A 1,147,149-nucleotide genomic window follows, 5' to 3' on the forward strand; every position below is an offset into this window, starting at 1 on the left:
TGTTTATCTATATACCATGGGTAAGCAAACTAAGGCCCGGGGCCGGATGCGACCCAATAGCCTTCTTAATCCGGTCCAGTAATCAGCGTGTTTTTACATGAGTAAAATGTGTCCTTTTATTTAAAATGCATCTCTGGGTTATATGTGGGGCCTGCCTGGTCTTTTTACATGAATAGATTGTGTGCTTTTATTTCAAATACATCTCTGGGTTATTTGTGCGGCATAGGAATTCGTTCATTCCCCCCCAAAAAATCTAGTCCGGCCCCCTGCTGAAAAGTTTGCTGACCCCTGCTATATATGCACAGAATACAGTGGTACCTCAGGTTAAGAACTTAATTCATTCTGGAGGTCCATTCTTAACCTGAAACTGTTCTTAATCTGAAGCACCACTTTAGCTAATGGGGCCTTCTGCTGCCGCCCTGCGATTTCTGTTCTTATCCTGAAGCAAAGTTCATAACCCGAGGTACTATTTCTGGGTTAGCGGAGTCTGTAACTTGAAGCGTCTGTAACCTGAAGTGTCTGTAACCCGAGGTACACACATACACACAAACCACAATCCTACCCATGTATCCATTGTCTCCACATGTATGAAGGAAGATTGTGTAAAGTTAAAAGGTAAAGGGACCCCTGACCATTAGGTCCAGTCGTGGACGACTCTGGGGTTGCGGTTTTCATCTCGCTTTACTGGCTGAGGGAGCCGGCATACAGATTCTGGGTCATGTGGCCAGCATGACTAAGCCACTTCTGGTGAACCAGAGCAGCGCACGGAAACGCCATTTACCTTCCCGCCGGAGTGGTACCTATTTATCTACTTGCACTTTGATGTGCTTTTGAACTGCTAGGTTGGCAGGAGCAGGGACCGAGCAACGGGAGCTCACCCCATCGCGGGGATTCAAACCGCCGACCTTCTGATCGGCAAGTCCTAGGCTCTGTGGTTTAACCCACAGCGCCACCCGCGTCGCTATGTCCCTATGTGTAAAGTTGGGGCAGAGCAATTCTATACTCATATTGTACCAAGATTGAATATTGCCACTTCCTGGAGTGAAGCAGGTGAAAGCCATTGAATTGCTCAGGTTTCACAGCTAGGGAGCCGACAAACCTGACGAGATATTTGCCCTTGACTGCTCTCATTCTGGGCTGCAACTCCACCTTGGGTGAGTAAGGGTCAAAGTTGCTCTTAGATCCCCACCTCCCATGTATGACCGGTGGTGATATGTGTGAGAGAGTCAAAAGAGGTGATGTTCACATGGCCTCCAAAGACTTCTCTGTGATCTAAGCTAGTTTGACCTCTCATCACGGCGTACCTAACACCTGTGTTTTCCTTAAAAGTCTTGCCTCAGTGCTCCCAGCTGGTGAGTTCAGTGGTGCAATGTCAGCAGGAACCAGCTGGGTTCTCAGACATTCTTCCAGCCCGGAGGTGAGCGAGGGATTTTCAGAAACTTTTCCTGGTCCAGCCCCGCAATGACCCGGCCTGGACAGCTTTTTAAACGTACAGAGGATGCGTCTGCTCAGGCTCGCTAAAGCCTTTATAACTGTTCTAGTATTTTCCCCTTATTCCCTCATAAAAGATAAGACACGACACAGTCTTCTATAAAAGTATAAAAAGAGTTTACTCACATTCTGTTCACAATCGGATCCCAGAAGGCAGACTTAGCTTAGAAAAGTAACATACACCTGGAAACTATCTCATAAGGAGACAGTCCCTTTGTCCTCTCTTGGCTGGAGCATCTTTGGCTAAGCAGATGTTGCTTCTTCGATGCATGTGGTGAAAAAGAGAGAGCTTTTGTCATTACCTGCACAGGGGAGGCCACACACACCTCTGTTGTTGTTTAGTCGTTTAGTCGTGTCTGACTCTTGGTGACCCCATGGACCAGAGCACGCTAGGCACTCCTGTCTCCCACTGCCTCCTGCAGTTTGGTCAAACTCATGCTGGTAGCTTCGAGAACACTGTCCAACCATCTCGTCCTCTGTCGTCCCCTTCTCCTTGTGCCCTCCATCTTTCCCAACATCAGGGTCTTTTCCAGGGAGTCTTCTCTTCTCATGAGGTGGCCAAAGCCTTGGAGCCTCAGCTTCAGGATCTGTCCTTCCAGTGAGCACTCAGGACTGATTTCCTTAAGAATGGAGAGGTTTGATCTTCTTGCAGTCCATGGGACTCTCAAGAATCTCCTCCAGCACCAGAATTCAAAAGCATCAATTCTTCGACGATCAGCCTTCTTTATGGTCCAGCTTTCACTTCCGTACATCACTACTGGGAAAACCATAGCTTTAACTATACGGACCTTTGTTGGCAAGGTGATGTCTCTGCTTTTTAAGATGATGCCTTGCTGTGGCGAAGGGGCTTGAATAACTCAGAGAAGCTATGAGCTATGCCGTGCAGGGCCACCCAAGATGGACAGGTCATAGTGGAGAGTTTTGACCAAACGTGATCCACCTGGAGCAGGAACCAGCAAGCCACTCCAGTATCCCTGCCAAGAAAAATTCCATGGACAAACCTCGACACCCATCTCTAGTCACATGCAAAGGAAGTCTGTCCCAGCCCAGAAGGAAACAGGAAGTTTACCTGCTGGCTGGACAAACAATCCTCCCCTTGTGTAAACATGTTCACTCTAGGAATGTTGTGCTTGACTGTTCTTGTGTTTCACATCCCACAAAATGTTCATTCCTCAGATCCTAAGAAGAGCCTGCCCGCTGGATCAGGCCAGTGGTTTATCTGGACCAACATCCTGTTCCCACAATGGCTAAGCAGGTGATCGAAGAGGAAACCCATAAGCAGGTGTTTTCATTATTATTACAATCAATCAGTGTATAAATTTTATTAAATAAATAGTTTAGGAATAAGAAAACATCCACAATAAAACAATGTCACATGTCAATGCAATTAAAACAACTTTGAATCCAATAGTGAGGCTGACTGGGGCAAAATCCTCCCTTCTGAAATCTTGTTGAAAGAGAGGTGCTTTGGGTGCCCGCAAACGTTCATCCTGCTCAGAGTAGGTCCATTGAAATCAATGGGCATGACTAACTTAAGTCCATTAATTTCACTGGGTCAACTGTGAGCAAACCTTAGCTGGATCCTTGGTCTCTGTGCTGTGATTTAAGTTTGTTTAAAAAATTTTTTTTTTATTTTATAGAGAGGTCTTTCGAGGGCACAGCTTTGAGTCCAAACTTGGAAGACCCGCCAGATATTTTAAAACGAAAATAGTACAAAATGAAAACACAGAGCGATTGGAGTAAATGTTTGGTCCACTGGGCTTCTCGTTTGAGAAAGGTAGAACACCGTTTCTTTCAAAACTCCAGCTCTTTGTTGCGGTTAGGATGGTAAATCTATTAGCAGAGCTGAGGCACTTAACAAGTTGAGCGGCTGAAGGGAGAGCCCTTCTGGATTTGGGGCCTGTCTGCGAACCTCTCCGAGTGACGAGTTTTTCTGAGAAGGCCCACCACCCACCATGACCATCAGGGATTTTTATTTTTCTTATTTCCTCAAAACTGTAATGATGGATGGCACCAGTGAGCTTAAAATGCAAGGCTTGGCTCCGTCCAGGAACCTTGTTTTCAAAGGCAATGATGCAGCGAAGAGTACCGTATTTTTTGCTCCACAACACTCACTTTTTCCCTCCTAGAAAGTAAGGGAAAATGTCTGTGCGTGTTATGGAGCAAATGCCTACAGATGGCGGGGGGATCTGCTGCAGTCGTGAGCAGAGGATCCATGGTTCCCCTTCTTTCCCTCCTCCGTGGCTCGCTTTGAAACAGCAAAGCGGGAGAAGAGCCACTGAGTGGGGAGAAGTTACAGATAGGTAGCCGTGTTGGTCTGCCATAGTCAAAACAAAAAAAATTCCTTCCAGTAGCACCTTAAAGACCAACTAAGTCAGTTCTTGGTATGAGCTTTCGTGTGCATGCACACTTCTTCAGATACACTGAAACAGAAGTTTCCAGACCCTTCTATATAGTGAGAAGGTGAGGACACTACTATAAAAATACAGGATGGGCACATAGATACCATCTTATACCGTAAACCAACTGACCGACAAACATATCTACATGCCTCTAGCTACCATCCCAAACATACCAAACAGGCCATTGTATATAGCCCGGCACTACGTTACAGCCGCATCTGTTCCAATTCTACAGACAGAGACTCTCACCTAAGAGATCTACAGCAAACCTTTTTAGAACTAAAATACCCAACAGATGAAGTTAGACAACAGATCAACAGAGCCAGACTGATACCCAGAGAGAACTTGCTGCAAGACAGACCCAAAAAAGAAAATAACAGAACACCTCTAGTCATCACATACAGCTCCCAAGTTAAAACAGTACAACGCATCATCAGAGATCTACAACCTCTCCTGGACAATGACAGTTCTCTTTCTCAAGCTCTGGGAGGAAGACCTTTCATTGCCTACAGACAGCCACCCAGTCTTAAACAACTCCTAACCCACAATAATACTACAACCAGACCTAACACGGACACTGGCACCAGAGCCTGCAATAAACCCAGATGCCAACTTTGCTGCCACATACACCCGGACAACACCATTACTGGCCCCAACAACATCACACATACCATCTCGGGACTATTTAATTGCTCATCGTCTAACATTGTGTATCCCATCAAATGCCAACAGTGTCCTTCAGCTCTCTATATTGGACAAACAGGCCAGACCTTACGCCAAAGAATAAACGGACATAAATCGGACATCAGGAATCACAAGACAGAGAAACCAGTAGGAGAACACTTCAATCTCCCAGGACATTCTATACAAGATCTCAAAGTAGCTGTTTTACTACAAAGGAATTTCAGAAATAGACTGGAAAGAGAAGCTGCTGAATTGCAACTTATCACCAAACTTAAAACCATGGAGAGACCTGGTCTGAACAAAGACCTTGGATTATTATCTCATTATACATGACAAAGCCATTTTTCACCTTTTCACCCCTTGCTTTTTCCTGTAAGACCTATTGCAGTCGTTAAGAGTCGTCAACAGGCTCATCACAGCTATCTGCCAATCACCCATTCCCACCACCCTTCTGAGTAATACCCCTCCCCACCTTCTCACTATATAGAAGGGTCTGGAAACTTCTGTTTCAGTCTATCTGAAGAAGTGTGCATGCACACGAAAGCTCATACCAAGAACTGACTTAGTTGGTCTTTAAGGTGCTACTGGAAGGAATTTTTTTTTGTTTTGAGTGGGGAGAAGAGAGGGACAGAGAGCCTGGTTACAAAGCACGGATCCACATGGACCCTCAGGATTTTTGCACTGGGTCACCCCAAATTCACCATCAGATCACATAGCATGTCCATGGCTACAGCTTGCACCAAAAAAATCACGCACCCACTGTTGCCTGGGGCCACAGTGGTGCAAAAACATGGTTACAAAGCATGGATCCACATGGATCCTCAGGATTTTTGCACTGGGCTACCCCAAACTCACCGTCAGATCACATGTCTGTGGCCACAGCATGAACCACAAAAATCATACATCCACTGTTTCGTTTAGAATATTTTTTTTTCTTCTTGTTTTCCTCCTCTAAAAACTATGTGCGTGTTATGGTCGGGTGCGTGTTACAGAGCGAAAAATATGGTAATTTCTATCAGTGCATCTCACTGAAAGGGAATCATTCCTAACAAGGCCCATGAGAAAGGATGCTAATTTGAGTACCTGTTTCCTCCGAGTTATGAACTGTTTTCTGTGTCAGGGCTCAGTCACAGAATGTGTGAGGAAAGGGTGATGGCTGCCATTAGAGCATGTGCAAAGCGCATTTCTGTACCCGACAAGAAATGGCCTTCTTATTTGGGGATAAAGGGTAATATTCAACTAAGTTCTAAGTTCTATTCAAAGTATACCAATTGAAGCTAATGGGCATAAGTAAGTTAGCATTTCAACATTCTCCTTCTCCTTCTTCTTCTTCTTCTTCTTCTTCTTCTTCTTCTTCTTCTTCTTCTTTTAAATAATATTTATTACTTTTCCAACAGTTTAAACACTAAAAAAAAAAAATTAACAATACAAAAACACTACATAACACTAACACATTAAACTAACAAAACAAAACAAAGACAGTTTAAAACACATCAAACAATTTCAATATTTTATCTTTCATTCACTTGTTTCAACGACCTCCTCACACCTCCCTTTTTGTATTCCACTTCTGTTAATTGTTTCAGCAATTCCTTTCCATCTCCCTCTGTTTTCTGTCCTATAATTATCTTAACCTAACCTTATTTTTCCCTTTAATACACTAATAATCTATTTGTACTTAATTCCTTATAACATTTCTACTAAAGCCATATAACTTCATTCCAACATTTTTCTAACATTCATTAATTTTACAGTATTTCTGTAGATAGCCTTTAAACTTTTTCCAGTCTTCTTCCACCGACTCTTCTCCCTGGTCTCGGATTCTGCCAGTCATTTCCGCCAGTTCCATATAGTCCATTATTATTATTATTATTATTATTATTATTATTATTCCTTTTCTTCGTCTTCTTTTTCTTCTTCTTTATCCTCCCTTCATCCTAAGGTCTCAGAGTGGGCTACAACAATTTAAAACTCCGAGAACTCTATCAGTTGCAGGATTTTGAAAGCAGCTCAGCTTAGGAATCTGCTGTGGATTTTATGGCAGCAAGGATTTTGACGCAAAGAACCCTCTCTGGGATCAGAGAAAGCAAAAACTATTTTTAACAACTGTAAATAGTGGTATATTAGTGGCACATGCTGGTGTAGGCCTAGTAGAGACAACTCTGCTAAACGGCTGTTTTTTGTGGTGAGCTTAACCTCTTGGCTGAGCTTCTGCAATGCATATACCCCACAACCCCAACAAATGGGAGGATATTAGCACCCGGGTGGGTTTGTATAGGGAGACATGGTCTCTCCGGTAGCCTGGACCCAAGCTATACAGTGGTACCTCGGGTTAAGTACTTAATTCGTTCTGGAGGTCCGTTCTTAACCTGAAACTGTTCTTAACCTGAAGCACCACTTTAGCTAATGGGGCCTCCCACTGCTGCCACGCCGCCGGGGCACGATTACTGTTCTCATCCTGAAGCAAAGTTCTTAACCCGAGGTACTATTTCCGGGTTGTGGAGTCTGTAACCTGAAGCATATGTAACCCGAGGTACCACTGTATATAAGAAGCCCAGCTGCTAACAATAGAACCATAGAATCACAGAATTGTAGATTTGGAAGGGACCCCAAGGATCATCTAATACGACCCATTTTAAGGTTTTTAAGCAGAGGTTGGATGGCCATCTGTCACAAATGCTTTAGTTGAAATTCCTGCATTGCAGGAGATTTGCACGAGATTTGCAGGAGATTTGACTAGATGACTCTTGGTCATCCAACTCTACAACTCTACAACTCTTCCAACTCTACAACTCTATTGAGAGCCAGTGTGGTGTAGTGGTTAAGAAAGGTGGACTCGCAATCTGGTGAACTGGGTTCGCTTCCCCGCTCCTCCACATGCAGCCGCTGGGTGACCTTGGGCCAGTCACATTTCTCTGAAGTCTCTCAGCCTCACTCACCTCACAGAGTGTTTGTTGTGGGGGAGGAAGGGAAAGGAGAATGTTAACCACTTTGAGACTCCTTAGGATAGTGATAAAGCGGGATATCAAATCCAAAATCTTCTTCTTCTTCTATTTTTCTATGATTCCATGTGACAGCCCTTAAGATATTTGAAGATGGCTAACATATCTGGTGCTGGAGGAGACTCTTGAGATTCCCATGGACTGCAAGAAGATCAAACCCCTCCCTTCTGAAGGAAATCAGCCCTGAGTGCTCCCTGGAAGGACAGATCCTGAAGCTGAGGCTCCAAGACTTTGGCCACCGCATGAGAAGAGAAGATTTCCTGGAAAAGACCCTGATGGAAAGATGGAGGGCACAAGGAGAAGGGGACGACAGAGGATGAGATGGTTGGATAGTGCCTGGCTTGCTCTGGTCCATGGGGTCATGAAGAGTCAGACATGACGAAACGACTCAACAACAACAACAACAACATATCTCCTCTCAGTCTCCTCATTTCCAGTAACAAACCAATAAGAGATGAACCAATAAGAGATTTAAATGCAGTGTCTGCATTCTGATGTAATTGCATGAGGAAAGAAGGGGGTGGAGGAAATGTTTGTTAGAACATTGTAGACAGAGCCCACGCTCCCAGGAGGCAAGGTGAGGTAGCTGCCTCAGGTGGCAGATACTGGAGGGTGGTGAATGGACACAGCTGTTCATGCATACACCTTGTGGCATATCCTGCACCTCTTAGCTGATCTTAGCTCAGGTGCAACCAAGGATCTGAAGTAAGATTCAATTGCCATTCCCTGGGCATCCTTTTCTCCTTTGCCTCAGGCGGCAAAACATCTTGAACCAGCCTTGCACTCTGCCCACCCTGCCCACCCCTAATGAAAATGTGGAACTTGTTTACTTCCCAACAATGAACATCACACTTGTGTGGGTTCCCACCCACCCTTGAAAGCCAAATTGATACTGCCTTCTAATTCTCTACCTCATTTTCTAGGAAAAGGTTCAAGGAGCTTTTTTAAAAAATACCCGAAACAACTGGTAACAAATGATTCATTTCCTCTGGTGCTTTTTAAACATTTATTTTTAGTCTTTATTGACCAAGAAGCTGCTCTGGCCCACACTCCCTCCTTCACCTGCTCATGTGTATTGGGCCAGCAAAACTCGATCTCGCCTCATCTCTCAGGCCAGAGGCCTTCAAACCACAGATCACTGCAGCTTTCTAAACACGCTCAGGGAGCCAAAGCTCTTTCTCCGAGAGCGCCAGACAAAGTGAAATCTACCGTGCACGTTTATATGATGCTTAGCTCCACTTAGTCTTGCATTTTATTCCATATGAAGGATTTGGCTTTTCCTATTCGCAAAAACAATCTCACAGTGGGCTTTGAGCAAGAATTAGCCAGTGAAGAATGTGGACGGAGATGTCGTTCATAAATATCTTTGCCGTTCCTTCGTGCACAGGGGAAGGAACAAAGATCAGCTAATAAGAACAATATTAAGGAAATCAAATAATCGTAGAGTTGGAAGGGACACCATGAGTCATGGGGACGGGGGCGGGCGGGTGTGGAGGACTCCCTGGTCCTGAATGGGACAACTGTGTCCCTGAAGGATCAGGTGTGCAGCCTGGAAGTCATTCTGGACTCACAGCTGTCCATGGAGGTGCAGGTCCATTCTGTGTCCAGGGCAGCTGTCTACCAGCTCCATCTGATACGCAGGATGAGATCCTCCCTGCCCGCAGACTGTCTCACCAGAGTGGTGCATGCTCTGGTTATCTCCCATTTGGACTACTGCAATGCGCTCTACGTGGGGCTACCTTTGAAGGTGACCTGGAAACTACAACTAATCCAGAATGCGGCAGCTAGACTGGTTCCTGGGAACGGCCGCCGAGACCACATAACACCAGTCCTGAAAGACCTACATTGGCTCCCAGTACGTTTCCGAGCACAATTCAAAGTGTTGGTGCTGACCAGCCAGATGGGCGGGGTATAAATAATAAATTATTATTATTATTATTATTATTATTATTATTATTATTATTATTATTATTATTATTTCCAACCCCCTGCTATTCCGGAATCTCAGCTGAAGCATCCCTGACAGATGGCCATCCAACGTCTACTTAAAAACCTCCATGGAAGGAGAGAGGGAGACTTTTCCATCTCTTACTGTCAGAAAGTTCCAGTTACAGATAGGTAGCCGTGTTGGTCTGCCATAGTCAAAACAAAAAAAATTCCTTCCAGTAGCACCTTAAAGACCAACTAAGTTAGTTCTTGGTATGAGCTTTCATGTGCATGCACACTTCTTCAGATACACTGAAACAGAAGTTTCCAGACTTCTAGACTTCAAGAACTAACTTAGTTGGTCTTTAAGGTGCTACTGGAAGGAATTTTTTTTGTTTTGTCAGAAAGTTCTTATTGATGTTTAGTCGGAATCTCCTTTCTCGCAACTTGAAGCCATGGGTTCGAGTCCTACCCTCCAGAGCAGGAGAAAACAAGCTTGCTTTAAAATAATAAGTAAATAAATAAAAGTCACACACCCTTCTCTAGTCGTGATCTTTCATTAGATGACTCTTTGGGTTCCTTCCAATTCTATGATTCTAGCAGTGGCATTCCTTCCCCAGATCAAAAGCCTTCTGTGGACGCAAGCAGCCTTTTTCATTTGCGCAAGGCAAAATCCGGGATCCAGCTCATAGTAAAGAGGAAGAATGTGAACCAACTTCTCTGCCCCAATGTTATGTACTGAGTTGAATAGGATCCAAAATGCAGCAGTCTGATTGGTCCTAGAACAATAGGATCCAGAATGCAGCAGTCTGATTGGTCCTAGAACAATAGGATCCAGAATGCAGCACTCTGATTGGTCCTAGAACAATGCAGCAGTATGATTGGTCTGCAGGAGCCACCCAATCCGGCTCCAGATGGAAGTGAATCCACAACCTGATTGGCCTACAGGAGAATTCCAGAATTAGCCAATCACATGCGGCCCATTGTGTAAATAATGTATATAAAGCAGATACTTTGAGGGGACATTCATTCCGCCTCACCACTATGAGCTGAATAAAGAGCATGAAATCCACTCTCGACTCTGAGTATACTTCACCCCAGGAGCTTACATTGCAAAAAAAAAGGGTAGTAATATTCAGCAGATAACTGGCACAAAGAATCGTAAGATGTGAAATATCTGATGGCTGCTTGGGGGAAAATATTCAAACACCCAGAGCCTGTCTGGAGAATATCCAACATGAAAATTCAGAGGGGATCAAGCACATTTCACTTTGGACCTTGCGAGTTGCAACTGAGCAGGGCTTCACGCTAGCTTCACGAGAGAGCCTGCTAATGACATGATATTTTGCCATAGTCAGAAGGATAATTTGCCTTGTGGCTTCCTGTATTTTGCGTCCAGGCAGCCCTGACCGAGAAGTGCTCAACTTGTCACCTTTGTCCCGCGGTTGATTGGAGGATCTGAAAACTCACTTAAAGGAGCCGGTGATTTTTATTTTCCACGCTCCCTCCGGCGAGCCAAACTTTGCAGCCCAGCTGGGTTTGCTGCTCTACATACGCTTATCTGTTTTGGTTGTCAGAGTGACATATTTTCCCTTGATCTGCCATGGGAAAGTCATTTATACAAAGCAGGAAGGAAGCTGCATTGCAGGCGAGTGATGAAGGACTTGGCATAAGCCGCCTTCCCACTTTTCCAGAGCGCTTTCCGGAATCACACCACCACTGGGAATGGTGAAATCCTTTTGACACTGAGCTCAGAGCTCATTCCCGGCATCCATTTGCATTGCAATGCCATGTCTTAATCAGAGGAGGCTGGTCAGAAGGAAATAGGAAGAGCCTTCTGAATCAGGCCAATGGCTCATCTGGTCCCAAATGTCCTGTGGTCAGTCAGAGGTGTGATGGGAATTTTATGGTCTTAGATATATGGTAATGTTCATAAGCGTACCAACCAAGCACATACATAGATCAGCACAGGAAGACCAACCTGGAACCATTTTGATTCCCAAACTGAGCAAATGATTTCTCTGCAAGGTCAAAGTGGGAAACCTCCCCGTTGTCTCTTTCCTCACAAATCCTGTCTTAAGGGCACATTTAAGATACAGTGGTGCCTCGCAAGATGAAAACAATCCGTTCCGCGAGTCTCTTCGTCTAGCGGTTTTTTCGTCTTGCGAAGCAACCCTATTAGCGGCTTAGCGGATTAGCGCTATTAGCGATTTAGCGGATTAGCGGCTATTAAAGGCTTAGCGGCTTAGCAACTAAAAGGCTATTAGCGGCTTAGCGGCTTAGAAAAAGGGGGGAAATAAAAAAAAATCACAAGACTCGCAAGACATTTTTGTCTTGCGAAGCAAGCCCATAGGGAAATTCGTCTTGCGAAGCGCATCGAAAAACTGAAAACCCTTTTGTCTAGCGGGTTTTTCGTCTTGCGAGGCATTCGTCTTGCGGGGCACCACTGTATGAATAGGGTGTGAGCCTGTGACCTGGCCCAGGAACTAAGTATTTATCATTACAAAAGACTGGCCAGGCTCCCCAGGCAATCCAGTCAAGTAACCTGCCAGACAGGAGATAAACAACGACTGGAGAAAAACAATATTCAAATTTCTGTTTTAGACCGCCTTTTCTGTGATGTAGGTGTGATGTATCTGAGGGGTGGTCTTAGGTTACACCCCTTCTGTGATGTATGTATGATGTTTCTGGGGGGTGGTCTTGATCTACAGGGTGGCAATTTCAAATGTCTTTATAAGGCCTTGCATGCCATTTTTCTGGGTTCCTCCTCCTTTCCTGCGGGTGAGGGGAGCACCCTGTTGCAACAGATCAATAAAGATCAAGCTTACTAGCTGCTTTGCTTCTCAATATTCTCTGGTTGGCCTCTGTTATTTTCTCCTACCAATAGGGAACCTATGTAAGGACTCTATATGGGCTCTTGGATACCCCAAAAGGGAAGAAGGGCAATTTTTGTTTACATCTTCATGGCACAGAAAATTCTGGCAAGAAAAAGGACCTAGGATCTCGCTTTATTTGCCGAGGGAGCCGGCGTACCCCCAAAGCAAAATGAGAGGTGAAGGGTGGAGTAATTGGGGGGGGCAGTGGGAAATTCAGGCCCTGCCTGAGTCTATATATGCCAGAAAACTTTATCAAACCACCATCTTCTCCTCCTCCCTGCATAACCCAGTCATTTTTTTAAAACTGGTTTTTCAACTGGTGTTGACTTGAATTGCAGCCCACTTATTTGAAAAACTTGGACAGCCGATAACGTAACTGCCCACTTGCTGTTATCTCCATGAGGACCAGGAATCTGGCAAGCTGCTCTCTTCTGAAGAGGTTCTGGCAGAAGCAGGGAGTTTGGTTCCCCCTTCACTGCCCTCATCTGCTGAGAGTGGCATGTGAGTCATGGGCGGGGGGGGGGGCTTCCTCCTCTGGAGCTAAGAGAGCAATCTCCTGGGTATTCCTGGGGAGATAAGTCCCTAAAGAGCTGTGGAAACAGAGGCGACTTCTTCTGGAATGTTTCAGAGTCAAAGAGGTAAAGGTAAAGGGACCCCTGACCATTAGGTCCAGTTGTGACCGACTCTGGGGTTGCGGCGCTCATCTCGCTTTATTGGCCGAGGGAGCTGGCGTACAGCTTCTGGGTCATGTGGCCAGCAGGTCTAAGCCGCTTCTGGCGAACCAGAGCAGTGCACGGAAACGCCGTTTACCTTCCCGCCAGAGTGGTACCTATTTATCTACTTGAACTTTGAGGTGCTTTCGAACTGCTAGGTTGGCAGGAGCAGGCACAAAGCAACGGGAGCTCACCCTGTCACAGGGATTCGAACTGCCAACCTTCTGATTGGCAAGTCCTAGGCTCTGTGGTTTAACCCACAGCACCACCCGCGTCCCTTAAGAGAGAGCCAAATAGAAAACAAAAGGTGTGCAAGCCACCTCACTTACGTAGGAAGCTGCTTTATTTTATTTTATATTTTATTTATTTTATTTTATTTTATTTATTTATTTTATTATTTATTTTATTTTATTATTTATTTTATTTTATTTTATTTTATTTTATTTTATTTTATTTTATTTTATTTTATTTTACTATTGCATTGCATTGCATTGCATTGCATTGCATTGCATTGCATTGCATTGCATTGCATTGCATTGCATTTATAGCCCTCTTTTTCTCCAAGGAGCTTAGGGGGGGGTGCATGGTTCTCCCGCCCCCATTTAATTCCCCACAATAACCCTGCGAGGTAGGATAGGCTGAGAGAGGCAGTAACTGGCCAAAGGTCACCCGGTCAGCTTCACGGCCAAGTAGAGAACCCAACCCTGATCTCTCGCAGGTCCCAGTTTGACACTCTAATCACTACATTATTTTTTTAATTATTATTATTATTAAAAATGGACTGTTTATTTATTTAATTTTCAAAGAAAATCTACGCTGCTTTTCTATGCAAAGGCCATCAAAAGCAGCTTAAACCACGAAGATGAAATAGAATGTTTTTTTGAATAAATAAAAATCAGCGTTACAAAAAAAAAACCAGAACATATTTCAAAAAAGCAGACAAACTCCATAGCATAGTATTGTGGCATTCGTCCTGCAAATGTGACAAAGTTTCTCAAGAATGGTTCGTCAAAGGTGTTTAAGGACTTCTGAAAAACTTGGGTCCACCTGTTTCATAGATCACAGAGTTGTAGCGTTGGAAGGGAACCACAAGCATAGCTGCCAATGTTTCCCTTTTTTAAAGGGAAATTCCCTTATTCCGAATAGGATTCCTTGCAAGAAAAGGGAAAAGTTGACAGCTATGACCGCAAGGGTCACCCAGTCCAACCCACTGCAATGCAGGAATCTTTTCCCCAACGTGGGGCTCGAACCCTCAGCCCTGAGATTAAGAGTCTTTTTTTAAAAAAAAATTAATCATTTTTTCAATACAAACAACAACAACAAAAATATACAACAAAAACCACAATAACACAATTTAACAATTCAGATTTGAGTACTGATATACCTGTAACTACACCTTTTTAACAATATTTCCCCACCTCTCCTCCCCCTACTTCCCACCACTGTCCGCCTTATCACTTAAGTATTTGTTAAGTTGTGGACGAACATATCAGACGACACAACAATTCTTCAACAGCTCTTGTTTATTCAGAGGCCAGAATAGAACTGAACTGAAGAGCTCAGTCAGCCTGCTTATATAGAGCTCCAGAACAGCGTAACTGTTGCAACTTTCTAAAACTATCCAATCACTGAACGTCACTTTCGATCCTTCATTTGCATAACTATCTACAGTATCCCCCTGCTGGCCCAGGGTGAGAACTTCAGTACATAACAGTATTCCTTCCAGATTTCTTCGTATTTATCTTAATTTGCGTCAATATGCAATTCGTTCGTAGGTAACTAGTCTGTTCATATTGTCAATCCATGTGCTCAATGGGATCTTTTTGCGGCTCTTCCAATTCATCAAGACAAGTTTTTTTGCTTCCAATATGGCACGATACATCCATATATATTTTTTGGCCCACATTTCTGGTATATAATTTAGAATTAAATTCAAATCCCCTAAATAGCAATTTCTTTTTATTACTCTTGCTAAGATTGAGAGTCTTAGGCTCTGCTGACTGAGCTATCCTCAGCCTCTTGCAGATCTCTTCCATAGCAGTGGGGCCATCACAAAGAAGGTCCTGCCTTCTTCAATATTCTTCAATAGACCCAGCATTCCTTAACCACCAACATACTTCTGGAACTGGCACCGTACGTCTGGAAGGCAGTGCCAGCTTCCAGAAGTACGTTGACTGGAAAGCCGGGGCGGAAGGAGGAAGGAGAGTGGGCAGTGCTTGGGGGCAACCTAAATGGGCACGTCTTTTTGGTCCACTTCTTGGTCCCACACTCTGGTGTGAGCCTACTGACTCGCACCACAGTGCCGGACCAAAAAGTTGCGTCTTTGGGGCCTGCGTTCTGGTGCAGCGGAAGCATGGGAACCGAAAGAGAACATCTGGGATTAGGATCAGATGCCAAGGCGACTTCTGCAAATCTGGGGTGTCAAGCTTAAAACGAGACAGTTGAGCGGTATGGTGGTGTTTGAGGGGACTTGGTCCAGTGGTTGCTGGTGAACAAAAGCGGGTTCCGCAGGCTTATTAAATTACACAGTCTTCTAGAGAGGCCTTCACTGCCCTTGGCTTTCGGCGTGCATCGAAATTAAGCCGTGTTCTCAGTGGAAAAGCATGCCTGCATTATCAGGACGTTCTCAAGGCGAGCTCAAGGCTGAACTTTTCCTGTATTCGTAATACAGGGGTGCTTTGGTACTCAAACGCCTTGGTTCCCAAATGCTGAAAACGCAGGAGTAAGTGTTCCAGTTTTCGAATGTTTTTTGGAAGCTGACATATACTCAGAGTCGAGAGTGGATTTCATGCTCTTTATTCAGCTCATAGTGGCGAGGAGGAATGGGGGTTCCCCCAGAATGTCTGCTTTATATACATTATTTACACAATGGCCCCCATGTGATTGGATAATTCCAGGATTCACCTGTAGGCCAATCAGGTTGCGGATGTCGGAAATTCAAGCCCATATCAGGAGAAACTAGCAGCAATCCCAGGCACCCGGCTTGATTCCCTGTTGACCTCCCTGGCTGCATTCCCCATCAGACGCAGGCAAGGTCTCGATCGGCAATTCTTCTCAAACATGAGAAGAACACACACCCTCTTTCCTGCCCCCCCCCCCGGCAGGGGAAAGAGATAGACAGAAACCTATTTACATGCCTTTATTTCTGTCTTTGCAGCATTACAAAAAACATGACTGCTCTCTTCAAACTCCAGCAGTGTAGTGACAAACACTTCCTGTACTTCCTAGACAGGAACAAACGGAAGAGCTCATATTACACTCTGAGCTAATTCCGGTGCTTCGCACTGTGAATTGACTGTCCCTCTGTTTCCCACGGGCAGTCCCAACATTCCCATCATGTTTACTTCTCAAGCTAGGACTTTGCAGCAGCATTGCTTCAATGTCGTAACAGCGGATTCACTTCCACTTGGAGCTGGATTGGGTGGCTCCTGTGGACCAATCAGACTGCTGCATTTTGGATCCTATGCAACTCAGTACATTACAGAAGCCAAACATCCTATGCGGCTGTTGGCTATTGTTTCCAGGGCGCCTGCAACAATCAGAAGCTGCGCCTTGGTTTTCGAACATTTCGGAAGTCAAACGGACTTCCGGAGCAGATTGAGTTTGGCTCTTTTGTTTTTGCTATTTATTTTGCGTTTTTGTTTCTGAGGCTTTTTCGGTTCATTTGTTTTTGTGACTGTGTGGAACCCAGTCCAGCTACTGATTGATTGATTGATTGATTGATTGATTGTGTGACCATCAGTGCAGGTAAGAAAAAAAACTTAATTTTAATTTTTATCATCTACAATAGTGTCTTATTTATTTTATAGTACAGTATATTGATTATTGCTTTCATTTTATGGATCAGTGGTCTCGTTAGATAGTAAAATTCCTGTTCAATTGCTGTTTTAGGGGTTGTTTTTAAAAATCTGGAACGGATTAATCCATTTTGCATTACTTCCTATGGGAAAGGTTTTGGAACGCTTTGGTTTTGGAATGGACTTCCGGAATGGATTAAGTTTGAGAACCAAGGTACCACCGTATTTTCTGAGTATAATAGCATCCTTCCACACACTCTTTTTTTGCAGTTTTTATACCTCTTCACAGGTAGGCTTTCTATCAAAGCAGGTGCAGTACTATGGTTCCCCAAAACACTTTTTTTTCTGGGGGCAGCTTCCCTCACAGATCTCATGGGTCGAGACTTCATTTTATCTGTCCTGAGTCTTCCAGCACTCACCTTCCTTAGATGCCCATGAATTCTAGTATTACGAGAGAGAAAACTTTTCACGATCCAATTTCTCCCTGCCAGACATCGTTTTATAAACCTCTAGAGAGAGTTTGCCAAAGTGGAAGTAATGAACCTGAAGATTTTACCCCACTGCTTACTGGTGTGCTGAATCAAAAAGGATTTGAAATCTTCTTTTAATTTAAATTTCCAAACTGAGACATCAATTGGGTATCTGATTGACTTTTTACCAGGGGACAAGTCTCTTTGCACTTCTGAAAAAGTGGCCTGTTTTGCCTTTAGAATGGCAATTTTAAGGAGAAAAGTTTGTGGAGATGCTAAGTCAAATTCTTCAGGGAAGCAAACTCTTGCCTGGTTCCAGTAATTACTTTAACTGTGTGGTGTGTTTTGTTTTGTTCTATGTACGGTATCTTGCTTTTTTTGTAATGTCTTCAGCTGCTCAAATGAATAATATTCTGTAATATTCTACATCAGACTTCTCTCATGTTGCCTCCTTCACCTGTTTCATGGCTGCATGAGTGCTTGCAAAGTGTTTCCAAGACAGTGCTGTATAAATATTAACCCTACCCAGAACAGCCCTTGTGTAAGGTGCAAAGAGGCTCTGGCAGGTATAAGCCTAATCTGTGCGGGGGAAATTGTGATAATTATAGTGCTTGATGGGTGCGGACTTTTAAGCCATAACAGAACAGCCAACAGCTGTGGCTCACCCATCCCATTAAAATGTAATTTTTATTTTCATTTTTTAAAGCACCCATTGATTTGACAGCATGAAATGGCTGCGTAAAGAGAGATTTGAACCTCCACGCCCTTGGGAGTCTGCAGATGTCTTTTTTCCAAAGGGGTGGGTTTCAAGGCTTGGCCGACGCTGGAAGCCATGTTCTTTGTTGAAAGATGCGGCATGCGGTCCATGTATCTCTCTCGACTGCAGTTTCCAGGCGGGAAATCTTTCATCCTAATCATCACACCCGAGGAGAGGAAGAACATGTGGCTGCCAGACCCCGTTTTCTGCCCAAGGCCACACACTTTCCACTCATTCTCGTTCGATATCCAAAGCAATAGAGGTAGACAACGTCTTCTTCTTTGGCGATCACTCATAGCTGAGTAAGATTGTCTTCCATAAACACGGTTTTAACAATGAGTCCGTAAGTGACTGTGGAGGCCAATTCTGGATCCACACATCCTTCCACAGTGGGGACATAGGTTTTCGGGCGGGAGTTGATCACGGTGTGGATTTGCTAAGCGTGCCTTCCTCTTAGCATGTTTCTCCCTTGCGTCCTGAGTTCGAGTGTCTTCAAAGCCCATGACACCTTTGGTAAAGGCTGTTCTCCAACTGGAGCACTCGCAGGACAGTGTTTCCCAGTTGTCGGTGTTTATACTACATTTCTTTAGTTTTGCCTTGAGAGTCTTTAAACCTCTTTTGTTGCCCGCCAGCATTACGCGTTCCATTTTAAAGTTTGGAATAGAGTACAGTGGTACCTCGGGTTACAGATGCTTCAGGTTACAGACTCCGCTAACCCAGAAATAGTACCTCAGGTTAAGAACTTTGCTTCAGGATGAGAACAGAAATCGGGCGGCGGCAGCACAGTGGCAGCGGGAGGCCCCATTAGCTAAAGTGGTGCTTCAGGTTAAGAACAGTTTCAAGTTAAGAACGGACCTCCGGAACAAATTAAGTACGTAACCAGAGGTACCACTGTAGTTGCTTTGGAAGACAATTATCAGGCATCCACAGAACATGACCAGTCCAACGAAGTTGATATTAAAGAATCATTGCTTCAACACTGGTGAATGTATACCAACACTGGTATACGTTTAAAGCGCTATGATGCCACTTCAAATGAGGCTTGCCCCCCCCCCCGAATCCTGGGAACTGTAGTTTGTTAAGGGTGCTCAGCATTGGTGGTGGGAGACCCCCGTTTCCCTCACAGAGCCACAATTCCCAGACTTCCTTGCAAGGAGGGATTGGTTGTTAAACAGCTCTGGAAACTGTGGCTCCGTGAAGACAGGGGTCCCCTAAGAACTCTCACCGCTCTTTTAACAAACTACAACTCCCAAGATTCCTTGGTGGAAGTTAAAGTGGCAACACAGTGCTTTAAATGCATCGTGTGGATGTTTCCTGTTTTATTCAGAGCCTTTCGACTCAGTGCTGTCTTTAGCATATGCACCGCCGGGATGCAAAGGTCTGCCCAGCGCCCCCAAATTTAGTTTAGCCCCCAAATTGGCCCCCAAAAGATAACATATTTTGATGTAAGAGTTAATTTCACGTGCACGGCGCCGTTGTGAATAAGCGCTGCCACTGGTGCGGCGCGTCTTTGGTTAATGAGCGCACAGAGTCGAAAGTCCATTCGTGAAACTGTAAGTATACATTTCGGTAATACCTAAGTATATATGTATTTTGTTTTTCTAGCTTGATCAAAATTATTTAACAGGTAGATAGTTAAGAGCTTAGGCGGCTTCAGCGGCGGGCGTCTGCCCCCCCCAAAATTTGACGCCCAGGTGCCCCGCACTCCTTGCACCCTTGTGTAAAGACGGCCCTGGTTTGACTGTTCTAAGGTTGGGGCACTTATATCAGCAGAGAGAGATTTCCTGTGAGGATTTCCAAAGCCACAAAGGATGGAAGGCAGGCATTTGGAAACTTTGCTGCCTCTGATTGTGTAGGGCAGTGTTAAGTTGTGGGTGAACATATCAGACGACACAGTGATTCTTCAAACAGCTATTGTTTATTCACAGGCCAGAACAGAACTGAACTGAAGGGTTCATTCAGCCTGCTTATATAGCGCTCCAGTACAACGTAACTGTAACAATCTTCTAAAACTATCCAATCACTGAATGTCACTTTCGATCACTTATTTGCATTACTATCTACAGTATCCCCCCGCTGGCCCAGGGTGAGAACTTCAATACATAACAGGCAGAGCATTGCCAGCCTGGCTAGTAGCTATTGATAGCCTTTCTTCCATGAATTTGATCGTCCAAAAGAGAATTTAAAACCAGGTCAGTGGCCTTCAGTGTCTCTTTCCGTGCAATCGCAACTTTTGCACCCCCGTTGTGAGAGTTGTGTGGTCTCCTTCCTCCGGCAGTTCGCTTTCCATTCCACGTCATCCTGCATTTGCAGAGGGTTGGACTAGATGACCCCTTGGCCCCTTTCCAACCCGACAATTCTGTGATCCGGTGATCCTGCTACATTTCCCTCATTTAGCACCCGCACGGAAAGCTCCATGGCTGTCTCTTTTGGCAAAGTGCTAGGCGTCTCTCTTTCCTCAGCCATCCCACTGTAGGGGGATTAATTAGGAAGTGGCCCCATAGCTATACAGTGGTACCTCGGGTTACATACACTTCAGGTTACATATGCTTTAGGTTACAGACTCCACTAACCCAGAAAAAGTGCTTCAGGTTAAGAACAGAAATTGTGCTCCAGCGGCGCGGCGGCAGCGGGAGGCCCCATTAGCTAAAGTGGTGCTTCAGGTTAAGAACAATTTCAGGTTAAGAACGGACCTGCGGAACGAATTAAGTACTTAACCCGAGGTACCACTGTATATATGGGACGTGGGTGGCAGAGCCTAGGACTTGCCGATCAGAAGGTCGGTGGTTCAAATCCCCGTGACGGGGTGAGCTCCTGTTGTCCCTGCTCCTGCCAACCTAGCAGTTCGAAAGCACAAAAGTGCAAGTAGATAAATAGGTACCGCTCCGGCGGGAAGGTAAACGGCGTTTCCGTGCGCTGCTCTGGTTCGCCAGAAGCGGCTTAGTCATGCTGGCCACATACCCAGAAGCTGTACGCCGGCTCCCTCGGCCAATAAAGCAAGATGAGCGCCGCAACCCCAGAGTCGGCCACGACTGAACCTAAAGGTCAGGGGTCCCTTTACCCTTTACCACTGTATATATTTTTGGGGGGACGGAACACTCCCCATAATACACCAGCAATAAGAAGAAGAATTAATTTGGTGGAATTTCCCTGGGGAGTTTCCCCTGGGCCTGTCTTCTGTCATTGCAAAAGCAGAGCCAAGCTTCAAGGGACAAGAGGCGTTTCGCTCATTAACGAAGAGGCTTCCTGGGTCTTTTGCCAGGAAAGTGACATAAAGCCGTTTCCCACTTCTTAGAAAGCTGTAAATGGAAGGAGGCCTTTTATCATGGCTGGTTTATTGTTTGCCACTCTCTCCCTGTCCCTGTCTTCTTCTGTTTGCTGTCTGCCGAGTGAAAAGGGGCTGCGCAGTCTATGTGAGCGTGGTTTGAATGACACGGCACCCGGGGGGAAATGGTGGCAAAAGCTTAATTGCAATAACGTTAAACGAAGATCCGTCCCGCTTCCAGCATGAGGCTGCGGAGAATGGAGTCGGGCACCATCTAGCGGGGTGTGCGCACACTCTTTTGGTCAAGGCTTTTCAGTAAAGCTCTCCAGGTGTAGGAGAACTGTTTTGTTCTGGGTCAAGCCATTACTGGTGACTGGGAGCAGCCGCCGAGACCACATAACACTGGTCTTGAAAGACCTACATTGGCTCCCAGTACGTTTCCAAGCACAATTCAAAGTGTTGGTGGTGACCTCTAAAGCCCTAAACGGCCTCGGTCCAGTATACCTGAAGGAGCGTCTCCACCCCCATCGTTCTCCCGGATGCTGAGGTCCAGCGCTGAGGGCCTTCTGGCAGTTCCCTCACTGCGAGAAGCAAAGCTACAGGAAACCAGGCAGAGGGCCTTCTTGGTGGTGGCACCCGCCCTGTGGAACGCCCTCCCATCAGATGTCAAAGAGATAAACAACTACCTGACATTCAGAAGACATCTTAAGGCAGCCCTGTTCAGTTAAGTTTTAAATGTGTGGTATTTTAGTGTATTTTTTGTCTCTGTGGAAGCTGCCCAGAGTGGCTGGGGAAACCCAGCCAGATGGGCGGGGTACAAATATTATTATTATTATTATTATTATTATTATTATTATTATTATTCCAACTAGCTCAGTCAAGGGCTATGAGCCACTATGGCTTTGCTTTGTCTTCACAGCTGGAGACAGCGACACTTCTGAAAATCAGTTGCTGGAAACCACAGGAGGGGTGAGTTACTCTAGTGCAGGGGTCAGCACATTTACCGTGCCTCGGGCCGGTGTCTCCAGCACCGATCGCGCGGTGGGCCGAAGGGCAGGGGAGCGCGTGCCCATACACGTGCGCACACCCTATTTCTGGAGCACTTCCGGGTCGGAGGAGCACCAGAAATAGCTTGTGCGCATGTGCACGGGCCTCCTCCGACCCGGATGTGCAGCAGAAATAACACTTGCGCATGCGCACAAGCGATTTCCGGTGCTCCTCTGACCCAGAAATGGGCAGCCGTGTAGCGCAGCGCCAGTAAGAGCAGGCGGCAGCGGCCGGCAGCGGGGGTCGCCGCGGTCCGGATAAACGAGTCCCTCAGGCCTTATCCGGCCCGCGGACCTTAGTTTGGGGACCCCTGTGCTCAGATCTTGCTTGCTGGTTTCCCACAGGCAACTGCTCAGCTACTGTGAGGACAGGATGCTGAACTAGATAGGCTATCCATCATTCTGCCCGGACACTGAGGTCCAGCTCCAAGGGCCTTCTGGTGGTTCCCTCGCTGCGAGAAGCCAAGTTACAGGGAACCAGGCAGAGGGCCTTCTTGGTGGTGGCACCCGCCCTGTGGAACGCCCTCTAACCAGATGTCAAAGAGAAGAATAACTACCAAACTTTCAGAAGACATCTAAAGGCACCCCCGTTTAGGGAAGCTTTTAATGTTTAATAGGTTATTGTAGTTTAGTGTTTTGTTGGAAGCCGCCCAGAGTGGCTGGGGAGACCCAGCCAGATGGGCAGGGTATAAATAATAAATTATTATTATTATTATTATTATTATTATTATTGGCAGAGGTGGAGCTAGCTGCTCCGGCAACTGGAGCGGCACACATGCTGTGCACCCGGGGGCAGCTAGCCACCACTGGAGCCGGGCTAGCTGCCCGTAGGGGCACCGCCCGTGGCAAGCAGTGATCATCCCAGGGGGTGCCACCCGCAGCGAGCGTCCCAGGGGTGCCAGCTGTGATGAGAGTCCCAGGGGGGTGCTGCCCGTGGCGAGTGGCGAGCGTCCCAGTGGGTGCCGCTTGCGGTGAGCATCCATGGGGGGCAGTGTGGCAATGTCACACACACACACAACCCAGGGATGACACTGGGGCAGACCGCACCCACCGCACCCCCCTTCCTCTGCCAGTGGCTATTAGCAGAAGGCTTGTCTTATGTTTTTAATCTGATGTTTTGCTAAGTCCTCCCCCCCGCCCAGGTTTTATTTGTGGCAGGGGGTGGGGGTTGTATCCTAGTGCTGGTTTTGACCTGTAAAGTCTTAAATGACTCAGGACCAAAAAAAAAGGTAAGAGTATTGGGGGGAAATCCACAATGAATTGAAAAAAAATGTTTTTTTTTATTTTGTTTTTTTAAAACACAGCTATTTTATTATTAAAATAATTCAACATTAATACATATTACAAACATACATTTCATACAATCCTTAAAAATACTCATACATACCCACACTCAATCCCACAGATACTTCCTTTTTCCACCACCATGCCTCACTTTTAAAGTACTTCTCAAAAAAAAAAAAAACCCCACAAAAAACCAGAGTCCTTTTTGTTGGGGATAATGCAGACTGAAATTCCCAGGTGTCACAAAAGGTTATTTATATATGCTACTACTGCGGCCCGTGTTTTGTTAGCCCCAAAATGGAAAACGAGCGAGGTCCCAACTAAAGAAGAATGGCAACTTAAGTTGACAGAATATGTGCAGCCTGCAGACTTGACATATGGAATAAGAGAGCGGGAAGAACATACGTTTAGAGAAGATTGGAAAATGTTTATTGAATATATGGAGGGAAATTGTGCACACCTGATAACATTGGCAGCATTAAGATAAATTCAACAGTGTAAATAAGTTTAGATTGATGTAATAATTGAATACTGAATGGTTTCGTTTTTGTAACATATGCCGGTATTTATGATATGTAAAATGAACCATGGAAAGAAAAGAATGGAAGTCACTGATAACTCTGTGTTCACCATCGGAGACCGTTCTTTGTGTGCCTCCTCCATGAGAGGTCCGGAGGGTGGCAACACAAGAACGGGGCCTTCTCTGCAGTGGCTCCCTGTTCATGGAATGAAGGCTCACCTGGCGCCTTCATTATATATTGTTAGGCACCAGGCAAAAACATTCCTCTTCAACCAAGCCCTGGCCTGATTAATATTTAGATTTAGATTTAGATTTAGATAAAATTATTGTCATTGGCCGTATATACACAGTATACACAACAACGAAAATCAAACACCCGAGACCGGATTCACACCCGGTCTGGGGTGTTTGATTTTCGTTTATTGTGTATACTGTGTATATACGGACAATGACAATAAATTTATCTAAATCTAAATCTAAATATTAATCAGGCCAGGGCTTGGTTGAAGAGGAATGTTTTTGCCTAATATTGTTGTAGACTTAGGATAAGTATAGAAATTAATAAATTCTGGGGCTGTGATTATTTGGGGTGGGAATGGAGAAACATAAGAATATTCTGCAGCCTTTTAAATGCATTTGTGGAAAGGGGGGGTTATTGTTTTGTTGTTTCTGTTTTTAACTATTAACTTGTGTTTTTACCTTGTGTTTTATCCTGCGAACCGCCCTGAGATCTTGTGAGAAAGGGTGGTGTAGAAGTCTAATGAATAATAATTATATTAAACAAATTATAATAATAGCCTAGCACGCTTAGGAAAGAAAGGGAGTATTCTTCAATAGTGCAAATGGAAGCTGTATGATTCCACCAACCCCCCAAAAAAGACAAACAGATTTTGGAACATACGATTTGTATTTGAAAAGAGGTCTAATGTCTCACCTGCTGATGAATGCACAAAGCCAGTGGGGTCCCTGTGAAGGTGGAAGAGCCCTTACTGCAGATGACCTTGCTTGATAAGCATCTCTGGGAATTAATCTGCTTGCAATTGTCTTCTCTGGGGCATCCCCTGCCCTCCCCCCCCCCCCCCCATCTCAGCCCTGGCTCTATATTTCCCTATGGCTCCAGGAAGAAGCAACCTAAGGCAGTAAAAGAGATTAAGATAAGAATGGGTCATGGTGACAGCAGGACTGGCAGAGTCAGCCCGGGGGAATGAAGATGCAGACTTGCCAACAGAAGGATCGGCCATCCTTTGGGATTTGGGGCTTGGGAATCAAAGCTGACCTCAAGAGGCAAGAAGGATGGAGAACAGGATTGTGATTTATGAGCCACAAAGCAGAACCTGCCAGTGTCTTCTCTGAGCTTTCTTTACAACGTGTCTTTTGTGCATTATTTGTGATCTCTCTGATATTTGCGGAGGGTATCATTTTAAAGCCTTTCTGTTTCCAAATACTTCACTCGTCTCTTCTCTGAAAATAACTTTGCACACAATTTTCAGCCCTGGGTTTAAGCACATTATAGCTCAACTTTTTCAAACAGATACTTAAAGCACGTGTCCTTAAAAACACTTCAGATCATCTTATCGTTTTTTTGTTTCTCTTTCGCCTTCCCTCCCTCCCTTGGGTGGCCAGAATGGATGGTTTTTTCACTCCTTTCGGAAAAGTATTGAAAACTGGGGAATCACATCCACAGCTCAAGTCGATTTTATGCTTGCTGACTTGAGATTACAGTATTGTTAACCATTTCGGTAGCCCAGACTATTTCCATTGGCAACACAAGCGCCAAAGACACTTGAAGAGAGAGACCGCATGCAAGTGTTGTTGGGGTTTTTTGTTACTTTGAATTTACTGACATGCTCTGCATTTTGTATATTTGCATTTTCAATGTTCTCTCTTTTAATAACAGATAGGTAGCCATGTTGGTCTGCCATAGTCAAAACAAAAAAAATTCCTTCCAGTAGCACCTTAAAGACCAACTAAGTCAGTTCTTGGTATGAGCTTTCGTGTGCATGCACACTTCTTCAGATACACTGAAACAGAAGTTTCCAGATCCTTCTATATAGTGAGAAGGTGGGGAGGGGTATTACTCAGAAGGCTGGTGGGAATGGGTGATTGGCAGATAGCTGTGATGAGCCTGTTGACGACTCTTAACGACTGCAATAGGTCTTACAGGAAGAAGCAAGGGGTGAAAAGGTGAAAAATGGCTTTGTCATGTATAATGAGATAAGAATCCAAGGTCTTTGTTCAGGCCAGGTTTCTCCATGGTTTTAAGTTTCGTGATAAGTTGTAATTCAGCAGCTTCTCTTTCCAGTCTATTTCTGAAATTCCTTTGTAGTAAAACAGCTACTTTGAGATCTTGTATAGAATGTCCTGGGAGATTGAAGTGTTCTCCTACTGGTTTCTCTGTCTTGTGATTCCTGATGTCCGATTTATGTCCGTTTATTCTTTGGCGTAAGGTCTGGCCTGTTTGTCCAATATAGAGAGCTGAAGGACACTGTTGGCATTTGATGGCATACACAATGTTAGACGATGAGCAATTAAATAGTCCCGAGATGGTATGTGTGATGTTGTTGGGGCCAGTAATGGTGTTGTCTGGGTATATGTGGCAGCAAAGTTGGCATCTGGGTTTATTGCAGGCTCTGGTGCCAGTGTCCGTGTTAGGTCTGGTTGTAGTATTATTGTGGGTTAGGAGTTATTTAAGACTGGGTGGCTGTCTGTAGGCAATGAAAGGTCTTCCTCCCAGAGCTTGAGAAAGAGAACTGTCATTGTCCAGGAGAGGTTGTAGATCTCTGATGATGCGTTGTACTGTTTTAACTTGGGAGCTGTATGTGATGACTAGAGGTGTTCTGTTATTTTCTTTTTTGGGTCTGTCTTGCAGCAAGTTCTCTCTGGCTCTGTTGATCTGTTGTCTAACTTCATCTGTTGGGTATTTTAGTTCTAAAAAGGTTTGCTGTAGATCTCTTAGGTGAGAGTCTCTGTCTGTAGAATTGGAACAGATGCGGCTGTAACGTAGTGCCGGGCTATATACAATGGCCTGTTTGGTATGTTTGGGATGGTAGCTAGAGGCATGTAGATATGTTTGTCGGTCAGTTGATTTACGGTATAAGGTGGTGTCTATGTGCCCATCCTGTATTTTTATAGTAGTGTCCAAAAAATGTATTTCTTGCATAGATTGATTCATAGTTAGGTTGATTGTGGGACCCAGTCTTAAACAACTCCTAACCCACAATAATACTACAACCAGACCTAACACGGACACTGGCACCAGAGCCTGCAATAAACCCAGATGCCAACTTTGCTGCCACATACACCCGGACAACACCATTACTGGCCCCAACAACATCACACATACCATCTCGGGACTATTTAATTGCTCATCGTCTAACATTGTGTATGCCATCAAATGCCAACAGTGTCCTTCAGCTCTCTATATTGGACAAACAGGCCAGACCTTACGCCAAAGAATAAACGGACATAAATCGGACATCAGGAATCACAAGACAGAGAAACCAGTAGGAGAACACTTCAATCTCCCAGGACATTCTATACAAGATCTCAAAGTAGCTGTTTTACTACAAAGGAATTTCAGAAATAGACTGGAAAGAGAAGCTGCTGAATTACAACTTATCACCAAACTTAAAACCATGGAGAAACCTGGCCTGAACAAAGACCTTGGATTCTTATCTCATTATACATGACAAAGCCATTTTTCACCTTTTCACCCCTTGCTTCTTCCTGTAAGACCTATTGCAGTCGTTAAGAGTCGTCAACAGGCTCATCACAGCTATCTGCCAATCACCCATTCCCACCAGCCTTCTGAGTAATACCCCTCCCCACCTTCTCACTATATAGAAGGATCTGGAAACTTCTGTTTCAGTGTATCTGAAGAAGTGTGCATGCACACGAAAGCTCATACCAAGAACTGACTTAGTTGGTCTTTAAGGTGCTACTGGAAGGAATTTTTTTTGTTCTCTCTTTTAATAGTTTGAATGTTTGCAGTAAGCTGCTTTGGACACAACTAGTTCTGGTTATAGCTATGGTTTTCCCAGTAATGATGTACAGAAGTGAGAGCTTGACCATACAGAAGGCTGATCGCTGAAGAATTGATGCTTTTGAATTCTGGTGCTGGATGAGACTCTTGAGAGTCCCATGGACTGCAAGAAGATCAAACATGTCCATTCTTAAGGAAATCAGCCCTGAGTGCTCACTGGAAGGACAGATCCTGAAGCTGAGGCTCCAATATTTTGGCCACCTCATGAGAAGAGAAGACTCCCTGGAAAAGACCCTGATGTTGGGAAAGATGGAGGGCCCAAGGAGAAGGGGACGACAGAGGACAAGATGGTTGGACAGTGTTCTCAAAGCTACAAACATGAGTTTGACCAAACTGTGGGAGGCAGTGGAAGACAGGAGTGCCTGGTGTGCTCTGGTCCAGGGGGTCACGAAGAGTCGGACACGACTGAACGAATAAACAGCAACAACAACAAGTTCTTGAAAAACAGCATATAAGAAAAGCCAATCAATCAATCAATCAATCAATCAATCAATCAATCAATCAAGTGTTTATACACTAATGCTAGAAGCCTCTGAACCACCATTACTGGAGTTCTTGGTTTTAGAAGGTGGCATTGATCTAGTAGGCACAACAGAAACTACAACACCCAGAACTGGACACAGTATTCCAGGTATGGTCTGACCAAGGCAGAATAGAGTGGTACTATTATTTCCCTTGATCTGGACACTAGAGTTCAGTTGATGCAGCCTAGAATAACATTAGCCTTTTTTGCTGCTGCATCACACTGTGCCGCCCTGTTCCATCCACCATGACAGAGAAATTCTCCCTCCATTGGCAGCAATTTTGGGTGAGATTTTGCCGATTCTGTGTGAGCAGAGGAAGACAGTCAAGATCATGGATAAGCAAACTAAGGCCCGGGGGCTGGATCCAGCCCAATCGCCTTCTCAATCCGGCCTGTGGACGGTCCGGGAATCAGCATGGTTTTACATGAATAGAATGTGTGCTTTTATTTAAAATGCATCTCTGGGTTATTTGTGGGGCATAGGAATTTGTTCATTTCCCCCCCCCCCCTTCAAAATATAGTCCGGCCCTCCACTAGATCTGAGGGACAGCTGAAAAAGTTTGCTGACACCTGGTCAAGGGTCTGGAAACCAAGCCCTATGAGGAACAGTTGGGGGACCTGGGTATGTTTAACCTGGGGGGAAAATGACTGAAAGGTGATAGGATAGGCATCTTCAGATATCTCAAGGGCTGTCCCATGGAGGAGGGAACAAGCTTGTTTTCTCCTGATCTGGAAGGTAGGACTCGAACCAATGGCTTCAACTGATTCTACAAGTTTTTTAAAAATAATTGCAACAGTTCTGACTTTGGATATGGGCTAAGGTGGTGTAGGGCTGGTCAATATCTGGCTTTCAACATTGTGCTATATCACCAGCTAAATGTCGTGATATAAACCCTAGGACCCACGTACCTACAGAACCGCCTCTCCTGGTATGCCCCGCAGAGGACCTTAAGGTCCACAAATGACAACATTCTGGAGGTCCCAAGTAGCAAGGAGGTTCGATTGGTCTCAGTTAGGGCCAGGGCCTTTTCAGTACTGGCCCCGACTTGGTGGAACACTCTGTCACAAGAGACCAGGGTCCTGCGGGACTTGACATCTTTCTGCAGGGCCTGCAAGACAGAGCTGTTCTGCCTGGCCTTTGGTTTGGACTCAGTCTGACCCTTATGTTTCCCTCCCCTTTTGGATTTGATTTATGGGCTACTACTAAAATGAAGCTGCTTTTTAGATTGCATTTTAACCTGTATTTTAAATTGGTTTTCTTCCCAATTTTGTTTTTACTGTGATTTTACTGGTGTTCCCCTGCTCTGGACGGGGAGGGCGGGGTATAAATAAGATTTATTATTATTATATTTATTATTCAAGTTGCAAGAAAGGGGACTAAACATACAGAAAAGCTTTCTGACAGGAAAGGCTGTTCGCCAGTCTCCCTCAGGAGGTAGTGGACTCTCCTTCCTTGGAGGTTTTTAAGCAGAGGTTTTTGGATGGCCATCTTTTCTGGATGCTTTAGCTGAGTTTCCTATATTGCAGGGGGTTGGACTAGATGACCGCCGGGGGTCCCTTCAAACTCTAAGATGCTGATTCTAGTAACATTTTTTTAACAAAGGAGGAAACAAACAGGCTCATGTAGGTAGGTATAAAGCATTTCAGTTTTTACACCCTGCTGTTCAAGTACATGATGTGCAAAAGGCTAACCGTCAGTGGTGCTTTATTGATCACATTATTATTTTGCAAGTGCATAATGTGATGCTAACAAACTTAATTTTTACAAAGCAGATTTTTTAAAAAGAGCGTTTTGCATTTATAAAGCAAGGGTGCCCTCTACTGCTGCAGTCGTGTTTTACTAAAACTCCCTTTTTCCCCTCACAGTCCTGTACCCACTTACAAGGGAAAAACTAAGATCATGGCCACTGGTCCCATCACCTCCTGGTAAATAGAAAGGGGAGAAATGGAGGCAGTGAGAGATTTTACTTTCTTGGGCTCCATGATCACTGCAGATGGTGACAGCAGTCACAAAATTAAGAGATGCCTGCTTCTTGGGAGAAAAGCAATAACAAACCTAGACAGCATCTTAAAAAGCAGAGACATCACCTTGCCAACAAAGGCCCCTATAGTAAAAGCTATGGTTTTCCCAGTAGTGATGTATGGAAGTGAGAGCTGGACCATCAAGAAGGCTGATCGCCGAAGAATGGATGCTTTTGAATTCTGGTCTGGAGGAGACTCTTGAGAGTCCCATGGACTGCAAGAAGATCAAACCTCTACATTCTGAAGGAAATCAGCCCTGAGTGCTCACTGGAAGGACAGATCCTGAAGCTGAGGCTCCGATACTTTGGCCACCTCATGAGAAGAGAAGACTCCCTGGAAAAGACCCTGATGTTGGGAAAGATGGAGGGCGCAAGGAGAAGGGGACAACAGAGGACGAGATGGTTGGACAGTGTTCTCGAAGCTACCAGCATGAGTTTGACCAAACTGCGGGAGGCTGTGGAAGACAGAAGTGCCTGGCGTGCTCTGGTCCAGGGGGTCACGAAGAGTCGGACACCACTAAACAACTAAACAACAAGAAGCTCTGTTGAACTCAGCGAGACTTACATCTGAGTAGGCACGTATAGGGCTGTGTTGTCCATTGACAGTAGGAGGGGAGCATTCCAAGGAATACTGTAAATCCCTTATTCATAAAAACATGGAATTAACACATTGCCTTATTTCTATCTTAGATCCTCTGTGCTAGAAAGGGACCTGAAAATCATGTGCATTTCACAATAGCAACTGATTCTGCAACTGAATTATGAGAAATCATAGAAAAATATGACATAATAATGAAATGTATATTTTTAATTTTAATGGAATTTTAATATGATGCTGTGACTACCTTTTAAACAAAAAAAATTCACTGATACTTAATGTGAAAAACCGAAATTATTTCATTGTGGATTTTAATTATGTGCTGTTATCTTTTCGTTTTTGGTTGTTTTATACTTGTAAACCGCTTTGAGTTAAGAGCAGGCGGGGGCGGGTTCTTCAAGGCCCACTGTCCAATAAGAAGCGTCCTTCCAAGAAGCCTTAGCAAGGCGGGAGCTTTGTTTATTCCCCGCCGGCTGATAGGCCGCTGGCAAAGGGGCGGTAGAAAAAAGGGCCAATCCGCATTCTCGGCTCCGGCGCGAGCTCTCTCTTTCGAAACCGTTGGCGGCCGGCGGCGGTTTATTTGTTTTTTTCAGCAGAGAGGATGGCGCGAGTCCGCGCAGCTGAGGTGAGGGGAGGCTGTATCCTAGCAACGCAGGAGAGCGGGAGGGGAACTGCCAATCCTGCGCCGTTTTCTGTATTTTGGGCGGGAAAAAGGGGCTTTGCCCCCACCTCGTTCTTCTGTGACGGACTGAGCGCGGGGCGAATGGGATCCCTTTCTTCTCAGCCTCTCCCCGCCTCCCCGTACCAATCTCGTTTTTCCACGCCGTTCGCTTTAAGGGTGCCTCTGAGCATGTGCAGAGTGAACTTACCTCAGCGTTACCCGGCACATTGGAAATTAAGGGGGATAGGGAGGGAAAGGAGACAGAAGGCAAAAATTATTCAGTGTTAATGCGCCTCTCACAGGCTTGTGGGACCTATATTTATATGTAATAAATAAATAAATAGTGTGTGTGTGTGTAATATTATTATAAATTATATATATATATATATATATATATACATATATATACACACACACACACATATATATAATTTATTTATTTATTACATTTGTCGGTCACTTTATGTTGTCCAAGGTGACCCAGAGTGATTTGCAAGTAAACAGGTAAACAAAAACCCACGTAAGGAACCTAAAAAAAAACCCCAAGTTGGGGATGCATTAAAAGCACTCTACCCAATTTATAAGATTGTAGCTCCCAAGACCCACAAATTATTGGCGCTTCTAGAAAAGCAGAACCTCCAGGAGGATGGTGGCAAAAACACCAAAACAAAAACCCTTTGGTAAAGGGATTTATTTCTGCTATAACCATTTCTGTGGGAACTGCTATTACTGTATTATTAATTGTTATTATTGCAGCATTTTCTATTGTGCTCTTGGGTAGAATTCTCCAGGTTTGTAAAAGAGCAAACCCACAAAAAACAATTAAAGCGTTTAATATTAAAGTCAGGGTTGGGGTAGTTATATGAAATGCATGATACAGTATGCAGGTACTCAGTTTTAATATATCATTAACACAATCCACTCCATTCCTTCAACACAGATTTATGGCTCGTGCAGGAGGAATAATCAGGGGAAATACTCAATCCCTAATAATAATAATAATAATAATAATAATAATAATAAAGCATACAAAGGTGGAAAGTGGGAGACCCAAGAGCTTTATTACTTTCAAGGTGAGGGGAAGTGATCTAGCGAAGGTTGGCAGGATAGCTTATTCCATGGTCTTAACCCCATCATCCATTAATTAGCCTTAAGTGTGAAGCTCAACATCAAAAAAACAAAAGATCATGGCCACTGGCCCCATCACCTCCTGGCAAATAGAAGTGGAAGAAATGGAGGCAGTGAGAGATTTTACTTTCTTCAGCTCCATGATCACTGCAGATGGCGACAGCAGCCACGAAATTAAAAGACGCCTGCTTCTTGGGAGGAAAGCGATGACAAATCTAGACAGCATCTTAAAAAGTAAAGACATCACCTTGCCAACAAAGGCCCGTATAGTAAAAGCTATGGTTTTCCCAGTAGTGATGTATGGAAGTGAGAGCTGGACCATAAAGAAGGCTGATCGCCGAAGAATGGATGCTCTTGAATTATGGTGCCGGAAGAGACCCTTGAGAGTCCCATGGACTGCAAGAAGATCCAACCTCTCCATTTTGAAGGAAATCAGCCCTGAGTGCTCACTGGAAGGACAGATCCTGAAGCTGAGGCTCCAGTACTTTGGCCACCTCAGGAGAAGAGAAGACTCCCTGGAAAAGACCCTGATGTGGGGAAAGATGGAGGGCACAAGGAGAAGGGGACGACAGAGGACGAGATGGTGGGACAGTGTTCTCAAAGCTACCAGCATGAGTCTGACCAAACTGCGGGAGGCAGTGGAAGACAGGAGTGCCTGGCGTGCTCTGGCCCAGGGGGTCACGAAGAGTCGGACACGACTAAACGACTAAACAGCAACAACAAATGTTGGTTATATGAGGCTGGATATATCCCAGCCCTTCGTGGTCTCGTCTCTCCGCTCTTATATCCCCTTGCAGTGTCACCAATTACATTTGGAGGGTGGCCACTTCCGCAATGCCAAATAAAAATAGGACGAGGGCACACGTAACATTTGCACATGGCCATTTAAATGTACAGTTGCAACATCTGAAAGTCGACAGTATAATTAAATGGTCAAAACTGTAACCTTTTATCCTAGTGGGGGCAAACTGGGTGAGTGACCCAAGAAACCTGTTTGTTCTGCTGTCCAGGTGTCTGCAACGTGGCCCTCCAGCTGTTTTGGGACTACAATTCCCATCATCCCTGACCACTGGTCCTATTAGCTAGGGATGATGGGAGCTGTAGTCCCAAAACAGCTGGAGGGGCAAGTTTGGCCATGCCTGCTTTAAACCAAACAGTGCTTCATATATTATTATTAATTAAATTTCTTAATTGCTTTAGCCCAGGGCAACCCAAAGTAACTTACAACCAAGCAGGCAATAAACCCCACATAGATACATTAAAACCGATATAGAGGACAGTTCTCTGTAAAGTAGACCCCATGGCCACCCTAAATCTTTGCTCCATCACCTCTGACGCCAGGAACTGCCTCACCCACCACCCTGTGATGACACTGTGTCCTTATTTTCAGCTTAAATGCTGGAGGAAATGTCACTAGACTAAATGTCACAATAAGGGTAGATATGTAAAAAAAAAACACCCCACAATTCTGCTCGAGGTATTAGGTGGACAGGTTGCAATCCTAATTTTAGCGGATGGCAGCCAGTTATCTGTAGCCTTTCATGATACATTTCCTGGCAGCCAGAATGAACAATAGTCATGAAGCAGCTATACAGGTATCGACAATTTATTAGACGTGAGGGATGGAGAAGTTGATTTGTACCCCGAGGTGTCGTGTGTGCAGTAATAATAATAATAATTTTTTATTTATACCCCGCCCTCCCCAGCCAAGGCCGGGCTCAGAGCGGCTTACAAACAATAAGAAAAACAAGAAGAATGATTACAACTTAAAAACAAAAATAAAATACAACATTAAAATAATGGAACATTAAAATATTAAAATGTAGCCTCGTCGCAGGAGGAGAAGGAAAAGAAAAGAAAAAGAGAGGGAGGGAGGGAGGGAGGGAATCAAATTGGCTCCAAGCCAAAGGCCAGGCGGAACAACTGAGTTGTGGGCTGATGCTGTAAAATCTTGCAATGCAGGCAAACGAGTTCGACTCATCGGACGAAGAACCCTCAGAGGAAGAACAGGTACCCTTTCAAGTATCCTGGTAGGTCCAAATTTCCTCAGGGGACCCCTTCCAGAATTCCTTTGGAGCAGCTCAGTATTCTGGCCACTAGCCACATTTCACAGCTTGCTTAATTTTCTTCATATGGGGTGTTAGGGGAGGGGTAGCTGTGCTCATTCTGGGGCAGTTTGTCCACCTTGGGACCCCTGCACTCGGCTCTCGCCTGTGGCTCCTGGCAGTATGCAACAGCGGCCACACACCAGGAACAGCTTCGACTGGCCAGCTAAACCAGGTGATGGTAGCCTATGAGTCCCAAACCCACATTGAGTTAGGGACTTCCCTTGCATGCGAAGACAGGCTCTGGCGGATTGAGCGGACGCGACCAGGAGTGGGTTTCTGCACATGCTGCAGAGGGAAGTGAGGGGCAGATGGGGTTCATTAATCTGTGAAAGTAGGCCATATAAGATAAGGAAAACACTCATCCTTGTAGGAATGAAAATCACGGGAGACGAGTAGCAGGTGTCATGTGAGAGGCGTCTCCCGGGGAAGCCCCGGGAACTCTCTTTTATTGAATATTACAAACATTGCCACAGGTGTGGTTGTGGCTGATTGGAGTGGAGTCCCCAGGAAACCTTGTACGCCTCCTGCAGCCAAGCTGGTACCAAACATTTTGCTCTATTCTCCTTTGGACCACATCAATGAGTCTGGGATGTGTGTCTTGTCATCTGGGCAGCTCAGGACCTCCATACACACTGCCCAGGCATGCACCTCGGAGAGGACACTTTGGTGCTGCTAATGAATTCACCCCGAGCCACACACCATTGTCTCTTGAGACAGACAGATGCCAACAACAAGTTTGTCCTGTTTGAAACTTCTGAGCTGTCTTCAAGGGCAGTTCCACAACAACACATTGCAGTAATACAATCAGAACATTGTATGAGCGTAGATGGACTGCGACTTGACTATTTTTGTCCAAAAGTAGCCACAGGTGGTGAACTGGCTATAGCTGATAAAAGGCATTCTGTGCTACAGAGGTCACTTCTGCTGTGTGCTGAATCTAGAAGAAACACCTACACTCTGAACCTGCCTTGTCAAGGGGCAGGGATAACCTACCTTGTGATGGGTATAATATGGCCACTTTTCAGCACATTCTGCCAAACAAGTTGCTAAGTCATAGCACAGGTGTCAGCAAACTTTTTCAGCAGGGGGCCAGTCCACTGTCCCTCAGACCTTGTTGGGGGCCGGACTATATTGGGGGGGGGGTGAACGATTTTCGCCCGCCCGCAAAGAGGCCTGAAGATGCTTCGCTTTACTTGTCCCAGTTGTCGCCCCAATAGCTGCAGTTGGGCTTCTCCAGCTAGGCAGGCGCTGTGGCAGGGTAGGAGGCTGTGTTGGCGGAGGAGCCACAGACAGAGGTAGGGGAACTGGAGCATCGCTGGGGCTTTTACCCACCACCTGCTGCTGCTGCTGCTTCCCAAGAGGCACTGCGGAGAAGATAGAGCCGCCCGTCAATCCATGGCCACCGCAGCAATCTGCCTGAACACCATGGGAGGAATAATAATAATAATAAATTTTATTTATACCCCTGCCAAAGCCGGGCTCAGGGCGGCTAACACCAGTAAAATTACAGTAATAACATAATAGGGGAAAAAACCAATTTAAAATACAGGTTAAAATGCAATTTAAAATGCAGCCTCATTTTAAAAGTAGCCCATAGATCAAAACCAAAAGGGGAGGGAAACATAAGGGTCAGACTGAGTCCAAACCAAAGGCCAGGCGGAACAGCTCTGTCTTGCAGGCCCTGCGGAAAGATGTCAAGTCTCGCAGGGCCCTAGTCTCTTGTGACAGAGCGTTCCACCACGTCGGGGCCAGTGCTAAAAAGGCCCTGGCCCTAGTTGAGACCAAACTAACCTTGAGGCTCGGGACCTCCAAAGTGTTGTTTTTTGTGGACCTTAAGGTCCTCTGCGGGGCATACCAGGAGAGGCGGTCCCATAGGTACGTGAAGGAGGGAGGCAGGTAGCAACAAAGAAAGCACATGAGGAAGCGGCGTGGAAAAGGGGCTTGGAGAAGGAAAGAAGGAAGGGCGGACTGGGGGAGCAGGAGGAAAATGCGGCTGGCAGCCGGTGTCATCCGCCCCCTTCACAGCGCCACCCTGCTGAGGCGGGCAAGCCAACTCCCACCATTGACAGCGCCCAGCATGGGACAAGATTGTTCCGTCCCTGAGGAGAAAAGCGCCACTGTGTGAGGGAGAGGGAAGGAGAAAGAATGCATGCACTGGTGATCCGTATGCTGGCGATCCACGTGCTAATTCCCAGACCGTCCACAGGCTGGATAAAGAAGGCAATTGGGCCTGATCCGGTCCGCGAGCCTTAGTTTGCCGACCCATGTCATAGCAGCTTTACCATTTTGCATTGAATGCAGGTACCCTGTGTTTATAACCATCCAAAGCATACTTTACATTTCTCCTTTTGGCTGCAGAGATTATTTGTAACAGAAAAGAAAATCAAGAAAACTGCAGTAGTACACCATCAATGGGTTTAGTGGAAATCCGTTATACCCTTGGATCGTAAGGGGAGCTTCCCCTCTTTTAAGCTATTCAGTAGAATAGGCAGTACCCCAGATGTTACCCACAGTTCACCTGGGTGGCTGCCCAAGGTTCTCTCACTTCCAAAATTATTTCATACTAATTGATCAGCCACAACCTTGTAATTTCCAGATTGTGTTAAACATACCTTCTTATATACCCCTATGTTTTGCAACTTGAATGTCCCTCCACAGGTCAGGATCATAAATCCTTTCATCTGAAGAATCTCTGAGGGCCTTTCCAGACTAGTCTTTTTATATTGTGGGTGTGTTCTGCAACATGTTCTTTGCACAATAATGATGCATGGAGTGGTTGTATTACTCTGCTTTAGCTTGTTCTGTGGTGCTTCCTCAATTTGTTGTTGGCATTCATCTGTCTCAGGAGACAATGGAGGAGTGCGCCTTTGAGGGTGAAGTCAAATGGTTGGAGAGTTACAGCGCCTGCTGTGGCTGTAGAGACTGATGCGGGAGAGACATGTTTTGTTGCAGCTGGGGCAGAGGAAGGCAGCCGGTTCACTGCTGCAGATGCACCATGGCGTTTCTTCTCGCAGCATTCCTCCCCGCGGTCATTCCTCCTCTTGTCAACCTGCCTTCCCCATTCCTTCCACATTATTGCACAACAATACTGGGACAAAGATCAGCTAAAACTTCTGGGATATAAAACATTACAGGTTTTCAGCAGGATGTTGTGTAATAGGCTGGAAATGAAGTAGTGTGACTGTCCCCAGAACTGTTGCAGGCTCAAACAGTGTTGAAAATGGGGTCACATGTAACCACCCCGATAGCATCATGAGCACAAACTATGCATGTGCAATGAAAAGGACACCTAGAGAAGTTGTGAGCTAGATTTTAAACTCTTTTCCTGCTGACGATGTAGCAGACCTGTGGTTGTAAAGAGAGCTTGCTGATTGCAAATTTGCAAATTTAAATGCCATTGTAAAGGTTTTTAACTTTCTTTCTGTAGGTTAGCCCTATCACCAACCTATTCCCAATTTCTGGGAATTTGCTCACTACCAGGTATGCAATAACAGCTTAAAAACTTATTTAAAAGCTCATTCATTTGATGGGGGGGGAATCTTAACTTACCCCACCCCACATTAATCTGCCTATGTCACTACATGTGAAGTAAAATGAAACATAACTGAATAAGGTGGCCTGTTGGTGGAAAATAGACATAGATGCCTTGTATTTAGCAAATACTTGTTGTATTTCTAGCAGTACTTGATATGTTCTTTCATGCATCCACACTGCTTCATTTTAGGTTGCCGATTCAAAAGTATTAGAAGAAGCCTTCAGAAAGATATAGGTAATTATATATCAATGCCCTGGGGATCTTTCAGCCTTCCTTCAATGCCTGGTTGCTCCAAGTTTCCCATTTCTTATGCCTTGCAACTGGCATAGGATTCTGGGATAAGCACTTTTGGTGTTCTTAATTTTCCTTTTCCCCTTCTTTGTGTAACATCTTTCCTGATAAAAGGTTCCAGAAGCGACATTTCCTCTTCCCTTTCACTTGAGAGAATAGCTCTTAAGATGGCATTTGCCACCTGCAGTTTGTATAACGTTATTGCTTTAAGAATGATTTAAGATTTTTATTTTAAATGAATTGCTTTTACATTTTAATTTTTAAAAAATTACAATTAAAAAAATGATTTAAGCATTTTAAGAATTTACTGTCTAATTGGGGGACACCTTTTTACTGATCATTTTTTAAAAAATTAGTTAATCAAAAAATTATTAAATGTTGCTGCTCTCCTTGGAACATTTATTTTCCTTGTATCCTGAGCCGAGCACTAATTCCACCCTGCCATAGTATCAAATTCCAGGGCCGTGCTGCAATTTCAGTTGCTAAAATTAGGCGAGCTTTATTAGGCGAGCAACCGTGGATTGCCTAATAATCAGGTCATGGAACGCACAAATTCCTTGTTGTAAAGTCAGTTTGAATTGTTTTCTGAGTTAGGATTCACAAGGCTTTTATGGTTTCGTGTAGCATTTTAACAAGGCGAACAGCTTCATTCCTTTGCAGATGAACTGAAGAGCTATGGGGTGCAGGATGTCTTTGTCCTCTGTACCAGAGGAGAGCTTTCAAAGTACCGTGTCCCACACCTCCTCGAGGCATATCAGAGCCAAAGGATTGCTGTGCACCATCACCCTATACCTGATGGAGACACTCCAGACATAGCCAAATGCTGCCTGATTCTAAAGGAACTGAGGAGCTGCCTCGAAGGCGACCGGAAAACCTTAATACAGTGAGTTCCAGTGTGCCAGGTCTTTTGTCCTCTCTCCACAAGTAAAGATGGTCACAACCTGTATACACCCACCAAAGTTTCCTGCTAACACCACAGTTCAGAAATTTGCCTTCTAGCTTCTGCCACCCCCTTGAATGCTGCCACCGTTCCCATGTAGGTGGGACAAAATAAAATGCAGGTGTGCCCCATCCTAGAGAATCTTCCTAAATCAAGAAAATCCTAAAACTGAATGCTTTAGGGCATGGGTAGGCAAACTAAGGCCCCGGGGCCGGATCCGGCCCAATCGCCTTCTAAATCCGGCCCGTGGATGGTCCGGGAATCAGCGTGTTTTTACATGAGTAGAATGTGTCCTTTTATTTAAAATGCATCTCTGGGTTAGTTGTGGGGCATAGGAATTCGTTCATTTGCCCCCCCCAAAAAAAAATAGTCTGGCCCCCCACACAATCTGAGGTACAGTGGACTGGCCCCCTGCTGAAAAAGTTTGCTGACCCCTGCTTTAGGGAAAAGTGCAAGAAGAATTCTCAGGGACAATTAACACCCTCGCCAGCACCTCTTTAATCTTCTACCCCCCTCGGGCAGGAGATATAAAAGTATAATCAGTCGTACCAACAGGCTAAAAAACAGTTTCTATCCATGGACTGTTAGGCTGCTGAACAGAAAATAATATAGTGCAACTGACTTTTGGGGTTGGTGTGTTGTGTGTGTTGCGCGACAAGCACACAGAGTGCAATGAGATTGAGTGTACACAGGTTGTACATTGACAATAAAGGTATTATTATTATTATTATTATTATTATTATTATTATTATTATTATTATCATCATCATCAGTGAGCTTGCAAAGTCAGAATGAGAAGGAAGATGTGTGCCATTCCCAAGATTTGATTTTAGACTTTTAGTAATTATATTTTATCCTGCCTTTGCTCTAAGAAGCTTCTTCTTCTTCGTCTTTGATGAAATCCAGCATCGCCTGAGCTCTGCGAGTGCGGCTTTCTCCCGATTGAAGTGCAGAGTGTAAAAAGCTTAAAGGCAGCATTCAAAAGATTTCCAGCACTCTCCCATGCGGCACCCAGATTCGCTTAGCTTTAAAAAATGGTGCCACAGAGAAGCTTCTGTCCTATGCAACAATAAGGGTTCATTATAAGAAAACTGGAGAGCCGTTATACAGTTATCATAGGCTAGGACTGGGCTTTTGAAGGGGAGCTCAAGAAACACAGAGCTACACGGAGCCCTGAATAAGCCTATGTCAGGGCAGCTTTCCCCAACCTGACGCTGATGAAAGTCAAATGCCCAAACACCTGAACTGTACCAGGTTTGGGGTGGCTGTGTTAAGGATACTACCTCTCAATATCAGATTGGAAACCTTTTTCTGGAACAAGACAGAGCTGGTTCATTGTGACTCTTGATACTATCACCATGTACAGTGGTACCTCGGGTTAAGTACTTAATTTGTTCCGGAGGTCCGTTCTTAACCTGAAACTGTTCTTAACCTGAAGCACCACTTTAGCTAATGGGGCCTCCTGCTGCTGCCCCATGATTTCTGTTCTCATCCTGAAGCAAAGTTCTTAACCTGAAGCACTATTTCTGGGTTAGCGGAGCCTGTAACCTGAAGTGTATGTAACCTGAAGCGTATGTAACCCAAGGTACCACTGTACGTGTTCTGTTTTTGAAAAAAAAAATGCCCAATCCTTTTTTCCCCACTTTCAGCTGTTATGGAGGGCTTGGAAGATCCTGTCTCAGTAAGTAAATACTTTTTCTAAAAGCATTAATTAGTTTAATATTGGCATTTTCCTGCATAAATCCATCTGATTGTGAACCTATGTCCTCTAGTATGTTACAGTTGGACTTGCTCCCAGGTAAACGCATATAGGATTTGCAATCTTAAAACATATTAATGTGAAGTTACAGGGAACCAGGCAGAGGGTGCCTGCCCTGTGGAATGCCCTCCCATCAGATGAAAAGGAGATAAACAACTACATGACTATTAGAAGACATCTGAAGGCAGCCCTGTATACGGAAGTTTAAAATGTTTGATGTCTCACTGTGTTTTTATATTTTGGATGCTGCCCAGAGTGGCTTGGGCAACCCAGGCAGATGGGCAAGGTAGAAATTATAACATCATCATCGTTACTATTACTATTATTATTATTCACTCAGGCTTTCAAGCAGGTTCTGCCTCCTCACTAAATACAACTGGTTTCCTTAAGCAGAAAATCTCTTGGATTTTTTTTCCTTTTTCTTACTTTACAGTAGCAGCTTGTCTCCTGCTTCAGATATCTGACACAATAGGCCCACAGCAGGCTATAGACAGCCTGCGAGACTTGAGAGGTTCAGGAGCTATCCAAACCATAAAGGTATGAGGGAAGGCCATGATGGGCTGGCTTGGTAGTGGGAGGACAAGTTAAAGGGCAACAGCTGACTAAAGGCAGTGTTTTGTTTGGCACTGAAAATCTTTCCTGGCTTTCTAAGAGTTAAAGCAGGATATCAGTGCTGCTGGTGACAGTATCCATAATTCACCATTTCTGCTCTTGACCACAAGGCCATACCTTGCAGCTTCCCAGTTGGAACAACCCCCCCCCCTTTCCTATCCTCCTCCATGTGCTGTTCTGTGGGATGTTCACTGGACCCCCTTGAAGCCAATTTCAGGGGGAGAGGGCGGGAAATTCCTGTTGCACAAGTGGAAGTCCTTGCACCAGACTTCTGCTGATGGTGCTGGTTTAGTGAATCCTACCCAGCATCTCCCATTATCCTCTTTTTGAGGGAGCTTGCCATTTAATGAACTGCAAAAAATCAAGGACATGTGAGCAGATTAGGAGGATCCTGGACCTGGTCTCTCTTAGGAAGTTCAGCTGGGAGGGAGGAGAAATTGAAAGAGACTCTAGGAACCTGCACTCCCAACAGACAACACTTTGAAGAACCTGAGAAAGGAAGGGGTCAACCACCTTTCACAACTGTCTTCTACTCATTTTAGCATCTGTGATTAGAGAACAGGTACTGCAGCTTATCCACCCTGCTTTCCCTTGCAGCAATACAACTACCTGCATGATTTTCAAGAGACTCTGGCCATCCATCTAGCAACAGAAGGTGCAACAACAAGATCAGTATCACGATAAAACAGCGGCAGTAGAACTGAGCTGCTTCTTACATGACCATGCTGCAATTGCCTTTGCTTGGTGCATGCAGGTGAAAACGCACCTGTCTCCAACGTCTCATCGGAACTTAATTAGTCAAGTTATCCTGGCACTATCTCCCTGGCAAGCTGTCTGATGCAAAATACAACAAACGTAAGCTGTGAGGGTTCTCTGTGAGCAAGAGCAATACTGTAATGTTTTCACAGCATAAATTCACATTTTAAAGGGTACATTTGTCGATGGATTCCTGAAATGTAACATTCTCAGTATGTGGTTGAATTCACAATAAATATGATTAATTTCAAACCTTCTAGTTACAGATAGGTAGCCGTGTTGGTCTGCCATAGTCAAAACAAAAAAAATTCCTTCCAGTAGCACCTTAAAGACCAACTAAGTCAGTTCTTGGTATGAGCTTTCGTGTGCATGCACACTTCTTCAGATACCTTGGTATGAGCTTTCGTGTGCATGCACACTTCTTCAGATACCTGAAGATTATCTGAAGAAGTGTGCATGCACACGAAAGCTCATACCAAGAACTGACTTAGTTGGTCTTTAAGGTGCTACTGGAAGGAATTTTTTTTGTTCAAACCTTCTGTTCATATTTTTAACTCTCCATCCCACATCTTCTCTGTGCTTTGGTGGGACATGTTTGTTCTCTGTTCTTGCATCTCACTGGTTTGAGGGAAGCCCTACAGAATAAAACAGAATCTGGCATTTTTAAGCTTTAGGGTGCGTTGCAAGGTTTCCTGCTAAGTTATGTCTTAGGACACACCTGCAACAGCTGGCATTCTGGATGATGTCTTTAACATGGGCTGCCTTTCCAAATGTCTCTCTCCCATGAAGTTTGAACAAATATTGCACTAAATACTGCCCCTGCAAGCTTGCACCTTACTTTCCTGTTCACTTCTCTAGAAACCTATGGCTGTTCCCGTAACTGCTAGGAAACAGTGTGTATTAAAGTGATTGTCCTCCAAGCTTGCATGATTGCCTAATCTGACTTGCCCCCCAGTGATCTCCTATCCTGAAACAATTTACTGCTATGGGGGCTTTTTAAAAACCAGCTGGTACCCAAGGGCAATATTGATCTATTTGATTTAGTCAGCCGTATCTAAGGTAAGCTTAGGCAGCAACCCTGGTTGATGTTAGCTTGGATGGGCTGCACCTTTGGAAGCCTCTGTAGAAGTGGAGATGCTTTTTTTTTTTTTGTTTCAGCCTCAGCGATACCTACATATGCAGGTCGTACTGTATATCCATCCACCTGGTCCATTGCTGTCTACTCTGACTGGCAGTCGATCTCGAGGGTCTCAAGAGTTCTTTCCCATAAACTGCTACCTGACCTTCAAAAAAACAAACAAAAAACAAAAGCCAACCCAATTAAAAAAAAAAAACCCCAGGAAATATCAGAGCTGAGGAGCCGTTATCTCTATCCCATGTTTATGGAATAGGTAAAGGTAAAGGGACCCCTGACCATTAGGTCCAGTCATGACCGACTCTGGGGTTGCGACGCTCATCTTGCTTTATTGGCCGAGGGAGCTGGCGTACAGCTTCCGGATCATGTGGCCAGCATGACTAAGCCGCTTCTGGCGAACCGGAAACGCCGTTTACCTTCCTGCTGGAGTTGTACCTATTTATCTACTTGCACTTTGAGGTGCTTTTGAACTGCTAGGTTGGCAGGAGCAGGGACCGAGCAACGGGAGCTCACCCCGTCACGAGGATTCGAACCGCCGACCTTCTGATCAGCAAGCCCTAGGCTCTGTGGTTTAACCCACAGTGCCACCCGCGTCCCTATAGGATACCTGTATATTGTTTATGGGATACCTGTATATTATAAAGAGATTCAAACCTCTCTGCAGTTTCTTCAGTTTCTCCTACACTCACACACTAGTACCTTATGCAGTGGTGCCTTGGGTTACATACGCTTCAGGTTACAGACTCCGCTAACCCAGAAATAGTGCTTCAGGTTAAGAACTTTGCTTCAGGATGAGAACAGAAATCGTGCTCCGGTGGCGCAGCGGCAGCAGGAGGCCCCATTGGCTAAAGTGGTGCTTCAGGTTAAGAACAGTTTCAGGTTAAGAACGGACCTCCAGAACGAATTAAGTACTTAACCAGAGGTACCACTGTATGTTAAAAAGAAGGACCACAAAGCAAGCTTTGAATTAAAGCCGACATCGTATTTTAAGAGAGGCAGAGGCAGTTTGGTGACAGCATCAGTATCTCATACACAAATTTAATGTTTCTCTCCTAGAGGAAGTTGTGGAAAACAAATGCTACGCACACATCATGGGCAAAAACCTCGTTTGCTGTTTTAAAAGCACATATACTAAAAGGAGCTAATATGGCTGCTAGCTGTATAAAGATCATGTAAAATATCAGTCACAACACAGAAAGTAATAGGTAATCTTTTTTACGTGAACATACTGCTATGGACACTGCATGCCATTAAAGCGATGACAGGCACAATTTCAGATCCTTCAGCAAATACTAAAGCGAGAGATGCAGGATCAAGTGAACATAATCTAACCAAGCATGTGACACTCGTCGCCAATAGATAATGATGGTTTTGAATATGCCAAATGAGATGAATACCTATTTTTAAAACTGCACAGCTGTCAGTATAAGAACTTGCAGCTTCTTAGTATCCTGATGCACTGAATTCATTTTAAAATCAAATGTCATAGCTGTACAACACAATCAGAAAATGTTTTACAAGATCTTGAAAACTTGGAATATGAGGTAAGGACTGGCTGAAATTTCTTCATTTCCATTCCTATTTCATCCACCCCTATGGACTTAGGTCGGCAATGCTCATGGCTGTCTTCCTTGGACCTATAATAGCTATCAAACCGACCTGTTTGTGAATAAAAAGCAGCTCCGTTGTGTGCTCTTGAAGTCCTTTGTTCCAAGGAGCATGAACCTCTCAGCAGCTCTTGAGATAGAGTTGACTTCCACCAGCAATGGGCATAAGGTGCTCAACAGAAGGAGCGACCAGTTTCAGTCTGGTGTGATTGACTTCCCCTCTAAAGATCCAAAGTGTTTTGCTTTACAAACCAAGACTCCATACTTGGAATCTCTTATAGAGCGAAAGCCTAGCTTGTCCCTGCTCCTGCCTAAGAACAGACGCAGTATTTTCCAGGATCAGGCCAGAAGTCTGGTTTGCAAGAATCCAATAGAAACTGACCTGCTGCCCCCGAAGGGCATTGGTCTAGCTTCTAATCACCTTTGCTGTTTAGCAAAAGGTGTCCTTTTTCAAGCTATTGCTTTACCTTTAAAACTAGAACGGTATTACCTAGTAGCGGCTGGCTAAAGTCAGCAGTTCCAAAGCACTTTGAAAAAGCCAAAGCAGTAGAAGAAAATAAAGTTTTATCCGTCTTTGAAGTTTTTATTGTATTGCACTAAGGAACAGCAGGGATATTCACCCAAACTCGTTGAACAAGTGTCTCAAATTGTATGCAATTCTACCTGCAAACTCACAAACTATTTTTATTACCACGCTTGACCCAGGTTGTATGGTAATTTGAGACCGCTACACAAGGTATTTTTTTATATATATAGGGTGGTTTTAATATGTACTCTTCACCAGTAATCCCCTCTTCCCCTACCATATCCACTTAGTGTAGAAAATTAAAGCAAGGGACATTCAATGTTTGCCGTAAATATGGGAAGTTTGAGCCATGCACATTATAGGGAGGTAATATCCAAACGGTAAAAAATAGAACTACAATTCTTCCTGCAGTTGTTGTCATGTATTCATCTATAAGACACACAGAGGTTACCTAAGAGATAACATACAGAAAAGCATTCAGTCTTTCAGGAGCACTTGGTACCTACAGGTGACAGCTAGATGGCAGTCCACAACCCAAATGATCCACTACGAAGTCAATTGAACAAAAACAAAATTCTATTATACTAAGGACAGCAATTAATACTATTATAATTGAGGGAATGGGCTGTTCCTTATGGAGTGCAGGGTCAAAACTGTCCAAAGCCAGAGGTAACCGCTTTACATTAATTTATATGTGATTTTCATCACTTTAAACATCCCAGTAAAATTTAGAAAATGAAAACATCTTTCCATGAGTATTAAAGTATGGGCACAATTTAAAGGGGCAGGAGAAGAAGATGTAGGAGTCATCTTTCCCCCCACCAGTTGCAACTGTGATCGTCAGATTCCACTGCTAAATCTTGATACTAGATTCTTCTTTGAAAACAATCCTTTCGTCTTGTGGCTTTTCTGCATGCACTTCGCTGGAACCAAGTCTGCTGGATGCCATCTTTTAAGAGCTCACCAAGACATAAATCATGCTGTTGGAAGAAGGATAAACAGAGTAATATATACATATCTATTAAATTTAGCAGAAATATTTCTGCTTTGTTGCATACTAGGAGTACCTTCTGTGTCCAGCCTTTACCACTGAGCTCATTAGGTAAAGGTAAAGGCACCCCTGCCCGTATGGGCCAGTCTTGACAGACTCTGGGGTTGTGCTCCCATCTCACTCAAGAGGCCAGGGGCCAGCGCTGTCCGGAGACACTTCCGGTCACGTGGCCAGCGTGACATCGCTGCTCTGGCGAGCCAGAGCCGCACACGGAAACGCCGTTTACCTTCCCGCTAGTAAGCGGTCCCTATTTATCTACTTGCACCTTGACGTGCTTTCGAACTGCTAGGTTGGCAGGCGCTGGGACCGAGCAACGGGAGCGCACCCCGCCGCGGGGATTCGAACCGCCGACCTTTCGATCGGCAAGCCCTAGGTGCTGAGGCTTTTACCCACAGCGCCACCCGCGTCCCTACTGAGCTCATTATGTACCACCATAAGCCAGAGCCAGATACTCACTGGTGCAACCACAAGGGAAGTAGGTATCTGCACACAGTTGTTACTGCTGCTGGCACTCACTCTTATTAAAAACGGAGTGCTTGCAGGTTATTTATTGCCTGGTGCCCTCAACACAAAAACATGTGTATCCCCCAGCAAAAGCACCACAGACGTTCACAACTTGGCGCCTCTGGTTGGCAAACTTGTCTCTTTTGTCGAGGTCTAGCACAGTTCTAATAGACAAACTCAAGTGGCAGTAGCAAAAACATACTTTTCTGGCAATTTAAGCAACCGTTGTGCACAATTTTACTTTGCTTACATTTTAAAGCAACAAACGTATCTGAAGAGCATGGCACTTTTTTTAAAGAAAGAAGTTTTGCACAAATTCCACGTCAGATAGCAATTTCAGAAAATGCATCTAAATGGTAGGGATTTGCTTTCTAGTTAAGAGCTGGCTTTGCCTTTTGGGATCTAGTGTCAAGGCCCTGTTCCAGGCCACAGCTTATTAAGAGGCATCTCTCATGTAGACTCTGGGCAAGACCTTCTCAGTCACACTAATCCAATTACGGAACTCCACCCGCCCCCTGCTGAAAAGGAGGCAGGTCATGAGATGAATTCTGGATAACCTTGAGACACGTATGAGATGCCTGGGCTTTTAGTAATTTTTAAAAACCCAACTATTGATACTTAATAAGAAATTCTGTATAATGCTTATCTTACTTTCCTAAATCGTCAAACGCCTTGAGTTGCTGGAAAAGACAGTATGAAAAGTTCTGCAACAAAAAATAATAATGAAATTTGTGACTTACCCATATAGGTAGTAAAAAAAAGATAGAAGGTAGAATGCTAGTTTGCACCATCCTTCCTTCTGGCAATATGCTAAAATATCTGCGTTCATGATGGTTGTAGGATCATAGAGTCCTGGGCCGCTCATTACAGGCCTGCTCATATACCTGGAAAAACGAATTTGCATTTTTAAAAGGTACAAGGAAAGAAATTTTGGTATTCAGACATTCAGCAATGAGAAGAAATAAAAATGCAGCGGTATTCAACGAATTGGAAGATCTCTCTTCACTCCTTCCACCTTTCAAGGTTTCCGACTTATCAAAATGTATTGATTTATTAGACTTGCATTCCACCTTGCCTCCAGTATGGAGCCCAAGGCAGCCTATAAGAAGCCTAAGCCTAAAGGAATTGCACCAGTGCATGACAAAATCCAGCCTAACCAAAACATTCCCTGTGATCCACTGCAATGCTGACATATCTAGATCACACCGAAGGAGGTGGTGCCAGACATTTCAGCTTCAACAACTAGCTACTGACCTGATTCCTCTGATCTTGACTTGTTTTTGTTATTGGTTTCACAGTGAAAAATAAAATGTCTCTTGCAATGATTTCATGAAGCAAGGTGTTTGGGGCCAAAAAAAGCAGGATACTAACAGTATATACAGTGGTACCTCGGGATGCGAACCGGATCCGTTCCGGAGCCCCGTTCGCATCCAGAAGGAAACGTAACTAGCGATGGCACGTCTGCGCATGCATGCGCTGCTTTTCGCCGCTTCTGCGCATGGCGTCATTTTGAGCATCTGCGCATGCGCGAGCAGCGAAACCCGGAAGTAACACGCTCCGTTACTTCCGGGTTGCCACGGAGCGCAACTTGAACGTGCTCAACATGAAGCATATTCAACCCGAGGTATGACTGTACACTGCATTCATCTGCAACAGCTAAGTACAACATACCTATGATTACTAGATAGCAGGGACAAGCAGCAGATGGGTTATCTCCATCCTACTCTGTATCCAACTGCCTACCATTGCAGACAGAGCACTGGACTAGATGAATTCTTGGACAGCTCTTTACACATTTATGAAGGCGAAAGCAGGCTCAAGGCAGAACTACGGAGTTTATCTTCTTAAGTTAAGGCCTTACCCATGTGCTTTAAGTATCAGAAAAAGGAATCTCCCTCTACTTTGCAAACGGAAGTCATGGAAATGGCAGAGAACCATGTAGGACACTGAAGATTTAATTTTGATCCAAGCTTGCCTCCTTTTCTGATTTCCTCTCTCCCAACAATAAGAAGTGGAAACTTGTTTTGCTTTAGATTAAGGCCAAGACTTCCAGAACCCAATCGATGTGCAACATACACACTGAACAGCTTTGGCTGTTGTATTATTCATTCTTCGACAATCGTACGAGAAAAAGGCTTCAGCTGCATCGTTAACCCAATTCCTCCGCAGGCTTAATTTCCACAGGAAGTCTACATCAAACCGTACAGTAAGAAGTGCTTTTCCATGAATAAATTGAGACTGAGCCATGCCCAGCATTACCTCCAAATATGGTAAGCCAACAACGGCATATTGAGACCCAGCGTGAGCCATTCTGTTGCACACAGAAACATAACACAGAAGAAAGCGTGGATGAGGTACTCCGGAAGCACAAGCTGCAAAGGAAGACACACAAGTCAAGGCAGTTCTGCTTCCACATTTAGTGTATCTTACTTGCATTACAGTGACAGGGGGTGTACTGCATCAAAAGGAAAAGTAAGGGGCAATAAGCAAAGCCAACATTAGACAAGAGAAGCCAACATAATAGTTTCAACGTACTGTGTCATGAGTGTGTAAAACGTGCAAACAATACTTAGTACAATTTGCATAAAACTGGTCACTGCTCACATTGAATACCATTTATACAATCTGCGGTATGAGAATAAAAAAAGGCAAGTTTGCATATTTTGGAGAGGGTCATCACTTAAACTGAGGACTCGTATATATCTTCCATTTTACAACTTACATCCCAGGGAAAGTTAGATTTTCCACAGGCAATGCCCACCTGTCTTCATATTAGACTGGCAGACGGCCTTACAGCAACCCTCCAAACGATTTCTGCTTACCTCTAGTGAGCTACATCCAAACCACAATTTACAGGTGGGATTTCAGCTACCTAACCAGTGCCCTCCAACTGTTTGAGATAACTCCCATCAAATTGTCGGGAATGGTGGAAACTGTGCAAGTCTACACATACAGCAAAAGAGGAGGATGTTTGGTATTTCTTTTATATTTTATTTGGAGTGGACACAGAGATCTCAAGTCTTGCCCACTGCATTGTTTAATCAAGTAAGGTAGACACTCACTCAACTAAGTTTTATTTCCTTGAAATCCATCAATGAACTTCTCCCTTCAAAATCAATTTAGCAGATTTAAAAGCAATTCTGAACTCTGTTTGCTTTCTGCACTCTGTGGTTTTAGAAAATTTCACTTTCAGGCTCCCTCAGTTACATCTCCAAATTATGAGGACTAGAAACTTACATAAAATCCTGAGAATTTCTGTATTTAAACCAAGACTCAACAACTGCACAGTTCCTTACTAACCTTCTATTGCTCCATTTCTACAAATTTTGGATGTCCCAAACTATTCAGGTGAAGCTGTGTACTACTGGTTGTCTAAATCCTGGAACTCTAAAATGCTGTGGTTGTTATAAACCAAATGTTTTCTTTAAAAAGCATTTTTTTCCTTTACAAATAATTGTGCAGAGATAGGACCAATACTCTAACATAAACAATGTACACAAATATAAACAGCACAAATCCTGCTGTGCAGAAGGGAACAAACAGTGCCTAGAATCAACTTAATAGGAGCCCATTTCTTACGTTCTACGAAAAGCGATTTACATTTCTAATATATTGACTTCTTAACCATCATGCTTTCCAGTGAAAACCTACGAAGACAGTGTACCCTGTTTATATGGGAGCCTGTTATCATAGACAGCAGTTTGTAGCCAACAAAAACTGGAAACCATCAACCACAGATGGTAACAGATACTGCTGTTGATCTGATATTCCTCACTCTGTCTGAACTTGCAGTCATTGTTGTATTCCAGTATGAAAGGAGGAAGCACTGCAGTTAACACAGACTATTCAAATCTGCATGTCCGCAAATACAGGTTGAGATTCCAGCTGTCTGCCTGCTAAGCAATAGGAGACCTAAACACGAAAGTTATTACAAGCATTCAGCCACAAAGCATTAAAAACTAGACCAGCTTGTGGCTAAAATTATTGTCAACTTGCTGGCCATTTCCTAATCTTGCATGTTATTCCTGCTTTTAAGAGTCCTGCACTTCCTTTAAACCTATTGCATCCCTATTGGGAGGAAAGCATTTATAAGTACGCTCTTTAGTCACAAGAAAGTCTGCAGACTCTCACCTGTATATTTAAAACATAGTTGTCCAACATGCATATGGTAGAATCTTTTTGATTAAAAGTCTGTGATAAGGGAATGCATACATGTAGTGAACATTTTCTCACCCTCCCAAATCAAATGAGAGATGACCGAGCAGGGTAAACTGTTCCATGCGCAACCACTATCCAAGCTTGCGACATTCTCTCAATTCCACGTATCTGCTTTGTGGAAGCAGCTTCTAGCAGTTGTACCCATACAGACCATAACTTGCTTCTAGCTGATCGGTTTACATTCAGCACTGACACCCACTGGCTCAAAGTTAGCAGGGCAATACTGAAAAATCATCTAGCTGGAGGTGTAAACCCCATTGCCCTCCAGGTGCTGCTTGGCTTCAGCTCACATCAGGATCCCTGCCCAATAGCCATTCTGACTGGGGCTGATAGGAGATGGAGCCCAAACACACCTGGAGGACCAGAGATTCTCAATTTCGGCTCTCACTGAATTTTGTTTCCCCCCAACTTTCTCAAGCACCCCTGATTAATGGAGTAGCTGAAGGCAAAAGGGAAACACTTCGAGTGAAGGCAGAGGTTAACACCTGAGAAGTTGTTTCATTTATTTTAGCTCTGCTAAGCAAGTACATGTGCAGTTGAAATGCTACATATATAAAATAAGTGCCTGCCATCTTTTGCTCTCTATTTAAACAGTGCAACCTGTTCCAACAGCTAACAGCAGTGTCAGTAACATCTCCTGAGGCTGTGGCAACAATTTCTCCTAAATCACAAAATGTAGGGATTAAATCCCGCACGAGGAAGGGCCACCTCAAATTAGGAGTCCACAGACTGCAGGTTATCCAGCTCTGGTTTAAACTGGAAATCTTTTAAAGAACATGGACTATGCCTCTCACTAAGGTCTGGTGCAAATATAACAGCAGCTACCTACAAACCCTGGGCTGTACCCGATGCAAGCCCAACTGAGAGGACACCCACTGAGCTTAATGGACATAAATTAGTCTTGTCTTAATTTCAGTGGGTTTACTCTGAGGAGGACTGGCACTGGACACAACCCCATGTATGAAAAAAATATATCAAGGGGCCGGACTTGGAATAGCACGCTCCTGTATTCCAGTCCCCCGACTCCCCAACGTGCATTCCCATAATTATGGTTTTGTGATCTGCACCAACACTAAACAGGGTTCACATCAGAACCAGAGTTTGAAGCCATGTTTTGAACTAGATTTGCAAACTCTGGTTGAGAGGAAACCTGGCATTTTCCTCGTTAAACAACAAGTGTCAAATCTATTGGATTCTTGCCAGCCTGGCTTAGTTATAGAAGAATTTAAGCATGTAACAGTTTTCCCCATCTCTTATTAAGCAAGCCAACTCACAACGCACAAAGTCCATGAAGTTATTACAACCCCTGAATAGACAAAAGACAGGCAAATGAGCAAGCACACCGAACAAAAAGAAGTCAACAGAAATAATACAGATGTTCCTAACAAAATGAAAAGTAGAGAGTGGCATTAAAACATTAAACTAAAAAGCAGTACACACCTTTAATGCAATTTTGACTCTCTTAATCTTTTTAACCTTTTCAACTGTCTTTGTACCGAAAATGTAAAAAGCAGATTGAAAGAATGTTAGTATGACAGCTGACAAGATCACCAGCAGACAAGCAAGTCAGAACTTCAAGCTTAGAGGAAAAGAGAAAGAAATCTGCCAAGAAATCTTAGATCTATTACATATTATCAAGTAACATTTTACTAATGCATCGTAAGTCAATAGTAATTACGAAAAACCTGGCTAAGAATGAATGCAAGGAGATCTCTCTCACGTAAACTTACAGGGTTGAGTGTATTACACTGGTCTATGGGATTCTTGTAGTCGGTCTTCAGCTCATCAAAAGCTATAATCTAAAATAAAATTAGAACAGTTGGACAGTAGGGTGAGAACAGCTCAAATGGAATGTGTAGCCCTGTTCAAAAGCACCACGCCCTGAAGAGACAAAATCCTAGTTTCAAATTTACAGGAAACCCTCCCAAGGGTTAGATCCCAGCCAGCTAGTCTCTTAAAATGTATGGAACAGCTAGGCAGAGTCTGGACACAATGTTAAAGAACTCAAGAGACATTTCCTGTCGCCCACAAAAACACTCCCTGACCTGCGCAAGACAGCTCAGTTCACAGGTTTCTTCATCCGGTTTCTGGGGCTAAAGAGGAGAGCTAAAGCACAAGCTCTCCTTTAACTTGGAAGCAGGCAACACTCCTTGACACAATTAGCTAGTCCAGTGAAATATGATAATGACATCTATTCTATAGGCAAAAGATTGCTAAAAACAGTACGGCTATTTCGTAGCACTCTCATGACCCAGCCACATGGACACATTTTATCCTGATGCTACTTAGTTAACGCTTCCCAGTTCTGCACAGTGTAACCCCAGCCAAACATTTGCTGAAGGGAAGCAGATTTTGCAGTTGTGTCAAGAAGTTGGTAGTAACTGGAAGAAGGGGGGGGGGGTAAGAGGTCTGGGAGGAAAGTGCCCTTTGTTCTATCAGGCTCCAACCTCCTGAGCAAGCTCACTTCTGATGGGCAACAAAAAAAGCCATCTCCCTTTTGCTAATACCTGGGCAAAGTCACGTTAATTCACCCCAGGGCTGGAATATTAGGAGAGAAATAGAACAGCAAATTGCCACAAGATTCTGGTTTGGCAACTCCTGGTTGACCCAAATACCTCGAACCCACCACTTCAGCGCCCCACAACAACTCCTTCCTTTTACCACCTGCAAACAGGTCCTATTCCCCCCCCCCACCAAATATGCATCCATCTCTGGCACTCTCTCCCCACCCAGAACCCCCCTGAAGTCACTTCATAAGTTCATGCAATCACCCACGCACCCCACTTTTCCCTCTCTTATCTCCTCACCCCCAAATACATACCACTTATAAGTCCACTTGCCTTCTCCCTCCCCGGGAGGAGCACCTATCCCCCCCCCCACACACAAACACGTAGCTCTCACCTGCTAAGTCCCACGGATTGCCTATGCAATGCCATGGGTCAACCACTAATGCAAACACCCGGAATGCCCTTCCTCCTTCCCACTTCACCCCCAAACCCAAGCTGCGTCCCCCCCCCCGTCTCCCTCACCCCATGGATCATAGACCCGTTTACTTCCCCCAACACACACCAAGCTCTATCCCGTGAACACCCCACTTTGCTCCTCCTCAACCCCAACACACAGCCGCTCCCTCCCTTCACGAGGAGCCCCCCTAACCCATACACCCCCATGCAACCACCCCCAGCCCCCCATTCCCCATGGCTGCCCCCTAACACAGCCCTCTCCCTCCCCTCATGATTCCCCTCGACCCATGGACCCCCCTCCCATGCAAGCACCCCCAGCTCCCCTTTCCCCCATGGCTGCCCCCTAACACAACCCCTCCCTCTCTCCCCACGGACCCCCCTAACCTTCACAGCCCCGTTTCCCTGCCCGCATGAGGAGTCACCTCATGGACCCCTCATGCAAAAAAACTCCAGCCCCCTTTCCCCCCATGACTGCCCCCTCATGAGGAGCCCCCCTCTCCCCCCACGGACCCCTGCCCAACTTCCCTAACTTCCACAGCCCTATTTCCCTGCCCCCCTCGACCCATAGACCCCCCATGCAACCACCCCAGCCCCCCATTCCCCATGGCTGCCCCCTAACACAGCCCTCTCCCTCCCCTCATGAGCGCCCTCATCCAAACACCCCCAGCTCCCCTTTCCCCCATGGCTGCCCCCTAACACAACCCCTCCCCCTCACTCCATGGACCCCTCGTGCAGAAAAACCCCAGCCCCCTTTCCCCCCAACACAGCCCCCTAATGAGGAGCTCCCCACGGACCCCAGCCCAACTTCCCTAACCTCCACAGCCCCATTTCCCTGCCCCCTCGACCCACAGACCCCCCATGCAAACATCCCCATGGCTGCCCCCTAACACAGCCCCTCTCTCCCCTCATGAGGAGACCCCCCTAACCTTCACAGCCCCATTTCCCTGCCCCCTCGACCCATGGACCCCCTCCCATGCAAACACCCCCAGCTCCCCTTTCCCCCATGGCTGCCCCCTAACACAGCCCCCTCCCTCCCCTCATGAGGAGACCCCCCCTAACCTTCACAGCCCCATTTCCCTGCCCCCTCGACCCATGGACCCCCTCCCATGCAAGCACCCCCAGCTCCCCTTTCCCCCATGGCTGCCCCCTAACACAACCCCTCCCTCTCTCCCCACAGACCCCCCTAACCTTCACAGCCCCATTTCCCTGCCCGCATGAGGAGTCCCCCTCACCCCATGGACCCCTCATGCAAAAAAACTCCAGCCCCCTTTTCCCACATGGCTGCCCCCTCAGCCCCCTCTCCCTCCCCACGGACCCCCCCGCCCCCTCCCCCCCCCCCGTCCACTCACATGCCAGATGGCGAAGAAGATGAGCGCGGCGGTGAGCAGCAGCGCCAGCATGTAGCAGAAGGCGGCGAACGTGAAGGCCATGGCGGCGGCGGCGGCGGCGGAAGACGAGGCCCCGGCCGAGCGGCGCGCGGGGGATGCCGGGCCGGATCATTCAGGGCGGCCGCCAAGAGCCCGGGCAGCGACGGCGAGAGGGGAGCGCCACTGCGCACGCGCGGGCCACGGTGACAGCACCGGGTGCCTCCCCGCCCCGCCCTCGAAGGCGCCACGCAGCGGCCACTGGCGGCCGGCGCCGGAACTGCAGCGCCGCCCGGACACGCTTTTGTTCTGCTGTCCCCGTTTCTCACGACCAGGGCCGGATTGAGGTTCAGTGCGGCCCTAAGCTACTGGAAGTAACGGGGCCCTTTTTATGTCCAGCTGTCCTTTGTCAACAACAGATTGTCGTTGTCTTTTGTGTTGAATATATGCTGTATGGTAACTTATGGACCTAATAGGTATCTCAAGCCATTTGCCCATGTTGCCATGCGACCAGTCCATGCAGAATGTAGGCACCCTATATATAGAAAGGAGCAAACCAGTGATATTTTAGGGAGCAGGCTAGCAGGCGGGGCCCATGACTTACATCATAGGAGCCTACACAACACAAAACACAGTTACTGTATGTAGGTTTCATTTTATTTGTTTTTTATCTTATATTTTGGAAATGTACCGTACATCCAGGGATTTCCCCACCATTGCATGGCAACACGGACAAATGGCTTGAGATACCTATTAGGTTTTACCATATTGCATATATTCAATACAAAAAACAGCAACAATTTGATGTTGTTGTTGACATAGGTGAACATATCAAGGGCCTCATTACCTTCAGTAGCTTAAAAGAAAAAGGGACCCCTGACTGTTAGCTCCAGTCGTGGCCGACTCTGGGGTTGCAGCGCTCATCTCGCTTTCTTGGCCGAGGGAGCCGGCGTACAGCTTCCGGGTCATGTGGCCAGCATGACTAAGCTGCTTCTGGGGAACCAGAGCAGCGCACGGAAACGCCATTTACCTTCCCGCCAGAGCGGTACCTATTTATCTACTTGCACTTTGATGTGCTTTCGAACTGCTAGGTTGGCAGGAGCAGGGACTGAGCAACAGGAGCTCACCCCATCGCGGGATTCGAACCGCTGACCTTCTGCTCGGCAAGCCATAGGCTCTGTGGTTTAACCCACAACGTCAAGCACATTGAGATTTAGCTCAAACCGAAATCCGGCCCTGGGTCCAGCATCCTGTTCTTACAGGAGCTGACCAGATGCTTGCAGGAGCAAGGCAGGAGCACTCCCTGCACTGGCTTTTTCACTCCCCCAGCACACAGGGACGACTTCCCCCTTCCCAGTGTGACTCCGAAGCTTACTTTCCTGGGAAAGTGACAGCCAATTTGGACTTCGCCTAGAATTTCTCTAAAGGACGGGCCTAAAGTCTTGACTGTCGCAGAGGCCACTGTGTCAAATTCAGCCCTGGATCAAAGGACGTGCAAATGCCAGGGGAGAAATCAGATGCCAGCCTGAGTCACAGCAGAGATGGCCTCATCCTGGAATCTCAAAAGTCTAGGTCTTGGTCTTGTAAGTAAGTAAGTAAGTAAATAAATAAATAAAATTTATTTATACCCCGTCCATCTCGCTGGGTTTCCCCAGCCACTCTGGGTGGCTTCCAACAAAAGACTAAAATACAATAACCTATAACAGAATATTAAAATACAATAGTCTATTAAACATTAAAAGCTTCCCTAAACAGGGCTGCCTTCAGATGTCTTCTAAAAGTCTGGTAGTTATTTTTCTCTTTGACATCTGCTGGAAGGGCGTTCCACAGGGCAGGTGCCACTACCAAGAAGGCCCTCTGCCTGGTTCCCTGTAACTTGGCTTCTCACAGGGAGGGAACTGCCAGAAGGCCCTCGGAGCTGGACCTCAGTGTCCAAGCAGAATGATGGGGGTGGAGATGCTCCTTCAGGTATACAGGACCGAGGGCCATTTAGGGCTTTCAAGGTCAGCACCAACACTTTGAATTGTGCCCGGAAACGTACTGGGAGCCCATGTAGGTCTTTCAGGACAGTGTTATGTGGTCTTGGCAGCCGCTCCCAGTCACCAGTCTAGCTTCCACATTCTGGATTAGTTGTAGTTTCCGGGTCACCTTCACGTATCTAGCTGAGATTCCTGCATCTCAGGGGGTTGGACTATGCAGTCTCTTCCCCATACTATACCATCACTCGAGGCCCCAAACCACCTGCTTCTTTCGCAGGTCCAGAAGGTGGTGATTAGAGAATGAGCCACAGGATGCTGCCGTATACAGAGTCAGACCCTCTGCCACAGAGCTATGGCCTCCTCTGCAATAGCCCATTTAAGGAATGTTCTCCCCAAGGAGACCTGATGGGCACCAGCCCTTGCCCTCATTTCAGCACCAATGATATGATATGGTTAAATTTTATTTTTGATAACATTCATGTGTATTTTTATTGACTTTGTTTCATGTTGTAAATCACTTTGGGACTTCTTTTTTTAAAGAGGGGAGCGATGTATAAATTGAATAACCCCTGTGGGAGAGGAACCCTGCCCCTTTTATGTACAAACCCTTAAAAAATATGCTATGCAATATCCTCAGGATATGAACTCAAAAGCCTGCCCTAAACAGACTTTCGGAAACTAGCACAACCGCATTGCAAGTAGCCAGTTTGCACACCACACTTCGTTTGCAACATGCCAGTAGTTCGATGCTGTCTATTGATCTGCATCACATGTGAGAGCCAACTTTAATGTTTCTAGGTCGAAACGTTTTCCGAGCAGGGTGGGAAACAAGGCAAACTGGGGATCAGTGAACGGGAGGCGGAGGAAGCAATGGAAAACAGCAATTTTAAGTAGGATTCCACACATTCAAACCCAGGTTGAGAATTCCACTTAGCCTTAACTAGGCTCTGGAGGGTAGGACTCGAACGAATGGCTTCAAGTTACAAGGAGATTCCAACTAAACATCAGGAAGAACTTTCTGATGGTAAGAGCTGTTTTGACAGTCTGGGGTGGCAGACTCTCCTTCCTTGGAGGTTTTGTAGGCAGAAGTTGGATGGCCATCTGTCATGGATGATCTAATAATAATAATAATTTATTATTTATACCCCACCCATCTGACTGGGCTTCCCCAGCCACTCTGGATGGCTTTCAACAAAATATTAAAATACAGTAATGCATCAAACATTAAAAGCTTCCCTAAACAGGGCCGCCTTCGGATGTCTTCTAAAAGTCTGGTAGTTGTTCTCTTTGACATCTGGTGGGAGGGCGTTCCTCAGGGCGGGTGCCACTACTGAGAAGGCCCTCTGCCTGGTTCCCTGTAACCTCACTTCTTGCAGGGAGAGAACTGCCAGAAGGCCCTCGGAGCTGGACCTCAGTGTCAGGGTTGAACGATGGGGGTGGAGACGCTCCTTCAGGTATACTTCAGGTATACAAGGTCAGCACCAACACTTTGAATTGTGCTCAGAAACGTACTGGGAGCCAATGTAGGTCTTTCAAGACCGGTGTTATATGGTCTCGGCGGCCTCTCCCAGTCACCAGTCTAGCTGCCACATTCTGGATTAGTTGTAGTTTCCAGGTCACCTTCAAAGGTAGCCCCACGTATCTAGTTGAGATTCCTGCATCTCAGGAGGTTGGACTAGATCACTGTTTTTCAACCACTAGTGTGCCGCAAGGTGTTGCCTGGTGTGCCGTGGGAAAAATGGAAAAATTCGAAAGATTTAAAAATAAAGTATTTTATAGATAGATAGATAGATAGATAGATAGATAGATAGATAGATAGATTCTTTATTGTCATTACACAAGTGCAACATTGCACAAGTGCAACGAAATTGGATGCCATCCCTTAAAAACAACAAAAGCAACACAACAACAACAACAACAAATAATTTTTCATATTTCTGTTTACTTACTATTTCATAATAAAGTAATTATAAAATACTTTCTTTGTGTTTATTTGATTCCTATTCAAGAGAATTACTTTATATATAGTCAATATAGGCACAGAGTTAATTTTTTTAACATTTTCTAATGGTGGTGTGCCTCGTGATTTTTTTTTCATGAAACAAGTGTGCCTTTGCCCAAAAAAGGTTGAAAAACACTGGACTAGATGACCCTTGGGGTCCCTTCCAACTCTACAAGTCTATGATTCTATGGTTTATTATCATAGGGGGCGAACCCTCACACCTTTCAAACAATGGTTAAGGTTGCACTGGGAATGGATGGAAAGAAATTAATTTAAGGGAAATAAAAGGTGGGCAGGAGGAGACCTCAATCCTCCACATTACTCCTGATCTTAGAAACGGGGTTAATAATAATAATAATAATAATAATAATTATTATTATTATTATTTATACCCCGCCCTCCCCAGCCAAGACTGGGCTCAGGGCGGCTAACACCAAATATAAAAACAATTGATTGGAATACAGCTTTAAAAACAAAATTAAAATACAACATTAAAACATTAAAATGCAGTCTCATTTCAGTGGAACTCAATCAAAAACTTTTTGGGGAATGAAAATGTCAAGTCTTCACCAAGGCCAACTATCCAGACTGGTCCTACGTGGGCCAGAAAAAAGCCAGGGAAGTCCCCAAATAGGAGTTCCAACACAGAAGGAGAAAGGAAAAAAGAAAGGGGGTGGGAATCAAATTTATTCCAAGCCAAAGGTTAAGATGAAAGTCTACAGCATCCCTCAGTTACTTCCCAAAACAACCCCATTCCACAAAAAATGCAGATCCAAGGAGCTCTCAGCAGCACAACACACACCCCTTGCAAAACTTTCTCAGGCCATTGGAAGGTTATATTTTCATTTCTTTTTACAGACGCTCTTCAGCTTTGAATTACAGAAAACAGCCCAAGGTTTAAGGAAGAACTGGGGTTGTTGCCCCATGAAAAAGTCACTGCAAACTAAACCCAAGATTTGGTACCAGTAACAAGACGTACCATATTTTCTATGTATAACACTCCTCCATGTATAACACGACCTCTATTTTGGGGGGCTCCAAATAAATAAATCCCCCATATGCACTATCCGTGTGTAAGATGACCCCCAATTTTAAACTAAAAAATATATAGTCATACACGGAAAAATATGGTACTTCTTGCTACCTAGCAAAAAAACCAAAGGGGTGTGTGTGGAAGGAATTTGACGAAGGTTATCAGAGAACGGATTCTCCAGTTAAGTAAAGGACAAATGCCCAGCCTTTCTTGCACAGAGGACTCCTGAGAGATGTCCAGTCCAAGGCAGGAAATCTAAATGGTAGATTAAAATGAGCAGTTTGTTGTTCTTTAGTCATTTAGTCGTGTCCGACTCTTCGTGACCCCCTGGACCAGAGCACGCCAGGCACTCCTGTCTTCCACTGCCTCCCGCACTTAGGTCAAACTCATGCTGGTAGCTTCGAGAACACTGTCCAACCATCTCGTCCTCTGTTGTCCCCTTCTCCTTGTGCCCTCCATCTTTCCCAACATCAGGGTCTTTTCCAGCATCAGGGTCTTCTCTTCTCATGAGGTGGCCAAAGTCTTGGAGCCTCAGCTTCAGGATCTGTCCTTCCAGTGAGTACTCAGGGCTGATTTCCTTCAGAATGGATAGGTTGGATCTTCTTGCAGTCCATGGGACTCTCAAGAGTCTCCTCCAGCACCATAATTCAAAAGCATCAATTCTTCGGCGATCAGCCTTCTTTATGGTCCAGCTCTCACTTACATACATCACTACTGGGGAAACCACAGATTTAACTATATGGACCTTTGTTGGCAAGGTGATGTCTCTGCTTTTTAAGATAAATGAGCAGTTAGGACATGGATTGTGGAGACCCAAGACGATCAGAGGCCAGCTGCCTCACAAGGCCAAAAAGCAGAATCCACTTGGAAATGGCCAGTTTAGCTCCAAGTTTCTGGTACTAAATGTGCTTGTGTGAAGCCCCCAACCTCGGTCTGCTGGGGATGCCTCTTTTGCAAATTCCCTCAAGTGGAAGACCCACACCAGGGCCCCACTGACCCACCAATAATTTTGCAGAGGACTTCTGCATTCTGCAAATACAAGCTTATCCATCCTTTGTGTTCGCTTCACATCATCAAATAAAGAAAACCAGCATATCACTCCTTCAGAGCATACAAGATTTATTTCAGGTATTTACAGCCTGCTTTTCAATTTGAGAATGAGAACTTCCACGGCACATTTTGGTTTTTTCCCATGGAAACTTCTCTTTATTATTTATTTGCATTTATACCATGCTCTTCCACCAGGGGAACTCAGGGCAGCTTTAGGCAATGCTTCCTCAATAAATCTTTTCCAAGTTTATAAATCGAAATACTATTAAAAAGTGTAATTTTTGCAGACTCGGTTAATCTCTAGCAAAGAGGAATCCTAAACTACTACCGTATTAAAAAGGGCACGCTGTCAATAGAAAGGTTAATTTATTTACTCCGTTAGAAAAATTATAGTTTTCTTATGGGAATGTCGACTGTTTTCCCCGCCCCGCCCCAATTGTGTGTTTGTGTGTTGGTCTTTCTTAACACGGTTGATAATAGGTATGCAAAAACTAAAAATCCAAGGCTGGAATGAATATTCCAAATTGAACAAAGTTAGACGATTGTCATTTAGTCTAAAAGTGAAAAAAGAAGAAGGAAAGAAAGATGCTCAGCACAACACTTTAGAATAATGCCATTTACGGAAAGGACAATAAGGTCTCCTAAACGTTAAGAGAAAGGAAAATACCAAGCTTTGTTTTTATCACCAGTGTCAACTGCTCTCTTAAGTGTTTTAACAGCCCAGATGTATCATCAGCTGCTGCACAAACTCAAAAACTTGTAGGATTAGGCAGCCCAGAAGGGCCTAAAGCCCAACAACTTAACTGCCTGATTATCTTGCCAAGCTGGGCAAGGTTCCAGGAAGGTGCAAGAGAAGGGCAGCATTCTCCATTCTCCAAGGCAGGGGAGCATGCAGTTTTATGGCCAGTGGGCTAAATCCAAGACTATTGAGTTTCCTGCTGCCCCAGGAAACAGAAGAGATTGCTGCCTGGCAACCCCCAACCCAGATCCATCTACTCGTGACCCTGCCTAGTTAGAAGCAACGCTAGGCAAAAGAGTTTCCTGCCGTCTCAATCCAAAGGTGAAAAAAAGCCAGTTTGCTCCCAGAAGTCAACAAGAGATTTCACATTTTTGTGTCACCAAGAGAGATCTAGAGATGCCCTTTGCCATGCAGGAGAACGTTGCTCCAGAAATGATGCGAAGCGCTTGCAGGGGAGTGGCACCGAGTGGAACAGAGATGGCAAACCTGTGGCCCTGAAGGTTTTGCCGGGACTCGGCCCCAGCCAATGTGGCCAATGGGGAGGGGATAATGGGAATTGTAGTCAAGAGGTGGAGAACCTCCAGCCGGCAGGGTGACACTGGCTGATGAGCTCATTTTCCCCAAACAGCCCCCAATTTACCCATCCGATGACATAGCTAGTGATGTCAGCTGATGGGCAGGGCCTTCTCCTTCAAGCGAGCAAGAGTAAAAAAGCTTAAAGGAACCTGTACAATGTAGATTCTTTCCCTCCTACCCACCCATTGCTTGCTGCAAAGGGAAGCACTTTAAGCTAGTCCCCAAGCGCAGACAGCCTTAAAGCAAGCGCTGATTTGCATTCAGCAACACCTGCCCCCAGGTATAGAAGCTGGATCAGCTGGGAGGGAGCTGAGCCCATGCAGCAAAGTATACTAAGATACCTCCAGTCAGTGGCCTAAGGATGGTTGCTCATCCCAGAGCTTAAGAAGAGCAGGTCAAGGCCGTACAGCACAGACAGGGAAAACGCCCTGGCAGGCCAGGCCTGTGTTCTCTGTTGCCAATCCCTCCCGCAGGCAGGGCAATTAAAAGTTCAAGCACCGAGTCCTGCACCCAGGCAATTCAAGTTGTGCACCAAGAAAGGTGGGCTGCTGTGACTTGCACACAATTGACTCAACCCTAGGAGGAAAGGAAGGAAATGTGCAGGGGACCAATACCCTCCCTCTCCCTCGCTGTTTTCGAAGAGGCAAGCCAGCACTGCCCCACATGCTTCCGACATGCTCGCCTTTGCAGCTGCAAGGAGCAAGGGGCATTCCTTCCCCAACGTGGTGCCCACCAAGTGCTGTTAGGACTGCCACTCCAATCATCCCTGACCGCTGAGATAGCCGGTTTTAGGCTTAAGGGGAGCAATAGGCTGAAACATTTGGAGAGCACCAAGGTGGGAGTGAGACTAGCTTGAAAGAGGAACAGGTCAGGAATTCTGCAAGCGGAATTCTGAATGTGTGCTACCTGCAGAATCGCAGCATGTACACAGTCCTGTCCGTGGGTCACGGAGCCCAGAGCAGAGATGTGCTGGACATTCAAATACTAAGGAGCAGGGTTTGTTTTCGTGGATCTTTTTGGGTTTTCACCAGGCAAAGCACCCCGCTTTAAATCGTGGCAATAGCAGCCACAGAATCTGCCCCTGCAGATGAAATTGATCAGACACCGCATGGCCTCTTCTTTTAGCCAGAGACGGCCGGTGTGTATCAAGTCTAGTGTTTAAAAACTGGCAGCATAAGATTCTCTTACAATCAATGGAGAGATAAAGAAATGTAAAAAAAGAAAAGGCACACAGAGAAGTGCTTGTATAAAAAAGACAAGAGAACAGTTAATAAAAACTGTGTATAAAGACTTAAGGAATGGATGTTCACTAGAGTGTTACTGAGCCCTTATGGATTTTTTGATTATTATTTTTAAGAAATCTACTTCCCTTTGGACTAGTAAAAGAAAAAAAGAGGGACTATCTACTACACACAGAGAGAAGAAAAATAGACGGGTCAAACCTTTGACCCGAAATGGAATTACGTTGACGCAAGATCAACTGAGAATATCGTTGGAATTTTAAAGAGGAAAGGGAAGCGGTCCATTCTGAAAAACTGAAGAAGCGAGGGTGTGATTAATACTTCAGAAAAATTGCATTTGAGATTGGTTCTAAACCCTTTTATGTCTAGAAGATTCAAGTCACTTAAGAAAATGCTGTTTTCACATACAAGCCATTAAGTGTCCAGTTTCTGTCCAACAAGGATGCCTCTGCAGCTCGGGCAAAGGGGGAAGAAAAGGCTACGCATTTGACTGGGAAGATCCTGCAAACAGAGCCCACGGACACAAGCAAGAGCGATACAGAGGGTCCCATTCATCTTAAGCGGGGCTTGCGCAAGAAGCGTTTCTGGGAGGAAGACTGTGCCACATTACCTGTCACAGTTACGAGTTCCAGATTAAGCCATATAGAAATATTAGTCACAAGAGGGAGGGGAGGTGGAATTGCCCCTGCAGGAGAGCTGTTCCCTTTTAAAACTGTTAATAAAGAGAGGGAAGGGAAAACGACCCCTTGGGCAAAGTTTGGTTACGCAGGAACTGCCGCATCTCCCCACGCTTGTATAAACTTTGCACGCACAAAAATATATATGTACATACATACACACACTGCAGGAAACGACTATAAATACAGTGCATCCTTTGTGGGTCTAAAAAGGAGGAGGAGGAGGAGGAGGAGTCGCCGTGTCTGGTTCCAGTTCACACCAGGCTGGAATGCTTAAAGAGTCTTTCAATGGAAGAAGCCAAGCTTCTCATGTAGCCATTCCTCAGTGAGGTCTTCTGTATTCCTGATTTCAAATACCTTTAAGTATAAAGGGGGGGGGGGAGAGAAAAAGAAAAAGTATTGTGTTAGCAACTATGATCTTGGCCAATACAACGTAAGAGAATATTAGAGGTTACCGCCCACACAATTCTGCTGCGCTTTTCTGCTTGTTTGGTGGCACCTCGCTAAAACCACTTCTTACTGTTTGTAGCAGAGTTTTCCCCGGAGGCAGAGGACAAGAACAGGAGTCATACTCAAATTCACAGTCAAGAGCTTCTTTATTGCTTGACTGGTTGCACAAGCATTTCTGTTACTATCATATACAGGCTATTTACCAGTACATACCCTCTTTCTTTCTCCAGCACGGTATAATCTCAGTCCAATAATTAACAATCCCGACACAGCAAAACTCACAGTATCAGCAGCACACATTGTCTTACTTCCAACCTTGTTGTCAGCGTGTGTGCTGACAGTGTGTGTGTGCACGCACGCACGCACGCTTTCCTTGTGCGGAAATTGCAGCCTGCAACTTCCTCCCTTTATTTGCACCTCCAGCTGACACCAATCAAACCTAGAGTGGCGCTCCTACACACTAAAGAAAAAAATCTGGAACCCTCTTTAAAGCTTCTAGGAACTTTTATCTGTGTCTTAAATAACGTTTTCCTAACAGTGAAACCTTTGCACAGGCAGAACGCATTGGTAAGCTGTCAGCATGTGACGACACACCCCAGGAACAGATTTGATTGGCCTGCTAAACTGGGTGAGGGAAGCCGATGGGTCTCAAAGCCTCGGTGACTTGGGACTTCCCCTGCATGCGAAGACAGGATTGAGCGGACGAGACCAAGAGTTGGTCCAACACTCAAGAAGGCAATTCCTCCACATGCTGCAGAGGGAGGTGAGGGGCAGGTGGGTTTCATTAACCTGGGAAAGCAGCCCATATAAGAGAAGGAAAACACTGATCCTAAACCTGGCTTCCCTTCAGGAGAATAAAAAGGCTCAGGAGTAAATCTGGAGTAGAGTGCCTCCTCCTGGCAACTCCTGCAGCCAAGCTGGTGCCAAATGTCTTGCTCTGCTTTCCTTTGGAACCCATCAGTGAGAGCCAGTGCGGTGTAGTGGTTAAGAGCGGTAGTCTCGTAATCTGGGGAACCGGGTTCGCTTCCCTGCTCCTCCACATGCAGCTGCTGGGTGACCTTGGGCCAGTCACACTTCTCTGAAGTCTCTCAGCCCCACTCACCTCATAGAGTGTTTGTTGTGGGGGAGGAAGGGAAAGGAGAATGTTAGCTGCTTTGAGACTCCTTCGGGTAGTGATAAAGTGGGATATCAAATCCAAACTTCTTCTTCTTCATCATCTTCTTCATCTTTGTGTCTTGTTTATGTAGTGACCGCTCCCCACATTAAATGGGGGGCACCCTTTGCGTGGTCGTGTGCAGCCCCCGGGACCCTATGCAGCACCATTAGCACAGGCTTGGCTTCGCCTCCCCCCAGGTGGGATACCTGGAGGTCTCCGCCTACCTCAGCCAGTTACCCAATCCTGCCTGGGGAGGCGTTGTCAAGGTAATCAGGCCAGGTAGGGGGAGGGACTACCTGCCCACACAATAGGGAGAGGATCTTACCTGGGAACCGTCAGTTGGCTCCAGAGCTTCTCCCACCCTACCCACCCTCAGTTAAAACTTCTTTTGCAGGTTAACCTTTTCTCCACAGGTACGCTGACGCTGCTACGTCAAGGTCGCTGTTGAAGGGCCAGAAAGGAATTCCCCTGCGTTGGCAGGTTTGCTTTTCCCGCAGCAAAACGTCACAACTTTGGCGGTATCAGGCCTTGGGCGGAATCCTTTAGTCTATCTTCCCCAAACTCCTTAAGGTAGTGATAAAGCGGGATATCAAATCCAAACTCTTCTTCTCCTCTTTATCTGGTCAGCCCAGGACCTCCTTACACCCTGCCCAGGCTTGTGTCCCAGGGACGTCACTTCGGTGCTGCTAACACAGAGGTTCGACTTTCACCCTCGGAGGCACACTCCATTGCCTCTCGAGACAGAGGGAGGCCAATGACAAACACTGAGCACATCCCTGATACTTAATCCAGAGACGTCTGCTGTTGGGCCGTGTGATTTGGAAGATACAGCCTCCCAGGCCAACTTGGACCCTGTGGGTGGGTCAGGACTGGCCCGCTGGCCTAAGAGTCACCCACCCCTGATCTGCACCTGGAGTACTGTGTCCAGTTCTGGGCACCACAGTTCAAGAAGGACACTGACAAACTGGAACGTGTCCAGAGGAGGGCAACCAGAATGGTCAAAGGCCTGGAAATGATGCCTTATGAGGAACGGCTAAGGGAGCTGGGCATGTTTAGCCTGGAGAAGAGGAGGTTAAGGGGTGATATGATAGCCATGTTCAAATATATAAAAGGATGTCACATAGAGCAGGGAGAAAGGTTGTTTTCTGCTGCTCCAGAGAAGCGGACACGGAGCAATGGATCCAAACTACAAGAAAGAAGATTCCACCTAAACATTAGGAAGAACTTCCTGACAGTAAGAGCTGTTCGACAGTGGAATTTGCTGCCAAGGAGTGTGGTGGAGTCTCCTTCTTTGGAGGTCTTTAAGCAGAGGCTTGACAACCATATGTCAGGAGTGCTCTGATGGTGTTTTCTGCTTGGCAGGGGGTTGGACTCGATGGCCCTGGTGGTCTCTTCCAACTCTATGATTCTATGCAGGATCTCTCAGAGGGGGAGAAAAAGAAGAGCTGCAGCTGCTGCCCTGCCCTAGGAATTGCCTGAGGAACAGGGGAGCAGAAGAGGGGTGCATTAGTGACTGCGGTGTTATTTAATGCTTCCTCTGAATGTAGGCAGAGATGTCAGCTCAGACCGCTATTGATTCATTCATTGATGTAAAACGGAAAGATGGGGGGGAGCGAAGCTCCATCACACAGTACAGATTAGTTACTGCACTCAAAACCACAGTAGGACGATTATGGAAAACATGGTGGGGTGGAAGGAAGAGTCTCCTCAGGGGAGCGATGGAAGGACCAGGCAGGAGAACACAACCCTGCCTGAGACAGGCCAGCTCAGAGGATTAAGGGCACAGTAGGAAGCTGAAGGGTATAATAAGCTGGAACTCTAGTTCGCCCTGCCCTAGATGCCGGGGGCAGAGGGGAGCTGTGGTCCAAACCATGTGGATGACACCAGGTTAGAGAAGGTTGATCGAATTCTTGTCTCCCCTCTAAGCTGAAGCACAGCTAGAATTCCCGTTCCCCACACCAGATTTGCTCTGCAAGACTGTAAGCCAGACAGCTTGCGCTGGTCCCTGTCTGCCCTGAATAGGCGTGAAGGCAGGCGAGAGCAGGCGCCCCTCTCTTGCCCGCCTTCCCAACCCATCTGAAACTTACAAGGATTATCCAGAGGTGAAAGGATGCCATCGGCCAGGGCTGCCCGTGTACATGCCTGGGTGTCCCCATCCCTCAAACCACAAAGCACACAGCATCCCGACACACCTGTGCATTCATGCGCATGTTAGCTCAGTGACCAGCCCTTATGAAACTGGAAATGGAAACCCAACTTCTTAACTTTTTTCTCTCTTTCTTCTCCTTCCACTTTGTCTTTTAATTCATTTTCTATTCCTCCCTCCCTCCTTCTCTCTTTCTTTCTCTCTAGTTCCCCCACCCCTCTTCTCCATCTCTTTTTTGCCGGGGGATCCATGGTTTAGTTTGGACAAAAAAAAGGGAGATATTTGACAATAATATTTGTATTTTTCTTTATAAACTCCAATAACATTAAAAAAAGGAAATGGAAGCCCAGTGAAGTCTGAAGCTAGCCACAGTATGCCTCTCCCTCCACATGCCCGAGGATCTCTTGCACAAAAAGAGACAAGGACTCAGTGCCAGTTCTCTGCCTCTCTGCACAACTAGCAGAGTAATTTTGTCTAATTTATAGGGGCAGATCTGTATACTGCGCACAGGCTACAAAGTTCAGTTTTCCCCTTAGCACAGAATTTTATGGGCACCACATTACACACAAACACACACACATGCCCTGATAATAGAAGCACCGTATTTTTTGCTCCATAAGACACACTTTTTTCCTCTTAAGGGGTAATGTCTGTGTGTCTTATGGAGCGAGTGTGTGGTCCCTGGGGCTAGGGGGGGGACGACCTGAGCTTCCCCCGCTAGCCCCACAAGCTCGGGGAGCAGCGGGAAGGCTATGCGCAGCCTTTCCGCTGCTCCCCGACCTGCTCTTTGGGGCTGGCAGTGGGGGAAAGCCGGGCTTCCCCCAATGCCAGCCCCAAAGAGCAGGTCGAAAGAACCCGAAGCCTCCAGAGCGCAGTGGGAACTCCCGCTGCGCTCTGGAGGCTTCGGGTTGCCTTCACTGAAGGCGAATGAACGCACCTTGTTTTAGAGGGGGAGAACAAACAAGAAAATTCTCCCCCTCTCTGCACAATGCCCCTTCAGCGAAGTGGCAGGAGAAATGGAAGGGTCTCTGTTTCTCCTGCTGAAGGGGCATTGCGCAGAGAGGGGGAGAATTTTTCTTGTTCTCCCCCTCTAAAACAAGGTGCGTCCTATGGTCGGGTGCGTCCTATATCGCGAAAAATATGGTATTTAAAACTGACAGAAGAGTTTTAATGGGGAAAGCATCAAGTTAGCATAGGGAGCTGCCTTATAGTGAATCAGACCATCAATCTCAGTGCTGGCTACACCAACTGGCAGCAGCTCTCCAGAGTCAGGAATTGAACCAAGGACCCCTCTGCACGCAAGGCAGATGCTCGTCAACACATACATACATAATTTCATTTGTACGCCATCTTTCCACAGTTCAAACCATGCTCAAGGCAGCTTACAACATGGGGGGAAAAACATGTCACTGCAACGTAACAAAAGTAGCCGTGAACAGTAAATCATTTAAAGTATGCAACCAAAAGGAGCAATTTGTGTATATATATCACAACACGATTGAAAATGATACAAAACAACAACAGCACCCGCACCCAAGAAAGAATCCAAAACAACACCCCAGCTCAAGATTCTGCTCAGCAACCTCAGCTTTTGCAGCTGGAGTCAGTCAAGATCCTGCCCTCCAGGCCAGGTGGGAAAAGGCCTGCAAGCAGGAAGCAGATCTTCCAGGACTAACAGCCAAGATGGTCTTCGGCAGCCTCAGCTTTTGCAGCTGGAGTCAGTCAGCAGCCTCCCCTCCCCCTTCCATTAAGCCACAACCCTTCCCCACAATGCCAGAAGTTCGTACCCAGCAAATTCTGGGCGCCTTCCACTCTTACCTTTGTAAGTTCTGCCGTCTGTACGAGCTTATTTTTGCTGCCGGCGTACATCATCTGTTGCTCAGGCTTGCACCCTGCAATTATCGGGAGGGAATCGGGATCAGGAGCAAAGCAAGACCAGCATTAAGGCAGTCTGTTCAGGAGGAACGGGGCAGGGATACAGATGGAATAGGCCAGCCATTTTACTGCCTGCCTGCTTTTCAATCCCCACTCGCTACCAGCTCCTTGCTCTGCTAAACCTGTCACCCGTCAGATGCTCTGGACCGCAACTCCCATTGGGCTGATGGGAATTGTAGTTCTGGAGGGCACCTGGTTGGCAAAAGCTGCTCCGCCAGAGTCTCGTCCCTTACAAGTTGCCCCTTTCCATTCATTAATTGATTGCATTTATATCCCACCATTTCCTCTAAGGAGCTCAAGGTGGTGTACGCCATTTCCGCCCCCCCAATTTAATCCCCACGACGACACTGTGAGGCACTTGTGTGGTCAGTTCTCAGCAAGTCCAAAGAAATGAGAGATTTCATGCAGTATATATATATCCTCCAGGCACCCTCTCCCCCCTTCCCCAGGAATCCAGTCACATCAGCTTGTACACGCAGGTTGACATCACAGATGTTCCTGCTCCGGTACTCTTAACCAAAAAAAGGGTTTTCCTTCCTGTACTCCTGACTATAAAAGGGTATTCCTGTTCCTATGCTCTTATCTTGGAGCAAGAGATCACCAACTCCAAGAACACACTCTGGCACTGTTCCCAGACTAGGTCTGTGCGTCAGAGTATGGTAAGATAAGACCCAGACATGTCATCCCTTCTCCACTGGAACAGCCAAGGTCATCCTTTGCCGTGACGGATAAAGGAGAGAGCTTTGTTTATACAGCTGTGTTCTTGTTATGCATTTGCTCAACAGCTCAAGTTAATGCATTTTAGAAATGGAAAAAGAAGAGGAGAGGATTTTTGGGTCCTGTTTCAAACTGACTACACAGAAACCCATTCCTTCAGGCTGGGCTGAGAGAAGGCAATGACTGGCCTAAGGCCACACCCAATGAGCTTCGTGGCCCAGTGGGGATTTGAACCAGGTGCTAGCATGACACTCTTAAGCGTTGCACCTCATGGGCTCCAAAATCTAAGCCAGGCTTTGTTGGCCTGGCATCCTCCAGAGGGTGTTGGACTACAACTCCCATCACACCCTGCCAGTGCACGATGGGAGTTGTAGTCCAACAACAATTTCCGGAGGGCGCCGGGACAACGAAGGTGAGTGTAAACACTTAAAATTGAGAGCCTGGGGGTCCTGAAAAGGGCAATTCACAAGCTTCACCAACACCATCTCGCCCCCATGTGGTGTTCTTAGAGCTATCCTAAGACATGTTTGTGTCCCGTCCGATCAAAACATGGCTCCCAGCGAAACTTGCTGTTCCTTATGGCAATCAGCCGTTTCCATCTTGAAGCCCAGCAGGCAGCTGCGTTTTGCTTCGCAGAACTGTAGAGAGCTGGAAGGGCCCTCAAAAGGTAATCCAGTCCAGGAAATGTAAGGAAACTGAAGGAACGTTCTTTCACCTCTGGTGGACTTGCCCTAGAGTTAAGGCTTTCTGGGAAATGATATATAATGAGTTGAAAAAGGTATTTAAGTATACCTTCCCTAAGAAACCAGAGGCCTTTCTTCTGGGCATCGTCGGCCAGAGGGTGTTAAAGAAGGACCAAACATTCTTTATGTATGCAACAACAGCAGCAAGGATACTTGTAGCCAAACATTGGAAAACCCAAGACTTGCCCACACTGGAAGAATGGCAGATGCAACTGATAGACTATATGGAACTTGCAGAAATGACTGGCAGAATCCGAGACCTGGGAGAGGAAGCAGTGGAAGAGGACTGGAAGAAATTTAAGGACTATTTACAAAAACATTGCAAATTGTATGAGTGTTAAGAAAGATGCAAGATTGTAAATAACATGGCACCACTAAGCTAGTTGAAAAGATTATGAACATAAGTGAAATCTAAGAAAAGATAAGTTTTGGATAAATATTATGTTTAAATTAAGTATTTAAGGTATGGATAAAAGTATCTAAAGCTAGGGACACAATATTGGAAAATTATAAAATAAGAATTGAAATAAGGTGATAATTTGCTGGTTAAAGTTTTATAAACCAGGAACGCAGGAACAAGAGATGTGAGGAAGTCCAAAAAGCGAAGAAAATATGTTTATTGTCTAATTGATTCGGTTGTGGTATGCTTTTTGTATAAGATGTAAGTGTTTTTCCTTTTTTTTCTTTTTTGTTGCTCTTTTTTTTTTCTTTATTGTACTAAGAAAATCTTTAATAATTTTTTTTTTTTTAAGGTAATCCAGTCCAACCCCCTGCAGAGCAGGAATTTGTACGGGAGAAACTGCCCCCATCATCCAGCCGGAGCTTGACTTACCGACTGGGCTGGAGAAGATGAAGCAGAGCGGGTAAGAGACTCTCCCGTCGTCGTGCTGGTACTTGTAGCTGTAGACGATGAACGTTTTCTCAGAGTTAAGGAAAATGGGAGGAGGAGGGCTGGGTAATAGGATCTTGAAACCTGCCCGTTGCAATGTGCTCAGTGTAGCTGAGTTTTTAAGCAGAGTTTACAGGTGAGGGGGGCAGTTTATACCTGGGGCTGCTATGTTCGGATCAATGAAATGCTAAAATGGGCTAAAGGCGGCCATGATAGTATCAGACAGTTGAAAGCACTTCCTAGGGACCTTTGTTTGGTCTGAGCAGCGCCTCCCCGCCCGCCCCCCCCTACTTTCCATCCCGAGGTCCCATTCGCACTATGCGTTTAAAGCAGAATCATCCCACTTTAAAACAGTCACATCTTCTCCCTAAGGAACGCTGGGAAATGCAGTTTTGCTTGTTATATTCTTTATGGAAAAATAAGAAGTACAAAATTTTAAGTGCACCAGTTAAATGAAAATGTGAAAATAAAACAAAATAACACCCGTGTAAAAAACAAAAAAAACTATAAACATTACATGATTGTTACCGTAGTTAACCTAAAACTTAACCTAATAAAGGTAAAGGTAAAGGGACCCCTGACCATTAGGTCCAGTCGTGGCCGACTCTGGGGTTGCGCCGCTCATCTCGATTTATTTCTCCGAGGGAGCCGGCGTACAGCTTCCGGGTCATGTGGCCAGCATGACGAAGCCGCTTCTGGCGAACCAGAGCAGCGCACGGAAACGCTGTTTACCTTCCCACTGGAGCGGTACCTATTTATCTACTTGCACTGGTGTGCTTTCGAACTGCTAGGTTGGCAGGAGCAGGGACCGAGCAACGGGAGCTCACCCCGTTGCGGGGATTCGAACCGCCAACCTTCTGATCGGCAAGTCCTAGGCTCTGTGGTTTAACCCACAGTGCCACCCAAATTCCAAATATCGTTAAATTTGTCCATGGCGAGTCCACATTTGTACACAGCTTGTTCATGTGTTGCAGGTTTGTACATATATTCTATCCACTCATTGAAGAGAGCTGCATTTAAATCTTTCCAGTTCATCAATACCTATCTTTTTGCCTTGGTAAGGGCATGGACAGTCCATTCAGTTCCATGTATTGGGTATATAAGTCAAGAGAATATTTTCCTCTGCAAATTTAAGATTTGTTAAGTTTAAAGGTGCTGAGATCTGTTAGGAGGCCTCCTATTACCCTCCATAGAGCTACAATTCCCAGAGTTCCCTTGGAAGAGAGATGCATTGTTAAGCCACTCTGGGAACTGTAGCGCTTAACAATGCTCAGCATACTTAACAAACTACACTTCCCAAGATTCTTGGGGTGAGGCTGCGGTTGTTTAAAACCGCATTAGGTAAAGGTAAAGGGACCCCTGACCATTAGGTCCAGTCATGACTGACTCTGGGGTTGAGGCGCTTATCTCACTTTACTGGTCGAGGGAGCCGGCGTACAGCTTCCGGGTCATGTGGCCAGCATGACTAAGCCGCTTCTGGAGAACCAGAGCAGCGCACGGAAACGCCGTTTACCTTCCCGCTAGAGTGGTACCTATTAATCTACTTGCACTGGCATGCTTTTGAACTGCTAGGTTGGCAGAAGCTGGGACCAAGCAATGGGAGCTCACCCCATCATGGGGATTCAAACTGCCGACCTTCTGATCGGCAAGTCCTAGGCTCCTGACTGGTTTCTCTGTCAGGAGAACACTTCAATCTCCCAGGACATTCTATACAAGATCTCAAAGTAGCTGTTTTACTACAAAGGAATTTCAGAAATAGACTGGAAAGAGAAGCTGCTGAATTACAACTTATCACCAAACTTAAAACCATGGAGAAACCTGGCCTGAACAAAGACCTTGGATTCTTATCTCATTATACATGACAAAGCCATTTTTCACCTTTTCACCCCTTGCTTCTTCCTGTAAGACCTATTGCAGTCGTTAAGAGTCGTCAACAGGCTCATCACAGCTATCTGCCAATCACCCATTCCCACCAGCCTTCTGAGTAATACCCCTCCCCACCTTCTCACTATATAGAAGGGTCTGGAAACTTCTGTTTCAGTGTAACTGAAGAAGTGTGCATGCACACGAAAGCTCATACCAAGAACTGACTTAGTTGGTCTTTAAGGTGCTACTGGAAGGAATTTTTTTTGTTTGTACTCACACCACAGACCACTTGAAAATGGCCGAGGTTCTTGGCAGACCACTAAACTGCTTTTCTGCCTAGTGCAGCAATTGTAATACACCATAGGGACACGGGGGGCGCTGTGGTCTAAACCACTGAGCCCCTTGGGTTTGCCGATCAGAAGGTTGGTAGTTCGAATCCCCACAATGGGGTGAGCTCCCATTGCTCTGTCCCAGCTCCTGCCAGCCTAGCAGTCCGAAAGCACACTAGTGCATGTAGATAAATAGGTACTGCTGCAGCGGGAAGGTAAATGGTGTTTCTGTGCACTCTGGTTTCTGTCATTGTGTCCCGTTGTGCCAGAAGCGATTTAGTCCTGCTGGCCACATGACCTGGAAAGCTGTCTGTGGATAAATGCTGGTTCCCTCGGCCTGAAAGTGATATGAGCATCACAACCCCATAGACGCCTTTGACTGGACTTAACCATCCAGGGTAAAGGGTTACCTTTACCTAATGCGCCATGCTAGACGCTGTAGGGTTTTTAATTGCACTTTTACAGACATGCTGCAGACCACTCTCCAAGGTTTCAGGCAGGGGCTGTCCCCATGTGGGGATTGAACCTGGAATCAAATCAATCGCCATTGATTTGTATACCTGTTTCATGGCCAAACCCACGTGCCTAGACAGAGCCGGGTGTGCTAGCTTGAGGCTTTTGCAAGCACCAATATGCAGACCGGAAATGGGTTCTTCTAAAGCAAAATATTGCCGCCGCCAAAAAAAGGATATCGAGGTTGCCTCTCTGGCAGCTCGTCTTTTAGCTCATCTGGAGAAATGCCCTAGTAGAATTAAAAATAGAACAAGAGACAGGGTTGTGCACACAGGAATCCACAGATATATCCAACAGCTGTATAAAATGCTATACATAACAGTAACTAAGTTAACTAAACTACACTGGCTCCCAGTACGTTTCCAGGCAGAATTCAAAGTGTTGGTGCTGACCTTTAAAGTCCTAAATGGCCTCGGTCCAGATAACCTGAAGGAGCGTCTCCACCCCCATCGTTCTGCCTGGACACTGAGGTCCAGCACCGAGGGCCCTCTGGCGGTTCCCTCATTGCGAGAAGCAAAGCTACAGGGAACCAGGCAGAGGGCCTTCTCGGTGGTGGCACCCGCCCTGTGGAACACCCTCCCTTCAGATGCGAAGGAAATAAGCAGCTATCCTATCTTTAAAAGACATCTGAAGGCAGCCCTGTTTAGGGAAGCTTTTAATGTTTAATAGACTATTGTATTTTTGTGTTTTGTTGGAAGCCGCCCAGAGTGGCTGGGGAAACCCAGCCAGATGGGTGGGGTATAAATAATAAATTTTATTTTATTTTATTTTATTTTATTTTATTTATTTGCTGTGTTTTATTCTGTGAACTGCCCTGGGATCTTATGATGAAGGGTGGTATACAAATTTTATTTAATAATAACAGAACACACCACTGTAGACTGGGCCCATTTTTAAGATTCTGGATGCCAGGTTTAGAGATCATTACAATACTGTTAATGATTCCTAAGTTTAGTATTAGACTGTTGTCTTCCTATACAGGCTTTTAAATTCTATTCTATAATGTTGTATACTGCATAGAGCAGCTTTTGAGAGCCTGATGCCCACCAGATGTTTTTGGACTACAACTCCCATCATTCCCTCCATTTGCCTCCCCTTACTCTATTTGATGCTGGTTCTGCCACTTTCTAGATTTAAGCCTGCTGGGGCAAAGACCTGAAGTCTCTCCATCCTTTGAGAAGCCACATATAAAGCACTAGCAGCCTCGAAACCAGGGTTGCTCAGTAACTCTAAGCAATTCAGCCAAAGAAATCTGCGCAGTTTTGAAACCAGTGGTTAAAATCAGTGCAGCTTTGAAAGGTTCAGCCTGCCCCCCTGATCCACCTGTTACCAAACAGAAGAGGAAAACCTGCTCCTTCTGCTCCAGAACAGCCATGCAGACTATTCCCAGTGGGGAGAACCTACCTACAAGCTTTCTGTTCCCACCACTCAACATAGGTTGAGACCACATAACACCTGTCTTGGAAGACTTACATTGGCTCCCGGTACGTTTCCGAGCACAATTCAAAGTGTTGGTGTTGACCTTTAAAGCCCTAAACGGCCTCGGTCCAGTATATCTGAAGGAGCGTCTCCACCCTCATCATTTAACCCGGACACTGAGGTCCAGTTCCGAGGGCCTTCTGGCGGTTCCCTCACTGCGATAAGCCAAGTTACAGGGAACCAGGCAGAGGGCCTTCTTGGTGGTGGCACCTGCCCTGTGGAACGCCCTCCCACCAGATGTCAAAGAGAACAACAACTACCAAACTTTTAGAAGACATCTAGGGAAGCTTTTAATGTTTGATGTATTACTGTATTTTAATACAGTGGTGCCCCGCAAGACGAACGCCTCGCAAGACGGAAAACCCGCTAGACGAAAGGGTTTTCTGTTTTGGAGGCGCTTTGCAAAACAAATTTCCCTATGGGCTTGCTTCACAAGACGAAAATGTCTTGCGAGTTCCTGCGGGTTTTTTCCCCTCCCCCTCCTTTTTCTAAGCCGCTAAGCCGCTTATCAGCTGATCCGCTAAGCCGATAAGCGCCGCTAAAAGCCACTAATAGCTCTAATCCTCTAAGCCGTCAATGGGCTTGCTTCGCAAGACGAAAAAACCGCTAGACGAAGAGAATCGCGAAACGGATTCTTTTCGTCTTGCGAGGCACCACTGTATTTGGTTGGAAACCACCCAAAGTGGCTGGGGAAGCCCAGCCAGATGGGCGGGGTATGAATATTTTTTATTATTATTATTATTATTATTATTATTATTATTATTATTATTATTATTTGAAGCCTGTTCCCTTAAAGAGCCTTTGCCCATTTAATTCTGTGAACCACCCTGATATCTTATGATGAAGGCTGGTATATAAATCTAATAAATCATCATCACCACCACCAGGTGCTGTTCAGATATTTCGGACTACAACTCCCATCAGCTCCACCCAGCAGGGACGACTCATACTGTGGCTGATGGGAGTTGTAGTCCAAAATATCTGGACAGCACCAGCTTGGCAAAAGCTAGGAAATAAAGCCCACTAAACTCAGTGGGGTTTGTTTCTGAACAGACATGCCAAGCGCAACGTTGCTACTTCTGCCAAGACCACCCAGGCGTGGTTTCAGAGCACCCTGCAGGAACCAGCGCTGCAAAGGGCAGAGGTGGCGTGGCGTGGAAAACAGACAAAGAAACGATTTTCCAAATGGCGCAGCGGTTCACTTTTGGAATCCAGCAATAAGAAAATCTTTGCTGTGAGAAGTTGCAGCCCCAGCTTTGAAGCAGTTTGTAGCTGGAGGCGAAGAAACAAAATCCACACCATATAAATAGACCATCCACAAACCTCATGTTCTTCATCCAGAACAACCAGCTGCTTATCCTTGTCAATCTTCACTATAATAAAAGGGAGAAAGAAACTGAAATGAACCCACTGAAATTAATGAAGACGACTCAGCTGGGACCACTGATGTCAATGGTTCTACTGCTTTCTTTTTTTACAGGGCTGCTCGCCCCGCCTTACTCTCTGGCTGTAGCCAATTAACAGTAAAAATCTCCAAATGGGTCCAAACTCCAATGTTTAAAATCTCTAGTAGAGGACAAAGATCCAGAGATCACATTAAAAGTGGCCATATTCTGTGCGATTGCCATAAAACTTAGGGAACAAGCTGTGATACCATCACGATTAAGGTTTTAAATGACAACTTCAGGTTATATTTTAGTGAGTAAGATCTAATTTATATATTTTAATTGCTGCTATATCTGTACTGTCCCTGTTATACCGAACTGCAAATTTAAATGCATCCCTGTTGTGTATCGTGACTTCCCTGATTTTGTATGTGAGCTGGAACTGGTCTGTGACCGAAATAATACATTCATTCAATTAACAGTAGCACAATTAACAGGCCAGTGTTCGGAGCATCTCTCAGCTGACCCACCAGGAGGATTCTGGACACTGTTCCAAGGGCTGAATGCTAGATGTTGGCAGGGCCAGAGGCAAAAGGAGGAGGAGCAACAGGTGCGTATGTTTTCCTTTGTACAAGAGGCTATTTACCACACCCATTTGGAAACCCTTCTCTGTCCTCCATGCAGACAAGCAAGGGAAATTGTCAAAGTTCAAGGGCAAATCCCAGCCAGGCAAAAACACTCAAGGAGGGTGCAAAGCAAGGCTGACGAGGGATGAGGCCCAGGGAAGAGTTCCAAGGGCCAGAGAGAGAGGTCTAGAGCAGTGTTTCCCAAACTTGGGCCTCCAGCTGTTTTTGGACTACAACTCCCATCATCCCTAGCTAGCAAGACCAGTGGTCAGGGATGATGGGAATTGTAGGCCAAAAACATCTGGAGGCCCAAGGTTGGGAAACACTGCTCTAGAGGGCTGAATGTGGCCCCTGGGTCTGAGGTTTCCTATCCCTGCTGTTGAGCATCACCCTCTGCCACAAATACACTCAAAAAAAGGAGTGTCTTTATGGCAGAGGGTGATTACCAGGTAACACTGACTCCTCACTGGCGACCCACCTGCACTCACTGTGTGCTATTAGCAACATGCTTCTAAAAACATAAAAATAAAAGCTTTTATTAAGACTTTGCTCTGTTGTTTTACCACAAGGGAAGGTTTCTCACCATCCTTGAAAAAAAGGTGGCAAGTGGGGTGCCACAGGGTTCTGTCCTGGGCCCGGTGTGGTTCAACGTCTTTATAAATGACTTGTGATGAAGTAAAAGTGGGGATGGTCATAAAATTTGCAAATGACACCAAACTGGGAGGGGGAGCTAATGCCGCAGAAGATAGAATCAGGATTCAATACATAGCTGTCAACGTTTCCTTTTTTTTAAGGGAAATTCCCTTATTCTGAATAGAATTCCTCACAAGGAAAGTGAAAAGTTGACAGCTATGATTCAATATGACCTTAACAGATTGGAGAACTAGGCTCAAGGTTACAAAATGAATTTCATTACAGCTGAAACATTACAGCTGTATGTTTTCAGCTGTAATGTTTTAAGAGAATATGGAAAAAAGGTTTAGAAGCAGGTTAAAACTTATTGATAAGGATTTGCTGAACTAACAATTGAATTGGAATACAAAAAAAGGAGGTACGAGGAGGTCTGGGAAATAAGTTAATGAAAAATAAGTTATTGAAACTTTGTGTGTTTTTTAAGTATTTTCTGCTTTTGTATTTTTGTTATATTTTTCTTTTGATTGTTATATTTTTCTTTTTGATTTTCTTTTTATTGTATTAATATTGAAAACTTTAATAAATATCTTATTAAAAAAATACAAAATGAATTTCAGTAGGGACAAATGTAAGGTTCTGCACTTAGGCAGGAAGAACCAGGGGCATAAATTTAAGATGGGGGACACTTCTGCAGGGACAGGGCCTTCTCGGCCACAGCACCCCCAAGTTACAGAACTTGCTTTTTTTCAGGAAGATATTCTTGCTGTTTGGAACCAGATGAAAACGGTGTTTTAGATGTGTTTTTGCCTGGTGGCTATTGAGCAATTTTATCCCCTTTTCTTTTTTGCTAGCGAGCTTGTAACTTGTGTTTTATTATGGTGGGATATAAATAGTTCATCCACATGCACACACACACAAATACTGCCCAACGTCACCAAACCACCCATAGCAAATGCCACGATGGCAGTTTCTTGTAGTTAAGAGACGTTTGCCCAACCAGGGCAGGGAAGGAGAATCAGGAGAAAGAAGAAACATTTGGAAAAGAACGTAAGCCGTGATAAATCCACTTATCTTTGTAACCATGAGGGCAGTAATCTCTTTCGATTTCTTCTTTTTAAAGGGATCCTCAGGATGATAAAAGAGGCTCCACGGAGGAGCCACTGAAGCCAACAAGGTCAGCTCTGGACAGACAGACCCGAAGCTTAATTACGGTGTTGACATAATTTGGGACAACTTGGAGAAACTGCCTCCAAGACTCTGTTGGCCGTTTAATACCCTACTGCTTTGCTACAGCAGAAGTGGGGAACCCCAGGGCCAGAGGGAACCCTCAGGCCTCCCTCTAAGCCACACCCCCTCTCCTCAAGCCCCTCCCCCTGTCCCCAAACCTATTTGGCTGGCTTGTGTCCTCCAACCAAGAATACCTATTGCTTGCATGGAATGAGGCTTATATACAGTCATACCTCGGGTTAAATATGCTTCAGGTTGAGCACTTCCAGGTTGTGTGCCGTGGTGACCCGGAAGTAATGGAACGGGTTACTTCCGGGTTTTGCCGCTCACGCATGCGCAGACGCTCAAAATGACGTCACGTGCATGCGCAGACGCATCTTACGTTCTGTTCAGGATGCGAACGGGGCTCCGGAACGGATCCTATTCGCATCCAGAGGTACCACTGTAGACACAATGTGTGTTTGTGTGCAGACCAAATGTGAGAGAGCCCCCTTATCTTTGAACGGCTGGAATCTGGCCGACTGAAGAAAGGCAATTGCTCCGCCCACTACTGGCTTGTGCCTTCCCCTTTCCACCTCAGTACAGTGTGGTGTAGTGGTTAAGAGCGGTAGTCTCGTAATCTGGGGAACCGGGTTCGCGTCTCCGCTCCTCCACCTGCAGCTGCTGGGTGACCTTGGGCCAGTCACACTTCTCTGAAGTCTCTCAGCCCCACTCAACTCACAGAGTGTTTGTTGTGGGGCAGGAAGGGAAAGGAGATGGTTTGCCACTTTGAGACTCCTTAAAGGGAGTGAAAGGCGGGATATCAAATCCAAACTCTCTTCTTCTTCTCACTGCCAGCATTCGAAATTAGGCAGGCGCCGGGCACATTTTGCACCTGGCTATCGGCCACTTGCGACCAAGTGAAGATGACCGGGCGCCAATATAGCGCCTGATCTCTCCACCACCTGAAAGCACCTGCCTGGGGATCCTTGAATCTTGGCTGTTTTCACACACTAAAATTCCTGTAGAATTTTGTATTTTATCTGCACAACCAGAATGAATTTCAGGGACCAATTTCGAGACGCCTGGCCCCAACATGGCATCTAAGCATTCCGCTTTGGCAATCGAAACCTTGGTTTAAGGAGCCATTTGCAGCCTAGCTTACATATTTGAGTTTCTAACACTGATCACTACCTTCCAACAACATTTCTCCCGCTATACAAAGTTGGGACTGAGTGCCTGCATCGTGCCTCCGGCCACTCAGCAGACTCACAAATCCACAAGGAGAGCTCTGCTGGATCAGGGCAATGGTCCCCTCTAGTCCATCACCCTGTTCTCACAGTGGCCTGCGGGAAACTAGCAAGCAGGATTCGAGCACAAGAGTTCTCTCCCATCCGGCGGTTTCAAGCAACTGGTAACCTGCGGCAGACACAAAGGTTGCCACTCAACCAGCTCCCCAAATTGCCTAGGACAGGGGGGGTTTTTGTTCGTTTTTTTGCTGACACCCAAATGCAAAAGTTCTTTCAACTCTGCTCTCAGAAAGCAAAGTGCAAGGTGCCTCGGGCCAAATGCAGAGTCCGCAATGCCCTCTGCTCTTACTCAGCAGATCCTTCTCCGCCCCAACCCACCACAAGGCCTTGAAACCCTGGTGCGCAGACATCTTACTGATAATCGCAGCATTGTTCGTCTCTTTGCGGAAACGGAATTTTCTCAGCTTCTCCACAAGGTCTTCGGCCACGTCACAAACCACGAGGGATTCACTCTGCGGGGGGGGGGGGGGCAGGGAAGGAGAGAGGAGGAGGGAGATGAATAAGACATTCTTATTAAGAGATTTAAGTCAGCCGAAGCTCTCTGATCCACAGCTGTTGGAAGGTCTGGAGCAGGCGCAAAGCCCCAGAAACTAATAAGGGGAAACAAGTAACTACGGTGGTACCTCGGGTTACAGACGCTTCAGGTTACAGACTCCGCTAACCCAGAAATTGTACCTCGGGTTAAGAACTTTGCTTAGGATGAGAACAGAAATCACGCGGCGGTGGCATGGTGGCAGCAGGAGGCCCCATTAGCTAAAGTGGTGCTTCAGGTTAAGAACAGTTTCAGGTTAAGAACGGACCTCCAGAACGAATTAAGTTCTTAACCCGAGGTACCACTGTATTCTGAAATGCTTTGTGGGGACATAGCTCTGTGATCCTGCAGTGGGAACAGAGGAAGCAGCCTTGCACTAAGTCCAAACATTGGTCTGTCTGCTCAGTACAGTCATACCTCATGTTACGTTTGCTTCAGGTTGAGTGTTTTCAGGTTGCGTCCCGCGGCAACCCGGAAGTAACGGAACAGGTTACTTCCGGGTTTCGCAGCTTGTGCACGCGCAGATGCGCAAAATGACGCCACGTGCATGCGCAGAAGCGGCGATCCGCAGACGCGGGTTGCTTTCTTTTCAGGTTGCGAATGAAACCTCCAGAATGCATCCCGTTTGCAACCAGAGGTACCACTGTATTGCCAACACCAGCCTTCCCCAACGTGGGACCCCGCGGGGGCTGATGGGAGTTGTAGCCCCAGTATGAGGTTACTGTAGACCAGAAATAGGGAACCTGTGCCCTCTCTAGATATTGCCAGGCTTGCTGCAGCTCCCTTTTCCCTTAACCATTGGTCATGCTGGCTGGCGGGAGTCGGGAGTCCAGGCACGCTTCCCTATTCCTGCTGCAAGCAGAGAACTTGAGGAAAAGGACTTTTCTGCTCATGCCACTGGGAAAGTCCAGAAATAGAGGTGATCTGGTTGACCACTGATGCTGGATGAGATAGGAGAGACATCACCTTGCCGACAAAGGTCCATATAGTTAAAGCTATGGTTTTCCCAGTAGTGATGTGTGGAAGTGAGAGCTGGACCATAAAGAAGGCTGATCGCCGAAGAATTGATGCTTTTGAATTATGGTGCTGGAAGAGACTCTTGAGAGTCCCATGGACTGCAAGAAGATCAAACCTCTCCATTCTGAAGGAAATCAGCCCTGAGTGCTCACTGGAAGGACAGATCCTGAAGCTGAGGCTCCAATACTTTGGCCACCTCATGAGAAGAGAAGACTCCCTGGAAAAGAACCTGATGCTGGAAAAGATGGAGGGCACAAGGAGAAGGGGACGACAGAGGACGAGATGGTGGGATAGTGTTCTTGAAGCTACCAGCATGAGTTTGACCAAACTGCGGGAGGCAGTGGAAGACAGGAGTGCCTGGCGTGCTCTGGTTATTCTAAAGCAGCAATGCTGCAGCAAGCAAAGGCTCTAGCAGCTCAGTCTGCTGCTTGTGGCTGGAAAGCCAAACAGGAAGTATGTGACTGTTGCCATGAAAACGAAGGGGCAGTCCATTCTCCTTATTGAGCACAGGATGTGAGCTCAGTGTGTGTCATATGACCTGTACAGGATGTACGTGGGTGGAGTTTGGAGTTTCTCTCTGTTTGTTGAAGAGAGCAGACATCTTTTACTGTATGGCTGCTAAAGACAGGAATAAAAGCATGTAGTTACATTTCTGTCTGTGTCTGATTCCCCTCCCTGGGGATATGCAGGGAGCAGGGAGGAGGAGAAGCAGTTGGTGTGTTTTTCTCACAGCCTGAGGAAAATCGCCGGAACGGACCTCGTATGTTTTTCCTGCCGGGAGTCGCCGGAGGGAGGTCTAAGGAATTCAGCCGGTGCCTGAACAGATAGGCACATACCTCTGACCGGGCTAGAATTCCAACAGGGGTCACGAAGAGTCGGACACAACTAAACGACTAAACAACAACAACCACAACAAAGGTGTTGCTGAATTGCAACTCACAGGGTTTCTAAAAGGACAAAGTGAGAAGGGGAGAATCGTGTATGCCTCCATGGATGAAAGTTGGGATATAAAAATAAGCAAATAAAGGGATAATATGAAGTCGTCGTCTCCGCCAGGACTTAGACCACACCAGAGAGTTTCTAGATATACATCACTGCCTCAATGTTCATCTTACACTAAACAGCTAAGACAAAACCACTCATCCTGCAAATTCCTTTGCTCTCTGCAGTGAAATGCATCTCAGATAGTCATTTCCAGCATGGAAAGGCCAAGCTGATGGAAGTGGAAGGACCGCAAAGAGCAGAAACAGGAGAGAAGAGGCAAATCGTTGCCACAAAAGAAGTCCTTCGTTATTCCAGCCTGAGCTTCTCTGCTCCTACAAGTAGCTTTGTGAAAATGTACTCCTGGCGGTTACACTCACAAATAAATGCAGCTCAGCGATTGTGTCAGGCGGAGGCACAGCCCAGTTCCCTGAATAGGCTGCCTCCAGGTACTTGCACCACCCAGAAATCATTTGCTCATCATAGGAGGCCCTGAGCCAGCAAGGCACCCGTAAGCACCAGAACAGCTTACTGCAGCCCTGTTGCCAAGGAAAAGAGAAGGAAAGGCATTTGCGAGTCTAGCTTACATCTCCCTGCCGTGTGGGGATTTGGAATGACTTCTGTGCAATGCTTTAAACCTGTTTAAATGCCAGAGGGTTTTTTGGGGTGGGGAGCAGAGGGACTCCACTTCTGCCACTGCTATTTCAATTGTAAGCTGCTTGGGGCAGGGACCATCTCATTGTTTCTTTTGCTGGAACTAAAAATAATTTTTATTCAGAGGAGTGAGGAATCTAGTAGAGGAGCTCCAGCTCCTGTGCAAACCCACAAAGCACCTAATTCCTGGGGTGGGGAGGAGGCAGAAATCTTGACAGTAAAACTGGATTAGGTTTTGCAAGACAGACATGCCCTACTTTTCTCTTTTTTTTTCTTTTTCTTTTTACTCACAGCCAGACTTAAGGCTAAGAGCTCTCACAAACAAAACAGCTCAAGGCCTCTAAAGTCTAACTGAAGCCTGTTGAAAGAGGCTTTCAGCACACAAGCCAATTTCCTTGAGAACTAGCCTTTTGAGCATCGCAAGGAGTTAAGAATTTAAGAGAGGTTGGGCAGGGCATGGGGGATGTGGCCATGGCTCAGCTGGCAGAACATCTGCTTTGCACACAGAAAGGTCCAGGTTTAATCCCCGGCACATGCAGGTGTAGCTGGGAGAGACCCCTGCCTGAAACCTTGGAGAGCTGCTGCCAGTCAGTGTAGGCAGTGTTGAGCTGGATGGACCAATGGCCTGACACAGGAGAAAGCAAATTCCTTTGCTTCCAAAGAGCCAAGACCAAGACCCAAGGCCATCTAACTGAACTGCCCTCCCTGCACAAGCACCAGCCCCCTCCCACCAGCTTACACTGATTGCTTCCAAATAATGGTCATTAATTATTATTATTATTATTATTATTAGTATTATTAATGTGCATACTGCCCTTCTTCGTCCATAGATCTCAGGGCAGTTCACGCCATAAAAATACAGTGGTACCTCAGGTTACATACACTTCAGGTTACATACGCTTCAGGTTACACACTCCACTAAGCCAGAAATAGTGCTTCAGGTTAAGAACTTTGCTTCCGGATAAGAAGAGAAATCACGCTCCGGCAGCACGGCGGCAGCAGGAGGCCCCATTAGCTAAAGTGGTGTTTCAGGTTAAGAACAGTTTCAGGTTAAGTATGGTCCTCCGGAACAAATTAAGTACTTAACCCGAAGTACCACTGTACAATATAAAAACACAAAATTCATAATAAGAACAGTAACAAAGACGTGATGATGGTTGGAGGGTGAACAGAGAGTTAAACATAAGCAGCAGTGGTGGGTGCGCAGAAAAGGAACAAGAGGGTGTTTATACTGGTGTGAACTTGCCCAAGAGGCTAGAGGCAGATAGCAGATTCAGCCCTTTCTGGGCTCCATGAGAGGGTTTTGGGGAAGAGGGGAAAGAAGGCAGTTGTGGATGGGGTGGGCACCCTTACCTCAATGATTTCCCAAAGTGAAGGCATCCCATTTTGGAAAAGTGCAACTGTTCTATTTTAGCTTTCTCCAAGAGATCAATTAGATGGACAGAAGGAGCCAAAAGGGAACTTAAGATGTATGCATACACACCACCACCTTTTACACCAGATTAGCCAAACACAACAGCCAGCCAGGTTCCAAATTTACTATTAACGGAAGCAGATTAGAATTACTAGGCAAGGGTGTGCCTTGGAAGAGATACCAAGTAAAAATTCCATCCTCTCACAGCTCTTTATGTTATTATTTTCCAGGGGGGCTAAAGTGCATAATGACACACAGGCCAAAATAACAATTGGTGTTGATCCAGATTGAACTTAAAATGAAGGAGACCCATTGATGGCAAGAGAACTAGCTTCCAAGTATGCATAATAATAATAACTATAATAATTCATTATTTATACCCCACCCATCTGGCTGGGTTTCCCCAGCCACTCTGGGTGGCTTCCGGAAGAATATTAAAATACAATGATTTAGGGCTTTATAGGTCAGCACTAACACTTTGAATTGTGCCCGGAAACGTACTGGGAGCCAATGAAGGTCTTTCAAGACCAGTGTTATGTGGTCTCGGCGGCCGCTCCCAGTCACCAGTCTAGCTGTCGCATTCTGGATTAGTTGTAGTTTCCGGGTCACCTTCAAAGGTAGCCCCACGTAGAGCGCATTGCAGTAGTCCAAGTGGGAGATAACCAGAGCATGCACCACTCTGGCAAGGCAGTTCACGGGCAGAGAGAGTCTCATCCTGCGTACCAGATAGAGCTGGTAGACAGCTGCCCTGGAGACAGAATTGACCTGCACCTCAATGGACAGCTATGAGTCCATTAGTGGGAACTGGGTTGAAGTATTCTGGGACAATGCAGATTACATTCTCCACTTTAGGAATAAACATGTACAGTGGTACCTCAGGTTAAGTACTTAATTCATTCCGGAGGTCCATTCTTAACCTGAAACTGTTCTTAACCTGAAGCACCACTTTAGCTAATGGGGCCTCCCGCTGCTGTCGTGCCGCCGGAGCACGATTTCTGTTCTCATCCTGAAGCAAAATTCTTAACCCGAGGTAATATTTCTGGGTTAGCGGAGTCTGTAACCTGAAGCATATGTAACCCGAGATACCACTGTATTAAGGGGGAAGAGTCCTACCATCAACCCCTCCCATCACAAGAACAAGGACTCAGGCTGCAATCCTGGACAGACCTATGTGGGAGTGAGTTCAGTAGGGCTTACTTCCAAGTAGGCACACACAGGGCTGCACTTTCCACATCGCAGAATGTGGATTTATCACCAGTGAAGCATTTTTCGGCCACTCATCTCCACACCCTCTCCATTCATGCTTGCAGTGAGTGATGAGGGGAAATTTAATCCACATTCCTGGTGTGAGTACAGACATTAAGTATCCTCGTCCTGGATTAGGGACTACAGGAAAACACACTTGGGCATGGCACTTAAGTGTGGCAAAGAGAAACAAATCCAGATCAGTCTTTGGAATGCACCCCCAATCCTGCCATTTCCAGAGGGCGAGTGGATCAGGGTGGGGCAGTTAAAATAAGACAAAAAAGAGGCTGCGGGGCAGGGAGGCCTCGCCAGCGCCTTTTCCAAGCACAGTCCCACGAAATGCAAAGTGGGTAAAATAATAATAATAATAATAATAATAATAATAATAATAATAATAATAATATTTATACCCCGCCCTCCCCATTCAAGGCCAGGCTCAGGGGGGCTAACAAACAAGAATAAAAACAAGTTGAAGGAGTGCAACTTAAAAACAAGATTAAAATACAACATCAAAACATTAAAATCAACGAAGCATCACAGTTTTGTTTTTTCCTTTGAGGGACAGGAGTCTTTTCTAGCCTTCCCAGAAGTCTGGGAAAATGTATTGTTTTAAGCTTTAACTTTCTGTGCTTGTTTTATTTATTAAATTTGCACACCGCCCTTCCTCCAAAGATCTCAGGGCAGTTCGCCGTATTAAAAAAACAACAACAGAAAATAAAGATAATGAGAACAAAAACAAAACAAACCTGTAACAACAACACCCCCCCCCCCAAGATACGAACAGGAACATGGTTTAAACAAATACCAAACCATCCCTGCTGCGGGAGGCCATCGCCACATCTATATTTTTTGGTCAAAAGTCACATTTATTGCTCAAAATGCCATGTCTTCCTCTCCCTCCCGCCCCCTCGCACGACGGAGACCCCCAGCAGGGACATGGGAGGGGTTTTTAGACACCCCACCTCGGACTCTGAGGGCACAAAGCTTCCCGGGAATGTGGAAGCGGCGAAGGAGCCAGCCGGGGCCTCCCCTCGCCGCCCCAGCGATCCCCCCTTACTCACCATCTTGCTCCCGCAACAGCCTTTCCCTCAAGTCCCTTCAGCAGCGCGGCCCCTTTAAGAGCTCCCGGGTGCCCTCCCCGGCTCCCTTTCAATCCGGCCTCAGACCCGCTCAGCGCGCATGTCCATACCGGCCCCCGAGCCAATCAGAGGAGCAGCTGGGCAGGGTTCGGAGACGTCGCCTGAGCTACGGCGAGCGGAAAGTGCCAGTCCTTGTTAACGTTTTCTTATTCTCTACCCCCCCCCACCTCTCTCATGTGATTATCCTGCTCCAAGGCAGGCATCCGTCCAGCCGCCCACGCCTAGAGAGGCCCGAGACTAAAGGCGCCCCCGCGGCGTCCCCGGCCTCTCTCGATAGCCCGAGGGCGGGGGCGGGCGGGGATTCTACTTCCTGCCCCCTCCCGCCTTGCCCGGCAGGAAGCGGCGTTGCCATGGCAACCAGAGGGGGGGCTGAGAAAGAGACGTTGATAAATTTAAAACGCGCAAGTGGCTGACAAATAATAAAAGACATGAGAAAGTGAAAAGCGACAGCCGCGTGTTTATTGGCAAAAGGTTTGCTGCAATCGAACAAACAAACAAATTATATTTTATTTATACGTATTCATACATACTGTACATACATTTGTTGTTTAGTGGTGTCCAACTCTTCGTGACCCCATGGACCAGAGCACGCCAGGTCCTCCTGTCTTCCACTGCCTCCCGCAGTTTGGTCAAACTCATGCTGGTCTCTTCGAGAACACTGTCCCACCATCTCGTCCTCTGTCGTCCCCTTCTCCCTGTGCCCTCCATCTTTCCCAACATCAGGGTCTTTTCCAGGGAGTCTTCTCTTCTCATGAGGTGGCCAAAGTACTGGAGCCTCAGCTTCAGGATCTGTCCTTCCAGTGAGCACTCAGGGCTGATTTCCTTCAGAATGGAGAGGTTGGATCTTCTTGCAGTCCATGGGACTCTCCAGAGTCTTCTCCAGCACCAGAATTCAAAAGCATCCATTCTTCGGCGATCAGCCTTCTTTATGGTCCAGCTCTCACTTCCATACAGTGGTGCCCCGCAAGGCGAATGCCTCGCAAGACGAAAAACGCGCAAGACGAAAGGGTTTTTCGTTTCTTGAGTCGTTCCGCAAGACGAATTTCCCTATGGGCTTGCTTCGCAAGACGAAACGTCTTGCGGGTTCTTGCGAGTTTGTTTCCTTTTTCTTAAAGCCGCTAAGCCATTAATAGCCGCTAATAGCCACTAAGCTGCTAAGCCACTAATAGCCGTGCTTCGCAAGACGAAAAAAATTCGTCTTGCGAGGTACCACTGTACATCACTACTCTCCCCTTTCTAACAGCTGTCAACACCCAGATGGCTGCATCAAATAGCACTACAGCTCCCCAGGGTGCTTTCCCCTTCAGCCTAGCTCTCAGGGTCTCTCCAAGTCCCCAGATGCAGACTCCCTGCAAACTCCCCCCCCCCCCCCGCTCCCACTAGCTTTGAGGGGGGTCACATTCCAAAGGCGGAGGGAGAGAAATTCCAAGCCATTAAGGGATGTTCTTTGCTCCAGCCATGGGGACCTCCCCCCTTTTGCCCCTCCCACTAGCTTTCCAGCTTTCGCTTCCATACATCACTACTGGGAAAACCAGAGCTTTAACTATATGGACCTTTGTTGGCAAGGTGATGTCTCTGCTTTTTAAGATGCTGTCTAGGTTTGTCATGGCCTTTCTGCCAAAAAGCAGGCGTCTTTTAATTTCGTGGCTGCTGTCACCATCTGCAGTGATCATGGAGCCCAAGAAAGTAAAATATCTCACTGTCTCCATTTCTTCCCCTTATATTTGCCAGTGGGTGATGGGACCAGTGGCTATGATTTTCGTTTTTTTGATGTTGAGCTTCAGACCATATTTTGCACTTTTTATTTTATTTTATTTATATATACTTTCATACATACTATACATACATACATACCGCCCTTCACCCATAAATCTCAGGGCGGTTTGCAGCATAAAAATGCAAGCTGGAAACCTGAAACACATAATAAAAACAATAATAAAATAAACCTATAACACACCTCCCCAAGGTGAAAGGTCAAAGAACCCCTGGAAGGTGAAGTTCAGTCAAAGGAGAGACTATGGGGTGTGGCGCTCATCTCCCACAAGCACACGTGTTAATTTTATACATCACTTGGGAAAACAGGTGAACTAATGCCAGTGTACTTGAAGAAGCAAAGATCACCAGTACATAACAGTCGCCCATCTTGAAGCAATGATTCTTCAACATCAACTTCGTTGGACTGGTCATGTTGTGCAGATGCCAGATGATCATCTTTCAAAGCAACTACTCTATTCCGAACTTAAAAATAGAAAGCGTAATGCTGGTGGTCAACAAAAGAGGTTCAAAGACGATTGTTGTAAATAAAAATATGCCCTTTTCCCTTATGGGGTATCCAAGAGCCCATATAGAGTCCTTACATAGGTTCCCTATTGGTAGGAGAAAATAACAGAGGCCAACCAGAGAATATTGAGAAGCAAAGCAGCTAGTAAGCTTGATCTTTATTGATCTGTTGCAACAGGGTGCTCCCCTCACAGGCAGGAGAGGAAGAGGACCCAGAACAATGGCCTGCAAGGCCTTATAAAGACTATTGAAATTGCCACCATGTAGATCAAGACCAACCCCAGAAACATTATGCATACATCACAGAAGGGGTGTAACCTAAGACCACCCCTCAGATACATCCCACCTACATCACAGAAATTTAAATGTTGTTTTTCTCTTGTCACAGTTTATCTCCTGTCTGGCAGGTTACTTGATTGGATTTCCTGGGGAGCCTGGCCATTCTTTTGTAGTGGTAAAATACTTATTTCCTGGGCCAGGTCACAGGCTCACACCTTGTATCTTAAATGTGTCCTTAAGACAGGATTTGTGAGGAAAGAGACAATGGGGAGACTTTTCCATTTTGACCATGCAGAGAAACATTTGCTCAGTTTAGGAATCAAAATGGTTCCAGGTTGGCTTTCCTGTGCTGATCTATGTACGTGTAGTTATGAACGTTGCCATATATCTAAGACCATAAAATTCCTATCACACGATCTCAAGGCAAATCTAAAAAAATGTAGTATAAACACCGATAACTGGGAAACACTGGCCTGCGGGGTCTTCAGTTGGAGAACAGCCTTGATCAAAGGTGTCATGGGCTTTGAAGACACTCAAACTCAGGATGCAAGGGAGAAATGTGATAAGAGGAAGGCACGCCTGGCAAACCCTACACAGAAACCTATGTCCTCACTGTGGAAGGACATTTGGATCCAGAATTGGCCTCCACAGTCACTTACAGACTCACATTTAAAACCGTGTTTTTGGAAGACAATCTTACTCGGCTACAAGTGATCGCCCAAAAAGAAGAAGAAGCTAATAACAATAATTACCATTATATTTACATCACTCCTGTTCCCCCGACACACACACATATGCATACACCCCCCCACCATAAAATGTCAGTTGATAATACTGATTAGGTTAGAGGCTGGTGCTGGTAATTCCAAGGTTGCAGGTTCAATGCCCACATGGGACAGCTGCATATTCCTGAATGGCAGAGGGTTGAACTGGATGACGCTCAGTTCTCCTGAATAATGCCATGGCCTATGGCTAGTGCAATAAAAAGTTTAATTGGTCTAATTGGATGGTGCTCAGGGTCCCTTTGAACTATACAATTCTACGATTCTATGCCCTCAAGGAAATCAGCCCTGAGTGCTCACTGGAAGGACAGATCCTGAAGCTGAGGCTCCAATACTTTGGCCACCTCATGAGAAGAGAAGACTCCCTGGAAAAGACCCTGATGTGGGGAAAGATGGAGGGCACAAGGAGAAGGGGATGACGGAGGACGAGATGGTGGGACAGTGTTCTCGAAGCTACCAGCATGAGTTTGACCAAACTGCGGGAGGCAGTGGAAGACAGGAGTGCCTGGCGTGCTCTGGTCCAGGGGGGCATGAAGAGTCGGGCACGACTAAACGACTAAACAACAACATGCTTCTCTTCTCTTTCTTTCTTTCTTTCTTTCTCTCTTTCTCTCATACACAGGACTCAGCTCGACTGCTAAAGAAAAAGCGATTTACGTATATGCCTTGTATATGCAATATAACATTGTGCCAACAACTATCTGACTTTTAGAAGACATCTGAAGGCAGCCCTGTTTAGGGAAGCTTTTAATGTTTAATAGACTATTGTATTTTAATTTTTTGTTGAAAGCCGCCCAGAGTGGCTGGGGAAACCCAGCCAGATGGGTGGGGTATAAATAAATAAATAATAATAACAACAACAACAACAACAACAACAACAATAATAATTTATTATTTATACCCCGCCCATCTGGCTGAGTTTCCCCAACCACTCTGGGCGGCTCCCAATTGAGTGTTTAAAACAATACATCATTAAATACTAAAATTAATTATTATTATTATTATCATCATTATTATTATTGCCACCAGATGGCGACGTGGAGTCCCGGGTTTTTCTCTACCTCTTTTCCCTGTTCAAATTTACAGCGCCTTAAAGTGAAACGCTTCTTTGATGTGTTCAGACCTGGCCACACACATTCCACTTGCGCTATGCATTTCAGGCGCTATATGATGCCCCGGCTTCCCCCCTCGGAATTCTGGGAGCTGTAGTTTGTGAAGGGGCTGAGGCTCCGCCCCCTCCCCACCTCGAGGCTCCGCCCCTCACGTACCGCGCCGCGTTTGACGGGCGAGCGGAGAACGAAGGGCAAAGAGGAAGGGAAGAAAGGGCAGCTGCGGAGGCTTCGTTGGACCCTGGCGGGCATGCGCGGGATCCGTTTGCGCAGGCGCTGTGGGCCAACAACAAAGAGGTGCTGAGGCGGCGGCGGCGGCGCCTCTTTCTCCCCGATGGCTGCCGCGTTCCTGGTCGCGCTGTACGAGTACTCGCCCCTCTTCTACATCTCCGTCGTCTTCATCTGCTTCCTGGTCACCAGCGGGCTGGTCATGGGCTGGTCAGTGGGGGGGGGTCAGAGGTCACGGGGGGAGGGGGAGGAGGGGGGTCCAGGGAGGGGAGGGGGCTTGGCTGGGGGGGGGAGAGAAATTTATTCCAGTGAATGGAGGGGGGTAAGTAGAAGATGGGGAGCTGTGGAGGGAGGGAGGCATATTATTATTACTACAGTATTATTATTATTATTATTATTATTATTGTTATTATTAATTTCTCTCCTCCCAGACAGAGACTCAAGACTTTCACAAATTGAAAGCAAACACAAATAAAACGGGGAAAGCCATAAAACGTATAGAAAGATAGTCGTTAGAGACATAATAAAGCTCTAAGGAAAGTGGCTGGGGGGAGGATGCTGCTATAATAATAATAATAATAATAATAATAATACAACAACAATATTTATTCTTTATACCCTGCCCATCTGGCTGGGTTTCCCCAGACTTCCCCAGACTGGGTGGCTTCCAACAAAAGATTAAAAATACACTGAACCATCAGTCATTAAAAACTTCACTATACAGTGGTACCTCGGGTTACGGACTCTTCAGGTTTCCAGACGCTTCAGGTTACAGACTCCGCTAACCCAGAAATAGTACCTCGGGTTAAGAACTTTGCTTCAGGATGAGAACAGAAATTGTGTGGCGGCCGTGGGAGGCCCCATTAGCTAAAGTGGTGTCTCGGGTTAAAAACAGTTTCAGGTTAAGAACGGACCTCCAGAACGAATTAAGTTCTTCACCCAAGGTACCACTGTACAGGGCTGCCTCTAAACGTCAGATAGTTGTTTATTTCCTTGGCATCTGATGGAAAGGCGTTCCACAAGGCGGGCACCACCACTGAGAAGGCCCTTTGCCTGGTTCCTTGTAGCTTTGCTTCTCGCAGGGAGGGAAAAGCCAGAAGGCCCTTGGAGCTGGACCTCAGTGTCCGGGCTGAACCTCAGTGTCCGGGCTGAACGATGGGGGTGGAGATGCTCCTTCAGGTATACTATACCTGAGGGAGGGAGGCTTATTATTATTATTATTATTATTATTATTATTATTTCTCTCCTCCCAGACAGAGACTCAAGGCAGCTTTCACAAATTGAAAACAAACACAGATAAAATGGGAAAAGCCATAAAACATGTAGAAAGATTGTTGTTGGAAACGTAATAAAGCTCTAAGGGGTGAGGGGCTGCTACATCTGGGAAAGTGGGGAGAGGATTCTAGATTGTGGTAGCAGAGATGATGATGATGATGATTATTATTATTATTATTATTATTATTATTTATTGTTCTGATACCTCCCTTTAGCTGAGGATCACAGGATGGTTTACAATATAAAAACACAAAAATACATATTTATACCCTGCCTTTCCCCATGACAGGGACTTTCCCCATGCCAGGCAGCTTAGAAGTAAAAGTAAGAACAACTGAAAACATGAGAGGGGAAACAATAATTTAAAAGCAATTTTAAAACGATGCAATATATCTACACACTGACACAAATATATATAAATCTATGAAAGCCATACATTTAGTGCAGATGGAGGGACATACTATAACATTTAACATGAGCCCCACCTGAAGTGTCCAGGGACCTTGACCCTAGCCCACAATATGCTATGCCAGTCAAACTTAACAACAATCTTGTGAGCAGGATAATTTTGAGACCCACATAGCTGTCTGCAGGGTTGGGTGAGGAAGAGCCCTCTAAATGGGTCTTAGGGGAGTAGAGTTTAGGAGGGATAGGAGCTGCTCAAAGCAAGGAGGCTGGGGGTACTGGTAAGTGGAAGGGATGTGCGCAGAACATGGAGGTGCACAATTATTTTTTCATTGCTGGGGGTGAGTGGATTGCATTTTTAGCAGGAGGGAGCAAGTGGCAGCCCAGCCTTGTGGTAAAATCCACATGCAGAGGGTCCATTTCATCGAGGAGCAAATACAACAGGGGTTGAAGATTGAGTTATTTTGTTTTAAGACAGTTGTTGCCTTTTGGCTGTACCAGATTTGACTGTTGTTAATATTGACAAAAAGTTAGGGTTCCAGGTGGAGAAATCGAAATTGGAAACAGAACTGTTAGAACCTAAGACTAAGGTACTTTCAAGAATGTATAACTTGCTGTTAAAATGGAATACACAAGATGAAATGGTTAAATCGGCTATGATAAAGTGGGCACAGGACATTGGGCATAATATCATGTTTGAGGACTGGGAAAGGTTGTGGACCAATGGGCTGAACTTCACAGCATGTAACGCTTTGAAGGAAAATGTAATGAAAATGATATATAGATGGTACATGACCCCAGTTAAACTTGCCAAAATATACCATTTGTCTGATAACAAATGTTGGAAATGTAAAGAAAATGATGGAACATTCTTTCACCTCTGGTGGACCTGCCCTAGAGTGAAGGCCTTCTGGGAAATGATATATAATGAGCTGAAAAAGGTATTTAAGTATACCTTTACTAAGAAACCAGAGGCCTTCCTTTTGGGTATTGTCGGCCAGAAGGTGTTAAAGAAGGACCGAACATTTTTTATGTATGCAACAACGGCAGCAAGGATACTCATCGCTAAGCACTGGAAAACTCAAGATCTACCCACACTGGAAGAGTGGCAGATGCAACTGATAGACTATATGGAACTAGCCGAGATGACCGGCAGAATCCGAGACCTGGGAGAAGAGAAGGTTGAAGAAGATTGGAAGAAATTTAAGATTTATTTAAAAAAGCACTGTAATTTGGTTGAATGTTAAGATGGAGGCTAGATCATAAATAATTGAGCACCACTAAATTAGATGTAATTAGGATGATAAGTGAGATTGAGGAAAAATCATCAACCTTTGGGAGAATTATTAGATTATATTCTAAATGAATGGGACACAAGAAAGTAAACAAGATGATAAATTGCGGGCAAGAATTGACAACGATGCAAGTGGGAGCGGGAGACGTGAGGGAGTCCAAAGAAGTTAAGAAATTATGTTATGATATATGCTACATTGTTCATTATTTTTGCATTTATGTTTACAAATCTTAATAAATATATATATATTTTTAAAAAATGACTGTTGTTAATATTAAGCGTTTCTGTTGATTCCATTTCGTGCTGCTTAGGTTTGGGTGGGACGTTCCCGTGATTCTGAGAAATTCAGACGAAGCTGAATCGACTGTGAAAGTGTCCCAGAAACAGATGCGGCAAGTGAAAAACCCATTCAGCTTGGAAATAAAAAACCTGGAAGCGGCTTCAGTTGCAAGTCAGTAGATTGTGTGTTTTGGTTGCTGTTCAGATTTTCTCCCCCCTCCCCCTCCCCTGCTATGCCAAGCGCTGGCTATCGATTTACCCGTAGAAACTATCCCTGTTAGACCCTTTTAACAGAAATGAGCTGACCCAGTTTAAGCTGGCCCCTGCAAAGAGATTATTGCTTCCTTGATCTGCTTGACTATATTTATTTCTTCTAGCATATGGTCATGCAGAGGACATACACCGTGTACTGTAAACTGGCATCCTTGCTAATGCAGGTTTTACACTGTCAGTACGAACGTGGCAGCATGAAAACACCACTAATCTCATGGATACCTGTGCTCTGTGCCAGAGGGATGACAGGCTGCAAACACATTAACAGGGAACCATAGGAGCAGCCCTGCTGGATCAGAACAAAGGCCCATTTACTCCAGCATCCTATTCTCACAGTGACCAGCCAGGATCTGAGTGTCACAGCTGTGCAAAGGAGCTTCCCTAGTGAATTGTTAGATAGCTGCCACCAAGTGACTATAGCAACGCATTTGGGGCTTGATCGTTCTTCTCCAGGAGACAAACAATCTAAATGTGCTTCGAACTTCATCTCGCTCAAAGAAGTTGCACGTTTTCTGAAGTTAAAAAGGTAAAGGTACCCCTGACCATTAGGTCCAGTCGCGAACGACTCTGGGGTTGCGCGCTTATCTCGCTTTACTGGAGCTGGCGTACAGCTTCCGGGTCATGTGGCCAGCATGACTAAGCCGCTTCTGGCGAACCAGAGCAGTGCATGGAAATGCTGTTTACCTTCCCACCGGAGCGGTACCTATTTATCTACTTGCACTTTGACGTGCTTTCGAACTGCTAGGTTGGCAGGAGCAGGGACCGAGCAACGGGAGCTCACCCTGTCGCGGGGATTCGAACTGCCGACCTTCTGATCGGCAAGTCCTAGGCTCTGTTGTTTAGATCACAGCACCACCCGCATCCCCCTTTATGAAGTTCGTTTCTATGAAATAAGATTTTGGGTGCTCCTCACACATGCAAGTTTTCTGTGGTGGTCTCACCAAGTCGCTGGCATCCAAATGGCAGACTGTTTATTTCCCCCATCTAATCTGGATTTACTGTTTATAGGGGAAATCCAGTAAAAAAATATATTTCTATATATATATATATATATATATATATATCCATTGGCGATGACTTGTGTGTTACATTTCCAAAGCCTGATGGCAAATTCATCCCTGGTCTGGAAAAGCCCTTTCATCGCCTGAAGAAGAGCTGTCAAGCATGAAAGATTTAGGGACTTGGTGATTTTCATCAAAAACGATGCTTTCCCTGCTACATAGTTACAGTATTTGGAATTGACATACAATGGTGCCTCGCAGGACGAAATTAATCCGTTCCGCGAGTCTCTTCGTCTTGCGCTTTTTTCGTCTTGCGAAGCACAGCTATTAGCGGCTTTAAGAAAAAGGAAAAAAAACTCGCAAGACGTTTCATCTTGCGAAGCAAGCCCATAGGGAAATTCGCCTAGCGAAGCGACACAAAAACCGAAAAACCCTTTCGTCTTGCGCGTTTTTCGTTTTGCGAGGCATTCGTCTTGCGGGGCACCACCGTAATGGGTTTCCCCCCAACCTTTGGACCTTTCAGTTTTCAAACTCCTGTTTGTGACTCCATGTTCTTTTCTTTTCCCTCTCTTCATAAGATGGCATAACGCTGGTGCCTGATTGCCTGGAAGACTGCCTCCTTACGTGCTACTGGGGCTGCAGCGTGCAGAAGATCCACGAAGCTCTGCAGAAACATGCTTACTGCTTTCGAATAAAAACTCCACAGGCCTTTGAGAATGCAGTGTATGACAAGTACCTCTACCGCCAGCAGTATTGGTATCCTTTGATCAGAGTTGCGTATCTTTGGCTTTGTAGAGTTGCAGGATCTTGGAACAGCTCTGCTTCTAAGCAAATCATCTAAAGCAAGTTTCTAGTCCCAATGGATTTAGCAAAAAGTTGAGAAAGTCAGGAGAGGAGATTCCAGAGAATGGGTGTCTAGTGCCCTTACTGCCCATCAGTCTTCCTTTTACTTAGTCTATTTAAAATCAACAGCCTCATTATTTAGAATGTAAACCTCATTATTGAAAGGTTTTGAGGTTTGTTTCTCCTTTCACCTCTTTACGGGGTGAGGACAAGAGTGGGCTGCAGTTTGGAAGTCTTCCTTTTTGCTGCACATAGAAATGAATGTGTAAATTGGAGAATTAACTTGAACGCAGAATACCTTTTGGCTCTAGGTACTTAATTCTTTGGAAGCTGTCTGCCGTAGCTCTCTTTCTTCTTAACTCACTGCTTGGCTGCCACTAAACAGCTGATCAGCAGAAGATAAAACAGCCTCTTTGGCCATTTGCTCTGCTCCTACACGCACTGCTTCACTATCATGGAAAGCCAGTGGGCATGCTTAACCATTGCATCCTCTTGGTTTGCTTTGGGGAAGATACATAGCTCAGTGGTAGAGGGTCTGCTTTGCCTGCAGAAAGTCCCAGGTTCAATCCATGCCATATCCAGCTGCCAATCATTGTCAACAGTATAGGACTAGATGGACCAATGGTTTGGTTCGATGTAAGACAGCTTCCTTTGTAGCAGTTGCACAATCAAAGGAGCAGGAAATCGATAACTCCTCGGTCTTTTGTCAGCCCTTGGATGCTGATGGTTGTCTGCCATAACAAATGTGGTCTAAACCACTGAGCCTCTTGGGCTTGCCGATCAGAAGGTTGGCAGTTCGAATCCCCGCGATGGAGTGAGCTCCCGTTGCTCTTTCCCAGCTCCTGCCAACCTAGCAGTTCGAAAGCATGCCAGTGCAAGTAGATCAATAGGTACTGCTGCAGCGGGAAGGTAAACGACGTTTCCGTGTGCTCTGGTTTCCGTCATGGTGTCCCGTTGTGCCAGAAGCGGTTTAGTCCTGCTGGCCACATGACCTGGAAAGCTGTCTGTGGACAAACGCTGGCTCCCTCGACCTGAAAGCGAGATGAGCGCCACAACCCTGTAGTCGCCTTTGACTGGACTTAACCGTCCTGGGGCTCTTTACCTTTACCTTTGCCATAACAAATATAAATTCTAGTCCATAGTAACTTAGATCTTGCACTAAGAAAAGGCAAATTGTGATTGGGCCAAATTTTGTAAATAAAGCAGATTTGCCTGCATTTGCTAATCTTCCATAATTCGTTCTTGGTTTTTGCATAATTTATTCTCTCCATGCTAGCCACAGGGAGTGGCAGTCATGCAGAGCACTGAGGCCACCTCCCCGTGGCTACTGGAAATCTTAAAAAGTGTGGTGGGGAGACCCAAACCCTTGAGATTAATCAGCTATAATCTGATCCCTACTCTCCATGCAGCAAGTTTCTCTGAAGTCAGTGAGACTTTAAAATACGCATGTGTAGGGGAACTGGCGGAAATGACTGGCAGAATCCGAGACCAGGGAGAAGAGTTGGTGGAAGAAGATTGGAAGAAATTTAAAGACTATTTAGATAAATACTGCAAAATTAAGGAATGTTAGAATGATGTCGGAATGAAGTTAAGTGGTTTTGGCAGTAATGTTATAAAGGAGTATGTAAAAATGGATTGTTATTAGGTGAGAATGTAAAGTTATAATACATTAAGGTAAAGGATTAAGATAAAAACAAGGAGGGAAAGGATTTGCTGAATTAACTAATTGAACTGGAATACAAAAAAGGGAGGTGTGAGGAGGTCAGGGAAACAAGCAAATGAAATATAAGACATGAAAAGATTGATTTGTTTTTAACTGTTTTCTATTTTTTGTATTTTGTATCTTTTCTTTGTATTTTTTTATTTTTTATTTTCTTCTCGTTCTACTTTGTAACCTTTTTTTTTGTAACCTTTTTCGAAACTTTAATAAATATCTTTTAAAAAATAAAAATAAAATATGCATGTGTAGGATTGCCCTGACAGAGGCCGAACTTTGTAATGAATGCTAAATTCCGTGCTTGTAACAGATGGAACGCAACACAGTTCGTCTGTGCCGGGCAAAGCCAAGTTTGATGCTAGATACATGAGTGCATCTTGAGCCTCAGCCTGTGCGCCACGTCCAAGAACATCTGTGGCACAAACATTGCATTTTTCTTTATTTGCGGTTCTGTTCCTTGACACAAACAAAGCATCAAGACATCTGACAAAGCAGTGAAGCACTGCCAGGTACCCAAAGAGACACAAATCATTGACTTTGGCCCCGTGCCCAGATCTCGGTACCCGCTAGTTGCACTGCTGACGCTGGAGGATGAAGGCAACAGAGAAATATATGACATTGTAGGTAACCTCTTTCTTGAGAAAAGGAACTGGGACAGGAGTTTGCTTTGAATTGTCTGTGAAAAATTGCCGTTGAACAGAGTTGGCAGGGGACTTGCTTTTGGTTTTTGTCATAGCTATTGGTGTGTGCTAAGATTATTCCTTCTTCAGAATGACATCTCATCCTGGATCCTTGGATTAGATAAGGGGGAAAATAGTTATTAGAGAGCTTGCCACATCCCACAGATTGAGAAGCCAGGTCTGTTTTAGTCTGCTGGAAATAGTCACAGAGTTCATTACCCATCACTTCACATGCATAAGTTTTACCCAGGTGGACCTGAAATTTGGGTAGGCGATTAATGAAGTTGAACTGGTTTACTTAATTGGCCTTAGTATAAGGCAGAATTACTACCATCAGGGATTTCACTAGACTCAGAGTAGGAAACCTGATGACTCCAATGATTTCTATATGAAGAAATAAAATGAAGGTTGCATAGTTCACTTTTAAAAGCATCCCCTCTGAGGTGCTTTAAAAACAAAACAAACCTTTAGATACAGTTGTATTCTATTTGGAACGCTTTTATAGTCGTAATGATTTTATTCATTTCTGTAACTATCGTATATCATTGTAACCATTTCTGGGACTTTATGTTAAAATCTTACTAGTGGTTAATAAATCTTTTGAGATTTATCACTAGCCCATAAAAACAGGCAACCTAAACAAAGACCTGTAGCAGCAAAAAAAATCAATAATTAAGACCAGCCATTAAAATTGAGGAAGGAGTTTTGCCCCTCCGCTTAAAATGATGTAATATGACAGACTGCGTATAAATTTCAATGCTCTGTTTCGGTGTAATATATTAGTAAAAATCGGTGGCTGTGTGGCAGGATGAATATTGGAATCTGATCCCAAAGTGATCAAGGCAATTCTAAACAAGATATGGGTATTAGCTCCTTGGAAATGACGATTAAGGACTGTTCGATTATTTCATCGTCTACAATGCCTTGTTTTTAAGTGCTTCGCAGTCGGGTTGGATGTTGTTTGAACAATAAGCAGCATAGAATTCAAATGTTTTCTTTTCTTTTCATAGGTTTCTATGGTATCTATAATTCACGTTACTGATGACAGTTATAGGCTTTCCTGTCGAATCCTGTATCAGTATCTCCTCATGGCCCAGGGTCAATTTCATGATCTAAAGGTAAGCTTTGAGATTTGTGGTTTGTTTTACATCTCAAAAATGGCTGGAAATAACTGCCTCGGTTTGCATCAGGCCAGTTGCCCATCCTGTCCAATATTAACACTATTGAGTAGCGGCATCTCTCCAGAGACTTAGGAAGATCATTTCCTAGGACCGCTAACACCTTTTAACTTGGAGATGCTTGGGCTTGGGTGTAGAGCAGGGTGCCCCTGGATCACTGATCTCTGCATTTTCCTCTAGTTTACTTCTGCAACCCAGAAAAGCCAATTCCACTTTTCTGTGATCAGAATACAAAACGAGATGAGATAATGGACTGTAGGTCCATTTTTGAATTCTCCCCCTTTGTAAAACACTACCTGCAAGTAAAAAATATAAAATAATCCTAATAATTTTATTATTTATACCCCGCCCATCTGGCTGGGTTTCCTCAGCCACTCTGGGAAGCTTCCAGTAAAACAGAAAATCACAATAAAACCTCGAACGTTAAAAACTTCCCGATACAGGACTTGCCTTCAGATGTCTTCTGAAAGTTGTGTAGTTCTCTGTCTCCTTGACATCTGATGGGAGGCTGTTTTTTTATTAATAAAATAAAATTATAATCTCATTAGGAAGATTTTAACCTTGGTCTCCCTTGCTCCCTGTTTGTAGTTTTCCACTTGCACGATCCTTTCTGCATAGGGGAACACTTAAAAAATAGTATTGCCTACATAGAATCTGAAGTGGTGCAGGCTGTTTCTATTACCTAATCCTACTGTGCATGGAGGCCAAGTTACATTTCTCTTGCTAGAAACCCGGGAAAATTTGGGAAATGTTATACACATGCATGATGCAGTTTTTTAAAGCACACTTTTGTAAGCAGTGTGAACTAAATCCTCTTCTGGGACCTCTCTAGGTTACGGGCCCTGAAGTTTTATTAGTTTCATAGCAGAGTCTCCCCATGGCATATTTTGAAAATGCCCATGGACTGCAAAACATGGAAGACCTGGTGTCAGGCATGGAGAGTCCTCCCCTCCCTTTGGTAACTTCACAGTTAAGAATTAACGAGCAGTTGGTAGATTTATAGTCCTTTTATTACAGCGTCATGCTGCAAGCGCAAGCACACAGCTCTCCACAAGGAGGGCAGTTGGCTAGTCTAATCTTCCTTCCAACTTCTGCAGAATTTTAGGCGCTAATGGGAAGTTCCTCCCTCCCTCTGACTGCTTTGCTCTCTGATATGTTCCGACCTCTGAGTCCGGGGGTGGGGGGGCTCCCACACTCAAGGGACGTCTCAACTAGCTGCCCCCTCCCTTCTGGTTCTGTTGTCATTATCTCATAACTAGGTAACTCCTTCCTAAGCCATTCACCTTCTGTCTCTCTCTCTGCTTGTGATCATGCTGTGGACGGGGGGGGGGGGGGCGACTATTCCCCTTCCAGCTCTCCATCAGAGAGAAGCTGGTCTGCCATAGAATACATTCCCCAGTCCTTGTCTTCAGACCACTCCCTGACACCTGGGCACTGAAACACACTCTCTGTGCGCATGTGTGTGTGCTTTCAGTACTCTTAACATATTGTGCCATGGGTAGGCAAACGAAGGTTCAGGGGCCGGATTCAGCCCAATCGCCTTCTCAATCCAGCCCGCGGACGGTCTGGGGATCTGCGTGTTTTTACATGAGCAGAATGTGTGCTTTTATTTAAAATGCATCTCTGGGTTATTTGTGGGGCACAGGAGTTTGTTCATTTCCCCGCCCCCCTTCCCAAACAGTCTGGCCCCCCACAAGGTCTGAGGGACAGTGGACCGGCCCTCTGCTGAAAACGTTTGCTGACCCCTGTACAGTGGTACCTTGGGTGAAGAACTTAATTCGTTCCGGAGGTCCGTTCTTAACCTGAAACTGTTCTTAACCTGAAGCACCACTTTAGCTAATGGGGCCTCCCGCTGCCGCACGATTTCTGTTCTCATCCTGAAGCAAAGTTCTTAACCCGAGGTAATATTTCTGAGTTAGTGGAGTCAGTAACCTGAAGCGTCTGTAACCTGAAGCATCTGTAACCCGAAGTACCACTGTCTTATGCCTAAACGTTTATCTCTTTTCTCCCTGCCTCTTCCCATTCCCTAGCAACTTTTCATGTCTGCCAACAGCAACGCCTCATCTCTAAGCAGTCCTCCCTCAGGTGACAGGACAGAGGACCGCGTCCTCCTGGAGAAAGCCGGACTGGCTGAGGACGAGGCGGACCTGCCAGATGAAAACAGCAAGGACTGCATCGTCTGCCAGAACAGGGCTGTGAACTGGGTGCTCCTCCCTTGCCGGCACACCTGCCTGTGCGACGAATGCGTGAAATATTTCAAGCAGTGCCCAATGTGCCGGCAGTTTGTTGGGGAGTCCTTTCCCCTGTGCGGCCGAAAAGAGTGAAGAACTGGGGGGGCGGAAGGACAGAGCGGTGTGTACTTTTTTTTTTTTATAAATATTTATTAAAGATTTTCTTAGAACAATAGAAAGAACAAACAAAATAACATATAATTTTTCCAATATCCACATTTTCATCACTTCTTTGGACTTCCTCGCATCTCTCGTTCCTGCGTTCCAAATTTTCGAACTTTACCCAGCAATTTATCACCTTGTTTCAATTCTTATATTATAATTTTCTGATATTGTATCCCTAATTTTAGATAATTTAACCAAAACCTTAAAAGCTTAATTTTAACATAATATTTATCCAAAATTTATCTTTTCTTATATTTTCATTTATCTTCATATTCCTTTTAACTAACTTATTGGTGCCATATTGTTGATAATCTTACATCTTTCTTAACATTCATACAATTTACAATATTTTTGTAAATAGTCCTTGAATTTCTTCCAGTCCTCCTCCACAACTTCTTCTCCCAGGTCTCGGATTCTGCCAGTCATTTCTGCAAGCTCCATATAGTCTATCAGTTGCATCTGCCATTCTTCCAGTGTGGGCAAATCTTGGGTTTTCCAGTATTTAGCGACAAGTATCCTTGTGCTGTTGTTGCATACATAAAAAATGTTCGGTCCTTCTTTAACACCTTCTGGCCGACGATGCCCAGAAGAAAGGCCTCTGGTTTCTTAGGGAAGGTATACTTAAATACCTTTTTCAACTCATTATATATCATTTCCCAGAAAGCCTTAACTCTAGGGCAGGTCCACCAGAGGTGAAAGAACGTTCCTTCAGTTTCTTTACATTTCCAACATTTATTATCAGACAAATGGTATATTTTTGCAAGCTTGACTGGGGTCATGTACCACCTATATATCATTTTCATAATATTCAGAGCGGTGTGTACTTTTATCCAGGCAGGGAGAGAGGAGAAATTCGTGTAAAGAGTTGACACGATGAGTTTGGACCTTCTGGAATAGTACGGAAGACCTTCCCTTCCACTTGAACTTTGGTGGCTGGTTGTCTGGCCAGCTCTAAAGCAAGGCTGGCACCTTCCCTTCGCAGTGGATTTGATTTGGAAGCAACAGCAGTCTAAGGCTTGGGTTGCACTGCTGCCAATGGTGCAAAAGTGAGCGTATTACAGGCAGAAACAGTGCTTTGAACTCTGTATAAAGGATATCTCTTTGTATGTGCACATAAATTTATTGGGTATTTTCATGGCACTTTTCACCGAGAAGTTTCTCTCGACGGACTGATGTGAGAAAGAGGAAATATCGCCTGAGAACACTTAATTTGTATTTATATTCTTGTGTATGTGTTTTAAATTGCTGTCAGCCTGGTTTTCTACTTGATAGTAATGCTGCTCTTTTCAGTTGCAGCAAGTGGGGGGGGGACGGGACAGAAGCAAAGAAATAAAATATAGAAAGAGTTTTCCTTGCAACTCTTCAGTAGGTCCACATATATTTTGTGTACCGTATCTCCATGCGTCTGGCGTAAGCTGGGCAGTCAAGACTCGGGAGTCACTGGCAAGAATTGCAAAATGCTTGGGAGCACGCAAGACTTCATGCGCAGAGATTTGTTAATTCATGCGTAGTGCCAAATGTGAACTAAAGTCTCCAAAGGGCAGTAATGACACAAAGATGACATTGGTTGAAGATAGGATCCCGTTTTTGATTGTTTTTGAGCACGGAACATTAGGATGCCTGCCAACTGCAGATCACTTCTGCTTTAAAGATTAAAGATCTTATGGAGTTCCTGTCCAATATGATTATTGTTTCTCAAGTCACAGTCCCTGCATAGGTCTTTAAAGCAGGTGTGGAAGACTTCTTTCCCAAAAGGGCTGTGTTTCCTCGTTGGCCATATTCTTGGTACCACATACTGGGGGTGGGGGCAGTGGCACAATGCCAGTATGTGCAGAACCCCATGGATGTGACTCCAGCCTTTGTATATAGTGGGTTACGGTCTAACCATGAAGAAGTGGGCAGTTTCCACCATGTGTCCCCTTTCCATCTTCCTTGCAAGCATCATTTTTGCAGTTTGGCTGCCCACCATTTTTTATGTTGCATTTCAAAATGCTGTAAGCTGCCCTGGGACCTTAGTCCCAAAGGCTAAATAGGGGCGCATTTACTCCCCATGCTTGCAGTTCTTCACCTCTGTTTTCAAGTAATAAAATCAGTACCCTATAAAACATCCTTTAACCGTACTGCCAGATCCCTTAGGACTTAAAACGATGTGCTTCCGGGGGCTTTTTGTAACCTTCAGTCCAGGGCTCCTTGCTCTACACTTTACCCAAGACTTCTATTTCTACTTTAAGCCATGCTGTTGTGGGCATCCGTCTGCCCATACACTGAGAGCCAGTGTGGTGTAGTGGTTAAAAGCAGTGGACTTGTAATCTGGTGAACTGGGTTCGCGTCTCCGCTCCTCCACATGTAGCTGCTGGGTGACCTTGGGCCAGTCACACTTCTCTGAAGTCTCTCAGCCCCACTCACCTCATTTGTTGTGGGGGAGGAAGGGAAAGGAGAATGTTAGCCGCTTTGAGACTCCTTAAAGGGAGTGAAAGGCGGGATATCAAATCCAAACTCCTCTTCTTCTGCCTCAAGAGACGGTGGAATGTATCTCTGGGAGTGAAGTCAAACAGCTGTGGTAGCACTGAAGTGACCTCCTTGGGGCACAAGCCTGGGCAGTGGGTTTGGAAGTCCTGGGGTGCCCAGACAACGAGATCCCCCTCCTGGCCTTGCTGAGGTGGTCCAAAGGAAAGCAGAGCAAGATGTTTGGCACCAGCTTGGCATCAGGAGTTGGCCTTCTGGCGGTTCCCTCACTGTGAGATGTGAGGTTACAGGGAACCAGGCAGAGGGCCTTCTCGGTGGTGGCACCCACCCTGTGGAACGCCCTCCCATCAGATGTTAAGGAGATAAACAACTATCTTACTTCTAAAAGGCATCTGAAGGCAGCCCTGTTCAGGGAAGTTTTTAATGTTTAATGCTGTATTGTGTTTTTAACATTTGGTTGGGAGCCGCCCAGAGTGGCTGGGGAAACCCAGCCAGATGGGCAGGGTATAAATAATAAAATTTTATTTTTATTTATTTGCATTGTGCCACTGCCCACCTCCCCAGTATGTGGTAGCTGGAAGATTGCCCATGAGGAAATCTGGCAGAAAAGGCTCTCCACACCTGCTTTAAAGACAAAAGCAGAGACTGAATTGGGAGACAATCACATAGAATCATAGAGTTGGAAGAGACCCCAAGGGCCATTGAGTCCAACCCCCTGCCAAGCAGGAAACACCATCAGAGCACTCCTGACATATGGTTGCCAAGCCTCTGCTTAAAGACCTCCAAAGAAGGAGACTCCACCACACTCCTTGGCAGCAAATTCCACTGTCGAACAGCTCTTACTGTCAGGAAGTTCTTCCTAATGTTTAGGTGGAATCTTCTTTCTTGTAGTTTGGATCCATTGCTCCGTGTCCGCTTCTCTGGAGCAGCAGAAAACAACCTTTCTCCCTCCTCTATGTGACATCCTTTTATATATTTGAACATGGCTATCATATCACCCCTTAACCTCCTCTTCTCCAGGCTAAATCTTCACCATATTGGACAGGAACTGCGTAAGACTGCAAGGCGTGCAAAACTGCTATTATGATTCCTCAGTGAGGCAGAAATCATCATCATCATCATCAATGTGTGTGTGTGTGTGCGTGCGTGTGTGTGTGTGTGTTTGGCTTGTAGTTCCTTGCCCCTGGTAGCATTCCCACATGTCGGGTGTCACCAGCTGCTGATACAGCCCTATCCGTCTGCTGTTTCAACAGCCTCTTGGGGCTGCACCTGAGCTGTCGATGTCTAGGCTCAGGAAACGGCTCCTTGCTTGCAACATGGCATGAGAAAATGAGCTGCAGCTCCTCCAACAGATGGCTCCCGTCATGTTGGCAAGGCAAGATTTCATGTTTGCGTAATTAGTCGCATGTCATATTGAAAGGGAAGGCCTGTTTGCATGCGAGAGACCTTCACATGGTTCTTGGAGTTAAGAGGCAAACTTGTTTGGGGGAGATGCGGCTTCTTTCCAGTTCCTCTTGAAACAAATGTCGACAGGGCTAAGAATAATAATAATAATAATAATTTATTTATTCATTCATTCCCCGCCCATCTGGCTGGGTTTCCCCAGCCACTCTGGGCGGCTTCCAACAAAAGATTAAAAATACATTAAAACATCAGACATTAAAAACTTCCCTAAACATAGCTGCCTTCAGAAAATAAGGTAGTAAGAAGTTGTCAGTCGTGCTCCCATCATGGAGGTTTATATGATAAGCTTCCAATAATAATAATAATAATAATAATAATAATAATAATAATAATAATAATTTTTCTTTATATCCCGCACTCCCCAGCCAAAGCAGGGCTCAGGGCAGCTAACAACAATAAAATAGTACAAAATTCTAAAATCAGTTCATTATAAAATTAATTCAACTCAAATTGATGGCAACCATTAGGCTAAAGTTCTGTGAAGATTGCCGAGGGAGGGAGTCAGGCTGTGCCCTGGCCAAAGGCCTGGTGGAACAGCTCTGTCTTGCAGGCCCTGCGGAAAGATGTCAAGTCCCACAGGGCCCTAGTCTCTTGTGACAGAGTGTTCCACCAGATTGGGGCCACAGCTGAAAAAGCCCTGGCTCTAGTTGAGGCCAGCCTAACCTCCCTGTGGCCTGGGACCTTCAGGATGTTCCAGTGACACCTTTCCGTCCCCTCGGAATAAGACAGCGCTTGGGGACATGGCTCAGTAGCATAGCACATGCTTTCCAGGTGCAGTATACTGTCGCATCTCCAGTTAAAAGGGTGAAGCAGAAGACTTCTGCAAGAATGCCTAGATAGCTACTGCCAGCACCTCTCAGGTGGGCGCCATTGCCATTCTAAGAGAGGGAGGCATTCACAGGGGAGTTCTTTTTCTGGGACATGCCACCAAAGCTCGCTTCTTGTGGTTTAGTCATGTCTGACTCTTCATGACTCCCTGACCAGAGCACGCCAGGCACTCCTGTCTTCCACTGCCTCCCGCAGTTTGGTCAAACTCATGCTGGTAGCTTCGAGAACACTGTCCAACCATCTCATCCTCTGTCGTCCCCTTCTCCTTGTGCTCTCCATCTCTCCCAACACCAGGGTCTTTTCCAGGGAGTCTTCTCTTCTCATGAGGTGGCCAAAGTATTGGAGCCTCAGCTGCAGGATCTGTCCTTCCAGTTAGCACTCAGGGCTGATTTCCTTCAGAATGGATAGATTTGATCTTGCAGGCCATGGGACTCTCCAGAGTCTCCTCCAGCACCATAATTCAAAAGCATTAATTCTTCGGCGATCAGCCTTCTTGATGGTCCAGCTCTCACTTCCATACATCACTACTGGGAAAACCATGGCTTTAACTATACAGACCTTTGTCAGCAAGGTAATGTCTCTGCTTTTTAAGATACTGTCTAGGTTTGTCATTGCTTTTCTCCCAAGAAACCTGTCTTCCCAAGTGATATGTAACATTTTTCTGAGGCACCATGGATGGAATCTTTCAAGGAGTTGGAGATGGCATTCATAAGTGGTCCATGTTTCACAAGCATACAGTGGTAGTACAATAGCTTTGTAAACAAGCATTTTTGTTTCCCTGCAAATCTCATGGGCCTCAAACACTCAGCACTTCAATCGGGAGAAAGCTGCACTCACAGAGCTCAGGCAATGCTGGATTTCGGCATCAATGTCGCCCATTGTGGCAAGATAAATGCCCAGGTAGGAGAAGTGATCAACACTTTCCAATGCTACTCCATTGAGTTGAATTTTTGTAAGCTTCTGCAAAGATATTTAGGATGGTTTGGACTACGTTGTCATCAGCATATTGAAGCTCTATGATAGAATTTACAGTAACCTTACTCTTTGCTTTCAACCTACACTGATTAAAGAGCTTTCCATTTGTTCGATATATGATTTCTACTCTGGTGGGGGGAGCTTCCTATCGACAAAGTGTAGGATCATGGCGATGAAAATAATAGAGTTGGGGTGATAACACGTCCCTGTTTAACACCTGATCCCGGTGTGAATGGTTCACTTTGAGAGCCATTGTTTTCTGCGATTGTTGCTGTCATATTATCATGGAGGAGCCGAAGGATGTTCACAAATGGATCTGGGCAGCCGATTTTCAGAAGGACAGTCCACAGGGCAGTGGGATTTACAGTGTCAAAGGCCTTAGTCAGGTCAGCAACTGGTAATGGGGACAGGACCGTGAAATTGGTCCACTTACCTCATTACTGTCTACACTCTCCAGGATTTGAGACTAGGGACACCCCAGCCCTATCAGGAGATATCGCAGATGGAACCATGTGCGCTACCACTGAGCCAGTTGCCATCTCAACTGCCAAGGACCAAGAGTGCCAGACAAGGACAAGAGTGATCCAAGTCCAAGAAACAAGAAACCTTCCTACTGGGTATTGCAGGTAGAGAAATACATAAGCAAGTTAAAACATTGTTTTTGTATACAACAACTGCAGCAAGAATATTATTGGCCCAATAATGGAAACAGGAAGAGATCCCAACAAAAGAAGAGTGGCGGGTGAAGTTAATGGATTATGCCAAGTTGGCGAAACTAACCGGGAAAATTTGGAACCAGCGGGACCAGACCTTTTTGAAAGACGAATAAATTTACGTTGCATTTGAGAGACAACTGTAAACAATTGACATGGTTAGTAGGGCTACAAGAAGTTTTTTAAGGTTAGAAATATCAATTATTATCAATATGATGTTTAAATGTTGTATTTAAGATTTGGATTTAAGGGTAATAATAATAATAACAACAACAAAATGCTATATCAGAGCATAATTAGGAAAACCATTAGTTGAGGAGGAGGGAAGTCTCAGGCCAATATGTCTTTGTATATTATATGTAAGATTGATGTTTTGTCAAATTTTTTTTTATAAAATTAGAGACAGAGAGTGACCGAGGTTCAGGTCCCAACTTGGCCATAGAATTTGGCAGCCTAAGGTATCCTGCAGGAATTCTCAAATATGGCACTGTGATTCTGATAGTTGCCCACTAGATGGCACTTTCCTCTTAGGAGAGCAGCCATAGTTTCAAATATGCACTTTTTCCCCCAAACAGTGCTCATCTACTGCTGCACTTGACATCTGCAACCAAAAGGGCACAAAGTTTCAAAAGAGCTCGATTTGTCTGCTTCGCCTTGTGAGGTTCCTCTAGGCTTTTCCCCGCCTTGCAGCCACCTACCAATTTAAGACAACCCCATTTAGTTGCTGGCATCCGGCTGTCTTGGGAGACGATGGAGGGTGAAGCCTTTAGGGGTGAAGTTGAACTGTTGGAGAGTTACAGCGCCTGCTGTGGCTGTAGAAACCAGTGTGGGAGAGACATGCTTTGTTGCAGCCGGGCAGATGAAGGCGTCCTGTTGTTAGCCGCTCTGAGCCTGACTTTGGCCGGGGAGGGCGGGATACAAATAAAAAAAACATTATTATTGTTGTTGTTGTTGGTATGCGAGTGGGCCTGGTGCTTGGGAATCCTGCCATCTTCCATTCTGTGGACACAACCAATCCAGATATCGCTGAGACAGAAGTGCGAACTCACTGGGAATGTGGGCTTCGAAGAGCACATCTTTTGAGACTCTCCCGCCATGTGATACCCCAAATCGTTCTGATGCAGAACATATGGAAGGCCTTGAGGCATCTCTCCTGGCAGCTGTGAGTAGGCCACGACTCACTTCCATTAAAAAAATCCTTCCAGTAGCACTTTAGATACCAACTAAGTTAGTTATGGGACACGGGTGGCAATGGGACACGGGTGGCGCTGTGGGTTAAACCACAGAGCCTAGAACTTGCTGATCAGAAGGTCAGCGGTTCGAATCCCCGCAACGGGGTGAGCTCCCATTGCTCGGTCCCAGCTCCTGCCCACCTAGCATGTCAAAGTGCAAGTAGATAAATAGGTACTGCTCTGACAGGAAGGTAAACAGCATTTCCGTGCGCGGCTCTGGTTCGCCAGAAGCGGCTTAGTCCTGCTGGCCACATGACCCGGAAGCTGTATGCCGGCTCCCTCGGCCAATAAAGCGAGATGAGCGCTGCAACCTCAGAGTCGGCCACAGCTGGACCTAATGGGCAGGGGTCCCTTTACCTTTACTAAGTTAGTTATTGGTACGAGCTTTCGTGTGCATGGTATCTGGAGAAGTGTGCATGCACACGAAAGCTCATGCCAGTAACAAACTTAGTTGGTCTCTAAGGTGCTAGTGGAAGGAATTTTTATTTTGTTTCGACTATGACAGACCAACACGGCTACCTACCTGTCACTTCCATAAAGTAGCGTTCTCAATGTGTAAGCCTGGTAGACCTTCATCTTGGTATTGGACATTGGAACTGAGCATGCAGGATGCCTGCTTTTGAAGAATCAGCTTTGCTGCAACTGCTACAATCGGGTCACACTTAACAGCAGCTCTCATTCAAGGAAATGAAGGCTGCATAGGGATGCAAACCATTAGTCCATCTGGCTCAACGCTGTCTGCACTGACTGGCAGCAGCTCTCCAGGGTTTCTGGCAAAGGGAGACATTCCCAGCTCTCCCTGGAAATTCTGTGAATTGAACCTGGGGCCTTCAGCATGCAAAGCAAGGAGGATAAGGTTAGCTAGCCTACTGGTCTGGACCTTTTAAAGTGAAAATATAATCCACTGATTACGAGTTAGATGAATCCAACTCTACAGTTCTGGGAACCGAGAAAAACAAAATGTCCACCTAATCAATGGAGTCATGGAATCACAGAATAGAGTCGGAAGGGACCCAGGGGTCATCTAGTCCAACCCCCTGCAATGCAGGAAACTCAGCTCAAGCATCCATGGCAGGTGGCCATCCAACCTCTGCTTAAAAACCTCCAAGAATGGAGAGTCCATAACCTCCTGGGGGAGACCATTCCACTGTCAAACAGGTCTTGCTGTCAGAAAGTTCTTCCTGGTGTTTAGTTGGAGTCTTCTTTCTTGTAACTTGAGGCCATTGTTTTGGGTCTGACCCTCCAGAGCAGGAGAAAACAAGCTTTCTCCGTCTTCCATGTGAGAGCCCTTGAGATGTTTGAAGATGGCTATCATCTCTCCTCTCAGTCTCCTCTTTTCCAGGCTAAACATACCCAGCTCCTTCAAGCACTCCTCATAAGGCTTGGTTTTCAGACCCTTGATCATCTTGGTCCAGTATACCTGAAGGAGCATCTCCACCCCATCTTTCCACCAGGACACTGAGGTCCAGCGCCAAGGGCCTTCTGGCGGTTCCCTCACTGCGAGAAGCCAAGTTACAGGGAACCAGGCAGAGGGCCTTCTCGGTAATGGCGCCCGCCCTGTGGAACGCCCTCTAACCAGATGTCAAAGAGAACAACATCTACCAAACTTTTAGAAGACATCTGAAGGCAGCCCTGTTTAGGGAAGCTTTTAATGTTTAATAGGTTATTGTATTTTACTGTTTTGTTGGAAGCCACCCAGTGGCTGGGGGGACCCAGCCAGATGGGCGGGGTATAAATAATAAATTATTATTATTATTATTATTATTATTATTGGTCGCCCTCGTCTGCCCACCTTCCAGCTTATCAACATCCTCCTTAAATTGTGGTGCCCAGAACTGGACACAGTATTCCAGGTGTGGTCTGACCAAGGCAGAATAGAGTGGGACTGTTACTACTGCTTTGGTTCGGTTATATAAAACAATGGGCACCGTAAAGGAAATAAGTGGGGAGTGGGAAATAATAGAAGATCAAATACTGGGTTAAATAGAAGTTTCTTAATCCTACTTGTAGAATAGATTGTGTTTTAAAGAAAGGCATTCTGAATTCATGGGGGAGGGGGTAATTGATGTATATATTTAAATTGTAATCCATATCACTTTTGTAATACGGTTTGGAATGAAAGATAAAAATTAGAAAACCAAAGGCTACTTGTTAACAATGGCTCAGTCGGTAGAGCATGAGACTCTTAATCTCAGGGCTGTGGGTTTGAGCCCCACGTTGGGCAAAAAGATCCCTGCATTGCAGGGGGTTGGACTAGATGACCGTCAGCTCCCTTCCAACTCTACTATTCTCGCAATGTAGGAATCACAGATAAATAATCCCTGGTAAACGGGCATAGAAGCTCTGCTTAGAAATCTCCAAGGAAGGAGAGTCCATCAGCTTCCAAGGGAATCCGTTCCTCTGTGGGTTTTTTTGTTTTGTTTTAATTGAATTCTGATTGTATAGTTTTTCTTCTTATTATTAAAGATTTTCTTGTTTTATAGAAGTATGTGTAATGTCTCTCGTATTTTTTCCATGTAACATTTTTACAAATCATTTGTTGAGACGTTGGGGGGGTCGGGGGGGGAGTTGGGGGGGGTCGGGTGGCGATGTTTCTATTTTGCTTAATGTATGTGGGGTTTGGCATCAGCGTCACTAGTGCCGGTTCTCTGCTGTTCACTTGTGTTCCTTTGGTGGTGAGAGAGGTTGGGGTTGGCCTAAGGTGTGGCTGTTCATTTGTGGTTGGCTGTGGTGGTCTTTGTTTTCGTGTGTGAGTGGGGTGGGTGGGTGTTTTGGATCAGGTTAGCCATATTGATCCGTATGCTGTTGGTGGATTATTGTCCTTGTCTTGTTGGGCTGTGTATGTGATAAAAGGGAGCCATAGCAGGGCGAAGGCGTCTTCTTCTATTTGTCCCCGTGTCAGTTTCAGTTTATTGGTTAATTTTTCTAGTAGGGATGTTTACCATACTATTTGGTACCATTGGTCCATGCTTACTCCTGACAGGTCTCTCCAGTGTCTGGTTATGGTGTTTCTGGCTGCTGAGAGTAGGTGGGTTGTGAGTTCTTTGTGGTGTAAATGGGCCTTGTTGTCTTGGAAGAAGTCCATTCCACTGCTGAATAATAATAATAATTATTATTATTATTTATATCCCGCCCTCCCCAGCCGAAGCCGGGCTCAGGGCGGCTAACAACAATAAAACAGATGTCAAGTCCCGCAGGGCCCTAGTCTCTAGTGACAGAGCGTTCCACCAGATCGGAACCACAGCCGAAAAAGCCCTGGCTCTAGTTGAGGCCAGCCTAACTTCTCTGTGGCCTGGGACCTTCAAGATGTTTTTATTTGAAGACCGTAAGTTTCTCTGTGGGGCATACCAGGAGAGGCGGTCCCGTAGGTACGAGGGTCCTAGGCCGTATAGGGCTTTAAAGGTTAAAACCAGCACCTTAAACCTGATCCTGTACTCCACCGGGAGCCAGTGCAGCTGGTATAGCACCGGGTGAATGTGGTCTCGCAGCGAGGACCCCGTAAGGAGTCTCGCTGCAGCATTCTGCACCCGCTGGAGTTTCTGGGTCAGTCTCAAGGGCAGCCCCACGTAGAGCGAGTTACAATAATCCAGTCTGGAGGTGACCGTCGCATGGATCACAGTGGCTAGGTCAGGGCGAGAGAGGTAAAGAGCCAACTGCTTAGCTTGGCGGAGATGAAAAAATGCCGCCTTTGTTATAGCTGTAATCTGCGCCTCCATGGAGAGGGAGGTGTTGAAGATTACACCCAAACTCTTAACGGACAGCGCTGGCACTAATTGCACCCCCGCAAGAGATGGGAGTTGCCCCCCCAATCCCATATCGTCCCGTCCCAGCCACAGGACCTCTGTCTTCGAAGGATTTAGCTTCAACCGGCTCTTACTGTCAGAAAGGTCTTCCTGGTGTTTGGTCAGAATCTCATTTCTTGTCATTTGAATCCATTGCAAATACGGATTTAGAGGGGCATGAGCTGTTTGGTCGCACTGGGCACAGAGCCTCAGGGGCACTATGATGCAGAATGGAAGGCGAGAGGCGGGTGGCACCAAATTTTGGCATCGCATAAACAACAGCTGCCAGGGTAGTGACTGCCACTAAATGGAAATCTCAGGACACACCAACAGAGGAAGAGTGGATTTGTAAATTAAGTGAGTGTATGGAATTGGCAAAATTAACTTCAATTATAAGATATAAATCAAATCAAAAGTTAAGAATGGAGTGGAAGTATTTCGAAGATTATATGTCAAAATTTTGTTCTAAAAATGACAAGCTAATAGGCTTAGAATAAAAAAAATGTAAGCAATAGCAAAACCAGTAAAGAAAGAAGGAAAACTCAGAATTTAACAAAAATAATTTATTATAGAATGGGAGGGGGAAAAGGTAGAAAGAAATATAAAGAAGTCGAATTGCTGTGGAAGGAAGTAGAGGGTGACTGGTGGGTTTTATAATTAAGTGTATAATTATGCAGCTGTTGTAATTTAGATATTATATTTTATGTGAGGGAATCATTGGGAATTTTGGTTCTTATGTATATATATGTTAAGTTTCAATAAAGATCTTTGGGGAGGAGGAAACAAACAAATTTTGGCGTTGCATAGGTCCGCCATTGTCCATTCGTTCAGGTCCTGCTCTCTGGAGAGGCAGAAAACAAGCTTGCTCCATCTTCCATGGGCAGCCCTTCAGATATTTGAAGGCATCTATCAGAGGAGGTGAAGAACCCTGTGGCCCTCCAGATGTTGGTGGATTCCAACCCCCACCGTCCCTCACCACTGGCTAGGCTGGCTGGCGCTGATGGTTGCCATCCAACCACATCTGGAGGTCCCCCATGGCTGGAGCAAAGAACATCCCTTAATGGCCTGGAATCTCTCTCTATGCCTTTGGAATGCAACCCCCATCAAAGCTAGAGGGAGGGGCAAAAAGGGAAAGGTTTGCAGGGAGTCTGCATCTGGGGACTTGGAAAGACCCTGAGAGCTAGGCTGAAGGGGAAAGCACCCTGGGGTGCTGTAGTGCCATACGATGCAGCCATCTGGGTGTTGACAGCTGTTAGAAAGGGGAGGGTAGTGATGTATGGAAGTGAGAGCTGGACCATAAAGAAGGCTGATCGCCGAAGAATTGATGCTTTTGAATTATGGTGCTGGAGGAGACTCCTGAGAGTCCCATGGACTGCAAGAAGATCCAACCTCTCCATTCTGAAGGAAATCAGCCCTGAGTGCTCACTGGAAGGACAGATCCTGAAGCTGAGGCTCCAAGACTTTGGCCACCTCATGAGAAGAGAAGACTCCCTGGAAAAGACCCTGGTGTTGGGAGAGATGGAGGGCACAAGGAGAAGGGGACGACAGAGGACGAGATGGTTGGACAGTGTTCTCGAAGCTACCAGCATGAGTTTGACCAAACTGCGGGAGGCAGTGGAAGACAGGAGGGCCTGGCATGCTCTGGTCCAGGGGTCACGAAGAGTCGGACACGACTAAACAACAGAAAGGGGAGGCGTTCCCTCCCCTCCTACCGCTGCTCGCGAAGTTCCCCTTGCTCGGAGAAGTGGGGAACGACCCTCCGCAGGAGACTCTCCGCGGCAGGCATTTCCCTGGCGCGCCGTGCCAAAAACCTGGACGGCGTTTGCTCTCCGGGGCGCGTAGGTTGGGGGCCCTCGGTTGCAACGCCATTCTCCCCACCTACCCGCCGCCGCCGAGAAGCCTCGATCTGCAATGCAGCAGCGTTAAACGGGCGGCGGGGAGTGTGTGCGCGCGTGCAAGGCTCCTCCAGCGCCTTTCCGCGGACGCGCAGCAAACTCCGGCCGCCAGGTCGCGCCTGCTTGCAAGGCCAGGTCGGTTGCCAAAAAATAAGGAACACCCCACCCGTTCCCAGCTCAGAGACACCCCCCAACCTGTAGGCAGGGCGGAGATGCCTTTGGAGACGTTGCAAAGGTGCCGCCTGGCTGGCTTATTTTATTGTATTTTTGCAAAAGCCCCCCCCCCAAAAAAAACACCCCATTGCATGCATGCAAGCAAGCAGGCATCTTTGCAGCGCGCCCCGTGCGCCGTGCGCCTCGCCCGCGGCTGAGTCAGCGGCGGAGGAATGCGAGGGGGAGGGCGAGCAGGAGGCGTCGCCCCCCCCCCCGGCCGCTCCTCGGGGGAGGGGGCGTTGCGCCTCTCGGCGGCCATGACGTCATGGCCTATGCAAATAACCCTCCGGTGGGGAGCGGGGGCTCCGCGGGGCGCGCGGCTCAGTCGCGCCGAGGAGGCGAAGCGGGCGCCACGAGAGGACGCAGCGCAGCAGCCGCAGCCGGAGCCAGGGAGGGTGGGCTGGGGGGCGCTGCCGGGGGCGCTGCGCGGGCTGCACGCCATGGCCCAGCCCGGGCACCGCCAGGCGCCGCCGACGCCACCAGCAGCGGCGCCCCCTCCCGTCCAGCGGGAGCCAAGAGCGGACGGCAGCCAGGTGGGCATCCCGGGCAGGGCTGGGACGGGGCGCGAGGGGCGCGGGCGCTTCCGACGGGCGGGCGGGCGGGCGGGCGGTGTCGGGGGGTGTCCTGAGAGGGTAGCCCGACGGCTTCCCTGGAGTCCCTTTGGAGAGGGTCTCTTGAAGTGGGGAGACTTTTTTTGGGGGGGGGGATCCAAGCCCTGACTCGGGTCCCTTCCGAGGGCGCGGGGGTTGTGGGGACTAGTGGAGGGGGACTCCACTTCTTGTGGGATTCAAGGGTGCCAACTCGAATTTTTTTTTTGGGGGGGGGGACATCATTTCAGTGCCATTTCCCATCAACTTGGGGGCCCTCAGATGTTTTATTGGGGCCCCCAAAAGGCCCTCAGCCCCCTAGAAGCTCGTATGCTGGGGTCCCTATCTCAGGTCCCCAGGCGCCCCCCACCCAAGCAACCGCCCGACCGCAGAGGGGCGGGTGGGCGCAGCCCGTCGCGCCGCTGCGGTTTCTCCGGCGGGGTTGGGGGGTCGGGAGCCCAACCCCGGACAGAAAACCCTTCTCCCCCTCCCTTTGCCCCCTTTCTAATCCCGAGTTCAGTTCAGGAATCCCACCTGTCTTTGGGAAACTTTTTCTCCCCTTTCCCAGCACCCACAAACGGTGCTTGGATAATTAAAGGCTTCTCGCCCCCCCCCCCAGTCTAAAATAAAAGTGGGCTGTTTCGTTTCTTGTGAACGCTTCCGCGAGAGAGAGAGAGAGCTTGGGCAGGCGGACCCCCCCGAATATTCGCGTGCGCGCCTTAGTTTGTGCGAAGTGAGAGTTGCGCTTGTGCGCGCACACGCAGGGTGGCCCCCTGTGGGCTCGAACAGCTGATCGGAGAAGGAAGGGGGGCGGCGCGGCGACTGGAGCCTGCTTTTTTTCGAATTTTATTTTAGCAACCTGGAATGGGATCCAGGCAGAGCGCCGCCTCCTCTGTTGAACTGTGTGCGCCTGTGGTCTTGGGAAAGGGGAGGGGGGCGCACACTGACTGGTAGAGTTTATTTTTGTCTCCTGCCTGCCTGCTGGAGCTGCCAGTGGGGCCTAAATCCAGGAGTGGGGAGGGTCTGGCTGGCTAGCCGGCTGCTTAGGAGATGCTCGGATCCTGTCGAGAGAGCTGCAGTGGTTCTTCCACTGTTTCCTGCTCCAGGAGAGAGGAGAACAGAGGACCAGGGCTTGGGGCTGGTTTGCACCAGCTCTCTGTAGCCGCAGTGTTAAAGTGTGTGTGCTTTCCTCCTTCCCCCCCACTTCCACTTCCCCCTCTTCTGTCCTCCCTGCCGTGAGTGATGGGATTGCAGTCCCTTGCTCCTCTTGCCCCTCTGGCCCAATCCAGGTAACATTCCTACCTTGGGAGAATCTGCTCATGGGCTATAGAAGCAACAGGGGGAGCTCCCTACTTTCTCCTCCTCCTCCGCACTGTGTGGGAGGGAGGTTCCTTCTAAACCTCTGGAGGATGCAAAACCCACACCTGCCGCTGTGTGTGGGCTGCATATTTAGTGTCTGGCTGTCTCTCCCCTTCTCCCCGCACCCTCCCCGCCTGACCTGTTATTTTTTGGGGGAGGGGAAGGGTTTTTTAAAAACCTTGCAAAACATCACACTGCCGCTTCCCCTCGTAAAACGAAGAAGGAGCGAGCTCCCCCTCCCTCCTGGTTATCGCAGATCCCAAATTTTCCCTCTGTCATATTAGGAAGTGAGCCGAGGGTTCTGTCATGCTGAATCATAGCGCTGCCTTGCAAAGTGTGTCATCGTTACCATCACAGCAAAATTCTTCTTTCTCTCCCTCCCTCCCTCCCTCTCTCTCCAACAGTTGTGAATGCTTTTTCTCCTGCTCCTCCTCCTCTTTCTTTTTTCTTTTTTTACCCCTCCTCGGCAAGGAATGCTGCGGCTGTGGATGGTCCAGAAAGCTTTCCCGTGGAAAGAGCCAGGAGCCAGCGACGACTGGGCTAAAATAACCAGACTGGGAAAGGGAGAGTGACGGGTGGCGGCCGCACGACGCAGGGACCTGCATGATCTCCACACATTGCTGTGCCGTGTTGAGAAGTAGAGCTATAGAAGTCCCCTTGGCTTTCTGCGCTGCATGTCGTCGTCTTGGGAAGAATTAAGAGGCAGCCACCGGCATCTCGGCCTGGAAAGAGAGCGAGCGAGAGAAAGAGGGAGCCTGGGAGCACCAGGAAAGCAATTGCACGTCAAGATCCGTCTGCAAACATCTGTCTTATTTCTGCAATAACAACACCATCGTAAAGTAGACTTCGGTGGGGGTGGGGGGCGGAGAAGAAGAAGAAGAGACTCCTAAGGAGGGTTTTCTTCCTGCAGTTTTTCCGTCCCTGTATATGCACACATTTCCCCCTTCCTCTTAGCATTGCACGCACACGAGCGCATTCACACACACACACACAAACACGCCAACCATGATGTTTCGAGACCAGGTCGGAGTGTTGGCAGGCTGGTTCAAGGGCTGGAACGAGTGCGAGCAAACTGTTGCGTTGCTCTCCTTGCTGAAGAGGGTGAGCCGGAGTCAAGCCCGTTTCCTGCAACTCTGCCTTGAGCATTCCCTGGCGGACTGCACCGAACTCCACATCCTTGAGAACGAGGCCAACAATCGTGGTAAGATCCTTCTCTCTCTCTCTCTCTCTCTGTCCCTCCCTCCCTCTCCGCCCTCCCCTTCGCCGCTCGGTGCATCCAATCCATCTTGAATGCCACATTGTTCTCTTGAGTGACGGCTATAACGGGCTGGTGCACAACGCTTGGAGGGAGTTGTGGGGGGGGGCACCCCACAGAAATCCCCCTGGTTCCACACAAGGCGTGGCAGCAAAAACTTAAGCGCAGCTGGGATTTTCTCAACCCCCCCCCCCTTTTCCTCTCCTGTCTTTTGCTGCAAGCAGAAAAAAGCTTTGGTGTAACTCCGGTAGCATGAATGATTGATACTCCTCCTCCCTCCCTCGCACAGAACTTCCTGTCACATAAGTAACTCAGGTCACGTAGAGTCTGGATTTCCTAAGCTCCTTTTGGGCAATGTTGCTGCTTCGCTCTGCCTCTTCAGCAGCATGAAGAAGCAGAAGCAGCCGAGGGGGGCCTTGCGCAGGTTGCTAGATAATTCTCCCACCCACTTCCAATTTGGGAGGATCCGGGAGCCAGTGAGAGAAATCTTAATTCCGTGTGTGTGTGTGTGTGTTAATGGCCATTGCTGTTTTCATATATGCAGTATTCCTAATATAGGTCAATTTTAGCAGTTTGTGCCGCTTCGCAAGATATCTTTACTGGAAACGTTTCAGCGAGGAAATCTGTCATTTCGTTGGAAAGTGCTGTGTTTTGCCTCATAAAATTAGATGCATGGTTAAATGGGCAGGCTTGGTTTTAATTTTGGGACAGTGGTACTTCGGGTTAAGAACTTAATTTGTTCCGGAGGTCCATTCTTAACCTGAAACTGTTCTTAACCCGAGGTACCACTTTAGCTAATGGGGCCTCCCTCTGCTGCACGATTTCTGTTCTCATCCTGAAGCAAAGTTCTTAACCCGAGGTACTATTTCTGGGTTAGCGGAGTCTGTAACCTGAAGTGTATGTAACCTGAAGCATCTGTAACCTGAAGCGTCTGTAACCCAAGGTACCACTGTATTCTCCCTTGTGTGCTGCATAGTAGCAACTCTTTCGGTGTCGGTGGTAAACTGGCAGTGGCATGAAGGAAATGAGTGCAAAGATTTGCTCATTGCTTGGGTTAGAGCAAGATAAATTCCAGACACCTGGTCTGCCAAGTGCCAGAGAGTTTGCTGCTGGCAGATAGAGACTTTTTTGCATGTTTGTTTCTCGTTGCATGGGGCTGATCTTTAAAGATCAACATGCTTCTGGTGGAAAAAAAAGATAGTTAAGAAATGCTCAGTGTTCGTTACAATTTTGGATGTTGCGAGGCTAGCTTTTGAGAGGGCATCAGATTGCACTGTAGAAACAAAATTGTTGTAGTTTAGTCATTTAGTCGTGTCCGACTCTTCGTGACCCCCTGGACCAGAGCACGCCAGGCACTCCTGTCTTCCACTGTCTCCCACAGTTTGGTCAAACTCATGCTGGTAGCTTCAAGAACACTGTCCGACCATCTCGTCCTCTGTCGTCCCCTTCTCCTTGTGCCCTCCATCTTTCCCAGTATCAGGGTCTTTTCCAGGGAGTCTTCTCTTCTCATGAGGTGGCCAAAGTCTTGCAGCCTCAGCTTCAGGATCTGTCCTTCCAGTGAGCACTCGGGGCTGATTTCCTTCAGAATGGAGTGGTTTGATCTTCTTGCAGTCCATGGGACTCTCCAGAGTCTCCTCCAGGACCAGAATTCAAATGCATCCATTCTTTGGCGATCAGCCTTCTTTATGGTCCAGCTCTCACTTCCATACATCACTACTGGGAAAACCGTAGCTTTAACTATGCAGACCTTTGTTGGCAAGGTGATGTCTCTGCTTTTTAAGATGCTGTCTAGGTTTGTCATTGCTTTTCTCCCAAGAAGCAGGTGTCTTTTAATTTTGTGACTGCTGTCACCATCTGCAGTGTTCATGGAACACAAGAAAATAAAGATGGTGATGATGATTTATTCATTTTATATACCGCCCTTTATCAAAAGATCTCAGGGCGGTGTACAACGTTAGAAACACATTACAAAACATCAGTAATAAAAACATAGTAGAAAGCATTCTGACAGACAGCTGAATACAGTGGTACCTTGGTTCTCAAACTTAATCTGTCCCGGAAGTCCATTCCCAAACCAAAGCGTTCCAAAACCAAGCCGTGCTTTCCCATAGAAAGTAATGCAAAACGGATTAATCCGTTCCAGACTTTTAAAAACAACCCCTAAAACAGCAATTTAACATGAATTTTACATGTTAAAGAGACCATTGATCCATAAAATGAAAGAAACAAACAATGTACTGCAGTCACACAATCAATCAGTAGCTGAACTGGGTTCCACACAGTCACAAAAACAAAACAAAAAGAGCCGCAAAAACAGAAACGCAAAATAAATAGCAAATACAGACAGACCTCAGCATAACACTCAAAACAGAAGTGTGGCACTCAAAATGGAGCACGTTTGGCTTCTGAAAAAAGTTGGCAAACTGGAACACTTACTTCCAGGTTTGCAGTGTTTGGCTTGCATGTTGTTTGAGTACCAAGGCATTTGAGAACCAAGGTACCACTGTAGTAAAATAATCATCCTAATAACAGTGTGCTTCAAATGCTGAATCTGCCATGAACTCATCAGATGCCCTTAGACAAGCCAGTCTCGGCCTAGTGGCCTACCTTACTGGGTTGTTGTAATGTATGGAGATAGCGTATGCAAGGTGCTTTGAACACTGGAAAGTATTCTATATAAATGCTCAGAGGTATTAGCCACCAGAAAAGGGCACGTCTTTAGACCAGCAGCTGCTGGTTTTAAGAATGTCTCATAGTAGCCCTTTAAAAAAAAACGCAGCCGAACATGGTGCGTAACAGCTGCTCATGAGTAGTCACGTCACAGGAATGCAAAAGGCAAAGGAGTCTCTTGAGTGGGGAGAAGAGCTTGTGGTCTTGTGCTCTCTGCTTTGACGCTGCGCTGGTTTTGCAAATGCAAGCCCAGGTCCACTTGCTGTTCTGTTTGCTTGTTTGTTTGTTTATAGGCATTTATAACCCGCCCTTCACATTGCCATCTCAGGACAGGTTGCATATAGCTCCATCCAGTTAAGCCATGGGTTTTTTTTTTTTTTAAATAATATTTATTAACAGTTTAAAGATTACAAAAAGAAGAAGAATTAAACAAGACAAAACAATACATTACAAAAACAAAAACACTACAAAAAACATTAAATTAACAAAACAAAACAATTAAAAACACATCCAGTAATTTCGATATTTTATCTTTCATCACTTGTTTCAGCGACCTCCGCACACCTCCCTTTTTGTATTCCACTTCAATTAACTGTTTCAGCAATTCCTTTCCATCTTCCTCTATTTTCTGTCCTGTATTTATCTTAACATATTCTAACCTTATTTTTCCCTTTAATGCATTAACAATCTGTTTGTACTTAATTCCTTATAACATTTCTGCTAAAGCCATATAACTTCATTCCAACATTTTTCTAACATTCTTTGATTTTACAGTATTTCTGTAAATAATCTTTAAAAAAAATTCCAGTCTTCTTCCACCAACCAGTTAAGCCATGGGTAGGCAAACTAAGGCTCGGGGGCCGGATGCGACCCAATTGCCTTCTCAATCCGGCCCACGGGTAGTCCGGGAATCAGCATGTTTTTACATGAGTAGAATGAGTGCTTTTATTTAAAATGCATCTCTGGGTTATTTGTGGGGCATAGGAATTTGTTCATTGCCCCCCCCCCAAATATAGTCCAGCCCCCCACATGGTCTGAGGGACAGTGGACCGACCCGCAGCTGAAAAAGGCTGCTGACGCCTGAGTTAAGCTATGCAAGATCTCCTACCCTCAAAGGTCTATGCAAAAAGATGTGTTTTGAATTGATGTCAAAATAAGGCTGGGTCCACCTCGGAGGGGACTGCATCCCACCTTGTGGGGGCGCCCCTTCCAATATTCGTTCTGGCTTCTCTAGGGACCCCTTGTTGTGCAGGCTTGATCTTGGTTTTGGAGCCGAATCACTGAATTGTAGAGTTGGAAAAGACGCTGAGGACTCTCTAAGTCCAACCCCTGCAATATGTAGGTGTCCCATACAGGGATCAAACCCGCAACCTTGGTGTTATCAGCCCCGTCCTCTTGGCCAACTGAGCTATCCACACAGCTGATTTAACTCCTCTCCCAGATCTAAGGAGTCATGGCTAGCAGTCAGTTGGAAGCAAATGGTGAAAATGAGTGACAAGCTGTCTTGTTGGAGATGCTTTTGTACATGTCACTTGCTACGTTTTCATTCTAATATTAGAAGCGTGTAGCTGTTGGGGAAAGGCGCTCTCTGCTTCTGCTCAGAGGCTCTTTGTTCATTGATCTGTACTTAGGTTGAACTCTATCCAGCTTTGGAGTTTGTGTGTGTGTTTGTGTGTGTTCATCTTCAGATTCTTGTGTTGCAAATAAAATGTGTCTTGAGGGGTAGGGGAAGAAATGCTTTGATTTTAGTTGCCGTGAACATAGATCATAAAACTGACCAATATAGAAGCGATTTTCTATTCCTTTTTTAAATTCTGCAGTTACAGTCAGAAGCTGTTGTGTGTTTCATTTTTTAAAAAGGGGAAAAAACATTCGCAATGTAAGAGCCAGATGATTAAAAACGACCGAACTTTGTGTATTTGATCCTTGCTTTCAAATTCCTGACCTGCGAGGTAAGGACATTCTATGTATGCTCAGAGGTTAGTGCAGAAGTAAGAGCCGCTGCGCTACATTAAACTGGGAAGTGCCCAGTTTGCAAAACATCTGCACCACGAACTTGCTAGGTCGGCTCTCAGTGGCATGCAGCTCACATCTTGACATGGTCTTGCACTGCAACATGGAGGAGGTGATACTGCCTTACTGTACATGGTGATATCTGAAGCTGCTTGCAGAAGTGGAAAACAGCTCAAAGGAGGACTGAGCATGCTCAGAGACTGCAGAATGCCGAATATTTGTTTAGCGGAGTGCGGGGGATGGAAAACCAGGGGAGGATTGGAGTGGTGGTGGAATAGAGTGTCCCAGAGGAAGGGCTGGCTGGCTGGCAAGACCACTGAATAGAAGCACTGTATACAGTACAACATGGGACGCAGGTGGCGCTGTGGGTTAAACCACAGAGCCTAGGACTTGCCGATCAGAAGATCGGCGGTTCGAATCCCTGTGATGAGGTGAGCTCCCATTGCGCAGTCCCTGCTCCTGCCAACCTAGCAGTTCGAAAGCACATCAAAGTGCAAGTAGATAAATAGGTACCACTCCAGTGGGAAGGTAAACGGCGTTTCCGTGCGCTGCTCTGATTCGACAGAAGCGGCTTAGCCATGCTGGCCACATGACCCGAAAGCTGTACGGCCAATAAAGCGAGATGAGCGCCGCAACCCCAGAGTCAGCCACGACTGTACCTAATGATCAGGGGTCCCTTTACCTATATACAGTACAACAACATTTTACTGCAGGGCCCACCTGGGCAGGGAAGTGTCAGGATTTGAGCCTGGCTGGCAGCTCTCCTCCCTGACATAATCCTAAGTGTGTGGCTGTTTATTTGCGCTGGAGGCAAGGGCTCTCTGCATATACTCAGAGGCACTCTTCATCCTATCGCAGGATTCTGCCTGCCTTTTCAGGCCCAGCCCTGATACAAACGGATGCTCCGTCAAAGACCATTGCAGTTTCTATCAGCTCTGGGAGTTGCTGCGTGAGGCTGATGGGAGTTGTAGTCCAAAACATCTGGAGGACGCCTGGTTGGCGGTTGCACCCGCTGCCTGTTCCTGTTTGGAGATTTCTTGCAGGTATTGAGGGGAGCAAACTTAGCTCTGCTTCTAGGTTCCCTCCTGACTGCTGCGAGGTGAGGGGCGCAATCTAATCTCGTTCCCGCCCTTGTTCAAACAGGTGACGCTCTTGGGATGTTTATTTATTTATTAAAGCCGTCATCAATGCTGTGGCATTCTTAGAATATTTTAATGCGGTCAAATAATAGGCAAACAGCTGACCAGCATGCCAACCCTGGCGTATGAATGAGATGTGCTTTGTGTTTCTGCTTAAAAACTCTCTGGAAGGAGGGTCTCTCCCCCCCCCCACCTGGGACAATTCCTTGTCAATGGGAGGTTGCACGCTGTTTCGGCATTTTTTGCAGCATGGAGGGGAAGCCTCTCTTCCCAGCTCTTTTCCTACCTTTGCTGTTTGTTGAAGGAGAAGGAGCCAGACTGATGCTGGCTGAGGATGAAATATTTGCACCCTGCGGTTTGCACGTGGCTTTTCGGGGGGGGGCTGGGGGGTGGAAATGCATGGGCCGGTCCCCGTTTTGCGGGAGGCCTCTGTCTTTCTGTCCTCCTTTCACAGGAGGCCCAGCTGCAACAGGATCCCAAACAGAGCCCCCAGTGTTTACTCAGAGGGAAGAACTCGGCGTGTCCTTCCAGTTCGCGTTGGAACACGGAGCTTGCGAAGTTCCTTTGGCAGCTGTTCCCTCCTGCCCTCCGAGAGCAGCTTTCAGCCGGTTGGCTGCTCAGAGGCTGTGCTGAAGTCTGTGTCTCCGAAACCTATCTGGTGGGCCACCCCAGAGAAGCAGTTGGGGGGGGGAGACTGGGTACATTTCCTTTGGGGGCGGGCGGGCATCTGTCTGTCTTGAGCAGGGGTCAGCAAACTTTTTCCGCAGGTGGCCAGTCCACTGTCCTGATCTTGTGGGGGGCAGAACTACCGTATTTTTTGCTCTATAAGACACGCTTTTTCCCTCCTAAAAAGTAAGGGGAAATGTGTGTGCATCTTATGGAGCGAATGCAGGCTGCGCAGCTATCCCAGAAGCCAGAACAGCAAGAGGGATTGCTGCTTTCACTGCGCAGCAATCTCTCTTGCTGTTCTGGCTTCTGAGATTCAGAATATTTTTTTTTATTGTTTTCCTCCTCCAAAAACAAAGTGCGTCTTGTGGTCTGGTGCATCTTACAGAGCGAAAAATACGGTATTTTTTTGGGGGGTGAAATCCCCCCCACAGACTCTCCCTTCACTTCTCCACAGCACCAAACAAGCCCTGGTGGCTGCTTACCTGTGCCTTGCGAGTGGCGGTGGAGGAACGATGAGCGGCACGAAAGGGCTGGCTCCAGAGAGGGGCTGCTTAAAATGGCACTCAGCCAGCTCAATCCAGTCCCCTTCCTCCCGTAGGCAGGGCAGGGAGAAGCCAGGAGGAGGGAGGGAGGAGGTGCCGCCATGGTGTGTGTGGGGGGGTGGGGAATGGCGCAGCCCAAATGATCAGAATCCCCACGCCGATCCACGTGGCGATTCCCGGACTGTCCGCAGGGGAGATCCAGAAGGCAGTTGGGCCGGATCCGGCCCCTGGGCCTTAGTTTGTCAACCCATGGTCTTGAGAGACAAACCACTGCATCAAAGTGACCTCCTCGGGGCGCAAGCCTGGGCAGTGTGTCTGGAGGTCCTGGGCTGCCCAGACTACAAGACCCCCCCCCCAGTCTCGCTGACAGGGTCGAAAGGAAAGCAGAGCAAGACGTTTGGCACCAGTTTGGCTGCAGGAGTTGCAGGAAGGAGGTGTAGAAGGCGCCACCGAACCGCCTTAGGGACTTCGCTCCAGATCTGTGTAGTCTTTACTTCTCGGAAAGCAGTGGAGATTTAGGATTAGAGTTTTCCTTCTCCAAGATGGGCTCCCTTCCCAGGTTGTCAAGCATCAGGCAAGCCTCCTCCTGCCATGCCATGAATAATAATAATAATAATAATAATAATAATAATAATAATAATATCCTGCCCTCTCCAGCCAAAGCCAGGCTCAGAGCGGCTAATAATCCTGTGAAGCACACTGGATGCACATTTAAAGCACATGGTCCCTCCCTTCCCTCGCGTCGCCGCCAAATAATCCTGAGAACTGTAGTTTAAGGATGCTGGGAATTGTAGCTCTCTGGGAGTAAACTACAGTTCCCAGGATTCCCTGGGAGAAGCCATGTGCATTCAGTATGTGTTTGAATGAATAGGGTGGGTGTGGCCATAGCTGTTTGACAAAAAAAGCTGGCAGCTGTCTTTAACCACAGGTAAGAGTTTTGGCACATAGGACTGTTGGGACGCAGGTGGCGCTGTGGGTTAAAGCCTCAGCGCCTAGGACTTGCCGATCGAAAGGTCGGCGGTTCGAATCCCTGCGGCGGGGTGCGCTCCCGCTGCTCGGTCCCAGCGCCTGCCAACCTAGCAGTTCGAAAGCACCTCCGGGTGCAAGTAGATAAATAGGGACCGCTTACCGGCGGGAAGGTAAACGGCGTTTCCGTGTGCGGCTCTGGCTCGCCAGAGCAGCGATGTCACGCTGGCCACGTGACCCGGAAGTGTCTCCGGACAGCGCTGGCCCCTGGCCTCTTAAGTGAGATGGGTGCACAACCCCAGAGTCTGTCAAGACTGGCCCGTACGGGCAGGGGTACCTTTACCTTTTACCTAAGAGTTTTGGCACATAGGACTGTTGGCTGTCTTCTCCCCATTTGGCTGAAGAATACCCACCCTGGTAACCCTGAGATCGCTGGATGAAATAATGCTTTTAATGGTAACTGTTTTCAAAATGCTTTTTTTCTTAAAAAGAAAACAAAAGAGATTGTGTGCCATCTTTGCCGCCCTGGGCTCCTTCGCTCCAAAGGGTGGAATATATATCCTGTCAATCAGTTGAACATCTGGCATGCCCTGGATGGTAGAGTCCCGGCTGAGGCTGCGACCCAGTTTGCACCTGCCTGAGAGTGAGTCCTATTTTGCTGAGGGAGACTTGCAGGTACAGTCATACCTCTAAGTCAAACAGAATCCGTTCCGGAAGTCCGTTGGAATTCCAAAACATTCGACTTCCAAAGCTTCTGCAGCCAATCAGAAGCCCCATCGGACATTTGGCTCCCAAATGAACATTCGAAAACTGGAACACTCACTTCCGGTTTTTGGTTGTTTGGGAGCCGGAACGTTCGACACCCAAGGTGTTCAGGAGCCGAGGTACGACTGTACAGTGGTACCTCTGGTTACGAACTTAATCCATTCCGGAGGTCTGTTCTTAACCTGAAACTGTTCTTAACCTGAGGTAATTTAGCTAATGGGGCCTCCCGCTGCCGCCGCACGATTTCTGTTCTCATCCTGAAGCAAAGTTCTTAACCCGAGGGACTACTTCTGGGTTAGCGGAGTCTGTAACCTGAAGCGTCTGTAACCCGAGGTAGCACTGTATAGCATTGCACTGCATAGAAGACTGAACCAGTAATGAAGTTGGGTTTCCTAAGAAGATTTGAGACACAGAGACTTGGGCTTGCAAAAAGGCTGGCTTGCTCTGCGGGGGAAAGTATTCTTCTTTAGTCTTTGTGTAGGTGCACAATCTTCTTTTTATTTGTCCATTCTGTTGCAGATTAGGGATGGATTGCGCACTCTGGGCTTGGCTCCCGTGGCATTTTCTCAGACCATGTCTGTGCCGTACGCCAATGCAAGGGTGGATAACCTTTCCAGGCCTCTTGATGATTGTTGGACTACATCATCACCACTGGCCCTGCTTGCTGGGGCTGATGCGAGTTGTAGTTCAGCAGCATCTGGAGGACCAAAGATTCCTCACCTGCGGTGCAATGGTTTGCATCATTAACTCTTGCCTTGCTGAGCCTCGCTATGTCTGTCTGTGCATCCCCGTGCATGTGTATCATGAATATCAGTCATCCCCAAACTCGGCCCTCCAGATGTTTTGGGACTACAGTTCCCATCATCCCTGACCACCGGGCCTGTTAGCTAGGGATGATGGGAGTTGTAGTCCCAAAAAATCTGGAGGGCCAAGTTTGGGGATGCCTGGTGAATATATATCTTTAAAAATCCACCAACACATTCATTTTGGGCTTTGGATCACCAGAGCTTCCACTACAATTAATTGCTTGTCTTTTGAAGTGTGAGGCTATGTGGCAGTTTTCCTTGGTGAAGTTTCCTCTTCCTTGGTTTTGCTCTGAGCTACACCCTCTGGGAGCTGACATGTCCTTCAGAAGAAAGCTGCCATCTAGCCAGGGTCCCTGGAGTGATGTATTCTGTCCCAGCTTGAACCTGCTGTTGGAAAATTCAGGACGCATGGAAGGAAGAACTTCTTTATGCAGTGCACAGATGGCAGTGATGACCAGCAAGCTAGCATGCTTGCCTTATTATTATATTCATTCATATCCTGGCCTTTCCGCCAGACAGACAGCTTACAGATAGAATAGGAACAGCTAAAAACATAGCAAATAAAAACCTCAATAATTAAAAAGGAGTTACCATATTTTTTGCCCGATAGGACGCACTTTTCCCCCTCCAAAAATGAAGGGGAAATGTGTGTGTGTCCTATGGGGCGAATGCAGGCTTTCGCTGGAGAGCGAGAGGGGTCGGTGCGCACCGACCCCTCTCGCTCTCCAGACTTCGTGCAGCTCTCCACAAGGCGCGGGAGCCCGGCACTGGGCTCCCACGGCTTGCGGAGAGTTGCCTGTTCTGGGGGCTGGGGTCCTGCGCCTGGGGGGGAAATAATTCCCCCTCCCTTTATTTCCCCCCCAAAAAACTAGGTGTGCCTTATGGGACAGTGCGTCCTATAGGGCGAAAAATACGGTAAACACGGGTTGGAGCCTAGCTATGGGATGACTTTAAAAGCCATCAGTGGCAACTAGCTGTGTTCGAAATTAGCCAGGTGCCGGGCGCATTTTGCACCTGGCTGTTTGCCACTTGCAACCAAGTGGAGATGCCTGATTCTTGGCGCCTGGTGTCTCCACCATCTGGAGTTGCATGCCTGGGGATCCTTGGATCTTGACAGTTTTTTTTGTACGACTAATAATAAATTTCATTTATACCCTGCCCTCCCTGGCCAGAGCTGGGTTCAGGGCGGCTAACACCAATAAAATTACAGTAAAAACATAATACGGGGAAAAGAGAGGGGGGAACCAATTTAAAATACACGTTAAAATGCAATTTAAAATGCAGCCTCATTTTAAAGTAGCCGATAAATCAAGACCATAAGGGGAGGGAAGCATAAGGGTCAGACTGAGTCCAAACCAAAGGCCAGGTGGAACAGGGCCCTGGTCTCTTGTGACAGAGCGTTGCACCACGTTGGGGCCAGTACTGAAAAGGCCCTGGCCCTAGTTGAGACCAATCTAAGCACCTTGCGACTTGGGACCTCCAACATGTCATTTGTGCACCTTAAGGTCTTCCGCGGGGCATACCAGGAGAGGCGGTCCCGTAGGTACGTGGGTCCTAGCGACATGCCATGTGGAATTCTGCCTGCGATGTTTTATCTGTGCAATTGGAGTGAATTTCAGGAACCGAAAGGTCACATTAAAAAAAAGATGACTTCTGGGCCGCCTGGCCCAAAGATGGCAAGCAGATGTTCTGTTTTGGCCACTGTAACCCTGGTTTGAGGAGCCATTGGCGGCTGGCTTATATATTTGAGTTTCTAACCCTGGCTACAAGCCCCAATGGCTATGCTATGCCTTCAGAGCTGGAAGCAGCAATGCTCAGGTTCTGCTTGTGGGTTGCTGGACCAGATCTGCTGTTTTGGACTAGCTGGACCTCTGGCTTGGACTTCTACTGCGTTTCCTGCCTCCCGGTTACAAACTCTGCCTTAATCCCACCCCCATATTTATTGCCGCCTTCCACTACCTCCCTCCCCGCTATCTTTCGTGGTCCTCCAAGGTGAATTTGACATTTGCTTCCTGCCAGGAATTGCATTGCGTCTTGCAATCAGCCTGAGTAACTGAAATAATAATTAGTCTGAATGCTTTGCTCTATTTTTAGGCCACGTTAGTCAGCGCTTTTGCTTCTCCCGAATTGCTCTTGCCAGCTGAAACGCTTCTGTTCCGAAGGGGTGGCATTTATCACCCTGCACGGCAATCGGAGCAGCCCCCAATTCACGTCTCACCTGGGCCACAATCTCACCTTGTAGCCTTTACCTGTTTTGATTCAGACACTGTAGTTCCTTAAGAACCGGCCCTGGGCGGCTGCTCCAGTCGTCGGTTGCGGTTGTTTTACGGATGCATCAGGTTTTGTGACCCGAGGATGCGGGCAAGATCTCTGCAGAGGTGAGATCCTTCCCAGCATTTGCGTCTTGGCCCGTCCAGCTCCTTGAATCGGGGCAAAGGGATTAGGGTCTTGCAGAATACAACTGCTGCATTAAGGAAAGATGATTCAGCTCACAAAGGAGGCTGCCATGAGATCGCTCTTTGGGAAGAGGGTGTTTAGTGAGTTGCATAAATGTTACATTTTAGGAGGCAAGGTGTTTAGACTGCTTGTTGACAAGCTGACTCCAGATCACGTTGGATGCATTTATTTTATTTATATACTTTGCAAAATTTGTACACCTCTTGAACGTAAGCTGTTTACGAGAACCCCCGGATGAAAGTGATTGCGTAGATCAGCGGTTCTGAAATCCATGCATCACTGGTGGTTTGCCATTTCTGCTTTCATGTGGCTCACAGGTTGTCTGTGGATTTCAAGATGGAAAGATTTGGCACTTCCATCGCATTGAATATCCGTGTTGTTGTTGTTTAGTCATTTAGTTGTGTCCTACACTTCGTGACCCCCTGGACCAGAGCACGCCAGGCACTCCTGTCTTCCACTGCCTCCCGCAGTTTGGTCAAACTCATGCTGGTAGCTTCAAGAACACTGTCCAACCATCTCATCCTCTGTCGTCCCCTTCTCCTTGTGCCCTCCATCTTTCCCCACATCAGGGTCTTTTCCAGGGAGTCTTCTCTTCTCATGTGGTGGCCAAAGTCTTGGAGCCTCAGCTTCAGGATCTGTCCTTCCAGTGAGCACTCAGGGCTGATTTCCTTCAGAATGGGGAGGTTGGATCTTCTTGCAGTCCATGGGACTCTCAAGAGTCTGTACTGGTTTTTAATTGTGTTTTTACTGCTGCTTTTATTCCTCATGCTGCGTTTGAATTCTGTGGAATTGCAGTTGCTGCAACAGGCAAAGAAAACCGTAGAGTTGGAAGGGGCCACGAGCATCATGTATTCCAACCCCTTGCAATGCAAGAATCTTTTGCCCAACGTGGGAATCGAACGCACGACTCTGGAGATTAAGAGACTCATGGTCTGACAATAGAATCATCCACTGATGGTCCAAGGCATGGGGGAAACTAATGGTATAGATGCCTTCAAGGCTCGCATCTGAACTGAGTTTGGGACCAAGATTTTCTTGGTTGTGCTGGCAGATGACCTACATGATTCTCCTGCGCTTCTGAGCACCTTTCAGCTGTCTAGCTGGGAAGGTATCCTGGTTCACGCCCATCACCAAGGGAATGTGATGGCCTGTGCTGGTCCCGGGGGGAAGGTTACCGTTGGCGTAGTCAAAGTCTGGTCCTGGGTCACTAGCCTGGAAACAGTTCACAAGGAGCGGGGCGAGGTCCGAAGCAGGAAGCCGGGCGGGGACAGGAACACTGGAGGGTCAGGTCTGGGTCCGGGCAGGAACAGGTACTCAACAACGACGTTGCTCCCGCGACCTGGGACCGGGCTGACTGGCCTTTATCTTCTCTGAGGCCAGGGGCGGTCCCGGCCCCCAGGAGACCCGCCTCTCTTGGCCTTAAGGCGAGCACTCCTCCTGGGAGAAACCAGTTCCCTCCGCCTCTCTGCCCTAAGCCTCTGCAGTTCAGGAGAGGCCGAAGGGTTACTGGGCTCAGGGGGAGACTCACCTTCCTCTGGCAGGGCCGGGAGAGGCGCACCTGTAGGCACTGTGTCCTTAATCACCTCTGGAGCTAGAGTGGAATCACCTGGTGCCTGCTCCTGAGGATCTGACACAGGTGCAGGCTCCTCAGAATCTAGGCCTTGCCCCAGTTCAGCTGGCCCTGGAGGCGGGGACTCCTGTGCAGGCTGGGATTCCTCTGGTTCAGCCTCTGAATCGGATTCCCAGGCCATCACATGGCCCCAAGCAAGGATATCAGCAAGCCCAGGGTTATTAAAGTGGGATGGAGGTAAGGCAAGGAGAGGTCAGGATATTGACCAGATGGAACATGGGCAGAGGAGGGAGACCAAGATGATGAAGGGTCTGGAGACCAAGCCTGATGAGGAATGGTTGAAGGGGCTGGGGATGTTTAGCCTGGGAAAGAGGAGACTGAGAGGAGATAGGAGAGCTGTCTTCAAATATCTCAAGGGCTGTCATATGGAAGAGGGAACAAGCTTGTGGCCATTATTCTCACCTTTACAGCAGCTCTTGCCCTAGAGATTGAGGTTGATTGTGGCTGAAACCTGACAAGACAGAAGTACTGTTTATGGGGGACAGGGGGCGGGCAGGTGTGAGGGACTCCCTGATCCTGAATGGGGTAACTGTGTCCCTGAAGGACCAGTGCACAGCCTGGGAGTCATTTTGGACTTACAGCTGTCCATGGAGGCACAGGTTAATTCTGTGTCCAGGGCAGCTGTCTACCAGCTCCATCTGGTACGCAGGCTGAGACCCTCCCTGTCCACAGACTGTCTCGCCAGAGTGGTGCATGCTCTGGTTATCTGCCCCTTGAATTACTGCAATGTGCTCTATGTGGGGCTACCTTTGAAGGTGACCCGGAAACTACAACTAATCCAGAACGCGGCAGCTAGACTGGTTCCTGGGAGGAGCCGCCGAGACCACATAACACTGGTCCTGAAAGACCTACATTGGCTCCCAGTACGTTTCTGAGCACAATTCAAAGTGTTGGTGCTGACCTTTAAAGCCCTAAACGGCCTCAGCCCAGTATACCTGAAGGAGCATCTCCACCCCCATCGTTCAGCCCGGACACTGAGGTTCAGAGCCAAGGGCCTTCTGGCAGTTCCCTCACTGTGAGAAGTGAGGTTACAGGGAACCAGGCAGAGGGCCTTCTCAGTGGTGGCGCCCGCCCTGTGGAATGCCCTCCCTTCGGATGTGAAGGAAATAAGCAGCTATCTTCTCTTTAAAAGACATCTGAAGGCAGCCCTGTTTAGGGAAGTTTTTAATATTTAATGCTGTATTGTTTTTAACACTTGATTGGGAGCCGCCCAGAGTGGCTGGGGAAACTCAGCCAGATGAGCGGGGTATAAATAATAAATTGTTGTTGTTATAGGCCAGAGAACACTGAATGCAGGCCATAGTATAAATCTTTGGTTCCCAAAGTGGATGGTAACACACCTGGGGATGGTGGAGTTACTTAAGCAGGGGGCGGGATAATAATAATAATAATAATAATAATAATAATAATAATAATAATAATAATGTTTTATTTGTACTCCACCCTCCCTGGCCAGAGCCGGATTCAGGGCGGCTAACACATGAAACTAAGACAGTATACAAAGAATATAAGAACTACAAGGCAACGGGGCGGCAGGGATGTAAGTGGCTCTCAGACTTCGAAAAGTTGGTATCCCTGGATCACATTCACAAGCTTTGTTGCACTAATTAAACTGAATAGTTTAAATTGGAATTTGAATAAGTGAGCAATTAATTGTTGCTGTTTTGAATTTTATTGTTCCGTCATCTTCCTTAGTGGACCGTGAAAAGTGCTGTTCTGAACGATGCTTTCTACAGAACAGGATAGGATAGGGGTAAAGGTAAAGATAAAGGTAAAGGGACCCCTGACTGTTAGGTCCAGTCGTGACCGACTCTGGGGTTGTAGCGTTCGCCTCGCTTTATTAGCCGAGGGAGCCAGCATACAGCTTCCGGGTCATGTGGCCAGCATGACTAAGCCGCTTCTGGCAAACCAGAGCAGTGCACAGAAACGCCATTTACCTTCCCGCCAGAGCGGTACCTATTTATCTACTTGCACTTTGACGTCCTTTCGAACTGCTAGGTTGGCAGGAGCAGGGACCGAGCAACGGGAGCTCATGGGGATGCTTTCTACAGAACAGGATAGGATAGGGATAGGGGGCACTAAAGGGGAGGAGTTTATGGACCCGAGAGGGAGGTTGCCTGAAAAAAATTGGGAGCTACTGATATAAACTAAGCTTAATAACAACCATCGTCTCAGTGCCTCTGTCCTCCCATCTGCAACAGTGCTTTGAAAAAGTAGGGAATAGTTCTCTCTCTTCCTCTCTTTCTGAAAAAGCAGCAAAATATTAGAACTGTCACCAGACTGATTTGATTAATCAACTTAGATTTTAATAACGTTAAATCTCTGCATGAATTTGCATAGGAGTGAAAAAACTGAAGTTAAAAATAGCAATCTCTTTTTATTTTTAGGAAGAGCAGGCGTTACGGAAGAGGCATTTGTGTGAGTGGTGTGAGTGGCAGGAGATTGCTTCGACGGTGCCTGACATCCGCAGTTTTTAATAAGTAATTCTGTTAACGTACTTTTTTTTTTTTTTTTAAAAAAAGTGTTGCTTGATTCCCAGGAGATGCCTTTGGAGGAAAAAAAAAACCCCACTCATGTAGATTTGCTGTCCTACTAAACACAATTCATTTATTAGGTCCTTTGACTTCGTTTTCTCTGACCCTTCCTGCCCCCACTCCCAACAGAACGGCAATTTCCAAGCCTCATCCTGTCAGAGTACCTAGAAAAGCATCTTCTGATTCACGGGGAGTAAGAATCTGCAGTTGCCTCAGCTTCCTTTTTATGTAATAATTGATTAGATCACTGAATATCCCCGATGCCAAATTCCAGAGCTCTGACATGGCGAGCTCTTAAGAGAGAAGGCATTTGGTGGACACTTATATAAACTGTTGTGGTTGTGAGCCCAAATGTTTCAGAGCTGATGTCTTTTGTCTTTTTAATTTCTTCCACGATTCTTTTAATTAGAACTGGGCCCATGATGTGGCAGTAGGTGAGGGCTCAAGTGGGCAGAACGTTACAAGTTCCCAAATTTACCAGCCTGGGTTGACTTTTGGCTACACATGTGAATGCGCTAATCAGGGGTTTTTCCTATATTTTTGAAGTGAGTTTGCAAAGCGTGATTGAGGCAGTCAAGCCAGTGAGATGGTCCAGTCATGCTGGAAGTTGGACAGTTGGCCTTTGATAACAGGGAACCTGTAGAAAGCTCTAGGAAGGTGCTACAAAGACACAACCTTCCTATCCCACCTATATTGTTGTTGGCACATCTGTCTGTCTTTGGAGACAATGGAGGAGGGAAGTTAAGCTCAAACCGTTGGAGAATTACGGCGCCTGCTGTGGCTGTAGAGACTGATATAGGAGAGACATGTTTTGTTGCAGCCAGGGCAAAGGAAGGCATCCTTCTGTCTGCTCAAGGAGCTGAGTCTCTTAGGGCTGGACGAACCACAGGTCACGGAGATCCAGAAAGTTCATGAATTTGACTCTCCAGGTGCAATTTTTTGCATCTAGAAGCCTCTGGGTAGAGCTCAGGAGACAAGCTTGCTCCACCAACCAGAAATTGTATAGAAATGTACACAAGCTCCTGTTCTTGGCATCCATCTGTCTCGGGAGACAATGGAGGAGTGCGCCTTCAGGGGTAAAGTTTAAATCGCTGGAGAATTACAGCGCCTGCTGTGGCTGTAGAGACCGATACGGGAGAGACATGTTTTGTTGCAGCTGGGGCAGAAGAAGGCGTCCTGTTGGGCTGCTGCAGATGCACCATGGCGTTTTGTCTCTCTGCTCTCCTCCCAGTGCTCATTCCTCCTCTGGTCATTGCTATAGATGCACAACCTGATTGTCTGTCTCCAGGTACTGCGGTCCCCTGCAAGGGATTCCCACATGGCGGGGTTGCTGCCTGCAGAGCACGTCCTTGGGGATCCAGCCATCTTCCACTCTGGGGACATGGCCAAGTCACGGACACCTATATATCTCCAGACTTCTATGCGCACAAAAATTCCATGGATAAGAGAGGTCGGTTAGTGTTATCCACACGGATCAATCAGACGATTCACCTTTGTTGACACCATTAAGATTCGTATGTTGAGCACTGAGGAATAACCCTAGTGGGCTGAAATGAGTTCTCAGTATATTATTGCAGGTCACAAGAGCTTGGCTTCTCAGAATTGCTGTGTGTTATATGAGCTTGAGGATTGCACTTCAAGATCATATGACCAGCAGGCTGGATCCGGCCATTGGCTCATCTAGTCCAGCACCCTGGTTCTCATCCTCTGATGCTCTGCCTCTTTATTTGAAAGTAAGATACCTTAGGAGTCTTGCGCTTTCCTGTTGTTGTTGTTGATGATGATGATGATGATGTTGAAATCTGTACACCGCCCTGTACCTGCAGGTCTCAGGGCAGTTATAACATAAAACTGCAATATAAAACCACAAAATACATAATGAAAATATAAACAAAAACAACCCAATAGAAAGGGACGCAGATGGCGCTGTGCGTTAAACCACAGAGCCTAGGACTTGCCGATCAGAAGGTCAGCGGTTCGAATCCCGCGATGGGGTGAACTCCCATTGCTCGATCCCAGCTCCTGCCAACCTAGCAGTTCAAAAGCACGTCAAAGTGCAAGTGGATAAATAGGTACCGCTCCAATGGGAAGGTAAACAGCGTTTCCATGCGCTGCTCTGGTTCGCCAGAAGCAGCTTAGTCCTGCTGGCCACATGACCCGGAAACTGTACGCCGGCTCCCTCAGCCAATAAAGCGACATGAGCGCCGCAACCTCAGAGTCAGCCATGACTGGACCTAATGCTCAGGGGTCCCTTTAGCTTTACCTTTAACCCAATAAACCTTCAGGAAGCCGAACGCAGATTAGTGGATTTCCCTGGAATTGCATCCTGTGTTTTCACTTGTGCATGTGTTAAAAACAAAAAAACCTTAATATAACCAGAACTAAAAGTACTTGTAAAAAAATAATCATGCACTTTAACACCACATCCAAGCATGGAAACAATTCTCCATCCCCACACAAAAATCTGCTGCTGGTTCCCTGGTCCGAGTGCGCCGTGCAGCTGTCGCATTTTAAAAGACCGCCCTTTGTTGCCTCCTCATTCCGCGAGAGGGTGGTGAAGGATCCGTCCCTCGGCCAGGGAGGCTTAACCTAGTTCGCCAGTTGTAGGTTGCGCAAAGGACGGGCGCAGGGCAGCTTAAAGGGCTGCTCTGTCCGGGAGCTTCTCAAAGTCCGCTCTGTGCCCCAGGAACAGGTGGCCAGTGGGGAAGAGGCAGGCCGCTGTTCCCCGGAAAGCTTCAACGCAGCATTTGGAGGCGAGGAATCGGAAAGAAAACAATGCCTGATCCTGGTGTTTTAAAAGGCAGCTTTCTTCCCTTCCCCTGTCTCTTCCAACCGGGTTATCCCCGGTTTCCCCGAGGAGTGACGAGCACACGGGAGGACCGTGTTGTGTGTGGTGAGGGGCAACAGAGATCCCTAATGGTCTCCCGGGAGGCTAGTGCACAGCAGCTGAAGGAACCGGCTTTCTCGGTGGAATTTTATCACAGAGGGGCCATTGTTCCGCTCTGCTGTGTGCTTGGTTTGAGAACTGGATTAACCTTTCCTCTGCTGCATCTGAAATCAAACATAGAGAAGGGAGAAGTGAATGAAATCTTCCCCATAAATGTAGAGGGGCAACACACCTTCCTGTTAATTACTGACTCTTTTGTAAATATTGCACATTTATGAAGAAGTAAAATGTTCTGGATATAATTACAGTACAGGATGTAGTCTGGTGGAAGCTCCTCCCTGCTCTCCTTGCTTTCTTTCCCCAGGCTTAACCATGGTTTACCAAGCCGTGGTGCTTAGCCATGGCCATAACCGTGGTTACAGTGGCCCGGTTCACATGATATTGTTAACATTTCATATAACCGCCCCAATAGCATCTCGAACACAAATCGTGCTGAATGCACAACCCAAAAGGATGTCTGGAAAACGGACCTCATGTTGCTGCTCCTCTGTATTCCTAAACCCAATCCCCTCAATGGGGATTGCTTCAGAGTAGACCTGTGTCTACTCTGCGTTGTAAGAAACTGATGTTCCAGTTCCTTGCATGGATGTCAAATGCAAGAATTAAAACCCGTCCCCAGCAGGGAGGATTTAAGGGGATTGGTCTGCTGGATACAAAAACCCCAGACCTGTAGTTCCTTTCTGTGGGGAAGCAGCACGGCTACTTCCCACTTCCTAAATGACCACATTAAACTCAGCAGGCAGTGAACAGCATGTGCAAATTGGGCATGAATGAGCATCCTAATATACAGAATTTCAAAACTGATGATTCAGGGTTCCTGGCAGTGGTTTGCAAGGGCTGTGTGCCTGTTTTACTGCATTATTATTATTATTATTATTATTATTATAGCATCCAACAAGTTATTTTTTGCTTTCCAATGCTGCAGTGCTTGATAAACCTCAAGTTTCACCATGGAAAAATTAATTGCTACTTAAGCTGCATGGTGCTTCCTCCATTTTTCTTGATAGGCCCCCAGCTGCTGAAAAGAATATTTATAAACTTCTTAAAAGCGCTAAATGGCAAAAGCCACTCCAGAAGTCCTCAGGACTTGAAAAGCAACCTTGTTCCATTGTTGCCAGTGGTGGGAAGCTCTAGGGGGCGAAGCTTGCAGCTCCTTTGACCCAGGGATTCGCGGCGTCTTTTCTTGCGCCTGCCTCGCCAAATGTTCAAGCAGAGCATAGCGGAGGCCAATGCGCTCCCGCAAGCAGAGAGCCAAACTACCGGACCCTGCGTCGGTTCCCCAAAGCAAGCAACTGCATCCCGCAGGAAATGTCAGCCGCCTCGCAGCTGCGTCTCTGCCACCCTCCTCAAAATCCCAACAGCTGTTTCTCTCGTCCTCCTCTTGGCTGAAGGCGCTTCTCCTCCAAGCACAGGTGGGTATCACATTCCAAAAGTTGGAGAGAGGCGCCCAGCTATCAGGAGAAGAAGAACCTGTCACTTGCTCTCCTTGATGCAACATCAGCTTGATGAAGAATGCACTGCTAGCATCCTGGCGACACTGTTTTTCTTGTATCGATAAGGGTTTGTTATTTTTGTAGATGTCTGTTAGGCGATATAAGCCTTTGGTTTGCCAGTTTTTTATCTGGAGGTTTTGAGCTGAAGGAAAAATGGGTGATGTGCCAGGGGAATTAGTGGGGATGGAGTCAGGGGCAGTTTGCCTATTTCTGCTTTCCATGCTTTAAGCATGGTCTGTGTGTACCTGTTTAGTATTGTGGGAATTTTCCTTAGTTTGCTTGGGCGGAATGGGTATGCTGTGGTGCAGTAATTTCAATTGTGTCCCTCTTCAGGTGTACCCATTGTTTTGTCTCATCTTCTGCTATATATAGGGTCGTGGGTGGCGGTGTGGTCTAAACCACAGAGCCTAGGGCTTGCCATTTGGGAGGTTGGCAGTTCGAATCCCCGCAACGGGGTAAGCTCCCGTTGCTCAATCCCAGCTCCTGCCATCCTAGCAGTTCGAAAGCACGTCAAAGTGCAAGTAGATAAATAGGTACCGCTCCGGCGGAAAGGGAAATGGTGTTTCCATGTGCTGCACTGGTTCGCCAGAAGCGGCTTAGTCGTGCTGGCCACATGACCCGGAAGCTGTCTGTGGACAAACACCGGCTCCCTCGGCCTATAGAGCAAGATGAGCGCACAACCCCAGAGTTGTCTGCGACTGGACCTAATGGTCAGGGGTACCTTTACCTTTGCTTTCTATATATGGGATTATGTGGTGTACTTGGTTGGCGATGTAATATTCTTCTATGTTGGGGATTCCCCATCCTCCCTCTGAGGAGGGGAGGTGCAGATATTTGGGGCTTATTCTTGGTTTTTTTCATGTGAGAAGATAAATAAGTGTAGTTTTTTTCTGCCATTTGCGGAGTTGGGCTAGGGGAATCCAGATGGGGAGGGTTTGGAATAGGTTTCGGGAGAGTGATCATTTTGATCATGGCTATTTTGTCCGAGAGTGAAGTTTGGTGTTGTTCCATCTCTTTAGGTCTTTGTTAATTTATCTCCACAAGGGGTTGTAGTTGTGGAGGTATAATTTGTTGAGGTTTCTGGTTCTTTGTACCCCTAGGTATCTGACTTTGGTGCGGCAAAGTTTTATCTTCGTGACGTTAGCGAATTCCTGGGGGGGGGGGACGTGTTGAAGCACATAGCTTCCGACTTTGCAAAATTTACCTGTAGGCCCGACACCATTGCAGATGTGTTGAGATGTTGCTGTGTTTTGGCGTCTGGTGTTGTGACCATTAGGTCATCTGCAAAGAACCCTAACTTATAGGTTCTGTTTATAAGAAGGCAATGAAATCCTAACCGCAGCAGTATGGTGACTTGCATACAAATCTACCTTTGAGTTACCGTATTTTTTGCTCTATAAGATGCACCAGACCACAAGACACACCTAGTTTTTGGAGAAGGAAAACAAGAAAAAAAATATTCTGAATCCCAGAAGCCAGAACAGCAAGAGGGATCGCTGTGCAGCGAAAGCAGCGATCCCTCTTGCTGTTCTGGCTTCTGGGATAGCTGCGCAGCCTACATTCGCTCCATAAGACGCACACACATTTCCCCTTACTTTTTAGGAGGGAAAAGGTGAGTCTTATAGAGCAAAACATACTGTACTTACATGGGGGGGGGTTGAGTTACTGATATGATGGTAACCCTTCATCCCTATGCCAAAATAAACCACCAAGGCTTATTATATGGCCCCAGCTGGCAACAGGAAGGGATTTGTTGTGGCAATAGGAGAAACCGACAAGAGCGTACAGCCCCTCAGTTATAACCTGCCAAGGTTTCTCATTGGATCAGATCTCAGCAATTCTGCATCAGTTTGAGAATTTCCCTTAAAAACAAAATTATTATTATTATTATTATTATTAATTATTTATTGAATTTACTGTATTTTTCCGGGTATAACACGCTCCCTCTGTATAAGACGGCCCCTGTTTTGGGGGACTGCAAATTAAGAAAATGGGGGGGAGATTGCCCAGAGTTGTTAAGCTTTTTTTTGGGGGGGGGGTTCCCAAAATCGCCTACGCGCCAGTCCAATGTTGGCAATTACACGTGTCGCTGAATCCACCAATTGCCTGCCCAATGGCCGCAGTGGCAGCCATTCGACAGCAGTCCTTGCCGCAGCCACCAATCGCCGCTGACAATCTGCTCGTGCCTGCAACCAATCGCCCGTCCCCCTCTGCACAAACCCAGTATAAGTCAACCCACATTTTTAAACATTATTTTATAATTAAAAAAACATCATCTTCTACACGGAAAACTACAGTATATACTGCACTATACCCAGAAGTCTCAGGGCGGTTCAAAGAAAAGATTGCAATATAAAATCAAAATAAAAAAATTAACCCAATAACACACACACCCCAAAATGGAAAAATAAAATAAAATTGAAAACTAAGCATTTTGATGCAAACCCACCCCTCACCCCCAATGTACATAGTTCGTTTTCTTATACACAAGCCCCACATTCCCCTTTTCTGTAAAATCCCAGAGCACATTGCAACAATGATGTATACAATGACAAAAAGAATCTGTAACAACTGAAAAAGAAAAGGGCAAAAACAATGGAAAACCATTCCAAATACAGACCAACCAAAATAGTTCCCGATATAAAAGCAAAAACAAAACATTTGAAAACAATTCCACACATAGAAATAGTTAGAAATAGTTCCAGCCCAGATTGCGGACTGTGACACCATTCCAACATAGATGTATGCAGTCTAATATATGCCTCTTTTTGCAAATAGCTTTCCGTAATACAATACATTACAGTGGTGCCTCGCAAGACGAAATTAATTCGTTCCGCAAGTCTTTTCGTCTTTCGAGTTTTTCGTCTTGCGAAGCACGGTTTCCCATAGGAATGCATTAAAAATCAATTAATGCGTTCCTATGGAAACCGCCTTCAGACCAGGTCCGGGGACAGTCTGTCCCCCAACCTCTTCTGAAGGCCGGTGGGGGGCGAAAGTCTTTGCTCCCCCCCCCGCCTGCCTTCCCGGGACAGCGGAGACTTCGCTGCCGTCCCCCAGCATTTTAAAAGCCCCCGGGACAGCGGAGACTTCCCGGGGCGATTTTAAAATGCTGGCGGGCAGCAGCGCTGCCGCCCGCCAGCATTTTAAGATCACCCCAGACAGCGGAGAAGTTTCTCCGCTCTCTCGGGAAGGCAGGCAGGGGGGAGCAAAGACTTTCACCCCCCGCCCGCCTTCAGAAGAGGTCCTGGACCTTCTTTGCTCCCCCCGCCTGCCTTCAAAAGCCGTCCAGGATAGCGGGAAGCGCTTCCCTGCTATCCCGGACTGCTTTTAAAATGCTGGCGGTGGGGAGCAAAGCCTTTCGGCCCCCGCCGGCCTTCCTGGACCTCTTCTGAAGGCCGGAGGGGGGGGGAAGGCTTTGCTCCCCACCGCTAGCATTTAAAAGAGGTCCCCGGAGATTTCCCTATGGGCTTTCTTCTTGCGAAGCAAGCCCATAGGGAAATTTGTTTTGCGAAGCGCCTCCAAAACGGAAAACCCTTTCGTCTAGCGGGTTTTTCGTCTTGCGAGGCCTTCGTCTTGCAGGGCACCACTGTATTCGTATGTTGTGCTTATGAATACTTCCATTTTATCCACATTTTAATGCTTCTTTTGTACGCGTGAACTTGGCTGCAGAACCGCTCATCCATCTTCCCCACTTGCCCCCAAAACCAGGGGTCTGAGTGGTTTTCCACTTGTCCCATCGTCTTGCTTTTAGGTCAAGGGAGCTGGAGTTTGTCCGGTTCATGTAGCCAGCAGGACTAAAATTCTTCTGGCGCAACAGGACACTGTGTGACGGAAACCAGAGTGCACGGAAACGCTGTATACCTTCCCGCCGCAGTGGTACCTATTTATCTACTTGCACTGGCGTGCTTTCGAACTGCTAGGTTGGCAGGAGCTGGGACAGTGCAACGGGAGCTCACTCCGTCGCAGGGATTCGAACTACCGACCTTCTGATCGGCAAACCCAAGAGGCTCAGTGGTTTAGACCACAGCGCCACCTGCATCCCTGCTTTTTTAAATATGGCAGCCCTAGTGGGTGGCGCTGTGGGTTAAACCACAGAGCCTAGTACTTGCCGATCAGATGGTCGGCGGTTTGAATCCCCGCGACGGGGTGAGCTCCCGTTGCTCGGTCCCTGCTCCTGCCAACCTAGCAGTTCGAAAGCACATCAAAGTGCAAGTAGATAAATAGGTACCACTCTGGCGGGAAGGTGAACGGCATTTCCATGCACTGCTCTGGTTCGCCAGAAGCGGCTTAGTCATGCTGGGCACATGACCCGGAAGCTGTACGCCAGCTCCCTCGGCCAATAAAGCGAGATTAGCGCCGCAACCCCAGAGTCAGCCATGACTGGACCTAATAGTCAGGAGTCCCTTTGCCTTTACCTTACTGGTGGTTCAGGTTTCTTGCCCCTTCCCTTCTCAGAGATGGCAATGGCTGTGCCACCCTAGGTTTGTCCGGTGGTTAGTTTTGAACAGGCAAAGTTTTCCTTTTCCCGGCCGAGGAGGAACTGGGGGGTTCCTTCCCTCGGTTACACAGAAAGATTCTGGCATGTACCGCAACAGATCTATTTATGTCCATGAACAATAGGGCCAGACGTTGGAGGGGAAAATTCCTTTTCCAGCGGCTAGTCGAGGCCTCTCCAAAAGAATGTGTGCATTCCTTCGCTTTCCTCTCTTGGCAGTAGGTAGGGCTGGGAGGACGGCAAAGCGAGGAGGGAGCAGAGCCACAAAACAAGGAAAACCTCCATGACAAACTTTCTCCTCGCGAAGGAAAGGAAGAGAGAGGTGGATGTGCATGGCTGTGGTTGTCTGGAAAATTCCTCCCCCTCGGGGCTTTCAATTGATTGATACCTGAATCTCCAAAGGGTCTCTCCTCCTCCCTTGGCACACAACAAAAGCCAAAAATACCGTATTTTTCGCTCTATAAGATGCATCAGACCATAAGATGCACTTAGTTTTTGGAGGAGGAAAATAAGAAAAAAAATATATTCTGAATCTCAGAAGCCAGAACAGCAAGAGGGATCGCTGCGCAGTGAAAGCAGCGATCCCTCTTCCTGTTCTGGCTTCTGGGATAGCTGCGCAGCCTGCATTCGTTCCATAAGATGCACACACATTTCCCCTTACTTTTTAGGAGGGAAAAAGTGAGTTATAGAGCAAAACAATACGGTATTTAGAGTCACAGAATCGTAGAGTTGGAAGGGACCGCGAGGGTCATCTAGTCCAACCCTCTTGCGATGCAGAAATATTTTGCCCAATGTGGGACTCGAACCCACAACCATGAGATTAAGAGTCTCCTGCTCTACGGACTGAGCTATAAACACACAGAAACATTGAGTATGGGGAGGAAGGGTTGATAAAGCAAACATCTAGAGCAGGCACCCCCAACCTTTGGCCCTCCAGATGTTTTGGACTACAATTCCCATCATCCCTGACCACTGGTCCTGTTAGCTAGGGATCATGGGAGTTGTAGGCCAAAACATCTGGAGGGCCGCAGGTTGGGGATGCCTGATCTATAGAGTACAAACAGGCCTAAAGCTGTGCTTGGAAAATATTCCTGGTTGTAAACTTTGCTGAGCCATGATGGTTCTGCGGCTCTTGTACTATGCAAGCTTGCAAGGCTACACTTGATTCCTTCTCAAGCTGTGGCGCTTACCCTTTCTGACCTTAAGGTGACATATGCACATTCTACTGAAGGGTCTTTGCATTTGTTTATAGCTGTTTGTGCCTATGCTCCTACAGTGGTGCCCCACAAGACGAACGCCTCGCAAGACGGAAAACCCGCTAGACGAAAGGGTTTTCCGTTTTGAAGGCGCTTCGCAAAACAAATTTCCCTATGGGCTTGCTTTGCAAGACGAAAATGTCTTGTGAGTTCCTGCGGGTTTTTTCCCCTCCCCCCCTTTTTCTAAGCAGCTAAGCCGCTTATCAGCTGATCCGCTAAGCTGATAAGCCGCTAAAAGCCGCTAAACCGCTAATAGCGCTAATCCGCTAAGCTGTCAATGGGCTTGCTTCGCAAGACGAAAAAACCTCTATACGAAGAGCCTCACGGAACGGATTAATTTCGTCTTGCGAGGCGCCACTGTATATACTCCCCCCCCCCAATGCTTTTTATTGAGATTTAAGAATACCAACACCAACCAACAAAAACATCAAATACATATATCCTACTTTATGCTCCATCATAGAGCCATTGACTTCCGTCTTTCCCTTCTGCAAGTTTTCTTATTCCAATCTATAATTCACACTTTCATTGGTTAAGAATTACACCATGACATAAGATTTAATTCAATCCTGCCAACGTTTTCATATTTCTACAGTTCTCACTTATATAAACCATAAATTTACTCCATTCTTTTTGGTACTTCGTCTCCTCCTGATTGCGAATTCTGCGTGTCAATTTTGCCATTTCAGCGTATTCAACCAGCTTTATCTGCCATTCTCCTGTAACTTCCACTTTTGGGCTATTAAAACTCTAGCTGCTGTTGTTGCATACAGGTATAATCTTTGGTCTGTCTTCCTAATATCTTCTCCCACCAAACCCATGCTCCTATATACTAATATATTTCAGGGTAACCCAGATTTTGCACCGAGATTTTGCACCGAGAAGGGGAGAGCTCTCTTGTGTTCAAACCCTGCTTGCCAAGATAAGTTGAAACCTGAGAGCGATTGACCAAGTGTATCTCCAAAGAGAATGCCCCAAACCTACCACCAAAGGGGAACCCTCCTTTATTTTATTTTATTTTGAATTTGCATTTTATTTATTTGTTAACATTCTTATATTACATCGGTAAACATTGTCATATTACATCACAGGACTTACTATAATATAATTTCCAACATGTAAACAAAAATTATATACAAATTTTATATACCTAGAAAGAAAATGAAACAAAAAAAAAAGAGAAAAAACAAAAAAAAATTCCCCCCGCAAAAAATCATATACATACCAACACACTAGACTGCCTGTCTTTCCCATTGTATATTCCTTTTTAACAAATGAATGTACTCTTATTATTGCATATTTCTTTACATATTATCCAATACATTCTTATATCAATATGTGCTCTTTGTCTTATTTCTCAACTCAGTCTCACTCCAACGTCAATCAAATGCTAGCATAGATAGTGAACCTTGACTGTATTTTTGAACGTATGTTTTATATCTATCCCACTTTTCCATAAATTTTTGAACCCTCCTTTACAGTGGTACCTCAGGTTACATACGCTTCAGGTTACATACGCTTCAGGTTACAGACTCCGCTAACCCAGAAATAGTGCTTCAGGTTAAGAACTTTGCTTCAGGATGAGAACAGAAATCGTGCTCCGGCGGTGCAGCAGCAGCAGGAGGCCCCATTAGCTTAAGTGGTGCTTCAGGTTAAGAACAGTTTCAGGTTAAGAACAGACCTCCGGAACGAATTATGTACTTAACCCGAGGTACCACTGTATTTCAGTGGGGGCTCCTCCCTTTGGAGCAAGGCATGCAGGCCCCATGGAAACACTTGCCCCTGTTTGCTGGGTGACGTCTGGCTTCAGAGGCAAACCAACAAAACGCGGAGACTTGAAAACGGGAAGATTACCTCTGCCTGCTCCAGCAGCTGCAACTCTGCAGGCACACTTGTTGCTTAAGCATCAAGCTGCCTTTAAAAGCGTGCAGTTCCTTTGTGTTCAGATGGTGCACAAACTGCAGCTGAAAGCCGCTGCTCCGCCTTTAGCCTTCTGTAATTGGCTGGCAAACTGCGGAGGTTTCCTCCCTCCGCCTCTGATCCTGCTTCTCTGCCTCCCAGCTGGGGTTTCCCTGCCTTCCCTCCCGCCCTTCGCCCTTCGCAGAAAGGTCACGACAGTGGGAAGCTGGCGGGGGAAAGCAGGCAATGGGTACCGGGAGAGCTGTCCCAGCACAGTCCTTTCTGTCCTGCCGTGACCATGAGAAGAGACTCTGCTGGGTCAGGGCAGCGGCTCACCATCCTCTTCTCCCAGGGCCCGGTCGGATGCCTGGGGGAAACCTGGAAGCAGGATCCGACCACAGGGACCCTCTCCCCTCCTGTGGTTTGCAGCAACTGCGACTCAGAAGCCACAACAGGGAAGGCAGAGCAAAGACATTCTAAAATTTACCTTCATGTCCAGGTGTCTAGAGGTTCTAGCGTTAGGAAAAAGGGATGTACAGTGGTACCTCGGGTTACAGACACTTCATAGAATCATAGAATCATAGAGTTGGAAGAGACCCCAAGGGCCATCGAGTCCAACCCCCTGCCAAGCAGGAAACACCATCAGAGCACTCTTGACATATGGTTGTCAAGCCTCTGCTTAAAGACCTCCAAAGAAGGAGACTCCACCACACTCCTTGGCAGCAAATTCCACTGTCAAACAGCTCTTACTGTCAGGAAGTTCTTCCTAATGTTTAGGTGGAATCTTCTTTCTTGTAGTTTGGATCCATTGCTCCGTGTCCGCTTCTCTGGAGCAGTAGAAAACAACCTTTCTCCCTCCTCTATGTGACATCCTTTTATATATTTGAACATGGCTATCATATCACCCCTTAACCTCCTCTTCTCCAGGCTAAACATGCCCAGCTCCCTTAGCCGTTCCTCACAAGGCATCGTTTCCAGGCCTTTGACCATTTTGGTTGCCCTCCTCTGGACACGTTCCAGTTTGTCAGTGTCTTTCTTGAACTGTTGTGCCCAGAACTGGACACAGTACTCCAGGTGAGGTCTGACCAGAGCAGAATACAGTGGCACTATTACTTCAGGTTACAGATGCTTCAGGTACGGACTACGCTAACCCAGAAATAGTACCTTCGGTTAAGAACTTTGCTTCTCGATGAGAACAGAAATCGTGCTCTGACTGCAATGGGAGGCCCCATTAGCTAAAGTGGTGCTTCCGGTTAAGAACAATTTCAAGTTAAGTACAGACCTCCAGAACAAATTAAGTTCTTAACCCGAGGTAGTTAAAGGTAAAGGGACCCCTGACCATTAGGTCCAGTCACGGACTACTCTGGGCTTGCGGCGCTCATCTCGCTTTATTGGCCGAGGGAGCCGGCGTACAGCTTCCGGGTCATGCAGCCAGCATGACTAAGCCGCTTCTGGCGAACCAGAGCAGCGCACGCAAACGCCGTTTACCTTCCCGCCGGAATGGTACCTATTTATCTACTTGCATTTTGACGTGCTTTCGAATTGCCAGGTTGGCAGGAGCAGGGACTGAGCAACGGGAGCTCACTATCGTGGGGATTTGAAATGCCAACCTTCTGATTGGCAACTCATAGGCTCTGTGGTTTAACCCACAGCGCCACCCGAGGTACCACTGCATAATTTTATACACCTTTATCGTTTCTCCTCTTACTCTCCTTTTCTAGGCCAAACCCTCCCCAATGGCTTCAACCTTGGGTTGCCCTTTTCTGAACCAGGTATCATTTAAATAGGGTATCATTTAAATAGGTTGCTCCACCCACTTTTGCCTTTGGCCACGCCACCGAAAGTGGCCCTCAAAAGGCTACCTTTGAAGAAAATGTGCATCCCTTATCTAGACTGGTGTTGCCTACACTGACTGGCAGTGGCGCTCCCAAGGTTTCAGGCAGAGAAGAGTGGTTCCCGTCTGTTAACGGAAAAATCCGAGGGCTCCCTTGGACAAAAACAAAGACACCAACCAGGATAACTTGGAGCAAAACAGCAGCCTGTAGGCTTGGCCTTTCTTGATCTGTTGCAACGGGGTGCTCCCCTCACCCTCAGGAGAGAGGAGGGAGCCAGAAAAATGGTGTGCAAGGCCTTATAAAGACATTTGAAGTTGCCACCCTGTAGATCAAGACCACCCCCAGAAACATCATACATACATCACAGAAGGGGTGTAACCTAAGACCACCGCTCAGATACATCACACCTACATCACAGAAAAGGCGGTCTAAAACAGAAATTTGAATATTGTTCCAGTTACAGATAGGTAGCCATGTTGGTCTGCCATAGTCAAAACAAAAAGAATTCCTTCCAGTAGCACCTTAAAGACCAACTAAGTTAGTTCTTGGTATGAGCTTTCGTGTGCATGCATCTGAAGAAGTGTGCATGCACACGAAAGTTCATACCAAGAACTAACTTAGTTGGTCTTTAAGGTGCTACTGGAAGGAATTCTTTTTGTTTTGAATATTGTTTTTCTCCTGTTGTTGTTTATCTCCTGTCTGGCAGGTTACTTGACTGGATTGCCTGGGGAGCCTGGCCATTCTTTTGTAATGATAAATACTTCGTTCCTGGGCCAGGTCACAGGCTCACACCCTATTCAAACACAGACATACCCTTAAGACAGGATTTGTGAAGGAAAAGACAATGGGGAGGCTTTTCCAGTTTGACCTTGCAGAGAAAACATTTGCTCAGTTTAGGAATCAAAATGGCTCCAGGTTGGCCTTCCTGTGCTGATCTATGTATGTGCTTGGTTGGTACACTTATGAACATGACCATATATCTAAGACCATAAAAATCCTATCACACCGTCGCCTTTTCTTAAGGTGCAGGTGCCAAGGATTCGAACTCAGGACCACCTGTGTGGAAGGCAAGCGATGGGCCAGCAACCTCATTTCCATCTTACTTTGCTGCCATTGGATAGTGCCTCACGACCACTTTCTAAGCAGTTATTTAGCAATAATGCTCTCTTAACGTCTGAGTGTCCTTCCCTGTACTGCGATAATAAGGTGCCGTAGGTGGAAGCGTGACAGGCCATGTGGATTCCATTATGCTCAGCCAACCAGGTGCCCTCCAGATGTTTTGGACTACAATTCCCATCAGCCCCGCCCAACACAGTCGGAAGCGCTTGGCCTGATGGGAGTTGTAGTCCCAATGTCGCTCTGCATCTATATTCCCTGCGCCCCGCTGCGAAAAGAAACAAGAGAAAGAGTTTCGATTCAGCCACTCCTTCCACCGGCATTTGTTTAAAGTTGAGATTGCTGGCTTCTGCTTCAAAGATTCTGTGTCTCAGCTGTTTTGAATTCAGCAGGCAGCTCACTCCGTTGTCTCTTATCTGGCCTTGCTCTGGAACAGAATCGGCATGTCCATCTTTTGACCTTCGCAATTACCTTGCCTCTAGTTAGGGCTGAGCTCTATCGGCAACCGCCTCCCAGATTTCCATCACAGGCGCAAGTAAATGCTTACGTCCTTCTGCCTGCTCAAGGAACCGAGTCTCTTAAAGCTGGGCGAACCAAAGGTCATGGAGATCCAGAAAGTTCATGACTTTGACTCTCCAGGTGCAATTTTTTTTTGCATCTAGAAACCCCAAGGTAGAGCTCAGGAGACAAGCTTGCTCCACCAACCAGAAATTCTATAGAAATGTACCGTATTTTTCGCACCATAGGGTGCACCGGACCATAGGGCGCACCCAGTTTTTAGGGGGGGAAATCAAGAAAAAAATTTTTTTCCCCAGCCCCAAAGAGCAGCGTACAGGCTGCACACAACCTCTCCCTGCCGGAGGGGTTGCGCGCGGCTATGGCACAAGCCAAGGCAGCGAGCAGGATGGATCCCGCTCGCTGTTTTGGCTTCCCCTTTAGCCCCGTGCAGCCTCTCCTTGCCGGGAGAGGCTGCGTGGGGCTAAAGACTCCATAGCCCCGTGCAGCCTCTCCTTGCCGGAGGGGTTGCGCGCAGCTTTGGAGCTTTGGATGGATCCCTTCTGGCAAACCAGAGCAGCGCACGGAAACGCCGTTTACCTTCCTGCCGGAGCGATACCTATTTATCTACTTGCACTAGTGTGCTTTCGAACTGCTAGGTGGGCAGGAGCAGGGACCAAGCAACGGGAGCTCACCGCATCGCGGGGATTTGAACCGCCGACCTTCTGATCAACACGTCCAAGAGGCTCAGTGGTTTAGACCACAGCGCCACCCACGTCCTTACAACAATATAATGTGCATTAAAAATACACAGGTAACAGTGTCACAATTATCAACTACGTAAAACCATTCCAAATGGATCAGGACAGTAAAAATTCTGGAAGCTTTACCAAAAACAACTATGGCAAGTGGCTTGAATCATACTGTCTTGGGAACAGATGCTGTTGTTCTATCTCTCTTGCATCTGTCTTCAGGAGAAGAAAAGTTAAGGAGTAAACCAGGGGTAGACAAACTAAGGCCCAGGGGCCAGATCCGGCCCAATCGCCTTCTAAATCTGGCCTGTGGACGGTCCGGGAATCAGCATGTTTTTATATGAGTAGAATGTGTCCTTTTATTGAATATGCTTCTCTGGGTTATTTGTGGGGCATAGGAATTCGTCCACCCCCCCCCCAAATATAGTCTGGCCCACCACATGGTCTGAGGGACAGTGGACCGGCCCACAGCTGAAAAAGCTTGCTAACCCCTGGAGTAAACCTCCAGACACACTGCCCAGGCTTGCACCCTGGAGAGGTCACTTCTGTGCTGCAAACACAGCGTTGACCGCTGGGAGGAGCGCAGAGAAAATAAACGCCATGGTGCATCTGCAGCAGCACAACCGGCTGCCATCCTCTGCCCCAGCTGCAACAAAACATGTCTCTCCCATATCGGTCTCTACAACCACAGCAGGCGCTGTAACTCTCCAGCGATTTAACTTCAGTCCCGAAGGCGCACTCCTCCATTGTCTCCTGAGACAGATGAATGCCAAGAACAGGAGCTTGTGTACCGTATTTTTCGCACCATGGGACGCACTTTTCCCCTCCTAAAAAGCAAGGGAAAATGTGTGTGCGTCCTATGGAGCGAATGCAGGGGGGAGGCAGGCGGGAAAAGCCCCCAAGAGCTGCACACAAGCTCCGTGCGCTCTTGGGGGCTTTTCCACAGGAGGGAGAAGGGACTGACTGGCCACATCAGTCCCGTCTCCCACCTACCAGAAAAGCCAGGAGAAGCCGCGATCTCTTTAAAGGAGTTGCTCGGCTTCTGCCGGTTTTGCGGGAGGTGGGTGAATCCCCCCACCTCCCAGGAAAGCCAGGAAAGCCCTGCGCAGCGTCTCCTGGCAAGGAGAGGCTGCACGGGGCTATGGAGTCTTTAGCCCCACGCATCCTCTCCCGGCAAGGAGAGGCTGCACGGGGCTAAAGGGGAAGCCAAAACAGTGAGTGGGATCCATCCCGCTCGCTGTTTTGGCTTCCCCTTTAGCCCCGTGCAGCCTCTCCTTGCCGGGAGAGGCTGCGTGGGGCTAAAGACTCCATAGCCCCGTGCAGCCTCTCCTTGCCGGAGGGGTTGCGCGCAGCTTTGGAGCAAGCCAAAGCAGCGAGCGGGATGGATCCCACTCACTGTTTTGGCTTCCCCTTTAGCCCCGTGCAGCCTCTCCTTGCCGGGAGAGGATGCGTGGGGCTAAAGACTCCATAGCCCCGTGCAGCCTCTCCTTGCCAGGAGACGCTGCGCAGGGCTTTCCTGGCTTTCCTGGGAGGTGGGGGGATTCACCCACCTCCCGCAAAACCGGCAGAAGCCGAGCAACTCCTTTAAAGAGATCGCGGCTTCTCCTGGCTTTTCTGGTAGGTGGGAGACGGGACTGATGTGGCCAGTCAGTCCCTTCTCCCTCCTGTGGAAAAGCCCCCAAGAGCGCACGGAGCTTGTGTGCAGCTCTTGGGGGCTTTTCCCGCCTGCCTCCCCCCTGCATTTGCTCCATAGGACGCACACACATTTTCCCTTGCTTTTTAGGAGGGGAAAAGTGCGTCCCATGGTGCGAAAAATACGGTACACAAGCTCCTGTTCTTGGCATTCATCTGTCTCAGGAGACAATGGAGGAGTGCGCCTTCGGGACTGAAGTTAAATCGCTGGAGAGTTACAGCGCCTGCTGTGGTTGTAGAGACCGATATGGGAGAGACATGTTTTGTTGCAGCTGGGGCAGAGGATGGCAGCCGGTTGTGCTGCTGCAGATGCACCATGGCGTTTATTTTCTCTGCGCTCCTCCCAGCGGTCAACGCTGTGTTTGCAGCACAGAAGTGACCTCTCCAGGGTGCAAGCCTGGGCAGTGTGTCTGGAGGTTTACTCCAGGGGTTAGCAAGCTTTTTCAGCTGTGGGCCGGTCCACTGTCCCTCAGACCATGTGGTGGGCCAGACTATATTTGGGGGGGGGGGGGTGGACGAATTCCTATGCCCCACAAATAACCCAGAGAAGCATATTCAATAAAAGGACACATTCTACTCATATAAAAACATGCTGATTCCCGGACCGTCCACAGGCCAGATTTAGAAGGCGATTGGGCCGGATCTGGCCCCTGGGCCTTAGTTTGTCTACCCCTGGTTTACTCCTTAACTTTTCTTCTCCTGAAGACAGATGCAAGAGAGATAGAACAACAGCATCTGTTCCCAAGACAGTATGATTCAAGCCACTTGCCATAGTTGTTTTTGGTAAAGCTTCCAGAATTTTTACTGTCCTGATCCATTTGGAATGGTTTTACGTAGTTGATAATTGTGACACTGTTACCTGTGTATTTTTAATGCACATTATATTGTTGTAAGGACGTGGGTGGCGCTGTGGTCTAAACCACTGAGCCTCTTGGACGTGTTGATCAGAAGGTCGGCGGTTCAAATCCCCGCGATGCGGTGAGCTCCCGTTGCTTGGTCCCTGCTCCTGCCCACCTAGCAGTTCGAAAGCACACTAGTGCAAGTAGATAAATAGGTATCGCTCCGGCAGGAAGGTAAACGGCGTTTCCGTGCGCTGCTCTGGTTTGCCAGAAGCGGCTTAGTCATGCTAGCCACATGACCCGGAAAAATTGTCCGTGGACAAACGGCGGCTCCCTTGGCCAGTAAAGCGAGTTGAGCGCCGCAACCCCAGAGTTGTTTGTAACTGGACTTAACTGTCAAGGGTTTCTGTACCGTTGTTGTTGTTTAGTCGTTTAGTCGTGTCCGATTCTTCGTGACCCCATGGACCAAAGCATGCCAGGCACTCCTGTCTTCCACTGCCTCCCGCAGTTTGGTCAAACTCATGTTGGCAGCTTCGAGAACACTGTCCCACCATCTCGTCCTCTGTCGTCCCCTTCTCCTTGTGCCCTCCATCTTTCCCAACATCAGGGTCTTTTCCAGGGAGTCTTCTCTTCTCATGAGGTGGCCAAAGTATTGGAGCCTCAGCTTCAGGATCTGTCCTTCCAGTGAGCACTCAGGGCTGATTTCCTTCAGAATGGAGAGGTTTGATCTTCTTGCAGTCCATGGGACTCTCCAGAGTCTCCTCCAACACCATAATTCAAAAGCATCCATTCCTTGGCGATCAGCCTTCTTTATGGTCCAGCTCTCACTTCCATGCGTCGCTACTGGGAAAACCATGGCTTTTACTATACGGACCTTTGTCGGCCAGGTGATGTCTCTGCTTTTTAAGATGCTGTCTAGGTTTGTCATTGCTTTTCTCCCAAGAAGCAGGTGTCTTTTAATTTCGTGGCTGCTGTTACCTTTTTATATTGTTGTAGCAGTATTCTGCTATGGAAATATACATCAGTATACAAACCAGTTAACAGCTGATAGGTCCTAATGTCTGCACACCCTCCCAGGCCAGCCATTGGGGGCAACCAGGCCAGATGGGCAGCCTATTATTATTATTATTATTATTATTATTATTATTGACTGCAGATTCCACCGTTCCCTCCTCTCTCCCTGTTTCTGCCAATGCTTGGTGAGCATTCTGCTTTGGTTTGACTCTAGTCACCAGATTGCAAAAGGGGAATGGGAGGGAGTCTTTTGAGTCCAGAGAATATTTGACAGTTGAGACTTATTTTGAAGGCGCTGCGACCTCCAGGCAAAGAAGTCCAGTGCTTTCCATCCCTTAGATTTCCTGTTTGGATTTTTAAATAGCAACACTTGAGCTAGATAATCGCAGGGTGGACATCTCTGCGCTGGCTTCTGAGAGCCAATAATAAATCCAGCCCAGCCTCTTTGAATTTCTAAAAAAGCCCCATGCAGAGTTTCAAGTGCTGTTTTCTGTTTCAATTTCTCTGTTTGGAGGCCCAAAGAAAAAGCACCCCTTGCCTTGGCAGGTGTGAAGCGCCTCTTATTTCTCGCTCGCTTCTCTCCCCGTCCAAAGATAATAACGGATCTGGGCGTTCAGGGGTCTCTGTACTTTTTCGCTTTGTGTGTTTTGGGCAGGGACAAAACCGTCCCTTTCAAAAGCGAGGGCTCACGGTTCCGAAGGAATGTTCCCTCCTCTGATTCCCTGGTGGAGAATCAAACCCTTTTTAATGTTGAGGGGAGTCAGAAGAGGGACTTGCCTTCACTGCTGTCATTGGTGCAAGGAGCATCTTTTTAAAAACCAAGCTGTGTTTCAGAGTAATAACGGGAACACACTTCTTCTCCTTGGAAAAGGCAACTGGAATGAGGCAGTTCCAACAAAAGAATGAAGCAGCTTGTCGGACATTGTTGGAAAAAACGATGATGTCGGTGTGAGGGGGTGTTCGCTCGCTTGATGCTTGGAGCCAATTTGAATGTTGTAATCTTCCCCTCTATTCCTTCCAGTGGTCCAGCTGGCAAGGGACAAAGTAGTTGGCCCAGTGTGGCTGATGCATTCTTAAAAAAACATTTAAGGACTCAAGACGAGCCCGGCAGGATCAGGCCAAAGCCAAGAAGCTGCTGCTTCTTCTTCTTTGGGAATCCCTCCTAGCCGAGTAAGATTGTCTTCCATAAACACGGTTTTAACAATGAGTCCGTAAGTGACTGTGGAGGCCAATTCTGGATCCACATGCCCTTCCACAGTGGGGACATTGGTTTCCGGGCGGGAGTTGATCATGGTGTGGATTTGCCAAGCGTGCCTTCCTCCTAGCACGTTTCTCCCTTGCGTCCTGAGTTTGAGTGTCTTCAAAGCCCATGACACCTTTGGTAAAGGCTGTTCTCCAATTGGAGCACCCCCAGGCCAGTGTTTCCCAGTTGTCAGTGTCTATACTACATTTTTAAAGATTTGCCTTGAGACAGTCTTTAAACCTCTTTTGCTGACCACCAGCATTACGCTTTCCATTTTTAAGTTGGGAATAGAGAAGTTGCTTTGGAAGACGATCATCAGGCACCCGCACAACATGACCAGTCCAATGAAGTTGATGTTGAAAAATCATTGCTTCCACACTGGTGATCTTTGCTTTCACCAGTACACTGATATTAATTCGCCTGTCTTCCCAAGTGATGTGTAAAATTTTTCGGAGACACCGTTGATGGAATCTTTCGAGGAGTTGGAGATGGCGTTCATAAGTGGTCCGTGTTTCACAAGCATACAGTAAGGTTGGCAGTGCAATAGCTTTGTAAACAAGCATTTTGGTTTCCCGGCGAATGTCCCAGCCCTCAAACACTCTGCACTTCAATCGGGAGAAAGCCCATGAGCACAGCAGAACTCTCCCCTCCAAATCATACTGCCTCTTACCCTGGCATCAGGGTACCCTGCTTTGTACCCCACTCTCTTCTGCCTTGGTCAGACCACACCTGGAGTCCTGTGTCCAGTTCTGGGTGCCACAATTAAAGAAGGCTGTTGACCAGCTTGAACATGTGGGCAACCAAGATGATAATAATAATAATAATAATAATAATAATAATAATAATAATAATAATAAAATTTATTATTTGTACCCCGCCCATCTGGCTGGGTTTCCCCAGCCACTCTGGGCGGCTTCCATAGAAACCAAAAATACACTAAAATATCACAGATTAAAAACTTCCCTGAACAGGGCTGCCTTAAGATGTCTTCCGAATGTCAGGTAGTTATTTATCGCTTTGACATCTGGTGGGAGGGCGTTCCACAGGGCAGGGGCTGCTACCGAGAAGGCCCTCTGCCTGGTTCCCTGTAGCTTTGCTTCTCGCAATGAGGGAACCGCCAGAAGGCCCTCGGCGCTGGACCTCAGCGTCCGGGCAGAACGATGGGGGTGGAGATGCTCCTTCAGGTATACTGGACCGAGGCCGTTTAGGGCTTTAAAGGTCAACACCAGCACTTTGAACTGTGCTCGGAAACGTACTGGGAGCCAATGTAGGTCTTTCAAGACCGGTGTTATGTGGTCTCGGCGGCCGCCCCCAGTCACCAGTCTAGCTGCCGCATTCTGGATTAGTTGTAGTTTCCGAGTCACCTTCAAAGGTAGCCCCACGTAGAGCGCATTGCAGTAGTCCAAGCGGGAGATAACTAGAGCATGCAGCACTCTGGCGAGACAGTCAGTGGGCAGGTAGGGTCTCAGCCTGCGTACGAGGTGGAGTTGACAGAATTGACCTGCACCTCCATGGACAGCTGTGAGTCCAAAATGACTCCCAGGCTGCGCACCTGGTCCTTCAGGGGCACAGTTGCCCCATTCAGGACCATGGAGTCCTCCACACCCGCCCGCCCCCATGATCAAGGCTCTGGAAACCAAGCCTATTGAGCAACGGTTGGAGGAGCTGGGTAGGTTTAGCAGCTCCTTTATGGTTTCCCCTGCTGTTTTCTGAACCTTTTCCAGCTCTGCGATATTTTACCAGAACTGTACACAATATTCCAGAAGTTTGGGCATTTGCCTTCAGCATTCAAGGCCTGAAATGTGTGGGTCCCCCTCCCTCTCTGAGCTTCCTTGTGTTGAGCAGGGTGTGTGTGTGGGGGGGGGTGTCTTCTACCCGTGTTCACTTCAATGCAAGTAGAGCCCTCCAACTGATCGGTAACCCTGACAAACACCCTCAGTTACAGGAGGCATTTTGTGGCTCTGTATATGTATTGTCGTTAATATTATTTATTAAGTTTCACTTGAGGATCACAGGGCAGTTTGCAATCTAATAACAGATTGCTATACCTTTAAAGCACGATTGCTATACCTTTAAAGCACATTGGTTTTTTAAGATATCATTTTCAAATGTTCAGATGTGATTGATGGAAATAAAAAAAATTATATAAGATATAAAAGTTTAAACAAACTTTTATATCTTATATAATTTTTTTTATTTCCATCAATCACATCTGAACATTTTCCAATCTTTTCCACTTAATTTACATTTCTTACTTTCACTGTTACATAAATATCGTAACTAATATCTCTCTTTTTTCTCTTCTTTGCAATGTTTCATATATTCCTCCTTACAAAATTTCTTGTGGTCCTACTAGCATAATTTGTTAATTACAGTTGCTCTTCAAATAATTTGTAAATTTCCTCCCATCTTCTGTGAGTCTCCCGCAGGTTTCGAATCCTTCCTGTCATTTTATCCAATTCTGCATAGTCCATTAATTTCGTCCGCCATTCTTCTTTTGTTGGTATTTCTTCTTGCTTCCATTTCTGGGCCAGCTTTAGAGCGCATTCTTTCCCTCAAAGAATTCTGGGTAGCGTAGTTTGCCTTTTTTTAAAAATAAATTTTATTAAGGGTGCTCCAACGCTCCGTCAAGTGCTTAGGGGCCCTGTGGGAAGTGATAAGATGGCGGGTGACTTCTCAGCCACTGGCATCCAGGTGAGCTGTTGTGCAGGTGAGTTGAACAGGCATTGGGGTCCCAGGGCATGGGGGTGCCTTAAGAGTCTGCCCTGCCCTGGGTGCATGTTTCAGGTTTAGGTGAATCTTAGCTGTTTGGAGACACAAACATGTGGCTCATCTCTGGATGATGCGCAGCTGAACGTGTGAATGGATCTCCACGGGAAAGTTCTGTGTTCAAAGTGGAATGCAGGAGTCCCATTCATAGAACTGCCTACGAGATCCACATTTGCCACATGCCAGTCATGCACCACTGAGGGACAGCTGTGCACGGGTGACCCCAGCCTATGTGTGCAATTCTTGTGGTCATGCTTTTTAATATCTATATGAAGCAGCTGGGAAAGTTCATCAGTATGCAGATGATACCCAGCTCTACCTCTCTTTTAAATCAGAACCAGTGAAGGCGGTGAAGGTCCTGTGTGAGTGCCTGGAGGCGGCTGGAGGATGGATGGTGGCTAACAGATTGAGGTTGAATCCTGACAAGACAGAAGTACTGTTTTTGGGGGACAGGGGGTGGGCAGGTGTGGGGGACTCCCTGGTCCTGAATGGGGTAACTGTGCCCCTGAAGGACCAGGTGCGCAGCCTGGGAGTCATTTTGGACTCACAGCAGTCCATGGAGGCACAGGTTAATTCTGTGTCCAGGGCAGCTGTTTACCAGCTCCATCTGGTACACAGGATAAGACCCTACCTGTCTGCAGACTGTCTCGCCAGAGTGGTGCATGCTCTACATGCTCTCACTTGGACTACTGCAATGCGCTCTACATGGGGCTACCTTTGAAGGTTACCCGGAAACTACAACTAATCCAGAATGCGGCAGCTAGACTGGTGACTGGGAGTGGCCACCAAGACCACATCACACCAGTCTTGAAAGACCTACACTGGCTCCCAGTACGTTTCCGAGCACAATACAAAGTGTTGGTGCTGACCTTTGAAGCCCTAAACGGCCTTGGTCCAGTATACCTGAAGGAGCATCTCCACCTCCATCATTCAGCCTGGACACTCATATCCAGCACCGAGGGCCTTCTGGCAGTTCCCTCAGTGAGGTTACAGGGAACCAGACTGAGGGCCTTATTGGTAGTGGCGTCCACCCTGTTGAATGCTCTCCCTTCAGATGTGAAGGAAATAAGCAGCTATCTTCTCTTTAAAAGACATCTGAAGGCAGCCCTGTTTAGGGAAGTTGTTAATATTTAATGCTGTATTGTTTTTAACACTTGATTGGAAGCCACCCAGAGTGCCTGGGGAAACTCAGCCAGATGGGCGGAGTATAAATAAGAAATTATTATTATTATTATTATTATTATTATTATTATTATTATTATGGCACCGCGCCGTCCAATCCAGCTTTCCCCCAACCTGGTGCCCTCCAGGACTTCTGGACTACAACTCCCATAAGCCTTAGCAAGTGCAGGGATAGTGGCAGCTGAGGCTGATGGGAATTGTAGTCCAAAGACCCTGGAGGGCATCGACTTGGCAAAGGTGGACGGGGTTGAATGTCGTGGTGGCAACAATCTCTCCAGCTGCATCTTAGCTCCGCTTACTGTTTTCCACGCTTAAATCACCCCCCACTATTTAAATAATGGAAACTCACTTTGCCTGCCAAGGTTTTTGGGTTTTGCTGCTGCTTCTGTTGCTCTGAGAGCAAATTCTCTTCCTGAATCCCCCTGCCCGCCCCTCTCAAAGGCCTCAAAACACCACACACAGCCACTGTTTATACGGCAGGACGGAAAAGTTCATGTTTTATGCTGCCTCTGATTCATATTTTCCAGATACAACCGTTTCAGCCTCAGGTTGTTAGCCTTCACAATTCTCCAGTAGTTAACGTGCAGTGATATATATTTTAAAGCCTTTTAAGGGATTCCTGCTTTTTGTGTGTGGAATCATAGAATTGGGAGGGTCTTCTAATCCGAGGGAGGAGGGAATTACAGTATTTTCCCACCTCTGGCCAGCTTTCAGTAGGGTGATTCAAGGACAAAGTCTCTTTGAAGGAGCTCTTCTGAGGAAGGAGAGAAGGAGAGAGATCTTCCATACACACATCTAAGGCTCTCCTGCCAGTCAGAGTAGACCAGCTTTTCCCAGGCTGGTATCCTCCGGAGGTTTTCATAAAATCGTAGAGTTTTAAGGGATCCCTAAGGGATTACCTAGGGGGGCACTAAGAAGCAAGGGGTGGCAGTGAGGGGCACTGGAGGTGTAAATTACTATCAGAAACCGAAAAGCTGGCATCACTGAATCAAGTTCATCAGTTTTGTTGTTGCATTTACTAAACTAAACAGTTGGACGGCAAGCCCGCAGTTTGCGCACATTTAACTTGTATGCCTTCAGCTTTACACTCTTGGCAGAAAAATGTAAAAGAATTAAATAGGGGGCGAAAAGTTTCTGTCTGGGGAAAAAGACTGGCCATCCCACCCGCCATTGAACCCAAAGTGTTTTGACTATACGGTATTTTGGCTTTAGGTGCAATCTCCGAACACAGCAACAACAACAAGATTCCTGCTGGGTGAATTGGGTTCTGCAGCAGAAGTCATGTCTTTTGCTATCACGCAGAACACCTGATTCAGACGGCAGCACAGCAGCAGCAAAAGAAAAACAAAAACAAAAACAAAATGTCTGTGATGGCCTGGGATTCAGACTCGGAGGCTGAACCTGAGGAATCCCAGCCTGCACAGGAGTCCCTGCCTCCAGAAACAGCTGAGCCAGGGCTGGGGCTTGAGCCTGAAGGGTCCTCACCTGTGCTGGATCCTCAGGTGCAGGCGTCAGCTGAGTCTGCTCTGGCTCCTGAGGTGATGGAGGACCCATTGCCTGCAGGTGCTCCACTCTCAGCCCCGTCAGGGGAAGAGGAGGTTGCCTCTGGGTCCGGTAACCCTCCAGCCTCTCCTGAGCTGCAGAGGGCAGAGAGGCGGAGGGAACTAAGTTCCTGCAGGAGGAGTGCTCGCCTCCAGGCCAGGAGAGGCGAGTCACCAGAGGATCGGGGCCGCCCTATGCCTCGGGGCAGATAAAAGCCGCCCAGCCCCAGTCCCAAGTTGGGGGAGCAACATTGTTGGTAGCTTGTTCCTCCCTGAACCCTGTCCTGCTCTCCTGCTGGAGCTCCTGACCTCACCCGACTCCCTGCCTTGGACCCAACTTCAGCTTTGACGGACAGCCTCCATACTGCACCCTCGACCTCAGACTGGACTCGGACCTTGACGCACAGTTAACCCCCGGGACCAGCACAATGTCTTTTGCTGCTGCGCTGCCAGGCAAATCAGTTGTTTTGCGGGGCAGCGGGGCAGCAAAAGACTCACACCTTTTACTGTCGCGGCGCCCGGCAGGCCAGCTGACTGCAGCCAGGCAGGTGGAGATGTTAGGCATCAAGGAAGACACCTGGACATCTCTATCCAGCCGCAAAAGGCCGGTTGCCAGTTGCATTTTGGTGCCTGACTAATTCCGAACGCTGAGCAGTGACCCACAAAGGTTTGGGACAAGACCGACCTTTTGGTGTGATTGAGCAAGGCGATTCCCATTTTTCCTGATGATGGGGATCATTCTCCACCAACCAACTGCATTGGTGTGTCGTGAGGTTTGTGGCAGTGGCGAATTGCACCCATTAAATTTGTTGTTGTTTAGTTGTTTAGTCGTGTCCGACTCTTTGTGACCCCATGGACCAGAGCACGCCAGGCACTCCTGTCTTCCACTGCCTCCCGCAGTTTGGTCAAACTCATGCTGGTAGCTTCAAGAACACTGTCCCACCATCCGTCCTCTGTCGTCCCCTTCTCCTTGCGCACTCCATCTTTCCCAGCATCAGGGTCTTTTCCAGGGAGTCTTCTCTTCTCCTGAGGTGGCCAAAGTCTTGGAGCCTCGGCTTCAGGATCTGTCCTTCCAGTGAGCACTCAGGGCTGATTTCCTTCAGAATGGAGAGGTTTGATCTTCTTGCAGTCCATGGGACTCTCAAGAGTCTCCTCCAGCACCAGAATTCAAAAGCATCAATTCTTCGGTGATCAGTCTTCTTGATGGTCCAGCTCTCACTTCCATACATCACTACTGGGAAAACCATAGCTTTAACTATAGGGGCCTTGGATAATTCCACCTCCCAGCACCTGGACTGGCTGTAGAAATAGCACCCTCTCTTGGGAGGGGAGGGAATGCTTCACAATCCCCCCCCCCCCCACTTAGACTTTGTGGCCGAGGCTTCCAGAAAAGGCATCTACGATTGCCATGGGCTTTCTTCTCCAACGAGTTGTTTGGAATGGGGCTGGTTGAGACGTCACTGTTTTGGTTTCAGCTGCCAGAGCAGAAAATGGTAACATCTGCACGCAGAGATGATAAAAGGAAGGAAGTCCTTTCTAATTCCCCACTCTGTGGTTCCATTGTGGGCTCCTTCCAAAAAACATCCGTGGAGCATCCTAGCTGTGTGTTCCTTTAGAATGACGGGTGCAGCTCAATTTCGTTCTTAAAAAAAAATAAATGGTTTGAGATCTTTCTTTCCTCCCTTTTTTTCATTCCTTAGCACAGAACACACTGAAAATGTTCTTCTCTTAAAAGCATTTAATCAGACTTGGGCCCAGTTTATATGTTTGCTGTCGACATGCTTCTGTTGCAAATCGGCATAAAGGAAGGAGAGAGAGAGAGACTGGTGAGCCATTTAAGAGTCAACACTCCTTCTTAATTCTATTTATTCATTTTTATTTCAAAAAAATTGTGCATGACTGTAAAAACAAAAACAGCCTCAAAGCGGTTTACAAAAAAAAAAGATTTTAAAAAACATTAAAACTCTCATCAACTCTCTAAGTATATGGGTAGACTTACTTAAGCAAGAATGGTTTTAGCAGGCGTCAAAAAGAGTAGAGCTATATCTACCGTATTTTTCGCTCCATAGGGCGCACCGGACTATAGGGCGCACCTAGTTTTTAGGGAGGGAAATAAAGGGGGGGGAAATTTACACCCCCCCAGCCCCAAAGAGCAAAGAAGCCAAGACAGCGAGCGGGATCCATCCCGCTGGCTGTCTTGGCTTTCTCTTTAGCCGTGCGCAACCTCTCCAGAACCTCTTTGGCAGAAGCCGAGACAGCAAGTGGGATGGATCCCGCTCGCTGTCTTGGCTTCGTTTTTAGCCGCGGGGCTAGGGCGGGGGAAGCCCGGGCTTCCCCTGACCCCAGCCCCCAGAACGGGTCTGGGAGTGGCGACAAGGTTGCGCGCAATCTCACCTTTGCTCCCGGAGCTTGCGGGGCTGGGGGCGCGCTCCAAAGGCTTGCGGATAGCTGCCTGAAGCCTGGAGAGGGAAAGCAACGTGAAGCCTCCGGAGCACAGCAGGAGTTCCCCCCGCGCTCCGAAGGCTTCCCATTGCTCTCGCTGAAGCCAAGGAGCCTGCATTCTCTCCATAGGACACACACACATTTCCCCTTCATTTTTGGATCCTACAGAGCGAAAAATACAGTATATGCTGCCTTTCCTCCAAGGAGCTCAAGAGGGCATACATGGTTCTCTTTTTCTCTGTTTTTATCCTTACAACAACCCTGCGAGGTAGGTAAGGCCGAGAGGCTCTGACTGGCCTAACGTCTCCCAGTGAGCTTCATGGCTGAGTGAGGATTTGAACCCTGGTCTCCTCCAGGTCCTAGTCCAGTACTCTAACCACTACACCACCTTGCTGAGTTTTGTAATCCCACGTAAGCAAATGTTTGGGGTGACTGTATAAACCAGCTTTCCCCAACTTGGTGCCCTCCAGTTGTTTGAGCTACCTGTCAGCCCCAACTCCAGAACAAGGCTGGTTTGCACAGTCCAGGCCCACACAACCTTGTTTCCACCACCTGTGTTTTATTATTCTTTATTGTATTGCATTGTATTTTAGCATTTCTTCTACGGGACCGCCTCTCCTGGTCTGCCCCGCAGAGGACCTTAAGGTCCATGAATAAGCATAGTTTAGAGGTCCCGGGCCCTAAGGAAATCAGATTATCCTCCACCAGGGCCTTCTCAGTGTTGGCTCCGACCTGGTGGAATGCTCTGTCCCACAAGACCAGGGCCCTTCAGGATTTAACCTCCTTCTGTCGGGCCCGTAAGACAGAGCTATTCCACCTGGCCTTTAATTTGAATTCAGCCTGATCTTTTATTTCCCTTTTATTCCCTCCCCCTCCCCCTTTTATGAAGATTACCCACTCTGAGACCCCACAGCTAATTCTCCCCTGGCCTCCTCGCTGGCCCAAGTAGAACCAATTCAGCCAGCTAGCCCTGGGGATTATCTAATGCTTATTTCCCCTAAATTGATTTTTGATTTTTGATTTTTATTCTTATTCATGTTTTTATTCTGTATTTTATAATTAAGTCTTTTAAAGTGTTTTAAATTTGTTGTTAGCCGCCCTGAGCCCGGTTTTTGAACTGGGAAGGGCGGGGTATAAATAAAAATTTATTATTATTATCAGTGTCTGATGGGGAGGATAATATGCCCTACACTTTCATAGAATGTAGAGTTAGAAGGAACCCCAAGGATCATCTAGTCCAACCCCCTGCAATGCAGGAATCTCAACTAAAGCATCCTTGACAGCTGGCCATCCAGCCTCTGCTTAAAAACCTCCAAGGAAGGAGAGTCCACCACTTCCCTAGGGAGACTGTTCTACTGTCAAACAGCTCCTACTGCCGGAAAGTTTGAAGCCATTTGCTCGAGTCCTACCCTCCAGAAAACAAGCTTGTTCCCTCTTCCATGGGGCAGCCCTTGAGATATTTGAAGACAGCTCTCATATCTCCTGTCAGTCTTCTCTTTTCAAGGCTAAGCATACCCAGCTCCTTCAACCGTTCCTCATCAGGCTTGGTCTCCAGACCCTTGATCATCTTGGTCTCCCTCCTCTGCGCACCTTCCTGCCCAGCTGCACCTCTTCTTTCTTTCCTTTTCTCTTCTTCTTCTTCTTCTTCTTCTTCTTCTTCTTCCTCTTCTTTTTCTTCTTCTTCTTCTTCCTCCTCCTCTTCTTCCTCTTCCTCCTCCTCTTCCTCCTCCTCTTCTTCCTCTTCTTCTTCCTCCTCCTCTTCTTCCTCTTCTTCTTCCTCCTCCTCTTCTTCCTCTTCTTCTTCCTCCTCCTCTTCTTCCTCTTCTTTTTCTTCCTCTTCTTCTTTTTCCTCTTCTTCCTCCTCCTCCTCTTCTTCCTCTTCTTCCTCTTCCTCTTCTTCCTCTTCTTCCTCTTCTTCTTCTTCCTCTTCTTCCTCCTCTTCTTCTTCCTCTTCTTTTTCTTCTTCTTCTTCCTCCTCTTCTTCTTCCTCCTCCTCCTCTTCTTCCTCTTCTTCTTCCTCCTCCTCTTCTTCCTCTTCTTCTTCCTCCTCCTCTTCTTCCTCTTCTTCCTCCTCCTCTTCTTCCTCTTCTTCTTCCTCCTCCTCTTCTTCCTTTTCTTCTTCCTCCTCCTCTTCTTCTTCTTCTTCTTGCCGTGTGGCTTTTCAAGGCACGGAGATGTTGAGATCCTTCTGCCTCCGCTCCCTCCTCCTCCATCCCTTGTTTCCACTGTCGTGCTTTTCTAAATGGGGATCAGTGATCTCGGGGCAAAAGAATGCAGCTAACTGCTGTCATTTGGGATCTTCTGAAGCTCTGCGCTACGGAAACACCACATTCTTCGAGCTCACTTGTGGTGTGCCAGCACATTCCACTCCTGTGAGGTGGAAGGGAATAAGTGGCCGATGGGATCTGGACACGCTGGGGCGGAGGGAGGGAATGTGATTCTTTCTTTTTTAAGTTAAAAAGAAAAAGAAAACTCTCTAAATTCTCTTCTTTCTCTGCAAGAGAGTTTCAGAACCATTTTTAGCTCCTTACGAAGGCGGAGATTCTCCTGTTTTAATTTTTAGATGAGAACGTTATCTTGCTGACCTCTTTCTCCCCCCTCCCTCTTCAAAACCTTGCTCCCGGGACACTCTTTATTTTTAGACTTTATAAGGAAGAAAAAGAGCAGCAGCAAGCTCTCTTCTCCTCTCCTGGTGGGGTTTAGGTTCCCCACTCATCCCCTCAGAATCGATTCCCTGTCCGCTGCTCTCCTTAGAACCCTAGAATTTTAGCGCTGGGAGGGGATCCTAAAGGTCATCGAGTTGATAACTCCTTGCAATGCAGGAATCACAGCTTAAAGGATCCCTGGCAGCCATCTAGCCCAGGGGCCGGATGCGGCCCAATCCCCTTCTAAATCCGGCCCACGGACTGTCTGGGAATCAGCGTATTTTTACATGAGTAGAATTTTATTTAAAATGCATCTCTGGGTTATTTGTGGGGCATAGGAATTCATTCATTTCCCCCCCCCCAAAAATATAGTCCGGCCCCCCACAAGGTCTGAAAAAGGTTGCTACAATTCATTGATTCTTTAATAGCCTTTTCTGTTTGCAACTCTCACCCCCACTGCCTGTTTTTGTTTTTTGTTATTTGCACAGTTTTAGGAACTACTCTAGGTGTTTTTTAACCTTCATTATGACCTCTATATTACTTGTAACCCGTATTCCTAAATTCTTTTCTCTATGCTATTTCTGTTAATCTGCACAATATCTTTTTTCATTTTGTCTGTGTCGTTAACACCAAGCCGTTCTGATTGATCGTAATTTGTTTTTGTCGCTCAATAATTTGCTGTAACCAGATAACAATCCTATAACTAATTTATAAGATTTCTCAGGATGCGATACGGACAGTACTGCATCATCTGCCTATAAAGCATTATCTTAGTCCCTAAGGAACTGCACTGGGCACCATGAATGCTTGAATTTTCTCTTCCTCACTTCCTCACTAGATTTTTAACCTGCACACTGCACCAATAACTTTATAAACCTCCAAATAACCCCCCCCCCAAAAGCTCAAACTAATGTTATTATCACCTGCATTCCAGCAAATGTAGCCCTACCAGGAACTCTCAGATCTTCAGTTCATATCTCATGCATAGCTGTCAACCGTCCCTTATTTGGCGGGACACTCCCTTATCCCAGCGCCGTGTCCCGCTGCTGTACTGGATTGATGGCAGTTCAGAGAGAGGAGGAGGAGGCGGAGGCACAGGCAGGTGTTCCAAGGGCTACAAGGGAAGGACCGCAAGCGCTTCTTCCATAGATTTGTAGTGGTAGACTAGCATAGATGGTCTGATCTGTGGGTTTACTTCAGGTGCTATTTCCCCCCCCTCTTCCTCCCGCCCCACCTGATGGAACTGAGAGCTGCAGATGGAGCACGAGAGAAAAGATACAGAACTGCTGCAGCATCTTCATAGCTTGGACTTCGTTTTGCGCAAAAAGTGGTTGCTGCTTGTAGTTATTTAATTGCAGCGTTTCATCGGCTGGTGTCTTGAGCAGCAACCTCTGGAAACGAAGGGCTAAAAACCGTCACTGCTCTCCAAAATTATCTGGTCCCTTTTGACTTTGTATTTCAGCTGGTTGACTGAAATCCCTTATTTTGGCTGCTGATCCCTTATTTTCGAGGCTGCTGGTCCCTTATTTCCAAATCTCTAAGTTGACAGCTATGATCTTGTGCAAAGACCTCAAATGCCCTATGCAAATGCCCAGTGGTTCATTTCTGTTTCCTGGTTCCAGCTCATTTAGTCTTCGGTGGCAGGTATCTAATATCAAGACTGTAGAAGGCTTCCTTTAACAGAACTTTTGGATGGCCCTTGCCAAATTATTTATATTATTTAATTCTGTTAGCTTTCAGTAAACGTGGAAGACTCCATCAGAGACTCGTGTTTGACAGGAAGCAGGTTCCCAGCTACCTGCCTGAACACCTGGAGAGCCAACTGCCAGTCAGAGTAGACAGTACTGAGCTACATGGATCATTGGTCTTACTCTGTATTAGGCAGTTTCACTTATTAGATACGTGACAGATAGGAACCTGCGTGTATTTTCTCCAAGGAATCGTTTACTTTTAAGCCTTGTAAAGTTCTGCTTTCTGAGAGCCAGCCTTCTACAACCTGATCCTATCTAGATATGGACCATAACTCCCATCAATTCCTGCTAGGACAGTTTTGTCAGCCACTAATAATAAATAATAATAATAAATTTTATTTATATCCCGCCCTCCCCAGCCGAAGCCGGGCTCAGGGCGGCCAACAACAATAAAATAATACAACATTCAAAAATCATTCATTATAAAATTAATTCAAATAAAATTGATGGCAACCATTGAGCTAGAGTTCTGTGAAGATTGCCAAAGGAGGGGGTCAGACTGTGCCTTGGCCAAAGGCCTGGTGGAACAGCTCTGTCTTGCAGGCCCTGCGGAAAGATGTCAAGTCCCGCAGGGCCCTAGTGTCTTGTGACAGAGCGTTCCACCAGATCGGGGCACAGCCAAAAAAGCCCTGGCTCTGATTGAGGCCAGCCTAACCTCTCTGTGGCCTGGGACCTTCAGGATGTTTTTGTTTGAAGACCGTAAGTTCCTCTGTGGGACATACCAGGAGAGGCGCTACTGAGTTGTAGTCCAATAGGAGAACACCAGGTTGACAACTGGTTCATATGCCTCCAGCAAAAATTAAAACAAAATACGGTGCCTTCCTCCTTCAGGTTCCCCAAAACAAAGGTTTTGAGTTGTGTTCCGCAAAGGCTTCACCCCCTGCCAAACTGACAATTTCCCTGCCTCTCCCAGAATCTGGCCTGCAAACATTCTGACAGCTGCGCTTCCCAGGGTGGGACGTTTGTGAATGTTCTGTGCCATCCTCCCAGTTTGGGCTGTTGTTTTTTCCAGGGGCTCCACTGCCACAAGTAGTGCAGTTGCTGTAAGCTTTCTTTCTGAGAATCAGAAGCACTAGTGAAATATTAAATGGCAGAAACAGAGCAGCCCTGTTACAAAGGAGTCGGTGTGCCCCGGTTTATTCCTGGCTCTTGGTGAGACCGCAAGTGTATTTTTAGAAACGCAGTCATATGTTTGCTATATCTGGCGTGTCTGTACTTTTTCTCCCCATCTACTCCAGAGGGTTGTGGCCTCCTTTACTAGATAGCCGTTCTTACGGATCGTTTTGCTAATGTATTTAAAACGTCAGTTCTTGGAGGCCGCCCCATAAAGGGATATGACATCCCTGTTTTCTTCAATGAGCCAATTAAAAAAGATGAACCGTCCAACTGCTAAAAACAGCAACGGCCGCATCACTTTCGGTTAATATTTAACACAGTGCTGCCACGATTATGATTTGAATTTCTATCCCATCCTTCTTCCCAAACGTTCCCAGGGAACCAAAGGCTGAAACACCAGGGCAATGCCATTAAAAATAAACTTTAAGAAAGCAAGTGCAATGATTTGAAAACATTTAAAATCATTAAGAACATTAAAAACCTGTTATATAACCTTGCTGCTAATAATTTCAAGGTTGCCTGGACCAGTATCTTTCAGCCATCAATAGCTGCATTTAAATTCCTTCTGAAAAGTAATAATAAGAAAGAAAGGTAAATCTCATTATTGGGAGGGCCGCCCACAAACACAGAACCACCACCACCCAGAGGCCAGAATTGTATGTTCATTAGGTGCAAAGTCCTCATCCTCATGGGAGGGGTGGCTAACACCCCAGAGGACAGAATCACACTTCAAAATGACCTTGACAGATTAGAGAACTGGGCCAAAACAAACAAGATGAATTTTAACAGGGAGAAATGTAAAGTATTGCACTTGGGCAAAAAAATGAGAGGCACAAATACAAGATGGGTGACACCTGGCTTGAGATCAGTACATGTGAAAAGGATCTAGGAGTCTTGGTTGACCACAAAGTTGACATGAGCCAACAGTGTGACGCGGCAGCTAAAAAAGCCAATGCAATTCTGGGCTGCATCATTAGGAGTATAGTATCTAGATCAAGGGAAGTAATAGTGCCACTGTATTCTGCTCTGGTCAGACCTCACCTGGAGTACTGTGTCCAGTTCTGGGCACCACAGTTCAAGAAGGACACTGACAAACTGGAACGTGTCCAGAGGAGGGCAACCAAAATGGTCAAAGGCCTGGAAACGATGCCTATGAGGAACGGCTAAGGGAGCGGGGCATGTTTAGCCTGGAGAAGAGGAGGTTAAGGGGTGATATGATAGCCATGTTCAAATATATAAAAGGATGTCACATAGAGGAGGGAGAAAGGTTGTTTTCTGCTGCTCCAGAGAAGTGGACACGGAGCAATGGTTCCAAACTACAAGAAAAAAGATTCTACCTAAACATTAGGAAGAACTTCCTGACAGTAAGAGCTGTTTGACAGTGGAATTTGCTGCCAAGGCGTGTGGTGGAGTCTCCTTCTTTGGAGGTCTTTAAGCAGAGGCTTGACAACCATATGTCAGGAGTGCTCTGATGGTGTTTCCTGCTTGGCAGAGGGTTGGACTCGATGGCCCTTGTGGTCTCTTCCAACTCTATGATTCTATGATCCTTTGACCAAAGGTGCCGTCTATGGGAATTTCCTTCTGGTCACAATGTACTGAAATGTCTTGTAAAGCTGGAGAAGATGTTGTTTTCCTTCCGGTTGTTCGTAAACTGTTCTGCAACCGCTACAGGTTACAGAATCCATTTGGAGTCCCCAAGCCTAGGATGTTCTATTGATGCCTTGAGTTTCAGACATTGGGTTGTATCCCACGCTGCTCTTCAGCTCTTGTAAAAGTCTTCTGCGTGCTCAGTGAAACTTCCCCCTCCTCTTTCCTGGAGCCCCCTTCACATTCTTGATCAAGAGGGGCTGGGGAACACTTCAGAGCAGATTTGCGGGGTGGAAGCCTTGTTGCATGAGTGGAACTGTCCTCGTACATTGCTGAACAGAGTCCTTTGATATTTGTCAGAACCCTGGGCGCAGAATGCGGCACTGAATTATGGCATTGCAAAGAGTTGGGGAGGGTCTTGGAGGCATCTAGATGATCCTGGTGTGGATTTGCCAAGCGTGCCTTCCTCTTTACACGTTTCTCCTTTGTGTCCTGAGTTCAAGCATCTTCAAAGCCCATGACACCTTTGATCAAGGCTGTTCTCCAACTGGAGAGCTCGCAGGCCAGTGTTTCCCAGTTGTCGGTGTTTATACTACATTTTTTTAGATTTGCCTTGAGAGAGTCTTTCAACAGCTTTTTTTTGACCACCAGCACTATGCTTTCCATTTTTAAGTTCGGAATAGAGTACAGTCATACCTCGGGATAAATATGCTTCGGGTTGCGCTCCATGGCAACCCGGAAGTAACAGAGCGCATTACTTCCAGGTTTCACTGCTCGCGCATGCGCAGACTGTCAAAATGACGTCACACCCATGCGCAGAAGCGGCGAAACACGACCTGTGCACGCGCAGACGCACTATCGCGTCTTTCGTTCCATTCGGGATGCAAACAGGGCTCCGGAATGGATCCCGTTCGCATCCTGAGGTACCACTGTAGTTGCTTTGGAAGACAATAATCAGGTATCCGAACAACATGACCTCTTGCGCAATGAAAGGTCACCAGCCTCCAGTTAATCACCATCACCATCATTGTTTTATTATTTATGCCCCGCCCATCTAGCTGGGTTTCCCCAGCCACCCAGCTAAGAACCTCCAGTATAGAAGTGCCTTTTCCACTATTTAACCCAGGGATAGTGAATCTCAGGTCCACCTCCCTGTCTCCTCCCAAGCCACACCCCTCCCAGCGTTGAAGGACGTTTGGATCCAGAACTGGCCTCCACAGTCACTTCCGGACTCACTGTTAAAACCGTGTTCATGGAAGACAACCTTACTTGGCTACAAGTGATCACCAAAGAAGAAGAAGAAGCTTTGTGCATGCGTACAAACACACACCCCTCGAGTGTTTTTTCCTGGCTACAATGGATGCTCGTATGGATGGAAAAGAGGGAGGGGCATTAGCTGTGTTAGAAACTCAGATATATAAGCTATAATCGCCAAATGGCACCTTAAACCAAGGTTACGGTCGCCCAGGGCCGTCTTTAGCATATGAGCCACTGGGGTGGAAAGATCTGTCCAGCTCCCCCCAATTTAGTTTAGCTGCCCCAAAATTTTATGGGGGGGGGGCGAACTCAAAATTAATGAGCTTTTTTTGGAAGGGGGGAAGCCAAAGTTGTTGGGAAGGAAAATTGCTCACCTGTAACAACGATGCAGGGGAAATAACTGCTTTTGTTTCCTGACTCGTCGGGAATATTTGGTGCTACGGAGTAACAGAGCGGGGGGGGGGGACTTTCGCTCCACTGCTTTTCACTGCCGCCGATCGAGAGGGACTGGTATATGGTAGGTACACATTTGGCGCCCACCAGAATACATTGGGCGCCCACCAGAATTCGGCGCCCGGGTGCCCTGCACCCCTTGCACCCCCAGGTAAAGACGGCCCTGCGGTCGCCACAATGGAACATCTAGACACCATTTCCCCCCGGTGTGATTTTTTTGCTGCTGCTGCATTCATTTAATTTCTACGCTGCTTTATATAGTCGTACCTCGAGATAAATATGTGTGATGGTTGTAGGGGTTGCTCGTGCGTAAACCGGTGCCACACCTGGCTGGGTTGCCTGAGTGAACCTTTTCTGTCCGGACAGCCACTCGCCCGTGGCTGTCTCAATTGCTAGCAGAATCCATCAGTGGGCGTTTCTTGACCTTCTTCCAGCAAAGAAGCTCTTTGACGCCGAGTCTCCTCCTACTCTCCCTGCACGGAAGCCTTCTGCGCAAGGAGGGTTTGGGCAGCGGAGGACCCATGCTCTCCCCGCTGGTCCCCGGTGAGGAGTCATGGGACTGCCTCGCCGATTCCCCCATCTGCCCCCCTTCTCCACTGGTGCTACGCTGATTCTCTTCCCCAGAAGATGGGCTGCTTCTCCCCATCCCGGGACGCTCTCCGGAATCCCTCTGGAGCCCTCTCTCTCCCTCTGGCTCCAATGGCAGTTCCCTGAAAATATGCTTCAGGTTGACCCAGAAGTAATGGAGCACATTACTTCCAGGTTTCACCGCTCACGCATGCACAGATGGTCAAAATGACGTCACGCACATGCATGGAAGTGGCAAAACGCGGCACGCGCAGATGCGCTGTCACCTCTTATGTTCTGTTCGGGATGCGAACGGGGCTCTGGAACCACTGTATTTTAAGGGGAGGGGGAGAGAATCTCAAAGCGGTTTAAAATGCATGAAAACATCAAATAAAACAGACCAGAAGAAAACAGATTCAAGCTTCAAGGGAAATAGATCCTTTTCTAAGTGACAGTTTGCTTTCCCATATTTATTCACCTACTTAATTTATAGGGCTGCCGCATAGCAGAAGCCAGTGGGGTGTAGTGGTTAGAGGGCCGGACTAGTGACTGGGAGTCAGGGTTCAAATTCCTACTCTGTCGTGAAGCTCTTAGGTGACCTTGGAGTCAGTCACAACCTCTTAGAACACCTCACAGGGTCGTTGTAGGGATTAACTGAGGAGGTGGGTGAACCATGTACTCCTTGAAGGAAAAGGTGGGAGATAATACATAGGCTCTTCTGCTTAAGAAAGCTGGAGGGGCCAGCTGTAAGGAGATGTCCGTCATCAACCTGGCCTCCATAATCTCCAAGTGGTCACAATTGGACCTGCACCAAACACAAAATGTGCCTGGCAAATTTCTGACACTTGGTGTGAGTGTGTGCCTACTGTTGTTGTTTAGTTGTTTAGTTGTTTAGTCGTGTCCAACTCTTCGTGACCCCCTGGACCAGATCACGCCAGGCACTCCTGTCTTCCACTGCCTCCCCCAGTTTGGTCAAACTCATGCTGGTAGCTTTGAGAACACTGTCCAACCATCTCGTCCTCTGCCGTCCCCTTCTCCTTGTGCCCTCCATGTTTCCCAACATCTGGGTCTTTTCCAGGGAGTCTTCTCTTCTCATGAGGTGGCCAAAGTATTGGAGCCTCAGCTTCAGGATCTGTCCTTCCAGTGAGCACTAAGGGCTGATTTCCTTCAGAATGGAGAGGTTTCATCTTCTTGCAGTCCATGGGACTCTCAAGAGTCTCCCCCAGCACCATAATCCAAAAGCATCAATTCTTTGGTGACAACCCTTCTTTATGGTCCAGCTCTTACTTCCATACATCACTACTGGGAAAACCATAGCTTTAACTATACGGACCTTTGTTGGCAAGGTGATGTCTCTGCTTTTTAAGATGCTTTCTAGGTTTGTCATTGCTTTTCTCTCAAGGAGCAGGCGTCTTTTAATTTCGTTGACTGCTTTCACCATCTGCCATGATCATGGAGCCCAAGAAAATAAATCTCTCACTGCCTCCATTTCTTCCCCTTCGATTTGCCAAGAGGTGATGGGACCAGTGGCCATGACCTTCGTTTTTTTGATGTTGAGCTTCAGACCATATTTCGCGCTCTCCTCTTTCACCCTCATTAAAAGGTTCTTTAATTCCTCTTCACTTTCTGCCATCGAGGTTGTGTCATCTGCATATCTGAGGTTGTTGATATTTCTTCTGGCAATCTTAATTCTGGCTAGGGATAGTACAAAAGGTCAAATTCGCATTCACTGCTTTGTCCACTTTGCCTCTGGCCCTGCCTGTCAGGGCCATGTGGCCCCTGGAATGTTACACAGAAGAGAATCTGGCCCTTGCCATTTCCGCTCCTATTGCATCTTGCCTTGCTGTCTGTCTTGCGCCGTCTCCCTCCGGGTGCAGAATTCCCAGCTCCCCTCCATGCCGTGTTTCCGTGGGTGGAAAACAAAGCAAAAAAAGCTTAACAGAACAATATTAACTGTTGAGAGAGAGAGAGAGAGAGAGAGAGAGAGGGGAGTTTTAATAATAATAATAATAATAATAATAATAATAATAATAATAATAATAATATCTTTATTGTCATTGCCCCCTCTCCTCCTCTTAAGTGGTAAAACACACACACATACAAATCTCGCAAGAGAGAGGTTGGTAACCATTTAAAAACCCAGAGGCTGCTGCATTCCCTTCAGAGAACAGAGCCTTTGCAGAAAAGCAGTCGGCTCTTGCAAAGCAGAACATGTCAATAAGTGCAGCCATAAAACAGATTGCAGCTGCACACCCACTGACGGAAAATCGTTCATTAATCACCTGAGAATAACTCATATTCCAAAAACAGCTGCCTTACGCAGGAGTCTCTAGATGCCCTCGTCAGATAGATGGCTCTGTAACGTTTGCTCGGGAATAAGGCGCAGAATAAAATAAAAGTCTTGCTACATCTTCTTAAGAGCAGTCTTTCTAAATTATTATTATTATTATTATTATTATTATTATTATTATTATTATTAATACCCCGCCCATCTGGCTGGGCTTCCCCAGCCACTCTGGGCGGCTTCCAAAAAAATATTAAAATACTGCAATACATCAAACACTAAAAGTTTCCCTAAATGCAAAGTATTTAATACTGTATTTCTACCGGCTGCTTTTAAGTCGGGTCGGGGGAGAGGCATCTATTTCTTTGGAATATCATGCTGGAGCTGAGGCAGCAAAAGGCATGTTTTTTTCTTTTAGCAGCCCCATGAACTGTGTCCCGCTGATTAACTCCAAAATTTGTCCAGCTAGCTAGCCATTATTCCTTCAGAAACCAGGGTTTTCCAGACCTATGTCTATTGCTCTATTGCACAAGCAAATAACCATTCCCCTGAATAAGTGTTTCCTAAACTTGGGTCTCCAGCTGTTTTTGGACTACAACTCCCATCATCCCTAGCTAGCAGGACCGGTGGTCAGGGATGATGGGAACTGTAGTCCCAAAACACCTGGAGACCCCGGTTTGGGAAACCCTGGTTTAAAGAATGTGGCCTTCTTGCATTGCTTCTAGGTTTCGTGAAGGCATCTGATTGGCTGCTACACAATGATGGACAGCTGGACCTTTGGTCTGGTCCAACCAGGCTCCCTCATGTGACTGCAGGATTGTTGTGAATAATGAACTTTTTTATTTTTCAAATAATATTTATTATTTTCAGTAGATAAACATAGTAAAAAGAGAAAATATTAACAATAATAAAGACAAACAAAGAATAGGAGAAAAAGAGAAAAAAGAAAAAAGATACATACAACGTATTACCACTTACCGTATTTTGCGCCCTATACGACACAGTTTCCCCCCTCCAAAAATGAAGGGGAAATGTGTGTGCGTCCTATGGGGTGAATGCAGGCTTTCGCTGAAGCCTGGAGAGCGAGAGGGGTCAGTGCGCAACGACCCCTCTCGCTCTCCAGGCTTCAGGACGCTATCTCCCCCAGCCCTGCAAGCTCCGGAAGCGATGACGAGGTTGCGCACAGCTTCGGGATCGCTCTGGGACCCGTTCTGGGGGCTGGGGGAAGCTCGGATTTCCCCGGCCCCGTGCCTGGGGGGGGAAAATAATTTTTTCCCCCTTTATTTCCCCCCACCAATCTAAGTGCGTCCTATGGGCCGGTGCGTCCTATAGGGCGAAAAATACGGTAATTAATTAAAATTAAGTACTATCCATCTTCATAAACATAGTATTTCACTTCCTCAAATCTCTTCCATCCGAATTTCTTAGTAATTATATGTAGCAGTTTCCAATATCAAAGTTTCAAAAAACCATATCACAGGCCTGATCATATTACATAACTTTCCTTATCGTACATTTTCTTATTTATAAATTTAATTCCATTTTAATCCTAGGCCTAATTGTTTCTTTCAAGTGGTTACATATCTTTAATATTGCAATATTTATTCAAATAGTCTTTAAATTTCTTCCAGTCTTCTTGGTGCTCCTCTTCTTTCTGGTTGCGGATTCTCCCGGATTGTTGTGAATAATGGGGCAAACCTCCCCCCCCCCCCCGTAAACTGCCCCGATCTCCTTAGAGGAAACAGGGTGGATACCCTGTGGGAAAAAAGCAAATATACAGCCAACCATCCCTCGGCACCTCCTTTGAACTTGCCTATCCCACCCTCAACTTAAATGCAAAGTATCAACTCAGAGGGGCAACTGTCTTAGCCTGGGAATTGCAAAGGACTCCTGGACGTTCCATGATGTGATTGGCAGCTTAGAGCTTCTGCATGCATCATGCGGCTATTTTTATATTCAACTCCTAACGCCTCGGGTTCAAAGAGTCACTGCCGGGTTTAGCCCGTCTGTTGCGCCGTTTTAGACGTCGTGCCAGGTGGCTCCGCCGTGAAACGAAAAGCGACCGTTTGGTGGCGGAGGCCGTGCTGAGTCTCTTCTGAAATGGCAAATGGTGTGAAAAGGAAGGCTGTTAAAACTGCCAGAAGCAGGAGCTGCAGCTTCGAAAGCCAACTCAGACGGGGAGCTAAGATTTCACCTCCAATATGTATACCGTCCGTCAACCTGCCATGTGCCCACAGAGGCATAGATGCACACCTAGCGGTGTTTAAGCGATGTATTTGCATATGGTATCAGATGCATTAGCAGTAGGTGGGGCGGCACTCTTAGTATGTTTGGGGAAGATCTGAGCTAGGAACGGGCGAATCTGCCAAGTTCAGTTTTTCTCACTTTCTTGTTTTCCCAAAATAACGGGTGCCACATAATACAGTGGTACCTCTGGATGCGAACGGGATCCGTTCCGGAGCATAGCTGTCAACTTACAGATTTGAAAATAAGGGACCAGCAGCCTCAAAAAAAGGGATCAGCAGCCAAAATAAGGGATTTTGAGGGCACAGGTATGTGCAACTTCTGAGCCCCTCCAAGCCAAAGGCAGAAAGCCCAGCCAGCAGCCAAACGAAGCCTCAAGCAGTGGTTCCTACAGCGCAGCAACCCGGCAAAGGGGGTGCAGCAAGGAAAACCACTGTCACCTCTCCGCTGGGAAGCGCTGAGCAGAGGCGAGTCCCCAGGCAACGCGGCCGATTTGATTGACACAAGGCATGCAAGCTCCACCCCCCGTCGTTCTTAGACTCCTTATTGGGTGAGGTATGCAGCCAAGCAACACAGTTGGAGCCTCCCTCCTCCCTGCCCGGCAGGGAGGGAGGGAGAGGAGCTGCTTCCTTTGAAACCCGGGAAATTTAAGGGACATCATCAATAAGGGACAGCAGCGGGAGACAGCGCTGGGAAAAGGACTTTCCTACCAAATAAGGGACAGTTGACAGCTATGTTACGGAGCCCTGTTCGCATCCTGAGTAGAAAGCAACCTGCGACTGTGTGTCTGCACGTGCGCAGATCACAATTCACCATTTCTGGTCATGCGCGTGACGTCATTTTGAGCTTCTGCGCGAGCGACGAAACCCGGAAATAACATGTTCCGTTACTTCCAGGTCGCCGCGGAGCGTAACCTGAAAACGCTCAGCCTGAAGCATATTTAACCCGAGGTATGACTGTACACATATCTATTCCACACGTGCCTGGCTAGCTCAGCTGGTTAGAGCCTGGTGCTGATAACACCAAGGTTGCAGGTTCGATCCCCGTATGGGACAGCTGCGTATTCCTGGGGTAGGACTAGATCAGGGGTCAGCAACCTTTTTCATATTGAAAGTGATGCATTTTCAATAAAAGGACACATTCTACTCCTGTAAAAACAACAGGCAAGCCCCACAAATAACCCAGAGATGCATTTTAAATAAAAGGACACATTCTACTCATGTAAAAACACGCTGATTCCCAGATCTTCCATGGGCTGGATTGAGAAGGCGATGGGGCCGCATCTGGCCCATGGGTCTTAGGTTGCCTACCCCTGGACTAGATGATCTCCCTTCCAACTCTACAATTCTCTGATTCTATAAGAAAACATATTAATGGCCAAGGGCTGCTAGAATTCATTTTGCCCAGAGTTTACTCCAGAAGAGTACTCCTGCGGGATGCACTTACTCAGTTTGGGCGATTGCTATGCGAGTAACATTTATAGCTCAGGCAGTGTGCCTTGTGTAGGTCACCTGCGCTTTTCCACCCAGAGTTTTGAAAAGTTCTTTCCATAAATCCAGGCCAGGTGACCTACGGTAAATGCAGCTCAGATACTAGCCTTCACTCATCTTCTTTGCCTGTAAACTGTAGCTGCATTGTTGTTGTTTAGTCGTCTCCGACTCTTCCTCACCCCCTGGACCAGAGCACGCCAGTTTGGTCAAACTCATGTTTGTAGCTTCAAGAACACTGTCCAACCATCTTGTCCTCTGTCGTCCCCTTCTCCTTGGGCCCTCCATCTTTCCCAACATCAGGGTCTTTTCCAGGGAGTCTTCTCTTCTCATGAGATGGCCGAAGTCTTGGAGCCTCAGCTTCAGGACCTGTCCTTCCAGTGAGCACTCAGGGCTGATTTCCTTCAGAATGGAGAGGTTGGATCTTCTTGCAGTCCATGGGACTCTCAAGAGTCTCCTCCAGCACCAGAATTCAGAAGCATCAATTCTTCGGCGATCAGCCTTCTTGATGGTCCAGCTCTCACTTCCATAAATCACTACTGGGAAAGCCATAGCTTTAACTATATGGAACTATAGATACATTAGAGCAGTTGTTCTCAACCTGTGCGTCCCCAGATGTTGTTGGACTACAACTCCCATCATCCCTGAGCTCTGGCCTTGCTAGCTAGGGGTGATGGGAGTTGTAGTTCAACAACATCTGGGGACCCGCAGGTTGAGAAAGGCTGCATTAGAGGCTCGAAACCTACACTTGCCTTTGGATTGGTGACTTTGCCAAGTTGCAGCATTGGCTTCACTCTGCTTTTTAAAACAGCCAGACCTCTGTTGTTTCTTGGAACTTGTCCTGCAATGCAGAGGGACCCTTGCCATCGCTTGGGCATGAGAGCGTTGTCCCTTCCCCTGCAGGTCCGGTAGTCTGAACACCCACTTTTTTAAATAAAAAAATGCACCGGATATAAACATTTGCATTCTCTGCTCATGCTTTGCCTTCTTAAAAAAGGAGTGTGAACGCAATTTTAGGTCTTGCACATCTGCTCGAAGGATTGGAGAGGGAGGAGTCTCTTGACGGCATTCCAGGCACTAGCCAATTGGTCTCATCCACAGATGGCTTTTCCTTCAGAGCTGCAGACCTGTTTTTGTCAGAGCTCATTCTAGAGGTGAAAAAGTACATTGGGATCAAATGTCACGAGGGACGCTCCACTCACACCCCGTCCGTCTCCACCCTACGGGGAGAACATTTATTCTGGCTTTTGAAAGCATCTCTTTCTGCTGGTGTGAATCAGCTACAGTAATGTGAAAGAGAGAATTTGCGTCCAGTGCCAGCTGAAGATTGGGGCTATTGTCACAAGCAGAGCCTTGAGACATTGTCAGGGCCAGATTTAGGTTGGATGAGGCCCTAAGCTACTGAAGGTAATGGGGCCCTTTATATGTCCAGCTGTCCTTTGTCAACAACACATTGTCGCTGTTTTTTGTGTTGAATATATGCTATATGGTCATTTATGGACCTAATAGGTATCTAAAGCCATTTGCCCATGTTGCCATGCAATCAGTCCATGCAGAATGTAAGGAAAAGGTAAAGGTAAAGGGACTCCTGACCATTAGGTCCAGTCGTGGCCGACTCTGGGGTTGCGGCGCTCATCTCGCTTTATTGGCCGAGGGAGCCAGCGTACAGCTCTGGGTCATGTGGCCAGCATGACTAAGCCGCTTATGGCGAACCAGAGCAGCGCACAGAAACGCCGTTTACCTTCCCACCTATTTATCTACTTGCACTTTTGACGTGCTTTCGAACTGCTAGGTTGGCAGGAGCAGGGACTGAGCAACGGGAGCTCACCCCATCACAGGGATTCGAACCGCCGACCTTCTGATCGGCAAGTCCTAAGCTCTGTGGCTTAACCCACACGCCACACACGTCCCTATGCAGAACGTAGGCACCCTATATATAGAAAGGAGCAAACCAGTGATATTTTAGGGAGCAGGCTAGCAGGCCTTACATCATAGGAGCCTACACAACACAAAACACTTGCTGTATGTAGGTTTTATTTTATTTGCTTTTTATCTTATATTTTGGAAATGTACTTCCAGGGTTTATTCCTTTAAATTTTTTTGGTGCCCCCAATAGAGTGGGGACCTAAGCTGTAGCTTGTTTTGCTTATACGTAAATACTGCTAACCACTATGACACCAAGGGCTCTCCACCAGAGCTGCCAGGTCAAGGCCCAAACCTTAGACCTTGGGGCAGCCCCTAGTGATGTTACAAGGCTGGGCCTTGGAGACGGAGGTTAATTGGGGAAGGGGAGGATGCAGCGCAGGAGGGCAGGGAACGCACACTCCAGCACAATAGAGTGGGACCCTAATCTATAGCTTGTTTAGTTTATACGTAAATCCGGCACTGGACATTGTCATGATATTTGCCTACAGTAATTAAGATGCAAGTGTTGCAATGGCCTATTGAATTGTTTGTTTTCTACTCTTAATAAACAGGGCTTTTGGTGGGCAAAATCTGCCTCTCTCTCTCTCTCTCTCTCTCTCTCTCTCTCCCCCCCCTCTCTCTCTTGACTGCAGGGAAAGAATAAGCCCAGTCATTCAGTTCTCTTCCTCTGGAGCTGCAAATCTTGTTTGCAGCAGAACCAGTGGGGCAGCAGGGAAGGCATGGGGAGTTAATGCACTTGCTGTTCTAGCATGTGCTACTGATTCGTGGCTGTTTTTTGACGAGTGCAAACATTGCAGTGAGCAACACATTTCCACTTCCCATGGCACATGGCAGCCAAAGATTGACTTGGCATCTCCCACCCCCTTGCGATCACACTAGGAATCCATTCTCTGTTCGGCAACCCCCTTCTGGCATTCGTTCACTTAGAAACCACCACAGCAGATTCCACTACTTCATTATTATTTTTTGCCACTGGAAACCCTAAAATACCGTTGTTCATATCAGCTGTGCTGCATTCTTCTTCTTCTTCTTCTTCTTCTTCTTCTTCTTCTTCTTCTTCTTCTTCTTGTCGTTTAGTCGTGTCCGACTCTTCGTGACCCCCTGGACCAGAGCACGCCAGGCACTCCTGTCTTCCATTGCCTCCCACAATTTGGTCAAACTCATGCTGGTAGCTTCAAGAACACTGTCCGACCATCTCGTCCTCTGTCGTCCCCTTCTCCTTGGGCCCTCCATCTTTACCAACATCAGGGTCTTTTCCAGGGAGTCTTCTCTTCTCATGAGGTGGCTGTTATGTAGTGAAGTTTCACCCTGGGCCAGCAGGGGGATACTGTATATAGTTTTCACTCAGGTCTGTAGATAGTTTTCACTCAGGTCCACGTCAGTTATTTTAGGCGGGAACTCTGGGCTGTTGTTGCTACAATGTTGACAGCCGGCTGCCTATAAAAGCAGGCCGGCTGAGCTGTTTGCAGTCAGTTCTATTCCAGCTTACAAAATAAAGAGCTACTTGGAGAAGTCGCTGTGTCGTCTACTATGTCAACCCACAACTTAACACTGGCGACGAAGGTGGGATCGATGGACATCAGAGCACAGCCAGATGCGGCCAGCCTCTGAACTGAGCTGAATCACAGAGCGAAATCACTGAGCGAAATCACTGGACAGAACCAATTCAGAGCTGACTGTTCTGGCTAAGAGCACTGTGTTCCATCCATCGCCCTTCACGCCGGCATCGGAATCATGGCTTCACTTGTGCCTCTACCGCCGTTTGTGCCAGCCTCTGAATCATGGGACTCCTACCTCGCTCGGTTCGACTGCTACCTCCAAGCCAACGAGCTGACAGCAGTATCAAGGGATCGGAAGCGGGGCCTATTCCTCAGCCTCTGTGGGCCTGAGGTGTTTGAGACGGCCCGAGCATTGGTTGCACCTGAAGCAGTCCAGGCAACACCATGGGACACGATCCAAGAGAAGCTCTTCAACCACTACGCACCAAAGACGTCCAAGATTGCTGCCCGCCATGCGTTCTACCACCGGAACCAGGCAGAGGGGGAGTCAATCAACAACTACACCACCGCCCTGCGACAGGCTGCAATGCACTGTGAGTTCCGAGACTTAGACGATGCCCTGATGGATCGAATCATCTGCGGGGTCCGGGACATCCATCTGCAACGGCGTCTCCTTGCCAAGCCAGACCTCACGCTGCAGAAAGCCATTGAGGAGGCTGTGGCCTCAGAAGCTGCTGAACGCTCCGCCCAGGAGATCCGCAAGTCCAGCAGCCCGCGTCTTGCTAGGGAGCCAGTTCCGGTGCATCATGAAGAGGCCAGCAGTGATGAGGCATCCTCCAGTGAAGACAGTGACGTGCACCAGACAAAGCGGGAGCGCAGGAAGTTCCAACAGAAGTCCAAGGGCCAACCGGAATGTGCCAGCTGTGGAGGCAACCATTCCTGTGCCAAGTGTCGATTCAGAGACGCCATCTGTAGGAAGTGTTCCAGAAGGGGCCACATCGAGTGGCCAAAGTCTTGGAGCCTCAGCTTCAGGATCTGTCCTTCCAGTGAGCACTCAGGGCTGATTTCCTTCAGAATGGAGAGGTTGGATCTTCTTGCAGTCCATGGGACTCTCCAGAGTCTCCTCCAGCACCAGAATTCAAAAGCATCAATGGGATGCTTAGCTCCTCTAACCACAACTCCCCACTGGCTCCCCACCTCAGTATGGGAACAAGCAACCTGGAAACGCCAGCATTGATCTCCGGCATGCCACAAGCCCTTCATCCTTCTGCCGAGGAAGACTTCTGGCTCTTCAAAATGGGGCAGAGAGAGATGCAGCCCAGGGGAGAAGCAAAGAGGAAATTCGGATGTCCTAAGCCTTGCTTCCGTGTTCCCTTCCAAGAGTCTCTCTCTCTCTTCTTCCTTTCCTTTTTAAATTTCCAGTTGGCCATGGCGATCGCAGCCGATGGCGTTCCATTTGGCTGGCTGCCTTTCCAGTCTGGCTCTTGCGCTGCGATGATTTCACCCTCTTCTCCCACCACCCCACCCCTTCCTTAAATGTGGAAGTCATCGTCGCTTTGCGTCATATGGCAGGGGATCCAGGCTCATTTTTATTGGCCTGCATGAGTCATTGTTGCTTGTCCAGCTTCCCTGTCACTCGCTTGGAATTTGTGTTTGATCGTTTCCCCCTCTGCTCTGTTCTGGCTTTATTCTCTCTCCCCCCCTTTTTTTTTGTGTGTGTGTGTGTGTCAATGATGCTTCTTTGCTTTGCCCGTTTATCTCTTAGTGTGGTTTCCTGTCCTTCTCTTCTTCTGGTCCCGAGAAAAAAATCGAGACCAAAGGCAAAATCCAGGTTAGGGTTAGGGATGGGGAGAATCAAACTGTTTCCGGTCTGAGCCAGTTCCTTATGTGTTCATTCATAAATCTGTTGCCATGGGTGCAGGGGAGTTGTAGTTCAAAACATCTGCAGGGAGCCAGCCATGGCTGTATAAGAGTTATAGTTCCAAACTTCTGGAGGATTCCAGGTTGCCGAAGGTTTGTATGTTTTGTCCCATTCCCACAAGTCGTTGTGAGTTATTTAATTATTTTACAAATAGAAATTCGCTTTATATTTTTCACAGTTAAAAACCATTTCATGTATTTTACATACATACATACATATATACCGTATTTTTTGCTCTATAAGACTCACTTTTTCCCTCCTAAAAAGTAAGGGGAAATGTGTGTGCGCATCTTATGGAGCGAATGCAGGCTGCACATCTATCCCAGAAGCCAGAACAGCAAGGGGGATCGCTGCTTTCGCTGCGCAGTGATCCCTCTTGCTGTTCTGGCTTCTGGGATTCAGAATATTTTTTTTCTTGTTTTCCTCCTCCAAAAACTAGGTGCGTCTTATGGTCTGGGGCGTCTTATGGAGCGAAAAACACAGTGTATATATATGTGCACTTTTTGGGTTTGAAAACTCTTTGGCGAAATTCAGCGTGAAGCAGAAGGTTCGCTGCGACCTGTGCATTAGCCCAAGAAAAGGGTAAATCCAGCCAGTTTGCTGAAAAAATTGGATAGAACGAAATCCTCAGATATTCCTAATTAGGATTAAAGGTTTCACACACACACACACACACACACAATTACATTTCCACCCTTTTAATTGGAGAGGCACTTTTATTGTTGGACCACCTTCACACAAACCCATATTTGAGGTGTGTTTGTGTTGGGGAGGGTATCCAGGAAGCTTTGACAGTCTCCCCGCCCCCAGGTGACGCATTCAGGTGACAATGCTTTCATTCAGATACAGGTGCAGCCCCTCTGCCCAGGTTTTTGGGGAGGGGTGAAATCTTTGGTGACACCTTATTTTAGCTTCTATGGCCTGTTTTATTTGTGATGGTTACTAATCTTGTAAGATGCTGTTCGGTTTATTTTGTTTTAAGTTTTTATCGGTGTTAATTGCGTGCCACTCTGGAAACCTCCGACGGACGAATGAATGACTTATTAACTCCCCACAAATCAGGATGAATGCTGGACAATGTACATTGTTGTGCAACCACCCTGTGGAACTCACTCCCATCAGAGATAAATAACTATATAAGTTTTAGAAGACATCTGAAGGCAGCCCTGTTTAGGGAAGCTTTTTAATTATTGGTGGTTTATTACGTTTTTATATCTGTTGCAAGCTGCCCAGAGTGGGGCAACGCAGTCAGATGGGAGGGTGCAAATAATAAAATTAGCACCACCATTAAATAGATCAGAATAAATGCTAAATATAAAGACCTGATGCAGCCTAACCTCCGCATTCACTTTCTGCAAGAAAATCAGGGTGAATGCTCAGTAAACAGAGAAGCCCGAGGGTTAAAACACCCAATTCTGCCTGGAATCGGAACTACACCAAATAAATAGATCTGCGAAGCGAATTCTGTCAGGACAGCTTTACTCCCCCTAATTTGTTGGATGGACCTGAAATAACATAATATATCTCCAGTCATTGCTAAACCATAAGAACATGAGAAAAGTCTGCTGGATCAAGCCATTGGCCCATCTAGCATCCTGTTCTCACAGTGGTCACCCAGATGATTCTATGGAAAACTCTGAAAGCTGACCACAGTGGTACCTTGATTCTCAAACGCCTTGGTACTCAAACAACTTGGAACCCAAACACTGCAAACCTGGAAGTAAGTGTTCCGGTTTGCGAACTTTTTTCGGAAGCCGAACGTGCTCCGTTTTGAGTGTTACGCTGAGGTCTGTCTGTTTTTGCTATTTATTTTGTATTTTTCTGGCTCTTTTTTTGTTTCTGGAACCCAGTTCAGCTGTTGATTGATTGATTGTGTGACTGCAGTACATTGTTTATTGCTTTCATTTTATGGATCAATGGTCTCGTTAGATAGTAAAATTCCTGTTAAATTGCTGTTTTAGGGCAGGCATGTCCAAATCCGGCCTGCTGGTTTATTTCCTGGGGTAAAATCTTAAGAAAATCTAAAAAACCTCAATCCTCAAAGAAGCTCAACTCCAACCCTTGAAAAAGCTCAACAGCTCAACAACTTCAATCCTTAAAAAGGTCATCAAATCTGGCCCTCTTTGAAAAAAGTTTGGACACCACTGGTATTAGGGGTTGTGTTTAAAAGTCTGGAATCGATTAATCCGTTGTACATTACTTTCTGTGGGAAAGTGCGCCTTGGTTTTGGAACGCTTCGGTTTTGGAACGGACTTCCGGAACGGATTAAGTTTGAGAACCAAGGTACCACTGCATTAGGAAGCCATTGCTCCAGAGCACCACCTGCAGCATGGACAAGCATGGGACAGAAAACTCCTCTCGTTCCGCTTGGCAGGGACCTAGTGAAACCGTGTGCGCTCTAATTTTAGACCGGTGTTATTACAGGTCACAAGAGAGCCAGCTTGGAGCTCAAGCCAAGTGGCCGGTCACACGCGGAAGCTGCAAAAATAAAATTGGGGGAAGGGGGGGGGGAGAGAGAGAAGACTGGCAGTCACATGACAGCGTCACATGAAGAGGAGGCTTGCACAAGGAACGATCCGTTTTGTTTTCAGTTTGGTCGAGAGCACTAAAATAGTTTGGGCGCCCCGCTTTGACAAAAAAGCGAAACCAATGCGTTGCCTTAGCGTTTCCTTCCTTGCGGCACCTCCCCCCCCTCCCCCCGTGGCATCTGCCAGCTCCCCAGGCAGATATATTGGACAGCACCATACGGGATCTGGTGGCATTATTTTTACACTAAGAGGAATCTCATCAGTGATTGAGCAGGTTAAATTGCAATCTGCATGTTCACAGTTCAGTCAGTTCATGCAAGGAGTCTACCACCTCCAGCTCTTACTGTCAGAAAGTTCTTCCTGATGTTGAGTCGGAATCTCCTTTCTTGTAACTTGAAGCCATGGGTTCGAGTCCTGCCCTCCAGAGCAGGAGAAAACCAGCTTTCTTGTGCCCACTTTGGAAACCACTGATCTCTTGCTTTGACATGCTCACACAAACACTACTCCGTCCACGATTACATGCTATGTGAGCATTATTTATGAAACATTCATTAAATGTACAGTGGTACCTCACTTCCTATGTGGCTTGCTTCCTATGCCAGCCTTCAATCCTGCCCCTTCTCATGTGCATCGTGTGGTCCACCTATCTCTCACCACCTTTTTAAGTGGCAACACATTCATCCTTCACCTTAATCCTGCCCTGCTCCAAATGCACAAGTATTTTCAAAAAGAGCTGCAGAATCTGTGGGAAATTGAAGTCAAACGTAACTAGGCATGAGTGCTAGTTAGCTCATGAAGGGGTTAAGATGATAGAGCTGTGTTCCTAGACTCAGGTCACCTCCATTCTATTTGATGAGGGAAGAAGTGAAGCCTTCTCTTCCTGTTCTCTCTGTCCACATGCCATGCAACTGACCAAGGAAGGCGGGTCTAATCTTTGCTCCAAGTTTAGAGTACATGTTTGAAGCTATCTCTCTGCATTTTCTACCCAAGAGTATTCTGCCTGTGTTCTCCTTGCTGCTGCTTCAATCAATGCATGAACCCGAGCTTTGGAATGTTTTGTAAGTAAAACATTTCAAACTTACTTAACAGTGTGTGATCTGTTCGTTGCAAGAGAGGTAGAAAGAGAGAAGCACTGTTTGCAAGTGGATTGAACGGGATAAAAGAGTTTAACAACCTATATTCCTAATGTTGTCGTTGTTTAGTCGTTTAGTCGTATCCGACTCTTCGTGACTCCATGGACCAGAGCACGCCAGGCCCTCTTGTCTTCCACTGCCTCCCGCAGTTTGGTCAAACATGCTGGTAGCTTCGAGAACACTGTCCAACCATCTCGTCCTCTGTCGTCCCCTTCTCCTTGTGCCCTCCATCTTTCCCAACATCAGGGTCTTTTCCAGGGAGTCTTCTCTTCTCATGAGGTGGCCAAAGTATAGGAGCCTCAACTTCAGGATCTGTCCTTCCAGGGAGCACTCAGGGCTGATTTCCTTCAGAATGGAGAAGTTTGATCTTCTTGCAGTCCATGGGAGTCTCCTCCAGCACCAGAATTCAAAAGCATCAATTCTTCGGTGATCAGCCTTCTTTATGGTCCAGCTCTCACTTCCATACATGACTCCTGGGAAAACGATAGCTTTTACTATACGGACCTTTGTTGGCAAGGTGATGTCTCTGCTTTTTAAGATGCTGTCTAGGTTTGTCATTGCTTTTCTCCCAAGAATTCCTAATGCTATACTGCTGTTTTGGGAGCTTTCTCCTGCTGTAAAGTGTGCAAAGCCCCGCATTTTGAATCCAGGCAACCAGCCAATTCCTTCGTTATTTACCCCACACACATGGGTCACAGGGATTCCTATTTTCCTCCCACAAAATCTGCTCATCATGGCTAGTAGCTGCCGATCGCCCTTTCCTCCCTGACTGTGTGATGGTGATTACGGGCAAGTCTACAAGATTTTTCTTAGCTTCAGTATAAAAACTTCTCTGTGTGCCCTGGGAAGCAAGGGTGGTCCCTTCGCATCCCCTCCACTAGCCCTGAGATGTTGCATAATTTACCCTCAGGTTAAGACAGCTAAAAAAGGCATGCTGGAGCGATGCTGCCGATTTATTTCTAGACAGACCATCGGTCTGACTCCCTCTTCATTCTTGTTGACTTCTCTTAACAGGATTTGAAGATGAGCAACCGAGATGGTTTAGTTTGCTGGGGTTATGTTTTCCAGAAAGTGTATGTGTGTTATTTTTCCCCTTTCTCCCTTAAACTGCCTCTTCTTAGACTACCATCGCCTTCCAGCCTTCCCCAAGAGCGTGCCCTTCCAGATGTGTTGAGACCACACCTCTGAAACTGAAAACAAGAGCATAATAAAGCAGCAATTTTAAGGCCTGTCTGCGAACAAGCAGAGCTCTTAAATGCGCCTCGGTAACGATGTGTAGGAATAAGACCTCATTTGCCTCTGCTGTGTTATTCTTGGATTCCTAGCACTGTGTTTTCCTTCTTCTTTTTTACCAAAATAATCCTCGTGGTCTTTAATTATACTCCTGGCTCCTTGTTATAAATTGCTGTCTTGTTTACAAATGGTAAAAAAAGAAGAAGAAATCACTGGGGGGGATTTCTGTGTGCGCGCTCATTGATTCTCCCACCTTCCACATTTCTTTGAGTTGCTCATTCACATTTTTATGAAAGCTAAAAGTCTATTGAGGGCAGACTCCTTCCTGTGAAACATCCAACTCTCAAAGCAGCGGTGGCGGCGTTTTGGTTATTTTGGAGCACCTGACTTGCAAGAGATCGTGCCACCGGTGTGGGGTGTCTTTTGATCAGTGTTCCCCAAATGTTCCGTACCTGGAGCACATCCGCTTTCCTGGATTTTGGTTCTGCATTCAAAGAGAGAGGGAGCCTGATGATATTGCTAAGCCACTATGCAGAATTGGATAAATTAACTGGAAGGATTCGAAACATGCAGGATCAGAGATTCTTAGAAGACTGGAGTAAATATACGAACTATTTGAAAAGGAATAGAAATGAACAGATTTACGCTAGTAGGACCGCAAGAAGTTTTGTAAGGAGAATTATATGAAACATTACAAGAAAGACTATGAGGAGAATTATTAGTTGATGACAATTAAGAGTGGTAGATGTATTAAGAAATGCAGAATAAGTGATAAAAGACGGAAAATCATCAGAGGTGTTGACGGAAGTCTAAAACAATGTATAAGATAAGAAGTTATGTTATGTGATTGTTGGAAATGATATGTTAAAAAAACTAAAAAACTAATAAATTAAATAATAATAATAATTTATATAGAGAAAGAGAGATATAGATATAGATAGATAATATTGCTAAGCCACTCTTTCACACAGTGGTTCAACAGTCAGTCCCAGTTCACCGGGAACTCTGAGAGTTGCAGCTCTGTGACGGGAAACGGGGTGTCCTAACACCTCTCTGCACCCTTACCAAACTACAGCTCCCAGAATACCTTGGGGGAAGAAGCCATGACTGTTTAAAGTGGTTGCATGTGTGGTATGAATGCAGCCTTAGTCAGGGAGCAAGCTGATGTTGTGACTTTATACTGTGGTTCCCTTGGTCAGAGGGGCTTCAGCTTGTGTCTTGCACCTGAGTGCCATAGTGTCTGGTTGTGAACACACTCCAACCATGCTTACAGAAAACAACGCTCAGCTTCTGCCATAACCTGCACCCAACCTGCCTATATGTGATTTGTGTAGATCACTTAAGTGCTGGAATTTTGCTGACCATGTTGAGATGCAGACGTTAAAGCCAAAGGTGTCGATTATATACAGCTGACAGGAACTGCCTTTATATTGAGAGGAAATTTCTGCTGGGCTTCTACCAAAACTGTATGTGAAGTCTGCCGAAAGCACAATGAGCAACCTGCTGCCGTTCAGGTTTTATCACCTGCACCAGGCAAGGTCAAAGGTTAGGTGAGATAGGAGTCGGACTCCATCAGCACCTGGTGGGCACCTGGTTGGGAAAGTACAATGAATGGTAAAGTTCAAGTTTGTATCAATGGACTTTTGAGGCTTCTGAGGTGCAGCTGATTGGTGGAGAGGAATTTCAGAAGTGCTGCCATTGGCCTGAAAGCCAAGATCCATCCCTCAGCCTTGACTTAACTGGACAAAATGAGAGAAAGGAGCTGTTGGGAAATGAGTGAATATATTATTGTAACAGGGGCTTGGTGTGGATGATGCCTTTGGGTGATATCCAAGCCTGTCATTTTATATCTATACATTGGGAGACAGCAGTTGAAGGAACTTCTGGAGTGGTCAACGCAATTTCTTTAATGCCCCTAGACCATGGGTAGGCAAACTAAGGCTCGGGGACCAGATTTGGCCCAATCGCCTTCTCAATCCTGCCCGCGGACGGTCCGGGAATCAGCATGTTTTTACATGAGTAGAATGTGTGCTTTTATTTAAAATGCATCTCTGGGTTATTTGTGGGGCATAGGAATTCGTTCATTCCCCCCCCCCCAAAAAAATATAGTCTGGCCCCCCACAAATTCTGAGGGATGTTGGACCGCCCCCCTGCTGAAAAAGTTTGCTGACCCCTGCCCTAGACAAACCTGTTAACAACTCAATAATACAGTGGTACCTCGGGTTAAGTACTTAATTCGTTCCGGAAACTGTTCTTAACCTGAAGCACCACTTTAGCTAATGGGGCCTCCTGCTGCCGCCGCGCTGCCGGAGCGTGATTTTTGTTCTTATCCTGAAGCAAAATTCTTAACCTGAAGCACTATTTCTGGGTTAGTGGAGTGTGTAACCTGAAGTGTATGTAACATGAGGTACCACTGTACTCGCCTTCAGAAGGAGGTGGAAAGCCTCATTCTCCCATAGCTGGCTGGATGCCACTCATCCTAGGGCAGTGATGGCGAACCTTTTAGAGGCCGAGTGCCCAAACTGCAACCCAAAACCCACTTATTTATTGCAGAGTGCCAACGCAGCAATTTAACCTGAATACTGAGGTTTTAGCTTAGAAAAAACAACTCGTCCATTAAGATCTTCTGCCTTAAAAGAAAAACACAATAACAGAGCTTTCAACGATGCAAACAACTTTTTATTGAAAGGCAAAAGCTTGCATTTGGCATGCTTTTGAACAATTCATGTGATTTTTGCTGTTGTGCGGACGCTGATAATTTGTCTAGCCTTGCTGAACTCAAGGCGGCTTACTCCCGAGTAGGAACAACAGACTGGCGGGAGGCTCTGGCGCATCAAAAGTCCACGCCTGCTCAGCCAGGGTTAGGTAAAGGTAAAGGGATCCCTGACCATTAGGTCCAGTCATGGCCGACTCTGGGGTTGCGGTGCTCATCTCGCTTTATTGGCCGAGGGAGCCAGTGTACAGCTTCTGGGTCATGTGGCCAGCACGACTAAGCCGTTTCTGGCAAACCAGAGCAGCACATAGAAATGCTGTTTACCTTCCCACTGGAGTGGTACCTATTTATCTACTTGCACTTTGACGTGCTTTCGAACTGCCAGGTTGACAGGAGCTGGGACCCAGCAACGGGAGCTCACCCCGTCGTGGGGATTTGAACCGCCGACCTTCTGATCGGCAAGCCCTAGGCTCTGTGGTTTAGACCACAGCGCCACCCGCGTCTAAATGCGCCCAAGAGCAGAGCAGGAAGGCGGGTTGGGCACAAACGAGCTTGACGGCGGGGAGGTGGAGCCAGCCCAGAGGCAGCCGTCAGGTTTGGTTGAAGTGGCAGAAGGGCTTGATCAGTGACTTGAGTAGTGGTGGTGCAGGCTTTGGACGGAGCGGCAGTTTCCTGGTGTAAGCCCTGCTCTCCTCCTCCCCCCACCCCCTAAATGGCCTTGGTCCAGTATACCTGAAGGAGCATCTCCACCCCAATCGTTCTGCCCAGACACTGAGGTCCAGCTCCAAGGGCCTTCTGGCGATTCCCTCACTGCAAGAAGCCAGGTTACAGGGAACCAGACAAAGGGCCTTCTCGGTGTTGGCGCCCGCCCTGTGGAACTCCCTCCCATCAGATATCAAAGAGAAAAATAACTACCAAACTTTTAGAAAACATCTAAAGGCAGCCCCATTTAGGGAAGCTTTTAATGTTTAATAGGTTATTGCATTTTAGTGTTTTGTTGGAAGCCGCCCAGAGTGGCTGGGGGTATAAATAATAAATTATTATTATTGTTGTTGTTATAGAAAATGGTGCCCTAGCAGTGCTGGGACTATGCTGCAAGCGGCCAGGAGCCTCCTGGAGCACCAGTTTCACCCCCTAGCTATGGCCCTGCTGGGGTGACAGCGCGTGTGTCCACAGAGATGGCTCTGATTGCCCCCTCTGGCATGCATGCCATAGGTTCACCACCGCTGTCCTAGGGATAGCACTGGGTTTCTCAAACTTGGGTCACCAGCTGTTCTTGGACTACAGTTCCCATCATCTCTGGCAACTGGTCCTGCTAGCTAGGGATGATGGGAGTTGTAGTCCAACAATAGCTGGAGACCTAAGTTTTGGAAACTGGGGGATAGCAGAAGCATAGGCCAGAGGGCAGTCTGGACTAGTCTCACCCGGAGCTTGACTTGCTGTCTGCACTGAGTCCCAAGTTATGACACAAAGAGGCTTTCCTGGAATCCAAATGAGGAAGCAGGATCTGATGGACTGTCGATGCTGTGAGTCCCTACATCTCATGCTCAGCTTGTATGTATATATAAAGGTAAAGGGAGCCCTGACCATTAGGTCCAATCGTTACCGACTCTGCGGTTGCGATGCTCATCTCGCTTTACTGGCTGAGGGAGCCGGCGTACAGCTTCCGGGTCATGTGGCCAGCATGACTAAGCCGCTTCTGGCGAACCAGAGCAGTGCACGGGAACGCCGTTTACCTTCCTGCCCGAGTGGTACCTATTTATCTACTTGCACTTTGACGTGCTTTCAAACTGCTAGGTTGACAGGAGCAGGGACCGAGCAATGGGAGCTCACCCTGTCATGGGGATTTGAACCACTGACCTTCTGATCGGCAAGTCCTAGGCTCTGTGGTTTAACCCACAGCGCCACCTGCATCTCCTTGTATGTATAAATGTAAATACAACTGTATATCATAAAGGCAGCAGAGCCTCCAGTGATCTCACCCTGTACTGAGACCAAGGTAGGCGCTGGCACTCCCGAAGTCTCTCGCAGCTGCTTCGAGATGAGGATGCAGGAAACATTGCATTTTGAAGTGTGCCTCCAGTTTCAATCTAGAAAGCACTGTGCTCAGGTATAAAAAATCTAGGAAGTCCTAAAGCAGTGTTTCTCAAAGTGACCAGTACCACCCCCTGGGGGCAGTGGGATCACCTGGGGGGTGCTAAGAGGCAAGGAGGCTCCAGGACTATTTGACCTTGAATAGCTGGTATCACTGGATCATCAAGTTCATCAGTTTTGTTGAATTAATTAAACTACATAGTCTTACCGTATTTTTCGCTCCATAAGACACACCTATTTTTTTAGAGGGGGAATGCAAGAAAATAAACATTCTTTAAAGGGAGCGCTGAGCAGAGCCTGTATGCATCCCAGGCTCTGCTCAGCGCTCCAGTCACTGACGGGCTGCCCTTCTCCCTCCTCGGGGAAAAGCCCCCAAGCACCGCACACATGCTCCGCGCCGCTCGTGAAAGGGAACGCGGCTCTTGGGGGCTTTTGCGGGAGTAAGGGACAGAAGCCAGAAGCTGCGCAGCGATCCCTCTTGCTGTTCTGGCTTCTGGGATAGCTGCGCAGCCTGCATTCGCTCCATAAGACACACACACATTTCCCTTTACTTTTTAGGAGGGGGAAAGTGCGTCTTATAAAGAGAAAAATACAGTAATTGGATTTTGAATAAAAGCACCGTTGCTGTTAATTGTGCTAATATCTTCCTGGGTGGGCCGTGCAAACAGCTGTTTAGGAATAATGCTTTTTGTAGGGTGGGGGGGCACTGGCGTGAGTTTATGGAACCAAGAGAGCGGTGCCCCAAAAGAAATTCAGGAACCAGTGTCTGAAAGACTTCTTGAAGGCTGTGTGTGTGTTTTAGATCTGATTAGAAGCTACCCTGATATGGCTAGTTGGATTTTCAGCGGCGTTTTGTGCCGGGGGTTGGGGGGACAGCATTGTCGGCCATGAAACAGGAAGAGAGAACTCTGTGTATTTGGGGCATGCGTGTGATGTCGGAGGCGGTTGCATGACCGCCATAGGACTGTGTGGGTTTGGGAGATTTAAGGACAAATGTGCCTCTGGACCAAGATGCTTGCCATTCTTTTTCTCCTACACAGCTTTCCGCTTCCTTCCTTCCTTCTGCAGCAGCTCCTTGCCTTTCTGCCCCCACTTTTATCTGTGAACCTGCCATAACCCCCATGCAGAGACATTTGGCTCTGTGTCAGCTTTCCAAGTGGAATTTGCACAATGTTAGGACAAGGGCAACGATGGTGGGTGTAAACCTGGACAACCCAGAATGGCAATGAGAATTATGAATGGTTCTGGGGACACGGGTGGCACTATGGGTTAAACCACAGAGCCTAGGACTTGCTGATCAGAAGGTTGGCGGTTCGAATCCCCACGACGGGGTGAGCTCCCGTTGCTCGGTACCTGCTCCGTCAACCTAGCAGTTGTTAATTCTGAATTTGTTATATCCACCATAAAAAACCCCAAATATAAAATAATCAGGGTGTGTAACAGGTAAGTAATTATTTTCTTCCCCTGGCCCACAAATGATCAGTACAGGTCTGTGTGGGTCAGTGACCCTCGTATATCTTTTCTGACTGTATCTTGTGCCAGGGGCAACAGTGCAGCTGACACAGGTGTGATTTCTTTATTTTATTCGTTATTTTTATTTTACTTATTTTGTATACTGTCCTATGCCCGTCGGCCTCAGGGCGGTTCGCAACACAAAACTGCAATATAAAAAAGCAGAAAAAACCAAAAACAATCCAATACAGTGGACGCTCGGGTTGCAAATGTGATCCGTGCGGGAAGTGTGTTCGCAACCTGCAGTATCCGCAACCCGCAGCGCTGCGTCTGCGCACATGCGGGTCACGATTCGGCGCTTCTGCACATGTGCAAAGCACGATTTAGCACTTCTGTGCATGCGCGAGCGCCAAAACCCAGAAGTAACCTGTTTCGGTACTTCTGGGTTCGGCACGGTGTGCATCCCGAAATCACACAACACAAAGTGTCTGTAACCCGAGGTATGACTGTAATCCCCCCTCCCCCAACCTATTATTCTATTTATTAAAATGTTATGTCATCTATTAAATTTCTTTAATCTTCCTGATTGCAATAACAGGCTGAGAAAACCAGCGCATGGCGTTCTGTGTGACTCAGAAGTCTGCACGCTCCCAGCAGAGAGATCAAGTCACCTCTTTGGTTTGGTTTTGCACTCCCTTTTCTTCTTCCGCTTTGTGGGAGGAGGGAAAAAGAACTAGACTGCGTCGCTGCTTGTTCTGCGGGGATCGGCCTCGCAAAGCCGCCTCGGTGCGTCTGAATCTCCTTATTTTCTCACTCGGGCGGTTTGCTGATTTCACAACTCTCTTTCTCCTGCCCCTTTACTCCCCCCCCCCCCTTCCCTGGCGCAACAGGAATCATTAACCAGTGGCAGCAGGAATCAAAGGACAAGGTGATTTCGCTCCTGCTGACCCACCTGCCTCTGCTGAAGCCGGGGAACATCGAGGCGAAAGTTGAGTACATGAAGCTCCTTCCTAAAATCCTGGCTCACTCCATCGAACACAACCAGCACATAGAGGAGAGCAGGCAGCTCCTGTCTTATGCCCTGATCCACCCCGCCACGTCCCTGGAGGACAGGAGTGCCCTGGCCATGTGGCTGAACCACCTGGAGGACCGCACATCGCTGGGCACCTACGGGAGCCAGGGCAGGGGCCGGTCCGACTCGGTCGATTACGGGCCGTCGCACTACTATCACCAAAGACAGAACTCGGACGATAAGCTCAACGGGTGGCAGAGTTCGCGGGACTCCGGCATCTGCATCAACGCCTCGAGCTGGCAGGATAAGAACCTGGGCTGCGAGAACGGCCACCTCCCTCTCTATTCCTCCTCTTCCGTCCCCGCGACAATCAACACGATCGGAACGGGCACGGGCACAAGTAAGTCCCGGCTGGCGGTCTTGGGGGGGGGGGCCTGCGGGAGGGCTCTTTCCATTTCCCCCAGTAGCACCGCACTGAGCAAACTTGGACAAAACAGCGCATAATTCGAGGGGAAAGAAGCCATGCCTAAATTAGGGTCTGGGCTGGTGGAGAACAGGGTCAGCTTCAGTTAGGCAGCTAGAGGAATGTCACAGCTACGCAGCCAATCAATCAGAGCACGTGTTGCCTCTGTCAAGCATCCCTGGTTGCTAAGCAACCCCTCCACCACCATCCCTTGGCTAAGTGGGCTTACCTAGCATTGTATTAACCCTTTAAGTTACAAGCCGAATGATCCCTGCTGTGGCCATTCTGGCAGGTTTGCATGTCCCGTCCCACTTCCTATTCCTAAACAAATATTGTTATTCAAAGGTTTTCAGAACGTGGCAACAGCCATGGTAACAAACATCCATTAGGGTTCCAAGCAAGGAAGGAGGGAGTGGAATTGTGTAGGTCTCCTGTGTTGCACCAAGTTGCTGCAAAGATCTAAATGCAGCAGCAACTTCTCCTGGAGAAGCCTAGTGAGAGTTCATAGAATCATAGAGTTGGAAGAGACCACAAGGGCCATCGAGTCCAACCCCCTGCCAAGCAGGAAACACCATCAGAGCACTCCTGACATATGGTTGTCAAGCCTCTGCTTAAAGACCTCCAAAGAAGGAGACTCCACCACACTCCTTGGCAGCAAATTCCACTGTCAAACAGCTCTTACTGTCAGGAAGTTCTTCCTAATGTTTAGGTGGAATCTTCTTTCTTGTAGTTTGGAACCATTGCTCCGTGTCCGCTTCTCTGGAGCAGCAGAAAACAACCTTTCTCCCCCCTCTGTGTGACATCCTTTTATATATTTGAACATGGCTATCCTATCACCCCTTAACCTCCTCTTCTCCAGGCTAAACATGCCCAGCTCCCTTAGCCGTTCCTCACAAGGCATCGTTTCCAGGCCTTTGACCATTTTGGTTGCCCTCCTCTGGACCCGTTCCAGTTTGTCAGTGTCCTTCTTGAACTGTGGTGCCCAGAACTGGACACAGTACTCCAGGTGAGGTCTGACCAGAGCAGAATACAGTGGCACTATTACTTCCCTTGATCTAGATGCTATACTCCTATTGATGCAGCCCAGAATTGCATTGGCTTTTTTAGCTGCCGCGTCACACTGTTGGCTCATGTCAAGTTTGTGGTCAACCAAGACTCCTAGATCCTTTTCACATGTACTGCTCTCAAGCCAGGTGTCACCCATCTTGTATTTGTGCCTCTCATTTTTTTTTGCCCAAGTGCAATACTTTACATTTCTCCCTGTTAAAATTCATCTTGTTTGTTTTGGCCCAGTTCTCTAAGTTGTCTGAGGACTCCAGGGTATTCGTTCATTTCAGTGGGGACGTGGGTGGCGCTGTGGTCTAAACCACTGAGCCTCTGGGGCTTGCCGATCAGAAGGTCGGCAGTTCAAATCCCCGTTGCTCTGGCCCAGCTCTTGTCAACCTAGCAGTTCGAAAGCACGCCAGTGCAAGTAGATAAATAGGTACTGCTGCGGCAGGAAGGTAAATGGCGTTTCCATGCATTCTAGCACTCATCACAGTGTCCCGTTGCGCCAGAAGCGGTTTAGTCCTGCTGGCCACATGACCCAGAAAGCTATCTGTGGACAAACGCCAGCTCCATTGGCCTGAAAGCGAGATGAGCGCCACACCCCATAGTCACCTTTAACTGGACCTAATGGTCAGGGTTCCCTTTACCTTTACCTATGACACTTTAGAGTGTTCAGAGTGCTTCTTGCCATAGCTGTCAACATTTCCCTTTTTTTAAAGGGAAATTCCCTTATTCCGAATAGGATTCTTCGCAAGAAAAGGGAAAAGTTGACAGCTTTGCTTCTTGCCTATCAGAAGGTCGGCAGTTCGGATCTCCATGATGGAATGAGCTCCCGTTGCCCTGTCCCAGCTCCTGCCAACGTAGCAGTTCGAAAGCACACCAGCGCAAGTAGATAAATAGGTACCACTGCGGTGGGAAGGTAAACGGCCTTTCCATGCGTTCTGGGTTCTGTCACTGTGTTCTGTTGCACCAGAAGCAGTTTAGTCCTGCTGGCCACATGACCCGGAAAGCTGTCTGCGGACAAATGCCGGCTCTCTCGGCCTGAAAAGCGAGATGAGCGCCGCAACCCCAGAGTCGCCTTTGACTGGACTTAACCCTCCTGGGCTCTTTTACCTACCCAATGGTTAGGCATGGGAGCTGGTATTGGACAACAATCAGAGACCCACAGCTGCCCCACTCCTGATTTAAATTGGCACTGTTTGTGCTGCTTCCAGAGGAGTCGCCATGTCTGGTGACTGCAACAAAAACAAAGGAATATTGTAGCTTCACCAGTTCATTGCAGTGTATATTTCCAATCCAGTGGCTTTTTGTTTTGTTGTTTGCATGGCATAATCATAGAATCGTAGAGTTGGAAGGGACCCTGAGGGTCATCTAGTCCAACCCCCTGCAATGCAGGAATCTCAGCCAAAGCATCCATGACAGATGTCCATCAAACCTCTTCTTAAAAACCCCCAAGGAAGGAGAGTCCACAACTTCCCAACCTTTCCCCTGTCAAGCAACTCTGACCATCAGAAAGTTCTTCCTGCTGTTTAGTTTGAACCTCCTTTCTTGCAACTTTACAATGAATGAATAAATTTCATAGAATCGTAGGGTTTCTCCCCCCCCCCCAAATAATCAATATTAGTTTTTCAATTAGGTACTCCACATACACATATTGTATTACATTTTACATTTATACTTCAATTCTTGTTGTCTCTCTGTATTCATTTACAACCACTGTTAGTTATATTACCTTCCTTATACATTTTGCTTCTTATTATTTTCATTATCCATCACTTTTCTTAATCTTTCCCGTTACAAGGTTTATTTCCAATTCTACTGGTTTCACTATTTCATCTTATCTTTCCTATATACGACATAAATTTTCCCCATTCTTTCTGAAATGTTTCCTTGCCCTGTTGTTGAATTTGAATCACAAACTGACATGGAGAGGGGGCCAACTAAACTGAACTTTGGAAAAATGAGAAACCGAGGAACCGAAATGGATAAATGGATAGATTCAGCCATCCTTAAATAGAACTCTCATCAGCCCAAGATCGTCATTGTCAAATGATGGTCCACAGTGTCTGGCTGAGATTCTCTGGGGACTCAGGAAGGAGGCATTCTCTATCTCTACCTGGAGACGCCAAGTTAAGATCTACCTGTGAAGGAGGACTTTATATATTCCCTGCCCCCTTTTCTCTTGGTTCTTTGTTTTTGTTTAGATTAGTTCGCTCTTTTATTGCAATGTATTATGAAAAATCTTTTTTTTTTTTAAAAAAAAAGGAGTCATTCCCATTGAATTAAATGGAGCTTACTCCTAGGTAATTGGGGTTAGGATCCCATCCTTTGCAAAAGAAAAAAAAAAAGAGAGAGTCTCGTGGCACACCTTAAAGACGAGTTAATTCATAACGACAGACGCTTGCGAGAACTACTACTCGCTTCATGACAATAATTAACAGTAGTGATAATTAATATTGATGGCAATTAAACTGCTTTGGGTCGAGGTGACCTAAAAATAACCGAAGCTATTTTCCAATCTGGACTTTCTCTCCCCCCCCCCCCAAAAAAAAACATCCTGTCTCCATATCTGGCCTGGGGTAGTGATCGAGGTTTTATCTTTTTAAAGGGGCTCTTTAAGAGTACCTTTGAAGCAGAAATGGGTTCGAAGTGCTCATGTTGTAGTGCATTGACCCAAATTCCCAAGTCGGACCAGGGTTCGAATCCCCTTCTGGGTTTTTATTTTGAATTAAAATCCTAGGGCACCACACCCAAGTTGCTTCACAAATGACTGAAATTTTAAAGGGCACATGAATGAGGGGGAAAAAAACCCTGTTCTTAGCTTGGCCGACTTCAGGAGAAGTGCAGCAGAGGCGCTTGGAAAATCAGGCGTGTTTTCTGCCAGGTGGATCTGTCAGGGCGAAGGGAGGCATTGCGGGAACCCTAGGTTGCCATCTGCACCCCTCATGCAGCTATAGTTCCCGGAGTTCCCTGGGAAGAGGAACTACCTGTCGGGAATGCGTCTCTAACAACTCTTATACCTCTGAAGATGGTTTGGAAACTTCAGCTGGTGCAGAATTCAGCGGCCAGGCTGCTCACCAGAGCAAGACGGTTTGTTCATATTACACCGATCCTGGTCCAACTGCACTGGCTGCCAATTAGTTTCCGGGCCCAATTCAAAGTGCTGGTTTTGACCTATAAAGCCATAAATGGCTCAGCACCCCAATCCCTCAAGGACCGCCTCTTTCCATATAAACCCACTCGGACCCTGAGATCATCTTCTGAGGCCCTTCTTCGTGTGCCCCCTCCTCGAGAGGTCCGGAGGGTGGCAACATGAGAACGGGGCCTTCTCTGCAGTGGCTCCCTGTCTGTGGGATGCTCTCTCCAGGGAAGTCCACCTGGTGCCTTCATTAAACACCTTTAGGCACCAGGCAAAAACATTCCTTTTTAACCAGGCCTTTGGTTGATCTGATGGATATCCTATGGCCTTTTAAAATATGGCTCCTTTTGGGGGGAGCGTTATTGTTATTGTTTTTATTTTATATATTGTGATCTTTTCTGTGAACCACCCTGAGACTTCTGGGTATAGGGTGATATATAAATTCAATATAATAATAATAATAATAATAATAATAATAATAATAATAATAATATCAACAACTGTTTTTGTTTCAAACTGGCCTATCCACTTTTTTGCAATTGTTTTTATTGATTTTCATATTATATATTTATACATTCTTACAATATTAGCAACCTAAAACTCTCAGGAGTTTTGCAACTCTTAGTACCCTTTGCAAACTGGATTCTCTGGGGGAAGCCATGGCTGTTTAAAGATGTTCTGGGCAGTTTTTTCGTTCTGAAATTCAAACGTTCACAGTCCGCCCTGGGACCTGCTGGCAAAGGGCAGGTCATAAAGTTCGTCATTGTCATCCGGGTTCCTTTCGGCTGCCCCCTGCCCCATCTGAGCCTGCCTCCCGCCCGCCCCCCTCTGCACAAACGTCCTTCTGTTTCGCCTCTCCCCTGGCACGGGGCAGCCTTTCCCACCGAAGGAGCCTGCTGTGTGAGTTGTCTTTCCTCTTTCACTCCGCGTTCTCTCCAGGCTGCCTCCCCTGCACAAACAGCCCTTATCCCAGCCCCAAGGCACTTCCTGGCTCCGTACAATGAGGGCGTTCTGCTCCTGGCCCGGTTCACTCGGGCCAGCACGCAGCTCTCGGTTCCACTGAGGGGTTTGCAGAGTCTCCCCCTTTCAGAGCAAGGTTTTGTGGCACGAAGCGTGCGCTTAAGGAAGCCACTCTGGAAAAGGGAGTTTTTCTGCACGCTCGGCTTGTGGGGAGGGCCTGCACCAAGGCAAGGCTCCTTCACTGGTTCTTACTGAGCTTTTGTTTACTTCCATATATATATATATATATACACACACATATATATATATGGATGCAGGTGGCGCTGTGGGTTAAACCACAGAGCCTAGGACTTGCTGATCAGAAGGTTGGCTTTTTGAATCCCTGTGACAGGGTGAGCTCCTGTTGCTCGCTCCCTGCTCCTGCCAACCTAGCAGTTCGAAAGCACGTCAAAGTGCAAGTAGATAAATAGGTACCACTCTGGCGGGAAGGTAAACGGCGTTTCCGTGCGCTGCTCTGGTTCGCCAGAAGCGGCTTAGTCATGCTGGCCACATGACCCGGAAGCTGTGCGCTGGCTTCTTCAGCCAGTAAAGCGAGATGAGCACCGCAACCCCAGAGTCGGTCACGACTGGACCTAATGGTCAGGGGTCCCTTTACCCTTTACCTTTATTACTTTGTTAAAAAAAAGAAAAGAAAAAGATAAAAGGAGGAAAGGGAAGCTGCGGAAAGAATGCAGTTGATTTTAACATATAAATTAAAAAATGTACCGCAAAACTTATCACTTATACAATCTTTTTAGACTTCCATCAGCACCTCTGATGATCCACCGTTTTAACCACTTTTTATGCATTTCTTAACTTTATATTGCCTTTACATCTCTTAACAAATCCTCCCATTCTCGAATTTTGCAATACTTCCAATAATACTCCTCACAAAACTTCTTGCAAACCTACAAACGTTGTCTGATCTTCACAAATACTTTTTAAATTTACTCCAGTCTTCCGTGAATTTCTGGTCCCGCCGGTTTCAAATCCTTCCTGTTAGTTTATCTAGTTCTGCATAGTCCATTAACTTCATCCTCCATTCTTCAATCGTCGGTAGTTCTTCTTACTTCCATTTTTGGGCCAGTAATATTCTTGCTGCTGTTATTGCATATAAAAAGAGCTTATATTCCTTTCTGTTTATATCACTCCCAACAATGCCCAGTAAAAATGCTTCTGGTTTCTTTATAAATGTATATTTCAACATTTTTTTCATTTCATTATATATCATCTCCCAGAAGCATTTCACCTTTTTACATTCCCACCACATGTGATAGAATGTTCCCTCTTTTTCTTTACATTTCCAACATTTATTACTGACTTTATACATTTTCACTAACTTGACAGGTGTAATATACCATCTATACATCATTTTCATCACATTTTCTTTTAGGGCATTGCATGCAGTAAATTTTAAACCTTCTTTCCATAATTTTACCCAATCACTCAGCTGTATATTATACCCAAAATCTTTGGCCCAGTGGATCATAACCGACTTAACCTCCTCATCCTTCAAATGCCATTCAAGCAGCAATTTATACATTTTAGACAAAATTTTAGAATCATGAGCTTTTGTTTACTTCCAAGTGATGGAAACGTGCAAGCAGCGCCGAGGGGAGCGCCAGAAGAGCTCTGCCGGATCGGACCCAAAGACCCAACTAGTCCAGCGCTCTGTTCTCGCAGAGGCCAAGCAGACACCCATGGGGTCTGTTTCAAGCAGGAACTGAGGGGAGCAGCGCTCACCCCATTTGCCTGCGATTCCCTCAAGGATGTTCAGAAGCATACAAGCAACTCCCGGTTTTCACGGGGGCTGTGTTGTTCCAGGTCCTGCTGCCCTTGCTTGAAATTGTGTGAAATTGGACACCCATCAAAAAAGCATGCAAACACCCCGTTCTGCCCTTTAAGTGACCTTTCAGTGACATCTTTATGACATTTCCGAGTCATTTCTGGGTTCGGTGCTGCATACCTGTGTGCGATCGCACCTGAAACAGGAGTTGCCTATATTAGTATTAGTACAGTGGTACCTCGGGTTAAGAACTTAATTTGTTCTGGAGGTCCGTTCTTAACCTGAAACTGTTCTTAACCTGAAGCACCACTTTAGCTAATGGGGCCTCCCGCTACTGCCGCGCCACCAGAGCATGATTTCTCTTCTCATCCAGAAGCAAAGTTCTTAACCCGAGGTACTATTTCTGGGTTAGCAGAGTCTGTAACCTGAAGTGTATGTAACCTGAAGCGTATGTAACCCGAGGTACCACTGTATTAGTATTAGTAAACCACCGAGCCTCTTGGGCTTGCCGATCGGAAGATCGGCGATTCGAATCCCCACGACGGGGTGAGCTCCTGTTGCTCTGTCCCAGCTCCTGACAACCCAGCAGTTCGAAAGCACACCAGCGCAAGTAGATAAATAGGCACTGCTGTGGCGGGAAGGTAAACTGCATCTCCGTGCGCTCTGGCTTCCGTCATGGTGTCCTCCTGCACCAGAAGCGGTTTAGTCCTGCTGGCCACATGACCCGGAAAGCTGTCTGCAGACAAACACCAGCTCCCTTGGCCTGAAAGCGAGATGAGCGCCGCAACCCCATAGTTGCCTTTGACTGGACTCAACTGTCCAGGGGTCCTTTACCTTTACCTTACCTTTGCCCATTAGTACAGTGGTACCTCGTGTGAAGAACTTAATTTGTTCTGGAGGTCTGTTCTTAACCTGAAACCGTTCTTAGCCTGAGGTACCACTTTAGCTAATGGGGCCTCCCACTGCCGCCGCCACGCAATTTCTGTTCTCATCCTGAAGCAAAGTTCTTAACCCGAGGTACTATTTCTGGGTTAGTGGAGTCTGTAACCTGAAGCATCTGTAACTCGAGGTACAACTGTATTACTATTATTATCTTGCAAGGAGGTGAGAAAGGGAAGCTCCCAGCTGTGCCGTGGTTTGAAATACCCACGTCCACATACCCCGTGGGCATAGATTCGCCAGGCAGGGGTGATGCAGCCAGTGTTGGCGGGGAGGGGCATCAATCCCCTGCCCCCGAGCCGGTTCACTACAAGGACCCAGATGCCCGGCCGCACCATCACCCACCGCGAAAGGTGAGCAGTATATTATTAATAGTATTATTAATTAAATTTGTATACCGCCCTAGATCCAAAGATCACAGGGCAGTTCACAACATAAAAATACAAAATGAGAACAAAAAAGACACAATAAAAGCACACGCACATGCAAACACATTTTAAAGGTATAGAATGTTTAATCGGCCAAAGGACTGGTTATAACGGAACATTTACAGAGAGACTGTCTCCAACAAGGAAAGGGAGAAGATAGTCAGCATAGCTAGTAGACATTGATAGCCATCTCCTCTATGGACGTGTCTCGTTCTCCTTTGAAGCCACCTAGGTTGGTGGCCGGGGATGCGGGTGGCGCTGTGGTCGAAACCACTGAGCCTCTTGGGCTTGCCGATCAGAAGGTCGGCGGTTCGAATCCCCACGATGGGGTGAGCTCCCATTGTTCAGTCCCAGCTCCAGCCCACCTAGCAGTTCGAAAGCACACCAGTGCAAGTAGATAAATAGGTACCGCTCTGGCGGGAAGGTAAACAGCGTTTCCACGTGCTGCTCTGGTGTCGATGTTCTGTTGCGCCAGATGCAGCTTAGCCATGCTGGCCACATGACCCGGAAGCTGTCTGTGGACTAATGCCGTCTCCCTCAGCCTGTAAAGCGAGATGAGCGCCGCAGCCCCAGAGTCATCTGCGACTGGACTTAACTGTCAGGGATCCTTTACCTTTACCTTAGGTTGGTGCATATGTACTTTTATATGTTTATATCTGGCCTGAATCTCCAACATTCAGCTTCACTGGGTTCCCCTGACTTCTAGTGTTAACATAGTGGTGGAAACCTGGTGGCAAAACGCAGGATTTGCCAACTTGTCCCCAGAGCAGCACACAGAAAAGCCTTTCACAGGAAGCATCCATTACGTGCTCCAACTTAGAACCAGACATATTTAGTATGTTTTGACTGTAGCTTCCTACTTCCACAAAGGCCACCTCTTCTCTCTCCCTGCCTGCAGGAACACAGTTTCTTTCGAAGCTATTAATACATCATTTCAGTATTTCGCCCAGCACGAGGCAGTGGGATGAGAGAGAGAGAGAGAGTATTTTTGAAACTGAATTGCAATAAAGCCAGCATAAATCTTTGCCTCTTCCTGTTGTGATCTGCCGCACAGCAGGGGAGAGAAGGACACAAAACATTTCAGACCACCAGTTTATTATATATTCATATTCTCTCTCTCTTTCAGTCTTCTCCGTTCCATATATAAATGGTTCTCTTTGAAAAATATCTTGTTGTTCCTGGGATCATTACTACATCTTCATTTGTCAAGTGAAGATTAGTAACGATCAGCTCCTCGCTGGAAGGTGTGGTTCTTCTCCAGGGATCTTGTAAAATCAGAACTGGCATCTTGTCAAAATGCTCAACTTAAAACGAATCCCCCAGGAATCTCAGGCCAGACTGAGACTTCTGAGTGTGCCCCTCTCTCAGCGAAGGTTCCCATCCGCCTGCCAAGCCCAGCTGCCCGCTCCTGGCCACTCAGAGTAGGCATTAATAAAAAGGAAACTTAAAGAGGTCAGGCAAGCAAAAAGGTTGTTTCCTTATTGTACATCTCACTGGATTGAGCTTGGCTGAAAGGCAGAGTTGGTTATGAAAGGCCTATTTAAAAGGAATAGCAAACAGCAGGGAACCTCTCCATTAAGCATGTTTGCACTGGAGCAAAAATGTAACTTTGGATTCCTTGATTTTCATAAATACGTCTCTCGCATTAGGTAAGTTCTTGCAGGATAAGGCTACAAGCCACAATATAGTGGACACTCGGGTTGCGAACGTGATCCGTGCGGGATGCATGTTCGCAACCCGCGTGGGTTGCGATTCGGCACTTCTGTGCATGCGCAAAGCGCAATTTAGCACTTCTGTTGTTGTTGTTGTTTAGTCGTTTCCGACTCTTCGTGACCCCCTGGACCAGAGCACGCCAGGCACTCCTGTCTTCCACTGCCTCCCGCAGTTTGGTCAAACTCAGGCTGGTAGCTTCGCAAACACTGTCCCACCATCTCATCCTCCATCGTCCCCTTCTCCTTGTGCCCTCCATCTTTCCCAACATCAGGGTCTTTTCCAGGGAGTCTTCTCTTCTCATGAGGTGGCCAAAGTATTGGAGCCTCAGCTTCAGGATCTGTCCTTCTAGTGAGCACTCAGGGCTGATTAGCACTTCCGCGCATGCACAACTGCCGAAACCTGGAAGTAACCCATTCCGGTACTTCCAGGTTTCGGTGGTCCGTAACCTGAAAAAACGCAACCTAAGCGTCTGTGACCCAAGGTATGACTGTAGCTGTTTTCTACCTCTTTACTGTTGGAGGCAGTAAATGCTGGAGCTGGGAATCACAAATAGGAAGAGGCGCAATGATGCTCAGCTCCTGCGTGTTTTTGCTGAGAACCTAAAGATATGTAACAGTGGTGCCAGGCGAGCCACACCGGGGAGCGCATTCCACAAGTGGGGAGCCACTGTGGAAAAGGCCTGTTCTCGTGTTGCCACCTCCCAGAGCTGGATTAATGTTCACAGACAGGGTCTGGGCCGGTTCATATGGGGAGAGACAGTCCCTGAGATGCTGTATAATGTAGCACTTGGAAAATAGAACAAGTAAAGAATGGCGTAAGAGCAGCATTATAATTTTAAGAATGGCAGAAGAGCAGCCTTGGAAATTGTCAATTTAGAACCATTTGTGAACCACTTAATCAACGAGCTCTCGGAGCTGTGTACATAATAATTGCATTGACAAAGCAATCAGAGTAATTAAAACGAGACTCATCAGCTTGCTGTTTCCTACCCTAGCTGAAGATTCGGCTCCCTCCTGCCGACCTCCAGCCCACCTGGCTTTCAAAAGGAATTTCTTGGGTTTCCTAGCATTTTGCCCTTTCCATTTAAGATTTTACCAGTCCCACAGGAAGCCTCCTTGCCAACCCGATTCTGATATCCATTTATCTCCTGTGGAGTGCGATAAGCAGATTGCCATGAAAGCAGCCTTTTTCCTCACATGCTGTAAGCTGCTGTTCTCAAATCGCGTCCAAAGGAGAGAGAGAGAGAGCTGTTGGGTACGCATATGGAGCAGTAACTGAGCATTCAGAAATTGGCAGCGGCGATGCCGTTAAGATCCCAGCGAAGGGAGCATTTGGGGTGGGTTAGGGGGCTGCTGTTGTTTCTCCTTTGCCTAGTTCTGTCAGATGCTTCAGTCGCTCGTTCGCAAGCAAACACAACGGCTAGCCAGCAGTTGGAGAGCGTTTTGCGGAAACGTCATTCTCTTGTTTTGTGCCACCGAGAGGTTTGGTGATGAAACTAAGGCCACATTCGCACCGTGCGTTTAAAGTACTATCGCGTCATTTTGACAGTCAGGGCTTCCCCCCGAAGGATTCTGGGAACTGTAGTTTGTTACAGGCGCTGAGGATTGTGAGGAGATCTTCCAGTCCCCTCCCAGAGATAGAGTTCCCAGATTCGATTAACAGCTAATCCCTCTTCCCTGGGAATTCTGGGAATTGTAGTTCTCTGGGGGCAATCTCCTAACAACTCCCAGCAATCTTAACAGACTCCTGTTCCCCTCATGGAGCTACAGTTCCCAGAGTGGGTTAACAAACTGATCCTTCTTCCCAGGGAACTCTGGGAATTTTAGCTCTGTGAGGGGCAAGGGGTGCCGGCTGGCTGGTGCTCATGGGAGTTGTAGTCCAAAACATCTAAAAGGCAGCTCTAGCATGCAATATTCTTACCGCCTTCTCAAAACTACAACTCTCTTGTTTTGCAGGAGTAAGCCATGGAAGTAAGAACATTTCCAAATTGGTTAAACTTCATCACTAGGTTCTGCTGTGATCTTTAAGACCTGCGGGTATAGGGCGGTATATAAAATCTAACAAGAACCACCCAGAATTATTTCTTGCAACACTAATATGCACACCAAGTTCCTGTTGAGAGAGAAACATTTTTTTAGGCTACCCCACAATTGGGAAACCCATTATAGGTGGGAATGCTGGAGGTTTGACAAAGGCTGAGCTATTATTTAAAAAAATAAAATAAAAATTGCAGATGACCTGGGATTTCTGGCAAATGGTCCAAATTTCCCCACAGAAACCTCAGCTTTCTGCACCCAAAGCAACAGTACTATACGACTTCTGAAAGTGGTCTGGTTCTCACAACAGCTCCTGCTACAGTAAGCCAATTACTCCTGAAGAGTTAGCTATATTTTCTGCAATACACTACTAACCAATTTCCCTTTGGGGAATGATGTGATGGTTAGGGGAGATAAGTCTTGGTAGGCAATGGGTGGTAGTCATATATGCAGGGATGGCACGCATTGCTTCGCCACAGGGTCCGGTGAGATTTCACAAGATTTCGGCAAGATTTCAGCAAGATCTCTCCAGAAATTAGCGCTGATTTCAGCGTGCCTTCTCCACCTGCGAGGGTGGCTTCAGATAACAGGGGAATGAATGGCAAGGCCAGAAGCCCCACCCCAAAATACTGCAGCCTTTTGAAGATTTTTTTCAGATACCTAGACAGCATCAAGGACCAGAATCAGGCCACAGGTACTCAGCAATCCAAATCTGGAAGCGGATTCTCACTGCCTGGTTTGCACATATCGACAAACCATGGTTTATTAAAGCATGGCTTAGTGTTATGTGTGAACCTACGGTATGTTGCTTGCTTACAAACCTTGGGGTTTTTTTTGTTGTAAACAAAAATCTGCCCTTTTCCCTTATGGGGTATCCAAGAGCCCATATAGAGTCCTTACATAGGTTCCCTATTGGTAGGAGAAGATAACAGAGGCCAACCAGAGAATATTGAGAAGCAAAGCAGCTAGTAAGTTTGATCTTTATTGATCTGTTGCAACAGGGTGCTCCCCTCACCCGCAGGAGAGGAGGAGGTCCCAGAAAAATGGCATGCAAGGCCTTATAAAGGCTTTTGAAATTGCTACCCTGTAGATGAAGACCACCCCCAGAAACATCATACATACATCACAGAAGGGATGTAACCTAAGACCACCCACAGATACATCACACCTACATCACAGAAAAGGCGGTCTAAAACAGAAATTTGAATATTGTTTTCCTCCTGTTGTTGTTTATCTCCTGTCTGGCAGGTTATTTAATTGGATTGCCGGGGGAGCCCGGCCATTCTTTTGTAGTGATAAATACTTAGTTCCTGGGCCAGGTCACAGGCTCATACCCTATTCATATCTTAAATGCGTCCTTAAGACAAAAACATTTGGTCAGTTTAGGAATCAAAATGGTTCCTGGTTGGTCTTCCTGTGCTGATCTATGTACGTGCTTGGTTGGTACACTTATGAACATTACCATATATCTAAGACCATAAAATTCCTATCACAGTTTCAACTATGGCTTGGCGTTCTGTGGGAACCTAGCTGCCTTCCTTAAAACTATGGTTTGTTTGGCCACCCCAACCCAGATGCTCGCCAGGCTACAAAGGCAAGAGCAGCTGGAAAACACAAGTCACAGTTTGTGGGACAACCTGTGTTTTGTGAAACCACTGCTGTACCTCCACTGTAACTGGCGGCATCACAGCAAATCCATGCATGAAACCCATTGTGTATTAAAACGTCAGTTTCTAAAATTGCCTGCTGTGTTTTCTTGGCAACCGGCATTTCCTCCCCAATTACTCAGTTCAAAAGCAATATTGTCCTTTTGGTTTTATTTGTTTTTCCTTTTTAGAGTACACAGCTGCAGAATGATAATTTTAACTGAGGAACCGCTCCCCCCACCCCACCCCCCAGATACACACACATCCATACATTTCCTACTGTTGGCGTGTATATTTCGGAGAGGTTGGAATTTGCATATTTGATTCCGCTGGAATAATGTATCAGCCAAAACAGGGGTTTAAAGAGCAGGCCGGGAAGAGACAAGAGGTGGGCTGGGGTTTGTCAGCCTGGTCGTATCAAGGTTGCCAGCAGGGAGGGACAGGCGAGCCCCACATTGCATGTGTGCGGGGGGCAGGGGGGCTTGTTCAGAGGGGCTGCCATAGAGCCAGGAAGTGTTGTGCACACTGACACACCCCAGTTTCCCAGTTTCGCGGGGTGGTGAATGCTTCTCTCTGTGAGGGAGCCTTCCCAGACCTGCTGAAAGAGGCGGCTATCAAACTGCTTCTTAAAAAAACATCTTTAGATGCTGCCAATATGGCCAACTATCGCCCAGTCTCAAAACTTCCATTCTTGGGCAAGGTGATTGAGCGAGTGGTTGCTGAACAACTCCAGGCACGCCTGGAAGAAGCGGACCATTTGGATCCCTTCCATCATCGCACTGGTTGATGATCTCTGGTGGCCTAGGGACAAAGTTGAGAGCTGTTTCCTAGTTCTGCTGGATCTCTCAGCGGCCTTTGATACCATCAACCATAACATCCTTCTGGACCGTCTAGAGGGGCTGGGAGGTGGGGGCACTGTCATACAGAACCAGTGAAGGCGGTGAAGGTCCTGTGTGAGTGTCTGGAGGTGGTTGGAGGGTGAATGGCGGCTAACAGATTGAGGTTGAATCCTGGCAAGACAGAAGTACTGTTTCTGGGGGACAGGAAGCTGGCGGGTGTGGAGGACTCCCTGGTCCTGAATGGGGTAACTGCACCCCTGAAGAACCAGGTGTGCAGCCTGGGAGTCATTTTGGACTCACAGCTGTCCATGGAGGCACAGGTCAATTCTTTTCCAGGGCAGCTGTTTATCAGCTCCATCTGGTACGCAGGATGAGACCCTACCTGCCCACAGACTGTCTCGCCAGAGTGGTGCATGCTCTAGTTATCTCTTGCTTGGACTACTGCAATGCGCTCTACGTGGGGCTACCTTTGAAGGTGACCCAGAAACTACAACTAATCCAAAATGTGGCAGCTAGACTGGTGACTGGGAGCGGCCGCCGAGACCATATAACATCGGTCTTGAAAGACCTACACTGGCTCCCAGCACATTTCCGAGCACAATTCAAAGTGTTGGTGCTGACCATTAAAGCCCACTGAGGTCCAGTTCCGAGGGCCTTCTGGTGGTTCCCTCGCTGCGAGAAGCCAAGTTACAGGGAACCAGGCAGAGGGCCTTCTCGGTGGTGGTGCCCTCCCTGTGGAACGCCCTCCCACCAGATGTCAAAGAGAAAAACAACTACCAAACTTTTAGAAGACATCTGAAGGCAGCCCTGTTTAGGAGAAGAAGAAGAAGAAGAAGAAGAAGAAGAAGAAGAAGAAGAAGAAGAAGAAGAAGAAGAAGAAGAAGAAGAGTTTGGATTTGATATCCCGGCTTTCACTCCCTTTAAGGAGTCTCAAAGCGGCTGACATTCTCCTTTCCCTTCCTCCCCCACAACAAACACTCTGTGAGGTGAGTGGGGCTGAGAGACTTCAAAGAAGTGTGACTGGCCCAAGGTCACCCAGCAGCTGCATGTGGAGAAGCGGGGAAGCGAACCCGGTTCACCAGATTACGAGTCCACCGCTCTTAACCACTACACCACACTGGCTCTGGGAAGCTTTTAATGTTTAATAGGTTATTGTATTTTAGTGTTTTGTTGGAAGCCGCCCAGAGTGGCTGGGGAAACCCAGCCAGATGGGCCGGGTATAAATAAATTATTATTATTATTATTATTATTATTATTATTATTATTATTAATTCTACTCATGTAAAAACATCCGAGGGCCATCCGAGGGCCAGATTGAGAAGGCAATTGGGCCAGATCCAGCCCCCGGGCCTTAGTTTGCCTACCCATGGTCTACAATTAAAGCACAGACTGGTGTCTTCATGTGACTTCCAAAACAGGGTTGATACAGCGGTTCTCAACCTGTGGGTCCCCAGGTGTTGTTGGACTACAACTCCCATCACCCCTAGCTAGCAAGGCCAGAGCTCAGGGATGATGGGAGTGGTAGTCCAGCAACATCTGGGGACCCACAGGTTGAGAACTGCTGGATTAATAGTTTCTCTCTTTGGGAATGGCATTGCTGGCATCTCCGCAAGAATGTTGAACCTATTTTTCCTAAAAATAAAATAATGATAAATGATCAGACCCGGGAAATCCTATCAGCAGCCCTGAGAAATAAGTCAAACCACTTACCTTAAAGCTACTTCACTGGAGTAAACGGCTGGTGGGTTTCTTTATTAAGTTTCATTCCTTACAGCAGTGCCTGCAGTATGCACTAGATCGGGCGTGTACCTCACTTCTGGTTTCAGCAGCCTTTTCATTTATTTATCCCATTTATTTTATTTCATAAAATTTATATTTGCGCCACTTAATGGGGCTTACTTCAAAGTCAGTAGACCAAGCACTGCATTCTCTTTGGGGGGGGGCACATGCAAGCCATGCAAAAGCCACAGGCAAATGTGGGTGTAATCCTTTTATGTTTTGCTTTGTTTTTTAAAATGATTTATTAAAAAATTGGACCTTCGGTACATAATAACTTTGCCCTTTCCCAACTTCCCACCACATTTCCCGTGGCATTTTAATCATCCCCCCCCCCCCCCCGATGAACAATACCTTCTCTTTTTTATATATAAATTTATTTATTTGGTTTTCAAATTAAGGTTTTACAAACACATATCCAACATACAACATAAAAATAAGTTTCCAAAGAATCTCCTGGATTTCCCTCCTCCCCTTTGTGGGTCTTACGCCTTCACCCTTGTTATGTACTGAGTTGAATAGGATCCAAAATGCAGCAGTCTGATTGGTCCTAGAACAATAGGATTCAGAATGCAGCAGTCTGATTGGTCCTAGAACAATAGGATTTAGAATGCAGCAGTCTGATTGGTCCTAGAACAATGCAGCAGTATGATTGGTCCACAGGAGCCACCCAATCCAGCTCCAGGTGGAAGTGAATCCACAACCTGATTGGCCTACAGGAGAATTCAGGAATTAGCCAATCATGTACAGCCCATTGTGTAAATAAAGTATATAAAGCAGATACTTTGGGGGAACTTTCATTCCTCCTCACCACCATGAGCTGAATAAAAAGCATGAAATCCACTCTCAACTCCGAGTATATTTCAGCGCTCTTATGCCATCACATCAAGACTGTATTCTCTCATTCCTTCTGTTGCTCATATTTCAAATCCTGCTTGCGACTTCACCATACTATAACATTCCCTTAAATAGCCCGAGAGGGGCTTCCATGCTTCCCCCAAGATAATCCTGACTTTTGCAGGCGGTGTTCCAGCCATACGCGAGAGGCATTCTCGCAACCCAAAGACACGTTCCAGGCAGGGAAAAGCACTTGAGGAAGGTGTGGATCGGGGCCAGGCAGAGTTGGGTGGCCAGGACAGGGGCATGGTGTGGGCAGAGACCCCAGGGCCATAGAGAGAGGCTTTGAGGGCCCCATTGGGTCCCTGAGCCAGAGGGTCCCTGTCCCTACCCTCAGTACGCAAGAATCGTACTTCTAGGCCTTGTTGATTTCAGTTGCAGGGGAAACTTAGCAAGTGGCAGATTTTTGCACCCGCATGATCGCTCTTTTCTGTTATTCCCCGTCATTTTATTTTAGCAACTACTGTGGCACCGGCCATCTGTCTGTACTCTGGGAGCTTTACGTCTTCCGTGGAAAGAGTTGCATTGCTGGAACAACTCTTACCGCCCGAAAGTTCTTCCTGATGTTGAGTCGGAATCTCCTTCTTTGTAATTTGAATCCATCGTTTCAGGTCCTGGCCTCCAGAGCAGTTTGCTCCATCTTCCAGCCCTTTAGATCAGGCATAGGCAAACTCGGTCCTCCAGATGTTTTGGGACTACAACTCCCATGATCCCTAGCTAACAGGAGCAGTGGTCAAGGATGATGGGAATTGTAGTCTCAAAACATCTGGAGGGCTGAGTTGGGGGTGCCTGTTTTAGATACTTGAAGATGACTCTCATGTCTTCTCTTTCGTCGTCTCCTTCAACCGTTCCTCATAAGGATTGGGCGAGGATCTTACAGACAGGGATGGGCTGAAGCAAGATGGGGTCGGGGGCTGAGGCGTAGACCCCAAGAAAGCAGGTGGTGGAGGAAACCAGGGACAAGGGCAAGGGAAGTGGAGCTCAGTCACCGGCTCATCTGCAGGTTATATTTCCATCTCCTCTTCAAAGTGCCTATCAGTGCCACAAGCTTTTGAGTTTAACAGAACTCCTCCTCAAACAAAATGAGTATTTGGAGCACCAAGAGGAATTGAGTAAGCCAATTCTAGGGCCCGTTTTTCCTTTCCGTCCAGAGACAAATTCCACACCAGACACCGAAAGCCCTATTAATTTGGTTTTCAAAGGCAATGGCTCTTCTCCAACCCGCGCAAGAATCCTGGGAACTGTGGTTTTCTGAAGGTGCCGAGACTCGTTAGGAGAAAGCTACAATTCCCATAGTTCCCTGGGAAGAGGGGTTGCTTGTTAGAGCACTTTGGGAATCGTACGTCTGCGAGGGCAAAGGAATAGTAGTCCCTTAAGGTTGCAGAGAGTTGCTAGGAGACCTCTGTTCCCCTCAGAGAGCTGCAGTTCCCTCGGAAGAGGCGCTGGTTGTTAAACCGCTCTGGGATAAGATAAAACTTTATTCGCATTAGTCAATGGCCATAGCAACAGTAAAACATTACAGTATACAGTGGTACCTCAGGTTACATACGCTTCAGGTTACAGACTCTGCTAACCCAGAAATAGTACCTCAGGTTAAGAACTTTGCTTCAGGATGAGAACAGAAATTGCGCTCCAGCGGCGCAGCAGGAGGCCCCATTAGCTAAAGTGGTCTTCAGGTTAAGCGTATTTATTAAGGTTTACAATAATAATACAATGAAAAGAAAAAAAAGGAAGAAAATAAAAAGTAAAAAATAACAGAAATACAAAAATACAAAAATGAAAATATATAAAAAAAACACATAAGGTTTACAATGCTTATTTTCCTTAACTTATTTCCCAGACCTCCTCATACCTCCCTTTTTTGTATTCCAGTTCAGATTGTTAGTTCAGCAAATCTTTATCAATATATTTTAACCCGTTTCTAAACCATTTTTTTCCATATTCTTTTAAAGCATTACAGCTGGAAACCACTTAATTTCTATCCAACATCATTCTAACATTCATTAATTTTGCAATATTTCTTTAAATAGTCTTTAAATTTCTTCCAATCTTCTTCCGCCGACTCTTCTCCCTGGTCTCGGATTCTGCCAGTCATTTCTGCCAGTCCCATATAATCAATCATCTTCATCTGCCATTCTTCCACAGGTTAAGCATAGTTTCGTCCTCCGGAACGAATTAAGTACTTAACCCGAGGTACCACTATACGCAGAAAAGGAAATTTGAGATTAGAGCACAATTTAAAGTCCTGAGTCAGCCATCAGTTAGTGGCCCTTATTCTCTGGGAATTGTAGCTCCAGCGGGCGTCTCCTAACACCTCAAACTACACTTCCCAGAATTCACTGGGCAAGGCCGCGGCAGTCCACCAGTTGCTCCATCTTGTGCCTCTGGGTCTGGCAGAGCGACCGAAGCATTTGGGTGGGAGGGGGTGGCGGTGGTGAGCAAATAGCTTGTTTTAATTTTCTGTTCCCTGCTTTTTGTTTGTTTCAGTTCTCTCGAGCCAGACCCACCACAGCCCTTTGAAACGGTCTGTGTCCCTTACCCCGCCCATGACCGTCCCCAACCAGCCCCTAGGACACGGGTGGCTGTCACATGAGGACTTGCGAGCTAGAGGACCGCAAGGCATCCCTTCCGATCACGCCCCCCTGTCTCCTCAAAGCAGTGTAGCCTCTTCGGGGAGCGGTGGGAGCGAACACTTAGAAGATCAGAATTCTGCGCGTAACACATTCCAGGAAGAAGGGAGTGGTATGAAAGGTGAGTGGCGAGAAAACCAGGATCCCCCGTCCTCCTCCTCTTTGCGTAATATTCAGACACTTATTATTGAGGGGAAGTGCGTGGAACAGGTCTCGGCGTTTCGATTTCTGGGAATGGAGTTGAGAGACGACCTAACCTGGGGGAAAAACAGCAAAGACCTGATGAAGAGAGCACAGCAGAGGTTATATTTTCTGAGAATCCTCCGGAAAAACAATCTCTCAAAGGACCTGTTGATGGCATTTTACCGTTGCACTGTGGAGAGCATGTTAACTTATGGTCTGTGTGTGTGGTTTGGGAGCTGCACGGTCAGGGAAAAAACAATGCTATCCAGGGTTGTAAAGACTGCAGAGAGAATAATTGGGTGCACTCTTCCCACCTTGGATCAAATCTACGTTTCCAGGTGCCATAAGAAAGCGGCAGAGATAGCGCAGGATAGTGTGCATCTCTTTCAGCTTCTGCCTTTTGGAAGAAGGTATAGGGATGTAAAGGCCAGGACTAGCCGCCTGAGAAACAGTTTCTACGCAAATGCAATTTTGGTTCTAAACGCAGCATAAGGGGTCTCTATTGTATAGTGTATTTTAAAATGGGGTTTCAGAGTTTTTAGGGGTTTTTGAATGTTTTATGTAGATTTTCAGTTTCATTGTTCTGCATGGGACAATGACAATAAAGATACAGTGGTGCCCCGCAAGACGAAATTAATTCGTTCCGCAAGTCTTTTCGTCTTGCGAGTTTTTCGTCTTGCGAAGCACGGTTTCCCATAGGAATGCATTGAAAATCATTCAATGCGTTCCTATGGAAACCGCCTTCAGACCAGGTCCGGGGACAGTCTGTCCCCCGACCTCTTCTGAAGGCCGGCGGGGGGCGAAAGTCTTTGCTCCCCCCCGTCTGCCTTCAAAAGCCGTCCGGGATAGCGGGAAGCGCTTCCCTGCTATCCCGGACCGCTTTTAAAATGCTGGCGGTGGGGAGCAAAGCCTTTCGGCCCCCGCCGGCCTTCCTGGACCTCTTCTGAAGGCCGGGGGGGGGGGAAAGGCTTTCCTCCCCACCGCCAGCGAAGCAAGCCCATAGGGAAAATCGTCTAGCGAAGCGACACAAAAACCGAAAAACCCTTTCGTCTTGCGGGTTTTCCGTCTTGCGAGGCATTCGTCTTGCGGGGCACCACTGTATGATATATCGTATAACAACATAAAGCAGAACGTCCCGGATCAGGCCTGTGGAGCGCGGCGCCCGCAAGCAGGACCCCAGCGCTCTCTCACTCTCCCCTCCAGTGGTTTCCAGAAACTGGTTTCAGAACTCAGCCAGGTGGGCGGGGTATAACTAATAAAAATTATGACAATCATTTGCTTCCACCAACGGTGGAAGACAAAACTTCGAAGACAAAACTTCGTTAAAGTGTAATCACCAAAAAAGAAAGTCAGCAGGAGAGCTGAGAGTTTTACCACTCCAATTTCACTTCGTTTCGCTTTTAATTTGTATGCTGCTTTCCTGTAGAAGAGGTGGTTGGCAAGTTAATCTTTCTTTATGTTAGGGTTGCCTAACAGCCGGATGATGGGTATTGTAGTCCAAAAACAGCTGGAGAGCCCAGTCTGAGAAATCCCAGTATGGAGAATGTTAATAATAATACAGTGGTACCTCAGGTTAAGTACTTAATTCGTTCCAGAGGTCTGTACTTAACCTGAAACTGTTCTAAGCTGAAGCACCACTTTAGCTAATGGGGCCTCCTGCTGCTGCTGCGCCGCCGGAGCACAATTTCTGTTCTTATCCTGAAGCAAAGTTCTTAACCTGAAGCACTATTTCTGGGTTAGCGGAGTCTGTAACCTGAAGCAGTATGTAACCTGAAGCGTATGCAACCTGAGGTACCACTGCAATAATAATAATTTATTTATACATGCATACATACATACATAAATACATACCCTGCCCATCTGGTTGGGTTTCCCCAGTCACTCTGGGTAGCTTCCAATAGAATATTAAAAACACAATAAAGCATCAACCATCAAAAACTTCCCTGAACAGGGCTGTCTTCTAATCGTCAGATAGTTGTTTATTTCCTTGACATCTGATGGGATGGTGCCACCACCGAGAAGGCCCTCTGTCTGGTTCCCTGTAACCTCACTTCTCGCAGGGAGGGAACCGCCAGTGTCCGGGCTGAACGATGAGGGTGGAGACACTCCTTCAGGTATACTGGGCCGAGGCCATTTAGGGCTTTGAAGATCAGCACCAACACGTTGAATTGTGCTCGGAAACGTACCGGGTGCCAATGTAGGTCTTTCAGGACCGGTGTTGCCTCCTTCTCCTGCTTCTGATTGGCCGCGACAGGATGATGAACATCTGGGCCTTTGGTCTGGTCCAGCAAGCCTCCCTCATGTGATTTGTCTGCATAACTTGCAAGGGTGCCGATTTTTTTTCCCCCTTGGCATATGCATATGAATAGGCCTCCCTCTGTTAGAAATACTTACAGGCTTTCTTAACGGCCTTCCATGTGTTCATCAATCTGTGCTGCCTCAATGGCATGTTCTGTGGAGGTTTTAACCACTCCCATCTGCTGCCTCTTGTCACCAGCTTAGCTTGAAACGGACACTCTCCCTTCTAGTCTGTTGTTTTGTGTTTTCACGAGAGAAGCAGCAGCCTTTTTTGGACTTGAGCTTTTTTCCTCGTGGCGCCGTTTAAAAGTGGATTAAATTAATTCCCCTAGGAAGCGAGCTGCGTGTGGCAGTTCTCTTTTTAATTTCGACTAAGCAATGCCAGCGTGGACCAGAGATTCTTTTCAAGAAAGGCACCAGAAAGGGGATGTTCAGTACCGAGGACGACACAGCAGGCCTCATAAACCAATCAGTGGACAGCTGCTCATTTGCATGTTATAATTAGCAAAGTTGATGCCACCGAGTGAGTGTTTGTGGACTGTATCCCAGGATGCCTTGTGCCCATGTTGGTCCCTACAGCGACTAAGATGGAGCAGAGCCAACTGTTATTAACTAGTTAAATTGTTTTATTTATTCATTCGTTTATTTTATTTTATTTACCCCACCCTTTAATATTCCTGGGAACCATATGGGGGAGTTAGGCTGCTGCGAGAGTGACTGGCTCTGGGGCATGTAGTTAGCATTGTGGCTGAGCTGGAATTCATCTCACCCACAGTGTGTCCTCAAATTCTCACAAATTCAAGCAGTGGTTCTGACAGCACAAAGCAGACATCTTTAGCTTCTCTCGAACCTCTCTGCCTTCTTCTGTCTGTCAGTCAGTCACACTGCTACCTTTACATTTTAATTACCGTATTTTTTGCTCTATAAGACTCACTTTTTCCCTCCTAAAAGTAAGGGGAAATGTGTGTGCGTCTTATGGAGCGAATGCAGGCTCCGCCAGCTATTCCAGAAGCCAGAACAGCAAGAGGGATTGCTGCTTTCACTGCGCAGTGATCCCCCTTGCTGTTCTGGCTTCTGAGATTCATAATATTTTTGTTTCTTGTTTTCATCCTCCAAAAACTAGGTGTGTCTTGTGGTCTGGTGCGCCTTATACAGCAAAAAATACGGTATCCATGTTTTGAGAGTAGCTCAAAGAGTCTGGTTGCCAATGGTGGTTATGGCAATGCTCAGCTGCCCTCCCAACATCTGGGTCGCTGTTGTTTACCAGCAAGGAGAGACCGGAGGCAGCAGGAAGGTCAGCACAGTACAAATGCTCTTCTGGAGCCCTTTGGTACAGCGGTTCTCAACCTGTGGGTCCCTAGATGTTGTTGGACTACAACTCCCATCATCCCTGAGCTCTGGCCTTGCTAGCTAGGGGTGATGGGAGTTGTAGTTCAACAACATCTGGGGACCCACAGGTTGAGAAAGGCTGCTCCATAGCATCTCCTGTTGTTTCTGGGAGCTGTCCCAGGTCCTGCAGTGCCAGGATCTCACCAGATGCAATGAAGCTCTCTTGGTGGATCAGGGGGATGCAGTGGACATAGTGTATCTTGATTTCAATAAGGCTTTTGACAAAGTCCCCCGTGATATTCTTGCGAAGAAGCTGGTAAGATCTGGGTTGGACAAGGTAACCGTTAGTTGGGTGTGCAGCTGGTTGACTGACAGAACCCAAAGACTAATTAACGGTTGTGGGTTAAACCACAGAGCCTAGGACTTGCCGATCAGAAGGTCGGTGGTTCGAATCCCCGCAACGGGGTGAGCTCCCATTGCTCGGTCCCTGCTCCTGCCAACCTAGTAGTTCGTAAGCATGTCAAAGTGCAAGTAGATAAATAGGTACCGCTCCGGCAGGAAGGTAAACAGCGTTTCCGTGCACTGCTCTGGTTCGCCAGAAGCGGCTTAGTCCTGTTGGCCACATGACCTGGAAGCTGTACGCCGGCTCCCTCAGCCAGTAAAGTGAGATGAGCGCCCCAACCCCAGAGTCTGTCCCGACTGGACCTAATGGTCAGGGGTCCCTTTACCTTTACAGCATCCTGGAAAAAAGTGACAAGTGGGGTGCCCCACTGGTTCTGGGCCCATGGTTGTTCATCATCTTTATAAACGACTTGGATGGAGGAATTGAGGGGATGCTCATCAGATTTGCAGACGACACCAAACTGGGAGGGGGACTAACAAAATGAATTTCAATAGGGACAAATGTAAGGTTCTGCACTTAGGCAGGAAGAACCAGCTGCACCCATATAAGATGGGGGACACCTGGCTTATATGGGGAAAGGATCTAGGGGTCTTGGGGGAATGCAATCTGAACATGAGGCCACAGTGTGACGCAGCAGCAAAAAAATCAAATGCTATTCTAGGCTGCATCAAGAGAAGTATAGTGTCCAGATGGGACATGTAAAAGTTCCATTCTATTCTGCTTTGGTGTGAGAACCCCACATGGAGTTCTGCGTCCAGATCTGGGCACCACAATTAAGAAGGACGATGACAAGCTGGAAGGTGGGCAGTGGAGGGTGACCAGGAAGATGAAGGGTCTAGAAACCAAGCCTTATGAGGAACGCTTGAGGGAGCTGACAATGTTTAGCCTGGAAAAGAGGAGACTGAGAATGAGAATGAGAGCCATCTTCAGATATCTCAAGTGCTGTCACATGGAAGAAGGAACAAGCTTGTTTTCTCCTGCTCTGGGCGGGTAGGACTCGAACCCATGACTTCAAGGAGATTCTGACTAAACACCAGGAAGAACTTTCTGACAGCAAGAGATGTTCAACAGTGGAACGGTCTCTCTCAGGAGGTTGCAGCCTGGAGGTTTTTAAGCAGTGGTTGTATGCCCATCTGATACGGAGGCTTTAGTTGAGATTCCTGCATTGCAGGGGGTCAGACTAGATGACCCCTAGGTTACCTTCCAACTCTACAGATCTATTATTCTTTCCCCCCCTGGGCTCTTCTTCCTTGCTGTCCCCTGGTGGCTGACCTCTGCACTATACAGTCGTACCTTGGTTGCATGGCGAGTTCCCACCCCCTCCCAAGTGGAAACCATGACACAATTATTAAGGTTAATGGGCTAAATAAGGCCACAGCTTTATTGGTTACAGGTGATGAGTGGTATTGGCTTAGGCATTGGTCCTAACCCACTATATCCGACTTCAGCCCATCTGCTTGAAGTCCGGCAAGGGTTAACCACCAGTAGGGGGAGTCCTGCTGATGACATCAACTAGGAACACCCTGGGGTCACCGATTGGGGGCGTGCCTTAGGCCCTCACCTCCCTAGGCTTCGGACAGGGCCACGCCCCCCGGAATCCTTTATCAGACTACCCTTCAAAATGCGGGGCAGGTGCTGGCGTTATCTCCCCTCTTCCAACTACAGAAATATACCAATGCCTAACCGCCAACACCCAGAAAGTTGTGACGATTTGCTATGAGGTAGGCGAAAACCGGGACGTGGGTGGTGCTGCGGGTTAAACCACAGAGCCTAGGACTGGCCGATCAGAAGGTCAGCGGTTCGAATCCCCGTGACAGGGTGAGCTCCCGTTGCTCGGTCCCTGCTCCTGTCAACCTAGCAGTTTGAAAGCATGTCAAAGTGGAAGTAGATAAATAGGTACCGCTCTGGCGGGAAGGTAAACGACGTTTCCGTGCGCTGCTCTGGTTCTCCAGAAGCGGCTTAGTCATGCTGGCCACATGACCTGGAAGCTGGGAATCCCCCCAATCGTGCGGGGCCTGGGCTCCAGTCCCCGCACGTGTGGTGGGGCCATGAAACCCACAACCCCACCTCCAAACGCCTTTGTACTTGGAGATTTTGGCTCCTAAACGCCGCAAACCCGGAAGTGAGTGTTCCGGTTTGCGAACGTTCTTTGGAAGCCGAACATCTGACGGGGCTTCCACAGCTTCCGATTGGCTACAGGAGCTTCCTGCAGCCAATCAGAAGCTGCCCTTTGGTTTCTGAATGTTTTGGAAGTCGAACGGACTTCCAAAATGGATTCCGTTTCACTTCCAAGGAAAAACTGTTTTTGGGTTTTGATTGGATGAGGACAGAAAGCCTCTACCTACACACTGGGTGTTCAACAAGCAATGCCTAAGTAGCAGGAATAGGAACAGTATTAAATTTATTATCCACCCACCCTCCACCAGCTGATCCCAGGATGGATTGCAACAATCCAAAATCCAGAACTTAAATCATCTAAAACCTTCTATTTATTCATTTGTTTCATTTGTTTCCTATTTACTCATTTATTCATTTGTTTCCTCACAGTCATATTTATTCGTTTCCATAATATTTGTATTTCTTTCTTTATTTTATAAACTTTGAGCACCACTGAATTGTAGAAAAGAAAACCCTCTGAGCTGTTTACAGGGGGGGGGGGGGAATTACCGCTGAAAAATTCGCAACCCTAACTTAAAACGTGCAGAAAGTTAAAACCGCAACAGAATAGACCAAAGCTAATTAAAACTCATACAAACTTCTAAACATCTGCGTAAAAGGAAAAGGTAAAGGTACCCCTGCCCGTACGGGCCAGTCTTGCCAGACTCTGGGGTTGTGCGCCCATCTCGCTGTCCGAAGACACTTTCGGGTCACGTGGCCAGCGTGACCTCGCTGCTCTGGCGAGCCAGAGCTGCACACGGAAACGCCGTTTACCTTCCCACTAGAAAGCGGTCCCTATTTATCTACTTGCACCCGGGGGTGCTTTCGAACTGCTAGGTTGGCAGGCGCTGGGACCGAGCAACGGGAGCGCACCCCGCCGCGGGGATTCGAACCGCCGACCTTTCGATCGGCAAGCCCTAGGCGCTGAGGCTTTTACCCACGGCGCCACCCGCGTCCAAACATCTGGGTAGACTTGTCTAAATAAGAATGTCTTCAGTAGACGCCGAAAAGAGTTGCAGTGAAGGCGCCTGTCTGGTATCAATAAGCGGGGAGTTCCAAAGTGTTACCACCACTAAGTAATCGAGTTCTTGCAGAATACACTGCTTGATTTTTTTTGAAAAAAAACACCCTCAAAGTGGTTTATGGAAAAAAAATAAAACAACGAAATTATCATTGAAAGCAACTATCTGAAACAGTCAAAAGTTTAAAATCAGCGATAAATTGAAAACAGAAAGCACATCAACATTCTACATGTCTGAATTTTGTCTGAAAAACAACACCAAAAATGCTTTTGTCAGACACCGAAAAGCGTGCAGTGAAGTGCCGTCCATCGGCAGGGAGTCCCAAAGATTACTAAAAAGACCGGTTTCGTACAACCGCAGAACGTGTATTATGATTTGGCACTCGTAGCAGTGCTAGTTCGGCAGATCAGTGCAGTAGACAAGGGCATACAGTCTTGCAAGGAGACTAGTCCCGCAGAATAATAATAATTTATTTATACCCCGCCCCACCCAACTGGCTGGGTTTCCCCAGATTAAAGTTGTTAAGGGCTTTATACAGTGGTGCCTCACAAGACGAAAATAATCTGTTCCGCGAGTCTCTTCGTCTTGCGTTTTTTTCGTCTTGCGAAGCAACCCTATTAGCGGATTAGCGCTATTAGCGGCTTAGAAAAAAGGGGGGGGACTCGCAAGACTCGCAAGACGTTTTCGTCTTGCAAAGCAAGCCCATAGGGAAATTCGTCTTGCGAAGCGCCTCGAAAAACGGAAAACCCTTTCGTCTAGCGGGTTTTTCGTCTTGCGAGGCATTCGTCTTGCGGGGCACCACTGTATAGTAAAAGTAACATCTCAAACATGTAGTCCTCTGTACCGTAGCTTTCCGTGCTCTGTTGTTCAACCCCATAAGATCTAACTTGTGCATTCCTCTCCGTCTCCAACTTGCAGATGTTCCTGCCTGGCTGAAGGGTCTCCGCCTCCACAAGTACGCTGCCCTTTTCTCCCAGATGACGTATGACGACATGATGTCACTGACCGAGTGTCAGCTGGAGGCACAAGTATGTGAGGTCACCCAGCAAATTCATGAAAACTGTTTTACTGTGGTACCTTGGTTTACGAACTTAATCCGTTCAGGAAGTCCGTTCATAAACCAAAGCGATCTTAAAACAAGGCGTGCTTTCCCATAGCAGCGGGGGACTCAATTTACAAATGGAACACACTCAACAGGAAGCGGAACATGTTCTTATTCCAAGGCAAAGTTCACAAACTAAAACACCTGCAGCATCCTTAATCCAAGTTGTTCATAAACGAAGCTGTTCTTCAACCAAGGTACCACTGTATGTATGTAATTACATACATACATACATACATTGGCTGCTCGAGTTGCGAACGTGATCCATGCGGGATGCATGCACGTGCTGGTTGCAATTCGGCGCTTCTGTACATGTGCAAAGCGCGATTTAGCACTTCTGCGCATGTGCGACTGCCGAAACCTGGAAGTAACCCGTTCCAGTACTTCCGGTTTTCGGCGGTCCGTAACCCAAAAAACGCAACATGAAGCGTCTGCAAGCCAATGTATGCCTGTACATACATACCCCACCCATCTGGCTGGGTTTCCCCAGCCACTCTGGGCTGCTCCCAACAGAATACTATTATTAATAATAATGATGATGATGATGATGATGAGCTAAAACATCAAACACTGAAAACTTCCCTAAACAGGACCGCCTTCAGGTGTCTTCTAAAATCAAATAGTTGTTAATTCCCTTGACATCTGATGGGAGGGCGTTCCACAGGGCAGGCACTACTACCGAGAAGACCCTCTGCCTGGTTCCCTGTAACCTCACTTCCCGCAGTTAGGGAACCGCCAGAAGGCCCTCAGCGCTGGACCTCAGCGTCCGGGCTGAACGATGGGGGTGGAGATGCTCCTTCAGGTATACTGGACCGAGGCCGTTTAGGGCCTTAAAGGTTAGCACCAACACTTTGAACTGTGTTCGGAAACGTACAATTAAAATTAAATAGTTTCAATTGTATTATGAAGACAATCAATAGTTACTGTATCGGATTTTATTGAGTTTTTATATCTTCCTTACTGGGTTGTGCAAACTAATATTTTGAACAATGCTTTTTTATGGGTAGGAGGCTACTGGGGGTGAGTTTTATTGAACCGAGGGGATGGTATCCCCCAAAACTTGGGGAAACCACTGGTCTGATAAATGGACTGAAGGTTTCAAGTTCTCTTGGGGTCTTCTACTTGTTGCTGAGCACCACCCTGAATTATATCTTGTAGTCCCATGTCTGCTTTGAAGTTGGTGGCCCACATGTGTGTGCATATACTAACACAGAGATCTACATTGTTCTTTTTAGAACGTTACCAAAGGTGCAAGGCACAAAATTGTGATCAGCATCCAAAAGCTAAAAGAGAGGCAGAACCTTCTCAAGTCCCTGGAAAGGGTGAGTTGACTCAGCTTATCCCTCAAAACTGTTGAGGTTTCGGCTGTTAATGTCAATTAAGTGTGTTAGTAATGAAGGTTCTCAATCTTCTTGTTTTTTGCTCCTACATATGTCTCCTCTCTGTCCTGTGTGACAATGATTTCCTGTATGAGCTGCCTTGAAACATTTTTGCTTCCTCCCCACCCACCTGCGTTGCAATTGGCTAAGCTGCTCTGATGTCACAGTATGTTCTAATTCCTCAGGGAAGAAGGGGACATACTGAGAGATGGGCCAGAAGTCAAGTAGAAAATGAAGAGTTGAGAACTGAGGGGTTAGGCAAGGAAGGAAAGAGGAAGAGGTCTGATGCTGTGGGCTTTGCCAATTTGGGAGTCTGCCAATTTGGGACTCCCAGCAGCCTCAGGCCACATGATGGGACTCGTAGTCCAAAGGTTGTGGAGGGCACCAGGCTAGCAAAAGATGCTGTACAGAACAGTGTCTGTAAACAAGGACTAGAAGGGAGAGTGGTTCTCATGAGTAAAGGAAGAAGGAGAAAACGAGAATGAATATTGGAGAGATTATTGCAATGCAAGTCTTTCTAAGAAGTCTTATTAAGCATCCCATCCCATTATATATTTTGTAAACCTTTCAGCTTGCCTGTTTACTATGCATTCAGACACCTCTTAAGATGTTGTTGCTTAGTCATTTCCGACTCTTCATGACCCTCTGGACCAGAGCACGCCAGGCACTCCTGTCTTCCACTGCTTCCCGCAGTTTGGTCAAACTCATGCTGGTAGCTTTGAGAACACTGTCCAACCATCTCGTCCTCTGTCGTCCCCTTCTCCTTGTGCCCTCCATCTTTCCCAACATCAGGGTCTTTTCCAGGGAGTCTTCTCATGAGGTGGCCAAAGTATTGGAGCCTCAGCTTCAGGATCTGTCCTTCCAATGAGCACTCAGGGCTGATTTCCTTCAGAATGGATAGGTTTGATCTTCTTGCAGTCCATGGGACTCTCAAGAGTCTCCTCCAGCACCAGAATTCAAAAGCATCAATTCTTCGGCGATCAGCCTTCTTGATGGTCCAGCTCTCACTTCCATACATCACTACTGGGAAAACCATAGCTTTAACTATATGGACCTTTGTTGGCAAGGTGATGTCTCTGCTTTTTAAGATGCTGTCTAGGTTTCTCATCACTTTTCTCCCAAGAAGCAGGCATCTTTTAATTTTGTGACTGCTGTCACCATCTGCAGTGATCATGGAGCCCAAGAAAGTAAAGTCTCTCACTGCCTCCATTTCTTCCCCTTCTATTTGCCAGGAGGTGATGGGCCCAGTGGCCATGATCTTCGTTTTTTTGGTGTTGAGCTTCAGACCATATTTTGCGCTCTCCTCTTTCACCCTTGTTAAAAGGTTCTTTCATTCCTCCTCACTTTCTGCCATCAAGGTTGTGTCATTTGAGATTAAGATTGCCGGAAGAAATATCAACAACCTCTTAAGATACCGTAACCTAATTTTTGCTTGATCAAGGCTTTTGTCTGTTTTGATACAGTTGGGTGCCATTTTGAATCAAGATGGCGGACCGAATCTTTCAAAACTGCTTTGATTAGAACCACTGGTTTCAAAACTGCACTAATAGTTTGGTTTCTCAGAATTCCTGAGGAGTGCCGGGCGCAAGACTGCTAGTAAATAATATTGAGGAGTATGATAGGTCTTTGCCAAGAAAGGTCCGTATAGTTAAAGCCATGGTTTTCCCAGTAGTGATATATGGAAGTGAGAGCTGGACCATAAAGAAGGCTGATCGCCGAAGAATGGATGCTTTTGAATTATGGTGCTGGAGGAGACTCTTGAGAGTCCCATGGACTGCAAGAAGATCAAGCCATGTTCAAATATATAAAAGGATGTCACATAGAGGAGGGAGAAAGGTTGTTTTCTGCTGCTCCAGAGAAGCGGACACGGAGCAATGGATCCAAACTACAAGAAAGAAGATTCCACCTAAACATTAGGAAGAACTTCCTGACAGTAAGAGCTGTTTGACAGTGGAATTTGCTGCCAAGGAGTATGGTGGAGGTCTTTAAGCAGAGGCTTGACAACCATATGTCAGGAGTGCTCTGATGGTGTTTCCTGCTTGGCAGGGGGTTGGACTCGATGGCCCTTGTGGTCTCTTCCAACTCTATGATTCTATGATTCTATGAAATGCATCCATTCTTAAGGAAATCAGCCCTGAGTGCTCACTGGAAGGACAGATCCTGAAGCTGAGGCTCTAATACTTTGGCCACCTCATGAGAAGAGCAGACTCCCTGGAAAAGACCCTGATACTGGGAAAGATGGAGGGCACAAGGAGAAGGGGGCAGCAGAGGACAAGATGGTTGGACAGTGTTCTCGAAGCTACCAGCATGAGTTGGACCTAACTGCAGGAGGCAGTGGAAGACAGGAGGGCCTGGCATGCTCTGGTCCAGGGGGTCACGAAGAGTCAGACACAACTAAACAACAATGATAGGTCTATGGTTAGCTCACTACCCACCTCTGTTTGGGCCTTTTCAGTAGCTCGGCAGGGTGTCTGTCTGCGTTGGGTTAGCTCACGCCTCTGCTCCCCTCGTTTATAGTACACAACTTATTTAGGAATCCTGCACAAGATAATGAAGCCGTAATAGATTCCTCTCCCAGTTAATACAGGCTCTTAAAGGCCAAAAAGAGGGAGGAAAAGCATGCATGATTCATGTGTGATTTCTGAGCAGTTTCATGGTCTCTTCCCCCCGCTGCTTCCCTGCCCCTGTTGCTTCTGAAATATTGATATATTGATTTGGCTGTCATGAATACGCAAACGCAACCACAGTCTTGCTGCTACGTTCTCTGTAAAACAGAAGGCGATGAATCAAAGCTTAGTTGTTGGCGTTTTTCCACTGAGGCTGCAATCCTGAAATGTATTTACTAGTGGGCAAGCTCCAAGGAACATAATGAGAGTCATAAGTAAACAAGCATTGGGTCGATCCTGCAATTGTAAGGGCGTTGTTGCTCTTTTGAGTGGGTTTCAATCATATGCCACATGGGAAATTTAGGACTTTTTGGTGATAAGGAAAGCAACAGGAAAATCATCTGGAAAGTTGAAGTTAACACTCCCTTGATGCAGTATCATCTAACTAACCACTACCCGCGAAAAAAAGGAAGAAACAGGGTCGTCTGGAAGCGGCATGAGCAAGCAGACTTTCAGAGTAGGATGGGAATAGCCCGTTAACAAGTTACTTTTACAGTAGTACCTTGGTTCTCAAACTTAATCCGTTCTGGATGTCCGTTCCAAAACCAAAGCGTTCCAAAACCAAGGCATGCTTTCCCATAGAAAGTGTTGCAAAATGGATTAATCCGTTCCAGACTTTTAAAAACAACCCCTAAAACAGCAATTTGACATGAATTTTACTATCTAACGAGACCATTGATCCATAAAACGAAAGCAATAATCAATGTACTGTACTATAAAATAAATAAGATGGTATTGTATTTTTTAAAAAATAATATTTATTAAGAGTTTAGAAATTAGAAAAAGAAAAAAAAAGAATTAAACATGACAATATAATAAAATACAAAAACAAAAACACTACATGAAACATTGAATTAACAAAACAAAACAAAAACAATTAAAAACACTTCCAATATTTTCAATCTTAACTTTCATTCACTTGTTTCATTGACTTCCTCACGCCTCCCTTTTTGTATTCCACTTCAATTAACTGTTTCAGCAATTCCTTTCCATCTTCCTCTGTTTTCTGTCCTGTAATTAATCTTAACATATTCTAATCTTGTTTTTTCCCTTTAATACATTGACAATCTATCTGTACCTAATTCCTTATAACATTTCTGCCAAAGCCATATAACTTCATTCCACCACTTTTCTAAAGCTCATTAATTTTACAATTTTTCTGTAAATAATCTTTAAATTTTTTCCAATCTTCTTCTTCTACAATAAAATGGTATTGTAGTTGATAAAAATTAAAATTGCTTTTTTTCTTTCTTACCTGCACTGATGATAGTCATTGTTTAGATGGGGGGCTTTTATCCATTTGTGCAGTCACACAATCAAGCAGTAGCTGAACTGGGTTCCACACAGCCAAAAAAAACAAATTAACCGAAAAAGCCTTAAAAACAAATAGCAGAAACCAAAGCGCCAAGTTTAGTCCATTCCGGAAGTCCGTTTGACTTCCAAAATGTTCCAAAACCAAGGTGCAGCTTCTGATTAGTGCAGGAGCTCTGGAAACAATAGCCGACAGCCCATCGGGCGTTCGGCTTCTGAAAATTGTTCGAAAACAGGAACACTTAACTTCTGGGTTTTCGGTGTTTGAGAACAAAGAGAAAGCCAGTTTTAGGGCACACACCAAGGCTATTGGTAGAGAAATCTGCCATGAAATTAATTCGCAGAATGTGTCATTTGCTGTGGGGAAAGCCGATTTCTCTTTCATCCAGAAACCAGATAAGAATCAGCAGCTACAAAATGCTACAGCCTTTGAAGCCTCCTGACTGCAGAGAGTTCTGGCCTTGGCGTATCCAGATGAGCGTTCTCGTTCTTCCGTTTTCTTCGCCCCCCCTTGGTCACGGTCAGGGGTCCCTTTACCTTTACCAAACTTAAAACCATGGAGAGACCTGGTCTGAATAGAGACATTGGATTCTTGCTTTTCCCTGTAAGACCAATTGCAGTCGTCAACAGGTTTACCACACCTATCAGCCAATCACCCATTCCCACCGCCCTTCTGAGTAATACCCCTCCCCACCCTCTCACTATAATTTTTTTTTTAAAAAAAATAATATTTATTACTTTTCCAACAGTTTGAACACTACCAAAAAATTAAACAAGACAATACAATACAAAAACAAAAACACTACATAACACTAACACATTAAACTAACAAAACAGAAACAATTTTAGACACATCAAACAATTTCAATATCTTATCTTTCATTCACTTGTTTCAACGACTTCCTCACACTTCCCTTTTTGTATTCCACTTCTGTTAATTGTTTCAGCAGTTCCTTTCCATCTTCCTCTGTTTTCTGTCCTATAATTATCTTAACATATTCTAACCTTATTTTTTTCCTTTAATACACTAATAATCTATTTGTTCTGAGTTCCTTGTAACATTTCTACTAAAGCCATATAACTTCATTCCAACATTTTTCTAACATTCATTAATTTTATAGTATTTCTGTAAATAGTCTTTAAACTTTTTCCAGTCTTCTTCCACCGACTCTTCTCCCTGGTCTCGGATTCTGCCAGTCATTTCCGCCAGTTCCATATAGTCCATCAACTTCATCTGCCATTCTTCCCGGGTGGGCCCACCCTCTCACTATATATAAGGGTCTGGTGACTTCTGAAGAAGTGTGCATGCACATGAAAGCTCATACCAAGAACTAACTTAGTTGGTCTCTAAGGTGCTACTGGAAGGAATTTTTAAAATTTTGTTCCCATCATAGGAAGTCATAGTGCCACTCTATTCTGCCTTGGTCAGACCACACCTGGAATACTGTGTCCAATTCTAGGCACCACAATTTAGGACAGAGTTTGACAAGCTGGAACGTGTGCAGAGAAGGGCGACCAAATTGATCAGGGGTCTGGAAACTGAGCCTTATGAGGAATGGTTGAAGGAGCTGGGTATGTTTAGCATGGAAAAGAGGAGAGTGAGAGGAGATAGAATAGCCATCTTCAGATATCTCAAGGGCTGTCACATGGAAGATGGAGAAAGCTTCTTCTCTGCTGCTCTGGGGGTGGGGTGGGGGGTAGGTCTCGAACTCATGGCTTCAAGTTGCAAGAAAGTAGATTGCGACTGAGCCTTAGGAAGAACTTTCTGAAGTGAAGAGCCATTTGACCGTGGAACAGACTCCCACGGGAAGTGGTGAACTCTCTTTCCTTGCAGGTTTTTAAGCAGCGGTTTTAGACGGCCATCTCTCAGGGATGCTTTAGTTGAGATTCCTGCATTTTTTATTTTGTGGTCCCTTCCAATTCTGCGATTCTGTCTGGCTAAACCAAAGCAGTAGGTTAAGCACAGGTGCTTAGGTGAGGCTAAGAAGCCAAGGCATTAATGGCCAGGGGATAATTGTTTTCCACAGGACATCCTAGAAGGGGGCAATCTGCGGGTGCCCCTGCAGGAGCTTCACCAAATGATCCTCACCCCCATCAAAGCTTACTCTTCTCGGAACCTGACGGCGGACGACCGCGGCCGGGATCCAGAGCCCCATCGCACGGCTTCCCTGATTGGCTCCGACGGCCAGGGGCCCGACTGCAAGGACTCCGCCGCGGGGGGGATACCCCACCACCACCTTCCAGGCTGCGAGGGAGAATCTGGAGGGGCTCCTTTGCCCGAAGGGGACATCCCAGGGCAGTTTACTAAGGTGATGGGCAAAGGTAAGGAGCCGTGATTGGGGAAGGTCTTTCTCCCAAGGGAGAGACGGGAACAGGTGGTGGCCCTGGTGGGGTGGGGCGGGAGCTCACCTGGCTCCCAGGTAAGGGCTGGGATGCTGGGGCCCCTGTGACTGCACAGAAGCAGTGGGACGGATGTGGTTTGTCCATTGTGCAATTTTACGTGGCTCTCATTCATTGATTGGAGGGACGCAGATGGCGCTGTGGGTTAAACCACAGAGCCTAGGACTTGCTGATCAGAAGGTCAGCGGTTCAAATCCCCGCGACGGGGTGAGCTCCCATTGCTCAGTCCCTGCTCCTGCCAACCTAGCAGTTCGAAAGCACGTCAAAGTGCAAGTAGATAAATAGGTACCTCTCCGGCGGGAAGGTAAACAGCATTTCCGTGCGCTGCTCTGGTTCACCAGAAGCGGCTTAGTCATGCTGGCCACATGACCCGGAAGCTGTACGCCGGCTCCCTCGGCCAGTAAAGCGAGATGAGACCCGCAACCCCAGAGTCGGTCATGACTGGACCTAATTATCAGGGGTCCCTTTACCTTTACATTCATTGATTGCACTTGTATCGTGCTTTCGCTTTTGTATTAATGTTCTGCTCGCCTCTTTGGCTCCAAAAGTGGCATAGAAAACAATCCATAGCAGACAAAACTGTTAGTATTCCTTTCTCATCGCTCTCCAGCCTCGTATGGTCTTGTAAAAGTGCCTCGGTGGTGGTGGTGTTGTTGTCGTTATTACTGTGTGTCAGTCAGTCTAATCTGGACAAAGAGCGATCCATTAGCTCAGGCATAGGCAAACTCCGGCCCTCCAGATGTTTGGGACTACAGTTCCCATCATCCCTGACCACTGATCCTGTTAGCTAGGGATGATGGGAACTGTAGTCCCAAACATCTGGAGGGCCAGAGTTTGCCTATGCTTACGTTAGCGTTTGTCCGGAGGACAAATGGGTGGCGAGAATAAAATAGAATTAGGCTCCAGGGCTTTTCACATGCAGAAAGCACCTTCCACTGCAATCTGAAATGTGGGACCCTTTTAAAAAATTAGTTTTTATTAGAGATTTTCTTGTCTTTATGAAACAAACAGATAAACGTGGGGGGGGGGAGTACATCTTTTGTCTCTACTTTCAAGAAAAAGGTATTGTGTGTAACGTTCAGGCATATTCCATGTGCCCGTGTCTATGTGTCTTTTTCGATCTGTGCTTTGCTGTTTCTCTTCCTCCTCAAATCTCTCTGACCATGTTTTTTAATTAAATATTAATTTAATAATATAATAAAATAATAACAGCAATTTCATGTTATATATTGAAAAGCAGGGAAACAACAAACTGAACATCCCTCTACCTGCCTTTACCTATCCTGAAGGCAGAGTTCAGAATTATTATTATTATTATTATTATTATTGAAACGTGTGAAAGTTTAGCGCTCAATTCTGTGCTAATTGTTTCCAGAAAGCATCCTATTTGTGCAGCCTCTTTGACTCGGAAATGAGAGTTTTGCGTTGCCCTTTCAGGTGACAAGATTTGGGGAGGTATCTGGTTCTTTTCTGCTGTTTGAAATTTAGCACAGCAGTATATCGGCCCTTAAAAAGTAGAGGCATCACCTTGCCAACAAAGGTCCATATAGTTAAAGCTATGGTTTTCCCAGTAGTGATGTATGGAAGTGAGAGCTGGACCATCAAGAAGGCTGATCGCCAAAGAATTGATGCTTTTGAATTCTGGTGCTGGAGGAGACTCTTGAGAGTCCCATGGACTGCAAGAAGATCAAACGCATCCATTCTGAAGGAAATCAGCCCTGAGTGCTCACTGGAAGGATAGATCGTGAAGCTGAGGCTCCAATACTTTGGCCACCTCATGAGAAGAGAAGACTCCCTGGAAAAGACCCTGATGTTGGGAAAGATGGAGGGCACAAGGAGAAGGGGACGAGAGAGGACGAGATGGTTGGATAGTGTCTTCGAAGCTACAAACATGAGTCTTATCAAACTGCGGGAGGCAGTGGAAGACAGAAGTGCCTGGCGTGCTCTGGTCCAGGTGGTCATGAAGAGTCAAACGACTAAACAACAACAAATATTGGCCCAAAAGCCATGCACCAGGTGCTGCAGTTGGAAAGGAGCGTTAGAAATCAGAACGGAAGCACTAATATTATAACCGGCAGAATTAACAACAAACCCCGACATCTGGACACAGCCAGCGTCTAACCGCTGCACAAGCTTTGTGCAAGCAAATCGGGGGGATTGCTCAGTAAACACAAACTGTCTAGAGGGGACCTGGGAGTGCAGAGCTGCGAAAGCGACTCAGAAACGTCCACCTGCATCGCCGAATGTCTGTTTGTGCCCCCTTGTGGCTAGTGAGAGCCTTTCCTCCTCTTAGGCTCTGCGTCTGACCTGTCCATTCCGGCAGAGGACCCCAGCTGCTTCTCCCTTTTTATAAATAGACTTAAATGGAGTAATTGCAGATGGACGCCATAGTAACGAGGAGCAAAATAAGGAGCTAAAGGGAGAAAGGCATTAATGGAATCCGGCTTGTGTGTGTGTGAACATTCTTCGTGGAGGGCTCTTCGCTCTTCCGCACAGGTCGCTGCAACAAGGCTGGTTCGAATCCTTCCTTAACGTGAAAACAAGTCTAAAGCAGGTGCAAACTTCCCCAAGCGAAGGATAGACTTCTTTCTGCTTCTCTCTCTCCCTTCCACCAGGGCCAGGGCCTTCTCAGTGATGGCTCCGACCTGGCAGAATGCTCTGTCCCATGAGACCAGGGCCCTGCAGGATTTAACTTCCTTCCGCAGGGCCTGTAAGACAGAGCTATTCCGCCTGGCTTTCAATCTGAACTTAGCCTGATCTTTTATTCCCATACCTTCCCTCCCCCTCCCCATTTTTATTAAGATTCCCCGCTCTGGGATCCCACAGCTAATTCTCCCCTGGTCTCCTTGCTGGCCCAGATAGGACTAATTTAGCCAGCTAGCCCTGGTGATCATCTAATGTTTATTGGATGGATTTCCCCCCTTAATTGATTTTTGAATTCTGAATTTATTGTTATTCACGTTTGATACTGTATTTTATGCTGTTTTTTGTTGTTGCGTCAATTAAGTGTTTTAAATTTGTTGTTAGCCGCCCTGAGCCCAGTTTCCTGAACCAGAAAGGGCAGGGTATAAATAAAAATGTATTATTATTATTAATATATATACATATATTTATCGCTTTGCAGTATGCACCCAGCTCCTTGTCTCCAGGCCGGATGAGGAGAATATCAGCTCCTATCTCCAGCTGATTGACAAATGCCTCATTCACGAGGTGAGTGGGTCTCTGCTTAGCTTTCATTCTTTTCTAGGGACGCAGAAAAAACTGGTATTCAGCTGAATACCAGCTCAGGCATCTTAGACTACAACTCCCTGGGGCTTCTGGGAGTTGTAGGCCAGAACGCCTGGTATTGCAGAGGTGAGGAATCGTTTTCTTCCCGAGGGGATTCCGCTGTCCTACAGGGAATCTTCCAGGGCCTAACGCTGTTCATGGCAGGAGCAGAAGCATAGCTGTCAAGCGTCCCTTATTTGGTGGGACAGTCCCTTATCCCAGCGCCATGTCCCGCTGCTGTCCCTTATTGATGATGTCCCTTAAATAAGCTACTGAAGGTCATGGGGCCCTTGATATGTCCAGCTGTCCTTTGTCAACAACAAATTGTTGCTGTTTTTTTGTGTTGAATATATGCTATATGGTAATTTATGGACCTAATAGGTATCTCAAGCCATTTGCACGCAACAAAATATGTATTTTATCAAAGTAAATGTTGATCCCTTATTTTGGCTGCTGATCCCTTATTTTTGAGGCTGCTGGTCCCTTATTTTCAATCTGTAAGTTGACAGCTATGAGCAGAAGCCAGTCAAATGGGTGCCAACTAGAATAAAATAAGGGAGGGGCGTATACAGTCATACCTTGGGTTGAAGTAGCTTCGGATGAATATTTTCAGGTTGCGCTCTGCAGTGACCCGGAAGTAACGGAGCGCGTTACTTCCGGGTTTCGCCGCTCACGCATGCGCAGACGCTCAAAATGATGTCATGCGCATGCCCGGAAGCGGCAAAACAGGACCCACACAGGCGCAGACGCATCTTACATTCGCTTCAGGATGCGAACAGGGCTCCGGAATGGATCCCTTTTCGCATCCAGAGGTACCATTGTAATCAATCACATGGCTCGATGCATGCACACCATTTGAATGACAGTGTCCATCAACTTTGAGGAGCACCCTGTCCCTCAAATATTTTAGAGGGGGGAAGACTGAAGGGACGTCGGCCCCTAGAAGTTGACTCCTTTGAGTGGCTGTCCAGTACAGTGGTAGCTTGCTTCTCAAACTTAATCCGTTCCAGAAGTCCGTTCCAAAACCAAGGCGCACTTTCCCATAGAAAGGAGCGCAAAACGGATTCATCGTTCCAGACTTTTAAAAACAACCCCCAAAACAGCAATCTAACACAAATTTTGCTATCTGAGACCATTGATCCGTAAAATGAAAGTGATAATCAATGTACTGTACTATAAAATAAATAAGACAGTATTGTAGATGATAAAAATGAAAATCAAACCATTTTCTTACCTGTACTGATGATAGTCATTGTTTGGATGGGGGGCTTTTATCCATTTGTGCAGTCACACAATCAAGCAGTAGGTGAACTGGGTTCCACACAGTCAGAAAAACAAATTAACCGAAAAAGCCTCAAAAGCAAAAATGCAAAATAAATAGCAAAAACCAAAGCACCATTTTTCCTATAAGATATTTATTAAAATTTTTAGAGGTACAAAAAGAGAAAACAAAAAACATCATTTTAAACAAAAAAGGATAAAAAAGAAAAAAGAAAAAACAGAGAATTAAAATCCATTAAGCAAAAAGAAAAAACAAGGAAAAATACAACAAATCTTCCCATTACTTATCTTTCATTAGCTTATTTCCCTGACCTCCTCACACCTCCCTTTTTTGTATTCTAGGTCAATTATCCATTCCAGCAAATCCTTTCCCTCTTTTTGAATTTTTGTCCTGTAATTTATCTTGATATTTATATAGCTTTACCTTCCCTCCTTTCACCAATTAATAGTCTGTTTTTTCCTAAATCTTTGTAACATTTCTGCTAAGATCACATAAATTCATTCCAACGTCATTCTAACATTCCTTAATTTTACAATGTTTCTGTAAATAAGCTTTAAATTTCTTCCAATCTTCTTCCGCCGACTCTTCTCCCTGGTCTCGGATTCTGCCAGTCATTTCCGCCAGTTCCATGTAGTCCATCACCTTCATCTGCCATTCTTCCCGGGTGGGTAGATCTTGTGTCTTCCAATACTTTGCAATAAGTATTCTTGCTGCTGTTGTAGCATGCATAAAGAAAGTTCTATCCTTCTTTGGCACCAATTGGCCGACCAAAGCACCAAATTTAATCCGTTTCGGAAGTCTGTTTGACTTCCGAAATGTTCGAAAACCAAGGCACAGCTTCTGATTGGTGCAGGTGCTCTGGAAACAATAGCCGACAGCCGCATCGGATGTTCGGCTTCCGAAAAACATTCAAAAACTGGAACACTTCTGGGTTTTCAGTGTTTGAGAACCAAGGCATTTGAGAGCCAAGGCGTTTGAGAACCAAGGCACCACTGTATAGGAATCAGGACCTAGAAACTGGTGTCTGATTTATCTCTTCTGTCCTTGGCCCTTAGTGTTGTATTTTTATTCATTTGTCCGTTTCTTCATTAGAATGTAAGCCCGTGTGTAGGGAATGCCTTCTTTTTTGATTTCATGTAAGCCTTTCCAGCCGTGGGGTGGGGGGTGTACAAATACTCTAAATAAACAAAATACAGATTTCACACGGTTCCTGATTGTGGAGATTATTCTTCCCACGTTCAAATGGACATGGTTGGAGCCCCTCATCAGACTTCCCCACTGAACTGGGCACTGTCCTCCCATGTCAAACCCACACATAGAATCATAGAATCATAGAGTTGGAAGAGACCACAAGGGCCATCGAGTCCAACCCCCTGCCAAGCAGGAAACACCATCAGAGCACTCCTGACATATGGTTGTCAAGCCTCTGCTTAAAGACCTCCAAAGAAGGAGACTCCACCACACTCCTTGGCAGCAAATTCCACTGTCAAACAGCTCTTACTGTCAGGAAGTTCTTCCTAATGTTTAGGTGGAATCTTCTTTCTTGTAGTTTGGATCCATTGCTCCGTGTCCGCTTCTCTGGAGCAGCAGAAAACAACCTTTCTCCCTCCTCTATGTGACATCCTTTTATATAGTTGAACATGGCTATCATATCACCCCTTAACCTCCTCTTCTCCAGGCTAAACATGCCCAGCTCCCTTAGCCGTTCCTCATAAGGCATCGTTTCCAGGCCTTTGACCATTTTGGTTGCCCTCCTCTGGACACGTTCCAGTTTGTCAGTACAAAAAAATTCCTTCCAGTAGCACCTTAAAGACCAACTAAGTTAGTTCTTGGTATGAGTTTTCGTGTGCATGCACACTTCTTCAGATACAAGAAGTGTGCATGCACACGAAAGCTCATACCAAGAACTAACTTAGTTGGTCTTTAAGGTGCTACTGGAAGGAATTTTTTTGTTTTGACTCTGGCAGACCAACACGGCTACCTATCTGCAACCAGTTTGTCAGTGTCCTTCTTGAACTGTGGTGCCCAGAACTGGACACAGTACTCCAGCTGAGGTCTGACCAGAGCAGAATACAGCGGCACTATTACTTCCCTTGATCTAGATGCTATACTCCTATTGATGCAGCCCAGAATTGCATTGGCTTTTTTAGCTGCCGCGTCACACTGTTGGCTCATGTCAAGTTTGTGGTCAACCAAGACTCCTAGATCCTTTTCACATGTACTGCTCTCAAGCCAGGTGTCACCCATCTTGTATTTGTGCCTCTCATTTTTTTTTTTTGCCCAAGTGCAATACATTTCTCCCTGTTAAAATTCATCTTGTTTGTTTTGGCCCAGTTCTCTAATCATTGGAAGAACATTGGACGTTGACGAGTTTCACCACTCGCCATGAAATTTGCGTTCTTCTCCGCAAGAGGAGCAGGGAAGACTACTCCTGCCTAGCCAGTTGCATGGTGAAGGAGCAGTCATTGGTTCAGGATCTCTGGGAGGGCTGCTTCCACCCAACACCCCCCAAGAGAGTGTCATCAGGGCCACAATATCCAAATAATAATAATAATAATAATAATAATAATAATAATAATAATAATAATTTATTTATATCCCGCCCTCCCTGGCCAGAGCTCAGGGTGGCTAACACCAGCAAAATTACAGTGAAATCATAAAACCAATTTAAAATACAGGTTAAAATGCAATTTAAAAAGCAGCCTTATTTTAGTAGTAGCCCATAAATCAAAACAAAAAGGGGAGGGAAACATAAGGGTCAGACTGAGTCCAAACCAAAAACCAGGTGGAACAGCTCTGTCTTGCAGGCCCTGCGGAAAGATGTCAAGTCCCGCAGGACCCTGGTCTCTTGTGAAAGAGCGTTCCACCAAGTTGGAGCCAGTGCTGAAAAGGCCCCGGCCCTAACTGAGACCAATCGAATCTCCTTGCAACTTGGGACCTCCAAAATGTTGTCATTTGTGGACCATAAGATCCTCTGTAGGGCATACCAGGAGAAACGGTCCCGTAGGTACCTAGGTAATAATAATAATAATAATAATAATAATAATAATAATAATAATAATAATTATTATTATTATTATTATTATTATTATTATTATTATTATTTATTTATACCCCGTCCATCTGGCTGGGTTTCCCCAGCCACTCTGGGCGGCTTCCAACAGAATATTAAAATACAATAGTCTATTAAACATTAAAAGCTTCCCTAAACAGGGCTGCCTTCAGATGTCTTCTAAAAGTCTGGTAGTTGTTTTTCTCTTTGACATCTGGTGGGAGGGCATTCCACAGGGTGGGCGCCACTACCGAGAAGGCCCTCTGCCTGGTTCCCTGTAACTTGGCTTCTTTCAGCGAGGGAACTGCCAGAAGGCCCTCAGCGCTGGACCTCAGTGTCCCGGCAGAATGATGGAGGTGGAGACACTCAGAGTGGATATTGTTCAAAAACCTTGCTCTGTGTTGTCCCCTCCAAACAACTCACATGCAGCAAAGCGCCCAGGGCTCAAACCCTCTTTCTCCAAAGGTTGCGTCAAGCCTATTAGGCATTGAAATTGTAAAGATCCCCCTTCATTACTATATATTTTTATTACCGGCCCTTCCCCAACAGGTCCCAGGCAAAGGTTCTCCCATTTTAGAATTCCGTATTTGCGAAGATGTTTTTTTATTAACAACTCGGGTGCATCCTATTATTATTATTATTAGTATTATTAGTATTATTATTATTATTATTTCTGATGTTGCCTCCTCTTCCCCCCCCTTTCTTTTGGGCAGGCGTTCACAGAGACGCAGAAGAAAAGGTTGTTGTCATGGAAACAGCAGGTGCAAAAACTCTTCAGGGCTTTCCCTCGGAAATCCATCCTCGATCTCTCGGGGTACCGGCAGCAGAGAACGTAGGTTTGGGGCCTTTTCTCTTCTGAATATGGGGCCTGGGAGAGTGGCTGGGGTTCTTGGCAGTGTCCCTTCTCTGGCGCAGGGAGCCACACTGATGTTTCGATACCGCTGCGTGTGGGTGGGAGGCCGGAGGTCAAGGCTTGAGTGTCACCCTGCAAAAAGTCCAGACCAGCCTAATCTAGAAGTCTTTAGGGGGCCACTAGGTTCGGGGGGAGCCAATGAGCAGAGTCACCCTGGAGGAGGCAGGAAATACAGCAGCAATTAAAAATATCAGGCAAATAATAATAATAATTTATTATTTATACCCCTCCCATCTGGCAGTGCACCCATAGGGGTAGGGGGCGCGGTGCTCATAGGGACACGGCGTCCCAGGTGCCTGAGGCTTTCTCCATCACTGACCACAATAAAGAATTACCAACCTATAATCAATAAAAGTAACAGCAAATCACAGTGCACTGTTGTTGTTTAGTCATTTAGTCATGTCCGCCTCTTCGTGACCCCCTGGACCAGAGCACGCCAGGCACTCCTGTCTTCCACTGCCTCCCGCAGTTTGGTCAAACTCATGCTGGTAGTTACAGATAGGTAGCCGTGTTGGTCTGCCATAGTCAAAACAAAAAAAATTCCTTCCAGTAGCACCTTAAAGACCAACTAAGTCAGTTCTTGGTATGAGCTTTCGTGTGCATGCACACTTCTTCAGATACACTGAAACAGAAGTTTCCAGACCCTTCTATAACTTCTATATTCCAGACCCTTCTATAAGGGTCTGGAAACTTCTGTTTCAGTGTATCTGAAGAAGTGTGCATGCACACGAAAGAATGGAGAGGTTTGGTCTTCTTGCAGTCCATGGGACTCTCCAGAGTTCCCTCCAGCACCATTATTCAAAAGCATCCATTCTTTGGCGATCAGCCTTCTTTTATGGTCCAGCTCTCACTTCCATGCATCACTACTGGGAAAACCATAAATACCACAAAACATACAAATCATAGTCTGGGGAAGGCAAGGTGGGGGCAAGGCAGGTGGAAACACTACTGTCTGATGAGGAACAGAAAGCGCAAAAGTAAAGCCATTAAAGCCATTAAACCAAAAAACCACCGCGATTTATATTTGGAATTAAGCCTGCATGATCCTTCGTTTTAAGCAGCGGCACTGGGCAGCTGAATCTTTGGTTCCAAATAACGCCCCTGGGGTAGCAGAGGTAAGCCAGTGTGTTTGTTCTTTTCCAGCCGAGGTTTCGGCCAGTCAAACTCCCTGCCAACAGCTGGATCTGTAGGTGCAGGAATGGGCCGCCGGAACCCGCGCCAGTTCCAGATCCCCTCCCGGAACCTGCCTACCACGCGACTGGGCCTCCTGGGCTCCAGCGGCCTTCTGGGAGCCAGCCAGCGCAGCACGGCCGCCAACCCCACCATCCTGAAGCAAGGGAGACAGGTAGGTACCAGCTCCTTAAGAACTTAAGGGGACCCCTCTTGGATCAGGCCCAGGTCCCTTCTAGATAACTAACGGCATTGCCCAGATGCCAAGGACGGCCACCAGTTTCGTTGTCTTCGGAAGAGAAAGGTGCAAACAGGACGAGGCCCAGAAACCTGTCCGTGGCTTGTTAGCTGAGTGGAGCCTCCACGCCTAAGGGCAGTCTATCTCGTGAGCTCTGCAAGCAAACAACAGGGAATAACCCTCAATTTCAGAATTTTTTTTTTCTTGTTTTCCTCCTCCAAAAACTGGGTGAGTCTTGTGGTCTGGTGCGACTAATAGAGCGGAAAAAAATACGGTGTTTTTTTATTTATTTATTTATTTATTTATTAATACCCCACCCATCTGGCGTCATCCAACCACCCCAGAGACCCCACTCCAGATTTGGGTTTACTCCTCAGCCCTTTCTTCTCCCGAAGCTCTCCTGCAAGGCAGCAAAGATTTAGGATCAGAGTTTTCTTTCTCCCGGGTGGATGAGCCCAAGATACAATACAGTGGTTCCTCGCAAGACGAAAAGAATCCGTTCCGCGAGTCGCTTCGTCTTGCGGTTTTTTCATCTTGCGAAGCAAGCCCATTAGCAGATTAGCGCTATTAGCGGCTTAGTGGGCTTAGCGGATCAGCTGATAAGCGGCTTAGCGGCTTGGGAAAAGGGGGGGAGGGGAAAAAACCCGCAGGAACTCGCAAGACATTTTCGTCTTGCGAAGCAAGCCCATAGGAAATTCGTTTTACGAAGCACCTCCAAAACGGAAAACCCTTTCGTCTAGCGAGGCATTCGTCTTGCGGGGCACCACTGTACTGAAACACTATCTGAGATAGCTGTTATAAATAAATAAATAAATAAATAAGGAAGGAAGGAAGGAACCATTTTAATTTTTTTTTTTATTATCATGATCGTCTTTGACGGATGAGTTGCCTCCTAAACCACTGTCGCAAGGCGATTTATACCAAAGATAATTAAAAGCAGTTAAGAACCCGGAAATGACAAATGCATTTAAAGAAGACCGATACCCTAATGAGTGCACGCTCTTTGGTAAAGACCGTCTTTTGCCAGCTGAGAAAAATCTCTAGGAATGAAACCGTCTTCAGCTGTTTCCAGAAAGTGCAGGTAGCAGGCACCTGTCGCATCTCGACAGGGATGCTATTCCACAGGGCAGAAGCCGCCACACTGAGGTACTGCAGAGCAGAGAAATTTGATATTTGCAGGAGAAGCTCTCCCGCAGACAGCAGAAATGGCCTCCCAGGAGCATCCTGCTGGCTGTTGCTGAAAAACCAGATGGGTCTTGATCTGAACCAGGGGTCAGCAAGCTTTTTCAGCAGGGGGCCGGTCCACTGTCCCTCAGACCTTGTGGGGGGCCGGACTATATTTTGGGGGGAATGAACGAATTCCTATGCCCCACAAATAACCCAGAGATGCATTTTAAATAAAAGCACACATTCTACTCATGTAAAAACATGCTGATTCCCGGACCCTCTGTGGGCCGGATTTAGAAGGTGATTGGGCCAGATCTGGCCCCCGGGCCTTAGTTTGCCTACCCATGAGTTCGCCTACCAACAAGGCGATCTGTACAAATGAATTTTTAACAAGTCCATGGGGAGAAAGTGGGGCTGTTGCGAACGAATATTTAAACTGGAATTGGAGGGGTGAGGTGAGGTGGGGAGGGTGTCTCCCCTTCCTCGCAAGCACACAAAAAGCCAGTTGTGGCATTCTTGTCCCGGAAATATATCTTCTCCGAGCCCAATAGCCCAATCCCCAAACCAGGAGTAGAAGTCAAGTTGTTCAGTTGCCAGAGGTTGCTTTGTCACCAGTTTCCTTCGTTGGACTGAAACTAGGTCCTTAGAATCATAGAATCATCGAGTTGGAAGAGACCACAAGGGCCATCGAGTCCAACCCCCTGCCAAGCAGGAAACACCATCAGAGCACTCCTGACATATGGTTGTCAAGCCTCTGCTTAAAGACCTCCAAAGAAGGAGACTCCACCACACTCCTTGGCAGCAAATTCCACTGTCGAACAGCTCTTACTGTCAGGAAGTTCTTCCTAATGTTTAGGTGGAATCTTCTTTCTTGTAGTTTGGATCCATTGCTCCGTGTCCGCTTCTCTGGAGCAGCAGAAAACAACCTTTCTCCCTCCTCTATGTGACATCCTTTTATATATTTGAACATGGCTATCATATCACCCCTTAACCTCCTCTTCTCCAGGCTAAACATGCCCAGCTCCCTTAGCCGTTCCTCATAAGGCATCGTTTCCTTCTTGGGCTTTGATTGAAAAGAAAGGGAGCCAGAATGATCTTTAGGCATTTCCTGTTTTCACTCTCTTCCTTGCTGCAAAAAGAGGTCCTGTAAAGGGGAGGAAGAGGAGATCAGGCGGGTGGGGGGGGGAGGGAGGGAATGCTTTGAGGAAAGGACTGGGGGGGTGGAGTTGCATATTCAGGCGCATCTATACGCCTTCTTCTTAAAATAAAAACAAGTGTGGCATTTAGAAAGTTAAAACCTTGCACAAGATGTAAGCAGCGATGTGAGGGGGAATTGTGAGCCGGGTCTGGAGTCGTTTAGGTTAGAGAAGAGGAGGGGGGGGCAACATGATAGAAATTTATGCAATTGAGCATGGCAAGAGAAAAGTTCTTCTCCCTCTCTTGTAACCCCAGAACTCCTGCAGATCCAGTGACGCTGAATGCTGGGAGAGTCAGCATAGAGGGGAGGGGAAAGGTATTTTCTTCCCGCAGTGTGTAGTTAAACCGCGGAACTCACTGCCACATGAGGCAGGGATGGGCGGCTTTGAAAGAGCATTGGACAAATGCTTCTGGAATACCAGTTGCTGGAAACCGCAGGACCGAGGAGAGGGCTCGTGCTTGGATCCTGTGTGCTGGTTTCCCATAGGGCTGGCCTCTGTGAGAACAGGGTGCTGGGCTGGATGGGCCATGGGCCTGATCCAGCCGGCTATTCTTACGTTCTTAATCCGCTCCTACACCAGTTGATCAAGACCATGTGAGTCAGCTACAGAAAGAATCTGACGGGAAGCTCTGCACGATGAGGCCAGCCTGAGAGAGACTGGCCATTTAACAAAACTCAAGGGCTCGGGAGTTGGATTTGCTGCTTGGGTTAAACCACAGAGCCTAGGGCTTGCCGATAAGGTCAGCGGTTCGAATCCCCGTGACGCGGTGAGCTCCCGTTGCTCAGTCCCTGCTCCTGCCAACCTAGCAGTTCGAAAGCACGTCAAAGTGCAAGTAGATAAATAGGTACCGCTCTGGCGGGAAGGTAAACGGTGTTTCCGTGCGCTGCTCTGGTTCTCCAGAAGTGGCTTAGTCCTGCTGGCCACATGACCCGGAAGCTGGACTCCGGCTCCCTCGGCCAATAAAGTGAGATGAGTGCCTCAATCCCAGAGTCGGTCACAACTGGACCTAATGGTCAGGGGTCCCTTTACCTTTACCTAATGTATGCAACACATCCAAAATCTTCCCAGCGTTGCCCAGTGTGCCATGCCGTGGTGATCATTTCCCTTGTGCCTTCCTGCTTCTACAGCACAATAGGTCCTAGAGTGTAAATCAGGGGTCAGCAAACTTTTTCAGCAGGAGGCCGCTCCACTGTCCCTCAGACCTTGTGGGGGGCCGGACTATATTTTTTGGGGGGGAGGGAAATGAACGCATTCCTGTGCCCCATAAATAACCCAGAGATGCATTTTCAATAAAAGGACACATTCTACTCTTGTAAAAACACGCTGATTCCCAGACCATCCGTGGGCCGGATTTAGAAGGTGATTGGGCCAGATCCAGCCCTCGGGCCTTAGTTTGCCTACCCATGATATAAGGTAAAAGGTAAAGGACTCCTGGATGGTTAAGTCCAGTCAAAGGTGACTATGGTGTTGCGGCGCTCATCTCGTTTTGTGGCTGAGGGAGCCGGCGTTTGTCCGCAGACAGCTTTCTGGGTCATGTGGCCAGCAGGACTAAACCGCTTCTGGCACAACGGGACACCGTGACGGAAGCCAGAGCGCACGGAAATGCCGTTTACCTTCCCGCCAGAGCGGTACCTATTTATCTACTTGCACTGGCGTGCTTTCGAACTGCTAGGTTGGTAGGAGTTGGGACAGAGCAACGGAAGATTACTCCGTTGCGGGGATCCGAACTGCCAACCTTCTGATCGGCAAGCCCAAGAGGCTCAGTGGTTTAGACCACAGCACCACCTGCGTCCCTATAGGTCCTAGAGTGTACACAGCCAGCCTGGCGTAGCGCATCTTGTACCTTCATCCCCTGCTGCTCTCTGCATTTTGCAGCTTGACAGTGCATGTTCTTCTCCCTTACAGAACCTTTGGTTTGCAAACCCTGGAGGGAGCAACAGCATGCCCAGCCGAACTCACAGCTCTGTGCAGAGGACACGCTCACTGCCGGTGCACACCTCTCCGCAAACGATGCTTATGTTTCAGCAGCCAGGTAGGCCAAAGACATCTTGCTCCTTTGCCAGTCCTCACCCTCTTCTTATCTCTGTTTAGAATATTCCGTTCCACCTTAAAACAGATGTGTGGATAGTTGTGTGACACATGTCTGTTTACACTCCAGCACGGCTTGCTGGGAACTTCCGTTTGTGTGCATAGCTTTTGCTGCTTGCTCTTCGACACGAAAGGGAGAAGACACGTTTTTCCTTTGTCCTGATGTATGATGAATAAACTACCTGTAAATATGCTCTCACAGCCGTCTCCTCCCACTTCTGTTGCGTGTTATTAACTCTGCTGATTAGAGCGTGCTCCAGCTTCTGAAGTTGCGGGTTGCTGTTTCATGCTGAGCCAAGGCCAGGAGATTGCCCGGCTACCGGCCAGTGGGCTGGGGCCAGCTGGGGCCTGCCAAATTGCCCCCATTTCCTTGGAAGCATCCCAACAGCTCGCCTAAGCGATACAGTGGACATTTGGCAAGCTTGCAATCTCCCTCCACCAGTGCCACCACACTCCAAAGTCTTTAAAAAAAATTTTTAAAGTAAGATTTATTAGAGGTTTAAGGATTACAGAAAGAAAAAAAGAAAAAACAAAGTTAAACAAAACAAAACAATACATTACAATAAAGAAAAAAACAGAAAACACTACTTATCTTAACAAAACAAAAACAATTAAAAACACATTGAATATTCCCATAACTTATCTTTCATTTACTTGTTTCATTGACCTCCTCACACCTCCCTTTTTTGTATTCTAGTTCAGTTAGCTATTTCAGCAAATCCTTTCCATCTTTCTCAGTTTTTGTCCTATAATTTGTCTTGACACAATCTAACCTTACTTTTCCCCCTTTTCCCCATTAACAATCTATTTTTACTTAATTCTTTATAGCATTTCTGCTAAAGCCATATAACTTCATTCCAACATCCTTCTAACATTCATTAATTTTACAATGTTTCTGTAAATAATCTTTAAATTTCTTCCAATCTTCTTCCACCGTCTCTTCTCCCTGGTCTCGGATTCCAAAGTCTTTTAAGACTATTTTTAGGTGGTGCTTTTAAACCGTCAGGTTAGGAGGGAAATGTGGGGGATTAAATATATGGATCCCTGTGGACCCAGGTGTGTGGGTGAGTAGCGAAAGAAAACGACTGGGTGCCTGGATTCAAAACGTCATGTTCTTGTAGGAAGAGCGCCCCAGTAGCAGAGATTAAACTCGCAAAAGTTAAGCAACAGTAAAGCGTTAAGAATATAGGTTCTTAAACCTTTATATCCCATTCAGCTGCACACAGCAGGTGACCTCTTTCTACCGCTCTTGAAATGAGCAGACCACACAGTGTTAAGTAAGTTTAAAATGCTTTACTTACAGATTCAAGGTCTCAGTCATGCATTGCTGAGTGCAATACAGAATGTAGTTCCAAATATGTGCTGCAAGCTCAGGAGCAAGCTTACACATGTCCTCCTTGGTTGCAGAGAGAGAGAGAAAGGAAGCTTCACTTCCTTTGCAGAATAGACTATGGCGTAGCCTGGCTGAGACTATCTAGCAATACAACTCTGTGGCTCTTGACCCCTTTGTGCACTAACTAGTTGTATTTGACTGCAATCTCCCAGATGAAAAGAGGTGGTCAAGTTCCCTACTCAGCCCATAATAATAATAATAATAATAATAATAATAATAATAATAATAAATTCTCCAGAAGGAAAAACTTTTGCCTTAACTAGATTTGCAGCCTGGATTTCCTTCCACATGCAGGAAGTGTCTCCAGCTACGCTGCAGATATTTCCTATTCTCGTGGAAACACACTTTCTGTTTTTTCTGCAGAGTTCCAGGTACCAGTGACAGAACCTGACATCAATAATAGGCTGGAGTCGTTGTGCCTCAGTATGACAGAACATGCACTTGGAGGTAAGCGCTTCTCTTGTTTCCAACCTCTTATCTATGTCAGAAATGTCCTGAGATCCCATCCACACATGACACACAGGAAGACGGTAGAATTCCAGACTGAGTCATGTCAAGCTGCAGTTTAAGGGATTGAGGATTGGGGGGGGGGGGAGAGAAAAGCACACAGAGAGAGACAGAAGCCCTTTGGGGAAGGGTCAGAGCTTGGGATACAAGGAGAAAGCAATTTCTGTCCTGTCCTGCTTTTATTGCAATGCACAGCGTTTCCATTCAGCTACAGTTCGGTTTCTGCTAAAACCATTTTGCTACCTACTGAAGTTACCATAATGAATTGTGTAGGGAAAGTCCACCAAACCTTATGAGGAACTGTTGAAGGAGTTGGATATGCTTAGCCTGGACAAGAGAAGGCTGGGAAGCGATAGAATAGCCATCTTCAAATATCTAAAGTTTGTATGATTCTAGGAACTCTTGTAAGATAAATGTGTTGTCTTGCTAAATTTCATCTCTGTTGTCTCCTTCTTGGCCGTTCCTACTTCTTGGTCCAGGGGGAATTATTACGAGTCAGTTTGGTTTGTTAGGATGGACCAAGAGTAGCCAACAATCTAGGGCCCTTTAGATGCTGTTAAACTACATCTTCCATCACTCCCTGACCTTTGGCCTTGCTGGAGTTGGGCACCAAGAACACCTGGGGCCCACCATGCTGGCTACCCCAGCTATGAGCTGTAGATAAAGTAAAGGGTAAAGGGACCCCTGACCATTAGGTCCAGTCGTGACCGACTCTGGGGTTGCGGCGCTCATCTCGCTTTATTGGCTGAGGGAGCCAGCGTACAGCTTCTGGGTCATGTGGCCAGCATGCAGGGGCGCCGACTTATAAAAAATATTGGGGGGGCCCATACCGGGGTCCTGCCCCGGGAAGTTTTCTAAGAGCCGCTCCCGGCCCGTTGCTGCTGCTGCCGCCCGCCTCGTGGCCCCCTCGCCAGCTGAGGGAGGGAGAGAGACCGAGAAGGAGAGAGATGCGTGGTGGGCAAGGCAAGTGCCTCCCACCGCCCCTCGTGCCGGCCGCCCCCTCCCCTCCCTTCCCCTCCCTTCCCCGCACGCGCGTGCGCGCGTGCTCACTCGCTCGCCCTCCTCACCCCAGCTCTTGGCCGTTCGCCCCAGGAACTCGCCGCTGTTGGGGTTGTAGATGAACCTCCGCCACTCGGCCATAGACTGGCTGATGGGCTTCTTCTCCTCCTTGGCCATAGCGAGAGAGAGAGAGAGAGAGAGGCTGGAAAGAGAGAGGGAGCTCGGCGGTTCGCGGGCGGCGGTTTTTCCCCTGCCGAAACAACAGCGGCTCCTCAGAACCGCTAAGTAACTCTCCCTCAGGCGCCCGGCGGGAGAGCAGAAGAGAGGAAAAGGAAAGAGGGGCTGAGCCAGTCGCACGCACCGAGCAAAACTACTCGCGCCGCCTCTTTTACTATCGTAATAATTATTTGTTTTAACTCATTACTGAATGTATTTTAAAAGGTAACTATCGTCAAACAAGGAAAATAAAAAATACCAACATAATTTTGTGATTTTACAAAGCATAATATAACTAATAATTACTAATTACTAATAATAACTAACGAATTTTTGAGGGGGCTCGGGCCCCCTCAGGCCCCATGGAGTCGGCGCCTATGCCAGCATGACTAAGCCGATTCTGGCGAACCAGAGCAGCGCACGGAAACGCTGTTTACCTTCCCGCCGGAGTGGTACCTATTTATCTACTTGCACTGGCATGCTTTCGAACTGCTAGGTTGGCAGGAGCAGGGACCGAGCAACGGGAGCTCACCCCGTCGCGGGTATTTGAACTGCCGACCTTCTGATCAGCAAGTCCTAGGCTCTGTGGTTTAACCCACAGTGCCACCCGCGTCCCATGAGCTGTAGATGCTCAGCTGCAAAATCAGAATAACACAATTCTAGTGTTAATTAACAGCTCTGGAGTTCCCAAGCTGTAGCCCGTGGACCACCGCCGATTCACAAACTTCATCCACATGGTCTGTAGTGTATCTGTGGGTTTGTGGCTGGAGATGAGAGACGTCACAAGTATTCTCATTATTATTATTATTATTATTATTATTATTATTATTATTTATTTGTACCCTTCTGGGTACCTGTACCTGGCTGGGTTTCGGCCCCCGAAGTTCCCAACCCCTGCCACAAACCAATTGCACTGTTAGTCGTTGAATGCAGTGGCCGCTAAAATCATTAAAAACTGGCTTGCTTGACTACAGTCCTATACCCACAGGTCTCGGGATAAAATAAAAATTCTGGCTGAGAGGGGAAAGAGGAAGGGGAAAGGCCATGTTTTCCACTTCCATTACTCACCAATAAGCCTGAGATCTTCCTGGCTACTGAAAGTGGATCAGCTACATTAGTAAGGGACAGGGGCAGGCGGCGGGGGGGGGGGAGGAATTCCTATTTTTTCCTGCAGCTGCTTTGAAAGGAATCTTGCCGAGACATTCCAAGGATCTTGTTCCTCGCTGCTTGTTTTCATTCAGCAATGCTAGACCAAGGAGGGCTCGCCGAGCAGCGCTATAAATAACGTTTTAAAGAAAGGGGTCGTTGAGTTTTGAGCTCAGGGGTTTTGCTGTTTGTTCGCTTTTCTGAAAGGAGACCTGAGCAAGCTCCCTTCTTTCATCTTTTTTCTTTCTCTCCCCCCCCCCCATAAGTCTGAAAAGCCCCCAGGGGGATGAATCTGAGCATTGGAGCACTTTCCACAATTATTTAGCGGGAGAGCTGTAATAGTTGGCTGTAGACCATAGGCTGAGTTGCCGCTGAACAAAACATGGCAGTGTTTGTATATCTCTCCCTCCTTTCCCCCATCTGTGCCGCAGCCCCCGTCCCCAGAAACATTTTCTCCGTCTGGCTCATGTGCTAAATGGAGAGCATCTTTGGGGGCTGAAGTTTGAAAGGGCAGACTCGTTCGCCCTTCCTCCCACCCCATCTCCCTGTGCCCTCCTCCTGGTTTGCCTCGTTCGCAGAGGGAGACTGCAGAGCTGCGAAAGGTTCGCAAAAGGGCGACCCAAGCAGCCAAAGGGCTCCTGTGCGAGACGTCTTAGCTTAGAAAACATCAAGTAAGAGGAGATGCGGCAGAAGTGTATAACCAGGCAGAGGGCCTTCTCGGTGGTGGCGCCTGCCCTGTGGCAGGCCCCCCCATCAGATGCCATCAGATGCCAAACCTTTAGAAGACACCCAAAGACACACCTGCATATTATTATTATTATTATTATTATTATTATTATTATTATTATTATTATTATTACTATTATTACTGTTACTATTATTACTATTTCCCCAGCCACTCTGGGCGGCTCCCAGCAGAATTTTAATAATAACGAAAAAGCGATAAAACATCAAACATTAAAAACTGAGCATGTCGTGTAAGTAATAATAATTAAGTAATAATAAAAATATTATAAAAAGTAATAAAAATAAGTAATAATAATTTATTTTGAGCCACTCTGGGCTGCTCCCAACAGAATATTAAAAGCACAATAAAACATCAAACATTAAAAACTTCCCTAAACAGGGCCGCCTTCAAATGTCTTCTAAAAGTTGCTTACAGTGGTGCCTCGCAAGACGAAATTAATTCGTTCCGCAAGTCTTTTCGTCTTGCGAGTTTTTCGTCTTGCGAAGCACGGTTTCCCATAGGAATGCATTGAAAATCAATCAATGCGTTCCTATGGAAACCGCCTTCAGACCAGGTTTGGGGACAGTCTGTCCCCCGACCTCTTCTGAAGGCCGACGGGGGGGGGGCGAAAGTCTTTGCTTTCCCCCCCCCCTTCCCGGGACAGCGGAGACTTCTCCGCTGTCCTGGGGTGATTTTAAAATGCTGGCGGGCGGCAGCGAAGCCTTCGCTGCTGCCGCCCGCCAGCATTTTAAAAACCCCGGGACAGCGGAGGACTTCTCCGCTGTCCGGGGCGATCTTAAAATGCTGGTGGGCGGCAGCGCTGCTGCCCGCCAGCATTTTAAAATCCCCCGGGAAGGCAGGCAGGGGGGACAAAGACTTTTGCCCCCCACCCGCCTTCAGAAGAGGTCCAGAGGGCTCTCCAAGCTGCGGATAGCAGCCTGCTGCCCCGCGCGAGGGGCGCTCTTAAGCAGAGCGCCCCTCGCGCGGCGCAGACATTCGCAGCTTGGGGAACCCTGCAGGACTTCCCCGCAGGGCTCTCCAAGCGGCGAATGTCGGCCCCGCGCGAGGGGCGCTCTGCTTAAGAGCGCCCCTCGCGCGGGGCAGCAGGCTGCGCACCTTCCCCTCTGTTCCCGGACCTGTCCTGAAGGCTTGCGGTGGGAGGAGGGCTTTCCTCCCCACCGCCAACATTCAGAATGCTGTTCTGAATGTTGGCAGTGGGGAGGAAAAACCCTCCTCCCACCGCAAGCCCCGGGAACAGAGGAGAAGCCCTTCGCGCCTTGTCCTCTGTTCCCGGACCTCCCACCGCAAGCCTTAGGACTGCGCTTCCCCACTGTCCCCGGAGATTTCCCTATGGGCTTTCATCTTGCGAAGCAAGCCCATAGGGAAATTCGTCTTGCGAAGCCGCTAAAAAATCGGAAAACCCTTTCGTCTTGCGGGTTTTTCGTTTAGCGAGGCATTCGTCTTGCGGGGCACCACTGTATTTCCTTGACATCTGGTGGGAGGGCGTTCCACAGGGCGGGCGCCACCACCAAGAAGGCCCTCTGCCTGGTTCCCTGTAACCTCACTTCTTGGAATGAGGGAACCACCAGAAGGCCTTCGGAGCTGGACCTCTGTGTCCGGGCTGAACATTGGGGGTGGAGACGCTCCTTCAGGTATACAGGACCGAGGCCGCTTAGGGCTTTAAAGGTCAGCGCCAACACTTTGAATTGTGCTCGGAAACGTACTGTATAGGGGAGTTTTTATTGTTTGCTGTATTGTTATGTTTTTGTATATTTTGCAAGCTGCCCAGAGTGGCTGGGGCAACCCAGTCAGATGGACGGGGTACTATTATTATTATTATTATTATTATTATTATTATATGCATGCCACATGATGTCTGTGCTCTGGCAACCGCAGGTGGTCAGGGTCTGGCTAGACGAGGAGGAATGGTGGGGAATCCCCCCAGGGCAGCATCAGAGGGGGAAAGCCCCGAGCCAGGAGAATGATGGTGGGATGCAGGAGGCAGACCAGAGGAAGAAGGCGTTGCAGGCAGGTTGGAGGCTGAGCAAGCAGCAGGTTTAGGCGAGACGGAAGTAGAGGAGGAGGAGGAGCAGTCTGAGACTGCAACAGATCCCCAGCCACTTGCCAGCTCCCCTGTTTCCTTCTCTTGTCCTCCTCTGTCCCCAAGGAGGGCATTACGTATACATAGAGCAGTGTTTCCCAACCTTGTGCCTCCAGCTGTTTTTGAACTACAACTCCCATCATCCCAGTGGCAAGGGATGATGGGAATTGTAGTCCAAAAACAGCTGGAGGCACAAGGTTGGGAAACACTGACATAGAGAGCCCCACAGAGGAGGAGTTTGTGACCGTTGGGAAGGCAGCCAGCTGAGGAGAAGCCTTAGGAGGAAGTGGAGTGCTCAGATCCTCAGTTCTCACCAGGGCTAGTCCTGCCCGTGTATTTCTATTTTGTCTCTACGAGTACAAAAAATCAAACTTACTGCTCATTTCTGAGTTTCTGTGCTGAACTGCTGCTGGACCAGCCCTGGCAGAGGAGGGGAAAGGACTGTTGTGCTCTTAAATTGCTCAGTTTCCTTGGGGCGGGAGAGGAGAGGAGTCGTTTGCCTTCACTCGCCTGCCTCTGAAATTCCTCCTGAATAGGATGCAGAATTGGATAAAATGACAGGAAGGATTTGAAACCTGCGGGACCAGAGATTTACAGAAGACTGGAAGAAGTATATGAACTATATGAAAAGCAATTGTAACCAACAAATTACGCTAGTAGGACTGCAAGAAGTTTTGTAAGGAGAAATATATGAAGTGTTAAAAGGTAAAGGGACCCCTGCCCATTAGGTCCAGTCATGGCCGACTCTGGGGTTGCGGCACTCATCTCGCTTTACTGGCCGAGGGAGCCGGCGTACAGCTTCCGGGTCATGTGGCCAGCATGACTAAGCCGCTTCTGGTGAACCAGAGCAGCGCATGGAAACACCATTTACCTTCCCGCCAGAGTGGTACCTATTTATCTACTTGCACTGGCATGCTTTCGAACTGCTAGGTTGGCAGGGGCAGGGACCGAGCAACGGGAGCTCACCCCGTCGTGGGGATTCGAACCGCCAACCTTCAGCAAGTCCTAGGCTCCGTGGTTTAACCCACAGCACCACCCACATCCCACATGAAGTGTTACAAAGTAGATAAAGAATAGAGATATTGGTTATGAGTTTTAAATGTAATAGGAATTTTCAGGCAGGACTGATGGAAGTCAAAAAACTGAATAAGATGTTAAAGTATGTTTAATTACTGTTGAAAATGGTATGTTAACAGACACACACACACACACACACACGTGTGTGTATGTGTGTGTGTGTGTGTGTGTGGTGTGTGTGTGTAAAAGAAATTCCTCCTGTATAGAAAAACCTTTCCATCTCGGCCAGCCTGCAGCCCTTGGTCTGGCAGCCTCTTAACGGTGAACCTCACCCTTTCAGATGGTGTCGACAGAACCTCGACGATCTAGAAGACGGAGGTGTCTGCAGTGAGAACGCTGGCCGTCGGCAAATTGGGCTGCTGGACCAGCGGCGAAGTTGGCAGCGAGTCCCCGGACATGTCAAGGATCCCTGGAGATAATTTGCAACCTTTCCGTTGCCGTTTTCTTCTCTCTCTGTCTCTCTGTCTGTCTTGTCTCTTGTCTCCTCCTCTCTCCATCTCTGTTTACATTTTGTAAAAGGGTCACACTTATATTGCTGTTACGCATCGTCAAGAAACAGGACTGGGATCCGCCAGGTTTATGATTATGCACAAAACAGAGAAATAACATTGGGTGGGGAGCGAAAGATGTCGGAAGGCTTCCTCACAGGAGCAGGCCTCCCCAACCGTGGCTAAGGGCAAGCCTCTTAGCAGCCAAATAATATGCTCGGAGCACCCGTTGGGAACGGGCAGCGGGGGTGGCAGACAGAACCGCTCCTGGCGAAGAAAGAGACTTTCTGAAATAACGTCACCGAAGCATGAAGACGACGACGCAGAGAGCGACGCGTCGGCCATCTGTAAATAGGAGCTGTGTTTCACTGACATTCACCGTTTTGAGCTGCAGTTGTTGTCGGGGGGGGCGGCAGCAGCGGCGGAAAGGAAATTAAAAAGGCCAAACTAATTTCCCTCCGTTGGCGTCCAGAGGAGCGGCTTTGGGTTCCGCGCATTGTTTACACGAAGAGCGCGGCAGGTGTGCCGAGTGCGCCCCCACAAACGCCTCTTCCTCCTCCTCTCGCAGTGTTAAGTTGATGAACCGACGGGGTGGGCCAGTCCCAGCCCCCTGGCCTGCCACTTGGGGGGGGGGCGTCTAGCGTGGCCCAGACTCCCTTGCCAGCACCCCGATCTTGCCTGCCACGTTCTCTCCAGGATCCAGGGAGCTTTCACCAGGCAGAACAGGGAAACCGCAGGCACAGCGAGAGAGGGGAGCGGAACAAGGCCCTTTGGTCTTGCCAGAATAATTTTGCCGCCGCCTGCAAGGACTCGTCTCGCTGACGTAGAGGATCTTTTGCATGGCATTTGTGTGTGTGTGTGTGTTTGTGTGTGTGTGTTTGTGTGTCTTATAGCAGCAGGTTTGCCTTTGAAAATAACTGCCAAGCTATTGCTTCTATAGAGGGGGCCGTGGGAGGCACTTGCGTGACTTTTTTCTTGACTTTCCGAGCCGGGGGCGGAGCAGGGCGCCGAAGGAAGGAATGAGACTTGTGGCAGGGAAGGCAGGAGGAGCTGCGTCTGGAGGTGCCGCAGAGAAGCCTCCGCTCCTTAGATTGCGTCTGTGTGCATATATTTGTATGTATGTGTCAGAGAGAAAATAGAAAAGATGTTGCATATGGACTCGTGAGCTCACGACCGAGGAGGAAAAGAACATCTCAGAGATGCTTCTCTGGGAGAATAGGAGAGCCACGTCCACTCAGAGACTCACCTTGCTTTTGGCTTGGTACCTGAAGTGTAGGGTGGCAATGTGACTTGGCTCATTGAGCAACACAGGCATGACCGTCTTGTGTCAGACTGAAAGCTGCTGGTTGGGTGGCAGCAGCCATGAGAGCAGGGAGTCCATTTGGACCACCCTATTTCTAGGGCCCAAGCCCTGTCTGCTTGGCATTGCTTGCCACTCAAGTGGACGGGTCCAGTTGGGAACCAGAAGTGTTGGTGTGGGAAAGGGTCAGGTCGCCTAAACCAGGCATCCCCAACCTGCGGCCCTCCAGATGTTTTGGCCTACAACTCCCACGATCCCTAGCTAACAGCACCAGTGGTCAGGGATGATGGGAAATGTAGTCCAAAACATCTGGAGGGCCGAAGGTTGGGGGTACCATGCATGAGATCGGTAGTACATCAGATTTCTCCACAGGGAAGCCATATAACAAGCTGCGAGACCTACCAAGACCTGGGTCAAATCCTGCATTGCAGCTTTAGCGACCAGTGCCCGTTGGGAATGACAGGGTGGGCATCATGGAGCCCAACAGCAGGTGGCGCCAGAGCCAGTGAGAGATTGAGATGTCCCCATCTACTCCCTGCAGAGTTCTCCACGGGCAACACTGAGGCTCAAGGGGGGAGTTGGCAGCCAATGCCACCCCCTGGAGAGGTTGTACGGAAGAAGGCAGGCGGGTGGTGGCTGACTGAGGCCATGCCCCCTTCTCACCAAATGGACTAGCCTCCATTGGTGGCAGGGAGCAGTTGGGGTAGCCCTTTGCCACCCTGGTGCCACCCAGATGTTTTCGCCGGCAGTTCCTGTCAGCCCCCGCCAGCACTGCTCTGTTGGCAGGAGTTGGGGCCCCAAAACATCTGGGGAACCCCAGATTGTCAAAGGATGGCATACGCAGCCTCACACGTGGCGTCAGAGTTCCTACCTGCCCCTGACATAGCTTTAGAAGGTAGCCCTGACTTCCAAGTAAGCCTACTTCCAATCTGGAAGACCCTTGGTAATACCAGCAGGGCCTGACGTCCACACCGACGTGTCTGGGGACCAGAGTGCTGCTCATTCAATCCCACTTTCTTTTCCCGGCCTGTGAGGTAATCGGAGGAGAGGGTGCCGAGGCGTCTTCTCAGGAGGGGAAGAACGTGCCTTTCCTGTGCCGAAGATCTGCGCAGGAGGGAAGGGTAAACAGAGCGGCTGGAGGCAGCAGTCTCCCCGTCTAAATGGGGCGTCTGTTCCCTGGCGTGTTTGTGCTGGAAAGCAGACACTGAAGCCTTTCTCCGGGCCTGGCGAACGGGGATCCGTGCGCCAGGCCAGGAGGGGAAAGAAGCAGGGCAAGGCCTGTCTCCCCTCATGAGGTCAGTGCATGGAGGGGTCGAGGGGGAAACAAGGCTTCAAAAGAAAACAGCTCTGGCCGAGCGCGGCTTCCCAAACAAGTAGGCTCATGCGCCTACTTTTTCCACTGACGCGCCCATCTCAGACCTGGCCAGATTTAATCCAAGCAGGTCTAGGAAGCCTTCGTAGGCAGCCTCTGTGCAAACCTGCGAGAGATGTGAGGTCACCTTAGAAAACTTGGTTTGTGTGGCATCGGTACGGTTTGCTCTGTCTAAACAAGAGCCGCACCGTCCGCAAGTGTGATTTACCCGTTTCTTGTGGCCCAGAAAAAGAGCAGCGCAGAATTCCTCCGCATGCCATCCTCCTACGCCACCTCCCCCCCAGAAAACTTGGCTGCTGGAGAAGGAGTGTGACTTGCAGACTCCCAAACGCCCAATCCTTGCTCTCTTTGCAGTGGCGTGCTGTTGCCACCTGCAGGAAGATATAGCTTTAAAAATAAAGAAATAAGTGTTCGCAGCTGAAATACATGTCACTTTTTGGTGCATCACATCATACCAGCATATTGTGTAATACCTGATTCTAAGGGCTCACCAAGTCGGGGCTTGCTTTGGGGGGTCTGTGCACCATGCAGATTGGTGCATCATTTCAGCATTTCTGGACGCAGCAGGGCAGGAGCGCAGCCCGTTCAGCCACGCTGGCACTAGCCGACCCCTCAGGGCTGGCAGCAGCGGAGATAGGAGTGCCGTTTCTGCACCTCCTCATTCCTGTTCCTCCCACGCTGGCTTCAGTAGCAGGGAAAGGAAACACCTCTGCCTCTTCTCCCCCTGGGACGCTTCTTCCGTTCTCAGATGTGTGCCACAGTGCCAAGCAATGGGCATCTTCACTCTGCGAATCATAAATTGATTTGAAACCAGTTTCATCGCCGTGGCTCCCCTTGGAAAAACCTCCATAGAATCCCGGAACTGCAGAATGGAAAGGGAACCCAGGTGGTCATCCATTCCAACCCCCTGAAATGCAGGGAATCCCCTTGGGAAATGTGGTTTTGAGAGGGTGCTCTCAAGAATCATTGCGATGGAGTATATCCTGCAGATTTATATGGGCTTGAGACCAGTTTTAAGTGGATGCGGCCCCCTTAAACCCCCTTACTGGACTTGTGTGGAGATCCTGGGCGTCCTCTGCTGCGTATCCCCAGCTCCATCACAGAAGTGCAGCTGGCCGGGCCCCCAGGTGAAAGCCATCCTCATTTAAGCCAGGTGTGCGCTTCCTTTGGCCCTCCAGATGTTGCTGAACTTAAATCTCTCGTTATCCCTGCAATTGCTTTCTGCAGCTGATGGAGGTGGAAGTTCAGCAACATCTGGCAGGCCAGAGTTTCCCTACTCCTGGTTTACACCAATATGTAACAGGTTGGCATGTTACAGGTAGGGAGCCGTGTTGGTCTGCCATAGTCGAAACAAAAAAATTCCTTCCAGTGGCACCTTAGGTAAAAGTAAAGGGACCCCTGACCATTAGGTCCAGTCGTGAACGACTATGGGGCTGTGGTGCTCATCTCACTTTATTGGCCGAAGGAGCCGGCGTTTGTCCACAGACAGCTTCCGGGCCTGCATGACTAAGCTGCTTCTGGCGAACCAGAGCAGCGCACGGAAACACCGTTTACCTTCCCGCCGGAGCGGTACCTATTTATCTACTTGCACTTTGACGTGCTTTCGAACTGCTAGGTTGGCAGGAGCAGGAACCGAGCAACGGGAGCTCACCCCATCACGGGGATTCGAACCGCCAACCTTCTGATCGGCAAGTCCTAGGCTCTGTGGTTTAACCCACAGCACCACCCGCGTCCCTCTTCTTCAGATACCTGTGCATGCACACGAAAGCTCATACCAATAACAAACTTAGTTGGTCTCTAAGGTGCTGCTAGAAGGAATTTTTTTTATTTTGTTTCAAGGTTGACATGTGGTTGAGCCCAAGAAGTGCTACAGGAAGACCCTGTCCTGACACATCTATCCCGTGTGAGTCAATTACCTTTCCCCCAGAGAGTCTCTCATGGCCCAATTTTATTCGGGAAGAACGGTTTTCTTTCTCCACCTGATCGAGGTTTAACTCAGTGCCAAACACTTGCTGCGACTTTCTTTTCCAGTCAGCGGAGGGGAGAGGAAGGGGCAGAGCTGTCCCTCAGCATCTATCTCCAGCCTCCGGGCAGAGAGATCTATGTAAATGCATTCGATATGCCATATTTTGAAGGCGTGCGTTGTTGTTTTTCGTTTTCCTCCTCCTCAAAACAAAAGGTGCCAAAATACAGTTTTCGTTTCTGTGTTTCTAGCGGGAACGCGTGATGTTAAAGGGCAGTGTGGGTGTGTTTTGATCGTAGCAAAGAAGGAACGCAGTCCTGGAGGGGAAGGTTTTAGAAAGTGGTTTGTTTCAAGGCACCCAGGAAGAGGGGGCACAACCTGCCCTGGGTCCACTCCCTCGCGGGGGGCGGGTTTCTCTGGAGGGCGGCCTGACCAATTTTGCTCAGGTTATCAATTGTGAGGGGCGAGGGAGAAGCAGGGGGCACAGAAGAGAGTGGAGGATGCAGATTGGACACCGAAGGGGGACAGAATGACTGTTCTGAGTGATGGAGAGAGGGGTTTTTTTGGGGGGGTGTCCTACAAAACTTGAGTGGCGTTGCTTGTGCAGGGAAATGGGGGGTTGGGTAGAAAAGGAAGAAGTTCCTGAAAAGTATTTAGAAATCGGGGGGGGGGGACCCTTTTATTTATTCATTTGCTGAATATAGGAAAACAGAGGTTATCTGATTATTAAGAGATATTATTTTGGATAAATATATGAATTATAACTCGCTATGGCTGGTAACCATGATAGAAATTCTGAGAATAACCATATGCTTGCTCTTTCTTTCTTTCTTTCTTTCTTTCTTTCTTTCTTTCTTTCGCTTGGAATAAGAGAGCTTCTTTTCCATTCGCAGTGTGTTGAGACATTGTCTTAGGTTTTGTGTGTGTGTGTGTTTGTGTGTTTCTTGTTTAATCAAAAGAGGCTTTAGATACGTTTCAAAAAGCCCCCCCCCCCCCAGGTTCCCTCTTAGTTCCTGTATTGACTGCAGGAAAAAGGGGGTGGGATGGGGGACACACCCCATAAGTATCTAAACTAAAAATTAAATCTATTTATAAAAAAAGTGGAGAAGTTGCATGCAAAAGGCTATGGAAGTCAGATGTTTAGTATTTTAAAACAAAACAAAAAAAAGTGGCAGTGCCTTTCATTTTTCTATTTACTCATTTATCACCAAATGCAACCGTTTTATAATAAGCAATTATAGGATAGCGTCAGAAATTGCGAAATATTTCACTATGTAGAAATGTGTGGAGTTCTGTTATTGTTATTATTATTATTTTGTCCTCCCCCTTCTCCTTGCTCTCATTACAAGAGTGTATTAAGCTGGTTATGTCGGCTGCCAGAGACAACTTATTACTATGCGATTTTATCACCTATGAAATTTATATTGCTGCTTTTCCTTTTAGCGGTTTGCGGCTTAATTGTTGACGGGGAAATGCAAGGGAGATTTCACGTATCCAGATTGCGGCAGTGGGGGATTCTGGGAAGGGGCTTCTGGTGTCCCCCCCCCACCTGCCGCAGAATTCATTTGGTGGGCAGTAGCTGGCAGGGGTTGGAGCCGAGAAGAACGAAGCACCGGGGGCGTTTTTTTGGGAGGGGAGCGCCGTCGCTTTTACTTCCTGCACTGTGATACCGTCTATACTGCAACGTGAAGCAACCCTAGTATACCTCCAAGTGCCCTTGGCTGTGTTGCGCACTGCGGAAACAAACTGTGCAGGCCGCAGGGTGATGCAGGTCTCTGCCCCATTCCGTAGGCCCATCAGCTGGATGGGAAACAGCCCGGCTGCGAGGGGACGCAAGGCTTGCAGCGGTTCGAGGCGCCTCTGTGACCTTGCGCGACAAGGTCCCCGTTCGTTCCCAGGAGACTTGCAAAAGGGGAGTCTCCCAGCAGACCTTACGCCATGTTCCTCAGTCAAGGATGGGCACCAAACAAGGTGGTCTTTGCTGCGTGAAGAACAAACCCACCTACCTGGATTTGGGGCCTGGATTCGGCGAGGTTTGGGGCAGCGCTCTGTGCCTGGCAAAGCAGGGCCCCAAAATACATCTTCCCCCCTGCCCCCTGGCAAGCTTGCCTGTTGAATACAAGTCTTGCAATCGCTTGTAACTCCACCTGGATGTCCGAAATGACCACCTGCACAGCTGTTGTCAAGCAGTTTGCTTTTACCGCAGTGAGAGACACACACGCCGCAGCCTCCTTAGACTCCCCAAATTCTGGGCCACGGCAGTGCCTTTTTTCCTCTCCCCCCCCCCTTTATTTTTCCCGGGTGGGGCAGGACGAATGACGCTGAGGAAACCCAGCCTTTCTTTTGAGGCGTCACTCAATGCTCCCTTTTCGTTCAGCTTCCTCCGACGCAGTCTAAGCATCTTTCCCCTTGCTGTCCTGAGATCACAGAGGGGAGAGGGGGGTTTCACAGCCCTGCTCCCCGAACCAGCACTTATGAAGATAGATGTAGAGACCTGCAGGCAGTTCAGATTGCTGCAGAATTGGCACTCTGCATATGGGGCCAGCCACCCACGTTTAAAGGCAGAACTTGGCTATTTCGTCTCATCAGCATCCTCTCTCTCTCTCTCTCTCTCTCTCTCTCTCTCTCTGGGTTTATAAGGGATGATCTGGATGTTACCTTCTCCCTCCTCTTTCTGCACTGAAGGCGAGCAGTGTGTGGCATGTGGTATTTCCCCCGGATCAGTCTCTGCCAACCTGGCCCTCCCCACTTGGTTTTGGACTTCAGCTTCCATCAGCGCCAGCTGGCACAGCTGCCCAGAAAGCAACAGATTGGCAAAGACTGGCAGAGACCTTCGCGGGAAGAGGGGGGGCGAAGATATGCCCAGAACAGCTGCAACTCCATGTCCCATAACATCTGGCGAAGCCTGTCCGCAGAGCCCTCTTGTCGTCCCCCGTTTTGCCCTTCCCGCCCCTAAACTCCCTGGTCTTTCAAAGTTTTCCTGGACGTGCCTGATTTGAAGCAGGAAGGAAAGAGTAGACCTTGTAGAAAGTATAATTTGCACACAGCTATGATAACACTAAAGTTGATTTTATACAAGTCATCAAGAGTTTGCAAAGTGAGTTTTATTTTTTGTATTCCTTTAATCTTTACTTAAAAAAATAAAAATAAACGGTGAATGTGTATTCCTCTGGGAGGAACTGCAAGAAAATGGGAATGTTAATAAATGTTGATGAAGAAGAAGAAAAAAAAGCAAAATACTTCCTCCCTTATTAATATATATCTCTTATGTATTTATGCCTCCTGTAAGCAAATGAAAACGAAAACAAAAAAAGCTTGGGTTTCTGTTCTGCTGCATGCCTGCTTTTGGCACTGAAACACACCTTCTGTTGTTTTGCATGCATTTTAGTCTTGACCTCTTCTTTTCATTTTATTTGGTGGGGGGAAGGGTGTATTTCCCCTGTATAAAATTAGTGCACAAAGAAATATTTTTGCCTAGTTAATGTTGCCAAGCAATGCATATTTTTTAAGAAAGGAAATTTGTCATATATGGAAATAGCATGTTTGCAGGTTTTGGTGTCCTCGGGTGTCTTCCCGTGTAAAAGTTGGGGTGTCTAGGCGACGTTTCGACGAGGTCTCACTCGTCATGTTTGTTTACACGTTTCAGCTTCCTGATTATACAGAAGAAGAAAAAGAAGAGGGGGGGCGGAAACAAAACACACTATAAACGTTTGGGGATGCTGTAATTTCTTTGCAAGTGTACAGTTTTCAATTCGTTGTTATTACTGGTGAAACACCCTCGTGGTTTCAACTTGCTACAATATATATTTATTATTCGTCCTCCTCCCATGTAACTAGGAATCATGCCTATGTTTCATATCAACGTTATATTGGAAGTGAAGGGAGATGATTAATACAAGATTTTGTAACACTGGTGAGTGTCGGCTGTTTATGTGGGTGCTTAGTTTTGCTGTGATTTAGAGTGGGGAGGGAAATTATCCTTTCTCGTCGTTATCTGCTGGTACATTTCCCCTGCACAAACCCTCTGGAAGTGAGCAGAATAATCTAACTGAAAGTATTTGGCAATGGTTTTTAATTCCCGTATTTTTCGTTCCATAAGACGCACCCGACCATAAGATGCACCTCGTTTTTAGAGGGAGGATACAAGGAAAAAAATATTCTTTAAAGGGAGCGCTGATCAGAGCCTCCCACCTGCATTCGCTCCATAAGACGCACACACATTTCCCCTTACTTTTTAGGAGGGGAAAAGTGTGTCTTATGGAGCGAAAAATATGGTATTCCTACGCAATCTTCACACTTTACCTACCAAGCCAAACAGAATTATATCAATTGAACAAAAAATAGCTTTTGAATTCCTAAGTCATGCAACAACTTTTTAGCACCCCTCATTTGGGGATTTGAAAGTGTTGGACTTTCCTTTCGCTTCCAGGCATATCCGCAACTGAGCGTCCTTCCGGCTTTGGCCCAGCCGCTTCATCAGCTCTGGATCTACTTGTACTTGTCCTCCGCTCTTCCTCAGTAGCATGTTGGACGTCTTCCGACCTGAGGGGCTCATCTTCCAGCGTCATAACTTTTATATGCCTGTTGTCTTTGTCCATGGAGTTTTCTTGGCAGGGATACTGGAGTGGCTTGCCGGTTCCTCCTCCAGGTGGATCACATTTGGTCCAAACTCTCCACTATGACCTGTCCATCTTGGGTAGCCCTGCACGGCATAGTTCATAGCTTCTCTGAGTTATTCAAGCCCCTTTGCCACAGCAAGGCAGTGATCCATGAAGGGGTAGCATACATAAATAATGTCCGATTTTCTTTCGGCAGGTTCCCCACACATCCTTCCATGTACAAAAGCTGGCAGGACTGGGCAGCTGAATCTCGTTTCCACACCCATGTTCAAATAGCTGCCTCCATCATACCTGAGCATGGCCAGCCATCTTAAAGGATGCTGGGCAGGCCGTGTGGCACCTGCCCGCTCACCCACCCACTGCATCAGCCGCCTGAGCTGGGCGTCTCCATTCTGCCTAACAGTAGAGCCGGCCCTGCTCTCCCCTTCCCTTTGGGGCCTTATTCGTGGCCAACTGCAACCCGTTCCCCCCGCCCGCCATCAAATCACAGCTCAACATGACACACAATAGCCGAGCTTCTCCCGGACTGAGCGAAATCTTTATTAAAATCTCCTCTGTCTCTCCCGGAAGAGGCCTTATCAGCCTTCGAGGGCGGGCAAGCATGTCTGCCACAAAAGGGAGCCTTGATGCACACTGGGTGGGATGGAGGGAGGCGGGAACAGAACAAGAACCCCCTGCATCACGATAACGAATATTGCAAACATAGCTGCCCCCTGGGACTGCCTTGCTTTCCCCATATCAGACCGCTGAGGCAAGACAGGAGGCCCTATTGTCTGATGCTCTTAGAGAGACGGACCTGATCTCCCTCCTTTGTAGAGAACCGTGCACACTAATGGCCTGGTTCAGAATGCATATAATAAATCATTAGCCACAACCCAGAGGGTTGTCAGAAGGTGGTGTGGCCTCGCAGGAGACTTTGGGGCTTTTGTCGCTGGAAAAATAACGCCTCCCTTTGCGGAGGATAGTGCTTCCGCCTGCAGATGGCGATGCAGACTCATTTATGACAGCTCAGCCGAAGGACGACAGCACTTGCTGCTCCTGCTGTGTCCAGCAACTGTTATTCAGAGGCGTTTACTGTATGGTTACCAGATTATTTTCAATGAATCCGGGGACACTTTTTTTTTGGAAGCTGAGTAGCAACAGGGAGTCAGTAGTGGGGATGGTGAGGCAAAAGACCCTGGGCCCAAGCACTCAGGCATATTGTATAAAGGTGCAAAGCCCTTCTTTTGCACCCTGCGAAACATAAATGCGCAGACGTTTTTAACAAACTGGGCAACGCCCGCCCGCCCGCGACTCCCCCAATCAGTCAAAGGGAAGGGGGCAGGAGATCGCACAAGACACATCATATGGGGACTTCTGGAGAGGAAAAATGGTGGGCGCCACGGCAGCAAGCAGCTCCTGAAGCCAGCCAGAGCCAACTGCGCTACCAGGCTAGCTCTGGGCTGCTGAGGCTGCCGCTGCCATGTTTCCTGGGAACATATTTGCAAATCCGGGGACTGTCCCCGGGAACCAGGGACGTCTGGTAACCCTAATTTACTGGCTCCAACACTGGAGGGAAATTATAGCCATTGTGGCTAGCAAACATTGATAGCCTTTTCATCCATGAATTTGTCTAACCCCTTTTTTTAACAAAGCCAACAAAGTTGGTGGCCAACACAGGCTTCTGTGGCAGGGAGTTCCAAAATGATTAAGTCCTTTCCTTTGTCGGTCCTGAATCTTCCAACATCCAGCTTCATTAGATGCCCATGGCGTCCAGGGTTAGGGGTTTTATGTTGCAAGTGGGTCATTCAGATCTGATTGTAGGGCGTGGAACTGAAATAATAATATAATAATAATTTATTATTTATACCCCGCCCATCTGGCTGGGTTCCCCAGCCACTCTGGGTGGCTTCCAACAAAATATTAAAATACTGTAATACATCAAACATTAAAAGCTTCCCTAAACAGGGCTGCCTTCATATGTCTTCTAAAAGTCTGGTAGTTGTTGTTCTCTTTGACATCTGGTGGGAGGGCGTTCCACAGGGCGGGTGCCACCACCGAGAAGGCCCTCTCCCTGGTTCCCTGTAACTTGGCTTCTCACAATGAGGGAACCACCAGAAGGCCCTCAGCGCTGGACCTCAGTGTCCGAGCAGAACGATGGGGGTGGAGATGCTCCTTCAGCTCTACTGGACCTTTGAGGCTGTTTAGGGCTTTAAAGGTCAGCACCAACACTTTGAATTGTGCTCGGAAATGTACTGGGAGCCAATGCAGATCTCTCAGGATTGGTGTTATGTGGTCCCGGCCACTGCTCCCAGTCACCAGTCTAGCTGCTGCATTAACCAAGGGACTGCCATATGTCTGGGAATCGGGCTGTCAAAACAGCTACCGGGTTGATTTTCACTGAATCGGCAAAATGTCCAGGAAAACCCAGACGTAGGGCAAGTAGGGCGATTTTAAAAAAAATGCTTTACAAATCCAAAAAAAAGCCCCAATAATTTTGTCCAGACTTTCACTTTTGGGAATATGACAACCCTAATTAACCTGTTTAACTTGATTACACGCATGGCGAAGGAAGAAGGGTAGCAAATTGTGCAACAGCCTAACCAAATTGCTTTGGGACCTCTTTCTTGTGAGACGTGATTAATAAATTTAATAAGGTAATTGCACTATGTTACCCAGGTCTTCCCAGGCAAACCACTGCATGCTAACAACTGCATCATCCTTTTGCTTTGTACTAGGTGGAAACTTACAAGCAGTTTTAACTGGTGAGGGCAGAAAGTTTCTAGAGTTTGAATAAGGGCACAAAGCTTTCGAAATAGCTCCTTGCTATGTCCTCACAACGTCAAAAGCTTTCGCAAACGGGCAAATGGATGGGGGGGCGGGAGACGCACAGCCCAGTGGCAGATATGCAGAGCAAGGGGCTGAATGAATGACAGAGCCAGTAACAAAACTGACCCTCTTTCTGCCTCCTGTACTGCCGGCCGAAAGTACATCTTTCCAGAGTTACATCATTGTCCAGAAGAGCAACAGCTCATCAATAGCTTTACTGATAATAATTAACTGCTTCGTACCGGGGCATCACTGGGAAGCGGGTGCCGCTGTGGGTTAAACCAAAGAGCCTAGGACTTGCCGATCAGAAGGTCGGTGGTTCGAATCCCCGCGACGGGGTGAGCTCCCATTCCTCGGTCCCTGCTGCTGTCAACCTAGCAGTTCAAAAGCATGTCAAAGTGCAAGTAGATAAATAGGTACCACTCCGGCGGTAAGGTAAACGGCGTTTCCGTGCGCTGCTCTGGTTCGCTAGAAGCGGCTTAGTCATGCTGGCCACATGACCCAGAAGCTGTATGCCGGCTCCCCCAGCCAATAAAGCGAGATGAGCGCTGCAACCCCCGAGTCGGCCACGACTGGACCTAATGGTCAGGGGTCCCTTTACCGTTACCTTTAACCTGAAAAAAGGATGCGGGTGGCGCTGTGGGTTAAACCACAGAGCCTAGGACTTGCTGATCAGAAGGTTGGCGGTTCGAATCCCCGCGACGGAGTGGGCTCCCATTGCTTGGTCCCTGCTCCTGCCAACCTAGCAGTTCGAAAGCACGTCAAGTGCAAGTAGATAAATAGGTACTGATCTGGCGGGAAGGTAAACAGCGTTTCCATGTGCTGCTCTGGTTCGCCAGAAGCGGCTTAGTCATGCTGGCCACATGACCCGGAAACTGTCTGCGGACAAACGCAGGCACCCTCAGCCAATAAAGCAAAATGAGCGCCGCAACCCCAGAGTCAGTCACGACTGGACCTAATGGTCAGGGGTCCCTTTACCTTTACCTTGTTTTTCTTAATCGTTTCTGCTCTGCAGGTTCAGCACCAGGGAAAGCTGGATTCGACAACCAGCATAAATCCTGCAAGTTAAACAAACCAGCCATACTGGGTTTGAGAGCCCTTCTGCACAGTTAGAATCATAGAATTGTAGAGCTGGAATGGGACCCCCTGGGGTCATCCAGTCCAACCCCGTGCAATGCAGGAATCTCAGCTAAAGCATCCATGACAGATGGCCATCCAAGCTCTGCTTAAAAACCTCCAAGGAAGGAGAGTCTGCCAGCTCCTGAGGGAGAGCGTTCCACTGTCAAACAGCTCTTCACTGTCAGAAAGTTCTTCCTGATGTGGAGTCAGAATCTCCTTGTAACTTGAAGCCATGGGTTCGAATCCTACCCTCCAAGGTAGGTCCCTTCTGTCTTGAAGTCCTGCCCTGATGGGGCCACTGGCCTAGTTACCCCAGGTGTAAGAGGCTGCTGGAGGAACGGTCTCTCATGTCTGATGCTAATAACGGCACTGAAAACATGTCATTTCCTGCACGTCTCCCAGCAGTCAATAAATTGCTAAACAATCTACATCAGCTTGATTCCTGGCCAGTGTCAGTGATGTTGTGACATGACTGAGCTTCAGGGCCAGAGTTTAAATCTCGCTCCAGCCATTTACTCACTGGGTGGCCTTTGGGAAGCTGCTATTCCTCTCCCGTTCCCCAAATCTGTAATATGTGGATAAAAAATTACTGCTTTCCCTTGCAGTGGGGTTGCTTTGAGGGTTAATGGGTGATAGCCAATAAGATCATAAGAAGAGCTTCGTGGATCAGGCCCATAGCCCATCTAGTCCAGCCGGGGGTATAGGAATAGAATAGAATAGAATTTATTATTTATACCACGGCCATCTGGCTGGGTTTCGCCAGCCACTCTGGGCAGCATCCAGCAAAGTATTAAAATACAGTAGTCTGTTAAACATTAAAAGCTTCCCTAAAGAGGGCTGCCTTCAGATGTCTGGTAGTTGTTGTTCTCTTTGACATCTGGTGGGAGGGTGTTCCACAGGGTGGGTGCCACCACCGAGAAGGTCCTCTGCCTGGTAGGAAGGGGGGTACAGGAAGCGGGGTGCGTGTGTCATCCTGAAGTGGGGTGACATTCAGCGCCCGGCCCCCGGGGAGGACCGTGCAGCCATGCAGAATGGCCCCTTGGGCAGATCATCCCCACCTTCAGGTGCACATGTCTGGCACTCCGGGTGCCGGAACACCCAGCTACGCCACTGAGTCCAGCATCCTGTTCTTTCAGTGGCCGACCAGGTGTCTGCGGGAAAAACCCACAAGCAGGATTCGAACACAAGAGTTTCTCTCCCCTCCTGTGTTTTCCACGACTGGGATTCAGAAGTCCTGCTGCGTCTAATTGTGGAGGCAGTGTATAGCAGTCATTTACCTGGCAGCCATCTGCATCCCTGGCCGCCATTAATTTTCCTGGTCCTCTTTTAAACGGAAGGGCATCACTACCTCTTCTGATAGCAAACTGTACAGTGGTACCTCAGGTTACAGACGCTTCAGGTTACAGACTCCACTAACCCAGATATAGTACCTCAGGTTAAGAACTTTGCTTCAGGGTGAGAACAGAAATTGCGCGGCTGTGGCAGCGGGAGGCCCCATTAGCTAAAGTGGTACCTCAGGTTAAGAACGGTTTCAGGTTAAGAGCGGACCTCCAGAATGAATTAAGTTCTTAACCCAAGGTACCACTGTACTTCCTTTCTTCACTCCTGCAATCTCCCAGCATTCAGATGAATTGGATAGTCCTCCGTTCACTGAATGGCCTTGGGCTGTGGCTGAAATGATCCATAAATCATTTGACATGCTAAGTTTGGACCAGAGAGACACCTGGGGTCAGAACCCAGCCAGTAGGTAAAATTGGGTCCATCGCTCTTCCATCGTATCCAAGGGATGGGGATCCTGTAGATGGTGTTGAAGTACAGCTCCAATCTGCCCTGGGACTGCTGTTGTGGGTGCTTTAGTTGAGATTCTGGCAATGCAGAGGTTTGGGGGGTTCCTTCCAACTCTTTGATTCTATGACATTGGGGAACCAGAGTCTCGCCACATCTGGAGCACCAAATGTTCCTCCTCCTAGCCTTCCTTGCACGGTTGGTGTGAAGGTAAAGGTAAAGGGACCCCTGACCATTAGGTCCAGTCGTGGCCGACTCTGGGGCTGCAACGCTCATCTCACTTTATTGACCAAGGGAGCCGGCGTACAGCTTCCGGGTCATGTGGCCAGCAGGACTAAGCTGCTTCTGGTGAACCAGAGCAGCGCACGGAAACGCTGTTTACCTTCCCACCCGAGTGGTACCTATTTATCTACTTGCACAGGTGTGCTTTCGAACTGCTAGGTTGGCAGGAGCTGGGACCGAGCAACGGGAGCTCATCCCGTCACGGGGATTCGAACCGCCGACCTTCTGATCAGCAAGTCCTAGGCTCTGTGGTTAACCCACAGCGCCACCCACGGCAAATATGGGCAAATTGTCGACTGAAAGGCAAGATGCATGTGTGTGTGTCAAGGGAAGGGAGTGTAAATTTTTGCTTTTCCTTCACTCACGAGAAACACCTGCTACAAAATCCAGGCTCTTCAGGGAATTAAAGGTCAGCATTTCAGTTAGTTTGTGGATTCAAGAAATCTGAACAAAGAACAAAAGCAAGGAGGTAGAGGGTAAACTCAAGAGTATTAGATGCCTCGGCTAGGCCAAACAGAGGTGTTTGAGTAACCTAATGTTGACACTTCTTTTTTATGTTTTTAAACCTCTGTTACTTTGCGGCTTTCTGAAGCAGTTGTGTCCGTTCTTCCTGGATGAACAAAATGAGCCATTTCCTGCCTCTCGGGGTGCTTCTTCGCTTCAAATTAAATTAAAAAGATAGCGGTCTGGTTTTGGGGAAAGATTCAAACAGAGAGAAAATAACCCAATGAACTGGAAGAAGTGTAGGCATAGTATTGGGGGGGGGGGGGAAACAATGTGCATCTTCCAGGCCTTTTGTGTGAAAAGATCCAAATGCTACAACCTTTGAGTTGCTCCATCTCCTTTTGTGAACCTTCTCCAAGTCCATATTGAGATGGCGAACCCATTTCATCTCACACCTGGAGGCTGCTGCACGACTTTCTACCCCAAAGACCAAAGCTTTCCTGACTTTTCGTGCTGGTGACGCACTTTTCAGACCTGTATCATTTTGCAACACAGTCATTCAGTTTCACTAGCAAACCAGAGGTTAAACCGACCCCATTCCAGCTCCGGGAGCATTCGCACAACACACCGACACTCTGCAACCGACACACTAACATACCACAACACAGAGTTTGGAAAGCTCTGCCACAGATACACATGGTAGCGGCAGCACCCTGGCCCATGTCTCCCAAAAGCACAGGTACAGACTGCAGGTATGCATGCGATTCTCAGGCAGTTTAAACCCTGGGTTGCAATCTGCGAAGTTGCAGGATGCCAGTGCTGAACTCACAAATCACACAGCGGAGAGTCTCCCAAAAATGACCAAGGCTGTATTTATCTTTTAATATTTTTAAATAGAACAGAGCTTGACAGAAGGGGGAAACACAACGACGGACTGTGCATGGCTTACGTTTATTTATGTACAGACTGGGCACGGAAAACGTTGGCTAAGGGTCACTTTTTCCCCACAAAAGAAGAGGCATAAGCAAGCCTTCCTCTTTGCCCTGCCATCATCCAGCTGTTTGGGGACGACTCCCATCCGCCCCGAACATCTGGATGAGGCCAAGGGGAGCAAAGCTTCCCATAAATAACAAATTTGCCAAGCTGTAAGTTCAACAAATTCTAAGGCCACAAAGGGTGCGAGCCGCTTGGAACTTCCTTTTGCTTGTGGTACGGGGGGAGAAGGAATAAATCGCTCCCTTGCACCAGTTCTCCTTTATGGAGACAGGCGAGAAGTTTTCCAAAAGTCCAATTAAGAGGTATGTTGGAAGGACTCTGTGGCGAAACAAAAAAGCAGAGTTTGGACAGGGACAACACCGGCTCTGTCCCTACGGGAAAAGTGAGGCCGCTGTGCTCCTGCCTCTCCGCTCGTTGCACGAGGCTGAGGGTCACCAGTTTCCTCATCCCAGGGCTTCCCAGATTAAGGTTACCAGACGTCCCTGTTTCCTGGGGACAGTCTCCGGATTTAGAAATCAGTCCCCATACAGAATCCATTGAAGTTGAAAAGTGTCCCCAGATTCATTGAAAAAATTCTGGCAACCTTATCTCAGAACTGCCAAAGCCCATCGCCCCTGACCACTGGGTGTACTGGCTGGCGCTGATGGGATTTCCAAGGCCAACAACAGGTTGGAAAAGGCCAAATTGCCATTTTGACTTCGCACACTTCCTAGAAAGGGAGCGTCTGTGGAAAATCCAGACAGGCTTTCTGCTCTCTCCCCTCTCCTCCAACAGTCATGTGCAAAGAAAAGCCACCAAGGCGAGCAGCCACCCACAGCCTTCTCCTCCACAAATTTGTCTAATCCTTTTTCGAACGCTGCCTCTTGTGGCAATGAGTTCCATAGTTAACTTCCGCCTCACTCGCTTTTTCAGTTTAATCCCAAAGTGTGTTCTCCCTAAATGAGAGCATGTGTTGCGGTGGGGTCCGCTGAGTCACCCCTCTGTTGCCAGGTAGGGTCATAAATATTACCCTGGCATTTAATTGGATGGCTGTGTTGCTGGGGGAATTTACTTGTTGCAAATTTGGTGAGAGGGACCGAACTGTTTAAATTCAGAGCACGCAGCTTGAGGCTTTCTCTTTCGCTGCGTGAGCCAAATCACCCGCCCCCCCCCCACCCTCCCTATATTTAGGGTTTGTTCGTGCTGACTTTGCTATGCCTGTCAAGGGGGTCATCTGCCGTTGGGGCAGGGGCCTGGTAGGAATTTTGTCCATCTGGCTGATTGGCTGTGCCATTTGGTTTTTGCCTACTGCGTAGCAAATCGTCACAACTTGTAAGGTTGCAGTTAGGCATTGGTTTAAATTGGTTGGAGGAGGGGTAAGGATTGGCTGGGGCTGCCCCTCCAGTGCTGCTGCTGCAAGGGTATTCCGTTAAAGGAACCCGGGGACTTGCCACGATTTCATCCGAATCCCTGGAGAGGGGCTAGGGCCGGCAAACCCTGGGAAGCATGCGGGTGAGTGCTGAGGGCCTGCGACTCAGCTCCATTGCTCCCCAATATTGTTTTCCCTTCACTGGCATCCGATGGAGTTCGGATGTCAATTCTGTCCCCAGGCGGGAGGGCGGACAGATAGTCTTAACCAATGCCTAAGCTCATAACCACCCAAACAAAAATTACGTGTGAGTTGTGAGTTATTTGAGGGGGTGGCTTGGGAACCTCGACACGCAACCTTTCCTTGGATGGGAGTTGCTTCTGGCTATTGCCCTTTCCTGACAGCTTTCATCCCTGGGACCATTGGCCAAGCTGGCTGGGATGGGTGGGAGTTGGAGCCCAATGACTTCTAGAGGCCCAGGGGTCACCGGTACTGACTTACCGATCCAAGCTCTGGCAAATGATAGATTTGACTAAGTGAATCAGACAGGCTTAGGGAGGGGGAGGCTTAGAGTCTGCTCAACACTTGCTTCCAGTTACTGCACCATCTTTCCTTAATTAAAAGAGGTTTACAAAACATCCCTTCCCTAAATTTTCCGTGTAGACTGCAGCAAGCCACTTCTGACGATGGTGGCATTTTGGTTACCTAAGAGGAAGGGGACGGGACTCTTCTGACGTGCACGGAAAAACGTTCCCATGAAAGGACAGTGGCTGGCCATGTGTTGGAAACCAGGAAGGAGTTCTCAGTCTGGGGAGAAGGGCTTCATAGGACCACAGAATTATTGCAAGGGACCCCAGGGCTCATCTAGTCCAACCCCCGGCAATGCAGGGATCACAGCTCGCATGTGGACACTTGGACGGCTGGCCTGTGAAGGATTGTGGCCCTTGGGTTGCCTGCCTCTGCTCCACCCCTTGAAGGAAGGATGCATTTTTTGAGTTATTTGGAAAGAAGGGGTTTCGCTTTCCCTCCTTCTGAAGGAGCATTTCCTGAAAAGCGCTTTAAACAAACTTAAGAAGCAGAATAAATTTTGTAAAATCCCACTTGGACCACCCACCAAAATCAAGGGACAGCGCTGTGAGAGGGCCTGCCCAGAACATCAGCTGAGAAAACATTTTTCAAGACAATTTGGAACCTCCCAGATGGGGGTCACAATGGACTTGCCATAAAGAACCTTTTACAGAACCAATAATAAGTGAAAACAAGGCAATTGAAATGGACAGTTACTTTAACGAAAGAGTGAGAGAGGAGAAACAAAGCAGCAAAATAACCAACAGCAGACAAGACAGTCCGGAGGAAGATGACACAGTTTTAGCTGCGGATGAGCGTCAAAAACTCTTCCCGGGTCTTTGGGTCTTCCCGGAATACTCCGAGCATCGTGCTGGTCACAGTCTTGCTGTTCATTTTCTGAACCCCTCGCATCACCATGCACATGTGCCTGCGGGGAAAAGGAAGAGGGAGGAGATGCCATTAGGCAAGAAGCAGCTCGGCGAAATGGTTAGAGTGCTGGACTAGGACCTGGGGGAGCAGGGTTCGAATCCTCGCGCGGACACGAAGCTCGCTGGGAGACCTTGGAGACAGTCACATCCCCAGCATAAAAAAAAAACCTACCGTATTTTTTTGCTCTATAGGACGCACCAGACCACAAGACGCGCCTAGTTTTTGGAGGAGGAAAGCAAGGAAAAATATATTCTGAATCTCAGAAGCCAGAACAGCAAGAGGGATCTCTGCGCAGTGAAAGCAGCAATCCCTCTTGCTGTTCTGGCTTCTGAGATAGCTGCGCAGCCTGCATTCGCTCCATAAGACGCACACACATTTCCCCTTACTTTTTAGGAGGGGAAAAGTGAGTCTTATAGAGCAAAAAATACGGTAATTAAATGTTTCAGAGATAAGAGCATGAGAAGAGCTTGCAGGATCAGGCCAACAACCCATCTTGGTCCAGCAGCCTGTTCTCACAGCGGCTAATCAGATATCTGCCTGTAGGGAAACCCCTTTAAGGCCGTCTTACCCATAGGTCATAGGGGTGCGGGGCACCCGGGCGCCAGGCCAAGAATCCAGGGCCTGAGATTTGAGTCCGGGGAAGAGCCCATCCATCGGTCAGAGTGCCGTGGTGGGCTCTTCTACTGCGGGCGGCTCTGTGCCGCGAGTTCGGGGGCGACTGAGCCAGCGAGACACTGAGGTGGCCGGCCAGTTCTGCCCTCCTGCGCACCTAGGACTAGGCAACCTGGGCGGCACCGGCACGCCGGGGGGATCTTTGCACCACCGCCCCACATATGCTTAAGACAGCCCTGACCCCTGTGCAGGATCCGAGCAGGAGAGCAACTCTCCCCTTATGTGGTTTCCAGCCACTGGTATCTAGAAGCATAGATATTGTGCTGAGTAGCCATTGATAGGCCTCTCCTCCATAACAGTTGCTAATCCTCGTCTAAAGCCATCATATAGTTTTCCCACCTTTTTGAGTCCGCAGCTCCCTTGACCAACTGCATTCTTTCTGCAGCTTCCCTTTCCTCCTTTTTTCTTTTTCTTTTCTTTTTTTAACAAAGTAATAAAGGTAAAGGGACCCCTGACCGTTAGGTCCAGTCGCGGACGACTCTGGGGTTGCGGCGCTCATCTTGCTTTATTGGCCGAGGGAGCCGGCGTACAGCTTCCGGGTCATGTGGCCAGCACGACTAAGCCGTTTCTGGTGAACCAGAGCAGCGCATGGAAACGCCGTTTACCTTCCTACCAGAGTGGTACCTATTTATCTACTTGCACTTTGATGTGCTTTCGAACTGCTAGGTTGGCAGGAGCTGGGACCGAGCAACGGGAGCTCACCCCGTCGCAGGGATTCGAACCGCCAACCTTCTGATCGGCAAGTCCTAGGCTCTGTGGTTTAACCCACAGCGCCACCCGCGTCCCTAACAAAGTAATAATCATGCATAAATAAGAACAAAAATGTGCACCCCACCACCGAGACCATTCCATTGTAATTATCCAACCTCCCAAAATATCAATATCTCTTGCAATAGTTTGACCCGTTTTCATTTTAACAGTGCAGTGGTACCTCTGGTTGTGAACGGGATCCGTTCCGGAGCCCCGTTCGCAACATGAGCAGAACGCAACCCGCGTCTGTGCATATGCGCGTGAATGGGTCATGATTTGCTGCTTCTGTGCATGTGCATGATGTCATTTTGAGCATCTGCGCATGCGCGATGTTTTTGGGATTGAAGCTGGAACCTTCTGCATGCAAATCAGATGCTAAACCACTGAGCGATGCCCCTCCCACCCACAACATTTAACCCCTGGCCGCCCAGGAGAGAGAGGGAGCCCTTTCCCCTCTTGGGTAACTCAGCAGAGGTAACTGCGCATGCTTACGTCGCTTCAACCACCACCCCAACACCCGCAGGCTGCAAGGCTTCCGTGATGGCGATGGCAATCTGTTTCGTAAGGCGCTCCTGAACTGCAGCAAGGAAAGAAAACGGGGTGGGGGGGGAGGGAGAGAGAGAGATCTGTAACTCTTATGGGACGTCTCTGCAAGTCACATCCATTAGGAAAGGGTTGTTTGGGAGGGGCAGCAATGCTTCAAAGCATTACCATATTTTTCGCTCCATAAGGCGCACCGGACCATAGGGCACACCTAGTTGTTAGAGGGGGAAATCAATTAAAAAATCTTATTCCCCCCCCCCCGCCCCAAAGAGCAGCGTACAGGCTGCGCACAACATCTCTCTGCCGGAGTGGATCCCACTCGCTGTTTGGGCTTCCTCTTTAGCCCCATGCAGCTGCGCGTGGCTATCCCTGAAGCCTTCCGAGCGCAGCACAAGTTCCCGCTGCGCTCCTCAGGCTTCGGGTTCCTTTGGCTGAAGCCGGGAGAGCAAGACTCTCCTGGCTTCAGCGAAAGGAACCTGAAGCCTCCGAACGCACCGGGAACTTGCTGTTGCTGTGCTCGGAAGGCTTCAGGTGGCTATCCCTGAAGTCTGGAGAGCGAGAGGGGTCGGTGCGCACCAACGCCTCTCGCTCTCCAGGCTTCAGCAAAAGCAACGCGAAGCCTCCAGAGCGCTGAGGGAGCGCTCCCTCTGTGCTTCGGAGGCTTCGCGTTGCTATCGCTGAAGCCAAGGAGCCTGCATTCGCTCCATAGGGGACGCACACACATTTCCCCTCAATTTTTGGAGGGGGAAAAGTGTGTCCTCTAGAGCGAAAAATACAGTACATTTCAAAATATTCATTTAAACAACCGAAAATCAATGACTTCCCTTCTTCTCTTTCCGTGGTTCATTTTGCATACCATACACCCCTGCATCTTTTACATGAACTAATCCATTCAGTAATCCATTGTTACAGAACTTACTTTCAGTGGTGAATTTATCTCAATGCTACCAGTGTTTTTCAAGGAACACAATTTTCTGTAAACATTTCCCAAGTCTTCTTTAAATGTGCATTCTTTTTCTTTTCTTATTCTATATGTTAAATCTGCAAGCTGCGCATACTCCATCAGATTAAGTTGCAATGCTTCTTTGGTTGGGACCTCGCTCGTTTTCCATTTGGGGGCTAACAAAACACGGGCCACAGTAGTAGTGTACATAAATAGTCGTTTTTGACACCTGGGAATCTCCCTCTGAATTATCCCCAACAAAAAGGACTAGTTTTTTTTGGGAAGGTACTTTTAAACGTTCCCTCCCCCCCCTTTATATATCATTTCCCAATACCCTTTTACAAGTCCACCACATATAATAAACGGTACCCTCAACCTCATTACATCTCCAGCACTTATCTGATGGATTTAGGTTTGATGAGGCCCTAAGCTCCTGAAGGTCATGGGGCCCTTTATATGTCCAGCTGTCCTTTGTCAACAACAAATTGCCGCTGTTTTTTGTGTTGAATATATGCTATATGGTAATTTATGAACCTAACAGGTATCTCAAGCCATTAGCACGTAAGAAAATTATGTATTTTATCAAAGTAATTGTTGAACTGAAATACAATTAAGAAGTAGTATATTAATAGTAATTTTATAATGGGATCAAAATAAATAAATTATGTATTACATGAAATCGATCAGAAGACTCATACCCTTAGTCTATGCTGATCATCAGTCTGCAAGCACTCTTTAATATTAGATAGCAGGTGCAACAGCTTGACCTGAATGGAACTGTGCTGTACTGAAGTCTGCAGCTGCATGCCACATGTTTCCATGCAACCAGTGCATGCAGAATGTAGGCACTCTATATATAGAAATGAGCAACCCAGTGATATTTTAGGGAGCAGGCTAGCAGGCGGGGCCCATGACTTACATCATAAGCACCTAAACAACAGTGTTGCTGTATGTAGGTTTTATTTTATATTTATTTTATATTTTGGAAATGTACATCCAGGTTTTTTTTCCTTTACATTTTTTTGGGGGGGCCCAAGAGAGTGGGGCCCTAAGCTACAGCTTGTTTAGCTTATACGTAAATCCGGCACTGGTTTGCTCCCTTACCCCACCCTGACTTCATGCAATTCCAGGGTGGCGATGAGGCATTACCAATCCTCCAATGGCTAGTCTGTGTGATGACACTGTTCCATTTTTATTATAGAGAGAGATATCATTAGGTAGAGCACAAGGGATTACTCACCTTGTAATCTTCTGCTGTAGATTTCAACAATCCTTTATTTAAAAAGGGGAGAAAAAGAAAAGGCAGTGTTCTGTTACAACAGCACTTTCAAACTGTAGATTTGAAAGCAGACGTCAAACTTATGAACACAAAAAAAGCAAGCTTTGGGCATTGACGGAATGTAAATTAATTGATAAGCAATAAAAACAAACGGGACTCCCTCCCCAAAACACACTTTATCCCCGGTTTTTTCTATCCCTCCCCCATCATAAATCACACAAATTTCCTGTTATGGTCCCACCTGTAAACCATCTCAAGAAATCAAGATAAATTCCAGGTAAATTCCCAGGATTGGGACACACCCTCCCATGCGAATCTCTTTCAAGGCACCTTAATTTTAATAGGAGAATTATGGGTACACTTTCATCACTCCCATGAAAATGGGCAGGACTTCAAACATTCTTAGCTTGGGTTCAGTAGAAACAGACCCACCAACCTGGATCACGCAAAGGGATTTGCAAAAACTTTATTCGCCTTAGCCAATGGCCATAGCAACAGTAAAACATTACAGTATACGCAGAAAAGGAAATTTGATATAAGAGCACAATTTAAAGTCCTGAATCAGCCGTCAGTTAGTGGTCCTTATTCTGATTGCCCCTGCTATGAACCTAGCAACCTTTGGTGTTATCTGCTCATTTTGATCTGATAGAAGAAAGGACATTGTGGCAGTGGTTAAGCGCCCTGGGATGGTTAGTACGAATGGAGTGATGATCTCGTTCCTCAGGTCTTTGTAGAGAGTACAGACAGAAGGACGTGTGCCGCTGTTTTGGTGCTACCATCTCCACAGGGGCAAAGACGTTTCTCAGGCGGGATCTTTTGGAATCGGCCCTCAAGTACCACTGATGGCAAAACATCCAGTCTCGCAAGTGTAAAAGCACGTCTGTATTTTGGGATAACAAGTCTGTGCAGATATGGGGCCAGAGAATCAAAATGCAGAGGTGGAAAATGAACATACCAAGGGCAGAATTTCCTTATAGTGGCCAGGTTGTTCTGATGCTCAATATCTTTTAGACGTTGACCAACTAGACTGTTTGCTTTAGTAGGGCCCATAGTGAGTAGGTGTTGTGGGGATAGGCCACAAGAGTGAAGTTTTTGATAGACTTAAGCCAGGCACTTTTATGGGAGTCTTGAAGTACTAGGGATAGTAAACCAGGGGGATTTGAGTTTAGGCGGAACCAGAAGTTAAGAGTTCTTTGGAGGGATTTGCAAAGTGTCTGGAGCTCAGAGATGGGCTGGGGCAGAGCATTGTTGTTGTTGTTGTTTAGTCGTTTAGTCGTGTCCGACTCTTCGTGACCCCATGGACCAGAGAACGCCAGGCACCTCTGTCCTCCACTGCCTCCCGCAGTTTGCTCAAACTCATGCTGGTAACCTCGAAAACACTATCCAACCATCTCGTCCTCTGCCGTCCCCTTCTCCTTGTGCCCTCCATCTTTCCCAACATCAGGGTCTTCTCCAGGGAGTCTTCTCTTCTCATGAGGTGGCCAAAGTACTGGAGCCTCAGCTTCACAATCTGTCCTTCCAGTGAGCACTCAGGGTTGATTTCCTTCAGTATGGAGAGGTTTGATCTTCTTGCAGTCCATGGGACTCTCAAGAGTCTCCTCCAGCACCATAATTCAAAAGCATCAATTCTTCGGCGATCAGCCTTCTTTATGGTCCAGCTCTCACTTCCATACATCACTACTGGGAAAACCATAGCTTTAACTATACCAACATACCAACTGGCAAGGTCAAAAAGTTACTGGAGCAATCTCTTCTAGCCTGCTAGTCAATCCAGATGTACGTGTTTCCAGAGACACCTTTTAGCTTCCAGTTCTGACAACAGCGTATTTAGACGGGGATCCCACCTGACCAATCAGTTTTGGAGGGGGGGTTGCAGAAGGTGCTGCTTTCAGCTCCAAGCTGAATCCTCCTTGTACCACCTGGGTGCAACCAGGGTCTAGTTGCTCAGTGGTGAGAAACAGCACACACAGAGAGAGATAGATCACACCAAAGCAGTTTTCCCTGCCAGAAAAATCTGTCCCAGGCCCTTCAATGAGAATGCCAGGCAAAGCATTTAGGAAACTGTGCAATGATCCAATTATAGCTCCAATATTTAATCCGCACGAAAATGCAAAGTAAAAAAAAAAAAAAGGTGTTTGTTTACTGTTCCAGGATCACGCCACCAAGTATACTAACCCGACACATTAGTCCAAGAAATCCTATTACGAGAGATTATTCTTCTCCTGTTGACAAACCTGATTTGGAGCCCCAAGCGGCTTTAAATAAAATAGGACAAAGAGAAGATGTGGGTTTTTTTGTGCAAAGTTATCTGGGCTTCCTTGCCAGCAAGGTGGCAAGGAAGCGAAATCCAGCTTTGGATAATCAGCTGCAGCACTTACAAATGAAGTAGCAAAACGAAAGCACGGACTTCTCAAATTTGCTGTCTCCCCCAAATCAGCTCCCAAAGCTCCAAGGTCAATGGAGGCTGCAGTCTTGGAAACCGCCATAGCTACTGACTGCAAGAATACCAGCTTCATGGTATTGTTACAGGTTTGGGGGAGGTCGTTCTGGGTGAAAACCAGGTTCACACCTGTGATCCTGTTTCTGTGAGGCTAGAGGGAAGGCCATCTGCCATGGGTGCCTTAGCTGAGATTCCTGCATGCAAGGAGTTGGACTAGATGACCATCGGATCCCTCTCCAACTCTACAATTCTATGAACGCTGCCAAACCTTAAGCAGAGGGCCTTAAGGTTCATGAATATTCATAGTTTAGAGGTCCTGGGCCCTGAGGAAGTCAGACTATTCTCCACCAGGGCCAGGGCCTTCTCAGTGATGGCTCCGACCTGGTGGAATGCTCTGTCCCAGGAGACCAGGGCCCTGTGGAATTTAACCTCCTTCCGCATGGCCTGTAAGACAAAGCTATTCTGTCTGGCTTTCAATTTGAACTTAACCTCATCTGTTATTCCCCTTCCTTCCCTCCCCCTCCCCTTTTTATGAAGATCACCCGCTCTGGGATCCCACAGCTAATTCTGCCCTGGTCTCCTCGCTGGCCCAAATAGGACTAATTTAGCCAGCTAGCCCTGGTGATCATCTAATGTTTATTGTATGGATTTTCCCCCTAAATTGATTTTTTAATTCTGAATTTATTGTTATTCACGTTTTATGCTGTATTTTATGCTGTTTTTTGTTGCATCAATTAAGTGTTTTAAATTTGTTGTTAGCCGCCCTGAGCCTGGTTTTCTGAACCGGGAAGGGCGGGGTATAAATAAAAAATTATTATTTATTTATTATGAACTGGCCCAACCAGTTCCTTTGTTAAGGTGATGGCCTTAGCTGGCCAGTTAAGGACTTCCATTCACATGTCCAAAGAGCAGTGGCGTAGCGTGGGTTGTCAGCAAGGCAAGTAATTTGCGCCCCCTAACCTGTGGATTTGCGCCCCCTAACCCTAACCCCCAGATGTTGCGCCCGGTGCGGCCGGCCCCCCCTGCACCCCCCACGCTACGCCACTGCCAAAGAGGTTGCTTTGTTGCCATGGAGACAAATGGGTGAGACTTTTCCCACCTCATGTGGCAAAGATTAAGAAAAATATGCAGAAGGGGACAGCTGGGGGGGGAGAAATGGGGAGGGAGGAGGGTTATGGCTAATGCTGGAAGCTGGAGTAACAGAGACATGTCTTGATCTGTGCTGAACCCAAACTGTGCCTTGAGGCTCCCCTGGAAACCTAATGGGGAGGCAAGATGTTCTCTCCTGTTCTGGATGGTAGGATTCGAATCAATGGCTTCAAGTTACAAGAAAGAAAATTCCAACTAAAGTGTGCTGGTCCAGGGGGGAGGTTTCCGTGGGGCGAGGTCCAGGACCTGAGCTGAGGGTCGGCAGACAGTCCTCCTCGGGCGAAGTGGGGTCCATAGCGAGAAGCCGGGCAAGGACAGGAACTCTGGGGGAAACAGGACTGGATGCTGGCCAAAACAGCTCATTAACGACGTTGCTCCCGCAACCTGGGACCGGGCTGACTGGCCTTTATCTTCTCTGAGGCCAGGGGCGGTCCCGGCCCCCAGGAGACCCGCCTCTCCTGGCCTTAAGGCGAGCACTCCTCCTGGGAGAAACCAGTTCCCTTCGCCTCTCTGCCCTGAGCCTCTGCAGCTCAGGAGAGGCTGAAGGGTTACTGGGCCCCGGGGGAGACTCACCTGTAGGCACTGAGTCCTCAAGCACCTCCGGAGCCAGAGTGGATTCACCTGGTGCCTGCTCCTGAGGATCCGGCACAGGTGCAGGCGCTTCAGAATCAAGGCCCTGCCCCAGTTCAGCCGGCCCTGGAGGCGGGGACTCCTGTGCAGGCTGGGATTCCTCCGGTTCAGCCTCTGAATCGGATTCCCAGGCCATCACATAAAGATTCGGAAATACTTTCTGACAGTAAGAGCTGTTCAGCAGTGGAACAGACTCCCACTGAAGGTGGTGGACTCTCCTTCCTTGGAGACTTTTAAACAGAGATCGGACAGCCATCTGTCATGGATGCTTTAGCTGAGATTCCTGCATTGCAGGGGGTTGGACTAGATGAGCTTTGGGTCCCTTCCAACTCAAATATTCTATGATTCCAAGATACTTTGGCATGTTATGCCATGTACCTTTCCACCCTATGCTTAGGTTACATAGATGTTTAAATGAAACCATATATCCTAAAGACACTTCAGTCTCCATTGACCTTCATTCCAAGGAAAGCAAAAGATGGATAAGTGCAGGAACCCCAAGTCTCCTGCCAGAGATTGGGGTTCACACAACGCTATGTCAAAACAAAGCGTTCCTACTTCCACTCCAGAGGCACCAGGCAATATTCCAGCCTTTGCCAAGTTGGCGCCCTGCAGAACTACAACTCCTGTCAGCTTGAGCATCATACGGCCCTGCTGGCTGGGGCTAATGGGAGTTGTAGCGCAGAGCAGCAGGTTGGTGAAGAAGTTGTTGTTGTTGTTTAGTCGTTTAGTCGTGTCCAACTCTTGGTGACCCCACGGACCAGAGCACGCCAGGCACTCCTGTCTTCCACTGCCTCCCGCAGTTTGGTCAAACTCATGCTGGTAGCTTCGAGAACACTGTCCCACCATCGCGTCCTCTGTCATCCCCTTCTCCTTGTGCCCTCCATCTTTCCCAACATCAGAGTCTTTTCCAGGGAGTCTTCTCTTCTCATGAGGTGGCCAAAGTCTTGGAGCCTCAGCTTCAGGATCTGTCCTTCCAGTGAGCACTCAGGGCTGATTTCCTTCAGAATGGAGAGGTTTGATCTTCTTGCAGTCCATGGGACTCTCCAGAGTCTCCTCCAGCACCAGAATTCAAAAGCATTGATTCTTCAGCGATCAGCCTTCCTTATGGTCCAACTCTCACTTCCATACATCACTACTGGGAAAACCATAGCTTTAACTATACGGACCTTTGTTGGCAAGGTGATGTCTCTGCTTTTTAAGATGCTATCTAGGTTTGTCATTGCTTTTCTCCCAAGATTGCTCAGTTTTTTGTTTTTGTTTTTTTAATGACACTAGGCCAGGAATCAGACGGAGTTGCCGGCAGAGCATAAGGAAAGAAGCAGCTCTCAATAGCGAGACCGAGTTGTGTGTTGCATGTGTACGAAGGGAATGGCGGTGTGTGCGAGGGTGGGGCCATGGCGCATGAGGCCTTTCGATCCAAAGCAGCACATCCGTGAATTAATGCAGTTCAGTTTCCAAGGAAAAGGAGAAAGCCCCAGAGGACAGCTGTCGGCACAAACGTCCAGCCATATCGCAGAGCCTGGCATCTGCCATTCACGTGCCCACTGAGGAATAGATAATATCAGTGCTCTGCGTGAATGAGCAAAAAAGCAAAGTAAGAGGCCTACTGGATCAGATCAAGAGGCAAGCTGCACCCATCAACGCCTGTCCAGCAGGATCCCACCGGAAGGCAATAAACCCCTCTTTCGGCTCCAGTTCCCAGCAAGCGAGATTCAGAGGCCTGGTCTGTATGTGATGCTTCTGTGCACAGCAGGGGCAGGCAGGCCTCCGACAGGGATGGGGAAATCTCTGAATTTCTAGGGAGTAGCTGCCAGTCAGTGTAGGCAGCACTGAGACAGGTGACTCGGTATAAGGCAGCATCCTGCGTCCCCAGAAGACTCCTAAGTCCTCTGTGCCAGCATAGCGGATGGAGAGGGTGTCCGAGTTAAAATAACCAGCTCACAGACTGGTTAGCGAAAATGATTAAATATTTACATACAGTGGGCCCTCCGGATACAAACTTAATTCGTTCCAGGGGTCCGTTCGCACCCTGAAAATAACGTAAATAGAGGCACGCTTTTGCACACACACACAGCGCGATTGAGCGCTTCTGCGCATGCACGCACGGCGAAACCCAGAAGTATCCCAAAGATTCTGTATCCAGAGGGATATGTAAGTAGACTGTACTGCAAAGTTAACAGGGAGAGTAAGAGGAAACACTATACAAAAAGTTAATAAGGAATGGGTGGTTTTCGAAGACTATCTTAAAAATTATATGAATAAGGTGGATCTCCTGACAGACATAGAATGAATCTAGAAAATAGAGGAAATGTATAGAAAAACTCATCTAGAAAAAGAACTGGGAAAACAGAATAATAAAAATGAAATGCATACAGATTGCTAAATTGTAAAATAGCACAATGAGAAGAGTTGGAAGTCAAATACTGATGGTGTCTCTGCACTGGGTTTGTATATAGGTAACGTATGTTTTGCAGGTATGCATGTATGGTATTGTATTGTACTGTTTAAGTTTATGTATAATAAAGATTTTTTAAAAAAATAAAAATTATAATAAAATAAAATAGGGACACCTGGGTTCAAGTCCCTGCCAAGCCACAAAGCACTGAGAGTATTCAGGCCAGTTTCTCTGAGCCAGTGTTTCCCAAACATTTTTTTTCTGGGCCGCACTTTGAGAATAAAAAATTGTTTGCACTACACCAATTTTAAAATAGAAATATATTGGAAAATGCAACTAGGATTGCCCTCGGTATCGCTTGATGCTCTTGCTTTTGTTTTGAAAAGAGATTTATCCATAGTCTGCAAATAAATATGCTTGAACGGTCCCACCATTTTCTCCTGCTATACCAGTGTGACATGCCACACGCTTTGAAAACCACTGCTCTAAGCTTTGACATACCTCACAGGGCTGTTGTGTGTGTGGGTTGTTTCCTCCACATATTACAGATTTGGGGAACAGCATAGCTGTTTCCCGAAGGCCACCGAGTGAGTAAATGGCTGGAGAGAGATTTAAACTCTAGCCCTGAAGCTCAGTCATTCATGGCATCACTGACACCAGCCAGGAATCAAGCCTGTGAACATTGTTTAGCAATTTATTGACTGCTGGGAGACGTGCAGGAAATGACATGTTTTCAGTGCCATTATTAGCATCAGACGCGAGAGACCGTTCTCGCCCAAAAGTCCTTTCTGTGATTGTGCAATTTGGGGATAATTGTGGAGTGATGCAAAGCCATCGATCGGCCTGTAGCAGAGGACCAATAAATGCATCTGAAGCGAATCCCTCCCTACGCTTGAGGATGAAGACAAGCGCCACAAGGCAGGCAAGACGCTGGAGGGTAATTTCAGCATTTGCTCACCCGGAGACGGACAAAAGCGAGCAATTATGCAGGCTGCCCTCCAAAGTTCCCACACCTGGAAAGCCAAAAGCTGAAACGGAAGTGAATCACCAAATGCCACAAGGCCAGAAAGTCCACACTGATGTCAGTAGCAAGCTAAGAAAATAAAGAAATTGAGGCGAAGAAGAAGAAGAAGAAGAAGAAGAAGAAGAAGAAGAAGAGGAGGAGGAGGAGGAGGAGGAGGAGGAGGAGGAGGAGGAGGAGGAGGAGGAGGAGGAGGAGTGGTTTGGATCTGATATCCCACTTTTGTTGTTTAGTCAGATAGCTTTAACTATATGGACCAAGGTGATATCTCTGCTTTTTAAGATGCTGTCTAGGTTTGCCATTGCTTTTCTCCCAAGAAGCAGGCGTCTTTTTTAATTTCGTGGCTGCTGTCACCATCTGCAGTGATCATGGAACCCAAGAAAGTAAAAACTCTCACTGCTTCCATTTCTTCCCCTTCTCTTTGCCAGGAAGTGAAGATAGCTCATAGCTTCTCTGAGTTATTCAAGCCCCTACGCCACGGCAAGGCAGTGATCCATGAAGGAGTATCACCACCCTGAGAAGTCTCAAAGCAGCTAACATTCTCCTTTCCCTTCCTCTCCCACCACAAACACTCTGTGAGGTGAGTGAGGCTGAGAGACTTCAGAGAAGTGTGACTAGCCCAAGGTCACCCAGCAGCTGCATGTGGAGGAGCGGGGAAGCGAACCCGGTTCCCCAGATTACGAGTCTACCGCTCTTACCCACTACACCACAAGAGGCAAGAGGCTGCCACAAGGTTTGAGGAACCAAAGAGCAGCACTGCATCCTGTTTCATGGAGGTACCAAGGGCTCTGCTCTCCCTCCTTGGCCAGAGGCAGCAATGCTTCTGAACACCAGTTGCTTGAAACCACAGGAGGGGAGGGGGCTCTTGTGGTCGGATCCTGCTTCTGGGTTTCCCCACAGGCATCTGGCTAGCTCTTGTGAGAGCAGGATGCTGGACTAGATGGGCTACTGACCTGATCCAGCAGGTCACTTGTGATGCTCCAACATGGCCAATCAGGTATATCGGGCGTAAAGATAAAGGACCCCTGGGCGGTTAAGTCCAGTCAAAGGAGACTATGGGGTTGCAGCGCTCATCTCGCTTCAGGCCAAGGGAGCCGGCATTTGTCTGCAGACAGCTTTCCAGGTCATGTGGCCAGCAGGACTAAGCCAGAAACCAGAGCATACGGAAATGCCGTTTACCTTCCTGCCACCGCGGTACCTATTTATCTACTTGCACTGGTGTGCTTTCGAACTGCTAGGTTGGCAGGAACTGGGACAGAGAAACGGGAGCTCACCCCATGGCAGAGATTCAAACCGCCGCCTTCTGAACAGCAAGCCCAAGAGGCTGAGTGGTTGCTGCTTCAGTTTTTTTTGTACACTGCTTAGAGACATTTCAAATATATTGGGTGGTATAGAAATCAAATCAAACGAGCAAACAGTGGCTGTAAAGAAATGTGATTGCTGATTAAAGCAGAAGAATCAACATAAGCAGTACAGCCCACGAGTGGATCTACACACAAGGGGGGAAACACTATAAACAAGTCAAAATTTAATCGTTATAACAAAAAGAAAAAAACACTATGTAAAAATCACACCAAATTTGTTTTGCTCTCTGGCGCCATCTGGTGTTCCATGTTTATAACAAATTTGAAATGTCAGGGGTTTTTTTGCTAATGTAGCTGAGTCCCATACCAGTCCAAATTGTGAACGGAGGGTTTACTGTTTCAGGAAGTTAGCATGTGGCTTGCTATTTTTAATCATTTTTTATAATTGAATTTGTATCAGAAAATCCCAGGACAATTCACAAAAATGAAACTATCCACACAGCTTAGGGATATGGAATGACCAACAGCAAAAAGATGGAAGGCAAAGAAAGGACATTAAACTAAGGAGCCTTGAAAGCAGTTTCAACTAAAACACAGTGCCTGGGAAGACAAGCTTTTAACCAAGTGGCAAGAAAGGCTGTAATGTTCAGATCAATGAATTGTATAAGCTTGACAAGAAAAATGGTTTTGCATTGGAAACGAAGTTGTTAGATACTAATGTCAAAAACCTATCTAAAATGTATAATTTATTGTTGGAGTGGCATACAAAGGATGAACAAGTTAAATCTGTGATGATGGATTGGGCAAGAGATGTTGGACACAATATAATGTTTGAAGATTGGGAAAGATTGTGGAAGAAAGGGGTTAGGTTTACTGCATGCACTGTACCAAAAGAGAATATTATGAAAATGATGTATAGATGGTACTTAACCCCAGTAAAACTAGCAAAGATCTACCGTACAAATGATAATTCATGTTGGAAGTGTAGAGAAAAAGAAGGCACCTTTTACCATATGTGGTGGACATGTCCCAAGGTGAAAGATTTCTGGGAAAAGATTTATAATGAATTGAAAAAAATGTTAAAATAGACATTTATTAAGAAACCAGAAGCCTTTCTACTTGAAATAAGAGGACTGGAATTGCCCAAAAAAGATGTTAGATTGTTTTTGTATGCCACAACTGCAGCAAGAATTTTGTTAGCCAAAAATTGGAAATCACAAGAAATACCAACAGTGGAAGAATGGCAGATGAAGATGTTGAACTTTTTGGAGCTGGCCGACCTGACTGGAAAAATCTGCGATCAGAAAGAAGAGGAACGTCAAGAAGAGTGGAAGAAATTTAAGGACTATTTAGCTAGATATTTGAATATAACATAAGTAGAATCACTTGTAAGTACCAAATTGGCCGAGGATTAAAATATGTCAAATTTTATAACATTATGGACTGAAAATATTATGAAAAGGAAGGAAGACAGAAATTTGAATAAGTAAATTTTATTGGAAAATAGATATTGGAAAACTTTCACAATGAGATTTACTGAAAGTCAGGAGGGATTTGAGGAAGTCATTTAACAATGTAAACTAAATTGGACCTTTAACAGTTAGGTGTTTATATGTTTGTATTTCTAATACTGTATTGTTTTTTCTTTTTGTGTGTTTGTCTTAAATTTGGAAAATTAATTTAAAAAATTGAAAAAAAGAAGGCTGTAATATTGGCCAACATACACCTATCAAAAATCAATGACAACCCTAGGCAGCATCTTAAAAAGTAGAGACATCACCTTGCCAACAAAGGTCCATATAGTTAAAGCCATGGTTTTCCCATTAGTGATGTATGAAAGTGAGAGCTGGACTATAAAGAAGGCTGATTGCTGAAGAATCGATGCTTTTGAATTCTGGTGCTGGAGGAGACTCTTGAGAGTCCCATGGACTGCAAGAAGATCAAGCCTATCCATTCTGAAGGAAATCAGCCCTGAGTGCTCACTGGAAGGACAGATCCTGAAGCTGAGGCTCCAAGACTTTGGCCACCTCATGAGAAGAGAAGACTCCCTGGAAAAGACCCTGCTGTTGGGAAAGATGGAGGGCACAAGGAGAAGGGGACGACAGAGGACGAGATGGTGGGACAGTGTTCTCGAAGCTACCAGCATGAGAGTGAAAAATACGGTAACCCATTCCGGTACTTCCGGGTTTTGGTGGTCCCACTGCGGTAGGCAGTGGAAGACAGAAGTGCCTGGCGTGCTCTGGTCCAGGGGGTCAAGAAGAGTCAGACACGACTAAACGACTAAACAACAACAACACACCTATCAAAATTACACAGGGAGGAATTCAGCGTAGCACTAACACAATCGGTCTGTCAGGGCATCCGTCCGTCATGAACTGATGTGTTCTGCACAGAGACTCACAGCTGCAAGCATCCTTTTCGCAGGTGAGTCTTGTCCCAGACTAGGAGGCTAACACACAACAGCACAGCTTCCTGGCTCTTAGAAAAGGGTCAGATTATGCAGCTAAACACACTCCGCTCAAGGCAATCCAATTTAGCAAACAGCATTACTTTAATTACCTGGAAGTTCTTACCTTGCCAGCTTGCTGAGTCCCAGGACCTGTTTGTTAGGGAGGTAGCCTATGTGCACCTAAGAGAGGGAAGAAGGAAGGATGGGGGGAAGTCATGAAAAAGATCACACAGGTGCGCGGCTGTTGGGCAAGACCTGGGGGGTTCGTGCATGTGCATCCATGCCAGATCAAACATGAACCAGGAGTGCGCTTTTTAGCCTGTGCAAGGAAGAGCAAATAATGGCCATGCGAGTTGCGTTAGGAGGCCGAGAAAGAACAGAAAAGTCAACATGCTCGGTGAACTCACTTCCCGTTTGTCTCTCATTCCTGTAAAGAAGGGAAGGGGCAACCAAAAACCATTCAAATTGGGCTTCCAAAAAAGCCGAGAAGATTTCAGTCATACCTCGGGTTACAAACGCTTCAGGTTTTTTTGGGTTCCGGACCACCAAAACCCGGAAGTATCGGAATGGGTTACCGTATTTTTCACTCTATAAAATGCACCAGACTTTAAGACGCACCTAGTTCTTGGAGGAGGAAAACAAGAAAAATATATATTCTGAATCCCAGAAGCGAGAACAGCAAGAGGGATCGCTGCGCAGCTGTTCTGGCTCCTGGGATAGCCGCGCAAAGCCTCTTCAGGGCAGCGGGATGAAGGCTCTCCCTGCCCGGAAGAGGCTTTGCACGGCTAAGCCAGAAGCTAGAACAGCGAGAGGGAGCACTGCGCAGCGATCCCTCTTGCTGTTCTGGCTTCTGGGATAATAATGATAATAATAATAATTTATTATTTGTACCCCGCCCATCTGGCTGGGTTTCCCCAGCCACTCTGGGCGGCTTCCATAGAAACCAAAAATACAGTAAAATATCACAGATTAAAAACTTCCCTGAACAAGGCTGCCTTAAGATGTCTTCTGAATGTCAGGTAGTTATTTATCGCTTTGACATCTGATGGGAGGGCGTTCCACAGGGTGGGCGCCACTACCGAGAAGGCCCTCTGCCTGGTTCCCCGTAGCTTTGCTTCTCGCAAGGAGGGAACCGCCAGAAGGCCCTCGGCGCTGGACCTCAGCGTCCGGGCAGAACGATGGGGGTGGAGACGCTCCTTCAGGTATACTGGGCCGAGGCCGTTTAGGGCTTTAAAGGTCAACACCAGCACTTTGAATTGTGCTCGGAAACGTACTGGGAGCCAATGTAGGTCTTTCAAGACTGGTGTTATGTGGCCTCGGCGGCCGCCCCCAATCACCAGTCTAGCTGCCGCATTCTGGATTAGTTGTAGTTTCCAAGTCACCTTCAAAGGTAGCCCCACGTAGAGCGCATTGCAGTAGTCCAGCCTGCATTCGCTCCATAAGATGCACACACATTTCCCCTTACTTTTTAGGAGGGGGAAAGTGCATCTTATAGAGCGAAAAATACGGTACTTTTGGGTTTCGGCGGTCGCGCATGTGCAGAAGCACTGAATTGCGCTTTGCACATGCGCAGAAGTGCTGAATCGCAACTCACGTGTGCGCAGACGCGCCGCTGCGGGTTGCGGACGTGCTTCATGCACGGATCACGTTCGCAACCTGAGCATCCACTGTACTTGGAGGTCTAAGAATGGCGACACAAATCCGTTTGACACGCTGGTGCACGGAGCTGATTTTTTAAAAGCTGAGGACTTCAATGGGTCATAAGAACATAAAAGACTGCTGGGTCAGACCAGGAGTCTACCTGGTCCAGCATCCTATTCTCACAGTGGTCAACCAGATGCCCGTGGGACAGCCACAACCAGGATTCGAACACAAGAGCGTCTCTCTCCTCCTGCGATTTGCAGAAACTGGTCTTCAGAATCATTGCTGCCTCCAGTTCTGGATGGCATCAGGACTCAGAGCCATTGATAGTCCCAGCCTCCAGAACTTTTGCATTCTTTGGAAAAAGCTTCTCTTTAAAAAAGGGGGGCAGGAAAAAGGCAGAAGGTTCTGTGCCTTTCTGTGCTTAAGCTGAAAAGTCAGAGCTTACCGCAAAGGATTGCAAGAACCTTCTTCACAAAGGTGTGCAGATTCTCTGTAAATGTTATGCAAGAAAAACTTTAATAAAAAACTATTTTTAAAAAAAAAAATCTCTGCAAATCTCATTCCTACACAGAACTACATAAATTCTTTCTTTCTTTCTTTCTTTCTTTCTTTCTTTCTTTCTTTCTTTCTTTCTTTCTGTTTTTTATTTATATTTTTCAACTCTATACATTTCATTAGCTTTACTAAACATTTCCAAATTTTGGCTTCCTTCTCCCTCTTCCTGTCGTTCCTTAAATTAATTTGTTTATGTCTTCTGCATACTCAAGTTCATTTAACTCACTCACTTATATATCTACTGCAAATATATGCTCTTATAAAACGGCAGGTTATTTCATTAATCCTGCTAATGTTTTTATCTGTTCACAATTTATCTGTAAATATTCAACAAACCATTTCCATTCTTTTATAAAAAGTTTGTTATCTTGATTTCTGATGCTTCTGGTAAGTTTCGCAATTACGTAAATTGTTTCCCCTATGTTTCCTGGAGAGAGAGAAGAGCTATTAAATTAGATTATTATTATTAATGTTATTTTATTTCCCAATGTAAAGGCCAAGGCTTCTTCATGACTCTAAGAAGAGTTGGGCTGCTGGATCAGACCCAAAGGCCGTCTCATTCAGGCTTCTCACAGTGGCCAGTCAGATGCCCTGACGAGGAGCTCACAAGCAGGACCCGAGTTCAAAAGACGGTCCCCTCTACTTGCGATGGCTCCCAGTAACTGGTACCCAGAGGGGGGGCATAGCTGTCAACTTACAGATTTGAAAATAAGGGACCAGCAGCCTCGAAAACAAGGGATCAGCAGCCAAAATAAGGGATTTTCTGGGCACTGATATGTTCGACTTCTGAGCCCCTCCGATACAAAGGCAGAAAGCCCAGCCAGCAGCCAAACGAAGCTTCAAGTGGTGGTTCCCACAGCGCAGCAACCCGGCAAAGGGGATGCAGCAAGGGAAACCACCGTCACCTCTCCGCTGGGAAGCGCTGAGCAAAGGCGAGTCCCCAGGCAACGCGGCCGATTTGATCGGCACAAGGCATGCAAGCTCCACCCGCCAGTCGTTCTTAGACTCCTTATTGGGTGAGCAACGCAGCCAAGCAGCACAGTTGGAGCCTCCCTCCTCCCTGGCCGGCAAGGAGGGAGGGAGAGGAGCTGCTTCCTTTGAAACCCGGGAAATTTAAGGGACATCATCAATAAGGGACAGCAGCGGGACACGGCGCTGGGATAAGGGACTTTCCCGCCAAATAAGGGACGGTTGACAGCTATGGGGAGGGCACAGGCAGTGGTTGTGTCTGCGTGATCAAAGCATCGGGAAGAGCCCCAGTGAACATGGAGCTGCCAGAAAAGACAAATTGTCCCCTGCCAAATTAGCTGGAACTGCTTAGAAAGAAAAAAATAATAATAACAATTAGGAAAGCCACAGAATGTACTTTCTCTGGAGAAGAGAATAATCTTACGGGCGCCGCAGTGCCATCATTTTACAAGGGAGGAAAAGAACAAGCGTCAGAGCCCAAGTTTGGGGGCTTTTCTGGCTGGAGAGCAGAAAGTAAATACCCCCCCAAAAAAACTCTTCTTTTTCAGAGCAGAAGTCAGCTGCCACCAGGCCCCAGACAGAAATCCACAATCCTGGTTGCCATTGAGGACTTCCTGGCTGTAGCCTGAGCAATGCAAGAAGCTGTCTTAGACAGAGTCAGACCACTGGCCCATGTTCCTCAATATTGTCTGCACTGACTGGAGTTTCAGACTTTGGGGGAAGCCACGACTGTTTAAAGTGGTACTAAACTGCTTCTAATGTGGGGTGCAGATGGGGCCAGATACAGCCCCTACCCTTGTTTCTCATGCCTGACGATAACTAAGCCTATGCACAAAAGCAAAAAAAAAGTCACTTTGCATGTTGATTCCCTGTTTATCTCTGCCTTGTTTCCAGAGTGTTTCATTTTGCAAATAGTTTTTTATTGTTTTCAACATGTAATTCTTTTCCCAACAATCCTTTTTGTCACATTATAATCCCTCTGACTCTGCCGAATCCTGACTTCCCTCCCTCACAACCGCTGGTATATAATTTTTGCAAATAATTTTTTATTGTTTTCAACATGTAATTCTTTCCCCAACAATCCTTTTTGCCACATTATATTCCCTCTGACTCTGCCGAATCCTGACGTCCCTCCCTCCCGACCGCTGGTATATACATTACATATTTTTGCGTATATTATTGTCATAACTCTACTGTTTTACATTGGAGGTGTTAATCTAGTCCTGCTAGTGTCTTAATATTTTTGTTGTTCTCCTTTATATATCCAATAAATGTATTCCAATTGTTCTTGTATCTCTGGTCCTCTTGGTCCCGGTCCCAGAGTGTTTCATTTTGGATTGTTAAGTTCATTGAGGCATGGACCTGCCCCGCTTATTGGCTACAATGCACACTGAGCATGTCGTGTAAGTAATAATAATAATAATAATAATAATAATAATAATAATAATTTACTTTGAGCCACTCTGGGCAGCTCCCAACAGAATATTAAAAGCACGATCAAACATCAAAAATTAAAAACTTCTGCCTTCAGATATCTTCTGAATGTCAGGTAGTTTTTTATTTCCTTGACATCTAATGGGAGGGTGTTCCATAGGGGGGGGTGCCACCACCAAGAAGGCCCTCTGCCTGGTTCCCTGTAACTTGGCTTCTCGCATTGAGGGAACCGCCAGAAGGCCCTCCTCAGTGTCCGGGTAGAACGATGGGGGTGGAGATGCTCCTTCAGGTATACTGGGTCAAGACTGTTTAGGGCTCTAAAGGTCAGCACCAACACTTTGAATTGTGCTCGGAAACGTACTGGGAGCCAATGTAGGTATTTCAGGACCGGTGTTATATGGTCTTGGCAGCCGCTCCCAGTCACCAGTCTAGCTGCCGCATTCTGGATTAGTTGTAGTTTCCGGGTCACCTTCAAAGGTAGCCCCACATAGAGCACATTGCAGTAGTCCAAGCGGGAGATAACCAGAGCATGCACCACTCTGGCGACACAGTCCGCAGGCAGATAGGGTCTCAGCCTACATACCAGGTGGAGCTGGTATACACTAATTAAACCATAATCATGCTAGAAGGCGCAAGGATTTGGGACACTATCCTGCTTCCTCTCTACCTGTCTTTCCTCTCACAGAGATGGGGGAAGAGTCCTTTTGCTCCCCCAACTCTTTCCTTATTGTGTAGTAGTAGTAGTAGTAGTAGTAGTACTAATAAATAATAATAATAATAAATCTGAGCACAGATTAGATTCTGAACTTCCAGCATCCATATTTTGAATCTTTTGGGAAAAGCTTCTCTTTTTAAAAAATATAAAAAACAGAGGGGGGGGGAATAAAGTAGAGGTTTATTGCTCCCAGCAGGTTCTGTGCTCCTGCGATGCTGCCTTTTTAACTGACGGTTCGTGTGACCTGGAAGAGATGAGAGCTTATGTCCAGGGCAATCAGGTTTAATGCACAGACGTCTGCCCTCGAGGAAGCCTGCTGGTACGAAGGGCTTTGAAATGAAATGTCAGAAGCTATGATGAAGGAGGCGAGACCGGTGCAAAGAGAGTGGGGGCAACCTCTGCAGAGGGAAGTCAGCAAAGACTTTGGCAAGGAAAGGTCTCCAGAAACAGCACTGGGAGGATTTGCAGGGAGACATCAGAGAGACGCTCTCTCTTTCTCTCCACACACACACCACCCGTTCTCTAAAAACCTGGATCTTGAATGTGCAACAAGCAAGATACGCTTTCCCGTCCTGGAAAAGGCTCGTCCGAGCCCTCCTCTGTTTACCACCCCCCCCTTCCTTGCAAAACTCGCTTTGAAGCAAAGCAAATTGTACTAAATGAGCGAAGAGACGCAATTTCAACTCGTGCCATTTATCCTCTTTTACGCAGTTCGGGTTTCCTTGGCTCCTGAGTCTGGGTTTCTGAATCCAGCTGTCTGCCAACACTGAGCCCCACCCACCCAGACCATAGCTGTCAACTTTCCCACTTTCTTGCGAGGAATCCTATTCAGAATAAGGGAATTTCCCTTTAAAAAAGGGAAATGTTGACAGCTATGACCCAGTTGCCGGCTAGATCAGTGCTGAGCTCTGCACCAGAATTCGCTCGGTTCCAGGTGGCAATTCTGGGCAGCAAATTCGGCAGCGGTGACTTAAAATTTGCAGAAAATTCAGCCGCAGGTGAAACAGGACCCCTGACCATTAGGTCCAGTCGTGGCCAACTCTGAGGTTGTGGCGCTCATCTTGCTTTATTGGCCGGCTTCCGGGTCATGTGGCCAGCATGACTAAGCCGCTTCTGGCGAACCAGAGCAGTGCACGGAAACGCCGTTTACCTTCCCGCTGGAGTGGTACCTATTCATCTACTTGCACTTTGATGTGCTTTTGAACTGCTAGGTTGGCAGGAGCAGGGACCGAGCAACGGGAGCTCACCCCGTCGCGGGGATTCAAACCGCCAACCTTCTGATCGGCAAGCCCCGCAGGTGAAACAGAGCCACAGGCAAAACTAACAGGCAATGAAGCCCTTGGCTTGCCCCCATGTGGCTAAGGTCAACACTGGCTTCTTGCATAATACCAAACACTATCCATGAGGAGTAGAAAGACAGCCCTGTGTTGTAGTGGTTAGAGCAGGGTTACCCAAGCTGTTTCTCCAGGTTTTTTTGGACTACAACCCCCATCAACCCTGACCACTGGTCCCGCTAGCTAGGGATGATGGGAGTTGTAGTCCAAACCAGCAGAAGACTCAAGTTTGGGAAACACTGAGTGAAGAGTTTCGGACTCCAACCTGGGAGAGACCAGGGTTCAAATCCCCCCACGGCCATGAAGCTCACTAGGTGTGACTTTGGGCCTGGTCACGGCCTCCTCTCAGCCTAGCCTACCTCACAGGGTTGTTGTATGGATTGAATGGGGAGAGGGAGAACCATGTATCAGTGGCGTAGCGTGGTGTGGGTTGTCAGCACCCGGGGCAAGGCAAGTAATTTGCACCCCCTAACCCGTGGATTTGCGCCCCCTAACCCGTGGATTTGCGCCCCCTAACCCGTGGATTTGCGCCCCCTAACCCTAACCCCCAGATGTTGCGCCCGGTGCGGCCAGCCCCCCCCTGCACCCCCCACACTACGCCACTGCCATGTATGTCTCCTTGAGCTCCTGGGAGGGAAAAGGTGGGATTTACATGCAAATCAATCAATCAATTAGTGCCAACGCCTTCTGTCAAGAGCTTGGGTGTAACCTTCGACACTTCCCTTTCCACAGAGGTGCAGGTTGCAGCCCCAGCAAAGGTGGCATCTTTCCATCTCTGCCATATCAAGCAGTTGGTCCCTTACCTCTCTCACCCTGATTTGGCCACAGTGATCCATGTGACGGTCACCTCCAGCCTTGATTATTGTAACTCGCTCTACGCGGGGCTGCCCTTGAAGCTGACCCAGATACTCCAGCGGGTGCAGAATGCCGCTGTGAGGCTCCTTACGGGGTCCTCACTGCAGGATCACATTCATCCAGTGCTTTACCAACTGCACTGGCTCCCGGTGGAGTACAGGGTCAGGTTCAAGGTGCTGGTTTTGACCTTTAAAGCCCTATGCGGCCTAGGACCCACATACCTACGGGACTGCCTCTCCAGGTATGCCCCGTGGAGGACCTTCAGGTCCACAAATAACAACACTTTGGAGGTCCCGAGCCTCAAGGAGGTTAGATTGGTCTCAACTAGGGCCAGGGCCTTTTCAGTACTGGCCCTGACTTGGTGGAACGCTCTGTCACAAGAGACCAGGGCCCTGCGGGACTTGACATCTTTGTGCAGGGCCTGCAAGACAGAGCTGTTCCACCTGGCCTTGGTTTGGACTCAGTCTCACCCTTATGTTTCCCTCCTCTTATGGTTTTGACTTTTAAAATGAGACTGCATTTTAAATGGCATTTTAACCTGTATTTTAAATTGGTTTCCCCCCTATTATGTTTTTACTGGTGTTAGCCGCCCTGAGCCTGGCTTTGGCCGGGGAGGGCGGGGTATAAAGAAAATTTATTATTATTATTAATTATTATTATTATTATTACTACTACTACTACTACTACTACTATTAAAGATCAATGAGACAATGACAATAATCCTCACACAGCTAATCCCACAACAAACGTGCATCAAACAGGCGTCCACTTAAAACATTTTTGTTCAGACAAGTCTACCCAGAAACGTAGACGTTGCCTATGTTACTTTTCCTTTTTTCCACTTCTTTTCATCCATCTGATACGGCTGCTTTAGCTGAGATCCCTTCATGACAGGGGAGAGATGGAAGTGATGACCCCTGCGGGTAAATTTTGGCTCTTCAATTCTACGATTCTGCGATAACTTGCTGATGGAATCCCTAAAGGCTTTGGTGAACCAAACATTCCGATTCCTATCCCTGCTCATTCTCTCTGTGTGGTTGGTTTTTTAAAAAAGCAAAAAGTGAGAAAGGGGGATGGAAGTCAAAAATTACCTTTCCCACAAATGGAACCAGGTGGTGCTCGCACATCGAGAACATGTCTATATCCTTCACAATCACCATTTCGTCATGATCTTCATCAAATATGGCATCGTTTAGTACATCTGAAATTAAACAAAGCACATTAAGAGGGAGAAGGAGGAGGAGGAGGAGTTTGGATTTGATATCCCGCTTTATCACTACCCCAGGTACCGCTCCGGCAGGAAGGTAAACGGCATTTCCATGCACTGCTCTGGTTCGCCAGAAGCGGCTTAGTCATGCTGGCCACATGACCCGGAAGCTGTACGCCGGCTCCCTCGGCCAGTAAAACGAGATGAGCGCCACAACCCCAGAGTTGGCCACAACTGGACCTAATGGTCAGGGGTCCCTTTACCTTTAAGGAGTCTCAAAGCGGCTAACAATCTCCTTTCCCTTCCTCCCCCACAACAAACACTCTGTGGGGTGAGTGAGGCTGAGAGACTTCAGAGAAGTGTGACTGGCCCAAGGTCACCCAGCAGCTGCAGGTGGAGGAGCGGAGACATGAACCTGGTTCCCCAGATTAGGAGACTGCCGCTCTTAACCACTACACCACACTGGCTCTCTAATTAATTAATTAATTAATTAATTAAAATTAAATTAAAATATTAAAAATTAATTAAAATATGGCTTAAAATTCATCTTAAATAATAACAGTCCTCCCCCCCCCACCACCCCCATTTAACAGGCCATAGATTATTTAATGGCCAAAGGCCTGGGTAAAGAGGAATGTTTCCACCTAAAGACATGTAATGATAGCACTGTGAGCCTCTCTGGGGACAGCATTCCACAAAAAGGGGGCCACCACAGAAAAGGCTCTTTCTTGTGTTGCAAACCTCTGGACTTCTCAAGGAGGAGGCACACAAAGAAGGGCCTCAGACGATAATTGCAGGGTCTGGATCTATTCCTATGGAGAGAGGTGGTCCTTGAGGAATTGAGGTCCTGAGGCTTTATAGGTCATGACCAGCACTTTGAATTGGGCCTGGAAACTAATTGGCAACCAGAATCGGTGATAAATTCTCACTCCATCTTGCACCGTTGAACAACCTGGCTGCCAAATTCTGCACCAGGCAAAATTTCCAAGCAGTCTTCAGGGGCAGCCCTACGTTTAATGCATTGCAGTAATCTAGCCTTGAGTTTAGATGGTGACAGCAGTCACGAAATTAAAAGACGCCTGCTTCTTGGGAGAAAGGTGATGGCAAACCTAGACAGCATCTTAAAAAGCAGAGACATCACCTTGCCAACAAAGGTCTGTATAGTAAAAGCTATGGTTTTCCCAGTAGTGATGTATGGAAGTGAGAGCTGGACCATAAAGAAGGCTGATCGCCGAAGAATTGATGCTTTTGAATTCTGGTGCTAGAGGAGACTCTGGAGAGTCCCGTGGACTGCAAGAAGAACAAACCTATCTATTCTGAAGGAAATCAGCCCTGAGTGCTCACTGGAAGGACAGATCCTGAAGCTGAGGCTCCAAGACTTTGGCCACCTCATGAGAAGAGAAGACTCCCTGGAAAAGACCCTGATGTGGGGAAAGATGGAGGGCACAAGGAGAAGGGGACGACAGAGGACGAGATGGTGGGACAGTGTTCTTGAAGCTACCAGCACGAGTTTGACCAAACTGCGGGAGGCAGTGGAAGACAGGAGTGCCTGGCGTGCTCTGGTCCAGGGGGTCACGAAGAGTCGGACACGACTAAACGACTAAACAACAACAACCACAACCTTGAGGTTACCAGAGCACAGACAAGAGTAGTTAGGCTATCGCTGTCCAGATAGGGGTGTAGCTGGGCCACCAGTTAAAGCTGATAGAAGGCACTCAGGGCCACCAAGAATACCTGAGCCTCGAGCGACAGCAAAGGATCCAGGAGCCCCGTTAGCCTTGGATCTGTGAGATTTTAGTTTGTGTCTCAGCTTAGGAGCATAGGATGCTACCTTATACAGAGTCAGCCCACAGACCCACCTAGGTCAGTCTTATCGACCCTGACTGGCAGCAACCCTGCCCACTATACCTGAAGGAGCATCTCCACCCCCATCGTTCTGCCTGGACACTGAGGTCCAGCGCTGAGGGCCTTCTGGCGGTTCCCTCCCTGCGGGAAGTGATGTTACAGGGAACCAGGCAGAGGGCATTCTCGGTGGTGGCGCCTGCCCTGTGGAACGCCCTCCCATCAGATGTCAAGGAAATAACTGTGCTCACTTTGGCAGCACATATACTAAAATTGGAACGATACAGACGTCAAGGAAATAAACACCTATCTGACTTTTAGAAGACACCTGAAGGCAGCCCTGTTTAGGAAAGCTATTAATATTTGATGAATTGTTTTATTTTAATATTTTGCTGGAAGCCGCCCAGAGTGGCTGGGGAAACCCAGCCAGATGGGTGGGGTATAAATTAATATTAATAATAATAATAATAATAATAATAATAATAATAATAATAATTTATTATTTCAGACAGGGCTCTCTCCTAAGTCCTTCCTGGGAAATGGCAGCGATTGAACCTGGGACCTGGCATACAAAGGTTGTTGTTGTTTAGTCGTTGAGTCGTGTCCGCCTCTTCGTGACCCCATGGACCACAGCACGCCAGGCACTCCTGTCTTCCACTGCCTCCCGCAGTTTGGTCAAACTCATGCTGGTAGCTTCGAGAACACTGTCCCACCATCTCATCCTCTGTCGTCCCCTTCTCCTTGTGCCCTCCATCTTTCCCAACATCAGGGTCTTTTCCAGGGAGTCTTCTCTTCTCATGAGGTGGCCAAAGTACTGGAGTCTCAGCTTCAGGATCTGTCCTTCCAGTGAGCACTCAGGGCTGATTTCCTTCAGAATGGAGAGGTTTGATCTTCTTGCAGTCCATGGGACTCTCAAGAGTCTCCTCCAGCACCATAATTCAAAAGGCATACAAAGGTAGATGCTCTAAAAAGCATCCCTTTTGCAATGAGGCTGCCATGACCTCACCAAGCAACAACTTTGTTTCAGTTCTCCATCTGTAAAATGGGTACAGCAGCTGCCTCCCTTCCACGACTATTGTGAAAGCAAACAAACAAACAAACAAACCGTAAAGCAGATGGGGAAAGTTGAAAGAGAGGGCACCAGAATCGCACATTTTCTGCCGTCTGGAATTTCCCCCCTCTGGGTTACCTGCCCTCAGGAAGGAGGGAAGGAAAGGAAGTCTGTGCATAAAGGCGTAGCTGGACTTCATCTTGTACTTTTTACACAGTTCCTGTGCAAGAGCCAATCTGAATAAGAACAAAAGGGCTTTCGGGCAGCGGTCCCCACCCTCGAAGCCCATCGAAAGCTCCCTGCCCCGTCTCCCAGTGACTCAAAAGCTAATATAAAAAAACCTACAGCTGTGCTAGACGCCTTTTCTTTTACAGCTTCCTGTGACACAAACACAGACGCACAGACACCCCTCGCAAACACGGCCACCGATGCTTGGAGCTGCCATTTAGGGCTGATAGTGATATGCTATCGCGGGTGGTTTTAATTTCCTGTGTGCAGCCAGATGGAGGCAGGTAACCCTGGCGACCAGGGATGGAGCTGCTCTCGGCTCCTCTGTCATGTCCATCACCAGGAAGTGTCTGGAGAAGGCGGGGGGGGAGGGCAGGGAGGGCAGATTACGTTTGCCTCTGGCCAACTCTCTTACCGCAAGACAACCTTTGCCAACCTGGTGCCCTCCAAACGTTGTGCATCACAACTCCCGTCCATCAGATCCGGCTGCGTGACTGATGGGGACTTCAAAGGTCTCCAGAGTGAGTGGGTGGAGAAAAGTTTCGCTCCTAAGACCAGGGCTCGTGGGCAGCAAATGAAGCAGAATGTTGGAATAATAATAATAATAATTTATTATTTATACCCCGCCCATCTGGCTGAGTCTCCCCAGCCACTCTGGGCAGCTCCCAATCAAATGTTAAAAACAATACAGCATTAGATATTAAAAGCTTCCCTAAACAGGGCTGCCTTCAGATGTCTTTTAAAGATAGGATAACTTCTTATTTCCTTCACATCTGAAGGGAGGGTGTTCCACAGGGTGGGCGCCACTACCGAGAAGGCCCTCTGCCTGATTCCCTGTAACTTGGCTTCTCGCAATGAGGGAACCGCCAGAAGGCCCTCGGCACTGGACCTCAGTGTCCGGGCTGAACAATGTGGGTGGAGATGCTCCTTCAGATATACTGGACCGAGGCCGTTTAGGGCTTTAAAGGTCAGCACCAACACTTTGAATTGTGCTCGGAAACGTACTGGGAGCCAATGCAGATCTCTCAGGACCAGTGTTATGTGGTCTCGGTGGCCACTCCCAGTCACCAGTCTAGCAGCCGCATTCTGGATTAATTGCAGTTTCTGGGTCACCTTCAAAGGTAGCCCCACATAGAGCGCATTGCAATAGTCCAAGCAGGAGATAACTAGAGCATGCACCACTCTGGTGAGACAGTCTGCAGGCAGGTAGGGTCTCCGCCTGTGCACCAGGTGGAGCTGGTAGACAGCCGCCCTGGACACAGAATTAACCTGCGCCTCCATGGACGGTTGTGAGTCCAGAATGACTCCCAGGCTGCGCACCTGGTCCTTCAGGGGCACAGTTACCCCATTCAGGACCAGGGAATCCCCCACACCCGCCCGCCCCCTGTCCCCCCAAAACAGTACTTCTGTCTTGTCAGGATTTAACCTCAATCTGTTAGCCGCCATCCATCCTCCAACAGCCTCTAGGCACTCAAACAGGACCTTCGCCGTTGGAAGATTCGGGACAGATAAATAAAAGGTGTCTTCATGCAGTTGTGCAGAGTTAATCTGTGGAACTCTCTGCCACAGGAGGCAATGATGGTGGGTACTAGCCGTTTTGACTATGCTCTGCTTCCACAGTTGGAAGCAACAACAACGGGCACAGAGCCTTCTCGGCAGTGGTGCCCTCCCTGCAGAATGCCCTCCCATCAGATGCCAAGGAGATTTAGAACCACAGTCATACCTCTTGATATGTTCGGTTCAGGTTATGTCTTTTCAGGTTGCGTCCCGCGGCGACCCGGAAGTACTGGAAAGGGTTACTTCTGGGTTTCTCCACTTGCACATGCGCAGACACTCAAAATGATGTCACATGCATGTGCAGAAGCGGCGAATCGTGACCCGCAGACGCAGGTCAATTATTATTCAATTATTATTATTCTTGAAGATCATTTTTGTATTATGTTTTTACTGTAATTTTACTGGTGTTAGCCACCCTGAGCCCGGCTCTGGCCGGCGAGGGTGGGGTATAAATAAAATTTATTATTCTATTATTATTATTATCAAGTCCAACAGGACTTACTCCCAGGTAAAAGCACAACAAGGCCCCACTGAACTCAATAGAATTTAACTTCTGTGTGATGTTTTGGGAGGGACTCCAAAGGTCATCCAGTCCAACCCCCTGAAATGCATTTGCCTGCAACAAATATAAAAGCATGTGCCGCTAAGGCATTCAGAGCACGTGTGGAGTGCAAACTCCCCATCGGGAGACGTGACGTTGGATGAAAGAGAGGATCGCAACAGTTGGGAGAAGATAACATCTGAATAGGAAGGGAAGAGAATCGCCCATGATTTGGAGCCTTTGCGTCCGAGGTAAAAGAGCCTGTTGCTATAGGAACTATTTGCATGGCTTTAATGTCGCTCGGGAGGCGAGCGAAAAGGAAAAGATGAAGAGGCTGCCTTTACAGCCTTTAGGGCAGGTTAACGGAAGACACAAAACGGCTAGGATGGCTGGCTCTCTGGTGCATTTGCAGTCTCCAGCCACAGCCGGAGTAATCAAAACCACGAGGATTTTACGAAGTTGCTTCAAAGGCCAGAGCCGGAACATGAGCCAGCAATGCTTACAGGGGCTCAGACTGGGTGCATGTGCGCCTAGGCAAACCCATGTGCCGCCAAAGGGCTCTCCTCAAAACCCCTGACTCTTGCCTTCTCACCTCCCATCATCTCTGCCCTCTGTGGATGGGACTCTTTAAGTTTCCCTGACTTGGAAAAAGGCCCACTTCAGAAGTACAATGAATGGGTGGGTGGAACATTCACATAACTGGCAAGAGTCATTAACCTTTCAATGCCCGTGGGAGCATTGGATTTTCTTTTTTCTTTTTTTGTATAATTTTAATTAAAGATTTAAACAAAACATATTATCCAAAAAACATGTCATCCTTAATTCCCCCCCCCCTGTTTCCTCCCTCCCCCCACGCTCCCACACAAAACCCACCCACCCCCACCCCCCTGACTTCCATCAGTTCCAGTCTTTGGTTTCTCTGTGAATGCTGTTACAAAGTTGTATAAATCCTTAAATTATTTAACTCTTTATTGTCGATAAAAAGTTTGTGAATGTTTATTCAAAACCTGCCAAGGAGTCCAATTTGCTTTGTTGCCTCTTCAAATACTTTGTAAAGGGTTCCCATTCATCTTTAAAGTCACAGTTATCCTTGTCTCGTAGCTTATGTGTCAATTTTGCCAGTTCTGCATAGTCCATCAATTTTTCTTGCCATGATTCTTTAGTTGGGGTTTCTTCAGTCTTCCATCCTTGCGCTATTAGGACTCTCGCAGCCGTTGTCGCATACATGAAGATGTTTTTCAGCTTTTTTGGCAGATCTTTCCCTAGAATCCCTAACAAAAATGCTTCATGTTTTTAAACAAATGTTAGCTGGAACATTTTCTCCAACGGAGCATTGGATTTTCAAGCAAGTGCAACAGGCACTGCACTCTTTGGTGTCTTAAGAACATAATAAAAGAGGCAGTTGGTCCATCTTGCCCGTGTTTAGCTGTGGGCACTGTTGGTGCATAGGTACACGGAACTGGACCTCACTGGGCTTCTTGCACCAACTGGAGAATGCCAGGCAACTACGTTCTCCCCCACAAACGACCCTCGGGATGATTCATCACTCATGGGCTTCTGTGACACATATCCAAAGATATGTGAACACAGTACAATAGCAGAGTCCAAGCAGTAGCTAGGCATTGGCGGTGTGGATTTCTAAGCTACTTTATTACATACCAAACAGAACAAAAGAAATCATGGCTCCTCTCTCCTCCTTCATCTCCGAGAGAGAACAGAAAAGCAATAGTACAACAGAACAGTGTAACTGAACTTCCGTTCTCATGACTCCAACAGTATGGGATGTCAACACAGGCATGTGATGAAAACAATCACACATCCTGCAACGGGAGGAATGAAATCCCAACAGGCACAGCAGTTTAAGAAGGGTGATAATATACATCCACCCTGGAGAAAAGACGACCGAGGGGTGATTTGATATCTGTGTGACAGGTGACCACCGAACCTCTGTTTTAAAAGTTCCAAGGAAGGGGAGTCCATCATCTTTAGTGGGAGTTCAACATCACCAGCTGTCAGAACGTTCTTCTGGATGTTCAGTTGGAATCGCCTTTCATGTAAGTTGAATCTATCGGGTTAGGTCCTTCCATCTTCCATGTGACAGCCCCAGGGGCGGAGGAAGGGGGGTGCGGTAGGGGCGGGCTGCCCCGGGTGTCACCTCTGAGGGGGGTGACAAAATCCTGGGCGGCACTCACTGTGGGGGCCTGCAGCGTGTCCGAACCACGCGTCTCTCCTGGGAGTGACACAGCATCTTGAGTGCCCAAACGATCCGCCCACTGCCTCCCCCTCAGCTGTAGGACAGCAGAGTGGGAGGAAGCAGGCAGGAGGCCCGGCAGAGTATCCTGCCCCAGCTGGCCACGTCCCGTGTGTGGCTGGCCCCGCCCCCACAGGTGGCTGGCACGTGCACTGCCCCAGGCGCCCGATTGGCTTGCTCCACCGCTGGACAGCCCTTCAGATATTTGAAGATAGCTATCCTGTCTCCTGTCCATCTCCTCTTTTCCAGGCTAAATATACACAACTCCTTCAAGTGCTCCTCATAAAACTTGGTTTCCAGACCCTTGTTCATCTTGGTCTCCCTCCTCTGCACATATTCCAGCCTGTCAACATCCTTCTTAAACTGTGGCGCCCAGAACGGGATACAGTATTCCAGGTGGGGTCTGACCACAGTAGAATAGGGTGGTACAGTGGTGCCTCGCAAGACAAAAATAATCCGTTCCGCGAGTCTCTTCGTCTAGCGGTTTTTTCGTCTTGCGAAGCATCCCTATTAGCGGATTAGCGCTATTAGCGGCTAAGCGGCTATTAGCAGCTTGGAAAAAGGGGGGAAAGGGAAAAAACTCGCAAGACTCACAAGACGTTTTCGTCTTGCGAAGCAAGCCCATAAGGAAATTCGTCTTCCGAAGTGCCTCGAAAAACGGAAAACCCTTTCGTCTAGCAGGTTTTTCGTCTTGCGAGGCATTAGTCTTGCGGGGCACCACTGTACTATGACTATTCGCATCAAAGTAACTTCCCATCGAAGGGGGGGGCACCCTGCGTTTTCCCCATTCTCTGCTTCATCAACAGCGCTTGCAAGGAAGTCTTATAGCTATAAACATAAACACTACAGAACGAAACTTGCCTTCAAAAGAAAATATTATTGGTTACAACTTTTTACTCCTTTCTTGTTCCCCCTCATATTTTTTTCACAGCTTAGCTGTGAAAAAGAAAACAGAAAATTGTGCCAACGTTTTTTAAAAAAAAAATCTGAAAAATAAAAAAAGAGCTTTGGCAAGTTTACTTTTCATGAGAGTCAAATTAAGGCACTTTCCCCCAATGTATTGACAGTTTGAACAAGCTGAAGACACGGCAGATCATTCAGAGGCAATAAAAGGCTTTAAGAGACACCTGGTTGAAATTGCAGCCTTTCTTCACTCCGCTTTCCTGCCAAAACGGTATTTACAAGAAGAGTGACGTACAAGAGACAACAAGGTTTGCTTCTGCCATCAGAGTCTCTAATGAGGTCTGGAATCATGCACCGAGCCCCAAATGGAATCAATTGTTCGGAAAGCATCTGTTAGTTCCTCCATCAACATTGGCAGCGGAGAAAAAAGGTCTAATTTAATTCACATTTGTGATTGCACACAGTGCAAGTGGAAACAAGGGGGGCAGAGTCAGGCTTTATTCCGCCACTTTCAAGGCAGACGAACACACTTGTCTCTTTTGCACAAACCCTTTGGCACAAAACTATCCACTGTGGAAATTATTCAGTTAGGTTTTAATGTTTTCTATATTGCTTACGTGATGGCAGAAGGTGAGGAGGAATTAAAGAACCTTTTAATGAGGGTGAAAGAGGACAGTGCAAAATATGGTCTGAAGCTCAACATCAAAAAAACGAAGATCATGGCCACTGGGCCCATCACCTCCTGGCAAATAGAAGGGGAAGAAATGGAGACAGTGAGAGATTTTACTTTCTTCAGCTCCATGATCACTGCAGATGGTGACAGCAGCCACGAAATTAAAAGACGCCTGCTCCTTGGGAGAAAGGCGATGGCAAACCTAGACAACATCTTAAAAAGCAGATACATCACTTTGCCAACAAAGGTCCGTATAGTTAAAACTATGGTTTTCCCAGTCGTGATGTAGGGAAGTGAGAGCTGGACCATAAAGAAGGCTGATCGCCGAAGAATCAATGCTTTTGAATTATGGTGCTGGAGGAGACTCTTGAGAGTCCCATGGACTGCAAGAAGATTAAACCTATCCATTCTGAAGGAAATCAGCCCTGAGTGCTCACTGGAAGGACAGATCCTGAAGCTGAGGCTCCAATACTTTGGCTACCTCATGAGAAGAGAAGACTCCCTGGAAAAGACCCTGATACTGGGAAAGATGGAGGGCACAAGGAGAAGGGGATGACAGAGGGCAAGATGGTTGGATAGTGTCCTCAAAGCTACAAACACGAGTCTGACCAAACTGCGGGAGGCTGTGGAAGACAGGAGTGCCTGGCATGCTCTGGTCCAGGGAGTCATGAAGAGTCAGACATGACTACACAACTAAACAACAACAAATATTGCTTATGAGTAGTTTTGTTATGTTTGCAGTTATGTGTATTTTCATGTTGGAAGCAGTCCTGTCCTGAGCATGTTTTTGAACTTTGGAAAGGCAACAAACAAATGATTTACAGAGTATATTTTAGCCAAACTTGTAATATTGTGGCTTTCCATAACCACAAGCATTCTGGAGAGATTTAACCACTTTTGACTCCGCTTTTCAACTTCCTCTTTTACCAGTGCCCCAAATTTCTTGGGGATGTTTCTTCCTTTGAAGTAAAATGTAAATATGCTGGACTTTCTTGGCAATTGCCTGTTTATATATATATTGAATTCGATAGCACTATGGTCACTATCTGCATTTGGTTCAACAACATTTACATCTGGCACCAGATCCTGAGAGTCCCTTAAGATCACTTCACCTGTGTACAGATCCATGATCAACTGTTCTCAAGTATCAAATCTAGAAAAGGCAAAGTGGTACACCAAGTGAGCTGCACCACTGATTAAAAATCGCAAGTGATTCTCAAAACAGTGATCTGCAATGCACTTTCAGGTGGTTCACCAGTCAGTAAGGAGAAGCCGTCACCATCGTCGCTTTATTGGTTTGGGCTGGTTGCTCAGCAGCTAAGTGCGCACGGCTAGACCTTACGACACAAAAAGGCAAACAAACTGACAAGTGGCAGGCAGCTGCAGCGCTAACTCCAAAGCCTGTGGTTTAACGCAGAGCAAGAATTTTGAAGCCTTTGCCTCGCTACGCCTTCGTCAAAAGCGGTTCTGAATTTGCCCTGGTGTGGCTACTGTCCAGGACGCACAAAAATGCAAGCAAGGCTAAAGTGATTGGACAAAATACCCAACTCACTTTACATGTAAAAAAAGGAAAAAAAGGCAAAGGATCCCTGGATGGTTAAGTCCAGTCAAAGGCGACTGTGGGGTTGCAGCGCTCATCTCGCTTCAGGCCTAGGGAGCCGGCGTTTGTCCGCAGACAGCTTTCTGGGCCATGCAGCCAGCAGTACTAAGCTGCTTCTGGCACAACAGAACACCGTGACGGAAACCAGAGCGCACGGAACTGCCATTTACCTATCCGGTGCAGTGGTACCTATTTATCTACTTGTGCTGGTATGCTTTCGAACTGCTAGGTTGGCAGGAGCTGGGACAGAGAAACAGGAGCGCACTCCGTCACAGGGATTTGAATGGCTGACCTTCTGATCAGCAAGCCAAGAGGCTGAGTGGTTTAGACGACAGCGCCACTCGCGTCCCAACTTTGCATGTATGCTCATGTGGTCAGTACTGGTGGTGACTGACCATGAAAAAGAGGTATTATGGGAGTGGGTAGCCTGATGAACAATGGGATTACAGCACTCACCTGACCTTATCCGCACCGCTAACCTGACAGGGCAGCGACAAGTTTGGTGTGGTGCAAGCAGGGGCATACGAAGTGGGAGACAGAGGGGGTGGGCCGCCCCGTGTGCCACTCGGGGGGGGGGGCGTGACAAGAGGGCGCCTGCCTCCCCCCAGCTGTAGAGCAACCGAGGGCACATGGCGTCCATATGGGCTGCCTCTCGCAGGGCGGCGGCACGGGCTGCCGCGCATGCGCACTCCGTAAGGGATGCCGTGCATGCGCAGTCCGTACAGACGTCGCATGTGCACCACCGGGCAGTTCGTCCTGCCCCGGGGTCCTCCGTCACTGGGTGCAAGCATCCTGGCAGCAGTGTTAGAAACCCAGATGTATAAGCTAGGTGCCAAATTGCACCTTAAACCTGGGTTATGGTCTCCACAATGGAATGTCCAGTCGCCAGGGGGTTGGGTTTGATGACCCCTTTCAACGTGACAATGCTACGATTCTATTATCTCAACTACAATCTGCTGGGATAGCTCACTTGGTAGACTCTTAACTTGAGGGTCATGGGTGTGATAGGAATTTGGAGGTCTTAGGTATATGTTAAATGTTCATAAGTGTACCAACCAAGCACGTACATAGATCAACACAGGAAGACTGACCTGAAACCATTTTGATTCCCAAGCTGAGCAAATGATTTCTCTGCAAGGTCAAAATGGGAAACCTCCCCATTGTCTCTTTCCTCACAAATCCTGTCTTAAGGGCACATTTAAGATATGAATAGGACCTGGCTCAGGAACTAAGTATTTATCATTACAAAAGACTGGCCAGGCACCCAAGGCAATCCAATCAAGTGACCATTAAACAGGTAAACAAAGCACTCAGATTTCCTATAGACCGCACTTTCTATGATGTACGTATGTGGGAGGTGGTCTTGGGTTACACCCCTTCTGTGATGTATGTATGATGTATGGAGGGACGGTCTTGAGCTCCAGGGCAGGGAATTTAAAATGTTTATATAAGGCCTTGTTCTGGGTTCTTCTTCTTTTCCTGCATTTGAGGGGAGCACCCTGTTGCAACAGATCAATAAAGATCAGGCTTACTAGCTGCTTTGCTTCTCAATATTCTCTGGTTGGCCTCTGTTATTTTCTCCTACAATAGGGAACCTATGTAAGCACTCTATATGGGCTCTTGGATACCCCATAAGGGGAAAAGGGCAGGTTTTGTTTACAACATGGGTTTTAGCCCCACATGGGGCAAAACATTCCTGCATTGCAGGGGTTTTGAGTAGATGACTCTCGTGGTCCCTTCCAGCTCTACAATTCTACGAGTCCATTGCTTGACTGCAGCTTGCTCTCACAACAATTCACTCGTACCAGTATGCAAAGAGGAGGAACGCACGCAGTAGAAGAAGAAGAGTTTGGATTTGATATCCCGCCTTTCACTCCCTTTAAGGAGTCTCAAAGGGGCAAACCATCTCCTTTCCCTTCCTCTCCCACAACAAACACTCTGTGAGGTGAGTGGGGCTGAGAGACTTCAGAGAAGTGTGACTGGCCCAAGGTCACCCAGCAGCTGCATGTGGAGGAGCGGGGAAGCGAACCTGGTTCACCAGATTACGAGTCCACCGCTCTTAACCACTACACCACACTGGCTAGAAATGGAAACGGAATTAACTATGGACTAAGGTGGAGGTTTTTAAGCTGTGGTTGCCAACTGTGGTCTCCACGTAGTCGCTATTGGACCTCTGTCAGTAGCAAAATGTGCCTGGTGCCCGGCTAATTTCTGCTCTGATCTCCCCTCCACCTCACCCCTCCCAGAGACGCAGCTGGAGGGAGGGGATGGGGGCAGCACAGCCCCGAGAGGACACCACCCATGAAGATTCTGACCCAGCTGTGAAAAAGGAGAATTCCATGCTAGGGGTCGTTGGGGAAAAGATCCAGAATAAAACTACCAACATCACAATAGAATTGCATAAACCCACGGGGCAAGTGCACTTGCTATAATGGCATGTAGCTCCAAGCCACGGGGTGTCCCAAGGTTTTTCAAAGAGGGCCAGATTTGATGAAGTGAACATGCGTGAGGGCCGACCAAAGTTGTTGACCTTTTTTTAGGATTAAGTTGTTTTTAGAGTAGAATAGAATTTATTATTTATACCCCGCCCATCTGGCTGGCTTTCCCCAGCCACTCTGGGCAGCTTCCAACAAAGCATTAAAGTACAGTAGTTAAACATTAAAAGCTTCCCTAAACAGGGCTGCCTTCAGATGTCTTCTAAAAATTTAGTAGTTTTTTATTGCCTTGACATCTGCTTGGAGGGTGTTCCACAGGGCAGGTGCCACTACCGAGAAGGCCCTCTGCCTTGTTCCCTGTAACTTGGCTTCTCGCAGTGAGGGAACCACCAGAAGGCCCTCAGCGCTGGACCTCAGTGTCTGGGCAGAATGATGGGGGTGGAGACGCTCCTTCTTTTTATGATTCTACCGCAAAGTTGTTGGGCTTTTTAAAAGATTTTACTCCAGGAAATAAACTACCACAGGGGCCGGATTAATCCGACAGGCCCCCGAAACGGACTTTGGACCTGCTTGCTCTAAGCCATCATTTCTTTTTAGGGAATGGGTCAAGGGTCAGGGATTAACTTTGCATGCAGAAAATTTCAGAGATTCAATCCTCACAGCTGAAAGAGACGCCATCCTAAAACCCTGCTAGTTGGTTTACTTTCCCAAACTTGGGTCTCCACCTGTTTTTGGACTACAACTCCCATCATCCCTAGCTAGCAAGACCAGCTGTCAGGGTTGATGTGGTGAGAGCCAGTGTGGTGTAGTGGTTAAGAGCGGTAGTCTCATAATCTGGTGAACTGGGTTCGCGTCTCCGCTCCTCCACATGCAGCTGCTGGGTGACCTTGGGCTAGTCACACTTCTTTGAAGTCTCTCAGCCCCACTCACCTCACAGAGTGTTTGTTGTGGGGGAGGAAGGGAAAGGAGAATGTTAGCCGCTTTGAGACTCCTTAAAGGGAGTGAAAGGCGGGATATCAAATCCAAACTCTTCTCTTCTTCTTCTGAATTGCAGTCCGAAAACAGCTGGAGATTCAAGTTTGGGAAACCCTGGCGTACATAGTACTAATAACAATGATAATAATAATTTTATTATTTATATATTGGCCAAACACAACAGCCCTGTTTGAAATCCTGGAGAGCCACTAGTCAGAGGGAGAGGAGAGGGGAAGAGAGAGGGAGGGAGGGAAGACTTCTCTGAGACCAGACCGCAGATGGAGTTCAGGGAAGAGATAAGATTCAGACCCAGGAGTTTCTAATTCACAACCAAAGGTGTGTTCACACCAGGGGACATTATTGGGGATGGGGATGTCTTTACCCTATGCAAAGGAGTCCACACCTTGTCTAGAGATTAAGAGTGGTTTTAGCCTTAGGGACTCAGATCTGTGTTAAACTGGTTGGAGAAGCTATGCCCCAGATAGTATTATTTCACAACAAAGTACAGGATATGCCTTCATTCTGGATGATGTCCTGTGAGCAGGGATTAAAAACCCAACACAGCTACTAAACAGGAGTGTGAACAAGGCCTTGGTTTCCTTAGCTGATTTGCTATGCCGGCGCCATACAAAGTGACGCAGCAGTTTAAAGTTGTTTCATTCATTAAAATTGAAGTTTAGTATTAACTTTTAAAGTCATCTTAAAATGGGAGAAGCCTACAGAAGGCATCTGGTCCAATCCTTGGAAGCATCTTTAAAGCCCTAAACGGCCTCGTCCCAGTATACCTGACAGAGCGCAACCACCCCCATTGTTCTGCCCGGACACTGAGGTCCAGCTCTGAAGGTCTTCTGGCGGTTCCCTCATTGTGAGAAGCAAAGCTACAGGGAACCAGGCAGAGGGCCTTCTCGGTGGTGGCACCTGCCCTGTGGAATGCCCTCCCATCAAATGTCAAGGAGATAAAGAACTATCTGACTTTTAGAAGACATCTGAATGCAGCCCTGTTTAGGGAAGTTTTTAATGTTGGATGTTTTATTGCTTTATTGTTGTTATTATTATTATTCTGTTGGGAGCCACGCAGAGTGGCTGGGGAAACCCAGCCAGATGGGCGGGGTATAAATAATAAATTATTGGATGATGATGATGATCTCCAATTATAGCTGGGAAACGCTCCTTGTCTGAAATCCTGAGGAGCTGCTGCTGCCAGTCAGTGTGGGCATACTGAGCTAGACGGCTTGACTCTGTAGAAGCCAGCTTCTTAAATTCCAATGCATTTCCAAAGTAACAATGATTTCATTGGAAAGTCACTTCCCAACTTTTGTAATCTCCTGCAGGCAAGTCTCTTCCACAACCATTCTCCATTCCGGTGCCCTCTGGTTGCTTCGGACTAAAACAAGGCCACCAGCCCTGGGCAGCACTGCCTAGTGGGCACTGCAGTCCAAATCAGCTGGAAGGCACAGAGTCTGCTATAATCTACCCCATGGGAACAGTGAGGGTGCCTGAAAGGACCATTAAGCACATTCATTTATTGGAACCAGGACACAACAGCCAGCTCAAATTGCCCCTAATTTGAGAAGAGCAGCCTGCCTACCTCACACGGCTGTTGGGAATCTATTCTCCAGGTGCACACCCTCGTGCACCGGAGCCCTGCTCACCTGTGATGGTCTCTTGGTAGCCTTTGGTGAAGAACTGCATGGCGGTGGCCGCCCTCCAGGGGGTCTTGAGGAGCCCCTGGCGCTCGGGGTCCTCGCCCAGGGCGCGCAGGATGGTGCTGTAGGCGGCGGCCAAGCCGGGCAGATTCATCTCGTTGTCTTCCTCGCTGCGGGTGCGCTCCTCTCTCCAGCTCTCGAAAGAGCTGGCCGCAGCCTTGGGGCAGCGCGGCGCGTCCGCGGAGGAGCGGCCGGGCAGCGCCTGCGGCGGCTTCTCCGCCAGCGCGTAGCCGTTGTAGCTGGCGGCTCGCAGAGGCTGCTCCAGCAGCGCCCGCGCCTTCACCTTCTCCATCGCTCCGGAACCGGGAGACCTGTCCGTGTGGCTGGGGAAAACCCTGGAGATGTGGGCTGGATCTGGCGACTTTGCGCGCAAAAGGACGCGCGCCCTGGAGGGACGAACACCCGAGGGACCGTGCCCGGTCTCAGACGGAGGGGGCGAGTCTTTCTACCCACGAGGAGCGCAGGGATCCTCAGCGCAGCGTTGTCTCCAGCGCTGGAGACGGTGCGCCAAAGCGGTGACCCGTGCGCCTTGGCGATGGAGAGGTTGGGAAGTTCCTGGCGCAGCGTGTTCCGGCAGGGAAAAGCGTGGCGCGCCTCGACGGAGGAGGGAAAAGAACACCGATGTCAGGATCCTGCCCTGGCTTTCCCTCGGCTCCACCCTCGGACTTTCCCCCAGCCGGCTCGCCCCACTTTATAGCGCGCCAGGCTTCGGCGCAGCTCCTATTGGGCTCCCCTGCCCGTGCGTCACCCGCCCTGGCAGCCTGTAAGAGGATCAGGCGGCCGGCGAGCTCCACGGGCGGAAGCGGGGGTAGCGGCGGGCGGCCGGGGGAGCCCAGGCTGGGCCAAGCGGGGACGCGGAAGGGTCCCTGTCGAAGTGGGAGAGGCTGGGTCGCCGTGGGGAGCGCAGGAGAAGCCCGGGTCGTCGCAGGAGGCTGCCTGATGGCTTTTATTTGGTTCATAAGGATCATTGCGCACCGCCAACTCTTAAAAAAATAATATCCTGGCCGACGGGTACGATAAAATCATGAAAACATCAAAACAATGTGAAATCGCAAAAACCCAAATGACCAGCGTGGAATCCAATTCTCTTTCGTTCTTGTTTTGTTTTGGGTTTTTTGGAAAGTCACTGTAATGTTCTTGGAATTACAGCTTAAGCATCCACGACAGATGACCATCCAACCTCTGCTTGTTGTTGTTGTTTAGTCGTGTCCGACTCTTTGTGACCCCATGGACCAGAGCACGCCAGGCCCTCCTGTCTTCCACTGCCTCCCGCAGTTTGGTCAAACTCATGCTGGTAGCTTTGAGAACACTGTCCAACCATCTCGTCCTGTCGTCCCCTTCTCCTTGTGCCCTCCCAACATCAGCGTCTTTTCCAGAGAGTCTTCTCTTCTCATGAGGTGGCCAAAGTATTGGAGCCTCAGCTTCACAATCTGTCCTTCCAGTGGATCACTGCCTTGTCATGGCGAAGGGGACTGAATAACTCAGAGCAGCTATGAGCTATGCCGTGCAGGGCCACCCAAGATGGACAGGTCATAGTGGAGAGTTTTGACCAAACGTGATCTACCTGGAGCAGGAACCTGCAAGCCACTCCAGCATCCCTGCCCAGAAAACTCCATGGACAAAGACAACCTCTGCTTAGAAACCTCTAAAGAAGGAGTCTTACAACATTAGTTGTTACACATTAATTCATTGCAAAATAGCCAATGTCCATCAATAAATAATGTACCAATATTATTTTTTGTTGTTGTTGTTTAGTCGTTTAGTCGTGTCCGACTCTTCATGCCCCCCTGGACCAGAGCACGCCAGGCACTCCTGTCTTCCACTGCCTCCCGCAGTTTGGTCAAACTCATGCTGGTACCAATATTACCCAGTGTTAAATCGAGTCAGATATGAAAACATTTTCCAGTGCAATCAGCTATTAATAATCTTTATTCTTGGCTGTACTCAATTCCTCAAAAGTTCCCATTGTGGGGGGAATGTAAGTAGCGTCCTCCTTCCAGAGGAACCCAGACTGAGTGAGTCTTGTGTCCCAGGAGCCTTTTCCCTGCTCAGAGAAGTGAGGGTGAGTATAACAGCCAGAGAGCAGGGGAAAGAGAGACGTTGAATAATAATAATGGCCTGCCTTGCAGGATGGTTGTGTGGGTTAGTGAATAATGCATATGAAGTTCCTTGCAGGTGGTTCCAGGAAGGCTTAGTGCACAGAGGAGAAAAGGGTTCAAACTCCTATTCATGAGCCCCAGGTTTTTGCAACGGCAAAGTGAGATAAGCTCCTTTGCACACTACCCAGGCATAGAAGAAGAAAAACAGCATATAAAACAAATAGAAAATAGATTAAGATACCCCAGAGAATGAACCTGTGGGCAGGGAGTGTCTCAGCTTTTAATATATGTACAATGCATATTATTAAATTCATGCATGCATAATATTGGCTACTGAGTCCTCTACCCTCTGGCTGGAGGAAGCTCTCAGGAAGTCGTTTATTTCTGCACATGCTAAATGTTTCCTGAAAACTTGTAAGGAGATACCAGTGGGAGTGAACCACAGGCTCACTTAAGCCATGTCTGTTTCAGCTGGGGTAATATCGGGCACTAGAGACGCCACTTCCTTGTAAGCGATTGCATTTATATCACCATCAAACCATTTGGGTTTTCCTCCCTGTGAAGAAAGGCATGCACTGGTCATGTAATAATAAACGTAGCAAGTGCAAAATGGCCTGGAGTCTTCTTGGAGGAAAGGAGACCTGGAAAGATAGGAATGAATCAGGGTAGGAACAGATTTTCACATTTGTATCCTGCCTTTTCTCCGTGGCAGCCCAGCCCTACAATTCTCTGATTCTCCAAGAGGCAGTGGCTGGCTCTAAGTTACCCAATGAGCTTCTTGGCTGAGTGGGGATTCGAACCCTGGTCTCCCAGATCCTAGTCCAAAACTCTAACCACTACACAACACTGTGTACATCATGTGGCCTGTCCCACACCTGGCTGTTGCTCAGTGGTATGAACAAACTTCCTAGGAGTTTATCTCAGTGAAGACCATTACTTGGAAAATCAATACAACCCAGGTGGTTAAGAAAGCCCAACAGAGGCTCCATCTGCGTGGTACAATGGTTTGACATCAACTGATAGGAAGTGCCTACAGAGGGTGGTCAATACAGCACAAGATATTACGGGCTGTCCCGCGAATCCACTGGATGACATTGTGGAAGAACGTTGCCTCAGGAGAGTGAGGAAAATTCTCAGGTATAATAATAAATTTTATTTATATCCCGCCCTCCCCAGCCGAAGCTGGGCTCAGGGCGGCTAACAACAATCAAAATAGTCCAACATTCTAAAAACATTCATTATAAATTTAATTAAAATCAAATTAAAATCAAATTAATGGCAACCATCAAGCAAAATTCTGTGCAGATTGCCAGAGGAGGGGGTCAGGCTGCGCCCTGACCAAAGGCCTGGTGGAACAGCTCTGTCTTGCAGGCCCTGCGGAAAGATGTCAGGTCCCGCAGGGCCCTAGTCTCTTGTGACAGAGCGTTCCACCAGATTGGAGCCGCGGCTGAGAAAGCCCTGGCTCTAGTTGAGGCCAGCCTAACCTCTCTGTGGCCTGGGATCTTTAGGATGTTTTTATTTGCAGACCGTAAATTTCTCTGTGGGGCATACCAGGAGAGGCGGTCCCATAGGTACGAGGGCCCTAGGCCGTATAGGGCTTTGAAGGTTAAAACCAGCACCTTAAACCTGATCCTGTACTCCACCGGGAGCCAGTGCAGCTGGTATAGCACCGGGTGAATGTGATCCCGCAGCGAGGACCCCATAAGGAGTCTCGCCACGGCATTCTGCACCCGCTGGAGTTTCTGGGTCAGTCTCAAGGGCAGCCCCACGTAGAGCGAGTTACAATAATCCAGTCTGAAGGTGACCGTCGCGTGGATCACAGTGGCTAGGTCAGGGCGAGAGAGGTAAGGAGCCAACTGCTTAGCTTGGCGGAGATGAAAAAATGCCGCCTTTGTTATAGCTGTAATCTGCGCCTCCATAGAGAGGGAGGTATCGAAGATTGCACCCAAACTCTTAACGGACGATGCTGGCACTAATTGCACCCCCGCAAGAGATGGGAGTTGCCCCCTCAATCCCATATCGCTCCGTCCCAGCCAGAGGACCTCTGTCTTCGAAGGATTTAACTTCAACCGGCTCCCATGTAACCATCCAGCCACAGCTTCCAGACATCTGGTCAGTGTATCTGGGGCCGAGTCAGGATGGCTGTCCATCAACAGATAGAGTTGGGTGTCATCGGCATACTGATGGCAACCCAGCCCAAAACTCCGGACAAGCTGGGCGAGGGGGCGCATAAAGATGTTAAAAAGCATCGGGGAGAGAATTGCACCTTGAGGCACTCCACACACCAAGGAGTGGCGCGATGACAATTCCCCCCCAAGCGCCACCCTCTGTCCCCGACCAGAGAGAAACGAGCACAGCCATTGAAGGGATGATTATTCACCCCCCTGGCCGGCACTTTATTGCTCTCCTGCCCTCAGGCAGAAGATATAGAAGCAGGATTAGTCACACCAACAGGGTAAAGAACAGCTTCTATCCATGGGCTGTTAGGCTGCTGAATGAAAAGATAACAACAGGGCAACTGACTTTTGGGTTTGGTGGGTCTGTGTCAGTAAATGAGGGGAATTAAGACTAAGAGATCTGAGTGGGGCGTGCTCATGTAATCTTACTGTATACAAGTTGTATAAGTGACAATAAAGTATTTCAAAGTTTTTATCGGTGGTTGCAAGAACCAATTATCTCTACCTTTAAGTCTGAACAAGATGCTTGTTTAACCTGGAGGTAGGCTGTCTGAATTGTGCATTGCTTTGGGTCTCTGGACCATAATAAAGATTGAGTGATTGATTGAATAAAGTATTGCAATTTCAATTCAATCTGCTTTCTCTGCAAAAGGTTCCAGGCTCAATCTCAGCATCTCCAGGAAAGGCTGAGGAATACATGCCTGTCTGAAAAATTGGGGAGCTGCTGCCATACTGAGCTATTGCTAGTCCATTGCTAGTCTAGTCAGCTACTTTGTGTGTAACTGGGCATGTGTGTGTGTGTGTGTTTGTGTGCGCCATCTTGTCATTCAGCGCAGGCAGCAAAATGTTTTGAGCTGGCCTTGGGCACAGGCAACCTTTTTGACCCTGAAAACCTGCCATTTCCTCATTGCCAACCCTCCCGAGAGCTCCATGCCAGTGATTGGCAAGGCCACACAGTGCAGATATAGATGCAGTCACACTTTCTCTCCCATGGAGACAGGCACACAGTGTCCCTCCTCAGCCATATCTAGGTTGGTAGCTGTCACTGGGAGTGAGGTTTAACCCTCTCAACCTATTCCAGCACTGTAATAGGAAGGGAGATTGCACCAGATAGAGCCACTATTTTTGAAGACTTTGATCTTGTCTGTGTGCTTTGTTTTTTGTTTTGCTTTTTCCGCTGCTTTTTTTTTTTTTGCCTCTTCCCTGCAGAGCTCTGTTAGCTCAGTGGTCAGTATTCCTGCTGCCAAATGAAATGGAGGAAATTGTTAGTTGTCGAGGAGATAAGGGCCTGGGTAAGGAAAATATGTCATAAATACGCTTTGGTGACTCATTTCCTCTTTGTCCCTTTTGGGCACCTGGTATCATTCAAAACCTCGCTCGCTGAATCATCACCTTGTCGTGGTGAATGGGCTTGCACGTTCCTATGATACTTGTGAGCGAAGCCAGTGTACTGGAAGAAGCAAAGATCACCAGTGTCAAAGCAATGATTCCTCAACATCAACTTTGTTGGACTGGTCATGTTGTGCAGATGCCTGATTATCGTCTTCCGAAGCAACTACTCTATTCCGAACATGGAAAGCGTAATCCTGGTGGTCAACAAAAGAGGTTTAAAGACTCTCTCAATGCAAATCTTTAAAAATGTAGTATAAGGACCCCTGACCATTAGGTCCAGTCGTGGCCGACTCTGGGGTTGCGGTGCTCATCTTGCTTTATTGGCCGAGGGAGCTGGCAAACAGCTTCCAGGACATGTGGCCAGCATGACTAAGCCGCTTCTGGCGAACCAGAGCAGCGCACGGAAACGCCGTTTACCTTCCCGCTGGAGCGGTACCTATTTATCTACTTGCACTTTAATGTGCTTTCGAACTGCTTGGTTGGCAGGAGCAGGGACCGAGCAACGGGAGCTCACCCCGTCGCGGGGATTTGAACTGCCGACCTTCTGATCGGCAAGTCCTAGGCTCTGTGGTTTAACCCACAACGCCACCCGCGTCCCTCCAAAAATGTAGTATAAACACCAACAACTGGGAAACACTGGCCTGCAAGTGCTCCAATTGGAGAACAGCCTTTACCAAAGGTGTCATGGACTTTGAAGACGCTCGAACTCAGGACAAAAGGGAGAAACGTAGTAAGAGGAAGGCAGACTTAGCAAACCCTCTCCGTAATGAACTCCTGCCCGGAAACCTATGTCCCCACTGTGGAAGGATGTGTGGGTCCAGAACTGGCCTCCACAGTCACTTATAGACTCACTGTTAGGACCGTGTTCATGGAAGACAATCTTGCTTGGCTATGAGTGATCGCCAAAGAAGATCATTCAAAACGAGAAAAAGAGAAAACAAAATGGGCAGCTCAGTGCTCAGGGGTGGTGTTTGCAGAATCCCTGACAGAGAGAACAAAGATCCAATGGGGAGGGGGGTAGCAGCATCACCATCAGGGCTGTAACAGCAAAATGACACATGCAACTTTCAACACAAGATGAAGCCCATTTCCTTAGCCTGAGGAATCTTTGTTTCCTTGTTAATTATAAACTATTATGAAGTCTTATTTTAATCATCATCACCATGGTGAAAAGAGTTCTACTCCAGAGGATGGTTGCAAAGAACATTTTGAAAATATTGTAGATTTCTTTTAAGTCTACAGAAGCCAGAGAAGGAAAACAACATAAATATTGCAACATTTCAACTACTTTAAATGCATTTTTACTCAAAACAAGAGATCTGTATGAAGTGTATGTGGTGCAAAGGATGTACTGATGACATGTGCAAGTAATTCAGTGAGGTTTGTAGCCTCTCTCCATCATCATTTCCCCCCAAACTAAAGTCTCAATTTTTATAAGCCTATTGTTCTCCCGAGGACTCTCCTTTCTCCCCAATAATTTCAGGGGAGTCCCTTTTGTGTACCACATCCAGCTCTGCATACATGGTCACCGGTCCAACTCTCCTAGCCTCACAGTGAGCCAAAGATAATTTTGTGTAGCAAAGTTGTTGCAGAAATTATGGGTGCCACCCTCAGCCATAACTATGGGGTAGGAATGTATCTCAGTGGCAGAACATCTGCTTTGGAATAGATGCGCCAATGGTGTGACTCAGGAACATGACAGTTATAATATTTTAGGTGTCCTAATGAGTGCTGTTTTGAAAGGTTCGGTCTGCCATCTTGGTTCAAAATGGCACCCATAGACCGAATCCTGCTCCGCAATCTCCAAATTTGGCTATAGTACCTTAAGAGGTGTCTGAATACAGCGTGGAGACAGAGAGCTTTCCAAAATATAGAAACCGTTGAGTGCTTTGTAACTGTTCGTTGGCATCCGTCTGTCTCAGGAGACAGTGGAGGAGTGCACCTTTGGGGGAGAAGTCAAATCATTGAAGAGTTACAGCGCCTGCTGTGGCTGTAGAGACCGATATGGGAAAGACATGTTTTGTTGCAGCTGGGGCAGATGAAGGTGTCCGGTTGGGCTGATGCAGATGAACCACGGCACTTCTGCCTGTGCTCCTCCCAAATAAAAAGGCCTGGGTCAATGTTCTCCAGGGCTGAGAAGACCATAGAGAAGACACCAGGTGAGTCTTTCTTGGGAGGCTATTTCATAGATGCGGTGCTACCACCAGTAAGGACCTTTCCGTAGAAGATACCCAGAACACTGTGCATCACCTGTTTGCTAAGATTGCTAAGGGAAAGGAGATTGTTAGCCGCTTTGAGACTTCCTTAGAGTAGTGATAAAGCAGGATATCAAATCCAAACTCTTCTTCTGTATGTTATGCTGCTTGACACGAGTCTCCACATTCATTACTTCTTTTTTTTCAGTGCGCGTAATCAATTTCTCCAGCTTTGTGATCCACGGCAAGGATGGTATGTTGTAACAGATAAACTATTGAGCCTAGGGTCAGGGCAAAGGCTGCCCTAAGGCCAGGTATTACATCTTGTTTAATCAATAAATAGAAGGCCGTGTCCCCAGATTTCAACACATCTGCAAAGCCAAACAGTGAGCTTCAGATAATGCAAAGTCCTCTCCCTGCCCTCCATGAAAAAGCTTAGGTTTATTTGCATGCTGGAATCCTCTAGCGTCCAGGGAAGAATGTGGTAAGGGAGCTTCCTTAAGAGAAAATGCAATTTAAAAGTGACAGGATAAACATCCTTCAGATATCTGAAGGGGTGTCAGCTAGACAATGCAGCAAACTTGGAAAGAACTGGACTCTCCTTCCAGACTGGGATTCCACCTTTCAGGAATGCTGTAGCAGAGGCCTCTCTGCTTCGGCTGGATGACCTTTTGAGATCCCGTCAACTCCAATATTCTATGCAGGGGTATTGCTTATCAGCAATTAGATGGAAGCTGAATTAAAACAGGACTTCCACACAGCACTAAATGCAATACATTTTTATGTTCTTCGCCACGGCCAAGATCCTTCCATAATAGTTGTTCACAATTATGTAAACTGCATACAGCTAAGTTCCTCGCTAGAATTAATTATAATCTTGTTTGCAGGTTAAGTCTGTTTCAATGCTGCCTGTTGATTTGTCTGGGGTGGGGGGCTTTAATTGAGAAGTCATTAAAGGCTCCCTCTTGGAAACAGAAATGAACACTGGGGTAATTAAAAGAGGCTAATTATAGGGAAACTCTTCACTTATCCCCCAGATGTAACTCACAATGAGGTGGTGAAAGCAGTCAATTAGCCAAGTTGCACATATCTGTCAGTCCTGCTTTTAGTGTTTCATCATAGGCACAGATTAAGGACGTGAGTGGCGCTGTGGGTTAAACCACAGAGCCCAGGACTTGTTGATCAGAAGGTCGGTGGTTCGAATCCCCGCAACGGGGTGAGCTCCCGTTTCTGTGTCCCAGCTCCTGCCCACCTAGCAGTTCGAAAGCATGTCAAAGTGCAAGTAGATAAATAGGTACCGCTTTGGTGGGAAGGTAAACAGCATTTCTGTGCGCTGCATTGGTTCGCCAGAAGCGGCTTAGTCATGCTGGCCACATGACCTGGAAGCTGTACGCCAGCTCCCTTGGCCAATAAAGCGAGATGAGCACCGCAACCCCAGAGTCGGTCACGACTGGACCTAATGGTCAGGGGTCCCTTTACCTTTACCTAGGCACAGATAGAGAAGAACTAAATCTCACTGCTTACAGAAAAGCATCAGCATTCAATCACAGGTCCAGATAAGGAATGCAAACCCCAGAGTGGAGCAGACTAACAGCATCGTCTGGATGTTTCATAAAAAACAAGTGAACAAATGACGGCAGATTCCAAAAAAAAGAAGTTAACATGGAAGCAACCCCAGTGGTTTAAAAACTCAAAGTGCAGCTATCGGGAGGGTGTGGGTCAGAGAATCTGCACCCCTAAAACCTGGGTGAATGCTGAATTTCCGCATGGTGCTTGGCTTCATGGATAAGATGGCTAATATCCAAGAATAGACCCAAACAATATACAGAACTTTCATACTCAGAAGAAGCATATCTTGGGTTATCAGATGCTGAAGGCAATGACCTCCTCTGGTCACTGGATTCACAACCAGACTTTATCATGTATGAAGCACCTTAAGAGCTTTTCTACATAACCTGCCTCCGTAATCTTTAAGGTAGCTCTGCAAGGCAGTTCAGCATATTTTTAAATTCCAAAATGAAAGGGCTACAGATGCAGAGATTGGCAACCTTAGGCAAGCCATTTGCTGAATGCCTGAGCTCCGAACGAGACATCCCTGGCTCACAGTCCATTTTTATCCAGTCCATTAAGACTAGCAAACCGTCCCCTTGCTTTCTTAAAATTGCAGCCCTCTCCAAATGCCTCTGAATGAAAGTGGGATGGGGAAGGACAGTCTTTTGATTTGCAATTCAGGACAGCCGTGCTCCTGCATCTCTTTGCTCATTTACCTCAGGGCACTGTTATCCTTGGATCGATTATACAATTTAATACTTAGATCACAGTATCCTTCCGATGAATTAGTGAATTTATTCCGTCCAACAAGAGTTTACTATAACAATGGCTGTGATAACTGCTTCTTTGGCTATCACCAACTTGGCTGTAGCAAGGTTAAAAGTGGTTATGCCCTATTTCACAGGGATGGGAAGGCCATGTCCCTGACATATGAGGGGAGGGGAGGGGAGAAGGATTTCTTCTCTCATCAGTTAAATTGGAATGGACAAAACAGACCTACCCAAATATAAAACTAGCATCTGAGATAAGTGAAAACAAAGTATTCATCAACTAAGATATACAAGACAGCATCTTAAAAAGCAGAGACATCACCTTGCCAACAAAGGTCCGTATAGTTAAAGCTATGGTTTTCCCAGTAGTGATGTATGGAAGTGAGAGCTGGACCATAAAGAAGGCTGATGGGCAAAGAATTGATGCTTTTGAATTCTGGTGCTGGAGGAGACTCTTGAGAGTCCCATGGACTGCAAGAAGATCAAACCTATCCATTCTGAAGGAAATCAGCCCTGAGTGCTCACTGGAAGGACAGATCCTGAAGCTGAGGCTCCAAGACTTTGGCCACCTCATGAGAAGAGAAGACTCCCTGGAAAAGACCCTGATGTTGAGAAAGATGGAGGGCACAAGGAGAAGGGGACGATAGAGGACGAGATGGTTGGACAGTGTTCTCGAAGCTACCAGCATGTGTTTGACCAAACTGTGAGAGGCAGTGGAAGACAGGAGTACCTGGCGTGCTCTGGTCCATGGAGTCACGCAGTGTCAGACACGACTAAACGACAAAACAACAACAAGAAGAAGATATACAAATGTCACCACTTTATTTAGTAGAACCATTACATAAAAATACAAAAATTCCAGCATTTGGAAGAAAAACATTTGCTATGCAGAACTCAGATATACCCAATGATGCCCACATGCCTAAGGCAGGAGTATTTAATGTTATGCCCTCCAAAAGTTGTTGGACTACAACACCCATCATCCACGATCACTGGCTAGGCTGGGTGGGGCCAATAGGGAGTCCAGCAACATTTTGAGGGCACTGCGCTAGCTACACCGGCCTAAGTGACAAGTCTCTCCTACATTCCTTTCCTACGTAGATCAGGGGGGAAATTACACAAACCAGATGGGTGTGGGGTGAATGATTCTTCTTCAACATGGCTGGGTGGGAAATGGGTTGAATGGCTCCACTGTTCTCTGCTCACCTATCAGCACACGGTGAGTTAAGTCAAAAGCTCACAAGGCGGTTGCTGCAAGACAGGCAAACCCCCAAATGCCAGAGCCTAACAAAGGCTTTCACACATTCTGTAACTTAAAAAGAAAAAGCAACAAAGAAGTAGTGGGAAACAGAAGGTCAGAAGAACAATGTCAAGCAGGAACGGTGGACATCTATGGAACGGACTCTTTGCCTTTTCTCCTTGGCCATAGCCGCTTTCTACTGCCATGGTGCAGTCCCAAAGGAAACACGGTGCACTATTGAAATAACAGGTCTCATGCCAGGAATATTTGGATTTGGCTTACTGAAGCAGGCTAACTGGGACCAACTAAATGTGTGGCATGACATAAAAAGGGCAACACCTGTTTGGAGGCTGGTTCAAACAACAGGTTAAAGTTAACCCACAAGGTACCCTTAGAAAAGCACAGGTTGGTTTATCTCTGCTTGAAGGCAAATGCTGATAGCTTTGCGATGGCAGACTCCTGAATGGAACTGGGTTTCGTGACCGAGCTTGTGTCCTCCTTTGATTTTTTCCCTTGGCTTTCTTGCCCATCACTGTTAACCACTTCCAAGCGCTTCCGCTTTTTCCCTTCCGATGAATCGCCAGCTTCTTTTCCTTTGGCTTTCTCAGTCCAGACCTAGGGCAGGGGAGGAAACCAATTAACAAATGTAGCAGGGATTTGCCATTATTCAGCTATTCAGAGGTAAAGTGCAAGAGTGAGACAGTGTGACTAAATTCTGTGGAATGGGATACTTCTTCACCAGCACTGAATCCTAACATAATAAGATCAGAAGAGCCTGGCTGCTGCATTCACCCTATAGCCCAGCATCCTGGCTTCTCTCAAGGCATCACCCCTAGACCAGATTTCCATGTAGTTGTAGTTCAGCAACATCTGGAGGGCCTGAGCTTCTACACACCTGGCGTGGCACAACATAGGCCATATTGTGCCAAACGTGGCGATTAATGCTTCACGCAGCTACCTCCAAGTTCATTCATTCTGGGGCATGGTAACAATGCTGGAGCAGGCAATGGAAAAGCAGCAGAACGAGGAAAGGAAACAGGAAAAAAATAAAGGATTTCTATAGAAGAAGCAAATGAACATTCCATGGGGGAACTCCATTACCATCCTTTCTTCAGCAGATAGATTTCTGAATCGACTCATGCCTTCTTTTATTATCTCAGTTTCTTCAAAATGAGGATTATCTGCCCCAATGCAGCTTCTGTTCTCGTCTAGCCACATCTGGAACCCAGTCTTTGGCCTTGAAAAAAGGAAGAAGAAGAAGAAGAAGAAGAAGAAGAAGAAGAAGAAGAAGAAGAAGAAGAAGAAGAAGAAGAAGAAGAAGAAGAAGAAAGGGATTCTGAAATATTCTGCAGCGGAACTTTTGGAATGCCCAGGGAGCTTTCTGGATTAGCCACCCCACAATGGCAATGGGAAAGACTGGGGCTGCCCCCCTGGGAAACTGACCTTTTATTGTCACTGCTCTCAGTCGGAGTTTGAGGTGGTTCAGGTGGGGGTGCTTCAGTTCCTCTCTCGTCTATGTTCTTCTTTTCAGTACTAGGTGTTCGGGGTTGGAAAAATGCCGCTGCTGCAGCCTGTACAATTAGATACAGATTCCTAAAATTCACAGTGAACATGTATTATTTATGCATTTCAGACCATAAAATACCTGGGCGCCCATCTCTTGATGTTAAAACATTTCCCTTGAAAGGGTGTCTTTATAGGTATTTTTTTTTTCTCCCAGTCAACAGTTTTCAATGCATTATTAACTACAACAGAAGAAGTTAGTGAGATAGCATTTCTTTTGCTTTGTGTGTGTGTGCATTTATTGTTTGTATGTATGCATTTTATCTTCACCTACTTACTGTTTCTTTGTATTGAAAAACAAAACAATAGGCATGCCAGGATCTTTGCTTTTTTGACCACGCAACATCGTTTTTTACCCACTTTAAAAAAAAAAATGCTGTCAAACAACCAACAAAAAATTGTATACATCTTGAGATAAAGTAACTCTTGACTGTTCCGTGTTCACTTTTCTATCATGTGCATATTGTTATTTATGAATGGTGCACCACAACAATAAACCTAACCGTCAACAAATGACTGGAAAGCAGTTTTTTGAGATGAGCCCAACAAATTTCAGGTATGAAAATCTTCTTCAGTGCCAACAAGCAACACCTAACAACAACTCAGAAGCAAAACAGGTAAAATTTGTGCCCTTAAGAGAAAATGCAATAATCTAGTCTTTGTGCATCACCCAGTATTCCCAATAAATTCACTAGTATGCTACTAGTATGATGAAAAAAAGTATTAAAGATCTTAAAGGTAAAGGGACCCCTGACCATTAGGTCCAGTCGTGGCCGACTCTGGGGTTGCGGCGCTCATCTCGCTTTATTGGCTGAGGGAGCCGGCGTACAGCTCATGTGGCCAGCATGACTAAGCCGTTTCTGGCAAACCAGAGCTGCGCACGGAAATGTTGTTTACCTTCCCGCTATTTATCTACTTGCACTTTGACATGCTTTCGAACTGCTAGGTTGGCAGGAGCAGGGACCCAACAATCAGAGCTCACCCCGTTGCGGGGATTCGAACCGCTGACCTTCTGATCGGCAAGCCCTAGGCTCTGTGGTCTTACAAGCCTGATAAAGGAAACAAAAGAAGAGGGGGGATGGCCCTGTTTTGTGGCCCTTCAGTGGTGCTCACTCTGTGTTTCCCTCACTTCTTCATCTCACAAACTGACCTTCATGCTTGATCTTACAGCCCTCACTTAGGGTACAACATTTCTTGCTGTTGTCAGCTCATATCAAGCGCAAGAAATGCAACATTTCTTGCATTTCTTGCACTTGATATGAGCTGACAACAATGAATTAGCTGAGCTCCACCCCAATACAATTGTACCTTGGATCCCAAACGCCTTGGTACTCGGACATTTTGGCTCCCGAACGCCGCAAACCCAAAGTGAGTGTTCCGGTTTGTGAACCTTCTTTGAAACCTGAACATACAATGGGGCTTCTGCAACTTCTGATTGGCTGCAGGAGCTCCCTGCAGCCAATCAGAAGCTCCCTGCAGCCAATCAGAAGCTGTGCTTTGGTTTCCGGTTGTTTTGGAAGTTTCCGGTTGTTTTGGAAGTTGAACAGATGTCTGGAACGGATTCCATTCCACTTCCAAGGTACGACTGTAAGTCAACATGAAGCTCACCTGCTTTGACTTCGGCTTAGGAACCAGCGGTTTTATAACTGGACTCTTCTTGTTTGGAGCAGTTCGGCTGTTTGGCATGGAATTTTTCTTGCCTTGTTTGGTCATGTTGTCTATGATATTAGCCAGCTGAACCAATTGATCCTTTTGACTACTGGATACCTAGTGGAGCAAAACATTAAAAAAAAAAACCTTACTTTCCATCGCTCAGGATTTCTGACAATCTTCACACATTTTACTTAAAATTTGAAGTGACCTAAAATCACCAAATTCTCACCTTGAAGGGATTGACTCGCTTTTGACTGCTGGACACAACTGCAGCTTTTGTTACTGGAGAGAGAAGAGATACGGGAGAAGAACACCAATGAAAACCTTTAGAAAACATTGTGTGTGCTAATTTTTTTCATTTACAATAGTTAAGTGGGCCTGCGTATACAGAAGTGCTTTATTAATTAATGTTATGCGTTCTTTATTTTTAGGGTTGTATTCAATGCTGTACACATGGGATTCCATTTATAAGCATAAGGTAAAGGTAAAGGGACCCCTGACCATTAGGTCCAGTCGTGACCGACTCTGGGGTTGCACGCTCATCTCACTCTATAGGCTGAGGGAGCCGGCGTTTGTCTGCAGACAGCTTCCGGGTCATGTGGCCAGCATGACTAAGCCACTTCTGGTGAACCAGAGCAGCGCACGGAAACGCCATTTACCTTCCCGCCGGAGCGGTACGTATTTATCTACTTGCACTTTGACGTGCTTTCGAACTGCTAGGTTGGCAGGAGCAGGGACCGAACAATGGGAGATCACCCCGTCGCGGGGATTCGAACCGCCGGCCTTCTGATCGGCAAGTCCTAGGCTCTGTGGTTTAACCCACAGCGCCACCTGCGTTCCTCATTATAAGCATACCTCAGAGATATTGCAGGTTCGGTTCCAGACCATCACAATAAAAAAAACCCCAGCTCCAGCCATAGTCTACTCCCATGGCCGGAAGAGGGGCAGCAGTGGGGAGCTTCCTTCCCCTGGCTGGGCTGCCTGAAGTGGCACCCATGCCCTGGTAAGGAGCAATATCCACAAACCACAAAAAAAGCAAAACACAATAAAACGAGGTTTGCCTGAAGCCACCTCTCCCCATGCCCCACACAATCCCCCAACTCCTCATAGCTGATTTGGGGTGCACAGTGGGAGCTGGAGAGGAAGTGTTCCAATTTATTACATCAGAATTAAGGGATGCAAGCATGCTGTTTGACAAAAGGAGAGGAACTGCATTTGGGCAGCTGACACCAAAAGTTGTGCAAACAGGCACAACCATGAATATTTTTTCCTTGCCTAGAAAATAATAATAATTTTATGAAGGTGATAAGACTATATGGGACTGGCAGAAATGACTGGCAGAATCCGAGACCAGGGAAGAGAGACAGTGGAAGAAGATTGGAAGAAATTTAAGGACTATCTTAGGAAACATTGCAAAATTAATGAATGTTAGAATGACGTTGGTTTAGAAATTATGTGGTTAACAGCTGTAATGGTTAAGTAAAAATAAAAGAAAGGCTAAAAATTAAATGAAAAATAAGGGAGAGGATTTGCTGAATTAATAATTAGAAGTTGGAATACAGAAAGGGGAGGTATGAGGAAGTCGGGGAAGTAAGTTACAAGAAAATAAGGGATTGAAACTATACTTGTTTTTATTTTTGTTTGTTTGTATTGTTGTTTTGTTTTGTTTTTATATAATCTTTGAAACTTTAATAAATATCTTTTTTTTTTAAAAAAGAAAATAATAATAATTTTGACTCACCAGATTTGGGAGTAGACGCCTTTTCAGAGATTGGCGGAGGTCCTTCAGAAAGATATGACAAATGGTGTATATGTAAGTGCAAACATGAGAAGAGGAGTGAAATTTGAGGCATCTTCCAGGTTAACCCTGAATAAGTGCTGTGTTATAGTCCTAGTTCAGAACACCAGCTAAGCAAAATAGATTGTAAGTGAGCTACAAAATGCTAAAAGCTAGAAAACACAGAAGACAGACCCTACTTGCTACAATGATTACTGAGGGAAAGGAGAAGCAAGCTTTTCCTTCCTTGAAAAGGAAAATGAATCAAGAGAAATAAAGCCCAGAAAATAGTTCTTCTTTGTGGAGCCGGTCATGTCTGCATCAACAACCCGTCCTCAGGATTTGGGAAATATGACAACTATACAGCCTTCTGCCCTGAATACTTGTGTACATTTGTCAGTCTTACTAGGTTTCGTCACTTCGGATGTGCCTTCCTCCTCCTCCTCCTCCTCCTCTTCCTCGTAGGTCTCCATACTTTGCTGACGTTGAAGGTTTCTGATCCGGGCCTGACCTGATTCTGTGGGGGTGCTACTGTAACTGAAAGCGGATAAATGAACTCAGCAGTCTACTCATTTAGCTAGATGTTTAGATAAACAGATAGATAAGAGGCAGCTGCCACACATGTAATACACTGGGCCATTAGTAAGATTAAAACAACAACTGATTTAGGTCACATGCTAGAAAATATCTTAAAACTGCATACCTAGGTAAAAAGAAGACGATAACTACACACCCTGCCACCAAAATAAAGGGCTAGGAATAGACAGTGCTGTACCACTGATGAAACTAAGTGTGTGTGGTTGGAAGAAGATATCAATCACTCTGAGGTTTCTAAAAGGAGGGAGAGGATACAGGGAAAATATAAAGAACAGTAACATATTTTGCACAGTACCTTAATGGACTGTCCTAGAGCTAACATCAAGTCTCTGGTTAAAAGCACACTCTAGTGAAGGTCACTGCCAACACACAACCCTTATCTACAATTAAGGACAGTAGTGAATAGTGAAGAAAATTCATGTGAGAAAGGAGGAAAGAGTGCAGACAATGGATTAAGAGTTACTGTATTTTTTGCTCTATAAGGCTCACTTTTTCCCTCCTAAAAAGGGGAAATGTGTGTGCGTCTTATGGAGTGAATGCAGGCTGCGCAGCTGTCCCAGAAACCAGAACAGCAAGAGGGATTGCTGCTTTCACTGCACAGCAATCCCTCTTGCTGTTCTGTCTTCTGAGATTCAGATTTTTTCCCCTTGTTTTCCTCCTCCAAAAACTAGGTGCGTCTTGTGGTCTGGTGTGTCTTATAGAGAGAAAAATACGGTATATTCACACAGTCCCTTGGTAAATGTGTGTGTGTGTGTGTGTGTGTGTGTGTGTGTGTGTGTGTGTCTTCCGTCTTCAAACCTGTACACTTAAAATGCTATTCTGTCCAAGGAGAGAAAGATAAGCTTAACTCTTGCTTCCAGAACATCCCCAGTCTGTGAAACATCCCAGTCTCCGCAAGAATCAACTTCAAGCCATAAAAAGATGGCCGTATCTCACTTTTTATAGAAAATTTGTTCCTCATAGAATAAGAGGAGGAAGAGGAGGAGGAGGAGGAGGAGGAGGAGGAGGAGTTTGGATTTGATATCCTCCTTTCTCACTACCCTAAGGAGTCTCAAAGTGGCTAACATTCTCCTTTCCCTTCCTCCCCCACAACAAACACTCTGTGAGGTGAGTGAGGCTGAGAGACTTCAGAGAAGTGTGACTAGCCCAAGGTCACCCAGCAGCTGCATGTGGAGGGAATCGAACCTGGTTCCCCAGATTACGAGTCCACTGCTCTTAACCAATACACCACGCTGGCTCTCAGATGGTGCCTGTTCCCTTTTTAAGCAGTGTTTCAGTCCAGGGGTTGAGCACCAGTATAAAGACTTCCCCTTATCCACGATACTGACAGGGAAGGAACACCACCAAACCTCAGGCACTGGCAGATAGAATATGGGACTGCAAGCCACACAAATGCCCACATTCACTATCTGTCACTAGTAGACGCCTGCGTGATGAATGAGGTCCCTGCAACTCCTTCACTGCAAAAGTCTCCCAACTGTAGTTCACTCTGGAATTTCTTTTTACCCAGCGTTCAGATGGTTTCGGAAATCCTCTTCCTCCTCCTCTTCCTCTTGCATGCCGTTCTCTTCAGCAGCTGCCAACTCAGCTGCTCTCTCTGCTGCCAGTTCACTGAGCCGCTGGGCGAGATTCAGCCTCCGAGAGCGTGAGGCGTACTTGATAGCTAAGCTCCTGGCATTCTGAGTCATAAGCTCAGCAAGCTCCATGCAGCGAAACTCGCGTTCCAGGGTGCAGGAAAGCTATTCGTACGAAAGGGGGAAAGAGAAACAAAGTCCCATGGTTTAGCAAGGGAAGGTTCTCATGTAAAATCAAGAGAACAAAAGCTATACAGTAGTACCTCCGGTTAAGTAACCCTCTGGTTACGTAAACTTCGGGATGCGAAAACAGCAAACCCGGAAGCATTTTACCTGGTTTTGCTGCGCGCGTGCGCAGAAGCGGTCCTCAGGTTGCGGAAACCTCAGGATCCGACCAGACCTCCGGAATGGATCCCGTCCGCAACCGGAGATATCACTGTACTCCTAACCCCCTCCCTGTCACTGGGAAAGCCACCTGCCTGTGGTCATTCTTTTAAAAAGCAGGTAACTTTGGTGGGAACCAGCCTGCTACTGGAGTTACACTGCCTTTGAAAACTGTTAATTTAGGAAGTAGACCTCAACATTTTAAAACTGTACAGGAGACAAGACAGTAACGGGCAGTGCAAAGTTCTGGGGCTATGACACGGCAGACCAAGGAACTATGGCGTATTAGGGTTAGTTTACTGAGGCTTCGCCAGCAAAGGGTGGGGGGCAGTTGTCACATCACTTTCTTCTCTTGGCATAGCTTTCTCTTGGCTTAGCAAGGCTCCTCTCCTAAGAGCCTCCTGCTCTTAGGCATTAGCTACTCACACATTAAGCCCCCAGGTACATTCCTCCTCTCTGATCCAGCCCCTCCTCACCCTTCTCCATTCTCCTCCCATTCCACATAGTTTGCGCTGTGCCTTGCCTCCATCCCTGACACCTCTGGCTCCACCCACTGCAGCAACTCTGGCTACAGTCACAGCTAGCCCACCTGGGATTTCACAGCAGCCTGGGAATAGCAGAGGTGTTGGCACTGCCCAGCCACAAGATCTGTGTGTTGATTAAGCAGATCTATCTATCTGCGTTACCTATCCACGCTCAGACCACACAATGTGTGTTGGCAAGCTAGATCTTGCAATAGTGCGTGCTCAAGCCTAAACGCCCTTTGTATGTTTCAGGGGTTAATAAAGGGTCACAACCAAATTCCCAAGCTGCGAAGAAATAATGCTGTTTTGCTAAGCAGCGTGACATCAAAATGCTTCAAGAGCTGTAGTTGCTTTTTGAATTGAGAACCTCCCTCACTTACTGCAAACATTTTCATCAAGAGATTCTGCTGTTCTTGGGTTGCCTGGCTTTTCACACTTTCATCGTGTTCATATCCATTTTGAGATAAGTAGTCCAGGTAGCGGTGAAACAAGACAGAGCGCCAAAATTGCTCCTGAAGCATGCAGGAAAAAGAAAGGGGGAAAAACATAGTTCAACACGTTGCTGTTTCATCAGGACCATTTGCAGGAATTTAACAAGGTCCTGAGATTGCTCTAGTACTTACAATAAACAAGCACACAATTGCATGCCCTCCACATGCGATGCAAGTAAACAGCTTTGACGGTTTTTACAACACAGTGGTGTATTAAATGAACGAATGAATGCAAACACACATATACAACTACGGGCAGAGCTTCTGTACATTTTCTGTTCAATACATGTAATTTAAACATGAATTCAACAAATGTTTCTGACCAGCCCCACAGATAAGAACAGGAGGTTCTGCAGTGCTTTTCTTCACAACAGAGATAATGTGCATCAGAGGTGTTTTATATTAAATGACGTGTCAGATAAACTACTCAAGGAACTCACGTGCTCCACTTCCATGCAATACAGACAAAGCAAAAACCATACAAAATGGGTCTGAGAAAAGGAAGCAAACTGCAATCCCTTATTTAGGTCTTCAGTCTTCCGGCTCCAAATATATTGTTTTCCCTTCAGTTTTTGGTGCTTGGTATTATTTTGAGTCCAGCATTTGCTATGTGTCACTGCTGCAAGGAATTTGTCTATGACTGCAATCGGTTTTTATGTTAATATTTATCATGTGACGTGTGTTTTATGTGGTTATTATTTTTCACCTGGGATCCAAACGTATGAAGGGCAAAAAGTGCAATAAATAACAACCATAAAGTTGCTTTCATTAATAACACTGTTGTCATTAACAAACACCCTTTTCCAATATGGATCTACGGACCAAATCCCAAGTTCTGACTACATACACGCTGCAAGGTCTGCTTTAATAATCTGGACACACGTGTCAAGAGGGCAGCGATGCAAGACAGCCAGCAAACCAAACCAATGTTGACTTTCCCTACCTCCATCTGGCCCTTATCTGTTGCTGTCTGACAAAAAGGAAGCTTGAATGGCAGCACTGCTACTGCAGGACGGGGAAGGGTAGCAGGGAAACGGGCTCCTTTACAAGGGATGCACCTGCAAGGAGGGAAGCACAGAATTAAGATGCACACCTAAAAGCAGTGTCTCTCTCCCCCTCCCCCCCCCCCAAGTAGGCTCTGTCTAAAGGAGCAATGCATGCATTCACAGCACAATAAATAAAAGGTACAGCTTTTCTTGCATTTTACCACTTCAGTCTACAGGTCACAGAGGAGCAGTTTCCGTACTCTCCCACATCAGAGGGGAGAAAAATGGCATGCATTAGTTTTTATTTTTAAAAAGTAACACATTACAAAGAGTAGAACAAAACTCCAAAAAAGCATTTGCTGAATCTAAATTTTAGCCCCATTCAATTACACTAGTACAATCAAATCCTTCATACACCCATTCTCATGGGTGATATATTTTAAAAATATAAATATAAAGAGAAACCCTGTATTTAAATAACACACTTTCTGTCTTTTTCTTTCTTGGAAGAGGAAGGAAAACCACAATGACTGTGACTTGCATTCATCAACCCAGACGTATCCTGGGGCTTTTCATTAGTTTCCCTAGAAATGAATGACTCGATGGGGGAAGCAGAAGAACATGCCGTTTCTGTACAATTGGCCTAGTCCACAGATAACAGCAAGATGCCTCCCTGAGTGGCTGCAGTGAGCTCAAGCTTAGCTTTATCAGGGGGAAATAACGCAACCATTGGAAGAAAAAGATAAAAGTAAAGCAACCATGTACGGCTGTGCTCTATATCTGCAGGGTGTCTGCAGTAAAGGAGGAGATTCTGGTAATTGTGACAATACCATCACTGAAGGCAAGAGCAGCCTGGTGCAGTAAGACCTGCTTCTCCAGCAGCTGGAGCTTGTTTATTAACTGTATTTCCACTTTGAAGGTACATAAGTCTGGATTATTTCTTCTGTAATATTGAATTTATTCTGCCTACCAAACTGCTGTGGTTTTTGTTTTACTTAAATTTATTAACATGCTTTGTTAGCTAGCTGCTGTTAGAAGCTGCTCTGGCGACAGCTCACTTTGGAAAGGTAGCAAAAAATAAACAAAGCAAGTCAATTAAGGGCAGCCTTAGTTGCACAGCTGGCCGTTTAAAGGGGAAGAGACGCTTTCATTGCTAGCAGCTCCACACAGACCTCTTCCCACCCAAGAAATTTAAGCTGGAGGGGCCTGGACTAAACAGGCAGCAGTGGAGAAGTTGTAGACAGACAGCAGCAGAGGATAAACAGGCAGGTGGCTTTGGACAAAACCACCTACATATTCACATGCTTTTCTGTTGTATAACCATGCAAACTCTAACTTCCTACCTGAGCTGCTGCGGGTTTTCATGAATGCCCACAATCCAGTAGTGATCTGACTTCCCTTTACAGTGCTCCCTTGTGTCACAGACCGGGGTCCAGGTATTACCAAGTCCTCGGTTCAGCATGCGCACCACGCCCTCTGAATCCGCGTAACAAGGGGTACCTACAAAATCAGGAACATACACACACACACAGTGTTGTTTTGAGGGTTCTCTCTGAAGTAGACGCATGAGCTACAGGTAGGCACATTTTGAAGAGAATCAGGGGCTGTTAACTTTGGAAATGGCGCCACCTTCTGGTAGTCTGTAGTAACTAAGTTGTTGAAATTCAATTTTAACAGCCATGTCCCCTTGCAATCTTCAAGAGCAAGCAAATGCACAAGTATCAGTGACCCTTTAAAGCTGGTAGACAGTGAAAATGATGTTATTCTTGCAGGATAGCCACTTATCATTCACAAAGGAGCAGTGCTTGGTCCCCTTCCCCACCCTGGTATCTTCCTTAAGTTTAGAGATGCTAAGTTTTGCTCCTGAAAAGCTCCTTGCCCGGATCCATCTCCACAGATCTGGGTGTTCACTAATAATGCTGAACTTCCCCGCTTAGGACATTGCAGGCATCTCCACCTCTTAGGACAGGCATAGGCCAACTCGGCCCTCCAGATGTTTTGGGACTACAACTCCCATCATCCCTGACCACTGGTCCTGTTAGCTAGGGATGATGGGAGTTGTAGTCCCAAAACATCTGGTAGGCCGAGTTTGCCTATGCCTGTCTTAGGAGGCTGTGGGCATCTTCAACACCACCAGTGACCAATTTAGCTTGTAAACCAGCCCTTAGGGATAATGGCTTGCACCCTAACTTCCCTTCCACTCATCAGTATCGTTATTTTATTCAGATTTTTGCCTGCCCTTCACCATCAGGTCCAAGGGCTGCAGTCATTCAAAACTCAATATTAAAAACTGCTATAACAAATTACAGTTGCAGAAATAGGGTCTGAACATTAAGGAGTTCACATTCATGGACCAGGGCTTTGGGCTTTCCCTCCCGCCCCCCCTTCCCACTTGTCCTGGGGGCTGGGGAGCCTTTGGGAATGATTTGGAATATACTGCAGATGGCTGCAGGGGAGGTGGTGGAAACTGGCTCCTCTCACTTTCATGAAGAGAAACTCAGGATCCAAACCGGTGAGCAATACAGTGCTACCTCGGGTTACATACGCTTCAGGTTACAGACTCCACTAACCCAGAAATAGTACCTCGGGTTAAGAACTTTGCTTCAGGATGAGAACAGAAATCGCATGGCAGGAGGCCCCATTAGCTAAAGTGTTGCTTCAGGTTAAGAACAGTTTCAGGTTAAGAACGGACCTCCGGAACAAATTAAGTACGTAACCAGAGGTACCACTGTATCCAGTTATGTCTATCCACTAACAGAACAAACTTTCACTTGTGCAGTGGGACTTCCTCTTCTGCTTGCAAACTCCCTTATACCCACCCACCCCCTCAATATAAAGGATCATAGGAACTTCTAGAATAGAATTGATGGGGTGTGAGAGGGCTGCGGGGGAGAGTAGAGGAATGGGGAGTCTGTCGTACAATGCTGCACATTTCCTCCCCAGGAAAATGATATTGACATATCTCAGAATAAAGGAGAGAGGCGAACCATCTTACCTTCTGCTGAAAATCCTAGCCATGTGAGATAGGATTTCCTGGAAAGAGGAAGTGGGTCACCGTGCAAAAGCTGCCTCTTCTTCCTTCCCAGCTCTAGCAGCTGCACCCCAAGACACTGATCCCCATCAAAACCAGTACCTATAAAAGCAAGAGGGGTGGGGCAATTAATTCTAGACCGAAGGAAGTTGCAGAAAAGGAGCTGCTGCTGGTGGGTGAAGATAGCTGGAAGTTGCTCTGTCCGTGTGCCATTTTCTGGGCACCTGAAGGACCTGGCTGAATTTCTATCCCCTGGATAATTTTAAAGCATTCACAGAAATATCTAAGTTCTTAAGTCTCGGTTATTCCTTTTATAATACTGAATTTATTCTGTCTGCTAAATTGTTGGTGTCAGGGAACTGCCATCGGCTCAGAGGAGAGAAATAGAAGGGCAGCTGTGTTACAGAAAGTCTCCAAAAATCTTGCGACGCAGTTCCTCTTCTGGGGAAGAGGAAAGCCCCACCTCCAGTGGGAAAGAGGTGCAAGGACCAGAGGTTGCTGGTGAGAGCCTAAACACCGCTTCTGGGCAGGCCGGACAGGAGGGAAACACGCCCTTGCCATCGCCCATCCTGCGCAGTAGTCTGAGGTGCAGAGAGGGGAGGAGACGTTGGGGGGTAATGAAATTCTTATGTTGGGGGAAGATCCAAAAAGAGACCACTCCCGGATTCTGCTAGCGATTCAGCCAGACATGAGCTTTGCGGCTTTTCACTGTAAATAGTTTGCACCAAAATAAAGCCTGTAAAACACAGGTCGGAGTCCTGCCTGGTTACTCTTGAGCAACCGCAACAGCCACCTGACATCTGGTTGGTACTAAAGGGTTAAGAGGTAACAAGTCGCTCTAATCACTGAGCAGCTGGAAGTCATTAAGCATCCAGGAATGTGAGTTAGTTTGTATAAAGAGTCAGTTCACCCATGTTTCTCTCTCTTCTTCCCCCCTTGACCTGACTCGCAGACTCAGTTTGTGGCCATGGGCGTGTTTGCTGATATGAGTTAAGTTTAGAGTAAAGTTTTCTTTATGCCGGAGATAAAAGCATGTGTGCTTTATCGCCAGGGTTTTTCTTTTGTGAATAAAGTTTTTCCCTGAGTTCCAAAGTCCTTGCTCCAGGATTCTTCATTGAAAGGTACTGACTCTCCTGCCTTCTTCAGCCGCTGCACGAAATTCTCTGCTGAGATAAGTCTTATGGTGTTGGAAGCGCACTGGACATTTGATGTTGTTGTTGTTGTTTAGTCGTTTAGTCGTGTCCGACTCTTCGTGACCCCATGGACCAGAGAACGCCAGGCACCTCTGTCCTCCACTGCCTCCCGCAGTTTGGTCAAACTCATGCTGGTAACCTCGACATTTACTTAACATTAAACTAATTAAAATTTAATGGACACATCTGGTTTTTGTCTTACTTGAATTAAATGATATATTTTGTTAAGTGGCTGTTTGTGGCAGGACTTCTCCTTCCTCTCTCCTCCTCCCCCCAACACCACAGCCTTCCATCCTCCCACCCCATCCTCCCTCAAGTCTGTTAAGGAGGGTTCCCCAACCTGAAGGGTGGGGTCTGTACGGGAGAAGAGAATCCATCCTGTCAACCGTGTCTGTTCAGCTAGCAGATGGATACTGTCAGCTTTGACCCTCATTATCCCCAAACATACGTATAGGTCTGTATAGTTAAAGCTATGGTTTTCCCAGTAGTGGTGTATGGAAGTGAGAGCTGGACCATAAAGAAGGCTGGTCGCCGAAGAATTGATGCTTTTGAATTATGGTGCTGGAGGAGACTCTTGAGAGTCCCATGGACTGCAAGAAGATCAAACCTCTCCATTCTGAAGGAAATCAGCCCTGAGTGCTCACTGGAAGGACAGATCCTGAAGCTGAGGCTCCAATACTTTGGCCACCTCATGAGAAGAGAAGACTCCCTGGAAAAGACCCTGATGTTGGGAAAGATGGAGGGCACAAGGAGAAGGGGACGACAGAGGACGAGATGGTGGGACAGTGTTCTTGAAGCTACGAACGTGAGTTTGACCAAGCTGCGTGAGGCAGTGGAAGACAGGAGTACCTGGCATGCTCTGGTCCATGGGGTCACGAAGAGTCAGACACGACTAAATAACTAAACAACAACAACAATCCTAAAACAATTCCAATGAAGTCTAAGCTTCATTGTGGCAAGACGGGGTGTCAGAGAGACAGGTGGTATAAAGCCAGTAGTACAATTACAATGAAATGGAAGTCGTTGGGCATGTGATGACGGCTCACTTTAGAAATGCAACTAAATTAACATACCATATTTTTCGCACCATAGGGCGCACCGGACCATAGGGCGCACATAGTTTAGGGAGACGGAAAACAAGGAAAAATTATTCTGAACCCCAGAAGCCAGAACAGCAAGAGGGATCTGGCTTCCGGGATACCGTGTGGCTGTTCTGGCTTCTGGGGTAACCGCGCCAAGCCTCTTCAGGGCAGCGGGATGAAGGCTCCCCCTGCCTGGAAGAGGCTGCGCAGGGCTAAAGCAGAAGCCAGGACAGACGCGTTGCTCAAGGGGCGCTGCGCCTTCTCTCTCTCTCTGCGCAGCACCTCTCCTTCACAGGAGAGGTGCTGCGCAGAGAGGGAGAAGGGGTAGTGCCCTTCAGGGAAGCTGGAGAAGGAACAGAAGGAGACCCTTCTGTTCCTCCTCGGGCTTTGCTGGACAGGCGCGCCGCTGCGAAGCGGGAGGAGGAACAGAAGGAGACCCTTTTGTTCCTCCTCCGGCTTCTAGGACAGGCGCGTCGCTCAAGGGGCGCTGCGCCTTCTCTCTCTCTCTGCGCAGCGCCTCTCCTTCACAGTAGAGGCGCTGCGCAGAGAGGGAGAAGGGGCAGCGCCCTTCAGCGAAGCTGGAGAAGGAACAGAAGGAGACCCTTCTGTTCCTCCTCCGCTTCCAGGACAGGCGCGTCGGGGCGAAGCCAAGGAGCCTGCATTCGCTCCATAGGACGCACACACATTTCCCCTTCATTTTTGGAGGGGGAAAAAGTGCGTCCTATTGAGCGACAAATACGGTACTCAACATTTCCCCATTCAAAATCAAAGCATGATGCTTCTATGGCATTTTTTGAAACAGAAGTTGCAGCAAAAAAGGAGGTGGGGGGGGACATAACTAACCCCGAAACATATTTAAACAGGAAAAAGAAGCCTGCCAGGGAAATCACCTTTGTGAAAAGCCACCAACAGCTGCTCTCCATGTCCCGCCATGGACACCACAGGGCCAGGGAGGCTGAAGATGTCTTTCTGAACTCCCCCATTCGTGAAGAGGCGGAGGAGAAGGGTGCTTGTGGCACACGCAGCCCAGCCCTGGCCCAAACAAACCGCTTCAATCTCTTCATTCTGCAACATGTCAACTGTCCACTCCTTGTTGGAATCCCAGGAATTAAAATGTATGCAGTGAAGCTTGCTGAAAATGGGAAAAAGTGAGGGGGGAATGGGGAATAAAAAACAAGAAGTGATTAGGGATGTTCAGACTAGAGTCTTTCTGCTGAACGTGTTTTTGGGGTGGGGGGTGGGGTCTTCACCCAATAGTAGCAGTTTTGTTGGAGACTAAATTAAACCAGAATGCTGGTTTGTACTGTTACAAGTTGAAAACATGCTAGGAAAACTGATAACCAATTTATTAATTAGTAAGTCTTCTTTCATTTATCAGCTCCACCTTTTCTTTATTCCTCAGCTGTTCCCTTGAGGTTTTGCACTAAACGAACAGTAACAGTATCTCCAATAGATGTTGCACTAACAACAGCTCTGAGATCCATTCATCCTGATCATGACCACTACAGGTAAACCCCTGGCATGCCAAAAATAGGTTTGGTAGTGGGGTTTTTTAAGAAGTTGTGTTCTTCACAGAAACATTAAAATAAGTGTTACCTCGCTAGCTCCTCAGTGCTCTCGCAGGCTAGCAAAATAGCTTCACTGGAAAGGGCTGCCATTGTGTGATTCAAAGAATTTGGCAAGTGCATAGCGTGATGGATGGCCGTGTCATGGAATTCCACATCAATGGCGTTGTCCTGCTCATCATTATAGCAGCGAATAATACCAATAGAGTTCCACACCTATGGGAGGAACGTCAACAGTAACACTACTTTCAGAAAAGCAACATATAGCCTTCAACATATAGCCTGCTTTCTACTCTGAATGTGTACCAGGTCACCTGGTCTAACTCTAGCAGAGGCTACTACTCTATTCCTAATGCTGGTGGTCAACAAAAGAGGTTTAAAGACTCTCTCAAGGCAAATCTTTAAAAATGTAGTATAAACACCCACAACTGGGAAACACTGGCCTGTGAGTGCTCCAGTTGGAAAACAGCCTTTACCAAAGGTGTCATGGGCTTGAAGACACTCGAACTCAGGACGCAAGGGAGAAACGTGCTAAGAGGAAGGCAAGCTTGGCAAATCCACACCGTGATCAACTCCTGCCCTGGAACCAATGTCCCCACTGTGGAAGGATTTGTGGATCCAGAATTGGCCTCCACAGTCACTTATGGACTCATTGTTAAAACCGTATTTATGGAAGACAATCTTACTCGGCTATGAGTGATCGCCGAAGAAGAATGTTCACACAAATATCAGACAGGCAGGGTATAAATAACAAAATATTTCTGTTACTAAACATTATTACTGGATTTTTGGAAACCACTTTGCAATCCTTTTCTTGAAAAGCAACATACAAAAACGTAAATAAAAATTATACTCTCTCCATTTCCCCCTTAATTAGATGGGGACAACTGGCTGATTATTTTGACATGTTTGGTTTAAAGGGCTGAGGGCAGAAGAAATTTCAAAAAGCAAAGGGGGATGACAATATCACATGCCCAAGAGAGGACTGCAATGTCTGCTGTGAAATGATCTGATAAATGCTGGCCAATATTATACCACAGAGAAGAGTTTAGGCTGCAGTGCAGACATATATTCTACTGTGGTTTATTACTCCAAACAGCAAAAGACAGGGGCAATGTCTGGGAGACCAGGCAAGTTGCTTGCTCCTGTGACATTTCTCTTTTCATTTCTCTCCTTGTAAAGATGGCACCTTATTGATTGAAATTTATTGACCTTCCCTCACTCCTCTGTGGAATTAACACCCCATCACCTTGTTTCTTGGAAGAGGCGGGGAAGAGTCATTCCTACTCACAAAGAAATCTTTTCCACCCCCATTCAGGCAATGAGGTGAGTACATAAACCCTTTCTGGAAGGTTTTTCTGTGCAACAGCAGCCTATGTAGATATGCACTGCTTTAAAAAAGAAAAGAAAAAAGAACTCAGCCCACTCCCCCCCCCAAAGGAGACAACAATTGATGAAGGGACCAATTTATCTGGGAACTGGTACTGTTTTGGGTGACATCACACTCCCTTGAAGGATCAGTTGCATAGCCTGGGGGTACTTCTCGGATCAGTATCACTCTTGGATCTTGAGGTGGGACCACGGCCAAGAGTGCCTTTTCCCAACTTTTTTATTATTATTATTTTAATTCAGCCAAGGAAAAGAAACTCACCATGAAGCGGTGAGTGAGGTGAACCGGAGTGGAGCCAGGCTGGAAGGGCTTTTGCTGAGGAGTTGGCAATGGCCCATCGTAGAAAGGCCTCTGGGTTGATGACAGTGGCAGCAGCGGGGCAAGGCTTTCCTGGTCGTCCTCTTCTTCCTCTTTGTCAAGGCCAGAGTTAGCTTTCAGCAATCCAGTATCTATGCAAGGCAGATAGCTTTGTATCAGTGGCTTAGGAAAGCAAGGGCTTTTTAAAAAAATCTTGCAACACCCACCCCCCAACCAAAGGATATTGTGAGCCAAGCTGGCAGCATCCACGATGTGTCTGCAGTTCCTGCAGTGTTGTCCCCCCCTGCCCCCCATTCCACACACCCATGCTTTGGGAAATTCAAACCTAGGGAGTTCTCATCATCCTCTATTATTGCCCCTCGGTTTCTGGGACGGCCTGATGCCATCATGGGGTCGTCATCATCATCTTCATCGTTCCTCGCAGCTTTGGAACCCCAGTCGTCCCCAACCGAGTCTCTGTTCAGGAAATCCTCGGCGTCGTCCTCATCAAAAAGTTCGTCGTAATCTTTGACACCAGGAGCAGATGCCTAAAGCCATGGTTTAAAAGTTACTGTCAGAAAATCCACATAGTGCTATCAAGAAAACATCACGTTTTATCCTGAAGCCTGCCAAACTCCAGATTTACATGAGTGGATAAGGGTTACCATGCATGATGGGAAAAGATACCGAAAAAGCCAAGAAAGCTTCCAGTTCGTATTACCTTGCAGTTTGATTTCTTTCCATCTACATCACAGACATTCTCAAGTAGTCCCAGATTGCCTTCCATGTCTGTATAAGCAACCTGCCCGCCTTTTGGGTGCCAAGCCAAACCACAGATGGTGTAACTTTTGTCATGCTTCACCCTAAAAAATAATGAAAAACCAGTGTTCTGTGCAGGTTTAAAATCACAATCTGTTAAACCCTCGCTACAGAAAAAAATTGTTTGGCTCACAGGACTTGGACAAATCATTCTTGGCTTAGCAAAGATCACTACAGCAGAACACAAGAACCCTGTGGGAAAACCCTGTGCCATGTATGAGTCCTAATACTGTAATTGTAATCAATTAAGTGAGAAACATACACACTAGACCTCCTGAGCTCATCAAACCTTCTCAATGTGCTACGTCCTTCTGAATCATATGTAGTTAAGAACAATTCTAATTGGTTCTTACTAAGGCAGATGAATCACATGCGGCCTGTGCAACCCAAATCGCTATGCTCAGGCAGGCCCAACACCCAACTAAAAATTAATGTGGCCCGTTTGCAGTTTGCACGGCTGATATACACAGAGGAATGTCTTAGGTCCATGGGCCTGAAATTCCACATTCCTGCTCTAGGGCATCGGGATTTTTCACCCAATCCAAGTTGCCCCAATTTACTTAGGATTTTTTCTCCCAAAAACAATCCCAGTTCAAAATTTTCCAGAAAATCCACACCCCTGAGCACTGCAGTACAAAGAGGCTAACAGTTATGATTGCAGGGAATGGAGATGGCACAATGAAAACAAGGCAGGCATCTGTCCTGTCATAAGCTGCTTCACCTCTAGATTAAACCAACGGTAAGCAAAAGCTAATAATAATAATAATAATAATAATAATAATAATAATAATAATAATAATAATAATAAAAAATTTATTTATATCCCGCCCTCCCCAGCTAAAGCTGGGCTCAGAGCGGCTAACAGTAAAGTAGTACAGCATTCTAAAGAGGGCCAAATGAGGGCCAAATGTTCATTTCATAGGCCTGTGGCTTCCAATTGCTCTCTTAATAATTGTTCTACTTTGTGTAAGATCATCTTTACAAGACACATTATGAAAACTACAGGCACCTCTCTAAGCACTCCTGGCTGTCCACATTCCAAATGACTATCCAGCCACCAACACTTCCTGCTGCCAGATACTGTCCACACGGAGACCAGGCTACAACATTGAAGGGCTGGTAGACAAAGGGAAAAATAAAGATGTGTCATTAACTGCAGAACACGTTGAACAATCTCACTTTCATTTTGGGCACCAAGCAACTGTACTGATTATTAATTCTTTGTGAGAAAAGAAAGCATCTATATTGGGATTTTCTAAGCAAACCGAAAGGCAAAACAGATGTATGAAGATACTGGGCACTCGTTTCAACTTTTAATTTATCATCCTTGCAAGGGATGAGGAGCCTTGTATTTAAGGGGGGGAAACACCCTGTATCTTATATAAATATGAAAGTTGAGAAACTATTTCCAGTTGCCACAGCCACTGCCCAGTCCTATGAAATGTCAGGTTCTATTTTACAATTCTAACATTTGGAAAGAAAATTAATATCCCACAGTAATAATAATAATAATAATAATTTATTATTTATACCCTGCCCATCTGGCTGGGTTTCCCCAGTCACTCTGGGCGGCTTCCAACAAAACACTAAAATACAATAACCTATTAAACATTAAAAGCTTCCCTAAACAGGGCTGCCTTTAGATGTCTTCTAAAAGTTTGGTAGTTATTTTTCTCTTTGACATCTGGTGGGAGGGCGTTCCACAGGGGGGGTGCCACTACCGAGAACGCCCTCTGCCTGGTTCCCTGTAACTTGGCTTCTTGCAGCGAGGGAACCGCCAGAAGGCCCTCGGCGCTGGACCTCAGTGTCCGGGCAGAACGATGGAGGTGGAGACGCTCCATCAGTTATACTGAACCGAGGCCGTTTAGGGCTTTAAAGGTCAGCACCAACGCATTCCATTGTTCTGCTATGCACTCTGTGCTTACCTGAGCAATGATGCATGTATCTATAGGAAGGACTATTAGGCCTAGTTTCCTTTGGTTAAGAGTGAAAGACTGAGTGCACTTGAAACTGAACAGTACCTTTGCAATGAATTGTTTATATATATGCACAGGATACTGAGAGCAAGTAGACTCTTTTCAGCAAGTGGTACAACCACTAATACTGTATCAGGTTTCCAAAGGGAAACTGCTATATCCCAAGGATGTTTGCAGCACAATACTATACAGGTCTGCGCAGAGGTAAATTTCACTGAATTCAAAGAGACTTACGCTCCCAGGTCAGGAGATACAGGATTCCCTGCAGGTAGACTGCTCATTTAGAAAAGCATATCATAGCCATCCGGGAGCGATCAGTTTAACAATGGATAGCCAGCACTTCTTTCATGTGTCAGGAAAGCCCTCTTCTTACAATACGTACAGATTGAATAGCAAGCACCTGGAGGATACCAACCTGTGTGACGGACTTATCCAACAGATCTACTTGATGATCCCAGGTTTCTCGTCTGTATAATTTAACCACTTTCTCTACTGGAACAGCAAGCAACTATTCAGAGGGGGAAATGTTTTGTTTTTAATAATAATAGTTTTATTATTTATACCCCACTCATCTGACTAGGTTTCCCTGCAAATCTCAATTACAAAATGAGTTCCAGTTTTGTGGCTTTAGTTATAAAAGTATTTTTAAGCCACAGTGTCGTAAAATATCAAGGCAGAGTAAAACAATAAAAGAACACGGTTAAAAACAATATGATGTTTGATAAGGAAGCACTGATGCTTCATTCATTTTGGAAGGAACTCACTAGACACAGAGCATTGTACACAGAATGCATTGTATGGGTTCTGTCCTGTTCCAACAAAGCCGAGAGGCCAGCCTGTGGCAACAATCTGAGTCAGAAAAAGCAGGACAGCTCTCATGGCTAAGACTGCAAACCCTCAGGAGCAATGGAGATTGATCCAATGAATGTCTGAAATCAGCCAAGCACATGCATACTACAGCAGCTATACCGAGTACCAGTCTTCCACAATGCTGCTTGCCATGAGAAGCATGGCACTGCCCTCTGGCAAACATGACAAGTAGCCACCCTTCCTCCCAAATTTGAAGCTACAGAGGTGGCCAAAGATTTTTCTGAGCAAAAGATTAGCAAGAGTTATAAGTTACTTTTGGTTGCCCTTTTTGCTTTGTGAAAAGAGCAACCAATAAATGTAATTAATCGTGATCATCTATTGTATGGGAAGAGGCTCCTGTGCCATTTCATATGTTGCCCACTCTCTGCATCTGCATTACTTAGAAGACACAGCATTTATGATTACGACAGCAGCACCTTCACCAACACTCGCCATCCTTAATCCTGAGCAGGGCTCTGCCACTGTTCCACATGTTGGATTTCTAAACACTCAGCTGCTACATCTCCACTGCACAGTGGCATCAGGGCAGGTTGATTTTCAGAGGAACAACAATTTGAAAAGAAGAGATTCTAACACATTTCCCTACCCATTGCTTTTCCAAATTTGCACACACACGGATTAAAACACATAAAGACAACTTGTTACCTTTCCTGTTTTGGGTTGCCACGCATGTCTACATATTGTTTTTGCATTCACCACATCATTACACTTCTGCAGCAATGGCCAGTTTGTCTCACAACTCTGGAAGCAAAATAAGTTAATAATGGTTATCCATCTTGAGATGAACTCTTTCTAAATATGAGATTCAGGTAGATAGCTGTGTTGGTGTGACGCAGTCAAAATAAATAAATAAATAAATTAAATAAAATGTCCAATAGCACCTTAATAATAATAATAATAATTTTTTATTTATACCCCGCCCTCCCCAGCCAAGGCCGGGCTCAGGGAGGCTAACAAGCAATAATAAAACAAGTTGAATGAATACAACTTAAAAACAAGATTAAAATACAACATTAAAATATTGAAACATTAAAATATTAAAATGCAGCCTCATCACAGGAGGAGAAAGGAAAAAGGAAAAAAGAACTAAGTTTATTCTTCGTATAAACTTTCATGTGCACGCACACTTCTTCAGATACTTAGCTGGTCTCTAAGGTGCTACTGGACATTTATTTTATTTTTTATTTAAATGTGATGAGTTTTAGATGAAGCGGGGTGCAATATAAGTTCCCACCCAGGAAGGACAAATAGCCACAGTGGATCCACAGCCTGGGAGAATCGAAAAAAAGGTCTTCAACTATGCCAGTTAAGTATCTCTACATAGTGCTACTCAAACTTTGAGATCATTAGGAACTTCGAGAAGTGAAATGGAGACACTTCCATCCCTTAACTGGAATGTTTCTTTAAAATGTCTGAACACGGTTGGTGTGGGTAATGACATGTAGGACAAGCCATAAATTTGAATGATTTGGTAAATATGTACTCTATGAACCTGCTGTCTTCACAGTATATGTTCCTGGTTGCCTGAGTAGCCTGTGACCATTTTTCCTGTAAAGAAACACTCTCTTCCAGAAGGCGTGGGCCCTCTTGCACTAAACACAGAAGGGGGCAGTTTTTCTAAGAGCACGAAAACGTTAATATCTGAACACAGACAATGGGAGTTGGTATGAGGTCAATGCAGACATGAGAGAAATAAAATTTAAAAACCTACTTAAGCATCTCTTGTGGTAAAATTCCAGGTTTAACTCCAAGAAGTGGCATTTTACCTGCTCTGAAATTTTCCATACTCTGACCGACCCGTCACAGCTTGCCGATGCCTGTGCAAGGAAACATTTTTAGAGAGTCATTAGCCTCTGACCAACCAGCAAAGTACTACTGCATTAAGGTTTACATTTAAAACAGCAGCAAACAGTATCCTAAACATATTATGCAATCAAACGTTCGTGGACATACTGGTCTTCAAATGCATTAGCCTTTAAGGTGCGCTTGATGTTTTCCTATCAAGTGTTGGAATAAATAGTTGAAAAAATCAAGTCTGAATTTGATTTTCATATTATCTTTTCTACTTTTTAGCATAGTTACAGTTTCATGAAGTCACTTCGCCAGTGCCACATCATTCATTCATATATATATATATATATATATGCAGGTTTTGGTGTCCTCGGGTGTCTTCCCGTGTAAAAGTTGGGGTGTCTAGGCGACGTTTCGACGAGGTCTCACTCGTCATCTTCAGGCTGGTGCTTTCGGCTTCTTGTTACTGGAACAGAGCGGGATCTCAATGTTTGAGTTCCTATAAATACTGTAGAGGGGGTGTGGTGTCTAGCCTCCAATGTTCTGGGCAGAGAGGAAGTTCCCAGGCTAGTGTGCCTTTTCTTCTTTTGTTCCTTAATTACTTGAGAGATACCTTGAGTGATTTCTTGAGTGATATCCTGAGTACCACTTAGGTGGGTCATTAGGTGTGGATTAGTTGCTAAAGTCTTTGTGTCTTGACCTCTTGAACTTTGTGAAGAGTTTTCCTGAGAAGATGGCTGTATTGCACTTAGTTGTGCTTTGGCTTGGCTTCGTGTATAGGGGCGAGCTGTGGTTTTGTGGCTTGTGTCAGCCAGATCTGTGTAGGGATTGCAGGGGGGTGCAGCATCCGGAGGTGCCACCATGGATTGGCTACTGGATTCCTGTACCCGTGAAAATCTACGAAAGCATATATATATATATATATATATATGCAGGTTTTGGTGTCCTCGGGTGTCTTCCCGTGTAAAAGTTGGGGTGTCTAGGCGACGTTTCGACGAGGTCTCACTCGTCATCTTCAGGCTGGTGCTTTCGGCTTCTTGTTACTGGAACAGAGCGGGATCTCAATGTTTGAGTTCCTATAAATACTGTAGAGGGGGTGTGGTGTCTAGCCTCCAATGTTCTGGGCAGAGAGGAAGTTCCCAGGCTAGTGTGCCTTTTCTTCTTTTGTTCCTTAATTACTTGAGAGATACCTTGAGTGATTTCTTGAGTGATATCCTGAGTACCACTTAGGTGGGTCATTAGGTGTGGATTAGTTGCTAAAGTCTTTGTGTCTTGACCTCTTGAACTTTGTGAAGAGTTTTCCTGAGAAGATGGCTGTATTGCACTTAGTTGTGCTTTGGCTTGGCTTCGTGTATAGGGGCGAGCTGTGGTTTTGTGGCTTGTGTCAGCCAGATCTGTGTAGGGATTGCAGGGGGGTGCAGCATCCGGAGGTGCCACCATGGATTGGCTACTGGATGGTGTCAGTAATTCATCTGTGGAGAGGGTCTGGGTTTGGGTCTGGTGTGGTTGAATCATGGAAGCCATCGAGATAGAGAAACACCCTCACAACATGAACAAGCGTGACGACACATCCCGCTTGCCAGACATCTGGAAATTAGCCCTCCCCACAAAAACTGACACCAGATCCAGAGGCACACAGAACGCCAACACCAATCAACCACACCAGACCCAAACCCAGACCCTCTCCACAGATGAATTACTGACACCATCCAGTAGCCAATCCATGGTGGCACCTCCGGATGCTGCACCCCCCTGCAATCCCTACACAGATCTGGCTGACACAAGCCACAAAACCACAGCTCGCCCCTATACACGAAGCCAAGCCAAAGCACAACTAAGTGCAATACAGCCATCTTCTCAGGAAAACTCTTCACAAAGTTCAAGAGGTCAAGACACAAAGACTTTAGCAACTAATCCACACCTAATGACCCACCTAAGTGGTACTCAGGATATCACTCAAGAAATCACTCAAGGTATCTCTCAAGTAATTAAGGAACAAAAGAAGAAAAGGCACACTAGCCTGGGAACTTCCTCTCTGCCCAGAACATTGGAGGCTAGACACCACACCCCCTCTACAGTATTTATAGGAACTCAAACATTGAGATCCCGCTCTGTTCCAGTAACAAGAAGCCGAAAGCACCAGCCTGAAGATGACGAGTGAGACCTCGTCGAAACGTCGCCTAGACACCCCAACTTTTACACGGGAAGACACCCGAGGACACCAAAACCTGCATTCCTGTACCCGTGAAAATCTACGAAAGCATATATATATATATATACACACACACACACACACACACACGAGAGAAAAATTTTGTTTGAAGGCACTCTTAAAAGAAATGGTTGAGTATTTCCAAAGCCATGACAAAATCTCATTTTTAAAAAGTGATAATGAACACTATAAACTTTTATTAACATCTGACTGTCGTGTCTCTCCCCAAAGAATGCTGAAAGTCATAGTTATATAGGTTATTCTGTGCTCTATATATGTCACAAAGTAATTTTAGTTTTGAATTTTTAAATTATTAATTTATTCCATTAAGGAGGTTTTACAAAAACCACCTTAATTAAAATGTGTGATCCACTTTTAAGAGACACGAGGAGAAAAAGTCCACTGGAAAAGTTGTTACCAGAAAAGTGTTCTTTGGATCGAATGACACACTTAGAACAGGTGCGTCATGTCCTCGAAATGTCCTTTGCTGGCTGCTGTCAGTTACTTCCACAATCTTCACCAGGAAGTCACTAGGGATAAGCATAATACTACTATTAGGAGCTGTGCTATATAATGAAAACTTGAAGATCTAACTTTTATTGGAATAAATGAAGCTGTATTTTTTCCATTTAGAAATGACTCAATTACAATTACAGTGCAGATGTACCCTATTTTTCGTCCTATAGGGCGCACCGGCCCATAGGACACACCTCGGGTTTTTGGGGAGGAAATGAATAAAAAAAAATTCCCCCCCAGCCGTGGCTGCCGCCCCAAGCCTTGCACACGCCTGCCCGAAGCACGGGGCACCCTCCGAGTGCTTCGGGCTGCAGGCTGCCGCCCCAAGCCTCGCGCGCCCGGCGGGACCTTCCACCGGGCGTGCAAGGCTTGCGGACACTCGCCTGAAGCACGGGGCTGCAGGCTGCTGCCCGCAAGCCTTGTGAGCCTGCGGGAACTCCTGCCGGGCTTGCAAGGCTTGCGGATAGCTTCCTGAAGCCTGGAGAGCGAGAGGGGTCGGTGTGCACCGATGCCTCTCGCTCTCCAGGCTTCAGCGAAAGCCTGCATTCGCCCCATAGGACGCACACACATTTCCCCTTCATTTTTGGAGGGGAAAAAGTGCGTCCTATGGGGCGAAAAATACGGTACTTTTTAAAAGGCACTGCATGTTTCTACGCAAGTGTGGGCACACAATTACTCTACCACAGAAAAAATTAACCTCTGTTCAATCTCTGCAATTCAGAGATTCATTTGTGTTATCAAACATTATAGACATAAAAACCATTTTCATAATGCATATTAAAACTGTTGATTATGATGAACTACTAACTCTGACAAATTGTCTTCCTGCCATGAGCCCCTCAAGGCAATTACAACAAATTGATCTAATTTAAAATGACAATTAAGGACTCTTGAGAACCACCTCCACAAATATCACCTGCAAATGCTTATAACAAGAGCAAGAGGTAGAAAAATGGCAGTAAAAGTCGGCTGGAGTGCTTTAAGCTAACCTTCAGAAACTCAGTAAAGTGATAACTTATATCGTACACACTCTTCTGCAGCCTGCATTAAATTAGGTACAGCCAGACTCACTTCTCCACCAGATCAGTGCAAGAATGTAGACAGCTTCCTATGAGCAAAGCTGATGTGTTTTTCTCAAGGGAATGCCAATTACAGTGGTGCCCCGGAAGACGAATGCCTCGCAAAACGAAAAACGCGCAAGACAAAAGGGTTTTTTCGGTTTTTGCGTCGCTTCGCTAGACGATTTTCCCTATGGGCTAAGCCGTTAACCGCAAGATGAAGAGACTTGCGGAACGGATTAATTTCGTCTTGCGAGGCACCACTGTATATGTAGAGAGAATATACAATGTTCTTGCAACAATCCCAACCTTAAATACAATCAGCAGAGCATGCAAACTTTTTTCCTATCATACATGAACAGAATATTAAAACAATGTCTTCTATCCAAGGTTGCTGGTATTCAAAAGTCATAGGGAAAGCCGTTTGTGTGTCTTTTCCTTCTACTTCAGAGTCAAATTACCTGGATCCAGCAGCTACTTTGCTCCCATCAGCACTGAAAACTACATGGTTTGCATTCATTGTGAAGCGTGTCAGGATACCATCTGGAGCACCCTCTGGGAATGTATGGATCTGGACAGTATTGTTAGAGACTGCCGTAATCAATCTTCCATTCTACAAATAAAGCAATGGGAGGGTCAGGTGAACATCTACTGACTCCAGGAGCAGTTCATTCCACTTCAACCGGCTCCCACGTAACCATCCAGCCACAGCTTCCAAACATCTGATCAGTGTGTCTGGGGCCGAGTCAGGATGGCCATCCATCAACAGACAGAGTTGGGTGTCATCAGCATACTCATGGCAGTCCAACCCAAAACTCCGGACAAGCTGGGCTAGGGGGCACATTAAGATGTTGAAAAGCACCGGGGAGAGTATCACACCCTGCAGCACTCCACACACCAAGGAGTGGCACGACAACAGCTCCCCCCCACAAACGCCACCCTCTGCCCCCAACCAGAGAGGAACAAGTGCAGCCATTGAAGGACTGTGCCCTGGATCCCCACATCGGTGAGGCAGTGGTCCAGGAGTTCGTGATCAACCATGACGAAGGCTGCTGACAGGTCTAAAAGAATCAGCAGCCCCGACCCGCCTCGATCCAGCTGCCTACGGAGATCATCTGTTAGGGCGACCAGAGCTGTTTCAGTCGCATGACCAGAGCGGAAGCCAGATTGGAATGGATCCAGAGCTGATGTTTCATCCAGAAACCCACCAAGCTGTTCAGCAACCGCTCTCTCAATCGCCTTACCCAGGAACGGAAGATTTGAAACCGGGTGGTAATTGGATAGATCTAAAGGATCTAATGATGTTTTTTTTAAGAGCAGACTCACCACTGCCTCCTTCAATTCCCCTGGGAATGTCCCAGTGCCAAGGGACAAATTGATGGTATCCCCTTTTCAGTACTAATAAAGTTGTCAATACATTTCAGGGTGAATATACTTATTACTCAGCTGGGCTCAAAGACTGGCCATGGTGGAGAATGGGGAGAGGCCATTCCTACCCCCCCCCCATTTATGTTCCCTTGGCAGATATGGGCTTGGGAATGTCCTTACATGGATTACAAATTACAGTTAAATCTATTTCTAGGGAAATCCATATATATATGCACAATTGTAAAATTAACAACCATTGTAAAATTACCTCTTCAAAATACTTTCCATGTAAGAATAGCAAGCATCAGTCTAGACCAGGCATAGGCAAACTTGGCCCTCCAGATGTTTTGGGACTACAACTCCCATCATCCCTAGCTAACAGGACCAGTGGTCAGGGATGATGGGAACTGTAGTCCCAAAACATCTGGAGGGCCAAGTTTGCCTATGCCTGGTCTAGTTACGTACTATAATTGGATGCTGTATCAGATTAGCCACTAAAGCACAAATTCAGTAACGACATGAGGTTGGGAGCAGCAAACACGAGTCCCAGGGCCAAATTGGTAAGAGGGAAATAGTAAAATGGTCACCGTAAACACACAACAGCACAATAACTTTAATGCTGACGGTGTTACAAGTAGCCAGGTAAATTTGCAAGCGCAGTATAACCAGCCTTTAATAAAAGATAAAGATTTGAAAAATTTAGGGGGTGATTTTCTTATAATAGTAGTCTCATTTGAGGCTAATAATAATAATAATAATAATAATCTCAATTATAAGTATCAATTGAGTTGCTTTAACTTGCTGTAGTCACAAGAGGGCAGACTTGGGCAAGGTTTCACAAATAAAATACTTATTAAAAACTGCAGTCTATCAAATTTAACAAAATGATAATATTGCAATGAAGAAAGTCTTGTTAAACTTTGAAACAAGAGCCCAACTTAAATTAACAAAATAAAATGTAGTGCAAATATTGTTTCAGAAAGGAGTTGCTGATGCCGAACATGTGGATTTGTATTGCTAATGTTTTACTCATCTTTTCCTATTTTTCCATTAAAACAGGAAACATAAAATAATTATTTTGTTTAAAGAAACGTTCCACCCAACTCTAAATGCATCTACTGTCTGCTGGTGTTAAAACAGAAGACCAGAGGTCAGCAAACTTTTTCAGCAGGGGGCCGGTCCACTGTCCCTCAGATCTTGTGGGGGCCCGGACTATATATTGGGGGGGGTGAACAAATTCCTATGCCCCACAAATAACCCAGAGATGCATTTTAAATAAAAGCATACATTCTACTCATGTAAAAATCCGTGGGCCAGATTGAGAAGGTGATTGGGCCGAATTTGGCCTCTGGGCCTTAGTTTTCCTACCCATGCAGAAGACGATACAAATGATGTGATACCTATTTCAATCAAGAAAGCAGTTTTGAACACCCTGCACAACACTGAAAAGAAAGTTGCTACAGCAGAAGTTTTTACTTGTCTAACAAGTTCACACAAACAATTTACAGCACAGACAGCCTAGGTGAATGAAGAGAACCAGCTGTTCTAATTTACAAAAGCTTTTGTGCCTAGTCATAATTCTCATGTCACAGGTAATCAAGTCAGTGGCTATATTCAATCCTGACATAATAGACTGCATAGCAGAAGCAACAGGTTGCTCAAATGTTGCTGACTTCCTATCAGTATAAAGCAGAGCTGTGAAAATGACCTCATTGTAGGTATTGCCTAATGCACAAGGCCTATTTGATGACACTACTTTTACAAAGGAGCCCTACACACATACTGGATGAACCAGAATATCTCTAATTTCCCACTGAATAGTTCATAACTGCAGTACCTTGAGAGCAAACGAGTAGGCCTTTTCTCCCACGTTAATTGACTTGGGGTCATTGTCATCCAGGCTTTCCCAAATCCTGACATCTCCATCACTGCCGCATGTTACAATACAGCTATTCAAAGAAACAAGATCAATCTTACACAAACATGTACGAAACTGTATCAAAATTCTTCACAGTTTTCACTAAAGTAAAACAGTGGTGGAAGTTTCTCTGCAAACGCTTTCATTCCTCAGAAACAATATACAGTGGTACCTCGGAAGTTGAATGGAATCCGTTCTGGAAGTCCGTTCGACTTCCACAACATTTGGAATCTAAGGCGCGGCTTCCGATTGGGTGCAGGAAGCTCCTGCAGCCAATCAGAAGCTGAGGAAGTCGCGTCAGGACATTTGGGTTCCAAAGAACGCTCGCAAACCAGAGCACTCACTTCCAGGTTTGTGGCGTTTGGGAGCCAAAACATTCAACTCGCAAGGCGTTCGGGATCCAAAGTACGACTGTAAATTGATCACAAGAAGAAGGTGCTAGCTTTGGTGTGTCAACAGTCACTATGGATGACACTGTAAAAAGATGAGGTGTCCTACTAAATTTCAGGTGACTACTTCACATCTCAACCTTATAGATTATGGTGATAAAACAAGGCATAAGGAAAGAGGCAATCTCTTGAATATATGCAAAAACCCCAACCTTGGCCATACAATTAAACCACATGACTTTCCCCAAAGAATCCTGGGAAACCCTCACAGAACTACAATTCCCAACAAACTGCAGTCCCCGGGATTCTTTAGCTGAAGTCATGTGGTTTAAATGAATGGTGCATAGTAGGCAAATTGCTTTCTCCCTCATGAATTTAACTATCAGTGGTTACTTACCACAATGGGTATATAACACCGGTCTTGAAAGACCTACATTGGCTCCCAGTACGTTTCCGAGCACAATTCAAAGTGTTGGTGCTGACCTTTAAAGCCCTAAACGGCCTCGGTCCAGTATATCTGAAGGAGCGTCTCCTCCCCCATTGTTCTGCCCGGACACTGAGGTCCAGCTCCGAGGGCCTTCTGGCGGTTCCCTCAATGCGAGAGGCCAAGTTACAGGGAACCAGGCAGAGGGCCTTCTCGGTAGTGGCACCCGCCCTGTGGAACGCCCTCCCATCAGATGTCAAAGCGATAAACATCTACCTAACATTCAGAAGACATCTGAAGGCAGCCCTGTTCAGGGAAGTTTTTAATATGTGACATTTTAGTGTATCTTTCATCTTTGTTGGAAGCCGCCCGGAGTGGCTGGGGAGACCCAGCCAGATGGGCGGGGTACAAATAATAAATTATTATTATTATTATTATTATTATTATTATTATTATTATTATATATGTGCTGCCTCCATAGTCTGAGGCAGTATGCTTCTAAATAACAGCTGCTGGAAACTACAAAGGGGAAACTGATGTTCTGCTCGGGTCCTGCTTACGGATTTCCTACAGTCATCTGGTCAGTCACTCTGAGAACAGGATGATGAACTAAACGAGCCATGAGCCTGATGCAGGAGGGCAGTTCTTATAAATTTGGCACCAATTAAATCCATTTTTGCAGAGTTCAAACTACATCACTCTAAAAAAGGACAGCACCCTGGCTAAGTGCATCTGTTTTGGCCACCGGGCCATGACAGTGTGTCCTCATTCCTCTGTTGCTTTTCACTGCCCTGCCACCTGGCAGAAAAAGATGAATGTAGAATCTGCTTGCACTGAGATCATGCAAATCCATCTGTGCATGACTGTACTATTCCTAGTTGTCAATGGAGTATTCAGTTCCACACAATGCTGGAGTTCCCTTGTAATTCGGCAGCAATCATTCAGATGGGATAGGCAATAAAGGCACAACATCACTTTGACCCATAGCATAAACAAAAATCTTTGGGTCTTAAGAATTATGAAGTCATTTATTTGTTCCTCACATGAAACTAACACTGTGGGAAGCCAATAACAATCACTTCCTGCCATCTATGCCAGGAATGGGGGACCTATGATCCTTCACATGTTGCAGGACTCCAAACCCCACCAGTCTTAGCCAGCATTGCCAATGGCTAGTGATGTTCTAGATTCAGGTAGGTAGCCATGTTGGTCTGATGCAGTAGAAATATATATAAAAATTAAAAAAAATGTCTAGTAGCACCTTCTTGTTGTTTAGTCGTGTCCAACTCTTCATGACCCCATGGACCAGAGCACGCCAGGCACTCCTGTCTTCCATTGCCTCCCGCAGCTTGGTCAAACTCATGCTGGTAGCTTGGAGAACACTGTCCCACCATCTCGTCCTCCGTCATCCCCTTCTCCTTGGGCCCTCCATCTTTCCCAACATCAGAGTCTTTTCCAGGGAGTCTTCTCTTCTCATGAGGTGGCCAAAGTACTGGCACCTCAGCTTCAGGATCTGTCCTTCCAGTGAGCACTCAGGGCTGATTTCCTTAAGAATGGATAGGTTTGATCTTCTTGCAGTTCATGGGACTGACACGAAAGCTCATACCAAGAACAAATTTAGTTGGTCTCTAAGGTGCTACTAGACAATTTTTATATTTTTTTATATATGGCTAGTGATGTTGTGAGTCATCTGGAGGGCTACAGGTTACCCATCCCCAACATATACATACATTGTGTGTGTGTACATTAATCACATGCAACTGGGCCCTCAGTCACTTACCTCCCAATGTCATCAAAGCAAACATCTGTGTGACCTTCTGTGTGGCCGTATCTCATTGGCTTTTGTGACAAAGGCATATTCTTTATCTAGATTACAAAGTTAAAAAGGGCTTCAAGCAAAACAATTACAAGTGATTAACAGGTTTTTGAGTTCAAAAATCACCAAACCTACAATTACGTTCAAACTATTTTTATTTTTTAATATAACGTCATTAACCTGCATGAAATTTTACAGTGTAACACAGCCAAAAGATTACCTGTAGAAGCTTACTACCTAATTTTAGGCTGGGGGTGTGTGAATGGGGAAGTGGAGAGGCAATAGTAATAGGTAAAGGAAAGGTAAAGGGACCCCTGACCATTAGGCCCAGTCGCAGACGACTCTAGGGTTGCGGCGCTCATCTTGGTAACATATACAGTAATGCCTACAGACTGCAATGTCATTATAAAGAATCTCAGTTACTATACTATGGACAACTGTATTAGTCCTTTTTCATCATTTTGCCACAGACAGAATTCTTTAGGATAGGAAAAAGTCAATAACTTATTCCGTATGTTATGAAGGCTTGGCTATTATTAGACTCCTTTCCTTTCTTTGTCTTGTTATGCTTACATTTTCTTCCGTCAGCAGCCCCTCGACGAAATCTCCAAATGGGCGGTTTTCTAATCGGTGCCAGTGGTTTGAGGTAGAGGTAAAAGCAGTGCAATTCTAGATTCAGTGACCTGCAGTGAAAGCGTATAGTCCTGTAAATTCAAAAACCACAGTGGGACATACATGCAAGGCAATAAATCATAACCATCATCACCATCATCACAACATTAGGAGGGTTTCTTTCACAAAGAAGACAAGAAGCAATGACATGGGTAGTGCAAATACTTTGGATTACACTGTTTAGAAGCACACCTGTTGTAAAGGTATCAGCCATACAGGTGACTCTTCACTCAAGGAGTTGCCAGGCTCCTGCTTAATCTCTTAGGAGGGCACCAAATTCCCAGGATCCCAGCTTGGCTGCCACTTAATCCGAAACAACTTGCACCCAATGCTGTTTTGTTTGAAAGGGGGAGGGTTCCCCGCAAAGTTTGCTACTTGGGAGAGGTGAAGAATGGAGAGAGAGAGAAAGGAAGTCAGAGAGAGAGCAATCATCTCTTCTCCCAACCCCTTTTTCTGCTGGAGCACAAAAAAAGGGAAAAGGAGCAGCGAGGAGACATCAAGAAATAGGAGTGGGGTGGCAGCCCACTTCTAGGCAGGCAAGAAAAACAACAGATATGTCAATGGCAGGAGTTCAGAAATAGAGGGGGAAGAGGGGCAAGTGGGGGTAGCTGCTCTTCTCTTTATCTGCAAGCCTCCTTGAGTCCCTGTCTGGGGAAAAGGTGGGGTAACAAAATAAATAATAATAATAATAATAATAGCAGGTCCTTGTTTTTTAGGGGGGTTGCTTGCCCCTCACCATAATAATAATAGCAGGGCCTTGCTGGGGGGGTCGCTTGCCCCTCTCTGCAAAATAAATAATAATAATATAAATATAAATAATATTAGGTCCTTGTTCAGGGGGTCGCTTGCCCCTCTCCACAAATAAAAATAAAAAATCAGGTCCTTGTTCAGGGGGTCGCTTGCCCCTCTCCACAAATAATAATAATAATAATAATAATAATAATAATAATAATAATAATAACAATAATAATAATAGGTCCTTGTTCAGGGGGTTGCTTGCCCCTCTCCACAAATAATAATAATAATAATAATAATAATAATAATAATAATAAAGTCCTTGTTCAGGGGGTTGCTTGCCCCTCTCCACAAATAAAAATAAAAAATCGGGTCCTAGTTTAGTGGGGTCGCTTGCCCCGCTCCACAAATAATAATAATAATAATAGGTCCTTGTTCAGGGGGTCGCTTGCCCCTCTCCACAAATAATAATAATAATAGTAATAGTAGTAGGTCCTTGTTTGTGGGGGGGGGATCGCTTGCCCCTCACCCCCCGACCCCCTCGTGGCGCCGCCGATGGGGGCAGCCTGAGGTAACAAATCCCCCCCCCCTTTTGCGAAGGGGCGCTTCTTCCTCCCCTTTTTCTTCCTCCTCCTCCGCTTCTCTTTTGGGGGGATTGAGGAGAGAAACAGCCCCCCCCCCAAACACAGCCCGGCCCCCAACAGCGCCCCCCCCCCCCGCTCCTCACCGCGACACGGAGGCCCCGGCCTCTCCTTCTTCCCGCGCTCTGGGCCTGAGGCGGAGCCGGCGTGAGGCGTCAGAGTCCCGGCCTCCCTCTCCTCTCCGCCTCCCGCTCCTCCTCCTTCCCGGGCCGGCCGGATCCTCCGAGACCCTGATGGGGGGCGGAGGAGGCGCCTGAGGTGACCGGGCCGCCTGGCACCGAGCGAGGGAGGAGAAGGAGGAGAAGAGGCGGCGGCGCGGGAGGAGGAGGAGAAGCGCCTCTGCGCGGCCGGGAGACGGACGAGGAGGGCGGGCAGCAGCTGGCCGGGCCTCTCGGCTGCTCCTCTTCCCTTCTCCCTTCTTCTCTCCACCCTGTGGTGTTAAAAGGACATCTCTGTGTGGAGCTTTATGGGATATATACACTTTCCTCTTTTTCAGCACTTTCTGCCTCACGGCTCCCTCCCTCCCCATTAATCTCTTTATTTCGGAGTTCCCACCTCCCTCCCTCTCTCTCCTATTTATTTTTTTTAATTCCCCCCCCCCCGAGTTTATTTCTCATTTCTTCTCGCCTTTCCTTCCTCAAATAGCCCCCTTCCCCATTGGCATTTTGGTCAAAGAACCCCCTTCCGTATTGGGGAGGGGGGCTTCTTCCTTCTTTTCTTCCTAGGGGAGTAAGTTTTAGGACGGCACCCCCCCCCAAAAAAAACGTGCCTCCCTATTTACTTCCCGTGTATAAGACTTACTATATTCCCCCCCCCTAATTTTTTAAAGTTTAAAAACTGGGGGTCGTCGTCTACACGGTTGCAATTCATTATTTCTTAATTTGGGGGCTCCAATTCATCATTTCTTAATTTGGGGCTCCAAAAATAGGGGTCTTCTTATACATGGGGGGCGTCTTATACATGGAAAAATACAGGAATTAAAATTCCCCTGCGCTCAGTTCTGCCCACCTCCCCTTTCCCTCTGCCTCCATCCTTCCCCCCTTCCCCATTCCCTTTTCCTTCCTCCTTTTTCCCTTTAAACTCTCCTTCCTTGCCCCCCCCCACTTTCTTTCCTTCCTCCCTCCCCATCTCCAGCCTCCTCAGCCCAGCCCACCTCCCCCCCCCCCCAGTTCCAGCTGTGCAGTTAATCCAGTCTGGCTTTGTGTCTGATGGGGAGCGGATGTGCCTGTCCTTACTGGGGTGAAGCCCCTCTTGGACCCCTTCTTTTGGGTGCGAGACCTCCGGGCCCCCCCCCCCCACCAACATGTCTCTTCTGGTAAGCAGCAGGTAAGCATGCTCAATGGGGGTGGGGCAGCATCCCCTTCATTATGGAAATTGCTTTATTGTTATTATTATTAACTGCTAAAGGCTTTCCGATTGCCATCAGTTCACATCTTCGAGGCATGTTTCTTAACATTCTGGGAAATTTAGTGAATCGTAATATTCTTCCTTAACATCAGTGCTTTTTTTCTGGGGGGACGCAGGGGTGCGCATACCCCTAAACATTTTGTGAATCTAAGTTTGGCCTCATCGATGAGCAGCATTTCAATATGAGTAGGAAAATGAGAGTGCCCCTAAACATATTTTTTTTAAGGGAAAAAAGCACTGCTTAACATTATGGGGGAAAGTGTATCTGGGGGGTTATTGAAACTGGAGTTGGTGGTCTGTTATTTGCATTGGCTGGGTATCTTTTTAGTGGGAAGAGGAGTAGGCTGAATTCTGACAAAATCTGGCTCGCTGATGATTTCATAACTGCCGACACATAAATGTAACTTCTTTTTTAGAAAACAGCTGAAGGCAAAACTTTTTAATGAGTCTGTGCCTTTAAGGTTGGAATTGGTGCTCGGTAATGAATTTTGATTCAAGAAGTTCCCAGTTTTAACCCGCTCTAGGGATGTGTATTAAAAAATGGATAGGCAATAAATGTTTAGGATCCTTGACTGCATTGCTGAAGGTTTTTCTGGACAGCATCTACTAGTGAGTAACCAAGCATTTGACTGTGTTACAGGTCACTTCAGTATCTTATATCCACCCACGGCATAAAGTGATACTCGGCTGACAGGCCACCCTTATTTCAAAGGATTACCCTTTATTCTGGAATATTCCCATCTCAAAACCAAGCACTGACTTATTTAAAAAAAAACTTTGATATGCCCACCACACTTTTCAAAAGTTAAAAAGCGAGGCTTTCTTCTCTTTCAAATGAAATTTCCAAGTGTAGCTTCTTCTAGCTCTACTTCATACATGGCACGCATTTTACATCTCATGTCTTGAAACATGCATGGAAATGCCACTTAAGAATGACTAAAATTCAGGTCTGATTCACTGCCACCTTCTATTCTGGAAATATTCCGGAAGCGATTCATTCAAAGCTAAACCTAGGTCTTCAGATGTGTGTCCTTTATTATAATGATAATAATAGATAATGATGATTATAATACTATAGCAGCAACACGTTGTGTGTGTCTTATGGAGAAACCACAAGGAACTAAAATGCTTGTTCTTGCCTTTTAGTGGTAGCTTGGTAGCTATTGAGATCTAGGCTGACAAAATATATGAAATAGCTCTGGATTGTTTGTTTGGCCCTGCTTACAATACATGTGTGAATATTTCTGGTCTCATATTGACACATGTGCGAGTACTATTATTATTGTTGTTACTATTATTAATCTATATGCTACCCATCTGACAGGGTTCCAACAGATTAAAACACAATACCACATCAAACATTAAAAACTTCCTCAAACAGGACTGCCTTCAGATGTCTTCTAAAAATCAGATAGTTGTTTATTTCCTTGACATCTGATGGGAGGGTGTGACTACCGAGAAGGCCCTCTGCCTCAATAGATGTTTCAGGATATGGCAATATACTTTGTACACAAATAGGTGCCTTCTTCTATTTCTAGAAATACAACTATTAGACTGTCCTTAGCTAGAATATAATTTTTACAAGATGACATTTAAAAATAAGCAACTAAATATCCACTTTGTTGTATTTAAGGAAACATTTTAAATAGAATTGGTGTTTTTATTTTACTCTTTTATTTTTGGAGTGTTAACAGGACTTCTTTTTAAAAATGGAATTATGATAAATACCTATTGAGGATTTCAATTCTGTTGAATTGCAGATCCATAATTAAGCTAAATATATTTCTGTGTAGGGGGAGAAACAAATTGTGGGTGTTTAAATGGGAGCTGCACAAGAGTAATGTTTTTCTTCAGTTTCCATTCATTTGAATGAGCCGTGCAAAGGAGAACCCAAGGCATTCTGTCCCCATTCATGACAATGGATTGAATAAACTGAGGCTTAACCCAGATATGATAGAGAGGCAGATAGTAGATGGTTTGTCTGCCAAGTTGAGTGGGTGGTTTTTGTTTTTATTTTTATTATGTATTTTGTGGTTTTATCTTGTGGTTTTATCTTGTGAACCACCCTGAGATCTGTGGGTATAGGGCAGTATACAAAATTAATAATAATAATAATAATAATAATAATAATAATAATAATAATAATAATAAATAATAATAATAATTTTAAAAACCTATTCTGGATGGGGTTGCACTCTCGCTAAATCATGGGTAGGCAAATTAAGGCCTGGGGGCCAGATCTGGCCCAGTTGCCCTCTAAACCCGGTCCACAGACAATCCAGGAATCAGCGTGTTTTTACATGAGTAGAATGTGTGCTTTTATTTAAAATGCATCTCTGGGTTATTTGTGGGGCATAGGAATTTGTTCATTCCCCCCCCCAAAAAAAATATAGTCTGCCCCCCCAAGGTCTGAGGGACAGTGGACCAGCCCCCTGCTGAAAAAGTTTGCTGACTCCTGCCCTAAGTAATCCAATTTGCAGTTTGGAGGTAGAGTAGTACCTCAGTTTAAGAGCTTAATTCGTTCTGGAGGTCTGTTCTTAACCTGAAAGTGTTCTTAACCTGAAGCACCTCTTTAGCTAATGAGGCCTCTCACTGCCGCCGCACCACTGCTGCGCGATTTCTGTTTTCATCCTGAAGCAAAGTTCTTAACCCGAGGTACTATTTCTGGGTTAGCGGAGTCTGTAACCTGAAGCGTCTGTAACCCAAGGTGCCACTGTACTCAGCATCCAATATTGTCACTACAGGTGTCCTCAGGGGCTGAAAATGTCCTGCCTTTTATCGACTTCTGGTGAGAAATTGGCTACAATCTTACTTGGACAGAGATAGCTTGGCCACGGTATGGTCATCCATGCTCTGATAACCTCCCCTTAGATTATTGTGTTATGTATGTAGCTGCCTTTGAAAACAATTACCTTGTTAGTCCAAAATGGGGCAGTGAGGTTGTTGACCAGGACTAGGCAACTGAAACATATTATGCTAGTACATTATCAGCTGTTCTGGCTTCTTGTTCATTTCCAGGCAGTTTTCCCACATATACCCAGACCTTGAGTCCATGATCTCTGAGTACTACCACCAGGTGTGATCCAACTAGTAGTGTGATAAGGCCTTCTCAGTAATATCACCCTGGTTGTGGAATGCCCTCCACAGAGAGCCTCACCTGACCCCTGTTATGTATTTTTTTTTCTGGTGCCAGATGAATACATTTTTATCCTTCCAGGCTTCTGAGGGAGGTTTTGGCTTTTAAGGTACCAATTTTATTGATTTTTCTCTGGCATTATGTGTTTTATAAGGGATTTTTACCAAGAAAGAAAAGAAAAGAAAAGAAGAGATTTGTACTTTGTATTGCTGAATTTTAGTAGTATTTATGTATTACACCTGAAAGTGAGGTTCTTCAGTTCACCACCCAGAGAAATGCCATAAATAAATAAGTAATATTGATTAACGTATGGAAGGATGCAGTTTGAATTTTCTGCCTCTGGCACCAAAACAAAGGTCTAGCACAGTTTAGTACACTTCACACTTCTTATACCTTACGTGCTGATGACTGAGATTCATTTGCCCAAAACAGCAACTGATAAAACAAAGTTTTTGCATGAAGTAATTTCCCCATCCCATGGCATTATCTCACTATCACAGTGTGATGCAGCAGCAAAAAAAGCTAATGTTATTCTCGGCTGCATCAGTAGAAGTATAGAGTCCAGATCAAGGGAAGTAAGAGTCCCACTCTGTTCTGCCTTAGTCATAAGACACTTGGAATACTGTGTCCAATTCTGGGCACCACAATTTTAAGAAGGATGTTGACAAGCAGGAAGGTGTGCAGAGGAGGGTGACCAAGATGATCAGAGGTCTGGAAACGAAGCCTTATGAGGAGCTCTTGAAGGAGCTGGGTATGTTTAGCTTGGAAAAGAGGAGACTGAGAGGAGATAGGAGAGCCATCTTCAGATATCTTAAGGGCTGCCCCATGGAAGAGGGAGCATGCTTGTTTTCTCCTGCTCTGGAGGATAGGACCCAATCCAGTGGCTTCATGTTGCAAGAAAGGAGATTCCGACTAAACATTCGGAAAAACTTTCTGACAGTAAGAGCTGTTCAGCAGTCGAACAGACTCCCACTGGAGGTGGTGGACTCTCCTTCCTTGGAGATTCCTAAGCATCTGTCATGGATGCTTTAGCTCAGATTCTTGCATTGCAGGGCATTGGACTAGATGACCCTTGAGGTCCCTTCTAACTCTTAAGATTCTATGATTCTCACAACTCATGTGACCAGGCACACAAATAATGGTTCCTAATGCCTCTTTACTGAAACAATGGGTTGGATTTTGCTGGTCTTGCATACTGGGAGTACAGTGGTACCTCAGGTTACATACGCTTCAGGTTACATACACTTCAGGTTACAGACTCCGCTAACCCAGAAATAGTGCTTCCAGTAGCACCTTAAAGACCAACTAAGTTAGTTCTTGGTATGAGCTTTCGTGTGCATGCACACTTCTTCAGATACACTGAAACAGAAGTTACCAGACCCTTCTATATAGTGAGAAGGTGGGGAGGGGTATTACTCAGAAGGGTGGTGGGAATGGGTGATTGGCAGATAGCTGTGATGAGCCTGTTGACGACTCTTAACGACTGCAATAGGTCTTACAGGAAAAAGCAAGGGGAGAGAAGGTGAAAAATGGCTTTGTCATGTATAATGAGATAAGAATCCAATGTCCTTGTTCAGACCAGGTCTCTCCATGGTTTTAAGTTTGGTAATAAGTTGCAATTCAGCAGCTTCTCTTTCCAGTCTATTTCTGAAATTCCAGAAATAGTTCTTCAGGTTAAGAACTTTGCTTCAGGATGAGAACAGAAATCGTGCTCCGGCGGCAGCAGGAGGCCCCATTAGCTAAAGTGGTGCTTCAGGTTAAGAACAGTTTCAGGTTAAGAACAGACCTCCGGAACGAATTAAGTACTTAACCCAAGGTACCACTTTACTCAAATAGGGCTTGCTTTAACTAGACATATATAGGATTGCACTGAGTCTCCAAATGACAAAAAATACAACACCGCACAGTTCTCTCTTAAGTCTGCTGAAGAGCTGACAGCCTGTTTTCTCAGCACTTTGTAGTTCAAGCCCAATATACCGTATTTACTACATTTTGAGTTCATGTTAACACCTGCAGAATTGGGACTACTGTAAGTACAATTGTAGTTAGTTGTGCTTCAATGAGTACCTGCATTAAAATACAACCAATCTTTGAAACAATATTTTATACATAGTTTTTAAAGAGAAAATGTATTTGGCACACAGGTTACAAAATACCTGAACTGAAAAGGGAATTTCCTCTTACCATTTCTACAGCTGAAGCTAGCTTTTAATTTCACTACTAGGCCAACAACAGTAATCACTCCCGGGCAGAAATCTTTTTAAAAACAAAACAAACTTGCAAGCAGTTTTCACAACATATTTGCTTATAGCGTATGGTAACTTTCATAGAATGTGTGTCCTTGATATGCTTTATAGTCTAAATGGTGCTCCGGTAGGTTTTATTCTGATGCCTATTTTGAGTTAAGCTGAGAGATCCATCTCTTGAGTGGTAGGAGGGCGGAATAAATTGCCCTTAAGAACAGAAGAGTGCTGATGGGCTGCAGCTTTTGGTATCTGTCTGGTTTCTTACCAACAGCACAACCTTAACCATGTCTACTCAAATGTAAATCCTGTTGAAGTGTAGGGACGCAGTGGCGCTGTGGTCTAAACCATGGGTAGGCAAACTAAGGCCCGGGGGCCGGATCCGGCTCAATCGCCTTCTAAATCCAGCCCGCAGACAGTCCGGAAATCAGCGTGTTTTTACATGAGTAGAATGTGTGCTTTTATTTAAAATGCATCTCTGATTTATTTGTGGGGCGTAGGAATTCATCCATTTCCCCCCCCCAATATAGTCCGCCCCCCCACAAGGTCTGAGGGACAGTGGACCGGCCCCTGCTGAAAAAGTTTGCTGACCCCTGACTGAGCCTCTTGGGTTTGCCAACCATTGCTGTGTCCTAGCTTCTGCCAACCTCGCAGTTGAATTCAAACCTGAGCAAATGGAACTAAGATTGCAGTTTAAATTACACTGGGATAGCAAATACTATTTGCTTGCAGCCTGCATGTATGCGTTTATAACATATTCATTCCTCCTATGGATTTATTACTGGAGATAGAATTTCTCTCTTTAGGGAAATGCAGGCATATGGATTCCCTGGTCTTTATCAGTCACTTGGAGGTTATCCATACTTCCACTTTCCCAGTGCCTAGAAAGCATGGGTCCGGGCAGTTTTCCACATGTCCCATACTTTCTAGGCAAGGATTATAAAATCATAGAATTGTAGAGTTGGAAGGGACTCCAAGGATCATCTAGTCCAACCCCCTGCTGTGCAGGAATCTCAGTGGTTTTGCCCTTGCCCTTCCACTTTCCCATGGAAAACCCGCTCTTTGGCAATAAATCAGAGCAAACATCAACCTGGAGAAAACCCAATTGACATTTGCTTTGATTCAGCAGTAAATATTGGATTTTCCCAGGGGAAAGCAATGGTGCAAGGGCAAGTCTGGATATGATTTTAGTCTCAGAAGAAGAATGTTATTCTGGGCCTCTTATATCTGTCCACACATGATGCAGGGTCCAAAATGACTGGTTTCAGACTTCTCCAATCTTCTGCTGTCCTCCCTGTTGTTGTGAAGATCTGTCAGATTTCTCCAAGGTGCTCCTGTAGGAGAAAATCTAGTCCAGAGGTGTCCAAATTTTTTTCAGAGGGCCAGATTTGATGAAGTGAACATGCATGACCTTTTTTTTAGGATTTTACCCCAAAGTTTAGAACCACGGAGAGGAACTGTCTATGAGGGCCAGATTGAACCGACAATCAGGTCAGATTAGGCCCCCAAAATGGACTTTGGATATGCCTGATATAGTCACTAGCTGTATGAGAGACGTGAAAAGAAACAACATTGGCTTCCGTGCTCTCCCTGAGATAAGAGTCCATTGCGATTGCAACCAACAAAAGAGACAGTCCTGTGTCAAAGAACAACGAATCAAACTCCTCCGCAGTGTTTTTCATGCTCTGATTACTTCTCTGTGGCAGAATCATATGGTCCAAAAGGAAGCCTTTATTTTATTGTCTCTGTGTGGGAGCTAGCTGCGTGCTTAAGTGTTTTGTCAAAGGCAGAATGCTTTTAAAAGGCTTTCAGTGTGTGCCCACTAACAAGTAAATTGTACATGGAAGATGTGAGCATCCTTTCTGCTGAGACCTATGTCACATCCGCTCTGTTTCTTAGTGAAAATAAAGCCTGCAAAGAAGATGCTCATAATGTGGTTTATCAAATGGCCCATTCCATCAGTGTTGCCCTCTGGGTGAAAATATACTTAATATCTCTGTGGTCTTTTGTTCTTATCTGTGTTGCTGGCATTAGTGAACATAAAGCTATATGCATTTATTTGGTTCAAATATCCTTGGGTTATGAAGATGTCGTTAAAGCCTGATTTGTGGGGGGTTGGGATGGAGACTTAGGGGAAGGAGAACAAGTTAAAGCATGAAATTAAGCAAGTCTGTACAGCTGGCACGAATCCCAATTTATATATGAGTGTTCCTCGTCTAAACCAAGGATGATTGGGAATTTTCTGGGTCTTGCTGTGTTGTTAAAATGGAAATGTCCTTACATTAAGTGACTGAGGTTATACTGGCGATCTTGTACATTTAGAATTTTGTATTTGCATAAGACCTTGTTCTGGTTTTGAACCTGCTTTTTGTGTTAATGTACTATTAGGTTCCTCTAGCCTTCAAAATGGTGCTGGCTAAGCATAACATTAATAAATAGCCCCTTTCTCTTGCTCATTTGAAGAGGAGGAGACAATGTCTGAGAAATCAGTGGCATCTACCCTCGGGGAATAGGACACAGACACTGGGTGCCTCTCAGTAGCAATATTGTGAGGGTAAATATAATGAAGGAAATAGATTAATTAAATGGAGAGAAGACCCGAGAGCTGTTTTTTTCAGTCATCTCAGTCCATTTAATAAGAAGAGGTGGAGAGCTGAGCTGGGAGAAATCAAAATGTAAGTGTGATGTAAAATGGTTGCTCCAAAAGTCTGATGGAAAGCCCTGTTTCTGTGTGTACAGATGAGCTCCTTCCTCTTTATCTTCAGCTGGGCAGGGGAAATATGCTTTGAGTTATAAACATGGAGAAGAATGTGTGTGTGTGTGCGCGCTTAGATTTCTCCAAAGGTTATGACATGTGTAAGATAATATTTCTCTGCAAAAGAATGTTTATTGTTAAGAAAGAGGGTTTATTGCTTTTGATTTATAGTCCAACATATCCCAACCGCGCAAGGTGATAAACATTATGTTTGTTTAAATAAATCTTTATCAGCAGTGGAAGGGACACTGTTTTTCATACCATTTACAGATGAGGCACTAGATTTGTGTCTTGGGCTGCAGTGTGAACACTAGGGAGTAAGCCCCACTGAGCACAGTGGGACTTACCTCAGAGTAAGCCTACATAGGATTGCTTAGTCCAGGCATCTCCAACCTTCAGCCCTCCAGATGTTTTAGACTACAATTCCCATCATCCCTGACCACTGGTCCTGTTAGCTAGGGATCATGGGAGTTGTAGGCCAAAACATCTGGAGGGCCGCAGGTTAGGGATGTCTGGTTAGTCTATCATCAGAGATCAACAAGGAAAACATTTCTCTGTTGAGGTTTTTCTACCCTTGACCTCTCAGTGGCTTTTGATATGACATAAAAGAAAAGATTAACGGGTTGTTGTTTTTTATGTGCCCTGATTTTCTTCCAAAAATGGCATTCAAGTCTTGAAATAACCATAAGCATCATAACATAAAATACTGTATTACAATTAACAGCAGATTCAAGCAGTTTAAAACCAAGAAATCAAAGTCTCAAAGACATAACCTCAAACAGTTAACAAACAAAAGCACTCAAGCTAGCAGAAAAAGCCCACTGGTCACCACTAGAACAGTGTTACCGGTCACCAAAGGCTCACATAAACAAAGACAGGCTTTGCCTGATGCCTAAAAGATAATAAGGACAGCTCCAGGTGAACATCCATCTAGAGGGAAATTCTATAATCAAAGCTTTCTATCTCCATTGGTGGCATTTCCATTTCTGGGAGCCAGCTGCTTAACTTCAGACTAGGGGGTTGCCTGAAGAAGGCCTCCAGTCACTATCTCATCCGTCCAGGAGAAGAAAGCCCTTAAAAGTACCTTGTTCCCAGGCCATGTAAATTCATGGCTACGTATTAGCAAAACTAGACCTTTGGCAACACTTGAAATAGGAGAGGACAGCTTTTGAGTAAACATGCATAGAAATCACTTGAAATTTCTGAAGACATTTCAGAAGAAGCTTGGTGTAGAACACATTGTGTTAATTGTGACTTCTTTTGGACCTCCTGCTGGAGTCAATAGGAATAAGCAGGGCAGCTTTATGCTGGTTCTAATGCTCTCCAGGCAGTTGAGGGTTTACTCCTTTGTGGACACTTGTGACCTGTTCTGTAAAGTTTCATAGCCCTCTTTCTGTCTGTATAATATCTGTATAAAATCACCGAGTGAAATCATTTGGTGTGCGGATGATGCCTGACTCCATTTTCCCTTTAGAACAGACCCAAAAGCAGCAGCTTCAGCTGCAAACAAGCTCTATTGGATGCACCGGACCATAGGAGGGGGAGAACGGAGGGGGGGTTCTTGTTCTCCCCCTCTAAGTCAAGGTGCGTTCAAGGTGCGTTCACCCGAAGCCTCCGGAGCCCAGCGGGAGTTCCCGTTGGGCTCCGGAGGCTTTGGGTTCCTTTCAACCTGCTCTTTGGGGCTGGCGGGGGGGGGAGCGCTGCTTTCCCCACCGCCAGCCTCCAAACCAGGTCGGGTTTGGAGGCTGCTATCCGCAGGCCTTGGGAGCCCGGCGAGCACTCCCGCCGAGCTCCCAAGGCTTGCGGATAGCTTCCTGGAGCCTGGAGAGCGAGAGGGGTCAGTGTGCACCGACCCCTCTCTCTCCCCAGGCTTCAGCGAAAGCCTCCATTCGCTCCATAGGACGCACACACATTTCCCCTTCATTTTTGGAGGGGGAAAAGTGCATCCTATAGAGCGAAAAATACGGTAGATGGGTTTACAAAATGCTGCCAATGCCAGCTAGTAGTCCCTTTTCTCCAGGGGTCAGTTTCCACTTGATGAATAATAGTCTTTCTCTTTTGGTGAACCAGGTTCACAGTTTTGCTGTGCTCCAGCATCTACTGCAGGTGTGGAGGAAACTTTGGGGCCTGTAGATGTTGTTGAACTACAACTCCCATCATCTCTGGCCATTGGCCAGGTTTGCTAGTGCTGATGTGAACTGTAGTTCAGCAACAGCTGGGGGGCCAAAGGTTCCCCACTTCTGGTCTGCCATCGGAAGCAGAGCTGAAACAGAGCGGTGGCTAAGGGAAGGTTCCACCAGCTGGTCATTTGGCCGGCAGTCTCACTGTATTTCTCATTCATTCTTCTTCACTAACTTCCAGGCTATACTCTTTGATGCACTCTTGAGAGGCGCAGAGAAGCCCCACCACCACCACCCCAAAAAAGTATTTGGAAACATTAGTTGGTGTGCAATGCAGGGGCCTGGCTTTTTGTGAAGGCTAGTCACCAAAATCGTGTGACATTGCACCTGTTCTAAACTGCACTGGCTTTTTGTTGGTTTCTAGACCTCACACAAAGTGTGGAAGAGGCTGTCCTCTTAATTTCTAACACAGGGCTGTGGCCTTTTCAATTGTAGGCCCTCTAGGGAATCTAAGCGTTGTAAAAAGGTAGAAGGTAAAGGACCCCTGGATAGATAAGTCCAGTCAAAGGCAACTATGGGGCTGCGGTGCTCATCCGCTTTTCAGGCCGAAGGAGCCGGCGTTTGTCCACAGAGAGCTTTCCAGGTCATGTGGCCAGCAGGACTGAACTGCTTCTGGCACAATGGGATGCTGTGACGAGTGCCAGAGTGCACAGAAATGCTGTTTATCTTCCCACCACAGCGGTACCTATTTATCTACTTGCACCGGTGTGCTTTCGAACTGCTAGGTTGGCAGAAGCTGGGACAGAGCAACGTGAGCTCACACCATCACACCGATTCGAACCATCGACTTTCCAATCGGCAAACCCAAGAGGCTCAGTGGTTTAGACCACAGAGCCACCCACTCCCCTAAGCATAGTGCTACCATCTTTTAAGATAGGTTAAATCGTATTGTAGTTTTGATACAGTACTTTGTTTTATTTGTTTGTAAATCACATTGAGTTAAAATATTTGCCTTAAAGGTAGTTTGTATGTGGCTTAATAATAAATAATATTAAAATACTCATTTAAAAAATGCCTTAAAGGTTCAAGTGCCCTTGCTCCACATTATAAATGTATTATGTTCCATTTGCATGTTTCTTATTCCCTGGGGCCAGCAATGTGTTTAGATAAACATTAAACAAAGGGGGAGGCAAACAAAGGCATGTGTTGTGCATGAGTTGAATCTTGAAGAAGGCTTAATTTTGGTAGTGTCATCCCCCCCCCTTGCAATCCCTTAAAAAAAAAGCCATCCATCATGGTCTTTCAAAATTGCTTTCATGAAAGGAACTGGATTTTATATAATCCTCTTCAATATGTAAAGCCCTAGATACTTCAAGTGCCTTGGGGGTGTCCTTTAAAAAGAAAAAGAGAAAACCCTTCATCTTGAAAAGCAAGTGACAAGAGTACCAAGAGATTCCCAGTATGTAACTTATGTATTTTTAATTAATTTCTGTCTTGAGTGTGACCTGAAAGTGTCAGTATAGAATAACATCTCTTAACATCACACTTATGTGAACTAATATTGAACAAGCATAACGTGAATCTTTTGAGCATGTAATATTTCTTGGCCTACTTTGCCTCTCTTCTGGGGTTTTTGCTCTTGAATGACTCACTGGCATGAATATATATAGCATTTGTGTAAAAAGGACAGGCAAAGCAAAACCCTCTCCAACAGCTCTCAGCTACCTGCTGCCCTCCAGATGTTTTTGACCACAATTCCCTTTACCACCAGCCACTATGAAGGGGGCAGACATCTGGGGGGAGAGCGTTTGGCAACCCCACCCACCATTGAACCCAATGTGTTTTGACTTTATGTGATTTTGGCCCATGTAAGTTGCAGGTTTACTGTACAGCACTTGTCCCAACGGCGTGGTGGTGGTCCTGGAAGTGTGCCCACTTCCAGCGATGACATTAAGCCCTCTCTGCAGTTTATCTCTCATAATATGACCATGGAGGAAGTCCTTGAGAGCTAATTAAGTTAGAATTGTGCTTCAGGTGATACAGATGTCCATCAGCCACAGTTCCATTTGTCTGGAAGCACTGGAAGTCACACCTATTTACCATGGCCTTTTGCACTTGAGTTGTTCATTTTTAGGACCCTTTCTTACTCTATTATATGTAGTTGTTTCCCCAGCTGTTGTTAGACTACAACTCCCATCATCCCTAGCTAGTAGGACCAGCGATCAGGGATGATGAGAGTTGTAGTCCAGCAACAGCTGGGGACCCAAGTTTGAGAAACACAGATTTAAAATGATAAAGAATTTGGAACTCTGGTAGTCTGTTCTTTTTTTAATAATAAAAAAACAACAACATTAAGCAAGTCACTATGGGTATTCCAGTGTGTAGCTGGCACAAATGCTAATATTTATAGCTCCACAGGTAAAAAGGATCTTCCATGAATATGGTGTCCATGTGAGCTAATCGCCTTGATCTGAATATCAGTGGAATAAGCTAGCAAGATATAACCTGGAGTTTAGCTTCGATTTGCATTTCCACCCACAAACGTTTCAAAATATCGAATAAAATACGATTGTCCTCATTCTGTGGCAGATATAGATTATCTGATTCAACCTCTCCCTCCAATTAATTAGTAACGCTTTCCTAAGTGGATATCTGCCAGCCAAGGCTTGATTCTTGGAAACAGGTTAACCCCTTAATTCCCAAACCACACCACATGCAGGATTTTTACAGCAGTGGAACGTCTCCACGCAATGTCTGCCACATTGAGCTCCTGAAGGAAGTATGGGATAACAAAAGAGGAAGAATATACGGCATTTAGTTACAGATAGGTAGCCGTGTTGGTCTGCCATAGTCAAAACAAAAAAAATTCCTTCCAGTAGCACCTTAAAGACCAACTAAGTTAGTTCTTGGTATGAGCTTTCATGTGCATGCACACTTCTTCAGATACACTGAAACAGAAGTTTCCAGACCCTTGCCAACAGTGTCCTTCAGCTCTCTATATTGGACAAACAGGCCAGACCTTACGCCAAAGAATAAACGGACATAAATCGGACATCAGGAATCACAAGACAGAGAAACCAGTAGGAGAACACTTCAATCTCCCAGGACATTCTATACAAGATCTCAAAGTAGCTGTTTTACCAGAAAGGAATTTCAGAAATAGACTGGAAAGAGAAGCTGCTGAATTGCAACTTATCACCAAACTTAAAACCATGGAGAGACCTGGTCTGAACAAAGACCTTGGATTCTTATCTCATTATACATGACAAAGCCATTTTTCACCTTCTCACCCCTTGCTTTTTCCTGTAAGACCTATTGCAGTCGTTAAGAGTCGTCAACAGGCTCATCACAGCTATCTGCCAATCACCCATTCCCACCACCCTTCTGAGTAATACCCCTCCCCACCTTCTCACTATATAGAAGGGTCTGGAAACTTCTGTTTCAGTGTATCTGAAGAAGTGTGCATGCACACGAAAGCTCATACCAAGAACTAACTTAGTCGGCATTTAGTGCTTGTCTCAGTATGAACTTAACGGATTAAGTGGAATTCTAATCACCCCACAGAAACCAGTATAGTCCTTTCCTTTCCAATAGAGCTTCTGTTGTGCTGCTGGGCACACGAGCACTGTGGCTCGGCCCTTTATGTCAAGATGCTCTTCAAAACCTCCCCTAGGAACATGGAGCATCGTGCACTATCCTTGCTCCTTGTTTGCAGCTCTACTGCTTTTCCTGGAAGTAGTTCAAAGCCTGGGGAAGGACAAGCCACCAGATATTCCTAGGGAGGGTGCAGAAAGGCTGTGAACAGCTTGGCTCTGATGCTTCATGCCTGGGTGAAGGAAGGCTGAGTACAGTGGTACCGCAGGTTAAGTACTTAATTCATTCCAGAGGTCCGTACTTAACCTGAAACTGTTCTTAACCTGAAGCACCACTTTAGCTAATGGAACCTCCTGCTGCCGCTGTGCCGCCAGAGCCCGATTTCTGTTCTCACCCTGAAGCAAAGTTCTTAACCTGAAGCACTATTGCTGGGTTAGCGGAGTCTGTAACCTGAAGCGTATGTAACCTGAAGCGTATGTAACCCGAGGTACCACTGTATATGCTTGGGGTTATTACACATGTACTCATAACATAAGCTGAGGACTGTCTTTTTTCTTTCCGTAGGTACATTCGAAAAGCACCTGATGGAAGCTTTCTGAGATAGAAACTGGTTCCGGAGGATTTGGCAACGGTAGCCTTGGAACTTTCGTGAATCCGGTTGCATTTGTGGGGAAATGGCAGAAAATAAAGAAAGGAGCCCTAAAAATCCAGATGTGAGACCTAAAACCAGCCGGAGTAGAAGCGCAGACAGAAAGGACGGCTATGTGTGGAGCGGAAAGAAGCTTTCCTGGTCAAAAAGGAGCGAAGGCAGTTCTGACGCTGAAACGGCCAGCACCTCAGGGAAATCCATGTTTAGTTTAAGGAACCAGGAGAGGAAACACAGCTGTTCCTCTACTGAGCTGGACTTGGAGCGTTCCTGCGGCCACAGACTCCTAGGCCGCTCCCTTAAGCAGAAACTGCAGGATGCTATGGGCCAGTGCTTTCCCATAAAGAACTGCAGCAGTCGACATTCTTCGGTGCTTCCATCCAAGAGAAAGATCCATATCAGCGAGCTCATGCTGGACAAGTGTCCTTTCCCGCCACGATCCGAACTAGCCTTCCGGTGGCATTTAATCAAACGGCACACTGCTCCCGTAAGACAGGCGTCCGAAAGTTGGTTAAGTATGGAGCCGTCACAAGGTGAAGGGAGGAACGGGGAACTCAGGGGCGTTGAGAGTGCCGAAGAAGGAGAGTCAGCGGTTTTGCAGGCATGCAGCATTCCTGACGTTGCAGCCTGCAGGTGCGACCCTCAAGGTGACACTGCCGCAGGCAAGCAGCTAAGGAACAGCAGAGAGGAAAGTGACATGGACTCCGATGATGAGGTGGTGATGCTATGCACTAGCTCTAGGAAGAGAAACAAGCCACGGTGGGAAACAGATGACGAGCTGCTGCAGCTGGAAACCCCTCCTAAATATCACACCCAGATAGATTATGTCCATTGTCTTGTCCCTGACCTCCTTCAGATCAATAATAATCCCTGCTACTGGGGAGTGATGGATAAATACGCGGCAGAAGCACTTTTAGATGGGAAGCCAGAAGGGACGTTTTTGCTGCGAGACTCTGCCCAGGAAGATTACTTGTTCTCGGTCAGTTTTAGGCGTTACAGCCGGTCCCTTCATGCCAGGATCGAGCAGTGGAATCACAACTTCAGCTTCGATGCCCACGACCCATGCGTCTTCCATTCTCCCGACATCACTGGACTCCTGGAACATTACAAAGATCCAAGCTCTTGCATGTTCTTTGAGCCGCTTCTCTCGACTCCCTTAAACAGGACTTTCCCCTTTTCCCTTCAACATATATGCAGGACAGTTATTTGCAACAACACGACTTACGATGGCATAGACGCCCTTCCCGTTCCGCCCTCTGTGAAGTTGTATCTGAAAGAATATCACTATAAGTCCAAAGTTAGAGTCCTCAGGATTGATGTACCAGACCAGCAACTCTAGAAGACTTTCTGAGAGACCTTTAGCAGTCTCTGTCCTTTCCCCTCTAAATAATTGTTTTCCCCTGAAAAGAATTATTTATAGTCTCATCAACTGAATTCTGCCTGAGCCTTATGGTCCAAATAGATTTTTATTCTGCAGCTCCAACAGGCAGATTTTTTTGGGTGAAGACACAAAATCTGTGCTTTTATTGGTAATAATATTCTATAGGGTTTTATGGAATTTCAAGTAGATTTTTTTTAAGTTTTCACTCAAGCCTAACCTTTTAGATTGAAGCTAAGTCAAAATGAATTTTGACTTGTCTTTTATATACTGTGATTTATATGCAGTACAGGCATGTTTGAAACACTGTATGCAATGTCTACTCAAGAGTGACTAATTTGTATTTTATACCTTTCTTTGAAAATTAGTACTTGGTCCTCTCTATAAAAAGTAAAATTAATGTCTATTTATGCTGCTGCTGCTACTGTGTGGCTTCTTAATTTTCGTCATAACATAAATACATTATCTGTCTTTTGAGTGCATGTGACCATAATCTGGTGTATGGCACAACATAATTTGGTTCTTCTGATCATTTTTTATGTGTTTTAAAACTATGTACTGAGCTTAGATTGCCTCGTTTGGAAATATCTACCAAGAACCCAGAACGATAATGCACCATATTAAGCGATCCCAGTGTAAAAAGTTAGTAAATGTTTTACAAGGAATTAAATCATGGGCAGGGCATCCGATTGGGGGCAGACCTCACAAGCTATTAACTATATGTGCTAAAACAAATGTGAATTCCCAAATAAGACAACACTGGGATAGCTCAGTAGGTAGAACATGAGATGCTTAACCTCAGGGTTGCAGGTTTGAGCCCCACGTTGGGCAAAAGATCCAGGCATTGCAGGGGGCTGGACTAGATGACCCTCGTGGTTCCTTCTAACTCTTCAGTTCTAAGAACGAGAGATGTGGACCTCCTGCCTCTCACACACACAACTCAGTCTTGCATAGCGTTGCCATGTTTTAAAAAGTGAAAATCCGGACACAAAAGTTGCCGAGCTTTTCTGGGCACAGCTGTTGAGCTTTTTTCTTGGTTTTTGAGCAATTTTTAAGGATATTTGCCAAAAAAAATCAACACTTCCAACATGGGTTGCCATACTTCTGGGTTTCCCTGGACATTTTCGGAAATTTGACCCAGACGCAATTCACGGATATGTCTGGGGAAACCGGGGCATATGGAGGCCCTAGTCTTGCTTAGATTAGCACTCTCTTGTCATTTTCCCACCCCCAAAACTGCCCAGCTCTAACCATTGTAGTTTTACATGGTTAAAACTACAGTAACCTTTCTCCAAAAGCGTGGACAGTACCTGGTTGGACAGATGTATTATTTCTGCATTCTTCAGGCCCGTTGCATAGTTAATACAGGAGAGTATTTTCACTGCAGACATCGGGGGTTCTCTGTGAGCAGAGACAAGCAGGTAGCCTGAAGACCGAAGTTTATAGGAAAACATCATCCTCTTTCAGGCATGCGTCTCTCAAACAAAGTATAAATTGAACTAGATATGCGCTTTGTCCTCCCATCTCAAGGACAGCACTGTGTCCCCTCAGGACTAAGAAGTAGATTATTAGGCTTTTTCCTCACTTGCTATTTTAAAATAGCTTTCGAACTCCAGAGGTCTCCCTGGAGAGTCAAGAGGGCATTGGTCCTCGTACAGCAAGCGCCAGACACTCACTTAGAAATTTATGAATAGGTCTTGGTGAATTACCTATTCTCCAGGCACACTTTTTAGCATTGCTTCTCTGTCGATTAGTTCCTTCTATTTCAGTCATAAAACTACCTAGTTTTCAGCTTTAATAATATCAATGGGAAGGGTCTTTTTAAAAAAAAAATCAAACCCCAGGCAGTGGTGTAGCTTTCTCTTCTTCCTCCCACCCTGAATGTACCTTTCCCCCACGGGATTAATATTTTTGAATTAATCTTGTTTCATTTAAAAAGAAGGAATCCCAATTTTCACTTTTAAAAGTTCTCAAGACGACCTCTATCTGTCCCTGTAGTTGCTCCTTTTAGCTTTTATTTCATCTGCATTCTGATACTATTCCTCCTCTCCTAATTGCTTTGTATTTACATTTCCTTCTCCCTTGTAGCACTGTGAGTAAAGGTAAAGGGACCCCTGACCATTAGGTCCAGTCGTGACCAACTCTGGGGTTGCGGCACTCATCTCACTTTACTGGCCGAGGGAACCGGTGTACAGCTTCTGTGTCATGTGGCCAGTGTGACTAAGCCGCTTCTGAAGAACCAGAGCAGCGCACAGAAACGCCATTTACCTTCCCGCCAGAGCAGTACCTATTTATCTACTTGCACTTTGACATGCTTTTGAACTGCTAGGTTGGCAGGAGCAGGGACCGAGCAATGGGAGCTCACCCCGTCGCGCGGATTTGAACCACCGACCTTCTGAAACACTCTGTTTCACAAGGCTTTTAAGTGTGGAATCCAATAAAGCTAGCATTTTCCTAGAGGCAATGCAAGGACCACGTCTCAGACTATGTGCAGGGGTCAGCAAACTTTTTCAGCAGAAGGCAGGTTCCCTCAGACCTTGTGGGGGGCCTGATTATATTTGGGGGGGGGGAGAGAATGAATTCCTATGCCGCACAAATAGCCCAGAGATGCATTTTAAATAAAAGCACACATTCTACTCATATAAAAACACCAGGCAGGCCCCACAAATAACCCAGATATGCATTTTAAATACAGTGTTATCTCGGGTTACAGGCGTTTCAGGTTACAGACTCCCAGAAATAGTACCTCGGGTTAAGAACTTTGCTTCAGGATGAGGACAGAAATTGTGCAGTGGCGGTGCGGCAGCAGCGGAAGGCCCCATTAGCTAAAGTGGTGTCTGAGGTTAAGAACAGTTTCAGGTTAAGAACGGATCTCCGGAACGAATGAAGTTCTTAACCCGAGGTACCAATGTAAAAGCACACATTCTACTCATGTAAAAACATGCTGATTCCCGGACCATCCACGGGCTGGATTTAGAAGGCGACTGGGCCGGATCCAGCCTCCGGGCCTTAGCTTGCCTACCCATGGACTATGAAAGTGCTGCTATTAGCACAATAACATTTGACAGGGCAACAGAACTTCCTCTCCCTCTTCTCTCCCTGCGCACCCCCTAAATCCTTTCTGAGTTTTCCTAGGATAATACATTTTTATATTTTAAACTACAATGAAAGCAACTTATTTTAAAAAAATGTTTAAGGAAAATCACTTTGCATGTGTGCAAAGTTAGAACCTGCACGTCCGGCAGGGGTGTGTGTGCGGGAAATAATAGTAAGAGGGTTTCGGTTTCTGGAGCATGGCAGCTGCACTTACTAATGTTCATCGCTTGTTACTGTGTGTTGAGGGAGTATAGAAAACCTTTTGTCGGAGCCAGAACAAAGGAATGTTATTCCCACCTGCCTTCTCTCTGTCTCTCTCGCTCTCGCTGTGACCAGAGAGAGCCACGGAGCTCCTCTCACCATCTTTTATGAGTCTCTGCAGGAATGTGCTTTAGGTATACCCTGACGCATGAGCAAGCTCGAGAAAGCACCTTTCATGTTGAGGGAACCAGCTGGCAAGAGAGCCGACAGTCTCTGCTGTACGTCTGCAGATTTCCCCAGAGAAGCCCTAATTCCCATTTTCATTTTTCTCAGAAAAGAAGCCTAGTCCGTGCACAGCCTGACACAAGAGGGGAAATGCAGATTCCGTTCATTGGTTTTGTCAGAAACTAGCCTGCTCCTGCCTTTCTGCATTTCTTGGCCAATGAACAAGGTCATAATAACGACTGACATTAATGAAAGCACATCTAGTCAAAGCGAAGGCTGAAGTCGCGACACCCAGTGAAGGAGTTTCTGAGTTCATTTTCAAGCCTTCTGCTGGGCGTATTCGCAGCATTTTCAGTCTACACTGGGGCTGGCCGGCACTGCAATTCCATTCAGAAAAACGGCTGAATAGCTAGCTCCTGAGAAAGTCTCAGGAGGACAAAACCCAGAAAACAGTTGGCTTACAATGCTGCAACAGCAGCAACATCTTCCTTACTAACATGAATGAAAAATGACCCTGGCTGGGGAAAATGGCTAGCATGGAAGCCACCGTCGTTCTGAGCCAGAGAAAACCAGGATCGTTTAGTGAAAAGCAGAAGGTCAAGGGATAATCTTACAACTTGCTGCAATATTTATGTTTTCATCTTAGATGTAGCATTCCTTCCTGTGGTGTCTTGTTTCCACAACAGAAGCCGTTTTTCTCCCCCGAACTTTACTATCTCGGCAGGCAAAACAGCTCATCCCATTGGCCACTGTGTGAGCAAAAATAGGAACTGTCCACTCCTTCTGCCCTGCTAGTGACCGCAGCTCTTTTTAGTTGCAGCATGTAGCATTAGGGCCCTCAAGGGTGGAGAGATTCCACATTAGCCAACCAAATGCCAAGCCAGAAAAAAGGTGAGTTTTTGGGGTTATCTTATAAAAACGGCACCCTTCTGTAAAGAAGAGACTTTACAGTTAAATTATGTATGTGTCATCAACCAGGAAAGATAGGCTACTCAAAGCTTATCACAATAAAAGCATCCAGTAGGAAAATAGTCAGTAGTGATGTATGGAAGTGAGAGCTGGACCATAAAGAAGGCAGATCGCCGAAGAATTTATGCTTTTGAATTATGGTGTTGGAGGAGACTCTTGAGAGTCCCATGGACTGCAAGAAGAACAAACCGATCCATTCTTAAGGAAATCAGCCCTGAGTGCTCACTGGAAGGACAGACCCTGAAGCTGAGGCTCCAAGACTTTGGCCACCTCATGAGAAGAGAAGACTCCCTGGAAAAGACCCTGATGTTGGGAAAGATGGAGGGCACAAGGAGAAGGGGGCGACAGAGGACGAGATGGTGGGACAGTGTTCTTGAAGCTACCAGCATGAGTTTGACCAAACTGCGGGAGGCAGTGGAAGACAGGAGTGCCTGGCGTGCTCTGGTCCAGGGGGTCACGAAGAGTCGGACACGACTAAACCACTCCCTGGAAAAGACCCTGATGTTGGGAAAGATGGAGGGCACAAGGAGAAGGGGAAGACAGAGGACAAGATGGTTGGACAGTGTTCTCGAAGCTACGAACATGAGTCTGACCAAACTGCGGGAGACAGTGGAAGACAGAAGTGCCTGGCGTGCTCTGGTCCAGGGGGTCACGAAGAGTCAGACACGACTAAACGAGTAAACAACAACAACAAGGAAAATAGTGCCCAAAAGTAGCTGGGAATGGGAGAAAGTGAAGTTATAACAATGACGACTTTTATTGTTGTATCCAGCTGTTATGTATATTTCACCAGCACAGTGGTCAGGGATGGTAGGTGTTGTCTGAAACCTCCCCAACCTGGTGCCCTCCAGATGTTTAGGATACAAGACCCATCAGCCCCAGCTGCATGGCCGATGGCCAGGGGCAGTGAGAAGTGTAGTCCCAAACAGTTTGGGGGAGGCTGATTTATAGAATCGAATCACTGTGTGTGTTTATGTATCTGTGGTGAGTTGCCTGGGTTTTGAATCTGCCGCTGTGGTTCCCTTAGTTCCCAGCACAGTACAGTCATACCTCGGGTTGAATACGCTTCAGATTAAGCACTTTCAGGTTACTTCCATGTTTCATCGCTTGCACATGCGCAGATGCTCAAAATGACATCATGCGCAGAAGCGGCAAATTGCCGCACGTGCAGACGCGGGTTGTGTTCGCTTCAGGATGCGAACGGGGCTCTGGAACGGATCCCATTTACATCCAGAGGTACCACTGTACCCTGTTTGGGTTGGGGGTGTAATCCTGCAAGTATTAACCCTTGCAGAAGAAGAGGTCTAGCAATCCACTTAAGCCTCCAAAATAGACTCCGGTTCTCCAGCTTTTTATAGTAGGGCAGATAATAATAATAATAATAATAATAATAATAATAATAATAAATTTTATTTATACCCTGCCCTCCCCGGCCAGAGCCAGGCTCAGGGCGGCTAACACCAGCAAAATTACAGTAAAAACATAATAGGGGGGGAAACCAATTTAAAATACAGCTTAAAATGCAATTTAAAATGCAGCCTCATTTTAAAAGTAGCCATAGATCAAAACCATAAGGGGAGGGAAAGGGTCAGACTGAGTCCAAACCAAAGGCCAGGCAGAACAGCTCTGTCTTGCAGGCCCCGCGGAAAGATGTCAAGTCCCGCAGGGCCCTGGTCTCTTGTGACAGAGTGTTCCACCAAGTCGGGGTCAGTACTGAAAATGCCCTGGCCCTAGTTGAGACCAATCTACTTTTAAAATGGGCTACTTTTAAAATGAGGCTGCATTTTAAATTGCATTTCATTTATGATTCTACTGTAATTTTACTGGTGTTAGCCGCCCTGCGCCTGGGTCTGGCTGGGGAGGGCGGGGTATAAATAAAAATTGTCATCATAGAATCATAGAGTTGGAAGAGACCACAAGGGCCACAGAGTCCAACCCCCTGCCAAGCAGGAAACACCATCAGAGCACTCCTGACATATGGTTGTCAAGCCTCTGCTTAAAGACCTCCAAAAAGGAGACTCCACCACACTCCTTGGCAGCAAATTCCACTGTCAAACAGCTCTTACGGTCAGGAAGTTCTTCCTAATGTTTAGACGGAATCTTCTTTCTTGTAGTTTGGAACCATTGCTCCGTGTCCGCTTCTCTGGAGCAGCAGAAAACAACCTTTCTCCCTCCTCTATGTGGCATCCTATTATTATTATTATTATTATTATTATTATTATTACCCTATGGTTGGAGGCAGCAATGCTTCTGCACTCCCGTTGTTGGAAAGAGAGGAGGAGAGGGGTCTCTTGCGCCTGGGCCCCTCTTATGTGTTGGGGCACCTAGTTGACCATTGTGAGAGCAGCATGCTGGACTAGCTGGGCCCTGGCCTGATCCAGCAGCCTCTTATCACGTTCTCATGTTCCTTAGTCCACCAGAAGACAGGCAGGTGGTCATCTGTAGCAGCCAAAGCTTCTGAACTATCTTTAAGGGCGTTCCACATTTGCCAGTCACTGTGATGGCAAAACGACTGGATGCCTGTGGCAAGCTCCTTTGTCTTCCAGGAAAGGGTGCGGGCAGCAAATCAGATTCAGCTGATAAAATGCACTCTAGGCCTGTTGCCTGATATGCAAGGCTTGCGCTAAGGTGGCTTTCCTACGCATGGCCCAAAAATGAGGGCACAGATGTGCGTAGAATCTGCCGATCCGAATTTATATTTATAGCTGCAGAATTTAGAACTAATGGGAGGAGTTCAACGTTGGGCTCCTCTGATCGTTCCGCCATCTCCTCTCTCTTGCTTTTGGGGGGGGGGTTCTCCTGGCCCCCCAGGGCAAAATTTGGGCATGCAGAGAGTGTGCATTGTGCTTCTGCTAGCATGCCAGCTTAGCTGAATCCCGCCCAATTTCCATAGCCAACATCAACAGTGTAAATTAAATAGAAATGCAAAACATCTCACTGTAGCGGAAAACACACCTGTATGGCAAGTGACCTGTGCACAGTTCTGCTGCTCAGGGGCTCACTGTTGATGGGCAACCTCAAGACCCCTGTGGGTCTCCTTTCTGAGGGAAAGAGCACCTCAGAAGAACAGTAAAAAAAGAGGGGACAGCCCTGGGGCTCAACAAGGCAAAATTCATTATTACAGCTCAGGGCCAGCACAAACATAAGGCAAGGTGAGGCGACTACCTCAGGTGGCAGGATCCACAGAGGCAGCAGAGCCTGGTGGAGATCTTTATTCAGCCCTTCTTCCTGATATCGATCTTCACTCACCCCTTCTTCCCTGGCAGGGAGGGTGGCATTTTGTGGTTTGCCTCAGGTGTCAAAATCTTTTGCGCCAGCCCTCTTACAGACTTTCTCTCCACCACCCTATTTTCTCTCGTTCTTTAGAACAGTCTAGGACACGGGGCAGCAAACTTTTTCAGCAGGGGGCCGGTCCGATGTCCCTCAGACCTTGTGGGGGGCCGGACTCTATTTTGGAAAAAAAAATGAACGAACTCCTATGCCTTACAAATAACCCAGAGATGTATTTTCAATAAAAGGACACATTCTACTCATGTGAAAACACGCTGGTTCCCAGACCGTCTGCAGGCCAGATTGAGAAGACGATTGGGCCGGATCTGGCCCCCGGGCCTTCGGTTGCCTGCCCATGGTCTGGGACTAGACTGCCCCTCAGACAGAAGGCAGCTTCAAGCAGGAATGTCCACTGTAAAGAAGAACCACTTTGGTAGTAACAAGCAGCTCAAGACATTTTGCTGCCTGAGGCAAATGACAAGAAGGTGTCTTTCCCCAAACCAACTGGACTGGTAGTTGAAATTTACTCCAATATTGGGGGCATCCTGCACTGCACTCGAGGGCAGCAGGCTAGCATAGCAGAGGGCACTCACAGCTGTCCACTCTGCCACTTGCATATAATAGTAACTGGTTTTTCCCCTTCTCTACTCTCCCACTTGGAAATCTGTAAGTGCTATGTGGGACAGTCATGACTCATAATGACCATGAGGCATCACTAACCTGTTTCCCAGCTCTGCATGCTAATTAAAATGGAAACAGTGTCACTAGATGATGATGATGATGATGATGATGATGATGATGATGATGATGAGCCTCGGATGCAACAAACCACTTGATTTTCTGCATGTTTGTAGCAAGACAGAGCTGTTCCGCCTGGCCTTGGTATGGACTCAGTCTGACCCTTCTGTTTCCCTCCCCTTAAGGTTTTGATCTATGGGCTACTTTTAAAATGAGGCTGCTTTTTAAATTGTATTTTAACCTGTACAGTGGTACCTCGGGTTACATACACTTCAGTTTACTTACGCTTCAGGTTACACACTCCGCTAACCCAGAAATAGCACCTCGGGTTAAGAACTTTGCTTCAGGATGAGAACAGAAATCATGCGGTGGCAGCAGGAGGCCCCATTAGCTAAAGTGGTCTTCAGGTTAAGAACAGTTTCAGGTTAAGAACGGACCTCCGGAACGAATTAAGTACTTAACCTGAGGTACCACTGTATTTTAAATTGGATCCCCCCCCCCGCATTATATTTTTATTATAATTTCACTGGTGTTAGCTGTCCTGAGCCTGGCCAGGGAGGGTGGGGTATAAATTATTATTATTATTATTATTATTATTATTATTATTATTATCCCTCCGCCAGTGGTCGGAATTTCTTTTTTTGCCATTTGGATCCACTGATTCAGGCCCTACCCTCCAGAGCAGGAGAAAACAAGCTTTCTCCATATTCCATGTGACAGCCCTTCAGATGTTTGTGGGACGCGGGTGGCGCTGTGGTCTAAACCACAGAGCCTAGGGCTTGCCGATCAGAAGGTTGACAGTTCGAATCCCCACGAAGGGGTGAGCTCCCATTGCTCGGTCCCTGCTCCTGCCAACCTAGCAGTTTGAAAGCACACCTGTGCAAGTAGATAAATAGGTACCGCTCCGGCGGGAAGGTCAACGGCGTTTCCGTGCGCTGCTCTGATTTCGCCAGAAGCGGCTTAGTCATGCTGGCCACATGTCCTGGAAAAACTGTCTGCGGACAAACGCCAGCTCCCTCAGCCAGTAAAGCGAGATGAGCGCCACAACCCCAGAGTCGTTCGCTACTGGACTTAACTGTCAGGGGTCCTTTACCTTTTTATTCTGTCTCTTCTCAGTCTCCTCCTCCAAGCTAAGCATACTCAGCTCCCTCAACCATTCCTCATAAGGCTTGGTTTCCAGACCCTTAATCATCTTGGTCACCCTCCTCTGCACATGATCCAGCTTGTCAATACCCTTCTTAAACTGTGGTACCCAGACTCCAGGAAGGGCCTGACCAAGGCAGAATAGAGGTACAGTCATACCTCGGGTTACAGATGCTTCAAGTTGTGCGTTTTTGGGTTATGGACATGCCAGAACCTGGAAGTACCCAAATGGGTTACTTCCAGGTTTCGGTGCTCGCACATGCGCAGAAGCGCCAAATCACAACTCGTGCGTGCGCAAACACAGTGCTGCGGGTTGTGGATGCTGTGGGTTGTGAACGTGCCTCCTGCACGGATCATGTTCGCAACCCGAGCGTCCACTGTACTCTTACAGAGAGCCAGTCTGGTGTAGTGGTTAGAGCAATAGATTCGTAATCTGGGGAACGGGTTTGCGTCTCCGCTCCTCCACATGCGCTCCATTACTTCCGGGTCGCCGCAGCACGCAACCCGAAAATACTTATCCCAAAGCTACTTCAACCCGAGGTATGAATGTACAGTGGTACCTCAGGTTACATATGCTTTGGGTTACATACACTTCAGGTTACAGACTCCACTAACCCAGAAATAGTGCTTCAGGTTAAGAACTTTGCTTCAGGGTGAGAACAGAAATCGTGCTCCGGTGGCGCAGTGGCAGCAGGAGGCCCCATTAGCTAAAGTGGTGCTTCAGGTTAAGAACATTTTCAGGTTAAGAACAGACCTCCGGAATGAATTAAGTACTTAACCAGAGGTACCACTGTAATGGGATAGCCTCTCAAGAGTGGTTAGCCTGTCCCTTGCCCATGCCTCCTTTTAACTGGATTCTTAAAACTGCTTTGTTCCAGCAAACATATTTTAGTTACCGTATTTTTCACTCTATAACACGCACCTGACCATAACACGCACATTGTTTTTAGAGGAGGAAAACAAGGGAAAAAACATTCTGAATGAAACAGTGGATGTATCATTTTTGGGCTTCATGCTGTGGCCACAGACATGTGATCTGATGGTGAATTTGGGGTGACCCAATGCCAAAATCCTGAGAATTCCTGTGGATCCATGCTTTGTAACCACGTTTTTGCACCATTGCAGCCCCAGGCAACAGTGGGTACGTGATTTTTTTGGTGCAGGCTGTAGCCATGGACATGCTATGTGATCTGATGGTGAATTTGGGGTGACCCAATGCAAAGATCCTGAGAATCCCTGTGGATCCATGCTTTTTAACCATGTTTTTGCACCATTGCAGCCCCAGGCAACAGTGGGTGCGTTATTTTTTTGGTGCAGGCTGTAGCCATGGAAATGCTATGTGATCTGATGGTGAATTTGGGGTGACCCAATGCAAGGATCCTGAGAATCCCTGTGGATCCATGCTTTTTAACCACATTTTTGCACCATTGCAGCCCCAGGCAACAGTGGGTGCGTGATTTTTTTGGTGCAGGCTGTAGCCATGGACATGCTATGTTATCTGATGGTGAATTTGGGGTGACCCAATGCAAAGATCCTGAGGATCCATGTGGATCCATGCTTTTTAACCACGTTTTTGCACCATTGCAGCCCCAGGCAACAGTGGGTGCGTGATTTTGGGGGGGCAGGCTGTAGCCATGGACATGCTATGTGATCTGATGGTGAATTTGGGGTGACCCAATGCAAAGATCCTGAGGATCTATGTGGATCTATGCTTTGTAACCACATTTTAAGTGGGGAACGAAGGAAAAACAAAGAAGGGATATTAGAGGGGTGTGCAGAGAAGCAGCTGGCTAAGAATGCAGGAGAGGGATTTAACGGGTTGGAGAAAAGAAAGGCAAAAGTTTTCCCCCACCCAAGCCAGCCAGCCAGCCATCTCTCTCTCTCTCTCTCTCTCTCTCTCTCTCTCTCTCTCTCTCTCCCTCCCTCCCTCTCTCTCTCCCTCCCCCCTCTCTCTCTCCCTTCCCCCCTCTCTCTCCCTCTCCCCCAGCAGCAACGGAGCTTGCCTGGAGGGGAGGGGCTTTCCCTGCTCTTTGTTCCGTTTCAGCAAACACAGCAACGAAACAGAGAAGGGTGGGCAGTAAGACCCTGAGGCAGAATGCAGGAAAGCAGCCGCTTCCTCTTTTCAGTTTTCCCTTCTCAGTGAAGCACCGCAATTTGATTTTTCCCTGGCGATTTGATATTTGCCTGGTTTTTCGGCTCCAGGGACCACACATTCGCTCTATAACACGCACAGACATTTCCCCTTCCTTTTTAGGAGAAAAAATCTGCGTGTTATAGAGGGGAAAATACGGTAAATCCTGTTGACTATCCTTTTTTATCAGTTGCTCACACAGGTTTTTTATGGCTGTGTTTTGGCTACTTTTGGTTTTATTGTGAGGTTTCTTGGGGCTGCTTTTCATTTTCTTGTACTTTTTAGATTTGTAAGTCACCTTGACTTTTATAGAAAGGCTGGGTGTTGATGGCAAAAATAAATAACCAATCATTTTAGACACATGGGAAGTGTGAGGTATAAATAAATAAAAGCACATCACTGTTTGATCAATGGTTTAATGTGTTTAGATACCACGTTCCTGCCAAGACATCTGTCTGCACAGGGCACTATGGGTCTTTGTGCGGCGGGGGGCAGTGTTTGGTATTTATATAACTTTGCCTGTGGCAATGTGGTATTTAGATAACTTTGCATGTGGCAATTTATATGTGTAGATACAGGTTTTTTGTTACTACAAACTTTATTGAAGAATAAAACTTATACAAACTCACAATACGATTTATGCAACAATACAATAATTTATACAAGAAAAACCACCCTTTTAAAAAATAAATAAATGAAGTAATATTCATACGTACACTCAGACACACACCTTTCCCCTGTTTTCACCAAAATTGGTTGTGCTTTCTTTTTCAAAGGAGTAAAGGAAGTAATTATTAAGGCAAAGAATCTGGTAATATTTTTATTAACCTCTGCTCTTTGCAGTGCTGTTCAAATAGAGAAAACTTTAGCTGATATCAGTTTTATGAACCAGTGGAGCAATGCGTGGAATTTAGTCCTTCGAGAAACACTTACCGGGCACGTCAGATTTTTGAATAGGAAAGCGAAGTCAGACCCGTTTATTGTAGTCTGGTGGGAATTTACTGAATATATCAACGAGGAAAAGCTACATCTTCCTCTCTCCACCAGTTTCACAAGACATTCGGGACAAATGAATCTCTCCATGAATAATCCATCACCTTCTGTTTATTACAAGTTATACTTTACATCTCCTAATGTGCATTGCATTCTCAACTAGTGTGCAACTGTGCTGTAATGCTTCTCTTAAAAAAATATATATATTTCTTACTTTTAAAGATTACAAAAAAGGAAAAAGGAAAGGAAAAAACGAAAAAACAATACAATACAATGTATAAACAATACACAATACGACACTAACACAATAAACTAAACAAAACAAAGCAAAAACAATTTAAAACACACATCATACCATTTCTATATCATATCTTACATTCACTTGTTTCAACGACCTCCTCACACCTCCCTTTTTGTATTCCACTTCTATTAATTGTTTCAGCAATTCCTTTCCATCTTCCTCTATTTTCTGTCATATACTTGTCTTAACATATTTTAACCTTATTTTCCCTTTAATACTCCAATAGTCTACTTGTACTTAATTCCTTCTAACATTTCTACTAAAGCCGCATAGCTTCATTCCAACATTTTTCTAACACTCATTAATTTTACAATATTTCCATAAATAGTCTTTAAACTTTTTCCAGTCTTCTTCCACCGTCTCTTCTCCCTGGTGTCGGATTCTGCCAGTCACTTCCGCCAATTCCATATAGGTAGTCGATCAACCTGGTAATCTTCTTTCCTTTTTTTTTTAATGAATATTTATTAGCATTTTCAATAACAAACATAACAAAAATAGACAAAAAAGTAACAAAAATACAAAAAAACTTAAAAAATTTTTAAAAACATATGCAATTTCAGTTGCTTATTTTTATATAACTTCTTTCTCAGACCTCCTCACACCTCCCCTTGTATTCCAATTCAATTGTTATTCCAGCAAATTCTTATTACTTATTTCTCAACCTTCGCTTAATAATTTTTACATATTATAATTTTACCTTTCCTCTTTCTTCCATTTCCTTAAATTATTTTTACAATTCTTATTTTCATTTTAATTTGGCCATTCTAAAAACCAATTTTAACTTATCTAAACTTAAACATCAATACTTATACATCATTTCTTATTCTTAAGCATATTTCTTAAAGTCGGCCAATTTTTCCCTTCCACGGCTTTCCCAACTTCCATGCAAATAATCAACACATTAAAACAAAGTAATTTATAGTTATATACCCTTTGGATTACCACACTCCACCCCCCCCCTTTCCCGGTTTTGGTCCCCAACAATTGTTCATCATATACTGTTTAGCCTGGAGATCTCACATCCAAGGCTCTCAAGTCACCCTCAGTTCCTCTCTGTCGGCCTCTTTGACAGTCCTTGATGTTAAGCCCCAAGGCTCGGAGGGGCTCCAACCCCACAGGATCCATGTTTTTTCCAACTAACCCTCCATATTTAAAATTAACGCTTATGGGGTGCTCCAAACCTAGTTTCATCTTCCTCTCAAGTCCAAAAGTTCCCCAAGCTCCAACTTCCACCTTGATCAGATTTGTGATCCTTAGGTCTTCATTTTCCATCTCAAGCCAGACTTTCCACCTCCAATTTTTATTCTCCTTTGTTACCTTCCTGTCAGGCCTCGAATTATAGGTCTCCTTTAACATCTGCAAGGTTAGAACTCCTCCTTCCTTTTCTTCCAAAACAACATGTGTCTCTTTCTCCATATTCTCATGGCTCTCAGATTTCTCTGATTGTTCAATTGTGTAGATTTCTTGCTTCCACTCCTTATCAGTCTCAGCAATGTTATTTACTGCCAAGACCAAAGTGTTCACACTTGTAGTCAAAACATCGGTCTGATCTTGTAACGTTCCCAGGAGAACAAGTATTCTATTGAGTTCAGTCTGATTTTTATTTCCTTCAGCCATTCTTGTAATGTCCCTACCCCCCACAAGGGGGATTTTGGTACTTTACTGTCTTTCGATTTAAACCCAGTAAACAAGTTAGTTTGTATCAGCTCTCCCTTATTTTCGAAAAATTGCAACAAATATAGCCAGCAGAAGCGACAAAGACAAAGTTCCCTTTTTCCTTTCCTTTGACAGCTAGTTTGACAGCTGTCAAACTCTTCAGTACTTCATCAACAGGCTCTCTCGCGGGACGCCCCCGGGTTCGGGGGGGGGGTGAAACTTTAACTCCCAAAGTTACTTTTATCCTCCGGTAAAATTCTTGTAGTGTCAAACCGTGAAGTTTAAAAGCTTTTAAAAGAAAAAAAAGAAGATTCTCTCGACCTTAGATAGCAAGCTCTTTGCTTTAAAATATCTACAAAGAGGGGGGGGCGGACTTCCTTTTTAACCCTTCCCCGCTCGTTCCTAATTCAGCAAAAATTTCTTTAAATTCCGAATTTCATATTTACTCACGGGTTCTTATTTTTAGGTCCAAATGTTCCAAGGAAAAAGTCAGGGCTTCTCCGACAATGGCATGCGGCTTCGCTCCGCAGAAGTAGCAGTCTACTCACAGCACCGCGCCGTACCCCGTCCCCGTTCCGTAGCCTTTAAAAAGGCTCCTTCGCAGTTTGGGGTGGCGCAAATGGTGCCCGCCGAGTCACCATGCTCACAGGCATCTGCACCTGTGATTTTTGAGGGTCCCCGCATCGCCGCCGCGGACAAGACCCGATCCTGCGGAGCCGATTCCCTCCGGAGCTCGGCGCTAACCCGGTCGATGGCGCTAACCCGGAAGTCCCTGGTAATCTTCTTTCCGAGGCTCTTAAGTCTTTTCCAAGTCCCTTCTGCAAGTCTTCTTCGTATTTATACATGCACTTTACTTTGTCTTCTACTGATCTTATTTTTATTTTCCTTCCTTTGAGACTGAAGAGTAGATCTCGGGGAAACTCCACCTAGAGATGATTTTATTCCTTCTCGACAGGGCAACCAAATCTCCGTAGTTAAAACTAAGATCCAAAAGATATTTCGGGACGTCTTCAAAATTTCTCCAAGTCTGAAGGCCCTCACAATTTTATTTTATTTTTTTCTCATTCTTTTTTATTAGTTATTTCCAAAAAGAACACAAGGTAACACACAAATACAAAGAAAATACACAGAAAAGAAAAATTAAAAATAATAAACAGCAATTATCATTTCCATATCATCCATAACATAGTTGTCTCTTACGGGGCTTCCTTCAGCCTGTCGGTAAATCATTCGAGGCAATAAATAAAATTACACGTTTCATTACTTATATTGTCATTATACCGATTCCTAATTCCTGTTTGCTTTGCACAATAACTCTTAGTCTTTCACAGTGCGTCTCTAAATCCCTTTAGCGTTATTTGCCCTTCACTAATACATTCCAGATAATCTACATACTTTTCCCAATCTTTGGTGAACACTTGGTCTCTTATGTATCTAACTTTTCCTGTTAATCTATCCAACTCTGCGTAATCCGACAACTTAGATCTCCACTCCTCCACTGTTGGGGTTTCCCGTAGTTTCCACTTCTGGGCTAATACTACCCTTGCTGCCGTAACCGCATAGTATACCAATCTGCGATCTTCCTTTTTTATCTCTTGTCCTAATATCCCTAGAAGAAAGATTTCTGGTTTCTTTATGAACGTGTACTTTAATATCTTCTTCAATTCAGTGTGTACTTTCTCCCAAAATTGTTTCACCCTTCTGCACTCCCACCACATATGGTAGAAGGAGTCCTCTATGTCTTTACATCTCCAGCACTTCTTATCCACCTTATACATTTTTGATAATTTCATGGGTGTCAAGTACCACCTATAAAACATCTTCATGATGTTTTCCCTTATCGAAGTACACGCCGTAAAGTTTACCCCCTCCTTCCAAAGTTTCTCCCAATCCTCAAACTGTATACTATGACCTATATCCCTTGACCAATGGATCATCACTGATTTGACTTCCTCATCGCCTAAATTCCAGTCCAACAACATCCTATATATCTTAGATATAATTTTCACTTTATTATTTATTATTTCTGTCTGGAATTTTGAGTCTTTATCTGCATAACCTCTTTCTTTGATATCTTTACTAAACATCTGATTCACCTGATGGTGATGTAGCCAATCGTAAACATGTTCCTTTGTTTGCTCATACGGTTTTAGCTTCCATTTCCCTTCAACCTTAGTTAGTAGCTGATCATAAGTTGCCCAATTGCTTCTCATATTAATGGTTTTTGTACTCATTACTTTGAGAGGTGAAAGCCAATGTGGTGTTTTCGGCCCTCACAATTTTAATCTCTTCTTGACCCAAGTCCAGGTCCCAAAAATCAGCAAATTCCTGTGTGAGGGGATCTATCACACTTTCCTTCTCCAGTTCAGGTAGAGCTCTGATCCTCGAAATCTGATTTTCTTTAAATTAAATCATAGAAGGCATCAACCTATGGTCATCAACTTGCATCTGTAAGGCTGGGACTCACTCTCTCTCCAGTTGTGTTACTTTAGGTTCAACGACAACAACTTTCTCCCTAGCCTTCTCCGCAGTTTGCCATGTCAAAGTAGATTCCTGTATCAATTTCTGAATAGTTTCTGTATTGATGTTCACTTTTTGTCCCAAATTATCGATTTTGGTAGTTACCACATCCACCTTCTTGTAAAGCTGTTCCGGTGAGTCATTTATCTTACTTAATGCAACCACTAAGGCCTCTTCTGTCGACATTCTTAACCGATTCAAGGTCAGTCCCAGAATCTCACAGCTTTTTATCTTGCAGCTGGAAATTCCCCCAGCTCAGCTCTTGTAACAGTTTCAAAGGCTTCCTCTAGAGGGAAACAGGTTCTATTTGTATTGGTCCTTTTAGACACAGTTCAAACAATAAAGTTAGTTTCAATTTTCAGTTACTTTTACTCCTTTTTAAACGCAGATGGAGACAATGGAAACAATGTATTTCTGTTATTTAACTAGCTGTCAGTGAACGTTCTAATCACGGTCAATGAGCATTCTAAAGCACGTCAGTCCTGCTGGCAGCCCGTTTCCAGGATCGGAGCGGTGGTATTTTAACTCTGTTCGCTCTCTCCTGCAGGTATATTCAGTCCAAAACTTTTCCCCCTCTTCTCCTGCCACCAAGGGGGGGGGGGTTAGTATTTTTTACCGATGGAAATTTAGTCCTTTACAATAGACTTTCCGCAACTTCAGCTTGCATCCTCCTTGCTTCAATCTATTTACAAAAGGGGAAGGTGGACTTCCTGTTTTGGACTCCCCGTTTCGACACCAAATTAAGACGTTTAAAAATCCAATTCTCGGCTCTACTCACGGGTAGTTGCTTTAAGGTCAAATTGTCCACAGGAAAAAGTCAGCGCTCTCCGGCAACAGCTATGCGGCTTCGCTCCATGGAAGAAGCAATCAATTTGAAGCACCGCGCCGCTCACCCCACGTCGCTCCGGATCCCCGAAACCGGGTTTCCCCGCGAGTAGGGGAGGCGTAAAAGGTGCCAGCCGAATCCCACGTTCACAGGCTTCACCCGCCTGTGATTTTTAGTGGGCCTCCGCCTTCGCCGCGGCGGCCAGACCCGAATTTCCACGAGGCAAATTCCTCCCGATCAGAGGAATTCTGCCATTACCGGAGGCGCCAACCCAGAAGTCGCGTGTGCTGTAATGCTTCTCTCTCATGCTTGATGTTTTGCTTCACCTTAGTCACCATCAGAAGTCCATCGAAGTACCTCCGGTTTTGATTTTATATTTGTTGTATCATTGAAAACCCATAAAGAATATTTTTTTAATTAGAAAACCCACAAACACCTTTCCCCATCCCTCATCTTTTCCATTCACGGCTATGTTTTCTGAAACTTATTAATTTACTTATAACACAAAGAACAGTCCTACCTCATGTTACGTTGGCTTCAGGTTGAGCGTTTTCAGGTTGCGTCCTTCGGCAACCAGGAAATACTGAAACTGGTTACTTCCGGGTTTCACCACTCACGCATGCGCAGATGTTGTGTATCCTGCCTTTTCCTCTAAGGACCCTGAGGTGGTGTACATGGCTCTACCCTTCCTCACAACGACCCTGCAAAGTATGCTAGGCTGAGAGCTACTGCCCGTCCCACTAAGCTTCCTGGCCAAGTGGGGATTTGAACCCTGGTCCAAACCCTCCAAGTCTCCCTATTTTCCAGGGACAGTGCCGGGTTTACAGAAGCCATCTCAGTTTTCTGATTTAATCCTGGAATGTCCCACTTTTCCTTAGGACATCCCTATTTTCATCAGGGAAATGTTGGAGAGTATGGAGTTATGTGACCCCCGAGCCAAGGAGATAAGTAACTACACAACCTTTAGAAGACATCTGAAGGCAGCCCTGGATAGAGAAGGGTTTTTTTTAATGTTTAATATTTCATTACTAGGACGTTTCCGAGCACAATTCAAAGTGTTGGTGCTGAACTTTAAAGCCCTAAACGGCCTCGGTCCAGTATATCTGGAGGAGCGTCTCCACCCCCATCGTTCTACCCAGACACTGAGGTCCAACATTGAGGGCCTTCTGGCAGTTCCCTCACTGCGAGAAGCCAAGGTACAGGGTACCAGGCAGAGGGCCTTCTTGGTAGTGGCACCTGCCCTGTGGAACACCCTCCCACCAGATGTCAAAGAGAAAAACAACTACCAGACTTTTAGAAGTCATCTGAAGGCAGCCCTGTTTAGGGAAGCTTTTAATGTTTGATGCATTACTGTATTTTAATATTTTATTGGAAGCCGCCCAGAGTGCGGGGGAAGCCCAGCCAGATGGGCAGGGTATAAATAAATTATTGTTGTTGTTGTTGTTGTTGTTGTTGTTGTTGTTGTTGTTGTTGTTATTTATGTTGGAAGCTGCCCAGAGTGGCTGGGGCAACCCAGTCAGATGGTCAGGGTACAAATAATAAAGTTGTTGTAATTGAATAGGACTTCCCTATTTTCATCAGAAAAATGTTGGAGGGTATGCTGGTCTCCCAGATTCTAGTCCTACGCTCTAACCACTATGCCACACTGTCAAACCTAGAAACAATGGCTATGTCTTAAATAGAAAAATAGTGCCTCTTGCACTAGTAGGGAAGAGAGGAACTGTGTCCTTCTGAGTCTGCAGTTTCAAAGTCCCATATGCTCTCCTCCATGGTTTTGTTTTTAAAAATCTTTAAACCAGAAAGCCCTCGAAGCAGAGGACACCTTCAAAGAGAGCTGCCCTCCATAAAATGGGAGACTCTGTGTGCACCTCCCTCCCCAAATAAATTTGCCTGGCTTCCTCGAGTTTATTCAGGAGGGCGACAAAGGCTTATTCTCTCCTGCCCTGCCTTTAATCTGATTTAACCTCCTGCTGTGGTGATGCATTTTTAAACAGGCTCTGTTGCTTTATGCGCTTCTCATGCTGCCGTTTTAATTATTTAATTGATATATTGCATTTGCTGTCATTTTCATTTTCATTGGGTTCTGTATTTCCCCCCCTAATCGGATGCCGTGTACTTGCTATACCAACCATATGCCTCTGGGAAGCCTGCGAGCGGGAGCTGAACACCAAGGTGCTTTCCCCAGCTTGTGTTTCTGGACAAGTGGTATTCTGAACTTACAGATCTGAAAATAAGGGACCAGCAGCCTCAAAAATAAGGGATCAGCAGCCAAAATAAGGGATTTTCCAAGCACAGGTATGTTCGACTTCTGAGCCCCTCTAAGCCAAAGGCAGAAAGCCCAGCCAGCAGCCAAACGAAGCCTCAAGCGGTGGTTCCCACAGCACAGCAACCCGGCAAAGGGGATGCAGCAAGAAAAACCACCGTCACTTCTCCGCTGGGAAGCGCTGAGCAAAGGCGAGTCCCCAGGCAACGCGGCCAAATTGATCGGCACAAGGCATGCAAGCTCCACCCCCCAGTCGTTCTTAGACTCCTTATTGGGTGAGCAACGCAGCCAAGCAACACAGTTGGAGCCTCCCTCCTCCCTGGCCGGCAGGGAGGGAGGGAGAGGAGCTGCTTCCTTTGAAACCTGGGAAATTTAAGGGACAGCAGCGGGACACGGCGCTGGGATAAGGGACTTTCCCGCCAAATAAGGGACGGTTGACAGCTATGATTCTGAAGCATCACTGGCGTGGAAGTAGACCATTGCCAGCAGGGCCAGCAGCTACCAGTAGCCTTATCCTCCACGAATCAGTCTGATCCTCTTTCAAAGCTATCCAAGTTGGTTACCCTCGTCGCCTCCAGTGGGAGGTAGTTCCACAGTCTAAAACTGCGCTGCATTCAGAATTTGCTTTCTTCTGCCTGTTCTGAATCAGACTTTCAGCTTCGTTGGATGTTCCCAAGTTCCCTATCCACTTTCTCCTCTATGTATGACACACACATACACAGAGCACACATTTATTATATAATATTGAGAGTCTTTTTTAAAAATAATTTTTATTGATTTTCCAATAAAAAAAATCCAATTAAATATCCAATCATAATACTTCAATTAAAAACTAAAAAAAAACTAAAATAAAAAAGATCAAATTATAGTCCAAATTGTGTTTATTAATTCCTTGCGGCTCCCCGCAGACTGGATCTCTGGAGCATATCTCTGCAACTTAGTCCTGCTTCTCCATGTTGTTTCCCTATTTTCCACATCTCGATATTAACGCTTCATAATTTTTTGTCCCTGGGTCTGGGATTCTCCTTCATGTCAAACATCATATCCTTTCATCCGCTGAATACAGCTTTGTTAATATATATTTTTCCAACTGCCTTTTGATCAGCTCAGCTTCGTCTGATTCCGTTCCAATTCCGGGATGTTGTCCAAATCTTTTATCTTTGATGCCGCAGCAACACATTAATTGTCAAAACCTTCCTTTTGAACTTCATTAAACCAGTATCTTCCAAAATAATTTATTAGGCAAATGAGTTTGCAATATTGAACTGTGTTCCACAATATCAGTCATTTCGCGATCGGCCTTTGGAGACCACACTCTCCCCCTTCTGGGCCCTAGAGGGGGGGCTGCTAGACATCCCTTAGCCTTCTCTTTCGCTCATAATGAATATAAAAAGCTTCTGCAAACAGCTGAACTGTATATTGTTCCAAATTATTGTCTCGGTTCATCACAAAGTCAATCAGTGTGTGCTAATATTGAGAGTCAATGTGGTGTCAGGCTTGCACCTGGGAGACCAGGGTTCAGATCCTCACGTGCCCATGAAACTCACTCAGTGACCTGATGCCACGCATTCAAGTCTCAGCCGAAACTACCTCACAGGGTTGTTGCAGACCCCCTCAGTGTCCCTATTTTCCAGGGACGGTCCTGGATTTACAGAAGCCATTATGATTTCTGATTCGATCCCACAACGTCATCCCTACTTGCATCGGAGAAATGTGGGAGGGTGTGGAATTATGCGACCACCGCTCCGCCCCCCCCAAGCCAAGGAGATAAGTAACTATACAGCTTTTAGAAGACATCTGAAGACAGCCCCGGATAGGGAAGTTTTTCAATGTTTGATGTTTTATTATGTTTTTATATATGTTGGAAGCCGCCCAGAGTGGCTGGAGCAACCCAACCAGATGGGCAGTGTAAAAATAATAAAATTATTATTAGTATTGTTATTATGGAATAGGAGGTCCCTATTTTCATCAGAGAAGTGTTGGGGGGTATGTTGTTGTTAAGTTGTGGGTGAACATATCAGACGACCCAACGATTCTTCAAACAGCTCTTCTTTATTCAGATGCCAGAACAGAACTGAACTGAAGGCCTCAGTCAGCCTGCTTTTATAGAGCTCCAGTACCTTGTTACTGTTGCAACTTTCTAAAACTATCCGATCACTGAACGTCACTTTCGATCCTTCATTTGCATACTAACTATCCAATCACTGAACGTCACTTTCGATCCTTCATTTGCATAACTATCTACAGTATCCCCCTGCTGGCCCAGGGTGAGAACTTCAGTACATAACAGTTGTTGTGAGGATGGAATGGAGAGTGGGAGAACCATGTATGCCAGTTTCATCTCCTTGGAGGAAAAGTTGAGATGATGATGAAGAAGAAGAAGAAGAAGAGGAGGAGGAGGAGGAGGAGGAGGAGGAGTTTGGATTTGATATCCCGCTTTATCACTACCCTAAGGAGTCTCAAAGCGGATAACATTCTCCTTTCCCTTCCTCCCCCCCAACAAACACTCTGTGAGGTGAGTGGGGCTGAGAGACTTCAGAGAAGTGTGACTGGCCCAAGGTCACCCAGCAGCTGCAGGTGGAGGAGCGGGGAAGCGAACCCGGTTCCCCAGATTACGAGTCTACTGCTCTTAACCAGTACACTACACAACAAATAAATGCATGCAAACACTCATGCACAAAAACCCTGATGCATAAATGTTCTGTTTCTTTAAAAAGGTAAAGGTACCCCTGACCGTTAGGTCCAGTCACGGACGACTCTGGGGTTGCGGTACTTTATTGGCTGAGGGAACGGGCGTACAACTTCCGTGTCATGTGGCCAGCATGACGAAGCCGCTTCTGGCGAACTAGAGCAGCGCACGGAAATGCTGTTTACCTTCCCGTCGGAGCGGTACCTATTTGTCTACTTGTACTTTGATGTGCTTTCGAACTGCTAGGGTGGTAGGAGCAGGGACTGAGCAACGGGAGCTCACTCATCGCGGGGATTCGAACCGCCAACCTTCTGATCACCAAGCCCTAGGCTCTGTGGTTTAGACCACAGCGCCACCCACTGTTTCTTTACAGTGATATAAATTCTGCCTCAGTTCCTTTAAAATCTAACAGCCATCTGTCCTGGGTGCTTTAGCTGAGATTCCTGCATTGCAGGGGGTTGGACTAAATGACCCTCAGGGTCCCTTCCAACTCTACCATTCTATGATTCTGTCTGTAGATACTGAATCACAGGGATAAAAAAAATTAAGATGTTACACAGACTTGTTATGTGTTATAATGACTTTTGCATTTTTAAAGCATTTTAAGTGATCCCGGGAGAATTAAGGCTGAACGGCATCCTGTAAATGCTAAAATAAATAAACGAGAACTCCCATTCTATCCTCACAACAACCCTGCAAGGGAGATTCTGTGAACCCTTCTCTTCCCTCCCTCTCCCCATTTATGACGATCACCTGCTCTGAGACCCCACAGCTAATTCTCCCCTGGCCTCCTCACTGGCCCAAGTAGGACCAATTCAACCAGCTAGCCCTGGAGATTATCTAATTGATTTTTGAATTTTATTGTTATTCATGTTTTTATACTGTATTTTATGCTGCTTTTATAATTAAGTGTTTTAAAGTGTTTTAAAAGTGTTTTGAATTGGTTGTTAGCTGCCTTGAGAACTGGGAAGGGCGGGGTATAAATAAATTATTATTATTATTATTATTATTATTATTATTATTATTATTACTGAGAGACAGCGACTGATCCAAAGTAATCACATCAGCTATGTTCAGTGGTACCTCAGGTTAAGTACTTAATTCATTCTGGAGGTCCGTACTTAACCTGAAACTGTTCTTAACCTGAAGCACCACTTTAGCTAATGGGGCCTCCAGCTGCTGCCGTGCCACCGGAGCCCGGTTTCTGTTCTCATCCTGAAGCAAAGTTCTTAACCTGAAGCACTTTTTCTGGGTTAGCAGAGTCTGTAACCTGAAGCATATGTAACCTGAAGCGTATGTAACCAGAGGTACCACTGTATTAGCGTGAATTGTGTGTGTGTGTGTGTGTGTGTGTGAGTGAGAGAGAGAGTTAAGGTGGCTGTTTATAATTTAGTGAAAATCAACAGGAACCTATTGACAATTCTCGGCCAAATTTTGCCCATCTCCATCACATCACAACACGTTAAATCAGAACGCGATAGCCTGCACTCACTGGCGTGTGCTGCAAACCTGAGGACATACGTGTCTATTTTTGGACATTCCCGAAATCAATCATGTGAGCATCATACTTCGGCGTCCCAGCAGACAGGCAAATATATGTAGGCATCCGTATATTTGGGTGCTTCTGTTTCGAAAACCAAACCTGCGGTGAGTTTCTTTAAATAAACCGCCCCCCAGGTTCCAGTGCAAAGAAGTCACCCTTATATGATCCATTCATATATGACCTTACTGTAAAACAGACACATGCTCTTAAATAATTAAAAATATGGGGGGGGGCAGTTAACTCAGTTTTTTTGTGGGGGGTGGGACGTGCCCTGGGGTGGAGGTAGGGGGTTAAGAAGGAGGCTCAAGGAAGCTTTTAGCCAGATCTTCGGCCAGGTTTATTGATGACCCGGTGATCAATTTCATGTTCTTTCCTGGATGTTAAAGCTAATGGGAAGTGAATGGCTTTTAGTTAAACGTATGTTTTTTTCCCCAGGACTCGGGGAAATAAGACCGAGACCACGATCTGCGAAATGATGAGAAATAAGCAATTCCCTTAACCTTTTTTAAACAGGGCAGACGTGGCCCCCGATGTCATCCTGCCTGCCACTCATTAGAGAAATGTCTCTCGCTTTCGCCCCTTTTTATTTTACGAGAGATAACATAACCCGCCCTATTATTTATTCATGAATCGTAGCCATTAAGACGATAAATCAAATTATCAGCTTCCTGTCTCGCTCTGGGTTTAATCATTTTTTATGGCTGGCGTAATACAAAGACAGCTTCCTTCCTATGAAACAGGAGACCTCTGACGACCTATTTATTAGGACCCTGCATTTCCTCCCAATTTTTAAGTCTATCCCGGTCATTTTCTCTGTCAATCGCAGCTGTAATAAAAATCCAATAAGGAACTTGAACATTCATTCAATGGAGCAAAATTACCCATGAAACCAGGGGGCTTTTTAACCTTTCTCGAACATACAGTACTAATAAGTGACTTCTAGTATAATCAAGCTTTTCTCAAAATTACTGTATTTTTTGCTCTATAAGACTCACTTTTTCCCTCCTAAAAAGTAAGGGGAAATGTGTGCCCGTCTTATGGAGCGAATGCAGGCTGCGCAGCTATCCCAGAAGCCAGAACAGGAAGAGGGATTGCTGCTTTCACTGTGCAGCGATCCCTCTTGCTGTTCTGGCTTCTGAGATTCAGAATATTTTTTTCTTGTTTTCCTCCTCCAAAAACTAGGTGCGTCTTATGGTCTGGTGTGTTTTATAGAGCGAAAAATACGGTAGTATGTAAGGGATAGGAAATATCAGCCAGTGGAGGTGTGTTCACATCTGAAGCAAAAACGTTATATATGTATGTGTGTTTTTTCAGATTGCTTCCTCTGTGAAACATCTTTAAGCGACTTAACAATGAAAACAGCAGCAATAAACACAGAGGCCAACTGCAAACATAAACCCAGTTTCAAATATGATGCAGCCTGAGGTAAAGCTGTCCGCTTAAAAGGTTTGTTGGGAAATCAACCCAGAGATGGTGACTGTCTGACATGTAAGAGGAAGGTGTTTCAAAGTTAGGGGCCAGCACATCGAAGGCCCTGCATCCTTACATCTTACAAAATGGGACTTCCAGCTGAGCCTCTCATCAGGTATCAGCAGGATGCCTTCTCCTGCACAGCGCAGGAATAATGAGAAGAGCCAGCCAGCAGTAGATCGCACCGAGCAAGTTGGAGTTAACTTTTTATTAGCCAAAACAGGAGGGTCAGGCCTAATGAGCGCAGCATATCATCTCCGGCAGGTCTGGCCTCCGTGAAGCCGTTGCTGAGGCTGAAGGTTGGTTCTCTCCAAGCTATCTGAGACTGCGCCTGAATGAAGCAAGCTTCTCCTATGCCTTTTTCATGCCTCTTCTGGTTCTGGGAGACAAGGGGGAGGGGAGCTTCTTGCAGCAGGAGGGGGAGATATCCTTGCCTTCTCACCAGCCTGATTCATCTCTGCCTCTTGGCCTCCCTCTTCTCCTGCTTCAGCTTCTGCCTCTGATTCTGGACTGCTCTCTGCCACAGACTCTCCCCGCTCACAAAGCCTTGTTGCCTCTTCAGCTTCCAATGCCTCCTCTCCCCAGTCTCCTCCCTCTGACCACTTCTTGTTGTCCCACCACCAATCCCTGGACTTTGAGCCTTCTTCCCTTTGTGGTTCCCCAGCTGGTTCCCCCCCCCCATTCATTCCTCTGTGTCCAACTAAAGGTAAAGGACCCCTGGATGGTTAAGTCCAGTCAAAGGCGACTATGGGGTTGCGGCGCTCATCTTGCTTTCAGGCCGAAGGAGCCGGCGTTTGTCCACAGACAGCTTTCCGGGTCATGTGGCCAGCAGGACTAAAACTCTTCTGGCGCAACGGGACACCGTGACGGAAACCAGAGTGCAGGGAAACGCCGTTTACCTTTCCACCGCAGTGGTACCTATTTATCTACTTGCACTGGTGTGCTTTTGAACTGCTAGGCTGGCAGGAGCTGGGACAGAGCAACGGGAGCTCACCCCATTACGGGGATTCGAACCGCTAACCTTTTGATCAACAAGCCCAGGAGGCTCAGTGGTTTACCTGTGTCCGACTAGTCCATAACAAATAACATAAATGCTGATACGGAAACAGGGATGGGGTGGGTTCAGCCTTATGCCTTCTATTTCCCCCTCCAATTTTTATTTATTTACTATACAGCGGTACCTCGGGTTACAAACACCTCAGGTTACAAAAACTTTGGGTTACAGCCTCCGCTAACCTGGAAGTAGTACCTCGGGTTAAGAACTTTGTCTCAGGATGAGAGCAGAAATCGCACACCGGTGGCACGGTGGCAGCGGGAGGCCCCATTAGCTATAGTGGTACCTCAGGTTAAGAACAGTTTCAGGTTAAGAACGGACCTCCAGAACGAATTAAGTTTGTAACCAGAGGTAATCCCTGGGTTCTTGAATTCACAAAGCTCAAGTGGAAACTCGGGATTTCTTCGGAGCAGAGCTGGGGGGGCCTGATGCCCTCCAGATGTTGTTGAACCCCCACCTCTCATCAGCCCCGGACAACATGGATCCAACTGTCAGGAGCAATAAGAGCTGCTTTATAATTTACCTGACAATAAATGTTGGAAATGTAATGAGATTGAAGGTACATTCTTTCACCTTTGGTGGACGTGCCCAAGGATTAAGACATTCTGGGAGATGATTTATAACGAAATGAAAAAGGTATTTAAATATACCTTCCTGAAGAAACCAGAGGCCTTCCTCCTGGGCATGGTCGGCCAATTGGTTCCAAAGAAGGATAGAACTTTTTTTATGTATGCAACAACAGCAGCAAGAATACTCATCGCAAAGTACTGGAAGACACAAGATTTACCCACCCGGGAAGAATGGCAGATGAAGTTGATGGACTATATGGAACTGGCGGAAATGACTGGCAGAATCTGAGACCAGGGAGAAGAGTCGGTGGAAGAAGATTGGAAAAAATTTAAAGATTATTTACAGAAATACTGTAAAATCAATGAATGTTAGAAAAATGCTGGAATGACGTTATATGGCTTTAGCAGAAATGTTACAAAGAACTAAGTACAAATAGATTGTTAATGGATTAAAGGGAAAAATAAGGTTAGAATATGTTAAGATAAATTACAGGACAGAAAACTGAGGAAGATGGAAAGGATTTGCTGAAACAGTTAACTGAAGTGGAATACAAAAAAGTGAGGTGCGAGGAGGTCGCTGAAACAAGTGTATGAAAGATAAGATATTGAAATTATTGGATGTGTTTTTAATTGCCTTTGTTTTGTTTTGCTAAGGTTAGTGTTTATGTAGTGTTTTTGTTTCTGTATTGTATTGTATTGTATTGTTTAATTCTTTTTCTCTTTTTTGTAATCTTTAAACTGTTAATAAATATTATTTTTTTTAAAAAAAGAGCTGCAGTCCCTGAAAAGCAGCCTCTGCACAAAACCTTGATAAGGCAGCTGCGGTCAAAAAGCCTCTTTTTTTGTTTTTGTTATGTATTTATAAAAGATGTAGGTCAACAGAGCGACAACTCAAAGCATCACATCACCTGACTGACAATAAAAACCTTCTCAGGTTTTTCCTCCTCCAGGCTTGTGAGGAAAACAAGGTTGTGCAGAAAGGGAAACAGCAGGGAAGTATTTTCACATTGGGAAATAAGCAAGCAGTCCAGTCTCCTGCCGAAATGCCATGTGATAGGACAAACAGGGTTTGTGTTATCATGTAGGACCACATAGACCTGAGAGGGGAGGTTACAGATAGGTAGCCGTGTTGGTCTGCCATAGTCAAAACAAAAAAAATTCCTTCCAGTAGCACCTTAAAGACCAACTAAGTCAGTTCTTGGTATGAGCTTTCGTGTGCATGCACACTTCTGAATATCTGAAGAAGTGTGCATGCACACGAAAGCTCATACCAAGAACTGACTTAGTTGGTCTTTAAGGTGCTACTGGAAGGAATTTTTTTTGTTCTGAGAGGGGAGGGTTTGTTATGTACTGAGCTGAATCCTAGAATAGGATCCAGAATGCAGCAGTCTGATTGGTCCGCAGGAGCCACCCAATCCAGCTCCAGGTAGAGGTGAATCAGCGACCTGATTGGCCTGCAAGAGCAGCCAATCAGGCTCCTGGATGAAGTCAATCAGCAACCTGATTGGCCTGCAGGAGCAGCCAATCAGGTTTCTGGAGGAGGCGATTCCACAACCTGATTGGCCTACAGGAGCAGACCGGAATTAGCCAATCACGCGGGGCCCATTGTATAAATAATGTATATATAGCTAGACTTTTTGGGGAAAGTTTCATTCGTTGCTACTATGCGCTGAATAAAGGGCATGAAATTCACACTCAACTCAAGAGTATATTTCAGGGTTCAAATCCCCACTCAGTCGCAACAAAGCTTACATTGGGGCTAGTCACAGTCTCTCACCCTGAGCTACCTCACAGGGTTGTTGTAAGGATACAGTCAAAGGCGGTGCGTTCTGCCACCGGAACCAGGCAGAGGGGGAGTCAATCAACAACCTCACTGCCACCCTCCGACAGGCTGCAATGCACTGCGAGTTCCGAGACTTAGACGATGCCCTGATGGATCGAATCGTCTGCGGGGTCCGGGACATCCATCTGCAACGGCGTCTCCTCGCCAAACCAGACCTCACGCTACAGAAAGCCATTAAGGAGGCCGTGGCCTCGGAAGCTGCTGAACTCTCTGCCCAGGAAATCCGCAAGGCCACCCGGACTCTGGTACTGGCCCTCGGTGATCCAGCAGGGTTTCCAAGCACCCAGCATATTTAAAAGATTATGTTCACTGAAAAAATTGCACATGTATGGTGAATAGTGTCGATTAATATGCTTATGTGCCTTACTGACACCAATAAGGGTATGTATGTAATGAAACCACTATGATTGTAACTAATGCCTTATCTCGGTGGGGAGGGGTGTTATATATTGAAGTTCTCACCCTGGCCACCAGGAGTATCGTGTATATAGTTTTCACTCAGGTCCACGTCAGTTACTTTAGGCGGGGAAACCCTGGGTTGTTGTTGCTACAGTGTTGACAGCCGGCTACCTATAAAAGAAGGCCTGCTGAGCTGTTTGCTGTTCAGTTCTGTTCCAGCTTACAAATAAAGAGCTGCTTTGGAGAAATCACTGCGTTGTCTGATATGCTCACCCACAACTTAACAGTTTTGTTTTGTCTTGTTTTTTGTTTTGTTTTGTTTTGATGGGGTGGGCAGGGCTCACTGGATGCAACCCAGAGACACCCAAACCAACCCTGTGTCTTACGAGAGGTGGGCAAGCGGCAAGTCCTCATGAATGAGCCAATTTGTCAGGCGTACAGGAACGTGGTTCTTTGGCAACAGACTTCCGCCGCCACTGCCGCCATCGCCTGTGGAGCCCAATTGATTCCCCCACCCAGCTGCAGCTTGTTGCATCAATTTGTCAGGGTTTAAATATCAATTAAAAGGACGGCTCTCTCCTCGGCCCGCCTCTCCCCTGCTCATGTTTGCTCCTTTCGTTCACCTCCCCTCCCTCGCAAAACACTAATGAACTGTTTAATGCCCAAGAGGCAATTTCAAATTATCTAGCGTAATGAGGGGGCTGCAGCAGAAGATTTATTACCCTTGTTTGATCTTCTGCTAATGCATTATTATTATTCTGATCCAGAAAACAACCTGGGGTGGCTAGAAGTCCTTTTGCGCCTCTCTGTGGGGTCTTTTTCTTTGGTGGGGGGTGGTAGTTGTTAGCAATGGACCACACATGGCACAAAGCATCTCAGCCCACCAGCTAATTCAATTCTTGTCTGCCGCTAGGGACCAAATTGGATTAGGCCATTTCCTGGTTCCACTGCAACTATCACATATGAAACTATACTGTACAGGCAAACACACAACCCTTTTAACTTTAGAGAAAAGGTGAGGAAGAAGGGACCTGATGGATGTGTATAAAATTATTCCAGGGACGATCCGAGATTTACAGAAGCCGTCCCAGCTTCTGATTTGATCCTGGAATATTCCACTTTCCCTAAGGGCATTCATCGGAGAAATGTTGGAGGGTACGGTGTTATGCAATCCCCAAACCAAGGAGATAAGTAACTACGCAATCTTTAGAAGACATCTGGAAGGCACCCCTGTACAGGGAAGTTTTTTAATGTTCAATGTTTTATTATGTTTTTATATACATCGTAAGCCACCCAGAGTGGCTGGGGCAACCCAGTCAGATGTGCGGGGTATAAAGAATAAAAGTATTATTATTATTATTATTATTATTATTATTATTATTATTAAATTAATTAAATAGGACACCCCTATTTTCTGTAAAAAGTAGAGACATCACCTTGCCAACAAAGGTCGATATAGTAAAAGCTATGGTTTTCCCAGTAGTGATGTATGGAAGTAAAAGCTGGACCATAAAGAAGGCTGATCGCCGAAGAATGGATGCTTTTGAATTCTGGTGCTGGAGGAGACTCTTGAGAGTCCCATGGACTGCAAGAAGATCAAACCTCTCCATTCTGAAGGAAATCAGCCCTGAGTGCTCACTGGAAGGACAGATCGTGAAGCTGAGGCTCCAATACTTTGGCCACCTCCTGAGAAGAGAAGACTCCCTGGAAAAGACCCTGATGTTGGGAAAGATGGAGGGCACAAGGAGAAGGGGGCGACAGAGGACGCGATGGTTGGACAGTGTTCTCAAAGCTACCAGCACGAGTTTGACCAAACTGCGGGAGGCAGTGGAAGACAGTGTCACCGGAAATCACCCCCCCCCCTTCATCTACACGTGTACCACACAAGCACCACACACACATACACGCTTCTCCCCTCCCTGACCCGAGAGATGTCCCTTTAGAGGGTCATCTCCTAAAAGCCTTCCGTAAATAAGGAAGCGCTAGACTGACAACCGTTCGCCATAAGCGCTCCGCTTATGGCCCCATTTTACTGTGAGTAGACCGGGTGCCTGAACTCTAGGTCAAACAGCAGCCGCCTCAGCCAATCATCGTTGCCGAACAGCGCCCCTGGTGGCGGCCGCGCTGGTACTGCAGCCGGCATTCGCTGCGTCCCTGTTTGACAGCCCACTAATACAACGTTTCCGAGTTCAGTCAACCATGACTGATCCAATCAAGACCTTGTTACATTGTTTCCTGAACTTGGAACTGAGTTGAACTTCAAAGTCTTTCGCCATTTTATATTCACCAAAAATCAGCCGTATGTCGGATTTTCATCGGACCACTTTTATTCCACTGCACGTTACAAGGACTATCAAAGGGGGGTGACTTGGGACGGAGCGGCCATAATCCCTTGACCGAGCAGTCACGTACTTTCCCTGCTGACAGGATAACCTTGATAGCCCTCGCGATGAACTCAGACACCGGGCCATCAGGGATACAATAACTTGCATATCTTAGTGTATTCCACGCGGACTCTCACAAAGGACACTGACCGAATTCCCCTCAGGGGGCAGGAAACTTCGCCCTTCTCCTTTGTTTTTCAGAGTGACTCATGTGGGGAGGGGAGAGGAAGCTCTGGCCAGGTGTCAGGACACTCGGATTACCTGTGAAGCCCCTCCTCGACTCCTCCTAATTCTAATGTAATCATGATGTAAATATGATGTAATTCTGGGGGTGTAGTTTGGGGGATTAGCAACTAATAAAAGTTAGGGTCATCTTTTGTTCGGGGCTTCCATCTTGCTTCACCTCGTGGACGGTGGGAGCCCTGTCGCGACAGTCTTTTCCTTAAATAAAGACCGAGCCTACTGGCTGCTGTTTTGCTCTGAATTGCCCTGGTCGGTGTCTTCATTTGTCCAAGAGAGCCCTCGGATTCTCCCGTAACAACAGGAGTGCCTGGCGTGCTCTGGTCCAGGGGGTCACGAAGAGGCGGACACGACTAAATGACTAAACCACAACAAATTTCATCGGAGAAATGCTAGAGGCTAGGCTTCAACAGGCAGGGATATTTTCCTCCAGGCATGGATGGAGCGCTTTTTCCTTGGGTTTTCAGGAGAGGCTCAAAAAGTGGGGTTTTGAGGACGGCACGTCTAAGCAGGTTTCCAGAAAGATTTATTTTCCATTTTATTAAGCGTGCAGATGCGAGGAAGGAAGAGAGAGGGACGTGAAGCGGTGTCACGGCACAGCGGTGCTGCCATCCATCACGAAACGGGCAACGCAGCGGATACCGGATCATCCTGGAAATGGGTTTGGCGAGCAGCGATGGAAATGAACTTAGAAGCACAGTCAGCTCCCTTACAGAGCTGAAGGAGAGATTGATTGCTTCAATTATACAGTCTGACTTCCCCTCAAATGACGCCCAAGGCTGCTGGAGTATTCCCACTACTGTATCCTTGCAAACCTCCTCATCGGAGGGCAGCAAGTCTGAGACCAATGCCTTGGACAGGCAGGCCAGAGGCTACTGGGGGGGGAACCTTGGTATTGCAATTTATGAAAGCTCAGAGGCAGCAGGACCACCCACTCCCCTGCCCCACTTTCCCATCAAACAGCCCCTTGAGCAGGCCCATTCGGAACAAATCGCTTCAGAGTGCTCTGCGCCCGCCCACCCCCCCCCCCCGCCTTGCAGCAAGTTTGCAGCAAGTCTAATTTATCACCGAAATGTCTATAAAACTCCCCGAGGGAGACCGGTTGCAGTTCCCCAAATGCCCCTCTGCAGCCTAATCTCTTCCTTTGTTCATAAATGGGGAAAAAAGGAACCGGTGGGTATTACATTAATAGCCCTGAGAGTCGGAAGAATTAGGCGATTTACATGGAATTTGCTACTGCCGTCATAAATATCCCCAAGGGGTGGGGGTGGGGGCTGGGAAGGCCGGTTATTTATACCGCATTAGCAAAGCCATATTTGGAGAGCATGTTAAGCAGACAGTATGTTAAGCAGAGTCGAGTCAGTTTGATAGCAAAGGCGTTGCCCAGTGTTGTTGCTTTTTTAATGGGGGCACGCAGGGGTACGCATACCCCTAAACATTTTGTGAATCTAAGTTTGGCCTCGTTAAGGGGCAGTGTTTCAATATGAGTAGCAAAATGAGAGTACCCCTAAACATTTTTTAAAGAAAAAAAGCACTGGCGTTGCCTATCGGTCGGGATGATGGTATTAAGGTCACAGCAGAGGGATGGTGTAATAATAATAATAATAATGTTAATAGGCAGTTTACAAAGCATGGAAGAAACAAGATTCTGCCCAGTCTAAAATATGTATTCCATGTTTCTTGTCCCCTTCCCCATTTTTGCAAACTTGGTTAGGCTGAGTGAGAATATCCCACAGTAAACTTTGTCGTGAACCAGGAATTCAAACCCTGGTTCTCCATGGCTCAGGTCCAAAGCTCTAGCCACTGTACAAAACTGTCCCTATTGCCAAGTGTACTTGTAATAATAATAATAATAATAATAATAATAATAATAATAATAATAATAATAATTTATTACTTATACCCCACCCATCTGGCTGAGTTTCCCCAGCTATTCTGGGCGGCTCCAAATCAAGTGTTAAAAACTGAAATATACTGTACTTGGAGTCGAGAGTGGATTTCATGCTCTTTATTCAGCTCATAGTGGTGAGGAGGAATTGAAGTCGCCCCAGAATGTCTGTTTTAAATACATTATTTACAAAATGGGCCCCACATGATTGGCTAATTCCGGGATTCTCCTGTAGGCCAATCAGGTTGCGGATTCACTTCCACCTGCAGCTGGATTGGGTGGCTCCTGTGGACCAATCAGACTGTTGCATTCTGGATCCTATTGTTCTAGGACCAATCAGACTGCTGCATTCTGAATCCTATTGTTCTAGGACCAATCAGACTGCTGCATTCTGAATCCTATTGTTCTAGGACCAATCAGACTGCTGCATTCTGACTTCTATTGTTCTAGGACCAATCAGACTGCTGCATTCTGAATCCTATTGTTCTAGGACCAATCAGACTGCTGCATTCTGACTTCTATTGTTCTAGGACCAATCAGACTGCTGCATTCTGAATCCTATTGTTCTAGGACCAATCAGACTGCTGCATTCTGAATCCTATTGTTCTAGGACCAATCAGACTGCTGCATTCTGAATCCTATTGTTCTAGGACCAATCAGACTGCTGCATTCTGAATCCTATTGTTCTAGGACCAATCAGAATGCTGGATCCTATTCCAATCAGACATTTTGGATCCTATCCCACTCAGTACATAACAAAAATAATACAGCACTAAAAACAATACATTCCATTCGCTTCGTTTCATAGAAATGAGCAGCAGCCCCTCGAGGATTAAATCCCTCCCCCTCCATCCAAAAAGCTTTGAGCGCATCATTATTAATACACTTAATGCAACAGGGATTAATGCAATTATCAGCCTGGATTTCCTTTTCCTGCTGGCTGATGGCATGTTGAAACCAGAGTGCTTTGTGCCCACGCCTGTGAAACGCCAGAAAGGAAGGAGGCATACACTCCTCACTTTCAACAATTGTTAATTATTTCTAAATTTGCATCTCTCAATATAAATCAGCATGTGGAAAAGTCATGCAAACTTGTGTCGTTTTTTATCGTGCGGCCCAGCAGAGGGCATTTCACAGCTCCAAGGGAGCAAGGAAGAATTCTGTGCTTCCTGCAAGGCGGAATGCAACTCTGGACTTTCTCAGATGATCTCAAGTCACAGGGAAGTTCATCTGGGAACTGTGATAGGAATTTTATGGTCTTAGATATATGGCAACGTTCATAACCACACGTACATAGATCAGCACAGGAAAGCCAACCTGGAACCATTTTGATTCCTAAACTGAGCAAATGTTTCTCTGCATGGTCTAAATGGAAAAGTCTCCCCATTGTCTCTTTCCTCACAAATCCTGTCTTAAGGACACATTTAAGATACAAGGTGTGAGCCTGTGACCTGGCCCAGGAAATAAGTATTTTACCACTACAAAAGAATGGCCAGGCTCCCCAGGAAATCCAATCAAGTAACCTGCCAGACAGGAGATAAACAAGGACAAGAGAAAAACAACATTTAAATTTCTGTGATGTAGGTGGGATGTATCTGAGGGGTGGTCTTAGGTTACACCCCTTCTGTGATGTATGCATAATGTTTCTGGGGGTGGTCTTGATCTACAGAATGGGAATTTCAAAAGTCTTTATAAGCCCTTGCACAGCAATTTTGGGGGTCCTCTTCCTCTCCTGCGAGTGAGGGGAGCACCCTGTTGCAACAGATCAATAAAGACCAGGCTTATTAGCTGCTCTGCTTCTCAATATTCTCTGGTTGGCCTCTGTTATTTTCTCCTACCAATAGGGAACCTATGTAAGGACTCTATATGGGCTCTTGGATACCCCATAAAGGAAAAGGGCATATTTTTATTTACAACAGACCAGACACTGAGATATCCCAGAACAGAACCATTCAGCACTATATCTAGGTCAAAGAAGGCTTAAAGGGACCGGAAGGTAAAGGTAAAGGTACCCCTGCCCGTACGGGCCAGTCTTGACAGACTCTGGGGTTGTGCGCCCATCTCACTTAAGAGGCCAGGGGCCAGCGCTGTCCGGAGACACTTCCGGGTCACGTGGCCAGCGTGACATCGCTGCTCTGGCGAGCCAGAGCCGCACACGGAAACGCCGTTTACCTTCCCGCTGGTAAGCGGTCCCTATTTATCTACTTGCACCCGGAGGTGCTTTCGAACTGCTAGGTTGGCAGGCGCTGGGACCGAGCAGCGGGAGCGCACCCCGCTGCAGGGATTCGAACCGCCGACCTTTCGATCGGCAAGTCCTAGGCGCTGAGGCTTTAACCCACAGCGCCACCTGCGTCCCCTAAAAGGGACCGGAAGCACACTGCTAATCATCAATAACACTATTTAAGTGAAATATGACCACGCCAACCCACACATGTCAGGTGGTGGCATTCTGGACTGATTAGTGATTTAAATCGTGATTTAAATCGATTTGATTTAAATCAAATGCACCCTGACCAACATGTCAAAGCATGGCAATTTTTTGTCTTCTCCAGAAGTTTTTCCAGCTGGTTAATTATCATTATCATTATTATTATTAATACCCCACCTTTTTCCCTGATAGGACTGTAGGCCACCAGGGTTTCTGCCATAATAAATGTAGTCTTTCTATTAAAAAAAAAAAAAATTAACATAATTGTTACAAAATATAAGCAAAATATTACAAATACATACATACGTATATATTTCAAATGAGCACATATATGAAAAAAGGAACAAAAGAGTAGGGAAAAGAAGAAAAGAAAAAAGAAGAAAGAAGAAAAAATAAAGAGAAAAGAAAAAGAAAAGTTGGAAGAAAATGTAGTCTTTCTGACAGGCTTCACTGATCTGGTGCCCTCCAGATGTTTTGGGCAACTCAGCCAGCTAGTAGTAAAAACTAGCAAAAATTGTAGTTCAAACACTCCTCTAAAATCCACCCAGGTACTTTGGCGCTGCTTCTCTGCAAACATCCTCAGTCCCAAAGTGGAAGGACCAGCACAGTAAATGGAGAACTTGCCACCTGCAACTTGGAGGGCACAGTCTTGCAATCACAGGACAAGGATAACAAATGCCAGCTAAGCAAGAAATAGGTCCTCACCCACCCCCATTGCAAATTAAATGTACATGTACCAAACTCCATACATAAAGTGATAAGGGCCCAGAATCATGATTTGTCTCCCCAAATAATAGATAATAATTTTTTTTTATTTGTACCCTGGCCGGAGTCGGGTAGTATAAACACCGACAACTGGGAAACACTTGCCTGCGAGAGCTCCAATTGGAGAACAGCCTTTACCAAAGGTGTCGCGGGCTTTGAAGACACTTGAACTCGGGACGCAAGGGAGAAGAAGAAGAAGAAGAAGAAGAAGAAGAAGAAGAAGAAGAAGAGGAAGAGTTTGGATTTGATATCTCGCCTTTCACTCCCTTTAAGGAGTCTCAAAGCTTTCCCTTCCTCTGTCTGTGAGGTGAGTGGGGCTGAGAGACTTCAGAGAAGTTTGACTGGCCCAAGGTCACCCAGCAGCTGCATGTGGAGGAGCGGGGAAGCGAACCCGGTTCACCAGATTACGAGTCCACCGCTCTGAACCACTACACCACTCTGGCTCACATGCTAAGAGGAAGGCACGCTTGGCAAATCCACACAGTGATCAACTCCCGCCCGAAAACCAATGTCCCCACTGTGGAAGGACGTGTGGATCCAGAATTGGCCTCCACAGTCACCTACAGATTCATTGTTAAAACCATATTTATGGAAGACAATCTTACTCAGCTACGAGGGATCGCCAAAGAAGAAGAGGGCAGCTAACATCATAAAACTAACACAGTATACAAAGAACATAAGAACATAAAAACAGGCAATCACTTAATTAAAATACATCTTAAAATTAGGTAAAGGGTAACGGGACCCGACCATTAGGTCCAGTCATGGCCGACTCTGGGGTTGCAACTCGCTTTATAGGCCGAGGGAGCCGGCGTACAGCTTCCGGGTCATGTGGCCAGCAGGACTAAGCCGCTTCTGGTGAACCAGAGCAGCGCACGGATTCTGATAGCGATGTCCCTAGGGAGGAGTATTGGGGCCATGGGGAGGACAGCGTGGGTCTCCCTGCATGGGCACATGAAAGGAGGGCTAACTCCTACCGTAAGACCTTCAATGGGTCCCTTGAGTGGAAAGATGGTGCTCTAGTGCCTGATGTCAAAACCTCCACTCACTTGTCTACAGATGTCATTATAGGTAATCATTTATCGCAAAGAAAGAGGGATAAGATCCTCAATGGGGACTATATTGACGTATTCAGGTTGCTGCCCCCGGCTAAGCTGATGGGTAAAGGTGAAAAGAGGCGCAGTCACGGGAAACGTAGGTACAGAGGACCGAGGGTCGAACGTACCTTTGATAATTGGCTCAATGGGTTCCAGGTCTTCATGGGCGTCATCAGTGCTGCTTATCCTAAACGGGCGATGCACTTAATTGCGTACCTGTCTCACGTAAGGAGGGCACGGGAGTTAGCCGGTGATATTGCCGCTTTTAATTATGATGAGGATTTTCGTAGAAATGCTTCATTGTTACCCTCCACACGCTGGGACCAGAGGGACCAAAACATTTGGTCCGACCATGTGGGCCCCTTCGTCGAAAAGAAGCACCAGGACTCATCAAGATCCTGGAAGACCGCTGCGAGGCAGAAGCATTTATGCTGGGAATTTAATAAAGGGGTGTGTGCAAGGCCGGTCTGTAAGTACAGCCATGAATGTGAAAGGTGCATGGGCAACCACCCAGCCACTGCCTGCATGAAAGGGAGGCAGTCCTTTCGGGGTGGAAGGGGCACTTACAACCAAGGACCCAGAGGTGGCCAAGGAGCCTCTCTTGCACCTCAAGGGAACAGACAGTAACCTCCAGCTGACCCTGGCCTACTCCCCCATCAAGTTGAACCCATTGAAAGACCTTTTAGCCCTTTACCCCAACAGGCCAGCAGCAGGGTACCTATGGTTGCGTTTCCACCCAATGCGGGCGATCCCCCGAATCAGAAGTCAGTCAGGGAGAGGCCGGAGATTGCCCGTAGGAAAATTAGCAAAGAAATAAAAGCAGGTAGGGTAGCCGGCCCCTTTTTAGCTCCTCCAATCATTGGCCTTCATGTATCCCCTTTAGGCATAGTCCCCAAGAAAGCGCCGGGCGAGTTTCGCATGATTCACAACCTTTCCTACCCAAAGGGAGGGTCCGTCAATGATGCGATACCGCAGGAGCTTTGTACAGTGAGATACGCCACCTTTGACCAAGCTGTCAAAGTCATTCGCAAATTTGGAAGGGGCGCATGGCTGGCAAAATGTGACATCGAGTCAGCCTTTAGGCTTCTGCCAGTGCACCCGGAAGATTTCCGGTGGCTGGGATTCAAATTTGAGGGGGCTTATTTTGTGGACAAAGCTATGCCCATGGGTTGCTCAGTGGCCTGCGCAGCCTTTGAGGCATTCAGTACCTTCCTGGACTGGGCCCTTCGCTTTAGAACTGGCTCAGAGGGTGTGTCGCACTACTTGGATGACTTTATCCTCGTAGCTGAGAACAGGCATGGGTGTGCAGAACTTCTCAAAGCCTTCATATCATTAGCAGGGGAGCTAGGAGTTCCCCTAGCTGACGACAAAACAGAGGGCCCAGCAACAACCATGGTCTACTTAGGCATCGAGTTGGACACTGTTGCGCAGACCTCAAAACTCCCCAGAGAGAAACTGGTGGCACTTGGTGACCTCATTCGGCAACTCCTCCCCCTTAAAAAAGTGACACTTAGGCAGATACAATCACTTCTTGGGCACCTGAATTTCGCTTGCCGTGTAGTTTCCCCTGGCCGTCCTTTCTGTAGTCGCCTCGCGAAACTGTCGTCAGGCCTGCGTTCCCCTCATCATAGGATCCGGCTTTCTAGGGAAGTAAAATCTGACCTACAAGTTTGGTTGAAGTTCCTCGAGAACTACAACGGCATTTCCCTATGGCAAGAGAACTTGTCACTGCAGGTGGACTTTCAAGTGCATTCGGATGCGTCAGGCTCCCTCGGGTTTGGCGTCTACTTTAAAGGGCAATGGTGTGCCCAGCGTTGGCCTGAAGCCTGGAGGGGAGGGCCCGTTACCAGAGATCTAACCTTCCTAGAATTCTTCCCGATTGTAGTGGCAGTCCACTTATGGTCAGATGTTTTTAGCAATCATAGGGTTTGCTTCCACACCGACAACCAGGCGGTAGTGGCGGTCCTTACTAGGCAGGCCGCGCATTCCTCAAGAGTTGGTGCCCTTCTGCGTTCCTTTGTTCTCCGCTGTTTAGAACTTAATATCCATTTCTCCGCCAAATTTGTGCCTGGTGTTAACAATGATATCGCGGATGCCCTATCTCGTTTTCAGATGGACCGCTTCCGCTCGTTAGCACCGGACGCTCAGTTGCTACCTCAGCCCTTCCCGGAACAGCTGTGGAGACTTGGGGACCAGAGTCCTGGGAACCAGAAGTGATCCAGGGAGTATTAGCCTCATTGGCGCCCTCCACAATGAGATCTTATAGGAGGGCGTGGTCGGATTTCTTAAAGTTCCGTGCGAAATCCAGCGCCACCAGGAGCAACGCCCCTCCCGTTAGGTCTGAGGTCTTGTCCTATTTAGTGCACTTGAAGCGCCTCGGACGTGCCCCCAAAACCCTAAACTTACAGGCCGCAGCAATTTCTTTCTTTTGCAAAACGTTATTTTCGTCAGATCCATGCGCTGAATTCGTCATACGAAAGTCCCTAGAAGGCTGGCGTAGACTGCAGCCCCCAGTCCGGGATGCGAGGAGGCCTATTTCTTTTGACATACTTTCCCAAATCCATAAAAGGTTGAGAACGGTCTGTTGGTCTAAGTATGAGGCACGTTTGTTTTCAGCAGCTTACTCCATCGCATTCTTTGGGGCGATGCGTGTGGGTGAAGTGGTTTTTGAGGATAGTCGGCAGGGCTCCTCCCGGGGCTTACTGTTGAGTGACATTACACTTTCACGTGAGGATTTGGTTGTACGGATTCGCAGTTCCAAGACAGACCAGTTCGGGAGGGGCGCTCTGGTCCGGCTACTTGCAACAGGGGAACTCGGCCCGTGTCCGGTTAAGGACACCAGGCGTTTCTTGTCGATGAGACCTAACATGGCGGGGCCGTTATTAATCCATGCAGACGGCGTACCCCTGACGCGGCACCAGTTCACCAGGGTCATGCGCTTAACGCTTAAAGCATGTGGCTTCCCACCGGCAGATTTCGCAGCGCACTCCTTTAGGATTGGAGCGGCCACCACAGCAATGCACCTGGGCCTTACGGCCGAGAGGATTAGGGATTTAGGCCGCTGGAAATCGGACGCATACAAACGCTACCTAAGAAAGAATTTATAATTTCCCAGCTGGGGGTTTACTGACCATGGCCCATTCTTTGATTTCTTGCAGGAAATATGGGAGTGCGCGTCTGGATAATCGGGCACAGCATTGTGCATTGGGCCAGGGTCCGCGCCATCAAGTCCGGTCTGGGGCCGCGACTGGGCTTGCCTGATGGCATCGCAATATCTTGGATCTCGCGGAGGGGAATGCGTTGGGCTGAGATGTTGCCCGCATTTAAGACCAAAGTCGCGAGAGAGGGCCCCCCGGATGCTTTAATTATACAATTGGGTGAGAACGACCTGGCCTATAGAAAGGCGGTCGATTTGCAGTGGCACATATTCGGTGACCTGGAGGAGCTTAAGTCCACTTACCCAAACCTCACAATCATTTGGGCCTCCTTGATGGAGAGGCGGGTCTGGAGAGATGGCAGGTGCCCGATGGCCATAAATAGGGCGAGGAAAGCCGTGGATCGGGCGGTGGTGCGTAGAGTGGCAGCCCTGGGGGGAAAGGTCATACGACACCCGGGCATTCGTTTCAATGGTGAGGCCCTCTACCGGTTTGATGGCGTGCATCTGTCTGATGCAGGAAATGATATATGGCTGGAGGATATAGCTATGGGGATAAGGGATTGGTTCAGGCATGAGAGGATTGGCGGCGAGCGTTTGCTCGTGTGGCGGTAGGCATTGGTATGAAGGGGTTAAGACGATGTGTGGGGGGGGAGGAACGCCATCACCTCCCCCCAGCGAGCGAAGGGTGGTCCGTTAAAGGACCCCGGGGGGCGTGGCCCTGTCCGAAGCCTATGGAGGTGTGGGCCAAAGGCACGCCCCAGAGCGGTGACCCGGGGGAGCTCCTAGTCGACGTGCCTCGCGGGAGTCTCCCCCGATATAAGGTTAACCCTTCCCCGTGTCTCCAGCAAATGGGCTGGAGCCGGATAGCCGTTAGGACCAATGCCTATGCCAATGCCTCTCATTCCTGAATTCAATAAAGTTGTGGCCTAATTCGCCCAATTAACCTTACATACGGTGTCCTGTGTCTTTATTTATCCTGGTGGGGGCGGGAACTCGCCACGCAAAGCCACTTCCGGGCCTGCCCCAGGAGGTGGGGTTGCGGGCTTCACGCCCACCCACGCGAGCGGGGGCTGGCCCCAGCCCCCGCGAGAGTAGGGGAATCCCCGTCGGGCCCGCCCCCCCAGCCAGCCAATCAGCTGGTCGGCGGGGGGGCGTGGCTTGCCCTATTTATGGCCGGCGCAGAGGGGGCTCGCCCTCTTTTCGCCGGCTCGCCCCCACGTTTTTTTTTTCCCCCACCCTCCCTCCCTTTAAGTAGGTTAGGTTTAGGCACGCCTTTGACATTGCTATGGACTTCGGTCTGTCGCCGCAAGGGGCATGGTAGGAATTTTTCCCAATTGGCAATTTCGGGCCTTTTGGTTTTTCGCCTACCTCGTAGCAACTCGTCACAACTTCTCGGCATTGGCGGTAGGCATTGGTATGAAGGGGTTAAGACGATGTGTGGGGGGGGAGGAACGCCATCACCTCCCCCCAGCGAGCGAAGGGTGGTCCGTTAAAGGACCCCGGGGGGCGTGGCCCTGTCCGAAGCCTATGGAGGTGTGGGCCAAAGGCACGCCCCAGAGCGGTGACCCGGGGGAGCTCCTAGTCGACGTGCCTCGCGGGAGTCTCCCCCGATATAAGGTTAACCCTTCCCCGTGTCTCCAGCAAATGGGCTGGAGCCGGATAGCCGTTAGGACCAATGCCTATGCCAATGCCTCTCATTCCTGAATTCAATAAAGTTGTGGCCTAATTCGCCCAATTAACCTTACATACGGTGTCCTGTGTCTTTATTTATCCTGGTGGGGGCGGGAACTCGCCACGCAAACCTTCCCGCCGGAGCGGTACCTATTTATCTACTTGCACTTTGACGTGCTTTTGAACTGCTAGGTTGGCAGGAGCAGGGACAGAGCAACGGGAGCTCACCCCATCGCGGGGATTCGAACCGCCGACCTTCCCTGGGCCTTAGTTTGCCTACCATGCCTTAAGGTCCTCCGTGGGGAATACCAGGAAAGGCGGTAGGTACGAGGGTCCTAGGCCGTATAGGGCTTTGAAGGTTAAAACCAGCACCTTGAACCTGATCCTGTAGTCCACCGGGAGCCAGTGCAGCTTGTATAGCACTGGGTTAATGTGATCCCGCGGCGAGGACCCCGTAAGGAGTCTCGCTGCGGCATTCTGCACCCACTGGAGTTTCTGGGCCAGTTTCAAGGGCAGCCCCACATAGAGCGAGTTACAATAACTATTGTATTTTAATATTTTGTTGGAAGCCGCCCAGAGTGGCTGGGGAAACCCAGCCAGATGGGCATGGTATAAATAATAAATTATTATTATTATTACAAAGAAAGCAACTTTTGGTACTCTCCGATGAGTGACTCCCTTCGCCCTTAATTGTTAAACCAATACATTCACAGGAAGTTGCACATATTTTGCATAACTTTAATTCTGCAGGAAGAGAAGCAGCTGTTCAGGACAGTCCCCTTATGGATTGATTTATTTTTTAAAAATTATTATTTATACCCCACCCATCTGGCTGGGTTTCCCCAGCCACTCTGGGCAGCTTCCAACCGAATATTAAAAACAATACAGCATCAGACATTAAAAACTTCCCTAAACAGGGCCGCCTTCAGTTGTCTTTTAAAAGTAAAATAGTTGTTTATTGTCTTGACATCTGCTGGGAGGTGTTTTTAAAAAATTATTAAAAATTTATCTTTATTCAACCAGCCTTCTGGTCTGTCCTCCGTCAAGCCTGCCTTCAGATCTTTAGGGACTAGAAACTTCTCTGGGTGGGTGCCTGGAGAGGGGTGGGAGAGGCACGAGATGAAAAAGCTGCTTTCTCCACATGTGGAATCCTGCACCCATTTCCCGTGTTTGCACAAGTGATTTCTCAGCCCCTTAAATTATTATTATTATTATTATTATTATTATTATTATTATTATTATTATTACTGTTATTATTATTATTTATTAAATCAGTATACTGCCATATACCCAGAGGTTCACAACAATACACACACAGACACACATAGATAGATAGACACATGATTTTAGAATGCTGTATTATTTTACTGTTCTTACCGCTCTGAGCCCGGCTTCGGAAGGCGGGATATTAATTATTATTATTATTATCATTATTATTATTATTAGTATTGTTGTTGTTGTTGCATTCTACGATATACATATAATATATAATAGGTAATATATACACACCACTCTATTATATTTTAGATAGAGAGCTGGATAGACTCACACACACACACATATATATGTATTATGCAGCTCTTAAAAATTACCACTCAAGGTACTGAGTTCGAAACCTCTCCGGCCCACCGGAGATACGTGCACTTCCCTCCTCCAGCCAGCAGGGGGCACCACAGCGACTCCACCTCTTCTGGCGACCGCGGCGCATGGGTGAGGGCGGGGCTGCCGTCACGTGTCCCCGGCGAGGGGCGGGGGGAAGAGACTCGGAGCGACTTCGACGGAGGGGGCGGGGCCCAACTCCGCGCCTGCTCGGTGGCGAAGGCAGAGGGGCAGCGTCACGTGACCAGGCCCCTTTCCCCCTTTTCCCTCGCGACGCGTTTCCGCTTCCGGCTGGCGAAGGAGGGCGTAGCGGTGCTCGGGAGAAAGAGAGAGCGAGAGCGAGGCTCATTTCCGCTTCCGGCTGCTTCAGGAAGGGCATTGAGGGAAGAGGCGGAGGAGAAGCGGCGGCGGCGGCGTCTGTGGCGGGGCTTCCTCGACGCGCGCGCCCAGGTAGGCCCCGCCATGGGGGGGGGGGAAGGGGCCCGGCTGAGGCGAGGGGGGCGGTGGGGAGGAGAGGGCGCGTCTCGTGAGGAGGAAGGGGCGGCCCCCGTGGGAACAGAGAGCGGCCCCCGGCAGCTCCAGCCTCCCTTCGCCCCTCGGGCTCCCCGGTCCCTTTGTTTATTTGCTTCAGGAAATCTGCACCCCGCCTGGTCATAGGGCCGAAAGCAACCTCAAAGCGCTTCCCAAAAAAATTAAGACCATAAAGGCGAAATGTTACTATTATTATTATTATCATCATCATCAATGTTTATTACGGCAAACAGCCAGTATACTAAATCCAGAATTTCTGACAATAAAAACGATGAGCATGGGATTTAACAATCAATATGCTATTTAAGTGGAATAATAAATAATAAGAATAATACCAACATCAATGTTTCTTACAGCCAACAGCCAGCATACTAAAACCAGAATTTCAGCATAGTTCTTTACACAGGCAGTAAAAACGATCAACATGGGATTTAACAATCAATATGATATTTAAGTGGAATAATACTAATATTATCATCAATGTTTATTGTGGCAAACAGCATACTAAAACCAGAGTTTCTGCATAGTTCTTCACATGGGATTTAACAAAATACCAATTAAGTGGAATAAAAATAATAATGTTTAGTATTTATACCCTGCCCGTGGTTCCTGCACATAGAAAAACATAATAAAACACCAGGCATTAAAAACTTCCCAATACAGAAATCGAGAAAGACCCACTGGCCCACTTTGACACAGACCAAAAGTTCAAATGCGAAAGCAGGTTAAAGTCACCTCAGCTTTCTGAGCACCTGGGCAGGCTTGCCTAAACAGGAATGTTTTCGGTAGGAGGATTCCCTCTGAATTTCTGTTGGCAGGGAGTTTCGCAGGACTGGGCCCATGGTAATGAAGGGTCTGCTTTTTGTTGCCGTCAGATGAGCCTCAACGACTTTGGGGGTCAACAACGCTCCTGATCTCAACGGTAGAGCTGGAGCACAAGGGTTCAGGTTACCCATGGTCAGATTTGCTCCTCAGTCAGTTGTCTCTCTTGTTTATTATTACTGTTAGTGCTACAGTTACATACTCCCCTGGAAAAGGTTTTGAGAAGGGCAACCAAAATAATCAAGGGGAGCTATATATGGAGTTCTTTTTATTTAGTGTTGTTGAAGCCATTACAAAAGATAGATTAAGGGAGTGGAGCAATGCAACACCCCCCCCCCCCATTGTAAAGGTTGCTGCATTTGGTGCTTTTTTCAGTTTAGAAGAAAGGTTGGATAATGTGTGTGTGATAGGAGCATACAAGATTGTGCATGGTGTGGAAAAAGCGGATAGTGTGAAGTTTTCATTTTCATGATATCAAAACTCTTTAGGACACCTGAGGAAGGTGAATATTGAAAGTGCCAGGATAAAGTACAAGCGCTCATTCCTGCAAGAGGCAGTAATGGCTTCCAACTTCAATGGCTTTAAAAGAGAGATGATTTATTGGAAGACAGGCCCCTTGTCAATGGCTCCTAGCCATAATGGCTATGTTCTCACCCCAGTGTTGGAGGCAGTATGCCACTGAATCCCATTTGCAAGTGGCATAGCTGTCAACTTTCCCCTTTTCGTGTGAGGAATCCTATTCGGAATAAGGGAATTTCCCTTTAAAAAAGGGAAACGTTGACAGCTATGAAGTGGGGGAGGGTTGTTGTTCTGTAAGCACCTGTTTAGCCTCTGTGAGAACAACTAGATGGACAGCTGGCTTGATCCAGCAAGATATCTGGTTGGCGACTGTGAGAACAGGCCTCCTCCAGCAGGGTGGCCTTTTGTTCTTAAGGCTCAAGCCTTGATTACAACACAGATGCTGGGGAAATAGGGGAAGAATATGTTGTTATTTTAACCACATGGAGGGGAGGGGGTGGCAGCTGGGAGAGTCCTGAGCTGAGGACCAGGTAGTCCCCGTGTCTCCCATCGTTCATATGCCTCAGGTACATCACCTTAACCTGTAGTAAGGGGGGTGTTGGGGAAAGCCAAGATAGTTCTTTACCTTGCAGCCTTATGTAAGGATTAAGGAGGAAATACCTTTGAGCAATCTAAGCTCTGCATCAGTGGTTTATCAATCCATGAGTGCAGGTTGAAGTAAGCCATGGAAACCTAGGTGACCTGACTTGGTGCTTATTGGAGTAAGGAAGAAGACCTGCATATCCTTGGTGATAAATCCTTGAGGACCTAAATATAGGTCAGTGATCGCATCCCTGGGGAGGAAGTAAAGGTGCATGGAAATTACCTGACGCATCCCAAGCTACAGCTGACTAGTGTGTGGGAATCCCTGAATATCACCATTTGCCATGAGGATGCCTGCCCTTTGTTATGAGAGAAGATTGAAGGAAATTTATTTCTGGCCGGACTGTGCTGGCTGCCAATTAGTTTCCGGGCCCAATTCAAAGTGCTGTTTATGACCTATAAATCCTTAAACAGCTCAAGACCGCAATACACTAAGCCCACAACCTACGCAGATTTAACTTTTTTCCCCACAAGCATTTGTGGAAAAAAGACTTTGGCAATCCCCCCCCCCCCCCGCGCTATTGAACCCAGTATGTTTTGACTATAGACGATTTTGGCTTAAGGCACAATCTTTGAAAGATGACCCCCACATAAGTTGCGGGTTTACTGTACCTCAAGGACCACCTTTCCCCATATGAACTGATCCAGACCCTGTGATCATCATCACCTGAGGCCCTTCTTTGTGTGCCCCTTCCACAAGAGGTCTGGAGGGTGGCAACACAATAAACAGGCCTTTTCTATGGTGGCTCCCCACTTGTGGAATTCTCTCTCTGGTGAGGCTTGCCTCGCACCTTCATTACTTATCTTTAGGTGCCAAATATTAACATTCCTCTTTTCTCAGGCCTTTGGCCTTTTAAACTGTTTTGTTTGTTATTATGTTATGCATTTTTGTGTTTTTATACTGTAAACCATCCTGTGATTCTCTAATGAAAGGCATTATATAAATTTACTTAATTAGTTAGTAGTAGTAGTAGTAGTAGTAGTTTCTATCTAGGAAAAAACAAAAACCACTCTCATGCATCAAGACACTGATACAAAGTGTTGCTGGCAATTGTAAATGAGATGCTGTAGCTGTGGGGCTTGGAATTTAGCCATGTTTACTAGAAAGTAAATGCTACTGAGTTCCGCTGTCAGAGGATTGTGCCTAGAATTACAGCTGTGATACCATCACAGGTCTCCTATGTCGCTCTTCTCTCTAATACCTAAATAATAGCTGTATTTTATGTATGAACAAACACTTTCTCTGCTGGCACACCCTTCAGTGTTTGTGTGTATAAAGATCAGGTATGCCCTCTTGCTTTGCTGTTTGTTAACACACATGCTTCATAAACTTCATGGAGACCCACGATCAATATTTGCACTCCTGTGGCAGTCTAGAAAGCAAGCTGTCACCATACATGTTAACGTACACTGTATGGATTGTGAATCCCTACTGCAACATTCAGTTAGACGTCTAAAGCAGTGTTTCCCAACCTTGGGCCTCCAGCTGTTTTTGAACTACAATTCCCATCATCCCTGACCACTGGTCTTGCTAGCTAGGGATGATGGGAGTTGTAGTCCAAAAACAGCTGGAGGCCCAAGGTTGGGAAACACTGGTCTAAAGTACCTCTCTGTTTCTGTAATGCTTTTCGTACCACAGCATTCTGCATCTCCAGGACCAAATCGGATGGAAAACGCTCCCCCCCCTTCCACGTCAAATTGTGGGGGGGCCTCAGGTGTCTTCTATCACTGAGGGTTTTTTTTCGGGCGTAGGAGTTCTGGCACTTCCAGAAATGGCTTATTCAAAAACAGATTCCAGTTAAATGATGGTATTTCCCTCCCTCCCGTTCCCTAGGGCTCAGTATGTTTAAGCAATAATGCAGTATGTTGGTGCATTTCCTTATTTTTTATTTGGCTTGTGACATAATAATAATAATTTATTATTCATACCCCGCCCATCTGGCTGGGTTTCCCCATCATCATGGTTCTTACGTAAATAGTTTTCCATTCTGCTAGGATGATTCCTTCCACCTAAGATTATTTTGTAGGGCAAGGTTTAATGAGGCACTTAAAAGCTGAAACTGCACCACCTCTGGAGATACTTGTTGATCACAAGTGCTGTTTTGCTTCTAGTGAAGTGGTTCCAAATGGTTGCCAACAATGAAACAATTTAAGCTAAGCCATGAGGGAATTGAGACAATTTAGCTCTGTGTTGTCTGCTGAGATTTCAGCAGCTAGACAATTTGCAGACAAGAAAAATAACACAGGATTCCAGATACACTATCGTTTGTTCATAGGTTGGTATGATTAGCTGTTGTGAAGGGGTCAGCTAGTTGGTCCTTTGAATGCATCAGAATCACGTCTCTCTCCCTCACAAGCCTTTGCTTCAGTTTCTAACAAACCACGGTTTAGCATTTTGTTCTAACCCAAGCAAACTGTGGGTTGTCTTGCTGAAACAGACAAACTTCAATCCTTGCTTTATGAAGCTTACTTGTTTCAGTAAACCATAGTTGAAATGAACTTCAAGGTTGGACGTACCACTAAACTGTGGCCAATTGAAAATGGAGGCAAAGGCTTTTGATCCCCTTATGGTCAGGGTAGGGCAGGGGAGGAAGGTCGTGTGAGAGCCTGAGACTTGTCCAGGTTCAATCCCATAATGATAAACCATAGTTTATTATTATGTCTGAACATGGCCACCATCAGAATTCAGATTAGTCTTGACACTCTATGGGCTGAAGGATATGAGACAGCTCTGACCAAAGGATCAGATCAGCAAAGAAGATTCTTGGAATAGCATTAAACCAGAGCAGATCAAAACTTGGTTGGGGTTGCTTCCTGGTCTAATCAACAAGAGAGCTTAGCTTGCTGTCCTCCCCCTGTTCTCTCAGATTTCATTTGCCCCTGCCTTATTTGAGCATTTCCTCTAACCCACTAACACGTCCCTACCAGAAAAGTATCCAAAAGCCCTGGGGAAGTTGTGCAGCCAGGCTGAATTAGTTTCAGTCGCTTGCGTGCACTTGTTTTATAATCCAGTTTCACTGTTGCAGAATTCCTGGCTTCCCTTGGTGGGTGCGGCTGTGTAGCTAGTACCAAGGACCTTTGCATCTCTGTCATTCTGGTCATAGCTGTGCCAATCCAAGGCTTAGTCAGCAGCTGGCTTAAAGGTCTTGCCTCTCTCCTCCATTCCCCTTCCTCATTCATGGCATGGGTGTGGCAGCACAGAGGTCATCAAAGCCGGCAATTAGTGCTGAGAAGCTGTTCTATTTTTAGGCTTTGCCTGAGTATTGATCAGGATGGGGAGGGAGGAATAACTCTTGGATACCACTCCTCTGCTAGAGTAATTCAGTATTTCTGTTACTTCCCTGCTTCTCTTCTTGGAAACTAAGGGTTGCTGTTGTCTGACTAGATTAATCCATTGGGATTAATGGACCTAAGTTTGCCTTGTCCACTGGCTCTAGTGGCTCTGCTTTGAGTAGGACCAACATTGGGTACAAATCCGGAAGAAAGAAATGTTATACACACACATGCAAGTGTGAGTAAAAACGGAGCCTTCTGCCAAGAGATCTGTCCCACCCAATGTTTGTATTTTGCACAAGTGCCTCTACTGCAGTTAAGATAGCATCAGGGACACGGGTGGCGCTGTGGTCTTAACCACTGAGCCTCCTGGGCTTGCTGATCAGAAGGTCGGCGGTTCGAATCCCTGCAACAGAGTGAGCTCCCGCTGCTCTGCCCCAGCTCCTGCCAACCTAGCAGTTTGAAAGCACGGCAGCGCAAGTAGATAAATAGGTACCACTGTGGTGGGAAGGTAAACAGCGTTTCCGTGCGCTCTGGTTTCTGTCACGGTGTTCCGTTGTGCCAGAAGCGGTTTAGTCCTGCTGGCCACATGACCCGTAAAGCTGTCTGCGGACAAACACCGGCTCCCTCAGCCTGAAAACGAGATGAGCGCCACAACCCCATAGTCGCCTTTGACTGGACGTAACTGTTAGAATTTCAGCTCCAGTCGTCCGAGCTGATATGGCTCATCTTCCTTTGAGCCCAGCAGAGGATTAAAACAACGAAGTCCACAACAGAAGGATGAGGCAGATATAGGCTACATTGCTATACTTTATTACTAAGCTATACAGAGAGCAAAGAAAAACACATCTCTCTGTGAGAAGCAGAGAGCAACTGAACAAAAGAAACAGAAGAACAAAGGAAACAGGAAACCAGTAACGTCACATCCCATCTCTCTTTCCCGTGAGAATCCAACAGTATCTGGACTCTCTGGCATGTAAACAGTCCTGTGACTGCAAGCAGCTGCTCAGTGAGAGAAACAGAAACTAACAGTAACTGTCCAGGGATCCTTTACCTTTTTACCTATTAAGAGCATAGGCAAACTCTTGGCCCCAGATGTTTGGAACTATACTCATCATCCCTGACCACTGGTCCTTTTTGTTAGGGATGATGAGAAGTGTAGTCCCAAACATCTGGAGGGCCAGAGTTTGCCTCTGCCTGATCAAGAAGATTCCTGCTGCGTCAGACCAAGGGCATCCTGTTCTCACAGCAGCCATGCGTGCCCATGGGAACCCCACAAGCAGGACCTGGGCACAACCGCAGTCCCCCCCCCACCTGCATTTCCCCTGCAAGTGGTATTCCTAGGTAGACTGCCTCTGATATTATGGGTACCTGACATTGATCCGGATGGGTTGTAGGACATCCTGTGCATCAGGGCATTCAGCGGGGCTCCTCTGTGTTGCCCCATGGGGTGTGGTGTGGTGGTTTTGCCACTCCTCTCTGGATCCCTCATTACCCCAGTTATGTTAGGATGGCCAGAATGGGTGGATCACGTGGAAAACAGGAGTATGCTGAATTTGGGGGGAGTATCTGCTGCTGCTCTTAACTATAATTAAGGGTTCCTGAAGAACAACTATCTCCCATATGTACCCTCCTGGATCTTCTGTTCAGCATAATATATAAGGCATTGTTTTCAGGTATGGCAACTGGGTCTAAGGCCTTAGCCTCTTCCGTTGTGCCTCTTTGGCGTGCCTTCCTCAGGGAGAGCCAAGCGACCCCACTGCTATATGCTGGCTGGTGCCAGATGAAGACCCAGATCTCTAGGGAGGCTTTTGAGGGAAGCCGAATGGATGGAGGATTGTTTCCCTGCTCATCTGCTGAACTTTCTGGATGCCTGTTGTGATTAACGATTTTACTGTTGAAACTTAACTGTTTAGCTCATGGTTTGATTGCGCTTGTTGTACATTTTCAACACTTCCTCGGGGGAAGAAATATGGGATAGATTTTTCTCAAGTTATTGCGCAGCATTTAAGCCAGGGGTGAATGGCAGTGGCAGATGCTCAGGAAGCGGGGTGGCAAAGGTTCTGAGGGTGGGGAAAGTTCGTTGTAAATTGCAGGCGTGCAATTATGTATTGTCCAAAGTTAAATGGAACGCTGACCCAATTGTTGATGTGCCGTCAGCAGATTTACTGACACTGTTGTGTCACTTGCCTTTAAAGGCAGAACTTCTTGCTAAACACGGGTAGCACCGGCTACCTTGACCTGGAGAGTTTGTTCTTCTGACGTGTGTATGCGTGTGTATTGTGATGGTTCCATTATTTTTCTTTTGTGATTCTCTTCCTGACTGGGGACTCAGTCCTTATTCAAGGGTCTCGGTCAGAATCTTTTATCCTAGTGAAAAGGGATGATGTCTCCTAAGACTCAAATGAGCAGCAAGCACTCACTTCAACTGATCGCTTGCACTAACATGGGGCCCTTTTCATTCACAGTGATACAGGGACCTTTTTATCCAGCAGAAATAGGCAGCAGCTGCTTTTATCAGACTCGAGCGCAGTGATGGCGAAACTTGGCTCGCCAGCTGTTTTGGGACTACAGTTCCCATCATCCCTGACCACTGGTCCTGTTAGCTAGGGATGATGGGAGTTGTAGTCCCAAAACAGCTGGAGGGCCAAGTCTGGCAATCACTGCATCTAGCAGGTCCAAGCAATAAGATGATTTGTGGTTTTACAAGATGCTACCAATGTTGGGTGGGGTTTTGATTTATACAAACATTGTTGTATGTGACTTATTTTTTCCCCCTTTTATGATATTGTGTATTAATGTTTTTAACTGTATCTCTGGTAACAAGTGACTAATAAGTCCCATTAATAATAATACTGACACTGATGGCACTGATATGGGCAGTGACTCTCAAATACAGTCGTACCTTGGATCTCAAACTGCTTAGTTGCCGAACGTTTCAGCTGCTGAGCGATCGAAAACCGGAAGTGAGTGCTCTGGTTTTCGAATGATTTTCAGAAGCCAAACGTCCGGCATGGCTTCTGCAACTCCTGAAGACAATTGGAAGTTGCGCCTTGGTTGTTGAATGGTTCCGGGAGTCGAACGGACTCCTGGAACTCATTCTTTTTGGCAACCAAGGTGCGAATGTAGTGGTGTGTAGGAACCCAGTTGATGGTGAAGGTGGCTGAGCATGCAAAGGCTTAATGATGTGCAGTTCAAGAACTCTCATTTGTGCACCAAAATGTGCTTCATCTAAATTACATGCCTGCTGTAGTCTGAAATTCTGCATTAAACCAATCTCATTTATTTCTTTTACAGGAAAATGTCAGCTGCTGACGACTTCTCGGTAAGTCTTCCAAGTTGGCTACTTTCTAAGTTGCAACCAGGGGATTTGATTTAAATCAAATTGATTTAAATCACTAGTCAGTAAGACTTGATTTAAATCTTTTTTTTTTCTTTTTACAGAAATACTCATTCTTGCTGGTATAATCTTAATATTTACAACCATATGAAGGTTACATATTTGGAATAAATTCTCAGAGTACTTTTTACAGTTATATCAAAAATTACTGATTTGGTTATACTATTAGAAATACATAGACAGATAATTATGAAATTATTGTGAGGTTTAATAAGTTAACTGTTTATATTTGAACAACTTTTCTGCTGTATATTTAAATAACAATTTATTTAACTGAAACAATAACATTATAGCATATGCATCCATGTTTGTTAACTGATGTGGTTAAACGGGTTTTTTTATATAAAAAAAACTTAAACTGAGTTTTGGGCACCCATGAAAAACTTAAAACAAATCCTTATTTCCTGATGAATAGCCTTTGGACTATAATGTAACTTAAATAGAAACTATCTTTAGAAAGATTTCCCCCCAAAAAGCATTTTATTTTCAAAATCCAATTTAAATTTTAAAAAATCTTATTATTATTATTATTTTTTAAATCAATGATTTTTATTCACCCTGCTTGCAACCAGTGTGTGATTGTATCGAGACCAATTCAGATGTCTGAACGGATGAGGGTGTATATTCCAATGCAAAGCCAAGAGCTGAATTTTGTATGGGGAAAGAAGCACATTAAGTTGCTATAGCTTTTTATGCTGACCCTTGAATGTTACGGTTGGACTGCTTCATTTTGTTAATGCAGTTAACTTCCCCCATCCCCCATAATGTTAGTGGTTAATCTCTGCCCACTGGGACTATAACCTACGTTGTGGGGGGGGGGGGAGGTTGAGATTGTCCATCTGACAAGTGTGTGGTAGGAGCCCTGATAAGAGGAGGCAGAAGGTTTAAGAGAAAGCTTTTCCGAAGAAGGGAAGTCAGGGCCTAAACCATGGAGACATGAGGCGACGTCAGCATGGAACAAATGTGGAGTCGAGGGAGAGAAAGACTAGGCAGGCAACCATGGACTGGAAATGGCCTGAACAATTCTGACCCACCAGTAAGCTGTGTGGGTTTGCAGAAAAATTCCCAGTTCCCCAAATCAACAGAGACCTGACTAAGTACAGTCATCTTACTATAACAACACTTTTTAAGGTATAATTAAAAACCCCACCCTCCCACTATATATAAGGGTCCTGTGACTTCTGTTTCAGTGTATCTGAAGAAGTGTGCATACACACGAAAGCTTATACCAAGAACAAACTTAGTTGGTCTCTTAGGACAATTTTTTAATTTTTTATATATATTTCAACACTTTTAAAATGTGCTTTGTTAAAATTTCCAAGCTGTCTAAATAGTCTTTCCCTCTTAATAATGAACAGTGTTTGAGCTGATGTGCTTACCTGGGGGAAATTTGAGAAAAGCACACTTAACTCGGCAAGTTCACATGTTAACTTGGAAGTGGTTTTACTGGGATACTTAAGAGTTGACCATTGATCGCCTTAAAAAGGTAAAGTTAAAGGTCCAGTCGTGGCCGACTCTGGGGTTGGGGCGCTCATCTCGCTTTATTGGCCGAGGGAGCCGGCGTACAGCTTCTGGGTCATGTGGCCAGCATGACTAAGCCGCTTCTGGTGAACCAGAGCAGCGCACAGAAACACCGTTTACCTTCCTACCAGAGCAGTACCTATTTATCTACTTGCATTTTGACATGCTTTCGAACTACTAGGTTGGCAGGAGCTGGGACCAAGCAACGGGAGCTCACCCCGTCGCGGGGATTCGAACTGCTGACCTTCTGATCGGCAAGTCCTAGGCTCTGTGGTTTAGCCCACAGCGCCACCCGCATCACCTTAATCTTCTTTAAATAAGCGGAGGTGCTGAAATCTTGGTGGGTTACAGCGAAAAGCTGGCTGCCCCAGAGTCTGGTCAGGACTCACCAGCAGAGAATTTGCTGTGGAAAGGCACAGTGAGTTCCCCCATGTCTTGAATCGGGTGTCCTTCGATGGTGGGATGAGCAAGGAAGGTATCAAAACAGTCTAGAGAGAGATGAGAGGTTGTTCGTATGTGGCTGATGCCAGAGATGGTGGTAGCGATGATGATGATAAAGTGTAGGCTCCTCTGGTGGAGTAGCAACAGTGGTGGAGTCTCACCCCATGTTTCGTTTTCCTAGCTGGCGGATGCTCTCCCGGACACGTCTCCTGCCAAGAACGCCTCCTTGGGCAACACGAAACCTGCTCAGCAGCCCGGCCAGCCCCCCCAAGCCTGGCCCGCTTCCAACCCCTGGAACAACCCGCCAAGCGCTCCCCCCGCGGCAATGTCGGGGCTGCCTCCCAGCACGTCCACCTCCAACGTCCCTTTTGGACCCCCTCCCACGGGAATGTACCCTTCCCTCCCCCCCGGAGCCCCTGCCCCCTTCCCGCCTCCTGGCTCGGCTTGCCCCCCTCCCGGCACCCCTTACCCTCCCCCAGGCCCTGCCCCACCTGGCCAGTACCCTCCTCCAAACATGTCCTTCCCAGAACTCCCCAGGCCCTACGGGGGCCCAGCAGAGCCAGCCGCGCCCCCTGCCGCCGCCGTCGGGCCGTGGGGGTCCATGTCTGCCGGAGGAGGGTGGGGGCCCACCGTCGGGGGCCAGTACCCTGCGCCTAGTGTGCCGTACCCACCCCCAGGGCCGTATTCCACTCCCACCCAGGCACCGGGGGCCGCTCCTACAGTGCCATGGGGCGCCGTCCCCCCCGGACCATGGGGGCCTTCGCCACCAGCCCCATTTCCCCCGCCCACAGGGTCCTATCCGGCTCCAGGACTGTACCCAACGCCGCCGAATCCTTACCAAGTGCCACCTGCGCCCGCTGGAGCTCCGTCCATGCCAGGGGGCCTTCATGTGAGTACAGCAAGCTGCTTCTTCTCCTAACAGTCCCTTCATTTGCAGCTCAGCTTTAGAAATGTCCTCCCCCAATTGCTGTGCTTCATCAGAGCCAGTGAACCTCTTCAGCGGCAGCTGTTGAATTGCAGCTTTTAATTTGATAAGCTTTATTTTTCCTGATTGTATTTATTTGGGGTTTTTATTTATTTATTAGATTGATATACCGTCCCTTCATCCAAAGATCTCGGGGGTGGTTCACAAGATAAAAATACAAGATAAAAGCACAAATTGTTAGAACAGAAACATCAAAAGAGTAACCCTCCCTCCCTGATCTTCTAAGAGAAGCTTTTCCATGGCAGCTTGTCTTAGGAATCCCTGCGTATCACAAAGAATCTTGGGGTGTTTTCTGGAGTGCCCTATGACGCGTAGTGTCTTGTTCTGCCCTGCATCATCTTTTTGCGGTGGCCATCCGGATGCCTGTGCGAATCCTGCCAGCTGTCAGGAGCTCGTCCTACACTCAAGTAGGACCCTGGCAGAGACACATGCCCAACTGGCATGTTCTCTCCCTCCTGGTCGATCGTTCGGGAGCTTCAAAATCTTTCTTCTCCCTGAACATCACGGCAACCAATGCCAACAGACATCAGCACACTTAGGGATCCACAGAGTCTTCGCAGCTTGTGTAACAGAACTCAGCAACTCAGCATTTTGGCTAATCTACTTACATATAAACACACACGGAGCACTGCAACATGGCTCCCTCTCTCTCTAGCATCAGACAGCAAAGAGAAAAAGAACAAAGGACAATAGTCCCACTTCACGGCACACAGTAACACAAACATCCTTTCTCCGTCACTTCCCACTCTGTGGAGTCAAACACTGTCATGGGATAGACAACAATCCCATGACTGCAGTCATGGAGCAGCCCCCTCCCCACCTGTGATTCCAATGCAGCTGGCATCCTAGCAGCTCCCACAGGGGAGGGAGAACATCCCCATTGTAGCCAGCAATGGCAGCAACCTCGTGTTGGGGGTGGGAAATAGCCAAGGATGCATTGCTAAGTGCAGATCATAGCCTCTTCTGCCCATTTCAGTGAGTCACATTTAGGGCCCTTATGCTTCAGGGGAAAAAACCTATTGGTGAGTGACAATGGTCTAAAAAACAGGGAATCTCTAGGCATGGCTTCTTCTGCTGGTCAGAGGGTGTGATTTCTGTATGCAACACTAATCCTATCCCCATAGCATGTTCTGTGGTCACTGCAAGAACAGCCCTGGTAGCATCATTTTTTAAAAAGAAAAGAATCTGCTGCCTGTTGAGAGAAATGCGCGTTTAATGGCTTTGCACATTTGTCAACCCCTCAACCCTTCGTCTGGCTCCTGGAGCAAACCCTCAGTAGTTTGACCTTGGAACTGCAGAATCTGGCTGACCTCTGTCTCTTTTTATTCTTTTCCCCAGCCTTACCGTTGAACTTGTGCCGGGCTGATGAAGTGCAGTCTCCTCACCTACAACTGCTATTTACAAGAGAAGTTAAACATTCGTTTTCTGTAACCTTTTGGAGTCTCAAAAGAGCTCGCTCACCTTCTGCCTGCTCATCTGAGGCACGGAGGAGGACTCTGCGTAAGCTGGACTCTGTTCAAATGCTGAAGTAACCTTTTTGTTTGTCAGTGAATTAGGATAAAACATGCCCCAGCTGCCCGATCCTTGCTTGGGAGGTGGAGACCCCACCTTGGAATATGCGGCTGTTTGCCCAGAGAGTTAGGACTGCTCCAGAATAGTCCAGGAATTTGATGGAAGGCCTGGACCCATCGCCATTGCTGGACTTGTGTCTGTGTGTTCAGGTTATTCAAGCAATTCAATAAACTCGGTGTATTCTGGAGAAATTCTTGGACAGATAGGCCAGACACATTGCGAGTCACTCATCAAACTGAAAAGAAGCAAACCATGTTAATCTGGAGGCAGTTCTCAACATCACATTCAATTTATCTTAGCCATGTTCTGGGAGATAGTTGGCAGAGATTTAGATCTGACACTTGATGTCTAGCCTCCAGGCAGCTGTGAACATCGTTGCACCGCCCAATTTAGGTGTTTGGGCAGTTCGGATAGTTCGGATAGTTCATTCTGAGGGGCTAGTCTGCCAGCCAAATTAGACTTCATTGTTTTCATTAAGAGAATGGATTTTCCCTCTGAAATGGTCCACATATTAAATCTAGGACTAGAACTGCCATTGGGTTGACTGATGAGCCCTGATAACTTTTTGGTTGTTTTTGTCCTTCAAATGGAATTAAAATGTTTATTGTAGGCAGGAATCTGACCAGAATAATCCTCTTCTTGCTTAGTGGCTCCAGAACCCATGGTCCTTGCATAACCGCTGCCCTCACTTGGGAACCGATGGTGTCTCTTATCAGAACTCCACAAAGCGCAGTTGCACCTTCACCTGAGTGCTGTCGTCTTGTTCCCAAATCAGATGGCAGAGTCTAATATCAGATTAAATAGGAAGGTTGTTCTGCAGTGGGGGGTGTTTCCTGAAGTATGTGCTCAGGCCATCTTGGTTCAACAAAGTAAATTGTGTATAGCCAACACCGGGCAGTGGTTGCAGCAGCAGTTTAACTTGCCTGTGTGTGTACTTTCCCCTTTCATTCTGGCTTCTCAGAGTTCGTCCCTAGGCTCAAGTAAACCTCTCCTTCAAACAGCCCCTGTAGGGATGGCACCATGCGCTCATTTGGTTGCTGTTGCCATCAGCAATGTTGCAGGACAGGACAGCCTTGCCAGTAAACCCACAGTTTAGTTGCCTGCAAAACCAGCTGTGTTGTCTGTTTGACAAACCTCTGTCTGCTCATCCAAAGGATTCATAGGCAAGTGACCATTTAGAAGCCATCTGTGGGAAATGGCTCTGCAGGAGGGCACCCTGTTGCTCACCGGTTTCTCACCCCTGAGAATTGCAAGGCTGGTTAGAGTAGAGATGAGATGTTCTTCTCTAGCGGCTGCAAAAAAAAAAAATACTGGTTAATCATGGCAGGACTAAGTTCCCCTTTGGGTTCCTTCCGACTCTACGATTCTGTGCTGTGTGGAGTGGACATGGAACAGGGAGTTTAAACAAACAAAATTTTAAAAATCTGCATGTGTGGAATGGAGGGGCCTTTCCGGTCTGTGCTTGCGTAAGTTTGTGGCAAGCGTTTATTTCCCCTTGGCTGCATGCCTTCCTTCCATGTTGCACTTCTCTGACGGAGATATTGCACCCTCCCAGAAATTCAGAGCCTAGTATTTTCTTGGTTGTGGGGAAGGGAGAATGCATCCCCCCCCCCCCCGGCTAGCACATTCATTGCTGTTGTGATTTGCTCGGTGGTATGTGACTTTGCAACACCCACAACTATCGGATATTGTTCAGTGTGGTAATTGAGGTTAGCGATGGGTGACAATTCCCCTCTACATCCCCAGCTCCACCAGTTTTGTCAAGAACTCCAAGCCTAATAAACCCTGAAGTAAAAGTCCTGCTAACCTTTCAAAAAAAGAAAGAAGCAACCTTTGGTTTTATGTTCTAATATGGCTCTTTGAAGTCTGTGTGCTGTGCTGCTTCTGTGCTCGAAATCCCTGCCTTGCATGCACATTCAGCAAAGTTATTTGTTCTCCTGTTTGGGTGGAATGCATTATTGGCACTGAACAGGGACTTGCCAAAGTATGCAAAAGCTAAAATGAAGCGTGGGCATGCATTGACCTGTGGAAAGGCCCCAGAATCACCATTTAGCACTTGGGAGTCGTTTACCGTAATTGCCATTCCATCAGGTTTTGGACAGGGCGAGAGCGGTTTGTTCCAGGTCCGAAGCGTGCGAGGTTCTGAAATGTGCAGGAGATAAATGTGAATGTACCTACCATAGACCAGCCTAAGACAACCCACGTGTATGTCTTCTGTGTGCATTTTTTTTATTAAAAAAAACGAACTCTTGGAAATAACAAACGATACAGGAGTTTTCCACAAGGCTGGAGCAGACCAGTGGTTGTGCCGAACCTCAAGCTCATAGGACAGACTTTTCCAAAGGTGCGTTCAGTGGCTCCACCCTGAGGCCGTCCTTCTGTAGAGACTGCAGGATTTATAGTGCTGCTGGAGTGGAAGAGGAGAGAGACCATAGACCTGGCTAAGAGCGCATCACATCGTCTTTGAATTCAGCTATAACCCGCTTGGCTGAAGCTCCTGCAAAAGTAGGTGCTAAGATCCCACCTGAAACTGTAAGGGCCTTCAAGTCTCGTCCAGCCTCCCTTCTGTTCCTATTGATCATGTACATGCAAAAGTGTTGGGGAGGCAGTGGAGTCACAAAGTCTGTGTCCTGTCCCTGGCCAGCAGCCAGTGCAATAAGCAGTGATATCTCTCAGCCAGGACAAGGGGGTGGTTTTGGCTATACACTGTTTTCACCTCGTGTGTTGGCTTTGGAACCTAAACCCCGCGTAAGATGCGGCTCTGCTGCACCATGCAGGTGTACTCAGAAGTAGGCCCCACTGAACTTGATGGGACTTACTCCCAGGTAAGTGGGTATAGGATTGCAGACACTGGACTAAGCAGCTTGGACAGAAAGGCTGGCCGGCCGCTGCTTCATCTGTTCCAAATTAAGAGGATGAAACCTGAATTCATGGGTCTGCAGATTTATTAAACCTCTGCCCAGATGCCATGCCGAGAGAGAGCCTGGATTCTGTGCGGAAGTTTGTGCAGGGCACCACCTGTAACCATTCACTACTTCGGCATAATTCTGGGGTGCTACGAAGTGGCAGGAACAGAGGGCCAGGCAGGTTGCGGAAACCCCAGTCAGCGACAAACACACTCTTGGGAGCTCTGCCAGCATCTGCTGCAGTTTCTGAAAGGTGAGAACCTGTGCCCGGATTTCCATGTTCTCTTCCTTTTCCACTTCCCTCAGAAACGCTGCCCAAACACAGCAGCGACTAAATAGGAGTCGGTCGACAGATGCATTGCTCTGGTTCGGCCTTCCCACAGCCAGGTACCTGTCGGATGTTTTGAACTGCCAACTCCTGGCACCTGGGTGGGCCTGGATGGGAGTTGGCAGGCCTAAACATCTGGAAGGCTGTGGAAAAGGATGCTCTGGTGACACCATTTGGATAAAAGGGATCATGCATTGCTGGTTGGCATCTGTCTGTCTCGGGAGACGATGGAAAAGTGCACCTTCAAGAGACCGATAGAGGAGAGAGATGTATTGTTGCAGCTGGGGCAGATGAGGGTGTCCGGTTGTGCCACTGCAGATGCACCATGGCGTTTCTTCTCTCTGTGCTCCCTCCCAGTGTGCATATGTGGAGAAAATATATATATATCAAAATTTCTCTTCTGGGAAAGAGTCAGAGCAGTATATGCAAGGGAGATGGAAGGCCTGTGAATTAAAATGCATTTTGCATCTTTGTGCTTGGCTCCTCCAGGAATTTTTTTCCAAAAATTACAAATAAAAATCCAAAATGGACCAGACTTGGTTATGGACAAAGCATTCTTCCTGGGGATTCACGATCTCTGCTTATTATCCCTTGATGTTACTTGGACCGCTCCCACCCCCACCCCCCGGTCATGAGACTATCCTTTCCTATAAGTAATGGGGGGGGGGGAGGACCCTACCCCACCATCCCAGGCAATTGTTCAATGCTGTGTAGTAAAACTTTCTAATCATTCTGTCCCGAGTGTGAGCAATTTTTAGCCCAATTGATGCTTGTTATGCAATGGAATTTGTATCAATCTGTACTTTGTGAGTTGGGGGTTTTGTTTTGTTGTTTTTTTGAGGGGGAAAAACTGCTGAGAAATTTTGGGTTGGGGTTTTTTTTGGCTTGTGCTTCTGGGGTGGATATTTAACTGCATTTGTTTACAATATGGAATTATTAAGCAATCACACTTCTGAAGCATAGACCATATCACCTGCTGCTGTATTATTATTATTTTTCTTTCTAGATGACAAATTTGTTGTATGATGGTAGTGAAGAGGCTTTAAAATACAGGATTTGATATTTTTTGAAAATGCTGTCATTTTTTGTATACAATTGGACATTAAACGTATTTTCAAGATGACGGTGTTCAGAGTCCTTGGGTGATGAAAGCTTCCTCCCACCTCTATGTATGACAATAATCCAGTACCCTATTCTTAAGAACATAAGAGCCTGCAGGATCATTCCAATGGCCCATCCAGTCCAGAATTCTACTCTCACAGCCGCCAGCAACTGGTAAAGTCATACCTTGGAAGTCAAACGCCTTTCAAGATGAACGTTTTCGCTCCCGAATGCCGCAAACCTAGGAGTGTTCCGGTTTGCGAATGTTCTTTGGAACCCAGACGTCCACCGTAGCTTCCGATTGGCTGCAGGAGCTTACTGTAGCCAATCGGGAGCTGCGCCTTGATTCCTGAATGTTTTGGAAGTCAAACGGACTTCCGGAACGGATTCTGTTAGACTTCCGGGGTGCAACTGTATTCAGAAGCATTGCTGCCTCCAAGAGTTTTAAAGCGGTCCTTTATCTCTTGTCACTTCTGTGAACACACAACCTGACTGTCTGTCTCTGTTGCGTCCCAAAAGCAAGGAAGGATTGGACTCTGATTAATAAAATACACACGAGACTTGACCAGCAAGACTCTGGGAAGAGGTACCAATAATAATCCTGTCCACCCCTTGGCCCAGGTCGTTTTATTCACAAAAGAACTTTTTACACAGTGTTTGTAAGAACCAATCAGATTTCCTCTGAGCAAATAAAAAAAAAACCACGTGGGGACAAAGTTAAAGTTAAAACTACAAAGAGCTAATTTGAGCATGCATACATTCTGAGAGTAAATAAAACAAGATTAGAGGAATGCATTCAGCAAAACCCCGGAGGTCATAAACAGGAGAGGAAGGATGGCATATTTACCATCTCCTTGTGAACACTCTTCCTGGCCCTTAAGATCTATCAAGATTAACAAACTACATCAAAGCTACCTTCTATCTTTATGACCCAGGATGCCTAGGGAAGCAACCAGTCTGTGTTTTTAAATGCTTATACGTGCCTGTCAGGCGTAGAGAAAGCAAATGGCAGAGGTGCAGAGGCTTGTGGGATTCAATCAGAAATTATTGTCGATGAATCAAACCCAGTCAACGCAATGCTTTCATCACGGACACAATGGCTTGCTCCATATTTCATAATTCCTCATAGCAATTCCACCTGACCCCCACACTCTGGATATTTGCACCCCCACAGTCTCCAGGCACTGTGGTCGTCTGCAAGGGATTCCCACATGGGGTTGAGATCGCCAGCCTCCACATGTCATACTTCCAGACATTTTTGTAACACAGAGTTGGTCTGACAGCGGGCCTGGTGCCTGAGGCCTGCTCCCCGCAGAGCATGTCCTGGGGGGGGGGGGGTGTCCTGCCATCATCCATTCTGCGGACATAGCCAAGCCAGTGTAGATGCTCCAATTCCACCCGACGCTGAGCATGTGGAAGGCATCGAGGCATCACTCTTGGTGGGTTGAAGTTGCCCACGGTTGACTTCCATAAAGCAGCATGCTCAACAGTGAAGGGTTGGACATTAGCAGTTGCTAAAATTTAGCTGTTACGGTGCAGTGACCTAGTTGGTGCACTGATCTAGTTCGGTCTTTGCAGATTTGGGTTGTTGGAAAGCTGCCCCTCTCCCCACAAACACACCGGCCTCGTGTCACATCACGGACCAGATCAAGAGAGAGTATTTGGGCCCAGAATGCGGGGGGGGGGGGGGCTGCCCACAGAAGAAGCAGAACTCCAGAGTAGAGCAACTGCTTTGCATATAGAAGGCCTCTGATTTAATCCCTGGCATCTCTGTGTAGCGCTGGGACTTCCCCCTGCAGGAAAACCTGGGCTGTCACCGCAGACAGAACTCAAATCTATGTTTCCAGGTGTCATAAGAAAGCTGCAGAGATAGCGCAGGATAGTGCGCACCCCAGAAATGATCTCTTTCAGCTTCTGCCTTCTGGAAGAAGGTACAGGGTTATAAAGACTAGGACTAGCCACTTGAGAAACAGTTTCTACCCAAATGCGATTTTGGTTTTAAACACAGTGTAAGGTAATCTCTGTGGGAGTATATTGTATTTAATTATGGGGTATCAGAGTTTTTAGGGGGCTAAGCAGGCTGGGATAGCAGGCTTGTTGGTTTTTGAATGTCTGATGTAGATTTTTTCAATTTCGTTCTGTATGGGACAATGACAATAAAGATTATTGTATCATATTGAAATAGATGGACCAAAAGCCTGAATCTCTGCAATGCACCTTCTTTATTCCCTTTTTAAATTAGCAGTTCCTTAAGGTCGGCGGTTCGAATCCCCGCGGCGGGGTGAGCTCCCATCGTTCGGTCCCAGCTCCTGCCTACCTAGCAGTTCAAAAGCACCCCTAAGGGCAAGTAGATAAATAGGGATCGCTTTCTAGCGGGAAGGTAAACGGCGTTTCCGTGTGCGGCGCTGGTGCTGGCTCGCCAGATACAGCTTAGTCACGCTGGCCACGTGACCCGGAAGTATCTTCGGACAGCGCCGGCTCCCTGCCTCTTGAGCGAGATGAGCGTGCAACTCTAGAGTCGGTCACAACTGGCCCTGATGGGCAGGGGTACCTTTACCTTTTACTAAGAACCCCAAGGACCAGTCCACTGTTTCTCAAACTTGGGTCTCCAGCTGTTTTTTGGACTACAACTTGTCTTGAAACTCTACTCAATATTGATCCGGAGCAGAACTCCCAACGTATAGTTAGCAAAGTAAAAACACGTTGCAGGATTCCCATAAGATAGACCAATTCTATTTCATCCAGCAGAGTTTGCTACTGCTGTTGTTGTTGTTTAGTCGTTTAGTCGTGTTCGACTCTTCGTGACCCCATGGACCAGAGCACGCCAGGCACTCCTGTCTTCCACTGCCTCCCACAGTTTGGTCAAACTCATGCTGGTAGCTTCGAGAACACTGTCCAACCATCTCGTCCTCTGTCGTCCCCTTCTCCTTGTGACCTCCATCTTTCCCAACATCAGGGTCTTTTCCAGGGAGTCTTCTCTTCTCCTGAGGTGGCCAAAGTATTGGAGCCTCAGCTTCAGGATCTGTCCTTCCAGTGAGCACTCAGGGCTGATTTCCTTCAGAATGGAGAGGTTGGATCTTCTTGCAGTCCATGGGACTCTCAAGAGTCTCCTCCATCACCATAATTCAAAAGCATCAATTCTTCGGCAATCAGCCTTCTTTATGGTCCAGCTTTCACTTCCATACATCACTACTGGGAAAACCATAGCTTTAACTATACAGACCTTTGTTGGCAAGGTGATGTCTCTGCTTTTTAAAATGCTGTCTAGGTTTGCCATTGCTACTGCTACTGAAGGTAAATGAGCATAATGGTCACAAATGCAATGCATTCAGGATTGGCCCTGTCCATAAGAAATCCAGTTGCAGCAGGCTTAAACTTACAATAACTTATAATGAGACGAAAACCTCAACACTGAAGCATACTATATACAGAACACCACAGCAAAATGAAAGAAAGACAGAAAAATGAAGCCCAGGCTCCATCTGGCCTTATAGTCAGCATGACCTTGACAGAAAGAGATAAGAGAATCAGTTTAAGCCAGCTGTACTCGGGTTCCCTGAAGGAATAACCCAAACATCACAAACCTTCTGCTTGTTTCTTTCACAAAGAGAAGCTTCCAGTACACTCTTGAATTAATTGGAATAGGAAAGATCTCTGCACATCAGAGCAATACTTTGCGAACCAAGAAACGCAGGCTGACACAACTCCCACCATCCCTAGCTAGCAGGACCAGTGGTCAGGGATGATGGGAATTGTAGTCCAAAAACAGCTGGAGACCCAAGTTGGGAAAACACTTGACTGCTGTCTTGGATGTACAGTGGTACCTTGGTTCTCAAACTGAATCCATTCCGGAAGTCCGTTCCAAAATCAAAGCGTTCCAAAACCAAGGCACACTTTCCCATAGAAAGTAATGCAAAACGCATTAATCCGTTCCAGACTTTTAAAAACAATCCCTAAAACAGCAATTTGACATGAATTTTACTATCTAACGAGACCACTGATCCATAAAATGAAAACAATAAACAATGTACTGCAGTCGCACAATCAGTCAGTAGCTGAACCGGGTTCCACACAGTCACAACAACAACAACAAAAGCTGCAAAAACAAAAATGCAAAATGAATAGCAAAAACAGACAGACCTCAGCGTAACACTCAAAACAAAAGTGTGGCACTCAAAACGGAGCATGTTCAGCTTCTGAAAAAAGTTCGCAAACTGGAACACTTCCAGGTTTGCAGTGGTTGGGTTCCAAGTTGTTTGAGTACCAAGGCATTTGAGAACCAAGGTACCACTGTATCAGTTTAAACTGCCATGTCCTTCTTCAACCAGGAGAGGGCGCAAGGACCACTGTCTTTAAGCACAGACCTGCAACCCTGGAGCCTGGCATTTTGGGAAACACTTCATTTTCTTGCAAGATGGTTACTCCTATCCTTAGGCTGTATTTGCGCATGCAGCAGGAGGATAGGTAGAATAGCAAATCTCAGCCAAAGCATCCATGACAGATGGCCACCCGACCTCTACTTAAAAACCCCCAAGGAAGGAGAGACCAGAACCTCCAGAGGGAGTCCATTTCTGTGCCTCCACCTTCCCTGCCTGGACCTAAAGTGGAACATTGCACTCTGCTGCTTCATTTGGCTATAGACTTATCGATAATAATAATGTTATAATAATTCATTATTTGTACCCCATCCATCTGGCTGGGTTTACCCAGTCACTCCAACAAAATATTAAAATACAATAGTCTGTTAAACATTAAAAGCTTCCCTAAACAGGGCTGCTTATAGATGTCTTCTAAAAGTCTGGTAGTTGTTTTCCTTTTTGACATCTGGTGGGAGGGCGTTCCACAGGGCGGGCGCCACTACCAAGAAGGCCCTCTGCCTGGTTCCCTGTAACGGCTTCTCGCAGTGAGGGAATTGCCAGTGAAGGAAGGTGAGGACAGGTGACCTCACCTAGGCCCGAAGTCACCCCCCACCAAAGCAGGCTCAAAGCTTCTCAGAGCTTTTCAAAATCATTTTTCTCAGCAGCTAAAAGGCATTAGCTAAGCATCAGAAACATTCCGCTTGCTGTAACTAAAAAGATTGCAACAAAGGTAGGGAACACAGTCCATTGCTTCTCAGGCCTTTCTGATGCCTTCTGGCCTTGCTAAAGAACCGCGTTGCAACTTACTTTCTGTCTGGGAACCATGCCAGAACAAGAGATTGAAACATATCTGAACACTCTGAAACCCCTTTCCTGGGAAGGGTGCCAAGAGTCCCAATAGTCTCAAGACAGCTTTCTGTTCATGCTCAAAGGACTCCTGAGGGAGGAGAAAGGAGGAGGGAACTGGAAAGGGGTATATATGCTTGTGCACATGACTGTGAACTCATGCATGCTTTTTGTGACTTATCACACTTGCTCCTTCTACCAGTTCACGGATGGTAGAAATAAAACCTTTTTCTCCGAAACTATTCCTTGAGTGTCTGTTGACTCCCACTTCCCTTTCCCAGGCGCAATATTTTTCCCACCCAAGGGCAAAGCCTCATAAGGCTACACCAGAAGGCCCTCGGAGCTGGACCTCAGTGTCCGGGTAGAATGATGGGGGTGGAGACGCTCCTTCAGGAATACTGGACTGGGACCGTTTAGGGCTTTAAAGGTCAGCACCAACACTTTGAGTAAAGGACCCCTGACCATTAGGTCCAGTCGCGGACAACTCTGGGGTTGCGCGCTCATCTCGCTCTATAGGCTGAGGGAGCCGGCGTTTGTTCACAGACAGCTTCCGGGTCATGTGGCCAGCAGGACTAAGCCGCTTCTGGCGAACCAGAGCAGCACACAGAAACGCCGTTTACCTTCCCGCCGGAGTAGTACCTGTTTATCTACTTGTACTTGACATGCTTTTGAACTGCTGGGTGGGCAGGAGCTGGGACCGAGCAACGGGAGCTCACCCCGTCATGGGGATTCAAACCGCCGACCTTCTGGTCAGCAACCCCTAGGCTCAGTGGCTTAGACCACAGCGCCACCCGCGCCCTGCTCGGAAACGTACTGGGAGCCAATGTAGATCTTTCAATACCAGTGTTATGTGGTCCCAGCGGTCGCTCCCAGTCACCAGTCTAGCTGCTGCATTCTGGAATAGTTGTAGCTTCCGGGTCACCTTCAAAGGTAGCCCCACGTAGAGCGCATTGCAGTAGTCCAAGCGGGAGATAACCAGAGCATGCACCACTCTGGCGAGACAGTCTGTGGGCAGGTAGGGTCTCATCCTGCGTACCAGATGGAGCTGATAAACAGCTGCCCTGGAACAGAATTGACCTGCGCCTCCATGGACAGCTGCGAGTCCAAAATGACTCCCAGGCTGCACACCTGGTGCTTCAGAGGCACAGTTACCCCATTCAGGACCAGGGAGTCCCCCACACCTGCCTGCCCCCTGTCCCCCCAAAACAGATAAGAGCTGTGTTCGGGATCTGGGTGTTTTTATTCCTCATGTGTTTCTGGGGACCTTGTAGGTATGATCGGTTCTTGTTTACAGGGGCAAGAGAAGCCACATTGGCTCAAAGCGCAACCAAGAATATTATACTGCAAGCAGAGCTGCTTATTTCGTGCTGTTGGAAGAACCTTCCCAACGAGAGGCCCACGGAGTCACAAATGCACTTTAAACCACTTCCAGAGCTGTTTTGTGGGGCGCAGCCAAGGAACTCTGGCGAAGGATTCCTGCGGCCTGCCTTCTAAAAACTCATTTCTGGGATCTCAGAAACATGTCTCTTGTTAACATGAATCCAAGATTTGCATGCATCAAGGGGGGGGGGGGGTTTGCCTTGGGTGAAAAACAGATCTCTGGTTCCTTGAGGGCTATTGGGACGCAGAAATAGTGAGAGCCAACACTTCTACCTCAGGTTATCTGCTTTACACACCCTGCACAATCTCCCAATTGCAACCTTTGCCAATCTTGGCTCTCTTGTCTAGATGTTGGGCGGCAATTTTCATCATCCCTGACCAGTGGCTAAGCTGCCTGCGGATAAAAACAGTTAAAAGCAGCTACATTAAAAAATTAAATTAAAATCAGCGATAAACTAAAAACACATCAACATGCAAGATTTCTGCATGGGCTTGTCTATGCAGAAATCTTCCTAGTAGGTGTTGCAAAAAGTGCTGTGAAGGTTTCTTCCTGACAACAACAACAACAACAACAACAACAACAACAACAACAATTTATTATTTATACCCTGCCCATTTGGCTGGGTTTCCCCAGCCACTCTGGGCGGCTTCCACAGAGACCAAAATACACTAAAATGTCACACATTAAGAACTTCCCTGAACAGGGCTACCTTAAGATGTCTTCTGAATGTCAGGTAGTTGTTTATCGCTTTGACATCTGATGGGAGGGCTTTCCACAGGGCGGGCGCCACCACCAATAAGGCCCTCTGCCTGGTTCCCTGTAGCTTTGCTTCTCGCAGTGAGGGAACTGCCAGAAGGCCCTCGGAGCTGGACCTCAGCGTCTGGGCAGAACGATGGGGGTGGAGACGCTCCTTCAGGTACACTGGACTGAGGCCATTTAGGGCTTTGAAGGTCAGCACCAACACTTTAAATTGTGCTCGGAAACGTACTGGGAGACAATGTAGGTCTTTTAAGACCAGTGTTATGTGGTCCCGGCGGCCGCTCCCAGTCACCAGTCTAGCTTCCGCATTCTGGATTAGTTGTAGCTTCCGGGTCACCTTCAAAGGTAGCCCCACATAGAGCACATTGCAGTAGTCCAAGCGGGAGATAACCAGAGCATGCACCACTCTAGCAAGACAGTCTGTGGGCAGGTAGGGTCTCAGCCTGCGTACCAGATGGAGCTGGCAGACAGCTGCCCTGGATATCAATAGGCAGCGAGTTCCAAAGTTCCCGGGTTGTTGCATGGATTACTGGAATAATGTATGCGAACTACTTCAAGGTCTTGAAAAGGGCTGGAATAAATTGCTACGGGATGAGATACTTGAGGCAGCTCCTTTGTGACTCACAGCAGCTTTTGCAAGAGATAAGTGTGTCACATCAGAGATTATACCCATGACTGTGACTGAGATCTGGGTCCTTCCTGCTCATGAGGTGACCCTGCCGTTATTGAGCAGGACACACCTAGGAATGAAGAAAGCAGCTGATAGGAATTCCAGCTCTTGATTTTCTGTATGCTTTCAACAATATTTAATCATTGCACTTATATATCCCATTTCCCCCCCCCCCTCCTGTGAGGCTGATTAGACTGAGAGACAGTGACTGGCCCAAGGCCATTCGTGACTGAGTGGGAATTTGCACCCAGATCCTAAACTGAAACTCCTAACAGCTGCACCAAACTGTGGCCCTTTCAGGTGATGTTGGAATACAACTCCCATCAGCCCCAGCCAACACTCAGGGATGATGGGAGTTGGAGTCATTATATTCATTGGGGGGAAAAGAAACTCATTTTTGGAGCTCACACATATCCCAGGCATATTTACTCAGGCTTTCTCCCAGGTAAGTGTACACAAGAGTGCAGCCTGAGCTTTGAGACGCAGACTTGCTCTAGGGCATGGGTAGGCAAACTAAGGCCCGGGAGCTGGATCCGGCCCAATTGCCTTCTAAATCTGACCCTCGGACGGTCCAGGAATCAGCGTGTTTTTACATGAGTAGAATGTGTGCTTTTATTTAAAATGCATCTCTGGGTTATTTGTGGGGCATAGGAATTTGTTCATTTCCCCCCCAAAATATAGTCCGGCCCCCCGCAAGGTCTGAGGGACGGTGGACCGGCCCCCTGCTGAAAAAGTCTGCTATCCCCTGCTAGGGAGTTGATAGTGAATTGCCACCACCTGGCCTGTGGAACTACTTGCTTCCCACCTGGGGCGGACCAACACTCGTCGTTTATAACGTTAAAAATTAGTTATTAAAATGCGACACCAGAGGGCACTGTGGAGCAGCGAGCCACCGCCAATGGAAAATTGCTATTCAGCATTGTAGAAACATTTAGCAGATCATTGTAGATCCTGCCCTGGTCTACCTGCAATCAGGTAAATATTAGGAAAACATTGCAAGCTTCAGGTGTAAAAGGCTGCTCCATGTATAAAAGGTAAAGGGACCCCTGACCATTAGGTCCAGTCGTGACCGACTCTGGGGTTGTGGCGCTCATCTCGCTTTATTGGCTGAGGGAGCCGGTGTACAGCTTCCAGGTCATGTGGCCAGCACGACTAAGCCGCTTCTGGAGAACCAGAGCAGCGCACGGAAACGCCGTTTACCTTCCCGCCGGAGCAGTACCTATTCATCTACTTGCACTTTCGAACTGCTAGGTTGGCAGGAGCAGGGACCGAGCAACAGGAGCTCACCCCGTCGCGGGGATTCGAACCACCGACCTTCTGATCAGCAAGCCCTAGGCTCTGTGGTTTAACCCACAGCGCCACCCACGCTCTATGTATACACTGGATCAAATTCAGTGGACGTGAGATGAAGGGTTCAGACTGATTAAATTTCTGACCTGCCCTTCCATGGGAGCCCAGGGTGGCAAATAATGTATTTAGACTAGCCATACTAGGCTAGGAACAACTTTCTCATGGTATGAGTTGATCAACAGTGGAGAAAAGGCTACTTTCTATGGAAGGTGATGCACTCTCCTTGGTTAGAAGATTTTAAGCTGAGTACCTATCAAGGATGGTGTAGTGATGGATTCAATAATAATAATAATAATTTGTATCCTGCCCTCCCCGGCCAAAGCTGGGCTCAGAGCGGCTAACAACAGGTAAAAATAGCACAGTGTACATAAAAATCACAGTCAATTAATTAAAATACATTCTAGAATGTAGAACAAATTTCCTGTATTGGTGGTGGTGGTGGGGTTGGGCTGGATGACCACTGAGGTCCCCTCAGATTCTTTGAAAGCGGGGGAGGGTGGGTTCAAGAGAAGTCCTCTGTCCTCCTCTTTTGAATTTTAACAGTTTATGAAAAAAAAATCCACTGAAGTCTGCCAAATGCCTCCAGGTGATACCAGAATTACTCCATCTCAACTTGTGGATCGCGATCTGGGTGTCCCATTCCTCAGAGGGGAGTGAAACTGTGGCCTGAATACATATTTCACACCCTTTCTTGAAATGCTTTTGTGCATATCTGTGGCTGGGTGGTGATTGCCTCATGACTCATCGCTTGGCATTCAAAACTGTTTTGAATGTTTGCGGAGCTAAGCTTAACAAAACAACCATCATAATAAAACGGTGATGTTTCTCTCCCATAGCAGTCCTCCTGGTATTCTGGAGTCCAAAGCGATGCAGGAAACCACTGGACCTCATTGCAGCACAGTCACGCAAGGCATAGAAAAGGATAGCTGAGTCTGTACGGCATGAGGCTCTTCATCTGAGGGTTCTGGGTTCGAGTTCCACCTCAGGAAAAAGATTCCTGCATTGCAGGGGGTTGGGATGGATGACCCTCGGGGTCCCTCCCAACTCTACGATTCCATTCAATCAGGCTTCCTCCACCTCGGCCCTCCAGATGTTTTGAGACTACAATTCCCATCATCCCTGACCACTGGTCCTGCTAGCTAGGGATCATGGGAGTTGTAGGCCAAAAATATCTGGAGGGCCGAGGTTGAGGAAGCCTGCATTAAATGCTCTTCTAGCTAGGCTTGGGGTTACATGGGGGAGTGAGAAACTCAGCGAGGTTTAGCCCTGTCCTACATCTGAAATGTGGAGGTTTACAGATGAATGGGTAAATCGTCTAATGAGTTGCACATGGTTCTTTTTCTGGGTGTGGCCAAACACATGAGCTGGCTCCTTAGCCTTGGAACACTTTGAGCCAAAATCAAGCGTTTTCTGTGTCCAGGGCAGCTGTCTACCAGCTCCATCTGGTACGCAGGCTGAGACCCTCCCTGCCCGCAGACTGTCTCGCCAGAGTGGTGCATGCTGTGGTTATCTCCCACTTGGACTACTGCAATGCGCTCTACGTGGGGCTACCTTTGAAGGTGACCCGGAAACTACAACTAATCCAGAATGCAGCAGCTAGACTGGTGACTGGGAGCGGCCGCCAAGACCATATATCACTGCTCCTGAAAGACCTACATTGGCTCCCAGGACGTTTCCGAGCACAATTCAAAGTGTTGGTGCTGACCTTTAAAGCCCTAAATGGCCTCGGTCCAGTATGCCTGAAGGAGCGTCTCCACCCGCATCGTTCAGCCTGGATACTGAGGTCCAGCGCCGAGATCCTTCTGGCGGTTCCCTCACTGCTAGAAGTGAGGTTACAGGAAACCAGGCAGAGGGCCTTCTCGGTGGTGGCGCCCTCTCGGTGGTGGCATCCTCCCATCAGATGTCAAGGAAATAAACAACTATCTGACTTTTACAAGACATCTGAAGGCAGCCCTGTTTAGGGACGTTTTTAATGTTTGATGTTTTATTCTGTTGGGAGCTGCGCTGCCCAGAGTGGCTTGGGAAACCCAACCGGATGAACGGGGTATGAATAATAAATTATTATTATAAATTATTACAGTGGACGTTCTGCATACGAATATAATTCCTTCCATGGGTCCGTACGTACCCCGAAAATTGGCAAGTAGAAGCGCCGCTTCTGAGCATGTGCATGGCGTGATAGAGCGGTTCTGCGCATGTGTGAAACCTGGAAGAATACACTTCCGGGTTTGCCGTGTTCGCACCCGAAAGTTACATTAGCTGAAGGTAACATTAACCCAAGAGTCCACTGTATTATTATTTATTTCTGTTGAAAAGATTTACGCTCAACTCTTACCCATTGTGCCTGCCTGCCTGCTTCAAACGGTGGGATTGGCAATACAACTGCTTCCCCGTAACACCCATTCCACATTTGTAAGAACGTGACCATTTAGTGTAGCAGAACCTACACTTCGGAACTCCCTGCCTCTTGATACCAAGCACTGTATTCTTTTTGGAGCCTGCTAAAACTATTCTTATGGAAGTGAGAGCTGGACCATCAAGAAGGCTGATCGCTGAAGAATTGATGCTTTTGAATTATGGTGATGGAGGAGACTCTTGAGAATCCCATGGACTGCAAGAAGATCCAACCTATCCATTCTGAAGGAAATCAGCCCTGAGTGCTCACTGGAAGGACAGATCCTGAAGCTGAGGCTCCAAGACTTTGGCCGCCTCAGGAGAAGAGAAGACTCCCTGGAAAAGACCTTGATGTTGGGAAAGATGGAGGGCACAAGGAGAAGGGGACGACAGAGGACGAGATGGTGGGACAGTGTTCTCGGAGCTACAAACGTGAGTCTGATCAAACTGTGGTAGGCAGTGGAAGACAGGAGTGCCTGGCGTGCTCTGGTCCATGGGGTCACGAAGAGTCGGATACGACTAAACGACTAAACAACAACAACAAACAACAAAACTATTCTTGTTTAGACAGGCCTAGCCAGGTGCTTAGAAAGTTTGTGTGAAATCTAACCTGTTTCAATACGGCTTTTAAACTATCTTTGCAAATGTTTCTTGATTTTATTTTTATCTTTTTGCAAACCACTTTGAGGTGGTTGGTTTCTTTTACAATCAAGTGGTGCAGAAACATTAACGGAAATGAATAAAACGAAACAAATGGAAAGCAATGGGCAGATGCTTGAACCTTAAACCGTAACACCATCTCAAGTTTTTGGACGTTAAATGGGACCCACATTTTCTCGGCAAACTCATAAACTTCATGATATTCTGCCTGCCCATGAGGGACTGTGCCATCTCACATTTATCTCTGGGTGAATTTCAACCCCTGCCCTCTGCTGCTCCTGAACATTAGCAGAACCTCACGAAAAGGCAAATCTTTTTGACCCCTTAGGAAGACTTCCACATTGCACATGCAGATCAAGGGTGGAAAACAAATTCTGATGAATCATCCATGTGTTTGTTTCCATAGCAATAAGATCAGCTGTTCTAATGCTCTTAACCAGTGCTTCTTTTCTTTAAAAAAATGTTTAGGGGTACTCTCATTTTCCTTTTTTTAAAAATACATTTTTTATTAATTTTAACATACAAATTATAAAACATACCCCACATATTATAACAAATACATTCTTTTTGGACTCCCATCAGCACCTCCGATGATCTTCCGTCTTAATCATTTTTTATGCATTGCTTAATTTTATATTGTCTTTACCTCTTTTAACCTATCATCTCCCCTTCTCCAATTTTACAATATTTCTAACAATACTCCTCACAGAACTTCTTGCAAACCTACAAACGTCGTTTGTTCATCACAAATACTTTTCATATAGATCATAAATTTACTCCAGTCTTCAGTAAATCTCTGGTCCCGTCGGTTTCAGATCCTTCCTGTTAGTTTATCAAATTCTGCATAGTCCATCAACTTCATTCTCCATTCTTCAATCATCGGCAAGTCTTATTGCTTCCATTTCTGGGCTAATAATATTCTAGCTCCTGTTACTGCATATAAAATAAGTTTACATTCTTTTCTATTTATATCGCTTCCCACCATTCCCAGTAGAAATTCTTCTGGTTTCTTTGTAAATGTATATTTCAACATTTTTTTCAACTCATTATATATCATCTCCCAGAAACATTTCACCTTTTTGCATTCCCACTACATATGATAAAATGTTCCTTCTTTTTCTTTACATTTGCAACATTTGTTGCCAGTTTTATACTAAGCATTCTGTCTAAGCATTCTGCAAAATAAAATACAATAAAATACATTTATCGAGTGATTTTTCCCCCTAAAGAAAATGTTTAGGGGTACTCTCATTTTCCTAACCATGTTGAAATACTGCCCATCAATCAGGTAAAGGGACCCCTGGCCATTAGGTCCAGTCGTGGCCGACTCTGGGGTTGCAGCGCTCATCTCACTTTATTGGCCAAGGGAGCTGGCGTACAGCTTCCGGGTCATGTGGCCAGCAGGACTAAGCCGCTTCTGATGAACCAGAGCAGCACACGGAAATGCCATTTATCTTCCCGCCAGAGCGGTACCTATTTATCTACTTGCGCTTTGACGTCCTTTTGAACTGCTAGGTTGGCAGGATCAGGGACCGAGCAACGGGAGCTCACCCCGTCGCAGGGATTTGAACCACTGACCTTCTGATCGGCAAGTCCTAGGCTCTGTTGTTTAACCCACAGCGCCACCCACATCCCGCTAGCACTTAGTACTAAAATACTAAGTGTTAAAGTATCAATTCTTAATACTACAATGCTAATAAAACACTATTTTTATTAGTGCTAGTACTTAGTACTAAAATACTTAGTACTAAAGTGTTAATACTTAGTACCAAAAGACTAATAAAAATGACACCGCCCATCCGTCCATAATATACCTGGACCCATGCTCTGACTATGTGCTGACTATGTGCTTCTCGAACAAGTGCCCTTTCCCCCTCTGTCTTAAATCTCCCAAGGTGCAGCTTCCCTGAATGTCCACAAGCTCAAGCCTTAGGACAGAAGAAGGGGAAAAACTTTTCCCTGTACACTTTCTCCCTGCCTTACAGATATTTGCAACCTCCCCCCCCCCCCCTCCGGTCTCCTCTCTCTCCCCTTTTCTCCAGAGGGAAAAAGTCCCAGCCGCCACCCCTTTTCCTCGCAGGCATCCTGGACGGGGCGGGATGCCGAGGGGAACCCTGGCTGGGCGGGTGGGTGGCACCCATGGGGGCCAGGCTGCAGAAAAAGGCGGTGCAAGGTCGTGGGCGATGGGGAGGAGCATTTTGGGGGCGGGACACCCGACGGGGCGGTCCCGGGACGGGGATATGAGACGCCTGGCCGGCCCCGCCCGAGCCCGTCTCGGCTGCTGCTTTCCCCCTTCTCAGTCCGAGGCTTCGACGGGATCCTGCCAGGTAAGAAGGATCGGGCCCAGGAGATTTGGGGGGCGCTGGGGGGGGTTGGCCGACCTTCCACACCCCACCCCGAGAATGGTGCCACTTTTGGGGGTTCCTTTCTCCAGCCCCCCACCCAGCTGTCGGTGTTGAGAGACGGTTCCAAAAAGGGGAACCGTCTGACTTTTGTTTTTGGAGGATGGGGGTCTCTGGCTCAGGAGGGTGGGATTTGCCAGCTCCAAACCCCCGCCGTCTGCGATGACCTCCCGGCGGCGGAGATTTGAGGGGTCCTCCTCCTGCCCCCGGTTTTGGGCATCTGCGCCCTCGAGGGGCGTGGAGGAGCTGGCTAAAGAGACCCCCGCCAAGAGCGCATCTGGCTCAGAGCTGACTTCTCCGAATTTTGCAGAAGCCGTCCAGGGTCAGCCCAGCCCAAACCAAAAAGGAGCCTTAGAGAAAAAGAGCCTTTGACGTCTCCTCTGACCCCTCCCCAGCCCCTGTCAGCGTCTGAATATGTGGGTTTGTCAAACTGAATCCGTAGCCTATTTCACAGCATGGAGCTCTGCCACCCTGCGAGGGTGATTCATCCCCGTCAGATATTAAATCCACACGCATGGATCTTGCAAGTTACATAAGGAGAGGCTGCAGGATCAGGCCCATAGCCCATCCACGCTCTAGCCCAACACCCAAGAGACTGCAATCTACTCACAGAGTTTAAACTGGCAGTGATCTACCCCCTTTTTGGGGGAATTTGGGTCAAAGTTGTTGAGTTTTTTTTCAGGGAGGAGGTAAAATGTTGAGGGTTTTTTTAGGGGAGCCACAGTTGTTGTTCAGCTTCTTTAGGGGGAGCCAATGATCTACCAGTGATCTACCACAGATGCCCAGTGATCTGCCGGTAGATCACAATCTACCTGTTGGACATGCCTGCTCTAACCAGCTGAGCTATCCATGGATTAGACTAAAGAGGGGGGGACAAAATGTTGGTTCTGCTCTGTCTGTGTATTTGGAGACAGCCATGCTTTGGTGGTGCTTCGGATTGGACCTGCAACCTTCTGCATGCCCAGCCTGTGCTCTAGCCACTGGCACTGCGGCGCCAGTCCCCAAAGCTGTGGGGTGCAGCAGCACGTTGCCCTTTCACATCCCACTACAGCTGGCCAGCAGCGGGTCGGACTCTGTGTCTCGTGCAGAGGCAGGGCAGGGCAGGGCTGGGTGTTAGGCACAGCAAGGAGGGTGGAAGCACAGAATGCAGAATTGTAAAGTAATGGTCGTTTTGTGCTCAAATCTACGCGGAATGGGGTTGGTGTGTGGGAGAAAAAAAGGACAGATTTAGGAGTGGTGCAGAAATACTGACTGTGACTCTGGGTTCGGCTTTTTGCACAAGTTGGCAAGCAGCCAAGCAGCGAAAAGGCTTCTGCAGTTGTGCAGAATAGTTCAATCCTGCATGCAGCAGCCTCTTCTGTCTCTTTCAGAAGTTGCTGTTTGAGTAAGGTAAAAGGTAAAGGACCCCTGGGCAGTTAAGTCCAGTCAAAGGGGACTATGGGGTTGCGGCGCTCATCTTGCTTTCAGGCCGAGGGAGACAGCGTTTGTCCGCAGAGTCGCAGACAGCTTTCTGGTTCATGTGGCTAGCATGACTAAACCGCTTCTGGCGCAATAGAACACAGTTACAGAAACCTAGTTGCTGTTTAGCTTCAGATAGGTCACATCTGCACCGATCTCCTTCCACAGAGCTATAGGTAGCAAACGTTTGGTTTTTCTGCATCCAGTAGAAATCCATAGCACTGATACTGAGAACCAGCTGGGTTCGGTGACTGTGCTGTAATTGATAATCGCAGTTCATATCCTGTGTTTATGTTCAAAATCCAAAACGGCTTACAATCCGGATTCCTGTTTAGTAACACTTGCAGAGAGTCTTCCGTCTGTATGGGCGGAGGCAGTGATGCTTCATCAAGTCAGTTGCGTGAGACCACGGGAGGGCAGGGTTTCCCCCTCCCATTGAACCCTTGGCTTGGCCACTGTGGGAACTGGATGCTAGACTTGGTGGCCCACTGGCCTGATCCAGGAGGCTCCTCTTAGGGTGCAACTATCATAGAACAAAGGGACGTGGGTGGCACTGTGGGTTAAACCACAGAGCCTAGGACTTGCTGATCAGAAGGTCGGCGGTTCAAATCCCTGCGACGGGGTGAGCTCCTGTTGCTTGGTCCCTGCTCCTGCCAACCTAGCAGTTCAAAAGCACGTCAAAGTGCAAGTAGATAAATAGGTACCACTCCGGCGGGAAGGTAAATGGCGTTTCCGTGCGCTGCTCTGGTTCACCAGAAGCGGCTTAGTCCTGCTGGCCACATGACCCGGAAGCTGTACGCCAGCTCCCTCGGCCAATAAAGCGAGATGAGCGCCGCAACCCCAGAGTCAGTCACAACTGGACCTAATGGTCAGGGGTCCCTTTACTTATACCTATAATAGAACAACAACACCACAAAATGGCTTATAAGTATAAAACCAAATTTACTAGAATAATAGCTAGAATAGAGGTAGACTTGTAACCATTTAAGCAACAAACATACTAAGGTGCCATGTGCAAAAGAAAGCCTGGAGATACTGTAAACATGGAGTGGATAAATGTACAACTCTATCTTAACAAGTGACATGTGCAGTAAATGTTATACAGACGGGATAAATGAACTGTTCAACAAGTAGCGTAAGTCCAGTCACAGAACGGCAACCCCGTGCCGCTACAAGGGAAGGGTGCACTGGAGAATATGAAAAGGTTTTTCAAAGCTGTTTTCCAAAGATTGAACTGGATGAGATGGTCTTCACAGTGGCGTAGCGTGGGGGGTGCAGGGGGGGCCGGCCGCACCGGGCGCAACATCTGGGGGTTAGGGTTAGGGGGCGGAAATCCATGGGTTAGGGGGCGCAAATTACTTGCCTTGCCCCGGGTGCTGACAACCCACGCTACGCCACTGGTTCTTCAATGGGTCTTGAGTTGGGAACACAAAGCCGTATGCATGGATCAATCACGGGAAGGCAAATCAAAGCCACCACCCTGGTGAGAATAACGCAATTGGGCAAAAGGAGACCTGTTCTTCGGATATATTACAGATTTCACTACATGCTTCATCAGTCTGAAAAGCCAGTCGTACAAAACGGTTTGCTCAGGATAAAGAAAGTATTCCAACTATCATAGAAACAACAGCAGCAAAGGGAGGAACTGCCTCTGGCCATTTCAAATCCCATTCATCAGCTCAGCCTACCTTTCAGGGTTGTTGTAATGATAAAGTGGCGTTTGCTACATCCAAGCATTGATGCTGACGACATCCAAATATGCCACCCTCAGCAAAATGGGAAGAAATGGTGCAATGTGCCTAGGACCCTCATACCTACGGGACACTGGCATGTCCCGCAGAGGACCCTAAGGTCCATGAATAAGAATAGCTTAAAGGTCCCGGTGCCCTAAGGAAGCCAGACTATCCTCCCCCAGGGCCAGGGTCTTCTCAGTGATGGCTCCGACCTTGTGGAACGCTCTGTCCCACAAGACTAGGGCCCTGCAGGACTTGATCTCCTTCGCAGGGCCTGTAAGGCAGAGCTATTCCGCCTGGCCTTCAATTTGAATTAGCCTGATTCTCTATTCCCTTTTCCCTTTCCTCTTCTGTGAAGAAACCCTTTCTGGGACCCCACATTTAAATTCTTCCCTGGTCTCCTTGCTGGCCCTAGTAGGACCAACTTGGCCAGTTAGCCCTGGTGATCATTTGATGTCTACTGACTGGGTTTTGTTTTGTTCCCCCCCCCCCCCAAAAAAATGACCCCTGAATTATTGAATTTTATTGATATTGATGCTGCATTTTATGTTGTATTTTATGCTGTTTTTAAGTCACATTTTAATCAAGGTTTTATATTTGCTGTTAGCCGTCCTGAGCCTGGTTTTTAAACTGGGAAGGGCGGGGTATAAATAAAAATTTATTATTATTATTATGCATTTTTATGTTGCTAACTGCCCTGAGGTCTTCAGATGAAGGGCGGTAGACAAATTTAATAAATAAAATAAAGATTGGTAATAACAATATAGTAGTGTTCATGGCTGACCCCAGCTTGTGAGTGCATTTTATTTTGCAGATAAATGCAGTGCTTTTTTTATTTTGCAGATAAATGCAGTGCTTTTTTCCCCCACAAACATTTTGTGAATCCTAAGTTTGGCCTCATTGAGGGGCAGTATTTCAATATGAGTAGGAAAATGAGAGTACCCCTAAACATTTTCTTTAGGGGGAAAAAGCACTGGATAAATGTATTTTATTGTATTTTATTTTGCAGAATGCTTAGACAGCTAAATGTGAACATATCTAAGCAATGTATCAGAGCAGAGGGTTAAAAAAAAAGTTAACGGAAACTTTTGTGCAATTTGATTCTGGAGAGACTTCCTGGTTTACAGCTGCTCTGCCTCCCCCCCCCCCCCCTGACTCCCAGCTTTTTGTGCGGTGGCTTTTTCATTTGCCACAATGTCAACATCCCTCCTTTTGAAATGACAGCCGTGTGAGAATAGAAGGCCCCTTTTCTGTTCTCCCTTGCTTGGAAATGGGTGAGGCTCTGTAATCCCCTGGGCATTATTTCTGCATTGTAGGTCTGAGCCCCTCCCAGCACTGATGCTCAGCACAGCCTGTAGCCCTTGACCGTCCAGGGTGCTCCCAGCTGGGGAGGAGCCCATACCTATGGGGCAGGATGGCTGCTTTGGGTGCAGAAGGACCCAGGTTCAGTCCCCAATGTCAGTTCTTTCTTTCCTCTTTGGGGATCACTCTTAGCTGAGTAGTAGTAGTAGTAGTAATAATAATAATAATTATAATTATAAATTTTTATTTATACCCCTCCCTTCCCGGTTCAAAAACCAGGCTCAGGGCTGCTAACAACAAATTTAAAACACTTAATTGTAAAAGGCAGCATAAAATACAGTATAAAAACATGAATAACAATAAAATTCAAAATTCAGAGTAAGATTGTCTTCCATAAACAATGACTCCGTAAGTGACTGTGGAGGCCAATTCTGGATCCACACGTCCTTCCACAGTGGGGACATTGGTTTCTGGGTGGGAGTTGATCACGGTGAGGGTTTGCCAAGCATGCCTTCCTCTTAGCACATTTCTCCCTTGCGTCCTGAGTTCGAGTGTCTTCAAAGCCCATGACACCTTTGGTCAAGGCTGTTCTCCAACTGGAGCGCTTGCAGGCCAGTGTTTCCCAGTTGTTGGTGTTTATACTACATTTTTAAAGATTTGCCTTGAGAGAGTCTCTAAACCTCTTTTGTTGACCACCAGCATTACGCTTTCCATTTTTAAGTTTGGAATAGAGTACAGTGGTACCTCGGGTTACAGACACTTCAGGTTACAGACTCCGCTAACCCAGAAATAGTACCTTGGGTTTATAACTTTGCTTCAGGATGAGAACAGAAATCATGCAGCAGTGGCGCGGTGGCAGCAGGAGGTCCCATTAGCTAAAGTGGTGCCTCAGGTTAAGAACAGTTTCAGGTTAAGAACGGACCTCCAGGACGAATTAAGTTCTTAACCCGAAGTACCACTGTAGTTGCTTTGGAAGACGATAATCAGGCATCTGCACAACATGACCAGTCCAACGAAGTTGAAAAATCATCACTTCAACATGGGCGATCTTTGATTCTTCTAGTACACGGTAGTGGGTGACAGACGAGACCCTTGAGAGCTGCTGTAAGTCAGAGTAAGCAACACTGGGAGAGATGGCCCAATGAACATGACTCAACAGAATATGGCTTCATCCATTCAGCTCTGGTCTGAACTGACACACACCTAATGTAGCAACTGCTTCTCCGGGTTAGAACAAAGATCCGTCTCGACACATCTTGTTCACAAGCATCTTGGCAAAGGGAGGGTATTTGCAATATAAAAGCAGAAAAATACATAACATAGTAACAAATGAAAACAATTACACACACACCCCAGTTTAATAGGCCTGTGAGGAAAGGAATGTTTTTGCCTGGCGCCTAAAGATATGTAACAAAGGCACCAGGTGAGCCACGCTGGAGAGAACATTCCACAAACAGGGAGCCACTGCCGAAAAGGCCCCGCTCTCATGTTGCCACCCTCTGGACCTCTCATGGAGGAGGGCACACAGAGAAGGGCCTAAGATGAAGGGCCTCTCTCTGGGGTCACTTCAGAGATGCAGTTCTTGAGGTTTTGCGGTCCTGAGCCATTTATAGGTCGGGTCAGATTCTGAGTCATATGAGCATATGTCCCAGTGAGCAACCTGGCCACTTAATTCTGTACCAGCTGAAGTTTCTGAACAATCTTCAGAGGCAGCCCCATGTATGATGTGTTGCAGTAATCTATCCTAGAGGTTACCAGAGCATAGACGAAAAAAGTTAGGCTGTCCCTGTCTAGATGGGGGCACAGCTGGGCCACCAGCCGAAGCTGATGGATGGCGCTCAGCGCTGACAAGGCTGCGTGAGCAGTGCCGGATTTACGCATAAGCTAAACAAGCTATAGCTTAGGGCCCCACTCTCTTGGGGGCCCCAAAATTTTTTGAAGGAAAAACACCTGGATGTACATTTCCAAAATATAAGATAATAAACAAATAAAATAAAACCCACGTACAGCAACAGTGTTTTGTGTTGTGTAGGCTCCTATGACGTAAGGCATGGGTAGGCAACCTAAGGCCCTGGGGCCGGATCTGGCCCAGTCACCTTCTAAATCCGGCTTGCGGGAATCAGCGTGTTTTTACATGAGCAAAATGTGTCCTTTTATTTAAAATTTATCTCTGGGTTATTTGTGGGGCCTGCCTGGTGTTTTTACATGAGTAGAATGTGTGCTTTTATTGAAAATGCATCTCTGGGTTATTTGTGGGGCATAGGAATTCATTCATTTCCCCCTCCCCCCCAAAATATAGCCTGGCCCCCCACAAGGTCTGAGGGACAGTGGACTGGCCCCCTGCTGAAAAAGTTTGCTGACCCCTGATGTAAGGTAATGGGCCCCACCTGCTAGCCTGCTCCCTAAGGACAAAGGACAGCTGGACATATAAAGGGCCCCATTACCTTCAGTAGTTTAGGGTCTCAACAAACTTAAATCCGGCCCTGTGCATCAGCCTCAAGCGAAATGGAGGCTGCATTTTATTTATTTAATTCTAGCATTCCTCTCCCAGTTTTCTAGCATGGGGCAGATTTTCAAAGCGGTGAAAGACCTAAGGAAAGCATTAAGAACAGGCAGCAATAACAGCGAGATAGTCATGCAGAAACAAAACCATGCAACCCTTTGGATCTCGGCTGCCTGCAATTGTGTTGAAGGCAAGAGAGTTAATTGCCTGCTTGGTGCTTCAGAGGCCCAAAGAGAATGGGATTCTGTTGTCTAAATAGTTGGTGTTCCAAGAGGGCTGCCATTATCAGAGTTTCGGATCCTTCTGATTTGTGTTTGTAAAGGCATTCTCTGCTTCCAGGAGAGTAGCCTGGGCTTGCCTTCACCAGCATGGACTTGGTTCTTGAAAGGGCATTGTAATGGCAGGGAGGGACGGTGAGGACGGAAGAAGGAGCATATTCAGAAAGATGCAGTGTTCTTTCCATGGTTGACATTGCACATAGTCCTACAATAAGGTGCTTTAACGCATGGGGATGCGGGTAGTGCTGTGGGTTAAACCACAGAGCCTAGGGCTTGCTGATCAGGAGGTCGGCAGTTCAAATCCCTGCGACGGAGTGAGCTCCCGTTGCTCAGTCCCTGCTCCTGCCAACCTAGCAGTTCGAAAGCACACCAGTGCAAGTAGATAAATAGGTACCGCTCCGGCAGGAAGGTAAACAGCGTTTCCGTGCGCTGCTCTGGTTCGCCAGAAGTGGCTTAGTCATGCTGGCCACATGACCCGGAGGCTGTATGCCGGCTCCCTCGGCCAATAAAGCGAGATGAGCGCCGCAACCCCAGAGTCGTCCGGGACTGGACCTTTTAGAAGACATCTGAAGGCAGCCCTGTTTAGGGAAGTTTTTAATGATTGATGTTTGACCGTGTTTTTAATATTCTGTTGGAAGCAGCCCAGAGTGGCTGGGGAAACCCAACCAGATGGGTGGGGTATAAATATTATTATTATTATTATTATTATTATTATTATTATTATTATTATTATTATTAACTGCAACCACTATGACCATTTGCAGAGATGGAGTCACTGAGCTACGGTTTTTCAGAGATCCCCTTGAAAAGGGGTTGACTATTAAACTGCTTTAGCAATCGTATCTCTGCAAAGAGAATAGGGGTCTCCTGAAAACGTTCAGTGCCCCTTAACAAATGACAGCTGACATAATTATTTGGCGTTCGCCATGTCTGTTTAAAGTGGCCGTTGCTCTTGGGGCTTCAGGTTTCCAGGCCCTACGAAGAAGCCATTGGGGGGTTGAACCCGGAACCTTTGCATGTGTGGACAGGATCTCCCATAGCCGAAGAAGCTGAGCTTGTGCAGAGAGCTTGCCAGCTCCTAATAGGACAGAAACTGGGTAGTGCAACATTTTGGAGTGTTGGAATCGGATGGAGTGAGGAGTGGCCTGAATTCTAATCCTCCTTCATCTTGCTGGGTGACCTTGAACTGACTCTTATCCTCACGACGACCCTGCGAGCTGTGCCAGACAAGCCCAGATACATGCCTCTGCTGAGCCCCATGATAATTATAATTTATTACCTATACCCCACCCATCTGACTAGGTTGCTGCAGCCATTCTTTTCTTTTTCTTTTAAAACCAAATGTTTATTACAAAAGAAAAGGTCATCAGGCCACATATATGAACATAACCAGGTGTCTGGGGATTGGAACATTCATCAGCCAGCTCTATGAATGGCAAGAAGCCTTGCACTTTCCTTCATCGGGGGACTGAATACTCGTGGCACAAAAGTGATTCAAGAGCAGGCAGCTTCTAAGAAGATGCTATTGGCTAAAGCCATCAGCGGACCATAACAGTCTCTTGGTGATTACCCTAAAGAAAAGCTCTTTGCTGGACTAGGCTCTCAAGCACCTACAGCCTGCTGACAGTCTGTTATTTGACAGCGATTAGGGGGTTCCTGAAGGGACGCGGGTGGCGCTGTGGGTTAAACCACAGAGCCTAGGACTTGCCGATCAGAAGGTCGGCGGTTCGAATCCCCACGATGGGGTGAGCTCTCGTTGCTCGGTCCCTGCTCCTGCCAACCTAGCAGTTCGAAAGCACGTCAAAGTGCAAGTAGATAAATAGGTACCGCTCCGGCGGGAAGGTAAATGCCTTTTCCATCGCTGCTCTGGTTCGCCAGAAGCAGCTTAGTCATGCTGGCCACATGACCTGGAAGCTGTACGCCGGCTCCCTCGGCCAATAAAGCGAGATGAGCACCGGAACTCCAGAGTCAGCCACGACTGGACCTAATGGTCAGGGGTCCCTTTACCTTTAAGGTAGTCTCTGTGGGAGTATATTTTATTTTTAAATGTGGTATCAGAGTTTTTAGGGGGCTAACCAGGTTGGGATAGGTGGGATAGCAGAAATGTTGGTTTTTGAATGTGTGATGTAGATTTTTTCAATTTCATTGTTCTGTATGGGACAATGACAATAAAGATTATCGTATCGTATCGTAACTGATATTCAGAAGTATTGCTGCCTCCAACTGTGAAGGCAGAGCCAAGCCATCATGGCTAGTAGATATGAGAAGCATCTTCAAATATCTCAAGGGCTGTCATATGGAAGAGGGAACCAGCTTCTTTTCTCCAGCTCTGGAGGGTAAGACTCGAACCCATGACTCCAAGGAGATTCCGACTAAACATCAGGAAGAACTTTCTGACAGGAAGAGCTGTTGGACAGTGGAATGGTCTCCCTCAAGAGGTTGTTGACTCTCCATCCTTGAAGGTTTTTTTTAGCAGAGGTTGGATGGACATCTGTCAGGGATACTTTAGCTGAGATTCCTGCATTGCAGGGGGTTGGACTAGATGACCCTTGGGATCCCTTCCAATTCTACCATTCTATGATTCCATGGTGAAAAGGTAAAGGACCCATGGGTGGTTAAGTCCACTCAAAGGCGACTATGGGGTTGTGGCACTCATCTCGCTTTCAGGCCAAGGGAGCTGGTGTTTGTCCACAGACAGCTTTCTGGATCATGTGGCCAGCAGGACTAAACCACTTCGGGTGCAACAGACACTGTGACTTAAACCAGAGCGCACAGAAACACCATTTACCTTCCCGCCACAGTGGTACCTATTTATCTACTTGCACTGGTGTGCTTTCGAACTGCTAGATTGGCAGGAGCTGGGACAGAGCAACAGGAGCTCACCCTGTCGCAGGGATTCTGTGATAGCCCTCTCCTCCATGAATCTATCCTTATCGTTAATGGCAGGGAAGGATAAACTGTAGAATGAGCATACTTTTAATCAAATAAATCATGGGTGGGGTGAAGGGATGAGTCACCGTGTTGCAGCGTGAGCTGTTGCCACAAACCTCGCAGGACTGTTGTGAGGAGGGCTTCAGCAGGGCAGTGCTTGTCGTGCCAATGCGCCGTTGTTTGGCACTAAGTAAACTGTGTGGGGCGCATACACTTTCTTAACATGAATGGGGAGCATTTGATTTGAGTCATGGGCGTGCCGAGGCCTGAGTGAGTCATATTTGCACAGAGCTTTCGCCTGAAGCCACCGAAAACGGCTGTGTGTTTTCCCAAAGTGGATGCTATGGCAATTTCCCTGAATATCTCTTTGAAAGGGCGTGTTCATGCGTGTTTTGTAGGCTTTCTATGAAGTTTGTGGGTCTCTCTTTTTTCTTATTTGGCCAGCTTTCAGGGGAGTGTACCCTCTCCGAAAGACAGCTCTGTTTGTGTTAAGAAGTGTGTGTGGGGGGGGGGACACCTGAAATATGTTCCTGGGCGGTCTTCGCTTCTTGTTCCAAGATGAGTCAACATCATGTGTATACTCAGAACACAGACGGAAATGAATTGGTAGCAAATCTGGATGGCTCACTGCTAGAAAACAGGGAGAGATTCCATTCCGTTTGCATTTAAAGGCAAACCTACCTAATTCTCACTTTTCGAAACAACACAAGCACTGAAAAACCAGAGAACTGAAAAACACCCGTCTTTTGAAACTGGTTATGTGCAGGAGCTGCAGTAAAGTCTTTATGAAGATGCACACAGTGGAAAAAAAACGCGAACATGCTTTATATTAGGCGAAATGGCAAGTAAACATTTAAAGACTCCCAACGCTGGTGAATTTACATGAGTGCTTGAAAGCAACATCTGGATTCTGAGCTGTTTCTTTGCCCAAAAATAAGTAAATCCCAGCCTTCATCAAGCTGGTGCTTCTCCAGATGTTTGGGACTACAACTTCCATCAGCCACAGCCAGCAAACATCTGGGAGGGGCACCAGGTTGGCAAAAGCTGTTCTATCCATTGTACCACAAAGCCTCCCTTGGCTCTGCCAGATTTGCATTTGGCCAGTGGAATCTATAGATGTGCCTTGCACTCACCTTTCTCTTTTTCTGTTTTGTTTCAGGAAGATGTCTGACGGCTTTTCAGTAAGTTTCTCTTCTCCTGATACAGTAGTGCTTTTGATGCCAATTTTAAAAAGGATCAGTGTTGTTGCTGTGACCTGAGACCTCACATGATCTTGGCCTGAGAAAGCAGGGCACTTTCTGTATCATCAAGAAAGCACCAGCCACGGTTTCAGCTGAGACATTTAATTGCACGTTTAGTCAAAACCCAGTTAAAACTATATATCGGGGTTTTTTCCCATCTATAAGACACCCCCATGTATAAGACGGCCCCTATTTGGGGGGCAACAACCAATCACCAGTCCACCCTTGGCATTATCTGTGTATAACATGCCCATTGATTTTTGACATTACAGTGGTACCTCTAGTTATGGATTTGATCCATTCAGGGGTGCCATTTGCACCCCAAAAAGTCTGCAACTAGAGCGCTGCTTCTCTGCACACACGCAGCATGATAGAGCGCTTCTGCGCTAGTAGCATCCGTGCAACTATCGTTGCAAAATTAAAAGTCTTTTCTGCTCCTTTGGAATATCTGCACCTATCTCTCCTAATAAAAAAGCCTCTGGGTTTTATTTTTACAAAAGTTAATTTGAATCCCCCCCCCCATCTCATTATACAGTGGATGCTCAGGTTGCGAACGTGATCCATGCAGCCTGCCGGGTTGTGATTCTGCACTTTTGCACATGCACAAAGTGCGATTTAGTACTTCTGTGCATGCGCGACCCCCGAAACCCGGATGTAACCTGTTCTGGTACTTCCGGGTTTTGGTGGGTCTGTAACCCGAGGTATGACTGTATATCATTTCCCAGAATGATTTTATTACCTTACAAGACCACCAGATATGATTTTTCTTTACATTTCCAGCAAATATTTGGACCTCTTATTCATTTTTGCTAACTGTTGCTTTGTTCTCTACACAGTTGTCTGATGCCCTGTCCGGGGGCGCCAACAACCCGAACACCAACCCAAATGCCCAGCCGAACCCTTGGGGAAATCAGCCCGGCACTTTCCCAGGATATCCCGGAGCGTTCCCCGGCCCATATCCTGGAGCACCCGGTGCATACCCGGGGGCCCCTGGTGCGTATCCTGGGGCACCCGGCGCATACCCGGGGGCCCCACAAGCAGGTGGCGGATACCCTGGAGGCCCACCCCAGCCAGGCGGATTTCCCAGCGCACCTGGAATGGTTCCACCAGGTGCCTCCGGCATGTATCCTGGCCCCGGACAGCCTCCAAGTGGCGGAGGAGCACAGCCGACCGCACCCGGATTCCCACCTTCCGTTCCGTCCGGAGGAGCACCTTCCGGCCCATTGGTGAGAAACTTGCTTGTTTGCGTGTGCCTCTAGGCTAGGAAATCGCTCTCTCTGATCTGTCTTATTTTAGAAAATGTATACACTGCACTGACAGTAAGCAATAACATCAAAAGCGGATTGCAAGATTTAGGGTTCCGTGTCTTTTTAAAAAAGGAAACAAATACCCTTTGTTCACAGAACAAAAAGTTACTCCAGGATGAAGCTGTGAATAGGATCAGTTTGCAATATTCCCCATAGATAGGTTTTTCTGCTGGACACCAGTTGCCCACTCAAAACTCTATTCCACAGAATGCTGTATTATTTTACAGTTGTTAACCGCTCTGAGCCTGGCTTCGGCTGGGGAGGGCGGGATATAAATAATAATAATAATTACATGAGTTCCTCAGCTTAAGGCAAAGATCTGAGGGTTGGCGGAATTAAATTAAACTAGCCAGAGTCATTTCATTATTATTATTAATTTGTACCCCACTTTTAAAAACTGATTTGTATACTTCTTCTATGCCTAAATGTCTTCTATTCCTCTCTGGTCCCATAGAACAGAGAGACATCTGACCAAAATTGTTGTGAAAATAATATTTTTTGATGAGTTGCACCAAGGTGTTTTTCTCACTAACTTATTAGTTGTGGCTTTAAACAGTTATTCTATTTTACCTATATTTTGGTGATTTGTTTATATTTTATATATTATGAGCTGCTTTAAGGTTGTCTCCCAGGTCCTAGACCAGTGGTTCCGAAGCTTTTTTCCCCCCTCTGGGCCACACTTTCAGAAGAAAAAATTGCTCACACCACACCAATTTCCCCTTGATAAGGAATACATTGGGAGGGAACTATTCCTAGCCGTGCTTGATTCATAACATAGAACACAACTATGATCATGAGATGTCCAGAAAGTACAAAACAATGCAGCTACATAAGAACATGAAACATTCCCAAAATAATTATAAATGAGCCCCTTACATATGTACCTTAAGTATACAAACTCAACGAGAGGTGTGTGTTTGCTTTTGCCAGGTAATCTCACTTATATTAGGTCTAATTTGAGGCAGACAAACCAACAAAAAGAAGCCTTTCTCTTTTCTGATATTGAAAATCCCTGATCTCAACAATATGCTGTGCAGAACTATAGCCAATGGGCTGCCAACGCTCTTGCTCTCAGTTCGGAAAGATAACTATCCACTATTCTGCAAATAAATAAAAAATATTTTGATACTATACACTGAAATGTTCACGTTCCTGTGATTGCCTTGCCATCCTTTCTTGCCACACCCCTTGAGACCCGCTGCCCTTGCCCAAAACTCTGAACATGATACCATCTTTTGCAGAAAGTTCCCTGTGACATCCCACTGCCGGCAGGACTCCAGCCTCGCACTTTATTGACCATTGTCGGGACGGTGAATCCAAGGGCAACCTGGTAAAGATGGAATATAATAATAATTTATTATTTATACCCCGCCCATCTGGCTGAGTTTCCCCAGCCACTCTGGGCAGCTGGAAAAGGGATTGGGGGGGTGCGGGGGTGTTCCAGTTTTCTGTAGGAGGGAATTGCCTGTTTAGGGCCGAATTACGACTGTGGTGCCTCCCTCTTACTCATGGGTAGGCAAACTAAGGCCCGGGGGCCAAATCCGGCCCAATCGCCTTCTCAATCCGGCCCGCAGACGGTCTGGAAATCTGCGTGTTTTTGCATGAGTAGAATGGGTCCTTTTATTTAAAATATATCTCTAGGTTATTTGTGGGGCCTGCCTGGTGTTTTTACATGAATAGAATGTGTCCTTTTATTTAAAATATATCTCTGGGTTATTTGTGGGGCATAGGAATTCATTCATTCTCCCCCCCCCAAAAAAAAATATAGTCTGGCCCCACACAAGGTCAGAGGGACAGTGGACCAGCCCCCCGCTGAAAAAGTTTGCTGACCTCTGCTCTTCCCTGTCCCTTCTCCCCAGGCTCACAATTCAGAACGAGGAACCCATAGATAGGGGTGGAGATGTGCTATTTTGAGTCAGCCAGGGGAAGCGCATGAATGAGCCAGCTAGTCGTGCTCTGCACCGGGCTGCTATCCCACATATCCTCCAGGCAAATCGTCATCTCCGAGCAGCTTTTCACAAAGCTTACACAGTCGTTAGGATCAGTAGTTCCCAAACCGTTTTGGGCTCCCGGCTGCTTGGTTCCATAAACTCATCCCTGGTGCCTCCCTAGCCGAGCCTATAAAGAGCTTTATTCGGAATAGCGGTTTGCACAACCCACTAAGGAAGATAGGTAAAGGTAAAGGGTCCCCTGACCATTAGGTCCAGTTGTGGCTGACTCTGGGGTTGTGGCGCTCATCTCGCTTTATTGGCCGAGGGAGCCGGCGTACAGCTTCCGGGTCATGTGGCCAGCATGACTAAGCCGCTTCTGGTGAACCAGAGCAGCGCACAGAAACGCCGTTTACCTTCCCGCCGGAGCGGTACCTATTTATCTACTTTCACTTTGACGTGCTTTCAAACTGCTAGGTGGGCAGGCGTTGGTGGTATAGTGGTGAGCATAGCTGCCTTCCAAACTGCTAGGTGGGCAGGAGCAGGGACCGAGCAATGGGAGCTCACCCCGTCGCAGGGATTCGAACCGCCGACATTCTGATCGGCAAGTCCTAGGCTCTGTGGTTTAACCCACAGCACCACCCGCGTCCCTAAGGAAGATAATAACACAGTAAAATTCAGAACAGCAACAATTAATGGTGCATTTATTCAAAATCCAGTTAAAAGGTTAAGTCAACAAAATTGACGAACTTGATCCCTGTGATACCAACTTTTCAGATAGTCATTTACACCTCTAGTGCCCCCTGCCACTCCTTCTCTTTGCTCTCCCCCCATATAATCTGACCCGCCAGGAGGGCAGTACCACCCACTTTGTTAGATGTCGCCCTGTCTTTATTGAGCTTTCGTCCTAATTTGCTTAGGGTGCGTATAATTTCCCCCATCCTTCATCTCACTTTTAAATGCATTTGCTCATCACATTCCTTACTGCAAAACTGATGATGATGATGATGATGATGATGATGATGATGATTTGAAAAGCCATCCAGGAACTCTGACAGTCAAACTCTTAGCTGAAAAAGAGCTACAAATTGCACACCTATCAGCCAAATTTGCCCTGGCAGCTAAGAAGTTCTGTTCCAGCTCTATTAATGCTTTCTAATTTTAAACTTTTATGCTGTACATTTTTTATGCTGAAAATGTTTCTAGGTTAGGTTGTGCAGTTTCAGAGGAAAGCCTTGCTCTTGTCCTCTGCTGTACATTGTAAGGACCTTTGGTTGTATGCAATAAATTGATTATTCTTTAAGGGGATTTGTTGGACTCCGGGAGAACACTGTGACTCTGATAACAGTGGTCTTAATTCCTGGCTCCTGCTGTGTGATTTATGATCAAATGTTGAGACATTCCTCGGGAGACGGTTACAGCTTGTGTCTCCCTGTTGCAGCATTAAAGTGGATTTGAAGAAGGGGAATGACATCGCCCTCCACTTCAACCCCCGCTTCAATGAAGATGGCAGGAAAGTTATTGTCTGCAACACCATGCTGCATAACACCTGGGGGAAGGAAGACCGGACGGCCCCCAGGTTCCCTTTCGAGGCTGGCAAACCTTTCAAGGTAAAGGGGGGCACAGGGAATGGGGCTCTCTCTCTTAACTGAAGCAGAAGCGAGATGAATGAGTTAAACGTTTGTGCTCGGGTTGCGAACGTGATCCGTGCGGGATGCACATTCGCAACCTGCAGCGGCGCATCTGCGCACACGCGGGTTGCGATTAGGTGCTTCTGCCCATGCACAAAGCGCGATTTAGCGTGTGCGCAACCGCCGAAACCCAGAAGTAACCCATTCCAGTACTTCTGGGTTTTGGCAGTCCGTAACCTGAAAAAACACGACCTGAAGCGTCTGTAACCCGAGGTATGACTGTATAATGAAAGCACTGGCTAAAATTGATGTTTTAATTATGGGCAGCTTATTCTACCATGAAAACTAATTGCCGCATTTCCACAATGAGCTGTGCCTAAAGCAGTGGACGACAACTTCCATCAGCCCTAGAAAGCACGGCCATGGGAGTTGCACGACCCTACACCTGATCTAAATCCAAAAAAATTACCGTATTTTTCGCCCTATAGGACGCACTTTTCCCCCTCCAAAAATGAAGGGGAAATGTGTGTGCGTCCTATGGGGCGAATGCAGACTTTCGCTGAAGCCTGGAGAGCGAGAGGGGTCGGTGGGCACGAACCCCTATCGCTCTCCAGGCTTCAGGAAGCTATCCGCAAGCCTTGCAAGCCTGGTGGGAGTTCCCGCGGGCTCGCAAGGATTGCGGGCAGCAGCCTGCAGCCCAAAAGCTCGGGGGACAGCAGGGAGGTGCAGCGCCGCCACCCCGCTATTTCCCGACCTGGTCTAGAGGCTGATGGGGGGGGGGGGAGAAGCAAGCTTGCTTCTCCCTCCGGCCAGCCCCACAAGCTCGCGGGATAGTGGGGAGGCAGAGCCCCACCACCCCGCTATTCCCTGACCCGATCTGGAGGCCTGCCACCGTATTTCTGCATCGCCTCTAGTAAACATCCATCATTCAGTCAGCAACATATGCATTTCAGCAGCAGTCTTGCTTAGTGGTTATAGCAGTAAGAACAGACGATGACCACAACCTAGATTGAAAAAAAGTTTCAGCCTCCCGACCAGATGTTTCTGGCAAGACAAGCACCCAGTATTTAACATTTACACTTTTTTGTTTTAAGTGTTCAGAGAATGCAAGTGTGTGGCCTCTATCAACTCTAGTCTCATTTTCCATTTATTTGCGTATTTGATGCATTATTTGTGTATTTGATGATATATAATCAACAAATACTGAGGGTAAGGGGTTTGCAAACTCCTGCCGTGTGAGCTGTGTCATCTTCAAAACTACAGCTCCGACTTAAAATTAGGGGTAGCGCGCTGTACATTTAGTAAAACCACCATTTACCACATCCTGTACCAGAACCAGGATTCCACATGACTGCACAAAATTGCATCAGCAGCTAAACCGTGTGATGGCTCTTCCACACAGGAAAACATATATATATATAAAAGGCATTTATAGACTGCTTAATCAGCATTTCAGGGACGCAGGTGGCGCTGTGGGTTAAAGCCTCAGCGCCTAGGACTTGCCGATCGAAAGGTCGGCGGTTCGAATCCCTGCGGCGGGGTGCGCTCCCGCTGCTCGGTCCCAGCGCCTGCCAACCTAGCAGTTCGAAAGCACCTCCGGGTGCAAGTAGATAAATAGGGACCGCTTACCAGCGGGAAGGTAAACGGCGTTTCCGTGTGCGGCTCTGGCTCGCCAGAGCAGCGATGTCACGCTGGCCACGTGACCCAGAAGTGTCTCCGGACAGCGCTGGCCCCTGGCCTCTTAAGTGAGATGGGCGCACAACCCCAGAGTCTGTCAAGACTGGCCCGTACGGGCAGGGGTACCTTTACCTAATCAGCATTTCTAAGAGGGGTACATAAAACAAACCATACAAAGGATAGAACAATTAAAAATCTCCATAAAACTAAATACCAGCATATAACACCTGCTGGAAGAAGAAAGTCTTTGCAGCAAGGAGGTTGCCTACCTAATCCCAAGTGGGAGGGAGTTCCACAGGCCTAGACCTGCAGCAGTGGTTTACGGACTTGACTCAAGGGTAGAGCCACCAAAATTAATGCAAGTTAAGTTAGTCATGGCCGTTAATTTCAATGAGTTTCCTCTTAGTAAACTTTAGTTGAATATAGCCTTAAGCCAGAATGCTAGGAAGTCACGCTCTGTTCAAAGAATTTGGAACTTAAGTTAATCTCTGCTCACAGCCTCTACCAATCTGCTTTCCTGGTTCTTTTAATGTTTCGAACACCTCTCCTATTCCAGATTCAGATTCTGTGTGAAGCGGATCACCTGAAGATAGCAGTCAACGATGCTCATTTGATGCAGTACAACCACCGCATCAAGGAGCTAAACCAGATCAACAAGCTGTGCATCAATGGCGACATCACCCTCACCAGTGTCACACCAACAACCATCTAACCCAAGGCTGCAGCAACCTAATACGCCAACTCTGCGTGCAGTAAAACAGCAGCTTTCGTTTTTCTAAAAAGATGTACGGCTGGCTTCGCTTTGTAGGGCAAAGTTTAATAAAAAATATATATACGCAGGACCAGTCAAGGAGAGGCTGAGTGTCATATGTAAGTCCTCACAAGCAGGTTTCTCATACCTAGAACTAACTTAGTTGGTCTTTAAGGTGCTACTGGAAGGAATTTTTTAAAATTTTTTATTTTGTTTTGACTATGGCAGACCAACACAGCTACCTATCTGTAAGCAGGTTTCTAGTCCTTATGGGCACCAGAGGGTTAGAAAGGGTGTTGGCAATGGAGGGAGGATGGAGTGGGGATGCAGCTGAGCAGGACTGCTAGGAGTGAGGGTTTCTGATTTTCATTAGTAACTTTTTAAAAGCTAAACGTCCGTCAGATATTCAAGCAAAGGGGGAAGGGGGTGGGAGGAACATTTCAAAACTTATCAGTACAGTGGTACCTCGGGTTAAGTACTTAATTCGTTCCGGAGGTCCGTTCTTAACCTGAAACTGTTCTTAACCTGAAGCACCACTTTGGCTAATGGGGCCTCCTGCTGCTGCCATTGTGCTGCCAGAGCATGATTTCTGTTCTCATCCTGAAGCAAAGTTCTTAACCCGAGGTACTATTTCTGGGTTAGCGGAGTCTGTAACCTGAAGTGTCTGTAACCTGAAGCGTATGTAACTCGAGGTACCATTGTATAGATAGAGTACTGGCACCTTCAGAAGTCCTAAGGTCCAACATTGATGAATAACGATACCAATTCAATTTGGACTTTTGGGTTGGGAACCAGGGGCCTTTAAAGTGGTGCTCACCAAACTTAACATTATCATGCTTATTAAATTTGTGTTCAGCCTTTCATCTGTAGAATCCCAGGGTAGTTCAGAACATACCGTATTTTTTTCTCTATAAGACTCACTTTTCCCCTCCTAAAAAGTAAGAGGAAATGTGTGTGCGTCTTATGGAGCGAATGCAGGCTGCACAGCTATCCCAGAAGCCCGAACAGCAAGAGGGATTGCTGCTTTCACTGTGCAGTGATCCCTCTTGCTGTTTTGGCTTCTGAGATTCAGAATATTTTTTTTCTTGTTTTCCTCCTCCAAAAACTAGGTGCGCCTTGTGGTCTGGTGTGTCTTATAGAGCGAAAAATACGGTAATCACCTCACCCCCAACAGCATTCAGTCTTACCGGCATACCTCGGGCAAAAAACCTCCCAAACAATACTGCTTTTATTTGGACTAGAGCAAACTCTGCTGTGTACCCTTTCGTGGACCCCAGGTGTATGTGTACCAAACTTTGGGAAACTGGCCCGGTGGATGGGCAGGGTTCGTTTTACAGCCTCTTGTGGTTCTGTAAAAGGAAGTTATCTTCCTCCCTAGAAGTGGAGGTGAAAGGCAGAGGAAGGCATAATCCTGCGAACAGAATGTCCTCCAATTGAATCTGGCAAATCACAGCATAAACTAGGTTAAAAAGCAACAACCCACAGAGCTTTCTTATTCACATGAATGGTACAGGTCACAGCACTCACATTTTCCTGGCCCAGATTAGCCAGAGGCATTTTGTTTTATTCTTTTCCCACCGCTGCATACAGCAGAGAATACACCCCGCCCAGCTTGTTACAATACAGGACAGGTCTGAGCTGAAACAGAAATTGATCCCGAACTGTTTGGGGGAAAATCTTAGTTGATTTTGAGAGGGAAGAGGGATTATGGATGAGGAAGGATGTTAAAGAACCCACACAGATGATACTGAAAGGCAACTCAGAAGACACAGACCAAACTTTAATAGGAGTACTTAAAAACAGAAAAAAACCACAGTAAAATTCCTTTTACCCACTCCCCCCACCCACCCTGGTTTGTAAATAAAAATCAATCTTATTCTGCCCCTTCTGACTAAGTAAGTGGAGAGAAAACAATGAGGTCGTTGCTTGGGTTGGCCACAAATTTCTCCGCCTGGTTCCTCGGAGTGACGAAAAGGCTTTCATCCAGGCTGGGCTGTGGGGAACAAATAAGGAAGGTTATATAATATAATATAGGCAGGAAAGCAGTAAATAAATCAGGTCCATGGAAATCGGGTGCATGTTGTACACTGCTGAAAAATTCAAACTTTTGGAAGGAGGCTAGAAATCTGCTCTCCTGCTTTAGGAAGAAACTTTATGGCAGCAAAAGCAGTTTGACAGCATAATGGACTCTCTCAGAAAGTGATGAGCTCTCCATCATGCAAAGTTTTTAAGCAGAGGCTGGATGGTCACCTGATGCTTTAACTGTGATTCCTACACTGCAAGGGGTTACTCCTTTCGGTCCCTTTCTAACTCTACAATTCTATGACCTGCACTTCCCCTCTTATTTCAAGACAGAATATACATTCATCTGCCTCCTCTCAATAATTTTGTTGTTGTTGTTTAGTGGTGTCCGTCTCTTCGTGACCCCCTGGACCAGAGCACGCCAGGCACTCCTGTCTTCCACTGCCTCCCGCAGTTTGGTCAGACTCATGCTGGTAGCTTCGAGAACACTGTCCCACCATCTCGTCCTCTGTTGTCCCCTTCTCCTTGTGCCCTCCATCTTTCCCAACATCAGGGTCTTTTCCAGGGAGTCTTCTCTTCTCATGAGGTGGCCAAAGTATTGGAGCCTCAGCTTCAGGATCTGTCCTTCCAGGGAGCACTCAGGGCTGATTTCCTTAAGAATGGATCAGTTTGTTCTTCTTGCAGTCCATGGGACTCTCAAGCCTCTCAATAATAGCCAAGTGATAAAAGACTGACAAGTGCTTTCACAAACAGCATCCAAGCTCTTTTCATTGCTGCGTGCCTTACACCCACTTCACACTTGCATGCATGCATGCATGCAATGAACAGCTTCCTTAGGAGAAGTGACTCAGAGGCTTCTTGCTTAACGGCAACTGCCTCCAGGGCTTTCAAAAAAGTGACCTAACCGGTTAGAGCAGCAAACAGCCTAAAAGGGAGATCAAGGATCCTCCCACCGAATTTAGAGATACCATCTGACAGATAGATAGTTATCATAAACGGCAGCGGTAGCGTTACAGTTGCTTGTCATAAGCAGAAGTAGTTCCCGTGTGGATTAGAGAACGTAATACGCTGAATTGCCTCATTGCCCAGCCTTAAGAGAAGTTATTTACCCTAACTTTCCCCTAGGCTTTTGATCTGCCAAAGTAATGAAGGTGACAAATAAGGCTGAGTGATATATCATTGTATTGTCCAAAACTGGTTTGAAGTCCAGATTGTGATATCGGTTTCATAACTTTTGACCTGGCAATATATTGTGAATCGTGTGTGCATGCACGCGCTATACAAAAAAATCACAATGTGGGGAAAACTGTGAAGCCAGCTACGGGAGGGGAAGTAAACTGCATTTACTTAACATTCCCCAGCCCACCCCCAATTGTTGAATTTAGATTCTAGGCTGCTTTGGGGCAGGGACCTGGCCATTTGTCTTCATGAAGCTGTCAGGTGCTTTTCAAATAAAGAGTCAAGAAGCTAGATAGAATGCCATCCAGAGAAATTTTCACTCTGAGAAAAGGATCCGGTGAGGAGATGTGTTCATGCTCAGTTGCTCTGACGACCCCACGGCTGCACTTTCCTAATAATCTATGTCTATTTGTTACTGATTTCTAAGGAGTTGGGGTTTTTTTTGGGGGGGGGGGAGGTGAAAGAGAAAGGGCTTCTTGACATAAGCCTGACTTCATTGCACCAGACAGCTGGAGTCCTTTGCAACTCGATGCAGCCTCCTTATGGCACATCATAATCTGCATTATGCATAATCTCCATGTATAAGACTAGGGTTTTTTTACTTTAAAATAATGTTAAAAAATGGGGGCCGTCTTATACACGGGGGTCATCTTCCCCCATTTTCATAAATTTGAGTCCCCCAAACTAAGGGGTGTTATACACAGAAAAATATGGTATATATATTTAACAGGAAACCATGGCATCAGATTTGTCGCAGTAATTGGAGAAATGTTACAGTTGCTAGTCTTTAGAAGTCCACCCAACCCAATTAGCTCCTTTTCAAACAAACATACCTGGAGTTCAAGCACTGCAGCTTCGCTGGAGAAGTCACCGAGAAGAGAACCTGGAAAATAAGGATATATTTCCAGTGGGCTTTTTAACCTAACTTAGGTCTGGTTCAGTAATATGTAGGAGAGGGTTTCTAGTGGGCTGTGTCAATAAGGTTTGAGGATACACATCTCGTTACCAAGTACCTTTGGTTCATGAATGACAGCAGGGACTCACCGCTGTCCCATCTCAAAACCAGCACAGGCAGTGACTATTGGGGACATGTCTGATGTGTGCGCAACTGCACACAGTGCTGAACCCAGAGGTGACACGAAAGCATCACCAAAGGGGGCTAAACACAGTGTTTTGAGGCTTTTTCAACGGGTGTTCTGATTCTATGCAATTTCACGCAAGCGCATAATGACTCGGAATGCAACCCCTGCACAAATGGGGAGTTGCCTGTAACAAACAGGAAATATCTTCATTTCAAGATATAGCAGTCAAACACAAGGAAGTGTCAGCAGGGTGAGAATATAGGAGCAACGAGACACCCACCCTCAATGCTTAACATGTGAACTTGGAAGTCTGCCACGCTGTTCACAATGAGACTTCCTTTTCCTGAAAAACAAGCCTAGGGGAGCAGCCTAAAGGTTCTGGGCCAGATTTAACAAACCCCGTTAGCCCTTGCAAGGTCTAGAGCGACTGGGGTTCTCCCTCGTCTCCCACAGGCCCCCATATTGGCTCAGTGGGGTTAGGAAAGCCTCCAAACAGCAATTGTTACAGTCCTGTGCTGAATTCCACCTTCCATCTACAGCTTAAAGCAGCTGATCACACAGGCTGTAACCTCCATAGAAGATTATGCCACAATGCATTTGTTAGTCTTTAGGTAAAAGGTAAAGGTACCCCTGCCCGTACGGGCCAGTCTTGACAGACTCTGGGGTTGTGCGCCCATCTCACTCAAGAGGCCAGGGGCCAGCGCTGTCCGGAGACACTTCCGGGTCACGTGGCCAGCGTGACATCGCTGCTCTGGTGAGCCAGAGCCGCACACGGAAACGCCGTTTACCTTCCCGCTGGTAAGCGGTCCCTATTTATCTACTTGCACCCGGAGGTGCTTTCGAACTGCTAGGTTGGCAGGCGCTGGGACCGAGCAGCGGGAGCGCACCCCGCCGCAGGGATTCGAACTGCCGACCTTTCGATCGGCAAGTCCTAGGCGCTGAGGCTTTAACCCAAAAACACAATGTGGTGAGTGAGATACAAGCAGCTCCTTGAATTCAAATTCCGAACTGTTCATGTAATCACAGAATAATACATGGACCTTGGCCAGAGAGGTTCTTCCCGCTGCCTAAAAAGCCCCATGGAAACCTACCTGTTTGACATTCTGGAGTGGGCAGCTCTTCAGCCTGGGAGCAAGTTCCTTCAGGCTGGGACTCCTCCTTGGGACTCCATGAAAGAACATCCTGTTCGCCCAGATCTGCAATCGTCTGTTTCACCTCTTCTGTAGCTTCTGGAACTTCCATTTTATCAATGGAACCTTCCAGGCCCTGAGAATCGGTAGAAATCAAGTCATCCATATCACACAAGGGTGATCCGCTGTCACAAGTGGCTGCTTGTACGTCCTAAGAGTTCAGGAAGGAAGAGAGAGAGATTTCAAGGAGCAAAATGAGATGGGGGCCGTTCTGAACTTTCAGGACAGGCACACATTCAACACAGACGATACAACTTACAGCAGCTTCTTTCGCCATGTCTTCTGCTGTAGCACAGGGTTCCTCCGCAGCTTGGGTGTCACTGGGGGGGGGGGGGGGAGAGACCACATGTGTTCATCAGCAGTCAGAAACTTGCATGCTAGGTTATTAAAACGTTCATCTTGGGGGAAGGTGTGCATGGGTGTGAATGACAGCTGACAAGGGCGGCCCAAATTCTCCCTCTCAGTTTACGTCCAAGATACTGGACGAACAATTACAAGGGCAAAGTTTACAGCGTGAATTAGCACAGAGAAGCACTTGTCTGAAATGAACAGCTGCTTCTCCCAGGCAAATATGCCAGCAGCAGGATCCCACCCCCTGCCCCAACTGCATCCTTCCTACAGCTAGAACAAAGTATCACAATGCTGTGTTCAGCACTGGAAGAGACCGAGGTGACAGAGCTGTACCAGTGGCCAACAAAAATTGGGTCGTGCATTTTTGCCAGAGGGAACTGAGATGGGAGAGGAAGGCAGTGAGTTTTTAAATTGTGCTCTCTGCAAGGGCATTTTCAGCATGAGTTAAAATGAACAGCTTCCAATGACAATTCAAGTCATACAACCAATCATCTGGCACAGGGAAAAGAAGGCAGAGGTCTTGAGCAGAGCGCTGTGGTGTAGGAAGAGAGCAGGCGTTGGTTGTGCCCCAAGAGGTGGCAAAAGCAAATGAGGGTTTCAGCTTTTGTGTTCTAACCCTCTAAGCTCAGTGTGGATCGCACCCAGCAGCTGCAGCTAACTGCTCAACAGCACCAGCCTACATAAACCTTGGGGCTGAATGGAGCCTCTATTCACCAAGACAGAATAACTGTGGTGGGGGACAAATAGAAAGCGGACCTGTTTCATGCTGTATGTATGAACACCCAAAATAATTTTTGCTGTTTACTATGCAAAACACTGTGTTTTCCTTGTGCAGGGAAGGGGGGCTGTGGCCAGATGATGCTGGACTACAATTCCCATCATCCCTGACTGTTGATCACACTGGTGGGAGCTGTAGGCCAGCCATATCTGGAGGTCCGCAGATTCCTCACCCCGGACAAGATGGACTTTCAGTTTGATCTGGAAATAGCCACTGATGAAGCAATTCATCTGGATCTCACTAACACAGACAGTCATTTCTGCACCAGCCAAAAAGGGCTCACATTCAGGCCAACTCCATACCATTGTTCAGAAATGCAGCAGAGGTCAGTTCTGGCAGGTTCCAACACCGAACTCTGATCCGAAGGAGGAGGAATGGCGTTGGACGCGGTTGGTGTGCCTAGCCTTACAACACAGGTATCTGCACAGCTCTGAAGCAGGGCTCTGTTGGCAGATCTTGGAGTCATCCGCCTGGAAGTCCTGCTTGCAGACTGAGGAGTCCTGCCTGAGCAGTGGAGAGAGGAGGAATAAATCAATGGATATTCTATTAGGATGTCATGCACGTCAATAGAAAATCTGGATTCTTCAGAATTGCCCCGTGTCCTGAAACATATAGAAACTGCTTAAATCTGACATAGGGGATGGCGGAAGATTGGCTCCAGTCTCTCTACCAGTCTCTCTACCTGTGGTGTGCCAGCTCTGTCCACTCAGAAAACTAAAAGATGGCTTCCACCATTCATACCCTGAAAACCTCTCAATAGGATTACTAAAGAATATCCTTTGTATGTAACTGCCCTGGAAAATGAGCTAGAAACTTTTACAGGTACAGAGTACAGAGTGAAATCTTCACTGGCTACAGGGCCCAATTAAAGGAGAGGTCTTAAACCCAAGAACTGAGTCTTCTCACTTTTGGAGTTGTTTCAATAAACCTTTGTGCTGTGTGGTGAGTGTGTATGTCTACGGAGAACAGGAAGCACACACACTGCCTCCTAGCTCACAGTATGTACAGTGGTACCTCGGGTTAAGTACTTAATTTGTTCTGGAGGTCCATTCTTAACCTGAAACTGTTCTTAACCTGAAGCACCACTTTAGCTAATGGGGCCCTCTGGCTGCCCCTGCGCCGCTGCTGCACAATTTCTGTTCTCATCCTGAAGCAAAGTTCTTAACCCGAGGTAATATTTCTGGGTTAGCAGAGTCTGTAACCTGAAGCGTATGTAACCCGAGGTACCACTGTATAACCAAAACATTTGGTCTGGGGTGGGGGTGGGGAGATAAATTCATGGTTCCCCTAACTACTATTCCTTTCCTAAAGAGAGACCTGCTTCACCATCACCTTCATGGTCCTCATTCTCAGTAAGGCACGCTCACCAGAAGCGCACTAGACTTCCAGAGGTGCCCCCTGCAGCAAAAAAGCTTCTCCTTCACACCCAAATTCACTTACAGAAGGAACTGCTCCAACACTGACCTGGGAAAGGCCTGGGTGATTCAATTTTGAAAAACCCTCCATCAAACGTCACTTTCTCTGGGGTTTCTTGACCTGCAGCCTCCACCATCAGCCCTTCTGCTTTCATCTTGTTCTTCACGGCTGCCTTTATCGCTGCAAGGCGCTTTCGGGCTGCTCTCCTTTCAACAGAGCCACCCCCTGCTTTGGTTGCCCTTTGAGGGGCTGCCTTCTTCTGAAAGACAAAAGGCAGGACAGCATTTTCCCCCCACTCTCTCCGACACCTTCTAAGAGCTCAGACAGAAAACTGGCACAGTGCAGGACCCTTCAGCCTTCCGGATGTAGATAAATTACCCGCATCCCTGCCCATGCCTGCTGGGGCTAGTGAATTTAAGCAACACCTGGAGGACTAAAGGTTCCCCACGCCTCCCACAGCAGCCAGGGAAGTGCCAATTCAAATCTCAGCCGAAGCCTGAAACCAGACTGGCATGGATCCAGAAAATCAGGCTCATCCAGTAATGTGTATAGTTGCTCTGCCACAACCCTCTCAATTATCTACCACAGAAAGGAAGCATTTGCGACCAGGCAATAGTTGCTACAATCTGCTGCATCCAGACCTGGCTTTATCAGTAACAGTTGCAGCTTAAGTCCTGCAAACTTATAATGATTGCAAACTTTGGAACTAACTGGCACAGTAACTTTAAAGGTAAAGGGACCCCTGACCATTAGCTCTAGTTGTGGCCGAATCTGGGGTTGCGGCGCTCATCTAGATTATTGGCCGAGGGAGGCGGCGTACAGCTTTCGGTTCCTGTGGCCAGCATGACTAAGCCGCTTCTGGCAAACCGGACCAGCACACGGAAACACCGTTTACCTTCCCGCTGGAGTGGTACCTATTTATCTACTTGCACTTTGACGTGCTTTCGAACTGCTAGGTTGGCAGGAGCAGGGACAGAGCAACGGGAGCTCACCCCGTCGCGGGGATTCAAACCGCCGACCTTCTGAAGGGCAAGTCCTAGGCTCTGTGGTTTAACCCACAGCGCCACCCGTGTCCCACAGTAACTTCAGGGCTAGCCAAATACAGCTGGCTTATTATCCTGTGAGACCAACCTTCACCAACCTGAGGACCTCCAAATGTTTCAGACTACAACTCCCATTAGCCTGTGCCAGCCCAGCTGTGCTGACAGGGGCTGATGGGAGTTGTAGTTCCAAAACATTTGCACGGCCCCCAGGTTGACAGAAGTTCCACTGGGATATAGAGCCCTCTAGTGGTGAACTATAGAATGACATGGACTCCACTCACTACAGAAACAGCAAAAACGCTGGTTAGATTAACAGAATTATTGGAAGGGACCCCAAGTGTTATTTAGTCCAACCCTCTGCAATGCAGGAAATTCAGCTTAAAATGTGCAGAGGGAACCCTGACTTTTTCTCCTAAAGGCACTCTTTGATTTACTTCTCTAGAACACATTTCAAGCAATCAGTGTACTTCTCATTATCTCCGATACCCCTGAAAGGTTGACCAGTGTTATTACCACCACCGCATACTGAGAGCAGGGGGCTTGACCTGGAGGTTGCAAGTCTTACAGATCACTCTTAGCAAGCATCTCTCTCTGGCACCTTCTACTATTTGAACTGCGTGTTTGCACAAATTCAAAGAACCGCACAGGGCTCCCCCTCCCGACTCCGGTCAGAGTGCCCAGTCTCCCACCCTGCCCTGTCGGTTAGCAAGAGGATGATGGGCGAGTATGGGGGATGGCATGGACCACTTTTTGGTTGGACGAAACAAAACACGATCCCCAATGAGCTCACAAACCAAAATACAGCACAAAGGATACATGGGTCAGCGATGTGAATGCAGTCTGTGATTGTTTTCAGTCGCAGTTGCTGAGGCTACGGTGACAGTTACTCCAGAGAGAAAAGGTTGATTTCCTGCCTAGAGGCCTAGTGAAGATCTACTCCAAAAAGTGAGAAAAGTGTTTGTGGGGTTTTTTTTTTAGCAACCTCCTGGAGTTGCTTTGGGAAAGTCTGTCTTTTGGTAATCCTGTTAGATTGACAACCCAAGAGCAGAATTACAGAAGCCTCTCTTACCTTGAGGGGTCTCTTGGCCTGGACATCGTCTGCCATTTGCCATCCATTCTCCTGGAGCTTCCTCAAGTTCTCAAATTTTTTCTTTACATCTTCTACCTATATTCAGAAAACCAAAAGCAATGAGAAAGAAACAACGATGGCAGGACTAACCAACTCAATTAGCCGTATTTATTAAACTGATTAATGTTGCTTGTTACTTAAAAGGTCCCCAAGTGACTTAAATTTAAAGCTTCATTTGGCTGCATTCTTTGAAAAACAAGACAAAGAGCCCTTAATGCTCAAGAAACTTACAGGGTAAAAAGCAAAGGGCTAAACCTGCAGAAATCATGAAACAGCTTCCCAAAGCTGATTTGCACACAATGCAAGTGGGAAGGATAAGTGTCCTGTATTGAAGTGGTGGGATGACAATGTGCTCTTGAAGAACCACCTGAATATGAGACAAGCTTTAAAAAACAGAGCTCTTACTTGGAAGTTCACCATATCCCAGAATCCATCCAGGTCATCACAGGTTGTTTCCTTTTCTCCGCGTCTGAACTCACAGTTATCCACCAGCCCTTCAAACTGCTTGAATCTCTCGGCTATCAGCAGCCTGGTTTGCCCAACAGTGGTCCGGACAAGATCTTTGGCTGCAGAAATGAATATTTCATTATGTATAATAAAGTGTTTGATGAGACATTTAAGAAGCCTAATTCGTACAAATCTCGCTTGTGTAGCTTGGGAGCGTCAAAGCCAAAGCCACTCAGGCAACAGACTCGAGCAAACTGTTCCATCCACAACAGCAATTTTGCAACTCCTCCTTCAACTTCTTCACTTACCATCCTCTGGAATATCTGCCTCAGCTGCTCCATCCCACTGAAGGCAGTGTGATGCCAGTCTCTCTGCCTCGCACCGAAGGAGGTTTCTTTAAAAAAAGCACAGAGACAGAATGAGTACAGTCATAAAAGGTAAAGGGACCCCTGACCATTAGGTCCGGTTATGACCGACTCTGGGGTTGCGCGCTCATCTCGCTCTATAGGCCGAGGGAGCCAGCGTTTGTCCGCAGACAGCTTCCGGGTCATGTGGCCAGCATGACTAAGCCGCTTCTGGCAAACCAGAGCAGCGCCATTTACCTTCCCGCTGGAGTGGTACCTATTTATCTACTTGCACTTTGATGTGCTTTCGAACTGCTAGGTTGGTAGGAGCAGGGAATGAGCAACGGGAGCTCACTCTGTCGCGGGGATTCGAACCGCCGACCTTCTGATTGGCAAGCCCTAGGCTCTGTGGTTTAACCCACAGCGCCACCCGCGTCCCTGAGTACAGTCATACCTCGCGTTAAATGTGCTTCAGGCTGAGCATTTTCAAGTTACGCTCCGCGGCGACACAGAAGTAATGGAGCGCGTTACCTCCGGGTTTCGCTGCTCGCACAGACGCTCAAAATGACGTCACACGCATGCGGCAAAACTTGACCCACCCTCCAGAATGGATCCCATTTGCACCCAGAGGTACCACTGTACGTGGCAATACTGGAGACAGGGTGGGCTTCACACAAACTTTGCTCCAATTCCCAGCCCTTTAAAGTAATTTGCATTTGCATTCCACCCTTCAGCAGTACAGCTTCAGGTTGCATCCCTGGGGGTTCCCCGCTTCTTCCTCACAATATGCCCTGCGTTGGAGGTTTCACTGAAAGAGGGCGACTGCCTTGAAGTCATCCCGGGAGTTGTGTGTCCAGGTAAGGATCTGAGCCCAGGCTTGCCAGGCCCTGACCCATTCAACCATCCACAACATCACACACAACCTTGGTCTCTCAGCCTAAGCAACCTTACATGGTGGTTGTGAGGATAAAATGGTCTGCAAAAACTTATTTACCATTTGAGGCCTTGTTAGTATGATAATGCATTTAATTCAGTTATAGATATTGCTGCATATATTGAATATTGTACTAACGACTGACAGCATAAAATGGTTTTAGAGAAATAATAATGATGAATCTGGGAGATACAGGACGATGAAGACAAGAACGAGCCGTCTTAAGAACAGCTTCTTCTCCAGACCGATCTCGGCCCTGAATGGGAAGCCTGGACTTTGAAAGTCATCTAATCTTCCTTGCTGTATTATACTATATTGTTTTAATCAGTGTTTTTATAGTTGTTTTGATTTTGTGTGGAGTGCCCTACCTGGGTGGATGGAGCAGCCAAGTAATTTCGTTGTTCCCGAGAGGGGGCAATGACAATAAAGATATTATTATTATTATTGATAAATCTGGGAGAGAGAGTCGCAAAACATCTGTGAAGGGCTTTCCCAATGCCAACTGAGCCAACCCCTCCATTTAAGAGTTCAGATGTGTTTGAGGTGTCAATGGGCTCTGAGCTGAGTGAGAGGGAAAGTGTGCCAGATGAATGGGCTCAAAAGGAGCTTTAGAGACACTGCAGCTCAAAGGGAAGAGGGCAGCTAACTAAAATGTATTTTACTGGGTCAAGCATTTTGCTCTGCAGTTACTTTGATTGCAAAGTGAATCTCATACAAAGCAGAGGGACTACCCATCAAGAGAGTGTTCCATCAGCCAGTGTTCTCTTCAGTCACGCTCCCAAGTGTATCAGTCTGGACCCCTCTGCCCTTTTGTACAAACCTGAAATAGGGCACATTGTGTTGTGGCTCTCCTGCTGGTTCGGATGAATCGCTTGCTGGCAGATCCACTTTCTGTGGATTGATCTGCTTTTCAAAGGGAGTCGCACCCATTGTTTCTTCAGTTACACATTCTGAAAGATGAAGGATATTTTTTACAGAGAAAACTGCAGAACACTGTAAAAAGCACGGGGGGGGGGGGGGAACATGCCGCAATATAACTCTGTCAGTCCGCCTGGTTGAACGAATTGCCTACCTTTTGACGACTTATCAAGTTTAAACTTATACTGTATATCCATAAAACCATAATGCAGTGGTACCTCAGGTTAAGAACTTAATTCATTCCGGAGGTCCTTTCTTAACCTGAAACTGTTCTTAACCTGAGGTACCACTTTAGCTAATGGGGCTTTCCGCTGCTGCTGCGCCACTGCCACACAATTTATGTTCTTATCCTGGGGCAAAGTTCTTAGCCCGAGGTACTATTGTGTTTTACAATGTTTGAAGTATTTCAGGTGGACATCACATGAACAGCATGCAATTCCTGTTCCTAAATTTGAAACTTTCATTAGCTGCTTTGAAAGCCTTGTGGGGCTATGAAGGATACATATTCCATTCAAACAGATCGATAGCTTAGGAAAGCCTTACAACAAACCTATAAGGCAGGTTGGCATTGCAAGTGAAGGGGCTGGGAGAAGGGCAGCTTGACTAGGACCTGTTGTGGGTTCAAAGTGGAATATGGGACTTTTGGCTGAAAGTTAGCAACTATGCTATGCTCTTCCCCCACCCCACCCCCCAACACACCTGTGTTAGCATCTGGAAATTCAACTACAGATGGATGTTCCTGAAGATCTGCCTTTGTCATTCCTGGGCTAGAGACCTTCTGTTTAAGCCCACAGTCCTGTGGCAAAGCTTCCAGAGCATCTTCTCCAGGAGCTTTGCTAGGAAAAATAATAATTTACTTGGCATTATGTTTTACATGTATGTTTTAATGTATTTTTAATCTTTTGTTGGAAGCCACCTAGAGCGGCTGGGGAAACCCAGCCAGGTGGGCAGGGTAAATAAATTTATTATTATTATTATTATTATTAGGCAAGCATCTGAATAGACAGAACATTAAAGCATTTAGGCAGTTCCATTAAGTTCTATTAATGACATAGCACAGAAACTCTCCCGCAAGGAAAGAAATGGCGGGGGGGGGGGCGCGTTTGCTTCTCTTACATAGCATTTTGACTGGGTCAAGGCAGTGCACTCATTTGCCACAGCTACTTCAAAATAAACAACAGGCAGCTTTCCACTGATATTTTTTAATAAAGTCAGGCTTGCAAATATTCAGCTCACTCAGGAAATCTGAACACTGGATCTGAGCCTTCATAATATTGGCCTGAGTCAAGGTGTCAACTCTAAAGGACTTCCCAGATCTCATGGTTCTATCAAACGAGGCACATCAAGAGTGGCTATAGTCCACAGCAATTCATAGTAAAACATTCGGAGCTGGAAGTACCAATTTTTAATTTCTAAAAAGGACAATTTTTGCAGAAGTCAGAGAGATGTTACAAAAACATTAGGGCAACTCCTTATCTCATCAGAGGACCCTATGGTAGCCCATTACCTGGTGGTCTCTGCAGGGCTCCAGCAAAGATTGGGCGACAGGAATACATCTGCCTTGGAAGGGGACATTGGCTTGACTTTGTAGGCGGTCAAACCCTCCAGAGGCTTGAACACAAAATTCTGAGGGGCAAATGAGCGCTCTCTCCTTTGTGGTGCAGGAGCCAGGATGGTAGGGGCTGGAAGGTTTTCTTTCTCCAGGTTTTCTTTCTTCAGCTTTGCGGCTGTAGCCATAGGGATTTGGGAGATCAGAGGCTCCACTGAATGATTCTCTTTCACGCCACTCAACACCTGTAACAGGACATAAAGGTTTATTTGTTTTTCTTGAATGATATGGACTTTTCTCAGCCAGTAAGGAGCAGACAACATCTTGCCCTAAATGCATCATAAGGGACACACACACACACACACACACACACACTTTCCATCATTGTTACACTTCAAGAAATATGCATGCAGATAGGCGAACTATAAAAGCAGATAACATTGGAAATGTTGGCTGATGGGAAGCTCAAGATTCTTAATCTTTCCCCCATTACATGTTGATAAAGAGCAATCTAACAAGCAGGGCTGTAGAGATTATTGATATGAAGGTTGCAGTGTGTGAAACACTAGGAAAAGCCAAGACACTTACTGTTGCTTTTGCATTTTTGACCCCTCTCTGCTGCTGCTTGCTGTTACTTGCTTCCCTTTTCTGCGGCGGAAAACCTAAAACAAGAAAAGCTGCAAGGTTCTGAAAAGCTCATCAAAACAAGGAAGGACAAGAAGTTTCTCAAAAGCTTTCTATGGGGACACATCCCAGATATTTGGGAAGGGCAGTTGTAGTGAAGAAGTAAAGCATTGTAGGGAGACCAAAAAGGCCAAAGGATTTATGGGGAATGCGTTCTTGTTGCTTTAAGTGGAGACTTGCTGTCTACGGGGAGTGAGAATCCTTATTGTGGGCATCTGCAAAAATAAAACTCTCCAAGTGATTAGTGGTATTCTAGCACCTGGTACTTAACAAAGCTGTCTGGGTGTGAATGCGTTATCAACCCTAATCACTCTGAGAATGGGTATCTGGTGAGTCTCTGAAAATAAGGAGGAACCTTTTGATCCAAGTTCCTGAGAATTAACAAGCTCAGCTGTCCCAAGTTAAGTTATTAGTCAATTAGCTGACCATTGGTGAATTTAAACATCATCAAGAATTTTGATTGGATCAGAGTTCGTGAGTTTTAGAAATAAAGGCTCTGAGAAAGTAGCTGGGGGTGCGCTCTGCAATCCACCCATCTGTCAGCTTACCACCTTGCTGATAGTCATCCTGCCTGTGGGTCTTTGTAATGAAGATCTTTTCTTTGAGATGCAGATTCCATTGAGGACTTTGAAATTATACTAACTTTACCTTTGCTCTCATTTGTAAGTATGTTAGCTAGCTATACTTTAACACATTATTGTTTTCTGTTTAAAATGTATAAGAGAATGTGCCTACTTTTTAAAGTATGTTTAAACCTGTTTTTTTAAAATAAATTTTAAAAAGAGAACTTTTCTTGTCCTGTGTGCCATTCTGGGGGGAAGTCTGAGTCCAGAAGCCTGACCAATCAGTTACGCACTACCTGTTGAATTTCTGCCTGCATTTTTGTGAAAGTAACTTGCAGGGCAGGGCAGCCGGTAACTAGGAAGCATAACTTTCTCCCTTGAGTTACGTTTTCTGGTGCCCTGGTACAAGGGAGGGTGGCGGCAACTACCCCTTTGATGCGTTTTGTTCTATAAAAAGTATATGCTGCCGGCCACTGTTTCTCTGAACCTGACCCAGCTGGATGGTAAGGACAGGTGAGGGAGGGGCGCGTGGCCGGAGCATTACTACAGCAGTAATATTTGAAAAGGGCTCAGTGGTAGAGCATCTGCTTTGCACGCCAAAAGTCCAAGGTTTAATCCCTGGCATTTCCAGTTAGGGCTGGGATAGAACCTTGTCTAAAGAAGTCTTAGAGTGCTGCTTCCAGTCAATGTACAGACTATTGAGCTAGGTGGACCAACGGCGGACTCAGTATGAGGCAGCTTCCTATGTTCCTGGAGGAAAAAAACATGTTGAAAGTTCAATTTGGGCCAAGAAGAAAATGCAGAGTTGTCGCTATATGTATTACTTGACGTTTCACTCCTCAATCCACAGCTATTTAGTACTACCACACTCACCTGTGCTCACAGCGGGCCGAGATATCTGTGGTATTTTGGTCAAAGCAGCAGCAGTGGCTCTTGTAGCTCTTCTAGCAGCAGTTGCGGAAGTTGAAGGCTGCAGCCCTGAAGGTGGGGGAGAGAGAAGATGTGTACTCCTTAAAACATTTCACGTTCTGGGTGCAAGACGTCAACAGCACAACCTACTCAGAATCAAGTCCCACTGCGTTTTAGCAGAGGCTGTACGTGGCATTAATTCACAGAAGACCTGATAACTGGACAGGACCTGCCGTGGGAGCCAAGAGATTTCTGTACGTGGCTGATGGGAGTCACACTCATACGATTAACAAATGCAACCAATTCCAACTGCAGCCACATTGCTTTGCATGTCCAGGAGTTCAATGGAAGACTTGAACTCAGAGCTCCAGGAGCAGTGCTTTAGCACTATGCTATCCAGAAACTCACACATATAGTAGCCCCAATCCTGCAGTGTTTGCGGCAATCCTGCAGTGTTTGGATGACGATGCATACCTTTCCTCTCTTTGGGGGGTTTGTCTACGTAGATCTGCCTCTGGTTATGCTGAGCTGTTTGCGGAGTGAAGCCCTTGCTAGGTACCATCTATAGAGAGAAATGGAGTCAGGGTTTCATAACGGCATACCTTTGTTACTGGGAGACACACACACACACTTTACCATCCATTTCCTTCCTTTAATTCCCAATAAGAGCCTATGGTGAGACAGTTGCCTCAGTTATATGAACCTTACATCTATTCTTGCAAATAAGCCACTTGCAAATATTCTGGCCGAACATATATAGGTAGGTTAGGATTTACTTTGCCATTATTAAATTTCTTTAAGGGCTCAAATTAACACAAAACATTTGCAAAGCTACAAACATTTTGAGTTGGCCATGACCCTTAATTTCAAGGTGCACACACATAACACACAAACTTAACCCCATATGTAGAAATAAATAAAAAAAACACCAACAATAAAGACTACCTACCCCTGGTTTATTACCAAGCTGCCATAGTTCTAGCAGCTCATTTTTCTGTTCAAACCACATGTAAAAGAATAAAAATGTAAGACAAACCACTGATTGCGGTGGTCTAGCTGGTGGTCTGATTGATTCTTGCAGTTGGTTCTTCACCTTTGACCTTGTTAACCGCGTTTCCTAGGAATACCCAACAGATAGAGTAAGCACACATCACCCCCAGAAACACACATTTCCTATTAAATTTTTAACCAATAAACAATTTTTTTAAAAAAACAACAACCCTGTATTTGCACCTCCTAACCAGAGTAGCCAACCATATGAAAGAATGGCCAGGCTGTCCAAAATCAGTGACCATAATCAAATATTCTGGCAGACACGAAAAAAGCAACTCTTTCAAATTTCTGTGACAGACCACCACCTTCTATAATGTATGCATGATACTTTTAGGGTGGTCTCTACTGAAGGGGTTGGACAATTTCAAAAGTTTTTAAATGTTCCTGCACACTTTATTCTTGGTCTCTCTTACCTCCTTACCAGGAGGGGAGGGAACTTTCTTGGAACAGAAAAATAAAGACTTGTCTTGCTTTCACTGCATCCTGCCTCCATCCATTTGTCTCTGATGGATTATGGACTTAGGGGGACTCAGTACCTTGGGGAGTTGGGCAGCAAAAGCCACCCCCCCTATTTTTTTATAACATACCTATCAGCATACCTCTGTGACCAGCAAACCAGGGCAAACACCATGCTCAAAATTGTTCTTACAGGGTACATTTATCTACTTTGAGGTGAAGACCTGTGTACACAGTACCGTTTGCCCTACATCCAGTGCGCTCAAACTGCTGATTTGGGAAGTGGTATACACACAATGTTAGCTACACTCCAGATCTATCCTGTCATTTCCATTGAAATATTGTGCTTTGATGCATTCCCCCTTCTCCCTAAAAAAACATGAGTTTTCAAACTGAAAGAATGGCCTAGTTGTGCTTAAAGCCAGTAATGTGTGCACAGCCCAAGTCACATTAGAAGGTTGCATGCATATCTTATTTTTCCCCTGATGGAAGTGATTGAGTGGTTGAAATGAGAACTTATGTACTTCCCTTATCCTGGTTCAGGGGACAATTTATTCAAAACAAGCTACCCTGGCAAACCCCTGCTCTGAAGGCCCTTGACTTTAATAATGGAACACAAGTGACTGTCAGCACCACAATGACACATAAGAGACATCAATTATTGGAGTGCCCATTGTGAATTAAGCTGATTCCCTCCTTCCTTAACCACTACCCACCAATCCATTTTTTTCTGGTCCACATAAGGCATACCAGCCCTCCAAAATCAGAACCTATTTCAAACCATAATATTCAACTCTGGTTTGGACACCCCAACAACATGGAAAAGAAACACAGGAGAGTTAAGTACACGTACCACACTTGCTGCTTTTGTTACAGTTTCCCTTGGCTTGCTGAGCACCGGTATATTTGATGGTTTTGAAAGGAAGCCAGGTGCCTCTGGTTTGAATTGCCCACATTTAAATATGGGCTTTCTCTGCTCCTTTAACTTCCGTAGTTCTTTCTCAGCTTTGTAACGCTGTAGCATTTCCAAACGCTCCTGTTCGCGAGACTTAGCTGAAGCACTTGATTTCTGGCCTACATGGGAAGCAAAAATAACTTTAGATCCCATCAGAATAACTTCAGAGGAATTAACAGTCTAATCACATGTGTTTACATCAAAACATCTCATAGATTTCAATATGGTTTACTTCCAAAAAGGACCTAAATTGGAGTCAGCCATATTCATCTACCTATCCACTATTACCCCAAGGTCTCATTCCATTGTCATTTCAGTCCAGAGGATCAAATATGCAAAATTAGTATTATCTGCCACTACATGAATCACTTTACATTGAATTGCACCTGCCATTTTACTGCCTGTTTGCCCACTTTCAAGATATATTTTTGGAGCTCTTCACAATCTTTTTGTTTTAACCACTCTGATAAATAATCTACTATCATCAGCAAATGAGCCTCTCCAACTTAACATTTGGGTGCCTTAGGAATTCTGGGGTGGGTGACGTCTGAACTTGGTCATTTATCAGTTTCTGTTTTGTTAATAAGGCCTCTGTAGCACATTAACTTTGTAGATGTAGGAAACTCTACAATGACAGTCTAAAAATCAGTGCTTTGGTGGATGGTGATGGGAATTATCTGTGGGATTGAGTGTAGGTATGTTGTAGATATGTAGGTATGTTGTATGAAATGTATGTTTGTATGTGTATTAATGTTGAATTATTTTAACAATAAAAAAGTTTAAAAAAAAATAAAAAATAAAAATTTAGCACTTGGGGGGGGGAAATCAGTGCTTTGTCAAACACGAGTTGCAAGTCTTTACTTACTTGACTTTGTGGTGCTCCTTAGGAAGTATCCTTCACCTGACTCCTCCAGCAGGGAAGGCTCACCATTTCTTGATGCCTGTGTGTTGACATCAATGAGTCCAAACTGTCTGCCTTTGTTAAATTCCTTGTGTCTGCTCTCCTTTTGGGAAATGGACTTTCGGTGGGCAAGTTTTGTCTTCAAGGCCTCCGTACTTAGGTCCTTCTTGTACCGAGCAGCAAAAGTGGCAGCCATCTTGCTGTTTTCTAGATGCGAAGTGAGAAAGATTATAGGCTATGGATGCCCGCCCTTTTGTGGCACCCTACTTGCACTACAGTAGTGATGTATAGAAGTGAGAGCTGGACCATAAAGAAGGCTGATCACTGAAGAATTGATGCTTTTGAATTATGGTGATGGAGGAGACTCTGGAGAGTCCCATGGACTGCAAGAAGGTCAAACCTATCCATTCTTAAGGAAATCAGCCCTGAGTGCTCACTGGAAGGACAGATCGTGAAGCTGAGGCTCCAAGTCTTTGGCCACCTCATGAGAAGAGAAGACTCCCTGGAAAAGACCCTGATGTTGGGAAAGATGGAGGGCACAAGGAGAAGGGGACGACAGAGGACGAGATGGTCGGACAGTGTTCTCGAAGCTACCAACATGAGTTTGAGCAAACTGCGGGAGGCAGTGGAAGACAGGAGTGCCTGGCGTGCTCTGGTCCAGGGGGTCACAAAGAGTCGGACACGACTAAACAACTAAACAACAACAACTGCCTGCTTTGCCTGCAATAGGAGTCTTGTATAGCTCAATATACAAGAGCCTAGTCCAGCATCCAGTTCTCACAGGAGCCAACCAGGTGCCCCAATAGGGAACCCTCAAGCTGGATTTGAGAGCAACAGCACCTTTCCCCACTTGCAATTCCTTGTAAACCAGACAGAGAAAACTACAATATCTCTGCACACAGAGGAAGTGGCTACTTGAGGATGTGCAATCAGGAAGAATGTAATGCTACGAAACACCGTCCTGATGCAGGGATCAGCAACCTTTTTCAGCAGGGGGCCGGTCCACTGTCCCTCAGACCTTGTGGGGGGCCGGACTATATTTTGAAAAAAAATATGAACGAATTCCTATGCCCCACAAACAACCCAGAGATGCATTTTAAATAAAAGCACACATTCTATCCATGTAAAAACACACCGATTCCTGGACTGTCCGCGGGCCGGATTTAGACGGAGACTGGGCCAGATCTGGCCCCTGGGCCTTAGTTTGCCTAGCCATGTCCTGAGATAGTTGGATGAGGGGATGGTTTGCAAATTTAACACATAGTAGTAAGTCCCCTACTGCAGGATCAGGCCAAAGGGGGCCCAGCATCCAGATCTCACAGTGGCCGACCAGGTACCCCAGTTGGGAATCCCACTTGTGGTTCCCACCAACCGGCACCCAGAAGCATTTGCTGCCTCCCAGCTGCGGAGGCAGAGCAGACCCTTCGTGGCCATTGATTTCAATGGGTCTAATCCGAGAAGGACTGGCATCGCAGGCCACCTAATATCCCGGAATTATTCAGAGGGCAGCGCGCTCGTTGGAGAGTAGCCGCGATTGATGCCTCCGCAAATCTTCCCAACCCTCATTGTGAAAGCCGTCCACAAGCGGCTATCTTGTGGCAGGGAGTTCCGCAGACCCGCTCCGCGAAGGAGGACTACCGTTCGGCCGAAGCTTCCCCCACACGAACGAGCCGCCGAGCGACTGGTCCTCCACCGCCTCAGGCCCTTCTTTCACCCGCCCCCATCCCATTTTATGGGGCCTTCTCATTCCCCACGGCCGCCCGCTCAACTCACCAAACGCGGCCTCCCCGCTCCAGCGCCGACCCCCAAACCGCCTCTCGGCTCGCCTCAGATTCAAATATTATAGTCCCCGCCGCTGATTGGTCTCCGGCGTCAGAATGCAGGCCGCCCATTGGCTACTTTGCTCACCAATTGGAGGCTCGCTTGCTCAACCGCGCTTTGGTGGGGGGTGGAAACAACAGCGTCGGCCCCGCCTTCTTCTTTCGGGCCGCGTCTCTCTTTTCCACGCCCTCCGCCGCACTCCAGGGCCACTGATTGGCCCGAAGTGGAGAATTCCGTCACTCGCTCTTTCATTAGCTCCGAAGCGGATAACTCAGTCACTCGTTCTTTCATTGGCTGGCTTCTTCCTTTCAGAGAGCCGCTGGCATAGAGGTAGGTAAATGCAGAGGCGCACACCAATTAGGTACTGGCGGGACTCGATGCTCCTCCTGGAAACTCCAGGAATTCGATTTTTTTAAAAAAACGTAGTTTCTACTGCAACCGGCAAGCAAGCAACAGAATTTCTGTTGTGTTTCCCCCCCCTCTAAATCAGGTCTTATTTATTTAATGTGAAGAGAGACAAACATTTATTCTATTTTTTAAAGAATTTTATATTGTAGAATAATAGAACTGGAGAACCGGAATGGGCACCAAGGGTCATCTAGTCTAACCCCGTGCAATAAGAACCCTTGCAGGAATCATACGTGACAAATGGCCACCCAACCTCTGTTAAAAACCTCCAAGGAAGGGGAGTCCACCACCTCTTTTCCAGTCAAACAGCTCTTACTATCATCAAGTTCTTCCTCATATTACTTGGAATCTTTTCTTGCTGATGTCAGCTTTTAAATTAATCAGTAAAAATTAAAAACCCCACTGTAAATGAGATGTCTGGGGCAGGGCCGGATTTGGGCCCTAAGCTACTGAAGGTAATCGGGCCCTTGGTATGTTCAGCTGTCCTTTGTCAACAACAAATTGTCACTGTCTTTTGTGTTGAATGTATGCTATATGGTAACTGATGGACCTAATAGGTATCTAAAGCCATTTGCACGTAACAAAATATGTATTTTATCAAAGTAATTGCCATGCAACCAGTCTATACAGAATGTAGGCACCCTATATATGTTGTTGTTTACTGTAGTTGTTTAGTTGTGTCCGACTCTTCGTGACCCCCTGGACCAGAGCACGCCAGGCACTCCTGTCTTCCACTGCCTCCCACAGTTTGGTCAAACTCATTTTTAGTAGCTTTGAGAACACTATCCAACCATCTTGTCCTCTGTCGTCCCCTTCTCCTTGGGCCCTCCATCTTTCCCAACATCAGGGTCTTTCCCAGGGAGTCTTCTCTTCTCATGAGGTGGCCAAAGTATTGGAGTCTCAGCTTCACGATCTGTCCTTCCAGTGTGCTCTCAGGGCTGATTTCCTTCAGAATGGAGAGGTTGGATCTCCTTGCAGTCCATGGGACTCTCCAGAGTCTCCTCCATCACCATAATTCAAAAGCATCAATTCTTCAGCGATCACCCTATATATAGAAATGAGCAAACCAGTGATATTTTAGGGAGCAGGTGGGGCCCATGACTTACATCATAGGAGCCTTCACAATACAAAACACTCTTGCTGTATGTAGATTTTATTTTATTGGCTTTTTATCTTATATTTTGGAAATGTACATCCAGTTGTTTTTTCCTTTAAATTTTTTTGGGGGCCCCCAAGAGAGTGGGGCCCTAAGTTATAGCTTGTTTAGCTTATACGTAAATCCGGCACTGGCCTGGGGTGATAATAGAAGTGGATAGTGCCTTTGGTGGGGGGCACATGATGTTCCTGCTGGGACAGTTTGTACACCTTTGGTCCCCTGCATCGCGAACTCAGCTCTCACCTAGTAGCTGTTCACATGAAACAGCAGCTACACTTCGTTTGGGCCTCCCTTTTGCAGCCCCTGCCTGAGACTGCACCCAATCACAAAATATGTCTAGAATATATTGCTTTTAAAAAGTTGCTGCTTTCTCGGGGGGGGGGGGACTATTCTCTATTTGTTATTGTCGGAGAGAAATATTGCAATGGAACCCGGAAGATGTGCAGTGCGCACCCATATTATATTTATTATGTCTATGTTCAACAAGAAGAGGAAGTGGGCGGAGCTCAGAGACCGGAAGAGGAAGTTCTGCTGCCCTTTCCCCACGTGGTTGATTCTGGTGCTGGTTTCCCTTGGACTTCTGCAGAGCCTGATTTTTGCTGCCTGTGAAGCCGCTGCAGGTCAGTTGGTGGTTGGGGTGTTTCTTTGTGGGGGGGTAAATATTTCTTTCCTCTGGCTTTCCTGTCTCCTTGGTTTGTATTTGTTAGATCCAGCTCCCACTTTGTTTAAAAAATAATTTTTATTGAGTTTTCCACTTAAATCATATTCACATGGGAGCTGGGGGCACTGTTATACCTCCGAGGATGTGGACAGGCTGCTTGGACGAGTGAAGCCAACCACCTGTCTCCTGGATCCTTGCCCATCCTGGCTTATAAAAGCTAGCCAGGAAGGACTGGGCGATGGGCTTCGTGGGGTGCTGAATGCTTCCCTCCGTGAGGGAGCCTTCCCAGACCCACTGAAAGAGGCGGTTATTAAACCGCTTCTTAAAAAACCATCTTTAGATGCGGCCACGATGGCCAACTATCGCCCAGTCTAAAACTTCCATTCTTGGGCAAGGTGATTGAGCGAGCGGTTGCCGAACAACTCCAAGCACGCCTGGAAGAAGCGGACCATTTGGATCCCTTCCAGTCGGGATTCAGGCCTCATCATGGACTGAAACTGCCTTGGTCGCACTGGTTGATGATCTCCGGCGGGCTAGGGACAAAGGTGAGAGCTGTTTCCTAGTTCTGCTGGATCTCTCAGCGGCCTTTGGCACCATCGACCATAACATCCTTCTGGACCGTCTAGAGGGGCTGGGAGCTGGGGGCACTGTCCTACAGTGGTTCCGCTCCTTCCTCCTGGGCCGTGTCCAGAAAGTGGTGGTGGGGGGTGAGTGTTCAGACCCCTGGGCTCTCACTTGTGGGGTGCCTCAGGGTTCTGTCCTCTCCCCCATGCTTTTTAACATCTACATGGAGCCACTGGGAGAGATCATCAGGGGGTTTGGGCTGGGTGTCCATCAATATGCAGATGATACCCAGCTCTACCTCTCTTTTAAATCAGAACCAGTGAAGGCGGTGAAGGTCCTGTGTGAGTGCCTGGAGGCTGTTGGAGGATGGATGGCAGCTAACGGATTGAGGTTGAATCCTGACAAGACAGAAGTACTGTTTTTGAGGGACAGAGGGCGGGCAGGTGTGGAGGATTTCCTGATCCTGAATGGGGAAACTGTGCCCCTGAAAGACCAGGTGCGCAGCCTGGGAGTCATTTTGGACTCACAGCTGTCCATGGAGGCGCAGGTTAATTCTGTTTCCAGGGCAGCTGTCTACCAGCTCCATCTGGTAAGCAGGCTGAGACCCTATCTGCCTGCGGACTGTCTCGCCAGAGTGGTGCATGCTCTGGTTATCTCCCGCTTGGACTACTGCAACGCGTTCTACGTGGGGCTACCTTTGAAGGTGACCCAGAAACTGCAATTAATCCAGAATGTGGCAGCTAGACTGGTGACTGGGAGTGGCCGCCGGGACCACATAACACCGGTTCTGAGAGATCTGCATTGGCTCCCAGTACGTTTCCGAGCACAATTCAAAGTGTTGGTGCTGACCTAGAAAGCCCTAAACGGCCTCGGTCCTGTATACCTGAAGGAGCGTCTCCACCCCCATCGTTCAGCTCGGACACTGAGGTCCAGTGCCGAGGGCCTTCTGGCGGTTCCCTCATTGCAAGAAGCCAAGTTACAGGGAACCAGACAGAGGGCCTTCTCGCTAGTGGCGCCCACCCTGTGGAATACCCTCCCTTCAGATGTGAAGGAAATAAGCAGCTATCCTATCTTTAAAAGACATCTGAAGGCAGCCCTGTTCAGGAAAGTTTTTAATATTTAACGCTGTATTGTTTTTAACACTTGATTGGGAGCCACCCAGAGTGGCTGGGGAAACTCAGCCAGATGGGCGGGGTATAAATTATTATTATTATTATTATTATTATTATTATTATTTATTATGTTACATAATTCTGTGGCTTAATATATTACTCTGTAAGAGGACCGACCTCCTCCCCTCCCTCTTTCTGACTTCCAGATAACTTTCCATATTCTTCGCTTTTCTATAAGTACTTATTTACCCTTTGTCAAATTATAATACTTCACCTTATTATCGGTAAATCAGTTCCTTGTATTTACATTACAAAACATTTCAATTCAAGCCTACAAACGTTTTCAAATGTTTACAATTTTCTTTCATGTAAAATGTAAATTTGTTCCAGTCCTTTTGAAACAGTTCGTCACGTTGATTCCGAGATCTAGCCCCCACTTTTCGCGTTGAAGAAATGCACGTAGTTTCATTGCAAGGCGGTGAGCCTGTGGAACTCACTGCCACAAGGCGTAGTGACAACCGCAAAGTCGGATGGCTTTGAAAGGGGATTGGGCAAATACATGGAGGAGGGGGCTGTCGATGGTTGCAAGGCACGAGGGCTATATATTAGTTACAGGGAATCGCATGTGGGGATAATGTTGACCTACCTCGTTCCTGCTTGTTTACATCCCACGGGCCTTTGTCCAGCCAATGTAAGACTAGGAAGCTGGACTTGAGGCACCTTTGCTTGAGCCAGCTGGGCTCTTCTTCCTTGATCACTTACCAAAGAGCTGTCTGTACTTTTCAATGAAATCAAGATACCGTATTTTTCGTCCCATAGGACGCTCCGTCCCATAGGACGCACCTAGTTTTTTGGGGGGAAATAAAGGGAAATTTCCCCCCCAAAAGCAGGTCGGGGAAACCGAACCAGGTCGAGGAACGGCGCTGCGCCTCCCTGCTGTCCCCCGATCTTGGGGCTGGCCGAAGTCTGCCTCAGGCGGCAGGCTGCTATCCGCAGCGTGGGGAGCCCTGCGGGGAACTCTGCTTTCAGGGTGCCCGACGCTCCGGGAAGCAGGCTGCTATCCGCAGCCTAGACATCCCTGCGGGACCTCCTGCAGGGCTGCCTAGGCTGCGGATGTGTTCCCGAAGCACCGGGTGCTCTGCTTTCAGCGCGCCCGGCATTCTGGGAAGCAGGCTACTATCCGCAGCCTAGACAGCCCTGTGGGAACTCCCGCAGGGCTACCTAGGCTGCAGATGTCTTCCTGAAGCCTGGAGAGCGAGAGGGGTCGGTGCGCACTGACCCCTCTCACTCTCCAAGCTTCAGCGAAAGCCTGCATTCGCCCCATAGGACGCACACAGATTTCCCCTTCATTTTTGGAGGGGAAAAAGTGCGTCCTATAGGGTGAAAAATACGGTACTTCGCTGAGGCTGGTTAATAATAATAATAATAATAATAATAATAATAATAATAATAATTTGTACCCCGCCCATCTGGCTGGGTTTCCCCAGCCACTCTGGGCGGCTTCCAACAGAGATTAAAAATACATTAAAACTTCAGTCATGAAAAACTTCCCTAAACAGGACCGCCTTCAGATGTCTTCTAAAGTCAGATAGTTGTTTATCTCTTTGACATCTGGTGGGAGGGCGTTCCACAGGGCAGGTGCCACTACCGAGAAGGCCCCTTTGCAACTTCGCTTCTCGCAGGGAGGGAACCGCCAGAAGACCCTCAGAGCTGGACCCCAGTGTCTGGGCTGAATGATGGAGGTGGAGTCGCTTCTTCAGGTATAATGGTTATAATATTTGTAGTGGTGATAGCCCATGAAAACTTTTTATGCTTTTCCTTTGTGCGTCAGGTATAGAGATAGGGATTTATAGCAAGAGCTAAAGAGACACGGTAAACAGTTTAAAAAATACATATTTTTGTTGCATCATATGGTGTTATTATAAAAGCCAGGTTTATGCCAGGGCGGGGTGTATGACTTCAGTTAATACTGTCAATATTTTCTGTGCAGCCGATTTCCAGCAGAAATCCTTCTCTCTAATCCTAAGTAGAGATGGCAGCGATTGCAGCTGGGGTGTTTTCCATGGGCCCAGCCAGTACACTCCCATAAACTGACATAATAATAATGATAATAATAATTTTATTATTCTTACCCCGCCCATGTGGGTTGCCTCAGCCACTCTGGGCAGCTGCCAACACTCATAAAAACATAATAAAACATTCAACATTTAAAAACATCCCTGAAAAGGGCTGCCTTCAGATGTCTTCTGGAGGTTGTATAGTTTACTTATCTCCTTGTCATCTGATGGAAGGGTGTTCCACAATGTGAATAACTTGGCAGAAAGTACGCTGTATATCCATTTAACTATTCTATCCTGCCAATTAGCTACATAGGATTATCTTCTCGTCCATTTCCCCCCTGTTGCTAGTGGTGTTGTCAAATATTTGGCAGGGCACAATGCATGGTTTTGCGGGGTCTGCATTTTCCTTCTTAGGTCACAAGTTGTCTGGACCACATATTCTGCAAAGTCACTGGCTGAACTGCTTACTCAGGGGTGTCGTCTTCTATTTGTCCCCGTGTCAATTTCAGTTTATTGGTTAATTTTTCTAGTAGGGCTGTTTCCCATACTATTTGGTACCATTGGTCCATGCTTACTCCTGATAAGTCAGAGAGAAGCTTAGCTAAACATGTTATAATCAATTATAAACCAGTTAGGTTCCGGGCCCAATTCAAAGTGCTGGTTTAGACCTACAAAACCTTACGCGGTTCAGGACCACAATACCTCTTTTCAAATGTACCTCCCCAAACCCAGGGATCATCTTCTGAGGCCCTTCTTTGTGTACGTCCTCCACGAGAGGTCTGGAGGTTAACAACACGAGAACGGGCCATTTCTTCACTGGCTGCCCTTTTAAAATGGGATCGGATGGTAGTTATTGGGTTTTGCTTTTATTTTTATTATGTGTCTTGTGTTTTTATATTGTGATTACAGGTTGTAACCCCTGCCCCCCCCCCGAGACCTGTGGGTAAAGGGCAATATACAATTTAATAAATAATCAGCATCACGAATATCCTTAAACGCTTAGGAAGCATCGCAAGCTTTCTACACACAATGCAGATACAGTGGTACCTCGCAAGACGAATGCCTTGGAAGACGAAAAACTCGCAAGACGAAAGAGTTTTTCGTTTTTTGAGTTGCTTCGCAAGACGAATTTCCCTACGGGCTTGCTTCGCAAGACGAAAACGTCTTGCAAGTTTGTTTCCTTTTTCTTAAAACCGCTTGAAGAGGTGCAGTTGCGACTGACCGTCCTTCGCAAGACGAAAAACCTCGCAAGACGAAAAGACTCGCGGAACGAATTAATTTCATCTTGCGAGGTACCACTGTACTAAAAATGTAAGAGAGTTCCAGCAAGTAATTGACTATATGGAAATGGGTGAGATGACTGGCAGAATCCGAGACCAGGGAGAAGAGTTGGTGGAAGAAGATTGGAGGAAATTTAAAATTTATTTACAGAAGTATTGTAAAATGTATGAATGCTGATGACATTGAAATAATATGAAGGGGTTCTAGTGACAAGAGAAATTTGAATTTATAAATTTGGGAGGTAAAATATTTAAGGGCAAAGTAGTAGGATTTGAATTTGCTGAATTAATTGTTAAAAAGGGATACAAAAAAGGGAGGCGTGAGGAAGTCAGGAAAATAAGTTAACCAAAGATGAATAATTAGAAAAGAGTGATTTGTGTTTGTTTTTTTTTCTCGTTCCATTTTTGTGTGTTGATTGATGTTTCTTTTTCCCTCGTTAGGTTAAATGTTTATATTTTATGTTTTGTGAAATTTTGTATTGTTGTGTTTTATATTTTCCCTGTGTTTTTATTGTTCTTTGTTTGGTTGTTGTTTCTTCTTCTATTGTTAAACTCAATAAAATATTATTATAAAATAATAATAATAATAATAATAATAATAATAATAATAATAATAATAATAATAAATAATGTAAGAGAGTTCTGAAGATGTGTGGTTCAGTGGTAGAGAATCTCTCTTGCATGCAGAGCATCCTTGGTTCAATCTCTGACAGCAGCAGACTCCTGCTTGGATAGCAACTCCCCGTACAGGCAGCCATACCATTGGTCCATCTATCTGAGTACTAAGCATAAGACAGTGCAATCCTTTAAGCAAAAAGAGACCACGGAGAAGGCAAGAAGGGGGAAGAGAAGAAGCTGGCTGAATGCAGGGTTAATGTCAGCGGATATACCCCAAGACTGCAGTCTTCGCTTCAGTTAATAATAATAATAATTTTTATTTATACCCCGCCCTCCCCAGCCAAGGCTGGGCTTAGGGCGGCTAACAAGCAATAATAAAAACAAGTTGAATGAATACAACTTAAAAACAAAAATAAAATACAACATTAAAATATTGAAACGTTAAAATATTAAAATGCAGCCTCATCACAGGAGGAGAAAGAAAAAAGAAAGAGGGGGAGGGAATCAAATTGGCTCCAAGCCAAAGGCCAGGCGGAACAACTCTGTCTTACAGGCCCTGCGGAAAGAAATCAGATCCTGCAGGGCCCTGGTCTCATGAGGCGTTCCACACGGCCGGAGCCAGAGTTGAAAAGGCCCTGGCTCTGGTCGAAGCCAATCTAACTTCCTTAGGGCCCGGGACGTCTAGGGTGTTGTTATATATGGACCTTAAGGTCCTCCGTGGGGCACACCAGGAGAGGCGGTCCCATAGGTATGAGGGTCCTAGGCTGTGAAGGGCTTTAAAGGTCAAAATCTGACCCTGTACTCCACTGGGAGCCAGTGCAGCTGGTAAAGCACTGGGTGAATATGCTCCCATGGCAGAGACCCCGTGAGGAGCCTCGCTGCAGCATTCTGTACCCGCTGGAGTTTCTGGGACAGCTTCAAGGGCAGCCCCGCGTAGAGCAAATTACAGTAGTCAAGATATACGAGAGAGAGAGAGACATTGCACATACTTTTGTAAATCAAGAAAATCTTTAATTAAAAATAAAATGAAGCTAAGCTGCTCTCTCTGGTCATTTGCGTCTAGGAGGAAAGATGGTGCGCAAATTGAAGTTCCACGAGCAGAAGCTGCTCAAGAAACTGGACCTGGTGAACTGGGAGGCTGCCTCCGGGAACCTTGCTGAGCTGCGAGTGCTCCGCCGCTTCCGCTTGCAGCGCAGGGAGGACTACACCCGCTACAACCAGCTGAGCCGCGCGGTTCGGGAGCTGGCCCGCCGCATCCGGGACCTCGGGGAAGCGCCGGAGTCGGCGGCTTTCCGGGCTCGGAGCACTGCTGCTCTCCTAGAGAAGCTGTATGCCATGGGGTTGGTGGCCTCCAAAAGCTCCCTGGAGCTGTGTGACCGCGTCTCGGCCTCCTCCTTCTGCCGCCGCCGCCTGCCTTGCCTGCTCCTGAAGCTCCGTATGGCCCAGAACTTGAAATCGGCCGTCACCTTTGTGGAGCAGGGGCACGTGAGGGTTGGGCCCGAGGTCGTGACGGACCCAGCCTTCTTGGTGACTCGGGCGATGGAGGACTTCATCACCTGGACCGACTCCTCTCGCATCCGCCAGCATGTGCTCAACTACAATCAGGAACGGGATGACTTTGATTTGGCTTGCTAATTATCATCTTTTTTTAAAGTGGGGGCACCTTTTCCCAATTTGTTAACCTGACTTATTTATTAAATTTGTACGCTGCCCTTCATCCGAAGATCACAGAGCGGTTCACAACATAATAATCCCAAATTTATACAGAATAAAACAAAAACTTCTATCTCTTGTGCGATCCTTGTGGACCACAAGGCCTGGAATGCTTAGCCCAGATAATCTCCAAGGGCCCCAACATTTTCCCCACTTGGCAGTTAATGTCCTGATTAATGCAGAAGGCGTTGATATTTTGGAGGGTAACTGTTTACCGCTTCTTGCAATAGTGACTCTGTTGTCTGGGTTGTGTGTGTAGATCCTAACGATGCCTGTATCTTATATTCATTTTTTTATAAAATAACATTTTTGTCCAACATTAATCTAAGTAAGATAAAAACATGACATAAACCAAAAAAAAGAAAGAGAGGTAAGAAAAAAGAGACAGAAAAGCGTTTCAAGAGGAAATAAAAAAGATAGTGTTCAGAGATTAAAGAACTTCCAATTCTTTATCTGTCTGCTATATATAAACAATGTGGCTGGGGAAGCCCAGCCAGATGGGCGGGGTATAAATAATAAATTATTCTTATTCTTATTAATCACTTCATACATGCCAATGTAACACCTAACAAAACCACTTTCTAGAAAAAAACATCATCTTCCATCCCCAAATCCAAATGTCATTATTTCATTTTCTCATCACTTCATTTTCTTATATTCTTTTATCTTATATTCCGATGGCAAAGGTTGAACTGCAATGGCACCTTCTCTTTACTTTAGGAAAAAAACAAAATGATAGGTGTCAGGACTGCCGCTAGGTCCCAGCTCACAGAGGACCAACGCCCAGTGGATATTATATACAAAAGTCTTTATTGAAGTTTAGTTTCCATTTCCAAGCTCTGGGCGCGCAGGCCCACGTCTTAACGCTAGACCGGCTAAGTCCCCTCTGACTCACTGCTCCACCCACACCAGTTTAAGATTCTAGCCCGGCTCCACCTCTTGCGCTGCTCTTTCCTGCGTTGGGTCCTTCTGCCCTCTGGGGTTCCCTCCTTCCTGGACTCCTCTGACGCGGAGCCTCCTGAGTCTTGCCCCTCCCTCCGGCGGGCTTTAGGACCGGGCTCCCTTCCCGGGCTCCCCGCTGTGCCGCGCTCCTGTACATTTGAACTTGGCGCGCGCGCCCAGCCGGTGACTTTCCTTCTGACCGTTTCCCCGCTTCCTGATGTGGGTGTTGCCAAACCTGACTCCTCTCCTCCCTCTGGTGGTGAGGACACTGGTCCCGACTCCTGGGACTCCCCCTCCCCACTGCGCTCTGGTGGAGACGCTGGCCCTGATCTCCAGCTGCTGTTCAGGGACTCCCCGCTGGCCCCTCCCTCTTGAGGTTTCTCCCTTGGAATCTCCCTTGCTCTGGCCACCGGCGCTCCCTTCTGTGAGTCCTCCGATTCACTAGAGAGGCTTGTGGAATAACTCTGGCCACTGTCACTGCCTGCGCTCCCCTCGTACTCCTCCTCCTCACTCTCCATTTGCTCCCCCTCCTGTGTCTCTCCTTCTGAACCCCTGACAATAGGCTTCGGACTTGGATAACACAGAGAGAGAGAGAGAGAGAGAGAGAGAGAGAGAGAGAGAGAGAGTGTCTCCACCAGAGGGAAGTGGTGGACTAAAAGTTGTCGGCGCATGCTTGGAAAAGCAAATGGACTGGCTGGCAAAACAACACTCCATACAAATACTCTATATCAAACATTTTCTGTGCCATAGACATCTTACAGGAGCACACCAGAAGTTAAATAACGGATTATATTTGACTGCTCCCTAGCAAACAACCCCAAATCTTGATCCATCTTTAATTAAAAAGCCAACAACCAGTATCATTGACTTCTGATCGCGGACTGGATGGCTGCCCACAAGTAATCCACACAGCTATTCTTTTCAAGAATCTCCCCCCTCCCCTGGCACCTCCGCAAAATAATTTCCTCTCTGTCTCTATGGTAACACGTTCCTTGATAGTACAGCAGAAGTCATTCCGCTGCTGAATTTCTTGGCTGGTACCTCAGTCTTTGAATCAATGCTTAGTGTTTTTTGGATTTCTCTCTTCACTGCTCTGCTTTGCTGGCCCCACTTGCGAGCAAGAAACCTTTCCCTCCCTCAGTATTTCTCATTTTGACAGTAGCTTTGTCACCATAATGTGTTTTGAAATGACTTGTTTCGGTTGGGGGGAGCGAGATTAGCGTTCTGTGTGTTTCACTGTCACTTAATACGTTTAGAACTTTTATCGCCTTTTTGTAAAATTGACCTTGGCTTTTGCCAAGTTTAAAACAGAAGCATGAACCTATCAATCTGAAAGCAACAACAACAACAACAATAATTTTATTTATACCCCACCCTTCCCGGTTCAGAAAACCGGGCTCAGGGTGGCTAACAACAAATTTAAAACACTTAATTGATGCAACAAAAGACAGCATAAAATACAGTATAAAACGTGAATAACAATAAATTCTTAATTCAAAAAACAATTTAGGGGGGAAATCCATCCAATAAACATTAGATGATCACCAGGGCTAGCTGCTAAATTAGTCCTATTTGGGCCAGCAAGGAGACCAGGGGAGAATTAGCTGTGGGATCCCAGAGTGAGTAATCTTCATAAAAGGGGAGGGGGAGGGAAGGCAGGAGAATGAAAGATCAGGCGAAGTTCAAATTGAAAGCCAGGCGGAATAGCTCTCTCTTACAGGCCCTGCGGAAGGAAGTTAAATCCTGCAGGGCCCTGGTCTCCTGGGACAGAGCATTCCACCAGGTTGGAGCCATCACTGAGAAGGCCCTGGCCCTACATAACAACATGTAGCCACGGAATATGATTCTTTGGCTATCCGTTATTTTCTTACTGCATTTATATGCCACCACTCCTCCAGGGAGCTCAAGGTGGTGTATTTAGTACTCCTTTTCCCCATTTTATCCTCGCTGCAACCCTGCAAGGTAAGTTAGGCTGAGAGTGGGTGACTGAACCAAGGTCACTTGGGGAGCTATGTGGCCGAGTGGGGAATCGAACCCTGGTCTCCCAGGGCCTAGTCAGATGCTAACAACTATGCCATACCAGGCAAGGCAATTTATGATCCATTCCGTGGCATTCTAAAACGCTTGTTAACTTAACTTTCAATGGGTTTTGAGCGTGTTTGAATGCTTAGACTGAAATTCTGTATACAATTTAGGGTTGATTCCAGTGCAGAATACACCCCTTGAAGTTAATATACATGACTAACCTAAATTTTGGAACATGGGTGGCACTGTGGGTTAAACCACAGAGCCTAGGATCAGAAGGTTGGCGGTTTGAATCCCTGTGACAGGGTGAGCTCCCGTTGCTCAGTCCCTACTCCTGCCAACCTAGCAGTTCGAAAGCACGTCAAAATGCAAGTAGATAAATAGGTACCACTCCGGCGGGACGGTAAACGGCGTTTCTGTGCGCTGCTCTGGTTCACCAGAAGCGGCTTAATCATGCTGGCCACATGACCCGGAAGCTGTACGCCGGCTCCCTCGGCCAATAAAGCGAGATGAGCGCCCCAACCCCAGAGTCGGTCACGACTGGACCTAATGGTCAGGGGTCCCTTTACCTTTAACCTAAATTTCAGTGGGTCTGCTGTGAATTGGTTGCAATCCCTATTGTAGAAATGGGAAACCTGAGATGCTCTTCAGGTGGTTATCGGGTTCTGACCCCCATCAGCCTCTGCCACTATGGCCAGTGATCAGGGCTGATAAGACCTGTAGTTCAGAAACATTTGGAGTGCCATGGCCTCTGCATTCCTGTCATAATTAATTCCAAAGGGTTAAGTCATCTGTAAATGAAAAACAAACAAATGTGGCACTTGTAGACAAAGTGATCTGTGTGACACAGGCATTGGTGATACTTCATCAGAATAATGAAGCAAGCTGTACTTTGTGACAGTAGGGACAATCGAACTCCAATTCCCATCAGTCCCAGTTGGCATCGCCGATGGTCAGGGAGTTGGTAGTCCCCCAAAGCACTGTGCAGGCACAAAGTTGCCTAGCCTTGATTTATAGCCTAATGAACCTGTCATTTTAGACCCTGCTGCATCCCTAAGAAAATGTTCGGAATGTTTGTCCTTTCCTAGCCTGAAACATTTGCATCTGCAACCAACTTCACCCAACATGCACCCAAATCACAGCTCATACTTTTACGGGCAAGAGGCTGTGTTGTCTTTAATGACTGCCTATGAGACAGAAGCGGGACCCGGGTGGTGCTATGGGTTAAACCACAGAACCTAGGTCTTGCCGATCAGAAGGTCGGCGGTTTGAATCCCAGCAACAGGGTGAGCTCCCGTTGCTCGGTCCCTGCTCCTGCCAACCTAGCAGTTCGAAAGCATGTCAAAGTGCAAGTAGATAAATAGGTACCGCTCCGGCGGGAAGGTAAACGGCGTTTCCGTGCGCTGCTCTGGTTCGCCAGAAGTGGCTTAGTCATTCTGGCTACATGACCTGGAAGCTGTACGCCAGCTCCCTCGGCCAATAAAGCGAGATGTGAACGCCGCAACCCCAGAGTCGGCCACAACTGGACCTAATGGTCAGGAGTCCCTTTACCTTTACCTTACGAGACAGAAACCAGCGGGTACAATGTTTTCCTGGCCTGCAGATACACAGAGGAAGAAAACGGCACCTACTGATACCTGCCTGTCGTGGAGCTCTGCAAAAGTCACACCTGTTCACTGCGCAGGTGCCAGGCAAGTTGCTGCTGCCTTTTTGCAATCTCTTTCCAAGGCTTTGTGTTCACTGCGTAATTGGCACTCTGAATCTGTGGCTGCGCATAGCTGTAACCGGTGCATAATGAAGGTGGCTTTCTCTGACACGACGCAGCAGCAGCAGCAGCAGCCGCCGCCCACGTGAGGCAAGCTCTTTCTGCAACGCTGCCTGGCAACTGAGAACTCCTTCTGCTAGTCATTTGCTATCACGTTCCCACTGCAGAGGCTTATGCCAGCATTCCTGGTTCTGTGGTGGCCAAAGTACAAGTGGGATGGTACATGTGAACCGTCCTTGGTCCAGCTTTCTCCAACACCACTATCTGATCACCTTTCACCTGTGTAATGGACTGTGTCAGGAGAAGGTCTTCTTCGGCAATCACTTCTAGCCAAGCAAGATTGTCTTCCATGAACACGGTCTTAACAGTGAGTCCGTAAGTGACTGTGGAGGCCAATTCTGGATCTAGACATCCTTCCACAGTGGGGACATTGGTTTCCGGGCGGGAGTTGATCATGGTGTGGTTTTGCCAAGCGTGCCTCCCTATTAGCACGTTTCTCCCTTTCGTCCTGAGTTCGAATGTCTTCAAAATCCATGTTACAGGTAGGTAGCCGTGTTGCTCTGTCTTAGTCAAAACAAACTAAAAAAATTCCTTCCAGTAGCACCTTAGAGACCTTACCTTCTTCAGGTATCTGAAGAAGTGTGCATGCACACGAAAGCTCATACCAATAACAAACATAGTTGGTCTCTAAGGTGCTACTGGAAGGAATTTTTAAATTTTGTTTCAAAGTCCATGACACTGTTGGTCAAGGCTGTTCTCCAATTAGAGCGCTCGCAGGCCAGTGTTTACCAATTGTTGGTGTTTATACTACTTAAAAAAAAATATTTGCCTTGAGACTTATAAATGCCATCTCCAACTCCCCAAAAGATTCCATCAATGGTGTCTCCTAAATTTTTTTTACACATCCCTTGGGAAGACAGGCAAACTAATGCCAGTGTACTGGAAGAAGCAAAGGTCCCCAGTGTCAAAGCAATGATTCTTCAACATCAACTTTGTTGGACTGGTCATATTGTGCAGATGCCTGATTATCGTCTTCCACTGCATCTACTCAATTCTGAACATAAGAATGGAAAGTGTAATGCTAGTGGTCAACAAAAGAGGCAGAAGTTAATAGTGTTTTCTTCAACCTTTTAAGGACAGTGCTAGATCTTGCTGTTCATTTTCCAAAACTTGACAAAAAAAGCAAGCAAACAAAACCGGACAACTAAATTTCTTAGCACAGTCAAAAAACAACAACAACTTTCCCCCCAAAATAGTTATTCTCTCATTTCTCCATCTTCTTCTTCTTCCACACCCCTTATATAAAGGACATTATTGCACCTTATCAGAACTTCACCAAGGTGTCCAGATAATGCACCATCAATATATTCTTCTGTATTTGCAAGCTGCATGTTCATGTAGCCATCGACGGAGACGAGGTAGCCTTTGTATTCCATCCCCCACTTCAGCTTCACCATCACTGGCTTCCCAGTCAGCCCGTTTAGGAAGGGCTTTGGATTGAGAGGCAGACTCATAGCAACCAGACCCCTTGCTGTTCATTTTCAAGGTCCTTTAACAGTTGTTATTGGGTGGCCAGGAAATGAGAATAAAGTTGGTGCATCTTGCATATCTTCTTCATCATCTGTTTTTCTTTGTCTTGTGGTTGTTACATTCTCAAGGCTGCCTCCTGTTTCTGCTACCACACCTCCTTTACTTCCTCCCATCTCTTCCACCTGTTTTTGTCTAGTATACAATAATATGAATATACTTTGGCCTGCTAAAGTTGCCTTTGTTCTTATATTAGAACCATATCTTGTTAAGCCTCCCCCCCCCCCCAGCTCCAAAACAATGCATCCACGCTCTCTCTCACACACAGAGTTCTTAGCATTAGATCAGATCAAAAACATTCTGCAGGGCAGCTCAGCTCTTCCGCAAGGCTTGAAAGGCATCGACATTTTGTCACATTCATTGCAGTAATGATTCCAACCTGACCTGGTAGAAAACTAATGGTCTTCATTCAGAGAGGTTGGACTGTAAACATTCCGATAGCTTTTTCCTCCCCGAGTGGCTGGAATGTTGTTGAACGTTCTGTGCCATCCCACTAGCCCAGGTGATTGATATCATAGGCTGTACCACCACAGGAACAATGCAATACAGACTAGGGTGCAACACACCTTTCCATTTCCAGAATGGTTCAGGTGTCACAGGTCCCCTGAATAGCCAACGATTTATTTTATCTACTTTTTAATTAAATTCATAAACTTAATAATTTATCTGTGATCATGAGACTCTTCTTCACCTGCCTCCGTCATGAGAGGTCTGGAGGGTGGCAACACGAGAAAGGGCCTTTTCTGCAGTGGCTCCCTGTCTGTGGAATGCTTTCCCCAGGGAGGCTTGCCTGGTACCTTCATCATACACCTTTAAAGGTAAAGGATCCCTGACCATTAGGTCCAGTCGTGACTGACTCTGGGGTTGTGGCGCTCATCTCGCTTTATTGGCCGAGGGAGCCGGCATACAGCTTCCGGGTCATGTGGCCAGCATGACTAAGCTGCTTCTGGCGAACCAGAGCAGCGCACGGAAACGCCGTTTACCTTCCCGCCGGAGCGGTACCTATTTATCTACTTGCACTGGCATGCTTTCGAACTGCTAGGTTGGCAGGAGCAGGGACCGAGCAACGGGAGCTCACCCCGTCACGGGGATTCGAACCATCAACCTTCTGATCGGCAAGTCCTAGACTCTGTGGTTTAACCCACAGCGCCACCCGCATCCCTACTCATACACCTTTAGGAGCCAGGTAAAAACATTTCTTTTCAACCAGGCCTTGGGCTGATTAATATTCAGTGGCCTGTTAAATTTGTTAGGGGAAGGGTTATTTTTATTTTTAAAAACAAAAACAAAAACTTTTTTAAAAATTACTTCTATCATGCATTTTTATCTTGTGAACCATCCTGAGATCTTTGAATGGAGGCATATCAATTTTTAAAATAATAATAATATACATTTTTATACCACTCTTCATCCAAGGATCACAGGGCAGTTTACAATATAGCAACACAGAAGCGCATAGCGTAGTAACAAATAAAAACAGTCACACACATACTGAGTTTAAAAAGTCATAGATTGTTTAATTAGCCAAAGGTTTGGGAGAGGAACACTTTTCCTGGCGCCTAAAGATATGTAATGAAGGGGCCAGGCAAGTCTCCTTGAAGAGAGCATCCCGCAAGCAGGAGAATTCCACAAACTTCCCTGTGGACCTCTCGTGGATAAAGCCTTGAGGTATTGTACCCCTAAAGGGACGTGGATGGCGCTATGGGTTAAACCACAGAGCCTAGGACTTGCCAATCAGGTCGGCGGTTTGAATCCCTGTGGCGGGGTGAGCTCCTGTTGCTTGGTCCCTGCTCCTGCCAACCTAGCAGTTCGAAAGCACATCAAAGTGCAAGTAGATAAATAGATATTTGTAAATCTGGGGGCTGTCCCCAGGAATGGGGATGTCTGGAAACCTTATATTAAACTGGGTTTAAGAGTTAGTACCAAGGGACACGGGTGGCGCTGTGGCTTGCCAATCAGAAGGTTGGCGGTTCGAATCCCCGCGACGGGTTGAGCTCCCGTTGCTCGGTCCCGGCTCCTGCCAACCTAGCAGTTCGAAAGCACGTCAAAGTGCAAGTAGATAAATAGGTACCACTCTGGCAGGAAGGTAAACAGCGATTCCATGCACTGCTCTGGTTCGCCATAAGCAGCTTAGTCATGCTGGCCACATGACCCGGAAGCTGTACACCGGCTCCCTCAGCCAGTAAAGTGAGATGAGCGCCGCAACCCCAGTCGGCCACGACTGGACCTAATGGTCAGGGGGGGGGTCCCTTTACCCTTTTTATTGTACCCCTGAGCTGTTTAAGGCTTTGTAAGTCAAAACCAGCACTTTGAATTGGGCTCGAAAACTAACAGGCAGCCAGTGCGTCAGGTCAGAATTGGTGTAATATGCTCAAACTGTCTGGCACATTCACTGCCTCGCCTGCAGATATAAAAGAGAAGGGCTGCAGATATAAAAGAGAAGGGCTGTGTGACAATGGAACAGTATACCATGATACCAGCTACTGGGGAAGACTGCAGCTCTCATGTCCTGCTTTCAGACCCTCCAAGTGTCCCTATTTCCCAGGGACGTCCCTGATTTAGAGAAGCTGTCCCGGTTTCTGATTTGATCCCGAAATGTCCCACTTTTCCTTAGGATGCCCCATTTTCATTGGGAAAATGTTGGAGGGTATGGACTTATCTGCCCCCCCCCCCCGCAAGCCGTCTGAAGGCACTCCTGTAGAGGGAAGTTTTTAAAAATGTTTTATTGAGTTTTTACATATGTTGGAAGCTGCCCAAAGTGGCTGGGGCAACTCAGTAAGATGTGTGGGGTATAAATAATAAAATTATCATTATGGAATGGGACGTCCCTACTTTCATCAGAGAAATGTTGGAGGGCATGTGCTTTTCTGGGTGGCCGCTGTTGACAACAGAGTGTGGGATGAGACATATTTTGGGTCCCACTCAGTCTCCTTAAGGTTTCCTTTAACCATTGTCCGAATGGGACCACACGACTTGGGAGCAGCTGCAAAGGCATCTAAGCCAGGGGTCAGCAAACTTTTTCAGCCGTGGGCCAGTCCACCGTCCCTCAGACCTTGCGGGGGGCAGGACTATATTTTTTGGGGGGGAAAATAAAATGAACAAATTCCTATGCCCCACAAATAACCCAGAGATACATTTTAAATAAAAGCACACATTCTCCTCATGTAAAAACACCAGGCAGGCCCCACAAATAACCCAGAGATGCATTTTAAATAAGAGGACACATTCTACTCGTGCAAAAACACATGGATTCCTGGACTGTCTGCGAGCCGGATTTAGAAGGCAATTGGGCCGGATCCGGCCCCTAGGCCTTAGTTTTACCTACCCATGTGCAAAGGCATCTAAGCACCTTTCCACCCCTCGAGGAAAATGTCTCCACTGAGGTGCAGCTCTTAGCCTATCTTGAGGAAAAAATGGGGAGCTGTGCACAGTGTCTGCAGGCAATTGTTTTCACGGTTAAAGCGGTTAAAGCAAACAGCACGGTGATAAGGTGGTATACGCCCATGAAAAGCCCTGATAAGTGCAATAATTAAATAATCCACTGCCCACACACCAGAGCTGCAGAGTAATTAGGCTGATCCCCTAATTACTCTGACAGAATCAGACTTCTTCCTTGGACCATGATAAGATAGGCCTGTAATTTTATCTCTTGTTTTCTTCATGCCTGGGAAAGGCTGTAATGCCAAGAGGCTAAGTGTCTCGGGGAAAGTTATACAATATGCAGACCATCCTTTAGCAGAAGATTGTCAAAGCTTTGCATTGTGGGGGTGGCTGGTATCAGGCTGCCTGTAAGATTAGCACCACATGTTAAAAACAAAAAGCCCACCAAACCAAATAAACTTTAAAAATCTGGCACCAGGCTCACGTTAAGGTTAGCACTTTCCGGGGGGGGGGGGGCGGGGGAGAGAGAAAAGTTGGTATTAAACTACAGTGGTACCTCGGGTTAAGTACTTAATTCGTTCCAGAGATCCGTACTTAACCTGAAACTGTTCTTAACCTGAAGCACCACTTTAGCTAATGGGGCCTCCTGCTGCCGCCGCGCCGCCAGAGCACAATTTCTGTTCTCATCCTGAAGCAAAGTTCTTAACCTGAAGCACTATTTCTGGGTTAGCGGAGTCTGTAACCTGAAGCTTATGTAACCCGAGGTACCACTGTAAGGTTACCAGATTTTTTTTCAATGAATCCAGGGGCACTTTCAACTTCAGTAGGAATGATAGGATTTTATCAGGGGATTGATTTGTAAATCTGGGGGCTGTCCCCAGGAAATGGGGATGTCTGGAAATCTTATATTAAACTGGGTTTAAGAATTAGTACCAAGGGACGCGGGTGGCGCTGTGGGTTAAACCACAGAGCCTAGGACTTGCCAATCAGAAGGTCGGCGGTTCGAATCCCCACGATGGGGTGAGCTCCCGTTGCTCGGTCCCTGCTCCTGCCAACCTAGCAGTTCGAAAGCACGTCAAAGTGCAAGTAGATAAATAGGCACCGCTCCTGTGGGAAGGTAAATTCTGTGCGCTGCTCTGGTTCGCCAGAAGCGGCTTAGTCATGCTGGCCACATGACCCGGAAGCTGTACGCCGGCTCCCTCGGCCAATAAAGCGAGATGAGCGCCGCAACCCCAGTTGGCCACGACTGAACCTAATGGTCAGGGGTCCCTTTACCTTTAACCTGAAAAAAACCCAACCTGAAGCATCTGTAACCTGAGGTATGACTGTATAGAAATGTAAATAATAAATAATAATAATAAAGCCAGCCCTGCAACCTGGCACTACTAAAGCGGCCGTCCTCTTATGTTTGAGGCTTTGACACGTAGATTTTTGTGCTTTTATATTACAAAACACTCTGTGATCCTCAGAGGGAAATACAGTGGACGCTTGGGTTGCGAATGTGATCCATGCGGGATGCACGTTCGCAACCCGCAGCCGCACGTCTGTGCAGCTGCGGGTTGCAATATGGCACTTCTGTGCATGCGCAAAGAGCAATTTAGTGCTTCTGTGCATGCGCTACTGTGCATGCGTCCATAACCCCCCCCCAAAAAAAAACACAACTTGAAGCGTCTGTAACCCTAGGTATAGAAATGTCATTGCATTTTAGTGTTTTGCTGGAAGCTGCCCAGAGTGGCTGGGGAAACCCAGCCAGATGGGCGGGGTATAAATAATAAATTATAATAATAATAAAATAAACAAACAAATAAATAAAAATAATAATAAAGCCAGCCCCGCAACCTGGCACTACTAAAGCGGCCACCCTCTTCCTTTTTGTATATTTTTGTGTTTTCCCACTGCAGACCGCCCTGTGATCCTCGGAGGAAGGGCGGCATAGGAAATGAACCAGTACTAATAATAACCCCCATAAGCGTGGCGCTGGGCCCCAGGGCCTTGCCCGCGCCGGGGATGTGTGGGTGTCCCGGGGGCTGAGCTTGGCCCTGGGCCCCAAATCCACTCAGCCCCGCGGCGGCCTGCCCGCCTGTCCCTCCCCGCTCCTGCTGAGGCGGCGGCGAGCCGGCGAAGCCCGCGCCTGGTCGGCCCAGCCCTGCCGGCCTGCCGCCGCTGCCGCCGCAGCCTCCCCCGGCGGGCGGCGCCCCACTCGGCGCCGCTGCTCCGCCCCGGGCCTTGGATTGGCGGGAGGCCGCGGCTCCTCCCAGCGCGGGTCGGGGGCCGAGCGAGGGAAGCGGGACGGAGGAGACGTCGGCGAAGGTAGCGCCGGAGGAGGAGGAGGAGGGAGGAGGAGGAGAAGCGCCGCCGCCGCCGCCGCCAGCAGAAGAAGGAGAAGGAGCGTCGGAGGCCCCAGAGCCGCCCCCTCGCCAGGTGAGGCGAGGCCGCTCGCGGGAGGGCCCGCGCCGGGGGCTCGCCTAGAACCCGCCGCGGGCCTCGGGAACCACAGCGGGGGGCTTCCTTCACCCCCTCACCCAAACAACCCCCGAGGGCGCCCTTCACCCCCAATTCGCGCTTTTCAGCGCTATAATAGGACCTGCCCCCTATATGAGGGGTGGATTGTAGGGGAATTATTCTTCCCTTTTTTTGGGGGGGGGTGATATTTGAGGCGGGGTCGTTCGGGTTTCAGGCTCATTTCGGAAGAGGAATCCCTCCCCCCCCCTGCACATATTTTGGGGTGTCTGTGGGGTGGAAGTCAAGGCGTGGACACGAGGTGTCTCCATCCTTCTTTTTGGTGGGGGTCTGGACCTCCTTCTCTTTAGCTTTGGGCGTTATGGGGGCTTCTCCGTATTCAGGGCTTAAAGAGGGGGCCCTGCAGGATTTGGGCTGCCTTTGCATTTTAGGGTTGTTGTTTTTTTGTGGGGAGGCTTCTTGTCCCCATTCCCCCCACCCCCTGCTTGAGTGTAGGGGGGGGCTATATTTAGGATTTTGTCGTGCTTGGGGAATATGGAGTTGGAGTCCCTGCTGCTTCCAGGGTTTGGGATGATGGAGAGATTTTCTGTTTCCAGGAGGCAGGGATTTGGGGTGAGGGCTTCTTTCTCCACACTCATATTCTTTCCCTCCCACCCCCTTTTCCCCTACTCTTTGGGATTTGATTCTGTGCCTTTTAAAGACTGCCCCTAAGCCAAAGGGTTCCCTTAAATTGGAGAGAGGCGGCTTGACCCTGCTGCTCGAATTGCAAAGACTTCCTTGTTCCATCACCAGGGACCTCGGAGGAGCTTCACATCTCAGCCCCTTTTTTGCTTAGGGGATTAGGAAACTGGAGCAATTGCCAGCCCAGGTCCCAAAGGCTCCTTGTGATACGATGAATTTGCAACACAGAAGGAGTGTGCAGCCTCCCACACCTGGGAGCAAGCCCTGTTGAATTCAGCAGGATTTACTTCTGAGTAGACAAGATTGTGATTATTTTGCTGTTGCATTTGTTAATCCCTTTTCTTACAAAGGTAGCTGTTTTGCACTGAAGCCAGTTAAAAGGCAATAAAAACCTAAAACAGGCAATTTGGTGCAGTTAGCAAAAGGAAAAAAGTCAGGACTACAAGTCATGCTTGGCATTGTGCTGTCCGTTAATTTAAATGGGACTTTATTTGTTTCTGTCTGTGTCGGTATATAGTTAACTGGACATGGTTCCAAAGATTTCAGTATGTTGCCCTTCAGTTTGCTCACTTATTTTTTGTAATTTTAAACTTGTTTTAAACTGGATTTAATAATGTGTTTTAATTGTTGCTTCCCGCCCTGGGATCTTAGTGTGAAGGGCAGGCAATAAATTGTAATGGTAATAGTAAGGGAAACCCTGTATGCCTGCGTACACAATTTTTCTCTTACCTGCGCAGGTAATTGGCTTGTGTGACGTGTCATGTGCTTCTTTCCAAAGGGAAGGTTTGAGAAGGGACTGTGGACTCTCAGTGCTGGAGTTTTTACTCCTTGGCTGTAAAAATATAAGGTATGTTTGGGCAGCTCTGTTTGGTTTGAGCTATGAGGAATCCATGATGGGCATGAATGTTGCCTTTGAGTTGGTGGCGTGGTATTCCTGTGGTAGAATAAGTGACTTTTCACCAGTGCACACTTGTGGATATGAAGAATGAGTCCCATAGTGTTAATGCATGTGTTTTGGGGTGCTCCCAGAGAATAAAAATGAATGGTGTTTTTGCTAATGCTATACAAATATTAGCATTCTTCTAAGCTAGTTATGCAATATGTGATCTTGTAAAATGTACTGACTATTGTACCTTAGAAGAGCTAGTTCTTTGGAAAAAACCTACATCTTCCCGCTGCTACCCTTTTAACAGAGGTTCCCATGGCAGTTTCTGCCAGAGGAATTTCAGCCATTCATCCCTTTCCCTTTAAAGAACACCTGCCATTGCTATTGATGCTGCTGGGGGAAAGCAATTACCCCATAACTAAGGTTCCTGCCAGCCAGCTTAATTTAGGAGAGCATTACCTGCCCATGGGACGCAGGTGGCGCTGTGGGTTAAAGCCTCAGCGCCTAGGACTTGCCGATCGAAAGGTCGGCGGTTCGAATCCCTGCGGCGGGGTGCGCTCCCGCTGCTCGGTCCCAGCGCCTGCCAACCTAGCAGTTCGAAAGCACATCAAAGTGCAAGTAGATAAATAGGGACCGCTTACCAGTGGGAAGGTAAACAGTGTTTCCGTGTGCGGCTCTGGTTCGCGAGAGCAGCGATGTCACGCTGGCCACGTGACCCGGAAGTGTCTCCGGACAGCGCTGGCCCCTGGCCTCTTAAGTGAGATGGGCGCACAACCCCAGAGTCTGTCAAGACTGGCCCGTACGGGCAGGGGTACCTTTACCTTTACCTTACCTGCCCATGCTCCTTTTTCCACAAGGGCTCTCACACCAATGTAGCTGCTACTCCACCGAGGGAACAGATGAAAAAGAAGGTGATGCTGATAATAGGGTTGCCATATCTTGAAGAACAAAAAAGAGGACAGCCCGAGCCGGTGAAAGAGGGGCACTGGTGTATGGGGCTGCGCCAGTGTGCCTCTTTTCCCAACTTGGGCTGACAGCGGCTGCAGTGTGCAGAGCTGCCTGTGCCTGAGCCAACCCCCAAATAAATACCCCCCCCCAATTACAGACATTTCCTTTAAAATGTAAAAATCCCCCTGGATGGGCCTGTTGGTCCCCCCAAAAGAGGACATGTCTGGTATTTCCCAGACATATGGCAACCCTAGCTGATAAGGAATTTGCTAATGGTGCCTCATTCCCTTGAAATCTGTATGGGGTCCGGCTGTAGAGGAGATCTGTCACTTTCACCTTTTGCTGCTGCATTAGAGCCAAGCTGTGCAGGACTCATATTTTATCTTTAAAAATCTTAAGTTGGCAAGCTTTGTTCCCTTCCTCTCTGCTGTCCTGCTACAGTTTTCAGGTAAAATGGTGCAAAGTTGAGAGACCCCTTGGGAACTCCATAGGTACATGGATGAGGCTGCACACTGTCCCTGACTGACTCCAGCTACAAAAGCCGAGGCTGCTGAACAGGCTCTTGAGCTGCGGTGTTGTTTGCGGGGTTTTTTTGTTGGGTGGTGTTGCTGCTGTTGGGTTTTTGTGATTTATGTGGAAATTCTTCAGTTTGCTTGTTTATATTTTGATGTTTTATTTGTTGCTTATGACTACTTCTGCTATGTTGCAGTTATGTATTTTTTCATGTTATAAGCCGCCTGGAGCATGATTCGAATTGTGGAAAGGCGGCAGACAAATAAATATTTATGCCTGTATGTATCCAGTGTTTGAAATTAGTGAGCTACATTTTGCACCTGGCTTCTGATCACTTGCGACCAAGTGAAGATGTTGGGGCACCAGGATGGCGCATGACGTCTCCACCATCTGGAGGTGCGTGCCTGGGGATCACAGGGTCTTGCCTGTTTTCACACACTAATACCCCATCCTGTAGAATTCTATCAGTTATATTTTATCTGCACAACAGAATTAATTTCTGGAACCAAAATGCTTTTTCTTTACAGCCTGAGCAGGACCAGTCTCCATTAAGAAGATGAAGTTGGAATATAGTCCACTATATATGTGGACTGTCCCTGGATCAAGGGACTTTTCTTCTTTAAGTTATCAGAGCTCTTAACCTAGCTCAGGGTTGCCATCTGAACTAGCCAGATGTTTAACTGATAATCAGTCACAGTCAGTCCATCGTTTGAAAAATAAGACATTAGAGCCATCTTGCTCCCAAATGGCAAACTAGACATTCTGTTTGGCTCCTGTAACCTTGGTTTCAGGAGCCATTTGGCTCCTAGATTATATATTATAACACCAAATGTATTATAAGCCATATATCTGAAGCAAGGGAGGCCAGAGCGCTACCTTGGACCACACTTGAAAATCATATAATTATGGCAGAAGCTCCAAAGATAATGACTGGGAGAAATCGAGACTGAACCTTTCTCCCTAACATGCTAGATAACTTGCATAGCTGAGTGCTGAAATGTTCCATTCCCACCTGCGGCAGCCTAAAGTGGATCAATCCAGGAGAAGATTTACTATTTGATTTTACTGAGAGTATAATCTGGTTCTTGCCTGTTTCTGTGTCCACAGTACCAAATTGCCCATCTTGAGTTGCCTGATGTTAGGAATGAAATCCATGCCATACAAACTGGCAGGACAGTGTCTTAGTGGAAGCTGTGTTTTTCTAGGTGGGCCCTGCAAATGCAGTCTATTAAAATGCAGTGGACATTTTTTAAAATAAAAAGTGATGCGTATCTTTTCATCCCTGTTTTCGTGCTTGTATGATCAGTTCTGTTCCCTTCCCTTTCTTGGTCTCATTGCTGTGTGGCAGTTACATAAAGACCGTATTGTGGAACTGGATTGGACAGAGTGTCGTCAGATGCGCAGTGACACTTCAGGATTCACTGACGACGCTCTGCAATGGGCTCAACACAGCGTGCACCGAGTGAGCTGGCACCAGGCTTTAAATACTCGGCACATTAGTGTCTCTTTAAAAATTCCTTTTCTTGAAGCCTCGGCATTGCGCTCATACTAATTGCATGGTTTTAGGTAGGTTAAATATGCTTATGCCATTTTTAAACAAAGGGCATAATGATAGTAGCTTGCGATTCTTGCTTTGGTGTTTGAGGCTTAAAGAATGTCTACGATGTGCGTTTTGAGCCGCGGTTCCGAATATGTTATTAGGATGCCAGCCTGAATCTTTTATTAACAAATGGAAGAATGTGACCCCAGGTTGCTGGGGTGGTGCGTGTGTGTGTGTGTGTGCTCGCGCTCGCGTCTGTGCGTAAGGATTTTGATTTTTTTTTTTAAAGTACAGCCTTCCCCAAGTGGTTCTACCAATTAATAAGCCAACATGTTCCCATGAAAAGAGTGGTGGGAATTCACAACAAATGCAAACTTGAGAGCCATATCAAAATGTCTTGCATCTTTTTTTCTATAGGAGGCACTTGCTCTTTATTTCCACCCTGCCTTGCTTCTCTACCCTCCCACCCAAATGTTCTTTTAACAAATGGACCAAATGGACTCTTCCCCAGATGATGCCTCTCACCAGCCCTGCTCCCCATCCTCCAAAGTGCCTTCACCTGGCTGGAATGTGTCCTTTACCTGTGATAATTACACCATATTTCCTGGATGGAGAATTGTGTGTAGGTGTCGGGAACCTCTGACAAAAGCCAGAAGCCTTGGACTTCTGTGTCGCTGGAATACAGTGAACTGTACAAAGATAAGGCTTGCATCTGTTTCTCTGCCTACTTTTGCCTCTGGTCCCACCCATGATTTGCATGCGGCCCCTGGAAGATTGGCCATGGCAGAATGTGGTCCTCGGGCTGAAAAGTTTCCCTGTCACAGCTTTGACCCATCACATGGTGGGCCACTTCCTGCCTGCCTCCTAGTGAGCAGTCCTTCATTAAATACGTTCTGTATACCCTGATAAGGGGAATAATAGAGCTGCTCCCCACATGTCTGCTCAAAGAGCTTGGCTTCTCTACAAGCTGGAAAGGAAAACTGCTGTGAGCAGATGCAGAGACACACACACACACCATTATGTAGGTGTTGGTTGATTGAGAACACAACTATTCAATGCATCCTCTCTGTCTTGAGAGCTCTGAGCTTTTGCTGTTGCTTTTGACCCAATAAATGTTCCTGGTGGTGTTGTTGTTTTCTGGATGGCTGGGGTGATGGGCACTTCAGGGATCTCATTTCAGACTTCAGTTTGGCTATGAGCATGCTTGTTGGTCTTCTGAAATATTTCAAAGATGGAAGTAATAATGGCTCAAGCCAATAAGACAGTGTTAGAAACTCAGTAATACAAACTAGGTGCCAAATGGCTCCTTAAAGCAGGGTGGTGGTGGTGGTGGTGGTTGTTTAGTCGTTTAGTTGTGTCCAACTCTTCGTGACCCCATGGACCAGAGCACACCAGGCGCTCCTGTCTTCTGCTGCCTCCCACAGTTTGGTCAAACTCATGCTGGTAGCTTCGAGAACACTGTCCAACCATCTTGTCCTCTGTCGTCCCCTTCTCCTTGTTTCAGGATCTGTCCTTCCAGTGAGCACTCAGGGCTGATTTCCTTCAGAATGGATTGGTTTGATCTTCTTGCAGTCCATGGGACTCTCAAGAGTCTCCTCCAGCACCATAAGCAGGGTTACAGTCGCCAAAAAGGAATGCCTAGTTGCTGTTTTTGGACCAGATGGTTCGAAAGTCATATTTTTTCAGTATGATGTTTTGGTTCCTGAAATTCATTTTGATTGTGCAGATACAATATAATGAATAGAATTCTACAGAATGTCTTGCCAGTGTGTGAAAACAGTCAAGATTCAAGGATCCTCAGGCATGCACCTCCAGATGGTGGAGACACCAGGCGCCATCCTGGTACCCTGGCACTGATAGCCAGGTGCAAAATGCCCCTCGCGCCTGACGAATTTCGAACGCTGCAATAAGGATACTGTAAAGTCGAAATAAAAGACTGGTGCAAAGCGCCTTATAAACTAAAAGCACATTTAAACTTTAGGGGCGGGGGCTGCCGGTAGTTTGGTGCTTAACTGAGCTCCGTAATGAATGAATGGTCTGGAGTGCATCGTTAGCCAAACCTGCATTTCCCATCTTCTCTTTTCCAGGGTTTGTTATGCTTACAGGATTATGTGTGACTGTGCAATGTTTTTTCTTTACGGAAGAGGGGAAAGCATGGTGTAGCTTACTTATACATAGAGATGAACTGTATTTTTTGTGAATTAGCCTGGCTAGACATTTGAACTCATCAAATCAAGAGTAGCTGTGCCTCCAACTGCCTGAATCTGTTTGGAAACCAGCCGGGTGGCCTGGAGGGGATCTTGTAGGCAAGGACACAGAGAAGCCCAATAGTGTGGCTGCCTTTCCTGCTGCTCCTGCACCACAGATCCCTACTAAATGAGGCCCTGACCTCCTTAGCTGCAGAGATGGAGACTACACCACCAGGTGCCTTCAGAGCATCTGATAGCAGCTTGCAAGCTAATGATGGGGGATAATAAAAAACCCTCTTCAGATGCTAATCCGAAGTGTTGGTCCCAAGGCTGACATAAACTGGGAGTGGAACATCTGGCGTAATTTGTGAGCAGCGCCTTCTTAAGAGAGTAGGCAATACACTGCAGCCTTTCTCTTACGGTTTATAGCTTCCTCAAGTCTACCATTGACTCTTCTCTCCCCAGTCATAACATGTAAATGCACTTGTTCCGATCATAAACGTCGCTTCCCCTCTGGACTTTCGCTTGTGATGAGTTTGGCCTTTGAAACCATAGCTGGCAAGTTCTCTGCTGTGCATTTCCTCTTTAATAAATGGATAATCTTTTGCTTCGGGGACTGGGTGTGTTTGGATACTGAGTGCAAAGGACGGAAGGAGTGCCCAGACAGCTAGGGAGTGAAAGAGTCTCATTCACTAGCTGTGCTGGCACTGCATCTAGCTTGTGCCTGCTGTTGCATGGCACTGCCTATCAGCGGTTTTTATTGGGTTTTCAGTAAACGCATGGCAGCAGCTGAAATAAAAACTTGTGTGATGAACAGTCATTAAACAATCAACGCCACTCCCTTACGCTCACCCTGATTCTTCCTAGTCTTGTGTGAGTCGCTCCCTTCTAGAAAATATGTATTAAAAAAACCTGGGCTCAGATCTCTTTGCACACTTTTCATAGTATATGGGCCGTTGTTTTTGTTGGCATCCGTCTGACTCGATAGACAATGGAGTGCTCCTCCAGGGCTGAAGTCAAACCGCTGCATTCGCAGTACTGAAGTGACCCCTGGGGTGCAAGCCTGGCCAGTGTGCATGGAGGTCCTGGGCTGCCCAGACAAAAGACCCCCCTCTTGGACTCCAAAGGAAAGCAGAGCAATATATTTGTCTGGAAGAGTCTTCTGTCTAAAACCCTGTCACATGGAAGATGGAATAAGCTTGTTTTTTCCTGCTCCAAAGGGTAGGGCTCGAAGCAATGGCTTCAAGTTACAAGAAAGGAGATTCTGACTAAACCTCAAGAATAACTTTCTAATAAGAGCTGTTCAGCAGTGGGACAGACTCCCCCAGAATGTGGTGGACTCTCCTTCCTTGGAGGTTTCCAAGCAGAGTTTGGATGGCCACCTGTCATTGATGCTTTTCTTGAGGTTCCTGCATTGCGGGGGGTTGGCCAAGATGAGGGTAAAGTTGGGGTCCCAACTCTACAATTCCATGATCCTGGAGGGCTGCTGCCACGAGTGTAGACAATGCTGATCTTTGATGGACCAATGACCTTGACCTCCATGTAAGGTAGCTTCCTATGTTCCTGTATCTGTTGCAATAGGACTTCACACATTTATAGAACACGATAGTGGGTCATCATGAGAACCTACTGATCTAGACACTGTCTGTTTCCATTGTCAGGAGGGCTGGAGCTTGGGAGAGACCTGCTGTTTCAGCATTGAAGCGGTTCAGACTGATAGCTGCTGATCCTTGCCATATCCACACAGGCTTCTGAATGTTGCATGTAGGATACCCCGTTAGCTGGGGGAAATCTTTTGTAGGAAAAAGATTGGCCAAGTTTCTCCAGCTGTGCCAGTCTGCAGGTGGCTAAAGAAGTGTCTCGTAAAAATCTGATGGTTGACCTACAACTCACACTTAGGGGCTTAGAGTTTTGTGTGGTGGAAGAGTAGATAGTGTATTTGACCCTGAAGGCAGAGAAGGGAGCGCACACAGGGGTAGCTGCAGATCATTTCCTGAAGTGAAGAGGGTAGGAGGGTAGTAAACTGCCTTACCCCGAGTCACACCATTGATCCATCCAGCCCCGTATTGTCTACATTGAGTTGGGGCAGCTCTCCATCCCTATCTGAAGATGCCAAGGACTGAAACTTGGAAAGTTGTGCTGTATCACTGAACTACAGTCCTTGAAAAGAAGGGGAATTTCATGCCTATTTGCCTTTTTTGTGTTTTAAAACAGCTCTACTGCCCTCCTGCCTGTTTCTGGATACAATTCAGAGTGCTGTTTTTAACTTTCAGGCACCCGTTATGGCTATGGCTCGGGGCACAGGTATCTAAAGGACTGCCCACTTCCATACAAACCAGCACAGGTATTTGGGGGGTTCCCACGGGTGGCTGTTCTCTGGGTGTCTCCAACACCGGAGGGGCAGCGGGTGGCAAGTGTGTTGCGTGACACCCTTTCAGAGGGCAGCACCCAACTACAGCATATCCTTTCCACAGAGAACAGGTGCAGGGTTAAGTTTTAGGTGCTTGGGTGAGGACTTCACTAGCCTGCGCTTTTAATGAATGGTGGTTGTGATCTCGTCTGCTGAGAACTTCTGTATGTTGTTATTTTTGCTGCTTGATGGCTGCTTTTCTAGCACACCATTTTGATCTGACTCTTTTGAACTTGAAAAACTCGGTGTTGTTTCTGTTCCACAACTTTGAAATGGACTGGAAAAATCTCAAAATGTCATGTTTGTGCCTAGGATCCTGAAGCATTTCTCCAGCTGACGTAGACCTAGTGGCTGTGTGTAGTTTAGTCTTAAAACCTCATGGTGCTGTTTTCTTGTTTGGTGTATGTGCACAAGGGAAGGGTAATAATAATAATAATAATGATAATAATAATAATTTATTATTTGTATCCCGCCCATCTGGCTGGGCCTCCCCAGCCACTCTATGGTTTCCATAGAAACCAAAAATACAGTAAAATATCACACGTTAAAAACTTCCCTGAACAGGGCTGCCTTAAGATGTCTTCTGAATGTCAGGTAATTGTTTATCGCTTTGACATCTCGTGGGAGGACGTTCCACAGGGCGGGCGCCACTACCGAGAAGGCCCTCTGCCTGGTTCCCTGTAGCTTTGCTTCTCGCAATGAGGGAACGGCCAGAAGGCCCTCGGCGCTGGACCTCAGCGTCCGGGCAGAACGATGGGGGTGGAGACGCTCCTTCAGGTATACTGAACCGAGGCCGTTTAGGGCTTTAAAGGTCAGCACCAACACTTTGAATTGTGCTCGGAAACGTACCGGGAGCCAATGTAGGTCTTTCAAGACCGGTTTTATATGGTCTCGGCGGCCCCCCCCAGTCACCAGTCTAGCTGCCGCATTCTGGATTAGTTGTGGTTTCCGAGTCACCATCAAAGGTAGCCCCACATAGAACGCATTGCAGTAGTCCAAGCGGGAGATAACCAGAGCATGCACCACTCTGGCGAGACAGTCTGCAGGAAGATAGGGTCTCAGCTTACGTACCAGATGGAGCTGGTAAACAGCTGCCCTGGACACAGATTTGACCTGTGCCTCCATGGACAGCTGTGAGTCCAGAATGACTCCAAGGCTGCGCACCTGGTCCTTCAGGGGCACAGTTACCCCATTCAGGACCAGGGAATCCTCCACACCTGCCCGCCTCCTGTCCCCCAAAAACAGTACTTCTGTCTTGTCAGGATTCAACCTCAATCTGTTAGCCGCCATCCATCCTCCAACCGCCTCCAGACACTCACACAGGACCTTCACCGCCTTCACTGGTTCTGATTTAAAAGAGAGGTAGAGCTGGGTATATGGGACGCAGGTGGCGCTGTGGGTTAAAGCCTCAGCGCCTAGGACTTGCCGATTGAAAGGTCGGCGGTTCAAATCCCTGCGGCGGGGTGCGCTCCCGCTGCTCGGTCCCAGCGCCTCCCAACCTAGCAGTTCGAAAGCACCTCCGGGTGCAAGTAGATAAATAGGGACCGCTTACCAGCGGGAAGGTAAACGGCGTTCCCGTGTGCGGCTCTGGCTCGCCAGAGCAGCGATGTCACGCTGGCCACGTGACCCGGAAGTGTCTCCGGACAGCGCTGGCCCCTGGCCTCTTGAGTGAGATGGGCGCCCAACCCCAGAGTCTGGCAAGACTGGCCCGTACGGGCAGGGGTACCTTTACCTTTACCTTAGAGCTGGGTATCATCCGCATACTGATGAACACCCAGCCCAAACCTCCTGATCTCTCCCAGCGGCTGCATGTAAATGTTGAAAAGCATGGGGGAGAGGACAGAACCCTGAGGCACCCCACAAGTGAGAGCCCAGGGGTCTGAACACTCATCCCCCACCACCACTTTCTGAACATGGCCCAGGAGGAAGGAGCGGAACCACTGTATGACAGTGCCCCCACCTCCCAGTCCCTCAAGACGGTCCAGAAGGATGTTATGGTCGATGGTATCAAACGCCGCTGAGAGATCCAGCAGAACTAGGAAACAGCTCTCACCTTTGCCCCTAGCCCGCCGGAGATCATCAACCAGTGCGACCAAGGCAGTTTCAGTCCCATGATGAGGCCTGAATCCCGACTGGAAGGGATCCAAATGGTCCACTTCTTCCAGGCGTGCCTGGAGTTGTTCAGCAACCGCTCGCTCAATCACCTTGCCCAAGAATGGAAGATTTGAGACTGGGCGATAGTTGACCATCGTGGCCGCATCTAAAGATGTTTTTTTAAGAAGCGGTTTAATAACCGCCCCTTTCAGCGGGTCTGGGAAGGCTCCCTCACGGAGGGAAGCATTCAGCACCCCACAAAGCCCATCGCCCAGTCCTTCCTGGCTAGCTTTTATAAGCCAGGATGGGCAAGGATCCAGGAGACAGGTGGTTGGCTTCACTCGTCCAAGCAGCCTGTCCAAATCCTCGGAGGTAACAGATTGGAGTTGATCCCACGCAACTTGACTAGACAGGTCTCTAGCACTCTCCCACCCCGGCCCTGCTCCCACGGTGGAGTCTACTTCTTCCCGAATCTGAGCAATTTTATCTGCAAAAAACTTTGCAAAATCATTGCAGGAGTACATGTGGCCCGTACTGGGCCCCGATGTTGTGAACCACCTGAAAAAGTCTCCTGCTGCTGTTTTCTGCAGATGCAATAGAGGTGGTGAAGAAATTCTTCTTCGCCATTGCTATTGCCACTTGGTAGGCTCGACGTTGAGCTCTAACCTGTGTCCGGTCAGATTCGGAATGAGTTATCTGCCACTGGCGCTCTAGCCGTCTCAACGATTGTTTCATTGCCCTCAGATCCGTGGAAAACCACGGGGCTGTCCGGGCTCCATGCAATCGGAGACGGCACTTGGGAGCCAAACAGTCAATAGCCCTGGTTAACTCCACATTCCAGCGGGCCACCAGGGAATCAGCTGAAAGGCCATCAACATGGGATAAAGCATCCCCTACCACTCTCTGGAAACCATTTGGATCCATTAAGTGGTGGGGGCGGACCATCTGAATCGGTCCCACCTCCCTGCAGAGGGGATGGGTCGCAGAGAAGTGCAGTTGCACCAGGAAGTGGTCTGACCATAGCACTTCTTTCGTTTCGCTTTTACTTAGTGTCAGATCACCAACATCCGTAGAGGTAAACACCAGGTCCAAGGCATGTCCGCGGCTATGGGTTGGGCCAGACTTATTCAGGGACAGCCCCATGGAGGCCATGCTTTCCACAAAGTCCCGAGCGGCCCCTTGTAAGGTCGTGTCGGCATGGATGTTAAAATCCCCTAGGACGACCAAACTAGGAGAACATCCGCCACGACCTGAAGCAGCTCGGGCAGGGAATCCTTGGTGCAGCGGGGAGGTCGGTACACCAAAAGGAATCCTGTACTGCCCCTATTGCCCAACTTCTAGAACATGCACTCGGAAAACTGGGTCTTCCCAATAGGACGCCTGGTGCAAACTAATGACTTCCTAAAAATCACTGCAATCCCCCCTCCCCGCCCACATGACCTGGGTTGCTGTGCGTAAGAGAAACCCGGTGGACAAGCAGCGGCAAGGACAGGCCCATCTGCTTCATCCAACCAAGTCTCTGTTACACATGCCAGGTCAAATCCTCCATCCATGATCAAGTCATGGATGGCAGTGGTCTTATGAATCATTGACCTGGCATTGCACAGCAGCACTTTCAGGTCATGTGGGTATCCCTTGCTGATTCTAGTATCCATTCGGTCAGGACCAGACCCGGAGGCAGGGTAGCCTGGGAGCCTGCATAGATGTAGCTTTTTGCCATCAAAATGCTATGTGTCTTTTGACCTTCTGATATATATATATTTAAACATAAGCTAGGGAGACATGGTTGATGATTCCCCCTCCCTGTTTCTTATTGGAGCTTAGTGGCCCATGAAAATACAAATGCTTTCAGTTTAGAGAAATGCACAATTGCAAACAATAAGTGACTTTTTGAAAATGCCCTCCAGCAGCGGCAATTTCTCCTTGCGCACAAAGCAGTCCTGTTTACAACTTGGGAGAGTTATGTTAAGTGGTTTTTCCAGCAGATATTTTGAATCCTTTGAAGCTGCCTCCTAGCCATACAAGCCTAGAACATAGGTGCGAAAACCACAGGGGTACCATTTGCTGCTGAAAAGACCTGTTCTTTCCTTCAGGGCAGTTTATTTTGCTAGTTGTTTTCCAGAAAACCCACATTATGCCCCCCCTCCCTTGTGAGCAGTTTGTGGGTTCAAAGGTCACAGTAACTTAAACATGTGTGCTTTTCTGTGCATTTAGCTGTCTGGAGGACCGTAGGAACTGAGCTGCGTGTTTGGGCTGAATTAACTGTGTCTGTTTCGTTTCTTGTATTGCATTATTTTCCAAAAAGAAAATAAAACTGTGTTAACGCAACCTGATTCCTATTTGGAATTTCCCCAACCTTGTGTCCAAAGCCATGGGTTGTACACAACGGAGTTGTCTATTTAGTGCAAGGACTCCCCCCCCCTTCTCTCCCCCGCCATGTCCCCTGCTCCAGAGGGTTGGTGGAAGATCCAGAACAGACTGGGGCAGGGAGATGACAGGTCCTTGGCTTCTTTTGTTATAGATCCATGGACTTTCAGAGGTGATATGGCACTCAATAGCAGTTGGTAGGAGTCACAAGTGGGGAGAGGGGCTGTTGCACTCGGCTCCTTTACTCAGGTTTCCCATTGAGGCATCTGGTTGACCACTCTGAGAGCAGGATGGCGGACTAGATGAGCTATTCCCTTTACCCAGAAGCCAGGCGCTCTTGATGTTCTTAATGGGTGGATTTTTGCCCTTCACTGCCGCTTCCTACATAGGAATCTACCTTGTGCTGAGTCAGACGATTGGTCCGTCTAGATCAGTCTTATCTACACCAATGTTTCTCAAACTTGGGTCCTCAGCTGTTGTGGGACTACAACTCCCATCGCCCCTGGCTAGCAGGACTAGTGGTCAAGGTCAGGGATGATGGGAGTTGTAGTCCGATAACTGCTGGGGACCTGAGGAACACTGGTCTACACTGATTAGCAGTGGTTCTCCAGGGTTTCAGAGCAGGAGACTTTCCCAGTCCTACCTGGCATTCAACCAGGGACCTGTTGCATACGAAATCAGATCCACAAGTAGCCCCAGGACTCTCCAGACTGCAGTTTGGAAACCACTGGTCTGGCGGGATACTTAGTTTTGTCTTATCTCCCCTTCTTTCCTTGCCTTTCTTTGTCTCCACAGCCAGGATTTTACCCTAGCAGTCTTCATGCTTTGGTAATGCTGATTTTTCTGGGTGTGTGTGTGTGTTTGCTTCTATCTGCTTGCAGTTCTCACTACGTTTGTGATTTTGAGCAGTAAGGTCAAATGACACTCTGCTGCAGGAGAAGATCTTGCTTATTAGAACCAGCTAACTTGTGGGGGAAAGTGAGCATAATGCTGCTGAGGTCATGAGGGTTTTCAAAACAGCAGAATGCGGTGAGTGTAACAGCTGCAAAAAGCGACGTGTTTAGATGATGCCTGGAGTTGGGCTCTTGCCAGTTTTTAAAAGATAATTGGTTGTAATTCGACACTGGTTTTGCGGTGCTTGGATGCAAACCTGCGTCTGTCCTGATGGGAGCCAGAGAGGACACTCGTGATTCAGAATTCAACAGGTGACAGGGTTGGCTCATTCACATGCTCCGTTCATGTGCGCCTGTGGCTTGTTTCAGCCCTTTTACTGAATAAAGAGAGACTGATGAATGACCACGTAAGCTGCTGTTGTGATTGCTCATGCATTCCAGCGGAGTCCACACACCGCTGCTCTTGGTATTAGATCAGAAGGGCTGCTTTGCTATGTCAAAGCAGTGTCAGCCTATCCTGGCACCTTGTCTGCTACCGTGACCAGCCAGCGGCCTCCAGAAGCTTACTAGCAGAACTTGAAAAAGATGGTCACCCTTTATATCAGCCTTCCCCAACCCTGGCACCTTCCAGATGTTAGGGGCTGTGATTCCCATCAGCTGTCTTGGCTGGGGTTGATGGGTAGCGTAATTCCAAAATGGGTGGCACAGGACCTGTAAATTGTACCTCTGCATAGCCAGACCTCCAGTGAGTGACAGGCGCAACAACGCTCATCCATAAGCAGTCCCTGCTTTCGTTTGTTTATTACATTTGTATACCGCCCTATACAAACAGGGCAGTTCACAACACAAAGTTACAGCAGCACAAAATACTTAATAAAAATCATTACAACAATTAACAATGCTAATGTATTGGCCTCAACCAGAGCCAGGGCTTTTTCGGCTGTGGCTCCGATCTGGTGGAACACTCTGTCACAAGAGACTAGGGCCCTGCAGGACTTGACATCTTTCCACAGGGCCTGCAAGACAGAGCTGTTTCACCAGGCCTTTGGCCAGGGCACAGCCTGACTCCCTCCTTTGGCAATCTACACAGAACTCTAGCCCAATGGTTGCCATCAATTTGATTTGAATTAATTTTATAATGAAATGATTTTAGAATGTTGTATTATTTTATTGTTGTTAGCCGCCCTGAGCCCTGCTTCAGCTGGGGAGGGTGGGATATAAATAATTTTTTTTATTATTATTGTATAAACTACAGTGGACGCTCAGGTTGCGAACGTGATCCGTGCAGGAGGCACATTCGCAACCTGCAGCGTCGCGTCTGTGCACGTGTGGGTCGTGATTTGGTGCTTCTACGCATGCGCAAAGCGCCGAAACCCAGAAGTAACCCGTTCTGGTACTTCCGGGTTCGGCATGGTGCGCAACCCGAAAACGCACAACCTGAAGCGTTTGTAACCCGAGGTATGACTAATAAAAAATATGCTCCCCAACAAAAGCCTCTAAAACAATCCCCCAGCCCACCAATACCAATACAAAAATCCAAATTAGCACATAACATTTAAAAACAACCCCACCCTCCAGATAAAACAACACCCACCCAAGTCAAAACCCCACCCCTGGTTAAAATAACCTAGCAGTTTCCTGCCGGTCTGCTCATTTGCCTGCCTTACTCTAGTAGTAAAAACGATGGGTGGGGAAGCTACACAAAAAAAGCAGAGTTTCTCTATTAACCCCCAACCCCCCCTTTTTGTAGCTGAAGCTCTGTTTGAGCTTTATCCTGCCCATCTTTTCTATTCCGAAGGCGGGCAGTCTGCCTCGGTTACCCTTAAGGAAGAGTTTAGGCTTAACTTGCAGCAAGGATGGCGGTGAAATCAAAAGCCATTCATGCCGAACAGCCTTGTAGTTGCTCTCCTGCTTTTAGCGCCTTGCTCTGACGTGCGGTCCCTTAAGGTGCTGCCCATCTTATTAACTGCCCAGATTATCCGGAGCTTTGGGCTGGGCTGTCACCCATATGCTGGTGACACCCAGCTCTATCTGCTGATGGACGGCTACACTGACTCGGCCCCAAACACACTGACCAGATGCTTGGAAGCTGTGGCTGGATGGTTTCGTGGGAGCTGATTGAAACTAAATCCTTCGAAGACAGAGGTCCTATGGCTGGGTCGGGATGGCATGGGGATGAGGGACCAACTCCCTTCTCTTGCGGGGGCCCAATTAGTGCCATTGCCTTCCGTTAAGAGTTTGGGTGTAATCCTTGACGCCTCCCTTTCCATGGAGGCGCAGGTTACAGCAACAGCCAAGGCGACATTTTTCCACCTTCGCCGCATCAAGCAGTTGATCCCTTACCTTCCCCCCCCCCCGACCTGGCCACAGTGATCCATGCGACGGTCATCTCCAGGCTGGACTACTGTAATTCGCTCTATGCGGGGCTGCCCTTGAAGCTGTCCCAGAAACTCCAGCGGGTACAGAATGCTGCAGCGAGGCTCCTCACGGGGTCTCTGCCATGGGAGCATATTTACCCAGTGCTTTTCAAGCTGCACTGGCTCCCGGTGGAGTACAGGGTCAGATTTAAGGTGCTGGTTTTGACCTTTAAAGCCCTTCACGGCCTAGTACCCTCGTACCTACGGGACCGCCACTCCTGGTATGCCCCACGGAGAGCCTCAAGGTCCATAAATAACAACACCCTAGTGGTCCCGGGCCCTAAGGAAGTTAGATTGGCTTCAACCAGAGCCAGGGCCTTTTCAACTCTGGCTCCGGCCTGGTGGAACGCTCTGCCTCATGAGACCAGGGCCCTGCAGGATCTGATTTCTTTCCGCAGGGCCTGTAAGACAGAGTTGTTCCGCCTGGCCTTTGGCTTGGAGCCAGTTTGATTCCCTCCCTCTCTCTTTTTCTTTTTTCCCCCCTTTCTTTTCCTTCTCCTCCTGCGATGAGGCTACATTTTAATATTTTAATGTTCCATTATTTTAATGTTGTATTTTATTTTTGTTTTTAAGTTGTAATCATTCATCTTGTTTTATTATTGCTTGTAAGCCGCTCTGAGCCCGGCCTTGGCTGGGGAGGGCGGGGTATACGGTAAATAAAAAATTATTATTATTATTATCTTGGCATATACTGAAAGAATGTCGGAAATGGCACATGTATTCCAATGGAGTCTTCCATTTGCAGCTCCCATTATTTCCTCTGGCCGTTGTCTTCGGTGGGTCATCCTTGTCATTCATTTTAGTCCATCCCATATGTTCTTGCCTGTTGCTTCTCAGAACCTTCGTTTCTGGCGATGGGCGGGGCCAGAGGCCAAAGTGGGTGGAGCAATGTATGTAGATTTTACCTTTGCTTTGCAGGCTACTTTTTGCACACACTTGCACGTGCCTGTACCCTTCCCCCAAGCAAGGAGTATTATTGGAGTTCAGCTCGAAAGAGGGTGCAAAGCAGTGCCAGGTAGGGGTGTGGTTTAGGGAAAGGGGGTGTGGCTTGGGAGAGTCCCAGGGGCCAGATAGAGGAAGACAGAAGGGCAGCCTTGGGCTTCTGAAAAGAGGCATTGAAATCCAGCAAGTTCAGATCTCTCATATGTTTGAAGCTGCGTTGGGTTTAGCCAGACTTTCAAATAAGTATAAGGTTAATCAAATACAGATATTTATTTGCTTTTTAAAAGTTCTTGATGGTGGCAAGCCCTACCTTTCCAGTCTATCTCTTTCTTTCAGAGACGTGTGGAGGCCAAGAAAAATAAACTGGTACTTGCTCATTAGCTTTGACGTGAGGCACAAATAAGCTTGACAGCTTCGGAACAACTGATGCTATCAATAGTGGGGATTGTCGTCACTCTTGTGGTTTGTGGTGATCTCTTTATTACGATTTTGGAGATAATAAGGGCTTATTCATACATGGTAAGGTATGAAGGGTTTTCTCTGTCGTACTGAAATTAACGCCCTTGAATTCTTTTGATAGTCAGGCACACCTCGTTTTGGACCATTCTGGCTCAAACAGAGAGAGAGCACTGTGGTGTAGTGGTTGGAGTGTTAGACTAGGACCTGGGAGAGCAAGGTTCAAATCCCTGCCCAGGAATTAAACTCACTGGGTGAGTCTCTCAGCCGAACCCACCTCACAAGGTTGCTCTATGAGCATAAAATGGGGAGAGGGAGAACCATGTATGCTCCCTTCAGCTCCTGTTTATAGGTCTGGAAACTCCGTATTTTGGAGATGATAACCTTGATATTTCTATATTCAGCAATCTAGTCCCTTCTCTGTGTTTTTGACTGCTATTCCCGTCAGGTCCAGCCAGTGCTAGGGAGGGCTCCAGATTGCTGAAGGACTGGCTTACATGGTCAGGGATGGAAGAGCCACTGTTTTCCATTTTCTTTGACCAGATTCAGCCTATCTATGAATCTATGGGTAGGCTGTTCATTCTCATGAGAGCCAGTGTGGTGTAGTGGTTCAGAGCGGTAGACTCGTAATCTGGGGAACCGGGTTCGCATCTCCACTCCTCCACCTGCAGCTGCTGGGTGACCTTGCGTCAGTCACACTTCTCTAAAGTCTCTCAGCCCCACTCACCTCACAGAGTGTTTGTTGTGGGGGAGGAAGGGGAAGGAGAATGTTAGCCACTTTGAGACTCCTTCGGGTAGTGATAAAGCGGGATATCAAATCCAAACTCTCCTTCTTCTTCTTCTTCATGTGAAAGTGAATGCCAAGATGTTCATAACTATCGTACTCAAATGTAAGTTTCCATGTGTCCTGAGACTTGGGGGGTGCGTGCCGATGACAATGATAAGTGGGGTGACTGTTTGTGTTTTTTTTATAATAAGTTTTTATTAAATTTTCTTTTACAAATTGATCAACACAACCATGTTCTCAAATTTCCAGTTTTTGTACTTCCACCAGCTCCTCCACCAATCATCCATATTTTCTATTTGTTACGCATTTTCGATATATTATATTGCCAATTAATATTATCCTTTCATCTCTATTTCTTTTTACAATACACCTTTAACTATCACAAAGCCTCTTTAAAACCGACTAATGTTGTCTGTTCATCACATATGTTTTTCAGATAATCCGTAAACTTTCCCCAGTCCTTGATGAACTTGTGATCCTTTTGGTATCTAATTTTTCCAGTCATTTTATCCAATTCTGCGTAATCCATAAGTAAGTGGGGTGACTGTTTCAACTTCCCCATTCATATGGAGGGTGATAGATCTACCCTTCAAAATTCCTAGAAGTTCACCTTATCAGTGCCGCTTTGTCATGATGGCCATATTCCATGGTCAGTGTGCTCATTGAGGAACAGAAATGGGCTGTGGCCTTGCTGCCTTCCTGGTGGGCTTCCAAGAGGTGTCTCACTGGCCACTGTAAGAAGCAGGATGCTGGACTAGGCAGACCTTTTGTCTCATCCTGCCAGGTTCTTTCATGTTTTTCTGATGACTCCAAAGTAATCTGAATTAATGCTCTCATTTCACCTTTAAATGCCTGCAGAATCCACATTCGATGGCAGCATTTTCTGTTACCTCTTAAATGAACCTGGATGAAACATTTGCAGAGGATATTCAATACCCCCTTTATTGTTGGTATCATTTGTAGAGGGACGTTGTTCTTTCGTCTGTGCTTCTTAACATTTAACAACCTGGGGGAATTTGTGTAACCTTTCCAGCAGCATTAAATCTCTCTGACGGAGGGCTTCTCCGATTTGTCTTGTTGCTGCTGTTTCAGTGTTCCCAGCATTTCTGAACTATTTTTAGCTTGGCTTGTCATTTGGTACTAGGTGTTCTTGAGAACTATTAATTATTAAGTTCACTGGAATTCTTTTGTTGTGCCACTGCCGGTGTTGCTATACACACACACACAGATCAGTACATAGATTTTTCACTAGAAGCTTTATTGCTCTTGGTCGTCGTCCCCCCCCCCCCCCCGTCTTTAGCCGGCAAATTAACTTAAAACCTGTGATGTGGCCTTAAAGCAAGGCTTTCCCATAATTTTCATAAGAACATAGGAAGTTGCCTTATGCTTAGCCAGACCCTTGTTCCATCTAGCTCAGGACTGTCTGCACCAGGCATGTCCAAAGTCCGTTTTGGGGGCCCGCTGCTCCAGAGAAGCGGACATGGAGCAATGGGATCCAAACTACAAGAAAGAAGATTCCACCTAAACATTAGGAAGAACTTCCTGACAGGAAGAGCTGTTTGACAGTGGAATTTGCTGCCAAGGAGTGTGGTGGAGTCTCCTTCTTTGGAGGTCTTTAAGCAGAGGCTTGACAACCATATGTCAGGAGTGCTCTGATGGTGTTTCCTGCTTGGCAGGGGGTTGGACTCGATGGCCCTTGTGGTCTCTTCCAACTCTATGATTCTATGATTTAATCTGGCCCCTGTGGCAGTATATGTCCTGGGGTAATTCAATCCTAAGAAAAGCTCTACACTGACTAGCTGCCAGGGTTTCAGATAGGGAACATTTTTAACCCTACCTGCTGTCAGCATCGCCCTTGAGCCAGTGCCACCAACTGGATTCACACACTTCAGCCCCGACTGGGCTAGGCGAGCTGGGTAGCACTTCCAGAGACCACCTTCTGCACAGGAACAGGTCAAAGTGCTGTGGACTCACAGCTTAGAGTTGTGAGCACCGGATTCACTCCAACAAGATGACAGTCGTCGCACAGCAGAGTATAGCAGAGTATAGCAGAGCATAAACGACTCAGAGAGCAGCTCTGTAGAATATCTTCTTTTATTCTATCTACAACTATAATACACAACTATGTACAGAGCTAAATGAGGTCTAAACGAAAATGCTGAACTGCACTGAGTGTCTGCAGCTGCTCTTAGCAGCAACCTTATCTATACACACAATCTCTCTCTAACACTCAGAGTCTCTCTCTCTCTCTCTCTCTCTCTCTGACACTTTGATGTGAGGCTGGAGCGGAATAAGTAGAGAGCAGAAACCGCCCCTCCTCTCTGGAGAATCAGCAGAGAACATCAGCAGATTCTTGGATATGGGAGGGGTGAAATCTCCTCAGGTGCTGGGGATTGAATCAGAACCTTCTGCACACAGATCAGCTGCTTCTATTGCCCCTTCTTCACTAATACTAATATGTATAGCATTGCCTTTAAGTAGGTGTTCTCCCTCTCTCTCTCTCTCTCTCTCTCTCACTCTCTCTCTCTCTCTCTCTCTCTCTCACACACACACACACACACACACACACACAACACACCTTTTGGTCTTTATTAGCATCTTGCATAAACTAAATTGGTTCCTTTCTGGAGCGTGTACACTATTACCTTTACATACATTTAATACTCCGCCTTTTTTGTTGTTTCTGGTGTCTTTTCTCACCTTTTCAATAAGGAGAAAGTGGTGAAGCATGACTTTTTATTACATCAAATAATACTGAACGTGCTGGCAATGGCAGCTCTCGATGCTCTAGGAACTTCTTCAGGCATGTCCAAGGAATTTCTTTCTTTTTTAAAAAAAAATCCAATGTATTGCTTAACTTAAAGTCCCAGTTAAAACATGGAGACAGTAATGGCTCGGTCCTTGTAGACAAAAGTGGTGATGGATAAAATCGACCTGTGCCAGTTTTCTTTACTTACCTGAGAGCAGGCAGTGTTTTTGCTTGCCTGAACTTTGATCTGATTTTACACTTTCTGCCAGGTTGGTTGTTCACAAACTCCACCACAAACCTAATCTGAAAAAAACCGAGGGGGTTAGTTTCTTTTGCAGAACAAACCTCTAACCTTTTTGGTGCTCGACATCTGATTGGTTCCTTGCTGCTTCTGTTCTTTAAGCCCAGGGGTGGGGATCCTGCGTCCCTCCAGCTGTTTGCTTGACTCCGAATCCCATCTGCCCCAGCCAGCATGACCAATGGTGAGGCATGATGGGAGTTGCAGTGCAACTGCGTCTGGAGGGTCTACATCCCTCCACTACTCTAGGTAAAACACTGAAGCCCGCTCTCTCTGGCTGATTATTATTAAACTTGGATGTTAGAGGCTATTATTTATTTATTATTAAATTTATAAAACGCCCTTCATCCAAAGATCTCAGGGCGGTTCACAAGATAAAAATACAGGATAAAAGCACAAAATAAATAGTTAAAACAGAAATAAGAAAACAGAAAAAAACACTTTCCCACAAGCACATTTCAAAAGCTGTAGAGGATATTAACTGGCCACTGGGAGCAGCCTTCCTGAGATCCAAAATGCCTAGAGAGCTTGGGATAGGAGACACTGCACAGTAGCCCTGTGGATCTGTGTGGGAGAAGAGGATTTGGGGTTGGGGAATGAAATCTGGAGTACGAGGAGTGGTAGAGAAGGAATCTTGCTCTCTGGCTCTTGTGTTTTATGTAAAGCAAAACACAGAAAAGGATGCCAAACCCAAATAGGCCTCCTCTCCAAAGCAGCAGCTTCCGAGCCAAGTATCTGCTGAGGTTAGATGGGCTTTTAACCGGGGAAACTTAGAGTCTTGATTAGGACTTCCCAGGCTTCCAAGATGTCCTTTCTTTGCTTGACATATTTATTACAGCGCTGTGGTTTTAATAAGATGCTGAACGCCAGCATCCCGAGGATTTTCGTACGCCGGGAATTTTCCTCCCTTGCACGTCCAGCTGTCCTTCCCTTGCGGAGCCGGTAGTGTGGGAAGCCATAATGCAGACCTGCAAGCTGCTGACCGTGTTTCGAGAGAGGCAACCAGGCCAATTTTATAATAAACGGCATGGGATTATCTGTCATTCTGTGCCTGCTGCAGAGCAATATTTAATTGCATTCTGCACGTCTAAGCAGACTTCAAAGGAAGGTTTCACTTTTTAAAAAACCATTCCACCACACCCACTGGTGCTGTAATAACTTGCACACAGCTCCCACTGAACTTGGCCTATTAAACTTGCTGGATTTGTTATCCCACCCCGGGGTTAGAATAAATAGGCCTCCCGTGCTTCTTAGATGCTCTCCATTTCATAATCCACTTCCTACAAAAGCATGATGCTTAATGCAGGGGTAGACCCGTTGACAAATCCCTTTTCCTTTCGGCAGCTGCTGGTGGGTAGGGAGGTAATTTTCAAATTTTACACAGAATCGCAACTTTTCCTGCTTTATTTGCCCAGTCTTATTTTCATTGTGTTAGTGGGTGTTTGAATAACGTCTGTGATGTGGAATTAGTGGAGGCAAACAAGGAAACTCAGATTACAGCAGGTAGAACATTAACAACTTGTGTTTTCCTTACCACTTAAAACTTCCTTGTTCCGAGGGAAGCTGTTCTGTGGCATTCATCCCCATAGATGCTTAATTCTCCAATAAGGAAGTGGATTTGGTGGACGCCAGCTGCTGGGAATTGGCAGGTGGGGAGAATACCATTGGTCTCAGCTCCTGCTTGTGGGCTTCCCATCACGGTGACTGCATTGAGGACAGGATGATGGACTAGATGAGTGTTTCGCCTGATCAGTGGTTTTGGTAGTGGTACAATGAGATTCATAGCTGTTTTAAGACCAACATGGATGCTATCTTGTTCCGCCTGTCTTTGTTTATTTTATTTTTTTAAATTGAGGCATGGGACATGTTATGTTTTGCAGCCCGCATAAAGGAAAAAATATCTGTTGCGCTCAGCTGGCTGTTTTAATCACTGTTTGCACAGTAATTTGAGCCTCCGAGAGGCTGGGAGCCAAATTTGCCGGTCTCTCCCTCTTTTATTCCGGCTGGGAATGCAGGTCACTGGGCAGCGGATGGAATTTTTTTCGGCTGGGTTTTTTTTTATTATTATTATTTTTGAGCCAGCACTTTTTGCTTTTCAGCGAAACAACAAAGGAACTCTCTCACCCGCTTAACAGGGTGGCTTTTCCCGTGGTCTTGCCAATAATGCCCCTTTGGGTCTCGTTCCAATTCCTAACAGACTGTGAGACTCTCCAGGCAAGGACCAAACGGTTCCTGGGATCTGTTGCTTCAGACTGCTTTTGCATGCTTGAATGTTGCCCCTGTGGGGGTGGGAGGAATTTTTAAACACATGGAAGACAAGTGTTGTTGGGGAGAAGAGCCTTCATTATACACCTTTAGGTGCCAGGCAATAAGTTCCCTTTTAACCAGGTCTTTGGTTGATTTGATTGACGTCCTGTGCCCTTTTAAAATGTGGTTTTTTTAGGGTGGGGTGGGGTTATTGGGTTGTAGTTTTTATTTTGATTATGTATTTTGTGGTTTTGTATTTTGATTTTATTCTGTGAACTTAACTGAGACCTGCAGGTATAGGGCGGCAAATAAAGTAAAATAAAATAAAACTTTCGCAACATCTGCTTTTTGAACCAAGTGGAATACAATCAAACCTCAGTTCTCGAACAGCTCTGTTTTGGAACGTTTCGACTCCTGAATGCCGAAAAACCAGAAGTAACTGCTCCAGTTTTTGAACGGTCTTCCAGAACGGATTACGTTCAACAACCGAGGTTTGACTGTAGTTAGTTATGCGATCTCCCCCCTCACCTGCAGTCTGAAGTGGTACAGTCCAGGAATGTTTCACCCTATGGTGAGCAGTCCCTCTGGCTCAGTATTGTCCACACAGACTGGCAGCAGCTCTGCAGTGTTTCAGGAAGGAGCCTTTTTCCAGGCCAGCTAGGGATTGAGCTGGGGACATTTTTCATACAAAGCAGGTGGTCGCCCACTGAGTGTGACTGTTCCAGTATATATCTACATCTTTCTCTCTATACGTATGTGTGTACCCCACCAAGCATGTCACATGGAATCCTGTAAAAACAGCATTAAGGAATAAACCATTTACCGTATTTTTCGCTGCATAAGACGCACTTTTTTCCTCCTAAAAAGTAAGGGGAAATGTGTGTGCATCTTATGGAGCGAATGGCGCTGCGCAGCATCCCTTCAGCGAAGCGGGAGGAGAAACGGAAGGGGCTCCATTTCTTCTCCCGCTTTGCTGGAGAGGTGCTGTGCAGAGAGGGCAACCTTAACCTCACTGGGTTGTTGTGTGATAGCCCTTGTTTAGCCCCCTGAGCAACTTAACAAACAGACAGGAGAACATTATTCTTGTTTTCCCTCTTCAGTCAGTCTTGGATTCCATCACTGCCCAAACCATGTGCCTCTATCTCTCCAAACGACCAGATGATCACATTTTTTTTTTCTGGGGCTTTCTGTGAAAGAATGAAATCCAAGCACTAATGCCTGTTAAAATGCTTCTACTGTTCACTTGCAAAATCAAGCTTTTGAAAAGAGGCTCTACAGAAATAAAAGATTCAGAATATTTTTTTCCCTTGTTTTCCTCCTCTAAAAACTGGCTGCATCTTGTGGTCAGGTGCGTCTTATAGAGCGAAAAATACGGTAAATACAGTGGTACCTCGGGTTGAGTACTTAATTCGTTCCAGAGGCCCGTTCTTAACCTGAAACTGTTCTTAACCTGAAGCACCACTTTAGCTAATGGGGCCTGCTGCTGCTGCTGCGCCGCCGCTGCACGATTTCTGTTCTCATCCTGAAGCAAAGTTCTTAACCTGAGGCACTATTTCTGGGTTAGCGGAGTCTGTAACCTGAAGCGTATGTAACCCGAGGTACCACTGTAGTCTTGAATCAAAAGCAGTACAGCTGTGAGTGGAACCAAATGGAAAAACCTGCCCAGCAGATCTTAAAAGCACAAATGCCAGTGTCAGCTGATAGTGTTCTGAGATGCCACTCGCTTCCCTGTGCTGGCACCCAAGTATTGCATGCATGCGCAGCCCGATGGAAGCACAGCACACTCATTCCCATTGCAGAAATGAACTTCCCTGGGATCTACGGATGAAGGGCACTGTGCAAAACAAACAAATAAATCCGTAGCCTTATGCTGGCCTTGGGCTGCTTAGCTGGTCCTTCCTGGGGTGAAGGTGAGCTGTTACATTCAGGTCCCTCTTGCAGGCTCCCCATGGGCACCATGTGGGGCTTTGTGAGAGCAGAGTGCTGGAGCAGAAGTGCCCTTATTAAGAATTATATGTGCTTTTCAACTAGAAGGATCCGAAACGATTTTTTCCTACAGGCATAAACGGCTCTGCAGAGGCCCACCGAGCCTCTGTGCCCTTCATACCAAAAACAAAACTGCCGTTAGATGATAAAAAGCCGTACGCCCAAGAGAAAATATGTGAGCTCTGTACAGCGCTGCTTTCCCATGGCAGAAAACACTAACCCCAGAAGCCTGGCGATTAATAGCACTGAGAGCGGCGTGGGCTTTTTCAGCGCAGTGGACTCAAAATCTTCAACAGGCAATGTGCAAAAAAGGGTGTTCTCCCTCTCAACCCCCTACATGCACACTTAATGAATTTTGGAAGCAAACCAGCCGCGATCTGAATAAAGAGCAACAAAGCAGCATGCTGGTTTTTTAGCTGGCCACAGTTACCTTTCACTTCTGGTTTGCTGCCATCTGCTCTCTCGCTGTGGAGTTAGCACTTTCCTGCTGCTGGTGGAGTGTAAAAATCCAAATTAGTTTCCTCGGGGAGATCTAGCAAGTAGTTCTGAGGCTCTTTGGAAGTGGGAGGTAGAGGTGGGGGGAATGACATTAGCGGTATAATGCAGGCAGGTCTAGTAATTTGCAGCCGGCTTCTTCTGCTGCTGTAGAAAGCGAATAACCTCATCTTGTTAGCTTTCAACTTCATAGAGGATTTCTATTTCCAGGATAAAGTGTGGGAAGGGAGAAACTGGTGCAAAATGAGAGCAATTTTGTCAGAGTAACTGAAGCTGGAATAGAAGGCCAGTAGTGGCGGGAAGTCAGCCTGTAAAACAGCTCAGAGCTTGTTCAGTAGCTGGCAAGGGGCTAGAAACAGTGGACTCTTCTCTTTCTAAAGGCATCTTCAGATACCCTGTTTCTGGAGCCCTTGCCCTGATTTGCTTACAAGCCCTAAACGGCCTCGGCCCTTATACCTGAAGGAGCATCTCCACCCCCATCGTTCAGCCCCATGAGGTCCAGTGCTGAGGGCCTTCTGGCGGTTCCCTCATTGCAAGAAGCAAAGCTACAGTAATGCTATTGCTAGTAACAACAACAACAACAATAACAAATCTCATTGTAAAAAAAGGCACCTAGACATTCAGTTGTGGTGACTGTAACCTAGGTTTAAGGTGCTATTTGATGATTAGCTTAAATATCTGAGTTTCTAACACTGCTTGGAGGGTCTCTCTTTCGCTCGCTCTCTCCCTCTTTCTCTTGTAGCCCTAAGTTTATTTAAAAGGCTTGCAGTCGAATCATGTGCGCATTTACCTTGAAGGAGGCCCCTCTGCGACACTTAGGAAGAGAAGCAGCTAATCAGCAGGGACAGACTTCTGATTCAAAGAAGTGCAGCTTTGGGTCTGCAGTAAGCAGTCTAGATTCAGTAAGGGTGGCATTTTCCCCTTTCCTGTTTTTGATGCTGTCCCCTTTTGCCAACCCTGGATTTCATCATTCCTCCCTAGATGAGCTTAAAAGTGAGGGAGGGAAGCATATTCCTGAGAATGTGAAACTCCAAACAAGGACCCCAGCTTCTTGAATGCGAAACAGTTTTTGTTTGGGTCGAGGAAGCGTCGTGTGGCGTTGCCTTTCTTACGGGCTCCTACATCTTGGTCTATTAATAAGCTGCAGGTCTATACTTAGCCGAGCAGCAAGGGGTGGGTGTACGGCTGCTTCTGCCTGGCAGGGCCTGGTGTTCCTGGCCTACTTCTGTTCAGCAGAGTGTGTTTGATAGTATCATGCCTGCAGCTTCACATCCTGCCGTTGTGGGGAGTGAATGGAAAGGTGCATCGCATGCTTTGCTGCACCCAGGGCGCTTGAGATATTAGATCGGATCGCGCTGTCCGTTGTTCTCCTGGTATCGTTCTGTACAAACGTCACACATCAGACGCTTCAGCTGCCCAGGCAAGTTCAGAATCCGGAATAAAGGCTTCCGCACAAAATGTGTAGACGTAACAGGATCGGGATGAGCTGTGCTCATGTAGAAGATGCAGGGCGGTTAGAATAAAGGGCTTCTTTGCACCGTGCGTGGCTAAACTGTGGAGTTCTCTCCCACAAGAGGCAGTGATGGCCACCAACTTTGGATGGCTTCGAAAGACAAATTCATGGAGGATAAAGCAGTTGTTGGGTAGGAAACACAATGGCCGTGCTCCTCCACACTGTTGCAGGCAGTAAATACCTCTCGAATGCCAGTCGCTGTGAGTAATCCCACGTGAGGAGGAGAGTGATCTGTTCTTGGGTCGTGCTTGTGGGTTTCCCATTGGGGCATCTGGTTGTCCACTATGAAAACAGGATGCTAGATGGGCCATTGGCCTGATCTAACAGAACTCAACTTTCGTCATTACTTTTAGAAAGATGTAAGTTTCTGGTCCTCAGCATGGCAGAAGTGGGAGGAGATCTATATTTGTCTGTCTGTCTATCTATCTATCTATCTATCTATCTATCTATCTATCTATCTATCATCTATCTATCATCTCTAGCATTTTGTTGCCTTCATCAGAGGAGCTCAAAAGTGGCACATCAGCCTCACAACAGCCATGTGCTTTAGGTCTGGTTGAGAGCCAGTGATTTGCCACAGGTCATCTAGCTAAACTAAGGAGGAACATCAGTCTGGGTTCAAGACCTTTGGCGATAAAGCCCAAGGGAAAGCTGTACTGCTGATACATTCTCTTCCAGTGCTTTGCATTTTTACATTTTTTGCCGAGGGTTTTTATTGGGCTCCATTGTATTTTAAGTTTCCTTTGGTTAAACGTCTTACGATGCATGTCGCTATTTAAATTTAAAATAAACACAGACTTTGTTTCATTGTTGAACTGACTCCTGACCATTGGGAAGGTCAGGACTTTAAATGATGAAATGAACAATGAATGTCAACCTTTTTGCTTATGGAGCTTCTGAATTAGCATAACAGGATCTTGTCCGAGAATGTTTTTATTCCAGGTTCTGAAATACCCTGATGGGAGGGACTTGGTGGTGAGAGCTTGTAGAGCCATGGGGCAGGAATGGGAATGGGGAGCATGCTGCTACTGTGGCTCCAGTCCTCACTATGGGACCGAGTCCAGAGGGTAGCAGTGGGAGAGTGATTTTTGGTCCCCTGGGGCCCCAGTGCTATTTAGTCATAGAACTGTAGAGTTAAAAAAGACCGCGAGGGTCACCCACTGCAATGCAGGAATCTTTTGCCCAACATGGGGTTTGAACCCACGACCCAGAGATTAAGAGTCTCACACACTACCAACTGAGATATCCCAACTTCACAAGGTAATATGTATATGAAGTTATTGGGAGAGGTCATAAGGATTTTGGGGACAAGGTGCTTTAGCTGCACTGATGACACCTGGCTGGATTTCTCCATAACATCTCAATTGGGAGAGGCTGTGTAAGCCCTGGGCTGGTACCCTTTGTGGCCTCCTACGTGGTCTACCAGTCACCACTGGCCAGGGTTCTTGAAAAATGGAAGTGCCCTGAACAGCCTCTGAAAGGGGCTGGTGATGTCAGAACCTGGACTCCCTCCAGGCAAATCACACACTCAAGGTTTTGGGGTGAGGTTGTCGGCATGCAGAGAGCTGGGAGGTCAGCTGGCTAGCCCTGGCTGGGCCGTCTCCTTACAGCTGTCCCGCTGCGAAGACCATCACCTCTGCTCCGACGTAAATCAGCGACCCGGGCTTCTGAGCCAGGGCACACTATCCGCAGATCGAACTGCGCACACAGAATAGGTGTGAGGCTTGTGGAAGCATACTACAACTACAGATTTATTAATCATAAATCAGGACAAAGAAACATGTTGTCTCTCTCCCTCGTTGTCTCAGAGAGAATGGGAAAAGCAAAAACTATACACAACTGAAGTTCCCAGCAAGCTGGTCTGGAATGTAAACAGACATGTGACACGCAACAGTTCCACACACCTGCTCCTTAAGGTGGAATGGAAATGTCAACAGAGCTTCTTTTGCTCTGTCCCAGCTCCTGCCAACGTAGCAGTTCGAAAGCATGCCAGTGCAAGTAGATAAATAGGTACTGCTGCGGCGGGAAGGTAAATGGCATTTCTGTGCATTCTGGTTTCCATCACGGTGTTCCATTGCAGCAGAAGCGGTTTAGTCCTGGCCAGATGACCCAGAAAGCTGTCTGTGGACAAACGCCGGCTCCCTCGGCCTGAAAGCGAGATGAGCGCCGCAACCCCATAGTCACCTTTGCCTGGACTTAACCATCCAGGTGTCCTTTACCATTACCTTTTTACTCAAGTTTTGTTCTTGATTTGCTGCTTGGTTTTTTTGTCTGGGGGAGACAATCTGTGTAAACAGCAAAGAGCCTACCTCCCCTTTGAAACTTGAGGAAGGGGAAGAAAACCTCACGTTTCCCTGAATCATCGGAAGGCTATTGTTCTAGGGCTGCCCCTGTAGGGTCGTGGAATAAGCTGGCAGGACTGGGAAGGGCTGCTGCTCCGTGGCTGAGTTTGCCATGCTTTGCATGTGGACTGTCCTGGGTACCATCTCAAGCATCTCCAGTCAGAAGGCTCTGTGAAGAGGTGTTTCTAGATGAACCGATCATGTGGGTTGCATGAATAATGCTGAATTAGCCGAAACAATGGCATTTGGGGCATTTCTGTTGTGTGCAGTGATTTTGCCCATACACTGGGTGTAGTATGATGATGATGATGAGGAGGAGGAGGAGTCCATCTGACTGGGTTGCCCCAGCCATACACTGCATATTTTTGCAGTGGTGTTTTGTGGCTGTCCTTGAGCTTTCTGTGTCGAGGGGAGCTATAAATATCCAGGAGACGAGAGGTTGTGGCTGCTCTTGCCTACCGTAGCTTTTGGAAATTCATTGCCCTCTCTTTCCACTTTGAGGTGTCATTCCCAACACCCACCAGAGGGAAGAGGCCTGTGATGTTCTGGGCGGCAGTGCTTTTAATACATCTGGTTGTTTGTGTCCTCTGGTAGTTTTTATGATGTGTCCTTTTTATAAAGATGGAATGTTTGCTGCCTGCTAATTGCTTGCTGCCCTCTAACCTCCCCTTCCTTTTCCTTTTCAGAAATGCCCTTCAAAGGATTGTGCCGAACACCGAGGGTGCTGTGATGTCTGAAACTGCGCAGAGGGGCTTCTCCCTGAAGGTACTGCTCTCAATTTGCCCCAGCGAGGTGCCTATGTGCAGCTCTACGTATTCGCTTTTGGCATTTTGGGGGGTGCTGTGCAGAAAATCTCTTCCTATTAATACAGTTTGGGTGCTGATTTTTTTTTAAAAAAACAGGTGGGGAAGGGATCTTTCATTGTAGCAAGAGACTGCTTGGGAGCTTCTTTCTGTTTTGCATTTTACACGTTCCAGTCAAGAGGTATACCCAGATCCAGTACTTTTTTATACTGATTGACAGATTGATTGATTGATTGATTGATTGATTGATTGAATTTATAAACCGGCCTATACCTGGAGGTCTTAGGGCGGTTCACAGTACAAAACCAACAACCCAATAACCTCCCCCTCAACCCCCCCCCCCCACATTTTAAAAGGGCATAGGATGTCAATAAAATCAGCTGAAGGCCTGGTTAAAAAGGAACATATTTGCCTGGCGCCTAAAGGTGTATAATGAAGGCGCCAGGCGAACTTCGCTTGGGAGACATTCCACAGACGGGGAGCCACTTCAGAGAAGGCACCTTGTCTACATCCTCGAGCCTTACCAACTAAAACTCATCTAACACAACAGGACAAGACTGTGCTCTGGACAAAAGGCCCTGTACAACTTGGAAAAGCTCTGCCAGATGACATAATGAGGATGCAATGGAGGCAGCAATGTATGCCTTTTTTGCTGCCTTCACTGCCACTAGGTAGGCTCGATAATGAGCCCTTACCAGTGTTTGCTTGCATTCATTCGGATCTCCTCCACTTGCGTTCAAGCCGTCTTCCAGCTTGTTTCCTCGCCCTAAGCTCTGGAGTATACCATGGGGCCAAACAGGCTCCCCGAAGTTGGAGAGGATGCTCAGGGGCGATCGTATTAATAGCCTGAGCTGTTTGGGTGTTCCAGAGGTCAGCCAGGGCTTCAACAGGGGCTCCAGTCATATCAGCCGGAACCGCTGCCCCCCCCCCCAGCCATTTGGAATCCCACTGGATCCATCAGCCTCTGAGGGCGGACCTTCCTAACAGGCCCCCTGCCTCTGCGGAGAGGAAAAGTTGCTGACAGCCTAAATCTCAACAGGAAGTGATCTGGCCATGACAAGGGACTGATGTCAATGTCCCCCACTTTCAAATTAACCTTCCCAGTTGAGAAAACAAGGTTCAGAGTGTGGCCTGCCAGTGACGTTTTGGGCCAGTGACATGTTGAGACAGCCCCATAGTTGTCATGGCGGCTATGAAGCCCAGAGCCACCCCAGAGCCAGCTGCCTTGGCATGGATGTTGAACTCTCCCAGAACCAGCAGTCTGGGAGTCCTCAACACCGCCCCCGAGACCAGCCTTGCCAGCTCAGGCAGGGAGACTGCTGGGCAGTGAGGTGGGTGGTAAACCATCATTTTTAATTTGTATACCGCCTTTCTATTTTACTCAAGGCGGTTTACAAGCTGAAGAAACAAAAAATGTACATCTTATAACAATCTAATGCAATACAAAAATGTGATAATAAAACATAACTTTAAAATAAGCAGCCTACATCAAAAAAGTAACATTCAACAATCAATTAGAATAGTATAAAATAATAATATCAACATATAAAAAGTTAAACAGAAATCCACTCAACAGTTACAATAATATCTAAACTATAATCAATAAAACAATGGCAAGCCACAGTACAGTGGTGCCCCGCAAGACGAATGCCTCGCAAGACGAAAAACCCGCTAGACGAAAGGGTTTTCCGTTTTTCGGTGCGCTTCGCAAGACGAAATTCCCTATGGGCTTGCTTCGCAAGACGAAAATGTCTTGCGATTTTTTCCGCTCCCCCCCCCCTTTTTCTAAGCCGCTAATAGCGCTAAGCCGCTAATAGGGTTGCTTCGCAAGATGAAAAAACCGCTAGAGGAAGAGACTCGCGGAACGGATTATTTTCGTCTTGCGAGGCACCACTGTACATAAAACAACACACTACACATTGAGAAGCACAGGGTAGAGCAAGGCAGGTGGAAGGAGGCCTTGCCTGATGGAGTCTCTCCCGTCACAGTTCTTCCTCCAGGAACAGCTCCCTTATGAGGACAATCAGAATCCCTAATCTGTCCCGATTGTCCAGTGCCAGGAACACACAGATTCCCCCCCAACTGGACAGAGAGCCTGGAGATAGAGAGAGAATCTCTATAGACCACAGCAACTCCTCCTCCCCAACCCTCGAGTCTGGCCTGATGCTGCAATGAGTACCCAGGAGGGCACAGCTGGGTGAGACCAACTCCACCCTGCTCACCCACCCAGGTTTCAGTGAGACATGCCAGACCAGCCTCTTCACCCATAATCAGATCATGGATGAGGGAGATGGTTTCCTGGGCTGACCTGGCATTCAACAGCAGCAGTCGCAGACCCGAGGGCTGGCTGATATGACAACCACAATTCCCCAGGTCGGGGGAGGGACTGGCACACGGCACAGTCACTAACTGCCTGTGCTGTGTGCCCCTTACCTGGTCTGCCCCTCCTCCCACACCATACCTCCCCCTACCCAGAACCACTGAAATTGGGCCTCCCCCTGCTCTCCACTGCTCCTCTCCTTCCAGGAATATCCCACAAAATGCTCTAAAAACCCACTTAAAAACAGATAAAACACTAAAAAAAAACCAATTTAAAATGATATAAAAATCAAGTTAAAAGCATTTAAAAAGAAAATAATAATAATAATAATAATAATAATAATAATAATAATAATAATAATAATAATTATTATTATTATTATTATTATTATTATTAGTACCCCACCCATCTGGCTGGGTTTCCCCAGCCACTCTGGGCGGCTTCCAACAAAGATGAAAGATACACTAAAATGTCACATATTAAAAACTTCCCTGAACAGGGCTGCCTTCAGGTGTCTTCTGAATGTCAGGTAGATGTTTATCGCTTTGACATCTGATGGGAGGGCGTTCCACAGGGCGGGCGCCACTACCGAGAAGGCTCTCTGCCTGGTTCCCTGTAACGTGGCCTCTCGCAGCAGCAGCAGCAGCAGTGCTTATGAAAGAGCAGGGCCCTCAGGTTCTCATTTATTTATGACTTTTTTCTTCCAAGGAGCTGTCCAAGGTGATGTATGTGGTTCTCCTCTCTTTCATCCTTACAACAACCCTGTGAGGTAGGTTAGACTAAGAGATGGTGACTGGCCCCCAAGGTCACCCAGTGAGCTCCATGGCTAAGTGCAGATTCGAAACCCTTCTCTCCCAGGTCCGTGATCCAACACTCTGAACCATTACGCCACACTGGCTTTCATGCAGAAGGTAGCTGGACACAAGCAAATATTACAAGTTCAAAAAGGCAAATACTTTCTAGAACGGAACAGTAAGATGCATGTCCCCAGTTTTAATTCAGGAGAAAATTGGACCTTGGCTGTCTGAAATCTGGGGAAACTGCTGCTGTTGCTGCTGCTGTTGCTGTTGTTGTTGCTGCTGCTACTGCTTAGTCGTTTATTCGTGTCTGACTCTTTGTGACCCCCTGGACCAGAGCACGCCAGGCACTCCTGTCTTCCACTGCCTCCTGCAGTTTGGTCAAACTGTACTCAGTTCAGTTGGGGAAACTGTACTCAGTGCTTATTGTCTGCATGGGATCTTAATTAGCAGAACTTGGGAGAAGCTGATCTCCAAGAGACAAAGAAATCGCTGGTGAAGCTCACACCCTCCCTCCTAAGTGTTGCACATCTACTATCACTGCTGCTCCGTGAGCAAAAAGAGACAGTCTTCAAGCCACCCATTCAAGCTGCTTCATTTGGAGAGGTCAGATGAGAAGCTTATTGTGCAAGGTGCTGAATCTGCCTTACGTTGGCAGGATGAGTCCTGGGTAGATCTGAGAGCTGGCTGGCTGAGCTTTGTAGTTTGCAATCAGCTCAGACTTCTGTTAACCACTTCTGTAGTTGCCTGAGGTGAGCAAGACTCTCCTCCAGGTGACCAGATGGAGCTTTGTAAAACTGGAAGTGCATTGGGGTTTGTGGTGTTGGTGTCATGTTGTTGTTGGACCTTTGATGTGCTACAAAGTTCTGTTGGCAGCTGGGCAAGTAAGTTTTGTGGATCTGTTTGCAAGGCTAGCTCAGTTTCTTAAGTTGTGTGATGTCTTGGCTCAGCCCTACTCAGATCCGTGACTCAGAAGTCGTGCCCTAAAATCCCAGGTGTCTAAGAGATGTCTACAGTTCCTCAGTCATGAGGAGAAGGAGTACTTGGTTCATACAGCATTGTAGATCTTGTTTCCAGAGTTTTTGGGGTACAGTTCCCATCATCCCATACCACCTGTCCTGCTAGCTAGAGATAATAAAAGTTGTAGTCCAAAAGCAGCTGGAGACCCAATTTTGGGAAACCCTGGTCTAGATTCCAGCTCTGTGATTCTGTGAGCTGTTCCCAAAAGCAAGTGAGAGAAAGTATCTGGAAAGTAAGGTAAGGGTAAAGGATCCCTGGACAGTTAGGTCCAGTCAAAGGCAACTATGGGGTTGCGGCGCTCACCTCGCTTCAGGTCCAGGGAGCTGGCGTTTGTCCACAGATAGCTTTCCAGGTCATGTGGCCAGCAGGACTAAACTGCTTTTGGCGCAACGGAACACTGTGATGGAAGCCAGACCGCACGGAAACGCCGTTTACCTTCCCACCGCAGCGGTACCTATTTATCTACTTGCACTAGTGTGCTTTCAAACTGCTAGGTTGGCAGGAGCTGGGACAGAGCAACGGGATCTCACCTTGTCGCGGGGATGCAAACCGCTGACCTTTCCGATCTGCAGTCCCGAGAGGCTCAGTGGTTTAGACCACAGCACCACCCGCGTCCCTAAATCTGGAAAGTAAACCTGGATTTAAATGGCAGGTAGACCTTGGGTCAACCAATATTCTGGCCCCTCATCTTGGATCCATAAAGCTTTTGATGTTCTCGTCTTCTTGTCTACATGAAGGACACCAGCAATTTTTGTTTGCAGCTGTGCAGAATTACATAGTGCTCTCTCTTTCCCTGACTCTCCCTCTGACATCTCATGTCTTTCTCACCCATCTTCACTCACACATACACACATAGAGTCTGGAGGGTCTATAAAAGTAGACAGGACCCTACAAGTTCCCCAGTTGGGCTTTACCTGGAGATGCTGATGTTTGAACCTGCGGCCTTCTGTGTGCAAAGCTTGGGCGTGCTCTGCCAGGGAGCGACGGTCCCTTTCTGCACAGGAGGCATTTTAATTCCCCATCCTGCCACCGTGCAACAGGCTGCTTTCTGTCTGGACAGGCCTTGCCCAAGAAAAGGCCTGCAGTTGGGTGTAAGGAGGGGGCTCTGGACCCGTCTGTTCCTCGCTCAGGCAGGAGCCGGCTCTGCTGCCTGAAGCTGCCGTGGTTCCAGAACACGGGGTTCTCCGCACCCCCCATCATTCCCATGGCAACAGGCTGATGTCACATCTGGTGAAGGACGTGGTTTCAATGGCTGGATGACGCAGGGCTTGCACGTGGCTCAGGTGGAGGAGCAGATGGACTTTTTGCCGGGCTGAGAGTCCCCTGAGAAGGGCGGGAGGCAAGCAGGGCCGTTTCCTGCACTGAGGACTGAAATTGGGCTTGCTAAGAGGAAAAGGTGAATGTGTGAATCGGCTGCGTTTGCTTTCCTGCCTGTTGCTGACCGACCTGGTAGAGAGGATGGCATGGTGCAGGTAAAACCTTTGAAAACAAGTCTTTATTCAGTGCTGGGCACGGGTGGAGAGGAGAGGACCTTTTCTTTGTCATCTCCCAAGTTTCTGTTTGCTTCGGGACTTTCCAATGTCGTCTTGTTTTAATTCTGTTCCAGTTGCCTCATTTGTTCTCTGAGCCACTCTCTTCCCCGCCCTGCCTCCTCCATTCTCTCCCCCCTCTCCTTTTATACTTACTAGGAAAGGGAACCTCTCCCCTGCCCTCTTTGCAACGATGGTCACATTTTCCTATATCCTATGAGCAGATTCCAAGATTGCAGAGTGGGGTCCCCACCCATTTGATTTGGCGGCAACCTTTCGCTCCCATGAAAGCAGGGGCCGATTGTTCCGATTCCCTGTGTATATGTGCTTTGGCAAGGCTTGAAGGCACTTCCAATCACGGCTGCCCATTGTTGGCTTGCAGAAGTGGCTGCAAATGAAAAGGGCAGCCCCAGGGCAGTAAAGATTATGGGATTGTTCTCCTCCCCGGCCCGCCTGCCTCCCTTGCCCTACTACTGCTTGTTTCCATGACATACAACTTTCCCTTCAGCACTTCCCTGCTGGGACTTCAGTCCAAAGACCACTGCTTGGTGGGCAGGAATCTTTGCATCTCTCTGCCCCCCCCCACCCAAAAATATTTTTTTAGTTTGCTCTCTTTCTTTTGTGACCACGTTGGGGATTTCACAGGTGCTGCCCTTGGCCTCATTCCTACGTTTTGGAAGTTTTTTTATGCCAAGACTGCTTCTTGGTTTAAAAATAACAGCAGATATCAAGGTATTGAAATAGCACACAGCTGGGTCCCATTTTCACACGGCGCATCGTTGAAACAAGGGGACTCGCTCCCACGGGAGGTAGTGATAACAGCCATCAACTTGGATGGCTTTAAAGAGGGATTGGACAAATTGTTGTTGTTGTTTAGTTGTTTAGTTGTGTCCGACTCTTCGTAACCCCATGGACCACAGCACGCCAGGCAAATTAACGGAGGATAAATCGGTAGAGCATAAGATTCTTAGTCTCAGGGTTGTGGGTACAAGTCCCATGTTGGGCCAAAGGTTCCTTCACTTCAGGAGGTTGGACTAGATGATCCTCGTGGGCCCTTCCAACTCTACCGTTCTATAATTTCTATGATTCTAAGGGCTACTAGATCCCATGGCTATGCACTATCAGAGGCAGTAAATGCCTCCGAATACCGGTTGCTTGAAACAGCAGAATGGGAGATGTTCTGTTGTGCTCAGGTCCTGTTTGTGGGACAGGCCACTGTGAGAACAGATTGCTGAAATAGACAGGCCTTTGGCCTGATCCTGCAAAGTGCTTATTCACTGGAGTCGCTGAACTCAGACCAGAATACTGGTCTGAGTTTAGAGCAGGGGTCAGCATCCTTTTTCAGCAGGGGGCCGGTCCTCTGTCCCTCACAGCATGTGGTGGGCCATACTATTTTTTGGGGGGGGGGAATGAACGAATTCCTAGACCCCATAAATAACCCAGAGATGCATTTTAAATAAAAAGACACATTCTACTCATGGAAAAACACACTGATTCCCGGACCGTCTGCAGGCTGGATTGAGAATGCGATTGGGCCGCATCTGGCCCCCGGACCTTAGGTTGCCTACCCCGGTTTAGAGCATGCACTCTACCAGTGAGTATGTGGCCCTTAAGAGCTTGCTAAGGAGCTCCAGAGCTGAATGGGCAGCTGAACAATATCCCTGGCATTTGGGCTTCCCTTTTTCGTGATGCAAAACCTCTTATTTTAGAGCAAAGTCTAACCAGTCCTAGCTGGATTGAGCAGTCTGCTTCTTTTCTGGGATTCCTTTGAGTGAAATGTACTTCATTTAAAAAGGAAAACAAAAGGAGAAGCTGAGTCATGATTTGTGAGCATGGTGTTACATGATGAGTGATCTTTGCAGTCTTGTCAACAAAAACTATGTAATTACTAAGAAAAAGGGTTCCAGGTTCAGCAGTAGATCACCTGTGAGATTGCAAAGAGTTTGCAGGATGTTTACCTCGAGGTTTGTGTGTTATTCCTCCTTTCTTCCTTGTTCCTGGTCTGGTGCCATGAACTGATATTCTAGTGGTTTGATTCTCTGCGTTTTGGGACGGGACGGCGTGTTCTAAGGAATCTTTTAAACCCCAGACTTTAAAGGCAGTTATTTCCAGACTTAACAAGAGGCTTTCATACTCTGAAATGCAGTTTGTGCTGTACTCTTGTGTGTATGTATATGTGAGATTACTTCATTTCAGTGGGTTGGTCTAGATGACTCTTGGAAGTCCCTACTCCTGTCCCTTGCTAATTCTGTGCCTCTGTGGCTAAACGTATTCTGGGGCAGAGTAAAGTCCACTTTGCTCCTTTCCCAGGTCCTGCAGATGCTGTACTGCCTAGAGCTAAGCCATGGCTTGACATAGCACTGTGTCCAAAGCTGGGACCGTGGTCCGTCTCCAGCTACAGCTCGTGGTTTGTTTGGACTGGAGCAGGAGAAACCACAGCCCTGGGTTTTTACGCAATGCTAAGCCAAACCATGGCTTAGCTGAGGATAGCCGAACAGCAGCAGAATCGAGAGAGGGTCAAAGCAGCCAGGATTTTTCCTTTGAGTGCTAACCTGCTCACTCATTCACACTTAGCCATGTGCTTCCATGTGAAGCAGGTCATTGTATGAAACTGATTTAGTGATTTTTACCGTGTTTTAAGAACCTTGCTTATACACCCCTTTTGAACACGGGGAAGAAGTTTTAAATTGGTGTCCAGTCTGGTGTTGGACTACAACTCCCATCAGCCCCAGTGAGTGTGGTCAATAATCAGGGATGATGGCAGTTGTAGTCTGACAGCACATTGGCTACTGCACTATACTAGAGCGAGTCTGTGTCTACACCCACAAACACACACTGAATCTTTCCTGGGATCCACAACTGGTTCTTGGTTTCTCTGCAGTTAAAAAAAAACCCAAAACAGTTCTTTAAAAAGTGGAGTGCATATGTCTTTTAAAGACAACAATCCTGAACGGGGCAATTTTTTGTAGCCATTAGTTTCCCCCCCTCTCTCTTAGTCCCCCCACCTCTCTCTCTCACTGTGCGTGTGTGTGTGTGTGTGTTTGCAGCGCAACTCCTCTCACAGCCATGGGCTTTTTGCTGGTGGTCCAGCACATCATTTCATTCCTCTGTGGACTTTCCCCCCCTCCATTCTTCAGGGTGTGAGGCTCTTCCAGCGACTTTCCAGATACTTGTCAGTGTGAGCTGGGAGGGTGTGTGTTTTAGTAGCGGTGATGAAAACAGCAACCCCCAGCTGGAAAACTGTCAGCTCTCCAGTATCGGTGCTGTAAAACAATGCTGGGATCACCCAGAATGGAAAAAGCAAGCAGCTTGGATTTCTACACACACACACACACACACACACACACACACTCCTTGGAAGAAGTGATTTGCACAAAGTCTTGCAGAATGTTTATTAGGGGCAGTGAAGACACTTGGAGGTTTCTCTGTGCCTCCTCTTCTCTCTCTAGCTGGGAATCATAGCTGTCCCATACAGGATCAGACCCGCAGCCTTGATATTAGTAGCACCATGCTCCAACCAACTGAGCTATCCGGAATCTCCCAGAGCTGTGGGGAACATGCAACCCTCCGGATGCTGTCAGACTCCCATTACCTCAGCCAGTATGGCCAGTGGCCCTGGGGATGATGGGAGTTGTAGTCCAACAACCTCTGGAGGATCTGTGGTTCCCCATGCCTGGTGCACGACAAAAGGAAGAGGCTGCGTGTGTACAACATATGCACACAACACTCAAATGGAAGTGGCCCCCTTGCTGCAATGAGTGAGTGTGAGAGAAGGATACAACAGTGATTCATTGCTTTCTCCTTTTTAGAGGTGGGGGTTAAACTAGGGTTACCAGACGTCCCCGGTTCCTGGGGACAGTCCCTGGATTTGCAAATCTGTCCCTGGACAAATTCCGTCTCCAGAATGCCCCTAGATTTGCAAATCTGTCCTGGGAAACGTGGCAGCGGCAGCCTCAGCAGCCCGGAGCCAGCCTGGTAGCGCAGTTGGCTCTGGCTGGTTTCAGGAGCTGCTTGCTGCCGTGGCGGCCGACATTTTTCCACGCCGGAAGTCCCCATATGATGTGTTGCACACAAGACACATCATATGGGGACTTCCAGGAGGCAAACTGGCAGGCGCCACGGCAGCGAGCAGCAAGCAGCTCCTGAAGCCAGCCAGAGCCAAATGCACTACCATGCTGGCTCCGTGCTGCTGACTGCCGCTGCCACTGCTGAAGGGGAACTGGGGGCGTCTGGTGGTACAGATCTCTTGCCCCCTTCCCCCTTTGTTTTGACTGATCGGGAGAGGCTCAGGAGTTGTGGGCAGGCTGCCGTTGCCCAGTTTGTTAAAAACCTCTGCACATTTATATTTCGCAGGGTGCAAAAGAAGGGCTTTGCCCCTTTATACAATATGCATGTGTGCTTGGGCCCAGGGTCTTTTTTCCATGCAGGGAATCATCCTGGAGAAGAGTGACTAGTGGGGTGCCACAGGGTTCTGTCTTGGGCCTGGTCTTATTCAACATCTTTATCAACGACTTGGATGATGGACTCGAACAGCTCTTACTGTCAGGAAGTTCTTCCTAATGGCTCAAGGGCATCCTGATCAAATTTGCAGATGACACCAAACTGGGAGGGGTGGCTAACACCCCAGAGGACAGGATCACACTTCAAAACGACCTTGACAGATTAGAGAACTGGGCCAAAACAAACAAGATGAATTTTAACAGGGAGAAATGTAAAGTATTGCACTTGGGCAAAAAAATATGAGAGGCACAAATACAAGATGGGAGACACCTGGATTGAGAGCAGTACATGTGAAAAGGATCTAGGAGTCTTGGTTGACCACAAACTTGACATGAGCCAACAGTGTGACGCGGCAGCTAAAAAAGCCAATGCAATTCTGGGCTGCATCAATAGGAGTATAGCATCTAGATCAAGGGAAGTAATAGTGCCACTGTATTCTGCTCTGGTCAGACGTCACCTGGAGTACTGTGTCCAGTTCTGGGCACCACAGTTCAAGAAGGACACTGACAAACTGGAACATGTCCAGAGGAGGGCAACCAAAATGGTCAAAGGCCTGGAAACGATGCCTTATGAGGAACGGCTAAGGGAGCTGGGCATGTTTAGCCTGGAGAAGAGGAGGTTAAGGGGTGATATGATAGCCATGTTCAACTATATAAAAGGATGTCACATAGAGGAGGGAGAAAGGTTGTTTTCTGCTGCTCCAGAGAAGCGGACACGGAGCAATGGTTCCAAACTACAAGAAAGAAGATTCCACCTAAACATTAGGAAGAACTTCCTGACAGTAAGAGCTGTTTGACAGTGGAATTTGCTGCCAAGGAGTGTGGTGGAGTCTCCTTCTTTGGAGGTCTTTAAGCAGAGGCTTGACAACCATATGTCAGGAGTGCTCTGATGGTGTTTCCTGCTTGGCAGGGGGTTGGACTCGATGGCCGTTGTGGTCTCTTCCAACTCTATGATTCTATGATTCTATCTTTTGCCTCACCATCCCCACTACTGACTCCCTGTTGCTACTCAGCTTCAAAAAAAGGGGGGGAGGGGTCCCTGGATTCATAGGAAAAAATCTGGTAACCATAGGTTAAACATTCACAAACAGTCACTCTTGATGTACTTCTGAAACAACCGCAGGTAGCCGAGAGTGTAACTTGCCCAAATTCTCCCTGTCGTTACCTGAAAGTTTGGTGGACGCAGAGTCTGGGGTTGGTGATGGGCATGGGCTGCGTGCTTCCTGGTCCTATTTTCCAGCTCTTTTGTATGCTCTTCCAGACATCAGGGGGAAACCAAGATCCCCCTGAACCTGCTAAGTTTCACGGCGGGGCATAGGAAACACCTGGTGACGAGGCAGAGTAACAGATGAGAGATTCTTACTTGTCCTTTGGCTTCCCTGAATTGTGAGTGCACTGTTCACAAGGATCTGTTTCAAACGCAACCTTGGAGCATCGGTTTGCACTGTCCACCTGCAAGCCATCCCGTGTAATGTAATTTACGTGGCAGTGTGTGGATGTGCAAACCAGCCATAAGGTTCTCAGAATTCATACAAGTGTCCGAGGCCATAGGAAGATGGCAAGCTGCCTCACATTGAGTCTAGCCATTGGTCCATCTAGCTCAGTATTGTCCACACGGACTGGCAGCAGTTCTTGTAAGGTTTCAGGCAGGGAATCTTTTCCAGCCCTACCCAGTTATGCTGGAGACTGAATCCTGCATGCCTCTGAGCTGCTTTTGACCTTCCTCACAGTGTTTCCTGGGCATATGCTGCCTCCCAAATGTATGAATGGTTCCCAGTTCCTTTTTCAGCTCTTAAATCTTCCTCCCTTCTTGCTGCATCAACAGCTTGGCTTCCAGAAGCAGCAGAATCCAAATCCTGCCAGACTGGAAATGTGTGTAGATTCAGTGTTTTCAGTGACAAGTGCTTTGCCAGCTCTTTGAATCAAGGCTTGAGGTGTCCCCCATTTTGCCTTAAAAACAGGTTATTCAGGAGGACGCGAGAGAGCAAGTGGGAAATAAAACCTCAGCTATCAACATTCCTTAAGCTGCAAGTCACTTTCTGCTTTCCATGGAAAGTTAGCAATGTGGAGAGTGGCTGCTTATTTTTCTCCCAAAGCCCCTGACCTGCCTGGAGGTGGGCACTGCTGCTGTTCTTGTATAGTCCTCCCGGGCATCTCCTAAGCTTTGGCCCTAGTTAGATTTGAATCTCAAAAGAACCTAGTGACTTTTTGAAAGGCCCATCAGGTTGAGATGCTTTGATTACCAGAACAGATAGAACATTTAATTGAATATCCTGGTTGAATGTCTTTCATCTACCACATCAGGCCACCCTGAAGCCTAATTGGGTGCATACAAATGGCACGCTCTATCAGCCATGAAGCGGTGCTTTTGAAGACATAAGGTATCAGAAGACTCCTTGTTTCTGCTGTTACAGATTACAAAGACCGACCGCCTAGAACAGGCATGTCCAAAGTCCGTTTTGGGGGCCTAATCTGGCCCGCCGGTTGGTTTAACCCAGCCCCTCTGGTGGTTTATTACGTGGGGTAAAATCATTAAAAAACCTCAACAACTTCAACCCTTTAAAAATGTCAACAACTTTGGTTGGCCCTCAGAGCCCTTCATGTCATCAAATCTGGCCCTCTTTGAAACACCACTGGCCTCGAAATTCTTACTTTCTGACTGAGGGACCTTTACAAACAACCTGCAGCAGTGAAATGGTTGTAAGGAGCCTCCAAACTCTATCACAGGTGATGGTTATACATGCTGGCATGCGTGGCTTCAGGCATGTGGGATTGGAGAGCCTTGGCCAAACCTTGTGGCCAGTTGTAGCTGTGTGTGTTTGTGCAGGTGCAATGTTTCTGTATGGCAGGGGTAGCTAATGTGGTGCCCTCCAGATTTTGCTGGGCTGCAGCTCCCATCATCCTTGATCATTGGTGTCCTGAACCCCGGTGTACCTGGCGACCAGTCCTGCTGGTGTATACAGTCCCAAGTAGTCCAGAAATACGGTCCAGGTTCAATGCAGCAAGCCAAGTCCAAAGTGCAACAGTCAGGAAACGCAGCCGAGGTTCAGTTCAGTGTCACAAGCCAGCAGGACAATGGGGAAGAGGAAGGGGCTCCCAGCGAGGGCTGCAGTCGTGATTGGTACATTCTGGGGCAAGCTGGGGATGGAGAAGGAGAGGTTGGGGGCTTGGAAAGTACTCACAGGGCAACAGAGAAGGGCAAGGTCAGTGCACCTGGACCAGGGGCCTCCATCTCTGTGAACACGCAAGCAGGAATACAAAGAAGGAGGAAAACAATCTGTAGAAAGAAAACTCCCATAAGAACCTGTAATTAAAAATACTGATGCCTTCCCCTGAGCTTTTGATATTGGAGAACTTAAGCATGCTCATAAATCAAAAGTTTTGTGTCTCTTTTGCAAAAAAAAAGTATACTTTTGTGTGTGTTCTGCTCTTTCCATTGCATAGGGAGCAGTGGCAGGTACGCTCTAGGACGGTGTTTCCCATACTTGGGTCTCCACTGGTCCTGCTAGCTGGAGACCCAAGATTGGATAAACCCCGCTCTGGGAGGCTGAGGCAGGCAAAGGCCCACAACCCAGCTCCCTAGCTGGCCAGGTGGGGCTCATTAGCTCTGGGAGGAGGGTTGTGATTCCTCAGCTGGATTAGGCTCAGGACAGGTGAGGTTCCCACGGCCTCATCCAGCCCAGATGCTGCAGACCCAGCACCTCAGCTCTGCTCCCCTTTTAAGCCTTGACTCCGAGTCTGCTCCCTACATCTCAGAACCTTCCGAGTTTGTGGAAACGGTTCCTGTGCACTGACCCCCATTCCCTCACCATTCTCTCTTGCCCCGTGAGTACCACCTACACCCCCAACTGCTCTCATGGGGACCTGAGGGGGTCTTTTCTTTCCACCGAGTTGTATCCCATGCTGAATTCCCATTGCCTGCTGGAATGGAAGAGTTCAGGATGCAGAGCAACCTTCTGCAAAATTGGGACCAGTTTGAGGACGGTCTTGCGCTGCTTCTTACGGGAGTAACCACGATGGAACAATCAGACTGGGGACTCAAGCCCATTTCATCAGGTACACGAAGGTGGCATTTTAGGTGGCAGGTATAGAAAGAAGAAAGCTTTAAGGTGGGAGTTGAATGAGATGCAGCCAGGGATAATTGGAACTTAATATATATGTTAAATAGGCACACCTTTAAGCCTTCATAGTGGCAGATTAGCGATTGCTACTGAGATGATTGTATTAACACCTGCACATTTGCAAGAAACAGTCCAAGATAACTCAGATATTGCTATCTGTGTAAGCAAATTAACACATGTGGTATGATTAAAAATATTGTTTGTCTCCAGTTAATCCGCAAGTGATGGCATTAAACGTCCTGATGAATTTGGCAGTTTCATGTTGTCCTTCACTTGTTCCAGAGCAGCCACCTACAGAGTGTCCTGGGAGGTTGAGATGTTCTCCCACTAGCTTTTATGGATATTGCCATTCCTGATGTCCAATTTGCGTCCACTCTTCAGCAGGCAAGATCCTACACAAAGTAGTGGGTGAGGGGCAAGAGGGGGGAAATTGTACAAAAATTAGGCTGCCCTCATGGCTACAACATCAACCTAATTTTTGTCCCTCCCCCCTCTTTTTCTTTTTTCTTTTTATAAAGTCTCTCCTTTACTCTCCTGCTTTGAGTAACATTTTTTCCTGATGAAGAATCCAAAAGCTTTGCCACTCTTTTGTGACAGGTTGGTTAGTCCCATAAAGTTATTGTTGAACTGTTGGTTTTCTTCTCCTTATGGACTAGTACCTTTATTTTTTACACACACACACACACACACACACACACACACCCATACACACACACCCACACACCATATTTTTCGCTCTATAACACGCACCCGACCATAACATGCACGTAGTTTTTAGAGGAGGAAAATCCGTAGGCATGCCACCCATAGGCATTCCCTCCATAACACGCACAGACATTTCCCCTTACTTTTTAGGAGGAAAAAAAGTGAGTGTTATGGTGCAAAAAATACGGTATATATAGTAACACAGGGATGTGGCTAAGCAGAAAAATTAAATAAGGGTGACTTTCCAGGAAGAAGTGAAGGTGGCAGGGCTTCATTTTGGTGCTGAGTTCAGTTGCTTTTCACAGGGTGAGATACGCTAACCAGCTGCTCACATTTGATTGAAAACACACATGCATATGGGCTGTGGCTTAAAAGAGTTTATTTCCAGAAAAACACTGCAGATAAGAGGCAACACAAAGGACAAGATAGTACACTATTTTTTAGAACTGGCCCTACACAAAGGAGGTGTGAGTGAATTTCTGTCGGCAAGTATGCCATTCAGCATCTCATCTGTTCCACAAAGATAATGCACATGAATTTGCCCCTTATCATCATCCCTCAAATGGAGAGTCATTTTCCATATAGCCAGACAGGGTACAATAACAGAGTCTATCGCTGCTGGTGGTATTCTGCAAACATCCCAGTGCCTCCTGTTGGGGTTTGCTTGTGCCTGCATGTTGGGGGAGGGCCGGGTTAGGGCTGAGAAAGGGTCTGGAGGCAGCAATATCTTGGAGCCACCTCTGATGCTGCTGCATTTGTCCTTTCCCACCTAATCTTTATCAATATTCAGCTACAATCTCAAAGCCCTGTTGGTGCCCAGTACTTCTCTCATACTTTTGTAAAGTGCCTTCTGGAGAACAGTATGAAGGGGACAGCAGTGCTGGGTCTGGAAGGCATACAGTGCACAGATATTGAGCTGAGATGGGTGGTCCAGGCAGTGGGAATAGGAGCAAGGTGAGGAGGGCAAAGAGCGGAACAGGGCACTGGTGAGGCCCCCTCCCATCCATTGCAAGAACCTTCCTTGGGTTCTCCATCATCATGAGGCACCGTAAAAGCATTTCAGAGCTTTTCAGTTTGATCTCAAGGACTAGGCACACTCTGTTTTCTTGCTAGATAATAAAACTGTAAGTCTGTCATCTGACTGCAGTTCCCACGGCCACCAACAGGTGGCCATGGCAGTTCCAATGTGATGACAGACCAGCAGGAAAACAAGCAGGCAGCAAGGCTGGCAGGCACCCGAAAAGAGCTGCATAAAGGCATGCGGGAGGCACAGCAGAGACTAGTTTGGCAAACCGCTCTCTGAAGGAGGACAGACTGCGCTTGGGCAGACGGCTCTCGGAAGCGCCTTCCACCCTCCTTTAAAAGATGCTGGGGGTTCGGACAAATTGTGAGGGGTGGTGGCTTCAGGCAAGCTGTGAGGGGGAAGAAGAGGGGTGGTTAAGGTATAAAGGGAGGGGCTTTGGCCAGGTGGGGAAAGGGCTTGGCAAAGAGTTGGCAGCACCTTGTTTAAAAGGGATATATTGTAGTAGTAAGGCTGCCTTCAGATATCTTTGGAAAGTCGTGTAGTTACTCATCTCCTTGACATCTAGTGGGAGGGCGTTCCACAGGGTGGGTGCCACCACCGAGAAGGCCCTCTGCCTGGTTCCCTGTAACCTCACTTCTCGCAGGGAGGGAACCGCCAGAAGGCCCTCGGAGCTGGACCTGAACGATGGGGGTGGAGACGCTCCTTCAGGTATACGGATTTGAGGCTGTTTAGGGCTTTAAAGGTCAGCACCAACACTTTGAATTGTGCTCGGAAATGTATTACAGTCTCCTAGTGTGGTAGCAAACCTACTCCTGTGTCTGCTTAGTCAGGGATTTTAGATCTGCAGAAATTTGGACTGAGTGCAGGAAGAGAGTCTAAACAAGGTGTTTCTTGCTTGGCAGGGGGTTGGACTCGATGGCCCTTGTGGTCTCTTCCAACTCTATGATTCTATGATTCTAAGGCTGTCGTTCTGAAACGCTTGACAAGATTCCGGATGCAGTGCTGCAGAGATGAAGGCTTGCAAAGCCACGAGCTGCCACCTAATTGCCAGAACGGCCTGTTTAGCAACTCGGTGGCACGATTTCCTAGATACCAACCAGTATTTAACCAGATGACATTCCACTGCCTTGGCACTGACTAATCCATATATTTTTTTCCAGCTCAGGGCTTGTTTTCCACCCTGGGCTCTGCCTGCAGGTCACGTGTTTGTGTCTGACGTTTTCCAGGCGTCCCTCCAGGTTCTCTCCAAACGCTCTTGTGTGGAAAAACAACAATCCTACACTCAAGTGAATTGGGGGAGGGGGGAGGTGCGTGGAAGGGGGAGAGGCACACATGCTGTAAGGAGCAGATTGGGGGAAAGTCCCCCAGCAGCTGTGCTTGTGCTCATTCTGCAGTCTCCTTGGCCCAAGGGGCTACCAAAGGCAGTCGCTCCTGTGGTGTGTCGGCCGGTACTCCTCTGAAATCCAATATGCTGCCTAGATTTTGAAAGTCAGCAGCATAAGGAGTTCTGCTGCTCCTACTTTCCGCTTCCCTATAATGTGAGGGGTCCAAGGACCAGAAAAAGGGTGAAACATCATATTATAGGACCAACCCATCCTTTGCCAAAAGACAATGGCAAGCTGATGGAAAGAATTTGCTGAAACAAATAAATTAAACTAGAATACAAAAAGGGAGGTGTGAGGAGGTCGATGAAACAAGTAATTGGAAGATTATGATATGGAATATTGGATGTATGTTTTTTATTGTTATTGTTGTATTGGTTTTTACAGTGGTGTCTCGCAAGACGAAAAGAATCCGTTACGCAAGTCTCTTCGTCTAGCAGTATTTTCGTCTTGCGAAGCAACCCTATTAGTGGATTAGCGCTATTAGCGGCTTAGCGGCTTAGAAAAAGGGGGGGAAGCAAAAAAAAATCGCAAGACTCGCAAGACGTTTTCGTCTTGCGAAGCAAGCCCATAGGGAAATTCGTCTTGCGAAGTGCCTCGAAAACGGAAAACCCTTTCGTCTAGCGGGTTTTTCGTCTTGCAAGGCATTCATCTTGCGGGGCACCACTTTTTTTATGTATTGTAATGTATGTTTTGTTAAATTTTTTGTTGTTTTTTTCTTCTTTTCTCTGTAATTTTTAAACTTCTAATAAATATCATTTAAAGAAAAGGAAAAAAAAGACAATGGCAAGCTGTTTGATGCCACAGCATCCTTCTTCCCAAGTTGCAGTTGAGAACGTGTGTGGCTGTCACAGGAGATTTGGGGGGGGGGGGAGAGGATGGGACATTAGACTGCAGCTCAGGTGTAGAGTATATACACTGTGTGGGCAGGAGGTCCCAGGTTGTTGCCCTCCCTCTGTCCTGAGAGACAAGGAAGCGTGCCTCTGGGGCAAAGTCAGTCTCTGCTGGGGAATCGCAGCGCCTGCTGCGGCTGCAGAGACCAGCAGCTCGTAACTGCTGCCTCCCACGTTGTTTTTGCTGTGTTAGCAGCACCTAAGTGACATCCCTGGGTCTCAAGCCTGGATGGTGCATATGGAGGTCCTGGGCTCCTGGATGATAAGACCCCCATCTTAGCCTGGCTGATGTGGTCCAAAGGAAAGCAGAGAAAATGTGTTTGGCACCAACTTGGCAGGAGTTGCTGAAGGAGGTGTACAAGGCACCATCCAACAGGCTTTGGGTCAGGTTTACTCCTTAACCTTTTAACTCACCGAGGGTTTGACCCCCATCAGCTCCCCTCGCCTGGTTAGCCGCTCAGTTGAAGCCGTTTCCCGGGGTGTGGCCACTGCCGCACGCTGGCAGCTTCTAGGAGCCACAGGCGAGAGCTGAGTGCAGGGGACCGACGGTGGACAAAGTGTCCCAAAAAGAGCACGATGCGTCTCCCAGCAGAGATATTACCCCTTCCCTTAACACCCCATACACCGCCATACATTGCCAGGGAGACAAAACTCCTATCTGAAACCCTGGAGATTTGCTACCAGCCGTTGTAGACCAAGGGTGGCAATGGGATGATCGCCCATCATCCTGGACCACTGGCCATCCTGTCTGGGTGCAGTAACAACTGGAAAGCATCAGGCCGGACAGGCTGGTGGGTGTCAACTCTGTATGCTGCACCCAAAGTCATCTATAAGCAGGAGCGGGGAACCTGGTGCCCTCTGGGTATAACTCGACTGCAGCTCCCATCATCCTTGACCACCGGGGAGTTGCAGTCCAACAACGGTGTGGTGCAGTGGTTAGTGTGTCAAGACTAGGATTTGCAACACCAGGGTTCAAATCCCCACTTGGCCATGAAGCTCCCTGGGTGACCTTGGGCCAGTCACTGCCTCTCAGCCCAGTCTGCCGCACAGGTTCGTTGTGGTGGTTAAACGAGGAGGGGGGAGAACAACCTTGTATTTAGATTGAAGTCAAACTGAGATATCTACTAATTGATGTTGACCCCCTAAGATCACTCATGGTTGCCAGATTCTTGATCAGCGTCCTATCCCAAAAGAAGAGAAACGGTCTCCTGTGTGGCTCGGATAACCCCTTTAAACCATGATCTATGTTTTAGGTGACATCACCATTGTTTTAAACCACGATCTATGTTTTAGGCGATATCACCATTGATATCCTTGCTTAATTTATGAGCAGAGGGCGATGTATAGGTTACAAATTTATTGTAATGTATGATGGTGGTCTTTGTCTTTGTTTTGCTTCGGTTCCTGTTTGTCTTTTGTAAGTTTTGGCGATTTTAAATTTGGAGGTTTAAGTATAATATGTTGGTATGGGAAACTGTCGTGTAACGGGCCAATGGCCGTAATAAAGATCAATCCAATCCAAATCCTTGTATTTAGCCTTCAGCTCCTTGGAGTAAAAAGTGAGACATAAATGTGATAAATAATAATAAATAGACATTGCTGCATGAGGTGAGCCAGTTGCCTGACCCCTGTAAGGCACCTTCCTGTATTTTTATGTTTAAACATGCAGTTCCCTTAATAGCAGCCGCAATGCCGCTGGTGTGCATAATGGACAATGGTTTGTGTATCTTTGATGCGTTCTAACAACGCCTGTTTTCATTTCCCGCCCCCCCCCCAGCGTTTTTTAGGTGCCAAAGACCCAGTTGACCGCCGTGTGGAGCGAGATAAGTTCAGGCAGGAGCCCTGCCAGAGGACCGGGATGGATTGGCTGTGACAACCTGCCGCAGGTGGAGGAGGAGGGGAGAGTTATGATGAAGAGTTCCTGCCGAGCTGGCCTCCACCGGGAACTGCTGAATTCCACATCCTCCGCGTTACACCCGGTCAAACGGTACGGTTAGATGCAGAGCCCCCATTTCTCCTGGGCAAACGCTTTCTACCTCAGCTGCCTTCCGATAGGCTCTTGGTGGCTGAAAAACCCATTTTTAAGCAAGGATCCCAAGGAAACGGGGAGGAACACTGGATTCCTGGCAATTTATAGACTTATTTTGGGTCCTAGGTGACTGATGTCTTCTACGATGAAGGCAGTTTGTGTCAGAATTGCAGAGGGAAAGGCTATGGTCTTTTATAGACTGGGTGGCTAACTAGAAAACAAGAAGCAGAGGATAGGAATAAGTCAGCTATTTTCCCAGTATGTACAGTTGTACTTTGGAAGTTGAATGGAATCTGTTCTGGAAGTCCGTTCAACTTCCAAAATGTTCGAAAACCAAATCACTGCTTCTGATTGGCTGCAGGAAGTTCCTGCAGCCAATCAGAAGCCATGGAAGCCCCGTCAGATGTTTGGGTTCCAAAAGAACATCCACAAACCGGAACAATCACTTCTGGGTTTGCAGCATTCGGGAGCCAAAACCTCCCGAGTTCCAGGGCGTTCAGGATCCAAGGTACCACTGTTCTTCATTATAAATATTTGTGTCCCTTGCTGCCATCGGACCCTTGAAACAGCTTATGACAACAATGATCGGTTAAAAAACCCAACACCCTAGGAAGGAAAAACCACCCTCCTAAGATGTGTCTGGGCCGTCATTTCTAACTCCCTCGTGCTAAGACAGAAGTTGCCGGACTCCTCCAAAAATTCATGGCTGCTTGAGAAATCATGCTAAGGTCATGGCTTAGGCAATTCTGGGTCAGCAACCTCTGCTCTGAAGTCCTGACAGGATGACGGGTCTGCTGCTCAGCCTTAGAAATAAAATCCAAACAAATAATCAATTTGAAAAATGAACTCAGTCTTGAGAGGCCGAAAATGAGTTTGTTCATTGTTACTGAAGTTCTTTTCCCCCATAGTTTTAGGGTCCAATTTATATCAGCCTTCCCCAAGCTAATACCTCCCTCCCCTCCATATTTTGGACTAGAACTTCTATCAGTCCCAACCAACATAGACTTTAGTTAGGGGTGCCGTTCTCTCTCTGTTTCTCTCTCTCTCTCACACGTGTGTGTGTGTGTGTGCGCACGCACACACACATGTGCACGTATGAACACACAACTCCCTACCTACTCTTATCCCATCTCTTGATCTCTCAACTCTCGGTTCCTTGTGTACAAAAGCACACTTCAAAAATCATCAATGGTTTCAGTTTTTAATCCGTGCATTTCTCTCTCTCCTAGAATATCTGGCATGCACTTAAAGCCCTATCTCAAGTTACAGAAGAAAGAACGGCCTCTGGAAATAAGCCTGGACCCTCCCCGAAGCCCACCAATGAGCCAGCCGAGGTTGGCAGAAGAGGAGAAGCCCAGCAGCCCCGAGCCAAGCCTCTTTCCAGCCCCCTCTCTCCGGAAGCCATTGGGGACCCTCTCCCCCAACACCATCGGCAGCAGCAGGAGCCACGCGGAAGGGCCCGGCGGGAAGGAGAGGAGAGCCGCCCTCCCGGCCACCATCCACCAGGAGGACGATGGAGAGGGGCCACTGGACATCTGGGCCATCGTGAAGCCGGGGAACACTAAGGAGAAGGTCGCCTTCTTTGCGGCCCAGCAATGCGGCGACCGCAGCCGGGTGCTCTCCGTGAAGAACAAGAGCACCTGGGACATCGACGGGAGGTCCACTAAGCGCAGGAAAAAGTCACTGGATATCAAGAAGGCCAAGGTCCACCTGGATAGGATGAGGGAGGCCAGCGGGAGGTGCTACCAACCTGAGCCATTTGCCTGCGGCATCGAGCACTGCTCTGTCCATAATGTGAATGACGGCTTGGAGGGGGGCTTCCCGGGGCGGCCCCTGTCGGTCGTTGAGATGGTTGCTTTCTTGGAGCAAAGAGCCAGCGTCTTGCTGGCCGACTGCTCCAAAAACTGCCCCAGTGCCTCTGCTGTGACCAAGTTCCCTGGCCAGCCCAAAGCCGCTCCCCTAGCCTCTCCCGGACTTTTCCCCACCTCGGGAGTCTGCGAAGCTCCCTCTGAAAAGGCAGCCTCTGGGGCGAGCAGCAGCAGCAGTGGCGGCGGCAGCAGCGATGGGGAGCAGCAGGCAGAGCCCCTTCGCGTGCTGGACATGGTGGCCAAGCTGGAGTCGGAGTGTCTCCGGCGCCAGAACGAACGCGAAGCAGGGTCGCTCTCGAGGAACAACAGCTTCCGGCGGAACGTGGGGCGGATGCTGCTGGCGAGCGGGGCGCCCCCGGAGAACGACGCCGGCAAGGCGCCCCCAGAAGCTCCCAGCCAGGAAGAGCCCTGTCCGCCGCTGGAAGGCCAGCTATCTTCGATCGTAGACACCCGTGCTGGGAACGGCTTTCTCGTGCTCGAGCAGGGAGGGTCGGTCTCCTCCAGCCGTGGCTGGCTCGGTTCTGAGAAGGTGAACAAATCCACATATCCGGAAGCTGCTCAGGCGCCCCCACATTCCTTGCACAGCAGAAAAGCGACGGTTGATTGTACGCCGAAGGAGCCAGCCACTCTTCCCAGCCTGGCTCCCAACGCGCGAGTGAGAGAGTCCGTAAGCATTAGTATCTCTGTCACCAAGAGGGACACCGGATGCCGAGCCGCCCAGCCTTCCGACGCCGCCTTGGGCGAAGACCCTCTTCCGGGCAGACTCTTCTTGCTCCTGTCCAGCTTTGAGCCCCCCCAGGAGTGCCTGCACTCGGGGGAGACCCTCCCCGAAGAGTGCCGTGTGGGCCCTCAAGGGAAGGACACCTCCCTGGGCGATGAAGCCCCGCGCCTGCCCGCCCCTGCTCCCGGGGAGCCCCAGGAGGCGCCCTCAGAAAGCGCCCCGCAGGCCCTCGCCTCCTCGCGCCTCCTGAAGCGGCAGAGATCTCACGACTTCCTGGAGACCAGGTTCAAAATCCAGCAGCTCCTGGAGCCGCAACAGTACCTGCTCTTCCTTCCGCACCACATCATCGTGAAGATTTTTGGGCTTCTGCCCACCCGCAGCCTGGTGGCGCTCAAGTGCACCTGCGGGTACTTCAAGTTCCTCATCGGGTACTACAACATCCGGCCGGCCGACTCCCGCTGGGTCCGCGACCCCCGCTACCGGGAAGACCCCTGCAAGCAGTGCAAGAAGAAGTACACCAAGGGCGACGTCTCGCTGTGCCGCTGGCACCCCAAGCCCTATTGCCAAGCGCTGCCCTACGGACCCGGCTACTGGATGTGCTGCCACAGGTCCCAGAGGAGCGTCCCCGGCTGCAGGCTCGGCCTTCACGACAATCACTGGGTGCCTGCCTGCCACAGCTTTAACCGTGCTCTGCACAAGAAGCCCAGGGAGGCGGAAGAGGACTGTTAGCATGCCCTCCCTGGCGCAGCCTTTGTGGAGCCTCACTTCCTAGGTGGGGAGGGGAAAAGATGTTTTATGCCTTGTGATGTTTACACTGTATATAATTTTGTGGGTGGTTTTTTTGTTTGGTCCCCCTCCCCCTTTCTATTTCCCGCTTCCACAGGGCTATGAAGAAACTGCACATGACTTCTAAATCACAAGAGCCTTTTTTAACCTTTTAGAGAAAGAGAGAGAGAGAGAAATAGCCCTTCCGTGTACATAATATTCCCAGAATCTCCTTTTCCATCAGCGTGACTTGACAGCTGGTTGACCAACGTTGAAGATCACTACAACGCAGCTACGAGAGTGTTGCGGCTACAAGTCCCGTGTCGTCGTCGTTGTAAAAAGCAACAACTGTGTCTCATTTTCAAATCTGTATATCCTGTACAAAAATATACATATATAAATATATATAAATATAAATATATATTGAAAATGTTTCTGGAAGGAAACTCTAAATAGGTAAAAGAGGAATCTTCGAAAAGATGGTTTAACTGGACAACCTTAAAAAAATAGGCTAGAACAAATATTTGTTATATCTTAGGGTGGCAGCAAGCGAAAGAGGGGTGTTTTTCTTAGAGCAAAGAGTGTTGAGAAAAAGCTCTGTCTTCCCATGCCCACCTCACCTGGTTTTTGTTTCATTTTTTTTTTACCTTAAAATAAAATGTGCATTCTGAATTTTGCTCTTGCTCACCTCTGTTTTCCTCTCAAGGTTTTTCCTCGTTAACGCTCTTTTAAAAAGGGGTGGTATTGCAAGCATTCTGGCTGTGTGAAAGTGCTCTGCATTACGGTCAGAGAAGCAGGGCCAGCCCAGGACACTTTGCTGTCTGGGGCAGGATGATGTGCCCTCCCTTTTCTGCATACCCAAGCCCATGGACTGGTAGTTGGGTCTTGCCATGCAGCCACCAGCACGGAAGAATCTTCCACTACACCAGAAGGCAGCAGATTAGTTTAGGGCATCCAGGACAAGGCCACACAGCCATAGGAGGGTCATACAAGAGGATGTATCTTCCACCTGGGGCAGTTGCCTCGTTTTGCCTAATGAAGACAGCTTATGTAATTGAGGGATCTTGCACCTGATTTTGAATGATGCTTCCCCTATCTTGAGGTTGTGTGTGACTCGGCCCACACAGTCCAGGGGGGATGCAAGGAGCTTCAGGGAGAGGAGGGAAAGAACAAGATTGGTTGCATGACCTTCCGCTCATGCAGCCATTGGATACAATCCCTCTGTATTTAGCCAGGGGGGGTGTATTTAGGACAGTGGGGGTGTTGAAAAACTAACTGGATTTTGAAATTTAAATGTGAATCTCAGCCATTTCCGATTTAATTTTGCAAATGTCAAAAAACAGATGTGCACCTATGCGATGGAATGCACACTCAATTTTCAGACATTTCAGACAAGGTTTTCTGGAATGCTCAAAATCAACATGGGCATGCTGATGTTTTCCAAATATTTAGGCATTCGGAGTTACATAACCTTCATAGTGTTTACTCCCAAGTAATAGATGGTTGCACACTTTGATCCGAGGCAGGATGCAGCTGCCTTGAGCGCAGTCGCTTCTCGCCACACACATGGATTTGACTGGTGGAACAACCTTTTGTTTTGAGAAGCAACTTCCCTCCAGCTCTGGAAGCTAACTTTGATTAATGGGAAAGTGTGTATTTTATTAGTAGAATCAAGTAGTAGATTAAATTATGTAGTAGACAGTATATGGTTCAGGGTTGCAGAGGACACCAAATCAAGATGAGCAGCAAATGTTTTAGAAAACATTGGAAGTGTTTCATAGATAGCAATTAATTTGAAAATCAACAAGAAGCATGGTTGTGTTTCAGGTAGGAGCAAAAGTGCCAACCATCTCTATAGCCAGGTTGAGGCAGTTTAACTGGTAGCAAAGTCTTCTGAGAAAATATCTAACTTAGCATGAGCCACCATGACTGTATTATGCAAGACCAGTGTTTTAGGTTCACCTTGATGGGGGCCTAGTTTCTGAGATAGAGGAAGCGCTATTACTTTGTTCCCTGTGAGGAATACATTTTCATACTGGAAAAGAGGATGTTGATAAGGTGGAGGGGGGCGGGAAATTGAGAAGAGCTTCCAAGATGAAAAAAGGTCAAAAAGGCTTGTAGCTCTGCTTTGCATGCAGAATGTCCCAGGTGCAAAACGCTCAGGATCTCCAGGCAGGGCGGCTGGGAAAGGTTCCCTGCCTAAAATTCTGCAGAGCTGCTGCCAGCCTGTGTAGACAGCACTGAGGTAGATGGAACACTGGTATATGGCAGCTTCCTATGGCATGACCAGTCACAAGTACAGCGGTACCTCGGGTTAAGTACTAAATTCGTTCTGGAGGTCTGTTCTTGACCTGAAACTGTTCTTAACCTGAAGCACCACTTTAGCTAATGGGGCCTCCTGCTGCCGCTGTGCCGCCGCTGCACGATTTCTGTTCTCATCCTGAAGCAAGGTTCTTAACCCGAGGTAGTACCGTATTTTTCGCTCTATAAGATGCACTTTTCCCCTACTAAAAAGGGGGGATGTGTGTGTGTCTTATGGAGCGAATGCAGGCGGGAGGCTCTGCTCAGTGCTCCCTTTAAAGCGCTCCCTGTCCTAGCTTCTGGGATTCAGAATATTTTTTTTCTTGTTTTCCTCTTCCAAAAACTAGGTGCGTCTTATGGTCTGGTACATCTTATAGAGCGAAAAATACGGTATTTCTGGGTTAGCAGAGTCTGTAACCTAAAGCATATGTAACCTGAGGTACCACTGTATTAGGAAGAGAAGGCAAACATGTTTTTTTAGATTACTAGGACTCTGAGAATTAACAATCTGTTTTGCAAGTTGAAAAGCACCTCATGCAGCAGAGAGCCAATCTTCCAGTAGCAATGACACATCTAACCCTAACCCTATCTTGGCTGGGGCTGATGGGAGTCATAGCTCAAAAATCTGGCAAAACATATTCTGCATAGGCAGCCCCTGCAGGAGAGCACCTATTTTCTTTGTACCCAGAGACCAGTACCATCATTCCATCTTTGAATTAGTGAATTTGGTAGCTTAACCACATGCCGTGTGAAGAAGTCCCTTTTTTCCCTGTCCTGAAACTTCCAGCATCTGGGGATGCCTCCCTGGAAAGAGACCCGGATGTGAAACAGCGGATTTGTTGCTGACTACCTCCAGGATCAGAGGCAACAGTTCTCTGGGACCTCAGCTGAAGATACCAGGGATTAACCCCAGGACTTCTGCTGGGAGAGCTACAGCCAGTCTGATTGGTGGAAGAACGACATACACCTGCCCTTGCAGGTGAGACCAGAATAAAACCATGAGATAAATAAATGGGTGGGACTGCTTGACAACAGCGACAAGAAAAATTTCCCTCTACACTGCAGGCTTTAGGGAAAAGGTGCTATTTGCCATTGACTCTGGGGAGCAGACAGAATTCCTCAGTGTGCATGAGAGGGGCACATTCCACAAGCAGGCAGATCTTTCCCCATTTTGGTGCTTTGCATAAAGGTAAAAAGACCATTAGGTCCAGTCGTGGCCGACTCTGGGGTTGCGGCGTTCATCTCGCTTTATTGGCCGAGGGAGCCGGCATACAGCTTCCGGGTCATGTGGCCAGCATGACTAAGCCACTTCTGGCGAACCAGAGCAGCGCACGGAAACGCCATTTACCTTCCTGCTGGAGTGGTACCTATTTATCTACTTGCACTTTGACTGCTTTCGAACTGCTAGGTTGGCAGGAGCTGGGACCAAACAACAGGAGCTCACCCCATCTTGGGGATTCAAACTGCCGACCTTCTGATCAGCAAGTCCTAGGCTCTCTGGTTTAATCCACAGCGCCACCCTTGTCCCATTCAGTTGCATATGGTCTCCCAAGTTAGCCACTGAGGCATAAGGAGCTCTGAAGGGACTTTACTTGGGTTATCAGAGCATAGATTTTCAACCTTTTTGAGTCCACGGCTCCCTTGACCCAACTACATTTATTCTGTGGCATCCCTGTGGGATTCATGAACCCAGTTACGTCACCCCTTGCTGGCAGAGCTGGCAGCCTCTCACCCTTTTTCAGACACGCTTGTGGAGTGTCCCCTCAGCCTCTCCCCTCTGGGCAGCTGCTGCTGCCCCAATGAGAGATGCCTCCTCATACTGCCCCATAGCAGCCTGGGAAGAGAAGGCGCCCAGCCTTAGTGGCCCAACAGAGACTGGCCATAGGTGGGAGGCAGCAGTGACAGCAGCAAGGCTGCTGCAACAAACAGCTGTGCAAGCCTTAAGCATTAAGAGGAGGGAGGGAAGAAAAGAGGGATGAGAATAATAATAATTATTTATTATTTATACCCCGCCTATCTGGCTGGGTTTCCCCAGCCACGCTGGGCGGCTTCCAACACAATATTAAAATACAGTGGTCTGTTAAACATTAAAAGCTTCCCTAAACAGGGCTGCCTTCAGATGTCTTCTTAAAGTCTGGTAGTTGTTTTTCTCTTTGACATCTGATGGGAGGGTGTTCCACAGTGTGGGTGCCACTACTGAGAAGGCCCTCTGCCTGGTTCAATGTACCTTGGCTTCTCACAATGAGGGAACCACCAGGAGGCCCTCAGAGCTGGACCTCAGTGTCCGGGCAGAACGATGGGGGTGGAGACGCTCCTTCAGGTATACAGGACCGAGGCCGTTTAGGGCTTTAAAGGTCAGCACCAACACTTTGAATTGTGCTCGGAAACGTACTAGGAGCCAGTGTAGGTCTTTCAAGACTGGTGTTATGTGGTCTCCGTGGTCGCTCCCAGTCACCAGTCTAGCTGCCGCATTCCAAATGAGTTGTAGTTTCTGGGTCACCTTCAAAGGTGGCCCCACACAGAGGCCAGTGTTGCCCGCAGCACCCCTGGCCATCATTCAAGGCACCCCAGAGTGCCATGGCACACTGGCTGAAAACCACGGTATTAGGGGATCACTTTTGTGTTCATAGCAGACACCCAGATGTATACAACACATAATACTGTCATCTTCGTAGTGTTCCTTACAATTTCAGAAAACCCACGAGGATTCACAGAACTAGCCTCGCCCAAGGCAGAATGAATGGAATAATAAAAACCAAACCAGCCAATCTTAGGAAAACTCCTGTTAAAAGATTTATTGCAATAATACAATAAATTTTTAGAAAAACAAACGCATCTGTTAGGTTACAACCCTACCTAGTGGGGCAAGTGGCGCAAGGTTTGCTGAAAAAGCCAGGGGTTAGGGACCCTCAAACCTAAATCCCCCTCGGAGGGTGGAGAGCACTCCTCATTTCAGAAGCTTCGCTCGGTATCTTCTGAGGCCACTGCCCCTAAATGCGCAGCCTTGCCTCTGTGGCACCACAACTATGACCCGCAAGATGCTCAGCCGGCTGTCTTCAGCCACAACAGTCCACTAATGGGGAGCCTCTCTGCTCCTCGCCATTCAAGCAGAACACAATCACACCTCAATTGCACTAAAGTCTTGGGCACACACTCCCAGTTTCTCCACATAGCTATATATGTGTAAAAACATTTTTTTATATATGTGTGTCTATCTATTTATATATACATATAAAACAAAAACCAACCCGGGGAAAAAACCATTGTTACCAAAAAGAAAAAAAGTGTTTCTGGAAAGGATTTGACACCCTAACATATTACAATCCTTGGGGCGCACCTTTGTGAATTCCGAGTGGATGCTACACTACGGCACTAGAGAGGCATCGTTTTAAGACAAAGAAATCAGGACTGACAAAAGGTTTGTGGTTTACTGGCATTTCCTATTAAGAGGGTTTCCCCTCTCTTCTTTTTTAAACAAACCATAAATAAGCAGCAGAATGGTTGGAACACATGGGGCAGGGCAGGGAACATAGAGTTATATATACAAGGGGGAAAGGGCCCAGGGCCAGCTGCGAGAACCCAGCAGCTACAGGCCCAGCGTTGAGCAGCCTAACTCCTTTGCAACTAATAAAGTGCCTTCTTTCACAGGACCTCCTTCCACACGTATTGTTTCAGAAACAGGAGAGACTCGCAGGGCAGTGTCCCATGTTGAGCATCCTTTGAGGCAAAGACAAGTGAGCCCTGCACCACCCCCACCCCCCCGGTTTCACTCCGGTCTCTCGTAGCTGGACAAAACCTCACCGGGAGCCTGCGATGATGGAGCAGGCTGGATTACATTGCTGCTGTTCTTCTGCGTTAAGTCTTCGCGGGCTGGGAAATCCCGCCCGACGGGTTTAAAACTGAAAACACTGAACCGGTGGGATCTTTGGTTTATTAACAGAAATGCGCAGAACCCCACCTCCCGCAGGTACGTCTGCCGCGCAAGGTTCCCCACGCCACTAACTTACAGTCTAGGCCAAAGTGGGAGCAGAGAAACAGAGCAGAAACACATCACAGAATTGAAACAGCCAAGAGCCGAATATTCAGCACCAGCGGCTGGAACCCTCTCCTGAAGACTGCGTAAAAGTGCAGAAATGCCCACCAGCCCAGGCCCGTTATCTCTCAGGAGGAAGCCTTTTGCCTGGCACAATTTTGGTCTCGGCATGTGTGATACTCCACAGAAGCGGGTGCCCGCAGGACTGCGCTGAATCATGGCAGGAAAGCATCCTTGGGCTCACACTGCTGGGAGTGGCATGGGCAGGGAGGCAGGCTGCCTGCCTGCCTGGCACCTCTCCCCCAAGGTGCACACTTGGCACATTAGGCCGCGGTGGGGTTGCAAGACAGCAAGGGCAGCAACAGAAACCCACAGCCAACTTCTCTATTGTTCTGTAACGCATTGGGGGCTGCTACATTGTGCCACTGGATGCTGGACTTCAGTGTTCTCCAGTGGCGCAGTGGGGGTGGGGTGCAGGGGGGCCCGGCCGCACCGGGCGCAACATCTGGGGGTTAGGGGGTGCAAATCCACGGGTTAAGGGGCGCAAATCCACAGGTTAGGGGGCACAAATTACTTGCCTTGCCCCGGGTGCTAACAACCCACGCTACGCCACTGGTGTTCTCTATCTGTGGTGGAACTCCGGCCCAAATTTCCATGGGGGCGTGGGGGCACGTGTCCCCTCCCCACCTGCTCTGCACCTTTTGCTCACACCTTCCTTGCCGAGTCTTGGCCTCCATGGACACAGGGCCTACGCTGTCTCTTATACACGGAGAGATGGATTTGCATGCTCCGAATCTCCACCCACTAAGTGCCTCTACCAGGAATGGCTTTTCTCCAGGGGGCTGAACAAGGAAAGGGTGCATTGCCAAAAGCCTAATTCGCCCCCCCCCAAAAAAAATTGCCAAAAGCCTGCCTAGTCAGAAGCCAGGCTGAGGTCCGAGGGGCACCGTGCTACATTCCAACCAGAAGCTGAACGGGATGCAAGAACCAGGAGGATTTCATGGGGTTTTTGATCAAGGAGGAACACAAGCCTCATTGCTCTCCATGAGGAGCACAGGATTTCTTAAAAAAAACCAAAAAAACCCACATGGAACGTGGACCAAACGTCAAAACAAAAGTGCGGCTCCTTTGCACACAAAGAGGATTTGTGACGAGACAAACCTTATTGTAGCAGTAGAATTGCTCTGTATTGGCAAGTTATTACAGTCCAGGCTTTCTTTGGTGTCGGGCAGCCAGAGCAAGAAGCCAGGAAACTCTTGAGCGACTCAGCATAAAAAACGTTCTGCAACTGGATCCATAAGAGCGTGCGCGCGCGCGCACACACACACACACTCACACAAAGGCGGCATGACCTAACATCTATTTTCTCCCCTTAAAAAATAAATAACCTATTGATATTGAAGAAACATGATGGTTTTCTGTATTAAAATTATGGCAACGGAGATCAGAGACCACACAGAAATGCAGCAATCTGCACATCTTGCCAGAAGGCTCTACAAATGTGCATTTTGTGCTGCAAATTTTCTCCCCTGTGCACACTTTTAGAATAAACACACACAAACATAACCCAAGAACCCTGCTGGGAACTAATCGCAGGGGATGAGGTGGCCTCATGCACTGGCAGAACTGCCACGATAGTCTTCTCTTTCAGTCTTCATGCTTCAAGATGATTTGCCAGGCCACGTAAACCCAGATCTATTTCCTTGTTTTTTGTTTTTTGTTTTTGTTTAAGGGACTAAACTAAAAAAGAAACTGAAGGATCCTCCTCCTCTCACCCTCAGCGGAACACATGGGACTCGGAAGAGGCACAGAGTTCCGTTTTCAGGTGTCCAAGATGCGTGTCGAGAGAAAACAAGATGCAGGGTGACTGCCGCGCAGTCAAGCTTGGGCAAACTGAAAGCATCTTCCGGAGGGGAGAGCGTGTTACGTAATCAGAAGTCTGACCCTTGATGTTCCAGGCACTACTGAGCAGAATTGGGAAGGTTTACTACAGCGATGGTGGGCGGGATGTGGGACAGGAACTCCCCCCCCCCCCGCCCCACAGAGGTCCGAGTGTCACCCTAGCGATGTCCAGTGTACGCTTTGAACCAGGAGGTAACGGAGGCCGCGGCCGAGGAGATCATGCCTCCGGCGCTGCTGCTGGCGATGGGCTCCCGCGAGGCCAGCGTGCTCTGGCTCTGAAGCATCTCCACCGTCTGCGAGGGGATGTCGCAGAACCGGGGGCTGGGCAGGTTCTCCCAGTCCGTCCCCAGGTCCGTCTCTTCGTCGCTGACACGTTCGTCGCCGCTCTCGTCCGTTTCGCCGGCGCCGCTGGGGTCCACGAATTCCATCGAGTCCTCCAGGTCAGCACTGATCTCGAACGGCCCGGACCTGCGGTCGGAAAAACTGACTCGGCTTACGGGAAAAACGACTCGCAAATCGGGACTGGCAAGAGGAACGAAGATAATTTTTGCAGGAAAATGACAGAGCTTTGCTACACTTACAGACTCTCCAGAAAAACAAGGTTTAAACCGGGCACCCCCAAAGTAGGCCCTCCAATGGGACTACAATACCCATCATCCCTGACCTGACCACTGGTCCTGTTAGCTAGGGATGATGGGAGTTGTAGTCCCAAAACAGCTGGAGGGCTGAGTTTGGGGGTGCCTGGTTTCAACTGACTGGTGAATCACTTAATAATAATGCTATAAGCTGTGGTGTAGGGACAGGAATCTAGGTTCTTATAGTATTTTGGAAGGTCTCCACTGAAATTTAAAGAACAAAAGTAAGGAAAAGGGTGTCCACTGAGGCCAGAATGGCTCGCCAAGCCTCTTACGCTCTGATGGGAGCTGAAGGGAAACCAAAGGAACTAAACTTGCTGGGAAAAGGCCCTAACCCCTCTTCACCATGGTGAACCACAGAGATTCTCTCCCATATTAAGGATACATTGCAGTCTGGCCAAAGGACGCAATGGGACTGGGGAGCAGGGCTGCAGAGAAGGCCTGGCCTGCGAAGAGCCCCAGGGTGAGAGATATAGACTCGGATGGCTACATTCAGCCCCCAGGCCTGAAATTCATCTCCCCTTCAGGTAGAAGGTCCGGCTCAGCTTGTAGATGCCGATTTTCCTCCAAGCCACAGAGGGTTGCTGCCAGCCAGAGCTGATTCTCCTAGGCTATGTGGGCCGCTGCTCCAATTCAGCATAAAGCAGTTTTAGTTGCTGAATTTGGCTCTCTGTTCAGTTGTCATGGTCCCATTTCATAGCTCAGGGAAAGCTGAATTAGGAAAGGAGGCCCTGAGAGAGCAGAGGGAGGGGGGACTCCCTTAAAAAGGGAGCAGGCTGTTGTGTGTCACATGCCTGCACACTTCCTGCTCCGTTTTGGATATAGCTTTCGTTTTCTGTCTGTTGCCTCGACACAAAGGCAGGCAGTCATGTTTTGCCTTTGTTCTGACCAACGTTGAATAAAGCTGTAAAATATGCTCTCCTGGGTGAATCTTCCGTTGTGGAAACTCTGCAGAAAGAGTGTGCACGAGACCTGGAATGTGTCTGATAATAATAATAATAATAATAATTTATTATTTGTACCCCGCCCATCTGGCTGGGTTTCCCCAGCCACTCTGGGCGGCTTCCAACAGAGATGAGAAATACACTAAAATGTCACATATTAAAAACTTCCCTGAACAGGGCTGCCTTCAGATGTCTTCTGAATGTCAGGTAGTTGTTTATCGCTTTGACATCTGATGGGAGGGCATTCCACAGGGCGGGCACCACTACCGAGAAGGCCCTCTGCCTGGTTCCCTGTAACTTGGCTTCTCGCAGTGAGGGAACCGCCAGAAGGCCCTCGGAGCTGGACCTCAGTGTCCGGGCAGAACGATGGGGGAGGAGACGCTCCTTTAGATATACTGGACCGAGGCCATTTAGGGCTTTAAAGGTCAGCACCAACACTTTGAATTGTGCTCGGAAACGTACTGGGAGCCAATGTAGGTCTTTCAAGACCGGTGTTATGTGGTCTCGGCGGCCGCTCCCAGTCACCAGTCTAGCTGCCGCATTCTGGATTAGTTGTAGTTTCCGGGTCACCTTCAAAGGTAGCCCCACGTAGAGCGCATTGCAGTAGTCCAAGCTGGAGATAACCAGAGCATGTACCACTCTGGCGAGACAGTCTGCAGGCAGATAGAGACTCAGCCTACGTACCAGATGGAGCTGGTACACAGCTGCCCTGGATACAGATTTGACCTGTGCCTCCATGGACAGCTGTGAGTCCAAAATGACTCTGAGGCTTGTGTCGCTAATTGACTGATACTGTTTCCACGGGAGACCGGGAGACGACATGGAGGCATGATGGCCTTTGTCTCCCTGGCAGTATCCCAACAGTATCCTGGTGGCACATGGTCTCAGCGGCCGCCCCCAGTCACCAGTCTAGCTGCCACATTTTGGATTAGTTGTAGTTTCTGGGTCACCTTCAAAGATAGCTCCACGTAGAGTGCATTGCAGTAGTCCAAGTGGGAGATAACTAGAGCCTGCACCACTCTGGTGAGACAGTCAGCGGGCAGGGAGGGTCTCAGCCTGCGTACCAGGTGGAGCTGGTAGATAGCTGCCCTGGACACAGATTTGACCTGCGCCTCCATGGACAGCTGTGAGTCCAAAATGACTCCCAGGCTGCGCACCTGGTCCTTCGGGGCACAGTGACCACATTCAGGACCAGGGAATCCTCCACACCTGCCTGCCTCCTGTCCCCCCAAAATAGTACTTCTGTCTTGTCAGGATTCAACCACAAGGGGAAGGCTGTGCCAGGCTTAGAAGTGGCACAGCAAGGGGACAAGGAGGGAGAGGTGGTGATGGCAGGGCGCAAAAGAGGCTGGAAGCTGCCTCTTACCTTCCCAAATGTTCTGTCTCGGGGCTGACCAGGTACATCAGGTTCCTGAGTGTATGCAGAGGATGCAGGAGGTCTAAGTTTACGTGCTGGAAGAGGAAGAAAGTGGAACATCCATCAGGCAAAATGTGCTGAGACGAGGAAGGGAAAGTGTGAAGCCACCCGAGAGGTTAAAAAACAAAAAGAAAATGAAAACCTGCATTCACTGTACCTGAGAAAAGCAAAGGTAAAGGATATTGGCGTTCAGCTTTTTCACTGCCCACGTGAACTTTCTCCGGCTGAGGTTTTCCCCGCAGAACTCACTGCAAGACACATTAAAAACACATGCACAAACTGAAGAGAGAGCTCTCAAGGAAAGGATCTGGCCCGTCTTCTGCAACGCTAGCAAATCAACCAAATCTTGGCACAACGATGCCTTTTATTTGGCCAGCTGGCAGGAAAGGCGAAAGCGTGCATCTTCCATTTCTGGAAGGAGGCAAAACTAACTGTTCGGGCACTTCTTCCATGCAGAAATAATAATAATAATAATAATAATAATAATAATAATAATAATAATAATAATAATTTATACCCCGCCTATCTGGCTGGGTTTCTCCAGCCACTCTGGGAGGCTTCCAACAGAAAACTAAAACACAGTGGTCTGTTAAACATTAAAAGCTTCCCTAAACAGGGCTGCCTTCTGATGTCTTCTAAAAGTCTGGTAGTTGTTCTTCTCTTTGACATCTGCTGAGAGGGCGTTCCACAGGGCGGGCGCCACCACCGAGAAGGCCCTCTGTCTGGTCCAGGCAGAACAATGGGGGTGGAGACGCTCCTTCAGGTCTACTGGAATGAGGGCATTTAGGGCTTTAAAGGTCAGTACTAACACTGTGAATTGTGCTTGGAAACGTATTGGGAGCCAGTGTAGGTCTTTCAAGACCGGTGTTATATGGTCTCGGTGGCCGCTCCCAGTCAGCAGTCTTGCTGCCGCATTCTGGAAGGAATCCCTTCGAGAGGGGAAGGGTTACGTCAAAGCTGCAGGCCATGTCACCCAACCTGTTTGCATTCACCTCTCTCTCTCTCTCTCTCTCTCTCTAGGTCCTGTTCAGTAAGCAGAGACCCATGACCAGGGTTTCCCAAACCAGAGTGGCCAGCTGTGTTTTTTTGGACTACAACTCCCATCATCCCTAGCTAACAGGAGCAGTGGTCAGGGATGGTGGGAGTTGTAGTTCAAAAACAGCTGGAATCCCAAGTTTGGGAAATGCTGCACAAGAGGTCCCTCCCTATACCTAGAGGACGAACCTGGGAGCAGCTATTGAGGCTTTCTGTTTTCTGCAGGAGACTTATCAAATGCACAAAGAAAAGGTGAAATCCATGCTGCTCTCAAATATCTCCATTTTTTGCTTCCTCTCCAGTGCTACCACACGGGCCTTGGGGATCTCAAAGTGCTTCACGTATACTCCCTTGCAATTGTTACATCTGAAGGAGCGTTTCCACCCCCATCATTCTGCCCGGTCACTGAGGTCCATCTCCGAGGGCCTTCTGGCAATTCCCTCACTGCGAGAAGCCAAGTTACAGGGAACCAGGCAGAGGGCCTTCTTGGTAGCGGCACCCGCCCTGTGGAACGCCCTCCCACCAGATGTCAAAGAGAAAAACAACTACCAGACTTTTAGAAGACATCTGAAGGCACCCCCGTTTAGGGAAGCTTTTAATGTTTAATAGGTTATTGTAGTTTAGTGTTTTGTTGGAAGCCGCCCAGAGTGGCTGGGGAGACCCAGCCAGATGGTTGGGGTATAAATAAATTATTATTATTATTATTATTATTATTATTATTATTATTATTATTATTATTATTATTATTATGTACAGCGAGTCCAGCTGTTCAGATGCATTGCATCTACCCTGCGGAAAAGGGGGTCTTTCCAAAACGATGCACGCAGAAGAAAATCCCAGAGTGTAAACTGGGGTTCATGCACTTATAGACCTGGTGCTCAAAACACACGATGCTCCCCTCGCGCCGCCCGCCGGGTTATTCCAAGATAACTTGCCTGTTGTACAGCTTCTTGGGAAGGTTAACGTCAAGTATATGCGACAAAATGTTGACAAGCTGAGTTGCATAGCACAGGGCAGCACTGATGGTGTAAGCGGGGTTGTTATGTTCCATGTCTGGAAGGGAAACAACAACAACAGGCCCCCCGTCAGTAGGTTGTAAAAGGGCTCCCCCCCCCCCCCGGAGTATCAACTATATACGTCTCCCCAGGAAACAGCCCCATCAAGAAGGGAGCCTTAGATCCCGGTGTAGCATAATAGCATAATAGTTAGGGTGCCGAACTAGGAGCTGGGAGATCAGGGTTCAAATCACTGCTTGGCCATGAAGCTCAATTTTGGGCCAATAACTGCCTCTCAGCTCAGCCTGCCTCGTAGGGCTGTTGTTGGGATTAGAGAGGAAGGAGAGAACCACGTAGGCTGCCTTGAGCTCCTTGGGAGAAAAGGGTAGCGTAGGAATGCAATAAACAAATACAGTGGTATCTTGGTTCTCAAATGCCTTGGCACCCAAACATTGTGTCAGGGGGCTGCCATCAAGCGAGGGGAGAGGGGTAGGAATGTACAGAGAGCCTCCCCGTTTGTTGAGCAGCTGCACCTCGTCAAGAGTCTGGTGAAGGCGGGCCCTCAGGAGAAACGGAGGAAGAAGGAAAGTGGGGGGGAGATGAGCCACACCACCACTCCCAAGAGGTTTGAAATGCCACTTCCGTCGCAGAGTTTTCGCCAGGGAAATAAACGTAAGGAAAAGAGGCAGAGAGGGGGTTTCCCCGGGCTTTTGTGCTGGAAGTCAAATCGGAAGAAACCACTTCCAGAATCTGCTAGTGATTGAAGCAGACATGGATTATGAACTTCTGCACCGTACATAGTTTGCACTCAATAAAACCTGTGAAAGACAGGTCGGATTCCTGGCTGTTATCCTCACGAGCAACCACACACATTCCTCACATCCAGAAGTAAGTGTTCTGGTTTGCGAACTTTTTTGGAAGCCGAATGTGCTCTGCTTTGAGTCCCACCCTTCCGTTTTGAGTGTTACACTGAGGTCTGTCTGCTTTTGCTATTTATTTTGCATTTTTGTGGCTTTTTTTTGTTTTTGTGACTGTGTGGAACCCAATTCAGCTATTGATTGAGTGTGTGACTGCAGTACTTTGTTTATTGCTTTCATTTTATGGATCAACGGTCTCATCAGATAGTAAAATTCATGTTAAATTGCACTTTTAGGGGTTGTTTTTAAAAGTCTGGAACGGATTAATCCATTTTGCATTACTTTCTATGGGAAAGCGTGTCTTGGTTTTGGAAAGCTTTGGTTTAGGAACGGACTTCTGGAACGGATTAAGTTTGTATAGAGGGGTAGAGATGACAGGGAAGCACATAACCTGCACATAACTTCAACTCACTTGGTCCATGGCTGTGATGTGAACCCTGAATTCTGCCTAGCTCTATCTCAGGGCCCCTAGGACTTTTGCTTCCACACACCCACGGACAGGACACAAACAAAAATTAAAACCGTGTTGCGAAACGGTGTACAAATTATACAAGTATCTTCTCTTAACCCCGAGTCACAAATCTCAAACCCCAGTTGACATTTTTGCTGCAGTTCCGGCTTCTGAGACTTCTGCAGGCGAAGGATTTGCCGGCATGTTGTCACAACCACGCTGCCGAGAAATTTGCTCTGCCTTTTTTTTTCCAACCAGGAAAAAAAGGAAAAGGAAAGGAAGCCAAGATTCTTAGGGAGTTGAATTCTCTGCCTGTGCTCCACAGCTTTGTGTGGCTGCAGAATCGCACCCGACGGGGGAGCCCTGCTGACGCACTCCCAGGCTCCCCCAAATTCAGTCCAAGCTATGGGCTCTGCATTGATGTTAACCACATAATCTGAGTGAAGGAATGAGCAGAGGCTTACTCCCATTGAGTTTAAATTTAGCCCAGCCAGAGGCTCTGTGGAAATTTTTTTACCTGGCCCTTGAGTGGTCTTCTTCTCTTCCACCCAGTTGTAGTAAGCAGAATAATCTCCGTTGTTGGGAAGGGTGATCCAAGGCCCCGCAATGCCTATGCTGGTGTCTCCGTTGTGGTCGTCACACACCCATCGCCCGGACAGGTAGGTGGTCCTCCTGGCTTCCGCCAGCTTGCTCACAGTGCTAGAAGTCATGGCGTTGTCGCTCTCGGACGACATGTCTGCGGGGTCCCTGGAATAAAGGCAAGAGGCTGAATGGCGGTCTCTAAGGAAGAATATAGGGACGCGGGTGGCGCTGTGGGTTAAACCACAGAGCCTAGGGTTTGCCGATCAGAAGGTCGGCGGTTCGAATCCCCGTGACAGGGTGAGCTCCCGTTGCTCGGTCCCTGCTCCTGCCAACCTAGCAGTTCAAAAGCACGTCAAAGTGCAAGTAGATAAATAGGTACCACTCCAGCGGGAAGGTAAACGGCATTTCTGTGTGCTGCTCTGGTACGCCAGAAGCGGCTTAGTCATGCTGGCCACATGACCTGGAAGCTGTACGCCAGCTCCCTCGGCCAATAAAGCGAGATGAGCGCCGCAAACCCAGAGTTGGCCACAACTGGACCTAATGGTCAGGGGTCCCTTTACCTTTTAAGGAAGGATATAGCCACCCCCACTAGCGGCTGCCACTGGTGTCCCCTCCGTGAACTGGGGCAAACTGTGCTCAAGGGCAGAAAGTACAGAAATAAATGAACTCCTTGGGACATCGTCCCAGGAGTCCAGCTTTTCCTCTAAAAAGCAGGAAAAGAAAACATTGTGGCTAAAATTAAGCACATTGCTTTCAGTGGAAGAAATAAATCCATGCTAACATCATCTCCCTTGGGCAGAAAGTGCTTAAAACTGAACATTTAAGGAATTAGCTTCTGTCAAAGAAAAGCTGAAAACAGGCGTAAGACAAACAGGTGTTGAGGCTGCAACCCCAAGCAAACTAATTATCCCCACCCAACCAGCCACCTAGACGTCACCCTTTAAGAGCACGCAGGGTAAAACGGAGGAAAATTAAGAACCACGCATGTCCCCTTGAGCAGGTTAAGCCTATATGGGATAGCTCAGTCAGCAGAGCATGGGACTCAAGCCCCACATTGAACAAACAGATTCTTGCACTGCAGGGAGTTAGACTAGAAAGCCCTTGTGGTCCTTTCCAACTCTACATTTCTTTATTATTATAATACAGTCGTAACTCGGAAGTCGAATGGAAGCCGTTCCGGCAGCCCATTTGACTTCCGAAACAAAGGCGCAGCTTCCATTTGGTTTATGATTGTGCAGGCGTGCCGGAAACAATAGCAGAAGCTGCACCGGACATTCAGCTTCCAAAAAGATGTTCGAAAACCGGAACACTCACTTCCGTTTTTTGATCGTTTGGGAGCTGGAACGTTCTGTTGGGACATTGCCTACGTGCTTCTCTGCAGCTTGGCAGAATGAGCAATTAGTAAGTTGGCCGAAAGCCAGGGAGACTGAGCAGGGGGAGTTTCTGCCTGGAGATATGGGAGCCTTGGATACGGCTCTACTGTTGGAGGAGGCCGCCCATATAGGCAGAATGACCCATGACTTCTTTGTCTGTGTAGGAGAGTCTTGGAGTGAGTTGAAGTTTTGTTGAGAGAGTTAAGATGCATATCTGTAACTCGTATATAGTAACTTGTGAGTCTGCTGTTGTACATAATAGATCTCTAAGAAACCAAGTTACTAGTAGGCAGCATTTTGTTCCTGCCAGCTTGCAAACAAATGCTTCCAGAAAGTCTGCGTACGCTCTGCAGTTTTCAACACATTCAACTCCCAAGGCGTTCGGGAGCCGGGGTACGACTGTAATAATATTATTGTCTGTATGCAGCCCACCTATCTGGGTTGCCCCAGTCAGAATTCTCTGATCCTAAGACAGAAATGTAGTAATCTTTTAAAAATGAAACTGTACATCCCACTGCGGCTCAAAGGGACTTTCACCCAAGTAAACGTGATTCTGGTTTGGGTACAAACTGGGTGACGTCAGGAGGGGGTAAGGACCATTTCAACACAACCCCTTCTCCCCACATTCCCATGGCCTTCCAGTTGCCACCAGGTTTCCTGCCCACAGGTTTGCAGCTAGATGAGCATGGATATACCGTATTTTTCGCTCTATAGGACGCACTTTTTCCCCTCCAAAAATTAAGGGGAAATGTGTGTGCGTCTTATGGAGCGAATGCAGGCTCCTTGGCTTCAGCGATAGCAATGTGAAGCCTCCGAAGCGCAGAGGGAGCGCTCCCTCCGCGCTCCGGAGGCTTCGCGTTGCTTTCGCTGAAGGGCTGAAGCCCCTCTCGCTCTCCAGGCTTCAGCGAAAGCAACGCGATGCCTCCGGAGTGCAGCGGGAATTTGCACTGCGCTTTGGAGGCTTTGTGTTGCTATCGCTGAAACCGGGAGAGCAAGTGAGGTCCCGCTGCACTCCAAAGGCTTCGGGTTCCTTTTGCTGAAGCCGGGAGAGCAAGACTCTCCTGGCTTAAGCAGAGAGGGAGAGCTGCGCAGTGCCCCTTCAGCCAAGCGGGAGGAGAAATGGAAGGGGCTCCGTTTCTCCTGCCGCTTCGCTGAAGGGGCGCTGAGCAGAGGGGGTGATTTTTCTTTTTCCTGTTCTCCCCCTCCTATTGTCAGATGCATCCTATGGTCTGGTGCGTTCTATAGAGCGAAAAATACGGTAAATAGCAAAATTATTATTACTACTAAACCCCACAAAAGAGCACACGTATGCCACTCGCCTGCTGCACCTTGCAGACCGAGGAAGTGAGCACCGTCTCCCGAGTGGGCAGCTCACCGCGCTGGCACAGCAGCTGCCCCTTCCTTCCCTACCTCATGCCAATCTTCACCTCCTCGATAGGGAAGATGACGGAGGTGAGTTCCAGGACATGTGAGCGCCGGAGGCCTGCAAGGTGCTCGTGCTGGCTTCTCAGGTCGTAGTTCCTTTTCTCCACCAGCTCTCCCAGCTTGCGGTTGTGCCTCTGGATCTTCTCCTTCTTCTCCTGATGCCGCTGGGCCCTGCGGTACAGCTTCTGGTTCTCATCCTTAATTCGGAGAAGCCACTCGGAGTCTGGGGCAGAGCAAAGGCAGCGGTTAGCTTTCGGGGTGGAACTGTCATTTCCTCAAACTGGTGCTGCAACCGGCTCATTCTTTCGATCAGAGATGGCCAGTCCTTTGATTTTTAGCTTCAGCTTGATTTTTCCCCAGCTGTTAACTTGTGATTAATAAAAAAGGGTTAGTTACATTGCTCTAGCAGGAGGGGCGCGGGTGGCGCTGTGGGTTAAACCACAGAGCCTAGGACTTGCCGATCAGAAGGTCGGCGGTTCGAATCCCTGCGACGGGGTGAGCTCCCGTTGCTCGGTCCCAGGTCCAGCCAACCTAACAGTTCGAAAGCACGTCAAAGTGCAAGTAGATAAATAGGTACCATTCCGGCGGGAAGGTAAACGGCGTTTCCGTGTGCTGCTCTGGTTCGCCAGAAGCGGCTTAGTCATGCTGGCCACATGACCCGGAAGCTATCTGTGGACAAACGCCGGCTCCCTCGGCCAATAAAGCGAGATGAGCACCGCAACCCCAGTCGGTCACGACTGGACCTAATGGTCGGGGTCCCTTTACCTTTACATTGCTCTAGCAGTTGTTTCCCCAACTTGCTTCCCCAGCTGTTGTTGGACTACAACTCCCATCATCCCTGACCACTGGTCCTGCTAGCTAGGGATGATGGGAGTTGCAGTCCAACAACAGCTGGGGACCCACTGCTCTGGGTTGCTTGAACCACTTTATGCCAACTGAAAGGGCCCCCTCAAACATGCCCAATGCTATTCCGCTACTGAGGATTACAGTGGAAGACTGACAAACAAAGGCCAAACTTTCTTTTGGGGATGTTGCCTGCTGTTACTGATCTTATCATAGAAGAAGCCCAGATAAGTTTCTGGGGAATGTTAAGGTCACATAGCATGCTTTGCAAAACCGTTCAGCTATGGGAACAGGAGTGCTCCAGATAAAGTCTGCCAACGCTTCTACTGAAGAAGAAGAAGAAGAAGAAGAAGAAGAAGAAGAAGAAGAAGAAGAGGAGGAGGAGAAGGAGGAGTTTGGAGGTTGTTTTCTGCTGCTCCAGAGAAGCGGACATGGAGCAATGGATTCAAACTACAAGAAAGAAGATTCCACCTAAACATTAGGAAGAACTTCCTGACAGTAAGAGCTGTTCGACAGTGGAATTTGCTGCCAAGGAGTGTGGTGGAGTCTCCTTCTTTGGAGGTCTTTAAGCAGAGGCTTGACAACCATATGTCAGGAGTGCTCTGATGGTGTTTCCTGCTTCGAAGGGGTTGGACTCGATGGCCCTTGTGGTCTCTTCCAACTCTATGATTCTATGGACTTGATATCCCGCCTTTCACTCCCCTTAAGGAGTCTCAAAGTGGCCAACAATTTCCTTTCCCTTCCTCCCCACAAAAAACACTCTGTGAGGTGAGCGGGGCTGAGAGACTTCGAGAAGTGTGACTAGCCCAAGATCACCCAACAGCTGCATGTGGAGGAGCAGGGAAGCAAACCCGGTTCACCAGATTACGAGTCCGCTGCTCTTAACAACTACACCACGCTGGCTCCCAGCACGAGCATCACTTACTTCGTGCCATTTCTTCGTTTTCCTTGCAGATCGTTTGCTTCAGCTGCTCAACCCTCATTTTGCAGGACATTATTTTCCACCTCTGAAAGAAACACAGCAAGTAGAGGAGCTGCTCCAAAACCCACCACCTCAACAGCCTTAATCAACCAATCAGTTTTGTCTCAGGGTTCAAAGGAGCAGCACCTATGATAGGGCTATTTATTATCCCCTGAACTGCACACTGCAATGTTTTTAATCAAGAAGCTTCTTGAGCCCCTCACTAGGTATAAACATTAAATTACTGTGACCCAGAGTAATCCTGGGGCTGGCGGAGTTGTGGTAATTCAGTGCGAGAACAGCACTTTTTGCTTTCCCCAAAGGCGTTATTATTTTAGGGGCAAGTAAGACAACAGATACATCTATTCTCTCAACCAAATTCGCCTTCAGCAAAAAAGTTATATGTCTTGCTTATTTGCCAGCTATTTGGGCACTGCCTTAGAAACAGAAAGACTGGATGGAGGCTAGACCAGACAGATACTTTTACATCTTCAGAATAAAAAAGAAATTCCAGCCAAAGTAGCTGTAATTAAGTTACGTTCTGTCTTTCTTCCAATGAACTCAAACCATTGCACATGGTCCTCTTCCAGTTTTCTGTTTTCTCCTTGAATCAGCCCTGAGAGGTAGGTTAAGCTGGGAGCAAGTTTGACTGGCCCAAGGTCACCCAATTGGGCTTCTTGGCTGAGTCGGGATTTAAACTCAGGTTTCTCGGTTCCTAGTCCTACACTTTAAACGCTACATTGCACTGGTGGAAGCATAGGATGAAAGCAACTCTGCTAAACTCAACAGGTACAAGACATCCAATGAATTTAAGAGTATCCGATCTCCCCTTTTAAAATGTAGGCTTACTTTGGCAATTGGTAGAGCATGAGCCTCTTAAACTCAGGGCCACGGGTTCAAGCCCCAAGTTGGGCAGAAAGATTCCTGCACTGCAGGGGGTTAGACTAAATGACCCTCATGGTCCCTTTCAACTCTACAATTCTATGATTACAGGGCACTGTGCTCTGTAATAGGTTTGTGTTATCCTTCTCTGAAATCATCATTAAATGCCCCAAAGGGACCTGAGGTTTAGGGATCAACCTTACAGGGTTGTTGCATGGCTTACCAAGACAATGTGGATGTTGTGCTTCGAATACTTTGAGGGGGGTGTTATATAAATGCAAAATATTACTACTGGACTGAAGCTGGTGCTCCACGGTACAACTCCACACTCCCCTGGGTATGCATGCACAAGAGACCCACAAGGGCAGGGCTGATATGCGGTTCCTTCTCATGTGAAGAAAACAGCGCAGGTCTACACTGAAAAGTGGCCACTGCGCTTCAATGTGAACTGGAAGACTTCCACAGGACTCACCAGCTGGTCAGTTATCCATTTCCCCTCCATAGCTTTTAACAACCTACAAGAAGGGGAGGGGAAGGAGCAGAAGATTAGCTGGCAGCCAGAACCACGCTTTCAGCAAACATCAGAGGATCGAAAGACGATCTGCCTGTGCTTTAAGCCAACCAAAGCCAGCTAAAAGAAACTGAACTGGGACTTACTGGGACTGGAATTCGTGCTGCTTGTTTCTAAGGTGCTTCAATCTCTCCTTCTTTTCAGAAAACCTGGAAAAGAAAGAGGTTCAAAGTTGTGGAAGGTGATGGAGGCCTGCTGTTTGATGGCCCAGCCTATGTGTTTGTTTTTTAAATCTCCATACAGCACTTTGAAATTTAGGTGCTTTATATACCTAAGGGATGCGTGTGGCGCTGTGGGTTAAACCACAGAGCCTAGGGCTTGCCAATCAGAAGGTTGGCGGTTCGAATCCCCGCGACGGGGTGAGCTCCCGTTGTTCGGTCCCAGCTCCTGTCAACCCAGCAGTTCGAAAGCACGTCAAAGTGCAAGTAGATAAACAGGTACCACTCCGGCGGGAAGGTAAACGGCGTTTCCGTGCGCTGCTCTGGTTCGCCAGAAGTGGCTTAGTCATGCTGGCCACATGACCCGGAAGCTGTACGCCGGCTCCCTCGGCCAATAAAGCGAGATGAGCGCCGCAACCCCAGAGTCGGCCACGACTGGATCTAATGGTCAGGGGTCCCTTTACCTTTACCATATACCTTAGCAACAGCAGAGCACAAACCTCATCTTCTGAAGGAGTAAAAAGATGGATGCAACAATCTCAGACATTTTAATCAGTGTTAGGAAACCCCCAGGTGCCAGGCACATTTTGCGACTGGCACAGGTCCACTTGCGCCCACGTGGAGATCTCTGGACAGAACGTTCTGAGACTGACATCTCCATCTGGCTGAACACTCCAGCTTTCTTAAGCAGGTAAGCAAAAGAGCTTATTTGTTGTGCTGCTCTTCCACCTTTTTCTCCAAGGAGTACGTGGTTCACCCTCTTCCTCAGTTAACCCCAACAACGACCCTGCGAGGTAGGTCAGGAGGTTGCGACTGGCTCCAAGGTCACCCAGTGAGCTTCATGGCCGAGTGGGGATTTGAACCCTGACCTCCAAGGTCCTAGTCCAACCACTATACCACCCTGGTTTCCTACAGTACTTCCACTATGCAACAGCTATATATATTAAGTAGGTAAATAAATATGAGGAAAGCAAAATGTCACTTAGAGAAGGATCTGAAATATTTTCCTTGATGCTTGAATTTTTTTTATTCTGAATTGTTTTATTAGATGTTTTAATGTGCTGTAAAGCGGTATAGAAATGAAAAGAAGAATGCTGTTGTTGTTGTTTAGTCGTTTAATTGTGTCCAACTCTTCGTGACCCCATGGACCAGAGCACGCCAGGCACTCCTGTCTTCTACTGTCTCCTGCAGTTTGGTCAGACTCATGTTTGTAGCTTCGAGAACACTGTCCCACCATCTCGTCCTCTGTCGTCCCCTTCTCCTTTTGCCCTCCATCTTTCCCAACATCAGGGTCTTTCCCAGAGAAGAATAGTAGTAGTAATAATAGTAATAGAAAAGGCACCTAGATATTCTGTTGTGGTGACCATAGCCATGGTTTAAGGTTCCATTTGGTGATTAGCTTATATATCTGAGTTTCTAACACTGTTTAGAGTGTTTTGGGCACAGCTGTTTGGCTTAACTTAGACCAGGAGTTTGATGAGGGGTGGCTTATGTTTCACCGGAAGACTGCCAGCCAACTTCTGACAGGTCGCCTCAAGGCTGACCGAGGCCTGAACCTGCCAGATAGTCCTCATGTTCTTGAGCAGGAGCAGGATAAGAGATTGGGAATATGCAACCACGTGCTGTATCATTCAATGCACCACCCATGGGATTCTGGCAAAAATAGTAACACCACAAGACTGCGGTCAGGCCACACATGACCTAAAGAAGCGATGAGCTGTTAAAAGCCAGCCACATATAATCATTTGGAAAGAGATGTGCAATCAAAGGTACACTGATGACAACTATTGGTTAAACGATTTTGCACCATTCTTCCCTTCTGTTTCTTTATAACATTGGTATACTGTATTTAAATTTATTAAGTGGTATTGTGTTTTCATCAATAGTAACTTCGGCTCACTCTTGGGAAGAAGGTCCCAAGTTCCTACAATTTCCCCAATCTACTGCACTCCCTCAGGCCCCCCAGTCCACAGGAACAGAAGGGGGGGAACAGAGGGAAAAGGAGAGACGAAGGGTAGCGCGAGAATTGAGCCGCGCACCTTGACAAAAGCATAAAAACAAGCATAACAAACATAGCCAAAGAAAAAAAAAAATACAAAAAGCAGTAGCCAATCTAAAATGTAAAACTGACAGAACTAAAGGAGCCAGGTATAAATTAGAGGAAAAGCCTATGTAAGTTTACGCAGAAACAAGCTTCACTATGTTCAGATTGCACAATCCTATACAGTGTAGTAATGCCCAATGAACCTACCAGGGCTTACTTCGGAGTACACTTGCATAGGAGCACATTTAAACATTTTTCTGGTTTCCAAAAGATGCTGAACATTTTCCAGTACTGTGGTACCTCGGGTTAAAAACTTAATTCGTTCTGTAGGCCCGTTCTTAACCTGAAACTGTTCTTAACCTGAGGTACCACTTTAGCTAATGGGGCCTCCCGCTGCTGCCGCGCCGCCGGAGCCCGATTTCTGTTCTCATCCTGAAGCCAAGTTCTTAACCCGAGGTACTATTTCTGGGTTAGCAAAGTCTGTAACCTGAAGCGTCTGTGACATGAAGTGTCTGTAACCCGAGGTACCACTGTAAATGCAAAGTAAGACACACAAAACACTTCTTGAAATTCATTTCTTTTTTTAAAAAATAAATCTTCCACTACTAACAGCCCATTCTGCTGCTTCTCATGCCAGGCAGAAACAAGTCACAATCCCTGGCTTACCGTATTTTTCGTCCCATAGGACGCTCCATCCCATAGGATGCACCTAGTTTTTTTTTTGGGGGGGGAAATAAAGGAAAAATCTTTTTTCCTTTATTTCCCCCCCCCCAACCAGGTCGGGGAAACCGAACATGGTCGAGGAACAGCGGGATGGCGGCGCTGCACCTCCTTGCTGTCCCCCGAGCTTGTGGGGCTGGCCGACATCTGTCCGGCGGGCAAGTCGCTCTGCTTCAGGGTGTTCTTCGCGCCGGGCAGCAGGCTGCTATCCGCAGCGTAGGGTGCCCTGTGGGAACTCCCGCAGGGCTCCCCATGCTGCGGATGTCTGTCCGGCGTGCGGGGCACGCTGCTTCAGGGCGCCCCTCGCGCGGGGCGGCAGGCTGCTATCCGCAGCGTGGGGAGCCCTGCGGTGAACTCCCACAGGGCTCCAACATGCTGCGGATGTCTGTCCGGCGGGCGGGGCACTCTGCTTCAGGGCGCCTCTCGTGCCGGGCGGCAGAATGCTATCCGCAGCGTAGGGAGCCCTGCGGGACCTCCCACAGGGCTGCCTAGGCTGCGGATGTGTTCCCGAAGTGCCGGGCACTCTGCTTTCAGGGCGCCTGGCGCTCCGGGAAGCAGGGTGCTATCTGCAGCCTAGACAGCCCTGCGGGAAGTCCCACAGGGCTCCAACATGCTGCGGATGTCTGTCCGGCGGGCGGGGCACTCTGCTTCAGGGCGCCTCTCGTGCCGGGCGGCAGAATGCTATCCGCAGCGTAGGGAGCCCTGCGGGACCTCCCACAGGGCTGCCTAGGCTGCGGATGTGTTCCCGAAGTGCCGGGCACTCTGCTTTCAGGGCGCCTGGCGCTCCGGGAAGCAGGGTGCTATCTGCAGCCTAGACAGCCCTGCGGGAAGTCCCGCAGGGCTGCTTAGGCTGTGGATGTGTTCCTGAAGCCTGGAGAGCGAGAGGGGTCGGTGCACACCAACCCCTCTCACTCTCCAAGCTTCAGCGAAAGCCTGCATTCGCTCCATAGGACGCACCCAGATTTCCCCTTAATTTTTGGAGGGGAAAAAGTGCGTACTATAGGGCGCAAAATACGGTTATTTTAAATCTGAAATTGAAACAGGAAATGTGATTTGTTTCATCCTCAAGAAAACAACAATCTGTAACCAAAATCTGTTCTGAAGGGCACCAAATTGGCAAATACTATTTTAGCTATTATGTTACGCTATTTTTGCTAGCTCCTGGAAATAAGTATTTCCACCCCCCACGATGTACAGTGGTACCTCGGGTTACAAACGCTTCAGGTTACAGACTCCGCTAACCCAGAAATAGTACCTTGGGTTAAGAACTTTGCTTCAGGATGAGAACAGAAATCGTGCTCTGACAGCGTGGCAGCAGCAGGAGGCCCCATTAGCTAAAGTGGTACCTCAGGTTAAGAACAGTTTCAGGTTAAGTACGGACCTCCGGAACGACATTAAGTTCTTAACCCGAGGTACCACTGCACTTCTCAAAACTATGACACAATACTCAAAACACCCTGCACAAAACAAGGGGAGCAGGTTGCTTTTGTTTTTACTAACGGCAGGACTTCCTGCCAAACTGTGACTCATCATCGACAATTAAATGTTAACCAAGGTCGAACGTCTTAACAAACAAAGTGTTGGAAGAACGTTTCCTGAAACAAACACTGCATTTCAGCATGAAGTATAATTCAGGAGCAGACTAACAATGAGGAAATATAAATCCTATTGAGATCCAAGTGACTCAAACTTCTGTGAAGTTAAGAGTTGAGAAGCGGGAGTTACGACAGCTATGCTATGTAATATATTTCGCTCTTGTGACTTCTTCCTGTTTACAAAAACTGTAATTCACCCAAGACATATGTGAAATCATAAATATGATTTATTTTAATCATAAACACACACTCTCTCTCTAAAGGAACAGGTACGTAATTTGGGGTGTTCCTGGATCCACTGCTGTCGCTTGAAACCCAGGTGGTCTCGGTGGCAGAGAGTGCTTTCTGTCACCCTTGGCTGCTGGCCCAGATGGACCCCTATCGGGACACAGATAGCCCAACTTCTGTGGCCTATGTTTTGGTAACCTCTAGGTTAGATTGGGACGCGGGTGGCGCTGTGGGTAAAACCTCAGCGCCTAGGACTTGCCGATCGCATGGTCGGCGGTTTGAATCCCCACGGCGGGGTGCGCTCCCGTCATTCGGTCCCAGCGCCTGCCAACCTAGCAGTTCGAAAGCACCCTAAGTGCAAGTAGATAAATAGGTACCGCTTTATAGCGGGAAGGTAAACGGCGTTTCAGTGTGCTGCGCTGGTGCTGGCTCACCAGAGCAGCTTCGTCACGCTAGCCACGTGACCCAGAAGTGTCTGCGGACAGCGCTGGCTCCCGGCCTATAGAGTGAGATGAGCGCACAACCCCAGAGTCTGGCAAGACTGGCCCGTACAGGCAGGGGTACCTTTACCTTTAGGTTAGATTACTGCAACGTGTTAAATTTGGGGTTGCCTCTGAAGACGGCTCAGAAACTTATCAGCAGGTGCAAAATTCACCGGCCAGGTTGCTCACCAAGAGGAGCTGAGCATATAACACCGATCCTGGCCTGACTGCACTGGCTGCCAATTAGTTTCTGAGCCCTAATCAAAGTGCTGGTGCTGACCTATAAAGCCTTAAATGGCTCAGGACCTCATCCAGGGCCCTTCTCTATGTCCCCCGCCCCGTTCTCAAGAGGTTCAGAGGGCAACAACATGAGAACAGGCCTTTTCTGTGGCGTCCCTGTTTGTGGAAGGCTCTCCCAGAGAAGCTCACCTGGTGCCATCATTACATGTCTTTAGGCCCTACCTGAAAATGCCAAGGATTTTATCCTGGGACCTTCTGCATGCAAAGCAGATGCTCTTCCACTGATCTACTATGGCCTATCAATGAGGGACTACAAAGCTTACAAAAACCCCTCGAATTCTACAATACAACATCTGCTCTTGCGTCTTGCTTAAGAAAGTCAGCTACCGTTCCTACCATTTAGAACAGAAAGGTTTGATACTCAACTTAAATTAACAGCTTAAATTAACAAATGTGTACGGTCACGCGTAGGGTCATGTAAAGAGCCGTATGTCCCTGTTACAGCACTGGAGGAATCCAGCACCTGGGAAAGTACAGCCAGAAGAATCGGGAAACAATACCACCAGCCTGAAGACGACTTTATGCTGCCAGACCAGGCTGGGTTTCCTTCAGTGCTAACAACGTAAGAACAGTACCACTGGATCTGACTGAGTGCATCCTGTTTCACACCGGGGCAAGCCAGATCCCTTTCAGAAGCCCCTAAGCTGGCCATGAAGACCATGGACCATCTGCCCAGTGTTTGCCCCCGCTTACACCAACAGATGCCCACAGGTACTGACCCACCACAGGTAAGCTGTAAGTTGCCCTGGGCACGAGAAAGCAACTAATAAAATTTAATACAAAATGTCAAGTTCACAAGACAGGAGTCCCTGGGTGGGCTGGAACTACCAGCGTCCTCATTAACATGACAACCCTTTGCACCCTGAGTGGCTGGCGAGGTCTACTGTCAGGTCTCAGGCCTCGACCTCGGGGGGCAGTGGCCACCTGTCAGCACTGAGCCGCGGGAGTGCCTTTGAGCATGTGCAGAGAGCCGGAGCCACTTATATACAGTGGTACCTCGGGTTAAGTACTTAATTTGTTCCAGAGGTCTGTTCTTAACCTGAAGCTGTTCTTATCCTGAAGCACTTTAGCTAATGGGGCCTCCCGCTGCCGCCGGAGCACAATTTCTGTTCTCATCCTGAAGCAAAGTTCTTAACCCAAGGTACTATTTCTGGGTAGCTATGGTTTTCCCAGTAGTGATGTATGGAAGTGAGAGCTGGACCATAAAGAAGGCTGATCGCCGAAGAATGGATGCTTTTGAATTCTGGTGCTGGAGGAGACTCTGGAGAGTCCCATGGACTGCAAGAAGATCCACCCTCTCCATTCTTAAGGAACAGATAGGTAGCCGTGTTGGTCTGCCATAGTCAAAACAAAAAAAAATTCCTTCCAGTAGCACCTTAAAGACCAACTAAGTTAGTTCTTGGTATGAGCTTTCGTGTGCATGCACACTTGGCAGACCAACACGGCTACCTATCTGTAACTGGAACTATGGAAGGCACCACATTGAGCCGCATGAAATGGAAGTCCATCAGGTATCTGAAGAAGTGTGCATGCACACGAAAGCTCAGACCAAGAACTAACTTAGTTGGTCTTTAAGGTGCTACTGGAAGGATTTTTTTTTTTTTTTGTTTATTCTTAAGGAAATCAGCCCTGAGTGCTCACTGGAAGGACAGATCCTGAAGCTGAGGCTCCAAGACTTTGGCCACCTCATGAAAAGAGACCCTGGAAAAGACCCTCATGTTGGGAAAGATGGAGGGCGCAAGGAGAAGGGGACGACAGAGGACGAGATGGTGGGACAGTGTTCTCGAAGCTACCAGCATAAGTTTGACCAAACTGCGGGAGGCAGTGGAAGACAGGAGGGCCTGGCTTGCTCTGGTCCAGGGGGCCACGAAGAGTCGGACACGACTAAACGACTAAACACTATTTCTGGGTTAGCGGAGTCTGTAACCTGAAGCGTCTGTAACCCTAGGTACCACTGTATACACTTTCTTTATCCTGGATAAAGCCTTAACCGCAACCGGGCCCCCACCTGGGAGGCTGAGGTGAAAGGGGGGCTGCCGAATTTCTCGCTTGAGGAGCCCCCTGAGGAGAAGCGCAGCCAAGGGGCCCAGAGACCCCGGGGAAGGGGGGAGGGAAGGGGAAGAGGAAGGGCCTGGCCGCCCTCCTCCTCCGAGGCACCCACCGCTCCGAGTCCCGGCCGTCGAAGAAGACGAAGTCCCCCCCGCGGACGCACTTGGCGCAGGTGAGGCGGCGCCGCGTGGTGTTGCAGAGGGGGCAGCGCTCCACCGCCACGTACAGGCCCTCGGCCCGGGACTCCGCCTCGGCCCCGGCCTCCGCTCCCTCGGCACTGGCGGCGGCGGCGGGGGCCACAACCCCGGAGGGCGGCGGGGGCGGCGGGCGCTGCTGTTGCCGCCGCGGGCGCTGCGCCGGGCCCGTCCAGCCGCCGCCCCTGGGAGACGCCATGTTTGCCGACGGGCTCGCGGCGCCCGGCGGTCACGTGGGACTTTGTTTTCAATCCGGGGCATGATGGGAAACAAAACAACCAGCGAAGGGAGGGAGGGGACACGCACGGGGGCGGGGCTTCAAGGGGAAAGGAGCGGCGGTGACGCATTACGCAGAGGCGGGGTGTCACGGGGGAAGCGGCTCCCATTGGCTAATCCCAGACGGGCCTACGGGTGGACCTTAAAGGGGAAGGAAAGGTGGCGACGCATGACGCAGAGGCGGGGTGTGATGGAGGAAGCGGCTCCCCTATTGGCTAATCCCAGACGGGCCGACGGGCGGAGTTTAAAGGGGAAGGAAAGGTGGTGACGCTCCAAGGGGGAGGCGGGGGTTGATGCGGGGGAGCGGTTCCTATTGGCTGCCTCGCATCCCAATCCCAGGCAGGTGTGGGAGCGCAGCTAAAAGAGGAAGGAATGGAGGTGACGTATTTTAAGGGGCGGGGATGAATGGGGGACGGTGTTTGATGGGGAAGCGGTTCCTATTGGCTGCCTCCCTGGCCAATCCGAGGCCGACTCCGTTTCCGCTGGATTTCATTCTTGCCCTCCTATAATTTGTGAGTATTTTCACTTTTACTTATTGGGTTAATATTACTACTACTACTACTACTATTATTTATTGTATTTTAGTGTTTTGTTGGAAGCCGCCCAGAGTGGCTGGGGAAACCCAGCCAAATGGGCGGGGTATAAATAATAATAATAATAATAATAATAATAATTTCTCTGCGCATTTTTTTTTTGCATAGGGTTTAAAGGTTTGCCGGCTGCCAAAAGGAGAAGCTGCCTTTGGAACCGGGGAAAATTAAATTTATGTGATTATGAAAGTTAAATATAAACTCAACGGCAGGCAGGGAGTTAAAAGGTTCGCGCTGGTTCGCGTTTGAAGCCGAATTTGTGAAATTCGTACTTATAGGAACAATAGGAAAACCAAAAAGCAGCTATTCCATAGACAAAGGAGATGGTGTTGAATTTTCGGAGGAAGAGAGAACTAGCCCCGCTGTACATCAGGGAGGGCTGTGTGGAGAGAGTCTCTTCCTTTAAATTCCTAGGAGTTTATCTCAGTGAAGACCTTACTTGGAAAATCAATACAACCCAGGTGGTTAAGAAAGCCCAACAGAGACTCCATCTCCTCAGAGTATTGCAGAAGAATGTCAATCAACATTTGATGATCTCTTTCTACCGGTCCACAATAGAAAGTGTCCTTTCATACTGCATCACGGTGTGGTACGCTGGTTTGACATCATCTTATAGGAAGCGCCTACAGAGGGTGGTGAATACAGCACAAGATATTATGGGCTGTCCTGTGAATCCGCTGGATGACATTGCGGAAGAACGTTGCCTCAGGAGAGTGAGGAAAATTCTCAGGGATGATTCACACCCTGGTCGGCACTTTCTTGATCTCCTGCTCTTGGGCAGAAGATATAGAAGCACGATTAGTCGCACCAACAGGGTAAAGAACAGCTTCTATCCGTGGGCTGTTAGGCTGCTGAATGAAAAGATAACAACGGGGCAACTGACCTTCGAGTTTGGTGGTTGCGTGTCAGTAAACGAGGGGAATTAAGACTAAGAGAGCTGAGTGGGGGGTGCTCGTGTAATCTCACTGTATACAAGTTGTACAAATGACAATAAAGTATTTCAGTTTCAATTCTCTGACATCTGCAGTCATCTGGATTTTACCATGTAGTTTCCCAACCAACGTCAGCAATATGCTAATGACACACACCTCTGCTTCTCCTTTACAGGAGTAAACGCTCCTTTTTCTCTTTCCCTGCCTCTTTCCTTACAACAGAGGTGCGGACAGACATATTTAAGACTGTGTTCATGGAAAACAAACATACTCAGCTATGAGTGATCACCAAAGAAAAAGACGACCTACTGAACTGATGCGCTAGAGCCAGGCCAGTTGAATGGGTCTCCTCTAAGACTAACATGCATCTTCAGCCAATGTGGCTAGACTACATATTGTTTAATGAATAATTAAAAACAACAACAACCCAGTACTTTAATAGTGTGATTTATCTTTATTTTAGACAAAAACGCATTTAAAAAATGGGGAACATTTCGATTTCAACAGTATTCCAAGATGCTAACCTGTCCCCTAAAGCATTCTTACAGAACTAGTTTTTGTATTTCATATCTCTTTTATCACATTTCACACTGTTCAAAGTTCATAGCCTTTTTTTCTGTAAGGAATTCACAACAAGAAGAATACGATGAAACAGACTGACAGCGTCAAACTGTAACAGAGGATTAGAGGTATTTGACTGTCAACAGTCAATTTGTGTGTTTGAGAATTTTGTAACTTGATGCTAAAACTCGCCTAAACTATACAATTTATCAGAAAAAAATTAAGAAGCTTTCTTAAAGCCCTTCAGGATTGGATAGATGTTTTCAAATGCTTCATAGATTTCAGAACGGTATTTGGCACCTAGGAAAAATGGTTTTGAAATGAGCATTAATAACATTCATAAGAAATGAAATGAAGTTAGGATCAATGCCCTAAAAATGTTCTCTGCCAGGAGAGTAAAGTTGAAGGGGGAAATTTTCTATAGCGCAACCCTTTTGAACTCCATTATCAGAGTGGGATGGTTTTCGATTGTCTTCACTAGACTGGTTGAAAAGCCTACCATAGTAGATGACACCTTCCTTCCTTATCAGTTCCTGGCTTATAATGTTAATTACCATCTCAGTTTGGACATACTGTTTTTCTAGCTCAGCTTGCAACTGACCTGAACAGAGACAAATCTACCTCACATTAATTTTCCCTAGTTGCCACCACAGCATTCCGATTGGGTTCGTTTTTCTTAAACCTGCCAGCTATCCATTTCAATGAGAAATCAATAGTTTTTATTAAGAATTTACACTGTTCACTTTCCCCCTAAAACAGCTATCCTGTTTCCCACTTCTCACATGTGTGTGTGTACACACACACACACTTATCTTATCACCATTATGTATCTTGTAATGTACGCCAGGGTGCCTGGCGTGCTCTGGTCCATGGGGTCACGAAGAGTCGGACATGACTAAATGACTAAACAACAACAACAATGTACATATTATATATTATGTAAAATTGCATAATTTTACTTAATATATAATAAAATATTACAGTGGTACCTCGGGTTAAGTACTTAATTCGTTCCGGAGGTCCATTCTTAAACTGGAACTGTTCTTAACCTGAAGCACCACTTTAGCTAATGGGACCTCCTGCTGCTGCTGCACCGCCGGAGCCTGATTTCTGTTCTTATCCTGAAGCAAAGTTCTTAACCTGAAGCACTATTTCTGGGTTAATGGAGTGTGTAACCTGAAGCATATGTAACCTGAAGCGTATGTAATCTGAGGTACAGTACCACTGTACATAATAAAATAAAATTACATAATATATATTATGTAAAATACATAATAGTATGTATTTAGACACAGCGGGTGGCGCTGTGGTCTAAACCACTGAGTCTTGGGCTTGCCGATCGGAAGGTCAGCGGTTCGAATCCCCACAATGGGGTGTGCTCCCGTCGCTCGGTCCCCGATCCTGCCAACCTAGCAGTTGGAAAGCACATCAAAGTGCAAGTAGATAAATAGGTCAATAAATAGACAAAAGTCGGCTCCCTTGGTCAGTATAGTGAGATGAGCGCCGCAACCCCAGAGTTGTTTGCGACTGGACTTAACTGTCAGCGGTCCTTTACCTTTACCTTTAATATTTTTGCAGGCTTCAGAAAAGGGCCTTAAATTATTTTCTTCCTTATAGTTTTAGGGCAGAAGTGATGCTTAAAATGCTTTTCGCATTTCACACATCAGTAAACCGAGATAATCACACTACACTGTTCTGGGTGTAATAAAACGAAACTGTTCTTAGGCTGCAGTCCAATACCACTAACCTATGCATAAGCCCTGCTGAATTCAGTGGGACTTCTGAATAGATAGGTATAGGATTGCACCGATTGTCACAAGGTGCAATTTTGGTAGAACAAATGTAAGATGTCCGATTTTACAGCTCCCATACATTTCAACAGGGCTCACACCGGAGATGTTTCCAACAGACTGTGCCTATAGCCTTTTCCTCCCCTTCACATGCAAACTCCTAGGTCAATAGTTTGTGCATCACTTACCAGTTAATACCACTTTTCCAGACACAAAGATAAGCAACACAATCCGTGGTTTGACCATTCGATAAATGAGGCCAGGAAACAGTTCTGGTTCATAGCTGTTTAAGAAAGAATTAAAATGCATGAAGTTAGAAAGTCATTTGACATTGTATGTGACTAATGGAAGGGTTTTATGTGACTTTGGGGTTTAATGAATCAGAAAGGGGGAGGTGAGATATCAAAAGAACCTCTACCCTCTTCGAAAGAAAAGGGGAGGAAGCAGCTTCTGAAAAGGTCATGAGGGACACAGGTAGTCCAGGTTAGCAAAGCCAGCAAGAATCATTGTGGAATTATGTGAGAGGATACAATATCAGCACCAGGCTATGTTCATATGACCGCTTACTCCAAATCCATTGCACACCACAATGATGAAAGCCCCCCATTCACAAGCAGTGTAAATGGGGCTACGTGGGGCTACCTTTGAAGGTGATCTGGAAACTACAACTAATCCAGAATGCAGCAGCTAGACTGGTGACTGGGGGCAGCTGCCGAGACCATATAACACCGGTCTTGAAAGACCTACATTGGCTCCCAGTATGTTTCTGAGCACAATTCAAAGTCTTGGTGTTGACCTTTAAAGCCCTAAACAGCCTCAGCCCAGTATACCTGAAGGAGCGTCTCCACCCCCATCGTTCTGCCCGGACGCTGAGGTCCAGCTCCAAGGGCCTTCTGGCGGTTCCCTCATTGCAAGAAGCAAAGCTACAGGGAACCAGGCAGAGGGCCTTCTTGGTAGTGGCGCCCGCCCTGTGGAACGCCCTCCCACTAGATGTCAAAGAGATAAACAACCACCTGACATTCAGAAGACAGCTGAAAGCAGCCCTGTTCAGGGAAGTTTTTAATGTGTGACATCTTAGTGTATTTTTTGGCCTTTGTGGAAGCCGCCCAGAGTGGCTGGGGATGGGCGGGGTACAAATAATAAATTATTATTATTATTAAAAAGCAGCTGAGGACTAGAACGTGATCTTGCCCCGAGGGCAAAGTGCTCCCCGGTTTGCACACCCACAAGCTATTTCAGGCATCTCCCCTGTTAAGTTGTGGGTGAACATATCAGACGACACAGCGATTCTTCAACAGCTCTTGTTTATTCAGAGGCCAGAACAGAACTGAACTGAAGGGTTCAGTCAGCCTGCTTATATAGAGCTCCAGTACCATGTAACTGTAACAATTTTCTAAAACTATCCAATCACTGAACATCACTTTTGATCCCTTATTTGCATAACTATCTACAGTATCCCCCTGCTGGGCCAGGGTGAGAACTTCAGTACATAACATCCCCCAAAACAGGAAGAGCAAATGTCCTGTTTTCCTTTCCAACAGCGGCATGGATGGACGTACCTACTGAACTGCTGATGCGTGAGAACCAGGCCTTCGAGCCGGATGGGAAATCTCACATCGCAGCTGCCCACCATGTTCTGTATTTTGAAATCCAGGAACTTAGCAGGGAATCCAAGCTTCTGCACCACACGGGCGTACTTCCTGGCCGCCAGCCGCGACTGTTCTTCGCTGCAGGTTCACACACACACAAAAGGGGGGTGGGGCAGAAATCCAGCCAGCAAAGGTTTGAGGCATAGCTGTCAACTTACAGTTTTGAAAATAAGGGATCAGCAGCCTCGAAAATAAGGGATCAGCAGCCAAAATAAGGGATTTTCCCAGCACAGGTATGTTCAACTTCTGAGCCCCTCCGAGCCAAAGGCAGAAAGCCCAGCCAGCAGCCAAATGAAGCCTCAAGCAGTGGTTACCACAGCGCAGCAACCCAGGAAAGGGGATGCAGCAAGGAAAACCACCGTCACCTCTCCGCTGGGAAGCGCTGAGCAAAGGGGAGTCCCCAGGCAACGCGGCTCCACCCCCCAGTCGTTCTTAGACTCCTTATTAGGTGAGCAATGCAGCCAAGCAACACAGCTGGAGCCTCCCTCCTCCCTGGCCGGGAGGGAGGGAGAGGAGCTGCTTCCTTTGAAACCCGGGAAATTTACGGGACATCATCAATAAGGGACAGCAGCGGGACACGGCGCTGGGAAAAGGGACTGTCCTGCCAAATAAGGGACGCTTGACAGCTATGGTTTGAGGAGGGCTATAGGTTGGTCTGTGCTTGGCAATGGTTCCATCAGGATACAGCAGAAGGGAGAGAAGCCAAACAGGAGCACCATCTGCTTGGCTGAGAACCCAGCTCTATCAGGCTTCCCCTCCAACAGCTGTCATTGGACAGCACACCTTCCATCAGGTTGCTGCAGAGGGAACCAAGGGAGCAGGGCCGCCCCATTGACTGCTGAGAGGCTGCAACTTTTGACTTCTCTCCGTGAGCCATTTCCCATCCCAGCTGGTCTAATGGCCTGAGTTTGCTCCCCACTCCCCATTAAATAGGGCTACCTTTGAAGGTGACCTGGAAACTGCAATTAATCCAGAATGCGGCAGCTAGACTGGTGACTGGAAGCGGCCGCCGAGACCACATAACACCAGACCTGAGAGACCTGCATTGGCTCCCAGTACGTTTCTGAGCACAATTCAAAGTGTTGGTGTTGAGCTTGAAAGCCCTAAACGGCCTCGGTCCAGTATCCCTGAAGGAGTGTCTCCACCCCCATCGTCCAGCCCAGACACTGAGGTCCAGCTCCGAGGGCCTTCTGGCGGTTCCCTCACTGCAAGAAGTGAGGTTACAGGGAACTAGACAGAGGGCCTTCTCGGTAGTGGCACCCACCCTGTGGAGCGCCCTCCCACCAGATGGGAAGGAAATAAGCAGCTATCTTCTTTTTAAAAGACATCTGAAGGCAGCTCTGTTTAGGGAAGTTTTTAATACTTAATGCTGTATTGTTTTTAACACTCTATTGAGGCTGGGGAAACTCAGCCAGATGGGCAGGGTATAAATAAATAAATAAATAAATAAATAAATAATAATGTGGAATTATTTAATTGTACATCAAAATGAAAAATAACTCTGTACTGTATATGTATTGCTGCAGCTGCAACTTTGTAAAATTCCTTTGAAGCTAAGCAAGAGGAACAGAGAGCCTAAGAAATGATAATCAACTTAGAATGTCTCTCTGCAAGCTTGCATGTGGAGTGTTAACTTAGATCACATGAGAAAGGTATTGGGTTGCAAATCTCCATTTTGTCTGAGTTGGTCTTTGCTCTCTCCCTGGAAGCAGCCGGAGAGAAAAGTGTGCAATCTCCAGGAACGCAGCCTCAGAGTATAATACAGGGCTTTGTTTTCAGCTCTGGGTGAAGTAATATATGATACTATGCAATAATTTGGGTGTAACATTACTGTTGCAAGTCTGTTTTGCAACAAGTTCTATTAGTAAAGCTTTTGAACTGTATTTTTGGACTGGACTATTCTTATTTCAAGGAGGGTCCATTTTTATTCCCCCTACTGCTTCCAAATGCACAATATCAATACTCCCCCCCCCCCCATAAATCTCTTTTCCTTTTGGCTCATTTACTTTATATTGTGGGCCTGAGGGCAGAGACAGGCTTGTTAGTGACATTTGCAAGGTTCTCTGGGAGCCTGCAAACAAAATGTTTCCCACATTATTCCAGTTGTTCCTATTTATTTATCTGTCAGGACAGACCCTATTTCTTGGTACTTGTTCAGAGCGCTTGGAAAGTTATAACTGGGGCCTGAGAATTGGGGTGTTGCAAGCATGTCTCTGTTTACTTCTGTGAAATGTGCAATGTAAACATTCAAATCAAACAAATCTGTACGTGCTGACTTTCAACTATTTATTACAGACTTTCTGCTATCCTTTGGGAGGGGCAGAGAACTATGTGAGGAGTGAAAAGCCTCACTCTCTAACAATTGTATATCCTACTAATCGCAACTCGGCCTCCAGTATTTCACTTGCATCACCCACAACACTTTCAAGCCTTATATTACAGGGTCAGGCTTAAGGTGCTGGTTTTGACCTTTAAAGCCCTTCACGGCCTAGGACCCTCGTACCTACGGGACCGCCTCTCCCGATATGCCCCACAGACAGCCTCAAGGTCCATAAATAGCAACACCCTAGTGGTCCCGGGCCCTAAGGAAGTTAGATTGGCTTCAACCAGAGCCAGGGCCTTTTCAACACTGGCCCCGGCCTGGTGGAACGCTCTGTCTCATGAGACTAGGGCCCTGCAGGATCTGATTTCTTTCCGCAGGGCCTGTAATACAGAGTTCTTCCGCCTGGCCTTTTGCTTGGAGCCAGTTTGATTCCCTCCCCCTTTTTCTTTTTTCTTCTTCCTTTCTCCTCCTGTGATGAGGCTGCATTTTAATATTTTAATGGTTCAATATTTTAATGTTGTGTTTTAATCTTGTTTTTAAGTTGTATTCATTCAACTTCTTTTTATTATTGCTTGTTAGCCACCATGTACCCCGCCTTGGCTGGGGAGGGCAGGGTAATAAATAATAATAATAATTTATTATTATTATTATTATTATTTTCAGAGTCACATGGCTAGGCAAAACGTATTTTAAAAGGAAGTAGAGAAAGAAAGCTAATGTTTGCAGAAAGCTCAATCCTGCCCACCATGTCAGTGCCCCGTTTATTCTGGGTTCATAGCAAAGTCCTACCTTTTCGCTCCTGTGCAGACCATTTTGCCGGAACTAAATATGAGGGCTGTTGTCCTTGGTTCTCGAATTCTCATGATCACAGCAGCAAACCTCTGAAGTTCAGGAAAAAACAGATTACCACCTTGTGAATCTGTTTTAGACAAGTGCCTCTGGCAGTATCTTATGAAATACAGAGATTTGACCCGACAGGTGCACTCTGCACATGCTCATCCTTCTCATTTCTGAGGCTCTTGAGATGGAGGAATCTACAAGACCTGTTTTCCACAAGCCCTTTCTAGTATTACATTTATATGGCACCTTTTCTAAGCAAGGAGTTCAAGGCTGTGTACAAGGTTCTCCTCCACCCCAGTTCATCCTCACAACAAACCTGTGAGGTAGGCTAGGCTAAGAGACAGTGACTGGCTCAAGGTCACCCAAAGAGCTTCATGGCTGGGTGGGGATTCGAACCCTGGTCTCTCAAAGCCATAGTTCAACATTCTAGAATTGTAGAATTGAATGAGACCACAACGGTCATGTACTCCAACCTTCTGCAATGCAGGAATATTTGCCCAACGTGGGGTTCAAACTCATAACCCTGAGCTTAAGAATCTCATGCTCTACCGACTGAGCTATCCCAGCACATCCATCTCTAGAGTCCACCAAGTCTGAGCCCAACCATGTGAGTACCTAACAATCCTCCCCCCAAGAAGAATTGTTGCAATTACTGATAACAAGCAGGATGATTAAGAACTGTGTGGAAATAAATCACTAATCAAAGGCATAGCTTGTGGAATATCTGGAAGGGAATGAAAGGCCTTTGTGACGCAGTTATAAAAAGAGACTTGTTAGGGCAGGTCTGGCTACAGGATTTATGATTGAGGGGGAAGAGACCATGGCTTGTTATTATATCGGACTGTGAGTTTGACCTGGCAGTACCCCTGAGAAGATTGAGGAGAGACTGACAGACCTGCGAGAATTAACGGGCAGACTTTAAGAATGTTTTGTACGGAAGTGCGGAAATGGGTCTGTCTGTTTGAATATGGCTCTTGGAGGAATAAAATCCACACAGGACATAACAACGTTTGTTTTCAACCCGCTTGTGGAGACTATCAGAGGTCACAAAGAAAGGAATATATGACAACAACAAGAAGATGAGGAAAATAATAAAGAGAAGATTGAACAGAACTGTGAATAGTATCTGGACAGAACTATGAACATTAAAGCAGCAAGAGAGAGATGTTTGGATCCCTTTCTGAGCTTGAAGCATGGGTACCCACAACAAAAATTTAAACAATTGACTGTGTAATTTGGAACTAATGTGATTTGATTGGTTTGTTAATAAAAATTATATTATTATTTTTTAAAGAATCTCAAAGGGGAACAATTTCTCAGAGGAATGGCACCAAACAGCTTCCCAGGGGCTTACCTTTGGGTTGAATTCTGCATTCCTAGCTTGAAGGGCTATGTTCTTGAGGTCCAGCTTACAAGCCAAGTTTACAGTGGCCACTATATTCCTAGGAGAACAAGGGAGAAACATTGCACATTTAGAATTTCATTTACGAGGGGATGCAACAGATTGACAAAGGTGCCTTTAGTGCTTAGAAGTGGCATGGATAAGTTCATGGGATGCATCACAGCAAATCTGCCATTCCTTTCAGTACTGAGTCATAAATTGAATGTCCACCCCCCCTCCTCTTCTTATTTCTAGATGGAATTGGTTCAGGAAATCAACCAACATCTGTTGGGATTGCATAAATTTGACCTTGCTAGTTTGGGAACATTCACACGATACAGTGGTACCTCAGTTTAAGAACAGTCTGGTTTAAGAACGATTTGGTTTACAAACTCTGCAAAACCGGAAATAGTGTCTTGGTTTGAGAACTTTACCTCAGTGTAAGAACAGAAGCTAAATGGTGAATGGGGAACTGGTGGCAGGAGGCCTCATTAGGGAAAGCGTGCCTCAGTTTAAGAATGGTTTTGGTTTAAGAACGGACTTCCGGAATGGATTAAGTTCGTAAACTAAGGTACCACCATACATTCAAAGCACCCCCAATGCACATTTTAAACATAGAACCTGAGAGTTAAAGATAAGCAAACAAGAGTGAAGAGAATGTGTTGCCATTGCTTAGCAACCTGGAGGCAGGCTCCTACTTGCTCAGGGGGAATGCTCCCAAGTGGCTAGTAGTAGTAGTAGTAGTAGTAGTAATAGTAGTAATACCCTGCCTTTTTCCACGACCGGGACAAAAGGTGGCTTCAGATAAAAATAAGAACAACCAAAAACATAGAAAAATAACAATTAAAAACAACAACAATTAATGATTTGCTGGATAAAAGCAACCATGGTAAAGGTAAAGGTAAAGGTAAAGGTAAAGGGACCCCTGAACATTAGGTCCAGTCGTAACCGACTCTGGGGTTGCGGCGCTCATCTCGCTTTATTGGCTGAGGGAGCCGGCGTACAGCTTCCGGGTCATGTGGCCAGCATGACTAAACCACTTCTGGCGAACCAGAGCAGCGCACGGAAATGCCGTTTACCTTCCCGCCGGAGCGGTACCTATTTATCTACTTGCACTTTGACGTGCTTTTGAACTGCTAGATTGGCAGGAGCAGGGACCGAGCAACGGGAGCTCACCCCGTCGCGGGGATTCGAACCATCAACCTTCTGATCGGCAAGTCCTAGGCTCTGTGGTTTAACCCTCAGTGCCACCCGCATCCCAAAAGCAACTATATTTCAATCTATTGATTTTGTACTTAATACACATATAACTTTAACCCACCAGGGTTTTTGTGTAGAAAGCTAACTAGAACTTGTTGAAATAAAAAAAAAATATTCCTTCCAGTAGCACCTTAGAGACCAACTAAGTTTGTTATTGGTATGAGCTTTCCTGTGCTTGTTTAGTAAGCCTCTGTGTTTAAGTTAACTCCACCCCTTAAAAGCTGAGCCATTTGTTGTTTGCTGTTCTCTCCAGACGAGATGTCTGCTATTTCTCTCCTATCTCCACTCATCCCGCAAACAGTTCCTGCATAAATAAAGCCTTTGAACTCTACAAACTACAAGAGTGACTTTCAATCTAAGTCACCCAAGCTTCAAGGCGCTCTAACAGGAATGAACCTACTGCAACTGTGGGACGATGCCAGAAGAACTTTCCGAAGCAGAGGCCATAGGGGTCATCGGGTTCATGGGAAGACAGGTCCCAGAGGCATCGGGCATCCTAGAAGCATCAGGCGATGGTTGAGTTGCGTTTTCATCCCTCTGTTGGGACAGGCCACTACCATTCAGGAAGATGCCACTGTCTTGCGATCCTGACTGAGAGCCATGCTGCTCTCCCAATGACATTGCACGGCCCTCATGTTTCTTATCCGGGCTTAAATAGTCAGGCAGGAAGCTGAGGTCAATCGAGAAGTTGTGGGTCTGGTCAGGCGGAGAATGAAACGCTGCCCCCTGGTAGGAGGAAGGAGGCAAGTCTGCCGCAAAGGGGCTCATGGGAGCAGACACTTGCGGGCTGGACGGTAGGAAGTTATCCTATCACAACATGGGAGAGAGAAAAAACAGTCATGACACTTCTGCGTTAATAGGACATAAGAAGAGGCTGCTGGACCCATCTAGTCCAGCATCCTGTTCTCACAGTGGCTTGCTGGGGGAAACCAGCAAGCAGGATTCAAACACAAGAGCATCTCTCCCCTTCTGTGGGTTCCAGCAACTGGGATTCAGAAACATTGCTGGCTCCAACTGTGGAGGCAGAGCTGAGCCACTGTGGCTAGCAGTTGCCAAAAGCCCTTTGCTATAGGTAAAGGGTAAAGGGACCCCTGACCATTAGGTCCAGTTGTGACCGACTCTGGGGTTGCGGCGCTCATCTCGCTTTATTGGCCGAGGGAGCCGGCGTACAGCTTCCGGATCATGTGGCCAGCATGACTAAGCCGATTCTGGCAAACCAGAGCAGCGCACAGAAACGCCATTTACCTTCCCGCTGGAGTGGTACCTATTTATCTACTTGCACTTTGACGTGCTTTTGAACTGCTAGGTGGGCAGGAGCAGGGACTGAGCAACGGGAGCTCACCCCATCTTGGGGATTCGAACCGCCAACCTTTTGATCTGCAAGCCCTAGGTTCTGTGGTTTAACCCACAGCGCCACCCGTGTCCCGCCCTTCGCTATAAATTGGTCCAATTCTCTTTCAGGGCCATCTATTATTTTTTTTTAAAGATATTTATTACAATTTCAAAAATTATATAAAAACAAAACAACAGTACAAACAAACACAAACAAAAACAAGTATAATTTCAATCCCTTATTTTCTTATAACTTACTTCCCCGACCTCCTCATACCTCCCCTTTCTGTATTCCAATTTCTAATTATTAATTAAGCAAATCCTCTCCCTTATTTTTCATTTAATTTTTAGCCTTTCTTTTCTTTTTACTTAATCATTACAGCTGAAAACCACTTAATTTCTAAACCAACGTCATTCTAACATTCATTAATTTTGCAATGTTTCCTAAGATAATCCTTAAATTTCTTCCAATCTTCCGCCGTCTCTCTTCCCTGGTCTCGGATTCTGCCAGTCATTTCTGCCAGTCCCATATAGTCTATCACCTTCATCTGCCATTCTTCCAAGGTGGGTAGATCTTGTGTCTTCCAATACTTTGCTATGAGTATTCTTGCTGCTGTTGTAGCATACATAAAGAATGTTCTATCCTTCTTTGGCACCAATTGGCCGACCATACCCAGGAGAAAGGCCTCTGGTTTCTTCAGGAAGGTATATTTATATACCTTTTTCATTTCATTATATATCATTTCCCAGAAAGCCTTAATCTTTGGGCACGTCCACCAAAGGTGAAAGAATGTACCTTCATTTTCTTTACATTACTCTTTCAGGGCCATCTAGATTGGCGTCCATCATCGCCTCCTGTGGCAATGAATTCCATAGTTTAACTGCCATTTTCTTTGATCTGTCCTGAATTTCCCCACTATTCAGCTTCACTTGAGGTCCATGGGTTCTAGTGTTAGGAGCAGGGGAAACCTTTCCTCTGTGCCAGATCCCTCCAAAATAATACGTTCAAAATTCTCTGCACCAGCAGAGGACCACAATTCGAGCAAAGCCATGGCTTTTTCCTCATAGGGCCATGTTTACTGCCTAGAACCCACTGTTGGTGGATCTCAGCCAAACCTCTCTGCTACCGGCTGCTTAGTCCGTGTAGTCCAGGATGACAACTCAGGAACATAACTTGCTGAACAGTAACTTGCTTTGTATATGCTTTTATTATATGCAGAGTACAGCACAGCTTTGTACAAGTTACTATACGCACAGACTTGATTCTTACTCTACACACCAACCACTGAACTCTGTGATAGGAATTTTGAGGTCTTAGATATATGGTAATGTTCATAGGCGTACCAACCAAGCATGTACTGTATTTTTTGCTCTATAAGACTCACTTTTTCCCTCCTAAAAAGTAATGGAAAATGTGTGTGGGTCTTATGGAGCGAATGCAGGCTGCACAGCTATCACAGAAGCCAGAACAGCAAGAGGGATTGCTGCTTCACTGCGCAGCGATCCCTCTTGCTGTTCCAGAATTTTTTTTTCTTGATTCCTCCTCCAAAACCTAGGTGCGTCTTGTGGTCTGGTGCGTCTTATAGAGCGAAAAATACGGTACATAGATCAGCACAGGAAGACCGACCTGGAACCATTTTGACTCCTAAACTGAGCAAATGTTTTCTCTGCAAGGTCAAAGTGGGAAACCTCCCATTGTCTCTTTCCTCACAAATCCTGTCTTAAGGGCACATTTAAGATATGAATAGGGTGTGAGCCTGTGACCTGGCTCAGGAACTAAGTATTTATCATTACAAAAGACTGGCCAGGCTCCCCAGGCAATCCAATCAAGTAACCTGCCAGACAGGAAATAAACAAGGACAGGAGAAACACAACATTCAAATTTTCTGTTTTAGACCGCCTTTTCTGTGATGTAGGTGTGATGTTTCTGGGGGTGGTCTTGATCTATAGGGTGGCAATTTCGAAAGTCTTTATAAGGCCTTGTGACCATTTTTCTGGGTTCCTCTTCCTCTCCTGCGAGTGAGGGGAGCACCCTGTTGCAACAGATCAATAAAGACCAGGCTTACTAGCTGCTTTGCTTCTCAATATTCTCTGGTTGGCCTCTGTTTTTTTTCTTCTACCAATAGGGAACCTATGTAAGGACTCTATATAGGCTCTTGGATACCCCATAAGGGAAAGGGGCAATTCTTATTTACAACAACTCCAACACCAAACTACTGTGTCATGCTGCTTATAAGGGAAAACTTTTAGTCAATCACCACCTGTTGCTAGCATAGCTGTCAACGTTTCCCGTTTTTAAAGGGAAATTCCCTTATTCCGAATAGGATTTCCCTTAAAAAAAAGGAAAAGTTGACAGCTATGGTTGCTAGGCTTCCCTGTCTCCAAGCAGACTTCCTCACTTACTGTTGCCTCACTTGGCTTCTTGCCAACTCACTAATTGTCCACTTCAAAGCTGCCGTTTCTCACATACCTCAACACCCACAGCTACTGGGCATTTATTCAGATTCTGGGCATTTATTCCGATTTGATTGCGGGGAGGTTAGATGGTGTTGTGTCAAAGCAAGCGCTATCCCACACATTCCGGCACACTTCCCCTTCTTAGAACGTCCACTAACACTCAGCCTCAGCTCGTTATCTGCAATTTGGGAATACGGTAATTAGATTTTCCCAGCTTACTTAGTCATGTTCATGGCTCAGTGGTGCAGCACATAATTTGAATGCCAAAGGTCCCAGGTCCAATCCCTGATGGATGACTGGGGCAAACTCTTTATTATTATTATTATTACTACTACTATTATTATTAATTGCAAAACATGCAACACAAACAGAAAAAACAATACCACAATGACAACATTAATTGGCTACACATCACCTAACATCACACATATTTTTGACTTCCGAATCCCCTCATTGTGCTTTCTAAATATTCTTAACCTATACGCACATCCTATTATATCTATTACAACTCAGGAACATTTTTTTACATTTACAATTCTCTTTAATATTCAAGATTCAATCTATACCTGTCAGGAGATTTGCATTTTCACAGTATTGTTTTAAATATTCTTTCAATATTGTCCATTCTTTGCTCACTTTCTGATTTGAGTTTCTTCTTATTCTCCCAGCCATTTTCGCCAGTTCCAGGTATTCTATCATCTTCACCTGCCAGTCAAGCTTTGTAGGAATTAAGTCACCTTTCCAATTTTTTGCTACCAGAATTCTGGCCGCCGCGGTTGCATACATAAAGATTGTTCTAAAGTTTTTTTGTATTTCAGTGGACATAATGCCTAACAGAAAGCCTCTGGGTTTTTTTTGAATGGATAATTTAAATATCTTTTTAAGTTTGTTGTATAATGTCCCAAAATTCTTGTATCCTCACACACCCCACCTGGGATTGGGACAAACTCCTGCCTTAAACCCTGCTACCTTCTGGGCCACATGAACCAATAGGCTGAATCAATATGAGGTATATTCCTATGTTCCTAAATGCTAAGCAATAGGAGCAGTACAGAATTAATATGACCAGAATCCATCAAAATAAATGTGGAAACAACACACTTACTCAACTTGTTCCAATAGCGTGACTGGGAGTTTTGCTAGTTCCACAGTAAAAAGCGGATAGCCACCTTTTACAAAGGTCTGCAGGTATTGTTTGACTCTGGCAATAGTAGCAGGAAAAACAGTTGCCCTTTCAAAATAGATTAAACCCCAGCATCCTTCATTTTACCTGGCCTGTACACTGGTCCAGGTAGTTTTCCAGGGAGAAATCCTCATCCATGCTTGGTTTCTCTATTCCACAGGAGAGCAGGTCAGCGGTTTCCAGTAACAGTATGGATGGAGAAAGAAGCTGGAAACTGCTGTAGCAACCTGGAGAACATCTCTCCAGCTGGTGGTGTTGGGAGTAAATGACTACAGGTGAGTTGAATTAAGAAACCCCCTTAATTGGAGAAAAGGGAATCAGGTGGTCTCAGGAAGCCTGAGAAGCTATTCACTGGGAGATTTCTCCTGACTGCTCTCCAAATCTGTTGGTATATGCAGGAGAATCTCACAGGCTTACCCAAGCAAAGCTGTGCTGGTCACACTATAACACCTGACTTCCATTTGACGGTGTGCAACAAGCACTTGAGTCATACAAAGGCTTCGAAATTAAACTGGCTTCAACTTTCCCCAGCGTAGCCTGGGAATTGTAGTTCAATGAGCCCCTTTACATCACTGCAACAACCTCCAGCGTTTCTCCATGGGGAGCCAAATAGTTAAAACAGGCATGAAAGTAGCTTGTCTGTGAAAAACCGTGTCTGCTCAGAGGCTGGTTCATGGGCATTTGCTAATGTGGTTGTGTATAAAAGCATGCATCTCAGCAAATGAATGTTCATGTACGCTACTACAGCAGCAGTTACTTGCCCCAAAATGGAAAGAAGTAGGAGTCCCAGCAAAGGAAGAATGGATACAAAAACTTATGGAATATGCAGAATGGCGAAATTTGCCGGAAGAGTAAGAAATCAAGATAAGCATTTTTAAAATAAAAGAATGGAAATGGTTGGTTGAATATTTCCAGATAAAATGATTGTAAAATTAGTGAAATGTATAAAATCTGTGAAATGTATGAAGTCGAAAAGTATAAATAAAATAAAAATAAAAAAGCATGCATCTCAGCAGCAGGATAATTTTGGACATGGCCTCCTGGAGAACAAGGAGAGGCTTTGTCTTGGATCACATCCACACCAGAAACAGGCAGCCCTGTAGTTTTTAGTATTTGATGAATTATTGTATTTCAATCTTTTGTTGGAAGCCGCCCAGAGTGGCTGGGGAAACCCAGCCAGATGGGTGGGATATAAATAATAAATTTATTCTTATTCTTATTATTTCAAGAACATGGCTCCCCCAAGTGCTGGGAGCTGTAGTTCACAACCCTCGCTGAGCTACAATTCCCAGCACCCTTCGCAAACTAGTTCCCAGCCCTGTGCTTTGGGTGTATGGTACGGATTGCCTGGTTTTCCGCTGTTCCTCTGGAGATCTTTGAAGGCGATGAAGAGCAGATAGCCAGCTAAAGCTGCGGTACCGGTTGGAAGACTGATCGTCTCCCAGAGCACTTCAACAGAAGGAAAAGAGCGTAGGAAGACACCCACAAAGCATTAAACATGTGGCATGTCAGGTTAGCAGAACCCAAGCGCAGAAGTGGAGTCTCCTTTTCAGCACGGTGCAGGGTGGTTGGACTCAATGGCCCTTGTGGTCTCTTCCAACTCTATGATTCTATGAATAGAATCTGAAGAATGTATCTGAAGAATACGTGTATCTTCTCTGTGTATCTGAAGAAGTGTGCATGCACACGAAAGCTCATACCAAGAACTAACTTAGTTGGTCTTTAAGGTGCTACTGGAAGGATTTTTTTTTGTTTTGACTATGGCAGACCAACACGGCTACCTATCTGTAACTGGAACTATGGAAGGCACCACATTGAGCCGCATGAAATGGAAGTCCATGTGTATCTGAAGAAGTGTGCATGCACACGAAAGCTCGTACCAAGAACTGACTTAGTTGGTCTTTAAGGTGCTACTGGAAGGAATTTTTGTTTTGTCTATGAATAGAGACGTCTTGGGATTTGTTGAGATTAAATGTGTTCAAAAGTAACAGACCATCAAGCTGGACTTCCATTTTAATCTGTGGTGAATGTAGGAAGGTGCCTTCAACCAAGTTACACCATAGGCACACCTTCTCACCAAGCTGATTGGCAATAGTCTTGTAGCCCAGTCCAGCCTTGTGCAGGTCTACAGTCTTGTCCCTGACATCCTTGGACAGCTCTTTGGTCCTGGTCCTGGTGGCTACTTTGGAATCTGCTGGATTGATTGCTTCTGTCGACAGGTGTCTTTTGTACAGGTACTGTAACGAGCTGGGATTACAGGTAAGACCTCTCCCTTACAGTAAGGTAAAGGTAAAGGTACCCCTGCCCGTACGGGCCAGTCTTGACAGACTCTGGGGTTGTGCGCCCATCTCACTCAAGAGGCCAGGGGCCAGCGCTGTCCGGAGACACTTCCGGGTCACGTGGCCAGCGTGACATCGCTGCTCTGGCGAGCCAGAGCCGCACACGGAAACGCCGTTTACCTTCCCGCTGGTAAGCGGTCCCTATTTATCTACTTGCACCCAGAGGTGCTTTCGAACTGCTAGGTTGGCAGGCGCTGGGACCGAGCAGCGGGAGCGCACCCTGCCGCAGGGATTCGAACCGCCGACCTTTCGATCGGCAAGTCCTAGGCACTGAGGCTTTAACCCACAGCGCCACCTGCGTCCCTCTCCCTTACAGTAGGTGCTTCTAATCTCAGCTCATTACACACAGTGAAGATACCAGGTAGCCTGACATCTGGCTGGTCGATAGGGGATCAAATACTTATTTCACTCATTATAATGCACATCAATCTCTGACATTTGTCTTCTGGGTTTCTGGGGTTTTCCCCCCTGTTGTTATTCTGTCTCTTTTGTGTGCATGCACACTTCTTCAGAACAAACTTAGTTGGTCTCTAAGGTGCTACTGGACAATTTTCCTAATTATTTTTATTTATTCAAACTCTTGGACTACACCGAAACAGCAAAACTGACCGGAAAGCTCAGGAACCAAGAAGACAGAAACTTCAATAAAGAATGGGGGAAATTTATAATTTATCTTGGAGACCACTGTAAGCAGATGAAAACATTAGCAGAATGGCAGGAACACTTGTAATGTAGCAAGTGCTATGGAGATAATGGAGTTATATAAAATATGGACTATTGAAAAAATATGCAGTAGAAAATGTTAAAAGTAGGACCCATGGAGGGGAAGGTGAGAAGTCCAGAGATTCGGAGAAATCTTTAAATGTGGATGCACTGTATATGGTTGTATTGTTATAATTTTATACTTGTAAAATCAAATAAAAATAATTTTTAAAGAAAGGGAACACTGATTTGCACATGCTAATTTATACACAGGTGCATTTATGGAAAGAAGATAATATATGCAGAAACACAAGACATCTCACCCTAGCCAGGAAGACGGTGATCAGGTGATCTGTGTGTCTGATTTTTATTGTTATTCATGTTTTTATACTGTATTTTATGCTGCTTTTATAATTGCTTTAAATTTGTTGTTAGCCTCCTTGAGCCTGGTTTTTGAACCGGGAACAGCGGGGTATAAATAATAATAATAATAATAATAATAATAATAATAATAATAATAATAAATTATTATTATTATTATTACTATTATTACAACAATGGTTGCCCCAATCCAAAAGATCCCACCTCAGGTTACTCTGAGGCGACTGTCAGCAGGCAGAGATCACTATGAGGGGCTTTGGTAGTGAAAAAGACAGTACTGTTTGATATAAAGAAAGCATTTTCTGGTACCTTAAAGACTAACAAATGGACTGTGATGTAAGCTTTTGAGGACTCAAGGCCATTTCATCTGATACAGCGGTGTAAGATTTCACTTCAAGCCTTTGGCAAAGTAGGCCTGAGAACACGTAAAAGACTCAAAAAGGGGGGAAACGTCCAGAGGAGTAGAAGTGTTAATCTGTGCAGGAAAAGCAAAGTCTTGTAGCAACTTTAATCAATTTATTATGGTGCAAGCTTTGGGAAACAAAGAGTCAGCGGCATGAAAGCTTACTCTAGAAGGATGGGTGGAGAAAACACACATGCACAAATACTGATAAATTACACATTTTAATGAACTACTGTGAAATAAAACGTTACATTGAGTTTGGCAGAGAACCCTGGAAGTGCGTTTTCAGGTTCTGACAAGTTTTAGAATGCTTTAAATAACAGCAAAGGTTGAAAGCTCAGGCCCTTGTAATGACTGTACATATAAATAAACATTATCATTGGGGTATCATCTTAAGTTGGGGAAGCAGAAGTGGCTGATAGCTTGTCTGCTGCTCCAGAATTGGACCCTTGCTGGGTTGCTTGAATGTGTGCTTCCAGCTCCATCACAGTCCAACCTCAGGAAAAGGGAAGAAGGGAGGGAGGGAGGGAGGAAGGAAGGAAGGAAGTGCCGCAATGCAAACAGGATCCGTGTCTCAGGCAGACTCCTACTTCTCTGTGGAAAAGGCCCTTTTCATCAGGGGCGGGGGTGTTTTCCCAACATCAAACATCATTTCCAATGGAGGATTATTGAGGCAGCACCAGTCGGGGATGCGGCCTGTCTGGTTGTAGTATTCTTTCGACACAGAACGACTGCCTAGGATGTCTTGGAGGGCTCCAAAGATTGCTCCTGTAACACGGAACAGAAAGCAGGAATTAGAGACTCTTGGGACAAGAAGTGTTTATTTCATTGGGCTTCATTCGAACCTGGGCAATGCAGCACCTCTGGATTGATCTTGGTATGGCCTCAGGGCTAGAGTTGTTATTATTATTTATTATTTATTATTTATTATTTATTATTATTATTATTATTATTATTATTATTATTATTATTAGTTAAATTTATATATCACCCTATACCCGGAGGTCTCAGGGGTCTCACATAAAAGATAACAATACATAAAATCAAAGTAAAAACAATAACCCAATAATACCCCCTCCCCCAAATCAGAGCTGCATTTTAAAAGGGTACAGAAAGTCGATCAGGTCAGGCAAAGGCCTGGTTAAAAAGGAACATTTTTGCCTGGCACCTAAAGGTGTATAACAGGGGTTAGCAAACTTTTTCAGCAGGGGGCCGGTCCACTGTCCCTCAGACCTTGTGGGGGGCTGGACTAAATTTTGAAAAAAGAAAAAAAAATGAATGAATTCCTATGCCCCACAAATAACCCAGGGATGCCTTTTAAATAAAAGCACACATTCTACTTGTGTAAAAACACGCTGATTCCCAGACCATCCATGGGCCGGATTTAGAAGGTGATTGGGCCAGATCCGGCCGCCAGGCCTTAGTTTGCCTACCCATGGTGTATAATGAAGGTGCCAGGCAGACTTCCCTGGGGAGAGCATCCCACAGACAGGGAGCCACTGCAGAGGAGGCCCCGTTCTCGAGTTGTGAGCCCCTCAAAGAATCCCAAAGTTAACTCACAGGTGTCTCAGACTTACCTCCTAACCAGGCCACGCAGTTGGGCTTGGCTGGTGGCGTGTGCACTCGGAAGGTCTTGGATGCCAGCGTCTCCTTATACCTGGGCTTCTCCGCCAGGTGCCTTATCTCTGCCATTAATCTGTGCAGGAATCCTGGCAACATGGCGGTGCCGCCAATCACCAGCAAGTTCTCAGCCAGCTGCTTCCTGGTGTCTATCGGGCACTGGCAGAGAAAGGGAGGAGAGAAGATGATTCACTCGGGCCACGGGCTCAACGAGGGCTGGTGTGCAGCTTGCAGGTTTGCTACAATGTCCCTGTGTGTCAAAAGGAAAGGGGCTGCAAATGGCAGGGAGAGCGGCAGATCAACCAGAGGATTGGCAGACAACATAACTGCATGGCTGCCCGGAGGTTCATTGTAGCTTTGCTAAGGAAGCTTATCTTCTGAACTTCCGGCAGAGCCGCGGCCATAAGAAGAAGCGCGAGATGGCCCAGAAATGGAAACAAGAACAAATACCAATGTTGGAGGAATGGAGAACAAAGCTGATGGACTATGCAGAACTTGATAAACTGACTGGGAAGATAGATATCAACGAGATCAAAAATTCATCGAGGACTGGGGGAAATTAGCAGAATACTGGGAATGTATAAGTGATAACGGAATAACGTTAGTGGGATTTAGAGAAGCTCTGTAACAGAATAAGAAATATTGTAAAAAAGCAAAATATAAGAGGGGGTAGGTATAAAGGCAATACCAAAATTTGGAAATGTGTATTTAAGAAACTAGAATTTGAATGATTGGCAGAGAAGCCGAAGGAAGTCAAAAACCGAAAAGTTTAATATAAATTGTAATGTGGTATGAATGCATGGGAAACCAATAAAATATAATTATTTTTTTTAAAAAAAGCGCGAGATAACCCTCTGGGGGGTCTCGAGCGGTGTGGGGATTATTTGAGAGGTTTCGCGAAGGCTGTGTGGACCTCGGAACTTCAGGAAGAGATCCTGAGGGACGTGGTACCCAGCAGTGCCCAGAAGTGCTCTCTTGTTCCCTGGGTCTTAATAATAGACTCGGGGACGGGATTGAGCTGCGGGCACGAAGGGGGAGCAGCTTCAAAGCCACACCGTGAAGTCTCAGGCTTCTTATGACAGTGGCCAGTTTCCAAAATTAATAACGAATTCGGACTTATAACTGGCGGAGCTAATCCGAGCATTGCTTTAAAACTCTGAACTCTTTAAAATTTGGCGACTTACGGGGCGCAAAAAGGGAGTCCGTCCCAGCAACTGGGAGAAAATGGCGCACGACGGAAGGTTGGAGGAAGCTTATCTTCTGCTCCTGGACAGAAGGGCCAGCTAGTTTGCAGGGTGAGTGCGCTCTGTATGGTGGGGGTGGGAGATTCATCCCTGGCGGAGTGGGAGGAACCAAAAGAAGCAAAATGCCAACCATAGTACCTCAACCAGTGAATCCAGGATCAAAGTAGCCACCGATTTTTCTTCGTTGTCCTGCTCAAAGAGTATTTCGACAACAGAATCCCTGTTGGAAAGAAGCAAACGGAGGCTTTTGAGTAATGCAGACTTAGAACAAGGGATCAGAAGACGCCACCTGTAATGGTTATAGGGGTTGCTCGTGCGTAACTTGCCGCCACTCCTGGCTAGGTTGCCTGGTTAAACCTTTTCTGTCTGGACAGCCCTTCACTTCGTGGCTGTTCAGTCACTGGCAGAATCCGTCAGTGGGCGTTTCTTGAACCTCTTCCAGCAAAGAAGTTCTTTGACGCCAAGTCTCCGCCTACTCTCCCTGTGCGGAAGTCTTCTGCGCAGGGTGGGTGTGGGCAGCGGAGGACCCATGCTCTCCCTGCTGGTCTCCGGCGAGGAGTCCTGGAGCCCCCTCGCTGATTCCCCCATCTGCCCCCCTTTATCCCTGGTGTTACGCTGATTTCCTTCCCCAGCCGATGAGCTGCCTCTCTCCCTGCTGGGCCCTTCTCCAGCATCGCTTTGGAGCCTTGCCTCCGCCTCTAGCTCCAATGGCAGTTCCCTGACACCACCCAACTCCTCCCAGCTGAAAAACCGAAGGCACAAAATTGACATTAGGACACCCCCACGGGGCAAAGTTTGTTGCTCCTTCTGTTTGGCTATGTGGGTTTACCAGCTGAGCCATCAGGGATGACAGTGTTTTGGATAGCGGCCGCCACGTTTGCACAGCAAGTCAAAAGAGAGCATCATTTTTCTATCTCTCTCTCGTACTACTAGAACACAGGATAAAACTACCGTGTTTTTCACTCCATAAGGCGCACCGGACCATAAGGTGCACCTAGTTTTTAGAGGGGGAAAATCAAGAAAAGAAAAAAAAAATTATCTAGCCTAATTGCTCCATTCACGTGCAAGATCTTCTCTCCGTCCAACGGATAGTCCACATCTGGAGGTGGAGTGGGGCGCTGCAATACAAGAGAGGCTGTCAGAAGGCGAAAAGCGAAAGAGAAGGAAATCAAGTTCATTCTTATTGAATGGGGAAATCCAGCGCCTTCCTCACATACCTCAGCGCTGCCGTCGAGGTTGAATTTCGCCGCCTGGATTTTCAGCCCCCGCTGGAGGTCGCTCACGAAACAGGTGCGAACTTTGGAGACGAGCAGAAATGGTTTCAGAACTGTTCTCAGCCTAACAGTCCATACCAGTGGTTCTCAACCTGTGGTTCCTCAGTTGTTGGACTACAACTCCCATCATCCCTGGCCTTGCTTGCTAGGGATGATGGGAGTTGTAGTCCAACAACATCTGGGGACCCACAGGTTGAGAACCACTGGTCTATAAAAGCCTTTTAATGGGCGTATGGATGGGAGGTTGCCTGCTCTTGACATGTCGCCTGAGGCCCAGGTGGCCTCACTGTTGCAATGTGCCTTCCATCAGCTTCGACTGGTGGCCCAGCTGCGCTCCTATCTGGAGAGGGATAGCTTAACTGCTGTTGTCTATGCTCTGTATCCTCTAGGCTGGATTACTGCAATGCATTTATATGTGGGGCTGCCTCTGAAGACTGTTCAGAAACTTCAGCTAGCGCAGAATTCAGCGGTCAGTCACTCACCAGAGCAGGCCAGTTTGAGCATATCACACCAATGATTTTTAAAAATATATCCAAAAAATTGGATTTTTTAAATTTAAATTGGATTTTTAAAATAAAATGCTTTTGGAGGAAAAATCTTTCTAAAGATAGTTTTCTGTTTAAGTTACATTATAGTCCAAAGGCAGGAAATCAGGATTTGTTTTAAGTTTTTCACGTGTGCTAAAACTCAGTTGTTGTTGTTTTTTAAAAATTGTTTAACCACATCAGTTAACAAACATGGATACATATGCTATAATGTTATTGTTTTAGTTAAATAAATTATTTAAATAGTTATTAAGGAAATGATTACTTTTCTCCTTCAAATAAAGTACAGCAGAAAAGTTCTCCAAATACAGTTAACTTATTAAACCTCACAATAATTTCATAATTATTTGTCTATGCATTTCTAATAGTATAACCAAATCAGTAATTTTTGATATAACTGTAAATACTACTCTGAAAAATTATTATTCCAAAAATGAAACCTTCATCTGGTTGTAAATATTAAGATTATACCAGCAAGAATGATTTTAATCTATTAAAATTAAGGCAATCCATTTTAGGAATGGTTTGCTCCCTCCACTGAAATGGGAGGTGGAAATTGCCTTGTGAAGTTTACAAATCTGTGCTCCTTTTCCTGGGAACAAGTCCCACTGAACTCAACCTTTCTCCAATCTATTTCATAGCTCTAAAGATGGTGATTTCTGGATGAAAGGAAAGCGAAGATTTGTATGAAGGTAGTCATCTTACCTTTGATGTCTTCTACAATGTCTTCTGGAACAGAACCTAAAATACAGGATTATGATTATTATTATTATAAAGGTAAAGGGACCCCTGACCATTACGTCCAGTCATGACCAACTCTGGGGTTGCGACGCTCATCTCGCTCTATAGGCCGAGGGAGTTGGCGTTTGTCCGCAGACAGCTTCCGAGTCATGTGGCCAGCATGACTAAGCCGCTTCTGGCGAACCAGAGCAGCGCACAGAAACACCATTTACCTTCGCACCGGAGCGGTACCTATTTATCTACTTGCACATGACGTGCTTTCGAACTGCTTGGTTGGCAGGAGCAGGGACGGAACAACGGGAGCTCACCCCGTCGCGGGGATTCGAACCGCCGACCTTCTGATCGGCAAGTCCTAGGCTCTGTGGTTTAACCCACAGCGCCACCCGCATCCCTTATTATGATTATTATTATTATTATTATACCCCACCCTTTCCCCTTACAGGGACTCAAGGCAACTTACAGATAAAATAAATTGCTCAAACAGCATCAACAGAACTGTAAGCACCCAAAGACAGAATGCACTTAGAATTTAGTACAAATGAGCAGAAGAGTCCTTCAGAATAATCCAATTATTAAAAACACATATTCTCTACAGTAACAGGACAACTGCAGTGTGTGGAACTTTGTGCCTCATCCTGCAGACACCTGATAACATCCGCCCCCCCCCCCCCCAAATTATGCAACAGAGCAAGGAATATTGTCGCGGAATATTGCCCTCAGGCCCAACTTGAGGCTTCCCAGAGGCAGCCATCGTGAGAAAAGGATTACCGTATTTTTCGCCCTATAGGGCGTACTTTTTTTGGGGGGGAATAAAGAAGAAAAAAATTTATCCCCCCCCCGAGCCCCAAAGAGCAAAGAAGCCATGACAGCGAGCGGGATGGATCATGGCCTTTGGCTTGGAGCCAATTTGATTCCCTCCCTCCCTCCCTTTCTTTTTTCTTTTCCTTCTCCTCCTGCGATGAGGCTACATTTTAATATTTTAATGTTCCATTATTTTAATGTTGTATTTTATTGTTGTTTTTAAGTTGTAATCATTCATCTTTTTTTATTATTGCTTGTAAGCCGCCCTGAGCCCGGCCTTGGCTGGTGAGGGCGGGGTATAAATAAAAACTATTATTATTATTATTATTATTTTAGCCTCAGGGCTGGGTGTCCGGGAGCGAAGGTGAGGTTGCGCAACCTCGCCATCGCTCCCGGAGCTTGCGCGGCTGGGGCGGAACAGGCTGCTATCTGCAAGCCTTGGGAGCCCGGCGGGAAGTCGCGCCGGGCTCCCAAGGTTTGCAGAGAGCTGCCTGAAGCCTGCATTCACCCCATAGGATGCACACACATTTCCCCTTCATTTTTGGAGGGGGAAAAGTGCGTCCTATAGGGCGAAAAATATGGTCGATGATCCTTTGGTCTGAAATAAGCAACCTGCTCATGGTTGGAAACCAACAGATTCAGTAATGCATGTGGATCACTGCTTCTTAGGGGCAATAAGAATTCATGAACCATTTCTGACACTCCCTTTTCTAACTTGAAAGGGTTTGCTTTCTACTTTTCTTTTAGTAACAATAATCGGATGGGAGGTGGAAAATGAGCGAGGTCCCAACTAAAGAAGAATGGCAACTTAAGCTGATGGAATATACACAGATTTCAGACTTAACATATACAGGTGAAACTCGAAAAATTAGAATATTGTGAAAAGTTCATTTATTTCAGTAATTCAACTTAAAAGGTGAAACTAATATATGAGATAGACTCATGACATGCAAAGTGAGATACGCTTCTACCTCTCAGAGGTCCAATATTGCTCTATTTGCAATCCTTGTTTTGCTGATTTCATTTAATATTCTAATTTTCTGAGATAGTTAATTTGGGGTTTTCATCAGCTGTATGCCATGATCATCACAATTATAACAAATAAAGGCTTGACATATCTCACTTTGCATGTCATGAGTCTATCTCATATATTAGTCTCACACTTTAAGTTGAATTACTGAAATAAATTAACTGTTCCACGATATTCTAATTTTTTTTGTTTCATCTATAGAATAAGAGAACAAGAAGAACATACGTTTAAAGAAGATTGGAAAACGTTTACTGTATATATGGAAAATAATTGTGTGCAGATGAAAACAATGGCAGCATTAAGATTAATTCAACAGCGTAAATAATTTTTGATGGACATAATAATGGAAAACTGACTGGTATACTGTTTGTAAAATATGCAGGGATTTAAGATATACAATCTGAACCAAAGAAAGAGAAGGGTAGTCATTGATATTTCAAGTATGTAAAATGTTTATCTGAAATTGTAAAACAGAAAATTTAATAAAAACTATATTTTTTTAAAACTCGAATGGGAGGAGAGGGGATTTACCCCATTCTCATCTGAACAGTTTCAATAAGCAACACCTGCCTCTCATTAATTGTAATAATAGTTACCCATCACTGAGGGAAGGCTCTTTCCTTTGGTGGTTCCTGTATCCACAGTGCTTTGCTCCAGCAGCTGGTACTCCAGTTCTCTAAAGGATTGCAAAAAAGGTGATTTAGCAAAAAATAGCATTCAGGCAACACGATGCATACGCACAACAAGCCATTTCCAACTTTCTGCTCCTAGTATTTATGAGACGGATAGTGGCTCGCCACCAGCCAGTGTTAACTATTCCACAAAGGCCTGCAAGATGTCATGCTTGGAGGATTGGTGGAAAATATTTCTCCTTATGAGCAGCAAAAAAAAGCTAATGCTATTCTAGGCTGCATCAACAGAAGTCTAGCGTCCAGATCAAGGGAAGGAATACTAATGCTCTGTTCTGCTTTGGTCAGGCCACACCTGGAATACCGTGTCCAGTTCCGGGCGCCACAATTTAAGAAGGATGTTGACAAGCTGGAATGAGTGCAGAGGAGGGCAACCAAAATGTTAAAGGGTCTGGAAGCCAAGCCTTATGAGGAACAGAAGGAGGAGTTGGGTAAGAGGAGACTGAGAGGAGATATGAGAGCCATCTACAAATATCTAAAGGGATATCACGTGGAAGATGGAGAAAGCTTGTTTTCTCCTGTTCCAGTGGATTCAAATGACAAGGAGACTAAACATCAGGCAGAACTTTCTGACAGTAAGAGCTGCTTGGCAGTGGAATGGAAGGCTGTGGACTTTCTTTGGAGGTTTGTAAGCAGAGGTTGGCGGACTATCTCTCATGGATGCTTTAGTTCAGATTCCTGCATTGCAGGATCCCTTCCAACTTTGCGAAAATATTTGCTGTCAACTTACTTGTGAATGGCTTTTCCTCCCAATGGCAGCGCCCCCCAGCAGTTCAGAACTGGAATTCCTTCATAGATCTGCAAGCAGCTAAGGATGTTTCATGAATAGTATTTATGCTAAACCAGGTACAAGAACCACACAAGCACCATCTTTCTAACAGCTGCTTCCTTCTCCATACAATCAACTGACAAGTCAAATGGGCCAAAGAGGAAAGAAGATAAACTTGTATTGTTTGGCTCCAAATACCGCAGCCCTGAGCTCTTCAAAAGCTTGAGAAATGTCTTTTGGAGGGCTGGAAGCAGTCCAGTGACACACAATTTTTTTGTTTTAGTTACAGGTAGGGAGCCGTGTTGGTCTGCCGTAGTCTAAACAAAATTAAAAAAAATATCCTTCCAGTAGCACCTTAGAGACCAACTAAGTTTGTTATTGGTATGAGCTTTCGTGGTCTTACAGGAAAAAGCAAGGGGTGAGATGGCCGAGATGGCTTTATCATGTATAATGAGATAAGAATCCAATGTCTCTATTCAGACCAGGTCTCTCCATGGTTTTAAGTTTGGTAATTAGTTGCAATTCAGCAACTTCTCTTTCCAGTCTATTTCTGAAATTCTTTTGTAATAAGACAGTTACTTTGATATCTTGCATAGAATGTTCCCCTATTTTTAGCTATTTTTAGCCATCTCACCCATTGCTTTTTAATGTAAGACCAATTGCAGTCGTTAACAGTCGTCAACAGGTTTACCACACCTATCAGCCAATCACCCATTCCCACCACCCTTCTGAGTAATACCCCTCCCCACCCTCTCACTATATATAAGGGTCTGGTGACTTCTGTTTCAGTGTAAACAGAAGTCAGAGCCAGTGTGGTGTAGTGGTTAAGAGTGGTAGTCTCGTAATCTGGGGAACCGGGTTCGAGTCTCCGCTCCTCCACATGCAACTGCTGGGTGACCTTGGGCCAGTCACACTTCTCTGAAGTCTCTCAGCCCCACTCACCTCACAGAGTGTTTGTTGTGGGGGAGAAAGGGAAAGGAGAATGTTAGCCGCTTTGAGACTCCTTAAAGGGAGTGAAAGGCAGGATATCAAATCCAAACTCTTCTTCTTCTGCCTGACCTCTCAGAAGCTGCAGGTGCCCCTGGAGATTAAGAACCCACCTTCCATCAAATGCTCGCAATTGTATCTGAAGAAGTGTGCATGCACACGAAAGCTCATTCCAATAACAAACTTAGTTGGTCTCTAAGGTGCTACTGGAAGGAATTTTTTATTTTGTTTCGACTATCTTTTTGTATTCACGATATGGAAAGAGGGAGAATGTGAGACAGAAAGGAATGGAATTGTGATGAAAGCATGTTGCAGAAGCAAGTGTCACCTCGTAAGGCCAGCATGGGTAAGAATCAAGGGTCTTCCGAAAGTTTGGCAAAGACAGACATGAGACAAACAGGCCTCCCGTTGAGTAGGTTGACTGTGGGAGTTAAAAGCTGTCTTGATTAATGTTTTCCTCCTGAAGTAGTCACACTGGAGAGTAAAAAAAAAGATACGGGGAGCACCATGCTTTCTGTATAGCCACAATCCAAGACCATAGCAGAATTGATTCCAAGGGTCAGGAGAGACATCAGGTGGCCCGGGGCAAAGAGCACCGAAGGAACCTGGAAGGAACACAGAGGTGACAAGCTGAACACATTGCAAGAGAATTTAGAAGGTCTGGAAGCATCAAGCACCTGCCTTTCTGAAGCAACTGGCAGCTAGGGTTCAAAAGGATATGGGCCTATAAAACTCTAGACATTTCTATACAGTGGATGCTCGGGTTGCGAACGTGATCTGTGCGGGAAGCACATTCGCAACCTAGTGTTCGCAACCTGCAGCGCCGCGTGTGCGCACAAACGGGCCGTGATTTGTTGCTTCTGCGCATACGCAAGCACCAAAACCCGAAGTAACCAGTTCCGGTACTTCCGGGTTCGGCGTAGTGGGCAACCTGAAATCGTGCAACCCAAAGCGTGTGTAACCTGAGGTATGACTATAGTACCATATTTTACTGTCTTGAGCTCTCATATTCAAATAACCATCATGCAGTGAGACAGGCTACTGCTCTTCCCTTTAGATGTATTTGAAAGAGAGAGCTAAGTCCCATCTGCATGAAACATTTAAAGCAGCACCACTTTAGACAGCCATGGTTTCCCCCAAAGAATCCTGGGAGCTGTAGTTTTCTACGGGAGCTGGGAGTTGTTAGGAGACCCCCATTTCCCGCACAGAGCTACAATTCCCAGAATTCCCTGGGAAGAGTGATTGTTAAATCACTATGGGAATTGCACCCACATAAAACTACATCTCCCAGGATTCTTTGGGGGAAGCCGCCAACATGTTTAAAATGGGTAGGATACTGGGTTGGACATATAGTACAGATGGGACCTTAAGAGTGTTTGTAGCCTGGGGTGCCCAGGACACCAGATTGGAGAAAGCTGCCCTTGTGATAAGCTGGGCTTTTGGACTGGTGGCGCCACTGTTGTGGAATGCCCTCCCTGCCGAAATATGAGTGGCCCCCATCGGTATTGGCATTCCGCCGAAATATGAGTGGCCCCCATCGGTTTGGCATTCCGCCGAAATATGAGTGGCCCCCATCGGTATTGGCATTCCGCCGGCTCTTGGAAGACACAGCTCTTGGAAGACAAGCATTCTCCTGCTCTCTTGATCTGAAGATCCTGTTTTAACCACCATGCTGTTTCAATGAGCTTGCTGCATATTTTAACTATGGATATTCATTTTAATGTTTTGATCGAATTGTGTCTTGATTATGTAGATAGGCTTTTTCAACACTGGCCCCGGCCTGGTGGAACACTCTGTCTCATGAGACCAGGGCCCTGCAGGATCTGATTTCTTTCCGCAGGGCCTGTAAGACAGAGTTGTTCCGCCTGGCCTTTGGCTTGGAGTCAAGCCTTTCTTTTTTCCTTTCTCCTCCTGTGATTGAGGCTGCATTTTAATGGTTCAATGTTTTAATGTTGTATTTTAATCTTGTTTTTAAGTTGTATTCATTCAACTTGTTTTTATTATTGCTTATTGCTTGTTAGCCGCCCTGAGCCTGGCCTTGGCTGGGGAGGGCAGGGTATAAATAAAATATATTATTATATTAATATTTATCAACAATCATAATAATTCAGCACTCTTCTGCAGGTGCAAGGGCTCTGATATACACACAAATCTCCCCCTTGCTCAATAGAGCTTCCTCTTGCCTTTGACTAGCTCTGTGAATACCTGTCTACCCTGCCTATTCAGGTTGGTATGGAAAACTTTGCGAGTGAGGATGCTCCATAAGCACCATTGGGGCAGGTACGGGGTTCTAGGCTGCACCACCCAGCAGGTTTATGTTGGAACTGCAAAGCCAGGTCTCCAGCACCTGGCCATCTTATTAAGCTCCATTTTTAAGGGGATTGCTTTGCAGGTGCTGCTGTGGAACTGAACCGAGATCCAGGCTTTGGCCATTATTCAACCATTAATACAGCAGCTACTGAAAAGCCCAGGTGAGCTCAGCAGCTGCTTTCCCCACAAGCAAGTCAAGAAACCTAGACAAGTAGACAGGCAGCTGCAGCAGACGTCTGGAATGTATTACCTCAAAATATTTGAACAAAACCCTTGTAAGCGTCTCTCTGAAATGGGAAGGGCACAGTACAGACTCCACAATCACGACACGGCGGTCTCGGGGGTTTACCAGCAAGTGCCTGAAAAGTGAATGGATGAGACCAGAAAGCAGAATCAACAGCTGGTACCACTTCTTGTAAAATAAATCACCCCCAGTCAAGACTTTGGTGATTACCACAGTCACTCAACATAAGCTGCAATCCATTGTATGGGATTCAATCCCTTCGAACACAGACAGGACTGCACAGCTAATAAAGAAAACAACAGGAGCCAGAAATAATGTTGTATGGATGGGACTGGAATGGGAGAATGGGCAGAGGCACATGTTGGAACACTGTCCTTGGCACAGAAAAATATGAGGAAGGAGACCCTGCCTTTCCTTACTTACAGGCAGGAAAACAGATTTTGTTGCTCTTTAAAGTTGCTATGACCTTTCTGAGACAGATCGCTTTCCTCATTGTATATGAAGAGTTTAATTCCAAAAGGGGCTTAAGTTAATTTTGACAAAAAAACCAATTTTGACCTGTAGATGTTGCCATGAGTCCTACCAATAAAAAATCTTGTATAAATTTTGGGCCTAAGTCATTGTTAGCAAGCCTTGAAAATAGTGTTTGCATTCAAAAAAGACCCTAGTCAGAAATAATTTTCTTCCAAACGGAATGTAGGTCAAAACTGACTCAAGCCCCTTTTGGAATTAAACTCTTCGTATGGCATGGGAGGAGAAACTTTGGCTTCTGGACTGAATAAGACCCAGCACTGGTCCCAATATGGCTTGCGAGGCAGTCGTCCGTACCCAAATCATGCCCACCTGCCCCACACCTGATATCACATGCAGTAATGCACGGATTTTGCCACGAAGGAACAATCAGGACTTCCAAAAGAGCTCCTGAATGCTAGTTTACTAGCAGGGCTTGCTGACTGATCGACTCTGACAGTGAGCCCCATTTAGATTAGCTGCACTATGGAGTTTCCCACTAGAAACTCCCTAATGCTGTCAAGGTGGTTTGCTGCCTGCAGGAGTCTGTTATTTTGTCTTCAGGCACATTTTTGGGTTCAAGTTGCATTGCAGATGGACATTTTTCTTCTCGAAACACTGTCGTTGTGATGTCAGGTGCATAGCTGTCAACTTACAGATTTGAAAATAAGGGACCAGCAACCTCGGAAATAAGGGATCAGCAGTCAAAATAAGGGATTTTCCAAGCACAGGTATGTTCGACTTCTGAGCCCCTCCGAGCCAAAGGCAGAAAGCCTAGCCAGCAGCCAAACGAAGCCTCAAGCAGTGGTTCCCACAGCACAGCAACCCGGCAAAGGGGATGCAGCAAGGAAAACCACCGTCACCTCTCCGCTCAGAAGCGCTGAGCAAAGGCGAGTCCCCAGGCAACGCGGCTGATTTGATCGGCACAAGGAATGCAAGCTGCACCCCCCAGTCGTTCATAGACTCCTTATTGGGTGAGGAACGCAGCCAAGCAACACAGTTGGAGCCTCCCTCCTCCCTGGCCGGCAAGGAGGGAGGGAGAGGAGCTGCTTCCTTTGAAACCCAGGAAATTTAAGGGACATCATCAATAAGGGGCAGTAGCGGGACACGGCGCTGGGATAAGGGACTTTCCCACCAAATAAGGGACGGTTGATAGCTATGGTCAGGTGACTTGACAGGTGACTGGCTTACAGCGGACGGGTGGGCCCAATATTATCCAGTTTCCAATTCCTGATACAAGGTTTTACACAGACAATCTGAGCTCAACCTCCCAATTCTGGGAGCCTCTTCACAGAGGCAACACCAAATTATGTACAATTCAAATGCTGATGTAGACTTGATACAACCATTATGGCACTGTATTGCAACAGGATACCTAAGCAATCCATTTCCTAGTCAATTGCTTATTAGAGGAAAAGTCATTACAGCGGCATCTCCTACCTGAAGTACAGCATGTGGATGAACTCCTTCAGGTACGAATATAACTCCTCTGTATTGATGTTGTATTGAACAACTTTGACAGGCTGTGAAAGAAGTCCATTTGAAACTGTTTTAACATCATCACCCCACACACTGAACTGGCTTCAAAAATAACAACAGGTTTCTTTCTCGATAGTTGTAAACTAGTGGGAACCTAGTGAACTTTTCCTGTGCAAGACCCCTATGCAAGCAGCCCAATACTGGTCTACCTAACAAAGCTCCTCCTTCTCCTCAGTCCCTCTCTCATCTCCTAATCCAGTCCGCCTTGCTTAGGGTAAGATGCCATCCAATGTCACTACTGCCACCCGACAACTGGTGTTTAGCTAGGAGGATTGTTCGCAAGACCCCAGAGAGCTTAAGCACACCCTTCAACCCCTTGTATTTATGGCTACACCAGTTTAAGGGCACATGACCTGTCATCCTATCCTATGAGGAGGTCTCAGCAACTTACACAGAAATGCAGCATCACTTATGCGAGTAATTATACAGATACTGATAGAGACGGTATTACATCAGATAAATCTGTCGAACGCAGGACTTATTTCAACAGAAGTTGAAAAATAAGGCCCAGCCATTTTTAATGTTTTATTTATTGTAGATGGATGATGTCGGGATGTTTTCGTTACTGAACTCAAGCAACCAAAACAACTAAATCTTGCTTCCCTGTCTTGCCTCCATTTGCTTCCCAGCGTTGAACTTCAGATTATAATCTTCTCAGGACACAATAATACTAAAGAAAAATTAACGTTAGCGTTATAGAAGTTACCACAGATAAAATACCTTAAATGGATTTGCATTCAACAAGCTTTTAATATACAGCAAAAGTTAGCCGTTTAAACAAAAAAAAGGGGCCTACCTTTGAAATTCCAGGTTTCTTTATTTCGCTAGGGATAACACATCTTGGCCCTGTTTCGCCTGCAAAGCCACACCTGGAATTTTAAGATTGAATAGTAAATGTGTGTATTTCTATAAATATGCCAACCTATTCCAAAGAACTTTGACTGGATTGGCAACAGAAGAAAATGCTTTTAGACAGCAACCAACAGTGTCTTTTGTAAAGGCATTGGGATCTTTTTAATTTTGGAGAAAAGGCGAGTGAGAGGCAGCGTGATAGAAGTTCGTAAAATCACATTATGGCGTTTTGGAGAGAGAGCGTGCGAACAGACATACATGCATCAATTTATTTGTTGCTGTTGTTTTAATAATAATAATTGAATTTATATACCACCCTATACCTGGAGGTTTCAGAGCGGTTCACAGAATAGAATCAAAATATAAAACCACAAAAAACATATCATCTCAGGGTGATACTACTACTACTGCTAATAATAATAACAGAATTTATATACCACCTTATACCCGAAGGTCTCAGGGCGGTTCACAGAATAAAATCAAAATATAAAACCACAAAATACATAATCCAAATAAAGGCAACAGCCCAATAAACCCCCTCCTTTATTTAGTGCCCTTTTTGATTCATTTGAATGAAAAGCGGCCTAGAAATAAACCAAAACCAAATTTCCAGGTCTGCAACATCCCTCCTGGGAGTAAATAGGAGTGAAAGGCAAAAATATGACGTCTTGCAAAAGGAGAGACGTCAATACATCAAGTAGTTTTGTGTTTATATCTTGCATTTTATATCTTGCATTTTTATGCTGTGATCCGCCCTGAGATCTATGGATCAAGGGCGGTATAAAATATTATTATTATTATTACAGTGGTACCTCGGGTTAAGAACTTAATTCGTTTCGGAGGTCCGTTCTTAACCTGAAACTGTTCTTAACCTGAAGCACCACTTTAGCTAATGGGGCCTCCCGCTGCCACCCCACGATTTCTGTTCTCATCCTGAAGCAAAGTTCTTAACCCGAGGTACAATTTCTGGGTTAGCGGAGTCTGTAACCTGAAGCGTATGTAACACGAGGTACCACTGTGTTATTATTATTAACGAGAGGGGGAGGGGAGGGCAACAACGACAACAACAACAACAACAAATAAGCGAGGGGGGGCGGGGAGGGTCGGCGACGCCCAGAGGAAGCAGTTGACGGGGGGGGGGGAATAAATCGAGGGACGCCTCTCACTTGGTGAAGGCCGCGCCCAGGTCGATCACCACCGCGGTCTTCTCGCCGCCGCTCCCGAGGCCCTCGTAAAGCGGCATCGCGGCGACTGCCCTCGGGACGACGACGAGGAGGAAGAGGAGCGGGCAAAACCCCAAGAAAAGCCAGTGTGGGAAAAGGGGAGGGGGCTTTCCTGACCGGGTGGCGCGCTCAGCTGAATGGCTGGCGGGGCGGGGGCCTTCCGGCGCAGCAGGCGCGTTTCAGGCTGCCCAACATGCCGCCTGATCCCGGGGGTTATTTATGACGCCCTCGTTTCTTTCCGCACGTCTTCTCCTCAACTCCACAGAGTTGTTATTGTTCGTCGGAAGAGCCACAAGCGCCCCTCGTTTCTCCTCGCCGCCCATAGGTTCGGCAGGTAATGCGGTAGACACCCCACCGCCGTCGCTGGTCGAAGAATTGAGGCTGGCGGAGGAAAAGGGAGAGTAAAGGGGGCGCAGTCTATCGAAGTGGAAGCCACATTTCCGGGTGTCGTTGGGATGCTCGATAGGAAATCTCCCACTTGGGTGTCAAGGCTGGTGGTGCATTCACACGAGCTAAGGGGGCTGCCGTTCTGAGATCCCTTCCACAAGGATGAAGAGTGGTCATGAAATATACTTTTGATCATACACAGGTTTGAGATTTACGGCATGTAATGCCTTGAAAGAAAATATTATGAAAATGATATATAGGTGGTACATGACTCCAGTCAAGCTTGCAAAGATATACCATTTGTCTGACAATAAATGTTGGAAGTGTAAAGAAGCTGAAGGAACATTCTTTCACCTCTGGTGGACTTGCCCTAGAGTGAAGGCCTTCTGGGAAATGATATATAATGAGATGAAAAAGGTATTTAAGTATACCTTCCCTAAGAAACCAGAAGCCTTTCTCTTGGGCATTGTCGGCCAGAGTGTGCAAAAGAAGGATCGAACCTTTTTTATGTATGCTACAACAGCAGCAAGGATACTCATTGCCAAATGCTGGAAAACTCAAGATTTGCCCACACTGGAAGATTGGCAGATGCAACTGATGGACTATATGGAACTGGCTGAGATGACTGGCAGAATCCGAGATCTGGGAGAAGAACTGGTGGAGGAGGACTGGAAGAAATTTAAGGACTATCTACAAAAACATTGTAAATTGTATGAATGTTAAGAAAGATGTAAGATTTGTAATAACATGGCTCCAACAAATTAGTAATAAGGAATACAAATTTGAAGGTAATTGAAAGAAAAGACAAACTTTGGATAAACAGTATCTTATAATTGAGTTCCAATAAGAGAGTCGTTGAATTTCAAAACCTGAGATATTAATAGTGGAAAATTTTATTATATATACTAAATTAAGTTAATAATTTGCTGGCAAAATTTTTATGAGTTTATAAAGCAGGAACAAGAGGCGTTAGGAAGTCCAAGGAAGTATATGAAATGTGGATATTGGAAAATGTTATGTTACTATGTGTCTTTATTGTTAAACAAAAATTTAATAAACATTATTAAAAAAAAAAAAGAAATATACTTTTCATCATAAATGATTGAAACTGCAAAAGAATAAAAAAACATTCCCTGGCGTGTTTTAGGAATGCTAACTACAACTGATTGGTTCAAAATTGAGAAAGGAGTATGACAAGGCTGTATATTGTCTCCCTGCTTATTTAACTTATATGCAGAATTCATAATGCGAAAGGCTGGGCTGGATGAATCCCAAGCCGGAATTAAGATTGCCAGAAGAAATATCAACAACCTCAGATATGCAGATGACACAACCTTGATGGCAGAAAGTGAGGAGGAATGAAAGAACCTTTTAATGAGGGTGAAAGAGGAGAGCGCAAAATATGGTCTGAAGCTCAACATCAAAAAAACGAAGATCATGGCCACTGGGCCCGTCACCTCCTGGCAAATAGAAGGGGAAGAAATGGAGGCAGTAAGAGATTTTACTTTCTTGGGCTCCATGATCACTGCAGATGGTGACAGCAGTCACGAAATTAAGAGACGCCTGCTCCTTGGGAGAAAGGCGATGGCAAACCTAGACAGCATCTTAAAAAGCAGAGACATCACCTTGCCAACAAAGGTCTGTATAGTTAAAGCCATGGTTTTCCCAGTAGTGATGTATGGAAGTGAGAGCTGGATCATCAAGAAGGCTGATTGCTGAAGAATTGATGCATTTGAATTATGGTGCTGGAGGAGACTCTTGGAGAGTCCCATGGACTGCAAGAAGATCAAACGTATCCATTTTTAAGGAAATCAGCCCTGAGTGCTCACTGGAAGGACAGATCCTGAAGCTGAGGCTCCAAGACTTTGGTCACCTCATGAGAAGAGAAGACTCCCTGGAAAAGACCCTGATGTTGGGAAAGATGGAGGGCGCAAGGAGAAGGGGACGACAGAGGATGAGATGGTTGGATAGTGTCTTCAAAGCTACAAACATGAGTTTGACCAAATTGCGGGAGGCAGTGGAAGACAGGAGTGCCTGGCGTGCTCTGGTCCATGAGGTCACGAAGAGTCGGACATGACTAAACGACTAAACAAACTTCATAAATCCTTTGTCAAGTCCTGCATCTTTTGCATTGAACCCCAGACTTCCCGCCCCTTCTTTATATACACACACACACTCTTTTAAAAAGGAAAAAGTTGCTTACAGGACAACTAGGCACGATCTCCCTTAATTCAGTGTCATCAAATTATCTGTTAAGTTCTAGTATTGGAGAGAGGGAGAAAAACGTCTCATCCACTCCCTCCAGAAAAACGCATTATTTTATATACCTCTGTCATGACTGTCTTTCTGGCCTTTTCTCTAAATCAGGGGTCAGCAAACTTTTTCAGCAGGGGCCGGTCCACTGTCCCCCAGACCTTGTGGGGGGCCCGACTATATTTTTTTTTTTTGGGGGGGGAATGAACAAATTCCTATGCCCCACAAATAACCCAGAAATACATTTTAAATAAAAGGACACATTCTACTCATGTAAAAACACACGGATTCCCGGACCGGCCACATGCTGGATTGAGAAGGCGATTGAGCCGGATCTGACCCCCAGGCCTTAGTTTGCCTACCCATGCTCTAAACGCAAATGATGTAAGTTTTCCTCATAGGGCAATTGTTCCATCCCTTTAGTCATCTTTTGTTCTGTGAACCATCCTGAGACCTCCAGCTATACGGTGGTATATAAATTCAATTCATCATCATCATCATCATTGAAATATACTCGGAGTCGAGAGTGGATTTCATGCTCCTTATTCAGCTCATAGTGGTGAGGGGGAATGGAGGTTCCCCCAGAATGTCTGCTTTATATACATTATTTACACAATGAGTCCCACGTGATTGGCTAATTATGGGATTCTCCTGTAGGCCAATCAGGTCGCGGATTCACTTCCACTTGGAGCTGGATTGGGTGGCTCCTGTGGACCAAGCAGACTGCTGCATTCTGGAGCCTATTGTTCTAGGACCAATCAGGCTGCTGCATTGTGAATCCTATTGTTCTAGGACCAATCAGACTGCTGCATTTTGGATCCTGTTCAACTCAGTACATAACAATCATCATCATCTTGGTAGCCCTTTTCTTACTATTTTTTAGCTCTAAAGATTTTTCCTTATTTGAGGTGACCAGAACTGTGCACACTATTTCAAGTGTGGTCTCACCAACATATTTGTACAATGGCATTACGATATAGGAAATTTTATTTTCAATCATTTCCCTAATGATCTCTAATGATTGAATTTGCCTTTTTCACAGTTGCTAACTTCTGGGTCTGCATCGCCATTGGGCTATCCACTACAACCCCAACGTCTTGTTCCTGGTCAGTCACTGCCAGCTCAGACCTCAGGAGTGTATATGTGAAATTAGGATTATTATTTTTTGCCCTGATGCGCACCCCTTTGCACTTGCTTACATTGAATTGCCTTTGCTATTTTACTGTCTATTCACGCAGTTTGGATATATCATTTTGGAACCCCATGCACACAATGGAAGAGTGTGCTCTTGCGGGTTGAGGTCAAACTGAATGGTTAGGTACCATGAGCAAAACTGAAACGTTTGAGAAATTTGTGCTTGGCAGATTGAGTATTTGAAGAATAGGGTGGGATAAGGAAGAAGAGAGTTAAGAATACGGCTGGAGGTTATTGAAGAAACTCTCAGGATTATTAGAATCTCTTTCCAATGGAAGAATGGGCAGATACAAAAATTCATATTTCATTTTTTCCCCATTTCACTTTTAATTTGTACACCACACTTCTGTATTGCTATACGCAAGGCGGTTTACAAGCTGAAGAAACAACAAAATAGACAGCAAAGATCACACACCTAATAACAATCTGATCCAACACAGAAAAGTAAGAATAGAAACATAACCTTAAAATAAACAACTTACATAAAACAAAGCAATATTCAGTCATCCATTAGAATATAATAGTAAACAGTATGATTAAATATCAGAAATTATAATTAAACAGTTTATACTAAACACTAATCAATAAAAATAATGGCAAAATTTGTACAATGGCACTTCATGGGACTTATCCAATAAAGCTGAATAGTGGAAGATTCAAGGCGGTCAAAAGGAAACACAGTAAACTTGAGACTTAACACACATTTAACTTTGTGCATTCAGTTTTACGTGCTTGGGAAAAACACTTTAAAAAAATTAAAAGGGGGCAGAATATGGGTGGGCATCTGGGGGGAAATGACTTCGGCAACCACCTGCCACTGACCGCCAGGTGTTTTGACTATATGGCTTTTGGCACAATCCCTTGAACGTAATCCCTGCATACGTAAGTTACGGACTCCCTGTGCATTTTCACACAGCACAGTTAAACTAGGCAATTTGCTCCCTCCAGGGGATTTGACAAATGCAGGGAAGAAAAGGCTATTGGTGGTTACTACTTGCCATTTTAAGGGACATGGGTGGCGCTGTGGGTTAAACTACAGAGCCTAGGACTTGCTGATCAGAAGGTCGGTGGTTCGAAGCCCCGCGACGGGGTGAGCTCCCGTTGCTCAGTCCCTGCTCCTGCCAACCTAGCAGTTCGAAAGCACGTCAAAGTGCAAGTAGATAAATAGGTACCACTCCGGCGGGAAGGTAAACGGCGTTTCCGTGCGCTGCTCTGGTTCGCCACATGACCCGGAAGCTGTACGCCGGCTCCCTCGGCCAATAAAGCGAGATGACCGACCCCAGAGTCGGTCACGACTGGACCTTTTACTTGCCATTTTGGCCATGTGCATCCTACATACAAGCTTCAGTATCAAATAGAGGAAATAAATGTAGTAGTTGCTGGAAAACAATGCATGAGAAATATTGCACTCATGTCCCCCTTGTGAGCTTTCTGAGAGGGATCTGGCTGCCCTGCTGTGGGAAAGGAAAAGCTGAACAAGATGGACCACTTCTGATCTCATCCCCCGGCAGGGCTGTCCTTAGACACAGTCTGATATTGTTTCCATTAGTTAATAGGCTGACCTCTTGAGATGCCCTTGAGAACATCTTCTTGGGTCGGCTTCCCTTCTCCCTCCCTTGCTTCTTTCTTTCTTTGCTGTGCTTGTCTAATTTTGCAACTCGCTATGTAGGACAGGGAGAGGAAGGAAATAGCTCAGTACTGCAGGGAACCGACAGATGGTGGTTTAAATTTAAGTTGAGATGCTACCGTGTGGTGTGACTATTTCAGTGGGTTCCCTCCACCCCCGAGATTTATTATTTACTTTGGAGCACTTATTTGCTCCATTGATTTATGTACACTCTTAACAGACTCTAACAAACCTTGGTTAGCCCTGGAAAGCATAAAGGTATATCTCTTCCAGGCTTCCTTCCCAGAATTGCAACTTCCTCGTATGACCTTGGGTAGTTCAGCGAGAGTATCTGAGTATTTCTTTTTACTCAGCAGTTCTGCTTCCCAGGTTGTAACTGCTGACTTTATTCACACCAAGTAAACTATTTTCTACTTCCATCAGCACTGGAGAGATCAGGAGCGGAGCTGGACTCTGTTCTTTTGGAGAAAAACAAAAATGGAAATCTCAAGAACACCCACCTGCCGTGCCACAAGAGGGTGGCCTGGGCAGATTAGGTATAAACTGGCTTGCAGGTTCTGCTTTGCTGCTCGTGATGTTCTTGTGGAAATAATTAAGAAAGAAAATCCAGGTGAGCTAAAGGAACATTATATGCATATTGTTATGGATGGAAAGGGAAGGGAGACACAAGGTGAGAAGTTGGGCGAGGGCTGTAGCTCACTGTAAGGTAAAGGTAAAGAGACCCCTGACCATTAGGTCCAGTCATGGCCGACTCTGGGGTTGCGGCGCTCATCTTGCTTTATTGGCCAAGGGAACTGGTGCACAGCTTCTGGGTCATGCGGCCAGCAGGACTAAGCCGCTTCTGGCGAACCAGAGCAGCGCACGGAAACGCCGTTTACCTTCCCGCCGGAGAGGTACCTATTTAACTACTTGCACTTTGACGTGCTTTCGAACTGCTAGGTTGGCAGGAGCAGGGACCGAGCAACGGGAGCTCACCCCGTCACGGGGATTCGAACCGCCAACCTTCTGATCGGCAAGCCCTAGGCTCTGTGGTTTAACCCACAGCTCCACCCGTGTCCCTTGTAGCTCACTGTAAGAAGGCAGCAATTTCTGTTCTGACCTGTATTCATCACTATCAGCACCGTTTTCCTTTCTGCTGCAGTTTGGTTTCCACCAAATACTGTGTTATGTGTATTGCTATCCCCTACCTAAAGTTAAGTTATGCAGATTACATAACTATTTATGTAACTTACATTCATTACAATGTAATGGAAACTTCTAAACAATGTAAAAGAAAGTAATTGCATATATTCTGCACACTTAAATGGCTCAGGGCTTTAATACCTCAAGGACCAACTTCCCCATATAAACTGACCCAGACCTTGTGATCATCATCTGAGGCCATTATTCTACAGCTTTTTAAATGTGTGTGTGGGAGTTATTGTTTCGTTTTACTTTTGTTTTAACTTTTTATTTTGAGCTCCTGTCATGTATTTTTATCTTGTGAACCACTGTCTTCGGATGCAGGTCGGTATATAAATTTAATAAATAATAATAATAACAATTAGGTGAAAAAACGATCTGAGTGAAAACCAATTGCATTCACTTATTGAATTCTCTTCCTGACCATAGACGAACACGCAAACTGCAGCCGTTTCTGCTTCTTTTTCTCTCAGAAATCTCCAGTGGTCCCGATCACTGGTAGAGCACATCCTTTGCATCGAGAAACTCTCAAGCTCGATCTCCTGGTAAGCGCACCTGGATAGAGGCTGCACACCTGTAATCCATCGTGGGATGCATTGAATCCAGGAGGAAGCCATTGTTTCTGTTATTATTGTGGTTGTTGATTTGTCCATCTGGCATCCTTCTAGGCCAGGGGTCAGCAAACCTTTTCAGCAGGCGGCCGGTCCACTGTCCCTCAGACCTTGTGGGGGGCCAGACTATATTTGGGGGGGGGGGAATGAACAAATTCCTATGCCCCACAAATAACCCAGAGATGCATTTTAAATAAAAGGACACATTCTACTCATGTAAAAACACCAGGCAGGCCCCACAAATAACCCAGAGATGCATTTTAAATAAAAGGACACATTCTACTCATGTAAAAACACGCTGATTCCCAGACCGTCCGTGGGCCGGATTGAGAAGGCAATGGGGCCAGATGTGGCCCCCGGGCTTAGTTTGCCTACGCATGTTCTAGAGTCTCAGGTAGGAGTCTTGTCCTACACCTGCACTCTGCTCCTTTAGATGCTGAACTTGGGACCTTCTACATGCCAAGCAGGTGCGCTACCTCTGAGCTATATGGACCCTCCCTTTTGCAACCCAAGCGTTTTTTGCGTTTTTTTTAAGACTTGAAAATGCTGTCCAAGCTCTTGCTATTTATGAGTCCACTGGAGGAACCTGCTGGCGTGAGGAACCCCCCCCCCTCCAACTCCTATAAGCACAGCACAGGTCTGCGGCTGGTGGGCGGGGCGAAGGAGGGCCCCCATGGGTGGGAGTCTTGCTACTGCTGCCTGGGCCAATCCCCGAGCCAGTGAGGAGGAGTGGCTGATGAATATGAACAGCAGCCTCTTCCTTCCCCTCCCTCTTCTCCTTCCCTCCTCCCAGTCTCTCCTGGCCATGAAGGCAGCAGCAGAGCAGCTGAGAGAAGGATGCTGAGGACCAGCCCAGATAGCATCTTCCTGAAGATGCTGCCTAGCTGAAAGGATGGAGGGCGCTCAGGTAAGGCAGGGATGAGACAGAGGCTGCCCTGTTTCCTGGCAACGAGGGAGAGAAGTCTAGGTCCAAGGGAGGCCGAGAACTTGTCTGCAGAGAGACTTCTCCCAAGTCACTTGCCCAGACGCAGCTAAAAGATGCCTAGACAAGGGATGCTCGCTGCCCTGGGCTTTTTGAGAGCTGGGGATGGAAGGAGGCCTTGATGGGAGGATGCACGGTCCTCGCCACTTGCTAGCCTTGCATTCCACAAGAACAGCAGCCAGAGCTTCTTTGTGTACTGTTTCAGCAAATGGAGGCTTGCTGCCTCTGCCTGCCTTTTGTTTGGGAATTTGCTTCCCCCATCCCTCCACCTCTCTCTCTCTCCCCTTTCCTCCCAAGTTTCTTGGGCACAGATCGAATTTCCCCCTCCGATTCATGGCTTTGATTTCATTCATTTCTCTAGCTCTCCAGACTTTGGAGCAAGAGCCTCGTTGTGGAATTCCAAGGTTTAGACGATGGCAAGAAAGGGATAGAAAAAAAGAGATGAGAATTGCAAGCCTTTCTTTGAACTTTTTGTGCGTCGCAGAAATACCTCTGAAGGTTACCGTCTGATGCTGTCCTTACAGCTCCTTTCCTTAGAAAGGAAAATAATAATAAGTGTTTGGCATTTAATGTTCAGAACAGCCACAGGGAATTGCTTTATTCAGAGATGGAAGCGAGCTGGTGGGGGAGGAGCGAAACTTCAGACCATTTGCCATTTGTCTGCTGTGCAGAGATGCTACACCCCACTTTAAAAATAACATAAGGCGGGCACTCTGGTGCAATGATATATAACAGGAGACACATGCTGTGATCTTTGCAGATGGGGGTGTTTTGGAGGAAGGGACGGTCATTTTCGTGTGTGTTTTAATTCATAAAAACCAACAGATCTGCGTCCCGGAAATTTAAGGGGCCATCTGTTTCCCCACAGAGAAATGGCTAAGTGGATTAGTACTGTTTGCATGTATCCCTGTAGCAAATGGATCGCCAGATTTTGGAGAAGGTTGGAGGAACAGGGAGGCGAGGCCTGCAAAGCTAGCCACAGATTCATGCTTAAAAAAAGCAAACAATTTTTTTGGGAGCAGGGGCACCTGTGCCCAACCCCAGATCTAATGCCATCAGTGCTGATGTTCTGCCTGGGGCTTTGACAGGTTTGGGGAACATAAGCTGCTAGCCATGTGTTGGTCCCAGGCCCATGCAGAAAAGGAAGGTTTTTTTAGCCCCTGGTTTGTGCGCTGGGTTTGGCTTAGCTGTGCAGCCCTGAGATATAGGATTGAGGTTCAATCCTGACAAGACAGAAGTACTGTTTTGGGGGGACAGGGGGCGGGCTGGTGTGGAGGACTCCCTGGTCCTGAAGGGGCAACTGTGCCCCTGAAGGACCAGGTGCGCAGCCTGGGAGTCATTTTGGACTCACAGCTGTCCATGGAGGCGCAGGTCAATTCTGTATCCAGGGCAGCTGTTTACCAGCTCCACCTGGTACACAGGCTGAGATCCTACCTGCCCACGGACTGTCTCGCCAGAGTGGTGCATGCTCTAGTTATCTCCCGCTTGGACTACTGCAATGCGCTCTATGTGGGGCTGCCTTTGAAAGTGACCCGGAAACTACAACTAATCCAGAATGCGGCAGCTAGACTGGTGACTGGGGGCGGCTGCCAAGACCACATAACACTGGTCTTGAAAGACCTACATTGGCTCCCAGTACGTTTCCGAGCACAATTCAAAGTGCTGGTGCTGACCTTTAAAGCCCTAACGGCCTTGGCCCAGTATACCTGGAGCATCTCCACCCCCATCGTTCTGCCGGACACTGAGGTCCAGCTCTGAGGGCCTTCTGGCTGTTCCCTCCCTGCGAGAAGTGAGGTTACAGGGAACTAGGCAGAGGGCCTTCTCGGTGGTGGCACCCTCCCTGTGGAACGCCCTCCTATCAGATGTCAAAGAGATAAACAACTACCTGACATTCAGAAGACATCTTAAGGCAGCCCTGTTCAGGGACGTTTTTAATGTATGACATCTTAGTGTATTTTTGGTCTTTGTGGAAGCCGCCCCTAGTGGCTGGGGAAACCCAGCCAGATGGGCGGGGTACAAATAAATAATAATAATAATAATAATAATAATAATAATAATAATTATAATTATAATTATTATCAGTGGTGTAGCGTGGGTTGTCAGACCCAGGGCAAGGCAAGTAATCTGCACCCCCTAACCCGTGGATTTGCGCCCCCTAACCCTAACCCCCAGATGTTGCGCCCGGTGCGGCCGGCCCCCCCTGCACTCCCCATGCTACGCCACTGATGATGATGATGATGATGATGATGATGATGATTATTTTCTCTCTCTCTCTCTCTCTCTCTAAAGCTGAAATTACAAACCCTCCAACATCTTGAGTCCCAAAACTGGTGTGCTTATCTTCCCGCCTGAGTCACATGTGGCCCGCCCAAGATCATGGAACCCCAATGATGCACTTTTTGGGGTTATGCTTTCAGGCGCTCCAAAACATAAGATTGCAGCCCCGAAAGAGAGCTCTTTTTCCGGGTGAGATCTAGGCACAAAATCACAGCACCCAAAATGGCCACCTTGTTTTCGCGCGAGAAAGCAGGATGCCCTGTTTTTTTCCACAGCACTTGCGGAGTATGAAATTAGTTTCGTACTGCGTACTTCTTGGTCATGCTAATTTCCTGCTTTTTCTCTAAGGTGTCCAAATTGTGGAGGTGGATGGCATATTATCTTCTCAGCAGCCCTGCAAAGCGGACTAGGCTGAACAGTAAGGCTACCTAGCAAAGTAGGCCCCATCTTCTCCATACATTTAGAGCAGTGTAACACAACTTTAAACAGCCATGGCTCCCCCCAAAGAATCCTGGGAACTGTAGTTTGTTACGGGTGCTGAGAGTTGTTAGGAAATCCCTTTGTTTCCCTCACACAGCTATGATTCCCAGAGTGGCTTCTCAGGGAACTCGGGGAATTGGAGCTCTGAGAGGGCAATGAAGGGGTCTCCAAACAACCCCCAATACCCTTAACAAACTACAATTCCCAGGATTCTTTGGGGTGACAGAAAGCCATCACTGTTTAAATTGCTTTTAGATGCATAGTGCAGATGGAGCTTAATTCCCCCAAAGTCACTCAGGGAAGGTTTGCGCCTGAGTGGGGACCTGAGCTGGACTCTCCTTGTTCAAACAAAACATTAATCTGAAGAGGTGAGGAACTTTTGTCAGTCTCAGGGTATCACAAGTTGGTAAATAAAATACAGCGCCGTGCAAGAAAAAAAAATAGTCTGGCAAGACTGCTGTCTGGAAGGATTAAAGAAAACTTGAAGTTTATTGCTCTTAGCAAACAAAGACATTTTTATGCGTAGTGAAATATACTCAGAGTCAAGAGTGGATTTCATGCTCTTTATTCAGCTCATAGTGGTGAGGAGGAATGAAAGTTCCCCCAAAGTATCTGCTTTATATACATTATTTACACAATGGGCTGCACGTGATTGGCTAATTCCGGGATTCTCCTGTAGGCCAATCAGGTTGTGGATTCACTTTCACCTGGAGCTGGATTGGGTGGCTTCTGCAGACCAATCAGACTGCTGCATTTTGGATCCTATTCAACTCAGTACATAACACATAGGTTTTCACATGTGGTCAAGGCAGAGCAAAGAAGTTAACACAAACATGTGCTAGCTCAGTGGTGTCCAAACTTTTTTCAAAGAGGGCCAGACTTGATGAAGTGAAGGGCCGTGAGGGCCAACCAAAGTTGTTTAGGATTGAAGTTGTTGAGCTTTTTTTATGATTTTACCCCAAAGTTGTTGAGCCTTTTTTTGGGACTGTGGGTGAACATATCAGACAACATAGTGATTCTTCAAACAGCTCTTGTTTATTCACAGGCCAGAACAGAACTGAACTTTTTTTTTCTTTTTTTTAATAATAATTTTTATTGGTTTTTTAACAAAAAGACAAACAAAACACAAAACAAAAACATATAAAAAACATTAAAAACATGACTTCCCCATACCTCCCTTTCACTGCATCCTTGTTTTACAACTCTTTAGCAACCCTTCAGTCAATTTCTCTAGTAGTTTTCTTTAAATTTCCTTAATGTTAATGTTTACAGCTGTAATTCTCTATTTCTTACCCCCAGACATCTTATCAGTCCTCAATTTTACAACAATTTTTAAGATATATTTTAAATTCCACTCTTCCACTGTCTCTTTCCCCTGGTCACGGATTCTGCCGGTCATCTCTGCCAGTCCCATAAAGTCAATCACCTTTGTCTGCCATTCTTCCAGAGTAGGTAGTTCTTGCATCTTCCAATACTTTGCCAACAGGATCCTTGCTGCTGTGGTCGCATACATAAAAAAAGTCCTATCCTTCCTTGGCACCAACTGGCCAACCATGCCCAAGAGAAAAGCCTCCGGTTTCTTTATAAATGTCCACTTAAGGACTTTTTTGATTTCATTATAGATCATTTCCCAAAAGGCTTTAATCTTTGGGCAGGTCCACCAAAGAAGGTACCTTCAGACTCATTACATTTCCAACATTTATTATTGGGCAAATGGTAGATTTTTGCAAGCTTGACTGGGGTCATGTACCACCTATAGATCATTTTCATTATGTTCTCTTTTAAGGCACTACATGCCGTAAACTTAATGCCGGTGGTCCATAACTGTTCCCAGTCAGCAAACATAATGTCATGACCGATATCCTGTGCCCATTTAATCATAGCTGATTTAACCGTTTCCTCCTGTGTATTCCATTTCAACAGCAAGTTATACATTCTAGATAGATTCTTAGTATTGGGTTCTAGCAGTTCTGTTTCTAACTTTGACCTCTCCTTCTGAAATCCTAATTTCCTGTCCTGCTTAAATGTCTCATTTATCTGATAGTAACGTAACCAATCTCGAACTTTAAACTTTAGCTTCTCATGACTCTGGAGTTTAAACTTTTCGCCATCTTGTTCTAGGATTTCACAATATTTTGGCCAGTTAGGTTCCATATTTAATTTTTTCACCGCCTTGGCTTCCATTGGTGACAGCCACCTAGGGGTTTTACTTTCCAACAAATCTTTATATCGAATCCAGACATTATACAAAGCTTTCCTAATAATATGGTTTTTAAAGCCTTTATGCACCTTTACCTTGTCATACCATAGATATGCATGCCAACCAAAGTTATTATCAAACCCTTCTAGGTCCAAAATGTCTGTGTCTTCAAGGAGTAGCCAGTGTTTCAACCAGCAGAAAGCCGCTGATTCATAATAGAGTCTTAAGTCCGGCAGGGCAAAACCCCCTCTATCTTTTGCATCAGTTAAGATCTTAAATTTTATTCTGGGCTTTTTGCCCTGCCAGACAAATTTAGATATATCTTTCTGCCACCTCTTGAAGCAATCCATCTTGTCTAGAATCTGTAAGGTCTGAAATAAAAATAACATTCTAGGCAATACGTTCATCTTGATAACAGCAATTCGGCCTAACAAGGAAAGTCTCAGCCTAGACCATATTTCTAGATCTTTCTTAACTTCTGTCCAACATTTTTCATAATTGTCTTTAAATAAGTTCACATTCTTAGATGTTAAATTCACCCCTAGGTATTTCACTTTTTTCATTATTTCCAAACCAGTTTCACTCTGAACTGAACTGAAGGGTTTAGCCAGCCTGCTTATATAGAGCTCCAGTACAACGCAACAGTAACCATTTTCTGTAACTATCCAATCACTGAACGTCACTTTCAATCCCTTATTTGCATATGTTGACCTGAGTGAAAACTATCTACAGTATCCCCCTACTGGCCCAGGGTGAGAACTTTAGTACATAACACCAGTTGTTGAGGGTTTTTTTAGGATTTTACCCCAGGAAATAAACTGACACAGGGGCCGGATTATACCGACCGGCGGGCCAGATTAGGCCCCCTAAACGAACTCTGGACATGCCTCTGCTAGCTCATTCTGCCACCGACTGAAGAAGCAGGAGGAAGCGAAGTAAAGGAAGCGATTTGCTTCACCAACAATTAGTTACGAAGACAGGAGGAATCGGTGAGGGGTACCAGGTTTCCTTTCGATCCGTTGCCCCTCCACTGGTTCATGTAGCTTCTTAGAAGTGTTGTTGATTTACTCAGTGTCTCCATGTCCTGGAAAAAAACATAGCATTGTTGTATTGCCTTGCTGTTGCGATTCATTGATTATCTGGGATTCAAAGAACCCCTCTTTTTGTGTGATAAACTTTTTGCTTCCTGTGAGGCTGGGAGCAAAACTTTAAATCGTATAATGATTCCTTTAAAAAGAAATAAATAGAAAAGCAATTTGGGGAGGCTGCAGTTTTAAAGTGAGAAGCAGCATGTGTGTGTTTTTGTTTGTGTGCATGAGGTGCTGCTTAAATTTTCTCCCCTCCCAATATCATTTCCTGCTGCTGGGTTTAATAATAATAATAATAATAATAATAATAATAATAATAATAATATATTTATACCCCGCCCATCTGGCTGGGCTTCCTCAGCCACTCTGGGCGGCTTCCAACAAAATATAAAAATACTGTAATACATCAGAATACATTCTAGCTGCTTATTCAACTTGTAATTGTGCAGGGGGAGTGGATATGTCCCAGGGAGGGAGCGGGATATTTTGTGTATTAAAATAGCTTACCAGTGTAATAAACATAAATCTGCCCTTATTCCCTTATGGGGGGGGGGGGACACAAGAGCCCTTAAAGAGTCTTTTTCAGTTTCTCCATTGGTCGGAGAAAATGACAGGGGCCAACCAGAGAATATTGAGAAGCAAAGCAGCTAGTAAGCCTGATCTTTACTAACTGTTGCAACAGGGTGCTCCCCCCACACACAGGAGAAGGAGGAGGAACCCAGAACCAAGGTGTGTCCGCCCTTATCTAGACATTTTAAATTGCCCGCGCTGGAGTCCAAGACCACCCTCCGGATACATCATACCTACATCACAGAAGGGGCGGTCTACAACAGAAATCTGAGTGCTTTGTTTGCCTCCTTTCTGGCAGGTTACCTGTTAATGCTTACTTGATTGGATCCCCTGGGATCACAGGCTCACCATATTCATACACAGACATATCCTTAAGACAGGATTTGTGAGCAAAAAGACAATGGGGAGACTCCCCCATCTCCTCCCTCCTTGCAGAGAAAACATTTGATCAGTTTGGAAGTGAAAATGGTTTCAGGGCGGTCCTCCTGTGCTGCTCCAGACATGTGGTCCACACATCTACGTATGTGCTTGGTTGGTACATTTATGAATATTTATTATATATATAAAAAAGACCTTAATTTTTTTTATTTCACCAGAAAGGGGTTACGCACACTCAGCTCCTGCTATCAGCTCAGAACGGCAGCTTTCCAAGGCTGCTTTGCAGACTGTCTTGCCAGAGTGGTGCATGCTCTGGTTATCTCTCGCTTGGACTACTGCAATGCACTCTACGTGGGGTTACCTTTGAAGGTGACCCAGAAACTACAACTAATCCAAAATGTGGCAGCTAGACTGGTGACTGGGAGCGGCCGCCGAGACCATATAACACCGGTCTTGAAAGACCTACACTGGCTCCCAGTACATTTCCTTGCACAATTCAAAGTGTTGTGCTGACCTTTAAAGCCCTAAACGGCCTCGGCCCAGTATACCTGAAGGAGCGTCTCCACCCCCAATGTTCTGCCCGGACACTGAGGTCCAGCGCCGAGGGCCTTCTGGCGGTTCCCTCGCTGCGAGAAGCCAAGTTACAGGGAACCAGGCAGAGGGCCTTCTCGGTAGTGGCACCCACCCTGTGGAACGCCCTCCCACCAGATGTCAAAGAGAAAAATTTTAGAAGACATTGAAAGGCAGCCCTGTTTAGGGAAGCTTTTAATGTTTAATAGATTATTGTATTTTAGTGTTTTGTTGGAAGCCGCCCAGAGTGGCTGGGTAAACCCAGCCAGATGGGTGGGGTATAAATATTATTATTATTATTATTATTATTATTATTATTATTATTATTATTAACTGAGCTTTTCGTTCCACTTATGAAGACCTTTTGCCTCATCTGCGGTCTCCAAACACCCTTAACTGGGGAGCCCTGAGCAGGAGTGTGGAAATGATCCGCTTTCCTTGAGGGAAGACGGACTTGTGCCGCGGAGTACGGTATTATTGATCTGCTGGTTTATACAATATACTCGCCTCCATCCTTTTCTAATTAGAAATCACTAAGGAAGACGATTGCCAAACAAGCTGACCTTCTGCTTTTGGGTGCAGAGAGATGTCTTTGTTTTGTTTTAAATAGTTTCAGATCAATATGTTCTACCTCCATGGTTGGAGGCAGTGAAGGCAGAACAGATATAGTTTAAATTTCTATTAATGTTTGATTTGTTTTTTAAAATTATTATTATTATTTCCATGTTTTTAGCTGTTCTGATTTTATCTGTCAGCTGCCTTGAGATGCTGTCGGGGAGAAAATGGGGTATAAATAAATATATGATAATAACATAACATAACATAACAACATAACATAACATAACATAACATAACATAACATAACATAACATAACATAACATAACATAACATAACATAACATAACATAAAACAACATAACATAAAACATAACATAACATAACATAACATAACATAAAACATACCATACCATACCATAACATAACATAACAACATAACATAACATAAACATAACATAACATAACATAACATAACATAACATAACATACATAACATAACATAACATAACATAACATAACATAACATAACATAACAACATAACATAAAACATAACATAACATAACATAAAACATAACATACCATAACATAACATAAAACATAACATAACATAACATAACATAACATAACATAACATAACATAACATAACATAACATAACATAACATAACATAACATGATAATAAACATTCAGCCAGTAATTTAAAGGGCTTGTTTGTATGGTTCAGTCTAGAACAGAATGGTACAGTCCTCTTCAGTCTGTAGAAATCTGATATGCAGGAGAAGAAGAAGAAGAAGAGTTTGGATTTGATATCCCGCCTTTCACTCCCTTTAAGGAGTCTCAAAGCGGCTAACATTCTCCTTTCCCTTCCTCCCCCACAACAAACACTCTGCGAGGTGAGTGGGGCTGAGAGACTTCAAGGAAGTGTAACTAGCCCAAGGTCACCCAGCAGATGCATGTGGAGGAGCGGAGATGCGAACCCGGTTCCCCAGATAATGAGACTACCGCTCTTAACCACTACACCACACACCACACACCACATAATTATCATTATTAACTTGCCTGTTTATAAGATTACTTACCTGCCATTCGCCGTAAGGTACCAATAAGGGTTGCGAGTTTATAATAACACAACAGAAAACCTAATAAAAGAGTTGATGGATTATTAAAAAAAATAAAACAAAACAATTCCCAACAAAAGCAGTGCAGTGTAGGTTCAATGAAACAGAAATTGCCGGTCTAAGGCCACAACTGAGTGTCTTGTGAAGTAGAAAAGTCCCTTGCACGTAGAAAGCTAGCCTCTCCTGGAGAAGTGTCTTGGCCTGACCTCCCTGATGTGCTAGTTTTCCACATGCAAGGAGATTTCCTATTTTTCTTTTTATGGAGGAGATGCACCTTCTTAGTATGTTTGCATTTAAATTTCTCCCACCCCTCACCCCTTTGCAAAGCAGCTGACCATGGATTAAGGGCGAAAGTATTGTAGCGAAGCACTGTTGGGATGCTTTAATCGCTGCACCTACCAGTGTCCCTGACTGAGCCTGGCACCACAGGGTGGCGCGCTGAGAGATGGCAGCTGCTTGCAGTTCTCTCCATCAAGCCTGTCAACAGGCTGTCATGTTCCTTGAACTTCAAGCATGGAGGTGTTTGCGATGAGCAGAGCAAGCATCTGCGATCATCATGGGCAACTAGTTCAGACAAATGGCAACCAAACCTTTATCCCAGCTTCCAAATCTGCATCCTTTTGGTGGCATATCTGAACTGTAGGTAAAGGTAAAGGGACCCCTGACCATGAGGTCCAGTCGTGGCCGACTCTGGGGTTGCGGCGCTCATCTCACAGCTTCCGGGTCATGTGGCCAGCAGGACTAAGCTGCTTCTGGCGAACCAGAGCAGCGCACAGAAACGCTGTTTACCTTCCCGCCAGAGTGGTACCTATTTATCTACTTGCACTTTGACGTGCTTTTGAACTGCTAGGTTGGCAGGAGCAGGGACCGAGCAACGGGAGCTCACCCCATGGCGGGGATTTGAACCACCGACCTTCTGATTGGCAAGTCCAAGGCTCTGTGGTTTAACCCACAGCGATACCCGCGTCCCTATATACATATAATAAATGTTCATAAATGTACCAAGCAAACACGTATATAAATATATAAACCACATGTCTGAAGCAGCACAGGAAAACAGGCCTGAAACCATTTTGCCTCCCAAACTGACCACCCCCTCCCAATCCCTCACTTTCTCAAAACAATGTCCAACAGCAAAGAAGGTACCCAGCATTATCAATTAACCTCCCGACTGATTAGGACATTAAAGGCTGTTCTCATGCCATCAAAGAAGGTAACAAGAGATAAGAAGGGAAAGGAACCGAGGCAGGAAGGGCAACCATGTTAGATCACGAGCCTAGGACTTGCTGATCAGAAGGTCGGTAGTTCGAATCCCCGCGACGGGGTGAGCTCCCGTTGTTCGGTCCCTGCTCCTGCCAACCTAGCAGTTCGAAAGCATGCCAGTGCAAGTAGATAAATAGGTACCACTCCGGCGGGAAGGTAAACGGCGTTTCCGTGCGCTGCTCTGGTTCGCCAGAAGCGGCTTAGTCATGCTGGCCACATGACCTGGAAGCTGTACTCCAGCTCCCTCGGCCAATAAAGCGTGATGAGCGCAAGAACCCCAGAGTCGGCCACGACTGGACCTAATGGTCAGGGGTCCCTTTACCTTTACCTATTATATGTATAAGACCTTAAATTTTTTATTTCAAGAGCTTAACTGAACTGAGAGCTCTCTTTTACTTCTTGCTTCCAGGTCTTGCTCCCCGGCACCGCTTGTTCTCCTCGTTCCCCCGCAAGGCGTTCCTCCGGAATGGGCCCCCATCCGATGGGTTACCCCATCTGCCTCTCCCTCTGCCTCATCCTGCTCAGCTCCTGCAGCCCGCAATGCCTCGCTTTCTGGGAGGCGGAGGGGCGGCCTGCGAGACAACTACGCCAGGCCTTTCCGGAAGACCCTGGAAACGTGAGTGTCCCGGGTCCAGAAAGCTCCTTCAGCTCACCTGCGCAAGCAGCCGGCAGTGCGGCTTCTGGAAACCTCTACGAAGGCGCCACAGCCGAGCCGGCCGGAGAGCCGTTAAACACCGCCACCACCATCAAAGCCACGCTACCAACCAGCCTGGATGCTCAAGGTCCTTCAGGGCGCCAGGGTTTGGATGTTGACGCCACTGCCTCAACCCTAGAGGTGGGTGGCAGAGAGCAGCAGTTGGACCCCAGTGTGCCCAGTAAAGAACTGGGGAGCAATGGGCAAAGCGAAGTCTTGCTAGCACCGGTTGTGATGGCTCCAGACCCGAACGCCAGGGGTGATGAGCTCAGCACCACCGCAGGAGAGCTGGTGGAGGGTGGCGGGCCAGGAGACGGGCTCGGTTCAACGGCGGACATTTTCGCGCCAGGCGTCATGGAAGGAGGCAGAAGTGCCACATGGCAACCAGCCACAGAAGAAGCGCCCATTTCCGAAACGATAGCCAGCGGCCGCTCCGTAACTCCTTCCCCTCCAGCGGGTCAATACGTTGATTCTGAGCAAGGGCCGGACAGAGATGACCCCTCGGTTTTGAGCAACACAGAGGGTCCTGTCTTGGCTCCGACTGACGCTGCCTCGGGTTTGCTAAAGGGGATCTCCACGGATCGGGAGCTCTTGGAAGGCGTTCCTGGTGCCGCGGCGACTGTCACGCCGCAAAGCGACGACTGGGATGATACAAAATTCGGGCCCGCCAGTCGGGTGGGCGCTCTGGGACCCGTGGCGGAGCTTTATCCCTCCATGCGGGGAGAAGAAGAGGAGGACGATGTGAAGAAGGCTGTGCCGCCGAGATTATTGGCAGCCACAGTGAAAGGAAGCGAAAATGTTCAGACCGGGTTGGGCCTCGCGTCCACGGCAAGCGGGGAGCCCACCTCGCCCTCTGCTAGCCTGGATCCTGCCCGTGTCGCTGACCCGTCAGCGAAAGCTGCAGCCCCCTCTGGGAGCGCGGTGGAAAATGGAGACCCCTTTGCCACTTCCCGTTCCAGATCCGTCGCAGAGACCACCGCTACGACGGACGCGACCAAAGCAGATGTCTTCCAAACCCCGAGAGATTCATCAAAAGGTAAATAAATTCCTCCTTTTGCTTTCAGTTTATTTGGTATGCGTCCCTATGACCCGGAAGCTGTACGTCGGCTCCCATGGCCAGTAAAGCGAGATGAGCGCCGCAACCCCAGAGTCGGCCATGACTGGACCTAATGCGCAGGGGTCCCTTTATCTTTACCTTTACCCTATCCTGCCTTCCCTTCAAGCTGCTCAACAGGGCATACACAGTCCTGCCCCCCTCCCCATTTTATCCTGAGAGCCAGTCCATTGGGATGGGTTATGCTGAGCGGTGGTTACTGGCGGAGGTTGCCCAGTCACCTTCATGGCCAAGGGGTGGGGGATTTGAACACTGGCCTTCCAGGTCCTCATCTAGCACTCTAACCATTACACCACACTCCTCCTCCTTTGCAGCTTTTCCCCCCAAGAAGGCCTTGGAATAAAGAGCCATTGGCGCAAGAGGACTTGTCTTAGACCACTGAACCTCTTGGGCTTGCTGATCGGAAGGTCGGCGGTTCAAATCCCCATGACGGGGTGAGCTCCTGTTGCTCTGTCCCAGCTCCTGCCAACCTAGCAGTTTGAAAGCACGCCAGTGCAAATAGATAAATAGGTACCGCTCTGGCGGGAAGGTAAATGGCGTTTCCATGTGCTCTGGTTTCCGTCACAGTGTCCCGTTGCACCAGAAGCCTTTTAGTCCTGCTGGCCACATGACTTGGAAAGCTTTCTGCGGATAAACCCCAGCTCCCTCAGCTTGAATAGCGAGATGAGTGCTGCAACCCCATAGTCACCTTTGACTGGACGTAACCATCCAGGGGTCCTTTACCTTTTTTTTACCTGCACTTTGGAATTCCCTCCCTGTTGATATCAAGGAGGTGTCTTCAGTGTGCCCTTTCTGATGCCTGTTAACAATGTTTTTGTTTAGGAAGCCTGCCTAGATTTTGCGAAAGCTGACACGTGTTTTAGTCTGTTTTTAGTCTATTGTAGTTTTTTAAAAATATAAAATTCTGGTTGATTTTATTGTTCTATCTGTTTTGAAAGCTGCTTTGAGGGTTTGTTTGATTTTTTTACAGTCAAGTGGCATATAAATTTTATGAAATGAAAAAATAAATAAACCTTCCTTACTTACTCTGTGTCCCTTATCTGCCCAAAATGATCAGAAGAGATTTTATCTTCTCTGAGCCTCTTCCTTGATTCCATTCCCTGTTTGCTGGCTGAGGTCTGGAACCAGAGCCAAGAAGTTTGCTTTGGTGTCCCAGACTTCCTTTGTAGCTGGAGTCTTTGGTATTTGACCTGTATTATAACACTGTGGCTGGCAGCATTCGCTCATTCATTGGCCCAGATTGCTCAATAGAAGGTTTGTTCACTGTTGTGTATTGAGTCAAAGGATTTTATATCTGTATTATTATTGTCTGTATTGCATTAGGGTAAAGTAACTGCCTTTTGGTTCCAGAGGGTACAGCTACTATTGGTTCATTTAAGCTGCTGTATTTGGATCCTCTGTCTTATTGGTTTCCTCCAAAAGGCAGGACTGTGATTGCCTGAGATTGTTCCCTCCAAAATGTATCCTTTCTAGCTTGTTCCCTGTCCCTATAAATGTAGCTCTCCCCTCCTCAAGTCTCAGTCTTGTTTGCTTTAATAAAGAAGTGTTACTAGAGAACTGTCTCCAGCATATTATGTCAAGAGAGCTGAAATCACAAGCCCCACGTCACAACAACTGGCGACGAGGATGGGATCCGGAATGCTGAGGAGCGGTTAATGCAGCCCTGCCTCAGAGTCCGGATTGTAGCTAAAACAAGACTCACTGGCCAGCTGAGAAGACGACCCTGCCCACAGGACAATGGAGAGTCCAAGGGTATTGGAGCCCTTCCAGCCATCAGAGCCCCACACGTGGGAAGACTACGTTGAACGCTTCGAGTTCTTCGCGGTGGCTCAAGGGATCACCGATGCCAGCAAAAGAAGCGCCACATTCCTGAGCTACTGTGGGCCTGAGATCTTCACGCTGGCCAAGGCATTGCTTGCTCCAGTGAAGCTAAGTAAGACATCTCTCAAAGATATTATTGCCTGCCTAACAAGCCATTTGGCGCCTACTGAGACCAAGATGGCCCGGCGGATGGAGTTTCATAAGAGGCAGCAGCGTGCTGGGGAGTCTGTATCTGCATTTCTAGCTGAACTGCGGAAGCTCGCTCAGCACTGCGACTTCCAAGATCTGGAAGAGACTCTCCTGGATTGTTTTATCGGTGGTCTGAGCAGCAAGAAAGCCAGAAGACGCATCGTGGCTAAAGAAGAGGTTACCCTTGCTTCAGCCTTGAAGGAGGCCACCGCCACAGAGAATTATGAAAGAGAGGAGCTTGATGCCAGTCGCAGGGCCCCTAAGAAGTTGCGCATGCCATGGACGAGCTAGAGGCTACTTCGAGCCAGAGCCCAGTCCGTGGGGTCGAGTGAGTGCGTCAGGCCTGCACAGTGCACAAAGATCACCGAGGCAGGTGCCCTGGTTGTGGCGGAAACCATGAGCGGAAGAGTTGTCGTCTCCAGGATGCTATGTGCCGGACGTGCGGGAAGACAGGTCACATCGCCAGGGTCTGTAGATCGGCGGCGTTGGGAGCGACAGGAGCACCTAGACTGGAGCATCGCAGACCGCCCACAGCAACCCACGTTCTACAGGACTGCCACTACATAACGGAGATCAACGGGAGGGTCGTGCAGTTTCCAGCGCAAGGCAAGGCACACGTCAAGGTGAAGATTGAGGGTCAGCTGTGCGACATGGAGGTGGACTCCGGATCTGGATTCACTATCGTGTCGGACCAGACCGCGAGGACATTCTTCCCCAGGGGTAAGTTGCCCCCTCTGGAGCCCTTCCCGGCAACTTTGCAGTCATACTCAGCGGGCTGCATCCATGTCATGGGAATGTGTGCCGTGAGAGTACAGTTCCGGGACAAACAGGCGGTACTCAAACTGGTGATTGCGAAGGGCAGTCGCCCCAGTCTCCTGGGCACTGACTGGTTCCCCGCCCTGGGACTGAGTATATCAGGGCTTAATTCAATCCAAACCTGCCCTGAGATGAGCGAGGCATTATGCAAAGAATTTGCTGGTCTCTTTAATGGAAAACTGGGTTGTTATAAAGGGCCCCCAGTTGACTTCGAATTGGACCCTGGGGTGGCCCCAATCCGACTCAAACCAAGGCGAGTGCCATTTGCACTGCAACCCAAGATCGAAGCAGAGCTGGATAAATTGGTCAAGCAGGGAGTTCTCTCACCCGTGGACTCTGCTAAGTGGGAGACTCCAATCGTCACGCCCTTTAAAGCAAATGGGGAAGTCAGGATCTGTGCTGATTACAAATGTACTATCAATAAGGCACTCAGGGGAAACTCATACCCCATTCCAGTCGTATCACATCTGTTGGCTAAACTGGCTGGGGGCAAGGTGTTCGCCAAAATTGACCTGGCACAAGCTTACCAACAGCTGCCAGTAACCCCACAATCAGCGGAAGCACAGACTATTGTCACACATAAAGGGGCGTTCAGAGTTAACAGATTACAATTTGGAGTTTGTGTGGCCCCAGGGATTTTTCAAGGGCTCATGGAACGCCTGTTAAGAGGTCTGCCGGGGGTCTTGCCATTTTTTGATGACATTTTGATTGCTGGAAAAGACCCACAGGAACTGGTTGTGCGTGTCCGTGCAGAGGTGGGGTTGCAACTAAAAAAGGAAAAATGCAGTTTTGGGGTGCCAACTGTGGATTTCTTGGGGTTTAAAATTGATGCATCAGGCATCCACCTCACAGATGCTAAGGTTAAGGCCATTATCGAGGCACCACGACCACAGAACAAGACGGAGTTGCAGTCATTCCTGGGACTTGTTAACTTTTATCATTCATTCTTACCCCAGAAAGCTTCGGTAGCTGAACCATTACATAGACTGTTGCAGAAAAAGAATGTGTGGCGATGGGGGCAGGAGCAGCAGAAGGCTTTTGACTCCTTGCGAGGAATGCTGAGTAGCAGGAGCGTCCTTGCTCATTATGATGAGTCGAAGCCGCTGGTCCTGGCATGTGATGCCTCTCAATACGGTCTGGGGGCGGTGCTGAGTCATAGGGAACTGGATGGGTCGGAGAAGCCCATCTCTTTCTATTCCCGTACGTTGTCGGTCACGGAGCGCAACTATGCTCAAATTGACAAAGAGGCGCTTGCAATTGTGGCAGGAATCAAAAAGTTCCATGATTATGTGTACGGTCGCCATTTCTCCATTGAAACGGACCACAAACCACTGTTAGGGTTGTTCAACCCGAACAAACAAACGCCACAAATTCTCTCCCCCAGATTGTTGCGTTGGTCTATATTCCTGAACGGGTTCCAGTACACCTTGACCCATGTGCCGGGGAAACGGTTGTGCCACGCTGATGCGCTGAGTCGATTGCCCCTTCCTGGCGGAAGCAATGAGGATCCTGCTCTAGCGGAGCACATAATGATGCTGGAAACACTTCCGGGGGCTCCTGTAACGGCTACTGATATAGCTGAGAAAACGAGGAAAGATGCTGTTCTCTCCCGTGTGCTCACTTGGGTGGGGAGGGGGTGGCCAGGTGGTCCACATGAAGACAAATTCAGGCCTTATGCGACAAGGCAGCACGAGTTGTCCATGCATAAGGGTTGTCTCGTGTAGGGAGACAGGGTATCATCCCAGCACCACTGAGAAACAGGGTTCTTGAGACGCTTCACATGGGACACCCGGGAATGGTCAGGATGAAGTCACTAGCCCGATGTTATGTGTGGTGGCCTGGAATGGACCAGAACATAGAACAATGGGTACGAACATGCAAGGCATGCCAAGAGGTGTGGCCAGAAGTGGCCAGAGCACCAGTTCACTGGTGGGAGCAGTCCAGAGCTCCCTGGAGCCGGCTGCACTTAGATTTTGCTGGGCCATTCCAGGGGAAGGTCTTTTTGGTTATCGTCGATGCATATTCCAAATGGTTAGAAGTGGCGATGGTCCCTAGCATGGCATCAGCTGCCGTAATCAAGGTGTTGAGGCAGCTGTTTGCAACCCACGGGTTACCTGAGACCATTGTATCAGATAATGGGGCAGCTTTTGTATCCCAAGAATTCAGTGCATTCTTGGCTGATAACTTCATAAGAGGGGTCACATCCGCACCCTTTCACCCATCTTCCAATGGGCAGGCGGAGCGCATGGTAAGAACAGCCAAAGAATCCATTAATGGAGGGTAACTGGTCAGCTTGCATTGCGCGAATGTTATTTTTGCAGCATGCGACGCCGTGTACTGCAACGGGCAAGTCACCAGCTGAGCTGCTCTTGGGTAGAAGACTGGTAACGGTGCTGGATTATGTCCACCCGGATAAAATGCCAAACCGTAATTCAAGAGCAACCCCCCAAGCTGAGACTGACACAACAAGGTATCTCGCCCCTGAAGATCTGGTCTGGGTGAGGAACTATTCACGAGGTTCGCGGTGGGTGGCTGGTGTGGTCACCCGGGCTAGTGGACCTGTGTCCTATTATGTGACCTTGGAAATGGGCAAGTTTGGAAGAGACAGATAGATCAGCTGAGGCGCCGGGTGCTCAGCAGAGAGGAGTCTGATAATTCATCTCTGGCTAACGACGCAGAGCTGCAAGACCAGGGTGAAAATGGCCCAGAGGTGCAGTCACCAGGGGCCTCAGCAAATGAACCAGGGTCTGCTGGTCCTCAGGATGATGAGGTACAGGTAGGGGACCCTGAGATGTCTGGGACTCCATCTGTTCCTGACGAAACCCCTATAGCAGCCCCCCTACCACAGGTGACACCCAATCCAGAACCGGCAACACCTGTTGTCAGGAGATCAAGTAGAAGTTGTGGGACCCCACAGTACCTGAGAGATTACGTCTGCTGTGCTCACTGGGGGGGGAGGGGTGTTGTGTATTGAGTCAAAGGATTTTATATCTGTATTATTATTTTCTGTATTGCATTAGGGTAAAGTAACTGCCTTTTGGGACGCAGGTGGCGCTGTGGGTTAAAGCCTCAGCGCCTAGGACTTGCCGATCGAAAGGTCGGCAGTTCGAATCCCTGCGGCGGGGTGCGCTCCCGCTGCTCAGTCCCAGCGCCTGCCAACCTAGCAGTTCGAAAGCACCTCCGGGTGCAAGTAGATAAATAGGGACCGCTTACCAGCGGGAAGGTAAACGGCGTTTCCGTGTGCGGCTCTGGCTCGCCAGAGCAGCGATGTCACGCTGGCCACGTGACCCGGAAGTGTCTCCGGACAGCGCTGGCCCCTGGCCTCTTGAGTGAGATGGGCGCACAACCCCAGAGTCTGTCAAGACTGGCCCGTACGGGCAGGGGTACCTTTACCTTTACCTTTAACTGCCTTTTGGTTCCAGAGGGTACAGCTACTATTGGTTCATTTAAGCTGCTGTATTTGGATCCTCTGTCTTATTGGTTTCCTCCAAAAGGCATGACTGTGATTGCCTGATATTGTTCCCTCCAAAATGTATCCTTTCTAGCTTGTTCCCTGTCCCTATAAATGTAGCTCTCCCCTCCTCAAGTCTCAGTCTTGTTTGCTTTAATAAAGAAGTGTTACTAGAGAACTGTCTCCAGCATATTATGTCAAGAGAGCTGAAATCACAAACCCCACGTCACAACATTCACATTACTGCCTTCAAGGGGTAAGTTGCTAGACTTTTTGGTGTGTGTGTGTTTCACATCTCCTTTCTGCTCACATCAGCACAGCTTCATTAGAAGAAGAAGAGTTTGGATTTGATATCCCGCTTTATCACTACCTGAAGGAGTCTCAAAGCGGCTAACATTCTCCTTTCCCTTCCTCCCCCACAACAAACACTCTGTGAGGTGAGTGGGGCTGAGAGACTTCAAGGAAGTGTGACTGGCCCAAGGTCACCCAGCAGCTGCATGTGGAGGAGCGGGGAATCGAACCCGATTCACCAGATTACGAGACTACCGCTCTTAACCACTACACCACACTGGCTCTCCTAGTGTCAGATTCAGTCATTTCTTTCTTTCTTTTTTGTATGGAATCTCCTGGCCCTTCAGGAATTTTATTTACAACATAACACAACCCCCCCACCCCCCAATACACAAACCCACCCTCATTAAACGTGAACATAACATGCAGTGCGCATTACATACAACAATACAAACAACCAAATAAAAGACTTCCTTTATCTGGCCTCCTTATTTACTTCTTATAATCTGTTTCCTTTATGAATAATTATTAAGATTTTTCTAATTGTAACTTAAATATCCACAAAGTCTCCTGCAGACATTATTCAAAACAAGTCCAGGTATGTATTTTAGGGCACTGTTTTGTGAAGTATTCTCTGCATTTTCCCCATGCTTTTTGAAACTCTTGTCTAGTGTGATCTCTAATTGCCTCTGTTAATCTAGCCTAATCTATCCATATACTCTAACAGTTTGTCTTGCCATTCCTTTTTTGTTGGCACAGTTTCTTTTTTCCAGTTTTTAGCAGTTAGGATCCTTGCCGCCAGTGGCGAAGCGTGGGTTGTCAGCACCCGGGGCAAGGCAAGTAATTTGCGCCCCCTAACCTGTGGATTTGCGCCCCCTAACCCTAACCCCCAGAGGTTGCGCCCGGTGCGGCCAGCCCCCCATGCACCCCCCACGCTACGCCACCGCTTGCCGCTCCTGTGGCATAGAGGAATATTTTCTGATCTTCTCTTGCTATACCTGTGTCTGCTATCCCTAGTGGATTCATTTCTGTGCGTTCCAGAGAGTGTTGACAGGGCAGGGATGCTGTTTATCTTACTGAAAGGTGTTCACACCTTGGCTTGAGATGAATTAGGTTTAAGGACTCCAATTGGTGTGAAATTGGTTGGAGAAACAACACATCAACCAACGGAGATGTATGCATTTTGGATAATGTCATGTTGACACAAACTAATGTTAACGGAGAAATCTGAGGGCTCCCTTGGACAAAAAACAAGGACACCAGCCAGGAATACCAGAGCAAAACAGCAGCCAGTAGGTTTGGTCTTGATTGAAGACTGTCGCGACAGAGGACGAGATGGTTTGACAGTGTTCTTGAAGCTACCAACATGAGTTTGACCAAACTGCAGGAGGCAGTGGAAGACAGGAGTGCCTGGCGTGCTCTGGTCCAGGGGGTCACAAAGAGGCGGACACGACTAAACGAATAAACAACAAAGGATAAGTGGTGTTAGGTTTGCATTCTACAGCTCCCAGGGTTCCTGATGCCCTTGCAGGAAACAGAGACTGGTAAATAGGATTGCCAGGGTATATATTTTGCTTCCCCTAAAGTTTCATTCCCTTGATTCCCAAAGAAGAGGCAGGGGAGCTTTCAAAATTCTGGCAAGTTTGCATTTTTAGCCGGCTGCCACAATCAGATGCTGGTTTGGCAGCAGCAGGAGGAGGAGATTTTTTTGACCTTCAGGCTCTGCATTCTGGAGCAACTGCTGCCGCTGTGGAATTTTTTCCTGCAGGCAGCACAGAACTTCTGCAGCCTTGATCCAGTGTTTTTGGGCTGTTTCTTTGCCACTGCAGTGAGCTAGTTTGGGCAGGCCCAGATTCTGGCGGCGGCCGGCTGCTTTGATGGAAATGTCCCCAAATGAAAAATGGAAACAAACACAGAGGACGTGTCATTGCAGGAGGGGAGCCTTGATCACGCTAGGCTCTGACGCAGCTGGAGAGATGGCAATCGCTGGCATCTGTCTAGCTCTCGCTTTCCGGAGGGGAGGCCGGGTGATCAATGGAGACCATGTGGGTGTGAGGATATTGGAACATATCCGGCTCGGCTCCTGCAATGAATGTCTGTTTCTGCAGCGGGAAGAACAGGTCAGCAAACACTTGCTGCAAGAAGAAAAAAGGGGGAAATTCCTGGCAACTTCTTGCACACGTTGTCTCCTGTACAATATGCATAGGGGATAAAATCTGTTGTGGCGTGGGGTTTGTGATTTCAGCTCCCTTGACATAATATGCTGGAGACAGTTCTCTAGTAACACTTCTTTATTAAAGCAACAAGACTAAGACTTGAGGAGGGGAGAGCTACATTTATAGGGACAGGCAACTAGCTAGAAAGGATACATTTTGGAGGGAACAATATCAGGCAATCACAGTCCTGCCTTTTGGAGGAAACCAATAAGACAAAGGATCCAAATACAGCAGCTTAAATGAACCAATAGTAGCTGTACCCTCTGGAACCAAAAGGCACTTTACCCTAATGCAAATACAGACAATAATAATACAGATATAAAATCCTTTGACTCAATACACAACAAAAATTGAACCCGGAAGAACCCCATGTGGCTCCATGTGGCTCCAAGGCTCCATGTGGCTAAAGAGCACTCCCCAAGCTGCTGCTTCTTTGGCAATCACCCGTAGCCGAGTAAGACTGTCTTCCATAAACACAGTTTTAGCAATGGGTCTGTAAGTGACTGTGGAGGCCAATTCTGGATCCACACGTCCTTCCACAGTGGAGACATTGGTTTCCGGGCGGGAGTTGATCACAGTGAGGGTTTGCCAAGCATGCCTTCCTCTCAGCACGTTTCTCCCTTGCGTCCTGCGTTCGAGTGTCTTCAAAGCCCGTGACACCCTTGGTAAAGGCTGTTCTCCAACTGAAGCGCTCGCAGGCCAGTGCTTCCCAGTTGTCATTTTTAAAGATTTGCCTTGAGAGAGTGTTTGAGCCTCTTCTGTTGACCACTGGCACTACGCTTTCCATTTTTAAGTTCGGAATAGAGTAGTTGTGCCCCAAGTATCACCTTCTGGAAGTGTCTATCCAAGTAGGACTGGAAACCACTGCAAAAAAAACCCTGGTTTGGATGGCCGCTCCAGAAGGATACCATGGTTGATGGTATCAAAAGCCACTGAGAGGTTGAGGAGAATTAACAGGGACACATCATACAGTTTCTGTGCCAAAACCAGGCTTAAACCCCGACTGGAATGGACCTAGGAAATCAGTTTCCTCCAAATACATTTTAAAAAGAATAAAAAATGAATGAATGAATGAATGAATGAATGAATGAATGAATGAATGAAATAAGGGTGCTCTAAATACATTTGGCTTCCCCTTAACAGATATTTTATCTTCTTCTGTGTTTGCCACCCCACACCCTCCAGGCGTTACTCCTGGGGCAGCAACATCCTTCCACGAGGCGGGTGCCGTGCTTCTTCCAGCTGTGACACAAGGTGACATTAGCACCCAGCAAGCCGCAGGGCCAGAGAAGGGGATGGAGGGAGAAACAGCAGCAGCTTTCAGAATCTCCCAGCTGCCAGAAGACTCTGTGGCTGCTGCTTCCCCCCTTGCCACCAGTTTGCCTGTTCTTAAAACACCGGATGCAAAAGGTTGGTAGACGCTTCTTTCTTTCTTCTTGGCCGTGACTCCATAATAATAATATTACTTTTATTATTTATACCCCACCCATCTGGCTGGGTTGCCCCAACCACTCTGGGCAGCTTCCAATACAGTCATACCTCGGGTTACAGCCACTTCAGGTTGTGTTTTTTCGGGTTGTGGACCGCCGAAACCCGGAAGTACTGGAACGGGTTACTTCCGGGTTTCGGCGGCTGCGCATGCGCAGAAGTGCTAAATCGTGCTTTGCGCTGCGCTGAATTGCAACCCGTGCATGCGCCGATGCGCCACTGCGGGTTGCGAACGCTGCAGGTTGCGAACGTGCATCCCGCATGGATCACGTTCGCAACCCGAGCGTCCACTGTATATGCAAAAACATGATAAACCAGCAACCATAAAAAAACACTTCTTGATACATGGTCCCGCCTACAGCTTGTGTTATAAGAAAAATACTGTTCTCTTTCCCTTATGGGGTATCTAAGAGCCCATCTAGAGTCCTTATGTAGGTTCTCTATCAGTAGGAGAAAATAACAACCAGAGAATTTTGAGAAGGAAAGCAGCTAGTAAGCCTGATCTTTATTAAACTGTTGCAACAGGGTCCCCCGCTCACCCCACGCAGGGAGGGAGGAGAGGAACCCAGAACAATGGTGTCCAAGCTTTTATATAGACTTTTGAAATTGCCTCCCCTGTAGCTCAAGACCACCACCCCGAAACATCTTACATACATCACAGAAAGAGGTGGTTCTCAGCAGAATATTTGAGTGCCTGGCTTCTCTCCTGTCTGCCAGGGTACCTGATAATTCCTTATCTGGTTGCCTTTTCTGGGTAGCCTGGCTATTCCTTTGAGATGGTAAATACCGTAGATTCCGGCGTATTAGGCGACTGGGCGTATTAGACGACCCCCCAAATTGGCAGCTGCAATTTGGGGATTTGGTTTATAAGCCCAGTCGCCTAATACGTTGGGCAGCAACAGGGGGCGGGCTCAGCTCCGCGCCGGGAGAAAGCCGCCCGGCGCGGAGCTGAGCCTGCCGCTCTCTGCTGCTGCTTCGGGCGCCACCACCAAGAAGGTCTTCTGCCTGGTTTCCTGTAACCTCACTTCTTGCAGGGAGGGAACTGCCACAAGGCCCTCAGAGCTGGACCTCAGTGTCTGGGATGAATGATGGGGGTGGAGACGCTCCTTCAGGTATCCTGGGCCGAGGCCATTTAGGGCTTCAAAGGTCAGCACCAACACTTTGAATTGTGCTCGGAAACGTCCTGGGAGCCAATGTAGGCCTTTCAGGACCGGTGTTATGCGGTCCCGGCGGCCGCTCCCAGTCACCAGTCTAGCTGCCGCATTCTGGATTAGTTGTAGTTTCCGGGTCACCTTCAAAGGTAGCCCCACACGGAGCGCATTGCAGTAGTCCAAGTGGTGTAGACAATATTGTATAGCCAGTAACCAGGCCTTGCATGCATGATGAAAGACTTCAGTTCATTTGGCTTCTTCTGACAGTAAGAGTTTTTCGACAGTGGGACAGACTCCCTTGGGAGGAGGACCATGGACGATCTTGCGGTCTTCAAACAAAAACATCTTGGCGGTCCCGGGCCATAGGGAGGTTAGGCTGGCCTCAACCAGAGCCAGGGCCTTTTCGGCTGTGGCTCTGATCTGGTGGAACACTCTGTCAGAAGAGACTAGGGCCCTGTGGGACTTGACATCTTTCCGCAGGGCCTGCAAGACAGAGCTGTTCCACCAGGCCTTTGGCCAAGGCACAGTCTGACTCCCTCCTTTGGTAATTCTCATAGAACTCTGGCCCAATTGTTGCCATCAATTTGGTTTTGAATTGATTTTAGAGTGAATTGGTTTTAGAATGCATTTCAATCAATTGATTGTGATTTTATGTAAATTGTGTTACTTTTATTGTTGTTAGCCGCTCTGAGCCTGGCTTTGGCGGGGGAGGGGGGGATAGAAATAAAATGTTGTTGTTGTTATTATTATTATTATTATCTGCCATGGATGCTCTAGTTGAGATTCCTGCATTGCACGGGTTTGGACTAGATGACTCTCGGGGTCCCTTCTAACTCTGATCCTGCGTAAGAGGTTGTATCCTACCTCTTCCAATAATCAATATTCCATCCCCACCGAGCATGCTCAGTTCTTGGGCTGTTTTGAGGGGGTTCCTCCCCTCACTCTTTTAGGGTGTTTCTCCTAAAGATTTTGTGGTACTTCTGCAAGTCTAGAGGTCCCTGTCACCTGCTGATAACTGCGAACCAGATCCTTATATTTTGCGCCCCTCGTGCGCTATGCTTGACAGGTGTGTCGGGTCACGCAGCTGCCAATTATCTTAGCATCCCGACGATGTCATGTGAACCGTTTTCCTTCCCCCCCCACTTAATTTATTTATTATTAATGTCTCGATACATATATGAAATCTTTACATATTGATACATATCCATTGTATTTGTAATAATAATAATAATAATAATAATAATAATAATAATAATAATAATAATAATATATTATTTATTGTTTATACCCCGCCCATCTGGCTGGGTCCACCCAGCCACTCTGGGTGGCTTCCAACAAAACACTAAAATACAATAACCTATTAAACATTAAAAGCTTCTCTAAACAGAGCTGCCTTTATTTTTCTCTTTGACATCTGATGGGAGGGCGTTCCACAGGACGGGCGCCACTACTGAGAAGGCCCTCTGCCTGGTTCCCTGTAACTTGGCTTCTCGCAGAGAGGGAACTGCCAGAAGGCCCTCAGAGCTGGATCTCAGTGTCCGGGCAGAACGATAGGGGTGGAGACGCTCCTTCAGTTAAACTGGGCCGAGGCCGTTTAGGGCTTTAAAGGTCAGCACCAACACTTTGAATTGTGCTCGGAAACGTACTGGGAGCCAGTGTAGGTATTTCAAGACCAGTGTTATACGGTCTCAGCAGTCGCTCCCAGTCACCAGTCTAGCTGCCGCATTCTGGATTAATTGTAGTTTCCGGGTCACATTCAAAGGTAGCCCCACGTAGAGCGCATTGCAGTAGTCCAAGCGGGAGATAACTAGAGCCTACACCACTCTGGCGAGACAGTCCAGGCAGGGAGGGTCTCAGCCTGCGTACCAGATGGAGCTGGTAAACAGCTGCCCTGGACACAGAATTGGCCTGCGCCTCCATGGACAGATGTGAGTCGAGAATGACTCCCAGGCTGCGCACCTGGTCCTTCAGGGGCACAGTTACCCCATTCAGGACCAGGGAGTCCTCCACACCTGCCCACCTCCTGTCCCCCAAAAACAGTACTTCTGTCTTGTCAGGATTCAACCTCAATCTGTTAGCCTAGCCACCATTCACCCTCCAACCGCCTCCAGACACTCAAACAGGACCTTCACCGCCTTCACTGGTTCCGATTTAGAAGAGAGGTAGAGGTGATTTCGTAAATTCACATTTTCACATTTCCTTATGTACCATCATTTATCCATTTCTTATTTCTTGTCCTGTGTCTTCCCTCCACCCGTGCGTGACTTCCTCGCTATTATTTTGTAACTTTATTATTGAGATTGCAATTTTGTATCTTAATAATTAAACATTCAATCTTAGTGAACTGTTTTCTTTTCCCTGTGCAGTTTGAGATCCAGTGGTGCGGGCAAAGGGACAGCCCGTTGCAACCGTCAACTGTCAGCTGATTTTATGCGCTGGCAGAAGTTCTGGCCTCTGCCGGAACTGCCCTGCACACCTGATATCATATAGGATGTTATAAGTAAAGGTAAAGGGACCCCTGACCATTAGGTCCAGTCGTGACTGACTCTGGGGTTGTGGCACTCATCTTGCTTTATTGGCTGAGGGAGCCTGCGTTTGTCCGCAAACAGCTTCCAGGTCATGTGGCCAGCATGACTAAGCCGCTTCTGGCAAACCAGAGCAGCACACGGAAACGCCGTTTACCTTCCTGCCGGAGTGGTACCTATTTATCTACTTGCACTTTGATGTGCTTTTGAACTGCTAGGTTGGCAGGAGCAGGGACCGAGCAACGGGAGCTCACTCCGTCGCGGGTATTCAAACCGCCGACCTTCTGATCGGCAAGTCCTAGGCTCTGTGGGTTAACCCACAGCGCCACCCGCTGTCATGCAGAGGGCCAAATAGGGAGTCTGGTGCATTGGATTAGGCCTAAGGGCCAGAGTTTTTCCACCACTGATATAGGATGTAGTCCTATTCTCAGCTCCTGCTTCCATCTGCATGTTCCAAAGTGTAAAGGCATAGGATCCAATTGAGATCTGAGCTCACATTATGAGCCTTCCCCAGAGGTTCGGTTCGCTTTGCCTCACGGTCCACGAAAACGGAACCCTTTGTGTTTTTTAAAAAATAATTTTTATTAAGTTTCTTACAGATATAACACATATCACAACAAAAGAAAAACAGAGAAAAAACAAAAGAAAAAAGACAAGATAAACAAAAAACAAGGTACCTAAATACCTAAACACCCTAATCACCTAAACAACACAAATTAATTATTATTTAGATTTCTAACCTCATAAACATATTTTGGGCTTCCTCTGAGCCCCCCCATCTGAATTTCCTTGTAATTAAAATGTAGCAGTTTTCTGGAATCATTTTATTTTTTAAAAAAACCACAGTATTCCAATTAAAATAAAATTTCTTAACTTTCCTTTAGGTTCTAAATCTTTTTACGAAAACGGAACACTTTGGAGAAGGAAAATTAAAAAAAAACCAAGGGGAGCATCTTTCTTACCGCGCGGCTAAAATATTTAATAGGGATGCATTTCTAATTAAGCTTGCTGGAAGCAAACTAATTGCGTGGGGACTCTGACGGTAATCTGTTAGCGATGGGCCCTTGGTGTGGCTCAGACCAGCTCCTTGGGATCACCACAAAGAAGACTTTGAATAATAATAAATAATAATAATATTTTTTTATTTATACCCCGCCCGTCCCCGTTTAAAAACTGGGCTCAGGACGGCTAACAGCAAATATAAAACATGGATTAAAATGCGACTTTAAAACAGCATAGAATCCAACATACATTGCAGCATCAATATCAATAAAATTCTAAAATTCAGGGGTCATTTTGGGGAGAAAAAACAACAACCCAGTCAGTAGACATCAAATGATCAGCAGGGCTAGCTGGCTGAAATGGTCCTACTTGGGCCAGCAAGGAGACCAGGGAAGAATTTAAATGTGGGATCCCAGAAAGGGTTTCTTCATAGAAGAGGAAGGGGAAAAGGGAATAAAGGATCAGGCTAATTCAAATTGAAGGCCAGGTGGAATAGCTCTGTCTTACAGGCCCTGCGGAAGGAGATCAAGTCCTGCAGGGCCCTAGTCTCATGGGACAGAGCATTCCACCAGGTCGGAGCCATCACTGAAAAGGCCCTGGCCCTGGGGGAGGATATTCTGGCTTCCTTAGGGCCCGGGACCTTTAAGCTATTATTACAGTATTCATTTGAAGGCATTTGCACACACAGACCCTGATGTTGGGAAAGATGGAGGGCACAAGGAGAAGGGGACGACAGGACGAGATGGTTGGACAGTGTTCTCGAAGCTACCAGCATGAGTTTGACTAAACTGTGGGAGGCAGTGGAAGACAGGAGTGCCTGGCGTGCTCTGGTCCAGGGGGTCACGAAGAGTCGGACACGACTAAATGACTAAACAGCAGCAGCAGCAACACCACCACCACCACACACACACACACACACACACACACACACACACACACACAGTGTTTACAAGTGAAAATCCCCACAGGGAGCTGGGTAACAGCCTCTACCAGCACTCATAGCTGGAGCGTGTGATTCCTGGTGCTTTGACCCCACTTTAGAGATAAACTTTTTGGCTCATTCCATGTTCTTTTGGCAGTTAAACATTGTGTTTCCTGCATATAAAAGCAGATCTGGTGTGTTTTAAAAATTGTGTCCTACCCTATCAGCATCTTATCTTTTGGCTTGTCATAGAACAGGCATCCCCAAACTCAGCCCTCCAGATGTTTTGGGACTACAATTCCCATCATCCCTGACCACTGGTCCTGTTAGCTAGGGATGATGGGAGTTGTAGTCCCAAAACATCTGGGGATGGCTATCATAGAAGCATAGAATGATAGAGTTGGAAGGGATCCTGAGTGTCATCTTGTCTAATTCCCTGCAATGCAGGAATCTCAACTAGATCATCCATGGCAGGTGGACACCCAACCTCTGCTTCAAAACCTTCAAGGAAGAAGACTCCACCTTCTCCTGAGGGAGACCGTTCCCCTCTCGAAGAGCTCATACTGTTAGAAATTTCTTAGAGAGATAGATAGATAATTTATTATGGTTCTGAGACCAGCTTATAAAACACACTTGGGGTACAATCCCAGAAAGAGAACAAACAGTTAAAACAATGTACAACAATAAATTTAAAATTTATAAATGCGATAAGCATGTTGTTGTTTAGTCGTGTCCGACTCTTCGTGACCCCATGGACCAGAGCATGTCTTCCACTGCCTCCCGCAGTTTGGTCAAACTCATGCTGGAAAAGCCCCGAAGAGCCACACACACACTCCCCATGGCTCTTTAAAGGGAGCACTGAGCAGAGCCTCCCGCCTACATTCGCTCCATAAGACGCACACACATTTCCCCTTACTTTTTAGGAGGGGAAAAGTGTGTCTTATAGAGCAAAAAATATGGTATGTGTTTATGCCTTTATTTTTGGTGACTCACTGGTCCCAATTTTTTTTGCTTCCTGTTCCAGCCATTTTGGGATGGCAGCCACAGCACTTTTATCAAGATATGCGTGCCAGCTGCTCATTCTTTATCCTCCCCCCCTCCCAAAAAAGCACCACTCAAATCACTAAAGGAAATTAAAAGAAGATAAATGCAGCAAACAAATACTCTGTCTGGCTGCTCTTCAGAAGAGAATGCCAGACTAGGCAGGAGAGCTCAGCCTGAACCAGGATGACTGACTCATGATGATGACAAATCCTTTGGGAGAATACTTTGTTCCTAAACTCTAGTATGCAATAAAGTTTCCTTAGTTAATAGCATCTGTGGGATGTAATCCACTGAGAGCAGTCAAGTATAACATTCTTTGTAATGCTAGAGAAGACATGCTGGGTAATGTTTGGTCCAGCCAGTCGAAACTTCCTGTTTCCTCCTGGCTGGAGCATCCTTCCTTTGCATGTGACTAGAGGTGGGCGTGACCTTACCTGTCTAGGTAACAAAAGGACAAGTCACACAGCACTCTCTCCCTCTTTTTCACTTCTTCGTTTGACCAGCTTCTTAGTTAGGAATGCTCTGCTAGCTTCTCAGAAGCACTGGGATTATTCCCCCATATGGGGTAGATCCTCATGTACATATTTGTAACTTAAGTCTGCCTTCAGGAATCCAACTGTGAACTGATGTGAGTAAACTTCTTTTATTGACTTTGAATAAGACTGCCGTGTCTTTATTCTTTTAAGAGCGATTAAAGGGAACTTACCGGGAACATACAATTCAATACTGAATTGTATAAAAGTGAGAGGCTCACACAAGCCTGCAACTAGCTATCTGCTGTGCATGTATGGAAGGGGAATGTAAACTCTGCTACATAAAGAAACTTGCTAGCGCAAGTGAGGAAGGATATTAATAATGCTCTTGGGCTAGTTTGTGCTCATTATCCTTTTTTTATTTATTTCCAAAACCGAAAAAAGAAAAATTACAAACATCAAATTCAACATCCATATTCCTTTTCTAACATAAACCTATTACATAATTAACTAAATTGAAATATACCTAATTACTCTAAACTTCCCTTTGCTGTATACAAACACAATGCAGTTAGAAATTTTATGTTAAAGCTTTTATATTATAAATAATATTTCAAATTCCCCTATACCCCCTGTTCCCCTTGTGGTAAGCAAGGAAATAATAAAAGAATCAGCTGAACAAGGATTAAATTACAGATAGGTAGCCGTGTTGGTCTGCCATAGTCAAAACAAAAAAAATTCCTTCCAGTAGCACCTTAAAGACCAAATCTTTAAGCTTTCGTGTGCATGCACACTTCTTCAGATACACTGAAACAGAAGTTTCCAGACCCTTCTATATAGTGAGAAGGTGGGGAGGGGTATTACTCAAATCACCCATTCCCACCACCCTTCTGAGTAATACCCCTCCCCACCTTCTCACTATATAGAAGGGTCTGGAAACCTCTGTTTCAGTGTATCTGAAGAAGTGTGCATGCACACGAAAGCTCATACCAAGAACTAACTTAGTTGGTCTTTAAGGTGCTACTGGAAGGAATTTTTTTTGTAAGGATTAAATTATAACAACACAACAAGACGGAAGAAGTAAAAATAAAACTGAGATCACACATGGGTTTGCGCTCATTATCCATGTGGGTGTCGGGTACACACCAATCTCCTGTTTTCCCTTCCTCTTGCACAGGGTCCGTCACTGCCCTTAGCGGAGAGGAGGAGGAAGATGTTTCTGTTGCCAGCTCTCCTGCAACTCTGGGGGACCGGAGAGCGCAGGACGAAGGGATTCTGGGAGCGACCGAAGCCATGACAGTTCCGCCAACCTTGGCGTCCTTGACGAAGAGGACCACTGTCCCAGCCACGCACCGGATCACCACGGCTGCAACCTATGAGCTGGATAGGCTGGAATCAGAAGGTATCTATGTTACGGCCTTGGATCTCAGCGCCAGACCACCTGCTCTACGTGCAGAAGGTCCTGGGTTCAGTCCCCATTAGCATCTGCAGGTAGGGCTGGGAGAAACTCTCCTGCCTGGAGAGTCAGTGTTTTGCAAGCTTGGTTCCCCAGCTGTGGTTGGACTACAACTCCCATGATCCCTGCTAGCTGGGGATGATGGGAGTTGTAGTCCAACCACAGCTGGGGACCTAAGTTTGAGAAACGCTAGGTGGACAACACTCAGTCTGGTGGACTGCTGGTTTGACTTTGGTATAAGGAAGCTTATCGTGTTCCCAGGTCCAGTACAATCTCAGTTAACTTGTGCATTTTGACTTTGCACCGGTTGAAATTGTCCAGATTACATGCACACATTTAAGCTCTTTTGGCACTGAATTTTCCCAGTGTGGGAAGAGCTTTTGTTAAAGAAATTTATTAGAGTTTCCAATTTAGTACAAAAAACAACAACAAAAAACAAGTAATGCACAAAAAATAACAAAAATACAAAAATACACAATTAAAACAAAACAAAACAAATGTAATTCCCATTACTTATTTCCATTACCTTATATCCTGGACCTCCTCTCATTTCCCCCTTTTGTATTCCAGTTCAGATTCTTAATTCAGCAAATCCTTATTATAACTTAATATAACTTATTTTAGCTTGTTACTCAACCTTTGCTTTATAGCTGGTAACCACTTAATTTCTGTCCAACATCATTCTAGCATTCATTAATTTTACAATATTTCTGTAAGTAGTCTTTCAATTTACTCCAGTCCTCTTCCACCGACTCTTTTCCCTGGTCTCGGATTCTGCCGGTCATTTCTGCCAATCCCATGTAATCAATCATCTTCATCTGCCATTCTTCCAGAGTGGGTAGATCTTGTGTCTTCCAATATTTTGCGATGAGAATTCTTGCTGCAGTTGTCGCACCGGTGTGGGAAGAGCTTTTGAACTCTCCTCCTTGCTTACTGCGCAAGTCCCGCTCAGCGTGGGGGCACTGGGATGCTCTCGCGAGATCTCACAGGAGCTCGGACAGCCCCCGTGAGATCTCGCGAGAGGAGGATCTCAGAGCCCCTGTGCTTAGAAGCTCTCTGCTTTGCTTTGGAGGTAAAGACCACTGAGAATGCTGACTCTGGAAGGTAAGGAGGCCTGACCAGGCCAGGCCAGTAGGGCTTATGTTCTGCACACAGAAGGTGCACACAGTCAGACCCCGGTACCTCCAGCCGAACGGATCAGGGAGTAGCTGATGGAAAACACCTCTGTTGGGTAACGTGTGGAGAAGTGATGGATAGTTGTCGAAGGACCTTGTGTGAGAGGCAGGGAAGAAGAGATCTCCCAGGTTGGGAGGATGGGAGAAGAAAGCTGAGAGCTGGTGGGGTCCAACTTCCTCTGCGTGGGACAAGTTAAGATTTAGCAAGAGGTGTGGGATATCCCATATATTTTGCTCTATAGGACGCACCCGACCATAGGACGCACCTTGTTTTAGAGGGGGAGAACAAGAAAAAAAATTTCTCCCCCTCTCTGCTCAGCGCCCCTTCAGCGGAGCGGCAGGAGAAATGGAGCCCCTTCCATTTCTCCTCCCACTTGGCTGAAGGGGCACTGCGCAGCTCTCCCTCTCTGCTGAAGCCAGGAGAGTCTTGCTTTCCCAGCTTCAGCAAAAGGAACCCGAAGCCTCCGGAGCGCAGTGACTCCTCTCGCTCTCCAGGCTTCAGCGAAAGCAACACAAAGTCTCTGGAGCACGGAGGGAGCGCTCCCTCTGCGCTTCGGAGGCTTCGCGTTGCTATCGCTGAAGCCAAGGAGCCTGCATTCACTCCATAGGACGCACACACATTTCCCCTTAATTTTTGGAGGGGAAAAAGTGCATCCTATAGAGCGAAAAATACGGTAGCTATTAATGATAAATCAACGTGTGCCATTAAGGTAAGAGGGGGAATACGCAGGAGAAATGATTTTGAGGAGATATGGAGGGTGTTTGTAGAATTTGTACTGTTAAAACGGAAAGGGGTCAAACCATCGCAAGAGGTGTTGAAATTTTGGGAGGTTGCATAGTTCCAATGGAATGGTCTCAGTGGCGGGGTGCACATTTTTATTCTTATTTATTCTTATTACTTTGTCAAAATAAAAGAATAATAATAATAAAGTAAATAAAATAAAACAGTTAAGATTTATCTGCCAAAAAGGATTCCCCCCCTTTTTATGTTTTTGTTTAGATTAGTTGCTCTTTTACTGTAATATATTAGGAAAGGTCTTAATAAAAACTTATATTGATAAAGGGATTTAACAGGAAATAAAGTAGAAGAATCAGCTGAATCTTCTAGTGGCCCATCTAGTCCAGCACGCTGTTCTCACAGAGGCCAACTAGATGCCTGTGGGGAACCCAAGCACAAAAGAACCTCTTTTGCTTTTCAACCATGGAGGCATAGGATCACCTTCCTGGCTAGTAGCCATGGGCAGTTTGTCCTCCCTGATTTTGTCCAGCCCACTTTTAAAACTTTCCAGTTTGGTGGTTACCCCTGTGGGAGGGAGTTCCATAGTTTAACTATGCACAGCATTCCTAGTTTTACTGAACCACCATTCGCCTCTACCCAGTTGAGTCTTCTTCTTTGGCGATCCCTCGTAGCTGAGTAAGATTGTCTTCCATAAACACGGTTTTAACAATGATGTCACGGTCCAGTTCATGGGCGCTAGAAGTCCCTGCAGGGGACTTCAGGACCGGGGGCAAGATGGCGGGGTGGGAGCAGGAACGGGGGTCTAGAAGCCAGGAGTCAGGAAGCCAAGGGTCTGAGGGTCAGGAAGCAAGGAGTCAAGAAGCTGAGGTTCAAGGATCAGGAAGCAAGAAACCAAACACAACAAGGCAGGAAGCATGTTGCTGTGGCAAAGAGCCAAAGGGAAATGCTGACCTTATATACCTTCCTAGCTCTTGCCACCAGGTTCTGTGAGTTACCAATCAGCCTCACCTGTGGGGCCCTGCCTTGCCTCTTCAGAACAAACTTAGGAAGGCTCCAGTCCTGCAAAGTCCTATTGGTCACAGGGCCTGGCTCCTGCATGCACACCTGACCAATGAGTCTGTAAGTGACTGTGGAGGCCAATTGTGGATCCACACGTCCTTCCACAGTGTGGACACAGGTTTCTGGGTAGGAGTTGAGGGTTTGCCAAGCATGCCTTCCTCTTAGCACATTTCTCCCTCGCGTCCTGAGTTCGAGTGTCTGCAAAGCCCATGACACCTTTGGTCAAGGCTGTTCTCCAACTGGAGCGCTCGCAGGCCAGTGTTTCCCAGTTGTCAGTATTCATACTACATTTTAAAAAAGATTTGCCTTGAGAGAGTCTTTAAACCTCTTTTGTTGACCACCAGCATTACACTTTACATTTTAAAGTGTGGAACAGAGTAGTTAGTTTGAAAGACGATAATCAGGCATCCACACAACATGACCAGTCCAACAGAGTTGATGTTGAAGAAACGTTGCTTCGACACTGGTGATCTTTGCTTCTTCCAGTACACTGGCATTAGTTTTTCTGTTTTCCCAAGTGATGTGTACATTTTTTTGGAGACACCAGGAATCTTTTGAGGAGTTGGAGATGGCATTTATAAGTGGTCCATGTTTTGCAAGCATACAGTAAGGTTGGTGTTACAATAGCTTTGTAAACAAGCAGTTGAGTAGAACTGGGGTAGCCAGGGTGGAAACCTGTTGCGGAGAACGACTCCCAACCCCCCAAAAAATCCTGGCCATGGTGGCTGCAGCAGCAGCTTGAAACATCTGGAGAGCAGTGAGTTGGGGAAGGCTGAGCCCAGTTCCTGCTCTTCGTGGCTTAACTACATCAGCTCTTGTTTACAACATGTTCACCAGAACGGTGTTATGAAAGCTGTTACCTGCCTGGGCCCTAGTGGGACAGATGGACTATGAATCATGGAGAGAGAGAGAGAGAAATAGGACGTTCCAATTATGATTTTCCTTGCTTGAGGATAAGACTGGACTTGTTTCCTGCTTGTTCTTCCAATTAGCAATCACTCTTTGGACTGGGCTGTGGGCTTGTTCCTTTGATATAATAACCAGCATCCCATTTGGGCTCTTATAATTAATGTGCTAATGGGCTTCTGAGCAGGATTTGTTCCAAGGACTGGTTTCTCCCAAGCAACTTATTAAGAACCGCTGCAGCTTAATGGGTGATTTGTGGCTGTGTGTGTGTGCGTGCTGGAAGCAGTAATGCTTCTGAAAACTGTTGCTGGAAACATTGTGAAGGGAGTGTGGCTGGGGAAACCGAGCTAGATGGGCAGGGTATAAATAAATTGTTGTTGTTGTTGTTGTTGTTGTTGTTATTAGTGTGCTATTATTCAAAAGGGACGCGGGTGGCACTGTGGGTTAAACCACAGAGCCTAGGACTTGCCAATCAGAAGGTCGGCGGTTCGAATCCCCACGACAGGGTGTGCTCCCGTTGCTTGGTCCCTGCTCCTGCCAACCTAGCAGTTCAAAAGCACGTCAAAGTACAAGTAGATAAATAGGTACCACTCCGGTGGGAAGGTAAACGGCATTTCCATGTGCTGCTCTGGCTCGCCAGAAGCGGCTCAGTCATGCTGGCCACATGACCCAGAAGCTGTACGCCGGCTCCCTCGGCCTATAGAGCGAGATGAGCGCCGCAACCCCAGAGTCGGTCACGACTGGACCTAATGGTCAGGGAGTCCCTTTACCTTTACCTTTACCTATTATTCAAAAAGATAAGAACCCATATTAAACAAACAACAAATAAAAAGCATCTGGATAGGCTTGTCTAAACAAAAATGTTTTCAGTAGGCACCAAAAAAGAGCACAGTACAGGTAGGGATGTGGGTGGCGCTGTGGTTCGAGCCTCTTGGGCTTGCTGATTAGAAGGTTGGCGGTTCGAATCCCCGTGACGGGGTGAGCTCCCGTTGCTCTGTCCCAGCTCCTGCCAACCTAGCAGTTGGAAAGCATGCCAGTGCAAGTAGATAAATAGGTACTGCTCCGGCGGGAAGGTAAACGGCATTTCTGTGCGTTCTGGTTTCCATCATGGTGTTTCGTTGCGTCAGAAGCGTTTAGTCTATGGACAAACACTGGCTCCCTCATCCTGAAAATGCTCTCATCATCCCCAGCCAATACAGCCGGTGATCATGGATGATGGGTGTTGTAGTCCAACAACATATTGTGAACCGCACTGAGATCTATGGATGAATGGTGGTATATACAATAAAACCAACAAACAAACGTGGGGGGCACAGGTGTCTCCCTCTCCCAATTCTACATGAATCTACATATGTCTTTCAACAGAGGCTTTCCCGTGGGGCCTCTCAATCTTCCTTTTTTTTAAAAAAAGATGCAAAAAGTAAGAACGTTTTTGTTCTGAATGCAAATCATTGGGAAGGAGATGCATGTATACGAAGAGAAAAGAATTAGAAGGCCATCCGAGCCCTAAATTACAAACTGTTTTGCAAAAAGCAAACGTTCTGCTGATTCTCTGCAGTGCTGCTGAAAATGAAAATGAGTTTGCAAAGAAGGTCGTTTGGCTCAGCAAACTTCTACCTTCTCTCTCTCTCCCTGCATTTTCAAACAGCACCCAAAGAAACCCAAACTTGTGTGAAAGGCAGGGTCTTGTGTGATGTATGAAAACTGCCTGATACTGAATCAGACCATTGTCTAGAATCATAGAATCATAGAGTTGGAAGAGGCCAGAAGGGCCATCGAGTCCAACCCCCTGCCAAGCAGGAAACACCATCAGAGCACTCCTGACATATGGTTGTCAAGCCTCTGCTTAAAGACCTCCAAAGAAGGAGACTCCACCACACTCCTTGGCAGCAAATTCCACCGTCGAACGGCTCTTACTGTCAGGAAGTTCTTCCTAATGTTTAGGTGGAATCTTCTTTCTTGTAGTTTGGATCCATTGCTCCGTGTCCGCTTCTCTGGAGCAGCAGAAAACAACCTTTCTCCTTCCTCTATGTGACATCCTTTTATATATTTGAACATGGCTATCATATCACCCCTTAACCTCCTCTTCCCCAGGCTAAACATGCCCAGCTCCCTTAGCCGTTCCTCATAAGGCATCGTTTCCAGGCCTTTGACCATTTTGGTTGCCCTCCTCTGGACACGTTCCAGTTTGTCAGTGTCCTTCTTGAACTGTGGTGCCCAGAACTGGACACAGTACTCCAGGTGAGGTCTGACCAGAGCAGAATACAGTGGCACTATTACTTCCCTTGATCTAGATGCTATACTCCTATTGATGCAGCCCAGTCTAATCTTGCTCAGGACTGTCTGTACTGGTATTGGGTCCCTAGGGTGTCAGGCAGGGAATATTTCCCAGCCCTACCTGGTCATTGAATACTGACCTTTCTCAGTGAGCTTCTTGGCCAAGTAAGAATTTGAACCCTGGCCTCCCAGATTCTCCTCTGATGCTCTAACCGCAATACCACACAGCCCCTCAATCTGGCGAATAATCCTTGCATGCAAATCCGAATGAACACACAAGCTTTGTGTTGAGAAAACCAGGATGAATATTCAGTAAAGAAGGTTGTTTTAAGGAACCTTTGGCTCAGTCGGTAGAGCACGAGACTCTTAATCTCAGGTTTGCAGGTTCGAGACCTGCCTTGGACCAAAAGTTTCCTGTGTTGGACTAGGAAACCCTAGTCCAGCTCTACAGTTCTATGGTTCTGATTTTGTTGCATTTCTGCCTGCAGTTACTGTATTTTTTGCTCTATAAAATGCACTTTCCCCCTCCTAAAAAGTAAGGGGAAATGTGTGTGCGTCTTATGGAGCGAATGCAGGCTGTGCAGCTATCCCAGAAGCCAGAACTCCCTCTTGCTGTTCTAGCTTCTGGCTTAACCCCTCATTCCCTTCCCCCACCTCCCGGAAAAGCCCCCAAGAGCTGCGCTCCCTTTAAAGAGCCGTGCGGAGCGTGTGTGCGGCTCTTCGGGGCTTTCCTCCCTCCTCAGGGAAAAGCCTGCAAGCGCCGCACACAAACTTCACACGGCTTGTGCAAGGGAGTGCTGAGCAGAGCCTGGGATGCATACAGGCTCTGCTCAGAGCTCCCTTTAAAGAATATTTTTTTTCTTGCATTCCCCCTCTAAAAACTAGGTGCGTCTTATGTTCAGGTGCTTCTTATGGAGCGAAAAAAACAGTAGGTGACGACAACCTCTGCGCTGGCGAAACTTTATCTGGAAGACTGCACTGCTTCCTGGTGACCAAGAGATGGCAGTGTTTCCTATTGTTTCTGAGCAATTTAACCAGGAGCAGAGCGTTAGGGCAAAATGTTTTAGGAGAAAACAGAGCCATTCTGTATAGAATCGTAGAATTGTAGGTTTGGAAGGGACCCTGTAAAGGTAAAGAGTAAAGGGTCCCCTGACCATTAGGTCCAGTCGTGACCGACTCTGGGGTTGCGGTGCTCATCTCGCTTTATTGGCCGAGGGAGCCAGCGTACAGCTTCCTGGTCATGTGGCCAGCATGACTAAGCCGATTCTGGCGAACCAGAGCAGCGCACGGAAACACCGTTTACCTTCCCGCCGGAGCGGTACCTATTTATCTACTTGCACTTTGACGTGCTTTCGAACTGCTAGGTTGGCAGGAGCAGGGACCGAGCAACGGGAGTCAAACTGCCGACCTTCTGATCGGCAAGTCTTAGGCTCTGTGGTTTAACCCACAGCACCTCCCGCGTCCCTAAGGGACCCTGAGGTCATGTAAATCCACCCCCCTGCAGGAATATGCAGCTGCCCCAAACGGAGAATCGAACCTGCAACCTTGGCGTTATCGGCACCAAGCTCTAACCAGCTGAGCTATCCACTGGCCCCAAATGCCAGGGAGTATGGGGCTGCAGCAACGCACAACTTCCCGATGAGACTTCCCGATGACTGTGGTTCCTGTCTCTTTTTTGCTCCCTTGGGGGGTTCCCCAGCTGAAGCCCCCCCCACTCGTCGGCAGCACCCAGCCAAGCCAGCCATGACAGGGGCTAGTTGCCCCTGGTAGCACCATGGTGTTAAATGTGTCATTGCATCAATACGCCTGGTGTTTTGTTCTTAAATGGGAGTAGCCGCGCAGCCCTTCTCGAGCAGAATCAGGACTGCAGTTCTTTAACCCTTTCCCTCCATGTGACCCTGATTAAAATTGTTGCAGGAATTTATGTATAGGTTTGGGGGTGTTTGCCCCTCCAGCAGATATCATGCGCACGCAGCCCACTACTAAAATAAGCACAATCACTTTTGTGACTTTTGTGATTTGTCCCCACAAAACACTTCATCACAGTTTCTTCCTATCTATTCAAAGGGCCTTTGCTGCATGATACCAAATGTAAGAACTCTCTGATAAATGTATCTATGTACTGGCTCACTGGGAAAACTTCAGAAATTCATATAGACATGTGAGCTCAGCTACTCAGCAGCCCCTCTGCCTGAGTGATAATTCCTGGCATCCTGATACCTGAGTGCCAGACAGGTAGCCATTCCAGAAATAACAAATCCAGATGAAGACAAAAGGGTGTGATTCACTTGGCTGGGAAACAGGGAAATGTAAATATCTCTTTTGTTTACACTTGATGGGTGTTTGGTGGAAGGCAAGGAGAACCATGGGGCAGGGTCCAGGATGCTCAGATTACTGCCACCAGACCTCCCCTTTCATGATGTAACCATGATGTATGAGTGATGTAGTTTTTTTTGGGGGGGGTTGTTACATGGGCATTAGCAGCTAATAAAAATTTGGGGGCTCTTTTGTTGGGGGCTTCCATCTTGTTCCACCTGGTGGCAGGTGGGAGTCCTGTCACGACTGTCTTCAATAAAGACCAAGCCTACTGGCTGCTGTTTTGCTCTGGTATTCCTGACTGGTGTCCTTGTTTTTTGTCCAAGGGAGCCCTCAGATTTCTCCGTTAACACAATAAAAAAAAATATATATCCAGGAAGGGCTCCTCCATGGAGAAAATGGCTACTAGCCAGTTTTGATGGCTCGGCTTGGCTTCCACAGTTGGAAGCCCCCAAGAGCAGTTGCTGAAAGGAATTGCAAGAAAGGTGAGTGTCTTTGCCATGGGTCCCACTTCTGGGCTTCCCAGAGATATCTGATTGGCCACTGAGAGCAGAATACTGGACCTGATGGGGCATTGGTATGGCCCAGAAAGAGTTATGTTCTTCCTGGAGGGCTTTTCCTTGCAGATTTATCCTGCAACATGTCAGATTAAGGAGCTTCTGGGTGAGATCCCCTGGTCGGAAATACTGAAAGGGACGGGAGTTATTAAACCGCTTCTTTAAAAAAACATATTTGGCCAACTATCGCCCAGTCTCAAATCTTCCATTCTTGGGCAAGGTGATTGAGCGGGTGGTTGCTGAACAACTCCAAGCATGCCTGGAGGATGCGGACCATTTGGATCCCTTCCAATCAGGATTCAGGCCTCATCATGGGACTGAAAACGCCTTGGTCGCGCTGGTCGATGATCTCTGGTGGGCTAGGGACAAAGGTGAGAGCTGTTTCCTAGGTCTGCTGGATCTCTCAGCGGCCTTTGACACCATCGACCATAACATCCTTCTGGACCGTCTAGAGGGGCTGGGAGCTGGGGGCACTGTCATACAGTGGTTCCGCTCCTTCCTTCTGGGCTATGTCCAGAAAGTAGTGTTGGGGGATGAGTGTTCAGACCCCTGGGCTCTCACTTGTGGGGTGCCTCGAGGTTCTGTCCTCTCCCCCATGCTTTTTAACATCTACATTGAGCCACTGGGAGAGATCATCAGGGGGGTTTGGGCTGGGTGTCTACCAGTACACGGATGATACCCAGCTCTACCTCTCTTTCAAATTAGAACCAGTGAAGACGGGGTATAAATAATATATTATTATTATTATTATTATTATTATTATTATTATTATTATTATCTGCCCTGGCTGCTGTAACTGAGATTCCTGCATGGCCTCTGGCACAACAAAATGGTCATCAACTGTCCAGCCTTTCTGCATAGATGCTGTCCTCTCGCGGACTCCAATTATATCAATGGACCGCTGTGTCTTTCTCAATATTGTGCTTGTTTTTCTCTCTCCTGCCTTTCTAGAGGAAGAGGAGGAGGAGGAGGAGGAGGAAGAAGAGGAGGAGGAGGAAGAAGAAGAGGAGGAGCCGGAAGAGGAAGAAGATGAGGAAGATGATGGCAACGAAGAGGAGAGGGACCCAAATTCCATGGACGAAAGCTTGGACGACGACGCTAACCTGTCCAGCTTCACTCTTCCTGGGGAGGCGTCTCAGGAACCCCTGGAAGGGCTTGAGAACCCAGCTGGGGAGCTCTCCGGGGTCTCCTACCAAGTGCCAAGCGCCATTGAATGGGAACAACAGAACCAAGGGCTAGGTAAGTAATGCATTCTCTGCTGCGGCGGGCAAGTTTTGCGGCAGCGATCCGTCCCAGTCCTTTTCTGAGCACAATTCAAAGTGTTGGTGCTGACCTTGAAAGCCCTAAACGGCCTCGGTCCAGTATACCTGAAGGAGCGTCTCCACCCCCATTGTTCTGCCCGGACACTGAGGTCCAGCGCCGAGGGCCTTCTGGTGGTTCCCTCACTGCGAGAAGCAAAGTTACAGGGAACCAGGCAGAGGGCCTTCTCGGTAGTGGCACCTGCCCTGTGGAACGCCCTCCCATCAGATGTCAAAGAGAAAAATAACTACCAGACTTTTAGAAGACATCTGAAGGCAGCCCTGTTTAGGGAAGCTTTTAATGTTTAATAGGTTATTGTATTTTAGTGTTTTGTTGGAAGCTGCCCAGAGTGGCTGGGGAAACCCAGCCAGATGGGCGGGGTATAAATAATAAATTATTATTATTATTATTGAAAGTTTGCCGGGGTGGGATTCATTCTCACAAACTGAATACCCGCACCCCCAAACCCCGCTGTAAATGTTTCAGGCAGCAGTTCAGAGTTAAGCCAGATGTTTGGCTGTGTAGGCGACCGACACCCTGTTTAGCTCCCTGACTGAAACGCTGCTCCAGTTTGGGAATTTGACATACTGCAATGTTTGCCTTGCACTGGGGCCACATTTCAGGTGTTTGGAGCCTGTTTTGGGGGGATTCGGGGTTGGGGAAGGCATCTAAATATTGCTTGGCAAACCTCACCGTTCCAGTCCATCATTTCCCCTCGTTTTTTAAAATATTAAACCATGCTTCTAGCCCTCATGTTGGGTGTTTGTGCACAAGGCAGCAGCCGGGAAGGACTTCCAGTGTTTGGATCACTGTTCTGTTTGTTTTCTTTTTCTATTTCCTATTTCTCTTGTTTTCTCTTGGTATTTTTAACGTTCATAAAAAGCTGGGGGGAGGGGCGGGGGCGGTGTGGAGAAAGAATTCCTTCTCATTGGACTGAGAGGGACACAAACAGGAAGGGGACAGTCAGAGGAGGGGAGTCACTGCAGGAAAAGCAGGGTAGAAAGGATCTCCCAGGTGGGAGATGAGAGGGTCTATATCTCTGTTTGTGGATAAATGACAGGATATATCTGATATAAGGGATGCGGGGTGGCGCTGTGGGTTAAACCACAGAGGACTTGCCGATCGGAAGGTTGGCGGTTCAAATCCCCGCGATGGGGCGAGCTCCCGTTGCTCGGTCCCTGCTCCTGCCAACCAAGCAGTTCAAAAGCACGTCAAAGTGCAAGTAGATAAATAGGCACCGCTCTGGCAGGAAGGTAAACGGCGTTTCCGTGCGCTGCTCTGGTTCGCCAGAAGGAGCTTAGTCATGCTGGCCACATGACCCGGAAGCTGTACGCCGGCTCCCTCGGCCAATAAAGCGAGATGAGCGCCGCAACTTCAGAGTCGGCCACGACTGGACCTAATGGTCAGGGGTCCCTTTACCTTTTCCTATATATGATATAAAGAGAATGAAGGGCCTTATAGGTATTTTCCCCCATCTTTTTTCTCTTGCTTTTATATCTTTTGGTTCTTTTTAATATTCTTGTTCTCCAAACTAGTTTGATTCTTACTGTATTTTACATCAAAAATTGCCAATATATATATCTTTAATGGAAAGAGTGAGGTGGAATAATAATAATAATAATAATAATAATAATAATAATAATAATAATAATAATATGGGAGGGAGATGGTCCTTGAGTAATTGGGGTCCTGAACTGCACAAGGCACAAGGCAAAATGTGGGAAATAACAACAACAGCAGCAGCAACAACAACAATAATAATAATAATAGGGGAGATGTGGTTCTTGAGTTATTGGAGTCCTGAACTTCACAAGGCTTTGCAGGTCGAAACCAACACTTTTAATTGGAAACTAACTGGTAGCCAGTGCAATTCCGCCAGGAATGATATTTAAAAAACCAGAACAGAAATAGGAGCATTATGTGTGATGTAGCTGTCTTGCGAAAAGTCTTCGTAGCAACACAAACATCAACACACCACATTCCTATCATCACGATACCTTCCTTCCGTTTATGATATTTTGCCCTTTTTGTGTGAAAAGCTTGGAAGGGGTGGGTGGGCCACCTTGAGAAGAAGGGATATGAAAACCTCCCACAGAAGCCTTTCTTTTTGGTAAACAAATCAATCACATTTTGTTTGCCCTGAGACTCCGAGAGAGGGTTGCGCTGGAATCCATTAGGAAAAAAAATAATGTACGAAACCATGTAGTTCTGGGTTTCCAATAACAGGATAATTGCCTCTGACCTTGAGCGGCTGTTGCCTTTCAAAACTTGGAGATCGGCATTAATCAGCAGGGGGAATCGATAGAGCGGGTCTTTCCAGAGAGGTTGTTCTGGCATTGGTACCTGATAAATAGAGATCAAAGCGCTTCCCAAGCTCCAAACTGTTTCCCATTAGTCTATTAGCAATTTGGAACCACCCGGCATTTTGCTGTCAGCAGCGGCTGGCCAAGAAGGTTTATTGATCCGTGGGGATCGTGGCACAGTCTCCTTCAACCTGGTGCCCTCCAGCTGCCAAGAAGGACATTGGAAAGCTGGAAGGTGTGCAGAGTAAGGCGACCAAGATGATCAAGGGTCTGAAAGCCAAGCCTGATGAGGAGAGCGTATTAACCTATGGTCCGTGTGTGTGGTTTGGGAGCTGCATGGCCAGGGAAAAAACAATGCTATCCAGGGTTGTAAAGACTGCAGAGAGAATAATTGGGTGCACTCTTCCCACCTTAGATTAAATCTATGCTGTCGGGTGCCATAAGAAAGCGGCAGAGATAGCGCAGGATAGTACGCACCCCGGAAACGATCTCTTTCAGCTTCTGCCTTCTGGAAGAAGGTATAGGGTTGTAAAGGCCAGGACTGGGGGCCACTAGGGGGCGCATTGGAAGATGGCCGACAATACCATCTCTCCGACCCACACGGGGTAATTAAGAGGCTGTTATGGGAGTAGGCAGCCTCCCTTGTTGCCCCAAGGAAATGGGGAACACTGCCCTTGCCTGCTGTGCCCATAAATCACCCCCTAATTCGAAAGAAGGGGGTGAGGGCCCTAGGCAGAATGCCCCCTTGTGGACCTCGGCTCTCCTGGACGCTGTCTCTGATCGTGCACTAGTTGCAGCAATTTGGAATAATTAATTACAAAAGAAGCAAATGCACATATTTCAAGTGAAGAAGGGGAGTGAAGTCTTCTAATTTAAGTGACCTCTGCGAAAGAAGACGACGGGCTGGAGAAACAGGAATATTTTACGATGAAGATACACCAAAGGCTGGGTATGTTGACAACGGGGCTGAATGGGGGGGGGGAACCTTTTTTACTTTCCTTCTATGTGATTTACAAGAACCCCTCCTCATTAGAACCGTCGGTTGAACTGACCCAAGCAGGATGATTAAGGTCTGTGTGGAGATAAACTTTAACCAAAAGTATGCTTTATGGAGACCGAGAAGCAATAAGAGCTTTTGGGAATGGCGCAGCAATTAATTTGGAGGCGCCATCTTGCCAAAGGATTTATAGCCGGGAGGAAGAATGGACTTGTTTTCAGACTGCATTCCTGGTGAATCTCCTCAGAGGTTTTGAGAAAGGAGGCAGATTGGTGAAGATTAATGACGCTAAGACTGTTTTGATGTATGGAAGTGATGTTATATGGAAAACGTCTGGATATGGCTATGGGTCATGTGGCCAACATGACTAAGCTGCTTCTGGCGAACCAGAGCAGCGCACGGAAACGCCGTTTACCTTCCCGCCGGAGCGGTACCTATTTATCTGCTTGCACTTTGACGTGCTTTCAAACTGCTAGGTTGGCAGGAGCAGGGACTGAGCAACGGGAGCTCACCCCGTCGCGGGGATTCGAACCGCCGACCTTCTGATCAGCAAGCCCTAGGCTCAGTGGTTTAACTCACAGCGCCGCCCGCGTCCCTGCAACTAGAGGTACCACTGTATTATTATTTACCCGTACAGTTCCCTATTACCCCCACTTGCTACTATAATACTATATATAAATATTATAATTATATTAAATATTTTACGTACTTATAAAGGGCCCCATTACCTTCAGTAGCTTAGGGCCCCATCAAACCTAAATCCAGCCCTGTATTGTCCTGTGGAGTCCAGAGGCCTGCGTGTCTGTATTTGTCGTGAATAAGGTACAAAATGTAGTGAAATAGCTCTGAGCATGCAGATCTGAGCTTGTAGAGAGGGGGCTCAGGCATGCCTATCTAGGTGAGTTAACATGGCAAAAGGGAACAGGAAAAGCAGGAAACGTAACTTCCTTCCTTCCAGGTGAGGGGCGTGGCCTTATTGAGTCTAGGAATACACCTCTGTGGTCTTAACCCTTTCATGCATTAACTAGCTCCGTGCCCTCTGGTTATATTTGACTACAATTTCCCACACGAGCTTCTGAGCTTCTGAATGACTCATGAGATCTTAGCGACACTTTCACCTTTTTTTTGAAAACCAAATTTTCATTTTCCTTCGCTCAGTTGCACAAACTCTGCTCTGGTTCATTATCCCCCATTATCCCTTTGAATCTTAATGAATAGCTGCGGTTGTAATTGCAGCCTTGGTGGGAAATGTCACATTAACACCACTCTATGTTTACAAAGCCCCAGCGTTTCTCTAAACGGGGAAAGGTGGAATAATTATTGCTTTCACTCGGTCCCGTGATGGATATGTTAAAAGCCGGCGCTCATGAGAGAGGAGCTTCCCTGTGATTAAGGGAACCAGGAAGTGTCTGTCAAAAGTCTGACACAATGCGTTGATAAATTGTTTTGCATGGTGTGCAGCCAGCATCCGATTAGGACCTGGGAGACAAGGGTTTGGCTCCCGCACTCAGCTGGGAAATTCATACGATGACCTTGAGCTAGACACCATCTCTCGGTTGCGACAGTAAGAACGAGGAGGGAGGGAACCAGGTACACCGCCTTGAGCTATTAGCAGGAAGAGTGGGATGTTAATGTAGCAAGCAAATAAAAATAATAATATCATAGAATTGTAGAATGCAGGAATGTACAGCTGTCTCATGCAGGGATCGAACCTGCAACCTTGGTGTTATCAGGACTATGCTGCGTCTAACCCACTGAGCTATCCAGGCTTCATGTAAAATGTGGGAAGGTTTTCTACCATAGTTTTACTCGGTTGTCTTTGCTATTTAAAATGTGTGGTGTGGTGTAAGTGGGCATTATTGTCTTGGAAGATGTTTAGTAAGGCCAATTCTGGGGTGCTTTCTAATACTTGCTTGGTTATTTTACTTATTTCTCGTATGGTTGTTGTCTAGAATAGTTGGATTTTGGGGCACTCATCTTTCCCTCCCTCTACCTCTTTCCCCCTTTTCTTCCTAATGTCTCAACAAATGAAACCGATTTGTAAAAATGTTACATGGGGAAAAAAAATATGAGAGAGGGACATTGCACACACTTTTGTAAATCAACAAGATCTTTAATAATAATAAAAAATAAGTATACAGAATGATTTTTTTAAAAATTTTTAAAAGTACAATGTACCAATACAGTTACAGTTCTGGAATGAAAGTGAAAGCAATTGTAATTAAAAGTTAATTTGTTTTAAAAAAATGTGTGGTGTGTCGCCCCCCCCCCCTTTCTCTCTTATCAGAAGAAGATTGCAAACCTAGATGGAGATTTCGTTTTGCTATTAACCCAAAGCTGGGAGGTTAATATTCCCCCTAAACCCTGTTAATCTTTTTAAAAAGTCGTCATTGCAAGTTGCCACGGTTGATGCCGTAAGTTATGGGCTTATGCTGCAGGCATGTCCAAAGTCCGTTTTGGGGACCTAATCTTGCCCTCTGGTCGATTTAATTTGGCCCCTGTGGCAGTATATGTCCCTGGGGTAAAATGCCCCCCCCCCAAAAAGCTCAGGAACTTCAATCCTAAAAAAAGTTCAACAGCTTTGGGGTAAAATTGTAAAAAAAGCTCAAGAACTTAAATCCAAAAGAAAGCTCAACAACTCTGATCAGCCGTCACGCATGTTCACTTCATCAAATCTGGCCCTCTTTGAAAAAAGTTTGGGCGTTTTATCTGAGAGAAATAATTGTCTCCCTACAGCCTTATCCCTGTTCCAGGTACCACATAATACCAGTTCTGCATTTGTAAGAAATCAACCCCCACTTCTTCTTCTTTTCCTCCAGAGGTTTCCCTGTGAAAGCCTGCTCTTTAAAGCTCAATTGGAGCAAACAGCAATCCACAGAAAACCTGGGTGCTAAATGAATGAATGCTAAAGAGCAGGTTTTTATGGGGAAAACGTGGGGCGCTGAATAACTGTGAATACTGGTCTACCTTTAAAAAAAAATTAAGAAAGTTTGCTAACAGTAAACATCGAGGTAGCTTGTCATGTGGCTTTGTTTGTTCTGCCTCTAGCAAAATTCAGTTTTGTTCAGGATCGTGTTGTAAATTAGGACTTTAGCATTCGGGTGTTTTTTAAATCAGCAACTGGCTGGTGCCTAGCCAAGATTTCACACTGCGCCGCATGTTGTTATGGCTAATGGCTCAAACAGTAACACTGCACCGAACTGATCAAGGGGAAAGAATAAAAAAGCAGAGAGAGGAGAAAGTAATATTAATAAGGGATCTTTCTGTCTAACAGGGAATGATGGCTTTTGTTGATTAAATCTAAAGTTTTTTCACAATTCCTCTCTCAGAAAGGGCACTCGCTTGGGGTATTGCATAGTAAGGAAACTGATTTCAATTAAATTGATTAACTGGAGAAAGGCGGTGACTAATACACTAAAAATGATTTTGTCAGTTGACTGCCCTATTGGAAAATGGATGTTCGAGAGCTGAGTCACACCTAATGAAAGCCGCCAGGGATCATAGGTGTTTATAGGAATTGCAAATATTTTGTAGCCTGCCTTCTGTTCTTTCATTTGATTTTTTTTTCCAAAAAAAGAGAAAGCATTATTGGCCATTAATTAAGTTACACAAGAAAGGTTATGTGCCGAAGAAGGACTTCCAGTTGAAAAAGACAAAACTTGTTCCTATAACTAAACATATAATTATAGACACCTGTCTTCATTGAAAAAAAAACAACCCATTAATATTCCGTGTACACAATTCAACAAATTATTAGATTTCGACCTGTGCAATCTCTGGAGTTGGGAGGATAGCTTCATATTTCATTTTCCTTACTTTCTCATGCTTAGAAATATAGAAAATCTATTCCCTGCCCAAAGTACCCAGATCTTTTATTTCGACTTGGCAAGGCAGGTCCCTGCCAATTTTTGTTTTAGCAGACAAGGAGACCGAAAGAAGAAAATGAGTCTGAGTTAGAGGGGGGGGGGTTTAACCTCCGTTGTCAGAATGAGACTGTGTTGTGTTAGTCCTGTGTCCAGGGCAGCTGTTTACCAGCTCCATCTGGTACGCAGGCTGAGACCCTATCTGCCCGCGGACTGTCTCGCCAGAGTGGTGCATGCTCTGGTTATCTCCCGCTTGGACTACTGCAATGCGCTCTACGTGGGGCTACCTTTGAAGGTGACCCGGAAACTACAACTAATCCAGAATGCGGCAGCTAGACTGGTGACTGGGGGCGGCTGCCAAGACCACATAACACTGGTCTTGAAAGATCTACATTGGCTCCCAGTATGTTTCTGAGCACAATTCAAAGTGTTGGTGCTGACCTTGAAAGCCCTAAACGGCCTCAAAGGCCCAGTATACCTGAAGGAGCATCTCCACTCCCATCGTTCTGCCTGGACACTGAGGTCCATCTCTGAGGGCCTTCTGGCTGTTCCCTCACTGCGATAAGCCAAGTTACAGGGAACCAGGCAGAGGGCCTTCTTGGTGGTGGCACCTGCCCTGTGGAACACCCTCCCACCAGATGTCAAAGAGAACAACAACTACCAGACTTTTAGAAGACATCTGAAGGCAGCCCTGTTTAGGGAAGCTTTTAACGCTCCTTCAGGGATACTGGGCTGAGGCCGTTTAGGGCATTAAAGATGATCCTCAGGGTCCCTTCCAACTGAGCCTCTTGGGCTTGCTCATCAGAAGGTCGGTGGTTCGAATCCCCGTGATGGGGTGAGCTCCCGTTGCTCTGCCCCAGCCCCTGCCAACCTAGCAGTTCGAAAGCACACCAGTGCAAGTAGATAAATAGGTACTGCTGTGGCGGGAAGGTGAATGGTGTTTCCGTGCACTCTGGTTTCTGTCACGGTGTCCCGTTGCGTCAGAAGCGGTTTAGTCCTGCTGGCCACATGACCTGGAAAGTGAGATGAGTGCAGCAACCCCATAGTTGCTTTTGAGTGGACTTAACATGGGACGCGGGTGGCGCTGTGGGTTAAACCACAGAGCCTAGGACTTACCGATCAGAAGGTCAGCAGTTCAAATCCCCACGACAGGGTGAGCTCCCATTCCTCGGTCCCTGCTCCTGCCCACCTAGCAGTTCGAAAGCACGTCAATGTGCAAGCAGGAAGGTAAACGGCGTTTCCGTGTGCTGCTCTGGTTTGCCAGAAGTGGCTTAGTCATGCTGGCCACATGACCCAGAAGCTGTATGCTGGCTCCCTCGGCCAATAAAGCGAGATGAGCGCCGCAACCCCAGAGTCGGCCACGACTGGACCTAATGGTCACGGGTCCCTTTACCTTTAACTGTCCAGGGGTCCTTTACCTTCACCTTTACCTGTAATGTCACCTGACATCAGGGGAGATGCTTTTCATGCCCACATCAGTCAAATAAACTTCATAGTAGCGCCCTTTGTATATGTGTTTGGGTGGGTGTGGGTGTGAATCATCTCTGATATCAACATCTACCCCTTGATCAAAGCCTCTGGCCGGATAGAAAGCCATTGATTCTTCCCAGGAAAGGACAGCGCTTCATTTATGCGATCACAGCGTGAGTTCCTAAGGGGAGCCTCGCTTTATCTTCCATGTAGGCTTAGCGAAAAGAACTCCCTCTGTTCCGTCGCTTTGATCGCTCGCAAAGTAGCACAGATGGTTTGTAAGTGCCACCAAGAAAGACGTTGCTAAGTTGGCAGGTGGGACAAATTGTGGTTCAAAGCCTCCCACATCTGTTGCTGCTTGGGGGAGAAAATGGTTTTCTCCCTTTTGCACCGGCCTTCGCCAACCCTTAGAGCTACATTAAGTATGACTCCCGAAATTGGGAGTCCCCTCCAAACCTGGGCCAAACCTTTGCAGTCATTTTGCAGGAAAAAAAACCCCCCTGTGTGTTTTGCAGCGCCCGGCACAGGTTTGGACATAGGTACCACTAGAAAAGGGACACGGGTGGCGCTGTGGGTTAAACCACAGAGCCTAGGGCTTGCCGATCAGAAGGTCGGCGGTTCGAATCCCTGCGACGGGACAAGCTCCAGTTGCTCGGTCCCTGCTCCTGCCAACCTAGCAGTTTGAAAGCTCGTCAAAGTGCAAGTAGATAAATAGGTACCGCTCCGGTGGGAAGGTAAATGGTGTTTCCATGCGCTGCTGTGGTTCGCCAGAAGCGGCTTAGTCATGCTGGCCACATGACCCGGAAGCTGTACACCGGCTCCCTTGGCCAATAAAGCGAGATGAGTGCCGCAACCCCAGAGTCGGTCACTACTGGACCTAATGGTCAGGGGTCCCTTTACCTTTAAGTTATTAAGGAGGGACGCAGGTGGCGCTGTGGGTTAAACCACAGAGCCTAGGACTTGCTGATCAGAAGGTCGGCGGTTCGAATCCCTGCGACGGGACAAGCTCCCGTTGCTCGGTCCCTGCTCCTGCCAACCTGACAATTCGAAAGCTCGTCAAAGTGCAAGTAGATAAATAGGTACCGTTCCGGTGGGAAGGTAAATGGTGTTTCCGTGCGCTGCTCTGGTTCGCCAGAAGCGGCTTAGTCCTGCTGGCCACATGACCCAGAAGCTGTACGCCGGCTCCCTTGGCCAATAAAGCGAGATGAGTGCCGCAACCCCAGAGTTAGTCACGACTGGACCTAATGGTCAGGGATCCCTTTACCTTTACCTATCACTTGAAAACCCTTGGAGCATTTGTGACTATATGTGCTGGCTGAGGGCTGATGGGAGCTGTAGTCTGAAAACAGCTGGAGGGAGGGTGGGGTGGGGAGGAGGACTACTTGACCCCCCTCGCCTCTTCTTCCCGCTCCCCTCCCGTACTGTTTCTCTGGTCCGCCACATGGTCTGAGGGACAGTGGACTGGCCCGCGGCTGATTTTTTTTGCCGGCCCCTGGGTTGGAGCATGGTGCTGATAATGCAAAAATTGCAGGTTTGATCTGTTGGCTATTTGCAGTATAGTAGCGCTGCAGAGAGCTTGCTGGGGAGACCATGCATTAAAAAGGGACTCAAAAATAACTTAAACAAGGCTTTAATAACAAAAACAAAAACTCCTTTTACACTAAATACATCAACAACCATGACACAACCACCAACCCATCCCCCAGGGTAATGGCAGAGCTAGGTGCTGCTCCTTATATACTACACCCAAATGCTGACACACCGTAATCAAATACAACTCAGCAGCACCTGCTATGTTTCACAGCTGTAAAGCTGGGTCTCGTTATTTTGCTCTGGCCCTTGCTCTGGCCCCTTAAAGGCATACACATCGGGTGGAACAATGATGAACCTTTACATTTAAAGAAACCATTCAACATGATCCCCGTACAGGGCAGCTGAGTGGTCCTGCATTGCAGCGGGTTGGACTAGATGACCCTCGGGTCCCTTCCAATGATTCTATAGTTCTATGATTCCATGCAGCTGCCCCACAAGGGTAAAGATCCCCTCCCACAGAAACATAAAGGTATCTTGGGTCTTTGTGGTCTAGCCTCGCCCCCTGGCCCTGGGGTCTCTGCACCCAGCACACATTACAGTGGTACCTCTGGTTGCGAACGGGATCCGTTCCAGAGGCCCGTTTGCAACATGAAAATAGCACAGCTCACAGCGGCTCGTCTGCGCATACGCGGGTTGCGATTCGGCGCTTCTGCGCATGATGTCATTTTGCGCTTCTGCGCATGCGTGAGCGGCGAAACCTGGAAGTAACCCTTTCCGGTACTTCCGGGTCGCCGTGGGATGTAACCTGAAAGAACGTAACCTGAAGCAAACATAACATGAGGTATTACTCTATAGAAGAAACTTTCGTGGAATAAATTAATGCAAGAAGGAACTCTGCGTGCATGCCTATAATGTGCAGGGAGCATGGCTGCAGGGGGGCTTGGCAGTGAGGGCAGGGGACCCCTTGACCTCCTCTCCCTGCATTCCTTGAATCTAGATATATGTTATCCCCGCCAGGCAAACTGCAGTAACTTTTAACAAACTTGTTTTTCGATCTCACGCCCTGCTGCTGCTGCTACAGTGCTGTTCTAAGGTTTATGACTGCCACTAACGTTTATGTCGTTGTTTTTCTAGTGAGAAGCTGGATGGAAAAGCTGAAAGATAAGGTAGGGAGATCTACCTTTGTCTCGCTTTGCTTTTGAAGGCAGGTGCTGTCTTTTCCTTTCAGAAACCAGGGCTCCCAAAGGGCGAAATTTGTGGTTTCTGGTTCAGGGGGTCCTTCTGGGTGGGCAGCTGGAGAGCAGATCATGAAAAAAGCACACCAAGAACTCAGGCCAATGTAAGTTTCAATAGTGGGAGTAGTCCCTATTCTCAAATCAATAGTCAATTGTCAAAAACTAATCAATTGAAAAGTATGTATTCAAACAAGGATTACAAACTCAAATAGAGATTGCAAACTCTAACAGAGATTACAAACTCAAACTCATAAAGATATGTGTAACATCATGGTCTGAAGCTCAACATCAAAAAAACGAAGATAATGGCCACTGGTCCCATCACCTCCTGGCAAATAGAAGGGGAAGAAATGGAGGCAGTGACAGATTTTACTTTCTTGGGCTCCATGATCACTGCAGATGGTGACAGCAGCCACGAAATTAAGAGACGCCTGCTTCTTGGGAGAAAAGCAATAACAAACCTAGACAGCTTCTTAAAAAGCAGAGACATCACCTTGCCAACAAAGGTCCATATAGTTAAAGCTATGGTTTCCCCAGTAGTGATGTATGGAAGTGAGAGCTGGGCCATAAAGAAGGCTGATCACCGAAGAATTTATCCTTTTGAATTATGGTGCTGGAGGAGACTCTGGAGAGTCCCATGGACTGCTAGATGATCCAACCTATCCATTCTGAAGGAAATCAGCCCTGAGTGCTCACTGGAAGGACAGATCCCTGGAAAAGACCCTGATGTTGGGAAAGATGGAGGGCACAAGGAGAAGGGGACGACAGAGGACGGGATGGTTGGACAGTGTTCTCGAAGCGACCAGCATGAGTTTGACGAAACTGCGGGAGGCAGTGGAAGACAGGAGTGCCTGGCGTGTTCTGGTCCATGGGGTCACGAAGAGTTGGACACGACTAAACGACTAAACAACAACAACATAATTCATTACAGAATTAGAGATAAGAGTTTATGAGTAGAGATAAGTTCATGTTAGTCCATAGTAAGATTTGACATGGAGGTCTTAGTTTCAATCATTGAGCAGAAGTCAGAAGTCAATAATGGATCAGAAACCAGGACAGGGCCCATTTTCAATGTATTCACCTTCATCAGCTATTGAAACTTACATTGGCCTGAGTTCTTGGTGTGTTTTTTGCTTGGAGACCAGATCCTGACATAGGTTTGAAGGATGGTGGTGACAACCTTCTGCTGTTTGCAGAAAATTGGAAGCACTGACACCGTTTGCTGAGAGTCTCCGGATTTGATCCTCCTCTCTGAGAACCAGAGAATTTTGACCGTGCTGGTCCTCAAGTCAGCTGCTCCCCACGCTGATCACAACTGATCGGAGTAATACGAAAGACACCCATGCTGATCACCGCTAGCCAAAATGGAGAACGTTTGTGGTCCTTCTACTGCTGCTAAGGCCCCAAGTCCCATCAGCCACTGCCAACAGCTGGGAATTCTGGGATTTGGAGTCCATCAACACCTGGAGGACCACAGTTTCCCCATCCCCAGGCCAAGGGCTGGTTTGCACTTCATTTTGGCAACACACCATCTGTTGTGTTTGAACCGGTATTGATTGTGGGGTATTTATGGGAGTGTTTCAACATTGTGCTAAGGAGATGGTTCTGCCAGAGCAGCTCAGTCACAGAGATCACCTGCGGGAGCATCTTTGGGTGTTCCACCAGATCTCCAATCTTGGTTGTCCCTCATTTCCCATCCTCTTGGCGTGTTACTCATCTCCTGACTACTCCTGGTTTCACCACCACCACCAAAACAGCTACCTAGTCTGAGTAGCATTCCCATGTGCCGACATTCTTTCCTAGACTTGCTATTTTCATTCCCCATTCTTGCTTGAACATCCACAATCCCATTCAACACTTTCAGAGGCAGCAGCCCTCTTGCTGGAAACAGCAGCAGGGGAGGGTGCTATTGAGTCAAAATGGCTTCAGGATTGTTCTCCTGTACTATTTCATACCCGTGGTTTATACAGTGGTACCTCTGGGTGTGAACGTGACCCGCCTCCACGCATGTGCGTGACAGCATTTTGGCCGTCTGCGCATGCGCGAGCGGCAAAACCCAGAAGTAATGTGCTTTGTTACTTCTGGGTCGCCGCAGGGCGCAACCCGAAAATACTTATCCCGAAGCTACTTCAACCTGAGTATAACTGTATACTTATGTATGTGTTTGCATTGTACATTTGTGAACATATATATATGACATATTAGTGTATTTTTGATCTTGTGGAAGCCGCCCAGAGTAGCTGGGGAAATCCAGCCAGATGGGCGGGGTACAAATAATAAATTATTATAAATCATTATATATATATATAAGACCTTAGAATTCCTATAACACTGAAGTGGCCTCTTTTCCCTCCCCTCTTCTGCAGGCTGGTTACATGTCTGGAATGCTGGTGCCCGTCGGGGTTGGCATTGCGGGGGCCCTTTTCATCTTGGGCGCTCTCTACAGCATAAAGATCATGAACCGCCGGCGAAGGAACGGCTTCAAGAGACATAAGCGAAAGGTAGGCTCCCAAATACCTCCCCCCCCCCCCCGAGCTGCTCAGCCTTTGTGATTCTCTGAGGCCCCAGACAATTTTGGCTCGTGGAAAGTGCCGCTCTGCCATTCAGACCGGAAAGGGCAACCCCAGGCTTCCTCAAACTCGGCCCTTCAGATGTTTTGAGACTACAATTCCCATTATCCCTGACCACTGGTTCTGCTAGCTAGGGATCATGGGAGTTGTAGGCCAAAAACATCTGGAGGGCCGAGGTTGAGGAAGCCTGGGCAACACCGACAAACCATCAGTGGCTGTTTAAACTAATAGAATTTTCTACTTCTTCTTCTTTGGCGATCCCTGGTAGCAGAGTAAGATTGTCTTCCATAAACACGGTTTTAACAACAAGTCCATAAGTGACTGTGGAGGCCAGTTCTGGATCCACACGTCCTTCCACAGTGGGGACATTGGTTTCCGGGCGGGAGTTGATCACGGTGTGGATTTGCCAAGCGTGCCTTCCTCCTAGCACGTTTCTCCCTTGTGTCCTGAGTTCGAGTGTCTTCAAAGCCCACGACACCTTTGGTAAAGGCTGTTTTCCAACTGGAGCGCTCGCAGGCCAGTGTTTTCCAGTTGTCGGTGTTTATACTACATTTTTTAAAGATTTGCCTTGAGACAGTCTTTAAACCTCTTTTGTTGACCACCAGTATTACGCTTTCCATTTTTAAGTTTGGAATAGAGTAGCTGCTTTGGAAGACTAATAGACTTTAACTAATAGAATTTATAGAATGAGCCAATATGACGGCTGCAATGAGAAAATAATAATAAGTAAGTGGGAATTACTGGAAAAAATAGTTCAAAAGAGCAGAATAAATGTTAAATATACAAGCGGGGATCAATTTATGAACACCAGATTAAAAAGGGGAAAGGGGGTTGGGAATGGCGGTGAATATAAACCAAGGAGTTGCAGCAAAGTTAAGTGAAAATGTAGGCTGTCAAGGAAAGATAGACTGGGAAGTCTTCTTATAACAGGAAATGGCTAGAGATGTTTTGTGGTTGTAACCAGTGTAACCTTCAGGCCATAGGTGCCAACTCCCTGGAGCCCTGAGTGCCCGAGCGCCCACAAAATTCCCCATGAAGGGGCCGGGCACCCACAGATTTCTGTGCCAGGGCCATGCACGCTGCATGGCACCCAGGTCACAGGGCAAGCTGGGACTCCTGCTTCAGGTTTCATCAGAAATTTCCCCGAAGGGCCAACGTCCATCTTCTTTGGCACTCTAGCAGTCCTGCCCGATCCTAAGCCCAGTTTCTGACCTACCCACCCCTTTTCAATGTGCCAACGTACAGTGGTGCCTCGCAAGACGAAATTAATTCGTTCTGCGAGTTTTTTCGTCTTGCGAATTTTTCATCTTGTGAAGCACGGATTGCCGGACGAGGTCTGCATGCAAGGCCTTGGAAACAAACTTGCAAGACGTTTTCGTCTTGCGAAGCAAGCCCATAGGGAAATTCGTCTTGCAAAGCAACTCAAAAAACGAAAAACTCTTTCGTCTTGCGAGTTTTTCGTCTTACGAGGCATTCGTCTTGCAAGGTACCACTGTACCAGGCAGGGAGTTTGGGGAACAAGCAAATGAAAGAAGGTTTCATTCCTTGTCGCTGATGTCTTCCCCTCCCCCCCCCTCTCTCTCCCCACCACAGCAGAGAGAATTCAACAGCATGCAAGACCGAGTGATGCTTCTAGCGGACAGCTCTGAAGATGAATTCTGAACCAGGCTGCGGCGCCTTGTTTCGTGCCCTCCTGGGACTTTTATTTCCTTCTCCCCCCCCCTCTATTTCCCTTCTTTCTTGTCGCCGAGGGAGGTGTGCAAGCGTTTCTGCTGCGCCGCCACAGAGGCCGGCCACCTTCCTCTCGCTCACGGGGCAGCGGTGCTTTTACACAACCTGCCCCTATAAGAGGAAAACACACACACACACACCGATAACAGCATGCTGCAGCCACAGTGTAACACACAAATATTGTTATTTTAAAAATATATGCATCTCTGTACGGTCGCGCACGTTCATTTTCCACACACGGCACGCCGTTCCGAATGCGCAGCAGGCAAAGGCGTGGACCCAAAAGACAAAGGACGTTTGTTGGGTGTTTTTATTCCATCTGCTGGCCGTTGTGCTGCCGTCCTTCTGGTGTGAGTCCCTGGAGAGGGCAAGCTTCAACCCAGATAACTCTTCTCTCTCTCTCTCTCTTTCTCTCACTGGGGAGTGACTTCTGAATACGTTGCGTTACCTGAACTGGAGTTCGCAGTTTCCAAAATTAGCAGCTCTGTTTAATTGATGAAGTGCCGCCCCAAAGTAGATCCCGCCCCCATTGTCCAGGTAGGAACTAGGTAGAGTACGACAGAGTGATATGTAGATTAAGATACACCGAAGGCCCAAACTAGACGTTTATGTGGGAGACACACGGAGGGCCCCCCACTTTTGTAAACTGCAAAGCAGTTTCGGAGGCTGCAGTTATAAGATAGGGAAACAGCTCTCCAGGGTTTCAGATAGGCGGCTTTCCCCATCCCAGAACTTGTGTTCTGGGATCTATTGCAGGCAAAGCAGGTTCTCGTCCACAGATCCCTTAAAAAATAACACTAAGGTCCTAGTCCTCATGGATCTGAACAAAGGACTGATTGATGCGGTCTCCACTGGCTGGCAGCAGGTCTTGAACCTTGGACTTGCTGCATACAAAGCAGATTTTCTGCCGCCGAGCTATGCTCCTTCCCCAAATCTGGCAAGCTGGGAGCAGAGAATGGCAGGGGGAATGCTTAACCCGTTTCCTTTCCTCTGGTTTTTTCCCCCTTCCCTCCCTCCAGCTGCTTTTTCACCCGTGGAGGAAAAGATACAGGACCCCTGCATCTTTTTCCTTGACAAGGGAAAAACAAGGGAAAAACAGCAGGGTGTGTGTGTTATGATGATTTTGAGTGGACAAACAGGAGGATCCGCCCCGCTTTTTGAACTCCTACTGACCTTCCAACTTATCGTGAGGTTTAGCCTTCTAAGCATGCCAGCCTACATTGCAGAGCTGCTTATTTAAAGGCACAGACAACCCATTGCTATGTGGGGTTTTTCCAGGGCTTTTTTCCCCAGCTGGAACTTGCCAGAGCTCCTCTCATGTGTCGCCATTGCCATTATAAGAGAACAAGAGACATTCGCGGTGAGTTCCGGTGCCTCTTTTCTTAGAGAGATAGCGCAGGGATTTTCCTCCCATTGTGAATAGCAAGCGCATGGGGTGCTGATTCTTTTTGGAACCATGGTGTGTGGGGTCCCTTTGCGCCCCCCCCCATGCTCCCAGTGCATCAAGGCCCTCCCCTTGCCAGCTGCTGAGTTTTCTTTAACCATGACAGCACCGTGGTGTCAAAGTGCACGGCAAACACCACGTCTCGCTTGGCCCTGAGGTCACAACCCTGATGATGACGGTGCTGGGATCAATGCTGTCATGGGACACACCCCCTTCCCCCTGTGGCGGATGCTTCTGTCAAGGCAGCCTAGCTCGTTACCGGTATGCCGCCCGTTGGCGTGGGAACTGCCAGCCAAAGGCTTCTGCAGCCCGTCACCTGCAGTCGTGTAGCGTCAAATTTGGAAGGGCAGAGTTCCCTTTGTGATAGTCACAGCCACTCACCTCTTCTGAGATTATGCAACCTTCTAAGAATATACCATAATATTATAATGATACAAGAATAAGAATAAATAGAGATGCATTGCAGCGATCAATGCAGATCTCCGTTGTGTTGCCTTTGAGCCAGATCTGCTACTTTCTGTGCACGTAAATATTTTGGACGGCTCCAATAATATCTTCCGTTGGAGAGACTGACGTTGCGTTTTCCGTAAAGTTCCGTTCCACGTAGCAGAACTTCCAAGCACGCGGTGTTGTTGTTTTTCTTAAGCTGGAGCACCTTACGTTTTCAGTGCTCCTAAACGCTTAGTTTTGCAGCATGCAGAATCATTCTTTCTCGGTCCTTCTCCAGATTGTCCACCAGGAGCCCATCCTCAGTGGCCGACTCACGTCCTTTCCCTTTGCTTGTTTCCGGTCAGCACAGAGGGTGAGAAGATGTCTTCTCAGTGGATAAAAAGCTCTCCTTTTATGCTGACCGGGCAGCTCTAAGATGCTGGAGACAGGTTCTGCAGAAATAGTATCAGGTCTTTCCCTACACCTGGAACTTAAACCCACGGCACTTTGCCTGGTGTAAATACACCCCACATGTGTTCGTGATCACTTGGAACATTACCAAGACTGTACTCATCTCCGTCCTGTTGTTTCATGGGTTCTCCTTTACGGCTCCATCGAAGTGGACTGGAGGAGGACATCTGCAAATGGCTGATACCTTCAGCCTGTGAAAGGTCACCCAGGGCCCCCGACCACCTGAGAAGCAGCAGTCAGCAAGCAGCTTTTGGGGTGGTAGGGAAAGGGGAACGTGTGTTTTGGGTTGCTTTCTGGAGAGAAGCAGTGTCAGCTGAATGAGCGTGAGCCCAAACAAGGCCCCAGGAAACCATAACGTAGTGGAGGGGAAGCGGTTTCAAAAGCAAGACGGAAGTGGATCGGAGCTGGCTTTCGGGCTTCTAGTCCATAGTGAGTAATTCGTAGAGCTGCGCTAAAAAAAGGTGCAAGGGAGGTGGACTACATATGCTGAGAGCAGCTTCCCAGACAAGACGGCAGATGGCGAGGCCAGGGTGAAGCTAAGTGGCTACTTTGCAGGGGTGTGGCAGTCGTGCATCAGTCAGGATTGGTGGGTGCTGTTGGACTACAACTCCCATCGCTCCCAGCCGGCTTAGCTGAGGAGTTGCAGTCCAGCAACATCTCGGCGGGCCGAGGTAAGTGGGGCATTGCCCAGTTTGCCCTAATGGACCAACCTCTGCTGATAGGAAGCTTAGGACTAGGTTGTTTACCCCACACAGCTCAGCATTGTCCATCCCAGCCTGGTGCTCCCTTCCGACTGTTTTGGACTACAACTCCCATCAACCCCAGTCAGCACAGCTGGAGGAGAGGTACTAGGTTGGGGAGCTCTTGTCTTCCTCAACTGGCAGCTGCTCTTCAGGGTCTCAGGTAGAAGGAGAAAGGTCTTTCCCATCACCTGTTAACCGGTCATTTAGCTGAAGGTGGTTAGAGCAGAATCGGCAGGCTGGCCCAGGAATGGCTTAGAAAGCTACCGTATTTTTCGCAGTATAGGACACACTTTCTCCCCTCCAAAAATGAAGGGGAAATGTGTGTGCATCCTATGGAGCGAGTGCAGGCTTTCGCTGAAGCTTGGAGAGCGAGAGGGGTCGATGCACACTGACCCCTCTTGCTCTCCAGGCTTCAGGCAGCTATCCGCAAGCCTTCTGAGCGCGACGGGAGTTCCTGCCGGGCTCAGAAGGCTTGCGGATAGCAGCCTGAAGCCTGGGGAGCGCAGCACCAACTCCCGCTGCGCTCCCCGGGCTTCAGGCAGCTATCCGCAAGCCTTTGGGCTCCGAAGGCTTGCGGATAGCAGCCTGTTCTGGGGGCTGGGGTCGGGGGAAGCTCGGCTTCCCCCATCCCCAGCCCCGCAAGCTCCAAGTGTGGCGGTGAGGTTACACACAATCTTGCCGCCGCTCCTGGACCTGCTCTGGGGGCTGGGGGGGGGTATAATGTTTTTCTTTATTCCCCCCCAAAAACTAGGTGCACCCTATGGTCTGGTGCGCCCTATGGTGTGAAATGACCAGGATGGCCTATCCAGCTTTATAATGCCCACACAGACCGGCAGAGGCTCTTTGGGGTTTCTCTAGCCCTACCTGGGACCTCATGCACACAAATCAGAAGCGCTACTGCTGAGCAACGGCACTTCCTTTAAAATGAATAGTAAGTGTCTAGTCCTCAAGGTTCTGAGGGAAGGGCTGATTTAAATTGGAACAGAAGCTGCCTTATCTTGAACCAGATCATTGGCTTAGTATTGTCCACACTGACCTGCCAAAGGAGATGTTCTGCCGTTGAGCGACTGTTTCTCCTGCAGCTCAGACCATCTAGGCTTTCCCAAACTTGAGTCTCCAGCTGGTTTTGGACTACAGTTCCCATCATCCCTGACCATTGGTCCTGCTAGCTAGGGGTGATGGGATTTGTAGTCCAAAAACAGCTGGAGTTTCACAAGTTTGAGAAACCCTGATCTAGGAAATCACTAATGCCCACTGATATCTGAACCGTCCCCTGGTCTGGAATGGGATGCCTCTGAATATGTTTAATGTGGAAAGGCAAAAGAAAAGAAAAAAGAAAGTTCATGGCAAATGTATATCCCAGCTAGTGTAGACTTTACATTTGAATTATGCAATGCCTACTGCAGTGGAGGGAGGAAGGGGGCAGCATGGGGGGGGGCCAGGTCCAAGGTCCGAGACCCATCACTGTCATGGAACCGCCTCAGGGCCTCGGGACGTGTCACTTCTGCCCGTTTCCCCACCTCTGCGGCGGGGATTTTAGTGACCTACCTCACAGGGTTGTTGTGAGGGCAAACAATAAAGCTTGAGAAGCACTTGGCAAATGTAAAGGGCTTTCTGAGAGACACAAAGCAGCGGCGCCACAATAAATGGATTTAGGTGTTGTTAACAGAAAAATCCGAGGGCTCCCTTGGACAAAAACAAAAGACACGAACCAGGATTACTTGGAGCAAAACAGCAGCCTGTAGGCTTGGCCTTTATTGATCTGTTGCAACAGGGTGCTCCCCTCACCTGCAGGAGAGAGGAGGGACCCAGAAAAATGGCATGCAAGGCCTTATAAAGACTTTTGAAATTCCCATCCTGTAGATCAAGACCACCCCCAGAAACATCATACCTACATCACAGAAGGGGTGTAACCTAAGACCACCTTCAGATACATCATATCTACATCACATTTGCTCAGTTTAGGAATCAAAATGGCTTCAGGTCGTTCTTCCTGTGCTGATCTATGTACGTGCAGTTATGAACATTACTGTATATCTAAGACCATAAAATTTGTATCACAATATCACGTGTGGAAATGGACACCGAGGGGAACGCTACTTGGAAGGTGCAGTTTAAGGGGGCTACGTGAGCTGGTCTGGCTACAGCCAGTTATGTGAACACAAAACAACAAGGAACAATCCACTCCGGTGAGCAGGAAGAGGGTGTGGAAGATTAACTAGGTGGTTTCTGTTCCTGGGGATACTTCCATTCCTCTGACCAGGCCCTGGAAGCTTTCAAATGCAGGGCTAGGGAACCTGAGACCCATAAGATCAGTGTTTCCCATATTTGAGTCTCCAACTATTTTTGGACTACAACTCCCATCATCCCTAGCTAGCAAGCCCAGTGGTCAAGGATGATGGGGATTGTAGTCCAAAAGCAGCTGGAGACTCACGTTTGGGAAACACTGCGCTAGAGATGTTGTTTGGACTCCAGATCCCATCAGACTCAATAGGCAGCCAGGGATGATGGGAGTTGTAGTTCAACTAACACCTGAAGGGCAAAAATGAGATTTCCTCATTTCTGTTGTGAAGAAAACCACCTGCTCCTCCTGAGCGATATGGAAACGGTGACTCTACAGATGTTGTTGGATCCGTCTAATTCAGGATCCTGTTCTCACAGTGACCAACCAGATTCCTGTGAGAGATCTGCAAGTAGGATTCGAGCAGAAGAGCAACTCTCCCCTTCTGTGGTTTCCATATTGAGTTTTCCATATTTAATTACATCTCATTACACAAATCTATAACATGAAGCATTGCTCAGACAGAGCCAGTGTGGTGTAGTGGTTTCAGAGCGGTGGACTCCTAATCTGGTGAACCGGGTTCTCTTCCCCGCTCCTCCACCTGCAGCTGCTGGGTGACCTTGGGCCAGTCACACTTCTCTGAAGTCTCTCAGCCTCACTCACCTCACAGAGTGTTTGTTGTGGGGGAGGAAGGGGAAGGAGATGGTTTGCCCCTTTGAGACTCCTTCGGGTAGTGATAAAGCGGGATATCAAATCCAAACTCCTCCTCCTCCTCTTCTTCTTCTTCTTCTTCTTCTTCCCTCCCTCCCTCCCTCCCTCCCTCCCTCCCTCCATCTTTCTGACTTCCAAACATCTTTTACTAAATTCTCGCATTTCTATAACCACTTTTTTTTTACCTCAAATAATCTTTTTTTTAATAAAAATTACCTCTTTATATGTAAATCAGTTCCTTATTTTCACGTTACAAAGCATTTCAATTCAAACCTACAAACGTTTTCAAATGTTACAATTTTCTTTAATATAGAATATAAATTTGCTCCAGTCTTTTTGAAACAGTTCATCTCGCCGATTCCGGATCTTCCCGTCAGCTTTGCCATCTCCACATATTCTACCATCTTTATCTGCCAGTCTTCCAATGCAGGAAGAGCTTGTGAATTTGTCTAATCATTTTAAAAACCATCCAAGTTGGTGGCCGTCACTGCAAGTTTCATAGTGTGAAGAAGGACTTGCTTTTATCCATTCCTGAATCTTCCCAGGCTCTGCTTCGCAGGGTGTCCAGGAGTTCTGGTGTTATGGAAGAGGGAATACTTCCCCCTGTACAGTTGTTGTTGTTGTTTAGTCGTTTAGTCGTGTCCGACTCTTCATGACCCCATGGACCAGAGCACGCCAGGCACTCCTGTCTTCCACTGCTTCCCGCAGTTTGGTCAAACTCATGCTGGTAGTTTCGAGAACACTGTCCCACCATCTCATCCTCTGTTGTCCCCTTCTACTTGGGCCCTCCATCTTTCCCAACATCAGGGTCTTTTCCAGGGAGTCTTCTCTTCTCATGAGATGGCCAAAGTCTTGGAGCCTCAGCTTCATGATCTGTCCTTCCAGTGAGCACTCAGGGCTAATTTCCTTCAGAATGGAGAGGTTTGATCTTCTTGCAATCCATGGGACTCTCAAGAGTCTCCTTCAGCACCAGAATTCAAAAGCATCCATTCTTCAGCGATCAGCCTTCTTTATGGTCCAGCTCTCACTTCCACACATCACTACTGGGAAAACCATAGCTTGAACTATACAGACCTTTGTTGGTAAGGTGATGTCTCTGCTTTTTAAGATGCTGTCTAGGTTTGTCATGGCTTTTCTCCCAAGAAGCGGGCGTCTTTTAATTTCGTGACTGCTGTCTCCATCTGATTTGGTATGGGGCACCCCAAAAGCCAGCGAGGCACAACCGCCAGGTTAGCAAAGGACTGGGAGCCCCTGGGAGCCTTTGCAATGGTGCGGAAGGTGGTTAAGGCAGGTTCCTAGGTTCTTGTTTGAATGGATCTTCGTTTTTTTGATGTTGAGCTTCAGACCATATTTTGCGCTCTTCTCTTTCACCTTCATTAAAAGGTTCTTTAATTCCTCCTCACTTTCTGCCATCAAGGTTGTGTCATCTGCATATCTGAGGTTGTTGATATTTCTTCCGGAAATCTTAATTCCAGTTTGGGATTCATCCAGTCCAGCCTTTCGCATGATGAATTCTGCCCTGAATGCGACTATTTCTTCCCTGTGTTTGTAGACCTCACCCAGGTTGGTTGGTTGACCTTTGAAGAAACAGCAACCTTAAAATATAATACCTAGAGACAAAGTCCATAGCCACTGACTCCTCCTGCCCCTCCTTGCAGCTGCCTTTTGTTTTTTGTTCCCCTTGAGAATCTGGCAGAAAGCAAGTTGGGCTCTAGTGAGGTTTCCTCCCCAGAGACCTTGCTCTTTCCATTTTTCAAGCTTTTGCTTCTGCCTGAGCGCAGCAGCTTCCAACCTGTCTGTCATCCTGTGGGACAGAGACAAGGCAGGCATGAAAACCTAGTGAGGTGGGGTGGGGAGGAAACAGCCAGGTGGAGGGGAACATCTTTCTCTCCAAGCACATTTAAAAATATATATATATTTTAAAGGGGCCCTTTCAGATGTCCCTCCCCTCAGTGAGGGAACTACACTGGAACCCACAAACCAAAGTGGAATACGTTTTCTAACAAGGATGAGAAAACTGTGCCCCTCGGAAGGCTGTCCAATTCCAGCTCCCATCGTCCCACTGAGCATGGGCACAGGGCAGGGATGATGGGAGCTGGACCAGAATGATCTAACAGGATGGAACAGCTATCGATCATTGATCTGGAATTGAAGCCTGATGAGGAACGGTTGAAGGAGCTGGGTATGTTTAGCCTGGAAAAGAGGAGACAGGAGAGGCACCTTCAAATATTTCAAGGGCTGTCACACGGAAGATGGAGCAAGCTTGTTTTCTTCTGCTCCGGAGGGGAGGACTCGAACCCATGGCTTCAGGTTGCAAGAAAGGAGGTTCCGGTTGAACTTTCAGAAAAACGTTTGGACATCAAGAGCTGTTTGGCAGTGGAACAGACTCCCACGAGAGGTTGTGGAGTCTCTTTTAAGCAGAGGTTGGCTGGCCATCTCTCAGGGATGCTTTAGCTGAGATTCCTGCATTGCAGGGGGCTGGACTAGACCATGGGTAGGCAACCTAAGGCCCGGGGGCCAGATGCGGCCTAATCGACTTCTCAACCCGGCCCGCGGACGGTCCAGGAATCACCGTGTTTTTACATGAGTAGAATGTGTGCTTTTATTTAAAATGCATCCCTGGGTTATTTGTGGGGCATAGGAATTTGTTCATATTTTTTCCCCAAAATATAGTCCGGCCCCCCACAAGGTCTGGGGGACAGTGGACCGACCCCCTGCTGAAAAAGGTTGCTGATCCCTGAACTAGAGGATCCGTGGGGTCCCTCCCAACTCTACAATTCTATATGATTCCAGCGAGGAAATGTTGCAGCGTTTCGGGCTTTTTAGTTTAGAGAAAAGGCGAGTGAGAGGCATCGTTATAGAAGTTTATAAAATTATACATGGCACGAAGAAAGCCTTATCAGAAGATATGAAGAACGTATCTGAAGAAGTGTGCATGCACACGAAAGCTCATACCAAGAACTAACTTAGTTGGTCTTTAAGGTGCTACTGGAAGGAATTTTTTTATTTTGTTTTGACGAAGAAAGCAGATACACTAGTGGCCAGAACTGTGGGAAACCTTGTGGGAAAAGTGTATTTGTGAGGTTTGATGGCTCATAACACCTGATTGGCTCTCTAAACACTCATGCTCATTGGCTACATTCAAATGAAGACAAACTACTGCATATCAACCTAAGCAAGTTGGGCTTCCTTTTTCTGTTATTTGGCTATAACTTTTGACTCTTCAGGCTCATGCCCCAGCCCTGGCTCAGCTGGTTCTGGAGGCGGGGAATCCTGTGCAGGCTGGGATCCCTCAGGTTCAGCACCCGAGTCCGAATCCCAGGCCATCACAGCTGCAGGCTTTCAAGCAAGAAAGTAGTTTCTCTCTCTTACAGGGAATCAAGGCAGCCCCCCCCTTAAATGCAACTGTTCACTGGCAAGACAGCCTTAATCAAATGAAGTGAGGCTGCTCATTTAGCTACTTAAATCCCTCTGGCTCTGAGGGAGGCAGAAGAGATAAAGGGTTTTGAGAATCTGATTGCGGGAGAGGATTGAATTCTTTGCAAAGGTGAAAAGGGCTGGCTGTTGGCCAAGGAAGGAGCGCAGAGACATGGGAAGAGACTGCAATGCAGGGAATCCGAAACTGAAGAAATCGGTGGAAGGCGGAGGCTCGCTCTTTCAAGGTGGCACGCCAAGAGTACTGACACCCAGGGGTGTAGGCACACCCCTTATCACTCCCATTTGAGCAGTGACTGTTGTGATGCGTCCAGGGGAACGGGGGCAATTGGCAGGCCCCCAGCTGGCTCCAGCCCACCGGCTGGTCGAACTCCAGTTCTTGGTTCTGCATCAATTAGTGACTCAGCGATCAGTTTGTGGATTTATTTATTTTTAAGTCCACATGAAAAAGTCCTCCTAATGTACATATCTCACTATGTACTGTACATTTGCATGGAAACCAAAATCCTTGTTTACAAAGCTATTGTACTACCAACCTTACCGTATGTTTGTGAAACGTGGACCACTTCTAAACGCCATCTCCAACTCCTCTAAAGATTCCATCAACGGTGTCTCTGAAAATTTTTATACATCACTTGGGAAGACAGGTGAACTAATGCCGGTGTACTGGAAGAAGCAAAGGTCACCAGTGTCGAAGCAACGATTCTTCAACATCACCTTCGTTGGACTGGTCATGTTGTTCGGATGCCTGATGATCGTCTTCCAAAGCAACTATTCCAAACTTAGAAATTGAAAGTGTAATGCTGGTGGTCAACAAAAGAGGTTTAAAGACTGTCTCAAGGCAAATCTAAAAAAATGTAGTATAAACACTGACAACTGGGAAACACTGGCCTGTGAGTGCTCCAACTTTGCCAAAGGTGTCATGGGCTTTGAAGACACTCGAACTCAGGAAGCAAGGGAGAAACGAGCTAAAAGGAAGGCACGTTTAGCAAACCACCATGATCAGCTCCCGCCCAGAAACCTATGTCCCCACTGTGGAAGGACGCATGGATTCAGAACTGGCCTCCACAGTCACTTATGGACTTACTTTTAAATTCGTGTTTATGGAAGACAATCTTACTGGGCTAGGAGGGATCGCCAAAGAAGAAGACATATCTCAACACTTTCTTTTAAAATACACAATTTTCCTTGGAAATCTCCACTGCGAAGCCTGGAGAAGTGTGAATTTTTGAGGGACGGCTGCATTTTGATGCACAAACTGGTTTGGGAACTGGGAATGAGGTGGGTTCAAATGAAAGCAAACTCTGAACATGTGTATCTGAAGAAGTGTGCATGCACACGAAAGCTCATACCAAGAACTGACTTAGTTGGTCTTTAAGGTGCTACTGGAAGGAATTTTTTTGTTCTGAACATTAGGTGCAGATAAATCAGTCCCCTTTGCTTAAAATAAAATACTTTTCTATTGTGCAGATAAAAAAAATGAAAGGAAACTCTCCCATCCCTAGGTGAGGGTGAATAGGGCTCCCTTCCCAAATAATCTCTTGGGAGGGTGGTCTCCTTGCTACTTAGTTGCTGTTGCAGTTGACGATAGAGTCTTAAACCCCAGGAACATTTTCCCTGTGAACCTGCAGGTTGGGCTCTTATGCTGCAACCTTTCTGAAACTGATGAAAGTGTTGCTGTTGCTGCAGCAGCAATAATCTACTGACTCAGAAAAGGGCCGTCTGTTATTTGTTGACATCTCCACCTGGCATTAAGGATCTCTTGTAGAGCCTCGGTTTTGTCTCAGGATGGAAAAAGGAAGCTGGCAAGGTGACGCTTCACCTCCAAAGGGAGAAACGTGCAGACTTTGTGTGTCAGGCATTTTGACAATGGAGGCCCTTTGCTTCCGACCATGCTCCTGGCTTTCAGAGATGTCCCAAATGCCCGATGCTCACCTGCTTGTAGATATTTCCTTGGACTGCGATGCTTCCTGCAAACGGCTGCCAGGATACTTACAATAACAACACCCCCACTGAAGCACCAGGGTTGCACTCCAGAATGGCAAATCGCAGACTATCTGTGCTTTCAGATGCATCGCCAGACTTTTGCAATTAAAGTGGTGCAACCGATCCAATGCAGACAGACATAACAGACTTTTGGAAAATAGGGAAGAGAAGGGGAAATGAACTGAAAAGTGTGGGATGAATGAAGGATCAGTAGGAAGACATGTAAACACCATGCAAGCAAATCTCGACGGATGCTCTTTGCCGTATCACCTCCCCACAAACAAATTAGTAGGAATAATCCGTGTATAATCCATTCTCCATGTAAACTTTGCACAGGCATTCCTCTGGGGAACTACACACAGAGACAATCTAATCTATAAGAGGTTATACCCCATAATTTATTGACTGTATTTATTTTAGGGATTTATGCTCTGCCTTTCAACAAGTTCCCAAGGTTGATTTGTTTGCGGGCAGGTTGCAAAACGTTGTGAAAAATAAGTGTCACCCCACACATTTCCAGGACACTTTTCTTACTGCAAAAAGTCTAATTTCTGTTTTAGGGGGTGACATATTTGTTATGCAAAATCAATTTAACATAAGAACATTAGGAGAGTTCTGCTGGATCAGGCTAAACTAGCATGAACCTTCTGGCAGAAGGGGAGATCTTGCTTCTTTTAAAGCGGTGGGGGGGGAGTTTTTCAACCTGGGGGCTTCTTCCCAGTGGGCAGCTTTCTTAGGGCTACATGCCAATGGTGGGTGGGGCAGCTAATAATTTTAATAATAATAATAATAATAATAATAATAATAATAATAATAATACAGTGGTACCTCAGGTTACATACACTTCAGGTTACAGATGCTTCAGGTTACAGACTCCGCTAACCTAGAAATATGACCTCGGGTTAAGAACTTTGCTTCAGGATGAGAACAGAAATCGCGCGTTGGCAGCGAGAGGCCCCATTAGCTAAAGTGGTGCTTCAGGTTAAGAACAGTTTCAGGTTAAGAACTGACCTCCAGAATGAATTAAGTACTCAACCCAAGGTACCACTGTAACAACAACAACAACAACAACAACATACCACTTAAAATAATCTCTAAGCAGTGTAAAGGTAAAGGGACCCCTGACCATTAGGTCCAGTTGTGACTGACTCTGGGGTTGCGGCGCTCATCTCGCTTTATTGGCTGAGGGAGCCGGCGTACAGCTTCCGGGTCATGTGGCCAGCAGGACTAAGCCACTTCTGGCAAACCAGAGCAGCGCACGGAAACGCTGTTTACCTTCCCACCGGAGCGGTACCTATTTATCTACTTGCACTTTGACGTGCTTTTGAACTGCTAGGTTGGCAGGAGCAGGGACCGAGCAACGGGAGCTCACCCCGTCATGGGGATTCGAACCGCTGACCTTCTGATCGGCAAGCTCTAGGCTCTGTGGTTTAACCCACAGCGCCACCCGCGTACACTAAGCAGTGTATAAGTGGCTTAACACAACTAAAATTCAAACCAGCAGTTAAAACTGTAAAATCAAAATTCGGTTAAAATGCCTGCATGAATTTTTGTTTCAAGTTTTCGGCAGCTGCCAGAAGTTCAACAGGTAGCGACTCTTACCTTTGCATAGTAGGCTATAGCCTAGCCATGCAAAAGTCAGGGGTTTCTATTCTACACCTTTCTCCCTCCAAGCATTCAAGAGGCATCGTTCATAGAATCATGGAACCGTCAAGCTGGAAGGTACAACGCAGGAATCTCATCTAAAACTAAAGCATCCCTGACAGATGGCCATCCAACTTCTGCTTAAAAACCTCCAAGGAAATGAGAAAATCCAAAAAGAATGGTTCAGATTTATGGTATACTTGGAGAAAACCGTACATCAATAAAGACACTCACAGGACTGAAATAAAACTCATAACGTTTATTGTAAACATTTAGTTAGACCACAAGATGCAATGCCATAATATAATAAGGAATGTATGTCTAAAGTATAATACAAAAATTTATTAAGGAATTATAGACATTTATAGAATGTATATATATAGTAATCACGCTTAAGCAAGAGCAATGTAGACAAGCCAGTTAATTCGAATAAGATACTGTATAGATTTAAAGGACAATAATATTGTTAAGCTATATTGTGTTTAAGGTATTAGGAAAAAAAATAATAAAAATTATTGGGGGGAACCCTCCAAGGAAGGCAAGCAAAAAACCAGAGGGGTGTGGCTTGGGTGTTTCCCCCATCTCCAGGCTGCCAGGTAAAAAGAGGTCTGGTGGGTTATATTTGTCCTGTGAGACTGAGGCTCCCTGGACTTTAAATGATGCCTGATTGATGGATCACTCTCCCAAAGCAAATAAATAACAAGGCATTTCTTTGGGGCAAAAATTACAGATTGCAGCTGCGAAAGCAGCCAGAGTAACGATGGGCTGTTCATCAACTCCCCCATTTTCCAAGGCAACCTGTCGCACATTCGGATAGATAGACGGAAGACGACTGATGCTATCGGCCCATTTGCTGAAGCAGAGACACTGAGTTAGCTTCCTGTCAGTTTTACTGTCTCATTGTCCCGAGTTAGGAGGACATTGTCTCTAGTCAGCAGGTTTCTTCAGCGGGTACCAAGCTTGGAGACCTGACAATTAGGGGATGCGCTTGGCTCTGTCAAACATGGGCGGATGCCTTAGGTTGAGTCAGACCAAATCTAGCACAGCATCATCTGCAGATAGGGCTGGCGATAGCCTCTGCCTGAAACTCTGGACAGCTGCTGCCAGTCAGTGCAGGGGATATTGAACCAGTTGGATTATCATTTGTAGTAGCAATAATCATGCTTCAATTTATTATCCGCCATCAGGTCCCAGGGTGGGCTACAGCTGCTTAAATTTCAATACTGGAAACAGTTAAAGCGAATGGCAGTTGCGGGAATAGTGCCCTAGGAATTATAGGTATCGTATTTTTCGCTCTATAAGACGCACCAGACCATAAGACGCACCTAGTTTTGGGAGGAGGAAAACAAGAAAAAATATATTCTGAATCTCGGAAGCTAGAACAACAAGAGGGATCGTTGCGCAGCGAAAGGAGTGATCCCTCTTGCTGTTATGGCTTCTGGGATAGCTGCGCAGCCTGCATTCGCTCCATAAGACGCGCACACATTTTCCCTTGCTTTTTAGGAGGGGAAAAGTGAGTCTTATAGAGCAAAAAATACGGTACTCAAAATACGCACAAGAAGGCCTGAGCAAGGGAAGTTTGGAACGCAAAGGTTGAGTTTGCAAGAGGAAGGAGGGAAAGATAAAAAAGTTGCTATTCCTTGTGATTAAGACAGTAGAAACTAGGAGAAGAAAGTGCTGCCATTTTGGTACATAACTTCCCTTTTAAATGATGATGATGATGATGATGATGATGATGATGATGATGATAATAATAATAATAATAATAATAATAATAATAATAATAATAATTTTTTAATGTATTTCCCGCCCATCTGCTGTGTTTCCACAGCCGCTCTGGGTGGCTTACGACTCAACAAAGCATCAAACATTACAAAACGACAACAACAACAACAACAATATTAGCAATAATAAACAGTTTACATTTTTACCCAAATTAAGATAATTGCCAACCCCAACTAAACATTTAAGCAACATCAACCTTACAAAAACAAAACAGGAACTTCCTTTTGCTTGTAAGTATATATATACCGTATATATATATATACACACACACACACACACACACACACACACATATACACACACGCTTGCTTGCCCCCCCATATTTGCATACCCTCCAACATTTCTCTGATGAAAATGGGGATAATAATAATAATAATAATAATAATAATAATATACCCCATCCATCTGATTGAGTTGCCCCAGCCACTCTGGGTGGCTTCCAACATATATAAAAACATAATACAACATTAAACTTTTTAAAACTTCCCTATCCGGGGCTGCCTTCAGGTGTCTTCCAAAGGTGATAGGGGGGTCGCATAACTCCATACCCTCCAACGTTTCTCCGATGAAAATAGGGACACCCTAAGGATAAGTGGGACATTCCAGGATCAAATCAGACCCTGGGACGGCTTGGGGGTATGTGTGTCTGTATTTGGTGTGCCCCCTCTCGGCTCCTTGCTTAAGATGGTGTTGCTCTGGCAACATCCTGCTTGACCAGGGCCGGCCCAAGACATTTTGGCGCCTGAGGCGAACCACAAAATGGCGTCCCTTCCCTTCCAGCCAGGGAAGAAGGGGCGAGTGAAGATCTACATTGGGAACAAGGCAGGGAATAACAATCTACATTGGGATCTGCTGTCCTTGTGGATCCTTCTGCCTGAGGTGGTCTTCTCACCTTGCCTCATGGGTGGGCCGGCCCTTCGTTTGACTGACAATTGCTGTCTGGGTTCTTTTGGCATCTGAACTGAATCCAGAGGGTATTGGGCATTGAACCCCAATATTTCCCCAACAATAGGGTCTGCCTTGATACGTGGCAACTGCTTATATTCCTATGACCAGCACTGTGCCAATTATTCTTGTTCAAACTGCTGTTATTCTTTTAGTCATGCTGTACTGCCACATTTTTATCACGTCGTCCTGGCGTTAATGGATTTCCTTTTATGTCCTTATGCAGCCAACTTAAGTTCAACTATTTTGTCCGTTTTCCTTTGTGCCTCAATGAACTGTTTATTCGGTCCAAGGTATAGCCGCATGTCCGTCTGTGGTCCTTGCCCCCGGATTCAAGCTTTATCTGCTGGGATGGACCCGTTGGTCTAGATTTACAAAAGAGAGAACACCCCACTTGCTTTTCCCTTTGTGGCAGCACATTCAAATCGATTGCTTCTTGGCCGGATTAACAGTTACCTCCACCTTTTCACAATCGTGCGCAGAGGCCCAGAGAGCGTTTGGCAAAAAGACATCTGAAGCCTTATCCCTCCCTTCTCAACCAAAGCGCTGCTCGAAAGGGAAACGGTGACCACAAATTCCTATTAAAGGGGGGAATTAGATAAATTCATACGTTTAAAGAAGATTGGAAAATGTTTATTGAATATATGGGAGGGGGGATTGTGTACACTTGAAAACGGTGGCAGCATGAATTCAACAGTGTAATAAGTTTTGATGGATGTAATAATGGAATACTGAATGGTTTAGTTTATGTAAAATATGCAGGGATTTATGTTATCCAAAACGAACCACGGAGAGAGAAAAAAGGGAAGTCATTTATTATTATTATTATTAATAATAATAATAATAATAATAATAATAATAATAATAATAGATTTATACCCTGCCCACTGGCTGGGTTTCCCCAGCCGCTCTGGGTGGCTTCCAACAAAATATTAAAAATACAACAAAACATCAGACATAAAAAACTTCCCTAAACAGGGCTGCCTTCAGATGTCTTGGAAAAGTCAGATAGTTCTTTATTTCCTTGACATCTGACATTTTAAGGTTGTTTAAACGAATACTCTAAATTGTAAAACAGAAAATTTAAGAAAAATTACTTTTTTTAAGAGTCATAATGGCTCTGTGGAGCACTGGGATAAGGGCAAACGGACTATAGCTCAGTCCATCTCTCTCCTGGCCTAACCTACCTTGCAGGGATGGTGAGAGGCTGAAAGGATGCGGTCATGTACTTCACTGTGTTTGATAGATGGCCAAAGCCCAGCTGCAGCTCAGAAATGAGAGCTTTTAATATTGGGCACTGTTGCTGTCCAGAGAGTCTTTTCATTAGACTATAGACAATCTATTGCTTGACAGCCTGGGTTACTCTTGTCATATTATTTACTACCTAAATGAAATATTTCTATTGATTGCTCTCCGTGTGGTGGAGTACAGGCATTTTCCACGCAGATCCAATGCGCTGGAAGAATTCCCGGAACGGTTGCTGTTTTAAGTCTGTTGTAGCAAGAAGCAAAACACAGAGACTCTTGTGGCACCTTAAAGACGAACAAATTTAGGGTGTTGTAAGCCATGCTTACAGGGATGCGGGTGGCGCTCTGGGTTAAACCACAGAGCCTAGGACTTGCCGATCAGAAGGTTGGCAGTTTGAATCTCCACGACGGGGTGAGCTCCCGTTGCTCGATCCCTGCTCCTGCCAACCTAGCAGTTCAAAAGCACATCAAAGTGCAAGTAGATAAATAGGTACCACTCCAGTGGGAAGGTAAACAGCGTTTCCGTGCGCTGCTCTGGTTCGCCAGAAGCGGCTTAGTCATGCTGTCCACATGACCCGGAAGCTGTCTGCGGACAAACGCTGGCTCCCTCGGCCAATTAAAGTGAGATGAGCGCCACAACCCCAGAGTCGGACACGACTAGACCTAATGGTCAGGGGTCCCTTTACCTTTACCTTAATCCCTCTTGCTGTTCTGGCTTCAGCGATAGCTGCGCAGCCTGCATTCGCTCCATAAGACACACACACATTTCCCCTTACTTTTTAGGAGGGGAAAAAGTGCGTCTTATAGAGCAAAAAATACGGTATTCCCGGTGCTCCTCCGACCCAGAAGTGGACAGCCGTGCAGTGTAGCGCCAGTAAGAGTGGGCGGCGGCAGCAGGCAGCAGGGGTCGCCATGGGCCGGATAAGCGAGTCCCTCAGGCCTTATCCGGCCCGCAGGCCTTAGTTTGGGGACCCCTGATGTAGAAGGTGCAGCTGGAGCAGGCCAGATTCTTAAGGGGATCACATGGTGTCAGGGAACTGCCATCGGAGCCAAAGGAGGAGGGAGGGCTCCAGAGGGATGCCGGAGAGGGTCCCAGTAGGGAGAGAGGCAGCCCATCCGCTGGGGAAGGAAATCAGTGTAGCACCAGTGGAGAAGGGGAGCAGATGGGGGAATCAGAGAAAAGGCTCCTGGACTCCTCACCGGAGACCAGCGGGGAGAGCACGGGTCCTCCGCTGCCCACACCCTCCCTGCGCAGAAGACTTCCGCGCAGGGAGAGTAGGAGGCGACTGGGCGTCAAAAAGCTTCTTTGCTGGAAGAAGTTCAAGAAACGCCCACTGACGGATTCTGCCAGCGACTGAGACAGCCACGGATGGGTGGCTGTCCAGAGGGAAAGGGTTCAACCAGGCAACCTAGCCAGGAGTGGCGGCAACTTACACACGAGCAACCCCCTTAGAACCATTACACATGGCTTTAGGATAGGACTGCCATATGTCCAGAATTTCCCGGGCATAGCCGGGATTCGTCCGTCAAAAATGGCATCTGGGCAGAATTTTCATAAAACAGCTAAAATGTTCGGGGAAGCCCAGGCATATCAACAACTTTTGCGTCTGGGTTTTTGAAATATGGGAATCCTACTTTAGGATGGGAGAGAGGTCCTCTCTGGGAAGGAGTGGTGAGTGAAAGAAGAGATGGAGAAGGAGAGAATTTGCCCAGGGGAAGATGTGGGTGGGAATCCGTCAGGGATGTTTTTTTTTAGTTGGGGTTCCTGCATTGGCCTGGATAGCCCTGCCTAGACTTTGTAAGATCACATAGATCAGTGGTTCCCAATGGACAGTCGCAACTCCAGGAGGAATGCTAAGAAGCAAGGGACTGGCAGGGGGTGGCAATAATACATTGCTATCAGACTTTGCAAAGCTGGATCAAGTTCATCAGTCCTGTATAATAATAATAATAATAATAATAATAATAATAATAATAATAATACTGTAATAATAATAATAATAATAATAATAATAATAATAATAATAATAATAATTTATACCCCACCCATCTGGCTGGGCTTCCCAGCCACTCTGGGCCGCTTCCAACAAAATATTAAAATACAGTAATGCATCAGACATTAAAAGTTTCCCTAAACATTAATTAAACGAAATGGAGTCAGTCAGGGCCCTGCCCTTCCAGGCCAGGTAGAAAAAGGCCTGCTTCTCTTTCTTTTCTTTTCTTTTCTTTTCTTTTCTTTTCTTTTCTTTTCTTTCTTTCTTTCTTTCTTTCTGTTATGTACTGAAGTTCTCACCCTGGGCCAGCAGGGGGATACTGTAGATAGTTTTCACTCAGGTCCACATATGCAAATAAGGGTTTTAAAGTGACGTTCAGTGATTGGATAGTTACAGAAAATGGTTACTGTTGCAGTGGAAGACAGAAGTGCCTGGCATGCTCTGGTCCATGGGGTCACGAAGAGTCGGACATGACTAAACGACTAAACGACTAAACGACAACAATTCCCCATTCATTGTGTGTGCTTGTGCACAAGCTTGGACTCAGCTCTCCCTTGTGAAACTGGCCTGCTGGTGATTTATGCTATAATTAAATCCCCGGTAAGGCAGCAATTTATTACCGGCCCGACAACGTCGGCACTGATATAATTGAGTTATTGCCCGGTGATTTACAATAACGAAGCCGTCCCCTCCAAGATCAGGGGAACACATTTTGCAGAGAGATTATGGTAACAGGAACCTTGATTAAAATGTCTCCGAGGGGAGAAGAAGGCCCGTGGCCACGGAAAGCTTTAAATCACCGCCAGAGATTCCCTCTTGGCCTGTCGGGGAAGGAATCCCAATGAATTTTATTTAATTCCTGTAACGCAGCTGCCTTTTCCGTGAGATGGAGAGAGGTGGGTGCTCTTGCAGAAACCTGATAAGGAGCAAGGACCCCCAGGAGGGGGTAATTCGGAATTTATGTGATGTGATTTAATTTGATGTGATTGGCCAGTTAATAAAAATTATTATTTTTTTAAAAAAGAAGAAGATCGGTTGGATTAAGAAACGTAAGGCACTCCCTTATATCAAGTCCATATCTGTCCATATAAGTCTAGCCTTTATCAACCTGACCCGACTGGCATGCCATAGAATCACAGAATTGTAGAGTTGGAAGGGACCCCCAGGGGTCATCTAGTCCAACCCCCTGAGATGCAGGAATCTCAGCTAAAGTCTCCATGTCAGATGACTATCCAACCTCTGCTTAAAAGGAAGTAGAGTCCACCACCTCCCTGGGGGGCCATTCCATTGTCAAACAGCCCTTGCTCTCAGAAAGTTCTTCCTGCTCTTTAGTTGGAATATCCTTCCCTGCAACTTGAAGCCATGGGTTCGAGTCCTACCCTCCGGAGCAGGAGAAAAGAAGCTTGCTCCATACCCTTCAGATATATGAAGATGGCTATCGTATCTCCTCTCAGTCTCCTCCTTTCCAGGCTAAACATGCCCAACTCCCTCAACTGTTCCTCATAAGGCTTGGTTTTGTTTCAGGAATTTATGTATAGGGTTTTTTTGGGGGGGAGGTTGCCCCTCCAGCAGATATCATGCACATGCAACCCACTACCAAAAATCACCACAATCACTTTTGTGATTTTTGTGATTTGTCCCCACAAAACACTTCGTCACACTTTCTTCCTATCTGTTCAAAGGGCCTCTGGTGCACAATACCAAATGTAACAATTCACTGATAAATGTCTCTATGTACTGGCTCACTGGGAAAACTTCAGAAATTCATATAGACAAGTGAGCTCAGCTACTCAGCAGCCCCTCTGCCTGAGTGATAATCCCTGGCATCCTGATACCTGAGTGCCAGACAGGTAGCCATTCCAGAAATAACAAACCCAGATGAAGACAAAAGGGTATGATTCACTTGGCTGGGAAACAGGGAAATGTAAAGATCTCTTTTGTTACGCTTGATGGGTGTTTGGTGGAGGGCAAGGGGAACCATGGGGCAGGGTCCAGGATGCTCAGATTACTGCCACCAGACCTCCCCTTTCATGATGTAACCGTGATGTATGAGTGATGTAGTTTGGGGGCTGTAATATGGGGATTAGCAGCTAATAAAAGTTTGGGGGCTCTTTTGTTTGGGGCTTCCATCTTGTTCCACCTGGTGGCAGATGGGAGTCCTGTCGTGACAGTCTTCAATAAAGACCAAGCCTACTGGCTGCTCTTTTGCTCTGGTATTCCTGGCTGGTGTCTTTGTTTTTTTGTCCAAGGGAGCCCTCAGATTTCTCCCTTAACAGTTTCCAGACCCTTGATTATCTTGGTCACCCTCCTCTGCACACCTTCCAGTGTGTCAACGTCCTTCTTAAATCGGGGTGCCCAGAGTTGGACGCAGGACTTCAGTTATAGTCTGACCGAGGCCACAATTGTAGTCTTGGACTCTTCAGAAAATAAGGACTCACTCCTCTTCCTCCATTCTGCTCTCAGATTGCTGCTGCTTCTCTCCTGTAAACGGAGGGTCAGTCCCCAGCATCTGCACACAGAGTGTGATGGCCTGGGATTCAGACTCGGAGGCTGAACCTGAGGAATCCCACCCTCCAGAACCAGCTGAGCCGGGGCTGGGGCCTGAGTCTGAAGGGTCCTCACCTGTGATGGACCCTCAGGTGCCGGCATCAGCTGAGTCTGCTCTGGCTCCTGAGGGGGTGGAGGACCCATTGCCTGCAGGTGCTCCACTCTCAGCCCCGTCAGGGGAAGCTGAGGTTGCCTCTGGGTCCGGTACCCCTCCAGCCTCTCCTGAGCTGCAGAGGCTCAGGGCAAAGTGGCAGAGGGAACTAAGTTCCCGCAGGAGGAGTGCTCACCTCCAGGCCAGGAGAGGCGAGTCACCAGAGGATCGTGGCCGCCCTATGCCTTGGGGCAGTTAAAAGCCAGTCAGCCCAAGTTGTGGGAGCAACATTGTTGGTAGCCTGTTCCTGCCTGCACCCTGTCCTGCTCTTCTGCCAGAGTTCCTGACCTCACCCGACTCCCTGCCGTGGACCCAGCTTCAGCCTTGACGGACAGCCTCCATACCGCACCCTCGACTTCGGACTGGACCTTGCCGCACGGTTAACCCTCGGGACCAGCACACAGAGCTTGCAACTGCTGCCAGTCAGTGTAAGCAAGGCTGAGCCAGATAGGCCAATGGTCAGACTCAGTCTAATGCAGCCACCTGTTTTCCTACATGACCGCCGATGTTGGTTTGTTGTGGCGCCAGGCACACATCCTGCCTGCTTCCAGTTAGCATCTCCTGTAATTTGGTGCAGGGATCTGAAGCCAAGTGCAGGGCAGGTGAACGTTTCGCCACCAGGAGGAGCAGGATCCCAGTTTTTCTGCTGAGATACAGAGCAGACAGGGAACCGACAGATCTTGCTCTGTTAAGCTGGCTGCTACTGCTTCACTCGTTGCCAAGTTTGCACAATTGCATGCGTGGCAGTTTTGCAACAACAGCAATTCAGAATTAAGGTATCTGCTTTGTCTCTAAGAAAAGAACCTTAGAACCCTGCTGGATCAGGACCACCAAGTCCAGCATCCTGTTCTCAAAGTGGCCAACCAGATTCCTGTGGGAAACCCGAAAGCAGGATTCGAATAGAAGAGCAACTCTCCCCTTCTGTGGTTTCCAGCAACTGGTGTTCAGAAGCATTGCTGCTTCTAATTGTGGAGGCAGAGCACAACATCCAACCTGGCTAGCGGTACAGTCGGTTCAGACTGTTAAGCCTGAGTGCAGGGACTGTCTGACTTCTGTGCTTGTGAGTTGCTCCTTTTTGATTAAAGAACAAGGTAAACACGTTCTAAATAAATGAACAGGTCTCCTATGGGCTCCACCACCCCGGGGAGCAGCTCACGTTCTCTGTTCTCTTGGTTTTCATTGCACACATTGTTAGAGCTGTTTAGCAGAATCCCTGATCTGGACCTTAGCCAAAAAGGTTGCACTCTGGCAAAAGCGTCAGAGAAGGCTGGTATATTCGCATTGAACTTACATCAAACACACATGTCCTTGGGAGACCCTAGGATCTCTCATTCCTGAAAATTTCACCTGGTTGCCCAAGGCCTCAGAATGCTTGACTGCCCTCAGCTAAAGCATCCATGACAGGTGGCCATCCAATCTCTGGAGGTGAAAGTCCATGTCTTTCTTTCTCCATTGCTAAAACTGCCCGTTTACATTGGTCCTGTGCTTCAATGAGAGCCTTTGCTCTTGGAACATCCAGCCCCAAATATGTGGCCTTACAGGACTCCTCCAGTTTGGAGGACACCCCATAACTCATCCTTTACTGGCCTTCTACTGTAAGAGCCAGATAGAGAACAGGGCAATTGTCCTTTAAAAGAGCAAGCAGCTCCTCAGAGAGGCCAGCTAGCCCTCCTAAGGCCTGAGAAAACGTGCCTGGCCACACCTGGTACATATCTCCACATGTGGTGGGAATGCACAAAAACCCAGCCTTTCTAGAATTCAGTATTCCAAGAATTAATAAAATAACAGAACAGCTCATAAGAAGAGCCCTGTGGGATCAGGCCAGGGGCCTATCTAGTTCAGCATCTGGTTTTCACCGTGGGTAATCAGATGTCCAATGGCAATGAAACAGTGCCTGCTTGATGTGTAACCAGAGATAGCTCCAAGGCAGGGGTAGGTGCCACCACACCAAAGGCCCAGCAGAGGGTATCTGCTGGAGGCCCTCACCTGCAGAGGGCAGCAATCGACTGGGCATATAAGTGGTCCAGAGGTGTATGCTAGAACCAGCATCTTAACTTTAGCTTGGTAGCGAATCTGCAGCCGGTGCAATTCTCTCAGCAGTGGCGTAACATGGAGGTGACAGTCTGCCTTGGTGAGGAGTTGAGCTCGTTACAGCTTCCAGGCCAACTTCAAGGGCAGCCCCACACAGAACACATTGCAGTAATCCAGCCTGGAGGTTACCAGCCCATGGAAGAGAAAGCTAAACTGGTACGACCTGGGATAAGGAGCTATCTCCCAGGCAGGCTGATGGGGAGATGTTTTATCGGTTGCTGAAAAATGTCATAGCGGCTATTGCTGCAGCTGGTGTTCAGACATCTTGGCTCTCCTCCTTGTCATGCACATGTGGAAAGCAATCTGTTTCACGAAAGCACAGATCCAGGCCAGACAGGGTATAAAATGTTACAGGCACAGCAGAGAGGATTCAGCCACAACAAATGTCTGTGGTGCTCCTTTTGCTGGAAGAGTTACCAGCAGCCCTCGATTAATGGCCTTTGCAAAACACACGCAGGGCTTGCAAGGACAACTGTGTGCAAATCATTCCTTACGAGCAAAGCTAGCGAGAAAAGTTTATTAAAAGCTGTCTCGTTTCTCAGAACGGCAGCAAGGAGGCCTGCTTCCAAACCCCTCTGGATCCATGCATATTTGTTGGGCTTTCCAGATTTTATAGGCTGCTGGATCCAATAGGCTCTGTCTACACATGCACAGAGTAGACTGGATAGGAGCTGGTGTGCCTCTCAAGTAGTTAAATCCAGCAAGGCAAATCATCTCCTTTTTTGGAATAACTTATTATTGGGTTTTTATAAACAAGGATCATAGGAATAGTAGATGATACAAACAAATGCAGCAGGTCTTCCCATGTCACTTGTCTGTCACAAAAATAGCACAATACGTTTGCAGTAATGTCCATGACATATAGCTCCTTATTGAAGGTCAATGTGTAAGTTTTTGGTTTGTGAACTGGTTTAAACAAAAACAAAGGGAAGCATAGTTTATTTGTTAATCTCTCAAGGAAGGCTGTCTCCCAAACTGCTTTGTTTTTTTTAAATGATATTTATTAAATTTTCCAATAAAAACATACAATTACAAACAACAACAATAAAAACAAACATAAACAAAGGACAACAAGTATAATTTCGAACCTTATTTTCTCAACCTAATTTCCCCGACTTCCTCATACCTCCCCGTTTTGTATTCTAATTTCATTATCCAATCAGCAAATCCATTCCCTTATTTCCCAAAAGTTTTTTACTAATTCCATTCCTTTTCTTATTCAGCATCTCTGAAAACCACATTTATTTTTGAACCCATGTCAATCTAACATTCATTAATCTTATAATATTTATTAAGATAGTCCTTGAATTTCTTCCAATCTTCTTCCACTGTCTCTTTCTCCTGGTTTCGGATTCTGCCCGTCATCTCTGCCAGTCCCATGTAGTCTGTCATTTTCATCTGCCATTCTTCCAAGGTGGGTAGATCTGGCGTCTTCCAATACTTTGCAATAAGGATCCTTGCTGCTGTTGTGGCATACAAAAACAAAGTTCTATCCTTCTTTAACACCACATGGCTGACCATACCCAGGAGAAAGGCCTCTGGTTTCTTCAGGAAGGTGTACTTAAACACCTTTTTCATTTCATTATATATCATTTCCCAGAAAGCCTTAATCCCTGGGCACGTCCACCAGAGGTGAAAGAATGAGCCTTCATTTTCTTTTCTCTCCCAAACTGCTTTGTACCAGTTGTCTACCATTATCCTGGAAAGGTCATTCTAGTGTCTGGTTATGTTGCATCTTAACACTTGCAATAAATTGTTTATTAATTCTTTATTATGTAAATCCTGCTTCTTGTCGTGAAATATATTTAGTAAAGCGAATTCTGGTTCGACTTCTTGTTCTGTTATTTTATTAATTCTTGGAATATCGAATTCTAGAAAGGCTGGGTTTTTGTGCATTCCCACCACATGTGGAGATATGTACCAGGTGTGGCCAGGCAAGTTTTCTCGGGCCTTAGGAGGGCTAGCTGGCCCCTCTGAGGAGCTGCTTGCTCTTTTAAAGGACAACTGCCCTGCTCTGTATCTGGCTCTTACAGGAGAAGGCCAGTAAAGGATGAGTTATGGGATGTCCTCCAAACTGGAGGAGTCCTGTAAGGCCACATATTTGGGGCTGGATGTTCCAAGAGCAAAGGCTCTCATTGAAGCACAGATCAGTGTAAACGGGCAGTTTTTGCAATGAAGAAAACAAAGAAGTGGACTTTCAGCTCCAGAGGTTGGATGGCCACCTGTCATGGATGCTTTAGGTGAGATTCCTGCATTGCTGGACATTGGACTAGATGACCCTCTGCAATTTGACGATTCCTTGTTCCTAAATGACCTGGAGTCAACAGTGGGCAGTTAGGAGGCCATGTTTGAGGGTGACACCAAGGCGGTGAACACTGAATCAGGCTGCTGTGAGCTCCAGAAGACCTTCTCCAACGTGAAGGAATGGCCAACCTTCTCCACACGAAGCAGGGGCTGTGCCGCTGAGCCGCAGCCCTTTCCCCTGCCTTGCCAAAACTTACGACGTGCATTACAAATGAAAGAGAGCAGGCAATGATTTGTTCACAGAATGAGGTTGCATTCCTTAGCTCATGGGGAAATGCTCGTGTTTCTGGAAATGCGATAACCACGTTGAGGTCCTTGTAGCATTTCACTTGGCTATCAAGCGCACACCGCGCATATTCTTCAGCAACTGCATCCTGTTAAAAGGCAATGATATCATTCACCTGGGTTGCTTGCTACAAGCGGAATTCGCTGGCCATGCTACTGCAGATATTTCTGCTCCCATCAGAAGGTAGCAGAAGAGTCCCTCCCTTCCCTGCGCTTGGCCCTTTGCCCACCCGCGGTATGAAAACTGCTTCTGCTAACATTTCTGACTCTCTTGCTTAGTGGAGATGTCAGTCACTTGGATTGGTTCCATTTGCATGAGTTCCTCGTTCTGCTTACGCAGAGCTTCTTTGAGGGGAGCAGCCCCGAATATGTTCCTCAATTTGGTTCTTTCAGAGACAAAAGAAAGTTCACAGCCCCATTGGTTCACGAACGTAGGAGTCTGTGATGGCCTGGGATTCAGACTCGGATGCTGAATCTGAGGGATCCCTGCCTGCACAGGATTCCCGCCTCCAGAACCAGTTGAGCCATGACTGGGGCCTGAGCCTGAAGGGTCCTCACCTGTGCTGGATCCTCAGGTGCAGGCACCAGCTGAGTCTGCTCTGGCTTCTGAGGTGATGGAGGACCCATTGCCTGCAGGTACTCCGGACAGCGCTGGCCCCTGGCCTCTTGAGTGAGATGGGCGCACAACCCCAGAGTCTGTCAAGACTGGCCCGTACGGGCAGGGGTACCTTTACCTTTACCTTTTTAGAGAGGTGGAGGGAACTAAGTTCCTGCAGGAGGAGTGCTTGCCTCCAGGCCAGCAGAGGCGAGTCTCCAGAGGATCAGGGCCGCTCTATGCCTCGGGGCAGATAAAAGCCAGCCAGCCCTATTCCTAAGTTGCGGGAGAAACATTGTTGGTTGCTAGTTCCTGCCTGAACCCTGTCCTGCTTTTCGGACAGAGCTCTTGACCCACCCTGGCTCCCTGCTTGCAAGCCTGTTCCTGACTTCACCCGACTCCCTGCCCTGCACCCAGCTTCAGCTACTATGGACTGCCTCCACGTTGCACCTTTGACCACGGACCGGACTTGGACCTCGCCTCTTGGGTAACCCACGGGACAAGCACAGAGTCTTCCATCTCCTACAGCATTGTCCCTACTGACGGGGAGTAACTCTACAAAGGTTCAGGCAGGGAACCCTCCTAGTCCCCTACGGACATGCCAGGATTTGAACTCGGGACCTTCTACATGCAAGGCAGATGCTCTGCCACTGAGCTATGGCCCTAGAATGGGAGAAGAGTCCAAAGGCCCACCTAGGAACAGCATTCTCCCGATTTGTGATCCCAGGAACTGGTATTCAAAGGGATATGGCCTCCATCTACTGGAGGCAGGATGCCTTAGTCATAACCAATAGCCGTTAATAAGTTACCCACTGTCAGGAGTCAGATGCAGGTCAGCAGTAAGGAAGCAGAACTGCATTGCCAGTTAATGAACATACAACGTGGCCTAGTGGTCTCAGCAACACATTCCCCAGTGGGTCTTGCCCCTATGGAGCAGTTGCCAGGGCTGAAGGTCCCCGTCTTCCACTCTCTCCAAGGCTCTTCCTCTCCCAAGCAGTCAGTATGGTGTAGTGGTTAAGAGCGGTAGTCTCGTAATCTGGTGAACCGGGTTCGCTTCCCCGCTCCTCCACATGCAGCTGCTGGGTGATCTTGGGCCAGTCACACTTCTTTGAAGTCTCTCAGCCCCACTCACCTCACAGAGTGTTTGTTGTCGGGGGGGAAGAAGGGAAAGGAGAACGTTAGCTGCTTTGAGACTCCTTAGGGTAGTGATAAAGCAGAATATCAATAATAACAATAATAAGAATTTATTATTTATACCCCGCCCATCTGGCTGAGTTTCCCCAGCCACTCTGGACAGCTCCCAATCGAGTGTTAAAAACAACACAGCATTAAATATTAAAAACTTCCCTAAACAGGGCTGCCTATCAAATCAAACTCCTCCTCCTCCTCCTCCTCCTCCTCCTCCTCCTCCTCCTCCTCCTCCTCCTCTTCTTCTTCTTCTTCTTCTTCTTCCCAAATTGCATCTGCATACCTCTGGGCCTCTGTTCTGCCGTTCTCATGACTCTGCAAGTTCTTGGAGACCAGTGGGGACGGGAGCTTGCTGCAGCAGGAGAGGGACACCCCCCTGGATTCTTCAGCAGTCTCTCAACCCTCCTCCTCTGCTTCATCCTCAGAGTCGGAACCGCTCCCTGTCACCAGCTCTTCCTGCTCACCAAACCCTGTTGCCCCTTTGGAATCCGGCACCTCTCCCAATCTGCCCCCTCTGACCTCTCCTCGGTGTCCCACCACCAGTCCCCTAGTTCTGAGCCTTGTTCCTCTAGGGTTTCCCTTGGGGGTTCCCCGGCTGCTGCTGCCCAGGCACTTCTTGTCATCCAGCCCATGACACCATCCATTTGTCTAATCCTTCCAGTTTTTTCTGGAGCACAGCTCCCACCATCTCCGGTCATTGGCTGCACTCACTGAGGCATTAATAATAATAATAATAATAATAATAATAATAATAATAATAATTTTTATTTATACCCCGCCTTTCCCGGTTCAGAAAACGTGGCTCAGGGCAGCTAACAACAAATTTAAAACACTTAATTGATGCAACAAAAAACAGCATAAAATACAGTATAAAATGTGAATAACAATAAATTCAGAATTAAAAAATCAATTTAGGGGGGAAATCCATCCAATAAACATTAGATGATCACTAGGGATAGCTGGCTAAATTAGTCCTATTTAGACCAGCGAGGAGACCAACTGTGGGATCCCAGAGTGGGTAATCTTCATAAAAAGGGTGGGGGGAGGGAAGGAAGGGGAATAAAAGATCAGGCTAAGTTCAGATTGAAAGCCAGGCGGAATAGCTCTGTTTTACAGGCCCTGCGGAAGGAAGTTAAATCCTGCAGGGCCCTGGTCTCATGGGACAGAGCATTCCACCAGGTCGTAGCTGGAATCAACAACACCACCTGGAGACCCAGGGTTTTGTGACTCCTGATGTACAGGAAAAATTGGTTTGTTAAACTAAATCCTTACACAGTGTTTCAATACAAACAGATAACAATCCTAAAAGGAAGACTAGGTTCACGTCCCCCAAAAGCAGACACAATGGCAACAGCCAAGAGGCTGTTGACATTCTTAAGGAGTCTCCGAATGTCGCCTCTAAATGACTGCCATGTCCTGGCTGCGCTTCCTTGTGGCTTGGACAAGAGCCAGAGGAGCAATTCTGCAGGATGAGTTTCTTCTACTTTATTATGACCACCAATATTTATATATGCCCAGCATGACTACGGAAGGAAAATAAGAGATTCCCTGAACAGGAGGGCTTGGAAATGGCTTGGAACTTTGCAGCTTGTTCCTCATCCTGTATCGTTATAACCTTCCGGTGCGTCTCCTTCCCTTCCCCTTTGTGCGCCAAAGGGTAGGACTCGAACTCGTGGCTTCAGGTTACAAGAAAGGAGATTCCAGCTAAACACCAGGGAAAACTTTCTGAAAGTAAGAGCTGTTTGACAAGGGAACAGTCTCCCTTGGAAGGTGGTGGACTCTCCTTCCTTTTAAGCAGAGGTTGGATGGACATCTGTCATGGATGCTTCAGCTGAGATTCCTGCATTGCAGGGGGTTGGACTAGATGACCCTTGGGTCCCTTCCAACTCTACAATTCTACGATTCTATTGTCTACACAGATTGGCAGCAGTGCTCCCGGGTTTCATACAGGGGGTATCTCTAAGGCATGGGTAGGCAAACTAAGGCCCGGGGGCCGGATGCGGCCCAATCGCCTTCTCAATCCGGCCCACGGATGGTCCAGGAATCAGCGTGTTTTTACATGAGAAGAACATGTGCTTTTATTTAAAATGCACCTCTGGGTTATTTGTGGGGCAGAGGAATTTGTTTATTTTTATCATATGTGGTGGGAATGTAAGAAAGTGAAGGGTTTCTGGGAGATGATCTATAACGAAATGAAAAAGATGTTAAAATATACATTTGTAAAGAAACCAGAGACCTTTCTTTTAGGAATTACAGGGAATGAAATTAGAAGAAAAGACTGTAAACTTTTTCAATATGCAGCCACAGCAGCAAGAATTCTACTGGCCCAGAAATGGAAACAAGAGGAAATACCGACAATAGAAGAATGGAGACTGAAGCTGATTGACTATGCAGAATTGGACAGATTAACCGGAAAAATTAGATATCTTCAAGACCAAAAGTTCATCAAGGACTGGAGGAAATTTGTTGAATATCTGAAAAGAACATGTGATGTGCAAACAACACTGGTGGGATTTCAAGAAGCACTGTGAAAGCAGAGATATATTGTTAAAGACAAATAGGAGTGGGAGGGAAGTTTAATGGCAATATAAACAGAGGAATGCGTAAACTGAGAAGTAAATATGGATGATTGTCAGAGAAGCCGAAGGAAGTCTAAAAAGAATCAAATTTGTGAAAATTTGACATAATTGTATATTTGTGTTGGAAAATAATAAAAATTATTTTTTTAAAAAGGAATTTGTTTATTTCCCCCCCTTCAAAATATAGTCCGGCCCCCCACAAGGTCTGAGGGACAGTGGACCAGCCCCCTGCTGAAAAAGTTTGCTGACCCCTGTTCTGAGCCTTACCTTTCATACAAACCGCACCCAGCCGGAGCCTTAAAGTGAAGCAGAGTTTAAACTTTCAGCTGCATATTAAAAGCCATTAAAAGCCACATGGAAAAGAGATGTCTTTACAGCCTGCCTAAAATCAATCTGGGATGGGGCCTGATGGATGCTGCGGCTGATTGTTTTTAGGGATGCTAAATTGTCCCAAATGGGGCAGTGCGAGAAATCAATCAAACCCTCTCACCTATCTCAGCATAAAACCGAGAGGTCAGCAGACTCCTTGGGAGGCTCCTGGGCCAATGTCCACCTTGTTCAAAGCCCAGCTCAGGGAAAAGGAGTTTTGGCGTTTCATTAGCCTGCTAATGCCTGCGCAGTCCTTTGATGCTGTTTTGAGATGCTAAGCCGGCAACAGTCAGTGGGGACGTAATGATTGCACCTTGGGCCATTAAATAGCATTTTGATCATAATTGCTTTTCTTTCCTTCTGCTGATACGGAGGATCTGATTGTTGGAACGTCCAGGGATTCTTCACCTTTAAAATAAAATAAAAAATCTGCCTTGCACCCAGAATAAGAAAATGTAGAAGTATCGGGAAGCAGGTTTCAATCAATTTCATGGGCCAAAAAGCTGGGGTCACACAGCTTAAAATCTGCCCTCACCTCAGTAAAGGCTGTGAGGATGGATGAGAGTTGAAAAAGATCCTGAGGGTTATCGCACTGAGGTCCAGTGCGAAGGGCCTTCTGGCGGTTCCCTCCCTGCGAGAAGTGAGGTTATAGGGAAACCAGGCAGAGGGCCTTCTCAGTAGTGGCGCCCACACTATGGAACGCCCTCCCATCAGACGTCAAGGAATTAAACAACTATTTTACTTTTAAAAGACAACTGAAGGCGGCCCTGTTTAGGGAAGTTTTTAATGTCTGATGCTGTATTGTTTTTAATATTCAGTTGGAAGCCACCCAGAGTGGCTGGGGAAACCCAGCCAGATGGACAGCGTATAAATAAATCATCATCATCTAGTCCAGCCCCCTGCTATGCAGGAATCCTTACACGTGGTCCCCAACCCAATTTGAAACCAGGAATGTGCCCTGTCTAAAACCCAGGAGAACCACTGCCAGTCCGTATGGTCTATTGGTCCAGCATCTCGTTCCTACACCGGACAGAAGTGGGTGGTGTTGTGGTCTAAACCTCCGAGCCTCTTGGGCTTGCCGATCAGAAGGTTTGCAGTTTGAATCCACGCAGCGGGGTGAGCTCCCGTTGCTCTGTCCCAGCTCCTGCCAACCTAGCAGTTTGAAAGCACACCAGTGCAAGTAGATAAATAGATACCGCTCCGGCGGCAAGGTAAACGGTGTTTCCGTGCAATCTTGTTTCCATCACAATGTCCTGTTGCGCCAGAAGCGGTTTATTCATGCTGGCCACATGACCCGGAAAGCTGATCCCTCGGCCTGAAAATGGAGAGGAGTGCTGCACCCCATGGCCAAATTCGACTGGATTTAGCTGTCCAGGAGTCCTTTACCTTTACCTACAGTGGAAGGTCACAAACAGGACCCTGAGTGCAGCAGCTCCCTCCCCAAAACGATGTTGCCAATGATTCTCTGTGTGAGTCTACGGAATGGCCTAGTTTTCCTCAGAGGGGCATTATGGGGGGAAGGAATGGTGCCCCCCTGCATGCCATATATATATATTATGGGATCTGTAGTTTGTTAAAGGTGCTGTGAGGGGTGGACTTCAGATTGAGGAGAAGCCATGTGGACTTGGGCTTTCCCAGTTTGGCTATCCCCACGGGTGGCGCTGCGGGTTAAACCACAGAGCCTAGGGCTTGCCGATCAGAAGGTCGGCGGTTTGAATCCCCGCGACGGGGTGAGCTCCCGTTGCTCAGTCCCTGCTCCTGCCAGCCTAGCAGTTCGAAAGCATGTCAAAATGCAAGTAGATAAATAGGTACCGCTCTGGCGGGAAGGTAAACGGCATTTCCGTGCACTGCTCTGGTTCGCCAGAAGCGGCTTAGTCATGCTCGCCACATGACCCGGAAGCTGTACGCCAGCTCCCTCGGCCAGTAAAGCGAGATGAGCGCCGCAACCCAGAGTCGGTCACAACTGGACCTAATGGTCAGGGGTCCCTTTACCTTTACCTGCTACCCTGAAAATTCTGGGGATGCCAAATTTCTCACCTGGCAGCCTGGGCGCCCACCCTTTGCTTCTTCCCACTACAAATACCCCGTTCATTTTGTCCACAAGATATAATGTTGTAACTCTCGGAAGATAACCTCTGAACAAAGAGAGGCCTGTCCAAACGCCCTTGGCAATTTTTACTCAAGTGACAGAATTGAGATATTATTGGATGGACTATGCATTGCCCTGAAGGACTTGGCATCTCACTTTACCGCTAGATTTTTCTCAGGTGCTTGTGTGCTTCAAAATGTAGGGAGGCCCCGGCTAACCCTTAGCTCAGCACCCTGTGCAGGATAACTGCCCGCACCTCCCTAAATCCGGCACTGTCTAGCCTTTCCACTTACAATGGTGAGTATTTTTTTCCTAACCCGAGGGCCACATTTTCTACTGTGCAACCTTGCAGGGGCCACATGCAGTTGATGGGTGGGGCAATGAATATGCATTTTACCTCTGCACAGTTGTCTATATCTTCCATCCAGCCAAATAAGAGCGGCTGGGGAAACCCAACCAGATGGGCGGGGTATAAAATAATAATAATAATAATAATAATAATAATAATAATAATAATAATAATAATTAGAGGCAATACCAGAGTTCAAGGCATGGGCTGAGCCCTTTTGGTCCCCTTATATTTTGGGGGCTGGTGCTGGGACCCCCCAAAAGTCCAAAAAGCACTGAGACTCCTTTTCCTCCTCCTGCTGCTACAGCAGAGGTTTGAAGCAGTGGTGGCACCAAGGGGAGGAGATGTCAGCCATTGACACTGCACGGCCGCCCCGTTTGGCCCCTCCAGATGTCCTGACATCACATGCGTGACATGCCCCCCCCAATCGCCCTCGCAAACTGGCGCCTCTGGTTCAAGGGCACATTCCAGTTAGGTAATGTTGTGGATTGGTTGGATGCAGAGGAATGGTGGGGAGGAACCAGCTGGGGAACCCCAAGGGGAAGAAGGCTCAGAGCCCAGGCGGTGGTGGAGGGACAACAAAGAGAGGTCAGAGGGAGAAGATGGGGAGGAGGTGTCAGTAGCTGGAGAGCTAACAGGCCTTAGTGAGCTGGAGGAGTCTGTGGCAGAGAGCAGTCCAGAATCAGAGGTAGAAGCTGAAGCAGGAGAGGAAGGTGACCAAAAGGCAGAGATGAGTCAGGCTGGGGAAGAAGCCAAGGGCGTCCCCCTCTTGCTGCTATAAGTTATGGTTACCAGATTTTTTTCAGTGAATCCAGGGACACTTTTTTTTTTGAAGCTGAGTAGCAACAGGGAGCCAGTAGTGGGGATGGTGAGGCAAAAGATCCTGGGCCCAAGCGCACACGCATATTGTATAAAGGTGCAACACCCTTCTTTCTGTTGGGATACTGCCAGGGAGACGGAGCCATCAGGCAGGCCCCAATCCTCTCCAGACAATCACCGGTCTCCCTTGGAACAGCGTCAGTCAATTAGCGACACGAGCCTCAGAGACATTCCAAGACATGTGCACACCCTTTCCAGCAGTCTCCACAATGGAAGATTCAGACAGGAGAGCATATTTACAGCTTTATTCAACGTATATCAGAACAAAGGAAAAACATGACTGCTTGCCTCTGTGTCCAGGAAAACAGCCGGAACAAAAACTATATACAAAACGGAAGTTCCCAGGCATGTGATACACAACAATCATGCCTGACCATTTAAGGTGGTACAGAAATATCCTAACATCCTCCCCCTTTCCTGCGAAACATAAATGCGCAGTTTTTTTTTAAAACTGGGCAACGGCGTTGTGCGCCCATGACTCCCAAGCCTTCCCTGATCTCCTCCCCCCTTCCCTCTTTGTTCTGACAGATCAGGGGAGGCTCGGGAGTCACGGGCGGGCGGCCGTTGCCCAGGAAGGGCCAGCCTGGTAGTGCAGTTGGCTCTGGCTGGCTTCAGGAGCTGCTCGCTGCCTGCTGCCGTGGCGCAGGTAAAATGGCGGGTGCCATGGCAGTGAGCAGCTCCTGAAGCCAGCCAGAGCCAACTGCACTACCAGGCCGGCTCCGGGCTGCTGAGGCTGCTGCGGTCACATTTCCCGGAGACCGATTTGCAAATCTGGGGACATGATAGCCATGTTCAAATATATAAAAGGATGTCACATAGAGGAGGGAGAAAGGTTGTTTTCTGCTGCTCCAGAGAAGTGGACACGGAGCAATGGATCCAAACTACAAGAAAGAAGATTCCACCTAAACATGAGGAAGAACTTCCTGACAGTAAGAGCTGTTTGACAGTGGAATTTGCTGCCAAGGAGTGTGGTGGAGTCTCCTTCTTTGGAGGTCTTTAAGCAGAGGCTTGACAACCATATGTCAGGAGTGCTCTGATGGTGTTTCCTGCTTGGCAGGGGGTTGGACTCGATGGCCCTTGGGGTCTCTTCCAACTCTATGATTCTATGATTCTACATTCTGGGGACGGAATTTGTCCGGGGACAGATCTGCATATCCGGGGACTGTCCATGGGAACCGGGGACGTCTGTTAACCCTACTACAAGCTCCCTTCCCGCATGTCTCCCAGAACCAGAAGAGGTGTGAAAAGGGCAGAGGAGAGGTTGGCTTCATGCAGGCACAGTCTCTGATCGCTTGGATGAAACCTGGGAAAGGAGGAGACATTGACAGCTCTGGGGAAGCACGAGCCTTTAGCCTTGGAAGTGATTCATGGGGCAAGACCTACCAGGGTGAGCTGCTGCGCTCATTTGCCAAGTCTGTGCCGATCCTGTTCTCGCTGACAAAACCACAGAGCCTAGGACTTGCTGATCAGAAGGTTGGCGGTTTGAATCCCTGCAACGGGGTGAGCTCCCGTTGCTCGGTCCCAGCTCCTGCCAACCTAGCAGTTCGAAAGCACGAAGTGCAAGTAGATAAATAGGTACCGCTCCGGCGGGAAGGTAAACGGTGTTTCCGTGCGCTGCTCTGGTTTCGCCAGAAGCGGCTTAGTCCTGCTGGCCACATGACCCGGAAGCTGTACGCCGGCTCCCTCGGCCAATAAAGCGAGATGAGCGCCGCAACCCCCGAGTCGGCCATGACTGGACCTAACGGTCAGGGGTCCCTTTACCTTTACCTTACACTCCTGTCAGGTAAGAACACTCAAGGATGGGGAGCAGAGGCAGTGAGAGGCGTGGCCTGGGGAAAGAAGGTGTGGCTAGGCAGGGGGTGTGTTCTGGGGATAGTCAGGAGAGCCAGAGAAAGAGGACTGGAGAATCCCCACCCCCAACTGGCTTACAAAAATGTTGGTGCCTCGGGGGGCTGAGTGCCTATGAGTTCAAGCGGAGTTCCTTAGTGGAGGGAATTTTCCTCAGCTGTGTGGTGGAATCTTGTGAGCTGACTCTCCATCCGCCAGCCCCACAAAGAAAGCACAGACAATTGGGGAAGGAATTGAAAATAGAACTGTCAACATCACAATGCCATTGTACCAATCCATTACCTGACCGCAGATGGAACACCGTGCGCCGTTCTGGTCGCCTCACCTCAAAAAGGATATTGCAGAGTTGGAAAAGGTTCAGATAAGGACAACCAAAATGATCAAGGAGATGGAACAACTCTCTGGTGAAGGAAGGTTGTAATGTTTGGGACTTTTGTAGCATAGAGAAAGTGAGAGGAGGGAGAGACATGAAATTTATGAAATTATGCCTGGCACAGAGGAAGTGAATAGAGACAAGTTGTTCTCTGTCTCTTGCAACACTGGAACTCGTAGGCAAAGAAGATGAATATTAGAAGATTCAAAGGAGATTAAAGAAAGAACTTCTTCACACAGCACATAGTTAAAACTATGGAACTCACTGCCACAGTAACGGCCATCAACTTGGATGCCGTTCATGATTGGACAAATTTGTGGAGGGGGAAAAGGCTATCAAGCTCTACCAGTTGTCAGTGTTTAGACTACATTTTTAAAGATTTGCCTTGAGACAGTCTTTAAACCTCTTTTGTTGACCACCAGCATTACGCTTTCCATTTATAAGTTCGGAATAGAGTAGTTGCTTTGGAAGATGATCATCAGGCATCTGCACAACATGACCAGTCCAACGAAGTTGATGCGGAAGAATCTTTGCTTCGACACTGGTACATATGTGAGCATTTAGAGGGTAGCTACAATCAGACATTCAGATACGGAGTACAGTATCTAACTCAGGGGTCGGCAAAGTTGTGGCTTGGGCCAGTTCACTGTCCCGCAGACACCACAGTTGGCCAGTGTGTGTGTTGTCAAGCATGCGCAAACACTATTTCTGGCGCTACTTCTGCCACAGGGGAGGCATGCGCAGCCGGCCAGCATCGTGGAAGGCGGTCCCCTCTCTGCTCCACACCGGTTTAGCGCGGTGCATGGGAGCCAACCGAGTGGGCGCCGGGGGTCCATGGGCCGGTTAAATGACCCCCATGGGCTGCTTGTGGCCCATGGGCCTTAGGTTGCCGACCCCTGATCTACCTGTTCTCAGATTCTAAGCCGTATGAAACCTTGAGTGCCTGGTCAGATTCTAAGCCATATGAAATGTTTATTGCATATTTACAAAAGCAATGCACACAAGTTAATACATTAGCAGGATTTAAAAAAACAACGCTTGTAATATTGTAGACATTGTACAAAAATTGGAAGTAAGCAGAGATAAAGACTTTATTGATGTGCATGAATGAAAATAATATAAAGTAACAAGAGGAAGGAATGGAGGGAACTCACGGGATTCAAGTAATCCCATACTGTGGATTCAATACTGATTGTGTATATAGTTGTTTTAAATGTTTTATTTCATGCTTTTTTTAATGCAATGTTTTTGTGAAAATTAATAATAATATTATACAAGGAATTCTAATCCATGCTGTCCTCAGTTTCAAATAATGTGTATATATTTGTTTTAAAAATGTGATCCTGCAAGAAGCAAAGACCAGAAGGAAGTCTCCTTAAAATAAATCATAAAAGTAGGCAGTGCATTGTAGGAATATAATGCCTAGTGTTGCTATTTTTACCACACCTGCTCATAGCTGAGATGGGTTAAAATAGAGGGTTTTAATGACCATTTGGCAACAGTGACCCGCTTTCCAATGGAGTAATTATACTCATGGTTGTACCTGGCTGGCCCACTGGGACTGTGAATGCTTGGGCTGACAGCTGTTTAGAGTCAGTGGGGCTGATCAGGGATGCCAACTTGAACGAAATATAGTGGGGGCCCAGATAAGCCCTGCCGCACACAACTGATCACATGATGCAGGTGGCGTTGTGGTCTAAACCACTGAGCCTAGGGCTTGCCGATCGGAAGGTCGGGGGTTCGAATTCCTGCGACAGGGTGAGCACCCCTTGTTCAGTCCCAGCTCCTGCCCACCTAGCAGTTCGAAAGCACACCAGTGCAAGTAGATAAATAGGTACCACTCTGGCGGGAAGGTAAACGGCGTTTCCGTGCGTTGCTCTGGTTCTCCAGAAGCGGCTTAGTCCTGCTGGCCACATGACCCGGAAGCTGTACACTGGCTCCCTCGGCCAATAAAGCGAGATGAGCGCCGCAACCCCAGAGTCATTCGCAACTGGTCCTAACGGTCAGGGGTCCCTTTACCTTTATCTATAACACTTCAGAGTGTTCAGTGTACCTCTTGCTGATCGGAAGGACAGCAGTTCGAATCCCCGCGACGGGGTGAGCTCCCGTTGCTCGGTCCCTGCTCCTGCCAACCTAGCAGTTTGAAAGCACACCAGTGCAAGTAGATAATAGGTACCGTTCCAGTGGGAAGGTAAATAGTGCTTCTGTGTGCTGCTCTGGTTCGCCAGAAGCGGCTTAGACATGCCGGCCACATGACCCGGAAGCTGTCTGCGGACAAACGCTGGCTCCCTCGGCTTATAGAGTGAGATGAGCGCCGCAACCCCAGAGTCGTCCACGACTGGACCTAACGGTCAGGGGTACCTTTACCTTCAGGTAAGCCCCGCCCCACAGAATTGATCACATGATGCAGTACACACACACCATTTTAGTGGGAGCACCCATCAACTTTGTGGGGCCCCTCAAATATTTTATTGTGGGGGCCCGGAGCCCCCATGCCCCCTAGGAGTCGGCTCCTTTGGTACGGATAATGTCAAAGGTTGCAGGTTTGATCCCCATACGGGACAGCTGCATATTCTCTGCATTGCAGGAGTTTGGACTGGATGATAGTCAAACCCCCCCCCCCCAAAAAAAAACCTCTTGAGCTCACGTCTATCCTCTCCTGTCTTTCCAAACTTTTGCTCCTCTCATGCTCTGGGCTTCAGTGAGGAGGCAGGATACCAACGCCCTCCCCCCAAAGGCGACACAGCACCCCGGTCCATTTGCTCCCCCCCCCCAATTCCCACCTCTAGAACCCACGTTTCTCTTCCCACCCCCCTTTTACCAAAAACTTGGCTCTCCTGATGCTCTTAACGGGTCTGCAACGAGGAGGCAAAACACGACCCACAACACGCCTGGTCCATTCCCCCCCCCCCCCATCCCACCAAACTTTTGCTCGCTGCCGGTGCTTTGCAGCTGCGTTGTGGCTGCCCCCCCACCCCCCAAAAAAGGAGCAGGAATAGGAAGGGGGACTGGATAGCCCTGGGGGAAAGTGCGCAAAAACTTCTCGGTGGCTGGCGTGGGTGCGTAATGGGGTGGGGGGCGCATTTGGACAGAGGAGGAGGAGGAGGTTGGCTCAGCTGGCGAGAGGGAGGGAGGGAGGGGAGGGAGAAGTGGAAGGGGGGGGGAGAACAGAGAGAGGCTGCAGCCTCTGCGATCATGCGGAGGAGCCGCTCTTTGCACGGTGGAGAAGCAGCGATAGCAGCAGCAGCAGCAGCGCAGGCATCCCCGAGCGCAGACGGATCGCGCTCCCCCCGGGTCGTGTCCGCCTCCCCCCGGCTCCCCCCTGCGCCGTCCCGGGCTGGCTCCGCCGCCGCTGTCCCCGGCCGAGCTGCCCCCGCAGCCGCTCTGCATGGACGTCAAGGCGGCGCCCAACGGGGTGGCCACCATCGAGGACCGGATCCTGCGCATCACCGGATACTATGGATACTACCCGGGCTATTCCAGCCAGAAAAGTGAGCGCGAGCGCCGCGATCCGGGGGGTGGGGGGTGGGGGGTGGGCCAGGATCTTGGAAGGGGGGGTATTTCGAAATATTATATGAAATATTATTTTTTTGGAGAGGGGGTCTGTTTCTCCGGCGGGGGGGGGGGAGAAAACTGCAGAGAAGTAAGTGACTCCTTGGTGGGGGGGGGTCGGGGTGCGGGGGGGGGGAGAGAACAAGCCAGGATCCCTCCATCTCTTACGTTGACACGCTCCCTCCACCCCTTTTGCAGCTGGAAAGTGGGGGGGGGGGAGAGAGAAAGTGAGATGGATTCTGGGGAGGGGGCGGTGGAGAGGGGAAAGTGGGGGGGGCTGGTCTGTGTCTTCCTTGCTGGGGGGGGTATCCTCTCCAGACCCCTTTTGCATTTTAAGCCGCTTTGTGATGCCTTTGTGAAGGTGGTTGTTGCAAAATTGTGCACAGTTTTTTTTTTGAAAAAGGTTGTATTTGGGGTGTGTGTGTGTGTGTGTGTGTGTGTAAAAGCACGAAGGAGCCTGCAGTGCGTGTGTGTTTGTGCACGTGTGAAAGAGAGGTTTGCTGCTGGTGCTGGCTAGCGTCCGCGCGGCAGCTCTTGAGGACTTGCCGCATCAAGTGTCGAGGGGCACGTGGGAACGGGCTGCCCGCGGGATGGGGCTGCAGTAAACGTGCGGGGAGGTCGACCCTGCTGCACGTTGCGGCTGTGGAGGGTCTCCTGAGAGGTGGTGGACACGACAGAGGTGCTTAAAGTGGTGCCTTGGGTGGAGAAAACCGGGGGGGGGGCACTTCTTTGCATATAATGAGCTTGTGGGACTCACCGCCACATGATCCGCTGACAGATTATCAGCCTAGAGGGATTTTGAAAGGGTTTTGGCCCCAGCTATCGCTGGTGTTCGGGATGGTGAAATTCAGAGGTAGAAAGTGCTCTGAAAGTCCCGTCCTCTGCACTGATTTTAGCATGCTTAAGCCTGCAGTCTTTTGTCTGCTTACCTGGGAGTAAGCCCCATTGCAGCCAAGCAGATATGTGCAGAATTGCATTGTGAAGACGGTCTTGGAATACGGCCAAGCTATTTGGAAAAAAACACCCCGCGATTCCACATTCTGCGGCGGTGCAACTTTCCTGGAAAAGTTTCAAGATTTTTATTTATTTTAAACATGTATAAACCTCTTTAGTAGAAAGCCAAAAGTGCCTAAGCTTGTGTATTAATAACAGGCCCTGTGATTATTATTATTGTTTGGTGGAATAACAGCAATAATAATTTGCTACCTACAAATAAACATTAGCAGCATTATCTTTTATCATCTGAATCTACTGGAGATCTGTCACCGCTTTGATTCGCAGTCCAGAAAGGGACCGCTTGCATTTATTAGAGCTCAACATGATCCGTAGAGGAGGCCAATATTCAAGTTTTTATGGGCAACGTTTATAACCTTTCATCTACCTGCAGTGAGGAGTGTGGCTTGTTTTGTGCAGAATGGAAAGGATTTTGTCTCTTTGCTAAGAAAACCACATGCCAGCGCTTTGCCATTGGAACGATAAGATGAACGTTCATTTGTCTAATTTGTCTTGGCTTCTCTGTCTTAATTCACTGTAGTGGAAATTCGGATGTAGTTCTTTGGCTTTTCACTGCTTCTTCTTTTTTTGCAATTCTGGCAGAAAGCATGAAATGGCACACTAGGGGTGTTAAAAAGGCATTTTAAGGGTGGCTGTGCAACCTGAAATTTTTAAACCACACGTGCAACCACGGCAGTGGTGAAAGTGAGCAGAAAGACTGCTGCGGTTTGTGGTGTCCTGGGAATAGCATCGTAAGATATTGGATGCTTCCATTACAGTGCTACCTCGGGTTAAGAACTTAATTCGTTCTGGAGGTCCATTCTTAACCTGAAACTGTTCTTAACCTGAAGCACCACTTTCGCTAATGGGGCCTCCTGCTTCCGCCACTCCGCCAGAGCACGATTTCTGTTCTCTTCCTGAAGCAAAGTTCTTAACCCGAGGTACTATTTCTGGGTTAGTGGAGTCTGTGACCTGAAGTGTATGTAACCTGAAGCGTATGTAACCCGAGGTACCACTGTAGTTTTGGACCAGGCTTCCCAAAACACTACTTGGGCAGTGATTCATTTTTTTAAAAAGGAGGGGGTGCTAGAATGATTCACAACTGTCCGAGACCAAGGTGAAGAGTTGGTGGAAGAAGATTGGAAAAAAATTAAAGTTTATCTACAGAAACATTGCAAAATTAAGGAATGTTAGAAGGTTCTTGGAATGAAATAATGTAGTTTTAGCAGAAATGATATAAAGGATTAGGTTAAAATTGATTTTTTAATTGGTGAAAGACGAGAATTACAGTATATTAAGATAAATTATTAGGATAAAAACAAAGTTGGAAAGGATTTGCTGAAATATCTAATTGAACTAGAATACAAAAAAGGGAGGTTTGAGGAGGTCAAGGAAATAAGCAAAGGAAAGAAAGTTTTGTAAAGGTTTGATCTGGTTTTTTGTGTGTGTGTCAATTGTTTGTATTTTTTCTGTCTTTTTAATTTTTTTGTCCTTTTATTCTTTATCTTTGTAATCTTTAAAATTTGAATAAATACTATTTAAAAATAATAATAGAATGATTCACAACTGGAGTTCTTAATTGTGCAATCATAGAATCATAGATTCTATGATTAGGGACCCTGAGGGTCATCTAGTTCAGTGTTTCCCAACCTTGGACCTCCAGCTGTTTTTGGACTACAACTCCCATCATCCCTAGCTAGCAAGACCAGTGGTCAGGGATGATGGGAATTGTAGTTCAAAAACAGCTGGAGGCCCAAGGTTGGGAAACACTGATTCTAGTTTGACCCCTTGCAGTACATGAATCTCAAGGGTTCCATGGTAGAGCATCTACAATTGCAGGTTCAATCCCCGGCGTCTCCTTGTAGGCCTCAAGGAGATGCCTGCCTGAAATGGCAGAGAGCTGCTGCCAGCCCGTGTAGACAATATGGAGCTAGATGGACCAGTGGTCTGACTCAGGAAGTATAAGCCGGTGCCCTCTGTTCCTAAGGAGCGCAGAAGGTAAAGGTAAAGGGACCCCTGACCAATAGGTCCAGTCGTGGCCGACTCTGGGGTTGTGGCGCTCATCTCGCTTTACTGGCCGAGGGAGCTGGCATACAGCTTCCGGGTCATGTAGCCAGCATGACTAAGCCGCTTCTAGCGAACCAGAGCAGCGCACGGAAATGCCATTTACCTTCCCGCCAGAGCAGTACCTAGTTATCTACTTGCACTTTGACAGTACTTTTGAACTGCTAGGTTGGCAGGAGCAGGGACCGAGCAACGGGAGCTCAACCCGTCAAGGGGATTTGAACCGCTGACCTTCTGATCGGCAAGTCCTAGGCTCTGCGGTTTAACCCACAGCGCCATCTGTGTCCCAAGGAGCGCAGAAGAGGAACGGTTAAATAATCCAATCTGGGGGGACTGGATTTCTTCGGCCAAGCTCTTCCTGCCGATGATGTCGTTGCAGCTAGGAGATAATGCAAAACATGCTCCTTATTCCTAATTTGGTATTGTTATTGTTGTTGTTTAGTCGTTTAGTTGTGTCCAACTCTTCGTGACTCCATGGACCAGAGCACGCCAGGCACTTCTGTCTTCCACTGCCTCCTGCAATTTGGTCAAACTCATGTTAGTAGCTTTGAGAACACTGTCCAACCATCTCGTCCTCTGTCGTCCCCTTCTCCTTGCGCCCTCCATCTTTCCCAACATCAGGGTCTTTCCCAGGGAGTCTTCTCTTCTCATGAGGTGGCCAAAGTCTTGGAGCCTCAGCTTCGGGATCTGTCCTTCCAGTGAGCACTCAGGGCTGATTTCCTTCAGAATGGAGAGGTTTGATCTTCTTGCAGTCCATGGGACTCTCAAGAGTCTCCTCCAGCACCAGAATTCAAAAGCATCCATTCTTCGGCGATCAGCCTTCTTTATGGTCCAGCTCTCACTTCCATACATCACTACTGGGAAAACCAGAGCTTTAACTATGGCAAGGTGATGTCTCTGCTTTTTAAGATATTAAAATGTTGGTTTCCCTGATTTCTGATTCTTCCGGTAATTTTTGCCATTTCAGCATAATCCGCCAACTTAAATCTGTCATTGGTCTCTGGTGGCCAAGAGGTCTACAGATGGCTTTGAGATGGATCCTGCATCTGGCTGGCCACTGTGAGAAGAGGATCCTGGACTCTGTGGGCCACCGGCCTGATCCTGCAGCTGCTTCAAAGTAGCAGGGCACTGCATTACCTTGGAGTTATCTGTGTTGTCTTCTTTTGGCTTAGGGCCCTCGTATTTTTAGGACCGCCTCTCCTGGTCTGCCCCACAGAGGACCTTAAGGTCCATGAATAATCATAGTTTAGAGGTCCCGGGCCCTAAGGAAGTCAGATTATCCTCCACCAGGGCCAGGGCCTTCTCAGTGATGGCTCCGACCTGGTGGGACACTCTGTCCCATGAAACCAGGGCCCTGCAGGATTTAACCTCCTTCCGTTGGGCCTGTAAGACAGAGCAATTCCGCCTGGCTTTCAATTTGAATTTAGCCTGATCTTTTATTCCCCTTCCTTCCCTCCCCCTCCCCTTTTCATGAAGATTACCCGCTCTGGGATCCCACAGCTAATTCTCCCCTGGTCTCCTCGCTGGCCCAAATAGGACTAATTTAGCCAGCTAGCCCTGGTGATCATCTAATGCTTATTGGATGGATTTCCCCCCTAAATTGATTTTTGATTTTATTGTTATTCAAGTTTTATACCGTGTTTTATGCTTTTTTGTGTAGCATCAATTAAATGTTTTAAATTTGTTGTTAGCTGCCCTGAGCCCGGTTTTCTGAACCGGGAAGGGCGGGGTATAAATAAAATTTATTATTATTATTATTATTATTATTATTTTGCATGGGGTCTAGGGGAAGTCTGGGGGAAGTGACTTCTCATTATTGCAAGCTCTGAGCAGGGTGTGGGTGTTCTCCATCTGGGACCCCCTACATGATTACAGCATTTGGGACCTGGCACCTTTGAGCAGAGCAGAGCCCCCCCCATAAAATATATATGGGTGGGAGTTGGATATGGCTCCTGAACAGGTCTCGGATCACCTTTACAGTCCATGGCTTCCCCTGAATCATCCTGGGAACCTTAGTTCAATTGGATGCTGGCAATTGTACCTCTGCCGGGCGTGGTGAACTACAATTCCCAGGATTCCTTAGGGGGAAGCTTAAAACGTCTTGCAATTGTATTGCATGGATGTGGCCAGCAATCTCTTCATTTTTAACTACCCTTTATTCATCACTGTGTTATAATGTCAAAAGGTTGCGCGTATTTGTGGGGGTTGGACTAAATGTCCTCCCGGGGTCCCGTTCCAAGTTGGTGGCTCTCTGGATTCTGGAAGAAAGAGAAAGATTCTGGAAAAGTGAAAGAGAATCTTCCTCAATGGATCTGGCCTGGCATATTCCCTTGGTTGGTAAATTAGAGGGGATGGGTTGCCATGGGAACCAAATAATAGGCCGATGGCCCTTAATGGTTGGCCTTATAAATGGGCGACTGGGATGCTTCGACCACTTGCTAAGGAATGTGGTAACCCAAATGTCTGTGAGGAAAGGGCAGCCTTCAGTTGGTAACATGCTGAGGGCAGAGGCGTCGCAGGCTTAGATGTGCCCTCGAATGCATAGCAACTTGGGGCGGATCCTGCTTTTCTTTCTGATTCTCACTGCCAGATGTCAACCTGCTTGCACTGTTGAAGGAATGGGTTTCCCAAACCCAAAACTGACTGTGCAGGCAGTTTGAAAAGGGCACCAAAATCCTTATTTTTCCTTTGCTAAAATCCATTAACTTGAGCTCTGAGTCAATGTATAAACAAAAACCCAGCTGTATAAACAAGTGCTCAGAGCCCTCTCCTTTATCAGTTCGTAACGGCAAGGATGACCTTGGCTGTTCCAGTGTAGTAGGGATGACATGTCTAGGTCTTATCTTACGTCCTGACGCACAGACCTAGTCCAGGAACAACGCCAGAGTGTGTTCTTGGAGTTGGTGACCTCTTGCTCCAAGATAAGAGTAGGAAGGAATACCCTTTTATGGTCAGAAGTACAAGAAGGAATACCCTTTTATGGTTAAGAATACCGGCGCAGGAACATATGTGATGTCAACCTGCGTGTACAGGCTGACGTGGCTGGATTCCTGGGGAAGGGGGGAGAGGGTGCCTGGAGGATATATATACTGCATGAAATTTCTCATTTCTTTGGACTTGCTGTGGACACACCACACAGGTGCCTTTCTGCTGTTCCGGAGAGCAGAAATAAAGAACTCTTTCTCTGAACCAACCCTCGGTGTCATTTGACTTCCTTCCTCCTGTCTGGGAGCAATTCAGACCCAATCGGTGAACTCCAATAAGGCTACACTGTGACCTCATAGGAAAGCCCCTTACGCAGACCCTTGGTCCATCTAGTTCAGTATTGTCTGCTCTGACTGGCAGAAGCTCTCCAGGGTTTCAGATGGGGAGCCCTAACTGCTGACATTTGAATCCAGGACCCGCTGCATGCAAAGCTGACAGCTCATTCCCTTAACCAGGAGCCTTGAGGGGCAGCCATGGGATCTCTCCCCTGAATCTCTTCTCTCTATGGGGCGGACAGGGTGTCCCTATGGCTCAGTAACCGCTGCTTCTCTGGCAGAGTCATGGTGCGTGTGCGTGTGTGTGTGTGTGGACAGTGTATGAACTTAACACAGCTTCGTTCATTTTTGGCTGCTGTTTTGTTAACGTTGTTTATTTTGTTTTATAGATTTCAGGTGTTCTATTGATTCGTTAATCATATAAAACAACTCTTGCTTCAATTGTGACGTTTCGCTTATTTCGTACTTGTTGCCTTGCGAACGGTGTTCTCTAATTGTTTCACTGATGACCTGTTGATTCTTCACTGTGATTTATGTTGTATCTCTGATGTTCTGTTATTGCGCCACAAAGTTGTCATTATTTATTGTTTGTCGGCCGCTTTGGGAATCATTTGAATCGCAGCATAGAAATATAAGCAATCAGTCAAATCAATTAATCTCTGGGGCAAGTCTATACAGTAGATAGTCTGACAATGCAGGAAATCAGGGGCGTAGAAGAAAAATGCACTGCGCATGCTCAGAGGCCTATTGAGTCTAGGACTTGGTTGCCAGACTCCTAGAGGGTGTTAAGGCAAAATACCCTTTACTGTACCTTGTCTAGAGGAGGGTTGGAAACTCACTGGCCTTTCAGGTGTTTTTGGACTCCAACACCCATCAGCTCCAGCCAGCATGTCCAGTAGTGAAGGATGATGGGAGTTGTAGTCCAGCATCGTCTGGCCTGAGGAATAACAACACATATCTCTGTTCTGGAAAAGTTGTAGCTGTAAAGAAGATTCTTTGTTTGTTTGCATTTATATCCCACCTTTTCCTCCAAGGAGCTCAAATTGCTACTTGTGGTTTTCTACCTCCCACACAACAACCCTGTGAGGCAGGTTTTGGCCTAGAGGCAGTGACTGGCCCAATGTCACCCAGTGAACTTTGTGGCCAACTGGAGATTTGAACCCTGGTCTCCCAGGCTATGGTGCTGGAGGAGACTCTTGAGAGTCCCATGGACTGCAAGAAGATCAAACCTATCCATTCTGAAGGAAATTAGCCCTGAGTGTTCACTGGAAGGACAGATCCTGAAGCTGAGGCTCCAAGACTTTGGCCACTTCATGAGAAGAGAAGACTCTCTGGAAAAGACCCTGGATGTTGGGAAAGATGGAGGGCACAAGGAGAAGGGGACGACAGAAGATGAGATGGTGGGACAGTGTTCTCGAAGCTACCAGCATGAGTCTGACCAAACTGCGGTCAGTGGAAGACAGGAGTGCCTGGCGTGCTCTGGTCCAGGGGGTCACAAAGAGTTGGACATGCCTAAATGACTAAACAACAACAACTCCCAGGCTGTAGCCCTACACTCTAACCACTGTGCCACCCTGTTATCCATTGGGAAGGTCTTGGATTCCCATCTCCAGCCTCTCCTGACAGGGCTAGGAAAAACTCCTGCCTAAAACCTTTGAAAGTTGCCACCTGTCCGTGTACGGATGGTACTGAACTCTGTAGACAATGGCCTGGCTTTCTCCTATAATGGACCTTTCCTGTGGTCCTGTGTGCGAAAAAGATTCTTTCCTGGACACCCTATGATCCTCAGGTGTGCCGTTTACATTTTTCCTTCCAGTGTGTAACCTAGGCAGTGTGGGATTGAACTGTTTCCTTCTGTGCTGCGAAAGAAATTTCGCTTTTAAGAGCTGAGCTGCAAGCGAGTTGCCCTTGCTGGAATAGAACATTTCTGTGTTGGACGGTTTCAATTAGAAACTCTTTGTTTCTTTAAGCTGTAAGACAACCCTTTTGCCCTAAGCAGAAGTGATTCATGTTTATACACGGATGGGAAATGACCCATCACGGTTTTTACTGTTTTTGGCATAATTTCTCTATTTGGCATGGCCTGAGGTGGCTGTGGACAAGACACTTTTAAAAGGCAGTGATTTAAGGAATGTCCGAGGCGAAAATTCAGACGGAGCTGCACTGGGGAATGCAAAAGATAACCCATAGGTTTGTGTGGACAGGGAAGCTGTGTATCTGTAGGTCAGGAGACGGGGGAACGGCGGCTCCCCTGTTGCTTGAGGACTGGGGAACTGCAAAAAGACCAGTTCCCGCGTCCCCACTTTTCAGAAAGCGGGTGTTTAGAAAGAAGGGGAGAGAGAGGGGGATGCTGAAATCCACTTTCCAAATGAGCAATGCAGCTAGCAGTAAATTAAAAAAAGGACGATACACGATATTCCCTCCTAAGCCTTTTGCTCGTGATGAAAGTAAAGAGAATCTGGCACCAAACAACTGTGCTCTTAATGCAGCAAACTGGCAAAGACGATTATGTAAGACAATTGTTTGTAGGGCGCGTCTGACGGCCTTCGCTGATTTGTCTCCTGCCAGCTGTGAGCTTTTGAAGAGGATACTTGAGGCAAAGAGAGAGGATAATTCTTCGGAACGGATGTGCACAAAAGGAGCACAATGCTTCTGTCGTGCGACGAGCGGCGTTCGGAAATGGGCAGAACCTCCCTCTCTCTGTGGCTCCCCCCCCCCCCCGGTTACATGCCCACCACCAGGATTTTTGTTTGTCTGTTGCTAAACTTCTTAAAAAAGGTAAAGGGACCCCTGACCATTAGGTCCAGACGTGACCGACTCTGGAGTTGCGGCACTCATCTCGCTTTATTGGCCGAGGGAGCCGGTGTACAGCTTCTGGGTCATGTGGCCAGCAAGACTAAGCCGCTTCTGGTGAACCAGAGCATAAGAATGGATAAGAATAAGAATAAATTATAATAATAATAAATTCCATTGCAAGAAAAGGGGCCCAGATATTGCATTGTGGCAACCACAACCTAGGTTCAAGGGGCCATTAGGCAATTATAGCTTAAATATCTGAGTTTCTGTCACTGCTCAGAGGCACCTCAGAGGCATTTGTTTCCTTCCTAGGCTTTGGTGAGAAGGTTTTTGGAGGCCCAAACACCCCCTTGAAACAGCACATTTCTGTAACGTTGTCAAGATTTACAGACCTGCCAGAGTGCTTTATCCAAAGCTCCATCGTGGAGAAATAAGCAATAAACAATCTGAAACGTCTATTGGGACCAGTCAGCATCCTGTTTTTAGATACCGCAAGTCAGATTTCAGGTTACATATTGAAATGGCAGAGAAGAGGTCACAAGGAGCAAACAATAATCTCTGAGAACACACACAAATAAAAAGCGTCTGCTTTGAGCCGGGAGATCTGGGAAGTCGACGTCCCAATTTGTCGCATTGAAAATGTCAGCTTCTCCATTCCTGTGTGACATGCTCATCTTTTTTCTTAGCCTGTCATTCTGGGAGGTAGGGGAATCTGTCAGTTCTAGAGCATCTGAAATCCTAGAGAGCTGAGCTGCTGCCGGTCCGTGTGGACAGTAAAGGGCTAGATGGACCAGTGGTTTGGCTTGGTGTGAATCCATTTCTGATGTTCTTCTGCTAAACAGTTTCCTGTGTTCAAAAGCTTCGCAATCCTGGAATAAGAGGAAGGCGTCTTCTTATGGATCCAGAATTGGTTAATTAATAATAATAATAATAATAATTTATTACAGTGGTACCTCAGGTTAAGTATTTAATTCGTTCCGGAGGTCCGTTCTTAACCTGAAGCTCAACTTTAGCTAATGGGGCCTCCTGCTACCACCTCGCCACTGCTGTGTGATTTCTGTTCTCATCCTGAAGGTACTATTTCTGGGTTAGCGGAGTCTGTAATCTGAAGCGTATGTAACCTGAGGTACCACTGTATTTATACTCCGCCCATCTGACTGGGGTGGCTTCCAACACAATATTAAAATACAGTAATGCATCAAACATTAAAAGCTTCCCTAAACAGGGCTGCCTTCAGATGTTGTCTAAAAGTCTGGTAGTTGTTGTTTTCTTTGACATCTGGTGGGAGGGAGTTCCACAGGGTGGGCGCCACTACCGAGAAGGCCCTCTGCCTGGTTCCCTGTAACTTGGCTTCTCACAATGAGGGAAACGCCAGAAGGCAAGGCCCTTGGTGCTGGACCTCAGTGTCTGAGCAGAACGATGGTGGCAGAGATGCTCCTTCAGGTATACTGGACTGAGGCCGTTAGGCAAAAACAGATACTGTAGTTCTCTCAATGGAGAGATGCAGAAAGTGGAGATTCCCCAAAGATCAGTATTGGGACCTGTGCTTCATAGCTCTTTCATAAAGTATCTAGAGTCTGAGGCAAGGAGTGAGATAGCTTAGTTTGCTGATGCTACTAAATGGTCCAGGGTCATTAAAACAAAAGGATGGCGAAGAGGTTCATAATAATAATAATAATAATAATAATAATAATAATTTATTATTTGTACCCCGCCCATCTGGCTGGGTTTCCCCAGCCACTCTGGGCGGCTCCCAACAAAGATGAAAAATACACTAAAATGTCACATATTAAAAACTTCCCTGAACAGGGCTGCCTTCAGGTGTCTTCTGAATGTCAGCTAGTAGTTTATCGCTTTGACATATGATGGGAGGGCGTTTCACAGGGCGGGCGCCACTACCGAGAAGGCCCTCTGCCTGGTTCCCTGTAAATTGGCCTCTCGCAGTGGGGGAACTGCCAGAAGGCCCTCGGAGCTGGACCTCAGTGTCCGGGCAGAACTCTCCAAATTGAGTGACAAACTGGAACTTGTCCACAGGAGGGCAACCAAAATGGTCAAAGGCCTGGAAACGATGCCTGATGAGGAACGGCTAAGGGAGCTGGGCATGTTTAGCCTGGAGAAGAGGAGGTTAAGGGGTGATATGATAGCCATATATAAAAGGATGCCACATAGAGGAGGGAGAAAGGTTGTTTTCTGCTGCTCCAGAGAAGCGGACACGGAGCAATGGTTCCAAACTACAAGAAAGAAGATTCCACCTAAACATTAGGAAGAACTTCCTGACAGTAAGAGCTGTTCAACAGTGGAATTTGCTGCCAAGGAGTGTGGTGGAGTCTCCTTCTTTGGAGGTCTTTAAGCAGAGGCTTGACAACCATATGTCAGGAGTGCTCTGATGGTGTTTCCTGCTTGGCAGGGGGTTGGACTCGACGGCCCTTGTGGTCTCTTTCAACTCTACGATTCTATGAGTGGATTGGCAGGGAAGTGCCGAATGCGAGTCAATGTAAATGGGTCTGTAGGGATGGAAGGTGGAGGAAGCTGCTCTGGAAGGTAGGACCCGAATCAACGGCCTCAAGTTACAAGAAAGGAGATTCCGACCAAACACCAGGAGGAACCTTCTGACGGTGAGAGCTGTTTGACTTTGGGACGGAAGGCGCTGGGTTCTCCTTGCTTGGAGATGTTTAAGCAGAGTTTGGATGGCCACCTGTCATGGATGCTTTCGTTGAGATTCCTACATTGAAGGGGGTTGGACTAGATGACCCTTGGGGTCCATTCCAACTCTGTGGTTCTATGCTTTTGGGCTTCCCTGAAGAGGCATCTGTGTGCTGGGCCCGGGGGTAACCTGTGAAACGCGGTCCAGGTCAGTCCCGAATTCAAGGATTCCGCGAGGAGTCAGTCTGACAGGGCCAAGGCAGGAAACCAGGCAAGGACAGGTACAGAATCTCAGGCAGGATCTGGCATACAGCAATGTTGCTCCTGCAACCTGGGACAGGGTCTGTCAGCCTTTTATCTTTGTCGGGGTAGCGGCTGGTCCTGATCCCCCGGCGACTCACCTCCCTGTCTTGCCCGAAGGCAAGCACTCCTCCTGCGAGTACTCAGGTCTCTCCTTCTCTCAGACTTTAGTCTCTGCAGCTTGGGAGACGTCGGTGGGTTACTAGACCCGGGGCCGCCTCAGCCTCCCCTGACCAAACCGGTAGTGGAGCAGCTGTAAACGATGGCCCAGCAGAAGGTGACGAAGTCATCCCTGCATTTGGAGTCAGGGCAGGCTCAGGCCCCTGACTTGGCCCAGCTGGGGTTTGTTGCAGGGGAACCTGTGCAGACTGGGACTCTTCAGGATCAGGCCCCAGACTTGGTTCAGATGTTGCCTGAGGCAAAGGATCTGGTGCAGACTGAGTCTCCTCTGAGTCCGAGTCCCAGGCCATCACAATCTGGTTGGCCACCACGAAAGCAGGAAACCACCTCAGACGGCCCCTTTGCCAGATCTAGCAGGGCTTCGCTTACCTTCTCAGTGGGATGTTGTCTTTTCGGCATGGACGAAAAACGTTTATGTTTCTTCAGGTTGTGGACAGCATTTTAATGTGGTGATTTTATCCTGTTTTTCTCCTCTGCGACATCTACTCTTCGTCAGGGGAAAAAAAACCCCAAATGGATCTGAAAGGCTGTTTGGTTAGAAAAAGAAACTAGCAAATTATTTCATGAGGAAGTGAGGACTTTCTTATTCCAGCAGACTGATTGCTTTTGATTTTGGGGCTGGTGTTGTTTTTATTGTTAATTAGGTGTGTGTTGTGGGTTAAACCACAGAGCCTTGGACTTGCCGATCAGAAGGCCAGCGGTTCGAATCCCCGCGATGGGGTGAGCTCCCGTTGCTCAGTCCCTGCTCCTCTCAACCTAGCAGTTCGAAAGCACGTCAAAGTGCAAGTAGATAAATAGGTACTCCTCCGGTGTGAAGCTAAACGGCATTTCCGTGCGCTGCTCTGGATCGCCAGAAGTGGCTTAGTCATGCTGGCCACATGACCCAGAAGCTGTACGCCGGCTCCCTCGGCCAATAAAGCGAGATGAGCGCTGCAACTCCAGAGTCGGCCACGACTGGACCTAATGGTCAGGGGTCCCTTTACCTTTACCTTTTAATAGAACTTACAGTTTTTAGTTCTATTGATGTTTCACTGTTTTTGATTGATTAAAAAACCAGCAAGTTTCTAACTGTTCTCATTTTATCTGTAAGCCGCCTGGAGTCCCTGTCAGGAAAAATGGCGGAATATAAATAAGTAGATGATGAAGAAATCTAGTTTCAAGGATCTGCAAACTGCACATTAACTGTGAGCAGGAGCACACAAGTCTTTCCGTTGCATCCCATGGTGCAATGGGACTTTGCCCTCCTCTCGCCTCTCTGCCCCCCTAACCTGCTCCCGAGGGTCCATCAGTCCTCAAGCAGATTTCAGGGTGCACACATGGGGGGGGCGGGGGGGGGCTGCGTAGAATAGGAGACGGGAAGAGGTGCAGTTCTACTGTTCAGGCAAAAGGCTTTGGTGGAAGCTGTTACGGAAAAATCTAGGTGCGAGGCTGCTCAGTCACCCAGCTCGTCGGGCAGAGCCCGCGGGTCCCTGCGGAATAAAGGAAGGAGTCCAGCCACCAACCGGAGCAAATAGCTGTAGACCAAAGTTTATTGCGCAACAGGTTCAAAGAAGAATTTTGAACCCCGAGGATCAGATGACAAAGCCCTTTAAAACTTTCCCACCATATCCCAGAATACAGTTTGTACAGCATCATTGCTACATCATTGCTACATCACTGACACGGCACAAAACGGGAGGGGTAGACAGGGGTTACACTAGTTTAACCTTGGCAAACATGTCCAGACAACAACAACAACAACAACAACAACAACAACAACAACAACAACAACAACAACAACAACATATACCCCACCCATCTGGCTGAGTTTTCCCAGCCACTCTGGCCAGCTCCCAATCAAATGTTAAAAACAGTACAGCATTAAATATTAAAAACTTCCCTGAACAGGGCTGCTTTAAGATTTCTTTAAAAGATAGGATAGCTGCTTATTTCCTTCACATGTGAAGGGAGGGTGTTCCGCAGGGTGGGCGCCACTACCGAGAAGGCCCTCTGTCTGGTTCCCTGTAACCTCACTTCTCGCAGTGAGGGAACCGCCAGAAGGCCCTCGGCACTGGATCTCAGTGTCCGGGCTGAACGATGGGACATATGAATTAGCATATGCAAATCCTATGCTAATTGTGCCCTTGTCTTTCCCCACCTCCAATCTATGGGTGATTTGTAAGTGGCTTCCTTGTGGAGTGTAGCCAGTCTTTAGCCCAGGGATCAGCAAGTTTTATCTTGCCTGGGCCGGATCGGTCCCGCGGAGATCCCTCCATGGGCTAGATCATTTGTTCGCCCACGATTTCCGGTGTCTGTGCAGATGCAATTTCCGGCGCCGCGGAAGCGAGTCCCTGCGCCGCGCTGTGACAGTTTAGCGCAGCGCGCGAGCAGGCAACTCGATTCGGGGGTGGCTCGTGGGCCGGTCAAATGACCTCCACTAGCCATTTCTGGCCCATGGGCCTTAGGTTGCTGACCCCTGCTTTAGCCAAAAGGCTGGGGAAATGATGGTTAAATAAATAACCACTACAATCTTCCAATACAGTCATACCTTGGGTTACAGACGCTTCAGGTTGTGCGTTTCCGGGTTACGGACGTGCCAAAACTCAGAAGTACCGGAATGGGTTACTTTTGGGTTTCGGCGCTCGTGCATGCGCAGAACTGCCAAATCGCGCTTTGTGCATGCACAGAAGACCAAATCGCAATCTGCGCGTGCGCAGACGTGGTGCTGTGGGTTGTGGACATTGGCCTCTTGGGCCTCCCGCACGGATCATGTTCACAACCCGAGCGTCCACTGTATTTGTTAATTGCTGAACCTAGACATTTTGAACGGGGAGGAAAAATAGTTCATTTACGCAGACGTCATTTCTCGCTGTGCATTATGCATACTGTTCCAGCTCCTTTGAGTCAGAGGAGGGAAGATTGAGAGGAGGCAAAAAAGAGAGAGGAAAAAACGGGTATGTAGGCTTTTAAGTCATTTGGGTAATTTAGAAAATGTTACACTTAATCTTTTATAAAAAGTACAGGCCTCTGGTTCTCTTAGCGACACTCCTGCTGGTTTTCTCCCCACCCCCTGTAAGGAAAAAAGGACAAGCCGCTGTTTCAGAAGGTTTCTAAAGCAAACACCCACATATTGTACTCAGGACTAAAAGTGTGTGGGACCCTTTGCTTTCAATACCACTTGCGCAAGTTTTTTTTTTGGGGGGGGGTGTAAGAGGGTGAAAACCCTGCTTCATTTCCAGTTTATGCACTGTAAGTTGCTGCTGAAATCATGCATTTTCTTATAACTGGTGTTATAAGAAAAATACTGCTCTCTTTCCTTTATGGGGTATCTAAGAGCCAGTATAGAGTCCTTATGTAGGTTCCCTATCGGTAGTAGAAAATAACAAATGTGGTCGCACCGTAGGTTTGTGCAACAGCATTATAATACTGTCCGTTTCATTTCCAGTTCCTTTACTCATGATCCCTAGAAAGGAATTTTACCTTTTTCCAAGGTTGTCACTCACAGGGCTGATCCTCGTTTGTCCTATGCCATGGATGGCTCAGTTAGTCCTACTCGCTATATAGGTTTCCCCTCTTGTAAAATTTCCTTGGAGCTTTTAGCCCAAGGTGCCTTCCCTCGCAAGGAACAAACAAACAAATCTGCAAGCTGTTAAGAGTTTGCTTCTGTTTAGCCCAACTTGCTTCTCTTTGATTGTCTGCAAAAGCCGGAGGCTCAAATGGACCCCATCTTTTATTTATACAAATCCTTTGTTCTTAAAGATGTATGAATTACTTCAGTTTGCTAAGCTGCTGTTATTGCTTTGAGAAAAAGCCCGTTAATACGCTGTCTTTTCCACCTCCCCTTCCCACCCCCTCCCCTTTCTTCTAAGTTCTGCAATATGAATGCTGAAGGAAGCCTGCCCACAAATTTCCATTTGTCGTGTCATATATATGTGCTTGCTATATGGAAGTGAATTTTGGAAGTTTAAAATTAGGGTGCCCTTTAAGGGATCACAGAATCGTAGTGCTGGAAGGGACTCCAAGGGTCATCTAGTCCAACCCCTGCAATGCAGGCATCTCAGCTAAAGCATCCATGACAGATGGCCATCCAAGCTCTGCTTAAAAACCTCCAAGGAAGGAGAGCCCACAATTTCCTGTGAGAGACGGTTCCCCTGTCAAACAGCTCTTACTGTCAGAAAGTTCTTCCTGGTGTTTAGTTGGAATCTCCTTTCTTGCAACTTGAAGCCATGGGTTCGAGTCCTCCCCTCCAGAGCAGGAGAAAACAAACATGCACCATCTTCCAAGTGACAGCCCTTGAGATATTTCGCTAGCAGAAGGGGAATCCGGCAACAACGTCCTCCTCTTCTTCTTCTTCTTCTTCTTCTTCTTCTTCTTCTTCTTCTTCTCCTCCTCCTCCTCCTCCTCCTCCTCCTCCTTCTTCTTCATAGAATCATAGAGTTGGAAGAGACCACAAGGGCCATCGAGTCCAACCCCCTGCCAAGCAGGAAACACCATCAGAGCACTCCTGACATATGGTTGTCAAGCCTCTGCTTAAAGACCTCCAAAGAAGGAGACTCCACCACACTCCTTGGCAGCAAATTCCACTGTCGAACAGCTCTTACCGTCAGGAAGTTCTTCCTAATGTTTAGGTGGAATCTTCTTTCTTGTAGTTTGGATCCATTGCTCTGTGTCCGCTTCTCTGGAGCAGCAGAAAACAACCTTTCTCCCTCCTCTATGTGACATCCTTTTATATATTTGAACATGGCTATCATATCACCCCTTAACCTCCTCTTCTCCAGGCTAAACATGCCCAGCTCCCTTAGCCGTTCTTCATAAGGCATCGTTTCCAGGCCTTTGACCATTTTGGTTGCCCTCCTCTGGACACGTTCCAGTTTGTCAGTGTCCTTCTTGAACTGTGGTGCCCAGAACTGGACACAGTACTCTAGGTGAAGTCTTCTTCTTTTCATTTCTATACCACTTTTTCTCCTTTTCCATGATCCTCTTTCTGCAAGCAGGTAGAGTTATTGTTGTGTTCAGAGGCTTCTCATAGGCATCTGTGAGAAAAGGATGCACGGGACTTTGGTCTGACCCTGCAGGCTGGCTCTTACGTTCAGAGGTAAATTACTTAGGTATCTGGTGAGACGTAGTGTGTTTCAGACGGCAGCCTTGGCGCGATCCGTTTTCAGGTCTGGCAGGAAGAGAGATGTAAAGATCAGGCACCGACTCGCTCAGAACAAACCAAAATCAGGAACTGTGCACCGAATTTGAGCGGAAAGATGTCAAAAGAGAGAGAGAAAGAGCAGGGCTCCAGTACCTTTGTGTAGAAAAGCGAATTTCAGCAGATGCCGTTTGTGATGCAAGCTGCACCTACTGAAACCCCCTCTCCTGCACAGGTGGGATCTATAGTTCAAAACATTGGAGGGCACCAGGGTGCAGAAGTCTGTCATGTTTCTTGGTTCTGACTCCCTTGCTTTGGCTGGCTGGAGAGATGTGCTCCATTACAGAGGAGACGCATGGACTTCTGCATTTGTACGCAGAGCAAAGCCAGATCAGGAGGAACATGCTATTCTAACCAGAAGCTGCTGTTTGGAGAGTCAGAGGAATGGCTCTTCATAGTGCGACCTCAAACCCGGGTGCAAAGCTTTTGGATAGATTCTCCTTGAGATCCTGAACCGAAGCGAGCGATGCATTTGGTTAGGAATGCAAGAATCAGACCATAGCTGGATTTAGTCCAGCAATGCTTCCAGTAAACCCACAAATGGGGAAGGTTAGCTACAGTCCTCTCCTTTGTTGTTGTCCCACAAGCAACTAGCATCTGGAGATCTGCATCCTCCAGACAACTGGTTTCTTGAGGATTCATTCTTGTTTGCTTGCACTAAGTTAACAGGGAGGTTAGGCTCATGTCAGGGGAACACCATATGTTTAAAGCACCTTTGGCGCTGTGGTCTAAACCACTGAGCCTCTTGGGCTTGCTGATCAGAAGGTCGGCGGTTTGAATCCCCGTGATGGGGTGAGCTCCTGTTGCTCTGTCTCAGCTCCTGCCAAACTAGCAGTTTGAAAGCATGCCAGTGTGAGTAGATGAATAGGTACCACTGTGGCAGGAAGGTAAATGGCGTTTCCGTGTGCTCTGGTTTCCGTCACGGTGTCCCATTGTGCCAGAAGTGGTTAAGTGCTGCTGGCCACAAGACCCAGAAAGCTGTCTGTGGACAAAGACCGGCTCCCTTGGCCTGAAAGTGGAGATGAGTGCCACAAACCCATAGTTGACTTTGACTGGACATAACCATCCAGGGGTCCTTTACCTTTACGTAAAGCACCTTTATGCCACTTTAACAGTCGTTGTTGTTGCTGTTTAGTGGTTTAGTTGTGCCCGACTCTTTGTGACTCCCTGGACCAGAGCATGCCAGGCACCCCTGTCTTCCACTGCCTCTCGCAGTTTGGTCAAACTCATGCTGGTAGCTTCGAGAACCCTGTCCAACCATCTCGTCCTCAGTCGTCCCCTTCTCCTTGTGCCCTCAATTTAACAGTCATGGTTCCCCCCAAAGAATGCTGGGAGCTGTTGTCTACCCACTCACAGAAGCCAACTGAGCTATCCAGATGTTTAACTGATAATCCGTCACAGCCAGTCCATCGTTCGAAAAATAAGACTTTAGAGCCGTCTCAATCTCAAATGGCAACTAGATATTTTGTTTTGTTGACTATAACCTTGGTTTAAGGAGCCATCTGGTGCCTAGCTTATATATCTGCATTTCTAACACTGCTTGTTTAACCATCTCCCATCGAAAACTGGGGGGCTGAAATCTGATTAACTGTAGCCAGATTTGGCTCCCTGTATATGAACTCGCTTTCTAAAGAAATGGGACTTGTTGCAACCGTTTCATTCCTCTGATTATATTGAGACAAATGCTGGAGTCGGCTGTGCGCACATTAGATGAGATTTATGTCGAACCGTCTTGGGGTGGCTGCTGATCAATGGAAAGCACAGAAATGGCTTTATTGCGATCTGAGGAGCTGCTTTTGAGCTTGAGCATATTTGTGCGGTTATAGGTCTTGACAGTCAAAGTGCTTGCGCTTATCGCGACATTTTGTAACTGCTCCTTTGCTTCGGCTGAGAATGGCCCCCTGAGAAAAGTTTGGTGGGAGTGAATAAAAATATAGAGAAAAACATCTGGGTCACACCAACCCAGCACAAAAAACAAAAGTGTCTTGCAGCTCCTTAAAGAATAAAAACTAGTTTATTGCGGCAGAACCTTTGTGTCAACCAGATCCCACTTCACAGGAAGCGTGAAACTGTGCCTTCCCTTGGCAGACATATTTGTGCATTGGCTTGGGAGCAGATGGGAGGGGAAAGAGGTAATCTCTCCAAGATGAAAGGCCATAAGATTATAAGAAGAGAATGTTGGATCAGGCCCATGTGGCTTGAGGGACGAGTGGCACTGGGGTCTAAACCACTGAGCCTCTTGGGCTTGCTGATCGGAAGGTCGGCAATTTGAATCCCCGCGATGGGGTGAGCTCCCGTTGCTCTGTCCCAGCTCCTGCCAACCTAGCAGTTCGAAAGCACACCAGTGCTAGCAGATAAATAGGTACCCCTATGGTGGGAATGTAAACGGCATTTCCGTGAGCTCAGTTTTCCGTCAGGGTGTCCCATTGCGCCAGAAGCAGTTTAGTCATGCTGGCCACATGACCCAGAAAGCTGTCTGTGGACAAACGCTGGCTCCTTTGACCTGAAAGCGAGATGAGCTCTGCAACCCCGTACAGTGGTACCTCGGGTTACAGATGCTTCAGGTTACAGACTCCGCTAACCCAGACATAGTACCTTGGGTTAAGAACTTTGCTTCAGGATGAGAACAGAAATCACGCTGTGGTGGTTCAGCAGCAGCAGGAGGCCCTATTAGCTAAAGTGGTACCTCAGTTTAAGAACAGCTTCAGGTTAAGAACGGACCTCCGGAACGAATTAAGTTCTTAACCCGAGGTACCACTGTAGTCACCTTTGACATAAGAAGAAGAAGAGTTTGGATTTGATATCCCGCTTTATCACTCCCCTTCAGGAGTCTCAAAGCGGCTAACAATCTCCTTTCCCTTCTTCCCCCACAACAAACACTCTGTGAGGTGAGTGAGGCTGAGAGACTTCAGAGAAGTGTGACTGGCCCAAGGTCACCCAGCCATAGCTGTCAACTTTCCCTTTTTTTGCGGGAAATTCCCTTATTCCAGTGCTGTTTCCCACTGCTTCCTGCTGCTATCCTGGATTGTTAGATATCCCATATAGACTGTTCCCGGGACAGGTGAGGGTGCAGATCCCTTATTTTCAAATCTGAAAGTTGACAGCTATGCACCCAGCAGCTGCATGTGGAGGAGCGGGGAAGCGAACCCAGTTCACCAGATTACGAGTCCACTGCTCTTAACCACTGCACCACCCTGGCTCTGTACCTTCACCCTTACCTTCTAACAGGGGCCAACCAGTTGCCTGTAGGAACCCCACAAGCTCCTCCGCGAGCTTGTGGGGCTGGCGTGGAGGGAAGCGCTGCTTTCCCCCACCGCCAGCCCCAAAGAGCAGGTCAGGGAGCAGTGGAAAGGCACACAGCTTTCCCACTGCTCCGTGAGCTTCTTGGGGCTGCCGGGGAAGCCCAGGTTCCCCTCCCTCAGCCCCGAAGAGCAAAGAAGCCAAGACAGCGAGCGGGATCCATCCTGCTCACTGTCTTGGCTTCCTCTTTAGCCCCGCGCAACCTCTCCAGCCGGGAGAGGCTGCGCGCGGTTATGGCAATACCCCCACCTCCCGCAAAAGCCCGCAGGAGCCGCGTACCCTCTAAGGAGCGCGTGGCTCCTGTGGGCATTTCTACGAGGAGGGAGAAGGGACTGACTGGCTGCATCAGTCCCTTCTCCCTCCTGGGGAAAAGCCCGCAAGAGCCGTGTGGAGCTTGTGTGCGGCTTTTGGGGGCTTTCCTGCCCACCCCCCTGCATTCGCTCCATAAGATGCACACACATTTCCCCTTACTTTTTAGGAGGGGAAAAGTGCATCTTATGGAGCAAAAAATACAGTATTCATTGCATCATTCTGCCACCTATTTCTCCAAGGAGTCCACGGTTCACCCTCTACCTCTGTTAATCTCTACAATGACCCTGCGAGGTTGACTGAGAGACAGGGACTGACTACAAGGGTGAGCTTCATGGCTGAGTGGGGATTTGAACCCTGATCTCCCGGGTTCCAGTCTGATACTCTAACCACTCCACCACACTGCTGGTGTGCAGCACTAGTGGGGAGAGTGCTGTTGCACATGGGTTTTGCATCTGGGCTTCCGTTGTTGCAGACGGGCCGTTGCCTTGATCCTGTTTTGGAGTCTCACCTTCAACAATCAATAATAAGTGCATTTTCTGTGTTTCCGTCCTGCATTTACGGAGTTCATCATCAGGGCTTGAGATTTGTCTGCTTGGAGACCTTGATTCTTTGAGATGCATGTGTTAAGGTCTTTTATTCTTCTGTTTTTAGAAGCAGGCATTTAACCTCTGAGTTAACCTTCGTTTCCGTTTTCTTGCTCTTGAGATAATGCTGCTGATTTCATTTGGATTTCGCTCCCCCCCCCCTTTGTGTTTAATGCTGTTCTGTGCTTTGATAACTCATTTGAGTTGGAGATCCGATTATAAATCCCCGGAGAAATAAATAACTCTACACTGACGGGGCTTATAAAAGCACTACTAATAACTTAGATCCCCAAACTTTTGCTTGGCTTTACTGCTGTGCCGCTTGATCTCCCCCCAAACCTCTGAGCATGTGCTGTGTGCTATTCCTCTGCCCAGGACCCTCCAGTGGGCACTGTTCCTTTTAGAGGAAGCAGGGCAAGTTGCCTGCGGTCAGAGGGATCAGCTTCAGATAAGCCGGAAGCCTCAGGAAATCTCCTTTTGCAAACAAATCCCCATTCCACTCCCTCTGCCTACATTGGAGTGTGCGGCTTAGGGTATCTTCAATCTCTCCGGAAACATATTTTGAGCCTTGAGATTCCTTGGGGACTTTGTCCCTCCCCACTATTCTGTTGCAGTCTGCAAAGCAAAAGATGTTTCTGCACGTTCAATGGAAAAAGCCACGGCACCCCGTCTGCAGCTTCTGAACATCACACACTTTTTCAATGACACTTTGAGGCTGCAGGACATGTGTTCGAATCCTGTTTGTGGGATTTCAAGTTGGGCATCTGGTTGGCGGGATGCTGGACTAGAAGGGCCACTGGCTTGACCCAACAGAGTCTCTTCTGATGTTCTTGTGCCCTTATGCAAAGGTCAAGAGTTGCAGACTTCGTTTCAGAGCTCTGTATGTCTGCATTTTAAACTGCATTTTAACCTGTACTTTAAATTGCCCCCCCCCCCCATTATGTTTTTACTGTAATTTTACTGGTGTTAGCTGCCCTGAGCCCGGCTCTGGCCAGGGAGGCTGGGGTATTATTATTATTATTATTATTATTATTATTATTATTATTATCATGGATTTGGATTTGATATCCCGTTTTATCACTACCTTAAGGAGTCTCAAAGCGGCTTACAATCTCCTTTCCCTTCCTCCCCCACAACAAACACTCTGTGAGGTGAGTGGGGCTGAGAGACTTCAAAGAAGTGTGACTGGCCCAAGGTCTCCCAGCAGCTGCATGTGGAGGAGCGGGGAAGCGAACCCGGTTCACCAGATTACGAGTCCACTGCTCTTAACCACTGCACCACACTAGCTCATCATCATCATCATCATCATTATTACTATTATTATAGCAGGGGTCTGCACACTTTTTCAGCAGGGGGCCAGTCCACTGTCCCTCAGACCTCCTTGTGGGGGGCCGGACTATATTTTGAAAAGAAAAGGAAAATGAACGAATTCCTATGCCCCACAAATAACCCAGAGATGCATTTTAAATAAAAGCACACGTTCTTCTAATGTAAAAACACCAGGCAGGCCCCACAAATAACCCAGAGATGCATTTTAAATAAAAGGACACATTCTACTCATGTAAAAACACACTGATTCCCGGACTGTCCGCGGGCCGGATTTAGAAGGCGATTGGGCCGGATCTGGCCCCCGGGCCTTAGTTTGCCTACCCATGTTTTATAGGATGACATCAGCTCTCCTGAGTTTTTAAGGGTTTATGAAAGAGACGAAGTTCCTTGAGCCTTGGCGTGAAGAGCACTGGAGCGCCATGATCAAATATTCATGATGAACATTGGTGCTTATTTGAAACTATAAATCCCACAACAGTTTCTTGCACATTCAACAGTTTGCTGATTAGCATTCTTCTGTCTGGGCTTTATGAAGACAATAATAGCGAATGCTTATGAGCTCTGCAGAGTTGTCGTTAGATACACAAATATTTTGGCGCCACTTGCGAATGAAAAGGAAATTTTCAAGCGTTCCTAAAATGAGAATAAGTGAGAATTTGGTAGCCCTGGGTACTTCCAGTGCAAGATTATTGTGGCCTCCTCTTTATATGAATAGATTTTTTATTATTATTATGGTCACAGACCAAAAACATGGAACGTACAATTAGAAACATGCAACTAGTTTAATACAACTGAAGATAAACATGTTTTTCTCAAAGAGCCAACAAGACAATTCTCCTGGAAAAGAATGTTTCAGCTGCCTTGGTAATATGGGAAGGAATGTCCCTTTAAGTGAAACTGTACAAAATCTACTTAAAGTCTTCCCAGGAGGGTTCTTAATGGAGGGAGAGAATTGTCCTCTCTGAACAAGTTACAATGCAGAATAACATCTTCAGCAGCTCTGTTACTCTAGCTCCACACAGGCAGAAACATTTGTTAACCAGGACCTTGTTTAAATCTTGATACCTTTTTAAAAAAATTACATTTGTAATTAATATTTACATATGCATTAAGGTAAAGGGACCCCTGACCATTAGGTCCAATCGTGACCGACTCTGGGGTTGCGGCACTCATTTTGCTTTACTGGCCGAGGGAGCCGGCGTACAGCTTCCGGGTCATATAGCCAGCATGACTAAGCCGCTTCTGGCGAACCAGAGCAGCGCACGGAAATGCCGTTTACCTTCCCGCTGGAGTGGTACCTATTTATCTACTTGCACTTTGACATGCTTTCGAACTGCTAGGTTGGCAGGAGCTGGGACTGAGCAACGGGAGCTCACCCCGTCGCGGGGATTCAAACTGTCAATCTTCTGATCGGCAAGCCCTAGACTCAATGGCTTACACCACAACGCCACCCACATCTTTATATCATTTATATCACTGCATTTTTTTTACGTTTTCCAATTCTAATTACACTCATTACAAAACGGCTCAAAATTTAAATAAAGGTAGAAAGGTTGAAAATTTCTCATTAGAAGTCTTCAGACAACCCTGTAAGGGATGTTAATTGCTTACAATAATCTTTCAGATATCGTATGCATTTACCCCAGTCCTTTGAGAATATGTGATTGTGCTGGTTTCAGATTTTTCCTGTCAGCTTCGCCAGTTCTGCAAAGTCCATCATCTTCATCTGCTACACTTCCCCTCAGCTAACATTTTCACTGGGTTGGGCCACGACCTCCGTAATCCTAAAGCAGCAAAACAGAGGTGGCTGAGTCACTGATGTAGACGCAACATGAGGAAATGCAAAACGAAAATGCTGCTCAGCATTGCGGCCGCCTTCAACTCTACACAGCGGGGCGGTGTCTCATTTCTGCGCAAAGCAGTGTTAGAAGCTCAGATATCTAAGGTAAAGATAAATGGACCCCTGACCATTAGGACCAGTCGTGACTGACTTTGGGGTTGTGGCGCTCATCTCACTTTATTGGCCAAGGGAGCTGGCGTACAGCTTCCGGGTCATGTGGCCAGAAGGACTAAGCCGCTTCTGGCAAACTAGAGCGGCACACAAAAACGCCGTTTACCTTCCCGCCGGAGCAGTACCTATTTATCTACTTGCACTGGTGTGCTTTCGAACTGCTAGGTGGGCAGGAGCAGGGACCGAGCAACGGGAGCTCACCCCATCGCAGGGATTCGAACCGTCGACCTTCTGATCGGCAAGTCCTAGGCTCTGTGGTTTAACCCACAGCGCCACCCGTGTCCCTCAGATATCTAAGCTAGGTGCCAAATGGCTCCTTAAAACAGGGTCACAGTCACCAAAACGGAACACCTAGTTGCCATTCTGGGCCTGGGCGGCTAAAAAGTCGTATTTTTCAATACAGGTTTTTGTCACAGTGAATCCAGATAAAATATAACGGAGAGAATTCTACAGGATGTGTTACTCGGGTGTGAAAACAGTCCAGATGCAAGGATCCCCAGGCATGCACCTGGAGGAGGCATCGGGCGCCATCCTGGCACCCAGGAGTCTTCACTTGGTCACAAGTGGCCAATTTTGTTGTTGTTTAGTCGTGCCCGACTCTTCGTGACCCCATGGATCAGAGCACGCCAGGCTTCAAGAACACTGTCCAACCATCTCGTCCTCTGTTGTCCCCTTCTCCTTGCGCCCTCCATCTTTCCCAACATCAGGGTAAAATTAATAATAATAATAATAATAATAATAATAATAATAATAATTTATTTATACCCCATCCATCTGGCTGGGTTTCCAACTTTGGGCAGTTTCCAACAGAATATTAAAATACATTAGTCTATTAAACATGAAAAACTTCCCTAAACAGGGCTGCCTTCAGATGTCTTCTAAAAGTCTGGTAGTTGTTGTTCTCTTTGATATCTGGTGGGAGGGCGTTCCACAGGGCGGGCGCCACTACCGAGAAGGCCCTCTGCCTGGTTCCCTGTAACTTGCCTTCTCGCAGTGAGGGAATCGCCAGAAGGCCCTCGGAGCTGAACCTCAGTGTCTGGGCAGAACGATGGGGGTGGAGACGCTCCTTTTCCATGGAGTCTTCTCTTCTCATGAGGTGGCCAAAGTATTGGCGCCTCAGCTTCAGGATCTGTCCTTCCAGTGAGCACTCAGGGCTGATTTCCTTCAGAATGGATCGGTTTGATCTTCTTGCAGTCCATGGGACTCTCAGGTGGTCTATAGTAAAGGTAAAGCGACCCCTGACCATTAGGTCCAGTCATGACCGACTTTGGGATTGCGGCGCTCATCTTGCTTTATTGGCCGAGGGAGCCGGCGTACAGCTTCCAGGTCATGTGGGCAACATGACTAAGCCGCTTCTGGCGAACCAGAGCAGCGCACAGAAATGCCGTTTACCTTCCCGCCGGTGCGGTACCTATTTATCTACTTGCACTTTGACGTGCTTTCGAAATGCTAGGTTGGCAGGAGCAGGGACCGAGCAACGGTAGCTCACCCCATTGCGGGGATTCGAACCGCTGACCTTCTGATCAGCAAGTCCTAGGCTCTGTGGTTTAACCCACAGCGCCACCCTATAGCCAGGAGCAAAATGCGCCTGGCAAATTTCAATCACAAAGGATGCAGCTCCCCCCTTAGAAGTTTTGGGGTGGTAGTTTTTTTATAGTTGTTACTCTTGGTGTCTCTCCCTCTTCTCTCAAACAAAGCCACCCGTCGCTACCCCACCCACCCACGCGATGATTTCTGCACTGCCACAAAACAACAGCGGGATGCCTTTCTAGTTGTAGACGTCAGGTAAAATCTGACATATCTTTGAAGAACGCTGCTATTTTGGTCGAGAGGGCTTTGTCCCCCTGTCTCCCCCCGCCTGGGTTTGTTTTTCCACTTCACTTTGTCCTCGCCATGCTGCTATTTTGCCGGAATGCTTTTCAGATCAGATTACGGCAAATCAATTGAGCTCTTTGCTGAAGACTTTGCTGTTGGTGGGCGCTGCGTCTGAATGGTCCCAAACTTTGTTGGTATACCATTCCCAAAATGGCTGGTACCACCCTCCCCGGGGGGGGGGGGTCAGCGGGATTATTTTGGGGTGATGCCAAGAGGCAAGGGGGCGGCAGAGTGGCCGTGGCCGAAGGCGTAAAGGACTATCAGACTTCGAATAGCTTCTCTCGCTGGATCATCAATTTTGTCGAGTTAATTAATGAAACTAATAGCTCAGTTGGTAGAGTGAAAGATGCTTAGGGTCATGGGTTCGAATCCCGTGTTAGTGGAAAGACTTCTGCTTTGGGCCAGATGACCGTCAGGGTCCCTTCCAACTCGTTATAGGATTTTATGAATGGGTTTTGTGTAGTAAAGGTGCAATTAAGGCTTACTGCTTTGAATTTTATTGTGCTATCATCTTCCTTAGTGGGTTATGCAAACAACGGTTCTGAATAATGCTTTTTTTATAGGGCAAGGTAGGGGGCCTGAGGACTAGTTTATGGAACCAAGGGGTGTGTTTGTGAGCCACAGGGGCATAGTTCTAGATGTGGTCATTACTGGGCTGTGTTTGGTGCCGGGTTGAGTTCACTCAAATGCCTGAAGTATTTTGGCCTCATCCAGGTGGTTTAATGTAGATAGCAGAGCTTCCTGTTGCCAGGAACGCCATCATACCTGACAGCTGTAACTCCGTTGATTGTCTGCATGATGTCCTCCTCTGAATCACTTCCTTTAAAAAAAGGTAAAAATATTTTCAGATATATACATTTCACTAGGGACGCGGGTGGCGTCGTGGGTTAAACCACAGAGCCTAGGACTTGCTGATCAGAAGGTCGGCGGTTCAAATCCCCACGACGGGGTGAGCTCCCATTGCTCGGTCCCTACTCCTGCCAACCTAGCAGTTTGAAAGCACGTCAAAGTGCAAGGAGATAAATAGGTACCGCTCCGGAGGGAAGGTAAACGGTGTTCCCGTGCACTGCTCTGGTTCGCCAGAAGCGGCTTAGTCATGCTGGCCACATGACCCGGAAGCTCTACGCCGGCTCCCTCGGCCAGTAAAGCGAGATGAGCGCCGCAACCCCAGAGTGGGCACGACTGGACCTAATGGTCAGGGGTACTGTCAGGGGTTCAGAAGGAGAGACACAGGAGGGGGAGCAAATGGAGAGTGAGGAGGAGGAGTACGAGGGGGGCTCAGGCAGTGACAGTGGCCAGAGTTATTCCACAAGCCTCTCTAGCGAATCGGAGGACTCACAGAAGGGAGCGCCGGTGGCCAGAGCGAAGGGGGGTCCAGGGGGGAAGCCCCAGGAGGAAGGGGCCAGCGGGGAGTCCCTGAGCAGCAGCTGGAGATCGGGACCAGCGTCTCCACCAGAGCGCAGTGGGGAGGGGGAGTCCCAGGAGTCGGGACCAGTGTCCTCACCACCAGAGGGAGGAGAGGAGTCAGGTTTGGCAACACCCACATCAGGAAGCGGGGAAACGGTCAGAAGGAAAGTCACCGGCTGGGCGCGCGCGCCAAGTTCAAATGTACAGGAGTGCGGCACAGCGGGGAGCCCGGGAAGGGAGCCAGGTCCTAAAGCCCGCCGGAGGGAGGGGCAAGACTCAGGAGGCTCAGCGTCAGAGGAGTCCAGGAAGGAGGGAACCCCAGAGGGCAGAAGGACCCAGCGCAGGAAAGAGCAGCGCAAGAGGTGGAGCCGGGCTAGAATCTTAAACTGGTGTGGGTGGAGCAGTGAGTCAGAGGGGACTTAGCCGGTCTAGCGTCAGACGTGGGTCTGCGCGCCCAGAGCTTGGAAATGGAAACTAAACTTTAATAAAGACTTTTGTATATAATATCCACTGGGCGTTGGTCCTCTGTGAGCTGGGACCTAGCGGCAGTCCTGACAGGTACCTTTACCTTTATGCATTTCACTGATTTCACAATCATTTTGACATTTTAAAACTTGACTTCCTTCCCCCTCTTTCTTTGGTTCCTTAAATTTATTTTTATTATCTTCTGCATATCCAAATTAACTTAACTTACTCATTTATTTGTCTTCTTTAAATATATAATATACTCTTAAGTAGCTGCAGGTTATTACAATAACCCTGCCAGTGTTTTTATCTGTAATCTTACAATTTATCTGTAAATATTCAAGAAACCATTTCCATTTCTTATTCTTCTGGAATTTTTTTTTTGCCATTTCTGCATATTCCATAAGTTCCATACATTGCTGGGGTTTCTTCTTCTTTCAGTTTTTGGGCAAGTAACATTCTTGCCTCCTCTGAATCACTTGCTTTCCACATTTTCTGCTCGATAAGGTTTTTCTCCTTTTTGGCGTATCCCTTTCATGAGAAAATCTGGATTCAGGGGAGGGGGAAAGTGTCGGAAGGCGGCGACTCAGAGGAGACCGTCATGGGACAACGCAGAATTAATTGAGGTACAGGGAGTTTCCTCTCTGCAAAACATGATGGTATGGAAGAGGCTTGCAAAGGGTGTGTGGAGACACAGCTGTCATTGCTACAATTCCCAGAGTTCTCTAAGAAGATGGATCGATTATTAAGCCACTTTGGAAACTCTGGTTTGTGAAGGGAACGGGGGCCTCCTAACAATTCTCAGCACCCTTCACAAACTACGGTTCCCAGGTTACTCTTGGAGAAGCTGTGGCTGTTTAAAGTGGTATCAGATGTGGCCTTCAGTATTCCTGAAGGAGCGTCTCCACCCCCATTGTTCTGCCTGGATGCTGAGGTCCACCTCTAAGGACCTTCTGGCGGTTCCCTCACTGCGAGAAGGGAGGTTATAGGAAGCCAGGCAGAGGGCCTTCTTGGTGGTGGCTCCCGCCCTGTGGAATGCCCTCCACAGGAAATAAACGGCCTCGGCCCAGTATACCTGAAGGAGCGTCTCCACCCCCATTGTTCTGCCCGGACACTGAAGTCCAACTCCGAGGACCTTCTAGCGGTTCCCTCCCTGCGAGATGTGAGGTTACAGGGAACCAGGCAGAGGGAACCAAGCTGAGGGCCACATTCTTTCCTGGGGAACCTTTTGAGGGCCGCATGGTCATGGCAGGCAGAGCAATTGATATAAATTATACCCATGAACAGCAGCCTAATTTCTGCACACAGCCCTCTGAATTCTCCATTCGGACAAGCAATGAACATAGGTAGAATCTACACACATATAAAAACTGTTCTGAAAAAGTTTTTTTTAAAAAAAGCATTTTTAAAAAGACATTGAATTTTCCATAAGGCTCATCATCACCATCTAGTCTTACGTTGTATATTGCACCTGAAACATGCTTAAGGTGTTTTATTTGCAGCTATATAAGGTAAAGGGACCCCTGACCATTAGGTCCAGTCGTGGCCAACTCTGGGGTTGCGGCGCTCTTCTTGCTTTATTGGCCGAGGGAGCCGGCGTAGAGCTTCCGGGTCATGTGGCCAACATGACTAAGCCGCTTCTGGCGAACCAGAGCAGCGCACGAAAACGCCGTTTACCCTCCCGCCAGAGTGGTACCTATTTATCTACTTGTACTTTGACATGGGACGCAGGTGGCGCTGTGGGTTAAAGCCTCAGCGCCTAGGACTTGCCGATCGAAAGGTCGGCGGTTCGAATCCCTGCGGCGGGGTGCGCTCCCGTTGCTCGGTCCCAGCGCCTGCCAACCTAGCAGTTCGAAAGCACCTCCGGGTGCAAGTAGATAAATAGGGACCGCTTACCAGCGGGAAGGTAAACGGCGTTTCCGTGTGTGGCTCTGGCTCGCCAGAGCAGCGATGTCACGCTGGCCACGTGACCCGGAAGTGTCTCCGGACAGCGCTGGCCCCTGGCCTCTTAAGTGAGATGGGCGCACAACCCCAGAGTCTGTCAAGACTGGCCCGTACGGGCAGGGGTACCTTTACCTTTACCTTTTTACTTTGACATGGTTTCGAACTGCTAGGTTGGCAGGAGCAGGGACCGAGCAACGGGAGCTCACCCCGTCACGGGGATTCGAACCGCCGGCCTTTTGATCAGCAAGTCCTAGGCTCTGTGGTTTAACCCACAGCGCCACCCACATCCCTTTGCAGCTATATAGCTGACTCCATAATCAAAGTTCAGAGAGAGAGAATGAGAGAGGTGAGGTATGTGGCTGGGAAGGGTTTCAGCGGCAGGTGGAATATACTGAGCATATGATAGTCTTAATGGGAGATACAAATGTGGTAGTCTCTCTAGAGATGGATAGAACTATAAGACAAACAGAAACTAAGGAAGGGAGACTACCTGTAACTTTTTTCAAACTGGTAGAGAATTTTGATTTGATAGATATTTGGAAATTTAAACACCCACTGGACAGGGAATACACATTTCTTGCAGAACCGCATTAGTCCAGTGGAAGAATCAACTTGAGTATGGCTTTCGAGAGAGTTAGTGACACAGGCCAAAAAGGTAGAGGTACAACCCAAAACGCTTTCCGATCTTAATTCAATTTTATTAGAATTAAAAGGAGGAAAAAAAAATATCCTGACTAGATGGAGATTAAATGAGGAGCTTTTAGACAATCAGAATATTTTACAAAAAGCAGAAAAAGCCCCACGGGATTATTTTGAATTCAATTTAAACCAAGAAATATCCAAAAAGGTGGTTTGGGATGCCAGCAAAGCGGTAATGAGAGGGGTTTTTCATCCAACAGAATACTTATCAGAAGAAAATTAGGGAAGGAAAAAAGAAGTACAGTGGTACCTTGGGTTAAGACCTTAATTCGTTCTGGAGGTCTGTTCTTAACCTGAAACCGTTCCTAACTGGAGGTACCACTTTAGCTAATGGGGCCTCCCACCGCTGCGCCGCTGCAATTTCTGTTCTCATTCTGAAGCAAAGTTCTTAACCCGAGGTATTATTTCTGGGTTAGCGGAGTCTGTAACCTGAAGCGTCTGTAACCTGAGGTACCACTGTATTGAATGAATTGATTGAAAAAGAAAAGGAACTGGTCATAAAACTAGGGAACGAGGCAATAAAACAAACAATAAAAATCCTGGGCACAGAAGGAGGCACACCTATAGAGCAGGGCAGCTGGGGCACAGTCCCTTTGGCATGCTTTGCTAACACCGAGTGAATCTAAAAATAATTCTAAATGGGACTAAACGTGGAACACAAAAGAAAAAAGGCGGTGGCAGTGCAATGTTAATTGCTGAGCAAACCACCTCTCCGCAAACTGTTTGTTCAGCTCCAATTAAACTTTCAGATTTCCATGCTGGCACCAGCAAAACCGAAATCGATGGAAACCGTCGTCTGACTCAGGGCTTGCTGGGCTGGGTTGCAAGAACCTTCCTCCTTTGCAATTGTTTGATTTGAGGCTGCTTCCAAACAGACCGTCCCTGCCGGTGCATAAAGGGAGTTAATTTCGAACTTGGCTGGGCGCTTGTTTGCAGGTATCTGTCTATCAGTATTCTGGGTAGAATTGATTTTCCTTTCCTGGTTCAGTAATTACTTCTGCAAAGCCTAATTTGCAAAATTGAAAGCAGCAGAGGGGAACCAGGTCGTTCATAATGCGTTTAGGCATTGTTTAGCTTCAGTCTCCTGCTTTTTCTATCTTACTTTCCCCCCATGGAAGATGCAAAAATTATAACCAGAAGTTCATGGGTCTTTGCTGCAAAAGCAATATAGGGGCCTCCTGGGTTAAACCACAGGGTTAAACTGATCAGAAGGTCGGCGGTTCGAATCCCCATGACAGGGTGAGCTCCCGTTGCTCAGTCCCAGCTCCTGCCAACCTAGCAGTTCGAAAGCACGTCAAAGTGCAAGTAGATAAATAGGTACCACTGTGGCGGGAAGGTAAACGGCGTTTCCGTGAGCTGCTCTGGTTCGCCAGAAGCGGCTTAGTCATGCTGGTCACATAACCTGGAAGCTGTACGCCGGCTCCCTCAGCCAATAAAGCGAGATGAACGCCGCAACCCCAGAGCCGGTCACGACTGGACCTAATGGTCAGGGGTCCAGTTACCTTACACAGAAGCAGGAGCTCGGACGGCATGTCATCAAGAGGGCAACCCTAAAAGAAGCACATAGATCATTTAAAACATTTATATTCTGCCTTTCCTGACAGTTCATGGTGTCTATAATAGTGAAATGGAATAAAGCGTAGTTATGAATTGGGAGTGGGGTCAGTCTGGATGATTCCCCGAGTCCCTATCAGTTTTGAGGATCCTGTATTTGTGGGGGTAAAATGCCAAACCATTTCTTTTATCGAGGTAAATATTTTGGGTAGCTAATTAAGCACCCCAATTAGCATAAGCAAGGGATAGCTCAGTCAATAGCACACGAGACTCTTTTTTGTAATTATAATATTTTATTGAAAGGTTTCCGATTATAAAGAAATAAAGTGATACACAGAAAAAAGAAGAAAATAAAAATAAAAAGGCACAACATGTGTAGAGAATATCCCCCCAAAATACCCTAACCCATTCTTTTTGTAAGTATGATGTTGTTATCCTAATACATATGTAAATATTAATAGCCTAATACATTTTGTATAAACTCATTCCAAACATTGTCATATTTGTCCAAGCAAAGTCTGCGTCTGTAAACAACCTGTTCATAAGTTGCGAGTGTTCTCTTATTATTGATCCATTTGTTAAAGGTGACCATATCTTTATTCTTCCGGTTCATCACACATTTATTCAAAATCCAGTTAAAACTATTTCAGCTTAATTAAATCAACAGAACTGATGAACTAGATCCAGCGATACCAGCTTTTCAAAGACTGATGGTACAGCTCCATTGCCTTCCTAACACCTGCTTGCCTCTTTGCACCCCCTAAGCAATTCCACGGCCACCCCCCGCCCGGGGATGGCATCCTACGTTTTGGGGACCCCAGATGTGGACAATCTCAAGGCATTTGGCCCAGTGATGTGACTCTGTATAAGGTAGAGGCTTCTTTAAGCCTCACCGAAGCCTCAAATGGGACGGGATGCGGGTGGCGCTGTGGGTTAAACCTCAGAGCCTAGGACTTGCTGATCAGAAGGTCGGCGGTTCGAATCTCCCAACGGGGTGAGCTCCTGTTGCTCGGTCCCTGCTCCTGCCAACCTAGCAGTTCGAAAGCACGTCAAAGTGCAAGTAGATAGCCTAGCCTACCTTGCAGGGTTGTTGAGGAGATCAAAGGAAGAGAGGAAGAAACACGCACGCTCCTTACGGGATGATGGGATACCAATGCAACAAGCAAGCAAACAAATCAGATCCAGCAAACACTTGGGATTGTGCACTCTGCCTGCTCCCCTCCATGCAAATGGTAGTTCCTATGCACCTAGGCAGGGACACAGGTGGCGCTGTGGGTTAAACCACAGAGCCTAGGACTTGCCGATCAGAAGGTCGGCGGTTCGAATCCCCACGATGGGCTGAGCTCCCGTTCCTCGGTCCCTGCTCCTGCCAACCTAGCAGTTCGAAAGCACGTCAAAGTGCAAGTAGATAAATAGGTACCTCTCCGGCGGGAAGGTAAACGGTGTTTCTGTGCACTGCTCTGGTTCGCCAGAAGCGGCTTAGTCATGCTGGCCACATGACCTGGAAGCTGTACACTGGCTCCCTCGGCCAATAAAGCGAGATGAGCGCCGCAACCCCAGAGTCGGTCACGTCTGGACCTAATGGTCAGGGGTCCCTTTACCTTTACCTTTGAACCTCAAACAGGTGGTGGTGGGGAATCCTGCAAAGATGCCAGAGGAAGACCAGGCAGCCTTCGATGAAGCTGACCGAGACCCAAAGGCTTCCTAATGAGGTTGCAGCAGAACACCATCAGGTGCTGAAGGAGTCCTGGCTCCTTTTAATTGCAGCCTGGAGATCTGAAGCTCCTTCTTTGCAGAGCGACTCAGGAGTAAGACGACCACAGTGGTGCCCCGCAAGATGAATGCCTTGCAAGACGGAAAACTTGCTAGACGAAGGAGTTTTCCGTTTTTGAGGTGCTTCGCAAGCCGAATTTCCCTATGGGCTTGCTTCGCAAGACGAAAACGTCTTGCGAGTTCTTGCGAGTTTTCCCCCTTTTTCCTCCCTTTTTCTAAGCCGCTAAGCCGCTAATAGGGATTCTTCGCAAGACGAAAAAACCGCAAGACGAAGAGACTCGTGGAACGAATACATTTCGTCTTGCGAGGCACCACTGCATTTGCAAAGACACAGAGGGGGAAAAAGAGAACAATGATTTGCATAGGGTGGTTGGAATACGGGGATGGACATTCAGTGGCATAGCACGCACTGCTGGTGCCTGGGGCGAGGGCACATGCCGCCCCTTGTGGTGGTGTGCGCTCTGGGGGAGGGGGATGCAGAGAGTGAATGGAGCCTCGCCGCTGATGCCGCTGGAACAACCACCCGCCAGAGCCAAGCAGGGTTGCATTGCGGGTGCAGCAGGCATGCGCGCAAACAGCACACTCATGCTCCCCTGCCAGCACTGCGCTGCTCTGTGATGCTGCAGGGCTGCATGAGGAGGATGCAACAGGCACACGCCCCTCCTGTTCAGCCTGCAAGATCGCTCAACATGCTTGTTGCAGCCGCCAAGGGGTGTGGGCAGGCAGGGCGGCAAGGATCCAAATACCCCCCCCCCAAATGCGCCCAGGGCCACAATCCCTCTGGTCCTCCCCTTGATCAGCATTGGATAGCTCAGTGTCAGGAGTCCAGGTTCCCAGCTTGATAACACAGTAAGCGTAGGTAAAGGTAAAGGGACCCCTGACCATTAGGTCCAGTTGTGACTGACTCTAGGGTTGCAGCACTCATCCCGCTTTATTGGCCGAGGGAGCCGGCGTACAGCTGGGTCATGTGGCCAGCATGACTCAGCCGCTTCTGGCAAACCAAAGCAGCGCACGGAAATGCCGTTTACCTTCTCGCCGGAGCGATGCCTATTTATCTACTTGCACTTTGGCATGCTTTTGAACTGCTAGGTTGGTAAGAGCAGGGACCGAGCAACGGGAGCTCACCCTGTCGCGGGGATTCGAACTGCCGACCTTCTGATTGGCAAGTCCTGGGCTCTGTGGTTTAACCCACAGCACCACCCACATAGGTAATTATTATTATTATTATTATTATTATTATTATTATTATTATTATTATTATTATTAATTTATTTATTTATACCCCGCCCAGCTGGTTGTGTTTCCCCAGCCACTCTGGGCGGCTTCCAACAGAATATTAAAATACAATAACCTATTAAACATTAAAAGCTTCCCTAAACAGGGCTGCCTTCGGATGTCTTCTAAAAGTCTGGTAGTTGTTTTCTCTTTGACATCTGGTGGGAGGGTGTTCCACCTCTGCCTGGTTCCCTGTAACTTGGCTTCTTGCAGCGAGGGAACTGCCAGAAGGCCCTCGGCACTGGACCTCAGTGTCCGGGCAGAACGATGGGAGTGGAGATGCTCCTTCAGGCATACTGGACCAAGGATTTATTGCAAAAACAAAGCAATAGCTCCGGACGGCTCTAACAAAACCGCTGGCATCATCACTCAAGATGACCTTTCTGATGGTTCCTTCCACTGTCAACAGCTCTTATGGCTCTTATTTTGCTTCCTGCCTAGTAGCCCTCCCATTCACCGACTCCTGGGACTTAGCTCCAGCCTTTGCCTTTTCTAACATGCTATCTGTATGTTTGTTCATGCCTGTTTGAGCTTCCGGTGAGCTTTGACTGTGTTCTGGCCTGCTCTCAGCTACTGCCTTATCAGCCTACCCTTCAAGGTCAGGAATAGCTGAAGTCTCCAGCTGCCGGCTCTCCCCTGCCTGACTAACATCTAAGCCTCTCTGTTCTTGGCTGCTTTCTACAGTTGGCTGCAAACCTTCGCTAGGAGCTGGCTCATTCCTGACATTCAGTTGCTTAGAGCTTGGTGCTTAGAGCTTGATAACACCAAGGTTGCAGGTTCAATCCCCGTATGGGACAGGTGCATATGTCTGCATTGCAGGGGGTTGGGCCAGATGACCCTAAGGGTCCCAATCCTGCAATTCTGTGATTTTATGCGATGCCACTGTGAACATCCAGAGTAGGAGAGACAGTGACCAGATGGCTGGATGTCTGCTCTGTCTGCTGTCCGGGTGCTCACAGTTGACTGGAAACTTCAAGGCCTCTCCTGTTCTACCTTCTTTTGGGTCGTCTTTTTCTTTTCTATATACAGTGGTACCTTGGTTCTCAAACTTAATCCCTTCCGGATGTCCGTTCCAAAACCAAAGCATTCCAAAACCAAGCGGCACTTTCCCATAGAAAGTAATGCAAAATGGATTAATCCGTTCCAGACTTTTAAAAACAACCCCTAAAACAGCAATTTAACATGAATTTTACTATCTAACGAGACCATTGATCCATAAAATGAAAGCAATAAACAATGTACTGCAGTCACACAATCAATCAATCAGTAGCTGAACTGAGTTCCACACAGTCACACACCAAAAGTGCCGCAAAAACAAAAATGCAAAATAAATAGCAAAAGCAGAAACAGTATTAACACTCAAATCGGAAGCGTAACACTCAAAACGGAGCATGTTCAGCTTCCAAAAAAAGTTTGCAAACCGAAACACTTACTCCTGGGTTTGCAGTGTTTGGGTTCCAAGTTGTTTGAGTACCAAGGCATTTGAGAACCAAGGTACCACTGTACCTTGCTTCTCAAATTTGCTAATTCCCCCCCCCCAAAAAAAACAATTTTGCGTCTTGTGCTCATGTCCCGCTTGCAGGTTCCCTACAGGCATCTGTTATCAAGGACTGGGCAGTCTGGCCCTTCCAGAGAAGATGAAGACAGTTCAGAATTACCACAGGGGTTTGAGGGAGGTCCCAGCTCAGAGGCAGGTGAGAGGAAAAGCTGAGAAACAATGGGAGAGGGAGAGGAGGGATAAGAAATACCAGGGGAGTGAAAGCCGACGTACTCAGTGTCTTTAGAAAGCATTCCAGACCCCACCATCTCCCAGAACCTGGCAGGCTTTAAAAGTAGGAGAGGAAAGAGCTCCAAGGCAGAGGGCACTTTTCAGCACCTGTAGCGATGGCTCATGAGGAAGTGGCTCCCAGTACGTTTCCGAGCACAATTCAAAGTGTTGGTGCTGACCTTTAAAGCCCTAAACGGCCTCGGTCCAGTATACCTGAAGGAGCATCTTCACCTCCATCGTTCAGCCTGGACACTGAGATTCAGCTCTGAGGGCCTTCTGGCGGTTCCCTCACTGTGAGAAGCCAAGCTACAGGGAACCAGGCAGAGGGCCTTCTCAGTAGTGGCACCCGCCCTATAGAACGCCCTCCCATCAGACGTCAAAGAGAAAAATAACTACCAAACTTTTAGAAGACATCTGAAGGCAGCCCTGTTTAGGGAAGCTTTTAGTGTTTGGTGTATTACAGTATATTATTGTATTTTAGTGTTTCATTGGAAGCCGCCCAGAGTGGCTAGGGAAACCCAGCCAGATGGGTGGGGTATAAATAATAAATTATTATTATTATTATTATTATTATTATTATTATTATTATTATTACTATTATTATTATTGGTGAGAGAGACAGAGCGGGTGAAGATTCACGTGGGACAACACCATTATTCAGTAAGGCTGCATTCCTGAGCCTCTGTCTGTGAATACTGAATAAAAGCAGATATTAAGGACTTTTTCCTGTTCTTGTCCGTTCTTGGCAGCTTGGTTTCTTTGCCGCCTGACCTCTGGCTGGCCAGTGCGAGAACAGGATCCTGGACCAAATGGGCCCTTGGCCTGATCCTCTTGTCAGGTTCTTATGCATGGTGTGCAGTCCAGCGGATAGAGCGGTCCCTGGTGACTGTGGCCAGAGCTCCGCCTCTCAGACCCTGCTTATCCCTGGGAGCGAACAGGCGTTCCCTGACCGTGTCTGTGGCTTTGCTCAGCTGGTTCCTGATTAAAAGCATCCAGGAAGCCTTGCTTGCTTCCAGCCTTGCCTGCTTTGCCAGGCACTCTTATTGCTTCAATCAATTTTAAATTTGTGATACTGATGATCGCAACAGAAGCCGCTGCCTGGTCACGTGGCCACGGGGAGCTAAAAATACCACTCTCCGTAGAGCTTTACTTATTTCATGCTCCGAAGCCCCAGAAGTGTTTGTTTGAGGTGAAAAACATATTATGAAGATAGCACTTAATGCTATTCAGACACACTTCACAAATAATTTACCAGGGGAGGGGAGGGGAAATAATATCCACTGGAAATCGTGAGCTCCTGGAGTGCCTGGCAATATTTATCCTAATTACGGCACTAGTAAGCTTTGCTTGCCCTCTTCAGATCTGCGTCTTCTCATTATCGTTTCTTTACTTTCCCTCTTTATACCACCCTTCACCAAAAATGGACATAGAATCCTAGGGTTGTAGTGTTGGATTGTTGTTGTTGTTTAGTCGTGTCCGACTCTTCGTGACCCCATGGACCAGAGCACGCCAGGCTCTCCTGTCTTCTACTGCCTCCCGCAGTTTGGTCAGACTCATGCTGGTAGCTTTGAAAACACTGTCCCACCATCTCGTCCTCTGTCGTCCCCTTCTCCTTGTGCCCTCCATCTTTCCCAACATCTTTTCCAGGGAGTCTTTTCTTCTCATGAGGTGGCCAAAGTCTTGGAGCCTCAGCTTCAAGATCTGTCCTTCCAGTGAGCACTCAGGGCTGATTTCCTTCAGAATGGAGAGGTTGGATTTTCTTGCAGTCCATGGGACTCTCCAGAGTCTCCTCCAGCACCAGAATTCAAAAGCATCCATTCTTCGGCAATTGTTTCTTTACTTTCCCTCTTTATACCACCCTTCACCAAAAATGGCCATAGAATCCTAGGGTTGTAGTGTTGGGAGGGAACCCCAAATGTCATCTAGCCTGACCCCCTATAAGGAGGGGGTCACACCTTAAGGATCATTGGCAGAGGGCCACCCAATCTCTGTTTAAGAACCTCCGAGGAAGGAGAGACCACTACTTTCCAAGGGAGGTCACTGGCTCTCAGAAAGTTCTTCTTGCTCTTTAGTTGGAATTTCCTTTTTTGTCATTTGAATCTGTTGGTTCGGGTCGTACCCTCTTGAGCAGGAGAAAGCAAGTTGTTTTCCATCACAGGGATGCGCAAAAATGGGACAACCATTCCCATATGTTACACAGTTAACACAAGCCTTGCTTTACTCCATCAACCTGACAAAAAGGACGGGGTTTTAACTTGCGTCTAAAAGGATATAAATTTGGAAGGAGAGTCACTTCAATGGGGAGGTCATTCCAAAGATGTGGAGCCACCACAAAAAAGGCTCTTCCATGAGTCCTTGCTCTCACTGCTCATTGAACACCAGGACCACCAGCAGCTATGGACAAAAACATACTTGTAGATTCCGACTAAACATCAGAAAGAACTTTCTGACAGGAAGAGCTGTTTGCCAGCAGAACGGACTCCCTTGGGAGGTTGTGGTCTCTTCTTCCTCGAAGGTTTCTAAGCAGAGGTTGGATGGCTGTCTGTCATGGATGCTTTTAGTTGAGATTTCTGCATTAACGCCCTCTTCTTTCAGTAATTGAGAAGACCACTCATTTCGCAAATTAAAAATTGTTTCAGTTACAGATAGGTAGCCGTGTTGGTCTGCCATAGTCAAAACAAACAATTCCTTCCAGTAGGTCTTAGTTAAAGACCAACTAAGTTAGTTCTAGGTATGAGCTTTCGTGTGCATGCACACTTCTTCAGAAGTTCTGAAGAAGTGTGCATGCACACGAAAGCTCATACCTAGAACTAACTTAGTTGGTCTTTAAGGTGCTACTGGAAGGAATTTTTTGTTTTAAAAATTGTTTACTTACAAACTCCCCAAAGGTCAAATTCATGTGATTCAGAAAAATTGCACAGGCAGGAAGACTTGGCTAAGTTACAAAATGGTGAGAGTTCCTCAAGAATGACTTGTGAAAGCCATGCAGTCTGAGCTGGAACAACCAGCTCAAACCTCTTTACACATTGAGTGGACTCCTTTTAGATCTATTTTTCCTTGCAAACCACACACGGTGGTTCACAGGTTGACTGGAGGAGAACAAATTCCTAGTAAGGTGAGGGGAAGTGACCTAAGCTGGCAGGACAGCTTACTCTATGGTATTAACGCACCCATTTGTGCGTTAATAACGTTGGTTATATGAGACTGGTTATCCCACAAATTCAAGTCAGAAACATCACCAGGGAGAGGACACCATAGTTATTTCCAATCTCTGATTATTCCAGCCCTTGTGAATTCTTCCTTGGTAAGCCTCATTCCTGGTTTCTGTTCCTTGGTTGCCCTAAATAAGCCCTCCTTAAAGTATTTGAAAAAAGTATTTAAAAAGCAGAGTCATCACCTTGCCAACAAAGGTCCATGTAGTTAAAGCTATAGTTTTCCCATTAGTGATGGATGGAAGTGAGAGCTGGACCATAAAGAAGGCTGATCGCCGAAGAATTGATGCTTCTGAATTCTGGTGCTGGAGGAGACTCTTGAGAGTCCCATGGACTGCAAGAAGATCAAACCTCTCCATTCTGAAGGAAATCAGCCCTGAGTGCTCACTGGAAGGACAGATCCTGAGGCTGAGGCTCCAATACTTTGGCCACTTCATGAGAAGAGAAGACTCCCTGGAAAAGACCCTGATGTTGGGAAAGATGGAGGGCACAAGGAGAAGGGGACGACAGAGGACGAGATGGTGGGACAGTGTTCTCTAAGCTACCAGCATGAGTCTGACCAAACTGTGGGAGGCAGTGGAAGACAGGAGTGCCTGGCATGCTCTGGTCCATGGGGTCATGAAGAGTCGGACACGACTAAACAACAACAAATTATTTGAAACCATTATTTTCACCTCTTATCATTTGCCACTGGACATTCATGGTTCAGGACAGCCTTCCCCAACCTGATGCCCTCCATATTTTTTTGGACTATGACTCCCATGAGCTTGGTGGGAATTGTAGCACAAAGTACCTGGCGGGCATGCAGCTGGGGAACGGTGTTCCGAACCCTGAACACAGGCGACAAATGGTGGGGGGATCAAGAGAAAGTTTCCAGCCATTGGAGGGAGGGAATATATCTACGACTTCGAAACATTTCGGATGGGAGCGAGTCAAAGCCAGTTGCTGCTTGGCTACTTACCCTTCAACTCATACAAAGCTGCTTCCATCTGGCTGTTGACACAATAAATACATGAATCAAAGAAGCCAGCAAGCTGTTGCAAGGTGCCCTCCTTTATTTGTTCTTTCTTTTCCTCCCCTCTCTCTCCTTTTTCCTCTTTAGCCTTGTTTTGTTTTGACAACAAAGAAGCTTAGGAATCCCTTGATAACAATTATTTAGATAATCATTCCATCTGAGTAATAAAGAGGCATTTCCAGCTCGCTACAAAGAGCTATCATTATTGTTAATTGTTCACGTAGCCCTTTTTCGCAGGCAAAACGCTTCTTCCTTGGCTGCACACGGGCTATTATTTCCGCTGCGCAAATGAGGAGATGCCACCAGCGAAATTGCGCGAGTAAAACATCGGTGGATCGGGCAGCTGACAGAATTAAAGGGAAGGCGGCAGGATTGGGACCTAGCTTGCGTTTTAAACTAATGACTCAAATCCATCTTGCAGGGTTTGTGTACGTAGACTAAAATGTGCATATTAGATAGATTGAAAATGGTTGTTGTAAGGGTTGCTTGTGCGTAAATCGTCGCCACACCTGGATGGGTTACCTGGGTGAACCCTTTCTGTCTGGACAGCCTCTCACCCGTGGCTGTCTCAATCGCTGGCAGAATCCATCAGTGGGCGTTTCTTGAACTTCTTCCAGCAAAGAAGCTCTTTGACGCCAAGTTTCCTCCTACTCTCCCTGTGCAGAAGTCTTCTGCGCACGGAGGGTGTGGGCAGTGGAGGACCCGTGCTCTCCCCGCTGGTCTCCAGCGAAGAGTCCTGGAGCCCCCTCGCCGATTCCCCATCTGCCCCCCTTCTCCACTGGTGTTACGCTGATTTCCTTCCCCAGCAGATGGGCTTCCTCTCTCCCTACTGGGACCCTCTCCGGCATCCCTCTGGAGCCCTCCCTCTCCCTCTGGCTCCGATGGCAGTTCCCTGACAGTTGTGTTGTTTTTTTAAGCCATAAAATTGCAGAGTTGGAAGGGACCCCCAAGAGGTCATCTAGGCCAACCCGCTGCAAGGCAGGGATCACACCTTAAGAATCCCTGGCAGATGGCCATCCAACTTCTAATTAAAAACCTCCAGGAAAGGAGAGCCCACCACTTCCTGGGGGAGTCTGTTTCACTGTCAAACGGCTCTTGCCATCAGAATGTTATTCCTATTGTTTACCTGAATTTGTCCTTTTTGCCACTTGAATCCATCAGTCCTATCCTATCCTCCAGAGTCCTATCCTCCAGAGTATCAGGAAACAAGCTGTTTTCTGTCACGGGGATGCACAATTAAAAATAGGGCAATAATTCCCATAAGTCACACAATTAACATAAGTATAGTCGTACCTTGTTTCTCGAATTTATTTATTTATTTATTTTAAATGATATTTTATTAAAATTTTCAGAATAAGACAATAACTGGAAAAAACACAGGAAAAAATACAAAAACACAAAAATACAAAAAATACAAAAATACAAACAATTAACATAGTAGAAAGAAAAAAGAAAAAAAGAAAAAAGAATAACAAAAACTCCCTCTTTTTCTCTCTTCTTTAGTTGACTTATTTTCCTGACTTCCTCACGCCTCCCTTTTTTGTATTCCACTTAAAAATTTGGTTCAGCAAATTCATCCTATTGGTTTATCCTTAATTATTTTTCATCACATATTTAACTTTGAACTTTCATCTAATATCAATCCACTCTTACATAATCTTCTACCTTATTACTAGAACCCCTTCATTTCATTCCAATGTCATCAACATTCAGAAATTTTACAATGTTTCTGTAAATAGATTTTAAATTTCCTCCAATCTTCTTCCACTGACTCTTCTCCCTGATCTCGAATTCTGCCAGCTTGTTTCTCGAATTTAATCTGTTCTGGGAGCCCATTCAACTCCTGAAATTAAGGCGTGGCTTCTGATTGGCTGCAGGAGCTTCCTGTAGCCAATCGGAAGCCGCGTTGGACATTCGGCTTCCAAAAAAGTTTGCAAACCGGAACACTCACTTCCAGCTGCCAGACATTTGTTCAGTGTGTCTGGGGCTGACTCAGGATGGCCGGCCATCAACAGACAGAGTTCGAGTCAATCAACCTAGCAGTTCGAAAGCACACCAGTGCAAGTAGATGAATAGGAACTGCTGCAGCGGGAAGGTAAACAGTGTTTCCATGCGCTTTGGCTTCCATCACCGTATCCCCTTGCGCCAGAAGCAGTTTAGTCCTGCTGGCCACATGACATGGAAAGCTGTGTGTGGACAAACACCGGCTCCCTTGGCCCGAAAGCGAGATGAGCGCCACAACCCCATAGTCGCCTTTGACTGGACTTAACTGTCCAGGGCTCCTTTATCTTTTTTACCTGAGCTGCCCAAAGGACAAGACCATACCCTCCTGCAGCCTCGCTGATGTGGTCCAAAGGAAAGCAGAGCAAGATGTTTGGCACCAGCTGGGCTGGAGGAGTTGCAGGAAGGAGGCGTACAAAACACCATCCAACCGTTTTAGGGACTCCACCCTGGATTTGTGTAGAGTTTACTCCTTAGGTCTTTCTTCTCCCAAAAATGTCCTGCAAGGCAGCGGAGGTTTAGGACCAGAGTCTTCCTTCTCCGAGATGGGCTGCCTTCCCAGGTTGATGAGACCCATCTACCTCTCACTTCCATCTACAGCATGTTTAGAAACTGCAATCTTGACTGTTCAACCCACTCTTGGTCCTGTCTGTTGCATCTACCAGAGCCTGTCTTCACATACAAAGGAAGTTCCTAACTCACTGAAGGTTTGAGACCCATCAGCTACCCTCACCTGGTTTAGCCGCTCACTCAAAGCCATTGCTGGGGTGTGGCTGCTGTTGCTTGCTGACAGCTTCTAGGAGTCACAAATGAGAACCACCCTGATCTTGAAGCAGAGCAGTTTCTATTCTGCAAGCCAACCTTCCTCGCTGGTGGTGGCAGCTGCTGGGAGTTGTTCTCCAAAGCCCTCGTAGGGAATGAAGGCAGCAGATATTTCTCCTCCTCTGGGTTTGCTCCCAAAGCCTTTCTCATGAATGAGTAAAGATGCAAGGCAACGGCGAATCTGTCAGGAGTTCAGCCTACACTCGGAGTAGGACCCTGGTAGAGACACAGGCCCGACTGGCATGTTCTCTCCCTCCTGGTCGATCGTTCGGGAGCTTCATAAGCTTTCTTCAGCCCGAACATCACAGCAACCGATGCCAACAGACACTGGCACACTTAGGGATCTGCAGAGTTTGCGCAGTTGCGTAACAGACCTCAGCATTTTGGCTAATCTACTTTATTTACATATAAACACACACGGAGCACTGCAACATGGCTCCCTCTCTCTCTAGCATCAGACAGCAAAGAGAGAAAAAGAACAAGGAACAATAGTCCCACTTCCTGGAACACAGTAACACAAACATCCTGTCTCCGTCACTTCCCAGTCTGTGGAGTCAAAACTTATACCGTCATGTGATAGAGAACAATCCCATGACTGCAATCACGGAGCAGGAATTCTAACAGAATCAAGGTGCCATGGGTCTCTGTGTCATCCTTCACCAACTTGGCGCCCTCCAAATGTTTGGGGCTACAACTTCTGTCAGCTCCAGGCGGCACAGAGGGCACCAGGTTGACGAAGAATGGCCTCAGTTGTTTTCACTGCAACATGCTAAAACAGCCTCACCCCAACCAGATACTCCAAACTACAGTCCCCATCACCTCTGACCAGTAGTGGGGCTGACAGGGGCTGATGGGACTTGTGGTCCAGAAGATCTGAAAAGCGCCCAGCTGGGGAGAGCTAGGCTAAGCCCATTTCCACGGAGCCGACTGCTCCATTTTTAGCACAAAACCCATCCCATGCAAAGAGGCAAACCTGGGCCCAGGAAGCCTATCTACTGCTCTAGAAAGATGACATTTAATATTATTGAAATATGCCAGCTTTGCAGGCGCTTGTTTACATGCAATGTAGGTCACTAACCTAAATTTAAACGGTACCTTTCCTTAGGGACGCGGCAGGGTTCGTTCCCTCGGGGAATACTCCCAGGAAGGCACGGCTGGCGATCCGAGGGGCAGATGGATGACCTGCTTTCTAATTGCGCTGCGCACGATGTTTGCATAATGGGCGGAATTTGCAGCTGGAGTCAAAAGAGAGCAAGCCTGTGGCGCTGCCCTTAAATTGGTGGCAATGGGAGGCCGTAAATTATATGTTGCTGCTGCTGAGCCCTTTCGCTGAGGCTGTTCCCCCAGTGTTGCTGAAGGAAGGCAGGTGAACGTCATGAAAGTCACTGTGGTGTAGCAGTTAGAGTGCTAGACTAGGAGCCGGGAGACCAGGGTTCGAATCCCCGCTCAACCATGAAGCTCGTTGGATGGCCTTCGCTTTCAAAGAAGGCGAGACAGATTCATGAAGGAGTGGGCTATCGATGGTTACAAAACACAGTGGTTGTACCCAGTGCTTTTTTCCTAAAAAATGTTTAGGGGTACTCTCATTTTGACTCAAGAAAATGAACATTTTATAGTTCAAATTGGGGGGAATAAATAACAGTAAATGGAGAGAGCTCTTGTGGTCAAATCCTGCTCCCTGGTTTCCCATAGGCATCTGGTTTGCCACTTTGGGAACATGATGCCATGCCCTCCAACATTTCTCCGATGAAAATAGGGATGTCCTATTCCATCAACAACAACATTATTATTATTAATAATGAAACATTAAACAATTAAAAACCCTTCCCTGTACAGGGCTGCCCTCAGATGTCTTCTAAAAGTTATATACTGTAGTTCATGGGTAGGCAAACTAAGGCCTGGGGCCGGATCCAGCCCAATCGCCTTCTAAATCCGGCGCGGACGGTCCAGGAACCCAGTGCTCCACTTCAAAGAAGCTTCAAATCAAAACGATGCATTTTTCTGGGTTTTGGGCTTTGGCGTTTTCTGCCTCTCTTGTCCAGTACATTTCCAAAGCAAAGCAAGAAGGTTAAGACTTGGTCCCTGGAGTCTTCCCTGTAATGGTCTGAAAAAACTGACAGAGGAGTTGTCTGCAGAAGCAAAAGATAAATGTGTGTTGGAAGAAATAAGCTTTTATGCCTTGTTTTGATAATCAAGGCATTCAAATGCTTTTCTTTTTTAAAGAAAAGTTTGTCTAGGTCAGCTCAGGCTGATGGGAGTTGTGGTTCATAACACCTGGAGGGCACCAGGTAGGGAAAGCCAGGTGAGGAGTACAACTCCTTAGAAATCTCCAATGGAGGAGAGCTCACCATTTTCTGGGGGAGTCCATTCCCCTGTCAAACAGCTCCCACTTTTGCATGATATACAGATTCTTAACAAACAGAAGATGCCCATTTAGGTTAGAGCCAATTCCATATCAGGGCAGGATGAATGAAGAGATCTTGAACCTGTTTGGTTGTTGGCATCCATCTGTCTTGGGAGAACAGTGGGAGGGAAGTCAAACCATTGGAGAGTTACAGCTATGACTGTAGAGACCGATAGAGGATCACAGCTTAAGGAGGGCAGTAGGAGACCAGGGAGACATGATGATCTCTCCCACCAAGGAAGGCAGCTCATCCCTTACGCCAATCAAGTTGAGCTTATAACTTGTAACTGCTGCCTAGTATGTTGTTTTTTGCTGTGCATGGAGGTCTTGGGCTGCCCAGATGACAAAACCCCCCTCTCAACCTTGCTGAGGTGATCCAAAGGAAAGGAGAGTGTAGGAATAACGGAGGACAACCGGAGGTTGGATGCAGGTGAGCTGTGCAGAAGCACGCTGGCAAGCATGCTCCAAGACAAGCTGCCGGCTAGCTCTGTAGAGGCTCCTTTTATTAGCACACTCTGCAAAACCAGTCAGATACATTTGGACTGTGACCTTTACACATCTTCCAATCCCGAGATCGTAGGGTGGTACAAAGGTATTTTGGCACCTGTTTCCACTGCATCATTTCCCCCTTGAACAATGTATGATGAAGGAGGCAAAGGTCACAGACAGGGCACGGGAGACCACTAAGAGAGCAAAGGTTAGATAGAGGGCATGATGTTCAGACAGCTGTGGTTTGTCTGCGGGTGGAAGTGTGCTCCACACCTGAAGGTCACGCGGTCAGACAGCTGAGGCCTGACTGCGGGTGGAAGTGTGCTCCACACCCGGCGATCATTCCTTCGGCAGAGCAAGACATTTGGCACCAGCTTGGCTGCAGGAGTTGCTGGAAGGAGGTGCCATCCAACCATATTAGCAACTCCACTCCGGATTTGTGTAGGGTTTACTCGAGGGGTTGGCAAGGTTTTACCTGCCTGGGCCGGTCAAATCCTGGGGAGATCTCTCCATGGGCTGGATCGCACGCACACAACTTTCGGCGTCTGGGCATGTGCAGACGTGATTCCCGGCGCCAAGTCCCCGCACCATGCTGTGCCAGTTTAGCGCAGAGCGCGAGGACTCGCTGAGCGGGTGGCTTGGTTCGGGGGTGGCTCATGGGCCCCTGTGGCCTGCTTGTGGCCCATGGGTCACACATTGCCGACCCCTGGTTTACTCTTTAGCCTTTTCTTTTGCCAGAGGTGTCCTGCAAGGCAGCGACTATGGATTACTCCTAGGGTTTACCCTCAAACCCTTTCTCTTGAATGGGTATGTACCCCTTCTTGACTGTCAGACCCCCTCTTGGTCTTGTCTGCTCTATCCTCCAGAATCTGTCTTCACATGCAGGGGAAGCCCCTAACTCAATGAGGGTTTGAGCCCCATCAGCTCCCGTCACCTGGTTTAGCCAGCCAGTCGAAGCTGCTCCCGGTTTGTAACCGCTGTTGCATGTTGACAGCTTCTAGGAGCCACAGGTGAGGGCTTAGTGCCGGGTGGGGACCAAAGCTGGAGGACAAACCACCGCAGAAGGAGCATGAAGCAGAGGTACTACCCCAGTCTTGAAGCAGAGCAGTTTTTTATTCTGCAAGCCTTCCTTCCTCGCTGGCTTCTGGAAGCTGTAGTCCAAAGCCTCTTGAGACAACCAACCAGGCTGGGAGGAGGCTGTTGTATAAACTGCTAGTATAAAAGCCTTCCTTCCTTCCCGTTTACTGCAAGATAAGAAGAAATCATGTTTCCAGGATGCCCTGGCCAGACACGCTCACGGGAGCTTGACAGCCGGTGGCGGGGGGTGTTGTTATTGTGAGAGACAGAGACTTAGAGCCGTTCTGCTTCAGGGCCCCGGACCACCAGAGCCGGAATTCTTCCAGTTATCTTCCAGTTATCCTCACTTCTCTGTGCAGTTTACCCGGCTGGCATGGGCAAGGCAAATGCCCATCCTTCCAAGAGGCGGCAGCTGCTCAAATCATTTATCTCTTGCTTTCTAACTGCCCCAAGGGGGATTGCAAGAAGAGTCTGGCTGGATCAGGTCAATGGCCCTTCCTGCCAGTACAGTGGTACCTCGGGTTAAAGACTTAATTCGTTCCGGAGGTCCGTTCTTAACCTGAAACTGTTCTTAACCTGAAGCACCACTTTAGCTAATGGGGCCTCCTGCTGCTGCCGCGCCGCCGGAGCCCGATTTCTATTCTCATCCTGAAGCAAGGTTCTTAACCTGAAGCACTATTCCTGGGTTAGCGGAGTGTGTAACCTGAAGCGTCTGTAACCTGAAGCGTCTGTAACCCGAGGTACCACTGTACTCTGCAGCTAACAGTAGCCGGCAAAATGTTTCTGGAAAGAGAAATGTCGCAGAATTTAGTTTCGGCTCACATTTTGTTTGGAAACCCGCTTAGTTCAAACTTGATGGACTGATATGCAGCGGTGTACTGGCACATTCAGTTGTGCAGGGTCTCTTCACCATAGTCGCAGGCATGTCCCTTTCTAAGATGGTGCACTAATATTATAATTATGCGATGATGACAATTAGGGATGTCTTGCAACAATCAGTGCAAATCTCAGTGTGTTGCTTTTCAGCCAGATCTACTATTTTTTTTTTTGCAAGGGCCACGGATTTGGAGTGCTCCAACATCTTCTGGAATGAGTTAAGTCGTGTTTTCCTCAAACTTGTATGTAACAGCATTCACACATATCTTTTTCTTGAAACTGAAGCACCCTGAGTTTCCAGTGCCTCTTCTGGGAATGAATTCCATGCACAGTGTGAAGAACAGGGAGGGTGAATACGCCAGTTTCGCCTCCTTTCCGTTTCTCGTTTTTCCAGTCCTGAGTTCAGATCTTCAGATTTCCACATCAGCCAGCTTTCAAAATAAATCCACATGAAAATTTGTTGACGTTTTAGTGGAATTTTATCTCAACATACCCCATCTTACTCTAGTGTGCACTCTTTCATACATGTTAACTGCTTGGAGAACTCACTGCAAAATTCAGGGAAGTGCAGATTTTGAAAAGTAGGTGTGTTTTGGTTCACTTACAGCTTTGGAAAGGTCCAATGAGATCTGTTTGCCTTTCAGTGCAAACTGAATCTAATTCCAGCCAGCCATCCTTGGCCATCCCTAGTGAAGAAGTCCATTCTCCTGTCTCTCCTGGATCTTCCAGCTTCATTAAAGGTAAAGGGACCCCTGACTGTTAAGTCCAGTCGCGGACAACTCTGGCGTTGCGGCGCTCATCTCGCTTTACTGACCGAGGGAGCCAGCGTACAGCTTCTGGGTCATGTGGCCAGCATGACTAAGCCACTTCTAGCAAACCAGAGCAGCGCACAGAAACGCAATTTACCTACCCGCTGGAGTGGTACCTATTTATCTACTTGCACTTTGATGTGCTTTCGAACTGCTAGGTTGGCAGGAGCAGGGACTGAGCAACGGGAGCTCACCCTGTTGCGGGGATTCAAACCGCTGACCTTCTGATCGACAAGTCCTAGGCTCTGTGGTTTAGACCACAGCGCCACCCGCGTCCCCTTCCAGCTGTGTTCAAAGACCCAAATTCTAATATTGCAAGAGAACAAAGTGTTGTGCTGAGCAATGGACAGTGCTCAGCCGTGGCAAAGACATCCAGGAGCGGTTCTGCAATTCTGCAATTGCAAGGAAAGCAATTAGCGCTGGGTGCACTTTCCCCAACTTTTGAGACGTGTCATCATTCAGCGTCCAACTTTGCCAGCAGAATTCTCCTGAGGCCAGCGGACCTCCCTGGGGAGGCCGAAATAACACTGGAGGTGGGGGGTGGGGAAAGTGGACTTTCTGAGAAGCTGTAATAATAGTTTTTAAGAAGAGCGAGCCAGCAAAAAGTTAATGGCATTGCAGTCCCTTCTGCTATTCAACGGGGTCCCCCCCCCCGTTCCACCTTTCATTCCTCAGCCATTTGGGACTTAAATAGGGAACAGCTCGCAGACCTCACAAATGAGCGCATTAGAATTCCAAGCAGTTTCATAATTCAGATTTTCAGAAATCTTGGGTGAGCTGCTGCCACAAAGGACCGGCTTTATTGAGGTGAAACGGTTCACAGCTGCTCACTGGGGGAATTGTAATTTGAAAGGCATGGATATTTTCTCTGTGTTTGGATTCTGCATTGAGTTCCTGGGGGAAAATGAAGATCTCATTCCTCTTGTACTTATCTTAAGCTGTATTATATCATTGCAGGAGAGATTAGAGCCGCCTTTCCCAACCAGGTGCTGCCAGATGTTTTTGCCCATGGGAATTGTAGTACAAAAGATCTGGTGGGTGCCAGGATCCCCAAGTGGGCCGTACCATGCCCTGTGCGGGAGGATTACTAAGAGGCAAGGGGATGGCAGGGGGCGCTGAGGTAAATGGCAGTGAGACTTTGAAAAGCTGATTTCACTGGATCAACTTTGTCAGTTTTCCTGAATTAATTAAACTAAATAATTTTAATTGGATCCTGAATACGTGCACCATTAATTATTACTGTTTTGAATGTTACTGTGTTATTATCTTCCTTAGTAGGCCATGGAAACTGCTATTCTGAATAATCCTTTTTCTAGAATAAGGGGCACTGGGGATGAGTTTTTGGAAGCAAGGGAGATGTTGCCCCCAAAAGTTTGGAAACTACTGCTTTGGAGTTACGATAGAGCCTGAGGTAAAGGTAAAGGGACCCTTGACCATTAGGTCCAGTCATGGCCGACTCTGGGGTTGCTCCGCTCATCTTGCTTTATTGGCCCAGGGAGCCGGCGTACAGCTTACGGGTCATGTGGCCAGCAGGACTAAACCAGAGCAGCGCACGGAAACGCCGTTTACCTTCCCGCCGGAGCGGTACCGATTTATCTACTTGCACTTTGATGTGCTTTTGAACTGCTAGGTTGGCAGGAGCAGGGACCGAGCAACGGGAGCTCACCCCATCGCGGGGATTCGAACTGCCGACCTTCTGATAAGCAAGTCCTAGGCTCTGTGGTTTAACCCACAGTGCCACCCCCTTGCCCTCAGAGCCTGAGAGTTCATCCTAAAATATAGGCCACTTGCTTTAAACTCTGCAAACTCATCACAGCCAAAGTCTGCTGTTTCCTAGAAATTCTCACAGCGCAGTTAGCCTTGTTGCCACCTGCCCTCGGCTTGACTGCACGGAATTCTTCCCTCCTGCTAGAGTTGCCATATATTGAAGAGCAAAAAAGAGGACACTTTTGCCGACTTCTGCTTTTAACTATAGATCTCTATGATGACTCCCATTGCGAAATAGAGGACATGTCCTGGAAAAAGAGGACATATGGCAAACCTTCCTGGACGTCTTGTGGACCTGCTGGACGTATTTTCACACTTGGGAGAGGAAATGCTCACCGGAGCGAGGGTGTGTGTGTGTAAAATTCCCCTTGGGAGTTTAAGTGCAATGGCTTTCACCAAATCCCCAATCAGACAGACTTTATTCAGTAATGCGTTATATCACAGAGCAAAGGTAAAAGGATGTGGGTGGTAGTGTGGTCTAAACCACCAAGCTGCTTGGGCTTGGCGATCGGAAGGTCAGCGGTTCAAATCCTGCAGTTCAAAGCTCCTGCTGCTCTGTCCCAGCTCCTGCCAACCTAGCAGTTCAAAAGCACACCAGTGCAAGTAGATAAGTAGGTACCACTGCGGTGGGAAGGTAAACAGTGTTTCTGTGCACTCTGGTTTCCGTCATAGTGTCCAGTTGTGCCAGAAGCGGTTTAGTCCTGCTGGCCACATGACCTGGAAAGCTGTCTGTGGACAAACGCCATCTCCCTTGGCCTGAAAGCGAGACGAGCGCCACAACCCCATAGTCGCCTTTGATTGGACCTAACTGTCCAGGGGTCCTTTACCTTTACTTTTTACCTTTATAGCACAGAATGCAATAATCTGCGAGAGCTCTCCATGAGGACACACACAATGTAGGCAAAATCTATGACGTCTTAGCTGTTTATCCTTTGCCCAACCACTTTTCCCCACTCCAGGACCTCACCATCTCCCAAACAACCACAGTCCTTGAAATGCAACTTACTGGTCTTTTTTTTTTTTTTACATTTTAATATTTTATTAAGGGTTTTCTTGTTTTACAGTGTAAGGGTAATGCCTCGTATTTTTTTCTTCCATGTAACATTTAACTTACTGGTCTTCAACCTCCCCCCTTTTACTGTACATATCAGAACCCTCCTTGCGCCTTATAATGAGTTACTCTCACTGCAGTCAAAAACAATCTAAACCACAGACCGACAAGTCAACATAAGGAACAGGAATTAAACAATAGCAGAGGTAGAGCGAGGACTGTTTATTGAGAGCAGAGATTCTGATTTGCTTGCACAATGCTTACAAGTAGGTTAGACGATGTCTGTCTTTGTTGAGCATTTGTTCTGATTTGTCTGTGGGGCAGTTAAAAGGCAAAAAGACATCCCAACACTCCAAGCTTCCTTTTTGGTGATCACTCATAGCCAAATAGGATTGTCTTCCATGAAAACGGTCTTAACAATGAGTCCGTAAGTGACTGTGGAGGCCAATTCTGGATCCACACGTCCTTCCGCAGTGGGGACGTAGGTTTCCGGGGGGTAGTTGATCACGGTGAGGTTTGCCAGGTGTGCCTTCCTCTTAGCACATTTCTCCCTTATGTCCTGAGTTCGAGTGTCTTCAAAGCCCATGACACCTTTGGTAAAGGCTGTTCTCCAAGTGGAGCGCTCACAAGCCAGTGATTCCCAGTTATCGGTGTTTATACTACATTTTTTAGATTTGCCTTGAGAGAGTCTTTAAACCTCTTTTGTTGACCACCAGCATTACGCTTTCCATTTTTAAGTTCAGAATAGAGTAGTTGCTTTGGAAGACGATCATCAGGCATCCACACAACATGACCTGGCTGGCGTACAGTGGTACCTCAGGTTACATACTCTTCAGGTTACAGACGCTTCAGGTTAAAGACTCCACTAACCCAGAAATAGTACCTCGGGTTAAGAACTTTGCTTCAGGATGAGAATAGAAATTGTGCGGTGGCAGCAGCTGGAGGCCCCATTAGCTAAAGTGGTGCTTCAGGTTAAGAACAGTTTCAGGTTAAGAACGGACCTCCAGAACGAATTAAGTACTTAACCTGAGGTACCACTGTACGGCAGGGCTGGGGGATGAATCCCAAGGGCTGCATCTGAACCCAAGGCGTGAAGTTCCCCACTCCCTTGTCTAAATGCCTCCCCTTATTTTGTTGCATAATATCTATTCTAATCGGAACCGTCTTCTTCCCAATGCTACAAAAAGGAACTGAACCATGGCACTGCAAAATATTTACATAATGCATAATCTCATAGACTTGTGTTCTAAAAAATAAGCAAAGAAGACACAGGTCTTCATTTGCATAATGCATACATTTTGCAAAATTCAGCTTTTCTTGCTGCAGATTTTTTTTATATAAATAGTGTGCACACAACTCTGATTATAATCTCCCAGCTTTCATTAACTCTCTGGTTTCTTGTCCCCACCAGCTACAAATAAGAGCTCTCTCTCTTTTTCTGCAGCAAGAGCCTTGCTTATAAAAAAGAACATGATTTGGAGATTTGAAATGCAATATTCCAGTCACAGGCCCACAGGAAGGACCAGATCTCAAGGGGCCAGAGAGAAGACTTGTCCTTAGCTTCTTTTAATCATTGAGTAACACTTGCCGATCAGAAGGTCGGTGGTTCGAATCCCTGTAACGGGGTGAGCTCCCGTTGCTCGGTCCATGCTCCTGCCAACCTAGCAGTTTGAAAGCATGTCAAAAGTGCAAGTAGATAAATAGGTACTGCTCTGGTGGGAAGGTAAACGGCGTTTCCGTGCGCTGCTCTGGTTTAGTCCTGCTGGCCACATGACCCGGAAGCTGTACGCCGGCTCCCTTGGCCAATAAAGCGAGATGAGCGCCGCAACCCCAGAGTCAGCTACGACTGGACCTAGTGGTCAGGGGTCCCTTTACCCTTTACCTTAAGGTGGCTGTTCCCATCTATTGTGGGGAAGTGGGCAAAGCAGCGATGCTGGCAACAAAATTGGCCTATTTTTCCTCCCAAGAAATATCAGCTGTCCTGTGTTGTCTTAACTGTCCTGGATGGGTTGTAGGTTCAAGAGCCGTTTGGAGGTAGGAAAGATTCTACTTTAAAATTCTGAGATGTGTCAAAGGTGAGGATCAATTAGGATAACTTCTCAGGGGAGATTGAGGTTGAATCCTAATAAGACGGAAGTACTGTTTTGGGGGGACAGGGGGAGGGTGGGCATGGAGGCTATTCTAGTCCTGAATGGGGTAACTGTACCTCTGAAGGACCAGGTGCGCAGCCTGGGAGTCATTTTGGACAGGCAGCTGTCCATGGAGGCACAGGTTAATTCTGTGTCCAGGGTGGCTGTCTACCAGCTCCATCTGGGATGCAGGCTGAGACCCTACCTGCCCACGGACTGTCTCACCAGAGTGGTGCATGCTCTGGTTATCTCCCGCTTGGACTACTGCAATGCGCTCTACGTGGGGCTGCCTTTGAAGTTGACCCAAAACTGCAACTATTCCAGAATGCGGCAGCTAGACTGGTGACTGGGAGCAGCCACTGAGACCACATAACACCGGTCCTGAAAGACCCACATTGGCTCCTAGTACATTTCTGAGCACAATTCAAAGTGTTGGTGCTGACCTTTAAAGCCTTAAACGGCCTCGGCCCAGTATTCCTGAAGGAGCGTCTCCACCCCCATTGTCCAGCATGGACACTGAGGTCCAGCTCTTAGAGCCTTCTGGCAGTTCCCTCCCTGCGAGAAGTGAGGTTATAGGAAACCAGGCAGAGGGCCTTCTCGGTAGTGGCACCCGCCCTGTGGAACCCCCTCCCATCGGATATCAAAGAGGTAAACAACTACCCGACTTTTTGAAGACACCTGAAGGCAGCCCTGTTTAGGGAAGTTTTTAATGTTTGATGTTTTATTGTGTTTTTAAAATTCTGTTGGAAGCCACCCAGAGTGGCTGGGGAAACCCAGCCAGATGGGTGGGCTATAAATAATTTTATTATTATTATTATTATTATTATTATTATTATTATTATTAAATATCTGTGGGGAGATGGCTCTTGTAGTCTTCTGTGCACAGCCCTGAACATTGCCATCAGCTGGCGCAGATTTTGGAGATCTCAACGGCAAACCTTGAGCGTGTTGCACATATGCATGCAAAATTCCCCCGACGTTTAAAAATTCAATTTACTCTCCTTTTAAAAGAGAAGCATGGCAAGCCCATTAGCGGGGAAAGGGAACATATGTTTCCCCGTGCTGAGCAGCTTGGACATGCTGCAGGCGGCAGATCGCAAGAGACGCTCTTGGCACGTAGATTTTTAAAAAGTGACATTCCCCCCCCTCCGCACCTCCAAGCAGCCATCGAGATAATTAATCATAAGCCAAATTAAAGTTCTGAGCCTGGAATGCCTGTGTGGTACCCAGGCCACCGTTTGAGAAGGATGCTGAATAGGGCCTGCTGCTGATGCTCACCTGTTTGACCTCACCTGGGGAAGAGTCCCAGGTGAACCTCGGATGTCAAACAGAGTGGATTGGCAAGGCCTCCTTTGCAGAAGCAGGTCCTTTATGTACTTGAAGATACTTCAAAGGTCTGGGCCTAATTGCTCCCAAATGTAGATTCATACTGAAATCTTTTCAACTTTTATTATTTTTTTTTAAAAAGGCCCTTCACTTTTTTGTTTTGAAGCGCAGGAAAATCACAGGAGAGGGTGACGCAGCTCCTGCAGATGGAAATTATCCCTCTTGTCCGTCATTAGGATGGTTATGAACACCTGTGATTGCAAGCACGATAATAATTGCAAACGTATTAACTTGCATGGAACATAGGAAATTGTGTGGAACAGGTGGATGAAGCACATTTGTCAGGGATTGCTGGATAAGTCAAGCAAAAGGTCCCGAGTTCGGTTCCCAGAACATCCAGGTAGGACTGGGGAAAATCCTGGAGAGCTGCTGCCAGCCAGTGTTGGCCATACTGAGATGGATGAACTGGGGGTCTGGCTCAGTAGAAGGCAGCTTCCTATTCACCCATGTTTGCATGGCAGGGAGAAAGTGTGTGTCGTCAGCTCACCCCGTCCCACATGGGGAGAAAGATGTTGGAGGGAGGAATGATCAAATACTGATGGCCCCCAAACTGGGGAAGATTAGCAGCCAAACCTAACGCGTGCATATTCTTGCTAGTTAGCCTGAGAAGGGGTTAATACCATAGTGCTGAATTGCTGATAGGCAGATACTCAGACCATAGAGGTTCAATTGGTAGAGAGGGCTCTGTGTGATGTCATTTCCTCTCCTCTCCTGGAGAGGAAAGAGCATAGAGTACTTCCTGTTCCTCTGTTTTTCTCTTGCTTTGATCAACATTGAATGCAGACATGTCTCTGTTTGCCCCAGGTTTAGGCACATTCCCAAGGCTGGTTATACTGTAAATATAAATATTTTGCCGGCCTAGTTTTTACTGCTGCCATTGCTGCAAACTAACACAAGATTACAAGTAAGTAAATTATAATTTTAAGCTTTCCTCCCTGGTTGATTCTTTATTAAGCAGGGTAAGACAGAGGAACCAGTTTCCTTCATAGCATGAGTTGCTCAGAACAAGGTTTTACAGATGAATTCATTTTTTAATTTTGTTAGAGTTAGAGTAGGGTCACATATGTCCACAGCCCTTAGCCTTAACACCGGCTCACCACAGGGTTGTGTGTTGAGTCCCCTGCTCTATACTCTCTATACGTATGATTGTACAGCCATTTATTCCAGCAACAAAATCATCAAGTTTGCTGATGACACTACGGTGGTGGGGCTCATTTCAGGAGGGGATGAGTCCGCCTATCGGGACGAGGTGGAGCGGCTTTGTGCTTGGTGTGGAGAGAACAATCTGGCTCTTAATACGACTAAGACCAAGGAATTGGTGGTGGATTACAGGAAAAAAAAGGCGGACATTCAGCCCTTGTATATCAACGGGGAACGGGTGGAGAGGGTGGCGGAATTCAGGTTTTTGGGAGTGACTATCGATCAGGGCATGACTTGGAGCGCAAATACCACTGCTCTGGTGAAGAAGGCCCAGCAGAGAATTTATTTCCTCAGACTTTTAAAGAAGAACAATCTGAGTGAGAGACTGCTGGTGTCCTTCTACCGAGGCTCCATAGAGAGCATTCTCACATACTGTATTTGTGCCTGGTTCTCCAGCTGTACAGCTAGGAAGAGGAAGGTGCTCCAGAAGGTCATAACCACAGCCCAAAGGATTATTGGTCATCCCCTCCCATCTTTGGAAGAACTGTACGGTTCCCGTTGTCTTAGGAAAGCAAATAATATCCTGCAGGATGCATCTCACCCGGGACACAGTCTGTTTGTACTACTGCCTTCTGGCAGGAGATACAGAAACATCAAGTCAAGGACAAATAGACTGAAAAATAGTTTCTATCCAAGAGCTGTGGCCTTCTTAAATGCAGTAACTCGATAGTGTGACCTGGGAGTTTGATGGGTGTGGGTGTGGGTGTGGCTGGAATGTGGTTTGCTTGGTTGTTGTTGTTGTGTTGCTTTTGTTGTTTTTAAGGGATGGCATCCAATTTCGTTGCACTTGTGCAATGTTGCACTTGTGTAATGACAATAAAGAATCTATCTATCTATCTATTCAAGGATGGGATTTTGAAACTCTGTTCAACCCACACACGTGAGTGCTTGGTGGGATAAATTGCAATTAATATATCCTCTCCTACCTTTTAAAACACATTCCACACAAACTCCCAGTGGCTTCATATATATATTCAATAGCACAAAGGATAATACAGTAGTACCTTGGTTCTCAAGCACCTTGGTTCTCAAACGCCAAAAACCTGGAAGTGTTCTAGTTTTCAAACGTTTTTCGGAAGCCGAACATCCGATGCGGTTGCCAGCTATTGTTTCCGGGGCGCCTGCAACAATCAGAAGCTGCACCTTGGTTTTCGAACATTTCGGAAGGCAAACGGACTTACAGAATGAATTAAGTTTGGCGCTTTTGCTATTTATTTTGCGTTTTTGTTTTTGAGACTTTTTCGGTTAATTTGTTTTTGTGACTCTATGTGGAACCCAGTTCAGCTACTGATTGATTTTAATTGTGTGACTGCAGAAATGGATAAAAGCCCCCCATCCAAACAATGACATCAGTACAGGTAAGAAATTTTATTTTATTTTATTTTTATCCTCTACAATACTGTCTTCTTTATTTTATAGTACAGTACATTGATTATTGCTTCCATTTTATGGAAGAATGGTCTCGGTAGATAGTAAAATTCATGTTAAATTGATGTTTTAGGTTTTTTTTAAAAAAAGTCTGGAACGGATTAATCCATTTTGCATTACTTCCTATGGGAAAGCACGCCTTGGTTTTGGAACGCTTTGGTTTTGGAACGGACGTCCAGAACAGAGAGCCAAGGTACTACTGTATTGAAGCTGCCAAAGGACTCTCCCAATGCCACTCTCTGTAGGACTGGAACCATCAAAGAACAGTCCCCCTGTTCCTCTCCCAGAGCCATAATTCTCAGAGATCCTCTTGAAGAGGGATTGTCAAACCTCTTTGGGAATTGTAGCTCTGGGAGGAGAATAGAGGCATCCAATACGCAGTAATGGCAGCAAGAATATTAATGGCCCAGAAATGGAAACAGGAGGAACTACCGACCCTTGAAGAGTGGAGAATGAAACTTATGGACTATGCAGAGTTGGACAACTAACTGGGAAGATTAATGGGACCACAAGTTCATCGAGGACTGGGGAAAATTTACAGAATATCTGAAAAGTATATGTGATGAACAAACAATGCTAGTGGGATTTAAATAAGTTTTGTGAAAGTTAAAGGAGTATTGTTAAAAAGGAATAGGATAGTAAGGGTATACTAAAAGGTAATATTAAATTTAAAGAATGCATAAAGTTTGTAAAAAATATGGATGATTTGCAGAGAAGCTGATGGAAGTCTAAAAAGTTGAAATTTGTGAAAAAAAATTGATATGGTGAATTTGTATAATGGAAAATTTAATAAAAATTATTTTTTTTTAAAAAAGAGAGAATAGAGGTGTCAGGGAACTGCCACCAGAGCCAGAGGTGGAGGGAAGGCTTCGGAGGGATGCCGGAGAGGGTCCCAGTAGGGAGAGAGGCAGCCTATCTGCTGGGGAAGGAAATCAGCGTAGCACCAGTGAAGAAGGGGGGCAGATGGGGGAATCGGAGAGGAGGCTCCAGGACTCCTCGCCGGAGACCAGCGGGGAGAGCACGGGTCCTCCGCTGCCCACACCCTCCCTGCGCAGAAGACTTCCGCGCAGGGAGAGTAGGAGGAGACTCGGCGTCAAAGAACTTCTTTGCTGGAAAAAGTTCAAGAAACGCCCACTGACGGATTCTGCCAGTGATTGAGACAGCCACGGATGGGTGGCTGTCCGGACAGAAAGGGTTCACCCAGGTAACCCAGCCAGGTGTGGTGACAACTTACGCACGAGCAACCCCTAGAACCATTAGAAGAGGCATCTCCTAACAGCTCTCAGCACCCACAACAAACTACAGCTCCCACAATTCTTTGGCGAAGCCACGACTGTTCAGAGCAAAGTCGTACTGCGTCAAATCCACGGTCTAAATGTGGTCCTCACTGCAAACAGCATTGTCATGGGAACGGCACGCAGGATAATAACACGAGAGTTTGACTTTTTAAGCGGCTTTCCGTGAAGGTTATCGCAGCAGCACTAGAAAAGGAGAGAGAAGCTTCTCCTCTTCGAAACACTCTCTTGACTTAACATTCCTAGCCAATTTATAATTCATGGGGACACTGGGAAAGGTTTGAATTTCCCCCTGACCTACTTAGAGCAACAATGGCTACATCTGTGCAACATGCACCAGATCACAAATTCATGGGTTTGCAAATTTATTCTGCAGTGGCCAAGACCTCCCCACGACATCTCTCCACCCAAATTCTCCCGCAGTATAATGCAGAATTATCTAAAACAGCGGTATCTGAGTTTTGAATGGAGAATGCAATTAGTGAAAGTGATTGGGGCAGTTTCAGAGATAATTACTTCTCTTAAACAGTTGTCATTTGGGGTAATTACCCTGCTGAAGCAGGGGCAAAATTGGAGCATGCTTACCCACTGGTGAACAGTTTATGAAAGTTTAGGGAAATTTTTAATGTTTATCGTGTTTTAAATTTTCTGTTGGGAGCTGCCCAGAGTGGCTGGGGAGGCCCGGCCAGGTGGGCGGGGTATAAGTAATAAATTATTATTATTATTATTATTATTATTATTATTATTATTATTATTATTGCGGGAGTTTTTCAGGACAGTGGAGAAGATTTCTCCAGAAAAGTGGACTAGAAAAAGTATTAAGAATTTATCAGATCTTGGGGGAGAATTCAGACTATGAGCTGGACATTTTGATTTTCAAAGTCGGCATTCTCTGAGGGATACTTGCAAAGAAAATGACTTTTTAGGTTTTGTTAGCTGTTGTTGTTTAGTCGTTTAGTCATGTCCGACTCTTCGTGGCCCCCTGGACCAGAGCACGCCAGGCACTCCTGTCTTCCACTGCCTCCCGCAGTTTGCTCAAACTCATGTTGGTAGCTTCGAGAACACTGTCCCACCATCTCGTCCTCTGTCGTCCCCTTCTCCTTGTGCCCTCCATCTTTCCCAACATCAGGGTCTTTTCCAGGGAGTCTTCTCTTCTCATGAGGTGGCCAAAGTCTTGGAGCCTCAGCTTCACGATCTGTCCTTCCAGTGAGCACTCAGGGCTGATTTCCTTCAGAATGGAGAGGTTTGATCTTCTTGCAGTCCATGGGACTCTCAAGAGTCTCCTCCAGCACCAGAATTCAAAAGCATCCATTCTTCGGTGATCAGCCTTCTTTATGGTCCAGCTCTCACTTCCATATATCACTACTGGGAAAACCATGGCTTTAACTATTTGGACCTTTGTTGGCAAGGTGATGTCTCTGCTTTGTTAGCTATTCAGCACCTTACCCCGTGGCTTGCAGGACATCTTAGAAGAAGAAACGGCTGCACAAATCCACCTTTCCTTCAAGTAAGGCTTCCCGTTTTATCCTCACAACCTGTGAGGTAAGCTAGGCTGTGAAACTGTGACCAGCCCAAGGTCACCCCGTGAGCTCCGTGGCTGAGTGGGGAGATTCGAACCCAGCTCTCCCCACTCGTGGTCCCTAAACGCTTTCTAACGACTACTCCACGCTGCCCCAGATCTTTGGCACTTTTGTATCTTGAAACAAACCAGGTTCCTTCATTTGGTGCAACGTTAATTCCAGCCATGGGACTTTGTGGTTTCCTTAGCCCATAATGTGGATAGTTATTGTTGCTGCAGACTCATAAACTTCCCTAATATCCCCTTGCTTTTCTCCCAGCCTCAGCAATAAAGCTTTGGCTGCCCCTGCAGCAATTTCAGCTGATTAATCGATGGAGTACTTGACGTCTGCCATATGTTAGGCTTGAAACTCCTGCACTTTTTTAAAAAACAAAACAAAATTTATTATAAGAAATCTGAGCGGTTGGTAGAATATATATTTTTTTGCTTTACGAGCAAAAAGTGCCACTAGCGCAGCTTCGGCCGAACGGGGCGGTCATTAAATCACAGGGATGTTTGTTTCGCTGTCAAACTCAGGTTTGGACCACGTGGAGCCTAAAAATAAGAGAGGGCTTTCAATTTTGCATGTTCAGGCGATCCGTCACCATAAGCTAAATGGATGGGTTAAATGTGCTATTTAAATGTGCTCAGCAAAGCGGTGGATCGTTTTCCTCCGCTGAAATATACTTTCCGGTGCCGGAGCCAGCGCTGCAAATCCGCGGCGGTTAAATTATTTACGGGCAGAAATGTCAATGTTTGGAGACGCCGAATGTTCTTATTGATAGACGCAACTTCGGCCTTTTGATGCTCTGTGATCTTTTAGAATTTATTCTGTTGGCTGTGGGTGGTGGTTGTGTTTCCCCTCTTTTGTTTTGGTGGCATCTATGCAGCATTTTGCCACCCAACCGAGTGTGCAGAAAGCAATGCGCAGCACAGAATTGGGAGGGGTCTCGGCGGTCATCTAGACCAACCCCGGCTAATGAAGGAAGTCTGCTCCCACAACAGCCCTGACAGGTGGGCATGCAGCCTCAGCTTGGAAACTAGTGTCACAACCTATTTGCAAATTCAGTGGCCACCTCTAAGTGCAAGTAGATAAATAGGTACCGCTTTCTAGCGGGAAGGTAAACGGCGTTTCCGTGTGCTGCGCTGGTGCTGGCTCGCCAGCACAGCTTCGTCACGCTGGCCACGTGACCCGGAAGTGTCTCCGGACAGCGCTGGCTCCCGGCCTCTTAAGTGAGATGGGCGCACAACCCTAGAGTCAGACACGACTGGCCCATATGGGCAGGGGTACCTTTACCTTTAATAAGTTGCAATTCAGCGACTTCTCTTCACAGTCTATTTCTGAAATTCTTTTGTAATAAGACAGCTACTTTGAGATCTTGTATAGAATGTCCTGGGAGATTGAAGTGTTCTGCTACTGGTTTCTCTGTCTTGTTATTCCTGATGTTAGATTTATGTCTGTTTATCCTTTGGCGTAGGGTTTGGCCTGTTTGTCCAATATAGAGAGCTGAAGGGCACTGTTGGCATTTGATGGCATACACAGTGTTAGAAGATGAGCAATTAAATAGTCCTGAGATGCTAAGTAGGCAGGAGCTGGGACCAAGCAACGGGAGCTCACCCCGTCGTGGGGATTCGAACCGCCGACCTTCTGATCGGAAGCCCGAGAGGTTCAGTGGTTTAGACCACAGCACCACCCACGTCTCCCCACTCCTCAAGCATCACCCTTTGGAAATGAGCATCCAAATTGGACCAGAACCATCACAAAGTGGTGCCACTGATCCCTAACTCAGACATCCGCTCCAGAAGGATACCATGGTCAATGGTATCGAGAGCGGCTGAGTGGTCCAGGAGAATTAGCAGGGACACATTTCCCCTGTCTGTCTCCCGACAAAGGTCATTTTTGTTCGCACTTCTGAGTGCAAATATTGCACCTGCTGCACGCAAATCTGCAGCGTGGGCCCTCCTTGTGCAGCCGGTGTGTTGGTAGGCAGCTAATGCACATTGCAGAGTCCCTCAGTTGCTCCCCTCAAAAAACCTGTTCTGCCACTTGTCTTATCAGTCTGATTTTGCTGCGTCAGACCACACGAGGTTCGCGCAGGTAGTGGAACACTTTTCTCTTCCTCGTAGGGTCTTGTGCTTATCGTCGGGGTGGGGAGGAGAGAGAGAGAGAGAGAGGAGCCATTTGCTACATTATTCACTCGCCCAGAAATAGATTATGTTCCAAGAGTCATCTTTGGGGAACAGATGGCCTCAGGTAACAGCAAAACTCCCAGTTCATTCGTGATGTCCTTTCTTAGGTATGCTGCTTAGAGGGAAGAGCACAACTCGAACCTTTATTTCACGGTGTGTGTGTGTGTGTGTGTGTGTGTGAAACTCATAGAATCATAGAGTTGGAAGAGACCACAAGGGCCACCGAGTCCAACCCCCTGCCAAGCAGGAAACACCATCAGAGCATTCCTGACATATGGTTGTCAAGCCTCTGCTTAAAGACCTCCAAAGAAGGAGACTCCACCACACTCCTTGGCAGCAAATTCCACTGTCAAACAGCTCTTACTGTCAGGAAGTTCTTCCTAATGTTTAGGTGGAATCTTCTTTCTTGTAGGTTGGATCCATTGCTCCGTGTACGCTTCTCTGGAGCAGCAAAAAACAACCTTTCTCCCTCCTCTAGGTGACATCCTTTTATATATTTGAACATGGCTATCATATCACCCCTTAACCTCCTCTTCTCCAGGCTAAACATGCCCAGCTCCCTTAGCCGTTCCTCAGACCCAGATCCTTAGCCGTAACTTAGACCCAGGGACTGAATGTGGTCCCCTCGGCCCCCTCTATCTGGCCCTTGGAAGTCTCACCAGATCACGCACCTCGCTGGCCTTGAGTGTCTTGGCTTTGCCAGGATGTGCCCTTAAAATGTCTGCAGCGACCTGGAAAACGCTTTAGCAGGTGCCAGGTGAACATGAAAATGGCACAAAGTGAAAGCAAAGAGTCCTGTCATTTCACAGTGTCCCCCCCCCCCCCCGCATTTTAAATCTGCAAAGCACGGGTTGATCACCCAAAGACATAAAAAGCCACCATCATTTTGGAATTAAAACTGATATAGCATGGGAGTCACTTGAAGCGCAAGTTTTTTGCCTCCCTCTCATAACGGGTATGTGGCTTTTAACTTGTTTGCAAATGATCTAGAGTTAGGGGTTAGTAGGAAGGTTGCCAAGTTTGCTGACGGTATTAATTATAAACACAGACAATAAATAATGGGTGCAGACAGTGTTGGCAGCTGGCCTGCTATCAGGGCAATCGGTATTTTAACGCTGGTTCTAAATAGGTTTTCTTTCAAGTATTGTCTTTAGCTAATTAGTTTTCTTTACATTGTATTTTAAATTTGAGGTTTTAAAAATAGCGTAAGCTGCCTTGAATCCCAGCTTGGGAGAAAGGCGCGATATAAATAGAATCACAGCATCGTAGAGTTGGAAGGGACCACGAGGGTCATCTAGTCCAACCCCCTGCAATGCAGGAATTTTTGCCCAATGTGGGGCTCAAATCCACAACCCTGCGATTAAAGAGTCTCATTCACTGCCGAGTGCAGGTCTACCACTGGCTTGGAGATTTAGGACCATCTCTAGATGACATCCCTCTAAAGGAAGAATTATGGTCCTGGGCTGTACTAACAGATGAATAATGAGAGTGGCTTCTGCAAGACCTTATGGTTTCAAAGAGATGGCTAGAATGGTAAAGGTAAAGGACCCCTGGACAGTTAAGTCCAGTCAAAGGCCACTATTGGGTTGCGATGCTCATCTCGCTTTCAGGCCAAGGGAGCTAACGTTTGTCCACAGACAGCTTTCCGGGTCATGTGGCCAGCAGGACTAAACTGCTTCTGGTGCAACGGGACACCGTGAAGGAAACCAGAGCGCACGGAAACGCCGTTTAACTTCCCGCCAGAGCAGTGCCTATTTATCTAATTGCACTAGTGTGCTTTTGAACTGCTAGGTTGGCAGCAGCAGGGACAGAGCAACAGGAGCTCACCCCTTCGCGGGGATTCGAACTGCCGACCTTCTGATCGGCAAGTGGTTTAGACCACAGTGCCACCCACGTCCCCAGAACAACCACTACTCCGTGATCTCAAGGGCTCATTGCCCTTTTTATGTTGGAACGCAAGGCTTATAGTCCTAGAACTGTGTAGTTGGAGAGCCATCTTGCAATGCAGAAATGACAGGTAAAGAATCCCTGATAGACAGCCATCAAATCCCAGCTTGAATCCTCTATTGAAGCTTTTAGTCATCAATCTAGATTAGATACCTATTTGGATGTGTGGGCTGCCTATGTAAAATACAAAAAATAAATAAATAGAAAATAACCTCTCGGTTTTCAATTTGGGGACATTCCCTGTTCTACCTGGATATGCCCGGAATTGAACCTGTGACCGTCTGCATACAAGGCAGGGGCTTTAGCGTTGAGCCATAGCACTTTCTTTAAAAGGGCCTTTTGTTCCCCTTTTGATACCAAATCAAGGACTAGACTTTTTTCAGAGAGTTCTTTGGGTTTTTGAAAGCATCTTATATACACACACACACGCGTGATTTCTATTTCTTTCTCCTGCTTCTTTCATTCCACTTCCTACAGAAGATCTCAGAACAATTCAACGATTTTAAAGAAATTAACAGCAAAAATCAGTTACAACGATTTCAGATGCAAAAGAAATGGAAAGGATTTTAGATAAGAAACCATTAAAAATAAGTTCAGATATAAAAACAGTTTCAAATCCAACGCAGATTGGAAGCAGATTAAAGAAACAGCAACACCTTCCCCTAAAATGTTTACTTACCTCTTGCCTTTTCTGTCATTAAGGCGGCTAACATAAAAAATCAGTAGAAACGACACATTTATGCAACAGGTCAAAAGGACAGTAAAATTAATCTGAGTGCCGCATGCAATCCATGGTCAAAGGATCAGAGGTCAGCAATCAAATCTCAGGCTCAGCTAAGAAGTTACGAAATGAGAAAAGGTTTGCTGCTTGCCAAGAGGCAAACAGTTATGTGTCCAGGCATAAGATCTGCACATTGCTGCATTGAGTATATATCTTTCTATATAAATAAAAATGCAAGGCTGTCATCACGCAGCCCCATTGGAGGATTCTGCATTTGCATGAAGGCAGGGGAAGGAAGGGGAGCAAAAGAGAAGGCAGGTTTTAGAATGGATGGCAGTCTTAAACAACATCAGATGCATTAATAAAGCAGGTATCTGAGGAGATGTGAGGATATGGTAGGGCTAGAAGGAGCTGTGAAGGAATGGGAGTTTGGGTGAGTTGTAAAGGGAGTGAGGGGTAAGCTGGCAAGGCAAGGATAGGGGTTTGGTGTGGGTAGTGGGTAGATGGTGTTGGTAAGCAATCTGAGCAGGGGCAACAGGCCCTAGTGTATATTATATAACTGATGATGATGATAAATGTGGTTTTCCTGGAACAAAAGGTTGCTCTCTTTCTTCTCTTGCTCTCGTAAAACTGCTGCAGGTTTCCTAATAGCCCTCCCCTCCTCTCTCTCTCCACGCATGAAGAATCCATGAGGACTTTACCTTTTGCACAGCTCCCCTGCAGTTTTTATTTAGTGTCATGGCCACAGGTCACTTTGCAACGTAGCCTGGGGATTTGTAGTGTAGCGGTGCTTCTTATTGCTTGAGTAATACCATCAGAACAAGCATTCCCACCTCGCTGCAAGCACGTTAAAACACCCCTCTGACTTGTCTGCCAGCTCTGAGCTAATGTTAAGCATAAATTTCTCCTCCTTAACCGAAGCCGAGAATAGAAAACAAGCCGGTTTGAAAACGAACCCTTTGAGAAGCTGAGCATCCTGGGCTCAAGCGAGGCGTCCTTATTTCAACTGCAAAGATGAAGCGGTGGGTTGGGGACGCGCCAGAGGCCGGCAACAGGATCAGGCCAATTTGCTCATCTAGTCCAGTATCCCGTTCCCAGATGCCCTGGTGGAAAACCCACAAGCAGGATCTGAGCACAAGATCACCACCTGCGGTTTCTAGCAGCTGGCATTCAGAAACTTTACTGCCACTGACCCTGGAGTCACAGCATAGCTCTTGTGGCTACTCGCAAATTCCCGATTTCTCCCAATTGAAGTGCAGAGTGTTTGAGGACCGGGACATTTGCAGGAAAACCAAAATGCTTGTTTGCAAATCTATGGTACTACCAACCTTACTGTATGCTTGTGAAACGTGGACCACTTATAAACACCATCTCCAACTCCTCAATAGATTCCATCAACGGTGTCTCTGAACAATTTTACACATCACTTAGGAGGACAGACAGACGAATGCCAGAATACTGGAAGAAGCAAAGATCACCAGTGTCGAAGCAATGATTCTTCCACATGAACTTCATTGGACTGGTCATGTTGTGTGGATGCCTGGTTATCGTCTTCCAAAGCAACTACAGTGGCACCTCAGGTTAAGCACTTAATTCGATTCGGAGGTCCATTCTTAACCTGAAACTGTTCTTAACCTGAAGCACCACTTTAGCTAATGGGGCCTCCTGCTGCCGCTGTGCCGCCACTGCGTGATTTCTGTGCACATCCTGAAGCAAAGTTCTTAACCTGAAGTACTATTTCCGAGTCTGTAACCTGAAGCGTATGTAACCCGAGGTACCACTGTACTCTATTCCGAACTTAAAAATGGAAAGTGTAATGTTGGTGGTCAACAAAAGAGTTTTAAAGACTCTCTCAAGGCAAATCTTTTTAAAAATGTAGTATGAACACCGACAACTGGGAATCACTGGCCTGCGAGCGCTCTAGTTGGAGAACAGCCTCTACCAAAGGTGTCATGGGCTTTGAAGACACTCGAATTCAGGACATCAATAGCTTTCCTCTTCAAAATCAACCTTACCTTGAGCAGGAATGCCAACCATCCTGGAGTCCAGGGGAGTCTTAGCAGGTTGAATATAGCCCACTGGTTTTATTGTTCATAGGGCTAACCAGGCAGACTCTTCCTCTTTTCTCAGCGCTACAACTTTCTGTGTTTACCATGGACAGCCCCTGTTTTCTGGCTTCTCTCCCCTAGAATACCTGGGACCTCTCCCTGCCTTCCCTTTGGCATAGGATATTGATGAATCCACCAATGTCTTGTGCTGGCTGGAGGCACCAGTTGGGGAACCCTCAAGGGAACCCCCAGGGGAGCAGCTTGGGAACCCCCCAGGGGAAGAAGGCTAAGAGCCAGGGGATTGGTGGTGGGACGATGATATGTGGTCCGAGGGAGAAGATGGGGAGGAGATGTTGGAAGCTGAAGAGGCAACAGGGTTTAGTGAGCAGGAGGAGTCTGTGTCAGAGAGCAGTCCAGAATCAGAGGCAGGAGAAGAGAGGGGCCAGGAGGCAGAGATAAGTAAGGCTGCTGAAGACGCCATGGAGTCTCCCCCTCCTGCTACAACCAGCTGCCCTCCGCCCTTGTCTCTCAGGACCAGAAGAGGTATGAAGAGGAAGGAGCAAAGAGAGACAAGATGAAGGTGCCTCAGGTTGCTGGGGAAGTACCCTGGGAAAGGAGACGCAGAGAGCATTGGGAAGGCAAGGACCTTCAGTCCTTGCAACTGCCTCATTGAGGCAAGACCTACTGGGAAGGGTTGCTGCAACCACTAGGCATGAGCTGTGTTGTTTCTTTGAATGAAGAATTAACTTCATGGACACTGGGTGTTTTGTTCCTGACAACCAACTACTCTACGCCGGCAGGACTAAGCTGTGCTTGGGGTTGGCGGCAGACATTCCTTCTCCGCTGCCGCCCCTTCCACTGACTTGCACCAGGCGCCATGGCCACGCTTCCAAAGCAGGTTGGCGCTGGCGCTTTTGAGTAGGCACTAAGCATGCAAAGCTCCCTGTGATCACATTGCACCCGGCATTTAAAGCACATTGGTGCCACTTTAACGGACATGGAATCCTGGGGACTGTAGTTTAGCCTTCACAGCGCTACAATTCCCAGCACACTTAACAAACGATTTACTTTATAACATTTATATACCATTTGGTTGTAAAAAAAGAACCCTCAAAGCAGTTTACAAAAACGATAAAACAAACTAAAAAACAGTTAAGAACAAAAAATAATCAAAACAAGTGAGAAAAAATAATTTAAACCAGTAACAAGATAGAAACCAGATTAAAACACACGGCCCTATATTCTACATGTCTGGAGAGGCTTGCCTACACAAAAATGCTTTTCATTGGCACCAGAAACAATACAGTGAAGGCCTGACGTCACTAGTCAGGGAGTTCCAAAGTTCAGATGTGGCCACACTAAAACATCATGTGAGACCTGTGACACTGACAGGTCTGCAGAATTCTTTGCGGGGAAGCCATGGGCTTTCAATATGTGGTTAGATGTCAGATATCTCAAGGGCTGTTACATGGAAGAGGGAGCAAGCTTGTTTTCTCCTACTCTGGAGCGTAGGACCCAAACCAGTGGCTTCAAGTGACAAGGAGATTCTTACTAAACACCAGGAAGAAGAAGAAGAAGAGGAGGAGGAGGAGGAGGAGGAGGAGGAGGAGGAGGAGGAGGAGGAGGAGTTTGGATTTGATATCCCGCCTTTCACTCGCCTTCAGGAGTCTCAAAGCGGCTAACATTCTCCTTTCCCTTCCTCCCCCACAACAAACACTCTGTGAGGTGAGTGGGGCTGAGAGACTTCAGAGAAGTGTGACTGGCCCAAGGTCACCCAGCAGCTGCATGTGGAGGAGCGGGGAAGCGAACCCCATTCACCAGATTACAAGACTACCGCTCTTAACCACTACACCACACTGGCTCTCAAGGAAGAACTTTCTGACTTTGGACTCAGCTACATTAGTAATTGGGAGAAAAGCAATGACAAACCTAGACAGCATCCTAAAAAGCAGAGACATCACCTTGCCAACAACGGTCCGAATCGTTAAAGCTATGGTTTTCCCAGTAGTGATGTATGGAAATGAGAGCTGGACCATAAAGAAGGCTGATCGCCGAAGAATTGCTGCTTTTGAATTATGGTGCTGGAGGAGACTCTTGAGAGTCCCATGGACTGCCAAGAAGACCAAACCTATCCATTCTGAAGGAAATCAGCCCTGAGTGCTCACTGGAAGGACAGATCGTGAAGCTGAGGCTCCAATACTTTGGCCACCTCATGAGAAGAAAAGACTCCCTGGAAAAGATGTTGGGAAAGATGGAGGGCACAAGGAGAAGGGGACAGGAGAGGACGAGATGGTGGGACAGTGTTCTCCAAGCTACGAACATGAGGGATGCAGTGGAAGACAGGAGTGCCTGGTGTGCTCTGGTCCATGGGGTCACGAAGAGTCGGACACGACTAAACGACTAAACAACAACACATTAGTAAAGAAAAAGCGTTTTATACGCGTTATAACACTGTGACACCAGATGGCGCTGTGGAGTTCCATTTTTTGCCAACGTAGTTTCCCAATTCAAGCTTTACAACGCGCTTCTTCTGAAACGCTTCTTTGATGTGTCTAGACCCAGCCAGGAAGAGCTGTCTGCCAGTGGAACAATCTTCCTTGGGATCTGGTGGGCTCTCCTTCCTTGGAGGCTTTTAAGCAGAGGCTGGGCTGCCATCTCTCATCTATGATCTAGTTGAGATTCCTGCATTGCAAGGGGTTGGGCTAGATGACCTTTCGGGTATCCCTTCTGGCTCTACAGTTCTCTGATTCTATGCTATATCTATGGGTGGGTACAGAGTCTCCTGCAGCAGCATTTTTATCGGATATTTGGTGCCCATATGCTTTCAGGGGGTGGGTGTGTAGATCAGAACGTTGCTCTTTAAGCTCTTCTTCCAAAGAGGTAAAAAGAACATAAATAATTACTTCAGCTCTGGAGAGTTCTCCAAGAACCGCAGCTTTCATTAAAAGGGGAGATTTCTCTCCCCCCCCCCCCCCACCAGCCCTGGCCTGCTAAATCCCAAATGTTATGTTAATTCAAAACCTAAAGCCTAGATTTTAATTGCAGGCAAGTCAAGGAACGCTCTTCCCAGAACAGCTTTTAACTCTGTGCCTGGGTACAGATCTCCTCTTCCCTCCCCACCCAGCTACCCATAATTACACATTGTAGCTGTGCTGGTTTTAAAATGTTCCCATGTTTGCATGTTAGGACACTTAAAGGGTGTGTGTGTGTGTGGGTGATGGCCTGGGATTCGGACTCAGAGGCTGAACCTGAGGGATCCCAGCCTGCACAGGAGTCCCTGCCTCCAGAATCAGCTGAGCCTGAAGGGTCCTCACCTGTGCTGGATCCTCAGGTGCAGGCACCATCTGAGTCTGCTCTGGCTCCTGAGGTGATGGAGGACCCATTGCCTGCAGGTGCTCCACTCTCAGCCCCATCAGGGGAAGCTGAGGTTGCCTCTGGGTCCGGTAACCCTCCAGCCTCTCCTGAGCTGCAGCGGCTCAGGGCAGAGAGGCGGAGGGAACTAAGTTCCCACAGGAGGAGTGCTCACCTCCAGGCCAGGAGAGGCGAGTCACCAGAGGATCGTGGCCGCCCTATGCGTCGGGGCAGATAAAAGCCAGCCAGCCCCAGTCCCAAGTTGCGGGAGCAACATTGTTGGTAGCCTGTTCCTGCCTGCACCCTGTCCTCATCGTCTGCCAGAGTTCCTGACCTCACCTGACTCCCTGCCTTGGACCCAGCTATAGCTTTGACGGACAGCCTCCATACTGTACCCCTCGACCTCGGACTGGACTCGGACCTCGCCTTTTGGTAGCCCCAGGACCAGCACAGGGGGGCATGTTTTGGTTTGAAGCAGGCTGGAGTTAAGTGATGCTCAATGCTAGTGGAATTGGCACGTCGTTCACAAATCTGCTATCAGGAGCGTCCGGTGCAGGTCTGCGATAACTTCAAAAGGTGTCCACGAAGTTAACTCTGTATTCAAAGAAACGTAACATCTCGGGCCTAGTGAGCAAAGCAACTAGGACTGAAAGTTCCTGCCTTCCCACCGCTCTCTAAGGCTCCTCCCTTAGCAATCTTAGGTGGTATCTCTCTCTTTGCTCCTCCTTCTTCATACCTCTTCTGGTCCTGGGAGATCAGGGGGCAAGGGAGCTGGTTGCAGCAGGAGCCGGAGACTCCCTGGATTATTCGCTAGCCTGACTCATCTTTGCCTTTTGGCTCTCCCTTCTCCATCCTCTGCTTCTGCCTCTGAGTCTAGACTGCTCTCTGCCACAGACTCTTCCTGCTCACTAAACCCTGTTGCCTCTTCAGCTTCCAACACCCCCCTCTGAATTTGGGTGCTGGCAAGCATTGTAGTCTAAGGCGGGACTCCCAAACCTTTGGGGGCACTGTCCCCTCGGTTCCATAAACTTGCCCCCTTACCCTACCCTATAAAAAGCACCATTCAGAACAGCGGTTTGCACAACCCACCAAGAAAGAAAGCAACGCAATGAGATTCAAAACAATAAATTGCATACTTATTCAAGGTCCGGTTAGAGGTATTTAGTTTAGTTAACTCAACAAAGCTGATGACCTTGATCCAGCCATGCCAGCTTTTCAAAGTTGGATGGTCATTTGCACCTCCAGCTTCCCCTTAGAACCGTCGCCCCCCAGGTCCAACACTGTGACCACTATACCACAATGTCCTGCTTGCAAGCTTCCCGTAGCACCGGGATGGGGAAACCTGTTGCCCTCCAATTGGACTCCAACTCCCATCATCTCTGATTATTGGGCATGTTGGCTGCGGATGATGGGAATTGGAGTCCAGTTGGAGGGCAACAGGCTTCCTCAGCTCCAAATTATCAGTCCTTTGAATTGTTGGAGAAGAGGTTTTTCAATATGTATATATTCCACACACACACGTGTATTTTTCTCTCTGCTTGTGTTTGTGTGCCATTTGCTACTTCACATCCTAAAACGTTTTGGACTAACGGTGGCATCAAATTGCATTAAGTTGCTACTCTGAAATATGTGTGTGTGCGTGTGTGTTTAAGAGGTTGAGTGTTAAAAGCATTACCCTGGGGAGAGTGTCACTGTCTTGAAGTAATTCCTGCTGAGGCCACTGAAAGCTCTCTGAAATTCAGGTGCTGAAATTCAGGAATTGTAAAAAAAACAATTTTTCAAAGCGCTGCTACGACTCAGACAGACCCCCCCCCCCTTTGCTGTTGGATGGAGAGAATCATTCCATGCCTGATCCGCTCCCCCAAACCCTAAATAATTCCCCCCCCCTTGTGACCTGGATAGGAATAATTTAGCAGTCTGTCTGTCTGTCTGTCTGTCTGTCTGTCTGTCTGTGTCTCAGGTGATGCTTCCTACCTCACTCTGAGCCCTAAAGCCTTGTCAACTGTGGAGATTGTGGTCTTCCATCAGGACTTTCTCTTTATGGAAATTTATTCCAGTATAAAATATGCACACGCCAGAGAATTCTTCACAAAACTGTTTTTTTTCCTCCCCTTAGTTTGCTGCCAGCTTATTACCACCGTGGGCGATGAAGGCAGCCCTGAGGCGTCGGATTTTTAACCTTGCCGGTAGATTAAAAAACAACGTTGCATTTGAACAGGAGAAAGTTTGTGGTTCTTCCCCCCGCCCCCACAACCCCCCGCCCCCGAGAAAGTAGTTCTGGTGTCTTGGGCTTCCTTTCTCAGGTGAGGGGTGGATTGTATGCTTTGCATTGCAGGTTTAATGTGCAGTTTTAAATGTCTGAGTGATGGAAGGAAGGGTGAATCTCTGAAACGCAGCCAGGCATTGAGAAGAAAAATGGAAAAGTTGTAGAAGCTGTATTGTTTGTGGCAGCCTGATGCCTCAGGCACCGACTGGCTGAGCTGAGCATCCCAGCAATAAAGCGGGTAGAGAATGTTGGCAGTTCGGCTTATTTGAGGGAAGGGGAAATTGTCAGTTTGGCTGGGATGAAAATCTCACAGGGGCCACAAGAGGACTGTGGCGATCACACAGGGCCCCCGGACGTTTGGCGGTCTATTGATCCCTGTGCCACCACTGTGATTGCTTTCCCGCTGCCACCAACCCGTTTCCCTCGGGTACACACAGAGTCCAGACAGTTGTTAACATTAAATCAAATAAGCAAGTTTATTTTCTAAGCCTTAACAAGTTTATGGTTTCAGATAATTTTTCTTGTTAGTTTCTTAATCTTAGTTTCTATACCGGCTTATCCTTTCCTGAACTGCTACCTGTCTATCTGACTCCTATCAGTTTCTTTCACTCTCTCACAACACAACTCGACCAACCCACAGAGTTATCCTCCCTCTTCCTTCTCCAACTCCCAACTGACTTCACAACCCTTCCAACTCTAACTCTAAGTCCTCCCCTTGGGTTCCCACCGGCCAATCACTTCACACTCATTTAACCCTTTCCTTATGACCCACCTGTCGGCAGCTCCCTTCGACCGAGCCTTTGTAATCGCCTCCGACAAACAATTAATGACCTTGAGCCTTTGATAAGGCTCCAAGCACATTCTTCACTCAGCAAAGTTCCCAGCAGGGAAGGATGAGATCATATGAGCTACATGTTTAAAGAGTTTTATTTCTAAACTACGCAGAACAGAAAAGACATCCTCTCTCTATGAAAGCAGAGAGCAACTGAAACAAAGGAACAAAGGAAACAGGAAACTACTAACGTCACATCCCGTCTCCTTTCCCGTGAGACTCCAATAGTATGGAATCCCAGGAATGTAAACAGAGTCCTGTGACTCCACGCAGCTGCTCAAACAGAAACTAACACCACCTAGGAGGCAAACGCCACAAGGACCTTCATGGGGGCAGCCTTGCTTAGGTCAATGCCGAGACATCTGATGGGGAGGTCTCATCCAATTCCAGGCGTAGCAACTGGGAGGTTTGTGTACCGGCGATTAGGGTGATGAGCATGCATCCGCAACAACTCCACCACAGTGAGATTGGGACCCAGGAATATAGCAGTTGTGGGGAACCTTTTTTCACTCTTGAGGGCCATAATTCCCTTCTGGGCAGGCTTTTGCGGGGCACATGTCAGTGGTGGGCGTGGCCAGAGGCAAAAGTGGGCGGAGCATCTGCCCTGAATCTTACCTGTGCGCAGTTGGCTGCTTTCTGCACACACTCCCACATCAGGCAAGCGAGAGCAATAACTCAAGGATGCTGCATATGCGATAGAGGCATATTCCTGCATTGCAGGGGGTTGGACTAGATGATCCTCAGGGTCCCTCCCAACTCTACATTTCTTTTCTTTTCTTTTCTTTTAATTAAATAATTTTTATTAGTATTTCCCACACAACAGCAGCAAAACGAAAAATATTGAAAAATAACAATACACAACGCACAAAAACCAACATTCGAAAACTAAAAAAGCAACAACTAAAACAAAAAAAAAACAAATCCATGTCTTCAAGTTAGTAATATAAACACTAAAACAACAACAACAAAACATTGACTTCCACTAATCCCACAGCACCTCCTTTATCTCTCATTGTGTCTTCCTGTTTACCTGTTTTCATTATCATCTCTATCCTAACATCTAGATATAAATCCCTGTTTCTTATCCTTTCACTTCACAACTGTACATTTCTATGTTCCTGCGATTCTATGATTTGCTCCCCGGGCCTCAGGCCCAGCTGGAATGCTGTGGAATTTCAGGCTTTTAAAAAATGCCCCACAGGCTTCTTCTTCTTCTTCTTTGGCACTCACTTGTAGCCGAGTCAGATTGTCTTCCATAAACACGGTTTTAAGAATGAGTCCGTAAGTGACTGTGGAGGCCAATTCTGGACACATATCCTTCCACAGTGGGGACATTGGTTTCCTGGCGGGAGTTGATCATGGTGTGGATTTGCCAAGCGTGCCTTCCTCTTAGCACATTTCTCCCTTGTGTCCTGAGTTTGAGTGTCTTCAAGCCCATGACACCTTTGGTAAAGGCTGTTCTCCAACTGGAGCGCTCGCAGGCCACTGTTTCCCAGTTGTCGGTGTTTATACTACATTTTTTTTGATATGCCTTGAGAGAGTCTTTGAACCTCTTTTGTTGACTACCAGCATTATGCTTTCCATTTTAAAGTTTGGAATAGAGTAGTTTCTTTGGAAGACGATCATCAGGCATCTGCACAACATGACCAGTCCAACGAAGGTGATGTTGAAGAAGCATTGCTTTGACATTGGTGACCTTTGCTTCTTCCAGTACACCGGCATTAGTTCACCTGCCTTCTCAGGTGACATGTAAAATTTTTTAGAGACACCATTGATGGAATCTTCTGAGGAGTTGGAGTTTATAAGTGGTCCATGTTTCACAAGCATACAGTAAGGTTGGTAGTACCATAGCTTTGTAAACAAGAATTTTGGTTTCCTGCGAATGTCCCGATCCTCAAACACTCTGCACTTCAGTCAGGAGAAAGCTGCACTCATAGATCCTAGATGATGCTGGATTTCAGCATCAATGTCTGCCTTTGTGGAAAGATAACTGCCCAAGGACTTGTTTTCATTTCCCTCCTCCAAAAGGCCATTTTTCAGGGACACCCCGCCTCAAATTCTCCCGTTCCTCCCTTACAAACAAAGTTCTTCATGTTGCTGGTAAGATCATCTTCTCACGAGTCGCGCTTCCACGAGCAAGCCCTTCCTCGCTTTGTAAAATGTGCCTCCCTCTGATCTTGCAGCCTTATTCCTTGGCACTGCTCCAGAAGAAGTTAGAGGGTCTAAAATCCATTTGCTTTCCCTGAAAATAGCTGCCTATCGATTGACCGGTGTCCAGTGTTACAGGAGGGTGCTAAAATGCTTCCCCTTCTACAAACGGGAGGCTGGGAAGCTGTGTCCCAAAGCGGCTTGGCTTTCAAATGAGAAGGCATTTTAACAAATCTCTGCAAGTAGCTTCCAAGTTTTGGGCTGGGCGTTTTGTTGTTTTGTTTTTATATGTGGGACTTGGGATGCCCCTAATGGGATGCAATCTCTGGGTTCCCCCTCCTTGCCACTGTTGCTGGTGCCCGTTGGTTTATCACCATAGAATCATAGAATTATAGAACTGGAAGAGACACCCCCTCCAAGGCTCACCAGCCCCCTGCAATGGAGGAATCTCATTCATTCATTTCATTTCAACACCGCTTTATATTTTAAAGAAAAAGTCTAAAAGTGACTTGCAACACATTAGGATATCCAATAAAGCAGAAGAAAGTAAAAAAAACACACACCCCAAAGTATACGTTGAGAGCGACATAATTAACAGGAAAGCAAAGTATTATCTCTTAAGAAACGCGGGTGGCGCTGTGGGTAAAACCTCAGTGCCTAGGACTTGCCGATCGCATGGTCGGCGGTTCGAATCCCTGCGGCGGGGTGAGCTCCCGTCTTTCGGTCCCAGCTCCTGCCCACCTAGCAGTTTGAAAGCACCCCTAAGTGCAAGTAGATAAATAGGTACCGCTTTATAGCGGGAAGATAAACGGTGTTTCCGTGTGCTGCGCTGGTGCTGGCACGCCAGAGCAGCTTTGGCACGCTGGCCACGTGACCCGGAGGTGTCTCCGGACAGCGCTGGCCCCCGGCCTCTTAAGTGAGATGGGCGCACAACCCTAGAGTCGGACACGACTGGCCCGTACGGGCAGGGGTACCTTTACCTTTACCTTAAAGTATTATCTTAAAGATTTCAAAATAAAACATTACAAAGAAGCCCAACGACAGAGTGCACATTTGACACGGCAAAGCTAACCCCCCCAAATTATCTTAAACATTTCACAAGAAAACAGTACTAAACGGAGACAACAAATAGAAAGTGCACATTTAAAACAGCATAACTGACAAGGGATCAAGTTTTATCATAAGCAAAGAACATATCTGCTGCTGTGGCTGCCAATCCTACCAATGGTGGTTCATGGCAAATAGTGGCTGTGGAAGCTCAGGCTCCATGACCCGGGTTTGTACCAAGAGGCAGTCAAGATGGTCTCCAGCCTCTCCTCCAGCCCCTGCTTTTGTAGCTGGAGTCAGTCCAGGCTCTGCCCTCCCAGGTCAGGTGGGGAAAGGCCTGCAAGCCAGGGAGGTGGTCTTCCAGGACTCACAGCCAAGGTGGTTTGTCCACCCTCTGAAGGCCTGATCCGAGAGAGAGCAGGTGAACAGGTAGCGAAAGCAAGAAGGAAGCCATGTCGGCCCCCACCCCCTGTAACAATTTGGTCTCCCTGGCCTGGAATGGAGAATTTGGGGGTGCATTTCCATGCAACACCCAATATGATGGCACTGTAGAGGGTTGAACTAGATGACCCCCTGGGTCTTTTCCAACTCTGCAATTTTGTGATTTTATAGTCTGCCTTTCTGGGGAGGCTTCGTTGAGCTCTGGCGTGGTGTAGCGCAGCAATCATAGAATCATAGAGTTGGAAGAGACCACAAGGGCCATCGAGTGCAACCCCCTGCCAAGCAGGAAACACCATCAGAGCACTCCTGACATATGGTTGTCAAGCCTCTGCTTAAAGACCTCCAAAGAAGGAGACTCCACCACACTCCTTGGCAGCAAATTCCACTGTCGAACAGCTCTTACTGTCAGGAATGAGGAACCTCAGCCTCAGGAGGGGCAAATCTGCCCCCCCAGACCTCTCCATCTACCTGCTCAGGCCTCTTCCCTTCTTTTCACTCCCCTCGCTGCCATGTGCACTTGGGACCCTCTATCTGTGTGGGGTCGGTTTGCACGCACCCCTTGCTTCCTGCAGAGGAGGTTGGCAGCACTCCAGCCATTGCAGAACCTGCTTTTGTCTCGAGCTGCAAACTGCCGCCACATCAGCAGTCCGGTCACAAGCGCACCTGCCTGACTTCATTCCTCAGGCAGGCTCTGCCGCCCGTCTGCCTTCTTAGCTGGAGGCGATGCGCGCTCAGGAAGGCAGGCGAGACGTGCGGAAGGAGCATCAAATGCTGCCAGCTAGCGGTGCTCGCTCTCCTCTCTTTTGAAATCCGAGGCAAGGCCGGGTTATCAACCCAGGCAGCTGTCTTGCAAGAATATCGGCACTGGCGAGAGGGCTGGAGATTCTCTTCTGCTCTGCCGGTTGCAAAATGGTTTTTCTGTCCTCTGGCCTGGTTCTGGGTGTGGGTTCTCAGCCCTGGAATTGCCTCTGAAGCCACAGAGGCAGAGGAACAGCCTTCTCTTCACTCATGGAGGGAACCAGATCTTGCTCAAAATAGCTCTGGCAGTAGAGTCTGGCTGGGTGAGAAAATGGGACGGAGACAAGGATGGAGCCAACTTTTCTGCAGCCTCTCCTTCAGCTTAGTGGTAGAGCATCTCCTTTGCATGCAAAAGTTCCCAGGTTTGATCCCTGGCATCTCATAGAATCGTAGAGTCGTAAGGGATCCCCAGGGGTCATCTAGTCCAACCCCCTGCAATGCAGGAATCTCAGCTCCAGCATCCACGGCTGATAGCCATCCAACCTCTGCTTAAAACCCCCCAAGAAAGATTCATGAGGAATCTGCTCCACTTTTGAACCGTCTGAAAGTTCTTCCTGATGTTTAGTTGGGATCTCCTTTCTTGCAACTTGAAGCCATGGGTTCAAGTTCTACTCTCTGAAGCAGGAGAAAAACAAGCATGCTCCTTCCTCCATGTGACAGCCCTTAAGATATTTGAAGATGGCTCTCCTATCACCTCTCAGTCCTCTTTTCCAGGCTAAACATACCCAGCTCCTTCAAGCGCTCCTCATGAGGCTAATAATAATAATAATTTATTATTTCTACCCCACCCATCTGGCTGAGTTTCCCCAGCCACTCTGGGAGGCTTCCATTCAAGTGTTAAAAACAATACAGCATTAAATATTTTAAACTTCCCTTAGTTTTCAGACCTTTGAGCATCTTGGTTGCCCTCCTCTGCACTCCTTCCAGCTTGTCAGCATCCTTAAATTGTGGTGCCCAGAATTGGACACAGTATTCCAGATGTGTTCTGACCAAGGCAGAATAGAGTGGTACTCTTACTTCCCTTGATCTGGACACTATACTGTCCAGTATATGAAGGCGTCATGCTGGTGGTCAACAAAAGAGGTTTAAAGACTCTCTCAAGGCAAATCTAAAAAAAAAAGTAGTATAAACACTGACAACTGGGAAACCCTGGCTTGCGAGCGCTCCAGTTGGAAAACAGCCTTTACCAAAGGGTTTTGAAGACACTCGAACGCAGGACACAAGGGAGAAACGTGCTAAGAGGAAGGCATGCTTGACAAATCCACACCGTGATCAACTCCTGCCTGGAAACCAATATCCCCACTGTGGAAGGATGTGTGGATCCAGAATTGTCCTCCACAGTCACTTACGGACTCATTGTTAAAACTGTGTCTATGGATGACAATCTTACTTGGCTGCAAGGGATCGCAGAAGAAGAAGAAGACTGTACTTCTGTCTATGCAGTCTAGAATAGCATTAGCTTTTTTTGCTGCTGCATCACACGGTGGACTCATGTTCAGCTTGTGGTCCACCAAGACCCCTAGATCCTTTTCACCTGCACTACATCAGGTGTTCCCATCTCTAGGTAGGACTGTGAGTTTTGCTACCTATCTGTGTAGACAAATCTCATGGAACTTTGAAGTGTCAGGCATAGCTCTAATGGCTTTAGCCCAAACGTAGCAGAGTTTTCCTGCACAGCGAAGAAGCTAGTTGAGGTGGAAACGACTAGTCAGCTAGACTCAGAATAACTATTTACAGGATTTATTAAAAGGAAAAATAAAACCAGCAGAGTTTCTGCATACAAAACAAAGCAAAATAAATCCTCTCTCTCTCTCTCTCTCTCTCTCTCTCTCTCTCTCTCTCTCTCTCTTAACCATACACAGCACTCCTACTCCTAACACACCTAACACAAACGGTGCTAGCATTCCTAGATAACAGAGTTGAGTGCTGGTTGTTAACCAATCAGAGTAAGTAGTTTCTAGGTCAAGCAGACCTTGGCTTTCTGCCAAGAGTAAATTGACACCGCCTTGAGTTAATTGTGTGAAGCCAGAATCTGTAAGTTTTCATGAGAATCAGTTAACAGAAACTGAACAAAATCTTCAGATAGATGGACTACTGCTCTCACTTGGGATAAGGCAGATTCCAATGTCCCTGCGATTCTGCATTCAGCGACTTTCTCAGGAAAATTTACAGTATTACACTCTCTGTTCTGGATCACTGCCATTGCCAACTGAAATCAGTTTTTTTTTTTAAAAAATCAGCAATTTGCTTACTCTACATTTCCATTCCTCAAGCAGAAATGGGCGCATCACAAATTAAAAAGCCTCTTTTAATCTCATAATTTATTTTTCACTTTAATCTTATTTTTGTGTGATTTCTCCAAAACTGCTATAGTCTGTACATGTAAATTGAAATGTTTGGATATTCTATTTCCTTTTCTTTCATTTGTTTTTAAGTTATTTACTGACATAACCTGGGGCAAATGATAGTTCTGTGTGAAGTAATGATGCACAACTTCAGCCGCATCTTGGCTGAGGTTTTGGGCTAGGTTAGCAGGGCTTTAGGACCCGGTGGAAGAAGCTGGTGAACACGCTGTTCTTTCCGCAACCATAAAAAGGACCGAAATAGGTTCGCTCATGTTCTTTGGAAGAGGAAATATTGCTCTGCAAAGTGTTAATCACTTGGAGGAGGTTGGACCCAGAATGTTCAGACAGGAAAATTCATTTCTCTGGGACACAGGGCTGTTAATACAGGCTGTTCCCTTAACGAGATGGGCTTCTCCGATTTAATTGAATAAATCCCTGCGACTGAACACCTCTGATTTGTAGCTGCCAAGCTCAAGTGCCATCTGATCAATATTGTGCCCTGTCCGAGAAAATAATCCTCATTTGAGAACTGACCACCATGTCCTCAAGGTGAAAGGCTCATCTTTCAATGAGAACAGAAGATGCCTCATCTAGTCTCTCTGAACTTTTTGGAAATTGCGAGGGAGATGGAGGGGCAGCGCTGATGATGGGGTGCAGAGACCAGGTGTGGTGAAAGTATGTGTGTGGCCATTTTCATTTCAAACCCCCCCCCCCCGGAGGAAATTAATCACACACATGAAAGGACACTGGTTTGCATAACATTTGCATATGATAATTGAGAGGGGCAGTAGTGATGTATGGAAGTGAGAGCTGGACCATAAAGAAGGCTGATTGCCGAAGAATCAATGCTTTTGAATTATGGTGCTGGAGGAGACTCTTGAGAGTCCCATGGACTGCAAGAAGATCAAACCGATCTATTATGAAGGAAACCAGCCCTGAGTGCTCACTGGAAGGACAGATCCTGAAGCTGAGGCTCCAAGACTTTGGCCACCTCATGAGAAGAGAAGACTCCCTGGAAAAGACCCTGATGTTGGGAAAGATGGAGGGCACAAGAAGAAAGGGATGCCAGAGGATGAGATGGTTGGACAGTGTTCTCGAAGCTACCAAACTGTGGGAGGCAGTGGAAGACAGGAGTGCCTGCTGTGCTTTGGTCCATGGGGTCACGAAGAGTCAGACACGACTAAACAACAACAACAATTGAGAGGGCAAGACGCCTTCAGCTTGTGGGCCAAATGAGGTCCAGCTGGAAGTCAGCAATGCAAAAGATCTTCCTCTTTAGGCTCAACCTGGGATATACTAAAAAAAAGTTAAATTGCGAAAGCAAGCAAGAAAGAAGACGAAAGAAAGAAAAGGGTGGGGGTGAATCCAGAGTTGCACCCAAAATTCATGGATTGGCTCCCGGTACATTTCCGAGCACAATTGAAAGTGTTGGTGCTGAACTTTAAAGCCCTAAACAGCCACAAAGGTCCAGTATACCTGAAGGAGCATCTCCACCCCCATCGTTCTGCCCAGACACTGAGGTCCAGCTCCGAGGGCCTTCTGGCGGTTCCCTCACTGTGAGAAGTGAGGTTACAGGGAACCAGGCAAAGGGCCTTCTCGGTGGTGGCACCCGCCCTGTGGAACGCCCTCCCACCAGATGTCAAAGAGAACAACAACTACCAGACTTTTAGAAGACATCTGAAGGCAGCCCTGTTTAGGGAAGCTTTTAATGTTTGGTGGACTACTGTATTTTAATATTTTGTTGGAAGCCGCCCAGAGTGGCTGGAGGAATCCAGCCCGATGGGTGGGGTATAAATAATAAGTTATTATTATTATTATTATTATTATTATTATTATTATTATTATTAGCCCAGCTGGTGAAGAGTCACTGGTGTCTCTTCCTCCTGCTCTGCTCCCCCTTTTCTCTTAGAACCAGAAGGGCAGAGGAGAGTTTGGGGACCCCCAAACGCAGTCTCCAATTGCTTGGAAGAGGAGGAGACACAGACGGCTGTGGGAAAGTGGAGACTTTTAGTCTTGGCAACTGATTTCACAGAGTAAGACCTACAGGAAATGAGCCGCTGTGCTCATTTGGCCTCATAGAATCATAGAGTTGGAAGAGACCACCAGGGCCATCGAGTCCAACCCACTGCCAAGCAGGAAACACCATCAGAGCACTCCTGACATATGGTTGTCAAGCCTCTGCTTAAAGACCTCCAAAGAAGGAGACTCCACCACACTCCTTGGCAGCAAATTCCACTGTCGAACAGCTCTTACTGTCAGGAAGTTTTTCCTAATGTTTAGGTGGAATCTTCTTTCTTGTAGTTTGGAACCATTGCTCCGTGTCCGCTTCTCTGGAGCAGCAGAAAACAACCTTTCTCCCTCCTCTATGTGACATCCTTTTATATATTTGAACATGGCTATCATATCACCCCTTAACCTCCTCTTCTCCAGGCTAAACATGCCCAGCTCCCTTAGCCGTTCCTCGTAAGGCATCGTTTCCAGGCCTTTGACCATTTTGGTTGCCCTCCTCTGGACACGTTCCAGTTTGTCAGTGTCCTCCTTGAACTGTGGTGCCCAGAACTGGACACAGTACTCCAGGTGAGGCCTGACCAGAGCAGAATACAGGGGCACTATTACTTCCCTCACACTCAGCCAAGTCTGTGGAGATCCAACTTTGAGCTGTGTGAATCACTGGCCAGCTCGCTCGGTGGCACCCAACTCCCTGGTGAGGCCAGTCAGGTCTCTGTAACATGGGGGACAACTAACGGCACTCCTCTGGATGACTCCAGGGTTTGAGCAGGCGTTTAAGGCAGTTCTTCAGGTAAAGTCCATATGTCCTACCCAGACCCTGAGATAAGCATCTCAGGCTCTTATCTTCATGTTCCCTAGTCCAAGGTAGATCCGGACGATGGCGACAAGAGACGGGGTCTTCTCTGTAGTAGCCCCAGTTCCTGCAATGCTTTCCCCAAGGCGACCTTCCTGGTGCCAACCTTGTCACTGTTTCAGCACAAGGTAAATATGTTCTTGTTTTGGGCAGCACCAACGATACATTTTTGGAGTGTCAAATGTGGTCTGTCTCCCCAATGTTTATGTGATTTTATTACTTTGTAAATGACCCTGGGGTTTCTTATCATTCAACGGGAAATGATGCATAAGGTTAATTGTTGGCATCTGTTTGTTGGCTGCATTTTAACATTTTAATATTTTACTGTTTCAATATTTTACTGTTGTATTTTAATCTTGTTTTTAAGTTGTATTCATTCAACTTGTTTTATTATTGCTTGTTAGTCGCCCTGAGCCCGGCCTTGGCTGGTGAGGGCGGGGTATTAATAATAATAATAATAATAATAATAATAATAATAATAATAATAATAATAATAATTGTCTCGGGAGACAATGGAGGAGTGTGCCTTTGGGGGTGAAGTCAAAACTGTTGAGAGTTTACAGTGGTAGAGGATACAGGAGAGACATGTTTTGTTGCAGCGGGGGCAGGTGGAGGGGTCCAGTTGTGATGCTGCAGATCCACCACGGCGTTTTTTCTCTCCCAGCAGTCATTCCTCTTCTGGTCACTGCCAGCCTCCATGTCACATTTGCAAACTTTCCCTAAAACCTCACCTTCCTTAAACAGCAACAGCCCGATGTGTAAATTTATTTCTTATTTCCTTCCTTGGTTGAAAGCCAAGCCCTCACCCAGAAGACTTCAGATTCAGTTGAAGACTCTTTCTCTCTGCAACAAGACAAGACCCAGACCTAGCACTTCTTTGATCCCTGGGGGCGCCCCTCAGAGAGTTGAGTGCTAATTCATTGTAAGTACAGCTAATCCAACTCCTGCCGCCCAGAGTGATTACAGTGACTTTCCTTTCCTCTCTTTCTTTCTGATTTTATATCGTAGTTAGCACCTAATCCTCCTTCAGTCCTGCAGGCTTTGCTATGTTATCTGCTCAATATGGTGAGAGAAAGCAAGATTTCTAGGGGAAAGTATTAAGGAGGATTATATGGAGATTAGACCAGAATTAGAATGAGAGACAGACAGACAGACAGGGGGAAAATATCCTCACAATGCTACAAGTCATTTGCAACAGGAATTTTAAAATTTCAGCTTTTGGAATGCGTTGTTTTGCGATTGTTGTAAATAAAAATATGCGCTTGGACTACTGCAATGCGCTCTACGTGGGGCTACCTTTGAAGGTGACTCGGAAACTACAGCTAATCCAGAATGCGGCAGCTAGACTGGTGACTGGGGGCGGCCGCCGAGACCACATAACACCGGTCTTGAAAGACCTACATTGGCTCCCAGTACGTTTCCGAGCACAATTCAAAGTGTTGGTGTTGACCTTTAAAGCCCTAAACGGCCTCGGCCCAGTATATCTGAAGGAGCGTCTCCACCCCCATCGTTCTGCCCGGACTCTGAGGTCCAGCGCCGAGGGCCTTCTGGCGGTTCCCTCATTGCGAGAAGCAAAGCTACAGGGAACCAGGCAGAGGGCCTTTTCGGTAGTGGCGCCCGCCCTGTGGAACGCCCTCCCATCAGATGTCAAAACGATAAACAACTACCTGACATTCAGAAGACATCTTAAGGCAGCCCTGTTCAGGGAAGTTTTTAATGTATGATATTTTAGTGTTTTCTGGTTTCTATGGAAGCCGCCCAGAGTGGCTGGGGAAACCCAGCCAGATGGGCGGGGTACAAATAATAAATTATTATTATTATTATTATTATTATTATTATTATTATTATTATTATTATCCCTTATGGGGTATCCAAGAGCCCATATAGAGTCCTTACATAGGTTCCCCATTGGTAGTAGAAAATAACAGAGGCCAACCAGAGAATATTGAGAAGCAAAGCAGCTAGTAAGCTTGATCTTTATTGATCTGTTGCAACAGGGTGCTCCCCTCACACGCAGGAGAGGAAGAGGACCCCCAAAATTGCTGTGCAAGGGCTTATAAAGACTTTTGAAATTCCCATCCTGTAGATCAAGACCACCCCCAGAAACATTATGCATTCATCACAGAAGGGGTGTAACCTAAGACCACCCCTCAGATAAGGCGGTCTAAAACAGAACATTTGCATGTTGTTTTCTCCTGTCGCTTTGTTTATTTTCTGTCTGGCAGGTTACTTGATTGGATTTCTTGGTGAGCCTGGCCAGTCTTTTGTAATGATAAGGCTCACACCCTTATTCAAACACAGACATACCCTTAAGACAGGATTTGTGAAGGAAAAGACAATGGGGAGGCTTTTCTATTTTGACCATGCAGAGAAACATTTGCTCAGTTTAGGAATCAAAATGGTTCCAGGTTGGCTTTCCTGTGCTGATCTATGTACGTGTGGTTATGAACATTGCCATATATCTAAAACCATAAAATTCCTATCACACGATGGAGGGGCATTTGAGACTCCTTCTGTTCACTTAGAATGGAGAAGGCTTGGTGGACAACAATATCTTCCTCCCACCCGGACCATTTGTTTGTGAGGCGCTTATCTGGCAATGAGAGCGTTCACCCTACGCTTCTCAAAATTCTGGAGATCAGGCAGATCCCGAATCCAAGACGTATTAGCTATTTATGTTTGTGTGTCTCATTTCTCAAACGGATCGCCCCTGTGCCACCCGATTAAAATTCACAGGGCATCCTGTATCGGTTTCAAGCTTACCTTCCTCAAAGGGTGTTTCTGGGGCTGCTGGCATCCTTGCAAGGTTTCCGTGCGAGCTTCTTGGCTTTTGAAATGAGTGTGTATCAAGAAGTCTGAAGTTCAGGTTAGAGGCAAAGTCACATATTAAACGTAAAGGGACCCCTGACCATTAGGTCCAGTCGTGGCCAACTCTGGGGTTGCGGCACTCATCTCGCTTTACTGGCCGAGGGAGCCGGCGTACAGCTTACGGGTCATGTGGCCAGCATGACTAAGCCGCTTCTGGCAAACCAGAGCAGTGCACGGAAACGCCGTTTACCTTCCCGCCAGAGCGGTACCTATTGATCTACTTGCACTCTGACGTGCTTTCGAACTGCTAGGTTGGCAGGAGCAGGGACCGAGCAACGGGAGCTCACCCCGTCGCGGGGATTCGAACCGCCAACCTTCTGATCGGCAAGTCCTAGGCTCTGTGGTTTAACCCACAGCGGCACCCATGTCCCTGTATGGAGGCACAAACTCAGTTCTCCCTCTCAAGGTGGACAACTCAATTGGTGAGAGAGGGGTGTTGATAACACAGAGTTTGCAGGTTTGATTCCCCTTATGGGACATCTGCACATTCATGCATTGCAGGGGGTTGGACTAGATGATCCCCAGGGGTCCCTTCCAACTCTAAAAAAATACTGTGATTCTAAATTCTAATTCTAAGCGTCACCTGTTTGACACACGTGCTTGCCAACAAGTACGTGTTGCACTTGCATTTTACAACAGTACATTGCTACTGTAAAAGAATATCAATACCTCATCCAAATGTTATATGCAAAGCAGGCTTCTGTAGTTTCCAAAGCTGAGCCTTCTGCACCAGATCTTGTGACTCCATCAGGATCCTGGGGCGTGGTCTAAGCAAGCTTTCCCCAATCTGGTGCCCTCCAAATGCTTTGAATGAAAACTTCCATCATCCTTGTCCATGGGTCACGTGATCTTCTGGAGAGCTTGATGAAGAATGCAGTGCGACTCGAAAGCTTGCACGCTGAATTGCTTGTAGGCGGCCCCTTCCCCCCCTCTCTTTCGCTTTCTCAGCTTTTTGTCGGGCACAAAAGGGAAAGCACATATTTGTCTACCGTATTTTTCGCTCTATAAGACGCACCAGACCACAAGATGCACCTAGTTTTTGGAGGAGGAAAACAAGAAAAAAAATATTCTGCATCTCAGAAGCCGGAACAGCAAGAGGGATCTCTGCGCAGTGAAAGCAGCGATCCCTCTTGCTGCTCTGGCTTCTGGGATAGCTGCGCAGCCTGCATTCGCTCCATAAGACGCACACACATTTCCTCTTACTTTTTAGGAGGGGAAAAGTGAGTCTTATAGAGAAAAAAATACGGTAATTAAGTGTGGAGTGTCTAAAACGTAAAAGGAGATATAAGGCCGGGGTGCTCACCACACCGGCACTCTGATTAGTGGCTTCTTCACAGATGCCCTGCGATAAAGACAAAACACATCGTAAGTCCAGAATTGGAAGACGTAAGTGGCTTTCCCCCCCTTCGCCCCAGATTTGTATATAATTATTTGACATCCAATTACAACCAAATTATTCTTGCTCCAACTCATAAAATAAATAGAAATCTATTACCGTGCCCGACGATGTCGTGCAGCACGCTTGAAATTAATAATACAGATTTCTTTCTCTATTGATGCCGCAGACAGTCTCTGCCCGCCCGCTCGCCCCCAATGGTAGTTTATTCTCACCATGTTCCGCTGTCAGTGAACAGCTAAATTACTATGTTGAAAGATTAAGGAGCCCATCATCTCTCTTTCAGCAGGAGAATCCTTTGAGACAGCCCTCTGCTGAGAACGAAAGGTTTGCAAGATGCCTGCTTTTTGAAACTGTGTCTCAGATATTTTGGGTGCTCTGATGTCTGATTTTGCATCCTTGGTGGCTGTTCTAGCCTAGCAAAGCTTGCTCGGGGGGCTAAAACCATCTAACTCCTTCCTGGGATGTTCTAAATCATAGCAGGAAGTTGCGTTATACAGTGGTACCTTGGTTCTCAAATGCCTTGGTACTCAAACAACTTGGAACCCAAACACTGCAAACCTGGAAGTGTGTGTTCTGGTTTGCGAACTTTTTTCAGAAGCCAAACGTGTTCCGTTTTGAGCGCTATGCTTCCAATTTGAGTGCCACCCTTCCGTTTTGAGTGTTATGCTGAGCTCTGTCTGTTTATTTTGCGTTTTTTTTGCGGCTCTTTTTGTTTTGTTTTTCTGACTGTGTGGAACCCAGTTCAGCTACTGATTGGTTGATTGTGTGACGGCAGTACATGGTTTATTGCTTTCATTTTACAGATCAACGGTCTTGTTAAATAGTAAAATTCATGCAAAGTTAGGCATTGTTTTAAAAAGCCTGGAACGGATTAATCTGTTTTGCATTATTTTCTATGGGAAAGAGCGCCTTGGTTTTGGAACAACTTTGGTTTTGGAATGGACTTCCGGAACGGATTAAGTTTGAGAACCAAGGTACCACTGTTCAGAGTCAGCCTTTCGGCCCATCTAGTACTGCCCACACTGACTGGCAGCAGCTCTCTGGCATTTCCAGCAGGAGTGTCTCCCAGCCAGACCTGGTGATGTCAGGGATTGAACCTTGGACCTTTGGCATGCAAGGCAGACACTCTACCACTGAATTACAGGCCTCCAGCAAGGGCTCAGAACATAAGAGTCCTGCTTATCATTGTTGTTGTTGTTTAGTCGTTTAGTCGTGCCCGACTCTTCATGACCCCCTGGACCAGAGCAAGCTAGGCACTCCTGTCTTCCACTGCCTCCCACAGTTTGGTCAAACTCATGTTGGTAGCTTCGAGAACACTGTCCCACCATCTCGTCCTCTGTCTTCCCCTTCTCCTTGTGCCCTCCATCTTTCCCAACATCAGGGTCTTTTCCAGGGAGTCTTCTCTTCTCATGAGGTGGCCAAAGTCTTGGAGCCTCAGCTTCAAGATCTGTCCTTCCAGTGAGCACTCAGGGCTGATTTCCTTCAGAATGGATAGGTTGGATCTTCTTGCAGTCCATGGGACTCTCCAGAGTCTCCTCCAGCACCAGAATTCAAAAGCATCAATTCTTTGGCGATCAGCCTTCTTTATGGTCCAGCTTTCACTTCCATACTTATCATAGAATCGCAGAATTGGACAGGACCCCAAGGGTCATCTAGTCCAACCCCCTGCAGTGTAGGAATCTCAGCTAAAGCATCCCTGACAGATGGCCATCCAACCTCTGCTTAGAAACCTCCAAGGAAGGAGAGTCCATAACCTCCAGAGGGAGACCATTCCACTGCCAAACGACTCTTACTGCCAGAAAGTTATTCATGGTTGGACCCTCCTTTCATGTAACCTGATGTCAGGTGTGTGTGTGCAGGAGCCAGGCCCTGTGACCAATAGGACTCTTCAGGACTGGGGCCTTCCTAAGTTTGTTCTGAAGAGGCAAGGCGTGGCCGCACAGGTGAGGCCGATTGGTACCGGTAACTCACAGCACCTGGTGGCAAGAGCCAGGAAGGGATATAAGGTCAGCATTTCCCTTCAGCTCTTTGCCACAGCAACATGTTCCCTGCCTTGCTGTGTTTGGCTCCTTGCTTCTTGATCCTCGGACCCCCTGACTTCGTGACTCCTTGCTTCTTGATCCTCAGACCCCTGACTTCGTGACTCCTTGCTTCTTGATCCTTGGACCCTTGGCTTCGTGACTCCTTGCTTCTTGATCCTCAGACCCCTGACTTCGTGACTCCTTGCTTCTTGATCCTCAGACCCCTGACTTCGTGACTCCTTGCTTCTTGATCCTTGGACCCTTGGCTTCGTGACTCCTTGCTTCTTGATCCTCAGACCCCTGACTTCGTGACTCCTTGCTTCTTGATCCTCGGACCCCTGACTTCGTGACTCCTTGCTTCTTGATCCCTGGACCCCTGACTTCAAGATTCCTTGCTTCTTGATCCTCGGACCCCTGGCTTCGTGACTCCCAGCTTCTTGATCCTCGGACCCCTGACTTCGTGACTCCTTGCTTCTTGATCCTTGGACCCTTGGCTTCGTGACTCCTTGCTTCTTGATCCTCAGACCCCTGAGTTAATGACTCCTTGCTTCCTGACCCTCAGACCCTTGGCTTCTTGACTCCTGGCTCTCTGACCCTCGGACTCTTGGCTTCCTGACTCCTGGCTTCTGGACTCCCGTTCCTGCTCCCACCCCCACCATCTTGCCCCCGGTCCTGATGTCCCCTGCAGGGACTTTGATCGGCCGTGAACCGGACCTTGACACCTGAAGCTAGGAACAGGAGAAAACAAGCTTGGTCCCTCTTCTGTATGACAGCCCTTGAGATATTTGAAGATTGCTATCATCTGTCTCCTCTTTCCTAGGCTAAACATAGAATCATAGAATCATAGAGTTGGAAGAGACCACAAGGGCCATCGAGTCCAACCCCCTGCCAAGCAGGAAACACCATCAGAGCACTCCTGACATATGGTTGTCAAGCCTCTGCTTAAAGACCTCCAAAGAAGGAGACTCCACCACACTCCTTGGCAGCAAATTCCACTGTTGAACAGCTCTTACTGTCAGGAAGTTCTTCCTAATGTTTAGGTGGAATCTTCTTTCTTGTAGTTTGGAACCATTGCTCCGTGTCCGCTTCTCTGGAGCAGCAGAAAACAACCTTTCTCCCTCCTCTATGTGACATCCTTTTATATATTTGAACATGGCTATCATATCACCCCTTAACCTCCTCTTCTCCAGGCTAAACATGCCCAGCTCCCTTAGCCGTTCCTCATAAGGCATCGTTTCCAGGCCTTTGACCATTTTGGTTGCCCTCTTCTGGACACGTTCCATACCCAAGCTCCTTCAACCACTCCTCATCAGGCTTGGTTTCCAGGCCCTTGATCATCTTGGTCACCCTCCTCTGCACACCTTCCAGCTTGTCAACCTCCTTCTTAAACTGTGGTGTCCAGAACTGGACACAGTATTCCAGGTGCGGTCTGACCAAGGCAGAACAGAGTGGTACTATGACTTCCCTTGATCCGGACACTAGACTTCTGTTGATGCAGCCTAGAATAGCATTCAATTCTTTTTGCTGCTGCATCACCCTGTTGACTCGTGTTCAGCTTGCGGTCCACCAAGATCCCTAGGTCCTTTTCACATGTAAAACCAGGTGTTCCACATCTTAAATTTGTGCATCCGGTTTTTCCTGCCTAAGTGCAGAACTTGCCGTTTGTCCCTATTGAAATTCATTTTGTAAGCTAGCACCCAGTTTTACAATCCGTCAAGGTCACATTAAATTCTGAGTCTTCTGTGGCATTAGTTACCCCTCCCAGTTTGGTGTCGCCTGCAGATTGGATGGGCACCCCCTCGATTCCTTCATCCAAGTCGTTTATAGAGACGTTGAACAACAACGGGCTCAAGACAGAACCCTGCGTTACCCTGCTAGGCCAGGGGCTCATCCAGTCCAGCATCATGTTCTCACAGTGGCCAACCAGATGACGCAATGGGAAACCCACAAGGAGGACCTGAGTGTCAGGCTTCAGGGAATCAGATTCCTCCTCCGTGGCAGTAGATACCGTATTTTTCACTGCTTAAGACGCACCTGACCATAAGATGCACCTAGTTTTCAAGAGGAGGAAAACAACAACAAAAATATTCTGAACGAAACAGTGGATGTATGATTTTTTGTGATTCATGCTGTGGCCACAGACATGTGATTTGACGGTGAGTTTGGGTTAGCCCAATGCAAAAATCCTGAGAATCCATGTGGATCCGTGCTTTGTAACCACGTTTTTGTGCCATTGCAGCCCCACGAAACAGTGGATGCATGGGGTTTTTTTGGTGCAGGCTGTGGCCATGGAAATGCTATGTGATCTGATGGTGAATTTGGCACTGTGGGTTAAACCACAGAGCCTAGGACTTGCCAATCAGAAGGTCAGAGGTTCAAATCCCCGTGACAGGGTGAGCTCCTGTTGCCCGGTCCCTGCTCCTGCCAACCTAGCAGTTCAAAAGCAGTCAAAGTGCAAATAGATAAATAGGTACCGCTCCGGCAGGAAGGTAAACGGTGTTTCCGTGTGCTGCTCTGGTTCGTCAGAAGCATCTCAGTTATGCTGGCCACATGACCCGGAAGCTGTACGCTGGCTCCCTTGGTCAATAAAGCGAGATGAGCGCTGCAACCCCAGATTCGGCCAAGACTGGACCTAATGGTCAGGGGTCCCTTTACCTTTTTAATGCAAAAATCCTGAGGATCCATGGGCTTTTACCTCCCCCCTCCCAGGCAGCCTCCGCTAGCGTCCCTTATCTCTCTCCCGATCCCACCGATCAGCTGCTTCCTTTCAACACTCCCTTCCCTCTTGTTTGCCTTAGTGTCTTATCCTTAGCTGGAGCAGTTTTTTGCTCCTCCTTTTCTTCTAATTTCTCTCCTCATTGCCTTAGTCTTCCTGTCTCCTCTCCTTGCAAGTTCGCTGTCTTTACCTCTCCCCTCCCAGGCAGCCTCCTTTATCGCTAGCGTCCCTTATCTCCCTCCCCGATCACTTGCCAATTAGCAACTTTGTTTCAACACCCACTTTCCTCTAAAAAAAAAAAAAGGCATGATCTGCTTTTCTCCCCTGGGCAATTCGGCTCCAGGGACCACGCATTCGCTCCATAAGACGCACAGACACTTCCCCTTACTTTTTAGGAAGAAAAAAATGTGTCTTATGGAGCAAAAAAGTACGGTAAGTAGAACAAAGGAAAAGGAGTCTTCTTAACAGTTAGAAACTTTAATAATCACAGCAAGAGAGCAAAGAACAGCTCTCCTAGAAATGGTGGTGCTCCCAATTAAGGATCTCACCCCCTTATGTTTCTATTAATCTACATCACACCTACGTCTTGTAATCTGTGCTTGTACCCTCTGTGCTTTCTGTTCTGACACTTTCTGAGCTCTTCTTGACCTTGGGGAGAGCAGAAGAATGCTTTCCAGAGACAGTGAATCTGTTAACCCTCCCAGTGCTCCCCATCTGGTATTTCCCAGCTACTGCCTTCCGAACTATGTCCCTCTGCAAACCACTGTTCCAGATCTATACTGTCCTCCTACTCTTAGGAAGATTCAAAAATAGGGGAAGGGGCTGGCTCCCACCATTCCTCCTCAGTGCAGCCTTCCTTTACACAGTCCCTGACACTGAGCACAAGAACAACTCTCCCTACTTGTGATTGTCAACCACTGGAAAACTTCGTCTGTCTTCGTCTGGCAGTAAGGCAGGGATGGGAGATTGTGAGCTTCCAGGTGTTGTTGGACTACAAGTCTCAACTTGGCTGATCATTGGCCACTCTTGGAGGGGTTGATGGGGGTTGTAATCCAAGTACATCTAGCAGGCAAGGCTCAAGGTGTTAATATTAATATATAAAGCCCTTAACAAACTTGGGACCAGTTTACCTAAAAGTTCGCCTTGCCCCCACTTGACCGCCCCAGTTGGTGGAATTGGCACTCTTACAGGTGTCACACAGCGTATTTTTCGCTCTATAAGACGCACCTAACCATAAGACGCACCTAGTTTTTAGAGGAGGAAAACAGGGAAAAAATATTCTGAATCAAATGTTGTTGAAGAGGCTTTGCGTGGCAATCCCTCTTGCTGTTCTGGCTTCAGTGAAAGCAACACAGCCTGCATTCGCTCCATAAGACGCACACACATTTCCCCTTACTTTTTAGGAGGGAAAAAGGTGTGTCTTATAGAGCGAAAAATACGGTAGTACCCGTTCTGCGTTCAGAAGAGATCAATCTTTGAGTGTGGAAGCAGTTACACTTTGGAACTCCCTAACGATTGACACCAGACAGGCTCCTTCGCTGTACTATTTTTGGCACCTGCTAAAAGCATTTCTGTTTAGACAAGCCTACACAAGTGCTTAGAAAGCGGAGGTCAACCTGTTTCAGTATTTTAAAATTTCAAAAGGGCTGTGATCCCCCCCCCCCGATTTTACTCTTTTACCTTTTGCAAACCGCTTTGAGGTTTTCTTGCGTTTTTTTTACAGTCAGGGGGTGTGTAAATTGTAAAAGAGTAAAATCGGGGGGGGGGGAATCTACTTACCGTATTTTTCACTCCATAAGAGACACTTTTTTCTTCCTAAAAAGTAAGGGGAAGTGTCTGTGCATCTTATGGAGCGAATGCGTGATCCCTGGAGCCGAATTGCCCAGGGGAGAAAAGCAGATCATGCCTTTTTTTTTTTTTTAAGAGGAAAGTGGGTGTTGAAACAAGGTCGCTAATTGGCAAGTGATCGGGGAGGGAGATAAGGGATGCTAGCGATAAAGGAGGCTGCCTGGGAGGGGAGAGGTAAAGACAGCGAACTTGCAAGGAGAGGAGACAGGAAGACTAAGGCAATGAGGAGAGAAATTTACCTTTTGCAAACCGCTTTGAGGTTTCTTGCATTTTTTTTTACAGTCAGGGGGTGTGTAAATTGCATGAAACAAAAACAAACAAAGGAAATAAAAAATAGAGGACCACAAGTTTCAAGGTGGAGCTTGAAGTCAGGTAACCACAGGTTGTGGAAGCCCCTGTCTGGAGTTGGTACGACATCCCTGACAAGTGGTGATGAGGAATTCTTTCAAATTCTGGGCCTCTTCAGCAATGGGGGGGGGGGGCCAAAAGTGGGGTTAGGGGCGGCATTCTCCAACCAGGGAGATTTCTGGGGCAGGGAGGTGAAATTTGGGCAAAGCTCAATGCTGCCACCCAGAGTTTCTCCAGAAAACGTTTTGTTTCTATGTGACCAGGGATGATGGAAGCTATAGATCATGGGTAGCCAAACTAAGACCCGGGGGTCGGATCCGGCCCAATCGCCTTCTAAATCTGGCCCATGGACAGTCCAGGAATCGGCGTGTTTTTACATGAGTAGAATGTGTGTTTTTATTTAAAATGCATCTCTGGGTTATTTGTGGGGCATAGGAATTCGTTCATACTTTTTTTCAAAATATAGTCCGGCCCCCCACAAGGTCTGGGGGACAGTGGACTGGCCCCCTGCTGACCCCTGCCATAGATCCCCAGATGGGGTCTGCTGGTTCCCTTGCATTGCTGAGACCTCCCCACTGCCTTGCCCTCTCTCCCCATAAGCAGCAGAGCCCAAGAAGCTAGGGGGCAGCTCCACCCCATTGTGAGAGCTGCTTTCCCCCACATTATTTTTTGGTTGGCCCAAGTCTGTCTTGAGTAACAATGAAGTGTGCCTCTGAGGGAGGGGGGAGTCATTCCGCTGGTACCTTGTTTAAGCAGTTGTCATCCGGGGTAATTACTCTGCTTAGACAGTGATAAAGTTGAAGCAGGATTACCCATCGGTTGACAGTTTATGACAGCACGAATTTTTTCAGGAGAGTGGAGAAGATTTCTCCAAAATAGTGGGCTAGAAAAATGTATCAAAGGTTTCTCAGATCTGGGGGGAAGTGTCAGAATATGAGTTTGACATTTGGAGCTTGGTTATTTTCACATTTTAATTTTTTTAAAGTTTGCATTCTTGGAGGGGTACTTACAAAGAAAATGACTTTTTAAGATTTATTGGTTAAGGTTTACTCCTGAGCCTTTTCTCCTGAGTAGCTAACCCTACAAAAATCCAGAGTGGAGTCCCTAAGGCGTTTGGAATTATTATTACAATTACAATTATAATTAAAGGTAAAGGGACTCCTGACTGTTAGGTCCAGTCATGGCCGACTATGGGGTTGCGGCGCTCATCTCGCTTTATTGGCCGAGGGAGCCGGCGTACAGCTTCCGGGTCATGTGGCCAGCATGACTAAGCCGATTCTGGCGAACCAGAGCAGCACACAGAAACACCGTTTACCTTCCCGCTGTAGCGGTACCTATTTATCTACTTGCACTTTGATGTGCTTTCGAACTGCTAGGTTGGCAGGAGCAGGGACCAAGCAGCGGGAGCTCACCCCATCGCGGGGATTCGAACCGCCGACCTTCTGATCAGCAAGCCCTAGGCTCTGTGGTTTAGACCACAGCACCACCCGCGTCCATCCACATAATTACATTTATTTAAATTTCTATACTGCCCTGCATCTGAGGATCACAGGGTGCGGTTTACCATATAAAAACACACAAATACATACCATAGTAACAAACAATACCACCACCACCCCACCGTTTAAAAGGCCATAAGTTGTTTAATTAGACAAATGCCTGGTAGAAGGGCAATGTTTGCTCCAAAAGGATGAACCAACCTGTTTAAAATCAAATCAAACCTGACAGCGCTGTCAGTTTAATGCGTGATCAGTCCTCACCGGCACACTCTCAGCTTTGCGAAGATTGCTGCTGTTATTGCTTTAAAGTGTTTATCTGGATTGGGAAGGAAATATAAAATCACACACCGTCTTTTCCCTTTGAGTGGCACTTAAAGTGCGGAGCCCGAAGTTCCCTTCGTATCTCTTCCCCGCCCAACTCTGCATTGTTTCCTTGTTTGCTTCCATAAATCACATTAATATTCCAGCCCTGCGAAATGAGCTGATAATGGCCCTGTCACTTGTCATCTAGTGTCTTAAAAGCACGGAAGATATGACAGCAGATGGTGAGATTTTCTCATTCTGCTGGCTGGCTGGCCGGCCTCCCTGTGAGCCTTTGCAAAGGTTTTTTGATGAAAAGCCAACTTGAACCTGGAAGGCTAAAGATGCCACGGTCTAGGATCGCTGCAAACCTAGACAGCATCTTAAAAAGTAAAGACATCACCTTGCCAACAAAGGTCCGTCTAGTTCAATCTATGGTTTTTCCCAGTAGTGATGTATGGAAGTGAGAGCTGGACCATAAAGAAGGCTGATTGCCGAAGAATGGATGCTTTGAATTCTGGTGCTGGAGGAGACTCTGGAGAGTCCCATGGACTGCAAGAACATCAAACCTCTCCATTCTGAAGGAAATCGGCCCTGAGTGATCACTGGAAGGACAGATCCTGAAGCCGAGGCTCCAAGACTTAGGCCACCTCATGAGAAGAGAAGACTCCCTGGAAAAGACTCTGATGTTGGGAAAGATGGAGGGCACAAGGAGAAGGGGACGACAGAGGACGGGATGGTTGGACTGTGTCCTTGAAGCTACCAGCATGAGTTTGACCAAACTGTGGGAGGCAGTGGAAGACAGGTGTGCCTGGTGTGCTCTGATCCAGGGGGTCACAAAGAGTCGGACATGACTAAACGACTAAACAACAACAGGATCGCCACAGATCTCCAGCACTAGCGGCAAGTGGCTCAGGTTCCTTGGTTTGGTGTTTTGCGAATGAGAGACAGCAGTGGTGTATTGGTCGGAGTGTCAGGTTAGGACCTGGGGCAGACCAGGGTTCGAATCTCCACTTGGACATGAGGCTCAGTGGTTGACCTTGAGTCTGCCCTTGCCTCTCAGGCTAGCCTACCTTGCAGGGTTGTTGAGGAGATCAAAGGAAGAGAGGAAGAAACACGCACGCTCCTTATGGGATGATGGGATACCAATGCAACAAGCAAGCAAACAAATCAGATCCAGCGAACACTTGGGATTGTGCACTCCGCCTGTTCCCCTCCATGCAAATGGTAGTTCCTATGCACCTAGGCAGGGACACAGGTGGCGCTGTGCGTTAAACCACAGAGCCTAGGACTTGCCAATCAGAAGGTCGGCGGTTCGAATCCCCATGACGGGGTGAGCTCCTGTTGCTCAGTCCCTGCTCCTGCCAACCTAGCAGTTCGAAAGCACGTCAAAGTGCAAGTAGATAAATAGGTACCGCTCTGGCGGGAAGGTAAACGGTGTTTCTGTGCACTGCTCTGGTTCGCCAGAAGCGGCTTAGTCATGCTGGCCACATGACCCGGAAGCTGTACGCCGGCTCCCTCGGCCAATAAAGCGAGATGAGTGTTGCAATGCCAGAGTCGGTCACAATTGGACCTAATGGTCAGGGATCCCTTTACCTTTATGCGGGTCATGTGCCAGCATGAGACAGCAGCCATATGCCAGGTAATGAAAAAATGAACCTGTGCTGCTAATTCTTGTAGTAGACCAGTAAAGTTAAGTACTTAATTTGCTCCGGGGGTCCGTTCTTAACCTGAAACTGTTCTTAACCTGAAGCACCACTTTAGCTAATGGGGCCTCCTGCTGCTGCCGCACCGCCGGAGAATGATTTCTGTTCTCATCCTGAAGCAAAGCTCTTAGCCCGAGGTACTATTTCTGGGTTAGCGGTTCTGTAACCTGAAGTGTCTCTAACCTGAAGCGTATGTAACCCGAGGGACCACTGTATAAAATAAGCAGCACATAAGCGGGGCACAAAACACTACCAAACCATTCTACGTTCTACATCTTATATTAATAATTGAGACTGAATCTTCATTTTGGACACAATTTGAATGAGGTTTCTGTTTGTGGCTTCTGTAGTAGATCTTGTACATTGCTCTCTCAATTTTTGGATGATTAATATAAGATTTAGAACGTAGAATGGTTTGGTAGTGTTTTATATGCCAGGTAATGGCATCGACTGGCCACTTAACCAGGCAAGGGTAGCTGAGGGGTCTCAAACCTTTGGTGAGTTAGGGACCTGACCAGGCATCCCCAAACTTGGCCCTCCAGATGTTCTGGGACTACAATTCCCATCATTGCTGACCACTGGTCCTGTTAGCTATGGAGGATGGGAGTTGTAGTCCCAAAGCATCTGGAGGGCTGAGTTTGGGGATGCCTGGACTTGACTATCCCCTGTATGCAAAGAATGGCTCCGGTGGATTGCTGGTTATAACCAATTGTGAGGGGCAGATGAGGTTTGTCAACCTGGGAAAATGGCCCATCTAGGAGAAGGAAATTTCTGGTGCTTAAACCTCCGGTCTCTTGCGGCTATACTCATTCATGGGAAAGGCTTTGGGAGTAAAACCTTGAGGGATAATCAACATCTTCAGGAGAAGAAAAGGCTACGGAGCAAACCCTACACAAATCTGGACGAAATGCCGTTTACCTTCCCGCCAGAGCGGTACCTATTTATCTACTTGCACTGGTGTGATTTCGAGCTGCTAGGTTGGCAGGATCAGGGACAGAGCAATGGGAGCTCACACCGTCGCAGGGATTCAAACTGCTGACCCTGCAATCAGCAAGCCCAAGTGGTTTAGACCAGAGCGTCACCCGGTTCCTGGTTTCTTCTTAGGCTTGCCGCTGTGGCAGGAAGGTAAATTGCGTTTCTGTGCACTCTGGTTTCCATCACGGTGTCCCGTTGCACCAGAAGCGGTTTAGTCCTGCTGGCCACATGATGCAGAAAGCTGTCTGTGGACAAACACCAGCTCTCTCGGCCTGAAAGCGGGATGAGCGCCACAGCCCCATAGTCACCTTTGACTGGATTTAACGTCCAGGCATCCTTTACCTTTACCTTTCACCAGGCATCCCTAAACTCAGCCCTCCAGATGTTTTGGGACTACAACTCCCATCATCCGTAGCCAACAGGACCAGTTGTCAGGGATGATGGGAATTGTAGTCCCCAAAACATCTGGAGGGCCGAATTTGGGGATGCGTGCCTTACACAAATCCCTAAGACAGTTGGATGGGGCTTTGTACGCCTCCTTCCTGCAACTCCTCCAGCCCAGCTGGTGCCAAACATCTTGCTCTGCTTTCCTTTGGACCACATCAGTGAGGCTGAGAGGTGGGTCTTGTCCTTTGGGCAGCCCAGGATCTCCAGCCCTCCAGCTACCCTGCCCAGTCTTGTGCCCTGGGGAGGTCGCTTTGGTGCTTCTAACACAGCAAAAACAACCTGGGGGGGGGCAGCAGTTACAAGTTATAAGCTCAACCTGATGGTGTAAGATATGAGGGCTACAGGTTGCCTTCATCGGTGGGAGAGATCTACTGCCTACCGCAAGCTATGCTTCACGAATAGCTGCCCCAGCTGCAACAAAACATGTCTCTCCCCTATCGGTCCCTACAACCAAAGCAGGCACTGTAATTATCCAGTGATTTAACTTCAGTCCCAAAGGCACACTCCTCTGTTGTCTCCCGAGACAGACGAATTCTAAGAACCAAACAGGAAGCGCTGGAGGAACAGGAGGCTGGTCAGATATCAACTCCCTCTATCTCCCTGGTGACCTTGGGCCAGGTGCTCTCAGCCTAACCTACCTCAGAGGGTTGTTGTGAGAGTAAATTTGGGCGCAAATGGTGGCTACAAGCCCTGTGATCATCTTGAAGGAAGCACATTGTTATTATTTTTAATGTAATCATTGGAAACATTTGCCAATTAATTTCCTTTCTCCCCCTGCAACCTAAAATGGGAATCTGTAATGCTTCTTGATCTTGCCGTTTAAGTGTACAGTGGTACCTCTGGTTGAGAACTCAATTTGTTCTGGAGATCTGTTCTTAACCTGAAACTCTTCTTAACCTGAGGTACCACTTTAGCTAATGGGGCCTCCTGCTGCCGCTGCACGATTTCTGTTCTCATCCTGAAGCAAAGTTCTTAACCCGAGGTACTATTTCTGGGTTAGCGGAGTCTGTAACCTGAAGCATCTGTAACCTGAAGTGTCTGTAACCTGAGGTACCACTGTATTGGATTTTGATTTCTCCTGCTAAAGATGCTATTTGCTCCAGTGATTCTGGGATGAGCTCTGCAGCCGTGTGTTTTTCTATCGTCTCCTCCAAAACACTCCTTTTGTCTGCCGTGTTGATTTCCAGGACTTCCCCCTCGCTCTGTGATTTTTAACTAAGCAGCTGAAAGCACCGGTTCCCCTGTCTAATATTAGACCTCACCGGCGGAGAAGTGCTTTCTATTCTGGTGAGATGCAGCCGACCTAAGCTCATGCATTTTCATGGCACGAAGGGCTCACAAAACAGCGCCGCATCTTTCCTTTCGCTGTGCCGTTGCCGAAAGATAATATGCCTCCTTTGTGGGCTTTCGGGGGGGTTGTTACATTGCGAACGGGGTGCCTTGATTCAGAAGGGGCTTGCTGTCTCTTAGAAGTGGAAAGAGGGAATTTTTTTGGGGGGGTAAGATATTAAGAGGGGTACTGAATTCTGAGATCTCTGGCCATGCCCAAGAACTGTGCAAAGTGCTGGCTCTGAGGTCAAGCCTTGTCTGAATGTGTTGCAAATGGTTTCTCCGGGAAACAGCAGATCTGACGGCAGCGTCTTCAGAACAGCATCTCCAGACACGGCAGAGAGGTACCTTGTGGCACAGGGCAGGGAGGGGGGCAGCCCTCTCCCCCCAAAAAATGTGCGGGCAAAAGGCGGCGAAGAGGACGTAGCGTCTCAGTGGAGGGCGATTTCCACAGAATGAAGAAACACACCGCGAGAGTGGCACCTTTGCAGCCCTTCAGTATTTCCACATTAAATTCAGCTAGATCAGACGGTAAATGCCATTTTATTTCCTCCTACGTACCTTCCAACCTATTCCACCCCCACCAAAGAAACCAGTAATTTTTCATTTAGATTTTTGTGTGTGCGTGTGTGACGGAAAGGCCATTTGTTGGAATGTTGATAGAATACTTTTATTTCTTAGTTTTGGTTCTGCGGTCGCCAAAATGCCTAGCTTTTTCACTGTATTGAGATCCATTTCTGGCAATGGGGGAGTAGGAAGGGGGGGGGGAGAGACCGAACAAGGGCAAAAAAGAGGGGGGAGTTGTTAATCTTTCATTTTTAGTTTGTAAAGTCCTCACAAACCAGCTCTCTCAGATTGCCTCTGTCTCCCAATACTATTTCAGTGGGGGAATCTTTCATTTCTCTCTGTGTGTGTTAGGAGTATTTTATTATGTTGCAGCAGGTTGTGAAGATCGTCTACTTATCCTGAGTTTCAAATAGTAGAACATGGATTGGCGGGGGGGGGGGGGCAGGAGAGAGAAAAGGACAAGAATCAGTTTTCTCAAATGACATCCCCATGAATAGCTTTAATCCAAGAATGTGAAAGAGAATGCACTTTGCACACCTGTCCACAGGTGTGCAGGGACGCGGGTGGCGCTGTGGGTTAAAGCCTCAGCGCCTAGGGCTTGCCGATCGAAAGGTCGGCGGTTTGAATCCCTGCGGCGGGGTGCGCTCCCGTCGCTCAGTCCCAGCGCCTGCCAACCTAGCAGTTCGAAAGCACCTCCGGGTGCAAGTAGATAAATAGGGACCGCTTACTGGCGGGAAGGTAAACGGCGTTTCCGTGTGCAGCTCTGGCTCGCCAGAGCAGCGATGTCACACTGGCCACGTGACCCGGAAGTGTCTTCGGACAGCGCTGGCCCCTGGCCTCTTGAGTGAGATGGGCGCACAACCCCAGAGTCTGTCAAGACTGGCCCGTACGGGCAGGGGTACCTTTACCTTTACCTTACCACAGGTGTGCCCTGTTGATGGAAGAGATGGAGGCAGAATCCGCAGAACTTCCAAAGTGCACCTCACCTGATCTAGGGTGGATCAGGACTCTTAAGGGCTACTAGCCAGGATGGCTGTGCTCTGCACGTAAAGTTGGGGGGCAGCAATGTTTCTGAATACCAATTTCTGGAAACCACAGGAGGGAGGAGGACTCCTGTGCTAATAGCCTTCCTACAGGCATCAGGCTTGACCACTGTGAGAACAAGATGCTGGACTTCATGGGCCATTGGGTTCTTATGAGCCAGACCAGATCATGAATCGGCTTTAGTCCACTGTGGAATCCTCAGCCTTGAGGTGGTCCAAAAACTCCAGCCATACCTCCGTCCATTGTGTGTGTGTGTGTGTGTGTGTGTGTGTGTATACATATACAGTGGTACCTCGGGTTAAGTACTTAATTCGTTCCAGGGGTCCTTTCTTAACCTGAAACTGGTCTTAACCTGAAGCACCACTTCAGCTAATGGGGCCTTCTGCTGCCGCTGCGCTGCCGGAGTACAATTTCTGTTCTCATCCTGAAGCAAAGTTCTTAACCTGAAGCACTATTTCTGGGTTAGCGGAGTCTGTAACCTGAAGCGTATGTAACCCGAGGTATCACTGTATATGTGTGTGTGTGTGTGTGTGTGTGTGTGTTCGTGTATGTGTGTGTGTGTATATATATATATATATATATATATATATGGATGCGGGTGGCGCTGTAGGTTAAACCACAGAGCTTAGGACTTGCCGATCAGAAGGTCGGCGGTTCGAATCCCCGCGACGGGGTGAGCTCCTGTTGCTCGGTCCCTGCTCCTGCCAACCTAGCAGTTTGAAAGCGCATCAAAATGCAAGTAGATAAATAGGTACTGCTCCAGCAGGAAGGTAAACGGTGTTTCCGTGCCCTGCTCTATTTTGCCAGAAGCGGCTGAGTCATGCTGGCCACATGACCCGGAAGCTGTACGCTGGCTCCCTAGGCCAATAAAGCGAGATGAGCGCCCCAACCCCAGAGTCGGCCACGACTGGACCTAATGGTCAGGGGTCACCTTTACACACACACACACACACACACACACCCCTCACCTAGTTTTCCCTTTGCAAAGCTCCAGAAGAGGTCATCCAACTGCCCACAGTCTGAAGGACCTAATGTGTGGGTCTTCTTCCGACCGTGCACTTTGTATAGAATACAGCAAGTCCCCCATGGGAACTCAGATACGTAAGCTGGTGGAACGTTCTGCCACAAGAGACCAGGGCCCTGCGGGACTTGACATCTTTCCACAGGGCCTGCAAGACAGAGCTGTTCCGCCAGGCCTTTGGCCAAGGCACAGTCTGACCCCCTCCTTCCTGTAATCCTCACAGAACTCTAGCCAATGGTTGCCATTAATTTGACTCTGAATTGATTTTAGAATGACTTGATTTTAGAATGTATTTTAATTAATTGATTGTGATTTTATGTAAACTGTGTTACTGTTGTTAGCTACTCTGAGCCCAGCTTCGGCTGGGGAGGGTGGGATATCAATAAAATATTATTATTATTATTATTATTAACAAGATTACAAAGCTGAAAATGAATTGTGCCTATCGTCAGCACAATGGAGATGTCAGTTGCCATCCAGAGATCTCTACATGGTTGCAGTTGGACCCTCACCAGGTGCAAAATGCTCCTGACACCTGGGGAATTTCTAGCACTGGTTCCGTCGTCCTTGGACAAAGCTACAGGAAAGCCGTTTGGCTTCCTCCCCTGCAAAAAAATGCCTGTTTGGAAAATGGATGAGGGTCTAGTGGAGGAAGGTCTTATCTGTGCCAGCTGGAGGGTTTATTACGGCAAGGAGAAGCTTGTTTTGTGACTGGGATCCAATTGGAGAGGTGGCGGCAGCAGTGGTGGGCTGTTCAAAGTGGATCTGGTTCCATGGATGGGTCAAGTAGCATCCTTAGGATCTGGTGGGGCCAGCTGGTTCCAGGATCAATTTGCTGGGAAGTCCCAAGTGTGCGGCTGCATGGTGGATTCACACAAGTCAGGGAATCCATGCCAAGATCAGTTCATAATCTGGAGTGACTTGCCAGCGCAGGTGCCATCTTGTAGGTAGGCCAGAAGGTTCTAATTTCAAGCCAGGATAAAAACCAGGTTTGCGATCCCATTTTGAGGAGGTGAGGTGGCTTAAAGTGCAAACCGTTGTTTCCTAGTTTAGGTGGAACGACAAACAGTGGTTTGCAAAAACACCATGAAGCAACTGAGCACTCTGACCGTACAAGGGGAGGCGAGTGTCCAAAGTTCCTTCTGAGATCCTTCTCACGGTTCCATATATTGGTTTGGAATTATGTCAAAAATGAGCAATCGAATAATATATGCACATACATGATGTAGACAGAGCCTCTCAGTTAAAAAAATAAATAAATCTGTGTTTTTAATTTGGGTTGGTGGACAGCTATGTCTGTTGCATTCATATAGTGTTTCATTTGATCATTGTTTTCCTTATTTGGTATTTGCATCCCTTGAAACTTGCAACTCGCCTGGACCAGGAAGCATAGCTGTCAACTTAAAGATTTGAAAATAAGGGATCAGCAGCCAAAATAAGGGATTTTCCAAGCACAGGTATGTTCAACTTCTGAGCCCCTCTGAGCCAAAGGCAGAAAGCCCAGCCAGCAGCCAAACGAAGCCTCAAGCGGTTGTTCCCACAGCGCAGTAACCCGGTAAAGGGGATGCAGCAAGGAAAACCACCGTCACCTCTCCGCTGGGAAGCGCTGAGCAAAGGCGAGTCCCCAGGCAACGCGGCCGATTTGATTGACACAAGGCATGCAAGCTCCACCCCCCAGTCGTTCTTAGACTCCTTATTGGGTGAGCAACGCAGCCAAGCAACACAGTTGGAGCCTCCCTCCTCCCTGGCCGGCAGGGAGGGAGGGAGAGGAGCTACTTCCTTTGAAACCCGGGAAATTTAAGGGACAGCAGCGGGACACGGCGCTGGGATAAGGGAGTTTCCCGCCAAATAAGGGACAGTTGACAGCTATGCCAGGAAGTGGAGTGGGAAGATTCCAGCTGATCAAAGGGAGCAATTGCTGATGGGACACAGTTCATACCTAACTTAAGAAGATCTCAGACTATTGCCCCTTTCTTACACCACAGAATAGTTTATTTTGCTTCTCTCTCTCTCCTCACCCTTTATAAGGGGTGATTCATTCATGACTCGTGCTGACGACAGATGGATTGTAAATCCACCCCCCTCAGAAAATGTCATTTTCAGATGGGCTAAAGGGACCATTTGGGATATCCTGTTATGGTTGGTCTTTGGAAAGGGTGAGCACGCAGAACATTTTGAAGAGCCTTCCATGAACTATGTGTGCTGGTTTCTTTCCTCGCTGTCCACACGACATCCTCCGTAATCCAAACAGAGCCCGACGCTTTGGGTAAATTAATGCCCTCATTTTCCTTCCCTGTGTAAATCCACATTGTCTCCTGGTGTGGAAGACCAGAAATTCTCCTTTAAAAAAAAAATTGAATCAAAATCTGGTGCTCTAAGCTGATGACAGGATAGGAGACCAAAGCTGCATTTTTATATTTGAAGGATGTTCTGGCAGCCTAAAATCCCAGCACAACACCTTCTTGATTTACAAATCAAGCTTCTTATTTTTTTAAAGAAAACAATATGGTGCTGGGTTTGCTTCACTGGTGCGCGACGGCTGTAAAGAAAGAGAATGCATCGCATTTTTGTTTTAAAGCCGACGTTTAGAAAAATCACAGGAGAGGGAGAAGGCTGATGGAAAATATCCCTGCCGCTGATCATTAGGATGGTTAATAACCCTGGTGATTGCAAACACCGCAATGATTGCAAGTGTATTAAATTGCATGGGGCAAGTGGATGAAACACATTCGTCAGGTCCTGCCTGATAAGTTAAGCCACGGGTCCCGAGTTCAGTTCCCAGAACATCCAGGTAGGACTGGGGAAAATCCTGGAGAGCTGCTGCCAGCCAGTGTTGGCCATACTGAGATGGATGGACTGGGGGTCTGGCTCAGTAGAAGGCAGCTTCCTATACACCCATGTTTGCATGGCAGGGAGAAAGTGTGTGTCGTCAGCTCACCCCGTCCCACATGGGGAGAAAGATGTCGGAGGGAGGAATGATCAAATACTGATGGCCCCAAATTGGGGGAGATTAGCAGCCAAACCTAACACATGCATATTCTTGCTAGATAGCCTGAGAAGGGGTTAATACCATAGTGCTGAATTTCTGGTAGGCAGCTACTCAGACCATAGAAGTACAATTGGTAGAGAGGGCTCTGTGTGATGTCATTTCCCCTCCTCTCCTGGAGAGGAAGGAGCATAGAGTACTTCCTGTTCCCCTATCTCTTCCTTTGACCAGCGTTGGATACAGACATGCCTCTGTTTGTCCCAGCTTCAGCCACATGCCTGAGGCTGGTTATACTGTAAATATAAGTGTTTTACTTGAATAGTTTTTACTGCTGCCATTGCTAATCAATGTGAGTAAATTATAATTTTAAACTTACTTCCCATGTTGTGGTAAGAAAGAGGAGCCAGCTTACTTCATAGCTGGACTTGCTGAGATATCTCAAGGGCTGTCGTGTGGAAGATGGAACAAACTTGGTTTTCCACCCCCTGCTCCTGAGACTAGGACCCAAACCAATGGATTCAAGTTTAAATAAAGTAAATTCTGACTAAACATCTGGTGGAACTTTCTGAGGGTTTGACACGATTCTGCGATCCTCTGTTGTTGGCAATGGAGGTGTGCGCCTTTGGGGATGAAGTCAAACTCAAACTGTTGGAGAGTCACAGTGCCTGCTGTGGCTGTGGAGACCGATACAGGAGAGACATGTTTTGTTGCAGCTGGGGCAGATGGAGGTGTCCAGTTGTGCTGCTGCACATGCACCACGGCGTTTCTTCTCTCTATGCTCCTCCCAGAGGTCATTCCTCCTCTGGTCACTGCTTATCCTAACCTCACAACGCAGTGTTGATCGAAACTCTGCAAACCTGTAAAGTGAATGGCCTGTGTGGGGACGGTCCAGCGCTCTGTTGGAGAGCACACACTTTGCTTGTGGAAGGTCCAATTTGTGGCGTCTCCAGAACCAGCAGTAGTCCTCAAGGAAAGATCTCTGTTAGAGCAGAAAATACTGGGGCGAGCAGACAAAACAGCTTCCGCGATGCCCAGAAACTGGGTTTCAGAGGCATTTTCCGCATCTCGGACTCTCCTCTCCCTTGGCTGCCCCCTCGTTTGTCTGTACAAACTGCCAGGCGACTTCAGGAACCAGGCTGCACTTCTGTTCGGGGAGCCAGTTCTGTTCTGGACCAGGCTGCACTTCTGTTCGGGGAGAAATAAATAAATGAAGCCCTTGGAACATTTACCAGAATGCATCGGTTCACCTTGAGGGTCAAAGCACATCCTTGCAGCACACTTAGCTGTGTCAGTCTGAAAGGAGACAGTTTGGAGCTTCGCAGCTGCTGTAGGATGAAATATTGATAAGCTGTCGCTTCTCAAACATCTGGGAAGAATAGTTTCCCCGGTCAAGCAGTGTCACCGAATTAAAGACGATAAAGAGCTGGTCAGAGCTCCCCATTCTTTGGGGGGCAGGGGATTAAGAAAACAGGTTGGCAAAAACTTCGACGTTGGATTTTTTTAAATATTGAAGACACCTTTGGTTGTGAAAGGGGCGAAATAAATAAATCAGCTGCGACTCCAGCAGCCAGGTAGCCTAACCTTTCCGCCAAGTCCTTCGTGGGCTGAATTCTGAGGCTGCCTGTTTCGCCGCCTCTGCAATTCTCAAGGTAAATGCCGGCCGTCTCTTTCAATTATGCAAAGAGCCTTCGCAGACCAAGTCTAGATTTGGCCCTTTAGAAAGGGAGGGAGGAAAAGAAAGCCTAGATTTGATTTGCAGCATTCATTGGCCACTGGTCCCATCACCTTCTGGCAAATAGAAGGGGAAGAAATGGAGGCAGTGAGAGATTTTACTTTCTTGGGCTCCATGATCACTGCAGATGGTGACAGCAGCCACGAAATTAAAAGACGCCTGCTTTTTGGGAGAAAAACAATGACAAACCTAGACAGCATCTTAAAAAGTAAAGACATCACCTTGCCAACAAAGGTCCGTATAGTCAAAGCTATGGTTTTCCCAGTAGTGATGTATGGAAGTGAGAGCTGGACCATAAAGAAGGCTGATCGCCGAAGAATTGATGCTTTTGAATTCTGGTGCTGGAGGAGACTCTTGAGAGTCCCATGGACTGCAAGAAGATCAAACCTCTCCATTCTGAAGGAAATCAGCCCTGAGTGCTCACTGGAAGGACAGATCCTGAAGCTGAGACTCCAATACTTTGGCCACCTCATGAGAAGAGAAGACTCCCTGGAAAAGACCCTGATGTTGGGAAAGATGGAGGGTGCAAGGAGAAGGGGACAACAGAGGACGAGATGGTGGGACAGTGTTCTCAAAGCTACCAGCATGAGTAGAGGGAGGTGGGAGGCAGTGGAAGACAGGAGTGCCTGGCATGCTCTGGTCCATGGGGTCATGAAGAGTCAGACACGACTAAACGACTAAACAACAACAACAATGTTCCTGCCCAATCAGGGCGAAGCTGGATGTTACAGGGATGTGAGACTGCTGAGTGGCGGCAACAGAGCTGATGATAAATAGTGCTGATAAATAATACCTGATAATGTAGGAAAAGCTTTGGAAAGCCACCTCCTTGCAGAGACATGAGAAGTTTATGGATTGGACAGAGTAGACCTCCTGTTGGTACCCTGTATGGTTAACTGTTCCTGTCTTTCACCCTCCCAGGAGAGCATGTGCAGAGTACAGTGGTACCTCGGGTTAAGTACTTAATTCGTTCCGGACGTCCGTACTTAAACTGAAACTGTTCTTAACCTGAAGCACCACTTTAGCTAATGGCGCCTCCTGCTGCTGCCACGCTGCTGGAGCACGATTTCTGTTCTCGTCCTGAAGCAAAGTTCTTAACCTGAAGCACTATTTCTGGGTTAGCGGAGTCTGTAACCTGAAGCGTATGGAACCCGAGGTACCACTGTATGTTGATGGCTGGAAAAAAACTGGTGGCACAAAAAGGGTGTCATCTCTATCCTTAAGGGTTGGTAAATCGAGTGGCAGAGGTGATAAAATTGACTGAGAGGGTTGCTCCGGCAGGAAGGTAAACGGTGTTTCTGTGTACTGCTCTGGTTCACTAGAAGTGGCTTAGTCATGCTGGCCACATGACCTGGAAGCTGTACGCCGGCTCCTTCAGCCAATAAAGCGAGATGAGTGCCGCAACCCCAGAGTCGGCCATGACTGGCCCTAATGGTCAGGGGTCCCTTTACCTTTACTTTACTATGGATAATTTTGAAGGATAAAGCTTGGATAGTATTGGTATGCAGTTGTAAATATTATCACTAGCACCCATGGAAGAGATGGGGGAAGTCAGGAGATTCAGAGTAATCTCGATATTTGGATTTTGAATTTGTTGTTGTTGTATGTTTATACTGGTTAAAATCACATGTGATATATATATATATAATCACTACTGAATCTACTGAATCTGCTGCCATCCCTAGTCACAACACTCCTTGGCTTTTGCTGCAAGAGACTGACTCATCTATAACTTTGGAAAACATATATTTTGCTCTCCCCTATATACAGTTCCAGGGACACTGGTGGAGCTGTGGGTTAAACCACAGAGCCTAGGACTTGCCAATCGGAAGGTCAGAGGTTCGAATCAACGGGTGATCTCCCATTGCTCGGTCCCTGCTCCTGCCAACCTAGCAGTTCGAAAGCACGTCAAAGTGCAAGTAGATAAATAGGTACCACTCCGGTAGGAAGGAATACAGCGTTTCCGTGCGCTGCTCTGGTTTGTCAGAAGCGGCTTAGTCATGCCGGCCACATGACCCGAAAGCTGTATGCCGGCTCCCTCGGCCAATAAAGCGAGATGAGCGCCGCAACCCCAGAGTCGGACACAACTGGGTCTAATGGTCAGGGGTCCCTTTACTTTTACCTTTATATACAGTACCAACCTTTCCTTCTTCTTCTGCAACTCATATGCTTTTGTAGCATTAGATGCTGCAAATGTTCAGTCTGATTAAGAAAGGGGACTGGAGTAGTTGGGTTGGGTTCTGAGCTACCGTCCTCCCTCTCTGCTGTAACCTCAAAATGCATCTGCCAAAATGAGAAGAGGCAACGGCCGTGGACGATGCCGTCATTCCAGGCTTATGTCCCCACCTAACCTGTCAGATGCGTCTAGCAAGGACTCCCTGGACCAGTTTGAGCAAATGGCATCAACTTCAGCAAAGATACTTGAGATACTTCCCAGCATGGGAAAATGGGAAATTCCACCTGGGTCAAAACTGCCATCACCAGAAGACTGTGAGAAGGTGCTTTCTATGGGATGGTGGCTCCCAGCTCTTGCTTCTCAGGGGCTCAGGGTGGAATATGTTTCATGAAAATAATAATTCTGGAGCTGAGACCATATCTTTGGATATTGAAGTCCTCAAGCAAGTCTGGCCAAGGTTGTCCACCGTGAGGAAAAGGACTCCTGGAAGTGCCGAGAAGACCTACAAACATGGCCATTGGGGCACCTCCCAAACTTGACTTTCACACCCACAGTGTGACTTATCTGCCTTGTTGAGAAGGCCGGTGGAAAGGACTCAAGTGAGCTAGCCAAAACAAAAAAAATTCCTTCCAGTAGCACCTTAAAGACCAACTAAGTCAGTTCTTGGTATGAGCTTTCGTGTGCATGCACACTTCTTCAGATACTTCATCTGAAGAAGTGTGCATGCACACGAAAGCTCATACCAAGAACTGACTTAGTTGGTCTTTAAGGTGCTACTGGAAGGAATTTTTTTTGTTTTGACTATGGCAGACCAACACGGCTACCTATCTGTAAGTGAGCTAGCGTGAGGCTCACTGTTGTCATCTGCACACGGGCAGAGGCTGTCCTGCGCATGCACAATCACATACACACATAATTGCATGCCTTTGTAGAAACGTTCTTCTGATTTGTTTTGGTTCCAGATGATGCAATAAGAGTGTTTTCTGGTCCGTGAGTTACCATATCGTGGCACTTCAATTGACGGCGGTTTGTTTCCAGGTGGACAGTTTTCTTACACACACGCAAATGATTTGATAGAGGACAATATGAGCCAAGTATCTGGTGCCCATTGGACTGGTAGAGTGGAAGGCAGACAAACCAACTGTACCAATGACAGGGTTGAGGCCAGAGCCAACTAATTCTAGTTTTGCTCCCACCTTCCTCCCCGCTGAGTTCTACAAGGGCAACACTTAAGGACACATGCACAGCATTCATTTAAAGCATGATGTTCACCATGGCGTCCCTCAAAGAATTCTGGGAGCTGTAGTTTGTTGAGGGTCCCATCCCAGAGCCACAGTTCCCAGACAGGTTAATCAACCAGCCCCTCTTACCATTGTAGCCCTGCGAGGGGAATAGAGGCCACATTCCCACAACTTTCAGCACCAGCCACAATCTACGTTTCCCAGAATTCTTTGAGGGGAAGCCACAACTGTTTAAGGTGGTATCACAGTGCCTTTAAATATAATGTGTTCATGTGCCCTGAGATGGAGGAGGAGGCTGATAGGCCAGCTCCCTGGGCAGGTAGGTTGGGGGGCTGGCTGAGGGTTTGTGGAGTGGATCCCCGTTTGCCCAAACAGGCCAGCTTGCACCGGCCGAGTCCTTTGCCCTCCCAATTTTGGGGAGCTTATCCGCCAAACTGATGCACGCCTCTTTCTCCCCAGGTGCCTCACGATCCTCTGTCGTCCGATGCAAGCCGGGAGCCAACTGCCCCAACACGCAGAGTGGCCTCCGCAGGCAACATTCCCCCTTGTCTGCCGCTGAAGATTCTGCTGCTCCCATTCTAGAGCTGCAGAGTCGAAGTCCCTCCGGATTTTGCCGGCACGGCAGAGGAGAGAGGCAGAACAGATCAGGTAGGCACCCCGTAGCCTGAGCGTCACGGCTTCCTGTTGTGCCTTGGGTACCAAAATAAAATTTGAAAAAAGCCTTCCCTGTCCCAACAAGGCATGAATAGTTTATTATTATTTATGATGATGTTGATGATGAAGATGATAATAATAATAATAATAATAATAATAATAATAATAATAATAATAATGTAAAGGGACCCCTGACCATTAGGTCCAGTTGTGACCGACACTGGGGTTGCGGCGCTCATCTCGCTTTATTGGCCGAGGGAGCTGGCGTACAGCGCCACCCGCATCCAATAATAATAATAATAATAATAATAATTGCATTTATATCCCACCTTTTTCTCCAAGGAGCTTGAGGTGGCCTTCTCATTTAATCCCCCACAACAACCCTGTGAGGTAGGTTAGGCTGAGAGGAGGCGGTGACAATCTCAAGGTCAGCCAGTGAGCTTCATGCCCGAGTCAGGATTCGAACCCTGGCCTCCCAGGTCCTGATCTGAAACTCTATCTGCTAGCTCTCACTGACCCCTACACTGGACCTACATATTTTGGGAGTGGCACAGCAACGGAAGGAAGGTTGTGTGAAGAAAGACACTCCGCTCTCTGTCCTCCAGCCAGCCCAGTTCAGAGGCAAATTCCAGCCAGGCAAAGACCCCTGTGGAGGGTGCAGAGAACGCCGAGGGGTGTGGCTTGGGGAGGGGTGTGGCCTGCAAAGAGTCCCAAGGGCAAGAGGCCTGGAGGGCTGCATTTGAATCCTGGACCTGAGGTCTACTACCCCTGAGTTAAGAAACTAACGCAAAATATGGTGGGCTCATAGCCCAGTGGTAGAGTTCCTGCTTCTTTTGCAGAGTGTCCCAGGTTGATTCATACCCGTCTCTTGCAGATGGGTTTTTTGGGGCGGGTACGAAGGATGGCTGGTCAAAATGAGATGTGTCGTGTCACGTTGCAAGTTTGCAGCAAGCAAGTTGCATCGCAGAAGACTTCTCAAGTAGGACATATGAGCCCCGGGGACAGAGGTGGAGCTATATCGGGTCCCGGGGGCCTCTGAAAGGCAGTTCAGTTCTGCCACCGAAGCAGCGATGCTTTTTCTTTCATTCATAGGCGGAGAGAAGAGAAAGAAGAGAGAAAACCAGAGGAAGGACCCATTTTTGAGATTGTTAGAAATTGAGATTTGGACTGGGGGGGGGGTCTTTTTGTTTGCTTTTTTGGAGGATATTTTGAGTAGCTGCCTGTGTGTTTTTTTGGGAGGGGTAGCGGGCTTTGATTCCTATGTTTTTGGTTTTTTTGGGGGGGTGCCGATGTTTTATCTATTGTTTAGGGCAAGGAGGTTCAGAGTACAGTGGTACCTCGGTCTTCGAATGTAGTCCATTCTGGAAGACTGTTTAATTTCCAAAACGTTTGAAAACTGAGGCGCAAAGGGAACTGAAAAAATAACATCATTTACCTCCAGGTTTTCGGTGTACAAAAACCGAAACATTTGGCTTCCGAGATGCTTGAAAACCTAGGTACCACTATATTGCCAGCTTTCATGCTGTGAAATGGGTGCTTTGTGGTGCCCGTGGCAGTTTCTTAGATTTCCAAATGTGCCCTTGGCACATTTTCAACGCCACAGAAGGCTGGGGACCTCTGGCCTACGACTGGGAGCAGTTTTCCAGGGCCTCCGGTGAGAGAAGGCTTTTTCTTGTCCCTTCATCCTGGAGACTTTTTCAAGTTGAGGTAGCATCAGGGATTGAAGCTGGGAGCACCACGCAAAGCATGAAGTACACCCACGTCCCGAACGGAAAGGAGTCTCAGTGGGTATTCATTGTTTGTTGTTGTTGTTGCTTTTGCTCTGCAGATGATACGTAGTTGGCTGTCTCTCCACTCATGTGTGCTGCGTTACCTTTGCGTTGAAAAGAATATGGTGCAATAGTGAAGTGACAACATAATTTTCCATAACGAATTACGCAGATTGCTTAAGTTGTGTAATTTCACCTGCAGCAGACAGCAATACGAATAACGTCATTTTGGGCAAAGTGTTTAATCTGACCTTGGGCCTCTCCAGGCTGGTGGTTTTGTGTGGCAACGTGTCTCTGAAGCAATGGTGATAATGCGTTAGTGCTGGATTTATACAGTGGTACCTCGGGTGGCGCGGGTGGCGCTGTGGGTAAAAGCCTCAGCGCCTAGGGCTTGCCGATCAAAAGGTCGGCAGTTCGAATCCCCGCGGCGGGGTGCGCTCCCGTTGTTCCGTCCCAGCGCCTGCCAACCTAGCAGTTCGAAAGCACCTCCGGGTGCAAGTAGATAAATAGGGACCGCTTCCTAGCGGGAAGGTAAACGGCGTTTCCGTGTGCAGCTCTGGCTCGCCAGATGCAGCTTTGTCACGCTGGCCACGTGACCCGGAAGTGTCTCCGGACAGCGCTGGCCCCTGGCCTCTTAAGTGAGATGGGCGCACAACCCCAGAGTCTGTCAAGACTGGCCCGTACGGGCAGGGGTACCTTTACCTTTTACCTCGGGTTACAGACACTTCAGGTTACTGACTCTGCTAACCCAGAAATAGTACCTCGGGTTAAGAACTTTGCTTCAGGATGAGAACACAAATTGTGCTGAGTCAGCGCGTCGGCAGCAGGAGGCCCCATTAGCTAAAGTGGTATCTCAGGTTAAGAACAGTTTCAAGTTAAGAACGGACCTCCAGAACGAATTAAGTTCTTAACCCGAGATACCACTGGACTGGACTGCCCACACACAATATTCTGCTTTATTAGTTGTTCGACACAATATAGTATCACCAAGGCAACTATAGTCATACCTTGGTTGATGAATGCCTTGGGACTCAAACGTTTTGGCTCCCGAACCCCACAAACGTTATTTGGAACCCGAACGTCTGTTCTGGCTGTTGGTATTGGGACCCATCAGCCAATCAGAAGCCATGCCTTGGTTTGCGAACGTTTTGGAAGTCGAATGGAGTTCTGGAAGAGATTCTGTTTGACAACCAAGGTACATCTGAATCTGTAAACAAACAATGGCGAAAGTAGTTTCTTTCCTAAATAGGTGCTATCTTAAACAATAGCAAACACAGTAAAGAGTTTACTTGTAACATACCAGTGGTTCAGTGCTCATTTCTTCTGTTTCCAAAATAGATTTTATATTGAACAATTGCAAACACAGTAATAAAGAGTCCACTTATGATATATCAGTGGTTCAGTGCTCAGACGTCATTCCGGTAATCAGAGGTTTCGTTGTAAAAGAGCTTAATCATCGAGCATTGTAATAAATAATATACAAGAGAAGACAGTGTGTAAACGACTTAAAGTAGGGGTATATGTGTCCCCATCTGCATGTTTCCATCGGGAGGAGCATAGAAAGACGATGTCCTTCAGTTAGAAGGAGGCTTCACTGCATTTGCTATTGTTTAAGACAAAACCTATTTGGGAAAGAAACTACTTTTGTCCTTTTTATGGGAGTTTATTTTGTTTACATATAGTTGCCCTGGTGATATTATCTTGTGTCGATTGCAATAGTCATTGTATTAGGTAAAGGTAAAGGGACCCCTGACCATTAGGTCCAGTCGTGGCCGATTCTGGGGTTGCGGCGCCCATCTCGCTTTATTGGCTGAGGGAGCCGACGTACAGCTTCCGGGTCATGTGGCCAGCATGACTAAGCCGCTTCTGGCGAACCAGAGCAGTGCACGGAAACGTCGTTTTTCTTCCCGTCGGACTATTTATCTACTTGCACTTTGTGGCATGCTTTCGAACTGCTAGGTTGGCAGGAGCAGGGACCGAGCAACGGGAGCTCACCCTGTCGCAGGGATTTGAACCACCGACCATCTGATCGGCAAGTCCTAGGCTTTGTGGTTTAACCCACAGCGCCACCCGCGTCCCAGCCATTGTATTACAACCCTGTTTATTTTTTTATTGTTAGTTGTTCTGCAATGCTTCCCTCACAGGCAGGGCTGTCTTAAGCATATGTGGCACCGGGGTGCAAAGATCCGTCTGGCACCGGCCCCAGGTTGCCCAGTCCCAGGTGCGCAGGAGGGTGGAGCTGGCTGGCCACCTCAGCGTCTCGCTGGCTCTGTTGCCCCCAAACTCACGGTGCAGAGCCGCCCACAGCAGAAGAGCCCACCATAGCGCTCTAACAGGCGGGCTCTTCTGCGGACTCAACTCTCGGGCCCTGGACTCTTGGCCTGGCGCCCCTGAGAGCCCGGCGCCTGGGTGCCCCACACCCCTAGTGCCTATGGGTAAGAGGGCCCTGCTCACTGGTACCCCTATATTACCACAGGTCTGCACCAGACACTGAGCCGGGGGTGAGGGCGCCATCTCGAAGCCCGGTAAGTGAGGCTCTGGGCCTTGGGATGGAGAGACGAGGATCTGACAGGGTCCCAGAGTCCCCCCTCCTCCTTCCCAAAGCTTGGTTAGCATCTTTTTTTAAAAAAAAACATATTTTTTGAAATTTTCAAGAAATACAAAAAAGAAAAGAAAGGAACAAAGAAAAAAGAAAAGAAAAATTAACAAACAAACAAACAAACAAACAAAATATTCACCTTTTAAACCTTATTTTCAATGACATATTTCCATGACTTCCCCACACCTCCCCTTCTTATATTCCAATTCCGTTTATTTGATTCAACAAGTTCTTATCCCCAATTTTTAACCTTATTATATTTAGTTCATTATTATATTTAGTTCATTTTATATAACCAATTCTACCCTATAAACCTCAGTCTTTATACTTTAGAATCTTTTTCTAAGATCGACCCCTGTTCTCTTCCACAATTTCCCCATTTTTGTACTCATAACAAAACAAAATAGAAAGAAGAAGAAATCAAAATATAGTTATACACCCTTTGGATTCCCAAACTCCCCCCCCCTTTCCCGGTTTCAATCCCCAATGTTTATCAGTCTATCTGCTCTCAGCCTGGAGACCTTACATCCGAGGCTCTCAATTCTCTCTCAGTTCCTCTTTGCCAGTTTTTTTGGTAGTCCTTTATATAAAACCTCAAATCTCGGAGAAACCCTGTCTTGATAATGTCCATTTTTCTTCCAGCCAGACCTCTATATTCAAAAGTGGAGCTCAAATCTTGTTTCTTAATCCTTTTGAATCTAAATGTCCCAAAAGCTCCAACTTCCATCTTGATCAAATTTGTAATCCATAGGTCTTCAGGTCTCCACATAGGGAGGTCTCTCCGTTCTTCATTTTCCAATTCAAGCCAAATCTTCATCATCCAGTAAAGTCCAAGCTTGGTTAGCATCTTCCCAGCCTTGGGGAGGAGGTGGGAGGGCTCTAGGACCCTGCCAGAGCCTGATCCTCCTTCCCAAAGCCTGGCGCCCCCTTACTCACCATTGGGAAGGAAGTAGGGGGACTAGGAAGGAGGTTGCCAAATTTTGAACTCATGCAGGGTACTTTAGTACCCAAGACGACCACTGATCAACATCTGGAGGGGTCCTGTTGCACTACAGCACAACGAAAGCTGGACCGGAGAAACATCAACCAGAATATTTGTGGTGACTGGGAGCAGCCGCTGAAACTTTAACACCGGTCCTGAAAGACCTATATTGGCTCCCAGTACGTTTTCGAGCACAATTCAAAGTGTTGGTGCTGACCTTTACAGCCCTAAATAGCCTCAAAGGCCCAGTATACCTGAAGGAGTGTTTCCATTCCCATCGTTCAGTGCCAGTTCCGAGGGCCTTCTGCAAGAAGGGAGGTTACAGGGAACCAGGCAGAGGGCACCCGCCCTGTGGAACGCCCTCCCACCAGATGTCAAGGAAATACAGTGGAACCTTGGTTTTCGAATGCAATCCATTCCGGAAGACCGTTTGACTTCCAAAACGTTTGAAAACCAAAAACTGAAAACAGAAGCCTCAAATCAATAGGAAGCCATGTAGCACATTTGGCTGCCAAAAATTGTTTCAAAACGGGAGCAGTTACTTCCAGGTTTTCGGTGTTTGGGTTCCAAAATGTTCGTCGATGGAGACGTTTGAGAATCGAGGTTCCACTATAAACAACTACTGACTTTTAGAAGACATATGAAGGCAGTCCTGTTTCAGGAAGTTCTTAGTGTTTGATCTCTTATTGTATTTTAAATATCGGTTGGGAGCCACCCAGAGTGCCTGGGGAAACCCAGCCAGAGGGGCGGGGTATAAATTATAAATTGTTGTTGTTGTTAAAAGGTGCAATATTTCGGCAGGAAGTTATGGGGCACACACTGATTGCAAGCAAAGCGGTATGTCAGTGGTCACATGCTAGCAGTGGGCGGGGCCAGGGGAAAGGTGGGCAGGGCAACCAATGTGAATTTTGCTTTTGTATAGTAGGATAGTTTCTGTGCAGACTCACTCAGACCCTTCCCTATGCGCCGTCCAAGCAAGTAGAACGCATCACCACCGGAGTTCACTGACATATGCCAGTCAAAGGGAAAACACTGGGTAAGGGGTGTGGCCTAGGAGGGGTGTGGCCTAGGGAAAGTTCTGGGGGCCAGGCAGACAGACCTGGGGGGCCACATTCCATTTCAGATTGCTCTTTGTCAACCACTTGGAGGCTTCTGGGGGAAGGAGCCTGGGGCAAGACTGCCTTGTCTCCTTGCCTTGAGGTCTCCTTTGGGGTGGTGCTGTGAACTGAGCTCAGAGGGAGAAGGTGAGGAAACAGTGACCGGGACAAGGGAGATGGGTTTGGTCAGGGAGGGAGGGGTCCATTGAGGCCATTTTGACTGCATCTGACACCCCCCTCCAAAAAACCACCACAACAACCCTGGAATCAGCACTACGTACAAGCAAAGCAGTGGAGGGGGAAACGGCTGCCGCAGGCAGAGACATATGAAAAACATACAGTGAGAGTGTTTGCCCCACCCAGGAACCATTCTGGGCCCAGGCATAGCACAAAAAGCCTTCTCTAGAGGCTTCAGACATTGGGGGCAGTCACACATAATGCTCAACCATGGTTTGTTCAGCAAACCTCAAGTCATCTCACAAAGAAGCCTGCAGATTGGGTTGCTTTTTCCTTGTGCCTCCATTGCAAGGCTGTCAGGCTCAGACGTAACAGCAAACCATTTCTAAAGTGATCCACGGTCTGCAGGCCATCAGCAAACCATCGCTCCAGGTCATGGTTTGTTGCCAGAAAACACACAATCCTTCATCTACTGGGCTGGGTTCAGATGTCCAAACAAACAGCGTTTGGGCTAAACAACCATGGTTTTGCTTTGTGCATGACCCAGGTTACTAGTGTGAACCAGATTCCCAGAATTCTCTGGCCTGGTGCTGCTCGCTTTCAATCTGCAAATGCATCTGATTCCATGCCCTCTTTTCAATACCAGCTGTGTGGCTTGGGGTTCCTCCTTTCCGATATTGGAGGTGGTCTCGATCCCCCTTTAACAGTCACCACTGCCTCTTTTTGCAGGGGAAGACGGGACCCAGGGCCACGGGGAAAATGGCAGCCAGGAGAGCCACGTGCAGACGCGGTGCGAGTCCTGTACGTCCACGTTCCTCAAGATTGTCTGGGGGTTTCTGATCATCCTCTCCGTCTCCTCCTCCTGGGTCGGAACAACGCAGATTGTCAAAATCACATACAAGAACTTTGATTACCCATTTTTCATGACTTGGTTTTCCACAAACTGGAACATTATGTTTTTCCCAGTGTATTACTCCGGGCATCTTGCAACGGCGCAGGAAAAGCAATCTCCAATCAAAAAAATCAGGTAGGCCTATCATTTATTTCATTTAATCCCCACAATGACCCTCCTCATTTAATCCCCACAATGACCCTGTGAGGTAGTTAGGCTCAGTATACCTGAAGGAGCGTCTCCACCCCCATTGTTCTGCCCGGACACTGAGGTCAAGCTCCAAGGGCCTTCTGGTGGTTCCCTCACTGCGAGAAGCCAAGTTACAGGGAACCAGGCAGAGGGCCTTCTTGGTGGTGGCACCCACCCTGTGGAACACCCTCCCATCAGATGTCAAGGAAATAAACAACTATCTGACTTTTAGAAGACATCTGTTTAGGGAAGTTTTTAATGTTTGCTGTTTTATTGTGTTTTTAATATTCTGTTAGGAGCAGCCCAGAGTGACTGGGGCAACCCAGCCAGATGGGCGGGCTATAAATAAAAATAATAATAATTATTATTATTATTGAGGCACTGGCTGGCCCAAGGTCACATCCAGTAAAAGTTTCATGACCGAGTGGGGATTCGAACCCTGGCCTTCCAAGTCCTAATCCAGCACTCTAAACCACTACGCCATGCTGGTTCCATTACGATGGCGAGGAGTCTTCCTTGGTAGAATTGATCGAAGGCCCATCTATCAAGCAAACGCAAAGCTGGGAAGATGCTGGACTCAGGTCACACTTTGACATTTATTTTTGTGTGTTTGTCCACACCCTGGATTTTAAGACTCCTGTTTTCTTTCCCTTGTGTGTGCAGGGAATGCAGTCGGATCTTTGGCGAGGATGGTCTGACGCTGAAACTCTTTCTTAAAAGGACAGCTCCCTTTTCTATTCTCTGGACTTTGACTAACTACCTTTACTTGCTGGCTTTGAAGAAGCTGACGGCCACGGACGTCTCGGCCCTATTCTGCTGCAACAAAGCCTTTGTCTTCCTGCTCTCCTGGATTGTACTGAAGGACAGGTTCATGGGTGTAAGGGTAATGACCTCCGCCATTCCCTCTCGTTCTCGTTCTCGCTCCCCATTGTGGGTAGGCCATGCACCATGTTGGCTTTGCAGTGAATATAACCAGAAGGGGCATCAACTTTGGTAGAAATGGTTTCAGTTAACAGCCCCCAGGCGATTCTGAAAACCTTGGGTTGCGTTCATGGGAGTCATTTGTATGGAGAAATCTCACCATCAGGTCACTTTTCCTTGTGATTCTTCCACGTCTCATAAATGTTGCCCTCTGGTGAGGAAACTGAGATACAACAATGGGAAAACTAATCCACTAATACACACACACACACACACACACACACACACACAGTGGTACTTTGGTTCTCAAACCGCTTAGTTGTCAAACAAATCGGCTCCCGAACGCCAAAAACCCGGAAGTAAGTGTTCCGGTTTTGGAACGTTTTTCGGAAGCCGAACCTCCGAGTGTAGGAAGCTCCTTCGGCCAATCGGAAGCTGCGCCTCGGTTTTTGAACAGTTTCAGGAGTTGAACGGACGTCCAGAATGGATTACGTTCGAGAACCAAGGTTCCACTGTAATGCAAACTTATTTGCATACAACCGGGGTTGTATCCTTCTTTAACTCCTCAGGAACACATTTTTAAGGAAAACTAACTGGAAGAATGACTGGTAAAAGTTGGATTGTAGACACAGTGGCGTAGCGTGGGTTGTCAGCACCCGGGGCAAGGCAAGTAATTTGCGCCCCCTAACCCGTGGATTTGCGCCCCCTAACCCTAACCCCCAGATGTTGTGCCCGGTGCGGCCGGCCCCCCCTGCACCCCCCACGCTACGCCACTGTGTAGACATTGCTAGTACAATTTCACCCTTATTGGGGGGTGGGGGGCGCAGAGGCACTCACCTGACCTCCCAAGAACTGGGTCCCTTTTCCTTCTCTGTAAAAACCAAGGTGGGTGTTGGTATTCTTGAGAGTGTATGAATCAGAGCCATTGTGCAAAATGAAGAAATACAGCTAATCAGCCTTGTATCTAGTATCACCGATGCCAATAAGGACATGGTGGGAAATATTTCCCTTAGAATTAATGATAGTGGAATAATAATAATAATAATAATAATAATAATAATAATAATAATAATTTATTATTTATACCCTGCCCATCTGGCTGAGTTTCCCCAGCCACTCTGGGCGTCTTCCGATCAAGTGTTAAAAACAATACAGCATTAAATATTAAAAACTTCCCTAAACAGGGCTGCCTTCAGATGTCTTATTATGCACATTTAATAATAATAATAATAATAATAATAATAATAATAATAATAATAATAATATCTGGCCGAGTTTCCCCAGCCACTCTGAGTGGCTCCCAACAGAATTAATGGTAATAATATTTTTTTAAAAAAACGATAAAACATCATACATTAAAAACTTTCCTTAAGAGGGCTGCCTTCAGATGTCTTCTAAAAGTCAGATAGTTGTTTATTTCCTTGACATCTGATGGGAGGGCATTCCATAGGGCGGGCGCCACCACTGAGAAGGCACCTGTCAGGGAACTGCCATCGGAGGGACAGGTGGTGGAGAGGCTCCAGGAGAATAGGAGAGACTCCACAGCAGAAGAAGGAACCAGTAGGGGGAGAGCAGGAGTTCCAGCGGAAAGGGAATCGGGGGAGAGGCTCTGGGATACTTCTAGTGAGAACAGTGAGGAGGTAACAAGACCCCCTTTAGCAACCCCCACCCCTCGCCGGAAGCTGTCACGCAAAGAGTCCAGGAGGCGTATGTCCGTCAAACAGCTTTTATGTTGGAGTAAGTTCCGTAGACGCCCACTGTCGGATTCTACCAGCGACTGACAGAGTCATGCTTTGGGGGCTCCGTTAGTGCCTAGGTTTGGGTGACCAGCCAAACCCCAGAGGGATCAAGCTTTTACGCACAAGCAGCTCATTATCCCATCACAGCACCCTTTCGGAAAGATTGAAAGATGTGTGCTGTAAGGGATTGTTTAAGAAGCAAATGCTGCCCATCAGTATTAAAAGGAAAGGCTTTCATTAATTCCACCGTTCCTGATTTCTATTTCTGTATCACAACAAAGCCCCAAATGCTCTCCCAAAATAACCCGTGCATCTTTTCAACTCGCAGCACTGTCAATTAATGTTTGCCCTCGCCAGTTAAAATTGTCCTCCCGACGGCAAATTAACTGAACGAAAGCTTTCGTGGGTTAATCCGTTGATTAAACTGATTTGAGTTTCCTGCTCCAGTGTTTATTCCATGGTTCTCTCTGTCCAATTTACTCTGCCCCTTAATGAACACACATATAAACTAGATGAGGCAGATAAGCAAACTGGTGGGGTGAGCTGATGGAGGAGGATGGCTTCTGTGCCTTGATGCAGAATGAAGGAGCTGGGATGGCCTCGTACATATTTGTGGGGAATTGCAAGGAGAAAGGGGCTGTTACACTCAAGATCAGCTTGTGGGCTTCCCAAAGGCATCTAGGATGCTGGAGTGGAGAGTGTGGAGGGAGAAATTTGGTTCCGTTTGTATTTTAATATCTGCACTTCTCTGAATTTTGAGGTGCAGTTCTACAGCCAAGGAATTTACAGTGGTACCTCAGGTTACAGACGCTTCAGGTTACAGACTCTGCTAACCCAGAAATAGTACCCTGGGTTATGAACTTTGCTTCAGGATAAGAACAGAAATTGCCTGATGGCGGTGCTGCGGCAGCGGGAGGCCCCATTAGCTAAAGTGGTGCTTCAGGTTAAGAACAGTTTCAGGTTAAGAACGGACCTCCAGAACGAATTAAGTTCTTAACCTGAGGTATCACTGTGGGTGGCACTGTGGATTAAACCACAGAGCCTAGGACTTGCTGATCAGAAGGTTGGCAGTTCGAATCCCCGCGACGGGGTGAGCTCCCGTTGCTCGGTCCCTGCTCCTGCCAACCCAGCAGTTCAAAAGCACGTCAAAGTGCAAGTAGATAAATAGGTACCGCTCCAGCGGGAAGGTAAACAGTGTTTCCGTGTGCTGCTCTGGTTCACCAGAAGTGACGTAGTCATGCTGGCCACATGACCCTTTCCCTCGGCCAGTAAAGTGAGATGAGCGCCGCAACCCCAGAGCTGGTCACGACTGGACCTAATGGTCAGGGGTCCCTTTACCTTTACCTTTACCTTTACCACTGTATACAAAAATGCATGTTTTTTTGTTTTTTTTAAAAAATATTTTTTATTCATTTTCACAAATATAACAAAATAAAAACATAACATAACATACAATGACATAACATAACATACTAAAACATAACATACAATAACATACATAACACGACTTCCCCAAGCCTTCCCTTCACTGCACCCTTATTTTTTTTTTAAGACAGCATTTCTAGCAATCCTTCATTCCAATTCATAACTGATTCTCTTTATATTTTATTTAGATTTAAGATTTAACAGCTATAATTCTCTATCTTATATCCCTTGACATTTTAGCATTCCGAAATTTTACAACAGTTCCTAAGATAAACTTTAAATTTTCTCCAGTCCTCTTCCACCGTCTCTCTCCTCTGGTCACGGATTCTGCCGGTCATCTCTGCCAATCCCATAAATTCTGTCACCTTGGTCTGCCATTCTTCCAGAGTGGGTAGTTCTTGCTTCTTCCAATATTTTGCTAGTAGAATTCTTGCTGCTGTGGTTGCATACATGAAGAATGTTCTGTCTTCCTTTGGTACCATTTGGTCGACCATGCCCAAAAGAAAAGCCTCTGGTTTTTTAGCAAATGTCCGCTTGAGAATTTTCTTCATTTCATTATAGATCATTTCCCAGTAGGCCTTAATCTTTGGGCAGGTCCACCAAAGGTGGTAAAAAGTTCCTTCACATTCATTACACTTCCAGCAATTATTATTGGGCAAATGATATATCTTTGCTAGCCTGGCTGGGGTCATGTACCACCTATAGATCATTTTCATTATATTCTCTTTTAAGGCAGTGCATGCCGTAAATTTAATGCCTGTGGTCCATAACCTTTCCCAGTCCGCAAACATAATGTCATGACCAATATCTTGTGCCCATTTAATCATTGCTGATTTAACTGTTTCATCTTGGGTGTTCCATTTCAGCAGCAAATTATACATTCTAGACAAATTCTTAGTATTGGGCTCCAATAGTTCCGTTTCTAACTTTGACCTCTCCTTCTGAAATCCTACTTTCCTGTCTTGCTTAAACGTTTCATTAATCTGCTGGTGATGTAACCAGTCTCTGACTTTAGGTTTTAATTTCTCCAAGCTCTGTAATTTGAGCTTTTCACCATCATATTCCAAAATTTCACTGTATTTTGGCCAGTCTGAATCCATATTAAGTTTTTTTACCGCTTTAGCTTCCAGGGGTGACAACCACCTGGGGGTTTTATTTTCCAACAAATCTTTATAACGATTCCATACATTAAACAATGCTTTCCTGACAATATGGTTTTTAAAGCCTCTATGCACTTTTACCTTGTCATACCATAAATATGCATGCCAACCGAAGTTGTTATCATATCCTTCTAGATCTAAAATGTCTGTATTCTCCAGAAGTAGCCATTGCTTCAGCCAGCAAAAAGCTGCTGCTTCATAATAAAGTCTTAAGTCCGGCAGGGCAAAGCCCCCTCTATCCTTTGCATCAGTTAGAATCTTAAATTTTATTCTGGGCTTTTTGCCCTGCCAGACAAAATTAGATATATCTTTCTGCCACTTCTTGAAACAGTCCATTTTGTCCAAAATTTGTAATGTCTGAAATAAAAACAACACTCTCGGCAATACATTCATCTTAATAACAGCAATTCGGCCTAACAAGGAGAGTCTTAACCTAGACCATATGTCGAGATCTTTCTTCACCTCCAACCAACATTTCTCATAGTTATCTTTAAATAGGTTCACATTTTTTGATGTTAAGTTCACCCCCAGGTATTTCACCTTTTTTGTTATTTCTAAACCGGTTTCTCTTTGAAAGCTATCTTTTTCCTCGATCGTTAGATTTTTCCCCAGCACCTTCGTCTTTTGTTTGTTTAATTTAAAACCTGCCATTTGACCAAATATTTCAATAAGTTCTAAAGCTCTTTTCGTACTGGCTTCTGGTTGTTGCAGAGTTAAAACTAGATCATCTGCAAAAGCTCTTAACTTATAATGTTTAGTTCCGAGTCTTATCCCTTCTACCAGCTGGTCTCTTCTGATCATGTTCAATAATACCTCCAGGACAGATATAAATAATAGAGGGGATATTGGGCATCCCTGTCGTGTCCCTTTTTCTATTGGAATCTCATCCATAACCATACCGTTCACAATTAATTTAGCCTTTTGTTCAGAGTATATTGCACTTATACCATTTTCAAAATTATGGCCTACCCCCATCCCATGGAGATTCCTCTTTAGAAAGGTCCAAGAAATATTGTCAAAGGCTTTCTCCGCATCCACAAAGATCAACACTGCTTTTCTGTTTATCTCCATCTCCAGGAGTTCTAATATATCTATAATATTTCTCACATTGTCTGACATATATCTCCCTGGGAGAAAGCCTGTTTGGTCTTTATGAATCTCCTCTGATAACACTTTTTTAAATCTTTTTGCTAAAATTTCTGCAAAAATTTTATAATCCACATTTAAGAGTGATATAGGGCGGTAGTTCTTAACTTGGTGTTTCTCAGTTTCTGTCTTTGGTATAAGTGAGATGAATGCCTCTTTCCACGATTCGGGAGCCTTTTTCCCCTCTAAGATTTGGTTGCATACTTCCTTCAATGGTTGTATTAACCATTCCTTCAATGCTTTGTAGTATCTGGCCGTCAGTCCATCTGGTCCTGGTGATTTTCCCAGTTGCATTTTTTGGATGGCACCCTCTATTTCTTGGTCTGTAATTTTCTCATTTAAAGTCCTCTTGCTTTTTTCAGAAATCTTTGAGAGTCCATATTTTTTAATGAATTCTTCAATCTCTTGTTCTTTCTTTGGCCCTTGAGCATATAACTTTTTGAAATAACTTTGGAAACAATTGCTAATCTCGTTTGGTTTATTGATAAATTTACCATCCACTTCTAGGGATGTCACGGTGTTCAGCTTTTGTCTCTTTTTCAGTTGCCATGATAGCAATTTCCCACATTTATCTGCTGATTCAAATGATTTTTGCCTCATTTGTTTTATTTTCCATTCTATCTCCTCATTCACCAATTCCATATATTGAGTCTGATAGTACTTTATTTCTCTTAGAATCTCCTGAGATTTAGGTTTAGACCTCAATTTCTTCTCTCCTTCTTTTATTTGATTCCAGATTTTTTCCTTCTTCTCATTCTGTTGTTTCTTCTTTATGGAGTTTTGCTGAATCAGGAAGCCTCGCATTACGGCCTTGCTTGCATCCCATATTATTCTTCTTTCCACCTCTGATCTTAAATTTATCTCGAAATAGTCCTTCAATGTCTTTTGGGCCTTTTTGTAGATTGTTTCATCTTTAAACAGGGTGTCATTCATTCTCCATCTGAAGGTTCCAGTTGTTGTCAGCTTCATTTCCATCTTTACTGCATTGTGATCGGAACAAGTTTTTGGGCAGATTTCTGTCTTTTTAACCCTTGGTACCAGATTGCTGGAAATCCATATTTGGTCAATCCTGGTCCATGTCATTTTTGCTTCAGAGAAGAAGGTCCCCTCTCTTTCTAGAGGGTTCCTTGTTCTCCAGATATCAATCAAGTCCATGGTGTCAGTCAGTTCAAAAAAGGTCTTTGGCAGTCTCCCATCCTTGGAAATCGTTTGTCTCTGCGCTTTATCCATGTTTGTGGAGACTACTCCGTTCATATCTCCCATAAATATTATTTTAAAGTCCATAAAATCCATTAACGTCTCATGCAATTTCTTAAAGAACTCGGCCTTCCCTTCATTAGGTGCATAAACTCCTACAATCAGAATTTTTTCTCCTTGAATTTGAATTTCCACTGCCAGAAATCTTCCTTGTTCATCCTTGAAAATTAATTTTGGTTCTAATTTTTCTTTCACATAAATCACAACTCCCCTTTTCTTAACTTTGTCAGAAGAAATGAATTCTTGTCCCAATCTTTTATTTATCAAAAGTTTTCTGTTTATCCTGGCAATATGGGTTTCTTGCAAACATATTATATCTAGATGTTCTTTCTTTAGTATATGAAACACCTGTCCTCTTTTTCGGGGATGGTTCAGGCCGTGACAGTTCCAACTCAAAAATTGCAGAGACATTTCTGTTATTGGGCTGCTTTTCCGCCGACTGCTCCAAGTTCTTGTTCCTCGTCAGTAGGTGCTGGGGCAAGTCCAAATGATAGATTTGCTATGTCTGGTATTTCCCTCTCGTCTACAGTTCCTTTCTCAAAGTCCTCAAAGTATTTCTCCAAAAATTGGTCTTTATCTTGAGTTGTTTTGATCTTAATTTTCTTCCCTTTGAAGTTGAAGGACAATCCTTGTGGAAATTCCCACCTAAATGGGATATTATATTTTTTCAGCAAATCTGCTAAAGTCTTAAATTGAAACCTCACCTCTAGGAAGTGCTTAGGAATATCCTTGAAGATCTGTACCTGGGAATTCTTAACAATCAGGGCCTTCTGGAAATGTAGGTTCAATATTTTATCCCTTTCTTCTTTGGATCTTAAGGTGATTAAACAATCCCTTGGTTTCTTGCCTTGTTTTCTGCCAATCCGGAAGGCTGAGGTAATTGCAAATTCTTGCTCCTCTTCCCCTCCTAGTTCATCAATCCAAAATTCTTGGAATTTATCTGTCAGGAAGTCTCCCAGGTTACCCTGTTCTTCCTCTGGTACTGATCTTAATTTCAAATTCTTATTTTTCCTCTCTAGCTCCAAAAAGGCCAAAGCTGAATCATGTTCGTTGACTTTCTTTGCAATGGGTACAAACTTTCCCCTGGTGTCCTCGGCTGTGCTCCTTGCGCTCTCGGCTATTTTTCTCGTTTCTGTAGATTCTTGCACAAGACGGTTTATAGAATCTGTGTTATTTGCAATTGCCGTTGTGTTCAGGTCTAGTCTTGTTGTCAGCTCTGTCAATTTCTTAGAATTATCTGTCAATTTCCTAGAGTTCTCTGTGGACTGCTTGGTAAGTGCTTCTAAAGACTTGTTTATTCTAAGCAGTGCCTGTGTCATAGATTCCATTGATGCTGTTGTTCCTTTTTCCTGTACAGCTGTAGCTCCTGATGTGGAGCCTCTTCTTTGGGTCTGCTTTTGAGTTTGTTTTGATTTGCTTCTTGTTGTTATTTCCTCCTGTGGAGTGCTCATAACTCAAGGTCGTTCCCACAGGAAAGTTGCAAGTGGAAAATCCCACTTCTCTGTCTCTATCACAGTGCAACTGTTTCTCTCTTTTAGTCCTCTAGAGGGGGAAATTGTATCCAAGTAATGGCGACAATAGCAACACAAAAGGCAGGGCATGTTTTTTTGTAAGCGTCTCCCCACAAACCCAGGGGTTATGTTCCTGGGAACCATGCGTATATGTGAAATCATATATGGTGGGGAACACCACCTAAAAACCTGTAAACAGCCCGTAAACCTCAGGAAACCCTTGAAAAACTCTTTTAAAAATCCGCCAAACTCCACCACAATTGCTCCCTCCAGACCTCCTTTCTCAAACTCCAACTCTCCCCGGGTCTCGAAGGTCGGTGCACCAGGCTCCTGGAATTGCAGCTGCCAAGGCCCCTGCGATAGCTAGCTGTTTTCCCACAATTATTGCACAATTCTTGCAGTTTCGCCGCTCTTTCTGGGCCATTCTAGCCCTTTACGCAGCTTTTTGCAGTTTTAAATCAATTTATTCGATTATTTTGCGGTGCCACACGTTACGCACGAGCTCAAGTGGGGAGACGCCTGCACAAAAGAGCATTATAGTAAGGGAAACTGCTTAGCAGAAATGTGGGTGTTTGGAGAATGAATTTGTGGTGGAATGCTTTCGAAGAAGATTAGGAAAATTCACAGAGGCTAAAGCTATCGTGGCCGACTCTGCTCTGCTTGGAGGCAGTAATGCAGCTGAACATCAGTTGGTGCAAACCACAGGATGGGAGAGGGCTCTCGCACTCGGGTCCTGCCTGCAGGCTTCCTATGGGGATCTGGTTGGCCACTGTAAAAAAAGGATGCTAGATTAGATGGACCATGGGCCTGGTCCAGCAGGAAGTTTCTTCTTAGGTTCTCATGGCTCCAAGGCTCTTCCTCAAGAAGCAGTCTCCTCCTCAGAGTGTAGCCCAAGTTGGCTCATGGCTGCTGCTGCTGCTGCTGCTGCTGCTGCTTCTTCTTCTTCTTCTTCTTCTTCTTCTTCTTCTTCTTCTTCTTCTTCTTCTTCTTCTTCTTCTTCTTCTTCTTCCTCCTCCTCCTCCTCTTCCTCTTCCTCTTCCTCTTCTTCTTCCTCTTCCTCTTCTTCTTCTTTGGCGAACCCTCATAGCAGAGTAAGATTGTCTTCCATAAACACGGTTTTAAGAATGAGTCCATAGGTGACTGTGGAGGCCAATTCTAGATCCACACGCCCTTCCACAGTGGGGACATTGGTTCCAGGGCGGGAGTTGATCACGGTGTGGATTTGCCAAGCGTGCCTTCCTCCTAGCACGTTTCTCCCTTGCGTCCTGAGTTCGAGTGTCTTCAAGCCCATGACACCTTTGGTAAAGGCTGTTTTCCAACTGGAGCACTCGCAGGCCAGTGTTTCCCAGTTGTCAGTGTTTATGCAACATTTTTTGAAGAATTTGCCTTGAGAGAGTCTTTAAACCTCTTTTGTTGACCACCAACATTATGCTTTCCATTTTTAAGTTGGAAATAGAGTAGTTGCTTTGGAAGATGACAATCAGGCATCAGCACAACATGACCAGTCCAACGGAGTTGATGTTGAAGAATCATTGCTTCGACACTGGTGATCTTTGCTTCTTCCAGTAGACTGGCATTAGTTCACCTGTCTTCCCAAGTGATGTGTAACATTTTCTGGAGACACCGTTGATGGAATCTTTCGATTTCTCACCCAAATGACAGTGTGCTATCATAAATAGGCAAGTGACAAAGATGTAGCAAGATCTCAGAGGCTGCCTGCACCGTCGAGAAACACACACCAGCCACAGGTTCCCATTCACACTGTGTACCTTACAAAGTCCTTGATGAGTACTCCTCTTTCCCTGTTAGCCCCCAAAACCGTCATTCCTTCATCCATTGCAAAAGACCGATAACAGAAACAAATCTGGTTTGGGAGCAGCCTTGCCCAAATTGCTTTTAAATCTAAAATATCCTTAAAAATCAAAGAATCAAAGAATTGTAGGGTTGGAAAGCTACACCAGAGTTATCTAGTCCATCCCCGCAAGGCAGGAATCTCAGCTAAAGCATCCATGACTGATGGCCATTCAACCTATGCTGTTGAACAGCCCATACTGTCAGAGAGTTCTTCCTGAAAAAGTCCCTCCACCGAATTTTATGAAAAGAGGGGATGCACTGTAATAATAATAATAATAATAATAATAATAATAATAATAATAATAATAATAATTTATTATTTATTCCCCGCCCATCTGGCTGGGCTTCCCCAGCCACTCTGGGCAGCTTCCAACAAAACACTAAAATACAGTAATGCATCAAACATTAAAAGCTTCCCTAAACAGGGCTGCCTTCAGATGTCTTCTAAAAGTCTGGTAGTTGTTGTTCCCTTTGACATCTGGTGGGAGGGCGTTCCACAGGGCAGACGCCACCACCGAAAAGGCCCTCTGCCTGGTTCCCTGTAATTGACTTCTCGCAGCGAGGGAACTGCCAGAAGGCCCTCGGAGCTGGACCTCAGTGTCTGGGATGAACAATGGGGGTGGAGACGCTCCTTCAGATATACTGTTACCAAGACAACCCCCTTGTTGTCCCCATAGTCTACACCGGGTGGGGTGGGGGTCCCAAAGTGGGCAGTGGGGTGGGGAACGCTAAGCGATATAAATGACTATTAGACTTTGCAAAGCTGGTATCGCAGGACGAAGTTCATCCATTTCGCTGAATGAATTAAGCTGAATAGTTTCAACTGGATTTTGAGTAAACGTGCAATTAATTGTTACTGTTCTGAATTTTATTTAGCCATTACCTAGAATCATAGAATCATAGAGTTGGAAGAGACCAAAGGGCCATCGAGTCCTTCCTTAGGGAGTCCTGCAAAGCACTATTCTGAATAAGAACAGGGAACAGGGAACAGGGGCAGAAGCAGTGTCCCAAAAAAGTTTGGGAACCACTGGCCTGTGCTTCCATTATGGTGGTCTGTCCCCACTCAGAGCCCCCTATTCAGAGGGAAAATATGAGAGAGAGAGAGAGAGAGAGAGAGAGAGAGAGAGAGAAATTAGTTTCTGGGCCCAATTCAACGTGCTGGTTTCGATTTATAGCCTTAAACAGCTCAGGACCTCAATACCTCAAGGACCGCCTCTCACCATAGGAACCTACCCGGACCCTAAAATCATCTTCTGAGGCCCTTCTTCATGTGGCCCAGGGGGTGGCAACACAAGAACAGGGACTTTTCTGTGGTGACTTCCCATTTTGAGAATGCTCTCCCCAGGGCGGCTTGCCTGTGGCCTTCATTATATATTTTTAGGTGCCAGGTGAAAACGTTTCACCAGGCGTTTGGCTAATTAACATTATATGCCCTTTTAAATGTGGGGGTTTTTTTAAGGGGGGGGAGGTTATTGCTGTGTTCATTTTTTATTTTTTTAGTATTTTTTATTTTTTAGTTAGTATTTTGTGTTTTTTACATTGTGAACTGCCCTAAGATCTACGGATGAAGGCCGGTATGCAAATTTAATGAACAAACCAACCGACAAACCTCACGGCATCTCTTTCCAAGTGATAAAATTACTCTAAATTTCTTTCTTTGTGGATTACGCAGATAGTTGCTGCAATCATGGCCATCACTGGAATCGTCATGATGGCGTACGCAGATGGTTTTCAGGGCGATTCGATTATCGGGGTCGCGTATGCTGTTGGGTCTGCATCGATGTCGGCGCTGTATAAGGTACCGTATTTTTCGCTCTATAACACGCACCCAACCATAACATGCATGTAGTTTTTAGAGGAGGGAAACAAGAAAAAAAATATTCTAAACGAAACAGGGGATGTATGATTTTTGTGGTTCATGCTGTGGCCACAGACATGTGATCTGACAGTGAGTTTGGAGTAGCCCAATGCAAAAATCCTGAGGATCCATGTGGATCCATGCTTTGTAACCACATTTTTGCACCACTGCGGCGCCAGGCAACAGTGGGTGCGTGATTGTTTTGGTGCAAGATGTAGCCATGGACATACTATGTGATCTGATGGTGAATTTGGGGTGACCCGGTACAAAAATCCTGAAGATCCATGTGGATCCATGCTTTGTAACCACGTTTTAAGTGGGGAGGGGAGGAAAAGCACTCAAGGGACAAGGAGCATGCGTGGGGTGTGTGGAGAAGGATGCTGCTAATAATGCAGAAGAGGGGTATAAGGGGAGAAGGCTCCTCTCTTCTCCCACTTTGCTCCTTTAAAGCAAGCAGGCTCTGCTTTTCTCCCTCCTCCCCGCTCATCCCCGGCTTAGCGAGCTGAAAAACTTTGCTGCTATGTAGCGAGCTGAGTAGGGAGGAGAGAGGGACAGAGAGCCTGCTTGCTTTAAAGGAACCAACCGGACAGGAGCCGCTTACACTCGTGTAAGCGGCTGCTCTCCCCTCCCGCTTTGCTCCTTTAAAGAAGCAGGCTCTCTGTCCCTCTCTCCTCCCCACTCAGCGGCTCTTCTCCCGCTTTGCTGTTTCAAAGCGAGCCACGGAGGAGGGAAGGAAGGGGAACCATGGATCCTCTGCTCATGACTGAAGCAGATCCCCCCCGCCACCTGTAGGCATTCCCTCCATAACACGCACAGACATTTCCCCTTACTTTCTAGAAGGAAAAAAGTGAGTGTTATGGTGCAAAAAATACGGTAAGTCCTTGCACACTTCCTTGCTATCTTAATGCTTTGAGGGAGGAGAGGAGCAAAATTCGACCTGCACGAGAGCAAAGCAAGCTCTCCATGCTGTGAAGGCAACCTTCCTTCCTTCCTCCTCTTCCCTCACCTGATTTACATTCTGCACCAAGTGCATCAGGGGAAAGTTACGACAGAGATAATTACTTTTGTGGCCCACCAAGGAATCAGCTTGGCTTCCCTTTATCGAGTCTTAATGAAAACTCTATTATTCTGCCGCGGTGAGATTAGCATCTGTGAGTCCCGCATTTTCCGCGCCGGTGTTTTTATCGACGCTCGCTGTGCATGAGTGGGAGAGCATGTTGAAATGTCGAAGGAGGACCCCTCGGGTGAGAGGAGGAAGGTCTCGCCCGTGACGCCCCTCTTTTTTGGAAGTCCAGCCTTAGAAGGACACGAGGGATTCTTTCCACGGCGCTAACAGTCAAGAAATGTCTGGAGTGAGGAATCAACTCTTGTCAAAAATACCCTTACAAAGCTACGAGAAGGCTTGTCCTCCAGTCCTACTGGGTGGCGCTGTGGTCTAAACCACTGGGCCTCTTGGGCTTGCCAATCAGAAGGTCAGTGGTTCGAATCACCGTGATGGAATGAGCTCCCATTGCTCTGTCCCTGCTCCTGCCAACCTAGCAGTTCGAAAGCACGCCGGTGCGAGTAGATAAATAGGTACCGCTCCAGTGGGAAGGTAAACGGCGTTTCTGTGCACTCTGGTTTCCATCACGGTGTCCCTTTGCGCCAGAAGCGGTTTAGTCCTGCTGGCCACATGATCCGGAAAGCTCTCTGCGGACAAACGCCGGCTCCCTCGGCCTGAAAGCGAGATGAGTGCCAAAACCCCATAGTTGCCTTTCACTGGACTCAAACGTCCAGGAGTCCTTTAAAGGTCCTATGAGCATTAGGTCCAGTCATGGCCGACTCTGGGGTTGCGCCCTCATCTCGCTTTATTGGCTGAGGTAGCCGGGGTACAGCTTCCAGGTCATGTGGCCAGCACGACTAAGCCGCTTCTGGCGAACCAGAGCAGTGCACAGAAACACCGTTTACCTTTCCACCGGAGCGGTACCTATTTATCTATTGCACTTTTACATGCTTTCGAACTGCTAGGTTGGCAGGAGCAGGAACCGAGCAATGGGAGCTCACCCCGTCGCGGGGATTTGAACTGCCGACCTTCTGATCAGCAAGTCCTAGGCTCTGTGGTTTAACCCACAGTGCCACTTGTGTCCTTTATGTTTTACCTAAGTCTCTCAGCTTCTCCTAGGTGTGCGCCTGACAAGGCAGTTGCTGCCACAGAGCTGCATGCAACCTACTTCTGCTCCTCTCTCTTCAGTCCTCTCCTGGTCCTGGGAGACAGTGGGGAGAGGAGGAGGAGCTGTGGAAGACCTTGACTCTACCCTAGCCTGACCTCTCTCTCCTTCCTCCTGCACCCATTCTTCCCTCCCCAATCTTGCAGCTCCTCTTGCCTCTGCCTCTCATCTCTCAGCTGTTTCTCCCAGTTCACTGATCCCTCCTTCCATGTCAGTCTCCAATCCCTCTTCTCCCAGTGCCCAGCCAGTCCCTGACCATGCCTCCCCACTTCAAGAGCTCTCTGCCATCTTCTGCAATGGGCATGACAAACTTCCAGCCTATGAACTCAAAGCAGCACCCAAGAGCTGGCTGGTTTCCCCCCTGGACTCTCCCAGGTCACGCCCACACAGGCCACGCCCCTCCTCACAGGCCATGCCCCTCCTCACAGGCCACGCCCCTCCTCACAGGCCACACCCCTCCTCACAGGCCACGCCCCTCACCAGCCCTGCCCTTGTTGAGCAGAGTGAGGTGGCCACTTCAGGTCGGAGCTTTTGCTCGTCCCAAAAGGACAACAAATTGCTATTTCAATGGGTAGATAGTCGTAGAATTGTTGGGTTGGAAAGGGGTTCCAAGGGTCATCTAGTCCAACCCCCTTAAATTTAATATTGTCGTCTTCTTGCTCCCAGGATTCTGTGCCTCAGGTGTCAAGATAACTTGACCAGCTTTGGGGAAGTTGTGCCATGACTTTGGGAGGGAAGCTAACCCTTTGCTGCACTGCCTCGGGCACCGAAATATCTTGAGTTACTCTGTATCCCAGCGATGGGGAGGTTGCGCTCAGTCTGAATTGTTTCCCCCTTTCCCCCCATTTAGGTTCTGTTCAAGATGTTCCTTGGGAGCGCAAACTTTGGAGAAGCGGCCCATTTCATTTCTACGCTTGGCTTTTTCAACTTGGTCTTCCTTTCCTTTACACCGATCATCCTGTATTTCACCAAGGTGGAGTATTGGTCTCCCTTCTCGGCCGTTCCCTGGGGCTACCTGTGCGGAATAGCCGGCCTCTGGCTAGGTATTTATCCCTATTTTATTTCTTTACTTGAATGTTTACGATTTGCACAACCGTCTCAAGGTGGCTGCGTGGAAGGTGGAGCGAGCTTGCTTTCCCTGCTCCGGAGGGCAGGATCCAAACCAACGGATTCGAATGACGAGAAAGGAGACTCGACTAAACATCAGTAAGAACTTTCTGACAGGAAGAGCTGTTCAACAGTGGAACAGACTCAGTGACAATTGTCAGGGATGATGAGAGGTCCAACAATATCTGGCTGACTTCCCATCCCATTCGCTCTATGCGGGGCTGCCCTTGAAGCTGTCCCAGAAACTCCAGCGGGTGCAGAATGCTGCAGCGAGGCTCCTCACGGGGTCTCTGCCATGGGAGCATATTCACCCAGTGCTTTTCCAGCTGCACTGGCTCCCGGTGGAGTACAGGGTCAGATTTAAGGTGCTGGTTTTGACCTTTAAAGCCCTTCACGGCCTCGGACCCCGTACCTACGGGACCGCCTCTCCCGGTATGCCCCACGGAGAGCCTCATGGTCCATAAATAGCAACACCCTAGTGGTCCCGGGCCCTAAGGAAGTTAGATTAGCCTCAACCAGGGCAGGGCCTTTTCAACTCTGGCTCCAGCCTGGTGGAATGCTCTTCCTCATGAGGCCAGGGAGGCAGGATCTGATTTCTTTCCGCAGGGCCTGTAAGACAGAGTTGTTCTACCTGGCCTTTGGCTTGGAATCAACTTGATCCCCTCCCCCTCTTTCTTTTTTCCTTTCTCCTCCTGTGATGAGGCTGCATTTAATGTTTCAGTGTTTTAATGTTGTATTTGAATCTTGTTTTTAAGTTGTATTCATTCAACTTGTTTTTATTATTGCTTGTTAGCCGCCCCTTGGCTGGGGAGGGCGGGGTATAAATAAAAATTATTATTATTATTATCCCTGATCTACATTATTATTATCATTATTATTATTTGCTAAATGTATTGGTTGCTTTTTTTCTTGCCAAAGGCAACTGAAAGCAACAAGCAAACAACTGACAGCCCACCCATAGATATGTTAAAACGAAGAAAAAAACAGAAAAAGTAATATATTTATTTCCTTGATGGATTACACGTTGCATAGTTCTTACTGGAGGGCTTTCAAGAGGGAGAGGCGGTAAGATGAAGGTGACACATTTTTTTGTTACAGATAGGTAGCCGTGTTGGTCTGCCATAGTCAAAACAAAAAAAATTCCTTCCAGTAGCACCTTAAAGACCAACTAAGTCAGTTCTTGGTATGAGCTTTCGTGTGCATGAAGAAGAAGTGTGCATGCACACGAAAGCTCATACCAAGAACTGACTTAGTTGGTCTTTAAGGTGCTACTGGAAGGAATTTTTTTTGTTTTGACATTTTTTTGTGTTTATTAGCTACGAGCTGGGAAAGGGTTGTAGCTCAATAGTGGAGCAACTGCTTTGAGTGCAGAAAGTCCCATTATTAAGGCTGAGTGAAAAAGCGCCTAGCTTTCAAGTCCCGCTCCTTTCGACGAAGGGCTGCAGCCCTAGTTCATTTTGCTGGGGGATATGCCCTATAAAACCCAGTGGGACTTTAGGTAAAGGCCACAGCTCAGCAAGAGAACATCTGCTTTGTATGCAGACGGTCCCAACCTGTCAGAGACGTTCCCCTTCTGACAGACAAGAGAGGAATCCAGAAGGGAAGGGGAAGAGTCAGAGAGTACAGTTGTACCTCCGGTTTTGGATGGCAACCATTCCGGAGCTCTGGTCGGATCCCGAGGTTTTCGCAAGTGGAGGTACCTGTTCTGCACATGCGCGCGGGGCGAAACCCGGAAAAATACCGTATTTTTTGCTCTATAAGACTCACTTTTCCCCTCCTAAAAAGTAAGGGGAAATGTGTGTGCGTCTTATGGAGCGAATGCAGGCTGCACAGCTATCCCAGAAGCCAGAACAGGAAGAGGGATTGCTGCTTTCACTGCGCAGCGATCCCTCTTGCTGTTCTGGCTTCTGAGATTCAGAATATTTTTTCTTTCTTGTTTTCCTCCAAAAACTAGGTGCGTCTTATGGTCTGGTGCGTCTTATAGGGCAAAAAATACGGTACTTCCAGGTTTGCCGTGAAAATATCCCGAAGGATACGTAACCAGAGGGGCTCGTAAGTAGAGGTACCTCATTCCTTCACACAGTGAAAGCGAGATAAACTTATCTCACTCAGGAATGCAGCCTGGCACTTCTGAAAGTAACACAGAGTGGAAAGAAGAGGATGCAACCGAAGAGGGGAAAGGGATAGTAGGAACAGTCTCTCCGAAAAGTTGGAAATTGAGTTGTTTGGCAGAAAAGCGCATGACAGGAAAAAGGTGGTGGTGGGGGGGAAAGGTGGAGAGTATCTTGCTTCAACCGGAAAAAGAAGCTAGATCCGTCAACTGACTCCGAAGGTGACGAATGAGCAAATGAAGCTCAGACTGCTGAGCCCTGTAATTGCTGAATAAATCTGAAGTAATAAAGCTGTCAGAGGCTGCGTCTTGTGTGGGAGAGACTATCAAACCTGACACAACACCCCCCCCCCCAGCTTTTTAGACTTTCAAATGGGTGACATTCCCAACCCAATCTCGAGATGCTAGGTAATCTGTTTGTATCCTCCATGAATTTGTTTAATCCTCTCTTCACGCCATCCAAGGAGGCGGCCGTCACTGTCTCAAGTGGGAGGGAGTTCCACAGTCTTTCTTGACTTTTCCCAAAATTCAAAGTCCCAAACTCTATAATCTTTCCTCATAGGGGAGTTGCTCCATCCAATTCATCATTTTGCTTGTCCTTTCCTGAACAGGTGGGATTTGTCATCCAGGGGTCAGCAAACTTTTTCAGCAGGGGGCCAGCCCACTGTCCCTCAGACCTTGTGGGGGGCCGGACTATTTTTTTGGGGGGGGGAATGAACGAATTCCTATGGCCCACAAATAACTCAGAGATGCATTTTAAATAAAAAGACACATTCTACTAATGTAAAAACACGCTGATTCCCGGACGATCTGCGGACTGGATTGAGAAGGCAATTGGGCCAGATCCAGCCCCCGGGCCTTCGTTTGCCTACCCATGGTCTAGAACCTTAGGAGGACAAGGCACTCTGGAAGAAAGATTTATTTACCGTATTTTTTGCTCTATAAGATTCACTTTTCCCCTCCTAAAAAGTAAGGGGAAATGTGTGTGCGTCTTATGGAGCGAATGCAGGCTGCGCAGCTATCCCAGAAGCCAGAACAGCAAGAGGGATTGCTGCTTTCGCTGCGCAGTGATCCCCCTTGCTGTTCTGGCTTCTGGGATTCAGAATATTTTTTTTCTTGTTTTCCTCCTCCAAAAACTAGGTGCGTCTTGTGGTCTGGTGTGTCTTATAAAGCAAAAAATATGGTATTTGCCGGTTCTGATCCTGGTGGTGCAGAAGATCTATTTTTCTTCTTCTTCTTCACAACCTCACACTTTGCTCTTTTTCTCCGCAGCTTTCAACATCCTGGTGAACGTCGGAGTTGTGCTAACCTACCCAATCTTAATATCTATCGGGACCTTGCTCAGTGTTCCCGGCAATGCAGGTATAAATAATGTCTTTTGATCAATGCAGTGGCTCTGCGTGTGACCCAGGTTACTTGCTTATTCATTTACATAAAATTCCTAAGTCACCCCCCCCCCTAATAAATTGAAATAAATGTTTAAAAGCACCTTTCCAAAACAAAAACAAAAACCCAGAGTCCTTTTTGTTGGGGATAATTCAGATGGAAATTCCCAGGTGTCAAAAAAGGTTATTTATGTTGTGACGTGGGGTTTGTGATTTCAGCTCTCTTGACATATTATGCTGGAGACAGTTCTCTAGTAACACTTCCTTATTAAAGCAACAAAACTGAAACCTGAGGAGGGGAGAGCTGCATTTATAGGGACAGGGAACTAGCTAGAAAGGATACATTTTGGAGGGAACAATATCAGGCAATCACAGTCCTGCCTTTTGGAGGAAACCAATAAGACAGAGGATCCAAATACAGCAGCTTAAATGAACCAATAGTAGCTGTACCCTCTGGAACCAAAAGGCAGTTACTTTACCCTAATGCAATTACAGACAATAATAATACAGATATAAAATCCTTTGACTCAATACACAACAATTTATGTATGCCACTACTGCGGCCCGTGTATTGTTTGCCCAAAAATGGAAAATGAGTGAGGTCCCAGCCAAAGAAGAATGGCAATTTAAACTGATGGAATATGCACAGTTTGCGGATCTAACGTATAGAATAAGAGAACAAGAACAACATTCATTTAAAGAAGATTGGGAAATCTTTATTGACTGTATGGGGGGAAATTGTGTACACTTGAAAATGCTGGCAGCATTCAGAGAAATTCAACACTGTAAATAAGTTTCCATGGGTGTAATAATGGAATATATTGAATGATTTAGTTTATGTAAAATGTGCAGGGATTTATTCTATGTAAAATGACCATGGAAAGAGAAGAAGGAAAGTCATTTTATTTTTTAAGGTTGTTTAATGAATATTCTTAATTGTAAAACAGAAAATTTGATTTAAAATTATACATAAATTCTAATAATAATAATACATTGGGTAGGAGCAGGGCCTGATTTAGGTTTGATGAGGCTCTAAGCTACTGAAGGTAATGGGGCCCTTTATATGTCCAGCTGTCCTTTGTCAACAACAAATTGTTGCTGTCGTTTGTGTTGAATATATGCTATATGGTAATTTATGGACCTAATAAGTATCTAAAGCCATTTGCACATGCAGAATGTAGGCACCCTATATATAGAAATTAGCAAACCAGTTATATTTTAGGGAGCAGGCTAGCAGGCGGGGCCCATGACTTACATAATAAGAGCCTACGCAAAACAAAACAAAACACTGTTGCTGTATGTAGGTTTTATTTTATTTGTTTTTTATCTTATATTTTGGAAAGGTATATCCAGGTTTCTTTTCCTTTACATTTTTTGGGGTCCCCAAGAGAGGGCCCCTTAAGCTATAGCTTGTTTAGCTTATACGTAAATCCAGCACTGGTAGGAGTAGGAAAGGTGGAACATATATGTAAATAATAATAATATAAGAACCTCTGTCTTTCGCTGTACAAAGAAGCTGCAAGAGTCCACCCACTTTCCCCTCTGCCCACCCATGGCATGCGGCCCTCAGTATGAGACTGCTCCCCTGACCATAGCTGTCCACCTTCCCTTTTTTTGCGGAAAATTCCCTTATTTCAGTGCCGTTTCCCGCTGCTTCCTGCTACTACTGTTTTTGTTTTTTGGGGGTGGGGGCGGGCGGGTGTGGAGGACTCCCTGGTCCTGAATGGGGTAACTGTGCCCCTGAAGGACCAGGTGCACAGCTTGGGAGTCATTTTGGACTCACAGCTGTCCATGGAGGCGCAGTCAATTCTGTATCCAGGGCAGCTGTCTACCAGCTCCACCTGGTATGCAGGCTAAGACCCTACCTGCCCGAGACTGTCACACCAGAGTGGCGCATGCGCTAATTATCTCCCGCTTGGACTACTGCATTGTGGTCTACGTGGGGCTACCTTTGAAGGTGACCCGGAAACTACAACTAATCCAGAATGCGGCAGCTAGACTGGTGACTGGGAGTGGCCGCCGAGACCTACATTGGCTCCCAGTACGTTTCCAAGCACAATTCAAAGTGTTGGTGCTGACCTTTAAAGCCCTAAATGGCCTCGGTCCAGTATACCTGAAGGAGCATCTCCACCTCCATCGTTCAGCCTGGACACTGAGATTCAGCTCTGAGGGCCTTCTGGCGGTTCCCTCCCTGCGAGAAGCAAAGCTACAGGGAACCAGGCAGAGGGCCTTCTCGGTGGTGGCGCCTGCCCTGTGGAACGCCCTCCCACCAGATGTCAAAGAGATAAACAACTACCTGACATTCAGAAGACATCTGAAGGCAGCCCTGTTCAGGGAAGTTTTTAATGTATGACATATTAGTGTATTTTTGGTCTTTGTGGAAGCCGCCCAGAGTGGCTGGGGAAACCCAGCCAGATGGGCGGGGTACAAATAATAAATTATTATTATTACTATCCCGGATTGTTAGATATCCCGTAGACTGTCCCCAGGACAGGTGAGGCTGCTGGTCCCTTATTTTCAAATCTAAAAGTTGAGAACTATGCCCCTGACCCCATCTCTCGCTAATTTCCTTGCTCCCCTTTTCTCCCCAGCTGTCGATCTTCTCAAACGCGAGGTGATCTTCAGCGTGGTCCGTTTGGGGGCCACCACCATCATCTGCCTTGGGTTCCTGCTTATGCTCCTTCCTGAGGAATGGGACGAGATCACGCTGCGATTCATCAACAGCCTGAAGGAGAAGAAGGGCGAAGACCACCCTGAGGACGTCACGGACTCGAGCGTCCACTTCCGCAGCAGAAGTCGAGTCAACGGGACTGTGTCTATACCGCTGGCTTAGAGCCGGCCAGGCTTCAAGTTGCGTGCACGCCAATGTATATTCTGTGAATATGATTTAATAATTCCCTCCCCTCGCCCACTTGTATGCTTTAAAAAGAGACAGCTTTATTTTAAACAGGAATGGATTGTAAATTCAACGCTAAACACATCAGATACCTAAGCTGTTTACATTTGTACACTTTATGCAGGAGTAGGTGCAAATAAGGACAATAAATTCCTTTTTATACAGAAACGCAAATAAAAGAAAGCTATATATGTCTGTGTTTCGTGCGAGGGGTTGGCGTTTGGAATTTGCAAAAAGCGCCGCGGGCACCAGCTACAAAATGGCTGCTGTGGGAGTGTTGGGGGACACAAAATGGCGGCCACATCTAAAAGAGCGGTAGAAGGGGCCGGTCCACAAAAAGCCGCCTGTCGATGGGAAAAGGCACCTACAGCACCCACCGCTGAGATTGCAGCCTCTCCTCTGTTCAGAAGGGAAGGGATGGAGGGAATCCAGTTGTGGCATCTAATGAAATTTGGGGGTTTTTCCTGAAGGGGAAAAAGTGTAGAAAGTGGCAAGCGAGTGCAAATGGGAACTGAGCGGGAAGAGCAAATAGACTGGCACACAGTGTGGATTTCTGAGGAGATACTGGGATATTTTGTGGGAGCTACTGGAGGGCGCATTGTGATATAATAATAATAATAATAATATAATTTATTTATACCTCGCCCATCTGGCCGGGTCTCCCCATCCACTCTGGGCGGCTTCCAACGAAATATACTTCTTTTTTCTTCTTTGGCGATCCCTCGTAGCTGAGTAAGATTGTCTTCCATAAACAATGAGTTTAACAATGAGTCCGTAAGTGACTGTGGAGGCCAATTCTGGATCCAAATGTCCTTCCACGGTGGGTTTCTGGGCAGGAGTTGATCACGGTGTGGATTTGCCAAGCATGCCTTCCTCCTAGCACGTTTCTCCCTGGTGTCCTGAGTTCGAGCATCTTCAAAATCCCAACAGAATATTAAAAACACAATAAAACATCAGTCATTAAAGACTTCCCTAAACAGGGCTGCCTTCAGATGTCTTCTAAACATCAGATAGTTGTTTTTCCCCTTGACATATGATGGGAGGGTGTTCCACAGGGCAGGAGCCCTTTGCCTGGTTCCCTGTAACCTCATTTCTCACAGGGAGGGAACCACCAGAAGGCATTTGGAGTCCAAAATGACTCCCAGGCTGTGCACCTGCTCAGTGGCGTTGCGTGGGGGGTGCAGGGGGGGCCGGCCGCATCGGGCGCAACATCTGGGGGTTAGGGTTAGGGTGCGCAAATCCACGGGTTAGGGGGCGCAAATCCATGGGTTAGGGGGCGCAAATTACTTGCCTTGCCCCGGGTGCTGACAACCCACGCTACGCCACTGCACCTGCTCCTTCAGGGGCACAGTTGTCCCATTCAGGACTAGGGAGTCCTCCACACACCCTGTCCCCCCGAAACAGTACTTCTGTCTTGTCAGGATTCAACCTCAATCCGTTAGCGGCCATCCAACTGCCTCCAGACACTCACACAGGACCTTCACCGCCTTCACTGGTTCTGATTTGAAAGAGAGGTAAAGCTGGGTATCATCTGCATATTGATGGACACCCAGCCCAAACCCCCTGATGATCTCCCAGCGGCTGCGTGTAGATGTTGAAAAGCATGGGGGAGAGGACGGAACCCTGAGGCACCCCACAAGTGAGAGCCCAGGGGTCTGAAAACTTATCCCTCAACACCACTTTCTGGAGAAAGGAGCAAAACCACTGCATAACAATGCCCCTATAACAGTGCCCATAACCACCACAAGGTTAATAAAAGCTTTGGAGAGTTTATCCTGATCAGGGAAACAGCACCAGCAGAGTGTTTATTAAAGGTAAAGTGTAAAGGGACCCCTGACCATTAGGTCCAGTCGTGGCCGACTCTGGGGTTGCGGCGCTCATCTCACTTTATTGGCCAAGGGAGCCGGCGTACAGCTTCTGGGTCATGTGACCAGCATGACTAAGCCGCTTCTGGCGAACCAGAGCAGTGCACGGAAATGCCGTTTACTTTCCCGCCGGAGCAGTACCTATTTATCTACTTGCACTTTGAGGTGCTTTCGAACTGCTAGGTTGCAGGAGCAGGGACTGAGCAACGGGAGCTCACCCCATCATGGGGATTCGAACCGCCGACCTTCTGATCAGCAAGTCCTAGGCTCTGTGGTTTAACCCACAGCGCCACCCGCGTCCCTAGAGTGCTCATTGCTACAGCCCAAATCCACTTCACACACACACTTTTATAGGTGCTTTAATGTTGGAAAAACCAATCTCAGATCTCTGTTGGTGTGTTGAGTTTCACACCAGCATGCATTTTCCAGAATGGTAAAGGTAAAGGACCCCTGACAGTTAAGTCCAGTTGTGGACAACTCTGGTGTTGCAGTGCTCATCTGGCTTTACAGGCCAAGGGAGCCGGCGTTTGTCTGCAGACAGTTTATCCGATCGTGTGGCCAGCATGACTAAGCCGCTTCTGGTGCAACACAACACCGAAACCAGAGCAGCACACAGAAATGCCATTTACTTTCCCGCCGGAGCGGTACCTATTTATCGATTTGCACTTTTGGGCGTGCTTTCGAACTGCTAGGTGGGCAGGAGCAGGGACCGAGCAACGGGAGCTCACCCTATCGCGGGGATTCGAACCGCCGACCTTCTGATCGGCCAGCCCAAGAAGCTGAGTGGTTTTAAACAAGACTCCACTGGGGATTTAGGGGTGAGACTTCATTTTTAAGTGAACTGAGCTGGTTCACACCCCTTGGACTAATACACAGACTGGAACATTATTATTATTGTGATTTCAGACTTTTCTCCATTTGAATTCAGTCTCTGGCACCACAAAAGTACCAAAATGTGTCAGAACAACAATAGGCATTTTGGGATGAGATATGGTAAGACCTATGCACATTGGGATAAGATGTATATTTAAATACATGCTTTGTGGATAAAAAAATGTATTTAAATATGAATTTTCATATGGATTTTTTAAAAATGCAGAACAGGACAGGGCAGACCTTTGAATAAACCCATGTGGAACTGATAAGGATTTGAAACTGACTGATCCATTCATTTCTACAACAACCCAGGCTAGGGATGGGGAGAAATCTGATTCAGATTGCATATGAATGTGAACCTACCTAAGCCACATATTCCGAAACACTACATGAACTGAAACATAGCCATCTTTTGAAATTTGCACTTTCTCAAATTTTGCAGTGCAGTCCTCCAGCCAAATAATGTGTATTTAAAAAAATAAACCAAAATGCATCTATTGGAGTGGAAGTGCACACACTAGTGAAAATAATATAAATTAATTGTGTTGGGTATAATTGCATACAGGTATGTGTATATCAGAAATTCACACTAAAATGCTGGTGAAGAACTGATGCAGAACCGAAGACTGGAAAAATGAGAAAGTGAAACTGACAGATTTCCCTGTCCTTAACCCAGACAGAGTCTTACTCTCACCACCTATGAAAACAAGGGCGTAGATATCCTATTTTTGCAGATGAGCTTCAATGATCCGGAAGCAAAGCAATCCGCTAACTTAATTTTTTGCTGGGCAAAAACTGCCTTGGCGCTCCGAGCAAAGAAAAATACAATTTGACAAATGAGGCAGCTGTGAGATTGCATTCGTCGGCTCGTAAGGACAATCAAGCCTCTCTCTGTCTCTGACGGGGAAAACAAAACGTGTGGCGAATAATGTCAGCTTGAGAAGCTTCCCAGAAACACAATAATGCATTTCCAAAAAGCTTTGGAAGGAAGCGGTGACAGCGGCGATGGCCTCTCATCGCAGTTCATATGCAACAGTTTATTGCTCTTCAAATTCATCTCTGCTGCAAACATACTGCCGATGGTACTGTGGACTCCAGGCAAGACCTAATGAAATCTAGGACACAGAGCGATGTGCTGTAATCTCTGGACTATCACATTATACCACAATATTTCTCGGTGTTATTTGATCAGTTTCATGGTGTGACACGGGGCTTGACTGCCCTGCTTTGCTGCCACAGAATTGAAATCAGGGCCAGATTTAGGTTTGATGAGGCCCTGAGCTACTGAAGATAATTTGTCAACAACAAATTGTCGCTTTTTTGTGTTGAATATATGCTATATATTAACGAGACCAATGATCCGTAAAATGAAAGCAATAAACCATGTACTACAGTCACACAATCAATCAGTAGCAGAACTGGGTTCCACACAGTCACAAAAACAAAAAAAGAGCCAGAAAAATGCAAAATAAATAACAAAAACAGACAGACCTCGGAGTAACACTCAAATGGAGGTGTGGCGCTCAAATCAGAAGCGCAACACTCAAAACGGAGCACATTCGGCTTCCGAAAAGAGTTCACAAACCGGAACACTTACTTCCGGGTTAGCAGTGTTTGGGTTCCAAGTTGTTTGAGTACCAAGGTGTTTGAGAACCAAGATACCATTGTATCTGGTTGTCTCCCCACTGCCACCCAAAATCAGCAAGGGCTGGCTGCAAAATTGCTTGGCCATATTTTTAGGACCCACCTTATTTCTGTGACAGTAAGTTGTTTTACACTGCTTTGAAATAAAGGTTGGGGACCATCTGACAGGGATTGTTCTGCATTTCAAGGGGTTGGACTAGTTGACCCTTAGAGACCCCTTCCAAGTCTGCAGTTCTGCGTTCCTAACTCCTCACATTGACACAGTAGCCAAGGCTGCGCAATCATCAACCTTTAAAAAGCTGCAATCTGGTGGCCAGTCTGCTGTCCGGGAAAGGGACAAACGTGTTGGAATAAATCTCTCCCTCCCCCCCCCCTTCTCTCTTCCTTGCCCAAAAGCTGAATTGCAGGATTCCAGAATTTAAAAGACAGGTTTTATGCATGCAGACCTTGAGGGCTACACACACTGCCTGATGCCCCAGGTTTCTGAGTGTGCGTTCTTGTGCACACACGGAAGTAAACCCCACCAAACTCAGCAGGACTTAATTCTAATTAAGGATGCACCAAACTGGATTGTCAGTGTCAATATTCAGCAATTTCCCAACTCACTGGGGGGAAGAATACCTCCTTTGCAGCAACACTGCAAGTGTGTGTTGGGGGATTATTTCCTTGCAAAAGGCATAACAAGTGAGCATGGACATCTAGTAACTCGCGCACAATGCGTAAAACAAATGGTAAGTTCCTGGCAATTTATCTGCAAACTGACTTTGAGGTTCAGGGGTCTGGGTTGCAATGCTATTCCATTGCAAAACAGTATCTGAACATGACTTTCCTTCCCCATTTCCAGCTCTTCATCCTCTCCTTCCCCTGCTGATTTCCCCCCTCCCTGCCAAAATGCATTTCCCACCCAGCTGGTAAGGAAAACCAGCCGCAACTGCAGAGCAAACGCTTTGCGGTACAGACATTAAGCTGGTGGAGCATGAAGAGTGTTTTCGTGTGGGTGAGTAACCTGCGCTGGGGAATGTGGCTTGGAGTCATGAATTTCATTACTGCATTATGCAGCATCGCCACTAAAATGATCGTTCCCCAGCTTGCGGGGTGCCCTAGCCTAACAATCGCTTATGTGGGGAGTGGGGTGGGTGGATGCGCTGCAGAGCAAGTGTGGTGGGATGTTGGAGTCAGGGATCTGCAGAGGAAGCTGCCTTCGAGCAGAACAGGCTATCTATCCAGCCCAATATTGTCTGCACTGACTGGCAACAGCTTGCGGCCTCAGTCCAGTATATCTGAAGGAGCGTCTCCACCCCCATCGTTCTGCCCGGACACAGAGGTCCAGCGCTGAGGGTGTTCTGGCAGTTCCCTCACTGAGAGGTTACAGGGAACCAGAGCTCACCCCGTCACGGGGATTCAAACCACCGACCTTCCGATTGGCAAGCCCTAGGCTCAAACAATAAAGCAGAGACATCACCTTGCCAACAAAGGTCCGTATAGTAAAAGCTATGGTTTTCCCAGTAGTGATGTATGGAAGTGAGAGCTGAACCATAAAGAAGGCTGATCGCTGAAGAATTGATGCTTTTGAATTCTGGTGCTGGAGGAGACTCTTGAGAGTCCCATGGACTGCAAGAAGATCAAACCTCTCCATTCTGAAGGAAATCAGCCTTGAGTGCTCACTGGAAGGACAGATCCTGAAGCTGAGGCTCCAATACTTTGGCCACCTCAGGAGAAGAGAAGACTCCCTGGAAAAGACCCTGATGTTGGGAAAGATGGAGGGCACAAGGAGAAGGGGACAACAGAGGATGAGATGGTTGGACAGTGTTCTCGAAGCTACCAGCATGAATTTGACCAAACTGCGGGAGGCAGTGGAAGACAGGAGTGCCTGGCGTGATCTGGTCCATGGGGTCACGAAGAGTCGGACACAACTAAACGACTAAACAACAACAACAGGCTCAAACAATAATCCCTTCAGGAAAATAGCCAGGGGTGTGTGTGTTGGTTATAGAGAGCCAGTGTGGTGTAGTGGTTAAGAGCAGTAGTCTCATAATCTGGGGAACTGGGTTCGCTTCCCCGCTCCTCCACGTGCAGCTGCTGGGTGACGTTGGGCCAGTCACACTTCTCTGAAGTCTCTCAGCCCCACTCACCTCACAGAGTGTTTGTTGTGGGGGAGGAAGGGAAAGGAGAATGTTAGCCGCTTTGAGACTCCTTAAAGGGAGTGAAAGGCGGGATATCAAATCCAAACTCTTCTTCTTCTTCATAGTGCCACCAAGCCACATGAGGGAATATCCAGGTTCAAATCTTAGCCGTTAAGCTCACTAGGTGATCTGAGGCCAGTTACTGCTTCATGAGCTGTTGCCTCCACCAGCTGCATTTTCTGGGGCAGTTTCGGGAGCTTGGACGAGATGTTGCTGAAAAGTAACGGGAGATAGAGACTCCATCAAAAATGCATCCACAAGATACCGCCAAATCCTTCGCAGGCTTCTCCAACATAAGGTGTCTCACCGGGGTTTTGCTGTTGGATAGTTTTGAAAGATGATTAGACATATTCATGGTTGACTATCCGTGGCTCATAGCCATGGTGGCAATGTTCTGCCTCCATTGTTGCTTGTTGTCTGTCTTGAGTGACAATGAGTGTGCCTCCAAGGGTAAAGTCAAACCACTGCATTAGCAGCAAGGAAGTGACCTCCTTGGGGCCCAATCCTGGGCAGTATGGCTGGAGGTCCAAGGCTGCCCAGATGACAAAGCCACATTGATGAGGTCCAAAGGAAAGCAAAGCAATATGTTTGGCCCCAACGTGGCTGCAGGAGTTGCTGGAAGGAGGCGTACAAGGCATCATCAAACTTGTGGGAATGTTCAGGGATGCAGGAGAGGATATATTGTTTGATTATATCCTTTCCAACTTGTGTTAACAAGTCCTACAATTTAGCAGAGTAACATTCCCCTTTTTAAACTTGCACAGCCGATGCGTTTGCTCAGGCTCGCTAAAGCCTCTAAAATACGTTTTCCTTTTGGTAATTCCCCATTTAGTCCCTCATAAAAAGATAGATACGACACAGTCGTATAAAAGTATAAAAAGTGTTTACTCACTCACATTCTGTTCACAATTGGGTCCCAGAAGGCAGACTTAACTTAAAAAAGTAATATATACCTGGAAACTATCCCATAAAGAGAGCATTTTAGGCTAAGCAGATTTTGCTTCTTCGAGGAATGTGGTCAGAGAGAGAGAGAGAGATGGCTGAACAGTCCTGCTCTTTTGTTACCTGGGCAGGTGAAGCCACGCCCACCTCTAGTCACATGCAGAGGAAGTCTGTCCCAGCCTAGGAGAAACAGAAAGTTCTGACTGGCTGGTCCAGACATCCCCTTTTATGTCCACTCTAGGGATGTTGTACTTGACTGCTCTGTGATTTTTACACCCCACAAAACTGTCTTAGGGACTCCACTTTGGATTTGTGTAGGGTTTACTCCTTAGATTTTTTTCTCTCCTAAAGATATTGTGATGGCCTGGGACTCGGGCTCAGACTCAGAGTCTCAGTCCGCACCGGATCCTCTGCCTCAGGTGGCATTTGAACCGAGTTTGGGGCCTGATTCTGAAGAGCGCCAGTCTGCACAGGTTCCCCTGCAACAAGCACCAGCTGGGCCGAGTCAGGGGCCTGAGCCTGCCCTGGCTCCAGATGTGGGGATTACTTTGTTGCCCTCTGCTGGGCCATCACGTACAGCTGCTCCACTACCAGTTGGGTGAGGAGAGGCTGAGGCGGCCCCTGGGTCTAGTAACCCACCGACATCTCCCGAGCTGCAGAGACTCAGGTCTTAGAGAAGGAGAGACCTGAGTACTCACAGGAGGAGTGCTCGCCTTCGGGTGAGACAGGGAGGTGAGTAACCGGGGGATCAGGACCGGTCGTTACCCCATCAGAGATAAAAGGCTGCCAGACCCCGCCCCAGGTTGCAGGAGCAACATTGCTGCTTGCTGGAACCTGCCTGAGACCTTGTGCCTGACCTAGCCCAGTTTCCTGCCTTGGCCCTGTTGGACTGACTCCTCGCGCAATCCTTGGATTCGGGACCGGACCTGGACTGTGTGGCTCAGGTTAACGCCCAGGCCCAGCACAGATATCCCACAAGGTAGCAGAGGTTTAGGATCAGAGACTTCCTTCTCCTGGATGGTCTCCCTTCCTACATGGACAAGCCCCACTTGCCCCTGACTTCCCTCTACAGCACATGCAGAAACCCCTTCTTGACCGTTGGACTCATTCTTGGTCTTGTCTGCTCAATCCACTGGAATGCTCCAGGCTGGCTTAATGTTCAGTCCCTGTGAGACGGCTCATTCTTTCATAGCAGGAAGTTCCCACACCAGGTCAATGTTTAACTGGACTTACCAAAGTGTGGAGATGGGAAGAGTCTGTGAGGGAGTTGCCATGGGAATGGGTGCACTTTTGGCTCTCCTGTGCGTCAGGGAGCGTCCTGAGGGGGAAATTCCACAGGGAGACCATCGGTAGGTTGCGTTAGAAATCCAGTTTCATCTCAAAAGGTGGTCGGTCGAACGAGTGGCTCTGAAAACCTGTCGATTTTTCCCCTTCTTGGGCTTCACCCTTCCTGGTGGACCTTGAACTCTGCGTTTTGAACCCGTCTTCAGCTTCAAACCTGGAAATGTCACCCCACTGCACGGAGGAATTCTTAGGCTGCGGGTTTCGTCCTTCTGGATCTTGCCCCCATTTTGATGACTCCACGCTTATGGACCTGGGGAATGGAATGTAGGGCAGTTTTGGGAGTTGGGGACCTTGGCTGTTACTTCTTTTCCAGAGCGACTCACCGCTGTCTGGAAAGATGGGCTCGAATTCCTCAAAGGCCCGTCGAAAGGTGACTAAAGTAGCCCCCATGCCCATGAAAGAGGACTGGCCACAGGTCCCGGGCAGGGTGGCCATCTACACGTTCCAGAGCCCTCAGAGGGAGACAAGTCGAAACACATTTGCCTCTTGGGTGGAAAGGAATCCAGCATCAGACAGGCACCTTCCACCCCTGAGAGAGATGGGACAAGGGCCATATCCCACAGGTAATTCTTCGTTCCTTTTTGGGGTGTAATGAAAAGGACAGAGGTGTCATTTTTATTGTGCCTTCCTGATGATAATCAGTGATATCATACGTTGTTGTTGTTTAGTCGTTTAGTCGTGTCCGACTCTTTGTGACCCCCTGGACCAGAGCACGCCAGGCACTCCTGTCTTCTGCTGCCTCCCGCAGTTTGGTCAAACTCATGCTTGTAGCGTCGAGAACACTGTCCAATCATCTCCTCCTCTGTCGTCCCCTTCTCCTTGTGCCCTCCATCTTTCCCACCACCAGGGTCTTTTCCAGGGAGTCTTCTCTTCTCATGAGGTGGCCAAAGTATTGGAGCCTCAGCTTGAATATCTGTCCTTCCAGTGAGCACTCAGGGCTGATTTCATTCAGAATGGAGAGGTTTGATTTTCTTGCAGTCCATGGGACTCTCAAGAGTCTCCTCCAGCACCAGAATTCAAAAGCATACCCTCCAATATTTCTCCGATGAGAATAGGGACATCCCATTCCATAATGATAATTTTACTGTTTATATATCCCACACATCTGACAGGGTTGCCCCAGCCAGTCTGGGCGGCTTCCAACAGTATAAAAACACAATAAAACATTAAACATTTTTTTAAAAACCTTCCCTATTCAGGATTGCCTTCAGATGGCTTGGGGGTAGGATAACTCCACCCTCTCCAACATTTCTCTAATGAAAATAGTGGCAACCTAAGGAAAAGGCTTTTGAAGTATGGTGCTGGAGGAGACTCTTGAGAGTCCCATCTGGGAAGCCCAGACAGATGGGTGGGGTATAAATAATAAATTACTACTACTACTACTACTACTACTACTACTATTCCCAGATGGGCCTTGGAATGAGGATGGTGGATTTGACAAGCTTCTGGTATGATCTTATGCAGGGCCATCTTAAGCACATCTGGCGTCGTGGTGCAAAAATCCCTCCGGCGCCCCCCCCCCCGTTTCCCAGAGTTGTCGACCTTTTTTTAGGGCTGGAGGAGGCGGGCAGTGGCTGGAGGGCGCAGTGGCCATGGCAGGCAGCACAGCCTGCGAACGAGGGTGCGTGCGCCACTCCTGCCGAGCACCGGCTCGTTTCCCCCCCTTTTAGCCTTCTGGCGCCCTGTTCAGTGTTCTCCGGACTCTCGCCTGGCGCCCCCCAGAACTTGCCGCCCCGGCGCCCTGCAACACTAGCCTCTATGGGTAAGACAGGCCTGATCTTTTGCATTTCCATGAAAAGGTTTTTTTCCAGGAATTCATTTCACTGAAAACAAGGATGCAAGCTTTTCTTTGAGAAATAATAATCTTGCATGGAGCATCATGGATGTCTTTCTCCCCAACCCCCCCCCCCCGGATGATCTCATGGTAGAGGCTGCCTTGCGCACGTGAAAGGGAATGTTACACCCCCCCCCCCCGAAGAAGACGTGGAGGTGAATACAAATGAGTCCTGGGCATTTGGCAAACGACCCAGAGTGCTTTATGACAGCAAGTGCGCTCACATAAAAACACCTGGCAGAAAGGTATAAGAAAGCAGATTCTGTCGGGTATTATGAAAATGTTGTTTCCTCCTTTCTTTTTTGCACAGCCGTTTTAACTTGCTCATTATGCCGGAGTAGCAAATCTGTGAAACTGCTGGGGGGCCTCTCCTATGCTTTTCCTCCATCCCCTCAGTTAAAAAGAAAAAGGAAAGTGAAATGGATCTGTGTGTGAGAGAGAGAGCTCTGTTCCGCACACAAGGGGATCCGCATCTTCTAGAGCTAATTGACTGTTTGGGGTTGCCAGTTTCCCCAGAAAGCACTCTCCCTCTCCAAGTTCTAATTTCTGGGCATTATGAATAATTTGCAAATTAGACGCCGTCCTTATTAAGTCGTGCGAAGATCCTGCAGGTGGCATAAAACGAAGGAAAAAAACAAAAACCAAGCCAATTTATAAAAGCAAAGACAAACTACCAAGAGGGTCAGGACGATGGTGGTGGTGGATCATAGAACTGTAGAGACGGAAGGGACCCGGGGGTCATCTAGTCCAACCCCCTGCAATGCAGGAGACACAGCCTCCCATGTCCTCTGCCCCCATGCTTTTCAACATCTACATGCAGCCGCTGGGAGAGATCATCAGGGGGTTTGGGTTGGGTGTCCATCAATATACAGATGATACCCAGCTCTACCTCTCTATTAAATCAGAACCAGTGAAGGCGGTGAAGGTCCTGTGTGAGTGTCTGGAGGCGGTTGGAGGATGGATGGCGGCTAACAGATTGAGGTTGAATCCTGACAAGACAGAAGTACTGTTTTTGGGGGACAGGAGGCGAGCAGGTGTGGAGGATTCCCTGGTCCTGAATGGGGCAACTGTGCCCCTGAAGGACCAGGTGCGCAGCCTGGGAGTCATTTTGGACTCACAGCTGTCCATGGAGGCGCAGGTCAATTCTGTGTCCAGGGCAGCTGTCTACCAGCTCCATCTGGTACACAGGCTGAGACCCTCCCTGCCTGCAGACTGTCTCTCCAGAGTGGTGCATGCTCTAGTTATCTCCCGCTTGGACTACTGCAATGCGCTCTACATGGGGCAACCTTTGAAGGTGACCCGGAAACTACAACTAATCCAGAATGCGGCAGCTAGACTGGTGACTGGGAGCTGCCGCTGAGACCACATAACACCGGTCTTGAAAGACCTACATTGGCTCCCAGGATGTTTCCGAGCACAATTCAAAGTGTTGGTGCTGACCTTTAAGGCCTTTAAACGTCCTCGGTCCAGTATACCTGAAGGAGCATCTCCACCCCCATCGTTCTGCCCAGACACTCAGGTCCAGCTCCGAGGGCCTTCTGGCGGTTCCCTCACTGCGAGAAGCCAAGTTACAGGGAACCAGGCAGAGGGCCTTCTCGGTGGTGGCGCCCTCCCTGTGGAACGCCCTCCCACCAGATGTCAAAGAGAAAAATAACTACCAAACTTTTAGAAGACATCTAAATGCAGCCCTGTTTAGGGAATCTTTTAATGTTTAACAGACCACTGTATTTTAATACTTTGTTGGAAGCCACCCAGGTCTCCCCAGTCAGATGGGTGGGGTATAAATAAGAAATAATAATAATAATAATAATAATAATAATAATAATAATAATAATTTTTAAAACTGTTGTAAAAATTATATGTTCATGCAAACAAAGGATGCCTTTAGCTTCTGCAATGAAATGTTGGAAGGTACTGAGTAGGTTGGGTTCCTCAGCCCTCACTTCAGGGAAAAAAACATGTTAAAAATATTATTATTTATTTATTCAAAAGCCTTTCGCAGAAACTCCCATGACAAAGATGCTCCTCTTTCCTCCCTCTTTCTAAGTGCCGAGGTCCGTTGCGCTAGACCTGAAGATGGAAGTGGGAGGACAAAGCATCATCAGACAGCACCCTCCCCGAAGACCCCAGGTAAGAGGGGGCAGAGCAGGCCAGTGACGTCAGGGGCAGGTGCCAGGAACAGGTCAGCAATAACTCACATGACGTCTGTGACATTAACTCTTTATTCAAAGAAACAAACAGCTCAGGAGGCCAGGCCTATGATGCACAGCAACTCATCCTGGTAGATCTTGCCCCTATGAGGCAGTTGTGGGGCCTTCACACAGTATACCTGAAGGAGAGTCTCCACCCCCATCGTTTGGCCCAGACACTGAGGTCCAGCGCCAAGGGCCTTCTGGCGGTTCCCTCACTGTGAGAAACAAAATTACAGGGAACCAGGCAGAGGGCCTTCTCAGTGGTGGCGCCCATCCTGTGGAACGCCCTCCCATCAGATGTCAAGGAAATAAACAACTATCTGACTTTTAGAAGACAGCTGGAGTCAGCCCTGTTTAGGGAAGTATTTAATGACTGATGTTTTAATGTATTTTTAATCTCTTGTTGGAAGCCACCCAGAGTGGCTGGGGAAACCCAACCAGATGGGCGGGGTATAAGTATTATTATTATTATTATTATTATTATTATTATTATTATTATTATTTCTGTCAGCTGTCTCTCCCCTGGTGCTTCTTATTCTTCTTGCTGTTCCTCTTCCAATATTTCCAGCTTCTGTCATCTGCAACCTCTGAACTATGACCTTCTGCAAACCACTGTTCTAAATCTATTGTTACGATAATGAAGCAATGCTGCTGCAAAGTCCTAGCTTGAAGAGTAAACATGATGGGAATGTTGGGACTGCTGTGGGAACAGAGGGGCAGTCATTTCACAGTGCGAAGCACCGGAATTACCTCAGAGGGTAATATGAGCTGTACAGGAAGTACAGGAAGTTTTTGTCACAACACTGCCGGAGTATGGAGAGAGCAGTCATGTTTTTTGTAACGCTGCAAAGACAGAAATAAAAGCATGTAAATACGTTTCTGTCTATCTCTTTCCCCTGCCTGGGGGGGGGGGCAGGAAAGAGGGGTGTGTTCTTCTCACGTTTGAGAAGAATCGCCGATCGAGACCTTGCCTGCGTCTGCTGGGGAATGCAGCCAGGGAGGTCAACAGGGAATCAAGCCGGGTGCCTGGGACTGCTGCCAGCTTCTCCTGAGAAGGGCTTGAATGTCCTCCTGTTCTTGGGACGATTCAGGAGAAGGGGGGCAGTCCCCACCATTCCTCCTCAGTCCAGCCCCTAACACTTGCCTCTGATTCTGGACTGCTCTCTGCCACAGACTCATCCTGCTCACTACGTCCTGTTACCTCTTCAGCTGCTGACACCTCCTCCTCCCAGTCTCCTCCCTCTGACCACTCATTGCCGTCCCATCACCACTCCCCAGGCTCTGAGCCTTCTTTCCTTGGGGGTTCCCCAGCAGCCCCCCCCCAGCATCCAGCCAGTCCATGACTAGTGAGGAGGGGTGGCACTGGCTGAACGTGGCCCAAGGGTCTCGGCTCGGGATGTTAGAAGGCATCATTCTCCTTTCTACCCTGTATCTGTCAAGCGCCCCACCGTTTCTGTTCTGCTGCAGTTCATCTTCCGCCAAACCCCACTCAATTCATCTTGCTTCCCGCTGTGGCGAATTCACATAACTTGTGCAATATTGTTGTTGTTGTTTAGTCGTTTAGTCGTTTAGTCGTGTCTGACTCTTCGTGACCCCCTGGACCAGAGCATGCCAGGCACTCCTGTCTTTCACTACCTCCCACAGTTCGGTCAAACTCATGCTGGTAGCTTCGAGAACACTGTCCAACCATCTCGTCCTCTGTCGTCCCCTTCTCCTTGTGCCCCCCATCTTTCCCAACATCAGGGTCTTTTCCAGGGAGTCTTCTCTTCTCATGAGGTGGCCAAAGTACTGGAGCCTCAGCTTCACAATCTGTCCTTCCAGTGAGCACTCAGGGCTGTTTTCTCCTCCAGCACCATAATTCAAAAGCATCCATTCTTTGGTGATCAGTCTTCTTTATGGTCCAGCTCTCACTTCCATACATCACTACAGTACTGGGAAAACCATGGCTTTATATGTCAATTCATTAGAAGCCGCTGATGGGCTTCTCCTCAATGAATTTGCCGAATCCTCTTTCAAAGCCTAGAAGGAAATGTGACTCTCATGCTTTCAAGTTCCCTGGCATGCTATCCAGTTTAGTACTCGCACCTAAGTTAATTTGGTGACATGGTTAGCGCAGCAGCTAACGGGAAGCTTCCGTGATGATAGGTCTCCCGAAGGCAATAATTGCACCATCGGTCCCTTAAAACGGCCGTTGCGCAGTTGAGATTGAAATTCACAGGCCCGCGTCCCGGCAAACATCCCTCAAAGCCATATCGAATGATGCGGAAGCCCGTGGGAATCATAGAATCATAGAGTTGGAAGAGACCACAAGGGCCATCGAGTCCAACCCCCTGCCAAGCAGGAAACACCATCAGAGCACTCCTGACATATGGATGTCAAGCCTCTGCTTAAAGACTTCCAAAGAAGGAGACTCCACCACACTCCTTGGCAGCAAATTCCACTGCCGAACAGCTCTCACTGTCAGGAAGTTCTTCCTAATGTTTAGGTGGAATCTTCTTTCTTGTAGTTTGGATCCATTGCTCCGTGTCCGCTTCTCTGGAGCAGCAGAAAACAACCTTTCTCCCTCCTCTATGTGACATCCTTTTATATATTTGAACATGGCTATCATATCACCCCTTAACCTCCTCTTCTCCAGGCTAAACATGCCCAGCTCCCTTAGCCGTTCCTCATAAGGCATCGTTTCCAGGCCTTTGAATCTTCTCCCTGGAGAGATCCCCGTTACCGTTCTTTGACTTGACAAGATCCCTTTGAAGGGCTGCCTCTCTTTCGCTCCTTTGCCTTTTCTTCCAGGCTGTGTAGCGCTCGTCCCTTTTCATGTGAGATCCCAGCAGATGCTTTTAGCTGGCTTGCTGATTCCTTTTGCTCGGCCTACTTCCTCGGTCTTTGAAAGTCTCGGCGGTGAGAAGGCTTAAAGAAGACCACAAAAGGCGTTCCCAGGAGGACTTCCAGCCCTGAATCCCATGCAGATTCCTGTCAGATGTTCGTGAGGATCTCTGATGCAGTCTGGAGCAGAATCGGAAGCCCTTCTTATTCACACACACTGATCAAGCAGCTATAAAGTTATATATCATGACCAGCACCGTCCATTTTAAATGCCACCCATCTGACTGGGTTGGCCAGCCACTCTGGGCGGCTGCCACAAAGAACAGTAAAAGCACAGGGATAAATGTTTGAGACCCAAGCGATACAAACCAATTGGCAAAGCAAAACCAAAGTAGGTTTTTCTTTCAGCTGGGAAAGTTACAAAGGAAACGAGTGTGTTATTGTCCAGGGCTCCTCCCTGCAGAGGGTTCACTCTGTACAGTGGTACCTCGGGTTAAGTACTTAATTCGTTCCGGAGGTCCGTTCTTAACCTGAAACTGTTCTTAACCTGAAGCACCACTTTAGCTAATGGGGCCTCCTGCTGCTGCCGCGCCGCTGGAGACCGATTTCTGTTCTCATCCTGAAGCAAAGTTCTTAACCTGAGGTAATATTTCTGGGTTAGCGGAGTCTGTAACCTGAAGCGTTTGTAACCCGAGGTACCACTGTACAGTGGTACCTCAGGTTAAGTACTTACCGTAATTCATTCCAGAGGTCCATACCAAACCTGAAACTGTTCTTAACCTGAAGCACCACTTTAGCTAATGGGGCCTCCTGCTGCTGCCACGCCACCACCGCACGATTTCTGTTCTCATCCTGAAGCAAAGTTCTTAACCTGAGGTAATATTTCTGGGTTAGCGGAGTCTGTAACCTGAAGCATATGTAACCTGAAGTGTATATAACCAGAGGTACCACTGTATTGTAATTGATCACATTTACAGCTCCAGAAATCACTTCTGCACAGGTGTGGTTTTTGGTGTCTGGGCTTGCGCAGAAGCGATTTCTGGCACCACGATCATGTGCAGACACAATTTTCGGCATCACTCTGCACCGGCCCGGCCCACGGAGGATTTTTGCGGGAGTGATCCGGCGCATGCCCGGTAAGCCTTGCCAACCTCTGGTCTAGCCCTTTTATGTTTTTGCATGTGCCTAAAAAGAAGGGTTGCCGCTGAGCGGCAGAGCATGGAGGAGGTGCTGGGTTCAATTCCTGCCATCTCCAGGTAGGGCTGGGAGAGATCCTTGCCTGGAACCCTGGAGTGCCACTGCCCATCAGTGCAGTACAGCTTCCTATGTTCTTATGCGTACAGAAAAGTTATGATTTATGAAGAGTGTTCCAGCTGAACTGAGCAGCTGGCAGATTTTCCTCTCTGGGTTCCTGGGCAAAATGGTTTGAAGAAGAGTTAGCTTTGTAGTGTTAGGTGCTGCCACCTAGTGTCCACACTCGGAAGGCAGTTTCTTCAGAGGAACAGATGGGACTCGTCCAACTGGGAAGGAAAACTCTGATCCTAAACCTCCGCGGGCTTGCAAGGTACCGTATTTTTCGCTTCATAAGATGCACATGACCATAAGATGCATCTAGTTTTTAGAGGAGGAAAACAAGAAAAAAAAATATTCTGAATGAAACAGTGGATGTATTATTTTTGTGGTTCATGCTGTGGCCACAGACATGTGATCTGATGGTGAATTTAGCAGAGACATCACCTTGCCAACAAAGGTCTGTATAGTTAAAGCCATGGTTTTCCCAGTCGTGATGTATGGAAGAGAGAACTGGACCATAAAGAAGGCTGATTGCTGAAGAATTGATGCTTTTGAATTATGGTGCTGGAGGAGACTCTTGAGAGTCCCATGGACTGCAAGAAGATCCAACCTCTCCATTCTGAATCAGCCCTGAGTGCTTACTGGAAGGACAGATCCTGAAGCTGAGGCTCCAGTACTTTGGCCACCTCATGAGAAGAGAAGACTCCCTGGAAAAGACCCTGATGTTGGGAAAGATGGAGGGCACAAGGAGAAGGGGACGACAGAGGACGAGATGGTTGGACAGTGTTCTCGAAGCTACCAGCATGAGTTTAACCAAACTGTGGGAGGCAGTGGAAGACAGGAGTGCCTGGCGTGCTCTGGTCCAGGGGGTCACAAAGAGTCGGACACGACTAAACAACTAAACAACAACAACAAATGCAAAAATCCTGAGAATCCATGTGGGTCTGTGCTCTGTAACCACGTTTTTGCGCCATTGCGGCCCCACACAACAGTGGGTGCATGATTTTTTGAGTGCAGGCTGTAGCCATGGACATGCTATGTGAATTTGGGATGACTTTGGGGTGACCCAATGTAAAAATCCTGAGGATCCATGGGCTTTTACCTCCCCCCTCCCAGGCAGCCTCCGCTAGCATCCCTTATCTCTCTTCTGATCCCACTGATTAGCTGTTTCCTTTCAACACTGTATACAAATATTGAAAAGCACTCCTCTCCTGAAAGATACCTGCTCTGGCAGGTGCCCGAGGTCTCAGGAGCTCAGAAGGGCTCCAGAAAGGTCTTGCCGCCTCTCACCACCCTCCATTCTGGGTCCCGTCCCCTGGCCACCTCAGAGCCATTTCAGGGCTGGGCGGATGGCACAGATGATTTTCTGAAGAGGCAGAATTTGCCACATTTGGGAGACAGTGACAGCTGACAGGGTCCCACTTCCCTTCAAAATACAGAACCACCGCACAAAACAATACTGATTAAGAAGGGAGTTCTAGTTGTCCTGTTTATTATTCATACATACATAAATACATACATACCCCACCCATCTGGCCGGGTTTCCCCAGCCACTCTGGGTGGTTTCCAACAAAAGATTAAAAATACATGAAATACATGAAAACACCAGTCATTAAAAACTTTCCTAAACAGGGCTGCCTTCATATGTCTTCTAAACGTCAGATAGTTGTTTATTTCTTTCACATCTGATGGGAGGGCGTTCCACAGGGCGGGTGCCACCACTGAGAAGGCCCTCTGCCTGGTTCCCTGTAACCTCACTTCTCGCAGGAAGGGAACTGCCAGAAGGCCCTCGGCGCTGGACCTCAGTGTCAGGGCAGGACAATGGGGGTGGAGATGCTCCTTCAGGTATACTGGGCCAAGGCCATTTAGGGCTTTCAAGGTCAGCACCAACACTTTGAATTGTGCTCGGAAACGTACTGGGAGCCAATATATATGTACTGGCAGTACATATACTAAAATTGGAACAATACAAAGAAGATTAGCATGGCTCCTAGCAAGGGAGCAAGTGTGGTGTAGTGGTTAAGTGTGGTGTAGTGGTAATCTGGTGAATCGGGTTCGATTCCCTGCTCCTCCACATGCAGCTGCTGGGTGACCTTGGGCCAGTCACACTTCTCTGAAGTCTCTCAGCCTCACTCTCTTCACAGAGTGTTTGTTGTGGGGGGAGGAAGGGAAAGGAGAATGTTAGCTGCTTTGAGACTCCTTAGGGTTGTGATAAAGCGGGATATCAAATCCAAACTCTTCTTCTTCTTTCAAGACTAGTGTTATGTGGCCTCAGCGGCCGCTATTTCATTTACATACTGATTGGTTGCAAACAAAACAAAACAAAACAAAAGCCCTCAAATATCTCAAAGCAAAACAGTGTTGAACAGTCCAGCTCTCTCTTCTTGGCTTTGCAGAAGTTGGAGCCTTTCATTCTCGCAAAGGACATCCCTGCAGACAAGTTCTTAAGCCTGCCCTGTGGAGGAGTAGCATACAAAGCAAAGGTTGGTAGAAGTTCGTGAAGGAAGGAAGGAAGGATGGAGGGAAACGTTTATGCCATAAGTACAGTGTAATCCTAGTGTCCAACTGCATGCTGCAGTTAGCAGTTTTTAAGGAGGTGCGGTTAACATTCTGGCCATGGAAGTATCGTATCAAACGCATGCACTGCTCTGCTTGGGCAAGAACTCCCAGCATCCCTGACCATTGGCCACGCTGGCCAGGGGTGCTGGGAGCCCAGCAACACCTGGAAGGCTAGATGTCCCCTTTTCCAGATAGACCAGGGTTTCCCAAACTTGGGTCTCCAGCTGTTTTTGGACTACAACTCCCATCATCCCTAGCTAGCAGGAGCAGTGATCAGGGATGATGGGGATTGTAGTCGAAAAACAGCTGGAGACCCATGTTTGGGAAGCCCTGAGACAGAGAATGGTCTGCCCATCCAATAGCGCTGTTTAATTTCGGTTCCGTCTTCTTGGGGAGGGGATTAAACTATCCTAATTTAGGCTAATGCTTCAATCTTTTTCAGTTTAATAATCCTCAACACATACTTCCTCCAGAGACATAATATGTAGAACTTTAGCGTGGGAATCTGCTTCCTATGTCCCATGGTTGCAAATACTCACTAGTTGGACCAGGTTTTGCTTCAGCAAACCAATTTCTATGCCCATTGCTTGCCCATTCCCAGGAAGAACTCTGTTTATGCTCACACTAGGGATGAATGGAGATATTTTTTATTTTTTTTTGCATTTTAAAGCAAATTGGTCTCGTTTGTACCTCCGGGCCCTAAGTCACAGATTGGAACATAACGAGCCTTTGGATTTTACGTTTCTCTGAATTTTGCAATACATTTCTCACCCCCAAATACATTTTAAAAGTGTGCATTTTAGGATAAAACACATTTAGGAATGAATGTATTTGGAGATTATATGCATGTATTTAAGTAAATACACATGTAAGTATGAATTTAAATAAGAATTTTCTTGTGGGCTCTTTTTTTTAAAAAAAGAAAGAAAGATAAAAACCCACAGATTAATGCAGAAACCGGATGGGATCAGATTTATGAATGTACGCATGCAAATATGCAACAGACCAGAAACAGAGTGATCCATCATCCTTATATCACCGCCTAAGAATCTTTGATTTTAGAGAGCATAAGAATAGAACACCAGCCAAGCGTGATTTTTGCGTCAGCTACAAGTACCCTTGTTCACCTTGCCCAGCGAGTGATGGATAGGATCGTGATGGAATCATGAGTTTGTTTTGCGAAATATGGGTCTCCTTCCCCCTCCTTTTCCCTTGGAAGGAGCAAGATAAAGGAGGGAAGACTGTTCTGCATCCCGCTGGAAGACGGCAGTATCTACTGAAGATGAAGATGCTGGAACAAAGGAAAGAGGTAATGGCCATGGGATGCCCTTGGTGGATTCAAGAGGGATAATTAAGTCAAACGATGGAACTTCCGTTTTGTGCATTAGAGAACACCACTGCAGGAGGGACTATGATAAGAGATGGTATCATTCTGAATGGATTCACTGCCATAACCATAGGCTTATGACATTCAGTTGTTTATCAATTCCATTAATTGTAGAGAAGTCAATCCAATTAAACAGATTTTAATCGATTCGTTTTATTTGACCGATTTAAGGGGTTTTTTTATAGCGCGACTGTATACAGGTCCAAATCAGAAGTGGGTTTGGTGGGATTTACTCCCAGGTAACCTCCATAGCAGGGACATGGGTGGCGCTGTGGGTTAAACCACAGAGCCTAGGACTTGCTGATCCGAAGGTCGGCGGTTCGAATCCCCGCGACAGGGTGAGCTCCGATTGCTCTGTCCCTGCTTCTGCCAACCTAGAAGTTCCAAAGTAGATAAATAGGTACCGCTTCGGAGGGAAGGTAAACAGCGTTTCCGTGCGCTGTTCTGGTTCGCCAGAAGTGGCTTAGTCATGTTGGCCACCTGACCCGGAAGCTGTACGCCGGCTCCCTCAGCCAATAAAGCGAGATGAGCACCGCAACCCCAGAGTCGGCCATGACTGGACCTAATGGTCAGGGGTCCCTTTACCTTTTATACAGGTCCAAATCAGAAGTGGGTTTGGTGGGATTTACTCCCAGGTAACCTCCACAGGAGTGCATCCTTAGGGGCAGATCCAGCTACATAGTTGTGCTAGCGGCAGCCAATGCAACAAGGTGTGCGAGTGTAATAGAGCTGGCTCCTCTCTCCTCCCCTCACTCCCCAATTGGCTCCAGGAAGTTGAGATAACACCCAGAATAGCACACAGGGGGAAGGAGAGGTGTGATGGTTTCACCAGGCAAGCAGAAATCTTTGTGCCAATGAAGCACTACTTTGAATTCCACCCAAAGTCAAATAATCTACCAACTAAATGCACATGTGGGTTAAAACAGCATTGAAATCTGTTTTTAACTGTGACTTGTGTTCGTTGTGACTTAGGGTGAAGGGAATAAAATCAAAATAATAATTATTCCTATTCTTATTATTTCTGAAGCAGGAAGTCTATTTTCTTTTCAAAACTGCAATAATGCTTGCAGTTCAAACACTGCGCCACCCTTTAGTTAGAGCAAGCGACCTGCTGCATTCTTTGGAGTATCTCTTTGATGCAAAAACTAAGGTCAAATTTATTCCTACTGAATTGGCATGGCACCCTCAAAGGATCATGGGAACTGTAGTTTGGGGAGGATTCTGATCACAACCCTCCGGCAGCTGCACTACAGCTCCCAGGTTCCCCTGGGGAGAGCAAAAGACTGCTAGATCTCTTTAAGGCCCTTCTGTGCATATAACTAGCTATTTATAAACCCAGGCAGAACTGAAGAGATGCTTGCAAAAGGAGGCAAGACTTAACAAGCCAAAAGCGAGGGACCTCAGCATCAGCGAAACTCTTGGGTGTGTGCCGGGAAATAATAGCTCCGAAGACGAGGAGCTTCTTGCCCTTGAGCATGACCAGACATTTGATGGAGACCACGGTAAGTGATACTGGAGAGCTGAGCAGGTTTTCCGGTTTAAGCCACCTGCTGTGGTTCACGCTGCTGCAACTGCCATATAATTAAGACACCACTTCCCGCACGGATCACGTTCGCAACCCGAGCGTCCACTGTAGTTGGTCAAAGAAGCATGCTCCAGATCCTTTCAATAGCTTGTTACTATGAGCCTGGCCGCTAGTCAAAGAGAACTCCTTAAGAGATTTGAACTGTTAAGTTAGCATCACCTCCCACAAAAAGACTGAGAAGTGCCAGCTCTGGACATGTAAGGACGTTTCGTCCGGTAATTGCATTTACATATGCTGATCAGACAGCAAGTCCCAGAGCTGCAAGATATATCGGCATTCAGGTCAAATGTCCACAAGTCACCAAGTGCCATTTTGTGACTTTCCTGATTGCTATCGGGCAACAAGGCAGAAGGTGGGAAAATATTTTCCAATCCGATGTCAGAGGTCCACTCCCTGGCTTGATAACACAGTAAGCGTAGTTAATTAAAAAGGATGATTTATTGTCAAATCAAACAGATAGCTCCGGATGACTTAACACGGCTGCTGCCATCATCAGTCAAGATGACCCTTCTGAAGACTGCCTCCCACATGGCCAGAAGCAACTGAACTTTCGCTTCTTATGTCTTGTGTTTTACTTCCTATCTTGAAACCCTCCTATTCGCCGAGACCTCGGACTGAGGGCGTCAGCTCCCGCCTCTTCCCCACTCTCTGAGAGGCTGTCTCTTAACTCTTTCCCTCCTGTTTGTGCTTCCGGCAAACTTTGACTGTGTTCTAGCCTGTTCTCCGTTACTGTCTTATCAGCTTGTATGTCAAGGTAAGGAGGAGCCGGAGTATGCAGCTTTCCTCTGGCTGACTAACATCAAAGCAACCTCTCTGATCCTGGCTATTTTCTGCAGTTAGCTGCAAACTTTCACTTGGCGCTGGCTCATTCCTGACACCCAAGGACCACATTTGTTTCTGGGCATCCTTCCCAGGGTCATGCACCAGGGGCAGGTGGGGCCAGAGGCAAAAGGATCAATGGATGCAAATTTGTACTGAAGGCTAGTTTCTGCCCACACATCCAAACATCCCTGGTCCTGTTTCACCCGAGGCAAGGAAGAGGCATTCTCAGAGTTCCAGGACACATTCTAAGCAAGCAAACACATTTCAGGTACAAAACAGCACCAGTGGGGCCTGGGGGCACTTCCAAGAGCCTGGTAGAGAGCCCTGGAGGGCCACATTGAGCCCCCAATCTTGGGATTCCCCACTCTTCCTCTAGGCAAAACTACTGCAATCGATGGGCCACTCCAAGGTAGCCAAAACCATTATAGTGTTGTTATGAAGCTTCCTGTGGCGACCAAAATACCCAATGCAGTAGAGCTTCCTGTTTCTTTTTACTAGGCGATCAGTGGAGCGGAGAATTTCCAAAAGAGCTTGGACCTTCTGAACCCCACGAAGGACAGAGGGGTAAAGTCGAGACATGGTTGCTAAAGCAGCAGGCAAGAAGGGAATCTTTCTGGGATGCATCAAGCACGGACTCCGAGAACTGGGAAGGCGACTTGGGGAAAACTCGCCGGAGACCAGCCTTAGTGAGGACTAAGACGGAGAGGATTGCTCTGCTCGATGAGTTTTTTGATAGAGAGTTCTGAGCTAGAGAGTCCCCAGAAAGCCACCAGAGGGAAGGTCAGGTTGGCGAGGAAGATGGAGCGAGTCTTCAAGCCAACAAGGCAGGTGTCACGGCGGCTAAGAGACCGACACCCTCCCATCTCACTTCGGCCATGGACTCGCAAGCTTCTCTCTTGCTCTGCAAAATGGGGGGGGGGTGTTTCAACAGCTTACCTTCCAGGTTAGGTGTGTGAAGCATTGGGCATACTTGGAAGTGTTATACCAATGCTAAGTATTATTACAAAGCGGCTCGAGACCAAAGGACCTGCAGGAGTGACTATATCACCAGGGGAGGCCCTGTTCTTGATGCTTCCTGGTTAGCACTGACCCAATGACAGGGCCTTCTTTGTGGTGGTCTCTTTGTGGAATGCCTTCCCTGGTCAACTGAGTCTCTTTCCCTCCCTCCCCGACTTTCAGGATAAATTTAAAGGCATCCCTGTTTACCCAGGCCTTTGAGGGCCAAGAGACCTTGAAATTAGGAGCTGCAAGGGAAATGTGATTGCTTTTCAATGTTGTTATATGTTCTCAACGGTTTAAAATGGTTTCTAAATGTTTTAAACATGTGTTTTGTTTTATTTTAAACTGAATTGTTTCAACATTTGCTATGTTTGTCACCTTGGGCTCCTTTGGGCAGACGGGCAAGATACAAATTTAATAATAAAATAAAATTATAAAACCCTGGTTCAACCATAGGCATGGCTTGGTCAATAACTAAACTAAGTTGCATGGGAACCGCAGGTTTTGCTGCAGTGCTCTGCTGAGATAAGCACATTTAACAGCCTTTATTCCAGCTCAGCCGAGTATAGTCTGTTGTTGCAGCGACTCCACAATTTCTGATGAAGACTTCCCCTATCCCAGCTACCTGAGATAATTACCTGTTGAGTGGAGAGTTACCATTTTAGCAGAGCTGCTAAAAGCTACAGCATGCTGTCACCCTATCTGGTTTGGGGGTTACTCCTGGTTCTGGTGCAGTTCAAATAAATGAGCCCCTGCCTTCCTCGTTTTCTTCGATTCAGGCGGATGTCTAGGGCAGCTCGGAAGTATCCTCGTGCAAATGCGCATGCGTGCAACGGTAGGGACCTGTCTGGAAAGCTTAAATCCTGCCGCCACTACACTGGAGAGGGATTGAAGAAAAGGAAATATGAATTGGCCCCACCCTGTAGCTTGACCAATCGTGGCTAGGAGCGGCTAGGAGCTAAGTTGAGTCATAGATCTAAAAAGCAAAAAGGTGTAGACTCGCACACACTGGCCAGCTTCCATTTTGACTTGAAATGTTCATGTTGGGCAACTCTGAAGCATGTAAAGCCAAGAAGCGGGCTGGGGGAGCGCTGGCTCACAATGGCACCCACCTGAGAGGTGCCAGAACTGCTCTCCGGCCCATTCCAGGCTGAAAAAAAGCACTGTAAATAACTATCGGTCTTTGAAAAGCTGGCGTCACTGCATCAAGCACTTTGGTTGAATGAAACGAAATCATTTTATGTGTGCTTTGAATAAATGTGCAATTAATTGTTACTGTTTTGAATTTTATGGTGCTATTTGTCATGTGACAAAGACACATGAGAGCAGAAGCAGCAAAGCAGGCTGGGAAGTGCTGGGACTGCACAATCATTTGGGCCTACTAAAGGTAGGCAGGTTATGGGCCCAGCGTTTTATGGATGGCGAATTGCTAAAGCTGGAAAATCAGGGTGTTGTTGGTGAGGACCTCGAAGGGACTGAAGGTCCAGTGGTGCGGCCGCATACCGAAGAAGCAGACCCGGTGTAGCAAGGAGCAGAAGCCATGTCAGCTCAGCCACCTGCAGAGTTTATTAATCTTGTCAACACTGCCCAGACGGAACGTCTGAATGGTAAGAACTACCCGACTTGGGCTCTCAAGCTTGAACTGGTTCTAAAACGTGATAGACTTTGGCACTGTGTGGAAACTGGTTTGAATCATGTTGTTTATGAAGAAGCTTATTTTAACTCAGTAAAACTTTTATTCTTTAAAACTCTGCACCATTAATTTATGCTGTGCGTCACTATTATCTTCTTTAGTGGGTTGTGCAAACTGCTGTTCTGGACTATGCTTTTTATAGGGCAGAGTAGGGACCACTGGGGGTGAGTTTATGGAACCAGGGGAGCAGTGACCCACAAAGGTTTGGGAACCACTGGTGTAATTCAGCTTTGTGCTGTAACGTACATCCTGTCTGTGCTGATCACAAGGTATTAATCACCATATGATTCCCTACTCAAGCCCCCCCCCCCCCGTGTGCTGTTCCCGGGGTTCTCCTAGCCACCCAAGCTAATTTTCAGTGCAGGGGTGGTGGGGGAGAAAAGCGAGGGGATGCCCCACTGCGCATGTACCATATTTTTCGCTCTATAAGACGCACCAGACCACAAGACACACCTAGTTTTTGGAGGAGGAAAACAAGAAAAAAAATATTCTGAATCTCAGAAGCCAGAACAGCAAGAGGGATTGCCGCACAGTGAAAGCAGCAATCCCTCTTGCTGTTCTGGCTTCTATGATAGATGTGCAGCCTGCATTCGCTCCATAAGACGCACACACATTTCCCCTTACTTTTTAGGAGGGGAAAAGTGAGTCTTATAGAGCAAAAAATACAGTAACTCTGGAATATTTGCAGATACCTCGAGTCACCTTGATGTTTTCATGATTTCCTGAACTGTTCCCTTCACCCCCCAGGTTAGGGTTCTGGCACTCCTAGGTGAGGCTGGAGTGAAATGCCTCTCTATGTTTTGACCTGGCTCAAATAAAGGAAATGAATGGGCTTTTCGAACAAAGGAATAAGCAACTGTCCAGAAGTGAAAAACAGTATTTATTTCTGTATAAGGGCTGGGAAGGGAACTGGCACGTGTTTTGAAAAGGAGAGAAAGAGGTCCGGCTTCATTTCAGTGAATCAATAAGTAAGCACCTGACATTTAACCTTGAAGGAATGTTTCCGTTCCTCGCAAGCCGTTTAAGTAACCCAACGCCAGGTGAAGAAAGCCAAGAACCCGCTCTCTTTTCAGATAAGAAACGTCAGGCTAAATGCTTTAGATGAAGATAAGTCACCACGCTGAAACTGCGAGCTACCCTCATTGCTGCCTTCCTCTCAATTTGTTAAGACCAACTGCCGTGATTTGGTTGATGGCCTGGGTGTGTGTGCGCCTAATCCGATCCTTGCAGTTTATCTTCCATCAGCAATCCTCCTTCTTCCTGAAGTTGGCATTGGCAGAAGTCTCATAGGAATGTGCTAAGAGGCTGCTGGATCGGGTCCATGGCCCATCGCAGTCCAGCATCCTGCCCTCAACCATGGTCAATGAGATGCCTCCATGGAAAGACCACAAGCAGGGCACAACAGCCCTCTCCTCTCCTGTGGTTTCTAGCTACTGGTACAGTGGTACCTCGGGTTACATACACTTCAGGTTACACTGCACTAACTGAGAAATAGTGCTTCAGGTTAAGAACTTTGCTTCAGGATAAGAAGAGAAATCGGGTTCCGGCGGTGCAGCGACAGCAGGAGGCCCCATTAGCTAAAGTGGTGCTGCAGGTTAAGAACAGTTTCAGGTTAAGTACGGACCTCCAGAACGAATTAAGTACTTAACCCGAGGTACCAATGTACAGGGGACGCGGGTTAAACCACAGAGCCTAGGACTTGCCGATCAGGTCGGCGGTTCAAATCCCCACGACGGAGTGAGCTCCCGTTGCTCTGTCCCTGCTCCTGCCAACCTAGCAGTTCGAAAGCATGCCAGTGCAAGTAGATAAATAGGTACTGCTCCAGCTGGAAGGTAAACGGCGTTTCCGTGCGCTGCTCTGGTTTGCCAGAAGCGGCTTAGTCCTGGTGGCCACATGACCTGGAAGCTGTACGCCGGCTCCCTCGTTCAATAAGGTGAGATGAGTGCCGCAACCCCAGAGTCAGTCACGACTGGACCTAATGGTCAGGGGTCCCTTTACCTTTTTTACCACTGCATTCAGAAACATCACTGCCTCTGACTGTGGAGGCAGACCATAGTCATTGTGCCTAGCAGCCATTGACAGCCTTCCCCTCTATGAATTCGTCCAGCCCTTGTTCAAAGCCATCCAAACTGGTTGCCATCACTGCCTTCTGAGGAAATGAATTCCATTGTTTAAAATGTGGCACGTGAAGTTCTTTATTTTCTGTCCTGTATCTTCCAACCTTCAGTTTCATTGGATGCCCAATTCAACATAGCGCTATGACAATTCAGTGCTGCATTATCCCGTCTGTGCTAACATTCCAGCTGGCCACATGCGGCAATCCCCCGCTCTATTCCTCCCCCCCCCCCATGTGCTGTTCCAGGGGTTCTCCTGATCCCGAGCCAATTTTTTAGGGAACGGGATATTATGTGGCTTTTTCTGTCCACTTCCTCCACGCCACGTATAACTTGATGGGCTTTGATCATGTCACCTCTGGCTCAGTTTTCTCTAGAAGATCTTGATTCCCCAGAGGTCCTGTTCTAAAGACCAAGTGGGATGCATGGAAACCAGATGTGCTTCTTAAGAGTTTCTTACACGAGTCAGCAGGGATGCAGAAAGACACAGCGTTTTCTGTTCTGCTCTCCACCTCTCACAAGCAGCGCTGCTTCCATTCCTCTGCGGTCCGACTTCAGCCAAAAACTATATTATTCATTTCACTGGCTGCTGTAGCCAACTTCTGTAACTGACCTAATTATGTAAGTTACGTTGTCATTACATTATTCCACCCCATTAATTTCAATGCATTAGCTAGCTAGCAGGACCAGTGGTCAGGAATTGTAGTCCAAAAACAGCTGGAGACCCAAGTTTGGGAATCCCTGGTCAAGACCAACATCCTGTTTCCAACGTTGACCAACCAGATGACTTTGAGAACCTAACAAGCAGGGAAGGTATGGATCTTTAATAAAGAACAGTGTGATCTGGAAAAATAAACCATTTTTTTATTCTAGAGCTCATAGACTCAGCATTTTGGGGAACTTGGAAGCAATTCGCTCTGCTTTAATGGCAAAAGGCAGCGTGCACTGAAAATTCAACATACTAAAGCTATCCTTGGCCAACCTGGTGCCCTCCATATGACTTGCGACTATAGCTCTCCATCAGTCTGTTGCTTCTTGGGGCTGTAGTCCAAGATATTTGGATATTCTGAGGGTATGCTAAGCAGCTGCAGAAAGGGGCAGATTACCATTTCACTTTTGGGCTTACCAGGATACAGAACGGTAGGCAAAACCACAGATGAGAAAGGTAACCACTACATATTATGGCAGATAGTCCTTACAGCCAGGGGCTAAAGGTAAAGGTAAAGGGACTCCTGACCATTAGGTCCAGTCATGACCGACTCTGGGGTTGCGGCGCTCATCTCGCTTTATTGGCCGAGGGAGCTGGCGTACAGCTTCAGGGTCATGTGGCCAGCATGACTAAGCTGCTTCTGGCAAACCAGAGCAGCGCATGGAAATGCAGTTTACCTTCCTGCCGGAGCGGTACCTATTTATCTACTTGCGCTGGTGTGCTTTCGAACTGCTAGGTTGGCAGGAGCTGGGACCGAGCAATGGGAGCTCTCTCTGTTGCGGGGATTCGAACCGGCGACGTTCTGATTGGCAAGCTCTAGGCTCTGTGGTTTAACCCACAGTGCCACCCACGTCCCTTATAGCCAGTGGCTACTTCAAATTAAATACAGAAATGCAGCACTTTCATCCAGCAACAGGGAAAAAACCAAGGCAAAATCAGCTGTATTTTTTGTTTTGATATCTGCTTGAAGTTTTCAACTAATTAACATTATCTGAATCAAGTTTTTCCCCCTCACAGTGATTTGATGCAATGCTATTGTCAGGACTGCAAAGAATGTTTTTGTACTTGGAAGACAAATCTCTTTTGGAGAAAACATTAGACACTGATTGGTTAGTTGAAACTGTTTTTGTTTTTTAAAACCCTCATCTTGCTGCTGCAACAGCCCTTCAGAACACTCCTTTTGCCTTCTGAAATTGGGAATAGATGAGTACCTCAAACATGGTCCCAGTACTGTTTTGCCACAATTACTAATGCTTCTAGCAGCATTCTTCCAACACAAGAAAGATGTACACAGCATGCTCAAGATTGTATTTGAAGTGGACTCAATAGTGGCGTTCTGGAGGACTTCAGCCAGCTGGGAAGAAAAAATACAAGCTACAGATTAAATATTCCTAAAATGCACCTGGGACAGATCGTTCAGGATTATGGCACTTTGGATTTTAGATGAGAGTTTAACACGTGGCAGCAGTTAAATATGCAAGCACAAAAATGAGAAACTTTCTGTATGTAGAGAGCTAGCATACTGAGAAATAATTGAAGTTAAAATGTTTCACGATTTTCATATTGCAGTGGGTTCCCCCCCCAACCCCCCCCAGTATATTCAAACATGCAATGTAAACCTACAGTTGAAAAGTTATATAGTCCAGGAAGATTTATCCTTTGTTTTTAAAAAGAAGTACTTCTAATTTGTCACCGAAAGCCTCAATACAGTGGTGCCTCGCTAGATGAAAAAAATTCGTTCCGCGATTCTCTTCGTCTAGCGGTTTTTTCGTCTTGCGAAGCAAGCCCATTGACAGCTTAGTGGATTAGCGCTACAGCGGTTTAGCAGCTTCTAGCGATCAGCTGTTAAGCGGCTTATCAGCAGAACAGCTGATAAGCGGCTTAGCGGCTTAGGAAAAGGGCGGAAAAAAGCGGAAAAAACCCGCGGGGGGGACGCAAGATTTTTTCGTCTTGCGAAGCAACCCCATAGGGAAATTCGTTTTGCGAAGCGCCTCCAAAACGGAAAACCCTTTCGTCTAGCGGGTTTTCCGTCTTGCGAGGCGTTCGTCTTGCGGGGCACCACTGTAATTAAATAAGAGGGTTACCAGCACTTTAAAGAAAGTATCATGATTTTATGCCAGAAAACTCACGTCAATTACTCTTACGGTGGCTAGATGCAGACCTCCAATCCTCCTGGCTTACTTTCTGTAGTGTCAAACAAAATTATATACTGGGGTGGGAAGTAGTAACAAAAAGATGCTTCCATTATTATGTCTTCGTAGCATTTACTTAGGCAACCCATTGCCCAAACTCTTGGCTTTATTAGCGGCAAAGATGGACTTGCACGATTGTTCGATAGCTAGACCCCGGTAGGAAACAGATGCCTGGTGGATACTCAACAGGACATTATCTGCTGGTGCAAACATGGTGAGTCCTGCTAGCAGGGCACTCACTCGAATTGATAAAGAGCTACAACTAAGGCCTGATTCAGATTGGGGGGCCACTGTGGAGGGAGAGGTGAGCCACACAAATTGTGTCCAGAGAGAAGTGCCAGTTTTAAATTAAAATCCTTTATTTTTCCCAAATACAATTCACAACTTATACATAGTGGGGAAGATGCTCAGTCTGTGCAAAATAGGGATGGCCTTCCTTTAAACTTACTAAGCTGTCCAGAATGGGTTGTCCTTCTCCAAAGGGTGATTGGAAATCAGGTTCTCTCAAATGTACAGTTAACTCAAACCATTGCTGTTGTTGTTGTTTAAGACAGGTTGAATCCTTAACAAACAACATAGTAAGGCAAAGTTGAATTCTGAAGAATTTCCTTCCGATATAAGGAAACAATTTATTTTTCCATGAGTCATCTAGGGTCATTTTAATGTTTTGCTTATATATATATATTGTATATAATATATATACCAACGCTGTCATTGCTGAACTGCCAAAAAGAAATGATTTGCTTTACATATTGCACTGACAGACAGAAGTACACTGTGGAGCTGCTGAAAAAGGAAATTTGTTTTTTACAAGCTGATGTAGCCCATTCTGAAAAGGCGGTCGGGGTTTATACCAAACCTTCAAACACCTCTCTGCCAAATTAATCCGAAGAAAATTAAAACTGCAAGAGTTTTGGCTTTCGTTAAAAAAAGAAGAAGAGAGAAAGCGAATGCAGCTTAAAGATGGGTACGGTGCAACTTGAAATTTATTTCCAAGACCAAGAACTGAAAACTGAAACATTTTTAAGAACACGGAAGCAAAGCAATGTGAATCCAAATCAAAATTACGTTGTTCCAACTGCTTTAAAATAATGCCTCTTTAGCTATTCTAGTGATAATTTTGATTAAACAAAAATCGATCCAATCTACATTAATTTACTGCTTTGTGGTTTTGTTTTTTTATATATAAAAAAAGATCCCTCGCTCTCTTTAAAGGAAAAAGTGCATCAGACTCCCTTTTAGCAGCCACTCAAAAAAAATAGCTTACACTTCTTGCTGTAAGAGACGGGCTTTTTAAGCCCTCACCTGGGAGAAGTTTCCAAATCATAAAGGAAATAATTTATTATCAAATCCAGAGTTTAAATAAAATCTGTTCTTGCAAAGACCAAAAAAAAGGGGGGGGATCAAGAAAAGAAAAGCATGCACTCAAAAGTCAGCGGTGGAGACAAATATACTATCTATACAGGCACTGGCAGACGCAATTTTATTGTCACCGTTACTCGATGTAACACACACCCCACCCTACAATACATTTTTTCATCCACTAATCACTGAGGTACCAATATTTAAGAATGAAAAGTTCAATATTGAAAAATAAAACCTAAAGTTGAAGCAGTTTTTATTTTCCCCAGAGAAAAAAAAAACCTATGGTGAGTTTTGTATGAAATGTTAGTATACTTATAGTATTTTTTTAAATTTTCTTTTTACAATCTACATTGGCTTATCTCTTTCTCTCTCTCTCTGGAACCGGGGGAAAAAAAAGTTGTGTTCCACATTACACAGGTTCTTGGATAAAATGTTCACCATCTTATATATCAGGAGTCAGTAGACTTGCAAATGAACAGGGATCTTGGCTACCTACTGGCACATCTTCCTGGTTACCAAGAGGATCTGAAGTCTGAAACAACCTGTTGCAAATTCAGAACAAGACGTGCCATGCCACACAGTGCAACGATTTAGGTGCGACGTTCGATGAGACACTCACAGAGAAGAGCTGCATGGAAGTTATTATGTCCACCTGCAAAGCAATTTCACACAAATTGCATTGCATGCAAAGGACGCCGCTGTCCGGCTGGCTGGGGAGAGGAGTCCTGGGCGCAAGGATGGCCTCCTATCAACGCAGCCACAGTTTAAGACGCAGTGCATCAACTCCATTTAAATAGTATCTGAACAGCCTCTTGTCTCGAACAAAGCCAAGATTTTCATAAAGTTTCAACGCGGACTTGTTGGTGATCTCGGTCTCCAAGACAACCTGCAAAAGAAGATGACAATATTTTCAAGCGATACTGCATTTTCCTGAAATTCCAAGGTTCATCAGATTGATATATGTATATTTAAGCAGCAGTCAGATTCTTGTATTTCAGCTTCAAATTATCTGTAGTCCCGTGTCACAAGGATATCACTATAGAAACCCCCAGAACTGGTCAAGGAATCAATTTGCTGATTCAAATGTGCATGTTTAAATCACCTGTCCAGCATGTGGGGTGTTTTGTTTTTTTTAAAAAAAAACAACTAATGCATTTACAAAGGAGGACCAAGGTTTGCAACTACAACAATTCAGAGTATTGACTGTGACTAGAAAGATGTGGGTTCATATCTCCACTCAGTCATGAAGCACTTCAGGGGATCTTGGCTGAGTCATATCCTCAGCCTAACAATTCCCTCACAGTTTTGCAAGAAGACGGAAAAAAGGGGGGGCACATTTCATCTCTTGAGCTCCTGTGGCATAAGGATGGACAAAAATGTTATTTTTAAAAAAACCAAAAAGACCCAAAACAAAACCCAACAACCACAATTTCAAATGGTGATACATTTTCACTGATAACCTGTTCTTCCATTGACAGGATGTGAACATAGCAAGCTAAATCTGGGATTGTTGATCTGAAAAAAGGCGTTTCATAGAGCCAAGATATGCAACAAATATCTTATGTGTGTACATGAATCCATACAACCGGTTCTCTAAAATGCAGAAGGACATATTCTATGTTCTCCTAATGGCAGCCTGGTGCCAGAACAATCTAACCATCTCTCAGATGGTCAGACATTATATAGTTAAGCTGGCATTACCTAGATGAGGGCTGCCCAAGACCAGGGAGGGTAACTGAAAACGATGATTGAATATGCCTCTGAAAGATCCTCTCAAGAAGGGAAATTGGCTGTAGCCCTCACAGTGAAAGTACATAAGGCAGCAACACGCTTTATCTTTCTGAGCACACACTGTGTATGTAAGTAGGCAAGTCTCTCTCTGTGTAATACAAACATTTGTTTTATTTATGACATTTGTCATATCATTACTTTAAAAAGTACAATACACTTGAGACGTGTTTTTTTCTTACAGGAGGAACAGAAAGCTAAAGTTACACCACATCTTGATTGAAGTTTCTTAAGAGACACTAGAGTCCTGATTTAGCCTGCCAACAGTCAACTGGCCATCCCAGTTCTATACTACTGCTCACGTTTACCAGGTCTTAGACGCAGCTGTAATAATAATAATAATAATAATAATAATAATAATAATAATAATAATAATTTATTTGTACCCTGCCCATCTGGCTGGGTTTCCCCAGCCACTCTGGGCGGCTTCCAACAAAGATACATCAAAATGTCACACATTAAAAACTTCCCTGAACAGGGCTGCCTTCAGATGTTTTCTAAACATCAGGTAGTCGTTTATCTCTTTGACATCTGATGGGAGGGCGTTCCACAGGGCAGGTGCAACTACCGAGAAGGCCCTCTGCCTGGTTCCCTGTAGCTTTGCTTCTCACAGTGAGGGAACTGCCAGAAGGCCCTCGGCACTGGACCTCAGTGTCCGGGCAGAACGATGGGGGTGGAGACGCTGTTATTCCTGGTTACCTCCTGTCCTTCCCCGAAACCTTTCAGCATCCCGAGAGGGTCCGAAGTGGGGGCTGAGCTTCAGAGGCAGTCTGAAGCTGGGAGTCGTTTTACTCTTTTTCGGAGACTCTGAAGCCCAGTGCAATTCAGAGACGGTCCTCTAGGCCACTTTGTACAGGGGCAGGTGGTTTGGCTGATTAAAGTGTCATGGCTTCCTCTGACAGCTGCATTTGCAGACTCTTGCCTATGAAGCATGCACATAACGATGATAATCAGCATCAACGAGAGCATACTGCTTCTTGTATGCACCTCTGCCCCTTCTTGCTATCCGCTGCCACATGCGTAGTCCACAGCCCTACTGCTTCACTGCCCCACCTAGGAAGTTTCCTATTTCCCCAAATTCCCCTAATTCAATGCCTCCTCTCCCTCCAAATGTGTCCAGCCATCACTACCTATTGCAAGTTAAGCATATACACAAATGAAACTGCTTCACGTCCATCAGCACCGTCACAAACCACAGATCACAGTTGCTTCCCAAAATATCCATAAAGCCAATTTATATACGTTGAGTTGGGGTGGCCAGGAGTGAGGGAGCTGAAGTTTCAAGCTGCAACAGATTTTGTGACTAACAACACTATGTCCACCCTGATCTCTAAGGATGGAATGAGCCATAAACCAAACAAACTCCACTAACATTATCTCTAGAAGTATTTGCTTTTCTAACTACACAGGCAGCATTCACTTCCACCAGTGCTATTTTAAGACACTGGCTGTGCTCAGACATTCAAAAGGCCACAGAAGCCTGGGCTCTGCCGCACCACTGTGATAGTCCAACACTGCATAGCCCACAAATGTGTATTAATTACTCTGTAACTGCATTAGATTATAATATTATGGTTATGATTTGATAGTGAGAAGATAGGGTGCAGAAGGGGAGAACTCCTCCTCTGTGGAAAAAGGAGTGGCAAGCCAACCAAAATGAGAAAAGACGAAATTGTGTTTTGAATGTATGTGTTAAATGTTGAAACTCAATATACCGTATTTTTCGCTCTATAAGACGCACCAGACAACAAGACGCACCTAGTTTTTGGAGGAGGAAAACAAGAAAAAAAATATTCTTAATCTCAGAAGCCAGAACAGCAAGAGGGATCGCTGTGCAGTGAAAGCAGTAATCTCTCTTGCTGTTCTGGCTTCTGGGATAGCTGCGCAGCCTGCATTCGCTCCATACGACGCACACACATTTCCCCTTATTTTTAGGAGGGAAAAAGTGAGTCTTATAGAACAAAAAATACGGTGTGTGTGTGTGTGTGTATATATATATATATATATATATATATATATATATATATATATATATTTGTTCTGGGGGGGGGGGGGGAATTATTCAGTAACTGCTACGTAAAGTGACTGTATGCATGCATGAAATAGTAATCGATCCATCACCGCAGAGAGAACTTTTATTACTTGCAACATCAAAATACAACACTTTTCAGCACACATTGTTTAGTTCAGACTAAAGCTGCTGAGTAGTGAGAATTGTACACACATGAATGGCTCAGATCCAAATGCATCAGAATTAAATATATGGCAAGGTAAGAAGACGCATCATCATAATCAGTTTATTATGGTCAATAGACCTGAAACAAAGGGGATTCATAATGAATGCTCCTGTTTCAGGCTTCTAATTTACTGCATCAGGAGAAAGAAAATCTACTATAAATGCAAACTGGAATTTATAAATCTGAATAATCCAATTGTTCGGGAACTTTAAGCTCTTCAAGGAATAGTTCAATTCAAAACAGCTCCAGAGAAATGCAGTTCAAAATATATCTAGGGCTCCAAGTTTGGGAAAGGATGCTGCAGACTAATTAAGGATGTTGCCAAGCTGGAATATGTGCAGAAGACAGCAACTAAGATGAACAAGGGTCTGGAAACCAAGCCTTATGAGGAACGGCGGAGGGAGTTGGGTGTGTTTAGCTTCGGTAAGAGGAGACAGGATAGCCATCTTCAAATATGTAAAAGGCTGTCACATGGAAGAGGGAACAAGCTTGTTTTCTCTTGTTCTGGATGGCAGGACCTGAACCCATGGATTCAAGTTACAGAGGAGATTCCGACTAAACATCAGGAAGAACTTTCTGGCAGTAAGCGCTGTTCAATAGTGGAACAGATTTCCATGAGATGTGGTGGACTCTCCTTCCTTGGAGATTTTTAGCAGAGGTTGGATGGCCATATATAATATATGATTTAGTTGAGATTTCTGCATTGCAGGGGGTTTGGCTAGATGGCCACCGGGATCCCTTCCAACTCTACAATTCTACGAGAAAAGCAATGGGGGTTCAGAGAAGAAAAATGGGGCAACAACTAGGACAACATTGACCCACTCAGTAATACGTAGCAAGGCTATCATTTTAAAGCTGAAGATCATGGGTAGGCAAACTAAGGCCCGGGGGCCAAATCCGGCCCAATCGCCTTCTCAATCCAGCTCGCGGACGGTCCGGGAATCAGCGTGGTTTTACATGAGTAGAATGTGTCCTTTTATTTAAAATGCGTCTCTGGGTTATTTGTGGGGCTTAGGAATTCATTCATTCCCCCCCTCCCAAAAAAAATATAGTCTGGCCCCTCACATGGTCTGAGGGACAGTGGACCGGCCCCCTGCTGAAAAAGTTTGCTGACCCCTGCTGAAAATGTATCTCATTGGCTTTCATTTTAACTAGAATTGTCTCTGTATTTCTTTTTCTTTTTTGGCTCAAGCAATGGTCATTTCCACAATGAAATGTTTGCTATTTTTCTGCCTGAGCGGGCTTATTTTTACCGTTATGTTAACATAAAATAAACAACTCAATCTTTGATAGCTATCATTATTTTCCTGGCCTTTTACAGGTAAGGGGAGATATTCCACAGTGTTTTTTTAAAAAATGAATTTTGCGCATTTATGAAGCAAATGAATCTCTAGCTGTCATATGCAACACCTTTGTTTTCAAGGCAGGGCAATAAATTATCATTGCAAGTAGTCAGCACAACCAGCAGCATTCATTCCATTGTTTACTCTGTTGGTTCAGCAGGTGTGAATTAATGTTGAAATTCTTGTTTATTGGTATTCTAAGTACTTCAAGGTTCTCTTTTGTAGTTGTTCAGGAAAGCCTTTCTACCAGTTTGCCCTTTCAAAAACAAGCTGCTTCCAAGTCAAGATTTCAACATTAGTTCCCATCGGTTGATTTTATTAGGTTCATATTCAGAGCGCCTAAAAAGCAGCAACTGTTTTAAGATGAGTGAGGATGTTTGGCTCAATATCCAATTTGATAAGCCATGGTTTGCAGTTTGGCAGCGAGTTGGAATTAGAAACTGTGGCCTGTGATGCGATGTGAGTTTGCAGACTATAGTTTGTATTAGTTATGTGATGCCAAAGCTGAATAAGTTACAGCTGCTGCTGTATGTCTGGAAGCCAGTAAATCTTGAGACAGGAGTGCTGAGCAAAGAGGGAGGAAATGGGAAAGAAACTCTAAACCATAGCTGGGACATTTGAATGCTCAGACCAAGGCTCTGAGCAGTGGTTAGCATAAACTATAGATTTGGTACGGTGTCTGAACCAAGCCATAATTTCAGATTTTTCGCCCATCGACCTGGTTTGGTCCTAGTTCAGTGGACTAAATTTGGGAAGTAAAACACAAATCAGTTTTAAGAGAGTTCAAGCAGATCAAGGGAGGAGGCAGGGAAGGCTGCGGGGCACAGCACCAAACCAGAAAGATTAGCAAAACAGGTCAACAAAAGGATAGCCCACTGTTCAACAAAAGGAATGGTATCCTGTATTGCGCTTTTAAGGGTGGGTGTCTCCCTCTGGGTCACATGTAGTTCCTTCCAGCAAAGGCCCAACATTATTTTAATCAAAGTGTGCCTCAAAAAAATCCCAAAGCTTTGCTCATAAACAAAAGGATGGGAAAAAATTGCTTTCAGATCACGTGTGCGAGAGAGATTTCATGCTTTTACATGGTAATTTTCACTGCCAGGTTTTTAAAGGCAACACATCAGCTATGCGCAAACGATGCCCTTCATCAGTTCTTCTTGCTAGGTGGCACCAACTTTCTAATAAAGCCTAGTGGCTGCTAAGAGGGATGTTTGGGTGGAAAACCACTTCTGGGCCCCAACTATTGTGAAGAGAACGCATTAGTCCTAGAGAATACTGAAGCTGCTGATACCCAATATGTGTTTTCATGTAATAAATCCTTATTAGTCATGTGGTTTTTTTTAAGAGTAAAAACTGTCACAGTTTTGCATAGTCTACAACACCTTAAACTTTTAGTACACAAGCCAGAAATGCCACTTTAAGGTGCCCTTACTCCAGACAACTGTTAATTTTTCCAACTGTTTTTGGATGTTTGTAAAAACAGTCTTTATAGACATCGCTGAGACGGCTAGAGCGTCGGTGGCAGAAAACTCACTCCGAATCTGATCGGACACAGGTTAGAGCTCAACGTCGAGCCTACCAAGTGGCGATAGCGACGGCAAAGAAGACTTTCTTCACCGCCTCTATTGCATCTGCAGAAAATAGTAGCAGGAGACTCTTTCAGGTGGTCCGCAATTTAACGGAACCACCTTTACCACCGGGGCCTTGTAAAGACCCCAAGATCTCCTGCAACGATTTTGCAAAGTTTTTTGCAGATAAAATCCCTCATATTCGGAAGGAGCTAGACACCACCGTGGGAGCAGGGCTGGGGCGGGAGAGTGCTAGAGCCCTGTCTGGTCAAGTTGCATGGAATCAATTTCAATCCGTTACCCCCGAGGATGTGGACAGGCTGCTTGGACGCGTGAAACCAACCACCTGTCTCCTTGATCCTTGCCCATCCTGGCTAATAAAAGCAAGCCGGCAAGGGCTGGGTGATGGGCTCTGCGGGGTGGTGAATGCTTCCCTCTGTGAGAGAACATTCCCAGATCCGCTGAAAGAGGCGGTCGTTAAACCGCTTCTTAAAAAACCATCTTTAGACCCGGCCAGTATGGCCAACTATCGCCTAGTCTCAAATCTTCCATTCTTGGGCAAGGTGATTGAGCGTGTGGTTGCTGAACAACTCCAGGCACGCCTGGAGGATGCGGACCATTTGGATCCCTTCCAATCGGGGTTCAGGCCTCATCATGGGACTGAAACTGCCTTGGTCGCACTGGTTGATGATCTCCGGCAGGCTAGGGACAAAGGTTAGAGCTGTTTCCTAGTTCTGCTGGATCTCTCAGCGGCCTTTGATACAATCGACCATAACATCTATCTGGACCGTCTAGAGGGGTTGGGAGCTGGGGGCACTGTTATACAGTGGTTTCGCTCCTTCCTCCTGGGCCGTGTTCAGAAAGTGGTGGTGGGGGATGAGTGCTCAGACCCTTGGGCCCTCACTTGTGGGGTACCTCAAGGTTCCGTCCTCTCCCCCATGCTTTTTAACATCTATATGAAGCCGCTGGGAGAAATCATCAGGGGGTTTGGACTGGGTGTCCATCAATATGCAGATGATACCCAGCTCTACCTCTCTTTCAAATCAGAACCAGTGAAGGCGGTGAAGGTCCTGTGTGAGTGCCTGGAGGCGGTTGGAGGATGGATGGCGGCTAATGGATTGAAGCTGAATCCTGACAAGACAGAAGTACTGTTTTTGGGGGACAGGAGACGGGCTGGTGTGGAGGACTCCCTGGTCCTGAATAGGGTAACTGTGCCCCTGAAGGACCAGGTGCGTAGCCTGGGAGTCATTTTGGACTCACAGCTGTCCATGGAGGCGCAGGTCAATTCTGTATTCAGGGCAGCTGTCTACCAACTCCACCTGGTACGCAGGCTGAGACCCTACCTGCTGTCTCGCCAGAGTGGTGCAGGCTCTAGTTATCTCCCGCTTGGACTACTGCAATGCGCTCTACGTGGGGCTACCTTTGAAGGTGACTCGGAAACTACTGCTAATCCAGAATGCGGCAGCTAGACTGGTGACTGGGGGCGGCCGCCGAGACCACATAACACCGGTCTTGAAAGACCTACATTGGCTCCCAGTATGTTTCCGAGCACAATTCAAAGTGTTGGTGTTGACCTTTAAAGCCCTAAACGGCCTCGGCCCAGTATACCTGAAGGAGTGTCTCCACCCCCATCGTTCTGCCCGGACGCTGAGGTCCAGCGCCGAGGGCCTTCTGGCGGTTCCCTCATTGCGAGAAGCAAAGCTACAGGGAACCAGGCAGAGGGCCTTTTCGGTAGTGGCGCCCGCCCTGTGGAACGCCCTCCCATCAGATGTCAAAACGATAAACAACTACCGGACATTCAGAAGACATCTTAAGGCAGCCCTGTTCAGGGAAGTTTTTAATGTATGATATTTTAGTGTTTTCTGGTTTCTATGGAAGCCGCCCAGAGTGGCTGGGGAAACCCCACCAGATGGGCTGGGTACAAATAATAAATTATTATTATTATTATTATTATTATTATTATTATTATTATTATCACTGCCCTGTCTAAAACAGTCAAACAGATGCTAACTCATTTCCTGGAGTCACAGAAAGTTCTCAGAATAATGTATCTTTCTGAATGTGTTCTATATTCTGCTCTAACAGAAGAGTTGCTTACATAGCAAATGGCATTTGAAATGATGGCCTTCTAGCGAAGCGAGGAATGAAAACATACTTCCTTCAAATGAAGAAAAGACTCACCTCATCGCAATCTCCTTCTACCATGGCATAAATAGCTTTCTTAACCAAGTTTGTACCTGGAATAGAGATTAAAAGCAACAAATTTAAACCACTGGCACAAATTATTTCAGCACCAATTAGCTCCTAGAGTTCAGGCTATGGCATAAAAGCAAATGTACATAATTAATGATTACTATGGCTATTCTGTACAACCAAGATAAAATACCTTCTCTAATTCAAAATAAAAAGGCCTCTTAGCCCTCTGCATCAAATTGGGCTGGGCATTTCCTGTCTCCTAATTCAAACTGAAGCAATGGCCTTATTGAGGTCTTTTTTATTTTATTTTTACTGAAGCAGAAGCACAAAGCAGCTTCTAGGAAAACAACCACCAAACAATAAATCTGATTTAAAATAATGAAGGTGTTACAACAGCCAGGGCCACCTAGCCTGCAATGGTATAATGAACTGTATGGCCAGGGAAGATTCTGGGGTACAGGATAAGGGGCTTAAAAGTGTGAGGCATCATGGGTTGTGCAACTAAGGCCTTGGCATTAAAAAACAACAACCTTCAATTGCCTGCATTGTCAGAGTTTTGCTTCTCACAAAATGTCATGCTTTGGACCCTCCCCTCACCAAGTTTTGTATTTGTTCCCTTAGTGTAGTTCAGATTTCCGTCTAGACGTGTTTTAACCGAGGAAGTCTACCATCTGAAGATGTCTTACAAGGCAAGGCAGCCACCTCGAAGAGCATGCACTGCACATAAAAGAGGCATGCCCATCTTCAATAGGATGCAACTAGAATGAACGCTGGGGGGGAAATAATAAATGAGTTTCTATGTCAGTGAATAAGAAGGGAACCAAGCTGTGTCCAATAAGTTGCTGCTGTGGACAGAGAAAACCAAAGCACCCTGGTGTGCCTGCACAAGGGACTCTTTAGATCCCTGCCAGTCAACAGTATGCTGTACCAGCGATCTGAAGCAATGGCCTGTGAATTCACTTACTCCCAACTGCCAAGGCAAGCTTTCTTCTCCCAGTTCCCGCAAAGCAAGCCTTCAGAGCTCAGAGGGCCAAGGCAGAGCACAAGCGTGGGAGCTAGTCCCATCTCCTTGTGGAACCCTGGTCTGAACAAGGTAAAGGTAAAGGTAAAGGTACCCCTGCCCGTACGGGCCAGTCATGTCCGACTCTGGGGTTGTGCGCCCATCTCACTTAAGAGGCCGGGGGCCAGCGCTGTCCGAAGACACTTCCGGGTCACGTGGCCAGCATGACAAGCTGCATCTGGCGAGCCAGCGCAGCCCACGGAAACGCCGTTTACCTTCCCGCTAGTAAGCAGTCCCTATTTATCTACTTGCACCCGGGGGTGCTTTCGAACTGCTAGGTTGGCAGGTGCTGGGACCGAACCCCGCCGCGGGGATTCGAATCGCCACCTGACGATTGGCAAGTCCTAGGCGCTGAGGTTTAAAGGTGGCTGGGATTAAATTGGAAACCACCAATTTCTGTAACCAAGCCTAAAGCCGAAGTGTGTTTGGGGAGGAACGCCCAACAAATTCCTTCTAAAATGGGAGTGGGAGAGTAGTTTCTGCTTCATATCCAATTTACCATTCATTCATGGCGCCTACATTTGCATTAAGGAAGAAAAAAGGGTTCCCCCCTGGCTTTTGGTTCATTTAAGGCATACATAAAACGGCTGGCAACTGGTAGTTGTCAGGCTACATCTGGCCACCTGAGGGATGCCATCTGTTCACAGCAAATGTAGGTAGATAGATTAGGGGTTTTATCGTGTAGCAGCCACGAGACCCTGTAGTGCCCAACACTGGCAATTTCCTTCAAAATGCAGCCATGACACACTTCAATGAATTCATGATGGCTCAATTTAACAAACACAGCAAACTTGCTGAGAAGGTGAAGTTATCACCTGGTGGTGGGCAAGCTGGTGAACTCACAGAGGCCCGGTTTCAGCTTTTTATTTAATTTTTGTTTGCTGTTCCCTCAACACAGACACACATATACTGGAGGGCTTTCACTGATTTGCATGATTAAGTATATGTGCTTAAGACATGATTTTCATAACATGGCTTGCATATTATTTTTATGAACATGGGATGCACCACACAGCTGTAAGTATTCCACAACACAACGGTGCAGCTACTCTAAATAAAAAATGATCAACTTTCTTTCTCCCCATGATGGAACTCTAAACTGGGTATCTGAGAACTCAGACTCTGAGACCCAGACTGGTGCATGTCTGGTGGATCTTATGTTTTCAGGTCATGCCCTGTTTCTCCATCTTTTGTGTACATTATGATTATTTAAAAACGAACTAGTCGTATAGAATTGTTAATGAACACGCAAAAGTGGATTATTATCAGGAGTCTATTATGGACTTCAAAGACTGTAGAACTGCAAGTTTTCTCACCTAAAAACAGTAACGTTCAAAAATAACTTGTAACACAAGAAGGGTGTAATCAAGATTTCATCCCAAAGCAGCAACTATTAGATATATTTTTATTTATTTAAAAAAGGACACAAATGCTATTCTTACCTATGCCTTTTCTTCTGTATTTGGAATCCACTGCTAACATGGCTATATAACCTCTGCGAAACATCTTTTTGTGCATATCCAACTTGCAGACGATGGCACCTACACACTCGTCTCCTACCATTGCCTTGAAAAAAACAACAATCCAAGAAGATTTTTGTAGATTAAGAGGGCAATATGCAGTGCCAGAAAACTCACCATTCTATAAGTACATTTACAGCAAAATTGCTTTCTGGAAGTTATTTGCTTTACAAATAAAGGCAGATGCATCTCCCAGTAACTAAAGCGTACACTACACATTTTGTAGTAAGGCAAATTTGGAGGATGATTTCTCAAATTGTTACATTGACTGGCTTGGATTCTAAGTAGCACAAATTTAAGAAAGCTCACTTTTCTGTTCCCTCAAAGCCCCGCCATCCTGAGAAGTCTCTCTCTCTCTCTCTCTCTCTGAGGGCTGGAGGACCCTCTCCACTGTGTGAGACAGGGCAAGGAGAGCTGCGGGGGGAGTTGCCCCCAACTGGACAGAGGGACTGTCTGCGAATTTCATCTGCAGAAGGCATCTCTGCTCAAAAGCGTGTGTGTGTCCCCCCCCCCCCATGCCTTTTAGGAACACCCTCCTGCTTGGCCTTTCCTCAGGAGCTTTTGGGTGGATGCAGAAGAGACAGAAAGGTCCGCTTGTGCAAGCTTGTTTCCGCTTGTCATTTAGGATACACGCTACTGATTTCAGCCTATTCTACACAGAACTCCTAAAAGATTATGTAAAGGAAAGCCTCATGCAATTCAAAGAATGCATCGATACCAGTACCGGTGGTACCTCTAGTTGCGAACACCTCTGGATACGTATCCTTCGGGTTATACACGTGGCAAACCCATAAGTAATGGAAAGGTTTCCACTGCGTGTGCATGCGCAGAAGCAGGCTATCGCCCCCGTGCGCATGCGCAGAAGCAGCGCCTCTGGATGCGAATGTTTCGGGGTAAGAATGGACCCCCTATTACTGGCCTGAGGAAAATAATTTTGAAATTCCGAGAAGGAAATACACAATCTAAGCATTATTTAAGTTAGCAAGCTGTTCCAATGATATACAGCCACTGTCCTCTAACCATGAACTAAACTGGAAGTCACAAACAAAGCTGCAGTCAGAGAGAACTCCAGAAGATATTCTGGAATAACTGGTTTGAGGACTGCGAAGAAGGGAAAGAAAAATCTACACTCCCCAAACCCCACTTTCTACCTCTTTCACACAAATATACACAAAGGTTTTCGATATATACGTAGATCACTTGCCATAACTAAATTTGTTTCAGAATTCTTATCCTTTCAACAAAATACTAATTACTGATAACTTAAGCACTCATGGAAGTTAACTGTACACTTCCTAATCCACTTGTGACACACCTGCACACGTAAATAAACTCTTGAGTGAGGAAAAGAAGCTGCAAAATCATTTCATTTGAAAAGATTCATAAACCTATGTGATAAAATATACTGAATGTGTAAAATTTACCACCAAGGAATGCCTTAAGGGGAGATTCCATGCTAAATCTGCACCTCTCTCCTCTCAGATCCAAGTCTCTACCCACAAAACCTGTGCAACAGGACAATGCAGAGACCAACCCAAGCACTCTGACTCAGAAGGAAAAGTTACTGGATTTAAAATTCAATCCATCACATCAAAATGTTTTCTTAATAAAATCTGGCATAGAAGGGCCCCATAAGTTTTTTAAGATATAAAAAATTAAGCAGCAACAGTGAGTTGCAGAGGAGCTCAACTACCTTCTCAATTTCTCAAACACAGGGGAGGGGGAAATCCCCAACCTACGCTAAATTCTTGCCTTAGGCTGAAACCTTGCACACATTTTGTGTGTATCAGCCAGATGCCGAGAAGTGTCACCGTGAAGCTGAATATGCTAAGAGAACACCAATTTTTGTGCAAAGAAGCTCGAATGTACTACGTGACTGTTCATGCTATATCTTCTTTTGTTAAAGAGACACCAAGGGTAATAATGAATTATAGGCCAAACCACTTGGAATCAGGCAGCATTATAGGCTAGCAGCACAAACCAATTACAGTTAAGCACCCTGAATTCTGATCAAGTTCAACAGGAGGGATTTAAGCAGGTACTTAACTCTCCCATTGTGATCAATGGGGGCACGGTTTTTCTTCCTAACAAACCTCTTGGAACAAGTGTGCATTCATGTAGTGAGTTCAAGGGCACACACACACAGTATACAATAGGCTTACTCGCCTCTTGCCAGGGAACAGCCTTTGCATAGCAGGATGAACAGAGCCAGCTGCTTGAACTTAGAAATGCTTACGCTGGCATACAACATAAGCATTTTGTGCCCTCATGCTGGCACAGCTGTTCTCTTACATTCTGTCCTTAGAGGTTACATGGAGTCTTAGATTTGGTAGGTAGGCAGGCAAGAGTAGATTTCATTTCATTGTGCAACAGCAGCAGAAGCACCCAGGCTATGTTATGACATACAGAAGATGACATTTCAAGCAGCTTTCTCTTAAGATTTCACTCAAGTCATGAATAATAGCAGGTCCCACTTAGTTCCTAATGTCTTAAAAGGGCACCCAGCCAATTATTGTTAGAAGCATGAAGAAAGTATGTAAGTTAGAATCCACTTTGAAGTGAAGCTAGGGTCACACACATGAAGATAACAAGACCTGCAGAAAACTTTGGGAGTATTTTAAGAAGTGGGCACAAAAAGAGCCCTGCCTTAAACTTCAGCCGCAAATCACTTCTCACTGACATACTGATGGCCTTGCAATAGTGAAGACAAAAAATTCTAGAGATAAGCAGCTGTAAGCTAACGTCTTTCATCTTTGAAGCTAATGAGCAATACCTGAATTCCTGTTGTCACTTTATTATCCGGAAACAATAACTTTCTGTCTCTAGTTCCAGCAACACAGCTAAATGAACAGTGTTTCACTCGGAGCTCAGAATTTAACCAAAGCTGCTTAGAATTTACTTCTCCAGCTTTTATTCACGGGCCTCATTCAGTCACCACACTAGTTCAATCTACAAACCATAGTTTAGAGATCAGGAACATGTGACAGGTTTCCATTCTCTTTCTGCCTCTCTTCCTCTCTCATGTGTGCATATACTTCCTTTCTTCCACGGTTTGTTTTGAGGTAGCGCTAGTTAGCATTTATCATTGTTTGCATCTGAATCAAGCAAATCATGGAAAGAAGAGAGAATCTTTGAGAGGACAGGGCTGCAGCTCAGTGACAGAGGATCTAGAAAGTCACAGCTTCAATTCATGACATCTCCAGGTTGGGTGGGAGAAACCTCAGTCTGAAACCCTAGAGCCACTACTGGTCAGTGTAGACAAAACTGAACTAGACGGACCAACAGCCCCATTCAGTATACGGCAGTTTCCTATGTATGTCTCTATGACAGACAGAAGGGAGCAAGCATTACTGAATGCTAGGTTTAGACTAGGCCACTGGACAATAATCTATAAAACACAAACTGCAACCAAACCAGAAGTTTACCATCAAGTAGCACCATTTAGAAACTTGGCCTAGTAAAAATTTGGCCCTTATGAGGCCACCTTTAAATTTCTCGTTTTATGTTCTGTTACCATTCATGTTCAACATTCACAAGGGTCCAGGCTCACCAGACTTCTAAACACACAAGCAGGGAGAGACTATGGCATATCACCAGCATTAAAACTTTAAGCAAGGAAAGTCCCATTACTATAGGAAGCTTAGTGCTTCACTCCAACACTACTGCTTAAAAAAATAATAAAAATCAAACCTGACTTCAGGGATGTTGAAAGTATCCAGCACAGACTACAGGCAGATTAATTTTGTTAGAGGCTAATCAATCCGGGAGGACTAAGCATCTTGCAGCATTATTAGTTTTAATATGTTCAGAGAAGAGAAGCCAAAAAGATTCAGGAAGAACATTTTGTATTTGATAATTAGAACGTCCACAGATCTATTAGCACCGATAAACCGCTGAAACCCATAAATGCAATGTTTGCTTGCTAGAAGGCCTTCCAAAATTCAGTTTTGTTGGGTGCTCTTGTTCAGCTTTCTGGAACATCAACCCTGCAAATGAGTGTTTAGAAACCAGCCTCACAAGTGCCAGAACAAAGGTATTGGCTGACTCAAGTTGAAATGCTTAATCACTTTTCTTAAAAGCAGATGCTTGTGAACACCCTCAGTCCCTTTACCAAATGCAGCATGTAGGCAGCATTATACTAAAACAACATGGTGTTCAGTTTTGTTACTGGGGCCCAGCCAGTGGCTTCTGAGGTCACATAACCAATCTGCTGCAGCAATACACAATGCCTGTGTGATTCACAGACCTAACAAGAAGTGTGATGAGCATTTGGACTGATGCTGCCACTATGAAGAACCACCCCTCAAGATTTTCCCCGCAAACCATTTTTGTTCTCTACCTAGCCGATTGATGCTTGCCCATGAGTGTTCTCTTCTCCACATCACAAGCCCTTAAAAAGCTGTCTAATTAGCAGTTCATAAACGTTTTAAAATCAACTGATATAAAATTCCATAGGTGGCATTTCCTTGTAAAAAATAAATAAATTCCAAGGATTATAATATTAAAAGGCTCAACAAAATACCTGTACAATGTTCGCAAAGTCTATTTTATGTCCACTTATAATTGTCTTTAGAGATATAATATTTGCCTGGTAGTTTACCTCTACTCTCATCATCCGGTAACAGCACAGCTTTGATCCTGAAATTATTTACTACTTCTGCATGTGCATCCATAAAAATAAACATAAGAGGGGCTGACAAGTCTGAGCTCTGACCATATAAGTCTGTAGTCCAGTCTGATTGTTATTTTGCTATAAGGTGGGACACTAATATTTCCCTTTAGCACTGACAAGTTCTTTAACATATATAATGCAGTAGGAGCACTTGATTAGGTGCGTCCCCATTCTCTCGAACATATCACAAGCAACAGTTACCCTTCAATAGAAAATTCCCCAAAGCTTCCACACACAGTCCCTCATCTATATGGGTGGACCAGCTGCTGTTTCTGTAACTAAAATGTATACTTCAGACATGCATTTTTCTGAGACTTTAGATGACACGAAAAAGTAAACTTTCTATTTAAAATTGGCATGCCACAGAAAAAAGGAGAAACCATCACGTTTCTAGCTCTGTGATCACCTCTTTCAGCATTCTGAAATCTCTACAGGCCTCAGTACTCTACCATCACAGAATAATATTTCAAAGAAGGTGAGGCAGCCAAATGAATAATAAAAATAGCATCATTTGGTAGAGACTAAGAAGGAACACAATTTTCAATGTATGACAGATGACAGCTGTGTTCCAATTTCATTAGGGAGAATAAGAACTGAATACAATGGAAAAGAGATTTTCAGTACAGCACAGTTCCAAGTGGAAATGTATTACTATGTAATGATACATAAGATCCATTTTAGAGGCTTTTAAAAGGTGTTGAATTGCTTTTCAGAAGTAATGTGGACTTAAATCAATGCCGGTCTGAAGGAAGATGGGACTAGACAATATCCAGGCTAAAATGTTTCTAAAAACTTCTCTACAGATATGAAGGCTGCCAGCTGTCAATTGATACCATTAATATGGCTATTTCTCATTTTTACTGGGCTGAAGGTGAGAGAGGGAATGCTAAAAAGAAATCAAATGGGAAAGTAATGTCAATGACAACTAATGCACACAAAAAGTTGAGGGTCTTATTTGTACACGCACACCCCAAATTTGAAGTTACAGAAAAATCTCCATAAACTGAAGACTTACACATTCCTATGCCAAATCAGCTGAGCCACAGAGGTCACCAAGCTGGTTCTGTGTATCTTTTATTTCAAAAACAAAGTGACCAAATGTGGACTAGCTTCCCCTGCGGCCTCCCCAACCCTGCACCGGCCACCCATCCTCTATACCCCTCAACGCCAACTTCCTTCACCATGCCTCCTTCCTCGCCCCCTCCCCCAACTTACCAAAAAGCAAAGCTGAGGCCAGTTGTGGATAAAATACCTATATGTGTAAATGGAGTAGGGTTCAGACAGATCTTTGGTGATCAGTCTCATGATATCGGGCATCTGCAGCTCGGACTCATAGCGGACGTATCGTATCGTCAGGTCCCCTTCCTCCTCCTCCACCTGCTGGGGGCCCCAGGAAGAGTCCGTGGTGGGGGGCCCCGGGGAGCATTTCTGCAAGCTGCAGTTGGAGGCCAAGGACCTGGACAGGAGCAGCAGGGACTCCTCCTCCTCCTGGTGGCCTCCTCCTCCTTCCTCCACCCCTCCCGCTCCAGCCAGCCCATTCCTGTCCCCTTCAGAGGGGGCAGAAGCAGCGTCGTGGCGGCGCTTCTGCTGCTCCGGGGGCTGCGCAGTCCTTGCTTGGGAGCGGGGGACCCGGTGGTGGTGATGGTGGTGGTTGCTGAGCGAGGAGGGAGGCTGCTGCTGGGGGGGCAGCTCGGGACCCTCTTCCTGCTGCTGCTGCTGCCCGTGTCCCATTGTCTTGCCAGCGGGGCTGGGGCTGCTCCTGCCGCCGCCGCCGCCGCCGCCTCTCTTGCTGTCCGGCGGGCGCTGCTTCTCTCCGCCGCCGCCGCCGCTCAGGACCTTGCCCTTGAGGGGGCCGCGCAAGTGCCGCAGGTCCGGCCCGGGGATGAGCCCGTTGAGCTGGTGGTTGCGCCGGTGCGGCGGGCAAGGCCGGCGGCGGTCCCGGGCGCCTTCATCCCCGGCCTCCTCCTCCTCCTCTTCTTCCTCGCGAGGCCTTCTTCCTCCGCCTTCCTCCTCTTCTTCTTCCTCCTCCTCCTCTTCCTCGGCGGCTCCCGGAAAGGGCAGGAGGAGCGAGGCGGCGTCTCCCGGCGGCGAAGCGAGGAGGCTGCTAGGCCCGGGCGGAACCTCGGCCATGTCCTGAGGCGGGAAGAGACCGGCAAGGGAGAGAAGCGTGAGAAAGAGAGGCGACCCCCGCCCAAGACTCTCCCCTCGCCCACACGCCGCCCCCCCCCGGCCGCCCCTTCCCCGCCGCCCCGTCTCCGCCTCACCCCAAAATCCCCTCAGCAGCAGCAGCAGCAGCCGCGGCGCCTCCCGCTCCCCTCCTCCGCTCCTCCTCATCCAGCGGCCGTAAAGCGAGGGCAGGTTTCCCGTCAGGCCAGGCCGCCGCCGCTCTCGCGCGAGGGCGGACGAAGGAAGAGCGCGACACTTCGCGCCGCCGCCTCGCTTTACGGCCGGGCCCCCTCAGGAAAGGGCTGCGAGGGAAAAGGGAAGGAGAAACGGCGTAAGGGGGGGCGGGGCCTCGCCGAGAGGGCGGGGCGCGGCTTCCTCTGCGCGCGCCGTCGCGGCCCCGCCCACCGCCTTTCCCTGCGGGGCGGTGCTTGCGCGCGCTCGCTCGCTCGCTCGCTCGCTTTGTGCTAACTTTCCCCGTCCTCCTTTTCTTATCTCTATGGTCCTACAAGTCGCGGAGACTCTATGGTCAGCGAAAGAAAGAGAGGCCGATATATATCTATTTCTCTTTTAAAAAGCTGTCCCTTCACGGATAGGCCCTCGCGACGGTGGGAGAGCTGCGCAAGCGCAGATCGTGCTTTGGCTGAGGGCTAGGCGGGAACGAGCTTGGGGGCTGGGGGCGGGGCTAGCGGTAGGCAGACAAGGGAAAAGCGACCCTGTACACGTTTCTCACGACAAGGGGAGGGGGGGGGAGAGAGACGCGTGTACATATGCATGTGAGTATGGGAGTACACGTGTGCGGTTTTCGTGAACTATATTTCTCGGGTGACTACTTTGACTAAAGCTCTTCATTACATCCCCCTCAAATTAAGATGATGGATCATCACCATCTGTTAATTAAATCACCCTTTATTATTAACTACATTTGTATACAGTGGTACCTCGGGTTACATACGCTTCAGGTTACAGACTCCGCTAACCCAGAAATAGTGCTTCAGGTTAAGAACTTTGCTTCAGGATGAGAACAGAAATCGTGCACTGGCGGCGTGGCGACAGTAGGAGGCCACATTGGCTAAAGTGGTGCTTCAGGTTAAGAACAGTTTCAGGTTAAGAACAGATCTCTGGAACGGATTAAGTACTTAACCCGAGGTACCACTGTACTGTCCTCCATCACAATGTAAAAATGCAAAATGCAAACACAAAATACATAAGAAGACAGAATCAAACCTATGGTATAACCCCACCCCACCCCAAACACAGGCCATAGAATGTTAGTCAGCCCATAGCCTGTTTATAGAGATTGTTGTTGCTGTTGTTTTATTCATACCCTGCCCACCTGCTTCCCCCCAGAGTGGTTTCCGCAGCCACTCTGAGCAGCTTACAGTGTACATATGAAAACATGGTTTTTTCCCTGGTCTGTAAGCATATAAAGGGGATGCGGGTGGCGCTGTGGGTTAAACCACAGAGCCTAGGACTTGCCAATCAGAAGGTCAGCGGTTTGAATCCCCGCGACAGGGTGAGCTCCTGTTTCTTGGTCCCTGCTCCTGCCAACCTAGCATTTCGAAAATATGTCAAAGTGCAAGTAGATAAATAGGTACCGCTCCGGCAGGAAGGTAAACGGCGTTTCAATGCGCTGCTCTGGTTCGCCAGAAACGGCTTAGTCATGCTGGCCACATGACCCGGAAAAACTCTCTGTGGACAAACGTCGGCTCCCTTGGCCAGTAAAGCAAGATGAGTGCCGCAAACCCAGAGTTGGCCACGACTGGACCTAATGGTCAGGGGTCCAGGGGTCCTAAAGGTCAGATGGTGGCCCACCTCTGGCAACTCCCCTCAACCCCTGGTAGGGGCTGGTGGGAGTTGTAGTGGAGGACATCTGGGCAGCACCAGGTTGCAGAAGCCTTTCCTCTCCATCCCCTTGGATCCCCAGACCCTCCCATTCTTTGAGGCCACCTGTTTGCCACTCAATGGACAGTTGCCTCCATGAATCCCGCCGTCTCTCCTGCCATGTAAAAAGTGGCCGGTGGGCCATGGAGATCAAGCAGGACCACCTGTCCAGGTTTCACGAGAAAATGTCCCCTGAAAAGAACTTGGGTCATTTGCTTCAGGTAGCAAAGGCTGTGTTCTCTCAGCCTGAAGTCACAAAGCTTGCGGTGATGTCAGAACCGGCTGCAGGGTGGATGTCTGTGATCGATACTTCAACATCAATTTTGTGTCTTTTCCTTAGCTGAAGCAGTTTTTTGCTCCTCCTTTTCTTCTAATTTCTCTCCTCATTGATTTTGTCTTCCTGTCTCCTCGACTTGCAAGTTTGCTGTTTTTAGCTCCCCCCTCCCAGGCAGCCTCCTTTTTTGCTAGCGTCCCTCTTCTCCCTCCCCGATCGCTTGCCATCAGTGGCTTTATTTCAACACCCACTTCCCTCTTTCAAAAAAAAGAAGAAGCATGATATGCTTTTTGCCCCTGGGCAATTTGGCTCCAGGGACCACACATTCGCTCCATAAGACACACAGACATTTCCCCTTACAAAAGTGTGTCTTTTGGAGCGAAAAATACGGTACAGGAAATAAAAACAACAACCCAACAACCTCCCATCTGAAAAAAAATCACATTTTAAAAGGGCATAGGATCCTGGCAACTTTTAAAGTAAGACAATTAACAAACCGCTCATTGGAAAGATCATGATCTCAGAAATGTCTGCAGCAATATTTATTGGCAACCCAATTGGCTGAGTGTATGGTTTACTCCTGTGCCTTTCTTCTCCCAAAGATGTCCTGCAAGGCAGCAGGTATGGATATTTCCTCAGGGTTTACTCCCGAAGCTTTTCTCATGAATTCATATAGCCAGAAAGCAGCTGAGGTTTGGGATCAGAGTTTTCCTTCTCCTAGATGGGCTACCTTCCCAGTGGACAAGCCCTACCTGCCCCTAAGGGCGGTGTAAAAATGTAATAAACAAGCAAGCAAGCAAAGCCATCTCCATCTTTCGCCTAAGATGCACTCCTCTCCTGTCTTTCACCTGGCTGGGATGAAAAGGGGCAGGCAAGTTTCACCACAGGAAGAGAAGAAGAGTCTGTCACCCAGTGGCCAAATGCCCTCAAGGGAAACCCATAAGTTTCCTCCGCCTGAGAGCTATGAATTGCTGCTGGCGGCCAAAGCAGACGATATTGAGTTAGGTGGCCGAAAAAAAATTACATATCACTTGGGAAGACAGGTGAACTAATGCCAGTGTACTGGAAGAAGCAAAGTGTCAAAGCAATGATTCTTCATCAACAACTTCGTTGGACTGGTCATGTTGTACAGATGCCTAATGATCGTCTTCCAAAGCAACTACTCTATTCCAAACTTAAAAATGGAAAACGTAATGCTGGTGGTCAACAAAAGAGGTTTAAAGACTCTCTCAAGGCAAATCTTTAAAAATGTAGTACCGTATTTTTCGCTCTATAGGATGCACTTTTCCCTCCTAAAAAGCAAGGGAAAATGTGTGTGTGTCCTATGGAGTGAATGCGGGGGGGGGGGGGAGGCAGGCGGGAAAAGCCCCCAAGAGCCTCACACAAGCTCCTTTCGCTCCTGCGGGCTTTTCCCCAGGAGGAAAAAGGGACTGACTGGCTGCATCAGTCCCTTCTCCCACCACATAGGAAAGCCCACAGGAGCCACACACCCTTGAAAGGCTTTTGCGAGAGGTGAGGGAATCCCCCCACCTCCCAGAAAAGCCAGGAGAAGCCATGCAGCCCTTTTAAAGAGCGCACGGCTTCTGCGGGAGGTGGGGGAATTCCCCCACTTCCCACAAAAGCAGGAAGAAGGTCTGGGAGCTGGGGGGGATCATATTTTTTCCCTTGATTTCCCCCTCTGAAAACTAGGTGCGCCCTATGGTCAGGTGCGCCCTATGGAGCGAAAAATACAGCATATAAAGAGAAATTTCTTGGAAGTAAAAATTAGGATTAGGGGTAAAATAAGATTATGTTGTCAATAAATATTAAGGACTGGAGTATTAATAAAGGAGAAGAAGTTAGTAAATGAAAGAAGTTAATATTATTAGAAATATGAATTTGGAGAACTGCTAAACAGGTGATACAATGAAATTCAGTTAGAAGGGATTTGAGGAGGGGAGTTTTTGGAAAAAAAATAAAATAAAAATGTAATATAAACACCGACAACTGGGAAACACTGGCCTGCGAGTGTTCCAATTGGAGAACAGCATTTGCCAAAGGTGTCACGGGCTTTGAAGACACTCGAACTCAGGACGCAAGGGAGAAACGTGCTAGGAGGAAGGCACGCTTGGCAAATCCACACCGTGATCAACTCCCGCCCGGAAACCAATGTCCCCAATGTGGAAGGACGTGTGGATCCAGAACTGGCCTCCACAGTCACTTACGGACTCACTGTTAAAACCGTGTTTGTGGAAGACAATCTTACTCGGCTACGAGGGATTGCCAAAGAAGAAGATAGCCCAAGATCACATGGAAGATGGAGCAAGATTGTTTTCTCCTGTTTCGGTGAGTAGGACTCGAACCCATGGCTTCAAGTTACAAGAATGGAAATTCCAACTAAACATCAGGAAGAACTTTCTGACAGCAAGAGCTGTCTACATTTTATATGTGCCTTGTTCAGATGTTGTGAGTTTGTACTTATCTTCTATCCATTGGTTGGAGGGAACCCCATTTATATTTTTCCAGTTCTTTAATACCTGTCTGCCATGCTGGTTTTGGTGCAAAAAAATGAAAAACAGATAACGAAAGAAAAGAGGCGTCTCGAACTGCTAGAATATGTGGAGTTAGCAGGCATGGCCACCAGAATAAGAAATCAAAATGATGATCCCAGGAGTAAAAAAAGGTTTTATTTAAATATGCAATATTATTAGCTAAGTACTGGAAAGAAGCACGTGTTCCAGCGAAAGAAGATTGGCAAATCAAATTAATGGAATATGCTGAAATAGCTAAATTGACGTTAAAACTAAGAAGAATAGACAACAACGGATTTAAAGAAGGATGGAAGGACTTTATTGCATATATACAAAAGCATTGTTCACAGGTCAATACATTGGCAGGATTTTGAAGTACCGTACTTGTAATGTGATTATGAATGAGATAATAAGTAAAAACAATGACTTTTCAGGCTACAGAGGATGTGAAGAAATACAATGTAACCAAGGAAGGGTTCAGGGGGAAGTCATTTTTTTAAATATTTGGACATGAGTATATATTGTTATTGTATAAGTTTGTTATTTTTGGAAAATTAATAAAATGTTATATAAAAAAGGAAAGAAACCAAAATGATAAAAGATATAAGGAAGACTGGGTATTATTTATTGATTATATGAACAAAAATTATAAGAAGGCAATTAGCCTAGCAGGATGGTAATATTTTCAGCAGCGTAGGTTAGAACTAGAATTAATGGGATGAGCAGAGAAAGATTGGGGAAACTAAGAAGCCGCGAAAGAAAGTGGAAGTCCGTCAGTTACCGTATTGTTTTTAAAAATGTAGTAGAATATCTAACATGTAATTTTATTTTTCCTATTTCCTATTACTTTCGGGGGCGTTTCTTGTGTTGAAATGTATCAGAAATGCAAATTTAAAAAATAAATACCTGTCTTTTTGCAGTAGTAAGGGAGTTCATTCTTATTGTCCCCTTGTTAGGTTCCATGTATTGGGGATATAATTCAAAAGGGTATTTTCCTCTGCAAATTTAAGATATTTCCATACAGTTACATTAATTGTCTCTGTTACCCTATGCTAAAAAATTGCGAATACATTGGTAAGAACATATGTTTTTAAAAAGTATTGACCCTGTTCAGGGTGGATTTGATTTAAATCAAATCGATTTAAATCACTAGTCAGTAAGACTTGATTTAAATCACTAGCCAGCAAGATTTAAATCATTATTTTTTAACGGAAAGACTCATTCTTGCTGGTATAATCTTAATATTTACAACCAGATGAAGGTTTCATTTTTGGAATAACAAATTTTCAGAGTAGTTTTTACAGTTATATCAAAAATTACTGATTTGGTTATACTATTAGAAATACATTGACAGATAAGTATGAAATTATTGTGAGGTTTAATAAGTTAACTGTTTATATTTGGACAACTTTTCTGCTGTACTTTATTGGAAGGAGAAAAATGATCATTTCCTTAATAACAATTAAAATAATTGATTTAACTAAAACAATAACATTATAGCAGATGTATCAATGTTTGTTAACTGATGTGGTTAAACAACTTTTTTTTAAAAAAAACCTTAGACTGAGTTTTAGCACACATGAAAAACTAAAAACAAATCCTTATTTCCTGATGAATAGCCTTTGGACTACAATGTAACTTAAATAGAAAAAAATTCCTTCCAGTAGCACCTTAAAGACCAACTAAGTTAGTTCTTGGTATGAGCTAGTTGGTCTTTAAGGTGCTACTGGAAGGAATTTTTTTGTTTTGACTATGGCAGACCAACATGGCTACCTATCTGTAACTTAAATAGAAAACTATCTTTAGAAATATTTTCCCTCCAAAAGCGTTTCAATTTTAAAATCCAATTTAAATTAATAAAATCCGATTTAAATTTAAAAAATCCGATTTAAATAAAAAAAATCTGATTTATTTTTTTTAAATAAAAATCATCAATTTTTATCCACCCTGACCCTGTTACACCCCCAGCAGCTAATGTTTTGTGCCTCTTGCAGTGCAGTTTGCATTAACAAGCATAATATCGCTAGAGGGCAATGTTGCATAGCTTTCTCTGCCAGCGCTGAAAAACACCGGGATAAATTCCCTTTCAGTTGCTCTGAGCACCTTTCCCCACATTCCTTTTTGATATGCATACCCCTTAAAAGCGTGAATGTGGTGTACAAGTTTGCAAAGATAGGGTCTCATGTGGGTAGGGATGGTCAAGGAATTCAATTTAGTTTACACTGAGAGGTGAACTTACTCGATCCACACATGCGGAAGCAAAATGTAAACCAGAACCAAAATAAAATTTGCACTTCTCTGGATTTTGCAATGCAGTCACCCAGCTAAGCCTTATGAACGAAAATGGGATGAAGAGTGTTGAAAAAATGCACTTGTGTGAAAATAACATCCAAAATGCATTATATTGTGGGTGGGGATCCTTTGAGAGCGCAAAATATGGTCTGAAGCTCAACATCAAAAAAAACGAAGATCATGGCCATTGGTCCCATCACCTCCTGGCAAATAGAAGGGGAAGAAATGGAGGCAGTGAGAGATTTTACTTTCTTGGGCTCCATGATCACTGCAGATGGTGATAGCAGCCACGAAATTAAAAGACACCTGCTTCTTGGGAGAAAAACAATGACAAACCTAGACAGCATCTTAAAAAGCAGAGACATCACCTTGCCAACAAAGGTCCATATAGTTAAAGCTATGGTTTTCCCAGGAGTGATGTGTGGAAGTGAGAGCTGGACCATAAAGAAGGCTGATCGCTGAAGAATGGATGCTTTTGAATTCTGGTCCTGGAGGAGACTCTTGAGAGTCCCATCAAACCTATCCGTTCTTAAGTAAATCAGCCCTGAGTGCTCATTGGAAGGAAAGATCCTGAAGCTGAGGCTCCAAGACTTTGGCCACCTCATGAGAAGAGAAGACTCCCTGGAAAATACCCTGATGTTGGGAAAGATGGAGGGCACAAGGAGAAGGGGACGACAGAGGACGAAATGGTTGGACAGTGTTCTCGAAGCTACCAGCATGAGTCTGACCAAACTGTGGGAGGCAGTGGAAGACAGGAGTGCCTGGCGTGCTCTGGTCCATGGGGTCACGAAGAGTTGGACATGACTAAACGACTAAACAACAACAACAATCCTTTGAAAATGTGTATATCAGGCAAAATGGAAAGAAATCAGTCTATTGACTTCAGGCACATGCCTTCACTGTACTTTTTCGGGCACCTGCTAAACACATTTTTGTTTATGCAAGACGTTTAGAAAGTTGATGTGTGTTTTAAATATGTTCTTGGTTTATTGCTGACCATTCTTCCTTAGTCTTGGTTTCCAGACCAGTTTTTCTCCTGGCCGCCCTCCTCTGAAGCTTGCTTCTTTTGTCTGACTGACGAAGAATTCTGCATAACCTGTAAGCCTGCATGCTCTTATATTGGCAGATAAAGAGACACACATCTCAAACCTTTCTTTTTCTTCTTCTTCTTCTTCTTAACTTACATCTCAGATTCTCCCCCTGCCCCAGCCTTTCGACTTCTGGATATCACATTGCAAAAAATGAAGTGAGAAGTCAGAAGGGACCCATTTGTTTTATTTCTATGGTATGGGTAGGCAAACTAAGTCCTGGGGGCCGGATCCAGCCCAACCGCCGCCTTAATCCGGCCCACGGGAGCCAGCATGTTTTTACACGAGTAGAATGTGTCCTTTTATTTAAAATGCATCTCTGGGTTATTTGTGGGGCCTGCCTGGTGTTTTTACATGAGTAGAATGTGCGTTCTTATTTAAAATGCACCTCTGGGTTATTTGTGGGGCCTGCCTGGTGTTTTTACATGAGTAGAATGTGTGCTTTTATTTAAAATGCATCTCTGGGTTATTTGGGGGGCCTGCCTGGTGTTTTTACATGAGTAGAATGTGCGTTCTTATTTAAAATGCACCTCTGGGTTATTTGTGGGGCATAGGAACTCATTCATTCTCCTCACCCCCCCAAAAAAAATATAGTCCACCCCCGCCCTAGGTCTGACGGACAGTGGACTGGCCCCCTGCTGAAAAATTTTGCTGACCCCTGTTCTATGGTAATGCAGCACAAGGACCCAGCATCTGCTCCTTTTTAAGAAAAGCTATTTATTTAATTTTGAATGATAACCAGACTTATTCTGTGCATAAGTGATTGTGCTTTCTGTAAGCAAGAGAAACAGCGAGCCCAGGTTCCTGTTCTCTCTAGAAACAGGCTCATGAACCACACTGGGCTGAGTTATCACGGGGGTTCCTCTCCTCTTCTTTTGGATATCATACACCATCTGGCTCTCTGGCAAAGCTTAGCAAAGCACTACCTTGAGTGGGGCAAATTGCGGGCGGTGAATCAGCTGCACCTGTTGGGTTTTAACCTGCTCTTGACTGTGAAAGAGCAGCAACAGTTGCAGACCACCCAGAGCAGAGGTCAGCAACCTTTTTCAGCAGGCGGCCAGTCCACCATCCCTCAGACCATGTGGGGGGCCGGACTATATTTTTTTGGGGGGAATGAACGAATTCTTATTCTCCACAAATAACCCAGAGATGCATTTTAAATAAAAGCACACATTGTACTCCTGTAAAAACACCAGGCAGGCCCCTCAAATAACCCAGAGATGCATTTTAAATAAAAGGACACATTCTACTCCTGTAAAAACACCAGGCAGGCCCCACAAATAACCCAGAGATGCATTTTAATTAAAAAGACACATTCTACTCATGTAAAAACACCAGGCAGGCCCCTCAAATAACCCAGAGATGCATTTTAAATAAAAGGACACATTCTACTCCTGTAAAAACACGCTGATTCCTGGACCATCCAGAGGCCAGATTTAGAAGGCAATTGGGCTGGATCTGGCCCCCGGACCTTAGGTTGCCTACCCTTGATGCAGAGCATCTCCCAACGTACAAAAACCCCTCTGTTTAGGCTTCCCCACTTTGGATTGCAGGATACGGAGTGCAAATCATCACCATCACTACAGACTTAGAATTGTAGATTCAGAAGGGACCCAGGGGTCATCTAGTCCCAGTGGTGTAGCGTGGGGGGGGCAGGGGGGGCCGGCCGCACCGGGCGCAACATCTGGGGGTTAGGGAAATCCATGGGTTAGGGGGCGCAAATCCACGGGTTAGGGGGCGCAAATCCATGGGTTAGGGGGCGCAAATTACTTGCCTTGCCCTGGGTGCTGACAACCCACGCTACGCCACTGTCTAGTCCAACCCCCTGCAATGCAGGAATCTCAGCAAATGAATCCTTGACAGATGGCCATCCAAGCTCTGCTTAAAAACCTCCAAGGAAGGAGAGCCCACCACTTTTCCATGTAGTCTGTCCCACTGCCAAGTGGCTCTAACCATTGTTCTCCCTAATGTTTACTTTCCTGCAATTGACTCCATTGTTTCGGGTGCTGCCCTCTGTAACAGAAAACAAACTTGCTCCATCTTCCATGCAACAGCCCCTCATATCACCTATCAATCTTCTCCAGGTGAAACATACCCACTAGGTTAATAATAATAATAGGGATGTGGGTGGTGCTATCAGTGTTTGTAAAAAACAAAAAGGTTCTGACCTCCTTTTTACTCCTTTGCCTAGTCCTCGGACCTTAGTTGGCACAAAAGAGTCTTTGAGAAAGACTATTCTTGCAGAGAAGGGACGCAGGTGGCGCCGTGGGTTAAACCACAGAGCCTAGGACGTGCCGATCAGAAGGTCGGCGGTTCGAATCCCCTTGACGGGTTGAGCTCCTGTTGCTCGGTCCCTGCTCCTGCCAACCTAGCAGTTTGAAAGCACGTCAAAGTGCAAGTAGATAAATAGGTACCACTCCAGCGGGAAGGTAAACGGCATTTCCGTGCGCTGCTCTGGTTCGCCAGAAGCGGTTTAGTCATGCTGGCCATGTGATCCAGAAGCTGTACGCCGGCTCCCTCAGCCAATAAAGCGAGATGAATGCCGAAACCCCAGAGTTGGTCACGACTGGACCTAATGGTCAGGGGTCCCTTTACCTATTCTTGCAGAGTATTGCTGCTTTTATTCTTTAAAAATGTTCTTCTCCAACCACGACCGACAGCTTTTACACACACCAAACGCAACCAGCTTTCTACCATCCAACCAACCCAACCCAACATTAACATTGACCGCTCTATGTATACAGGTACAATTTGGTGAAAGGTTGCCTGAGTCATTGTAGGCCACTGACTTAGTTCTTTTAGCATTAAAGAAACATTTGCCAATTTTTTTAAAAAAAGTAATATTTATTGAAGTTTTGAAAGATTACAAAAATAAAGAAAAAATAAAAAGAAAAAACAGAAAAATAAAAACAATTTAAAAACAAATCAATCCTTCCATAACTTATCTTTCATTTGCTTGTTTCCTTGACCTCCTCACACCTCCCTTTTTTGTATTCTAGTGCAATTAGCTATTTCAGCAAATCCTTTCCATCTTTCTTTTTGTCCTAATAATTTATCTAAATATAATGTAACTTTACATTCTCACCAATTAACAATCTATTTTTACTTAATACTTTATAACATTTCTGCTAAAACCACATAACTTTGTTCCAACATCCTTCTAACATTCCTTAATTTTGCAATGTTTCTGTAAATAAACTTCAAATTTTTTCCAATCCTCTTCCACTGACTCTTCTCCCTGGTCTCGGATTCTGCCAGTCATTTCCGCCAGTACCATGTAGTCCAAGCATTGGCCAATTTTTAGCCATGACAGGGGCTGTGGTCTAAACCACTGATCCCCTTGGACTTGCCGATCAGAAGGCCAGCAATTCGAATCCCCGCAACGGGGTGAGCTCCCATTGCTCTGTCCCAGTTCCTGCTAACCTAGCAGTTTGAAAGCACGCCAGTGCAAGTAGATAAATAGGTACCGCTGTGGCGGTAAGGTAAACGGAGTTTCCGTGCGCTCTGGTTTCCATCACGGTGTCCCGTTGTGCCAGGAGCGGTTTAGTCTTGCTGGCCACATGACCCGGAAGGCTGTCTGTGGACAAACGCCAGCTCCCTCGGCCTGAAAGCGAAATGAGCACTGCAACCCCATAGTTGCCTTTGACTGGACTTAACCGTCCAGGGGTCTTTTACCTTTTACCAATAGTAATAATAAGACATAAACCTTGCATGTAGAAAGCAAGCATATAAAGGAAGTTGATTTCCTTCATCTTCTTTGTGAAGGATTTTTCATTTCCATTTTCTGTTAAGGAACATTCAGTCAACATCATGGCGGCTATGATTTTTTAAATTTATTTTTTAATGGGAAGAACCATGGGCTCCCCCCCAATCCTAAGTTATGTGTCCTTGTTTCTCAGTGTGATCCTTTTACATGGATTTGCATGTTTTGTGATATTTTATGCATTGTGTCTTGCCGTTATTTTGATTCTAGTTTAGTAATTTTTTATCGTAACTGATAAGTGTAAACTGTTTAATTATTATTTGCTGATATTTAGTTTCACTGTTTACTATTTTATTCTAATGGATCATTGAATATTGCTTTATTTGCTATACGTTGCTCATTTTAAAGTTATCGTGGCTTATTGCATTGGATCAGATGGCTATTAGGTGTGTGATCTTGTGAGCTGGCTATTTTGTCACTTCTTCAGCTTTTAAACCGCCTTGTGTATAGTAATATAGAAAGGCGGTATACAAATTAACAGTGAAATGCAATGAAATGCAACTGGCTGGGCTTGTCGGGGCTAATTGTTCCTTGCGAACACCTTTAGCTGAATCAGAAATCACGTAGCGTTCAGAAGCATCTCTGCCTGGAAGTGGTCCAGTACTTTAAGACTTGTGTTTATGTTGCAGTTGGGGATTAAATGGAAAGGGAGCAGATGGCAGCAGCGACCCCTCATGAAGAATCTTTTTCTTTTTTTGCTCAAGAAGGATCCTCCGCTAAAATTGCTACTGTTCTCCCATGTCGTGCAAGCACCCTCTGGTGGAGAAAGATAGCTAGTTCAACCATTGCGCCTTGAAAACATGATTGCAACAAGGAAAACTCACTGTAAGCCATGGGTAGGCAAACTTGGGGCCGGATCCGGCCCACGGACGGTCCGGGAATCAGCTTGTTTTTACATGAGTAGAATGTGTCCTTTTATTTAAAATGCATCTCTGGGTTATTTGGGGGGCCTGCCTGGTTTTTTACATGAATAGAATGTGTGCTTTTATTTTAAATGCATCTCTGGGTTATTTGTGGGGCATAGGAATTCGTTCATTACTTTTTTTCAAAATATATTCCGGCCCCCCACAAGGTCTGAGGGACAGTGGACTGGCCACCTGCTGAAAAAGTTTGCTGATGCCTGTAACCATCTCGTAGCTACAGGACCACCTCTCCTGGTATGTCCCACGGAGGACCTTACGGTCTTCAAATGAAAACATCTTGGACATCCCGGGCCACAGGAGGTTAGGCTGGCCTCAACCAGAGCCAGGGCTTTTTCGGCTGTGGCTCCGACTTGGTGGAACGCTCTGTCACAAGAGACTAGGGCCCTGCGGGACTTGACATCTTTCCGCAGGGCCTGCAAGACAGAGCTGTTCCACCAGGCCTTTGGCCAAGGCACAGTCTGACCCTCTCCTTCTGTAATCCTCATAGAACTCTAGCCCAATGGTTGCCATCAATTTGACTCTGAATTGATTTTAGAATGAATTAATTTTAGAATGTATTTCAACTAATTGTGATTTTATGTAAACTGTGTTATTTTTACTGTGGTTAGCCGCTCTGAGCCTGGCTTCAGCTGGGGAGGGCGGGATATAAATAAATAAATAAATAAATAAATAAATAATAATAATAATTATTATATTGATCCAGTGAGCAACCTGGCCTCTGTATTCTGCACTAGCTGAAGTTTCCAAACCATCTTCAGAGACGGCCCTAAGTATAATTTATTGCAGTAATCTAACCTTGAGGTTTACCAGAGTACAGGTAGTTAGGCTGTCCATGTCCAGACAGGGGCATGGCTGGGCCACCAGCCGAAGCTGATAGAAGGCACTCTGCGCCACTGAGACCACCTGAGCCTCAAGAATCCAGGACCTGCTCCTTGAGAGCGAATGTAACCCATCAAGATCAGGCGACCTCCCACCCATCTGGTCTAAGGGGCGACCCACAAATAGTGCCTCTGTCTTAATCCAGATTGAGCTGCGGTTTGTAGCTTGCGGAGACCAGAGAGCAAAATGGAAGCCAAAGACTGCAATCAGCTGGCGATCGGAGCAGATGTATTTGTCATGCATGGCATGTGTTTTTGTGAGAATGTGGGAGTGCAAGACCAGTCCTGCAAGATCAGGCCAGTGACTCATCTCATCCTGAATCCTGTTCTTACAGTTGCCAAGCCAGTGCCTCTGGAACACCTACAAGAAGGAGTTGAGCAGGGCTGGGCGATATATCTATATATTGCCCCAAACCCGTTCAAAGTCCATATCGTGATATCAGTTTTGTAATTTTCGACCTGGCAATATATCGCAAATCATGGTGTTGGTGTGTGTGTGTGTTTGTGCTTGCATGCTATGCAAAAATCACAATGTGGGGAAAACTGTGAAGCCAGCCAATGTCTCTACACAGAACCATCCTTGTTTCAGACATTGTGATATATTGGTATATCATGATGTTTAGCTGGTGATATAGCACAGGGTTGAAAACCAGATATCCCCCAGCCTTACTGTTCGCCTCTACATGTTGTTGTTTAGTCGTGTCCGACTCTTCATGACCCCCTGGACCAGAGCACGCCAGGCACTCCTGTCTTCCACTGCCTCCTGCAGTTTGGTCAAACTCATGCTGGTAGCTTCGAGAACACTATCCAACTATCTCATCCTCTGTCGTCCCCTTCTCCTTGTGCCCTCCATCTTTCCCAACATCAGGGTCTTTTCCAGGGAGTCTTCTCTTCTCATGAGGTGGCCAAAGTCTTGGAGCCTCAGCTTCAGGGTCTGTCCTTCCAGTGAGCACTCAGGGCTGATTTCCTTCAGAATGGATTTCAGAATGGAGAGGTTTGTACTTGCCAGTGGCGTAGCGTGGGGGGTGCAGGGGGGGCCGTTCGCACCGGGCGCAACATCGGGGGGGCGCGCTCGCACTCGCAGCTCTCTGCCCTTACCTGGCTCACTCACTCTCTCTCACTGCAGTGCTGGCTGTGCGAATCTGATCCGAGCTGCCGGGTCGCCGCCCACTGTGGAGGGGGTGGGTGCCAGGCGTGCGGTGCAGAGAGAGAGCGAGGGACGATCTGGGGGAGGGACAGTGCAGCGGCCGCCCAGCGCAGCGCTGAGCGCGGGAGAGAACCACACCAGACCAGACCAGGCAGCAGCAAGAAGAAGCTGGCAGCGGAGGCAGGTTAGGGGTTAGGGGCGCAAATTACTTGCCTTGCCCCGAGTGCTGACAACCCACGCTATGCCGCTGGTACTTGCAGTCCATGGGACTCTCCAGAGTCTCCTCCAAAAGCATCAATTCTTCGGCGATCAGCCTTCTTTATGTTCCAGCTCTCACAGTTCCATCCTTATTTCAGACATCATGATATATCAATGTATCGTGATATTTAGCGATATGGATATGTTGAAGTATCACCCGAAGTATCACTTTTCTCTAAACCAAAAGGTCCCAAACACTGCAGCTTCTCATAGGGGAGTCGCTTGACCTCCACAATCATTTTGGTTACCCTTTTGGGAACCGTTACCAGCTCTACAATATCCCTTGCACACAGCTAAACATTCAGGTGGATGGATCGCACCCTACAAAACAGCTGGACGACATTGTCAGCTAACAGTAAGGCTGGCTTTGCTAGAAACACATATTTAAGTTCTCCGATTCCAGAAGTCCCAGCCGCTCACAAAGGACACCGTTTCAAGGAAAATACAAGAACAACGGCATCACCTGATGCATGTTATCATTTTATTTTGCTGCTGGTGGGAAACTTGCCATATTTGCATTTTTGAGCCTGAATAGTTCTAATTTCCCATTTTTTAATTGCAGAAGCTCAAGAGGAACATTTACTTTGTTTTCACTGAGCAGTTATACAATTATTCCTTTTCAGATACTATGTGAACCATGAACCCTAATAGGCTAGGCTTTGTTAATGCAATTTGGCAGAGGTATTTACATGAAAACAGAAATCTAATGAATTTTTCAAATGAGTACATTGGTAACACAAAGTAATTACTTTTTGGGAGGTGGAGGAACCCAAAATTCATTAAACTTTTTTTTTTCTCAATTAGCAAAGTGACTTGCTAAATAAGCTGGGGATGGATGGAGAAGTGTTTTATTATAAACATGTTACACACATACCGCTCCCCTGCAAAACCAAGCAAATTTGCTTAGAGAGGGCAAGCTTGCCTTGGTGTTTCAAGGCCAACTGAGGGCTGAAAGTTTTTGGAAGAATTCGCATAGAGCTGGGAAGGGGAAAGGCTGTGGCGTTGTAAATAGCAGCAGCCACAGCAGATGGTGCCCATTGGGTCTGATAGGATGAAATGCAGGGAGGCCAACAGTAGGTGGCGGCAGAACTTAAGACTAACCTGCTGGATCTGACCAATGGCCCATCTAGTCCAGCATCCTGTTCTTACAGTGGCCTGTGGGGAACCAGCAAGCAGGATTCTAGCACAAGAGCCCTTTCTCGTCATTTTTAATGATGATGATGATGGAGGCTATCCTCCAAACCATGTGGAGAGGATTTTTTTCTGAACTCCCTCCCTTGTTTCTCTGGGCCTCTTCATCTCTTTACTACAGGGTCATCCTTCCAGATATATCAAGAGTGTTGACTTTCAAGAACCGACAACACTGTACCTTCATTCTTGAACTTAATCTGTTCCAGGAGTCTGTTCGACTCCTGAAACGTGATTCCGTTTGGCTGGAGGAGCTTCCTGTACTCAACCGGAAGCCGTGTCAGTCATTCGGCTTCTGAAAAACGTTCACAAACCGGCACACTCGCTTCCGGGATTGCAGTGTTCGGGTGCCGATCTGTTCAGGGTCCAAGCCGTTCGAGTACCAAGGTACCACTGTATCATCTAGTCCCACTCTCTTACTCTCCGCAAGATCTAGACTCAATCGAGACCAGAAGCAGCCCGCTGAGGGCATGCATGGATGGGGGAGAGGGGGCGCACCCTCCTTTTGTGTGTTATGAACAGGTCAGTATGTACGCAGCCCAGAGCTTCGCTTGCATGTAAACCTTGCCAGTCTGTTTCTTTTAAACATTCAACATGTTGTTGTTGTTGAGTCATTTAGTCGTGCCCGACTCTTTGTGGCACAAGGAGAAGGGGACATCAGGGTCTTTTCCAGGGAGTCTTCTCTTCTCATGACGTGGCCAAAGTATTGGATTCTCAGCTTCAGGATCTGTCCTTCCAGTGAGCACTCAGGGCTGATTTCCTTCAGAATGGAGAGCTTGGATCTTCTTGCAGTCCATGGGACCCTCAAGAGTCTCCTCCAGCACCATAATTCAAAAGCATCAATTCTTCGGCGATCAGCCTTCTTTATGGTCCAGCTCTCACTTCCATGCATCACTACTGGGAAAACCATAGCTTTTACTATACGGACCTTTGTTCAGCCTTTGGGAAGTGGTAAATCTGCAAGCAACACAAAAACCTTTGATTTCTTTCAGTTCGACGGAGAATACCAGAAGCCTTTACGATGGCTCTTGATGCACAATGTTAAATACATCGGTTGGTGGGGGTCCCCTTTGTCTCTTCCCCCAGTGACCCACTATACTTTCCTTAAGCAAGGCCGGCAAGGGGGGGGGGCGAGGTATACGCTCTTTCCTTTTCTGAATATTCTCTCATTAGGCTGGAGGGGTGCACTCCAGAAGGGCTAATTGTTGGAATCTTTAATTGTTCCCCTATGACCCCAGCTTCCCTCGGGTGATAGTGGGCCACCACTGGATGTAATAGAGAGAAAATCTGACTGCCGCTCCGACTAATGGAACACTTTCCCCTCATTTTCTCCGTAGGGGTTGCTGTGGGAGTGCAGCGTTCTAATTGTTGCTCTTACGGTAATTGGAGGTAGTAGGTGTACGAATAATTTCATTGTCTTTCCTGCAAGGGGGTAGGTTTATTTACGACCTCTTTGACGCCTCTTAGACCCCGGCAGCAGCACGGCGAAGATTGCATTAGCTTTCCTTGCTGGTTGAGCAAGGGCTACCCGAAAGCTGTCATTAACTCGGGGAGAAGTTGGGAACCCGGCTGGAGAGGCAGGTCTGGAGCAAATCGCGGCAGCGCGAGGTGCTAAAGAAGGTGCCGTCCTGCCACAAATCTTGGGGGTTTTCTTGGAGCCCCCAAGCCCTCTCTGCTCTGGGGTGAAAGGCAGGATGGTTTCAGGCTCTTTCCTGAAAGGAAGCTAAATTGCAAAAGCCGCCCACCTCCTCGGAAAAAATCCCAATTTCCTGCCACTTTTGCCACTTTTCTGTTCGCCCTAATACAGTGGTACCTCGCAAGACGAATGCCTCGCTAGGCGAAAAACGCGCAAAACGAAAGGGTTTTTCGTTTCTGGAGTTGCTTCGCAAGACGATTTTCCCTATAGGCTTGCTTTGCAAGACGAAAACGTCTTGCGGGTTTGCTTCCTTTTTCTTAAAGCCGGTAATACCCAGGGAATCCGCGCTCCGCAAAACGAAAAAATCGCAAGACGAAGCAACTCGCGGAACGAATTAATTTCGTCTTGCAAGGCACCACTATAATGTTTGGATCATCTTCTTTCTGCAAATGCAAGAGGGAATCCCAGGATGGTGTCACAGCACCATGCGGCCAATCAGAGATGGCCATGTGACTAAAGGACAAAGAAATCCAATTGAGAGAGGACAACGCGCCCAGGAACTTGCAATGATATTGCTGTGGCTAACCTACGGGAGGCTGGCAAGCAGGACCTGAGTGCGAGAACACCCAACTCCCAGCATACTGTCTCTGATATTGAAGAATATAGCCTTGTTATAGAAATATAGCGTGTTGCACTGTGGTCTAAACCACTGAGCCTTGGGCTTGCCGATCGGAAGGTCGGCAGTTCGAATCCCCTCGACGGGGTGAGCTCCCATTGCTCTGTCCCAGCTCCTGCCAACCTAGCAGTTCGAAAGCACGCCAAAAAGTGCAAGTAGATAAATAGGTACCACTCCAGCGAGAAGGTAAACAGTGTTTCTGTGCGCTGCTCTGGTTCGCCAGAAGCGGCTTAGTCATGCTGGCCACATGACCCGGAAGCTGTCTGCAGATAAACGGCAGCTCCCTCGGCCTATAGAGTGTGATGAGCACGCAGCCCCAGAGTCGTCTGCAACTGGACCTAACAGTCAGGGGTACCTTTACCTTTAGAGTTGGAAGGGACCATGAAGGCCATACAGTCTAAGCCTCTTCAATGCAGGAATACTTTTTGCCCAACGTGGGGCTTGAATCGATGACCCTGACATGAAGAGTCTCATGCTCTACCAACTGAGCTATTGGATGAGGCTCATGATAAGGCTCAGGGAGCTTCATTTTGCTCAGGAGGCTGCTAGTATAATGATGATGATAAGCTGCCATGGATGCTTTAGCTGAGATTCCTGCATTGCAGGGGGTTGGACTAGAGGATCCAGCTCTATGCATCTATGATGATGATGGTGAAGAAGAAGAATTTGGATTTGATATCCCGCTGTGATGGTTCTAGGGGTTGCTCATGCGTAAACTGGCGCCACACCTGGCTGGGTTGCCTGAGTGAACCTTTTCTGTCCGGACAGCCACTCGCCCGTGGCTGGCTCAGTCGCTGGCAGAATCCGTCAGTGGGCGTTTCTTGAACTTCTTCCAGCAAAGAAGCTCTTTGACGCCTAGTCTCCGCCTACTCTCCCTGCGTGGAAGCCTTCTGCGCAAGGAGGGTGTGGGCAGCGGAGGACCCGTGCTCTCCCCGCTGGTCCCCAGCGAGGAGTCATGGGACCGCCTCGCCGATTCCCCCATCTGCCCCCCTTCTCCACTGGTGCTACGCTGATTTCCTTCCCCAGAAGATGGGCTGCTTCTCCCCATCCCGGGACGCTCTCCGGAATCCCTCTGGAGCCCTCTCTCTCCCTCTGGCTTCGATGGCAGTTCCCTGACCCACTTTATCACTACCCGAAGGAGTCTCAAAGTGGCTAACGTTCTCCTTTCCCTTCCTCTCCCGCAACAAACACTCTGTGAGGTGAGTGGGGCTGAGACACTTCAGAGAAGTGTGACTGGCTCAAGGTCACCCAGCAGCTGCATGTGGAGGAGCGAGGAAGCGAACCCGGTTCACCAGATTATGAGTCCACTGCTCTTAACCACTACACCACAAAAGCTATGGGATTTCCTTCTTCACACACTGTATGTATGTATGTACCGTATGATTACCAGATTTTTTTCAATGAATCTGAGGACACTTTTTTTTTTTTGAAGCTGAGTAGCAACAGGGAGTCAGTAGTGGGGATGGTGAGGCAAAAGACCCTGGGCCCAAGCACACATGCATATTGTATAAAGGTGCAAAGCCCTTCTTTCGCACCCTGCGAAACATAAATGCACAGTTTTTAACAAAACTGGGCAACGGCACGCTGCCTGCCCATGACTCCCGAGCCTTCCCCAATCTCCTTCCCCCTTCCCCCTTTGTTCTGACAGATCAGGGGAGGCTCGGGAGTCACGGGCGGGCGGCTGTTGCCCAGGAGGGGCCAGCCTGGTAGTGCAGATTGCTCTGGCTGGCTTCAGGAGCTGCTCGCTGCCTGCTGCCGTGGCGCAGGTAAAATGGCGGGTGCCAGTGGCGTAGCGTGGGTTGTCAGCACCCGGGGCAAGGCAAGTAATTTGCACCCCCTAACCCGTGGATTTGCGCCCTCTAACCCGTAGATTTGCGCCCCTTACCCTAACCCCCAGATGTTGCGCCCGGTGCGGCCGGCCCCCCCTGCACCCCCCACACTACGCCACTGGCAGGTGCCACAGCAGCAAGCAGCTCCTGAAGCCAGCCAGAGTCAACTGCGCTACCAGGCAGGCTCTGGACTTCTGAGCTGCCGCTGCCACATTTCCTGGGGACACATTTTTCAAATCTGGGGACATTCCGGGCACGGAACTTGTCCGGGGACAGATTTGCAAATCCGGGGGCTGTCTTCGGGAACGTCTGGTAACCCTAATATGCAGTATGTATGTATGTATTTATGTATGTATTAAATTTATATACCACCCTCCATCGAAAGCCCACAGGGCAGTCTTCGGTGTAAAAATACAGAATGAAGAAGAAGAGTTTTGGATTTGATATCCCGCTTTATCACTACGCGAAGGAGTCTCAAAGCAGCTAACATTCTCCTTTCCCTTCCTCCCCCACAACAAACACTCTGTGAGGTGAGTGGGGCTGAGAGGCTTCAGAGAAATAACACGAAATAATATCATAACAAGAAACAACAACCAATAACCCCCTCCCACAAACAAATTTAAAAGACTATAAAATGGTTTTAATCAGCCAAATGCCTGGTAATAAAGGAACGTTTTCTCCTGGCAACTTTAACCCTCTCATCGTGGCTTATGTGGGGTGATATTTGCTGGAGCAGCCAGCGGTACCTGTGTATGTGCAAAACTTACCTGCTTACCTTTATAAACCTTTCTTATTCCCACTCCTGGTTCCGTCGCAGTTGCCTTCCTGTCACCCTTACAGCAGAGCCCTGTGCCAGGAGAGCTAATCCAGACATGAAGGGGATTAGCAGGGAATACGTGGACAATAACATAATGCTATGAACCGATGGTGCCCTTTTTATGGTTGAGATGCTAATTTGTACAGTGGTACCTCGGGTTACAGACGCTTCAGGTTACAGACTCCGCTAACCCAGAAATATTACCTCGGGTTAAGAACTTTGCTTCAGGATGAGAACAGAAATCGTGCTCTGGCGGCGCGGCGGAAGCAGGAGGCCCCAGTAGCTAAAGTGGTACTTCAGGTTAAGAACAGCTTCAGGTTAAGAATGGAGCTCCAGAATGAACTAAGTTCTTAACCCGAGGTACCACTGTATAGCATTTTCCTAAGTGCTCAAAAGCCCTTAGTTCACCCAGAAAGTGAAGTCACAGCATCCCTTGGACCTGTCCAGGATATTCCCCCCAACATTATTCCAGCTTTCCAACATTACTTTGGAATAATTTTAAGATGGGGAACCAGAGACCCTCCACCTGTTGTTGTTGTTGTTTAGTCGTTTAGTTGTGTCCGACTCTTCGTGACCCCATGGACCAGAGAACGCCAGGCACCTCTGTCCTCCACTGCCTTCCGCAGTTTGGTCAAACTCATGCTGGTAACCTCGAAAACACTATCCAACCATCTCGTCCTCTGCCGTCCCCTTCTCCTTGTGCCCTCCATCTTTCCCAACATCAGGGTCTTTTCCAGGGAGTCTTCTCTTCTCATGAGGTGGCCAAAGTCTTGGAGCCTCAGCTTCAGGATCTGTCCTTCCAGTGAGCACTCAGGGCTGATTTCCTTCAGTATGGAGAGGTTTGATCTTCTTGCAGTCCATGGGACTCTCAAGAGTCTCCTCCAGCACCATAATTCAAAAGCATCCATTCTTCGGCGATCAGCCTTCTTTATGGTCCAGCTCTCACTTCCATACATCACTACTGGGAAAACCATAGCTTTAACTATACGAACCTTTGTTGGCAAGGTGATGTCTCTACTTCTCAAGATGCTGTCTAGGCCTGTCATTGCCCTTCTCCCAAGAAGCAGGCGTCTTTTAATTTCATGGCTGCTGTCACCATCTGCAGTGATCATTGAGCCCAAGAAAGTAAAATCTCTCACTACCTCCATATCTTCCCCTTCTATTTGCCAGGAGATGATGGGACCAGTGGCCATGATCTTCGTTTTTTTGATGTTGAGCTTCAGACCATATTTTGCGCTCTCCTCTTTCACCCTCATTAAAAGGTTCTTTAATTCCTCCTCACTTTCTGCCATCGAGGTTGTGTCATCTGCATATCTGAGGTTGTTGATATTTCTTCCGGCAATCTTAATTCCGGCTAGGGATTCATCCAGCCCAGCCTTTCTCATGATGAATTCTGCATATAAGTTAAATAAGCAGGGAGACAAAATACAGCCTTGTCGTACTCCTTTCCCAATTTTGAACCAATCAGTTGTTCCATATCCAGTTCTAACTGTAGCTTCTTGTCCCACATAGAGATTTCTCAGGAGACAGATGAGGTGATCTGGCACTCCCATTTCTTTAAGAACTTGCCATAGTTTGCCGTGGTCGACACAGTCAAAGGCTTTTGCATAGTCAATGAAGCAGAAGTAGATGTCTTTCTGGAACTCAACTACCTGTACTCAACTACAATTCCCATCATGCTTTGTTCATTGGCCATGCTGGGGGGGGGAATGTCTGATGGGAACTGGGTTCCCCTTTGAGATGCCCATTTGTTTTTCCTGGGTGATGGCAGACAGGCCGTTGCTTTGTTCCAGGGTGAAGGTGCTCCTAACAGGTTTAGACTGGTGAAGCTGTTTTGGAAGCCTCTTTGCTGCATTCATTCCAAATATATTCTGGGCTGAACTACAAAACGACAAACTCTCTAAGTGCAAGTTCAAAGCTTCAGCATGTTATGGAAAAATCTAGGTGCGAGGCTGCTCAGTCACCCAGCTCGTCGGGCAGAGCCCGCGGGTCCCTGTGGAATAAAGGAAGGAGTCCAGCCAACCGGAGCAAATAGCTGTAGACCAAAGTTTATTGCGCAACAGGTTCAAATAGGAATTTTGAACCCGGAGGATGGGGTGACAATAACTTTTAAAACTTTCCCACCATATCCCAGAATACAGTTTGTACAGCATCATTGCTACATCACTGACATGTCACAAAAGGGGAGGGGTTAACCTTGGCAAACATGTCCAGACAAGTCCTTGGTGCAAGATTAGCATAAGCAGACATGGCAGGGCAAGACTCAGGTATAAGATTAGCATAGACAAATATGTCTTAAGTACCCACCACCCAAAAGTACAATAGAAGTTCCTTTGCATGTCTGGAGCCTGAGGCGAGTCAGGTGATGAGATTTGGCTTCCTTTGGCTAACAATGAGCCCAGTAATTGTCACCTCTGGGAACTTCCTGGAGTCCCTTTTCAAGGGAAAAATAGCTTTGGAATGGAGGAAACTGGGAAAGGAGATGATTTTATATTATTTCTAAAGCTAGGTAACTTCCGTGAGCTGTCAAGTTGAAAGGATACATTCAGGCATAATATTTGTAATATTTAACTTTAAAGATGTGCCCCCCCCCCCCGTAATTTCTGTAACAAGCATTTACTGGCTATCACCTATAATGGCATGGGAGAGGGCGGAAATCTCCCAGTTACCAGAGCAGTTGTAGACTTTTCTCTCCAAAAAAAGGTGTTTGCTTAATTGAGTGTTGAGTAAACAGATATATGTTCATGCAATACTTTAAAATTAAAAAGGACAGAGACTTCCGGAGGCGGCGCGAACGGCAATGGCTGCCCTCTTCTAACTGCGAAGAGGGAGCTCCGCGGAAACGGGTCGTCCGCTACGGCGAAGCGGAGACCCACACCGGAAAACCACAGGCAGCAAGAGCCTGTGGCCGTGGGACTCGGCGGGCGCCAGAAGCGCCCCCCGAAACGGAGAGGGGACCCCGTAGGGGATCTCCGAACGTGGAGGGGGTATCGCGGCGCTGTGAGTCGATCGCTATTCCTGCGGAGTGAAGCCGCATAGCCGCTGTCGGTGAGTGCTGACCTTTCTTCCTGGAAAATACCAAACTTTGAAGAGCAACAACCCGTGAGTAAGGAAAGACTATAAGAATTGGAAATAAATTGTTTTAAATTCGGCTGAAAGCGGGAGATGTAAACAGGAAGTCCGTCTTCCGCTTTTGCTTCAGATCTAAAGCAAAAGACTTTGATGTTTGGAGCCTTTGGAGAGACGCTAAAAACAACTAATCTGTGCATCCAATGAAGCTGCTTGTATGCTAAATAAGGATTTAACTTCTTTTAATTGACTAATCTGTTTTATGGACTGTGTTTTACCTCTTCTTTTGGAACTTACAAACTTATTTAGAGAAGCCCAGGTAGAGGATCTGCCTGAAAGATAGAACTGTCAGAGTGCAGAATTGGATACTCTGTAATTTTGGCTTTGCTACAATCTGAGCTTTTGTGGATTTGCTATATTGAAACATCTTTTCTGGCACTGGTTAGAGACATTGTAGTGCTTTTTTAAACCAACTCTGCTAACTGCAAGAAAAATTGAAGGTCCCCTTTGGAACTTAATTGGACGGCTGAAACTAACTGGAATTTACAATTTGGCTTTTTCCCTCAAGACATATTCGAACTCCCTCTGGAGGCCTTTGGCTCTGCTTTCTCTTTCCTTTCCTCCTGTTTGACTGTCTACTCTCTGGGCTGCTAGATTCTCATGGGAACAGCTTAGCTTGACCTTGACTTGTTGATAAAACTGGAATGAGTGGCACTGGAAGAACAAGAGCGGCCAAAGCGAAAGCTAAACAAACAACTTTAAATTTAACTTCACAGCCGCGTAGATCATCTGTACCTACTGTTTTGTCGGAAGAAGAGGTAGGAATTGTGCAACCACTGACGGAAGATATGGCTGCAGGAGCATCTGGTTCAGTATTAGAGAAAATCCTGGAAAAACTGGAAGTTTTGGATAAGAAAGCAGATGAACAAACGGCCAAGATTGAACAAAACACAGCTAGTGTAAATAAATTAATGGAACAAGTTGCATCGAACACTCAATCAATTGGAAGTCTATCTGAGACCTCTGCAGAAAACCGCAAATTGGCTGAGGAAGCCAACCAAAAAGTTGAAGAACTAGAACAAGAGGTAAGACCACTGCACAAATTGGTTGGTGAACAGCAGGCGTATTTGTCTATGATTGAACTGCGGAATCGGGAGAACAATTTGAGGTTAAGGTCAGTGCCAGAATTGGAACAAGGGAATTTAATTGAGTTCCTGACAAAAGAATTTTCCAAGTTTTGGCCTTTGGAGGAGGAAAAGGACTTTAAAATTGTGACTGCTTTTAGACTTGGAAAATCTGTAAGGAAAGATAGGCCCAGAGACTGTTTGGTTATTTTGAGATCTAAGGAGGAAAGAGATAAGATCTTAGGCCTACACTACGGAAAGTCACTGGACATTTCGGACAAAAGAGTTGAAATTTACAAAGATATTCCTAAACAACTTTTGGATCTTAGATCCACCTACATTGAGTTAGTAAAACTGCTGAGGAGCAACTCAATTGTTTTTAGGTGGGAATTTCCCCAAGGATTATCTTTCACATTCAGAGGGAAGAAGGTTAAAATTAAAACAGCCGAGGACAAAGATAAATTTTTGAGTGTCTACGGAGAGGACCTTCAGAAAGGGATTGAAAGATCTTCAGGGTCTGGACCAGCGCCTACACCTACACCTACACCTTTGGGGTCTGAAGACCAGGACAAAAAGACACCACCAGGAGAGGAATAACAGATTTGTCCAGGATGTCTCTGCAACTTCTGAGCTGGAACATTAATGGCGCTAACTCCCCGGAAAAAAGGAGAAGAATATTTCATGTATTGAAAAAAGAACAATTGGACATTATTTGCCTGCAGGAAACACATGTGACTAGGCTCCACAGAAAAGTGTTAATAAACAAAAGATTAGGCCAAGAATTTATCTCTTCAGACCGAGTTAAGAAAAGAGGAGTGGTGATATATGCAAAAGAGAGCCTGTCACCGAAATTTTTATTTAAAGATGAGCAAGGAAGAATTCTGGCAATTGAGATACAAAATCAAGGAGAAAAGTTTTTGATATTAGGAATTTATGCACCAAATGAGGGGAAATCGGAATTTTATAAGAAGCTACATGAGATAATGCTGGACTATCTGAACTATGACAACATCATTTTGATGGGAGATATGAATGGGGTGCCATCAACCAACATGGACAAGTCACATAGCCAAAATGTGACAAAAGATGGCAGACTACCTAAAACATTTTTTGAACTGACTGACAATATGGACTTGATTGACATTTGGAGAGCAAAGAACCCCCTGGGAAGAGAAGGAACATTCTTTTCTGAAGCCCAACTGACATGGACAAGAATCGACCAAATATGGATAACTAGAGGTCTGGCACCCAAGATAAAAAAAGTGGAAATCTGCCCAAAGACCTGCTCCGACCATAATGCCGTAGAGATGGATATGAGACTAATTCCAACCGGCTCCTTCAGATGGAAGATGAATGACAATTTGTTTAGAGATCAGGAGATTATCAAAAAGGCCCAAAAAGCTTTTGAAGGCCCAAAAAGCTTTGAAGAATTTGAACACCACGGTGGAAAAAAGAACCGTCTGGGACGCAAGTAAAGCGGTCATGAGGGGGTTTCTGATACAACAGAACACCATAAAGAAAAGAGCACAAAATGAGAAAAAAGATAAGATTTTGGAGAAAATTAAAGAATCTGAGAAGAAGCTAAGAAACCGAAGTCAAAAGAGATTTTGAAAGAAATTAAATTCTATCAAGCACAATACTCCAAATTGATAAATCAGGAGGTGGAGTGGAAAGTTAAGTTAATGAAACAAAGATCATTTGATTCGGCAAATAAATGCGGGAAACTGCTAGCATGGCAGTTGAAAAAGAGACAAAAATTAAATACGATCACAAATCTAGAGATTGAAGGAAGAATTATTCAGAACCCCGTGGATATTAGGAAGTGTTTCCAGAGATACTTTAAACAATTATATACCCAAGGGCCGCAAAATGAGGTGGAGATAGAACAATTTTTGATAAAGAATGGATTACCAAGGCTGTCTCAAGAAAACAGATCAATCCTGAACTGTAAAATAACACCACAAGAGATTGAAGTTGCCATTCAGAACATGCAATTGGGCAAATCCCCAGGGCCTGATGGGCTTACCTCCAAATATTATAAGATATTGAAAGATCACTTGATACACCCACTAATGGAGGTTTGCAATGAGATTATGGAGGGGAAGAAGGCACCGGAAACGTGGAAAGAAGCTTTCATCACATTGATACCTAAATCAGAATTGGAAAAGACACAACTTAAGAACTACCGCCCCATTTCCCTTCTCAATGTGGATTACAAAATTTTTGCAGACATTTTAGCAAACAGGTTTAAAAAGGTTTTAAATGATGTGATTCATAAAGATCAGGCAGGCTTTCTCCCAGGAAGACATTTGTTTGCCAACACAAGGAACATTATTGACATCTTGGAACTTCTGCAAACAAATATTAATACAAGAGCAGTGCTAATATTTATAGATGCGGAGAAGGCCTTTGACAACATTTCTTGGAAGTTTATGAAGAAAAACCTGGAAGGGATGGGAGTGGGACGGGGATTTGAAAATGGGATTGATGCAATCTATTCAGATCAAAAGGCTAAATTGATAGTTAACAATGTGGTGACAGAAGTGTTTAAAATTGAAAAAGGAACACAACAAGGTTGCCCTATTTCCCCTCTGTTATTTATTTCGGTCCTGGAGGTGCTCTTAAATATGATTCGAGGGGACCGGTTGGTAGAAGGAATTCAGGTCGGAGCGAAACAGTACAAGCTCAAAGCTTTTGCAGATGACCTAGTTCTGACCTTACAGGAGCCAGAATCTAGTACAAAAAGGGTATTACAACTGATTCAAGAGTTTGGTCAGGTGGCGGGATTCAAATTAAATAAACAAAAAACTAAGGTACTGGAAAAAAATTTGACAACTTCAGAGTCAGAGAGGTTTCAGAAAGAGACAGAGTTAAATGTGGTGAAAAAAGTTAAATATCTAGGGGTGAACATAACAGCAAAAAATCTAAGTCTATTTAAGGATAATTATGAAAAGTGTTGGTTAGAAATTAAGAGGGACTTAGAAAGTTGGTCAAGATTGAAACTTTCCTTGTTGGGCCGAATTGCTGCTATAAAAATGAATGTATTGCCAAGGATGCTGTTTCTTTTTCAGACTTTACAGATTGTGGACAAAATGGAGTGTTTCGGGAGGTGGCAAAGAGATATCTCTAAATTTGTCTGGCAGGGCAAAAAGCCCAGAATTAAGTTTAAAATACTAACTGACGCTAAAGAAAGAGGGGGGTTTGCCCTGCCAGACATAAGGTTGTACTATGAATCAGCAGCTTTCTGCTGGCTGAAAGATTGGCTGCTTCTTGAAAACGCCGATGTCTTAGATTTGGAAGGATTTAATAATGCTTTTGGTTGGCATACATATTTGTGGTATGACAAGGTTAAGATTCATAAGAACTTCAAGAACCATATTGTCAGGAAAGCAGTGTTTAATGTCTGGACAAAATATAAAGACTTATTAGAAAACAAGACCCCGAGGTGGTTATCACCTATGGAAGCGAAAGCAGTGAAAAGATCCAATATGGAGGTCAAATGGCCAAAGTATTGGGAAATAATAGAAAGAGATGGAGACAATTGGAGACTGCAGAGTTTGGAGAGACTAAAAGATAAAGTGCGAGATTGGCTACACTATGCTCAGATTAAAGAGGCTTTTAAATTGGATAAAAAGTTAGGATTCCAGGTAGAAAAATCGAAATTGGAAACAGAACTGTTAGAACCTAAGACCAAATTACTTTCAAGAATACTCACACACGAAAACAAAGATCACCACAGCCAATCACAAGCAAACAATCACACCCTAAGCCAACCCCAACCTCTCTCACCACCAAAGGAACACAAGTGAACAACACAAGCAACGCTGACACCAAACTCTACATACATTAAACATAATAGAAACACCGCCACCCGACCCCACCCCCATCCATCCTCCCTCTCCCCACCCCCCTTTCTTTTTTCTTTCTGTTTTCTTCTCCCCCTAATGCCTCAACAAATGAAACGGATTTGTAAAAACGTTACATGGAAGAAGAAGAAAAAAAAATACGAGGCACTACACTTCTGTAAAACAAGAAAATCCTTAATAGAAATATTTTTTTAAAAAAAGAATGTATAACTTGCTGCTGAGGTGGAATACACAGGATGAAACGGTTAAATCAGCTATGATAAAGTGGGCACAGGACATTGGGTATAATATTATGTTTGCTGACTGGGAAAAGTTATGGACCACCGGTATGAAGTTTACGGCATGTAATGCCTTGAAAGAAAATATTATGAAAATGATATATAGGTGGTACATGACCCCAGTCAAGCTAGCAAAAATATATCACCTGTCAGACAATAAGTGTTGGAAATGTAAGGAAACTGAAGGAACGTTCTTTCACCTCTGGTGGACCTCCCCTAAGGTTAAGGCCTTCTGGGAAACGATATATAATGAGCTGAAAAAGGTATTTAAGTATACCTTTCCCAAGAAACCAGAGGCCTTCCTTTTGGGCATTGTTGACCAGAGGGTGTTAAAGAATGATCGAACATTATTTATGTATGCAACAACAGCAGCAAGGATACTCGTTGCTAAGTATTGGAAAACTCAAGATTTGCCCACGCTGGAAGAATGGCAGATGCAACTGATGGACTACATGGAACTCGCAGAAATGACTGGCAGAATCCGAGACCTGGGAGAGGAAGCTGTGGAAGAGGATTGGAAGAAATTTAAGGACTATCTACAAAAACATTGTAAATTATATGAGTGCTAAGAAGGATGAGAGATTTGAAAATAACAGGGCCCATAAAGTTAGTTGACAAGATTATGAGAATGAGTGAATTTTATGAGGAAAATAAATTTTGAATAAATATTGTGTTAAAATTAGGTATTTAATACCTAGATAAAAATATTCAAAGTTAGGGATAAAACATTGGAAATGTGTATAATAAGAATTGAAACAAGGTGATAAGTTGCTGGCTAAAGTTTTATAAATTTGGAACGCAAGAGCGGGAGATGTGAGGAAGTCCAAAGGATGAAGAAAAGATGGGTACTATAAGATGTTAAATTTTATGTTTGTTCTTTTTTCTGTCTATTATCTGTTTATTCTGTCTTTTCTCTACTGTATTAACAAAATTCTTAATAATTTATTTAAAAAAAATAAATTAAAAAGGACAGATAACTTAAATGAAGCACAAGGGAGAGGTAGCTCAGTCGGTAGAGCATGAGACTCTTATCTCAAGGTTCTGGGTTTGAGTACCAGGTTGGGCAAAATATTCTTGCATTGCAGAGGGCCGAATTCCTTCCAACTCTACAATATGACCAGTAATCTATCCAGCACTGTATTTGTTAGTTTGCATGTCCGTCATTTTGGTTGCAAAACGGCCCGCTAGCCTTTTCGATTCGCCTCTGGTCACGCAGGATTCTGAAACAATTTGGAAAGGAAGTCTGCAAAGGGTGGAAGCCGAGTGTGGGAGCGCCGATTCCTCTTTCAGGATATTTCAGCTCTCCGGAACGGATGGGAAGATGACATTTCTCTGGCTGTTTTGAATACGAAATGGTTGTGCTGAATACAGATTTATTTTAATCTATTTATTTGCAAAAAAATACTAATGTCTGCCCCACCAACCTTAAGAAAAAAAGGTGTCATGGCGGCGAGCAGAATATGATCCACAATAAAACTGCATTCATGGAGCGAGTGCAAAATGCATCGCTAATCAGTAGAGCAGCTTAATACACCAAACTTAGCAGGATCACCCCTCGGGGGAAGCTTGGATGAGCAGATGAGCTTTAAGCAGGCACCGAAATGCCAATACTGTAGGTGGCTGGCTGGTGTTCATGGCATCTACCTTGCAAAGCACACAGCGAAGCAAATCCAGCCCCTGTCAGTTGGCAAACAATACCGCATCGGAATGCTGTATTCTTGGCTCGCTGTCCATTTTTGGACAACTCCCCCCCCCCCACCAAATCACACACACTCCAGCCCCTTTCCTAACATCTCCTTCTCAAGGTGAAGCGAAATCAGAACAATCCGCCAGCCTCCAAAATAGAAAGCATAAAATGGGGAGTATATAGAAAGTCAATCTTTCACTGCTCTTCTCCGCCCTCTCTGAGGATTTAGAAGCAAACAAGAGAACGAAGGAAGGGGGGGGGGGGAGAGAACAAGCTGACCCACTTTTTCCAGCTAGCAGAAAAACTCTGGAGATAAAACAGGAGAATGGATCTTTGCATTTCACAAACATCAGCGGGACGGGGGGGGGGGGACCACTTCTGCATTTTGAGATGCAAAGCTTGCGGCTTGACCAGGGGTCGGCAACGTGCAGTCCATGGGCCAGATGTGGCCCACAAAGACGATTTTACCGGCCCACGAGCAGCCTGCTCGGCAAGTCCCCCACATGCTGCATTAAACCGGTGCAGCATGGTGCAGGGACTCACCAAGTAGCGCTGGAAATCGCGTCTGCGCATGCGCAGATACCAGAAATTGCTTCTGCGCATGCCCAGACGCTGAAAATTGCTTCTGCGCAGGCGTGATTTCCGGCGTCTGGGCATGCGCAGAAGAGAAGAAGAGTTTGGATTTGATATCCCGCTTTATCACTACCTGAAGGAGTCTCAAAGCGGCTAACAATCTCCTTTCCCTTCCTCCCCCACATCATCTCGCTTTACTGGCCGAGGGAGCTGGCGTTAGTCTGCAGCCAGCTTCTGGGTCATGTGGCCAGCATGACTAAGCCGCTTCTGGCAAACCAGAGTAGCGCACGGAAAGCGATGTGCAAATCTAACAAACCTCAACCTAGGGAGCCGGGCTAAATATTACAAAGCAGGCTTCAGCACTGGCAATGGGACAGCGCCCTCTGCAGCAGGGGAGGAGAAAAGACTAGTCTAGGGGAAAGCTGCTCCCCACCACGGGTTGCCTCACTCTGTCTAATGGTAGTGCCGGCCCTGATATCCATTTCTGGCTATGGCTGATGGATCGGGAGCATCCTAAGCCCTGAGATTTCGGAGCCCAAATCTGAGACCTACAGGCAGCCCCTGGGGGTGTCAAGGAGGAAAGCCCCTGGTGGTTCGCCCTCTGGGCTTCCTCCCACCACTGAGCTTGGAAGATGGAAGGGGAGAGAGGTGTAAGGAGCATAGGAGGACTGAACCCACCGCAGAGAAGCTTATGCAATAATTTGCAGCGTTCTCCTGCCAGGCTGAAGCTTTCTTTTTCTTTTTCATTTTTTTTTACTGATTTTCACAAAATTAAAAACAGACTAACAAATAAACAAACAAAAACCATAACCTTATTAAAACTAATCTTCTTAACATTGTTAGGTGACTTCCTCGTATCCCCCTAGTTGAATTTCAGTGCTTATCATTTTAACAGTTTTCCAAATCAAAGTTCTTATAATTTAACTTAATCACTTAACATCACTCTTTCTTCCCAATTCAGCATTAAACATCATAATTCATCACATTACTTATTTAAGTCCTAAGCCTAACTGGTAATTGCAAGCTTTTTCTAATTAATTTAACTCAACAAATTTCATCCATTCTTCCTGGCACTCCTCCTCATTCTGGTCACGGACTCTTCCGGTCAGGTCGGCTAGCTCCGAAAAGTCCATCATCTTCATCTGCCATTCCTCCACAGTTGGTAGTTCTTGCGTTTTCCATTTCTTAGCTAGTAAAATTCGAGCAGCAGCTGTGGCTACAAAAATAATTTAACATCTTTCTTGGTCAATTCCAAACCTCTTATTCCAAGAAGAAAGGCCTCCGGTTTCTTTATAAAGGTATATTTCAACATTTTTTCCAATTCATTATAAATCTTTTCCCAGAAGTCTTTCACCTTGGGGCACGTCCACCACATGGGATAAAAAGTTCTGCCAGGCTGAAGCTTTCAAGCTGCATGCATGCCCTTATTAATAATAATAAAATTAAGAATTTTAAGGTGCTCTTGCCCACTTGGAGATTCAAGTCTTTCTGCTGCTGCCTGGAGACATCAGGTTAATCCTGGAGATCTGGCAACCCTGGATGTAAAACTGTGTTATAATAATAATAATAATTTATTTGTACCCCACCCATCTGGCTGGGTTTCCCCAGCCACTCTGGGCAGCTTCCACAGAGACCAAAAATACACTAAAATGTCACACATTAAAAACTTCCCTGAACAGGGCTATCTTAAGATGTCTTCTGAATGTCAGGTAGTTGTTTATCTCTTTGACATCTGGTGGAAGGGCGTTCCACAGGGCGGGTGCCACTACCGAGAAGGCCCTCTGCCTGGTTCCCTTCTGCTTTGGCCATAGAAGGTCTCCAGTTCAGTTGCCAATAGCATCTCCAGGTAGGGCAGGAAGAGACCCTCGTATGGGTAGTGTATCCGGAAAATAATTGTATTTCGAGAAGATAGTGATCAATCTAGCATGGCTATCCTTCCTGCCTCTGTTTGCTTCCCCTTCCCTATCTCTTGTTAAGCTCTTGGAAGGCTGAGAACAGCTTTAGTATCCTAATCTATTGGAAGGAAGTGATGGAACAATCGGATCCAGAATGCAGCAGTTTGATTGGTCTGCAGGAGCCACCCAATCCAGCTCCAGGTGGAAGTGAATCAGCGACCTGATTGGCCTGCAGGAGCAGCCAATCAAGCTCCTGGATGAAGTGAATCGGCAACCTGATTGGCCTGCAGGAGCAGCCAATCAGGCTTCTGGAGGAGGTGAATCCGCAACCTGATTGGCCTACAGGAGCAGCCCAGAAATAGCCAATCACATGGGGCCCATTGTGTAAATAATCTATATATAGTTACACATTTTGAGGAAAGTTTCATTCATTGCTACTATGATCTGAATAAAGAGCATGAAATTCATAGTTGACTCCGAGTATATTTCAGGTACCTTCTGACCTTTGATGTAGAACGTTGTTTGGAGAAAGTGAGGCATTGGGAAAGGGTGGCTAATGACTCATTTGGACATAGCCAGTAGCAGGTAGCCAGTTGGCAAGTCACACAGGCTAACAAGCTTGTTGTTGTTTATTTGTTTAGTCATGTCCGACTCTTCGTGACCCCATGGACCAGATCACGCCAGGCACTCCTGTCTTCCACTGCCTCCCGCAATTGGGTCAAACTCATGCTGGTAGCTTCGAGAACACTGTCCAACCATCTTGTCCTCTGTTGTCCAGTTCTCCTTGTGCTCTCCATCTTTCCCAACATCAAGGTCGTTTCCAGGGAGTCTTCTCTTCTCATGAGGTATTGGAGCCTCAGCTTCAGGATCTGTCCTTCCAGTGAGCACTCAGGGCTGATTTCCTTCAGAATGGATACGTTTGATCTTCTTGCAGTCCATGGGACTCTCAAGAGTCTCCTCCAGCACCAGAATTCAAAAGCATCAATTCTTCGGCGATCAGCCTTCTTTATGGTCCAGCTCTCACTTCCATACATCACTACTGAGAATACCATAGCTTTAACTATACGGACCTTTGTTGGCAAGGTGATGTCTCTGCTTTTTAAGATGCTGTCTAGGTTTGTCATTGCTTTTCTCCCAAGGAGCAGGCATCTTTTAATTTCGTGACTTCTGTCACCATCTGCAGTGATCCTGGTGCCCAAGAAAGTAAAATCTAGTTATCTATAAATCAGATGTTGTTGGGCAGGAATTTTGAGAAGCTTGTCTACTTTGCCACTTCTCAAGGGCTTCCCAGTGAAAGATCGAAGTGCTTGCTTGGTAATGTATATAATGCTTGCTGTTTAGAATAAAATCTTTAATCCTCTCGTGTTTTGTATTGCCTCTGAATCTCTTTTTTTTAAATTGTATATTTTAAGTTTATTTTGCATCACGTACACAGACACTCAAACTAAACAACAACAAAGAAATACAAACAAGATAAAGGTACGTACAAAAACTTATACAGAACAAATAACAAATACAGAACAAATAACACCATATTTCAAATACATATTTCAAATACAGAACAAATAGTCACCATACCATATTTTGGTTCTTCTTTTCTTCCAATTGACTTCCTTCATCCTCAACACAGTTTACTTTTCATTTTTGGTAAACTGTCTCCTTCTTATTTCGTTATTACCACCTTTTTCTTTCTGTGTTTTTTTTAAAAACCTTAAGTACCATAATTTATTTTGCAGAAGTTAATCGAAATGAGTCCAAGTATTTATTTGAGGGCACAGCTTTTTAAGGTATTCTCTATATTTTTCCCTTTCTTTTTGAAATTTTTGTTTGGGCTCACCCCTACTAGCCTCTGTCCATCTGGCCAATTCAATATGATCAAATAATTGTATTGCCTCTGAATTGCATTTTAAAAGAACCACCTTGCCGTGGGCAAGACAACACTGCGTCTGAAATCCTAGAGAGCCCTTGCCAGTTGGTGGAGGCCAGTGGTTCTCATTTATTTATTCTCTAGGCTGCACATTCAGAAAAAAAATTTACTCATGCCACACTGACTTTTAATTGATAAGAAGTACAGTGGAAAACAGGGGCGCAGGTGGCGCTGTGGGTTAAACCACAGAGCCTAGGACATGCTGATCAGAAGGTCGGCGGTTCGAATCCCCGCGACGGGGTGAGCTCCCGTTGCTCAGTCCCTGCTCCTGCCAACCTAGCAGTTCAAAAGCACGTCAAAGTGCAAGTAGATAAATAGGTACCGCTCCAGCGGGAAGGTAAATGGCATTTCCGTGTGCTACTCTGGTTCGCCAGAAGCGGCTCAGTCATGCTGGCCACATGACCTGGAAGCTGTACGCCGGCTCCCTCGGCCAATAAAGCGAGATGAGCGCCACAACCCCAGAGTTGGTCACGACTGGACCTAATGGTCAGGGGTCCCTTTACCTTTACCTTTACCTTTACCTTACAGTGGAAAACAAAAAGAAACAGCACCTTGCCATGCTTGCTTTATAACACAGAACACAACCACTTTATAATATGACTTCTAAAAGAAATCTGAAGGCAGCCCTGTTTAGGGAAGCTTTTAATGTTTAATAGACTATTGTATTTTAATATTCTGTAGGAAGCCGCCCAGAGTGGCTGGGGAAACCCAGCAAGATGGGTGGGGTATAAATAATAAATTATTATTATTAATCACAGAACATCCAGAAAGTATAAAACTGTCTTAAGTATGTTTGTATGTATACAAGCTCAATGAGAGCTGTGAGTTTGCTTTTGCCAGTCAACCTCATTTATGTCAAGTCTCATTTGAGACAAACTCTCATATCCATTTTTAATAACAATTTTTATTAAGAGTTTCCAACATAAAATACAAGAAGAGCCAAATTAATCTAAAGAAAAGAAATGGGAGAAGAAGCACGAATAAGCAAAAGAAGAAACTAAACAAGTAGAAAAAGGAGAGAAGAAAAAGAATAAAAGAAGGTCCTCTATCATAATTTTTATTTATTCCCCACACAGAAGAGTGAACCCTCCCAGCTTCCCCTTCTTGTCCCAGCTTCAAACTCTCATCATCACATCAACCCAAAGAAGCTTTTCTCTTTTTTGATTTTTAATATTTGTCAGAGCTGGAAATCTTTGCTCACGACAATATGTCACGGAGAACTGTTGAATAATAGCCAATGCTCGTGAAGAGAGGCATGGATACTATTCCTTGTTGTTGTTGTTGTTGGGTGTTCATCAGTATGTCGATGATACCCAGCTCTACCTCTCTTTCAAATCAGAACCAGTGAAGGCGGTGAAGGTCCTGTGTGAGTGTCTGGAGACTATTGGAGGATGGATGGTGGCTAACAGATTGATTCCTGACAAGACAGAAGTACTGTTTTGGGGGGACAGGAGGCGGGCGGGTGTGGAAGACTCCCTGGTCCTGAATGGCGTAACTGTGCCCCTGAAGGACCAGGTGCGCAGACTGGGAGTCATTCTGGACTCACAACTGTCCATGGAGGCGCAGGTCAAATCTGTGTCCAGGGCGGCTGTCTACCAGCTCCATCTGGTACGCAGGCTGAGACCCTTCCTGCCCACAGACTGTCTCTCCAGAGTGGTGCATGCTCTAGTTAGCTCCCGCTTGGACTACTGCAATGCACTCTACGTGGGGCTACCTTTGAAGGTGACCTGGAAACTACAATTAATCCAGAATGTTGCAGCTAGACTGGTGACTGGGAGTGGCCGCTGAGACCATATAACACCGGTCCTGAAAGACCTACACTGGCTCCCAGTACGATTCTGAGCACAATTCAAAGTGTTGGTGCTGACCTTTAAAGCCCTAAATGGCCTCAGTCCAGTATACCTGAAGGAGCGTCTCCACCCTCATCGTTCTGCCCGGACACTGAGGTCCAGCGCCGAGGGCCTTCTGGCAGTTCCTTTGCTGCGAGAAGCCAAGTTACAGGAAACCAGGCAGAGGGTCTTCTTGGTAGTGGCACCCTCCCTGTGGAACGCCCTCCCACCAGATGTCAAAGAGAACAACAACTACCAGACTTTTAGAAGATATCCGAAGGCAGCCCTGTTTAGGGAAGTTTTTAAAGTTTAATAGGTTATTGTATTTTAGTCTTTTGTTGGAAGCCACCCAGAGTGGCTGGGGAAACCCAGCCAGATGGGCGGGATATAAATAATAAATTATTATTATTGTTGTTATTATTATTATTTAATGAAACTTGCCATAATTGAGTTCTGGCACCTCTCTGGTGGGTGCCATTGCCATTCTAAGAGAACAAGGGAGTTCATGGTGAGTTCCGGCACCTCTTTTTCTAGAAAAATAGCTCTCTCTCTCTCTCTCTCTCTCTGTGTGTGTGTGTGTTGATACTACACTACCCTAAAATGTTCAAATGTTTCTTGGATTGCCATTGACTCTTCCTGCCACACTTGCGGCCCAATCACCTTCTCAATCTGGCCCGTGGACGGTCCGGGAATCAGAGTGTTTTTACATGAGTAGAATGTGTGCTTTTATTTAAAATGCATCTCTGGGTTATTTGTGGGGCATAGGAATTTGTTCTTTTTTTCTCTCTCTTCAAAATATAGTCCAGCCCCCACAAGGTCTGAGGGACGGTGGACCGGCCCACAGCTGAAAAAGGTTGCTGACCCCTGGTGTAGACAATACAGTGGTGCCCCGCAAGACGAACCCCTCGCAAGACGGAAAACCCGCTAGACGAAAGGGTTTTCCGTTTTGGAGGCGCTTCGCAAAACGAATTTCCCTATGAGCTTCCTTCGCAAGACGAAACCCCATAGGGAAATCTCCGGGACAGCGGGGAAGCGCAGCGCGTCTTCCCCACTGTCCTTGGACCTCCTCCGAAGGCTGGCGGTGGGGCGGAGAGACCTTCTCCCCGCGCCAGCCTTCGGATGGCTGTCCTGAAGACTTGCGGTGGGAGGAGGGTTTTCCTTCCCACCGCCAACATTCAGAATGCTGTTCTGAATGTTGGCGGTGGGGAGGAAAAACCCTCCTCCCACCGCAAGCCTCGGGAATAGAGGAGAAGCGCTGCGCGCCTTCCCCTCTGTTCCCATACCTGTCCGAAGGCTCGCGGTGGGGCGGAGAGACTGCTCCGAAGGCTGCTCCGAAGGCTGGCGGTGGGAGGAGGTCTCTCCGCCCCACCGGCAGCCTTCGGAAGGCTGCTCTGAAGGCTGGCGGCGGGAGGAGGTCTCTCCGCCCCACCGGCAGCCTTCGGAAGGCTGCTCCGAAGGCTGGCGGCGGGAGGAGGTCTCCCCGCCCCACCGGCAGCCTTTGGAAGGCTGCTCCAAAGGCTGGCGGTGGGGCGGAGAGACCTCCTCCCGCCGCCAGCCTTCGGAAGGCTGTCCTGAAGACTTGCGGTGGGAGGAGGGTTTTCCTTCCCACCGCCAACATTCAGAATGCTGTTCTGAATGTTGGCGGTGGGGAGGAAAAACCCTCCTCCCACCGCAAGCACCGGGAACAGAGGAGAAGCGCTGCGCGCCTTCCCCTCTGTTCCCGTACCTGTGCTGAAGGCTTGCAGTGGGGAGAAAAGCCCTTCTCCGCACCGCCAGCCTGGCAAGCGGTCTCCATAGGAACGCATTAATTGATTTTTAATGCATTCCTATGGGAAACCATGCTTCGCAAGATGAAAAACTCACAAGAAGAAAAAACTTGCGGAACGAATTAATTTCATCTTGCGAGGCACCACTGTACTGAACTACATGGACCATTGGTCAAATTTGGTATACTATTGTACCTTGGTTGTCGAATGCCTTGGTATTCCAGCCATAGCTGTCAACTTTTCCCTTCTTGTGAGGATTCCTATTCAGAATAAGGGAATTTCCCTTTAAAAAAGGGAAACGTTGGCAGCTATGACTCTGGCTCCCAAACGATCGAAACCTGGAAGTGAGTGTTCCAGTTTCCGAACATTTTTTGGGAAGCCAAAAACGTCCGATGCAGCTTCTGCTATTGTTTTCCGCGCACCTGTCAATCGGAAGCCAATCGGAAGCCGTGTCTCGCTTTCCGAACATTTCGGAAGTCAAACAGACTTCTGGAACGCATTCTGTTCAAAAACCAAGGCGCCTTCCTATGTTCCTATGCTTTCTGACCCAGATTTTGTGTGTGTGTGTGTGCTTGTGTGGGTAGGTGTTCTGCTTAATGGAGAAATCATTGGAGGGCTTTATTTTTTCAAGGTAACTCTGGGTGGTTTGCTGTGATGCTTAGTGGGTGCAAACGAAACATGGAGGGAGTTGGGTGAGTTGGGAGCGGGAGGAGGAGTAATGCATTTTTGCATTAGCAAGCCACAGCCAAGTTACAGGGCTGCCTCTTTCCAGTGACTCACGAAGCAATTTCTGAGCCGGTGAGCGCTACAGGGTAAATCTGACTTCTACTTTTAACCCCGTTAAGAGATAAGAAATGATTATTCTCCTAATTGCCGTGCCGTTACTTTATTGGTTAAATTAACATTCAATTGCAGGGGGTTTGCTGTGCAATATACAATATTATTTTGCCTACTGCGCGTTCAAAGTCTCCTTGTCACAGCAACAGCAGGCCAGCAGGAGAAATCCTTTTAACAAATAGGTAAATATAAGCCTTGGGGGGAGAGGCAAGGGAGGGGGAAAGGGGTAATTATTTCAGCTATGTTAGTGGGTGAAGGGGGGAAAGGGGGCTAAAAATAAGTCAAAAACGCTGGAAATTATATTAAACGGTCCACAGGGGAAAGCGGCTGCGATTCGAGAGTCGCTGGCGATGTTGGAGCAAATGGAAAGCCTTGCCAGATCATCTGAATCGCCGTAGAATTGTAGAATTGGAAGGGACCCTAAGAGCCATCCCCCCGCAATACAGGAATTGTTTAAAATAACCTTTTTTAAGAAACCAGAAGCTTTTCTTTTAGGAAATGTAGGTGCCGGAATTCCAGGTGACCTGAAGAGACTATTTATGTACATGACTACTGTTAACCGGACACTACTAGCCCAGAGATGGAAAGAAAGAACAGTTTCTACCAGGGAAGAACGGCAGATTAAACTGATGGACTATGCAGAAATGGCAAAACTTACTGGAAGAATTTGGAATCAGGAAAACCAAAATTTCAACAAGGAATGGGGAAAATATATAATTTCTTTTTTAAAAAAATAATTGTCAACAATGAGAAGAATCTTTCTTTGCATCAGCCACTAGCCATAGCAATAAAAAATAATACGTACTGAAGATATAGATAAAAACTTAATTATACAAACTACATTCCAGAGGTTTACATCAATAATCAAATAATCAAACAATTAAAATTATTAGTAGGATTGGAATGATAATTGTAGTTAAAAGTTGACTGTAGTTTTGTTGAAGATTTAATAGAATTGGATTAACAGAGAAGATGCGGGAGAAAAAGTTAACATAAGGACACCAAAAAGGGGTGAAGGGAAGTCCAAAGGGATTTATGGATATTGTCTTATTTGTTCTCTTTGCGATGGTTTGTAAATCTGAAAACCCCAAAATAAACATATTAAAAAAAGAGAGAATGCAAATTCCATCGCCGACTCTTTTTTCCTCCACCGTGAATTTGTCGAATCCCACTTTTAAAGCCATGTAAGGCATGTAAGTGAGAGCTGGACCATAAAGAAGGCTGGTCGCCAAATAATTGATGCTTTTGAATTCTGGTGCTGGAGGAGACTCTTGAGAGTCCCATGGACTGCAAGAAGACCCAACCTCTCCATTCTGAAGGAAATCTGCCCTGAGTGCTCACTGGAAGGACAGATCCTGAAGCTGAGGCTCCAAGACTTTGGCCACCTCATGAGAAGAGAAGACTCCCTGGAAAAGACCCTGATGTTGGGAAAGATGGAGGGCACAAGGAGAAGGGGACGACAGAGGATGAGATGGTGGGACAGTGTTCTCGAAGCTACTAACATGAATTTGACCAAACTGCGGGAGGCAGTGGAAGACAGGAGTGCCTGGCATGCTCTGGTCCATGGGGTCATGAAGAGTCGGACACAACTAAACGACGAAACAACAACAACAAGTCATGTCTTGTGAGAGCAAATTCCACAAGTTGCTTGTGCGCCGTGTGCAAATGTTATTCTGTCAGTCTGCTCTGAACCTACAGCGATCAGTTTCCGTGGGCCTTGCGTTGTGGGGGTTTGTCAAAATTAGGCACGGTGGCTTGGATCATCTCCTCCTAGGCCTGGTTGCCAATCTTTTTTAGGTTTGTGGGCACTTTGGATCTTTGAACCATTTATATGGCTTTCAAAGAGGATCGGACAAATTCATGGAGGGGAAGGCCATTCATGGCTATGCTCTGCTTTCCACAGTTGGAGGCAGCTGGAAACCGCAGGAGAGTTGCTATTGTGCTCAGATCCTGCTTGCAGGTTTCCCACTGGCTGCCCACTGTGAGAACAGGATGCTGGACTAGATGGGTCTTTGGTCTGATCCAACAGGGTACTTGTTATGGTTATATGGGGTTGCTCGTGAGTAAGTTGCCGCCACTCCTGGCTAGGTAGCCTGGTTAAACCTTTCCTGGCTGGACAGCCCTTCACTTCGTGGCTGTTCAGTCGCTAGCAGAATCCGTCAGTGGGCGTTTCTTGAACTTCTTCCAGCAAAGAAGTTCTTTGACGCCAAGTCTACGCCTACTTTCCCTGTGTGGAAGTCTTCTGCGCAGGGTGGGTGTGGGTAGCGGAGGACCTGTGCTCTCCCCGCTGGTCTCCGGCGAAGAGTCCTGGAGCCCCCTCTCCGATTCCCCCATCCGCCCCCCTTTATCCCTGGTGTTACGCTGATTTCCTTCCCCAGCCGATGAGTTCTCTCTCTCCATGATGGGCCCTTCTCCGGCATTGCTTGGGAGCCTTGCTTCCACTTCTGGCTCCGATGTCAGTTCCCTGACAGTATTGGATGCAGGTGGCGCTGTGTTCTAAACCACCGAGCCTCTTGGGCTTGCCGATCGGAAGGTTGGTGGTTCGAATCCTCATGACAGAGTGAGCTCCTGTTGCTCTGTCCCAGCTTCTGCCAACCTAGCAGTTCGAAAGCACACCAGTGCAAGTAGATAAATAGGTACCACTATGGCGGGAAGGTAAACGGCATTTCCATGTGCTCTGGTTTCCGTCATGGTGTCCCGTTGTGCCAGAAGTGGTTTAGTCCTGCTGGCCACATGACCTGTTAAGCTGTCTGTGGAGAAACGGCGGCTCCCTTGGCCTGAAAGCAAGATGAGTGTCGCAACCCCATAGTCACCTCTGACGGGACTTAACCATCCAGGGGTCCTTTACCTTTACCTTTACCTTTGTTATTGTTATTTTATTTTTTAGATTTACAGTGGTACCTCGGGATGCGAACGGGATCCGTTCTGGAGCCCTGATCGCATCCTGAAGAGACCGCAACCCATGTATGCGCGTGTGCAGGTCGCGTTTTGTTGCTTCGGCGCATACGCGTGATGTCATTCTGACCTACGTTACAGGCACTACGTTACAGCCGCATCTGTTCCAATTCTACAGACAGAGACTCTCACCTAAGAGATCTACAGCAAACCTTTTTAGAACTAAAATACCCAACAGATGAAGTTAGACAACAGATCAACAGAGCCAGACTGATACCCAGAGAGAACTTGCTGCAAGACAGACCCAAAAAAGAAAATAACAGAACACCTCTAGTCATCACATACAGCTCCCAAGTTAAAACAGTACAACGCATCATCAGAGATCTACAACCTCTCCTGGACAATGACAATTCTCTTTCTCAAGCTCTGGGAGGAAGACCTTTCATTGCCTACAGACAGCCACCCAATCTTAAACAACTCCTAACCCACAATAATACTACAACCAGACCTAACACGGACACTGGCACCAGAGCCTGCAATAAACCCAGATGCCAACTTTGCTGCCACATACACCCGGACAACACCATTACTGGCCCCAACAACATCACACATACCATCTCGGGACTATTTAATTGCTCATCGTCTAACATTGTGTATGCCATCAAATGCCAACAGTGTCTTTCAGCTCTCTATATTGGACAAACAGGCCAAACCTTACGCCAAAGAATAAACGGACATAAATCTGACATCAGGAATCACAAGACAGAGAAACCAGTAGGAGAACACTTCAATCTCCCAGGACATTCTATACAAGATCTCAAAGTAGCTGTTTTACTACAAAGGAATTTCAGAAATAGACTGGAAAGAGAAGCTGCTGAATTGCAACTTATTACCAAACTTAAAACCATGGAGAGACCTGGTCTGAACAAAGACATTGGATTCTTATCTCATTATACATGACAAAGCCATTTTTCACCTTCTCACCCCTTGCTTTTTCCTGTAAGACCTATTCCAGTCGTTAAGAGTCGTCAACAGGCTCATCACAGCTATCTGCCAATCACCCATTCCTACCACCCTTCTGAGTAATACCCCTCCCCACCTTCTCACTATATAGAAGGGTCTGGTAACTTCTCTTTCAGTGTATCTGAAGAAGTGTGCATGCACACGAAAGCTCATACCAAGAACTAACTTAGTTGGTCTTTAAGGTGCTACTGGAAGCAATTTTTTTGTCATTCTGACCGTCTGCGCATGTGTGTGTGGCAAAATATGGAAGTCATGCGCTCCGTTACGTCCGGGTCGCCGTGGAGCACAACCTGAAAATACTTAACCTGAAGCACATTTATTCCGAGGTATGACTGTATATACGGCCCATCATAAGATTTCAGGGCAGTGCACAGAATAAACTGGGGGGGGGGGGAGTAAATAAGTAAAACAAAGCAGCAAAACAATAGCCCCCCCACTTATGTTCTTATGTTCAATCAATTAGTCAACCAATCAATCAATCAATCAATCAATCAATCAATCTATTGCAGTCAAAGACCATTCAGCAGAATGAACAACAGCAACATATACAATATCAGTACCAAGGGGCAGCCTCAGTAGGCGAAATTGAAAATTCCCTATAAACTTCATCGCATTAAAAATAGCACTTCTTCAGCTAAAAGCTATATTCCAGAGTTTAAAATCAGCACTCGTTCATCACGTTCGCACGATATTCTCATAAATTGATCGCAGTTGTATTTTTGGTGCAAGACGTGCTGCATTTCCCACTGCCCAAAATGAAACATTATGAAAAGCTGAATTCTCTTCTTTTTCTACACTCAGAATCGACACCCGTTGCTTTCGTCCGCTTTTCAACCTGAAAACACGAAGATGCATTTCCTTCTGCCATCGTAGTTCAAAACCAAGAATTGATGCACACACACCCCTTGCTCTGAGAATGCTCCCTTTGTTCAGCCCCAGCCCCGAAGTTTCTCTCTCCCCCCCCCCAACCTCTGACTCCCAGCAATGGGAGCTGGTGGTGAAAGATTTTTTCAACAGCAATTTGCTTGTTCCAATTTGCTTTTCAAGGTCTGTGATCAGGATTGTGAAGGAAGCCTGTAAAAGGATCTAGTTCTATTAATTTGGCCTGGTAGTTTCTCTTGTTTGACTCGTATTCAGTTTCGCTGGCAGTTCCACTCGGTGAGCTAATTGAATCCAGAGGGCTGGCGCTCGGTCCCACGCGCGAGGCTAGAGTTTCACGTCCAGACCTGAGCTGGGCTCCGGTGCAGTAACAAGATATACTACACCTGCTGAAAAGGTGAGGAGAGGTGGAAAAAGAGAGGTTTGAGGGGAGCTTCTTGGTCTTGCTTTGTAGCTTCAGGTTTTTAACCGAAATTCTCCTGGAGAATTCAGCTAAGACATTTATTTACGGCATAAGATTTGGGTGCAACTGGAGTGCGAAAGATGCACACTCACAAAGCGGTTTGCAAAGAAAGAAAAGCAACGACGAACCTAGACAGCATCTTAAAAAGCAGAGACATCACCTTGCCAACAAATGTCCGTATAGTTAAAGCTATGGTTTTTATGGAAGTGAGAGCTGGACCATAAAGAAGGCTGATCGCTGAAGAATCGATGCTTTTGAATTATGGTGCTGGAGGAGACTCTGGAGAGTCCCATGGACTGCAAGAAGATCAAACCTCTCCATTCTTAAGGAAATCAGCCCTGAGTTCTCACTGGAAGGACAGATCCTGAAGCTGAGGCTCCAATACTTTGGCCACCTCATGAGAAGAGAAGACTCCCTGGAAAAGACGCTGATGTTGGGAAAGATGGAGGGCGCAAGGAGAAGGGGACGACAGAGGACGAGATGGTGGGACAATGTTCTCAAAGCTACCAGCATGAGTTTGACCAAACTGCAGGAGGCAGTGGAAGACAGGAGGGCCTGGGGTGCTCTGGTCCATGGGGTCACGAAGAGTCGGACACGACTAAACGACTAAACAACAACAACAATAAAATTATCCATAAGAAAAATTAGCAGCAATGATTTAAGACACTCAAAAGTTAAAATAGCCATAGACCAAAAAGAAGGTTTTAACTCGCACCAACTTTCTAAACATCTGCGTAGGCTTAGCAAAAATGCAGCTGCTGACAAGACGAAAGTGAAGGTTCCTGCCTTATATCAATAGGCAAGGAGATCCACAGTGTAAGAACAGCCATAATAAAAGATCAAATTCTTACAAAAGTGGAATGGGTGTTTTTTGGCTCCTGTAGTGGTGCTGATTCTACTGATTGAAGGGGTTGACTGGGTGCATATGTAGTGAGACGATCTTATTGGTAAACTGGCCTCAAGTTATTAAGGGCTTTATGTACTAATAGTAAAAAATAAAAAAAAAAGGTCAAGGGCCTCTGGACGGTTAAGTCCAGTCAAAGGCAACTATGGGGTTGTGGCGCTCATCTCACTTTCAGGCCGAGGGAGCTGGCATTTGTCCACAGACAGCCTTCCGCGTCATGTGGCCAGCAGGACTAAACCGCTTCTAGCGCAACAGGACACCAGAGTGCACAGAAACGCCGTTTACCTTCCTGCCACAGTGGTACCTATTTATCTACTTGCACTGGCGTGCTTTAGAACTGCTAGGTTGGCAGGAGTGTGGCGGAGCAAGGGGAACTCACTCCGTCACAGGGAATCAAACCGCCAACCTTCCGATCTGCAGCCCAAGAGGCTCAGTGGTTTAGACCACAGTGCCACCCGCATGTTAATAGAAACACCCTGAACTTGGCCCAGTAGCAAATTGGCAATGCAGTGCAGATCTCTGAGCACAGATGTTAGATGCTGGCAGGGTCAAAAATCATAGAATCATAGAATTGCAGAGTTCGAAGGGACCCAAGCGTTATCTAAACCCCTGCAATGTTCCCTAAGAAACCAGAGGCCTTTCTTTTAGGCATTGTCGGCCAGAGTGTGCAAAAGAAGGATCGAATCTTTTTTATGTATGCTACAACAGCAGCAAGGATACTCATCGCCAAAAGCAGGAAAACTCAAGATTTGCCCACACTGGAAGAATGGCAGATGCAACTGATGGACTATATGGAACTGGCGGAGATGACTAGCAGAATCCGAGATCTGGGAGAAGAACTGGTGGAGGAGGAATGGAAGAAATTTAAGGACTATATACAAAAATATTGTAAATTGTATGAATGTTAAGAAAGATGTAAGATTAGCAATAGAATGGCTCCAACAAATTAGCTACAAGGAATACAAATCTAATTGTAATTGAAAGAAAAGACAAATTTTGGATAAATTGTTATAACTAAGTCTTCAAAAGAGTGATTTAAATTCTAAAATCTGAGATTTAATATTGGAAAAATATATTATATGAATTGAAACAAGTTAATAATTTGCTAGTAAAATTTATGAGTTTAGGATGCAGGAACAAGAGATGTGAGGAAGTCCAAAGATGAGAATGAAATGTGGATATTGGAAAATACTATGTTATTATGTATGTTTTTTATTGTGTAAACAAAAACTTAATAAATATTATTATAAAAAATAAAAATAAACCCCTGCAATTCAGGAATCCCGTGTATGGCTGTCAACTTTTTCCTTTTTTAAAGCAAAATTCCCTTATTCCGAATAGGATTCCTTGCAAGAAAAGGGAAAGGTTGACAGCTATGATCCTGTATGGGCTCAAACTGCCAACTATTCTGGTTAGCGGCAAGACTGGGGGTTCACGGTGCATTGTTCTGCATGAACCGCAGCTTCCGGATCAAGCTCAATAAATAAATAATCATCATCATAATAAGCCCCACACAGAGCACATTGCAGTAAGATATAGAACTGTGGTCAATTCCTGATGATCCATTGACTGAGCAGAGGATCTTTTGGCTGGGTCGGGATGCTATGGGATTGGGGGTGCAACTCCCATCTCTTGCGGGGGTGCAATTAGTGCCAGCACCATCCGTTAAGAGTTTGGGTGTAATCTTCAACACCTCCCTTTCCATGGAGGTGCAGATTGCAGCTATAACAAAGGCGGCATTTTTTAGCTAAAGAGTATATGAAAAATACTCTGCGGGACGCAGGTGGCGCTGTGGGTTAAAGCCTCAGCGCCTAGGACTTGCCGATCGAAAGGTCGGTGGTTCGAATCCCTGCGGCGGGGTGCGCTCCCGCTGCTTGGTCCCAGCGCCTGCCAACCTAGCAGTTCGAAAGCACCTCCGGGTGCAAGTAGATAAATAGGGACCGCTTACCAGCGGGAAGGTAAACGGCGTTTCCGTGTGCGGCTCTGGCTCGCCAGAGCAGCGATGTCACGCTGGCCACGTGACCCGGAAGTGTCTCCGGACAGCGCTGGCCCCTGGCCTCTTGAGTGAGATGGGCGCACAACCCCAGAGTCTGTCAAGACTGGCCCGTACGGGCAGGGGTACCTTTACCTTTACCTTTTATCATAATAAGCCCCACACAGAGCACATTGCAGTAAGATATAGAACTGTGGTCAATTCCTGATGATCCATTGACTGAGCAGAGGATCTTTTGGCTGGGTCGGGATGATATGGGATTGGGGGTGCAACTCCCATCTCTTGCGGGGGTGCAATTAGTGCCAGCACCATCCGTTAAGAGTTTGGGTGTAATCTTCAACACCTCCCTTTCCATGGAGGTGCAGATTGCAGCTATAACAAAGGCGGCATTTTTTAGCTAAAGAGTATATGAAAAATACTCTGCGGGACGCAGGTGGCGCTGTGGGTTAAAGCCTCAGCGCCTAGGACTTGCCGATCGAAAGGTCGGCGGTTCGAATCCCTGCGGCGGGGTGCGCTCCCACTACTCGGTCCCAGCGCCTGCCAACCTAGCAGTTCGAAAGCACCCCCGGGTGCAAGTAGATAAATAGGGACCGCTTACCAGCGGGAAGGTAAACGGCGTTTCCGTGTGCGGCTCTGGCTCGCCAGAGCAGCGATGTCACGCTGGCCACGTGACCCGGAAGTGTCTCCGGACAGCGCTGGCCCCTGGCCTCTTGAGTGAGATGGGCGCACAACCCCAGAGTCTGTCAAGACTGGCCCGTACGGGCAGGGGTACCTTTACCTTTACCTTTACCTTTACCTTTATATGAAAAAACATTGTTCTGGAGTTAGTATATTGGTATGTAATGAATGATGCTTTACAGGGTTAAAGAATAAGAAAAATGGTGTAAAAAAAAAAAAAAGTACCGAGGTGGAAGTAATCTAATTAGACACAACAATACAGTAAGAGTAAATTTTTTGAGGTCTTGGAACAAAGGAAGGAAGTCAATTTGTGTTTATGTACGTAATGATATGGTTTTGTTCTGTAGATGTGTGCTTTTTCGTTTTTGTTTAGTTTAGTTTTGTTTTCTTTGCTTTTTTTTTCCTTTTCCTTTTCTGTTTTTTTTCTATATGTTCCGGGGATTTTTGTCTGTATAGCATTATTTTGGATTCAATGTTTGTAATTTTTGTTATGATTCTGCATTGGGGGGGGGGGGGATTCAAAAGGAAAAAAAAAACAAAGGCGGCATTTTTTCATCTACGCCAAGCTAAGCAGTTGGCTCTTCTCTCGCCACTGTGATCCACGTGATGGTCACCTCCAGACTAGATTATTGTAATTCGCTCTATGCGGGGCTGCCCTTGAAGCTGTCCCAGAAACTCCAGCGGGTACAGAATGCTGCAGCGAGGCTCCTCACGGGGTCTCTGCCATGGGAGCATATTCACCCAGTGCTTTTCAAACTGCACTGGCTCCCGGTGGAGTACAGGGTCAGATTTAAGGTGCTGCTTTTGACCTTTAAAGCCCTTCACGGCCTAGGACCCTCGTACCTATGGGACCGCCTCTCCTGGTATGCCCCGCGGAGGACCTTAAGGTCCACAAATGATGACACTTTGGAGGTCCCAAGTTGCAAGGAGGTTTGATTGGTCTCAACTAGGGCCAGGGCCTTTTCAGTACTGGCCCCAACTTGGTGGAACGCTCTGTCACAAGAGACCAGGGCCCTGCGGGATTTGACATCTTTCCGCAGGGCCTGCAAGATGGAGCTGTTCCTCCTGGCCTTTGGCTTGGACTCAGTCTGACCCTTATGTTTCCCTCCCTGATCTATGGGCTACTTTTAAAATGAGGCTGCATTTTAAATTGTATTTTAACCAGTATTTTAATTTTTTTTTCTTATTATGTTTTTACTGAAATTTTATGGTGTTAGCCACCCTGAGCCTGTAATAGTAATTATTACTATTATTATTGTTATTATTATTATTAATGGAGTAAAAAGGTAAAGGGACCCCGACCATTAGGTCCAGTTGTGACTGATTCTGGGGTTGTGGCGCTCATCTCGCTTTATTGGCCAAGGGAGCCGGCGTACAGCTTCCGGGTCATGTGGCCAGCATGACTAAGCCGCTTCTGGCGAACCAGAGCAGCGCACGGAAACGCCGTTTACCTTCCCGCCGGAGCAGTACCTATTTCTCTACTTGCACTTTGGCGTGCTTTCGAACTGCTGGGTTGGCAGGAGCAGGGACCGAGCAACGGGAGCTCACCCCGCCGTGGGGATTCGAACTGCCGACCTTCTGATCGGCAAGCCCTAGGCTCTGTGGTTTAACCCTATTAATGGAGTAGGACATCCCTATTTTCATCAGGGAAATGTTGGAGGGTATACAGTCAGTATTATGTGATTGCTGAGCCTACACATTCTTTTGGGGGCTTGTTGGGGTGCTCCCTTCCTCAAACCTAGAGACTTCTCTGCCTGCAAGCCTGCTGCTATCTCACCCTTGTTCAGTAGTCCTGTTTCCCTTCCATAGAGATCTGCACTTTTGTCTGAACTTTGGAAACAGAGAGAACGATTTGGGGCATTTTTAAACCACCAGGGGGCAGACGTGGCCTTTGAACACGATGCTCATTCCTTTGAAATGCTGCCTTCTCCAATGCTGCCCCCCCCCCATCATTAACCTATTCTGGTCTGTAGAGCAGGCTGTGTGAGGGAACGGGAGGTGACTACCTGACAGGCTTTGGAGCAAGGCTATATCTTACAGGCTTCTGAAAACATCGTAGTACGTTTCTGAGCACAATTCAAAGTGTTGGGGTTGACCTTGAAAGCCCTAAATGGCCTTGGCCCAGGATACGTGAAGGAGCGTCTCCACCCCCATTGTTCTGCCCGGACACTGAGGTCCAGCTCCAAGGGCCTTCTGGTGGCTCCCTCGCTGTGAGAAGCCAAGTTACGGGGAACCAGGCAGAGGGCCTTCTTGGTAGTGGCACCCGCCCTGTGGAATGCCCTCCAATCAGATGTGAAGGAAATAAACAACGACCTGACACGCAGAAGACATCTGAAGGCAGCCCTGTTCAGGGAAGTTTTTAATGTGGGACATTTTAAGGTGTTTTTAATTTCTGTTGGAAGCCGCCCAGAGTGGCTGGGGTAACCCAGCCAGATGAGCGGGGTACAGATAATAAATTATTATTATTATTATTATCCATCACATGACAAGCTGGTCTGCTCCCTCGCAGTCTGGGGGATGGAGGACTTTGTGCATCAGAGACAGTAGGGCAGTTGGTGTGGGTGACCAGGGCACCTGCCATCAGCATCAAATTTGTTGTTGTTGTTTAATCGTTTAGTTGTGTCCAACCTCATGACCCCCTGGACCAGAGCACGCCAGGCACTCCTGTCTTCCACTGCCTCCCGCAGTTTGGTCAAACTCATGCTGGTAGCTTCAAGAACACTGTCCCACCATCTTGTCCTCTGTCGTCCCCTTCTCCTTGTGCCCTCCATCTTTCCCAACATCAGGGTCTTTTCCAGGGAGTCTTCTCTTCTCATGAGGTGGCCAAAGTATTGGAGCCTCAGCTTCAGGATCTGTCCTTCCAGTGAGCACTCAGGGCTGGAAAGGGTGGGATAACTCTTGATTAGACTCAGTTAGAGATGGGAAGGCCTGGGAATAAACTGAAAAAATGGTGTGTTTGTGTATGTTTCCCAGTAGTGATGTCTGGAAGTGAGAGCTGGACCACAAAGAAGGCTGATCGCCAAAGAATTGATGCTTTTGAATTATGGTGCTGCAGAAGACTCTTCAGAATGCCTGGGAGGGGGGAGGTAAAAACAGCAAACCTGTAAGGAGAGGACGTTTGGGACTACAATTCCCATCATCCCTATCTAATAGGACCAGTGGTCAGGGATGATGGGAATTGTAGTCCCAAAAATCTGGAGGGCCAGAGTTTGCCTATGCCTGCTCTTGAGAGTCTCATGGACTGCAAGAAGACCAAACCTATCCATTATATTTGTTCCATCTCTGGGCCAATAGCATCTGTGCGGCTGTTGTTGCAATCCCTCCCCTCATATATATATTAGAAATATTCAGGGACGGGTGCCAAATTTTGTCCTCTCTCAGGGCACCATATGACCCAAGACTGTCACTGCAGTGGTCCACCAGATGCCTGTGGGAAACCAGGGAGCAGGATTTGGGCATGAGAGCAGCTCTCCCCTCTTTTGGTTTCTCGCAACTGGTATTCAGAAGCGTCGCTGCCTCTGATCGTGGAGGCAAAGCATCGCCATCGTGTTCAGCTTGATGTACAACACTGAGAGACAGGTGTAATGTAAAGGTAAAGGGACCCCTGACCATTAGGTCCAGTCGTGGCCGACTCTGGGGTTGCGGTGCTCATCTCGCTTTATTGGCCAAGGGAGCCGGCGTACAGCTTCCGAGTCATGTGGCCAGCATGACTAAGCCGCTTCTGGTGAACCAGATCAGTGCACGGAAACGCCGTTTACCTTCCCGCTGGAGTGGTACCTATTTATCTACTTGCACTTTGACATATTTTCGAAATGCTAGGTTGGCAGGAGCAGGGACTGAGCAACGGGAGCTCACCCCATCGCGGGGATTCGAACCGCCGACCTTCTGATCGGCTAGTCCTAGGCTCTTTGGTTTAACCCACAGCGCCACCCGCATCCCTTCGCCAAGAGTTATAGAAAACAAACAAATAAACAAGGAAATCTGCAGAGGAACATAGCCTTTGGAACCTTTAAACATCTCTCGTAGGTGCAGCTTGAGATCAAAAGCCAAGGAATCAGGGACCAGGCTCAGGTGAGCTTCCAATTCCTTTGAAGCTGAATCTCCTGGCTTCAAGGTGATGTCGGGTGATGGACAGGAGGGTTGCTCCGCCCACCTGTCAAAGTGGCACTTTGGAACTCCGGATCTGTTTTCCCCTGCCGGGTGGATCCAGTTCACCACCTCTGCTTTTGGGGTTGTGATGCTTTCTTTGACTCCCAGACTAAGAAGCCTGGAATAAATATCAATCGGTCGATGGATTGATGTTTAAAGCATTTAATGAATTAAAAGCATTTCTAAACCGCTTAGAAAACCTCTGAGCGGTATTCGGGGGGGGGGGAGTGGGGGAGAAGCAACATAAAAGCCAATTATATGGCACCGTAAAAGCAGAGATGGAAACGTAAAAAAACAGTATTACAAAATGAGATAAAAGGAATTCAGCAATCATAGAGTCCAATCTTAGCAGTAGGGGAAAACCTGGGCAAAAAGACACACCTGAGGCAACTGAGGGATGCTTCTTCACAAGGGCATTCCACAGGGCAGGGGCAATGGGGGGGTGTCCATTTAGGGGGGAGGCACTGCCCTGTAATATTCCATAGGGTCTGGTGCCATGAGTAGAATGGACCCAGGTGTGATCAAGGTGATCCTACCGGTCTCTGCAGAGTCAGGCATTTATTATTATTATTAATAATAATAATAATAATAATAATAATAATAATAATAATAATAAATTTTATTTATATCCCGCCCTCCTCAGCAGAAGCCGGGCTCAGAGCGGCTAACATCAAATGTATAGCACATTAACATAAAATCAGACAATCAATTAAAATACTGTATTTTTTGCTCTATAAGACTCACTTTTTCCCTTCTAAAAAGTAAGGGGACAAGTGTGTGCGTCTTATGGAGCAATTGCAGGCTGCACAGCTATCCCAGAAGCCAGAACAGCAAGAGGGGATTGCTGCTTTCACTGTGTAGCGATCCCCCTTGCTGTTCAGGCTTCTGAGATTCAGAAATTTTTTTTTCTTGTTTTCCTCCTCCAAAAACTAGGTGCGTCTTGTGGTCGGGTGCGTCTTATAGAGCGAAAAATACGGTACATCCTCAAATCAGGATCAGAATAAAATCCAATCGGATGGCAACCCGTAGATTAGGGTTGGGGACCTTAAATGCTCACCAGGCCCAACTGTTTGTGCTGAACTTATATGGGCCTGTGAGAAAAATTGGGAGGCCACTTTCATGCAAGTTCTTATGAAAGGGGAGAGGGAGTCAGACTGAACCCCGACCAAAGGCCCGGCAGAACAGCTCCATCTTGCAGGCCCTGCGGAAAGATGTCAAGTCCCGCAGGGCCCTAGTCTCTTGTGACAGAGCGTTCCACCAGGTTGGAGCTACAGCCGAAAAAGCCCTGGCTCTAGTTGAGGCCAGCCTAACCTCTCTGTGGCCTGGGACCTTCAGGATGTTTTTATTTGATGTTATCCTCTGTGGGACATGCCAGGAGAGGCGGGGGATAAGCTGCTGGGATGTTGATTTGAAAACAACACAAGATAAAAAGATGTCCACCCAGTGCACCCCAACTGGGCCAAACTGGGACCAGTGCAACCAAACTGGTCGCACCTCCCTAGGTCTGCCTTTGTATCTATTTGGGGCCCCTCACTGCCACCTGGTGGAGCTTGCAAATGAGCACACCACTGGGGGGGTGTTCTCTGCTCCCATCTGCTAAGATGACACCTGATTCTCGTTGACAAGGCTGCATTCTCCATATAATAAAATGATTATTGGCTCTCTCCCCCCCCCCCCAAGGCTTTCCATTCTGCAGGAGGGTCACAGAAGAGACCCAGTATCCCAGCTTCCCCTTCCCAAACAGCCCCCCCCAAAAAACAACAACCCAGATTCCCACCATTCAATCACCATGTTCAGCTGAGACCATATAACACTGGTCCTGAAAGACCTGAATTGGCTCCCAGTACGTTTCCAAGCACAATTCAAAGTGTTGGTGCTGACCTTGAAAGCCTTGACCCAGTATACCTGAAGGAGCGTCTCCATCCCCATCGTTCTGCCCGGACACTGAGGTCCAGCACTAAGGGCCTTCTGGCGGTTCCCTCAGTGTGAGAAGCAAAGTTACAGGGAACCAGGCAGAGGGCCTTCTCGGTGGTGGCGCCCGCTCTGTGGAATGCCCTCCAATCAGATGTCAAGGAAATAAGCAACTACCTGACTTTTAGAAGACATCTGAAGGCAGCCCTGTTTAGGGAAGTTTTTAATGTCTGATATTTTATTGTGTTTTTAATATTCTGTTGGGAGCTGCCCAGAGTGGCTGGGGAAACCCAGCCAGATGGGCGGGGTATAAATAATAAGAATAAGAATAACAATAATAACTCTTCCTCTGTCATCTGATCCTCTCTACCCAATCCCAGACCTGATAGCTCATCGGGGCTCATGACATGTTGTTGCACTCCGATTCCCAGCCAGCATAACCAACAGTCAGGGATACTGGGAGTTGCAGCCCACAACATCTGTCGGACAGCGTGTTAGCCACCCCTGAGGCTCACCGTTCTAAGTGGCATTTATTTGTACACTGCAACGTCCAAGATCTCCTAGCAGCCTTCGCCTGCGAGCTGTCATATAACTCTAGATTTGGACATTTCTTAAAAGGGATTTATTTGCAAAGCCCACTACACTGTAATAGGCCTTAAGCTGTTTCTGTCTAGGCTTTAAATCCTCCGTAGTTTATGCATTATTGACCCAATCGACGGCGATGGAGGCCGTGGACCCTCAACAACCCGCCGTGTCAATGCAGCCGCTAGGAAGTCTGGAATCCTCCTTTTCTGCAACATGAAATGAGAGAGGAGCCCTGGAGATTTGCGTAGAGAGAAACCATGCAGATGTATCAAGCTAACTTGTGCTGTGTCCCATCGCTGCTCCATCTTCTCCTTCTCCTTCTTCTCCTTCTCCTTCTCCGGCAATCACTCGTACCTGAGTAAGATTGTCTTCCATAAACAATGAGTTTAACAATGAGTCCGTAAGTGACTGTGGAGGGCAGTTCTGGATCCACACGTGCTTCCACAGTGGGGACATTGGTTCCCGGGTGGGAGTTGATCACAGGATCCTATGCCCTTTTAAAATGTGATTTTTTACAGGTGGAAGGTTTTTGGGTTGTTGTTTTTATTTCCTGTACCGTATTTTTCGCTCCACAAGATACACTTTTTTCTTCCTAAAAAGTAAGGGGAAATGTCTGGGTGTCTTATGGAGTGAATGTGTGGCCCCTGGAGCCGAATTGCCCAGGGGCAAAAAGCAGATCATGCTTCTTTTCTTCTTCTTTTTTTGAAAGAGGGAAGTGGGTGTTGAAACAAAGCCAGTGATGGCAAGCGATCGGGGAGGGAGATAAGGGACGCTAGCAAAAAAGGAGGCTGCCTGGGAGGGGGGAGGTAAAAACAGCAAATTTGCAAGGAGAGGAGACAGGAAGACAAAATCAATGAGGAGAGAAATTAGAAGAAAAGAAGGAGCAAAAAACTGCTCCAGCTAAGGAAAAGACACTAAGGCAAACAAGAGGGAAGGGGGTGTTGAAAGGAAGCAGCTGATCGCCAAGCGATCGGGAGGGAGATAAGGGACGCGATATAGGAGGCTGCCTGGGAGGGGGGAGGTAAAAGCCCATGGATCCTCAGGATTTTTACATTGGGCCACCCCAAATTCACCATCAGATCACATAGCATGCCCATGGCTACAGCCTGCACCAAAAAAATAACGCACCCACTGTTTCCTGGGGTTGCAATGGTGCAAAAATGTGGTTACAAAGCACGGATCCACATGGATTCTCAGGATTTTTGCATTGGGCTACCCCAAACCCACTGTCAAATCACATGTCTGTGGCCACAGCACGAACCACAAAAATCATACACCCACTGTTTCATTCAGAATATTTTTTCCCTTGTTTTCCTCTTCTAAAACCTAGGTGCATCTTATGGTCAGGTGCATCTTATGGAGCGAAAAATACGGTATTTTGCATGTGAAGACCCCTAAAACCACCCCCAAATGAAGACACAATAGACACAGATTTTAGTTTAAGGTTTTTAGCATTAAATTTTGGCTACCACTTTATTGATTACAGCATGTGAGTGGCTGCTTAGGTGTTGGGTGCAGACTACCTGAACCTGCACGGTGGCAGGAACAGGACTGACACTGGGCACCACCATACGTCAATAAGGGAAAGCATCCTGGGGGAGCGAGAACTCCTTCGATCTCACAGCTCACCCCAGATGCTCCCAGGGGCTCTGGCGTGGCCCTAGCCCCTTGACAGGATTTGGACAAAAGCAAGGTGAACCCCTGGATTCCTTTATCGGAATTCCCTAGCAGCAGCAGTAATGGAGGGGCAGGCACAGCCAACCACGTCCCCTCCCCAAAACATTGAACCAAATGCCTAACTGCCAACCTTACAAAATTGTGACGATTTGCCAAGTGGCACCAGCCAATCAGCCAAATGGCAAAATTCCTACCCGGCCCCTGCTACAAAATAGACGACTCCTAGACAGGCATAGCAAGGCTATAAGAACAACCCTAAATATAGGGAGAGTAGGGCTGGTGATCGCTGCATGTCGCAAGAAAGTGAAACTCTCCAGCAACGTTCAGCAGCTTAAGTAGCCCCTCAGCAGCCAATGGCCAACCCAACTGACCAAATTTCTGCCCCAGCAACAGAGGGGCAACCAATGGGGCGTTGTGGCCATCCAAAACGGTCCCGCCCCACAACAGGGAGGCAGTTTCTGGTGATCTCACCGCAACACGTGCCCTCCATGATGGAGGACCTGACTTGTGGTTTTATATTTTGATTTTATTCTGTGAACCACCCTCCGGGTATAGGGCGGTAAAAAAGGTAAAGGTAAAGGACCCCTGGAGTTAAGTCCAGTCGCGGACGACTCTGGTGTTGTGGCGCTCATCTTGCTTTCAGGCTGAGGGAACTGACGTTTGTCCACAGACACTTTTTCCGGGTCATGTGGCCAGCATGACCAAGCCGATTCTGGCGAACCAGAGCGGCGCACGGAAATGCTGTTTACCTTCCCGCTGGAGCGGTACCTATTTATCTACTTGCACTTTTTGGCTCTGCTTTCCTTTGGACCACATCAGCGAGTCCCAGGTGTGTGTCTTGTCTGGGCAGCCCAGGACCTCTAGACACGCTGCCCAGGCTTGTGTCCCGGGGAGATCACTTCCATTACCAGTTACCCATCTTTGCAGCCACAGCAGGCGCTGTGATTCTCCAGCAGTTTGACTTCACCCCCAGAGGCGCAGTCCATTGTCTCTCGTTAACAGACATACCTTCCTCAAGCACGGGATTCTCCTCTGACAACACTTCAAACGGTCCTCTTAAAACCCTAAATATTGACTTTAATCTGTGGTCCTACATGAATGGATTCTTCCTTATGTCCACTGCCAGATTTACGTATAAGCTAAACAAGCTATAGCTGAGGCCCCACTCTCTTGGTGGCCCCCCAAAAAAATTAAAGGGGAAAAAAACCTGGATATACATTCCCAAAATATAAGATAAAAAACCCAAATAAAATAAAACCTACATACAGCAACAGTGTTTTGTGTTGTGTAGGCTCCTATGATGTACGTCATGGGCCCCGCCTGCTAACCTGCTCCATAAAATATCACTGGTTTGCTCATTTCTATATATAGGTAAAGGTAAAGGGACCCCTGTCCATTAGGTCCAGTCACGGACAACTCTGGGGTTGCGGCGCTCATCTCGCTTTATTGGCCGAGGGAGCCGGCGTACAGCTTCCGGGTCAGTGATCAGCATGACTAAGCCACTTCTGGCGAACCAGAGCAGCACACGGAAACACCGTTTACCTTCCCGCTGGAGTGGTACCCATTTATCTACTTGCCCTTTGACGTGCTTTCGAACTGCTAGGTTGGCAGGAGCAGGGACCGAGCAACGGGAGCTCACCCCGTCACGGGGATTTGAACCACCAACCTTCTGATCGGCAAGCCCTAGGCTCTGTGGTTTAACCCCCAGCACCACCTGCGTCCCCATTTTTGTATATAGGATGCGCATAAAGTACCATATAGCATATATTCAAGACACACACACACAAAACCAGCAACAATTTGTTGTTGACAAAGGACAGCTGGCCATATCAAGGGCCCCATTACCTTCAGTAGCTTAGGGCTTCATCAAACCTAAATCCGGCCCTGCTTATGTCCCATAAGAAAAGGAAGGAAAAGATATCAACCTGGGCAACATGAGAACTAGCGCCTTCTTTGTAATGCAATCCCATCTATAGAGACTCAAGCCCTAGGAAAGCTGGTCTGGCCTCTCCTTTTTAGAAAACCAGGTGAAACCAAGCCTTTTCCTCCCATATGTGGATGTCCAGATGTGGGGAAAACTGGCTCGCCGCTTTTTGCAAGTTTCAGGGTGGTTCCATGATGCATTTTCGGTTCTCCTTTCTAAAACAAATGGATGGGTTTTATGTTGGGTTTTTTTTTACTTTGCGTTGCATTTTCGGCCGGCTGCTTTGAGGGCACCATGGGGAAATTTTAATTAATAGCCATAATACCCAGCCTGGCAGGGGACGAGCCGGCGGAGGAGGAGATCATTGTCTTGCCTGGGCTGCTAACTCGCCATGCCGAAGGGAGAAGATGCCTATTCATTTGACGGGCCGATTGATGCTCCGCGTCGGATAAAACGGGGCACAACCCGTGTTGGAATCCGTTCTGCTTTGGACATCCTTGTTGGGCCTGGGCTTTCAGGGCGTGCCGTTTGGTTTCTCGGTTGTCATCCCTGGATGAGGCCGGTTTCCCTGAGCAAACCCCCCCCCCCCCGCAATGCAAGCCAGGATGCTAGCCGATCCCTTGTGTCAGGACCAAACTCCACCTGCCATTCCGTTGACTTTCTAACTCAGGATTTGCCTTCAAATACCACAAGCGGACGGCATTCCAAACTCCTTTCTTGTCGCAGTTGGGGGTGCCGTGATTTCACCCCCCTTTTTCCCTTTTCTTTTTTTTTTGGGGGGGGGGGAGAGAAAAAGGTTCAGGAGAATGAAAGCAGCCCCTGGCTGTGTCCTCCTGCCCTGCTCCCCCCTCCCCAAAATCTCGGTTGCACTTTGTCAAAACGAGGTAACTGCTAGTTAAGTAAAATTCCCTAGATCAAAGGGGGATTAATCACCAACTGAATCCTCGCTGAATAAACCTGTCATTCAAGAAAATTATTTCCAGTGAACTTAGCAGAGGATTGAGGGGTATTTGCATAACAGGGACCATACAGGCTTCAGCCAGGTTAAAAGGTTCCGAATTCTGCCGGCCTCCCCAAGGTCTCTGCCCCCCCAACCTTTCACTAGCTCTGAACAATAGGACCCTCTTCTAATCTGATAATACAGCTCACTATCTAAATGATGTCAGGACAGCCAAGTATTGCAAAGTTTGGCTGAGGGATGGATCAATTTCAGTAACTCCCAAATCTGATTTGTTGGAATTTAAGATGTAATCCTTAAAAAAGACGGAGAAAACCCTTTAACCCCCCCCCCAAAGGCTGTTTATTAACATCCCCCTCCTTTCTCTTCTCTTTCTTTTCCACTTCCTTTTTGACCTTTCCCCCCTTAGAAAAGCCTGTTCTGAGCGTCTGCTGTCTCTCTTCTGTTCTGCCACGGTCATATTCAAAACCACATATATATATTTTTAGTGGTTATCCATTCAAGGCAGGAAGTTAAGCCTAATTATTCTTTGTGGAGGTAAAGGGGGGGGGGGAGCTGTGAGCCAATGTTATAGCTCTCCTCAGAGTAGACTCATGGAAGTTAATGGGCATGACTGACTCAGGTTAGCTATGAGCAGGACTTGCAAAATTGAATATAATGCATCATTTTACATTCTTTTAATCTTTTTCTTCCTAGGTCTTATTTCCTTATATGTCATCATTTAAAGTTTCTCACCGATTTTTTTTATTGATTTCACGATATAGCCCATTTTCATAGTTTTAAATACTCCAAAACTGAAAAACAAGTCTGCACTTTTGAAAACCGCCCTGTAATAATCAATATTATTTTAGATTTTAAGATGAACAACTTTGTTTCATTAATTTTTTTCTATTAAACTATGGATTGTAGGAAAGTTGTACCCAGTAGCCATTTCCCCCCCTCCCATGATGTCCAAAAAACGTACAATTTTGTTACAAGACATAAGAGACCCATAAATTGTTATTCTTTATTGAGAAAGAGCATGTCTTTGCAATAATTTTCACCATCAGAAACTTTTGATTCCATTGTGGCCTCACGCGGAAAATTTAGGTTTTCTAAACCTAGTTTTTCCACCAAAAAACCCCTACATTTATACATTTTTAAAGGCATATATAAAATCTTTTGAGTGCAGGTGTATTTTTCCCTGAAATGCTCATCATGTTATTGAGCTCTGGGTAAAATTTCAAAGAGATCACGAAACTTTGAAGTGCTATAAAATTAAAACCCTTTGAGATAGAGAGGAAAAATTTTAGGGGGTTTCTTTCAACCATAAAGGAAGGGTGTACACCAAGTTTCATCAAAATCCGAGATGGTGGGTGGCGAAACCCTTGTTTTTTGCGTTGATCTGTTGTGGAATGACCTGGAGGAGAAACAACTTTAAAGCGGGAGACTGCAGTTCAGCCCAGTGAGGACTGAAAATGCTCAGTGGGCAGAGAATATGGACCAAGGGCCTTCTGGTGGTTCCCTCACTACAAAAAGCCAGGTTACAGGGAACCAGGCAGAGGACCTTCTCGGTGGTGGCACCCGCCCTGTGGAACGCCCTCCCACCAGATGTCAAAGAGAAAAATAACTACTAAACTTTTAGAAGACATCTGAAGGCAGCCCTGTTTAGGGAAGCTTTTAATGTTTAATAGGTTATTGTATTTTAGTGTTTTGTTGGAAGCCACCCCGAGTGGCTGGGGAAACCCAGCCAGATGGGCGGGGTATAAATAATAAATTATTATTATTATTACTCTAAACAGAGCTCTAAAAGTACAGTGGATGCTCGGGTTGCGAACGTGATCCATGCGGGATGCACGTTCGGAACGGGCAGCGTTCGCAACCTGCATCTGCATCTGCGCGGGTTGTGATTTAGCGCTTCTGCGCGTGCGCGACCACCGAAACACAGAAGTAACCCATTCTGGTACTTCTGGGTTTGACAGTCCGCAACCCGAATAAACACAAGCTGAAGCGTCTGTAACCCAAGATATGACTGTACCTTAATACAGTGGTTCCTCAGGTTACAAACGCTTCAGGTTACATACGCTTCAGGTTACAGACTTCGCTAACCCAGAAATAGTACCTCAGGTTAAGAACTTGGCTTCAGGATGAGAACAGAAATCGAGCAGCGGTGGCGTGGCGGCAGCGGGAGGCCCCATTAGCTAAAGTGGTACCTCAGGTTAAAAACAGTTTCAGGTTAAGAACGGACTGAATTAAGTTCTTAACCCGAGGTACCACTGTACTTCTGTTGATGCAGCCTAGAATAACATTAGCTTTTTTTTGCTGCTGAATCACACTGTGATAGTGAGATAGTGCCATGGGGTGGGGAAATCACTTCATGCAAAAACTTTGTTTTATCAGTTGCTGTTTTCGGAAAATGATTCTCAGTCATCAGCATGTAAGGTATAAGAAGTGTGAAGAGTACTAAACTGTGCTAGACCTTTGTTTTGGTGCCAGAGGCAGAAAATTCAAGCTGCATCCTTCCATACATTAATCAATATTACTTATTTATTTATGGCATTTCTCTGGGTGGTGAACTGAAGAACCTCACTTTCAGGTGAAATACATAAATGCTACTAAAATTCAGCAATACAAAGTACAAATCTCTTATTTTTTTATTCCTTCCTTCCTTCCTTCCTTCCTTCCTTCCTTCCTTCCTTCCTTCCTTCCTTTCCTTCCTTTTCTTTCTTGGTACAAATCCCTTATAAAACACATAATGCCAGAGAAAAATCAGGAATCAGGAAGAGATGGCCACCCAACCTCTGGTTAAAAACCTCCGAGGAAGGAGAGCCCACAACCTCTCATGGGAGTCTGTTCCACTGCCGAACAGCTCTGTCAGAAAGTTCTTCCTGATGTTGAGCCAGAATCTCCTTTCTTGAAGCCATGGGTTCGAGTTTTACCCTCCAGAGCAGGAGAAAACAAGCATGCTCCATCTTCCATGTGATCTTTGAAGACGGCCATTGTATCTCCTCTTGGTCTCCTCTTTACCAGGCTAAACATAGCCAGCTCCTTCAACTGCTCCTCATCAGGCTTGGTTTCCAGATCAACCAACTCTGCACACCTTCCAGCTTGCCAGTGTCCTCCTTCAGCTGTGGTGCCCAGAACCAGATGCAGGAATTCCCCTTCCCTAAAAGATTAGCTAAGGCCATGGGTAGGCAAACTAAGGCCCGGGGGACGGATCCGGCCCTATCCCTTCTAAATCCAGCATGCAGGCAATCTGGGAATCAGTGTGTTTTTACATGAGTAGAACGTGTCTTTTCATTTAAAATGTATCTCTGGGTTATTTGTGGGGCATAGGAATTTGTTCATTTTATTTTCCATTTAAAATATAGTCTGCCCCCCTGCCCCAAGGTCTGAGGGACAGTGGACCCTGCTGAAAAAAAGTGCTGACCCCTGATATATAATGTCTGTGGCAGCAACTCTGTTCTGAAGCCTCCTAGGACTGGCATTTTATAATATATAACATGGGTAGGCAAACTAAGGCCTGGGGGCCGGATTCAACCCAATCGGCTTCTAAATCCGGCCCGCAGATGGTCTGGGAATCAGTGTGCTTTTTCATGAGTGGAATGTGTGCTTTTATTTGTGGGTTATTTGTGGGGCATAGGAATTCGTTTATTTTATTTCTCCCCCCAAAATATAGTCCGCCCCCCCACAAGGTCTGAGGGACAGTGGACTGGCCCCCTGCTGAAAAAGTTTGCTGACCCCTGGCTAAGGCTCTCCCTCTTTCCCGTGCCCCTTGTTTTGTCCTTGCAGCAAGCGAATGACGTGGTTTAGGCTGAGAGAAAGAGAGTGCCTGGGTCGAGTTCTCCCACTGAACTTCATGGATGTGTAGGGATACGTTATCTAGGGCCATAGCTCAGTGGCAGAGCATCTTTCGAATGCAGAAATTCCCTGGTCCAGTCCCTGGAATTTCAAGGGAGAATTGGGAGCTGGATGCAGGAGGGGAGAGAGAGCTCTTGCGCTCAAATCTTGCTTCTGCGGGTTTCCAAGAGACATTTGGCTGACCGCTCTGAGAACAAGGATGCTGGACTAGATGGGCCATTGGCCTGAGCCTCTTCTGATGTTCAGGAATATCCCCTGCCTGGAACACGGGAGAGCAGCTGCCAGTCAGAGAAGGCAACACTGAGTCAAATGAGGTTTGACATGGTATGAGGCAGCTATTTAAACTCCTATTGGGAAAGGTCTGTTATTCATGGGGTGGAGCCAGGGGGAAAGGTAGGCATCGTGACACCCAGGGCGGGCGTCGCTACGTAGGGTGCATGTGTGGCATCGCTACGTACGATGCATGTGCCGTATGTAGCAACGCTGCACATGCGCTGTATAGTGGTTTGCCACCGGTGCTGCTCTAGTGCTGTACGGACGGTGCCGGGATCCTTCTGTCGCCGCTATAGCCATGAACGGATGATCCTCCATTCACGGCTGCAGCCGCGAGCAGAGGATCCCGGCACCATCCGTACGGTGCTGGAGCGGCGCTGGCGGCAAACCGCTATACAGCGCATGTGCGGTGTCGCTACGTACGGTGCATGCATGCAAGGTCACACATGCGCTGTACTTAGCGGTTTGCCGTCGACACCAGTGTGGTGTAGTGGTTAAGAGCGGTAGACTCGTAATCTGGTGAACTGGGTTCGCTTCCCCGCTCCTTCACATGCAGCTGCTGGGTGACCTTGGGCCAGTCACACTTCTCTGAAGTCTCTCAGCCCCACTCACCTCACAGAGTGTTTGTTGGGGGGGAGGAAGGGAAAGGAGAATGTTAGCCGCTTTGAGACTCCTTAGGGTAGGGATAAAGTGGGATATCAAATCCAAACTCTTCTTCTTCTTCTTTTTCATTCTGTCCATCCCCCTGCAGTGCAGGAAACTCTTCTTCTTTGGCACTCCCTCCTAGCCGAGTAAGATTGTCTTCCATAAAGGTTTTAACAATGAGTCCATAGGTGACTGTGGAGGCCACTTCTGGATCCACACGTCCTTCCACAGTGGGGACATTGGTTTCCGGGTGGGAGTTGATCACGGTGAGGGTTTGCCAAGCATGCCTTCCTCTCAGCAGGTTTCTCCCTTGCGTCCTGAGTTCGAGTGTCTTCAAAGCCCATGACACCTTTGGTAAAGACTGTTCTCCAACCGGAGCGCTCGCAGGCCAGTGTTTCCCAGTTCTCAGTGTTTATACTACATTTTTTAAAGATTTGCCTTGAGAGAGTCTCTAAACCTCCTTTGTCAACCACCAGCATGACGCTTTCCATTTTTAAGTTTGGAATAGAGTAGTTGCTTTGGAAGACGATCATCAGGCACCCACCCAACATGACCAGTCCAACGAAGTTGATGCTGGAGAATCATTGCTTCAACACTGGTGATCTTTGCTTCTTCCAGTACACTGGCATTAGTTTGCCTGCCTTGCCAAGTGATGTGTAAAACTTTTCGAAGACACCGTTGATGGAATCTTTCGAGGAGTTGGAGATGGCTTTTAGAAGTGGTCTATGTTTCACAAGCATGTAGTAAGGTTGGTAGTACCACAGCTTTGTAAACAAGCATTTTGGTTTCGCTGCGAATGTCCCGGACCTCAAACACTCTGCACTTCCGTAAGGAGAAAGCTGTACTCGCAGAGCTCAGGTGATGATGGATTTCGGCATCAATGTTGGCCCTTGTGGAAAGATAACTGCATAGATCATACATGACAGATGACAGATGGCCACCCAACCTCTGCTTAGGCTGATCATCCAATCTTAACACAATGGAGGGCAGCCCTACCAAGAACTGGATGACTTGCTATTTTGGGGGGTTGGGGTCCCCTCCAACTCTACAATTCTATGAATATATGACCAACCAGTTCTTAAATTTGAAATCAAGATTTATTAAGAATCATCTGTCTGTCTGTACACACCCATGGTAGGGCTCCAAACTCCACAATCTCGATGCACCCTGTTCTGCCCACCCAAGGTTATCCTGGGCTTGGGAGGGGCAGATTTGCCCAGATCATAATTCAACCCAGTGCAATCCTATGCCTGCCAACTCTGAAGTGAGCCCCACTGAGAACCATAGGACTTACTCACTGCGATGGGTGAGCAAGATTCTGTTTATGTGATCCTGGGCATTGATTTATTTCACTCCTTAGCTACGGGGTGTTGGTGAGGAGACTTAAAGAGGGTATGTAGTGGACTGTATTGTTAAAGCTATGGTTTTCCCAGTAGTGATGTATGGAAGTGAGAGCTGGACCATCAAGAAGGCTGATCGCCGAAGAATTGATGCTTTTGAATTATGGTGCTGGAGGAGACTCTGGAGAGTCCCATGGACTGCAAGAAGATCAAACCTCTCCATTTTGAAGGAAATCAGCCCTGAGTGCTCACTGGAAGGACAGATCCTGAAGTTGAGGCTCCAATACTTGGGCCACCTCATGAGAAGAGAAGACTCCCTGGAAAAGACCCAGATGTAGAGAAAGATGGAGGGCACAAGGAGAAGGGGACGACAGAGGACGAGATGGTGGGACAGTGTTCTCAAAGCTACGAACATGAGTTTGACCAAACTGCGAGAGGCAGCGGAAGACAGGAGTGCCTGGCGTGCTCTGGTCCAGGGGGTCATGAAGTCGGACACGACTAAACAACAACAAAAGTGGACTGTAGTCCATGAGAGCTTACCCCAGAATAAAGGGGTTTGCATTTAAGGTGCCGCAGGATTTCTTCTCGTTGTAAATATTTACATCTGGAAGGTATGAAGAGGCCAAAAGCTTCTGAAACTAGCAAGTCTAGTCCAGTATGTGCATTAAATAGTAACAGTTCATGGTTGCTGCCCATAGGTATTGGGGTTTCCCAAAGACTTTCTAGAAATTTGTTGACCCCTTGGCTTCTCCTGGTAGGGCTGGGAATGCCCCCTGTCTGGACTCCTCCTGGAGAGCCTCTGCCAGTCAGTGTCGACTGAGCTTGGTGGATTACCATATTTTTCGCTCTATAGGACGCACTTCTTCCCCTCCAAAATTAAGGGGAAATGTGTGTGTGTCCTATAGAGCGAATGCAGGCTGCGCAGCTAAGCCCAAAGCCAGAAAAGGAGGTGGAGTGCTGCACAGCACTCCGTCTCGCTGTTCTAGCTTGTGGATGGCTGCGCAAAGCCTCTGCAGGGCAGCGGGGTGAAGGCACTCCGCTGCTCTGCGGATGTGCTGGTCCCGGGGGGGAGGTACCGTTACCGTAGACAGAGTTCACAAGATGAGAGGCGAGGTCCGAAACAGGGAGCCAGGCGGGAACAGGAATGCTGGAAGGTCAGAAGCAGGAGGCCAGGCAGGGAACAGGAACACTGGAAGGTCTGAAGCCAACAACGACGTTGCTCCCGCAACCTGGGACCGGGCTGACTGACCTTTATCTTCTTCTAAGGCCAGGGGCGGTCCCGGCCCCCAGGAGCCCCGCCTCCCCTGGCCTTAAGGCGAGCACTCCTCCTGGGAGCAACCAGTTCCCTTCGCCTCTCTGCCCTAAGCCTCTGCAGTTCAGGAGAGGCCGAAGGGTTACTGGGCCCCGGAGGAGGCTCACCTGTAGACACTGAGTCCTCAAGCACCTCTGGGGCCTGAAGGGTTTCACCTGGTGCCTGCTCCTGAGGATCTGACACAGGTGCAGGCTCCTCAGAATCTAGGCCTTGCCCCAGTTCAGCCGGCCCTGGAGGCGGGGACTCCTGTGCAGGCTGGGATTCCTCTGGTTCAGCCTCTGAATCGGAATCCCAGGCCATCACAGCGGAGGCTTCAAAGGCTGCGCTCCAGGGGCTTCAGGCCCCACAAGCCTGGAGAGCGAGAGCAGTCAGTGCACACCGATCCCGCTTCGCTTCGCTGGAGAGGCGCTGCACAGTTCTCCCTCTCTGCACAGCGCCCCTTCAGCGAAGCGGGAGGAGAAATGGAAGGGGCTCGGTTTCTCCTACCGCTTCGCTAAAGGGGCGCTGAGCAGAGAGGGAGAGAATTTTTTCCCCCTGTTCTCCCCCTCCTATGGTCCGGTGCATCCTACTGAGTGAAAAATACGGTAATTGGCCTTAGGATAAAGTAGCTTCCTTCAAGGGGAAAGCTGTGGTTGGGCATCTGCCCAGCATGCAAACATCCCAGGTGCAATCCCGAGAATCTCCAGGTAGGGCTAGAAGTGCTGCTGCCAGTCAGTGTAGTGAATACTGAGCTAGATGGAACAATGGTCTGAATCAGGGTAAGGGCAGCATCCTGGCTTCTTTGCCATCTTTCAATTCTCATGGGTTTCATTATTCCAAATGTATCTGGGGGAGATCATAAAAGGTGTTTGCGTGTGGGGCTATTGCGGCCATAGAAAGGCATTCTTTTTTTTTTATCAGGTCCCCCCCCCCGCAATGTATTAGATAAGTGTTTCGGATTGTAAATGTAAAGTGCATTCTGCATTTTTTCCAAAATTTTCTGTAAGTCGCTTAGAGATGCTTTGTAAAAAGCGGTGAACAAATGTACTCATCATTGATATAACGATGACAGAATACCTAGAAATTCTATTTCTGATCCTTTTCAAAGGAGGGAACCACCCCCACCCCCTTTTAGGGGATTCTGCAAAATTCTGCAACCAACACAAGAATCTTCTAGCTGCACTTGATCTCATTGTGATGGCCGGTGATTGACAGGTGCCCAATGATAAAACTTTGGCTTGCGAGGCTGATCCTGATCAGGATCTGGCCTGCGGGCCTAAAAATCCCTATAGCTGTTTCTCACAGACATTGCGAAGCAGTCAGACTTGACCTGCAGCCAAACGGTGAAGTGGAACTTTGCTGGGTCTCGACATTGATGAATTTACTGTAGAAGCAACTCAGAGAAACCCAATGCAGGTGAGACTGTACAAAAGAAATTGTAATTATAGACCTAGTGTGGTGCAGTGGTTAGAGTGCTGGAATAAGACCTGGGAGATACCAGGGTTCAGATTTCTACTCAGCCATGAAGCTCACTGGGTAACCTTGGGCCAGTCACTATCTCTCAGCCTAGCCAACCTCGCAGGGTTGTTGTGAGGGTACAATAGAGAGGGCGGGGGAGAACTATGTATGCTCTTTGCAGGGAGGATGGGATATAAATGCGATACTAAAATTAAAAGCGAATGGTGCAGTTCTATACACGTCTACACAGTAAGTCCTGCTGAAGGCGAGTACAGTGGTACCTTGGGTTACATACGCTTCAGGTTACAGACTCCGCTAACCCAGAAATAGTGCTTCAGGTTAAGAACTTTGCTTCAGAATGAGAACAGAAATCGTGCTCTGGCGGCGCGGCGGCAGCTGGAGGCCCCATTAGCTAAAGTGGTGCTTCAGGTTAAGAACAGTTTCAGGTTAAGTACGGACCTCCGGAACGAATTCAGTACTTAAGCCAAGGTACCACTGTACTCTCTCATCATTTCAGTTTATTTTGTATAGGATTTTGTTAACTTTCTCCCTTCGGCAAGCTCCTTTTGAGACACTGCAAGCCGAAAGCAGAACAGCAGCATGTGGACAGATACCTCCCAACCCCAAATCTTAAATAAGCATCTGCATTGCCCAAAACAAATCTGGAAATTGAACTCAAGTGAATTTTATGCATTTGGATTCTGGCTGCACATTCTGTAAAAGGTTGTTTTTTTAGTAAACCCAGAGCATCCATTTAAGAAGCCTGGCTATTTCCACAATTCCTTACTTCCAACTGTTCTGTTTGGCCACCTGTGTTGCCTCCAGTTCCAGAAAACGGCTGCCAGCATTATCTCAAAACCTTATGTATTTTGCTAGCCATTTCAAAGCAGACATTCAGAGATTTTTTTTGGGGGGGGGATTAATGACTAATAATTTGCATTTTTGCAAAACTACTGCTCCTTGGGTTAAGGAAGCGAAAGACGTTATGCTAAACTGGAATACATTCCTAAACTGGTAAAAATGTGAATTCCTATTGGCGGCTTTCGCTGCTGAGTTGATGACAGGTCTTCGCCGTTGGTGTCCGACTTCAAGAACGTCCCACTTCCTTCATCTTTTGGCTGTCTGGAACCAATGCTAGGTTATGTGGCAGGTGTCTGATTCCCTAATCGTAATTTTTGACACTAAACGGAATTTGCCCATTGCTGTCTCTAGAAGATGGCTCAGGCTCCCTTATGCTAGCAGTTCATATTCGCCACCAACACTGCAGTGTGTGTGTGTATCTGTGCAAAGAATGGCTATCAAAGAAAATGAATAAAATCCATATTGAGATAATTTTTTAGAAAATGATTGAAGTTTTAACCCAAGAAAGGACTCTTACGAGTTTCTTATAGCTTAGAATAAGAACGTGTCAATCACGATTTAGCTTCTGGAATTGGAATCTCTTTGAAATGCAGCTGTTTCTTCTTTAATTGTGGCAGCAGACTCGGAAGAAAAGAAAGGTCCAGCCTTCAAGATGAGTCAGGAATACAAAATAGCTCCGGATTAGTTGGGGAGTTCAAAGGTCCCTAATTACACTATGGAGTTCCCAGACACAGAGAAAACATTAAACAGGTCACCTACCAAATGGGAAACAGACTTTTGTCTTCCACCCCAACCCCCCCCTTACTTTTTTTGTTTTGTGAAAGAAATTATCTTGAAAAGATAGGTTTCTAGACAGAATCAAAAGCAGCGCTGGGATGTCCAGCTGATCTCCTTGGAATGCACACAGGGGTGCTGCCTTTGTCCTGCGACAGGAGGAGAGTTTACCGCAGAGAGCAATGGACTTTCCCCTCCCAACAGTCTGCTTGGCGCCGACCGACGGGGAGTCTCCTTCCTCCTGTGCACCCCTGATTTCTTCTCCCGGGGAATCGGCTGCTCATTCCCAGACTTCTTTCGGCTCTGCGTTACTTTGGCCAATCGCTTTCGAAGCCAGAGCGGCAAAGCCAAGGAAGGGCATTGGAGCCAAGAGACGGGGAGGATTTGTAGCTTGGTGGCCGGGCACCTGCTTGGCTTGCAGAAGGTCCAAGGTTCAGTCTCTGGGTAGGGCTGTCTTGCATCTGGGATAGCCACTGCCAGCCAGCGCAGGCAATATTGCGCTAGGTGGACGAAGAGTTTGACTCAGTAGAAGGCAGCTTCTGGTGTTCCTATGACAGCACCTGGAACAGAATGATACATTGGCCACCTACAGTGGCCCAGTCCAGGAGCCATTTAGCCATTTTGCACCATGTAAAGTGGAACTTTGGTTTTCGAGCGTCTCGGAAGCCAAACAATTCAGAACCCGAATGCTAGAAAACCAGAAGTAATTACTTCCGTTTTCAAATGCGCCTCGGAAGTCAAACAGCTTTTGAGGTGCGTTTTTCTCCCCCCCCCCCGACTTTGCAGCCACCTCATTGATCCTTAGTTTTCAAACATTGAACGGTCTTCCGGAATGGAATACGTTCGAAAACTTGGTTCCACTGTATGTGGAGAAAGTGGGTCAGGTTTTTCTCCCTCTCGTAACACTAGGGACATCCGATGGAGTTGAATGATGGATGATTCGGGACAGATAACAGAAAGTCCTTCTTCACAGAACTCTCTCCCCCAGAAGGCAGTGAGGCCAGGCTCTTCTGTCCTCATGTGCGTACACAGTGTTATACACACATATTCTAACTACCAAGAAGCAAACTAATGTCTGCATACAGGTGGTATCTCCTAGATGGTATCTTTGAGAAACAGGGGGTTTTAATTTCAGCACACCCTGGCTGTCCTTTCAGAAGTTTTGCCAGGCAGTCTTTTTTTGGCCGAGCATCATGGCTTGCGCTAATCAATCTCCTCTTTAAGATGCTGAACCAGCCGTCAGATTGGTATCTCAACCTGAGCAGTTTTTCAAATTATAGTTTTTGAAACTTCTCCCCATACACAATCACTGATCTTATTTATCACACAGCAACACAGTTAAACAAAAGTCAGGCCATTGTGCTTGGTGATGAAAGGTGCTGTTTGTCTCTCCTTTTGTGCTACTCTCCAGGATCCCAAAGTTTCCCCCCACCTTTCGCAATTTTGCCATTTATCCCAACAGCCTGCTGAAACCGTTTCCTGTATTCCTGAAGATACCAGTGAATAATTTTTTAAAATGCAGAATTAGCATGCAGCTTTTGTGACTTCTCTGTTCCACTAAATTTGGAATAGTTTGTTCTTCTGTTTGCTGGGTTTACAGTCATACCTTGGGTTATAGATGCCTCAGGTTGCGTTTTTTTTGGGTTGCGGACTGCCGAAACCCAGAAGTACAGAAACGGGTTACTTCCAGGTATTGGCGGTCTCACATGTGCAGAAGTACTAAATTGCGCTTTGCGGGTGCGCAGACACGCCGAATCACAACCTGTATCCCACACGGATCATGTTCGCAACCCCAGCGTCCGCTGTATATGGAAAAGGAGCTTGGAAGCTGTTAAAGGTGACCAGAATGTTTTGCAGCAGAATCTGACAATCTATGGCCTTTTAAATGGGGGGGGGGGGGCAACTGTTTCTCATTATCTCAAAACCTTAACTTAAAGAAAACAAAAGAGATCATTGTGGACTTTAGGAAATGTAAATTGAATATTCAGCCACTTATTATTGAGGGGAAGTGTGTGGAACAGGTGTCAGTGTTTCAATTTCTGGGAATGGAGTTGAGAGACGACCTAACCTGGGGAGAAAACAGCAAAGACCTGGTGAAGAGAGCACAGCAGAGGTTATATTTTCTGAAAATCCTCCGGAAAAACAATCTCTCAAAGGACCTGTTGATGGCATTCTACCATTGCACTGTGGAGAGCGTACTAACTTATGGTCTGTGCGTGTGGTTTGGGAGCTGCACGGCCAGGGAAAAAACAATGCTATCCAGGGTTGTAAAGACTGCAGAGAGAATTATTGGGTGCACTCTTCCCACTTTAGATCAAATCTATGCTGCCAGGTGCCATAAGAAAGCGGCAGAGATAGCGCAGGATAGTACGCACCCCGGAAACGATCTCTTTCAGCTTCTGCCTTCTGGAAGAAGGTATAGGGTTATAAAGGCCAGGACTCGCCGCCTGAAAAACAGTTTCTATGCTAATGCAATTCTGGTTCTAAACGCAGCATAAGGGGTCTCTGTAGTATAGTGTATTTTAAAATGGGGTTTTAGAGTTTTGTAGGAGTTTTTGAATGTTTTATGTAGTTTTTATGTAGTTTTGTGGTAGTTTTATGTAGTTTTTATGTAGTTTTATGTAGTTTTTCAATTTCTTTGTTCCGCAAGGGACAATGACAATAAAGATATCGTATCGTATCGTATTATGTTATGCATTTTGTGTTTTTATGCTGGAAGCCGCACTGTGACCTTTGGAAAAGGATTTCACCCCTTGCCAACCTGCACCGGCTAATGTAATAGGCTCGTAGTTTTACCTTTAGGCTTGTAGATTTAAAGATCCATTTCAAGAAGCACGAATTGAGCCGTGAATCAAAGACTTTGCTCTGCCTTTCCTAATGGATGAACAGCCCTGGGAGGAAGGCCAGCTCTAGAATTCCAGTGGTACAGCGCCAGAGTGCAGCTGCTCAGTGGTGAGTGAAAGGCACTCTGCACATGCACAGAGTTACTTTTTAAAAAAAGTATTACTTCATACAGGTTGCTTTACAAATGGGCTTGGCCAAAGAGGAGAGGTGGTTGTGCTCAACAGGAGGTTAAAAAGGCTATTACACTAAGGTCCACAGAACCTGCAAGAGCTTGCCCCCCCCCCCAAATAAAGATCCTACTCCATAGTATTCCTATATCTAGATTTCTAGAATGGCAGGAGGACCAGTTGCAGACCATTGAGGCTGCGTTGGTGGTGAAAGAAAGCCTACAATGTCACTGGCTACAGCTAAATATGGAAGGGGTGCGTGGGCTCACAAAACAATAAACAACGCTTAAGCGAAATAAGGATGTTTGTTGTCTCCCCCCCCCCCCAAACACGGTCTTAAATAATGAACAGATCAGTTAAAACATTTCAGTACTTTTTTCCCATTTCAAGTACAAAATTGAGGGGGAATTAGAAAAGTAAAGTTCTATACACTACAGGTGCCGGGGCTTTGGAATTCCAGATGTAGTAATCTGAAGAAAGCAATTCTCGAGCTGAAATTAAAATAAACACACACACACACGGAGAGAGAGAGAGAGAAATAAGCTACTATACAGTATCTCAAAACACACAAAAGCACAAATGATTAAAATACATTTGAGATTGTAATTTCATAATTTAAAAAAACATGTTTATACTAGACATAATAAATAAATCATATAGTTGAAAGCTACATTTTGGAGCATGTGGGTAGCAATATGCTGATGGCACACAGCTCTATTTCTCCTTTACGATAATGATAAATTCTGCAGAAGGTAATTTTGAAATGGAGGCTCCAGGGCAAGTTCACCTATTTACACCTTGCTAAAGGTGTCCTTCTGTTTTAACGTAATGGAAGTGAGGCAGTGGAAGCGCTGGACCTGTGTCTTGCCTCGGTAATGGACTGGATGAGAGCCAACAAACTGAAGCTCAATCCAGGTAAGGCTGCAGCTCTGTTAGTGGGCAGTTCCATAGACCAGATGGGTGGCAGGTGCCCAATTCAAAGTGCTGGCTTTGTCCTATAAAGCCTTAAATGGCTCAGGACCACAATACCTAAGGACTGCCTCTCCCTATATGAACTGACCCAGACCCTGCAATCAACATCCGAGGCCCTTCTTCGTGTGGCCCTTCCTCGAGAGGTCCGGAGGGTGGAAACACAAGAACGGGGCCTTCTCTGCAGTGGCTCCCTGCTTGTGGAATGCTCTCCCCAGGGAGGTTTGCCTGGCGCCTTCATTATATATCTTTAAGCGATGGGCAAAAACCTTCCTTTTCTCCCAGGCTTTTGGCTAATTAAATCTATTGCCTTTTAAACTGTGTGTGTGTTATTGTTTCTGTTGCATTTTTGTATTTTATACGGCAAACTGCACTGTGATCATCGCACGATGGGTGGTGTAGAAATTTAATTACTAACAATAATGATAAATTCTGCAGAAGGTAATTTTGAAATGGAGGCTCCGAGGCAAGTTCACCTATATACACCTTGCTAAAGGTGTCCTTCTGTTTTAACGTAAAACCAGCGGCAGATATGACCCGGCTCACCTGTACTGATCTTTGGTTTTCCTGAGGAAAAGACCTGGATGGAATGCGGGTCTGTGTAACATCCGGTCAGCGTGAAATCCAGGATTCTAAAATAAAGCTAAGCGCAGCAAAGCAGAAAACAGTAAGATGTACAGATCCTCTGCTCAAACACCTCCCTATCCCCATCGACTAGGTAGAATATACTGTATTTTTCCGTCTATACGACGCCCCCATGTATAAGACCCCCCCCCTATTTGGGGGGACACAATTTTAAGAAAAAGAGAGGAGATGGCCCAAAGTTGTTGAGCTTCTCACCCCACGCAGCTGCGGGCAGGAAACACTCCTTAGATCATTTCCCGCGCACAGCGACATCGGAGAAAGTTGCGCTCCCAACCAGCTGGCTGCTGCGTCGCTTCTCCCCCGCCCCCAATGCCGCTATCCATGTATTGGACGACCCTAGTTTTTTGACAGGATTTTTGAGTCAAAAAACCTCGTCGAATACACGGGAAAATATGGTGTATCTAATCTTTGCACGGGGACGCAGGTGGCGCTGTGGGGTAAACCACAGAGCCTAGGATTTGCCGATCAGAAGGTTGGCGGTTCGAATCCCCGCGACGGGGTGAGCTCCTGTTGCTCGGTCCCTGCTCCTGCCAACCTAGCAGTTTGAAAGCACGTCAAAGTGCAAGTAGATAAATAGGGACCGCTCTGGCGGGAAGGTAAACGGCGTTTCCGTGCGCTGCTCTGGTTCGCCAGAAGCGGCTTAGTCATGCTGGCCACATGACCCAGAAGCTGTATGCCGGCTCCCTCGGCCAATAAAGCGTGATGAGCGCGCAACTCCAGAGTCGGCCACGACTGGACCCAACAGTCAGGGGTCCCTTGACCTTTACTTAATCTTTGCACAAGGAGGTTACTTCCTACAGCTAGTGAAGGCTCTCACACCCCTTGAACTGTTTCAGTATTCCTGCATATAAGAGAGTAGAATTGGATGACAGGAACGGAAAATGCCCGTGTCCCTCTTGTTTACTAACATCTACCCATATCCAGGTTGAAGGCCCTTATAAAGTTTCTTGATGAAAACAGTGCCCAAGTCCATCCATTTTTTTGGGGGGGGGGCAGGGCGACGACGACACACAACTGCACAATTAAGACCCAGCTTCTCTTGAAGCTGACGACTTACTTTGATGTAAGTGGTGTTTCCAGTGCACACAGGGTCAATCTGCTGCTCCTGATTCAAGGCGCCAAAAGCGACAGTCCCAGAAAGGGATATTTCCAATGACTTGGGGAATTTTTGTCCTTTAAAGGAAAAAGAAAGGTTTCAGAGTTGCAACAATAGCAATAGCATTTATGTAAGGCTTCTAAGAAGGGATGCGGGTGGCGCTGTGGGTTAAACCACAGAGCCCAGGGCTTGCCAATCAGAAGGTTGGAGGTTCGAATCCCCGCAACAGGGTGAGCTCCCGTTGCTCGGTCCCAGCTCCTGCCAACCTAGCAGTTCGAAAGCACGTCAAAGTGCAAGTAGATAAATAGGTACCACTCCGGCAGGAGTAAAAATGGCGTTTCCATGCGCTGCTCTGGTTCGCCAGAAGCGGCTTAGTCATGCTGGCCACATGACCCAGAAGCTGTACGCCGGCTCCCTCGGCCAATGAAACGAGATGAGCACCGCAACCCCAGAGTCGGTCATGACTGGACTTAATGGTCAGGGGTCCCTTTACCTTTATGACTTCTGAGAAAGGGGGGGGGGGTGAAGCCCAAGATTTGGAGCCCATGAGAACCAGCTCCTAAAGGGACCACTCGTAACTTGAGAGAACTGCTGGGGCAGCCCCACCTGGGGTACTTTAAGTCCTGAGCGAAGGCTGAAAGAAGCCCAGCCCATTGATCTTTAAATCAGTCACCCTCCCCACTTTTTGTCTGGTTTAAACACATGGATCTGGCCACACCTGCACCTCTGCTTTGGACCTAAATCCAAATGCTATGAAGAAGAAGAAGAAGAAGAAGAAGAAGAAGAAGAAGAAGAGTAACTGTTAGTGGTTCCCCATGGCTTGAATGCACAGCTCATAACCAGCAGGAGCTCTGTGGAACTCCCTTCCAGTTGAGGTCAGACGGAACCCCCCCCCCCCGTTTATTTATTTTATTTCGTAAAATTTATACACTGATTGTAAAAAAGAACCACACACACACACACACAACCTCAAAGTGGTTTCAAAAAGAGGAAACAATAAAACCAAGAAAAATGTGCAGCCATACTTTAAAACGTACAAAAATTAAAATACTGAAACAGATTAAAATTTCCTCAATTTTCCAAGCGTGTCTCCAATAATGTTTTTAGCAGGCGAAGCATGGTGAAGTTGCCTGCTTGATCTCACCAGGCAGGGATCTCTAAAGTTTAGGCACCGTAGCACTAAATGACTGAGCTTTACAAATGCGGCACCTTCAAAACTTACTTTAAAAAAAATTTTTTTTTGGCAGGCATTTTAACTGAATTCTGATTTAAGACATTTTTGTCTTATTGTATTGGCTCACCAGCACGCTACTCCGAGACAACTGTGTGTAAGTGGTATACAAATTGCTGAAATAAATACATTGCATCATTTAGAATTGACACCTGACATTGGAATATTCCAGGCGCTTCACATTGTTAAGGTTTATTTCAGTCCCCCTTACAGCAAGCTTCATAATGTAGGTCAGTATTTTTTATCCCCATACTGCAGATGGAGGCAAGAAGGACTGAGGCGGAGAGAATTGTTTGTGGTTTGCCTAAAGGCAACCTAGGAAGGGACTGCAGGGCATAGAGGGAATTTGACAACCAAGAGGAAAATATCCTCAGGTGCCATTTAAGATTTTCTGAGGCTGAGCCAAGGTTTTAAATTTTGGCTAACCCAATTATCAGAATAAGCAGTTCCAAGAATTAAGTGTCCCGTATCTGACAACTGCAGCTTGGGAACTTGTTCACAAAGTGAGACACCAGCGATGCCAATAAAGTACAATCCAGCTCTTTTCATGGGAATCAGAGTAAATGGGAACTACAATAGGCCTGCGAATTAAATCAGACCGAGTGCTGAGAATTATTTGCTCAAGTCTATTCAAGGAGTCGCTGGCTGCACATGACATCATGGGCTGTCCTCGGAGTTCGCTAGATGACATCGCGGGAGACCGCTGCCTCAGGAGAGCGAGGAAAATTCTTAGGGACAACTCACACCCTGGCCAGCACTTCTTTAATCTCCTACCTTCGGGCAGGAGATACAGAAGTATAGTCAGCCGCACCAACAGGTTAAAGAACAGTTTTTATCCGTGGGCTGTTGGGCTGCTGAATGGAAAAAAATAGTGGTGTAATTGACTTCCGACAAGCACACAGAGCGCGAACAAGACTGAGTGTATATGTGGTGGAGAGGGGGGCTCATTTAATTTCACTGCACACAGGTGGTGTAGTGACAATAAAGGTTTGTTATTATTATTATTATCATCATCATACCTCGGGTTACAAGACGCTTCAGGTTGTGTTTTTTTGGGTTACGGACCGCCAAAACCCGTAAGTACCGGAATGGGTTACTTCCAGCTTTAAGCAGTTGTGCATGCGCAGAAGCGCTAAATCACTCTTTGTGCATGCGCAGAAGCGCCGAATCGCAACCTGCGCATGCACTGTGAGTTTTTGCCTGAGATGAGAGCATGCCTGGCCTGAGTTCAGAGCTCACACTCTTGGCCACCAACTCTATGCTAGAGAAGTAAAAGAAGTCCTGGTTGGCAAAGCCCACCGGGAGGGAAAGGGCTTTAATGAGGACTTGGCTGGTCTTCCCACGGACCAAGAGTGGATGGAGCAGCCAGCAAGGTGGCTGTGATGCCTTTTCAAACAAGTTCAGTAAGCAGCCATCCTTCAGTAGGAAAGGGGGGGGGGAATAGGTTTTATCTTACCTATGACCCAAACCAGCAAGCTTTTCTCTTTCGCCACCTCCAGCTGGCCGTAGCTAACTTTGTATTCCAGGTGTGTAATGGGTCCCCTGTCGCCAACAGAAGAACAAACCCCGTTACAGCAACCTGGGGCTTACCTGGAACCCCTTCATTAAATAACCAGTAACAATACACAGTTTTTGTACAAGGTGAATTTGGTGCAAAGGAGACGATGTAAGCAGTAGCCTTCGTCACTCCTCTGTTATAAAGAGAAGAAGAAGAAGAGTTTGGATTTGATATCCCGCCTTTCACTCCCCTTCAGGAGTCTCAAAGCGGCTAACATTCTCCTTTCCCTTCCTCTCCCACAACAAACACTCTGTGAGGTGAGTGGGGCTGAGAGACTTCAGAGAAGTGTGACTGACCAAGGTCACCCAGCAGCTGCATGTGGAGGAGCGGAGACGCGAACCCGGTTCCCCAGATTACGAGACCACCGCTCTTAACCACACCACACTGGCTCCAGCTGTTGTTCCAGCTGTAGGGTGAGTGGAGACACCTCTCCCATTTCCATCATATTGGTAAAAGGTGAACTGCTGGTCCAGTCCTTACTCATTGCCCATTGTGATGAGCAGCACTGAGCAACATCTGGAAGGTCAGTGGTTTCCCAACATTGGGCTAGATATGATCTGTCCTATGCTCTATTTCAAACCTCCTTCCAGCGACAACGTTTACCTGCACCCAAGGAGGGAAACATGTTGGTTCTTGAAAATCCCACTCCCAGAAAAAAGGGGACAATTGCATGATTCTCACCTGTTGAGAAAGGGAATACGGGCCTCACAATACTCAAAAGTGTTTTTCACACTTTCATGAAGCTTCAGGTGAACGGTGAACTTCCACTGTGATTCTTCCTCTTTTAGCTGATAAAACCCCAAAATTGGTGGAACAGGCACCTGAGCGGGAGGAGAGAGAGTTGAATTCCTTATATTCATATTTTAAAACCATTCTTATGCGTTTTGTCAATTGATGGGTTGTAGGCTTTTTTATGGTTGCGGGTTTTCAAGTTGCCCAGAGGCCTCTTTGGAGGCACGATAGAGTGCAAATTCTAGAATAAAGTAAAATAAATAAAATTAAAATGGGTTGACAGCGTCCAGATGTCAGATATAAACTCTCTGATTGCTAAACAGTAAGATAATTAGGCAGAAAGTGCTTAATTCTGATGGAAAACAGGAATTAACAACTCATTTGCAAGCTAGATTCTCTAAACCACCGATCAGCAGGGTGCTGGAAATATTTCTAGGATGGAGGCCAATAACTTGCCCAGTGCCACACTCAAAGCATGTAATGAGATGGAGGGCCATTGCTAACTTGCAGATTCCTTTCAGAGAGACAAAGATGAGAAGAGACCAGGCTTTGTTATCGGAGGCCATGTTATTATACAGGAAGGTGTGATTGTAACTTTGCCTTCCATAGATGTAAATCTCTGTACGTGCGGCTGCATTTAAAAACAGTCCGGAAACCACAGTTGGTCAGGGAAAGGGGCGCAAGATTATTAACCGGGACTGATAATTTGATGATATTGCACCTGTGCTGTGTCAGTCTGACAGCGCCCAGCTTTAAAGTGTTGCTTTTAACCCTTAAACTCCACATTACGTGGTGCCATGCTGTAAATAAATAACCCAGGCCAAGACGGGCACATATGATAAGTATTTTTCAATGGATAACTGATCAGGCAGGCAGGCAGGTCTCTTGCTTCTGCAGCCTTCATAAATCTGGTAAGTGTGCCAGCCCAGATTCTTTCCTGCTCATAGAATCTTAGACTTGCAAAGGATCCCAAGGGTCACCCAGTTCACCCCTTGTAATGTAATAATAATAATAATAATAATAATAATAATAATAATAATAATAATATCTTTATTGTCATTGCCCCCTCTCGGGGACCACGGAATTACTTGGCTGCTCCATCCACCCAGGTAGGGCACTCCACACAAAATCAAAACAACTATAGAAACGCTAATTAAAACAATATAGTATAATACAGCAAGGAAGATTAGATGACTTTCAGAGTCCAGGCTTCCCATTCAGGGCCGAGATCGCTCTGGAGAAGAAGTTCTTCTTAAGACGACTCGTTCTTGTCTTCATCGTCCTGTATCTCCGTCCCAACGGCAGGAGCTCGAAGAGACAGTGACCAGGATGCGATGGATCTTTTACTATGTCCAGTGCCTTCCTCTGGCACCTTGTGGCATAAATGTGCTCTAAGGTGGAAAGTGGGCAGCCAACAATGCTCTCTGCTGCCTTAACAACTCTGAACAACCCTATCCTGTCCTGGGTAGTACAGCTTCTGTACCACACACATAAGCCATAAGTGAGCACGCTCTCAATGGCACAGTGATAGAAGGCAAGCAGCAGTTTCTGCGGAAGATGGTTTTTCCTTAGAATTCTCAAAAAGTACAGTCTCTGCTGCGCCTTCTTCACAAGCCCCCTTGTGTTGACACTCCAGGACAGATCCTCTTGTAATTCAATGCCCAAACTAGAAATTACAGCTAAAGCATCCATGACATAAGCCACCATCCTCCCTCTCCCCCCCCTTTTCCTTCTCCAGATCAGGTCCCGATCCCCACCACTTCATCACCAGTGGTGCAACCTGCTTCTTATCTCACTGCTGTTGCTGCTCACATGGTCATCCTCACCAGGCCAGAGGGTGGGAGAAGAGCGAGGAGGAGGAGGGCCAGGGGATCTTGCTGGGGTACCGACTCTGGCAAGTGCCTGGCCCCGCTGCCGGATTAACATTGCAAATCGTGCAGCCTTACCTGGGAAGTATAAAAGCACAGGTCGAAGGGGTCCGCAGGAGGTATTAAAGGGAATTTGTAAGGCCCGCTGAACGCGGAGTCGTCCATTATGTCAACGCTGCTGGAAGTCAGAACGGCGGAGTCGAGGGACATAACGCAAGGGTGGGCCAAAATATCCTGGAGAGGAGAGCCGTTGGCAGGGAGGTTCAAGCTGATGGTCACGTTGGGAGCAGTGCCTTCGATGTCGCACTTAAAAGACAAAAAAAGAGAAGTCTTCAAAGCATCCCTAGTTATACACGAGAACGGAAGAGACCTCCTTAGAGAACGGCCCAATTCACAACCTCCTAGAAAGGCTTCCCTTTAAATAGTTAATAGCTATAATAGCGGGGATGCGGGTGGCGCTGTGGGTTAAACCACAGAGCCTAGGACTTGCCGATCAGAAGGTCAGCAGTTCGAATCCCCATGACGGGGTGAGCTCCCGTTGCTCGGTCCCTGCTCCTGTCAACCTAGCAGTTCGAAAGCACGTCAAAGTGCAAGTAGATAAATAGGTACCGCTCCAGCGGGAAGGTAAATGGCGTTTCCGTGCGCTGCTCTCGTTTGCCAGAAGCGGCTTAGTCATGCTGACCACATGACTCGGAAACTGTATGCCAGCTCCCTTGGCCAATAAAGCGAGATGAGCACCGCAACCCCAGAGTCGGTCACGACTGGACCTAATGGTCAGGGGTCCCTTTACCCTTTAAAAGGAACCTCCGACCTTCCAGATGTTGCTGACTTTAACTAGAATTGTATTATCGCTTTCATTACTATTCTTACTATTGTAATTTATTACAAGTACAACCTACAATGTCTGAACTGAGACAGTGTCTCTCAGCTCGCAGGGCTATTATGAGGATGAATAATGCAAGCGCCGCAGGATGAAATCTAAACACTGAAAAATGATATCGAAATTAGCAGTGGCATCTTTTAACTCTTTATTCAGCTAGCAAAACTAGGAGGGAGATACGCAAGAGCATATCTGTAAAGCGGGATTTTCAGTTTGGTATAGTTCACAAATCTAAAAAAAGAAGCATTTCCTCTGCGGCATGCTGAAGCATTAAAAATATTAGGTTCAGCTTCCCCATATGCCAAGATAAAAATGAGCTGAATTTTTGCTTTCCCAGGTGCATTCATGTGTCAAATAGGTTAGAGAGATTTGCGCCAGAAAGTGTCTCACCTTGCAAGTTACAGTTCCATAAACCTGCCACATGTCTGACACATCCCTTTTGTCATACTGCACAGACTTGACTTTTTCAGTAATGCAGACATTAACTTGAGGCTTTCCCTTGTGTGTGCTGGTTCTCCAAGCTGGTGGTTTCTGAGGATGGCTACTTGGAGCAATGTGATTGTTTTCCAACAACGAGCCATTCAAGTTCATATCCAGCGGGGTGCCAAAAGGACAGCTCTGCATAAGCAAGCCTGGGAGCTGGCCAATTTTGGTAGTCCTCTCTGCTTTGCTCTTCTGGCTGGAGTTCATGAAAGCCAGCAGCCCCGACAAGACCGCAAAAGCCTGAGAGACCCCACTGATGCTGATGAGAGGTGGGCGTGGTGCCAAGGGCTGCTCTACCAATGGGAGGCCGACGTAAACCAACCCGCTCTTCTGGAAGGCCACCACAGGCCAAAGTTCGCCGCTTTCGGTCTGAAGGGCATAGACCGAAGTCTTGTTGATTCTGGAGCAGCCGTCCCTACGCTCTATGAAGCTCTGGTCTTCATCGGCCAGCCTCAGTTCGAAAAGCAGCGCTTTAAGGAAAGGGCCGTCTTCAGGCACGGCCACATAACTTGCTCTGTTGAGGCATATTGCTCGCTTTTCAACCGTGGGGTAACGTCTGCAATGTGGAAGCACACAGGTTGCAGGAAAGTTAACATTACGTTGCTTGAGACATTCAGCCAAACACTGAGGCCCAGCTCCGAAGGCCTTCTGGCAGTTCCCCCACTGTGAAAAGTGAAGTTATACGGAACGAGGCAGAGGGCCTTCTCGGTGGTGGCACCCTCCCTGTGGAACGCCCTCCCAGCAGATGTCAAAGAGATAAATAACTATGCGACTTTTAGAAGACATCTGAAGGCAGCCCTGTATATGGAAGTTTTTAATGTTTGATGATTTAGTGTGTTTCTTTATCTGCTGAAAGCCAGCCAGAGTGGCTGTGGCAACCCAGTCAGATGGGTGGGGTACAAATAATAAAATTGTTGTTGCTGTTGTTGCAGGCTCCAAATTGGTCTGAGCTGCATGGCACCAAACTGACCCAACTCCTAAGGGTTTGGTTCACCAAGCTGTTTTTACAAGTCACAAGTGAGGTGGAGGCTCCATGAAGACACCGATCCGCACAATGGCTGTTTTGGCACAATCCTTTTCTGGGGAGAAATCACAGCATGAATCAGGCCATTGTACCCGAAGGCCTTCATCTGAAGTTCCACTTCACACAAGATATTATCTATACCCAGGGAAATGAGGCTTTGCAAGCACTCCAAGGCTTGAATTGTGACCCAATACTTTGGTAAACCTAGAGCCCTGCCTGTTTACAGTTCTATTACCAATAAGACAGACAATTCATTTGTTTCTGTGCTCCTTTTCCAGCCCCCTAAATTTGAGAAACCTTTACTGCTGTTTGTAGGCTCTGATTCGTCAACTGATTGTCAACTGCTTCTGTATCTTCCTTTATTAACTACAGCTCCATAGTTAATTCTCCTCTTATCCAGAGGAGTAAAAGAAATATCAAACCCTTGTAATATCCACGGGAAAACAGAAAAACCTTTTTTTTATATATTAAACAATTGGATTTAACTACTACGTTGTACAGTAATTATTTTTAAAAGACGCCACTGTCAGAAGCTCAATTTCCCCCCATCAAAATTAATTTAATTCCAAATATCAAGTTGACAGTGTCACTTTAAAGTACAGTAGGAATGAACAAAAGGGGATAATTGGCATTATGTGGAATCGGTGTTTGAACCTGGCATGGTGAAAGGTTTTTATTTATTGTCTCTAATTCCCATTTTGGCTGAAGGATGGCTGAAGTATTCCTGAGTCTACAATGCAGACTACAATTACTGCTGAACCTCAACAATCACAAGCACAGTTTGTGTAGAGATTTTACAGAACTGGCATATGCTCTTTATGTTTCTCTTTTTAACTCTCCCAATGCTCATGCGAAAGTAACAGAGAACTGCGAGTGAAAGTGCGTGCAATGTTCACATGCTCATCACGATTTTGTATACTGGGATAGACCCTTCTGCTCCCCACATCCATAACATGGGCACTCCAGGCAAACTCTTCCCCTCCTTTCTGAGAAAGCAAAATTAGGTATAGTCATACCTCGGTTGAAGTTACTTCAAGTTGAGCGTTTCCGAGTTGCGCTCCACGGCGATCCGGAAGTAACGGAATGCGTTACTTCCGGGTTTCACCGCTCGCGCATGCGCAGATGGTCAAAATGATGTCATGCACATGTGCAGAAGCGGCAAATTGTGTCCCGCGCAGACGTGGGTTGCGTTCGCTTCAGGATGCGAATGGGGCTCTGGAACAGATCCCATTTGTATCCAGAGGTACCACTGTACCTGCATGACTGCACATCCATGTGCCACATACATATTTTATGGAATGTCACATGCATAGCGATTGGAGAGGCGCTCACCACTCCTCCACCATGCAAAAGCATGGCTGAAACCCTAGACAGCTGCTGCTAAACAGTGTAGACAATACTGAGCTATGTGAACTAATGGTCTGACTCAGACTAAGGCATTTGTTCCTATGTAAATGCAGGACCCAGGGCAATTAGCCCATCCAAGGTTGCCAAGAATTTGGTCCCCGTGGGGAAACAGGAGGAAAATGGTATAATATTGGAGGTATTGTTTAGGACATGATGTGGTTTCTAAGGTCTTTCTCTGCAATATGGAGGAACATGTCACCAACCTGTTTTATGCATTGTTTGGAGTGTTGCTATTCCAAATAGCCACTCCAGAAAAACGGGGAAGGGGTCCATGATTCTGCTTGCAACTGGGAGTGTTCCACTGTTTTCTGCTAAGCTCCATGAGCTCCAATCTCTTTTTTCCAGCCATGAAGGTGGAGAGGAGGCAGAGCTCAGTCAATTACACTGGCCTTTGGAGCAGCTGAGACACAAACACACAGAGCAAGTTGCCACTAGGGTTTTGTGATTGCAGCCTTGAACTGGTGACAACCACATTCTTGGTCCTGTTCAGGAAGGCAATGCTGTACTAGAGAAATAATGCTAAATAATTGCCTCCTGTGGGCCCCACCACCCAAAATACAATGTCACTGTGCTGTGTATCCGTCACACAGAGGAGCCACCACCATCAATACACTGTGCCTGCAACGTATGCACATTTAACTTATGCACATTCACCTTTACGTGCAAATAATAAAAAGAGGGTGGGTGTCCAGGAAAAAAGTCTCTGGCAATCCTACCCACCATTGCACCCAATGTCTTTTGACTATATGCAATTTTGGCTTTAGGCGTAGTCCCCAGAATGCAACCTGTGCGTGGGTTGCAGGCTTACTGTATAGGAAGAATTTAAACTGCCATGACTTTTGAAAAGGATCTTGGTAATTGTAGCTCGGGTTTGTTGGAGCGCTATCCCATGCAGATGCTCCAAACTACAATTGCCTGGAATCTTTGGGGAGAGGGAACGTAGTGTAAATATGCCCTTTGTTTTCAGATGCCTTGGCTCACATGCTAGGTAATCAAAATCACAGTATGTCACAATGTCATTGGTGGGCTGGTTCCTCTAAGGGAGATCACCCTCAGTCTTTATCTCAAGCTGGCAATCCCAGGGGAAACTGGGCAGGAGAACAGCTACGCAGGAACAGCAACCACAGAAGTTGTTTTGCATCGGTTCAAACTATCCAGCCCAATGCTGTCTACTCTGACTGGCAACAGCTTTTCAAAGTTTCAGGCGGCGGAGGAGGAGGGTCTTTCTCATTGAATCTGCCCAATCTATTTTGACTGCAGATACCCAGGGTTGAACCTGGAAACTTCTGAATGCAAAGCACGGCGTTCTGTCATCGAGATATGACCCATCACTTACAGAGATGCTCCTTATGGGATGGCTCAACTCACAAGAGGCCATTCTGCTTCACAATGGCCGAGAGAGGGCAGGGAAACAGCCACTGGGTGGTGAAAGGAACATACTGACCTGTGCTTACGTAGGTTCACTACAGCATATTACCTGGAAAACAGCACGGTGCCACAGGACCCTTGTTCGTGGCCGACGAGCCAGAGTCCCCTCAAGGCCATTGCGGGCGGCTTAACGGATCGCAAAGGATCACCACGTCCGTGACGGCCTAGGAATTTCTTCTTGCAGGAATCATTCGGGTGCCAAGGGAAATTTCTGATCCGGAACCACCAGCTCCTCAACCCCAGAGCCACTGCTAGCTTCTTCCCTGGATGAGCTCCCCTGTTCCTCAACCAGAATTTGGCCCACAGGTTAGGGCACCCCTCTCACCAGCTGTGCCCCAACCCCAAATCTATTTAAAAAACAACAACCACCCTCCGAAGATTCGCTTCCCCGGGGTAGCAGGCCTTCAAAAAGTCGCAGGTGCCCCAAACAACGCCCTAGCTCTGCAGATCAGCAAATGCAACGCTCCAAAAGCGGAGACCCCCTACCAGTTCCAGGCTAAGGACCCCCAACCCCACTATCCCCTTGCAATGGGGAGCATGCACCCTAATTGCACCCTTGCAATCAGGAAAAAAAGCAGACACAAGGAACCAGATCTCTCTCTCCCTTTTTCTGTTCTTGCACAAACCAGAACCTCTTGCAGTGCACAGAGTAGGGGTCCCCTATTTAGAGCTCCCCTATTTAGAGGGTCTTCCGACCCCTGGAGCAAATTCCTCCCCCCCCCAAAGCCCTGTCTTAAACTCCCCAACCGTCTTTCAATATATATATATATATGGAATATAAATATATATATATTCTCACCTTCCTACCCTTGTTACCAGAAGGAGACCCCCCTCCCCACGTCGCTCCGTGGGATACCCCCCTTTTCAGAAGCCCCCCACTGACTCTGCTGACAGGCCTGCGCCCCTCCCCTCGCCCCTCTCCTCAGGAGCGGCCTCCGCCTCCTCAGCCCCCCTCAGGCCGCCTTCCTCCGCCGGGCCTTCCCGCTTCCTCCGAGGCGCGGCTTTGGGGCCTAGCCGGCGGCGGCGGCGACAGCGCCGGCAGCAGCAGCAGCAGCAGCAGCAGCTGACTGGGGCGCCTCTGCCTGGGCGGAGCCGCCTCGCAGGCCCCGAGGAGCCGGGGAAGCGCCCAGCCGCGGCCTGGTGAGGGACGGTTTCCGGCGGAGGAGGAGCAGCAGCCGCGAGAGGAGGAGGAGGAGAGCTCGGGCCTCGGCCGCCGCCGCCGCCGAGAGAGGCCATGGAGGAGGCCTGGTCCGGGCGGCGGGTGGCGGGCCTGCGGGGGCGGCTGAGGGAAGGCGACGGAGCAGGGACCGGCGCCATGGCGGCCGTCACGCCCGAGCTCTTCGAGGTGAGGGGTTGGGGGGCGCCCCCCGGAGGCAAGGGGGGCGAGGCGAGGTGGGAGGAGGGAGCTGTCACTGGGGCAAGATGGGGGGGGGGGCGAGAGAGAATGGGGTGTGTGGGGTGATGCCCGCTCCCCTCTCCTCCTCATGGGGTGGGGAATGTCTCCCTCTCATGTGGGGGGATATTCCTCTCATCATGGGGGTATCCCTCTTCTTATGTGGGGGGCACAACCTTTCCTCATGTGGGGTGGCACCCCCTCTCCTCATGTGTGTGGGGATATCCTTCTTCTCATGTGGGGTGGCACCCCTTCTCCTCATGTGTGTGGGGATATCCTTCTTCTCATGTGGGGTGGCACCTCCTATCATGTGGGGGTATCCCTCTTCTCATGTGGGGGGCACACCCTTTCCTCATGTGGGGTGAATATCCATCTTCTCAGTGGGGTGGCACCCCCTATCATGGGGGGGATACCTCATTTCATCATGTGGGGGATATCCATCTTCTCATGTGGGGTGGCACCCCTATTATGTGAGGGTATCCCTCTTCTCATGTGGGGGGCATACCCTTTCCTCATGTGGGGTGAATATCCATCTTCTCAGTGGGGTGGCACCCCCTATCATGGGGGGGGATACCTCATTTCATCATGTGGGGGGGATATCCATCTTCTCATGTGGGGTGGCACCCCTATCATGTGGGGGGTATCCCTCTTCTCATGTAGGGGGCACACCCTTTCCTCATGTGGGGTGGCACCCTGTCTCCTCATGTGTGGGGGGTATCCCTCTTCTCATGTGGGGTGGCACCCCCTCTCCTTATTTGGGATGATACCATGTGGGGTGATACCCCCTCTCCTGCAATGGGACACCCCCTAGGGAGGGAGTGTTTTCTTTGAGGTGAGGAAATAGGCAGATTGTTTCTTTGGGGGGTGGGGTGGGGTGGTCTTGTTCCTCCGGGGAGTGAAGTATTGAAGGCAAGCAGAGTGACAAGGGGTGGTTTCATTGATTTAGTTACTGCATTTTCTATACTGCTTTTCGTTCACATGAATCCCGGAGCGGCTTACGGACAATGAGCGATAGCAGCGTAGAATGTCACAAACGCAGCATAAATCATATAGAATAGTTAACAAATCACCGGAGAAGCAGTCGCAACCTGCAAAAAACGCTGTTGACAAAGCAACAGCTAAGAAATAAACAAAACACCAGAATTAAAGCAAAAGTCATATGATTAACAAATCGTATGATCTGTCTATAATCTATTAACAAGCATTTATAATCTATACAATATTAACAACATAGCAAGAATAGCAAGCAAATAATAATAATAATAATAATAATAATAATAATAACAATAGTAGCAAGCAAAAAATAAGCAAAGCTCTATTAAGTTCATACATGGAGATGAGGGGAGAGGAAGATGGGTGGGCAAAGTCCCAGCCTCAGGCGGCAAAGGGGTGCAAATGGCATGCTCCTTTGTCTATAAACTTGACTTTTTCTATGTCTGCTGAGGGAAGAAGAGGGTTTAGGTTGAGCTGATTTTGGGGAGGGGGGAGTGTCACTGAAGGGGAGAGGGAAGGAAAGGCAAGCGGTGGTGGAAGGGAGCTGTCAGTGGGGCAGCGAGGGTCCTGTGGGAGAGCAAAATGGGTGTGTGTTTTGCAGGGAAAGGTGGGGAGGGGCAGCTGTCAGCGATGTAGTGGGGTAACATCTTGTATCTGTTAGGTCAGAAATAGGGAGGCACAAGGTTGGTCTTAGAGGCGAAAGGATGGGGGGGGGGGTAAAAGTGTCTAGTACCTGGACTTTCCCCTGACCCCTTACTTTGACAGCCACGTGAAATGGAGAAATGACCCCCCCCCCCCCAGATGGAGATGCAGCGACAGGCAAAAGATTCTCCTACTGGGTTATTTGCTTGTTACGCAGCTGTTGGTGTTGATGCTTTACTAGGATTAAATAATAATAACAAATTGGGAAGCCTCATGTGTGGCACAGGGTGAATGAGATGGGGAGCAAGAGATTGTGAACAGTGGGTGGAAATTGGGGATCTACTGTTTTGGAGGTGTAGTAGGGTGGGTGAGATGCTTCACTGGGTTGTGTCTGCAAAGATGATGAAGTTTAGCCAGAGAGACAAATTCAGAACAACAACAATAGTAGTAGTGGTCCCTTACCTTTCCCGCCCCGACCTGGCCACAGTGATCCATGCGACGGTCATCTCCAGGCTTGACTACTGTAATTCGCTCTAAATGGGGCTGCCCTTGAAGCTGTCCCAGAAACTCCAACGGGTACAGAATGCTGCAGCGAGGCTCCTCACGGGGTCTCTGCCATGGGAGCATATTCACCCAGTGCTTTTCCAGCTGCACTGGCTCCCGGTGGAGTACAGGGTCAGATTTAAGGTGCTGCTTTTGACCTTTAAAGCCCTTCACGGCCTAGGACCCTCGTACCTACGGGACCGCCTCTCCTGGTATGCCCCACGGAGAGCCTCAAGGTCCATAAATAATAACAGCCTAGTGGTCCCGGGCCCTAAGGAAGTTAGATTGGCTTCAACCAGAGCCAGGGCCTTTTCAACTCTGGCTCCGGCCTGGTGGAACGCTCTGTCTCATGAGACCAGGGCCCTGCAGGATCTGATTTCTTTCCGCAGGGCCTGTAAGACAGAGTTGTTCCGCCTGGCCTTTGGCTTAGAGCCAATTCGATTCCCTCCCTCTCTCCCCCCCCCTTTTTTCTTTCTTTTCCTTCTCCTCCTGCGATGAGGCTACATTTTAATATTTTAATGTTCCATTATTTTAATGTTGTATTTTATTGTTGTTTTTAAGTTGTAATCATTCATCTTGTTTTTATTATTGCTTGTAAGCCGCTCTGAGCCCGGCCTTGGCTGGGGAGGGCGGGGTATAAATAAAAAAATATTATTATTATTATTAGTAATAATAATAATAATACAGTAATAGGCAGTTCCCCACCCCCAAGAACTGGTGGCATTGCTGCTGTTCCCCCCCAAATACTGTAGTAGAACTTCTAAGGTTATTTTTATTGGAGGGGAAAGGTCTTAAGAGTTTGTTTGATAAATGATGTCTTAGCCCACTTTCCTCCAATATTGAGGTAATCAGGGCATTGAACTATCCCTGGTCCAGTGCTGACGGGACTGAAAGGGCAGAAAGCAAGGAGGCCAGGGTCAGAAAGAACCAACAAATTCCAGTTTCATCTCCATCCTCTTTCCTGATGAGTTCTCCAAAGGCAGCAGACTAAGGAGGAGGAGGTTGACAGCCAGTGCTTGTAAGTAAGAAGACGGGCTGGTGGGGGCTGGTGGGGCAGCTCCCCATCTGCCCTGCTGGAACAGCCTCCACTGCTCTGGCCTTGAGTATTCTTTGCCGCCCTAAGCTTCCGAAGAATTCATATACTGATTTGTATTAAGAGATGGTCTATGGTTGCCGCTCTTTCTTTTCTTGGCTTTTCTTCCCCTTGGGCCCATAACAGCTGCATTTCAGGCAGAAGTGCAGCCGGCATGGAGATGGGATTTCATTTGCTGCATTTCCTCCACTTCTGTAGCTGTTCAAGGACAGGATCCCTGCTAGGAAAGATACTGGCTAAACGAAGTGACCAATCACACCTTAGGCCGGACACGTTTCTTTGAAATACCCTGCAAACGGATGTTTGTGTGTTTATGTTTACAGGCTACAAGAAGCAGCTGCCATATTTTATTAATTTTTGTAAACATTTCTCCTCCACCTTTCAGCCCATGAAGTGGCCCCAAGCATCTCCCAACTTATAGATAATATATATGATAAAAGCAAGGCACGTTAAATAGCCTCAGTTGGTCTGTTAAATTTATATCCCTATGTTTCAGTTTGTACCAGAACCTGTGGAGTGGCTTTCATTGTGAACAAGCATGAAGATGCACGGGAGTATTTTACCTTTGGAACAACCCCCAATTCCAGAGCCTGACTGTAACTGTGCCTGTAACTTGGCCTAAGCACATGCAACCAAAAGAACCTTGAACTCATTCCTTGTTTTACCCTACCTCCATTTCCTTCCACTTCCTCTGTAGTTTCCTCTAAATTGATTCCTGCATAGCAGAGGGTTGGAATAGATGACCCTCGGGGTCCCTTCCAACTCTACAATTCTATGATGCTGTGAACGCTGCAATATTTATCTGTAAATGGGAGGCGTGCTAAGGAAGCATAATCACCAGAAGTAGCAGCAGTGAAAGGAAGATTACATTCATTGTGTGATGGTTCAAATGGCAGTTCAAAAGCCTAGGGACTGGCCTGCCAGGCAGTTTGAGTAACCCAGACATAATGTAACACTGGCATGCACTCATCGTACTGTAACATGGCCTATGTGATTAGTGGAAGAGAGGGGGAAACAGATGATTTCATCTGTGCAGATCTATCAGCCATCCTTAAATACAAAGAGGTTTCCAGAGAATGTGAACCTTGGATCTCTAGGTCTGTGGCGCTCTGCGTACTTAGCTGGAGAGTGTGTCTCCTAAATTCAGTTGGGCTTAGTTTCTGAGTAATGGTAAGGGTTGCACTGTAAATGTACCACTGTGCTAGACAATATGCCACTTGCCTAAAGTTTTTAAGAACTTTTGGCATGATTACTGGCTTTACAATTAAGTGTAGGCCATATAGAGTCTTCCAGTTTTGCAGGCAGCCCCATTAGCTAGCAATGCAATATGTATTGTTAATAGATTACAGAAAAAGTGGGCAGTGTAGAATGTTCTCACAGTTGGCAGGTATACAGAAGAAATTGACCTTCCATTGGAATAAACATTCCTCCTCTGCATTATATCATAAATGTTCATTTTGTGCTGTTTCTATCCATTTCACGACCACAGTGGACCTTGTCCAGCACATTGACTATCATTTGGTGGCCTGCTTCCCACTTCATTGTGCTTTGTTGTACTTACCTGGGAATAAGTCCTGGGCACTCAGTAAGGTTTGGGTGCTTCTGTAGAGGTAAAGGGACCCCTGACCATTAGGTCCAGTTGTGACCGACTCTGGGGTTGCGGCGCTCATCTCGCTTTATTGGCTGAGGGAGCCGGCTTGACTAAGCCACTTCTGGAGAACCAGAGCAGCGCACGGAAACGCCGTTTACCTTCCCGCCAGAGAGGTACCTATTTATCTACTTCCACTTTGGCATGCTTTTGAACTGCTAGGTTGGCAGGAGCAGGGACCGAGCAACAGGAGCTCACCCCGTCGTGGGGATTCAAACTGCTGACCTTCTGATCAGCAAGTCCTAGGCTCTGTGGTTTAACCCACAGTGCCACCCGCGTCCCTGGGTGCTTCTGAATGGGGACTTAATATTGTAAATGGGTATTTGGATATTGCAGATGAGTTGCTGGCAACAGGATTTTTTTTAGCATGTTGGGTTTTCTTCAGAAAGGGTAAATCTGGCTTAATTTTGAGGTGGAGGGAAGTACAGGCTGGCTTTTATGCTAATAATGTTGTTTGGACACTGAGCTTGCACACTTGAGGAGCACCAATCTAACATAAAACTGACGGATATAAAACATGCCAGATTGCCCCTAGGAAACAAAAAAGCATTTGCCTGCTGCTGAAAATACATCAAGGTTGGCACCAGGCAATTGTCTCTGGGGCGGGCATTCTATTGACAGAGCTTCACAGTCAAGAGCACCCTCTCCCCAGTCACCACCTGCCTAACGTCACATAGCATATGGACCAAGAGGAGGGTCTCAGAAGATGAACAAAGGCTCATGCTGAAATGGACTGACAGGTAGTGTTGTCTGTTTAAGAGACCTGCTGAGCTACCTTCCCTAAAGATGTTCCCAGTTAGCAGCATGGCAGCTGCACTTTGTGTTAACCGAGGTTTCCAAGAAGTCTTCAGAGGCAGTCCCATATTGTGGGAGTCCAGTCCATAGGTTAGTAGAGTATTAATAATACAGCGGTACCTCGGGTTACATACACTTCAGGTTACATATGCTTCAGGTTACAGACTCCGCTAACCCAGAAATAGTACCTTGGGTTAAGAACTTTGCTTCAGGATGAGAACAGAAATCGTGTGGTGGTGGCGTGGCAGCAGCGGGAGGCCCCATTAGCTAAAGTGGTGCTTCAGGTTAAGAACAGTTTCAGGTTAAGAACGGACCTCCGGAACAAATTAAGTACGTAACCAAAGGTACCACTGTAGCGATCAGACAATCTCTGTTGAGGAGGGAACTGCACATCACACTTGCCTGGTGAAAGACTCTACGGGGTGCAGATGCCACTTAGGGAATACACATTGCTCAATCAAGAGGCACGTTGCAACACTTTGCTTGTGGGCGTCTGGTTGGGAAACAGGATATAGGACTAGGTAGGCCTGTTGTCTGATCTAGCAAGTTTTTTAAAACGGGGGTCCAACAGGTACTTGAACTATAAACAGAAAAAAGTTTTGTAAATGTGATCAAAGACCCTTGAAGCTCCTTAGAGACTAATAAATTTATTATGACGTAATTTTTACGGAGCTACGAGACTCTCTGATTGTTTTTGCTGCAAGAGCCTAACATGGTTATTCCTCTTGGAAATGTTTGCAAATGTCCATACGAAATTTCACAGTGGTCTCGTGATCTTTGTATTGTCCCTTTGAATCAGATACGAAATTCATAATGGGTTTCTGAACTTGTGATTTAAAACTGTGTGGTGATTTAAAACTGTGTGGTGAGCATGTCTACCATTTTTTTTAAAAAAATCTCTATGCCGCATGGAACAATCGCATTACAAACAAGTGTAGCAATGGAATGCTAAAAAGACAAGTTAAACCAAAGGAGAAGCTTGGCTTTGCCACTAAACAGAACAAACTTGTGGTATAACTTCACCGCACTGTAGGTGTGGAATAACTTGTCTATCTAGTCAGGCATTGTTTTTCAAGGTGCTAACGCTTGGCACTGATATTAAAAACGTCTGGAATAAAAAAACTGCTTGTGGCCTCTGAGCACTTTGAATTTGGAAAAAGATAGCTTATTGCTATTGCCCTCAATATCATGCTTTTAAAACCTCATATCACTTTCCAGTAATCTAGGTTTTTAAATTAGCTCAAAGACATAAGATTACATTTTCTTTGCTTTTTTCATTTTATTCCTTTTTTGAAAAAATATATTGCAATTAATTTTTTAAAAAACCCATAAGATCTATTCTTGATGAGCTTCTACAACTCTGTGTAGGACTGATCTGTAATTTATTTTAAGCTGTTTTTAATACTGACTTTTGAATTGCTGTAACCTGCCCTTGGACCTTGTGGTGAAGGGTGGATTGGAAACCTATTATTATTATTATTATTATTATTATTATTATTATTATTATTATTGTTGTTGTTATTATTATTATTATTATTATTATTAATGTTGTAAATGTAAAAACCCTCTAAAAGTAAGCAGAGTGTGTTCCTGGTGCCATACAGAAGGGATACAGTCTTCCTATGAAGTCTACAATCCACATGAAGATAGGAATGTGCTCAGGGTTTGGGACAGAGAAATGAATAATGTGGGGTGGCAGGTGAGATTCACAGCAGTGAAGGAACAGGCAAGGAAAGAGGCTTACTGCTTCCTGAGATCTTTGAAAATGGAAATGGTGGCACTGAGCCTGGCCCTTTGCGCATTCAGAGCGTGTTCCCCTACAACTGAGATACGGCCTCTCCACCCATAAGGAGCTGCATGGCAGAAAGGCAGACGATTAGAGTGTGGGAAGTTGATAGCGGAGGCTGACAAACTTAAGGGAACAGCTTGCGACTTTCCTTGTCTAATCCAGCCTCTCTCTGAGCTGATGGATTGGAAGGTCCCTGTGTGCAAATCGCTAGCGTCACCACTGAGTGAGCACACTCTTGAATGCATTGGGCCTAGATCCTGATTGGGCTTTGATGTGAATGACAGGTCCTGGAGTGTAAAAGGCTGGGAGCCGCTGCTTATAGCGGGCCAGTTCTGCAAGCGCTGAACGAGATGTTCACTATATTCAAAATGCCTAATTTTTAGCTTACGTTCACAAATGTGTAAAGTGCCACTGGCCCTATTATCTATGGTTTGTAAAGCACTCACTGCAGAAAAAGCTTTTAGCCGCTTTCACTCAGCGAGGTGTAAACAATATGTATCTTGCACTTCCTGCTGTGGCTTGCTGTAAAAAAGTGATTCTTTTCTTGTGTGGTTAGGAGCCCTTTGTGGCAGATGAGTACATTGAACGCCTGGCGTGGAGGACTCCTGGCGGAGGTTCCCGAAGTAGCGTGGAAGCTTTTGATCCCAAAAGGTAAAATCCAGCCGCATAATCCAGCCGCACAATGAACACTTTTAACCATCCCTTAACAAAGAGCAAGCACTGTGCGAATCATATAAGTACCCAATAAAGACCAGCTGTGAAAGCCGCTGGATCGCTATGACACTCCCTCCTCCATGTCCCCCATGCAAGCTCCCTAGGTGGTTTTCATAATAGCGTGTTGAGGGTAGAAAGGGGGTTGAGAAAGTATAACATAGAAAGAAAGAAGGAAACGGGAGAAAAGGAGAAATTTTCTTCTGAAAGCCCATATTGGAGAAGGGACGGGTCTTATGTGGCTTATTGACATGGCCATTTTGGCTTCTACAAGTAACATTAAGAGCATGGTTAAGGAACTTGGAGGATTAATCCCTAAACTGCTATACTTGACCAATTCTTGCAAGTTGCTAGTTTAGTATAGAATTCAATATGACATAATTGCTAGGTGTTGGTGCAATGGAGTGAACAGGGGTATTTTGATAAGGTTAAGTGCTATTTCACAACATTCTTTTAATCCATTTTAATAAGCAGATCGATTTTCTCATGGCTGTCTTATTTTCCCAATTCCTCTAGAGTTTGTTTTTGCTGTTTTTAAGGTTGGCAGGGTAGCTTATTCAGGTGCATAGCTGGACATAAAGGCTGACAGGCTTTAATGGCTTTGGACCTTGAACCTAGTTCTTCACTAGGTCCAGAGGCCTTTCTAAATCCTTTTGAAATCCTTTAACTGGGACGTGGGACTCTGTGTGTCTTTTGACCAGTTTGGGATTCCTGTTTTATACAACTGTGCACCCACATGTTTGCATGAAAGGTCTTTGGGTGTCCCAAGGTTGTTCCTGGTCTATGTACTTGCTAGACTTACGGTGTGGGGATGACCCGCTATGTGAAGCCTAGATTTGTTTTTTTAATGGGGTAAACTTATATGGTTGTCCTTATCTAAACTCATTCACGGCCAGAAGTGTGCTGTGAAAGTATCACTTTGGACAAATTAGGATCCTGCAAGAAGACTTCAATTAGACTAGGGACTGAAGTTTTTGGGATACAGGGGAAGGGTAGGACAGAAATGCTTATAATAAAATGAAATGCTGTAGAAGTTAGGTTGTGTGGTGTGTGTGTTTTTTTAAGCATTTCAGTCTTAGTACTGATGTACCTTCACCAGTGCCTTCAGAACTATTTGGTAACACCAATCACACAATGTCATCACAATACTGCAATTTGTTTTCTCAAACCATTTATAAAAAAACACCTTTCAGATTACAAGAAGAATTTGTGAATCATATCAATGAACTCAAGTTGCTAGATGAAAGAATCCAGAGAAGAGTGGAGAAGTTAGAGCAGCAAGTCCAGACAGAAGCCAAGGAATTTGCCAAGAAGGTTCAAGAGTTGCAGAAAAGCAACCAGGTAAGTCAGGGCTCAATCCAAATTCTTGCAGTACAGTGGTACCTTGGGTTACATACGCTTAGGTTACATACGCTTCAGGTTACAGACTCCACTAACCCAGAAATAGTACCTCGGGTACAGGATGAGAACAGAAATTGTGCTCTGGCGGCGCAGCTGCCGCAGGAGGCCCCATTAGCTAAAGTGGTGCTTCAGGTTAAGAACAGTTTCAGGTTAAGAAGGGACCTCCGGAATGAATTAAATACTTAACCTGAGGTACCACTGTACTCTCTTGTCATTTCAGTTTATTTTGCATGGGAGAACTTGTGCTAGATTGTGTCTTAAGCTTATACATCAGGTTTTGATGTAATTTTTGTCCTTTGAATGTCCAACCTAGGAGTGGTACAGGCACACACTAACAGTCTCTCTACAATTGCCACTGCCTTCCCACACACCTAACTGCAAACAAAATTTGAAGGGGTGGTATCTGTTATTTATTGTAAGGGAAGGTGTGTGTTCAAGACATATCGTTTTATTTATTTGGACAATTTATATAGCATTTATATTTAATAAAATCTCTTAAGCGGCTTACAATGCAGTTGGAGACATCTTAAAATTAAAAAAGCAAATGAAAAAAATTCTAGAAAATATCCATATTCTACAAAACACTATTAATCTCTTTAGCATCAGAATAAACATTGAGCATAAAAATTATAGATATACAAGGATATTTCACGTTATAAAACATTAGTAAACACATAGATATAATATGCTTTAAAGATCAGTGTTACAAATGGAAATTAACTAAAACAGTTATTTTTGACATTCTTCAATAACAAAAATTGGCAACTAGGCAAAAGAGGGCATCTTCACTGTTCTGGATAGGTAGTTACAATGATAGTGGGATCAATCTCTTGCCTCTCGTCAGCCATCATTGGGGAGGAATGGAAGGTGAGAGAATGGCAACTCAGCTTACCTTAATATCTATCTAAGTGTACTTATATACAAGTGACTTCTCTCCAGTTGCTTTGAGTGCATTAGCCTCTATATCTGCAATCATTACCTATTCCTGCTGGTTATGCAGCAATCTGCAAATGCTTCTATATAACACAAATTTAATCTTAAGTGGAATAATATGAATTATTCTGGATACTTCACCAAATGGTTGGAACCAGTCTCTGTGAGCAACTAGGCAGACAGACAGTCACTAACCATATTGAATCTTAAGATCCGCACTGGATACCAATGGAATTAGCTCAGTTAATGCAACTTGATGCACTTTCATCAACTTGATTTATGTGGATGTTTCTCTCTTTTACTGGAGAGGGGACGAGTACTGAACCTTTCCCTTTGTTGGCTTCTGTGCTTTTGCTCTTTAGAATGTTATTGAATAGCTTGACTTTCCTTAATTACAGTAAACAGAACCGCTATTACTTTGTCTGCCCTCTTCTCCCAGGTTGCCTTCCAACACTTCCAAGAGCTAGATGAGCATGTCAGCTACGTGGCAACTAAAGTCTGTCACCTTGGCGACCTGCTGGAGGGGGTAAACACGCCACGGCAACGGCTAGTGGAGGCTCACAAACTGATGAAATACTTTAATGAGTTTCTAGATGGAGAGCTGAAGTCTGACGTTTTCACCAACCCTGAAAAGGTAAGGCCCGTCAGCAGAATTGAAAGAAGTTGCACGCCATAAGCTGAGTTGCCCTAATTACAACCCCTTGCTGCAACTTTTCCACGCTCTGACTCCCTAGCGAGAGACTTGTCCAAGCGCCATTGTTCTGGAGTACAGATTAACTTCATTTGCCTGCAGATTCAGCCGTTCTCAATGTGGCAATGCTGTCACTTTTTCATTTTGCAAAAATCATAAGCGACTTGGAAGAATGCTGAGAGAGTAACTTTTTAGAATACCTTGGAAATCTCTTCTGTTTTCTTCTTCCTCTCCTTCTTCTGAAACTCTTGCCCTAATTCTTCTCACTTGTGAATGAACATTTCCTTGTTATATGTCTCTTGGGTAATCCCTCTTTGTAGCTAGAAGTATTATCAGGATGCGTCTTTTGGCTCTACAGAATGGTTAATGTACTCCTCCTCTTCCTGGGGACATACAGAGAAAACTGAGGTGTGTTAAAATAAATTTTGCAGATAAGTATGTGTGTGTCTTTTTCTGCAAATCTGACTTCCCTGTTTTGCACCAGGATGTTGCTTTGAAAGCTTTACTGTGGCCTGGTTTAAGTGTTGCCATCTTGTTTGATAAACTATTTTTTGCTGGATTAAGAGTGAGCTTTGTGCCTTAACACTTACTCCTCCCCTCGCATCCCTGGCTTAGGGACAGATAACTGAGGTTTTGTCAAACCACAGTTTTCCATGACATTCAATCAGATCCTAGTTTGATACCCTGGTTTGCAAACCACTCTTATGCCAGTTTCTTGGTGGTGGTGTTGTTGTTGTTTAGTCGTTTAGTCATGTCCGACTCTTCGTGACCCCATAGACCAGAGCACGCCAGGCACTTCTGTCTTCCACTGCCTCCCGCAGTTTGGTCAAAATGCCAGTTTCTTGGTACTAACATCAAATACCATTGAGCTAACCTTTTGTAGCAATTTTCTTTAAGGGCCAAACATACAGAGTTACTCTCTTCCATGTATATTTCCCAAGTCTTTTCCTCCAGCATTATCACCAACTTTCCCTCTCATTTTAATACATAGATTACTTTTTATTGTCCTTTTGTATTAACAGTTTATATATCTGTAACAGTACTTGAGTGTCTTTTTTATATCCTTCTTTTATGTTATGCAAGGTCTTTCAGCATCTTATATTTTCAATTAAGAAGTTTCTGATATGAAATAATTCAAACAAAGGTGGCTTATTTTCTCCTACTGCTTCCTTAATCTGATTGTATGTTCTCATGCAGTTCATTCATTTCCATTTGGGTTCATGTACTTATTTATTCCAAAACATTCTCACTTTTTAAAGCATCCACTACTCCCAAATTCATTGGAATGTAGATTGAGTGTCAGTGAACAGATTTGGAGATAGCTGTTACCTAAACTTATCCCAAATGCTCTATACAGAAACTAGAAATGTATTTTTCCTAAGTTCTAAGGGGCTTTTAATTAGCTCTTAATCATAACAAGGTTGGGAATAGCATCCTGCTAACAGTATACTCTGATATTTTGAGCACAGTGTTTTCTCCTTTTCTGCACCATTCCAAAAATTAATGTTCATCATAGTTCTTGTTATCCTCCCATCAAAAACAAGTTTCAGCATAGTTGAGTTATCTAAATCTGATTTTATTTTTCTTTTCAAGCTTCCATAGTTGTTCCTATTAAAAAAACCACAGGTTTTTGCTCTTTCTAAAACCTGAAATGAGTTATTTCCAGTATGTTACTATCTTCCTCTTTTAGTTAAATGTAAGCATGATACCTCGGACCTTCTGTTGTTCATTTTTAAACTTGATTGGTGTTATCTTTTAATGACTGTTCTGGTTGAGTAGGAAATAACAGCAATGCTGTCAGCATATGTGCACATTTTAAATTCTTTCCTGTTGATTTCTAAACCTTTGATCTTTAGAATGGTTTCTTATCATAACAGCAAGGAGCTCCGAATTTCAACAGAAGTGAGGACAAGGGGCCGCCTTGTCTAGTCCCACAAGTAAATTAAGTTGTCACTGTTAAATTAGCATTTATGACTGTACATATGTGGAAGAGGGCAGTTGATAAACCAGTTGATAAATGTTCCAGTGCTAGCAGCTTTTAATCCATGAAAGTCATGCTCCCATTCCATGCAGTCAAAAGCCTTTTCCCCATTAGTAAATGCAGTAACCCCCTGCCTTTACATTATGTGTATATACATGTGTGTGTGTGTGTGTGTGTGTGTGTGTGTGTGTGTAAAAATAAAACAAACTCGCTTCTCTGTTTGCTGGTCCTTTAGCAGCTAGAACAGCCTGATGCATGCATAAGAGGTAGGTCAGTGGTGGACCTTGGGGTCTCAAATTTTAGTAGTGCCCTGTGTGATGCCAAATTTGGCGCCTCTTGCCTTCCATTCTACATTATAGTTATGGTGCCCCCTGCAGCATCCCGAAGGCTCCATGCCCAGTGTGATCGAACTGGTTACACTCCCCTAAATCTGCCTTTGAGGAGGTGTGAATAAGTGTAGGTTTGCAAAAGTGGAAAAACAGCTAGTTAACAACCCTGGGGGGTTACAAGTTCTACATGTAATCTATAAGAAACTGATAGAAGACTGGTAAGGTTCTTGAGAGAGAGTATTCCATAGTGGAGGGCCTTCCTCCTGGTGGATCAGGGTTGGGGAACCTGGTGCCTTCTAGATGTTGCTGGACTACATTGGCTCCAATGGTCAAGGATGAGTTGAGTTGTAGTGCAGCAGCATCTGGAGAGTCACAGGTTTCCACTCTTGTAATAGATTGTAATACTGCCTTCAAGTCCCATCAGCCAGTGCATCTGGAGTGCTCAGGCTGGGGAAGACTACCCTAGGAGGTGGCCTATGCTAGCAGGTGCTCTTTGTTTATATAATCCAGAAATCCCTTTCCATCCGTAGCTATATAATTTACTAATTTCTTTTGCTTACAGTGCACCTACAACGTGATCTGTTTGTACTTCTTCCACAACATCCTCAGAGCTCGATAGAACTGCACTGATCTCTTCCCCTCTACTCATATGTTTGAATGGGTGTGTGTGTGTGAGTTTTATGTGCTTCAAACGATTATCTTAATGCACCTCTGCCTGATTCAAAATGCTTTCGCTCCTAGACCTGGCAAAGTACAGCTGGATTGGGGGCAAAATTCCAAAGCACAGACAAGGAAGAATGGCTCTCCTGCCTCATCTTCCCAGCTTGTTTCCCAGCCTTGTGAGATCAAGCCCTTCTGAGATCTTGCCAATACGTTTTCATCACTTCCCACAGGATGCCCTTTGGGTTTTTGTCCACAACCAAATCTCCAATCGTCTCTGTGTTTGCAGGGCCACTTTATACTTCAAAGGGTTTTGATTGCCTACTAAGCAGTTTTCAGAACCGTAATTTTTGCCTATTTTTAGCGCAGCTTTAGAAATCTCACTGAAGTTTACTAGCCTGAGTGATAAAACCTGCTCAGCTACCCTTGCCTGTCATGACAAGCAATCATGAAGAGATGAATCATGGGCTTCACCTTGTCAGGCAAGGCCATCGTGCTCTGCACCACACAGACTAGAATTTTGCATTAACTGTTTTATATACATAGTATGTTTTTAGTAGGGACGCGGGTGGCACTGTGGGTAAATCCTCAGCACCTAGGGCTTGCCAATCACATGGTCGGCGGTTCGAATCCCCGCAGCGGGGTGAGCTCCCGTTGTTCGGTCCCAGCTCCTGCCCACCTAGCAGTTCGAAAGCACCCCTAAAGTTCAAGAAGATAAATAGGTACCGCTTTATAGCGGGAAGGTAAACGGCGTTCCCGTGTGCTGCGCTGGTGCTGGCTCGCCAGAGCAGCTTCGTCACGCTGGCCACGTGACCCGGAAGTGTCTCCGGACAGCACTGGCCCCCGGCCTCTTAAGTGAGATGGGCGCACAACCCTAGAGTCGGACACGACTGGCCCGTACGGGCAGGGGTACCTTTACCTTTACTTTACCTATGTTTTTAATACTGGAGTTTTTGGTTCAGCCTTAGTTGAATGTTTCCTTCATACAGGCCCAGGGTTAGCTCTTTGCTTTTAAAAATTGGAGCTCTGGGGTTACTCTTATTTTGAGAACTTCTCCTTATCAAAGATTAAACATTTGGACATTTGAATCACGTTCTTCTTCCATGGAGCCCAGGGTGGCTTACAGTGTTCTTCCTTCTCCCATATTTTATCTTCACGACAAACCTGTGTGGTAGGTTAGACAGGGGGAGGTGACTGGCCCATGGTCAGCCAGTGAGGAACATAGGAAGTCACCTTCTACCGAGTGAGACCATTGTCCACATCACTCAATTTTGTATAGCAATAATAATAATAATTTATTATTTAGACCCTCCCCATCTGGCTGAGTTTCCCCAGCCACTCTGGGCAGCTCCCAGAGTGTTAAAAACAATGCAGCATTAAATATTAAAAACTTCCCTAAACAGGGCTGCCTTCAGATGTCTTTTAAAAATAGGATAGCTGCTTATTTCCTTGACATCTGATGGGAGGGCGTTCCACAGGGTGGGTGCCACTACCGAGAAGGCCCTCTGTCTGGTTCCCTGTGACCTCACTTCTCGCAATGAGGGAACCGCCAGAAGGCCCTCGGTGCTGGATCTCAGTGTCCAGGCTGAATGATAGGGGTGGAGATGCTCCTTCAGGTTTACTGGACCGAGGCCGTTTAGGGCTTTAAAGGTCAGCACCAACACATTGAATTGTGCTCGGAAATGTACTGGGAGCCAATGCAGATCTCTCAGGACCAGTGTTATGTGGTCCTGGTGGCCACTCCCAGTCACCAGTCTAGCTGCTGCATTCTGGATTAATGGCAGTTTCTGGGTCACCTTCAAAGGTAGCCCCACGTAGAGCACATTGCAGTAGTCCAAGCGGGAGATAACTAGAGCATGCACCACTCTCACTTTAGATTGGGAGAAGGCATACAGAGGAAAGGATAGCATGACCCAAGGTCTCTGCAATGCATACAGAACAATTTACCTCCTGACTTATCAGAGAACCATTATACCCCACTTATCAGAGAACCATTATACTCCACTTTATCCGTTCCTGGGAGCAGCTGTGCCAAAAGGAGCAACAGATTTAAGAACTAGGGGAATGTCCCAAAAATTATTAGTTTGGTCCATTTCCATAAAGGAGATGATTGCAAGTTTCATGATTAAAGGCAAGAAACTAAAGCTTGAAATAAACTCTTAGCAAGTCATTTTAGGAAGAGGATTCAGAATATTGGAGTGGGGGAGCGAAGTGGGGGGGGGGGGAGTTCCAGGCTACTCATTGGATCGATTGTGGGAATTTTCAGAAATAAGTGATGGCTATCACTTCCGTGCATTAAGAAGGGCATTAGGAAATGATTTCGGTTTGAGGGAGCAAGTGATCTGCTTGCATGGTTTATCTCTTGTGGTAAGTTGTATGTCTTCTCCCAATAGATTGAAGAGGCAGCTGATATTATCCAGAAACTGCACCTGATAGCACAGGAGTTACCTTTTGACAGGTGAAGTATTACTGACAGCTGTAAAATGGTCTTTGTGATTTCTGATGGATTTCAACTGACTCTTGCTAGCATTTTAAAGGGGGGACAAGTGGGGTAGGGGAGTAGTCATGAGCTGAAATCAAAACAGTACATTTCAAGTTAAAAAAAATAATTAGAATACAACTAACTAGTTCTGCTAGCAGAAGCCCACATAAGGACTTCTGCCCTCATGGGGGGAGGAGAGGGGGGATAATTCTTTCTGGCCAGCTGAAAAGCTTGTGCTGACAGGACAATTGCCATAGTGTTATATTGGTTTCCTGCCAAAATATTTTGAGGGCTGCACCTAAAAATAATTCCAACTGTAACTCTGCCCTAATTTTTCCATTGCATTTTCTTCTTGTATGTTGATGTTTTGATATGTATTTTAATATATTGTATATGAGATTCTCTGATAATATTTTAACATACTGCTGCGTACCACCTTGAAACTTGGGGAGGTGGTGTAGAAATCATAAATAAATGTAAAAATGTGATGTGTGAAGCTAGCTCTTTGCTAAAACGTTGAAGTGCAAGCCTTTAATTTTAATGTTATTTTGTCAATAGGTTTTCAGAAGTAAAATCCAAAATAGCAAGTAAGTCCCGCTCTTTGCTGTCCTGAATTTCTTAAATTGACTTGAAAATGTCCTCATTGCTCCCTTTTCACTAACTTGTGGAATGTTATTTTATACCCCCACCTCCTTTCCCCTTGCATGCAGGTAAGTATCACGATTTGGAGTGCCAACTGATCCAGGAGTTTACCAGTGCACAAAGAAGGGGGCAGATCTACAGGATGAGAGAAGTAGCTGCAGTCCTGCTTCACTTTAAGGTAAGAGGCGAGAATCTCTTTCTAAGGTTTGAATCCTGTGCACACTTACCTGGGAGTAAGCCCCATTGAACTCAGGAAGACTTACCTCTAACTAGCATGCATAGTGCTGCAGCCTCAGCCGGTCAGCCAGGGTTTTGAATAATAATAATAATAATAATAATAATAATAATAATAATAATAATATTTTTTTATTTATACCCCGCCCTCCCCAGCCAAGGCCGGGCTCAGAGCGGCTTACAAGCAATAATAAAAACAAGATGAATGGTTACAACTTAAAAACAAAAATAAAATACATTAAAATAATGGAACATTAAAATATTAAAATGTAGCCTCATCGCAGGAGGAGAAGGAAAAGAAAGGGGGAAAAAAGAGAGAGAGAGGGAGGGAATCAAATTGGCTCCAAGCCAAAGGCCAGGCGGAACAACTCTGTCTTACAGGCCCTGCGGAAAGAAATCAGATCCTGCAGGGCCCTGGTCTCATGAGGCAGAGCGTTCCACCAGGCCGGAGCCAGAGTTGAAAAGGCCCTGGCTCTGGTTGAAGCCAATCTAACTTCTTTAGGGCCTGGGACCACTAGGGTGTTGTTATTTATGGGCCTTGAGGCTCTCCGTGGGGCATACCAGGAGAGGCGGTCCCGTAGGTACGAGGGTCCTAGGCCGTGAAGGGCTTTTAAAGGTCAAAAGCAGCACCTTAAATCTGACCCTGTACTCCACCGGGAGCCAGTGCAGCTTGAAAAGCACTGGGTGAATATGCTCCCATGGCAGAGACCCCGTGAGGAGCCTCGCTGCAGCATTCTGTACCCGCTGGAGTTTCTGGGACAGCTTCAAGGGCAGCCCCGCATAGAGCGAATTACAGTAGTCAAGCCTGGAGATGACCGTCGCATGGATCACTGTGGCCAGGTCGGGGCGGGAAAGGTAAGGGACCAATTGCTTGATGCGGCGAAGGTGGAAAAATGTATAAGAAAAATAAGTATCCGAATGATTAGGCTCAAAACAGGGCATTCCAGATTGCAGCCATTACTTAATCCATCCAGATGATGTGGCTACAGCAAAGCGATTCCCAGCACATAGAACATTGTGCCATTGGAAAAAGCAGTTTGTTATGCCCCCTGTATGTTTGACTTTTGTACTGTTTGCCTGCATGGATGGCAGTTGCACTGAAGTTTATGGGTAGCAGGGAATGTCCATTGCAAGGCACGTCACAAGGCTCTCCCTTCCTACTCTCCCTTTGAAAGCACGGGCCATTTTATTTTCTTAGCTTCTCTTCCAGCAGCCTCTCCCTGAAAACTACACTCCTTCCTTGTTTCTTTACATACACACGCAAATGTGCAACGGCTGTTTCTAAGAGCCTCTGCTGCTTCGTTGTGATTTCTACAGTTGGCAGAGAACTCCGTTATTTGAGTCAAACTTATGTGTGCAAGTTCAGACCACTGGGACCTATAGAAAGGAATTGTCAATGACCACAACTTCAGGCTTCTTTTCCTCTAGAAACGTTCCGGGGCTCAAAACTGTATGTTTTGGAAGTGCTTTGTACGATCACCTGTATGAGCTCCAGTGGGTGGCCATGACTATACCTGGTTGGAAGCAGAATGGGCACATATATCTCAAGGCGTGTGCGAATTTCTCTCTTGCCTGTCTCAAGGCAAGTTTGGATATTTTGTATTAAAGGCCCCACTCTGAATGGGTCTGTTGCTTCCAATTTTGTTAAGCAAATAATGTGCCTGAGAGGCTGTTGAGTTCGACAGATTAAATAGCCATTAGCATGTGCAGTGAAGTGAAGTGCCACTTTTTGGGGAGAAACCAATGGTCCATCCAGCAGACCCATCTGTTCTCCTGGTTATTTTGTACTCCCGGTAGTATGTCGCTGGCAAAGTGGAGTTCCCAGGGGCCAAGCAAAGAAAGAGAGCTGGGAGGCAGAGAGTTCCTCCCCCAGTGCCCTTGTCAAAACAGGATGTGAAACAGTCTTTAACGATAGTCGCAATGTGCCTAAATTTCAATTCCTTTTTTTGTTTTCAATAGGGCTATTCCCACTGTGTCGATGTGTATATAAAACAGTGCCAAGAGGTAAGGTTTTGCTTACGAAGGATCTATCTAAATAGCATTGTTTTACAACTGTGGATATTTTAATGGTGGCAACTCTCTCCGAACTTATTCAGGGTGCCTACTTGAGGAACGATATATTTGAAGATACTACTGTCCTCTGCCAGAACGTGAACAAGCAGGTTGGCGATATATTTAGCAGCCCTGAGACTGTGATGGCCAAACTTATCCAGAACATCTTCGAAATCAGGCTTCAGGTGACTTGAACTTTTAAAAGCACATTATAAGTATTCTTCAAATACAAACAGGTTACCGTTGTTTCATTGTGTTCTTTGTGTAGTATATTCCTTTTCAGAATGGTTATCTGTAGCAACCTTAATTACTACAAACCTTGAAGTGATTTGGTGCAAGAATGCATTGTTTGATATATGCTGTGCAGTTATGGCTCTGTGCTGTGCTTGCTCCCCCAATGCTATAGCCGTTGTGTGGGAGAATCTTTTTGTGGTACAAGGCTTTGAACTCCACAGCTTGGTTCTAACCATTATAATAATATATAGTAATAATTTATTATTTATACTCCGCCCATCTGGCTGGATTTCCTCAGCCACTCTGGGCGGCTCCCAATTGGATATTAAAAACACAATACAGCATTGAACATTAAAAACTTCCCTAAACAGAGCTGCCTTCAGAAGTCTTCTAAAAGTCAGATAGTTTCTTATTTCCCTGACATCCGGTGGGACGGCATTCCACAGGGCAGGCGCCACAGCCGAGAAGGCCCTCTGCCTGGTTCCCTGTAACTTGGCTTCTCACTGTGAGGGAACTGCCAGAAGGCCCTCGGAGCTGGACCTCCATGTCCGGGCTAGACGATAGGTGTGGAGACACTCCTTCAGGTATACTGAGCCAAGGTCATTTAAGGCTTTCAGGGTCAGCACCAACACTAGGAATTGTGCTCGGAAATGCACTGGGAGCCAATGCAGGTCTCTCAGGACCGGTGTTATATTGTCGGTGTTATGGGCCTTAATGGGCAAGTCACAAAAACATAGCCTCAGATTCCCCTATGTGTACTGAAAATAGTAATAGCCAACCGCACAGAATCTTTATGTGCATGAGCAAGGAAAGGATTGTGGGATGTTTTGCTGCTGAGAATGGGATGGCACCTCAAGCAACCACCAAGTGAGCATCATATTCCACAGAGCGGCTCCTTCTGTCCCTTGCCTGTCGCTCGTCCTACGCTCTTTATGAACTGTGTTGTTTCCCCTCTGGGACCAGGGATTTTCCACCTGACTGCATCCCTGAGTGTGGTGAAGGGATGGAGGAACAATCTGTGAGTAGGCAGGGCCCCTGGTGCCTGTGCTGGCAGTGTGTATATCTATGCTTCCTACATCATCCAAGTACTTTGGCACCCCTTCTGTAATGGGGAGGTGGGTGGTTCAAGGAAGTTCATACAGCACATTAGTGGAAATGATAAAAAGGGGATCGGGATAGCCACATCTCCCCATCATGTAGAAAAAGAGGCAGAATAGTGGTAGTTAGGTTACAGTGAAAAGGCAAGATCTGAACAACACAGAAATGGCAGTGTTTGCTGTTTTGAAATGACAGAGGGGTAAATGGAGGCAGTGTGATGTTGCCGTTGATTATGCTGGAAACTTTGCTTTTCTGAGAACTTCCATTATATTTTAATATTTTGTTGGAAGCCTCCCAAAGTGGCTGTGGAAACCCAGTCAGATGGGCAGGGTATAAATAATGAATTATTATTATTATCATTATCCATTGACGGGTGGGAAGTTTCTCAAAACTGGATTATTATATATGAATGTGTTTGAGAACTAGCAGTGGTGGTCTTCATTTCACAGAGTTATATAAAAGATCAGTTGGAAGAGCACAAGAAGTCTGACGCAGAGCAGTATCTTCAGAGCCTCTATGAACTGTATACAAGGTTGGTGCTGTACATTACAAATTTTAAAAGTGGGCACTGGCAAGGTCTGCTGGTGTCCCCCTCCCTGCCACTCCCCAATTTTTGTCCTTCTCAAGCACTCTGTGGCTATTCTTAACCTGAGGCGTACTTTCGCTAATGGGGCCTCCCACTGCTGCCGTGCTGCCGGCGCACCATTTCTGCTCTCATCCTGGGGCAGAGTTTGTAACCTGAGGTACTACTGGGTTGGCGGAGTTTGTAACCCGAAGTGTTTGTAACCCGAGGTACCACTGTATATAGTGGGAGGGTGTGGTTTTTCTCAGAAGGGTAGTAGGAGATGGGTGATTGACTCAATGGGTATGGTAAACCTGTTGACGACTGTTAACGACTTGTCTCATTACATATGCTAAAGCTATTTCAGTTGTTAACAGTCGTCAACAGGTTAACCATATACATTGAGTCAATCACCCATCTCCTAGTACCTTCCTGAGAAAAACCCCACCCTCCCACTATATATATGGGTCTGGTGACTTCTGCTTCAGTGTATCCAAAGAGGTGTGCATGCACACAAAAGCTTATACCCAGAACAAACTTAGTTGGTCTCTAAGGTGGTATTGGAAACATTTTTAATTTATTTTGACTGTGTCAGACCAACACGGCTACCTACCTGAATCTGTAGACCAGGTTCACACTTGCTTAGCTTTGGCAGTGCTGTAGTGTTTGCTGTGCCCAGACCCCTCACTCCAATCCCTTAGTGAACACTGCAAATACTTTATACCTGAATGTTACCTCCTGCTAATGTATTCCTTCTTTCCTTCTTGCTCCCTCCCCCCTCTCCCTTCCTTAACATAAAGGACTACTAATCTTTCGAGCAAATTGATGGAGTTTAACTTGGGCACTGATAAGCAGACTTTCTTGTCTAAGCTTATCAAATCCATCTTCGTTTCCTACTTGGAGAATTACATCGAGGTGGAAATTGGTTATTTGAGAAGCAGGAGCTCCATGATTTTGCAGCGCTATTATGAGTCGAAAAACCACCAAAAGAGAGCCATTGGAAGTGGAGGGTAAGGTTTGGCTTCCAGTCTTGTTTACTGTGCTTCTTTCTTTCTTGATTTTAAGTTTGCAGTATTCTCAAATCCACATTAAGGACACGTCTTTTGTTTAAGATACTGGTATGCATACATTTATGGATGCGGGTGGTGCTGTGGGTTAAACCACAGAGCCTAGGGCTTGCCGATCAGAAGGTTGGCAATTTGAATCCCCGCGACGGGGTGAGCTCCCGTTGCTCGGTCCCTGCTCCTGCCAACCTAGCAGTTCGAAAGCATGTCAAATGCAAGTAGGTAAATAGGTGCCACTCCGGCGGGAAGGTAAACGCCGTTTCCGTGCGCTGCTCTGGTTTCGCCAGAAGCGGTTTAGTCATGCTGGCCACATGACCCAGAAGCTGTACGCCGGCTCCCTCGGCCAGAAGAGCGAGATGAGCACTGCATCCCCAGAGTCGGTCACGACTGGACCTAATGGTCAGGGGTCCCTTTACCTTTTGTGCACACATTTATAATTTTGTTTGCTATCTGCTGCAATGGTTGCTTGCATGTCTTAATGATGCAGTCACAAAACCAAGCTAAAAACTTTGCAGGGATGTTTGTTGTGTGAAATAAACACCGTGACAGAAACCAGAGCACACAGCAACACAGTTTACCTTCCTGCCGCAACGGTACCTATTTATCTACTCGCACTGGTGTGCTTTCAAACTGCTAGGTTGGCAGGAGAAATTGCCAGCTGTATACCATGTATACCCCATAGGTTTACAATATATGCGTTGCCTGTGGATGCCTGAAGGATTTTGTCCAGCCCATAGCGATACTCCAGCAGAAGGTTGTTTCCTTGCTGTAGCTAATAGCCACCAAGACCACCTCTCTGTTTCCTGGCGGTGCTAACTTGGCATAAGCAGTAGCTTTTAAGAGAGTGTTGGAGGCAGCACATTCCCTGTGGTGGACACATGCATACCTTTTGCCCTATTATTATTCCTGGTCCAACGGGCTTTGCTGGTTTGGAAACACTGCAAAACCTCTTGTGCCAGAGACGATAGCAGGACAAAATAAATGGTTCTGCACCCCACAGGCAGGCTTGCCTCTGCTGTACCAGCTTTAACTTTTTCATATGAGTTCCCTGTCTCCAATTCTTTTGTATTGATGGTATGGCATTTGTTGTTCTTTCTTCAAAAATCTGAGGAATTTGCATTCTGTATTTAAAATGTCTAGCATTGTTCTTCATGTGGCTGAAAAGTTAACCCCGGTTTGCATAACCAGACTTCACTGGGATTTATGGTTCCTGCTTGGTACATCTCTTTCTAGCATTCAAGAATTCAAAGAGCGAATACGGCAGCGGACAAACCTGCCATTGGGCCCCAGTATTGACACCCACGGCGAAACTTTCCTGTCCCAGGATGTGGTGGTTAATCTTTTGCAAGAAACTAAGCAAGCCTTTGAAAGGTGCCATAGGGTGTGTACACTTATTAATAGAATTATTTTAGGCTGTCTCTAAAGGTTTATCAGAATACACTGTGAGTGTTGCTCTGTGGACACAAACATTTTCTGGGTGTGTGCTCCCATTTTGCTGTTTTTACATCTTCTAATAGTTTTTTTTTAAAAAAAATATCCTAGTTCTTATGCTATTTTTGAAAACTTTTTTTTAGTAGAAAAGTGGCATAGAGATGCATGAAATGAGTGCTTCTTCCTGAGCCCCTATATCCCAGCTCAGTCCCTGAGATAATCTGGAGGAGCTTCAACTAGCAGCTGGGCGTTTACCTGTGGGTATAGGGTGTTATTTAAATGTAATTAATAATAATAATAATAATAATAATAATAATAATTATTTAATGCTGCTGGTGACATGCTTCGGAATGCTTTATACCTGAATGTTCCAGCAGAGATTCAACAACACCCTCTCTCTTGACTTTCAGGCATCTCTTAAGTATATTCATTAATAAAGTTTTGCTGTTGGGACTATAGTGAAATTGACGGGAGCTGGAAGACCATAGTTTCCCCTTCTGGATTCCCTTTTGCAGTACGATAGTGTTTTTTCTGCCCCACCTTCCCTTGGTATTATAGATCTGCCTTCAGTCCGGATTGCCAAACTCACTTCCGTGTTTGGTTGCTCTCCTCCATTTCCCCCTGCTTCCAATAGCATTTTCAGAAGTTGTTGGGGGAATAGGACGATAGCACTGGAGTCTGGAGAGAGGGCGAGAAGGGCAAGAGGAGCAGTAGGAAGGGTTGTTTCGTGAAAGATGCAAGGAGCCGCGAGGAGCCCAGAAGGCGGATGCGCAGGAGTGGGGAACCCTGGGCCCAGGGCAAAATGCAGCCTCCCAGGCCTCTCTATCTGCCCCAGGGAACTCTCCCCTCACCCAGACTTCCTTCACACCTTCCTTCAGCGTTTTTACCTGACTGGAATGTGTCCTTGAACTCTGATCACGCCTCCTGCTTGTCTGAAAGGGGAACACAGAGAGACCTGTGCAAAAAACCTATTGCACTATACAAGGGCAATGTTTTCCATTCATTGCTCTGCCTGCTACTGCCCCCCCCCCCCCCAGTTGGCATCTTGCTTAGAAGGGAGTGGCCCTCAGTACCCCACCCCTTCATTTTCAGAACTTCCTTTTCAGGAAATAAAGGTAGGGGTCCTTAGTAAGGTTGGGCGATATATCGTCCAAAACAGGTTTGAAGTCCATATCGTGATACCATAATTTTTGACCTGGCAGTATATGGCAAATCATGATATGTGTGTACGCTATGCAAAAATCACAGTGTGGGAAAAGACATGGAGCCGGCCAATGCTTCTCTTGATTCACGCAGTCCCTGTTTACTCTGCTGGCTCGGCTCTCCTTGCCTCCTGCAGGGGGCAGCAAATCACAAGAGCAGGCGCCGGCAAAAATCACGATGCGGGAAAAACCGTGAAGTCAGCCTGTGCTTCTGCAAAGCTCCATCCTTATTTCACACATAGTGATGCTTAGCTGGTGATATATCAGGATGTTGAAAACCAGATATCGCCCAGCGCTAGTCCTTAGGATGGCCAACAAAAACTTGTCACTTGCAAGTTGCTCCAACTCTTCATAATTACGTGGTTTTGGTTGGTCTTTGCATGAATCTGTGCAAAGTTGTCTGTGTTTTAAAATAGTTTGCATATGATTCTTCACATCTCAGTGCCAGAAAGGTCCTAACAAGCTCTTTCCACTTTTAAAGCTTTCTGACCCTTCAGATCTGCCGAAAAACGCCTTCAGAATTTTCTCTTTGCTCGTGGAGTTCTTATGCATCGAGCACATTGACTATGCTCTGGAAATTGGGTTGGCTGGTAAGTGCAATACTGCCTTTATTCCCATTAAACATTGCACTGTAACTAAAATATGTGACCCTTCTTTGAAACAATACATTTTTGGAAACTACTTAAAAGTTCATTTAGTTCGAGGCTGCAGTATTCTGATGTAACTTGCCCTAGCAGTTTAGGCTCCAAACAAAACAGCATTGTAAACAAAGAAACAAAATGTAATGTAAACACCATTCTTAAAATTGCTGATATGTATATAATTTAGAAGCAACTCTGGTGAAATAGATTGGAGTAGTCCCATTTTCAGCTTTTAAAGAAATGAAAATATCAAACACTTAACCTTCATACAGCTTAAAGTCAGTGTCCTTGTTATCGCTGGCGATTCTGCTAACTGGTTCTCAGGATTCTGGATGCTTCAAAAGTCCATTCAAAAGTTTTTACTGGTTTCATTATTTGCTTGCCTCTAGGAATTCCTTCTCCAGATGCCAAGACTGCAAATCTTTACTTCCTGGATGTCGTGAACCAGGCTAATACCATTTTTCACCTCTTTGACAAGCAGTTCAATGACCATCTGATGCCATTGGTTAGGTAGGTTACCTGTTGTGTTTTCAAGCCAAGAAGCCATGTAGAGTTTGCATTCCGACTCGTAAATGTTCCTTCGCAGGGGCAAAAAGTGTTATGCTAGAATCATCTCCTGTCTGGGGGCCACATGAAAGCTCCAGAATAAGCAGTTCACAAGCTCCAGCAGGGCAAAGACGCAGTAGGAGTCAATAGTTTGGTTGCTCTTTCTGCATCCTAGATTCTCCATTAATAATCTCCAGGCTGTTGCCATGTTATGCCCATTTACATCCAAGGCCTGATTTATCGCAGAGGCTGAAGTAAGAAGCATTGGAACTGGATTTGAAGGAAAGAAATAGAGGGTTCTGGGACTTCTGAAGGAGGACATGGAGGCAGTCACTATGGGACTTCTTGCACCCTGACCTACTGGAAGCCCCCATACTGACTTCTGAGAGATCACATATTTCCATGTAATCCTCTGGAGGTTTAAAAACCTTCTTTGCATTTCCCCCAAATTAAGTTAGTTAACTTGCAAATTGAGATTTTCAGTATTCTGTTGGCTACCGAAGCCCAAGAATGGCATTACATGAGCTTGTTTGGAGGTTCTAGCAGGGGAGTGCCGCTATCGTATACCCTTGACCGAAGAATGGTTGTTGTTTAGTCATTTAGTTGTGTCCGACTCTTCGTGACCCCATGGACCAGAGCATGCCAGGCACTCCTGTCTTCCACTGCCTCCCGCAGTTTGGTCAGACTCATGTTTGTAGCTGCAAGAACACTGTCCAACCATCTCGTCCTCTGTTGTCCCCTTCTCCTTATGCCCTCCATCTTTCCCATTGAGGGCACAGGGAGAAGGGGGAGCGCAGCTATCGTATATCTTTGACTGAAGAATGGTACATTCCTTCTATCTGGGATGGTCGTCCTCTTCCACCGAGCACGCAGCTTTGGGGGGGACGCACTGTAAACAACAAATTACAAAGGAGAAATATACGAAGTGTTACAAAGTAGAAAAAGAGATATTGGTTATGAGTTTGAAATGTGATAAGGAAGATAAGAAATGCATACTGAGAGATTAGATTGGAAAAATTTCAGACAGGATTGATGGAAGTCAAAAATTTGAATGAGATGTAAAAGTATGTTTATTACTGTTGAAAATGATATGTTAAAAAAACTAATAAAATTTTATATATATAAAGAATGGCATTACATGAGTGATAAAAGGCATCAGTGGTTATTAGACATGATGGCTGTGGGCTAACTCTGAATGACAGTCACTGGGGAACACCAATAGGAGAGGCCTGTGGCCCTCAGGTCTTTTGCTGGGCTTCCCATAGACACCTGGTTGGTCATTGCAAGAAAGAAGTGGGCTCCCTTTTATCTGATCCAACTGGGCTCTTTGGATATTCTTCTGCATATGTAATACTTTTCCATACTTTCCTCCACACTGCACTCCCAACAGTTGCACGGCCAGGTTCTCCCTCCCACGTAGCCTGTTCCACACATAACTGCGACTAGGAGGCCTATTTCACGAGAGGCGAAAATGACAGGGTGGACGAACCGGGAAACCCTTTCAGATTCAAGTGCCCTGGGATCAAGCGTGCTTGGAGTGGATGTGTGTGTGGCAGAGAATGGTAGCTAACGACTTCCCCTCCCTCCATTTATCACAGCTCTTCCCCCAAGCTCTCCGAATGTCTTCAGAAGAAAAAGGACGTCACAGAACAGATGGAGGTGAAGCTGGACATGGGCATTGACAGGCAAGTGAAGGCTCCATCACCTTTCTGGACCATCACTCAGTTTCCCCTTTTGCATCAACTGCTTGTGGTTTGGGACAGTTCATTATTCTGGCAAATAATGAAAATGTAGGGGTAGGGGGAATTGTGGGCCTGTGTCTAGCCATCCCTCCATCCCAGTGCCTAGTTCTGATTGCAAGTCCCTTGGAGGAAGGGACAGCCATGCTGCTGCTTTGTGAAGTGCAGAGTGTCAAGATGGTGTTATATAAATAATGTGCATGTCAATCTCTAATTTTAAGAGTGACGTTTTAAATCGCCTCTGCTGCTCTTTAGCGGCCCACCATTTCTGGAAGCCCAGGGGAGTAGGCCTGCGACGGCACACTTCACCGCAAGTTAGCGGTTGCTTTGAGAAGAGGATTGTGTTGGCTTGGGCTTTGTGGGGCTCAAAATGCTAACTTTAAAACAGCCACCTGGTATTTTAACTTTGAAGGACGCTGAATTGCATGATTGGGCAGATGAAGCACATCTTGGCGGCGGAACAAAGGAAGACCGATTTCAAACCAGAAGATGAGAACAATGTTCTGATTCAGTACACTAATGTGAGTAACTATATATAGATTAGTCAATGACAAGTGACACGGCAAGTAATTGGACTGCCGCTGGCGTACTTCCCTGCTGGCTCTGCTCAGCATATGCATTTTATCACACATGCGCCTCCCTTAATAGTCAAGTTTTCTTCACTCTTCTAGGAATTCTGATGCATTTCCATTGTGCGATTTCAGCCTGGGCGAGAACAATAGTCGTTCCTAAATGCTCAGCGTTTTGAGTCATTGGAGTCCTGTTGTGCTGTATAGAAATCATAAGAATGTGGAAGCATAGAGTGGGGTGAGGCTTGCAGATAGTTTAGTCCAGCCCCCTGCAATAAGGCTGTATCCTCTTATGTACTAAGCTACGCTGTATTGACGACTGCAATTTAGCATTTATACTGCACCAGCAGCCAAACCCACCCTCCCACCCTGCAGAGTAGCTCCCAGCACCCCAGCTGAAGTGTGCCGCGTTCAAAAAGCACAGAGTAAAAATAAATACATTCCTCACTGTGCCCTTCAGGCTCCTAGATCTTCGTGGTTGCCACCAACAGAGCCACAGTGTATGAAGAAATCCAAATGTTGCACATGGAGCAAAGTGCTCAGGATGAATGATGCCTAAATTACCAGGGAACTTATTTTAATAGCGGTGCACCTTTTGCGACCACATTTGAAGGCATTACATCATACAGTGGTACCTTGGGTTACATACGCTTCAGGTTACATACGCTTCATGTTACAGACTCCGCTAACTCAGAAATATTACCTCGGGCTAAGAACTTTGCTTCAGGATGAGAACAGAAATCGCACAGCGGCGGCACAGCAGCAGCAGGAGGCCCCATTAGCTAAAGTGGTGCTTCAGGTTAAGAACATTTTCAGGTTAAGAACGGACCTCTGGAACGAATTAAGTACTTAACCCGAGGTACCACTGTATAAGGACAGTATAACTCCAGAACCTTGACTGGCTTTGGTAGCAGCCAAAGTATTGGGATAATTGTAGCACATGGATTCAAGTTACGAGAGATCCTGACTAGACATCAGGACGAACTTTCTGATAGTAAGAGCTGTTTGACAGTGGAACGGTGTCCCTCAGGAGGCGGTGGACTCTCCTTCCTTGGAGGTTTCTAAGCAGAGGTTGGATGGCCGTCTGTCAGGGATGCTTCAGTTGATATTCCTGCATTGCAGGGGGTTCATAGAATCATAGAGTTGGAAGAGACCACAAGGGCCATCGAGTCCAACCCCCTGCCAAGCAGGAAACACCATCAGAGCACTCCTGACATATGGTTGTCAAGCCTCTGCTTAAAGACCTCCAAAGAAGGAGACTCCACCACACTCCTTGACAGCTCTTACTGTCAGGAAGTTCTTCCTAATGTTTAGGTGGAATCTTCTTTCTTGTAGTTTAGAACCATTGCTCCGTGTCCGCTTCTCTGGAGCAGCAGAAAACAACCTTTCTCCCTCCTCTATGTGACATCCTTTTATATATTTGAACATGGCTATCATATCACCCCTTAACCTCCTCTTCTCCAGGCTAAACATGCCCAGCTCCCTTAGCCGTTCCTCATAAGGCATCGTTTCCAGGCCTTTGACCATTTTGGTTGCCCTCCTCTGGACACGTTCCAGTTTGTCAGTGTCCTTCTTGAACTGTGGTGCCCAGAACTGGACACAGTACTCCAGGTGAGGTCTGACCAGAGCAGAATACAGTAGCACTATTACTTCCCTTGATCTAGATGCAATACTCCTATTGATGCAGCCCAGAATTGCATTGGCTTTTTTAGCTGCCGCGTCACACTGTTGGCTCATGTCAAGTTTGTGGTCAACCAAGACTCCTAGATCCTTTTCACATGTACTGCTCTCAAGCCAGGTGTCACCCATCTTGTATTTGTGCCTCTCATTTTTTTTTGCCCAAGTGCAATACTTTACATTTCTCCCTGTTAAAATTCATCTTGTTTGTTTTGGCCCAGTTCTCTAATCTGTCAAGGTCATTTTGAAGTGTGATCCTGTCCTCTGGGGTGTTAGCCACCCCTCCCAGTTTGGTGTCATCTGCAAATTTGATCAGGTTGGACTAGATGACTCTTAGCGTCCCTCTCAGTTCTACAATTCTGTTATTCTGTTTATTTATCTGAAGCGTGAGTGCATGAGAAAGAGATATGGGTGCACATCAAGACCGCTATTGCAGCTTACTTAATATTACTGTTTGAGTAACATCAGTGGAATTTACTTTCGGATACTTCCACTGGGATATTTGAATGCTTTTTAAAATAAGAGGCATGAAATAGATGTAGTGAACCTTTTTGTTGCATCAGCATCTCTCTCTGCATGCAAACCTCTGGGTTACACAGAACTACTTGTCAGACAGATTGGAAAAAATGATTAAATCACAAGTATGATTCTTGTACTTTAGTCACTTCAAATAACTGCCACATCACCAATATTTTTTTCACTTTAAACAAGTGTAATATAGTGATAAGCAGGGATTACAAGCCAATTCTAGAAATTTTTCCTTATGAGTGAATCCCATTGAGTTAAATGGGGTTTACTCTCAGATAAGTGGGCACAAGAATGCAACCTGTATTTTGTTGCAGTTCCTGGGAGTTTCACATCCCGGGAATGCCATCTAAAAGTATAGAACTCATTTTCTTCCAAGAGGGCAGCTGAGAAGTTTGCGAAAGAGTCAAGTGTCCGTTCTTTATTCAGTTGAAAAATGTTGTATGACCACAATATGTGAGATGTCACCTTTCCCCAGTCCGTCAGTTCAGAAACCCAACACACTCCCCACAATTTCCACCCCCGAGTGGCTGTCAAGCCTGACAGAGCCCTTTCCTTTTTCTCCTCCTAACTTTCCTGCTTACTTTCCAGGCCTGTGCCAAAGTCTGCATCTATGTCAGAAAGCAAGTGGAAAAGATCAGGAATTCTATGGATGGCAAGAACGTGGATGGTGTTCTGACGGAGTTTGGAGTTCGCTTCCACCGACTCATCTATGAGCACCTGCAACAATATTCCTACAGCTGCATGGGTGGCATGTTGGCAATCTGCGATGTGGCTGAATACCGGAAATGTGCCAAAGAGTTCAAGGTACGTGGCCAAAAGGCATGCCCAATGCAATTTGAGATACAGCACCATGTCCTTGTATTTGACTGGGTGGCCTAATGCTAAAATGGGATTTACCTATCTGTAAAATGGGAATAGTCAAAGTGTCAGCCTCAAAGGTTTGTTGCGTTTATGAACAAAGGTGAGAAAAATATCTGTGCATTGGGTGCATTATGCAAATAATGTTTTGCTAATACAGTGGTACCTCGGTTTTCGAATGTAATCCGTTCCGGAAGTCCGTTCAAGTTCCGAAACGTTCAAAAACTGAAAGCGGAAGCCTCAAAATGGAAGCCTCGATACCAGGCATAGGCAGACTTGGCCCTCCAGATGTTTTGAGACTACAACTCCCACCTCCCTGACTACTGGGCCTGTTAGCTAGGGATGATGGGAGTTGTAGTCCCAAAACATCTGGAGGGCTTAGTTTGCCTATGCCTGTTCAATACGGAAAACTCAAATCGGAAGCCGTGTTTCCTGTTTGACTTCTGAGATGCGTTCAAAAACCAAGGCATTTACTTCCGGGTTTTCGAAGTCTGAGTTCCTAAACGTTCGACTACGGAGGCGTTTGAAAACCGAGGTACCACTATAATCTCTAGGCCTGTGGTGTATCTGAAAAGCACCGTTGGGTATTTAAATTCATCTTGCTTTGCTTTCCCCCCCATCGCTACAGATTGCACTGGTACTGCAGCTTTTTGACACGCTCCACTCCCTTTGCAACCTCCTTGTCGTGGCTCCGGATAACTTGAAGCAGGTCTGCTCAGGAGAGCAGCTAGCTATTCTGGACAAGAACATCCTCCATTCCTTTGTACAGCTCCGCCTTGACTACAGATCCGCTCGCCTCGGCCGCCACTTCAGCTGAGAGCGCAGAAGAAGCAAAACCCAAGTGTTTGCTGGGACTTGGCCTCCTAGAGAGCATAGTGGCGGCTTTTTCTGAGGGCGGGGTGGGGGCCAGATTGGGGAGGGGGCTAGAGAGAGAGAGAGAGAGAGAGAGAGAGCTCTTGGTAGAAAAATGTCCAGGTGTAACTTAAACTGGTCCTTTCCATTTGTCCTCTTTCTTCTTCCATGTAAAATAAACAGCCTCCAGAAATTTAGGTTCTGCAAAAGCACTTCCTATTGCCTGTTCATCGGAACGCCACGTGGCCAGTCTTTCTGACTTGCTGTCTTCTGAATGAATTAAATAAATAAAAACAAATAAATACATTTTCAGCACTGGTTCCAAAAAAATGACTTGTATTTCAGAGCATCCAAAGTGGATTCTTTTGCCCACGCTGCAACCTAACACCTTACGGTTACCCAGTGGAGAGAAGGGAACAGAGGCTTTTTGTAGATGGGCGTTCCTTAAAACCGCTTTGTGCTCTCTCAAAATGACACCCACCACAGATCTAAGTTTTGCATGAGGAAACTTGGGAAAGCATCAGGAATCGTCTCCCCCTGCAGAGTTAAATGATGTTCCTGAGGCAGAGCTCTCATTCTACGGCTGGCATCTCTGTTCAGCTGAACAAGTCTCCTTGCTCTTCCTTTCTCTTTTCCATTTCCTTTCTCGCTGTTAGGGTACCAAGGGGTTGCTCAAGAGCAAGTAGGCAAATGCTGTGAAGCCTTGCTTTTGATGCCAAAATAAACTTTCTCTGTGCAGAGCGCCACTCTCCCGTGGCTGGCTCATTCACTGGCAGAATCTGTGAGTGGGCAGTCCTTAAACCTTCCCCAGCAGAGTAGTTTCTTGACGCCCAATCTGCCCCTCCCCTCTCGGCGCGGAAGCCTACTGCGCAGGGAGGGTGTGGGTAACGGAGGACCTCTCTCCTCCCGGCTTTGCTCAGGCAAGGTGTCCTGGCAACGCCTCACCTCCTCCAAGCCCTGAAGCTCCTCTCCACTGGAGGCGTGGTTACTCTCCTCCGCTGAGGAGGTGCTGCTTCCCATGATCTTTGGGGGCTGTCTGTAATCTATCCGGCTTTTCCCATCTCCCCCCTGAGCCGATGGCAGTTCCCTGACACTCACCATGCCTTTCCTAGCTCCCAGTAGCCACCAGCGGCCCCCGTCTTGCTGCCTCCTTTTCCTTCCGCTGATGGGCTTGTGCACATCTCTGTAGCATGATCCTGATGAAACAGTGATGAGCCTTAGTATACCTGTGGTGACAGCTTGCGGGGTTGCCCCACCCCCTTTCCCCCCTGGAAGAGTGTGGGAATGTTAAAGACAGTAGGAAAGGATATACAGTGGTACTTTGGGTTAAGTCGTTCCGGAGGTCCGTTCTTAACCTGAAACTGTTCTTAACCTGAAGCACCACTTTAGCTAATGGGGCCTTCCGCTGCCACCACACCGCCGGAGCACGATTTCTGTTCTGATCCTGAAGCAAAGTTCTTAACCTGAAGCACTATTTCTGGGTTAGCGGAGTCTGTAACCTGAAGCGTATGTAACCTGAGGTACCACTGTATTGGATAAGTATTATCCGTCCTTCACTCACACTAGTAAGTAATGTAGCAGAGCAGATTCCCTTCAATATAGGTGGAAGCTATTTGCAGATTCATTTGAATCTCTTAGTTAAGATTATTTCCTGGTGTCCCCGTTAATCCCCCTCAAAAGAATAAAGACACAAGCGTTTCTGAGTAACAAAACGTTTACTCACATTTCAGTTCACGGTTTGATCCCTGAAAGGCAGGCTTTACTTAATAATTATATAACAAAGTCTGAGTTTGTCTCATATGGGGACTGAACTCATGTGCTGCTAGCTGAGAGCCAGTAGACAGCAAAACTATATTACGATAACAAAATGGCTGCAGGACAGCAGCATGGCAGCAAAAGATCAACAACCCACTCTAGGGAAATAAGGAATGTTGCATTTGACTGTATCAATGAATTACATCCCACAAAGTGTTCCTGAAGCTTTGACAGCGGCTTGATGCACTGAAGTTCAGCAGCTGAACCTTTTCCCTTCCTTGCGGATGCCATGATGGGGAAAGCTTTGCACAGACGACTTGTACTTGTTACATGGGTGTTAAAAGAATCGTGACACACACATGTTAGCAGTGTGTATAGATGGAGAGCGGTGCTGAACCCTCCAGTAACTGACTTAAATCTGTGTAGTATCCTCACAAATTTCACAATGCTCCTAAGGGAATACACCTGACTACACTTTGACTTAGTTCTGGTGAGATCTAAGAGCCCCATGAAACTGTTAACAGGGCCTCTTTTCCCCATTCATAAGACCATGTTCAGAACGTAGCAAGACAACATGCAGTCTTCATTTTATTAACTTCAGAATCATGTATACATCCACAGGCAAAGTTTTAACTCCTTCCCTGTCTCAGTGGCATGGAACTTCTCTGTTTTAATCAGAAAACACCTGTCGGAAATACCGTATTTTTCGCTCCACAAGACGCACCTGACCATAAGACGCACCTAGTTTTTAGAGGAGGAAAACAAGAAAAAAAATACTCTAAATGAAACAGCGGATGTATGATTTTTGTGGTTCATGCTGTTGCCATAGACATGTGATTTGACGGTGAGTTTGGGGTAAAGGTAAAGGTACCCCTGCCCGTACGGGCCAGTCTTGACAGACTCTGGGGTTGTGCGCCCATCTCACTCAAGAGGCCAGGGGCCAGCGCTGTCCGGAGACACTTCCAGGTCACGTGGCCAGCGTGACAAAGCTGCATCTGGCGAGCCAGAGCCGCACACGGAAACGCCGTTTACCTTCCCGCTGGTAAGCGGTCCCTATTTATCTACTTGCACCCGGAGGTGCTTTCGAACTGCTAGGTTGGCAGGCGCTGGGACCGAGCAGCGGGAGTGCACCCCGCCGCAGGGATTCGAACCGCCAACCTTTCGATCGGCAAGTCCTAGGTGCTGAGGCTTTAACCCACAGCGCCACCTGCATCCCTCTGAGTTTGGGGTAGCCCAATGCAAAAATCCTGAGAATCCACGTGGATCCGTGCTTTGTAACCATGTTTTTGCACCACTGCAGCCCCACGGAACAGTGGGTGCATTTATTTATTTTGGTGCAGACTGTAGCCATGGACAAGCTATGTGATCTGATGGTGAATTTGGGGTGGCTCGATGCAAAAATCCTGAGGATCCATGGGCTTTTACCTCCCAGGCAGCCTCCTTTATCGCTAGCATCCCTTATCTCACTTCCGATCGCTTGTCGATCAGCGACTTCATTTCAACACCCATGTCCCTCTCCCCCCCCCCCCAGCATGATCTGCTTTTTGCCCCTGGGCAATTCGGCTCCAGGGACCACACATTCGCTCCATAAGATGCACAGCATTTCCCCTTGCTTTCTAGGAAGAACAAAGTGCATCTTATGGAGCGAAAAGTACGGTACTTTAGGGAAGTTTCCTAATTTGGTACATGTGCATCTTTATAAAGAGTTGCCAGCAAGGCAGATTGAGTATGCCAAGGAGCATCTCTCGATCACCTCTCGCTCCCTCTGGTTTAGAACTGGATCCCTTCTCCTTTCTGTGGGGCAAATGAGATGATGTGGGTGGGGGGGGGGTCAGCTGGGGCTGGGCATACCTGTGATTTCCTGCATGCCTTGAGGCTGGGTAAAATAAAAATAAAACATTTTGAGTCACAGCGTATGCACGTGAGGGCAGTTTGTCGTGGCAAAGATGCACACCGGTTGTACTATTGGGACCAAACAATCCCTCTTGGCTCGCCCCCAAGGAGATGACTGGCCTGTGTTTTTTAGTGCATCTTAAAAAAGGTCTTTTCTCTCAGGCCTGCACTTAACACTTCAAGCCGCAAGGATCTTCCTGCAAACCTTTTTGAAGGTCTCCGGGCCCTATAAGTACTGCCTGATTTATAGCGCTGTAGTTTTTTATGCGTTTTTTTTAGGGAGGGTGAATACATACAAGCTCAGTATTATTGTGATAAAGGAGCGAGGGAGAGCCATGCCAAGCTTTCCCCAAAGCATTCTGGGAAAACGCCTGCTTTGTTCCCTTGCATCACTCTCTTCGCTGGCCATGGCAGAGGCACAAAGCGTTCGGTGGACACCGGAGAAGGAAGGCGCTAGCTGTACAGCTGCCATTTTTGCGAGCTGTGATGTGGATTCCAAACATACCTCTCTGATACCTCTGAATCTCAAGTGCCAGCATTGCTGGTGTGTTGTTTTTTTTTTAAAAAAAGCAGTGGTTCTACTCACCAGTATTACAAATCATTCTGCAAAAAAAAGAGGGGATTTAGTCCATTTGTGAAAGATTTCAGAATGGCAAGCAAGAAGCGTTTGGCATCATCGTATGTCTGCAAATCGCATAAGAAGAGTACTTCAAAACCTCCTATGGTTGTACACACACACACACTTTTAAAATAAAGTTCTAATGCTGTTACAGATGTCTCTTTACTCGGCTTGGCCACGAACATCAATACTAACGGAGGAAGTTGTGGATGGTTCCTTTAAACTCAGTCACACAGCCATCGCTGCACCAGCCTTCTCCATTCTGGGGTTCTGTTCTGTTCACTTGTTTTTGTTCAATATCCCCACCTGCAATCATTCCTGCCTGCAGAAAGCCGATGATTTCTGGGTTGAAAATTGAGAGAAGCCAGAACTTGCTGCCACCAGAACTTACTCTTCAAAGCCGTTTGCTGCGGTACCATTTTGGGGTGTTATTGTGAGCAGCCCTGAAACTTGGGGGTGCATCACGTCAAGTCCTGCAAAGATGGCATGGGGTCCTTTCCCCTTTGCACTGCCTCCTTTTAAATCAGTTTACTCCAATCTGACCCCCTCCAGGTACCTTGGGCTTCAGCTCCCCTCTGCCAACACAGCTGCGCCAGTTTGGACTAATGGGAACTGTAGTCAGGCAATGTCTGGAGGGCATCAGATGAGGAAAGGCTAAAGGTAAAGGGACCCCTGACCGTTAGGTCCAATCACGGATGACTCTGGGGTTGTGGCGCTCACCTGGCTTTATTGGCCGAGGGAGCCGGCGTACAGCTTCCGGGTCATGTGGCCAGCATGACAAAGCCGCTTCTGGAGAACCAGAACTGCTAGGTTGGCAGGAGCAGGGACCGAGCAACAGGAGCTCACCCCGTCGCGGGGATTTGAACCGCCAACCTTCTGATCGGCAAGCCCTAGGCTCTGTGGTTTAACCCACAGCGCCACCTGCGTCCCTTCCACCAAATCGGACCAATGAGCTATTGAACTCAATTGCCTACTTTGACTGGCAGCAGCTCATCAGGGTTTCAGACTGGGAGTCTTTGCTGGTCCTACCAGCAGATGCTGAGGACTGAGCCTGCGGTTTTCTGTATGCAAAGCTGTTGCTCTGTCCCTGAGCAATGAGGGAAAGTGCTTTTTCCCTGCAGGATGCCCAGGACCAAACTCTAGCTTGCAAATCCAGCAACTTTGGCAGGGCTAAAGAGACTTCCCATTTAAATTTTGGAGAACCACTATAAATGAGTGCATCCAGCGCTGGGTTAGATGGAGCAATTATTACTATTACAGCCGTACCTCTACTTACGGAGGTGATCCGTTCAGGGTGCCGTTCGCACCCCGGAAAGTCCGTAAGTAGAGTGCCGCTTCTGCGCGTGACGTGATAGAGCACTCCTGCGCATGCGTGAAGCCCACAGATCGCTCCTGCGCATGCGCGAAGTGGCGAACCCGAAAGTAAACACTTGAAAAAACGCAATGTGAAGCAAAGGCAACTCAAGGTTTTTGTTGTTTAGTCGTTTAGTCATGTCCGACTCTTTGTGACCCCATGGACCAGAGCACGCCAGGCACTCCTGTCTTCCACTGCCTCCCTCAGTTTGGTCAGACTCATGCTGGTAGCTTCGAGAACACTGTCCAACCATCTCGTCCTCTGTCATCCCCTTCTCCTTGTGCCCTCCATCTTTCCCAGCATCAGGGTCTTTTCCAGGGAGTCTTCTCTTCTCATGAGGTGGCCAAAGTCTTGGAGCCTCAGCTTCAGGATCTGTCCTTCCAGTGAGCACTCAGGGCTGATTTCCTTCTGAATGGAGAGGTTTGATCTTCTTGCAGTCCATGGGACTCTCGAGTCTCCTCCAGCACCATAATTCAAAAGCATCAATTATTCGGTGATCAGCCTTCTTTATGGTCCAGCTCTCACTTCCATACATCACTACTGGGAAAACCATAGCTTGAACTATACGGACCTTTGTTGGCAAGGTGATATCTCTGCTTTTTAAGATGCTGTCTAGGTTTGCCATCGCCTTTCTCCCAAGGAGCAGGCGTCTTTTAATTTCGTGACTGTTGCCACCATCTGCAGTGCACCATCTTTACTTATTTACACAAGTAAAATACAACAACACAAGGACTGAGAGTGGTAAACGAGCCAGGAGTGCCCCTGTCTAAAAAGGTTGGTGGGTTGTGGTCCATGGGACTCTCAAGAGTCTCCTCCAGCACCATAATTCAAAAGCATCAAAACTCGAGGTATGACTGTACTATTACTATTACTATTATTACCATCTCAGGGCAGTTCACAGAATAAAATAAAGTTATAAAACCACAAAATACCTAATACAAATAAAAACGCCAACCCAATACCCCCCGCAACAAAACCCCACATTTCAAAAGGGCATAGGATGTAAACATGATCAGCCAAAGGCCTGGTTTGAAAAAACACATTTTTGCCTGGTGCCTAAAGGTGTATACTGCAAGGACTGCAAGAAGATCAAACCTATCCATTCTGAAGTTTCCGAACCGTCTTCAGAGGCAACTGTCTGACTTGGTGTGATATGTTGCACTCAGGAAAAAACAAATGGTTGGCATCCGTCTGCCTCAGGAAACAATGGAGGAGTGTGCCTTTGGGGGCGAAGTCAAACGGTTGGAAGGTTGCAGCGCCTGCTGTGGCTGTAGAGAATGATACGGGAGAGACATGCTTTGTTGCAGCTTGGGCAGATGAAGGCGTCCTGTTGGGCTGCTGCACATGCACTAAGGAGTTTATTCTCTCTGCGCTCCTCCCAGCGGTCATTCCTCCTCTGGTCACTGCTGTAGATGCACGACCTGACTGTCCGTCTCCAGGCACTGCGGTCGTCTGCAAGGGATTCCTGCACAGCAGGGTTCATGTTGCCAGCCTTCATGTCCCGTTTGCAGACATCTTTGTAGCTCAGCATTGCTCTGGGGAGAGGCCTGGTGCCTCCGTAGAGCACATTCTTGGAGATCCTTCCATCTTCCACTCTGCAGCCATGACCAAGTCAGTGTAGATGTCGTTGAAGGGACGTGGATGGCACTGTGGTCTCTTGGGCTTGCCGATCAGAAGGTCGGCGGTTCGAATCCCTGTGACGGAGTGAGCTCCTGTTGCTCTATCCCAGCTCCTGCCAACCTAGTACTTCGAAAGCACGCCAGCACAAGTAGATAAATAGGTATCACTGCAGCGGGAAAGTAAACGGTGTTTCCGTGTGCTCTGGCTTCCGTCACGGTGTCCTGTTGCACCAGAAGCAGCTTAGTCCTACTGGCCACATGACCAGGAAAGCTGTCTGTGGACAAACACCGGCTCCCTCGGCCTGAAAGCGAGATGAGCGCCGCAACCCCATAGTTGTCTTTGACTGAACTTAACCGTCCAGGGGTCCTTTACCTTTTTACCTTTTACCTAGATGTCGTTGAGGAGTGAGAACATGCTGGCTTGGAAGAGCACATCATTGCTTGAGAGTCTGGAAAGAACAAGCTGGCCCATAATCCTACAAAACAAACTTCGGCTAACGTCAAGGTGGGAGTGCCAAAGTTGAGATTCTCAGAACCAAGATGATCAAACTGGGCACCTTTGACTATTCCTTAGCCTTCCTTAACCTGCTGCCTCCGTAGTCAGAGGTGGTCATGCTTTTGAATCCCAGTTGTTGGAGGCCACAGGAGGGGAGATGGCACTCTCATGCTCATGTCCTGCTTGTCGGTTTCCCACAGGCATGTGGGCAGCAACTGCAAGAACGGCATAGCTGTCAAGTTACAGATTTGAAAATAAGGGACCATCGGCCTCGAAAATAAGGGATCAGCAGCCAAAATAAGGGATTTTAGTCAACCAGCTGAAATACGAATTTTGGAGAGCAGCGCCGGTTTTTAGCCCTTCGTTTCCAGAGGTTCCTGCTCAAGACACCAGCTGATGAAACACTGCAATTAAATAACTACAAGCAGCAACCACTTTTCGCGCAAAACGAAGTCCAAGCTCCGAAGATGCTGCTGCAGTTCTGTATCTTTTCTCTCGTGCTCCACCTGCAGCTCTCAGTTCCATCAGGCGGGGCGGAAGGAAGGGGGGGAGGGGGAAATAGCGCCCAAAGTAAACCCACAGATCAGACCATCTATGCTAGTCTACCACTACAAATCTATGGGAGAAGCGTTTGCGGTCCTTCCCTTGTAGCCCTTGGAACACCTGCCCGCGCCTCTGCCTCCTCTCTCTGAACTGCTTTCTCTATGGTTGCCCTCGCTCTCCTCTCAAGGCTCCTCAGCAATTCATGGGCTGTGCCAGGCTGCTCATCTCATCCGGGTCCTTCGGCAGCACAGCCGCAGTACGGCCTAGCGGGAGCGGCGGCGGCAGGCAGAGGGGAGGCCCCAGGCAGAGACGCTCAGTTCAGCTGCCACAAGGAGGATGGCGGCGGAAGGGCCCGAGGCTCCCGCCAGTCCCAGCAGGGAGGGCTCCCGGGGCCGAGGCTGGTGAGAGGAGGCCGGAGGGGGGCGGGGCGGGCCGGGCAGCCAAGCAACACAGTTAGAGCCTCCCTCCTCCCTGGCCGGCAGGGAGGGAGGGAGAGGAGCTGCTTCCTTTGAAACCCGGGAAATTTAAGGGACATCATCAATAAGGGACAGCAGCGGGACATGGAGCTGGGATAAGGGAGTGTCCCTCCAAATAAGGGACAGTTGACAGCTATGTAGAACGGGCTGCTGGACGAGACGGGCCATTGATCCAGCATGCCCTTCTTATGCGCTTATGCGTTTTCATGTACAGTCTATGTTTTCCCACCAGTGGGGCCCAAGAGAGCTCGCTGGTGGAATATCCCCACCCCACTCAAGCAAAACACAAAAGTGATTTGAAGAACAAAATTTGCACTGGGGAGGGGGGGAATTTAAACTCGCTGTGCGTTTCAAAGTATTATAGCTATTACGGCGTGCAATTTGGGAAAATATTTTCCAGTCGCACCTCAATATAATTTTAAGTACTATCCACAACTAAATTTCAAAAATGCCTTTTTTATTTTCAGGTAATGAGTTAAAAGTGCTGCCTTTCCACGGCTCCCTCTTCTAACGTTGGCATTTAATGAGCGGCAATCAAGCGAGGTCTTGAGAGGGGGGCGGGTGTAATTATACGCCCTCCAATTGGTTAAAATAGGAAATTGCCAATAGGGCAGAAAATAACAGATGTGTTTTCCCCCTCCCCACCCAATTTACAAGTCCTATAATTTTTTAACACAACTTGGCGTTTTGTATTCCGTTTTGCTTTCCAGCCGAAGGGGTGACGATAATGAAAGGGGGGAAGGCAGAGTAGTTACAACTCCATCCGCGCAACTTGGGAGGGGGGAAAGAAGAAGAAGAAGTGTGCATATTGTGAAAAGGGAACCTGGAGGAGGATTGTAGAAAAGAAAGATATTTAAATGCTTAGAAACAAGCTGATGGGGAGTCATAAATGGTGAAGGCAGCCGTAACATTTTAAGAGCAGCGGAAACACTTGGGAAGCTCTTTTGAAGCCCTGAAAACACAAACATACAAATTTCCACAGTCCTGGGGTGAGCTCAGAATGTGGAGGGGGGGGGGCACACAAATTGCTTTGCGAGTTTCAGCATTGCTCAAGCTTCAACCAAACATAAGAAGCTGCCTCATCCCATAATGTACGAATATAAAAAGAGCATACCCTCCAACACTTCTTCAATGAAAATAGGGACATCCTATTCTATTATTATTATTATTATTATTATTATTATTATTATTATTATTATTATTATTATTATTATTCTATTTGTACCCCACCCATCTGCCTGGGTTCCTCCATCCCATACCCTCCAATATTTATCCAATGAAAATAGGGATATCCTATTATTAGGGACGCGGGTGGCGCTGTGGGTTAAACCACAGAGCCTAGGACTTGCCGATCAGAAGGTTGGTGGTTCGAATCCCCGCAACGGGGTGAGCTCCCGTTGCTCGGTCCCTGCTCCTGCCAACCTAGCAGTTTGAAAGCACGTCAGAGTGCAAGTAGATAAATAGGTACCGCTCCAGCGGGAAGATAAACAGTGTTTCCGTGCGCTGCTCTGGTTCGCCAGAAGCGGCTTAGTCATGCTGGCCACATGACCTTTCCCGCCCCGACTTGGCCACAGTGATTCATGCGACGGTCATCTCCAGGCTTGACTACTGTAGTTCGCTCTATGCGGGGCTGCCCTTGAAGCTGTCCCAGAAACTCCAGCGGGTACAGAATGCTGCAGCGAGGCTCCTCACGGGATCTCTGCCATGGGAGCATATTCACCCAGTGCTTTTCCAGCTGCACTGGCTCCCGGTGGAGTACAGGGTCAGATTTAAGGTGCTGCTTTTGACCTTTAAAGCCCTTCACGGCCTAGGACCCTCGTACCTCCGGGACCGCCTCTCCTGGTATGCCCCACGGAGAGCCTCAAGGTCCATAAATAACAACACCCTAGTGGTCCCGGGCCCTAAGGAAGTTAGATTGGCTTCGACCAGAGCCAGGGCCTTTTCAACTCTGGCCCCAGCCTGGTGGAACGCTCTGCCTCATGAGACCAGGGCCCTGCAGGATCTGATTTCTTTCCGCAGGGCCTGTAAGACAGAGTTGTTCCGCCTGGCCTTTGGCTTGGAGCCAATTTGATTCCCTCCCCCTCTCTCTCTCTTTTTCCCCCCTTTCTTTTCTTTTTTTTCTTTTCCTTCTCCTCCTGCGATGAGGCTACATTTTAATATTTTAATGTTCCATTATTTTAATGTTGTATTTTATTTTTGTTTTTAAGTTGTAATCATTCATCTTGTTTTTATTATTGCTTGTAACCCGCTCTGAGCCCGGCCTTGGCTGGGGAGGGCGGGGTATACGGTAAATAAAAAATTATTATTATTATTATTATTATTATTATTATTATTATGACCGGGAAGCTGTACGCCGGCTCCCTTGGCCAATAAAGCGAGATGAGCATCGCAACCCCAGAGTCAGTCACGACTGGACCTAATGGTCAGGGGTAAAAATAAATAAATAAATAAATTCTATTATTGTTATTATTATTACTACTATTATTCTATTTGTACCCCACTCATCTGTCTGGGTTCCTCCACCCACTCTGGGTGGCTTCCAACGTATGTAAAAACATAATAAAACATTAAACATTTTAAATTTTCATTTCACTTTTAATTTGTATTCCGCCTTCCTATATTACTGTGCTGGTCCCGGGGGGGAGGTACCGTTACCGTAGACAGAGTTCACAAGATGAGAGGCAAGGTCCGAAACAGGGAGCCGGGCGGGGAACAGGAACGCTGGAAGGTCAGAAGCAGGAGGCCGGGCAGGGAACAGGAACACTGGAAGGTCAGAAGCAGGAGGCCGGGCAGGGAACAGGAACACTGGAAGGTCAGAAGCAGGAGGCCGGGCAGGGAACAGGAACACTGGAAGGTCAGAAGCAGGAGGCCGGGCAGGGAACAGGAACACTGGAAGGTCAGAAGCAGGAGGCCGGGCAGGGAACAGGAACACTGGAAGGTCAGAAGCAGGAGGCCGGGCAGGGAACAGGAACGCTGGAAGGTCAGGAGCAGGAGGCCGGGCAGGGAACAGGAACGCTGGAAGGTCAGAAGCAGGAGGCCGGGCAGGGAACAGGAACACTGGAAGGTCAGAAGCAGGAGGCCGGGCAGGGAACAGGAACGCTGGAAGGTCAGAAGCAGGAGGCCGGGCAGGGAACAGGAACACTGGAAGGTCAGAAGCAGGAGGCCGGGCAGGGAACAGGAACGCTGGAAGGTCAGGAGCAGGAGGCCGGGCAGGGAACAGGAACGCTGGAAGGTCAGGAGCAGGAGGCCGGGCAGGGAACAGGAACACTGGAAGGTCAGGAGCAGGAGGCCGGGCAGGGAACAGGAACGCTGGAAGGTCAGGAGCAGGAGGCCGGGCAGGGAACAGGAACACTGGAAGGTCAGGAGCAGAAGGCCGGGCGGGGAACAGGAACACTGGAAGGTCAGGAGCAGGAGGCCGGGCAGGGAACAGGAACACTGGAAGGTCCGAAGCTGGGAGCCGGGCAGGAACAGGAATGCTGGAAGGACAGAAGCAGGAGGCCGGGCAGGGAACAGGAACACTGGAAGGTCCGAAGCAGGAGGCCGGGCAGGGAACAGGAACACTGGAAGGTCAGGAGCAGGAGGCCGGGCAGGGAACAGGAACACTGGAAGGTCAGGAGCAGGAGGCCGGGCAGGGAACAGGAACACTGGAAGGTCCGAAGCTGGGAGCCGGGCAGGAACAGGAATGCTGGAAGGACAGAAGCAGGAGGCCGGGCAGGGAACAGGAACACTGGAAGGTCCGAAGCAGGAGGCCGGGCAGGGAACAGGAACACTGGAAGGTCAGAAGCAGGAGGCCGGGCAGGGAACAGGAACACTGGAAGGTCCGAAGCAGGAGGCCGGGCAGGGAACAGGAACACTGGAAGGTCAGAAGCAGGAGGCCGGGCAGGGAACAGGAACACTGGAAGGTCAGAAGCAGGAGGCCGGGCAGGGAACAGGAACACTGGAAGGTCCGAATCTGGGAGCCGGGCGGGAACAGGAACACTGGAAGGTCAGGAGCAGGAGGCCGGGCAGGGAACAGGAACGCTGGAAGGTCAGGAGCAGGAGGCCGGGCAGGGAACAGGAACGCTGGAAGGTCAGGAGCAGGAGGCCGGGCAGGGAACAGGAACACTGGAAGGTCAGAAGCAGGAGGCCGGGCAGGGAACAGGAACGCTGGAAGGTCAGGAGCAGGAGGCCGGGCAGGGAACAGGAACACTGGAAGGTCCGAAGCTGGGAGCCGGGCAGGAACAGGAATGCTGGAAGGACAGAAGCAGGAGGCCGGGCAGGGAACAGGAACACTGGAAGGTCCGAAGCAGGAGGCCGGGCAGGGAACAGGAACACTGGAAGGTCAGAAGCAGGAGGCCGGGCAGGGAACAGGAACACTGGAAGGTCCGAAGCAGGAGGCCGGGCAGGGAACAGGAACACTGGAAGGTCAGAAGCAGGAGGCCGGGCAGGGAACAGGAACACTGGAAGGTCAGAAGCAGGAGGCCGGGCAGGGAACAGGAACACTGGAAGGTCCGAATCTGGGAGCCGGGCGGGAACAGGAACACTGGAAGGTCAGGAGCAGGAGGCCGGGCAGGGAACAGGAACGCTGGAAGGTCAGGAGCAGGAGGCCGGGCAGGGAACAGGAACGCTGGAAGGTCAGGAGCAGGAGGCCGGGCAGGGAACAGGAACACTGGAAGGTCAGAAGCAGGAGGCCGGGCAGGGAACAGGAACGCTGGAAGGTCAGGAGCAGGAGGCCGGGCAGGGAACAGGAACGCTGGAAGGTCAGAAGCAGGAGGCCGGGCAGGGAACAGGAACGCTGGAAGGTCAGAAGCAGGAGGCCGGGCAGGGAACAGGAACACTGGAAGGTCCGAAGCTGGGAGCCGGGCGGGAACAGGAACACTGGAAGGTCAGAAGCAGGAGGCCGGGCAGGGAACAGGAACACTGGAAGGTCAGGAGCAGGAGGCCGGGCAGGGAACAGGAACGCTGGAAGGTCAGAAGCAGGAGGCCGGGCAGGGAACAGGAACGCTGGAAGGTCAGGAGCAGGAGGCCGGGCGGGGAACAGGAACACTGGAAGGTCAGGAGCAGGAGGCCGGGCAGGGAACAGGAACACTGGAAGGTCAGAAGCAGGAGGCCGGGCAGGGAACAGGAACGCTGGAAGGTCAGAAGCAGGAGGCCGGGCAGGGAACAGGAACACTGGAAGGTCAGAAGCAGGAGGCCGGGCAGGGAACAGGAACGCTGGAAGGTCAGAAGCAGGAGGCCGGGCAGGGAACAGGAACACTGGAAGGTCAGGAGCAGGAGGCCGGGCAGGGAACAGGAACACTGGAAGGTCAGAAGCAGGAGGCCGGGCAGGGAACAGGAACACTGGAAGGTCAGGAGCAGGAGGCCGGGCAGGGAACAGGAACACTGGAAGGTCAGAAGCAGGAGGCCGGGCAGGGAACAGGAACACTGGAAGGTCAGGAGCAGGAGGCCGGGCAGGGAACAGGAACGCTGGAAGGTCAGGAGCAGGAGGCCGGGCAGGGAACAGGAACACTGGAAGGTCAGAAGCAGGAGGCCGGGAAGGGAACAGGAACACTGGAAGGTCAGGAGCAGGAGGCCGGGCAGGGAACAGGAACGCTGGAAGGTCAGGAGCAGGAGGCCGGGCAGGGAACAGGAACACTGGAAGGTCAGGAGCAGGAGGCCGGGCAGGGAACAGGAACGCTGGAAGGTCAGGAGCAGGAGGCCGGGCAGGGAACAGGAACGCTGGAAGGTCAGGAGCAGGAGGCCGGGCAGGGAACAGGAACGCTGGAAGGTCAGGAGCAGGAGGCCGGGCAGGGAACAGGAACGCTGGAAGGTCAGAAGCAGGAGGCCGGGCAGGGAACAGGAACACTGGAAGGTCAGGAGCAGGAGGCCGGGCAGGGAACAGGAACACTGGAAGGTCAGGAGCAGGAGGCCGGGCAGGGAACAGGAACACTGGAAGGTCAGGAGCAGGAGGCCGGGCAGGGAACAGGAACACTGGAAGGTCAGGAGCAGGAGGCCGGGCAGGGAACAGGAACGCTGGAAGGTCAGGAGCAGGAGGCCGGGCAGGGAACAGGAACACTGGAAGGTCAGGAGCAGGAGGCCGGGCAGGGAACAGGAACACTGGAAGGTCAGGAGCAGGAGGCCGGGCAGGGAACAGGAACACTGGAAGGTCCGAAGCAGGAGGCCGGGCAGGGAACAGGAACACTGGAAGGTCAGGAGCAGGAGGCCGGGCAGGGAACAGGAACACTGGAAGGTCAGGAGCAGGAGGCCGGGCAGGGAACAGGAACACTGGAAGGTCCGAAGCTGGGAGCCGGGCAGGAACAGGAATGCTGGAAGGACAGAAGCAGGAGGCCGGGCAGGGAACAGGAACACTGGAAGGTCCGAAGCAGGAGGCCGGGCAGGGAACAGGAACACTGGAAGGTCAGAAGCAGGAGGCCGGGCAGGGAACAGGAACACTGGAAGGTCCGAAGCAGGAGGCCGGGCAGGGAACAGGAACACTGGAAGGTCAGAAGCAGGAGGCCGGGCAGGGAACAGGAACACTGGAAGGTCAGAAGCAGGAGGCCGGGCAGGGAACAGGAACACTGGAAGGTCCGAATCTGGGAGCCGGGCGGGAACAGGAACACTGGAAGGTCAGGAGCAGGAGGCCGGGCAGGGAACAGGAACGCTGGAAGGTCAGGAGCAGGAGGCCGGGCAGGGAACAGGAACGCTGGAAGGTCAGGAGCAGGAGGCCGGGCAGGGAACAGGAACACTGGAAGGTCAGAAGCAGGAGGCCGGGCAGGGAACAGGAACGCTGGAAGGTCAGGAGCAGGAGGCCGGGCAGGGAACAGGAACACTGGAAGGTCCGAAGCTGGGAGCCGGGCAGGAACAGGAATGCTGGAAGGACAGAAGCAGGAGGCCGGGCAGGGAACAGGAACACTGGAAGGTCCGAAGCAGGAGGCCGGGCAGGGAACAGGAACACTGGAAGGTCAGAAGCAGGAGGCCGGGCAGGGAACAGGAACACTGGAAGGTCCGAAGCAGGAGGCCGGGCAGGGAACAGGAACACTGGAAGGTCAGAAGCAGGAGGCCGGGCAGGGAACAGGAACACTGGAAGGTCAGAAGCAGGAGGCCGGGCAGGGAACAGGAACACTGGAAGGTCCGAATCTGGGAGCCGGGCGGGAACAGGAACACTGGAAGGTCAGGAGCAGGAGGCCGGGCAGGGAACAGGAACGCTGGAAGGTCAGGAGCAGGAGGCCGGGCAGGGAACAGGAACGCTGGAAGGTCAGGAGCAGGAGGCCGGGCAGGGAACAGGAACACTGGAAGGTCAGAAGCAGGAGGCCGGGCAGGGAACAGGAACGCTGGAAGGTCAGGAGCAGGAGGCCGGGCAGGGAACAGGAACGCTGGAAGGTCAGAAGCAGGAGGCCGGGCAGGGAACAGGAACGCTGGAAGGTCAGAAGCAGGAGGCCGGGCAGGGAACAGGAACACTGGAAGGTCCGAAGCTGGGAGCCGGGCGGGAACAGGAACACTGGAAGGTCAGAAGCAGGAGGCCGGGCAGGGAACAGGAACACTGGAAGGTCAGGAGCAGGAGGCCGGGCAGGGAACAGGAACGCTGGAAGGTCAGAAGCAGGAGGCCGGGCAGGGAACAGGAACGCTGGAAGGTCAGGAGCAGGAGGCCGGGCGGGGAACAGGAACACTGGAAGGTCAGGAGCAGGAGGCCGGGCAGGGAACAGGAACACTGGAAGGTCAGAAGCAGGAGGCCGGGCAGGGAACAGGAACGCTGGAAGGTCAGAAGCAGGAGGCCGGGCAGGGAACAGGAACACTGGAAGGTCAGAAGCAGGAGGCCGGGCAGGGAACAGGAACGCTGGAAGGTCAGAAGCAGGAGGCCGGGCAGGGAACAGGAACACTGGAAGGTCAGGAGCAGGAGGCCGGGCAGGGAACAGGAACACTGGAAGGTCAGAAGCAGGAGGCCGGGCAGGGAACAGGAACACTGGAAGGTCAGGAGCAGGAGGCCGGGCAGGGAACAGGAACACTGGAAGGTCAGAAGCAGGAGGCCGGGCAGGGAACAGGAACACTGGAAGGTCAGGAGCAGGAGGCCGGGCAGGGAACAGGAACGCTGGAAGGTCAGGAGCAGGAGGCCGGGCAGGGAACAGGAACACTGGAAGGTCAGAAGCAGGAGGCCGGGAAGGGAACAGGAACACTGGAAGGTCAGGAGCAGGAGGCCGGGCAGGGAACAGGAACGCTGGAAGGTCAGGAGCAGGAGGCCGGGCAGGGAACAGGAACACTGGAAGGTCAGGAGCAGGAGGCCGGGCAGGGAACAGGAACGCTGGAAGGTCAGGAGCAGGAGGCCGGGCAGGGAACAGGAACGCTGGAAGGTCAGGAGCAGGAGGCCGGGCAGGGAACAGGAACGCTGGAAGGTCAGGAGCAGGAGGCCGGGCAGGGAACAGGAACGCTGGAAGGTCAGAAGCAGGAGGCCGGGCAGGGAACAGGAACACTGGAAGGTCAGGAGCAGGAGGCCGGGCAGGGAACAGGAACACTGGAAGGTCAGGAGCAGGAGGCCGGGCAGGGAACAGGAACACTGGAAGGTCAGGAGCAGGAGGCCGGGCAGGGAACAGGAACACTGGAAGGTCAGGAGCAGGAGGCCGGGCAGGGAACAGGAACGCTGGAAGGTCAGGAGCAGGAGGCCGGGCAGGGAACAGGAACACTGGAAGGTCAGGAGCAGGAGGCCGGGCAGGGAACAGGAACACTGGAAGGTCAGGAGCAGGAGGCCGGGCAGGGAACAGGAACGCTGGAAGGTCAGGAGCAGGAGGCCGGGCAGGGAACAGGAACACTGGAAGGTCAGGAGCAGGAGGCCGGGCAGGGAACAGGAACGCTGGAAGGTCAGGAGCAGGCGGCCGGGCAGGGAACAGGAACGCTGGAAGGTCAGAAGCAGGAGGCCGGGCAGGGAACAGGAACGCTGGAAGGTCAGAAGCAGGAGGCCGGGCAGGGAACAGGAACGCTGGAAGGTCAGAAGCAGGAGGCCGGGCAGGGAACAGGAACACTGGAAGGTCAGAAGCAGGAGGCCGGGAAGGGAACAGGAACACTGGAAGGTCAGAAGCAGGAGGCCGGGCAGGGAACAGGAATACTGGAAGGTCAGGAGCAGGAGGCCGGGAAGGGAACAGGAACGCTGGAAGGTCAGAAGCAGGAGGCCGGGCAGGGAACAGGAACACTGGAAGGTCAGAAGCAGGAGGCCGGGCAGGGAACAGGAACGCTGGAAGGTCAGGAGCAGGCGGCCGGGCAGGGAACAGGAACGCTGGAAGGTCAGAAGCAGGAGGCCGGGCAGGGAACAGGAACACTGGAAGGTCAGAAGCAGGAGGCCGGGCAGGGAACAGGAACACTGGAAGGTCAGAAGCAGGAGGCCGGGCAGGGAACAGGAACACTGGAAGGTCAGGAGCAGGAGGCCGGGCAGGGAACAGGAACACTGGAAGGTCAGGAGCAGGAGGCCGGGCAGGGAACAGGAACACTGGAAGGTCAGGAGCAGGAGGCCGGGCAGGGAACAGGAACACTGGAAGGTCCGAAGCAGGAGGCCGGGCAGGGAACAGGAACACTGGAAGGTCAGGAGCAGGAGGCCGGGCAGGGAACAGGAACACTGGAAGGTCAGGAGCAGGAGGCCGGGCAGGGAACAGGAACACTGGAAGGTCAGAAGCAGGAGGCCGGGCAAGGAACAGGAACACTGGAAGGTCAGGAGCAGGAGGCCGGGCAGGGAACAGGAACACTGGAAGGTCAGGAGCAGGAGGCCGGGCAAGGAACAGGAACACTGGAAGGTCAGGAGCAGGAGGCCGGGCAGGGAACAGGAACACTGGAAGGTCAGGAGCAGGAGGCCGGGCAAGGAACAGGAACACTGGAAGGTCAGGAGCAGGAGGCCGGGCAGGGAACAGGAACACTGGAAGGTCAGGAGCAGGAGGCCGGGCAGGGAACAGGAACACTGGAAGGTCAGGAGCAGGAGGCCGGGCAGGGAACAGGAACACTGGAAGGTCAGGAGCAGGAGGCCGGGCAGGGAACAGGAACACTGGAAGGTCAGAAGCAGGAGGATGGGCAGGGAACAGGAACACTGGAAGGTCAGGAGCAGGAGGATGGGCAGGGAACAGGAACACTGGAAGGTCAGGAGCAGGAGGCCGGGCAGGGAACAGGAACACTGGAAGGTCAGAAGCAGGAGGCCGGGCAAGGAACAGGAACACTGGAAGGTCAGGAGCAGGAGGATGGGCAGGGAACAGGAACACTGGAAGGTCAGGAGCAGGAGGATGGGCAGGGAACAGGAACACTGGAAGGTCAGGAGCAGGAGGATGGGCAGGGAACAGGAACACTGGAAGGTCAGAAGCAGGAGGCCGGGCAGGGAACAGGAACACTGGAAGGTCAGGAGCAGGAGGCCGGGCAGGGAACAGGAACACTGGAAGGTCAGGAGCAGGAGGCCGGGCAGGGAACAGGAACACTGGAAGGTCAGGAGCAGGAGGCCGGGCAGGGAACAGGAACACTGGAAGGTCAGGAGCAGGAGGCCGGGCAAGGAACAGGAACACTGGAAGGTCAGGAGCAGGAGGCCGGGCAGGGAACAGGAACACTGGAAGGTCCGAAGCTGGGAGCCGGGCGGGAACAGGAACACTGGAAGGTCTGAAGCCAACAACGACGTTGCTCCCGCAACCTGGGACCAGGCTGACTGGCCTTTATCTGTTCTGAGGCCAGGGGCTGTCCCGGCCCCCAGGAGCCCCGCCTCCTCTGGCCTTAAGGCGAGCACTCTTCCTGGGAGCAACCAGTTCCCTTCGCCTCTCTGCCCTAAGCCTCTGCAGTTCAGGAGAGGCCGAAGGGTTACTGGGCCCCGGAGGAGGCTCACCTGTAGACACTGAGTCCTCAAGCACCTCTGGGGCCAGAATGGTTTCACCTGGTGCCTGCTCCTGAGGATCTGACACAGGTGCAGGCTCCTCAGAATCTAGCCCTTGCCCCAGTTCAGCCGGCCCTGGAGGCGGGGACTCCTGTGCAGGCTGGGATTCCTCTGGTTCAGCCTCTGAATCGGAATCCCAGGCCATCACAATTACTATACCAACGCGGTTTTTACAAGCCGAAGAAACAACGAAATAGACAGCAAAGATCACACACCTAAATAACAATCTGATCCAGTACAGAAAAAGTCACAATAACTTTAACAATAAAGCAATATTCAACAATCCATTAGAATATAATACTAAACAGTAAATGGCCTCAGCCCAGTATACCTGAAGGAGCGTCTCCACCTCCATTGTTCAGTCCAGACACTGAGGTCCAGCTCCGAGGGCCTTCTGGCGGTTCCCTCTCTGTGAGAAGTGAGGTTACAGGGAACCAGGCAGAGGGCCTTCTTGGTGGTGGCGCCCACCCTGTGGAATGCCCTCCCATCAGATGTCAAGGAAATAAATAACTCTCTGACTTTTAGAAGACATCTGAAGGCAGCCCTGTTTAGGGAAGTTTTTAATGTTTGATGTTTTCTTGTATTTTTAATATTTTGTTGTAAGCTGTTGTAATTCTTCTTCTTCTTCTTCTTATTCCCCTAAGTCATGGGTAGGCAAGCTAAGGCCCGGGGGCCAGATCCAGCCCAATCGCCTTCTCAATCCGGCCTGCGGACGGTCCGGGAATCAGCGTGTTTTTACATGAATAGAAGGTGTGCTTTTATTTAAAATTCATCTCTGGGTTATTTGCGGGGCATAGGAATTCGTTCATTTTATTTTTTCTTCCCAAAATATAGTCCAGCCCCCAACAAGGTCTGAGGGACGGTGGACTGGCCCCCTGCTGAAAAAGTTTGCTGACCCCTGCCTTAAGTCATTCATTCATCCTGCACTTCTCAGACCATTTCCCTCTCACTTTCCAAACTGCAAATAGTCTGTTTTTTTGGTTTTTTTTGAAGTAAAGAGAGGCAGAGCACTTTAATTCATTCTAAATGTGCAAACCTAACATTCTGGCATGTGAGCAGACTTGCCTGCACAAGTATCGCTGGACTTTGAACCCTGGTCATCATTCGCAAGGCCCCTGTTGAGTATTTTGAGAGAAGCCATCACATTTGGCTGTCCATATGAAAGGTGACATTTCCCACCCCCCTGCATTTTGTGTGTGGTGGTAACATTCATTTGACTGTAAACAATTCATTAAAATAACGAGCTAAGTCTCACACAAGTGGATTTTTTGAAGGTTGCTCAATCTCCTTACTTATCTATCCAAAGTCAATTTGAGTGTGAATATGGTGCATTGTCCCCATGATGGCAAACAGCGTCTCCAAAGAGACATTTATTCCGCCGGCATGGATTCCAACTAGACAGCAATGATGCATTACAAATATATAATTATTTGCACTAATATTTGAGCAGGTGGAATGGATTAGTAGACAGTCAACAGTACAGTGCTGATAACATGTATTTTTCTATATTAATATGTACTGTGCAACATGTATTAAAATTGTCAATAATTCATTTCCACAGCGTTAGCAGTATTTATATTGCTGTGTTCTGCCGAGGGGGGCCGGGGAGGGGAGGGGGTAGAAACAAAGCAAATTGGGGGGGGGGATGCATGACGAAGACGAACTTTTCAAAAACATTTAATGAGTGGAAGTTTTCCTACAATGAGGGAGGGAGGGCAGGGAGGAAAGAAGCAGATGATGCTCATCTTCCATTTGGGTTGAAACAACAGATCCCTAAACAATGGGTAGGCAAACTAAGGCTCGGGGGCCGGATCCTGCCCAATCACCTTCTCAATCCTGCCCGGGGACGGTCCAGGAATCAGCGTGTTTTTACATGAGTAGAATGTGTCCTTTTATTTAAAATGCATCTCTGGGTTATTTGTGGGGCATAGGAATCTGTTCATTTTTTTCTTCAAAATATAGTCCGGCCCCCCACAAGGTCTGAGGGACAGTGGACCGGCCCCCTGCTGAAAAAGTTTGCTGAATTAAGTTCGTAACCAAGGCCAGTGCAGTGGTACCACGGGTTAAGAACTTAATTCGTTCTGGAGGTCCGTTCTTAACCTGAAACTGTTCTTAACCTGAAGCACCACTTGAGCTAATGGGGCCTCCAGCTGCCGCCACACCATTTCTGTTCTCATCCTGAAGCCAAGTTCTTAACCCGAGGGACTATTTCTGGGTTTGCAGAGTCTGTAACCTGAAGTGTATGTAACCTGAAGTGCCTGTAACCTGAGGTACCGCTGTATACCTGAAGGAGAATCTCCACGCCCATCGTTCAGCCCAGAGATCCAGTGCTGAGGGCCTTCTGGCAGTTCCCTCACCGTGAGAAGTGAAGATACAGGGAACCAGACAATCTCAGTAGTGTCGCCCACCCTGTGGAACACCCTCCCATCAGATGTCAAAGAAATAGACAACTATCTGATGTTTAGAAGACATCTGAAGGCAGCCCTGTTTAGGGATGTTTTTAATGACTGATGTTTTAATGCATTTTTAATCTTTTGTTGGAAGCCGCCCAGAGTGGCTGGGGAAACCCAGCCAGATAGGTGGGGTAATGATGATGATGATGATGATAGTTTATTTATTATGCTATTGTCTGAAAAAGAAGAGGAGGACCAGCCCTACCATTTGGCAAGGGGAAGCAACTGCCTCGGGCGGCACATGCTGCAAGAAGTGGCATCCCCCTAAACCAGGTCCAGTGGTACCTTGGGTTAAGAACTTAATTCGTTCTGGAGGTCTGTTCTTAACCTGAAACTGTTCTTAACCTGAGGTACCACTTTAGTTAATGGGGCCTCTCACTGCCGCCGCGCCACTGGCTCGCAATTTCTGTTCTCATCCTGAGGTAAAGTTATTCACCCGAGGTACTACTTTCGGGTTAGCGGAGCCTGTAACCTGAAGCGTCTGTAACCTGAAGTGTTTGTAACCTGAGGCACCACTGTATGGGGAATCTTCAGCCTTCCAGATGTTACTGAACTACAGCAGCCATGAATGAAGGGAGTCATAGAGAGGCTCCCCACGTCGGCCATGCACTGATCATATTTATTAAGTGGAAATTTGGGGTCTCCCCCTCTTCTCCTTTTTTCTGCTTTTCCCCTTCTTGTCTTTTTCTTTTTCACCTTCCTTTTCCTGGTGAGCCTGTCTTTTCTCCTAGTTAGTTCATTGGCTGGGAGCTATTATCATCCACAGTGAGAAAGGGACAGCACGTTTCTTTTTAAAAATATAAATCTGTCAGAAACAATTATACCGCAACACTCCGCTGCAAAATGTTGCGTATGAGGCTGTGTGTATGTGTGTGTGTGTGAGAGAGACAGAGAGACTACAGCCATACAAACACAAATCACCAGAGCCTCCTCTAGCCCGTTCTTGAAGACTTCACTGGGCAAAAAAATGTGTTTGGAACAATCCTGTGCAAAAAAAAGGGGGGGCAGGAAGCAACCCAGAGAGGAACGGTAGCCTGATATTGCTACCACCTGCTACATCCAGTGTGAAATAAGAACCCCATTGAGACAAAAATTAAAGACTTAGCTTAGCTGAGGCGAATTATCTTTCTGAACCTGCTTGCTTTCTTCTATTATGGAAAAGAAAGAATAAATAATATCCTGAATATGGGCCCCTCCGCCTGAATTTAAGGAAACATGGAGTAGATTTAGCTTCTGGGTTTGCCTGAAGTTCAGGCAGGGTGGAAGTTGTGGTGGCCGTGTGGCCTATTTTTACAGGTATCCAGTTTAAAGATGGGGAGCAGAGGCCTGTCTCCACAAAGGTGAGAAGAAGAAGAAGAAGAAGAAGAAGAAGAAGAAGAAGAAGAAGAAGAAGAAGAAGAAGAAGAAGAAGAAGAAGAAGAAGATTTTGTTACTTGCACACCACCCATTTCACTGGGTTGTCCCTGTGTTTGCACTTCTATTTAAACTGTAGCATTTGTTCCCAAATTTGCCCCCTACATATGAATTAACACCTGAAAGTTTTATGCAAATCAGAATACCCAATCTTTGTGACACATTTCCTCTCTCTTGGTAAGAAGCTGCCCTCGTGGAAATCTATTGAGATTTGGGGTCTCTAGCAATACTATTTAGCCTGCAATCAGTGGGTCTCTGACCCTACCAGTTGTTTTGATGCTAGCCACCAAGGCCCAGAAAGCCATGACACCCCGAACCATAGGGCTTGCCAACCTTTTTGGACCAGTGAGCACATATCAAAATTTGAGAGTGTTGTGGGTGCCAGTCACAAAATGGCGGCATTGGGGAGGGGGCGTGACATTGCACAAAATGTATGCCATGGAAGGGCATTTCTGTTCCTCTGGCAACCTCATGCTTCTCAGGGGATTTCAACTATGTCCTGCTGGCCTTGATTGTGGAAATATGGCTGTTAACTCTGTCTGAGGGCCTTCTGGTGGTTCCCTCGCAGCGAGAAGCCAAGTTACAGGGAACCAGGCAGAGGGCCTTCTCGGTAGTGGCGCCCGCCTTGTGGAACACCCTCCCAGCAGATGTCAAAAAGAAAAACAACTACCAGACTTTTAGAAGTCATCTGAAGGCAGCCCTGTTTAGGGATGTTTTTAATGACTGATGTTTTAATGCATTTTTAATCTTTTGTTGGAAGCCGCCCAGAGTGGCTGGGGAAACCCAGCCAGATGGTTGGGGTATAAATAAATTATTATTATTATTATTATTATTATTATTATTATTATTATTATTATTATTATTTTCACCAAATGGTAACCCTAGCCTGCCATTCTTTAGCCATTTACCTGGGAGTGTTGTTGTTTAGTCGTTTAGTCGTGTCCGACTCTTCGTGACCCCATGGACCAGAGCACGCCAGGCACTCCTGTCTTCCACTGCCTCCTGCGGTTTGGTCAGACTCATGCTGGTAGCTTCAAGAACACTGTCCCACCATCTTGTCCTCTGTCGTCCCCTTCTCCTTGTGCCCCCAATCTTTCCCAACATCAGGGTCTTTTCCAGGGAGTCTTCTCTTCTCATGAGGTGGCCAAAATCTTGGAGCCTCAGCTTCAGGATCTGTCCTTCCAGTGAGCACTCAGGGCTGATTTCCTTCAGAATGGAGAGGTTTGATCTTCTTGCAGTCCATGGGACTCTCTAGAGTCCTAGGCCATATAGGGCTTTAAAGGTTAAAACCAGCACCTTAAACCTGATCCTGTCCTCCACCGGGAGCCAGTGCAGCTGGTATAGCACTGGGTGAATGTGATCCTGCAGCGAGGACCCCATAAAGAGTCTCGCCGCAGCATTCTGCACCCGCTGGAGTTTCTGGGTCAGTCTCAACCACTATCAGCAAAAGGCACAGCCCATCCCGAATGATTATTATACCGTTTGTTTTATTTTTCACTCGGGAGAAGGTTGAATCAAATCACAGGGTTAAAGCCATCGTACTTTGAATAAGAGACTGGCAATTTTTGAAACAGCCTCGGAGCCCCCTGCTCACATTTTGATTCTCTCCAGCTCAACCTGCCTGTTCACACGGCTGGCAGCAATTACGGGTTCACCGCACAGGTGTGCCTGCCCCACCTTGAGACTCTGCTCACCTGTTCATTGCCCGGAGGCAGCCAGGTGCGGTTTGGTCCTTCTAACAATCACTGTAGGTCTGAGTGAGGCCTCTTTCCGGGTTGGATTGCATTGGTAGGGCACGAGCTGAAGGTATATTCTTATTCTCTTTCCCCTGCAGAGGAAAGAGGGAAATCTCAGGGTGAGAATGGCAGACTCAGGGATGCCATGAGTTTAGACAAGCTGCTGGGACAAGTTGCAAAATGAGCTGGATTGAGAAGGCAATTGGGCTCCATCCGGCCCACGGGCCTTAGGTTGCCTACCCCAATGTAGCTTGTTGAAACTAGGCCTGAATATTCCATTTGCAATGACTTTTTAAAAAGTTTATTCTCTGAAACAACAATGCAGTTTCAGATATGAGAGAAAAAGTGTGCATGTGTGTGTGTGTGTGTGATGATCTATCTATCATCTATCTATCTATCTATCTATCTATCTATCTATCTATCTATCTATCTATCTATCTACTATCTATCTATCTATCTATCTATCTATCATCTATCTATCTATCTATCTATCTATCTATCTATCTATCATCTATCTATCATCATCTATCTTTTTTTCTGGGGGGACACAGGGGTACACATACCGCTAACCATTTTGTGAATCAAAATTTGGCCTCATTGAGGGGCAGTATTTCAATATGAGTAGGAAACTGAGAATACCCCTAAACATTTTTTTTTTTAGAAAAAAGCACGTTTGTGTGTGCGTGCATGCATTTGCATGACACAAGCCAGGAAAGAGTTAAACTGATTAAGCTGGGCAAAGCATAAATAAATAAATAAACCTGTTATTAAAAAAATAATAATCATGAAAATCTACAAAAAAACCTTGCCGCTGCCCCCCTCTCTTTTGAGAGGGGGGGGGGTGAGGCAGCAGGGGTGAAACAAAAGATTTGAAGGGTGGTGGTGGTGGTAAAAGACAGGCTGTTCTAGGTATGCAAAAAATGTTTCCCCTTTTATATATATTGACAGCCAGAGGGGTGTTATTATTGAGAATATGGGCAAAGTTGCTGCCAAGGTTCTGCTGGTACTCGTGTTTAAAAAGAAACTATGGAAACCAGGGCTAGGAATATTAATTAAGTCCAAATTTGGAATTTCTCCACCAGGAGCGGCTGCAGGCATTCAATGAAGCGACCTGTTGCGTCTGCCATTCACAACGGTGTTAGCAATTTAACCAACTGCCAAACTTCTCCCCCTCCCTCAAAAAATAAATAAATTAACATGTTGTTGTAATAATAAGATTAAAAGGTTAGGTGTTGATAGGATTTCCCCCCCCTTTCATTTCTTTGTACCCTTACCTTTTTTCCCATCTTGTTTTAAAGGACAGGGGACTGGGTTTCTCTTTCTATCTAGGGGCTTCTTTGTTTCAGCGCAGGAGGAGATTTTGGAAATCTTTTTTTGCTGTAATGCATGGCAAAAACTGTGAAATATATGCCGCACTGGCCAGGGTTCATGGACCTCAAGATTTGCCTTAGATCTGTTGTTATTTTTTTGTTTTAGTGTTTTTTTTAAAAAACCCAACCGGTTTCTGAGTTAATCTGTACTCGCCTTCCACTTTGATCTGTAATTGGGGTTCTGCTCTGTAATTTGGGTCCTCTGAGCCACTTTGTATAAAACAAAGTTCCGTATTCCCCTTTAACCATAACAGAGATTCGAAAAACGGTTATACCTTTCCCTGCTTTTGGCAAAAGTGGATGAAATTTTCAGGCACACGAGCCCCTCTGGCCAGCCAAACTGCAGATAAGCAAGACCAGGGACTTAAAAGGGATACACTTTCTTCCATAGCCCCTCGTTGGGTTGGAGGCATTGTTTTAGACAGCATCTTAAAAAGCAGAGACATCACCTTGCCAACAAAGGTCTGTATAGTTAAAGCTGTGGTTTTCTCAGTAGTGATGTATGGAAGTGAGAGCTGGACCATAAAGAAGGCTGATTGCCGAAGAATTGAGGCTTTTGAATTATGGTGCTGGAAGAGACTCTGGAGAGTCCCGTGGACTGCAAGAAGATCAAACCTATCTATTCTGAAGGAAATCAGCCCTGAGTGCTCACTGGAAGGACAGATCCTGAAGCTGAGGCTCCAAGACTTTGGCCACCTCATGAGAAGAGAAGACTCCCTGGAAAATACCCTGATGTTGGGAAAGATGGAGGGCACAAGGAGAAGGGGACCATGGAGGACGAGTTGGTGGGACAGTGTTTTTGAAGCAACGAACATGAGTTTGACCAAACTGTGGGAGGCAGTGGAAGACAGGAGTGCCTGGCGTGCTCTGGTCCATGGGGTCACGAAGAGTCGGACACGACTAAACGATTAAACAACACCAAGCGTTTCTCTGGACAATTCTTACAATGACCCTGTAAGCTAGACAAGTGTGTTATTACTCTCATACTGCAGAAGGGAGCTGAGATAGAGGGTGGTATGCAGGAGATTCAAATATGGAAACATAGGAACGGACAAAGCTGCTTTATGCTGAGCTGCCTTATATCCTGGTATGTCCCACAGAGAAACTTACGATCTTCAAACAAAAACATCCTGAGGGTCCCAGGCCACAGAGAGGTTAGGCTGGCCTCAACTAGAGCCACGGTTTTTTCGGCTGTGGCCCTGATCTGGTGGAACGCTCTGCCACAAGAGACTAGGGCCCTGTGGGACTTGACATCTTTCCGCAGGGCCTGCAAGACAGAGCTGTTCCACCAGGCCTTTGGCCAAGGCACAGTATGACCCCCTCCTTTGGTGATCCTCACAGAACTCTAGCCCAATGGTTGCCATCAATTTGATTTGAATTAGTTTTATAATCAAATGATTTTAGAATGTTGTATTATTTTATTGTTGTTAGCCGCCCTGAGCCCAGCTTCGGCTGGGGAGGGCGGGATATAAATAAAAAATTATTATTATTATAATTTATTATTGAGTCCAGCCAGCCCTAACTGGAGATGTCACCGGGGACTGAACCAGGGGTCTTCTGCAATGAAAGCAGGTGACTGCCACTCAACTACATCCTCCCCCATTTTTGTTTCATAAATCAACCTACTAACTATGCTCTTTGAGGAATAACAATCACAACCCACCGACCTTTTTAGACAGGGGCACTCCTGGCTCATTTACCACTCTCACTCCTTGTGTTATTGTATTTTACTTGTGTAAAAGTAAAAACGTCAAAGTGCAAGTAGATAAATAGGTACCGCTCTGGCAGGAAGGTAAACGGCGTTTCTGTGCGCTGCTCTGGTTCGCCAGAAGCGGCTTAGTCATGCTGGCCACATGACCCAGAAGCTGTATGCCGGCTCCCTCGGCCAGTAAAGCGAGATGAGCGCCGCAACCCCAGAGTTGGCCACGACTGGACCTCATGGTCAGGGGTCCCTTTACCTTTACCTAAGGAAAAACAGGACATTCTGGGATCAAATCAGTAACTTCTGTCAACCCAGTACTGTCCCTTGGAGGGTTTGAAATCCAAGAAATATTTTCCCCAAATCTTTGTTTTACAGTTTCTGTCTCGACAGCCCTCAGCTGAGACTGCTGACGGGGAGTCACTTTGCTTTGGAAATTGCTACCGCTAGAAAATCTACTCATGTGCTGGGCACAGTTCACTGGGAGAGGGGGGGGGGGGAAACAGTGCAATTGAACGGCAGCTCAGTCATTCGGGTTGAGATGTAGGAAACCTCTCCATTGCATCCCTCTCTGGCTCGGATTCCAGCTGAAAGTGAGCTGGGCAGATGGCAAAAGAGATGCATTTCCTTCTCACGGAAGAAGGGAGGCAGCCTTGACTCGAGCAAGGCTATTTCTGGGCGACAATAATCCAAAATGCACAGTAGGCAGAAGTTAAAAGGAAGTGCTCCCTTTTTAGGTTTTTAAACCATATCCCTTAATCCTGGGCAATGATTGACAATCATGATTTAGAGCACGAGGTCCCCTTCTCTAATCCAGCAAGTTTGATGTTATGTGCATCTCTCGTGTGGCATTATTCAACTCCAAATAAATGGAGGCCTGGTGCAATTGATGCTACATTGCTCTGATACTTTCTGGATACTTACAGATTAGTATCCATTCAGAGTATCCATTGCCGGATCCATTAAGGAAAAACAAAAGCAAATAGGCATGGGTGCAATTTAGCAGCTCCTTCAAAATGCACATACGATTAAAATCTCCCCTTGCTGGGTGGATAGATGCTAGTCTTGGGAGGGGTTGCGGGGACAGTAGGCATTTATACAAATTCAGATCGGAGGGAAGAGAAAGGCAATGGCTATAGTAACCCTGATTTGATGATGATAGTATCGAGAACCACTAACCATAAACCTCACACATCTTTATATCTGCTGGCAATTAAAAATAATTTGTTTATTGGGCTCATGGTACTTCCATAAGGCACAGGTGCTTGATCTGAGTTCCCACAAAAAAAGAAAAAGCATTTTAAAAAATATTCTTTTGCATTTGTTTACCTAGCACAGATGCCAAACCAGAAGAAGGGAAGGGGTCCGGTGATGTCATTTTAATAGTACAGGTGAGATTAAACCTCCTTATCTCATATGCTCAGCAGCTTTTAAAGGCCTGTTTGGCTTTGAGGGGAAAGACTGTAGGCCACAGTGGTTGCAGCAATAGAACAGAGATATTTGGCCCTGTAGAGCAGTGTTTCCCAAACTTGGGTCTCCAGCTTTTTTTGGACTACAATCCCCATCATCCCTGACCACTGGTCCTGCTGGCTCAGGAATGAAGGGAGCTGTCATCACCCAGCAACATCTAGAGGAGCACAGCTTGCCTACCCTTGACCTAGAACCGTGACATTTGGATGCTGAAGACACTGTAGGGGTTGCAGGTGAGTAGGGACCATGAGGGGAAGAAATGGAGGCAGTGAGAGATTTTAATTTCTTGGGCTCCATGATCACTGCAGTTGGTGACAGCAGCCACGAAATTAAAAGACGCCTGCTTCTTGGGAGGAAAGCAATGACGAACCTAGACAGCATCTTAAAAAGCAGAGACATCACCTTGCCGACAAAGGTCCGTATATTTAAAGCTCTTGTTTTCCCAGTAGTGATGTATGGAAGTGAGAGCTGGACCATAAAGAAGGATGATCGCCGAAGAATGGATGCTTTTGAATTCTGGTGCTGGAGGAGACTCTTGAGAGTCCCATGGACTGCAAGAAGATCAAACCTCTCCATTCTGAAGAAAATCAGCCCTGAGTGCTCTCTGGAAGGACAGATCCTGAAGCTGAGGCTCCAAGACTTTGGCCACCTCATGAGAAGAGAAAACTCCCTGGGAAAGACCCTGATGTTGGGAAAGATGGAGGGCACAAGGAGAAGGGGACAGCAGAGGATGAGATGGTTGGACACTGTTCTCGAAGCTATGAACATGAGTCTGACCAAACTGCAGGAGACAGTGGAAGACAGAAGTGCCTGGCGTGCTCTGGTCCATGGGGTCACGAAGAGTCGTACACGACTAAACGACTAAACACCAACAACAGGGACCATAAGAACATAAGTGCCAATGGCCTACCTAGTCCAGCATCCTGTTCTCACAGTGGCTGACCAGACACTTGCAGCGAGCCTACAAACTGGATCCGAGCACAGGAGCACTCTCTCTTCCCGTGATTTCCAGCAACTCAGATTCCAACTGTGGAGGCGGAACACAGCTGGTAGCCATCAACAGCCTTGCCCTCCGTGAATTAGCCTAATCCTCTTTTAAAGCCCTTTAATGTGGTGGCCGTCAACCACTGCTGTGGGAGAGAGTTCCGCAGTTTAACTACCGTATATACTCGAATATAAGTCGACTTTTTCAGCATATTTTTAAATGCTGAAAAAGCCGCCCTCGGCTTATACTCGGGTGAGGCGGGCAGCGGCGGAGGGACGAGTGGTGAGAAAGGAGCCCTTTCTTGCCACTCATCCCTCCGCCGCCATCCACCTCTCGCAAGGGCAGGCACAGGAGCCATGGCTGGGAGGCGGCGCTGCACTGCGTGAGCGGCAGAAATGGCGGTGGAGGAACGGGCAGCCCGAAAGGAGCCCTTTTGGGCTGCTCCTTCCTCCTCCTCCACCTTGCCGCTGTCCGCAAGGTTTGTGGTGTGGTGAACCGGCTTATACTCGAGTCAATAAGTTTCCACTGTTTTTTGTCCTAAAATTAGGTGCCTCGGCTTATATTCGGGTCGGCTTATACTCGAGTATATACGGTATGCACTGTGTGAAAAATGCACTTTCTTTTATCTGCCCTGTAACTTCCAGCATTTAGTCACGATTTCCTGCATTATGAGAGAGGCAGAAAACCTTTTCTCCATCTACTTTCCCCATGCTGTTTTATAGACTTCTATCTTGTTACCTCTCGCTTGAATTTTCTCTAAACTAAAAAGTCCCAAAGGCTGCAAACTTTCTTTGCAGGGGAGTCATTCCGTCCCCTCGATAATTCGGGCAAACGTTTTCCAACTCTGCATTATCCTTTTTGAGGTGAGGCGACCAGAGCAGGACACAGAATTCCAAATGCAGCTACACTACAGGCGATTATAAACCATAGATTTGCAGTCATTTCCCTCCTGCCTGCCTCATTTATCCACCAGCAAGGCTGTTGTTGCTTTATTTTGCCATCTTGCTAGACTCCATTCAGACCACCGGAGGCCAAAGCTACAGCAGCAAGCTTGATCTATGATGGATTTCTTACAGCTGGGGCTGAGCAACTGGCCAGATGATTGCCAGCCCCTAGAGCAAACCTGGGTCCCCAGCTGTTATTTCTGAAACGTGGGTCCCCAGCTGTTATTGGACAACATCAGCACAGCTAGCAGAACCAGGGGTAAAGAATAATGGGAGTTGTAGTCCAGCAACAGTTGGGGGCTGCTGTGGCTGACCGTAATGCTTTGACCCCAAAGAGGAGACAGCAAAGGGAATTGTTCCTTTATGGGGGTGGGATTATGTTGAAGGCACCCTCTCACACCCTCAATATTGCCATGATTGCATTGTTATATGGGACTGAGACGCATGGGGGTTGTTGATGATGAAGTGAAGGGCTGTGAGGACCGACCAAAGGGCCAACAAAAGCTGTTGACCTTTTTTAAGGATTGAAGTTGTTGACTTTTTAATATAATTTTACCTCAGATTTGTTGAGTTGTTTTTGGGTTTTTTAAGGATTGAGGTTTTTTGGGGGGGTTGGAGTTGTTGAGGTTATTTTAGGATTTTACCCCAGGCAATAAACTGCCACCGGGGCCAGATTAAACCGGATTAGGCCCCTGAAACAGACTTTGGACATGCCTGCCCAAGTGTTAGGTGTTGCAGTGCCCTGGTTTAGGGACCTCTGATGGGTTTAAGAGCTCTCCTGCCACCTTCCTGAAGCCTGGGGAGCTTCTAACCAGCTTGGGAAGGGAGCCGAGATGATCACATACATGATGTCAGGACATTGTGACGTCACCCGATGTCAGGGACTGGACTGAGGAGGAATGTTGGGGACGAACCACCCCTTCCTGCACCTTCCTGAGAAGAGGGGGAGAGTGTAGATTTAGAACAGGGGTTTGCAGAAGGTCATGGTTCACAGGCTGCAGAGGGGAGAAGCTGGGAAATATTGGGAGAGCAGCAGGAGGAAGTTGGCACTCAGTGTCTTTGGAAAGCATTCCTGACCCCCCTTTCCGAGGACCAGGCGTGCATCGAGAGTAGGAGAACAGAAAGCTCAGAGGCAGGAGGCCCTGATCAGCTGATGCAGGGTTGATGTAGAATAGGAGGGACTGAGGGGAACTGGGACTTTTCTTGGAGCAATGCCATTGTCTAAGTGAGACCACATCCCTTCGTCTCTCTCCGTGAATATTGAATAAACTACTTCGGTAAGAACTCTTCTTGTTTATCTGCCTCTTGGCTGCCATCGTGGGAGGGATAGGACTCCCTGAAGACAGACACACACACACACACACACACACACACACACACACACACTGCCCTCACAAGCTGGCGCCTCTGGCTCTAACTGTTCCCCTACAAAAGAATTTCACCACCTGCCACTGGATGCTCCTTGGCCCTTGTGCTATGGAGTTCCAAAGGGCACCACTTTGTCTCCAAATGCTGTTTAGCGTCTATATGGAGCCAATGGGAATAGCCATTTGGGGGTCTGGAACATGGTGTCAATACATTAATGACACACAGAGCTACTTCTCCATACCTGGACCACTGCCTGAATATTGTGTTGGTGTAATCTTTTACTGTATCCGTATGCATTTTTTTATATCACATTGAAATTTTATACAGGTGAGCAGTATATACATTTTTAATAAAATAAATGAATAAATAAAATACAGATTGGAGTTCAAACACAAAACTTTAGTTTTTCCTCATATAGCAGTTAAATACCCTGTATTTTCTTTTTAACCAAATCTTTTTTTGTAGTCAGGTGAAGAGCAGGGCAAAGTCGAGATTGTGGCATAGCACATCAGGGTCCAGCAAGGCAAGGTAAGGCAAGGTGGTAGCATACTGTCACAGTCCGGTCTACGGGTGATCGAAGTCCTGGCTGAGGACGTCAGGACCGGGGGCAAGATGGTGGGGTGGGAGCAGGAACGAGAGTCCAGAAGCCAGGGGTCCAAGGGTCAGGAAGCAGGGAGTCACGAAGTCAAGGGTCCGAGGGTCGAGAAGCAAGGAATCAAGAAGTCGAGGTCCGAGGATCAGGAAGCAAGAAGCCAAACGCAGCAAGGCAGGAAACGTGTTGCTGTGGCAAAGAGCCAAAGGGAAATGCTGACCTTATATCCCTTCCCGGCTCTTGCCACCAGGTGCAGTGAGTTACCAAGCGGCCTCACCTGTGAGGCCGTTCCTTGCCTCTCCAGAACAAACTTAGGAAGGCCCCAGTCCTGCGAAGCCCTACTGGTCACAGGGCCTGGCTCCTGCACGCACACACCTGACACATAAGGCCAGGCAACACAGGAGAACAGGCTGTGAATAGCACCTTGGACAGCTCATGTAGGGAGTTCAAGCTGCCAGAGTCAGAGGCCCCCTGGGCTGGACAGGAACTGATAAAATGGGTTTCTTTTGTACTAGACTTCAAACAGGGGTGATAAGAAGAGTCCTGCTGGATCCGACCAATGACCCCCGTGGTCCAGCATCCTGATCCCACAGTGGTGAACCATATACCATTAGGAAACGTCGGCAGCCATTACTGAGTCAGGTGCATCTGCTAGATCCTTGCTCTTCTCCCTGAAAGATGGGAGACAGATCTGAGGGTTGTGAGACAAACATACGGACATGCAAGTGAGCTTGATCACACACTTCCCCGGTTTGCCCTCCCTTCAACCCTCCTCCTCTGCCCCTCTGGCAAGTGTGGGGAAAACCTTTTTGACCCAGAGGCCCACATTCCCTTGGTTGGGGCCAGAGCCCAAATTGGGCTGGACAATGGATGGGTCTCTTCTCTACGCCAGTGTGGTGTGGTGGTTAAGAGCGGTGAACTCGTAATCTGGTGAACCGGGTTCGCTTCCCCGTTCCTCCACATGCAGCTGCTGGGTGACCTTGGGCTCAGCCTCACTCACCTCACAGAGTGTTTGTTGTGGGGGAGGAAGGGAAAGGAGAACGTTAGCCGCTTTGAGACTCCTTAGGGTAGTGATAAAGCGGGATATCACATCCAAACTCTTCTTCTCTTCTTCTCTGTTTAGCAGGCCACATTCCAGCTGGGTGATCCTTCACTTCCTCCAAAACATCTCTTCATTCTTGTTTTTCAGGCGAGCAAGACATATTACCATACTTCAAGGACACATCCAAGCCAGTCATAGAATCATAGAATCATAGAGTTGGAAGAGACCAACTTCCTTTTCTAATGAATAAAAGTATATTCCAGTTTAGTTAAATAAAACCTTCAGTCAGCACAACAAATACAATTAACATTTATAAATCACAGAGGGCATTTCCCCACAAATGTACGTGAAAGTGCCTTAGGGCAGTGTTTCCCAACCTTGTGCCTCCAGATGTTTTTGGCCTACAACTCCCATCATCCCTGACCACTGGTCTTGCTAGCTAGGGATGATGGGAGTTGTAGGCCAAAAACATCTGGAGGCACAAGGTTGGGAAACACTGCCTTAGGGAGATGGAAGGGGGAACAATTTTAGAGCATATTGGAGGTAGGAGCTATTGCCAGATAAACAGAACAAAGGAATACACAAGTAATACATTAGGTTTTAATCACAGGTACAATTTAGGTTCTGATACATACAGTAAAAAATAAATAAAAAATGGGTTGAGTAAGTGTTTTCATGGACTCTGGTTGGGCGAGAGATGGTGGGCTCCTGGGGTGGCAGAATGTGGTTGGGTGGAGGATGAGCAGCTAAAATGACGTATGTTTTTTGTGGGAATGTTCAGGGTGACAGGGGAGGATATATTGTTGATTAATATCCTTCCTAACTTGCGTTAGCAAGTTCCTTTACTTAGCAGAGTTTACATTCCCCTTTTTACATGCAGAGCAGATAGCTGGTGGCAGGCTCGTGTGAGCCTCTGACTATTATACAATTCAGTCTGTCTCAGATTGAATTGTACGTTCCTGGTAAGTGCCCTTGAATCCCTCCTAAACGAATGAAGACACCACAGTCCTATTCACAAGTAACAAAAAGAAAGTTTACTCACGGCCAGGCAGAGCACAGTGTGGTCCCTGAAGGCAGGCTTAAGGCTTAAAGTTTCAAACATATACAAACAGGTTTACCCCATATGGGGGAATAATCCCAGTGGCTTGCAGGCTTGCAGTCCTGCAGTTCACACGAGAAAAGGAAGGTGGGAATAAGAGAGAGGTGTGCTGTGTGACTTGTCCTTTTGTTACCTGGACAGGTTAGGTCACGCCCACCTTCTATCACATGCAAAGGAAGGATGTTCCAGGCCAGGAGGAACAGGAAGTTTTGACTGGGGACAAAACGTTCCCTTGCATGTCCACTCTAGGAAAACAAGGAATGTTGTACTTGACTGCTCCCAGTGGATTACATCCCACATTTTTCCGTATAGCGTGTGTCCTAAAGGAAATGTTCTCTCACATACTCTTTGAACTCTGTCCAGTAATTTATTACAGAATAAAATCAGACTAGCTGGGAATTCAGTGTGAATTTCTAAGGGGAATTTCCTGTATAAAATGAACCTTGCTTACTGCAAGGTTCCCCACTTACTGAATCCCCACTTACTGCTACACTGAATTCAGATGATGATTATCATATTGCAAACTCATTGTGAACAGAAACCAGTCTTTTATTGTTACTCCGCAAAAAAAAAAAGGAAAAGGAAAAATTATTGAGCAGCAGCAGCAGAATGAAAACATTGTCTTCTTATGAGTTGAAAAGGTAACAAGCAAAGGGTGGTTGTCCAAAATTCGGGTAGCTGCTCCTTGCCATTGCTGCTGCACTTGGACTTGACTTCAAATGAGAAATCTGTTTTGCAACAAATGGCAAATTCCCTCCAGATAAACTCATCCTGTTGACATGAGCCAGAGTGGCGCCATGAATTTATCCTTGGAACTGAGTTTCAGTAACCTTAATGGCTGGCTAGAGAGAGGTCTCTGTTGGGGGAACAGAATGGTGTCCAAGGCTGGACACAAGGCTGGTAGCTGTCTTCATTTCACAGATTGAGTGTTCAAGGTTTCCCCAGCAGAGGAAAACATGGTGTCTTCCAAATTCTCTTGAAAGCTTGGAGCTTGGAAACAAGCTTACAAGAGGAGCAGGCTGTGCTAATGGCCACTACCTTAGCTGTTTTGTTTTGTGTGTGTGTGTTTTTAAGGATTAGGAACATAGGTAGCTGCCTTATTCTGAGTCAGACCATTGGTCCATCTATCCTAGTATTGCCTGCACTGGCTTACAGCAGCTTGCCAGAGTTTCAGGCAGGAGACATTCCCACCCAGCCCTGCCTGGAGATGCAAAGGGGTTGAACCTGCCTGAAACCACATGTGCTCTGTCATTGAATTGTGACACTTCCCCCCTAGACAGGTTCATGATAAGATTGATGGTTACCAGGGATGATAGCTATATGGAACCTTCATGTTCGAAGGTAGTATACCTGAATGCAACTGCTTGGCCACTTCTGAAAACAGTCTTTCTTATTTTTGTATGGAAGGAATGAAGAAAAATATGGAAGGGAAGGGAGAAAGAAGATCAATTTAACCATGAAATCAAGCAGAACCAGTTGTATGTGTACAGTGTATGTGTACAGTGGAAGCACAGAATAGTTGTACAATGGAGGCCTTGGTCACTCTACCTATCTTCCTAAGAATCTCAGTTTTTAAATTTTATTTAAGGCACTAGTCCTTTGACTTGTGAGAGCAATTCCAGGTGTAGTCTCAGAAGCCAGAAAGTGCTGCTGCCCAGAGGGAGTGGCCCCAGTGCCCTGGTTAAGTTCATTGACCCTCTCCATGTTGACGTAAAATAGTAAAGGCTACAGAATGAAATATGAAAAAGATATTGTGTTAGGTCACCAAGCACCAACACCAAAGGGTGGCTTCCATGTTCAGTAGAATCCAAAGATAATGCCTTTTGACTGGACTGGACTTATTTCCCCTACAGATGGAAGAATCATGTTTTTGAAGAATCAGCAGACAGATCACTCACTGCATATAGTAATGTAGCACTTCAGGGAGAAAACTAGACTGAAGCCTTTTGACTGACATACTAGTTTTCTATGTGCAGGGAATGCATTCGGAACACGCACCCTTACTCTCACCAGTCCCATACCCTCCAACATTTCTCTGGTGAAAATAGGGAAATTCGACCTGGTAATTCAAATGCCCTTAGGTAGCTATGGCAAAGCTTTTGACCCTATCCCATGGGAACCATATATGGCCTTCTGAAGGATTTGTGGGGGGATTCCTCAAAGTGGTGGGGGGAATTTTTTTGGAGTGTGCTTTGCAGGGCTGCATGGATAAGCCTTTCATTTTGACACAAATTAAGCGTTCCGTTAATTTTGAAAAGTAGGCCCCGTCGAAGAGTTGGTGTCCTTCAAAGCCAACTTAATGTCCTAATCCATGTTGGGCAAAGGTCTCCCAGTTCATCCCGAGACTGTTCCTCCACCCCCCGCTCCGGGGCTGTCATTCCTGTCCTGTTAATTTGAGCAGAAACCGTAATTAGATGTAAGTGGTCTTGTTTCTCACACAAATGAATGGCAGCATCTGCAGAGAGGCAACTTGTTCCAAAAACTTTTGGCTCCCAGCTCTCCCTGCAAGTTCAGTAGCGCAGAGCAGGAGCCAGAACCCAGACTTCTGTCGGCCTAATTTCATATCTGTGAAAAGCACAAGAGCAAATCCCATATTCCAAAAAACCTAAAGGAGGGTATGTTGCAGACAACATTCCAGGCACCATTCATTCTGCGTTGTTCTGGATTAGCCATTGTCAGGAACACACTTTCTCTCTGTGTGTATAAAAGGTGCAGATTTCATGTGCCCCACCCTTCTTTTGAGGGGGCACCCTTTCCCCCAAGAACATGGCATCTAAGCCCCCTCAAAGCCCCCTCATCTGAAAACACCCCATCTCTAGGACACCCACGGAGATTCCACTAATACAGACCTAACCAACCTGGTGTTGTCCACCAGGTATTTTGTTTTTTTGTTGTTTTTTTTATAATAATTTTTATTGGTTTTTTTGACAAAAAGACAAACAAAACACAGAACAAAAACATATAAAAGACATTTAAAACATGACTTCCCCATACCTCCCTTTCACTGCATCCTTGTTTTACAACTCTTTAGCAACCCTTCAGTCAATTTCTCTAGTAATTTTCTTTAAATTTCCTTAATGTTGATGTTTACAGCTGTAATTCTCTATTTCTTACCCCTAGACATCTTGTCAGTCCTCAATTTTACAACAATTTTTAAGATATATTTTAAATTTCTTCCAGTCCTCTTCCACTGTCTCTTTCCCCTGGTCGCGGATTCTGCCGGTCATCTCTGCCAGTCCCATAAAGTCAATCACCTTTGTCTGCCATTCTTCCAGAGTAGGTAGTTCTTGCATCTTCCAATACTTTGTCAACAGGATCCACCAGGTATTTTGGACTACAACTCATAGCCAACATGGCTGCACTGGCGGTAGATTATAGGAATTATGGTCCAAAAAAAACTGGGGGTGGGACCAGGTTGGTGCAGGCTGCCCTAAAGAGACTGGCCCCATGGAGACCTCACACAGAACACATCCCTAGTCTGGAAGCTCTGACTCTTCCGGCTGGTTGGCTGTGGTGGGTCTTGCTCATGAAAGGTTTCCATTTTTTGTCTTGGTTCCTCCATGTTTGTTCCAAGGGCAGGCCTTATCTACATGGAACCCTCTCTGTTGGATTGTGTTCCCTCTTGAATTAATATTATTATTATTATTATTATTAATAATAATAATAATAATAATAATAATTTTTTATTTATACCCTGCCCTCCCTGGCCAGAGCCGGGCTCAGGGCGGCTAACACTAGTAAAATCACAATAAAAACTTAATAGGGGAGGGGGGGGAAACAATTTAAAATCCGGTTTAAAAGACAATTTAAAATGCAGCCTCATTTTAATAGCAGCCCATAGATCAAAACCATCAGGGGAGGGGAACATAAGGGTCAGACTGAGTCCAAACCAAAGGCCAGGCGGAACAGCTCTGTCTTGCAAGCCCGGCGGAAAGATGTCAAGTCGATATACGATATCTTTATTGTCATTGTCCCATACAGAACAATGAAATTGAGAATCTACATAAAACATTCAACCCCCCCTAAAAACTCTGAAACCCCATTTTAAAATACAGGGCCCTAGTCTCTTGTGACAGAGCGTTCCACCAAGTTGGGGCCAGTACTGAAAAGGCCCTGGCCCTAAGTTGAGACCAATCTAACCACCTTGCGACTTGGGACCTCCAAAGTGTTGTCATTTGTGGACCTTAAGGTCCTCCACGGGGCAGTCCAGGAGAGGCGGTCCCATAGGTACGAGGGTCCTAGGCCGTATAGGGCTTTAAAGGTCAAAACCAGCACCTTAAACCTGACCCTGTACTTCACCGGGAGCCAGTGCACCATGTGGTCAAATTGTGACTTTTTAATCCTTGTGGTTAACTCCCTCCTTGGCCTAACAGTAGGAGGATCCATCCATTCATCCATCCATCCAGCCCCCAAAGTGGTTAAGAAGGAACATACAGTAGTACCTCGGGTTAGACGCTTCAGGTTACAGACGCTTCAGGTTACAGACTCCGCTAACCCAGAAATAGTACCTTGGGTTAAGAACTTTCAGGATGAGAACAGAAATCGCGCAGCGGCGGCGTGGCGGCAATGGGAGGCCCCATTAGCTAAAGTGGTGCTTCAGGTTAAGAACAGTTTCAGGTTAAGAATGGACCTCCGGAACGAATTAAGTTTTTAACCTGAGGTACCGCTGTACTAAGTTGTCTCCTACTGAGGCCCCATCCACACTATAAATACAAAGCATTACCATACCATTTTAAACAGGCATGGTTTCCCCCAAATAATCATGGGAGTTATAGTTTGCTCAGGGAGCAGAGAGTTGTTAGGAGACACCCTCCCATCCTCTCTGCAGCGCTACAATTCCCAGAGTGGTTTAACAATCAACACCTCTTCCCATTTAACTCTGGGAGTTGTATCTCCATGAAGGGAGTTGTTGGTACAACTAAAACACACACAGTCAATGTCAATATTAAAAAAACCCCCCACAAATAACCAACCCTATCGCGAACAGCACTGAAAACGCTCAAAACAATTTAAAAACATCCCTCCCCATATAGTAAAAACACCCAACCTCAGAGGAGCCGGCCACAAAAGCTAGTGGCCAAAGGCCTGTTTAAATATAAAATCTATGCCTGCCAGTGAAAGGAAAGTGTGGGGCACGTATCTTGTGGAAGGGAGTTCCAAAGTCTGGGAGCAACAGACCTTGGGTCTCCAGTTGTTGTTGGACTACAACTCCCATCATCCCTAGCTAGCAGGACCAGTGGTCAGGGATGATGGGGATTGTAGTCCAAAGACAGCTGGAAACCCCCGTTTGGAAAATAATAATAATAATAATTTATTATTTATACCCTGCCCATCTGGCTGGGTCCCCCCAGCCACTCTGGGCAGCTTCCAACAAAACACTAAAATACAATAACCTATTAAACATTAAAAGCTTCCCTAAACAGGGCCGCCTTTAGATGTTTTCTAAAAGTTTGGTAGTTATTTTTCTCTTTGACATCTGGTGGGAGGGAGTTCCACAGGGTGGGTGCCACTACCGAGAAACCCAGGGAAACCCTGACCTAGAACAATAAAACGTGGAAAAGGAGTCAGGATGTCTGCAGTTTGTGACTCTGGTGTCCCTTTTTAGGATATTATTTGGGGGGGGGGAAATTAATGTGGGTGAGGATTTGGCCCAAGGGATCAATTCTTTGCCTCGAACTCAGAATATCCTATCCCTAAGTGGTCCTGGTGTGTGTTTTATTTGCCACGCGTTTCCTTAAATGCTAACCGCACATTGTGCTCCCAAGGCATTTTAATTCCCTGTGATTCTGTGGGAAATTTAAACAAGAAAGGCGGGCTGTGAGGAATCCTGTAGACTTGAGAGCCATCTTAAGTAGCAGATTCAGGATGGCATTAAGGGCCGTGGGTGGGTGGGCTCCATGTTAATTATTGGAAGAGAAGTTGCCATTTGGATTTTCTACCCCAGGCGCTGAAATACTGTGGGCCAGCGCTGCTGGAGAGATTACTTTTACCTCAGGTTTTTTCCCAGTGACGTGTTTCATCCCCCGCGCACAAAAATACCCCACAAAGTGTGTGAAATAATGACAATACTCCAACTATTCTTACTTTTTATCCTTTGGTTATTGTAATTACAAGTAATTTTGCGAAGGATTTTCTATTTTTAAGAAATCACACTTTTGTACTTGATCCAGCTAACAGGATTTTCCTACATTACTTCATAAAGAGAGCCCATCTTTTTAAACTTCTAATGTTATTTCTTATTCATTAGTACATATGCCTGGAGGGTATGTTCATAAATGGGTTAAAGTTACAAAGTTATGCTTATAAAAGCGCATGGTAATTTGGAATATCTGGGGGATTTATTAATTTTTGAAATCTTAAAAGAGCAAAAAGCTAAAATGAGATTGGATTAAGTATGTTCTTGCAAGCCCGTTATTCTAAACACCCTTAAGGACCACAGAGGAGGGAACAGAGGACATTATGCAAATAGGGATCTATCTCTAAGTGCCCCGTAGGCTTGCTGATGTAATATTTTACATGGTTAGTTAAGTACATCAAGCAAAAAGGTTGACCTTGATAGACTGTAAAAAAAGGTATTTATTCCACAGCCACCAATTGTTTTGCAGCCTCGCCGCATCGCTTGCAAACACGCAAGCACTTTTGTGACTCCCTCGCATTTCGGAAACGGCTGACGAAAACAAAGAACTGCCCACAACAGCCGTTTTTCTCTCTCTCTGCGTGCAAAAATGTGTTTTTAAAAGACAATTCTTTATCTTTATCGGAAGGCTGTTTATGGTACCGCTAACCCGGGGCAATGTCTGAACGAGGAAATGTCTTTTGTAATGGAAGACGGGGCTGAAATGAATATTCATAAATCTTGGAAATTCACACAGACACTTGAATTTTATTTATTTCCCCAGTTTCTCAGTTCACAATCGCAATGTGAAATTTTGAAACACACATTCAGATGCTGGTTTTTTTTACCTCAGATATTGAATTTTTTTACCTCAGATTATTATTTTATATATTTTTTACTTCAGATATTTCGAGTTGGGCAGGCACAATGCACGAAATCACATGAAGTATCAACTGATAAAAAAATATTGTCAGTCCACTAGCGCATGCAGTCACATATGAAATCATTGGGTGTGAGCCAACTATATCCTACTCAGAGTAGACCCATCAACGGATGCAAGTAACGAAAGCCCATTGATTTTAATGGGTCTGCTCTGCACAGGACTAACTTTGGATCTCACCCACTGCGTGACACGTGCCAAATATGGACTACAGAAATGGAATGCCAAAGTCAGGTTCAAATTTTATTTCATTTATTTGTTTCACAAAATTTATACTCTGCTTGATTGTAAAAAACAACAACAATAAAACCTCAAAGCAGCATGCAAAAGATAAAACAATAAAATCAAGAAAAATATACAACGCTGTTTTAAAAACATACAAAAGTTAAAACACTCAAACAGATTAAAATGACCTCAAACTTTCTAAGCATCTGGGTAGCCTTGCCTAAACAGGAATGTTCTTAGCAAAGGCTAAGATACAGAGGCAAATATTCACTGACTACCCGGCAAATATATTCCGCAGAGTATCTGGTCAATCGTCAACTTCACAGTTGTCAAAGGAGAATTTTTGCAAGCAAATTAATTTCAATTGTCTAATGTTTTACAACTTTTTATGTGGTGTAAGCCGTCCAGAGTGACTGGGGAAACCCAGCCAGATGGGTGGGGTATAATAATAATAATAATAATAATAATAATAATAATAATAATAATAATAATATAAGAAGGAGGAGGAGGACGAGGCTATATAAGGGTAAAGACCCGTGGATGGATAAGTCCAGTCGAATCTGACTATGGGTTGCAGTGCTTATCTTTGATTTCAGGCCAAGGGAGCTAGCCTTTGTCCACAGACAGCTTTTCTGGGTCATATGGCCAGCAGGACTAAACCGCTTCTGGCGCAACGAACACCGTGACGGAAAACCAGAGCGCACGGAAATGCCGTTTACCTTCCCACCACAGCGGTACCTATTTATCTACTTGCACCGGCGTGCTTTCGAACTGCTAGGCTGGCAGGAGCAGGGACCGAGCAACGGGAGCTCACCCCATCGCGGGGATTCGAACCGCCGACCTTCTGATCTGGAAGTCTAGACCACACATGGGGGCCGCTGGGAGAGGGCAGTTTGAAATATTACCTTTCAAATGTTCGGGCGTAAATAAAACAGCAGCACCCAAAAGTTTCAATGTTTAAAAACAGCAGCACCCAAATGTTTCAACGTTTAAAATATTTGTGAATATCTCGTTTCGCTTTAGCCTCTGTTTTTAAAAAACACACGATCATTTCGTTCTAGCGTTTGTCGAATCATAGAATTGTAGTGTTGGAGGGACACCAATGGTCATCTCGTCCACCCCCGCAATGCAAAAATTTTCTGCAGTTATCACTTTCTGCTAAAGATACAATAAAGTCTTCTTTATCAACCACACCAGCTTAAGTCTCTCTGCAGAATTTCTCCAAATCCTTTTAATTTAACTCTGTATTTGCACCGAGGGAACATCTTCACATGTGTTGAACATAAGAAACTTATACCAAGGAAGAGTATCTAGCCTAGTAATGTCTAATACAGATGCAGTGCCCCTCAGGACTCCAGCTTCCATCAGTCTCGTCTAGCATGGCCAATGGAATCAGGCATGATGGGAGTTGTAGTCCAGAAACATCTGCAGGGCTACTCAGGTTTCACAACTGTGTCTAAACGATTTCCAGATGGGTAGCCGTGTTAAGTCCGTTGTAACAAAAACAACGAAGAGTCATGGGACACCCTAAATATATCCAGTTTTTTTCTTTTTTGGACTACAATAACCAGTATCCCTGGGCCTGCTAGCTTGGGATGATGGGAGTTGTAGTCCAAAAACAGCTGGCAACCCAGCTGTAACCCGAGGTACCACTGTATTTGCGATAACAGGTGGCATTAACACTACTGGTCTACAAATGAAATAAGAAACTAGAGTTATATACAGATCTCTACTCCCTTCAGCCATCTGGCCGGAGAGACAGGCTCACAGACTTTCACATATTCTGGCCGACAAACTGACCAACACCAACTGCCTCACACTCAGTTGCATCTCTCCACAACATGCCCTGATAAAGACACCTGTTGCTGGGGAGAATTCTTGTTGCTAAGCAGATGCTTTAGGTGTGGCCTCACAAGGCCATGCTTCAAGGCTCCTTTCAAGTTTATTTTAGCAATACACCAACAGTAGATGCTTGGGGGTTGGGAGCAGCCTAAGGACACTGCCTTGTCACCAGTGCTGGATAAGATTTGGCGGCTATTCTGATCTGCTTTTATGTGTGGGGTGAAGAGGGAGCAGCAAAATGTCTTGTCATGGGGACCAGTTATGCACATCCACACCCTCCAGCATTTCTCAAATGAAAATAGGGAAGCGGGTGGCGCTGTGGGTTAAACCACAGAGCCTAGGACTTGCCGATCAGAAGGTCGGCGGTTCGAATCCCCGCGACGGGGTGAGCTCCCGTTGCTTGGTCCCTGCTCCTGCCAACCTAGCAGTTCGAAAGCACGTCAAAGTGCAAGTAGATCAATAGGTACCGCTCCGGCGGGAAGGTAAATGGCGTTTCCGTGTGCTGCTCCGGTTCGCCAGAAGCGGCTTAGTCATGCTGGCCACATGACCCGGAAGCTGTGCGCCGGCTCCCTCGGCCAATAAAGCGAGATGAACGCCACAACCCCAGAGTCGGTCACAACTGGACCTAATGGTCGGGGTCCCTTTACCTTTATCTTTAGGGAAAAGAAGGACATTATGGGATCAAATCAGAAACCGGGGTGGCTTCCTTAAATCTGGGACTGTCCCTAGAAAATAGGGGCACTTGGAGGGTCTGCACATCTGGTGACAGTTACAGCTGTTCCTGTTTTATCTATAAGCCGCCTTGAGTCTCTGTCGGGATATCAATAGAAATAATAATTATTATCATAGGTTAACAGCTCACAATGCCTTTTCAACAGTGACTGAGACACTCAGAAGTTGCTTTTGCAGTGAGACTGATGGGGAGGGAGGACTTAACACTCATTACTTTTTGTGCCCCACAGGACCTAGAGAATATGATGCTGCCTTTAAAAGGTTTTCAGATATACTGACATGCAGGACTGGCTAAATATCTGCTTTTCACCTGTTTTCAATACTATGGGCTCCTGTGCATTGCAGTGTCCGTCTGCAGTCTCCAGTTCAGTTTGGCGATAACCACCGAAATGCTAAACAGAACAAGCGAGGTTTTGTAGCCTGGAGTAATCCGTAGGTGCCACATCAACGCATCTCTCCCTTTAGACACCCACATGGAAAAGATAACACACCATATTCAGCAAAGGACCTTGTCAATTCTCTTCTGAATTTAAAATTCACAAATATATGCATGTCTATAGAAAACTGGAGTGGGGGCATTTGGGAGGGAGGAGGGAAGGGGGAAATGGGAGAGAAGCATCATAATCTCTACAGTCAGTTACTGACGCAGGTTTGGTTGGTTGTTTAATATTTACCCACCTTATCCACTGAGACTCCAAGCAGGGAACTGCATTTTCAAAGAATACTGATGAATCTATACACTAGGGGTAGGCATCTGTGGCCCCCCAAGATGTTGTTGTATTCCAACTCCCATCAGTCCCAGCCAGCGCTGGGTCAGGGATGATGGGAGCTGGCGAAAACCTGGAGGGCCAGAGGTTCCCCATCCTTGCTGTACAGAAATGCCAAAATCTCAGGCAGTGTGTGGATAAAACAGGTGTGATGGCCTGGGCTGAACCTGAGGAATCCCAGCCTGCATAGGAGTCCCCACCTCCAGAACCAGCTGAGCCGGGGCTGGGGCTTGAGCCTGAAGGGTCCTCACCTGTGCTGGGTCCTCAGGTGTAGGCATCGGCTGAGTCTGCTCTGGTTCCTGAGGTGATGGAGGACCCATTGCCTGCAGGTGCTCCACTCTCAGCCCCGTCAGAGGAAGATGAGGTTGCCTCTGGGTCCAGTAACCCTCCAGCCTCTCCAGAGCTGCAGAGGCTCAGGGCAGAGAGGCAGAGGGAACTAAGTCACCGCAGGAGGAGTGCTCGCCTCCAGACCAAGAGAGGTGAGCCTCGGGGCAGATAAAAGCCAGCCAGCTCCAGTCCCAAGTTGTGGGAGCAACATTGTTGGTAGCCTGTTCCAGCCTGCACCCTGTCCTGCTCTTCTGCCAGAGTTCCTGACCTCACCCAACTCCCCGCCTTGTACCCAGCTTCAGCTTTGACAGACAACCTCCATACCGCACCCTCGACCTCAGACTGGACTCGGACCTCGCCTCACGGTTAACCCTCGGGACCAGCACAGTAGGTTTCATTCTGCTCTTTAAGGATATCACACACGTTAGAACTATACAGACCAGGACTGTGGGCAACAGTGGTATTCTCAGTCAGGGCCGGCCCTCCCATGAGGCAAGATGCAGCAAGCGCCTCGGGCAGCAGGATACACAGGGGCAGCGGATCCCAATGGAGATCTTTATTCTCCCCCCCCCCCGCTTGTTGCTGACTTAGAATTTCATTCATCCCTCCTTCCCCAGTGGGGAGAGGGTGTGTTTTGTGGTTTGCTTCAGGTGCCAAAATGTCTTGGGCTGGTCCTCTTCTCAGTCCCCAATAGGCCAAAGACCTGCTATGCAGAAAGATTATACATGAATCCTAAGCGTGCCTACCTGAAGCAAAACCTTTAGGATCCCATCCTGAACACTACAACAAGGAGACTCTTACATGTGAGCAAGAATGAAAACTTTCTGGCAATGTCTGGCATTCACATTGGCCATCCCTGCTATTAACTTTCATGGACTACAAGCCCACTTTAGACGAAGTCGGCTGTCATCCAAAAAGCTTACGGCTGCATTCAGATGTGGAGTTTATCATGCTTGTTTTACCAGTTATAATGCTCATTCTTCGGTCCCAATTTCTAATTTCCTTTTGCACTGCACTGCCAGTTGCATTATGAGACTGCGGCTCTTGCTATACCAACATGCCACGCTGCATTTTAAATGGTAGGAAAGGAATGTGTGTCAGGATACCAGCCCAAATTTCGTCAGGTAGCATTACAATGCAAAACACCCACAATCTTCCAAGTTAACAGGGTTAGAATCATAGAATCATAGAGTTGGAAGAGACCACCAGGGCCATCGAGTCCAACCCCCTGCCAAGCAGGAAACACCATCAGAGCACTCCTGACATATGGTTGTCAAGCCTCTGCTTAAATACCTCCAAAGAAGGAGACTCCACCACACTCCTTGGCAGCAAATTCCACTGTCGAACAGCTCTCACTGTCAGGAAGTTCTTCCTAATGTTTAGGTGGAATCTTTTTTCTTGTAGTTTGGAACCATTGCTCCGTGTCCGCTTCTCTGGAGCAGCAGAAAACAACCTTTCTCCCTCCTCTATGTGACATCCTTTTATATATTTGAACATGGCTATCATATCACCCCTTAACCTCCTCTTCTCCAGGCTAAACATGCCCAGCTCCCTTAGCCGTTCCTCATAAGGCATCGTTTCCAGGCCTTTGACCATTTTGGTTGCCCTCCTCTGGACACGTTCCAGTTTGTCAGTGTCCTTCTTGAACTGTGGTGCCCAGAACTGGACACAGTACTCCAGGTGAGGTCTGACCAGAGCAGAATACAGTGGCACTATTACTTCCCTTGATCTAGATGCAATACTCCTATTGATGCAGCCCAGAATTGCATTGGCTTTTTTAGCTGCCGCGTAATAATTTGCCTAAAGAAGTTTCACCAGTATCTGTGTGGGGGTTCCCTTCCCTGTCATAACAGACCACAGATTCTCGGTAAGACTATTAAAAGAGAATAGAAACTCACAATGGCTGCAAGCCAACAACAATGGTACCTAGGGTTATATACGCTTCAGGTTACATATGCTAGAGGTTATAGACTCCGCTAACCCAGAAATAGTGCTTCAGGTTAAGAACTTTGCTTCAGAATGAGAACAGAAATCGTTCTCCAGTGGCGCGGCAGCAGCAGGAGGCCCCATTAGCTAACGTGGTGCTTCAGGTTAAGAACAGTTTCAGGTTAAGTACGGACCTCCGGAATGAATTAAGTACTTAACCCAATGTACCACTGTATGTAGTTGTGTTAGCCTCTTCATCAATCAATGGCCTCTCATTGGTGAAAAAAGTGAGTAACCGTTCTGCCTTAAAGTAAACAAGAACTAGAGTATATCATATCAGCAGCAGCAGCCTTGTATGAGTAACATATGGTGATATATTCAATGCTAGTCATAGAGTTAGACCCATTGAAATTAATGGCTTTGTTGACTAATTGAGGTCCATTTCCATGCCATGCCTTTGCAGAACGGTTTGCTTTGTGGCAATTCCTGCATATTGCCCTGTGACTGGACATAAATCTCCCTTACAGTGCCCATCTGCTGCAGACCTCAGAGGTTTGCTCTCTTGCTGTGAATTTTTCTTTCCGTACACGGTCTGTGCAATTGAACCCTTGCTTCTCTGTCGTACCACACATTTCGCTTATTGCTGTTGAGCATTTTCACTTGCGCTTTAGATATTTCATGCACGCTGGCTATTCTTAAGGCGTTTTCTAATGTGACGTCATTCTTCACGAGCGGTTTCTCCGGTATGCCTTTTGCATTTGATATCATTAGGATCCTGTCCTTTAGCAGGTCATCCCCATCGGTCAAAGATCCGTCTTTGAGGATGAACTGTAGCTGGGTTACCCATTGGTCAGTTGTCTCTGTTGGGCCTTGGTTTCTCTCATTGAAAAGGTTCTTCTGTTATGGAGGTGTCCTTTCTTGCCATGTAGTAGGTCTCAAAAAGTTCAGACAGCCTGCTTGGGTTTGTCTTTTCTCCTGTAAGCTGGAGATCAAAGCTCTACAGTTGTCTGCGCCCTTTCGTCCAAGGCATTGTCAAAAATGCATGGGGCCGCAGACCACTTATTTGCCTCTGGTCTTGCAAACAGGAGCTCCACTAAGACTTTTCATCTTACACACATTTCTGCTGCACTTCCAGTTTCAGACTCTGTGGGTGGCACACTTCTTGTGTTCTTCTGAGAAGGCCACGATCCATCCCACTTCTAACACCATGCATTGTCTTCCACTATTTCTGTATGAACTCACTACACGCTGAGTTAATGAGGGGTAAATCAAACTTCATGTTAACAATATGCAAAGGGATATGCTACTTTGAGTTTTGTTTTGTAATTGATACAGGGGGAGATGCCTCCATTTGGCAAGTGACAAAAGAATAAAATATTGGAAGGGATATAAAAGTTGTTGCAAGCCACAGAGGATTTTTTTTTTTTAAAAAAGGAAGAAAAATAGGAAACATTGCAGAGACTGAAAACTATAATAACAGGTCCTCGACAGTATCCATTCAGCGTGCTTTCTCTCTGTTGCTTTTTGAAATATTGCCTCTCTTCTTGAGAAAGATTATATTGTATTTACAGGGCTGCAAAAGGCATCGTCTCCCAAACCCTTCCGCGGTGAAATAAATCTAAAACGAAAACATGCTGCGCAGTCGGCTCACACTGCCTTAAAAATTACACATCAAGAACCCTTTTCTAGTGACAAATACTTTCAAGGCAAACAAACTGAACAGAAATTAAAAAATCTCTGTGGGGCATAAATATGCAATTACACTCACACGGGGAGCATTTTATCAGGTAAACCAATCCTACTTTGTTAATTGAAATGCTGCTGTACAGGATTTCTCTCTTTCTGCCTCCCCCCACCCCTTTTTCTGACAAAAGGCCTTGAACACACACACACACACTCAGACACACTTTCCCGCTGCAGCTGCTGCTCCACACATTGTACATCTTTTCTTTTACACCCCCTTTTCAGTGACATGGGGTTCTATCCTTCTCACTAAGGCCACTCTGAGGCATTTTCTTGCTTCAGGCAAAGGGCAAGATGGCATCGCCTTCTTCCATATTACAGAAACCAACTGGGCTGGCAGCTGAACCTTCAGTGTTTGCCATGGGATATTATCCCCCAGAACATCTAGTTATGGTGCTGTGGTGCCCAGAGCTCTGTTCTCCCACAAAAACGTACACCAGGATTAAAATAATATCCATTCCACTGATAAAGGTTCTTGGATTAGGTAATTTATTAATAAATAAACAAACATACTCCTTTCTTGCCAAATGTCAATAACAGCATTATTCCTTCTCTGTGGCTTACACATCACAAAAGGAAAAGGAATTCAGAGAGGAGGAGGGAGGAGGAAACACAGACAACCTTGGGCTCAGTTACAGTTTGAAGCTCGTCGCATCAATAAGTCTGGAATAGAAAGATGTAGAGAGGAAGAACCAAATGCTACTGGTCTTTTATTCTTCTGTTGTCCATGGGCAGCTGCTTTTGTTGTGCAATTCCAGGGCATTCTTGGGAGAAAATTGGTGGCTTCCACAAAATTGGTGGCTTGCACATGTGGATACGCCTGATTTCCCTAGAGTGATAAATTTAGGGTATCCTGGGAAAAGAAGGTGGAGGATGCCGAAATGAGCTCTGCTGCCACTGCTATTATATAGAGGTGCACCTTGCCCAATACAAATGTGAGTAACGAAAACATATCAACTTGTTAGCCAGGTCCAAGTTGTTGTTTATAGTGTATAAAGCTCTTAACAACTTGGGGCCAGTTTACTTATGAGATTGGCTCACTCCATATGCGTCCACTGGACCTCTTCAGTCTGCAGAAATATCACTGTTACAGATACCACATAACACCCATTACATATCTATAAGAAATGGTTATTTTAGTGTGGCAGCAGCTACACTTTGGAACTCCCTGCCTATTGATATCAGTTTGCAGCGTACAGTTTGCTAATAATACTTAGGAGGCTAATTGGATTGATATCAGGCAGATGCCTGCTAAAAAGGTTGATTTTTTTGGGGGGGGGGGCAAGCCTACCAAGATGTTTTGAAAGTTGATACAAGATTTAATCTGTGTTTGGTTTATTGTTGTTTCAACTTTTCAAAAGTCTTCAATTAGGGTTGCCATATTTCGAAAAGTAAACCGCAACAACCCCAAAAGTTGTTCAGCTATTTTTTTTTTTAGACAAACCGCAAAGTTTGGGCAAAAATGCCAAAGAACAAACAAACACCAGGGCAAACCACCAGGATAATCTGGACATATGACAGCATTGCTTAAATTATTGTTTTATCTTTTTCGTAAACCGCTTTGAGCTTTCTTTGCTTTTACAATCCAGAGGTGCATAGATTTCCTGAAATAAGGCAAACAGATGAATTCATGACGCTCGTTTAGGAGGAGCTGAATGGTGTCACCTGGGGCTCAGGCCTCCCCCCCCCCCCGTTTTGTTCCAGCAGGAACACACACCTGAATAGCTTTCAGGAGGCGACATGTGCTGTCCTGTGGGAAGGGGATGTTTCCTGGCCCCTGCATCAGCCTGGTTTTTCGGCCTTTGTGTAGCGTCGTCTACTGTGGGTAACAACATTCTGTTCCTGTTTGTCACATTTTGGGAATGCTCAAGTCCAGAAAAATCACTGCTTGGCAGGCTGGTTAATTGCATCAATGTGAGCAGAAAGACCAGCTGTGCTTTATGCTCATCCATCTGCAAATGTTTGTAAGAGTCCAGTTTTTTTGACAACTGCTGAACCCAGGCCAGCAAAGTCTTCTGCCGCTCCAGCTATGCTCAGAGTTAGCACCAACTGCGTGCTGTAGGTGGTTGGTTGTTTTTTTTTTTGGGGGGGGGGAACCTTGGAAAACATGTCCTGCGGAGGTGCCACCTCTTTTTTTCTGAAGAAGTGTGCATGCACACGAAAGCTCATACCAAGAACTAACTTAGTTGGTCTTTAAGGTGCTACTGGAAGGAATTTTTTTATTTTGTTTTGACTATGGCAGACCAACACGGCTACCTATCTGTAACCTCTTTTTTCAGTCAAACACTTGGTTGTTGCAACAATGGGCAGCCGCCGCTTAAATTTCCCACAATGCCTTGGGCAATGCTATGTCAGGGGCATTGTGGGAAATTAAAATGGCAGCTCCCAGTTGGATGGCATGCACCTTTGACATGTTCCAGAGTGCTTCTTATAAAACAACAACAACACATTTTTAAAAAGTGAAATGGGAACCATTGGTTTGCATGCAGAATTGTAAGGAATTATATTATGGGGTAGTTTCCATCACACACTAAGAAACTTAGGGCTCACATTTCCATTTGTCCCTTGATTTCTGCATTCTATGATCCATTCTGAGAGGTTTTTGCTTTGTCCCGCCTGTTTCCCCAGGAAAACCTGCTCTTTACTGCTGCATTGGAACAAATGTCACTCTGGGTAGAGGCAGAAGGATTGATGGCTGCAAGTTACAGGGTAAGTTACAGAGAGCTCAGGTAGGTGGTGCAGATCTATCCTTATTCCTTAGCCTTACACCAACCGTTTTGTCTATTCTGTTTTGTTTTGTTCTGTCTTCCTCCCCGCTGCTCAGTCTACTTGCTTCTGCCCAGCCTGCAATGTTTGAAGAAGTCTCCTGCTTCCAGGTATCTCTGTTGACTAAGCTGCACTCCTGTTGTGGAGAATGTAAATACAGCCTCTTTGTGGTTTTTGTTCAGGTTCATGGGATGCCCTCAAACACAACCGGTGAGGATTTATGTCCTTGGCGATGGTTTGGTCATTGCCAGAGAAGAAACGACGAGCCTTGTTTTCCAAAGAGGGAGATGCTGTTGCGAAACATTTCGGATTTAATTTGGTTCGTTCGGCGGATTCAGTTACTCTTATTTCAATTTCACAGTCTTTTGAAATGGTTTAACTGCTGCACTGTCATGAGAGCTGAGGGCCGGCCCTACCATTAGGAAGATGGGAGCAGCTGGCAGCTGCCCCACTCCCAGCCACCCCCCCGAGTGCTCCCTCCACCTATTTCTAGTTTCCTGGTGCTTGTACCCCATTGGTGGGAATGCTTTCATGTTGTCCTGGGCCGGCTCCCTTGCCTGGTTAGTAAGGTAAAGGGACTCCTGAGTTAGAAGATTTTATTTTTAATTTTTTGTCTTTTGCTTATAATTTCTCCAGGCTGTGAGCTGTTTTGGGAGGATCTCTACATTGTTTGTTTTTGTTTTTTGTTTTAAATAAAAAGTGGCATAGAATTAATTAACAATAAAATAAAACACATGTGCGCAGTGCAGAGAGAAGCAGGGGAGCTCTTTTTTCACCCTCCCCAAAACTCAATGAAGCTGCTTGGAAACAGGTTCTGGTCAAACCAAACAAATTACATCATAACATTGTTGTTTAGTCATTTAGTCATGTCTGACTCTTTGTGACCCCCTGGACCAGAGCACGCCAGGCACTCCTGTCTTCCACTGCCTCCCGCAGTTTGGTCAGACTCATGCTGGTAGCTTCGAGAACACTGTCCCACCATCTCGTCCTCTGTCGTCCCCTTCTCCTTGTGCCCTCCATCTTTCCAGGGAGTCTTTTCCAGGGAGTCTTTTCCATCAGAGTCTTTTCCAGGGAGTCTTCTCTTCTCAGGAGGTGGCCAAAGTCTTGGAGCCTCAGCTTCAGGATCTATCCTTCCAGTCAACTTATGAAATTCAAGGTGTGGTGTTGATCACTCAGCACTGGTGTAGGCGTCTCTCTAAGAGGGATTAGACAATCCCAGTGAGGATAGGTCTAGCAATGGCAATTAGCCATGGATGAGAATCAGAACCTCCTCATTTAGAGACAGTCTACCCTCAGATCACAGACCACTCTCAGGTCCATGATCACTGCAGATGGTGACAGCAGTTATGAAATTAAACACGCCTGCTTCTTGGGAGAAAAGCAATGACAAACCTAGACAGCATCTTATAAAGCAGAGACATCACCTTGCCAACAAAGGTCCGTATAGCAAAGCTATGGTTTTCCCAGTAGTGATGAATGGAAGTGAGAGCTGGACCATAAAGAAGGCTGATCGCCGAAGAATGGATGCTTTTGAATTCTGGTGCTGGAGGAGACTCTGGAGAGTCCCATGGACTGCAAGAAGATCCAACCTCTCCATTCTGAAGGAAATCAGCCCTGAGTGCTCACTGGAAGGACAGATCCTGAAGCTGAGGCGCCAATACTTTGGCCGCCTCATGAGAAGAGAAGACTCCCTGGAAAAGACCCTGATGTTGAGAAAATGGAGGGCACAAGGAGAAGGGGACGACAGAGGACGAGATAGTTGGACAGTGTTCTCGAAGCTACCAGCATGAGTTTGACCCAACTGTGGGAGGCAGTGGAAGACAGGAGTGCCTGGCATGCTCTGGTCCATGGGGTCATGAAGAGTTGGACACGACTAAACGACTAAACAACAACAACACCCTCAGGTCTAGGTGGTTAACAGGAAATGGTCATCGCTTTCATGCTGGGTCTGCTGGAAAGGGGGCGCCAGGGTGCTTTGACTTCATCCAGGATTATTCTCCTTGCATCCTTTTGATCATAACTCCATTATTGCCCATGTGAGGGAGCAGTCGTGGCCTGGAAGCATTCATGTGGGGAAGTTTTGGCTTGTTGCTGTTCCAGAGGATTCTTTGCTAGTGCGGCTGCTCATCGTGCAATACCCACCTTTGACCACAGCTTGTTGGTTGATACACAGATTGAATCCTTGTCTGACATGCTCCAGGAATTTTTATTGGGCATTGAAACATGTCGCAGAGTGCGTGCAGAGTGGACTGCACAGATGTAAACACTGAAGAGACGCAAAGATATCTTTGCAAGGTTGAATAACAACTTCCCAAACATACATCCTACATAGTGTCTATAATCGTCACCCATCCATCCACCAGGGCAGAGTAAGGTACACACAGCACATTATATATTATTACAATTGCTGACACAGCTAATTACAGTGACTTATCAGCACCTGCTACACCACTAGTATAGGAAAAGGTAAAGGGACCCCTGACCATTAGGTCCAGTTGTGACCAACTCTGGGGTTGCGGTGCTCATCTCGCTTTATTGGCCGAGGGAGCCAGCGTACAGCTTCCGGGTCATATGGCCAGCATGACTAAGCCGCTTCTGGCGAACCAGAGCAGCGCACGGAAATGCCGTTTACCTTCCTGACGGAGCGGTACCTATTTATCTACTTGCACTTTGATGTGCTTTTGAACTGCTAGGTTGGCAGGAGCAGGGATTGAGCAATGGGAGCTCACCCCATCGCAGGGATTCGAACCGCCGACCTTCTGATCGGCATGTCCTTTGCTATGAGGTTTAACCCACTGCGTCCCTACACCGCTACAGGATATGCACCCTGCTTTTAAAGTGGTGAACATCCTGTGAAACAATAATGAACCCTAACATTTAAACAAACTATTCAACAATTTTAAGTTTAACATGAGTCAACAGTGTGGTGCAGCAGCAAAAAAAGAAAAAAAAAAAGAAAAGCCAATGTTATTCTAGGCTGCATCAACGGAAGTATAGGGTCCCGCTCCAGACACTCCTTGCAGACCACACCTGGAATACTGTGTCCAGTTCTGGGAATGACAATTTAAGAAGGATGTTGACAAGCTAGAACATGTGCAGAGGAGGGTGACCAAGATGACCTGGGGTCTGGAAACCAAGCCTTATGAGGAACGGTTGAGGGAGCTGGGTGTGTTTTGCCTGGAGAAGAGGAGACTGAGAGGAGAGATGGTAGCCATCTTCAAATATCTCAAGGGTTGTCACATGGGAGAGGAAACAAGCACGTTTTCTCCTGCTCTGGAGGGTAGGACTCGAACCCATGGCTTCAAGTTACAAGAAAGGGGATTCCGACTCAACATCAGGCAGAACTTTCTGACAATAAGAGCTGTTTGGCAGTGGAACAGACTCCCACGAGAGGTGGTGGACTCTCCTTGCAGGTGTTTAAACAGGTTGGATGGCCATCTGTCATGGATGCTTTAGCTGAGATTCTTGTATTAATAATAAATAATAAATAATAAACAATAAATAATAAATAATTTTATTTATTATTTTATTTATTCCCTGCCCTCCCCAGCCAAGACCGGGCTCAGGACGGCTAACACCAGGTATAAAAACAATTGATTAAAATACAACTTAAAAACAAGATTAAGTACAACATTAAAATGCAGCCTTGTTTCAGTAGAAACTCAAATCAAAAACTTTTTGGGGATGAAAACGTCAAATCTTCACCAAGGCCAACTATCCGGACTGGTCCTACGTGGGCCAGAAAAAATCCAGGGAAGTCCCCAAATAGGAGTTCCATCACAGAAGGAGAAAGGAAAAAGGAAAGAGGGGGAGGGGATCAAGTTGATTCCAAGCCAAAGGCCAGGCGGAAAAACTCCGTCTTCCAGGCCCTGCAGAAAGAAATCAGATCCTGCAGGGCTCTGGTCTCATGAGACAGAGCGTTCCACCAGGCTGGGGCCAGTGTTGAAAAGGCCCTGGCTCTGGTTGAGGCTAATCTGACTCGCTTAGGGCCCGGGACCTCTAGGGTGTTGTATTGCAGGGGGTTGGTCTGAATGACCCATGGGATCCCTTCCAACTCTTTGATTCTATGATCTCCTGTCATCCATGCCTAATTCTTTCCCATGTTGGCTGGGGCCAATGGGAGTTGAGAGCCCAATAACGTCTTGATGGCACTAGGCCCTGCCTCAAGACCTTGAAGATACTTTCCACTGCAACCTGAATTGCCCTGCACAAACATTCACCGGTCCTGTCCCTTCCCCAGCCTGTGTTCTTAAGTGGCTTTCTTTGAACCTCCTGGGCTATCTGTTTTGACCACACAAGCGTGAGTTCTGGCTTTGATGGTACAAGCAGATACTTGCTTGACAACTCCAAGAGCAGGTGTCTGTTTCAGATGCGGTGAAAAGAGACACGCAGAGAGGAGAACATTTGCCCGAGGATCATGTTTGTAAGAGTCATCTTCCCACAGTGTAACAGCTAAACAAGATGTCAAGTGCTGACAGCTCCTTTTGACAAAGTTAACCTTGAAATGAACCAGAATTTCAGTTATGAGCCGTCCTGTAATTTGATGCTAACTAAATGTACTTTGAATGGAACGGCGTAATTGACATGGGAATTGTTTGAATGACGCTGGAGAGCCAAGTGCGTCGCTGCTGGTCGGCTCCTGCCTAGTGTCAAGCTCCTTTGCTTAGTTACGGCAAACTTTCTGAAGAGGAATGCAAGGCACAGCATTTACAACAGAGGCAGCATGCTGTTCCTCTCTTTGGTGGTTTCTTTTCTTTCTTTTTTTAGATATATAAAAAGGAAACATTTGGCTTTGGAATAAAATAAGCACATTAACGAACGGATCCTTCCAGTTCTTGGGATGCTGTACCCAGTGAGAGTTCGAACCTAACAGAAGATTCTGTTGCTGAACTGGTCTGGCAAGTGAAGTTATAGGGAACCAGGCAGAGGGCCTCCTCAGCAGCCGTGTCCTCTCGTCAGATGTCAAAGAGATAAATAATCATATGACCTTCCATGGACATCTGAAGGCAGCCCTTCTTGAAGATGCTTTTAATGTGTCATGTTCTGCTGCTGCTGCTGTTGTTGTTGCTGTGTTTTTGTATATTATGTTGGAAGCTGCCCTGAGTGGTTGGGGCAACCCAGTCAGCTGTGTGTGTATATCACTGTAATAATAGTAATAATAATAATAATAATAATAATAATAATAATAATAATAGTAATTTATACCCCACCGATCTGGCTGGGTTTCCCCAGCCATTCTGGGCGGCTTCCAACAGAACACTGAAATACAATAACCTATTAAACATTAAAAGCTTCCCTAAACAGGGCTGCTTTCAGATGTCTTCTAAAGGTCTGGTAGTTGTTCTTCTCTTTGACATCTGGTGGGAGGGTGTTCCACAGGGCGGGTGCCACTACTGAGAAGGCCCTCTGCCTGGTTCCCAGTAACTTGGCTTCTCTCAGCGAGGGAACTGCTAGAAGGCCCTCGGCGCTGGACCTCAGTGTCCGGGCAGAACGATGAGGGTGGAGACGCCCCTTCAGGTATACTGGGCCTTTGAGGCCATTTAGGGCTTTAAAGGTCAGCACCAACACTTTGAATTGTGCTCAGAAATGTACTGGGAGCCAGTGTAAGTCTTTCAAGAGCAGTGTTATGTGGTCTCGGCGGCCGCTCTTCTGACCTTCATTTCAAGGAAACCGAAGAAGAGAAGAAGAGTTTGGATTTGATATCCCACTTTATCACTACCTGAAGGAGTCTCAAAGCGGCTTACAATCTCCTTTCCCTTCCTTCCCCCCAACAAACACTCTGTGAGATGAGTGAGGCTGAGAGACTTCAGAGAAGTGTGACTAGCCCAAGGTCACCCAGCAGCTGCATGTGGAGGAGTGGGGAAGCAAACCCGGTTCACCAGATTACGAGTCTACCGCTCTTAACCACTACACCACACTGGCTCACCGAACCCCGAGTAAGCACCTGGAACCTGCTTGGAGGTTAGGGGTGTGTGTGTGTGTGTGTTTCTGGAGTTGAAAGTGCTAGCCACCCTATAGGTAAGGCAAGGAACTTGACATGAAGAATGAGCAGTTCCTGTCCCTGTTTGGTTCCCCCAGTGCTGGTGGGCAGAAATAAGAATCTAGAGTCCTTGAGGTCCCTGGTTTAAGCCCCTCTGAAGCAATGAAGATGGAATGAAGCACCCTTTGAAGATAGATGAGCATTAAGCACCTCTCCCAAGCACTTTGTAGAATGGAGTGCTCAGGCGTTCTGAATATAACTTTATGCTATCTAAAGGGCTTCTTAAGCTTAATCAGGAGCGCTGGCTACAGTTAGCGGAAGATACCCCCCCAAACCAAATGGTTAGCGGAGTAAGATGGATTTCAAAACGATCCTGTCACACAGATCCATCCCTTTGGCCCTGGAGGTTGAGAGCGAGCTTACCACAGAAAGCCGAGATGCTACAGCGCAGCTGATTTAATCGTTCATTAAACATTAGGGAGAGGCCAATTATGCTGTTCAAGAGTGAGATGTTTTACGCGAAAATGACAAAAAGATACATGTAATCATTGAAATGCCAGTTTACAATCAGATAGGATGTGAAATAATCCCTTTAGCAAGCTTAAGCTTTTACATATTAATGGAACGGAATTGGGGGCGAGTTGGGAAGATGGAGGGCCGGCTGGAACGTACTCAGGAAGGTCCTAATCACGAAGTGAGTGCCTGCGATGTTGCAAAGTAAGAATTAGCACATTTATTTTGAAGTCTGCGGCAAAGACAGTTGTGGGAAATCTCTCTCTCTCTCCCCCCTTAATAAGAAAAAATTGCCTGCTTTATAGCTCAGCGCTGGGCATGCACTATTTGAGTGTGCTGTGCGCACACATCCAAAATCTCCCACCGGCGTCTCCCTCAAAGCCGAAACACTGGGTGACACCAGACAACTTGTTAACAGAGGAGCCATAGCTTGCTTTCCTTCTGGCAGTGCAAACCTGGCTTTGAAAACAACTGCATTGCAAATTTAGGGTGGAATTCAGCATTGCGCTATTGCAAATATTCCGTCTGCGCAAACGTACCAGTTGCTGGAAGCCATGGGACGGGAGAGGGCTCTTGGGCTCGGATCCTGCTTGTGGGCTTCTTACAGGCATCTGGTTTTCCACAGTGAGAACAGGATGCTGGACTAAATGGGCCAATTGCCTGATCCAGCAAGGCCCTTCTTATGCTCTTTAATATGGTCCCCCAAAGGCAACCTGAATGATCAAAAGGATGCCAAGACACAAAGGGCCTTGGCAGATGTCCTTTTTAGCATGCATGGATTGATCTGTAAGCCACCTTGGGTTCTGGTCTGGGGAAAAGGTGGGATATAGATGATGATAAAAAGTAGAGACATCACTTTGCCAACAAAGGTCCATATAGTTAAAGTTATGGTTTTCCCAGTAGTGATGTATGGAAGTGAGAGCTGGACCATAAAGAAGGCTGATCGCCGAAGAATTGATGCTTTTGAATTCTGGTGCTGGAGGAGACTCTGGAGAGTCCCATGGACTGCAAGAAGATCAAACCTATCCATTCTGAAGGAAATCAGCCCTGAGTGCTCACTGGAAGGACAGATCGTGAAGCTGAGGCTCCAAGACTTTGGCCACCTCATGAGAAGAGAAGACTCCCTGGAAAAGACCCTGATGCTGGGAAAGATGGAGGGTACAAGGAGAAGGGGACGACAGAGGACGAGATGGTGGGACAGTGTTCTCGAAGCCACCAGCATGAATTTGATCAAACTGCGGGAGGCAGTGGAGGACAGGAGTGCCTGGCGTGCTCTGGTCCATGGGGTCACAAAGAGTCGGACATGACTAAATGACTAAACAACAACAACATAGATGATGATGATAATCAGTGCTCTGGAGGGTAGGACTCGAACCCATGGCTTCAAGTTACAAGAATGGAGATTCTGACTCCACATCAGGAAGAACGTTCTGGCAGGAAAGAGCTGTTTGACAGTGGAATGGTCTCCCGTGGGAGCTGGTGGACTCTCTTGTGCCCTGGTCTCTTGTGACAGAGCGTTTCACCAAGTCGGGGCCAGTACTGAAAAGGCCCTGGCCCTAGTTGAGACCAACTGAACCACCTTGTGATTTGGGACCTCCAAAATATTGTCATTTGTCGTTTGGGGTCCCTTCTAACTCTACAGTGTTTATTGCCATGTTACTTTATCAAATATTTGCTTCCTGTATGAACAGCCTGAATTATTTTCAAATAATCTTTTGTGGCTCTTGTTGTTGGTTTTTGAATTGCTTCTTTTCATCGGCTCTCGACCAGGGAGAGGAACAAATTTTGTAAAGTGTGTTTTGCTCAGGAACCCGTGTCGTCCCTTCCTCCCTCTCCCCCCTCCACTCCTCCCCCTCTAAACAGCGTTTGAACGATGACAGAGGATACCACGGTGCAGCGACGAGCTTTGATGCACGCTCTTTTGCCAACCAAGGTTACTTGCGAAACGGTCATCTCAGCCCCTTCCTCTCGCTCCCTGCCGGAGGGATGCCATGGTTGCTGCTCTCGCCTTGCGTTGCTGCTGGGCAACGGACCCAAACGGCACTGGAGGGAAAAATGTATTCCAGAGATAATATTGAGGGGAAAGGAGGAGGAGAAGAAACTGGCAACCAGGAGTGGGGATTCTCCCTCCCCCTTTGCGTCTATGGAAACACCTGTTGGAATGGTTGCTGCTTTGGGAAGAGCGGGATGAAGAGAGACAGCTGTAAGGGAGCCAGCGGCAGTGGGAGCCTGCTACCAGGATGGTTCTGTGCCAGTCAAACGATGTGCCAGACTATTTGGCACGCTGTCAGATATCTGGGTTTCCACTCTGCTTGCCAGCTTGCAAACACAGGGAATTCTTCAGCACTAACACTGCGGCTAGCCCCGTGCCCACAACCCTCATGTTGGGTGTTTATAATCCTTGATGTTGGCTGGGTTTTCCTACCCCCCCACTCCTTTGCCCCCCCCCCAGTGAAAAAGCAAAGGTAAGTCCCGAACACCAACCCTATAGCATCGTAGCGGCAATTGGTACAGAAACAAAAGCATCACTCTAAGGTTTTTGGCAAGGGCCCTTGCGAATCTGCTGGGTGCTTTCCCTTCCTTTCCTGCCTCCCTCTCCCCAAAAGTAAACAACGGTCTTTATCTCCTGCAAACACTTTGCTAACCTGCCCGCTTCTTCAGTGTACACGTCTTAAAATTCTGGAAGCAAAAGAGCTCGACTTTGAGAAGTTGTGCGTTTGTTTGTGTCCCCCCCCCACACACACAATGGCACGGAGGTTGTCATAAGAAAAGTCTGGTGGGTGGTGGGCCTTTGGAAGGAGATAGGGGTGGCATCTGCTCAGCAAAAAAAAAAGGGGGAATTCAAAGGCATTAGGGAGACTTCCTGAATGCTTCTGTCCCGAAGCTCAAAGAAGGGGAGGTTCTGGGGTTGAAGAGGTCTTATCGGTGAAAAGAAATTCTAGGAAAGAGAGTCTCGAGAATATTTTTTAAAGAAGAAAACCCACTGTATGCTACACGACCACTTCCCTGCTCTGCTGGGACTTGAGACAAAGGAACTGGAAGCAAGAACGAAGCAGCTATCTTCAGGCAGGTCAGGACCCTGGACAGCTGCCCGTGACCTTGCTAGCTGAGCTTTGGAAGGTGGTGTTTCAGCAATGAGCTGGGGACATCTGAGGGCTTCTGTAGGTTGGAAAGGCAACTGACCTTGTCTCCTTGAGAAGCTGGCTGTGCTGATTTTAAAGGTCCATGTCTGATTTTGTAGGCGCTGACTTGTACTCTATGCAAGGGATGGCGATGTTACTGTGGGATCATCCTCTGAGCCTGCAGAATGCAGAAGAGCTACATCCTCGAATCCGGAGTACATACTGAGCCCCCCACCCCTAATATTATTATTATTATTATTATTATTATTATTATTATTATTATTATTATTAATAATATAATTTATACCCCACACATCTGGCTTGGTTTCCCCAGCCACTCTGGGTGGCTCCCAATACAGTGGTACCTCGGGTTAAGTACTTAATTTGTTCCAGAGGTCCGTTCTTAACCTGAAACTGTTCTTAACCTGAAGCACCACTTTAGCTAATGGGGCCTCCAGCTGCTGCCGCGCCGCCAGAGCACGATTTCTGTTCTCATTCTGAAGCAAAGTTCTTAACCTGAAGCACTATTTCTGGGTTAGCGGAGTCTGTAACCTGAAGCGTATGTAACCTGAAGTGTATGTAACCCAAGGTACCACTGTAGATTAAAAACAGAATAAATCAGGCAACCTGGATTAAATAAACAGGATTTCTTAATCATCTATATCAGTGGTTCCCAAACCTTTTCCGGCCACTGCTCCTTTGGTTCCATAAACTCACCCCCAGTGGTCCCTACTCTATTAAAAGCATTATTCAGAATAGTGGCTTGCACAACCTACTAAGGAAGATAATAGCACAATAAAATTCAAAACAGTAACACTTAATTGCTGTCAGGAGTGCTTGCAGGAGCCTGGCCCTGTGACTGGTAGGGCCTTGCAGGACTGGGGCCTTACTGAGTTTGGCCTGGAAGGGCAAGGTGCAGCCGCACAGGTGAGGCTTGACAGAAGACTTGTAGCACCTGGTGGCAAGGGCCGGGAGGGGTATATAAGACCAGAATTTCCCTCTGTCTCTTTGCCACAGCAACACGCTACCCACCTAGCTGTGCTTTGGCTTCCTGACTCTTGGACCCTTGGCTTCCTGACTCCTGGTTTCCTGATTTGTGGACTCTTGGCTTCCTGACCCCTGACTGCTGACCCTGGACTGCTGATTCCTGCTTCCCGACGTACCAAGCAGGGACTCTGTCTGCCTGTAACCCGGACCGTGGCAATTGTACATTTATTCAAAATCCAATTAGTTTAATTAATGGAGCAAAATGGATGATCCAGCAATACCAGCTTTGTAGAGGCTGAGATTTACAACTCCAGCACCGCTGCCTCTCTAGTGCCCCCCTAGGTAATTCTTCCCCCTAGGTGGTACCACCCACCTTGGAAACCCCTAATCTATATCTTCTTGTATGTAGTGTGAAGGACTGATTTGGGGGTCATGGCAGGTATTGCTCTTGATGGAACGTACCATGTCGTCCTGGAGATGTGGAGCACCATCAAAACATCACTTCCCTTTTGAAGACCCCTTTTCAAATATGCTTTCCTTTAGTAAACTTTCTCTCCTTGTAACGCTCCCATCAAAGATAAGGGAGGCCTTTCCCTTTTCTGGCTTCTTGAGGCCAGGATTAGCATCTGTGTGCATCCACTCCTGATGTCTACCTTGCAGGTGCTGGTCAAAGAACCAGCAGCCATCATTCAATTGGCTCCTCGATAATAGAGCTGTTTCACCCTATTGCAACCAACCTCGTTGTTCCCCTTCCTCTCTGTCTACCAGCTGAGCCCCAGAGGGCAGGAAGGAAGCAGGTCTCTGTCTGAACTTTAAAGTTTAGCAGAAGAAGAAAGCCACACTCTCCTTAAACGGACGGATGGATGCTGTAAATAATGAGTGGGACTTTGATTATTGCGTCGGATGTATTGAGTTTTCTCTTCAAACAAAGCAAAACAAAAACCAGGAGAAGAGGAGGGAGGAAAAATCTCTCTCTCCAACCCCCCCCCCCCCATCATATTTCACTTTGTGGCTGATTTTCTGGGCTCTGCTGTGTGTTCTTCCTCAGAAAAGTGTTATGAGAATCAATATTTAGACAGAATAAGCCTTAATCACAACAGAGTTATGCCTCATTAAAGAGGGATTCCTTTCGCTGCCTTCAGATGGTGAGGCACAATGTATCAAGAGCAAACAAGTGTCTTGGTTTCAAATTTGGGATGTTCCTCCTCCTGCTTCTCCTTCTGTGTAAACAAGAAAAATAATTTTTTTTTTTGGTTTGCAGGAGGAAAAAAACACAAGTCTTCTAGTTCACCCTGGGTTGCCAGCTGGGGTGTTAAGAAAACACGGCTGAGGTAGAAGGAATGAAGAAAGGTCTTTTGGAAGTTATCTATGTTCTCTCTCCATTGTTGGAGGAAGAGGGTGCTGGACTAGGTGGGACTTTGGCCTGATCCAAAAGGACTCTTCTTGTCTTCTTGAGCTGCCTTGCATCAGGTTGGACTATTTATCCAACCAGCCCAATATTGTATCCTACAGGAGTGGAGAGTCTCAGGCTCAGCAGCTGAAGATGAACACCAGAATCACCTGCAGGATCAGGCCAAGGTTCTGCCTAGTCCATCATCCTGTTCTTATAGTGGCCAATCAAATACTTACAGGAAGCCTGAAATCAGGACCTGACTTCAACAGCACTCTCCCAACAGTTAAAGTGTTTCATCGGCTACTTACTTCCATGAATGTGCAAGCATGATTTTGTAGCATTTCCAATGTCCTCTGGGACCACAGATACAACCTCATCTGCAGTTGTAAAACAGTGTGAAGTTTCAGGTCCAGTTCTCATGCTAAGGTAAAGGGATGCCTGCACGGTCAAGTCGAGGCGCGAACGACTCTGGGGTTGCGGTGCTCATCTCGCTTTACAGGCCGAGGGAGCTGCCGTTTGTCCACAGACAGTTTTTCTGGGTCATGTGGCCAGCAGGACTAAGCCGCTTCTGGCAAAACCAGAGCAGTGCACGGAAACGCCGTTTACCTTCCCGCCAGAGTGGTACCTATTTATCTTCTTGCACTCTGACATGCTTTCGAACTGCTAGGTTGGCAGGAGCTGGGACAGAGCAATGGGAGCTCACCCCGTCGCGGAGATTTGAACCGCCGACCTTCTGATCAGCAAGTCCTAGGCTCTGTGGTTTAGACCACAGTGCTACCTACTACCTGCTAAGGTAACAGGCACGAAACATTCCAATGTCTTAGTGGTAATATAGGCAGAAGTTTGAAATGCCCAGCAGAAATGTCTTCTTAGAATCTTAGATATCTAGTGGTACTTTGGTTTTAGAACAGCTTAGTTTATGAACAACTTGGATTAAGAACGCTGCAAACCCAGAAGTAGGTCTTTTGGTTTGTGAACTTTGCCTTGGAAGCAGAACATGTTTCGCTTCCTGCTGAGTGTGTTCCATTTGTAAATTGAGGCCCTGGCTGCTATGGGAAAGTACACCTTGGTTTAAGAATGCTTTGGTTTAAGAACGGACTTCCGGAACGGATTAAATTCGTAAACCAAGGTACCACTGTCATATCCTTAGATGTTTTTCCCCAAGCAAGACTCTTCTAATTGCCTTGAAATTGCACTTTAAGCAAACCACAGTGACGCTTTAGGGAAGTGAAGACCCCCAACCCCAAATTTTTTTTGAATGCTACTGAAACTCTACAGTGCTCTCAAACATGAATGGTAATTTTTGGCCTAGTCAAACCCTGCAAATTCTCACTAAATTTTGGCTATAGTTGAAATTCGGTAAAGTCCATCTATATGTATAATCTGGTAACAACCACATGGTTTTAGACGAAATCAAATTAAATCAAACCTTTCAAGAACCATGGTGTTGAAACAACTAGAGGTGTATCCCTGTTGCTAGATTCTCACTTCCACGTGTCAATGTTTTGTGGGCATATCTCTGACCTATATTGGACTACATGTTTGCATCCTTTTCTGCCTCACCATGATGACCAGAAACCTGTTATTCTCCAATAAAAGGTAAAAGGAAAAGGAAAAGGAGCCCTGGATGGTTAAGTCCAGTCAAAAGAAACTATGAGATGCGGTGCTCATCTCGCTTTCAGGCTGAGGGAGCCGGCGTTTGTCTGCAGACAGCTTTCCGGGTCATGTCGCCAGCAGGACTAACCTGCTTCTGGCACAACAGAACATCGTGATGGAAACCAGAGTGCACGGAAACACCGTTTACCTTCCTGCCGCAGTGGAACTTATTTATCAGGAGCTCACTCCATTGTGGGGATTCAAACCGCCAACCTTCTGATCAGCAAGCCCAAGGGACTCAGTGGTTTAGACCACAGTGCCACCCGCACAGAATCAGTAGATTCTGCACAAAATGTTCATCCCCTCCAGTTGTCTATATTGATAAGGGAAAATATAATGAATGATAAAGTGGAGTTAGATTTAGTACTGTTTAGTTAAAAGTTTTGACATCCACCCTCTTCAGTAATACTGCTGAAATATATATACAGTGGTGCCCCGCAAGACGAACGCCTCGCAAGACGAAAAACCCTCTAGACGAAAGGGTTTTCCGTTTTGGAGGCGCTTCGCAAGACGAATTTCCCTATGGGCTTGCTTCGCAAGAAGAAAGCCCATAGGGAAATCTCCGGGGACTTCTTTTAAATGCTGGCAGTGGGGAGCAAAGCCTTCCCCCCCCTCCGGCCTTCAGAAGAGGTCCAGGAAGGCCGGCGGGGGCCGAAAGGCTTTGCTCCCCACCGCCAGCATTTTAAAAGCAGTCCGGGATAGCAGGGAAGCGCTTCCCGCTATCCCGGATGGCTTTTGAAGGCAGGCGGGGGGGGGGGAGCAAAGACTTTTGCCCCCCGCCCGCCTTCAGAAGAGGTCCAGGACCTCTTCTGAAGGCCGGCGGGGGGCAAAAGTCTTTGCTCCCCCCTGCCTGCCTTCCCGGGAGAGCGGAGAAACACAGCGCGTCTCTCCGCTGTCCGGGACGGCTTTTGAAGGCAGGCGGGGGGGGGGAGCAAAGACTCCCACCTCTTCTGAAGGCGGGCGGGGGGCAAAAGTCTTTGTCCCCCCTGCCTGCCTTCCCGGGGGCTTTTAAATCGCCCCGGGACAGCGGAGAATTTTTAAATACTGGCGGGCGGCAGCGAAGGCTTCGCTGCCGCCCACCAGCATTTTAAGTCTCCGCTGTCCCGGGAAGGCAGGCAGGGGGAAGCAAAGACTGTCCCGGACCTGGTCTGAAGGCGGTTTCCATAGGAACACATTGATTGATTTTCAATGCATTCCTATGGGAAACCGTGCTTCGCAAGACGAAAAACTCGCAAGACGAAAAGACTTGTGGAACGAATTAATTTCGTCTTGCGAGGCACCACTGTATATATATATCTGTTGGGTATGAAGTTAGACAACAGATCAACAGAGCCAGACTGATACCCAGAGAGAACTTGCTGCAAGACAGACCCAAAAAAGAAAATAACAGAACACCTCTAGTCATCACATACAGCTCCCAAGTTAAAACAGTACAACGCATCATCAGAGATCTACAACCTCTCCTGGACAATGACAGTTCTCTTTCTCAAGCTCTGGGAGGAAGACCTTTCATTGCCTACAGACAGCCACCCAGTCTTAAACAACTCCTAACCCACAATAATACTACAACCAGACCTAACACGGACACTGGCACCAGAGCCTGCAATAAACCCAGATGCCAACTTTGCTGCCACATACACCCGGACAACACCATTACTGGCCCCAACAACATCACACATACCATCTCGGGACTATTTAATTGCTCATCGTCTAACATCGTGTATGCCATCAAATGCCAACAGTGTCCTTCAGCTCTCTATATTGGACAAACAGGCCAGACCTTACGCCAAAGAATAAACGGACATAAATCGGACATCAGGAATCACAAGACAGAGAAACCAGTAGGAGAACACTTCAATCTCCCAGGACATTCTATACAAGATCTCAAAGTAGCTGTTTTACTACAAAGGAATTTCAGAAATAGCCTGGAAAGAGAAGCTGCTGAATTACAACTTATCACCAAACTTAAAACCATGGAGAAACCTGGCCTGAACAAAGACCTTGGATTCTTATCTCATTATACATGACAAAGCCATTTTTCACCTTTTCACCCCTTGCTTCTTCCTGTAAGACCTATTGCAGTCGTTAAGAGTCGTCGCAGGCTCATCACAGCTATCTGCCAATCACCCATTCCCACCAGCCTTCTGAGTAATACCCCTCCCCACCTTCTCACTATATAGAAGGGTCTGGAAACTTCTATTTCAGTGTATCTGAAGAAGTGTGCATGCACACGAAAGCTCATACCAAGAACTGACTTAGTTGGTCTTTAAGGTGCTACTGGAAGGAATTTTTTTTGTTTTGACTATGGCAGACCAACACGGCTACCTATCTGTTTCTGATGCTAAGAGATGTTCAACAGGGGAAAGGACTACCTCAGAAGGTGACAGACCTCACCAGAGGTTTTTACACAGTGGTTGGATGGTCACATGACAGGGATTGTTGAGCTGTGATTCCTGCATTGCAGTGGGTTGGACTAGATGATTTCTGGGGGTCCCTTCCAATTCTACAGTTCTGTGGTTCTATTATCCTTCTAGTATCCAGAGTCAACTTGCTTTCAGTGCAGTTCAGCGGCTTGTGGGGCGTGATAATGCGTGTGTGCATTCATTCTATGTTTTGAGAAAGGCAAAAGACTTAATAACATATCGCAATTAAATTATATAATTGCATCCCCCCACCTCCCCAGAAGAGAATGTTTTGCTGTGTGGTGTAGGGAATGAAATGCATAACTCAATCTTGTCTTTCTTTTCCCCCTCTCTAAGAGAGAAATAAAATCTGTATTTAAATGGCTATGGCACATTGTGCATTTAAAGTGCACAGCAAGCTTTTCCCTAAAGCACTCCATAGGATATGTAAATCTTTTGATCTCTCACAAAATGCATGAGTTTCGTGAAGAATAACGAGCGCTGGCTTGGGAGGAACAATATTGACTGTCACTGCAGTGAGCTCAGGCCCAGCCATTATACGTGTGGCTTTTTGCAGTTTAACTGCAAGGCAGAGTCCTGTGACTATTTCTAATGCATTCTAATAGCTGCTAAAAGAGATTTTATTTCATAATAGATGCATTCTTTCTTTTGGGTCTGACAAGCTCTTATTTCAATTTGTTCCTTTACGTTTCTTCCTCTTTCATTATAAACATCTGTAGGGGTGGGGAGGAAGAAGGAGGGAGGGGGGCGGAAATCCCACATTCGAGCAGAGTAGGAGTTGCAAGTCAAAACAATTAAGAATATTAATCAGTTGTTAAACCGAAATAGGAGAGGTGGAGCAACAGCGATAGATTGTGTGGCTGGGTCAAAACTGGGAGATGCCTCCAGTACCTTTCAACATGTCAATGGATCAGGAGGGCAGGTAGCCCCCCGTGGTTTCTCAGTGACCCAGAAACTTCAACTAATCCAGAATGTTGCAACTAGACTGGTGACTGGGAGCAGCCGCCAAGACAACATAACACTGGTACTGAAAGACCTACATTGGCTCCCAGTACATTTCCGAGCACAATTCAAAGTGTTGGTGCTGACCTTGAAAGCCCTAAAGGGCCTCGGTCCAGGATACCTGAAGGAGCATCTCCAACCCCATGGCTCAGTCCACCTCCGAGGATCTTCTGGCAGTTCCCTCACTGCGAGAAGTGAGGTTACAGGGAACCAAGCAGAGGGCCTTCTTGGTAGTGGCGCCTGCCCTGTGGAACACCCTCCCATCAGATGTCAAGGAAATAAACAACCATCTGGTTTTTAGAAGGCATCTGAAGGGAAGTTTTTAATGTCTGACGTTTTATCGCTTCTTTATTAGGATGATGATTAATTCTGTTGGAGCTGCCCAGAGTGGCTGAGGGAACCCAGCCAGTTGGGCGGGGTATAAACAATAACAATAATAATATTATTTGTATCATGCCCATCTGGCTGGGTTTCCCCAGCCACTGTGGGCGGCTTCCAACAAAGATTAAAAATATATTAAAATGTCACACATTAAAAACTTCCCTGAACAGGGCTGCCTTCAGATGTCTTCTAAATGTCAGGTAGTTGTTTATCTCTTTGATATCTGATGGGGGGGTGTTCCACAGGGCAGGTGCCACTACTGAGAAGTTATCATCATCATCATCATCATCATCATCATCATCCCTCTTTCTTGTTTCCACCTCTTCTAGTGTCAGACGGATCCCAGATCACTACAGCGGGTAGATCCCATCATGGAGCAGAGTAGCATGACCTGCTTCAAGCGCCACCCTGGGGGGACCAGTAGATGACGATTGGAAGGTTTGTGACATGGAACTTGCTCCCAAAGGAGGCAAGACTTCATATGGAAGGGATAGGCAGCACCATGATGTTGTTGGACTCCAACTCCCATCAGACCCAGACAGCATAGCCAATGGTCAAGGATGATGGGAGTTGTAGTCTGGCAACATACAAAGGGCACTGTTTTTCCTACCCTGGCTTTCAGTGTGTTGGCTCTGTCAGCAGAAAGAATTTTGTCTTGGGCTGGAACAGAAAATGGACTGGAGAGCTGTGAGGGCCTGCAGGTACTTGGACACCTGAATTCATGAGAATTCCTCCACAGACCAGCCCTAACAGAAGCAGGTCCATAGGCCTCAAAGCAACATCAGCTTCGTTGGACTGGTCATGTTGTGTGGGTGCCTGATTATCATCTTCCAAAGCAACTACTGTGTTCCAAACTTAAAAATGGAAAGCATAATGCTGGTGGTCAACTAAAGAGCTTTAAAGACTCTCTCAAGGCAAATCTAAACAAAATGTAGTACAAACACCAACAACTGGGAAACACTGTCCTGCAAGCTCTCCAGTTGGAGAACAGCCTTGACCAAAGGTGTCATGGGCTTTGAAGACACTCAAACTCAGGATGAAAGGGAGAAACGTGCTAAGAGGAAGGCACACTTGGCAAACCCTCACCGTGATCAGCTCCCGGCCAGAAACCTATGTCCCCACTGTGGAAGGACGTGTGGATCCAGAATTGGCCTCCACAGTCACTTATGGACTCATTGTTAAAACCGTGTTTTATTTACACGGCTTTGAGTGATGGCCAAAGAAGAGGAACAGGATACTTCCATCCAGTCTCCTGCTTCGGTTTCTGCCTCCAATTCTGGACTTCTCTCTGCCATGGATTCTTCTCTCTCACTAAACCCTGTTACCTCTTCAGCTTCTGACTCCTCCTCTTCCCAGTCTTCTCCCTCTGATCGCTCCTCACTGTCCCACCACCAATCCCCAGGTTCTTCCCTTGGGGGTTCCCCAATTGGTTCCTCCCACCATTCCTGTGCCCAACCAGCCCATGACACAGTCAAGGACAGCCTTATGCACTGTGAATTTTGTCTAATCCCTTTTAAAACCATCCAAGATGGTGGACATCACTACTTCTGGGATTGAATTCCATAGTTTAACTATGTCCTGAATCTCCCAGCACTGAACTTCACCAGATGTCCCTGATTTTTAGTATTATGAGAGGTGGGCATCCCTATAGTCCTTTTTCACACCATGGAATTATTCCATTGTTGTCGTTTAGTCGTGTCTGACTCTTCGTGACCCCCTGGACCAGAGCACGCCAGGCACTTCTGTCTTCCACTGCCTCCCACAGTTTGGTCAAACTCATGTTTGTAGCTTCGAAGACACTATCCAACCATCTCATCCTCTGTCGTCCCCTTCTCCTTGTGCCCTCCATCTTTCCCAACATCAGGGTCTTTTCCAGGGAGTCTTCTCTTCTCATGAGGTGGTCAAAGTACTGGAGTCTCAGCTTCACGATCTGTCCTTCCAGTGAGCACTCAGGGCTGATTTCCTTCAGAATGGAGAGGTTGGATCTTCTTGCAGCCCATGGGATTCTCCAGAGTCTCCTCCAGCACTAGAATTCAAAAGCATCCATTCTTTGGCCATCAGTCTTCTTGATGGTCCAGCTCTCACTTCCCTACATCACTACAGGGAAAACCATAGCTTTAACTATACAGACCTTTGTTGGCAAGGTGATGTCTCTGCTTTTTAAGATACCTCAGCTATAGACTACTGCAAATGTGCTCTTTGTAGGGCAGCCCTTGAAGACAGTCCAGAAGCTAGCGCAGAATGCTGCAGGAAACATTTCAACTGGCACCGATTCTGCGAGATCTGCACTGCACGTCTGTATGTTATCACCTAGAATTCAAAAGCATCCTTTCTTCGGCGATTAGCCTTCTTGATGGTCCAGCTCTCACTTCCATACATCACTACAGTGGTGCCCCGCAAGACGAACGCCTCGCAAGACGAAAAACCCGCTAGACGAAAGGGTTTTTCTGTTTTGGAGGCGCTTCGCAAAACGAATTTCCCTATGGGGTTGCTTCACAAGACGAAAAAATCTTGCGTCCCCCAGCGGTTTTTTTTTTGCTTTTTTTGCCCTTTTCCTAAGCCGCTAAGCCGCTTATCAGCTGTTCCGCTGATAAGCCGCTTAACAGCTGATCGCTGGAAGCCACTTGACAGCTCTAGCACTAATCCGCTAAGCTGTCAATGGGCTTGCTTCGCAAGACGAAAAAACCGCTAGACGAAGAGAATCGCGGAACGGATTAATTTCGTCTAGCGAGGCACCACTGTACTGGGAAAACCATAGCTTTTACTATACGGACCTTTGTTGGCAAGGTGATGTCTCTACTTTTTAAGATGCTTTTAAAGAAATTATTCCATATGTCTCTATATTGTCCTCTTTAACTTGCCCAACACCTGATAAACATTTTGAAGTATTGCAAAAAGAGCAGGAAAACCACATATAATTTACAAGGGGAAACATTTTGTCTCTTAACTTGTTTCCCCCCGTTCCTGTGCTTTGAGGAGGTGGTAATATATTGGAAGTGTGAGTGTAACCTGGGAAGATTATTCATGTCACATGCTTGCCGACTTCTTGGCTAGGTAGCTTTCAACAAAGGAGGATATTCAGTTACATTCATCTTGGTTCTTAATAAACTAGTAAATCTCCCATTGTTCTTTGTTGTTCAATTATAAAAGCCATGTGTACGAGACTCTAGGTACTTTAAGATAACCGCAGCTATAAAGATAGACAAAAAGAGAGAGACAAACCCTCTAAAAACACTTTATAGATTTGCATCGGAACAAAAAATTGCCATTGTTTATCACATTTTGATGAATACGGTATTGCGAGTTGAAATGGCTTTTCTTAGGAAATGGCTGTAGAGATTGCTCTTTGAATGTGGCACACAATGCACACTTTTTATTCATCCAGGTAATGAAGATGTGTGGAAGCCCGGGCCGAGAGGAAGATGCAATGAGCCAGTGAAACCCGATTTGAAAACTACCTTATAAAGATGTTTCTCAGAATGCATTTGTCCCCAAATGTTTTTGTTACAGATCATATGTAGATAAAAATATAAAGATATATTCATTCATATCCTTAGGGTTGATAGTCCCTCTCAGCATAGACCCATTGAAATTCAATTTGCATTACTTTCTCTCTCTTCTGTTGGTGTCTTGTAATATCTATATCCATAACTATATCTGAATGAAATGAAAGAACCTTAGCTACTCATTCACATCCATATCAGTGGGTCTGATACTAGCGACCAATGAGCATGCTGCTTTATGGTAGTGAGACATGGGCGACTTTTACCCACCAGGAGTGAGGCCTCAGTGCCTCCCACATGTGTTGCATCATGAAGATTTTGGGCATGGTCTGGCAGGACACAGTCTCAGTCAAAGATGTCCTCTCCGAAGTCAACATTCCCAGCATGTCTGTGCTCTTGTCTCAGCAATGTCTCTGCTGTCTTGGTCATGTCCACAGTATAGGATAGGAGGAGCCCCAAGGATGTGCTCTACGGGGAACTGGCTTCAGGCACCAGAAGGGGAGAAGGGGGGAAGGAGAGAAGGAGGAGAGAAGAAGAGGAGAGAAGGAGAGAAGAAGAAGAGGAGAAGGAGAAGGAGAGAAGGAGAAGGAGAAGAAGAGAAGGAGAGGAGAAGGAGAAGGAGAGATGAAGAGGAGGAGAAGAAGGAGAGAAGAAGAAGAAAAGGATAAGGAGAAGGAGAAGGAGAGAAGAAGAAGAGAAGAAGAGAAGAAGAGAAGAAGAAGAAAAGGAGAAAGAGAGAAGAAGAAGAGGAGGAGAAGGAGAGAAGAAGAAGAGAAGAAGAGAAGAAGGAGAAGGAGAGAAGAAGAAAAGAAGAAGGAGAAAGAAGGAGAAGGAGAAGGAGGAGAAAGTGGTGGTAGTAGTAGTAGTATTTATATCCCACACATCTGGCTGGCTTTCCCCAGCCACTCTGGGCGGCTCCCAACAGAATATTAAAAACACGATAAAAAATACAAAATTAAAAACTTCCCTAAACAAGGTTGCCTTCAGATGTCTTCTGAAAGTCAGATAGTTGTTTATTTCCTTGACATCTGATGGGAGGGCGTTCCACAGGGAGGGCGTCACTACTGAGAAGGCCCTCTGCCTGGTTCCCTGTAACTTGGCTTCTCGCAGCGAGGGAACTGCCAGAAGGCCCTCGGCGTTGGACCTCAGTGTCCGGACTGAACAATGGGGGTGGAGACGCTCCTTCAGGTATACTGGGCCGAAGTTGTTTAGGGCTTTAAAGGTCAACACCAGCACCTTGAATTGTGCTTGGAAACGTACTGGGAGCCAATGTAGGTCTTTCAGGACCAGTGTTATGGTGTCTCGGAGGCCGCCCCCAGTCACCAGTCTAGCTGCTGCATTCTGGATTAGTTGCAGTTTCCGGGTCACCTTCAAATCACCAACTGTGGTGCTGAACCACATCTCTAATTAGCCCCAGCACCATGCTAAGTGGTGTGGGGTGATGGGAGTTGTAGTTCAACGACTGGTGAGGCCCCAAATTTTCCTACACCAGGCTTTGTCTCGATGCTGCAACCCACAGTTACAAATACTTCAGCCGAGAACTAATCTTTTGTGGTCTGAAACTTAGGGAGGAAATGTCCCCAAGAATACTGGAAGCAGCAATGGAGAAGGCGCCAGGAGATCTGGCTCCAGAAGTGCCAGGAAAAAAAACAGTTGCCAGTCCCTGGGAGGAGATCCAAAACAGAACATCTTGTGCCTACTTGGTCCTAATTCAAAGTTTTAGCTACCAAGGCTCCAGAACACCCGAAAGCCACTTTTCTAGCTACTGAACGCGCCATTCCTGCAAGTAACATATAACACCCAGGCTTGGCCTCTGAGCTTGAAATCCCTGAAGCCGTGGATCTGCTCACACAACTTCCTCACAATTATTTACGAGTTCTTTTTTTTTTTTAAATAGCTGCTCTGGAACAGATGGATGAAATGGGGAGGGGGGGGGCTGGAGAGAATGAAAGAAGCAAAGGCGCCCACAGGAAAGAATCAAAACGATGGAAATGTAAAGCAGCAGAACATATAGATGAATACCTGCTCTGAAATGCCACCCAGCATCCAAAACGTGTGATTTCCCCCAGGGGAAACCTCTTATCAAAGACTGCAGGTTGTTCCAGCAGAGCTGATCAAACCAGTTCCTCGTTAAATGAGAGTCGCTGCCTCTCACACGAACCTACCTCGCAAGGTCGTTGTGAGGATGAAACAGGGTGGGTGGGCTAGAACCCATGGCACACATGCTACCCTGAGTTCCCCGGGTGAATAGCAGAATATAAATGCAATCCTAAAATAAATTTTAATACGTGAGTGAACGTGTTAATAAAGCAGTCCGATCCACCTTGGCTGGGAAGCAAAGTAAGGAATGGAAATGTTTCAAATAGTAAAAAAACCGGAGGCCTTTCTTTTAGGGATTGTAGGAAAGGATATAAGAAGAAAAGACTGTAAACTTTTCCAATATGCAGTAACGGCAGCCAGAATCTTGATGGCCCAGAAATGGAAACAAGAGGAAATACCGACGATAGAAGAATAGAGACTGAAAATGACAGACTATGCGGAATTGGACAAATTAACTGGGAAAATCAAATACACCAAAGACCAAAAGTTCATCGAAGACTGGAGAAAGTTTGTAGATTATCTGAAAAACATATGTGGCGTGAACACAACGCTAGTGGGATTTCAAGAGGCACTGTAAAAATGGAGAAGTATTGTTAATATGAAATAGCGGGAGAAGGGAAGTATAATGGCAATACGAAAGAAGGGAATGTGTAACCAAAGTTATAAATACGGATGATTGTCAGAGACGCTGAAGGAAGTTCAAAAAAGAAACAATATATCCCGTTTTTCCTCAGAGGAAAAACGGGATATAATGACCACTCCCCACATTAAATGGGGGCGCCCTTTGCGTGGTCATGCGCAACCCCCTGGACCCTATGCGGCACCATTAGCACAGGCTTGGCTTCGCCTTCCCCAGGTGGGATACCTGGAGGTCTCTGCCTACCTCAGCCAGTTGCCCAATCCCGCCTGGGGAGGCGTTGCCAAGGTGACCAGGCCAGGTAGGGGGAGGGACCACCCTGCCCACACAATTGGGGGAGGATCTTACCTGGGAATCGTCAGCTGGCTCCAGAGCTTCTCCCAGACTTCTTTTGCAGGTTAACCTTTTCCCCACAGTTACAGATAGGTAGCCGTGTTGGTCTGCCATAGTCAAAACAAAAAAAATTCCTTCCAGTAGCACCTTAAAGACCAACTAAGTCAGTTCTTGGTATGAGCTTTCGTGTGCATGCACACTTCTTCAGATATCTGTATCTGAAGAAGTGTGCATGCACACGAAAGCTCATACCAAGAACTGACTTAGTTGGTCTTTAAGGTGCTACTGGAAGGAATTTTTTTTCTTTTCCCCACAGGTACGCAGGCGCTGCTACGTCAAGATCGCTATTGAAGGGCCGGAAAGGAATACCCCTGTATTGGCAGGTTTGCCTTTCCCGTAGCAAAACGTCACAACTTTGGCGGTATCAGGCCTTGGGCGGAATCCTATCTATCTTCCCTAAATTGGGGGTGGACGTGTAGCCCCCCCTTCTCTTTGTGACAGCGATACCAGGGTTCCCCGTTTTGAGGGGAGGCTTTGGCTGTACGCTGAGAGGTTGTCGTTGCTCTCCCCTGTGACGGTGGCGTAACGAGGGCGGGCTCTCTCTGCTTGAACATACCGTATTTTTTGCTCCAGAAGGCGCACCTGACCATAAGGCACACTTGCTTTGGGGGGGGGGGGATTCAAGAAAAAAATATATAATTTAAAGGGAGCGCTGAGCAGAGCTTGTATGCATCCCAGGCTCTGCTCAGCGCTCCCTTTCATGAGCCGTGTGGAGCGTGTGTGTGGCGCTTGCAGGCTTTTCCCCGAGGAGGGAGGGCCTTCCCGCTGCTCCCCGAGCTTGTGGGGCTGGCGGTGGGGGGAGCCCGGGTCCCCCCCCCAGCCCAGGGACCACACATTTGCTCCGTAAGACGCACAGACATTTCCCCTTAGATTTTAAGAGATAAAAAGTGCGTCTTATAGAGCGAAAAATACGGTATGTTCTCCAGAGCCAGCCCGTCTCTCTCACACACTCTGGATAACCCTGATGTTCCCCAGATCCCCAGCAGGGGACTGGGAAGGATAAACGCCCACTGCCTGAGCCAAGGTCTACCCACATCTGAAACATAATAAAGTTGTGGCCAATTTTAATCCCATAGCACGTTGTCTTGAGTTGTTATTCCACACAGGGCCGCCCAAGGTTTTGGGGACTCCGCCTGTCCACGCAAATGTAATCAAAAAAGATATTGGCATGACCTATGCCCTTATACCTCCTTGCAGAGAACCATGGGTATTTGTTTATTTCTGCCACCTCCCAGCCACCTGCCCTCTCCTTTGGCCCAGTCCCTGCCCAACTGTGTGAAAAGGTATTTCTTTAATCTCAGGTCAGCGACTGAGATGAGGGCCTTGAAGGACATGTATTAAGCATCTCTCAGCAATCCAGCCGTCCGAGAGCGGAAGGTCAGGCGATTTGACTCTTCCCAGAAGCCCTTGAACAGTGCAATTATTCAGGAAGGAAATTTCAAATTATTTTCATTAGACTTCTGTTTTTCCAATCTAACCAAAGTGATTAATTAGGGATTAAAATATTTACACTCTGCGCGCTGCCTTGGCACAGCGCTAGAATATTTAAGCGTTCTGCTAAAGGGGTCAGCTATTTTCCAGGACTTCTGGTATTCTGTTTTGTTTTTTTTAGAAGCATTTTTCCCCCTGGGGAGTGGAAGAAGGACACTTGTTGCGGCTGCATATAGAAGCTGAACTTCAGAGTAATCTTTTCCTCCGTGGCCAACATTTGCACTTAACCACACCATAACTCTGGAGCAAAAACTTAAGAAAAATACACATATCTACCGAGGAATCAGTTTACCAGCTATGAACATTTGCTCCAACCGTTTTTGGAATCTGTCAGCAAACTTTTAAGACTTGTGAGAAGTCCTTTTTTTTAATGGATTTTATTATGAGGAGGAAAATGTGCAAAACATTTAAATGCCTTTTGTATACAAAAGAAGTATCAGCAGGCCGCTCCCAACAGAGGAAAGCGGTTGTGCTCATTAATATCCAAATAATATCTAGCTTTTGTAAAGTTAATAAAAGGGGACTATCGCCTCGACCACCACCACACAGAGGTCTGTAATTGTTTTCTGCTCTCTCTCTCTCAAGGGGATCCATTCAGCTGACACAGAAATTTCAGCCAGTCTTGAAATCTTCCCAAACCATTCTTTCAACGAAGGGGTAGTTGAATCGTGCCATTTCTTTGCAATTAAAATCTTTGCTGAAGTTAGCAGATTCCAGGCTTGCTCCTGCTGCTGTTACATGGAAAGCTACTGGCAGTTCAAAGCGATACTAGGGACCATATTGCATTTTGTGCTTGTTGTCCTATTTTAACCCCCCCCCCCCGGTATTTCCTACACATGCACAAAAACTCAACCCCAGAGATTAACTTGTGGGGTGCA

The 1,147,149-nt window shown here is 46.9% G+C and overlaps 22 protein-coding genes, 2 long non-coding RNA genes and 1 pseudogene across 56 annotated transcripts; 13 read left to right on the top strand and 12 right to left on the bottom strand.

The window, feature by feature from the left end:
• Positions 1-31,561: 31,561 nt before the first annotated feature.
• Positions 31,562-43,459, top strand: CDKN3 (cyclin dependent kinase inhibitor 3). Of its 9 annotated transcripts, none has more exons than XM_083737708.1 (8): positions 31,562-32,042; positions 35,169-35,216; positions 38,742-38,794; positions 39,039-39,083; positions 39,801-40,023; positions 41,730-41,761; positions 42,276-42,376; positions 43,049-43,459. In XM_083737708.1, exons 1-8 carry the CDS (start codon positions 31,735-31,737, stop codon positions 43,133-43,135), a joined length of 897 nt encoding a protein of 298 aa, XP_083593834.1. In that variant the 5' UTR covers positions 31,562-31,734; the 3' UTR covers positions 43,136-43,459. The 9 variants fall into 9 exon arrangements, with proteins under 9 accessions (XP_083593834.1, XP_083593835.1, XP_083593833.1 ...); XM_083737707.1 differs by having other exon boundaries at positions 31,609-32,042; positions 42,273-42,376; XM_083737714.1 differs by having other exon boundaries at positions 31,903-32,042; positions 35,169-35,236.
• Positions 43,460-46,506: 3,047 nt separating this feature from the next.
• Positions 46,507-56,786, bottom strand: CNIH1 (cornichon family member 1). Of its 3 annotated transcripts, XM_083738693.1 has the most exons (6): positions 56,561-56,755; positions 53,979-54,047; positions 53,689-53,736; positions 50,290-50,402; positions 48,771-48,914; positions 46,507-47,455 (listed from the first exon to the last, which is right to left on the bottom strand). In XM_083738693.1, exons 1-6 carry the CDS (start codon positions 56,639-56,641, stop codon positions 47,428-47,430), a joined length of 483 nt encoding a protein of 160 aa, XP_083594819.1. In that variant the 5' UTR covers positions 56,642-56,755; the 3' UTR covers positions 46,507-47,427. The 3 variants fall into 3 exon arrangements, 2 of the variants coding, with proteins under 2 accessions (XP_083594819.1, XP_083594820.1); XR_014564183.1 differs by lacking the exon at positions 53,689-53,736 and having other exon boundaries at positions 46,507-47,564; positions 47,940-48,914; positions 56,561-56,786; XM_083738694.1 differs by lacking the exon at positions 53,689-53,736 and having other exon boundaries at positions 56,561-56,786.
• A 5,905-nt stretch (positions 56,787-62,691) lies between these two features.
• GMFB (glia maturation factor beta) lies at positions 62,692-90,465 on the bottom strand. 2 transcript variants are annotated; one of them, XR_014564200.1, is made up of 8 exons: positions 90,160-90,465; positions 83,611-83,707; positions 79,419-79,468; positions 76,796-76,845; positions 73,852-73,934; positions 71,443-71,516; positions 65,855-66,229; positions 62,692-65,805 (listed from the first exon to the last, which is right to left on the bottom strand). XR_014564200.1 is itself a non-coding variant. In XM_083738811.1 (7 exons), exons 1-7 carry the CDS (start codon positions 90,160-90,162, stop codon positions 66,158-66,160), a joined length of 429 nt encoding a protein of 142 aa, XP_083594937.1. In that variant the 5' UTR covers positions 90,163-90,367; the 3' UTR covers positions 62,692-66,157. The 2 variants fall into 2 exon arrangements, 1 of the variants encoding a protein (XP_083594937.1); XM_083738811.1 differs by having other exon boundaries at positions 62,692-66,229; positions 90,160-90,367.
• Positions 90,466-94,852: 4,387 nt separating this feature from the next.
• On the top strand, positions 94,853-546,034 carry CGRRF1 (cell growth regulator with ring finger domain 1). Of its 2 annotated transcripts, XR_014563772.1 has the most exons (8): positions 94,853-95,125; positions 98,201-98,340; positions 100,021-100,198; positions 102,475-102,622; positions 103,693-103,800; positions 105,891-106,212; positions 107,069-107,237; positions 545,503-546,034. XR_014563772.1 is itself a non-coding variant. In XM_083737620.1 (6 exons), exons 1-6 carry the CDS (start codon positions 95,022-95,024, stop codon positions 106,182-106,184), a joined length of 972 nt encoding a protein of 323 aa, XP_083593746.1. In that variant the 5' UTR covers positions 94,867-95,021; the 3' UTR covers positions 106,185-106,218. The 2 variants fall into 2 exon arrangements, 1 of the variants encoding a protein (XP_083593746.1); XM_083737620.1 differs by lacking the exons at positions 107,069-107,237; positions 545,503-546,034 and having other exon boundaries at positions 94,867-95,125; positions 105,891-106,218.
• SAMD4A (sterile alpha motif domain containing 4A) lies at positions 120,132-263,822 on the top strand. 3 transcript variants are annotated; one of them, XM_083733969.1, is made up of 13 exons: positions 120,132-120,357; positions 122,175-122,971; positions 201,007-201,528; positions 221,324-221,587; positions 229,777-229,886; positions 231,196-231,282; positions 237,344-237,638; positions 240,841-240,926; positions 246,031-246,149; positions 247,374-247,575; positions 251,910-252,036; positions 253,849-253,932; positions 260,539-263,822. In XM_083733969.1, the coding sequence occupies exons 2-13, from the start codon at positions 122,776-122,778 to the stop codon at positions 260,565-260,567; spliced, it is 2,121 nt and encodes a 706-aa protein (XP_083590095.1). In that variant the 5' UTR covers positions 120,132-120,357; positions 122,175-122,775; the 3' UTR covers positions 260,568-263,822. The 3 variants fall into 3 exon arrangements, with proteins under 3 accessions (XP_083590095.1, XP_083590097.1, XP_083590096.1); XM_083733971.1 differs by lacking the exon at positions 221,324-221,587 and having other exon boundaries at positions 120,148-120,357; XM_083733970.1 differs by lacking the exon at positions 120,132-120,357 and having other exon boundaries at positions 122,160-122,971.
• Positions 261,608-268,921, bottom strand: LOC310844799. Its single transcript, XR_014564330.1, has 2 exons — positions 265,168-268,921; positions 261,608-264,843 (listed from the first exon to the last, which is right to left on the bottom strand). It is a non-coding gene; the product is annotated as an uncharacterized lncRNA (long non-coding RNA).
• On the bottom strand, positions 277,288-321,008 carry GCH1 (GTP cyclohydrolase 1). Its single transcript, XM_083738233.1, has 6 exons — positions 320,279-321,008; positions 304,455-304,564; positions 295,982-296,037; positions 284,428-284,459; positions 282,194-282,278; positions 277,288-280,277 (listed from the first exon to the last, which is right to left on the bottom strand). The coding sequence occupies exons 1-6, from the start codon at positions 320,622-320,624 to the stop codon at positions 280,151-280,153; spliced, it is 756 nt and encodes a 251-aa protein (XP_083594359.1). The 5' UTR covers positions 320,625-321,008; the 3' UTR covers positions 277,288-280,150.
• Positions 331,322-367,201, bottom strand: WDHD1 (WD repeat and HMG-box DNA binding protein 1). 3 transcript variants are annotated; one of them, XM_083731851.1, is made up of 27 exons: positions 367,155-367,201; positions 365,594-365,703; positions 364,985-365,070; positions 362,311-362,422; positions 359,567-359,718; positions 357,950-358,061; positions 355,295-355,345; positions 354,174-354,269; positions 353,074-353,166; positions 351,692-351,798; positions 350,585-350,726; positions 350,210-350,411; positions 349,828-350,015; positions 348,208-348,392; positions 347,502-347,743; positions 344,301-344,438; positions 342,649-342,805; positions 341,263-341,377; positions 340,209-340,340; positions 338,853-339,085; positions 337,156-337,286; positions 336,714-336,755; positions 335,202-335,254; positions 334,928-335,086; positions 333,200-333,327; positions 332,858-332,993; positions 331,322-332,371 (listed from the first exon to the last, which is right to left on the bottom strand). In XM_083731851.1, exons 3-27 carry the CDS (start codon positions 365,059-365,061, stop codon positions 332,168-332,170), a joined length of 3,387 nt encoding a protein of 1,128 aa, XP_083587977.1. In that variant the 5' UTR covers positions 365,062-365,070; positions 365,594-365,703; positions 367,155-367,201; the 3' UTR covers positions 331,322-332,167. The 3 variants fall into 3 exon arrangements, with proteins under 3 accessions (XP_083587977.1, XP_083587978.1, XP_083587979.1); XM_083731852.1 differs by having other exon boundaries at positions 365,594-365,724; XM_083731853.1 differs by lacking the exon at positions 367,155-367,201 and adding an exon at positions 365,885-365,992.
• SOCS4 (suppressor of cytokine signaling 4) lies at positions 367,785-384,759 on the top strand. Of its 3 annotated transcripts, none has more exons than XM_083736594.1 (2): positions 367,785-368,394; positions 382,888-384,759. In XM_083736594.1, exon 2 carries the CDS (start codon positions 382,998-383,000, stop codon positions 384,306-384,308), a length of 1,311 nt encoding a protein of 436 aa, XP_083592720.1. In that variant the 5' UTR covers positions 367,785-368,394; positions 382,888-382,997; the 3' UTR covers positions 384,309-384,759. The 3 variants fall into 3 exon arrangements, with proteins under 3 accessions (XP_083592720.1, XP_083592721.1, XP_083592722.1); XM_083736595.1 differs by having other exon boundaries at positions 367,785-368,383; XM_083736596.1 differs by lacking the exon at positions 367,785-368,394 and adding an exon at positions 371,701-371,720.
• MAPK1IP1L (mitogen-activated protein kinase 1 interacting protein 1 like) lies at positions 429,752-447,535 on the top strand. Its single transcript, XM_083738300.1, has 4 exons — positions 429,752-429,925; positions 438,560-438,587; positions 440,806-441,513; positions 442,948-447,535. Exons 2-4 carry the CDS (start codon positions 438,564-438,566, stop codon positions 442,957-442,959), a joined length of 744 nt encoding a protein of 247 aa, XP_083594426.1. The 5' UTR covers positions 429,752-429,925; positions 438,560-438,563; the 3' UTR covers positions 442,960-447,535.
• On the top strand, positions 462,123-481,175 carry LGALS3 (galectin 3). The gene is made up of 6 exons (XM_083737979.1): positions 462,123-462,261; positions 473,701-473,722; positions 474,619-475,008; positions 476,331-476,419; positions 478,459-478,627; positions 480,882-481,175. The coding sequence occupies exons 2-6, from the start codon at positions 473,705-473,707 to the stop codon at positions 481,035-481,037; spliced, it is 822 nt and encodes a 273-aa protein (XP_083594105.1). The 5' UTR covers positions 462,123-462,261; positions 473,701-473,704; the 3' UTR covers positions 481,038-481,175.
• DLGAP5 (DLG associated protein 5) lies at positions 482,831-502,883 on the bottom strand. 2 transcript variants are annotated; one of them, XM_083732904.1, is made up of 19 exons: positions 502,753-502,883; positions 500,944-501,186; positions 499,977-500,197; positions 498,651-498,731; positions 498,089-498,176; positions 497,579-497,683; positions 496,047-496,120; positions 495,417-495,703; positions 494,609-494,745; positions 493,812-493,941; positions 492,022-492,107; positions 491,672-491,832; positions 491,207-491,302; positions 489,143-489,353; positions 487,981-488,182; positions 486,809-486,869; positions 486,451-486,700; positions 485,111-485,160; positions 482,831-483,069 (listed from the first exon to the last, which is right to left on the bottom strand). In XM_083732904.1, the coding sequence occupies exons 2-19, from the start codon at positions 501,173-501,175 to the stop codon at positions 482,968-482,970; spliced, it is 2,574 nt and encodes an 857-aa protein (XP_083589030.1). In that variant the 5' UTR covers positions 501,176-501,186; positions 502,753-502,883; the 3' UTR covers positions 482,831-482,967. The 2 variants fall into 2 exon arrangements, with proteins under 2 accessions (XP_083589030.1, XP_083589031.1); XM_083732905.1 differs by having other exon boundaries at positions 502,749-502,859.
• Positions 504,841-512,984, top strand: IMP3 (IMP U3 small nucleolar ribonucleoprotein 3). Its single transcript, XM_083738324.1, has 2 exons — positions 504,841-504,984; positions 511,723-512,984. The coding sequence occupies exon 2, from the start codon at positions 511,731-511,733 to the stop codon at positions 512,292-512,294; it is 564 nt and encodes a 187-aa protein (XP_083594450.1). The 5' UTR covers positions 504,841-504,984; positions 511,723-511,730; the 3' UTR covers positions 512,295-512,984.
• On the bottom strand, positions 518,298-518,626 carry LOC310844658 (small nuclear ribonucleoprotein F pseudogene; annotated as a pseudogene). Its single transcript has one exon. The product of its transcript is annotated as a small nuclear ribonucleoprotein F pseudogene (transcript).
• FBXO34 (F-box protein 34) lies at positions 524,305-580,433 on the top strand. Of its 3 annotated transcripts, none has more exons than XM_083733942.1 (4): positions 524,305-524,493; positions 555,972-556,050; positions 576,156-576,365; positions 577,637-580,433. In XM_083733942.1, exons 3-4 carry the CDS (start codon positions 576,286-576,288, stop codon positions 579,723-579,725), a joined length of 2,169 nt encoding a protein of 722 aa, XP_083590068.1. In that variant the 5' UTR covers positions 524,305-524,493; positions 555,972-556,050; positions 576,156-576,285; the 3' UTR covers positions 579,726-580,433. The 3 variants fall into 3 exon arrangements, with proteins under 3 accessions (XP_083590068.1, XP_083590069.1, XP_083590070.1); XM_083733943.1 differs by lacking the exon at positions 524,305-524,493 and adding an exon at positions 525,026-525,144; XM_083733944.1 differs by lacking the exons at positions 524,305-524,493; positions 555,972-556,050 and adding an exon at positions 561,448-561,697.
• Positions 580,434-587,492: 7,059 nt separating this feature from the next.
• On the bottom strand, positions 587,493-609,010 carry ATG14 (autophagy related 14). Its single transcript, XM_083735301.1, has 10 exons — positions 608,717-609,010; positions 601,115-601,177; positions 600,930-600,972; positions 599,540-599,621; positions 597,757-597,994; positions 594,909-595,138; positions 592,964-593,081; positions 591,151-591,241; positions 590,943-591,028; positions 587,493-588,465 (listed from the first exon to the last, which is right to left on the bottom strand). Exons 1-10 carry the CDS (start codon positions 608,995-608,997, stop codon positions 588,156-588,158), a joined length of 1,542 nt encoding a protein of 513 aa, XP_083591427.1. The 5' UTR covers positions 608,998-609,010; the 3' UTR covers positions 587,493-588,155.
• A 2,082-nt stretch (positions 609,011-611,092) lies between these two features.
• TBPL2 (TATA-box binding protein like 2) lies at positions 611,093-626,073 on the bottom strand. 2 transcript variants are annotated; one of them, XM_083737618.1, is made up of 7 exons: positions 625,460-626,073; positions 620,801-621,207; positions 619,114-619,201; positions 617,709-617,800; positions 614,507-614,674; positions 613,136-613,230; positions 611,093-611,457 (listed from the first exon to the last, which is right to left on the bottom strand). In XM_083737618.1, the coding sequence occupies exons 1-7, from the start codon at positions 625,508-625,510 to the stop codon at positions 611,378-611,380; spliced, it is 981 nt and encodes a 326-aa protein (XP_083593744.1). In that variant the 5' UTR covers positions 625,511-626,073; the 3' UTR covers positions 611,093-611,377. The 2 variants fall into 2 exon arrangements, with proteins under 2 accessions (XP_083593744.1, XP_083593745.1); XM_083737619.1 differs by lacking the exon at positions 625,460-626,073 and adding an exon at positions 623,360-624,386.
• A 3,326-nt stretch (positions 626,074-629,399) lies between these two features.
• ACTR10 (actin related protein 10) lies at positions 629,400-645,709 on the bottom strand. The gene is made up of 13 exons (XM_083739121.1): positions 645,519-645,709; positions 644,297-644,369; positions 643,402-643,484; positions 641,458-641,566; positions 639,395-639,502; positions 637,872-637,939; positions 637,049-637,128; positions 634,586-634,621; positions 633,279-633,358; positions 633,106-633,179; positions 632,200-632,281; positions 630,775-630,976; positions 629,400-629,965 (listed from the first exon to the last, which is right to left on the bottom strand). The coding sequence occupies exons 1-13, from the start codon at positions 645,593-645,595 to the stop codon at positions 629,784-629,786; spliced, it is 1,254 nt and encodes a 417-aa protein (XP_083595247.1). The 5' UTR covers positions 645,596-645,709; the 3' UTR covers positions 629,400-629,783.
• A 7,847-nt stretch (positions 645,710-653,556) lies between these two features.
• ARMH4 (armadillo like helical domain containing 4) lies at positions 653,557-712,914 on the top strand. 3 transcript variants are annotated; one of them, XM_083733729.1, is made up of 8 exons: positions 653,558-653,736; positions 664,724-666,044; positions 676,092-676,316; positions 684,689-684,913; positions 694,948-695,235; positions 706,596-706,627; positions 709,063-709,197; positions 710,860-712,914. In XM_083733729.1, the coding sequence occupies exons 1-8, from the start codon at positions 653,722-653,724 to the stop codon at positions 710,926-710,928; spliced, it is 2,310 nt and encodes a 769-aa protein (XP_083589855.1). In that variant the 5' UTR covers positions 653,558-653,721; the 3' UTR covers positions 710,929-712,914. The 3 variants fall into 3 exon arrangements, with proteins under 3 accessions (XP_083589857.1, XP_083589855.1, XP_083589856.1); XM_083733730.1 differs by having other exon boundaries at positions 684,689-684,921; positions 694,959-695,235; positions 710,860-711,208; XM_083733731.1 differs by lacking the exon at positions 676,092-676,316 and having other exon boundaries at positions 653,557-653,736; positions 710,860-711,208.
• A 38,185-nt stretch (positions 712,915-751,099) lies between these two features.
• SLC35F4 (solute carrier family 35 member F4) lies at positions 751,100-895,884 on the top strand. 5 transcript variants are annotated; one of them, XM_083735852.1, is made up of 8 exons: positions 751,100-751,250; positions 865,218-865,406; positions 872,766-873,063; positions 873,781-874,000; positions 885,803-885,928; positions 889,046-889,238; positions 892,685-892,774; positions 895,389-895,884. In XM_083735852.1, the coding sequence occupies exons 1-8, from the start codon at positions 751,148-751,150 to the stop codon at positions 895,628-895,630; spliced, it is 1,461 nt and encodes a 486-aa protein (XP_083591978.1). In that variant the 5' UTR covers positions 751,100-751,147; the 3' UTR covers positions 895,631-895,884. The 5 variants fall into 5 exon arrangements, with proteins under 5 accessions (XP_083591978.1, XP_083591981.1, XP_083591982.1 ...); XM_083735854.1 differs by lacking the exon at positions 751,100-751,250 and adding an exon at positions 840,698-840,768; XM_083735853.1 differs by lacking the exon at positions 751,100-751,250 and adding an exon at positions 853,942-854,522.
• Positions 895,885-903,767: 7,883 nt separating this feature from the next.
• On the top strand, positions 903,768-921,789 carry CCDC198 (coiled-coil domain containing 198). Of its 2 annotated transcripts, XM_083737821.1 has the most exons (6): positions 903,768-905,110; positions 908,429-908,511; positions 915,086-915,172; positions 916,468-916,557; positions 917,975-918,137; positions 919,541-921,789. In XM_083737821.1, exons 1-6 carry the CDS (start codon positions 904,885-904,887, stop codon positions 919,786-919,788), a joined length of 897 nt encoding a protein of 298 aa, XP_083593947.1. In that variant the 5' UTR covers positions 903,768-904,884; the 3' UTR covers positions 919,789-921,789. The 2 variants fall into 2 exon arrangements, with proteins under 2 accessions (XP_083593947.1, XP_083593948.1); XM_083737822.1 differs by lacking the exon at positions 919,541-921,789 and having other exon boundaries at positions 917,298-918,093.
• A 5,298-nt stretch (positions 921,790-927,087) lies between these two features.
• Positions 927,088-948,816, bottom strand: NAA30 (N-alpha-acetyltransferase 30, NatC catalytic subunit). Of its 2 annotated transcripts, none has more exons than XM_083737003.1 (5): positions 948,612-948,816; positions 945,714-946,631; positions 939,749-939,872; positions 937,232-937,287; positions 927,088-929,000 (listed from the first exon to the last, which is right to left on the bottom strand). In XM_083737003.1, exons 2-5 carry the CDS (start codon positions 946,626-946,628, stop codon positions 928,863-928,865), a joined length of 1,233 nt encoding a protein of 410 aa, XP_083593129.1. In that variant the 5' UTR covers positions 946,629-946,631; positions 948,612-948,816; the 3' UTR covers positions 927,088-928,862. The 2 variants fall into 2 exon arrangements, with proteins under 2 accessions (XP_083593129.1, XP_083593128.1); XM_083737002.1 differs by lacking the exon at positions 948,612-948,816 and adding an exon at positions 946,763-946,977.
• Positions 948,817-1,020,563: 71,747 nt separating this feature from the next.
• Positions 1,020,564-1,034,422, bottom strand: AP5M1 (adaptor related protein complex 5 subunit mu 1). 2 transcript variants are annotated; one of them, XM_083735813.1, is made up of 8 exons: positions 1,033,578-1,034,422; positions 1,029,577-1,030,225; positions 1,028,385-1,028,612; positions 1,026,388-1,026,527; positions 1,025,605-1,025,690; positions 1,022,879-1,022,994; positions 1,021,723-1,021,819; positions 1,020,564-1,020,698 (listed from the first exon to the last, which is right to left on the bottom strand). In XM_083735813.1, exons 1-8 carry the CDS (start codon positions 1,033,643-1,033,645, stop codon positions 1,020,616-1,020,618), a joined length of 1,467 nt encoding a protein of 488 aa, XP_083591939.1. In that variant the 5' UTR covers positions 1,033,646-1,034,422; the 3' UTR covers positions 1,020,564-1,020,615. The 2 variants fall into 2 exon arrangements, with proteins under 2 accessions (XP_083591939.1, XP_083591940.1); XM_083735814.1 differs by lacking the exon at positions 1,020,564-1,020,698 and adding an exon at positions 1,020,981-1,021,004 and having other exon boundaries at positions 1,021,663-1,021,819.
• Positions 1,034,423-1,034,742: 320 nt separating this feature from the next.
• Positions 1,034,743-1,067,856, top strand: EXOC5 (exocyst complex component 5). Its single transcript, XM_083733936.1, has 18 exons — positions 1,034,743-1,034,873; positions 1,042,981-1,043,075; positions 1,044,329-1,044,476; positions 1,045,909-1,046,103; positions 1,051,524-1,051,588; positions 1,052,171-1,052,199; positions 1,052,323-1,052,432; positions 1,054,448-1,054,492; positions 1,054,585-1,054,725; positions 1,056,322-1,056,404; positions 1,057,235-1,057,444; positions 1,058,732-1,058,879; positions 1,060,613-1,060,721; positions 1,061,162-1,061,282; positions 1,062,917-1,063,003; positions 1,063,470-1,063,578; positions 1,066,420-1,066,635; positions 1,067,318-1,067,856. Exons 1-18 carry the CDS (start codon positions 1,034,763-1,034,765, stop codon positions 1,067,504-1,067,506), a joined length of 2,211 nt encoding a protein of 736 aa, XP_083590062.1. The 5' UTR covers positions 1,034,743-1,034,762; the 3' UTR covers positions 1,067,507-1,067,856.
• A 32,274-nt stretch (positions 1,067,857-1,100,130) lies between these two features.
• Positions 1,100,131-1,102,366, top strand: LOC310839587. The gene is made up of 3 exons (XR_014561544.1): positions 1,100,131-1,100,483; positions 1,101,040-1,101,112; positions 1,102,290-1,102,366. It is a non-coding gene; the product is annotated as an uncharacterized lncRNA (long non-coding RNA).
• The last annotated feature ends 44,783 nt before the right edge of the window (positions 1,102,367-1,147,149 follow it).

This window comes from Podarcis gaigeae, assembly GCF_964106915.1.
Source record: "Podarcis gaigeae genome assembly, chromosome: 1".
In the NCBI taxonomy this organism is placed as follows: domain Eukaryota; kingdom Metazoa; phylum Chordata; class Lepidosauria; order Squamata; family Lacertidae; genus Podarcis; species Podarcis gaigeae.

Bases quoted from the DNA above. Each gene is read 5' to 3' on its own strand.
- CDKN3 (XM_083737707.1), top strand. From the start codon at position 31,735: ATGTGCTGTTATCTTTTCGTTTTTGGTTGTTTTATACTTGTAAACCGC. The intron at 38,795-39,038 runs GTATGCAATAAC...GCTTCATTTTAG, and splicing joins GGGAATTTGCTCACTACCAG to GTTGCCGATTCAAAAGTATT. The intron at 42,377-43,048 runs GTATGAGGGAAG...TTTCCCTTGCAG, and splicing joins GAGCTATCCAAACCATAAAG to CAATACAACTACCTGCATGA.
- CNIH1 (XM_083738693.1), bottom strand. From the start codon at position 56,641: ATGGCCTTCACGTTCGCCGCCTTCTGCTACATGCTGGCGCTGCTGCTC. The intron at 50,403-53,688 runs GTGTGTACTGCT...CTTCCTTTGCAG, and splicing joins GAGTCAAAATTGCATTAAAG to CTTGTGCTTCCGGAGTACCT. The intron at 47,456-48,770 runs GTAAGTCACAAA...TTCTTCCAACAG, and splicing joins TTTTTTTACTACCTATATGG to CATGATTTATGTCTTGGTGA.
- GMFB (XM_083738811.1), bottom strand. The intron at 76,846-79,418 runs GTTTGTGGATGG...TAATTCTACTAG, and splicing joins TTCTGGATGAAGAACATGAG to GGCATTTCTCCAGATGAGCT. The intron at 73,935-76,795 runs ATATCCTTTTTT...CTCTGAGAAAAC, and splicing joins CTGCCAGAGAGGCAACCTCG to GTTCATCGTCTACAGCTACA.
- CGRRF1 (XM_083737620.1), top strand. From the start codon at position 95,022: ATGGCTGCCGCGTTCCTGGTCGCGCTGTACGAGTACTCGCCCCTCTTC. The intron at 102,623-103,692 runs GTAGGTAACCTC...TTCTTTTCATAG, and splicing joins ACAGAGAAATATATGACATT to GTTTCTATGGTATCTATAAT. The intron at 103,801-105,890 runs GTAAGCTTTGAG...CCCATTCCCTAG, and splicing joins GTCAATTTCATGATCTAAAG to CAACTTTTCATGTCTGCCAA.
- SAMD4A (XM_083733969.1), top strand. From the start codon at position 122,776: ATGATGTTTCGAGACCAGGTCGGAGTGTTGGCAGGCTGGTTCAAGGGC. The intron at 229,887-231,195 runs GTATGTGAGGTC...TGTTCTTTTTAG, and splicing joins AGTGTCAGCTGGAGGCACAA to AACGTTACCAAAGGTGCAAG. The intron at 237,639-240,840 runs GTAAGGAGCCGT...ATCGCTTTGCAG, and splicing joins TACTAAGGTGATGGGCAAAG to TATGCACCCAGCTCCTTGTC.
- GCH1 (XM_083738233.1), bottom strand. From the start codon at position 320,624: ATGGAGAAGGTGAAGGCGCGGGCGCTGCTGGAGCAGCCTCTGCGAGCC. The intron at 284,460-295,981 runs GTAAGAACTTCC...TTTTAAATAAAG, and splicing joins GGACTCAGCAAGCTGGCAAG to GATTGTTGAAATCTACAGCA. The intron at 282,279-284,427 runs GTGAGTAATCCC...TCCTTGCTGCAG, and splicing joins CTACAGCAGAAGATTACAAG to TTCAGGAGCGCCTTACGAAA.
- WDHD1 (XM_083731851.1), bottom strand. From the start codon at position 365,061: ATGCCTTTGTCACAAAAGCCAATGAGATACGGCCACACAGAAGGTCAC. The intron at 355,346-357,949 runs GTAACAACTTTT...TTCCTTGCACAG, and splicing joins ATCCAAAGAACACTTTTCTG to GCATCGGCAAGCTGTGACGG. The intron at 342,806-344,300 runs GTAAGATGGTTC...CTGATTTTGTAG, and splicing joins GCTAGGATTTTCAGCAGAAG to GTACCCCTTGTTACGCGGAT.
- SOCS4 (XM_083736594.1), top strand. From the start codon at position 382,998: ATGGCAGAAAATAAAGAAAGGAGCCCTAAAAATCCAGATGTGAGACCT.
- MAPK1IP1L (XM_083738300.1), top strand. From the start codon at position 438,564: ATGTCAGCTGCTGACGACTTCTCG. The intron at 438,588-440,805 runs GTAAGTCTTCCA...TCGTTTTCCTAG, and splicing joins CAGCTGCTGACGACTTCTCG to CTGGCGGATGCTCTCCCGGA.
- LGALS3 (XM_083737979.1), top strand. The intron at 475,009-476,330 runs GTGAGAAACTTG...CATCTTTTGCAG, and splicing joins GAGCACCTTCCGGCCCATTG to AAAGTTCCCTGTGACATCCC. The intron at 478,628-480,881 runs GTAAAGGGGGGC...CTCCTATTCCAG, and splicing joins AGGCTGGCAAACCTTTCAAG to ATTCAGATTCTGTGTGAAGC.
- DLGAP5 (XM_083732904.1), bottom strand. From the start codon at position 501,175: ATGGCTGCCACTTTTGCTGCTCGGTACAAGAAGGACCTAAGTACGGAG. The intron at 496,121-497,578 runs GTGAGTGTGGTA...TTCTTGTTTTAG, and splicing joins TCGGCCCGCTGTGAGCACAG to GTTTTCCGCCGCAGAAAAGG. The intron at 492,108-493,811 runs GTTTGTACAAAA...CTTTTTTTAAAG, and splicing joins CACAATGTGCCCTATTTCAG to AAACCTCCTTCGGTGCGAGG.
- IMP3 (XM_083738324.1), top strand. From the start codon at position 511,731: ATGGTGCGCAAATTGAAGTTCCACGAGCAGAAGCTGCTCAAGAAACTG.
- FBXO34 (XM_083733942.1), top strand. From the start codon at position 576,286: ATGATGAAGAGTTCCTGCCGAGCTGGCCTCCACCGGGAACTGCTGAAT. The intron at 576,366-577,636 runs GTACGGTTAGAT...TCTCTCTCCTAG, and splicing joins GCGTTACACCCGGTCAAACG to AATATCTGGCATGCACTTAA.
- ATG14 (XM_083735301.1), bottom strand. From the start codon at position 608,997: ATGGCGTCTCCCAGGGGCGGCGGCTGGACGGGCCCGGCGCAGCGCCCG. The intron at 601,178-608,716 runs GTGGGTGCCTCG...TTTCTTTTCCAG, and splicing joins GACGGCCGGGACTCGGAGCG to GTTTTCTGAAAAGAAGGAGA. The intron at 595,139-597,756 runs GTAGGGAAGGAA...CCTTTATTCCAG, and splicing joins GAGGTGAAGATTGGCATGAG to GGACCCCGCAGACATGTCGT.
- TBPL2 (XM_083737618.1), bottom strand. From the start codon at position 625,510: ATGGATGAGGATTTCTCCCTGGAAAACTACCTGGACCAGTGTACAGGC. The intron at 619,202-620,800 runs GTAGGTTCATTC...TTGTTCTCCTAG, and splicing joins GGCATCGTCCCACAGTTGCA to GAATATAGTGGCCACTGTAA. The intron at 611,458-613,135 runs GTAAGTGATGCA...CATTTTTCCTAG, and splicing joins TGGAAAAGTGGTATTAACTG to GTGCCAAATACCGTTCTGAA.
- ACTR10 (XM_083739121.1), bottom strand. From the start codon at position 645,595: ATGCCGCTTTACGAGGGCCTCGGGAGCGGCGGCGAGAAGACCGCGGTG. The intron at 634,622-637,048 runs GTAACTATTATT...CCTGTATTTTAG, and splicing joins GAGCCTTCCCTCAGTGATGG to GTTCTGTTCCAGAAGACATT. The intron at 633,359-634,585 runs GTAAGATGACTA...TCGTCTCCAAAG, and splicing joins CATTGTAGAAGACATCAAAG to TTCGCACCTGTTTCGTGAGC.
- ARMH4 (XM_083733729.1), top strand. The intron at 666,045-676,091 runs GTAAATAAATTC...CACACCCTCCAG, and splicing joins CCCGAGAGATTCATCAAAAG to GCGTTACTCCTGGGGCAGCA. The intron at 676,317-684,688 runs GTTGGTAGACGC...CCTCTTGCACAG, and splicing joins TAAAACACCGGATGCAAAAG to GGTCCGTCACTGCCCTTAGC.
- SLC35F4 (XM_083735852.1), top strand. From the start codon at position 751,148: ATGGACGTCAAGGCGGCGCCCAACGGGGTGGCCACCATCGAGGACCGG. The intron at 885,929-889,045 runs GTACCGTATTTT...CCCCCCATTTAG, and splicing joins CGATGTCGGCGCTGTATAAG to GTTCTGTTCAAGATGTTCCT. The intron at 889,239-892,684 runs GTATTTATCCCT...TTTTCTCCGCAG, and splicing joins AATAGCCGGCCTCTGGCTAG to CTTTCAACATCCTGGTGAAC.
- CCDC198 (XM_083737821.1), top strand. From the start codon at position 904,885: ATGGGCTCGAATTCCTCAAAGGCCCGTCGAAAGGTGACTAAAGTAGCC. The intron at 905,111-908,428 runs GTAATTCTTCGT...CCTCTTTCTAAG, and splicing joins ACAAGGGCCATATCCCACAG to TGCCGAGGTCCGTTGCGCTA. The intron at 918,138-919,540 runs GTAAGTGATACT...TCTTTTTACTAG, and splicing joins GACATTTGATGGAGACCACG to GCGATCAGTGGAGCGGAGAA.
- NAA30 (XM_083737003.1), bottom strand. From the start codon at position 946,628: ATGGCCGAGGTTCCGCCCGGGCCTAGCAGCCTCCTCGCTTCGCCGCCG. The intron at 939,873-945,713 runs GTAAGTTGGGGG...GTTTTTTTCAAG, and splicing joins GGCCTCAGCTTTGCTTTTTG to GCAATGGTAGGAGACGAGTG. The intron at 937,288-939,748 runs GTAAGAATAGCA...TCTCTATTCCAG, and splicing joins ATACAGAAGAAAAGGCATAG to GTACAAACTTGGTTAAGAAA.
- AP5M1 (XM_083735813.1), bottom strand. From the start codon at position 1,033,645: ATGGCCTTGAGGGGACTCTGGCTCGTCGGCCACGAACAAGGGTCCTGT. The intron at 1,026,528-1,028,384 runs GTAAGGCTGCAC...CCTCCCGCTCAG, and splicing joins TGTGCTTTTATACTTCCCAG to GTGCCTGTTCCACCAATTTT. The intron at 1,022,995-1,025,604 runs GTAAGATAAAAC...TTTCCTTTAAAG, and splicing joins CTTGCTGGTTTGGGTCATAG to GACAAAAATTCCCCAAGTCA.
- EXOC5 (XM_083733936.1), top strand. From the start codon at position 1,034,763: ATGGAGGAGGCCTGGTCCGGGCGGCGGGTGGCGGGCCTGCGGGGGCGG. The intron at 1,054,726-1,056,321 runs GTGACTTGAACT...TTCATTTCACAG, and splicing joins TCTTCGAAATCAGGCTTCAG to AGTTATATAAAAGATCAGTT. The intron at 1,063,579-1,066,419 runs GTGAGTAACTAT...CTTACTTTCCAG, and splicing joins TTCTGATTCAGTACACTAAT to GCCTGTGCCAAAGTCTGCAT.